This window comes from Lathamus discolor, chromosome 13, assembly GCF_037157495.1.
Source record: "Lathamus discolor isolate bLatDis1 chromosome 13, bLatDis1.hap1, whole genome shotgun sequence".
Taxonomy (NCBI): domain Eukaryota; kingdom Metazoa; phylum Chordata; class Aves; order Psittaciformes; family Psittacidae; genus Lathamus; species Lathamus discolor.
The window spans coordinates 8697836-9749787 of record NC_088896.1 but is presented as its reverse complement, the minus strand read 5'-3'; the positions used below and the strand labels follow the sequence as shown (position 1 = coordinate 9749787).

General features: G+C 42.2%; 31 protein-coding genes, 9 long non-coding RNA genes and 3 other non-coding genes across 115 annotated transcripts; 22 read left to right on the top strand and 21 right to left on the bottom strand.

Annotated features, from left to right (window-relative positions):
• The first annotated feature begins 8573 nt into the window (after positions 1-8573).
• On the top strand, positions 8574-29038 carry CACNG5 (calcium voltage-gated channel auxiliary subunit gamma 5). 3 transcript variants are annotated; one of them, XM_065693507.1, is made up of 8 exons: positions 8574-8705; positions 12349-12505; positions 17311-17538; positions 24033-24366; positions 24975-25061; positions 25816-25956; positions 26380-26525; positions 26998-29038. In XM_065693507.1, the coding sequence occupies exons 4-8, from the start codon at positions 24159-24161 to the stop codon at positions 27253-27255; spliced, it is 840 nt and encodes a 279-aa protein (XP_065549579.1). In that variant the 5' UTR covers positions 8574-8705; positions 12349-12505; positions 17311-17538; positions 24033-24158; the 3' UTR covers positions 27256-29038. The 3 variants fall into 3 exon arrangements, with proteins under 3 accessions (XP_065549579.1, XP_065549577.1, XP_065549578.1); XM_065693505.1 differs by having other exon boundaries at positions 17244-17538; XM_065693506.1 differs by lacking the exon at positions 8574-8705 and adding an exon at positions 11146-11205 and having other exon boundaries at positions 17244-17538.
• Positions 29039-41688: 12650 nt separating this feature from the next.
• Positions 41689-59789, top strand: LOC136021572 (uncharacterized). Of its 3 annotated transcripts, XR_010615827.1 has the most exons (5): positions 41689-41751; positions 46660-47794; positions 48125-48190; positions 59064-59183; positions 59459-59789. It is a non-coding gene; the product is annotated as an uncharacterized LOC136021572 (long non-coding RNA). The 3 variants fall into 3 exon arrangements; XR_010615828.1 differs by lacking the exons at positions 59064-59183; positions 59459-59789 and having other exon boundaries at positions 46660-47358; positions 48125-51912; XR_010615826.1 differs by lacking the exons at positions 59064-59183; positions 59459-59789 and having other exon boundaries at positions 48125-51912.
• A 363-nt stretch (positions 59790-60152) lies between these two features.
• Positions 60153-99369, top strand: CACNG4 (calcium voltage-gated channel auxiliary subunit gamma 4). Its single transcript, XM_065693629.1, has 4 exons — positions 60153-60375; positions 92865-92948; positions 97854-97994; positions 98831-99369. Exons 1-4 carry the CDS (start codon positions 60153-60155, stop codon positions 99367-99369), a joined length of 987 nt encoding a protein of 328 aa, XP_065549701.1.
• An 8469-nt stretch (positions 99370-107838) lies between these two features.
• On the top strand, positions 107839-116361 carry CACNG1 (calcium voltage-gated channel auxiliary subunit gamma 1). Its single transcript, XM_065693867.1, has 4 exons — positions 107839-108079; positions 113055-113129; positions 115220-115357; positions 116092-116361. The coding sequence occupies exons 1-4, from the start codon at positions 107839-107841 to the stop codon at positions 116316-116318; spliced, it is 681 nt and encodes a 226-aa protein (XP_065549939.1). The 3' UTR covers positions 116319-116361.
• Positions 116362-121849: 5488 nt separating this feature from the next.
• HELZ (helicase with zinc finger) lies at positions 121850-209025 on the bottom strand. Of its 4 annotated transcripts, none has more exons than XM_065693511.1 (31): positions 208961-209025; positions 191934-192161; positions 190093-190129; positions 186581-186705; positions 184090-184146; positions 183236-183284; positions 182738-182813; positions 179649-179847; positions 178453-178560; positions 177840-178137; positions 174265-174532; positions 169345-169678; positions 164818-164948; positions 162266-162445; positions 161652-161756; positions 154567-154745; positions 152953-153071; positions 152096-152241; positions 150437-150584; positions 147391-147574; positions 146195-146423; positions 142261-142465; positions 138016-138067; positions 137032-137225; positions 134771-134981; positions 134210-134286; positions 133497-134064; positions 132891-133131; positions 131245-131758; positions 128139-128391; positions 121850-124746 (listed from the first exon to the last, which is right to left on the bottom strand). In XM_065693511.1, the coding sequence occupies exons 2-31, from the start codon at positions 192141-192143 to the stop codon at positions 124415-124417; spliced, it is 5829 nt and encodes a 1942-aa protein (XP_065549583.1). In that variant the 5' UTR covers positions 192144-192161; positions 208961-209025; the 3' UTR covers positions 121850-124414. The 4 variants fall into 4 exon arrangements, with proteins under 4 accessions (XP_065549583.1, XP_065549584.1, XP_065549585.1 ...); XM_065693512.1 differs by having other exon boundaries at positions 161652-161753; XM_065693513.1 differs by lacking the exon at positions 161652-161756.
• A 24-nt stretch (positions 209026-209049) lies between these two features.
• LOC136021373 (uncharacterized) lies at positions 209050-209973 on the top strand. The gene is made up of 2 exons (XR_010615751.1): positions 209050-209300; positions 209574-209973. It is a non-coding gene; the product is annotated as an uncharacterized LOC136021373 (long non-coding RNA).
• Positions 209974-209983: 10 nt separating this feature from the next.
• Positions 209984-213071, bottom strand: LOC136021372 (uncharacterized). The gene is made up of 2 exons (XR_010615750.1): positions 212763-213071; positions 209984-210514 (listed from the first exon to the last, which is right to left on the bottom strand). It is a non-coding gene; the product is annotated as an uncharacterized LOC136021372 (long non-coding RNA).
• A 2550-nt stretch (positions 213072-215621) lies between these two features.
• PSMD12 (proteasome 26S subunit, non-ATPase 12) lies at positions 215622-224544 on the bottom strand. Its single transcript, XM_065693515.1, has 11 exons — positions 224366-224544; positions 222548-222607; positions 222200-222328; positions 220736-220843; positions 219720-219824; positions 219186-219335; positions 218895-219029; positions 218474-218586; positions 217926-218100; positions 217343-217420; positions 215622-216066 (listed from the first exon to the last, which is right to left on the bottom strand). Exons 1-11 carry the CDS (start codon positions 224471-224473, stop codon positions 215857-215859), a joined length of 1371 nt encoding a protein of 456 aa, XP_065549587.1. The 5' UTR covers positions 224474-224544; the 3' UTR covers positions 215622-215856.
• A 1666-nt stretch (positions 224545-226210) lies between these two features.
• PITPNC1 (phosphatidylinositol transfer protein cytoplasmic 1) lies at positions 226211-306670 on the top strand. Its single transcript, XM_065693518.1, has 10 exons — positions 226211-226387; positions 266720-266868; positions 271018-271106; positions 271473-271480; positions 281497-281568; positions 291003-291098; positions 299674-299829; positions 300572-300635; positions 303679-303797; positions 306581-306670. Exons 1-10 carry the CDS (start codon positions 226277-226279, stop codon positions 306584-306586), a joined length of 870 nt encoding a protein of 289 aa, XP_065549590.1. The 5' UTR covers positions 226211-226276; the 3' UTR covers positions 306587-306670.
• Positions 228540-229473, top strand: LOC136021369 (cell division protein DipM-like). The gene is made up of 2 exons (XM_065693516.1): positions 228540-228578; positions 228718-229473. The coding sequence occupies exons 1-2, from the start codon at positions 228575-228577 to the stop codon at positions 229416-229418; spliced, it is 705 nt and encodes a 234-aa protein (XP_065549588.1). The 5' UTR covers positions 228540-228574; the 3' UTR covers positions 229419-229473.
• On the bottom strand, positions 300878-309545 carry LOC136021371 (uncharacterized). 2 transcript variants are annotated; one of them, XR_010615748.1, is made up of 3 exons: positions 309183-309545; positions 305214-305288; positions 300878-304328 (listed from the first exon to the last, which is right to left on the bottom strand). It is a non-coding gene; the product is annotated as an uncharacterized LOC136021371 (long non-coding RNA). The 2 variants fall into 2 exon arrangements; XR_010615749.1 differs by having other exon boundaries at positions 300878-301520.
• A 3084-nt stretch (positions 309546-312629) lies between these two features.
• On the top strand, positions 312630-325082 carry NOL11 (nucleolar protein 11). The gene is made up of 18 exons (XM_065693752.1): positions 312630-312813; positions 314054-314167; positions 314989-315045; positions 315650-315795; positions 316062-316119; positions 316660-316798; positions 317202-317399; positions 317869-317945; positions 318602-318725; positions 319406-319509; positions 319799-319876; positions 320644-320828; positions 321097-321222; positions 322149-322370; positions 322877-322955; positions 323992-324084; positions 324385-324492; positions 324790-325082. The coding sequence occupies exons 1-18, from the start codon at positions 312634-312636 to the stop codon at positions 324901-324903; spliced, it is 2202 nt and encodes a 733-aa protein (XP_065549824.1). The 5' UTR covers positions 312630-312633; the 3' UTR covers positions 324904-325082.
• A 4429-nt stretch (positions 325083-329511) lies between these two features.
• On the top strand, positions 329512-382627 carry BPTF (bromodomain PHD finger transcription factor). 11 transcript variants are annotated; one of them, XM_065694194.1, is made up of 32 exons: positions 329512-330249; positions 341613-342435; positions 349124-349347; positions 350091-350291; positions 350903-351016; positions 353322-353495; positions 353615-353790; positions 354666-355021; positions 355312-355443; positions 355996-356125; positions 356794-356929; positions 357978-358199; positions 358499-360872; positions 361056-361180; positions 361413-361541; positions 361826-361976; positions 362772-362895; positions 364270-364522; positions 364934-365095; positions 366084-366232; positions 366582-366705; positions 367089-367312; positions 367941-368163; positions 368399-369282; positions 369988-370070; positions 371547-371772; positions 372167-372519; positions 375675-375848; positions 376697-376889; positions 377842-377926; positions 379704-379890; positions 381711-382627. In XM_065694194.1, the coding sequence occupies exons 1-32, from the start codon at positions 329610-329612 to the stop codon at positions 381745-381747; spliced, it is 9588 nt and encodes a 3195-aa protein (XP_065550266.1). In that variant the 5' UTR covers positions 329512-329609; the 3' UTR covers positions 381748-382627. The 11 variants fall into 11 exon arrangements, with proteins under 11 accessions (XP_065550266.1, XP_065550268.1, XP_065550264.1 ...); XM_065694196.1 differs by having other exon boundaries at positions 350828-351016; positions 362772-362814; XM_065694192.1 differs by having other exon boundaries at positions 350828-351016; positions 366582-366690.
• Positions 382127-388966, bottom strand: C13H17orf58 (chromosome 13 C17orf58 homolog). The gene is made up of 5 exons (XM_065694203.1): positions 388683-388966; positions 388496-388576; positions 386750-386941; positions 385944-386214; positions 382127-382821 (listed from the first exon to the last, which is right to left on the bottom strand). The coding sequence occupies exons 1-4, from the start codon at positions 388885-388887 to the stop codon at positions 386027-386029; spliced, it is 666 nt and encodes a 221-aa protein (XP_065550275.1). The 5' UTR covers positions 388888-388966; the 3' UTR covers positions 382127-382821; positions 385944-386026.
• A 3407-nt stretch (positions 388967-392373) lies between these two features.
• On the bottom strand, positions 392374-393511 carry LOC136021433 (uncharacterized). The gene is made up of 2 exons (XR_010615773.1): positions 392552-393511; positions 392374-392456 (listed from the first exon to the last, which is right to left on the bottom strand). It is a non-coding gene; the product is annotated as an uncharacterized LOC136021433 (long non-coding RNA).
• Positions 393417-393489, bottom strand: TRNAR-CCG (transfer RNA arginine (anticodon CCG)). The gene has a single exon. It is a non-coding gene; the product is annotated as a tRNA-Arg (tRNA).
• A 1807-nt stretch (positions 393512-395318) lies between the features above and the next one.
• Positions 395319-401333, top strand: KPNA2 (karyopherin subunit alpha 2). Of its 2 annotated transcripts, none has more exons than XM_065693714.1 (11): positions 395319-395400; positions 396139-396254; positions 396352-396489; positions 396570-396658; positions 397465-397733; positions 398906-399000; positions 399099-399362; positions 399968-400201; positions 400288-400470; positions 400577-400726; positions 400826-401333. In XM_065693714.1, the coding sequence occupies exons 2-11, from the start codon at positions 396180-396182 to the stop codon at positions 400916-400918; spliced, it is 1590 nt and encodes a 529-aa protein (XP_065549786.1). In that variant the 5' UTR covers positions 395319-395400; positions 396139-396179; the 3' UTR covers positions 400919-401333. The 2 variants fall into 2 exon arrangements, with proteins under 2 accessions (XP_065549786.1, XP_065549785.1); XM_065693713.1 differs by having other exon boundaries at positions 395323-395406.
• A 10608-nt stretch (positions 401334-411941) lies between these two features.
• LOC136021656 (uncharacterized) lies at positions 411942-413999 on the top strand. Its single transcript, XR_010615853.1, has 3 exons — positions 411942-412449; positions 413410-413437; positions 413680-413999. It is a non-coding gene; the product is annotated as an uncharacterized LOC136021656 (long non-coding RNA).
• A 541-nt stretch (positions 414000-414540) lies between these two features.
• Positions 414541-471559, top strand: SMURF2 (SMAD specific E3 ubiquitin protein ligase 2). Its single transcript, XM_065694106.1, has 19 exons — positions 414541-415314; positions 442241-442279; positions 443854-443962; positions 449440-449573; positions 450347-450412; positions 453921-454005; positions 455268-455351; positions 456504-456706; positions 456907-456991; positions 459357-459515; positions 463704-463914; positions 465343-465446; positions 465703-465817; positions 466270-466448; positions 466892-467029; positions 467253-467373; positions 468766-468967; positions 470432-470507; positions 470775-471559. Exons 1-19 carry the CDS (start codon positions 415263-415265, stop codon positions 470872-470874), a joined length of 2262 nt encoding a protein of 753 aa, XP_065550178.1. The 5' UTR covers positions 414541-415262; the 3' UTR covers positions 470875-471559.
• Positions 471560-475613: 4054 nt separating this feature from the next.
• On the bottom strand, positions 475614-493008 carry CEP95 (centrosomal protein 95). Of its 3 annotated transcripts, none has more exons than XM_065694103.1 (22): positions 492905-493008; positions 490667-490795; positions 489583-489690; positions 488751-488861; positions 487408-487516; positions 486782-486891; positions 485899-486033; positions 484915-485129; positions 484371-484440; positions 483676-483722; positions 482342-482454; positions 481934-482066; positions 481638-481752; positions 480773-480942; positions 480408-480500; positions 479767-479917; positions 478643-478803; positions 478089-478163; positions 477432-477584; positions 476212-476358; positions 476058-476129; positions 475614-475985 (listed from the first exon to the last, which is right to left on the bottom strand). In XM_065694103.1, the coding sequence occupies exons 1-22, from the start codon at positions 492924-492926 to the stop codon at positions 475809-475811; spliced, it is 2616 nt and encodes an 871-aa protein (XP_065550175.1). In that variant the 5' UTR covers positions 492927-493008; the 3' UTR covers positions 475614-475808. The 3 variants fall into 3 exon arrangements, with proteins under 3 accessions (XP_065550175.1, XP_065550176.1, XP_065550177.1); XM_065694104.1 differs by having other exon boundaries at positions 481934-482063; XM_065694105.1 differs by having other exon boundaries at positions 481934-482015.
• Positions 493009-496325: 3317 nt separating this feature from the next.
• DDX5 (DEAD-box helicase 5) lies at positions 496326-503748 on the top strand. The gene is made up of 13 exons (XM_065693477.1): positions 496326-496467; positions 497923-498088; positions 498239-498335; positions 498422-498555; positions 498680-498745; positions 499125-499266; positions 499346-499506; positions 499674-499846; positions 500033-500143; positions 500317-500378; positions 500465-500524; positions 501762-501986; positions 502546-503748. The coding sequence occupies exons 1-13, from the start codon at positions 496436-496438 to the stop codon at positions 502926-502928; spliced, it is 1812 nt and encodes a 603-aa protein (XP_065549549.1). The 5' UTR covers positions 496326-496435; the 3' UTR covers positions 502929-503748.
• A 1954-nt stretch (positions 503749-505702) lies between these two features.
• On the top strand, positions 505703-516359 carry POLG2 (DNA polymerase gamma 2, accessory subunit). 4 transcript variants are annotated; one of them, XR_010615787.1, is made up of 12 exons: positions 505703-506291; positions 506663-506789; positions 506940-507045; positions 507328-507501; positions 508015-508155; positions 508950-509030; positions 509623-509723; positions 510580-510717; positions 510807-510915; positions 512982-513085; positions 514586-514744; positions 515046-516359. XR_010615787.1 is itself a non-coding variant. In XM_065693758.1 (9 exons), exons 1-9 carry the CDS (start codon positions 505745-505747, stop codon positions 510820-510822), a joined length of 1431 nt encoding a protein of 476 aa, XP_065549830.1. In that variant the 5' UTR covers positions 505703-505744; the 3' UTR covers positions 510823-512171. The 4 variants fall into 4 exon arrangements, 2 of the variants coding, with proteins under 2 accessions (XP_065549830.1, XP_065549829.1); XR_010615788.1 differs by lacking the exon at positions 510807-510915 and having other exon boundaries at positions 515046-515878; XM_065693758.1 differs by lacking the exons at positions 512982-513085; positions 514586-514744; positions 515046-516359 and having other exon boundaries at positions 510807-512171.
• Positions 509034-516862, bottom strand: MILR1 (mast cell immunoglobulin like receptor 1). Of its 4 annotated transcripts, none has more exons than XM_065693760.1 (9): positions 516741-516862; positions 516606-516650; positions 515570-515857; positions 514972-515253; positions 514381-514494; positions 513880-513969; positions 512756-512818; positions 512390-512446; positions 509034-510649 (listed from the first exon to the last, which is right to left on the bottom strand). In XM_065693760.1, exons 1-8 carry the CDS (start codon positions 516772-516774, stop codon positions 512397-512399), a joined length of 966 nt encoding a protein of 321 aa, XP_065549832.1. In that variant the 5' UTR covers positions 516775-516862; the 3' UTR covers positions 509034-510649; positions 512390-512396. The 4 variants fall into 4 exon arrangements, with proteins under 4 accessions (XP_065549832.1, XP_065549831.1, XP_065549834.1 ...); XM_065693759.1 differs by having other exon boundaries at positions 512390-512449; positions 516741-516861; XM_065693762.1 differs by lacking the exon at positions 516606-516650 and having other exon boundaries at positions 512390-512449.
• An 8071-nt stretch (positions 516863-524933) lies between these two features.
• On the top strand, positions 524934-553176 carry PECAM1 (platelet and endothelial cell adhesion molecule 1). 5 transcript variants are annotated; one of them, XM_065693756.1, is made up of 15 exons: positions 524934-525068; positions 525672-525698; positions 527093-527386; positions 528311-528610; positions 528697-528966; positions 529240-529500; positions 530465-530746; positions 531493-531774; positions 532183-532290; positions 533201-533228; positions 534617-534687; positions 536530-536598; positions 541525-541581; positions 543370-543460; positions 553074-553162. In XM_065693756.1, the coding sequence occupies exons 3-14, from the start codon at positions 527158-527160 to the stop codon at positions 543417-543419; spliced, it is 2007 nt and encodes a 668-aa protein (XP_065549828.1). In that variant the 5' UTR covers positions 524934-525068; positions 525672-525698; positions 527093-527157; the 3' UTR covers positions 543420-543460; positions 553074-553162. The 5 variants fall into 5 exon arrangements, 4 of the variants coding, with proteins under 4 accessions (XP_065549828.1, XP_065549826.1, XP_065549825.1 ...); XM_065693753.1 differs by lacking the exon at positions 524934-525068 and adding an exon at positions 525239-525527; XM_065693754.1 differs by lacking the exons at positions 524934-525068; positions 543370-543460 and adding an exon at positions 525238-525527 and having other exon boundaries at positions 553074-553176.
• LOC136021482 (uncharacterized) lies at positions 543196-558060 on the bottom strand. The gene is made up of 2 exons (XR_010615790.1): positions 557849-558060; positions 543196-544201 (listed from the first exon to the last, which is right to left on the bottom strand). It is a non-coding gene; the product is annotated as an uncharacterized LOC136021482 (long non-coding RNA).
• Positions 558061-563916: 5856 nt separating this feature from the next.
• On the top strand, positions 563917-616294 carry TEX2 (testis expressed 2). 7 transcript variants are annotated; one of them, XM_065693742.1, is made up of 14 exons: positions 563917-564038; positions 564623-564772; positions 566109-566198; positions 587874-589525; positions 596450-596650; positions 598280-598616; positions 599768-600015; positions 601592-601741; positions 603125-603224; positions 607855-607987; positions 612118-612240; positions 613483-613692; positions 613929-614049; positions 614266-616294. In XM_065693742.1, the coding sequence occupies exons 4-14, from the start codon at positions 587900-587902 to the stop codon at positions 614386-614388; spliced, it is 3372 nt and encodes a 1123-aa protein (XP_065549814.1). In that variant the 5' UTR covers positions 563917-564038; positions 564623-564772; positions 566109-566198; positions 587874-587899; the 3' UTR covers positions 614389-616294. The 7 variants fall into 7 exon arrangements, 6 of the variants coding, with proteins under 6 accessions (XP_065549814.1, XP_065549815.1, XP_065549813.1 ...); XM_065693743.1 differs by lacking the exons at positions 563917-564038; positions 564623-564772 and having other exon boundaries at positions 566106-566198; XM_065693741.1 differs by lacking the exons at positions 563917-564038; positions 564623-564772; positions 566109-566198 and adding an exon at positions 566756-566858.
• On the bottom strand, positions 563928-567809 carry LOC136021480 (uncharacterized). 2 transcript variants are annotated; one of them, XM_065693764.1, is made up of 3 exons: positions 566265-567809; positions 565282-565549; positions 563928-564235 (listed from the first exon to the last, which is right to left on the bottom strand). In XM_065693764.1, exon 1 carries the CDS (start codon positions 567292-567294, stop codon positions 566449-566451), a length of 846 nt encoding a protein of 281 aa, XP_065549836.1. In that variant the 5' UTR covers positions 567295-567809; the 3' UTR covers positions 563928-564235; positions 565282-565549; positions 566265-566448. The 2 variants fall into 2 exon arrangements, with proteins under 2 accessions (XP_065549836.1, XP_065549835.1); XM_065693763.1 differs by lacking the exon at positions 563928-564235 and having other exon boundaries at positions 564388-565549.
• Positions 616295-617236: 942 nt separating the features above from the next.
• Positions 617237-617371, bottom strand: LOC136021694 (small nucleolar RNA SNORA76). Its single transcript, XR_010615872.1, has one exon. It is a non-coding gene; the product is annotated as a small nucleolar RNA SNORA76 (small nucleolar RNA).
• A 187-nt stretch (positions 617372-617558) lies between these two features.
• Positions 617559-617624, bottom strand: LOC136021692 (small nucleolar RNA SNORD104). The gene has a single exon (XR_010615870.1). It is a non-coding gene; the product is annotated as a small nucleolar RNA SNORD104 (small nucleolar RNA).
• Positions 617625-617798: 174 nt separating this feature from the next.
• ERN1 (endoplasmic reticulum to nucleus signaling 1) lies at positions 617799-652668 on the top strand. Of its 4 annotated transcripts, none has more exons than XM_065693749.1 (22): positions 617799-617868; positions 629178-629289; positions 637379-637412; positions 638398-638470; positions 639450-639522; positions 640599-640721; positions 641548-641649; positions 642145-642406; positions 643056-643134; positions 643911-644073; positions 645108-645226; positions 645540-645731; positions 646241-646496; positions 647290-647380; positions 647719-647908; positions 648362-648461; positions 648890-649089; positions 649330-649477; positions 649883-650010; positions 650352-650475; positions 650642-650709; positions 650919-652668. In XM_065693749.1, the coding sequence occupies exons 1-22, from the start codon at positions 617842-617844 to the stop codon at positions 651123-651125; spliced, it is 2871 nt and encodes a 956-aa protein (XP_065549821.1). In that variant the 5' UTR covers positions 617799-617841; the 3' UTR covers positions 651126-652668. The 4 variants fall into 4 exon arrangements, with proteins under 4 accessions (XP_065549821.1, XP_065549820.1, XP_065549822.1 ...); XM_065693748.1 differs by lacking the exon at positions 617799-617868 and adding an exon at positions 619794-619971; XM_065693750.1 differs by lacking the exon at positions 617799-617868 and adding an exon at positions 628866-628889.
• On the bottom strand, positions 631006-656756 carry LOC136021481 (uncharacterized). Its single transcript, XR_010615789.1, has 3 exons — positions 656079-656756; positions 631593-631695; positions 631006-631469 (listed from the first exon to the last, which is right to left on the bottom strand). It is a non-coding gene; the product is annotated as an uncharacterized LOC136021481 (long non-coding RNA).
• On the top strand, positions 652688-662652 carry LOC136021470 (sterile alpha motif domain-containing protein 9-like). 4 transcript variants are annotated; one of them, XM_065693736.1, is made up of 4 exons: positions 652688-652775; positions 654834-655283; positions 656712-656756; positions 657258-662652. In XM_065693736.1, the coding sequence occupies exons 3-4, from the start codon at positions 656753-656755 to the stop codon at positions 661904-661906; spliced, it is 4653 nt and encodes a 1550-aa protein (XP_065549808.1). In that variant the 5' UTR covers positions 652688-652775; positions 654834-655283; positions 656712-656752; the 3' UTR covers positions 661907-662652. The 4 variants fall into 4 exon arrangements, with proteins under 4 accessions (XP_065549808.1, XP_065549810.1, XP_065549809.1 ...); XM_065693738.1 differs by having other exon boundaries at positions 652692-652775; positions 655228-655283; XM_065693737.1 differs by having other exon boundaries at positions 652693-652775; positions 654965-655283.
• A 1514-nt stretch (positions 662653-664166) lies between these two features.
• On the bottom strand, positions 664167-686310 carry ZNF207 (zinc finger protein 207). Of its 21 annotated transcripts, none has more exons than XM_065693922.1 (15): positions 686046-686307; positions 684402-684528; positions 683833-683971; positions 683070-683240; positions 682684-682759; positions 682141-682188; positions 680110-680210; positions 678883-679043; positions 676559-676801; positions 675698-675860; positions 675036-675519; positions 670909-670963; positions 668793-668847; positions 666902-666953; positions 664167-666673 (listed from the first exon to the last, which is right to left on the bottom strand). In XM_065693922.1, the coding sequence occupies exons 1-11, from the start codon at positions 686084-686086 to the stop codon at positions 675359-675361; spliced, it is 1431 nt and encodes a 476-aa protein (XP_065549994.1). In that variant the 5' UTR covers positions 686087-686307; the 3' UTR covers positions 664167-666673; positions 666902-666953; positions 668793-668847; positions 670909-670963; positions 675036-675358. The 21 variants fall into 21 exon arrangements, with proteins under 21 accessions (XP_065549994.1, XP_065549996.1, XP_065550011.1 ...); XM_065693924.1 differs by having other exon boundaries at positions 664167-666670; XM_065693939.1 differs by adding an exon at positions 677974-678066 and having other exon boundaries at positions 664167-668847; positions 680140-680210; positions 683070-683237; positions 686046-686310.
• Positions 686311-686324: 14 nt separating this feature from the next.
• Positions 686325-692811, top strand: C13H17orf75 (chromosome 13 C17orf75 homolog). The gene is made up of 10 exons (XM_065693940.1): positions 686325-687131; positions 687400-687480; positions 688076-688201; positions 688612-688752; positions 688944-689001; positions 689273-689392; positions 689904-689968; positions 690082-690218; positions 690749-690852; positions 691352-692811. The coding sequence occupies exons 1-10, from the start codon at positions 686998-687000 to the stop codon at positions 691559-691561; spliced, it is 1176 nt and encodes a 391-aa protein (XP_065550012.1). The 5' UTR covers positions 686325-686997; the 3' UTR covers positions 691562-692811.
• Positions 692812-699725: 6914 nt separating this feature from the next.
• On the bottom strand, positions 699726-759415 carry RHBDL3 (rhomboid like 3). Of its 2 annotated transcripts, XM_065693884.1 has the most exons (9): positions 759292-759415; positions 755854-755877; positions 722806-722964; positions 712934-713158; positions 712067-712215; positions 707479-707591; positions 705117-705217; positions 701517-701577; positions 699726-700876 (listed from the first exon to the last, which is right to left on the bottom strand). In XM_065693884.1, the coding sequence occupies exons 1-9, from the start codon at positions 759409-759411 to the stop codon at positions 700605-700607; spliced, it is 1224 nt and encodes a 407-aa protein (XP_065549956.1). In that variant the 5' UTR covers positions 759412-759415; the 3' UTR covers positions 699726-700604. The 2 variants fall into 2 exon arrangements, with proteins under 2 accessions (XP_065549956.1, XP_065549955.1); XM_065693883.1 differs by lacking the exon at positions 759292-759415 and having other exon boundaries at positions 755854-756021.
• Positions 759416-765952: 6537 nt separating this feature from the next.
• RHOT1 (ras homolog family member T1) lies at positions 765953-792179 on the bottom strand. 4 transcript variants are annotated; one of them, XM_065693985.1, is made up of 21 exons: positions 792002-792179; positions 789179-789237; positions 786965-787046; positions 785652-785695; positions 784798-784851; positions 784371-784423; positions 783723-783831; positions 783083-783184; positions 781583-781681; positions 781072-781180; positions 780035-780155; positions 779246-779330; positions 778721-778866; positions 778017-778117; positions 777653-777783; positions 777220-777303; positions 776337-776456; positions 775802-776004; positions 774251-774373; positions 768575-768718; positions 765953-767091 (listed from the first exon to the last, which is right to left on the bottom strand). In XM_065693985.1, exons 1-21 carry the CDS (start codon positions 792036-792038, stop codon positions 766974-766976), a joined length of 2124 nt encoding a protein of 707 aa, XP_065550057.1. In that variant the 5' UTR covers positions 792039-792179; the 3' UTR covers positions 765953-766973. The 4 variants fall into 4 exon arrangements, with proteins under 4 accessions (XP_065550057.1, XP_065550058.1, XP_065550059.1 ...); XM_065693986.1 differs by lacking the exon at positions 792002-792179 and adding an exon at positions 789406-789474; XM_065693987.1 differs by lacking the exon at positions 768575-768718 and having other exon boundaries at positions 792002-792178.
• Positions 792180-792443: 264 nt separating this feature from the next.
• On the bottom strand, positions 792444-800762 carry RNF135 (ring finger protein 135). Its single transcript, XM_065693989.1, has 6 exons — positions 800275-800762; positions 799433-799531; positions 798696-798887; positions 797296-797455; positions 795167-795268; positions 792444-794347 (listed from the first exon to the last, which is right to left on the bottom strand). Exons 1-6 carry the CDS (start codon positions 800620-800622, stop codon positions 793812-793814), a joined length of 1437 nt encoding a protein of 478 aa, XP_065550061.1. The 5' UTR covers positions 800623-800762; the 3' UTR covers positions 792444-793811.
• A 1264-nt stretch (positions 800763-802026) lies between these two features.
• ADAP2 (ArfGAP with dual PH domains 2) lies at positions 802027-809696 on the bottom strand. 3 transcript variants are annotated; one of them, XM_065693992.1, is made up of 12 exons: positions 809420-809696; positions 809225-809343; positions 808427-808823; positions 807225-807355; positions 806469-806560; positions 806249-806334; positions 805790-805899; positions 804980-805126; positions 804758-804838; positions 804289-804351; positions 803286-803363; positions 802027-803076 (listed from the first exon to the last, which is right to left on the bottom strand). In XM_065693992.1, the coding sequence occupies exons 3-12, from the start codon at positions 808518-808520 to the stop codon at positions 802861-802863; spliced, it is 1098 nt and encodes a 365-aa protein (XP_065550064.1). In that variant the 5' UTR covers positions 808521-808823; positions 809225-809343; positions 809420-809696; the 3' UTR covers positions 802027-802860. The 3 variants fall into 3 exon arrangements, with proteins under 3 accessions (XP_065550064.1, XP_065550062.1, XP_065550063.1); XM_065693990.1 differs by having other exon boundaries at positions 804758-804841; positions 809420-809694; XM_065693991.1 differs by having other exon boundaries at positions 804758-804841; positions 809469-809694.
• Positions 807717-809370, top strand: LOC136021594 (uncharacterized). Its single transcript, XR_010615838.1, has 2 exons — positions 807717-808234; positions 809104-809370. It is a non-coding gene; the product is annotated as an uncharacterized LOC136021594 (long non-coding RNA).
• Positions 809697-811063: 1367 nt separating the features above from the next.
• ATAD5 (ATPase family AAA domain containing 5) lies at positions 811064-828916 on the bottom strand. 3 transcript variants are annotated; one of them, XM_065693915.1, is made up of 24 exons: positions 828807-828916; positions 826062-827821; positions 825651-825738; positions 824929-825093; positions 824278-824416; positions 823769-823853; positions 823126-823307; positions 822072-822229; positions 821605-821758; positions 821071-821361; positions 820799-820895; positions 819918-819997; positions 819683-819828; positions 819432-819582; positions 818843-819013; positions 817750-817877; positions 817200-817293; positions 816907-816971; positions 815441-815621; positions 814516-814703; positions 814156-814235; positions 813406-814044; positions 812156-812320; positions 811064-811974 (listed from the first exon to the last, which is right to left on the bottom strand). In XM_065693915.1, exons 1-24 carry the CDS (start codon positions 828870-828872, stop codon positions 811896-811898), a joined length of 5352 nt encoding a protein of 1783 aa, XP_065549987.1. In that variant the 5' UTR covers positions 828873-828916; the 3' UTR covers positions 811064-811895. The 3 variants fall into 3 exon arrangements, with proteins under 3 accessions (XP_065549987.1, XP_065549986.1, XP_065549988.1); XM_065693914.1 differs by having other exon boundaries at positions 813406-814235; positions 828807-828915; XM_065693916.1 differs by lacking the exon at positions 826062-827821 and having other exon boundaries at positions 813406-814235; positions 828807-828855.
• A 518-nt stretch (positions 828917-829434) lies between these two features.
• Positions 829435-843737, top strand: CRLF3 (cytokine receptor like factor 3). The gene is given in 9 exon segments (XM_065693588.1): positions 829435-829470; positions 829473-829646; positions 832107-832314; positions 833717-833804; positions 834265-834442; positions 835875-836097; positions 836783-836915; positions 840252-840364; positions 840685-843737. Coding segments are annotated over 9 exon segments (1407 nt in total). The 3' UTR covers positions 840939-843737.
• A 1976-nt stretch (positions 843738-845713) lies between these two features.
• Positions 845714-871124, bottom strand: SUZ12 (SUZ12 polycomb repressive complex 2 subunit). Its single transcript, XM_065693530.1, is given in 17 exon segments — positions 845714-847943; positions 848270-848349; positions 848766-848964; positions 849431-849588; positions 850212-850355; positions 850809-850900; positions 853258-853435; positions 854969-855074; positions 855927-856029; positions 856806-857037; positions 858461-858546; positions 861050-861099; positions 863010-863078; positions 867499-867563; positions 867656-867702; positions 870580-871046; positions 871048-871124. Coding segments are annotated over 17 exon segments (2484 nt in total). The 5' UTR covers positions 871110-871124; the 3' UTR covers positions 845714-847597.
• Positions 871125-882480: 11356 nt separating this feature from the next.
• On the top strand, positions 882481-891630 carry UTP6 (UTP6 small subunit processome component). Its single transcript, XM_065693663.1, has 19 exons — positions 882481-882654; positions 882754-882838; positions 883425-883466; positions 883554-883646; positions 883983-884030; positions 884864-884927; positions 885472-885590; positions 886186-886263; positions 886637-886718; positions 887198-887279; positions 887844-888025; positions 888635-888714; positions 889401-889478; positions 889653-889832; positions 889918-889998; positions 890184-890293; positions 890380-890446; positions 890737-890809; positions 891347-891630. Exons 1-19 carry the CDS (start codon positions 882563-882565, stop codon positions 891502-891504), a joined length of 1794 nt encoding a protein of 597 aa, XP_065549735.1. The 5' UTR covers positions 882481-882562; the 3' UTR covers positions 891505-891630.
• The last annotated feature ends 160322 nt before the right edge of the window (positions 891631-1051952 follow it).

Here is a 1051952-nt window from a genome sequence, read left to right as displayed (position 1 = left end):
TCTGGATTGCTAGAGAACAGGCATCAACAGGGGGAGAAGCATTAGAACTGCTTTTCTTTCACTTACGTTCAATAGCAGCCATAATCTGAAAACACACGTTGCAAGTCAAATTGAGAATTACAATACACTCAAGCTGGGGTGGAAGTTTTGGGAGCTGTGTTTCCATCCCACATGCACTTGAATCCCAAGGGGCTCTGGAGCAGCCCCGTTCCTGCTGGGGGGAAGCACAGGTCTGCAATGTAAACTTCCAGGCTGTGTTTGCAGGGATTAAATAGAATTTATCTGTCTCCTAGGTAAATTTCTTCATTATTCAAGCATCTGGGTGTTCTTGTCCACCTTTGAGTCAGCTGAGCAGGGTGGTGGGTTTCCAGCACAGCCACGTTACCACCAGCCAGTCTCCGTGCTCTTAGCAAGGATTGCACATAGATGAGGAGAAGAGAGCACATTTCCGTAACAAAATACTCCCCCTTAATCCAGTTTAGAGGAGAAATGCAATTTAGCTTTCTGATCCTTTATTCTTTCCGGAATTACAATTGGATTTCCTTTTACACACTGAAGAAAGTTCTTTGGAAATCAGCTGTTCAGAAAGAAAGAAACTCATGCTGTTGGCCTTTAAAATCCGTCCTGTCTTTTAGGGTGAATTTGATTGAATAATGCTGTAAAATTAGTAAGGTAAAGAGGAAGGAGCTTGCCTTCTAGATGGGAGGGTGGCATACTCAGGGGCTGGGATGGAGTGGTACAACTTCAAAGCCTCTTTTCTCAGCCAGTGCATCCAGATGCAATCCCAGTTAGATGCCACAGCAGACACATGCAATTAGCAGAGAGGGAAGACCCTCCTTATTAAGCAAAACACATCACTGGAAATAATAATCCAATAATAAAGCTTTGATATGAATAGAAACGTATTTACAGTATTGAGTTTACAGTGAGCTTTTGGGCCTGCCATGTAACTTCTGGAAACTCTAATGTGATTTTCAGTTCTTTTGGTCAGTACCATAAATTACTGTACATAGGTGTTGTCTTTTCGCAAACATGGGTGTCAGCTCTAGGCGATGGTACCTCCGTGCACTAAATTGCCAAGTAGAAAAGCAGGCAAGCTAAAGCACCTTTTTACTCAGCTCCACGCTTTTAAATGGGATCTGAAATAGTTCAGTTAAAGAATTAAAGAACCGACTCCGTAAGTATATGAAATTGCCTATCAGCCAGTAACTGTCCCACTAATGACTGGTGATTAAATAGCCTTATAATGAATAATCATCATGCACTACAGCCCTCCTGTTCCTAAGGAAACTAAGAGAGAGGGCAAGTTATTAACCTCTCTGCCTCAGTTACCTCATCTGTAAAATGGGGATAATAATACTTACATATCTCACAGGGAGGTGTGAGGACTTCTTAGGTAATGTTTCTAATACACTTTTAACCTGAAAAGAGTTGTGTAAGTATTATTACAATTTTTAATATTAAATCAGCCTATTCCCGTGGTATTGCTGGATATACCATGCTATTTCTACTTTTTATAGAACTTTAGTCATTCAGCTGAAAACGTTTTGAAGAGAAATAAAAGCCAATCTGATACCTTTCTTAAGAGAACCTGGAGTCCATGTTTTGTTAACCGGAGTCAGGGTGCGGTAGGAGGTGATGCTTGCTGATGGTATGGGTCAGCAGTATTCACCTCTTTTCCAGTTACTGAGATTTCTTTTGCAATTGACAAATTCCATGTAGATGGAAGTCTTAGCAGAACTGATTCTTGGAGGGTGAGATTCCCTATGGGTGAATAAAGACAGCACAGCAGTTTTCTGGTAATGTTTATACTGACTCCTATTGAAGGAGAAGGGATGTTCTCCATGCAGCTGGGCCATCCATCAGAGGTTGATTCCATTGATACATTAATGTGTCCATGTGTCTTGTATCCTCATACTTTTCCTTGTGTGTGACACCATAATTCAGATTTAAAACTGCCCTAAAAGCAATGATTTTTCTTCTGTTAATGTCAGTTGACCAAAAAAAATAACAAAATCACGAGTCTGTTAATAATTTTAAACAGTGATGTGCAGTAAGAGTAGCAACAGCACTGATAACCAGCCCCGCTCTGCTTCCATTGAAGCTCATTCCTGACTACGGGATACATTGGGAAGTCTACAACTGACATTACATTTGTTTTGTAGTTGTAACTTGGTGACAGAAAAATGTTAATAGAAAGGAAAATGATGTTTCTGATCTTTATGAACCTTTTCCTAAGGACTAGTTGAAGGCCAGGTTGGGCAGGGCTTGAAGCAAGCTCTCTAGTGGAAGATGTCCCTGCCCATGGCAGGAGTTGGAACTGTATGAGCTTTAAGGTCCCTTCCAGCCCAAACCATTCCATGATTCTATGACTATTTGAAATCTATTATATTTATTTATTTCCCTTCTGTTTGAACCAATAACTGCCGATGGCTCCATCCTCCCAGTGGTTTGTGTGCCCCTGTCTTGGTCTTCCAGGGCACCCTGTAGTGGAATCACTATGTGCTTGGAGCTCGCTGCATACTCAGTGCATTGAGTACACGACGCTCAGTACACTGGAGCTTATAAACCCCAATTCAGTAAAACTATTAAGGCAGTGTTTGTGCCCAGTGTTATTCAGCAGAGCACAGGCGTTTGGGCTTCACATCCCACAGAAGTCAGTAGAGTTTGCACATTGGGATGACTTGCTGACTCGAAGCTTATAAAACCCAATCTTGCAGTAATAATACCAATTTAATCTGTGACAGTGCCCCACAAAGCCTTTCATTTATCCTCTCCTGTGCTATTAAAATGAATGTAAGGAAAATCATTTCAACGAAATGAAGCTCTTTGTATCTTTTAAAAACGTGCATTTCCCACACATTTGGTTTAGTACACAGAGCACATGTGAAACCTTTAGAATGATTGTATGTTGCTGTAATACTACCTTTTTAAACAAGGAGTAATCCCACCTTGGGCTCATTCATGGTTTTTAGTGTTATTTTCAGACCCGGATTTTGTGCTTATAAAAAGGAGAGCTTTATTTCTTACCATTTATCTGCGAAATTCCACCAGACGGTTTGGAGAAGCCATTCATTTTTCAAAGAGTAATGAAAAAATCACCGTCATTGGAAGTGCAGTGGGCACGAGCGATGCATAAATCACAGCATCGGGTTTTTTCTCGGTTCGCTCTCTCTTCAATCCTCGTTTGCATGAAATGCTTATGTTAAATATTAATTGTAGTTTCAAAGCAAGCTGTGTATGAATAAAAAATACTGGTCATTACTTTGGTGAGAGTTTGGGCTGGCTTTATGAAATGCCATTTCAAAATGGACCCCACGCAGCCCAGAGGATGCACAGATTATGGTGGGATCAGCCGCAGAGGTTGGCCAGACCCAGACCTGGATTCTCCATCCATACACAGAATTTTAACCTGGGTTCTTTGTTAATTCCTGTTAATTAGAGGAAAAAGAGGCTTAATGTGGGGTTAGATGTGTCTGTGAGAGGATTTCTGCATGCTGAAAGGTGAGCAATGTCTCTTTGGACCAGCAGGTCCCTGGCTAACCTGCTTGCTGGGCTCCATTAGAAGCATTGAGCTGCTTTGGGTGTTTATGCCGCAGTGAAACACAGCCCTAGGATGAAGTGAGATCTGGAGGGTCTGATTCAACGCTTGATGTGAGATGTGATGGAGGAGGGATGTGCCCTCCTTCTTAGCAGTTAGAACCTGAGAAACCTCGAACTTCTCTGTTTCACATCCCTCTGTGTGTGAGTCCCAGGTGGTTCCTTCCCCCCTCTGCCACTTCCCGGGGAGAGGACTTAGTTTTAATGTGATTAAGGATGCCCAGGGGCCCACTTTTGCCATGAAATGCTTGTTTTAACACTCCTGGAGGAAGGGATCACCATCTCCCAGCCCCACCAGCTGTACTCGCCCCCAGTCCAAGCACTTGCCTCATTCAATGTACAATGTACTGACAATGTACAAATATTGTGACAACTTGAAAAACGACTTCTTTTTCTGCCTGATCTCAAATGTATTGAATCCCATGCTAATGCATTAATTGGGTTAGCTTAATTTGCAGAAAAGCCTGGCTGAGTTTGCCCAAAGGAATGGTTGAAATTCATTTCCCTTTTTCACAGAGACAGTATTTCCAGGCTGCTGCACGCTGCTCAGCCTTCATCTAATGTGCTCAGCTACTCCTGAAGCCATAAACGCATCTCCTCTCAGGCCTTGAGAGTTTCCTGCAGAGCAGGAGTTAAAGGAGACATCATTGCCTGAATTGCTGCATCCAGGGCAAGAGGAAAGGGTTCCTTGGCACTCAGTGCTGCTAGACCTGCATCTCCCATCACCTTGGCTGTCCAGACAGGAGCTGGGTTGATTTAATTCCTAGTTGTGCCCTTCAGGGTGGACTTAGGAATCTCTCCACACCAACCACATCCCATACATGAGAGCCTCCATCAGATCTGCTCCCTGCTCTAGGTAAATCACAGCAGTTACTCGTGGTTGCCCTTCCCGGCCCCAGATTCTCTTTAGAGATTTCGGTGTCTGACTTACCAATATCAGAACATCTTTACAGGGCTGGTTCCTGAGCCACGGGTACAGCCATCTCCTCTGAGAACTGCTAGGGCAGCTAAACTGATGGCTGCATTAATTACCACGAGGTAATTACAATCTCACCTGCTTTGGCAAAGGCAACTCTCGCTGCTGGGCTGAAAAAACCTTGAGTAAGCCCTGGGGAGCTGCGTTAAAGCAAAGACGAACCAATGAGGGGCCCAAAACAGGAAAACTCCTGCCCCTTGTGGGTGTCTTGTCCTCAAAGGGATGTTTTTCCAAACTGCATCTGTCAAATGTCACCTTCCCAAAGTGATGCTAAACCCAAAGAAGTGGGAATCGGACCAGGAGAACAGTCAGGAGCAAGTCTGGGCCCATCGGGTTACCTGTAAGGGTTTCTTTTTTGCTTGCTTTTCCTGCTTTCCCCAAAGGAGGAGCACGAAATGAGGCAGATCTCATGGGAGATGAGTCAGTGCTGTCGCCTTCTCCTGGGACTTGTCATATTTGCTGCCAGAGTGACAGTGTCAGACACCAGCTGCCATTTCCAGTGTTCATTACTGGTCCCTGAGTCAGCACCCAGCATCCTACCTCAGGAGATGTCATTGCACAATGTAATGAAGGAGAGGAAAACATTCCAGAAGCAATTCAAAGCACAATACCTGGGTGAGAAAAAACACCAACCCTGCATTGGCAGTTTGCTTAGAGGTGTTTTAGATCTTATTCTCGCCCAACCAGGCTGGCAGAAATCACCCATCTCTTTCCTCTGTGCTGCGATTCATGTGCTGGGAATGAATTTCCTGTTCCTTGGAGGGCTCAGACCCTCCCCATAGCACAAGGGCTCAGCTGGGAGCGAGAGGTCAGCTGCTCACATAAGGTAACAGCAGCCTGGCTGTTTGCTAGTGATGGGGCTTTTAATGTCACATGAAGTATGTTGCCCGTGTGCCTGGATATTGCAGCAGATGCAATGCAGGGCCTGACACTGCCTCTCAGGAGCATGGGAGGCACGTGCTGTAGGTACCAGTGAGTATCCGGGTTCGTGCAGATTTCCTGTTTCAACTGTTTTTGAAAGGAGCTGGGTTTCGGGAGGCACATTCTGATGTTCCGTGCATTAGTTGAAGGAAAACTAATTCACCCCTGACACCCTGTCATGAGCCAGAGCTGCTCAGAGCGGTTTGCAGTGCTCAGAGGAGTTTGCAGTACGCAGAGGTGCTTGGAAAGCTCCTTGTTTCTACCAAGATCAATGGCTTTATCCTCATTCCCATTAGCTTTTCCCCACCCCAGCCATTTGGCTCCTGTGAGCTCCAGGGCTGCGTGTTACAAACACCCAGGGGAGTGGGGATGCTCAGGGGATTGGGACACTCCGTTGTTTGTAGCAGGATTTCAGCTTCTGGGTTTGCCCAGCAAAGTCTGGTTTTCAGGGATGGGCCTTTGATCCATCACCCCTTACCCTGCTCCTCTATTCAGAGGGCTTGATAAAACTGCCCATAACAGGGAGAGTTCCTAATCCTTACAAAACACTCCACAACCATCCATATAAAACTTCATTAAAGCTTCAACACTTTCAGTGACACCTCCAGAAACACTCTTCTTTTAACAGGATTCTTTTACTTCTCCTACAAGTGTAACCATGTCTCAGACACTGCTTAGGTGTGATTTTGGGACAAATCCATCAAAAACGGTTATACAAGGAACCAGCAATGAGTGCAAGTGCCAGAAGGAGGGGAAGAGCACAAGCCAGGGATGAGAGCATCCCAAAACTGCCTGGATCAGTTCCTGGTCCTTTTGGGATAAGTCATTTAGCATTCTTGTGCCTGATTGACCATAACATTATTAAGAGACTGGTAATGAATTTCAGTGCTCTATAAATCACATGGAAAACTATTACCCTTAATACAAGTGTTATGAGGCTTTAATAATTAATGCCATCTAAACTGCTTCCCAGAGATGAACATTTCAATCTGCTTGCTGTGGCCAGAGCCATCCCTCATCCTGTAAGCAGCCTGTTTTCCAGCTGATGGGGAGCCCAGATGGGTCCCAGTCCCAGAGACTACTCACGAAAGGGGTTGTATTACCGGTACATCTGCTCCTTCAACAGGGGGTTAACAAAACACCAGCAGTGAGAGCAGACTTACTGCCACATCTCTGCTAGCTTGTCTCATTGAAGGGCACTGCCCTCTTGCAGGATGAAGTGGTGGGATGTGGGCACTTCACGCCCTTTCAAAGCTGCCTGCTGACCCAGGCCACCATAGGGGCTGAAGGATGCTACAGGCCAAGCTGCCAAGGTGAAACTCCTCAGCTGGCACATCCTAAGCTTTGATTAGCTCCATTTAGACCCGTATGATTACAGAAGGTATTACTTTTTGGACCAAGTATATAGCTTGGCTCACACGTGCGCCGTTGTTACCCCTGAGGCAGAGCCTCTCGGGGATGCTGGCTGCGAAAGGCTCTGCGCTGCTCCTTAGGCTTTCACACAGCATGTGGGTGCGGAGATAAAAATAAAGTTGCACCTCTCCTTGTGCTTCCTCCCAAGCAGCAGCTCCAGGAGCAGGGATGTGCAGGAGAAACCGCAAACGGAGCTTCAGCTCCAGCAGCCCACAGGGGTTAATCCCTTTCATTTAGTCATGGTGCCAGCGGGATATGAAAACCAGTCCCTGGTGTTCTTTGGTGCCAGGCGTTTTCCTTCTTTTCTTACTTTCGTTGTTTGAAAGCTAAGAAAATAATGATGTTGCTGATGAGATAAGAAGCAGGCACTGGATGAGGGTGTGCTGACTCCTGCCATGCAACCAGACCTGGTTAGAGCTGCCCATCCTAACGCTGCATCCCACCTGCACAGCAGCCATGGGTGCTGCTGCTGCGGATACCAAACCCAGGCTGCTGGTGCCAGTTTTGCTGTCAGTGTGATCTCTGCCCTACAAAAACCCTCTCATGGAAAGAGAAAATCTCAGAAGTCTCCAACAAGTGGTTCCGAGCCTTGGGAAGCTGCACGGGGATGGCAGCGGGGTGGCAGCGGGTTCCCCCAAGCATCATGCCAAGGCTGCTGTGCATCTCTGCAGTGCTCCAGTGTCTGCCCAAGCCTCCCTCCAGCCGTGCTGCCCACGAAATGACAAAAATAGCAAGCACCAAGGCAGCTGGCATGGAGCAGCCGTCACCTCCCACACAAGCCACAGCAGCTTCAGCCTCGCATCGCCAAGCCACTGCATCTGCCTGCTCTCCTCTTTCCCTGGCCGAACAGTGCAATCCCTGCCCAGCGCAGATTTTCCCTTCCTGTGTCCAAAATGCTCCTTTAGAGCCTGGTGTACAGTTAAAGTTGGTTGATAGCTGTTGTCTGATGCCAGACCAGAGCCACACGTGGGCTTGAGGGGTGGCTGCCTGTGGGCACCTCATCCCAGTCAGTTTGCTGGGCAGATGTGGCGTCTGAATAACTCAGTGTAAATTGGAGGGAGCGGGATGGGAGGCAAACCTGAGGGCTTCTATCAGCTTCTAGCCCAGGATGGCAGGACCGGGACTTCTGTTCTGTAATGTGCTGAGTGCCTTCTGCTGGAAGGGAAAAGGCCAGGGAAAAGGCTCCCTGCAGATGCCACCTGCAGGAACTAAACACTTCTGGCTGAAAGGAGATGGGCTCTCAACACCCTGCAGCACTGCTGACAGCCAGGGAGAGCTGCTGTAAAGGATTGCATCTGCTCTGGGCCATTAATGAAGCTCGGATCCCTCCTCACTAAGATTTGATCTTGGGTGCATCATAAAGCTGCCTGATCAGTCATGTCTAGAACTTCATGCATCCATGCTAGTTTTGGACATAGTATTCAAGGCAGCTCCATCAGCACGAGGATCAAGCTCAGCCCTGCCGGCACAGCACACACCCTGTGAGGTGCAAGGTCCCACCCAGCTTCACTGGTACCACATGTAGCTGTGGTGAGGGATCCTCCCTCTTGGGGAGGAGAGAGCAAGGCAGGAAATAGTGAAAGTTGGGGTGGTTGAAGTGATGCTGCTTTGGGGATGCAACACAAGATGGTACCACATCAGTCAAAAAGCTGTTGCAGGAAAACTTCCCCAAGTTTTGGAGGATGCTGAGGAGATGCTAAGTGTTAATTGTCCTGCCTGGAGCAGCCACACCAAGCTTCTGGCCAGGAGAAGGGGTTTCCATTTCACATGCACCGTCTTTTGCTGTCAGTAGGAGGTAGGTGTTATGGGGAAGGAATTATGGATAGCGGCTAATGAGGTAGGAAAGCTCAGCTGTGCTCCTGCAGTTTTGGGAGGCATCACTGGTACCCTTCTGCAGCCTGGCCCTGCCACGCTGGTGGGAGACTCCTGGTGTTAGCGCTGGCATCATGCATGGGCTTTGCTGTGGCAGAAGTTGCTGTGTGAGACAAACAGCAATGGAAAATCCATCTGAGTGTTTTAGCCCAAGCACATTTGCACAGAAGCAAAGAGGGGGGGAGACTGAAGCCCAAAATGTGTATTTCTAATTGATTATATGCATGGCTGCTGGGGGCCTCTCACACTGTAATGGTTAATTATGTCACTGGCTGTATGAGCTGCAGCCTTTATTCATGCTGTATTCAAATAACCCTGCGCAGGGCCCAAGCAGCTAATACAGCAGATTGCCTGGCTGGAGGAAGTGAAGGTCTGCTTTGTTTTGCTGGGGTTTTTTACCAATATAGAGCAAAGAAAAGTGATGGAGCAGCCAATTACTGTATTAAATAATGTACCCTGACAGGACATGATGAGCATCCAGGTCTAGCCTGCCTCTTGTAGCTTGACTTTATTGGTAATTCCCTGCTGATTAGCTCCATCCTAGGGAAGCTGACTCCTCCCTGGGACTGCGCGGGGCTGGGGTACCAGAGGGCATCTCCTCTTTGCCCTCCATTTTCCAGTGCAGAATCCATTCTGTTGACCAAAGCCCTGTTCTCTCCTTACTGTCCACCCCCTCATGGATTTGCTGCCTTCTGGTCTTCCTCAAATGCGAATGGGAGGTACTGAATACCTTTGGGGATTGTTTTGAGAGCTCCAGCTGCAAGGAAGGATATGCTGACAGATGCATCTTTGCAAGGCTAGCCAGTTCCTCCTTAGGGGGCCGAGAGATGAGCCCAGGAAAACATGCTGAATGTGCTGTAACTTAAGTATTGCTGTAATTTGGGGCAAAAGAACATATGTGGAGGTGCAGCCCCTCAAATCAAATAACCACTATGCCCTGGCTGCCAGCTGGGGCCCTACTGGGAGGCAGGTTTCCACTAGCCTGCATCTCACTGGGGGCTCCATTGTGTTCCCATTGGGGAAATCAAATCTTGCACATCTGCATCATTTTCCATTATCCCTAACAATCAAGGCAGAGCTCAGCAAGCCAAAGCACTGACTTCAAACAAGCCATCCAACCAACACCTCCTCTGCATCTCATATCTCACTTTACTTTGAATTATTCCATCTAGGATAGTCATGTTTTGCTAACTGAGAATGCCTCCAGCAGAGATGCAGCACGTTTTAGCCAGACCACTGGGAACTGGTGCCCCAAGTGCTTATTAGAAACTGAATTTATCAGGCTTGTAATTAACAGATTGCTTTTGTTGCTTTCCTGTTGGGAGATGTCAGAGGTGCCTTTCCTTGAAGCTGCCCCACTGCTGCTACTGCCCAGCTCCCCACTGCAGGAGCCACCCTGGCACATGCAAAGCCCTTGCACAGAATAAGCTCTTACTGCAGAAATCACTGCACAAATCTGAGCTTCTGGCCCTGCAATGGTTCTGTGAGCTGCCCTTGGCCCTGCTGCTGGGACTGGCAGCTCACGTAGCAGGAGTTACCCGCATGGTGTGTGACCCTTTCCTTGTCCTTCCTGCTGAATCCAGTGAAGTGTCCCATTGCTGGACGCGCTGATAGAGCTGTCTGCTTATTCTTGGCTCTGCTGCTAATATTCTGTGTGTTTTGGCTGAATCACTTGTTCTGAAAGTGCCTTCCAGAGCCCACAGCATCTGCCCCTCTGTCCCTCTCCTTTAGACCTGGCTTTCTCCCTGCCCTGGTCCCAGCCCTGCCAAGCTGGCTTTCTCCAGCCCACTGGCTTGCTGCCCTCAGCCCTCCCCGCTGTCTGCTCTGTCCTTAGCTGTGGATGTGTTTAACGCAGTGGCCAGAGCCAGTTTTCCTTTCCCCAGCTCCCAGATGTGTTGTGTCCCAGGGTGCATCACCCACTCTGCGCTGCCGCCCCAGAGGGGACCACGGTTTTCCAGGTTAGGGGGTGCAGAGGGGCTGTGGGGATGCTTGGAAGGGAGGATGTAGAGGTGCAGTGCTGGCTCCTACCCCTGCCCCATGGCGAACTGGAGCCACCAGCTACAGCCGAGGGGCTGGGGAAAGGAGGGAACTAGAGGAAAAGAGCACAGAATAGAGGGAAAGTGGGGGAATAAGGTGAAAAGGGTGGAAGGGGAGGGAGGAATGGGGAAAGGAGGGATAAAGAGAAGCGAGAGGGAGGTAGGAGGGCTGGATGGAGAAAAAGGGAGGGGGGGAAGGGGAGGGGAAAAGGGGAGGACGAAGAAAGGGAAGGAGGGATGGAGGGAGGGAGAGGGGCACGGAGGGAGGGAGAGGTGGGCTGTCCCCGCCGGCGCCGCCATGTGATGCCCTCCCCTCCCCGCCGCGGCGCGGAGCATCCCCGAGGCCGACGGCCGCGTCCCGCCGCCGGAGCAGCGCCCGCGGGGCCGGTGGGTGCCGGGGACGGAGCGGGGTGCAGGGGGCCGGGTGCCGCTTCTCGTGTCGGGGCCGGGCTGCTCCGGGGAGCCGGGGCGGGGGGGGGGGGGGCACTCCCTGGGAAGCGGCTGCGGGGAGGGGGCTCCCGAATCGGACGTGAAGCCCTGGAAGTTTAAAGCGGGGGGGGGGGGATGTCTGGGAGGGGCGCGGGCTGAGGGATCAATGGATCCATTTATACACGTTCCCTATTCCCCCCCGAGCCGGAGCCGGCCCTGCCCTCGGTAGCGCCAGGGAGGAGCGGGCACCGCCCCGGGCAGCAGCTGCCTCTCGGGCTCCGATGCGCGGAGCCGGTCCCAGTGCCCAGCGCAAGGGCAGGACCCGGGTAGCGGTGCCCGTGGGGAAGCGGTTTCGGTACCTGCCCGGCTGCTCCGGCACCGCTCCACCGGCACCGCCCGGGCGCTGCGAGCCGGGGTTTGCCGGAGCCCCGAGTCCTCCCGAGCGGACCTTAGAGCACCGGGAGCCGGTAAATCCCTGGTTCTATACCCAGGGGTTTTCCTCCACCAGGCTGCTCGGACACAGAGGCCATCGCTTGGGCGCTGTGAGCATCCCTGTCCTCACCAGTGACTTTGGCACGTTGAGCCTCGGAAAGGAAGTGTATTTTAGCAGAGACTGGTTGGGGTTGGAAGGGACCTTTAAAGCTCACCCAGTTCCAACCCCTACCATGGGCAGGGACACATTCCACTGGAGCAGCTTGCTCCAAGCCTCCCATCCAACGCAGGGATTGTAAAATCTGCTGGAAGTCAGGGGCTACCAGTGCTTTTCACTGTTGCAAACTGCTTGGAGAACAGAGTGTGAATCCAAGTGAGGCCATCTGAGAAAAACCTGACCTGGCTGCTAAGTGAAGTAAAGTAGAGAAGAAAATAACCCAAACCAGCTGGTTCATGTGTTACCATACGACCAGGAGAACAGGGACGGGGAGTCTGTCTGCACTTCTCCGCACTATTCATATCCCATGAAAGGTGGTGAAGCGGGAAATGTGGTACCTCACCACCACGGCTGTGAGCAGGGAGGGCTTCTGACACATCCTTCGGCTGTTGGTTTATTGCTTGGCATGTTGTAAAACTTCATCAGCCCCTGACAGGTGATGTTTTTTGCAGCTCTTAGGTTGGGTCTCCCAAACAGAGCAGCAGAAGGCTCCTTGGTGGTGACCAGAGAGGACTCTGACCTGCAGCACTGCCATCCCCATCGTGTCCCTCGCACCCCCTGAACCCGCACAGGGGAGACGGCAACAAGGAGGAGGCCCCACTGGAGCTGGTAGGTGCCCCTCATGGTGCAGGTGAGCCTTTGGGAAGGGCAGCAAGCGCATTGCACTCACCAAAAACAGCACTGCTCCAGCAGGAACGCTGGAAAGGGGCATTTCCACTCAGTTCTGTGCAGTAGCAGCAGGACCAGTGGTGTGACCCAGGCAGGAGGAGCATTCCTGCACTTCCATCACTGCTGCCCTTTGGTTTCACAAGTGTATTTGGGCTCCCTCCTGTCAGAGGCTCATCTGCTGCTGGATTTCAGGGACACCCTTTCATTCTGTCGCACCATGACCCATGTGAAAAGCCAAAGGGCTCTCTCTGCAGCCCATCCCGCTGCCATCATGCCTTCCCCTCAGCAGCCCTGCGGCTGCCCCACGTGGCATCCAGGGGACAGAAATGCTTCTGTGTGTTTATTGCTCCAATCCCTTGCTGGATTGCTGTAGCTGTTGAATATATTCATTGAGCTGAATGAATCCCCACCTGGCATCATCCATACCGCAGCATTTGCAGCTTCAGCTTCATTTATGGAGAGGGAAGAGAATATAAAACTCTAAAGGGAAATAATGCACAAGCCTGCGGAGGCTTCAGCAGTATCTGTAAGCTGTGAGCTATGCGAGGGTACGGCGCTGGGAGGTTTCTGTAAGTCAGATGGGAAGATTTAAAGCCCTGGGTTTAAGATGGCGTTTTGAAAACAACTGGGTGATGGAGTCTGGGTCAAAAGTGATCTGGGAGCTTTAATCTGGTTGAAATTAAAGGGGCTCTGAGCTTCAGGTGTGCTCTAGAGAGAGGATTGGGAATCAAAGTCATACCAGTTTATTCTTTTTAGCCACAAACTTTTGACATTTGTAGTAAAATATTTACTAGGAGAATGGAATTCGTCACAGGACGACACTGAGGCATCATCAGGCTGGGAAAATGGGCTGTTACAGCTGAGTGGAGTTTATGCCTGGTCCCTTTGGAAGATGGGAGTTGCAGTTTTTCCTTTATTATGAGGGAGGTATCGCTGCTCATCAGTGAGAAACCTCGTTAGAGCGGTGCTGAGGGCTGCACTGAGGGGGCTGTTTGAGCAGCACAGCAGATGGCATCCACTGACCCAAGAGAACTTGCGGATAATCCATTTTCCCCCTCGGTGCCTGTCCAGTGCTGCTGGGTGACATCCGCGGGGAGCAGAGGCTCAGGTCTGCCTGGGCAGGACTTCACTCACCCTCGAAGCCCTACAGATGGGCAGCCCCATGGCCCTGGCTTCCCAGGAGACATTAAACACTTGGTTGCAGTAGATGCTCCTTTTCTCTGCACGGCTCTGGCTGGGAATAGCTCTGCTTGCTCAGAGAGGTGTCTGGTAGAGGTGGCCCAAGTGTGGGATTGCAGAGGGGTCCTGGATGGGCATCTGTGTCCCCCTGTGTTCTCCAGCCTGCAGGACAGTGGGGATAGCGGAGCTGTGAGCAGGGTGTGGAGAAACCTCAGCATTTGCAGCAGTCAGGAAGCTGGGTGTAGGCAGGAGGAGCAATTCTGAAAGCACTGGTTATAAAAAATCCAGCAACAGAGGTTGATAGCATAATGCCAAGCCTAGGTGAGCCATTCCAACCATTGCTTGGATGGGTGCAGATAGGAAGGTTTCCAGTCCTACCTCTGTCAGGACCCCCTGGGTGCCATGTCCCAAGCAAAAGGTGAGCTGTTTGTTTGTAAGGGTTAGCATTTGGGGGACTGAGATACAATACATCACAGAAGAAAAACATTGAACTATTTGCAAAGTGCTTATGTGAGGTGATGCTCAAGTCAGACACTGGCGCAGATGAGAGATGCCAATGGGGATCCTGCAGCAGGTGCTGGCACAAGACAGATGGGGAAATCCCGGAGCACCCTCCATTGGAAGGATGGACCATGAACACCCTGCTTGTCTCGTAGCTGGAAGCCTGTTGTCCAAGAGCCCTTCCCAGGACTGTGGCAGGGTCTGGATGAAGCTGTGTGGGAGTGGCAACTGCTCTGCCTTCATCTCCTGCCACCGTGCCTCTTACCTGAGTGAGGGTGGATGTCATCGCTTTCTACAGGAGCAGAAAGCTTTGCCTGTGACATTCCCAAAATACCTGATCCAAGCTGGGGCTCTGCTTTCTTTTGCCACCATCCCCAGCTTCCCTCGTGTCCCTTGGAAGGATGCTCAGAGCGGCACTGACTTGTATTCAACAGAAAATGATCCTCTCCTGGATGCTGCTGGGAGACCCTGGAAGATGCAGATGGCCAGAGGCAATACAGCAAACCCAAGCTAGGAAACTGGATGATTTGGGAAGTTGTGTTAAATCCTGCTGATGCTTGAGTTGCTGCTTGGGAAGCAGCACATCTCTTCTGAAACATGGAAAAGATGACCACAGGCAAACTGGGACAAAGGTGCCTTTTTCTGTACAATGTACAGGTAAAGATGTATGAAGAGGAAAGCAACATCAGCATCACGTGTGTCAGCTGGTTTACAGTTCTTACTGTAAAATATCTTCTAGACCACAAGGAGAAGAAAATATCAGGTCATTATAAAGGTGGCAGGAGAGGTACTGCTGGGGGGATGCTGCAGATACACGCACATGGTGATACCAAGGAACTGTGTGGATAGGAGAGAGGTGTTGGTGAAGACCAGGTACCCCAGCCAGCCCAAGTTTCACATGGTAATGGGTGCTGGCCTGGGGGAAGGATGGAAAGTGAGTGAGACCCAGTCTATTCCCTGCCTATCCCTGCAGCCTTCCCCAGGATGTGGCTGTACTGCTGAGCTGTGCTCCTCTGACCAGGTCATGCTGCCTCTGCCTGGCTGAGGCTGCTCCATGTCCTGCGTGGCTTTTCCTGCCCTGTCTGCTGAGACATTTACTGTTAAACCCTGGAACTGGCAATGAGCCTTGCTAAAATCTGGATGATGATGGAAAGTTTGATATCTCCAATGGTGTGAAAATGCTTATTACGTACCTCAATATTCCTGGCTACTGAACACAGCAAGTTACGTAAATCAAATAACTTTCCTACATGAAGATGGGACAAAACTTCTGTGACTGCTCAGCATCAGACCTGGGGAGCTTTTGTATGATGACCACCGGTATCTGAGGAGCTGTGTCCCAAACTGCACAAGCAAAGCTGGATGGAGCTGCCATTGTGTTTGGTAACAGGGCTTAACGACAGCCAGGAATGGCACTTGGGTTATTGAGATGTTTGCCTGGCGTGTGGGCGACACAGCCCTTCTCCACTTTATTTATGCCATTGTTTTGGTACTCAGAGGCTGGTTTCTAAGCACGTCTCCTGTCTAACAAGGCATCTGCTTCATGCTAGCAATCATGTTTAACCACACCAAAGGGACAGAGGTCTCGGCAGCCACGTGCAACCTCCCCACCGTGCTGCTTTGCAGCCTTCATTGCTCAGAGACGCCGGTGACGCTCAGGGGATTTCTTGCTTTCCCTCATTTATCACACTGAAGGTGCTCATAAAAGCATTCCAGCTGCCAGCGCCGGTGACAGGAGCTGCAGCAGGCAGGGATGAGCCGTGGTGGGTGCCCTGCCTCCACGGCACGGGTACCTGCGGCTCGCTTCTTTCTCCCCACTGCTGACACGGGGGAGGTGGAAGAGTTTTAATTAGCTCTTGATGCTATTTTTTGGCTCCCAGCATGCTTAATTTAGCTCAGGCTGTCATACACTGATGGGTAAGGGGAAATAAGGAAACGGGGGTGTTGGCCACGCTCTGTGGAGCAGCCTCATCTCCCGGAACCTGGGCTGGGAATGGGGCTTTTCTTAGACCTTCTGTAGCAGTAGGAGTTTATAGCCCAGAGAAATCTCATGCGCTGGCATTCAAAACACACAGCTCCTGCAGGGCTTGCGCTGCATTTGTGGGCTGTGTTCATACCCACTCCGTTTTCAAACAGCATTAACGTCTTAAGGAAAAGGTGCCCAAGATCTTCAGTCATGACGTGACCCGCCTTGCTGCCGGAAGGACATACAGAAAAGTTATTGTGCGAAGAAGAAGCTAATTCTCCTCTTTATAATATACAAGGCCATTGCAGGACTTTGTGGCATCTTAAATGTTGAAGTGAACAAGAACCAACTGCTAACGATGTAATATTCCACTAGGCCAGCCCAGTCTTGGTCCTGGTGGGAAGCAGATGCCTGCAGCTGAGGGTTACATTGCCTTCACTCCTCCCTATTGCTGGGTTTGCTCAGGCTTCCTCTGTGCCAGCCAAGTTGAGCAGAGAGAAGCATTGCACTGAAGCCAGAAGAGGGTCACTGGATCGTTGGGTTACTGGAGTTTATATATTTAGGGTATAAAATACAGCTTGTAATGTACAGCACGCAGAGATTAATGGGCAAGTACTGCTCTCCGCAGCACACAGCAGTGAGATTTCTGCAGCTTTTATAGCCAAGTCCCCAGCTGTTTTGCTTTGCAGCTCCAGATATCCCCCTTTCATTCTGCTTTTACAGCTCTTTGTAGGGTATTGAAATCAGCACTTTGAGTCATGTCCCCGACTGCGAGCACTCTGACACACTGCAAGTAGGGGAATATTGTACGTTAGCTTTGATATGCAGAAGGTGAGAGGGCGTTGGGAAGGGCTCTGCAGAGGAAAGGGCTCAGCTATTGTTACTGGTGTAAACCTTGAACATACATATATATATAGTTCAGACCTAGGGAACTGGACTTGGGTGCGTGGGCAAGCTGCAAGCTCAGAGCTTTAGCTCTTATTTCCCTCTTGAGAAATACACTTTGTGTAATGCTCTCCTACAAAACCACAGGGTAGGAGCTGCTGGCACGTGGATGCAGAGACCCGGCCGCTGCACCCCTGTCCCCGTGTCCCCACAGAGTGCAGCCCTCCTGTGAGTCAGCTGGAGAAGGAGAACCAAGGCTGTGCCCTCTCCTATGGTCCAGGAGTTCTCCCCTGCCCACTGCTAAAGCCACACCACTCGCAGCTGCTCCCACAGCCATCCTGCAGCCGAAGCATCCATCAAGGACCCTGAGCTTCCCACCTTCACAACCACTGTGGCAGGTTTTCTGCTTGCCAAAGCATTGCTTCAGCTGGGGTTAAGCAAGGTAAGAGCCTTCAACACCAAGGAGAAAGGAGACGCGCGCGTGGGATGTGCTGCATGAAAGGTTTGGGAAGGGGTATTTGTGGATGCAGAAAGCCCATGTGAATGGGCACTGGCTGTACACACACGGGCTGTGCCAGCAGCGTGTGAGCCGGGACCAGGGGGCTGCTCAGTCGATTTGCTGAATGTTACTGGCATCATTCAAAGCCATTAGTGTGAGTGAGCTGGAGCAGAGCCATCGCCTCGGCACGGGCACAGCAGAGGCGGCCTACTTGGGAAAGTGTCTGGTTCCAGGGCTGCAGTGGGGAAATAAACCTCAGTTGCTGCTCCTTTGACCTTGGGAATATCATTTGATATTGAACTGAGCTGAAGGTGGGCTCAGAGAATAGGTAACAACCTCCTCTGCAAACCAGACCTAGGCAAAAAGGGCAGGGTTTGAGCAGTCCACAGCAAAAAGGCTGGTGTGTGATTAAAGGAGAGGGAAGAGCAGCTGAGGGTCAGCCTTGAGGGCTCGCTGAGCAGGCAGTGGGGTCAGCAGTAAAATATCATACTTTCTATACAACATTTCCTTCATTCTTGCACTGCCATGAAAGGATTTTTGATCAAGCATAAAAGGATAACTTGGACAAGAAATGGAGTATGGGAAGTGCTAGGGAAAAGGGGGATTTCTCAGAAAAATTATGGTAGTTATAAGAGAAAACTGCCAAGTAATCCCACTCATGAAATGAGTGGTGAGCTTTGCAGTGGATACCTGTCATACAGAGTTTCTTCCTATTATTTCTCAGGTGTTCCTTATGTCTGATGACAGGCAAAAACTCCTAGGTTTATCATTGCTGTGGCTCGATCTAAGTGTAAATACCTCACAACCAGCCTTCTGGGGTTTGTTTTAAACCCTCTCTGGAGAGCCTGTGAGCCCTGCGTGCTCAGTGGAGTCAATGCTGCTGTTTCTACCCGGCTGTGATGGCAGTGCAAGGGAAAGCTTTCAAGTCCAGTATTGATCCTTTTGAAGTTTATGGCTCATAGCCACAGTTACTAGTGCCATTCAAACACCCATGAGATGGACTGTTTTGTTTCTTAATATCAGGCTAAACCTCCTCCGCATCAAAAAGATTTATTTCTGTACTCAGTTTTACCAGTACATGAGTTCTCTCCCAGAAATCGAACTGATGTTTCTATATGACACTAATGCAGCTCTATAAAGCTGCCTTACATATTTCTGTCTTCCTATGTGCCACATGAGATGGCGGGTGCCAGCAGCCCAGGACAGTGCTCCTGGGAACCCTATGGACCAGCATCCCACATTCCCTTCAAACGTTTCCCCTTAAGTGGACCAGCACAGGAGCTACTGCTTTTCTCTGCAGCCATCCCTGCTCTCCTTCAGCTGGTGTATGGAAGCAGAGCAGTCTTGTGCTTCTCTCCTACCTGCAGTATGCCTTTTCCAAGCTTCAGGAGGGACTGTTGCTTCCCATGCAGTAATTCCAGATCCCTTTCCCAGTCACCAAGTTTTCCAGGTCAGGTTTGTGGAGCTGCTTCTCCTGGGTTTCCAGATGGTGCAGCAAGCACAGCACGCACCATCTCCTCCTCTTCCTTGTCTCTAATGAGCTGCATACATTTGGCTGTGGCCAAAGTCATCTCACTACGTGCTCCTCACATTGATAAAACCCTCTCTGTAAACTGACAGCATCAGCTCAAGTCAGCAGGATGCAGGCTACATCTTGCACATGCTGGTTTAGGACCAAAGTATTTGCACCCTTTGGGTGCTCCGTAAGCTCAGTGGGAAGCACTATGTCCTTTCACAACCACCTTTCTATTCCACTGGAGGTATTAATGGCCAAAGTAGGCTTTTCTGGATTTGCCCATGGGGGAGCCAGGGTGATGTTGTGCTGTCTGAAGGGGGGTGACAATGTGGCAGTGGCCTCAGCCAGCCCCCAGCATGGTCCTGCCTGCCTGAGCCCTACCAGCTGGGGGAAGTTTAGTTCTGAAAGAGCCGCTCTCCTTGACCTATTTACTTATGCCCACGGCTGTGGCCTGCGTTGTGTCCTGAGGAAGAGATCGTGCTGCTTGAAGGCCCTTTATTTTTAGCCAGCCCAGTTTTCTTGCTCCAGCTTAGTGGGAGCTGGTCCTTTCAGCTCAGCTCCATCACAGCTCTTGCTCTCCTGCATTTGCCAGCTCTTATCCATGTCCCTGATGCTCTTGGTATGTTGATCGCTCACTCAGTGGGTTTCCTACCCCCTCTTCCACCAGGCTTCATTCCCTCTCCTTTATCTTCTGCTCAGTCTCTCGCACTGCTCCAGGTCCATGGCTTAACCTCTGATTTCTCTCTGCCCTTGGCAGGGATCAGGCTTTCACAAACGCAGGTTGCCAGGCATGTCCTGGGTACCAGCACCCCTCCACAAACAACACCTTCCCTCCCGTCTGCTCCAGTAACCTTGGCATTGCTTCCCCTCTTCACAAATGTCAGGAAATTGGAAATGATGCTGTATCCACATAAAAATCAATCACAGCCTCTTTGGCCTGGCTTGGCCCTGCTCTTTCTACCTTTACCAAGGGCAGGTTTTCTGCTGAATGCGGAGTAGTGATTTATTGATACAACCCACCCTGTCCAGACCAGTGATATATCCATTTTTTTCAGCTCATCCACATAACCCAGAGTGGTGGCTTGTGCTTGGTGCTATGCCATAGAGCAGTGGGCTCAGAAATCTGGACCGGGATAGTATTTGCATTCTGTGGCTGTGGAGCAATAGGTAAGGACTTCAGCTCTCTCCTCATCTGGGTGAGCTGCGTTAGGAACACCACCAGTTTTGTTTCATTTTCTGAAGGGGTCAGTCCTGCATGGGCTGTGTGCGGTTTCCATCAGAAGCTGTGGCTCCAGGACAAGAAGAAATTCATTACGAGGACTGCAGATTACATTGCAGACTGCCTGTGTTGTTCCCTGGACTACTACCAGAAGGCACAGTGTGATTGAAGGAGCAGGAGCTGTTATAAGGTCCTACTTCTTGGAAATCTTAATTTAAAATACAGCTACTGTTGGAAGCCGACCAGCATCACCTTTTCAGCTGTAGGAAGCAGAACACAGCTGGTAAAGGTTACTGGGGACTAAATCCTTGCTGAAAATCAAGCCAGCTCCTGCTGGTGTCCTTGAAAAGTATTTCTCTTGGGAACCCTGCTAATTCTCCAGGCACTGGACATGGGGCAGGTTTGATCCAAGCGGCTGCTCTGCACCATCCCTGCCTCCCGTCCCCCACCAGATCAGCTCCGTTTTATGTGCCAGCAAAGCAGTAATAGGGATCAGTCTCTAATGCATTCGTGATTACATGGAAATTGAAGTGTGAGAGGGAAAAGAAATGAGGCAATTGAGAGGCGTGACTCTGACTCCCAACCCCTCTCCCTGCTGCTGGCGTCACCCCAATGGCCAATATAAATGATGCTAAATGGGTATATTTTCCAGTGTCTGGTGCTGATGGGTAACAAATCATAGGCAATACTTAGCTATTTCCCTCCAAATGGCTTTATCTAGACCTCCATATACTCCCTACTTTGATTTTTTTGGCTCCTCGTTAAGTAGAAATGTGCAAGAAGGATGGTTGTTGATGATACATGAGCCAAGAATAGATTCCAGCTCCTTTTACCATTTTGGCACCAAACTGCCAAGAGGGATGAGACTCCCTGTAGTCACCACTGCTCATTTTGAGGCAACAGCTAGAAAATACAGCTCTAACTGAGTTAGGGAGAAGAAGGGGTGAGCCAGATGATCTGTGCTTTGCCTGCTTATGTTGCTGAATCAAATGGGATCTATAAAGAGATGGAAATGGCATATTCCCATCTAGTGAAGGAGTAGAGCTGTGTCCTAATGTCTACAGCTCTGTGCTAGTCTCTCCCCTTGACAAGGTTGTCCTCAGGCAACCAAGATGCAAGGCTACACAAGGATGTGCTTCTCTCCCCCATAGCATTCAATTTCTTCTTTAGCTGCTGCCTCCTAATTCCTCAGGGAAAACAAACCTGAACATCTCCTCTATACATCTCACTCCTCACATCCCTAGCAGGGAGATGTTCCTCCTGGGAACACATCCTGCTTTTCTTGAGCTGGGGGAAGTATTAAATGAGAACGTTAAAAATGAGGCTTGTTAGCAAAGCCAAAGGTGGAAAGCTTGCAGTACTGAGCTGGAGCGTTTGCTTGGGCTGCCTGTAAGCGACAGCACTCCTCTTCCTGTAGGTCGGTACCTTCTGGGAAATGGCTCAATGTGAACGTAGTAAAAGCCAAATCCTCAATTTCATGTGGAAGAGAATTGTCAGAGCTGCTGCAGTGCTTGAGGGTGCAAGTACATCTGCTTCCAACCAAGATGTACTTGTCTGCTTTGGACTCGGGATAGGATGTGATACTAAAAGTCTTTCTCCCTCTTTTTCTCTTTACACAAGAATTTGCAACTCTTCCAGCACCATTAGCTGCTTTTCTCTCTTATTGCTGCCTGGAGTAGCAAACTGGAGGTTCAGATGGGCTTTGGGTGTTGCATCTGTTCAGTAAATGCACTTATTTGGAGTCCATGGTAGCTACAAGTTTCATTCGTATCGTTCTTGTTCTGAAACTTGTGGCAGGATCAGCCCAGGACCAGGCTGTCAGGAGCTTGGTGCTGTTCACTGTGCTATAGATGTGCTGGGGATGGGCACTGCAAGAGCACAGAGCTCCCAGGAGAGCAGCCATTCAGCAGCAAGAAATAACTATCAGCCTTGTCTGCTCTTATTAATCATAAGCGAACTATGGCAGAACGCTGTCTTTGGAGGCTTCTGAGTGTAAAAGTGCAAGCTGTGGGGACTTTTGGCATCTCTGAAAGTCACAGGAAGCAAGTAAGGATTAATCAGTTTATATCAGAGGTGCAAGAAAAAAGCCCTCCTCTGGTCTGCTCGCCTGCCCTGATGTGTCAGAACAGCAAGTTGTGACCTCCGAGCCCTGGAAGCAGCCACATCTGATTTAATCACTAAACCCAACCACCTTTGCTGTGATAACAGCAACGAGATTCTCTTCCAAACAGCCTGTTCGCCAACACGTGCTGCTACAGCCAGCACTGGCTGTGAATACAGGCATGGTGGAGCTATTCCTGCGTGGGTTCAAAAGCTGATGCCTTGGGACATACATGATATACCTGCCCTGGCTCTATTGCTTATCCATCACTGTTTTGGGAATAGGTGTTTTAAATGAGGTATGTGTTTAGGAGGATGCTGCCCTTCTTCCCAGGCAGTGCGATGCAGCTGTGCTGCGCAGCTCCCTCCCATTTGTTGTCCCTTGAAACTTCAAGCAGCACAAACAAAGCTTGTGCAGTTTCAAAGGGAGCCCAAGGAAGATGCATCCCGCTGCTGCTGTGTTAAATGGGGTGGATTTTGTCGTCTAGCTGGATTGTTTTTAATTTCGTCCCATATTGTTTGCACTGCTGAACAACAGCAAAATGTGCCTTGGAAAACACACATTACACTGCGCTTGTCTGTGATTCATCCTGCTTTTATAGCAGCAGTCAATAGTGCTATCTGCCTCATTCCCACTCCCCAGAAGACTGTCACTCGCATGTATATTTCCCTTCTTGCTCTTATTCCTCTAATCTTCAATTTCTGTGGCTTTTCCCCCCCATATGAATTGCACTTTTTCTCTGCTGCACCAAGAACTCCGGTTTCTGGTGATGTTTTGTCAGCCTGCAGGGCACCGTGAGAACTGCAAAACTCCTCACGTTAGCAAAAACAGAAGGAAATAAAATAAGAAGATTCCATCCATAAGCGACATGGGGATGAAGGAAGTTTTTTGCCTCCTCCTTTAATGTTTACCCAGGGCCTGACCGCAGCTCTCTGACCCTCTTTTCCTGCCTCCACCTGCAGTACAAGCTGAGCTTGGACCAATTCAGTCTGTGCATTCAGCCAACACCAGCACTGATCCACAAGCACAGTAAAAAGCAAAAGAAGGCAAGATTGCATCATGCTGCTCTGAGGTGTTTGATGGTATCATTCAGTGTGCATAGACATAGCATGGGTTTTGCAAAATAGGGATCTTGATCCCCCAGTGGGTAAATCTGCACTGGAAGAGGTAAAATGGCACTGTTGGTGGTGGCTGGAGCTGCACTGGAGGTGGTTTTGGTCCAGCAGCTGAAAGCATCTTTGTTGACCCATTAATGTGTCCACGAGTCTCAACAGGCTCCTGTGCCGAGGGGACACAGCTCGTGCTGCCTCCCTTCATGGATAAGGCTCCGAGGATGGCAGATGCTGCAGTTTGGCTACATCCTTGGGGAGACAAGCACCAGGTTTGGCCGGAGCAGCAGGAATTCACCTGCAGCAAATAAAATGGGAGCCGATGAGCTGCTCCTGGACAGCTATTCTGACATTGCTCCCTCCCAGTGCCGGCACCCAGCATTCAGCACATTCACAAGCCCTGGGCCAGCATGGGGCAGCAGTCGGGTGGGATTTAGTTCAAACTCTCCATCTGTCAGGGCTCACTGTGATTGTTTTAATGGCTTCTTTCAGCTCGACCTATATAAGAACAGAGGGCAGAGGGCAAAGCTTTGACACATCCATCCTCCCAAAAAGCTGCGGACGGCTCCGTGCCGGCGGCTGCATCCCCGCTCCCGGCAGCCGCCGCCTCGGCCCCCTATGCTGTTGGGGATGAGTGCCTGCAGCAGGAAGGCGCTGACCCTGCTCAGCAGCGTGTTTGCTGTCTGCGGCCTCGGCCTCCTGGGCATCTCTGTCAGCACCGACTATTGGCTCTACCTGGAGGAGGGCATCGTCCAGCCCCAAAACCAGACGGCCGAAATCAAACTGTCGCTGCACTCGGGGCTCTGGAGGGTCTGCTTCCTGGCAGGTATGGTCTCCTCCCAAAAGCACCCCTCAGTAAGGTGATGTTTGGTGTGTGTCAGGGTCATACTGTGGGGAAGGGATGGGGAAAAATGGGATTTTTGGAGGCTTTGCCCATCTTTGTTTCCAAGCTCTGGCACAGCCTTTGGCAAGTAATGCCATTGCCCTGTGCCCAGCTTTAATAGTCAGATGGATAAATGTGCCTTTCTAAACAGGCTTTGGATGAGTTTGCTGCTGCTGTGCCAGACCCCACTGCCATCCCTCTCCGTGCCACAGTGCCTCAGGCAGCAGCTCAAAACTTTCCTCTTTTTCCCTGTAAAATTTAGATTCAGGTCAGCTGGACCATTCCCTCCATCCATGCCAAGTTGGATGAAGTGACTTGGCTGCAGGAGCTGAATAAAATCCAAGGGGATGGGAATCTCAAAGTGACCAACCTCTAATGCCATGAAGTTTCAATGGCTGCTTTGGAAAAGTTGGGGGAGCGAAAAGCTCTGGTAACACCCCTGGGGTGACCTTAAACCCTCTGCCTTGACTTAGTTTTGTGTACAAGGGGAGTCCTTCTGCACAAGAGAGGTGGTAGTTAGATGTCTGTAGCTATGGTCTGTGTTGCTGCAGGTGAAGAGCATGGCCGGTGCTTCACTATTGAATACATCATGCCCATGAACATCCAGCTGACGTCTGAGTCCACGATCAATGTCCTGAGTAAGTGGTTCAGTGAGGTCTTACCTGTTGCATCCCACAAAGGATCACTAGGGATCCCCTCAAGAAATCCTCAGTGTCCTTGCTGAAGAAGCTCCTACTTCCTTGGCAGTGCTACCATGCAAGGATGCAACCACTTTTTTTGCTACATGAACCACCCAATATGCTCCTAAGCTTTTGGGAACATCACTTTCTAATGGGAGGATGCTCACAGAGGCTCTAAGCTGTACAATTTCCTGTCACTGGCCATTCAGCACTGATGTCTATGGAAGTGTTTGCCTTTGTAAGGCTCCTCCGTAATTTTCAGCTGTACTTATTCCGTAGCAGTCAATTTCACACATTACACAGTTGGGTGAATTACGGATGGGGTGTCACGGCTCTCACAATGAATTCTGTGGTCATTTCTTATTTAGTAGATAAGTGTTCAGCAAACAGTTTTACAGCAAAGCTAGGGAAGAATGCAGGTTCTGACGGCTTTCTCCTATGTAACACTTCACACAAACCCTCAGAAATGCCAACATTAGCTGCCATTCCCACAGCAGCCAGGGTCACCTCTTTACTCAGCTCATCAGCAAAGAGGGGAAGCCCTGCCAGGGGCTAGGGAGCAGCACAGAGGCACTCACATCAAGCAGGAGCAAGGAAGGATGCAGGGTGGTCAGAGAGCAGGAGGGCTGGAGCCACCTCACAGCCAAGCCTGTTTCTCACAACGTGGGGAGGATTGACCCATTCTCCCTTTGCTCTGCTCCTCTCCCACCAGAGATGATCCGCTCTGCCACCCCCTTCCCTCTGGTCAGCCTCTTCTTCATGTTCATCGGCTTCATCCTGAGCAACATCGGCCACATTCGGCCTCACAGGACCATCCTCGCCTTCGTCTCGGGGATATTCTTCATCCTCTCGGGTGAGTTTTTCTGTCCAGGTTTAATCCTGAAAACCCTTGAGCATGGAGCACGTTTGCTTTCACACATGCTGGTGCCCTCCTAACATACTGGGGTGGCTCCTCATTGGAGTCATCACCCACAGGGGCTCCTGGCTCAGCCACGCAGCCTGGCTGGGCTTTGCAGGGTGGGCAGTCACTTGGTTGAAAACTCATTTTTGGCAGTGGTGAGGAGATGCAGGAGAAAGCACCCAGCACCAGTGCAGGAGGAGGTGCTGGGGGAGAGGAGGCCTCTCATGGCACATCAGTCTCACATCAGGAGAGGTCTGAAACGTCTCCATGAGTTTCACACTTTCACGCGCAAGTCGGGTCTTAAAGGAAGGTGCTTCTTCAGCAGCTTCATCCCTGAAGCACTTCCCACTGTCCTTCTCCTTGGTTTCTCCCCAGGTCTGTCCTTGGTGGTGGGGCTGGTCCTCTACATATCCAGCATTAACGACGAGATGCTGAACAGGACCAAGGACTCGGACACGTTCTTCAATTACAAATACGGGTGGTCGTTTGCCTTCTCTGCCATCTCATTCCTTCTAACAGAGGTATGTAGCAGCCCTCACATCCCCGTAACGAGTATATCCTGTTCTTAGGACAAGGGGGCATTGAGGCTGTTAGCAAAAAGAGGACTCAGACAGGGTTTAAAGATAGGATGTGCAGGCAGAAGGGTAATATATAGTAGTATTATATATATATGTATAATATTATTATTATATCTATTATTATATATATAAAACACTATAGAGATATGTAGGTAGGAGACATACAGCAAGGTCCGACTTCAAGCCTGGAGCACTGATGGGGCGTTTGATCACCATTTGATGCCAACTATGAAACGCAGAGGAGGAGGAGATGCGGTTGTGTGGATCTGAGGCACAGGGCAGTGAAGTGACTGTTTTTAGGAGCCCTTGTGCACTGTCAGCAGAGCAAAAATGAACAGCTTGTATTCTTGTCCTGTTCTGGTGGTGGTGAAGAAGGCAGCTCTGAGCATCAGGCCGTGTCTGTCTATCCCTGCAGAGCGCCGGGGTGATGTCCGTTTACCTCTTCATGAAGCGATACATGGCCGAGGACATCTACAGACCTCACCCCAGCTTCTACCGTCCCCGTCTGAGCAACTGCTCTGACTACTCGGGGCAGTTCTTGCACCCAGACGCATGGGCGCGGGGACGGAGCCCTTCGGATATCTCCAGCGAGGCCTCCCTGCAGATGAACAGTAGCTACCCTGCTCTGCTCAAGTGCCCCGACTATGACCAGATGTCCTCGTCCCCGTGCTGAGCCCCACCAGCCCTGCGCCCGCTCCCACCCAAGCGCCAATGGTCGCCGACTCCGTTTGTCATTGGTTTTTAGGCCACTCTTTCAGAGCAGTTCTCTATTTATAGGAGTGTAAATATAACCAGGGAGATTGGTTATATAACCAACCATGAAACCCAGAGAACTGGGATATTTTCCTTTGGTTTTGTGGCTTTTTTTCTTTTTGTTTTAATTCTTCCCTTCATGACTAAAATCTTTCCAAAAGTCCTTTTCCTTCAGCCCATCCTGCTGAGCAAACAGCAGCTCTGCCTGCGGGATAAATCCAGGGCTGGACTCAAGCAGAAAAAGGAAATAGGGTAGAACGAAATGAGGGAAAAAAGTGTATTTTTTTTTGTTTAGGTAAGCTGCAGAAGTTTGTGCATTTGACCGTATCATTTAGTCTAGATTCAGTGGCCTAAGTGCTAGCAGGCATCAAAAATAGGTGTAAAACTCCAAGAAACAGCCATCATTAGAAAAATACAGATTTTGTATTGATTCAGTCTTCACCGATTATATCTCATTGCCAGACACCACTTTTAACCAGGCTGTAATGGGAAATAGCCAGCCTTCTCAGCTATACCTCAGCAGGCTTAGACACAAGCAGGCTGTTGTTTCTTTGTGGCCACTTGCAACCTGTTGCTTAAATATCCCATGTTAGACTAGAGGCATTACAGCCCTGGGGTGTTCAGGCTCCTGGGGTGGCTCAGGCACCCACATTTCTTTCACTATCCCATAGTCTGCAGGTCTGAAGAGAATTTCAGTGCAGCATCAAGTGAAGAACTACTTAAAACCTTCCCACAGGAAATATTAGCAGAGGATTTAGGAGAAATTACAGTCAGAAGTGCAAGTTATTTCAACGAAAGAGATCCCAAACCAGTGTAAAGTGATGTAGCTGAAATTAATGGCACTAGTAGTGCAAAGTAGTTGGCTTATATTTCGTTTTGGCAAGAAAACTGTATTTTAGCTGCTTTTTGTCTGTGTATAAACCTTATTTTGAGGTTTTAAGTTGTAAATTTCATACGATGCCTTGGCGTTTTGGTCTTAGACAGCTGGCAGAGTGAGAGCATCACTGATTGAAAATGAAGGGCAGGGAAGGAAAAGGCTGGGCTCCCTTGTGTGCTCCTGTGCAAGCCATGAGCTTGTCACCTGCAGGAGAAAGAGCTGTGTCCCAACTTCATTTCTATTCTTGTTATTTTAAGCATTTCTGAAAAAGAAAACCCTCCTTTGGGGATTCTTGGTATATCTGAGCTTGTTTCGTCTTACTGTAATTAAAACAAATAGAATATACACACTTTTAACCTCATTTGTAGCATACTGTGTAATGAGCACTGCACCTCTTTGTTAATATTTAATGTTTCATATTTAACATTTATAAGCTACTCCAAAGGAGGGTCCAAGCCATGGCACAGCACCACTGTTTGCATCAACTCTGACAGCCATCCCATGGGACCTTACTGCAGGCATATATCCAGCCAACTCTTTAACAGGATTATTTCCTCTCCAGTTCCTTCAGATAAACAAGTAATGCACATGTAGTGTCACTGACTCCTAATTCGCGAAGTTTAAAAAACAAGGCATTTTCTTGTAGACCCAGTTGTATTTACCCTTAGTTTTCCTATTACATCCAAGCGTCTTTGTGCTCGTTTTAAAACCCAGTTTGTAAGTGCTTACGAATGAGACGGGTTCGCTGCTGGGAAGGTTCAAGCAGTGAAGTACAGCCCAGGCACATCGTCCAGCAACAAAGCTTGTTGATCCTCATCTATTTGCCCCAGCCAGATTAATCATGAGTTTTCCACTGGGATCTCTATGGTATGAATTGGGCTCCAAGAAAGCCCTGAAGTTCACAAGTGATGATCCTGCGTTTCCCAGAGCCCAATATAGTTTGTTGGGCTCGATGTTAGCTGTCTCTGGTAGCTCAGGAATGATTGCCCTTGCATTCTTCATAAGTACAGGACTGCCAAAAGAAATCTGTCAAAATAAGCATTTGCTGTTCATTCAGTAAATGCTGGTTTGGGGTAGGAAAATGTGGTGCTCCATCAAGCACAGGCAACAGTGGTGTTCCTGACCCTCTAGCAGTGCTAGCATGGCAGCAGCTCTCAGCATGGACCGTTATGGGCCTCTAATTGCAAGTATCACACTTTCATTGACTGTGGAGAAACTTCTCCAGAGCCTCTGAGGAGTGGACACATGAATGTGTTGTGAGGTAGTGGGGTGAGCTGCAGAGCCCAGCCACACTGTGAGGTCCTTCTTCCCTGAGCATCACTCCATGGCTGATGCTCTCCACAGCAATAAATGCTCAGTAAATAAATGTAGTAACCCCTTAGGACACCTACTCATTATTTAAACACCTTTCATTGTCGTCTGCTGTGGTTTCACACAGGTTGTGCCACATCCTTCTCCCCTTGAATAACCTCCCTGTTGCCTCCTTTGGCCTGTCTCCCACCCCTCTTTCAGTGCTGGCCTCCCTGCTATGCTCTTTCCGAGCCCATTGCTTGGATTGCAATAAATAAAAAGTAGAGTTTGAGGATAAAGTAGCAATTAAATTAGGGTCCTTACATTCACCCAACGGGCTGAGTCAAGCTGCTCATGGACCCGTAGGAAGGTAATTGCTCATCTGACACTTCCCAGGAAGTTGTTTGTGCTTAAAAGCAAAATCCTCTTGTTTTGCATGAATGACTGATTGGCGCCAGGCTCTTTGTGCATGTGGCTGTGCCTGCTTGAACCATGGTGCTGGAGCAAATTACTGGGATTAAGGGTTAAATAAAAACCTGGCGCTGCCTGAGCCATGCACAGTTCACTGCTCAGGATCGCAGCAGGATGAAGCTTTTTCTGTCCCTGCCATCAGCCTCTCACCCAGCACAAACATCCATCCTGCAGCCCGGGTGCCGTATGGATTTCACAGCACCAGGAGAGATGGATGGTAACGGAAGAAGCTGCACACGGGAGGTGAGTGAGCCACCAGCCCGCACTGGTTGGGAAAACAGCATTCTAAGACCTTGGGAATCACTTGGGATCCAGCCTCCCCCCACCCCATTGTGTGACTGGGGCTTTTTAAATCAAATGCTCTTTCTGTAAACCCAGGGAAGCATTCTGTGGTCTGTAAGTCCCAGGATATGAGAGCTCCTCTCTTCCAGCATCTCCCTCCCATCCCCAGGATGTGCTTTCCTTATTGCACCTTACACCTTGTCATTCCCACAGCCCCAGCTGTGATGGGACCCTGGTAGGAATAGGCTCCATTTGCTCATTAGTTGGGATTGTCCTGAAACCCTTAATTGAATCATGAGGTATGGATGCATTGGATTCATTAGAGACCAATCATGAGCAGTAATTAAGTAGCTAGGAATAATAAGGCTGTACTGGGTCATGTTCTCTCTCAGTTGCTGCGGGAGCAGCTTGTGGCTCCAGAGTCCTTTCTTGCACTGGGGAAAAAGTATCACTTTATATATATAAATCATATATATATATATACACACATATATATACACATACATATATATACATACATATATATATATACACACATACACACATACATATATATATATATAAATCTTACTCCCTGCAGGGATGCAGAACAAGAGCATTGAGGAGCTGTTTTGGCTGCTGGTGAAGCTGCTGCTGTGGTGAGTTGAGATGTGGGCAGATGTTCTGGGACAACCTGGTTCTGCTCTTGCCCAGGAGGATGACATGGAGCACAGGAGGACAGGGGGAGAGCACATCCCTCCAGCTGGGAACGCATCATATGAAGCTTATTGTTGCTTCTCACGGACACAGAACTGAGGACCTGTGCCCTTTCATCAGCTTTGAGCAGGCAAGACTCAAAGGTATTTTGTAAGGATGGGTTTCAGCCACGTATCACAGTATAAAGAACTGACTCAGGAACAGTGTGTGCAGTTTGGGGATTTCCTGTACACAGTGCTCTGCTTGCAAGTCCTTGTGCTGCATTATTAATACTGTTTGTCAGAGTTGTGTATTCATTTTCCCAAATGTGAGTGAGCCCCATGGGCTATTCAAGGTGTGCTAAGAAATTAAACAGCCTTATTCCTACCTGCTGCTTGCTTGTTAGCTGCACAGAACTGGCATGCCCATGGTGGGGATGCTGTGTGAGAAGGCAAAATACTCACCCAAGCAAACACTCTTGCACTAACGAGAAGTAGCTGAGAGATATTTATTCTCTTCTTGTTCCTTCCTTATGAGATTTATTTATTTACTTCCAATTCTTTTTCCCCACCACAAAAGGCCGATATTCAAACCTAACTGGAAAAAACAGCATTTTCCCTCCTCCCTTTTCTTGCCCGATTTTAGGGCCTCTTTTAGGGTTCCCTTTCACCCTGCTACAACATCCCTTGCTGCATGGGCCAGGTTGTTTTGCCAGCTCTTTCTCCCTAAGAACCACGTTATGTCTTTACATTTTCTCTGCAAATAGGCCGCACCATGGCCGCCCTGCACACATTAAAGATGTGGCTCCTTGCATGGGGAGCAGGGTGTTTACAGCACCCCAGTGTGTGCCACCACACATGCCCTGCCATGGTGAGGGTCCTCGGCTGACCTGTCCTCCATGCACTGCAGGGTTTCTGTCTGTCATTGCTGTGTAGATATCAAATTGCTGTTCCCATGGATACAGAAGATTACAGGAAGGGAAGAGCTGCCTCTTTGCTTTATCTTCATGTAAGGTTTTATATACCTTACATGTTCGTTTGCAGCAGTTATGAGTAGGTGATGGCTGCAGTGATTACCCTGTGTACCTTTAATTGCAAACCAGACCCCCAGATGTAACACTTGAAAGGAAAGGAGAGGTGGCTCTGGATAGTGTGGGACTATCCATCACCAGGCCCTTCACATGGCTGCGAAGTGTAGGATTAGCAAAATACGTGCCCAGGTCCTCACACTGATATTGGTTATGGGCACTGCGGTGCTGAATACACCGATGTGTTGTGCCCTCATGTACCTGCGGGTGAGGCATGAAGGGCTTGTAGCCAGCCCGTCACACTGGCTTGTGTCACAGATGATTCTAGTGGAAACAGAGATGGATGAAGAGGAGATGACACTGTCAGCATTGCTGTGTTGTAGCCTGGTGCCCATTACTGCAGCAGCTGTGGTAAGTGTATACATCACTGTGCCAACATCCCTTCCATTTTCACATCTCCTCTGAGCCTGGTCAATTCAGTCTTCTAGGAAACTTTGTAGGGGAAAGATTCTTTATTACTATTATTATTATTATTACTATTATTATGATTATGATTATTATTATTATTACAATTTGCAACCCACAAAAGCAGTGTTTCAACCAAAAGTTTAGTCCCACTCCTCTGTGTTTGCAGACTCCTATCCCAAGGGCTGTGTTTGAGGAACACATTGGCTCTACCTGGATGTTTTCAAGCCCAGAGCAGTTTGTACCGGGGTTTTCTTCAGGCTCTGTCTGACATTTTTAATCAAACCACCCCAGAAATCCCCAAGCCCCACTCCTCTCTCCATCCCCAGTGATGCAGCTCAGTTTGCCCACAGGGCTGCGAGAGCCAGCACGTTTGGGTTCCATTTAAACTGCTCATTTTGGAGCAAGGTCCCTGTCACTGCGAGTCCCAGCTAAGACCCAGCACCTGTAAATGTGCACATAGACAAATCAGACCTGAGATTCAGCTCTCCATTGCTATCAACAAAGTGTGTAGGCAGATGCTGAAATCTCTTAGACCCCAGCAGGATTCAAAACAGAGCCAAAATGAAGGGAAGTGAAGCTCTGCTGAACCAGGTCTGTCTTTGTGGGGATGTTTAAAAGCACCTGGTAGTGGGTTTCTGTGATAGAGGAGCTGGAAGGCACAAAAGAGGAGATGGTAGAGAGACATAAGCATACATTTCTTATTTTCCTATAGTGATAACACCTTTAATGAGGTGCATGTCCATGGAAATCTAACCCCGAGGTTCTCACATCTGCCTGGCATCTTGACGCGCACCAGCTTCCTGCTGCAGCTTCAGGGGGAAAGCCGCTGAGAACACTGAAAGGTGTTATTTAATTAATAACAGCTAATTTGAGTAAGTACTGAAATGTCACTCAGCTGCTCTGGAGGTGATTTCACCTCCGTGGGGATCTTTCTGAACCAGGGGACACTGTCAGTGTCATGCGCACGCCAAGGAGCAGTGGTGCCTTAAGTCTCAGCGTGCTGTCATGTCAGCGCAGGTCAGGCCCTGCTCATTTCTCTATATTTAATAAGTAAATCTATGGTATTTAGATTTAGCATAACTGAGTGCTGTGTGGGCCTTAATGCTGGTTTAATTCGTCTCCAACTCAGCTCATCAAAGGCTGCTGAAGTGAGGGGATAAGTGAGGCATCCCTGGCAATTACCAAGGCTGCGCAGTGCCCAGCCAGCATCTTGCATGGAAATAATACATCTTTGAAAGCTTCCTTGCTTCGTACTAGACAAGTTCAAATATCTGAGTGAAAGCTCTTATTCACGCTTGAAAACCAAACCGTGATTTATTTTAGCAGGAATTACAGGATCTGTTTCTTGAGAGAGCATCCCCATCTCCTGCTGTGCTTAATGAACTTTGGAATGATCCATGTTTGTCCAGGACAATAGGATTATATATTATTTAGTATTATTATTCATAATTTAGATAAACAGAGAAGGTCTCTCTAGTGCAGAACATGTACACATAAAATCCCCATCAAATTATTTATTTCCACATAAATTATGTACTGCCAAAACTGTTCTACTGATCTGAAGGTTAGAGGCTTCACCATGGAAATGTAGCAGCTCCCCATCACTTCAATCAGAATGCCATTATTTACAGAAAAAAAGCATTGTGGATTTCCTATCGATCTGCTTCAGCAACTCTGTTTGACTTAGGACAGCTGAAACAAATGGAATCAAAAGGCAAACCTACTATTGGTTTATCATCCCACGGAAAGTAGGTCATATCCCCAACTGAGCTGTGTTTTATTCATGTAAATTCATTTCTACAATTAAAAATGCAACAAAAACCATGTTGACGGAGCTGAGTCTGGTGAAACTGGGTTAGGGCTGATGCCTGGCTGCGGACAGCCAGGTCCACTGCTCCTCTGCCATGGGCACAGAGACCCAAGCCACTGGCTTGGGAGCAGGAAAGCAGAGTGAAGCAAGAGAGGAGTGAAAGAAAATGCTTAGAGCTCTCCAGATTGAGCTCCATATAGGAATAATTATGGCTGCTATTTTAAGAAGTTATTTAATAACATTAAACCAATGACAGCCTGAGATTATAACGCCGCCACCTCCACACTCCTGGGGGCTTTTCTTTCCTGCCCCCTGCCATCAGCTCTGGTGTATCTGCATTTTCCCAAGCCGAATCTACCAATTATCCTTCTCCAAAGGCTCTTGAGCAAGGTGGGAATCACTTGCACAAGGGGAGGTGTTGAAGTACAATGGCAAAGCCATTAGCTGCTCTCCTGGTGTGTACCTAAAGCATGTGCAAATGTGTTAATCAGGCTTTCATCTGGTCCAGACTGGATTTGGGGGGGGGGGGGGCAAATCAGAGCAGCTTCTGATGGGGCTGAGAGGTACTACCCTGCACAGTGACCCAGCGCTTGTGTGGGACTGCAGCCTGCGGCTATCTCAGTTTGGCTGTCTCAGTTTCCCAATTTATAAAAGAGAAACTGTTCTTGATTGGCACGTTGGTACTTTGGGAACTTTGGAGGAAACGAGTTGCCTTTAGTATGCATACAGATCATTAATAATGTGGTTTTCTGGAGGTTTAATGTTTGGTTCACGCTGCATGGTGATGAGCACTGAGCTCCTCTTCGCAAGATGCTCCCTCCCCATTGCGGGGCTGTGTGTTACCACTGCAACAGAAACCGGAGCTGCTTATAGAAACTGCCGCTAAGACGGATGTCAGGGCTGCCTTAGGGACCAGCACCACCAAAAAAATGAGGAGATTGAAGCAGACAGAAGGAAAAAAAGAGAGCTAGGAAAAATTGGTATTTCTACTCCATTTTCCTGTTTTTCTGGTGCTTCATTTGTAATAAAAAGTGGGGGAAATGGGATTAGGTCCAGCTGGCTTTGTTTAAGAAGGAAGATTGGAAGGTGGTGCTTAAGCTCCTGAAGAGCAGTGTGCAAGGAAGGTTTCACAGCACCAAACCCAGCCCAAGCTGCACCAAAGATGGGATCTGACCGGTGCCTCCTCTATAGGCAGCAGTGGGTCATTAATGGGTGGGAAGAAACTCTATTTCCTCTCTTTAACCAGGTCTGTCCTTGTTCCAGGTGATGCCATTCGGCTGGGATGTTCAGTTGGTTATTTCTCATTGTGTTAGGGGTAGAATTGTCCTTTCCATGCACAGCATCCTTTTCCAGCCTGCAACGGACAACTGTCTTCCTGCTCCGTGCTGGAGCTGCACAGGAAACAAGAGGTTAGGAAGATTAAAATGCAATTTAAAGTACTGTGGAAATAGATCTGGCAACCTGTCCTATTTGCTTGAGGGTCTTTGGGCTTTGTTTGGTTGGGTTCTTAAGATGTCAGGAAAGATGCTTGAAAATAAAACAGGTTTCATTTAGCTCAGAGTAACAATTAAAACTTGGAATGGTCAGGGCCTGTTTAGGCAAATCAATTAAAAGATTGGCACATAAATGATGTGTATCTTTGTCTTTCACTGTCCTATTCAGGCTGAGAGACCTTCAGACTGGGATGTTTGAAGGTGAAGCCGTTAATCCAACTCATGTTTCCAACAGCCAACCCTATAACTGTCCTGTATGACCTTCTGGCTGGTCTCTAACCTGGGACATTGCGGGCTTGTTGCTGGGGAGGTTTTCCCATCACCGGCTCTTCCAGCCTGTTTCATTTGGAGCCATTTCATTCTGCATCTCCAAATTCTTCCCCAGGGTTCCAAAGGAGCAGGCACCTCTCTGTCTGCTTATAGCACTCGTACATGTCGAAGGGCATCCTCACATCTCACCTAGGGGCAATGGCTCTCCATCAGTGGGGTAACCCACGGAAAGGGTGGAAGGTAAGACGCCCTTAGGAAGTATGGTTCCTATTTCATACTCCCAAAGTAACAATTTTCACAATTCACAATGAAATTGAAGCAAAGCACCACCTATTCAAAACCCCAGAGACCATGGGTCACAACACGGAAGACATTGGATACAAGAGGACTCTTCACATGGGGGTCTTCACAGAAGGCCTGGAGGTGTGGAGGAGGCTGGAGCAGGACAGGATTCAACCAAACTTGTAACTGTTAAAGAGAAGCTCCTGGTCTCAGCTTTGGCACTGCAGCAGTGCTGGCCCTAAGGCTCTTGGGCTGCTCAGCATGTCCGGGGCACACAGCGAGGCTCGGCAGCAGGCTTGGGAAGATCAGCGGCTTCTGCGGCATCCCAGCTGCAGTGCACATTGCATCAAATATTCATGATCCAAATGGAAGCAGAGAGCTCCCCAGCCCACAGACCGCCTCGGCAGCAGGTCACGCTCCTGGCAGCCAGCATCCGATCTAGGCCAGCTCAAGTGCTCATCTGGAGGGACGTGAGGGATCGCCAATAACAAGGCTGAGGGAAGCCGCATGGATTGAAATATTTAAGACAGGATGGTTCCCCAGTAGCTACAGCAAGGAGATCAGTCCCACAGTGGTGGTTCTGTGTGTGCTCACATCCGCAGCTGCAGGAGCTCAGCAGCTCCAAATGGTGATGGGTAGCGCTCACTGAGCCATCTGTAGCGTGGTTATCATGGTGCTGTGTGACAGCACCTAGCATCGCTGAACAGCCACTGGGGCCTCCCTCCCCTAACATCACAAAGGATTTCTTTCTCCAGACAGGTTCTGTGCAAGAGCTACAGTAAAAACTGGGATGAAACCAGCCTTTCTTCTGGTTTCAGGGCACACAGTCTCCTGCCTGCCCCTGCTCAATGCATCTCACTGATGTGGGCTCACCAGCAGCTGGGTGCTGTGGACAAAGCAGGGTTTCAGCATGATCCCTGTGCTCCCTGCCCAGCTTATGCTGGTTTTCAGCACCAAAGATTCATTACATTTGTTTTCTCCCTTGCAAACTGCATCACGGTACCTGGATGCCAAGTGCCCAACTCAGAGCTGGGACGAGAGGGGAAAGGCTCATCACCAGGCAGCAGCCTGTGTGAGCCTTTCACTGGTGTGAAGAACATTTCCAGCTCCAGTGCTTGCATTTGGTCCAGGCAGGGATTAAGACTAACAAAATACGTTAAATAATAGCCACAGGAGAATCCCCACCCATTTGTCCTTCATGAAAAACACGACAGGTTGTAAATTCATTGTTAATCCCGGAGACTGAAACGCTGAAAACCAGAGGATCTGAAATGTGGGTTTCTGAACACTTTCAGCCGTTTGTCGGGTTTGGGAGGGGGTGGTTTTTGTTTGGTTTGGGGTTTTGTTGGGTGAGTTATTTTGGGGGAGAAGGGGAGTGGTTTGGGGGTTTTGAGTTAAGAATCTTGCAGAACGAGGGTGTGGAGCAGTTTCCAGCCTGAACTGCTCATCCTTGGGATGCTGGAGTGCTGTTACAGAGACTTCCCAACCTTCCTCCCTTCCCTGGGAGAAAGGGGCTCCCCGGGGTCCGGCCCCGCCGCTGGCTGCGCACGCCCTCTCCTGCTCCTCTGGTGAAACAGCAGCCTGGGGAGGCTGGCAGTGGATCCCCGAACTGCCTTTTCCATCGCCAGCGATGCTGGAAAGGCTCCTCAGTGACACCGAGCCCCGCTGTTAGCTCCTGCGCACTGAGGCTATTGAAAAGCCCCTGAAACTCCCCCCGGAGAGGAGCGATGCTCCTCTAGAAAGCATCTAGACAGCGGTGATGCCGTCCTCTGGAAATTGTGCTGCTTCGCACGAAGTGTTTTCCTTTTCCAAAGAGTAAAAGCAGAGCTTAGAGTGCTCGTTCTGATGTAGCTCCCATAAACTATTAGGACTTTGCCAGAGCAAAAATACTTTTAATATTAAGGAAAATCATCAAAGGGCGGGGTAGGCTCAGCTAAAAAAAAAATACAGATGGAAAATACTGTTTGAGAGCGGAAAGGAATTAACACAGCTGAGAATGCAAAGTCCAAGTCCAAGTCCAAGTGAAGGTTGGATCACTGATGGTGCCGGCGTGATCCCCATCTGTAGGATCTCAAGGCCAGGTTGGACGCAGCTTGGAGCAAGCTGCTCTAGTGGAAGGTGTCCCTGCCCGTGGCAGGGGTTGGAACTGGATGAGTTTTAAGGTCTCTTCCAACCTCTGAGCAGACAAAGCCAAACAAGGGTGTGGAAAAGGGAAGCAGAAAGTGCAGATGAAAAGGAGCCATTTAAACCAGCACAGAGGAGCAGGAGGGAAGGGGCAGCACCAGTGCTGTGCTGGCAGGGCCAGAAAAGAGGAATCAAAGCTTTCAGAAGCAAAAACATGCAAATACCCAGGTAAAAGCTTTCCTGCAAGCCTGATAACCCACTGCATGTGTGGTCTCACCATCTCCAGCACATCTTCCCTTCTGTCCCAAACACCATGGAGGGCATCTTGGGGCTGAATAATGGATTTTGTACTGTGTTTTCCACCCCTCGGTGGCTCTGAGTACCGGTCTGGCAGCAAACCCAGGCTGACACGCTGATGTCAGGCTCCAGATGCCAGATGCTGTCACATGCAATTCCTGGAGGCTTCAGTGTACCTGCACTGTCTGCTCTGGAGAAATGCTGCTTTTGTGATATTCAAGAATATCACACCCCTGCCTTTGCTTAGACATTGAAGATACTCAATGTTTGCACTGTTGGATATGGGAAAGCAGAATGGGAGCAAATGCCCCAAAGGTGAAAGAGTTTGACATGAGGAATACCCTGCCCTTCTCTAGGCCCATAGCTCCAGGACAAGCACTTTATCACCTAGTAATGGAGCAATTTTTAATCTGGTAAAAGAGATGTGTCAATAAACACCTCTTTGGTGTGATTTCTGACAGCTGAGATTTGATTTGCATGGTCTCTGCAACTACCTCGGGGATACAGCTACACATCACACATGGATTTTCGCTGATAAGAACTGAATGCCTCAGTGTGGACAGTATTGACCCCTCAGTAAATACTGCCCTAATAAAAGCTGCCTTGCATCAGCCAGGCTGCAACACTGGGCAGCTAATGGTGAGATGCTCCTGCTTAAACACCGACAGCCTGGGACAGGGGGAATGAAGGGAAATGACCTGATTCAGTTACCTGACAAAGGCTGGAAGAGGGAAGATGGGACAGAAAATGTCCATCATGTTCAAGGGCAGATGAGAGCATCCCCCCACATCTACCAGCGGCTCACTGAGAGGAGAGCGCTCAAACTGCTCCTTAGAAGCTGAGGATGCGTGAGACCAAGAATCCCCCTGGGGTTTTCCTGTTATTATTTTGAAGAGAAAACAAATGAAAATGGGTTTTGTTATTAAAAGAGCCTATCTCAGGAAGCTGAAGACCTCTTCAATATCTGCTTGCATTATTCAAGGGAATGAATCATTTAATGCACTTTGAGATGCAGTCATAGGTATCAGGATAAATCAGTCTCCAGGAAAGAGAAGCATCAGTTGAGGCTCTCATTTGTAACTCATCTTCAGAGCAACTCTGAGGTGTATAGGCTCCTGGTGCAGGAGAGCACCCAGTTCCCTTAATATTAATAACCCCTCTGCAGCACACAGATCTTGGGCTATGGGGAAAGCTGCTCTTTTCTGTACAGAGACCATTATCCATGGAGGAGAGACATAGCATTCGCTCTTGGTAATGGTGCTAAAGGAAGATAAACCAAGCATCAACTCTCAGCAATAAGATACATTAGCATGACAGATGGCTTGCAGAGAAAGAAAAACCATCTCGGGTTTTAAGATTTGTGCTGACTGTGCCTCAGAAAGGAACTATTCCAATTAGCAGTTGTACAGACTAATTGAGAAGCATAGAGAGTGTCAACCCAATTTGCTGCCATTGTTGAGCTGTCATTGTTCTTGATTTTTCCCATTTATCCCTTCAGTCACAAGTCTGGGGACAGAGAAAATGCCACTTTGGGTTTTGCCTTCCTGGGAAGGCACATGGAGCCATGCGGAGCAGCTCTCCAGGCTGCAGCTCATGTCCCAGTGGCAAACATAACAAAGCTTTCCTGGGTACCTGAGGTTATTTCTGCCTGGTTAAGCAAGTCCATCATGAAGCAAACATTGTGATTCATCAATATGGCTAAAGGCAGCTGAGTTTCTAGCCACGCAGCCACGTGCAGCTGTCATTTTGCATTGGCATAGTGCAAACCCAGCCTGGGCTTTCTCTGGGAGGAAATTCCTATCACCATCAAAGGTACCTGGGGGAAATGCCTCTCGTGCTAGAAGCCATGGCGCTGGCACCCATCATTTATCTGTCTCCTTCTGTTTGTAAATTAGCCTTGAAGTGCAAGTGCTTTTTCTGCTTTCCATATCTATATGCTAGGCTGCACCCCAGGCTCCTGTGCTGGGAGTGCGGGAGCCAGAAATGAGCCCCTAATGGCACAAACTCTTCTCCCTGATTCCCTACCTACCAGGCCTGCCGAAAGGAAAATAGGGACATATTCTTCCATGGAAGTTATATCCTTTCAGGAACAGAAGGTGGCAGACGAGGTTGCTCTGAGTGCCTGGCACAAGTAGCTGTGCTGTTACTCAGAAGTTTAAAGGCATTTAATTTCTCGGCGCAGGCATGGCAGTGGTGCATCCATCCTGAGCCCTGCGGTGAGGGATGAGCTCTTGGGTTTATGGGTGCTTGGCACAGGATCTGTTATGGCGCTGCTGGGAAAACTGCACTTTACCCATAGATGTGCTTGCTAAGCTTGGAAGCAGCCCTGTGTTTGCTAAATACTGTGAATTTCTGTTGTAATATATATATATATGTAGTCTGTTTGTTAGCTTTTAGTGTTTGAGCTACAGGCATAGCAAAGAACTGGGAAAATAGGACATAATAAACCCTTTCAATTTAAGGTATTTTTCTCAGTGATTGCTGGTTTTTTGTAAGATGCTCATATAGCCAGCACCTAATATACATGTGAGAACAGAGTGATGGAACTAATCCTGACACAGTCCATGCAAGAGGCAGCATTCCAACACAGGCAGAAGGAAACTACTTTTTGCCGGTTTAGGGGGTTTTGCAATGCATGTGTGCAGGACAGCAATTTTTCCCAATGCAGAAGAAGAGAAGACACCACTTCCCTATGGACAGCCTTGTCCCCATAGGTTGCTGCAGGCTCTGCCCAGGGCACCCGCAGCAGTGGGTCTCATTAGTGAGGAAAAGGCAAAGCAAAGGCAGCACAGGCGGGTGCCTCAGCCTGCTGCATCCTCCTAGCTCTGAGCTCACCCCTGCTCTGGGCTGGCCTCACCTCTTCTGACCCCCCGGGCTGCTGAGTGTGCTTGCAGGCTAAGGTGGGGTTTGGCCCCTTTAATGTGTGCTGGGGAGGTGGGAGGTGATGGGGCTATAAAAGGTCTGCAGTGATCAGTGAGGCACCTGTGAAGGTTTCTGCTCTAGTCAGGTAGAGCTGCAGCAGCCCAGCCTTGCTGGGTGGAGGAGCTCAGGTAAGAGTTCTCTCTGCTTACCCATTATTGCTGTGTTTCAATTGGGTTATCCCAATCTGAAACCTGATTTTCTTAGGTAGGCATCACCAGAGGTCTCTTGCTGTGCCCAGTGGTGCAGTAGAACCTGCTGGGGCTGCAGGTTGAACCTTTGCAGAGCAGCTTCCTGCTTAGAAAATAAGAAGTTAAAATGAGGTAGCAAACCGTGTGTCTTGTTGTCTCAGCTGCTGCAAGGTCCAGGCTTGTTTGGGTAGCTGAGGACCTCTCTGTGCTGAACTGTGTATTGGGCCCAATGGAAGGAAGAAGGTTGGTTGATATGAAAAGCCTTATGTGAAATGAAAGCTTCTATCTGTTAGCTTTGAGGGCTGTTTTTAATGTTCCTGTCTTCACAAAATAAAAGCTCTTCTGATACATCTATATGTGAGGGTGAAAATGGGAGGTGTGGAGGAAAATGAAAGGTGTTGCCCCCTAAGCAGGAGCAGGGTGAGGGAGATGGTCCAGTGAAAATAATAATGGTTCTACTGAGGAATGCCTTGATTAAAAATACTAATGAGTTCCTGCAACTAGAGACTGCTGTAATCAGGTGGTAAACTCCTGAGGGGATAAACCACGCTGCTAATTCCTCTATCCATCTTCCACTGCAGCAAAGCTTATGTTAAAGAGGGGATTTTCAGTTTTCACCTAGTCATTAGGCTATAGTTTGATGTTTCTCATCACCCATTAATAGTAGCTTTAACGAGAAGAGATGGTAAAAAATTGATGTCCTAAGAAATGAATTCCTTAGCTTTAGCAAAGTCTGAGGAGGCTTTGCATTGTGGAGGTACATAACAAGTGCTCCCTGGCCATGTTAGACCAGTTACTGGTGGTTCAAACCTTGCAGATGGAAGATAACTTTCCTACCCTGAACCTTTGGAAAACTGGTAGGCCATGCTCCATCTAGAGATGAACAGCACAGCTAATATCCAATTTATAAGGAACACCTTTAGCTGGGAATTGTTTTCAGCTGAGGTGCGTGGGTACCAGCATAATGAGCTGTATTGCATTAATGTGCTCTTAAAGATTCAAAAATGTTATGCAACAAGAAATTGGCAATTCACACCATTTCTTTAATAGACTTCCTAATGTATACTTTAAAATATAATAAAACAGCCTGGCTTGCAGAGTTTTCTTCTCGAGCTGTCTAGGCTTGCCATCAGGAGCAGCTTCAAAGCCAGTTTTCTTTTCATATGCTTGTCTGGTGTGTCTAACTGAGCATGATTACTTTTTCCTAAATGAATAGATAATTTTGCCTTATAAATAAGTAGAACACCAGGATTTTTCATCTTTGATGCTATTGGGTTGAATCTCAGGATGGCTTCGTGTAGTGTGTGTTCATTATTGAAGGAAATTTGTTTTGTGGGAGTTTTTTTCCTTCTACCTGAATTTGTTTCCAAGCAATATATTTTTGCTATAATGCATTCAAACACACCTCAAATACTAATGAGGCAAGTAATGGCCCATTTCCATTGAAGTTTGCCATAATACGCAAGTAATCCTTCACAGGTCTCTGTTTTAATACTGATGATGATGGAAATGTCGCATTTTCTCTCCAGCCAAGTATTCTGGTTGGGTTTCAGTGTGTGACAGTCATTAGCTATGCAGTGGCTGAACTCATTTCAACAACTGCCAGGAAAAGGGCTCTTGCTTGGTGCGTGAGTTCTTGATGCAAAGCTGCTTTTCAGGCCACGTGTTGCTTTTGTCACATTTCCAAGGCCCTTGTTGAAAGGTTAGCTGCTAGAAAAGCCAGGCTGGTGGAATGCTTTTAAGGCCATAATGAATGACTTCTAGTCCGAAGCTTGAAGCCTTGGCACCCCAACTTGGGCAGATCTCTGAGCTTTTTCCCAGGAATAGAAAGGAGATGGAAGATGAGGCTCTGACTTGATGTGCCAAATGAGTGCTGCCAGTCTGACATTATTAGTAGAAGGTCCCTGAGATGATGTTGCCTTTGGTGGAGTTGTCTGAAGGGTCAAGGTGGAAAACCTGGAGCATGAAAGTTGCCCATGGAGTTCAGCATCGCTGGTGGGATGGCTCCTCAGAAACACGGGCGATCAGCTCAAAGGAGGATGAATACGCTAATGAAAGCTGAATCTCTTGATTTTACAAGCGGTTGTGCAGGACCTTCGCTAATGTCAAGGCTCTCCTGGAGTCTTAAACCTTTCAAAGCTGCCATCTAGGAAACAGCCACCTTTTGAAACACAGCCACACCAGAGGAGAAAATAGGTTTTGAAGATGTTAAGAGGCTCAGCAGCTTCAGAGTGAAACTGTGAGAGCTCTACATCACCTATAAACCCACTTTCCTTAGATCACTGACTCTCTTCAGGACTGCCAGGTTGTTTTGTGCTTAAGCTTTATTCAGACCTTGCAATGAGAGATCCAGGTGTCTGGGTGTAGCTGTGAACCTAGAGCAAAAGCTGTTTGCGCTGGGCTGGCAATGGACACACAAACTGATTCCTGCAGCCCTGCCCAGGGTTTGGTCTGGCAAGGGTTATAGTGAGTGGAGTCCCAGGCAGTGCTGGGTTATCTATTGGCACAATTGAAGAAGTAAAGAAGATTGACTGGAGGCTGCAAGTGAAGACACTGGCAGCCTGAGCTCTTTGTGCTGCTTGAATTATGTATCAGGCCAGAGTCATTCTGCATTTTGTGTGTGTTTTGCAAAGGCAGTGATCCTACTGGGATCAAGGTGTATGGCTCTACTCTGCTCTGTGTAACACCTAGTCCCTTCCCCTGCTCTCTGCAGGGATGGAAAGCCAACGGGAAGAAAAACAAGTTGTGGATATCCCTGCTCCATCAGGGAAATCGGCTCTGAAAGTAGACAGCTACCCCAGGGAGGCAGGAATATGACCACATTCCGGAAGCACAAATCACTGCAGCAAGTGCTTTTATGTAAGCCCCACTGGGTAGAAACAGGAACCTGTACTAATTCATAGAATCCTAGAATAGTTAGGATTGGAAAGGACCTCAAGATCATCCAGTTCCAACCCCCCTGCTGTGGGTAGGGACACCTCACACTAAAGCATGCTACGCAAGGCTCTGTCCAACCTGGCCTTGAACACCGCCAGGGATGGAGCATTCACAACCTCCCTGGGCAACCCATTCCAGTGCCTCACCACCCTAACAGTAAAGAATTTCCTCCTTAGATCCAATCTAAACTTCCCCTGTTTAAGTTTTAACCCATTACCCCTTGTCCTGTCACTACAGTCCCTGATGAAGAGTCCCTCCCCAGCATCCCTATAGGCCCCCTTCAGATACTGGAAGGCTGCTATGAGGTCTCCACGCAGCCTTCTCTTCTCCAGGCTGAACAGCCCCAACTTTCTCAGCCTATCTTTGTACGGGAGGTGCTCCAGTCCCAGTTCTGCTGCTGATTTGCGATGGAAGTGTGAGCCTCAAGAAGGTACCTGGAGAGGTACAATTGTGGGAGAAGCCCCAGAGCTGAGGGGTCTGCACCAAGACTTGGAAACCTCATACTCTTACACCAGAGATCAGCAGCAATCCTTTCTTCTTCCCAGAGCCACCAGTCTCTGGGTCAAGGGAGGTGCATGTTTCTTGCTTCTCTGTCTTGTTTTCCATTAGTCACTGCTGGCTGACTATTATGGAAATCATCATGGTCCTGTTAGCACTGTGGATGCATGGTACATGCATCACTCGGCTTCTGGAATTACCACAGAGATGAGCTGGCAAGTCACTAGCATGTTTGAGCTGGTAGTCTGGCTCCAGAAATTGTTGCCTCTTAAGCTGTCATATAAGAGATGGCCTGAATGTAGTCATGGTAGAGATGCAAACAATCCACCTCCTTCCTCAGTATGCCCTACACATGGACCTGATTAAGGGATGCTTCTACATTTCCTTATACGAAACTTGCTTTGCTTTCCTGCAGGCAGGCATGGGTCTTACTCTGGTCTCATTTACACTGCTGTCAACTGGAAGTAACCCCTCTGAAGCCAGAATTTAAAATGAAGCTTCTTGCCCCGTTTACATATTCTACTTCTTACAGCTTAATTTGTCCTAGTTTAAGTACCAAATGCTTTGTAGGAATTTCATTATAGAGCACAAGTTTTATCGAATGCATTCTGCTCGTTCTGCTGGAGGTTGCTAAGCATAGTCTATTCCTTCTGAATCCTTTGTACTGATCGGTATATTTGCCCATGCTACAAGAAGAAATTAAAAATACAGCATGGAAGAAAATACAGCTTTGTCTCATCTTCCTGGGGAAGAAAAGAAGACAGGGGAAGGACTTTCTGTACCTGGAAAACTATCTCCAGCGGCTCTTTGGGATGCAGATATGGACAACCTGAGGGTAATTTGGAGGATCTCAAACTTCTTGCCCAATGGCACAGCAGTCAGTGCTGATAATTGATTTCAACCCATCTGTGAGATGAACACCTGCTGTGCAATATGGCTCTGGTAGGATTATTTCTCCCTGCATAGCTGGAGCGAAATCTCCATCGTTGACCACAAGATTGGGTACCTGTTTGCTAAAACCTGAACTGCATCCCAGTGCGTTGTTACTATGCTACAACCGGTTCTGCTGCAGTATGGTTTAAATACCTTGCCTTGACACTTAGGCATTTTTGTGGATTTTAATGGGCTTCTTTCTTTCAAAGCAAATTTAATTCCGTTACTAAATAATGCATTTGGCCTCCAACCTGACTTGTGCTAATTACTCACATGCTGAATGGGTTTTAAATCTTGTTTGGAAATGCTGTAGAGTTTATAGTCTTATTAAAAGCACCTAATGTGAGCTTTCCTTTTTCTTTAAGACTGCAATTGGTCTCTAGTGAAACTGAACAGATAATGCAATAATTTTTCACTAAACTAATTATCAGAGCGGAAGATGCTAATGTGTGTTGCCAACTGTGTCTCATGTCTCCTCAGTTAACATGCTGCATGGTCACGGCTGTTCAGCAAGACTTTACATCTCTGGAAGCAGAAAAGAGGCTGAATTAAGCTTACCCATTGCTCACTCCCTTTTGCAGTCATGTTGACGTGTTCAAGCCATGCTACCTCTGCCTGCACTTAATGTTAATCAAATGGGGTTTCTCCCACAGAGGACTAACAGGGAATTAGCTTATCTGATTTCTATGGGTATAGGATTTATGGGTCTCCTGCTTGCAAAGATCCCAAGCACGTAATCTTCAACCATTGCTCTTCTTCAGCTGTGTTGGAATTCAAGGTACCCAAAGTCAATGACCACTTTTGAAAACGTTCACGCAATGTTTCTTCAAGCACTGAAATAGGCCTCTGTGCACAAATATGTGTCATCCTGACCACATGCATGTGCTGGGGCTGACATATGTTACCAAGAATGAGTTCTCATTTTCAATGTATTGCAGCACGCAAGAAGGGTGAGCTTTGAAAAGCAACAAAACAAACCAAGAGTCTGCAGGAACCCTGATTCTAGATGTGCAAAGCCTGCAAAAGCCCTGAGTGCTGAGAGACATGTCCTGTTGTGGAAAGAAGAAAGAAATTAAGAGTGAAAGAAGAAAAGTGAGGTTTCGCCTTGAGCAAACGCAGTGTGTGCTTCTCCAGCCTCCCTTGGAGCAGGCTACATCTGAAAGCAGAATTGCAGCTTTGGTAAGGACTGGGATTTGCCTGTCTGATTGCTGTTACTCCCCCAGACAAATAAACAAAACAATTATCTTTGAATGGTACCCAGGCTAATGTGTAGAACTGGCACTGGGGAGTAAAGAGAGGAGAGGACACCAGGCTAAAAGCATTAATTGGTAATGGGGTTTGTATATTTGTCAACAAGGCGCTCGGCTTGGAGAGCTGAACAAAAAGGGAGCAAGCTGCAGAAAAACAAATGCATACCAAGCCTTGTCACTGATATTTGTTTAACAACCTGTCACAAGCAGAAAATGTGGATCAAAGGTAGGAAAGGCAACGAAGGAGCGGTTTCAGTCCAAGGCATCCATTCTGCATTGCATCAGGGTTCACTTCTGGATCAGGGTGCATTCTGCCACATTGTGTTACATCAAGCGAGTTGTGAAATGATGGAGCCTAATGCAGAGTGAGTGTTGGGAATGGGAAGTAAAACAACAACCCGTTGTTTTTGTAATCATTAATCGCCATGGGTTTGGGGGTTATCCAGGAACAGAGATGCTGTTTTAAGTGAGGCGGAGAGCTAAGATTGCAGTGCTCTCTTACAAAGCACAGCCTGGCAAATTGCTTCTGGGATTTGATGTTGTCCTATCCTGCCTCCAGAACAAATCACACTGGTAGGGGGTTTGGGTTTTCCTTTTTTTAATGGTTGGGAAAAACCTTTGCAAAAGAACCTATCACATTAAGGTAAAAAAAAAGGTGATTGTTTTTTTTCTTCTTTCTACATTCTCTTTCTTAGACCATTTTACTGGCTTTCCACTTAGTTACAGATATTGATCCTGCCTCCTCAGCATGAACACGCAGGGTAAGGCTCCTTGATTTTTTGGTGATGGAGGTTGTAGTGCATCACTTCTCTGCTGGGATGCTGCTGGAAAGATGCACATTTCCCCTTTGGCCACCTGAGCAGAGGTGACTGCTGGTCCCAAGAGGACCTGAAGAGTAACTGCCCTCAGTTTTCTGCCAAGCAGCCCAAACATGAAGCTTACCTGGGTAAGAGGTGGAGAAGATGGTGGTGGGAACCACTGAGGGTGCAGAAAGACAAAATGCTGGTTGAAAAAAGAAGAATTAACTATCAAAGAACAAAATGAACTGGGAATTCAACTCATAATTTTTCATGTCTTTGCATCAGAAAACAATTTGGGGAAGGAATTCAATTAAATTATTGGAGTTTCTTCAGAAGTTTTACTGCAAATGCTGCTCTTCCCAGCCAACCCCAGTGCTAAGACAAATCATCAGTTAGAGGAATTGCAGCAAATACTGGAAACAACTGATTTATGGTATTTTTTTGTTCTGTCAAACAAAACCACTTTCTATACTGAGCAGTGTTCCTTAAATTTAGCTCATATTCCCCCCCGTGAAGATGACTGTGCAGGTCTGTCTCTGGTAGCAACAAGCTGGCTTGGTGACTTTCCACTGCCAGTTGCAGCGCTGATGGAAGCACCGACCACCTTAGCTGCCGAAGCTATGGCAATTAATCACGTCCTCCAGCTGCAGAACGTGCACCTCCTGGCCATGCTCATGTGCAGATGTCACCTCCAGGATTAATTGGTATTGATGAACTTGCTTAGCAGCCACATGCCAATTGGCACTGATCCCTAGGGATGCGCAGCTTCCCCATCCTCAGCCAAGAAGACTGACCTTGTGGCAGAGTAACACTGGGGAACAAGAGGCAAATGAGGGAGGGCTTGTGCCAGCTACCACCACATGGTGGTGGCCATGTGGACTGCCTGGGTGTGCAGCAGCAGTGCCACGTTTCATGTTTGAGCCCTGTTTATCCTCTGCCTAAGCCTAGACTGGCAGCTTCAATATCCAGCTGTTGGCTAACAAGAGAAAGCATCTTTGGTTTCGAAAATGTTTCTCATGTTTCATTAAGCTGATGGCTTTGGATGGGAGTTGCAGTAGTATAATCCATGTGCTGACAGTGCCCCTCGAGACTTGGGCTGGGGATAATCGCATCCTTTTTATGCTGCTAATAATTAACTATTGAAACAATTTACTAATGGATGTAGTGGCTTCTTTAAATGATGAATTGGTATGGTTTAGCACAGCTATGTGGTATGGGCTTGATGCAAATATTACTTGAGTGCAAAGCCAGTATGCATTATAGCCTGTTGAGGTCAGAATCTATTAGCCATAATTCCTCTTAGCCTAAATTCTCTTCATCTTTAGAAATAAGTTTTCATACAGAAATTATTCCAAAACCTTCAAAAACAGAGCTGCATGCGCTCTATCATATAGCGATGTATGATCTTCTTCACTAAGCGGAGGAAAGGGATGTTCATAAAAACTGCAGCCAAAAATATAGTAGTATTGCCAAAAAGAGTAAGTTTATCAGCTATTTTAGTTAAAAATGGGTAAACTCCATGTGCATGAATAGATTAAATTATATTTATTGGCATGTATTGAATGGGTCTAATCAGAGTAATGGCTGTTGAAGGGGTGTAACATCTATTAATTGAATACGGAGACTAGTTTCACCTGATTTTGTTTTTAATGGTTTCCAGTATTTACAAAACAACTGTCACAGAAAGCCTCACATCCGAGATCTCCCAGATCTTGTCAAATTAATTTCTGAACTCTTGACATTTCTGCACCAACTGTCCTAATTCTTCTCGTAGCATTTGCTTAAGACGACTCTAATAACTAAGTCATGTCTGACAGCATAAAGATAAGCTGCTATTTCTCTCAAAGAGATGACAGTTCCCATTTTCAAAAGCGAAGGAAAGGTTGCTCGCTGTTTTACTTCCTGCAGCAGCAAAGTTTTCAGGCGTGGGACTGGCAAAACAAAGAGTTACTTGCTGTAGGTAAGGGGTTTTTTCTTTGCTTCTCGCCATTGCGCTTGGATGGAAAGGTCAGGTGTGTCAGAGATGGTTAAGGCTTTGAAGAAGACAGATGTGTGTATGCAGAAAGAGCATAAAGGGGATTGGAATAGCTTAAAGGAATAAGCGGAATTGGAAAGATCAGGGCTTTAAACTTTGTTCTGCAATTGAAGTCATTGTTAGCTCTCTCCCCCACTGAGGAAAAAATGTCTTGGAGGGAAAAAAGGCAGAAAAAATGAAATATTAATTGTATATTTCTGGCCAGTTATCTCAACTGCTGGAATTACAACAGTGCAGATTACTCCAAGCTTTTAGCAATTGAGTAGAATCCACTTCACCTTTCCTCTCCAACTTTGTTTCTTCTTCAGCCCTGGGTTGGGATTGTGGGAACAAGCGCTGGCTATGCTACAAAAGAGGGGAAGGAAAAAAGGTACCCTGCAGGCTACAAGCCTGGAGAAGGTAGGAGTGTGTGTGTGCAGCCTGGACCCAGCTGGTCTCTTATTCTCAGCAAGGCAGATATCTGTACAATAATTGGTCAGGTTTGCTCAGATGTTTAGCAACCACATCTTCTGTCTTTAGTTTCCAGCCCATCCCAGGAGGGAAAGGAGTCCCTATGGTCCCCACAACCTGTCCCATGCCGTGTGGCAACTGCTGCCCCACCTGGCACTATGATGCTCTTTCAGTATGGCAAAAGCCTGTCCATCCCCAGCCCAGTGTGTGTGCGGTATTTCATCTCATTTTAAAAGATCACCTTAGGAGAATGGCGTTGGACCACTTGCTCCAATTCATTACTGGAAACCCATGAGGTGAATCTGGTATTTGCTATATTTAAGACCCTCTGATAAGGTGGGCACAGCACTCTCCAGCATCTCATGGCATCACGGCTGCCCTCCGGGGACTCCGTGCACCCTTTCCCACCTCCACAAGGCTGCAAACATGCAAAGAACTGTAAATAAAAGAGTGTGGTTTGTCTAAACAAGAAGAAAATCCCTGATACATAGTTCATTTATTGCAAATGGGAATGGCTTCTGGCACTTTCCTTTGCAAGGCTGCAGGCTGAGGTGTCTGTAGGTGTCTTACACCAGCCGATACTCATTAAGTAATCCTTTCCGTCCATGCTGCCCCGTTTGGTTTGTCTGCCTCGGTGATGTTCCATGAGGGACTGATTCTGCAGATTGAAAAGCTTCTGCATCTTATTACCCCTGCAATGTCCCTTCTGAGAGGGGATTTGAATTTCTTGTCCCTCGCATGTAATCTTCAGTGTGCCATATTCACCACTTCTATTTATTTTCCATTTTAATGCTTATAAGACTGGAATGCTCCTTTTTATAGAGGCATTACAGTTATAGGTAGAAAGCAAACATCTGCCAGGTTTTTCCATAGAGAAGCTGTGGGTTTAGTGTTTTTTTTCCTTGCTACCTAGAAACCATTATATTAATAGAGATCTTATTGCGATGCTTTCCTGTGACAAATGTAAAACTTCTAGTAGAAAGGCAAAAGCATTTTCTCTAGAATCATTCACCTAAATAATGCAAAAAAAAAAGCCCAGAGGGGGCTTAGGATGGGGAAGGATCCGATGTTCATATTGTGGATATTCAGGTTCCATGTAAGAACATCAACAAAAATAACTCTCATTTGAAAGCAAATTCAATAGGACAGTTTTAATGAGCCTAATCATGAGGCTCGACAGTAGATGTTGACCTTGTAATGGGTCTCTGCTATGAGAAAAGAGGTTATTTCAACCAGAATAGCGGTTGTTATTTTTCATTCTAGTACGTAAATTGTAGTAGAATTACTCAGATGATACTATTGTCTTGTGGAGCTCAGTGGAAAGCTAATTCCTGTCAGGGTTTTCACAACCTCATCCTCATTCTTTGTTTCTCCATGATAGATTAAATAATATCCAACATACATGTGGCGAACCTAAAACCTAGAGATTTATCTATTGAATTTTCTAGGCACATATTCACTGGCTATAGCACAAAATCACACATTACCTATTTGCTAACCAAATTAAATAGTTATTCACTTGAGTCTCATAGGAGAGGAAGTTTTTTTTTCTCTACTAGCAAAGCTAAAAGAACATGGAAAACCTGTAGGTGTGTTCCAGCCCTTCTTTGCATAGATCACTCAGAAAACAGTGTCTCTTTAATAGTAGTGGCAGTAACCATCTAATACCCTGAATTAGGAAGGCTTTAGCAATTGGCAAGCGCTCTCTTTTTCTCCGTGTTAAATATTTTGTCAAGGCTTTTCACAACTCTGGCTGCTGCAATTTCACATCTTTCTCTGAAAGCTGGTTTTCTTTTGAGCAGATGAGACTTGGTGCTCTCTTGGGTAGAGCCTCCTGTTTCCTGAATGCTCTCTAAGAGCAGTGTTGTGCCAGTGCGGCCCCAACATAGCGCCATGAGTTGTGGTCGGTACAGCCTGGCATTGCTCTTGGGTGTATCCATGAAGAGGAAACCAAATGGGGATCTCAGAGCCTGGAAGCATGTGGTTTTGCCCAGTCCACCATGGGGATGACTCTCTGCTGCTCCTCACGTAAATCCTAGCTACTTGCACTTCCCAAACTGAGTCCCTCTCCAGCATCCTTGTAGCTCCTTCCAGACACTGGAAGGCTGCTCTGAGGTCTCCACGCAGTTTCTCTTCTCCAGGCTGAACAGCCCCAACTTTCTGAGCCCATCTCCATACGGGAGGTGCTCCAGTCCCTGATCATCCTCATGGCCTCCTCTGGAATTTCTCCAACGGCTCCATGTCCTTTTTATGTTGAGGACACCAGAACTGCACACAGTATTCCAAGTGTGGTCTCATGGGAGCAGAGGGGCAGGTTGTGTTGGTTGGTGATCTAACTCTTCCAAAGGTTTTGACTTATTTTTTGGCAGTTTCAAGTATAAGGGGGTTGAGCTTTTTCCTTTTGCATTGCCTTTGAGTTGGTTCATATTTGCAGCAGATTGACTGCATTAGCAAAACGCCTCTTACAAAATGACCTGCAAGTCTCTCTGGGAGAAGAAGGGAAACCCTTGGTACCTTAGGCTGAGTAGATACTGTCTTTTCCCCAACGAGCTTATGGTTCAGCCATGGAGTAGGTGTTTGCTGAATAAGTAAGTGTGCTGTGACCTGGCCTCGAGCAGACAGGCAGCATCTGAGGTGTGAAGAGAGATAAAAATCAATAAATACACCATTTACCATTTGCTCAGCCCAAACAAAATACTTCATCCAGACACTGGTGTAGCTTTCAAACAAAGAGCACACAAATTACAGCTCTCATGCACTGTGTATGGCAAGGGTTTATGGCATTCTGCTGGCCTTATTTACAGCTCATTTAAAACACTGTGTCAGGAAGTTTTGATGTTACTACCACAGCTTTTCTTCCTCTCCTAATCACTGCTACTATCACATAATAGTTTGTGGAAAGAGGTTGCTGCCATTCCATGTGCAGTTGCTAAATAAGGAAGAGGTGCATAGACACTTCCAGCATTTGTTCCACCTAAAACAGCTCACGAATTAGGAGTAGGTTTAAAGTTTTGCTCCTCTTGTCAGATCTCCCCCTTGGGTTTCCCTGTTTCTCACCTACCGTCTCCCCTTGCTTGCTGATCTCTGAAAAGCTGATTGCATTGAAAGTGGAAAAGAGCAACGAAATGAGAAATCCTTTACAGAAACAGGTTTAAGCTTCTCAGTTTAAATAATCTCAGTGGAGTCAGGAGGCTCCCAGTAAAGCTTTGATTATCTGCTTCAAGATCCATCTCCCAAGCATGATTCTATGGAAAACCAGCTCCTCAGACCCATTAAGTGTTACAAACGTGATCAAGAGCATGTTTTTGGTAACTTGGGCTCAGCACCGGAGACTGCAGCCCCTGCCATCCCAGGAGACTGATCTAAAGGGACTTCCTGGTCTCTAGTGTATAAATAACAGAACCAGAGCACAGGGAGGATGAGATAAACCTTGTTTTGGCTATTGTTCTACCACTGACCTATCAGAAGTAAAGGCTAGCTTTAATTTTACCTTTCAATTTCCTTCCTTAGCAGGCTGAGTGCTTATGAAACTTTTCCAAGGGAGCTGCCAGGGTGTGCACCCAAAAGACCAACTTGCGGGTGAATAATCAGCTGAAATTCTAATGAGAAAAATCCCTTCACTGGGCAACAGCCTTCCTACTCGAATGCTGCATTATCAGCTCAAAATGATTCAGCCAGATCTGAGGAATTTACTTTAGGCAGCTTAGGAGATAAATTCAGTGCAGCAAGTTATCGTGATTAAGTATTTAAGACTTATCCTAAAAACCTGTTTTGCTCAATCCACCTCCTGAGACGTCCCCATTGAAACCCTTCTTTTCAGGTTAAAATGCAGCCAGAGTGCAGCAAGCAATTTCCATTTCTCTGGCCATGGGTAATTCTCCTCCTTTCTTATGTGTGGGTGATGCAATGTTTCAGAAGCAATAAGCTTCCCTACAGATTGCCTCATTTTACACTTCATGTGACTTCAGCGAGCATCACTGTGCTGCTCTGCTACAGCACCTTCTCTGTTAGGTCTGGGAGGGAATATTTGTTTGAAAGAGGATTGAGTTTTGGATTTTGGTGGTTTTTTTAAAGGATATTAGAGAGATTAATGCTGCTTTGTGGAGCAGTTAGGAGTTGGTGCTCAGGAGTCCTGGTGGTGATCAGCAGGATGCACACAAGCACATGTGTGCTTCAGAGAGAGCCCTCAAGTGCAATCCATCACAGTGCCATCCGGCTCCCTATTTCATCTTTAGTCTGTCTGAAGTCCATGTGGAGTAGCTGTGTGTGTGTGTCTGTAAAGCACAAATAGCCTGTTGCTGGGCTGTTTACAGGTGCATTATTATTTCTTAGAACTGACTGATATAGGGTGGAATTGGAAAACCTCACAGGCGTCTGTTTTCCTGTTTTACCCCATCATTGTACTGTATTCCCATGGAGAATTTGTATTTCCCTCTGGATGCTGCCCTGAGAATGAACACAGCTCATTCCAGTAGTGCCTTGTCTGGATGAATTCTCAGTCAGCACATCTGTTACTCCACTATGAGAAAGATAAAGATTGCTTCACTGAACTTCTAGCAGGTCTTTTGGGCTAGAAGTCATGTCTCATCACAACATTACCTCTCTAAATCCTTTGAAACACGATGCAAAATCAAGGCTTAGTCCTATTAATCCCTCATTCTTTCTCCCACTCCCTTTTTAACACTTTAAACTCACGAGCAACCACCACTCACAGATGTAACACATACTCCAGATAATCTTTAAGGTGGTATTTACCACTGCAATGAATTTCCCAGGTCTTAGGACATGGACAAGAGGTAGGACTTGAGAGAGGAAAGTAGATAACAGGCACAGTGAACTTTAGATCTGGGAGATGTGTACAATATTAGTTCATCCTGTAGCTGAATGTGAACGCTATTGATATTTAATATCTTACCAGGAGGGATGAGTATTTGAAGGACAAGCATTCATAATTTGCTTTGACATTTGATATGATCAAGCAAGTAAAGGAATAATATTCCATTTCTCCCTTGTCAAAAAGATAATGAGCTTCATAACTATTGGTATTATGGGAAAAATGCGGCCTATGTAGTGTAAAATATGCGAGGAGCTGCTATAAATTGTGTATATTGTGGGTTTGTGATGGCCCTATTCAGACACAGCAGGCCTATCCTTTTTAATTTTCTGGTTTGCTGTGCAAGTCTCTAACAAAAGAGATTTCTTTTTTTAATGAAAAAAAAAGAAGTTTTCTTCAAATTATTTATAGAAAGAGCATTGCTGTCATCGAGTCTGTCTCATCATATCATTCTTGGGTATCAATTTCTGGGCTCAGATGACAAACCATAGCAGCTACTTTTCCAATAGCAGCATCTGGCTTCCTGACAAACTCAAAATGCGGTTATCTGGAAAGCTTCAGAGTTGCTTCTGAGCGCATTTTATTTATTAGAAAGCAGTTGTGTTGCTTTGCTTCCCATGACTAAGCCAAAGAATATTTAATGCATTAAAAGGAATAATAGAATCTAGGCCAAGCTGTTGTCTACCAAGTGGCGAGAGAGTGACAATATTTTTGCTTTAAGATGACCATTTCTTCAGCTCTGAGGGACAAAGTGAAACTATTCCTGTTGACTTCAGATGGCCTTTTTATAGGACTAAAGAATAAATTCAGCCTCAACTCCTCAAATAAAAATCAATTTCACCCTCTTTTAGATTTAACTCTCTGAAATGTGATGGTGACTTCTTCTTGCTGGAAGAAGAAGACCCTCCACAGGGTGTAGGGTCCTCAGAGGTGAAAGATGCCATGCCATTCCAATATATGAGGAATGATAATAGAAGGGATCAGTGGGTCTGTAGGTCAGGTACTGTATTAGCCCTCAGAAGTTAATTCAGCCTTTGTTTTGCTGTAGAATTTATGAGCTTGGCAAGTCATTTGGATCCATCTCTGCTAAGGTCTCCTAGTGTAGTTCAGTAGGTGTCACACTGACCTGCAAGACTTGATCCAATGTGTATGGAAAAGAGTTCCCTGAACAACTTCCATATCATTCTTCCTACATATACCTGTGATATAACTGGTATCTCCTGCCACAACCCGTATTCTTGCAAGGTTCTTTGCTCAGGCTGGAGATCTTTGTGCTTGTGAAGCTCTGTTGCTAATCTGGTGAGTTGAATCAAATCCCACCATTGCCCTGTGTATAAAAGGAGATTATCTGACACTGTACAAAATGCATGAGGCCTTTCTCCCGTTCTTCATACACAGATAATCTGAAGGAAATTATTAAGGATATTTTTCCTAATATTAGCATTGAAATCAATAGGAAAGATATTAAGACCCACAGGAGATAATAGTTAGTTGTATGGATGTTCTTATAGCTTTAGGACATTCCTAGACGCTAAACTTCATTCTCACATGTGTAAAGCTAAAAGCTGAGAAAGGACAAGGGAGGATGGAGTATCTGTTCCAGGCTTGGCTGATGGTTGAGCTGTGTCCGTATCAAAAAGGCTATTTAATTGAAGTGATTATTTTCATTCTGAGAAAGAACTCTCTTGAGTTTTTCTTGAGCAACTCCCAAAAAGTTTCTCTTGGTGAAATTCTGGTGTTATTTTTCTAGATGATAGATTTAAAAAAAAAAAAAAAAAGAAAAAAAGACTAATCTGTTAAAGTCAATGTGTTTCAATGTGTTTGACACTTGGCAGCAGAAGCAGTAGTGCTAAATGGTAACATCTTGAGTTTTTTCAGCTATCAGTGGTGTCTCTGGGGCAGGATTTTATTAGTGACAGCTCTTGCTGAATTCAGTTAAAGCTCAAGTTTCATCTCCAAAGTAACTGTTATTCAGTTCAGAAATAAAATGATCAGGCACGGGATTTCATTTAAAGCTTTGAACATTGACATCAAGGAATCAAAACAATTCTGCTTCAAGTTTCTGTTGCTCCAATGTAAAAAGTATTGGTGGGTTTGGATACTTGCTCTTGCATGGTGTCCTCTGGGGGCTAAATCAGAGGGGAAGCTGTGGGGCTTTCTCTTGTCATCGTCACAAGCTTTTGTCTCTGGTCTGAGCTTGGAACAATTGGGTCTTTAATTCTGGTTGAGGACAGAGGATGCTACTGCAGTGCAAAACACCCCACCAAGGCTGCTCTACTGCTACATTCAACAGTGGGTTGTAAGGCTGTATCATAAGCAAAGTCTGCAAATCAAAAGTTGCATGATGGCCAACCTCTACTACATATAGCAGGTCAGACAGCTTTTGCGTGTAAGAAAAGACTACATGGTTTTTTTGCTACTGAGGAGTTCAAGCATTTTTGCCTTCCTTTTGCCACAAATGGAGACTATTCAATGGTTGGATTTAATGAATTCAAAATCCTTAGAAAATCACTAAAGCCAGACATCAATGTAAAATACTCCAGCTTTCAGTAGTGGAATATAATATTAGCTCTCCCACGATCTACTTCATGCATTTCAAAAGAGCAGAGAAAAATTCTAAACTGAAAAAGACAGCTTGGGCAGAAAATGATTGTCTGCCTTGGATGCTGCTCTGTAACCCTTTAGGAACCTGAGTTACTTCTCACAAGGCAGTAGAAACAGACACATCCTTTGCAAAATGCAGGGGGAGGATGAGGAGCAGAGATTTGTATTAATGAATCCTGTGAATGTCCTGTTACCTTGCACGATCAACAGGACTATGTGGGAGGGTTGCTGCAGGGCTGGTGGCTCGGAGCCCATGCAAGCCGTGTGTCTGTTTTCTGCTGGCAGAGGCTGCTGAGAACCCACCAGATCATTCACCCTGCCTCTTGCTGCATGTCTGGACTGGGAGCACCTGAGAAGGGTGTTTCTGTGCCATGTTGGAGTCCTGCCCCGTGACGGCCCTTCCCCTGCTCCTTGCTATGGAGAACCAGCCGGGAGCCGCTCTCTCAGGCAATGCAGTAATACAAATAAATAATATTAATTAAAGCTCCATGGGTTTAAAAAGCTATGGAAATAGCTTGTCTCCCGCTGTTTCAGTATCTCATTTTCCCACTCTGTCCAAACCCCCAAAGCCCAGAGGTACAAACATATATTTTAACCGAGAAGTTTGTTGAACCTCATTAAACTTAAATGCTCGATCCAGTTTTTCCGAACGAGGCTTCACCCTGCTTTTGAGTTTACCTGACTTCATTGTTCCATCCCTAATGGAGCCATTCATTTAGAAGGTGATTTTGCAAACGCACTGATAGCCCTACAAACTACAGCTGAAAAGTAAAGCATAATTGACATGCTTAAACCAAGCACCTCATATAAAGCTCTTCTGTGCTTACAGGCTTCACGTCTGAGCAATTTGCTGAGGTCTCTGTGAAATAAAGACCAGCTTTTAATCTGCATTTTGCTTTTTGCCTTCCCAGTTTTTATGGCAAGGAGAAGCAGCTGAAAAGCATCTCTGCGTTGGAATGCTGAGCAGCGGAGTCACACAAGCACCTGCAGCCATCCACGCACTGCTCGGGAAGAGCGCTGTATTTCTCGAGGTTTGTAGCTCTTGTCCTCCCACTCCCTAATTCATATACATAAAGCTGGTGTGCTGCCACGCTCCCTCCACACAAATGCATTAGCTGATCAGGAAGGCTTCCCATTCATCTGGTTTGTCACTTGGATGAGGTGGAGGCAGGACAGACTTGTCAACTCGCAGTGATGAGAGTCAGGGGTGGGAAGCAGAGTAACATAATAAAAAATGGTGCGGATATTTCTCCCTTTGGTTTTCCAATAGAAAATTGCCCGATTCTCTCCATCCCTTTCCAAACAGGAGGAAACCAGCAGCCCAAATACTTGCCTACCACCTCCTCGAGCTGCGTGGGGCTGCAGGAGGAGATCATGGCTAGCACACCCACCCCGTTTGCTCTGCCTGTGTCTCCCCACAACCCGGGCACCCTTCTTGGGACTGCGGCACTTTGCGCCCTGGCTTTGGCACCATCCCTGCGGTGATTCCCAGGGCAGGGGCAGATGCGCGGACCCGACAGCCAGCAGACTCGCTCCCTCAGCTGGGCAGCGCCTTCCTGCCCTCCAGGCACGTTCTGCCTTGCGCGGGGTGCGGAGCGGGCACCGCTCGCACCCTCGTCCCCTTCCAACTTCCCACTTCGGACGGGGCACCGCGGTCCGGCCGCCGGCGGAGCGCGCCGGGCCCGCGCAGCAGAGCGATGCTCGCGGCCGCGGGCCGGGGCTCTCGCAGCACCGCGGGGTCGAGCGCAGCCCCCCGCTCCCGGTGCTCCGCGGCCGGGCGGCCCCTCCCTCGCTCCCACCCTCCCGGGGCGGGGCGGGGCGCGGCTGGCGGCGGAGCCCGGCCCCGCGGCGGCGGAGAGCGGTTCCCCCCCGCCCCGCTCTGCCCCCGCCGCCGCCTCCGCCCCCCGCCCCGTGACTCGGCTGCCTCCCGCGGGCGGCGGCGGCGGCTGCCGGGCGGTGTCGTGCGGCCCCCCGCGCCCGTGCGGGGACTATGAAGCACCATGGTGTGGTGTGACCGTGGCGTCCAGATGCTGCTGACCACGGTGGGAGCCTTCGCCGCCTTCAGCCTCATGGCCATCGCCATCGGCACCGATTACTGGCTCTACTCCAGCGCTCACATCTGCAACGGCACCAACATCACGACGGACGAGGCGCAGGGGCCGCCGCGGCGGGCGAGGGGCGATCTCACGCACTCGGGGCTCTGGAGGATCTGCTGCCTCGAAGGTACCGAGGGTTAAGGGGGGAGCAACTTCCCGGGGGGACCGGCTGCGCGCCCGGAGCCGCCGGGCAGAGCCGGAGCCGCGCCGCTGCCTCGGACACGGCCGAGGAGGAGGATGGCGTTACCGTGGCAACCGGCATCTCCGAGATTGCCATGGGAACCGGGCGGCGGGATGCGGAGCTCTGCCCGGGGGAGCGCTGCCCAAGGGAGCGACCTCGCGCCGCCGCCCCCACGGGGCTGCAGGGCTTTGAGGGGATCCTGACGGGGTCGGGGCTTTGGGGTGCATCGGAGCCCTACAGGCTTCGGGGCCGGGCACCCCCTAGGGTTTTGGCCTCAGGGGCTCTGGGGCTTGGCCACAGCTCTCGGGCGGGACAGTGGAAACCCAAGTTCCTCCCCGTGTACCCTCAGATAGACATACCGAGAGCCTGGTTGAAGATGATGTTGCTACTGTTCAAATGCTTTGGTGTGCACTCGCGGTTACTTAGTACAGCGCAAGGGTCAGGCTGAATGAGATTAACAAAGAGAAGGGTATGTGTTTGAGGTGCCGAGATGGGTAGCAGGACACCCCACTCCCCGCAGAGGCCAAACATGTGGCTTCCTCTCTGAAAATGGGAGTTGTAGCGAAGGGGGAGTGGGTAACTGCCGGGACAAAGAAACACATGGGTGTTCCGAGGGTTTGGTATAGCAGATCGGGAAGCCCAGATGGGAAAACACATCTGTCAGCCGCGTGCACGGAGCTCTGGCCGTGGGAAACCGGCATGTCCCAAGGAAAGGGGCACACGCCGTGGGCTGGCAGTGGGACCAGGGCCATGGGGCTCTGCACCCCCTCATCTACTGTGTCTGTTTCCTCTGTGTGAGCATCTTCCAGAGCCTCAGTGATTCTGGATGAAAGGGAGAGCACGGAGCAAAGCTGTTGACTTTTGCTGAGCTGCTCTGTGGCTCGTGGGGGTAGAGGGTACGCCGGAGTCTTTCTTCCCACAGTAATGAGCGTGGCATAGCGGCTGCAGTGCGCCCAATTCCATCAGCACAACTTAGCACACATGAACTTTGTAAGCCTGGTTTTGTGGTTTATTCTGACTGACAGCTCAGCCCAGATGAGCCCAGCTATAGTTCAGTCTAGCAGCTGTGTTCAGAGGTGGTTTTTCTCCCCAGGAAAGGCTGTGGTATGGTAGAAGCACCTCATCCTTAACGTCTGTTCTCATCTTCTCCTTTCCCTAACAATTAAAGGCTACAGTGTAATGTAATTTTCCTCTTAAATTACCAACTTTGCTACCTAGTGACAGGATTCATACGTAGAATAGCTGTAGGACAAGAAAATATTTTTAGACAATGAAGAGAATAAGCATTATTGAAATGTAAAGATTTGTGGGTAATAATAATGCTTGGCTTTATGACTCCTAAAGGAAATCTAACTCTCGGTGTGGGCTATCATGATACTTGGAAAATAAGGGCTTGCATCTGAAAGCTCCTGAGTTTTCTTGAGAGGTGCTGAGCATCTTCTGCTTAAACCAAATCTTGTCGTCTTCACTGAGCTTGTTCTGGTGTCTTCAGTCTTCCTTTTCCACGGAAAGCAAGTTTTTTTGCATCTTACGGGGGTTGCTCTGCTAGGCTGGGCCTGTCATCTCCAGGAGAAATCCCTGAGTTTCCCGAAGTCAGGATCTCTGTATGGTCTTCCAGGAATCTCATTCATAGAAATGAAGTGCAGCTTTGACTGAAACTGATGGAATTTTTGCCTTGATTTTAGCTTAAGTCAAAACTTTATTCAAAAGAAAGAAGTCAGGGAAATAGGCAGCATTGCAACCAGTGCCCGGTAATGCCGGCTGGTCCGTGGTCCCATTGCATCCCTGGGACAGTGCCTCTGCCTTCCTGGGCATGTTTTATTTCCAAGGGTGTTTGCTGGAATATTGCACGCAGCAGTTGTGTGCAAGTGAACCTCGAATCCTCATCAACTCAGGGGAGAAAAAACCATTTCATGGGCCCCATCTATCCACTGGCACTCGAGCTGTTCTGCTCAAAATTCAAATGCTCACAATGCAATTACAAAGCTACAAATTTTAAAGTTGTCAAATATGTGCTAAGAATGGACAATTTTGAGAAAGCTGTCATCTGTTCTCAGATATTCTCTCCTACATTTTCGGTATGTTCTGCCTTTGTAAGATAAAATCTATAGATGCATTACATTATTCATGTTTTAAGCCGTATCGTGGGACTCTGATTTTCACGTGGAAAGGTTCCTTTGTTCCATAAAATAATAAAACTAGAAGCTGGTTTAAAACAACACCCCCTTGACTGCTTCAGAGCATCACTCATTCGGAGTGGATGAGTCTTTAATAAAATCAACATCACAGCTGCAACTCTGAGGAGATGCACAGCAAGAAGATGATTTCAGGTATAGATTTCTGCATGTGATGAAAAGGTCTGGCCTCAAACCCATTTTTAGAACTTTTTCTGTGTTTTGAACTAATAATTATAAAAAACAACTCAATTTATTTTAATGGTCTTAAGCACCAGCTGACTCATCTCGAAAGACAAATCAAAGCCACCAATGTGCAAAGCTGAAAATACCTTAAATGGCCTCCCAAGTTGCTTTTGACATGAATAAAGCATTTCATCGAGTAAATTCAGGTCAATTGAAATTTTCCATTGAAATGCGTCTCAACTATATCCATAAAATAACCTCTAAGCTGGGTTTTGAACAATTACCTCTATTCCCAGTTTCAAGATTTCAAACAAAATTGGTGAAACAGAATGGGAAAGAATAATCTTCTAATCAAATTATTAGGTGTTCCTTGATGTTTTCCTGGTTTTCTTCTTTGAGACAGCATTTTACCGCAAATCAACATCATAATGATAACTGGAGAGAAGCAGTTTAGGGATCCAGCCTATTATCTTTGTTTGGAGCTGCAGTTGTCTTGGGGATGAAATCATGTTTCGGTACTAGTAGGCGATACTACTATGGAGCTTAGTCACTCAAGAAGTAGCATTAATGATATATCAGTCAAGCTCTTGCCTATATAATCCCAATTTTGTTCTCTTAGTGTGTTTGTCAGAGGTGGAGGTAGGAGGCTCATTGAGTGGATTTTAAATAATAGCAGTATTTCTGCATGGAGTTTTAAGATTTTGATCCAAGGTAATTGCCTTAAGTAGGAAACTGTTTAAAATAATTCTTGGTGTGAATGTGAGCATAGCAGAAGTGGATGCGATTCGCCTGAGCCTCTGCAATAAAATGGCCCAGGGGCTCCTTGGCAAGCAGGTTTCTGGTTTTCTGGGGACACAGCATCTGTGATAACTGCAGTTTTGACAGCTACAGTAAAGCTGTCGCTGGAGTAAGAAGTTTCGGATGAAGTCCCATGCAGCAATGCAGCCGTTCACACCTGAAATCTCCATCCCAACCCACAAGTTAATAATACAAGCAAATCAGCCCCATTTCAGTGGCTGCTGTTCTGGCCTGTGTACACACTTGTGCTATGGTGCTGTGTATTTAATCAATAATCTTTTCGTGGTCAAGCTAACCTAAGAAAGAGAGCTTAAACCACCATGATTTTCCAGGAGCCCCTATTCCTGTGGTAAATGTGCAGCACAACTACTTAAGTCTTACAAGGAGGATGTGCTGTTAAATATTTGCCTAGAAGACATAAAAAGATTTAAAAAACACCACTTTATCCACTGAAACTGCTTATCTTGGTGGACAATCGTGCTGAAGTTAATAGGACAGCTCACAACAGGGAGCTCTGCTCGTGACATCAAGATACGAAATCAAATAATGTAATTTAAATTTAAAATTATTCTAAGAGTATTTTATTAAACACTTCAGCATATGAATGTCTTTGAAGCCATTGTGTCTCCTGCTTTTAGTGTTCCCTGTTTGCCATTTACTTTTCAAGTGGTGCAATTGGTTATTTAGTTCTCATGTCCTTCCTGACTGGGTGGTTGGAACCTTTATAACCGGGAGGAAGAAGCGAGTAAATCATTTATGACTTGAAAACTTGCACAAATGCACATTTGCACAATTATTTGTGAGTCTTCCAGCTTGGATGAATGCGCACGAATGTGGGAACTGCAGCACACGCATGCGCTGCTTCCATGGATACTCTGGAAAACAAAATAAAAATGCTTATACAAATGTTTGAGGCAAGCAAATAAAGGAAGGCTGCTATCCATCAATACTGCAAATTCATGGCTTTTCCAAACAGAATGAATATTCTTTGGTATTCTCAGAGCAAAGCTATGAAGTCCTAGCACCACCGCTGTTTGTAATGAACTAAGCACAATGCAGACTTTATATTCACGTGTTATTGCCAAAGTTTTATTTGTCAAAGAGTAAATGTTGTATGACTTTAATGTCAGACACGACCTGACTTGGAGGGTATATCCACAGGCATATTTAGAGATGGTTGGTTGGTCTTCTCAGTCTTTGTTAAGCATGTGAGTCTTTCATTATGAAAGAAAGTAGCTGCAAATGGAGAATGCACAAGTGGGTGTACATGCGATGAAAAACTTACCCTGTGTATGCCGTAGCCTATTTCTAGGACAATCTATATGTATTTTGTACATGTGTTATAGGTCCTGAAGAGTGAATTTGCATCCACGAATCTTTCAAAACAAATATAAACATGTTAGAGAGAGACTTTTCTGAGATTCAGCCCATGTTTTCATTCTTTCTTTCCATACATCCTACTCCTACCTTCTCCGTTTCCTTGGTAAAACACATGCTGTTGAGAAAGTGCCTGTGCTTTGCTCACTGTTTTTAAAAGGAATTCTTAGAGCTCTAACGTCACCTTTGAAGCAGTATTTGAAGCAGTGCAGTTTTGCCAGCAATTGATGGAGTGATTTTTGACGGCCGTTTTAGGTTGAGTTTTTGAAAGAGCATTCCATTTGCTAGAGAGAGTTTCTGAATTTGGAGCAATCTTTCAGGATGCAGAGTTAACCCCTTTGAAATACTGCCCATAGGATAACACATTTTAAAATACCGAGGAATTTTGTGCTGGAGGAACTGTCAGCAGAAGATGGGTTGAGGCTTTATCTGCTCTGGAATAAAAAAAGCACAGATCTAAATGCACCTGTTTGAACATTTGTAACAGAGGTTCTCAGATGACTGTATTGATGTAACAAAACATCCATTCTTCCTGAGATGCTCTGTGAAACAGGGATCTGAAGGTAATTGACTGAATATATGTTGCTTTAATGAATTAATTTGCTTTCTTGAACTCCATCTACTATATAGCCAGTAGGGAGCTATCAGGCTACACGAAGGTTTTGGTTTTTTCTTCGTGGCTCTCGGCATGTCAGATATCCCAGTGCAAAACTTAGAACCCAAAGACTTTCTGTGCATTAGCGATACTCCCTGAAGGCTGTAAACCAATGAGAGCACATTTGTAATCCAGCTGTAAAGTTTCTTCATCTGTGTAAGATGTAATGTGGAGAATAATCCTACCTCGGTTCCAGAAATGTTTTGTGAAGGGTCAAGGAGACGTTGGGTTGTACAAATGGGATACCTGCGGCTGCATTGTGCTGTAGTTACGTTTTTATTCTGTATATAATTATAATGCATATTGTTGCTGGTTGACAGATGGCATTTGTGGCAGTATCTGTCAGAGCCATACTAAGTCATTTTGGGGTTCATGGGGAACCTTTGCAATGTAATATAATATAGTCTTTGGGCTTCTTCCAACAGCCATTACCTTTAACTGACCTTCTGCCATGGGCTTTATTACTCTTCTTAGATACTGGCAGGAGCTCATGGCCGTTGTGCCTCATCAGGGCTTGCCCTGCTTTCTGGCAGCCCTACTAACCCTCACCAGTGTGAACTGATAAAACAGGCAAATATGTATGTTTTCTGCTCCTGTAAAATTTCACCACAGTCATTATTTCCCTGGTGAATCCTGCCCCATTGCCTGGGTCACTCTGCATTACTTCAGCCCAGATTGTGTTGTGGTTGACCTGTTACTTTGGTCAGTCTTGCCAGGTGCAAACACATGAATCACCTTAAAAAGCTGAGGGGAAGGGGAATATATCCAATATCCCCTTTCTGTAGCCCTGTGTATCTTTACAGACAAAGAAAAGAAAGAACAGTAGGCAGGGAGGCCAGTGCTTTCATCTAATTTTTACTCTTTTGGGAAGGTGAGCACTTAGGTACTGAGTGTAATATGAAGTCTGTTATTAATACCACTCAGCACCCAGATATTTAGTTGGTGTCTGTGTGGTTTGTGTGTCAAAGACCTGAGCAGTAATTTCTATATCCCCAAACTGGAAATGGAGAGGGAGTAGGAGGATGGATGGGCTTGTGGGTCTGGGCTTAGCTAGGTTTCTTGCCTTATTTGGGGCCAGTTACTTCCTCTTTCTGCTCCTGACTAGGAGGGAGAACTGTGCTTCCTTCCCACCCACTTTCCTCTCATACTAGTAATAAAAGGGAGAAGAAGATGCGGAGAAACTGGGACACAGCAATAGGGCTGCCCGGCTCAGAGAAGGCGCAGGAACATTAACTGGGTTTGAAGCATTTTGCGTGCAACTTATGTTTTATACATGCAATATTTTGTGTTTCAGCATGTGTTCCTTGAGGAACAGGATTAGGTCTGATTCTCCACCTACATAAATTTAAAATGCTTTCTAGGAAGGCGGTGGAATTATGCCAATATGAAGCCAATATAAGAGGACGGATTGTAGATCTGTCCCTTCAATTGGACCTTTTCCTGCTGGTCCTTGTTTTCTGAGCCAAGACTCATCTCGAGAAATAAATCGTACTTCCAAACTGAAAAACTGGTCCTGCTTCCAAACATTACTTTGTGCTTCTCTTCATTTTCGATTTCTGTTTACTGGTATTTATTATGTCACAGACTTACGGTTCAGCATCCAAATTCTTACCAACAGATGGCAAGGCAGGATTCACAGGAGTAGTAAAATAAACAGGATAAATACACAACTGCCCATATGTCTGAGAGGCTGATACACATTTATGACTTCAGAACAAACGGATGTTTTCAGTGCTGTGCAGGGCTTCTCACTGTTTTCTGCCTTGACCTAAAGCCTCTCCCTTCATCACATTTTGCTCAGTTGAATTACAGTATATTTTGTCCTCTCTCTTCTATTCCTGGATAGTTGTTTCCTTTAGTTATTTGCCTCCACTCCTGAAGTACATCAGTTCATTTTACCTTCAAAATGTTACAGAGGAAGGTGGCTCTCTCCTGGGCTTTGCCTCATATTTTTTCTCTCAGAGTGGTTGTTTTGGCTGTTTTGAGGGGTACAGAGGGGAGCTGGGGACCACATCAACATTTGAGATGGTGCCTTTCTCTGTATTGGAATTTATTATCATATTAATGATAAGTGGCCTCTCTGATACCTCAAAATAGCAAGCCTCAGGGCAAGCTGCCTGCAGGATGGATAGCCCAGCCTAGACAGACTTTAGCTAGATTTCCCTTCAGACCCAGGAGCATTTTTGCCAGTTGTTGCCTGCTGCAGGTCAGATGCAGTAAAAGTGTAGAAGCAGTTCATGATTTAGCCTGGCAGATAGTCCAGCCCCTCCTTCTGCTCCTTCTTGTGGCATCCTGTGGCCTTAACATCTTTGCTCTCATTCTCTTTTGGCCGTTCCTTGCTGAAATGTTGTAACTTTCCTTCTGCTAAAATGATAACTTCTATATCAGCTTTTCAATGACCATGCAAGAGTCTTCCTTTAGAAAACTGGTAGATACTGCCCCAGGGAGAAACTTAAGATTTCTAATTTCTTTTCTTAACTCTTGAGCATCTCCGTGCCATCCTGCCAATGAAAATACCTGACAAAAGGCATGAAGTTTGGGTTCTCTTTTCTCTGTTTTACTTTGTTTCCCATGGGTTTATCCAGGCTCCTTATTAAATTACAAGTAGCACTGTAAGTTCTTCAATTTTCTTGCAAATGGTATATGTGAAGGAATGCTAGATTATAAACATGGTCACGATACAGAGAGACAGATGAAAGGAGAGCGCATTATGGAATTACAGTATTTCCTGTGCAGATTGCCAGGCCCTGATACTAATTAACCTCTTTTATTGTTCTTTTTCAAGCATTCCGCCTTTTAATTGCTGTTTTGGAATTGTGCCACTTAGTTATGCCCTTTGAATGGTTCTCATTTAGCCGGTCCCATTAGCTTCATAATGCCAGATATTTCAAAGATACTGAGAAGCAATGAGCGTCCCCTGTTTGAGTGGGAGAGGTACCCAGTTCTGTGAGGAATTACCACCCTTGTTTAGCTGCCAGGGGTGTTTTTTCAGGTTTAGTTAATAACCATTTTTAAGTCACTGCCAATTCTTTACTGGAGGTTTCATATCAATTTTCTCCCATTTATACATTTCAAATAATGCAATTTTGTGTAGAATATGGATGACTGATTATTTTCTCCTGTCCAAATATATAGCTTTCAATAATGTTAGGATTGTTATTGTTTTACTTGCATCCCAGAGGCATAGTTTATCTGCTGTTGCTGCAAGGCATTAAAAAGGAACCATGGCATGTTGCAATTATGACTTGAAATAGGATCTTGCCAAAGCTACGTTGCCTAAATATAATCAAATCTAAAATAGAACTTATTGCATACACCTATCTTAGAGCTGTGCATACCTATCTCATGGCTCACTGAGCATCAGTGATGGCTATTAGCAAGACACGGGATAATTTTACTGTAAGAGTGACAGAGCACTGGAACAGGTTGCCCAGGGGGGTTGTGGAGTCTCCTACACTGGAGATATTCAAGGCCCGCCTGGACAAGTTCCTGTGTGATGTACTGTAGGTTACCCTGCTCTTGCAGGGGGGTTGGACTAGATGATCTTTTTAGGTCCCTTCCAACCCTTGGGATTCTGTGATTCTGTGATTCTGTGATTCTGTAATTTTGTTGTAAGAACTGCCATGCTGTTGAGTTGTTTTCTTTAAAGGTCAGCCCCCAGCATTCAGCTGCCTGCAAGCAAATGGAATAGCAAGCTCTTAATGCTGGAATACCTTGTGACTATTTAGACTGAGTTTTCAAAGGTAGCCAGATATGAAAGCTAGTAATATTCCTTCCTATCTGACTCACTAATGGCAATAGTGGGCTGTAATCATGTTTGTCTAGTGGATCTTCTAAACTCAGGTAAACCATAGCAGTGCTCCTTTGCATACTTGAATACATTTTAATGCAAAACGGGCTTGAGTTGGTTTCTTTGCATGTGTGTTTGTTTTTAGCAAGCTGATGAAGCAGCAAGTTGCGTTATGTCGCATCGCATTTTTATCCACATGGATCTTCAGCAGGGTCAGAGCCCTCAGAGTCACTGAACAGAGCTCAGTTACTTGAGCCAGTGGAGTAAATAGTCCAGAGTGCATTGCTACTCTGCAGATACACCTCTGCTGATGGTGGGTAGGTTATTTGTTGGCGATTATGAACTGCCAAAACTTTGGGAACTCAGTTTCCAGGGTGGGCTGCAGGGGGAGAGCCCCAGACTCTTCATCTATTTCCTCCTCAGTTTACTGTCCCAGGATCCCACTCTGCCACCTGACATATGCCTGGCTGGCAGCAGTTTATTCTGTACCATTAAATCTCAGCAACATTAACAATTTCAATCAGGTTTTATTCGGGGAACTGCTGGAAAACATCAGTATCAAGCAAAGCTATCCTAGACACGGTAAAATATCAGCTAATAAATCAGGAAGCTAAGTAACGCTTTGGAAACAGCTTCTTAAACCCACGGTTGCTAACTGTAACCAGTTGGGTCTTATCCTCACTCTCCTGCCAGCAGGCAGCAGAGCATCAATTATTTGCCATTACAGCAGTTTTGAGTTCACCAGTGTGCTCTTTGCAGACAGACCAACTTCTTCCCGATGGACCGGTAGGATGCAGACGGCCTCAATCCAAAAACCCCTCTACATTTATGCATGTGCTGAACCTGAGCCAATAAACCTGGCAAGAGGCTGAGTTTCTTGGCTCAGGCTTCGTGCTGCTTGGATCTGCCCACCCTGCATTTGGATCAGAGCTGGTCCATGTCCCCCCAGCTCTGCCTGCTGCGAAAACACGTTTTTGTCTGTCGACAAAAGATGCTCTGAGATGATGAGTGGCTGTTTCAAAGGCTGTGGCTTATGAACTCATATTTCCAATGAAGTTTTGTCTTTGAACTCCCATTGGGAGTCAACAAGATTCAATTTTTTAGGTTACTTAGGTGTTTTCCAAAAATATTCACCCAAGACTATCTGCTAATCATGAGATTTAACATCCTGTGGTTGTCCTCAGTAGACAGAAGGTTTGCTGCAGAGGTTGGTAAGCATTTCTCCTTTGCTCGGCATGTTTTGCTGTACTCTTGCCCTTGCCTTTAGCACTGGCAAATGCAGACAGTTTTGGAGATGCTTTGGGATCCTTAAAGATGCAAGACCTGGAAAAAACCGTGCAGTATTTAGGAATAATGCTAGGGCTGTATTCACAGTATCACTTCTAATTATAGCCATTCAAACAATTCATTTGCAATGTCCCGCTATGGTAGTGCTATTAAAATAGAATCCTCTGTATAGTTTGGTAGAAAATTAAGAGGGGAAAAACATAACCATCCCATTCCATCTGGTGGCTTTGAAAGAGGTTTACACTCACAACTTGATTTCTAGGGATATTCGCCTTGGTTTTGCTTGTACTCCTGGTCTGATTTTTAATAACTTTGAGTCTTTCAGTAGCCAATTCCCAGCGACATTTTTCCTCATGTTATTTTAATTCCTGTTTATAAATGGCAGCATTCTAGTTGGACACAGTCTTTGGACACAGCAGCAAAACCCTATAGAGAAGGAAAAACAGGCCAGAAATTGTCCACCTGGTTTCTTAAGTCTTACCCATGGCTTCAGCCACACAAAGAGCCAACACGCTCAACTTTGCAACATCAGAGGAGCACTCACAAGCTGGATGAAGGGCAAGTGGTTCAGGATCAGGGCCAGACCCAGGCAGCCAGAACCTCACTGTTGGCACCTCCAAGTGTCAGTGCTGGATGCAGCCACTCTCACAGGTTATCCCTTATTCTGGCATGACCCTAGGAGGGCTGAGCAAGTGGTTGCAGCTGGCCAGAATATGGGTACGCAGTTCCTAATGCTGATTTTATAGCATTTAAGTGTGTACCTGTTTTGGTGGCCAGCTGGCACGGTGTTCAGCCTAAAATGTGTGTGTAAGCCCTGTATTAAAAGAGGCATAAGAATTAGCGCGTATCAAACATGTCATTAGGCACGTGCCTGGTAGACATAATGTAGGATAATGAGTATGATCACAAGAGTAAATTAATAACTGAAAATATTTCTTTATATGTATGCACACTTAAAATAGGGTAAGAACTAAGTGACACTTGTGTCACCAGTTTATAATTAAAATGCAGTGCTTGAATGAAAATGTAAGCTTCAATTAGCCGGCATGACCCTGCTTCCGGCTTTACTTCCCACTGAAAAGCAACGATAACAAGCTCACATTTATTATCAGAGTTTTTCCTGGAGCTGTGCACTGAAACATGCTCACATCTGAGCCCTTTCACTGAAGACATTTTTTCGCTTCAGCAGTTTGGCATGCCATACAAAGGCTCTCTGATTTTTAGTGATGTTCACCTCCTCTTACATAAAAATGTTTTCTGTGCATATTATTTGGTTTTTAGTTAAAGTCCAGGTGCACGGGTTACTGAAGAACCAAAAGGATGCCTCATCACATAGCACAATGGGTAATTATTGCTGAGCTTCACTGTATTGCACAGACAAATCCTTTCTGGGAGCTCAGCATTGTAACCATGAGAGGGAGAAAATACCTACTATCTAGCCCAAAGTCCTGCAAGGGTAAGAATAGATCCTTGGGTATATGCTTTGCTCGTTTAATTTTTAACTATCTCAAGGGACAGAGCTTCATAATTTTGTTTAGAGATACTATTTTGCATTTTAATTTCTCCAGTGGGAGAATTATGAGGTCTCGTGTTCCTGTTTTCATCCCAAGAGTCTTTTTAGTTAGGCTCTTTGTAAAAAAGATAAATAATTCTTTGGGTTTGGCCCCCATTTAAGCCAAGATTTATCTTGATTTATGCATGATCCACGCAAAGTTTGATGCTGCATTGCCTAAGAATTGAGGTTCTGATTTCTGCAAGACAGGGAAGGGTCCCTGGCATTCCCTGTGGAGGCAGGGATTAAACCCAGGTCCTTTGAAAGGGCAGTTCTGGATATGTGTGTGCTAGGTGGGGACCTGACTATGTCAACATGCAGGAAGGTCAATGCTGTGCTGCTACACCTTGGCTCCTACCTATCTACTCAGTCTGGGTACTGGCTGAGCACTGCGTGCAGTGGGCAATGCCATCCACTTGGGATCCAGATCCTTAAGGTGCCTTTTGAGAGCTGCTGACAGCAGCGGTGCCTTCCCACACACAAATCTTGCCAATGCCAAAAAGAATAGGAATCTTTTAGTCTAGGGCTTACTGAGCCTAAAGATGCCTGTTATGTCTTGAGGACATGCAGTAGGCACTCGGTTGGCCATTTTTGCACCCTTCAAATGGGTCCATGTGCTTATAAGGCTGCAGAAATCGGAGTCCAACCTGATTTCTATTTGGAGTCATTATTTTAATCTTATCCTTATTTTAAGTCCTTCTTCTTTTAAATAGGGAATGCCCTTCTCAGCCAGTGCTGAGGATGGCTGGTGAAAGGGATGCAAACCCTCACCAGCCCCAAAATGTCAACATTGAGCAGTTGAGCCTTCAGAAAGCGTACTTAAGGAATACGTCCTCTCTGACAGAGATGGGACCAAATGTCCACATGGATATCTTCTGCAATGCCCTCTCCAATACTTCAAGCGATTTCTACAGGCAGAATTCTTGTGATGTAGGAGTGGATGTCAAGCCAGGATATCTCAACTCAGCATAGATATGTGCTCTTAGCTTTGGGTCAGGCAGTGATGTGTGGTGTAGTGAGAGCCCCCAGGGACTCTTCAAGTTGTAAAAACTACAAACCTTCTTCTGGTTTTTCACTGGTGCTATTCAGATGGGACAGAGTGACCTCTCCAGAAAGCCTGTCCAACAGCAGCAGCAATCGCTCTCAATAACATTTAATAACTACCCATGGAGAAAATTACACTCTATTTAAAAAGGCCAGGAAAATCATCCTCAGTTTAACTCTGCTGACTTTGGTAGAATTACACCAAAACTGAGGGTTTCTTTCTGATATCCTTTCCCATACTAATGTTCAGGAGCTGGGCTGAAAAAGCCTTTCAGAGGCAGATTAAACAAGTCCAAATGGTGAAATATACTTTTAATTTTCCTTTGCACACATTATTTTAGGTGTAGCTTGGAACTCTGCCCTTACGAGAGGGATCCCTTTAAATATGTATACAGCCTCAATATGTAGCCACCTTCATACGTTTTTAATGCTATGTTCCGTTCTAAATTAACCATTAAATAACCCTGTTCTATAACGTTCCATATTTTGCACTGCTTTTACAGTACCATTGGATTATTATTTATTTATTTTGCTGTGGAACAATGAAGATGTCAAGGCAAGGCCCAAGGGCACCATGGAAATTGAATTCTTGGAGCACCACTGCTGTTGCCATGGTGGACACGCACTCAATAGCACACTGTGCTGCTCTGCAAGCCAAGGGGATTAAAACCCTATCTCTGCTGCTGGGCCATGTCAGTTCACTGCTGTTACAATGACAGTTCTTCCTTTCCATAATCATTGTTCCCAGGATCAGGGGGGAACAGGTACTGAAGCAAACCTGAGCAAGGAGGTGAAGGTGCTGTGAAGGGGCAGGATGCGATGTCTCTGTTCTGGAAACCACAGTTGTGTCAGGCAGGTTTCTGCCTTTTCCAGAGGCTTTTCTCTCTTCTGTCTTCTCATTTCACGTTACTTAGCACGATGCTACAGTACGCCAAGGTGAATAGTGCAGAGCTCAGTGCTGTTAACTGAGTCAAGGATCTCTACTATTTCCTCAGCCCCGATCCAGGCTGAAAACTCACAGATGAGTAAAAGTGTTGGTGCAAGCCATGGCTTTTTATAACAGTGGGATTTACGAGTCTTGTTTAATTGTGCCGCATTGACATAGCAAAATGATTTCTGCAGAAGCTGCTCATGGCTTATTTCCATACTGGTTTCCCTCTCTCCTAAGGGGACCATAGGAGAAGGCTGCACCATAAGATCACAACTGCATAACCAAAAAGTTAGCAAAAGCCTCAGCAGATTGACAGGCAGCACACATGTCCCAGGCTTGGTAGGGAGATTAGTCCCCTGATAAAGAGAAAGAGACATCAGAGCTCGTTCTGTGCCCTGTTATACTGAAAACAAGAACAAAATAGTCCTGCACACTGCTTCCCAAAGAAGAGTTGCATCCCTCAGAGCTGAAATCCAACCTCACCTTCTTTTGCTTGCTGAAGCAGCCTTACCCTGTACTTGTTTTGTAAGTAAGGGCTTCAGCTAAGTCAGTAGAGATTTTGTCTGAGGATAATGGGCTCAACGAAATACTGAAATGCAATTTCCCTGAGTTGCAGTGTATTGAAGGAAGAGCTTGAGTCACAAGCAATCCCCTTGCAGCAGCAGAGCTGTACACGTTGCTGAATCAGTCCGGGAAGGATGTCACCGTCTTATGCTGGCAGATACGGTAGTTTGTAAGAAGCACAGGGGTATTTTTGCATCTTCCCTCCAATGAACCGAATCTGGTACGGTTTGGTTCCAGCAGTGACTTGGTTTAATTGGGTTTTTAAATGTACTGTTAAAGGAACATTTTTCTCTCCAAACAAATGCTGCCTGAACTTGGCATTCCTGATGTATTCCTCGTTAAAAGAAGCCAGGCAGCAGCTGAAATACAATGAACTGCTCTCTTCCTCCGCAGGAAAGGCAAGGTATGGTCAGGCTTAAATTGTGCTGTTATTTAAGCCTCTTCTTTGGGTTTGCAAAGGCAATTTTTTTCTCAGTGTTTGCTGCAAATATGTTTAAATTCACTCTGTTTTGGAGGCAAGTAGTCAATGCATCTGAAGTGCATGCTTGACATATGTTTCTTTTCACATGCTGTCCTCCATTCGTTTCATGTAACAGATGCTCAGTTCACCGCTTTAAATGTATTCTTATTTACTAGAAATTAGTTTGGAAAATAGCTGTTTGGAACTAAACATTTCCAGCCCTTCTTCTGGGTGCTGGGAGCTCCTTTTCGCAGCTGTCCTGTGTGGCTGCATGCAGATGTTGACAGGTTAATTTGCATTTGAAGAGCTGGATGCAGTGAGCTAAGCAAGGGTTTTTCTTCCCTGCCTCCCAAGGCAGTCACTTAAACACTCCTTGCCAAATTTATCCCTGATGCTACTCTTCTTAATTAACTACAGCAGCATCCAAGCTGAGTTTGGCCCATTGTTAGCTGTCCATTTATTCCAGGGTTGAATTAAGCCCCCCGAGCACGTAAAAGAAAGGATCTTATTCTGAATATTGATTGTACAACACTGAAACGCAGGGACAGTCCTAATTCACAGCAAGGTGGTATGTACAAGCTGGTTTATTTGATTTCCACTATATTATCCCGTTGCCAGAAGCTGCAGGTCCAAACCTTCCAGCTGAGGTCTCTGATTTACCTGACTTCTGCATATTACTGGAGTCAGAAATCCTGCTACCAAGAAAAATGACTGATTTCCCTTCCTGGAAAGTGCTCTTTTTTGTTCTTGTTATGTGGGTTTTTTCCCCTTAAAATAAGATTGCATAAAGACACTCAGCACAAAGACCCAAATTTAGCCTTCAGTCCCTCCCATCAATAAAGTAAAAGACAGAAGTCTTGATCCACAGCCATGCTGTCAGCCTCTAGAAACTCTTGCTGCTGGTCTTTCATGTACATGATCCATCCACATTGACTCAAAGTGCAGTTTAGCAGAGACCAAAAACTTTCATGCTGTAGCAGGGAGAAAAGCTAACGTTCAAAGAGCTGCAGCCCTGTCACAATCAAGGCCCATACGTTTTGCTTCCTCTTCATTTTCCTTTCTTTCCTTTAGATGTTACAGAGCTGTCAAGGAAAGCTGAATCCTGCAGGTATTAGAGCACTGAACTGAACCTGCAGAAACAGGGGAAGGTGTAATTAAGGTTGTCCTTTTTTCACGTACCTTCATTGCACCACATTTCTGTGCTTCCCTGCCATGTCGCTGCTATGATCAGCTGTGGGCAGATGCTGGTCTGACTTCTCCCCTGTAATCTGGATTTCAACAATCTTCCAGTTTCCTCATGCGGCTCTAGTTTGCTGTGCATCCACTATGGGGACAGTTACCCATCTGAACGCTAGCAGTTTTGATGTCTACAGGTAGGCATTATGATGAACGCTAATAACACATTGCACTCAGTCTGTGTTTTGGAGCATTTATGGCAAAATTCATACTGGTCACAGTCAAATACAAACCAGTTCATTACCTCAGCTGTTCATGGGTGCAGTAGGAGAGACCGCTGGCTCAGTGAGCTTTCTTAAAGCAAAGTGTTTCCTCCAATCCATCATTTGCATCACACATAAAGCTTTTCTTGTAGGTGGCTCTTTTTTTCCTATATAAGAACTTAATGGGAGGGGATAGGAATGAAGAATGTTGCTGTTAGACAGGCGTGATTCAGGTACCCATGGCGACATGAGATCACTCCACACTGTCACCAACACAAGAAGATTACCTTATACAACTAAGAACAGAATGTTTGACCTTCAAGACTTCCTTATCTGTAAACATTAGAACTGTACAGCAATGCAACCCAACTTGTCAACAGCAAGAAATGAAAGAAAACTAAAACTAATTTAAAAGCCAGCAGCGGCAGTGGAATAAAGTCAGACATTTATCATTTCAGAGGTTCCCTTCGCGCCTGCCTCTTTTCCTGCAAGGTTTAAATTATTAGATTTTCTTTTTAATGTTATGCTTACTCTCCTAAGAATAGAATACAATTTACAGAAGCTCATATGGATGAAAAAGCGTTTTCCTTTTGTGCTGTTGCTCACACAGTTCACACACCCACAAACCTGCACCTTCCAGCTTTCCAAAACCTCAGGTTAAAGAAATCGGCTCAATATTCAGAAATCGATTTTGAAATCCTTGAAAGAAGAAGGTTTATTACCTGAACTTTCACTTCAGAAATATCATGCAGCTCAGTGTTTGGCGCGGGGCTTTTTATCTGGTCCAGGTAAAGGGGCAGATTCTTCCCAACACTTACATGTGTGGCTGGTCCTGTCAGTGTTGGAGTTGAAGCTATTTGCATGAGAAAAGACCCTTAGAGTGAAGAAGTGCAGGATGAGGATCTAAGCTTACCAAAACAGCTGGAAAGAACATGGTAAAATGAAATTCAATATCCGCTGCTGTAGATCTCCCAGGTTTTAAGCTTCTGAGGCAGGGAGTGATTTTTAAGCAGAATTTTAACTTGCACATACATGAATTATTTCTAGTGACTTGCTCAAAAATAGCAGTTTGAGCCTGACTTTCAATGTACTCGACACAGGGCTGGAGCATCGCCAGGCAGCCTGCCCATGCCTGGGAATGCAAAACTTCCTGCACACACCTGAACCAAATACCCCTCCTTAGGTATATATATACCTATATATATGAGTATATATATATATACCCCCAGGCACTGTGGGTTGGGGGCATGCTCTTTGTCCCTCACCTGATACAGATCAGCAGGCAATGGCCAGAGTTTGGGGTCCAAGCATCTCACTAAGGTCTGAACCAGTGAGAAACAGCCAGAGTTTGTTTCCTGTAGAGGCTAATGGGGAAGTGCTGTCCCCCGAGAACAGGGGAGCATCATGCTGCATGACTCAGAGTGGAGCTGAGTCACAGCCTCCTGTGGCTTCACCTGTGATAGGAAGGGCTTAGGCACCGTATTCAACATTGTGCTCAAAGTCACGATGCAAATCATTGTGTTCAAGCTCTTCATTTGCTTCACAGGGGGAAAGTATGTTGTGCTTCTTGGAGAAGAAAAAGGGGTTGGTGGTGTGGGAAAACGAACTCCTGGGTTCCCACTCATGAGAGTGCTGTTAGGAAAGAAAAAAATCCAGCAAAAAACACTTCAATAGCGTAAGGGAATGATAATGTCTCTGCTGGAGCCCCTCTGAAGGCAGTGAAGGCACACCTGGCATATAGAGCATTGCTGGTTAGCAGGACACATCAGCTAAGATTGCCTGAGGCATGTGGAGCCGCTGCAGAAAAGCATCCACGTCTCACGAGGATACAGCTCTCTTACTCAAGAGCACTTAGGAGGAGATCTGCAAAGGGGGTTAAGTATTGCCATTCCTAAAAAGTAGAAGCTCAGCCTACTGACCCCAGCACGCTGGACAAGAAATGACACTGAAGAGCAGAACTCAGGAGCTGGGCCGGCATCAGACAGCTTTGCAAACCCGCAGGGCTGGTGTTTCAGGCTGTGCTCATCCTGAGGGACAGACAGCACATGTACGAGTCCCTGGGTGGAGGCAGAGCAGAGCAGGTATGCATCGCTGCATCCCCCCTGGATGCTGGCACTTCCCTTGCAGCACTGTTAAGAGTTAAATGACAAGGCAGATACTCACTTTCCAGTAGGTATTTGCTGGCACATAACCTGGTGAATCCAGTCTATGGAGCGTAAGTGATTTACAGTCACTACGCAAACTTTCTCAAGAGCTTATTTAGAAGAGAAAGCCCTGATGCATCAGCAGCGCTGTGTGCAGGAGAGCTGCTGGAGCCGCTGATACTTCGACATGATTGAGTATTTTTAGAGCCATCCTATGGCGCAGGATTTTTAACTTCCATTTCACAGCCCCTGAAGCCTGGCAAACTTTCATTAACATTTGATGCCTTGAAGTCATGCAAGGTCTGGGGGAAAAGGGAGGGGAAGGAGGAAAAAGAAATACACCTTTTTGGAGCGTGTTGTGTGCAAAGTTGCCTTGAGGATTAGAAAAAGCCTCCTAAACCCTTCTCTTTGTGCCATGTGCTTTTAAAGTACCCAAACCATTCAGAGAGCATAGCTAGAATCCCAAACCATGGCTGTGTGGGCTGTGTCTTGCTTAATTGAAAGTTAAGTAAGTTAACCTGTGAAACACCTGAAGTCTCTCTGGCCCTTGGGGAAATTGAAGCACTTCTTAAGCAGAGAGCTCCCCACCTTAGAAAGATGATGTCTCTCTTCTTCACATGTTATTAGGAGACTTTGCTAATATATAGCTTTCTGATCTATAAATCCCTAAATTATTTATAAGTCACCATGCCTGCATCCTAGAAAGGAGAACCTGGGACCTGGAGCAGTTAAGGGATTTGCTCCCAATTCCCACTGCACACACTGCCATTTCTGCTGAGCACAAAGTCAGGCTTTTCTGCCCAAATTCATACATGGTGAAAACAGTGCTTCCCTGGCTACAAGGCAGACTTTTCAGCTGGAAGATAAATTAACAAAACCTCTATTTTCCCCTCCCCTAAATATACACATGTATACAGACAGAGTCTCTTTGCGCACAACTGAGATTTTTCATAGGCTGAGGGAGTAGGAAGAAGAGACGTATTTTTGTCTCCTTGGCAAAAATACATTGGCAGCATATCACTGAGTTGTAAAGACTGAGTAAGTACCAGAGCGTGGCCCTGTTAGGAGAAGCGGGTTTTGGAAAGCTGCCCTTCGGCTGCCAGTGCCTGTCTGCCAGGACCATTGCAGGGATGCTGTCTTAGGGGGCACTCAGCTTGTGGGACCCCAAACAGCCCATACAGGCTCCTGTGGAGGAAGAGGAGTTTGCAGTACCTGGAAATGAGGAGCTGTCAGCTCTGCATCACCTCAGATGAAGTGTCTGAAGGGGAAAGGAGCCGTAAATCTCCCCCTGTGCATGGATGGCACCATTCCCAGGCAGTCGGAGCCGCTGCCTGCCTCCCGAGCTGCATACCTTTCAGGAGGTCTCGCCAAGGTGGTGATAAACGCAGGTCCCGTCCTGCTTTCAAAACTCGAGAGGAAATATGGTCCCCGAGATGCTGTTATACAAGGGCAGGGAGAAGGATGAAGGACTGATGAGGGAGGGCTGTGAGGGAGTCAATGGCCTGGGGCTCCTGCCTTTTGTCCAGTCTTCCCAGCAGAATGAAAATGTGTTGGTTTTCTTCTCCCAGCTGTAAATCTTCACAGACACTTCCATGTCATCCTAGGACAACAAAATGCAATAAGCATTTGTAACCATCACAAAGGCAGAGGTGCCTGATGCTACTAAGGGCTGGGACTCTAAGACACATTTAAATCCAATTCTGAGATCTCAGGTTGGACTGCTTAAATGTATCACCACCATTATCCTTCCCCTGTGCAGGTAGAGACATTTCATAGTAAAATGCAGTTCTGAAATACTGAAAGTAAACTCCATAATAAAATATTTATGCATCTATGCTTTAGTGCATTGTTATTTTGCATGATCTGCTTTGCTTTTCAAGACTGACTAGATTGAGGCACTTCTGATTCATTAAACACGTTTTCCCAAACCCTGTTTCTACAGATATTGTTGGGCCATTGTGCTTAGTTGTATTTATTAGGTGGTATAACAAGAAAGTTACGTCTTCCATAAACCTGGGAGGAACCTGCTTAAATGTGGTGCTCTGAATCTCAGCAGAGAAGAAAACAGTTCTAATGAATAATTAAAGCTTAAAGAGGTCATGCTGCGTTTGCAGTCTCATTTTTATTTGTCACTGCTTCCTTTGCATTAGGAAATAGAAAGTTTCAGGTGCAGGAGCCAAAAGAAATCTCTTCTGCATGTGTTCATATAAACAGATCTGTTTGGTAGGCATCCCATTTTGATGTATTAGGTCATTTGTTAACTGTAGTCATTTAAATCAGTCCTGGGAATTATAAGTTTCAGGCTCTTTATTTTCATCAGGCAGTGGCTCTGTGCATCCCCTCGCCTTCTGTCAGCAGCACAGACACCGACTCTTCGGCTGGGCAGGGCTGTGGATGCAGGCAGAGCTGCTCAGGGAGGACCCAGGTCGCCATCTGGTCCCTGTCTCCACAGGCACCACCAATCTGCCAAGCTGCTGCTCTCCTCCTAAGCCCTCTCCTTGCCTCCGGCCACCCACTGCCCACCTTCTCCTCTTCTCCTCCTCTAATAACTCGGATTCAAGCTAAAGGCCTATATATTTCTGTTGTATTTTCTTCCAGGATACATTTCAGCTGCAAAACACATTTGTTCCTTTCTTTTACTTTTCACACTAGAACGTATTCTTCGTAACCAGCAGCTCTGTCATGTGTTTCCAAGGTTAGACATAAGCCCTGGGTATTCAAGTAATCTCTCCTAGTGAAATGTCTTTCCCACTAATACGTCACCCAGATGACTTTTGAAACCTTTGCCTTGCATTTCCCAATTCCAGCCATCAGCAGGGTTTGGCAGTTACACCCCTTTCTCCTAACCTTTAGATTCCCCATTGTCATCTGCCTTGTTTCAGTCCCGCATCACTGATTGTGCATGATCAATCTCTAGAGGTTTAGCTTCTATGTATAACTCAACAAGCTGGCATAGAAACGAGGAAGACATGCTCCAAAATGAATGCAGATCCCACTCAAGGTCACAGCATTATGAAGATAGACATATTGCAAGCATTCCCTTCAATTAAAATGATTTATGGAGTGAAATTTCCCCATTGCTTCTTCAATATCCAACTATTTTTCTAACTGCCATCATCTTAAGATGAATCACCACGGATTAAAGAGATACGGAATCATTACAAGATTCCAGGAGTGTCCAAATGTTCCTAATCAGTTAACTAGCAAGGTCCTAAAAACCTTGCGGTGTGTGAATGAGCCAAAAGAAGGTTTGTAAAGAAAGAGCTCAGTTTTAGATGTCAGGTTAGAGATCTTCCCTGCTATTAGAGCAGACAATAATTCATTTTATATAGAGAGGTAGTTATGTGATGCCTTGTAAGCTTCAGCTACATCAAGAGCTCTCACAAGGAGTATCAATAGTATGAACCATTTTTCTACTGACTTGATCTGGAGGGGTTTTGGCATTACAGAAGACACCAGGGCCGTCCTGTGCGTGTTACCCCAGATATCCCTGAGGATTACCCAGGTCCTCATCCTGGAGAGTTGTTTCTTAAATTTTAGGCTGCTGTATGACAACGGCAAACCTTGCCTGGTGTGAAATGATGCTTCAGGAACCTCAAGAAATGGCAATTTAAGAGGGCTGAAAAGTGGAAATTAAGACTGAGAACATACAAGCTCAAGGCTGCACATGTATGAAAGTTGAAGTGGCTGAAGATACAGGGGACAAAGCAGTACACGTTGTAGTGGGTGTATTTCATCTAGCTCAAAAACAGCATTCATTCCCCACATGTGACCACGACTGTCTCAAGTTATAAAGTCAGTGGGGACTTTGGAGAGATGTGAATGTCCATTTCCTTAAATTTCCTCTCCCAGGTAGTGATGAGCCATGATACAGCCTTTATAGATATGCTGTGATTGTAAGAGGTGAAACCATCAAGCCCTGGTTGATCACGATGTTAATGAGGGAGAACTGATGACTTACTGAAGTAAGGCGAACCATATGGATAAAATTCAAGCTATCCCTGAAGGAAAACTTGATTCCAATTGTGCCAACACAGGAAAAAAAGCACAGTTTGACAATGTGAAAGTAAACATGATTTGTCATTTTGCAGCATACGAACGCTTCATCAGACAAAATGACTATCTGTTCTCCAAATTGCATCCGGTACAATTTGGCATTTCAGCCCTCTCGTAATGATTGATGGACTGGCAGCAATCTGCTTGAATGAGCAGTCTTTGTACCAGTGAATGTATGTCAGGGTCAAGAATATTGGGGGAAAAAAAGGTGGATTTTGGTCCAAATCAAGATATACCTGAATCCTGGCTGGCACACATGCCACCACAGCTTATTTCCTGCTGCTCTGTGGGATGTTGGAGTGGTGATGGCCACGGTGTAGTCAGAGTTGTGAAAAAAAGTTAAGTCTCTGACACATTGTGCCAGAAGCACTGCTTGGTACTAAAGTACCTCTTTAAATTAAGGCATTTTAGACCAGAATGTATGAAAGAGCTGGAAAGTCATTAGAGAATGACTTTCAGTTAAAAGCTCTGATAGGTGAAAAAGCCAACACCAACTCCTCAAGTGTTAGACCAATTTTAGCTAAGGTAGAAAAGACAACTATGTAACTTCAATGGAGGTTGCTATCCAAGCTCCAAATTCATTTTAAAAGGATGAAAACAATGATATCACCCACCCAGAAACAGCTTTGGCAGAGTAGCAGCAGAGCAAAGTATGGAAATGAGTGGTGAGACAAACTTCTGGGCTGCTGGGATAAAGGACTGCAGCATGAGACGCAGGACGAGATGAGGTGTGAAGGCAGAACACAGCACGCGTGGGCCGTGGTGGTAGGTAGGAAAGCAGACACAGAGAAGTGAGTTAGCAACCCCATGACAACGAGGAATGTTGGCAGTTTCTTGGGACTGAGCCAGGCATGGGAATGCTTGCCATGGCAGGGCAAACTTATCTCTGACTTAAAAATGTTCCTCAAGCAGCATCACCATCGATCCCCCCTCCATCATGTCGTACCCAGGTTGAGGAACTGAACTAATCTCCCCATGCAGATGATTTACAAAATGCAAACTGAACATCATGACTGGAAGTATGTGAGTGTTTCTTCCTAGAAAACACAGTCATTCCCTCAATAAGCTCCATAAAAAGGAGGAACAAAAAAGAAGACTAAAAAAGACTGAACAAAGCCACAGAACCCCGCTGACATTTCCCCCTTTTTGCCATCCAAACAGCAGCACAAGAGGACATCATTACTAAAGAGCAAACTGCAGGTGGTAAAAGAAAGGCTGTCAGCAATACACAGAGGGGCTACTGGGGATGCCTGAACAGTGGAATAATACAGCACAGAACTTTATCTGCTGTTTGGCTAAGGAAAGGCAGTTGGGAAAGTGGCAGGAGCATTGCTGAATAAACCTCAGTCATTACTTCTATGGTCAAAATGCTGATTTATGAGAGGAACATTAGAAAAAATGGAAATTAAGTAGCTCAAAACAATATTTAACGTGCAGTCAACTCTTACCTACTTCACTGCTGTCCTGCGTTTCCCCGGTACTATTGGTATTCACTGTGGTAGCACAAGGACACTTAGTACTTCTGGCAGCAGTTTTGTAATGACTAAAGAGAATTCAAAGGACAGCAGCCAGACACTGTGATGTGTTTTATTAGCTCCCAGATGTGCAGGTGAGGTGAATCTTCGGTAAATGAGTTTCGCTGCCATGGATTTTCTAACATCACTCAAGGTCTCATATAAAACCTTATAACGGAACAAAAGGCTGTCATAGAATTTTAAATTCATCTTTGGCAAAGCATCTTTTCTGCATGTGTTCATTTCTTACACAGAAATACAAATGTACAACATCTTTGATGATATTTGCCCAGCTGAAAAGAGAAGGTTGCTGTAAAGACTGTATATACCCACGTGAATTAGAACTGACTGAGCCTCTGTAGGCGTCTCCCTGGATGCCTTCTGGTGTAGGTGATCCAGAAGCTGGAGATGCTTTACCAAGCTGTACAAAATAGCATTCAGTTGTTACATCCTGGATTGCAGCATGCCAAAATAATACTGCTCAGAGTAAAATTGTTCAAGCCAAAACTAGAACTCACCACCCAACAGCAGACTTCTTCACCACCTAAGGGAGATACGTCTTCTCCTCTGTGGCCAACTTCTTTGGGTAACGGTGAGCACCCATTGGTACCTGGAGGAAGATTAGCTAAGGCACCACATCTGGGTCACAGGAAACTCAAGACTGTTAGAAGAGAATAGGGTGGTTCCTGACATGAAGGTCAAACTGCCCAAGTGGGAACCTCGGCAGTCGCTATTTATGGCTGTGAAATTGGCACTCAGGTCAGTGGAGATGGCTCCTCTGCAATGCAGCGCGTGAGCTCCACTGCAGTTTGAGACCACTGGAGAAGGAAGCCATGCAAGGAATAGAGCAACACAACCTTCATTCTGCGGGGATATGGTGAGAGGAGAAGCTGTGAACTGCCTCTGCTTCCAACAGAGAGGGCTTTGTAGAAGAGCACCAAGGAGAGGCTGCAGACAGCAGAAGGCAATCAGATCAGACACTGCCACAGTGCTGGCAAGCTGGGGAAAGCAGATCATAATATCCTGAATACTGGAAAGTGGTGGTATAAGACAGTATCTTCTCTCATAGAAAGGAGAGAGGAGGGAGCATTAACTACTATATGAAGGTAAGAGAAGTGAGGTTAATGGTGGGACTAGCATGTCAAATGACAAGACAAACTGAGACCTGTTCCTAGAGAAAATGTGCTTTTGCCAGGGGTGAAGGGAATGGCAAGTGCTAGGAATAAAGGGCAGGATGAGAGCAGAGATGATCCCCTGCCAACACCAGCTCATTTGCAAGTGCATGGGCAGAAGCAGCTGCAAGCTGCTCCGGTGCCTGTCTCCTCCAGCATCACTGCTACCAGGGCAGTCTGAGCCCTTGTGAGGTGTGAAACACACCAGGAACGTGCTTTGTGTTTAAAAAACTTAAAGAGGAGCAAGATGGAGCAGGCAGCAAAAGCAACCAGTTGTTATTCACGTGGCACCAAGGGCATGGGTGAAAAGCTCTGAGCAGCAGAGGGTCTGTAGGCAGCGGAAGAGGAGGACTGGAAAAGGGGGAAATTCATGTCACAGCAGAAGATAAGAAAATCGGAGATTTGAGGAGGAGTTTTCCTTTGCCCACCAGACAATTGAAAATAGATCAAAAGAAGAACCCAAAGGGTTTGTTAGAGATGACAGCTCCTAAGGAAGAAAGTGGGGCAAATTTCATACATTTCAACATTTTAAAAGCATTTTCCTTTTGCCCGGGAAGTAGAAGGGGAGCTAACAAAGGAACAAGACCAGATTCTGTTATCACTGTTACTAGGGGAGACAGATTTAAGCCCACTGCGCTGAAATCAGAATCTGTCCCTTAAGTAGGCAGTTCAGCTCCCTGCAATGAGAAACATGAATTCTGAGTTATGGGATGAAAGACAGACAAAAGGAAAGGCCTTTAATGAAGAACAATAAAAGATTGTTGTTCCACTTTCTCAACACCCATAAAGAAACATGGTTAAGGTTCAGGATAAATCCCTTTTAAAGTCTCAGCTGAGTTGCATTTGCTTTAGCCCAACCACAGCATGTATGGAAGCTTGTGATGGTCAGCTGGTTTATGGTACCGTGCTAGCCCACAGTTATGGGAATGGACTTCTGATTCTTTTAGATCCTAAATGTTTTCTGAAAACAAGACCTACCCTGGCAAAAGCACGACAATAACTCCTGGTACTTCCAGTGCTCGTCAAACTCACCTTCAGGATGAAACAAAAATACATCATATGGACATATATTTGTCATATGGACGTATGTCATATGGACAAATAATTCCTGGCCTGGCAGGACTCAGGGTGCCAGACAGCATCTGTCTCAAAAACCTATGCTTTACCATTCCCAGTTTTGCAAGACTCTCACAACAGCCAAACTTTTCTCAAAGGCAGACACCCAATAAATGTGCATTTAACTTCCCAAGGCTTCTTTCTCTGCTGGCTCCATCCTCCATGGTGATGAAGGCGGCGTTACAGCAGCAATGTGGGGTAGCAAATTCACACGGGATGTGTTTTGCACACGACCTACATCAATACTTCATGATTTCTTTTATAATGACAGCATTAAACATCCTCTGGCAGAGGCTCACAGGCTCTGTGCTCATTCAAGTAACTTAAGGACAGGCTTGTGAAACTCTCAGCAAACAGCGGGAGACAAATAATCAACCTTGGGGCAATTTAACATATAAAGTGCCAAGAAACAGAAAAACATCTAATGCTGTTCCTTGTTTCCTGAATGGAGAGCTCAGGACCACAATAGTACCTGTTTGAGCAGCAGCACCACTGTAGGTTCTGAACAATACTGTTCTAGAACAGTAGGTTCTGAATGCAAAAGGAGGTGCACCGCTTATTCCTCTTCAAGAGTGATTTTACGATGAGAGGAATGAAGAGAAAAGAAAGTTAACTGGGCAGCTGCATTCACCGTTGTGTGTCAATGCAGTGAGACAGGGGAGTTGTGCCAGTGGAAAATCAAAGAAATGAACACAGTGCACAGATAGACTCCATGCTATGAATTGTGCAGAGAGGAACATTTTTTGGCATGTCTGATCTCCTTTGCTCGCTGTTGCTCAAATCACGCAGCAGAGAATTTCAGGACTTGTCAGCAAAGAAACTTTCCTATCGAAAAAATACATAACTGTTTCTTTTCTCCCCTGGCAGAGTCCAGTGCTGACACTCACTCACTATAAATAGAGGTTCTCCACTGTTGTCTGAGGGAAGTGCAAAGCCATGCCGCTCAGGAAACCCAGTCTCACACGGCATGCTTGGGTGGACACTGTGTTCAGGCGACTTCTGTTACAACAGCCCCACTCTGCACATCATGTTTTTCTTGCTGTCTGTGATGTTATCTGTCAGTCAGCCTTCTCTGTGCTGATAGAGTCAGAAAACTTGTCATTTAAACATTCAGATATTCAAGTGGTGTTGCAGTAAATCAGGCTAATGGCTGGCTCTGGAACTGAAGCACAGCGTTCGATCGCAGGATAAATGCAAGAAGCAGAACCACTGGGCCCGAATTTCCAATGTCTCCTTACAAATTGCCTTATTCTTAATACACAGTCAGCTCCTTACAACTTGCATTCCCCGCATTTGCAAGCACTTCCTGTCAAATGATCTTGAAAATCATTTCATTCCACATCTTTGAACCATCCCAAAAGGCCCACATTTGCCAGAAAGAAATCTGCTGGCTAGTGGGATGTTAGGCTGGACAGTTATTGGGTGTATTTACCTGCCTGAAGGTAACTGCTGTAGCCACGCAACCACTTCTGCAGCTGACATTTGGAGCCCTCATTCCATCAGTATAACCCCTCTCAGGAGAAAACTCTGCTTAACTCTATTAATAGTGTGCACGTGTGTTCACCAAGTATCTATAGCTGCTCAAGAATTACAAGAACGTGGCGTGTTAGCAGGGGAGAGTTTGATCCAAGGAGGCTGCAAATGTCTCATGAGAAAACAAGAAAGGTTTCCCAACCAAGTCCTAAACCTGATGTTTTACTGCATAGGTTCACTACCAAGGGCAGGTGAGAGGGTTGGAAGACGAAATAGTTAATCTAGCAACAGCTCTGTAGACGCTGTTGATGGAGAAATAGGCAGCAGCTTGACCCATCTATCCTCATGTGTCTCCCACTGCTATCAGATATCGCCTCCCGTAAGCTCGTGCTCAGAGCAAGGAGACGAAAATTGCTATTGACAGAAGTACCCTGCAGACAAGGTCCTCTGCTGCAAAGCTGCTAGCTTCTTGCATGGTGGAAACCTATTTTAAATCAGAACACAACACTAATGTTATGGAAAGATCTTGTTGTATACAGGTTTTGGGATAGGGAAAGGAGAAAACAAAAGTACAGCCTGCCTTGACAAATCCTGTCAGACATTTAAAGGCTCTATCTTCCAGATCTGATTGTGCAAACACTTCCAGGGCATCGGGGAATGTTGTCATTGATAAATATTAACAATGGGAAATGGCTGTTTCAAAGACATAGCTGATGGTATGGCCAACAACAACATGATCGTGTAACACATGGCCACAAACACAGTTAATAAGCACTTGCATCCTACAGCATTAACCATCAGTCGTCAAAATATAAAACCCCAGTGAGCCATTCTGCAATGGTACAGGCAAGATTATTGAAGGATTATTTGAGAAAGAGCAAGGAGGTGGCAGTATGTCATCAGAATTTGGGATCACTACTTTGATTTACTGTTGAAAACTCTTTGTACTTTGAGATCTCAAACCCCAAAACAAAGCTAAATCTTCACTTAGGCACTACGATTCCCTCCCTTATCACATTATTGGAATACATCACACTCTAATTACAGTTATCTGAACAACACTTAGTGAGCTTGGGAAAGTGCTAACCTTTTTGGAGAAGCCCTTGAACACAGAGTAAAGCCGAGTCAGAAACAATTCTAAGGTTTTAAATGCCAGCTATGTACGCTGCTACCAGTGGAAAAAAGTGTTCTTACACCACCAGCAACACTTGAGGAAATTTGCCTCTTCATTATCGTTAACTCAGATCCTGAACTCCTAGCTCAAAATTCAGAACAAAGTTATTATTATTATCATGAGGAAAAAAAAAGCATTATAATATTTGTATTTCTAAAAGCATCATTAAAACATATCAGTAATCATTCAAAGAGTAATACTTACAGCATCTCAGTGGGGTATTACATCTTACTCTCAAGAGGCATCCAGAAGTGCTGCTCAATATTTTAGTATCTGTTAGGCAGTGACTGCAGTTTATTTATCTCTCTCTAGTGGGTACGTCAGTAGAAGTTAAATATTCCATCTCCAAAGGATTTAAGGGACTGTATCCCCGTACTCAAGCAAAGAACGTCTCTCTTCATATCACATTCTGGTGTGGGAAATGGCCCATGTGTGCCTGAGTGAGCATGGACCAGCGACCACATCCGTCTACACATTTCCTCGAGGCAGCCTCTGTGAAGCCTTTGAGGAGAGCTTCAATGAGTTCAGATCTGGTGCAGATGCCGCAGAATGGTTATTACTGAATTTAATTGAGGTGTTTCCACCTCTCCTGTTTCCTTTCATTCTTTTTTGTTGCTTTACGCACTAGGGCACAGAGCCAGGTATTTCACTGAATCTGTTTTGCTTTGGTTTTATTTGTTGTGTTTAAGTACAAGTCAGACTCTGCTGTTGTGCTTCCAAAGCTCATCCTGCTCCAATAGCTTCCACCCTGCTAGTTTTAATATTCCTCCAACCTGAGTTTCAAATAGTCCATCATGATGAAAAAAACCAGGTACTGTTACACTTCCCAGCAAGCCTTTGTTTCTGATACTTTATGGATTAAAAGAGCCCTCAATACGCTGCAGATCACCAGGGTTCACGATAGCACCTTCAAGCCTCACTGAAAGTTTAATAAGCTGCTGCAGAGTTATATGATACCTGTTAAGTTTATGGAAAAATTTATCCAGTCTGCTGCTGTTATTAGGTATCAAATACCATGGACACTAGAGAGGACCCTGAGCCAGTATCTATGACCTGATCTATAGAAAAAATATTGGGAAGAATATTTTGGATTCCCAGGCTTTGATACAGGTCCAAATTTCACAGTAATTTGCTATTTCTATATAAAGTTGGCCAGAACGACCAACCACAGTATTCCTAAAAACTGGAAATAGAAGACAAACCTCAAGCTCATCTGGAATTTTCTGTTTGGGGCTAATTAAACTCTTTGCTCACCTCTGCTTGGCTTATATAAGCACCAGGAAATGAAGGTCTCCAACCGTAAAAGAGGAATAGCCCAGACACTGCTAATACCAGCCCATCCTGTCCTGCTGATGCGTTTCAGTCCTGTGGAGGAAGGGATGGCTTCATGGCCTCCGCATAAGAGAAACTTCTGCTGAGGGGCCCATTTCATCCAGAAGTTTAATAATGTAAGGCCATTTCACAGAGACCAAAACCCTCCATCAATCCATCAGTGCTGCAAACAGAAGGGGCTTAGGGAACATTTCAGTCTCGCAGAACTTCTTACCTCTTAACTGAGTTTCTGGAAGTAGAACATTTATTTGGGCTGTTGTCCATGTCCATGCTGTGAATGTTCAAGTTCACAAAGCGTCTTTCAATGGACTGAGCTTTCAATGGACAGAGCTTTCTCCTTCTCATATCATCCTCTTGTGGGAGCTCAGTTACCTGTGATACTCCTACTTTTTTATCAGCTGTGGATAAATACAACCAACTACCTTGAAAGTTATTGGAGAAGTACATACAGACTGTATGTATATAAAGTACACACAGAAGCACATGCAGAAGTACGTTCAGGTGGCCCCACCAGACACACACAAGCGCAGAGTCATTGAAAAGCCTATTTCATGGGAAATCAGGATGAGAAGATGATTCAGATTTATTTTTTCCTTAATGAATACAAGAGGATAAAAATTATACTCTGAATGTATTTCCTCTAAATCAGCACACCGTAATGAAGAGGCTCAAAGAAATGACCATCCAACCTCACAGGCCCTGTTAAGCTGGGAGCGATTTAATTTCACTGTGTGAACTGCCATAAAAATAAGCAGTGGGATCTTTAAAAGCTGGGTTTTGGATTGCCTTGCTGGAGAGCCATAGCGGGTGACGAAGCAGCTGATGGCAGAGGGATGCGCGGACAAACGCGCTTAGCAGGAGCAGTCCCAGCTGAAGGGCTCTCCTCCGCCTGGCAGACAGGGCAGGTGTGTCGCTTCCAGATGTGACATGAGCCACTTCTTGTTCACAGCCTTTGAAGTGCTGTGCAGAGAAAGCCTGAGCCGTTACCGCAATTAGAGTAGATACATCTTTTACTGGAAGAATTAAACGCACTGTAGTAGCAAACCTGCAGTTGACACTCGCAGGGTGCAATTTAAATCCTCCGGATTAGTAATTCTTTTGAGATCTTTGTAATCATTGGTAATAGGTAGTGAAATAAATCCACATTTATATCCTCCAGACTGCAGCTGTGCTTCTGTTAAAGCGGTATTAACTGAAGGTTTTTAAATCCTTCTGCCAGCTCGAGCTGTAAGCACCGAAACCCCTGTGCAGAGGATAACTCATCCTGGGTGATGTATGTTCCCGGGCACGAAAGTGTTGGTTAATGAATAATGAAAGCACCAAGGCAGAATCACACCTTGGAGCTTCGCTCCTGCAATAAGCTCCCTGGGGAGAGGTCCCTGTGCAGCTTGCAGTGCAACTACCCAACAGCAGCTAAGACTGGATGTGGCCATGGATAACCGTGATAGAATACAAAATACTAATGTAAAGCTTTATCCAGATGGACAAAGTGCTGAACCTTATCTTGTTCAGTCGAGCGAGGGGTTCATCCAACCAGCTCTGGTATTGTTCCTTCAGGTATCAGGAGTGCACACTCACACCTGACTTGCTGCACAGGCTAACAGTTAACTAAACAAATACGCCATTAAAAGCTGAGCCAATGTTGAGGGGGACTTACGGGTTTAAATTGGGGCAGGAAGAGATTTATGGACTTGTTTTCCAAGCTGAGAGAGTAACTGAAGAGTCCTCAGACAGTTCAACAACCGACAGTTCTGATAAGGGAAACCAGCACTTCACTGGGGATGAGACAGGAGAGGTGATGGGAGCTGGATTGGTACTTGGCTTTGCTGTGGACCACCACCCCAGAGCAGGGACCCAGAGTGACAGTCACTCTAGGAACAGAAAGAAGCTTTGCAAACTCAGTGTGCTTGTTAAGATAAGCACAGTGCTTATAAAGCAGAGATTTCAGATCTCAAGAGAACTATATTAGCAGCAGACTGAAGAAAAGAGCCCAGAAATCCTGGCTCTCCCTTTCTTCAGAGAGGCTTCAGCCCAATCTGCCCCAAAATCATGACTTGAGAGGTGGTTTGTGACCAACACTACAGGAGAAAAATTCACTAACGCGACCTTGGAGGAAAAGGGAACAAAGCAGAGCTGGCAGAAGCGCATTTACCTGGTTCTGCTCCTCATGTGTTACATTTGCTTTCTTTTCATTTAGGAATCTACAAAGGACATTGCTTCCGAATCAACCATTTCCCTGAAGACAATGACTATGACCATGACAGCTCAGAATACCTTCTCCGTAAGTGAAAAGTAATACCTAATACAGAGGCCAGAGGGATGTTTCTGGGTTTCTATTGCATAAAGTGGAATCAAGCAAGTCTTATTCACTGCAAGAGACTGGTCCAAACTGGGTGATACAGAGCAGTGGTGATGGATGCCCAGTTCACGCTGCCCCTGACACAACCATGACAATGGGGACCCCCATTTCAAGGGTTTCCTTCAACCGTTGGAATACTTTCAATTGTAGTGCCCATTCTCTAAATATATGGAAAATTTCCAAATGAAAACTACAGCCATCATTCCCAGACTGGTAAGGGCATTTTACAGAGGGATTATTTATCCGATCAGGGTATCAAAACCAGTTTGAGGAGTGGGTTAAGCATTTCCTGATGCTTAAACCCAACCCTTACTGAAGCCTCATCCTTTGCAGCTGCTGAGCCACCTCCCCCTGCAGTGAAATTACTGCATTGTAGGAAGGAAGCTGAAATTTCTGCAGTTAACAGCAAAATCTCAGCATGAACATGGGCTGTGGCTTCCCTGCATGGACAGCCAGCCATTGCTGCTCTGTGCATGGAATTACTATGGAAGTAATTTCATCCACCAGCCTGGTGTTTGAACTACGGGCAATCATTTCAGCTCCTGCAGATGACCACTCACTCAGCTGATGGGAAGTCTTGGAACCTGCAGAGTTTGAGTTAGATTTCCGACTGCCCAGAGGATGCGCAGCCTCACTGCTCCCTTTGAGCTGGCCACAAAAGCTGAAAGCAGTGCCCTTTACCAAGAAAGTTCACAAGGCGCTAGGAAAGCTTCAGGGAGCAATGAATGAGCTGATGGCTGAGACACCCGGCAAGTCAAAACACTTCTCAATTACACTGCTATTAATTACCTGAAACACCACTTAGAGAACCACTCTGCCCTTCTGCTCCCTTCTGGGAAACAAATTCTAGTTACTAACAGGAGAAGAAAGTATCAATCTCCAAAAAGGACACTTTACCAGAAAACCCAGATTTTTTTGCTCTTTACTCTTCTCAATTTAGATCAGTCATAGCGCTTGGGTGACATGATTTCAGTGCTCAGGCGAAGGCAGGGGAGCACAGTGCGAGCACAGCTGCATTTATCTTTCATAGAAAGACTTGGAATTAATGTTAAATGGATGCCAAGTCAGCTTTAAGAAACAAACATCATTAGTAAAAGGCCTGTAAAGGAAAGAGGAATTAAGTAGCATCTTGATAAAAGCGTGTTATGCCTTCTTGATTTGGAGAGAAGAGGGAACTGGGAAAAGCAGTCTACAGCTCTGCTGTAAGACATGAGATTGGTAAATTGGCTGTAAGTGTGCTTGTGACGGGTGTTCCTAAAAGTTGTTTTCCAAAGTGACTAAGTGCAGATCTTAAAAACAAGCTGGTCCAACCCTTTATGTCTTCTGCAAAATGAGCCCCACAGAGGAGAGCTCATCCTCACATCGCCTGCACAGATAACAGGGCTCCTCCGCTTAACTTTGTAAGAAAAACTGAAGCTCCACTTAAAACGCATACAGTTGATTTAGAGATTACTAAAAGGCTATGTATCTAAATCCTGAAGAGATGAGCTCATATGTACATGTAATAGGGATCGGATCATTGTCTAAGACGAGCATATTTGCATCCTGTTTCAAAGGAGACGTGAGACATTCTGTCCCGTTTTTGCCCTCTGTGCAACACCTTTGCAGTCTCTGTCTCTGTATCATTCACCATGTTCTTTAGCCATTTTTTGGCTCAAGTTTCTCAGAGGGCCACGGCGAGGGTAATCCTTATTGTTCCTGTCTGGCTTTGACAAATGTGCCAATGCTGTGTTCATCTGGTGCTCCTGAAAGAGCAGCATGAGAGGTCTCAGCCTGCTCCACAGTGACCACTCTAATAGAGGCCTGAGATAGGTGTAAACATCATGGTGCTAGCAGAATCAAGCATTGGTTCAAAAGCCCATTGAAATCAGTGAAAAAAGACCAATTTTAGGAGACTTTGGTCCAGGGTACGGGTAGGAGCAGGAGTTTAGATTTTGCCTTTTGGTATTCAGGCAAAACTAAGTGAGCAGCAGCCACAGTGACCACTAACACGTGCAAAAGAGCTCACATAAGACCCATCCTGTTGAACCTTCCTTATGACAACACACACCAATTGTGATGTCTAAAACAATCCCCTTCACATGTGTGTTCAGAGCCGCAGCAAGAGGCAGGGTACCATTGCCATGCGCAGAGTGCCCATGCAGTCCCCAGGGCTGGTGCCAGCATCACTCAACCCCAGGCACGTGCTCCAGCTTCCTCCCTCTCTTGCATTTCTGCAGCCCATGGACACCAAGCTGCTCGAGCCCAGCACTGCATGAAGCACATGCACCTCTCCCTTTGCAGAAGAAGAGATTTTGGCCATACTCATGCTAACTGCGTATGTGAGGCTCTGCTGCGATGCAAAAGTGAGGAGAGGGACCCCATTCCCAGGGCATGTATACACTTCTTTCCCACATGCTATAGAATCCCCTTTTTAAAGCTGTTTGCTTGGCTCCTGCCTTTTGGAGGAGAATAAAAGCATGAGCAGAGCACAGGGGCTCACAGCCCCATGGGGAGGAGCCACAGCGCTCCACTGAAGGAGGTGTCGCAAGGCATAGCAGTGCAGAGCAGCCGATGTAAACAGACAGGATGGTAAACAAGGGGAAAAGAAAGCAGGGGAGAAAGCAAAAATCAGATTGCCTTAATGGGTTTTGATGTGTTGTCGTTTTATTACCAGTATCAGGAGCCATATGTAAATTCTACATGGTACCTATGAGCTTCCTTTTAAATTCCAGAGCTACACATTGTAGGAAAAAAATACACAGTAGAGTTCTACAAGAAGAGAACACTGGCGTTTTCTTTCTCTCCATATTAATTAATTACAAATAAATGTGAATAAAATTAATTCATATTGATTTTCTTTCTCTTCGTATTCATTCTACTGTAGAAAAGTCATCTCTGGAGATTATTGCTACAAGCAGAACGGCCCACTCCCTATATTTGGCGTGTCTGGCAAGTTCCTGCTGATGATATCACTGAAGCATTTTAGGAAAGCTCTTTGATTTAATTGAAATCATTATAAATAGCAAGACCATAAAATAGAGGAAACAACGGCCAGAAAGGGTGGGCCACAGTAGATTTTAAAGCCACGCTGTCCTTTGCCAGGACACTAACGGAGGGTGATTTAGGGTGCCTTCATGTCCAGCAGCACGGAGATGACATTGAATCTGTTTCTAATAATTGACTTTAAAAACTGACCTAAAGGCCAAAGCACCGTTACTTCACACTACACATGTGGGAATACACCCAGGACAACAGAACAGGCTCTCACCACTCAACAGGCTTTGATTAGAAACTTACACCCTCATTGCTTGGATTTGCCAATTATCGCAGGACACTGTCTGAATAGTAATGCATCGGCTGAATTGGGTTTAGATCCGGTTAGAAAATGCCCTGTCTGTAGAGGACACGTGCAGCGACATTGCCGGGTTTGGTAGGAGACAGACTTCTCTCACTGTTGCAGATCGATACAGGCATAAGCTTCCCAGGCAGGGACTGTCCTTTTGGCTTTACGTTTGCACCATCCTAATGAGGGCTGGGACCGTAGCCGGGGCTCCCGGGGGGGCTTTGCATCACTCACAAAAGCACTTTAAATGCCCAGCCCTGTCCCTTTTGCAGTCAGTGGGAGTCGTGCCACCGGTTACCAGGGGAATCGTTAGGAAGCAATTCACTGAATTGGGAATGCCACGGCCATCAAAAGTAAAATGGGAAAGCATCAGCTGTAACATCTGGCCGATTCTCCTTGGGAAACGGGCACTGCTCATGGATGGCACCCGGAAAAGCGCACACTGGGAATGGCACCACAGCAGCAGATCCAGCCAGGTGGAGGTTTGCTCCCTGTGACAGCAGCCTCTGACCCCATGCACCCGCTCACCCTGATGGGACTCCCCTCTGCGCCTTTGCCTCTCCACTGTCCCCAGCTTTGGGGCAATCCTGTTTTCCACAGCAGTATTCAGCACCTTATCTCCCATTCTTCAACAAAATCCTCTCTCTCTACAATGATATAACTCATTTCCTCGCTCTGCCTTTCAGGGACGCCTACCAGGTTTCACCCCTCTGGTTTTACAACACAGACATCTCTCTCCTTGTGCTTGTTTATTTTTCCCTCAGCCTTTTTGTTCCCTCCCTGCCACTTCCCTTTCGATTGCTGCTTAGTCTTGTAGTGACCCGACTTTGAAAGCTGGCTTGAAGTGGCGTTTTAAATCTTTTTTCCAGGGATTTTATAGCCCATTCTGGTGAATGGACTGAAGCACACAGAATTTTTAATGGCTCTACTTAGCTGTCAGGAAACTAAACACGAACATCCGAGACACACTTGTTGAAATTTCTCCCTTAACAATCAGAAAGGTTTCAACAGCCTCGGTACTGAACAACAGAAGAAGGGGTTATTAGCTGCGCTCGCTGGCAACGCAAACGCTGCAGACTTCAAGAGCTGTAATTTGCTCACCTTGTGGATGTATCACGGAACGGATCTGTCTGCGGAAGCCATCCCCAGGTGTAGGGTTCGTAGCCAGCTCATGAATTTTTCACTGCTGCTCCCTGCGTGATGCTGTCACTCACCTCATGCTTTGCCAGAGATGCTCTGTACAAGGTAGCTTCAGATAATGGTGGTAACTCTGGGTGTTCTAGGAGAAAGAGATTTAAGCTATTTGGTGAAGAGTGTCCGTGCCACATTGGCCACCTATCCATGGCCTTGGCTCCCAAAAATGTGCCCAGAAATGCAGAATCAGTGATAATTCCAGCAAAAGCAAAAGGTTTTGAGACTTTGTAAGCTCTGTACTTGCTTGAGGAGGCATCTGAAATGATTACTGTCTGTCTTGGTTTCCCCCCTATCTATCTCCCCTCCAGGCATTGTCCGTGCCTCCAGTGTGTTCCCCATCCTAAGCACAATATTGCTGTTGCTGGGAGGACTCTGTGTCGGAGCAGGAAGGATTTACAACAGCAAAAACAACATTATTCTCAGTGCTGGGATTCTCTTTGTTGCAGCAGGTATGTTCCCTTTAAATTGGGTCCTTAAGTGCTGCCTTTTTAAACTGAAAAGGACTGTGGAGAAGCGTGTTGGCAGTTCTCTCCCTGACGTATAAAATATAAACCCCTTTTCTGGACGGGGGGCACTGACAACATCACACTGGGCAAACTGCTCAAGATGAAATCATGTTTTGAAGCTCTAGAACAAGTATATTCTAGAAAAGCTTTTCGTTTTCCTGCAAAAGGAGGCTAAACTCAGTAACAAGCAGGTTTTGCACTATTTAAAATGTATGAAACATTAGATGAATCAGGCACCTCTTACATCCAGGGCCTTTTTCTTTCCTATGATGGCAGAGAACATTCACCTGTGATAGGTGAGCCCATTTTTCACACTAGAAACATCGCAGAGAGTCGTCCACATTGTTAATAGCTTTCCCTGAAGCTGGGATTAAGCACGCTGCATATAGATGAAAATTCAGCAAGGTGGAAGAGAACTTATCTTGATGAAGGTGAACAGCCATAGCCTTGAGCTCAAAACTTATTATTTCTTATTATTATCCTGAATGTTAGAATCCCACTAACAATATTAGCGAGCTCCCATATGCTACTTCTTTCCCACAGTGGCAATGAAGAGGTGGGGACAAATCCTGATGAGCATTTTGGGACCCATGTGAGCGCGTGTGACCCAGATGTGGATCTGTTCTTTGTTTTTCAAGAATGAATAAAATCTTGAGACAAACGGAAGAGTAAATAAATGCAATAAAATTTCTTTGAACGATTCAGGTCCAGGAAGTACCCTGGTTTGAGTTTTATCTTCCCAGGCACATAACCACTGATTTATGTTTTTCTGTCTCTAGGACTAAGTAATATCATAGGGATCATTGTCTACATATCAAGCAACACAGGTGACCCGAGTGACAAGCGAGATGAGGACAAAAAGAACCATTACAACTATGGTTGGTCTTTTTATTTTGGAGCCTTGTCTTTCATCGTGGCTGAAACCATAGGCGTTCTGGCTGTGAACATTTATATTGAGAAGAACAAAGAGCTGAGGTTTAAGACCAGGAGGGAATTCCTTAAGACTTCTTCCAGTTCTCCTTATGCCAGGATGCCAAGTTACAGGTACAGGAGGCGGAGGTCCAGATCCAGTTCTCGGTCTACAGAACCTTCTCCATCTAGAGACATTTCTCCAGTTGGCATGAAGATAGCAAGCACCATTCCCATGAATGAGATTTCCATGTACACTCTTTCCAGAGAGCCTTTGAAGGTTACAACCGCTGCCAGCTACAACGCAGACCAAGAAGCCAGTTTTCTGCAGGTTCACAACTTCCTTCAGAAGGAGTTTAAGGAAGGACTCCATGTCAACATGGTCAACAGGAGAACAACGCCTGTTTGAAGCACCTTCCTTTCCCCTGCTTTTTGAAGAAATAACGAAACAGAATGGATCGGTCATGAGAGAGAAGGAGCGATGTTAAAATACCCTCTCACCTCTTGAATTGTGGCATGTGTTGAGATAGCAAGTGGAGATCCTCTGGACCAACATAACGATATCACACGCTCGTAGCTTTTTTTGAAGCTATTTGGAGTTCGTTTCTTTCAGTTCTTGGTGTCACAAGATGAAGGCGGTTCATGTTCCTGCACTTCTGTAGTGTGTACAAAGTCGTGGAGAAACTGCAAAGGACTGGCCACCAGTGTGTTTTAAAGGATTACAGAGAAATTGTTGTACTTCTTTTTTTCTAATGTTGAGATCCCTTAGTACGAACTTGCAAATGTAATTTATAACCGAGCCCAAGGATGAATACGAACTGCTCCTCAAGCGAGCCACTTCCCTTTGACGCAGCGTAAGCTTTGCCTCTTTCCAAAAAAAAAAAAAAAAGAAAAGAAAAAAAAAGAAAAAAAAAAAGAAAAAAGGGGAATATTTTTGAAGGCAACACTTTCTAAAACTGACCTGTGCTACTGAAACCGCAGAGCACCCGCATGCTGAGCATTACAGACTCCCTGATGGGGTGCAAGGGGGTCTCCCGTTTCTGGTGTAAGTCGTCCCTCGGGGCAATGCAGGTAGGGGAGAAGAGGGTGGGTGCATCCTGAAACACCTAAAAAGGGAAGGATTAAAGTAGGTGGGACTTGAGCATATTTGCAAATATCATTTCTTGCCTAACATTTAGAAAACTTGAATTCTCATTTCGACTAGCCCTAGTGCCTGATCTGGCAAGGTGCTGAGTGCTGTCTGTCAGGAGCCCCTATAGACTACTTATAGCAAGAGTGAGAAGCAGAGCTGAGCCAGGGTGGCCGGTTCCCTGCGACTGCATTCCTGTTTTCCTTACTGCTTCACAAGTGCAACACTAACGCTACTGGAAACTAAGATACCTAAGCAATGTGCGTGAGAAAATGAGAAGCTAATATGTTCGGACTAGCAAAACTTCCTGCAGCGATGGGGACTGAGTGTTAACAGAACGGATGACAACTTTGTATTTTTTAAACCAGAACAAAAAATAATCACCGTTTATGAGATATTTATTAAACTCTTTTTATTATGAATAAGTGCCGCATGGTGCAAGGTATAGTTGCTTTTAGATGGAAATGATGGTTTGGTCTAATTTAATTTATTTTGTAATGGTGAATCTACTGACGTGCAGAGAGCCCACAGACAACTCTATGCATCACCTAAGGGGGAACTAATTTGTACCCTTTTGCTTCTGTATGTTTCTAAAAAAAGTCTGAAATATCCTTTTTCTTTCAAATTCCTGCTTTCATTTTTTTACATGTAGGCTTGGAATCTCAAAGCTCGAGGGCCCGACTCAAAGGTAATTTAATTTAATACTACTCATGTTAATTTTAGTGACCGCTCAACCAAGCCATATGAGAATGAGGTGCCCAATTCCCCTTGGATGAATTAGGTGCAGTGAGAGAGGAGCATCTAATTCCTGTAGATTATATACCCATCATCTTTGGCCAGAAAATCTTTGCTACCAGAAGACTAAAGAAGTGACAAGAAAAAAAGTCATGATTTGGAAAACATGGCTCACTGATAGTGGGAGAGCTCAGCCAAACTGTTAAAACCTCTTTAGTCTTAATTCATCTTGCGATGGCCACAGCATCAGTGACTAAGTGGTGTTTTGGATATGAGGCTTTCAGGTAGTGGAACCAAGTCCTCCAGGGAAATCCCGGAGGAGCTGCCTTAACAACCCAAAAAGCAAGTTGAATCCTTCCTCCCCTCCAGGTAAACCCTGCTTAAGCCTCTCTCCTTGCAAGAACCAAGACACAAGTCTCAATTGTAAGCTAAAGTCTTCCCCTAGTCGCTGTTAAGCTCTGCCTCGCCCTCAGCCTGGCAAAGCAACATGGTTATTTTGGCGGAGGTGGGTTGGAGCCTTCATCCCTGCTTATTAAGAGTTTCCATTCAGGTTAAAACTCTGCTGGGATCCTTTTTTCAAACCTCTGAACTCTGAGACCTGAAGTGAATGGAGGGATGGGAACAATTGAAAAGTAGAAAATGTTGTGCTACTTTCTGTACCAACACACGATGGAGAGAGACGTTACGCAAGCTTTTTAAAGAGAAAATTCAGAGGCAGACAAGAAAACTTTTTTACCTACTTTTCGGCTAGGACAACATAAAAGAGTTCTAAAATTGTTAAAGTTCTTGATGAAAGGTTTTTTTTACAAGAATCTTTATGCTTTCAAACAATAAATTATTTCCTACTTTTTGAGACTTCGTAATATTCAAATACTTTGATTAGCTATGGTAGAAGTAGAAGTTTGCAATGAAAACAAAACACCAACCTTCTGTCTCATTAGTGTGTCATACTAAGTGCTAATTAATTTACATCTAATTATAGTCGATGTATTTTTCAAGTGCAATTTCCCAGAACTATTTGTTTCCCACTGTGTTAATAAAACTAATAGTTAGAAATAAGTCCTCATTCGTGTTTACTGTAATTAAGAATAAAACCATTCCCTTTAAAACCAGGAGTTAGATATAGGCTGTTTTTCTAAGCTCATGTCCATTGAACTGGAAGTTGACAGTGTGAGGTTTGCTTCACGCGTTGGGTTTGTTCTTTTAATCATCATTCTCCAGTGAATGTGTTTAAAACCAACCATCTGATTCCAGCCAAAGCCCGAGGCTTCCTTACAGCCCGGGTCAGACCTGCAGAGGCACATGCAGTGTTTTTACACGATGATGACAAAAGAGTCTTACCGAGTGTTTTGGGATGTTCCTCTTTGCCAGAGCCTCCTCCCCAGAGCAGGGCCGGTTTCAGCAGCTCTCTGAGAACGATGCCCTGTTTCGGTCTGAGTCCTCCTTCAGAAAGCACCTTTGAAAATGGAGATGGAGCGAGCGAGTATTCATGGGACGCTCATGGGATACAGGGTACAGACAGGGAGCAAAGATACAAGGAGATAACAGGGACCAGAGCTTTTGTCCTGTGGGAGATGGGGGCTGTGATTTAAAACCCATGGTCTATGTCAAATCGCAGCACAGTAATAATAATTAAATCTTTAACAATAATTTAACTAATAATAATAATTTAATCAAAGCAAAAAGAAAGTTGTTTCATTGAACAATTCCTGTTAAAAAAAAAAAATCCCCCCCAAATCAGTCTTTTCCAGTGGAAAACTGTGATTCTGACGACACTGAAAAAGTCACATCACTCCTGCCCATGAGCAGTGTCTCGCTCCATGGCTGATCTGTCTGAACAGAAGACTGTGCTCAGAGTTTGCAACCACTCAGTGATAGTTCAAAAAGATACGAATAAAAATCATCTGTTCTTCCACATCTCCCTGCTTTCCCTGGACGGCATCGAACAAATTAGCCCCCATTTCTCAACAAGGCCTGCAGATATCATCACGTCATTAACGCAAAAATCAGCCTTTTGGTATTATCCTGTGAGAGCAGACCTAACTAATAAATGATATGGGATCAGGCTCTATTTTCCAGGAAACAAAGTTTTCAGGTGTATCATCAGCTCTCTTCCTAGTTTCTCATATAAAATAGGAGTAAAAGGAGAAATCACTTCATGTGCCCGTACATCTAACAGTAAACTATTTTTATATTTCCTTTTCTTTCTGTATGGATCACATATCCACAAGGGCTAATATATCACGTCCCTTGAGGTTACCTTTCTGTCTGCAGTTCTAAAGTGTGATTTCCACTGTGTTTCAGTTCTACCGGTATAATCACAACCATGTATAATGTACTTAATCCTTACTTTTTAAATAAACCATTTTAAATGTATTCATTTTGATGTGTGTGTGTGGAGAAAGGTACATAGACTTTGAACTTCCAGATTCTCTGAGCTGAGATTTCTGTGTTTATTTCTTCCACGTTTCCACCTATTTTGATTGTAGCTGGGCATGTTATTAGAAGCCAATATGTTAAAGGAGAGAAAACTATTCTTGTGGTCCCCCAGACCACCGAGATAAGCTATCTTCACAGTATTTGGGTTAGAAACTAAGAAAAACCTTCTGTTTCCAGGTTAAGCTTGGCCCATATGTGACACACTGGTTTCTGTGCCTGTTTTGAGACTGGTATACTGGCCAGAGGCACTGCAAACCACCATCAAGAAGAATAAGCCAGTGTCTTCTGAAGTGCCAGCCCTGACCGTGTGCTTTGCCTCCACTTCTTATATGAATTCACTTCCAAGCATCCTCCTCTCCCTGATCTTGTCCATTTTTGCCTGAAGAAAGCTCAACCCTGTGTGCTGAAGCTCCACAAAAGCCTTTATCTGCTCACCACCATAAAACCAGCAGCACAGCAGCTCCCAGCTGCTCCCAGACACTCCAAACCATCCCCGTATCACAGACACTATTTCTTCTAAAAATACTTCTTTTAACTTTACCTTCCAACTTCCTAAGCCCCCAGTTTGTTGTTACAGATGAACACTGCCTGTGTATATCAGCATCTCCCAATGCATGTGACCAACCAGCGCGTCTGGAGGGAGGCAGGGATTCACCTTCCCAAATGCCTCTGAACCCCAGGAACCATTTAAAGCTCAAGCCCAAAGCTGGTTCCCTTGAACTAAAATAAAGGTTTTTCCCACATTGCTGAGCAAGTCTGTGGGCAAATAGTGACCCAAGAGCTGCGGCTGCCTTGCTGCGAACGCGGGTGTATCAAAGCATCATGTTGTTTGAGGGGGAAGCAAAATGTAAGGCTTCAGTAAGTGGTAAAATAGCCCGGTGAGGAGGATGTGGCATTTCCTTGGAATGAGAAAACTAACAGACATGGGAGGTGCCGAAAATAAAAGGGAATGAGGAGTGTTCTGCACCTGTCTGCAAAGCAGCTCATCTTACAGCTTCTCCGCAGGGAAAGGGATCGCTTACTGAAGCGGCACGCCGGGCACGGTGCTCCGTATTGGAAGAGAACTGTGGATCAGACACAGTGCAGGCAGTGGTGGGATGCTCCATGGGCTGTGGGGATGGCACATCAAGAGGCTGCGCCCGGGAGTGCGGGACTGTGTCTCTTCTTCATGCACACGGGAGTCTATTGACAAAGGAAAAACACACTGAATCAACTGAAACACACACATTTCGCTGTTGCCTTCAGCGGCAGCAAGATTTCAGCCCCAAAATAAGGGAGCTTTCAGAATCATAGAATAGTTTGGGTTGGAAGGGACCTTCAAAGTTCATCTCCTCCAACCCCCTTGCAATGAGCAGGGACATCTTCAACTAGATCGGGTTGCTCAGAACCACATCCAGCCTGGCCTTGAATGTCTCCAGGGATGGCGCATCCATCACCTCTCTTTGGAGGGTGCCATTGGTGGTACTCTGAGGTATCACCTATGCAGTTATGGTGGTCTCACCACACTGGAGCAATTCAGGCCCAGGAGCTCAAACATTGCCAAGGAGCTCCCATTTGAAGAAAGCTGTTTGCTGTACTTTTGAGCTGAGAACAGACCGGGAGCAATCTGCTCTGGGTTATTCTCACCTGGGAAGGGTCTTCTGCAGAACATCATTCTGCAAGAAGGGGACCATAGAATTTGGTTAACCTGGTTGTGGTAAACACTGAGGCTGGTCTGGAAGAAACACAGAACGGGGCAGATTCTGGGGAGCAGAGAAGAGCCAGAGAAGAAATAACGCAAGAGTTGGTCTTGAGACACCTCCTCTAACATTTTCTCCAGTAGAGCAACATAATTGCCCCTCTCACTGCTGATAAAGTGCAGCTAATTACACCCCTCCTTGCCTCCCAACAGGTCCTCATTAATAGCCTATTTATATTTCATGTGCTATTGATTTTTAGATGTGAATGCTTGCCACCTGACACAGGGAGGCTGCAGGAACCATTCCTAGAGGATCAGGTACCGTGATCTGGACGTGCAGAAGAACTTTGGGGTTTCTCTTAGTCCTTTGCTCCTCCAGAAATCAGGTTTGCTTCTGTATTTGTCAGATGCCCACCCGAGGCACGAAGCCCACCAGCCCCAGGGAGAGCATCTTCACCTCCACACAGGGACAGAGGCTGGAGACACAGGTTGAGGACAGAGGCTTAGCCCATGGGCAGAGGAACCTTTTGGCTCTCACCACAGCAGTTACAGGGGCCACAAGCAGTGATCCCCTACAACATTCCCCCAAACCACATGGAGCCCGTGCTGGGAAGAGGAGGCAGCAGCATCCCTGTGATGCAGCTACATCAGCTCGTGTAGCAAACCCGGAGAGCCCATGGGGAGCAATTACCCCACAAAATACTTTCTGCCCCATAGGCTGGTGCCTGCAGGTCACTTTATTTGGGCTGGGGACAGTGTTTCACCTCCACTGCAGTGATGGGGGTTTTCAGCCTGGGGGAAGCCACGGCTGCTCAGGCCGAAGCCCATCGCAGCTCATTCACACCCCCAGCTCTGCCCTGCAGGGTTGGGGAGGATGAGCTCTTCCCTTCGGACTGCACTTCAGTTGCTTCCTGGACTTTATTAGGAAACCCGAAACAAAACCTGAGGAACTTACCCAGATCTAAGGACCTCAATGAGAGCAAAAAGCGCGATTCTTGCCAACACTGGAAGAGACACAAAGACCAGCACCAACAAAACAAACCAGTGAGCTCCCACCCCTGCAGTGCTTGCAGGCTGTAATGAGTCTAAAGTGTGATCGTTAGCACTTGCTTCCTCAGCAACCAGAACCTCGCTTTGTGCCCACATTGGCAAGCGCACACTGGCTTTCCTTTGCTCAGCTTGCGAGGACCCGCAGTTCGTAGCAGCAAGGAAGCGGAGTCAGGCTGCAGCTCCTAAGATCGACTGATGTCTACTGAAATTTAACAAGACTACTTCAAAAGAGAAGGCATTACATTTTTAATGCGCTCCGTTTCTGGTGTAAAGGCTGCTCCCTTCGGGCTTTTCCACTTTATGGGAACTCTCGGTTCTGGTTTAAATGTAAGCCTCTAATCTTTCTCCCAGCCCCAACACAGCACATCACAGTCCTGCGCAAGGCTGTGAGCACTTTCCTTCGGGCATGCCTGTGGTCGCTGGTCCCTGCCTTGCCCCATCGCCCCAGTGCCCTCCCCAGTCCCTTTCCCCTCCATTTTGCACCAGACACCTTCACTCCTGCCCACGGCTCCACAGCCCCAGCAGGACTGGGGCACCAGATGCTCTACTGGGTTCAGACACATCACCCTGCTCCCCAGGGGTGTCCACATCAAACCCTGTCACACATCAAACACAGCAATGTTAACCCCTTGAAGCCGTATTTCAATACAATTAGTTTGGATCAATCTTTTTCAACTTATTTCTTACCCTTTTCCCACACTCCTCTTTCTGCTTAACTCCTTGCTTCACATTGTCCTCTTTCATTTGAGCTAACACCACTGCACCTTAATTTTGACATCAAACTGGAGCATTCGTAAAACAGGACTGGAGAAGCTTTGACATTATCTTGACACGATAACATGGTATTTGCAGCGTTCCACTGTCATTTCTTTAACATTGAGGTATTGTAACCCTCCTCTGCTTGACATCGCAGTGGTAACATCATCTCCATAGTGGCCTCTGCACTGACAACGTCATCAGATTAGCTTTGTGACCAGCTGAAATACCAAAGGGAAGGAGAGAGGCTGGGTTCAGGGGGACAGAAGCCACTTCTCAAAGAAGGAAAGGATGTGCTGGGTGGGTGCTGGAGTTGCTATAGGCATTGCAGGCAGACCTGGCTGGTGGGAAAGCGAGAGCTGGAGCGGTTTTGTATTAGGAAATAAAGGCAAGAATAAACACAAAAAAAACCCAACTACTCAGAATACCTCAGGTTAGGAAAAAAATTATAATGAAAATAAGAAAACTGGTAAAAATAATTCAGATAGTAATAATAATAGTCGTAATGGTGATAATAAAAATATAGTACTCAAATTAAGGATGAAAATGAAGCTATTTGCTTATTTTCCTGCTTCCTTTACAGTGCAGTGCTGGGCTCCGGAGGGACACCCAGCTCAGCGCTCCTTGCAGAGGCTGTCCCAGGCTGAAGGCGCGGGTGTGCAGCGAGCGGGCTGCCGGGCTATTAAACAATTCAGGATCAGCCTGAACGCAGGCCCGGCACTCGCATAAACACAGATGTTTTCGTAACCCCGCTCACAAGTTAATGGTCCCGTTAATGCCTATTTCTGGGCATGCTGCAAGTCCAGAGATTACGGCCTTCGAGCGGCGGCTGAAAGCGACTGGGAGCGAGCGCCCGCCCCGCCGGCTCGAGGGAATCCAAAGCAATCCCGGTGGGACGGGGCAGAAAGCCGAGCTCCGCCGGCGCTGCTCTCCCCATGTGCATTAATAGCCTCCGCCCTGCGCAGCTGACACAGCCCCGCAGCTGCCGGTGGCCGTCCCCCTCTCCCTGCTGACACTTCCCAACGCTCGGATGAGCCGGGATTTGGGGAGACCTCGTGAATCACCCACTGGGAGCACCGGTCTGGAGCGGGATGGATGAGAGCAAACCCCTGAAGGTCCGGCTGACGTTCTTCGTGATCCTGGTGGGCATCTCGCTGCTGTTTGCAGCCGTAGTGACGGACCACTGGGCCGTGCTGAGCCCCAAAGTGGAGAACTTCAACACCACCTGCGAAGCGGCTCATTTTGGGCTATGGAGGCTCTGTACAAAGAGGATTTTTATGCACAATCAAGACCCCAAAGAGAAGGCCTGCGGGCCAATCAGCCTGCCAGGAGGTACGTGACCAATGCACCAACGCATGGGAGAAAGCACGTCAGGTCACGCCAGGCTTTGCTTAGGAGGTTGCAGGACACAGCAGAAGGAAAAGGGGGTCCATGTCCCACAGCACTTAGTTTGGCATGGGGCTGTTTCCATGTTGGTCTGCAATCACACCTTGTTGTCGCCACTCTTGCTGTAAGTGTGCGTTGTGTTGCCTTGCACGTCTGTTTGTGACCATATTTGAGCCTTCTGTGAACGACGACCGCGGCAGGGACAAGGGGAGGAGGATCGGACATGGTGGAAATCACAGAGGGAAATTGTCCCATGGGATGGAGGAAATTCTGCTGAACACGAGCCAATGGTCCCACAGCACCCAGGGACGCTGATGGCAGTGGGCAAGAAACAGGATTTATGGGTCCATCATGCATACATGGACCTGGAAATCCTAAAGATCCAACTTCCCAGAGGAACAGCCAGTTCCTAGCAGGCATTAGGGTGCCTTTAAGCTCTTTTAATAACAACCATTGCTCAGGGCAGGGAGGAAGCGGGACCTGCAGGATGCTTTGCCAGCATCCAAAAGAAACAAAGAGTCATAAACCGGCTTCGAAGCACTTTCTCAGCAGAGAAACTCCTCACCTCAGTGCTGGCAGGCTGGTCCCACACATCACCACCACCACGGGTCCCTCCAGTGCTACCGACAGGGAGGGCAGCGGGGGACCGGGCAGGGCTGCTTTCCGGGAAGACCATTCCATTCCCATGGTAAAATGAGCTCATTATGGTTTTGCTGATCGCAAAGTCAGCAACATTCGCGCCGCTTGCACTAATACACTGCCTCCGTGGCTGAGCTCCGCTGCTTTTTCAGAAGGCTGATCAGGTACTGGATGCTTTCCAGAACAGAAATAACAGGATTGCCTTCATGTCGGACTCACTGCTTGAAATGAAATATAGATGTTAAGGCATAGCTGAGAATTGCCTGTGGAAAACCTGACTGCCTGGGCTTGCTGTATGCTCCCTGCATCACTGCAGTTCTATATCTCCTTGGCCAAATTGCATGTTCTGAAGAGAGGAGCTCAGCCTCAGTGTGCAGATCTGCCTCTAACCAAACTTGGGAGTGTGTCATCCATATGCTTAATGTCTCACACAAAGGTACTTACGCGCCTAGAAACCCATTTGTCACTGTACGCCTTCCCCTCGCGTGCGGAGGAAAGCTCCCACAAATGGGGAAAAACAATAGGAATGGGTGGATAAACAGGGAAATTGCACAACCGTGGGTAAATATAAACCTCGTAAATAGCCAGCTGTCTGCAAAAACCAGATTCACAGGGCAGGGCAGCACGAAAGCAGCCACTATCTTTGACAGACATCAGCATGTGCTTGCACAGGCATTGAGTCATGGCCCAGGGCTGCTGTTCTGCTGGGCACAGCGAATAACCAGGGGGACAGTGAAGGGGCTGAGCCACCCATCCCGCAGCAGAGGTCGTTTCCCAGGTTTTAAAGATATCTCGGGATTTGGGTGATATCCTGTAATCGACATCTGAGGTTTCAAAGGGTGAAATTTGCATTTATAATATATGTAGATTATACATATAATATATAATATATATAATACATTTATATACATATTATATTTATATATACATTTTATATATAAATATATATTTGAAATATAATATCTAAAATGACTATAATATATAATAATATATTTTATATATATATCTATAAAATACATACATAAATCCCTGTTTTACTCAGACAGGGAACACAGCAAGGGGAGGGGAGGGAGTGCAGCCACAGTGGATCCAGGCTGCTAAACGATGTTGCGTCCCCACTGCTCGTGTTAGAATGATTTCACACTTCTGGGAAGAGATGTCGGCAGGGAAGCACCAGGGTTGTGAAACCTGCAGCAGCCGAGACGATGTGAATGAACGAACACGCAGTGACAGAGCAGATGTGGGCAGTGGTCTCCCTGCAAATCATGAGGCATAACCAGGCGTTCCTGCCAGGACTGCAAAAGAAACAGAAGAATTTATCACTGCGTTAATAACCATTCACCAGTCGCTCCCCGAGGAGGAAATGGATGGCACAATTAACGTTATTTACTAGGGTTTGAGCTCAGCACAGTGGAAATGGGGAGGGTGCCCTGGCTCGCAGACCACAAAGCAGGGCTGTGATTTAGGCAGGGCTTTAAAGTTTTACAGCGCGCTTCTGAGGATGCTGACAAACTGGAAAGGGGTCAGCATCCTGCTGCAGAGATGCTGTTAAAACAAGGCAAATTCAGATTAACACTGGGACATTTTTAACTGTGACCGGTGGGCATCAGGGCAGTTTACTACTGGTTGTAAACCAAGTTCACCATCACTGTCAGTAACTCTGGTGTGGCTGCTATCCTGCAAAGTGGGCTCTGGTGCATCTGATGCTCTACAGCCTGTGTGCGCTGCTGGCATGTTAAATAGGTCCTTGTAAACAAGGTAACCTCAGTTCAGGCAATTGCAGAGCAAAAGTGCTTGAGCAGATGGTTTCAGCAGGGCTGTCTCCATACAAGAGATTCACTCTGCAAGACTGGTATGAGTTTAACCTATGTGGAGATACCATCTCCACAACTCGGTGTGTATCAAAGGCCTTCCCCTGGCTTGTTGGCCAGGTCAGAGCCTGAGGTCTGGCCCTCTCCACCACTCAGCCCTGACCTTAACACCTCTTCCAGTCACAGCAGCAGGTCCTGTCTCCCAGACTAAACACAGGTAGAAACCTCACATTAAAATCCATGTTTTTAACATGGATTTACCCATCCAGCCTGCGACAAACCCATCTCAAGGTCAGGCACAAGGGTCTCCATCCCCTTCCCAACCTGTCACTGCACTGCTCATGGATGACAGCAGCCACCTGAAGCTCTGCATGGCTCCAACATCTCACGGCCTTTCTGCCCTTTCTTCCTCCATGAGGTCTCCTTCTTGCAGACCCCCAAGGTTCAACCACAGTTCGGATTGACTGTTATCAGCACACTGAGGTGACCTCCTGGTAGAGATAATGCAGTTAGGGGTGGAGAGAAGCAAAGACTGCCACACAGTTTGCATCCATTATAAAACCCATTTTAAATCCTATCCATTATGTAAACGTGGTGTGACACAAATGGGCTTTTCTCTCATTCGTGATGGCACCAGGGAGGCATTGAAGTCCCTCAGTTCTCTTGAATAGCAGGGAGCCTTCTTGAAACAGGTATTCCCAGCTCAGCAGAGCACTGAAGCCTCTTTAAACAATGCATCATTTCACCCAAAACAATCTAATTGTATTTTCCTGCAATATATGTAATTTACATAAAACCACCTCCCCTAGAGCTAACCCCCTTCTGTGATAACCCTATTTATTGTGCCTTGGCAGAGCTTTGCTATAAGTCACAAGACAGAGGCAGCTCATTTTCCTGCATCTCTAGAAGAAGGGTTTGTGTGTCATAGAATCATAGAACAGTTAGGGTTGGAAAGGACCTTAAGATCATCCAGTTCCATCCCCCCTGCCATGGGCAGGGACACCATGGGCAGAGTGCCCCCCTCTGATGAGCTTTCACAGACTGAAGAGGGGACTGATTTGGTTCACCTGCAATAGACACAAAGCTGTGCTGTGCCCTCAGCCACACTGCATCTGGATGGCTTCACCTTGGGCTTCATACAGTCAGCACACATGAGGCCTCCTTTGAGTTCAGGCTTTTCTAGAGAATTAATCAAAAGACAAACCAAATCATACCAAAGTATCCCCATTCCATCCCATTCCTTCTTCTTTAGCACAGCAGCTAAAGGATCCCGAAATTGGGATCACCAGACATGATGCTCAGCCTCAGCCACCACTTGGTCTCTGGCAGAGGCACGCAACCTTCCTCTAGGGCTCAGAATCTGCAGTTTCAATGATAGAGGTCTGAGTTCAACTGTGTTTCCTCCAGTTGTTTGCAATGATAATAAAGAACAGGTCAGAAGATGCCAGAGCTAAACATTAACCTAGTCTCCAGCAAGAAGCTCCGCGTTAAATAAAGTCAGCTTATACAAGTAAGTAGATAAGAGCATCTCAAAGTAATCTTCCACTTAAGGGCCCCAAAATGCTGCTTTGCAATTGCCTGTCTCCTGGGAGAGAGAAAATAAATCCTCTTTGAATCAGTAACTCCAACATCTGCCATTTACATGACAGAAAAATAGCACAGAACCCAACAGGTAACATACAGTGCGCTGGTGTCTTCTTGCCACTAGAAATTAAAGCTGTAAATAACCACCAAAATGCACCATGTGCCCACAGGCAAACTGTAGCACACCCTGCATGGTCCTGCACCCAGGAACTGGCTCAGATTTACCCCACAATCTGCACTGGAGCAGCCTGACCTAGTCTGGATGCTGGAGAGGACCACAAAGCATCTCCTGGAAACTGGTGCTGACTCTGTCATTCAATGGACAAAGATGCTGATGTTAACTATGCGTGCCCTTGCTGCAGGCAGTGCCCGTATTTTGTGCAGTCTTGGCATGGTTTAGCAGGCTAAGGAAGCCCAACCTGGGGTGCAGAAGGGATGCTGGGGCCAGCGCTGTGTCCTCTCCATCCCCGCTCAGCAGAATAGAGCAATCAGAGCTGGCACCGCTCAGCGCGATTGCACCTCCCAGCCAACCTCCTGGCGAGCAACTGCTCCCCAGCTCCACATCCCTTCAGTTAAATGGGTTATAAATAGCGAGGGCACCTCCACCATCTAACCCTGCTGCTGGCAGAGCTTCCAGGCAGCAGGTCCTCACCAGACCCTCCTCCATCCTATCGAGATGCTGAGGCTGAAGCTGGAGCTGGTGGCCTGGCTCGGTGTGCCACCCGTCTGCTCCTGAACACAACAGATCCAACGCCAGTTTCTTGGTATCGCTAAGGGTAGGGAACCTAAAAAACACTGCGTGCTTGATACAGCAGTAAAAAGCAAATCCAGTTTTACTACATTTAATCCAAGCTTTACACAAAATTACATTTCCTTTTCTCTTCCAGAACACAACTGCTCCTACTTCAAGCACTTCACTCCGGGACAGAGCTCAGAGATATTTGAAGTAACCACTCAGAAAGGTAAGAATGAGCCTGAAAAATATTCCCCTAACGTTGTATGAGCTGTGGTGTCCATAAGGTCTAAGGTAAAGGGGTCCCCAAAATGAGGGCTCAGGCCTGGTCCCACTGAAAGCAGCAGAGGAATTCCTATCAGATTCCATCAGCTGGGAAAAATGTGGAGAATGCTCTGAACAAGTTCAAATGCCAGCTTCATGGGAAGAGCTTTTATGTACATTTACACTCGTGTGATTTTACTGAAAGCTGTCCCACAAACATATAACACTGTCAATACACATGAAAACTGCAGAAAGCCTTTTCAGCATCAAAACGACGTTAGAACACAGCCATTATCCACAGTCCCTGAGCCTTCGCCATCGAAGGAAGAAAATGTTAATGAAATCTAAATGAATAAATCATACCCCAGACAGCATCCTGACCCTGAAAAGAAGTACAGAGACTCTGTGAAGACCCTCAGGAATTTTATGCATCGGATTGATTTTATATGGAAGCCACGTGAAAAACAGAGCAATCAGTGGAAGGAAGGAACAGGAATCCTACAAAACCACAATTCAGTGTTTTCAGAGCGTGGGTTTGGAAAAGTTGGATAGATTTGACATTTCTAATAAGTCCTTGATAAAGCCAATATTTAGAGCACTTGCCGAACACGCTTCTCTCTCTTTCTCGTGCTCTCATTAAGGGCAAATTCCTCTCTAGTTCGCCACACAACGTGTTTGACAGTGGAGTACATGAGCAGATGATTGCATGACACTTATTAAACAATCTGCTCTTCTTGCAGTGAAATTATAATGGTGGAAAACCCTGCAGATGGGTTTCCTAAATAAGCACTTTCCTAAGACAGGAAGGAATGGGAATTTTAAGTGGATAGAAGAGCATATATGGGCACTAGCTGCTTTTGCTCTGTGTATTACCAGATCCAGCCATCTGGTCTGAAAACACACCCAATGCCTTCTTGGTCATGTCCGGAAAAGAATCAAGAACTCCTTTTCTTTGAAGCAAAAGGAAAAGCTTAAGCCCAGCAAAGGATTCCACATGGAAACAAACTGTTTTCAGGGACTTCCAGCACATAGGAAAGAGAAACATGAAGGAAATCACACTGAAACAGTGGTATAAAAAGCAGGGAGAACAAATAGTGATCTGCTGTTCCCCCCTGCAGAAACAGCTACGTTTTGATGGGAGCTAATTAGTAACAGGCAAAACCTTCATGATTTTGCCTGGGAGATCTGTATTTTAATGGCTTGAAAGACAAATATCACCAGGCCTGTGATGCTCACGCATGGCTGCGTGTGTTAGATATTAAATTCATCTGAAAACGAATGCAAGATGTAAATGAAGGCCTGAATTATTCAATTAGCAATTCTTCCCCTCCATTCAGGCACTGAAGTCAGCTGGGGGAAGTGTCCAGCACACATCTTAGCTGGCTTAGCAAAAACCAGGATGCTTTATGGAGGGTTTAATCCTATGCTCTGAAGAAGCTGGGTTCCACAGACCTGGAAATCATTGGCTTAAGGGACAAATACAGATAAATAGAAGAGGTGCCATGCAAACACTTCACCTCTGGCCTCCTGCCTGCTTTGCCAGCTCAGGTTTTGAGCCCCATGGAGGACACAGCTGTCCTTCTGCATCGTACAACATCAGCACCATGCGCGGGGGCCTTGTCAGGGCTCTGCTGTACAGGCACGGAGTAAAAATAGCATAAGGCTGCCTATTTACTCTGAGAGCGGAGTGTGGGGTGATGGAAGAAGTGAGAGCACAGAGTCCAGAAAGGCTTCAACAATAACAGCTCTGCAGCAGAGCTAAAACAGCTCCAGCCCAGAGCTTCTTCAGCCCAATTGTGGTGCCATTTGCTCTTTCAGTAAGCGTTCATAAAGTGATTTCTCCTCCTGCTCTGGTTTTGTACCCTTCATATTCAGCAGATGCATGGCCAATACTTGCTCCTGCTGTCATTTGAGGGAAAAACCTCAGTTCACCAGAGTCACCTTGCTGTGTGTATGTATTTCTCAAAGAGACCTCCTGCAGTCGCCACAGCTGATGGGAGCATGCTCAGAGTTTGCATCCCTTCGCATCGTTTGGTGTTTGTTTTGCTTTGGCAGAGTACAGCATCTCAGCTGCAGCCATTGCCATCTTCAGCGTTGGCTTTGCAATCATCGGCACAATCTGCGTCCTCTTATCCTTCAGGAAGAAGAGGGACTATCTGCTGAAGCCGGCATCCATGTTCTACACCTTCGCAGGTAGGAGGCTCGGTGCTCACACACTTGCACTCGGTTCATAGAACAGAGACATTTAGATCCTGGGAGGATGGAGACACTTCTAAAACACCCTGAAACTGGCATTTTCTTCCCAGCCACAGTCAGACTACAGGTCCCTGTGTGATGCCCCAGCTGAAGAGCTCTGAGAGCATCCTGCTCAACAAGCATTACCCAGCAGCGTGTCTGTTCCAGCTACCTTTAAAAGGGGTATTTCTAGCATATTCAGTGCCAGCCCCAGTCTAAATGAGGGATGTTCACTATTCCACCTCATTTATTAAGGCTCATGCCAAAGAAACAGCCTATTCAGGCCCAAAATACACAGCTGTCTCCCAAAACCATGAAGACTGCAGTTTCACATGAGATAGTAATAGCCTGACATGTCAGAATGAGTGAAAGACAGAGGTGCAAATTGTCCCCTCAGTAACAGTCTTATTCAACCTTTGGAAAAGCTTCCTAGGGAATGCAGTCACTCCTCCACCATTGATTTCACTATCCAATCCTGCCTTAAAGATCACACTCAACAAGTCACTGTCTGACTTGGATGGCCTGGGTGATAGCAGAGCTCTAAGCGGTTGACAGCATTGGTTCCTTCAAACACTGCAGTCAATGCCTCACCTGTGAATCTCACTGCAGCTCCTGTAGGCAAATAGATGAAGTGGTTAAGGATGCAGAACCAGCAGCTGGTCATTCACCCCAGTGCTCCTGTCTTCCTTCAGGTCTCTGCATCATCATCTCTGTTGAAGTCATGAGACAATCTGTGAAGAGGATGATCGACAGCGAGGAGACGCTCTGGATCGAGTACAGTTACTCCTGGTCCTTCGCCTGCGCCTGTGCCTCCTTCGTCCTGCTTTTCATCTGTGGCATTGCTCTCCTCCTGATCGCGCTGCCTCGGTTCCCCCAGAACCCCTGGGAGACCTGCATGGATGCGGAACCGGAGCACTGATGTGCCCTGCGCCCATAGGGAAATACAGAAAGTGTTGTGAAAAGATTTGTATTTTTTAACATATCTGGGGCTCGCTGTACCATGCGGGCTCCAGTAACCAGGTCATTTCTGAACCAAGGCATGGTCAATGTAATTATTGCTTTCTTTCCTTCCCCCCCCCCCCCTTTTTTAAAGAGAGCAGGAAAAGGATTCAGCACGTGGTGAGTGGTGGGTGAATGGCATTGCTCTGTGACCATTTGGGGATCCCTGTCCTAATGCAGGTGGGAGAAAATCTGTGTGTGAGACATAGAGAAGACAGCTTCCTTAGGGAGATGATGTTTGGTGTAGATCCATGAGGAATACTGGCCTTCTACACCTCACTGAGTCAGAAATAGACAGTGGGAAATTGTAGCTCCGTGGGGTGTCCGTTTCCCTGTTCATGCTGTACTCCTCTTCCTCCCTAAGAAGAGTGAGCTCACCGCTCTGGAATAACTTGGAGATCATTATGCTGTTCTATTAAACTGTTAAAATATGGGATTAAAAATACCCAAAACAAACCAAAAACTTTGCCTAGCATTGGGATACAATTTTCTCCTACCAATTTACACCCTGCAGTTCCATTCTTTTGAATTAAGCACAAAACCCCTGCAAGATACGGCTTTTGTTCTGCTTCAACTTTGATAGCGAAGCCAGGAAGTACTGAACACCAAGAGTGATATTTTCCTTTAATAAAAAGCATAATCTTCCAGTAGCATGATTTTCTGGAAAAATGACTGATGGATGAATCACTCGGCCCACCAAATTCTGCTCGGTCCAGAATGACAGTGTAATTTGGGATGGTATTTACTGTATGGAGCTCTCATTTGCTCCTTCTGAATGGGCTTTTTAAGACTACCATGCTTTGCTCACTCATACATATCTAAAACTACATTTCAGGTAAAATCCTTCAAGGTAGCTACTAAGAAAGAAGGATTTAGACTGAAACACCCAGGAGAGTGGCAATGAAAACACTACAGAAGTGCACGGCTCTTTGTGCATGCCTGAAGAAATATACACCCGAGGCACCACTGCTGGGATGCTGCAGGACCGGTTGTGCTGCAGAGCCCCTGTGGTGCTGTGCCATGGCTGTCCCTAAACCCCATGTGCTCACCCAGCCGCTTGTACCATCACAGTCGCCCAGCACCAGGAGGAAAAGTGTATGTTTTACATGTAGTTTTTACACCCAATAATTTAAAAAGCAGAAAGGGACTGAAGCATCCTTCCCACCGCATTCAGCTGTCCACAATTCTGAAGAAAAACCTAATTTGGAACAGAAAAACTGATCAATTTGAAGAGATCTGAAATCATGACATGCCGAAGCAGTTCAAAAAGCTATAGAGCAATTCTGTGCTGGTACAAGGGGCTGCCCATGGCCCTGCCATCAGCCAGACCCCATCCAGACACACTGAGCCCGAGCAACTCCCCACCAGACTTAGACACGTCTCCATTCCCCCCCCCCCCCCCATAGAGTGGCAGCAAGAACAGAAGCCTTTTGTGCACTTGCATTAATAGTTTTCAAGCTCTTTGAAGTTGAAAAGCACTACAAATAACACATATATTACTAAGTTTGGGATAAATCAGTCGCTAGTGCTCAGATCTGAGTGTGAGCTGGGGACCTCTGCCTGTCTCTCATCATGAGAGACAAGTGCGAGTCTTCAAGCTGTCACTGTGAAATGCTAAATGGTTTTGAAATCTTATTTTTGGGTACAGAGCTGACATCCTTCATTTGCATTTTCATTGTTCAGGAAAACAGAGGTTAGTTTCTAGGGAGATCCTTTACATGTGACAACAGAAAAGAAAGGAGTTGGTGTGACCCCTGCTCAGCTGAACCCAGGTTGGGATCTATCCAAACATACACAACACAGATTGATCTAAGCAAAACATTCCCAACTCAGCCATCATCATCAAAACGGCCCCAACTTGGACATGCAATGGGTTGAGATAAGCAAGGTTTGGGGACATGGGTCTAAGGTTATCACCCATGCAGACCAATGGCACGTGCTGTGCCCACAGAAGTCTTTCATCCACACCTTTTCATCCACACCATTCCTCTCCTGCAATGCTGCTTCTGGGATGAAGTAATTTCTATCCTGATGGACCAACCTGCTGCCCAGCCAAGGAGCTGCTCACCCTCCTTCGTGATACTCAAGAGCAAGACACACATAGTTCAGATAACCACACCCCAGAAGGTCTCACTTGTCTCATGCACGCTCCAGCTTGGGTCAGTGCTGAACTGCCTCATCCAAACCCCAGTGAGTGCAATGGAGAGATTCCCAGCGGGTGCCGTGGTTTGGCCTGGATCCGGAGGTTTTACAGCCTCTCTGGGCTCACTCTACTCACAAGCCAGAGAAAACACACAGCTTGTAGCAGTGAGACCTTACACGCACAGGCAGCAACTCAGGCAGCAACTCAGGCAGCAGAGCTTGGTGTCTCCTAAAGCTCTTAAACCCCCTGAGCTTTATTCTCTGTCTGCTTTAAGGTGAGGCTTTTTCATCACTCACTACTTTGTACGGTCCCTGCAAGACTGAGAAGCATGTGGATGACTTCATATTCTTTTTCCAGGTATTAAGAAATGCTGATGAGGGACCCGTCCATTAAATTGGTCATTGGTATTCACAGTGGGAAAGGCACTGCTCCTGCAGCAGGTTTGCTCTGCCATATCAAAATCTGTCTGCCAGGGAGAGGATAGAGTGTTTGGAGAGAGTTAATAAAAGTAATTGGCCTTTCTAAAGGAAAAGGAAGAATAGAAACATCGAGGGGGAGCTGTAACCAGCGTCAGTTTTCATTCCCTGAGCAAACAGCAAGGAATGGCCACCAGAACTTTGGGAAAGAAGCATGAAAACGGGCAAGAAACTTCCCCACTGGCAGGAGTGAGAGTGAAACAGGGATGGGAATCTAGATGCTACACAACCAACAGGATCACACACAGGCTTGGGACACAAAGAACCACATGGGAAATGCATTAGAGAGAAGAGACAAATTCACAATACAAGTAACTACTACCAAACACTATAAAACCCTGAGCCTTGGTCCTGCCACTGCCAGATCCATGGACACCTTCGGTCATGGCTCCAACGGGTACATGCCATTTGCCACTCCATAAACCAACATCCCTGCCCACCCCTTCCTCAGAGCTCACACACCAGTGTGCCCCAGAGCATCACATGCGACACAGCGCTGTGAGATTTCTCTTGCTATCTGCCCACCACACTGCAAAGCCCAAGTGTTAAATCCCAGAGCAAGAGGAGACATGGAGAGTTTTGTTTATGGAAGAGCAAGATCTGCTGCTAGGCACAAGGCGTAGAGCGAATCTGCTTCCCTTATTTTGAAATGCTGTGTGGTGTGAATTTAATGTGCAGAAAAGGTGCCAGACTAACAGCTCTGAAGAACAGAACTGCCTGGTTAGCAGGCAGCTAGCTGAGCTCTTGGCACAGCATCCATCTGCAGCGCCCGGATTCGCAGCAGCAACAAACTGGCCCCAGCCAGGCACAGGACAAGGAGCTCCTGACCCTTTTCCACTCTTACTTCCTTGTGGCCATCACCTCTTCTTTGTCTTTGTCTTTATTTTGTCCTTATTTTTGTTGTGGAAATGATTTCCAGACAGTCCCAAAGATAAGAATTGCCCCCCCCCTCCCTGCAATGAGATCCTTGGCAACACTGCACAGGGGCCCTTTCACTCCTGGCCTTGATAGCTCTTGAGGAACATACCTGATACAAGAGGTCATCGATGTCAAGTGATGGCTGTTCACAGCGCTGTGTGCTGCCAGCCCCAAGGAGGGCCCTGGAGATTAACACCGAGCTCTTGGGCTCCATCCAGAGTGTGACAGTCAGACACTTGCATGCCAGGAACCTGACCCATGTGCAGGAACTGTTTATAGAATGAACCTCAGTTTAAACTGCATTTAAAAGCTTCCACTTTCTATGGTGGGACAGGGCCCCTCTGAATGATTTTTATAGTTTAATTATTTGTATTATTTCTGTAACTTAAATACGGGAGCATTGGCTGCTCTGTACCAAAAACTACACACACACACCCCAACAGTACCTGTTTGAAATGCATCTATTTAAATTATTTCCCCTATTATCACCAAAGGGCAAGAAAAGAGCGTCATGGCTTTGTTTTGACTGTAGTAGAGGATGAGATTGTTCTTGCTTTGTCATACCTGATGGGTGTTCTGGCTCCAGTGGAGCTATTGAACATAAATTGAAGCTATACAGACATCACATGTGCACACTCTGCAGCTAGACAGGCAGTGAGCAGCTTCCCTGCTTTCTACAAGAAAATGCAGAGAAGGGAATGAACTTGGGTTTCTGGCCTATTTCAGCAGCAGGAGCAGCACAAGCCTGTTTTGGTAGGGCTGCACCCCAGAGTTTGGGTTCAGCTTTACACCCACCATTACTGGTATCACTGGCAGCACTGTGATGGCTTGTGCTGGTCGATGAAAGCATCTGCCCTTCAGGAGTGAGCAAGACCCATGGAAAATGGACTGACATCATCTAACTAGTCTGGGAGAATTCAGATCACAGAGCAGCTTCTGTCATTTATCAGAAGCATCTATTAATCCTTAATGAGATAAAAACTTCTCATGAAAACATTTCTCAACTAAAGCTAAAGTTACCAAGCCCACCCCCCCAACATGACATTTCCGTTGCACTTGCTGTAGATCTTCTTCCTTTCCTTGAATGAAAGAGCTAAAAAAGAATTGAATGATTGAATCCTTGGCTCCTGACATAGCTCACAAAAAGACACTGGAGCAAGTACTGCTATACCAATACAAACAGCCCATATTTCATGTCAAGGAATATGACGTGCAAATTTTATAGGCACCATAAATCATCCCCACCCGCCTTGACAAGTTAATTGTCTGCAGTGTTTCGAGGAAAACCAGGAAGTTAAAAAACTAACAAAACGAATGAAATGAGTTGAACGATGATAAAGGCAGAGCATGAAGCATCCTGGCCTGATGGCTCTGGAAACGTGCGGGTTCTGATATGCTTGAGTTCACTCCGAAGAAAAGTCATAGTGGGCAGACACAGTGTTCTCAGTGCTACCTACAGTCGAGATATCACACACATAGCAAAAGAACTGCTTATAAAGCATGAGCTCTGCAAAAAACAGCTGAACTTGACAAATCTGGGAACAAAACACTAATTAATCAAAGTAGGGAATGGTACTCGCAAGGGTTTGCAAAGCCAAGGGCAGCATCCACGTTCTGCTCAGAGTCAGGAATGCCTATAGAATTAAGTAAAACAGCACAAACTATACTTGAGGACATCTTCCAGCAGAAAGTATGTCTGAGGATTTCTGCCATCCCACCCTCAGATTCCTGGGTGAGAGCACTTAGGAAAACTTAGAACCAAAACCAGCAGGGATTTTCACCAAGTTTTAAGTCAGAGAGAAAATGCTCCTTCAACCATAGCATTTTCAGTGCAGATAAAAATGCCAGTGTAAAACATGAATAAAATGTGGTGAGATGCAACCATCTCCCCCTTAACTAATTGACAGATAGCAGTAAATTAACAAGTGATGTTTATTAGTTTTAATATTCAAATATGGTGAACAGAATCAAAAGACTGCTCCATATAAATGAGTGATTTTGAAGCCCCTGAAATTACAATGCCGACTCGGCGAAGTGAAGTGCATTTGAACCCTACCTCTGTCATAGTCTCACACATCTCATCAAGAACTCTTCACAGACTACAACGCTCAGGCACACAGATTCTTCTCTCAGAGCAGTGCCAGTCACTCCGTTGAGGAGAACTGGCACCGTTCCGCTGAAATAAAAAGACTGAGGCTAACTTAGACTGAGCACACACCCGGCCCTTGCAAATGAATTTCCCATAGACCTATTTCTGCACCAGTCAGCTTGGCAAAAACCCACCGAACAGTAGTTTTGCTGGATTCAAGGTTGCAGAATTTGGCCTCTCCTCATTTTTGGGTCCTCTTGATTTGATGCCATATGCTGAAGTGCTAAGCATAACTTGGCAAGGGGCTTCCCCCTCCCTCAGTATCTTTTGTTTGGTATAGACACATAGGAAATAAATTAAGGAGTTACGCGTGCTCTTCTTTTTACAGCAAAAAGTTTTTTCAGATAAGTTTCTGAATCATAAACCAGCAAAGATTTATAATAACAAATTTATATGCAAACCTCTGCAGTGCACTGAGTTTAAATCAACCCCATTACATAAAGACCCTTGCCTTAAAACATGAAGTCAAATGCAAAAGAAATAATAACCCTGATTGTAACCAGAGCAAAAATCTGATTGAATACAGCAGCAGCCACTGCTCATTAGTCAGGTGTCCCATGGACAGCTGTCGAAATCTGAAATCACCCCCACGCAGCTCTACAACTTTAATTCTTGCATGTTATTAAGTGGAGGAATACTGCAACTACACCCAGCTCAGTCCCTGCAATGCATTTCCCAGATTTAAAGTTACTTCAAGTGTAAAAGGAGGACTATGGATCTGGGGAAACTACATCCCCTCGCTAGCTCCCCAGCTGCTGAAGTATGAACAGTGTGCAAGACCTGAAATCTTCAGCGACAAATTTCATCTTCCGAGTTTTCATTCACACTTATCTCTTTAATTTTCAAATATCCCGTAATTAGAATTACCTTCTTTTCAGTTTGTTCTCCTAAGGGGCCAGGTTTGTGGAGAACTTGGCAGAACTCATATATAGATAAAATAACCTGGGAACCATCCTCATCCCCCAAAGGTTTCGATTAATTTGGATACAGCTTTGACAAACATTAAATCTCTTCTTTAATGATGTTCCTCAAACAAAACAGTTAGCAAAATATCTGAATTTCCTTGTATAATGTCACATTTTAATGTAAACATCAAATAATGTACCAAAAGTTTTACCGGAGAGAGAGAGGAAAAAAAAGATAAGAAAGGAAAAAAAGAATTCAAGCGGCACAATTCTTTATACCACTGGAGAGGGGGGAGAAGCCAGATTACAAACATTTACACATGCATAGTGGAAAAAAAAAAATTGAAACAAACCAACAAAAAAAAAAAAAAAAGAAGTAGTTTTACTAAAATCACGCTTTTTTTTTTGTCCTTTTTAAAATAGTTATTAAATCTACTAAGCACCAACATACCTAAAAATTTATTTTCAGCTTCATGATTCATTTAAAAAACCTATCAAATTAACTTTTCAAACAAGCTTCTATTACCAGCTTGTCCAAAAATAAAATGTAGAGTTTCTTTGTTGTTTGTTTTTTTTTTTGTTAGGGTTTTTTTCTTTTTTTTTTTTTTTATTTTTTTATGTATTTTTTTTATTATTTTAAAGTATACCAATACTTTTTTTATCTGAATGTTTCCAAACAATGGCAAAGGTGTCTGCAAAGAATGCCTTCACTTTACCCTACAGTGGATGGAAAATACAATACCACATCATACAGGATCTAAAACTAGAAAAGTCTGAGAATGCAGCATCCCTTCACAAAAAAGCTGATAAAACTGAAAGGATTTAGAAGATGCTGCACCTTTATTAAAAAAAAAAAAAAAAAAAAGAAAAGAAAGGAAATTAAATGAATTTAAGCAGAAATAACATACATTTTTACATTAACTGGCCATTTCTGGTACAGAAACCCAGCATAGTATGCTAATGTTATTGAATAAATGTAAATGCTACTTACAATCTTCTTAAATACAATTTAGACAAACTTTTTTTTTGTCTTTTTGCTTTTTTTTTTTTTTCCTTTTTTTTTTTTCCTTTTTTGTTTTCTTTTTTTGTCAGGCAGGTAAGAACCTCTCAGCTGCTAGTTTAATGCAACAGATCAGTAACGTTACACAACTTAAAAAATAACAGGTGTTTTCCTACAGAAAAGCTTCCAAAAAAAAACCCGACCCACATCCAAAAAATGCAAAATAATGGAATATAATTAAAAAAAAAAACCAAAAAAAACACAACCCCCCAAATTAGTTGCAAGTCTAGCAGCAAAGCAATTAAGTGAGGCTATAGTTACTAATATAAACAAAGGGAATAGTTGCAACTACAGGTGAAGCCCCAACTATCTTAGATCTACTGACACAAATAAAAATTAAATTCTCTCTAAAAAAAATAATCTGGTTATTTAAAATAGGAGTAAAAGCCATTGCTACCTGATGAACTACCTAGGCTAAGTTCCTGAAACAAAGACAAAGGGTCGCTATTCTTTTTTGTCTGCTCAGGAGGAGGTTTGGGCTTTGGCGGAGCCCGCAGAGCACTTGCGTAGGACATGACGGGCTTGCTCCCACCAGCATTCTGCTGGCTGTTGCTGTTCGACTCGACGATCTGCTTGTTGGGCATGAGAGGTGGGAACTGGCCAAGATGCTGCAGCATGCTGTAGTTGAAGGAGTTGGATAGCTGGATGTTCTCGGCCTTTAGGTGTTCCTCTGGGGGCTTGACCGTCTTCGGTGGAGCTGTGAAAGGAGTAAAGCACAGTTTGTTTAAATGAACAGCTCAGACTTAGGAAAACACAGAATCAACTCAGCTGGAAAAGACCTTTAGCATCATCAAGTCCAACCATTACCCCAGGACTGCCAAGTCGACCGCTAAACCATGTCACTAAGGGCCGCGTCTACATGTTTTCTTGAACACTTCCAGGGATGGTGATTCCACCACTTCCTGGGGAACCTTGTTCCAATACCTGACCACCCTTTCAGTGAAGAAATTTATCCTAACATCCAGTCTAATCTTTCTACAGTAACACCAATGTACTGAAGGATACTGCAACCACCAATTTTCTGTGTTTAGTCACTCTAGGTCCTAGGAAATTTCTGCTTATTATGCTATCTAGCTTCATTCCCAACTGTTGGCTCTTGCATTATCCTTGTCAGCAATGCCAAGACGACAGACGTTATCAAAGATATTGTCCAGGTGCGCGTACCCGCAGAGATTGTAACACTGAGCCTGCAATTCTGCACAGGTGGATTTAGCAGAGGCACTGAAGGTAAGCTGCTTCAGAAAGGGATATATTCTAATTTAAACGCTTTATCCACTGAGACAGCACAAAGAGCATTTCATTCTTCTCGCTTTAGAGCTTAATAGGCTAAAATTAAACTTTACAGCACCATATATAATTCATTCTCAAACAGCAATTCTGACTCCTGAATGCCATCCAAATAATTATTGACATTTTAGTCTGAATGCATTCCCGCTAATTGGTATGTTCTTGCTCCACATTTAAGTACCCTTGTAACTATCAGGAAAAAAAATGGTGCTTTAAACCATAGGTATAAAACTGCTTTCAAGTGAATTTCCTGAATCCTAATGTGGCATCTTACTTTTATCTGGAGAATTCTGCTATCTTACATAGCCAGAGATCGAAATACAGGTCTACATTCTATCTAGCTAAGGAGCCGGGCAACAGAGATATCCTGTAATTATTTCGATCTTTAAATGTATAACGTTATTTTTGAAGAGCACAAACCAAAAAAATACCATCAAATGAGTATAAAAACAGAAGTATAGAGTTAAGTTTCCCACTGGAGGGGTCATACACAGGCTTTTGGTTTTAATAAAGTAATAAAAAAGTATCCAACTTGTAGAAGAATGAATATAGAAAGAACATAAGCAAAACACTTTTGCTGGGGTTGCTATGATCCAAAAAATAAACCCCCAGAACACAAGCAGAAAAACCTCCCAAAAATAACGATAGCACTCAAGAGAAGACAAGTAATGACAAGCAAGGCCAGAGGTGAAAGCTATGTGTGGTAAAGGTGCCTAGCAAGAGAAAAAATCCAAAATAAACATCTTGTTCAAGAACTTCAAACATTTTCTTGCTATCAACAGAAAAAGCAATGCGAAACAAGCTCTCAAATTGCAATTTTGGAAAGTGCTTGCATACAACACCACTGAGCATTTCACGGCAGCTCTCCTTGCACTCTGTAAATCCACGTTGAGATAACCGAGCACTTGTGCCACAGCCATCTCTGATGTACGGGAAATACAAGCCCTCAAACAGTCTGGAGTCATGATTGCTCACTCTCAAGCAATGAATACAGGACTAGTTCATAGCATCTCATTCTCATGGGTTTTAATTTCGTGGATAAAAATCAATAGTAACCAGAAACACTGAAGTTACTGGTCATTAACCCTTAGCACTATAAAACACTGCTGGGCTTTAAATATGATCATCATAGCCAGTGAGCTGTAAAGCAGAAAAGCACAACAGCCATAAAAATGGAGATTTGTTTGCACAAACTATCAGATACAGGGCAATGTTGAATATACATTTATTTATAAACCAGAAATCATGCTTAACTACAACACGAAACATTTTCACTGCAAATGCTGATACTAAACTTGCCCCTTTTGTTTAGGATTAACTATTTGACAGCAAACGGATAGATATGGTGCTTTTACAGACACATATTTCCTCTGAAGAATTTAGTCACAAACATGTTCTCAACCTTTACATTAAAGCAAGGAGATGTGGTATCACCTGATCCCAACATAATCTTGTTAATGCTCCTGAGCAACTATCTGATAACCACAGAGTCTAAAGAGCAACTGCAGAGATGGGTGTCACTCTTGATGACATGTATCATGCATTCAACAACTCCATTATCAGTGAAAATACAGATCGAAGAAGGTGCCTTGAACTTGAAGTCTGAACTTAGCCTCAGAGATGCTGCCCTCAGTATGGTTTCGTAAAATAACATTTGCACACTTTGGCAATGAAAATGCACATGAGGAACTTAACACTTGTGTGCTGTTGCTGATAGAAACAGCATTTTTTCATTCATTCTACAATGCATGTTTCTACTTCACAATTACTACACTAAGAAATTACAAGATGTTTCAGGTTTATAAAATTTGACCCAAAGCAACTAGACCTTTAAGGACAATAAACCCAGCTTATAACGATTTTTACGCATTATTAAGTGTTTTTAATATTCACACCAACGATTGCTCTTTTTTAGTATTATTTTTTAATTATCACTGGAGTTCCTCAAAGCAAAATCATGGAAAAGAAACTGCACTATGATGGTAATTTTGTTTTTCACAAACATCAAAAATACAGAGAACAGATGAATAGCTGCACTGCTCCAACTCTCTACTTGCAGGTTTTTTTAATCACTGAAAAGTTAATTTAGTTTCCTTCTGCTAAATCAATCAGCACTGCTACTGCCAGCAGGGAAGCCAGGTTCCTGTGTGATTCTTCCATGGTGAGAGTTTAAAATTCATCATTACTTTGATGAAGTACCAGAATTTACTAGAAAATACAATGAGATTACTAATTCAGTTTATGTTGTTTCTCCTCCAGACTGTAATATCAACAAGAAACATCATTTATTCTGGAAACAAATAATCTATCTTGCAAATGAAGCCCACCAGTTACCTTAGCTTCATTTAGCAACAACTGAGTTGCACTTGAAGCCACTGTAAGAGAACACAGAATCATAAAATAGTTAGGGTTGGAAAGGACCTCACCTAGTTCCAACCCCCCCCGCCATGGGCAGGGACACCTCACACTACTGTAACTTTCGTAAGAAGGCAAGAATCTGTATTGTAGATGAACACTCGACGGTATTCTTTAGACATCAGCAATGTACTGGAACATAAGACAGCAAATAAAAATAAGATTACTCTGAGCACACCTTTAACTACAAAACCAAGGAATACTTCAAAAAAACCTTTGCTTAAGTTAGTCTCAGGATTTGAAGAGATGGCAAAAAAGATTTTGTGAAAATGGAAAAACCCAACCAAATCAACAACCCCTCCATTCACGCTTGCTTATTTCAGCCTAAACAGTCTACTTGATAGAGCAGAGAGAGAAGCAGAGTAGCAAAGATAAGTCTGTACCTACCTAACAACTCCCGGGGTGGAACTGCTCTGTTGGCTCCGTTGCATGGAATGTTTGGGTATGGGGCAGATGAGGAGGAGTTTACCCACAACTCAGGTGATGAATAGTTGAAAGATGACTGGTTACTGTGGTCCTGAAGCTCTTTACACTGACCAAGACTGTCTTGAGGAGTGCTTAATTCTTCAGAACAAGCCTGGACTGAACTAGAGGAAATTCTTCTTTGGTACAACGGCCTGCCTGGTCCTCTTGGTTCATACTGCAAACAAGAAAACAACAAAAAAAGGCCTTTTGCTCCTTTTATTCAACTGTGTGTATCAAATACTGGTTTTCCATCCAGTTTTTCCACTGCAATGTCTTATTAAAAAAAAAAACAAAAAAAAAAAACCCCACCTTCTTTGCATTTAGAAAAAAAATCTTAATATATTTCAAGTTCCGTGTTGTATATTGCAGTCACTGATAATGTATTTTAATCGCACAAAAGAGACATAGAATTTTAAAGGAAGTGCAAAAAGTGACAACTGAGATTCCTTAATTCTTATCAACCTTTACATCTCACACTCCTACGTGGGAGATGTATCTCAGTGTGAGGAGGAAGACACCCAGCATCTACCCAGAAGCAAATGAAGCACAGAAAGAGAGAGAGCAAGAGAAAACGTTCAATTACAGTGTAGAGAGGAATAAAATGGAGCTTAGTTTCCAAAGGACAAACGACTTGTATACCAGGATTTAGGGAAGCACCATACATTTGTATGCTGGATTTTGTGCATGTACACACAAAACAAATGCTCTGGAGAAGTGTGTGCCCTCAGGAGAAATACTGCAGAGATTTTTATCTGAAACCACAGAGCTTACTTGTTTCCATAAACCCTGTAGATCATGCAGATGAAAATGCCAGGAGCTCCATCTATCAACCTGTTGGCTTCAAGAGTTCAGATTTAAGGACCCTAAACTTCTCAAGATTCAAAGCGAACCTGTTATATTATAATTTATTTTGGGGAAGAAACACAGTATTTGCTCCCTTCTGCACTTTACTAATAAGAGCACAAATAACAAAGTCATAGTAGTAAATCTATACTTAGTAAAGGAAAAAAGTAAACATCCTAATGAAATGTCCTAAAAAAAACTAGCTGACTAAATACCAAATCACTAACTTGCAATACCCCAGTATTGTTATTCTATCTTCCACAAAACATAAGGCAGGGAAAAAAAAGAGTGCATGAAAGAAAACTGTAATATGTCATTATAGCTGCCACACTATCATGATACATGAAGGGAACAGCACTTTGATACCCTCTCACTCTTCTCTCCTGAGGATATCCAACAACAACAACAGAAGTCCATAAGTTACTGCCTGAATCACACCCAGAAAGTGTATGCCTTTTTGAGATTAAGGGGAAATTTGGTAAGCAGTCAGGAAGTTATCAAAGTTCTGGACACTTGCAAGTATAGGACCACACATTGTAACTTAAGTATTCCCTTTGATATGCAGTTCAAATCTGGTTTGATTAAACACATGCAAGAGCTTTTAAGTATCAAGTTTTATGAATAGCGATTAAGAAAACTCTTTAGTAAAGATACCAAAAGTCACGACATCTCTCCTGACGCCTGCCTTATATGAGGGGTTTCTGTTAAAAATACAGCATTGTGTATTCAGACGGTGTATTCAGTCCTACCTACCAGCTGAACTAGCAGTCCTGGAAACTTTACAAGCAAGTCTCTGTCTTGAAACATTTTTACTGGGCTTGGCATTTCTGTCACATGCTTTGAAAGGAAGAAGAAATAAGACCAAAACCGAATTTGTACTAATTACATAAAGGCTCACTCTATTTGCCTTCGGATAGCAGGAGCTGTCACAAACTCTACAGGAATATTTATTAGTTTATTTCTGCTGAAAAGCCATTGTTCTCTTGTCCGGCTGTACTGACAGCATTAACTGTTGTCACACGCTGTTAGATTTTATACAAGGTGGTATGGCTTAATGGACCGAGACAGAATTTCTGAATTTCTATAAAACCAAACCTTACTACAGCTCTGGCTGGGCCTGAGGACTCTAGTGACTTCTCTGGACCTACGACAGAAATCTGTAAAATGCACTGGAATTAAGTTTAAGTTATTTTGCTCAGGCACATAAATGAAGTATTTTCTATTTTCACAACTCAAAAGACAAATATGTGGGACAGTGATAAGCAGGCATACCCCCACAGCTCCTGTAAGAACCTTGACAGAAATGTATCACAGAACAAGCCACTTAACTTGAGGTACCAATATTGGATTACAAGCAGTCAGTGCAAGATTATCTGAGAATATCAATTCTGACATTCCTGGAATACAACCTGGCTTCCAGCATACTCCATGTCTACATGTCATACACTCCTTGGCACTCCAGATTCCAACAGGGATTAAAAACTGTTCAGAACATGACCTGTCCTAGTTTTATGTGCTTGCATAGTCTGCATCTTGTAACACACATCCTTAAAAGTCCAGAACAAAAAAGATCAAGACAGGCAGAGCCAGCTGTGATGTGGCAGTATTTGTGCTAGACCTGGATTCATGAAGCACATCTGCATCTCTCTGCATTGATTTCCAACACTCTGAGCCCCCAAATATACAGGATGGCTTTGCACAGAATTAGCTCAGGCTAGGTGGGATTTATTAAATAGGGTTTTGTGCCATGCTGAAACAACTGTATTGTTTCGGCCTCAAGCTCTTATGAAAAGTAACTCAAACACAGTTTAATACTGAGCAACTGGCTGGCTTATAAAGCTGACTTTCCAGAGAGCCATTTCATGAGTTTTCAGCCAGGTGGGATGTGGTTAATTTGCACTCCAGATAAATGACATGCAGCTAATACAGCAGTGATTCCAAGAAAACTCTGAGTAACATTCAAAAGGTCAAGACCTCCCGTTTAGTAGCGAAAACATTTTACCTGCAGTGATGAGAACCGCGAATATGCACAAGGTGAACAGAGAAGACGCAGAGAAAAATTTTACCTCAGAAATTCCCAGTGTGAGCTTTTAATACGCGAGATATTTTTCATTCATGACCACTTGAACATATAATTTGATATTAAAATGACACAGCAACTTCAGCTACGGACAAAAATGCCTACCTCTTCTAAGCTGTGGAGCGAAGAAGCAGATACTGCTCGAGATGCGAGTGGATGAAATGGCTCCTGACCGACTGCATGCTGATGATTCTGTATCTGTATAAAAGGGTTTTGTTGCGACCTATGGGGCAATGGAGGTATACCATAATGAAAGCCCTGCCCCATAAGGTGATTCTGCTGTAGGTTAGCATAAGTCCACGATCCATCAGGTTGCAGGTATTTCAAGGGAGACGGGGTTATATGTTCAGATGGCATTGAGAAAGGGGGATTGTATATTTGGGGTAAATGCTGCTGAAATGCTGGGTTACTGGGTATTTCAATGTCTCTGTTGTTTTCAGTGAAGTTAGGGAAGTGACCGCTGTGGTTAGAGTTGCAGGAAGGAGAAGGGAGTGCTGGTGGGCTTCTGGGCTGAACTTGTCTGTATTGCAACAGTCTTGACTGAGGGGGTGGCATTTCAGCTAAGTCCCGACTTTCGCTTTGATCACGGTGTGACAGTTCTCTGAGCAAATCCTGGAATCTGTATTGACAGAACAAACGTATCAAGAAAAAGAACAGATGTTTTGCTGAAATCCCACTCTTTCCAAGGTAGAGAAAACTCAAAAGCACAAAACACTGAATTTAAATATACTCATTTTTTGCACTTACTGACCCTAACTTCAAAGGCTTTGGCTGAGCAATCAGAAATTAGGCACAGGAGGATTAATTGGATGAAATACCTACCTCATCTCAAAGTTTTAATAATTCTTGAGATTTCCTTTTCAGTCAGAAGAATCATTTTTTGTTATCTCTTAAGAGGCAACTAAGGATTTCCTGCTTTACTATACAAAGTAAAAGACTTCACATAGTTACAGAAAATTTTAACCCTTTAAAAGGCAAAACCCAGAACAATCAGGGATTCCCCTCACTTGGACAACAGACTTCCAAATTTCTTCAAAAGGTCAAGAACATTCAATTCAGCACTTCACAGAGTCAGGTAAGAGAGCATTTAGATGCTTTACTATAACAAATCAGATGGAAAATAAAGCATTGTGGGAGATGACAGTAAACAGAGGCAATTTAAAAATCCAGCCTTTACAATACACATGATTAAAGCTGATGACACTGGAACCATTTTTCTGTTTATGTTCAACAGCTTCCTTTCTTGCCCCCTAATGCTTCACCTCAAAGATAAGCATTATTTTTGCATCTGCTTTTAAAAGCAAAGGCTTTTTGAAAAGGAAGAAAAGATAGGTTTTACTGGGGAGCAGTGTCTGTGGAAGGGTTGGATTGTTTCTTTTCAAGCATATAAATCTGAGGCTGCTAATTCAATTTGAAGAACTGGCAACTTTAATAGGCCTTAACTACACTCAGACACCTCTCTTATAAACACAAGGTTGTTACTCTCTATCCATTCCTTATGCCATAAATACAGCACTGAAAAGCTCCACAGAAGTATTTTTTCCACTACAGCTTTACTACCCAATATGCTAACAGAACACCACATAACACACAATAAAAGCATAGTTGTAAGTCAGCCTGTCAGCTACTTTCACCTTCATAATACCAGCAGCAAAAAGCAATACTTTTACGTGTCTTGTGCTTATCACAGTGTTACAGCAGTGCCCACTGCTCAATTTTATACAAGCTCCGATGACTCAGTAAACAAATACCTTGAATATGTTGCCTCTGTTTCATCTTCTGTATTACTGGCAAGTTTCCAGTTTGCCCTAACTTGCTGCTGTTGATGCAATCCAACTGGCTGCTGAGGAAGATGTGGTAGATGAGGATGGTGATGGTGTTGATATGGAATAGTGCCTTGACTGAGATAGGCATTATGTTCATTCCATTGCTGTAACCTGGCTTGTTGTTGCTGCCTTATTGTTTCCAAAGCTACATTTCCATGCATACGATCTATAAAAATAGTTTTAAAAACAAAAATTTTATCTACTGCCCCTTTTTAAAGATCTTTACGTACAAAAAAAAAAAATACTTTTTATACAGTATATTCCAGGGCCTATTATATACTAACTGCATTGCAGTGTATAACCTGGTTATTTAAATCATATGGAAAATCATATAAACATGGATCTTCTAATAAAGTGCTGAATATTCAAACATGCCTCAAGCAGCAAATTATGCTCAATGACATTACTTATGGAAACTAACCCAACAATGACCCAATTCAAAGCAATATGCCTGAAAAGGTAAATACCTCCTTCATTTTCACTTCAATGTAGTTATAATTGCACACTCTGAATTTAAATAAAGTCACCTACCTAAAGTGTCCCCTAAGGGCATTCCTGATGGATTCTCTTCAATGAAGTTGTTTAAGTGGGTTGGCAGAACAGGGTTGTGCTGGGCAATAGGCCTCAAAGGATTACTGACTTCTTGTAACATAGGTGGGGGGTGTTGTTCTGAAATCACAGCATCTACAGCAGGAGAATGCGGTCGGTGGGGAATGGGATTATTAAAAAAAGATTGGCTGGGGCCTGCCTGGTAAGCAGGGGAAAGCTGCGAAGGTTGTGGAGGCTGCTGATTCAAATGATTATGCTGCTGAACTACCTGGCTTTGCTGGGGTGGCATTTGGTTTTGTTGTTCAGGCAAATGATTTTGTTGTTGACTTAAAAGGTTTTGCTGTTGCTGCAGAGGATATGGCTGCCTTGGGATCTGTGCCAGGTGCTGGAAGTGGCGATTGGGAACTGCATACTGTGAGTGGGGTGGGGTGAGATGGAGGTTCAGCTGCCTGGGGTTAAGGTTCTCTTTGCGATGAAATTTAGCATTAGGATAACCAACACTGGAACGGGACTCGGGGCTTCTATTCTGAGAATTTGCTTCTAAGTCAACCTAGAAAAACAGAATGAAAACCCTTGAAAATTCACATTAACAAAAATCAAACAAAAACATGTCAGTAATGAAGAAATTCATTAAAAGTAGAGACTATTACAAACCAAGCAAACCAACCCCACAATCCCAAATATGACAATCCCACCTGCTTAGATTCTACAGGTTTCTTCTCAGGTGTTCGAATTTTAGTGATTTCAGGTCCAGCAGTGTTTTCACTTTTACCTAAGCACATTCAAGAAATTAATTAGTTTCAATGGAAATTTGATTATTTTGTGTTGCCTTTTTTTCCCAGACACAGGAAAATTTAGACTTATTTGTACAGCATTTACAGCATCATAAACATTTAATACAATTTACACAAATAGCACTTTCACTTTAATCTCTGTGCTTTGTTCATTAATCATCACTAAGTAGTTCTTCCAGCTTAATTGTAAACATCAGCAGACCTTACTACTGGATTGCAGAACAGACACAGACCAATTATACCCTCAACACCACCCCCCAAATTTGATTACTTCCTCTTCTGAATCAAACAGTATCTTAGTTATTCTATTTGTAATGGCAAATCACAGGTTAGTTTCCTAACCCTGTAGATCCCTCAATGTCACTTGAAAGAAATTAAAAAAAGCCCTTTCCATAATACCCCATTTAAAGCACAGACTCCCCCAAACCAAAACCAATTTGCAATGCTATTTCAACAACTAACCGTTTCGATTTTGTTCATGTTGCTCCTTGTCTTGATGCTGAAGCTGTTGCTGCTGTCCTATGTTAACTGGTGAATGATGTCCCAGGCCATAAGGTATAGGAGACCCACGCCCATGTGCCTGTAACAGGTTCATATTATATGCCATAGCTGCTTGATGAGTAATGATTCGAGGGTCAACTGCAAACCTACCCTGATACCCCGTCCATGGTACCTACATCATCAAAAGAACAAGAAAAAAATCCTGTTAAGGGATGCTACACGAAATAAAGTAACAAGCACACTGATACTATGTCAGTTTTCCATATATCAGATGACCTGACACACTAACGTAATCACACAAGTACAGATGGTGTGGAAAGGGAGAGCACTTAGGGCAGGACTAGCAGCAAAGGGCAAAAAGCAAAGATTTTCAAAGACTACCTTGGGCAAAACATTGTGTATCAACACTCATTCTTGTTTCTGCACCCACAGACACTTAGTGAAGTTAACAGGACTACTGGTAGGATCAAGAGAATGTTAAGAATGACACGGCCACTCCAAAGTGTCTATGCTATGCGACACATGTATTGTAGATCACCTTCCTAAATATTTGAAGTAAAATTCACCTCCTGAAAGCATGTAAAATAGTCAAGATTTTTTACAACTTAAAAGTTATTCCTAAAAGGAATGCAAAAGAAGACAGCACTGGATCAAATTAGTTCTATCTCACCCAGTAGGGAATTTATTAAAGGGAGGAAAACACATGAATAAGAGGAGAGTGCAAGGAAAGCAATCATCAACACTCAGGCTGAAAAAGCATCCTTTACTCATGACAGCAGACAACCTCCTCGGGTTTTTACCTTGGATATGGAAACTGCCTTAAACAAAGCAAAGAGATCATTTTATCTCACATGAACAAACACATTTTTACTTCAGTCCCTACTTGTTTTAAGTGTAACAACTTCCATGCAATTCTTCCTTGAAAATTAGTATTTGCCCTTGAAACGTGCACTTTGAACTTTAGCTTTAGGCTACTGCTGCATCTGTACAATCTCAAATCATCTCCAAGAAGCTTCTTTTCAACAGTAACTATCTCATTAGTACCTCGGTCTTGCCACTTCATTATTTAAAAATCCATCCTCAGGGAAGGTGAGCTCAAAATACTTTTTAATATATTTCTTTTGATTAGAAATACATTAAAAAAATATATTAACCTTGGAATAATAAGACAGAGCTTTCTAAATTACCTTGGTTTGATATTAATAAAATGTGAGCAAGCATGACAAAGGTACAGCTGCTAGCCTTCTCATTGCATTTAGATTTATCCATCAAATGCAGACTTCTAATAAGCTAGGAAAAAGGGAAATCCCTTGACCTAGCAAAGAAAATATATAGCTGTCAACGACCTGAGACATGCAACTGAAACTAGAGAACCTACAGCAAGTCTCCTATACAGCGTCCATAACCTGAACTATAATAGAGGACTCATAATTATTAATAAAACAAATTAACCATATGCCAACATTTAGTACTGTCTGCATGTGTGGGTTCCATGTCCTTCCCACAGGCTTCAGGAGTTGTGTATGACACATACATAATAATCCACAATATTCCTTCTGCAGCCTTTGTTCTTTCCTCCCCATTTTCCTCCTGGAATATATGTGAAGGTTAGAAATAAAGCAGAGGCTGCTTGTTTAACTTGCAGAAATTTTAGTGGGATAGTTTTATTTGTAATGCAAAATTCCATATGTAAAGGCAGCCTAAAAGACCTGATTAGGGATCTTCACTATGAGGTTCTGGAAGTGGAAAACATCCCACTATGCTTATTTTTCTTATCACTTCAGACACCTTGCACTGCAGCCATCCAAAGCTGGTAATTTAAACTGTATGAAGCCAATAAAGAGAAACAAGTTCCATCTGAATTACCAGTATCTCTCCAGTGATTAAGAACTGAACTAAGCAATTAATGATTGCTTAGATGCCGGTATCTCAAGTCAGATGAGACAGATTCCACTGGTGTGCCTAAACCTAGAGCTGAGAAAACACCCCAAATTATATGGACAAGGAATTGCTTTTAGGCTGCCTGGAGTTGTTTGTGGAAGAAATGTTTTCAAGTCCTCATTATCTGATCATCCTCTGCATAGTCACTCCTAAAGCCAAGCTAAGCCCACATATTTGTGGGCTGAAGAAACCTGCAAAATATTCATCAAGTGATTTTGCCATTCATTTTCATACATACAATAAATGAGGGGAAAAAAAAAAAACAGGAACTGAATTCTTACAGGCAAAGGCACAGACATGACCATATTTCCTCCATAGACAGCAGGTACATATAAAATACTTGTCCCAGTGTGTGGATCTATCCTTTGAACAGGACTTGGAGATTTCCCCAGATTGGGGTGAGGTCCCAGAGGAGGAGGGGGAGGAGTATATGCTCGGATAGGATTTCCGATTAGAACAGAAGGATTGGGCTGAACTGAAAAGAAAGAAAGAAAATACAAATATATATACACGCAAAAACAGAACACGAAAAAGACTATTTCTTTCTTCTCTCATCCTAATAGCATCTATCTTTATAAACCATATGTGCAACTCTCTAGCAGCACAGGTCTGGTACACCAAGAGAAAGCATTAATCAATTCCTGTATCCCATTTCAAAAACTTGAAGAGGCAGAAAATACGAGCTGAAATACAGAGAAACAGGTAACTGGTAACTGCATCACTGAAAGAATATCCCATTAAATACACTGACAGTCAGAGTAGCTGTTAAACACCGCATCAAGAACTAGAACCATCCTCCTTTAAATTAATACTTTTCCAATTAATAACAAGATTATTAAGCTGTTGCATGCTACACTGCAGACGTATGATCAGTAATATCTGGATATATGACAGCACAATTTTAAGTTCAAAGTACTCCATAAAACAATGCATGCAATATAATGTCATAACTCCTCTAGTGCAAATACACTGGTACGGTATTTTACATGATGAATTTCAAACACAGCTATTCTTAAGAGGCCAACAACCATGCTGTGTTAAGGCTCTGAAGTCAGCGTGCACCACACCTATAAAGGGACAGCCTCTGAAATACCTAATGTCTAGTTAGCAGTCCATAACCTGTTTCCCACATGCACTCAAGTAGTAAAAGGCTTTCAAAGAGAGAAAAGACTAGATACACAATTTATGTCACATAACTATCAACTTCACTGACGCCAAATCAGTAGGAGCTCAGAGGAACTCCTTCAGTAACAGCAGACTCTTACCAATTCCATCAGGTGGGAAATGGTCATTCTGGTTGTGATGATGGACCTTGCCCTTTAAGGGAAAAAAAACCAATAATAGTAATGCTTTGCATTCTTACATAAACCAAAGCTTTTTATTTCAAGTGAACATAATAATTAAGTACAAAAGAGAGCTGGAGATACTAGCCCAACATTTTAGTCTTATACATTCGACTCTCCAGCAGTTCCATCACCGGACTACGAATTCACAGTGTTGGACTTTAAATCCCACTAACTCAATTAACCAGTGGGTCAGTCGTTACCAGTCCTTTTCCAAGGGCTGTTTTCAGATGCACAGAGACTTACAGCAAGCTGCTTTAGAGCTTCCTATCTCACCATTTTATTTACTTATTTTAGGAGCAGCACCCAGCACTAATATAACCCTCAGTATTCCTCTTTCATAGCAGCTCTTACTGGAAGCATGCTCCATTTTCTTCTCCAGGTTTCTGTTCAAGAACCTTGGAGACAAAGTAGATGCCACCAGTTTTACTCAACTGCTCACCCAGCCTCAACAGACATTGCCTCCCTGCCCTTCATGTATCTGCTTCTGAACTTCAGGCCCACAGTGACTGCCCCCTCAAAAGGACATATAGAAGAGTCCTTAGAAATGGAAGTTAGAAAATTGCGTTATCCCTCCTATATACCCATTGAGTTTACAGCATCAACTAATTAGTTAACATTCATAAACTGTGAGCACATATTCAAATGCGGTATGCGCTTAAGTCTTTTGCAGGATAGGAAGAACTTACTTAATCTGGACCTAAGTACATTCATAAATGTAAAATAAATCTAAAAACCCTTTGATGCTGCAAAACTTTTCTTGCTCAGGAGATAAGTCTAGGCAGTGTTCCAGCAGTCTGAGCAAATTAGTCAGGGTACAAAGACAGGCTGTTTGACAATGTTGACTCATGCATAAACCAGATGAAAGATCTGGTCTCTGAATTCTCCTCTCCTTTTAAAAATGAATTATTAAAAACTAAAATAATAATTGCTTTTCATTGCAGTACTTAAACAAAAGAAAACTGTTTATTCACTAAAGAGAGCAAGATTCTAAAAATGTAGGGGAGCTACAAGTCTTAATCACTTTTGGTTAGTATAAGGCATTTCTTGATCTGTTCTGCTGTCAGTGAGCATCAAGCTGTATGTCTAACAAATCTCTGTTCTACCTACCACACTTGTATTTCATGGATGCCATGTTTTTAAAACTGAAAGAGCAAATAATTACATGAATTCTTAAGAAAAGCTGTCCTGTTGAACAGGAGCTTCAGATGTAACAGTATCAGATTGCTAAATAGAAGTCAACTGGGGTCATCTGTAAATTGGGGAAGGTGCTGGCTTTCTTTTGTCTTTTACTTACATAGTTTTCATGACTTAATGACTCTACAGCAGTCTATTATTAACTTAACCATTATAATTTCCCAAAGATTCCCACACCAAGGTTCATTTTCCCACCCATCTACAAAATACCTAAACCTACACTGTAACTGATGGCAATTGAGAGCACTGGAGTGCTCTCCAAACTCAGATACACTGAGGTTCCCCTAAAAACTTGTTCCACCTTCAGAGTATAAAAATCCACATTACATGGAGGCACATAAGGCACACTCAGACTAAGATTTAGGTGACTTCAGGCAGTCAACAGCCTTGTCACTCCTAGGACCCCTCTCTAGTCAACAGGAGACAAAGACTATTCTCCAGAGACTTAAACAGACCTGTGGTCCTCACTGAGCATATAAAATGTTTAGGATGATGCTTCATCCTGATTAAGTGCCTGAATTGAGACCAGAAAGCTGGAGCAGAGATAGTGCTGTAAAATTCAGAGCCTAATTCAGTGCACACTAACTGCCCTGCGGGAAGCTTTGAGTTCAGAAAACTTTGTTTCCACAACATCACCTTTAATAAAGGCTGTGCCTATCCAACTGCTTCTCCTTCCACGCTTCCTCCATCCCCAGCCAAGACACACTAACACAGGTAAAGGCAGATGCCCTGACAGACAGGGCTGCCATGAAGCACAGCAGCCCACATCTATCCAGCTCCACATCACCCGTGTCCTAAGAGACAGGACTGAAAGTTTCTTTCTTATTTAAACAATGAATAGCAAAGAGGTTTTTCATGTCTTTACATTAAAGAGGGGAGATTTAGATTAGAAATTAGGAAGCTCTTCCCTGTGAAGGTGCTGGGGCGCTGGCACAAGTTACCCAGAGAAGCTGTGGCTGCCCCATCCCTGGCAGTGCTCAAGGCCAGGTTGGACAGGTCTTGGAGCAAGCTGCTCTAGTGGAAGGTGTCCCTACCCATGGCAGCGGTTGGAACTGGATGAGCTTTAAGGTCAGCCAGTGCAACCAGTTGGACCAGTTCAACTGGTCCAACCCAAACCAGGCTGTGATTCTATGATTCTACATAAATCCAAGAGTATTTCTGATGAGTAAGAAGGTGCTGTTTTGACAAAATCCCTTTCACTGCACGGATGTCTGTACACCACAAAGCACTGTACTGGGTGGGGGCTGTTGTTATTTTTTCACTAGAAAATACATCAGCACCAGGTTTTAATTTTTCAGCTTTTAATGTTAAATATTGTACTTAGGAGGTCTAAAATAAGCAAAGCTAACCATCTGCTTTTAGAACTTGAGCAAAGGGAAATGTATTGCTTATCACAGCCATTTTCTGTGTATGAAATATTGAGCATTACCTGCTTGCTTTACTTCTGTTACCGCACATGCTAGCTGAAAATTGTATTCAGAGGGAAGGGATTTTATTATAATTACTATATAGATGGTTAAAGCACTTAAGATTTTAGACTGCAAATATAGGGCTGGCAGTTTGAAAGTGTCTCTTTTGACTTCTTCTGCTCAAGTTCTTATTTTATTAACAAACCAGAAGAAAAATAAACAGAACAGTCTATTCACAAGCCTCTCACTTCCCCCTTTATTTTTAATGTACTATACCTGTATTTTCAAATACTTTTCTTTCATTTAGGAATCAAAAAATATAAATACTGATGCTTTATTATTAAAGAAAATGCACTCAAAGCTGAAGCACTCATGAAAAATGGGAGTGCAGCACTGGCTTTTTCAAGACAATTCTTTAATTTACCATTTTCTGTAAGCCTACTGTTTTGACACATGACTGGATGCTTTAGAAATCTGGTGTTTGTTTCAGAAAGAAATGCATCTTGATGAAGAAAACCAAATGTTCTCACTTACAAACTCTCTTTTGGGAAAGACTGCCAAAGGGAAAGCTTTCATTTTTGTACTGTTTAAGCTCAAAATGCTGTTGTAAAAATGTCACTTAAATGATACAGCCTACAACAAAAATGCAAAGCTATGGAAAATATATAGGTTCCTTCCTTCTTGTACAACAGAATACATCACAAGGCTGACACCCTGCATTGTAGTTGCATTTCTAAACCAAAATTAATTGAATTGTAACTCAAATGATTTTGAACTAAATTACAAAGAACCATTAGAGTAGAATTAATTAGCAGTATATCAACCCCCAAAAAGCTCCAACATGTAGTGTTCTTATTCATCTTAAAGAAGCTATGTATTTTCATCGCTTCTTTACCTGCTTTTACAAAACCAGGTAATTTAATCTCTCTGCCTTCTTGATGCTAATGAAATCTAGTCTTCTGAAAGACATTATCGGGAGTTAATCTAGGCAATCCACTCTTTTAAAACATACATTTAATTAAATCTAATAATTATCTTACATAAGTCCCTAAATTTTAAATGTGATTTTTCTAGATTAAACCAAATCACTTTTGGCTGTTAATTTGTTGTTTCCTTATACACCTTGTCACAGTCTGTATCAGCCTATTGCTTGTCAGGGTACAGGCAGAGCACAAGCTGTGTGAGAAAGAGATTATTTCTTGTTCAGAGGGTTTCATTTGACTTCTCTAAACACTGAGGCCAAGATCCATGGTTGAAGTTTGTCAGGGTCATTACAACAGTCGATAAACATGCCAGAGTGACCCAAGGGATACGTTTTAGTATAGAAACCAGGCTTGGACAACCCCAAGCTATATTGCTAAATACTGTGTTATAAATGCAAGCCTAGAGCTTTCACTTGAAAATGCTATGGATCCCCCTGGGATAGGCATTCATATGTGATTGTATTGATGCCAATTTAAAACAAACAGCTTGTTCCATAAACCTTTTCTATCATTTCTCAAAAGGCATTTCCACATTCACTTCCACTTTCAGACAAAATTCATCATCAATAAAACCTTACCTTTGGTGGTGACTGCTGCTGTTTGGTGGTACTGGCTGAATGCTGATGCCGAAGAGCTCGCGGGATAAACTCAGGAGCCAGTGGGTTCAACACATAAGTTTTCTTTAACTCCAGAGCTTCCAGCTGAGCTTTGATCTGTTCAAATGTGATACCGTGGAGACTTTCATTCTCATGACATAGGGCAATAAATCTTTCCCAAAATTTCCTATGGAAACAATTTTTAGAAACAATAAAAAGGAGTAAGACATGATGGCTGTTGTTAAAATTGAAACAGATTTAATGTAACTGTGTGGCATTTTTATTTCTCATGTATGCTCATTTTACACACCAAGCAACCTGATCCATGCATCTGAACCCCACAGCATTATGCAAAGCTCCCCAGTCATTTAAAACGGACATTTGGATCTGGACATGCATATCAGATCGCAGCACTGGGTGTGTATCACATATACGATTAATAGCACGGACAGGTCTAACTTAGAATTTTCTCCTAGAAAACCAAAGGCAGAAAACACGATGCTTAAAATTCTGGAAAGCGTGAGATTTATGGAATCTATTAAGGCTCAAACAGTCACAGGGATTATATAGATTCTCATTCCCAGAAATGCCAAAAAGATTCTATGAATTTAGGCAGGTCATTCAATTCCAATGTCATAAATACCAAAGTTGAAATATACTCTGAAAACTACCGTTGTAAAGCACTTCAGAGTCATGGAAAGATTAATATATCAGGAGTACTCAGAGGGTCTTTGAAATCCTCTGGTGGAAAACAAATAAAAACCTCAAATTTTACATATAGAAGACATTTCAAGCCAGAAATTCAACCACCAAATGACACATGGTTATCTCCATGTCTGTATCCAACTTTTTGGAGGGTGAAGTGTTTTTTAAACCGGGTAATAAAAGAACATTCCTACTTGCCTCCTTCTGCTTTCTCATGACATTCTATTGCTTATAAAAGTCTTTATATTTTTAACATCCACAGCAGGATTTATAAAAAAACTTTATACTTACAATGATTTTGATTTCTTTTAACCTCAAAGAAACTTTGTGAGTGAAGTTACTTAAGCCTAACAGATATTTAAATAGGGTCTGAAGACGTTACTTAAGAAAACCAAAACAAACCGAACAAAACCCCCCAAACCACCTGATTCCTTTCCAAAAAATTATCAATAATAAAAGTTACTGGAAAAAAGTATTAAAAAGAAAATTATCTTACAGTTGTGCTTGACCATAACTCATTCTAGTTGACCCTTCAATCATAAGGCCTGATCTACAAGCAAGCACTGTTATTTCCCACAACCTGTAAAATGAGAGATGGCTGCACACTGATTTTAACAGCAGTGTCACATTTTGTCGAGTAGCTGGCTTTGCAGGACATAATAACTATCTTTCTTGCAAGAATAGTATAATGTTACTGATGTATTTAAGAATTCAAACCAGTTTTCCCTAAAAGCCCATCTTCTGTCACGATTGTACAGACACAATAATTGCTGTTTTAAAATGCAGGATGCAAGATGGCTCTTTTCTGCATCATGCTGTAAGGCAAATTTATCTTGCAAGGTTTTAAGTGAGGATTAAAAACCAAACTGAAATACTTCACTGGGATGCTTTAATGATGGAACTCCCTCTGATTAATCAATTCAGTCACCAAACCTACTGCCAAGAACCACAAATCCACTGAGACCCATCCACTTTTGCTTAAAATGCCCTGAGCAGTCTCTCTACACATGGAGCACTTGTACTGGGGTGTAAGAACAGAGAATAAAACGCTGCTGCTTCTGTCTTACAGTGTGCTCTGGAGTTTAAAGGGAGTGTCTGCCACAACAGCCCTGTCTAGTCTCATTGTAACACACAGAAATGTAATGATTACCCTGGGCATACTTCACAAAGCTCTCTACAACTATCATTACAGAGTCTTGACTCATTTTGACAGGTATTAGAATATTTATAAAATTCAAGTACTCTCTAAACTTTTTTGAGGTCTGCTTTTCCTAACGAAATGTCACTTCTTGCAGACTTCTCTACTCCTGTTGTACTAAAAAAGAACCATCTTTCTAGCAGCACGCCTGAGCCCCTCCAGCACTATTTTCAAAGAGTGAATGTTCAATTATTCAGTGAAACAAGACAATGGTGTATTAAAGGGAAAGCTTGAGATACATCTTAATAAAGCTCCAGTGCTCCTTGTTTCTTAATTATCTTTTTGTTTCATAATTTGGAACAGCTATACATATATAAACAGCTGCTGGCCTTCAAAAGGCAAACTCAATCCCTAAGTGCCAACACTGTAACACATGTACCATGCTGATAGCCTACGCTTTCATTTAATAAGTTTTTGCATGCCCTATTTTGGATATTTTGAAGGAGCCATACTTGGAGAAATTGCTGAGCCCCCACATTTGAAAACCGGGTCCCCTTTGGGTATCTAAATTAAAACCTCAACACTCAGGCTTATGTGAAAATTCAAGAGATTATCTTCCTCACTGGGGTTTAGAGAGACAAGACATTCTCCAACGAAAGCTGTATTTAGACAGATAGCTGGAGAACCAGTAATGGTCCTAGGTGCTAACTGAATTAACTAGGGATTAACTAACTTTCTGACTTAGGCAATACTGCACATCCTGAACCTCAGTGTCAGCAAGAGAAGCAAAATTTATCAACTGAGAATAATTTCTGAGGAAGCAGTAAGAGAAATCTCAGCCAGCACAGCATGGCAACCTCTACAGCTAAGTTATGCATCTCTGCAGAGAAAGCCAATGAACTAGAGACTGCACCAGCAGACTGTAACAGATGCTCATCATTTGTGGATCAAGTGTTTGGGAGGCACAGAGCTTTCTCATCAGTTAGTTACATAAACCAAGTATGTCTAAAAAAACCCAAGCAGGTAATGGGAAAAGTGAAATAAAACCACAACTATTATTTCTCTTTCAGTAAGACATTAGTAGTCATTTAAAGATCACTTTATTAATGTATGGATACTCTCGATGTGTCCCTAACAGGGAAGAGGTTAAATTCAGGTTATGGTTCATAAATGCAGTAAACAAAGGTTTGGTTTTCATTTGGGGTTTTTCAATTCTAATACTTGAAAACCACATCCATTTTCAATACAGTAGAAGAACAATGCTCAGGAAAGTGGAACACAACATAGATGTAACAACTGCCTAATACGTATTTTTAGCTTTATTTTAATAATGTAGTCAGTGCAGTGTTTCCTCTCTTCGAGAAATAAGCCTCAGGGTTTATCTCTAATCATCTCAAAATTTCAGCTCTTCCATCAAAAAGGAAACCTTTGAAAAACAAGAACTTAGTATCCTTAACATCTCTTAAAATTTTTCACATTTCTTCATTTAGGTCTGTAAAAAGCAAATTCATTCAAATCTTAATGAGTTTTTTCCTGGCGTCATAAAGATAAATAAAAACATAACTAGCAGTTTTAAGTCTCCTACCTTCAGAGGACTGCCATGATATTCAATCTTAAAATACTACATTACATCTAATTCTTAACTCTATATATTAATTTTAGTTGTAGATAAAATTGTAATAGGTATTAAAAAACAAAAAATGAAACATTTTTAATTGTTACTGCCAAATAAAAATTAAAGGAACTACAAATAGGTTAAAGGCAGTTTATCAATGAGCAAGTGATAGGTCTCTCACACTTTTTCTCTGTAGGTTGTTACACATGGTGACACTACAACACTGGATAAGAAGGTAAGGTCAGAACATAACAGGAACACAAAAAAAACCAAAAAAAGCCAGACTTGTCCACCTATAGAGGATATTAGATGGAATGAAGTTATTTTGAGGGTTTAAATACAGAGTGTCTTATTTGGCACCTGAAAGATCATCCATAATTTTACCAAATCCATTAGCCATAACAAACACATTTTCCAGTATCCTTATCCCTGACGAACTAAGGAACATGTGTAAGTACCTGCATCTTCCAATGGAACATAAAGCAATAGGATCTCCCACCACAGCTACTAAGGATTGTGCTCTTGTAATGGCAGTGTTGAGAAGTTTGTAATTGGACAGAAAACCATAATCCAAGTCTTCTGTTGAATCCTCCAGTAACTGCTCTTTCCTTTTAATTGGCGTTTGCTTATGTTTGCATGTATGCCGTGTTCGTACTGTGCTGAGAAACAAGACTCTGAACTGTTTTCCTAAAATGAAGCAAAAAACAAATACCTGAGATAACAGCAGCTATTTCAGCTAGTAACACAATCAGAGCACTGCACTTGCCAGCCAGACTTCACATCTAGATACTCTGAAGAACTGATAGCTACCCTTCACATGAAGAGCATTATGCAAGAATAATAAGATTTAAAAATTTCAGAAGACGCACTATAAATAGCATATTCTATTACCAGAATACTTCCCCTTTAAAAATCTTATTTTTCATCTTAATCACTCCAGAACTTTCTGAAATGCTGATTATCTTTACAATGTTGCCAGTCAAACAATTATAACTATTAGATGTATTTATTCTACCTGAAAAAAGTTCTGGACATTCTTGTTTCATATTTAAGACCTTCTCAACCACACAAATATCTACCACGAAACAACACAACACCCAACAGTAACTCGCTGTCACTCAGTCACTTGATTATCTTCCTTTGTTTATTACTGACTAAAAGTGCAACCTAGCAACAGGCTATGCCTACACAAAATTCTTGTTATCCATGTGATTCCAGGAACAAATACCAAAATATGTGGACCTCTTTTTACAGTCACAAATGCAAAAAAAAAAAAACCAAAACAACAAAATCAGTAAAACATTTTGAGGCTAAAGCCTTTTCACAATTTTATTTGGAGCTCTGTTTTTCCCACTGGGATAAAAGTTTTCACATTTTTCACCCAATCCATTTATTTTTTTTAAGCTTGAACTTCAGTTTTGAAGAAAGGTAATTCTCACATCCAGGTGTTTATTGCTTTGGTATTCAGTGTTGGAATAACATCTAATCAGCACACTTGCCAGTTTCATTTTGATACATTGGGGTTTATGGGCTATATCACAGCTCTCCTTTTGTTCTGATCGTTTTAAGAGGATTTCAGTACATCTTACTTAGCTTCACCAGTCACATTTCTCACTTCCTTAGCATATCTTCGAGACACACAACTATTACTTACCCTGAACGTTTAGCACTCTCTCCACACTGACATCAGACAGTCTTTTTTTCCGTAGTTCAGCCCGAATTCTGAACACTTGATCGGCATAAGGCGTTACGACACCTATACTGCCATCATCCAACTTGCCCCAGGCAACAGGCCATTTTCTTCTTAATTCTTCAACACGCTCCACTACTTCGAACACCTTAAAAGAAAGTCAGAATTCTTAAAAGCATGCTCCACTGAAGATTGCTCTTTGACATGGCAAGATAATATGAATTTTAAAGGTCTAGAACACGACACAGTATTACACAGCCTTCCTGAACAAGCAGTAATATTGCATCTTAATGATACTCTGAAATAGTATGTATTAAAACAATGTATTTACTATATAGTGCCCCTTTTTAATCTTGAAGTAAGAGTTTGACCACAAAAATGTCGCCTTTGAAGTACAAGCTAGGAAATTACATTATTTTCATTTTCATGCTTATGTTTTTTCTTAAGAAAACGGCCAGTGCAGTAGGACATTTCTTATCATACTTTACCTGATTTCCTGAAGTAAATATACTGACTAAGTAGAGTTTACTTTTATACTGGGTTTTATATATGGTATATCAGAGCTTGTTAACTCTAAAAAACAAGTACAGAGCACAATCGCTTCCCATTCCAAAGGATACCATCAGGAATTTCAGATTATTCATCAACTGCTAATTCTTCTCTATTAACTACTATTAAGTGTGCTACCTGGGGAGACTAATGAGTAATAAACACTGAAAACCACCTCCTGTGAGGGGGGAGGCTCAAACTAACCTGCCAAAAAGCACCAGGCATAGCAGCTTCTGTTTAAACACACTGAACGGAGATACTGCACTATGGGAGGCAGTCATGAACAACTTGATGGATGGGTTATGGCTCCTTTTTTAATATATTTATTGATTTTATGTTTTTTAAACATGACTATGTCATTAAAAAAATCTCAATATAAGTCAATAAATATTTATCCAGTTATCTAAAGCAGAACTGATGAATGCAGTTTTCCTATAGCATTACAAATGCAAGCTCAGCCTCTTAACGGAAGCAAGGCAGAGAATCTTTCCTACAAGAATCTCAAGTATTCTTAACTTTCTTCTCTTCCTGAGTCACTCAGTTATCTGGGGGCATTACAAGGATACTTAATGTTCTTAGCTTTTACATTATCTCTTTTTCAAATTAGTAAGCAGGAATTCTAGGGACTTTTATGACACTTGAACATGGAGAGTGATATAAATCACAATGAGTATACACAATAATATAAAACACAGTAGCTGTTCACTGCTTAAAGTCTCTTGTTTCATGCTGAATTCTTAGCATCCAAGATCTGACTGTATGACACAGGTTCTCACGTATATAGCCTTAAAAAATTAGTGGAAACTGGCACAGTTTATTGAAAAACTCAGGAATTAAAAGAATATCAGGAGAAAACTAATACAGCAAAGAAAGCTTTCTTAATGCTTTAAAAGTCTAATAGCTTATTTTGAACCATTTAAGATTTTCAAAGGGCAGTGAAACACATGGCTGGTTTTGAGCAAGCCCTGACTATAGCTTTTTGCAACACAAATTCTTGCATTTAAAAGCTAGTTCTACTGGCAAAGGATATACGAATAAACTTTGATATCTATAAAAAACGTAGCACACATATAATTATCTTTTGCAGGTATTTTGGCAAGCTTCCCTGTAAGCCTACAGCTTCTGGCTATGTATTCAGAAATAGCACCATATAGGGAAATTACAGAATTAAGACCAAAAAGGGAAAGCATATTTTCCAGATTAAAACTTAACAGAGACACCAATGAACCGTAAGATGCCCTAACGCAAATGTCCATTAAGAGTCAAACGGCAAAAATCTCTCTCATCATCTGAATTTCAGCTTTTCATGTTGGTGTTTAAGCAGCTGTTGTCCTTCAATCCTGCCTGTAGCTATTAATGACTCACAACTTTCAGACAGTTACTTGGCCACTGAAGATATTTTTAGGGTTTTTCCAACTTTCGTTTAAATGGCAAAGCAATCCAAGTAGATTAATCAAAGTAGTCAGGTGCCTTCAGGTTTTTTTCACTGATGTGTCCACAAGTCATTGGAGCTTCTTGTTTAAGTGGATATTTTAATACATCAAAGAATGCATAACAAGTGCAGCATAACAACAAAAAGGTTTAAGATTGTGCATCAGATGAACTGCACCATGATCAACAAGGGGAAACACAGACAGCTCTGCAGTGCTTCGTAACAAACACTGCTGCTAAACTGCAACCTAAATTCTGTAATAATTCCTCCTCAATTTAAGAAAATTAATGGTATTTCTTGGGTTTTCTTTAAATGTCAAGGATCTTAAGACATCTTTTTGGTGGGGGGAAAAAAGGAATTGAGTCAATCCTCCCCTAACTTGAGGTGACTGGAAAAAGGCATCTTCCACTACAACAAGTATTACCAAGTCAGGGTGGGGTGAGTTGAGATGCATGTGCTTGTTTCTTACGGGGTTTTGTGGGGTTTGTTGGGTTTAATTCAAGGGAAGGAATGAGAATGTAAGTAATTTTTGAAGAATACATACACATTCATGTGAAACAAACATACTGAGAATTAAGTTCTCACCTGAAAAAACAAATCCTATTTGCACATGATCAGTTAGACACTGATCCTAAATATATTAAAGCAAACATGAAATGTTACTCCAGAGGACTCTGAGTGGGAACATTTCTACAACAAAGAAATCTAAGTTTCACTTCAAATTGCAGTTACTCTCAGTTGCTAAGATACATCCACCAGAATGTCACAAAAAAATATGAGGAAAGACATGCTGAAGAATGAGCCTGAGAACTATATGCAGCTTACAATTTGCAAAGAAAAAGAAGATAAATTAGTGGAAATATTTACTACAATTGCAATGTTCACTCCTTCACGTTTAGCCTGCCCCATGTTCCCCTCTCCTAGGAGAGGACAATTTATGTCTTCCACCTACACTGAGCATAAACAAATATATCTGGGAGGAGCGGGGCTTTAAGAAAACAATCGTGAATAAAGCCAAAAAAGAGTTACCTCTGCATTGTTGTAAAAAGCTGTACTATTTTTTTCTTGCACATCTTCTCCACGTGCTGTGAAGAAAGTCAAAGGGTAGAAATCTTTGTGGGCTGGCTGCTTTCCACTTGCCATCAATTTGCCTTCATAGAAAAGCTCAGATGTATAACTGCAACAAGACAAAATAGAATAAAACGTCGAGTTTACATATGAGCTCACTAATAAAAGATGCACATCTCACTGACAAATATATACAATCACATATACCTGAAGAATATACCACTGTTCTGTGGACTGAGCTGCGTAACAATTCCTTCTGCAAGTTAATTCTTAGTTATGAGTTCTCATGAAACAATAAAACAGTCTTTCTAAAAGGAAAGTTTTCTCCAAAAGAAAAAACAGTTCAGGCTGAACTAATGGCCTGTTCTTTCCTTTATTTCTCTTGGTCTCTTTACTTAGGTAGGTATGATTAATGAGTCCAACATGAACCATCTTCCTACACTTAATTCTGTCTTACATGCCATGGTTCCATTTGTCAGGGTAAATTCCACTTTATTAAAAAGTAGAGTTGAGAATTAACTAAATGGACCACCATCAGAGTATTTAGCAGGTTCCACTTCACACAGCAACACTTTCAAGTGGGATTAGGCACACTGGACTTCCACTAGACAGCTGACCAGCCCCAGTGGTACTTCTGCAATCAGCGTTCACACAGTGGATCTTTCTAGGAACTCACTGTCTGAACTCCAACTGCTGAAGCGAATTTTCATGAGGTAAACTTCATGGCATTGATCTCTTAACTAAAAGCTGAAACAACCCCTTCCTTTTCAGATCCTCTCTCATTTTGAACTCACAATTTCAAGAAATGTGTAAAATATTTAGCACCACTCAGTCCATAATGACAAAGTCCATAAAAAGGAGACAGATCAAGCTGTGTAACCAAATACGTTACATTCTCACTTCTGATTCCCTAGAGCACCTAAATGCTTCTGCTTTGAACACAGTCATAACCTAATTAGCATGACTGGATACCAACATAACATTCCTCAGTATGTGTTTGAGCCAGGATTTCAACTTTAGCATTTTTCCCCATGATTGCACTTATTCTTTCCAGCACAGCTCATGGATGAGCTCATTACACTAGCAGCCATTAGTTTACCATAGCACAAAAAAGCAAACCCACTGATTAATGTGTCTTGAAAGAAGTAATACAAGAAGACAACAGAATAGAAACGTGCCCAAAATTTGACCCATTTTTTCTGCTCATGGCTGTACATCCTTACAGTGCACATAGCTTACCATTCCAAGATAATCCACCCCAGTAATTCTACAATTCTAGACCAGTTCAGAGATAAACAGACCCTAATACAACATACTACTTAACAGTTACATGGGGGAAGTTCACTGTTCTTTGGCTTAGCATGCACATCTTGCAGCCAAAGCATCCCCACCTGAATGTGGGGTCTGTAATACAACTGATTGAACCCCTGGCGTCTGTTCTAGGAGACTGAATTTCAACCTAGTTACAAAAATTACTCTAGTAATTAACTTTGAAACAACTTAGACTATATTACAGAAACATTTAATGCTTCTCTCTTTATTCAGCTCTGCTGGGCTCAAGAGTTGCTTTGTTCACTCAGTCAAAGGAACACATGATACAGTGAAAAAGTTCACACCTACTTGATGATAGCTTCATGGGAGCGATAGTTCTCACACAGCAAGATCCTGCATGGAAATTCTGCAGGGTAGTGCTCATAGAGCCGGTCAAGCAATGAGACATGAAGGTTTCTCTCCCTGGCAAATTCACTGTAGACAAAAGGACTGAGCTGTAATAGACACACACATACAAAGAAAATGTAACTAAATATGTGGACTTGGAATTTCATGCTCCCACCACACCTATTTAGCACCAAAAAAGAAGAAATCTTACTTTAACTGTACATTCATAGTTGGAAGACATATACCATGGCTAGGTACACCGCAGTAACATAAATGCACTGGTTAGCTTCAGTCTCCTATATCTTACTTGTTCAAATCCTTACCAGATTATTATGCTTCTAGTAAAAAAAGGCTGCCTAAATCATAATACATATTCTCTGTTTTCTACAATTCTTGCAAATATCAACAGGAAATAGCAGTCATAAAGAGTAGGAGAAACTCTTACCCTGACTGTAATAATAACTATCCTTATATCTTTATGGAAGTAACATCCCTTGGATTTTCCTTGGCTTCCCCATCTATTATATGGCTGGTAAAACATATGCATCTCCCTCTCCAAAATGAAATTTTACTTGCATACAGATCAGTGGTTGAATGGGCCCAGGTCTGTTCTATCACAGATTTCCTATGTAACCTTGGACAACTCACTTTTTGCCTCAGTTCCCTTACTGTAAAATGGAGACAACAGCATATTCTCACTTTGCAGAAATACTGTGAGTCTGTTACACACCACAGAAATTTAAACAGATAAACTTAAATATATAAATAGAAATACATACATATATATACTTGGCATTCAACAGTTCTACAGCTCTTACCTGCATATGGTCTCCAGCCAAGACAATTCTTGTGTTTTTATTAGCTAATGCTAGAGGCATAATAGTTTCACACTCCATAGCTTGCGCAGCTTCGTCTAACAGAATGTGTGTAAAAAAACCTGCAAACCAGAGATATCAGCAAATAAATGGAACTTGAAATATGATAAAATAAACAGCGATAATAATACAAGAAATTGGACTTCAAGTTCTGTATTCTGATGGCTACCAAAACTAGAAAAAATCCAGTATGTCTTACACAATTCTAGCAACTACTAGAAACCACACAAACAATTCTCAAACGCATCGAATGACCAGTGGTCAACTGATTGCCAGTGACATTAGCAGCAGCCCACAGTTCTGCCTCTTTCTTCTGATACACATGAAGTTAAATTGGTGTTTTATCTGAGCTCCCCTTATACCAAAAGGAAATGTCTCTTGGCAGACCTCCCTCAATAGGTTTCTCAACTCTGAAATCATCACTACGAGGCGTGAAGAGCTTTGGATGATGACAATGAAACAGATTTCCTCGTATACTTCAGCCCTACTAGCTATTTTATATACTAAATTTCCCATTAAATTTGCACACACACCTGAGCACTTTGCTAGTTATGGGCTTTAAGAGGACAAAAAGAAACAGAAATTAAAGGAAAATTTAAGTTCAATCTTATGATAATAATGGACCAAAAGGTTTGCTGGGTGGGTGGGATCCTGTGCACCGGATAACGTGCACTCAAAAAAACCTGGGCCACAGTAGACTTATATTTTATGGAATGTAAATTCAGGGTAGCTATAGAAGAGACGTGGTTTTATACATTGCTCTATATTAAGGTTTAAAACCAAGTATTAGAGGACTTAGTGTACCAACCAATTAAGATTATATACACAGAAACGTAGCAATTTTCTTTGGAAAACATGAATTTCATACAGCTGCACACACATTACTGTGGAATGACTGTACACAGCTTATTGACAAAGGACTTACTTCCATCTAAAGACCTGAAAATATTTACCATAAATTCTGTATTAGTTTTCTCTATTGCAACAAATGCAGGCATGAAAAGCCAACCATAACAACTTCTGTAAGGAAACCCCACCTTCTCCAAAAAGCAGATGGATTTCATTTGGAGATCAAGAAAACAATGAACCCTAAGGAGCCTCTGCCCCTCAAAAACCAGTCTAATACATTTCAGTTTAGGAAACTACCCTGGAAGATTCACATCGATAGCACATGGGTCTGTATGTGCAGGAGCTCTTTGCAGAGCTAAACAATTCAGAAAACAAGCTCTCCATGTGTATATATGGTTACATGCTCCACTGAGTAATGACCTTACTGGGCATTATATTCAAAGTCAGAATCTCAAACAGAATTCTCCATCTTGGATCTCAGAAACACCAGATCATGCTTCTTTATTTTTAAATCAGGTAAAAACCAGAATAAGCCAAAGGTTGATTTGATGCCAGAGTTTCAGCATTGTAATAAACATTTATTCGTTAAAAGACAAAGACATTTTAAGATGATCACCGTTTATTTTTTAACACTGGGTAACAAACTGACACTGGTAAGATGAATGTAATTCTCGAGCATGGACACTCCTTGCTTAGAAGTTATCTTACCTGGTTCAAGATCCAGTTGACATAGATACTGTGATGTATTTAAAGTAACGACTACTACTCGTTGCTTAAGAATGTCTTCTTTCTGTGGCATCTGAAAGGTGGAATGTGTGCTTGAAATCAAACAGTACTGATGCACAACTGGGTGGACAGTCTTTACCCAGCGATTTCTGAAATATACCCTAAAAAAGAAAAAGGGGACTTATTTTCTATACAGTTTGAAGACAGTGACAGCCTAATATTTCAACTGCTAATATTCTGTTTTCTGGTAATTCAAGGTAATCTTCAGGATGGAAAACATCACAACTATGCAGAATAACATGCGAAAATATGCTAAAATGCCTTGGATTTAGCTTCCATTATTTGCTGCGGTGCAATACTACATACATGAAGAGCTACCAAGGATTAATTCAGATATGGAAATCTGTAAATTCTTCATACATTTAAGTTCTGTAACACTCACATCAACGTCTATTTCATTTTAAGCTGTCAATAAACTCATTGTAAAGAAGTATGTCCTCAGCTGAAATATAAATACAGCCCATAGTCTTGGACCTGCCAGAGCTGCAGTGCTCTCCACATTTCAGCAACTGCAGCCATAGGATCTTAAAAAAAACAATTCAAAACACATTAATAAAACCCTGTACTTCCTTTTACACACAGTATATGTCTTCTGAGATCTAAGAAGCAAACAGTATATTCATTCTGTATGCAAGTAAATTCATCTTGGCCCATCACACAGGGGCATAATTACTATGCACTCTATAAAAGAATGAGAAAACAGCGCCAAAAAGGATGGCTGGAGTCTAAGATTAATCTGGACATTGCCAGCAAAGCACTGGACTTAATCTTTCCATGACACATGATAATTTTAATCACCGTATCATGAGATCAATGATGAATTTTTCTTAAAAAGTGATGAAATGTTATAGCCAGTCTAGATAAATGGAAGAGGAACAAGGAAGACAAAAAGGCTATGCCCTAGAAAACGGAGTAGAAGTAACTCCACAGAGAGATACAAGAATATACCAAAGGCCACCAGCAGAGGATCTGGATAAAGATTTCAAAGGGCTTCTCTATAGGGTGCTCCTCAAGAATATAACCTATCTAGTAGGAACTGTATCTAAAGCAGAACGTTTAAACTACAAGAAACTACTGTAGAAATATTAATACATAGAATTAAAGTTATTTAATTCTAAATCAAATTAAGATGCTATTACTTAAACTAATTTCACTTCTAAATATGGGATTTAATACTGTTTGGTTTATCTATTCCCTGTTTATGTTTACCTGCACTATTTCAAATTCCAAATTCTTAAGTATTTGGAAAAGCAGAATTATGCACCTAAATGCACTGCACTGGCTGGAGTTCGGATTTCACGTGTCCACCCACGTTTGCAAATTACAGCTCAGTTCCATACAACGTGAGAGAAACAATTATTAGGATTATTATAAGTTTGGCTTGTGAAAATACAATGTCCATTCTGAACAATAAGAACAAAATGAAATGCAGAGAGGTGCAAAGGCCCCTGCATATTCTGAAGGGCTTTTTAATTTGACAACAAAATCAACCAAAATTGACACTTTGTGACCAAAGCTAAATCTAGTTAAGCCTGGGCTCAGTGAGGGAGCAAACACCACACTCCTGAGACATTCCTAGAACAAGACCATTCTAATGTTATTCTTTTATCAGCCACTGAACTGCTAAGCCTTATTTGATAGCCTGTTATTACATCAACATAACAACACAGCCTAATAGGTAGCAGGAGCAAAATAACCCTGCTCTATTTATCCCAGCCTTCAACCAGCTTTCATATGATTCCATTTCTCAGTCTTAACTGAGGGCAATACTTACCTACCCTCTCACAGGAGCACTGTGAGGATTAATGAGATTATTGTGAGTTTATGTTTGTAAAGCACTTTGAGATTCTTGGATGAAAGCTGCTATTGAAATGCAAAATATTATGGTTATTAGACATTATTATACCATGCACTGTCTCTTATTACCAAAATTCAACTATGTGTGACTCACAGATTGGCTGACAGCATTTCAAACTGCATTGCTGCTTACCCATTAATTTCTTTTATTTTGATGTCAGATCAAAAAGGTATCCCAGAGCTATTATTCACCCCTGGCACAAAAACACCTGACAGATGTGACTACTTCGAAAATGTCAGGCTATAAGTAAGCCACACTGAACAAGGGGTTTCTTTCTCGGGTGCAATTTGGGCTAACAAAGTCTCCTGTAATTTCATTATTAAGATTTCTTTTTTCTTGAAGTTAGAGGAACCTATTGCTGGGTTTTACCAGCTTACCACAAACCAGAACATTTCTCCCTGCAACATACCCTTAACTTCTGATTAAACAAGCAACCAATCTTCTGATATTAATACCTGCATCAGCAAAGTACCTGAATGCCAGCACAGTCCGGCATTAGCAGTTACTAATTAAATTAGTAGTTACTAAACAAATAAGCAAAAACTGCAGCTACAAAACCAAACCCCAGCTATAGCTCATGTGAGTGTGCACTTTCTCACATCATGTGCCTCACATCAAGACTTCAGTTCTGGAGAAAATAAAACTTCGAAGGCTAAGGTTTACCCAAACCACAGGCAGGGAAGTTACTATTGGAAATGAAGGTGATTATAGGTTAAGGACTCAATCCTCTGCAAACAAATGTACTGAATATACCTACTGTACTTCCTAATACTCAGTTAACATGCGCAGAACCTGCATCTCGCATGTAAATTCATACCACCTTTATTTCTAAATGTGGCATTTGGATATCTACAACAAAAGTGTTCATTTCTGTGGGTCTCTAGCCAATGAGTCGAAGAATGGGACAACCTGGCAGCTAACCTATTTGTCCCTCAACTTTCCAGCCATTACATTAATTTGTCCTAGTATTTCTATTAAATGCTAGTGAAATTGAGTATTTCCCATATTTCCTGTTTTGCTCCCATTGGTAAAGTTCTATCAAAGTATCAACTTGTATAACAGACTATTTGCAAAAGTAGTAACTTTAGATCAGTAATTTTGATCCACAATCATGTCCTTGTTCATGTTTCAGGCTGGGATTGCTCCTAAATCACTTAAAATACAGCTCTGTAAGTTAGTAAAGCAGGAGCCTAGAATCAGAACCTCTGAGGGAGGCAAAACAAGAGTTTCGTGTCACTCCTGTCCTACAAAAGCGACTTCTGTTTCTCATGTCTCCTTCCAAGAATGAACAGGGACTAAATTAAAGTTCTTCAAAACTTTTTTCCCTGCTCTGAACTGGAAAACACAACTCCTCCCAGCTCTTGATATAAATACCAGGATTCTCCCTTCAGGCTGAGCTCCAAAGAACTCTTCTGGAGAAACTCCAATCCCAGCTCCTTAGATTTTGTGCACTTATTTCTCACCTGAAATCCCTCAAGCAAAAGAACACAGAAGCTCAGAGGAGCAAGGATCCAGCAGTCTGATTTCATGCCTCTGTTAAAAGACTATTAAAAAACCCCCAAAACCTCTAAGTAGACCCAAAAAAGTCTAAAGAAAACTTGAAAAGCACCTGATCTCCCTCTTCCATTTCTTTTGCTCTACCTCCAAAGACAGGCTCATTCTCACAAACAAGCATGTTCCCAGGGATACAGAAAACATGTGAAGAACTTGTCTTATCACCTGACAGTTACCTCCTTAAATCAATCTTCTTCTGAGAATAGCATAAGATAAAAGCTAGAGTTTCAAGAAAATAAGCGAACGGCCGAAGAGTGATTTCTTTCTTTTTCAAACTAGCGTTTGATAAGATGCATTAGCACCAGTTTCAGCACAAGAACTACTCCAGCCAATTTGGAAAAGAGGGCAATGGTTCTTTAAATCCTGTGGGGTTTTTGGTTTGGGTTGTGGTTTTTGTTTGTTTTGTTTCAGTTCAAACTCTGGTTTGCTCCCGTTAATTAATTTGTATAGTCTGGGTATCTCCTGAATCTCCCAGCCACATGCTAAAGCTACCTGGTTTCAGGCTACAGCCGTACTTACACATGTATGTTAAGATTTAAGTATTTAAAAGGTTAACTAAAGAGGTTTCAGCTGAGAGATTTTAAATAGAATCAACTTATTTTCCGACATTACTGAATTAACAGTCAGCAACGACGTGTTAGGCATAAATTGAAATTAAAGTATTAAAATTACAGATAAAAGCAGTATCAACCTCTTTCCTTTCCCCCTAGTATTACATACAAAAACCAGCATATGGATGCAACCAGATTTGAAATATGCAAGTAAAATAATAGTAATGAACAGCAGATACCTCAAACACTGTATGCCCAGGAAAATACAGAGAAACTGCTACTATCTGCTCCCTAGGTCTTGACTGAGGTTTTTAGGAGGGTATATACCCTTATCCCTGGAAGTGTGCAAGGCCAGGTTGGACAACCTGGTCTAGAGGAAGGTGTTCCCTGCCCCTGGCTCTGACTCACCATCTAAAGGTCCCTGCTTCTCCACACTGAAATCAAGCATTTAGCACCTAACAGAAGCACTTAATTGAAGGCTCTTTCCTCCTAACTGTAGGTTATGATTGGGGTTTGTTTCTTTCAGAAACACATCTGCATCAATTTACATAAGTAGAACAAAATCGTTTCAGTGTCAAGTTTCTTCACCAAGAGTCAGGGTTTGGAGTGTGCCCCTAATACAGTTGAATCATCTCATCAAACCCAAGGGCATTTTTTTTCCTGGGTACAAATTTGTTTATGGGCAGCAGGACTATGAGAATTTGGCCTTCAGGCTTCACTGGTATTTTATTTAGGTGCAGAACTTAAGACTCGACATAAATTCTCAGCGCTCCTTCTGACTTTGCATTTTCTAAAGGGCACAAAGTTATTTTGTTAGAAAAAAAAAATACAAATTTATAATATGATATTTACACAAAAATACCCAAACTCCAGGCTTCAAACTTTTATGTCGCATCATTGACAGGGTAATTTATTTAGTGCACATCTTATCCACAGAAACATACAGAAATATTTACACAGTTCTCTGTACTCAGTGGGTGTTAGATAATTTAGTTTTCCTTCTTTAAAAACAACATAAATATTATGGTGCTCCCCACTACGCTATGGAAACATTTTTAGCCAGGATACCACAAAGCCAACTCATCACTTGTAGAGTAAATAAGGAAAAAAATCTAAAGCAAACTGTTCAGCCATTTAGAAACACCAACTCTGCGAGTAGCACATCCAGCTTTGACAATCTGCTGCTGCTCCAGTTGATGTTTCCTTTAGAATACTGCAAGAGCCCTGATTACACTAATAGTAATGATGGTAACTTGAAAATATATCTTGAGAGTCAAAAAGCAAGGTAACAGATTCACAATTCATTTCACGGGAGGAGTCTCGCATAGCTCTTGCTTTCAATTCAGATAAATTAACCCTTTAACTCCTGCCAGATCAGGTCGATACATGTTTACCTTTCAAACATCTTCCTTTCAATTAGATGTAGTATTTTTTATTTGAAGACATACATATTTGTGGATCCATGAATATATATACACACAAATGCAGATATGCCTCCATTTTAGAGAACTTTTTATAGAGGTATCATGACTATTTGAGCAATATCATAAAATCCACTGCAGCACTTTCTGAAGGCTTCATACCAAATGCTATGACAATCAAATGCAAGCATTCAGTGGCTTTTAAATGATGTGTTGTGATTTCCTTAGCAAATATATTTTAACCATAAGGAAAATACCACTTTTATGTATATTTTTCCTAGAGTATTTCTGAGACTGGACTATGTAGTTGAATGCAGCAGTAAAAGAAAGCAGCAAAAGCCTGGCAACCACAAAAAAAAAAAAAAAAAGGCATTTAACTTTAACTCCTTGCTCTGTTAAATCACAATTCAGTATTCCCAAAAGTGTCAGTTACACGCATTTTTTCCCACCACAGAATTAAAACACCATAATGCTTTTCATCACAAAGTGCTTTACAAATCACCTTAAGACAATCTGTGTTGAAATGCAAGCAGATCAAAAGTAACTACGCAAAATAAACTGCCTTCTTTTCCTTGGCCAGATTCTCAGTGTCTGTAAAATGTCAACTTAAAATGGCAACTTAAACCACCAAATTTAAGAGAATTTACAGCTGTTGTAAAGCTATCCCTTTCACATAACTTCATTGGCTTTACTAACATTGCATAAAAGCCATTTGGGACATATAGTTTAATAGCTAACAAATAAACATAAAGAGGCATTTTCTTAGTAATATATTACTGAGTAATAGTAAGAAATATTAATTACTAATACTAATAGTAATTATTTAATAAAAATTAGTTTTTATTAAAACATTAGTTACTATAGTAATATATTACTTAGTAATATATTACTATAAAACTCATAGACTGGCATTCAGAAAATTATGCCTATAGTTTAAAAAAGATACATCCCAACCTAGCATTATACTGCATATATTGCAAGTACTGCACAAAATATTCCCAAGAGCTGGTTTCTGCCTTTAAATAAACCCTCCTTAACTATTTCTATGCAAGTTTACCCTCCTTGTTCCTCAAGTTTCCACCTCTTCTTCATTTTTTTTTCCCCTCACTTTCCCAAAATCCCCACGGTAAGTACATTTAACCACATACACAATGACTTCAACCTGACTTATCAGAAGAGGCCAAACTACTTTCACATGATTCTCTAAATAGGTAGCTCCTACGACATCAAAGTTACTCTTCAAGAAGCCAGGTGGATAGCCCCCAGTTTCCAAACTATCACTGGAAATGTGAGTCAAAATGTTCTGGAATTAAAATACAATTAAAGCGCATTTGATTTTATCATAGTAGCTTTTAGAGGAGCATATCAAAAGTTTGCTCATTAGGAAAGACACATTTATCAGTAGAATAATAAAAGCTTAAAAAAGGATGTCTTTATTTTTATTTAACAAATGACCCAAAATTACGTTGACAACGTTTCACGGTCCTTTTAGTCTGTTTTTAAAAGCACTGCTAGTAATGCCAATATGCTTTTATATTTTAGAAGTTATTTAACCTTTTTTTTATAGACACCTTTTCTTAAGAATAGTATTTTATAGATACATAATAAGCCTTAAAAAAATACCTGAGAGGTCTTGCCTGGGGATTGCCTGCTTCTACATATGGATGTAAATAATCCTTTATGTAGAGATCAGCAGCACTATTAGAATGGGTGCAAATGAGAATCCTGCTGGAATAAATGGTGCAAATAAAAAAGCAATGAAGAAACAGAAAACAATTCAAAGCAGTAGAATACAAAAAAAAGGAAACAGTGGCCATCTTCCTGCACATTTCTCTTAATGAAACTAGTTGCTAACCTACCATAGTTGGCATGATTGAGCCCTTTAACTCAAATTCTTCAGTTAGGAGAAATTCAAACAGTTTTTCAATAATTATTTTGTCATTGTTAATCTAGACTTGATTTTAAGCACGGAACAGCTCTTATTATCTAACATACTTCCAAACTTTCCATACTGAGCAAATCACAGTCATCTACACATCATCCATTTTAATTAGTTTCGTTCCAAAAGGAAACTACAGGCTAAGACTATTAAATTACTTTCTCATTCAAAACAATGACGGATGGCTTGGGGTTTGTTTGTTTTTAAGCTGGATGGAAATTCTATATTTCTACCTTTTAAGTAAAAAACTACATCTCTGCTAATCAAGTATCACCCTAAATTTAGTGCCCCATCTCACCTAGTATCCTGTTGTTGAAGTATGTGCTTGACTGCCTGAGCCAGAGTGAAGGTTTTTCCTGTCCCATAGGGACCGATGATAAGAACAGGAGGCAGTTGTATTGAAAGTGGAGTAGTGATAGCCAGAACAGCCTCTTTCTGCTTAGCATTTAGTCGAGGGTCCAACTGCTCATCCCATTGTCTGTACAAAAGGAGACAACAGAGCTTAAAAACAGAAGCTGTGGCAAAGCACTGTCAGTCAGAAATGAAATTAAGTATAATTTCTAAAAGCTATAAATAGCTTATATGCTACTGTATTGATTGTGGCATTGAGTCGCAACGAAACAAATCAACAAATCCAGCAAAACAATCACATGCTGTAATCACAAAGATTTGGTATTTGCAATAAATAACTTGGGTTTTTGTTTTTTCATAAGGAATCTATTTCTCAATTTACATTATCTCACCTAACAGTAATTAACCTGCATAGAACACATAGTAGAAAAAGTAGATGCTGCACCATCACCTGATAACAAAGGCAAGTAGACATACAATTTTCTACTATTAATATGCAAAATGTGACTTCAGTTACGGTTCTTTCCTGCAGTATTTACATTGCCAACTTTAAAAGTCAACAGTTAAACAACCCCAGGGCTTGGTAAAACTTATCCACGATGAAATTAAAAAACAACTACAAAACTTAATAGCTACCAATAACCACAACCTTCTCTTTGCCTTTTGTTTTTTAAATCACTAATGCACATACCTCTAATGGGAAAGCAGCCTAAAAGTATGGCTTTTGCCGTAACCAGCTAGCGACACCAGCATTAAGAGGAAGATGCTTTCAGAAAATTCCAATGAGCATAAGAGGTTAAGGATCTGTACACACAGTTTTAATATTCCCACTGACAGATTTAGAAGTAGACATGCATTGTAAAAACCACCTGTCACTGCTGCACATATGGCCATACTTTAGTAATGTGATCTGCTTTGGTACAAGAACTGTGCTTCTTACAGACTGGGAAAAGTATCTACTCAGTAGTAGTTAGTAACAAGGAGTAGAATCAAGAGGGAATTGACCGAATTCCCAATTTTTAAGACAGCTATGAACAACAAGCTGGCAGGAGACTCTAAGAAATACTGCAAAGTAACAGGGACATGAAACAAAAACAGAAGAAAAACAGGGAAAGACAGTTTTCAATCAGAAGTACTGATTCACCAGGTAGGACAAACCAAACCACCAGATGGAAAAAACCATGCTTATTACACTGAATGAAACTGAACTACAACCATTGTAACTATCATTTATGTATAGAAAAATTATCAAACATTACACAAATGATACTAACTACACAAAAGGTAACATTTCTCGCTTATTTGACTTACCTTCTTTTTAGTGAAAACACTGCTAACTTCCAAACTATTCTTAAACACCATTCCCTTGAGATTCAATCAAAACTTTACTAAGCCAGGGTATTGTCACTGACCACTGCTAGCTTTGTAATAACAACTCTATGTAAAACCTATTCCCTTCTTTCTGCCCGTACTGTCAAAGCTTTGATACATGCAGCAATCATCCCCACCCAGAACACTGCTCCCACCCTTTTACTGTCTCTCTTCTTCCTACACTTCCAAAGACAAATTAAAACTTTCCAGTAATTTTTGTCTCACATTATCTTGTTGTCTCAGGTTTCTAACCTGATCCCTTTCCTTTTAATCCCTGAGCTATCATCTGATTAGTGCTCTATCACAATCACTCTTAATTCTCACCTTCAAGACACCACACAACTCCTCGCATGCTGTACAGGATATCAGTTCCACATACCTCTCATTTCCCTGGTTTCTAAGTACAGAAACCTCATGCCTCTTTTATCCTTCCCCATGCAGCAAGAATACTGCCCATATTCCCTGAGCAACACAGCCTCTCATTTCTCTTCCCTAAGTTTCCTCTTCGAGACAAACTATTTTCACTGCATCACTGCACCAGCTTTAAGTTTCCTTATAAGTATTTATAGAACACAGGGGTTTACAATTTCATAAAGGAAACTGTAAGACATATATACAAAGAATCTCAGGATTGCTTGCAAGTGCAGTGCTGGTCCTTCTAATGCTCCTTCCCACACCTTTCTTAGCCATACCCTCAGCGATAGGTCCAAATTTGGGCTCACTGCACCACGCTCCAGAAGTACTAACGGACCACTCTTTGAGATCCTGCACAGCAAACTCCTTGGAACTGGTATTTTCATTCCTATAAAGCATCATGCATATTTTCAGTGAAGAACAGAAGAGTAAGCAACAATAGCAGATTTGCTTTCTACAGCTGCAATGCAACTGCAATGCCTATAAAACCACAGCTCAATCGCAGGGAAAACCAATCAACAGATTCTAGTCCTCAGAGAATCACTTTTCTTGTTTTCTTTAGAACAGCTTTACTCCCTTCTCTGAACCATCCTCACCATTAAAGAGCAGCAAGGCAGGTTTCTTGTTCCAGGGCAGGTTTCAGCCATCTGTTATGAGAAAATCAGTACACATCACCATACAATCTCTGATATTGAAGTGTTTGCATTCTCATACCTGTTGGGACTCCAGGGGATGGTGGGAGTCATGCTGACATCTGGAAATAAAATACTGTTGTCCTTAATCCTGTCCAAAGCATAATGCATTTCACAGAGGGGCAAGCGATTTAACTGAAACTGAAGTTCAACCTGCAGCACAAAATGAATGAAGAAACGAAGAGGTGAACCAAAACTGACTACTTTAGAAAACACTCTTCAGACTTCGCTGCATATGCTACATTTTTATCTTCCTGCAAACTACAGACTCTCAAGAGGAGAGCCGAAAATATCATTCAATCAAAAGATCTGTGTTAAAATTAACTTGCTCCTTTTTATTGTTGTTGTGAAGCAAAGATAAATACAGCATTTTCTCCAATGCAATTCTGTGTTTGACTGTTAAGATCAGATTCCACTCTACTTTCAGAAAAATATTAAAGGGAAAACATTCTCGGAATTACTTATTTTAATATAAAAAAAATACTGCAGAAAATATTCTTGTCCTAAACCACTGGTTTTGCAAACAGAAGCTTCCATTCCTTATTGTAAGAACAACCTCAGAAAAGCAACAGACCAGAAATTTTCACGGCTCAACAGACGACATAAATCAGATGTGTGACCAGCAGAGATAAACCCCAAACACTATTTATTTCTAGTCAAACATTCTGCAATAACAGAACTTGTTATTTATGTTCAATTATTAGGACTCTCTGAAAGTTAATTTCTAACAATTCATTGCTTATCAATACATTCTTTTTTTTTTTTTCCTCTCAATTACTTATGTTATAATGCTAGTAAATAAAAGATATGCCAACAAAACTCTGGTACAAAGCCAGAAACAACATGAAGAGCACGTTAACATCCCTGATTAAATTCAGAACTGAACAATGGAGAGTGAAATTAGTTTATACATACATATGCTAAAAGAGCAAAGAGAAAAATACATTGTAAATGTGAACATGGGATAAAAGCTGCTCCTGGGGAAACAGTTCATAAAAACATTTCACTCAAATTATCATTTACACATATTTAAATTTGCATTTATTAATCTATCCAAGCCCAAATGCGTCTGAGCAGAGCATTATGCCTAAGATCTACATGTTAACAACCAACACAGAAGCCTTTATACAAAATTTGGCATATATTTGCACTAACATAAAGCAGCATAAAACCACCTAAAGGTGCTGAAGAATTTCAAGTCACTGACATATTTTTAGCTGTTGGTTGGTTTTGGGCTGGGTTTTTTTTGTCAAATCATTGTTATCTATCACTAAAGGATTTGCAAAACAGCTCTCAGCATTTACCTTCTAGTATATTTAAATATCACATTATTATGTAGCACGTAAAATCACCACTAGCTTTGCCATAAATAAACAGTGTTTGCTTGTATCAGCGCAGAACGTAGCCATTAACTTTCAGTCCCTGGCAGATATAAAGATATTAAATATTTATCTTGACTAACATATTTTAGAGCAAGATGTATAACCATAATGCTGGAGAAAAGGGCAGTAACAAATCTGTACAATGTTAAGCATGGAGTGCACTAAAGTGACTGTAACTGCTAGAAGTTTTGTAAATAGGGCATATGAACGTTTAAAAATGTTTTTCCTCATTGTTTCATTGTGTAGTTTTGGATGTGCCTAATTTGGATGTAGAAATGCCTATCCACTACCTTACTAAATACAGTGGTCTTCAGAGCAGTGGGGTTTAGCACTTGCCAGGAATGACAGCACCAGCTCATCCTGCCCAAGGGGGACCTCAAGCTTCCTTTCCTTCCAAAGCTCTGTCCTACCCAGCCTTACCCAAAGCCAATTTGTCCACTAAATCACATCCCACAGATGTTAGGGAAAGAACTCCCCAGGAATGGCAACGGTCCCAACCTCACAGTTTGATCTATACAGGAAAGATAGCTGTGCTCAATTAGGCCCAAAGCTGACAAAAGAACACCCAATATAACACTGATAATTTAAATGCAGAAAACCTGTGATGCTCATCTGAGTGACACTTCAATAGTCCCTTCTGGGAGTCCAAGCAAGGTGCCTCGCATTAAATACCTCTCATTATCTACCTGCATTCACCATCTGCTTTTGATTTGTTTAGTTTTTAAACCACTTTTGATGGAATCAAGTAAGTTATATTTGAAGTTGCAGAGTACTGAATGAGGCCATCTGCGAAGGAGAGGCATTTACATGCTTTAATATATAGTCCACAATAAGAACAGTGGGAAAGGAAGTTAATCCATTGCCAGTTTCACAGAAGAAGACACAAAACAAACACTCCAAAAATAAAACTGTTGCATGTTAGTTTGGTGCCCAAGCAGAGCAGCAGCCAGGGGGTTTAACGCATCCATTCACTCCATCCTACCTTCATGAATGGGGCACTTGATAAAGCCGAACTGTGTATTTATTATAGTTAAGCCAACAACAGGAAAGCAAGTGATGAGAAAGTTTCCAAGATGAATTATTACAAGAGGAAAGAAAGCAACCCACCCAACTTACCCAAAACCTATCACAAGGAAAGCAATTCTGTCAGTGCCTGAGAATCCCATGGGGAATGCTAACTCTACTACGCAGAGTTCCCAACACCTTTAATAAACAGGCTATACATCCAAATTACAATATCCTTAGTTCTAACCTGAGCATCCCTTTCCAATTTTTCAGTTACTACTTAATCAGAAAACGTTTTCTCACAATTAGAATTCCTTAAAACATAGATAACACTTCAAGGGTTTGACCACCAGTTCACTGACCCAGGTATGATGTACTAAATGATTCTACAAGCAACTTTAAAGACCCAACTCTTCATGCAGAATAGATTGTCTTATAAAGCTTCACCTGAGGCAGCAACTCAAAGCAAAATGAGCCATTTCTGAAGCCCCAGCTCATTTTGCATTCCAGAGGAGTTTCTGATAGAATCAATTAGTAAGTTTAATTATTGTTTTAAGAAAACAAACACAAAACCAAGAGCCCAGAACAACATAAGTCTTCCCAGACCAATTATCCATGCTAAATTAAGACATTAGGATGCTCGCATATGTTTCTCCAAAACAAAACGAATGGGAGGAGATAATCCTTCAGTGAAAACTCATTCCTTTCCAACAGTTTTAGTGGCCTTAATTTGAGGCTATTTCTGCTTGGTAACAAGATCAATCATAAGCTCCACAGCAGACACACTGGGGATGGGTGAGGAGTTTAAGTATTTAACATCATTAGAGCTTTGTCTTCCTTTATATGCATTTACATCTAATTCACTGTTTGCAACCCACACAATATTTAATATTTAAAGTATCCTCACCCATGTCATGGTAACTGCAAAGTAATCAAAAACCTGATCTTCCTGCCAACACCATTTTCTCTAGCTAAAGTGTTACAAATCCTCATTTTGTGACAGAATGCCTCCAAGATAGATAATATCTGTCCTGGATAGAAGTGTTAGTGGAGCAAGAGCCATGGAGGCAAGTATTATCATTCTGAAATACAGGATATACACAATAAAACTATTTATTCGCCTTCCTTGCAGCTCTTACCTACCACCCCTCACCATCTCCATCAAGGAAGTACTATAACTTAAAGACTCTTCCACTGAAGGACAATATTCCCTTGTTCCAATATGGGTACAGAAAGCAGCACAAGGCCCAGCTATAACCTCAAGAAACCTTATTAAAATTTAATCTCACCTCAGGCCTAGGAACAAATAATGGAATCCACAATGACACGAACATGAAGACTGAAAAGATACAAAATAAAGAGTCCAAGATGCAAGTTATCAAAGACCAAGCTGGCTATGTCAAGAGCAGCAGAGGTTTTTAGTTTGGTTTTGCTGGGGTTTGGGTTAGGGTTTGTTTTTTGTAGGGTTGGTTTGGTTGCTGATAAAAATCACAGAAATAGAAAACTCCCTCCTTTGAGTTCATTAAGAAAAGGCTCCTGAGGTCTCTGGTGAAAATAGCAATGACAGACATAATGATGGAAGCCACATTAGAGAGACTAAGCCAGAGAAAAGTCCAGGCAGCAGGAGTAAGCAATATATTCAGTGGGTTTAAATGAGAGAGATTGGGCAGGTCTGGTGGAGAAAAGCCCATGAGCTACCCACAAACACCTACCTGCAGGAAAATAAAACACGACAAAGCTTTCCTTTGCAAGTCCACAGAGGGCTTTGTACTTGAACCAGAAATATAAAACAATGTCCAAGTTACCTTACAAACCAAACTCTGAAAACCACGAGATACATGAGCAAAAATCTACAAGCAGGCCTAGTATGTCAGAAGACTTCTGCCAGAAATTACATTTACTAAAACATGTTTTTACACCATCACAGTTCTAAAGTACTAATTTTCAAATAGTAAGACTCATCTATACAAATCACACATATATATGTGTATATTTACGTAGAGAAAGATTTCACCTATCTGAAATTCTCCTCCGTGCTCTGCTTTCTGTGTATGATGACAATAAAATTCCTCTTCATATCTTAAAGCAATTGGTTTGGGTGGAGCCAAACCAGACACAATGCAAACGGTTCCCACACCAAAAGCATTTCCACTCAGACTTACCTGCATTTCACAATCTGCCCGAAGATTGAGTTCTTCGCAGCATTCCCTGGATACCCTCAAGAAGATATAATCTTTTGTTTTCTCCTCAATAGCTGCTTCATAAACCTTCTCTTTGGTTCCTTGGGTCTGTGCTGACTTCTCTTTAGTGACAGGCAATAAATAAACAGCATTGACTTTGGTCATCACCAGCCGTCCAGCCAACGTGTCTTCCGAAAGCGTTTCAGTGAGCTTGAAGCGGCCAAAAAGTTGTCCATTTTGGGCGTACTTTGCACCTCCAGAAACACCAGTGAGCATGAAGCTTGCTACTATCTGCAATTGCACTTTTATGTTGAACCTAAGTAAGAAAGCATTGAGTCAGTGCAGGAAAGTCCTCTCACATTAAGAAATTTCATGTATTGAGACTGAAGACTCAGCCACTACCTTACATTCTCAATGTGTAACTTCTGAACATGAAGTATAGCAAATCGGGCCCTCCCTAAGTATATAGCTGTTGGATGTTCACACATTTTCCTTTTGATTATAGCCTATAAAACATATATTTAAAAGAATTAACATCTTTGAAGCTTACAAAAAGGACCCTCACAGAAAAGAATCAAAATACTAGATAGTATCTGAGACCAAAACAAGTTTAGGGTGAATTAGAGTTGTTGGGCATGTCCCAAAGCAGACAATTCCTATTTAAATAGATTGTAGGCTTATGTAAGGTATTCAAGGAGAGACGTGCAGGCTAAGAACAGAGGAAGATCCTATTTATTTCACTTAGTTCTTCCAGGCTGCACACCACAGAGGGTAATTTACATCTCAAAAGGTAAATGGTATTATTATACGTATAATACAGAGGGACTGATTAAAATTTCTGGGGAAAAAATAAATCAGAATGTATGCATTACAAGAAAAATTTATCTGGAATCAGGGAATAGCATCACATCAGCCATACAAATCATCTATCCACAGAATTCCTACTAGCAGCAAGTTCCTCCTGCAATCACAGCTGTAACAAATTCATTCTTAGAAGTCACATGCAGAACACACTGGAGTGACTTATTAGCACACTTCACTGACCTCTCACCAATACACAGCAATCTCTTCCTAGAGTGCTGGGATCTCTTTTAAACATATTGCTTCAACCTGGTTTTAGTATAAAAGAGGTAAAAGGTCTGTCACACTAACAACACTCAGTTCTCTTCTCAGTAACTATTTCCTGAATTTACAACAAATTACAGGTGGAAAAAAAGTGAAAACCAAAGGTTTTCAGAAATATAAAACAAAACATAATGGGGAAAAAGATAATTCTACTACAATAATTTTCAAACTGTTTTTATTTTATCTGTTCTTATTCTAGTATTTATTTTAACCTACTAAACTGGTTATTTGTTAACTCCTTTAATATCAAATCAAAAGCCCGTAACAATAAAAACCCAACATTTGAGCTCACTTGGTAACTAAAGATCTACCAAACCAAAGCTATTGTTTTCATACCCGGCAAATCATGGGTGTTGCACAAAAACTGCAAGTTTGCCCCCTCGTGGTACTTGCTTCTCTACAGAATATGGGCAGTAAATGAAATCCAAATTTCACACTCCTCCACTCAAAAAGCACAAGATGTTTCTTAGTGATCATGGATTTGTTCGGTCTGTCCCTAACCACGGATGTTACTACCCAGGCTACAGTTAAAGCAATCACTGAAAAGCATGTACTTCATTAGAATTAGGTGCAACCCAATTTCCACATGTGCTTAAAAAGAACAAACCTAAAACTAAACAAAAAACCAAGCTTTCTTCTATATGAGTGCTGCACTATTCTAAAGGAGCTATCAGCAAGTTAGCAAAATCTAAACCAGCTCATACCTCATTCAGATAACAGTTAAAATACTACATAAAATGTTTAACACAGAAACCAAGAGCTTGGCATTATTACTAAGATACAACCACTTGCAATTGTGAACTGATTTTGTTAAAACTTTCTTAAAGTCGAATTCCTCTGCTGCCGAATGTGTTTCAGCTTGTTCTCAAAGTCAGATTTGTAAACACGTGCTGGAAGACGGTATTACCAATATTACCATTCCGAGACAAGGCACAAGTTAGCAACTTCATGACTGAACTGACTCTGCTGTGCTAAAAGGAGTCTTAGGTTTAGAGAGTATAAAGCAATTTCCAGTGAGCAAGCTGACACCTTCTGGCAAATTGTTAAACTACAAAAACCTCGAAGATTTAAAAAGTCCGAAGTTGCTTCTTTCATCCATTCCTCACCCCTATTTTACTGGTTTATACAAAAAGAGGTTTTCAGTCAGGCTTATACAAATCGAACAAATACTTATGTTTTCTCTTAAGCACCGCAAAAATCCAGCCTAATTGCAGTGTTCATGAAACCAGCTAAAAAAGCCAAGCCCGTTGTTGATATTTAAAACCACAGAAATTAAAGAAAGACTTCATAAATCATTAATCCATCCAGTACCAATGCAAACAATAAATGTCAAAAAGGCAATTAAACCCATTCTGAACAAAGCCCCATGTAAGACCTTTCTTAAAAGTGCATTTAACACATTTGCTCACGCATTCACACATGCGGAGTTAAGACAGGGCATGCAGTGTGACACTTCCCTATGTACTGATAAATGTAATATACAGTAATGACAAAAGCAAATTTATTTCCCATCAAAGCCAGTGCTTTAAGTTTTCACAGCCTTTAGGATAAATCTGCTCTATAATTCTGCATGGAAGGAGCTGCATGTCACACCACACACTCTTTAATGTCCATAAGAGAAGATACACACAGAGTTCCAGCCACCCCAACACTTAACATGGTTTTCTTTTGAATGTGCGAGAGAGAAAGGAAGGGCTTTAAAACCATCACGTAGGGCAACCCTTTTCCAAACCAGTATCAAGATCAACATTGTTTTGCTTTTTCCTTTAGAGTATGATTGCATTCAGAAATAAGAGAGCACTGGCTCCCTTATTACTCTATTTTACGATGTACTTATGCAGAGTAATTTTTATAAACACCTCTTGAAATATTAAAATAACCATGATTTAAAGTAAAGCTCTCCAAGCCTATCCAGAATGAGCTCCCTTATCACCAAGTTCAAGACTTTTAAAGCCATTGCAACCTTCCTCCCACGATTTTCAGTTGTTCCACTCAGATGATCCCACATAAAGGCTGAGACAGTGTTTTCCTAGAAAGTGAGAAATCATCAACATTCTTAAAACCCAGCACTGCACTCCAGCCTGAACTGCACTCATATTATTCCAGTCTCATCTTAAGAGGCCACGCTGACAACCTTACTTACTACTGTTACAATACACATACACAAACCCATCAAAGAGCAGCAGCTCATCCACATTTTCAGTCGTAGCACAACTTCAGAGGTACCACAACCCACTTGTGTTTGTATTTCTGGGCCCGTTTCTAGGCCTGCAACCCTGACGCTTCACTAGAGAATACCAAGTGTGTGATCTTAGCCGCAGAGGATCAGAAGAGTGTGCTAGTTTGAGCCTCGTTGCTATAAAGTGGGTCAGCTACAAGATCAAAAGAGTATTTCTGTCATCAACACCATCAAAACAGAAGATTACAAGAACATTATTCAAACTTACTTCTATTAATCTGCTAGGCAGAAAAAGAAGAACAATAACTTATCACTGCACCAAATTGTCCAAAGGGGAAGCATTACATGCAGGATACACTTGCTTTCCTTTCATTTCTACAGGCATGCTACTTTCTGGTTTCCTATGAGGCATGAGTGTAATTCTCAATGTGAACATTCACTCAGAAAATATATTGTTTACTCCTTTGCCATATTTCATGATGTTTCCTTTAAACCCACTTCCGTTTAAAAAGCCTTAGAAAAGTCAACCTGATTATAAATATGTATGACGGAGAACATTTCTGTATGCTGAAAACAGTGTTCAAGCATGATTCTTCCATATGTTAGATTCCAGCTCAAGAGCAGAGCACAGCAGCGATGAAAGATATGAAGAAAAATAGTTCAAATACACTGCCCTCCATCTGAGATACAAACAAGAAACTGAACCATTTTTCTGCTTTCAAAGCATTAGAAATACAACTACTCATAGTATTTTCTTCCTGAATTATAGAGAAGTGGTTCAGCTGAACCTCTGTAGCTCCATGACTGCTTGTCTTAAAGACATTTCTGATTTGGGACTTAGCTCATGGATAGAACTAAATCTGCTACCGAGTTAGGTTAAAGTGAAGTTATACCCTTTTGACTGTCCATTGTAAGTAGTGCAACACTTGAAAACTCTTTTGTACCACGTGAGTGCAGGCAAAATTTTGAACCACAAATATCAAACTGCAGAAAAAAGCCCCGTGAGAGTCTACACATGGGAAATTCACATCTTTTTCCTAACTCTGTATTTGTGTAGCTAATACAGTTGGGTACTATGTACATAGTACCTAAAGACAGAACAACACAAACGATGTATACTATGAGCCTTTTATTAGGAACTTTTATTCAGAAGCTCAGTTTCAGCCTATTTAGAGAATAAATATAATAAAGTCAGCTGCCACATCATTGTAAGATCAGAGCTTGACCCACACACAATTCAACCCTTTATACAAAGACTTTGTATATTTCTTTGCTATAGCCTACTTTCACCAAGGAACAAATATATGGCTCTTACTATTATCTTTTTGTATAGAGAGCCAAAAAAACTCTAAACAAAAATAATTATTATCCAGACATTAACACAACATTCCTGTTTAGTGCCTCCATAGAGGCACTAATACATACTATTCGTTTTAAATTAGTTACTATTTCCAGACTCGGACTCAAATTCATTTCAAAGAAACAGGAAAACTCAGTATCTTAATCAAGCACATATGTTTAAAGAGAAAAGTTGCCATCCTCATTTCAATAGGACACCAAGAAATATCGAAGAAATATGTTATAAAGGTATCACTTACTTGCTAACTTCCTTATACTGTGCTATTTCCTCAATATAAAGGAGGTCATGGAGCCGTGACTGATAGTTGGTCTTGGTCAATGATTTGTCCAGGACAGATTGTGTAAATAACTGGTCAGCAGACAGAGGAATTTGGTATCTGGAAAGAAGGCTCTTCTCCAATTCAGTAGTTTCATTAGGCTCAAATTCTACAATAGTCTTAGAAGTAGAATCCCAACGCTTAGCTGTGGTTAGTAGCTGTTGCCGTGCATGCATCAGGTATTCAAGATCTAGATGTAGACACATAATAGGGAAAGGAAGTAAGTTCAAACTCCATTTGTGCTTGGGTTTTATTTAAAAAAAAGTAAGCTCTACTGAACACAAGCCTATTAGAGACAATGAACGAAACGTAGGTAAGAGTCTCCTTGCCTACAACAGTTTTAATAAGTTCATTGTTAGTACTTACCATCCCTATTTTTCCAGTATACACAAATAATAAGCAGGCTCTCAAACAACATTGTAAAATAAAATATTCCATAGATAGGAGATCAAATTAATACAGACAAAGAAGTAAAGCACTTTTATTTTAATAATCACAAGCTACTTCGAAGGACTTGGCATCACAATGTGCTTTCAAAGCCTAACGGCAGCAACATCTCACTTCAAAAATATAAAGGAGTGAAGAACCTTACAATATACACTATAAAATTTAGAAGGCAATAAAACCAAATTGATAAAACTAGCTGGTCAGGGATCATTAAATTTGCAAGAGTGTGAAAGCCTTTAAAAAAAGGCTGCAGACAGCTTCATTCTATAGCTAAGGTGAGTTTGCTAGGCAAAACTTTGGAAATGTAACCTAACATATATATATAGTTAAATACAAAGTTAGTAAAATAAAAGGAAAATAATTTTTCAGTATATCCTCGTTTCAGAGACCACATAGCTTAAATGAGAAGCAGACAACCAAGCATTGTCTACAGCCACCCAAAATATATCCATTAACACCACAAAAACACTAACAGTGCATCAGTTAACAAAATTGCAGTTAAATTGCAGAGCTGAAAATATTTGGCATTTATAGTGAAGCTATGATATCTTAATGTATTATGTCTGAATAAGATTTAAGATGGGTATCCAGGATATCACACCAACGCTGAAAAATGTGCAAAAAAGACATTTTCAAATTCAAATGAGATACTTAACATCATCTTGGCTGCCTTTATTCTAAGTAGAAGGAAACCAGCTTTTTAGGCAAAGAAATCTCAGTTCAGCCTGACTACAGCTACAGGAATGTAGTTTATTTTACTAATCACATGTGTTCATCAACAAGCCACACTTAAATATCTACCTCGAGCTTGAACCGTATTAGTTGTATGGCAAGAAAAAGTCTATGTTTGTGTGGCTTCTGTGTTTGAAATCATTTCACCGTAACTGATTTCTCATACTAACCATACCTCAGATCAAAAAGCTCAGTAATTATGCTGGGATGGAGTCCTTGCTTGCTGGAAAGACAGCCATTTAATTCCCAGCACTTGAGAGGCTTCCACTGGAAGCCTGACACAAACAGTTCCTGGCACAGATCGCGCATACCGTGACCCTTTCTTAAAGAGCATTTTGTACATTCTCAGTGCACAGAAAGCTTCTCTTAGTTCTTTTTTTTTTTTTTCCCCTGGCAAATAAAGATTTCAAAATGCATAAAGGAAGCTCCTCCATTAAAATATCTTAACATTGACCTTTTTTTCCTGCTCAGGTAACTGGACAGGACCCTGAATTACACAGAACTATAGAGACTTCTTTTTCTGTTTGAAAAGCACTTCCATGAGATCCCAATTCATATATACTAAAAGAAACAATGGAATTGGGCACACATCCAACAGTTATCCCTTTTCACTTGCCTGCTTACACGCTTCTTAGATTAGCTTAGCAAAAAGCCCAGAATATTTTCCCTACATTTATCTGTAAAGCACCCAGCACTCTTTTCATTTGAAACTAATATTAGTAAGAACCTGCTTGAAGACTTCAGTATCCCTCTGCACACAGACAAGCAATATGTGAAAAGGAAGTATCAGTATCTCATGTCAGAGAGTGTTATTTCAACTTCATCCACCACCTTCATATGGACTTGACTATTCCTTGTACCTCTTTGGTTAGTAATTTAAGCCAACAAGGACCCAGACCATAGACTGGTTTGACAGTAACTCTGACTTTGCAAATAAGTTATGGCTTGGTTCTCTTGATCTTAAGCAGGTTTACAATAAAAGGACACGTATTCTCCACAAACTCAATGTCTTTGGAAGCCTGTCAGCTGTGGTTACCCACATCTTTAAATGGAGACCATATAATAGTTCCCGAAAAGACCACAGCCTTGCTTCTAAGCAGTTTCTCATTCGCAATGCAATGTCCTCAGCTTCAAGAGACATTACAGCTTGTACGGTCTTCCTGCTCTTGGCTACAAGTACTTGGGTCATCTGAAAGATCAGTTCATGATCTTTGGTATTTGCTATTTATAGTTTCTTTTTGTTAATGTTGCAAATGTTAGCCTGTTCTTGAAAATAGATGCCAAGAACAGAAAACACTGTTTTCTTAGTTACATCTTTTTTCCTTCTTTTTCCTGCTTATACCCCAGTGCTACAATTCTGTTTCTTTTGTGTTTTTATCTCTCAAGATCTCATTAAAAACTACCACACTATCCCACCCCCTTGCTTGCTGCCAAGTGACACAGTGACCTATATTTAGCTCTCTTTACCTTTTAACCATAAATCAAAGTGCTTCCTTCTTTTTTGCACCTCTTCAAACATCTTTCAATTCACTGACATCTTCCTGATAATAAGAGTTATTTCAGGTTTGAACCGAGAGGCACTCATCAGTTTCATAAACAGAATACAACCCTTACAGTAACATATAGTTCAGGGGTTTTCTTGCAACACATGCAAAAATAAAGTTACACTTCCTTTATATTTTCAACATTTATGTCAACAGCAACTCACTGAGTTACAAGTCTACACTTTGCCTCTTGCTTTTGACAACCCTAGTCAGATATCAGAAAGGGAGGAAAATAAACCAAACAAAAACCCCCCACACAACTCAAATAGTCTGTTTTAACTAATGCAAGGATTACCAGCTGTATTCTTACACAGAAACACTTTGTCTCTTTAGTGACCTTTTTCTATGTTTTTAACATTTTCATCAGTACAAGAACAATTATAAACCCTTAAATACTTAAACTTCCAGTGCTGCCTTCAGACACAGAATCATAGAATAGTTAGGGTTGGAAAGGACCTTAAGATCAACCAGTTCCAACCGCCCTGCTATGGGCAGGGATACGTGAAAATGGTTTATAAAATATACCAAACCCGAAATTCCCAGCATTTTGTCAAGATTTAGGAGCCATAATAGTCATACTCCAGTCATCTGCCTTATTTACACCCTCTGAAGCTTTTGTCTACTATTTATATTCACACACATGATGAACATAACATACAGTGAAACACACTCATTAGCTTGTTAATACAGATACTGTTCTGCCCATAACTGCGAAAGAGAAGACAACAGCAGGAAATGTTTCCACTATTCCAAATAAAATTTTTAATACCTTACCTTCAGTTGAAGCAGCATCAATCATTACTCGTTGCATGAGGACTGGCTCTAATCCAAAGTCAAACACAACAGTTTGGCGAAAAGTTCCAAAGATTTCTGTGTTAAATGCTATACTGACTTTGTATATATAATGATCTATTCCATTCTGGACCATCTTTCCTCCTATCCATTCCTGACAGTTTTCTGGAACTTCCTGGGATACCTGGGTAGTGCTGTCTCCAGCAGATATTGCAACGATACTAAAATGTGGGCGATGGGCATCATAAAGCAATGCCACTCGATACAGCATTCTTGCAGGCTATAAAAAAAAAAGGCAGAGGTTGAAATGACAGCATATTGGAAACCTGAAATTCTTTCAGGACTATAATCACATGCAATCAGATAACGAGAGCTTATAAGAACTTCAGATTCTCAGAGCAGATAGGAGTCCTGCCTGCTTTCCAGAAACCTGGCCAGTCAATACATGATCACCAGAGTTGCTGGGAAGACAGAGAGAAGGGATGGTGCTAGGAAGTTTCTCTATTTTAAGAAGAATTATGCAATTGGAATCTTAATAACAAAGTTTGTGGGTTGCATTCTAGTTATTACATTTTCAAAAGATAAGTAGTCCTACCTTGCAAGTGAGAGCAAATGTCCATGTCTGATGGGACTTTTTGGTTGTGACAGTTACCGATAGCTCAGGATTATGTTCTACTCTCACTCCTTCTACACATTCACTAAGCTAGATTAAAACAAAAGAAGACAATGGTAAACTTCTACAGGTAGTATCAAAATAAAAATAACCAGAGAAAGGTAGTAATTTTTAACAGGAAATGGAAAAAAAATGGTTTCCTGCATTATGCAGGACTGATGCAAGTCCTGTGAAGTGACTTTCACATTAATGAAAATATGTGCTAATTCAGAGAGACAAGCAAGCCAAATCTGCCAGGTCATACTATGTAAGTGAAGAATGTAACCATTTAAGGACAATTAACTGCAGGACTTGACTTTCAAAACCCAGCTTAATTGTAAACATTTAAAGTAGAACAAGATTTGGTTTGGAAAGAAGGATCTAATAAAACAAGGCCCAAAGACTTCATTGCCAGAAGACCCCAGATCTCATGACAACAATGAGACTACTAGAGACACCAGGAAACTAGAATGAGACTTTCTACTCATTAATGCACTTTGCATAAAGTCTACTCTTCCTAGATTTTAATCAACAATAGATGGACCAAAAACTCCTTAGGGTTAGTGGTGAGTAGAGCTGGTCGAATGCCACAAAAACTTCCTTTGGTATTCCAAATAGCTGCTAAGTTTGCTCATATCCATACCCCACACTCTGGTATACAAACTGTTTTAAACATGTTGGGGATTGGCTGCTCTACATACAAGTGCCTGCAGCTGCAGGCAAACAAAAGGAGCCATGCACAAGCAAGAGTATTCTCCACCAAGCTTTGCCACTTATTGTTCCCAGTTTAGTAAGTTCTGCCATCTAGTCAAGGAACAGGAACAATACCATGAGACTTGGCTGATCCACCCTGCACTGGGAAGAGTAAATATGCAAAATTAATGAGCTGTGATTAACCTACAAGCTGTAATTCACAAACTCTACTGAATTCCTGAAAAGAATGAGTACACTTGCAGATATCAGCTTGAGTCTCTGTTATCTTTGCAAGAAGACATAGGGCAGGATGGAAAGGGGAGCAAATTGGTTGGACGCTTTCTTGGTAAGGAGAAATTCAACCAGCACTGATATTAAGTGCCAAAACCAGGCACATCCATTAGTTTTAAATATGAGCACATAGGGAAGCAGTATATTTTCCTTACCACTTTCTCAGGAGATAATGAGTTCATCCATTTCTCAATCAAGGTTTCCATATAACTGCCTGAACACTGCTTGTTTTCCTTCTGCTGTTTTAACCTGATCAAGCGGGAAGCATATCGTTTCTGCCATTCTGTCAGCTCTTCCTGGGAATGTGCTGAAGTACACTGTGCACCGTACCTGCAGATCCCTTGCTCTAAAAATCTACATAAAATAGGAAACATGATTATGTCTTAAACTTTTTGGTCTCCAATTAAAAAAAACTAACAAAAAATACCAAAATTATACTTTTCAAGCTTCTTTAAGTCTCTCTCGCACAACTGAAGGCAGTTTAGTTCACATGAACTAATCTGGATATATATATATATAAATATATATAAATGTACCCAGCATTTTGGAAGAGAGGCAGCAGCCTCTCGTGCACTGAAGCCTGGAAAAGTATATCGAATTTCTTTTAAATGTAGGGGACAGAAGTCTTCTTAAGAAATCTCCAGCTTCAAAGAGGAAAGAATCAAGGGCACAGCAATTAACACAGTGAGATCATGGACTATCCCTGAAATTACTAGACCCTGTATTCATATGAATAAAACACTGTTCATCAGGAGCAAAGGGAAGATACAACATGAGTTCCTCCAACAGTTTCCCATTAGCTGATAAATACTCATTCAGCAGTTTTTCCTAGAGCAACAGTGACATCACATGGTCCTTTCTACTAAATACACCTACACACACATCACCTCTCCAGGAAAAGGTTTAATCCTCTTCTTTGCAAAGGGTGTACCAGACCAAAAGGATCTATTTTTTGCAGAGGTAAAGGATTTGTTCAAGTATTACATTTTTAATTTAATGGCATGTGCTAATGCATCATTCCAAGCACCTATACACATTTAAGCATTCCAGTTCTCAGGATTTATTGCAAGTCTGGGCAAATGCCTCTAACTTGAGAACTATTTTTCTAATTAAACTTTGCATTAAAATTATAAAACAGCAGGAGCTGCACCTTCAGCATTCTTCAAAACTGAAGCACTTAAAAAAGAGATGACAAAACGAAGAATAAAATGGGAGGGGTGAGTTCTGACAGTTCTAAGAAAGTAGTGGATATACAGAATAAACATCAGGCCAGGAGTCCGATTTGTTTGTTTTGCATACGGAGACTATAAAGAATTAATTTAAGCATCACATTTATTACAAATAAAGTCAGGCAGGATGGCCTCTGTCAGGATGTTAAGTTTCTATAAACTTGGTAGACAGAGCTGTACTTAAATTTCATGTGGATATCTATGTATATAATTACACTAAGAATATCGTCCTACAGTGATGAGTTACTATACAAAAAGAAAGGAGGCACCAAGAACAGAAACATACAGCAAGTCAGGACCCCACATCATTGATGAAGAGAACAGAAGGGTACCACTGAGTGAATAACCTTTCCATAGTAAATGCATTATGTAATGTAATGTCAATGTGAACTTTGAGCTATGCTGACAAAAACAAATAACACCTGACTATGGCGTGAAAACCTTGCAGCAAAAGTACCTGGATATCTAGGCCACCCTTGTATCAGTGGTTATAATTTGGCATACACTCTTCCTTTAAGAGCTGTTTAAGTATTTAAAGGTTTGCATGCCAAATTGCAAGTAAAATAAGCATGATATATATCATGTCACTAAAGGTGTTCTAAAGCTATACTCCTTATTCTGAATTAAAATATTTTTCTTGGCAGTCATTTTCAGTGTTTTTATTGTAAATTTTCCAATTCACCACTGCATTAGTATGCTAAAGTACAATTATGATTTTCATGGCCCAAAGTAAATAGAGCACAAGCATAAAAAATTGTTGACCTGTTCTTATTAGCAGGTTTAAAATCAAGCGGTTTTCCTTTTCATTATTCAACTAGAAAGCATATTACCATAACATTTGTCATCATTATGCAAGTTTTCCACATTCTCATTGTTCGTATTTTTAACAGGCACTATTTTTTCCTCATTTTTAGTTTCTTATTTAATACCTCCTGCAATTCCATAGCTTCATTATCTAGAATAAATATGCTGCACTCCCACGGCTTTACAGCACACAGGGGGGAAACAAACCACAGCTTCAAGAATTCTTATTCAGTATCTGTAACTGCCTCCTCATAAGGAACTAAAATCTTTAGTCCATGGTCAGAATGATACTGTCCACATGGATTTGCTGAGTAAGGCACATCCTTCTCACTGCAAGGGTTAACAGCGTGCATAAAGCTAATTACAGCTTCAGTGGAAAAATGTTTCAGAGCAAGGACTGGAAACATGGTATAGATGTTACTCAACAGAAACATGGTACAGATGTTACTCAACAATCATCAGGAACTAAAAATTGTAAGTATCTGCTTTTTCAAAATTGCTGAATATGCACCAGATACGATAAAAGCCAGGAAAAGGTGCCAACATTTAACATCTTCAGAAAATCATGCCAAAAAATAACCCAAATTCAGCGATTCAGTTGTGTCATTTAAAAACCAGGTCAGATTCCTGCTGATGTTTCTAAAATAACTTATTTTCATCAGTTACGTATGTTGCAGAATCAAGTGCATACCAATGGTTCCTCCCCGTCTATATTAATACAGTTTTATTCAAATTTTGACAATTAACAACGCAAACTACAGGCAATATTGACTTGACAACTGAAAAAGACAAGGAGGAGAAACTCCGATAGAAGCCACTGGATTTTGAGCGAGTCAATTCAATGTATTTCAGCTTATGCAGAATGGAAATAATGAGATCTGGAGGAAAGTTCTACAAACATTTTCTTCATCTGGAGACAAAGCACATCTATCAACAAAGCCTATTTATTTTATCACAAATAAGAAAGGGTAAGGGAAGAAGACATGTGCTGACCTGTCACTAGAAAAATAGCCCTCAAACCACTCTTCCATTTTATAAACCGAAGCACTTCCAGATAAACTGATCCTTCAAAAAATATCTGTGAACACATCAACTCTTGTTCTAACAAGTACCTTCACTTTCCTGACCTCTTAATCATTCTGTCAGCAGCTAAGTAACAGAAGAAACATTAGGGTCCCTCGGAGAATGGTGATATAAAGCAATGACTTTACCTTTTACATAGCGTATATTCTTCACTGCTTGTGACTCCCCGGGGTGGAGGGCGGAAGTGCCAGCCATCCCGGGACCCTGCAGAGGACGCAAGACTTTGGTTACTTCTCTAATTGCCAGTGAGTCCGATAGTAACTGTGCAGAGAATTCTATCTCTAAACTCCAACCCAAAGTGTATTTGTCCACAAGGCAAAATTATCCACCAACAATTAAGTTTCAATCCTAACAAATTAATGTAGAGAAAGGTCCAAAGGTTATGAAGGCAAGTTTCTAACAATGTACAGAATAGAGAACACTGTGATACAGCACTTCTAGCAATAAATAGAAACTTCTGCCTCCAAATTCAGTTAGTGATGAGGTAATTCTACCTCAACCCCGAGGGCTCATCATGATAGTCAAGCCCCCTTTTTGCTTTTTGACTACTATGCAGTGCTGAGTACTCAGCAGAATCTAAGTCTTCTCACTACAAAATAAAGTAGCTTTAGAACTGAGTTACATACCTTCTTCTAAATCTTCTACATGATATCCTGATGGTACTTTACCAGCTGCCTACAATTATATAAAAAAAACCCCAAAGTTATAAAGGAACACAGAAAAATATCACCAACAAGAACCGCTCTGGCTTCTCTGCTGTCAAAATGTGTTTCAGAACAACCAATACAAAAATATTATCAGAAGTCTGATATCACTTTCAGTCATAAACATAAATTTCGTATTAACCTAATTGGATTGCAACCACTGACAAAAGGAATTCTGACAGGAACACCCAGTGTAGTCATTGCTGTATGAAAATCTGAGAGATTTTTACAAGTCTAAATTCCACCCTGTGATCATTTCAATGTGGACTGCAGTGAAGCTTTTAAAAGGCCACAAGTCTGAACTGTATTAAGATGTCTTTCAGCTTTGAATCTACATTAACAATAAAGCCCATATCAATGACAAAGCATTGGGGGGCTGGGGGAAGAGGAAGTGGTAATTTAATCAGTGGAAATGACATATTAACCCCTAATACAAAAAAAAGGTGACTGAGAGGGCGTTGACATGTTTATTATTTTAGAATCATTTCCAACATAGAAAAATACAATAAATACATAAATAATGCAGATCTAAATGCTTTGAATTCTTTCTACTTTCTACTTCAAGAAAGTCAACAACATATTAGCAACTTCCTATTTTCTCATACATCATGCAAGATTGTGATGAAGGCTCCTGGATAGGTAGGTGGCAAAGTCCAACAGACCAGTGGAAACACTGATGTTTGAACCAGTATGTTCACAGTGAGCCTGGATCTCCTGGGGCTTTCAGCTCTTTCAGGTACTGCTCATTATTTTTCCACTAATATGCTCATTATTACCTCTGTTTCAGCAAGAAGTGTTTTCAGTCGTGTCAGATCTTTAGTTACCATCCCGTTCTGGGGGGGAGAAAGAATATTAATACTTCAAACAAACCTTAACATGCATTAAACCACAGCAACTAAGTTCATTTCCCCCCCACACCACCACCACCACCACCACAGAGAAGGGCAAGAAGGAAAAATGAGTTTGACTTGGAAAGCACAATTATAAATGACCTACTACATAACACTGAGCAAACATTAGAGTGAAAAAGGGAAGTCTACAATGGCCAAAACCAGCACTAGACTTACAGGAAGTATCAATACAGGTCAATGTAGGAGAGCAGAGTGTTCAGAACAACTTGGGAGAATAAAAAAATTCTCATGAAGTTTAGCTGCTACTCAAGACAAGTATTAATAGCTACAGTATTTATTGATTGCTACCCTACAGAGCAGTACTCTACATGCAGAGTAGCCATGGACAAGGGCTCAGGAGATCTGTGCTCTGCCATCAGCTTGGCTGCTGGCCTGCTGGGTGACCTTAGGCAGGTCACTTCACCTCTCCATGCCCCAGTTTCCAATCTGCAAAATGGGGACAGTGATACTGACTGTCTTCACAGAGCACTTTGTAAGCTACTACTGAAAAGCACTATACATGAACTGTATGCTATGGTTACTGAAACACTTTGGCTCTAAAGTAATACAACAAAGTTTCACTGTAGTTGAAGTGATGGATCCCTTTCTTCTTAAGGACCCACTTTAGAAACTACTAGTTTCTACAGTTTTGTAACTCTTTCTGCTCTGATGTAGACGACATGATTTTCAGAGTTTTCACTAAAAAGCAAGGATTAGCCATGTAACTAAAAGTAACTGCATATTCATATTACACGTGAAGTAAAAATCCTTCAAAACTGAATTTATCTGGAATATGTAGCTAAGTGTAATGACTTCGCACACAAGTAAGCCAAAACTTTGATTAAAGGAAGCCAGACCTGTGGTTTTTATTTCAGTCATCTCTTACAGAAACTTAATTAAGTGCCAGCACATTTGTTAGACTTCGCATTTTGATTGTGCTACTGAGGAGTAAAAATTACTCTTTGCTGAAAACTTACAAACTCAACAGTTCTCGCACTTACGCTTTTTTCAAACTGATTTTTCACTTCTTCAGCAGACGGCTGAAAATTCAGCTTAAACATATTAGAGGATAAAAAGTTACCAAGAATCACTCTCTTAAGTCACTAGGGAGGAAACTGGATGGACTCCAACCCTTCAATAAATTCATTCCAAAACTGACTTTCATTTCTTCTCTCATACAATGGCACAAGTCAGTAAATCAGCTGCTGATTTTAATATTCCTACTGAAAACAACTGTGTCTTACAACCTAAAGCTTGTAAAAACCTCTCAAACTCTGCTTTGGGACAACACTCTGGAATTAGAGTCTAAGTAACTTTATTTGCACAAGAGCTCAAAACAAGGGCACTATACACTTCCTGTGATAGGGAGCTTCTGGCTATTTTACTGGTTTTTCCCCGCAGGCGAGTTTCTTTTGACCTCACCAGGAATTTTTCAATGAAGCATTTTTTCATTAGAAAACATGAGCTAAACAAAGTAAAACCCCTTTTCTTTATGTAAAAATAGCCAATGGCAGGGGGGAAGGGAATTCAGGATACATACCAGACGGACAAACAGAACTGCCTCTCAGAAACAACCTCTTGATTAAATTAAGCACCAAGGTATAGGAGACATGATCCAATTTCAAGGTAATAGGCTCTCCTACAGCAGTTTCTGTTGTCACTTAGACATTCCTCATGGTCTGACCAGAGGAATGCTCTTGTCTGTGCTATGACCACATTTCTGGATTTAGCATCACCAGCAGTTCATGGTGACAAACTGCATGCTATTTAATCTAGATTACAGAAATAAAAAGGACACTATCCTGTGAGACTTACTGTCCCTAATTGTTCCCATATGAGTAGTCACATACGAGTCACAACAGTTACTAACTGAATGTGGTTAAAAGCATCTTTACAGGTTTTGACAGTTGAAGGGTAAGATAGAAGCTTTGAACTCAAAGCTTTATCTTCATCTGGAAATACACAGGTTTGGGTTTTTTTCTGAAAGGCTTTTCATGCTCTCTTACAACTTATCATGTGCTAGTTATTTAGAAGCCCCATCAATCATTTTTCTGCTTAAAATCATATGATGTTAGGTGCAACTTTAACAAAGTAAGCAAAAGTTTGAGATTTACATTATTCTAGTCAATGCCATAAATATGAAAATTCCTTCGTATTCCCTGAGGATTCAGGCCAGCAACCAAGAATCAACACCTCTAAAACAGCGCTACAACCGAGGTATCCTGCTGAAATATGTGTGCCCATATACTTATCATTGTGGTTTTGATGCAATTCATTTTAGCTGCAGCCTTACAGAAGTTCATTACTATACACATTTTTTAAAAAAGGAAATACAAAACTGCTTTTTAAATTATATAGATTGAACAAACCCACTTACCAGTGATTCACCCATCAGTGATTTGGAAAGAACATTAGACACAATTTGCAGCTTCCCTTTAAGATGCATGCAGCAGAGCACTGCACGGAAAGATCCATCTCCCTTGGCCAGCCCCTCTCCCAGCACTGCAACACAAATCAGCAGCTATTAGCTTCATCACAGTATACATTTAATTAAACTATATACAGTTTTCCTTCATCTTTAGCATGAAAATAAAGTCTGAAACTTGGGTTGACCCATGGCTTCTTAGGAAGACAAGTTTGGGATTAAAGTAAGTATTACTTGTTCTTGTCTAATATTAACTTGAAACTTGTCTCCCACCATCCAAGAAAAGCTGTACAAGCTGTACAAGCTCAAAAAAGGCTGTCATGTTTACATGCTAAAATAGACAAAAATTAAATATGGGAAGGTTAAATTCAAATATCTGACACAGACACAAAGGACCTCCTCTTCACAGAAAGGGTAAAAAATAAATCGCAACCAACAACCTCTCAGTAACACAAACATGCTCAGGAAGATCCATTCATGCTCACAAAAAAACATGCCCTGTCGTTTCCAAATATAGCCAACCTCCTTGTGGTCAATTCCTGCAACTTTTAAAAGGGCTTTTATTCACTTACACTGTAAAGTGCAGGATATAGGAAGGATTGTTTGAGTCCAGAAATTTACAGGCTCTGTGTAACAGAAAACTTTCCTAATGCTTTCTAGCACTGGATCAGAGAGCTGCCAAACAGACACTTTCATTGACACTTCCAACAGTGAAAGGATTTATTTCACGATATAGACGTGCTTCAGACAAGCAGGAATAACACTTAATCGTATATATTACCTGTCCAGAAAATGAAATGCCAGAGTGACTAAAAAGCTAGTAAGCTAAGCATGTGAGTTGAAAAGAAGGCTGGACAGTTGTTTAAAATTACAGAATTGTAACAGGTATTACTGTTATTGCAGGCAACACCAATGTCTGTGTTCATACCACTACTCATGCAGATGCGAACAGCTCCTGTTAATGCTAACAGGAATTTTACATTCACCATAACTTCAGGATTGCATTGGAGAATAATAAATCAAAACTCCTCACTCAACAGCCGCTCGCACAATTAACACCAAGTGCAAGAAGAAACAGTCCCACAAAACAGTTACATAAAGACAACTCAGGATCTCTTCAGAATGAAATGGTAACTAAATCCTGTCTCTAAAGTTCCTCAAAGATCAGTCTGAATTCACCACTCTGACGATACTGACCACGTTTCCAAAAATAGAGCTTACTTCCCAAATCAGAAGGAGCCGCGCCAGAAATAGCTTTAACATGTCTGACAGTTTGCTATTTTAACCTCGAAGACTGGATGTCCAATTACGATCTTTCGTATCATTAACTGCACAGGATCACCAAGCTAAAACATACAGTTGCACATAAAAACTTACACAACACATCGACCAGTATCTTTTGGTAAAGATTTCTGGAATAATTTAATGGATTACAAAGTGCCATCATTCCTTGTAAAGCTACAAGCAGCACACTGTAAAGAACTTTTATTTCTCCAGTTATTTCAAATGTACTCATCATGCAGGTTAAAATAAAACACTGTCATAGGTATGCAACATGTCAAGTCTTGTAAAAAGACAGAACAGCAGCTTAAATAAAGCTGTCTATCTAAGAAAAAAAAAAAAGAGTATCAAGGAAGTGTGAGTATCAAGTAGTCCACGCTAAGGTTGTTTTTAACCAAGGATATTTCAAACATAAAACTAAAACTAAGACCCTCCAGGATCACAAATGCAGATACTCTAAACTGTCAGATGATGGGCTACAATTGGTAACAGCACATCCTAGGGAACCCCAACCAACTAGTTCATTCATACAGTCATAAAAATACAATGTGTGTGTATACAAAAATACACACACAAACCATTTTTATACACATATATAAATATGACATTAAATAAGTTGAAAAATGTCCTCTGGTTTAGATCTGGAAAAAATATTTGCAGAACATGCTGGCATGAATTAAAGAAATTAACATTAAACCGGATGAAATTCCTTTGTTACCTGCTATATCTGAAAGTTCTTTACTTAATTGGGGAAAAAAAAGTAGGCATCAGTGCTGCTCTTCCACCCACTTCTATGCCCATCCAGTGAGAGAAGAAAAATAGTTAACATGACAGTTTCTTTGATATCCTGATAGCTGACACATATGCCAAGAAAAAGTTTCACAGATGGATGTCACCGATCTACCCCTATGACAAACCCATCAGACCTCATCAATGAGAATCCTATTCATTAAACAGCATTCTCCCTCCTACCTCCTTTCACCTTCATTCATCTTTCCATGTGTGTGTCTCACTTTGATTTGCCATCGCGAAAGACAACTGTGAGGTTAGTCAGAATATTACACCCTTGGCAGAGATCAACAGTTAAAAGAAGCATCTTAAAATAAAAAAGCCTCCAGACTATTTTAAGCATGATACTGATTAAGTGACATTCAGCCTTTTTAAATCTGTTGAACTTTAATTTCACACCTACAGAAGCAAGAAGCAAGTTTACTTTTCTTAGTTATATTTTGTGGGCCTTCACAAGCAGGCTGCAGAGCCACACAAATTCCCCAGACTTGAGCATCAATGAAGACAAATGTATTTAAAACCACCAAGCAAGCCACAAAAAAAAAAAAAAAAACCCACACAACAAAACCCACACAAAACCAGAATGAACAATTTAAAGATCATCACTGCTAGCACACGAATGGCAGAACAGTATATCAGTCTGTGTAACAAAGCTGCGGTTACTCTTTAAAATTCAAGAGTAGTTAAGGCACTAACAACTGAAAGGTGAGATCTACCCACCTTCTCTTTACCAATCCAACGCTTACCAAACTCTGCAGAGAGTTCTCAGTGAGTTTTGAGTCACTTGCATCATACATGGATAACAGAACATTAGGCAGGATGGTTAATTCCTTTAAAAATACCCTGACTGCACAAAGCAGTGAAATATGAAAGGCTCAACTTCAATGTGCCATATGCACATTTAGAAGCTTTAACAAATACGAATCAATGTAAGTACATCATCTTGATTTTCTCTGAATCAAGTCCCAAAATGCAAACCAAAATACCAACCATGTCCCCAGGAAGAAAGACGGAACCATCAACTGTCTTTAACTTTACATGAATCCTAACACTAGCTCTTCGTCCTACTAAGTTATCTATTATATAATAGTATACTAAGTTATCTATTGGCCAAACACACCACTGTGCCAAAGACATGCATTTGAGTTCTGGCACTTCAGTATGAGTCAATATGAGAAAATAGTGAGATCTCTCTAAAAAAAGAAGGAAAAAAAAAAAAAAAAGAGAAAAAAAAAGGGAGAAAAAGTCTTATAAGGCAGACACATCATTTTAACTAGGGAAAAAAAAAAAAATCACTGTTAGCAAACTAACAAATCTGGGCATCAGTTTTCAAAATGCAGACAACTGAGTGCAATTTATAACACTATGTAATGAAAAAAAAGAAATAAGCATACCATGCCTACAGTCTTCATCTGCTTGCCCATACTTTTTCTGAAAGGTAAAACATGAGAAGTTTAAAGATGGCATCATTCCAGTTAGCACAAACAACGACATGCTTGAATTACAAGTGTCTTAAAGCGTTTTAGAATCCATTACCTCATCTTTTCCTGGGTGCAACATGTAAAGAACAGCAGTCACATGTCAAATGTAATATAATTAATTCTTAGAATGCTGACTTTTTCTGTTTCTCAGCAAATGGACATTTTAAGAGAGGAACACGAATGGGCAAAGTATACGGAATCATAGCATAGTTAGGGTTGGAAAGGACCTTAACATCATCTAGTTCCAACCCCCCATGTTTTATGTGTGTTTGCAGGTGTCTAACAACACCTAGGAAAATACAGGAAAACTGAACTTTATTTTCCGGCCACTGCAATTCTTTTAAACTTGCACCAACATGATGCTGCTGAAATCTGTAGGTGTTTTATTTTACTGTCCTATCAGTGGTGCTTTTAAATAACTGCTTCATTTAGTAAAACAAGGGGAAAAAAAAAACCCACTGAATTATTATTTTTTAGGCCTTCAAGTGCCTGTAGAAACCCAAGTCTTTAAGAGGAAAGTTTTGATTACAAATATCTTTCTAAAGCCCCTGAAGACTTACTGCAATAATGTCAGTATGATGAACATTCAGATGGGTGCCTCACAGGATTTTCGAAGGCATCAAGGTCAGAAATGTCTTAAATACTGCTCAGCACATATCTGCACATTGGCCTATGCAAATGATTTTGAGAAGTCAAGTCCATAGTAACTTCTATTAAAAAAACAACTTTAGTTATTTCTGAATCTATTCCCCGAGGGAGTTTAAGACAGGTGACCTCTCAATTTAAGAAGTTTCCCAGCTCTTACATAGTCCAATTCAGCTGTGTATTTAAAATGATCTCGTATCAGATGGGCAAGATTTATTTTAAAGCTGCCCAGCAAGGTCTTACAACTTGGCCAAACTTTTTCCACTTGGGATGAAACTGTTCATATCCAGTACCTGAATATTTGGGGCGGACAAAGCTCCTGCAAATCCATAATAATATTTCCAAAACACAAAGGTAAGGAAAAACATAGGTTCATGAAGCAGGTTGTAAGTTTATTCTTAAGCACTTTATTGTCCTTTCCCTTAAGAAACTGTAAGTCTCTGATGCTTTAAAGGAAGGACAGGAATTTGGCAATGGGATCACCTATAATTCAAGGTTAAGCCTCTTAACTTTAAAAATCTTTACAAAGACTCCAGTTTTCACACTTCCATTAAAACCTGCCAGTACCTAAAAGTTACATCTTTCACAAGACATGCTCTAGTCCAGCAATGGAAAGCTGGTACATGATCAAGTATTAAAAGACTAAAGTCAGGTCTGTGCAAATGGAGCTAAATTAGGTGAGAACTGGCTACCTGAATACTGGCATTCCTTAACTTTGTTTTTTTTTGGGTGTTTAGGCTTGCAACCTTAATTTCACGCTCTTTAAAGATAAGGTCATTGGTATGTAATTCAGCATAACTGTGAAAACATAATACCCTAAACTCAGACATTCTGCCTTCCTGGAATATATTTTTAGTTTAAGTATTTTTCTTCATTCTTTTAGAGAACTGTGATTCACACCCAAACTACTTAGGGGTCCCAGTCCTGAAAAATAAACAGATCAAGGAAAACTACAAGACAGGAGCCTCATATATGCTTTAGCAAGAGGGATTCGTGGCAAACCAACATGCCAATCACAGGAAAACTCTGAATTTTATTTAAATGTTGACGGTACAAGGTTTTCGATGTTATTTCCAGTTCACTAAATACTGTTAAAGAGTCACACTCACAAGTTGTAAAAAGGAAGCAATTCTATACAGAAGAGTCTCGATTTTGATGCGGTCGATTTCTGCCTGGCATGCCTCCGGGAGGTGAGCTGGGGGGTACTGGCTGAGGGAAAGGAGAGCCTCTGTGCAATGCTTCACTGCCACTTCATAATCCTGCTGCTTAAGAGATTCACATGCTTGTTCACATGACTTCTCTGGTCTTCTGTCTGCCATGACTCAGGGACAGAAATCCTAGAGTGGGGGCAGAGGGGACGATAAAATGTTGGTTAGCTGTATAATGGCAGTGACAACTTGCCAACCAACTTCCATTCCCATCTCAAGGTGCTGTATCACATCCCCTTCCTTTTATGCCACTCACATTTCCTATCCCAAGCTTTCTCACTAACTAATCTCTTCCCAGACTTTTCTCCATTGCTCCCAGCTTTCAGTTTTGATTCTATTTCAAGAAGGCATTTAAACCCACTACCAATAGAGGCTTTTGGGTCTTTGCTGACAATATGATCTTTGCTTTGAAAGTTATACAACTCATCCAAACTGCTCTTTCTCCAAGCCTGCAGCCATTTACTCCAAGACAACTTTCTCTCCAAAGCACTTCTCACCTACACTCGGGGAAGGAACCACGCTCTCTGGCTGGGTGAAGCACAATGGGGATAGACAAGGATGAATAAGAAAGAACAGGATCTCAACAGGAAATTGCTTTCCTCTTCCTTCAGCTGGTTTATTTCCATTTGTGTCTGAGAAAGACCTAGGTACCCCTGTCACACCAACACCTTTGTGCACAACTTCTTAAATAATCTTAAAGCACTTATTTTTAGGCAGGAAAAAACCTGAAAAGTTGTGATAAAGATCTGTATTCAAGGCAGACATTATCTACCAATAAACAGAGACAAATGGTTATCCACAATCTAATCCACCAGTAGAAAAGCAAAGCACTTCAATAATCCCTGTCTCCATTTTCCCTTCCTTGATTTAAATATACAATACACATCCTTAGAGACATTGTACTTTAAAGCTGACTTCACAAAACTACATTCTTGTAACTGAAAGAGGAAAAAATGGTAGAGCTCTCGTTTGCAGTTTTAGCAAGCAGCAAACTAGCAATATTTGTGATTATACATCAACTATCACGACTGTGTCAAATAACTATCTTTAGCTCACTTTAAAAACTCGGTGCTAAAAAGTTCCCTTACACTTGACATTTTTAGGTTTTTAACCAAACTAAGAGAAAGTCAGGAAGTTAATGTGAAGGTCAAATAAATGTAATTTCCTTATATGAAAAATCCCACCTCCTCATTAACAGATGCCAGAGCCAACAGACAGTAGAAATATAAATGAGACTTTACATATTCTAAACAACATAGAAGGGAAGAACGCATTCCCTTGCATTCTTAAAATCTGATTCGGTATCAATATGGAAACGTAAAGGCATATTGGTTTTTTCCAAGACAATTTTGATTTAAACCACCTTTCCTTTTACAACTTTTATACAGATTTGTTATGCACCACAATGTCTCTTCCCAAAAAAATGGAGGAAGACAAACATGAACATTTTGCAGTTATCCTGATACAAATCTGTGACATATGCGTCTTCCTTAATAATGGCCTTGCAAAATATTACCTCATTCATCCAGATATTTCTTTTCCTGCTAAAAATAAGCCCCCATTTTCAATCCGAATAGGAACAGGCAAGTAGGTTTTGCATTTCCATACATATGAGTAATTCATTCATGGAGTAATTCCATTAACATCAAAGACACTCAGCTGGATCACTTAAGCACATATTTTCAATTATACAAATGTTAGGTATAAAAGCTGTTTATGTAAGGATGCTTTCTAGATACAACTAAAAATTACACTGATTTCCACTTCAGTAACATTTTAGGCCACCGTGAATTTTACAAATCTAGGATTTGTTTCAATAGCAATACAACAGTTAATTGATGTTTTTCTCATGTACATTCTGTTTTCCTCCTAAGGGACTGAAAAGAGAGGGTTTCATGAACTCTGTTGTACTTTTGATTTCCTCACTTCCTGGCTGACATAAAACCAAAATTCCTTTGACCAGAAGTCTGAGCAGAGCTGCTGTGTGTTTATTCCCAAGGAACTGATTATACACAGATCCCATCCTAACTGACCTGGCCAACATAACTGAAGGCATTTGAAAGTGAAGTTACCCAGTCCTCCTTTTCCAATATGGCACTAAGTAAAAGAAACCCATGTTACTTACCAATTGGCTTATGCTGGCTGTTTTAATAAATATTGAACTAGTCTGTCTGAGGAGAAGCTGGATTTGACCCCCAGCAGGACTGCAAAGACCACATAATGCCTTTCGTCAACTTGAAGACTTACAAAGCACTTCATAGGAGGTAACTGATCCTAAGCAAAAACCTGTGGATTAGGTTAAGTGGAGCCAAGGAAAGTCAGGACCAGGCTGTTTGGGTAACTGGCTAAACTGAGTCATGCTATTAGTATTTCTTAGCATAATTACAAAATCCACTGAAGTCACAGTGCATGGGACACAGTGATAGAGAAGGAGCCACTGCAGTCTAATTTTGGTTTGGTTTGTTTTAAATAAAATCTAATCGTAATGAAGAAAACCAGTATGTGGACAACATATGGAAAATTATACACTCCAGCTCTCAGATTTAATTTCAATTGCATTTGTATCCATACATGCACACACAAACATGCATATTTACTGCGTATTTGCACCATCTACTTCAGGCTCCAATCCAGGTGCTCTAAACTGCTCCCTGGACACAGTTGGCTCTTCCTGATGACTCTCTAAAAACCTGTGCTCCTAATTTTGGTCCCCTGAGCTGTGCCTAAATCAGCAGCTGAGAGTAGTTTAGGTAAAATGTGAATTACAAATATGCTTTCTTAAAATCTAGCTATTGTAGTACCTGGCCTACCCATGCTTAAAATCATTGCAGAACAGTTAATATTTTAACAGCGAAGGCCTATACACTTGTCAAAGGAAATCTGAGTTCTGTGTTTATTTTCCAAGAGATTTCAAATATAAAACAGGAATTTCTACATTGATTCCAAGAGTAGAAATTATTACAGACTAGAATGGAAAGCTGAAGAGTCACAACATCTGTGCGGCGTTCCTGAATCCCTTCACAAAACTGAGCAAATCACTTATGCACTTCTCTTTTTCTGTCTGTAAAACTGAGATTAAAACACTAAGCATGTAACAGAACAAATGCCAGGATTATTCATTTTCTCAAAATGGCCTGCAGAACAACATGCCACAAATTCCTAAATTCAAATTTGAGTAACAATTTATTCTAGCAGCAAAGTTTAGTACGTCTGCAAAATTTCAAGGAAGAGTAAATAGGCACATTCCCACCATCTGAAGTTACACATCTAAAATAGGTGGACCTACCTTAGAAACACAGGCACAATGTTGTATCAACAGAGCCTGTACTATCAGTGGCCAATACAAAGCTTTGAACCCAGCAGCACCGCTGCCTACAGAAGAACTCTTGATTTACACACTCAAGTGAAGTATTTAAACACAGAGCCTGTGATTTCCACCCGATATGGCAGTAAGCATCACATTGAGTAGAGCATGGACAGAAGCTTACACAACTCTTCTTCACTGGCTAATCCACAAATCTCACCCTGGCATTACAGTTTGTACCTCCAAAAAATTCCTGCCTTTAAGTAGAAGAAAACTTACTGGCCTTCAAAGGCATTTGTGCTCGGCTCAGCTTCCACAAAATATCATTTAAAAGACCTTAACTTAAGCCTTGGTGGTTTTTTTCCAATGAACTAGGAGGGTTGTTTTTTTTCCTCCCTACAACTAATGATTTTCAGGCTCAACATTCCTAATGAGTATTTTGCCTTCTTTCCAAAGGGATTTTGTAAACAAACATAAAGGGAGTAACTACAATCTAATCTCCAAATAAAAGCACACATTTCCCCTGCAGAACTGCAGAGGGGGCTGGGAAAGGCAGAAGGGACAGCAGCTTGAGGAGGAAGAGCCATAAACAACGTGATCTACACAGTCATTTATTTCAAGTAAACACTACGCCTGCCTGGTGCACAGGAGGCTGTTGAAGAACTACTCCACAGTCTGATGAGTCCAACTTCAAATTAAAAACCAATGTAGGAGGAGAGAACAACGTGAACCAAAATTTGAGTGTTTCACAGCAGTTTAACTCATGACTGCGCACTTTCATGCTTCACAGCTTAGGGATGTATTTTATGCAATCAAAGGGTCCATACATTAAGATAATAAGTTAAAGCATGTGATGGTTCCTAAAAAAATTTCAAACAGATGCTTTCTCAATTCACTGTAAAGCATCTAGCCAGATAACTCTCACTGTACTTCATAAACAAACAGATTAGAGGGCACAATGCTGTTCCTATTAATGTTATTGGCAAAATTCCCAATGTCTGCCAAGACAGAAGGATCAGATCCAAGGTCTTGCATGCCAAGCTGACAAACAGTAGACAAGTCAGTAAATATTTGCATATTTTAACCAGACATTAACATCTCTTATAAAGATTTATGCTAAAGCAATGATGTTCAACTTGCAGTCCTACAGTGAGACTGGTAGGAATTTACTCTCAATTGAATATACTTCAAGAGCCACATCCTGGGATTCGCCAACTGAAGCAAATGAATGAGACCTATTGCCATGGGGAACATGCAGGGGAAGAGCCTCTCCAGCTGCCTCCCATTACACTCCATAACCCTTGGAACAGTTCTGCTGTGAGAAATAAGCACCCAAATACTCCTTGCCAAAGCTATTCAGCTGTGTCCTCCTGTTAACAGCTCACTGTATTGCAGGAAAGGAGAGGAGGAGAAGGGTTTGCCCTTCCTTTGCCTAGTGCGGTCAAGCTGGCACAGGCTCAGAGAAAGCAGAGCAGGAATTCAACTCATTCTGTCCCTCTCTAAGGAAACACGTGCAGTGACCACACTGTGTTTCCTAACCCTCTGTGATTTCTCAGCCCCTCTCACAAATGAGAAGGACTGGCCACCCAACTGGACAGAAGTTTTACACACATAAAGCAGAGACAGCTGGTTCATCATACCTTCCCAGCAATTCCTTGTAAGAGGCAAAAAGAGATTCTTGAGGCTGATTGCTCTCTCCTTCCCTAGTAACTTTTGAAGTCAACTGGAACTGAATTGCACTGAAGGCTAAAGGATCTCAAAGATGCCTTAAGTTTTATGAAATGTGTAACAAGACAGGTAACAGACCCAGACTTAAACCCACCAAGGAAAGGGTAAATTGTAATTCAGCCTCTTGTTAGTACCAAGACATCCATTACCCCATCAATTATTGCCATATGCTGCCAACAGAGTGACCGCTGTACCATGGTATCATTCATCAATAAAAGAAAATTCTTACTTATTTTTTGTGCCCATTAATGATAAAAGACATAAGCTACATTCATTAACTGCTCAATAATCCATGTAGTAGTTTCCAGGTTTCACTAAAGCTGAGTTTCCAACCTTTTTTGGCTACAGACGCTAGCAGTACACACCTCACAGCTTAATTCACATACGAAGGCCTCAAAAAATTGTTGTTTCATAATGCTGAAAAGTAGTATTTGGGAAGTCAGAAAGTTGGCACAGACATAATCCCTGTGACCGATGAGTCTTCCAGCTCCCTCTCACTCAAAATCATTAGGAAAAGGCTGACAAGATACTTAAATTTACACAGGTAGAGAAAGATCTGGGTTCGTTTAATAATCTGGATTAATTACAACACATTTCATAATCTACACAATAAAAATGTTAGCTACCATGAACACGCCAATGTTAAGAGTTAAAAACGATGGGTCGCTGGAATTCAACTATTTAGACTCTACAACCAAACTGCATTTGTCAGACCACATACTACAACAGGGAATAATACATCTACCTACTGTTAAATCATATTATACAGTTGCACTGGCACCTCTAGTGATTCCATCTTAAAGCATGCTTGCACCTCTAGGTGTTAAGGCATTGTTTTTGCAGAACTCCAAAATACTATGCAAGTACTCTCAGATTAGTAACATAAGATTAAATATCTATTTATTTTCCTTTCCTATAACAATAAAATACACTTATCTTTGCCTTAAGACAAAAAAGCATTTTACTCAAGCCTCAAGGAAGGAATAAAATACAGCTGCACAAAATACAGAAGCCACTTACAGATACACACAGAAGAAAACGCACTTTCCTAGTGTCATGACATACACATCACAAATAATCCCACACTCAGAAATCATTTAATAAAGTAAGAGTAGATAATGACAGTGCACTATACCAATGTGAAAGACTCAACAGAACAGAGGATAAGGATGGAGCATCTTTCATCCACAGGGTGCAGGGAAAAAAAAAAGGTGTAAAACGTGCTTTTGCCTTTTATTTTAAGAAAAATATAATGGCATAGAAACTACACACTTTATTGCAATTCTGGCAGAATTCAGTAATATTAGTTATACACAGTGCCCAGCAAAGTACTGCACACCTTACAGAACAAATACAAAAGTCTCCACCCTTGAGAAAGGACAATCTAATCGGTTTTCTGAAATAACTGAATTACTCTGGTTAATGTTGTACAACTCCAGGCAAAATGACCCTACTTGAAATTCCAAAAATGATGTTAAATCTGAAATGGAACATACAGAATGAGGAAAGCTCATTTCGAGGTTTTATTATATAGCATAACAGCAGCAAGAACTTCTGATACATGGGCTCTAATGAACATGATATGCTTGATTTTGGAAAGGGAGAAAAAGGAATTAAGAGGTTCATGATGCCCCCCTACCATGAAATACTTAGATTATCCTTCCTCACTGAAAAAACAAAGAAAGTGCCATAAATTAAGGGGACGAGTGATCTCTGGACACATAAATCTGGCCACATAAATAGAGCCTTGAGTCTGATGCAGTAAACTTAATGGAATAAACACATCCACATTTACCAAAAAAGGAACAAGTGCCTGTGGGTGGTTTACTATTCACATAACAACAGTAAAAATATATATCCGCAATTCAGATTAAGAGCAAATGTCTTCCACATCTGGATCCTCTGTGTTCCTTACACCACTTAACATACATCACACTAACGAGTCATCAGATTTGATTGCATGCCAGTTACGACTGCAGTACAGACACTTCATTAAATGATTACTAACACTATATTACCTTTACTTATCTCATTTTCATTTTGGAAATAGCAGCAGAAAGGACATCCATACAGCCAGTGGCACCAACATTTACACATGGACAAAGCGGCCATCTTTGGCTCAAAGTCTGGAAAGAACTCATGACCACAACACCACTACACCCATCATTTAAGTATCCTAAATATCTTCATCACCTGCCTTTAGAATGACCCTTTTTCACACCACTGTCTGAAAACATAGCCTATCTTGATGAAACTAAGCAAAATAGACAGTAAGTCAAAGCACATCATCAATGCGGTGTGTACTCCCTTTGTCTGAAAACCATCCATTACTGACAAATTAAAGATGCAGAGCTACACAAAGCAAATACATATTGCATTCATTACAATTAGAGTATAAATACTAGATTGCAAAGGTCAATCCTCAAGGGTTGTGTAATGACAAAAGTATCTGCACAAGCTTATGTTGGTCCCTCTGTGTGCCTGCATTAGGATATTGCCTTTCACTGTATTAGTCACATACCACATTTTCCAAGGCTACCTGGCGGAATGAGCAGGCAGAACAGAGGCTGCATGCTTAATGGACATTGAGTTAAATAGTTAGCGCAGGGCCTAAGGCCTTATTTACTGCATGCTACTTAAATCTGGTTCTCAAGACTGCATTTTAATGTTTTCATTAATTTCCCAATAATGCTTACAAATACTGTGACTGAGCACCTTAGAAGTATTAAGAAAATACCTTTATCCTTCTGACATTATTCCCATTTTACAAAGAATTAAGACATTACAACACATACGCTTCTTAAGATTCAGATTAAGACAATTGAAAGTGATTTTTCCCCATTATGCTCTGCCCTGTACTATACAACCCTTTATATGATCAAAGGCAAACACCCAGAGCCTGTAGAGTGACTTATGAGTACTCAGCATTTCTCTACATCACAACATGAGAGCATTCATTAGAAATACAGAAAATGAACTGTAGCAAAGACGGGGTTTAAGTATGATTTGCCTTTTATTTGTTATTCCCTACGCCATTTCTGAAACACTTTCTAATTTATGCAAATAGTGAAAATGTATTCCAACAAACAACTGCATTAGCATTATAAAATAAATTGTATGTAGCCAGACAGTGTAGCCTCCCTTCTATTTCTTTCTAACACTAGTGTTTTTCAGTCTCTTTGTTCAGTCACCCCCATCTCCACATTTACTCTACATATTCTGCATATTCTGTGAAAATCTCCATTTTGCACCTTCTGTTTAAATGCAGTTGCTGCTTCCTCTGTGCTAAATGAAGGTAGAGCTAGTAGGAAAGAGGAACTGGGTGTCAGGAGTACAGGAGGGGAATTCTCTGTGTTCTCATTTTTGTCCAAAATCATACTAGGGAGGAGTGTGGAAGCCCTAGCCTGCAAATTGTACAGAAATCCCGTAACACAAGCTGAAGTATATTCACTGCAGGGATTAATTATCTTTTAGACTTGTACTAAATGCTAATTTGACCGACGTCGAGCAGATTTTCACAGGGTTGATAACAAGTATATCCTTGGCGGAAACATCTCACTATAGCTCAATCTCAACATTTTACAAAGCAGCTCTACAGGCCATTAGATTTTTTCCCCCTATTTTACTGTGAATATAAGAACACATTTTTTGCCCTGTTTTTAAAAAAGACTGGATCATGTAGGCAAAACCCTTCACTCCCCTCCACAGCACCCAAAAAGTCAGCTTGCAATAGACACCTACCATGGGAAATTTCAACCCAAATAATTAACATCTGGCAAGCAGTAACCAACTGAAATGAGGAGCATGTCATAGTAAGCATCAGGTAACATAATAATAGGTGGTGCTTCTGCCCCACCTAAAGCTCTTTTGGCTCCTTCATAGAAAATCTCCACGTAAACAGTCTTTCATAATAACCGGTTAACAGCAGCACTCTGTATCCCATCTACCTGTACATTCTTACTGCTTTTTGAGAGTTAAGTTTCTCACACTTAACCAAGATGAGGGCATTTTAATCGCAATATTGTCCCATGGTTACCATTTTATCCCCATAACAACATCACCAATTACTTACGTTTAAAAAAATGCATTAGAAAAGTAATTTAATCTTTGCTTCTCTTAATGAAATTTGCCAGAGAAAAACAAAGGGAAAAAATTAGCAGTGCACGACCAGCAGCTCTCCATAGAGCAGCACCAACCTGCAAGTCTCAAACTCAAACAAGAATACAATGTTCATATCCTAAGAGTTGTTTTAAACATCATTAATTCACAGCTCTTCAAACTATAACCTGCTTGTGGCTGAACCTCTCTTTTAAGCACCTGACTAACAGAACACAGGCCTGCTCCTGAGTGTCTCTGCACATTTCACCTTATAATGTCTAGCAGTAATTTTGACCAAAAAAAGCGAACATCATTAATCTTAAGGACTTCAACAGTCATGCAATTACCAATATTCTTCTCTGCTGAGTCATAAGATAATGCCAAAAGTCCCCTTTGAGAAGTGCCTGCTGTATGATATATAGGTACATCTGTGTATATGTGACTAAACATCTGTCACCTCATTTTCAAAATGCCAAGTACAAAACTGTGTTCCCAAGGAATACAAAGGGGAATCAAAGAAGACTCCCAAGCGTCATTTCAATGCAAAACACATCAGGATATTTGCAAACGTATTTCAGATGTTTAAAGGCAAAACCATGTCATAAAGTTTTCCACAACACTCTCTGAACTTGCCATTCATACAGAGAGCACTTGACCACATTTCATTTCCTAAAGTTCATCAATTTAACTAGCCACAGAGAAACAAAACTAGCAGTCTCTCACTTCCAGTCTCGTGTTCAATTTGCTGCTCCCTCTAACACAGGTATAGATGGATTCCAGCAATAAAAGTTATTTTTAAAATCAAGAAATTATTTATCACAGCATACCCCCTTGTGGAAAACCCCATGCAAACTCTTCTTCCCTTACCAGCTAAGCAGCTCCAAAGCAGAGTGATTCAATCTACGCTTTCTCTTCTCAACAGGGCTATTGTAGTGATGATGAAACAGTCCTTCCTCACATGCCAAACTCCATTTTCATACAAGAACTTAATCCACTCTTGCCTTATCCCAGTACTGCAAAGCAACATACATACACCTATGGCCAGGGGATCAAATGCAAATGCTCCATGTATGGATCACAGTTTGAGAGATGGACGGGGTGGGGGGGTGGGGGGGGGAAGCCCTAAATTCATTTTTTGAGGTGCAAAATCTGAATCTCACTATCAATCTACTCAAGAGGCAAAAGAAAGTAAAAATTTTCACGGTCAGTATCAGTTATATCACATGGTTTATAGCGCACAGTTCACAAGCTGAGCACAGAAATAAGGCAGAAAGCTGCAAACCCAGGAAAATTTTCTTTCAATATACCTCAGTCTTCACTGCAGCATTATAATGAACTTAAATTTATTACAGTAGTGAATAATAGTGTGACTGAGTTTTTTTGTTACGCATTTATACAGTGCTTAGCACAAAAGGGTCCTACCATAACAGATTTAATAACACAATCATGCCACCCACAGATACTCCAAACACATCTTTCCCAAAACCATGCCTATTATGTAACTGTGCATGATATTTTTGTGCGCTATTTTGAAAGTTCAAAGCAATAACTAACCTCCACCACTAAAAATTGCTATCTGTATTGTAAATAACCTTTGAAATTCATTTTTACATGACTGTGCTTCAAATAGTTCAGCATAATAAAGCTAACCTTAGTTTGGGGAGTTGTCTTCTAACTCTGTATTTTAATGATATTAACTCTTCTGCATCTGGATAATGCTTTTATAACATCCCTGTTTCCTCTCCTCAAATGCATGAAAGTGATACTATCAACAGGCTCAATTTTTACACCTCTCCTGAGAATAGAACATGGATTCCCAAGTTCTTCTCACACAGCAAACCCTATGGGGGACACCGTAACTTGTATCCAAAGCACAAGCTTCCCAGTGGCATTCACCCTACTCATTCCTTTTGAAATGAACATTAGAGATTCAGTCACGTATTTCCAACCCCACTCAAAGAGCAGACATCAGCAGGAATGAGTAACAACCCTAGTGTGGTTAATGGCATCATTCTGACAGAACTTCGGAGGAAGAAAAGCAGTGTCTAGCCTAGCCAAACAAACATAAACAACACTACAGGCAAGCAAGATCAGTCAGTTCAAACAACAAACGTTCTACACCATTACAAAAGTGACTGTTTTAAGATACAGCCAGTGTACGGTTACCTCAAAACCATTAGCACAAACAGCTGTCATCAAAAGCATCACTTCAATAAAATACCTACAGCACTCAGCTACAGCTTAGTGCAGATTCAGAAGGATGCTTAAAAACCCACTTCTCTCAACGACCTCACTGTGCAGACAGTGAGAAAAGCGCAACAAATTCTAGCTCCCACAGTGACACAGGAGCAGATACCAGGCAGCCACCATGGCTGGTCCACAGTATTCAGGAATCCCATCCTGCTGATAGTGAACTGAGTTCAGAGCAGCGAAGGAACATTGCTTGGGAACAGAAGCACACTGCCTGTCCCCAACCCCCCAAAATTATCTAAGGATAAAATGCAAACCTCACAAAAATACAGATTATCTTATATTAAGTGAGAAGATACATAAACAGGAAGAATAATTTTATATGCCGCCAAAACCACTATGCTTTTCATTTGTGGCATTCTCCATTTATTATGTCCACAAAGATTTGCTGCTTTCTTGGTTTACTGAACCACTAAATATTTCCCAACAAATTAAACACTCGTGCCACGTTAGCCAATAAGCAAGATTCTCAGAAACAGCTTGTGTGGCACTACCTATTTCCCTCTTCCCATGGGGTCCGAAGGGCTCTGAAAGACCTCCTAAGCATATTTAAGCAGTGTCATTTTTAGTGCTTTGATGAACACTGTAGTTTTGATATATAGAACCATGAAAAAACAACCCCAACCCTGTGGAAGTCATGGACTGAGAGATCAATTCTAAATAACACTTACCCTATCTACCATAAAACCAGCTCAGATGAATGCACACACTGTTGACATTTCTGTCCTTCACTTCCTGCCACTTCAAACTTCGTACCAAACATAAATCTACTATTCTTTTTCTTCCTATGTTTAGTCATTACAGCTCTGAGAATCATCAGCCTTCCTACTGCTTACAAACAGGGAACATCACGAAATTTATTTCCCCAAACCACATATACACCAAAGATTTGAAACATCCACCTCAGACACATCATTCTTCATGCAAGTGGTACTTCCTAACAGAAACAAATCGTACAACAGTTTACAGTAACATCTCCAAAACATCTCTTTACATAAAATCACTTACAAAAACTCTTGCTACCAACTCAGCAGCACTGTGTATCTACTGCTTCTTGGAAAAGCAGTACAGTTCAGTGCTGTTAATTCTCAATTACCTTCTTGCTCAAGTACAAGTCTCCGAACAGCTGACGAAGACTCCATGCCACTTAGAAAATCTGATAGATTGCATTCATTCAGAAGCAGGTTGAGGCCATAGTAACCACTCAAAATTTTTTTATCATAAAATGGAACCCTTCAGAGTAGTAAAATTACATTTAAGAAGGAAAAAGACTTAAATCTATGATTTCTTATCTGGCTTTCCTGTAATAAGTCCGTAAATTTGATAATTTGAAGGACTCTGAGAAAAGACTGTGTAAATAACCAGCGCACTTCTATTAAATTTATGACAATGAATTTGCATAGCAAATTGTGGAGAAATATTTGGATATTATGTTATAGCCACATTAAGTACCCTTTAACTTCATCTAGCAGTGCAATAGAAATGCAACAGAGAAACAAATTCTCACCCATGGGTAATTACAATCTCCCTGCTTAAATTCCTAATCACTTCTTTTCCTACAGTAATATTCACTTTTCTGTTTTTCTCAGACATGAGTGATTGCTTCTGGTTGCAGCCTCATGTTGTAAACATCTGTGTGAAGAGAAGATGAAAGCTCAGTAAGCAAGACTGGCTTTGAATAAGGAACTTGAGTTACATATCAATACCACCATCATAAAATCATCAGAAGCTGGGCTGTTTCTGTGGAGGGATCTGACCTTGCAGACTCATTTCACTATCTATAAAGTTTAGTTATTTTCTTCCTCTTCTCCCCCCACCCCCCCCCCCAAATAAATACCAGGAGAAAACAAGTGTTACTTTCACAGTCAAAATCTCCAGACCAAGCATTCCTTCAGGGTTTTTACTCCTTAATACTCAGTTCAAACTTTTGTAAAAGCTCTCTTTCTCAATATTCTCTTTTCTTCATTGCTGAAACAAGAGTGACCATCACAGAAGTCTACCAAAGGGAGTAAGAAATCAAACATATAGAGCGATGTCTCTAAATATGTCTTTGATACACATAAATGCAAGTGCTGACTGCTGCCGAAGGCCACAGAACAAATATTAAGCCAAACAAGATCAGAAAAAGGAAGGCCTTCTTTGTTCTGATTATCTAACCCATCAGACTTTCATTTAAAGGGGAAAAACACCACGTAGTGATAATGGGATCTTGCCTTAGCATCTCAAGAAAAGCAGTGAGAAATTATTAAACAGCTATAACGCACAAGCAGGAGGGAAGATGAGGAATACAAAATAAAAACTGGTTTCTCCCTAATGATAAGTCACCAACACCCTTGAACCAAGAGGAATACAAGGGATCTGCTTCCAGGAAGAAGCCTTTAACAATGCCAGGAAAAACATAGGGACAGGATTCGCATTTACTAGGACTCTTGGCCTACTGATCCCAAAGGCAGGGGGAACGTCAGCTGTCCACCTACTCCATCTCTAAGCTAGAGCAGAATGACACCATCCTTCCCTCTTGTCCTCCCTGCCAGTTCCCACAGCTTTCCCTGGTTATTCAGGCTGTGCACAGGGGACAGGATTTAAATTATTACAAAACACTTTCCTAATTCAAATTTCACTCCTGCTACCAGACCTATTGGGTACCACTGACCTCAGGAGGGAATGTCAGTGAGGTGAAAGATTCGAGGGCTTTGAACTAATAATCTGAATTGCTCCAGCAATTGCTTCTGTCATTGCTAAAATGAAAACACCTAGAATAAAGCGCAGGAGCAAATGTAAGGCAGTAGCAAACAGTGAAGAAAAAGAAAAGAACCACCACACTGAGAGAATATCCAGCTATAATTGCAAAGGGGATTTTAGTAAGAAAAATAATTGCCGACAATGGAGAAAATATTTCATCACACTACTAATTTAACAGAGTTGGAAAACATTACTAGTAATATTGCCTGGCTCCTACACAGCCTCTTTCATCCACAGGCGTCAAGACTCCTTACAGGTTGGTAAGATTCACTATCCCTATTTTAAATTCCTTCAAAAGAAAGCATAAACAGGTGAAGTGATTTGCATCAGGCTGTCCAGATCGCTCAAGCACTAGGCCTGACTCCTACCCAGTTGGAAATATCACCTCTTCAAAGTTTCTAGACACTGCCATATTTGTCGAGATGGGAATTTCTCTGTGAACAGAACCTTCAATGAGAAGTTCTCTCCACACTGCAGCCCTTCTCCTGCAACCAGATCTACACGTACAGAGCCCAAAGCCCAGGAACCACTTCCCTGAAACCAGTGAGATTTCACAAAGGGAAAGGTTCCTCCATGACAGATCAAGCAGAACTGGGACAAATTACAGATTAAGATATTGCTTCCACATCTCTCCTTAATTTTTAGTCTGCTGAGGAGAGGCAAAAAAAGCCCACACCTCTTTCCCCCCAAATAAAACCAAAAATCCCCCAACATAACCAGCTATGACAACCTTTCAAGTCCTAGAGCTATCACTTCAATAAGCCTCTTTCATTGAAAAATTCATCTGGCTCACTCAAAAAGGCACAGCATGTGTGAACTAAAGGAGGGGAAATACACACACAGTACATTTCATAACTTAAAAGAACTCACGGAGATGAGGAGTGATAATAGAAATGTGACTTCAGCTAGGAAAAAATAAAGAAAGTAAGTTCTGCTTTCATAACAAATTACAAAGAGAACTCAATTCTATCAGCAACAACACAGAAAATGGTCCTTCACTTACCAATAAAGAAAAATTGTTCTGCTAATTAAAGTTCAACACAAAAACCAGCATAACTCAGCTTTCACCACTCACAATTTCTGCGCTGTCAAAGCTAAGCCTACCAAGGCCTGATTCATCTAAGAGTGAATCCCTTGGTTTGTATCCCGAGGAGGGGGAGGGAATGTGATGGTCACTTGTACACTTCCCGCTCGTCTCAGTTTCAATTGCATGCTCAAAATCAGCTCTTCACTGCACAGGACCAGCGAGCTGCTCAACGTCCCCAGACTGTCCCCATTGAACAAGTTTTGCCCTCTAAAAATAACAAACCCACCGGAGTTTTCATTCACAAGCTGCTATAACCCAAATGTACCAAAATGACTGAGTTTAAAACACATCATTTTAACACCTGTCCATTCTACCAATCAGTCTTGGAAAATAATGCAAACTTACCAAGTACCGCTTCATTTAACTTAGGGGTTTTTTCATCCCTACAAAGGATTATGTCTTTTTTTAATATAAATAAAGGGGGGAAACTATGTTATCCTTCGTCTTGTTTCAATTATATTATTTATTAATAACAACAACATTAGAAAACCCCAACAATTCAAACCACCCCAACAAGACAACCCATGAAGCACTCAATTTGTCAATGGGGATATTGATTCTCGGGAGATTTGTGTGTCTTACAACTGAATTCTTTTATTTCTTCACTGAAAAGTGAAATATACTCTGTTCCTTTAAAACTCCATCTCAAGCTCACTGTACCTCCGACAATGCAAAAATCCAGCTGCCTTGTCACCTCTCACTGGAAAGCAACCTTGCAACTGCCTCCCTGCAGTTAGCTCTTCATTTCCATCAGTGATGTGTTTAATCACGCTACTATAATCAAACAACAGTTTGAGTAACAATGCACTGAAGCCAAATAACTTCACTCATTTGGAAACTGACAATAAAAGGACATGACCCACCCTAGGAGGAGTAACATATACCCTTTCCCTACTTGCGGATTTGCCCTATATATACACGTATGCAGTCTCTGTTGGGAGGGCTGTATGGCAACCTGCGGTAGGAACTCCCCTATTTCCAGTTTCAGGACAGTTGCATCATGTGAAAGGTGCTCTCGGGCTCTGTGTCAGACCTCCCAACTTGTAGCCACTCGGCCCTGACAAAGCCTCCCGCAGAAAACAAAAATGAAAGCTCCTCTGCCAACCCTTCAGTCGCTCCGAGGGCTGATTTTACAGCAGCTGTTAAATTCTCTCAATTTGTTCTTTCCATCCTTCAACAAACCCTACCTAAAAACGCTTCCCTACTTGTATTTTACGGTTGTGATTTCCTGGCTGTCGCCAGCCGTTCCCTCCCGCCCCGCCCGGCACAAAAACAAAGCTGACTCCCACCCCCTGCCTCCCGCCACCCTCCCTCCCTGACGGAGCACCCCCGGCGCCCGGGCAAGCCGGGCTCCTGAGAGGCATCCCCCGCTCGCCACAGCGGCCCCTCCGCCTGCCCCCGCGGCGCGGGGCTTAGGGCCGCGCCGACCCGCCCGCCGGCAGCCGCGGGCCCACGGGAGAGCGCGGCAGCCCCCGGCGCTCCGGCAGAGCCCGCCCGTAAACAGCCCCGGAGCGGCTGCCGCTGCAGGCCCCTCCGCAGACACAGGGCCCTCTCCAGCCGGCACCGCTCAGCCCCCGGCCCGGCCGGCACTCCTCGCTCGGCCGCTCGGTCGAGCTGCGGGTCACCGAAGGTCCCCCGAGGCCTCCCCGGAGCCCCCCGCCAGCCGGGCCCGGCCGGCCTCGGCCCCCGCGGGGGGTGAACGGGGAAGTCCTGACTTACCTGTCATTACTTTCTACGCCATCTTGGATCCACTTGTCAACGTCCCCACAAAGCATTGTGGGAAAGCCCTCCCCCGCCCTGCGCCCGGCCCGGCCCGGCCCGGCGGCCAGCGGGGCAAGGCGGCGGGCGGCGGGGCGCTGCGACCGGCACCGGGGACACAACCGGGGTCGGAACCGGGACCGGGGGCAGGACCCGGACCCGCGGCTCTGTTCACGGCACGATGGGGCAGGCGGCGGCTGGCGGAGGGCAGCCGCGGCCGCCGGCCCACAGCTCTTCCCCTCAGGCAGCGGCGTGAGGAGGCAGTGCCGGGCCGCTGGGGCTGGGAAGCGGCACCACCGGGGTGGGTTTTTTATTCGCTGTTTTCTTGCTCTTTATTTTTCTCGCCCCCTCCCCTTCCTCGGGAATCGTGTCGCTGCCTCTGCACGCACGCAGCAGCCCCTCAGCGCGGGGTAGAGCTGCGCACACGCGTAGAGTCCCGCCGGTAAGCTGTGAGACAGGGTCCGCCTGCGCTGAAATGCGTGTTTGTCGCGGGGTTTGTACTGTTCTGGTGGGTCTGGGGTTAGTCTGGCTTTGGGGTTTTGGTTGATTGGTTGTTAGTTGGTTGCTTGCTTAGTTTCTGCCCTTAGAGACACTCGCAGCCCCCGGGGCCCACAGGCAGAGGCGGCAGCCAGGCGATGGAGCAGTGTTGTACATGGTGTTCTGCAGACCCCCCTGCTCCTGCCCAGGGACTGATGCTAACGTGGTTCTGGCGGCGCAGGAGTTATAGGAACTGCTTTGCATAGCAGTTGTATTTTCACAGGGTAATCTTCCCTGTTAGCTGTGCGCTCCAGATGTTTGGCAATCGATTGTTCGTACCTACACGGTTGTGCAAACTGGGTTCTCCAAGGCAAGGCTGTTGGGGATGGTGCCTCTCGCTATGCAGAGGCCATCGTGCTTCAGGGCAAAGCGGGTGAGAAATCTGGGGGGAAACGGCCTACTTCAGGCTCTTAATAAAGGTTATCAACAGACCAGGATTGCGATGTCTTTAAAAACACTTTTCCTTCTACTTTAATTAAAATAATTATAAGATCCAGATCATTTTAGTATTGGATTTTCCTAAATACATTTATATTTAAATGTACATGTTACGCCTCCCAGCTCTTTGAAGAATAACCACCAGCCAAACCTCTGATGCATTGCCACTGCAAGAAGATACTTGTGCCTAAGATTATTTTCAATATTCATCAGTAATGCATTTATAAAGAGAAAGCTCCTCGCAAAAAAAAATGTAAATGCAGAAGGAAATAAATGTAAAGAAACCCTTTGCATTTGCAGGGCAGACTTAAATCAGTCCACTTTTAATTCGGCTTTATAAATACAGTTGGGAGTGTAGTTAACTGTTCCAGTGCCCTGCCTGAGGCCGTGCTGGAGGGGAGTGTGGTTGATCCCAGTCTCAACCCAGGAGACTCCATTGCGGGAGGGCAGAAGCGTTTCTGCAGCCATCAGCCATCCCTGCTGGTCCGTGGGAGCCCAAAGGACATGATCCAACATGATCTAGAGCCACTTCCATGAGCACTGTTCAAGGACCAGGGAGTTACAGTGAATCAGCTGAAGGTGAAACCATGTTTAGGATGTAACTAACTTTGTGTCTCCTTCAGTTCAGGTTGTTGGGGGGGAATTAGTTCCCTGATTTTGGAGGTTGGATGTTTGGTTGCTAGTGAGCTGCTGTATTACTGGTGACAAAATGAAGGTTTTCCTCAATTTTCTTTTTTAAAGCAGTGGAAAATAGGATGAGTTTTATGTGTGCATGTATCTTAAAATATGCATACGTCCTCTGGAGTTCTGTTTGGAGTGAGGCACAAATTTGCTGGGTTTATTTTTGATGTAAGTTCTCATTAACTTTTAAATCCATTTGTTCTGACAGTATTTCTTCATGCCGCACTAGGAAAAAAACTGTGTAGCTGGTGACCAAGTTATACAAGGAAGGATTTGTTCAATGACAGACACCAGTTTCATTGCTAACCTGTTTCTGTTGTTTTAAAATGCCTGAAAGTACTGAAAGGCAAAGCCTGATGTAAAAGGATGGCAGAAACAGCCCAGAAAGGAGCAGGCAAAAGACCACAGCAGCAGGGGAATCCCCCGACTCCAAAAACGCACTGTGTATAAAACACAGTATTATGGAGTCTGTGCCCTTCCACCCACTGCTGTTTATGATGTTAGTTAAACTAAACCTCTTAACCTCCATATGAAGTAGGTTTTACTTTATTTTGTAGACTGGTTAACTGTATTGCATAAACCCCAAGTGGACATGCCAGAGGCTAGAGAGCCAGCTGCTCTAGCTGGGATTGGCTGGCAAGCACTACTTTGTTCAAGTACTGCTACTGAGCCTGCAAGATGGGAGTAACTGTGTTGTTTGCTTCAAGCTCTTTCATACTCTTTTTGTACCAGACAGAAAGAGGAAGAATGTTGGTCCAAAACAAATTTGGCCTCCGAGCACTCATTAACTTTGGAAATTCTGCTTAAAGTTCAAATTATATAGCAACTGGCCTAAGAGATGAGATCCCAAATCCAAAGAGCCGTAATGCAATGAAACTTCAGTTTCAGGGACCCTTCTATAAGAACAGCACAGAGGGCAGAGTATGCCACTAGCAATGGGTCAATACACCACATGGGAAGGAAAAGACTTCTTGTGGCTTTTATTGACATGTTTCAATATAGTATTAAAGGATAATTTAAGGAAATAAGGTTGTAATATTAGCTGGTGCTGTGGGGGGAACTCCATGAGATGTCTCCTTCTCTCTCATTGAATTGTATTACCCAGTGGAAACTGTAATTTGGGCTCCCAATTGCAATCAGACACATCATTCACAACTCTACAGGCTGAGGTGGCAAGCTAGGCCTTCACTCAGCACTGGGCTAGACACAGAAACATGTGTTATGTGCTGACTGCACTTCCAGAACTGTTTAGGCTTTCTTAAGTTCCTGGAATCCCCATGTGCTCACTAATGGGATTTCATGACAAGAAGACCTCACAGCACTAGGCTTCTGACCAAGGAGACCAAGTCACATGGAGTCTGGGAGCAGAAGAAAAGCAACAGTGTTGCAAATGCAAGAAATGCCCAAGGCATAATGGGGAGGCATGAGATAGGAACAAAACAATCTCTGCTCAGCATCATGAAACTTGACAGGCCTCAGATCCTCAAGAGCCAAACTAATTTTTCTAGGGACTCGTTCTAATGGTAAGATTAAAACAGAACAAAACAAACAAACCCCTCTCCAACAACTGCAGCAGCACCAAATTCAATCCCACTTCTACATTTTTTAGGATTTCAAAACCTTTCAGATCTGAAAATTGCAATTTCCTGCTGAAAAAACATTTAGAAAGCCCCACCTCCCAGTGACCAAAACTGCAAGGAAGTCCTGGACAGAAGGCACTAACACGTCCAGTCTCCCTACCCCTAAGCTGGGATTCTGTAAATGCCTGTTCACAGGGCTTCTCCCTATTCTGTGAAGCTAGGAGCCATTCCCAGGTCCTTGGAGAATGTAGGCTCCTTGCCAGAAAAACAGGAGTTTGAAAACCTGGGGCCACTTGGGGCTGCTAGGCTCCCTGCCATGAAGCTCAGATCTGAGCAGAGCTCTGAGAGGTGTGGCACAGATCCTGGAAGAGTTGGGAACTCTGAAACCCTCACTTGCTTGGGGGCTAATGGAAAGCTGGTAGCCAAAAAGCCCTAGAGTTCTGGCTCACCCATGAGCTGCGCACTTGGAATCACAGCAATAGCTTGGTTTCTACATTTTCAAAACAAAACTATTACTGCAGACTTACTCTGCTCCTTTGTTTCTTTCTCCTCAGCCTTCTGCCTTCCCAGGAAATTGAGAAAATAATTTTTCATTCTGTGATAAAGTTCACTCCTGTTTCTGGAAACTGGTATTTCTTGAATGCCAATACAGAAAACTCAGTTTTCAATCAGCTCCGCTCATGATATCTAACTTCAGAATACAGAAAAAAGCATTACAATTGACATGTAAAAGTAGTAAGCTTATAACAGAACACACCGAGCAGGGAATTGCCTCCCTGACCCTGCAGCCTAACATCCCAGCAGGCATCCTGAGCAGTTTTCACCTCTGAGAAACAGAACAGGAGGCCCTTCTCAACAGAAGTTCCAGGCTGATTGCAGTACTAGAAGCAATGTTTTTATTGTCTTTGCACACTGGAGTTTATAAGTTTTTGAACTCCTTCAGAAGCAGCAATCATGGGAAATGAACAGAAGTGATGTGACTTACTTACCCTCTGCTGCAAACAAGCCAGTGGCAGACCTGAGGTTAGATAGCAGCAGTAAGTCTTACTAAACAATAAAGCAAACTGTTTTTCCAGGCAGCCATGAATGCCTGATTATTAAGCTGAAGAGTAACAAGTTATGATTTTCCAACATAAAAATTCCCCTGGAATTCCTCCAGAGTCCTCTAATGAACAAATGATCTCAACTTTAATCTTACTTTGCAATTATCCAAGGATAACATTTCTCCAACATGGACTCTTTTAAACACATATATTTTCTAGAACAAGCAGTATTCAAACTAATTCATTCTTCCTTTGATCCACAAAAGGAGACTGTTGAGACACAAACAGCAATAAGGGGATATTGAGAGTACATTGAAGAGATAGGAACTACAAAGTTCAGATTAATGCAATGGTTTGATCCCACATTGTCAAGATCAAAGATCTTCAGTCTCAATGCTTTTTTAAGAAGCCAGCGTGCCTTTGACCTTTAAATTGCTCCTGGAGGAGTTCTATCTGACATACATCTGCATTCTTGAGATGAACTAGCACCAGAAGTTTACAGCTTGTCTTCTTTCCTAGCAAGCTGATTGTGGCAACCTTTTCCACACTAAAGATACACTCCTTTTGCTTGCATTAATCGCAGTGTGCCAGAAAACCAAATCAAAAAAACCCCAATCAAACAAAAAATAAACCCAAAAGGCAAAAAGGTTGATCACTGTGGATCTTTGGTATGAACACAGGCCCTGAAAGTGAATCTTCATAATCCTTTAAAACTGAATTTTAAGGAGATACCAGGACCATTGAAAGGTAAGAGTGCTTCCCAGTTCCTCCCAATGCTGACAGCAAAAGGTACTTGTGAGGCGAGAAACCATCTCCTCTCCCCAACAAGCTTGTGCTCTAAATGCAAACAAAGGCAGCAGAAAGGGATATAGCTAGGCCAGAGATTCAAAGATCCACAAGAACCCCAGTAAGTAGGGTCAGGAAACCACTGAACTATTCCACTCTAGGATAAAAAGGGAAAAGAGAGCTGGCTGGGCAAACAGGTCCAGTACCTCTCATCTGGTAGAAGCATCACAGAGCCATAAGCTTAAATACCTGGGGTTGAAGATTATGGTCCAGACTTGCAACAGAAGAAAAAGGTTTATGATAAGAACAGCAAGATGCACTTCCCCTGATGACCCACTGCTCCCCTTTCTGATCCCACTAGCCTTTGCTTCCAGATGGATTATTTTCCAGTTGAGAAGGTCAAAACTGAAGTTAATCTGCTCATCACCCCAGCAACAGCCAGTTCTGCTCATGCTAAGTCTAACTTTGCACAGACCAGTACATCCCCTTCTTGGACATGGTTGTGACATGATTTTACACAGCTCATACAGCTGGGAACACAGTACAGTTTAGGAAGTTAGATGCTAAGCATCCTAGGCATTGTAAACAGTCTGTTCCTCTTTCTCCCTTCCCTCACTGATAGTTCAGCTACTTTTTTTTGTCACTTAAATACAGTGAGATGATTTGGTATGGCTTGATAAGGTTACAGTCCTCCCAAAAGACATTCCCAAGTTTCCCTTAAACTATGTCCAATGTCTGCATTTCAAATTGAAATCACTGCTTAGAAACTTCCATCTTTTCCTATCCCTCCACAAACCTTCCTCACTCAAAATCACTGTCTGAAGTTCCCTGGTTTCCTATGTATTCATACGGTAGTTACCTGTGCTAAGAGTGGTGATGTCAATGAAGTTCAGTGTGCTTTAAAAGAGGATTTGTAAACACGTCAGTGCATCATTTACAATTACAGTCTCTGCCTAATTAATTATGAACAATCATTACAAACCAGACCGAACTCAGTAAGTCCCACTGAGTTCTTACTATACATTCATGCTATGATTTTACTTCCTTGAAAAGACAACAGGCACAAGGGGAAAAGTCTACAGCTTCCTTCCATTACAAGTAGGTTAGAGCAAATAATAGGACATTAGCTTCTCCAAATGTAACACATTCAATAATGAGAAGCAGCAGCTCTGAAGTACTACCTTAGCTAACTGCGTAATTGTTTTTGTATCTATAATAAACTCTTAACAAAGAAACTGAAAATCACTGCCTTGCACCAAGCACAGTTCTGGTAGATTTCTCAATCAGTTTAGAATTAAAGTCTATCTGTAGTCTCAAATTACAAAAAATAGCATTATTCTTAAGCATGAACATCCAGAATTTTGCTCAAGAAGTATCTTGACATAACATTAAAATTTAAGTTACCTCAATGCATGCTACTGCAAAACCCTAGGATTTTATTATATACAGTATATCTTCTCAATCACAGCCTCACAAATAGTCCTGTAATGAAATAACCACAGAATTATGTGTTAGATAGACACAGGAATACATGAAAAAGAAATCACAAGACTGCTATTATACAGGCAATACAGTTTTATTATGCTCTTTCACCAATTGTAGCAAAAACATTTAACAACTGAAAGAATAATCAAGGGAACTTAATTGTCAACAGGAATTTCAGAATTATGTTCTATATTTTAGACCAGGAAGGCCTGACAAGGAGAAAACAAACCATACACACACTGGAATAATAGTCTCTATTATGAAGATTTTATGCCTTCTTTAAAAGCACTGAGATTACTGAGGCACCTTACTGCAGGTTATGTATCATCTCCTCTTTGGCAATGAGATGCGTGGTTTTGTTAACTAGGGCCATGAGTGAGTTGAGCTTGTGAGACCAGTCATTGAGTATATTGTTTGGGTCCTTCGGCCTCTGAAAATTGATAATTCCTGCCAGCCTGTCTACTTTAGCAAAGATGGTCTTATTAACTACCAGGTTAGACAGGAACTCCTCCGATTCCTGTAATGACAAACAACACTAAGTCAGGACAAAAAGCTTTTTTTATCTCTTAAAACATCAGAATTCCTCCCAAGCATTAAAGCAGGGAACAAGATTTTCTTTACACTTAACAGAAATACAGCTATAGTAATATTGTACTTAAAACCCCAGGCAATTAATATTACACATGTTGGCACTGCAAGGTAATTACCTTTCATGAAATTAGAAGTTTAATATACAATACCAACAGACTTTTACACATTGGAACACTTGGCTACACGGATATCAGATCAAGCCATCTGACAAGAGAGGTATAGGAAAATCTGAATTACTGACTACTGTCAAACCAGGTTTATTTGTGGAAAAGAGCAGATTTAATTAGAAGGAAGTACGGTAAAGCTTTTCATTTGCACTTGAAACACCAATATGCCAAGATGTATGAACCCCCTTGGAAAGCTCTTGAAAACACAAAGGGGGATGACAGATACTACTAGAAAACTACTCCTGCCCATGTCCCCAAAGTACAATCATCTATGAACAGGGACATTTAAAGGTGAGAAACCAAAACCCTGTTATATCTTCAGTCAGTTTTAGTTACCCATTGACAAAAACTTTTTAATACTGAAACACAAGACACAAAGCTCCAGCATTTAAATGAGATGTGGAATATAAGTGAATTTTTAAGAGCAGCTTTTGCCTTATGGGCACGTGCATCATGAAACTGAGTTCTGCCTGGATTAAAAAAAAAACCCATCAGTTTTCTAACTTCCAAAAAGGCATGAAAATACACTCAGGTCTTCATGTTGACTAGCAAAGCAGCAAATAATTGGGTTAATATTATTACCGACTTTTACACTTCTTCTCATAAAAAGAACCCAGTGAACTGAAGTTCAGTTTATGCTCCCTATCTATTACTATAGCACACTCTTGTTCTCCCTGTAAGACCTGAAAAGTACTGGTAACACAAACAGGGGATGAAGGACAGACTAAGGACAAAGCCAGGAGAGCTGCAAAAATAATACAAAGACAGGCATATAAAGATACAACAGCTACTATATCCATAGCCACACAAGCGTAAACCCTGAGAACTGTGAACCAAGCACTGTACTTCTACAAGGCTACATCTTCCTGCATTGTCTGTAAAACAATGCAATGATGATCCATGGCATCACTTACACGGCTTTCCAAGGAAAAAAAGAGAACTCAAAGAGAACATAACTTTGCCTACATTTTTGCCACAAACACATGTACACATGCACTTCCAAACCCTTAATGAAAGAAGGAAAGTAACACTTACATCGACAGACAGATCCAGGAGCTGTGCCATTCTCTTCATTGTAATTCTGGTGTAATATTTAGCCATTATTCTAATATTCTGGAATAAAAGTTTTCAGAGTAGAGAGTTATGTGCAAAAAAATAACTGAAGCAGGCTGCAAAAATGTAAGAGCCAGTGTTAAAAGCAGATTAGGAGCTGTGTTAAGGTACGGAAGGTACATGAGGTAATTATGAACATGAGTTCTTTTGTTTGTAAAAGGTATAAAAGTCTCTACGTGACAAATTAGTAGGTAATATAATCAATTAATTACAAATTCAATACAAAACAAGACTTTCAAGTTTCTGCTCCATTGAAATGTGAATGCTAAATCTCACAATTTGAGTGCAGTATAATCTTTGTGTTCTGGCAACTGTGCCAAATACCTATCAATAATAAAGACAGATGAGCCAATGTTGAAAATGGAACACAATGGACAAGGCAACTATCTGCTGCTTTACTACATGCTTCTTTTGTTTCTCTTTGTAACTGAAATATGGCAAGTGAAAAGCATTTTTAGTTGAGGCACTGAATACATAGCTAGTGCTTAGAGACTGCCAGACTTACATGTTCCACAACTCTGTTCTTTAAATCTTTCCATCTCTTTTCACCTTCCTCTGTGCAGCCAAAAACATCTGTTGCAGGACTGTCGAGGGATCCTTCTCTCAGTTCTTTCCCGTATTCTTCAACTAGGGCAGCCCATCGCATTAATTCCATGGTGGTAAATAGTTTTAGGAGGTCTCTAAATGATTTAGTAAAGTTGGCTTATAATTCTGTATTAATAAACCTCATTTCATGGTTAAATAGATCAAAGCAGTACTTCAATATGCTTTCATTTTATTTCTATTAGTATTTATTGTTCTTCATGAATATAATACTTCACACTATCGGGGCAGCTCAAGTCAGACTGTGTTTCTAATAAAGGTCTTTCATTAAGGGACATTTACTTTAATGTAGAACTTGCACAATCATGAATATTGCATTATTATTCATACAGCATTAAATTCCAAGATGCTGACAGCAGACTCAGCACAAACAGTTTCCACTTGCACAGCCAGCTTGAGAGAAACATTCTTTGTTTTAACTAAGAACTATGTGTTAGAAAGAATACTTACTTATACTTGGGGATTTCTTCTAGCTTTTTGTCACTACTAATTCTGTGCACCAAATCGGACTGTTCATTGTCATAGGGTGAAAGAATTACATAAAGAACAACGCTCTTCAGTGCCTGTTTAAGAGGAAAGAGTGTGGGTTTTCTCCCATAATTAAACAAAGGAACTGAAAACACTTCCCATAGACCTTAAGAGTTTAACATGTAAAAGGCTTAGGCCCGGTGTATTAAGTTCAGGTGAAACCAATGTCATCTTGCAGTAAATTAGAGCTGTTTTCAACTAACCAATTTGTTAACACAGCCATTAAAAAAACCCCAAGAACAACAGACTGATGAGCTACTTCAACTGCTGTAAATTGATCTGGTATTGAAATGGGCATTTGCCACATGAAAATACAGACATTCTGCATGTAATGCTTCTTTACCTGCTGCCACTTTTCACTTTCAGCCTGGATACACGGAGTATCATAAATGGCTCTGTAGTGCTTGCAGATAGAGAGGTAGGAGCCTTCATGTTGATCCAGCTGGATCATTAAGTTGTAGTATTTCAGCTTTAGTTTCTGAAACAGTAGCAAACAGCAAAATTAATACAGCTCCATGGATCATACTGGATCCCAGAAAACAAAGGGATTCCAATACACTTGGACCTGAAGACAGGCATATCAGATTAAATTCGGAAGGGCAGAGGGAGAGGAAAAAGTCCTCCAGTGACTTACTTCTGTGTTTTCTTCTTGGAAGAATTTTGTGTTAATTTTTTTGCTGATAATTTGAGTCCGAATATAGTCTTTTACAGCTAGACAGAGTCTCATCTGCTCCAAGATAAATTCTACACGTTCTTTCTTTTCCATTGAACCATAGGTTTCCACCTAAAATGAAAATGTAACTCTTTAACACTGTCAAAGTCAAATCAAATGAAGTCTTAATTGTGCAAGAAGAGTGGGAGTTTGTCAGGGTGGAGAGAGGGGAACAAAACAGAAAAAGCAAGTGAAAATGGAGAAAAGAATCAGAAGAATCCATTAACGCTGAACTCACTGCACTACCTGGAGAATTGAAATCTGTTTTCCAAGTAGGAAATATTCTAAGTAACCTAACTATGAAACTAACGAAACCAGTTAAAACTGAGTTACACTTTCACTAATAACAGTTAATCTCACTCAAGGCATTTCTGCAGATGTAGTTTTCAAGTTTTGTTGAAGTTTTCAAAGGATAATCTAAGAGATGACACTATTTTGAGTGACAAGGCACGTTACCTGCAGTTCCTGCAGAATAGAGGCAGCCTCTTTCACTTCACCATTCTGTTCTTTTATTGTTGCAAGTGTCTTTGTCAGGCGAGCACGTTCAATTTCCACATATATCTGAAAGTAGAAGCCATAGTTCAAACACTGGAATTTTCTAAAGTGTGCAACTGTAAGTCTGCAACCCCAGTAAGACATTTATTTGATGTTGTCATAGAACCGATTAATTCCTTGTGTTTCCATCCTCCAGACTGACACTATCTACAACACACACAGATAAATTATGATGGATAGCTGATGCACCAGAAGCACTAGGGCCAAATTAATCTAGAAGTAATATCTAATAGCATTCTTTAAGTAAAGATAAAAGGATGTGCTCTGTGAATAAAGTATTAAATATTTTGACTAAAATACACTGAAACAGATACAAAGTTAAGACTTCCATGGTTAATGGGTAGTACCGTTTGTGCTGTTTTACTCACTCCTAACCAACTGCAAATCAACAGTACTTGATTACTAACAATTCAGACTTTGAACAAACAAAAGCCATAACACCACAAATTTGCCTTATTCCAGAATTATTTTCTTAAAGCAAAAGGAATATTACGTAAATAATTAGCTTGGTCTAATGTTTTGATATCACCTTCTGGTTACCATGACTGTATGTAACACCTTGCTGAGTGCAGAAGAAATTAAACTAAACCTGCCCGTTTCTCTTGAAATTCAAATGCGTTAACATTTTCCAAGTGAAAAATAAATGCCATTTTAGACCTCTGAAATGTATTATTTTGTTAATAATACATCCAAACATCTGCATCATGGAAATATGACCAGTGTTTTAGCACATGACTTGAATCTGATTGCAGTCTTTTGGAAAGAAATATACTACTTGGTTTCTCGGGTTAACTTAAATATTACTTTCGTTCTTCTTTGTACAAGATTAAGAAATAACATTAAGAAGCTATGCTTTTAAAGAAGGTGAACATTTTTATTCTACCTTTTAGACATTCAGTCTTAAAACAAAATCTTACTTTTCCTTCTGTAACCATACGCAATGTGTCAATTAAGCGCAGTTTGACTGGTAAGTCTGTGATTTCTTCAACATAAGTGCAGCACTGCTGGACCATTTTAGCAACTGCCTAGAACAATAACAGAACAGAAAATATACCATGGGGTTAGATTTTGCAAATGTATTCAAACTATAACACTCAGAGATAAGTACTAAGTAGTTTCATATCAAACTAAAGAGAGTCATTTCAATAAGAATGTAAGATACATCATCGCTTTGACTCATACAACTGCATGCAATGCTACTAGCAACTGATGCTACAAGTCAAATGTGATGCTGTTCTGTCACTTCTTGCATCTCAGTTTTTCCAGCGATACTCAGTTAATCCCACATGGTTCTCGCCTTAAAAGTAGCACTCCTGCTAAATCCACACAGCTCTCACATGGACTGACAAAACTTATCTGTTTGCCCTAAGACCTGCATAGTTGAAGGAAAGTGTATCTTCTTTTAAGGGTGTGCGTTAGCCCTACTCTTTAGGACACCTGCAGATTTTTCAGGAAGGAAAGGAAGAGGGGCAATTATTTCAGACTGATGCTTTCCCATCTTTGCATATTCCCAAAGAGGCACCAATAAGCAAGCACCCTTCAGTGGCAAGCACAGGTACTGGAATATGTTCTCCTGTTAACAACGTTGACAAAGGTGTTAGAATTATTATCAAAATACATACTTCTAAAAACCAGAAAGCAGCGTGAAACTTCTAGAAACTTCTTCCCCAAGAAGAAAATTCAGCTGATGAATTGAAAGCTGGAATGATTCAAGTTTATGGCCAGTCTGAGCAAGTTACGGAACCAAACTGGACTTTTACACAAACCCCTAATGTTTCTGTACATTAAGTATGTGCCCTTTTTATTCCTAAAGCAATGATGCCATTAAAATTACCTGTTGCTGATTTCTAATTAAGTCAAACTAAACACACAGTGCAATAAACTTTGTACCCTCTTAAATGCAAGTGCTTTTAGCTATCCTGGTAGCTGATTTCTGAGACAAAACTGCATTCCAGAGTGTGAGTTTCAGAAGCAAGCATGTAAATCACATACCTTGTTTGAGCACAGCAAACTGTAGTAATTCTGTTTAATGGACACTTCATGTAAACACGAAAAATTAACAACAGAGAATTCAAACTTCATGCAGAAGAGCATAAAGATGAATCACCATCTAAAAGCATTGATACGCATGAAAGCGGAAAGCCATAGCTGTGTTGCCAAGAATGACAAGCTGGACCGCATGGTGCTGAGGCACCACATGAAGACAGATCAACTACAGACATCGGTTTCATTACTGGCTTTCATATGCCTACCAAAAAACATCAGCAGAAGCTAAGAAGAACACATGCAGGAAGGTGCTACAAAGACCCTAGACAAGAGGGGGAATTAGATCCATAATACATAATCCAAATGTAAGGTTTGTTTCAAAGGATTAAATTCACCTGTTTTAACTGACTTCTTCTCTTTGATAGAAGAATAATGTTTTCATTAAGGGCATCCCAGTCCTTAGCTTCGTAACACATTTTCACTATAGCAACTAAGATACGGGATGTGGAGACCATATCAGATGCCTGTAAAAAACAAAGAGCGTATTAGTGATGGACTGAACAACCTGCAGACCTCCACCCTTGCATTTCAATTCTATGAAGGGAAAAAACCTGGTTATTCCTAGCCTCACTGATTTTCTTTTTAAAGAAAAGAACAGCAGAAGAGAAACACTATACTGCAGTTCCCCACACGACTTGAATGCAGTGGAACAGGAGGAGTGTAGGACACCATATGCTGCTTACCGTTCGTGTTTGTTTTTCCAAGGAGAGAAGGTTTTCAATTACTTCTTGCAGTCTTCCTTCCTAATGTGATAGGGAAACAATTATCACAGTGAGTAAAGAACATATTTCAGTTTAAATGGACAGTAGCTCCAATTCTCATGTAAGCAGAAACCAGACCAGTCTGCACACTCATTTAAGTTTGGGGTGTACTATAAAGGGTTTTTTTTCCCTTAACAAAAGAAAGACACACTTTAAGGTTCTACACACAGATGAAACTGGAAAAGTCAGAGTTCCATTTCTGCCCAACACATGCCATAAGTTGCTAGGTTCCTCACTCAAGACAAACAGGTATCAGGCAGGTTAGGTCAGCTCACATTCACCCACCTAGACAGAAGACTCATTTCTTCCTAGCCAAAACAAAGCTTTCAGTGAGAACAGAGATGCAATTAGATACCATGGCCAAAAATTGTTCTACTATTACTTTCATCCACATTCATCATATCTTAATTACAGGGTATTAGAGAAAGTATAAACTACATGTTTTACTGTCTAAGCATGGAATTGGGCCTTTCCAACCCTAACTATTCTATGATTCTATATTCTGTAATTATAATAGTGTTGCTTTTGGGGGCTTGAGAACTGTATTTGCCTTTCTTTAGGAAACCTAAAGATACCACAATGTACTTTTAGCCCTAAATTGTAATTCCTACCAATATCTTGTAAAAAAGAAAGTTCATGTTTTACACTGGATTTAAAATGGCAAAGCTGGACAGCGTTTGGAGCGAGCTGCTCTAGTGGAAGGTGTCCCTGCCAGCGGCAGGGGGTTGGAACTGGATGAGCTTTAAGGTCCCTTCCAACCCAAACCAGTCTGGGATTCTATGAATATGGGGGAATCTGGGCAACTGTGGGGCTGCAAAAAAATGGTTAGAAATTAGAGAACAAATAACAAAAAAAGAGAAAATTAGATTTCTAAAACACACCCACCCTACTGAGACCTTTTAAACCAGATGTAATGTTTTCAAGGATGTGCTCTTACTGCCACAAAGCAATACGTGTTATGCAGCAGTGACCATGGTTGTGGTGTCCATACTGATGCAGAGCTGTGCCCATGGAACAAAACACCTGCTCCTGCTCTCCATAAAACACAGTCTTAAGATAGTGTAAGATGCATTTTACTCATTCTAAGGCTACTGCCTTCAGAATCCTACATACGCTATACAGAATAACGTGTCTATCACAGCAAGACGTGGATCAAGCAGGGTATTTGCAGCGTGGAAAGAATCAGATGCCATCCTACCGCAACAGAACCTAACAGCAAATCCCCTCTGTCTGTTACGAGGCCTGAGATGCGCAAGAATCTCTACATTACAGAACCAGACCATGACAAAAAGTCCTTAACACACACCCTATGTGTGATTACTTCTATGAACCCACCAAAAAGACATCCTGAGGGGGCCTATAGCTGGGTGCACGCACGTTTGCTGGGCAGGTGCCAAGCACCCCATCAGCCTGCCACGGCTCTGGCCCTTCATGCCAGCCTTTTGGGGCACGTCCACAACCGAGTCGGCAGCACAGCGCTGCCTGCCCAGCCTGACAGGATCGGCTGCGCTCTGCTCTGCCCCTGCCTCCCTCCCTACGCTGCCAGGGAAGCGATGGAGCAGCCCCGACTTCTCCCCTTCCCCAGGGCAGGGCCCGAGACCGGGACCGGGAGTCAAGAAGCGGCCGCACATACCCCGGGCCACCCCGGGCCTCCCCGAGCGCGGCCTAGCGCTCCCCGCGCCATGACTCAGCCCATCCGCGCCGTCGGGCCGCCCCGTCCGGCCGCCCCGTCCCGCTCACCTGCGCCAGCCGCTCGCACTCGGGCAGCCGCTGGTCCACCGTCGCGCTGTAATCCACCTCCATTTTCACGATGCGGCCATCGGCCCGCTCCGCGCCGCCCTCCGCCATGGCCCCGGCTGCGCTCCGGCACACACACACACACACACACACACACACACACACTCCACACACCGGAAGCAAGAAGGACCCGCACAAAGCCCCACGCTCCACAGGCGCTCACAAAGCCACCCCCTGCCGCCGCAGGACCCGGGGCGGGGCGTGAGGGGCGGGGCCACGCCGAAGGGGGCGGAGCTTGTAGCGGCGCCCGGCAGGAAGGGCAGTCCCCGGTAGCCGGGCGCTAGGCCCGGGCGCCGAGCCCACAGTGGAGCCCACTCGCGGCCCTGCGGCGGGGGGGTCTCGGCACAGCCGCTACAGCCACGGTGTTGCTCGTAGCCGGTGTCAGGAGCTCCAGACCTTGATGGGGCTGAGAGGGGGTCCGGAGGACCGTGGTTTTACGCTGTTCCTCTGCATGCTGGGACAGGCGCACCACGGTCATGGGGCGGGCGGCCCCACGGTGCGATCTCGGTGGAGGAGGCGGGGTGCGGTAGCTTGTCACCGTGAGGAGTTAAGTGTATGTCGTGTTCCAGCCTTGAGCCGTTGAACCAACTTGCGTTGCTGGAGAGGTGAGGAGAAGGTAGGAGATGCCATGGTTTTTAGGAGTGCAAGCATCCTGATTTCGGACAGTGTTGCACCGTTCATGTCTCTGATAGATGTCGGTACAGTACACGTGGCGGTAGGTTGTTGCCATCTCCCATTCCAGCAGAGGGTTCCATGCACTACACGAACTGCATTCACTGGAGGAATTCAGCGCTCATAAGCTCTTCCCTGTGAGGGTGCTGAGGCGCTGGCACAGGGTGCCCAGAGAAGCTGTGGCTGCCCCATCCCTGGCAGTGCTCAAGGCCAGGTTGGACACAGGGGCTTGGAGCAAGCTGCTCCAGTGGAAGGGGTCCCTGCCCGTGGCAGAGGTTGAAGCTGGATGAGCTTTGAGGTCCTTTCCAACCCAAACCAGGCTGGGATTGTACGTTTGCAAGAAAGCAACTCCTAAATCCTGATCAATGAAAGTCCTTTTCTGGAGGGGTTCTCTCCCGGGGGAAACAGGTTACTATAAAATTACACCTTGTGTTGTGTTACTTTACCCTGCGTATGTCCCAACACGTTAACGTGGCAGAGGGGTATTTGAGATGACTGCTACATCTCTTGCTTACAGAACGAAGACTGAGTTACTGCATCTGCTACACTGGTGTAAACTCAGAGTAACTCAGTTGAAGGAGTTCAGAGCTAATACTGTATTTTGCTGTTGTGTCTGACACTTGCTTTCCAGCTAGCACAGCACAGACCACGGACTTGAGTCACCTTCTCTCTGAACTCAAGAAGTCCAGCATCAGAATTTATCCTTCATTCGGAATGATTTTTAGTTATTAATTGACCTAAATACCAAAACTACATGCCTGTGTCGTAGAGAGCGAGCCCTCTCCGAACTGTGGCCATTCACGGGTTTTTACAGAGCTTTGGCTACTGATTTTGAATGGTAAAATCTCAATATTAGTGTAATTTTACAGTTGATGGATAAGGAGCGATGGCTTTCAGGGAAGCAAAGCGTCACATGTAATGTGATTGATACATGTTCCCATACACAGTCATGTTGGCTTAAGCAGCGAAAGGGTCAGGAGATGAATGCATAACTGCAACTGTTGTCTTCCCTCGCCTGCACGGGTGTGCTGGGAGATGAGGAGGCAGCTTTTGCCTCCAACATAGACTTCCTGAATGGCTCAAAACCCCCTCAGTTCTTGCTCAGAACTCTGGTAAAATGCCTCAAGGAATAGCTGCCTTTTGTTGTCTCATTAAGAAGCCAGGTTTTGCTGACACAAGTCCATGTGGAGTTACTGCTCAGCATGGTTCAGTGTGGGCTTTTCCCCCCAGGTCAAAATGATGAGTGAGGAATGTCTCATTTTCACAAGTGGCCGCCAAGAACACGATGCAGAGGTAAGAGATTTGTTTCTTGCAGTGCACAGAAAACAGACACCGAGGTGGGCTCGCTTGGCAGAAATCCTGCCTAGCTGGAGCCAGACGTCTTCTCTGCCAGCATGACCTGAAATGAAAGCATTTGGTGAGCAGTTTGTAAAGGGTATTGCTGGGGTCACTGGTTCATTCCCCGGGTGTATGTGCAGACAGCACTAGAATGGGCTGTTCCCCTGGGGGTATGTGTGGGGAGACTGAAGAGCGTTTTACTGTAGGTAGGGGAAGTGATTTTGGTTTCTGGTTGAAGCAGCTCCTGGATCAGGCACTACTTTCTGCAGACATCCTGCTTTGATGTTTTAAATAGAGCTCTAACGGTCAGTTTATGCTGAAATCAGGTAACAGGAGATAAAATAGTTCAGGTCTTCCGCCTGTTTTTATTGAAATCAGTGTCTCTGCCTACAGTTGAGCAGCATCAAGGCCTTATGCGAATTAGTTCTATTTGTTTATACTGCTTATTTCAGCAGTAATCCTGACACATTGTCTTCAGTGAATGAGCCATTAGCAAATCACTTAAAACTGAAGCAGATGGTTTAGATCTGACTTTGCGTTACCTGTAATCTATAGGTAATATCATATCTCACCTGGAGCATTGTGTGCAGTTCTGGTGTCCTCAACATAAAAAGGACATGGAACTGCTGGAACAAGTCCAGAGGAGGCCACGAGGATGATCAGGGGCCTGGAGCACCTCCCGTATGAAGACAGGCTGAGGAAGTTGGGGCTGTTCAGCCTGGAGAAGACTGCATGGAGACCTCATAGCAGCCTTCCAGTACCTGAAGGGGGCCTATAGGGATGCTGGGGGGGGACTCTTCATCAGGGACTGTAGTGACAGGACAAGGGGTAATGGGTTCAGACTTAAACAGGGGAAGTTTAGATTGGATCTAAGGAGGAAATTCTTTCCTGTTAGGGCAGTGAGGCACTGGAATGGGTTGCCCAGGGAGGTTGTGAGTGCTCCATCCCTGGTGGTGTTCAAGGCCAGGTTGGATGAAGCCTTGGGTGGGATGGTTTAGTGTGAGGTGTTCCTGTCCATGGCAGGGGGGTTGGAACTGGATGATCTTGAGGTCCTTTCCAACCCAAGCTATTCTATGATTCTATAGCATCATGGAATGGTTTGGGTTGGAAGGGGCCTTAAAGACCATCAAGTTCCAACTCCTCTGCCATGGGCAGGGACAACTTCCCCTACACCAGGTTGCTCCAAGCTCCATCCAACCTGGCCTAGCACAGTTTATTGCCTTGTTTTGGCTATTTTGCATGGAAGTTTCAGGAACATAGGACAAACATCATGAATTACAGCTCCAGGTTTGGTATGTAATAGCTGTTGTCCGGTCTGAGATATGAGTCTCATTAAGGACATTGTTCGTACCTCAGCTGAAAATCCAGGCTGTTCCCAGATTTTCCACGTCTTTGTGTAGGTGTTTGCACTTCATGGGAAAGGCAGAGCATGTGAAATACTGTGCCGTTACTGCGATGGGATGGGGAAGTTCTGCCGTTAGCTCCAGGAGATGGCACTGTGTCCTCTCCGGGCTAAAAACCGTATATACATGGCTTCGAAATGTACATCCAGGGCCAATGAGATTCTGAGGGGTTTTGTGCTCTTTCTTGTTATGAAACACACGTTTCACTGTAGACCTCGATTCATCTTTAACTGTCCTCAATACGGCCATTCATCATTCCAGTGTTGTAGCTGGTGGTATTTAAATGCATGTGTGTTTGCCATTATCTATGCAGTGCCCTGTGTTCTCACGTTGCCGGCACAGTGCTGCTCGGTGATCCATGCTTTACAGCCGTTCGGAAAGTAGGGACAAGCGGCAATACAAGGTTTTATCATTGACCTGCGGTTGTGTAACAGCGCCGGGATGCCCCCTCGTTCCAGAACTGGGCTCCTGTGCTATCAAGCGGTAACTTCATAAGGGGTAAATCCCTCTCGAAACCACAGCCCCCAAGCCCGTTACAACCCGGTGTAACTGAGAACCTGCCTGCTCGGGGTCAGTCCTGCTGAAACGGCTTCATTGTTCAGCGGGGGGGGCGGCGCGTTTCCACCGAACTTTCTGCGTGGCATTTGAAAGTAAATAGGAAAAAGCCGATAGGAACACACGAGTTGTGTTTGCGCTGCAGAACCCGCTGGCTGATAAGGCAGGGCTGACCGAAAGGGAAATGGGTGAGGCCTTCACATCCTGTGCCCCGGCTCCCCCGCCGCCGGTAACGAGAGGCGGTTGCGGAGACGCGGGGCCCTGACGGGGCTCTCCCCGTCTTACCCCGCGTTGTGAGCGCTTTGCACGGTTCGTTGTCCCCCGTAGGACCCAACCTCCCCCCCGCATCGAGCCGGCTCCGCGTCAGGATCAGCCGAACCCGGGGCTTGCCCCGCTTCAGCGCTGCCTCCCCGGGGGCACCGCCGGGCGACACCCGGTGCTCCGCGGCCCGGCCGCGCCGCTCAAACCCGCCCCTCGCTGATGTCACCCGCCCCCCCGGGGCCGCTGTAGCCGCTCCGAGCCCGCGGCCACCGGATCGCTGCGCTGCACCCCCCCCCCCCACCACCACCACCTCCGGTCCCCCGGGCACAGCGGGAGCCGCGGCGGCCGCAGCCGCGTTGCGGCGGGGAGGTGGGAGCCGCGTTCGAGCCGCGGGGGAAGGACGCGTTCGAGAAGCCTTTGTCTCGGTAACCGGCTCTCGTCCTTCCTGCCGGCGGCGGGCGGGGGGGGCTCGCTGGCTCTGCGGCCGCCCCGGGCATGCCGTGCCGGGGCTGCGGGAGGCGGCCGCTTGCGCACGCTGCCGACGGATGCCTCAGGCTGTAGCGGCGGCGTTTGGGGCGCCGGTGCCGGTGCGAGCGGGTGCGTGGAAGAGGAGGAACTGGAAGGAAGGAGCGGCGGTGCTGGCTCTCCTCTGCCGGGGTCAGCCTTCCTGCATGGTCGCGTTACTCTCGGGTGGACGCATTGTCAAGCGCGTACAGGGAAAGGGACTCGCTTATTTCCCCCCTCCCCGTGCTTGGTTTTCGTCGTGATCACCGTGCAGCAGTAACCACTTTTCTCCCACTTTGCTGGTCCGCACCGAGGCAGGGGGAATATGCTCATGAAGGAGTACCGGATCTGCATGCCTTTGACAGTTGAAGAGGTAAGCTCTGCCACGGGGAACGGCTCGGTCTTAGCCGGGGTCTTCTCCTTCCAGGCGAGTTGGGGTTGTGTTTGTTTTACTGAATCGTTCTGCGTGCGATGAACTTGGTCGGAGGTGGCTGGGTAGAGAGGAATGTTTTGATTGGAAATGAAGGGAATCCCGCAGGAACGAAGGTAACTGAAGTCCTCAAAGTGTTGGTTATGAAGGTTTTCCAGGCAGACTTTAGAACCTCACTCCTGTTTGCGAGGGAGCGCTTTGTGCTGAAATCCTCCATCTGATAACGCGCCCGTCCAAACCCAGATTCTAAAGATATCGTCACCTTTGCTTAAAATACCCTTGCAGTCGAACGTGGCCTGAAACTGCAGCACAGGTAGGGCAGGGAGGTGGCAATCTGTTAGTAAAACTTTTTTTGTCATTTAGAGAAACGATTGGAAGGCAGAGCGCTCTTTGTGACCGTTCCGAACTGGGAGTTAGGGTTCTGTTGATCTGCGAACACCCTACCTGCTCTTTGTTTTAACGAAGGCAGCAGTGCCTACATGCAGTTCACGTGCTGTGGGGTTACTGGTGCATGTAAACCGTGGTCGTTTATAGGTGCGGATGTCAATGAGGCGGTCGTTTCGGGTTGATAGCAGGAAGGTAGCGGTGCTCTGCTCAGCCGCTTGCGCTACACGACCGGACGTGGCTGCTTTTGCGCGCACGCCCTACGCGAGCCGGCTGCGCACCGCGCATCTTGCGCCTGAGCTGCGCGGAGAAGCGTCTCTTCTGCGGGCGTCCTCCCCGCGGCCGCCAGAGAGCGCTCTTCCCCTCGGGGCAGCCCCGGCTCGGCTCGGCTCGGCTCGGCTCGGCTCGGCTCGGCTCGGCTCGGCTCTGTTCGGGGCAGCGCCTCGCCCTTATGGACCCATCTCCCCCAGGGCAGTAACGAAATGCGGTGGTTTCACCCATTAATTCATGCTGGTTTTTGTTCAGGTAGAGCCAGGCGGGTGTTCTCTGCACCGGTCTGGTTTGGTTTGTTTCCAGTGTGCCCGGAGGAGTCCTCACGAGTGTGACTGAGTGCTCATTTCAATGGGCTTTTTGTCCCTGTCTTAAAACTTGGCAAATTAACGGTGTTCTAAACCTGAGAATTGAAACTGCCGAATATTTACTTGAAGCTGCTCAGCAAATTCCTTTTTCTGGGAGCAGGACCTAGCTCCACCGTGTACGTAAATAGGCACAGGTTTAATTTGTAGGTTTAATTAAGAACTTACTAAATAACTTAACAGAATACTTAATTCTGTTATTTAATTGCAGCACACTGTGAGGGTGCTGAGGCGCTGGCACAGGGTGCCCAGAGAAGCTGTGGCTGCCCCATCCTTGGCAGTGCTCAAGGCCAGGTTGGATGGGGCTTGGAGCAAGCTGCTCCAGTGGAAGGGGTCCCTCCCAACACAAACTATGCTCTGTGTTTTCCAGCCAAGTTCCGTAGCATGCTGTGATGCTGGCTGGCATTATTCTTTTAATGCATCATTTCATTTGTTTATTGTGTTATCCTAATGCGGACAATGTTTTATCCAAGCCTGATGTCCTCAGACTACCACGCTCAGTTAACAACGGTTTGTTACGTGATCAGAAGGGAGCAGATCTAATTTCTTTCGAAAAATTATTGTTAAACAAGATTTCCAGGTACAGAAAAGGCCAAAAACCTCCCAAAATGGGAATGCTTGATGCCTGATGAGGTCTTTTATTCCCTACAATGCAACAGAATTAGTCAAGATACTCATGCGTCTTGTAGGTTCTCTCATGTTGAATTATCCATTATTTAGTCCAAGAGCTGCAGCTGAGATGTCTTGAACCTAGAACATATCTGGTATTTAGCATGGATTTCATTATTAATTATAAAATGAGCTAGGACAATGTTGTGCAATTGACAGATATCTTATTTTTGTTATAGTGATTTACATACTAAATGAAGTCCCACACTATATTTCTTGTAGTGTTCATCTTTGTGACATCTCTATGAAGGTGGTGTTATTTGATTTGTACCCTTAATTGCACATTAACTACCAATAATGCATGGTATTTTTGGCATCTCTGTAGACTAAGGTGATGCTCTATGCAGTTGTTAGGAGAACATCATGCAGCAATGCTCACCCTTCAAGAAACAAGAGTGTTTTGGTTCTAAGAGGCCCAAACTGCCTTCTACGAGGTGCTAAGTCTCTGTGGTTCAATGGGCTTTGTTGGAAATGCAGTTTCCAGAGGAGATGAAGTGTCTCACAGGATTGGGATGTTGGGCTCTGCTCTACAGCGGCAGTTGGGTACCTAATGCGCATTGATGTTTCTGGGGCTTGAGCACTGAAGTATTTGTAAGGCTGTAGGTTTCAATGGGTATGTGGAAAACGCTGTTATTTCTTACACAGCTGCTTGACTTCTCTTTTTGTGCTGTTTTTCTCACTCTGACTTTACAGCTCTGCTTTTTCCACTGTTTGGGAGTTCTGGCTTTCGGCCTGTGCGCTTTATACACACATTCAAAAGCGTTTTCGTGAACAGTTTTCTTGTTTAACACTGACTTGCCGGTTATCCACACGTGGAAGCTCGCATGAATATGGAAGAATTCCATCCTTAGTCAGTGGTGTGTTGTCATTGAAACCAGAGTGGCTTCCCATGCCATTCCTTTGAAGGTAATCAGTACAGGAGGCAAAAGGGAGTGAGAACTGTGTCAGGCAAGCACCTGCACCCTGTCTTTTGTAGTCAGATTCTGTGTGTAATGTGAGGAAATGTGCATTAAAATGTTGTGTAATGGCCAGTTGAGTAACAAGGAGTCATGACTCTGCGTGTAAGTACACACACAGTACAGCAATTAGCACTATACTGGTTGGCAGTCATGACCTTAATTTGCCTCTGAAGTAGAGTAAAACGCTGATGGATGTCGCAGCAGCCCTGTCCCCAGGTTTGAAGGGTTTCTGGCAGGGTGGTGGATCGGAGATGCTGCAGAGCTGGTCTTCATGAGCTGCAGCAGATCCTGTTCTTGAGGCATGCTTTCATTGATCCCCTTAGCAGATAAGAAACCCAAATATTTATGGGAGTTGTGTTTTGTACCTGTCAGCATGGAGCCCAAATGCTTTCTTGCAAATAAAACACTTCCTGAGATATGCTGATTGCTGCAGACTGAGCTGTTCTTGTGTATTTTGAGCTGGGATACAACAGTGAGAGGTGCATCTTTGTTCCCGTTCCATAAGCACCAGGAAAGACAGGCTGTTCCAAGAGTGCTTGCTGTGGCACCACACCAGGGTTCTTATTCAAGGCTGAGGCAAACTCATCAAAGTGCGTTTTTATTGGCAGTTATTTAGGGCTGTTACATATATATTGTTGCAGACTGCCTGCTCAGCTTGAAAAGTATGTAAGAAAGGAAATACCCTGTTAATTTCTAAACAAAATAGTACCAACAGGTCTATTAGGTCAGAATGTAGCTGTTGGTTGACAAAGCCAATACGATTGCCAGTTAGAAGTTATTCTTTATCTCATTTGCGGTGCTTCTGGGAGGCATGCACACAAATTCAGATCTTTTCTTAGCTCCGAGACCTCACAAAAGCCATTTCTTTCAGTTATTCCATAGAGCAAGTAGAATCTGGTGCAGTCATTGCTTAGGATGTTACCAGCCCTCATCCCAGCTGCAATCAGTAGTCGAGTTTGCCTCTTGGTTATGTTTTCCCTTGCATTTTCATGTGTTAATGCATTCTTACAAATAGCTTGTTCCATCATATCAGCGAACATGACAATGGGCTGTATTGTGGTGGCTTAAATATCATCAGTTAAAACCCACATTCCTAAAAAAGTGAAAAGAACACCAAGCAATTGAAAAGAGCAGAGAAGCTAAAAAAATGCTCAGCCTCGGGTCTCATTGCAAGCCATAATTCCAGAGGAAGGGTTGCATGCCTTTGTGCCTTCGAGATGCCTTTTATCTGAAAATGAGAACCAAACCTGATAGCTTAGCATGGCACGGAACTTGTAGTTTGGAAGAGGCAAAGTAAATTCAAGTTTGAGTTGTGTGGGAAGTGATTATTCCTTAGGGGAATGGGTGGAAAGACATTTTTGCTGGATCCTGTTGAGAATGGAGCTGTCGCTGCAAGATGCTAATAAAGATGTGAAGTTAGGTTGGGTATATTTAAAAGCCAAATATCAAATATAAATACAGCAGTCATCATAGGTTTTTTTCCTTGGAAACAGGGATGTCCATTAGCATTTATTTCTGTTAGTTCTGAGCTATATGTGTGTGGCCAGACCTACAGTCCAAACAGGTATTCCTTTGTTCTTTATTTCAACTGAGAGTGTCTCTGCTGAAGCCAGGGGGATTGCTCCTCTTCGCGGCTATAGATAAAAGCTGGGTTTGATGTGTGGGGAGCACTGCCTGCATGAGGTGTGTAGGAACAGCTGTATTGTCATGAATACAAACAAGCAGAGACCTGCAGAACATCTGAACGTGGATCATGAGTTTTCAACACGAACAGCTTCTGGATTTAGAGGTGTTGTGCCTGTTCCTTTATCGAAATAGCCATTGTTTAGCTCTTGTTTTGGACATTATCAATTCTCCCAGTGCGGATTCTGTCCATAAATGATTTCAACAACATATGTGTGAGCACTGTTTGCATTCTTCGCATCTTGTGTACATTTCTTCTTTAAAAGATGTCATAGTCTACTGTTTTGTGTACAAAGGGCACTTGCTATAACATGTTTTATTCAGGCAGATTGAAAAGTCAATGAAAGCATTTGAGAAAGTGTTTTTATAACCTGAGAGTTAGCAGGTGTTGTGATATTTAGACATAACTATATGTAGAACAGAAAAGCCTTTAGTAGGGTATAAAGCGTAAAATACCCTTTTTTCCCCCTAAACTACAGTGATCTATTGCAGGACAAACTGCATCTACTCATCTTTCAATTAATACAGATAGATTAAATAATGATTGATTATGGATGCTGTTCTCATTTCCCAGCTATAATCACAGAACATATTTTCAGGAATATGGGAACGTGTGGAACATTTGAAAAAGCAATATGTTGGTTGTAAGCAGGAGGACTATCAGCAAACATAAGGGGAAGTCAGCTTTTCAAATGGAATTAAATGGGATTAGTTATAAATAAAATGCTAACTGGACCATGTCATGGCCATGAGCTCTGCAGAAAAAGTTTCTCTGGTAGCTTTGGGTTGAAGTTGTCCAGCATAAACGGAGCCTTATTGTGCAATTTGAAACTATCAACAGCTATAACGCATCTTTAGTTTTACACTTATTCCTTTATAAGATAATAAAGTGCAATGAAAAGTAAAGGCCATTTTACTTGGTTAATCATTCTTTCTGGATATGCCTTATGAGAACCTCACCAGCCTTGCCTTCTTTTTGCAGTTAATACTGGGGGGCCACTGCTAGATTTGTTTGAGGACTATTCAGAGTTAATTATTGATCTGGAAAAGCTCTTTACACCATTAGGAGCATCCCTTTACCCTTCACAAGAAATCGTTGTGTAAGACTTGTTAGTGAACAGATCTGATCTGGTGTTTGTGGGCGGTTATGTCTGCTCACATCATAAGACCTTTGGTACATGCAATGTGAACTTAAATTGACCTTAAAGCTTATGGATTGGGAAGACTCATTATAATGATATAAGAGACAAAATAGGAGAGGGAAAGCATCAGAAGTTAAGTTTTAGTACCAAATAAGAACAGCTATTTTCATCTTTCAGTGCACAACCTACTTGTAAGAATGAACAGAAGAAATTGAGAGCTGTGTTTTACCACGGGAAGAAAATAAGTACCTTCCTTTAGCCTGACCTTCCTGTACTCGCTGTAGTCACCTAGAGAGCTATAAAAGCAAAGCAGTACAGATGTCAACTCTTCATTGCACACCACTGCAAATAGAAGACCAAAAATACCCAATTTTCTTCTTTACTCCCATTTGCACATTTCAATACCACTCTGTGAAAGAAACAAGACAACCTTTGTGCTTCAAGTTTTGGTGTAAATCATTAAAAAAACCTCTCAGTGGAAAGGATTAGATATTATCTAAGGAACCCCAGACTGACACAGATGTCTCTTCATCTCTCTTGGCCTGTCTCTCCATGTCTACACTTGTTTTCTCCAAGGTGTGTGTATATGTATGTAAACTAATACTACACATTTGCTTTGAAGGCTTTGTTGGCAAAATATAAGGCCCAGGTTTGCATTTCCCGTATAAGAAAATGCAGTATTTTAGGACATTTTCTAGCTACAGCACTCTACAGAGCTTTAATGCTGTCAAGAACTCTGTGGAGTGTGTTTGCCTTGAAAGCACAGTGTAGGTTCAGAAACAAAAGAACAGGGAGAGGAAAGCACAGAATGTCAATACTGGCTCATAAAATAGTGCTTTCAGGGGTTTTATTTTTGGGATGAACTTTAGGTTGCTGAGAGCATGCAGTTCGTGTAGGAGCTGATGGGAACACTAAATGATCAGCCCTATTGAAATTGTGGCCAACTGTTTATGTACCTGGTAGTGGATGCAGATACCTATATTAGCACCTTGAAGTCTGAGAACTCTGATGTGTCAAATGCATTTTCCCTTAGTCCAACCTATTTAATTTCTTCATCTGTCTAATTGTAAGGTTAGGAATAATATAATTATACTAATTTTCATGTGCTTTTTGCCTGACTGCATCTGTTAAGGAAAGATATTAGGTGATTTATAGAATAATAGAATGGTTACGGTTGGAAAGGACCTGAAGATCATCTAGTTCCAGCTCTAATCCTTAACATATATAAGGCCCTTCAGCTTATAGGAAGGTAAATATTTCTGTAATAACTATGGAAGGTTAAAAATGATGTTTTCCTTTGTGAGTATTCAGTTGATAGGCATTTGTATTGTTAAAATCTGTTAGAAATCATATTCTTTTATACAAAAGTCTGCCTAGTCAGGTAATGGAACACCCATAGTGTATAACAATGATTCATTCACAATATTCTTTGTGACTAGTGAGTGACAAATATGTTCCCCAGGCTGTCCTTATAGAACCCAGTCAGTTGTGGATGCTGAAATACACGCAGGCTTTCCATCTTGAACGTCTAACTGAACACACAAGCAACCATTAAATACTATGAGGGAGGAGATAGCGCACATGCAAACAATTAAAGTATACTCATTTATTGTGGGTGAGGAATAATTCTTTGTAGTCTTGCTCATGGAAAACTGATTTGTCATTTAAAATGATGATTTTTTTTTCCCCCCAAATCATTATAATTTTCCCTATATTCCGTCCTTATCTCCTTTGGTTCACAGAGCATCTGTCATGGTGCAGTATATTTTGTAAGGCTCAATACGTAAATAAAATGAATAGTGACATTTCATGCAGATTTGCAGTGATAGCTCTCCAGTGCAGCCTGAAGAGCTTTGTGTAGGCACATTGTAGGCATATTTGAGTGACATTACCAATGTGCATGTTGTCAGCAAGCAAGAAGATAGGTGCTGCCCAAGATTAGTGGCTAGGTTTAGAAAGGACTGAAGAAAAGGTAGCTTAGATTTGAAGTTGGGTTAACAGATGGGTTTACAGTCTGTAGGTGGGGGAAACTAGACTTGAACTTGGCCTGTGTTTGTATATGATGCTTTTAGTCTGCCTTAGTCTTGTTTCTCTCCTCATTTCATCGTTTCTTCCCAATTTTGGTTGTAAGTGATCAGCCGATTTGGAATCCTTGGATATGTATTAACATGCTATTTTTATTTTTATAAAGCATAATCCAGGGTGCTAACTTGTAGGAATGACATTTTAATGGCTTTTCTTGGGAAAAGAAGAAGTGTATCTTCCCTCTTTTTCCTGTTTGTGGTCAGCAAAGGCTGAAGCAGTTTTGGATTCTATCAGTTTTGTACTTTTACAGTTCTGAAGTTGGTTTTACAGGCGCACTCCTGGCTTTGCATGTACTTCACTTGTGCACAAGCAGCCACATGCCATGAGTCATGTGCATAAATGTTTGTAGACTGGGTTTAGTAAAAACCTGTTCATGTGCTCTGCAGAAAAATCCTGGTCTCTGTTTAGGGGTTCTTACCTGTCTGTTCTGAGATTAGTCTTGCCTAAGTGATTTAGGAGTACTTAAGCTCTGTGGGAGCTGTTGTCTGCGAGCATGCTGAGTGTGCCTTCTTTTCCATTTCATCCCCCTGAATGTCACATTGGGTTTAATGCATTGCTCGATTAATGACTATGTTTAAATTTCTTTCAGTAAAAATATTATTGTAATGCATGGCAAAATAATTATGTGCTAATGACACTTCAGTGTAACACATACTGTTGCTCAATTACTTGATTAACAATCAGTCACTGATGACAGTCAGAAACACAACTAATTGTGGAATGTATTTTCAGAGTTTGGTCTCATTTTCTATACAAGTTACTAAAAAATATCAAGATAACCTTTTGTGTTCATGTCACCAAGGTACGTGAAAGGTCACCAAATCGCGCAGTCCACTCTGAAACAAAACCATGTATTTATCAGATAAAGACAAAGGTAATTCTGTTGATAAGCATGAAGTTCTTACACATGCCAAGCTTGTATTTCTCCTGATTAAATATAGATGGTTCTATTTAAGCAGTCTCACTTGTAAGGCCCATTGAATATACTGGTCCTAGTATGTATAATCCTATCTTCTGAATGACGCTTGACAGATTTATCCAGCTATTTACCTGACGTTGTCAGGTTTTCTTTGAAAGTGCCCATTAGCTGACCTTTAAGTAGTATTTTCATTTAATAAATGGTTTGTGCAGTGACTTGAAATAAGCTGAATGAAACATCTGACTTACACGTGATTCACTCTTCAGTAACCTGCCTGCTTCTGTGCTCACACAGGCTCGATCTGAAAAGTCTTTACATCTTACTTCAATGGACCAGGTTTGGTTTTGTTCCACTCTCTGTGAAAGTCATTCAGTGGAGTTTAGACCGTAATAATACCAATGAGTTCTGCTGCTGATGTCAGAGAGGCCGAGATTTCACCAAATATGTATGACAAAACCCGGCATATTTTTAGAAGAGAAACATTGGGAATTTAAATTCCATCTTAGTTGCATGATGCGAATCCGAAATAATTCCATTGACCTCAGTAGATCCATTCCAGATTTCTATCAGTCTCATCAGAAGTAGACTTTAACCAATGGCTGTAAACCAGAAGAAAATGTGGATGCTTCAAATCTCTTGTTCTTAACAAGAAAGAAACCGAGCTGATGTCTCTAAATCGTTCGCATTCTTGCCTGACCTAAAAGACATTTTCGCGCAGTTAGATCAAGCCCCAGGTTTGTGTCAAACTCACGCTAACGCCTTTAAGCCTACACAGCATTGTACAATTGCTGTCCTCACACTGCGGAACTTGGCAGTAACCTCTTCACGCTCAATTTTCAGTCCTAACTCTGTAGAAACTCGGATTCTCTGTTCTTTCTCCCATTTTTGAGTCCTTGGTCATACTCCCGAAGAAGAAAGCCTGGCCAACCCCAGCAGGCGCCCGGCCAGCTGGCAGAAAGCTGCTGCTCTGAACAACAGCCTGCTGCTCCTGCTCGGCCTCACTCTTGCAGAGGATAAGGAACTGTACAGCACACTGAAACAATTGATAATTCAGGTCCCTGCTGAGTGCGGAGCTCAGGCCTGAATCTCCCTATTCCCTCGGTTACCATGGATCTCTGCACCCAGACTGGAGCGAAAGAGAGCACCGAGTTCCAAAAGCTCTCAAAGGTTTTAGAGGGTTGCTAAGTTTATTTGCATTTCCAAATGTTTGCTATTCTGTTAAGCCCAAGGGGATTTGTTTGGTTTGTCTTTATTTTCCTGGTTTTCTTTTCTTTTTTTTCACCACAGGCATGATCCAGTATAAAAACATGTCCTATATAACATGGAGACTCATACATTTGGGATAGGTTGGGTTTGAGGGTTTTTTTCCCCATCAGCTTCAATGGAAACAGAATAAACCCTACTACAGGGATTATTTCTTTCTTGTTATTAGTTTTCCACTGGTTTGCTCTAGCTGATTTGCTCCACTATCTCTGCTCTTTTCATGTCTGCACATGAACTCAGTCAGGTGATGCCCAACTTCTAAATCTATTCTAAGTGGGTTTGAGATGAGGCAAACAGCATTTCAGTGGAAATGTTATGTCATAGTTACAAATGCCTATGGATTAGTTAGTTTATTTCCAGGACCTCATGGACTATACATTGCTATTTATAATTTAACTTTCTCGAGCAGCCACGACTGTGTTTATGTTACCATGGTGTTACTTGCCATACTTGAGGGTGGATAGTAAATGCTATAATTGAAAATAGATACTCCCACTGAAATAAGTCTAACAGGTGGTTATGTTTGTATTTAATCGTGCTGCGAGAATGGGACAAGTTAAATGTGGATGCCTCTGACCCTGCCTTTTCACTAGGACAGTTTCAGACATGCCAACTGGCCTTTAGTGGCCAGAACTGGCGTAAACAACATGAGCGATTTGTCTTGTGACAGTCCAGGGAATGTCAGTGGCAATCAATGAGTATCCTCTGCTTCAGACTTTAGAAAGTGAATGCTCTTAGTGGGGCAAAAGGAGATGCTGTGGTGCAGGGGGAGGTCTGTATTTCATCTATCTTCTGCAGACCATAATCTGTGTAAAGCTGCAGCTCCTCAAGAGCGTTTGAGAAACAGTAATTGCTGTTTCCTTGTGATTTCCTCATATTAACCTTCTTACCTTGTCTCATCTCTTAATTTCCTTCAGTTATCCACCATGAGGAGTTGCTCATCTGTTTTGAGGTCTGCCATATCTTAATATTATGTGGCTTAGCTTGACGTTAGCTTACACCTACCTTCCTGGTGCTGGCAACACACATCCTACTGGCAGAGCTGTTCAAACCGTCCCCCTCTCACAACCATAAGAATAGCTTTAGATTAAATTTTGTCAACTCCCATAAAACCAGTTAAATGTTATAAATAATACATATATATAAATATATATAAACCAGTTTTATATATATAATAGTTAAATCACATAATTTATATGTTTTATATATGAACACATATTTTTCCATCTTCAAAGTAAAAGGATGGAAGCATAGGGATATTATTCTGAATTCTCCCAAATATTTAGGGAGGAAAAAAAGGATTGTAGATTTTTCTCTCAGAAATATTCTAGAAAGTGAAGTGAAAAATAACTAATTCAAAATAGCAGGATTGTTTCACACTCTGACTTACTGCACAAAGTCATATGCCCAAGAGTATTAGGTTACCAAGTACAAACACTTCAGTCAGGATAGTATGATTATTAGCAAAGGCATTTGTAAAATACACTCTAATAGAACCATGCAAAAGATGCCTGATTGGTGCCATTGTATGAACAGCAAAGTGCAGAGCAGAGATTCTTGCATGAGTTTTGCACAGCAGTCTCTTTTTGAGGATTGTTGTACCCTTTTCAGAGGTAGCTGCCAGAGTTCCATCTTTACGCTGTTGAGTTTTGTATCAACCAAAGGCTGATTGGCTCCTCCAGTTTTTCCTAGAGCTGTAGGATATACAATTAATTTGCAGCAGCAGCAGATGTTGTGTGCATACAGAGATCTTTCTCTTGAACTCAGTACGAGGCTGTTTCTCAGTTTTCCATTTGCATTTTGCCCAATGAGTAAAGCAAAGCCAGAAAACCCCAGCATAGTGGTTCAGAAGGCAGTATGATTTGTCATGGTTTGGTTTCAGGCTGGTTTGCATTGGCTTGAAATATTTGTGTTATTTAAACCACTATCACGTCCTGTGTACACGGGAGCAAGAGTCAGAGTTTACATCTTACAGTTTTTCGAGGAGGTCCTTAAGGCCTTTTACAAGCTTCTGGCAATTGCATTCCTGTCCACAGGTTGTTGTACTTCGCGTGTTTGGTTGCAGACCTTTTCCACATGTTTTGGAATTAGACCTGCAGATTAAGTGAGCTACTTCAGCTTTCCAGGCTTACCTTACAGGTAGCAGTTGAGTGACTTTATTATTACAGAAAAGCTGAGGACATTCCCTAGGGCCACTGAGAAACTCCCATGTAACAGTAAGCATGCAGTAAAGGACTAGTCTTGAAAGTATTCATGCATATTTAATGATAAGGGAAAAAGATCCAGGTTCAGCCTTGCAGTCAATCCAAACCTCTGACAAGAACCAGGAGTTAAGAAAAAAAGCACCAAGTTTGCAACATGTTCTTGATCAAATTAAAAACTGAGTTTCTGAAGGTGATGAATATAGATGAGAAGCTCGTGTCTGTTGAGAATTGCGCCATAGATCCATGCATCCAAATGGAAGTTCACTGTCAAGCTTGGGTGTTTTGCTGGCCATGTGTCTGTGTAGCTGTAGGATCTCTGCTTTCTTTTGGGGCTGAAACTGAGTTTGAAAGGCCCAGAATCCTTATGTAAACCTGAGGTGCCCTGGAGCTGCCTAAGTCTTAACTAAAATAGGCTGTTGACAACTAGCATTTCCAACCAGTATAACCCACATGGATACCAGAGTAGGAGGCTTGAGTCAAACTGGTGTTTTGGCAAAGTCTCCAGCAGTTACAGACCAGAATTTTGTCTTGATGTTTATGAGATTTGCCATTGTGTTCTACCAAGCTTCATTCTGTTGAGTTTATGTCTGGTTATTTCATGCTTTGCTTTAGCAGTTATCTATTAATATTCATTCTTAACAGTCACAATTCTGTGTGTGAAATTGTAGCCTGAATTTTTGTGTTAGTGTTGATAGGTGGTTCCTGATGTTGACCTGAGTATTCACATCTCTGGTATCTTCCCTGTTCACTCCAGGTTAGACAATGCAGTGCAAATGCTCTAGGACTTTTGGACTCAACCAAGATTTAACCCATTTTGTCAGCTAAAAGAAAGAAAGTGAAAAGAGAAGAAGGATGTATACAGGAGGCATTTCTCAGAGAAAGGAACTGAATAAACAAGGATGTATAGCAATAGGCAGAATTAACTTGCTCCATCAGGTGACAGTTGAAAGCATTTTCCATTTCACTGCAACTGGAACTATAAGACAGTTATGTAGGAAAAGAAGCAGACTCACTGAATAATGAAAGCTTTGCCGTTCTTTAAATATTTTGTCACGTAGTCACTGACATACAAATAATTTCAGAGCTGCCGGGGTACGGTTTTGCCTTTCTTATTTTGCAAACCCTTATTTTTCTTCTGCACTTCTGACACCTTCCAGTCAAGAGTTCCAAAGAAAAAGGACTTTCTTTCCAGTTCATCTACATAACAGTTTATCACCCTCTGATTTCTGTGTGCAAAGGATTTGCATATGTCAGCTTTAAACATGCACTTGTTTGGAGGCACAGTGAACTTTGCAAGTTGACATATAAAGTTAGCCTCAGTAAGTCAGCTGAAGGTTTGTTCCCTGCTGTCCTTTCTGTACCAGATTAGTGCACTGTATGTGCTTACGCTATTCTAGAAAGCAGGGAAAGACAAATGCTATCAAAGTTTAAAAGGTGTGGAGCATCTGTTTTGCTTTTTGACCATGTCCCATACCTGCAGATTGATATGAGCTTAAAACTACTTTTCTTAGGGTTCAAATATTTCTTCATATTTTGCATTTCTGATGAGATGAAAGGTTCAGAACTGATGAAGTGAAGAGTTACCGGGTTTGTCCCTGTTAAATCTGCAACGTTTTTTGATAAATCCCAAAAATACGTAACTCTTCTGTGAATCATTTCTTGACAAGAAGCACTGTTCCAGTCAGTCTGTCTAATGAAGCTGCTGAGGAGGTTCACGCTGGGGAGTTGCTGTCATGCAAGTGCGAAGACTTGTGGGTGACATAAAGCCGTTCTAACACACTAAGTATGGGATCTTTTTCAGGCAAGCTCTGAACAACTTTACAAATTACTCATTACCTTAAGGTGGGATGGCACTGGTGGTGCGTGCCATTATCAAGAATGAGAAATAACTAGCCCAAGATGGAATGCTCGTGTACTGTGTTCCTGAGGAACCACGCGCTGGTAAAATGGGAGGTCTTGTTTCCTCTGGGTCAACCTTTTGAGATGTTACTCTGTGATTTCACACTGTTAAGTCTTGTGTCCCTAGCAGTACATCTATATGTTTCCTAAAGTAGAAGCAAAAGCTGCATGATATGTACTAAGAAGTGGTAAACTGTGGGCTGTGTGGTTCCTCTGTCTGTTGAAAACCATGGTGAAGCCTAAATTTGCATCCCTGAATTCTTCTATCTTGCATGCACTGAGGTGACCCTGTGGTGAATTAGGACTGAAGAATGTTAAGCTGGTGTGCCAGGTGTCCATTGCCACTGGGGTCAATCAGATAAAGTTACTCAGCTTTTCATCTAATCAAGAGTTGCTCCCTAAGCATCGCAGGCTGCAAGTGATCACTGTAACTCTGTATCCTCTCTGCTCTATGTTCTCTCCTTTGTTCTCTTTGTACTCTGTATAATAGGCCTCCCACTCCCTCCTTTAAATCCTTTTTGTAGGAGGTTAATTGCAAAAATGTAGCTTTCCATCCTTGTTGGGTTCAAGTCATCACTTGTTCCTTTTATATATTGTTCACTGGGGATTTGTTTTTTTAGTAAGTTGTGGATGAATGTGCTGCCACCATTAATGAATGTGTTGAACACTTAGAGACCTGTGCACGTTCCTCTGGGACTCCACCGATGTCCTCTTCTCCAGTGAGAAAAATCACCTGTCTATTTTACCTTTTATGATATCTTCTAAAGAATGGTTCATCCTTTTGAGGACCTTTCTGCTTATCCCATGGCAAATACATTTCTTTTAGAATATCTGCAGAGTGACCTTGGCAAAATGGGCTTTTGATACTGAATTGGCCTGTATCAGGTAGGTCTCTTGTGTCTGCATTACCCACTGGCCCCTTCAGAGACAGATTAAGAAATGACTTCTCTTCACTAGAGCTGTGTTAACTTTTCCCTCTATATTTATACATCCAAGCTGTGCTATTCACACTTTTCTTTTTTTCCCTTGAGTAATAGGAATCGCCCTCATCCGCTCTTTCACAGCTTTCTGTTCAATCCATTGAATTGATGACAGCAAATAAAAAGCATATGAAAAGCAAATTAATACAACTCCTGTCCTACTGGGTGAAAGTACAGAGTTTTTACTTAATGCCAACACAATATATTGAATTAATTATGAGTGCAAAGAGGCAGAATTCCAATTAGAATTACCAGCTGATACTTCTTTTTAGCATGGGCTTCCGCTGCATTTAAGCACAAAACTTTGGTAGAGGATTCTCTTTTTAATACTTATCGATTGAAATCATTGGCTGTTTAGGGACTGCTTCTTGCAGGGAACCAGGGTTAGCAATAATGCTAACAACTAGAATTTCAGGGGGCTTATTAATCTTTTTGGCAGTGGTGTACAACAGTATTTCCATATTATATTAGAAGTTGTTTTGCCAAGTGCTGGCTGGCAGTATGTCATGTTCCTTAATTTCCATTTGGAGCCGAACTCTTCTGATCATTTTATCTCTGAAAGGAATTAACATTTGCTTTATTTTAGGTACTAGCTCCTGTAGGATGCATATCATTTAAACTAATAGGGTTCTGTGTTATGAGGCATGATTCTCTTGTTTATCCAGGCTTTGTTATTGCCAGTAGCAAACCCTGTTCTGCTGCCGTTTCATCACCACGTTCCTAGTTCATGCCCAGTGCACACAGAATTGGCAGTCTTGAAAACAGAGATAAATTTCCATGTCCATGTTTAACTTTGATTTGCTCTTACACTTCTGCTCTAACCTCCACCCACTGACTGTAAATCAGTAAGTGAAAAGCACACCGTGTAGACTATCTGCAGCCAAGCGTTTGATATGGTTGTAATTAATTGACAGCATTCGTATAGTGTGCTGATAAGTGAGATTAGTGCCCTTCTCAGGTCCACTTGTACTCACAGTGAAGTCAGTGGGAGTTTCCCTTGTTTTGTATTAAGAATACAAAAATAGAATCCTGAGAGAACTCACTGAATGAGGAGCTGTGTGTGAAACACCAAACAAATTCTCTACTGAACTGCACTCTGTAGAATGCCGTTGGCTTTAGGTAAAGTAGAAGACACTGCAGTAACTTATCTGTCTGCAGGCTTGTGAGTTTTGAATTAAAGATTTACCTCAATTGTGGTGTCAGCAGATTGTAGTAATACATTAAACACATTTGTAATATAATTAATGGACCAAGTTAATACCAACTGTGTTATAAATGATCATGAAGACAGGTGGGTTTGTAGTAGAAAGGTACTAACTTGAAAATGAATTGTCTAAGGTAAGATCTAACATAGAAAGAAAGTAGTATTTCTGACTATCACCTACTGTCATGTCAAAATCTTGTGGCCTTGGGAAACCAAATAAGTCACTGCAGAACATGCTCTGACATATTTCCATCTTTCACCCTTATGCAGGTGTGCCTCTTAGGCCTAATGGTCAGAAGGAAGCAGGATCAGGAAAACCAAAAGCACATAATGAAATGCTGATAGCAGCATAATAGCTGCCCAGCATTTGAACAGCGCATTAAATTTGCATTAAGAAGATGTACTTCTAGGTTGCACATATTTATATTTAGTTCCTGGAATGCCGAAGAGCTCCCTGTTACTATTTGTATAACACAATGCCAGAAAAAAATCGCACCTAGTTTCATGATTCAAGCAAGTGCTCTTTGTCTTACCCTCCCACAAAGTACTACAAGTCATTTTTCATGACATTCACTTTTGTGTGTTCTTTAACTCTCCTCTATCAGAGGGCCCCATTGTGTTAGAAAATTCAAAGAGCAGGGACTGTTATCAAGATTGTGGAACACAGGATTTGATAAATGGTATATAATATGGACAAAATGGCACAGGCTGAAGCAGATTTTTGTCTGGTCAAGAGACTTCTAGGAGAGATGAGCCTCGCTTGGTGAACACTAATATATTTTTCTGGCACTTACTACTTTGCTGCCTCACCTTCTTTACCCAAGTGAGTTAATGGTAAAAAAAATCTTTATGTAGACCTCTGTTCTTCAGCTCGGGCAATTCCATTGTCTTCTGTGGATATAAAATCTTAAAACCTCTCCTTTTCAGGAGAAAATCTGTTTTCCTCATCAGAAAATGAAAGCCTCCCATGACACAAAGGCAGGAATCCCAGCAGCCTCTGCTATGCTCTGTATTCAAATAGGAATGACACCAATAGATGTTGGGACCTTTTTGGTTTGCTGGTCATGCTCCTGCAGTGGCTATAGTCCTGAGACTGATGGCCCATGGAAGCCTTCACTGTCAGTGATAGGGAAATATGCAAATATAATAATCTTATGAATCATCTTTTATAAGGTGTTACTGTAGTCTGAGACTGAATTACAAGCCACCAAACATGCAAATCACGTTTGCGTGAGTGACAGAGTGAGGGTGTCCCTGTGTTTAAGTAGGGCATTACTCAAAATAGTACTATTCCAGCTTTCCATGGGAAAGTACTTTCTGTTCAGCGAGATGTTTTCTTTCTCTACCTAGTCATCAAAACCACCATCAGTCCCATTTCCAGTGAGGCAAGCTTCTGTGGAATGTGACATTTGTTAGTTCCCTTACCTGATAAGAGCTGTATACCTGGATTTGTACACAATGTAATTCCTTTTTTTTTTTTCCTTTAATGTATTTTTCATGCTTGAAAAAGGGCTTGTTCAGGAGAACTTACCCCCAAAAATTTATTTTCTGGCTAGATACAGGAAAGGCAAATTCAATCTTTCTGTTGTTTTCAAGCACCTTAATGCAGAGGAGGAAATAGGAGTGGGTTTGTTGGAGTCGTGAAATAGAGCATGTGGTTGGAAGTGATTCAAAGGTAACCTCCTGCAGTATTTCTGTATCTGTTGGAAAAAAGAACATGAATATAGCACAGAACCTGCAGGTGAAATAGCAGGATTTACATACTACAGGCCTAGAAACTACTGTGCAAGTTATGATCGTGCTCCCAGTTTAGTGAATGGGTTTGGTGGGATTAACAATGTAAAATGAAAGTCTATATTGGCTGTAAACATCTTATTCAACCCTCCTGGATCCTCAGGCTTTATCTTCTTTTTGATGCATGCATGGAATTTGCACAGGCATCAAGAATTTCATACTAATATATAAATCTGTCAGTTGTCTTAGTCATATAACAAACAAGAATCCAGTGAACAAAGAATAAATCTCCCCCTCCATCCCCCCAGTATCCAGAAGTGTAATTACATCACAGATATATCATTGCATATTTGGGTATAAGAAGAATCTTTAAGATGTTACAGAACGCAGGAAATAATGTGTCATTTTTATATTGCTTTAAATGGCTTCAGTTTGTCCTGTAGAATGAAATGTTCTTATTACTCGCTTTTTGCATTTTCTATGAGTTTAAACAGTTAGGATGATGCTTCAATTTAGTTTGAAGTACTAAAGGGGATGCGTTAATTGCAAGTGTTAGTACCATTGTATATGTCCTTCTGAACATCAGATTCGTGGTTTGAGTTAATGGAGGTTAAAAGGAATTTTAAGTGCTGCTTTAATGAGGACAGACACTGACATCTTTTGATACCTTGTATCGCATTTAAGTCCTATGCCTATCTGATATACTATTATAGTGGTGCCCGCTAGTGCTTCCGTAATTATGGGCCTGTCAGCATTTCCATTACAAACCCCTATATTACAGCCAAAAATATCACTCCAGGATGAAGTTTGTACAAAGCCTTTCAGCCTCCAACGAAGAAGCTTTCAAAATTAATTTGGCTGCTTTTCCAATTTAAAACATGAAGTTTTGCTGTTGCTTACTCTACCCCGTATTGATGTCTTGTGGGGTTTTTTGCTGTTGCTTACTCTACTCTGAATTAATGTCTTCCTTAGAGAAAGAAACCAAAATACTGCTGTTTGTTTCCTGTAGCATGAATATAACACATCCAAAAGATAAGAAGTGAAAGCTGAACGCTTTTATTGAACCACAAAAGGAAAGAGAAAAAAGGGGCAGCAAAAGCAGGAAGAAGGAAAAAGCACCTCTGCAAGCTGCCACCCCATTTCAGTGTTCATAGGCAACCTGTCTACAAAGATTTCAGTAGCCTGTGTCTTTTATCATGGGTTGCAGAACAGCAATCAAATTATGATTTCATTTATTATCAACATAGACTGGTTTAATAATTATTATTTAAGGGTTCAAGGACAAGCACTTAGAAATAGGAGGTGCCAAAATTAACATTACCCATACAGTTTAGCTTTTTGGATCTATTTTTTCATAAAGCTGGTTCCTGGCAAGGCTGGGCAGTGCTCAAGTTGACACCATTGTCTCATTATAGAATTCTGTTGTCTTTTTCAGTGATTTATTACCCATCTCTGAAGTTAGAATCACTCTCTTATAGGTTTGAGTGCTGCTTATCATTTAAGTGTCTGAATGTTTTACTAAACATTAATCAATTTATTTTCATTACACTTTCATAAAATAGCAAATTTTCTAATTTTACAGATGATGAACATCTGCATTGAGACTTCGAGTTGAAAATATTAGCTTATTTTGAATATTTAACACTTGGAAACTGATTTTTCAAGTAGAATTATATAGCCCATTCAAAACACAGTTCTCATTTACTTTAGCTAGCTGGTAAATATTGAGCATTTGTTTGAATCAGATCTGTGTCACGTGGGGTACCTAGATGGTGAGGAACAAGGGGATATCAATTGCTTGTGAAGAATTTGGGTTTAAGCAATTTGCCTTACCTAGTTTTCTTAATTTCTGTCATTTCTCATCCTTATGCATCACAACTGGGAGCTGTTGTGCTGGTGATGCCCAGAGAACACGCGCTGATGTGGATTCTTCAGTTCATATGACCTTGAGCTGGCACAGTTCTCCTTTTCCAGTATGTTTTTCAGCTCTTCAGCAAATGAAGCAGAAGCCCTCTGTAAAATCATCTACATTAGTATGCAGCGACTTCAAAGAGGAAGGAAAAGTGGTACATGATTATTTAATTGTGCCATGGTGTTTATGTACACAAGGGCACCAATATCCAGTAAGCCATCCATCACTGTTCCCGTAAGTTCTGAGTGCCTGGCTTGGTAAGATTTCCTTAAGGATAGCTTTTGTTTATAATTATTTTGGGGCTTTTAAAACATTCTGAGGGGAAAAAAAAGCTTGGCTACATAGAATGGTTTGGGTTGGAAGGCACCTTTAAAGGTCATCTAATGCAACCCCCCTGCAAGGAGCAGGGGCACCATGTGATGCAGGATCATACGGCCTAATGTGAGTGCCCATCTCTATTATCAGTATTAGAACCTTGAGATGCACTGCACAGACTTCTGCCCTTGAGGTAATGGAGTAGTAGATAAAATAATCATTTTAAAGGTACGTAATAACATGTGATAGAAGAGAATAAGCAATAGGGAAATAAGTGTGATAACATACACGGAAAATATGTATCCTATGTATAGTAGGATCTGTGAGAGGTTTGAGAGTGTGCAAGAAAAAACCTGTATTTTGATAATTCTCCTGGAAAGCTCTGAAGAGCTTCTGTTGAGAATATGGACTGTATTTGCAAAAGCTTGAATTTGAAGGTTTATATTTAGCCAAGGGGCTAAATATGAGTATATTTTCATCAGAATAGCATAAGTATTTATGCAAAGACTACATGTCTGCTGAATTTCAAGTCCTTTTTCTAGCCCACTCAAGGCATGAGAGCTTTCCAAAGGAAAAAAATTACAGCACTTATTTCCAATACAATAAATATTATGTTTAATTTAATAATTACTATTATTCTTACACATTCCAGAGCCATTCTGATTGTGGCTTTCTGAGCCTAAAGTAGATGCATGCAGCTAAAATTTAGCAGAGTTGTTACCAACAAGAGAACAGTCTCTTCTAATGGAAGTTGTCAGCATGCTTAATGATAGGTAATCTGTTACTTTCTCTGCTTACGCTCTTGATATAAATCTCTTCAGTGTGAATGGTTCATTTTCATATTACCATTGCTGGTGGCGTAAACTTTAAATACAGTTCTGTTAACAGGAAAACACTGCTACTTATTTACACAATATACTGCCCATGTCAATTGTAAAATAAATAGTTGATGGTAACATAAACTTGTGTTTTGCTTAACTGGCAATGACCTGCTACTGTATCAACATCGTTGATAGCAATATAAACAGTAGAGCTGGTAAATACACAACACATTCACTAACCTGCTTCACTGGAGTTATTGTCAGGGCAGTACTACATGAAACTGCCAGCTGCTTATGGTATTTTGGGCCAGATTCATAAAGACAGCGACCATCTTCAAGTCAAATTCAGATGAGTAGGAGGTAAGAGTAGTTATCTGGCTTCAGTTATAAGCTCATTTATCTTTCGTTCAAAACAATACTAATACAGAAGTCAAAGTTACCAAAAGTTAAGAAGGAGCTAAGAATACAGGCACACTTGGGAGTGCAGTATTGCAGTCAGTTGTCTACACCTGCAAGTGTGAGGCTGCAATCTAGCCATGGTAGTACAGAGCAGGTGAGCCAAACAAATCAGCCCATGCTGAGCTTGCACTGCAGTAAATGTCTGTATTTTTATTATTTTCATACTGTTTCATAATTATTTGCTCCCCCTTAAATCTCATCTTCTTTAAACATCATCCTCATATAACCTTCTAAAAACACGTCTCATCTTTCATTTCAGGAAAATCCAAGGTTGTTCCACTTCTTTGAGCTTCTCACTAGTTATTTTTACAGATCTTTAAGCTGATGGTGTTATCTGAGACATTTAAGATTAATTTCTTCTATGTTTTAATGTATTTCTGAAAGGATAAAATACTGCATTTTGCTCATGGTTTTGTATTCTTGAGTGGGAATTGCAGTTCTAGGAGTTTCCATGAGCTTGATGTGACGTCTAGAAAATGATTTTGAAGCCAATATCCAATGGCAACCTGAGAGTTTGTTTAATGTCACTTTTTCTTGTCATTGGAAAGAGAAATGTCAGTCAGATGGCTTCAGTGAAACATTTGATCTGCGGTTGAGTGGAGAGGCAAGCATGTCTCTGCAAGCTTCCCTTTGGGATTGCTTGCGTTGCTAGGCTTGTAAAAGTGCATATTGTGCTTTGTTGTTGCCCTCAATGCATGTCTTCACAGAGATGAAATAGAAATACCGCAGTGGCATCTTCCAGTTAATCACGTGGCAAATGTACTCTAACGCAGAAAACTGTTTCTCGTCACCCTGACTTCACAAGCACCTCAGCTGCAAAGATAAAAGCATCCATTTTGTAAAGGCTGTTGGTTTTGTGATACGAATCTCACCAATAGGTAGGGAAGAAAATAATCTAAAAATGGAATGGCAGAGGAGCACAGTATTTCAGCCCTGCTTGATTACCTTTAATAGTAAGTGGAAAACCAGTGCTGGTTTTATGTTCCTGATGTAATGAAATTACTGAATTATCCTTTCATATCTACAGGTCCAAAAAAAAAAAGGAAACTAGTAAACTTGATCCTTTATAGGTATTTATTCATAGGACTGAATCTTTAGTCATTCCTGGGGAAGTCAGTTGTCAGGTAGTTGGGGTTGTCAGGTCTTTGTTGCAGAGTGACGAACTAGAATAACAGTGTCAGTAGCAAGCCTCAAATTCAAACCTTGTGACTGCAGAAGAGTGTGCTGTGTCTCTGGTGTTTCAGGCAGTATAGCCAGGTAATACAGGAAAAGCTAGCAAACACAAACCCAAGGCTGAAACTCTGGCGTTCATTTCCTCCCTTCCACATATTATAATCAAGTTCTGTAACACAAATCTATTTGTTCTCAGAATTCTCTGAGATGTAAAAGAGCAGCTCTGACCCTTCACTGAATTAAATTGCATTAAACACTCTGCCCTTTTGGAAGGCTTATTTGGTTGTCAGATCTCAGCTTTTGTCTTCTGTTGATGGTCATTATGTGTTTATGTGCTAGAAATTATTGAAGGACAAAGAAAATAAAGCAATAATCAGTCATGCTTCTCGGCCTCTGTAGCTTTGGTATCACTGAGTGCCATGGGAAAATGACATGAAAACAGCGTATTGTCATCCAGCAGCCTTAAATGCAGTTTTGTGTCTTTCCTTTCCTTAAGTGAACTTAACTTTGCTTTGCAACAGTAAGTCCTCTTTTGTGTTTAGGCCTCACTTTAAACTTCTTAGATATTTTTAAATAGTATTTACTGGGTTTGGCAATTGAAATTTAAAGAAGCAAGTTGCAATCAAAAAGTTTTGTTTGATTTTTTTTCCCCTTTTTGGCATTAAATATGATTTTTAAGATCAGTGCATTATCTGCTCTACTTTATTGTGACACCATGGGTGTTTTTTCTTTATTAAGTAATGTAATTTATGTATCTTGGTTGCTTTTTTGATGTGACTTGTTTGGACATCCAGATTATATTAGGTAGAGCTATTGAGCTATTCAGGATCATGATAAGTGAATGGGCACATGACAGGTTTAGTGGAGTCAACTAGAGGATACACTTCCAGTACACAAACCCGTAACTGCTTGTGTGCACGCACACATCCCACTGGAAGTGCCAGATTTCTTCCCACATATTGCCCTACTTGTCAGCATTTGTGCTCACAGCAAGACAACCATTTGGCTCCAACAGAAGTAACACTGCAAGCTTCCCACAGAGCCAAACTGATAGCTGGCTCTCAGTGACAGTTGTGACCAATTAAGACAGCAAATTTCTCATTACCGTCCTTTCAATCAAAGAGTAGAATTTTAGACACTAATTTACTTGGGTTTAACTACTTGTATGCAGCCTGGATAGAGGAAAAGATTCAAGAAGCCTTGTCTGCAGTGGCAGGGACTGGCTTTGATAATCCAGCATTGGGAAGCAGGTATATCAGATCCTAATGAGCAAGATGAAACTAAAGAATATGCCTGCTCGGCTGTGTAGCTTTAATTTGTCAGTTGGAGGTGCTGGATGGCAGTTCAGCCATGGCAGTGAGGAATTCACAGCCTGCCCAGATGGTTATCTGCTTCTCAGGAGAATTGTGCAGTCCACGCTGAGCACAGGGCAAAACAACAACAGAAAAAGAGAAATAGAGAATGTAGGTTTCAGAGTTGGGTAATTAACCATTAACATTCCTTGTATGTATTCGTTCTGTGCAGCGAATGTGAGAGAGGGAGGAATGGGGTATTACAAACATTAATGAGTGGTGGAAAGTGGATCCTGCAATAACAATTTGCCAGGAGCTCTCATTAAAACTATTCTCTGAACTGTCTAAAATATTCTTACTCAAGCTCCAGACCCCAGGCCCTGCTTAAAGTATGTCATTCCATATTTCCCTGTTTTGGGAACACTTTGTAGGTGCTGTTACATCCCCTCTGCCTCTTCCTGCCCCAAAAGTTTTCAAACAGGGAAGAGATTTACATTAAAACAACCTGAGAAGCTGAGCACTAGAGCACTTAAGTGTGTTAGGAAGTGCTTCAGCATGCGTTTGCTCTTACTTTTGAGTTATAGAATGAAGCACTGAGTATTCACATGCAGGTTTAGCATCATCTGCATAATAAAGATGGTAGTTCATAAAGTTTTTAGAATAAAAAATGCTTTCCTAAAAATGTTTCACTGTCACATGCCTGCAGAAATAAAGAACATCTTAAAACAGTATAAAAGTGACATTTGCACTTAAAAGTAATGCTGTTATATACTGTTAGGAATGTTTGACTGAACCACATCCATTTAAAGGTATGCTAGACTACAATTTGATTGCTGACTGACCTGGGAGGCCAGTTTGTAGTGAGATTCATTCATGTTTTCATCTTTTCTTCCATCTTTTCCCTTAATTATACCTTTTTGTGTTTCTTGAGGAATGATTTACAGCCACAGAACATATGTCAAAGCGTTCTATAAACTTGTCTGAATACTTTATTTCTGTGATAAGTAGAAAGTTTATCAACTAAGGAGATGATGAGCTAAGGGACGCTATGTCTGCGTGCAACCACTGTGTTCTTGCTATCTGCTCTTTCTCCATGCTATAAAAAGTGTATTAGACAAAGAGCTCTCATTGGGTTGCCATTGTGGCAACCACTTCCTCCCTCTGAGCCTGAACTAATGACTTGGTGAGAGTTTGTTTGGGTAGTAGAAGGCCATGGGGTAGCGGGAAAAGAACCAATGACATCTTTTAACTGTATTTTTAGACTATGGTGAGAGGGTTTGGTTTTGTTTAGCTCTTGGGGGGGGGGGGAGGTTTGGTTTGGGGTTTTGGGTGATTTTTCAGTTATTGAGGTCTACAGCAGAATGCTCCAGATTAATTCTCCATCTTTTGTACAAAACCAGCTTTTTCTAAGTCGCATGCATTTGAGCTCTATGTTTTCCACTTTAAACACGTGTCTATACTAGCAGTACTTGCACGGACTGTAATCATGTGAGTATCTCGGAGCACTCTGCTGTAATTTGAAGGCCTGGAGGCAGAAAACCAGGTCCTCTATAGAGAGATCTTATCTATTTATACATTCTGTTGTTATGGTTTTCAGCTTTATTCCCTGGTGCTACTGTACACCATGAACTTTTATACCCAAAGGACTGGTTCCAAATGACGCAGCTGGCTCTAACTAATGAGGAAGTGGTTAACTTGGGAGTAGCAAGTGCAGAAAAGCTGTCTGTTCACTTACGTTCAAAGCTATCTGGAGTCAACAGGAGTCTTTCCACTGAACTCAACAGGATCTGTTCCAGCTGAAGTGGCCTTTTAGAAACTTCCCTGTTGCAGAAGGTTTGAACACCAGAGAAAATTCTTTGCAGTAAAAAGATATTCCCACTTGCAAGTACTGAGAAACTGTTTTCTCTGTTACTTGTGGTATACAGGCTACTTCAGAAGGGTGCTCAGGCCAGCAGAGAACCAGGAGCTGCTCATTTGTTTGCTGTTGCTAATGTCAATTACTGCAATTGCTGGTATCCAGCGGAGGTACAGCAGCAATATCTATCCTACAAGATTTTAGTTCCCTGGTATATTGTCAAGGCTCCATTTGTAGCATTGGATTCTATTACAGGCTGCATAGCTTCACTGATAGATTGCCAGCTATGGCTTACAGCTCTTGTGCAAGAAGATTTTAGGCAGAATATAGGTATTTATTTGCAGTATAAGCCCAAGAAATTCTGTCCCACTTACCCCAAGCATCATCACTTTAACTCTGTTAGTATGTGTAACTTCCTTAGGGAAAGGTGATTACCTCCCTGTGTGCATGCTGGAATGATGTCTTTTTGACCGTGTGAAGTTTTGAGGGATTGTGCCTGGGTCCTTATAAATATTTAAGATTTTAGTGAAATTGTTAAGTTGGTTTGCAGTCCTTCGATTTACTGGATTCCTCAGAATAATGATGTTGTATCATGTATCGTGTTATGGCAGACAGGATGCATTGCTTTGATATCAGCTTTAAAGTTTTCACTGGCATTTTGCAGATACAACATTTAGAAGTGGACATGACAGATTACAGCATTTGAGATGTCAGTAGCAGGATTTTTTAAATCCATGCACTATAAAGATACAGCGTATTGTAAAAGCTTTTTTTCTCTAATCTTTGTAAGTAAAATGAACCTGTGTAATTCTGTTGTGTTAGTTAAAATCTGCAGCTTTGCTGTAGTTTTCTGTATCTCCCCCTATATCGTTTCCAAGTACAGTTCCAGAGGAGGTGCTGGTAGTGTTTTGTTATGTCACATTCCTTACAGGATTTGTTTGGGATCTGACACTGGTCAGTAAAACCAGACAAGCACTGGTAGAATGCTTAATGCTGTGCCACCATCTGTCAGAAACATCTGGACACCACATAGCTTTGCATTTCTGGATTATGATAAACTTGAATTAAGCATATAGAGTCCTTGGCAGGAATTCCTTGACTTCATCCTCCTTTCATTCTTCATGTGGTATTGAAAGAATGTCTGATCTGGAGGCTTTGGAGTCTGTCAGTTAGTCAGGAATGTGCTTCTTCCTGGAAGTTGTACTTATACTTACGTAAGAGCTTCCGTTCTCTGTTGTGCTGGAAAGCAGGAATTCTGCTCATCTGTGTATTGTAAAAGTATTTGTACCTTCAAGGGGGAAAAGTTTTAAATGGAAGGCTCTGTATTCTCTGATTAGCCCAGGCACAGACATTAGATGGCACATCTTGTCCCGAGCATCCTCCCTTTGCTGGCATGTGCACTCACAGATGTCAGAGTCGCATTGCGTTCTGCAGCAAACTTCAAGTTTCTTGCCCGGGAGTTTATTTGGCTGCAGTTTTGTTTTTCCATAAACCAATAGCAAGCAGGCAGATTTCTACCCTAAATGTACTTGCTGCATTATATTATGCAAAAAAAAGGCATCAGTGCAAAAGGAGTAAGTTGCTACGGTAGTGACTTATTTCAGTGTGTTTGGGGGTGTTTTTGTCACTTGCAGACTTAGAGGGTAGGTTCTTAACTTGAAAATGTTTGTTCTAATGAACTAAAATGGGAAAAATATATCTTTTGGTATTAGCTCTGAGATTTCAGAGTGTTTTATAAATCTGGGGATGGGGAGGAAAGTATGTCTTCATTTCCTTCTTATGTAACTCAAGCCTTGCTCTCATGTACTTCCTTTCATAGATGACTTCAGATAACCATAATGTCTTCATCACCCTGATCTCTAGGTTAGGCACAGAGATGTAGGAGTGACCTCAGCTATTTGCAGACACAGGGTTGTGTTTAACATTATTTTTATCTTCAGGATGCAGGCATAAAGCAAGTAAAATCGAATTGAGGTCAGTTTTATTTTAGAAGACCAGAAAGTAAGATGAAGCATTTGTGATAACTACACGAAAAGTTCTGGACTGTGAGTATATTTTTGCTTCACTGGAGGTAGCAAACAATTTCACTTCTGGCTAAGGTATCAGAAGGCAGGTTGGGTTTGTCCCATTCAGCTTGTAAACAGTAAGTTCTAAATTCTGATACTCAGGTTTTCTCATTGTGGGTTGTATACCCACAATGTTCTTTTTTCATATCTGTAAGCAGAATTCTACTGCCTAAAATGCATCATAAGGAGCTTGCTTGCCAAAAAATGTGATTGCAGGATTATTCCCCTCTGTGATTCTGACAAAGTTTATGGAATCCTTTGTAGTCTCTTTGGTGCTTCTAAACTCAAAGTTGACGGGCACAATTTTTCTCTGAAAGCATCATATTCTCTGCACTGGAAAGCTGATGGTTTTGCTATGGGAGAGATTATTCTAAGTCACAAAATGAGTAATTACTGAGGAAGAGTAATTAGAGAGAAGAAGCCTGAGGGGGAAGAAGTTCTACTTAAACGTTAAGCAAATGACATAACCCATGCAAAGAGAGAGAAATGATTTCTGAAGGTATGAGTAGATGCACACGTGTTTGGTCTGTTTATGGTTAGAGATAACCCGAACTCCTAAGTCCATTTATGCACTTGTTTGAATGGGTCAAAGGATATTTGCAAGTCTGAATACTCCCAGCTTAAACTGAGATGAATTAAAAGCAATAATTTAAACATCATTTAAACATGCAGATATTTAAACATCCTGTACTTGAGAGGAGTTAACCTCAGTGTTCAAACTCTGCTTTGAGGCTCAAGCCCTGTGATGTATTGCATGGTCTGGCTGTCCACAGCACTTCATTTCTCTAGCCCACAAAAATGTGTTTAATGTACATGCACACTAGTTTCTTCTCTTCCCCCCCCCCCCAATCTTGTTTATTTTAATAGAAAGCCACATCAGGGTTTTTGCTGTCTTTCACAAGCTTCTCCATCACCGTCACTAATCCATGGAGAATGTCACTGCGAATGAACAGATTCACATGTCACCCTGTGTATAGAGTAGGTGCATGTGACTACAATCTCATGAATGAATAGTGGCTAACAAATAAAATATGCTTTGGTGTTGACTTAGGAAAACCATCAATAGCATGATCGATATCAATCCAGTTTTGCACTGTAAGGCTAAGTAAATTGTGCCTGAGAAGCAATAAGCTTCAGATAAGGCATGAAGTGTTTGTGGCTTAACCAAAGGCAGGTGCTTGTAAGTAGCGAACAGTAGATGAGAAGTGTTTCAGGATGTGTTGCTGACAAACTGGCTGTAAGTGGTCAAGCCACACAGTAAGTCCCTTTTAGCTGTTCTTTCTGGTTTTGTGAACAGAGGGCATTTTAGCCTCATGAAAATGTATATGCATCCTTTGTAGGAAATCCATGTATCTTCATAAATCTGAATAATAGAATATTACTGGTATTTATGTAGGAAGCACACAGTGTAAATGGTTGAAAAATGTAACCAGCTGACTCACTGTAAAATATTGTTAATAAAAACTGATTCTTCAGAATTGTATGAGCTTGTAAACAGCTGGCTTTTTTCAATAGCACAGCTGGGGTGGAAACATGAAATTACTGCCATTGGAGCAGGACACGAGCTATATTTGGCAAAGCATTTGCATGAAAGCTGAAAATGTGCAACTTAATTTTCATTTATTTTAATTTTCATTGTACACCTGTTAACCACAGATCTGGACCTGTTCCTCTTGATTTCAGTATCACTCCTGCACGTTGCAAGCCATTATGTGCCAGGAAGCTGTAAATTCATAGAGCAGGCCATGCTGCTTTAGCTGAAAATACTAGGGGAGGATGCTGTCTTTCTGAACGTGCAGTGTGTTGTTGCTGAGCTGTCACTCACAGGAATTTAAGCAGATGAAGTATCTGAAGGATGTAATTTCTTCCTTGAAAAGGCAAAGCAAACGTGAAAGCAGGAAGACTTGCACTTCACAGCATGCGAACTGTTCCTGCCGCAACTGTTTGTTTGTGAGGCTACAAAAGCATGTTCCCATGGGTGTGGGCAATGCTAAAGAGGACTGCTGATGCAAGTCAGCAGATGTGTAGTGCATTGTGAACCACGGGCGCAGGCAGGAATTAATGAAAAGAAAACTTTCAAGCCAAACCCTAAACTTTAACTAGTCAGATTCTTTACTAGGGTAAAGTGACATTCTACCACTAAATGACTTGCATGATTTTCTAGGGCCTCAAATCACAGCAGTGCATCATACTTCCGTGCAGATTTTAGGACCTAGATGTTTATAGTTGCTACTACAGCCTTCCTGCTTAAGCTTTCTATAGACCTTGTTCATCTGGCTGGTTTTTAAATTAAATTGCTTTAAACCATTTGTTGTCTGCTAGTTCAGAAAGTAGTGTTGCTTTCCTGACAGCTCATTCTGTGCTTTCCCATCCTAGTTTCAATTTAGTCTAAGGCCTACTAGACAGGCAAATTACTGCCCAGGCAAGGTCGGTTCCCTCATTTGTGCTGTGCTGAAGCAATGGAAATCCTGTAATAGGGACAGCATTTTGCCAGTAATTAAATCTTTACTATTTATTTGGCATAGGAAGTTTTACACAGATCACTGTCCTGAGCAGTAATGGCATAAATCCCATAAAATCATCTGTAGACAAAATAACCCTTTGAAATACTTCACTTTAATTCTCTTACATCTATTATTTCTCCCCCTGGTTGTTAGTGAGTGCTATCTTGATTTCTCATATGGCTTCTCTTTGCTCTGTGCTCGTTTTTCTCACTGCTGGGTTTTTCTGTGTTGCCTCGCTCAATTCAGATTCTTCCTACAACTGGTTTTCAAGAGCAACTACACCTTTAAGAGGTTTAAACTCAAAGATAAAGTCACACCTGGAACTATGGCACTCACGTAACTGTGACACCTCACTAATAATCTGTAATTAGATAAAGTCAGTCATGTAGATTTTGGGTGTTATTCCTTCTTGTAACGTGTCAATGCTATTGTTTCAGAAGGTTGATTGATCTTTTGTGTGTGTCCAAATAGATCTGCAGTTGAAGACAATAACTTAGAAGGCTACCCTTGCTTCTGGAGTGTGTTTTTGTGCCTCAGGGACAACCATTTTAACATAACAGCTCATAAATTTACTTTGCACTTCAGCTATTTCTACATGGCAAAGAGCGCGCAGTGCAAAGGGGCCTGGTTTGCTCTAAGTAGCTTGGAAACTAGAAGTCAATGTGTTAGTGTAGACTGCTCGCTGCTGGTCAGGCAGGCTAAAGGAGGTTTAATAGCAGTTCAGTGGTAGCTGGGTATCTCCACAAGGCACTACACTGGAGCAGAACATCCCTTCTGCATCCTCTGTTTATATTCATGCTTTCCTTGCAGATTTTCCCATCAGTCAAACCCAGCAGTACTCTTTCACATGACCCTAGCCCACATTGTAGTTATTTTACCAGGAAAATCACTGTTTCAGAAATACAAACTGCTGCCTTCCCACTGGTAAATTGTGCTACATACATAAGACAGACTCCTAAGCTTGAATTTACAGTGAGTTTATTTTCCTCCTGCTCATGGTTATCCGGGCAAAGAGAATGATTATTTGAATAGCAGAAAGTTTTCTAATTCTGCAATGCTACAACTCTGATTTCCCTTCACAGCCATGTCCTACAGTAAAACCTTGAGGTGGTGATTAATAGGAGACACTTCTATTGCTTACAAAGTAATAGTTCTGAAAGCCAAATCCATCTGAAACAAAATCGAAAGACAAAAACCTGATTCAATACAAATCTACCAATACGTGAAACATCAACACGCTCCTGGATGCTAGTTAAAACCAATCTAGGAATGTTAATAACAAGGAAAACAGATCACCTTATCAGAACCTGGAGCTTGTATTGGAAAAGACTTTATTGAATTACTCTTAATAGCTGTGAATCATCTTTTGCCCAAGTGAGGGGATCTGAGGCACAATCCTGGTGCTCTACCAGCCGTGCTGTGAGTGCCCAAGGGTGAGGGATCTGCCCCAACCTCCCGATGAGCATGAGGCCATTTGAGACTTCCCCTTTTCACAATAACAATAATAGGATGAAGGATTTATAGTCGGTGAATGCGATAAGAGAAACCACTTCTGTGTAATTACTGTTTAGAACTTCAAAAACATTACAGGTGTGTCTTGTGGTAAAAGCACTGAACTGGAATCACTAGATTGAGGCTAAATTCCCTGTTCTGTCACAAACATGTTTTTTAAGGTTGAGGTATTGATTTCTGTTTTGATTAATCAAATATAAAGTAAGATTAATGCTTTCTTTGCCTGTCTTCAATATCTAACCGTAAACTTCTCATATTTATGGCAATGTGGGGCTTAGGTCTTCATTAAGACCTGAAAATAATGCTTTCCAACAGAGTCCTCCAAAGGCTGTGACTTGAAAATAAATCAGAAGCATATCAGTCAGTTTGAAGATTGTTTCTGTTAATGAGACAGCATTCCCTAAATCAGAATTCCTTAATAAAATTGCTAGTGTTTTGCCGTAATCAATGTCCTTGGATTCAGTGTAGCTAGACAGATGCAACTGATGATGAAGTCGATTCATTATATTTTCTTGCTAGAAGAAAATCTTTACTAAATGGAGGTCAGTGACAGAACACCTATTGCCATCAGTAGAGACAGGATTTTGCTCTTTATAGCTTCCTCTGTTAAGGAGCACATTTGTGCATAAGCACAGATCTGTTTCACTTTAGCTGGTGGTGGTTTTCTTCTTTTTTCCTGTTTTACCTTTGCAGTTTTCTGAGGTCAGGACTAGATGCCACTGACATGTTTAAGCATGAATCACTGTGTGAGAAATACTTTCCATTGTCAAAATGCAGTGTACTGAGCAGTCATTACCTTGAATAGGTATAAACCACATCTGGCATCTTCTGGACTCCAGCTTTTAACTGCAGGGAGGGATCTCACTACTGACTTAGAACAGTAAATTGCAGAAATTGAAATGGCCGCACCATCCCTGATGGTTTAGTTTAGTTACAGAAAAGTAAATGTAGATGAAAAAGTGCAACAACTCTTTTGAATATGAGAATTGCCATATAAGATGAAGCCAACAAGAAATCTGTTACATTTTCTGTGAGCATTCAGATAAGAACAGCAAGGAATGGTATAAAAATTTCAGGTTATGAATAGCTGTGGAGTAATTTCTCCTTTGAGAGAATGTTACTTTCACGTTCCACATAAAGTTGGAAAGGTTGTACTCCAAGACTAGCACTAGATTAAAAAACTCAGCAATAATCAGTCAGGCTGAAAAATATTCAGACATGTCTCTACAAAGATTTCTTGTGCAGCTTCTGCTGAAGACAATGGGAGTTCTGCAAATAAAGGGTATGCAGGGTGGACTCCCTGTTATTTTCTTTTCCTTTTTTTTTCCCTCCTGTCAAGAACACTAAAAAAGTGCCTCTGGTCTCATTTATAATTTTAAACAAAATCAGGTTGTCCATCATTATGCTGTTGCAAACATAAACCTTGGGTTTTGCATGAATAAACCCCCGATAGGCAAACACCATCTGCCTGTTGAAGGAAGAGAGAAGTCAGCACTGAGACAATGTCTGCTCATTAGGAGTTGAGAAGATGAGTCCACTAGGTAGCAATATCTTCAGAACTCCACATGCAGTGCAGTTGTTTATTGAAGTGCTTCCTTTGATATTAAGGTCATTTCCCCATATTAAATTGAAGTGGTTTTAAACAAAGAGCTTTTCTCAAGAGCCAAATTCAGATCAGGTGCCACTACATGAAATTTTACTGATTTCCTTGAAACAGTACCTTACAGCTAAGAACACAGGAATTCAGATTGTGATGGAGCAACATAAGTAAAAGTGGCGTGTCAGCTCATCCTTACAGGAATAACAAGTAGTGTTTACTGCTGTAAAGTGTATTTTTCCACACTATTGGTAGGAACTTAGAAAAATCTGTGACTTTTTCAGGCATTTAAATTTCAGGAATTTCTGAAAGGTAGATTAAAATTTTATGAAGCAGATAAAACCAAATGACCAGCGCCCAAGAGAGCTGAGTTAGCTGCTTAAAAGGACATGTCAAAGTATGTTTCTTTTGTAAAAAGAACTGCTTTCAAGCAGGCAGTGCAGTCATTTCACTAGTTATGAAAGGTGGATATTTCCACTTGACTGGTGTTGGATCTGTAGGTATGGAAAGTCATTGCCGAGGGAGGGGTGAGCAGCAGTAGATTCCTACAGAAGAGCTGTCCAGTGCTAGTGGTGGTGCCTTCTGTTTTCCTCAGCATCTTCCAAGTGAGAAGCACCACGCTGAGCTGCCTTGGGTACCTTCTGTCAGATCTTAGGTATAATTGAGGTGTGTGTGATTTTGAGTCACATCACAAAAGTAGAACCTTTCTTTAAGCACTGGTTGTGCAACATCTGTAAAGCAATTTCTGTTTGACAGCACTGATCATCATATGAGGAGTGCAGTGGGTGTGCAGCTACCCACTCTTAACCAGGTGCTCAGGTGGATTTACAGCCTTTGTGATTTTATGGTAGTGTGCGTTCGTGAAAGAGCAACAGTCTGTGTTAGCAAAACATGATGTTGTTATAGGTGGATATCTCTGATTCATGATGCTGGACCAAATGAATCCTTTAGTAAAGCCCCATTATTAGGTGTCAGCGTGACCGTACACTCATCTTGATTCTTCTGAGCCAACATTACCAGCAGAAACTAAGATGTCTGTATTTGGCCATTAAAACTGAGAGCAAAATTGCTAAGGACTACACAGAAGTAAGAAATCAAAGCATGCAGTGATATGTGCAATTATGAAGTGCTTTCCAGAGATGTCCATGGCAACTAGAAGTCATAACTTCATGGCACAGCAAAAATCTCAGCAGGTATCTCAAAAGAAATATTGGCTTTATGGCAAATTGTAGTTCCTCTCCCCTCTCCTCACCTACCCTTTTCATATTCCACAGGCTATAAATTACTGATCTCTTTCTTTCCATTAGCAGATAAGCACTTTATCACCTTTCCTCTTTTCTAACGTCCTTATCACTCCACAGGCAGTATCTTTACTGTCAGGTCTAATTGATACATATCTAATTAAAGGCAAAGCATGTTTTCTCAGCTTGCATTCAGCTTTGAAGTACGTTGCTTTGATTTCAGACCTGAAGAACAGCTTTATGGGCCTGAAAGTTATCCTTTTCTCAACTGTACTAGTTGATCAAATAAAATACACTACCTTTTGTCCACAAACCTTGCCTTGCCTGTGTACCAATGCATTCATTTACTGTTAGGGAAAAAGAGAAGACGAATTCTCCTGGAACTAGTTGAAAGGTGTGTGTGAGGAATGGTGCTCTTCAGAGCCTCGAAGTCTAAGACAAAATACTCAAATATGATGAGATGGATTAAAAAAGGATTCAGTAGAGACTAAGGCAGATAACTGGGTTAGCAAGAAAAAGAGTTTTAGGATTTATCACTTAACTGAGGACATTTTGTGTGAAAGAGGTACCAGGGATGAGAAAGCTGAATATATAGACATGAGATTGTGCCAGCAGCAAATTGTTTAAATAGCATTATTCCACTTACCATTTTACTGAATAACTTAGGAACATTTCTGGTAGTGAAAGAGTGGATTCTCCAAAGTCACATAGGATATAAAGAGAAAGAATGATCATTCTAATTAAAAAAAATAAATCAATTCTCTCTCATGAGAAGAAAGCAGAGGAAGAAACACTCTGAGCATAAGTAACACCGAAATTTCCAGGCACTTCCAATGTGCATAGATGTAGAGATTTACTGATCTTTTGCAGATGTTACAGGGGTCACACAGTTAATTGGCCTGACCCATATGACATTTGACGGCTTTGTGACTACTGTCTCTTTTCTCATTTTTCCCTCTAGTCCTCTTTTTCACTAGTTCAAACAAGTTTTCAGAGTGGGTTTTGGTCTTCACTGTGGGGAGATGTTTGAGGAAAAATAATGGAAAGAAACTCACTGAAATTACCTTATTAGATAAGAGGAAAAGAAAATAGATCCAAGCTACATCACCCTTCCTCTAGAGCAACCTTTTGCCCTTAAAGAACCTTTATATAAACTTGAGGCATTCTTAGTACTTTGGAATTCTCAGCTGAAAGAGACTTTTTTGATGTAAATCATTTGCTTCTCTGTCCCAGTGTGTGGCTGGTGAGGAAGGAGGTGTCCATTCAGTGCCAGGAGAAGGGAAATCCCTGTCCAGGTAGAATGGTCCCTGTGGCCTGCCTGCAGCAGGGGAATGAAATGGAGTTACGCGGAATTCCAGAAATTCTGTAAGGAGCCCATCCTTATCATTTTGTTTAGTCAGACTGCCTTGTTGGCAGTTGTTAATATGGTCTGTATGGTTTGGGGTTCTTTTCCCAGCTAATTGCTCTTTTGATTAGAGCTTTTTTGGCTTTTAAAAGTATGTGATAGGATTGCTGTTTACAACATGTAATAACCACAAGAATCTCCTCGTTTTCTGAGGTTGGACTGTTCCTATGCTTTTGTTTGCTTATGCTGAGCTAGTACTTGGCAGCTTGAGCAGTAGCTCAGCCATTTTCTAAATTAACAGGTTGCTCTTTGTGTTTGATGTGATTGATGTGATTGAAGTGATCAGCATATATATATGATACATATATGCGGAAATAAATTACTCTGGGGGAGAGAAGGATCCAAATGGAGAAATTAGGTCCAAAGACAGTTGTAAGAACTGTGGTACATTCAGGAGTGTAGAAAGGACTTAAGAACAAAATATCTGACCAGAACATGTATGAAAAAGTACAATTTTACTCTGAAATCTTTGCTAATGAAGGTTCAAGGATGTACTTTTTGTTATATTTCTCTGAAGGCCAAAGCCCTGCTGTAGATGCAGATATACTGAGAGAAAAATCAATTGCCCATGCAAGTTTATTTTCCTATGATAGCAGCATTGGGTCAACTCTCCTAGGGACTGGCTTCGTAAGTAACTGGAGAGTCTATAGAAAAAGGATCATTTAAGTGCTTAAATTAATCTCAATAATATTGCCAAATCACTCATCTCCAACTTCTTTTTCAAACAGCCTGGAGTCTACATGGGTTTTTTTCTAGCACTCCTATTTCTGTGAACTAGCAATAGTTATCACATATCTTTTTACAGGGCTTCATTATTTAGCATCCTGTTGGCATGACAGGAGAATCCCGTGTCCCACAGACCTATTAGAGTTCACCCACTGGTTAAAATCCGCTGACATGTCCGCACGTGGAAGCAGCAGATTAATTGTTTATTCTTCACTTATATACTTAGAAATGCAGTCTAAAATAAAGGACTGTCCTGACTCTTTACGTCTGTATACACATGGGGTTTGTTATTTTTTCACAAGTGACACCTTGGACTTAATAAGCCAATGGGGGGACCTCGACTCCTATATAGGTCTAAATGGAGCTGCAAAATACTGGCTTTTGCCCTTGAGCTACCTTTTATTTGCACATACCATTGTGCCATTGTATGACATTGGCTTTTGAATACACGTCTATTACATAAAGTCAATACATTGTTTTTGCTTTTGATTTACAGTACAGAATTGGCCAGCTGTACATGATAAGCAAGCATAGCCATGAGCAGAGCGACCGAGGTGAAGGTGTGGAAGTGGTGCAGAATGAACCCTATGAAGATCCAAACCATGGCAATGGTCAGCTAACAGAAAAACGAGTCTATCTCAACAGGCAAGTGCAATAAAACTGTTTCTCTTGGCATGAGCTGTAATAAAAATTAGCAAGGGTTACCCCTTCCAGGCAACAGCCTTCCTGCTTCTTTTACACTTAACTGTCTGTCATTTTGTTTCCCGAAACTGGGGGAAAAAAACCTGAAACCAAAACCTATGAACACCCTACCCCTCAAAAAGCCCCCAACAAAACCAAGCCATTAAAATGGTTTAAGGGTTTCTCACCTTATAGCAATGTCACCAAGTCAGTATCCCATTTTTTTGGTGACAAGACATTTGCCTCAGCAGAGTTATTTGAGCTTATGAATGACCATTAGGCTGGTACGATGATGGTCTTCTGTACCAAAATAATAGGGTTGAAGACATGATGGAAGAAAGCACTTCTGTTTCCCCAAAGTTCCATCATTTCTTAAAGAGAAATGTGTCTCTTCCTGTGGTGAAATTACACTGCTGAGTTATACTGCTGAGGATCAATGCCTCCATACTCACAGGCCAGAGATTTTTTATTTTCACATATATATGAAAAAATATATATATACATTTGTGTCCTATGAAATATATTGCTCAATCTGTTCCCAGTTGTGCTGCTGCTGATCAAATTGAATATCTCTGCTTTTCTGAAGTTCTTCTTTCCCTCTGGGCCTGTTTTGTTTTATTAAACTTATGCTCTGCAGCATTTCATAGTGAGCAGGGAAACACTACAGCTATTGCTTCTGTATTACAAGTTACTTCTCCACTGCACACCTGATATATCTCACGGGCTAGACTGAATCACCACTAATGTTGTATGCACGCACACATGTCCAGTAATGTGCATCTTGCCAACATTTAATCTGTTCTCTCACAGGCTAGATACAGGACTTGGGAGAAATCAATAAATGTGTTCGTGTTGTAGAGCTCACAGAAATTGTAGGAGTTTTTGGAGGTTTCTGGATATCTTGAAGGAGTCCAGCGCAGAGCCACAAAGATGATTAAGGGAGTGGAACATCTCCCTTATGAGGAGAGGCTGAGGGAGCTGGGTCTCTTTAGCTTGCAAAAGAGGAGACTGAGGGGTGACCTCATCAATGTTTACAAATATGTGAAGGGTAGGTGTCAGGATGATGGAGCTAGGCTTTTTTCAGTGATATCCAGTGATAGGACAAGGGGCAATGGGTGTAAACTGGAGCATAGGAAGTTCCACGTTAACATCAGGAAGAACTTCTTTACTGTAAGAGTGACAGAGCACTGGAACAGGCTGCCCAGGGGGGTTGTGGAGTCTCCTACACTGGAGATATTCAAGGCCCGCCTGGACAAGTTCCTGTGTGATGTACTGTAGGTTACCCTGCTCTTGCAGGGGGGTTGGACTAGATGATCTTTTTAGGTCCCTTCCAACCCTTGGGATTCTGTGATTCTGTGATTCTGTGATTTCTTTTCTTCATGTCAGAGAGCAGGGTTTAAGCACTGTAGAGCATGGTCAGAATTACACTTTGAGGTAATTCACAGTAACTGGAGGACTGTGTCCTAGAAAGCATGTACAGGACAGGCTGAGGAAGCCTGGAGTTTCTGGCAGGCAATGGAACAAAGGATCTCATACCCAAAGAGAGGTACCAACACTGGCTAAGATCTGTGTGGCTACAACAGCTTAGGAAGTTTACCTAAAGCTATGGTGGATGTTTGAAGTCAGGTTCCCTGAGTTTAATGATGATTATGAATACTCCTTGATAATCCTGACCAGATTTGCTATTTGAATCGGGTTCTGGTATCACAATACCACCAGATACTGCAGTGCTGTTAAAGCTTTGTGGGAAGGATCAGCAGGTTTCCAGGCAACTATGGATTTTGCTGGGAGACCAGGATCTCTCTGGAAGACTTCACTCAAGAAGACATGCTGCCATACAAGATGTGCTGAAAACTTCTCTGCCTGTCTTCCTTGAGCAACAGGACTCCCTAGAGCAGCACTGTTCTTTCCCTTATTCTTCCAGGGGCCACTGCTGTGATAAACTTGCTAGCTTTCCTTCACTTTATTATGCTCTGAACTGATCTCTCCTGGAGAAATTTGAGCTTATATATTTCAGTGATGGTTTTTTGGGAGAATTTATGCATGATTTTAACTTATCTTTTCTTGCCTGCTAATACTTCAATTTTTGCAGAGGGGCTTCTTGTTCAACACTTCCTCCCTATATGCTGAAAGACTGAATTTCATCTGGGGAAGGAGGATATAGTAATAATAATAATAAAAGATAATGTGATCCACAGATACCGGTGCTGCTAAAATAGAAATATTATATTTTCTTTCTCTGAGTGAGCTCTTGGAACAATTTGTGTGCATCTGTGGCTGTGGCTTCCTGGCAACTCTGAGTATAATGTGTGTTTTGCTCATAAAATGATTTGTTTTGGAGATGTGCTGTACCAGTGAAGATAGGTAGACAGGCAAATACAGTAAAAACAATAACCAAAGAAAGTGCCAAATGAGCGGCTGTATGTTAACAAAGACATTGCCAGTGAAATTTTCTACTGTCAGTGTGAGCCGGAGTTATATTTAGAATTGTTTACTGCCTCTTCTCTCTGCTGGAGCATTGTTTTCAGAAGCTCAAAGTCTGCATCCTCTGGTATTTATTACTGAGGCATCAGAGTGAAGTGTAGCAGGGGCAAGGGAGGCAGCAGAGAGAGTCAGAAAGAGATACTTGACAGGCTGACAACCTAAATAAAAGAACTGATACAGTGAAGTCTATTATGCAGTATGTAAAATGCTGCTTGGGAGACTGTACACAAGAAAGGTTTATATAAAGGAAAGAATCTGGTTTTGAGCAATGTCATCAAAGAGCAAAAGTCAATGCACTTGACTTTGAATCTTTAGATAATGTACTAACGTCTGCATTTTGCCTCTGGAATAAATGAAATATTTATGTGTAGCTAAATCATGGTTAAATAAACCTCAATGATCCAAACTCTATTTTCTGAGAAATTTGCTAATAGGGAAAGTTAACGTACTTCCTGCACACAGTTATCTAAACATAACTGTTTCAAACATTGGTGCTTAAAAATTGAAGTTTGGAAGCATTTACTTTAGTTCAGTGAAGATTCAGTCTTAGGCTGACACATCACCAGACTAACAGGGTGTTCATCTGAAATACAGTCATAATTGTGCTCTCCAAAGATCTGCCTTCCTCTGGGGATTACTTCTGCATTTCTTTTCCTGGCAGCTTCAGTGATTGTAACTGGTGTCATTCGGAAAGTGTTGAAAGATGAATTATCATGAACTTGCCTTCTTAAAACATGTTTTTGTTCATCATTTCTTTTGTACTCTGTGACCAGAGTTCTGGAAATGAGAGACCGAATATCCATGGTAAAGCAAATGCTCCTCCTCTTCCATGGTATTATTTAATTACTCTTTAATGATCTTTGCATGTGCTGTATCAATGTCTTTCATTTCTTATTCTGCTGTTGTTGTACCACTGTACTGGTAAGTTTTCCTGTCAGATTGAGCTCTGAGCTATGAAATCAGTTCCATTAATTCTCTTCACTTTTGTGATTTGCTTTTCCCATCAGCAAAATGGGACTAAACCTACCAGCCTCAAAGGGGGGTTGAGTGACTTGTTAATTTTGATGCAAAAGCTTCCTACTCAGAGTTGGTGTTGGTAATGTGGGAAGAGCTGCATGCTAGGTGAGATGAATGTAAGGGTTTGTGTGCCGGCAGAGAATATGGAGGAAGAAGAAACAGTCTCGAAGAAGAAATAATGGAATCGGGATTGAAGTGGATTAAAATCCTATGTTTGCTCATGACCTCTTGTTAGAGAGTGCCTCCCTGTGGTTAGGGATGCTGTGACGCAGTTACACCTTGTATGGGCAAACCTTCCGAGTTCATCCATGACCAAAGGGTTGAAGCCACAGATTCTTGACATCTGCACATGTAAAGTTTAATGTGATCAGAGATTATTGCTCTGGCAGCATGTCACTCACTTTGAGAGGGGAGCAGGCTGAGTTTCATATGTGCATGTGGGGAAAACTGACACAGAATGCACAGACATGAGGTGAAAATCCTGAGAAGTCTCGGTATTGCTGTGTCCTGTGAAACACCTCTCAAACATGAGTGCATTTGCACCTATCTGCTTTGCTGCAGTACTCATAACTCATCACATACTCTAATTTTGTATTTTCTTTCTATTTTCAGCAAACTGCCTAGCTGGGCTAGAGCCGTTGTTCCCAAAATATTTTATGTTACAGAGAAAGCTTGGAATTATTATCCTTATACAATCACAGGTAAGGACTAAAGAAATGATTACTGACTCGTGCTTTTGGGAGAGTTTAGCTCATCTTCAGAAGCTCCAAGTTAGGTATTGAGCCACAGGTATCAAGTTTCTTTAATAATTCCTGTTGAAGTGCATATAATTTTTCCATCTTATATTGACTGATATCCGGAAATAAAGATCATAGAATATGGGTAGATAAAAACTGGAGTATCTGTGCTGTTTCTTCCTGGCAAAGAAAACACCAGAGGCTTTTTTACTATTAATATATGTTGACTGTAGGGATCTTGTATCATTGTTTTATGTCATAGATTTCATATTTCTTTTTTTTCTTCCCCCTCATCATGCTTTTATTTACAACTGGACAACTGGGAACCAGAATACACAGTAAGTTCTTCTTCCTCTTTTTATTCTAAAAATAGAGGGCAATGTAAGAGTAGAATCCAAGCCAGTCCCTTCTTATTGTAATGAATGCATAATGCATTCAGTAGTGGAACTTCATTTCAGCTATTTGCTTAAGAAATTTAAGGTTAAATTTGAAGTGTTGCTGTAGGATTATTTACCTTTAGGGATTTTTATCACTTTAATTTGAGATATTTTTGGTGACTGTCTGTACTAAAGAGAAGCTTCTATAAAACAGGGCAAGGCTTTTAAGGTTCCAGTTATTATGTGGAGACATAAGAACAGATTTTATTTTATTTATTGTTTCATTAACTTATAAAATGCTCGTCTCTGGTATAGTATCTGGGAAACTGTACAATCTGTAGACAAAATTAAACATAATCTGGGCACAGTGCCCAGAAAAATCATCTATTCCCTCTAGCAGAGCTAAGGCAAAATATAGCAATTAAATCATGAGAAAAATTGTTTTAAATGTGCTGGCCTCAATAATACACAGTAGGTTTGCAGCAACTTTTGGAAGATGAGGAGGAGACGATGAGGAAGTTCCAGGTAAAGAGACCTGTCAGAAACTCCTGCCTTGATTTTTCTTAACTCTGCAATGCTCAAACTGTTGTGGAGCACGCAGAGGGGAAAAAAGTTTAATGTGATAAATGAGAAAAAAATAGAGATTTAAAGGCTCGGACCTGAAAGCTGGAGACTTTTCAATATGCACTGTAGATACTGATTACATATTCTGCTTTGTTTAAATTTCATTTGATTGTCAAAGGAAACCCAAATATCCCATAATGGGCAGTAGTAATGAGGGGACAGATTCTCAGCTACTTCTGTTGAAGATATCTTCAGTAGGGCCTGTCAGAATTTACATTCATTAAGGGTTTACCCTTTGATAGCAGGTTTAATCTTAGGCTGGGAAGATGACACGTGCTCTGTTGGGTCGATGGCTTTTACTTCTGCTCCGTTGCATAATTTTTCTTTAACTGAAAGTCAGAATTTTGATGTGATTTTTTTCTTCAACTGGAAGAGACAAGTCAGAATGATTAAAGGGGTGGTGGCAGACAGACAGAAATGTCTGGATTTGACATGCAATACATTATCAAAAGCGAACAGCAGTGCTGTACTGATAGGATTTGAATCAGGAGGTGATCTTTATCTCATCTGAGGAAACAACATCTGGCACACGATTTGGTGAAGGCTTGTGCAACAGGTACGGCTACAGAGATTGCAGGGGTGAAGAGACTTGTAAAGAAAAAATCGGTCTACAGATGTAGAAGGTAGGCAAAACAGTCACTGACAGTATAACTGCCTGTGGGAGCTGGGGACTAATTACTCACCATGGTGCAAGGAAACACAACTAGAAACATTGGGTTGAGATTAAGGAAACTACTTCAGACAGAAAGCAAAAATGTATTTTAATGGAGCTGATAGACTATGAAATTATCTTAAAGGGAAATAGAGAAAGTGCCTTTGCCTCAAACTGTTTAATCTAGGACAAAAATGTTAAAGACACCGCTGGGAATAATTCCTGTCCTTTATCTGGAATACTTCTCTAAATTTTGATCTTCTGTATTCATTAGAGAATTCTGAGAGAAAGAGTAAACCCACAGGCATTGCCCAAAATACGTAAGATAGCTTGGAAACCCTGTTCTTAAAGACAGTAAAATCCCTTCAAAGGGTCTGTGAGACATTCTAAGCATTAATTTGAGCCTCATTTCAAGGAAAGCTCATTCTAAAGGCAGGCCAATAATGGGATAAATAAAGCATAATCTTATCAAGTACGTACTGCTATGTAGTATGTTCATGCCTTAGTTAACCTCCTGAATTCCACTCCAAGCAAAGAGCAAGGACTTAAAGGCTCGGTAGTGTTGTTTCAGTGTCTGTTGATGAACAACAGGCTGAATCACAGAATCACAGAATCCCAAGGGTTGGAAGGGACCTAAAAAGATCATCTAGTCCAACCCCCCTGCAAGAGCAGGGTAACCTACAGTACATCACACAGGAACTTGTCCAGACGGGCCTTGAATATCTCCAGTGTAGGAGACTCCACAACCCCCCTGGGCAACCTGTTCCAGTGCTCTGTCACTCTTACAGTAAAGAAGTTCTTCCTGATGTTAACGTGGAACTTCCTATGTTCCAGTTTACACCCATTGCCCCTTGTCCTATCACTGGATATCACTGAAAAAAGCCTAGCTCCATCTTACTTATAGTCTTCAGGTTTTTCAGTTATAAAATATGAAGGCTTGCCCAGGGAGGTTGTGAGTGCTCCATCCCTGGTGGTGTTCAAGGCCAGGTTGGATGAAGCCTTGTGTGGGATGGTTTAGTGTGAGGTGTCCCTGTCCATGGCAGGGGGGTTGGAACTAGGTGGTCTTGAGGTCCTTTCCAACCCTAACTATTCTATGACTCTATGATTCTATGAAATTGCATTCAAGCACATCCACTAACATTGAGAGATTCAGTGCAGAATAATAATATCATCACTCTGGTCTTCCTGTGAAATATTATGTATTTCATAAATATGACCTTCTTAAGGACATGAAGTTAGGACATCTTTGAAGAAAAAAGGCTCAGCAGGCATGGAAAATAATTTCCTGAATATTGCTCCGTGCAATGCTTGTATAAAAAGCCAAGAGTGACTAGCTGCATGAAAACAGGGATGGAAATTAGTTTGTTCTGAGGTTAGTACTGGCTCCAGTTATGATGGTATCTGCTTTAAGGAACAGTATTTGATACACAGCAAACAGCAGGTCAACTATGAACTCTCAGCAACCATATTAATTTATAAAGCAAATAACATACTTAAGATAATGAGTTTAACAGAACTATTGCACAAGTGATGCTTTTGTGGTAATATGTGAAATACTGTAATGTCAGGAGAGCATTTTCAAGTGTACGCTACACTGGTTGTGGAGGAGGGCCTCATTAAAACTGCAGTACAAAAGACTTCCTATCAGGAAGAAGAGACGTGGGTGATGTCTTCCTGCTGACATTGAAAGGGAGGAGGAAGTAGAAAAAATACTTCCAAAGTTGATGCCAAAGGAAGTAATCCACGTCTGGGGGTATTATTTAAAGAATAGGGTACTTCTATCAAGTTCAAACCTTTGGTTTAGGAGCTGGGGCATTACTGAAAACTGTGTGTGAGCAAGTCTCTTAACAAGAGTTGCTTTGGTTTTGATTTTGTAATTGGAAACCTGACAAGACATCATGCTAAAATAATTGTTTATTTATAAGTTCATTTAATATAGTGATTAGAGTGATGTTAAGCTCTAAAATTCGGGAGACTGTATTTGAGACACAGCTGAAAGGGAGCCTCTATAGAACTAATTCTTAGGGATTCTGCTCTGTGAGTGATTACAGGATGTGGGTGCTGGTGAGTGCCTCCTGTCAAGCTACACATGCAACTGGGAAATGGGTGATGCTAGCTACTAGCTTTTAGAAAGCATTCCTGTGCTAGTCACAGGCTGAAGCCTTTCTCGCTTGGAGGATGGAGGAAAGCAGCTCTCAACAGCCCTTATGTGCCCACTTATCACAGCATTTGCAAATACGTGTTCTTAGTGTATAATATTTATGCTATTCTTAGCTATGTGGACAAGAATGAGTGAACTTTCAGGAGGCTTTCTTATTTTTCTTTCTTTGTCCAGCTGGATTAGAAATAATTAACTAGAAAGCAAACCTGTCTGTATTGCAAACCAAACAGAAAAAGGATTGCATAGAACTAAGTTTCTTTACCTGTCTCAGGTTATTGTTAGACAATAAGCATCACAGAGCAAATATCTATTTGACCTGTTCAAGTGACAGCTAAAATTCTGGGCAAAAAGAGAGGAGCCTCAAGCAAGCAAATAATCAGATCACAAATGTATGGGGACAAAACTATGGTACAAAAAAAAAATCGTATGATCCAGGTATACCGAAAATGAGCCTAATGATGTTCAGCTATTGAATTGGAGTACAGAGAGGTTAGGAGAAATATAAAGAGAATGGAAACAAACTCTGCTGAGCTTGAAGGTGCAGTTGAGGTGTTTACCAGGGATAATTTCAGATAGTTTTGCTGTCTGATCCAAGCAGCTTTAGTGTTGTAACAGTATTTCAATTCTGGGGTTGAAATTTAAAAGCTGGATAACGTTTTGTTATGGATCATTTATGGCCAATTGTTAGTTCCACAATTATGAGTATATAAAGCAAAAGAAACAATAAAACTGACATGTTTTACTCTCTGCAAGAAGGAAAAGCATTCTTTCAACCTGCTGATGTCTCCAATTAATTTAGGAATAGGACATAAATTCAGAATATTTATGAAAAACAGTTATGGAACACAAAGCAGGAGATAATGATTCCTTTACTGATGTCTCCCAGTGACAGTAATTCTTCTACAGCAAATGACTGAGGCAAATAAGATGATTTCATCTGGTATGTGTCAAGGCCCCAAAGTGATAGTTGGTAAATGTTGGTTACTGACCTGCTGGTTTCTGATTACTTTTGAGAACAAGCATGTTTTGTGCTTCACTTCGTTGCCAGTTTATCCATGAAGTAAATTATCTGGAAGGAATGTTTTTGTAATTGTTATTTTCATGATGACATGACTTGAGAAAGACAAAAACTTGTTTCAGATAAACACTGTGAGGAATCTGTAGAGCTTTTTCCTGTGTTCTCTTTATCTGATTATCAGCGCTTCAAATCTGGATGTGACCTATCAGTCTTCAGTGCACAAGCTTTTCTCCAGCTTGAGTATATGAAGAGTCTGCATCAAAAATGCGATGGAATCTGTATTGCAGGATTAGAGCCTAATGCACAGTTACTACCAAAATTCCACCTCTTTCACTCCCCAACGTGGAAAGTGGGCTAACTGGGGACATTACTGTAGTAGAACACACATTTTGCTCCCTTAAAGATTCTAGCAAAAGGAAAGACCTCTGTAGTATTTATAAGAAACAAATAATGTATTTTTAGAAAGTTGCAAACGTGTATTCTTATTTAATCGCTTCATCCCATTGAAACAGCAAATCAAACTGCTTGGGAAAACTCCCTTTTTCCACCACTGGCTTACTATAAAACAATCCAAACCCCTCTCTGATTCATAGGACTGTCATTTTCACTTATGCACGCTGCTTCTTGCTTCCCTTCCATTCTTCCTCAATAAACAGTTACTATTCCCATGTAAGTAAGAGACCCTAAGGGAAGGGAAAACCAGGGATAAGTGCTGAGTTTCATCGTGGTTGGAGGCAGGTTGATAGCTGACTGTTTCATCTTATTGTATGTAACATAAACAAATAGTGTTTTCCTTCCTGAGCTTGTTTATGAGAGTTTAACTCCCTTGCTTATTTTCAAGCCCTTTCTTCACATTGTTCTGACTCTTTCCACCCAACAGCACTTTTTCTGCTCTCTACCACCTTCCTGTGCTTATCTTGCTTTCCAAATTCTCCTCCCTCACATTGAGTCACACCTTCCAAATGCTGCCATCGCCCTGCCCAGCCCTTTCCGTCTATTCTTTTCCGACTTTGTCATCCTGATGGATGCTAGCTTATGTAGTAAGTAACCCGCATCACACAGCAGCTCTGAGCTCTGTGCAGTGCTGCCCTGAGTATTCTGAAGACAGTTAATAACCTGATGACCAGTTTCCAAAACATTTTGAATATTCAGTTAACTGTCTTTATCCTTTCTACAAACAGCTGAAGGAAATATTGTAGTTTGGAATATTCTGTAGAGCCATCACTCTTCACATATCTTCTTGAATGTAAACTGTAGAGATGATATCTTGTTTATCCATAACCAGGTGTGGTTTTGATTCTTTCTCTTTCATCCAGCTCTCTGTTCTGTCCCTGCCATCATCCAGTGGCATTGCAAGTCTGCCATGTTACGCCCTCCTTCCATTCCATCTATCCTTGTTTATAGACGCCCTCTGTTGCTCTGGGGCTGCTGTGCGTGTGTCTGCCTGTTTTCCCCCTGTGCCCCTTGCTGTGCCAGGCATTCCTTCTGCCTCAGTAAGTCTGGGGGCCTTCCATCCAGGTCTGAATCACAGACTGGGGTGCCTATTAAGAAGTAGGGACTCCATTTTTCTTTCCCAGGTTTTTGATCTTCAATGAAGAATTGCTGTTTTGTCCCACTGGCTATCCAATCAGTGCCCCAAAATTCTGAACTCAAAGGATGTGGTATCTACAAGTTACCTTATTAAAAAACTCTAGTTTTGCTTGGCCAGACTCAGCCCATTGTAGCAGTTACTGTGTTCTTTACCTCTAGGCTCCATGGCGATTGCTCTATAAAGGCTCTGGTTCCACCTGTGTTGACAAAATATTGTATATGTGATCATATTAAAGAAATCATCAGTCTGCAAAGTGGCAGGAGATGAGAGCACAGTTACGTGAGATGTCTGCCTCTCCTGGCATTTATGTTAAGATTTAGGGGGATATGCTTCTGCTGCTTAAAGGAAAAGTGGGATTAATTTTTACTGTACAGAAATAACTCCCAGGGATTGTGGATTAATATTCAGAAGAAGCAAGGGAAGGGCAACGATGAGGTCTCTGGCAGTTTTTTGAACACTGCAGAAAGAAGCCCAATGGAAAATGAAGGCAGCTGAAGCTGTATTGATGAAACAGCAGGTTACAGAGGGTGAAGAAACCTGTCTCAGTTATGCTTTATCCAACTTACTGGCAACTGTAGTCATTCCTGCAGCCACCTCAGGTGTAGCTACTATGCAAAGGCTATTTTACAGTCCTTTCCATAAAGTAATTCTAAACCACTGTATGTGTCTGACTGTCTCTTTAAGACTTTGGCAAGTGTTTTGGCATACTTAGGTTCTTGTAAGTGTTCTTCTAAGTGTTGCTTATTGCTATGGCAACACTAATCAATCATCATGCTAAAAATAGGCCTTTCATTTTTCAAGAGGTTATCTGTAGTGAATTGAAAATGCAAGTGCAGTCTGTGTTTTCCGTATGCTGCTTTCATTTCTCTTTATTTTGATCTGGAAATACCCGTGTGGTAATTACTATTACAGACTCCAGTTATCTCACTGGTTACTCTCCTGAGCCTTAAACCTCTTCCAAAAGGGGTGCCAAATATAGAAAGTTTAAGAAAGCAAACAAACAAACACCCCAGGGTGTTCTCTTACTTGCTTTTGAGTGTCACCGGTATACTGGATTATAACAGATTTTTAAGGAGTTTATAATACATCTAAAAATCCTGGCAGTGAAAATATAAAAGACTCCTCCTTTTAGAGCTTCTCACAAAGGAATGTGTTTTATTGAAGACGCAAGGACTCTGAAGATTTTGCCCTGTTATGTAGAATTTAAACCTAATTTCACATTCAAGACTCGGTTTGCCACTGCTTTTTCCAAGAGGAACCTTTTGGGCTATAGAGGCACTGAAATGGGAAATTGGAAGTGGTGCCTGGTGCGTGTGCTCAGCACATCGATCACCGCCAGGCTTGGGCTGGAAGAACGCGCACCCCAGGAGGCAGAGCAGAAGGGGAGTGGTGCTCTGAGAGGAAAGGTTTATTACCTGCCATTCACTCTCAAGTTTGGCTCTTGCATAAGACTTCTAATCCCCAGCTAAGTAAATACACAGGCACTTAAGGAGGGGGGGAAAAACCCGACAACTTTTTGCATGATGAATAATAAAGTCTTTTGAATGATGCATAAACAGTTTTCTGGTGCTGCCAGAGCCCTCTGCCAATTAGTCAGAGTGCAGCTGATGAATCATGAGACACATTCTGTGAAATGTTCAAAAATCTGGACCCAGCTCCATGTTCCTGAAAGCCAGTGAGACCCCCCACAGCTGCTGGAGCAGTGGTTGCCAGTCAGTTGAGTTTCTGAGAGAGATACTTGCAGTGGAATACTTTTTGGTGGATTTTAGTTTGGGTAAATTCATGTCTCCGTTTAGAATCTCAAATTAGATGGTTATGGTCCTGGCCATCATACTGAATACACAGAGAAGTTGGCTTTTGATAGCTATGGGCAGAAAATTACTCTCTGCTCTCTAATGAGATGGCTTGAAGTAAAAGGCACTTACAGTTCTTCTATAATACTCTGAAAATCCGTGGTCTTTTCTTAATGTTTCTTTTCTCTTAAATACAAGGTTAGAAGATCTCTTTTTTAATTAGAGTTTAGTTTCTGGGTCACAGGAAACAACCAGATTCAAGCAGGGGCTTGCTGAACTGCTACAGGGAGCCTAATGCAGTTTGAGTTCAGTCGATGAAATGGCTGCATTTCAAAGTATCACGATCTGACTCATTGCTGGTAAACTCCAGAGTGTGACTGAAAATAGTAGAGATTTTTTAATAGCAAGGTGAAAAGGAAATCTGGCATTTGGCTTTATTCAGAATTTCCTCTGAAACTGTAGCCATGCTTTAAATATCACGAGTTTTTCTTATTTGCATTCCTATCCTCCACTGTACCTGGAACTGGAACCTAAAAGCAACTATTTTGATCAAGAAAAATGGTTTCAAGTGTTGAAAAATGTGCTCCTGCTGCATTCCTGTGTCTCCTGGGTCATTCCCCATTTTTTTGTAACCACATTTAGAACTTTTCTTAGTTTAGGAACATTTGATCATAGAATTCTTTATCAATCCCTTTTATCCATCTCTTCTTCCAGCTAGTATTAAGATAGTTCAGGGATGTTCATTCCACCTTGTGGTTCATTTTTGAGACCCAAATTAGAACCTTATGACAAACCTTGGTGCTGGTTTTCTTTTTTTCTTTTCCTTCAGCTTCTTTCCCTGTAGTGCCTATTGTGTGCCAAGGCTTTTGTTTGCAGATGCCTGTGATGTCTGCCAGAATAGGAGCAACATGCTGAGGGTACACGATGAAACCTGAACTGAGAGAATATCTGGATGGGTTTTTGGTGTTACAAGATCCCCAGTTCTGACAGATCCCTTATAAATATTGTATATTATCAGCTGGCACTGTCTGATATACATGCATAGGAGATGTTTAACTGCCCACAACAGACAGGTCATAGGAGCAGATCTGTCGTTGAAGTTGCCCCATCCTGCACTCCACGTAACTGCTGATATTTTACTGTATTTTTCCTCTCACATATTCACTCAGTGAACAAGTTCCATAGCTGAGAGCTTGTCACAGCTGAGGTTGGACTGAAACTCGTAAATGTGCTACTCCACAGACATCTAAGAAAAGGCAAAACCTTTGTGAGATCTGAAGAGAAGCCTGTGGGGTCTGGGCATCTGCAGCACCAACATGTCACAGGGAGGATTTCATTATGTTAATGAGAAGACAGTTTGACCAGACGCCTTCTGTGGCACCAGAACCCTATGCTGGCAAAACTCACTTCTTTTTTCAACAGGGATTGATTCTAGATGTGCTTGTTGAATACTGGGTTTCCTGTGAGCAGAAGACTGGATTATGATTTGTTGGGTGATATCCATGGAAATAGGAATACGTTTTCTGCTGTCTCAAAGGAGATGGCTTCTCATTTCCATTCTGTTGCTCCACAGCTGGCCTTCTAACTCACCTCTGTTCTTAGTCACCAGCCCCTCCCTTAGACAAACTCTTCAAATTTGGTCAAGTCCAAACTTGGACCAACAGCAATGTGAACTCTGAGGCATCAACATCCTTGTTGTATAATCTGTACATACAGCGCATTCAATAGTCATGGTCTTTACAAAGATACTTTGCCACAGGGTATTTGTGATGCATCACACAAAGAGCTGGCACTTCTGTTTCACTGGCAATTGATGCAAGAAAAGACTTGCTGACTGGTAGTAAAGATGCTGAACTAGTACCCTTCAGAGTCTGTGAGACAGCTACTCTGCCTATGTGAAAAGTTGAGTTGAAAGAACTGGGAAGTGCTAAAGAAAAGATATTTGAAATATTTTTTCCACTGGAACAATGTTGCCTGGTATTAGAAATTCTAGTCTTGATAAGCTTAAGCAATATGCTTTTTCTTGAAGTTATGTGAGTAAAATGAGAAAGCTGATACCAAACAGGATGTACTGAGCATGTCAGTGCTTGAAGCAAAGCTTATTTTTTTATGTCAAACATATTTTTGTTTTGTTGCAGTGTTCATTTTTGCCTAAATTCTCCATTCACATAGAGACAAAATACGAGGACAACAAAGGAAGCAATGACAGTGTAAGTATGATGATGGCTTTTGCAAAATTTGATGTAATCCTTGTAGTTAAGCATGGCTGTATGTGGGGGCCACAGGTCTTTCAGTCTGGGAGAAAGGCCTCACCAGGTTTGTACCTTTGAACCCAATAGGGTGTCCTGTCCTTGAGCAGCTCCTCAGCTTGGTGTCCTCTAACACCGAGGAGATAAAAGATTCAAGTACACAACTTCCTTTCTGCCTCTGTATTCTACTTGTTACTTCTCTAAACACAATGTAATTTACATATGTGAATTTAGTCCTGATGAACATTTACGGAGAGTAAAAAAAAAGATTATTCTTTTTTTGGGGTGCAATTGCATTCCACATTACCTGTTCACATTATTCTCTCTGAGTAAAGGGAGTTGAATTCAAAGGAGCTGTTAGGAAGAGCAAACAGGAAGGTAAACAATAGTCAGAGATGAGAGACCCCGGTAAACAACTTCAAGGGAACAATGGCTAGACTACTGAAATGATGCGTTTGGCAACCACTTACCAAAAGTTAAGAAGTTCTCAGAGTTAGAAGTTAGAGATGAAAAACGTAATTAATGATGCAGAATCCTCTCTAGAGGAAGGGTGGGAGTGAGTAGCCAGCAGCTGCTGATGGGGAGATGTGCAGGGTAGAAGGCGGGAGATCACTCTGACTTTGTGGCCTTGATAGGGAGCAAAGCAAAATCATACAACTTGCAAGAAAAGAGTAACATTCAGTAAAGCTAGGCATGTAGAGATTCAGCCCTCAGATTAATACACAAATACATTTCTACATGTTTCATTTTGGTATGCTTTAAACAGTTGTTTGCTGCAGACTTAAGAAATTTCTTACAGGTATGAAATGCGGGTTAAAATGTAACCCAGAGACCTAATGAAGGAGTCTTTGAACTCATTCTGGAGAAAGAAGAAGGCAGAAAAGCGTATCTTAAGGGATGTGAGACACTGAGCTGTTCTGTTTCCAGGGGTGTCCCTCCAGCAGCCTTGCAGAGGTGGAAGTGTGCTGCTCTCCATATGGGAGGTGCGCTTCCCCACCGCCCTGGGCTGGTGTACTAATGGGGCTGACAGCTGTGCACTGCTTATGGCAGAGTAATTACATGTAAAAGAACAAGGTATAATTTTGAACAATGCTTTTGGCATACAGATACTTTCCCAATGGGAACATGACAGAGATCAGGTATTAGCCACCAGATACCAACTTTCAGTCACTGCTAGTCTAAGCCTGGGGGTGCGGGGGGGAAGAAGGGTATTACATTACCAACTGGATGAGCATTATGTAATTTGTGCACTTGTTAATGTTCACTTTTGGGTTTTGGCAGCACTTTAATTTAGAGCAAGCCCACACCTTTGCTTTTGGGAGGTACAGACTAGTTTTCTGGTACATTATAATACCAGCAGTGAGAAGACACATTCTGTACTGATGCCTAACAGAGGAAGAACTAAGGGTATTTATTTTGTGGCTAAAATATTATGACTCAAGCCCCAATTAGTACTCAAGTACCCAGCCAGTGAATTTAAGATGAACGTAACACAGAGGTAGGATACCCAGATGATGTAAATCAAAGAATCTCTACTCTGCTTGAATCCAGCTCTTCAAATGTAATTTTTACCAGAGTATCAGTGGGGTAACATTGTGTTACCTTTATATTGCAGTACCTGAGTCACAGAGACTAGGCAAGTATTTACCAAGATTAACAGATTTAATTTGACCCTTACTTGAACTAAGAGAAGAGGGCTGTACTCCAGCCCTGATTTCCATGTCCTTCCGAGAGCTGGGCTATTCACTAGTATGAACACAATAAACCAATGGAAGACAGACATTTTTTGCTGTTAACCCAGTGATGCTGATGTGGTGACACAGATGTGGCTGATACAGCCCCAAAATGCTGGAAGGCTGGTAAATATGGAGGGATGTGATTGAGCCTGTGGAGAGATTTCTGTTAAACCAAACACCCAGGACTCAGTTGGTCTGGTTTCTGTTTCTCAGCGTGTAAGCTTAAATCTCACTTAAGAAAATGCAAAGTATTTCTCCTTTGTATCATACAAGTTTAGATTAAATTTCACTGTGTTTTCCTGGTCAGAAAACAACAGGGAACGCAGTATTCATTCCTAGAGATTTCTACATTTCTGTATTTCTCAGCTATTTCTAGATACATTTTTGAGATCGTACAGGTTTTTTTTAAATCCTTGGTCTGTTCTTCATTTCTATCCTAGCTAATAGAGTAGATCCTGATTGTGAAAAGAAATAATTAGATATAAGGATACTAAAACTAATTCCATTGCTTAGTGGAAGAAAGCGATATAAATGCTCTTGGGTTCCTGTTGTCATTTAGCAGGCTGCTGTGCTATTAGAATTATTTTATTTAACATGTTGCACTGTCTGGTAAAATTCTACCTAATTACTGCAATATATCTTGGTGCAAAAGTCCTCCTGATTTTTCTTGCCAGTTGTCATCATAAAAGGAACTAGTGCAAGATAATGGTACCTACTTTGGAACTTGATTTTTCCATGTTTCCAGCTTTGTCATCATTTTAACCTATTTTAAATGTGCTTAAAGCACTGCTGTTGTTCCAATCTGTTCAAGTTTGCACTTGATTTGCACAAATGTAAACCTTGCCAGAAAGAACAACGGAAAATAAACCCCTGTATTTAGATAAAACATTGTGTAGATGGTGATAGTGCAGCACCATAAATCCATCCAGTTGTGATTTGTAGTGCTCCAGCACAGCTGATGTTGCTGTATCATATCTAGAAGCTCACGTGGCAGGTCTTTCCTTAGAAAAACAGAGTCATTGTTGGGTGAACATGTTAGTACATCAAATATTGTCACTGCTACCTTGAAGCTTTATAGCTTCATTAGTAGTGCTAGGAACCAGACCAGTGAGTTGGGGTCATTCAGGGTTTCCTCTAAACAGTCTTTTTTAAAGTAAACTTCTTAGTTTAAAGAGAAATTTTATTTCTATTTTACTTTTATTTTAAATTACAGAATGGACTTTCTAAAACTTAGAATGATTTGTAAAATGTAAATGACACTGTAGGTGGTATCTGTGGAGTACGTGAAAATGCTGCTTCCCTCCTGCATCTTCAGCTGCTTATGTAAGGCAGGGTGGCAGCAGAACCTGCTGGAAGAGGGAAGTGCAGGTTCCTACAACAGCCAGCAGCAGTGAGCACAGACAAGCTAGAAGAGTGCCCATTAATTGCTCAGTGCACACTTTTTTGCCCGTAAGGAATATGAGCAAATAGGGAATTTGAATATAGATGCACAAAGTCTTTATTTTGAATGTTAAAACCATAAGTTAAATCGAAGAGAGTTCTTAAGGTATAATAATGAAATGGTTAGAAGTGACAGGTAGGAGTGTGTAAGTTACGGGTTGTTTGTAAAGAAATGGTTAGTCTGTGGTTTTCATGAGCACATAAAACCCCCTTTTTTATTTTATTTGGACAGATATGATTTTAACTATTTATTGAATGGTCAGTATTTATGTATAATTTCATTCTAAATGGTGTATTGCTCTCACTTTTCTTGCATCTCTCTTACCATTTCAGCATACACAGACAAACTACAGACATACATTTTGTTTTTAATTTAGTGGGGAATGCACCAGCTTGGGCTTTGTTGATTACAGAGGATCCACCACATGGCTCTAGATGCTGTAATCAATGCACAGTGATCTCACGTGCTGCAGCTCCGTGTCTGTTCTTGCATGCCACAGTCTAGTCCTGTGAACGTTACTGCCTGGTGAAGGCAGACATGCTGTCAAGGTTCAAGCAGATCCCTGGCTTTCAGACACATGTCAGTTTTGCTGTTTGTTGCAGAAGGATCATTATGTTTGACTGGGGTTTGTTGGGGTTTTTTTGTTGTTTGTTTTTTAGTCACAGAATTAATTTCTGCTGATATTTGGGCAGTGAATTTTTGCCATCTGATACCATCTGGGGAAAGTAAAGTACAGCTTGTAAAAATAATCCAGTAGTTGTCAATAATGGAAATTCAGTGTGTGCAAAACAGTGCCTTGTTCTTTGTAGCATAACATTTTGCTCTGGAAAACTCAATGGTTAGATCTTGAGTATTAAGGAATAACATGCAAGACCTTAAAGTAACCTAGTCTTTCTTTTTCCTAAAGGACCATATTTATTAGCAAGAATAACATTATTCTTAAGGGCAATGTAAGGATTCTGAGGCAAAGTTACATTTCAAGATGACAAATTATGAGTCTCATTGGGCAAGTTCTTGTAAGAGTATGTCGCAGTAATGCTGATAAAGCCATCAGAGCTACAGCACTAATTCTTTCTCAATCAAGAGAAAAATAGATTATCAGCATGTTTCTTGCCTTTCAAAGGTAATACAGTGTTGAATGACCACTGCCTAATGAAACCAGGAGGTAGTTCTGTATTCCCTATAGTTATAAATTAACACCAGTATCATCTGACACATTAATAGCTTGAACACACCAAAGCCAGCCAGCTGATAGCAGATGCTATTTAATACACAACCTAAGTAAATTGCAGTGCCATCAGTTAAAGTTAGAACATCCTTTCTTGCCAGTGAGTTCTCATTCTGCAGCCCCACAAGTGACCGTGTACACAGTATTGAATTGCTCATCATGCTTCATCCTTAGTCTGTATTTCTGAAGTGTGTATTCTGATTGTGAAATATTTGACAAAAGTGAGATCAATTTTAGATATGGCCAGCTAAGAAGAAAAGCCATTTTTAGTGCTGCTGGTTTTAGGGTGGTTTATCCCCCTATTTTTGTCTCCTATCTTGGTAACACAGAGCTAGGTTGTAATGAACTTAATATAGAACATGTAAATTAAATGTAAATTCCCTATTTAAGGAAATTGCCATAAAAAAACTATTGTCAGCTGCAGTGGAGTCAGCTGTGCCCTGGCTTGGCCTCATCGCACTACAGGATATCATGGTGTAAATTGGCTAAAGGATTGTCAAGCACCACTGCAAATATGTCAAAATCAAGGTTCAGTTTTAGGGATGATTTTGTTTGCACCTGGACTTTTTCTGTATGATGCTGCTCAGTATCTGTTTGTTTCATGATTTGCAATGAAAAATCTTGATTTTGTGAGGCTTTTCCCCTCTAAGAAGTTTCAAAGGATACAGACAAATAAATGATGAGGTTAGCTGAAAGTTTCTTCTGTGCCAAGAGCTCTCCTTTTGGTGAATATTATTACAAATAGTGAGTCCCTAACGTGTATGGCTACTGCAAAACTAAGATAAGGCCCATACTGACAGAATGTGAGCAAGTGATATGGTTGTGCCTCTACTTTTTGATTTTTCTAACTGAACGACTGAAGTGAATTGGTAAATGTAGCACTTGAAATGGATGTGGCTTTAAAAAACCTAATCCCAGTTAATATTATTGATAGTCTATTGTGGCCTTGGAGCTACTTTGACATAATTACATGAAAATACAATTCTCTCCTCAGAAAGTACAAATCTAAACGACATATTTTCTGAGAGATGGAATAATAGCGGAGTCGTGACATAGAGAAAAAAGAGAGCAGGAAACAAGGCTGCTGATAAAGATGTGGCTGCTCTTCCTCTCTGCAGCAGTGATATTCCCATGCTGATCAGTGAGCCACGTTTACTGCTCCCAGGGAGGGATTCAGTCTTTTTCCATCGAATTACTCCCAGTTATGTATGTCCACATGAATAGTTTTAGCCAGTGAACAGGTTTGAAATTGGGCAATTCCTGTAATCTTTGCCCAAGTAAATCTCAAAAGCAGATTAATGGACTTTGGGGGTAAAAGGGGTTGGAACATGACTTAGTGAAAAGTTACACACTGAATAAAACTCCAGAGTTCAATTTCTGAGGAGGTGGCCTTTTATTCTAGACCAAATTTTCCTCCAGGAAAATGAGAGTTAAAGTGGAGCAGATGACACAACCTGCTAGAGGATGCTGTAATATGAAATTGGAGACTAGCCAGTAGTTCTGACGATGGCAATTTACAGGGATTAGAATTTCAAGGTGGAGAGCAGGTTTTGTACCTGTTTTAATGGGAAAAAACCCTATTCTTGCAGGCCTTACTCCAATTACACCTCTAAATTTTTCATACTATTAAATCTAGATTTAAACCATCCTACAAATGATGAATCCATATATATTCTGGTCTTGATGATAGGAGAGAAACATCACAAGATATATTCATATATTATGAAACAAAGCCAAGGCAAACCAGCACCGATCTGACCCTCAGAGTCCTACTAGCATAGGAGAATGGACTCAGCAGGATCTGACTTTATACCTACTTCCATTCAAACCAGGTTGGCTGTGGGGATTTGCCATAAAAGTTACATTTGGGATTAGTTACATCTGAACGAGGGTGAAGCCAGCAACGTAGCCTGAAGATAAAAGAAAAAGAAGAAAAATGGGAAAGGAGCTTGTAGAAAAAGATATTAAATTCATTGTTGACTTACTGTCATCTCATAACCTGACTTTCCGTTCTGGCTTTGGCTACAAAGAAAAGTCAAGTCTCTAACGAAGTACGTGCTAGGATATGTCATTGTAGGTCATGAGGAAAATGAAGGAAAGAATTCTAAATAGAGCAGCACTTGGATTGCTGCAGTATCCTCTGTGATCTTCCTTTCCTGAGGCACTAGAATCATCTGCCAGAGTCTGAAAATTTTCCCCCAAAAACACTATTGACAAACGTAAAGATGACCCAACTGAAATCTTCCTTCCACTTTTTCCGTGGGTGAGTTAGTCTACATAATGGTGAGGTTTCAGTCCTCTTGGAAAGTGGAAGTGTATAAATGTTTGTCTGTTGTAAAAAAGCTGTCACAAACCCCACCCCTAAGAAAAGCCAAACCCCACTGCAGAAAGGACTCTCCAGCCTGAATATTATTCTTTGTTTTCCATTTGATTGTGTATTTCAATCTCAATTAATTATTTGGCTTCCAACTGTAAAGCCTGTCCAGCTCTTTCCAATATAATATTTAATATTCTGCCTTTCTACATCATCTTCTTAAGGATACAGATTGTTCTCACCATTCATTTTCTGCACATTTGTGAATACAGTTGCACAGATTGGGAGCCTTATGCTTCTTTTTGTGGCCTTTAATCTCTTCCTTTAAAACTTCTAAATTTTATTCTCTTTGATCACAAACACAACAAACCCATCCTTCCTACAGGTTTTAAGACAATTGCAGATTATGGGGTTAGGAGAGGCAATAAGAGAATTAGAGCTAGGAAAGAAATCAGTCTTGTTCTCTAATGACTTCTTACTTTCTGCTGCTGATAGAATGAGAAGATTAAATCTCTATCCGCAAATGCTGTGAGGACAATCTAAGAAGGGGAAAAGCATAAATGATTAGACAGCAACTTGTGCCAGTAAAGGGAAGCAAGAATGTCATTCAGCAAACTTCTGGAATGGAGGAAATGGTCAGAGGTAGCTGAAGCAGCAAATAAGGCACAGTTGAAATGGTTGAAAAATTCCTCCTGTTTTTGACAGATTGGCAAAGGCATCTGTCATCCCCACTTCTAGCAAAGCATTTGAAAGAGAAAAAGAATGTAAAACTATATTACTTAGAGGTGCAATATGTGGATCAAGCCTGTGACAGAGCAGGGCGCATTTTTTCAGATAAGATATTGGGTAGTGGTTCCAATGTAGGTCCTTGCAAATGTGCAGATTTGTGTGTGCTTAAATTCATTAGGTTTGTACTTAAACCACACACTGACTGATTCAGGGCCTCAGCTGACCTGGTAATGGCCATTTAAGAGAATTCTCCATTATTTTATTTGAAGCTCAGAGATTATAGTGAAAAGCATCTTGTTCCAGAAATAGCTCAGCTGATTTCATCAAGGGACTGCTCTGTATATCTGAATTTGCTTAGGAGAAAAGCAAGCAGGGAAGCTTGTAAAAAGCGACCTGTATTATGCATATCAAACACAACAGCTATTTAAAAAATGTATTCCAAGAAAGAGCATGATGGGGAAAGGACCCCTCAGCTCACATCTGTTCAAATAATCGTCATGTTTTGCAAAACAAGGACTGGAGAAGGAAAATAAGTACACAGATAAAAGCAGACTGGAGTTTCCCTTTGTTTTGTTCTTCTGCAGTTTCAGACACGTTAACATTTTATATCCAGTTCACAAAGCATTCAACATTGCTTATTTTATTCCAGTGCTGTTAATGACCAAGACAAGTTAAAATGGTAGAGTCAAACTTCAGCTTTTCATATATTTCCTGAGCAACGTTCTCCTTACCAGCTGGTAAACTGGTTCATCATAGTTCATTGCTCACTTTGAATGCTTTAAATGGGTAGCCACATCTTCCAGAACTACTAAAGTAGCATTCTTGTTACTGAATAGTTGCTGGCATTTTGTATTTTTAACTGTTCCTTTAGGATGAAATGAAATTAACAGAGCGTTCACTGCATTTATTTAACAACAAAAAAAAAAAGAACACAACAGTATTTATGCTTCCTGGAAACATTTGCTATAGAACATTGTGCCCCAAAGGGAAAAACACATCCTTGGCTTGTTACTGATCTTGACAGTGTCTGCAGAGCTTCCCTGGATTTGATGGGTCATGATAGCCTTTTAGCTAGTCACTATTTCCAAGTCCCAGAATCACAAGTAGAATTATATTGCAGAGATAGGATCAGTCACATGGGTCACCAAGATGCCTCAATCGTTAAATTCTGGGCACAGGCACAGATGCAAATGACCTGCATTTCAAATATAGCCATCGTTTGCCTTGCAAAAACAAGAGACTTGAGGTTCAAAAGCAGCTCCTAAAGGACTGAGATGAAAATAAGCTCTAAGTGTGCTCAAATGGATGGAAGTTTCCAGCTTCCACTGAGGACAGTTCAACCAGAATTTTGATTCTCAGTATAACAGCACCTTAGCCTGAGTTGTTCACACAAAATATCTGTATTTCGTTCTTGTCTCTAGAGTGAAAAGGTTAGAAACAGCCAGAGTCCAGAAAGTCAAGTTTTTTACACAGTGGTGGAATCCAGCTCAAAGAGTAGAGAACACAATAAACCCCATCCTAGATGTTGACTTTACTATTTGTGACCAAAGTCTCCCTTCCAAAAAGTACAAGGAAGACCTGCAGTGTGAGCAGTAAGTGCTGAACACGATGTGTTAATGTCTAACAGTCCTCTGTTGATCTGACATAGTGGATTGTTCCCGAAAAAGTCTGTGGGATAATTCATTCAAACTGTCATAAATCTTGCTTAGGAACACCTTGTTTATGTATGATCTTGAGAACACCCATTTTCTTCCCTTTGACATCTGCTAGAGAACGTGACTGTGTCCCTGCAAAAACTTCAGTATCTTACATCAGAAGATGTTCAGATGCAAGCCAAAAATACATTATGTTGCACAAGTCATTGAAATTGCTTGTAATGGTTATTCCAGGTGGATTTTGTAAGGGTGGTGTTCTGAACAGTGCTGAATCTCTTTTTAACTCTTGCAGATTTTTGACAAAGAAGCTAAAGACCTGGAGAGAGAAGTCTGCTTTATTGATATTGCCAGTGATGAAATTCCTGAGCGCTATTACAAGGAGTCAGAGGTAAGAGACAACTTGGTTGTGAACTGGTGAAGAAGGGAATGGAAGAGGCTGCAGGAAAGCCTTGATAGTAATCAAAGCAAAGGTTTTTTTGTATGAAATCTTGCTGGTCACTAGTATTTAAGAAGCTTTCAATTTGAAGGGGAAGCCGATAGCAACCTCCTTATCTAGATTGCCTGACACTTCCTTTTGCAGATGGTTCCTCCAACCTTTTGAAATGCTTTTCGTACCCTTATCAGAACATATCCTGTATGAGATCTTTGATGTTCAGCTGAATTCATTCAAAGTAGAAAAGGCCTTTTCTTCAAATCATGAAGCTCAGTTAAGTGTTTGCAGGTCTGAGGGGTATTAAATGTTCCTGTCGTCCTTACTTGCATCCCGCCGTGATGAATAAGTCGTGCGAATTGTTTGAGCCCAGGCAAAGGACAGATGAGAACAGGATTGATGCGCAAGGTAACTCAATGGTGACCATGACACAAGACCAAGGGAGACTGAAGTAGACTACATGCTGCAGTGAATCTGCCAGGAAGCATCAATGGCAGCAGACACATTTGCTCCCTCAGAATTCCCTTGGAAATCACTCCATGTATATTTGATAGCTCACATCTCTAAAGAGCACTTTTCTTTTAGGTCAGTGCAATTCACTGGTTTGAAGTCAGCAGCTATCATGCAAATGAAGATGAGGTCTCAGTGTTTTAACCTCAGACTTAAAAAATGATGGTTCACAACAAGTAGGAAAGATCAGATCTCTGCTTGCATTTAATTTTGGAGATATGATTTTCCTCTGGAGCCAAGTATATATTCATAGCTGGCAATGAGTATGGCAGCTGTTTGACTATACAAAACGAGACTACATAATCATTTTTAGGACAGAAAATGAAGACTTGCCAATGAATTTATTTCTATACCATAGGAGACATGATTTTCAGACTAAAAAAGTCGGGTACTTGTTATCTTCCATTTATAGATCCTATTTCAAATTTTATGTATGGGTCATAAAACCAAATTGGGTCTACAGTAGAATGAAAAGTAATTTTATTAGTTCCCTTAGATAATGAAACCCATCTGGTTAGTACCAAAATTGTATAACACCTCATGAAACAGCTTATTGGTCCCATAATCTTATCTGAACTCCATAGTCTTCTGGTTCCATTTAGGAATGACTGCTGCTATTGAATGGGTCAGCATTTCACTGTGCTTTAAAGAAATCATGTCAAATTTTCCATGTCGATGTGTGCACTTCCAGAAATGGTAAACATGGAGGTTTAACATCAGGCTTTTCAGCTTTCCTTCCCATTTTTAATAGCCAACTATTATGTATAATTTCCACATGGTTACTCTTATGATAGAGAAAACCAGCCTCATGTTAAGCAAGAAAGAATTGCAGTCTTTGTGTTGTTATTTCAAACACTAGAGACCTGATTCCAAGCAAAATGGAATTTTACATGGGTTTATACAACAAAAATAGCCCAGCATCTGTTGTTTTTTTTCTGTACTGATGGATGATGTGTATGTGCCTACCAAATTCTGTTTCAGAATTTGTACAAAATAGTAAGAACACCTTAGCATTTAACTGTGCACATACTGTAACTGACACTGAATTAAAAATAGTTGAATTAAGTATCTTCCAAAGTTTACCAGCTATGGGGTTTTATGCTACCGTATGATGAATGTGAAGCCAAATTCCCAATCTATGAAGCCTCATATATCATTTAGGGACTATAAAAAGATTTTTAATGTTGTAAATGTAATTTCTGTCTGTCTTCAATCAGAACAGGATAAAAAGTAACTCTGTGTAAATGAGAAATGGTCTGTGTTTTCCAAATAACAGTTTTAGAGATAACTAAAACCCATTTACTGAAAGCTTTTGAAAGGCATTTTAGTTCTAATAATAATTTGGCTGCTTTTAGTTCATTTAGCTGAATTGATACTAAGATTAAAGATTAAAAGTGATTTAAGAATTAGATCCCACAGGGTAGTGTTCTGACTCCCATCTGGAAAGACCACTGAGAATGATTTTAACTTCAGGCATGTTAGTAATCTCTTCAGCTCAGTGGAGCTTCTACATGATTACAGTTAAGTGAGTTCTGGATCAGGGTCAGCATATGTAGCAGTTTCTAGACATGAGCTTTAGATTTCTTTTATATCCTGATGAAAGTGCATCCCTCTTCAATTAAAAATATACTTCGTTTTTTAACAGCAAATTTCATTATTTAGTTGTATACTGTATATTAAAGTGGTAACTTACATAATTTAAACCTTTCACACACTACTTCAGCTGCTTGTAGATGGGTGATTGCTGATATGATTAGACAGCACTAATTACATAGTTGCTATTAAGCTAGTATTTGTGATTTCCATTATTTTGAACTTTGAAGGGCTCAGTTACCCTTCACAGGCTGTTTGGGTCAAAAACATAAGTTTTCCAGAGCCCTGTGCATGAAAAGTCCCTTCCTACAATTTGGCTGTGACCTTTCTTTGGGCTACTGTATCAAATAACATTGACTGTAACAGAATGAGCCTCCGCAGCTTTAGTGTTGTTTTTCTCATTTCTATAAATGGAAGATGCGATTGTGCAATATCAGTATCATCAATAGAGGTGATAATAGTGGAGCAACCACAGGAGGGTTCAGGAGATACCCAAGGGATCCACAGCAACAAACTCCATACAACGTGAAACAACCCATCTCTTCTTCCTAGCACCTGGGATCTAAACATGGCTTTTCACTTGCCCTGAAACGAATCCTATAAGCAGGTCTATATTCTACCTTCCATTGTAACTTACATAATAATGATTCACGCATAAAAAGGCAACATGTATAAAACATCATACATAAATGTATACTCCATTTGAATTGCACAGCTCATTTTGACTTGTGCTGGTGCTGATGAGAAAGGAGAAGTGTTCCACAAAAATGTCATGGTGGTTGAAGGGAAAATGATTGAATTCAGCTTTGTGCATATCTGCTTTTTCTCTCCTTCTAAGTATTAACTAAAATAGAAAAGTGAAAAATATAGTTAGCTGGAGGCTTCAGGAGAGCTGTTGTTTCACTGAGGAGGAGCCTCTGCCAATAATACTGGGTGATCTCTTGTCCAGAGGCCTGCAAGTGATTTGAATTCCCTTCAGAATGGAGAGCTTATCTGTCAGTATGTGCAGAGAAGGACTTAAATCACCAAGTAAATAGTGAATCAGAGACAATTTGTAGCTATTACAAACACACACTGAGTCCAAGTCTGTCTTCCATGGAGATGTACTGGTTCCTCCTATCCAAAAAGTTGTCCTTGCAGAAGCCTGGATGGGGTGTAACTGCAGCAGTCTTGGGTCTCCCAAAGCAGATGATTTAATTTTAACTTAACGACCATCTACAACCTTCATTGTGCAGCAGCCACCAGAACACTCCACAGTTGCTGCCATATCTTAAATAAAGCAGGTTTTTTTTACTAGCATGGGCCTAAAAATCATTAAACTTCAGAAGTTTAAAATGTGAGGTTCTAAACGGAGAAAGCTTGAATCTAGGCTAACAAGTTTGCCTGGTTTTCTGTAAGGACTCACATATGTGTCCAAATCTGAATGTGTGTATTACATCAAATACAGAATTTTCTATATCTATATAAAGAATGTGCAAGCCTACAGGTAAGAGTAGTTGCACATTTTGTAAATTCATTTCCTTGCGACTTTACCATCAATGAATATGTATCACTAGCCATCATGTATTCCCCATATAGACATACATATTTATCTGAGTTATAGAAAAGAATAAAACTGAGTTATGCTGAAGAGTGAGGGCCTCGAGTGAATCATTCACTGAAATGGAACATCTACTGTAGATGGGAGCTACTGAGCAAAATGTTCTTTGCAAACATATTCAAGTTCTCAAAATTAACAGTGTTTCATTTCCTGTTTATAACAAAGCAGTTGAGAGTTGGACAAATGGAATAAACTTTTTAAGTTACCTCCACACAGAAAGACTTCATGCAGCTGCTGCAGTTTTCTTGTTCAGTTACTGGCTGATTTTACTTTAACACAGCTGCACTGTAATAGGTCCAGCTTACTACTGTCCAGGTGCTTTCAGAATAACAAAACCTCTGTCACATTACAGAGCCAGAGAATTATGTTAGTTGAGATAACACAGCTGCCTTAGCCCCCCACTGAACGTGTACAATGTGTTGGTACAGAGGATCAGAACAGGGCATGGCAAAAAGAGGTGAAAATTCCCCTTTCCTTCAGACTAACTTATTTGTGAGTTTATGTAAAGCCTGGCTGCATTATCGTAACACCTCAGGACTGTCCCAATATTTACAGTTCTGAACTATTTAGCTGTCTCTTCCAGAAAATACAATTCTGTTGGCAATTCAAGAAGAGGGGGGGGAAAGAATGTCTTTCAAAAACGGCTCCACATATATGTCTATAGTAGTAGCATTTTTGCATCAACAAATCTTTCCAGAGCCCTCGCTGTCTAAGCTGAAATCCAAGCCCTAGCAGCTACAGCTGATGGTGAAAGGCCAGACCACATGTAAGTACTGACTTAAGCGCAGTGGTGGAATATATTGCAATAGGGGTCTGAAAAAACTAACCCATGCATTAAAAGGAAGGAAGAGAGGAAGAATCTGCTTTAGATCTGAGTGCCTCCAGTAAGAGAACAGCATGCATGGCATATGCATATTGCACCTTCACCTCTGGAGAGCACATTCACCTTGGGGATCTCTTTCCATGCTATAATGGCTGTACAAACAGGAAGAAATTTTTGAGACAGATCAGTGACAAGGTAGCAAGATGTTCCACGCTGGCTTCCAGCACACAGACTAAGTAGGTGTTGACAGCTGCACAAGAGAATGGCATCTGCAACTCCTGCTGATCCCATGGTGAAGCTCAGGGAAAGGATGCCTATTCAGATTTGGAAGGTTTCTGTAAACCACAAATGTATCTTATTATTTAACTTTAAGTAAAACATAACATTTCAGAATAAAATCTGAAAAGGCATTGCAACAGCCCAGTGCTATATTGTCATTACAGTGGTGTTCCCTCCTGGAAAGGAGGTTGCAGTTCCACACCGATGCCTGTAACGTCTGTGGTCCCTGGGGAAAGTTAAGTAAATAAATGCTAAATAATAAGCTTGTTGAGCGAGGACCAGCCATACATGGCCTAAGAAACACTGAGAGAGTGCTGTGTTTAAAACCATATCCATCACAGCAGAGCTTTTGTTTTACTTCATTATAATTTTACATTTTACTCTCAAATAAGCCCAGCTCATGGGTCATGTTGTTTCTGCTTTGTTAGCAGAAGAGCTATTTTTAAATCACTCTGCACCTGGCAATAATGTATTGCAAATACAGAGTAGGTTTTGCTCCTCTGCAAAAGGATTTGCCAGATGGGCTTTCCTAATAAATTGTGTCTGATAAAAGGACGAGAAGGTTATTTAAACAAAAAGATTTTAGCTATGCCATTACATTTAAAATGGATTGAGGATTCTGCCAGTAGATAAATCAAGGAGGAACAGTGAATAGAGGCAGTATTCTTTGGCTGATGGCTCCTCTAGAAAGGAAGGCACGGGTGGCTGGAGCAAAAATAAGGCACACACAATTAATGATGTAAATAACAACATAAAAAGGGGGTCAGAGCAAAGATTAGCTCTCCCAGTTCCTAGTCACGGACAGAAGTGTTTCAAGCACATGTGCCACAATTCCTGCTTGTAGAACTTGCTGCTTCACTGCAGCCTCGTGCCTCTGGTATCTGTTTGGGAAGTTGCCGTGCCTTTCACAGGAGGAGCAAGGAATGGCCGTGGTCTGGTACAGGCAGGTGCTCAGCACTTCCTCCTGGGACTTGCAGAGATGTGAGCATGGCCTATGAGTCTAATTTGTTCTGACTGACCTAATCAGTGAGCTACAGCATGAGAGGCAGGAGCAGCAGTGCTGTGTACCCGTGCTATTTCTACTTGTATTTAATAGAAAATTATCCTCCTAATTAATTAATTTTGGTTTTTAGAAGGACCTTATATACTGATTGCAGAAAGGACTCCAGGCTGGGAGTCTGAACCTGGCAATTTGAAGTCGTGAGTCAGGCACATGAATCGTACTGGGTTGTGGCTTTCATGCCAAAGTTCTCACCTTCAACACCCTTTGAATTGATGGCCCAGGGATTCGGTTCTCAAATTCACTTTGTTTAATGTTGCTGTGTATCCTATGACCTACTACTCTTACCCTAATTCTGACTGAGCTTATACGCAGTCTTCGAGTCTTAGCTTGCCTGATCAAGCAGTCAGTAAAATCTTTAGCATCTTCATCCGTTCCTCTGAATTCTGTTTCCTGGCTTCCACTCATCAGTTAATGTTTTCAGAAAGGCAGGAATTTCTGTAAAAGCTATTGGATACAAGTTGCCCATGCTGTCCATCATTGCCTGGCTCTCTGCTTGGAACTGTCCAGCCAATTTGTGACTAAACATCATGTCCTCCAAGAGAAAGGGATGTGATTAAGGGAAACAAAGGTGCCATCCCTGGGTGCCATTAAAGGAATCTGCAGCTAGGAGTGATGTGGTGGATGAATTGCATTGCAGTAGGTGGATTATATGTGGGACACCAATTTAAGAACCCCCTTGTCCACTGGGATGGACATTGCAAAGCCAAACCAAAGCAAAACACTTTCACAGCATCCAGGGGGCTCTGGCAGTTTGAGACAAGTTCCATGCAGGACTAGGCAGTGATGCAGCATAGCTGTTTGTTATTTGATTTTTATTTGTGACTTCTGAATAGTTGATACTGATTCAAAATCATTGCAGTAAATCCCTTTGGACTGCACTGAAGTTATTCCATTACAGATGTGGCTATCACTGAAGGGCTGTGAAGTGTAACACTCAGTATTACTAATGTGCATATCCAAAATGCTTCATCAAGATGCTGGCTCCATCACACTAGCACCGTATGTGTATGTCAGAAACAGAGACCCTTCCTTACATTAAACTGGTTTCCTTTTTTATTTTCCTTTCTAGAAATGCTTATTTAACACTGGAATATTTTGCAGGAATATTTGAAATCATATTTCCTGTAGTTATTTCTTTATTCACAGAACAGTCTACTAGAATTTTACATCTTGCTGAATATTACATCTTAGTTCTTCCCTTTTTTGCTTTTCTTATTTTTATTATATTGATGAATTCAAGCAGAAAACATCTAGATCAATCTGAGGTCAAGTTGTATTGAGTGAGAAGATTGGCAACAGCATGAGACTATAAGCTGTGATGTACGGTGGTATATTGCTCTGATAAATGATGACACTGAATTGTTTCTCATCGTGATTTAACATTGGAACCTTATTATGCTGCAAGCTTCAAGTTTCTATTTAGAAAAGAGTATGTCAGCAATAAAAGCAATGACTTTCACAGAGCAGCAAGACTATCACCTCATTAGAGCTTTGTAGAGAGGCTTTAATGACAGAGCTTCAGTTTATGGATAAAATCAGAAGCTGATTCAGGAGATAGCTGAACTTTAGAAAAAGGAATGCTGAATGATACATAAGCTCACAATGAATGAAAGAAAATTAAGATTGGAATAGTTGTATCAATTTTTTGTTAGTTTTTCTCCTGACTGTTTTCCATTTAATTCATAGTTTAAGCACATATGGAAATACATGTTTAATGTTTCACTTTTATAACAAAGGATGGATTCAAAAAGATCTTCCCAGATCTCAGCTTTGGGGAAGACAGCACAGGCACTCATGGGTGCTTACTCCTGAAGAGAGATTTTAGAAGCTCCACTATGAATTTACTAGAAGTACATTATTTTTAAGCTTTGAAAATCAATGCTTAACTGTAAATTATTTCTATTTACAACATGTAATTATCAGGATTGGACATAAAGTGAAATGGAATTATACCAATATGGAAAATTACTATTTGACAGATAAAACTGTATGATTAACTAATGTCATTATTGGTTTTTTGGCCCTGCTTTTGTAATTTCCACACCAAATTATTTGATTTTCCATTTTTTAAAAGAGAGACAGAGTTCAATTGTTTAGCGTTTTGTCTGTAACTCACTTGTAACCAGGGGTGGTTGAATTGAAGGAGTTTCATACTTAGCTGCCCACCTGGATATACAAGATACTTAACATTGAAAATGGCATTGTGAGGGTCACATCAGTGTCTGTGTGACCAGTTGGACATGATTTCAGCAAGAAGGACATGGGTACACAGTACTAGTAAGTCATCCTGAGGGAGCAGTGGAAAAGCAGCTCTGAAGAAGCCATGGGCTTGGTTCTTTTCCAAAGGCCATAAATAACATTTAGAGTGCATTGTGTTGTAATTACTTGCAATAATCTATTTACCTATAGCAGAAAATGCCCTAGATGATAGGATTGTAAAAGCATCTCCAAGAATATGCTGCCATTGATTCACTGGCTGCTGGACAAAAGACAGATTAGATTTTAGTGTATTCTGGTGCTTATTTAAGTCAGTTCCATGTTACTTTTTCATGATGTTTATTAGCACATTGTAATATTTTATGTCTTATCAAAACATTTACTTTCACACACTAACAAACAGGACTTTCTCTCCTGCATTTCCCAGTGTGTTTTCTTTGTTTTGCAGGATCCTAAATATTTCAAGTCACAGAAGACTGGGAGAGGCCAATTAAAAGAAGGCTGGAGAGAGACACATCAGCCCATCATGTGTTCCTACAAGCTTGTGACTGTGAAATTTGAAGTCTGGGGGCTTCAAACCAGAGTAGAGCAATTCGTACACAAGGTCAGTGAAACACAAGCTGTTTCTTATCCTTCACATAAGCAGAACTTGAGTACTGCCCTGCACAGGAATGTAACTATGAGTGTGTAGAAGCTGGGGAGCTCAGCTGAATCTGCACTCAGAACTCTCTCCAGGGGCTGGAAGATCTGGAGCAGAGCCAGAGAGTTCTAAGGTTGAGAAAAACTATCAATATTTTCAATACTGTAGTAAATGTATGAGCTGAAGCATTTGTGAGTACGTGTGAGTACATGTAGCAGTGATGTGCAGAATTTCTTACAAACAGGTAGTGAGAAAGTTTTTCCAATCAGTCTACTAAAAAACTAATAGATGAATGGCATAACAGCCAAATGATAGTATTTGTCAGAGTATTAGAACTATTCTGTTTATCCACAGATAAATGTGTTTTATCCACATGTTTAAAAAACCTACAAGGAAAAAGGAAGAGTTCCAGAAGGTCTGATTGTCCAAAGATTAATAAATGCTGAACACATTCCCAAATGGTCTCCCATGCAGGTCACAGCCACACTGATGTGATCCAGTGTGGGCAATAGATCCGCTTGAGGTGGGAGGTTGGGCCACAAGCCCTTCAGAGACAGTATGTCTGAATCTCTAAGACATATCTCCTTAGACATAAAACTGACAGAATATTTTTCACTTTCAGTCATGTTGAAAGACAAGTGTTACTTCTCTAACGCTTTTCTGTGTAGTTGCTGCAGAGGTATTTAACCTTTCCCTTGTTCCACAGGTGGTCAGAGATATACTATTGATTGGTCACCGGCAGGCGTTTGCCTGGGTTGATGAGTGGTACGGTAAGTATTCTCCAAAACCAGCCCATTTAAAAGGCCTGATGCAAAGCTAATGTCAGCTCACAAAAGATTTCTGTTTACTTTCATGGATCATCAGGTTCTAATATAAGTTGTTCGTGAAAGAGAGAGAACTATGTGCAGTTTCTGTGGAACATAGGGAGCTCATTCACAGCAGGTTTTTCTAACAAAAGTAGGCTGTATGGTAGGCAGGCAGCACACAGGGACACCATTACATCGCTCACCAGACAGACATCAGACTCATCGCCCTGCGTTGGAGGCAGGTAGAAGCTGCCCCCACCAAGAGTCATCTACATGGAGAACCACCTGCAGGTTTGAATAAAGCTTCTTATTAAGACTGCATTAACCTGCAGTCATTTCCATGCAGCAAGCTCCTAAGGCCTCTCATCCAACACGATTTCAGCTTTTTAGGAAAGTTTTAAACTGTTAATGTGGATTGCAGTAAAGAAAAGATGGAGCTTGAAGTCCCTTCTGAAAAAGGGATATAAATATTATGTAGCCTCCTGGGTCTGGTTCAGCAGCAGCTGCATGCAAAAACGGTGCTAAGTCCATGCCCCAGCTGTAGGAACAGGCACTTCCAATAGTACAGAGTAATCTGAATATCAAAGAGCCAATTACACTGCAGAAAATAAGCTCAAAGGGTTTGTACTTTTTCCATGTATTTTCAGTAAGATGTGTCCATAACCATAGATACCTGTAAAACCGTTTCTAAGATACTCTTGTAACATACAGTACAACTGGGGAATATATATACAACGTTTATTCAGACCCTCCTTAAGCTTCAGGAAACACCCTCTTGGGCGTTTCATGGGCTGGTGCAAACACACACCTCTCCAGCGTCTTCAGAAATCTGCAGTTTTACATCAGAGTCTAGTAAGATATAAAGAAATGTTAACGGGAAGCAAAGAGTCATCTGTACTTTAGCAGAGTTACTGATGATAACAAGTGAGTAATCATGAAGTTAAACATATGGAACAGCTTTAGCCACAAAACCATTAACCACAGATTTTCCCATCTTAAATCTGAAATGCACCCTGACAAAAATACTCTTTCCCCAAATGGAATGTTGTGATACGCAATTATGTCATGGATTTCTGTAATGGTGAGTCTTTTTCCTGAATAACGTAGCGTGCTTTTGGAACTTATTGTCAGGCTAAGTGCAAAACCTAAAAAGTCTGGTCTAACTAAAAAAAATATGAATAAAGGCTTAAAAACACAGCAAGATTTGTAATAGAAAGTGCAGGAAGTTAGTTTGAGTAACTCTCTGCTGTGCGCAGCCCTTCTGCCACTGCATTCCTGTGAAGTATAGCACTTGGTAAGACTTGCTGACTAGAAAGTGCGTATTTCATTATCCAAAATGAGTGAGATCCAAGTTGTATCCACCCAGTTCGGTTTAACAGCTCTTGTGGTTTGTGTGCGTAGGGAGAGGTTTTAAAAACACAGAATTTTTAAAGCATCTGTATGTCATCAGTGTGTCTGTTATCAGCTTTTAAAAGAAAAGTTTGAGAAAGACTTGAAGATGATGATAGTCAGTAAAGCAGAATAAAATTATCATGTCATAAAATCAGTTATTAAAAAGCGTGTTATGTTATGGATATTACTGACTGATTACTGATACTGTAAGTATGAATGTGTCATGTCATTAAATTTACTAAACTGTACTTAACTTTATTATTAAGAATATTTCTTTTTACAGCATTATTTACAAGTGAAGAGCATGTTCTCTGCTTGGCAAAGTGCATGCTTAGCATGGCTCATGAGCTTGTTTTTCATTCCAGATAACAGTAAAAGACTAAAGGAGTAGGATTTTGAGTTATTCTATGTCTACTTTTGATCACAATTCTAGACTGCATTTCATTTTCACTGATGAAGTACTGCATTGCACTACTAATGTAACAGCTGAAGTTATATCTATGCTTAAAAGCTGTCTCATAAAATGCAGCAAGAGCTTCATCTCACATAACAAGGAGTGGTGTGATACAAGAATTCACAAATCCAAGTGGCACATAATAAACTTGAGAAAAATTGCAGCCTCAAGAACAAAACCACCATGTACATTACCAAAAGGGAAGCACATTTGCAAGTTTTTCATGCTAATAAAATGCCAATTAGGCTTTCTGAGTAAAAAGTTGATGGCTCTTTTCATGAAGCTCTGAAGTTACCAAACTGTTGGAAAGCACAGGCCAAAATCCTTACAGCCTTCATGTTCACTTACACCTTACTCTCAGGTAGATTTATTGAAAGCATGGGAATACTCATCAGAGTAAGGTCACAAGTCAATGAACTGGTTTCTTCATAGGTTTACTGGAAGTGTGGTTTATGATAAATCTAAAACCTGTAATGCTTGCCTGGAGTTACATAGCAGGCACCTAACAGGTTATGTGCTACTTTGACAATGCCAGGCATGCCTAGACAGTGATAAATGATCCTACCCCTAGAATCAGCCTGATTTGTAGAATATTTCTAATTCTTATAGTTTGTTCAATTGCTTGAGACTACAAAACTATTCACATATTCGCTATTCATTCACTTACCTGTATAATTGTTAGTTTCTGGAATCTGACATGTGCTCTAACCGTAAGAATGTTTGCTGGTTATGAGATGTACTATGCAAAAATAACATAAAATCTTTTTGAAAGTGTCTGGAAAGGTAAGTAAATATTTACAATATTTCTGTCCCTATCCTTTATTCCAAGGGATCTTCTAAAACCTTTTTAGAAGATCTTGGCCTTTGCCAGGGCCTGCACATCAATACTTTCTGCCTACTTTGTGTTACACGGATACTCCTAAACAGTTTCCACTCCTTCCTGTTCTCTGACTCCCTTTGACTTAACCTTCTTATACCTTCCTTGGCTGATATAACTACCTTTATGAGTCAATTTTCATAAAGCTAGTTGCTCCATGCTCTTTTTTGTTAATCCGTTTTTGGCTTCTGCTGAAAGACTGTTCCTAGAACCTTCTCCTTAAGAAAAAAATGAAGTTTGCACTGAATCAATGGAATATGCCAACAATTTTGAACTTTTTACAGATATGACTATGGATGATGTTCGAGAATACGAGAAAAATATGCATGAAAAAACCAACATTAAAGTTTGCAACCAACATTCATCTACTGTGGATGAAATAGAGAGCCATGCCAAAGCAAGAGTATGTCTGTTTTTAAAACATATTGCACATCCTCAGCTAATACACCTGCACAGATCAGAGAAGAGCAACTGGCTGATCTTGCTGACCAGTCAGTGGAATCTGGGGGAGGTTTTGCTTCAGTAGGAAGAGAATCGTTCTCCATGAAGTGGATTTCCAGGAAAACACAATGCTTAAATTTCCATTGGATGCATGAAGAGGAAGTTAAAGACAAGTTTTATTTTCTACTATTTGAATAGTTATAAAATGCAGGAGTTCAGATTGCTTCAGTCAAAAAGCCAGGAACATGGGGAGTGGAAAATTTCTATGGAACTGATAAAATGATTTGCTTTACTCGGGAAAAAAAAAAAGCTAATGATTTTTTTGCTGTTGTCAAACTACATTTAAAGTTGTCATTGATTAAGGAGATCTTTTTCAGCAGTATGTAACAGCAGTTTGTGGAGAAGGGCAGGTTTCTATGTAGGTTCTTTCATTCAGATTCTGGAAAATTCATTAAGTATTGAAATTCATAATTTGGGCACCTCAAGCAGCGGCCTAGAATCAGAAATTATTACTATTACAATAGAAAAATAAGTCATATGAGTGATACTTGCTTTTGAAATGGTATTATTCCTTCATTTCTACTAACTGCGCTGTAGAACTCAGTGATGGTTTTACTCATGTTACAAGTGTGGGGAAAGGCCTGATGGGCTTAAAGTCTTTCCTTTGTTTTTGCTTGGTAAAAATGCTCACCAGCAAAGAAAATGTTGTCCAAGTGAAAACCAGGAAGGTAATTTTTGTGTTTGTAATGCTGCAGCTCTGTGAACATCAAGTTCACTCCTTAGCTGAGCAGTAAATTGAGAATCGGTTCTGCCTTTGACTCTACACTTCGGGATTTGGCTTTGAATGAAGTCTGACGTTCATCCTTAGTTCCTATGTGGAAAACTTGCCATTGAGGTCAGAACAGAGTTTGTCATTAATGAAAAGAAAAAGAAAGTCTGAGCCTTCTTAGCCCATGGTAAAGGCTTGTTTTCCTTGACTGTATGTCAGAACAGAAGGGAATTTAGAGCAAGTATAAGCTAAAAAGCAAATGTCAGCTGAAGGGACAGTATTTCATGTCTGAATTTACAGTGAACAGTCTTGCAGGCTGCCACTTAGCAAGACTTTAATCAGGCTTCACTTAAATGGCAGGTAAACTGAGAAATCTTCCTGACCTCGTTCATTTATCCAAGACAGCTTTTATTTCAGACTGTACAGAAGTCCTGGATCGAAAACAGCTGAAATGAATGGATGGGCTCCCTTTGATGTGAGGGTGCTTTAAAACCCTTTGAGTTTAGAAACACTACACACATTGGTACAGGGAGTGAAACACAATGTAAATCAGGCAAACACAAGTAGGTACAGATACTCTGAGACCATCTGTTTATTTCCACCACTTACCTCAGATTTGAAAATAGCTTCATCCTCCCTCCTAATAACTGGCAACGTAGGCTGGAAAGGTCTCCGGAATGTTGTCTGCAGGGTAGAGAGAAGGCAGCTGGCAGTATGCATGCTTTTATTGATCGAATATGATCTTATAATGCAACATAAAGCTGCTTCTACAGAACATTTGCAGACAAGGCTACAGATGCATGCAGCTGGCTAATATTAAAGTGTTGATGTATGGAAAGTATAGGATTTTGGCATATATAGGGTAAGCACCATTGCCAGGCCTGTGGCTCAGACACCCAAAAGGGGGAGAACTTTTAACTGATTAAAATGCTAATGTGGTTATTTCTGTTTTTTGGAGCTTTCGGACATCAAAAAAACAAGACAAAAATCTGTAAAATGATTTAATGAAATACTTCAAATGTATAAATTTAATATGATGTTCAGTGAAAAACCTCAAATTAATTTCTGTTGGCTCAGTGGACACCTTGCAGGCAGGGTAGACATGAAGCAGCAGGTTTCAGGTTTGTACCAGATGTCACTGGTCTGGGATTTTCCCGAAGTTTTGCAGGGCTCAGCTCAGAGCTCCATCCATGCTGGGAGCGCTCTGCCCTCTTGTGGGTTTCCACAGCACTGTGACACCTTTGCCACCTGCGTGACAAGACTTCCCCTTGCAAAGTGGCTTTAACCTCACATCTCATCTTGCCTCTATCTTGCAGGGCATTAAGCAGTGGATTTGTTAGTTGGCCATGTATGTTTAAGTACAGATTCTGGATGGAAAAGTTGGCAAGCGTGTTTTGGCTTTATCAAGTGAGAGGGAATTATTTAGGTTTTGTTAGTAGAAAAGCAAAGAAGACTCAGTTATATGCATGCAGCTGGAAGTCGGTGGAAGCTGCTCATGGCGGGAGAGAAAATTTTTCATCCCTTGGGATGAACACCCCGATGACAACCCTTTACCCATTCATGCTCATCATTTAAATGAACAAAACCCTGATCAGTTTTATTTTGTTGGAAGTTCTGAAAAATTCTACTTGCTGACTGTGTATCTAAATGTATTCCCTAACTGCCTGTGAAATAGCTTGAGTTTTCCAGCAATTACAGAGGTAGCAATCTTTTTTCAGTTCAGACCCAGGTAGAAGGAGAACCATTAATATGGGATTAATGCACTTAACTTTGTTTCCTTTACATTTGCCACTGATTGCGCTCCGATCAATGTGTTACCATAGGAAGGCGTTCACGTGGAGAATCGTGTAATTATATGCATGATAAGCAGTCATTCCCTGATGACAATTTGGATGGCAGTAATTTAACTGAGTTAATGAAACAATAATTTGAGATTATTCTAATATGTCTTTGTGTTTCTTTCCTTCTTGTTGAAGACATGACAATGGATGAAGTCCGAGAGTTTGAACGAGCAACTCAGGAAGCCACCAACAAGAAGATTGGGATTTTCCCACCTGCAATATCTATCTCTAACACTTCCATGCCTTCTTCAACCCGCAGTGCTCCATCTAGTGCTCCATCAACTCCTCTCTCCACAGATGCTCCTGAATTCCTAACAGTTTCTAGAGAGCGGCCTCGGAAAAAGTCTGCTCCAGAAACTCTCACTCTTCCAGACCCAGCGAAAAAAAACCTTTAAATTCACCCAGCATGTTTCCTCCTGATAAGCCATGTCTACCACAGCAAGAGTGATGTAACTGTTTCTACAAAGGTCATGGTGGTTTGTTGTTTCTTTTTTTTTTTTTTGCTTAAAATAATCTTTCTGGTGTGGAAAGATTACTTCTTTCCTCAGACTTGATCATTTAAACCTTCAGAGAAGTGCATGCAAGAGAACGTAGTCTATATATTCCTAAAGTAGTGTTTCAAGCCATCTGGTGCATTGTCCTGACATACAGTGGCACAGTCTGAGGGGAATGCTGTAAACTAAAAGAAATCTTTCTGTAGCAGTATTTTACCTGCAAATCCTCATCTAGGTCATAGCATTTACAATTAGGAGTAGGTATTTAGTAAAGCTGCCAAGGACTTCTGTGGCAAATTAGTGCCAACTCGAATGCAGGGTTAACAGGAAAAAAACCCTCCCATTTTCTTCTTTTATAGCTGATTTTAAAATCCTTCCTGCTCTCAGGCTTTGGTGTATTCATAAACCTTTGACCTGTGACTCATTGTACTTGAACACCAACACCAATCACTCAAGATTCACATTTTGCTTAATACGACTCAGGATTTGGGGCCTAGTTAACAAAGAAAATTTTTCAAACCTAAAATATCACTGTATTGAAGCCCCAATTGTAATTAATTATACTGACTTTGAGGCCATTGAACTATTTCTATCTTGCACAGAATTTGTAAAAGAAACCACCTATTTCTTGTAGATAATGTATTTTAATAGCTCTCCCCTGTCCTTCTGTGATCTCTTAAACCCCTCTCTCTTGGCATTCATCAGTTGTATTCCATGTGTAAGATTGCACAAAAAGCAGCTAAATTGAGCCAGTTGAGAAGAAACCCAATGAATTCTGTCTTTTCCTCACTGGAAGATAAGTGGTAGTTATGCTGTTAAGACCTCGAATGTAAAGGAAAGAAAACATGAGACTCCTTTTTCTTTTCTGCCTCCCATCTTTCCTAAACAGCCAACAGAAAGCTGTTCCCAGGCTTTGTCATCATCTAGGGGAAGAGGTGAACATCAGTCTTGGAAAAGCAAATGAGTTGTAGGGGTGCTCAGTTCTGTGTAGTGTAACATTAAGGAAACAGAAGTGCCCTTCCTGGTCTGTGTGTGAAATCACTCTTCAGTCTCAGGAATTAAAACATACAAAAGATGTTTCCCAGTGGAGAAGACTGTGGAAGAAGGAGAAAAATAAATGGTCTCCTTCTAGGCTCAGTGAGAGACCTTCCCTTCTGGCCCCCATATGGAGTACTTTGGTCCCTTTCATCCAAGTTGCTGTTTAATGAATGCTGTCAGTACCCATCATTCTGGTTAGCTGTAGCAGAAGTTAACTTAGGCTCTGTTCAATTCCAGTGAATGACAGCCATTGTCTGAATCATACAATCAAAGTGGGTGATACTTTGTACCACCGATGACATGGGACATGGGTTAGAAAAAAGAGAGTCCTTCAGAGCTGAACTATCACTGAGTGTTGGCTGGGGAAGGCCTTTTACCCAGGCAGGACCTTTGTGCTGTCTTCTCAGCACAAGGCAGTGATTTGACTGGCTTAAATGCACTGAACTGCTCAATGGCTGTCGATCTACAAAGTTATGTTGTGTGTGATATTTATAGGGTAGTTTTAGTAGCAGGAGAATTCCACTGCCAACCTGCACTGACAATAAGTGTATATTTGTTTGATAGTTAAAATCCTGTAGGTAGCAAAATCTGGGAGCCCTGCATAGGTTAGCTGTGCTCTGACTTCCTGCAATCTCCCACTTACTGTCCATGTTCTGCTTCACTTTTCTTCTCAGAGCTACTAATTCTGTGTGATTAGAAAACTAATGAGTGATGCTTTTTTTGCTTATAAAGAAGCTGCTGTAATAATGCAAGAAAAACTTTCCTACATTAGTTTATGATTTCAGCTTCAAGAGTGTACAGATTATATATTCATGATTATAACTGGTCTAATCTCATTATTATTTATTTAGTAGAAAGATTGGAACATTGGCAGAGAAGGGAAACCTTTGACAACATCAAGCATTGTTTGGTTGCGGTTTTATTCCCTGAATTTGACCTATATGGAAATAGCTTAGGTCTGCTCCACCAGAAAGTCTGATTTTCGGTGATTTTTTTCTTTGTCAAAGAAAGCCATAATGTCCTTGTGCTTACAGATAAATGTTTCTATGTAAGTTTTGGCATTTGGGTTTTATGGAGATGATTAGACAAAACCAGTCATACCTTTACTCATATTTAACAGATTCATTTCCAATCCCTTGTGGATATATTGGTTATCATATAAACTTGGTTTGGGGATAGGGCATGTATGAAAATTCTGAACATACCTGTACAGGATACATCTTAAGAGCTGTATGACACAGATGTAGGAGGATGACAGGATGCTCAGTGCTATGTCTCTGTGCTGCTGCTGCTGCAGCCCTTTTCCCTGCAGCGCTGCTCTTGAGGAGAGTTCACTGACCCAACAGCCTGAATTCACTGTTGGCCGCCACGAGGATCACGATCAGCCACTTTGCCTCCATGGGGCTTCCTAATGAAGGCAAATAAAAGGATCTGTAATGTTCTGTTGCCCTGGATAAGAAACTCCCCAGGCTTTTCACTGCCTAAGTACCCTCTGCTGTGTTCTGCTTTGCTTTCCCCACCAGTCATGACCTGTTTGGTCGATAGGATCTTTAAATATCCTTTTCTATTTGGTTGTTCTTTCTTTCTTTCTTTCTTTCTCTCTTAAGGTAGGACAACTTTTTCTAGAATATTCCCAGCAAACACTCAAACCCACACAAAACTAAGCAAAAAGAAAGGTGTGAATACTAAAGTGTGTATCTTTGGGCAAAGGGATGGTTTTCACAGTGTTTTCTGTTGTATTTTCAAGCATGATTATTAGCAGAAAAATAGCATTTTGCAGGTGTTCATCACTTCTTTTGTGAAAGTAAATTATGTGATTATTTAGCGAGTCCATCTTTAGAGTATGGAGCCCTGGGGCAAAGCTGAATAGGCACTGTTCTCCACCACAGTGACGGAAGACTTACATGATGCAGCTCTGCTAGGGCTTGAGGGGAATACTTCACCAAGGAGAATGCAGTTTGGAGCAAATAACAAGATGAGTTTGTTTGAGTTTCTATTAAAACCTCCTCCCAGCTTTATTTTTATGTATTTCATATGGAACAATCATTACAAAATAACTGACAATTCATTCCTGTCTTTAGAGGGGTAGATCTAAGAAAAGGGAGGTATCCATGAAGGCTATGAGGAGCAGCACATTCCTGAAGCACCTACTTATGAGGATTTCTTATGAATGTAATGGTTAATTTTGTAAATGACTGGATAAACCCTATGAAGAGAAACTATTTGACCTTATTCTTTAGCTTTTTTTATTATTCTGGAAGGTGATTTTGTGACCATATAGTAGCCAGTTTGCATTAATTGCTGCTGTAGAGATTCTGAAATGGAAATATTTGTTCCTTGAGTTTCAGTTTGTAACCAGACCGCTGTATTTTGTTAAAACTGCTTTGAAGCTTGCTGCACTGTAACTTCAAACCAACCTGCTATCCTTTGAAACAAGGCAAATGTATATGCTTTTTATGAATTAGTGAGTGCAGTATGAGAGAATTCATGATCTTGTCAATAGGAGCTTTTCTGTTTCCATTGTTTGGTCTTGGGTTTATATGTATAACTTGAAATTGCTAAATAAGTCTAACAATGTTTTCTTTATAGGAACAGCATGGTCATTGAATTACAATCTCCAGTAGTTTTGTGCTGTCACTGAAACAGGTTTCATTGGTTTATTTCATTTCTGTGATAATTCTACCTGAGACTCAATGTCCAGTAATTAATTTCTTTTATTTAGAGCTATGGTGGCTGCATTAGTCAATACATCACCACCATCAAAGAAGGACCAAGTTTTGAAATGCTGTGCATGTTAAATAATGCAAGGCTCAGCAGGAGAATTTGATTGTCGTATTTCTCACTCATATCATTTAGTTTCTGATTTTTCCAAGTTATTTATTATTTTTAATATTGTATTTTTTCCTTGCATTTTGTTGTAAATAAACTACCAACAATTATTCTTTACAGTTGTGGCTATTTTCTTTCTTTAGGTCTCCTCTAGCAAAGAACATATCCAGTAACATTTCTACCCCCAGCTCTGCAAGTCACTTCCTCAAAATTAAACAGCACAAAGAACTGGATTTGCAAGGAAAATTTAAAACACTTACAACAACTAGGTTTTGTTGTGCCTCAGCTTTTTTAAGACGTTATCTGGGCAGGTGCCCTGTCACTGTGGTGTCACCCATTCATTTGGAAATGAACATTTGGCCGACCAGGAAGTTTTTCAGTAGGGATTCTATTTCTCTATGCAGGATTTGGCAGCCCAGTGTTGCGGTACATACTGGCACAGAGAACATTCAAACCTCTCAGACTTGTAGACAAGCCATTTAATTTTAGTCAACAGCAATTTTGCATGTTCAAGGATTCATCAAGCTGTTAAATAGAGGCTCACTCCATAGAAACGAAGCTTTCTCTGCACCAGAGGACCAGTAGTCACATATTCAGTACAGAAATGCTTCACAACAGTGTAGGGCCAGGCACAAGGAACAAATATGGTCCCAGAAAGTGTTTTAAGGTAGAAACCACTCAGTTCTCTGTGGCTTTGAGCCTGCGGTAACAGCTTCTCAGGTGGCTTAAGCGCATGGAGACCCTTTTGAGGTGAGGATGCAGGGCTCTGCCCTGTGGACATTGGACTCTGTCCAAGCCTTCGCCACCCATGAGAGGCTGTGACTGAATCCATGAGGAAAAACTGTGGTTGAATCCTGCACAAGATCCCAAAATCACAGTGCTGGCAAGAGGTGCTCCCAGTAATGCATCTAATGGTGGTGCACAACCTGTTTTGTTGTTCTTTTGGTTTGACTTGAAGTTTTTTACACTTCAGGCTTTTATTGTTACAGCTTCATTAAAATTTGAGCACAAAAAAAAATATGAATGCATGAATATACGTTACAAATTGGTTAAAAACCTGAACCTACTGTTGTTAAAATTGGTAGAGTTGGGTTGCACTCTTGCAGGGGGAAAAATGCCACCCTTTATTCTTTGCAAACATGAGGCCTCTTAATAGGGCAGGAATACACATAACTAGTCTCAAAACCAGCAATGTCTTACTGTGTAGATGCAAACCTACAGAAGCCTTGTATCTGATGTCTTTATGCTAATCTGCTTATAAATGACACCTTTACACTGTAGGAAAATGGAAATGGCCGATTAAACCATGCATGAAACGCCCTGGAAACAACCGAACAGTGGAAATCCAAACTGCTGTTGAGGGTGTTCTAGAATGAATGGCTCTTGATTAAATTGTGGCTGCCCCATCCCTGGCAGTATTCAATGCCAGGCTGGATGGAGCTTGGAGCAACCTGCTCTAGTGGAAGGTGTCCCTGCCTGTGGCAGGGGCTGGAACTGGATGAGCTTTACGGTCCTTTCCAACCCAAACCATTCTGTGACTCTATGATTTAATAGTATTTAAAGCAATCAGACCGCGCTCTATGTGTATGTCCTTCACAAGTATCAGCTGGCAAAGCCTCCCTACACCCTCAGTAAGTGGCAGGACTGCCAGTCCCATTGTGGCCGAGCACTGCCGCACGACAGCAGTGACCCAAGTCGCGACCCAAAGATTTCCTGTCGCCGACGCCAACAGACCCCCACGCTCCCCCAGCCTCCGGAAACTCTCGAACGGCCTCCCCGGCTCCCACCTCCCCTCGCCGCCTCGGGCCGCGGCGCATGCGCCATGCCATGTCTCGCGAGAGGTGGAGGCTCTCGAACATGGCGGCCTTGTGTGAGAGCTTCACGCTGTGCGGTTTGGGGCCCAGCAGCGGTGTCGGCCTCGATGGCGGTCTCCTGGCGCTGGAGCCGGGCCCCGACCGTGATCACGTCCTGCTTACGGACCGCGGCAGGACGGCCACGCTCTTCAAGGTAACCGCCCGGCCCCGGCCGCTCGGGAGGTGTTGCCGCTGCTGCTGCCGGGCAGCCCGGCCTGTGGGAGGGTCTCCGAGCAGGGCCTCGGAGGCGCTCTCTCTCCTGCCCCGGCCGGCCTGTCACCGGGCGCCCGCTCCCCACTGTCGCGCAGCCGGAGGCGGGGCAGCGGGGACTTGGTGCGCGGCTTCAGCCTGCGCCCTGGGGTCGAGGAGCGGGGCCTGGCCGGGCCCTGCCCTGTCCCGTCCCGCTTCTGTCCATCTCTCCCTGCAATGCCCTGCCCAGCTCACCTCTGCTGCCCCCCGGCCTGTCCGCCGGTGGAGCAGGTGTCAGCCTGGGCTGTTGCGTCTGCATTTCTCCTCTTGCCGATTCTCTCGCGGCTCCAAGAAATGCTCCCATCCCGAAGCTGAGGGTACGTGACGTTGTTCCCTAGTAGCCAACGTGACATGCGTTTTGTCCGGCTGTCAGATTTCTGTCAGCTACCTTCCTGTTGATCGGAGGAGGAAAGGTTTTAGTTTGGAGTTTGAAACCAGAAGTATGCTCTGGTGTCTTTTAACGTATGCATTTATTTCAGTAGACCGTAAGAACACTTAAGCAAAACATTTGGTTTCACATTCAGGTCACTAGGGACTGTATCTTAGTGGTTTCATGATGCAACCTCCTTATGGGTTGTTCAGTCCCCCTGGCAAGACCATACTGAAAACATAAATAAGTTGGTAAGCATGCCCAGCGTGGCTGCAGATGGAGGAGAGGAGATTGAGTACCCTCTAGCAGCAAGATGTAAGTCATATTTAATGTAAGTTTAGACAGTGAAATTCATTGCTCTTGGTCTTATATTGAAATTGGAAGAGGAAAAAGTGTAGTTCAGTGCTTGATTGTATTAGTGAGTAAAAGTAACTGACTCAAGTGATAAAGAGTAGTGTTTTCACTTTGGAAAAGTTGTTCCTCATACCTGTGCTTCATGGCATAAACCCATCTGACTGTTACAGCTCAAAGGGATTTCTTATGTGAAAAGAAATAGTTCAAATTAATGTTGAGTTCTTTCATGTTAGAGATTTTTGGTATCAAAGTCAAGAACAGGGATGTTCAAGCAGGTTTTCTGAGTGTAGCAGTTCTGTGTTTTAATATGCTCATTCAGTTCAGATGTGGCTGCCTTGCATTTCCTTGCTGTTGTGAGGAAAATCCCCAGGGTGTACCACAATAAATTTTAGTCATAGTGTCTTTGTTCTGACTCTTCCAGGTCTCAGATCAGAAGCCACTGGGCTGTTGGTCTGCTAAACATGGGCAGATTATCACCTGTCCAGTTGTATGCAACTTTGAGACTCATGAATACATAGCAGTTCATGATGACAAGGTGAGATCCTTAATTCTTTTCTAAAGGGGAAAAAGGATGGGGCTAGTCTTCTGGGGTGCTGCATTTTTGGTTCAACGTAAATGCATGGAGCTCTTGCCACTCTCTTGCAGTTCAGGTCCCCTCTTTGAGGGGATGGGGTGGGCAGTTCTGCAGCTGCACAATATGTGTTGTGCAACATGAAGATCACCTTGCTGAACACAGGTTGTGCAGTAGCCTCCTGAAAACTGCCTCATTCTCAGGAAGAGATTCTCATGCATGTAATCCCCAAGGATAGGTTATTTCTGTTCTTGCAGACCGGTTGGCAATTACAATTGCATGATTACTGTACTGAAATGATTGCAGTGGTTCATACCTGTGTCCTTGTCTCATATTGTACAGTTAAATATTTCCTGTTTGTGTGTAGTATTTGCTCAGCACATGCTGAACCTTTGGCTTTTTGTTATAGTTGATGAAATATTTTTCCAGACCTTTCATTGCTCTTCTTGAAGGATTCTCTTCCAGATCAGGTTGTCTGTATCTTAATCTGTCTCCATCACTTTGATCTATTAGAATTCTGCTGTATTTTTTCCCCTTTACCTCACTCTTCCCTTTCCTTCCTTTCCAATCTACAATGTATGAGCTTAGTTTGTATTCCTCTTGTTTCTGCTTCAGCTTCTTCCCGTGCAAACTTCCTGGTTTCAGTTTCCATTAAGGTTACTGTGAATACTTTCTGTATATTTTCCTCCTATGTTTCAGGGACATGCAATTTCTATTATTTTGCATGCTGAGATGTGTGTATATTACTGTTTTACGGTGCTTAAAAAACGATGTTTCTCTTAAAGGTTTTAAGAATATGGAAGAGCACAGATGTTAACTTGGACAAAGTGTTTAAAGCAACAGTAAGTCTCTCATATGTGTTTACATTTATGTTAATGTTTTGAATCCTGGTGGAGGGAAGAGATGCTCATTTTCATAGTACTGGTAATATTACAGTTTAGCTGACCATGGTCGTAACTTGTGCTTCATGATATTCTGGAGCATTGTGAGGAATCCCTTTGGGCTGAGAGACTTGATCATGAGGTGTTTACCTTAAAATGATTGGTATCCCAAATTCAAAGTTTCAGAGGACTTAACATTCCTTAAAGGTGATGTTCAAATAAAGAGTCGTATGTATGTTCAGATACAGATTTTTGTGTTCTGCTGTATAGCAGGTGTTTGAACTCCTTACCCACAGTTACGGTTCTTCTGATGCGATTCAGAAGTGTGATGCTCTTCGGGATACTTTTCCTGGCTTTTTGATGGCTGGAGATTTGCAATGTTTATAGCATTTTGGCAGATTGCAACTACCATTTCAGCTATTAGGTATGTTGTCAGGCATCTCGCAGGATCATCATTTGTCTGTTACTCATTTATTGAAAGAACTTTAAAGAAGAAAAAAAGATGGGTAAAACAGTTCAAGGTAGTGTACCAAAGAACATAGAATTATTTGTATTTTCTCTGCAGCTTTCAGCTGATGTGTACAGAATACATTCACTACCCAAAGGAGGGCCAGTGGTACTATTCAAAGGAGGGGGTGTTCGAACTTTAGATGTCCTTTTGGAAGCCCCTCAACAAGAGATTGAAAACGTTGTCTCGGATGAAGTCATCAAGTAAGTGATACAGCTTTATGAAGCTTGTTTCTTGCTCAGAGAAATTGACGATGGTGAAAGTTGTTCCCTTTTTTTGAGGGGATAGAGGAGAGATCTGAAGACAGATCATGGGGGTGGCTGTTTTTTTCTAACACATTATTGTTAAAATCTTAGCATTCCTTATATAAGTATTGAAAAACTAAGAGGCTGCCTAAGGAATGGTGAGTGATACAACTTTAGGTGTAGGCCTGGAATATGTAAGATGTTCATACAGTTTCCGCTTTTAGGTGGAGTGAAGCCTTTATGGAACGTCAACAACCTGTCTTGATTTTTGCTACTGAGAAAGTGAGTTAAATACTTGTTTTAAAGTAACTTTACTAGCAGCAAATCTAAGTGCTTTTTCTGATATCCATCACCTGTTTCATTGGATTTTAAGAGCTTTTAGTGAAATCATTATCCTGATTTAATCAGTGTCCCTATACAACAGTTAAATTGCAGTTGTGTTGTTTTCAGGGCTGAGGAGTGTGGCTCTTATAATTTAAGAGAACAATTAAGATTAAATATAGGAGACGTTGTCTTACTCCTCGTTGCCTTCAAATACTTGCTCATTGTGAAGATGTTATTAAATATGATTTATGTTTTAAGAAAAGAATTAGAGATGGATCTGTCTTTATTCATATTCTTCTTTCTGTGAGTCCATTTGTTGCATAAAAATCAGAATTTTCATGCTTGAGTCTGCAAACTTTTCTCAATTAGGCTGTATGTAGAAAAGCCAAATTCCTAACTTTGCATAACATCCCAAGTCAAGCAGTTCTAATACCTGAATTTCTGTTATTTCTTCTTTGTGCAAATTAAAGGAAAGCTTTATTTTCTTTTTTGTTTTAGAATGGAGATTCTTTTGTCTACGTACAGAAACTTAAGATGAATAATCTACGTAAATATAAGCTTGAACAACAAGAATTATCTAAGGCGCTGAGTTTCACAGCATATATAAAAAATCAAATCATCACACTTCTGTGTTTGTGTAAGTTACATTTTCCAGTGGGGTGTGGGAAGCAGAGAATTGTGTGGAAGAACATAAAATGTTGATACTTACGAATTGTTGTTTAATATTTTCAGCTCTTCAAACTTTCTAAACCAGCCAGTGGTACAAGCAGTAATTCAACCTTCCTTATGTTTTAATGGCTGCATAAGTTCCTACGTGTTATGGCTTGTATCTTGCAGACCTTGTGCTAGCTGTCCTTTTGTTTTGTTGCTTTGCACCGTAACGTGTCCTAGAAACGTCCTGTGTTATTTCTTCTTCCAGCATTCCCTGGATTTTGTTCTCTTTGGATGTCCTTTTGCTATATTGTATCAAACAGTTTTTCCACAATAGCAGATCATAAAAGAGTAATGATTCTTCTTGCCTTTTTTTTTTTTTTCGACAGCTTCCAATGACTCTGTGTACAAGTTTCTGATACCTCTGCAGCAAAACACTGAAGAGGAAGAGCAGATTTTGCCCAGGTCACTACTCCTGAACCTTTCGCTATCTGGAAGTGTTCTGAAAGGAACTTCTTTCGTTGTTCTTGATAAAGACCACATTGCAGTGTTAGGAAGTGTAGCTACAGCTGGTGAAGAATCCAAAGGTAATAAGAGTTGAGAAGATGCAGCAAGAGAACTTATGGATGGAGGGGAGTTAAAGGGGCCTGGATGTATGTGAAAGGACCTATGCAGCAAAATAGCTCTGATGTCCTCTAAGGAATCAGTGTCTGCAGTAAGTGAAACAAACACTTCAGTCCCATGCCTAAACTTCTGGAATGTGGGATCACTGAAATTTAGGCCACTGAACATTTTATAACAGTGTTGTTCCTGACTGGAAGCCACACTGACTGTTGTCTGTTTTGCCACAGCTTCTTGTTTCAAGCTGTTCACTGGAAAACTAACCCATCTTTAAATACTTGAGTTGAGCTCTAACCTGGATGTTGAGTGGTTACTGACTGAGCTATTTTGAAACAATTATTCTTGTTTCAAGTGTTTGTAGCTAAAAGTAGCAAAGGTAAATGTAGCATTTTTGTTGCACTTTGGCTTTTTAACTCTACCTCCTACTTTCCCTAGAGTTCCTAACCATATGGAATACAAAATTTCAGACATTGCAAACTTCAAAGGAGCTGCCCCTGGGAACCAGTGGACAAGTAGGTGGACAAGTCTTCAATCTGTTGTCAGTAAGCTTTGTGCATTTGGCATGATAGCAATCAAGAGGCTGTCTTTCAGAGTTCTGCTTCTGTCTGGAAGAGCAGGGAATACCAGGTTCTGAGACAAAATTAATATTGACAGTTGATGAGCTGTTTTTGTCAGAATGCTGCCCTGTGGCAATCTCTTTGGTAATTCAGTACCTTCTCACTTCTGATGGACTTGATTATTTGTTGAGAATTAAGTAGAAAATTAACCACAAAACCCAGCAGTTTCTATTCTATTCAGACAATCTGTAATTTATGGTCTAAATGATGCCTGCATCTCTCTAAATAGCATTTCAAGATGTTCAGCTGTCTGTTAATGATAAGTCAACTGACACCTAAGTAACAAATTTACTAGCGCAATAGAACTGTTGGCTGGTTTTTGTCTTGTAATTGCACAAGAGGAAATTAATGTCTTGGAGCAGCTGCTTCTTATTTGTGCATTTAAAATCAACAGTTAAGGAAGGTCTGCTAACAAGCGTTAAACCTACCTAAAACAATTTCATCTTACCAGTGACTTGTAGTTGAACTTTGTAGTAAGGAGTTACAGGTTGGCTTGTGCAGGAATGCACTTCTCTGCTCATCTCATAAAAATATGTTTTCATATTTGCTAGATATGGTGTTATGAGAAAAAATTCTTTTTTACTCATGGGAAAGTGCTCACAGTGGTTATATACAAGTGTGAAACATCATCCTTGGCTGCTGCTGTGGGAAAGCTCAAGGACAGTCAAGCCCCTGGTAAGACTCTTTCTAATTACAGGAAAAGATCTCATAAAAAGAAAACTTCTGGAATTGTACAGAAATTATTTTAGTACATGCCCATAAAATCAGTTGAATCTAAACAGCTTGCAGTAACGTAACACTGCCCTGTGTTCCTCACTGTTAAATTTACTGTTGCTGAAAGCACCAAAGTACGCAAATGTCTGAATTTGTTGTGGCTTCACTTAGCCTTGGTTGTCATTCAAATAACTGGAATTACTGAAAATGCTGGAATGCCAGCTTTGAATACTGAAAGCAAAATGAAGTGCTGTCTGCTATAAATTATTTTCAAAGAGTTGAAAATAATTGATTACATTGAGCAATGTAAAACCATAGTTTGTAGACTTCAGTTTTAAACTGCGCTGTCATAGTGTCTTTAGTTTAGCGCTGCACTGGTAAAATGCTGTTGCAAGTAATGCTCACAGTAGATTGTGTAATAATTTACTTATCTTCCTCCGGGAGGCTAAATGGAGAAACAGTATGTAAAAAGGGCCACAAAATTACTTCCTGCTGAGATAAACCTGGAAACTCTCTTGTCATAAAGTGACTTGGATTATACTTCAGAAAATAGTTGTTAGTATAAGAAGTTGAGTATCATTTAAACTTGAATAAATGTGCTTTAAGTGCTACCTTCATATAGTTTTGTTCTATGTTCGCAGATATGTCTTCATTTGTAGACTGGAATACCCTTGGAGATGAAGAGCTCGTGATTTCCTTTCAGTCCCAGCAGTCTGTAGCTCTTAAACCTGAGTCAAGAATGACCGTAAGTTAGCATTAGGAGCATGCAAGGTTTTTGTTTTCGTTCTCTTGTCTCTTCCCCAGTGCTGCTCCTTTCAGTTTTACATGTTGTAGCAGAAAACATTTTCACTTTGTATTTGTTACTCATTATTTCTAACACTATGTCTGGAATTGGACTACCCAGTTACTGATCATAATCTGTGCAGCAAGTTGATACACAAAGTTCCTAGTTACCTTGATTGAAATCCTTAAATATATATGAACTTTTTTGAGCTGAATAATAACATTTTTTGTTTCCTTTTTCTTTGTAATAGTTAAGATCAAAAAAGAACACTGTTGCTAAAGTACAGCCAGATACCTTATCAGTTGGGCAGCTCTTACTAAATCTGAAAGTAAGTAAAGCAGATATCCTAAAGGAGTGGTTTAGACACTCTCAGAATATTCTAGTTGTCTCTGAAGCTATTATCTTTTTCCATGTCCTCTTGCAAATATCAGGTTGGCAAAGCTGCCTTGAACAGGTGAGTTGGTGGATATTGTGCAAGAGCAGTATTTGAGCATGATGAAATTAAAGTTTTGTCATAGGAGTATGTTTGAGAACTGTACTACACAGGGCTGATATAACCGAGTTCTGAAAATTTGCACAAATTCGTTCTTTTTTTAATGACAGTCTTCTCTTGCAGCAGATAAGGTGGGAGGATATTTCACCTGAACTCTGGGGGGTTTGAAGTTTTTTTAGGTTCTTATTTATGGCTTTACTTTCGTTAAAGATACTTTGGATCTAGAAAGTGGAATTGCTAGGAATTCCACTGCAAATACAGCAATGAGCTGCTTAGTTCCTTTCTAAAGTCTGCTGCAAGTGTTGCGATGCTTGAAGTTGCAGCCCTTCCTATGTGAATGTACCTATAGTTCATCTGGGGCTGGACATCTTGGTAATATTACTGAAGAAACAGGTGAATAATCCATGAGCCTGAGTTCAGAGTGAGAGATTGCCCTGTTTGGCTCTTTCATGCTTGAGAGAGATACCAGAAGACAGAGTGCTAAGGAGTTTCTCGTAAATAATTGTTAGCTTGAATCCCAAAGTCAGTCTGGTTCTACTTGGTGTAATTAATACCAGTACCGTGTTGAAACCTATTTGTCAACCTCAACTTGTCATTTTCAGGATGCTTCTACAACTGTATTTGAAAATGAATTGAGACAAGTGATGTCAAAAGGACAGATGCCAGATTTCCAAGCCACTATTGGATGTGTAGTAACTGCCCTTATAAACAGATGTAAAGCAGATCCAAAGTACTACCCTCGAAATTTCTTGTTACAGATAGTCGAAAACCGAGACTTGTCTTACAGGTAATGATGATTCTCAGTTTTTTTTATTGTAAGGAATAGCCAATAATAATAGTAATAATAATAATTTTTAGTAGAAATCTGGTTCTTTATAAAGCATTCTTGAATTATCAGAATTTACTATCAAAGTTTCTTATCCTTATTTTCTGATGAAGCTGACACTTCCGAGAGGGATTTTTGTATAAAACAAGTTTAGTACTTCAGCGTTAGTTGTTGATGTAGCTTTCAGTGGGTATGAACTATGCAGCATATTCTTTTCATATTCTTACAGCTTATGTCCAGATTTAATGGTTGTTGCTCTGGAGAAAAAAGATCTCCATCTCTTACAAATCTGCTTACAACGGTTTCCAGATATTCCTGAGGAAATTACTTACGCTTGCTTGAAAGCATTTTTAAGGTAAGTTGGAATCAGTCTGGGTTTTTTTCCTCCTTCTTCACCAAGCCAAACACCTTACTAAGAGCTGTGTGTCACCAAGAATGGGTTTGATTTTACAGATGAGCAGTGAACACTGTGCATTAAATTCATAATTCTGAGTACAGCTCATGTTGGAGTCTTGCAGACTGACAGACTACAAGATGCCTGTTGCATATGTTAATTCTAGAAAGTATGTAAATGGTAATTAAAAGAACATGCCTTTTGGTAACACTGCTGGCTTGAATGGCATTTGCATTCTTCTACCTATGTTGTTAGAATGATCTCTTTACTGTGCAATAGACTTAATTGGGAACTTACCTGGGGTAAGAAGCCCACAAAAAAGTACAACTGTTGTAATTTAAGGACAAAAACAGCTTTCATATCCCCAAAGAATGAAGTCTTAGGCAGGCACAGTAACCAAAAGAGAAGACTGGTTACAGCAACTTTGGTTACTGTTGTAACTCTTGTGCTAGGCTTCCGGAGCAAAAAGGATTATTTTTCTATTAGAAACATCAAGTCTTATTAATTTCATACCTTGGTACTGTCAAATACTTTATTACTAAATGGGAAAATCATAACTGATGGGTTGAAGCAGTCTGAACACAACAACAGTCTCAAATGATGTATAACTTTTTAATCAGTCCATGACATAATGTCTAATAATACACTAATGTGTATTTCAACTAACGTTGAAATAAAAGAACAGTACATGTATTGTTCAAGGGTAATAATTACAAAATATTAACTGTTCTCTCATGGTCTTTATTCGTTCTGCAAGACTATATTTTAGTATTTTTTTTACTTTTATAGTAAACTTCAAACAGTGTGTACTAATGGTGGGTTGATGGCATTGCTGATTTTAAAGCACATAATTAAAAGTATTAAACATCTGGAATTTTCTTTTACAGCATTAGTGATGCCTATCTTCAAAGAATAGATCTGAATCTAGAATCTGTTATCTGTTACCTTGATATTGAATTCAACAATAAAGAAGTTAAGACTGAAATTGTAGAAAATGGTTTCAGTACGCAGCTGGAACAAGATATCTGGGAAACTAAAATGACCAAGAAACTCCATGTGACGAGTGATAGTGAATCCTGCCCTGTTGGTCCACAGAAGGCAGCGTTACTGTATCCTCTGTGTTTAATGAAGGAAAGTCAGTGCATTATATGTGACACAGATGTTTAGGTTTAGTATTACTAAAAGACGTATCTTCTGCTATTGTTAAAAGTTTCTGAGAAGTCCTGATAAAATAAGTTCCTACTCAGTAGAAAAATTGTTTAGGCTATAAATAGAAACAACTTATAGAAAGCACCTATACCAAGTTAAACTACTATTATTACAAAAGTGTTCTAAAACTTCTACCTATTCAAGAGAAAATAGCATCACTGATTTTGATGTTTGTTGAAACAAATTAGCCAATTACGTGCTTGTAGTAAACAAAACTGCTCAAGCTGACTGCACTGCGATGATTCAGTTGCTGTATGTATTTCATGACAGAAATAAGGGACATTCAAAAGGCTCAAATAGGACCTGTCTCAAGGAACTTAGAGAAATGTTTTAGTTAGAATTCACTTTGCTTTGTAGAAAGTGGTTTTTTTCCCTGCTATTATATTTCCCTAATAGTCCTGCACAGAAATGCTGTACTCCATTCGTCTTACAGTGAGACATTCCTTTTGCCTCATCTGAAAAACCTTCCAGCTCAGCAAGCTGTTGTAAGTATGTTAAAAAGTTTTAGAACCTTTATTTTGGGGGAGGAAAGGGAAGAAAGTTTTTCAATTGCATATCAGAAACTTGCCGCTCTTATTGGAGTCTGAATCACAAACTAAGACATGAAAATGAAATTAAGATGCCTAATAGGATGTAATGTTAACAAATGTCATGTTTTTCCACGTGCATATGGAACTTCTAATCTTTTTAGTCCACGCTTACTTTAGAAAATGTAAGAAAGAAACCCTCTTTATGACCCAGTCTACTTGGAAAATGTGGTTTTATCAACATTTAGCAAGTAGAGTATACTTTATTGATTTGGATGCTCTTTAAGAAAGGATCAATCCTAATTTAGTCAGATCCATCAGAAACAGAAGTTTAGAAAATCTGAGAAACAAACTGCACTCTGTAAAAAGCCAGTTGCAAAACACATCACACTCCATGATCTCAGACCCATTTAGTTTCAATGTAAAAAACCTCATCTCCCCAGTCCCTCAGCACCTGAAATACAACTTCCAGAACTGCTTGTACCATAGTACCTGAGCATATATGTGGTTTTCCAGGGATTCAGAAAAACCAATCAGAAGAAAGCCGATCTTAGCACTGACCTGTCTCCTTGATTTCTCTTTTCAGAAAGAGAAAGAAATCTTTGACTTGTGCTCAGCACAAGAAGATGTTGACCTGATTCTGACCATTATCAATTTATTGCTGGCTACTGAAAGTGAAGCTGGGACTAAAATTACTAATGTTGATACAGTTTTTAGCAGAGTTCCTAGAAAAGTCCATGTCTAAATTAAATTGCACTGAAACAATCAGTGGAACAGTGATTAACCCTGAATGTAATATTACTGAGAATTTTCAAACATCTAGCTATAGATGATGTAAGAGAACCAGAAAACTTACTTGTAATGTGTAGTATACAGGCATCTCTGCTTTAAAAAATAAAAAGAAATCCTCATGAGTATTACTGTGTGCAGGACTAAACTCCCTAGCCTATTAGATGTTTGTCCCTTAAAAATGTTCTGGCTTTTCTACTTTTAGCTGTTTCTCAGATATTTATACTACCTGTATGTGAAATGCAGTGAAAAAATTACCACCACTCTTCCCGGAACATGCCCTCCAACTGTAAATCAGGTGAGAAGCTACTTCTAAGGGTTGTATTTCCTTTGGTTTCTGTGGTGTGTAACTTGGTGAGTAGTAAATATGTAACTGAGACCTACATTCATTCTACAAAGTATTGTCTATTAATGTAACCTGTATGAAGTCAGATGTAACACAACACTTTTTACTGTCAGAAAATAAATATACTGTCTTAGAATATGAAACCATGCATTTTGTACTGAAAGATGCTGTTGTAGAGTTCAGCTTTTAAAGCAAAATCTGTGTTATTTGCATATCATAAAGTCTAAGTGTCCTTTCCTGGTTTGTCTTCAGATTATGGATTGGCTGTGCCTATTACTTGATGCTCACTTCTCAGTTATGGTGATGCTACCAGAAGCAAAAGAGTTACTTTCAAAGCTGCATAAGTTTGTAAGAGCCCAAGTAAGTTGCATCTTACTCCATTTTAGTATAGACTTTGAATGTGGGTGTTAAGGAGGGGGGCAGACTACAACAAATTATATAGTGAATCAAATAATGGCTGTTCTGTTCTGTATATTCCTCCCTGAGCGTGAAATGGCAGTTGCCTCTCTCTCTCTTTTTTATTTCAAAAGCTGTTATATTTGCTAGGGTTAAATATCCGAAACTGTGCAGAACCACACATAGTTCCACAGTGTAATGATGTACGAAAAGAATGAAAATTTCTTTTACTGTAAGTGTCTGGTTTTTCTTCTTTTTTAGGTACGGTTCTACTCTGAACTAAACAAGATTGAAGGAAGTTTGCGAGAATTACAAAGACTTAATAACCAGAAGGACCCTCATACATATTCTGTTGAAGTGCTGGAACTTATTTGAATTTGAAATGAATTATTAACACATTTTTTATTGATTCCTTTTATGATGAGGATGTATTAGCACTCCATATTGGGGATGTGAAAAGTTGTTTTCTACATAGGAGGAGCACAGTTACTCTGTAGCTTCGTGGGAGTTTTAAGTTTGAAACTCATGTATTAAAAGCTCTCTTTTCAACTGGATGAGAAGCTGGATGCTTGTTTATATTTTCATGTATAATTTTGATACTTCTACGTAGTGATAAGAACATCCTAAAATACCTCATAACTTCTGGCAAAGAATTAGTAGGATATTTGCAGTAAGACTTCAACAGATGTTTCATCAAATGGATTGACATTTTTATTTTATGTGCTTCTTTTTTACTTAATAGTTTAAGTCTCTGATTAGATTCTTCAAGAGTTCTCTTATTTCCACTCAAGGTGAAGTACAGATGAACTCAAGTTTGCTTTTTTGACTTTTCTATTTTAAAGTTGGTTTTTACTTTGTCCAGAGATGTCTTTGACATTTACAGACTTAGACAGGGAAGGGAGCTTAAGTGTAGGTATAGCGTTGTTACCTAACCTTGCTTTCTCTCTCCTGTCTGTCATGGTACCACAGTGTGGTAGTGTACCCTTTCATGCTCTCTTTTCCAGTCAACCATCTCCTCTTATGCTGCTTTTTGAAAAACAGAAGGGAGGGAGTTTTGTGGCAGTCAGTTGTTAGTCTTGAATGACAGTAATCTAAAGCTGATTTGATATATCTCATATCGGATAAGACCACCTGCATCCAGAAGCTGCCTACAGCTAGGGAGGAGGAAGAGGTACACAGCAGGATCTAGACTCCTCTCTCCAATGAAAGTGCAGCTATTTAATAAGATGTCTTGTTACACTCTATCTCAAAGATTGCCATCAGCTGAAGACAACCGTTTCCTCAAGCAGAGACTGGTCCTCTGGAGCATACTCTCCTGCACAGACTTGCAGAATGAAGTTCCTGGATTTCAACATAATCAGCTGTACTTCAAGACTTGTGCTTTAGAAATTTCTGAAGCTTTCTGATGTTGAAAGATTGTATCCAAGATGGTTTCTGCTCTTTAAATATTCATCTCTTGAAATGACCTTTTTGGGGAAAGGAAGCATAAAAATATTCAGGTAAAATTTAACAGAGTGACCATGCAACTGATAACTGAAGACCCTCTGGAAGTTGGTATGTTCTAGTTGTATATGGTGTTATTTGGAGGTCAGTACCAAATGTTTGTAGAAGTAAATTTAAACCACTACAATGGGCAGCTGAAGAATCATGTAGGAGTACTTCTGGCACTGGCAGTAGTTGCTTTTTATTTTCTGAACAAGAAAATTCATCTCCAGTTTAAAATAAGAACATTCTTACCTACATCACCGTCTGTTTTCTACAAGTACTTTTTCAAGCACTGAACACCTCAAGTTAACCTCCTGTATAGTGCTTCCTCTATACAGCTTCAATTCTAGCATTTCAAATGATGTGTTAGCTTTAGATTCAATTTGACTATCTTTAAAAAACAAGTAGTGATCTAAAGTTGTATGAAAGCACCATTATTTGAAGGTGTTACAGGTATAGGTATCTATTGAAATGCACTACCACTTCACTTAAAACTGACATGTTATAAGCTGTTTGTGAGACTGAATATTCAGCTAAATGATGGAATAGGGGAGAATGAGGCAGATAAGCATAATGCTGTAGTTTTTGAAGTCTAAAATGAATGGTTGGGGACAAGCCTTCAGAGAAGATAGATTGATGTCAATACAAGTTCAGAACAGCAAATAAGTTGTTAACTTATTTTTCCTAATAATGTGATTGAATATTAATATAATTCAGTATATCAGTATGTTGATATACTTTGGGTTTCATCATACTAAATAAGATGGTAATTGGCAATATATTGAATTACATCAGCAGAAGTCATGTAAGCCCTTGTTTCCTAAGGCTGACTATTCAGTGTATAGCTGAGTTCTAGTCTTAACCTTACTCAGCAGCACCTTGGTGTCTTATAAACGTACATGTAACTGATTCTAGAGCTGAATACCTAAATTCAGTGCCTAATACATGTTATGAAATAATTTGGAGAGATGAGCTGGACAAAAGCAGCTCAGTAATTTAAACAAGAGCATATGTTCACGTGTTACGAATGCCATCCAGCTGTAGGCTCTTAAGTTCTTTCTCTCGCCCGTGGAGAAAGGAACCCATCCAGACAACAGCTTGGAACAACTAGGCTAGTCATTTTACCCAAAATGCCCTTTGAAAAGAATCTTTCTCTCCATCTGTCTTGAGTATGGAGGCAGTATAGGGCCTCCTAGCAAAAATTCCTCTCCCTGCTGTATTCAAGTCACTTATAAATATGCTCATTTAACTATACGAGAAGACTCAGAATCAGAACTTCATGTAGATAGGTTTTGTGCTTGGGAGTAGACATGGGTAGGTGAGGTTAAGGGGTTACATTTGACCTTTCTATACTGAGCTGGGTGGTGGAAAGGGTTAATTTATAGTCCTGATTTTGAAAGTTAATATAGCTCTCTATGCATCTGTTTCTTCACCTATAAAATTAAAATTCTCTATGTCCTATCCAGTAAGCACTTTTACATCAACTGGTAAATAAGAAATGGGATTAATAGACAAGGTATTCTGGTTCATAGTACTCAAATGCAAATTACTCTTAACTACCTTTGGTTTACTACAAATGTACGAAATCCACAACATTTTAGAGATGTTAATACTCTCATAATGCTACAGGCTGTGTTAATATTAGTGCAGTAGATATGCTAGATAACTTTGCTAGATGCTCAGCATGTAGATGGTAGAATTCACAAGTGTTTTTCCTAACATCACAAAGGAAGATAGTGAAATAACCTACCTCCAACCATGGATCCGTGTATTTATGTGTTTAAAGAGTTATCACAATCCTTTGCAACCTTGTAAAAGGTTGCAAAAATTAGCCTGACATAAGCAATCTAAAGGTAACTTTGAACAATTCACAACGCAAATGGAGGATAAAGGTGTGAATGGGGTTAGGCAATATTGTCTGCTGATGATGCTGTGTCTATATCGTACTGTGTGTAGACCACAGCCCTGAGCCTCTGCAGCTGCAACACTGAATGTAAAAAGGGTGCAACTGAATATAAAAGAGATGCAGATAAAAAGCTGGATATGAGTGCAAATTGAGTAAACCCTGCTGCCTGGTGCCATTGTGACACTGTTGCATGCTTGACACTGCAGCAGGTTTATGGCTTTAATGAGGTGCTCAGCCTGAGCAACAAGTTAATGAACAAAAGGCGCTTCAAAAACGACTGTAGACGAATGCAAATTAAATTACACATTGGACATAGAGCTGGCATGCTTGTGCCATGACCTGCACTGGGGTTTACATCACATGGAAGCATAAGCAAGAGACTGAGAGAAAATGAAAATGCAAACATACTTATTTGTTAATGATAAGGTGCTCTGGGATCCCAAAGCTGTGTAGATTTAGCAATGAAAAGAAGGTTGGTTGTAAGAAATGCAAGATGGTTTATGTGCCTTGGGCTGGCTTTCAGTTTGTACTGCTTTTGCTTAGGAATCCGATACCCTGAATTCAAGTGGTGCCATTAGAAACCCAACAGTGCGATTGGTTTATGTCGATTTTTAGCCCTTTGGGGGCTCTGGCAAATGGGAAGACAAGAGGGAATACGAAATAGATAAAGCCTATCTTTTTTTCATAGTGCTCCAGTGAACTGCAAGCATACAGCAGGCTGGAGAAAGGTGGAGAGAAATGCAAGTGGTGGGACTCCACGTGCTCTCCTCCCTTATCTTGCTTTACACCGACCCTGGATCGATAACAGTGAGCCGTGAGGGGGTTTTAACTTCTGAGATGGGTGGCATCTCACAGCCGAGAGAGGTGCAGTGGGGAAGGGGGTCCTGGGCGCACGGAGGGAGGGCGCCTCTCCTGAGGGGAGACCTGGTTTTGGCGGGCCCCTGTGAGAGCCGCTGCCCGGGGCGGAGGGACGGGCAGAGCCCGGCGCCTACCTGCGCTGCCAGCTCACCCTGAGGGGTGCGCGGCCGGCTGAAGCCGAGGGGTGGCAGCCCTGGGGGGCTCCCATTACGGCGCGGGTCGAGCTCTGGGAGAGAGAACCGGTGACGGGAGTAGCTCTTCGGGTGTGGGGAGAACGGTGAGCGTGAGGGGGGACAAGGGACAGCTCCAGTGGTCGGCGGGGCTGGAGGGAGCCTCGTGGGAGGCGGTGGCCCCGGGGCAGCGCTTGGTGACGGGTGTCGGTGAGCCGGGCGGGGGGCTCGCTGCGCGCCGCTGCGGGGAAGGCAGAGAGCGGAGCGCGGCGGAGGGGGCGGCCGGGGGGGCGCGGAGCCGCCTCAGAGCGCCGGCTCCAACATGGCTCTGGCGGCTGAGGGCTGCGGCGCCCCCTGGCGGCGGCTGTCGGGCGCGGCCGGTCACGTGAGGCGCTCGGGGCCTGCTGCCGCCGCCGCTTCCCCCAGTCAGAGCGGAGCGAGCCGAGGCAGAGACGAAGAAACAAGATGGCGGCCGGTGGCGATCCGGAGCGGGACGCCGGCAATTCGGATTGAGCCCTCGGCCCTCACAGCTCGGCGGCCCCCCTCCCCGGCCCGGATCCCTCGCAGGGGGGGGAGCTTCCCTGTAGCCGCCTGTCCGGACTCCGAGCGCCCTCCCGAGCCGTCCTTTCCCCTCCCTTCCCCCCCTCGGCCAGCGCCCAGAGATGCGGGGCCGGCGAGGCAGGCCGCCCAAGCAGCAGCAGCCGGCGGCGGCCACCGCTCAGGCGAGCTCCCCGGCTCCGCCCGCCCCGGCGGGCCCCATCGGGGGGCTGAGGTCCCGGCAGCGGGGCAGCAGCCGCGGCAGGTGGGCGACCTCGGCCCAGGCGGAGACGGCGGGGCCCAAGCAGAAGGGAACCGCGGCTGCCCAGGCCTCTTCCCCCGCCACCGCCTCCCCCAGGGGGGGCAGCAAGAGGAAGGGAGGCAGCGGCAGCAGCAGCACCCCTGGTGGGGGAGGCAGCAGCGGTAAGGGTAGGGGCAGGGCTGGGGCTGGAGGAGCAGGGGGAGGAGGCGGAGGAGGCAGCTGCAACAGCCAAGGCAGGGCTGCCTCGTCCAGGAGGAGCATCAGCAAAGTGGTGTACGATGATCATGAGAGCGAAGAGGAGGAGGAGAGCATGGTGTCCGAGGAGGAAGAGGAGGCAGACCCCGAGGATAACCAGGACTCTGAGGAGGAAGAGGAGGAGGAGATAATGGAGGAAGAGGACGACGACGACTCTGACTACCCTGAAGAGATGGAGGATGAAGACGATGCCAGTTATTGCACTGAGAGCAGCTTCAGGAGCCACAGCACCTACAGCAGCACCCCAGGTAGAGAGTCAGTGGGATGAACTAAAACAAGTCGAGGGCACCCCACATGCTCCCTCTAGGTTTGCAAATACAGTCCGCACGCATTCTTCCTCCCATGCGTGTATGTAAGGGATGCCTGCAAGCACTCACAGGGAGAGGGGTATGCAAATTAACGACTGGCAACCCCACGGATGCAGGGAACACTAGAAGATGCTTACAAACACATGCACTGGGAGGAGGGAGGGCATGCTGTAACAAGGGAATGCTGCAACAAGGGGATGTTTTGCAAATATGCATGGAGATTCTGGTGACTGCAGAAATGCATGATACACCAGAACGTGTCGCAAACAGTGTCAAAAGTGTATGGAGCATTCACTTAGAAACAAGGGGATGGAGATGCATGCCTTGCAAAGAGGTCCTTTCAAATATATGCAGGAAAGGATGGCTTGTGCTTGCAAATATAACTTGATGTTAAAAGGAGAGGAAGCACATGCAACTTGAAGTGGTCTTGAAAAAAAGCCAAAAACCATAAACTGAACATTTTCAGGCTCTTGAAGTCAGAGGTCTAACTGGATCCAGCATTTACTGGCTTTAAGACAAAACTCGCTTTCCAAGGAGGGAAATGAGGTGCATTGTTCAAAATGGAGATTGCATTGTTATAGTTTGGGGAAAAGTGCATAGGGCCTCCTTGCAAGGGTGTAAACCTACTTTTAGTTAAACACAAAGATCGAAAGGTTGGGTCAGAAGCCTTGGTGTTAAATACTGCATTTATCTTAAGGTATGACAACCTTTAAAACTCATGTTGGTGTTAAAACTCGTTAAACGTCATTGTGATTTTTTTTTTTTTTTATCTCTAGTGGCAAATTTGGGCTCAAATTTTTTAGGCCTCTGCTTCTGTTTGTGCTTAATTAGTTCTTAACCATGTGGTTTTCAAGCTTCAAATATTCTTTTATCTAAACTTAAGCACTTTAGATTTATTTGAATTCATTCCAGAATGGAGTCCAAGCTTAGGATTTATTTGTTTGGTTCTTTTTAAAGTCTTTGAACCAGGAGAGTAGTTAAACTCAGGGATAACCCAGGAGTGTTTCTGAATTGGGCTACAGGGTCACAGACGCTGCTGTTGTACAAGTATTTGACCAATTTGGAGGGAGGGAGGAACAGGTTGTTGGTGTAAATGCACTGCGTCTTAATTAAAAAAGGAGTGTAGTTCAGAGTAGTTAGCTGACTTTATAAAAGGGGGAAGTACTGGTTACTGTGTCATTTGTTTTTATTTTGGTGAGTTAATGGTATCAGCTCATTATGTGACTTCATAATAGTCCTTAAAAATCTCTGTGTGTCTGTCTAATATATATATATTTAATTTATATCCATATGCTCAGGAACCTAAATGAATCAAAACAAGTACATACTAAATGTACTTATAATTGTACTAAAAGTACAATACTAAATGAATTTGATTTAGAGATAATTTTGAAGGTGTTAGTTTACCTGTTGCAGGGATCAACTGCCATCAAATTTGTATTTTGTGAATATTTATTACATTAAAGATTGAGGTCTGGCTTCCCAGAAGGAAAAAACCTTTCCAGTACTCTCTTTACTTTTAACTCTTTATTTTCTTCTTACTTGGGGTGACTTCAATTTTTAGTACTTTTTGGGGGAGTGCTTTTGTCAGGGAAAGAATATTTTTATTACTTTAATTGGCCTGGTCAGGAAAGTATTTTTTACATGAGCATCCAGGTTTAAAATGAGTTCTGCAGAGTATGGGTGTATTCAATTTTTGAAATGTACTCAAGAGTTTTGGCAAATAAGATACTTCTGTGTGCATTGTTGTACAAGCATAGACAGGTTTTATGTGGTATAGAGGTGTATCAGAAACCATTTTGATAATTTATGTGTTTATTTCTCACATGGTCAAGGTAACTTCAGTTAACTTTATAAGATAAAGCTTAGGTAAGCATTTCCATCCTTATGTGCTTTTCTGGGTTGTTACATTGAGTGTTTGATAGCTAAAACATCTATGTTGTTATTTTGGCAATTTACTGGCAGTTCTCATTAGCTCAGTATTTGCCTAAAGGTCTTCCTCCTCCTTCCCTCTCTCCCAGAAATGCTCTTGCCCTATTGCAAAGAAAGTGCAAAACTTTTTCATTCAATCAGCTCCACCTCGGTCTTGTTTCTGCTGAACAAATACCTAAATTGTGAGTGGTGCTACACAGTTGTGGCACTAATTGAAATCATAGTCTTATTCAGGAAGAGATACTTGAATTAGAACAGCACTAATAGGTGAGGAAAAGATTCACCTAACCTCAGCAAGTCTTTATCTTACTGTGGCCAGTCCAGAGAAGAGTGCTAAGAGTAGGGCAGGCATGCAGTGATCTGTCTTCAGAGTTCTCCGTGGGCTCCAGTGCTTTTTGATTCAGGTGCATGCTGAGCCAGAACTGGTCTTTAGCTATGTTTAGATACAGGGGTTTTTCTTTCGTGTATTTGTCATCAAACCAGACAAGTTGTAATACACAGTGGCAAAGTTCCTGTGAGTAACTGGAGAGCTTGAAGGATTGCCTTCTCCAAACTGGCCCCAAGCAGTCATGCAGAGCCCACTAGGTTTTTTCTACTAGAAATGATGATGAATGATTATTCTCTACTTAGCTTCCCTAACCATGTGCAGCTGAAGAGATTATTTTTTGAGAGCAGAGTATTGAAAAATTGCAGTTCCAATCAAACTCTCCTACCAAACAAGATTTTACACATAAATCACATCCACTTAAATGAGTGACAGACTTTTTACAGCTTTTTGAAGCTTACATTGAACAATGAATTAAAAGATCACAGTGCAATGTCTGTAGCCAAGAAAGGCTCAATTTTTGTGCTTTGCTGGGGAGTTTGTTATATCTTGAACTCGAATCCAGGAGTGCTTTTTTACTGTATTATTAAAGAAACAAAATCCTAGGAATGGTAAAACACCTTTGATATAATGCTTAATAATGGTACAGTAAAAGCTTATCATGTGAATGCATATGACATTTGTCATTGCTTTTTTTTTCTGCTGGACAGAGTTTTTGGTAGAGGGACTGTATGTGTGTAATGTCCCTCCTCTTATCTGTTTATACCCCCAGAAGGTAGATGTGCTTTTAGAATAGCTGTTTTATATATCTTATATCACTAAACATTTTTGCCATTACCTGTCCACTGCAAGTTCTACTTTAGGCTTGTCACAATTACGTGTATCAAGTATTTTCCATATGCTGCAGCATTTTAAAAGGAGGACTTAATCAACATGTCTGCAAGTCCTTCATTTTCTGTTTCTTGATTTTCTTTGTCAAAAACCAGGAAGAGCTGTGCATCTAGATTTTGGCTGAGATAATTATCAGTCTCTCTAACAAGCAAATGCAGCGCAGTGGAGTTGTGAGCCAGAATATTTGTCTTTAAATATATGCATTTTTTTAGATGGCTTTTGCTAGCCTGAGCATTTGCACTGATTGTCCATCACTTCTCTTAACCAATTAGTTAAAAAAAAGCACTAGTGTGCTTTTGTTTTCATTGTGAATGTATTTAACTGGAAACGAGGTGCTGCTGTTTTGTGTGTCTGTAGTAATTTTGTATCTCTTAGCCTGTTTTCATGCTCTTGAAGAACAGTTTAAGTGGAAACATTGAGATAAAACAGTAAGATATGCATCCTTTTTTGTCTCTCGTGTGAGAAGATTTACCAGCCTCCCAACCATCTTATCCAGGGTACCCTGTTCTCTAAATCTGTCATGCTCTTATTTTACCATTTAGTAATCTGAACTTAGATTTTACTTTAAAGGAACTATAACTAGTTCATCATGCCAGTCATGAAAAACATAGAAGAGTCCTAGCAAAGAAATGGTGTAGAAGGAGTAAATTGCAGGCTGATTCTGTTGTATTGACATGCAAATTTCCGGTTTATCTAAGAGCTTTGTCGCTTCAGTCATCTTTCTAAGAAGCTCTGTGCAGCAATTACAGTGCCGTTATCAAAGTTTGTATGTTGTGAAAGGTAGAATATTTTGCTGGGCTTATTGTGCAAACTTTGTAGGGCTGCAGTAAAATTACATAGCTGACCGTTGTGTTGCATAGAACTGGTGTAAGGTGAATTGATGTGGATTTTAGTAGACTGGGGCTGTCTCTCAGAGTTTACCAACTTCTGAAATTAGTTGCAACTTATCCTGAGTGTGCCCCAACTAAGAAATTATCTGTCAGAATGTTCCTGAAGATTGTTATGTTAGTGCTACCTTTTTGCCTCCTGGGCTCTAGGCACAGAAAAGTTGTTCCTCCGGGAGCTTCTTGGAATGCCAGTGTGGGATCTCATCTGCTTCTTGTCTCACACTAGTTATCCAAATGTTAAAATGATGCCTTAGAATATAGGGGGTTTGTATTCCTGGCTCCTACAGAGAGTGTACTGATGGCCATGATGCTGAGAAATTAAACTGTTAATGTAAAATTGATTTAGAAGTGCAGTACAGCCAGATGTACAAAGTGAAAAACAAACAGCCAGAAGTTTTAAGGTTTTCAGACAGTTGTTAAAGAACCAATTTGGTACAGTGCAAAGCAGTAGTCGAACTTATGAGCATGTGTTGAGAGTTTCTGTGGTATGGGTGCTCTCAGGATCTAGGCTAGTAACCAGTTATTTTTTCATTTTCCCTTCAACTTCCAAAGCTTTTTTGATGCTTGGAAAGTCTCGTTTTTAATATCAGGTTAGGTTTTAAGTTTTATCTGGTTACTTGGCTTACAGTTGTTTTTATTTTTCCAGGCAAAATAAATTGGTTTGGGCTAGGTATGGATATTGCAGAGCAAAACTCTGTTTGGAGCTGCACTTACAAGTAGCTACAAATGCATCTGATTATTTCAGAAATTTCTAAGAGATTGAGACTTGTGAATATTAGAAACATGTTGATTGTCATGTTGGCTTTTTTAAAAGGCAAAAGCAGTGTTTTGTATAAGTCAAGCCCTTTAATTTTGTCCTATCCCAAGAAAAAGATTTAAATTTTTCAGGTTTGGTACTGCTTTTCATAATATATTCTTATTTCATGTTAAACTGATTCATTTTACTGCTTTTTCTTCTTTGGTGTAAGCTGAACAAATGTTCTCCCAAGAGGTTGGCTTTTAATTAAGGAACCAGTTTGGGTATTGCTGTGGCAAACAAGTAGCTATATCCAGTTCATGCATTCTGCTGTGAGGTGAAAAAGGAAAGAAAAACACACAGAAAAAGTTTTCTGATGCATTTTCATCAACTGGTTTCAGTTTTATCAGTGATATTTGACAAGAACTTGTGTGTTGCTGTACAGTCTCATTTGAATCTTGCCTACTGAAGTGTAGCAATTTGGGACAGCAAATGTCTGATTCTTTTATATTTATTAAAATCAAACAAAAAAAGGAGACTCTTAGTGAGTTTAGGAGGGTAGTTAAAAGCCAGATTTCCAGGAGGAGGGAAAACTTAGGAGAGGGCATCCTCTGTAAGGAGTACTCATGCTTCCAGGACATCATATAATTGCCAATTGGTCTTTACCTTGAGAAGTTTCAGTAGTGACTCATGATCTGGAAAACAAAACCAACCCACTTCTGTTTTACTAATGGTGGACCTCTGTGTTAGTGTAATTTGACTTGATGAACTCAAAACCAAAAATTGATCTCTTACTGGGGGAAAATGTGAAGTTTTTTCACTTGCTGGGGTCAGTTTTGTGGAGTTGGCCAGCTGGGGGTTTGTACTACAATTATTTCCCCCCATCCTGTGACAGATAACCAAAATACCTGAAACTCCTCAGTCTGTCTTTTCCCTCCCCTATACTCTACCAAATATATCTTCTCCATTGTAGCTGTGAACAGGAACTCTAAGCTGGAGTCTTAGAGCCCAAATTCTGAGAAATCAAGATGAAGGGAAAGTTTTTAGAGAAGAGAAATGAGACCAGTTGTGAGCTTTCTAATCAAGAAATACTGGAACCAGTGTTTATTTTTCAGGTCATACCAGTACAGCTACCACTGTCTCCCTGCTTAAACAAGGCAGTGGTTCTGGCAGAGTATTTATTATGTAAGACCTCCATCCGCCAGTCCCTTACTTGTAATATATTGGGCTGAAAGGCTGTGTTTACTAGCACTGTACATATGGAGTAAAGGAATATGTAGCATAAGTGAGACAAAGCAAAACTGGATTTTTGTGTGTATGGTAATGGGAATACAACTAAAGCACAAAGCATGAAATTCATATTTAGTCATGGTATAACCTTTTCTGTATTCTGGACACTTTTGTAAATCGTTGGTTTAGATACTCTGTTTTAAAACTAAACCACATAAATGTGTAATTTTAAAATTAAAACTACATAAACAAGAAGATATTAAAGATGGTTAAAATGCTTTTAAGTTCTATATTCTCCTGTGCTAAAGAGTTAAAGAATGGATGTGACTTTCCCCTTTCTTCTTTCAGTCTGTCAGTGAAAATGGAGACAAGCCTTTTGGTCCTTTAATACTCTCATTTCTGAATTTTGAGAGGGTCAGCATAGGGACTGAATAGGTTGAATAGATGGAAATTAAAGAGGAAAAAAAGGAAGGGTTTGTTTTTTTGAAGTGCTTCACTAAATTCTGGGTTTGGGTGCTCAGCCTGTTACTTCAGTAACTTTATTTTATTGCAAATATCATTAGTGTGTTGCTTAAATATTTGTAATATAAATTATTTTAATAGATTATAGTAAGGGTAGACTGTAATTATCAATATCTATAATTAAATGTGCCATGTGAATAAAATTGTTTACTCTTTAATCTTAATTACAGGCAGCTCTTCCATTAGAGAATTCAAAATAGGGACAGGCAGTCATTGCAGACTTCATCACTTTTGGAGACAACTAGTGAGGGAATGTGATTTAAAAGAAGTTTATGCTGGATAGAAGTATAATGCTGAGGTGCTCAAGGTGATCTGGATCCTGTAAATAGTCCAATTGTGGCAGCAGGAGGCTCTTGGCAGATCAGTTTCTCCTTCCAAATAAAGCTATGGAATTTGGATGGTGTAGAGGTAGACTTTTTGTTTCTTTGTAATGGCTCAAACCTGAAGGTGGAATCTGATTCAGGGATTTGGCTAATATGTAGAAACGATCTTAGAAGTATACAATTCACATGTAATAAAGCTGGAGTCCATTTGGGGAATCTTCAGTGTGTAAATTGACTTTCTTTAATTGACAGTAGGTACATCTAGATTCAGTCTGAAGTCTAGTCAGATGCTTAAAGGTGAAGTATCTGCTGCTTGAGCACTTGCTCTGGAATCCTCTTAATATTATTTTGGTTTAGACAAAGTAGTACAGGAGTGAGTTTCATTTTTTACTTAAAAAAAACCCTGCTGCTATGAGATTTCTACAAATGGGAAATTACCCAGGGCGCATCATAAAATTGACTTATACAAAGTTATTTAAACTATAACAAGAGAAAGTAATGCAGTAGGTGATGGTAATAATACAGAGTTAAGAACAACAATGTAATTCTCTTGCCTCCTCAGTATGGTCATTGCACTGATTTGTTAAACTATTTCACTTCTGTATATTATTTTAAATCCGTATTAAGGTACTGGGGCATGGTTTTGGTTTGGAGGGTGGGTGTGTCTGCCAGTGAATACCAAATTCAAGCGCTGGATGTGTTGCCTTGGGGAGAGGAGAAGATTTTCCTTGAAAGTGAAAAGCTTGCAAAGTTGGGTATGTTTATTGTAAGAAGACTGGTTTTCAGAATTTGAGGGTGTGTATGAAGAGCAGTTGGGTAAACATGAACTGCGAGCTTCAAAATCCTTCACAGAAGTTCAGACTGCTTCTAAATAGCATGATCTGTGCAGGTCGTCAGCATGCTGCAGATAACTGGCAATGAGGAAATTGTTATTATCAGAACCACAAGGAAGCCTGGAGTCCTTATTTAGAATTCCAAACTGCCTTTCTTCAGCTGTCTGGGCTAGTTGTGAGGGAGAGGGTTATCCACCCAACCAACAGAATACAAACATTTCAGCCCGAAATAGAGACCATAGGACTTTGTCATTGTTATATCATATTCCATTGGTCCACACTTGTAACTTAAGTTCAACAGCCACTCAGAGTACTTCACATTTTATGAGCACCTTGGCAGAGGATGTTCATACTTTTCACTGGAGATTAGACTTCTTGGTTTTGTTGATTTGGGGTTTTAGGGTTGTTTTTTAAAGTTGTTTGGAGTGTTGGTGCATCGAACAGGGATATGTTTAAGCACAAATTGGCTTGGAACTTGTGAATTTCTGAATCAGACTTTGTGATTCTCTTCTTGGCTTTAAGTTCTGTTCAAGCTGGATACAGCAAAAATCAATAACAAATTGAAAGTGAAATTTGAAATAAGCATGGAAAGATTTTCAATACCGTGCCACCAAGCCACTCAAGGAAATATGTCTGGGTACCATTTCTTACATCTTTGAATACTTTCTTTGTTTAGCTCTGGAAAATGGATTATATGCAGTGCAGAATTGTTCAAAGCAGTTCAGTGTCCAAAAAGAGAAATTATATGAGCTTTTGAAATGTGGTGTGTGATTTACAGTATGGGTTGGCAGTGTTGAGTGGTACGATACAGTAACCGGGCTGCGTACCACGAGGTTGCTCTACCACGTTCACAAGGCAGTGGGCAAAGGAGCATGCATTTTATAATGCAGTATTTTCCTTATTGTCTAAACTACCTTTACAATTACTTCAAAAATTTCTGTGCTGTATACTAAAGCAAACATGAAAATATGTGAATTGATTTAAATTGAAGATGGAGAGTGGTGTGAATAATGCATCACACTGTTGCGCTGTACCTGCACCAAAAATCAATTCTTTATGATGGTAGTGTGACAATCTTTGTGTCCCAATAACGCATTAATTCTAGACCTCTAACTGTACCAATATGCTTCCTCTGTAAGGTGAGATGTTAGAGGGCTTAAACTTTTTCAGAAAGTGTTAGGAATGCCTGTTTTAAGATTCCTTTTTGTGCTTCTCCTGTTAATTTGATGTAAGAAATATACCAGTGTTTCTCTCTTGTGAAAGAGACATCAACAGAGATGGTCTAGGGGAAGTCAGGTTTTTGTTTGTTTGTTTGGGATTTCTTTCAGTGGAGGATAAAAGCAATGCAAAGGACAACAGTAATTTTGTTCTTGGAGTAGGAAATCTCAACAAATGAGAGGAAATAAGGAGTCGTTTGCTTCTTTGAGCAGTGCTTCTTTATTCTAGCTTATCTTTACTGAGGGGGTTTGTCACTTCTGATTAATTTAGGTAAACCAGGGTTATCATTCTTGCTACATGGTTTCTTGAAAGGTTGTTTCTTTCATGGTTTGACTGTGTGACAGACATGTTTTTCTGCTGCTACAATGGCAAACACTGCAGGAAATCCTAATTTATAGCCCTGCCACTTTCTGTGGTATTTGGACTCTGTGAAGACCATCAGTTTCAGAATATCTGTTTTGTGTTGCAGTTGTATTGCATGATCACCTACTAGGACTGGTCCTACACCATCTTGCAATACTGAAGGAAGCTTCAGGACCCTAACATAGTTTAATCAGAGTGTGCAAGTGTGTGCTTTGCTTTGGGGTCTTTTAATTAAACCAACTCTGGTTTATGCATGTATCATGGTGATAGGAAAGTTGAGTTTAATCTAGATGTTTCTTGCTTTGTGTCTGGCTGTGAAACTCCTGTGGTTTTGTGTGTTTGCCATGATTAAACATTTTCCACTTATTTGTGTAAGAGCATCTTGGAAGACAGTCATACAAGCATTCCTTCGCTTTCCACAGGCAGAACTCAAACTTCACTAAACTTGGAAATTTATTTTTATATGCAGATGATGTTGACCCATTACTTCTGTAATGGAAACATCTGGCAGATAATCTTTATATTGCTTTAGAGTATCTCATTTGTTGTGTAAGATTTCATTCTTTAAAGTTTGAGAGGCAGAGATGTATCTGGTGTCAGCTTGCCCATCTAACTCAATGATTGATTTATTTATCTTCTGGAATCGTGTGGCAAACTGTCTATTATGTGTCAAGATGTTTCTGAAAGGTAGCTTCTCTTTTTGGTAACTTTTTTCTTTCCTTTTCAGTGCATTAAAGTTTCAGTGATGGTGTATTTAGGTTCAGTAGGATCTGTCTTTGGGTATCTACTTGCCTTAGCAGGTCTTGCTCCCTATTAGACTTACTTCCTGTATCTGTGGGAGTATTGGAGGGAGTTGGATGGGTTGAGCAAATGCCACAGAGAACCATTTCCTCTTCACGGTAACATCCAAGATGACTTGAAACTTGACTTTAAAACAAGAAGCTGGTTTTATGATTACTTTATGAGATTGTCTAAACTTGATTTTGCTGGGGGGTTTTTGTAAAGTAAGTAGGTTTAATGAATGCATATTAATACTTCAACTGATAGCTGCAAGACAGTTGCAGGTAGCTGGATACTTTATTTTGATAGAAGATGGAAATATTTCATCTATGTGGTAGTGCCATGTACAGGGGCTTTCCTCTTTTGTTTTCCCTTCTGCTCAGTATCAAAGATATTGGAATTAAATGGAAGAAGGTGTAGCATCTCATCTGAATTAGCATCTGAGTCTGAATTAATTATGCTCAGTATCTGTTCTTTTAGGTAGTGAAACAGCTCTTCAGACAAGCTTTTTGTGTTAGGCTTTGTCCTTCCATAAATCTGCCGCCTCCTCATTCTGTGGAGATATCTCCTGGCTTATTGAAGCATGTGGGGGGAGGTTTTCTGTGTGTTTTGTTTTGAAAGATTGGGAGTTCCTGAAGCATTTTCATATAATATCACATTTAACTTTTGTTTCTGGCTTGTAAGTATCCAGGATAAATACTCCAGTTAAAAGGCAGTGGAGAAAGTGATTTAGGTTTTGTTTTGTGTTCTAATTTCATTGAAATTGATGTCCTATGACATCTGCTTGAAATGATCTTTCTGTGTGCTATTGCTGGACAGCAGAATAGCTTGCAGGATTTAAATGCAAAATGTCTGTTGTTTGAAGCTGGATGCTTTAAGTTTAAAATCAAATTTCCAGGAAGGAATGATAACAAGTCATGCTGAGTAAAAATGAGGAAAAAATCTAAATATTTTGGCTGAGGAAAATGTCTCTTTTAAGTAATTTGAACAATTAAAATTCTAGTTGTCACTTTAAAGCTTCATCAGATTACGTGGGAAATGCAACTGCTTTAGGTGTCCAAAGCAAAACTTTGGATAGCTTGTGTATTTTATTTTTATACTGTTAAATTATGAGAGTATTAGGTGAATTATCACATTATGTAACTGAAGATGTAAATCCTTAATTTACAGTGGTTTAGAAAGTTTGACACAATCATTGTTCATGGATGTTTAAACAAGTTGACCAGTGAATGGCAAAATTCTTACTGTTGCTTTTTATTCCAGGTAGGAGAAGACAAAGAGTGCATCGTCCTCGTTCTCCAATATTGGAAGAAAAAGATATCCCACCCTTGGAGTTTCCTAAATCCTCAGAGGACTTAATGGTGCCTAGTGAGCATATAATGAATGTTATTGCCATCTATGAGGTACTAAGGAACTTTGGCACTGTTTTACGCCTCTCTCCTTTTCGTTTTGAGGACTTCTGTGCTGCTCTGGTAAGTCAAGAGCAGTGCACACTTATGGCAGAGATGCATATAGTGCTTTTAAAAGCAGTTTTACGTGAAGAAGACACTTCAAATACTACCTTTGGACCCGCTGACCTCAAAGATAGCGTTAATTCCACTTTGTATTTCATAGATGGAATGACGTGGCCAGAGGTTCTGCGGGTATATTGTGAAAGTGACAAGGAATACCATCATGTTCTTCCTTACCAAGAGACAGAGGACTATCCTTATGGACCAGTAGAGAATAAAATCAAAGTTCTGCAGTTCTTAGTGGATCAGTTTCTTACAACAAACATTGCACGTGAAGAGTTAATGTCAGAAGGTGTTATTCAGTATGATGATCATTGTAGGGTTTGTCACAAACTTGGGGATTTGCTTTGCTGTGAAACTTGTTCAGCTGTGTACCATTTGGAGTGCGTGAAACCACCTCTTGAAGAGGTACCAGAAGACGAATGGCAGTGTGAGGTCTGCGTAGCACATAAGGTGCCTGGAGTAACTGACTGTGTTGCTGAAATCCAAAAAAATAAACCATACATTCGACATGAACCTATTGGATATGACAGGCATAGGCGAAAATATTGGTTCCTGAACAGAAGAATCATTATGTAAGTATAAAGGAATCAATATTTTCTGAATAATGATATCTCATTGAATGCATTTTTAGTGTATTCTGTAAGTTGCTGTTGCCATCTTAAAGTTGTTCTTTCGTTAGATAAGACCATTGCTTGCTGTTTTGCAATCATGCAGGTGCTTCTTGTTCCTTTGAAATCTGCATGTGTGAAAGCTCTTTGGCATGTTGGTAGTAATTTTAACTGCACTAGAAAAGATACCTTCAAAGGTTAAATGAATTTTTTTTTCCCCAATGATTTTGCATTCCTGCTAGGCGTTCAGTGGGCAAAATACTTGCTCCAAGTTTTATGAATTGAAGTTTTATATCTCATTTGGGATTTATTCAAAGAGACATCAATATTCCATTTCAAATCAAAATAGATGAGAATTCTAAACAGTACAGCAAAAGGAAAATTTTTATTGGATTTTCCATTTTACTGAGGTTTTGTTAGTGCCTAAAATAGTTCAAAATGTAAATAGAAAAGTATTTTGATGTTTATGAAGGCAAGAAATGCAGTTCAGCCATTGTTTCCTGACTTATTTTTGTATTCTTATGTTGCTCATCAAGGTTGAAATACTCTTCCCCTGCTCGTCCCTGTCCTTCTTGCTGTCATTAGATATCGTGCCTTCTGCTAATATAAATGTGCCTGTGCTTGCTTCCAAAACAAGTTCTTCATGAAGTATGTGGTTTGGATTAAAAATATTTCAAATCCTCCTGATGGAATTGGAAGAGAAAACAGATGGTCAGTTGTGCTGGTGGTTCTGCAGCAGCAGCAGCTCTCTTTAACAGCAGTGTGGGATGTACAGAACCAAGCAATTCCACTGGACTTTTCACAGAACTTTGATGCATTTAATTATGCATAATTAAATGTATGCATAATGTGCCTTGAAGCTTCTTGCCAAAGCCACTTCATAAGGGCACAAAAGTATTTACTGCATAACTAAATTCCAGGGAAATATAACTCTAATAATTCACAAAGATATTAAACTCTTTACTTTCAGATTTTAATGTCCTCTAGGTTCAGTAAGCATGCTGTATTGCAAACGCAACCATTTCCTGCATATGTGTGTATATAGAATCATAGAGTCATAGAATAGTAAGGGTTGGAAAGGACCTCAAGATCATCCCGTTCCAACCCCCCCGCCATGGGCAGGGACACCTCACACTAAACCATCTCACCCAAGGCTTCGTCCAACCTGGCCTTGAACACTGCCAGGGATGGAGCACTCACAACCTCCCTGGGCAACCCACTCCAGCGCCTCACCACCCTCATAATAAAGAACTTCCTCCTTATATCCATCTAAACTTCCCCTTGTTTAAGTTTTAACCCGTTACCCCTTGTCCTGTCACTACAGTCCCTGATGAAGAGTCCCTCCCCAGCATCCCTATAGGCCCCCTTCAGGTACTGGCAGGCTGCTATGAGGTCTCCATGCAACCTTCTCTTCTCCAGGCTGAACAGCCCCAACTTCCTCAGCCTATCTTCATACGGGAGGTGCTCCAGTCCCCTGATCATCCTCGTGGCCTCCTCTGGACTTGTTCCAGCAGTTCCATGTCCTTTTTATGTTGAGGACACCAGAACTGCACACAATGCTCCAGGTGAGGTCTCACAAGAGCAGAGTGAAGGGGCAGGATCACCTCTTTCGACCTGCTGGTCACGCTCCTTTTGATGCAGCCCAGGATACGGTTGGCTTTCTGGGCTGTGAGCACACACTGCTGGCTCATGTTCATTTTCTCATCAACCAGCACCCCCAAGTCCTTCTCCACAGGGCCGCTCTGAATCTCTTCTCTGCCCAGTCTGTAGCTGTGCCTGGGATTGCTCCGGCCCAGGTGTAGGACCTTGCACTTGTCATGGTTAAACTTCATAAGGTTGGTATCAGCCCACCTCACAAGCGTGTCAAGGTCCCCCTGGATGGCATCCCTTCCCTCCAGCGTATCAACCGGACCACACAGCTTGGTGTCATCGGCAAACTTGCTGAGGGCGCACTCAATCCCACTGTCCATGTCAGCGACGAGGATGTTGAACATGACCAGTCCCAACACCAATCCCTGAGGGACACCACTCGTTACCAGTCTCCAGCCGAACATCGAGCCATTGACCATGACTCTTCGTGTGCGGCCGTCCAGCCAGTTATTTCTCCACCGAATGGTCCATCCATCAAATTGATGTCTCTCCAATTTGGAGACAAGGATGTTGTGTGGGACAGTGTCAAACATTTTGCACAAGTCCAGGTAGATGACATCAACTGCTTTACCCTTGGCCATCAGTTCTGTAGCCCCATCATAGAAGGCCACCAAATTGGTCAGGCAGGATTTCCCCTTAGTGAAGCCATGCTGGCTGTTACCAAGCACCTTGTTGTTTTTCATGTGCCTTAGCATGCCTTCCAGGAGAATGTGCTCCAAGATTTTACCAGGCACAGAGGTGAGACTGACTGGTCTGTAATTCCCCGGGTCTTCCATTTTCCCCTTCTTGAAAATGGGGGTTATATTTCCGTTTTTCCAGTTGTTGGGAACTTCACCTGACTGCCAGGATTTTTCAAATACGATGGCCAGTGGCTTAGCAACTTCATTCGCCAGCTCCTTCAGGACCCGCGGATGGATTCCATCAGGTCCCACGGACTTGTGCACATTCAGATTTTTAAGATGGTCTCGAACCAGATCCACTCCTGCAGTGGGCCCAAGGTCTTCATTCTCACAGTTCCTGCGTCTGCCTTCTAAGACCTGGGTGGTGCAGTCAGAGCCTTTGCCAGTGAAGACCGAGGCGAAGAAGTCATTCAGAACCTCAGCCTTCTCCAAATCCTGTATAGCCAGTTATCCCGAGAGCTTCCTCAGGGGGCCTATGTTGTCCCTAGTCTGTTTTTTGTTTGCTACGTACCTGTAGATCCCTTCCTGTTATCCTTAACATCCCTGGTCAAGTTTAATTCTAACTGGGCCTTAGCCTTCCTAACCTGGTCCCTAGCTTCCTGGACAACATCCCTGTACTCTTCCAGGCCACCTGTCCTTGCTTGCACTTTTTATAAGCCTCTTTTTTCATTTGAATTTTCCTCAGCAGCTCCTTATCCATCCAAGGAGGTCTCCTGGCCCTCCTGCTGCACTTCCTTCTAGTTGGGATGCAACACTCCTGAGCTTGTAGCAGGTGATCCTTGAATATCAACCAACAGTCTTGGGCCCCCCTGCCCTCCAGGGCTATATCCCAAGGAACCTTACTAAGCAGGTTCTTGAAGCCAAAGTCTGCTCTTTTGAAGTCCAGGGCAGTGGACTTCAAAATATATATATGGAACAAGTTTAAACTACACCTGTTTGGATAGCAGGTTAACTTAAAGGAGAACTGCCAAATGCTAAAAGCTGAGATTAATTAATTGATATTATCATATCAATTTTATAAAATAAATAGAGTGTATTCACCAATACCGTGGGATCTGCACAAACACTGATTCGAATCCTTGCCATTGGGGATTGGAGGACTGAAATCCTAAATTCTTGGATTTTTCTGTTTTTCAGAGGGGTTTTAGGGCTTTTTACTACTGTTCTCCTTATAATTGTTATAAATACCTCATACCAGTGGTTTTCCCATCTTTGAAAGGGTTTTGTAGATTTCTTCTTCATCACCAATACTTCTATTTCCATATTCATCACCTGCTGAGGGCAGTAAGCCTTGTTTAAGCCCATCGTTGTGGTTCTGTTTCTCTTTTCCACCTCTTCCGTTTTACAAAGATGGAAAAGTGGGCACTGAGGAGGTCTCTTCCCATACATCCCCAGGAGCAAATAGCAACGAGATTTAAGAAAATCTTGTGGGCAAGAGAAAAAGAATTCCTGAGTTTTTAGTTTCAAGCTGTTAAACTTAGAATGATGTCTGTAGGTCAATGCCTTTGTTTTGCTTGTAAAGGTTATTTCTGCAAGTAAAGTCAGGGAATTTAGGACTTTGATTTGCATTCTCCTTGTAAACTGCTGCAGTGTTCTAACAGGTTCTCTTTCTAGAAATACTGAGATGCTTTGTATTTGTCAGATGTTTATGAAAGCAGATGAAACATTGTTTGGTTTTCATTTTGATAGAAGTAAGACACAAATTGTTATTGCTGAGTTACATACATCTTCCTTGGTGGTCAAAAGAACCAATTTCAGCTTTTTGTGAGATTTGTTGTGGCCTTTATATTCTCAACAAGTCCTGCTTGATTTTCACCTATTAATTAAAAAGGGTTTGGATCTTTGTTTGAGTAGCTTACTTTAAACAGGTGACTGAATGCTTGTATCTAATTGTATCAGCATGGAATTCAGGAAGGGGTGTATCTACTTTGTTATTGCTTTACTTGAAAGTTTCTAGCATATTCTGTGTTGTCAGTTTTATCAGTCTTAAAACTCGCCTCAAAAGCCTGCCAGTGAATACTTCCTGGCAGTGCAGGAGGCTGAAAGAGGTAGGAAATATTCATGTGATTCTTCTCTCCCTTGCTTGGCCTCACTTGATGTACGTGACTCAACAGTCCCCTGGAGACAAAGTAGACCTGTTGGGCATCAAGTCTGCCTCATCAGAAAAAAACACTGAGAATTGGTCCTTGTGTAAACCTGCATCTTTCCATCTTGTTTTTATGACAGCCTCTCAGAGAATAAAAGTAGTGTTCCCTTAGCCAATGGAAGAAGGTGTTCAGGGGAAGTTAGCTGAAATATTTTAATCATTAGTTTAAACCTTAACCAGCTTTGCCAAATGGATTGCATAGAACGATTTCTGCTGTAGCTCTTTGACTGTTAGCAAGTTGGTTATGAGCATTCCAGGACTTCCACTGGCACACACCTGAATCTTGGGAAGAAGTCTGAGCAAAGATGAGTTTTGTATAAAGGTAACAGCAAGCTTCTGCCTTTTCATTTTCTGTCTGTGCTTTTGTTGAGAGAAAGCACTAATTCCTGAACTTCGGTTACTAAAGTTGTGATAGCCTTCAGTTCAAGAGAAATTCTGTGCTCAAAACCCTATATAAATGAAGCAGAAGGGAAATAAAATACTCCTGGATAACTTCATTGTCCATTTCTAGAATATTATCTGAGCAGTTCTTTAATGGGTAGGACTTGAATTGCACATAGAAAGATTAGCTCTAGGTGTGTTTTGCATAATACAATCCTTGCGGTCTAGTGTTTTGATTCTTCACAGTGTGGCTCTGGGGTTTTTTGGCCTGTAATACAGCAGACCTTTCCTACTGCAGGCTTTTTCTTGATTATATAGGGAAATTGAAGATAACAGCTAATTGCTTTACAGTCCAATGGAACCTTGTAATGCAAGAATAGAAAGAACTGATGGGAAAGGAAAAGGGAGATGCTGCTTGGGATTTTCAGGTGACATACATACATACATATCCTGGAGGCATTAGCATAGCTGCAGTGGTTTCAGGTTTGCTAAAAGGGGGGAGAATGTGGAAAAAGAACATGCTTGGATGATCACTGTCAAAAGTTAAGCAAGGTGTACAAGGCTCTATGCCTGAGCTGCTTGTATATTTATATTACAGTATAAACTTAGCAACAGCATCGTATTGTACAGTTGTGTTTGTAAGGAGTAGAGCATCTTTGCAATTACTGCTCTGCCAGTGTCCTCCTCTTCCTGCTTCCACTGGATATTTGCCAGGGAAAAATTCAGTAGGCCCTGTCCTTTCTAGTTAAGCATTTTATTTCACCCTGTTCTTTCCTCTTGCTGTGTAAAGCTGAATTCTTGCAATCTCATCTCCCCTTCTGACTTATGCTGTAGGTATTTTCCTTTATCTTTTTTAATGGCTTTTGTTCACAATCAGTAATAGAGGTGCTGCCATTCCTGTTATTGTTAGTAGATAACGTCCTTGGTTTAGAGAAAACATGGTTTAAACAATTTTTTCTTGAACATGGAATTCTGCAGGCATGGAATATTCTATAGAGTCCAATGGTTGTCAGTGTTGAGCTGTTACTTTTTGGTGTGTAGTATGTGGGATGTCTTCCTGAAATGAGCTGTTTTCTGAGAGAACTTGTTGAACTTAACCATGCTAACCTGTTAAAACTAATGGGAAGTTACTGCAGCCTAGAGGAGTAAATGGGTAAGGTAGAATAAGTTGCTTTTCATGAGCAAAGGTCTTTATGGAAGAAATTATAGAAGAAATTGTAGTATTTCATTGCAGTACACCAGGTTTTATCATCAAAAAACAAAAGTGTGGTTTGTAGTAATGGTTGTGACGAGTTTGTAGTTAAATTTTCAGTCATATTGTAATTATTAACTTCATAACCACTTTATTTTAGTAGTGTTCTGATTGAGTTGCAAGTACAACAGTTGTTTCACAGGTGAATGCTCTTTCCTGGAGATGCAGTCAGAAACACGACCCTTTATGGATTCTGCAGCCATACCTCTTTCGTGGCAAATTGTTTGAGATTCAGTAGTAGATTACTGGTTACAGTAATAGTAAATATAAAGAGAATAAACTTTGCTGCAGATTGGACAAACCAGTTTTAGGGAGACACTTCAAAAGCTTTCCTGAGCATGTTGTAATGAGAAATTCTGAGGGGATGGTAATGAGAAGGGAGCATTTGTCTACTAATTTGGGTACATGTGAGTGTCCTTATGTGATATGTTATTCACACTCGGGTGTTGGCATTTAAGAGTTCTCTGCTGAAAGTAGGCTGATACTAATTTTTGTCATTTATCTAGATATTTGGAAATTCATATTTTTGCAATACTCTTACAGAGAGGAAGATTCAGAAAGTGAGAAAGATAAGAAAATCTGGTACTTTAGCACAAAGATCCAGCTGGCAGAGTTGATTGAATGCCTGGACAAAGATTACTGGGAAGCTGACCTATGCAAAACTCTGGAAGAAATGCGTGAAGAAATTCATCGGCACATGGATGTGACAGAAGACCTCACTAATAAAGCAAGGGGCAACAACAAGTCTTTCCTTTCTGCAGCAAATGGTGAGTATTTTATGGCAGTAGATGTTGCACTTTGAATCAAATGCTAGTTCATATTTCTTTTATTATAAGAAGCTTATAGAAACTGTTGGAGAAGCATCATGCGGTGTACGTACCAGCATGGCTATTTAGTGCTGACTCCTTGTAGGACTATGTATCGTGTATTCCAGGATGTCCTGAATGATTTGGATTCTTGATATAGTTAGGGTGTGCCAGACTGTGATTGCTCCAGGTGTTGAGGTGGAGCTGTGTTAGCTGTCATATGTTTCCTGATGTGTGTATATACATATATATTATCTCTTCATAAACACTTTACAATCCTATGGGACTTGGAGTAGCAACAGTGTTAGAGCTACAGTATTTACTACAATATTATGGAAAATGTGGAAGAATATATATCTCCTCTGCACTTCTTCACCAACTTAATTTGTCTACCTTGAGGCAATAAATAGCAATATAAATTTGTGAAGGTCTGAACTTTGTTTTTAGGGAAGACATGAAGATTAGATGTTCAGGTTTAAAATTGGATATAAGTCATCACTATATAAATGCATTAACTCTGAGGAATCAATTATTAAATCTGTGGAATTGTTTCTTCTAAGTGTAGGGAAAAAAGTGGCAAGAAGATGGATGTTATCTTTTGTCTCATTGAAAAGAAGCCGCATTTATGTCATGTTATTTCTGTTCTGTGGCTCTGTAGGTGGAGGTTGCTTTGTTTGTTGATGACAACATACTTTCTGTTGTAGATGAAATTTTGGACATTATCAGAGCAAGAAAAGGAGAAATAGTGGAAGATAAAACCACAGCAGATGATGAAGCAGAAAAGGCCAGAAGTGATGTCGATAATGACCAGGCAGATGCTGAGAGAAGCAAGGAAGAATCTGGAGACCAAGATAAAAATGAGGAGACACCCACTGAGCAAGATGCAGAAAAAGTGAAAACAGAAGGTAAAGAAACTCTGCCTGTGCTTTAACAGCTTCATTGAAGTGAATCTTTAGTTGAGAGCCTCACATTTCTTTAAGTATCAACGTGATCTGAGGGACGAGGGGAATGATTCTCTAGGTTACTTTGTAAGTAACAGATTGTTATTTGTCAGTTCTTTTGGGTTGTGTATCGTAATTGGTTTTCTTGTTAAGTAATTTCACCAGTTTTCCTACTTGTCAAGATACTGCTAGCTTGTAGATACAGGAAGCTTGAGGTACAGGTGACTCTTGCAGGTTGTGATCAGCATGTTTGTGGTAGGCAATATTACATCGTTTTTAACATTGTTTTCCTCATCAGAACTAGTTTGTTCTTTGGTTTTGACACAATACTGTCTCATAGAAGAAGGGAGGAAAAAAAAAGAAGGAAAAAGCTCAGTGTTTTTAGCTTTATCAAACAGACAAACCAAGCTGCTGAAGTTGCTTTCTATGGATGATGCCAAATGACATCCTAAGACATACTAAAGAATATCCCTAAAGTTTTGTTGTGCATTTTACTATAGAGGCAACAGTCGTTGGGGATAAAAGTAACTCTGTGACATCAAGCACTGATGACAACAACACAAATCCTTCTGCAGGAGAGACTAGTTGCTCTGAAGGGAAGAACGCAATGGGGTGTCAGTCAGAAACCCTTGAGAGCAACAACGTGGCAGAGAAGAAGGTGGCATCAGAGCTCCCTCAGGAACTCTCAGGTACAGAAGGCACTGTTACCAATGCCTCTGTAATTTGGGGAATCTGTTAAGTTTTTTCTCTCTGATTTGTCCACTAAAACCATTCACAGCGTATATCACTCATGCTGTTGCTTGCAGTGCCATCCTTTACTGCTACGTTGTCATTAACATTTCAAAGTTAATTTTCTTGCAACTAGTGCTTGAAATTTGTGGTCCTCTGTGACATTAGCATTTGTTTCCATGCCTTCCAAAGATGACTATGGCTAAGCTTTTTATGTTCTATTTTCTGTAGATTTTATTTTTCCATATTGATCCATAATGATTTTTAGCATCCTATCAAGTTGATTTCAAATTCTAATTTGCTGCTGGCTTGTTTATTATTTTAACCTCTCATTTACTGTATGAATTACTAACAAACGAAGCATTTTCGTTCAAGTGAATAAAGCATTGCACAGAAATGTCAAGGTCGAAATTGTCATGCTAGGAATTTTAAACAGATGTCAGAATCATAAGCATAGGGGCTCTTGTGTTTTAATGTGTCTTGTTCTACCATGTCAGTGATTCAAAAATATACACTATTTAGTAATATTCTAAAAACCACCAAACTTTAATTTAGAAATAAATGGGACTTAATTGCATAAGATATCAATGTACTAGTTTTAGAATTACAACAAATACATTATAATTCTATAATATTATCATTCTATAGTATCTGTGATGTAGTGATGCTCAGCGTGTTGTGTAGTAGTAAAGCTTTTCTCTCCTGCAGAAATAGATATCCATTCGTATACAGATCGCAGTTCTTGAACTTGCAAATGTAAATGCATCCAAACCTTGTCATTAACTTTGTTCAAAGGAAGAGATAGTGAATGTTAAAATTAATCCACAATCTGGAAGCTTCGTAATACACTTTTTTAATAGATTCCTAGTGCATGGGACAATAAGCATGCATTTTAGATACTTGACCAAATATATCTCTGTTGTCATATGGTTTTTATTCCATTTTAAAGTTAAAATAACTGCATAAAGGTTTAATGGAAAAGTTACGTATCCTATAGCTTTGTTCCAGACACGTTTATGGGTTAGTATTTTGTTTTAAAGTTTCACTTGTATATTTATCGTTATTTCTTTATTATACTTCCGCAAGTACTTTTCTCATTCCAAAGCTTGTAGCTTATTTTTAAATGAATGGGCTTTTGGTTTTGGTAGGAAAGTGTATGTGTGTGGAGAAGGTTCTTATTTATGTCTAATTTACTATATTCATAGTGATAATTCTGTTCCTGTGATGAAATTTCCATTTGAGACTGTCGTTTCAGAGGCAGGGAGGGATACTGAACCTGTACCAGTGAGGCAGCTACCCCCAGAGGGGGAAAACTGAAGTAAAATGCAAAGCTAGATGAGAATGTTTGTCACTTGTCTGTCACCACCTTATTAAATGTATTTTGGGTATTAGTCTTTTATTAATAGCCTAGATTGGGTGCTTCCACTCTCTTCCAGACAACATGCACCACAAATGGTTCCATTTTTCCTCTTAGTCGAAAGGGAAATGGATTGAACAGTGGTGCATGCACATTTGGGATCTTCTAAGAACCCCAGCATACTTTACCACATGGTCCTTCTGCTAGGAGTGAGTGTTTCACAAAAGGGAAGTTCTGTTCTGTCACCTTTCTTAAAATCAAGTGTGATGTGGCAGTGATGTCCACAGCTGTCAAGACAGACAGTAGCAAGGACAACTGAGGACCAAGAACCCATTTGTTTTACTGAGCTTGAAGCAACACTTAGGTGAATCGGATTGTAACAAAGAGGCTGATTTGAAGTTTGCAGAGTTTAGATGCAGAGTAGTGCCAATTGACCTGAAATCTGTAGGATTCCTCAGAATTACTGTGCTAAAGAAGAGACAGTCAAAGACTTGGTGGGAAACTGGAGGTCAACTGAAAGGTGTAAGCTAAAGAACAAGAGAATAAAGTAAGTTAAAGCTGCAGGAAGACCAGATTTCATGAAATCTGCATTCTGAAGGCAAAGCAGAATCTCAGCAGAGAGTTCTTTGTGTGTGCATCTATAGGAAAAAAATTGTCTCCTAGTTAAGACATATTCATACTTCATGTAAATATGAATTTCAGCCCTTCAGAGCCATAGAAGTTGAAACTGCTTGAAGATACTTTCATGGATACAGTGGTCTGGAGGGAATTAATATTTTATAGGTGTTTCCCTCCAGTCCAGCAAAACATGTTCATCTGGCCTTTATTTGATGAAAAATTCAAAACACAAAAAGATTACCTTGATCTAATTTAAAAGAAGAACTAAAAATGAAGTTGTTCTCTTGTAGAAGAAACTGGTCAGATGATCCCTAGCAACAGCAGCAGTGCATCTGCTGCACCTCTACAGTCGGATGTTGAAAACAGCAACAGCAGTGAGCTGGGCTCTGGGCAGAATGACTCCATTAGGACGCCTGATGATGCTGAAAATGCAGAGAGGGGATCCCAGACTTCAGAGGACATAGGTAATAATAATAATTGTATCTGTAACTTTCTTTTTATGCATCTTTTTACTTTGTAATTCCCATACACAAATAGAAGACTTCCAGGTTTTGTTTTTAAAAGCCTTTTTTCCCTTGGGCAGGAGAGAAATCTAATGGTGAAAGAAGTGATTCTCCAGGCGCAGGAAAAGGGACACCAGGCTCGACGCGGATGCTCACAAGATCACGGAATCCAGATAGCAAGTTGAGCCAGATGAAAAGCCAGCAGGTTGCTGCTGCAGCACATGAAGCAAATAAGTTGCATAAAGAAGGCAGAGAGGTTTGTGCACATCTTGGAAAACTTGAAGTGTGGAAATGTTGTAGAAAACTGATAATATTTTAAAACTAAAAAAGTGATTTTGGCAGACCATGAAGATGCTTACAAAAATGTAGCAATAATAGCAAATTATTTAATCATAGGAAGCATTTATCCTCCTTCTCCTTTGTTCTTAGTTACTATCTACAGAGGTGTGACAGTGACTCAGTGCAGTGGTAAAAGTTTTTTGTATGGCTGTAGGTTGTTTGTTGGTTTTTGGTGGTTTGATTTTTTAAGTAGTTTCTCCAGGAAAGAAGTGTTTGAATGCCAGGAATTCACTGCACTTGGTTTTCTGCATATTGGTTGGTGTATTCATTTTATTTTTGTTAGCTGGTTTTCCGTGTAAGTTAGTACTTAGCATATTTATTCACAGAGCTCGCAAATTTGGAGCTCAGTTAATGAATAATTACACCAGTGATGTTATCCATGCCATGTTCTCAAAGTCAAAGACACTTGTTTGCTTAGCTGCATGTATGAATTCTGTGATTTGCCAACGAGGGCTTTCACAGAAAGCTTCCTTAGTCAGTGAAGCTGTTTTCCCAAAGGTGCCTCCACAATAGGCATAATTCAGGGCAACAACTTGAGTTCCTGTTTGACTTCCTGAGGAGCCTGGATGGTGCTTTTTTAATGTTAAAGTTGATCTTTGGGAATATCCAAACTCTATACATCAGCGATGAAGTACACATATGTAGTATATCAGATAAACAGTTATTTGCTTCTACAAACTGATGCAAAGGGGCTTTTATTGTTTTATATAGAGACAGCTGAAGCCTAAATCATAAGTAAATAAATAGAAATACTTGAAACTTAACCCTTAAAATTGTTCTTTCTTTCACAAGGTTATAGTGGTCAACTCTCAAGGTGAAATCTCCCGAATGAACACAAAGAAGGAAGTTGTGATGAAAGGAAATATCAACAATTATTTCAAATTAGGGCAAGAGGGGAAGTATCGTGTTTATCATAATCAGTATGCCACTAATTCATTCGCATTGAACAAGCACCAGCACAGGGAGGACCATGACAAGAGACGACATCTCTCGCATAAATTCTGTCTGACTCCTGCTGGAGAGTTCAAATGGAACGGGTCTGTACATGGGTCCAAAGTTCTTACCATTTCCACTTTGAGGCTAACTATCATTCAGCTAGAAAACAACATCCCGGCATCATTCCTTCACCCTAACTGGGCTTCCCACAGGTAAATTACTAAATGAAAATATATATTCTTTTGCCTTACTTGTATTTTGGCTAACAGAATTAATGAGCAATGGTCTTTATTAAGTCAGTGATTTCCAAGCACCATGCTTCAGTATGTTAAAATGTAAGCTAACTTGCATGTGTGTTGTGATGGATGGCTGAAACGATTGCACATTTGAGTGAAGTATTACAATACAAAAGGTTTTCTCCTACCATTAAATCTTATTAACACAGCATGCTGTATTAGTGCATGTGTATGTTTCTGGTTTTTAATCTTTGTTTCCAATTTAGGTCTAACTGGATTAAGGCTGTTCAGATGTGCAGCAAACCTAGAGAATTTGCACTAGCGCTGGCTATATTGGAGTGTGCAATTAAACCGGTTGTCATGCTGCCAATCTGGCGGGAGTCCTTGGGGCACACTAGGTAAAATAAACAAACATCACAATATTTTTGACTCTGAGAACTTGCCTTTGTTTTACAGTTACTGGTTCCTCTACGCCTCTAAGAGTTACGTTTAAATTTAGTCAGTCATTCAGCACTTGGAAGTGTTTTTTCTCAACCAGAGATACTGAAAATACATGACGAGGTTTTTATAGCCTCATTGCTCCTGCAAAGCAAGCTTGTTTTCTTTACCTGAGCCGCAGTCCCAAAGTGATAAAGCTCTGGGAGCCTACAAGAACAAATTTAAACACACCCAGTTCAGTGGAGTCTGTCTTTTGTCTCTCATTGTGTCATAGCAGCAGAAACAAGATGTGTCTGATGTCAGACATGGTTGCAGGCAGCTGTGTTTGCCTTACTGGAATAGCCAAAAAAAAGTAGTGTTTCTGGTGCAAGTAATACATATAACCTGATACTGGGCATTCCTCTTAACTTCGGATGTTTACAATTATTCAAAGAGGTAGTATATGCTGTTTGACTTCTTTTATTTGCTTATAAGATCCTGTCCTTCAATGCACTTCAATCTATATGTATTAGATTACGCAGAATGACAGCAATAGAAAGAGAAGAAAAGGAGAAAGTCAAAAAAAAAGAGAGAAAACAAGAAGAAGAAGAAACAATGCAGCAAGCTACGTGGGTGAAATACACATTTCCTGTCAAGCATCAGGTGAGGTTTTCTTTTGTGTGAGGAACAAACGAAATACAGGCATCGTTGATTACTTAGTCTTTCTGCTTTCATTTGAAACTTCGTTTGTTATCATTGCATTACTCCCTGTCATTAGGATAGGAACCAAGCCCATGTGTTCAAGCACATAATCTTCATCTGTACTAAATTTGTTAGGTATTATACTCTTAGTGACACTGCCTCAGTTGACAGATGTTTGTCTGCCAAACGCAGCCTTTCCTAGTGGAGGGGTTCTAGATGGTTACTGGAATCTTTGTATGTCTGTCCTTGTCCAGTGCAGCCCTCCCACTTCCACCCCAAAAAAAATCTAGCTTAGCTACCTTTACTTTGGCAAGTTATATAGTATGATGGGAGCCACTATAGTAGCCTCTTTGTATTCTCCTACAGTAAATATTAGATACTTTTGTTGGAGGGGTTCATTCAAAAACTTGTATAATCTTTTAGCTTTTAGGTAAATAGATTCTCTCCGAGAAAATAAATATGCTTTTAGATGTTACTGTGGTGGAATCAATGTAATTATCATCAGATACTTAATTTTAGTGTATTTCACAAATATACTTCAATTTGCTTTAAAAAGTCTGTAAATAAAAGGTTGTTAATAATGCAGCAAATAGCAAAATTAAAACTACTGTTTTAAAAATGTTTGACAGGTTTGGAAGCAAAAAGGAGAGGAATATAGAGTAACAGGGTATGGTGGCTGGAGCTGGATTAGTAAAACACACGTCCACAGGTTTCTTCCCAAACTGCCTGGAAATACTAATGCAAACTACAGAAAGTTGCTACCAAGTAAGTGTCTGCATTGCTTTCATAGACTCTTTAAGCTTCATTAAGTTGTTTGAATTACAAGGTTGTGTGTAATATTTGTACAGCTCTGTATAGCCTTGTATATATTAAAGGTAAATAAAACGATGTAGATAATCGCAACCAAAAGTAACATCTAAAATACTGGGGTGTGTACCTTGTATATGTACCCTTATCTACACTCCATCTTGACAGAAAACTGTTAAGCAATTTTATCTGGCAACAGTAGTTTCCTAAGGGGAAAGGAATTCATTTCTCTAGGAAATTTAAAATGCATCTTCTCGCTTTTTTGTTCCGAGGATTTATATTTAAAAAGGCAAGTTTTGTACAGTTGACTTTTAGAATACCTCCTGAACTGTGCAAGTCTTCTCATAATGGATTTAATCATGAGTTTCCTTTTAAAATTTAGAAAATGGTGGCCCACCCTGTGTTACCCATCAAAATGATTTCTTTCCCCACATATTGATGTAGTACTTTCCCTGTTGCTTTTCCTTGGCTCAAACACAAAATGGATGCTGCTGCTTTTAGTGTTTTCCGTATGATAGATAAATTGGATTTATTTTGCTTTCTGTATTGCAATAAATAGCCACTACTGTGCTAAGCACAAATTCATTTGAATACTGATGTACATTCTGGTTTCACTGTGGAAATGAAAATTATGATAACTGTGACTTTTCAGAGTCTGAATTAATATGCTGTTAATAGACTGGGGGTTCAGAAAGTGGTATTTAGTTTCCCGAAACATGGGTGGGTTTTGGGGTATGTTTTTGTAAGAAAAGCTGAGCACAGACTCCTGAAAAACTAAGGTAAATGACACAGTTTTACCTCTGGTGGGCTTTTAGATTTTATGAGGGTTTAATTCAGTTGTGCACTAAGCGTAATAGTGTTACCGTTGTATACTTCACATTGTATCTATTTGTCAGTTTTGCTAATGATGAATGATTTGAGAGGTAAACTATAACATACATTAAAATGTAGCAGAGTAGAAAAGATATTCTGAATAATTGACCCCATTTAATTCATTTATTAATAGCAAAGAGTGAAGATGAAAAATGCAGTTTGGATAAACGAAAAGGTGCAATTAAGGTAAAACTAGAAAAAGACAGAACAAAGGATTCTCGTGATCTGCAAGCAAGAGACAAAGCAGACGTTTCAGAAACGTCAGGGAAAGTACAAGTGAAAGAAGAAAAGTCACGTCAAGAAAAAGTAGAAGTTGATGCAATTTCTGAAAACCTGGATGGTGCAAAAGACAAAGGTAATGATATATTGAAATTATGTAAAACTATTCATTACAGCACTGCATGTGTAAAAGCATAGGGCCTCATAAATAACTATTGAAAAGCTGTAACATGTTTTGTCAAGACATTTAAAATGTTTCAGTTAAATGATTGCTCATCGTTCCTTGTAGTAATGTCTGAAGTTCTTGTTCCCTTTTTCTTGAACTCTATTAATATGCTAAAAGGTCCATTTATTTCTTAGTTGTTAATCTAAAAGTATAGCTTGATATTTGTTGTTAAGGGAGCTTACTGATGCAGAGTTTGTTCTTCTTCACAGAGGAAAAAGAAATCGATGGTGAAAACGATAAAGTCATCAAAGAAGAACCTATGGATGTAGATGATGTGAAAATTGAATCCCCCGTAAAAGATGAGGATAGTCATTGTAAGCTGGATATAATCAATGTCAGTGAGGGATTTCATTTAAGGACTTGCTACAAAAGGAAAGTAAAATCATCAAAATTAGATGGACTACTTGAGAGGCGAATAAAACAGTTTACACTGGAAGAAAAACAACGACTAGAAAGGATGAAACTGGAGGCTAGTGCTAAAACTGGAGGCGTTAGATCTGTAAGCCCCCAGAAAAACACAGATGAGCTACAAACGAGAAAAGTAAAAGAAGGAAGCCAGTTTGACGTGTCTTCCCAAAATCAAACCTATATTTCAGAGAAGACCCAAACTGAAGATGCAGAACAGGACTGCTTGCCAATCAGCAGCAACTCTTGTTCCAAAACCGGTGAGCTGGATGAACCCTCTTTGCCTTTGACAAACAGGCTTTCAAAAAGAGAAGGCCAGCTACTGGATGAAGACTCACGGCAGTCCTCTGAAGGTGAAAGCTCCATTCAGAATGATAGTAAAGAAAACCCTGAACCTGTGACTGCTGATAAGTGTCAAGGACAAGAGGCTCTTGGAGAATCTGGGAGTTCCTTTGTGGATGGCTTGAAACAAACAAATGTAGAAGGTAGAATCAAATGGGATATTTCAGAACCCAGCAAAAAACCTTTGAAACAAAACCTACCTGTTACCAGAGTGACTCAGTGTGAAGGTGAAGACTTGGAGCCAGTGGTAACTGAAAGCAGATGTAGAAAAGATGCTCTGGCCACCCCTGAAAAAACAGATTTGGAGGGAAATTCTGAGCAGCAGAGCAAAGACCCAGAAAACAATTGTATGCTGAAAAGCCATATTGAACCAGCATCTTCCCAAGAAAGTGAAATGGGGAAAGAAATTACTTCAATAAAAAGTGAAAGTAAATCTGAAAACAAGACCATGTTGCACCAAAAATCAGTTAGTAAAGAACCATTTAAAACAGAGATGATTTCTGAAAGAAACCTTGAAAGTCAAACGCTGGAACACATGGATGGGGTAGAAGCTGATGAGGATTTACTGAGCTCTAAACTAACTGAGGCTAATGGTCAAAAGAAAATGGAGACAAGGACCATAACCAAATACCTCGGTCAGACAAATCTAAATAGTGTTACTGACAAAAAGAATAATAAAGATGAAGAAACTGAGACAGAAAAAGAAAAATCAGCATTTCAAATGAATGGAAAAGACAGTGATGTTAAAGCGTTACCAAATGATGACTGCTCAGTTAAAGATGCTTGTGAAACAAAGGCAGGGGGTGATACTGAACCGAAAGTTAATAATATCAATAAATCCATTCAAGAACATGAAATAAAGCCATTGACTTTTAAGGAATCTTCAGTAAAACCCTTCATGAATGGTGACATCACGGCACAGGACACAAAGGACAAAAACAATGTGGACGCTAAGTCACGTCTGCAGAGTTCACCTGAGTTGAAATCCGGGGAGAGTCTTCAGCCACCAGATGAAATCCCCAAGTATGTGCAGAAAACTGAAGAAAAACGTCTTTCTCCGGAGAGATCTGCTTTTGGCACTGCCTGTAAAGAGAATAACCTGAATAGTGAAACAGAATCCATGGAAACTGATGTAATTGAGGAGAAAAAAGTTACTCCGTCGCCTGTAACCTCCTGTGAGGAATCTAGCTTGAGTAGTCACTTTGCTGATCAGAACGGTGTACAGACACATAAAATGGAGAATATTAATGGAGAAAGTAAAATAAAAACTGTTATTACTGAAGTGACAACCACAACATCGACTGTGTCTACAGAATCCAAAACTGTGTATAAAGTTGCAGAGACTGTAGCTTCTAAAGATGAGAAAACAACAGTAGTGTCATCTACAGAAAATTGTGCCATATCCACTGTAACTACCACCACTACTGTGACCAAGCTCACCACTCCGGCTACAGACAGTAACGTTGATGTCGTTTCTGTGCAAGAGCATAGTAAAACAGTGGTTACAACAACAGTAACTGACTCACTGACTACCCCAGAAGGCACATTGGTGACTTCCATGACTGTCAGCAAAGAATATTCTACAAAAGACAAAGTGAAGTTGATGAAATTTGCAAGACCCAAAAAAACCCGTTCTGGAACTGCCTTACCATCTTATAGAAAATTTGTTACCAAAAGCAGTAAAAAAAGCATCTTTGTTTTACCCAATGATGACTTGAAAAAGCTGGCCAGGAAAGGAGGGATCAGAGAAGTTCCCTATTTCAATTACAATGCAAAGCCTGCCTTGGATATCTGGCCATATCCATCCCCAAGGCCAACTTTTGGGATCACTTGGAGGTACATGCTTTATATTTTTGAGGAAGAGTTTAGGATGTGATGAAATTAAGTTTTGCTATTTATTATTCAATAGTTCTCTATATTGTTCAGTAATGGTAGAATGGAAAATCTTTGTCCCTTGGGTTCGGTTGGGTGTTTTGAATAGATTTTGATTTGAAAATACAATTCATGGTCTGTCGTTAGGTACCGACTTCAAACAGTGAAATCACTGGCTGGAGTGAGCCTCATGCTGCGGTTGCTGTGGGCATGTCTCAAATGGGATGATATGGCAGCAAAAGCTCCACCTGGGGGAGGAACTACACGTACAGGTATTACTTCCTTAAGTTTCTTTCTTAATGCAGAAACTCTTGCTGTTAGTTTTTAATATCAGGCACATTGCAAGCATTTCTGTAAAGGCTTGATGTTAGCTATGGCATTTGGATTTTGTAGTCAACAGTTTGTGCTAGTTCCTCTGTCTTTACCTTGATTATATTGGGTTGATTGGAGATTTAGCTTGTATTTGTTTTCTCTTATTAATGTATTGGGACTAATTTGTTGTAGAAACATCTGAAACTGAAATCACGACAACAGAAATAATCAAGCGAAGAGATGTTGGTCCATATGGAATCCGGTCAGAGTACTGTATAAGAAAAATTATTTGTCCCATTGGTGTGCCAGAGGCTCCAAAAGGTATGTTTGTTTGTACATTTTTCTCCTTCCCATAAGCTCCTACAGAAATGAAGGTAACTGGATCTTTATGTTAATTCAGACCATTAAGGGAGCAAATACAGCTTGACATGAACTATTCATTCACCTATGGGAAACAAGTGATGCATTTAACAAACTGATCTCCCTCAAGCTGAAAGGCCTTCCTGTCTATAAAATGAGACTGAAAAAGACACTAAATCTTGGCTTACACTCTAATTTTGTTTTACTGTCAAGCTTAATGTGTGTGTTTTGACTGTTCTCTAAAGAAACTCCAACACCCCAGAGGAAGGGACTGCGATCAAGTGCACTAAGGCCAAAAAGGCCGGAAACACCCAAGCAAACGGGCCCTGTTATAATCGAAAGTTGGGTAGCAGAGGAGGAATTGGAACTATGGGAGATCAGGGCATTTGCTGAAAGGTAAACGAACTCAAATGAGCTTTTAAAGAAAGCAGTTTTAATTTGTGTGTGTATGTTAAATCAGAGCTCCTGCTGGAGAACACTAACTTGGTAGCTACAATCAATGAAAGCATATCTGTGTTGCGTTTTCACTGTGCCTTTTGATAATGGTAATCAAGCTCAAAGCTGTAAAGCTAAACTATTTGCTGGTACCAAAACTATTTTATGCAGGTCTTACAGATTTGTTGCAACTAATATTAATTTACCATGGTTATGAACCAGTTACTGTTCTGTGCTAAAAGGCTATTATGGTAATGCGTGGAAAGGCTTTAGGCTACTTTTAGCATGACTTAAAACACTAGGTGTTTAAATACTTTTATAATACAAAGAAAATGAGCGTGTACAAGTAAAGTAAAGGTAAATTCAGCCTGAGAATATTCAAGTCATAAATTAATATTTTCAGTATTACGTGCTTAGAGTTGGAACAACATTTTGGAGTCACTTGGAAAGAATTGTTTTAGATTAATGGTATTGCATAGACTGTTTGCAAGCTCAGATGTAATTATAAATTCCAGTTTTGATTAATAGTTTCCTATAAGGTGACACAGTAGTTCAACATGTGAATATTTAAGAGATGTTGCATACAACTTCAATAATTTGTTACAAAATACTTGTATAGCCATGGCCAGTTTTTCAGTGATTTTCAGTGTCGATGGTTGTTCTTATAAGAGCGATTAAACTGAATAAAATGAAATCCAGTTTGAGGGTTGGGTTTTATGTGGTGGTATAACTTACTTTTGGTTGTGTCTTTGGCAGGGTGGAGAAGGAAAAGGCACAGGCAGTTGAACAACAGGCTAAGGTTAGTGAACAGAAGAAGGCAGAGGAATTCAAGGCCCAATTGGAGGCTCAACTAAAACACCAACGATTGGCTGCCCAGCAGGTGGGGGAGCTCTTGGTAGTCCCACCTGTCAGCAGCATGCATTAAAATATGGCAAACACAGTTTATCCCTTATCTTGCGCCATTTTTCAAGAGATTTTGCTTCCTGTGCAAACTAAACCATCAAACAATGCTGCTCACACTGTGTCCATCCGTTATTTTGAAATGGGGTTAAGGCAAAGATTTGCTTTGGGGTTGCCTTTGCGGGGTTTTTTTTTTTTCCCCATCTAATTCATTACACCTTAAAAAGATTTAGTTTGCTTCCATTTTAAAAGAAGGCTGAGAAGCACCAGTGTCCAGGTAAGGTAGGTGTTCCTGTGGTGTAATGAAAGCTGACTTGGTTTATAGCTGACTTGGGAATACAACTGCATTTGCTTTTCATGCTTCAAATTGAATCTTTTGATTTTATCCCATCTTAAGTTGGTTGAATGAAGCCTGTTGATAATTTTATGTCACTATATGTAGATGTGTGTATGTATGTATAAATGTATGCAAAATTGGAATTAGGAAACCAAATACCATTTTGGTGTTTCACGTACATTATGAAGAATTTTGCCTTTTTTCAACTTAGTCCTTTTTCATTTCCTCTTCCCTGAAGAGAATATGTTATTAGTCAATAAGTACTTCTGATAGGTGGGCATTACCATAATGTAATGCTAATCAGTCACTGGAATTTAATGAATACTGAGATGATTCCAGTAGCATGGGGAAGAATGCTAGATGTGTTGGAATTTTAAAAGAGCTTACTGATAGTATCCCTTCACAAAGTGGCTCTCTATAATACGTGTTCCTTCTTGGCAGTTACAGCCCAGAAGGTTGGTGGGTAAGGCAAAGGATTTTTAACCTAATTTTCTTAAGCAGGCTGCATAGTGGGTTTACAGTTAAGAGTGATTTTTAAAATCACGTTCTTAACAGTGAAGTAGAATGATACAGTCTTCTTTCTGTAACTGGCAGGATCTCAGTGCAGGCAGCTCTGAACCTAGGAATGCTAGTAATAAACTATGTTAACGATGATGTCCCGCTTACTGGCAGAGATGCAGGCTGTGTGCACATGGTCAAAGCCAAATAGATGGATATTTGTCAAAGTTTTTTAACCTTTTAGATTAATCTGAGACTACTGGTTTCTTTAACATAAAATATGCACTGAAGTTAACATAAACTGAGCATTTTAAAGACGCTGTAAAGCAAAATTTCTGGCTGTGTCAAGGAGTCTCATGCTGTAGTGTGTGCAAACAGCTTATTCTTCAGTCCTTTACAACCTGAACTAAAATCCTGCCAGAGTTCTTTATTTTCCAATGCTGGGAAAGACAGCATTTATTTTCCAAACCCTGAAAATGCTAATTATGCCTTTGTTCATTTTTCTCCTGAATTCCATAGAAACGGCTGGAACAGCAGAAGCAGATACCTACAGTAGGCGTGTCCCCTGCAGTCACTACAACCAGCAGCACTGCAACTACTGTCTCAACACCACAGAAAGTTGTGGTAGGCCCTTTAACGGGCCCAGTCCCCACTGGAACCAAAGTAGTACTTACTACAAAAGTGGGTTCTCCAGCTACAGTAACATTCCAGCAGAACAAGAATTTCCACCAGACTTTTGCTACTTGGGTTAAACAAGGCCAGTCTTCAACAGGTAAGTAGCCATTTATCATGGAAAGAGCACATGCTGGAGTTCATCCTATATGTAGTGCTTACATCTTCAGAATATGTATAATTATTACGTTTCTTGTTATCTTTGCTCTTTAATCTCTCTCTAAGTCAGCAGGACACTTCTGAGATATTACCTGTCTAATTTTCCTTTGTTCAGACTTGCTAGGTAGTCTTATTTCTGACCTGCCTCATTTATTACTCACAGTCGTTGTACTAGTAATCACTGATAATGAAAGCATTCTATGCTGTAATGTGCTGTATCCAAAAAAAGACTCTTTACCAAAGATGCATTCAAAAATGATTGTAAAAATAGTTTGCTGTTTCATACTTGAAAAAGTCATTTCATTGACTGATTATTCTGCTCTAAAACTGACTGTTCTGTGTGCCTCAATAGCCACTAGCACAGCTGCCACTTCAGCCACAACCATTGCCAGCACAGGGCAGACCTTCCAGATCTCAGGCAGTCCAGTAACGATGGCAGGGAAAGTGATAACTAAGCTGCCACTCCCTGCAAACAGCAAGATTGTTGCCGTCAATGTGCCATCAACTCAAGGAGGTAGGGGAAAGGGAACTGAATTAAACATTTGTTCCAGCTTGCTCATGCATTCTCCATTGACACGATTTTCCCAGTGAAGTAAACTGTGACTTGAAGGGGGAAAAAATATCTATGTATATATATATACACAAGTTTCTAGAATTTGTTCCCCCAGTGTTGCATATTTGTGTCTGTAAGGGGAAAATGCAAGGGGTTTTTTTGCCTGTAAATTATTCTGCATTTCATAGTGCAAAATTCGGAGTTTTATTTTTAATAATGTGGAATGAAGCATGCTTTTTTGTTAACCTAAAACATACATCAACAAAACCACTTTCTTCATGAAAGGGAAAAAAAAAGGCTGCTGTTCTTAGTGATTAATACCTGCATCCGCTCTTCAGTGATGAGTGAGAGTTTAGCTCCAAACTAAGATCAGGGTTTTTCTTCTTGCCTCAAGAAGAGGACTTAATATTTTGGGATTTGTGAATGTGTATTGAACAGAAAAGCTCAATTCTCTGTCTCCGTTATACTTAGCATCTTAGGAAATCATGAAGGCTACTAGTTTTGTATTGAAATTTCGTAGGTGAGAGGAAAAGCATTACCCAGTTTCTTCAGCACCACAAGCTTGTAGGTGAAAGGTGTTTAAGCTGGTCTTCTACATTTTAAATTAATGAGATTATAGCTCTTAATGGTTGTATAATATTAATTTGTGGCACCATGACAATGCAAGGACTTATTCGCAGTTACCAGCAAACTGATCTATGTGAAGATTCACTCTTTCCTTAATCTTTTCTAAAATACCTATTTCTTAACTTAAAATGTAGATGGACTATCAACAGAATATAATGCTGCTGCTTTTTACAATATGACAAAAGCTCTCCCAAGAAATGTTGAAACTCTCAAAGGTATTCTAGAAACCTGGAGACCGATTTCTAAATGCCATCCTGGAGCTGCATTTACTTCTTTTGCTGCAATCACATCATTAATGAGCTCTCCATTTTTCTTTATTTAGGTGTTGTTCAAGTTCAGCAAAAGGTATTGGGTATCATTCCATCAACTACAGGTGCAAGTCAAACGTTTACTTCATTCCAGCCGAGGACAGCAACTGTAACCATTAGGCCAAATACCACAGGGACGTTAGGAACAACAAGCACTTCACAAGTAAGATGTTTTTCTGATGATTTAATGCAAAAAAAACCCAAAATAAAATAGTGCATGTATTTTAAATTGTTTGCAGATATTGGAAGTTCTGTCTTGTTACTTTTCAATGGTTTTGGCTCATCTCAGCAATCCTCTATTCCAAGGAGGTACAACAATTCTCTCCAATTGGAAAAACTGATAGTTTAGAGCTTGGTAAGGTTAATGGTATGGGTATAGATGACAAAATGTTGGATCTGCTTGCATGTTGTCATTTCTTACTGTATTAAAATAATCAAAGAACCAAAACCACCACCCAGCCTGAGGACATATCCCGGTGGCTTGGCTCACATGTCCATTTTGGTGCGTGCAGGTAGTGCAAGGGACACCACTACGCCCTGGTATGACAGTGATACGGACACCACTGCAGCAGTCAACACTTGGGAAGACCATCATTCGAACGCCTGTGGTGGTGCAACAAGGTATCCTTCCAGCCAGTAGGTTCACTTTAATATTTAAATTTCCAGTGTGAAATCCATGGTTTGTCTCTTCATACTTTCTGTATCATGTGGCCCAATACAAACATCCCTCATTTTGATGTTTTTAAGTCCATAAGTCCATTCATTAAAAAAAAAAAAGGGCCCAAAAAGATTAGAATGATTGTGCATTAAGTGCATGAATTAAATTAAAATAGAAAACATTTTGCAGACATTTTTCAGTCAACCACACAGACAAATGGTTTGTAAAGAAAATCTGTGTGCAAACTGCAGGGCTTGCTTCACTTGTCTGATCCTTGCACGTTACTGTGATTGGAGGTTTGCTGTGCCTAATGATTACAATATTGGAAACGTGTTTCTTAACGCAAATCGTTCTCTTACAGGTCAGACACAGCAAGTGGTGACTCAGATTATCAGGGGTCAGCCTGTCTCAACAGCAGTTTCTAGCACCAGCACAGCTTCTTCCAATGCTGGCCAGAAAACACTCACAAGTTCTGGAACACCACCTCAACAAACACAGCCACAAACCACACCACAGCCCACTCGCCCTCAGCAGGGACAAGTGAAGCTTACTATGGCCCAGCTCACACAGTTAACGCAAGGACAGGTAAAATGTTTTACATCCTCTAGGCATGGAAATGTGCTAATACTTACCAAGCCTTTGGGTTTCAGCAGTGTGGTTGTATCCGCTCACAAATGTATGGTTTGGCCTTAGGATGGACTGATAGTGTATGTACAGCCTGAAAGGAGCTGAAATATTTAAAGTTTTAAATATTGCTTCCTGTTGTTTTCCCCAATAATGTAACTGCATCAGGGAAGCTTAGCGGTGTGGAAAAAAGTCTTTTCAATAATAGCAGTAAGGGATGTAATTCTTTTGTATGGCCTTCAGAACGTAATGCTTGTTGCTTGTCTGTTTGACTTTGTGTGAAGATGTAGTTTTCATTCATGTTATCCACGGTCTCAGGGGAAAAATTACAGTATCTGGAACTGGAAGAGGAAGAAGTTCTTGCAGCTTCTGTTCAGATCCTGAAGATCTGTTGGCAAAAATAAGCTTAGAATCAAGCATAGGGAGAAACAGACTCCTGTGAGTTACAGATCTGACACTTGGTTAGGAATTGTTTTCAGTGCATTGGTAGAAGTACTGGATTCTGAAACTCAAAACCCTAATTCTTTTGATTTTTCAGCAAAAGTCTAAGAATTAATCACTAATACATCAATATTAACTCTTCTTTTAGGGTGGCAGTCAAGGATTAACTGTGGTAATTCAGGGACAAGGTCAAACTACTGGTCAATTACAATTAATCCCTCAGGGTGTGACTGTAATACCTGGTCCAGGACAACAGCTTATGCAAGCAGCTATGCCAAATGGTACAATTCAGAGATTTCTTTTCACCCCACTACCAGCAGCTGCTACTACAGCTAGCACAACTACAACAACAGTTTCTACTTCAACCACAGGTAACCATTCTTCTATTCCACAATAGAAAATGCTTCAATATTGCTTGCATGGAAGTTTTTTATGCAGTTGTAGATGGTCTGTTAGTACAGTAAATTGGTTGGAAATGTATTGTAATCCTAGAAATCTGTTGAATTTCTGCATAGAGCTTTATGGTAGTTCTAAAAGGTTCAAATTAGTAAAGCTCCTACATGTGTCATTTGAAGTTAATGGAATACTTGTTTTTATCCATCATAGCTACAGGGGAGCAGAAGCAAGCTCCACAGGCACAACCAACATCAGCACCGCCACCAGCTCAGCCACAGCCTCAGAGTCAGCAGCAAGCCCAGCCTCAAGTGCAAAATCAGAGTGCTCAGCCTGTGCTGCCAGCCCAGCCACAGGCACCTCAGCCAGCACTTCAGCCTGAAGCTCAGCCGCAGCCTGAAGCTCAGACTCCAGCATCCGCTGATCCAGTCACACCTGAAGCACAGTCATCTAAATCTCCAGTTCAGTCTCCAGCACAGACCCAGGCTCAAGGGCAGTCTCCAGTGCAAGTCCAGAGTCAGCCGCAGACTGCAATCCTTCCACAAGGCCAGTCCCAAGTCCAGCCTCAGCAACCAGCTCAGGTGCAGACTACAACCCAACAACAGATTCAGATGCAGCCCCATGCTCCCATACAAATTCAAGCGCAGCTGCAGCAATCACAACCTCAGGTTCAGACTTCGGTCTCAACCCTTGCAACTACTCAAAGTTTAAATCAGGTTCCTGTGCAATCCCCAACTCGTCCTCAGCTGCAACTTCAGCAGCCTCCAACAAAACTTATTACAGTGCCTCAGCTTCAGCAACAAGTCCAAGTTCTCTCTCAGCTTCAGTCACATGTTGTGGCTCAGATACAAGCCCAACAAGGCAGTGTGCCCCAGCAGATCAAGCTTCAGTTACCTATTCAGATCCAACAAACTAGCCCAGTACAGGCTCACCAGATTCAGAATGTGGTAACAGTTCAAGCAGCTAGTGTTCAGGAGCAGCTGCAGAGAGTTCAGCAGCTCAGGGAGCAGCAACAGAAGAAAAAGCAGCAACAGATAGAATTTAAACGTGAGCACACCCTTCAGGCTTCTAATCAAAGTGACATTATCCAGAAACAGGTAAAGTTAACAGAAGGAAATTAAAACTTAATGAATGAAAAACAATCTCATTTTAAATGCCTGTTCTTGTTAACCATGTTAATACATTTGATAGGCAGTTAATTTGATTCTGTCAAAGTTGGTGCACGATTGCTTTTGGCAACTTAATTAAATATTCTAGCTTAATTCAGCACATCAAGTCAGTTATACCATGTTTGCAGTCTTCTGGCACCTGGATTCAACCTACCACTAGCTGCTGGGACAATCTATTCTCAGTTCAGGAAAAACAGGGTCTAGAGAGGAGAACTGATGTTCAGAACACATGTACGAAACTTTCATTGCCTGCTGTAGAAAACTGAGGTTTCAAAGAGGTATCTGAAATGTAATGCTGTTGGATGGCTGCAGGGCTTAAAAATATACATATATAATAAGTTCTTACCATTTTTTAAATGAAACAACCAGTCACTGAAGGAATACTGTCAATTTACATTTAGTCCCTAGGTTTAAACTTGACATAAACAAATACCCAACTCTGTGGGGGGAGGTGGTGTTAGCTTTCAATTCAGTTTTCAAGTAATGGCTTTAAACAAGCGCTACCCCCCTGATAAAATCAGTTTTCTTTTGTCACTTACTGAACCTCAGAAATGTCCTGCTTCTCCCAGTGACAACATGAAATACTGGCTAAAGCTTTCATGTTTTGTTTTTGGGTTCTCGATCATCCTACAGGTGGTTATGAAACAGAATGCTGTCATAGAGCACTTGAAACAGAAGAAGACACTGACTCCAGCTGAGAGGGAAGAAAACCAGAGGTGAATGTGCACCTTTAGACGTGACAGTTTTACATTTATAATGTCTTTAAATGGTGGCTTGTAAAACCCAGCTTAAAGGAATTTTGCTATTTTAAAATCAGTTAAAGTAACACTGAGAAGTAACTTTCGTAACGATGTTCTTTAAGTAATTGAATATATTGTATATCCTCAATTTTAATTACATGTTTTTAAGTGTATTCCATGTGTTTGGAGCTGGCCACCGGTTTTAAATTCAAGATAAAAACCATCCTTAAAGGAGCACAGAGTGAAGAATTAGTGGTTCTGATGCAAAAAAGGAGCCTGATTTTTGTTTGTCCTTTATCACAGCCTTGTATTTCCATTCTTGTCCACTCTACAGAAGGAATGTAGGAGTTGGAAGACAGTGCTATTGGACAAACATTTGAAGCTGCTGAACACAAATTTGGAGTGTGTGGGGTTATTTTGACTCCTTTTCACTCATGCGGTTGCTTCAATTGGGTAATCACAAGTGTGTGTGTTGTCAGATAGTAGGAAAAATAACTGTTTTCTGTAACATTTTGATCATCAAATCAGAGTACAAGCTCAGCTGATTCCAACAGTAACACTAGGTGCTACTTGCTAGTGTATTACATATGTCACCCAAATACAAATGTGTATCAAAAGACAATATGTCTGAATCCAAGCGCAGAGTTGAAGCAGCTACTTGGCCCAGCTATTGCTGGTTTGTTGTTTGCTTTCAGCTCATTTGTCAATGGGAGTTCTTTCCCATGGTCACTCTGGCAACAAGAAGTATTTAGTTTTCTAGTGGGTTTGACATAGAACAGGAACAGAAAAGGAAATTCAGAAGAACTAAAATGCATTCATTGTCTAATTGAAACTTAAAATACATGAAAATTGCAGAATAAGTGAGCAGGAAAAGAGATTTGTAGCTAAGTGTACAACAAACAGCTGAAAAATAAATGCTGAGTCGTCATTAGTGAAGAAACTGGAACTGTTTTATAGTGATTTCTATAAAATGAAATGTATTTGTCAGCCCTTATGCCCAAACACAAAAGCTTAGTGATACGTAGTGGTCGCTGGAGCATAGAAATGTATGTTTCAGAAGTTAATAGGCTTCTGACTTGCTTTCATCCTCCATCAGAATAAACAAATCCAGCTCTTTCAAACATGCTTGTGGAAACTGGACTGAATGAAAATATCTCTCATCATACTAAAGCTTAAGCTTTGTTAGGAGTTTTATAGGGAAAGGGGAGGAATGATCAGTTAAATGAAAATGGGACTGGCACTCTTGAGCCTAACCAGGGACTTGATTCCTCCCAGTGGTGTTCTAGTAACTAAATGTGAGTGGAAGCAAGGTGTGTTACTAGATTCACCTTGCAGGTCTTGAGAAATGTAATGATTTAACTCGCAGACTGGAGAACTTAATGTTTCTGCATTCTCAACTGGGGATAAATGGGCAGCTCAGCACAATGTCCTTGTTCTCTCTTTCTTCCCCAGGATGATTGTGTGCAACCAAGTGATGAAATATATTCTGGATAAGATAGACAAAGAAGAAAAACAGGCAGCTAAGAAACGAAAGCGAGAAGAGAGTGTGGAACAGAAGCGTAGTAAACAGAACGCTTCTAAGCTCTCGGCTCTGCTTTTCAAGCACAAAGAACAGCTGAAAGCCGAAATATTGAAGAAAAGAGCACTTCTGGACAAAGAACTGCAAATTGAAGTGCAGGTAAGGGCTGTTACTCTCAAAGGTTGTAAGCTGGGGAGAATGATTCTGTGTTTTATCTCTGCTCAGCTAGAATTTAAGGGAGCACAGAAAGAAGGATGTGGCTGTAGATGCACAGATCTCTGTGAAGCTGGTACATGTCCTTTTTTATGCTGCTTGGTTTTCACCTGGACTGAAATTACCTTGTTTCCTGAAACAGCTTCTGATAAATTGCGGCCAGTGTGTCATAGTTGGCCGTTACTGTTATGTGAGCTGTAGGTGAAACACATTAAAAATCTGTGTATTTAAGTGCTGTTAATTATTTTCTTTCGGTGAACATGGAGATTTATGTCTAGATTTTGATGCTGTCCTGGAATAATCATATGAAGTGCCTTCCTCTCTATTTAATACACTTCAGGAGGAGCTAAAGAGAGACTTATCTAAAATTAAGAGAGAAAAGGAAAGAGCCCAGGCAGCTGCTGCTGCTGCAGCCGCTGCTGCTGCTGCAGCCGCTGCCGCCGCCGCGGCACCACCACCACCGCCACCACCACTGCCACCACCGCCACCGCAGCACCACACAGCCAGCGTCACCTCCTCCTCCTCCACCACAGTCCCAATGCCAGTATCCTCCCAGAAGAGAAAGCGAGAGGAGGAGAAAGATTCATCAGTGTCCAAGTCCAAGAAAAAGAAAATGATTTCTACTACCTCAAAGGAAACAAAGAAGGACACAAAGCTTTACTGCATCTGCAAAACGCCTTATGACGAGTCTAAGTGAGTAGTAAATACCACAGCCTTTTACTCTGAATTCTTAGCTGTAGGTTTAGTGTTTAGCTGTTAGTGCAAGGTAGTTCTAGAATTGGAGATAGAGTATCAGGTGTTATTGCAGAGATCACTAAGGTATAAAGAATCAAGTCTCTTTTTCCACTAGCAGTTACAAAGCTATTAACATACTTGATTGATACTCTCAATGTATGTGATTTATATTTCCACTTGTTTGCATGTTTCCATTGTATGACCTTTCTGTCTCACATGCACATACTCTTTTTCTTTTTTCCTCCGCTCTGTTACTCTTTCTTTTGCCGTTTTGCCTCTGCCTCAGAAGCAAGTGACAATTTGGTTTGAGCAGTTTCTCATGGACAAGTAGCTGATGTTCTTTAGAAGTACCTTTGGTGCCGCCTTGTAATAAATGACCTATTTTTGTGAGTCAGTAGCCAGTAAAGGGGGTTCCGAGTTACTGCAGTTCACTTTGGACAATGTTTCAGGAAGAAACAGTTTTCATGTGTTATAATTTACATCCCAAAGTTGATTAAAAAAAGTGAATATGTAGCATTTGACAAAGTGAAAGCTGCAGCTCTGTGTGGTTTGATTCTGACTGCAAGGAAAAAGGCTTATGCTACATAGAAAATTGGTGAAGACATTTAGTCAGTGGAGTGGAAGACTTGGTGGATTGCTTCAGGTGGAAGTGACTAACATCAGTAGTTAACTTCTGTTAGGTGTGTAGAGGTGCATGTAAGTCAAATTTGACTTCAGACCAATTCCAAGTGAGTATGTATCTGCTTAACAAGTGGCAATAGCAAAAAGTATTAACTGGTGCTATTTGGTGGTGGTTTAAGTGCTGATAACCAGAGAAGTGGAGTAGTGCTTTCACTCCAGTAATGGTTCTTTATTCCAAAATTAGGGCCAGGACTAGAGGATCTCTTGAGGTTCCTTCTAGCCTTTTTTGAGTGTTAATTTATTGTTTTTAAGGAGGTTGAGGTCTTTGGGTTTTTTACCTGGATTGCTCAGTAGGTCTGACCATTACTCCAGTGTGGGATACTGGACTGCTCCCCTTGCTACCACTCCTACAGAAATAGCAGAGTTTGATGCCCTGGTTGTTAATTCACTGTTATTTAAGTGAAAGAACTGTCACAAACATAAGACGAGATGAGCAAATTTTGCGAGCAAAAGGGTTTGATTGGCAGTTCTGTTGACTGTAGCGGGCATTTGAGTAAGCTGGTGACACGTGGTTATAGAGTGAATTTTGGTAGCATGAATAGAAAACTGTGCTTAAATGCACGGACTAAAACTTGAAGAAAATGGGATGTTAATGACTTAGTAATATCCTCAGCAATGTGATTGAGTTCTGCTGCTTGCTTTTTGCGAATTGAAGTTTTTATGTTCTTACAAATGATGAGTGTGCTATTGAGCTCCGTTGGCTTTTCACTGTTTGGAAAGGGAGTAGTCAAGCTCTAACACAGTTTTCTGGTCAACTTTTTTAAGCCTTATTTATATATATATGTATATACACACATATATAGGCGTCTTCTTTGTGCGGGTGTCTCTTTTCTACTTCAGAAAAGAGAAATGTGCTGATTTGTGGTATTTTATGAATACCCTCCGGATTTTTTAGGATGTAATAAATCCTCAGAAGCCGCTCTGTGTTGTGAGAGATGTGCAGGAACACGCATTTCGTTCTCATTTGCGGTACTTCAGGGTTATAGGGATTTGCTCAGGTGGTTTTCAAGGATGGTCAGTTAGATTAGATTCTTACTAATCTGACTTAGACTCTAACTAATGAGTTAGAATCTAAGTTAAAGCATAATGTGACACCTGTCACACATTCTAGTGGCAAGGTTTAGCATCTGCGCCTAAATGTGAATGTGCTTCCACGTCACTGGGAGCAGACACTGTCCCTTTTGGGAAGAGGAGGCAGGGGGAATCGCTGTTGGTGGCTGTCAGAAGGAGCTGTATCTGTCCGTTCTTTATGGAAGGTTGGGTTCTATGATTGTTTTTCTTTTCTTTTAAGGATTTGTCTGACTTAAAACTTAGAGCAAAGGCAGGATCTGAGTATCTGGGGTGTATGCAGAAGCCCAAGAAATTAGAGGTGCTTGTTTTGTGGGGTATGTGCTAGCTGCAGTCCTGTTGCTAGTACACAGTGTTGGTTGGTGGTGCTTGCAGACTGATGGACTAGGACAGCAGCATTTCCTACAGCAGCACATGGCAGTGGTCAGTGGTGTCCAGAAATCCAGGCAGATCAAGGTTCTGAGTCAGCTTGCTTTTGCTTAGGCAGAGAGAATGGATGTGCAACTTCGCCCATCTGGTTGATTGTCACTAGTCACAGGGATGTTTTGAGCTCTCCATACACAAAATGACAAACATCCTTGCATAATATTTTACAGTTTTGTCACGTCATTCTGTGCAAGGTCCCATTCACATGACTGTGTCCCTGGTTCCCTTCACTTCGTGTCATACCACATCTGGTTCCGTCACATAGCTGTGTCTGAGAGTAGTAGGCATTATTCTCTGAAGAGTGGTCCCCATTCCAATTTGTGGCAATTTTGAGCAGTTTAAGATCTGTTTTTCAGCAAGTTCCCCATCCCCAAAAACGAATTCAATTATGCCCATATCCTGACCCCATTTTCTTTCATATCATGTTATACCAATATGTATCCTACACATGGCTGGTATGCATGTTCTTCGTAGTGTACTTGTAACTCCTAGTTGGTGTTTGCGCTTTGCTTTTGTTTTTTAAATTAACTGAGAGCTACATTTTCAAATCTTAAGGAAACGTCTCAGTGGCTTTTGAGCTGCGGTTTTGAAAATGTCAATCTTTTCCTTTGGCCTTGTCTTTTTGTGCCTTTTACAGTTTTCCACACGCAGATTGGAGACAGACCTTTTTAGCCCAGTTTTGCTCAAAAGTCTGGTTACAAATTGCTGTGCATTTAAATGAACTGTCAATTTAAAATTGACCCATGCGACCTTACTGACAGTGTAGCTGCAGCGTGAGATGTTAGTCTGTAAGGATAGAATGCTAGGAAGCAGGGAAATCTGTGACAATTGAAGAAAGTAGGCCAGCAAAGACAGTGCATCAGAGGGAAATGCAGGGAAAAGTGCCATGCCATTTGAAATGACAATTACATTGTCATTTTCATTGTGAATACTTTTAGGTTCTATATTGGCTGTGATCTTTGTACTAACTGGTATCATGGAGAATGTGTTGGCATCACAGAAAAGGAGGCTAAGAAAATGGATGTGTACATCTGTAATGATTGTAAACGGGCACAAGAGGGCAGCAGTGAGGAATTGTACTGTATCTGCAGAACACCTTATGATGAGTCACAGTGAGTTCTGATAAGAACCTCTTATTTAATGTTTAGGTAGCAAACTGTGGTTACCTGTTCTTTGCAAAGAAAACCCAGAAGTTATTCTGCATATGTTGTATTCGTTTGTAATACAAATTGCTTTTCAGTAATTGTCTTCCTCTCCAAAATGTTTGTGTACAGTAAATGTTGAGGGAAAGGGAAGTTTTCAGGGTGGTCACAATGTGTTGGGTTTTAAATAAGTGCTTTTAATGGGGGTTGTTTTGGTTTTGCTTAACTTCTTTAACGAGGGATGGTTAGAAAGATTAAAAGACAAATGTATTTAGTGGATTTTGTTGTGCTTTAATCTGACCTGGATGAAAGCATCATTTTCGTATGGGGGTATATGGTTGGTATCCTTTACTGTAAGGCTGTGTGGCACAGAATGCTCCTTCTGTGTGCAGCTACAAGACTGAAGCTTCCATATGCAAAATGTTTGTACAGAGTGAAACGAGCCCTTGCTGTAGTCCAGTTTGTGCAAAACGTATCTTGAATCGGTTTGGATACTGGTTGGGTGAGAGTTCTGGCATTACCCTGTTCCTTCCAACTCCAAAGCAGAGGAATGACTTTTGATATCCTGATTGCTCGAAAGTGCCTAGTGTAAAATGTAGGAACTGATTTTGACGTGGTCCGTGATTTAGCCTGCTTGTAAATGCAAGAGCGGTTTGAATAGTGTAATTAGGATTTGTCTGTCTGAAAGATCATTTTACACTCGTATGTTTAATCGTGCCAAGTATCTTGCTTGTGTGCAGGGATTGCAGGTTTATGTATTTAAATGTAACCTTTAAATTCAGCGGATCAAGTCACTAACATTGCTTTTGATCTCACAGATTTTACATTGGCTGCGACCGATGTCAGAACTGGTATCATGGGCGCTGTGTTGGCATCTTACAAAGTGAGGCAGATCTCATTGATGAATATGTGTGTCCTCAATGTCAGTCCACAGAAGATGCCATGACTGTCCTCAGTCCACTAACTGATAAAGATTACGAAGGTTTAAGAAGAGTACTGCGGTCCTTACAGGTGAGAATAAGGATTGCAGCAAAGAGGAATGCTTTGGGGTACAGGACATCTCTGTGAGTCTTGGAGTCAGTTTTGATTTCTCGTAGCTTTGAGACTTCAAAAAAAGGGATATTTTTTGTGAGAAATGCCCCTGTGTCAGCTGCAAACTTGACGGGCATTATTGTGCTGGGGAATATTTACAACAGCTTATATAGCACTGCTTCTGAGTTAATGAAACTGAACAGTCTCTTCAGTGGAAGGCTCTTAGAGGAAGTGGGTTTACTTAGAATACCTAAAGAGGCAGAGTGGAAGCCCAGCTGCGCAGGATGTAGAAGGTACAATGTTCAGTTCTCACATTAGTTTTCTGTGATTTCTTATCTACACTTCTGTGCTTTAATCTCTGAGGTATCAGATTGCAGTGGTGTTCTCATGGAAAGTAAATGATGGCATCCTGATAGTAAGAATTACATCAATTACAACATTTCTCATTTACCAGTCACTCCCACATATGCCTTTTCTGCTGTAACTATGAAGAATTTTGGTAAAATAGTTGTGTGGTAACAGAAATCCTGTGTTTTGCATTACCTTGTATTTTGCAGACATTCATGAAAACAAATTAATTTAGAGCACTTGGAAGTGAAAGCAGTAGCTGACTTCTAGGTGTGAAGCGTCAGGCACACTCAGTAAATTCAGTACACGCTTTCCTGTGCAGCCAGGCCAGCACAGTGTCCTGTTCTGTCTGAATTTCACACTGTTTCCTGTTCTGAAGACCAACAGCTCCCATTGACGTTGAGCTTTAAGACTTTATTCAGTCATCAGATGAGCACTAGCTAGCTTTTCATATAATGCTGCACTAGTTCCTTAAATCCAACTCTAGATCCCAACAGATAAAGGTATAATGAAAATATTTAGCTACCAGATAGTGCTCCTTTAACTTAATGTTTTACACAATTGTATTTTGTTTTCCTGACAGGCTCACAAGATGGCATGGCCGTTCCTAGAACCAGTAGATCCCAATGATGCACCAGATTATTACGGTGTTATTAAAGAACCAATGGGTAAGTGTTTCTGGGTGAGTGGACTGATTGATATTTGAATATCAAATGAGTAACCTGCTGACTAGTTCCAGCCAAGGATCTTACAGACATGTTTTGCAGAACACACAGTTCCTGCAGATGAAACAATGTGATTTATCACTGAATTATTTAGAAGTTCATGAGGGTTGATAGAGTATCTGTATCTAGGCTGACTCCTTAACCCTAAATACTGCCAGTCTAACATGTGAAATTCAGGGGTGCAGTAGGATTGAATTCTTGGGTTTAAATTACTTTACTTCAAGAGGACAATTTTGCTGTGGTTTTCAATGCTTGGGGTTCTTCTGTCTTTGTGCATCAGTTCCTCCTATAATTTGTGGAGTATTTGCTCTGGAGTTGGAGGACGATGTGGTGCAAATACAGTTAAGTGATGGAGTTTAAAACTATCTTCATCTAACTTGATAGTATATTAAATTTCATATTGTATGTAATTTACCTTTAAGGCTGTATGAACAAGAATTGATTCAGATTTGTGTATCTGGGGGAAAGTGGAAGAGGAGATGCTGCAGCTTTACAGTGTTTAACTCTGACCTTACCAGGCCTTACCAGTTAGCTAGGAATAAGCTAGATAAACACTTAAATGTGAAACCTCTTGGGAATATCTACCTCCTGCCAGAAATGGTGTTGCTAAATATTATTCCTTTACACTCTCGGAACTGATACCTTTACGTATGTCTCAATGAGAACTGTATCATTTGAGCTTTCCCACCTACTCCTTGCTGAGCCTAGAAATAGGAAAGTTAAATTTAGTATCCTGGCAAAGTCAGAGCGTGTTGACTGAAAAGAATGTTTTGCTTAGAAATTGTGTCCTCCTCTGTTCCAAAGTTTTGGGTTGGGCTGTTATGAAAATGCTGAACAGCTCCTATTGCATCATTTATAAAGAAAGTTCAAATAATAATGTAATGAAGCATATGATGTTTGAATGAAGTAAACGAAAGTGCATTGAGTCCTATCTGGCTTAACCAGAGGGAAAACAGACTTGTAAATATCTGTAAAATACACTTGGTGGTCCAGACCCATCTACATTTGTTTTCACACATTGTAGCATTACTGGCATTTCAAAATAAGCACTTTAAGGGCATTTTCCAAGGGCAGATCACTGTTTTTCCAGCTAAAAGTGCCACTATACGTTTAGACAGCTATATTTATAACTGGCAGATCTTGTTCCTCTCCCTCATTTGCATTAAAATAGGACAATTACTGCTTACTTCACCATTCTGGTCCTGCTAATGTGTCTAGTTAGTAAGAATGAGAGCACTAGCATTTTGCATGATCCTGCACTTGAATCTCCTTCATCTGGGACATGATAATGTGCATATGCCCTTGAAAACTGATAATTCATTCAAAACAAGTCACGATCAGAAGGTTTAGAGAGCTCTTACATACACACATACAACTCTTGGTCTCAGTGAGGGCTGTCAATAAAGTACAAGTAACTGAATCCACATTGCCTGACCTTTCCCCCCCTCCTCCATTAATTTCTTCAGAAAAAGCAAATAACTCCTGCAGAAGACCCCAGTTTTCCAAGGTCATTTTGATACTTGCATTTCAATTCAGCTGCACTTAATGTACTCATGCATAAGTGTTTATTCTGAAGGAGACCTCATAGTGTCACCGCGTCACAAGCAGCAGTCCTGGAAAAGAAGCTAACTGATAGGTTTTGTTTCCCCCACACTCGACAACGTAAACTTGTGTTGAGGATGCCAACGTGTCATTTTAACCATCTTTGCTTTCTTTCAAGACCTTGCCACTATGGAGGAGAGGATCCTGAAGCGTTACTACAAGAAAGTCACGGAGTTTGTGGCAGATATGACCAAAATTTTTGATAACTGTCGTTACTACAATCCAAGTGACTCCCCTTTTTACCAATGTGCAGAAGTTCTCGAATCATTCTTTGTACAGAAACTAAAAGGATTTAAGGCAAGCAGGTAAGCTGAAGTGTTCCTGTTCACAAATGTCCTGTTGTCCCCTGCAATTTCCTCAATGCTTTTATAAGCTTACCTTGCATTGATGCAGGGATTTCTGTCTCCATGCACAGAAAACTGAATGGGGATAATTTCTGCTCAGGACCAATCCTGAGTTGTGATAATGTTCTGCTGTGCAGTAAATACTTTTCATTGCTAAAAAGAGACAATCCGTCCATGAAATTTATAGTCCAATGAGAGAAATTAAAATACTTTAGTTTTTACTACTTCTCAATGACTAAATTGAAATAGATGGAATAAGTAAGGTTTAAAGTAGGATATGGAAAACAAAGCACAATTCAAAATTGCTATTTAAAATTAAACTTTCTTTCTATTTTTTAACATTTTTCTATGGAAGGATGGGTGTAGATTTTTCCCTAACATACACATGCCTGAAAAAGAACATAAAACTCCACTACACGCTTTCCCATTGCTTGCCTGTTCTATCTAGTGGCACGTACATGGGAGTTGTACAGCACTAGTCGGATTCTAATGTGGTATTTACTACAGCTGTTCCTAAACCCCGCTTACTCCAAACTCTAACGGAATCCGCAGATTTCCCCTGGATCACTGCTGTATTCCAGCACAAGCCAGCTGTGACTGAGTCACAAATGTTGGATGCCTTTCAGCATTACTTGGAAACTGTATATGTAGTAGTTAACTATGTCCATCCAACTGTAGCAGTCAAAAACCATGGCAGAGTGCTAGTCTCAGGTACTAATACAGGGTTACATCCGTCTGTAATTAACGAAGTTGAAAGCTTCACTGCTTCTACACCCCTTGTTGTGAAGCTGTCTGGTTTTCTATGCACAATGAAGGCAGGGTTGGTAAGAAGTGATGAGTTCAAATCCGTCACTCCACCATTTTCCTTTCCCATTTATTACTGCATTCATGGTTTTAATCAGGTAGCTTTCACCTCATGTTTCTGTCACGTTGTTTTAGCTGGTTACACAGCACCCACTACCTTCATTGCTGCATCTGATTTGTTATTGTTTTTCATTTATACCATCCGTGTTCTTTCTTTTCTTGCAGATTGTGATATCTTTAGTCTGAACTTTTTAACTGGAATCAAAACTGGATGTTGGGGTCACTTTCTTTTCTTGCCCAATTCAATGACGTTAAAACTGCCCTAAAAATCCAGATCATTTGTCTAAAAAAGTAAATGCTGTTGGGTTTTTGTTACCAGCAGTCATACTGGTGAGCAGAACTGTATTCACAAAAACTAATGTCCCATTCCTCAAATACTGTATTGAGAAAAGTGGAAAATTCATCTTGAAACCATGTATTTCATTGTTTTATTTTCGGTCACTAATAAAACTGTGAATGTCCAAGAGGAGTTTTGCTGAGCTCTGATTAGCAAAGATGTGATTTTTAACAGGTCTCTTCAGTTCTTTCTATTAAGTTAATCCAAAGACTTCCTGAATAAATTTAAACAAAGAATACATTATTATAAATATTCCCAATTAGCAATGGGCTTTTTGCTTTCCCTTTTGATGAACTGCTATTATGTGAATATGAGAGGAAAACTGGTTTCAGGCATTTTGGAGTATTCCAAAACTGCATGTTACAGGTACTTAAATAGTTGTATACTGGAGGAGAAATTGTACTTAAAATTCAGAGAGAACTATTTGCAGTGTTCCCTTTTTTCTGAAGGGGAAAAAACTAAATGGAAGCAGCACGGTGGTAATTCCCTCATTGTGCTGTGCCCGTGGTGACACCTTGCAGCAACTGTGTTCTCCAAAACGAAGAGTGCTTAATTCTTCGCTTTCTTCTGCATTCTGCAGGTCCCATAACAACAAACTGCAGTCTACAGCTTCTTAGAGTTCAGCGTGTTTAACCTAACACACCCGAGCAAGAATCTGGTTGTCTGAAAGGTTTTAATTAAGAAGCCAGATGTTTTTAGTCAGGTTATCCTGACGAGACTTGATGTAAACTGCGTTTTTATTGGTCACAACAGTCAGATTATATTCTCGGCTTATTTTGTCCAAAGGACAAAGATAAAAATCAGCAGCACCACTTTCTTGTCAAGATCAAATTGTTGTACTATTGTGGCAGAAGCAGGAAAACTTGGTTTTGTTGAAGGAGAGAGAGAAAGAGAGCAAGAAAAAAAAGATACAGTAAATGGGGTCACGTTTAACTCCATGGAAATGCCACGTCTGTTCTTCAGTGAAGAAGCTGGTTTAAAGTCCACACAGAAAACTTTGACTGTATTTATTTATTGTTGCAAAAAAGACGCTTTTTTATTGCTGCCCTCATTTGTCAGCTAATTATTTTTTCTTATAAAATCCAGCCCCGGTTACATGTAATCCATTCTGTATCTTAACATGATTCCTGTAGGTAAAAGTACAAGAAGACCTCTAGATGTCTTTTCTTTCTATGAAAGGAGCTGCTATGTACACATGTGCACACACACAGAACTGGGAATCAACAAGGAGTTTATCGTTCATGGTAGATAAAAACAATTAAGCTTGCATAAAAGTTGGGCTGAGTGGTCATGGACTACAGACTCTGTTGCCTTGAATATAACAGTACAATTTGTCATTTACTCTGCACCAGACTGAAATGAGTAAAATCTATTTGAAGGTATCTTGTTTGTAAACATTTGTCAGATTCTAATTTTTTTTTCTTTTGTATTAAAATTCAAAATATGGATGTATATGAAACAAAATAAATGGAGATCATTGTTCTCCCCACAGACGTAGGTGTCTTTGCGTGTGCACTAATACGTTTGTAACGCTTCGGGGGTCTGTTCGGAAGTGTAGACACTGCGAAGTGGTAGGGGTGGGGGTGACCAGGGAGATCTTGACTTTATTCCGCTCCAAGCGGAGCGTTTACTACGTCGCATTCCAAAGCAGCTGTCATCCCTCTGGCAGATTTCTAGTGGTGCCGAAATTCCTGTAACAGATCACATGGTAGGAAGTACTTTGTGAAATGCCACTGCCCACCGCTGCACTGGTGGTGCTTTGCCAAGCGCTGTAGGAGCATGAAGCACCACGTGTAATTGTATCTCCTTCGGGGCTGCTCCACTGCTTCCTGTGCGAGGAGTGCTGCTGAGAGGGGCAGAGGGAAGGCAGCACAAGATGCAAACTGCTGCTGATGTTGCTTTTTCCTTCCCACCTATTGCTTTCACGTTGCGTCTGTCACTGACCTGCGCATTTGACCTGTCTGTAGTCACCAGCCACGGTTTATATGAGGCTCTTGGACCATTCGACTATCTTTTGCACTAATTCACAGCTGACTTCAGTTCTACAGTGACCTGGGATTTGCCTGATTTATGGATAAGCTCCTTTTGGGTTTAACCTCACACCTTGCTATGCAAGAACCTTTTCTGTTACCTTTCTTAAAAAGACATTGCTACTGACCACACTTTCTTACACTTCCAGGCTCAGGTGTACAGGTTCTTCTGGGTAATTTTATCTACTAAAAACCCGCGTGTTTTTGTACATACAAATGTTGTCATTTAACCTCTGTGTGGAAATGAAAACTAACTGTTCAATGTGAAAACAAGAATCCATTTATGCTTCCTGGAGTTAAAGAAGAGTAGTTGCATTTAGGCTCTGTTGTCCTTTGGCGTTTTAACAGAAATGCTGCATATTGTACGCATTGTGGGTTTAATGCAACAAGGGGAATTCTCCACTTTGAACAGCATTTGAACATAACCCTGCATCTCATCAGAACATCACGGTATTTCTGTACTATTTATTCATCTATAAATCTCTATTACATGATTTGAAACTTTCCTACCTGTAGGCATTAAATGGCTGTTTTTAACAAATTGTGGCAAACTGAAGAGTACTTTTTTGTACCTTATAGGACACGTCATCCTAGACAAATAAAGTGATGTGTTTGACATGGATTTGGTGGCATTTCTAATGAAACATTTGGTAACGATATCGTATATAGGTCTTGGCTTTGCCAGATGATGTATAGCTTCCAGTGAATCAGGTTGATGAGAGAAATAATCCATACATACAATGTAATTGTGCCAAGAGCCTGGTTTTAGTGTTTTCAATTGCCAGTGAGTGGAGGTACATTTCTTGATTTATTAATGATGATCTTTGATAGTGGTGTCACTGAAAATACATCGTTTGTCATTAATAGCCACTTCCCTAAAAGCATGGTAAGTTCCAAAGTTTTGTCATCTCTGTTCTGTAATGCTCCTCTTTGTACTGTTATGAATTACTGCAACAATTGTTTCAAAATGGTCACGTACATAACACAGATTGTGATAATATGAACTATTCCAGCTTGGTTTTTTGCTTATTGGATAGTGGTGCAGACGTGTGTCAGTTACTGGCATTTTACTGAGGATTTGGATGTCATTAGCCCTGATCTCCTATTTATCTCTTCCAAGAGACAATCAAAATGAGATACAGCCGTGGATGTTATTCTTGTACCCACGCTTTGCCTGTTTTAGATTACAATAATGTCTCGGGGGTGGGGAGTGGTGCTTAATGGCTGTTCAGGGCAAAGGGATGTCTGTAGGACTCGCCGGTTAGTCCCTGGACTGCAGTGGAAAACAGAAACAGAGAAACTTGAGATGCGCACATAACCCTTCCTTCTCCTGTCCCTCCCAGTCCACTCCAGCGCTTTGATTCACTGCCAGGGACAGTTGTTCTGCCAAACAGAGCCCCCTCAAAGTCTCTCAGGAAAATTCCATCTACGTACACTGCGCGCCATGCAAAATCTTTCGTGTAACAAAAGTGAGAGTGTATTTTTTGGATAGACACAAGCTACAAGTAAGTTTCTGTCCTACAGTAACAGCTTTTTGGGTCCCAAAATCTGTAGTGCTTGCTCTTGGTATTTGGCTCGTATAGAAACACAGTGTGACGTGTCATGCATGCAGTGCTCCATAGCTTTGCAGCGATGCTAAATCAAGCTGCAGATGTGTACTAACAGGTAGAATTGTTAGAGCTACCTTTGCTTCAAAACAGAAAATGCTTGTAGAAGAAAATGCTTCCTCTTTGAGGTCACATCATATATAGCATTATTTGGTTAGGGTTTGTTTTAGCTAGACTGCATTTTCCCATTTTTATATATAAATACATATCTCAGAATCTCTAGCCAACTTGCGAAGTGAGGAGATGCCTTTGTTTAATATCATTACATAAACTTTTTGGATCTTCCAGAACCCCAAGAACATCTTACTAGTTTCTTTTAAAGACTTCCCTATTTGTGAATACTGACTCTTGGGACAGCAAACGTCAAGATCCCCATTGCAGTGGCTTCATAGATTCTAACATCCCTCCATGTTAAAGGCACTAAAAGATTGTATCTTTGATTCAAAACATAACTTTACTGACATGAAAGTACAAACTCAGCAATACTTCTCATGGGAAAAGGACATTCAGTGCATGGTTCTAGGACTGAGCTTTTAAGGAACTGACAGCGTAACCAGGCGTGCAGTTGTGCTCATTTTGCTTTCCTTGGCGTGAACTAGCGCTGTTAATTGTAAGCCTAATTGGGCATTTGTGTTGGGCAGTTACTTGATTTGCTTTCAGTTAGTGTATTCATACAGTTACATAGCTATTTTGTATGCTTCATGTGAAAATCCAGCTCTGAAGAACTAATGTGGGGTTTACAAGTAGCATGGACATATTTAGGGATACCAAAACAATACAAGTGGTACTTTGTTTTGTTGGTTTCTTCTGGCTCAAATGCTTGTAATACTTCAGGCAGAGTTGTGTGAAAACACTGTGGACATCCTCCACAGCTAAAGGTGTGGTATCATGTAACATTTGTTCAAGGTTAAGCGTTTCAAAGTGCAGTTACTTCTGGTGTACCCCCAGAATTTTACTTTACAATTCCTACAGATTATTTAGGGGTATGTTAGAGTGGGGGAGGCAGTAACAACCTGTGTCTCCGAAAACAGATGGAGCAAATTAATGTTTTCTAAATGGAGCTTTGTGCTAAACTTCACAATATATGGGTACCCAGTCAAGATATTCCATTAGTGTCTGCTAAAGCACAAGAGCAAGCATCCCATCACAACCAGCTTCATACATAAGGATAACTACCTTCTGCTGTTGCTAAACCACGGCCTGGTTTATTCTGGTTGGTGAATTCTGCTGCTGCCTGTCAGAGGGATGTTACTGAAACCTTATCTGCACTTGGTGTGAGCCGCCAGCACCTTGCGGTTCCTCTTCCTGTTGAATCTCTTCACGTAGCTGCTGCCGCTCCGAAGCAAACCATCCCCTGGGCTCAGGCGCCCTCGCAGGAAAGGCAGCAGGTCTGCAGAGATCTGTCGTCTCTTGTGGTAGATCTGACCCATCACAATGTATCTGCTGCCTGCAAAACAAACGAGACTTCTGTGGCCTGGAGAAAGCATGGATTCATTCACTGGACTGGTGCTAAGGGCAGCAGATTTAGGAATAGATGTAAAGTTGTACCCTGCAGAAATAGATCCTGGGTGTGTGGCTTAGGACAGCGGCACCCTGAACATCAGCGCGGGTTGTGCCTGCATGGAAATAATGATTTGCTGTCTTGTACTGCAACTAGAAGCATTTAGGGGAAAATACTGGTATTTGGTAAACTTGCATTTAGGAGGAAAACTGGGCTACTTAGGTGTCAATCCTGAAATCTCTTGCAATCATTTTGCAACTGGATAGAGCTAAGAAAGGACTCTGCTGTTAACCTGACTTCTTCACGCAGCTGCTTCTCTTCTGAAAGTTTAGAAGGCAAAAATGCCCTCCAGTGTAAGAGTAAATACTTTTTCTTCCCAAATTTTCAGAACAAGCTAGGTTAAGCCTATTAAACTAGGGCAGGCTCAAACTGCCCTGCATGCAGGAGGAATAGTGCAATAGATTTAGCTGGAATTATTTACCAATTTTCAAGTCCAGACATGGTTTACTGCAGTTGAAAGTATCCACAACTAGAATGTGAACTCGAAAGAAGAAGGCATCAGGAGTAGTATAGAGGCGACTCATCTTGTACAGTCCATCGTTGTTTACCAAAAGTGTGATCAGGTGGATGCCATTCCCCAGTTTTTCCATGTTATAAACAATCCCGTTCACTGCTGGTTTGAAGAAGGGGGGGGGAAAAAGGAAGCATCAGATTATGTATCTTGGTGGTAACTCAGGGCATATGTGAAGGCTGTCATTTAAAACGCTGTGAAGTGTCAGGAATTCTCTGGCTCAGTAGTGGGCAGTCTTGAAAGCAGGAGTTGCTTCAAATCAGCCCATTTGGTGAGATCATCACCTTAGTTCTTGGTGAGTTACTAACCTTGTGCTTTACAGGTCTGAGATGTTTCTTAGTGGAGTTTATAAGATGTTTCAAAGGAAGTGATGTTTCTAGTACTGTTTTCCATACAAAAATTGGATGTATTTACCTAACAAAGTAAAATATTCAAATTTAAAATTCAACGACCTGCTAATTAAACACTTTACCTTTTGAAAGAACAGGCCCTTGTCATACCAGGAGGCCAGGGCACCAAGCAGGCCATGTTCTACCTTCAATCACATCATGCTCTCCGCCCAGTTTCTGGTTTTGACAAGTGCTGAGCTGACTACAGGAGTCAGAAAACAACAAACGTGTTAGGCAGGTAAGGCACACAGGGCTTCTTGTGTTACACCTGCCTCACTGGGCAGGAGCTTCAGTCATGTTTACTCTTTAATCTGCACTGTAAATGTAAGGAAATTAAAAGCTCCTTCTGATCACTCCAGTGACATCATGGCTGACCTGTATTTTTCCTACCTGTCCTTCTCAGTTTAAGAGACATGAGACAGCCATGTGTTAAAGGCTAAATACACACAGATCAGGTCACTGGCAGACCTATGTTTGACAGGAATGCATGAGAGTGGTAAAAATACAGAATGTAGCAGTTGTAGATAGCACTTCCTGACTTCTCCATTTAGGGAAAACAGATGTCCCATAGCGTGTTTATATTCTACAAATGGAAACATCTGTTACCACTAGGCATGTATTCTGCTTATCTCTTAAAATGCTGTGAGAAAAAGGTTGGTATCTCTTTCACAACTTCGGAAGCACAAGGCAAGATTTCAGTCATAAAATGCTGCTTCTTACACAGTACAGCAATGCCAGGCTATTTTCTATCATCTTCAGCTACATCAACTTGGACACAAGGACTACAAGGACTAAAGACATGGAATCCTAAGGAACTTTAAGGCGGATCCTTTATACAGAGAGGATCGCAGTTTTATTTTTATTTGGTTTACCATTTTATTGTCATTTGAAACTTCAGCCCCCAAAACCACAAACTCATTCTCAATAGTAAGAGGTAAGTAACATGGCTACAATGCTTAGAGTATCTAAAGCAATTGGTCTTTTTAGTTCTGTTGACCAGCAGCAGGAACACTGTCTTCCTCCTGGGAGTGGAAAGGGAGGAAACACTAAAAAGAGCAATACTAGTCTAAGGTGGGGAAAGGGCAGTATAAGACTGTGTTTGTCTTAGTACATCTGCAAAGAGCTGTGATGGGTCCTTTCAGTGTACTTAGTCATTATTTAACAGTCAGTGAAACAGTGTCTTAAAAGCAGAAGGGAAATGTCAGCAATAGATGAACAAAGATGGCCTGTGTTTTGTTCTGTGTGGTTCGTGGAGGACACAACTTACCAAATTCACTCGTGCAGTAGGCCTCCACTTCATCTCTCTCTTTCCTGCACTCAGTCAGACATGCCTTCTCCTTATCACCATCTAGAACAGGCACACAGGCTGAGGGACAGGGTATTTCATCCAAATTATGCCCCCCAACCTTCATAAAGTTCACAATATCCCTTGCCAAAGCACTCTATCCTCTTACCTTTCTTTAGTGCACTGAGGTGGTACAGCAAGCTGGATGACTGACGGTTGGTGACCCAGGAGGGTCTGGTGATCTTTTGGAAGGGATCGGTATGTTCGTAGGGGATTATCTTGCCTGGTCGGTTGAAGTGATCCAATGCATTAGGATCACCTGCTTCCACCGCTCCAGAGTCTGGAAAGAGATGAGCCTCCACTAAGGATGTCATCTTGTGATAGGAAGACGCTGCATGGTGGAAGTGAGCCGAGACACTGTTGGCAGCCTCAGCCAGCCGCCTGTCTGCGTGCTTTCTGTTGGCATGGTTGAAGTCAAAGGAGGCAGGAGCAGGCCCCTCAGTCGTGCTCTCCAGTGGCAGGGCCCTTCCATACTGCAGGAGGTGTTTCCTCAGCCCTGTGCTGTTCTCTAGAGCAGGTTTGGTGCGTTTCTTTTTCTCTGAGGAGAGGAAAGTGATTTCAGGAGGTTTTGGCCGCTGCAGGTCAGCAGGAGGCAGGAACCAGTGTTCTGTGTGGTTCTCTCTGCTGCTCCTGCTGCTGCTGCTGCTGCCCCAGGCTGGCAGTTTGATGTGGCCTGGTGCAGTGCCTGCTGAGCTATAAGCATCTTTGCTGAGAGTCTGATGTTGTTTCTCAGCATAGGGCAGGGATCCTACACACACAAAAAAAAAAATGGAGACAGAGAATTAGCACTTTAAATTTTCTCTTCTGTGTGCTTGTGAATGGGAAGTGCCTGGCAGATTGGAGGCTCTTAGTCTGTAAGTGAGACCTTCAACAATAAGACTATGTAATTGATAAATAGTTCAACAGATGATAAAATATAGTAGAGCTCCTTGTTGTTCTGTGCTCAGAAATGGAAGGCCCAGCACAGAGAATGCAGCTGCACGAGCAAAACACAGATTTGCATTTTTACTTTATTATTGTTGCAAATTAAAAACAAACCCTTTTCTCAAAAGCCTGAATCTCCAGGGAGCATCTGAGGAAACAAGGTTCACATTGCCATTTGGGATGCTTGTTTAAAAGACCATGACAACAGAACTATTTGGTTTTCCCATCCATGGGATGCCTTATTGACAATGTCATCTGGTCTCTTCAATGGCTTTGAACAATACTGAAAAGATCTTTATCCACAGTTTTGGATCTCTGACATTTCCACTACGGAGCTGTGCAGTATAGCAGTACTGGTAGCTAGGCTATTGCTGCTGAGTAACCATTATTGCAAGGCTTTTCTTAAGTTGAGAGGACAAGGGTTGAGAAAGAGAGGAAGTGTCTGTGAATCTAGTGAAAGACAGAAAGGCTTAATGACACTGTTCACACAAGCTGGGCAGTCACCTAGGCCTTCATTTATACCTTCACCTTGATCACTTGGATCTCACAAAGCAAAATGACCTTCCACCTAGCCTGGGAAGAGAGAAATTCCCTCTTGCAGTTCATTTTCCTTTTACTTCAGTCCTCCACTGCATGCCTTTAGTTAGCCAGAGAGTTTTAAAACCATTCACCCACACACAGCCGCTGTCTGGGTGTTCACTGTCTGTGGTTAACATCATGTGGGAGGCTGATCCTAACTCCTTATGTGAAAAGAGATATTTGACATACACAGATGAACAACGTCCTGGTTTATCTTCTATAACTGATTCAACTGCTGACCTTGCCACTTCTCCCCCTTTGCTCTCACCAGCTGCTGTCATGGGAAAGATTCTCTGATATCTGGGCTGGCCACACATAAAGTCAAAAGAATGTTCATGAAGAACGGGGTGGAAGAAGTCCAAGCTAAAGAAAGCAATAGGCAAGGGTGTTTTGGAGATGGTTCAATATGAAGCTGTGATCTCTGAACAGGTGTTTTGGATTTGGTGTTATCAGTATACTTCTCTACCAGTTTATCATGCCTTCTCATATGATCATAGAATAGTTAGGGTTGGAAAGGACCTTAAGATCATCTAGTTCCAACCCTTCTGCCATAGAGTGTAACAAGAAATAGTTCATTTTTCTCTATTCAGTCTATTCAGAACCTTGAGGATCATTCTCATATACCAGCATACTCCTGTATAGCTCTTGCAACCTAAGTAATATAACTGCAACATAATCAGCTCTTTCCCACTGGAATAGATGGATATTTCTATTCTGCCAATGTGGTACTTAACTAATCTGTTTAGGACAGCTTGCTGCAGACATACATAAGCACAGAGCATGTAGAAATAAATTAGAAACCTGGAGTTTACAGGTGAGGTGAAGGAAGCTTAAAAGGGAAAAGTCAAATACACATAAAAATCCCAGAAGCAGAAGCAAGTCAAACTCCAGCTGCTGACTGATGGCTAGCAGGCTTCATGGCACTGGCTGCCCGCCTGCTTTTGGCAGGTGCTCTTAATTCTTTCAAACACAAATCAAACATTGCAATTTACACTCCCACCCCACAAACGTGTTGAAATGTTTCTCTCTTGAGCCCTTACCTGATTACTTCTACCACTTGCTGAAAAGACCACAGCTATAGAGGGCTGCTTGGGCAAGAAATGTAGTAACGTGTTCAGCCTTCCCTGATCCCAAAGGCAAATATGCCCCAGCCCTGCTTCGAATGCTAACAGACTTACCGGCCAAGGAGCTGGATGATGATCTAATGGCAAAGCAGAGGAGCCAGAACACTTTGGTTGTCATTTTGAAGTAAAGATTTTCCAGACTCCAAATGAACTGGAGTCTTTTATGCCCTTCCCCCGATTCATGCTAATGAGAGGCAGCCTTAGGGGAAACAGGAATCACTCACTGGACAACCCACTGGAGCAAAACCAAGCTGCTGCCTCCCTGCTAGCCTCCCACTGCCCCTGCCTAGGACATCCCCTTTCCCATAGACACACCACTCCATACCGCCTGCAGTCACCTGTATCTCTGGGAATAACATATGGATGGATGTTTTTAGCAGCAGATTTTTATCTGCTTCCTTTGGCATTTTGTAAAGGGAATCATACAGAACAAATACAGTTTTACTGGATATGGAGAACTACATTATGAGGTGGAATTAAGAGATGCTGGAATGTGCATCACCTCTGCTATTCAGTGTATGTAAAAGGTGTGCATTACAATGGAACCGATTCAGGAATTTCTGGCCACCTCCAATTATGCAGCTGGTAATGTCTTTTAGTTCAAGGAACCAGTTGCAGTGATTCCATTCAGCCTGGAAAATGCATTAGTTGCTGTCCAGTCCAAGGGAAAGCTCTGCTGACCCCAGACACAGCTTTATTTTTAAATCCGTATTTGCTAACATAAAGAATTTGGCAAATTTTCACACTCCAAGCCACCCCTGATTTGGATTACTGAATTAAGTAGGCTTATTTCTGTGCTCCCAGTTGAAATAGGTGACCTTATTGCTGGAAAAGATGTCCATTCTGACAGTTTATCTCACTAGCTGCTAATGGATGTCATGAAAGTTGTGAAGTCATTCATGCCTTTAGGTGCAATGAACAATTTAAAACCCACATAAAAGCACTATATCCCAGCTTTGAAGCCACCAGCAGAAAACCTACCCCTCACTAATGCCTGCGTCATGTGGCCCTGCTTAAACGCTGTTTGTTTTGTGCTGCTTTAATTAAGCAGTATAATAGAATTCTTAAAAAGTTCAGGGCTTTTCCTCAAGCAGCTATGCGGGAAAATACAGAAAATGAGCCAGAATGGTGTGCAAAATAGGTGAAATTTTAACACGTCTGTTACTCGGTGTGTTATGATTCTATTGCAGCCTTTATTGAGCCTTATTTTCTTCTGTTATTTTGAACATGTTCATTCCAGAAGTATCCCAAGACAGCTGTTATGGAAATAGGAATCGAAAGTAAGGATGAGGGAGAGGTGAGCTCGTGTGTTCCTGCTGTCCCTCACCTCCCGCTCAACCAGTCCGTGTACCTGTGTACCTGCAGCAAGGGAGAGCTGTCAGGAGTGTGAGAGGCTCGCTGCTGAGGGCTGTGCTGAGGGTGGATGGATGGATGGACGGACGGACACGTCAATGTCCTGAACGCCTGTGCTCCAGGGAGTTTTCTGTTCAAATTAGCTGGTAGTGTAATCGAATACGTTCATGTATGGCTGTGCCTGTTAATGAGTTTCTCCAGACTGTACTTGGGCAGCATCCTGTTTAAAGGGACAGCAGTGGTGTTTGGGGTATTTCTACTCCTCAAGAAGCTACAGGTCCGCCGGCAGCAGTGGAGAGGCGGAAGTTCTGCAGACAGGATTCCCTGGGTGAGGAAAACCGGGACCGACGGCACAATGGCCGTGTCCAGGAGGCTGCGGGCAGCTCTGCTGGCAGCCGGAGCTCTCCAGGATCCGGCTCCCCCGCGCTTTTACCTCAGCGGCTGTGGAGGGCCCGCGGCGGGACACGGCCCAGCCCGCCCTCAGGCCCGCCCGCCGGGGACACTCATCCTCCCCGCTGCCCCGACCGCCTGACGCCTCACCCTCCCGCCGCAGCCGGGCATACGCTATCCACGGCCGCAGTACCCCTCGGGAAGGAGGAAGGCGGCGGCACCAGGCTCCGTGGCGCCGGGGAACGGCCGCGGTGCCGGCGGGCAGGGCAGGCGTCCCGCTGACAGGGCGGCGGTCGCGGCGGCCGCAGGAGGGCGCGGCTGAGGGAATCTGAGGCAGCGCCGGGCTCCTGGCTTCGCTCCGAGGCTTCCCCACCGGCCTCGGCCTCGGGTAAAAGTGTTAGAGAAGATACTCATCGCGCGCCCGCTCATCCTCTGCGCTGAATCTACCGCAGCGCCGCAAAACATCTGCGGCACGACCCAGATGGGACTCGAACCCACAATCCCCAGCTCCGGAGGCTGATGCCTTATCCATTAGGCCACTGGGTCACCCAGCAAAAGCTGCAAGCGCTGCTTGGTAAGAGCCCCGCCCGGCGGCGCTGGCTCCGCCCTTCAGCGGGCTTCCACGTTCCACCTGCTCGTGAGCGGGAAGCCCCGCCCACCTGTCCTTTTACCAAAGTCCCGCCTCTAGGCTCTCCCTCCTTGCAGCCCATTGGGCAGAGCGACCCTTTCGCCACGCCTCCTTGCAGCCCATTGGTCAGAGAGCTGCCCTTCCTCCACGAGCCTCGTGGCCCCGCCTGTTAGCGGCGCGCGAGCCTGGGCCGAGCCTGCAGGGGCTGGGCTCGCGCCGTCAGCCCCGCCCCGCCCCGCCTCCCGCGCGCGCGGGCCGTTGGCTCCCTCAGCGCGGCGCGAGGGCGGTGTCCTGCGCGCGTGCTCGCCTCAGCAGAGCCGCGCCGGGTCCGCGGCTCCTCAGCGGCAGCTTAGCCTCGGTGGGGCCGTTCGCACCCACCTCGTTGTCGCTTTACTGCACTGATAACAGCCTTTCCAGCTGTGGCACCTCACACCCCAGACCATGTGCACCTCATATCGGCCCACAGACACCTCGAGTTTCCAGATCGGGGACAGCTCCCTCCCTGCCCTGGAACACCCATCCCAGGGCCCTCCTTCCCTCAGGTTCGCTGCTCCGGACCGCAGATTTTCCAGACATTTATGGACTTCCTTCACAGCGGCCCTTCGATCCTTCTGTACAGCAGGTGTTTTACCTCAGTTTCTACTCTTGAGCTGCCTTTTTCCTTTCAAACTAGGCCTTTTCAGTATCTCTACTTCTGACGTACTTTCTTGACTTCCCTGCTCTTGCTTAAATGTTTTTGTGATTTTTATTTCATTTTTACAAAACTCAGAACTTTAAGGCCCAAAACCAGCAATGTAAAAAGACTTTGACAATTCTTCCTCTCTGCGTGCGTCTTTGTCAGCCTCTGCGTGCATCTGCAGATCAGCATAAACGGTTTAATACAGTGTTTTACCACACAAGTGTCAATGTGCATCTCTGACACTTCTCTGTCCGTTACGGACGGTGAAATGGCGGTTCCTGACAGAGTCATGTTTTCCCCCAGGTTTTATGGTTTGAATTTTGTCTGTGAGACAGGGTGTTCTTTTGTATTCCATCCCTTGGAATTGGGAAGCAACCCCAGATCTGCAGATTTTCTGGGCATGACACAAGGGCGGGTATAGGGCTTTTTCGTTGTTCAGATTTATTTTTAGATCTGTTTAGCGAAGGATTTAGTTTCGATCCGCCCTGATCGCTCTTGAATTGCCTTCGGTTGCAATCTTAAGTTAAATTCTTATGCACCACATTTATGGAGACAAGGGCGGGGGAGGGGGCTCAAGGAAAGCCTGAGGTGACCTGATGGTTGCTGAGGTAGAAATTGGGCTGTATGTGAGGAAACGGCACGCTAACGCCGCAAACCCCTCAAAAGCGTGAAAACTTCCCTGTTCGCACCCATCCAGCAGTGCAGCACCCCCCGACCGACCGGTTCTCGGTCCCTGGTGCCCCCCCACCCCAGGACTCCCGGCTGTAGGTCCCCGGTACTCGCTCAGCACCGGGCCCTGTGTAACTACAACTCCCAGCATGCCGGTGCGGCGTCCACATGGCTGCCGCTGCCCCCTTCCCGCGCGTTGGATGCCGGGAGTTGTAGTGCTGAGGCGGGGACGGGTGTTCTCGTACGTGACGTCGGGTCGATCCTTCCGGGAGCACGGCGGAGATTCGTTCCCGTTCGTCGCGTTATGAGCTTCGTTTCAAACTGGCCAATCGAGAGGTTGCTATGGCTCGAACTGGCCAATGGTACGGCGAGGGCGCGGGAAATTTAAATCCCGCCTGGCGAGGTCGTGGGCAGTGCAGCGTGCTCGCAGGCGGGGAGCGGTGCCGTGCTGTGCAGTAGCGGATTGTGTGCCGACTCTACGGTGGAGGTGCCCGGGGACGGGGCGGGAGGGAGAAGCCGGGTGGGGCGGCAAGCGTGCAGGCCGTGCGCTGGTCTGTCAGAAGGGGCTGAGCTCTGTTGCCGGTAGGGCAGGCCGGTGGTCCCTACGGATCTTTTCGGGTCTCCGTGGTCGCAGACAGCCTCCTGGCAGTGTCTCTCAGAGCCGGTTGTATGTGGTGTCTGAGTTGTGGCTGAAAGAAGCTAGGTCTTTATGCAGTGGGTCACTGTGGAATCGGCCCATGGTGCACGAACCTGCGTCGTTGTCGGTGTAGCTGCTGCTACATGCTGCTGGCTGCAAGCCCTTCCCGGTGGGGACTTGCTTAGTGCGAGATCTTCCAGTTGCCATAAAAAAGGCTTGAGGTGGTACTGGATGGGGTGCCCGTGCACTATAGATATACAACACAGTGAAAATAGTGCTTAAAAGTACGTGTGCTGTCTGCGGGAGGCAACAGCAGTCTTGCTTCTAACAGTGATTCTGTTAGTGTTTGTGGCTGTGTCTTAAAGCAGTAGACCCACATACATTGTTTTTTTTGTTATTGCTAGAGCTTACTGTGACATCTAGGTGTTTAAAGAAACAGCTGTTATGTTACTTGATCTTGAAACAAGTCAGAGGCTGCTATTGTATCTAATATGGAAAAGTGTGTCATTAGTAAGTACTGATCCTGGTTTTCAACTTCAGTTCTCATGGAGTAAACTTGCTGTTTATTTGCTCTGTTTCAAGGCTTGGTTTTACTTGTTTCTCTCAAAAATCTAATAAGCAAGATGTCTACTAATGAGAATGCCAATACACCATCAGCTCGACTGAACAGATTCAAGAACAAAGGAAAGGATGCTACAGTGAGTATTTTGATGCTATTACTACTTCAGCTAGCCATTATCTCTTTAAACATGAGTTGTAAAAGCCGAGAACTTATTAGGAATGCATATCCTCTAGGAAATGAGAAGGCGGCGTATTGAAGTCAATGTAGAGCTGAGGAAAGCTAAAAAAGATGACCAGATGCTTAAAAGAAGAAATGTTAGCACTTTTCCAGATGATGCTACTTCTCCCCTTCAGGAAAATAGAAGCAATCAGGTAAGTGGGTATGTGGAACAGGTATGCTTAAGACAGATGCCTCTCCCAACAAGGCATTCATGTATCTCTTTATTGTACAGGTTTCAGCACACTGGTCAGTTGAAGAAATAGTCAAAGGAGTTAATAATAATAATACAGAGATTCAGCTACAGGCTACTCAAGCTGCCAGGTAAGGAGTTTAGAGGTAACCTATTCAGCTGCACAAGCCAGTTTTGGGCAATGTAAAAGAATTGGCTTATGAGCCATAGTGTCTGCACATGGTAGCAGCTATGGCTGCTCTTATCAGGCAGTAATTCAACAAATACCCGAGTCAGCTTTATGTACAATGTATAGTCATAGTCTTATTGAAACCATGTGGCTTTTGAGTGTTTAAAGTGCCTGAATATTTTACTAGGAAGTAGAAATTCTTTCTAGTGGTTTTTAAGTGTCAAAATAAATATAGTAGTCCATCGTGGAGTTATAGGAGTTACAATAATAAATCCTTTGTTATAGCAAAGATACCTTTAAACTATCTTAACACTTGACTACAATATTTGAGTGCAGTGATACACCTTAGAATAATGTGAACAGGATAATGACAGGGGTTTGACGAATGCAAAATTTCCTTTCTCTTTCCAAATCTAAAACCTGCTTTAGCAAGCTTATATACTGTTGCAGTGCTGCTTCTGGCAGTCATTAAGTTTTCTGCTGCAAAACCTCTAGCAATTCAGATGTATTATGACTCTTGTAAGTCTGCTTTATTTCAGAATCTGAGCAGAACCTCTCGTATAGTGAGGACATGCCAAAACCTATGTTAACACAGGTTTAGGAACCTAGCACTCAGCTTGTCTGTATTTCTTCATATCATGCTGTGTTGCCTTTCTGAATGTTAGGGCAATGTTAAACCTTTTCCTTTTTAAAAATAAAGATCTTTACACTGTTTAATCTGTTATTCAGATCTTTGCAGGAAAACTAATGCTTTTCTTTCCTCCTCAGGAAACTCCTCTCAAGAGAGCAGCAGCCCCCAATTGACAGCATAATTCGGGCTGGTTTGATTCCAAAGTTGGTCTCCTTCTTGGGTAGAGCAGACTGTATTCCTATTCAGTTTGAATCTGCCTGGGCGCTTACCAACATTGCTTCTGGCACATCAGAACAAACAAAGGCAGTAGTAGATGGAGGGGCTATTCCAGCCTTTATCTCACTGCTGGCCTCTCCCCATACTCACATCAGTGAACAGGCTGTGTGGGCACTTGGAAATATTGCAGGTATGTCAATATGCTACACAACTGTATTTCAGACATGTTCCCTTATTTAAAATAGTAGGAGATTACTACTGACATGTCATGCAGCACACGGAGTGTCTGAGAAACTGCCTTAATGGTGTTCAAGGCATGCTCTGCAATGTGGTGTATGCTACAGACAGTACTTCATCTTCAGACCTGGTATAAGATGTCTCATGCAATGCCTGGCAACCTATGGGTTGTACTGTGTGGGTTGCTTCCACACTTCAGTTCAGTTTTGATAGAGCTATATAGCTGTGCTACACAGTTCAGTTTTGATAGAGCTATATAGCTGTGCTACAGCACAGGGCTTTGTCACATATCTTGTTGGCTTTGTGACTTGCCAGTCAGCTATGGTCTGTGTGTTGACTAGAAGAGGGAAGGGAGGAAGCAGATGGCACACATAATTGTGTATGTGATGGCCAATATTCCCTGCTTTGAAACGGCTACTTACTGATGTGAAATTATTAATATTGAAGTTTCTCATACGCCTTTCAGGTTTACTTCATCTGCCAGTGTTGGACCCCAGCCTTTTTTTAAAAAGTCAATAGTAATAATAATATAGTTAAATATGTTTGCTGTATTATTATGTTTTCCATCATCTATGCCTTAAAGAGAACAGTGAATCTTCAACACAGAGGAAATGAGCTCATAGAAGTCCTGTTTGATTGGAGCTTTAAAGTTTCTCCTTAGAGTTCTTAAACTTAATTACAAGGTACTTTTTTGTACCTTGCAATAGAAGAGTTCTGTCAAACTTTGGCATTCCATGAGCATTATGCTGTAGACCCCAATCATGCAACCAATGATTATCATGCGTTCAAAGTCCCATATTATGGGAAAAGCTCTGTTCTAGTGGTAGGGCTTAGATATGTTTTCAAAGAAACACATAAGTCCTGCTTAGTTATGAACTCCAAGAAAGGCTGTATAGAAAACATGCTAAACTAGCTCTTTTTCCAACAGAGAAAAAAGTCAAGCCACTGAGGCTAGAAAAACACATGCTTGGCATATGACTTAACCATGACAATTGTCATTTTTCCCTCCTATTTCTTTTTATCTTGCCCTTCTTAAAGCAATAGAAGAATTAATTCTCTAACACAACCATGTGCACATGTCCCTCTATTTTGGTCTTCATCTATCTCTTTTTCTGTTTTTCTCAGGGGATGGTTCTACCTACAGAGATCTGGTTATAAAATTTGGTGCAATAGAGCCACTGCTGAGTCTACTTGCTGTTCCTGATCTCTCTTCCTTAGCTGTAAGTGTGCAGTACGATTCAAGTTACAATTACTAATAAATGGGTAGAAGAGCTCAGGTAACTGAACAGTTGCTAACCATTTATTTCAACCCTTGCAGTCTGGATATTTACGCAATGTTACCTGGACCCTCTCAAACCTGTGTCGTAATAAGAATCCTGCACCGCCTATAGAAGCTATTGAGCAGATTCTCCCAACTCTTGTTCGGCTCTTGCACCATGATGACCATGAGGTGTTAGCAGACACTTGCTGGGCACTTTCCTATCTAACAGATGGTTCCAATGACAGGATAGAAGTTGTAGTGAAAACTGGATTGGTGCCCCAACTTGTGAAGCTCCTGGGATGTAGTGAACTGCCAATAATGGTAAGCTATCGTGCAGATTGCTCTTGCTTGATTTGAATAATGGATAAAGCTGCAGTTAGACTAGCATTCAAGTAAATGAATGTTTCTTTTTATACATAAATCAGACGCTTGGTTCTAGGCTTTGTGTAGGTAAGACTTGAACTTTTATCTTTCTTGGAGGCTGCCCTGCATGAGACAAACTACTGCTGTTGATGCCTATTGAGCTTCTTTACATAATCATTGAATTTAACACACAAGTCAGCACAACAATTGACATCCTTTAAAGCTTGCTTTTAACTCTAAACTGCTGTTACAAATCCAGATACTAGGTATTTGGAAGTGGGTTATGTGAACACTAAAATTGCCGTATAATAAAGCTGCATTTAATACTTGGTAGATAATTTTCCTAAGCTCTATAATTAGTAGTTGTTTGTAGATTGACCTTGGAAGGTTTGCAGTTCTAGTATGCTTAATGTCTGCCTATGGTATGCTAAAGGAGGTTAAAACTCATTAGCAATAACATCGTGCTGTTAACTTGGCAGTCTTGAGCATAGGGACATCAAGTATGGCTGTATTAAAATCCAGATTCGATGATCCCAATTTTCCTATTTTTATGTTTGTTTCAGACTCCTTCATTAAGAGCCATAGGAAATATTGTCACTGGTACTGATGAGCAGACGCAGATTGTTATTGACTCGGGAGCACTGTCTGTCTTCCCAAGTCTCCTCTCTCATCATAAAAACAACATTCAGAAAGAAGCAGCATGGACAATGTCCAACATCACTGCTGGGCGCCAGGATCAGATTCAGCGAGTTATAGACCATGGTCTTGTGCCTTATCTCATTGGTATTCTGAGGAAGGTAAACAAAGACTGTATTTATTACTCTGAAGCTTTTGCTATTGCTATTACTATCTGTGTTCAAATACCCTGCATTTATCTTCACAGGGGGATTTCAAATCTCAAAAAGAAGCTGTGTGGGCTGTGGCCAACTACACAAGTGGTGGAACAATTGAGCAGATCGTGTACCTTGTTCAGGCTGGTGTTGTTGAACCACTATTGAATCTCCTCTCAGCTAAAGACAGCAAAATTGTGCTGGTTATCCTGGATGCTATTTCTAACATCTTCTTGGTATGTGGATGCAGCATACTCTATCGCTGTTCAAGCTGTTGCTAATAGTTCTCCAGTAGTTGGTGCCACACATCTTTCCTGAGGTTATTCCATGTGTGTTTTGCAGGCTGCTGAGAAGATAAATGAGACTGAAAAACTTTGCCTCATGATTGAGGAGTGTGGGGGTCTAGACAAAATTGAAGCTCTCCAATCACATGAAAATGAACAAGTATACAAAGCCTCATCCACCCTGATTGAGAAATATTTCTCAGCAGAGGTAAGTGTCTGCAGGACGATTTTTCCCTTTTCTATTGTAGCAGTGATTACTAGGTTAATATGCTACTGCTATTTCAAAACTCTTTTCCCTTTCTTCTAGGAGGAGGAAGACCAAAATGTTGTACCAGAGTCTACTGCTGCTAGCTACACTTTCCAAGTTCAGGGCAATGCTCCAGATACTTTCAACTTCTAGATTCTGCGTATGTTGCAATCACCTAAAACTTGTTTGGCACACAAGTGACTGCCATCTCTTTGTCTTAATAGTTCCTCTTTTTACTGTGTTTTTTTTTTTTGTGACCTGTAGCACTTTGTCCAACTGAAACATACTTGAACAGTTCAAAACTGTACATATGTGAATTTCTAACTGTAAACTTCATTCTTTCTGATATATACTTGTAAATACTTGTTCTCTTTTCGGCTTTTACTGTTCCTGTTGGGGAGAAGAATGCAAGTGAGTGAGCAATACAGGCTTCTCACAAAGCATGAGCCACTACTCTGTAAACCTTCTGTTATGTTTTACGTAACCCATTATTGTAATCAGTACACTGAGTAGGCTTTTAAAGAGGGTTTATATTTGATGGTCAATAAAGTGATATCAAAACATTAAATTTAACTGTCAATTGCTTTCTCAGAAGGTGACTTACAGGGTAAGTATTCTCCATCAGATACTTAGAATGGCAAAAATGCAGGTCTGAACCATTCAGCTCTCAAGACTGGTTTTAACCTTGGTCACTCCAAGCTCCCACTTCTGTATATAGCAGTCATCTATTACTGCAGAACAAACAAACTGCTGCTTCTCTCCAGATATCTCTTGCAGAACTCTGATTTGTTCTACCATGTTCATAACTGAGCTAAACTGTTTTCTGCCTTTTAAAGACTGTAGTGGTACTAAACTGTAAGTAACAGGGTGGAGGAGAGGTAAGTACAGTAGTTATCCAACTGTGAGTATGCTCAGGTAGTCTTAGTGTAGAGCATAGTAAACACTTTGAAGCAGTTGCCTGTTCTAGGGGGCAAAAATTAAGGCTTTGTCTTGGAATATTTTGTCCTATTACTTCTAAAATCTTTAATTGGCAGTAACTTACTCTGACTTTAAACACGGCTGTGCATAGTGGGGTTTGGAGGGAGGAAGGTAGCGCAGGGAGAGGAAGGACTGTAGTAGTCCTGTTTTTCAGCTTTTTGGGAAACCTTGGATAGAGATCTCATTAACTGGAACCTCCCCAGAGTCCATGTGTTTAGCTATATTGACTCAGCTCACTGAGGTGCTCTAGCTGTTATGGTGGTACAGGAGAAGTCAGTGTCATGGCCAGATTTTTTTAAGTATGACATATTTGGAATGGAGCATGTCACCTTTATAAAACTGAAGGTAGGGCATAAACCTATGGAGTAGGTAATTCTCCCAAAGTTCCCCCAGGCTTTGTTTCCCCTTTTACGGGGGGGGGGGGGGGGGGGGGAATTTAAAAGAAAAGAAAAAAAACCCCTTATATTCTGCTTAGTGAATCTGATGGAGAAATCCAGTGTTGTGCATTAATCTGCTTATTGTGTGCTTTCAAGTCTATTTTAAAGTGCATATGCATATAATAAGTGGATTTTAGTGTCCTTTTAAGATCAGGTATCCTTAATGAAAAGTTTAAATACACACCCTTCTCCCATACTGTTACCAAAGACTTCTTGAAGAACTTATTGCTAGTGTCAAAGATGTCGCTCTTGTCTCCATTATCATGGTGCAAGTCTACTACACTTGCTGGCAAAAATGGTGCCTTCCTTCACCAGAGGCTGATAATCACATGTGCACCCATATAACTTCTCTGTGCAAAGCAACTTGCTTGGGTCTTAGGTGCTGCTAGGTGATGATAATGTCACAAAAGGTAGCAGATAACTTGTCTGCATGTATATTCTGATCTCTTCTTTAGGTTAGCAGCAATAATGCTTCCTCCAGAGCAATTGCTTGTGAATGCACTAGCATGAGCACATTTCTGCTGAGCTCCTTAAGCTGTATGAGTTCCTCTGTCCAGGTTGGAAAATGGCCTTGGAGGTGCTCATGTTGCTGTTAAGTGTGGTACCTGCCACTAAAGATAGTGTCTTGCAACAGTCACTGATTAATGATGGCTTTATTCTTTTGACTATACTATTTTAATGAAGCTGCAGTAAGTAACAAGTTTTACTATAGGAATCTCTAAAGATAATCGGACCATTAGCTGTTGTAACCCTACTGCATCTTCTGGTTGGGAAGCTGGCATCAGTGAGACTAACCTTCTGTCTTTGTGCCTGTGCTGCCAAATGAAGGGTGAGACTGAACTGTGGTTGTGGCATGTTCCCAGCCCTGCCTGCCTTCTATATTAATGGGAGAGACTACAGGTGCTGTCAGCACCTGCAGAAGAAGCTGTAGACAGTGCCAGACTGAGAAGCAGACCTCAAGTCTGACACCATGGTCTCTGTAACACCCTTGGGACCACATTCTGGTATTAGCACTACCCCTGCGAAGGGGAAAGAACCATCTGCCTTGCACTGCCAAAGCCTTTGATTGATGTTCTGGGGCAAAAAAACCCCAACCAAATAGGGCTTTTAGCCATCTGCAGTGAGGTTGTGTGTGCCCTTTGCTTTGTTGTGAGATCTACTTTAACTTCAAAGCATTAGCTCTAACGTAATGATTTTTCAGTGTCTGTAAAGAACTGAAAGAATTAACCTATACAAATGCAAACATGTACATTCAGCTTTCACAAATGAAACCACTGATTCCACATACTTGGTTTGTGGGTCTATAAGGGTAAAGACTTGTGAAACAGAAATATTTAGTCATTTCTTCACTCTGTAAAATATGGCATTTTCCGGTAGAGGGTGCTGCAGGCAGCCTCACGGACTCTCTCTCGAGGCGGTTAATGCAGGGTTTCAGCCAGCCTGGACTGCTCAGGTATGATGTACTTAATTTTCCTATTAAACAAATAGTGCGATAAAATCTATTGGGGCACCTCTTATACTTACAGGAAACGTCTATGTGCTAATTTCTGATTAAATATTCAATATAAGCTATAGTATGTGATAATTTCTGATTAAATACTGAATATAAGGTATATGACAATATATAAAAGTGATATGTCAGGGTACTATTACCTTAAACTTGTTTTAATTACTTTTTGGCATATATGCAGTTAATTCAACTTTCTGTAGAGATAAGAATGCATAACACTTGTTTAATAGTGTTATTTCTACCTTTTTTTTTTTTTTTTGTTCTGAAGTAGTTGTTTCAGAATTTAATACCTTAGAGTTAACAATAGAACACTGCACATTCTTCTGTAGATGCCTGACAGCTCAGTGGCTTAATAATTAACTTTCTGGGGACCGAGACTTTGTTTTTATCCAAGAAAAATGTGTTCAGCCTATCCACCAATGAGCCCTGTTCTTGGCAGCATGTATTTCCACAAGCAACAATCTACAGTGATTATGAGTAAGTGACTGGAGTGAGTCACTCCTTATTCTAAGAAAATGCAAACTATTTCTGAGGTTAGGATCACAGTCACCCATTGGGCTGCATCTCTAGCTTTAAAGAAGTGGTAGAAGCAAAAAGGGAAAGGAGAATTGTTGCTCCTGGTTCTTGGTTTGTTGGTTGGGGTTTTGTTTTGGGTTTTTGTGTGTGTGTTGCCCAGCCTGATTTAAGAACTAGCCTTTGTTAGTTGGCAAATGCCTAATTCAGGACAAGGGCTGGAATAAATGTCTGGTGGCCTATGTGTCAGCCTGCCAAATCTTCTGTGCTGAGAGCAACAATAACAGACCCCTGCTGACATCAACTGGCTTGGAATGCAGTTGTTGCTAATGCTATTTTATCTGTAGAGTGATGGCAAGATTTCAGTATAAGATCTCAGCAAACATAACCACCTCTGCAATTCTGCTGCTAGCAGATGCTGCCTGTGTGATTGCTTCCACCTGCTCTTCCCAATTATGCTGTAAAAAGAGTAGAGGCTTTGCAGTCCTGTTCAATAGCATGTCTGCTCACTTTCTTCTACAGAAAGAACTTTAGAAAAGCTAGAAATGGTTAAATTAAGAGAAACCTACTCTTTATTTCCCTGTGATTTAGATTGAAATATTCTTTTAAGCAAAGCTCTTCCTGCTGCTCTATACAGAATGATTTAAATTGCATAGAACTACAGTGGTATATGAACAAAAAGGAATAGCTGTAAGTGTACAGGAAAAGAAAATCTCTAGCCAACGATATTTTACTGATCTCTTATGTTTCTAAATCTGTTTTACAGCAAAGCTAACTGGGATACAAGAATGTTATCCATAGATGTTCAAGAAGTAGCTGGCACAATTAGGCTGGAGCCTGGGAATCCTGATCTCCATTCCTGTAGTTAACCTATGGCACCTCTGGTCATGATAACCCTATATTCAGCAAAAGGATAATCTCAGGATTATTGAATCTCTTTTGTGATAAGGTATGACATAACATTTAAGCACAAGTCTAAACGCTGGGAGTGTGTACAATTTGTTGAAAACATCATTATTCAAAACAGAAGTAATTAATGAAGGTTCATTGACTGGTGATATTTGGCCTATAGAGAAAAATGTGACTTTCACGTAAAACCTGATTAGGAAATACATTAACCCTTTGGTCTGAGTTAAAAGTTTATTCTTGACTCATCTTCAGGGCAAGTGTGCCTTCTGTGCTAAGAGAAGAGTCTAAGAGGGAATTGGATGACCCCTCCTGAGATTGGGAGGGGGTGTACCATACCCAATTGCACATTTCAGAGGGAGAAAGCATTCACAAGAACACTCAAGCTACAATGTTGTTCACTGTGTTCAGAAAACACTTCCTCATTGATCCACAGCATGGCACTGATAAGAGTCAGGCAGGAACTCAGCATGTAGACAGCGAAGAAAGAATTGATTTGCTGTGAGTTTTGTAGCACTTCATATGGACTAAGGGTCACTGGATTCCAGTCCTGTTTCTGACTGCAGAGCACTGTCTGTCTCAGACTGGCTCCAGGAAATGGACGTTCTTCCGCAGAAGCCAGAAGATTTCGTGGAAGAGCCATGGCCTGTTTCCAGGTTGTAGTTCACCCACTGCCCTAGGGAGTGTCATTAGTGGGAGGGAAGTGGAACTGAGACTTAAAGGGATGAGGAGAGGAGAGAAAAATTAAAGCAGGGTGGAAAAGAATCCTTTTAATTCTTATTAAGCAGAACTTGACAATATTAAAATGTTGTGCTAATCATTTAAATAAAACAATGGGACTAATTCAGAAGTGATGTATAAATCATACATGCATCAGGAAGAGAGTTTCAACTGACTGACATATTAAAAGCAAAATCAATGGCACCAATTTCACTGTGGAAGAGGTTGGATTATACTTATGAGCTTAACAGAAGAGACAGTATAATGAGGAAGCATTCTACTTTACTTCATAACTTAATTTGCATTGCAATGTGAAATGAATATCATGGGATCATCTTCTGAAGGAGTGATTTGATATGAAAAATAGTGGAAAGCTGCCTCATTTAGCTGCAGCAGATTTCTTTGTATACAGGTTCAGAGTAGTAAAATAGCTATAATATCAAGAGTATGTAATACTGCTCTGTGGGCATGTGGAAGATATGAGGTATAGAATTATCAGAAAATCTTGAATAATCTCCAAGGCACATTTCCACCACCCAAATCACTTCATTTTACCCACTATATGAAACAGATGTAAAAATAGCTCTTTCATCAGTGGATTGCTACACATACTTGGGCTGCAGGCATTCAATTCTGTTCAAAGCAATGCTGTGAAATCATTTGCAGAATGTTGCTGTTAATCAGAAGCAGCAATTTAATGTTACGTATCCATTTCTCCTCCCACCCCCAGCTCCCCTTCCCAATTGTGAGCAGGAAACGACACTTGGACGGAGCTCTGCATACTAACTTTTTGGATAGACTCTCTAGGAATGAGGAGGGACTTGAATTCTCTCCATATGTCATTTCCTTTCCCCTAATGGCTAAAAGGAAAAAAGCCCATTACTGCAATCATATAGCTTGCAATAGAGAGAACATTACTAATCTATGAAAATAAAGGTGGGGGGATGGGACAGACAGGACATCCACATTCCATATCTGAATAACTGCTTGGCAAAATTTGACTTGGATTAAGCAGAACTCTTTCTTCTTGTATAGTTCCTAAAATTGAAGTTATTCCCCTATCTGTACTGTAGTGTAGATCAACACCTGCATTCTGGGGCCAGACATGGATTAGAAAAGGAGAGCATAAGTAGAGGAGGAATAGTAACAACTGTGCAAGATTTAAATTGGGTTAGAAAGGAAAAGCAGAGGTGACCGAGGAAGACTCACAATGGGGATCTAATAAAACCAGTTTTAATAGCATATATTCCTGGAAATTACTTAAGAAAAAATAGATCAATCCCCTCCTGCAACCAGCTTTTGTCCAGACTATCTTTAAAAACTTTCTGTTCAGTATGAGCTATAGCATATGCAGATATCTTACACTGCTGCGATGTATATTGATCTACTGTATTGCACAGTGGATTTGAGGCTGTCAGCAGAATCCAATGTGCTCTAGTTCCAAAAAAATAAATAAACAAGATAAAAAAACCTGAAGAACACTTTAACTAAAGCAAAAGCTTTCTTCCTCAGAGCTAACAACTGCGTGCTAGACTCAAACTGGAACATAATGTCTCTCTAGCAGTGTAATCCAAACTGCTAGATTTGTAGCAACCAAACTCCACAGGACACTTTGCAGAACAAATGAGATGTGACATTTGCTGAAAAAAAAACATAATTTTGCAGTTGATGAATCAGTACATATGCAAATAGGGGCTGGATGTATCTGCTTGCAGGATGATTACCTCTGATGGCATCTTTTATTAGCTATATTGCCCCTGAATTCTACTGCTAAAAAGAAAGAAAAACCATCACCTTTCCTATGGTTCTATTTTTAAAGGGTTTCAGAGTGGAATAGAAGAATGATTCAAGACACATGGTGACAGATTTTGCTTCAGGTTACTTTCAGCACTTCCCTAGACCCACTAACCTACTTGAATATCTGTGCTGTTCTTGTCTGGCATGCAACCTTGCTATAGAATTCTGGGGATGAAATAATTTTAGAGATAACTTTCTCTTAAATCCTCTCAAATTGATTTCACAGTGGACTTGTGGGTGATTCTATTAAAGCATGAAAAAGCTAGTGCAGATTGTGGATGGGTATTTCTGCAGTTCAGAAAGTGTTAGGAATTGAATAATTATAAAAAAAGCATTATTGGTTTTATTGAATCTATAAAGGCTTTTGTGTCATGATTGATCTTATTTATAGATTCAGTTTTCATGGGGTGTGTTTATAAATCTCCACAGGCTTGTTAATGTAAGACACAGCAGAGAGCTTCTAAAGCCAGTTAGCCAGGGTTCTCTTTAGTAATCCACAAATCTGTGAGTATGTGCTATGCACATCTTGCAACAGCTCATTCTGAATCAGTCATTGTTTCCCCATGGCAGAAAATAATAATCTCATGGGGTTAAGCCTTTTCAGCTATTTTTGTCTCTGAAGCTTACAGACTGAATTACTGTAAAAGTACACAATAACTGTTAGAATTTGATAAATCTCCTGGAATAAATTTTGTCTCTTGAATTACAATCTTTGGAAGTGATTTGTTTAAGATACATGGAAAAAACTTCCACCTGCTTGAAGAAATATAGAAAATCAGAACTATCCAGTGAGGGCTGGTTTAAGTATCTAAGGGGTGAATTTATAGCAGCAGAACTGAGTCAGCTTTTAGTATCATTGTCAGTGGCACCCTGCTCTCAGCAGCAGCATAATTAAGACTCAGAGAGATTTAAAATATATATTTTGCAGCTCATCTTTTGCAGATAATAAAATGCTTATTTGAGATTGATGCTGGGCCACAGGGGATAAGAAAAAATAGAGAAAGTTTGTTTTTTCTTTATAGTGGCTAAATAATATGGTATGGTCAAAACTAGTGCTGTATGTCAACTCTTTTAAATACTTGTTTGGGCTGACAGTCTTCCTATTAACACTTCATTTGTCTAAGCTGAATACCTCTGGGACAAATACACACTGTCAAGTTGAATCAGACAATATCTGGAGACAGATGTTGTAGTACAGCAGTAAATTCCTGAAACATGTCACTCAGAGGAGACTGTTTCTAACGGTCTGATTCTGTAAGGTCTTTTATGAACCTATTTATAGCAACCAAATAAATTAAGGATGAGTTTCTTCATTCACAAAGTAACGTCAGAAAGTCCTGCAGAGCAGTTGCACAAGGGAACATGTAGTTCTTCAGGAAACCTTTGTAATTTCAATTGGATTACTTAGTATGTAGCTCTCAAAGCACTCGACAAAGCCAGTTGTCCAAGAGTCTGGTAAAGAAATTGTATCATCAATAATATTTTATGGATAAATAAGCAGAAATCATGGAAGAATAAAGGAAATATTTTTCAGAAAGACACCTTTTTGGTCCAGGACTTTTGAAGATCTTGTTTGTGCTTTGAGTCAGCAGCCTAAGGTACTTCTCTATGCTTGAAGACCAAAGCTTGGCTCTGCCCTTTGCGCTGGGCTGTTAAAAAAGCTCTGCAAAGTCTGTCCTTGGGTTATGGCTTTTGAGACACTGTACATCCAACAAGAGGGAACAGTGTTGACTTGAGCTAGACAACAGAATATGCTAGACATGGAATATCTGTGCTGGGGGTGGAACAGGGTTGTAATCTCCATTTTTTTACCCAAGTGCCAGGACATGGCTTTTCATGACAGATTTAACTCTTCCAGAAAGTAAGTTTTAGCCTCTAATAGCTAGTGATACAATGCAATGCATCTATTGATCTGTGTTCAATGCCTGTCTCTTTAAAATGTGCCTTTTTTTCCTTTTTCTTCTAAAGTCACATTAGGATAGTGCTGTTCTGCAGGACACAATGAGGAAACAGCATGGCTAAAGAATTGCATGGAATATCTGTGCATCAGTTACTAATCTGTTCTGGATGGATGGATTTAGAAGTTATCTTAGTGACTAACCACTGGAAAATCCTGTGATATGGGAGCTCATGCATTTTTCTGTAGCCACAGCTGCAGTCATTTCCCTTCAGAGACACATCATTTCCCCAAGACACATCCTGTCTCAGAGGGCTATGGTGTCTGCTGCTCCAGGCTTCTGTCCCCCTTCTCAGTAGCCAGCATATGGGTGGAGATTTCCTTCCTAGTTTTTTCTCCTGAAAAGCTCCATTTCAAGCTCCAGCATGAGAAATGGATTGAATCTTGACCTCTTGCATAAACTTTGTCTCTCCATGCCAAAGGTTGTCTCATGAGAACCAGAGCTACTGACATGTTTCTTCATCATATAACTCTGATAGGTGTCTTCTGTTGCTGGGTTAACTGTCTTTGTCTCTGAGTAGTAACACTGCCACCATTAAACCAGCATGTGCATCTGAATACTTTAATGTAGTCTGTTCAGTTCACAGCAATGCAAACAATGCTTCGGTCTGGTTATTTTCATACTCTGCAAAGGGAAATTAGGAATCTTGTATAAAATGAAACTATTCACTTCTAATCTTTCTTCCTGAAATGCAGAAGAACTTTATACATGCCTTCAGTGGAGTTTGATCCTTCTATAAAAAAGAGTGGCAGGGACGGTAACAGAAAGCCTCGTGGAGGACACAGTTCCATTCAGGAACAGGACAAATATGTGATGGAGCTGCAATGAATTTAGTAAGTGCTTTTGCTACAATAAGAACTAATGATTGGCTTACAGAAGGATTAGAAGAAAAACCTGTGCCAAGGAGGCAGACTAGGAGAATGATGCCCGTTGCAAGGGAAGATGATGGAACGGGTCAAGGCTGCTAATCCTGTCTAATGACTAGATTTTACTGAGTTTTGTGTTGGGACATCAGCTTAGGTGAGGCCTACTTGTCACAGGGCACTGTTTTAACGCAGTAAGAGGAAGTCCTTGCTTTGAAGCCCCTTGCTATTAATGGTAGAAATCAGCTTGGGACAGACAGTACAGTCTAATGAAAAGTACACGTCAGGCAAGAGAGCTAAGGCTTCTTTAGAGTGATGTTTTGCCAAGTGACAATGGGAATGCTTTGAAAGGGGATGAGTTATCAGGCAAATTAAGAAAGAGGCAGGGAATACTGGTGGTGTGATTATTGCCTAGGTGTCTACTGCTGTAATACTGTTCTTCTCAATACTACACCATTAGGTGGAAAAACCAGGCATTTTATTTTCACAGTTGCACATACAATAGAAATACATCATAGAGAGAAAGGAAATGGATGTGTAATTCTCTTCTGATCAACTCTGTCTTTAACTCCATGATCTCTGTGGGTGGTGTCTATAATTCAACCATGACAGGCTCTAGGAAATTTAGTAAATGACAACTAGTAGAAAGAAACACAATCCATATAATTTAAAATATCTTTATTTAAAAAAAAGTCAGGAAAATAGCTTCAACTTTTTAATTTACTCACAAAAAGCTGAATAATAGGGGCTGAAATGTCTTGCTCTCTTGAGATCATCACAAAAGCTGGGGAAGAATGTGATACCACACCAGGCAGCTCTCAGTACTGCTGAAAGAATGGCGTGATTAAACCTCTATGCAGAAAGAAATGGAATGTAATTTTTAAATGTCGATTTGCTTTGAGCACATACCACATGCTGAGGAAGGAGTTTCCAGTGTGCTCCTCTGTTCTAAAGATGGAGAGGACCTCACCTCCAAAAACAAATTAACTAAACTGTCCTCTTTTGAAAATGAATACTATTTGGCTAAAAACTTTTGTTCACATTTCTCAGTGTCAAGCCCCACCAAATCCTTTGAGAAATATCTGTAAATGCAAAATTTTCCTTGAAATTAAAGCAAAGTCCTTTTTTTATGCAGCCATACAACAAAGGAAGTTCTTGTATTTACAAACGCTTCTTCAAAAGTTTCACTAATATGATACCAGCTATTAAATTATTTTGTCCTTATGGACTCCTCTACAACCTTGTCAGTGTCCTAAAGATGCCTGATCTTACCCCTTCTCTATGTATTTCCTCCAGCCCTTGAGACTGTGCCTCAGCTGCGAACTTCTGGCTGAAGACAACTGGATGGGACTCCCTCCTGAGTCCAGCAGCAAGGCTGTCATCCAAAAGTGAGCTGCGGGGTGATGCAAGGCACTCCCTTCCCTCTGGATCTGAGCTAGCTACCTCATCTTGAAAGGATTTGTTGCTCAATGATATCAGCCTAGAGTGAAACATGGATCACTTGTCAGCAGTTAATGATGATATTTGCTTGCTTATCTCACAAGATCAGCGCTGAAGCATGAAACCTCTTCTCACCCTTGAAATGGAACTGCATAAAAACAACATTTACTGTAAACTGTTGGCTTCTAAACCTAAAGCACAATCCACAAGCTATCTGTTCCATTAATCTAAGAATATTTTGAGAATTTGGGGGATAGCACTGGCACCAGAAACTCTGCATCATAACATCTGTGTGGAATTCTTCTGTTGGCAAAATAGTACTTTCTATCATCAGGCACTATCAAGTATCTTTAGTCTCTTGCATCCACTGCAGTTCTCGGCACTTTGCAAGGCATCCTGACCTCTGCTCACTGCAGATCTTGCACAGATCCCTCATGGAGCAGCATGTCTTAAATTCTGCTTGGCAGTTCTACTCTGTAAAGGAGAGTAATAAATAAAATTCCTGATTTCCTTACAGAATTGGGAGATACGATGGGACAGAAACATCTGTAGGACATCCAAGGTACAGTCATCATAATGCTTATACGAAGCCAAAAAGGCAGAAGCGAGCAGTTTGCAGCTGGTGCATTTGTCTATCCAAGTGCAACCTGATCTAGGTCATTTCTACCTATGTTAGTCAAGAGAGGACATAGTCCTCACCTAAATGGGACATGTACCGTGCCTGCAGGTGATAACGAGAGCTAAAGCCTCTCTTCTTTCACCCTGTTAAATACATTCCTACCATATAGGACTTTCTTACATGTCATGGATGCATTTTGGATGTATTATTAAGCCATATAGGTTATTTAAAAAATAATCCTGCAGACAGTGCATTTTACGCAGTGACCCAAATGTGCAAACTGTCAGTGAATGCTCTAAGACTTGCAATCTATTGCAGTATTTCCACTGAAAGGTGAGCAGCCTGTCCAAAAATCTCAGCAGACCTTAAAGCTGCAAAGCAGCATGAAACTACTTATACTTCATGATCTTAGAGAAACTTGTAATGAAGGCATTAAAATGTTCATATACCTATCGAGCAATGAGATACCATATTTAATCCCAATAGGTTTTGCTTTAAATGCTAGCAATGCAATTAATGTCTGACACACTTGTTACCCATTAGAAAACAGATTGTGTAGCAAGAGCACTATGTTTAACATAACATTAAATACTAAATTGTGTAAGATTTATTGAACACTGGGTCCGGAGTGCACTGCAGGGCACCAGAAACAAAGCACCATCATGTCAGGAAAAATCTAAAGTAACTTAGAGATCTGTTATGTATGTGGGAAGTAGCTTTATGTTTTGATTTCCTCATCAGTTCCGCAGTGTCTTGAATGTTGCAATATTTGCACAGCATCAGCCATTTGCTTTATATAGTTTGTTTTAGAAAATGATAATGACTTGCCTATGTGAATTTGAAACTTTAATAGTATGACCTTCACTTATGAAAGCTGATTTTTCTTCTTTTTTTTTAGTGCAGAAATCAGGACACATGGAATGTCTTTGAGGTATGTGTGAATTTGTGTAACTATTATAAAGTAACTTTTTAACTGTTTTGGTGCCACATATAAGACATAAAATCAGCAGGTATATAGTGTCTTTGTTTTGTAGTAAGTGAAGTTTAGACTTGTTTCACATTCTCTTTGCTTGAAATAGTGACTAAGCCATGAATCAGCATTTTTTTCTTGTGCTCTGTCTATCCTGTAAGGAAAGGGGCATTTCTAACACTTCGTGGTTTTGTGTTAAACAGGGAATTGCACAGGCAGTGTAGTCCTGTGCGAGGAAGGGATCCCAGGTCTTGATCCCAGCGCTCACCTGCTCCCAGGTGAAGTGACATTTGGAACAGCAGTGCCACTGCAGCAGGAAGCACTGAAAATTTCCACCTGGAAGAAGAGACACTTTGGGAGGAAGGAGATGTGAGTGCACATGAACCTGTGGTGGGGAGAGGTCTGATTTTAAGGGAGGAAAGCTTTAAGAGCCACGTCCCACTTCCAAGGCCTTCAGTGGGAAAAACATCAGTTCCTTGCCTGAGATATGGTTTAATGACACCCAAGCTCTGAGCTCTGCCAGTATGGGAACTCTAGACACACTTATCACTCCATTCTGTGTGTAACTTCAGACAGTCAACCTCCTGGGCTGTGCTGAAGCTACATCATAAACTCTGTGAAGCACAGGTCATCTTTTCATCGCATATTTGGGTCCTAATCCACTGGCCGGATCCTGATCTATGACTACCCATATGATAACACTTTACAGGTTGCCTCAACAGGAAGAAGCCAGTGCAATGACATGACCAAATGAGTACAGAATATTAGTAAGGTTGTTAGTAAGCATAGGTGTGCAGTTTATGAGCTCCATCATCCACAGTTAACATCACTGTTGCAGCCTTCATAGCTTTTGTGGGAGCTTCTCCCACCCTCTAGAAGCCCCTTTGACCCTGCAGAAAGCTGCCCTGACTCATGGAGCAACCGTCATGGGCAAACTCTGGAAAGACTCACCTTTTCTTTGGGAGGGGTGTTAAACTAGGCCACACAGCATCGAGGCAAGGCTTTTATTATTTTATTTTTTTTAAATTTTGACAGTGGCAGCTCACAGAACTGGGCCGATGATTTCTATAAACTGCAGATAAGGAGTGAATTGGTCCAAAGTTTAAGAGTTTCTATGACCCATCTGTCACACCCCTCCCATACAAAATACTGCCCCAGATCAGCAGCACTCCTCCGTGTGACTACACACATCTGAGCCTGGCTTCACGTTCTCACCGGCACAGTCTTGAGTTCCCATTTGTACCTTTAATTCTCCTGCCCCAAACTCCCCACAACTTCACTGTCACCTTCCCCCGCGTCCCTCCCCTCACCCCGGCGCTCCCGGCCCCAGCTCTCCCGAGGAGAACCCCAAGCATCGGCGCCACCTGATGCGGTTCCCCCTCAGCATCCCCGGGCGGACCCCGCGGCGGGGCGGGCCCCCCCGAGGGCAGGCCGGCCCGGAGGAGGGGAGGCGCGGCGACCGTCTGTCTGTCTGTCTGTTCGCCCGCCGAGTGGCTCCGTCCCCGGCTTTGTTGTGCTCGCCGCCCGGGCTCCGGGCGAGGGGGCGGGGAAGCGGAGGGAAGGGAAGCGGGGAAGGCGGCCGTGTCTCCTCCTCCGCGGCCCCGGCCCCGCTCATGGCGACGCTGGGCACATCCGGGCTTCTCCTCCTCCTCCGGCGGCCGCCGCTGCCCTGAGCGCCCGGCCCGACTCCATTAGCGCCTCCCCTCCCCCTTGTCTCCCTTCCCGGACCCAGAGGCAGGGGGAGCCCCGGGCAAGGCAGCGCCGAGCCCGTGGAGCGGCCGGGGACATGTCCAACCAAGGGGCCCGGCGGAACGGGCCCGTCAAGCTGCGACTGACAGGTGAGGCTGAGCGGGCAGGCTCCGCCGGGGCCTGCCGCAGCCCGCCCGCCGCCGGCGGGGCTCCTCGGGCGCCGGCCGGGCAGGGGGGAGGAAGGGAGGGAAGGGACGGCGGAAGCGAGGAGCGCCGGGGTCTTGGGGGGCGCGGGGCTCGGCCTCCCGCGGGAGCGGGGAGAGCGGAGCCCGGCCGGAGGGGTGGGCGCGGGCTCCTCCATGTGTCTTTGAGATTGAACCTGGGGCTGGGGGAGTCCCTCGGGCCTCGGGAGGAGCGCGGGATCAAGGAGAGAAGAAGACGGAGAGCTCTTCCTTCCCCTCGCTTCGCTGCCCCGCCGCGGGCTCCGCGCCTCCGAACAACGCGGCGCTGCGGGGCGGTGGTGCCGGCCGGGCAGGGCCCCGTAGCCGCCGGGGTCCCCGGGCGGGGACCGGTGTGAGTCTCCGGCACTGGGCAGCTTCCCTTGCCCCGCCGCATCCCCGCTCGAAATAAACTGTCACCCTCTTTGTTTTGATCTCTTTGTTTGTTTGGGCTTTTTCTTTTCTCTTTGAAACCAACTTCCTCAGTTAGGATTGTGCACGGCTGGTTTGATAAAGTGCCTTGTGCTGCCCTCTTTCAGAAGACCACTTGACCTCTAATATTTTAAAATATCGTAAAAACTGTTCACCTGCATGCTGGGAAGGAAAAGAAGTTGCTTTAAAATACTTAAAAGTATGTTCTTTTCTGTATAAGAGCCAGGTAAATAGAGAAGAAAACCTTGCGAGTTCTGCTAGAGCTTTCTTAACAAAATACAGGAGACACTAAAGAAAAGAGTTAGTTCGAAGTGGTGTAAGTCCCTCCACAGATAAACCGTATTTTGTATCAGTGCATGCAGGTGAGAGATTAGAAAATAATAAATAGGCAACACTGTAAATACTCTTCTCTGCATGCAGTGTGTTTAACCAGGTTGCAAAACAAATGGTTTTAAAAATCTGAAAAGAGTTGATATATTTACACTAAGTGCATGATGGCTAGTAAAGAGAGGTGTTTTCATATTTCTTTTTCAAAGTATGTTATTGTTACAAGGAAAGTAAAATGTATCTACTTATGTTTTACTTTGGAAACAGACTAAATTTGTAATCTAGTTTTCATGGAGCTTTGTGTCTGTATATTACACTTAGAAATAAAACTCTCTAAGTGTAGCATGGAACAGTGCTGCCTTGTTTTTACACAGTATTTTGTAGCTTTCTCTTCAAGTTATCGTTTTATTGATGCAGTGCTTTAATACTTCTTTTCCTGAGCAGTGAGTGCTCAGACTTGCTTATCTACAAAACGGTCTCTAGCCGTGTGTAAAAACATGGAAAGTGCTGTTTAGGGAGTTGTCTTTCTCACCTTTGGATTTTGTGTTCTATTTTGTTCCGTATTTATTTTACTTTTAATGAGGATTAAGCACATAAAGAAACTGTCTTTGACAATATAAGTATGTTAAGGGGAGTGTTACTGTGAGCAAGGAGTAGGCAGTAGTTTTACATACTAAGTTTTAGCTGTGCGATCAACCCCCAAAAGAAGCAGGTACAATCTTGAGGAATGTTTCTAAGTTTTTCTGTCACCTTATATTTTAGGAAGGGAACATGCAGAGCACAGGATACAGGCAAAGTTGTGTTCCTAGGGACCATTCCAAGATTAGCAGCTCTTGCAAAAGTACCTGTCGGTTCTGGTACTTGGAAGTTGATGTGAAACAATGTCCTATTTCTCGAGTTAAAAATGCTTGAGGTATTTTATGCTTTAGCTAATTGTGAGTTGTTTCATGTAAGGTCATTTGTTGTAAGGAAGCTTTGTATGTTAAAGAGAAACATTGAATTTTGGTCATTCAGCTGATATATCCTTAATTCTTGCCTAGGAATAGTTTTAAGTGTTCTATGTGGTTTTGATTACCCTTTTTGATTGGAAAAGCAGTTTGAGGGCTCTTGAATTCTAAAACTGTTTGGAATTAAAAGAATCCGTATATCCAGTGTTTTTCGAAGTTTGTTCTTGAACTGACAAATGCAGTTTAATCTTAATTTTCTTTGGCTGTATGAAACCAGCAGTCTTCTGTTTTGGCTTTAATATTTATAGGATTAATTCTGCAGTCATTGTGTAATGCTTATCTTTGCTGTTCATTATCTCTAAATTAGATGATATAGATTAAAAAATGCATATCAAGAACTGGATTCAGTTTGCAGTTTTTCAGAACATAAACATTAAAGGTTTAGATGGAAAACATTGTTTTGACTGACTGGATAAATGGCAGGGTAATGTTTGATGTGAGTCCAAGAACTGATCTGGAGCTGATGCCCAACTTCTCAGTCCATCTTGAGGAGCCAAATAAAATATTTAACCTAGGCCTCATTTTGCAAAAAAGGTTGATTCTTTGTTGGGACCTTCAGAAAGTTCTGAGAAATGTTTGGCATACCTTTACACTAAGTGTTTAACAGTTTATTTAGGTCTGGGTTCCATAACAGAGAAAAACCACAGTGGTGGCATACTTCTAGTAAGTTTTTATTTAGCTTACCGTGCATCTGTGTTATAAATTTCTTGCAAAATGTTATTCTTTTGCTCCTGAGTTTAGTTGTCTGAAGTAAATATCACTTGGATCTTTAGTGATATGTATGTCAATGCATTTTTCACAATATTGAGTTAGAAAACTGCTGGGTAATTGTTTACTTCCAGAGGTTATGCCTTCTGACGATACCTCACTTCAAGTGTGCTTGTTTCTGATTAATACAGGGAGTGTAATTTAAACTTGCTAAAGTCTAGAATTGCACTACTCTTCTTCAAAATTGATGGTAGCAGCTTGGAATAACGTTATACAAGGAAGGTGTAACATGAGGAGAGTTCTTTCAACTCTGACATTTTTACCACTATTTCATCTAGTCCTGTTGCTGAGTACACCTGAGTTCTACAGACGCTGTCAGGGCAGTCATCCCCTTCTCACTGTGATTTTCCTCGGTATTTTGTTGAATTTGTGGATTTGTATGTACAATATACTGTGACAGAATGGACTGTTCTTCCACCCCCATTCTGAATTGCATTAATCTTATAGTCTTCACAAAAAAAAAAAAAAAAAAGGAAATTACCATTGATTTCAGTTGCTCAGTCAATATTTTTTTGTCTTAATCTGTGAATTGTGTGATGTTAAGATGGTTACATTTGATGCTTTCACCTATGAGATCAATGTCAGTTATCTGAGTGAAGTCATAAGGCTGTTTTTATCAAGAAGAAAGATACTTTTTAAAATAGTTTGAAGTCTGCAAAGCTACATGAGCACTAGAATATATGGAGTTGAGTACAGGTTAGCACATCAGTTTTAGTGCATGTGTTACAGTGAGCGTGTCAGAGTAGTTAATGAGTAAAGATACTTTGGTAGCCCCAAAGCACAGTTACTGTGTACTGTGAAAGGTGGTAATAAATATAAATATAAAACTGGAATGAGCTGAAACAGTTTTGTTGGTAAAGAATCAGAGGTAGGCCTGAGGAGTTATTAGATCTGGTTTTCCTCCTCCTTACTGTAGGCTTTCAGGTTTCCTGCAGGGTTTGCTTATCAGGGAAATGAAAGCACTGGGTCCTGTATTGCAGAAGATGAACAGCATCTCATCTGTCCTACTCACTCTCTTACTGATTTTACTGTCTAGTCACTCTTTACAGTACAAAGGTGGTACTGTACTATAAGGTTGTAGTGTTGAAGGAAGACAGTGCTACTCTTCAGCTGATAGAAACTCTTGCTGTGATGCTACTGTTTCTCAAGAAAGATACATATTATGTAGAAAAAGGCAGAATGTCATTGAGTTTTGCAAAACCATGTGGAATCTTCACACCTGTTTTTTGCAGTGGGTAACAGTTAAATTATTACAATTAAAACCAGTGGTTAACTGAAATCCTAAATTCTCGTTAGTGCTGTTGGAAGCAGGACTGAAATGTATGGATAGCAGAACCTCATTGTGTGAACAGCATTAATGATTGATTGATGAAGTAGCTACCTCCCTTGTTAAGTAGCAAGGCTACGGTTTCATAGGCAACTTAAATCACAGTGCAATTTTAGCTGAGTTTAAAATTTGAGTGCTGTTTCTCTTTTCTGTCTGTAGTCCGTGGCTTCACTTTTCTGGGTCCTCTCTTATGCTGACTACAGCAACTGAGTAGCTGTGATGAGCTGAAAGTTAATCCTACCAAGAAAAAAACCGGGGTTTTGCACTGAAGGAGAGGGATGCACACAAGAAGCGAAAAAGAAGGCAGGACTGCCTCTTTTACCAGTAGCCTGTAGTTAGATAGGCTTTCATCAACAATAAAACAATGGGGCTCCTTCATGCAAGGTGTATTTGACTTAATGAGACATGACTTACCAAAAATTAGTACCTAAGAAATCAGATACAATAAATTACATAGTAGGTGGATTAAACTGCTGCAGTCATAACAAAGTCAATAGGCATGTGTCTAACCAGATTGTACAGGGATTGATGGATGCTTGGCCCTCAATATTTCCATCAAAGTATGAAGTGTTCATATACATGTATGCTTTTTATATATACAGTATATAGTTATATACATATAAATCGGTTGTGGATTGCACAGATGCCAGAGAATGGTAATAAACAACTGAGGAGCTGTATAGAGCTTGTTTTAATGAGATCAGCTTATGTGACAAAGTTTTATTCATCTGAGTATAAAATTGTTTGTGTTCAAGGATATGTAATGGGTTATCGTGGTAAGGAAAACAAAGATCAGAAAGGATTTGGGAGAGGAAACCGTAGTAGGAAGACAGTTCTATTAAATTAGCAAAAGGGCCCAACATTCATCTGTGGTTGCAGAATCAGTAAAGCGTTGAGTACAGGATTTATGTGTGTAGGTAACATATGGGACATATGTAGGAGATGTCTGGGAAATCTGCTGACAGTCCTAATGTTAATGTTTAAAAAAATAAAGCTGTTGGGGGGGGGGAATAGAAGATAAATCTTGGGGGTGGAAAAATGATGATTAATTTTTAGAATTGCACTTTTTGGTTACATTTAAAGCACTTAAGCTGTTCTGTAGCGTCTCTCTGTAGCTGAACTTCGCTGAATAACTCAGCTAGTAGTGACATTACTTTCTATTTTCTTTTTCCTTTTTTGTCTGCTAATTGAGACCCTGCAAACCTGATCATGCCCGAGATGAAGACATTTTGTCTTAATGTCCTTAAGGTGAATGTGTTGATCCCTAAAAGAAGGCGGCTTTGAAGGTTTTGTTCTGTTTTATCTCATGGCCTTTGAAGTGTGTCCTTGCTTTGCTATCTTACTTCAAATGACATCTCACCATTGGGCTAGACCTTTCTTGCGGGTGTTTAAAAAGGTGGATGATTTCTTTGGGTGTCTTCCCTTCTCTCATCACAATAATGATATGGCCTGATTCTGACTTAGCTTAGTGGCATGAGTGCATTGCTACCCAGGCTATTACATGCATGTTTTAATATATAAAAGGTAAATGCTCATAACACGTGCACTGCCTGAGATCATTCTTGTGACTTCGGAGAGGCTGGTAAGGATTAATCTCAATAATGTTAGACAATGCATATAAAAGTAGCTACCGTGTGTGTCTGCTATTAGCAAAGCACGCTTCCTATCTGGGAAAGAGGATCAGGATCTTGAGGGACATTTGCTAATAGCATATCCAAGGAAACAAACTGTTTACTGTCTTGCTACTTAAACTTTAAATGCATTAAATAAGGCATAGATAAGAATGCTTGTAACTCTAAAGAAATCTTAATCTGTAGATAACAAAGCTCAGGACAAAATTGGCTAAACTTTATCATCTGAGTTTAAATGGAGAGACTGATACAGAATAGAGAATAGACGTGCTCAAGATCATAAAAAGGATAAACCAGGTAAAGCTGGGATTTAGAGCCACTATCTTTTGATTTTTCTGCCCATGGCCATTGTTTCTCCTGATTTTAAATCCACAGAAAACATGGTTCTGTTTTGGGCCTTCTGAGACAGCGTTTGGGGTGATTTGGGTTCAGTTCTCTCATATATGCCATGTTTGTGTTGCACTATCAGCTGTATTTTAGGATCCTGTGTATTCTTGGCAATCAGAGTTTTTCTACTCCAGAATACTTTTTTGCTGTTGCTCAGGCAAATCAGGAGGACTGATACTGCCCAAAGTGAGTAAAAAGTATTGCTTACATGAAGTGTTAGTCACATTGTCAAAATTCTGAAAGTGAAAGAAAAGTAGCATTATGTGAGTTTATGTGGCTGTATCCTGTTAATTTTGTGGAATGACTCCTGGCCAGTACTTATTCAACACAACTTTGGGATTGTTTTCTTGCAGAAAGGGAGAGTCACTGCAACCATGGCTTTGGTATTGTTAGTGTAAACTGGTTCAATGCGTCCTTTCTGTAATGAATCCATTCAACTTGTCTCAGATATGCAGAGCATGTACAGACTATGTAATTTACAGGTCACAGTAAAAATACATACCCAGATTCTACCATTCATGCTTAAACTGGCCTGGGTGATGCCATTTTGCCACAAACATGAAGAGCAGCACTGCCATAGTGAAGCTTTCCAACCCGCAGCACTGTTTTTTGGGATGCATGCATCCCTCTGCTCCTTCCTGTGCTGTCAGATGGGTGGACTGAGCAATATATCCAAGTTTAAATCAACCTCTTCCCCTCATTCCTCTTTTTCTTTTTAACTGGGTGTAGAGGAGGACCTGTGTAGGTTGGACTCTGTGTGTGTTAGTGTGTGTAGTGGTGGCTTAAGTCAGCTGTGTGTTTGCAGGGGTGTATCTTGGCTGATCATACGTAATTGTTTTAACCATAAGTGACATACGCTCATTTTCATTCTGCCTTGACCCACATTTTAGTATTACCAACGGAGTTAAATGGAGTCATAACTAATTATATCTGTAATGGTACTCCTTTTTAGCATACCTAACTACCTGATTTGGAGTTTATATATAGATACATACATAAATTCAATTATAGATGCAGTTGTGCTGCTATTTAATTGAAGGTGGGAATCTGCATTGGTAATCCTAGAGGCATTTTCTGACAACTTGAGCCAACTTGATGATTTCTTTATAATACAAATAAAGACTTGATAATTTCTTTATAATACAAATAAAGACCATTTCTGATAATGCACATGGTAAAACTGCTGCTTTGTGCATGTTGTAAGACATGAGGGCAGTATGTGAAGTATACTCAGTAAGATTGCTGTTTCATTTTAGTAAAAGGTAGTCTACTGTACGCAAGTATTTTTCATGTAAAATATGTAAATGTACTAAAATGAATCCTCTTTAATTCTTAGTGGTGGAAGAAAGATGTATCTACGTTAGAGTACTTATAAACATGGCTGATTAAAAAATAGAAGTCCTTAAACATGCAAAGGAACTAAACATGTCCAGATAAAATGCATAGAATTACATTCATGCTTAACTGCCTGGATAGAAATTCGTGACATTAATTGGGCTGAGGATTTAGGTATCCTTATGACAGACAATTATGCAATCTAACTCTTAACAGAAAAGTTTCACCTTATATTCTTCTGAAATGATTCATTTATAATGTGTATAAATATTTACTTTCAGGGGAAAAAAAAAAAAAAAGCTCTTGCTCGCTGTTTTCCCTGATGGGTTCATTAAAATAATGGTGTATAGCTCTGTAGAGGAGACTGTATGCAGGACTAAATGAGCAGTAGCACTGTGCTTAGGTAATGTTAAGGTATCTTCTTTTTTTTGTTTAGCGGCACAGTAAGTACTTCTGGCTTCATTTATAAGAAGTGATATCAGATGTGATATAAGAAACTCTGTAGGATGGAGCTGGTGTAGGCAGTGGCATCCGGATACGGGGGCAAAAGGGGTCGTTTATAAAGGTGAAACAGGACAGAGTGGAGCAGAAGTGTTCAAGAGCTGACTGAAGGAAGAGCTGACACAGAGATGTGAAGGGACTAGAAGTATATGAGGTTTTGTGTCACTTCATAGTGGAAGCAGAAAATGAACATAGGCTCCTGCATTTGGGCTAAAAGATAGAGAAATCTCCTGCACTTCATCCTGCTGATCACAGTACTGTCCTTAGACAAGGAGTAATGATTGTATTTTCAATGTGAAAATAGGAGGACACTGAACATTTCTCTTCCTTGTCTTAATATTAATACATATATTTTAAGAGACATAAAATATGTGTTGCTAAGTACTTAAATGGTCATGAAGGCCTCATCCTCATGTATGCTGGAGAGCAGTTGCTCAGCATTACTAATTATGAAATTAAAAATGACTGGTTTCCTTAAGCCTGGGTTCACAGTATATGACACATTAATGGATCAGACTTTAAAGAAAGGGTATAATGCATGTTGAGGTAGAATTTTTCTAGGACTTTTATCTAGAGGATTCTAGGAGAAAGTTCAAGAATGTTTTATACTGCTATTGTGGAAGCTTTTGGTGATTGAAGCCTGCGAATAACAGTAATTTTAAGTGCCATCTTTCATAATTTCAAATAGGTCGTGTATGTGGCATTTCAGAATGTCTAACTATCAATTTCGGATGTTTGGTAAAGCACAGGGTGTTGGTGAGCAGAATCTTCAGATGCCTATATAATACTATTGTAATAAACTGTTGTTCAAGTGTGGAATGGGGAAAACTTGCTGTTGACCTCTGTTCAAGCTAATTAATGCTGCCTAGGGGCAGCCCCTGTGCTCTTACCACAAGGAAATGCTGTCTGTAAGTTCGAGATGCCATGTAGTAATTCTGGTTTGCCTGAACTAGCTGGGTATGTGCTTTTTGTCAAAAGTTAAATCTTTGTGCTGGTACTAATGCAGGGGTGGCCAAGATTTATCCTGAAATTGTGATGTCATGAAACATTTTATCCCTTTTGTGAACATCTTTCATATTTGGGATTTCTCCTTAAGAACTGGGCTGAAGAATGATTTAAAATGTTGTTGGTTTCTGCTTTCTTCTGCAACAGGAGAAGAGAGAGCCTTTAAGGAAAAAGTGACTTAGAGTAATTTTCAGCAGTACATGTGTCGGGCCTCGCTTGGCATAGAGTAAAAATATTTGTGTAGTCTTCCCTCCCTTCCTTAAGCAGTTCCCACAGTTCATAGTGTTCTCTCAATACCTTTCTTACAAGGAGGTGGTAAAAGGAGGTCCAAATTTTTGTAGGACAAGGGTAGACAATAAAGTTTTGGTTCCCTGATTAGCAGCAAGCGGTTGTTCTGCCTGGGGAAGTCCTATATATTTGTCTGTGTCTCGCTTCTATGGCCAAGAGATCCTGAAGAAATCAGTGTTCATTTGTGAACTGTGAATGTTGCATTGTGAATACGTGCCTCGGATTTCCTCATTACAATATTTATCATTTTTCCTGAAAGTTCCTTTCCTCTGGTGAATTGTTCATCCTGTAGAATAAGTCAGCTATTTCCTGTGTATCAGCATAATGTAACTTAATCTACACTGGGTAATACTTTGGACCTATTCAAAAGCTTTATATTTTTTGTAAGTTTATTGAAATTTAGAAACTTCACTCTCCATGTTTTAAACAGTTCTTCCTAGCGCTGTCCAGGTCTGTAATGGACTTGTTTTGCATGCACTCTCCATCACTGTGGTGGAGTAGTGGTAAATGAAAAGTATTGTCTGTTGTCAACCTGACCCTTTTAAGTGTTACATTCACACATCAGCAGCATGGTGAGTAGGAGCACTCATTCCTGCAGTTGCTTCTACTTCATGTAATTTGAACACAATTACTTTGTCTGAACACCTTTGTTTTTTATTTGCTGTCAGTGGAATTTATAGTTGAACTTGAAATACCAAGTTGGAGCTGGTAACAGCAGCTATAGTTAGTGCTTCCCATTATAAGGCTGTCTTTTCGATTGCTGTTTAGCAGCCTGGTAACGTGGAAATTTTTCATGCTGAGTAGCTAAATCGGGCTGAATTTATTTTGGGGAGATTCTGTTAAAATTCAACCAGTTTCAAGAAGGAGATTGAAAATCCTTTGTTCTTGTGAATCCTTTCATTCTTGGGCAGGAGCGAGCAGGGCCATGGCAATAGGCAGGTGCCTCTGTATCAGCTGGGTAAGAATTAGTGCATGGTTTAACAAATGCCTGGGGACAGGAGTTGAGCTAGTCCTGTAGATGCTGACTGGGCTGTGCGCTCCTGGTGTGAAGAGAGGCGTTAACTAGAATGCAGAGGGCTCAACAGTTGGTTGAGGGTGGAGAAGAAGGGAGTGACCTGGAACAAGGAACTCTCCAGGACAAATGGGTGGGTGGTGGAGGCTGAAATTTGGCAGGACAATGCAGTGCAGATCTTTCAGTGCCCAGACTGTGGTGTTGTAGCAATGAACGTGACACAGGGTCACAGGGGCACCCTGGATTCTCATGTTTCCAAACTTTTTAACACTTGGCTTTGTAAACTGGGGAACGCTATTGCTGCATGTGTTATGTTACTGTCTGTGAGTTGAGTATGTTACTTGGAAGAAGTCATCATCTGCAGCAGAGGTGTTTTATAAGATGTATAACAAATGCAAAGAGTGTAAGTGATTACTGTAGGATAAAGAACAGGAGTTTAAAAACAAATAGGAAAAAACACCCCAGAATTTCTCCCGTCTGTTCCTTTGGCCCATCTTGATCCTAAGTAGAAGGAATAGGGAATTAAGGGCTGGCTTCTAAGTGGCTGTGATTCATAACAGAATTCTAAGAAAAGCTTGTAGATAAGATCGGGATTACTCCTTACATGTAGAACAAAAGGAATTCTTCAGCTTTTAACAAACTTGAAATTATTTTTTTTAAGTCTTTTATTCTAAGAAATGATGTGATGCTGTGCTGACATCATCAATGCTATTATTTTCTTGCTTTAAAAGGATCAGAAGACTTTGTGTTAAGTAATATGTGATAATAATTGAATTACATAGTTCTAAATGTTTCCTTGGCTAATTCACATGCCATCTGTTCACAAAGGTTTTGGAGTTAATACGTGTTTCAGATAAGCGTTATTTGCTACTGATGAGTTAGTTGCATGAAAGATTTGATTGGTTTTAGGCAGGATCGATCCAAATATGTTTAATAGCAAATGGACGGAGAAAGCATTGGCAGTCATCATTTGTGTGCTCTGATCTTTCATTGTATGTAAAGATTTCCTTATAGAAGATGGGAGTCCCTAGTTTCACACAGTTTGTCACCACTGGATTTATGTAGGAACAGTTCACTGGGTTAGTGGAGTGATATGATGTACTATGCTTTGTTTATACTGAATTGCCTGCGCTGTGAACAGCTTTGATTTTTCACTCTACTCATTAAACACACACTTGAGTCTGCAGAGGAGTTTAACCAGTGGAAAAACAAATCAGAAATCACACGTGGTCGCAGGTGTATCTCCAGTGAGAGAAAGGCATCATGTTCTATTGGAAGTTTCTTTTAGAGTCCTATTCAGCAAATGGCTCTGTATAGACAGAGAAGTTATGGGTGCTATCAGATGTACGATTTAATTTTGTGAACTAAAAGTAAATGAACTGATGTAGTGTGAAACTGCAGGGTTTCATTTTAAGTAAGCTTACACTTAATATTGTCTAACCAGGAGGAAAACTGAGCTTTTAAAACTTTTCGTATTTATATAGTGTTACTTGTTGATGCTTCACAGTGCTTCTCTTTCCCCCCCATATTTGATACAAGGCTGAAACAAAGTTTGCTCCTATGAAGACTTTTCCAAAAAGCTGCTCATTTTCACACCTTCTTGAGCTTTGGGCCATTATAAAGCTATTAAATGCCTGATTTAATTTTTTTTCCTAATTGATCCACTTGTTTGTGATTTAAGGTGTGTGAAAGCCCTGATGATATCCGAGGGACTTGTTAGGGAGTCCCTGTGATGTTCCTGACCTGAACTTTCCAGAGCCAGCAGTATGCTGCTGTTTCAGATGTACACTTAAATGCATCAGCTTTGTGCTGAAATAAAGATCTGTTTATCAGCTTTATAGTGAGCTGCCAAAGTTTAGAAGGTGAGCTGTATGTTTGTTGTTTTAAGACTATTAAATAGCTAAAGAATAGAGTACAATTTCCATCAGATATGGTGTTAACTGTATTTCATGAAATTGCCTATTCCTAGCAAGATGTTTTTGTTATTTGCACATGCAGGCATGTTGGTTGGTTGGGGTTTTTTTGAGGACATGCATTCTTCATTGTAGTTGGCTGGTTTTTAACTTTTAAATTGAGGTATGTACAGTACAGTTATTTTTGTTATAGTGAACCATTTTATTGTTTCAGAAGTGGATTGTGAATGAATCATTTTTCCTGGCAAATATTTCTCTTTAATGATTACTCGGGGCTAGCTTGAATTGTACAGATGAATAATAATTGAAATAAAGTATCTGATTCTTCATTTCAAATAATACAATGAAAAACCTTGTGTGCGTATATATATATATGTTGCAATAACAACTAAAAGGTGTAGGCTGGCTCTGTAGCTGTTGTAGGGCAATGAAATAATACTGCTTTTCAGTTCTCTTATTCGTTCTCCATTTCCCAAGATCTTGCTCCATTTCCCAAGATCTTGTTCCATTTCCCAGGTTCCTTTCCTCTGTCCCACCTGAAGAAAAGGTACTGGTTCTGTAGCTGAGGTTGCAGCAGGCAGCTCCACATTCAGTGCTCCCTTTGCAAGGGCAGAGTGATTGCAGTAGATAAGCGGTTACTGGGGTGAGGAAAGGGTGCTCTGCAAAGCCCCAGAGATCGCCTGTGTGTAACTGCACCATAGCAGTGTTCTCACGGAGGTTTGCTATGTCACTATCAACTGCTTTAAGTTGGTTTTTTTGCTGCACCCATGAATTTATTGTGTTTCACTTCCTCTTGTTTTAGGAACTTGCTACAACTTTCTCATTCATACCATGTGTCAGCAATGCTGTTTGTGCCTTTTGTGCAGTCCTCCCTATATCTAAATTCTCAAAGCAGTCTCTGCTACCTATTGCATAAACGATCTCCAGCTTCTTCCTATGAGGAGTTTGTGCTCTTGGTTTGTTTATTGTACAGTTGCTTAATTTTTATTCCTATCTGAAACCAGTCAAGGCATCAGCCTGTTTGGAATATTATATGGGTATTGTCAGGAAGAAAGACAGGGATCCTCTGCTCATCTACAAGTAGGCAAATACAGTTAAACTCAATTTTGTCAAAAGATATAGCAGAAGATAACCATAGGGTGGTGTCGAGCCTGCTCACAGTGAATGGCCTTTGCATGTTGAATCACAGTTTCTGACTGGCCTTCCAAGTCAGTCTCAAGTGAAAGAGCCCAGGTGTGCTGCCTTTACGGCTCAGCATGAATTAATAAAGCCAGGTTTGAATGCTAGAGGCGAGTAAGCAGCTCCACAGCCCCCCAGAAATGGCAGAAAGGAAGAGAGGAATATACATATTCCATAGTTAGTGGGGTGGATGCGCTTTATGTTGATTATACTGAGTTTTGAAATATGTGGAAGAGTAAAAGTTATCAAAAGAGCATCTCATGTGAGTATGTGCTTCTGTGAATACAGTGGGCTTTTTGAAGTGCAGTAGGAGTTCTGGACAGTGTATAAAACCAAGGAACAGCGAGTCTGCTTTTTTGCATCTGTATAACTGATTTCTGTAATCTGAAATGTAAAGAATTAAGTTCTGGTAGTAAAAAATGTCAGACAGAAATTGTTTTTTCCATATGTTTCCCAGATTCTCTCTAGGTAGGTTAAAAAAAAACCCCAAACCTAACCAGAAACCTACACCAAACTAAAAAAAGCCCACCTATTTTCTTTGTCACCCCTACCCTTTTACACTGCTGTCCAGACAAATATTTATAAACAGAAAGTAAAGCAGTTTCTTTTGCATGCACAAAGCCCTGGGGAAAATGAGGAAATGTTTTAGTGTGTGTGAGGCATTTAATACTTTGTTTTGCTCTGATTTATCTTTCAAAGAGCTGTGGAGGCCTGCCGAAAAAACTAGAATACACTCCCTGTGAGCTTATATTACCTTTGTCTAAAATAGTCCAACCTCTACTGCCGAAACTCAGGAATTCATGGACAGAATGACTAGAACAGCAAATATGACTTAAAAAAAAATGTGGTTATTGGATAAACTGGTATGAGCCCAGCTGCTGTGGATAAATTGATTTTGCTGTTGCTTTAAATCTATGATGTGTTGGTATTTTGGCAGAGTAAGAAAAACAAGGATATTAGAAAGTAATTTACTGTGCTGGGATTAGTGAAGAGTGTTCTGTTTCTACGACTGGGGCAGAACAGGATGGTTTAGATGTGTCTGATAAACAGGACGAGGTCTAGTCTGACAGCTGGCAACAATAGCTTTTGCTCAAAGTCAGGTGTACTAAATTAGCAAATCTATTACAGGGATACAGGAGAAATCTCACAGAAGACAGCCTTGTAGGCAGAAGTGTTGCCAAATGGGAAATGATTCATCGTCTCTGAATGGGATGAGCACTGAGCAGAAGCAGTTTAAACCTCAGACTGCTTTGGCTCATAAACCACCAAATATGCGATTAACACTTTATCTTCTCCAATCCCGTATTTTTTATTGTCTCCTGAACAGCAGTCTAGATTTAGGATCAGAATCTATGAGACTCGCGTCTTTGTTCTAATTTCTCTTCTGCAAATTTAAATGTGCTTAGGCACTTTTTTGACTTTTAGCTAAGTCCTAAAATGTTTGCTTGCATCCTAAAATCACTCCTGTCTTGTGACCCTTTGGCAATATCACCTTTTAGTGAGACCTGTTACGTGTCTGGAATGCAAGCCTGAAACAAGTGATGCTGGCAGAACCTGGTGAACTGACTCAGTGTAGTTCATTTTCTTGTATTTAGTGAAAATACATGATCAGCTGAAGATGTAGTTGAATGCACCGTGCCAGTTCCAAGGCAATCATTATGGTCTGACTTTCAGTATTTTTAAAACTTGTATATTTTCATTATTGACAATGCCATTCAGAGTCTATAATGCACAGACATAAACGGGAAATGTAACTTCTTAAATTTAGTTAATAATCAATGCCTAAAAGAGAGATACAGTTTACAAAGCTCATTGAAGGAATATAAGGGGGGAAAAAGGCTTGTGTCCTTGTTCCGTCATCGTATAGCTGATGAGAGTTTTAGCATGTCTCTGGTCTAGTTTTAATATAAGTTGTTGTGTTGGCTCGAGGATGCATAGATGATAGAGAAACTAAAGGAATTAGGTCATAGGAAGGTGTTTAATATTAAATAATTGAGGTGCAAGAGGACAGTTGTGAGAGGAAAATGTGATTTTACTTGGTAAGCTAGTATGCTGTTTAGCAAATAATTGTACTGGGGGGGAGCTGGGGTGGCACTCAGCGTTTGAGGTATCCAGGGAATAGTGTGCATAGGAAATGAATGTAAAGATTCCTCTGGAAAACTGGGTCTGCTCTTACCTTTTATGTGCAGCCATGTAAGAAATGGTAGAAATCAGAAGTGATATTTAGTATAATGCTTTGTGAGCGGAATTGCAAGAGGTGAAGAGTTTCTAGAGTGAAAGGCACCAGTGTAAATGGGAGCTTTTCATTTCTGTGTCCCCTCAAAATCCCCGTCGTGTCCACTCAGACTTTCTGAAGCTCATAACTTGGTATTTGAGATCAATGGAAATACTTGCATGCTCATGATGCTTGAAAGCTGTTCTGCCTTTGTTAGGTGCCTGGCAACAAAATATCCTCTAAGTTCTTGGAAATACCTTCCTGGTTTTTTATTCATCTGCTTTACTGCTGGGGGTGTTGATTCACAGTGTTATACTTTTTGCATTAATATAATCAGCTTTATACTCCTTCTTTCAGCCTCACTTGCTTCCCGTTATCTGTCTTAGTCTTCAGTCTCTGCTGCTTATTGTCTTCTGCTGTGTGCTCCTCTTTGCAGAAAAAACCTTGTCTTTTCACTGCTTGAACATTGCATCTTCCCAAAAGATTTCTGATGTAGTATTTTAAATTGCATGGTAAGCTGCTTTTTTTTGGCAAGATTTTTTATTTTCACATATTTGCAAGCTGTTTCATTGGAATCTCTTGATGTTTTGTTTCTTTAAAACCCCTTTTATATTAATTCTTTCAGTAGTATATAAGTCATACTGATTGGACTAAATAATTTAAGCAACTTGTGTAAAAATAAAGCAAAATGAGAAAAATGAGGCTTTAATATAAGTTGCTTTCCTTCTGTGGAAATAAATAGGATTGCTCATGCAATTAGCTCATCTCTGTTTAACAGCAGCAGCTTCTTAAACTGTTTGGATTTGTTCCGTAGAGCACATCTGTTTATACAGAGAAACTAAACTGAGTCTGTTCATCTTAAAGGACTGCAATAATTTAACTAAATTAGTTTATAAATTGTATAGTCTATTGATATACTTACCTCCTGCAGATGAGGCTTTGTGGCTGTCTGATGGGGGAAAAAAGACTGGACTGAGGTACATGAGAAATTTAATAATGTGTAAATGGTGATGTTGTCTTGGTTTCCATATGTACTCTCTTTAACAGCTGGCATTTTCCCCATTTCTATGGTATTGCGTTTCTGCAGATAGAGGTATCATCAGAGGCATAAGCGTAGTAACCAGGTAAAGGTGTGTGTAGAGACCACACATCTTTCTGCTGACCTTGTTATTTTTGGCAAAAGCCCAACTGTCAAGTTCCAGAGAGAGGCAGTTCCCAGAGCTGAAAGCATTCCACAAAATCCAATTTCCCCCCCAGAAATCAATGTAGGAACATTGCGCTGAAGTATTTCAACTACATTAAAGGAGGAACAGGCAGGATCCACATGTTATCAAGGAGACAGATCAGAATCCATGTCTGAAGTTGCAGATATCGATGATAATGAAGTGTATAAAGAGTGCATCACTCATATGTGTTCCCCCATATAATGTGATTTCAGTACATCAGGTGGAGTACCAAAACAAAATTGTGCTGAACTAAGCATTTAGGTTAAGGGTGGAGGATGCTTAATTAGTGACTTTTGCTGGTGTTAGTATCAAAATCATGATCCTTATAAACACTTTTAAAGTTTTATTAACTAGGGAATACTCTATGTAAAATTACTCAAATACTTCAGTTACATATTTGAAATGCTAGACTCTACTTTTCCCCCCTAACAAAAGTTGCCACCTTAGCAGTTGTGGTTTAGGAATTGTTTTTTATAAAGCGCCTGACAATCCTTTTGGCAGTGATGATCAAATTAATATTTACAGTATTTGGCTGGAGAGTGGCATGAGAGTTACCCATGAAGGGTAAATGACGTGCATGGTTTTGCTCTTTATGTGTGTGTGTGTGTTTCTTTCCCTTCCACCTCGTCCCAGAGCAGCCCCAGCAATAGCAGTGTCCCCCCAGGAACATGTCTGCAGCGGAGACAGAATTGTGAAGACTTCCTGTTTAAATCAAGTGTGTGGCTGTGGCCTGACAGAGATGGCAGCAGTCCTGCGGGCTGGAAAGCTGCTGGTATCTACAGTTCCTGACACCCAGGAGTCTGGGTTAGTTGCAGGTGCCTCTTGTCTGGAGCCCTTTTTAAATTCAGGGCATTTTTGTTGGTAATTAGATCATGAATTTCTTTTGTTGTTTCATCTACTCTGGATCATTCAGAGGGTGAAGAGGTTCACTGCAGTGAAACAAGTCTGAGGGATCTGCTTCTTGTTAGCGTGTTTTCCCCCAGAACGTTTTCAGAAGTGCATCAAATACACCAGGCAGAACAGAGCTGTAATTTGTTTCTTGTGTTAGCTTTTTTCCTCTCCACTGTTCCTGTCAAAACAAGCTGAGAAATAAATGGGTAAATTTCCATGTTACCTTGTTTTATTTACCCATCCTCACAGGAAGAATCCTGTGTTCTCTTAGTACATTGCAAGTTGATAAAGTTGAACTAATCACTCCTGTCTAAATTGGGTCTTGGTTAAAAACTACCTGCTGGGATTTCAGAGTTTGAGATAAGAGCACCCCCTTTTCTTTGCCTGAGCTCTTAAATACTATTTTATTCCAGTGTCTCTAGGATAATTGAGTTAATGCTCGTAATAAAGTTTATGTCCCTCACACTTGCATATAATAACCACCTCTGTAGGTTTGAGATTAGTTAATCCTGGTAATGCTACTTTAAATGTCAACTTTTTAAATTGTAATTATGTTTTTAATATTGCAGGAAGATTAAAAAAATTGCATCATACAGCAAAGATAACAGCAAAGGTGGTGGGTTCATTTCTCTCAATTGAGTTCTGTTTCCCACCCTGATTTTGTTTCCTGAAATACAATTTTGTGCTTACTCCAAGTGTGAGAAACAGAAGTGAGAACTTTGAAATCGGCCTGAAAATTGATCTTTGACTGCTGACCTTTAAGCTTTCTAATAGCTGTTAGTTTACAGCTATGTTGTTTCTCCCCAGCCCAACTGACCAGCATAGTATCCAATAGTCTTTGTAAGTGGTGTATATATGATGACTTCATGGTACAATAGTGGTTTTTCAGATGCTGGAAAATGGACAAGATGTTAGGGTTAGGCCATTTTGGAGCAGGGTGGAGAAGTGGAATTTCTAGTGTATGAAAGTTATGCATTAGAAACATCCTGGCTGGTCTGAGAGGCTCCATCCACGCTAAACCAGGAAATGCAAATATTCGCAATAGCCTTTGTTTTCTTAAAGTTTCCCATGTGTTACTTTTGCTTCTTTCTCACTGAGCTGTGAGTGATGCCCTAGCTTACACAGAGCCCTGGTGGGGATGGTTTCATCCTGTATTATTCAGGCTTCACTTGCATATTTGGTAGATAAGTTAAAATAAATGCAAAGCAAAAAACACCTGAAGCTTTTGCATCTACATATTCAACGTCAGTGGTTCCAACACGAATCTCCATTAAAAGACACTTGTAAACTTTAATGGTAAGATGCAGAATGCTTGGGGAGGGTTGCTACCTTCATTGCAAAAGAGGCAGCATAATTTCTTTCCTTTACCTTGACAGGCATATCAAATAAACTGGACGCATTAATAGAGTGGTGATGTGTGGCAGTAAGCCCATCGCTGAATGAATCTAGGAAATGTGAATGCATTGGTTGCATGAAGGAAGAATTCACTGGTGTGGAGGGTTTTGTGTTTTGTTTTACTTTTGGCTTGGAGTGGAATAAGGGAGGAGAAGTGGAAAAGGAAGCCTTTTGTTTACAGTAAAACAATACTGTGAAGTAGACATCATGATGTTAAACAGGAGTCTAAACATGGCAAATCTAGGCAGACTCCATCTGGCCGTGTCCACAAGTCGTTCAGATCAGACATCCCTAGCACAGGCTACTGGAGTCTTGAGTCACTGTCGTGTTGTCCCCCCCTTAGGAATTCAGAATAGCCTTGGAGAGTCTGTCCCAGAATTTTATTGTTACATGAGATGAATGATTTAGTGCCTTGACTGCTATTCAGTGATGCAGTGCATCTTCATTAACATTTCTTCCTTGATAAATGTGTGGTGTTTTCATTTTGAATGTTAATCTTTATGAGTTATATTACATGCAAATAATATGAGTCTAGAATTCTAAATCCAGTTGAAGCACAACCTCCTCTTATAGGCAGAATTTAATATAGTGAATCTGTCAGAAAGAAAAATGTGTTGTTTCTGTGTTAGTTTCTGGCGTATTTTGCAGTGGTTTAAAGTATACTGTATTATTAGGACATTTTTCATTTCTGGGTAATCCATATTGCTGTTTGGTGTTTGAACACAGGTTACTGTGGTTTGGTTTGTTTAGTCCCAGAGGAGTAGTTGTGATTTGTTGAGACACAGATTTCTGACAAGGGTTACAAGCAGGTGCACGTGACCCTTAGAAATGGGTTTCATTTTACATGCAGTGTATTAAGGATTTCGCATCTGGCTTGTGTTGGAAGTTAAACTTGGAGAAATGTGTTTATGGGACAATTTAGGATTTTAACCATTATTAAAGGAAATTCTTGTTAAAAGTGCTTTCCTAGTGCTGAGGTTATCCTAATACTTTAAAAGAGTTTATTTTAAAGCTGTCGGCCTTGTGTTTGGATGGCAGCCTTAGCAATAATGCTTTTATATGTCACTTAGAACTAGTGCTGAACATTGTTTTTCTTTTTTTCCAACTTGACAGGAATTTAGTATTTAACAGCACTTTAAGAGCGCTTAAAAAAATTCTGGCTGCTCCAGAGGGCAGTGCTTACGCTGCAGCTCTCTCCTGTGGCAGAGCCATGGATGCAGGGGATGGTGAAGAGTGTTTATGTTTAATCTAATCGAGCAGAGTATGTCTGAAATCAGCATCAGTTTGTCCTGTGGCCTTGGGTGAACTGAGCTTGCTTTTGTATGTCATACGGCACCTGCACCTCTGTGTGTGCTGCAGATATACTGGTCCCAGAAGAGGATGGTGTTTGGACTTTCAATTTGGGTACCACTGAATTTCACAGTAAAGAATTGGGGGAAATTATTGAACCTTTTTAAGAAGGGCATGGCAGCCTCTGTGTGTGTGTGCATGTTTGGTGCTAACTCTAGTTTAGAGCTCAGTAGGTTACTCCAAATTTCTAGTGCTTGGTGAGATCAGAGCAGCTGTCAGTAACAGAGCAGCCTGATAGCAGTTGTGAACACTTGCAAGAGAGATTCTTTTTCAGTGTTTTTATTCTGTGCTTCTGAGTATGCTTTGGGAAATAGGAAATAAAAACTCCATCCAAATGTTTAAGGGTTAAGACTCTGAAAACCTGAAGGGTGTTAGCTAGTTACTTTGGTGTCCTGATGGCAAAATCTGCTTTTATTTTCATACATATTATATATATGGAAAATTTTTAGTTTTAATAAAATATCAGGAACAGCAAAACGGACAGAAGGAAAACTACCTGTCTGCATTAAAATTAAATACGGGGGTGGGGGTGGGATGGGGTGTGTTTTGGTTTTAGAGCTGAAAAACTCCCAGGTATGGGGTGCACTTTTCCGGTGCAGCTGCAAGTTGCCATCGGAACAGGAGTCTGGCTCATGCTCCCTCCTTTGCAGCCATGTGCTTCTGCCACTTTGCATTACATCTATGGATGGTGTGACTGCAGGATAAGTCAGCGTAGCGCTTGGAGCCAGTGGCAAACCAATCCGTGTCCCCAGAAGGTTAATTTTCTGTTAAGCCAGTTGAGCTTCCTGATCTACCTCTCATCCATCTGATTGCTAGACCTGATTTAAGAGAGGAACAGCTGCAGGCCTCTTATTGTTAGGTGCAATATGAAACCTTCCAGCTCACATTGATCAGCGACTGTGCTGCTGCTCTCTTCCCCATTTCATGTTTCAATACCTTCCTCACTCAAAACCCTGCACTGTAAAACATGTGTTTGTTGGGTTTACCTGTCTTTGTGTGTCCCTTCTTGACGATAATCGATTGCAATGTTCTAAAATGTATAAATTTCATTAACTGAAAGTAAATTCTTAGTTTATGATCATGTTCTGTCACTTTGTTTATCTGCAGAAAAAACACCTTCAGAGGAAATGAAAATTGGAAGGAAATGAAAGCTTTAAAAAAAAATAATCCTCAGAGAGATTAATTGTAAAATAAAATTTAACGTGAGTAGTTGGGATAAAAAAAATTATTCCAAACCCTTGATTGAGGAAGTTATTACCTCAGCAGCTGTATCTGCAAATGTGCATGGCGTTATTTACAGCTTTTTGTTCGATGAATAGTTGAGGACCTCCTGTTTTATATCTTTCCATGTGGGAATTAGGCAGGTCCAAGGAGGGAATGCAAGCAGAAAAATACACGTTTCTCTGTAGCGTGCCAACAATGGAAGAAAACAGTAGGAATTTGTTAGAAAGGTTTAAAGTACTGAGCTCTCCTGCTGGAACCTGTGCATGGTGTACTGTTTGCCTGTTGTAAATGTTTTTCTCAACCAAATAAATAAATTCAGGAAGAGTTTTATACAAGGTGGAGAAAAGTACGTCATGTCAGCACTGGGTTCAAGCACCCCAAATGATTTCTGGGTCCCAGGGGCAGCCATCCGAAGGCGAGGAGGGGCGTGTGTGTGGGTTCGTTTGTCTCCCTCCCTCTCCCTCCCCCAAGCAGGCTCATTCCAATCAGCAGTGTAATTGGAATGCAACCACAGTCTGGAGGAGGAAGGGGAATTTTTGGCAAGGAGAGGCAGAGCAGTTGGGAGCTTTATTCAGATTAAAGCATAGACGACCATTCATTATCAGTACAACACACATTAGCAACAGCATAGCATTGTGTTTCTACAGCTGGGACTTATTTTAGTGATTGTATTGCACTGTGTGTTACATGAAAACAACTGGGATCTGATCACAAAAAGCAATGCTAATGGCTTTCATTAAAAGATGGTGTTTCTGTAGGGGGAAGAAAGACTTGTCTTCAAAATGAACTGTTGTGGTAAAAATTGATAGGCAGCCTGTTTTTCTCCTCGCTATCCCATGTGCTACATATGTTCTGGAACAAGCACTCTTTCTGGAGAGAACCCGTTGGGGAAAGAAAAGAACAACAGGAATTATAATGTTCAAACTGTTGGTTGGATGCACAAAGCTGAACTAGTTCTATGGTGATGACACATGAAAAGCTAGAAGATTAGAAAACGTAATCTTAGCTTTGGACCAGGCCTCTTTCCCCCCCCTATAAACTCGGGGCTGTCTGTTGATGCAGTACTGGTTGCTTATGGATGTCTGACATGAGATGGGGGGGTGTTTTCTTAAGTCGCTTACTGAATTTTAATGTGTTGGTTATGTGTTTGATATAGGTTGGAAATACAAGATCACTACCCTTAAATGGCCAAGTTTCCTATTTAAAGTTGCCTTCCTCAACACTCTAGGTCTGTTATCCAACAGCTGAAGGTCAATCATTGAAGTCTCTTAAGACATACTTAAGATGTGGTGATTCTGTGAAATCTCATGGATCTTTATCACTTTTTACTTGTTTTCATTGCAGGCCTCCTACAGTTATGTTCTGCTTTATTTCATATTCTTTGTGTTCTTCTTCCCTTTAGAATGCAGACCTTGTGTTATAGATGTACGTGTTAGTCTGAACTAAACATACTCTTTAACGCTTTCATAAATAGTGGCAATGTGTAACCTGGGATACCTTCAATGACAACAGTCTGATGTCATAAAAAGTTTAATTTTTCTGTAAGAAACGATTCCAAAGTAAGAAGCAGTTGTAATGAGTTCTTCAGTACCCAGCAAAGAGAGTAGGAAAAGTTCAGAAAATGAGAGAAATATTTATCTTCCTATAAAATTCACATTTTCAATAATCACATTCCATTCACTTTATGGGTTCAATTGATTATTTCATACCTCTCTCTAATTGCGTGTAAATTTCAATAGCTAACACATAAATCAGATTGCAGGAGTTGGAGGATAGTAAATATTTTGCATTTACTTGCAATGGTCAAATTATTTTTCATTCTGTGTCAGTCACTGGAGTAGTAAATCAGAAAAAGGAACTTGGCAAACGTGGTTCACTTCATTCCTATTTTTGAGTATTTGAGAACTATGTGAGCAAAGCTGTCAAGGAAGGAGACTAGGAAGCTTTACAATATGCTCTTTTCATGTTTCTGTGGCCTGACTTGAGTAGCATATGTTTGAATGAGATCATGAGGCACAGTAAAGAGATTTAATGAACGTATAGTATGTAAAAGTGATGTGCGTGTTTGTCTTGGCACGTATATATTGTTCTTTCATATTGGAATATTAATGTTCTCTTCTGTGTAGACTACCCAGGAAGTCTGTAACAAATACAAAACATAGCTATCCACTGACTCAGTGATACTTTGTAACAAATACTTAATATACGTATCTGTGCTAGAAGCCATTGATGTATTTTGATGATGCACTTATGGTACAATGCTCCCTCCCTCCCTTTTTGTTCCAAACCAGTGCTGATATATGCAGGCACTGGTTTGTATTCTTGTTTCTGAAAACCTTTTGTGCAAATTCAGCTTACGAGTTTTTGTTTTCAAAACAATTTAAATTAAAACAAGTTTTAAAGCACGCACATAACAAATAACCTTTGTCAGTGCCCTTGTGCCTCTAGAGGATCTATTAATGCTGCAACTGCGTAGATCTGATAATGATGTGGTTTTGGGTCCAGAACCATTAACGTTTTAACTTGGCTTTGTCAAGGGAAATAAATCTTGCCATGGTTCTTCCTGGTTTTTGACTCTTTAGCTCAAATTTGACATAGCATAGAGGCCTCAGAGATAATTAGGTCCCGTGAGTTTTCTGAGAATCATTGCCTGGATAGAGAGGAGACCCTAGCAGTGACCTGAAATGGGAGGAAAAAGCTGCAGCAGGAGATCCCGTGTTGCAAGACCACTGGAGAGCCTGCGTTGGAGAGTGTCTGTCTAAAGGCCCTACCAGTGGGAAAAGCCTCAGCTATAGCTTTCAATCAACCATAAAACATAAATCCATAGGAAACCAAACTTCCTTAGTTTTTATTTTCGAGGAACTATTAATCAGTTGGTTATCAGAATATTCAGAATAGGTTATAATACAGTGTTGAAGCTGTTAGAAAAGTGGAGCATAAACTGGTACTTTTCACACCAGTGGGAAAAGTTTTGATCAAAAAAGAGTCCTGAGATAGATGAGAGTTCTGTGCATGGACAAGACTGTTTCCCTTAGAACGGAGCTGATGCCCCTGAGACCTGGGCTTTTTCACCTAGAAATACCTGGCAGAGAAGGTGTTGTTAATGGAAGATTTTTCAGCATCTCTCCTGTTTTGTTAACCTGACAAAGCCAGAGTGGGTTGACATCTGACTTCCCTTAAATGTGGTTACTAGAGAAGAAATCTTGAGCCAAAAATACTAGTTTGTTCACTCGTGGCTAATTGTTGGGGAAACGGTTATTAGTCTGTATGTTGTGTGTGTGCCCAGTCTTATAAAAATGAGACTTTGGCTAAATCCCACTGGCAGGCTTGCTTTCTATTTTGAAAATAAGTGTTTATAATTAGTTAACCTTGCAATTTGTCTCTCAAAAGATTAGTCAAACCTCTTTATTTTGGACATGATACAGTTTCAAAACATGCTGTATGAATTTTGACTTAGCGATTGGATTTAAAGTCTTCAGCTTCACTTGACGCTTCCTGTTTCTTATAATGGGTGAAATTGTGCAAATAATTGTATCTTTGGGGAACTTTAAAACAGTGGCCATCTATGTAAGCATCTATTTTACCCTTAAGTTTCTCACCACTAGATGAAAGTTGGCTGATGAGCTGTAACCTGTTTCAGTTCTTGGGCTGAGTGGTGTATGTTGACAGCTCAGGCTGAGCATTTTCTTGGTATAATAGAATCTCAACTGCAGAAGCATTTTTCTAAGTTTATCTTATCTGTTTCTGTACTGTATTCTAAGCTGGTATCAATTGTATGGGTAGGGTAGACTTTCAATTGCTGGGCACATGGAAGTCTTCAGTGGCTGTGGATTTTTATTACACCATTCTAAGGATCTTATTTGAATGTTTTGTGGAGGAGGCAGTGATGTGACAATCTGTTTCCCATACATGCTTGAACTCCAGGTATCAGAAATACCTGAGATGTTTGGCTCTCTGTAAATCATTAATAGGTGTCCCTTTTTGTTTTACGGAGGACTAAAACTCATTATAGGATTTTAAATAGGTTTTACAGTGCTGCATTCCCATGGAAAGCAGTTTCACTAAAATCAACATCTTTATGAACATAAAAATTGGGAAAATAATTCCGTTGATTTTAGAACAACATGCAGCTTTATGCTAGCATGCAGAACGATGCAGGGTGGTGCCTTCTGCCCTGATCCTGGAAATCTCCATCAGAGTGCTCATGGACAACCTCTGCTCTGCTTCTTATTTGGGCAGATGCTGTAAAAGAAACTGGAGAATGTGCAGCACTGCAGGATCACTTTGAGGATGTTCTATGGAGAAAGCATGAGCAGTTTTGTCTGGTTTGAGGCGGTGTCTGTGGGATGCGGTTATTGGATGCACTTTTCTGTCTTTGCATTTCCTGGTAGTAATAAATACTGGCAATCTCATAGAAAAAATATCCACAGGGATCCTACAGTGAGGAGTCTTGCAGCATTGATCCCGACCAGATACCTCTTCCTCCTTCCCTTCTTTTCCTTTTTGTGCTAGCTGTGGGAATTCATGCTTCACTCAATACGCAAGAATCCTTGTGTGTTATCAGTAAATATTTTAATGTTTCACAGGGGAGTCTGGTATTTCCTACTTACTAAACCTGTGATAATAGATAAGTATATGTCGTTGAACAGTGGTGTGTTTTGTGAGAAGTCTTCGATGTGTACCTTGGCATCCTTGTATCTGAGTTGTCCTTTTGACCTCTTATTTATTGATTTATTTTATTTCTTTATTACTTACTGTGTTCTCATAGAGATGATTTTCCCCTTGATATTTTTAGTTGACAAATACAAATGTTCCTTCCTTTTTATTTTAAACAAAAGAGACTGAAATAGTTACTAGCTTCTACAAATAAAAACATTATCTTCAGAGCCATCAGACCTCTCGCATTGGAAGTTAGTCTACTCCACCCAAATGTTTTTCAGGTAAAAACGTTTATTTAGTTACCACTCAGGGGAACAGAAAATCCTGAAGTGCCTAATGCAGTTTCTTATGGTCAAGGAAGCTTTTGCTGGTCTGTAGAACTGAACATAATATCCTGCTTGTGTAATGCCATTAATTTTTCTAGCACAATGTTTTGTGCCACTGTTTGCTGGGCTAGTTAGACATGGTCCAGTTCCCTCACTTGGTGTAAACACAGAGTTGGCAAAAGAATTGAGGGGGAAAACAATTGCATGTGAAACTATTGCCTGAGGATAGCACCACCATATCACTTGCACTGTAATCTACCTGAAGGTGAACTGCCAAAAGATGATACTTCTGGCTCAGCTGCTAGGACTTATTTTACCTGACAATATAAATGATGCAGGAGCACAATTCGTTCATGTTCACTCATTTTGGGCAGGATTTTCTGGACTGCTGGACAGGTAAAGTAATTTTTTAAAGTTGGGAATCAGTGACTTAATCTCGTATTTCTGTTTTTCTTGCAGTACTGTGTGCAAAAAACTTGGTGAAAAAGGATTTTTTCCGTAAGTAGCTGTTAAAGTTTTTATACACAGGATATATATTCTGCAGGTTCTGTACATCAGTGTTTGCACGTGATTGTTGTATTAAGATATTTGCATTAAGGGGGTGGGAGCTTTCAGGTTTTCACATCATTTTATTTCAGGGCTTCTAATTTTTTCTTAAGTGACAGTTGTTACAGATACATAATAATAATTAAAACCCTGACACACTCTCCCTGGTTTTGGTGGGAGTGGGAAACAAATTTGCTCTCTCAGGCAAATTACATGTTTTTCAGTTACACATATTTATTAAAAATGTTTTTCATACAAGAACTTTCTGTCCAGCAAACAGAGGTACATCTTAATTAGTATGTCATAATACTTACCTCCTCTGACATTAGGTTTTAATTAATTTTAATAATGTTTTGAAAGAAGTGCTAAGAGGTGGATGAAGGAGGCAGAAAGGAATGTTATTGGCTGTGTAAGCATGCACACACACATCACCTGCCTGCTGCCTCCCAGTTGGGATCGGGCAAAATTCAAAACATCAGACCAGAATATGGAAAAGAACTTGAAGAAGGGATGATACAGATTTATATTGGAGTTTGTGATGCTTCTAAAACTTGCTTTATATCTGGATTTTTGTATTGGTGTAAGTTTCCAGGTGTTTAACAGTTTAATAATACCTAAATACCTAAAAATACCTCTCAGGATTTGAAATCTGTGATGCCCTTCTGTGCAGAAGCACAAATCACAAGGTCCTGTTCCTCCCCTTCCTCACATGCTTTGCCTGACACTTGTCTTGAGCCACTGCTGCTTCACTGACTCCATCTGAGTCACTTGAGGAAGTGGAACTGGTGCAAAACTTGTGCTGCAGAAAATGTGAATAATGTTTCACCACCTTAGTTCTTTCAGCTGACTCCCTGGGCACTTGGGTGAGGAGTTAGAATGAGGGGAAAAAAGAAATAAGACTGCATGACTTAGGGGCATTAGTGGTGGGACCGTCCCTTTTGGTGTCAGTTGCAGTCAAGCTAATTGTAGACTGTTCTGGTCCTGCTTCTTTCCCTCCCTCAGCTGCCTAGTTTGTCACCATCTTTACACTAATTTTTGTTGAACCTGTGTTCCGTGTTTCCAAGGTACTAAGCTGGCAGAAAAAGAAGTAGAAAGCAAAGTGGACCTCAAAAGCAAGAATAACCTGTTATAGGTGATTTTCTGTAGTACCAGTAGCAACCAAAAATCATTATTTTAATTAATCCTAGAAATAAGAAGAGCATAAATCTATTTTCTCTGCCTTTTGCTGAATACTTTGTATGATGAGAATTTACTCAGTCCTAAATCACGAAGATTAAGGTGTTCAGAATATTTTTTCCTTCATGCTTGACTTGCACAGCTTACTCTGTATCAGTGAAATAAGTTGCTAATTTAGTAATTTCCTGTGTTTAATATGTTATATTATTCCCATTCATTAAACATGGCCCTCATTTAGGAATAAAGGCAATTTCAAATAAAATATTTTACTTTTTTAAAAGTAGTGGAGTGATACAAGACTTTAAAACATCCTGATCCGCTTGCTAATTTTCTTCTTTTCCTTCTCTTAGGACTTCCTGATCCATTTGCTAAGGTTGTGGTGGACGGATCTGGCCAATGCCATTCTACAGATACTGTGAAGAATACACTTGATCCAAAATGGAATCAGCATTATGACCTGTAGGTGGTAACAGTGATAACCAAAGGTTTGAAGTGAAATCCTCTAAAGTACACAGAAATTGTCAGATATTCATAATAATGTCCTATTTACAGCTAGGAAAATATCCCAGAGTTTATTAAAAATTATTTATTAAAAATAATCCTTTCCCTCTCAAAATTTTCTTCATAATAATTTAAGCCTTTTTTTGTCTTGCGTATTATTCATTATTCAGTGGAAATGTATTTCCATTGATAAACATCAGTCACTTAGTCTTCAGTTCCTATTTAAAACAGCAGTGAAATATTAGATCTCTTTGATACAACAACTCACTGCCTGACTTTCAAGGTAGCTTTTTACTGTAGTATACCTGATGTCAGGTCTCAGGTTCTCATCTGGACCAGATATTAAGATAATTAACTTTTGGGGGGGAAGAGGAATAAAATAAGCACCTAATGGCAAACCTCATAGATTACAGAACTTGGTCTGTCTTCTCATCAAACCTAGGAAACACTAGGGTTTTAAAGTTCTTAATGTTGACCCTAACAACACACCATTGCATGGGAACTCTGGTCTCTGCCTTACGATGCTCCCACCGTTACAGGAAATGCTTTGCACACCAAGCGTGACGGATGGAGTCTCAGTGGCAGTGTGCCTGCTCCTGCCACCACACAGTGTAGGAAAGCAACCAGAGGAAGGTGCAGTTACGTGAATTTTATTAAAAGAAAACTCCTGCTTGGTTTTTTCCTACCACGAAGATTTCTGTCAGTTTTTAAATAACTGACAGGCCTGTGTACAGTAAAACTGTCTCTTGGTTGTGTTGGGCTGCTTGAAATGTCCCCCAGCCTGGAATTTGTACAGCACGTTAACACTGCTGCTAATTAAGTGTCTCATGTATCATGTGATAACATATGCAAATGGCACAGTATGATGGATCTGTTGTGATGTGTTTATGCATTGATGTCTGAATGAAGTTGCTAATTCCAAAGGAATTTTGTGGCTTGCTAACTTGATTCAGCGTAATAGATAGTCTGTTGTATAAGATTTTTTAAAGACTTCTGCAGTTACAAGGAACAAAAAAAAAGGTTTTGCTTTTGCCTTATGTGGTTCAGATCGTAGTGTGAAAGGAAGCAGTTGAATTAGTTGCTCAGATTCTTCAGCCTAGATGGGTGTGTGAAGGGGGGTGGGAATCTGGGAGGTTTTCAGAAAGAAATTGCCAAATAGTTGCTGTCTAGATGCAGTTTAATGTCAGTAGAATACTGCCCTGGATGTATTCCCCTTCCTTATTTTCAGTCTTGTGTTTTCCCTATTGTTCAGGCTTTTCCTCAAAGCTCTGAATAACCAGACTTTCTCATGTTCAGAGCATTTAAACACTACCTAACCATCAGTTCTGAAACTCAGTGGATACCCTTTTTCTCTTCTTTCCCTTTCCTTTTGTTCTGATATCCTAGATCTGCTTCAGCCTTCCCAGGCTTACCTGTGCCCTTGAGCCTACTCCAGTCCTCCCCAGCACCCTCTGCCCTTAAGGCATAGCAAGTCGTTTGGTCTATTTATTTTAAAAAGACATTTGTACCATGAGCTCCACCAAAACCTGGTCCTGGTCCTGGCTTGACTCTGTGCCCTTCAGATCTGCACCCCAGGCTCTGGCATTTCCTTCTGTGTTGTACCTCTCAAATGTAATCTCACGCAACTGTAACTCCTCCTCTTCCCAGAATCTCACTGCAGGTTCTAGTGCTGCTTGGTACCTTCACATTCTCAAGTCCCTGTGCTCCCCTGGCAGAATCACCTTTCTCCCCTAACCTTCCAGCTCTACTTTACCTAGTTTTTGCTAATGATCCTGGATTTTTCTCAGGGAGGGAAGTCAACAGCTCTGCTTAGAGCTGGTTTAGACAATCCTGTCCTAGATTTGACTCTTAAATTGCTGTCAGGCAGCTCTTTGCACAAGCTTTGCCCTCTTGACATGGTTGTTTAGACCAGTTTGATGCCCTTTGCATTTAGGTTGAAATAATTTCTGAGTCATGTTTGTAGATCTGGCCGTGCCAGCTCAAGTACATCAGACATACAAGTCTCTCCTGAACTTCTTAGGTGGGTCTGTTAGGAACATCTGGAGTAGAAGCCTGCTTTGCTTGTCGTTTGCTTGATGCAGCTGCTTTTACAGTGTCTCGTAGGCTCAGCTCAGCATTGGACTGTGTAGCACTGGAGAGGAGAAAAGAGCAGCCAGTCAGTGCCACGTGTCTATGCTATGTTCCTGTCTAAGCCACAGCCTCTGACTGGTTCTCTTGTGACTGTCCAAAGGCTCCAGCACTCTTCAGTTGCTACCAAAGATGAGAACAATGGCAGGGTGAAGGGAGAAAGAAGAGAAGAAAATTGGGGTGGTATTTTTTGTTGTCTCTTCACACCCTCTTCCCCTCCAAACTGAAGAGCTCATCTCTCAAAGCATAACCATTTATTAGAAAAACTTCAGAAATGGGAAAATGTAGAAACAAATGGAGTAATTTGCCCAGGTTGTAAAGAGAGCCTGTGTGACAGCATGGATTAGAAATAGGGAATTCTGGCATCCAAGCCTGAGTTCATACCTCTTGATGTTACATTTTTCTTTCTGGAGGGAGTACATCTGGCTTGGGATCAGGAAGAGGTGTGTTTTTTCAGGAATATTTTTTTTACACTTTCTTCGTTCCGCTTCTCTTGTATATAATGCATGTATAATGCCATGGGGATGAAAAGTCATTTGATATCAAACCTTCCTGAGTGGTACATTGCCTCAGGAGGAAATACCACCTTGGCAAAGATAATTTTAGTTAGACAAAGTACCAGTTGTCTCTATGCTTTAAATTTTGATTGAAATTTTAGGGGGTTCCAGTGTGGCGTGTACTTGATTCTTGTTTAGAAGTGCTAAGAGTGCTGATTTTCCCTAAGATTTCCAAACGCACAGTTCTTATTCAAAGTCGAATGTTGTAGATTCGGGATATATGTGAGTTCAAAAATACATATGGAAATGGAATTTCCAGGTTTCCATTTCATTAATCCAGTTCCTGTTATCTCTGAAGTAACAAAGCTGTGAAATAGACATTGCTGATAGGGTTGAGTAAAAGAAAAAGCCCCAAGAACTTTAATTGTGAGGAGGAATTATGAGAGGGCATCCATCAAAATGAGGGGGATGTGGTGTTTGTTTCTCTTGGGTTTCTTTTTTCTAAACTCATTTTATTTTTTGGAGCATTCTTTTTTAATAACAAATACAATTCCTAGCGCAGGCTTTTATGTTGGAACCTTATTGCCAGATGATGTAAAACAAATGTAACTTCTCCAGCGAATGAATTGGAAATGACAGCTTGTCCTACCGTCACTCTTGAAATGCAACCATGTATTTTCATGCCTGAAATTATGCAGATGAAACATGTTGCTATAAAGCCAACCAGCAGTTACTGAGCTATTTCTTTTCTTCCTTTGGAAAAAAAACCAAGACATCTTTATTTGGAAAATGCAGCTTGTCTTCCTTACTTCTTTTAAATGTGTGAACCAGTCAGGTTTTCTGATGCAAAAACCATAGCAGGTTATAGCAGTCATATAGAAGTCCTCACCTGTTTGGTATGGATGGCTTACTGTCTGCATCTCAACCATGAGAACCTCACCCTGAAATGTTGCAGTAATTCTTGGAAACTGTGTTGTATATTCAGCTGTTCTGCATATTATTCACACTGTTCTGTTATGAAATTGTGTTTAACCATATACCTTTGACTTTTTTAAAGCAACAAGGAAAACTGGAAAATTCAAGACAGGTCATAAGTCTTTATTTTTAAGTGCACCTAACTTGTTCTCATAAGAATTTATTTTAATTACATGAAACATTGTAGACTGCAACTGTGCACGTGAATTTCCATCTTCATCTTTCGTTTCTTTATGCAAAACTGGCATTGTCAAGGTTGTAAGGCCAAAAATCTGACCTATATAATGCAATCAGTCTACTGTCACAAAACTTGGGGGGGGGGGGAGGGGGGTGGGGTGTGTGTGACGTTTGTGGTTTGCTTGGGTTTGTTTTAAATGTGCACTGGTTATTTTAAACTCTGCTCATGGGTATGTGCCTACAGTTAGGCTTTTCTGTCTTCTTGGGTCAGTCCCTGTCTGCAGGTGGGAAAAAGAAGATAAGTTCTGCTTTTTGAAACAGGAAAAAAGGGGAGAAGTGTTAATTGAGAACTTGCCTCATCACAGCTGCAATTTTAAACCATGAGAGTTAGTTCAATTATTTGGTTTGCCAACCTTGACAGTATCATTTCTATCTTTATGAAACTATTAAGATGTCTTAAAGCCGATCAAGTCTCAGTCAACTGGGGAGTCGTGTTTACATGTTGGTTGAGTGAGTTTGATCAGTTTTCCTTCAAAACCAAGAAAACCCACTTGGGACTATGCTGCAGAATGTCACAATTTGTGGTCTGGGAAGGGAGAACTAAAAGCATTTCTTGGGATCTAATCCATAGTTACAAATTCATTTTCCTCTGTTTGAAATAACTGTAATAATTCAGTATTGACAATAGCTCCTTTATTTTAGGTGTTTTGAAACTGTCCTCTGGAGGTGCTGAAAACAAAAACTATCTCACACAGTAATTGTTTGTGAAGAGCAAAGCTTCAAACAAAAAAGTAAAGATAAAACAGCCTGCAGTGTCCAGGTGTCCCCAGGTCCATGCAAGGCACACCTAGGTTTTGCAAAGCTTTTCCATAGTGATGCTGCAAGGAGGCAGCCCACATGTGAGCAGGAGCCAGGAGGGGAATGTGGCACATCTCACCTAAAATACTGTATGAACTTGTTGTCATGGGTCACATTCTTACTATAATGTATGTTACAAACAGTGCCTTTCTGAGCCTTTCTTAATAGCAAATTAGCTTCCTAAAGATTCGTTAACTGCAGATGTGTAACTAGGTTTGCCTTATATTTTCCCTGAGTGCTCAGAATAGCTCTAAAAGAGAGTGACTTGCATTGCTAGTGGTTGGAAGTTTAGCCTGAAAAGCAGCAGCAGATGAAGAGCTGCACATGGATCCTGAACCGATAGTTTCTGTCCTGGCATTTGACCTGCTCTGCCTGCTAGCGCTGCTCACAAACATGCTGCCATGAGCATTGCTGTTCTCTGTGGTTAGGCTGAGCATAGGCATGAATCTAAGCATGTTTTTAGCTGCTTGAAGAAATACGGTCACTGGGCCAGCCCACGGTCTGTTCATGTTACTGTTTTAAACAGATTTAAGTAGACTTTGGATTCACGTGAATGCCTTCTTCCAGAATCAGGATTTTAGATTAGCTTGTATTCAAGTAAACTCCTTCATAAGACTTGCTTTCATTCAAGTGTAGTGTGTGCGTCTTATCTGAAGATGACTTACTCTCTCTGCCAATACAGTGTGTGTTAAATTTTAATGTCATGGTGGATTATCTTTTTTCCCCCTAAGGTGATTTCTGGAGCATCTTCAAAGTATTCAGTAAGTACCATTCACAGTTCTGTTTTTCCACATTTTTCAGATACATTGGGAAATCAGATTCAATAACAATCAGCGTGTGGAATCACAAGAAAATTCATAAAAAGCAGGGAGCTGGTTTTCTGGGTTGTGTGAGACTTCTTTCAAACGCAATCAACCGCCTTAAAGACACTGGTTGTAAGTAAGCCAAAGATTAGAGTTTGTTCTCTTTCAGCCCAAACTTTTCATGCACAGGCTTTTGAAGAGTGACACTTATTTGGGTTTTTTATAAAGCTTGTATATTCTGACGGGTTTGGTAGTTTGTAATGGTGGTTTGTGTCCAAGGATAGTACAAGTAGGATAGAGAAGGTAAATTACTACTGGCTTGTTTCAGTGCCTTTGCCCTGTTACCATAGACAGTGGTAATGTCAGTGCCGCAGTCTGGTTGTGGAGTGTCAACACTGAACTTAGTGTGTTGGAATTCCAAAGGAAGACAGATTCTAATTGCCTTCAAATTGTCTTTTTTATTACCTTCAGAAATGCAAGTCTTAAGGGATAAACAAAAGGACAAATTTATATTGAAGCCACATTTGTAGTTTAAAAATTAATGGGCCTTCAAAATTAATTAGTAAATTTTATCATATTAAGTGCTTTATAATACTTTGAGCACTTTGTATCTACTTTTCAAAAGTTAATTAAAATGTAAGATGCTGTTTTCTCATTATCTGAATGGGTGCCATTTACTGCTGAGCTAAATTTGGTGCACTGTGATGGAAAAGTAGTGCTTGGCTACCTAGATAATCAAAAAAGAAGAAAGTGACATGCTGGTAGAGAAGCATTGTGATTTTTACCTTCTGTAATAGGTTCTTAACTGTCTTACACTAGGCTGAATTTTGTTCTGATGGTACTTCAGTGAGCCTTTCAAAGGCAGCAAAAGACTGTGTGATTTACACTGTGTCCTTGTTCCGTAGATCAGAGATTGGATCTGTGCAAGCTTGGGCCAAATGACAATGATACTGTTAGAGGACAGATAGTAGGTAAGTAAGGGGTTTATATTTTTGTTCTCTTGCAGCTCAATAGTAGCTGTAGAGATACCCTTCCTAGATGTCAATTTTGCGTACTGGTTTTCCCCCCTCCAAGTTCAGTGTCTAGTGCCAGAGCTGTTTGGACCTCAGGCTGGAAGGGTGTACGTAGAGAATGAAAACAAACAACAAAATACCCCAAACCACTAAAAAAAGCCAAACAACCCACTTCCCGCCCCCCCCCCCCAAGTGTTGAGACAGATAAGACCATAGATAGTGTGAAATTTATTTATAAAGTTTTTAATGTCACTGTAAAGAATGGTGACAGTTTGAGCCTGAACTCCCTGTGAAAAACTGACTACAAATTCTTGGCCATGGAGAGTTCCAGCAAAGCTGTGCTTCCTGTAGGCTTTGCGAAAGGATGAAACATCTTGCTGCAACAGGAGTGAATTGCTGTCTGGGATGACTTGCTCAATTTATTTTGTGTTTTCACGGGTTATTAACAAGTCTGTCACCAGCCTCAGTGGCTGTTCTTTGTCATTCTGCAAACTCATAAACCTTAAATAACTTAAGAATTTAAAAGAAGCTGGCAAATTGAAAAGCAAGTATCCACAAACAGCTTCATAAGCACTCTCTTTTTGGTGCATTGTAAGTTGTTTCAGAAGGCAGCTTAGGAAGTAAAAGAAAAAACAAATATAGTTGATCAGGATGAGGAGGTCTTTATGACAAGATGTTAATGAGAATATTTGGACTTGGGGAGGGGAAGAAAAGTGAGTTTGCATGCTCAGCTTTATGTTCAGTTCCTAGTTCAAGTAATATCCAACCAGCATTCTTGTTTTGTCAGCCAGGGAAACTGTTGAAATACCAGTCAGCAAATAAGGGCTTCAGTGCATTCGTTTGCTGTCCTCAATATGTTCTGTTGAATAATACCTAGGACTTCACCTCTTTATGTTGCTTTAACCATCTCTCTAGCACCTTATCTTCAAGTGTTTTATTAAGGTGAGTTAGGTGGCACAGGAGAGTCAAATGATGATGAAAATGTGGAATCCTAAGTGCATTGCCAACACTTCAGACTGTTCTTGAATATTAAATTTTCTATGTGAGCTTGCACAGAAGAGTAAAGGATAAAACAGTCATTTTTCTAGAGTGCATATATTGGAGGTTTGGTTTGCTTTTTGGTTTTTCTCCAGTATAGCAGTCCCCTGCTCATCGTACAATCTTGTTTGTGGAGTTCCTTTTAAGAGGAGCTTGTTCAAGGTCTGCTGCAGCAGCAGAGATCCACTGCCCACAGCAGCCCTTCAGACATGACACTGCAGGGACTGTACCCTCACACCATGACGTGCTCTCATGCTGCCCTCCAGAGTATGCAACATGCATCCTTGTCATCATGGCTTGAGAATGCTGGCGTTATTTAAACAAGCAAAAGAAACCCAAGGAACACCCCAGAGCAGAAAGGTCTCCAAGCTATTGGGATGCCAAATGGGATGCCTGGGGCAAATACAGAGCAGTGTGGGCATGGCAGATACACTTCTGGTTGTCAGAGATAACTAGTCAGCAGTGCAGGCATAAACTAGACTGACCAGTTGGCTTAACCTGATGCGATCCTGAAAAGTGGTGTAGCCACAGCAGCATCAGCTCTGTTGGCATGCTGCTGGGGCTGTCCCTCCTTAGCAGGAGCTGCTGGATTGTGTGTTGTACCTAGCTTACAGTAGAGGCTGAAAACAAATCTGTATGTTCTGCTTTCTGGGGTTACTATTAGAAAGGTCAGGTTTCCTCAGTCATGGCTTTGATTTAATTTAATGCATCCTTGGTAAGATTCTGGAGACTCCTGTCTCTTTTTATTTAGATTGTTGCTATTAATGTCTTTATATTTTAATCTTTCTTCACTAGTGCATTGTTGAATGGGTGAATGAGCCTGAATAAAACTAGGCAATTCTACTGCAGTAGTTACATAGTGGAGAAATCTTGAAGAAAAGTAAGCAAAAAGATAGAATAAGTTAGAAATATACTCTCAGTCCTTCTAATGATAAACTGGCTTAAATTAAGAGGCTGTGGAAGATTGGAAAACAATATTAAAATGTAATTGATACCTTCAGCAGATGATAACCTTACAGCTCAAGTGCACAGTGGGTATGCCTTTTAAACTTGGGCCAGGGAGCAAGGGGAGCTTCATCTGTAATACCTGGGGGTCTCTTCAAAGGGGGGAAGAAAAGGGGATGATTGTGAGTAGTGGATGCAGAGGGCACCACAGTGTCTTAGTCTTGCAGCTCTCTTCTGTGCCACCATTTTATTTCTGATGTGGCGGTGCAGAAAAAAATGAGCCCTTACTCATTACAGAATGAAGCCATACACAAATTTTGGTCCTTACATAGCTTTGTAATGTTAATCTTCATGGAAGACCAGGAGTTAATACTGATAAGGAATAAGGCGAACAGGTACTGCAGGACTTCCTGGGTTGCTCTGTTGAAGGCCCAAAATCCAAAGCTTCAAAACATGTTGTTGTCGAACGTTTGGACACTGGCAAAAACTGCCAGTACTACTACAGCTTTTAAACTGTGATCTTAGCAAAAGTTGTGATTGTGTCTAGGTTATGGTCTGTAGGTTTATTTCACTGCATACATAAATAGGACTTGAAGACGGTCATCCAGAGGTGCAGAAATGCCACCCCAAGAAATGTGTGCCATGGCACGTATTTAGCTTTTTAAGCAATCATTTTATTGTTAAAGGCAAAACAGAACATCAGAAAAACCCCAACAAGCCCACAGGGACACAAGTGTCATAAACTATCAGATTGGACACTTGCAAATTATGATACTGGGAACAAAAGCTGCCTAAAATAAAATCTTTGATTTCATAATTGTAGTACAACAGCTTTAGGCATAAATATCCTTCCCAATGGAACATGTAAAAAATAAAAACGGAATTCAAAAAGCAGTAACACAGTTTTGCTAAGGGCAGTAAAGGATTTTCAGGGTGCTGAGAACTGCTTTGTGTGAGAGTTGCATTTGACTTCTTACCATCAGTGTTTCAAAGGAGTCAATAAATCAGATGCGTAGTGCTTCTAGTAGTTAAATTTTGCCTGGTTTTATGTGTGTACATGTGTGTGTTGAATCCCATGTTCACAGAAAATACGTAAGGAGGAGTCAAAACCAGACAGGAATTTCTTTGTTTAGCTCTATTAGCAGTACTCCCGTTAGCAGTGGCAGTATCGCTGTCCCAGTCACCCTGCTGCTGCCAGATGAGTGTCACACTCTATCTCATATAGAGAAAAGTTAATGACAGCATCAGAGAAAACTTCCTTTTTCTGCCTTAACTTGTGTTCATATTCTTGAAGTAAGATGTAGAGAATTACATGTATGAAAACATACACCATGTCTGTGTAACTCTTTAATTTGTGGGAAGGAAAAAATACCCAGAACGTGGCTCAGCTTTGTCCTCCAAGATGTACCATTTCTCTTTCAAATATAACTGCAATTTGCATTCAGATGTCATATAATTAATAATTCTTTTATTATCTTAATAGTAAGTCTTCAGTCCAGAGACCGAATAGGCACAGGAGGACAAGTGGTGGATTGCAGCCGGTTATTCGACAACGATTTACCGGATGGGTAAGCCGACATCACTGTGATGTAAATACAGACACAGCTCATGCAACAGACTGCTGCAGTAGTGAGAAGTCAGTGTACAAATAGGTTAACTTACTTTTATTCTTGTACTCAGAGTTCTGCAGTTTTGGATTTAGGAGCAGGAGATAAGCCAGCTGGGATACACAGGAGCAGTTAATAATACGACCCTTGCATTGTCTCTTCTTGGAAAATGGAAGGTGGCATATATGAGTAAATTCATTAAAAAGATACTTTTCTAAAAAAACATATGTGAAATTATAGAACTGCTAAACTAATATAGTGTTAAATCACAGCAAACTGACTTCCTCCATGCAGTAGTTTTGTAGCAAGGTAGGAGCTTGGTTGCCTTCTACAGTGCCACTTTTTCTTCTGTGCAAATTATAGTGAAGCAAACATGGTTGGAAAAGGCAGTGGAGCCTGAGTTCTTGCTGTATTTACCTGCCAGATGCTGGGTTTAGGATTTTGGTTTGTCCCTGTGAGAGTTAATGACATCATTAACACCTAAACCAGTTTTGTGTATACAGAAAAATGTTCTGTTTTAGGTTCTAGTGCTGTCATCAGCTTTTTCAGAGCAAACACAGACCTTCTGAGTGTGATTCTTGGCAGGTAAAGACAGGAGAAACTGATTTTTCAGATTATGAATTTCGAAATACAAATTACCATCTGAAGTCCTAAACAGCATTCTTTTGTTAATTGGGAGTCTGAAGAAGTCAGAAACACTTTTGACAATGCTTTTAAATTTTCACTTCAGAACATTCCTTGTATAAATATTGCTTACTTATTTGTGTAACTGCAAAACTAGCTGAATAGCCTGATGTAACTTGGAGTGCAAAAGTAATAATAATTAAAAAGTCATGTTATTTGGTGACTTTTTAATGAAAACAAGTATTGCATGAAGATGCTATGAAAGCACGCACTAGATTGGTGGCCAAAAGAGGTTAAATGCATTATTAAATATGATGTTTTCAAGAAGTTTCTTTATGTGGCTGTTGGGATTTAATTAGAATTCAAATAGGTATTGAACACAAAGGTGTGATATTGTTAATGATATGCCTGGTTCCAAGGGAAGAATGTGTAAAATCAATTCTGAGTTAACTTTCAGTTGTTTCCTGTTACCTCGTTCAGCTAACACGATTCATAATAGTGTAAGTCTTCCTGAGTTGGCATTTATGTTGGAAACATTTTGTGCCCTGGTTTCCTGGAAATACCACTCACTGCCTTATCTCTCCATGTCTGAATTCTAGGTGGGAGGAACGGAGGACTGCTTCTGGAAGGATCCAGTATTTAAATCACATTACACGAACAACTCAGTGGGAGCGACCAACGCGGTAAGAAATTGTTTAGGAGACAGTGCATATGATGAAGTTTGTATACTGAGCAGGAGTGCTGAGCACAAGCCGTTCTACGTGGCTCTAACACAGGGGTATTCAGTGTTCCTCTGAGTCACTCCACAAATGCAGTATGCTTTTCTTGTCTAACGTCCTACTCCTTCACTCTGCCTAACTTGAAAGAATTGTTCTGATTAAAATTTTTTCCACCTCAGATACTAGCATCTTTGTTTTCTTGTTGAGCTGCTATGGTAGAACTCTCTTAAGTACAGACATTGAAAGGGATGAGGAGATAAAGAACAGCTGACAGGCATTGTCTATGTACATGCTATGACTGTGTAATCCAGAACTTTTAAAGCTGATTGTTACAGAGCATGTTTTGAAATCATTACAATCACCTTTTATAACTGTAATAACTGTGTTGTGAAGCCGTTCCTTAAACCAGCTTTGCTGTTACCTGAATTGTAGACACTGTCATGGCATATTTTTCAGTCTTCTGCAGACTGTCTGTGCCTGCAGACTGTCTCTTCCATCCTCAATAAATATTATTCCAGTCTCTGTAAGGACGTATTTGACTTAATGTGTACCATTAACACTGCCAGCTCTGATATGTTTTTCAAGTGAGCAAAAGTACTGAACAGCTTTGTAACTTCTTTATCCATATTTTTTGTGGTGTGTTAAAATACCAGTTCTAAGCTCTAGGCATGTTTACAGTAGAGAAACAAATACAAAATACATAATTTGTTTCAGGGGTTTCCTCTGCCTTTGTCAATCCCCCTTTAGCCCCTTTTTAGATCCTTTTGAAAACAGCATTGAGAATACAAAACCACATAATTCAGTATTTCCTCTTGCAGTGGAGCTCTCAAGAGCAACTGTTTTTATCTTGCTTGGCCCTTTTTCACAATCCTTGCATAATAACCTTCCTTAAAAATTAGAAGGAATGACAGGTTTACTAGTTGCTCTGGGATGAACCAGCAAGCACAGAACACAAGCTTTGTGTCCATTGTTGAGTTATCCTGCTTGACAAGTCAGCTGCTCAGTTCTGCCATCCACAAAGACATCCCAAGAGCCCTAAGGTGAAGCTACTGCAGAGTGTCTCTCATGTAACCCCATGTCTAGTCAGCAATACATTGTTCACATTTTTCCCCACAGGCCAGCATGTGAATACTCCAGCCCGGGCAGACCTCTGAGCTGTTTTGCGGATGAGAACACTCCAATTACAGGAACAAACGGTGCGACCTGCGGGCAGTCATCAGATCCCCGGCTGGCAGAGAGGAGAGTCAGGTCACAGAGGCACAGAAACTACATGAGCCGGACACACTTGCACACTCCGCCTGATTTACCTGAAGGATATGGTATGCAAATTAATGTGGTTTTTTAGTTGTGGGTTTCCCAATAAACTGGGAAAATGGGTTATGTCTTCTTGCATGTAAGATCCTTTCGATCCCTTAGTTTGGGAAAAACAGTCTTTGTGAGGTTTTGTATTGCGTTGTTTTTTGGTTTTGGTTTGTTTGGGGTTTTTTTTTGTTCTTATTAATTTCTCTTGATTTCACAGAGCAAAGAACGACTCAGCAAGGTCAGGTCTATTTTCTGCATACTCAGACTGGTGTTAGCACGTGGCATGATCCAAGAGTACCTCGGTAAGAAATAATGGAAGTATCCTTAAAGTGTCAAAACAAAAGAGTTTAAGTAGTACTTTCCTCAGAATTTTCTCTGCCTAATGTTATATTTCTGACTCTTGACCCCTAATATATTACTTTAACAAATTATCAAAATAAATTAGTCTCTTTCTCAGTTCTTCAAGATGTTATTTTAATGCAAAGACGGAAAACGAGTGTAGTTAACTGATTCAAGATCCTGCATATATGAGTTATAACCAAGTCCAGCTTTTAATACAGTGCAAAATAATGAAACAGAAAAAGCAGGATCTGAGCACTTCCAAAACCTTCGATTTATCCAAAATGCTTCAGTGAAAACTGGATTGGTTCTGGTTTTTAATTCAGGCTTTGGAAATTAACAGGACCTAAGAAATCGGCAGCATGTATTTATGAAGAACAAACTTGGTGACAAATAGAGTAGACGTATATGATTGTTTTTGGAGGAGCAGACAAAGGAGAAACCTGGAAAATCTTGCTGATGCCCCTTGTATGTGTAGACACGCTGTTTGTAGTGAACTACAGCCTCATCATTGAATTAGCTTGAGTTTACTTGTTCATGAGAATTATTGTCCCATGATCAGACTACCAAACAAAGTGTTCAAGGCCAGGCTGGATGGGGCTTGGAGCAGCCTGCTGTAGTGGAAGGTGTCCCTGCCTGTGGCAGGGGGTTGGAACTGGATGGGCTTTAAGATCCTTTGCAACCCAAACCAGTCTATGAGTCAATGATACAGTTCTGTTTACATGGTGCCTATGCGTGCATACTGTCCATGATTTTACACACGATTATTTCTAATGTATTTAAAGAAGCATAATGAAAATTATTGTTAGCTTCTGATTGTTCTTTAAAACACCTCAGGAAATCCTATTGAAAATGATTGCCTGCTAAAGTCTGTGGATGACATTGTAAAATAGTGTGTGGAGTTCGAAATTGGCACTTATGAGAACCGTAGCAAGTTTATCAGTTGCTGGTGCTAATTCCCATGGAAATAGTTATCCTAGGAAGGATAAAGTGCCTTATGCACTTCACTGCATTTTCAAATGATTTGTTTGTTTTTATCACTTTTGTGTTACAAGAATATACTTTGCTTTGATGCGTTATCTGTATACGTGAGGGTGTGATCCAGCTAGCCATTGTGCATTAGGAAGCCTAAGACTTGTCTATTATGCAAAGCTAGAAACTAGGTTTCTCTAAAATATATATTTATTTACTTTAAGATCTAATCCTTAAGTTTGTGGTGTACTGGTGTTGTATGAAACCTAAGTTAGCACTGCTGTTAGGTGTGGCAGCAGAAACTTGCACAACTGTGTCTCAGAACAAAATCTGTCTCTTTGCATGAGGATGGAGTTCATGTCATTTCTAAGGAAATTGCATTTTTATGCTAATACACCGCAGTAATTTAATAAAAGTAAGCCCTCCAATTTAGCAACAGTGTGCGTATGGGTAATAGCAGCACAAGTTCAGTCCCAGAGCCTGGTATTTCCATTAGCGGCTTCTCAGCCTTTTGAGTCTCTGCAGATGTGTCTTTTTAAGCCATTCTGTCCCTCAGCTCTTTCCTCCCCTCGACTCTCATGATACTGTGAGATCTGGAGACTTAACATGGGTAAAGAGGACTGTAAAGTATCTCAGGTGTGACTTGCATACGTGAAAAATCATGTACGCAAAAGAACATTTTTGAAGACCAGTGTTTGCTTTCAGTGAACCTCTGGAATGAATCTGCATCTTCCTAATATCAGCGCAATTTTCTTGAGCCCCACTATCCCTGCATTGCTCAGTGCAGAGCTTGAGTCATCCTTCGTCTATTTTAGTTGAAATATTTTGTTAGAGAGCTGTTCGCTTCCCACCAGCGCTTGGGGTTTTGGGGCAAAACCGCCTGTGCCATACACACATATCCCATGCGTAATTCTTCATGGAAAGTATAACTCCTCAGAAGTATAGTTTTGTTTTGTAGGAGTTTATAAAGTGTGATTCAGAGTTCCTTACATGACTAATGTTGTTTTTAAAATGTTTTCTGTCAGAACGGGTGTAGAACTGTAATTCCATTCTGGCAAATAATGGCAAAGGCCTTTATTTTTGTTTTAAGCCTGCATTAATTTAACATCTGAAGTTGGTCTGTAAAAAGGAAGGTTATTTGATAAGAACTTTTCCCCCCATGGCATGTGTTCTGGGGTGTGTGTTTTTTTTCTTTGGTGGGCTTGCACCTTGGGAGTAGAGATTCCAGCTGAACAGATCAAGTTTCTGAAACAATACGTTTTCTCAGACTTCATGGAATTGTTCTGTTACATTTATGCTTGTTTGGCTCCGAGGCCAAATGCTGAGGTATTTTTCATTTTATATTTGTTTTCATAGGGATCTTAGCAACATCAATTGTGAAGAGCTTGGTCCACTGCCTCCTGGATGGGAGATCCGAAATACAGCAACAGGGAGAGTTTATTTTGTTGACCATAACAACAGGACAACGCAGTTTACAGATCCACGGCTATCTGCTAACTTGCATTTAGTCCTAAAGTAAGTTTAAATTCTCCAGCGCATGTTGAGTGTAATAGAGGAGAGAGAGTGACTCTTGAGGGCTGCTGGATTTTAGATCAAGACATATGCTGCCTTTAAATACGTAGTATTTAAAGTATAGTATCGGTGTTCTTTAACAAACTATCGATTTATTCTGTTACATAACAAAGAAGACAGGCTTGATTGTTCTTGGAAGTGGGGGGAACAAATCTCTAGCATCATTTAGGCAGGAATGTGGCTATAGTGATGCTGGAGTTGGGGACAGCAAGTGCAAGAGAGGCAATTTCTTTTCTGTTCTTTATACTTCATATTACTTTCAGCTATGGGGAACTTGTTTTACAAGATGAGGTTGCATTCATTACCCAGTGGTGTGAAATACTGACAAGTTAGGCAAGGGTGAACAAGTACCCAACTGTTCTCCTGGAATAAAGGAGAAATAATTCAGCTCCTACCTGCAGTTTTAGAGTAAGACCAGTTGAGATGTTCTCAGAATAAGACTCCAGTAATTTAACTCTGATACTTAACAAAATGAATAAAATACTTTGCCTTTTGATATCACTTTTTTATACTGCATTTCTAAAAAGGGGAAACTGAAAAGAAATTCTGGCTCTTGTTTTTATTCCCTTGGCACTCATTTCACACTGGGAGATTTTCTCCTAAAAATGGAAACCAAAAAGCAAACAAACATTTCTTTTTGCCTAGACATGGCTATTGCTTTGTCGAGGCTGTTTGGGAGTTTGACTCTATTGTTTCTCCTACTAACACCTTTTAATACTCTTGGGAAACACCTGTAAAGTATTGAGTAGGTGTTAAGTGGGAGAAACAATGAAGAGTTGCTTAGGTAGAAAGCCATGCAGCCCTGGGCAAGGAGTAAGTAGGAGCAATAGTCCTTTTAAGGAAGTGAGTCATTGGGAAGAAAAGCTGAAGGAAATAGTGGGAACACGCACTGAAAAGACAAAACCGCGGAATGGAAAGCAATATCCAGGAGGTCAACATGTTTTTTGTGTAATACGTACAAGCTGGCTAGCCTTTGTCTGCCCAATATACATTTGAACTTAACACCCCAAGAGGAGTGTCTAAATATTGACAAATATGTATTTAGTTTAGATAAATCATAGTTATAAACTGTGTATATTACAGGCCTTAAGTAAGCTCCCCTTGTCCAGACACTTCTAGTTCTTTTGTTTATTATTAGAAATAATAATAATATTTTTAATTTTAAATAAATCGCTGCTAATTTTAGCTGCATTTAGATTGGTAGTTTCAAGTGAACATGATCTTGGAAAAAAAACCTTTCCAGTGGAGGAGCATGTTCATGTTTTTGAAACACAGCAAAGTTCATTAAATTAATTCAGATTTAGATATTTTACCTAAAGAAAAAGTTTAGACCTTCTTAGCTACAACGGTGCAATTCCTAAACTGTAGAAAATTGAGTTAATTTGACTGTATTTCAATAACTGTCCTTCACAGATAGGTTTCTTCTTAAATGGCAGTCGGGTTATACTGGCTAGTTCTATATGTATTGTGGAGGACAAATCCATAGCTAGCTTTGTTATCTGGAAAATCCAATTGGACTTTCAAGTTCCAGAATCACAGAACCATTCCTGCATTTCCTTAAAGTACTGCTAGTGTGCTGAAGATTTGTCCGTCTGTCTTTCATTAGGGAAGGGTTTCAGAAATTCAACCAACAGTGTCATCAGCAAAGCCTGCTTCCTGATAAATCTTTTCTGGTGTCTCTTCTTTTACTGCACCAAACAGGATATGTGAAAGCATCACGCACCACCCCCTTAAGCCCACTTTCTTATTTGTTCTTTCAGAAAGAGAAAACCAGTTTGATTTAGGCCCCTCATTTTGTAAATTACCAGATAAGTTTAGTGTTTTGAGTGGGATGGTGGTTGGGGTTCAAAGGCATAATAAAAAGTTCACTCTCAGTGTTACTGGCTTTTCTATAGATCGGGGTAAAGCAGTTTTTTTCTCCAGCGATGACATTATAGGTTATGAAAACAATCAAATTGTTACCCAGTTCTGTTTAAAATATTAGCCAAGAGTTTGTGATAGGTTTTGATGGTTATGGCACCTGAAAAGTACTTAGCTACTTCCTTAAAGCACTGTGCAGAGTGGAGTGGAATCATTCAGCTGTGAAAACAAACTAAGAAATTAGATTTAATCACTCTTAAGCACTGCAGATAATTTTGCTAATGCTGCACTTGATTATTTTTAGTCTAATATGGAGGAAGGCATTTTATTTTTGTCCTTCTAGTACTGCCCTGTTTAGATTGGTCTCATTTGATGCATAGATCTTAAATTCATCCTCCTTTCAGGGATTACATTTTCTTTAAGCCTGAGCTTTGTGTTTTGAGGACTGTTCCTTTTTTTACCCTCAAAGGTAATATGAACGTGTGCACACTTCAGTATATAGTTCTGACCTTCCCTGGTAGGCATGTGCAGGGACTATTTTCACATGCTCGTTGTGGAATTTGAAAGTTCAGAAGATAAAACAATTATTTTTGCTTTAATTTATATATCAAGTAAATACTTCAAGCAAGTTTTATATTTAAAGCTAATCACAAGTGAAAAGAAATTACCGTGCACGTAGCACAAATGACATAGAGCCCTATTCTGGAACCACATCGAGTGTGTGTCTCTGAATTATTAAAATGACTTCGTTTCTCAGGAATGACTTAAAATAACTGTAGTTTATTGTAAGACCAACGTGGTCAGCTTGCAACTAACGTTAAGCTATCCTTGGTTTGGGCTTGCTTTTAGTTATTTTTTTAAATAACAGAAGCAAACAACAAGACACCATGAAACTAACAACATTGTTTAAGCTAACTTCTGAAGTTCTGCATCCTAGAGCACAGTAATCAAATACGGTTTCTGTACATTATTTCTTCTTTAAAGACCAGGAGTAAAGAGGTATTACTTAATCTTCAGCTTTGAGTTGTTGCTGAGGTGATGTACAGTGTGTGCCATTGCAGGGGTTTCTAAATATTAGGCTTGTAAGACTACTGATAAAGATTTCCTGGTCACCTGGTTTAGTTTCCTTTCAGGGTGGTTTGTGCAAAATTGCTTTAAATAGAAGGCTTGCAAATAAGGGAATAGCTGTTCAGAGCCACAGGCAAACTGGGAACACCCCCACCCCTTTTTAATTTGCCAATTCTGAATGCCCCTGTGGGGAAAGCCTGCTGGAGGTGAGTTTTGGTTGGCCAGGAGAGCTTTCTGGTAGACCTTGTTTCAAAGCAGACAATAGCCTGAAATGTTAAAATACATTAAAACTGTATTTGCTTCCATATTTTTGGTCTTTGTAGAAAAACCAATTTATTAACACTCCACTGGAAAACATTCTCAATTGTAACCTTCCTTATTTATCCAGTAAATTCAGGGTATTCTCGTGTGTTCCACAGGGAGATAATCTCATGGTTTAGGTAAAATACAGCTTTTATCCTGTGGTGTTTGGAAATGCCATACTAAAAAGCTATAAAAATATCCACAAGAAACAACACAAGAGGACATCTCTGCAACACTGTTCGTTTACTTTTCCTGGTCAGAAGCTAGATTTACAAAATCTCTTAGACTTGCTAGTAAAAATACTTGTTTATCTGTGCCAATTAGTTACATGTGGACTCCCACATTCCTGTGGTCCAGACTAGGCCAGGTACAAGGGACAAGGTCCTTGCCAAGCTGCCAGTACAAACATCTTTTTGTAAGCTTACTCTTTTTCAGACAAGCCATTTCAAACAGACTATGGTATTGACTGTAGATTAGAGGCATGGTGTTTGGCAGATCCCTGGATTTTAAAATGGAGGAAGGCAAAACACGCAAAGGAAATATGGAAATGGTATCTGAGAAATTCAGAGTCAGCAGCTTAGTAGTAAAATTGTATGGATAATACCTTATTATACAGTGCTGTAACCTTTTACATACTTTGTAGAGTAGTACTAATAGAAATAACAAACCCTAAAACCAACTTGATAGTTGCCAAGAAAGACAGAAGCGTATATCTTTGGTCAGGGTAAAATCTCTCTGAATTTATTTTTTACTGGGCCCAGATTTTTTTAGTGTAATCACAGGAATAATCGTAGTAAATTGAAAGTAGTTTAGTTACAAAGATCTAGCCTCTAAGAAACATCTGAAGAAAATAGGGGATTTTTGACTTGAATATCTGCAAACAGCTGTGTTTGTTTCTAGCCGCCAGAATCAACTTAAAGATCAGCAGCACCAGCAGCAGCAGCAGGTAGTGTCCCTGTGTCAGCTTCCAGATGAGGCAGAGTGTCTGACTGTGCCGAAGTACAAGCGAGACCTAGTGCAGAAGCTCAAGATCCTAAGGCAAGAGCTGTCACAGCAGCAACCTCAAGCTGGCCATTGTCGTATCGAGGTCTCTAGGGAAGAGATCTTTGAGGTAATGTGAGAATTTGACCCATTTCTTAACTTTGAGGGAAGGGGGATTGTTCATAACCATCTAAAGAAGTCATTCAGTTAGATGAAATCTTGAAGTCTGAAGTTAACGCTGGAGTTTTACCAGTGACGAACGGGAAGAGGAAGAGCTTTCCCTGTGGCTGGAAATGTGACTGTGTCAGGACTGAGGAATGAGTTCAAGCACTTCATGTATTTGAAGATACTGTCTCACTTCTTCCTAGAATAGAAGAACACTAATGTCTGTTACAGAGGGACTGTTGCAAACGGGAAACCAAACAATTATTAATGATCTTTGATCTATTGTAATTTAAGTAAAATTACAGTTGAATAGCAGTCATCTTTGGAGTTTGGATTACTTGGCATCTGTCTCAATTCTGGTTGATTGTTTTAAATTAATCCCCCTAAATCAGACCAATTTTACGCATTTTCTAGGCTTCTGAATGCCAGGGATGTCCACAGTGGGATATCTGCATTTTATTTGGTGTCATTATTCAGCAGAATAATTCTGCTGAATTGATTGAACGCAGTTATAATACATTGGCTCTTTCTGGAGAACAGTTTGTCCTCTTGAGAACTTTATCACCCATCCCACCCATCCCTGTTGCTTTTTCACCCCACCCACAAACCAGATAGTCCCGCTGTGTTGTCACACTTTTTCCAGCCAAGAAAGATTTGTGTTGGTCTTGCCTTTGGAGGCAGTCAAATCAGTTCATAATCAGCTAAAGAAAAGAGAGGAAAGGCTGCTCTACAGCAGTGAAAATCATTATGTTCTTGTTCTGAAAACTGAATTGAGTACATTGGGCCCCCAGCACACCTACCTCTTCTGTTCTGCAAAGCCAGAGACTGGGGCACCAACACTAAACATAAATGAAAAGTAACATATTTTGTTTAATTCCATTTTAAAAATTAGCATTTGTTTTGCCTCTTTCAGCTTTCTCTTTGTGTTTTGGTAAAGTTTTACTGATGGAGGAATAATTCTGTAGACTTAACTGGGGTGACATTGATGTCTCTGTTCTAAAGATGCTTCTTGAAGGTTTGCACATGGGTTATACCCAGAGTAGTAGCTCCACTGTTGGCTTTTCTGATGGCAAAACAAAAGTTTACTGACCCAGATTTTAACTTCTTGGAAGTTATGTGAGAATGAAGGAGCAGGTTCTGATCACTGTGCACCTCTGGAAATTTAACAGGAGGTGCTTCTACTCATGCACTCATCAGTTTTATTTGACAAGTTTTATCACAGTTGTAGAAATCTAAGTAGCAGTCTGTGGTTTGAGAAACTGGTTAGTGTCTTGGAAAATAGTATCCTCTTTAACAGTATCCAACTCAGAGTCTGAGACTCCATTTCTAATAAACAACAGTAGTTTCTTGTCTGTAAATAGAAGCTAATAAAATGAATGCTATGTGCTTACAGGAATCCTACAGGCAAGTCATGAAGATGAGGCCAAAAGACCTGTGGAAACGATTAATGATAAAGTTTCGTGGGGAGGAAGGCCTTGATTATGGAGGTGTTGCCAGGTAAACAGTCAGTCCTCTGTCTCTTCCCCTGCACCCCAAACCCTCCAACTGTACCCCATGCTTTAAATCCTAAACCAGCCTTGTATGAGCAAGTAAAAATAATTCAGGTTTCAGTCTGACCTCGGCATGTTCAGGGAGAACTTCCTCCACATTTATGTGTAACAGTAAGATAAGAAAAACCATACGGTTTTGAAAAAAACTCAGTGTAAGAATGTGTTTGCAGAAAGTACACAATAAATTGTTTTGTTTCCTTCAGGGAGTGGCTCTACCTATTGTCACATGAAATGTTGAATCCATATTATGGTCTCTTCCAATACTCCCGAGATGATATCTATACGCTACAAATCAACCCGGACTCTGCAGTCAACCCGGTACGACTGGTAACATGAGTTCTGTAATGATCATTTTATGACTAGAAATTCGATACATCTGGAGAGTGTTCTAGGCTTAGGAACCCAGTCTCACATTAGTATTGCTAGAGACTGAATTTGTGCAAGAATATGATAATTTCTATTTAATACTGATCAAAGAAACTTCTGAAATGTGTTATTAATTTTCTGTAAGATGTCAGTTTATGTTTCCTTTGGGAGAAATTAAGCTTATTTTGATCCTTCTTCTTTGATTCTGGACTGGAAGCATTATCTTCAATGGGTGCATAAAACCAAACAAACCAAAAAGCTCTGGGTATGTTTTCTTGGTTGGTTGGTGGGGTGTTTTCTTCTTTTTTGTCTTTTCTTTGTATTGAAATTACATTTCATATTCAGCAGCTATAATCTGGAGATCTTATTTAGCTGAATGGCTCAGTTTCTTCTTTCTGTTCTAGGAACACTTATCCTATTTCCATTTTGTTGGACGGATCATGGGGATGGCTGTGTTTCATGGACACTATATCGACGGGGGCTTCACGTTGCCTTTCTATAAACAGTTGCTAGGGAAGCCAATTACTTTGGATGACATGGAATTGGTTGACCCTGATCTTCATAACAGCTTAGTCTGGATACTGTATGTACTATCTGTTGTGTCCTACAGTGTTAGAGTTGTATCTTGGTTAACATGGGATAATGTTCCTAAATCTACTTGAAAAGAAATTGAGTGTTTTGTCATCTCCTGCTCAGGCAGATTTAAGAAACATATTTCTTGCACAATTCAGCTTAAGGCTTAACATGCTCAAGGCTTTTGGGGGCACAGAGGGGAGTTAATAAATTTTATTTTATTAATTTTGGCTATTATTAACAGTAAAACATTATTAAAATATAAATTTGAAACTTTGATACTGGTTTAAAGAATATACCGTAGTGAAAATGTATGTTCACCTTTTGCTTCCAAGCAGTAATTTGAAATGCTATTGAAAAAACTAAGTTGTGATGTCCGACAGGTAAATTATGGCTGTAATATGTTTGCAGAATATGTTTTCACTGAGTCATTTGCTTATTTCTATCCACCAGTGAGAATGATATCACAGGAGTCTTGGACCATACATTTTGTGTAGAACACAATGCATATGGGGAAATTATTCAACATGAACTGAAACCCAATGGCAAAAGCATCCCTGTGACAGAGGACAACAAAAAGGAATATGTCAGGTACGTTTTTGTCTTTCCCAAAGTTTTTTATGTTTTATCTATTTTGAACTTTTACTTATTTGAAGTAATGGACAGTTTCTGGTTGGTTGTTTTCTAAGTGGTGGTGCAGGGGTGGTGGTTGGTTTATTCCTGTCAGCAAGGCCATTTTTGGGGGCTGGATAAATTGTTGGGTTTATTGTATTTGAACGTGTTTCTCACAAAACCACTTTGCTCTTGCTTGCAGGCTTTATGTAAACTGGCGTTTTTTACGAGGAATTGAAGCTCAGTTTCTGGCTCTACAGAAGGGATTTAATGAAGTAATCCCACAACATCTGCTGAAGACATTTGATGAGAAGGAGTTAGAGGTCAGTCCACTAATGTTACGTTATGTCGTCAAGTGTAACAATAAAAGCCTGAGGCATTCTTCAGAGACTGAGTAACATGCAGAGTTGGGTCCCCAGTGCTTTAGGGGGCTGCAGGTGCGCTGTTGCAAGACATACAATTAGCGTAAGAGGTTACCAGGTCAGGCCATCACTGAGCCTGAGCGTGCTTTCCACTGCAAGCTGTGAGGGTGTTTCTCAAGGTGACATTTCATAGCAACTGCAGAAGTGATAGGAGAGGAGACCCTCTCGTGTCCCTGGAAACCCAGCTGAACCTGCAGAGAAGCGTCAGCAGTGACCTCCGGGAGTGCTGCTCCAGCAGAGGTGGTGGATGTGTTTCTCAGTGCAGTTTCACGATGCTAAATTCAGTGCTGCCAGGAAAATAATCTGTCAGTGCCTTCCGCCTCCCACTGCTTGCTCCCAGCCCTTCCAGCACTCTGCACTGCCTCTCCTGTCAGGCGGCTCTGTGGTTTTGCAGAGCTGAGTTATGCCAGACTAAATTTGCCCTGTAAATACAGCAAGAGGAAAGGTGCTGTCTGGTGCTGTCACTGACAAATGTGCTACATCGTGTCAAGATCCAAAGCATCCAAACAATATCCTCCGAAGGCAAATCCTAGACTTGTTAACATGGAAATCTGATATATAGTCTGTTAGCTGTGGGGCTGAGGCATTTGCCATATAAAATGCCCACAAAATAAATTATTCAGGCTTTCTTCTGCACTAGAATGGCAGTGATTGCTCTTCTTTTATTCTTGATATTCTCATTCAAATACAGTGAACCAGCCATACTGTTAACCCAGAATCATTTTGCAGATGCAGAATAAGAAAGGGGAAGGTCCAATGTTCTTAGTCATGAGAAAATGTCTTCATAATCACATCCCTGTTTGAGCTTGAACTGATCCATTGTGGATTTCCATTTTAGAAGTGTTGAAAGCTCTTCATCAGGAAAGAAATGATTTGTATTAAGTGTATGGTATGACAAGAACAAGATTACTTTTGGGGTTGGACCAGCCAAACCGTGCCCTTAGCTATGCTCCAGAAAGAAATACTGAGTTCAAATGGGAATTATGCATGCACTTTCACACTCGAGTAGAATCAGCGCTTCTTATTTGATTGACAGGTCAAGACATTTTCATATAAAGCTTATGAAATTGATTGTTAAATTTTAATTGAGGCCATTTGAAAAAATCATTTTTTACAAAGGTAAGATTAAAATTAAAAAGTTATATTCCAGCATTGCTTAAGATTAGTGAGAGGTTATAATTTGCCTTTGGTAGAAAATCTGTTGATGTTTCAAAATGCATCATTTGGCAAACTCCAAAAACCAGTTTTACATTGATCAATGATGAAATATTTGATTATATTTTAAACTTCCAGCTCATCATTTGTGGACTGGGAAAAATCGATGTTAATGACTGGAAGGCAAATACCAGGTTAAAACACTGTACCCCAGACAGCAACATCGTGAAATGGTTCTGGAAAGCTGTGGAGTTCTTTGATGAAGAGAGGAGAGCGCGACTGCTCCAGTTTGTGACTGGCTCATCCCGAGTGCCTCTGCAAGGCTTCAAGGCACTACAAGGTAACTGCTCCGGAAGCAACTGCAAATGCCTGTACTTGGAGGGAGCAGTAGGACACATCCCAGCAACATCAGCTGCAAAAGAGGCTGGCTGGCTTTTTAAGGGTGATTTTTAATGGTCTGGTGAATAACAATCACAAATAGTGGGGTTTGTGTGTGTGTTATCACCTTGTCGTTCAGCTGTTAATGGCTCTTTAATTTCAATTATGCACTACCTTCTCTGGCAGGAAATTCTGATCAGTGGAGATCTGGGTGCTGTTCTCCTTCTGTTTTTTTCTAGAAGCCTGGTTTTTAATTCCAGTCTTTCACAAGTCCTTGTCACCCGTACAGCTCTGGGACCAGAACGCACCAACATGCAGAGTTCTTGGGATTCTGGCAGCAGAGGCACTTCAATGCTGACTGCTTTTGTTGTAAGAGATGTAACCAAGGGCAGCCCAGGCATCAGAAGCAGTCACCTTAGTTACTTACCTGGCTTCTGAACTTCCTGTGTGTCTCTGTTGTAGCAGCTCTTCTGTAACCCATGCTGCTCTGTTAACACTATAGTTACCCTGTTTCACCCTCTCACAAGGTGAGAGAAAACGGGCCAGGGGAAACATTGATCGTAACCCAAAAGAGTCCATCAGAACACAGATACTATGGTAACTGCAACACGCAAAACCCAGTTGCTCTAGAAATCTGTTTCCTCTTCATAATCCCTTCATTATCAGATAGAAGCCCTCATTTTCTATCTCCTCTGTCCTGAGCTCTAAAATGTTCAGGAGCATTGGAAGCTTAGGAATGTTGAGGTTTTTAAGCAAAGTGGGGTACTTGAAGTGATAAGTGTTTGGACTTGTGTCAAACTGTATACCTGTTTACCCTTGTCAGAACAGTTACAAGTAATATTAACCCTGCTATTGATGTGTGTGCTGTTTACTGTGTGGAGTGAGCTCCTTGGAGAAGGGTAATTGAAGTAATACCAGTTTAACATCATCTGACCTGTAAGTTTGGATATGGCTTTTCTAGTATAACATATTTCTGTGGGCAAACAAAGCCTGAACACAAAAGTTGTCAAAGTTGGTACTGGGACTCCTTTATGGAATTTGAATGGAACTGGCCGCTCCTCAAGAGCTGTTGTAAAATGGGGACAGATACAGCTCCATACATTTTCTTCTCAAGGAAGGGTGAGAGAAGCTAAATGGAAAGCTGTTAGAATTACATAGTGCACTGAGTAAACCAGGTGTTTTATTCCTCCTTATCAGTGCTTTGTTGTTGTTTCTCTTTGCAGTAGCTGCATGGTTACTGTGGGTGGGTGGAGGGGAGGAATCTGTGATAAACATGGCAAGTTTAAGGGGTTTTCCTGCCTGTTTATGATTCCAGTTTGTAGGTTCTCTTTTTTTTGTGGTTCTAGTTACTTTGATGCTGCACTGCAGCAAAGACATTTCATATTCTGCAACACGGCAGCAGTAGAGCTCTTTTCTGGATTTGCAGGTGCTGCAGGCCCACGACTGTTCACAATACATCAGATTGATGCCAGCACTAACAATCTGCCGAAAGCTCACACCTGGTAAGACTTTTTCAAGGCTCTCTTGTGATCTGTAGATTAAGGCCAGTTTGCTGTCTCCATGAATTTCTTTCCTCCCCTCTTTTTCTGACATAATAAATGCTCTCCATTAGAGTAGTAAAGATGTGAAAAGCAGAGATTGCTTTTATTTAGATGAAGCTCTGTTGGCCTTGCTAAGTACTGCTTTGCCATCGCTTCCAGTGTAACAGGACTTTCTAGGTGATGCTTTAAGTTCCCAGCAGCTGAACCTTTCCTGCTGTCTCTCCACAGCTTTAACCGAATAGACATTCCTCCTTACGAAAGCTACGACAAGCTGTACGAGAAGCTGCTAACTGCCATTGAAGAAACATGTGGGTTCGCTGTGGAATGACCCTTCCCAGCCTTACCTGAGACTCTATTTATACTCCTGTCAGCCAGAAAGCCCTTCCCTCAGCCAAGACTCAAGAAATGCTTGAAATACAGGAAAACTTTCCCTTTTCTACACTCGGACACTGGGAGGGAAAGGACAACTTTGGAATTTTTGTGTTTATTTTTAATTTTTTTGGGTTTTTTTTATTCAAGAAAATAGGTTCTGTGGTTCCTGCCATAGGATCATTCAGCTGCTATTAAAAACTAATATCTTGAACATACAGAATGCTGACTTTTCCTACATTTCAACAGTTAAGCAGTATTCTATACTTAAAGACTACTACTATTTTTGTAAAAGGTAATCTATTATATTTGCCTACCTGATTTCTATTCTCAGATACCAAGACAAAACTTCAGCAGTCGGTACAAGTCACGTTTCAGCCTGTTTTAAATATATGATACTGAACAGCATCTATACCTGCTATTTTTGGAGAAAAAACCCTATTTTGGATTATTCTAACTTTGCATAAAATTGGCTGAAAGAATCATTACTCTTTTTAATTAAAGCCACTTACATGTTAACTGCATTTTCTTATAGTAAAACCATTATATCCTGCAATGTAAATTCAACGTAAATGTTACCACAGGGGGCTTTTTTATATTTTTCAAGCATGAATTACAAATATGATGTTTTGGGGTCCTATTTATATCACTTGTCAGATTCCTTAAACAAAGTTTCTAGTGTGAGTGACACATGCTGGATCTGGTGCAGCCCTTGTGTTGCCATGTGGGATAGACCTTTTTTAATGAACAGTAGATGTTTTGATTTTTTTAAACCAGCATTTTTCTAACAAGTCTGTCAAGAAGAGTTTTTTTGTTGCGTTTGACTTTAAACACTGCGTTTTTCAACTTAAAGCATGCTGATGAGGTGGCATTTGACAGCAGGAGCCTGTCAGCAGTTCGCTTCAGAACCCATCCTGTCCAGTCAACCAAAGTTTGTTTGAATGCAGCCAAATCGCATTATATATTTGTTGATGCTAAAGATTTATCAGGTAAAACATGTTGTAATCTTTGTCCAGCTGCTCATGACACATGGGTTTAAGTTACAACTAAGGAAAAATGGTGTTTTAACTGAAATATATGTAATGTGCTTCAGAAAATGAGGTTTTAAAAGCACATAATTTATTGATTGTAGGGATGGAAGTAAGTATATATATGAATTATAACATGGGTTGATCTCTTCAAAGGGGAATAAAATGCACTACCAGTAGAGGGAACTGAACTTTGAAGTTAGTGTGGAAATTCTCAGTTAAGATGTGTATGATCTGCTCATGGTGTGTAGATAAATCAGTCTGCTTAAGAGATGGTGGCATTCTCCTCTCAGCGGTGCGAATATCTGGAGTAAGTAGCGTGGTTTTTTTTCCCAGTCAGTGTTGTGTTTTTGTAACTTAGGTTACAGTTAATCATCAGACCTGCACTATTTTTACACTGCCAATGAGAAGAAAGTCGAGGGTATTGAAAATGCTGAAAGAACGGGATGTAAACAGCTGTTCCATTTTTGCAGTGGAAGTCACACAGTGAACTGGCTAATTTCTGTCTGTTCTATGGAGCTTGAACTTAATTTTGTTCTGCCAAATCTGACTGCCACAGTGAGTAAACTACTACTGGATGTTGTGCATTAGAATAGCAGGCAATGGACTGCTTTTGTAGAACTGTAGTAAGAGCCAAATCCACATGTTCATTTGATTATTTTATATTTTGTTTTATACAGCTGTTGCTGGAAGGTTTGTTCTAAGAGACTTGCTTCCCATTTGGGGCTGGCTGCAGAGAGGAGGCTGCTTAGGGATGCAGACAGAAAGCCAAGAAACTTGTTTTGACAGCCAGGTTTGAAATACATCAGACCCCTTTTTATCTTCAAGGGACTCTTGCACTCATGTAAAATGGCTCGTACTTCGGCACCTACAGCTGGGGTCCCTTCAGGCAACGCTGTCACTAGAGAAGCTACATCTTCGGGGTTGCCTGGGAGAGAAAGGAGGTTGTTGTGCAGCATGTTCCTTACTCGGAACTGCTGCTGGTGGTTGGGGACCACTGCTTTAGACACTCCCATCATCTTTACCCACCTCCCAGGAAGCTGCTCCTCATCAGCCTGCTTAGGCTGGTAAATGTGTTGTGAATGACTGGTTATGGCCACCCTTATGTCATAAAAGCATTTGTGAGGAGGGAGGAGATGAGCTCTGCAGAATATGGACTCTAGACCAGCTGATGGACACCATTCCCTTTCACAGCAGCCTTAGCAGTACATCTGTCTGTTCTACCAAACGTTTTGGTTTGGTGTAGGGAATTATTTTTAACTGCCACAGATAAATATTGTAAATTTAATATATTACAAGCAAAGCTAGACAAATCTACATTTGACTTCCATAGCTGACAGATGAGGATGAACATACCAAGTGTTTTGAGTGCCTTTCTACCTTCATAATAACTTGAGAGCTTTAACTAAAGCACCTCATCACCTAGTCAGATGTTTATCTGAAAACGTTCAAGAGCTGAACATCCTTTGCAAAATTTATTTTAAGGTCATGTCAGCTAGTTTCCCCTCAAAAAGGTGCTAAGCCTAATACAGCGTTTTAACCTTGGACTTTCACCCCATGATTAATGTGAATATTTATTTCAATGTGTCCCTCTTACTGGGTTTTACTTTATCCAGTCTTTAGTTGTTTTAAAGAGATGTCACATCATGGTTTTATGCTGTTGCTTTTCATGATGAATGTTTAATTATGAACAGTGACTTTTGTAGATTTCAAATATACAGTTACACAGGTGAGTTTCAGAGGATTTAATTTCTCGGTGTAAAGAGTTTTGTAATGGTGCTTTGTACAGTATGTATTCTAATCTTTTTTTTTTTTGCACATAGTTTCAGTTTCCCTGAACTGATTTTATTTGTACCAAATTTTTGCGTTGTACTAAAGTCCAGAGCACACAACCTGTTTTTGAATCCTTGTTCTACAACACTACATCTGTATTCAACTTCTGGTGCGTTTAAACTGGCTGCATTGATGGAAGTAAAGCTTTGCTTCTATATCATAAGTATGCATCATACAGCTAAATGTAGCATGCTCTGACTGCTTCAGATTTTAAACAGCACCATATAGTTAACAGGTGCCATTTGTTGTACTTTATATAGTAGGTTTCTGGCTCTGCCTCATCCTCAGAGCTTTGTCTGTAGTTGTAATTAGTTTATACAAGTGTAATTACTCCTCCACAAACTGACAGTTCTTAGTTTATCATTTCCACTGTATTTATTACAGAGTGTTTTAGCATTGGTATAATTGTATTTTCACCCAGCTGTTACATGAGCTTTAACAAAAAACAATCTGTATAAAATGGTTTTTAAGTACTTAATGTATGTACCCATGCAGAAGTTGAGCAATAAATTGTATGCTGTTTGCACTGTCACAGCATCAATGGTTTTAAAAGTTTTAAGTTTTTCTTAATTATTTACTTTAAAATGTAACAACATCATTTTTAAGTAACTCAGTATTTGTTTCAGAAGAAAATACTTAAAACTTGGTGTCTTGCTGTGTGCTGTTACCTGCAGTAAGGATTGTACTAAGCATTCTAGTCAAGCAAGATCTTACTTTTGGCTTTTATGTAGTGGCAAGGACTTTATCTCAGCTTTGGTGAATAGATGTCTCCTCAGCAAAGACTTCAGCAAAGCTAAACCACCTTCCTTAAGGGAAGAAAAAAGGTAAATACTTTTTGTAAATACTTGTTAAATTTGATTAACTTAGCTGATAAACATTGTCTCTTAGATAAAGACTGCAACTTCACTTGGAGCAGCTGCCTGGAAATGGTTGTTAGGAAAGTCAGGGTGTGGGTTGCTGGAGGATTTTTGTTGTGTGGTTTTCAGCTGCTGCCTGTTTTATTTAATCTGTAAAGGAAGCATCTCCAGCTGCTGGGGGCTTTTTTTCTGCTTAGCATTTTTTCTTCCAATGCATGAGTCTTAATGCACCAAGTACCTTATGAATTCCATAAGGAATACCATCTCATGGTAAGCTTTAAATATTATATATATGAGGCAATTAATTCCAGTCTTTTTATATCACTTCTCACACCTGCAATTTTAAGCCGGAACTCTTCACTCCATTCTAAAAGAGAGCATTTGAAACAAAACTTCACTTGTTTACACATGTGCTGATGCGGTTTTGCAAACCCTGTGTGAAATCCAACCCCTACTTGTATACCCCTGCTGAAATTAATAAGGAATGCTCTCCACAGGTCAGTCGCAGGGTTCAGTCCTCACAGACACTTGTATTTTACCACTTTAGAAGAATTTTCATTGTCTTCTATTTCAGACCACTTTTTCAATACATGTGGAGCATACACATAGTACTTAATGTGCTTTACCATTAAAAAGCCAGCAACACCAAAACTGCTACCATAGTTTCGTGTAGACTGAATAGCCCTGTATTTAAATTACTGATGCGTAGAGCAGATTTATTGCAGACATTCTTTAAGTTGTCCTGGCACAGGACACTTGAACCACTGATGTTCTTTTGAAGATCTCCTTGTTCTTTCCAATCCAGTAATTTGAGGCTAATGGAATTAATGTGGCTTTTAACTAAAAGCTAATAGAACCAGCACAAGCATAGAGGAGACATAGCATTCAACTGTTCCACTATGATAATTTCACCAAAGTACACTTACTTCATTCCACTTCTTTGTGTGGAGCCCAACATTAGTTCAGCCTTGCTAAGCAGGTAGGAAGTAGTTAAAAGACTTTATTTGTGATCATAAAAGTGCTGTAGACATCCCAGATACCAGCAGCTACATCTCTGACATGTCAAAATGACAGAGCAGGTACTTTAGAGAATAACACACCCTGGTCCTGTTACAGCAGCTCTCAGATTCATATCCCCTTCGCAGAGAGAACTGCAGTGATAGTTTCTACAAGTTTTACAAGAAATGGCTTTTGCTGTACTGAAAGGAAACCATCTGAAGTCTGGATTTCAGTCTGTCTGCTTCTAGTTCTTGAAAAAAGGTGTCATCATCACTTTGCATTATTGCTGCTTGCAGCTGCTGTATTTCCTTTTCCATCCTTGATCTCAGTTCTCTTTTTGTTTTCTGTAGCATCTAAAGAAAATACAGATATTAGCTACAGCATGTGAAAAGAACAGATCATTACAGAAAATTCCATATACTTACTTGCGCTTGTGCTTTCTCTCTGGTTTGGATTTCTTGGCGTTCTTGAGATAAAGCTTCTGCTAGCATGGAGAACTAAACATAACATGTGTTTGAGTTGAAGCAATTAAGACTTTTAGTGTAAAAAATACTGTCTTTGAGGCAGGTCAAGCTTTACCTGATCCTTGTAATAGTTCTCCATAGACTCCAATTCATTTTGATGCTCTCGCCTTTGCTCAGCACGCTTCTCTTTAGCGTATGCTCTCAGGTCCTTCAGCCTTTGCCTCTGAATTTCTAAGCCTTCTTCAAATAAGTTTTTAAATATCTGTCAGCAATTTAAAAAAGGAAACCCAAGACTTTATCAGAAACTGCTGAGTATACATTTACATTTATACACATTATATACATTTGTAGCTGCTTTATCTCCTGACAGAATGGTGGTCACATAAAGATAGGTCACTGCCCATGTACAGTTACATACTTAGTAATGGTCAGGCAAATACAGCTTAGCCCTATTTGTATAACTCACTTAGCTGAAATTGATAGGTAGGTTTTCCTTACAGTTTAGTCATATGACTAAGAAGGGGGCTAGAACAGCAAATGTACATTACATTTATAAAATCATTTCAGACAACCCAGCAATGCAAACCAGGATCTTTGAACAGGCACTGTGATTTCTAGCCCACCTTGCATTATATTATCTCACATCACAATCTTCATCCAGATTTCCAACAGCAAGAAATCCAGCATGTAAGGCTTTCCATTTATACACAAGAACACTTACCAGATACAGTGCAGCTTGAGGCAAACAGTTCTCAAATCACTAATAGTGGATTATGCACTAAACTTCTGGCCTCTTATTTTAAAAGGCAAGAATTGTGCATTTACTCTTGCACAGGGTAGTAACTTTACTGGCTTTCCTTAGCTCTGATGTCCAACACTAATTAGAGATCGTATCTGTCAAAGTCCACTTCATTTAAAGAACATAACTGGGTAACAAAGCTTTTGATCAGTTTTCTTAACTGAAGATTTAGATTGTTTTCTTTGGATAGTAACTGTAGGAACAACTTCTTAATCCTACTGTTTCTGAAAACTCATTTCCCTAATTTCTCATGTTACCAGCTCTGTTTTTCCATACTTCACCCTTTCTCTCCTTCTCTTAACCCCTAAAGCATCCTCTTGTTTTACACAGTGGTCTGCCCTAAACTGCACCAGTGTTTCCAGAAAAGGAGCCTTTTCCTCTGTGGCCTTAACTGACCAACCATTTAATCCTGGTTCACTTCACTGGCTCTCCACCTACTTGTACAATTATGTAAACTACCAAGACTATAGGTCCTCAGCACGGGAAGTTGAACAAAAACAATTCCACACTAGCAGAGCAAGACATCTTGTACTTACCCTTTCTTCCCGTGTCCTAGCCCGCATCATCTTGGCACGCAGCTGAACCCGGTAATCTTCATAGTATTTCCTGGCTCGAGCAACTTGCTGGCGTCTCTCTCTCACTTTATTCTGAGCCCACTTCTGTCTGCAGATACGTTGCTTAAGTTCTTGCTAAATGGAGAACAGTAGCTGTAAGACCACCAAGCTTCCAATAGATACTGCTGCAGGCAAAGCTGTTAATAACTGATAAATAAACAGGAGCCTTTACTAATGACTTTCTCCCTACCCCAAATCTTACACTGCATTTATGGTTTAAAGCTTTAGTCACTGCTGATTTAGCAGAGTGCATCAAGAGCACTATGTAATTAAGGAGTCAGCATTGCCATGGTAGCTGGTGGTGTTAGCAGCAACACCAGGAGCCTCAAGTTTCTCCTTGCACATTCTTAGAATTTGTTTGCACTTTTAAAGCAACAGCACAGTGTAATCATAATCATATTCCATTCCCATGGCCTCGGCAGCCTCACAGCAAACACATTACATGGCTTTTGAGACCACAGCTACTCATGAGGCATAAAACCGTCATAAGGTAAAAAGCCATTTTCTTGGACAAGAAAATAGGCAGTACCCAGCAGAACATGAGATTCTTGTGTAACAAATACCCTTCAAAGGACATACCAGTCTCTTGTTATGGTCTTGATCTTTTTTAATAATTGCAACAAGAAGCTCGTGCTTCTTCAGGGCTTGTTGAACCTGGAGGTTTAAAAGAGTTCATTACTTCATCCCTCTGCAGGACAGGCATCGGGTGCAGGAGTTCTAAACATTGCTGTGATTTGGTTTTATATTTTGAGTTACCGTGCATAAGTTAAGCAAGTTTTGTATCTTACAACTATTTTAAACTAACAGACTGTTCAGAAATAGCACTCAAAACTAGAGTGCTTACATAAAAAGCAATAGCAGTCCCAGGCAGTACTAGACAATCTAGTATATAAAAGAACTTTATATTCAAGTGGCTGATAAAAAGTTCGGCTCGCAAGTCTAGATATGTGCATCCCTATTTAATTAACTAAGCTCAGATATACATCCTTTCATACTGTGCTTTGAATGTGCATGCACCCCCATCTATGGTGCATACAAAGAGTCAGGATGATTTTATTGTTTTATTATGCAGTACACACCAATGAGTGCTAACTGTTCTGCTGACACTTTGAGGTAAGAGTAAGAATGCTCACTTCATTTTGGAGTGTTGCTCTGTTTCTGTCAGAAGCTGCCTTAAGTTGTCCAGTATGTGCAAGCTGCTGCTGCCACATTTTATTCATAGTATGGTGAGAAATATGCAGGTGGGGAAACTCTTCCAGTAGCTGGTGTAGGAGGTCATCACCCCTTCCTTTTACTACAAGGTAAAGACAGATGTAAGCAATAAATTCCTGGAAAATACATTTAGTGGTAAATTCTTCCAGACAGTGTCAGGCTAAGTTACAAAACATTCTCAATTGAACACTATATAAAGATACCATGCTGTTGCTATGATGTCAAGCTAAACCCAGCAGGACACAAGATCACTTTGTCAGTACAGCAGCAGAGAAATCCCATGGTTTTATTGGTGGGGTTTTATTTCCACTGCTGAAAATTGCTTTTATAGCTCAGGCATTATTTCTTTCCCTCCACCACATCCAATGAAGATGGGTATTCCCTCAAATGCTTCTGACCATCGCTAACCAGCGACTTTTCTTATCTCTCTCTCTCACTGGTTGTAACAGCTTAAGATAATGCTAATACAGCAATAGCAATGACACATCCAGGTCATTACTAAACAAACAGGTGTAAAACTGGTTTGCAACCACCTCATTACCTGTACATCTCTGATCGCATCACTTGCTCAGCAAAACCAGTGTCAGTGTTAATACCCTAATGGCAGGGTCTTGAAAGGAAGGTGGTTGCCATCGACATATTCTGCTCTATGACCTGTACATGCCTCTGCACCAGCCCACTCACACCGAAGGCCCAATTTTAAGTCTGATACATGCTCAGGAAAAAATAACCACCACCAGAGAACCTGATCTCAGACTATACTGGAGCAGACACAGGAGTAGCAGTAATGGAAACAAGCATTGAAAATATCCCAGGGGATTTTAAGGTAGCAGCAAGTGGGTCACATTTCGATTGTGCAGTGGTGATTTACATTTACTTAAAGCATTTTCTTCCCTAACAAAAATCCAGACATATAGAGGTCATAAGAAGGGGAAAATGCAACAGCTGACTGGTATATGTTGGACTGATGCCTCTATTCTTGGAGTTCAACACATGCTTTCAAAAGATGCCAGTTTTCCACCAAGTATAGTTTTGCAGTTCTTACTTGGAGCTGCTTTCTTTGGCTTCACAGTCCCTCGTTTCGGAATCCACTGGCTGTATTTGGGATTCCGAGGTGTGGTTTTTCTCGAATAAACTTTCACTGGCTGAGGCATTTTTGGAGGTTCTTTAAAGATGTTTTCTTTGTATTCTTGTTCCTTAGGAGCAGATGTAAAACAGATGGAGAACAGGTATGAGAAGGGAAAGACTGACAGATCACAGAGTGTGGCTATCAGAAGTTGAAGGTCTTTGAAACTTCAGGATGAGAATCTGGATATATTGCACTGGATTCTCCAGAAGGCCAGAATTCACCCAATGCAGGTCAGGGTTCAAGTAAAGGTTAAAGCTTGCTATTGTATAACCTCAGCTCTTTTTCAGCACTTAACACTCCTGCAGCAGCCTATGGACTGCTTCTGCAAAGGCTGTGGAAAGGGCCAGTGCAGCCTACATTTTTATGACATTGGTGTGACAGAGCTTTTCAGTTTAAGCTCCTTGCTGATCCAGTAGCATGTAAGAAAGTAGCAAAAAACCCTGTCTTATTCATAGCATTAGAGAATCATTCTTGCACAAACCCAAGGAGTTTTTGTACCCAAAACTACCCGGTCAGATCATCTAGACACATCACATCAAGCAGAGTGTATCCCATACCATTTCCTTGGTGACTTCTCTGAGCTTGGAAAGCCTGAGCTTCTCCCTGGCTTTGTAAATTCTTAGTTTATCTTCATAAGCTTTAGCAACCATCTAGAAAATAGAAATAAGAGGACTTTTCAGACAAAATAATCAGTCCATATGACCACCTCATTTGTTTGTTTGGGTCAAAGTAGCTTCTTGCACTTTGAATTCTCTTCTTTGCAAAATGTGGGGTTTAAGTCTTTTCCTCAGTAGTCAACAGTTATAACAGTACAAAACTACTAAAGCAGGCCAGGTGCCCCCACTAAGTAAGAGCATTCAGTTTTAATGCTTCCAGTATAACTGTTGGTAAGAATGACCAAAATGCCTGACTGAGAAATTACCTTTGCATTTTTTGTTCCTTCATCCCGTTCTTTTTGCAGCTGGCTGCGTATTTTCCTTATTGGGCTTGTTCCTTTAGTGGAAGGTTTACTTCCCAAATCAGAAAAGGGCTGATGCTGAGATGAGGGTGAGGCTGGAGAAAGGGATCGTGGCCTGCTTAAATGTGGTGTGTCTGTAAGAAAAGGTGATTGAGTATCTAACTTGAAACAAGAAAAGCCAAACATCCCCCAACACACCCATAGAATAGTCAAATCTTTCCACAGCATAAGAGTCAAAAAGTTTAGCATCAATTAATCATAAAGTCATCGCCTTTAGAATTATTCCTACCCCAAATCACAAACTGTGGGGCTTTTCTAACAGTAACGAGATATTCAAGATGGGGAAGGAAAAAGCAGTAAAGGCAACTGAAGGTAACTCAAGGTGAGAGACTGTCTATATGCCACAGTCACAAGCAGCTTCATCTTGCAATGTAATGTTGTGCATGTGAATTAGATCAAGCTATAAGATAGCTTTTATAGCCTGGTGTACACACATGGTGGTTGTACCATGTTTGTAAGTCACCTGGACGTACATGCTGTGTTCAGCCCTCATTTCAGAGTCACAGTCCTGCCCATGAGCTGGTATTCTGTCCCTCTGCCACTTCCCACAGTTTACTGCAGCTGTGTTTGCCTTGTGTTTTTAGTAAAGTTTTACCATAGGTATTTACATATTAAATGAGAACTTAATTGTAATTGTTACTGTTGCTCAGGTTTAGATCTAAGACATAACTTAGTGACTATGAGTAGTTCAGTGTAGCAGCTTTACATGAGAAGGAGTTTTATATATTTATTCATCCTAACACTCAGTTGGCCTAAGCATCATTATTACCTCGCTCAGCTTTCCTCCAGCGATAATCCATGACACTGTCACTGTGCTGAGATAGGTTGTCTTCATCTGTCAACTCTTCTTCCCTGGTGTGCCCACCCAAAGCTCTCTTTAACATCTGTTGGACAGATTTTGTGGGAGGTCAGGTTCAATAATTCGGTCAAAGTTAAGAAGTGTCTAAAGTCAGGTGTTAGCTGGAGATTTCCTTTTCATCAATATTACTTTTATATTCTTGTTCCCTCCACTCCCATAACTGAGGCCAAATTGCTCAGATACAACAAAGAATAGCTTTCACTTACTAGATCTAGTTCATTTAACCTGTGGGAGATGTTTTCTGACACTTCATGAAGCTCTTGCTCAGATAGCTTTTCCTTTGTTGTTCTGTGGGAAAGAGACTCTTCAAGTGAATCTGTAGTAGAATCTTCATGTCTGCTAAAACATAAAACAGACTATTCTATTTTAAAAGCCCTGAAGGTCGCTTTTTGTGTGAGCACATTTTTATAGGATTAAGTAGAAGCTGAATGTGTAAATACCTGTATTTAAGAAAATGCATCCATGTCAGGAGAAACAAATCTCTGTCAAGATTAATCTTACACTGACATGCAGTGAAGGAAGAAGAGATCTTATTTAAGGGTGGCAGATGGGGGGCCTGGGTGGCTGCATAGACAAAAGTTCTTGTTTAGCTCAGTACTGAAAAATGCACTTGCCTTTTGCTTCTAGGCAGGTACCAGGGTTCAGGAGTGTGTTCTTGTTCAGCACATAGTGAGAGTTTTTGATGTGAAGAGGAAGCAGATGCAGAAGTCTCATATATGTGAGGAACCTAAGAAAATAAGAGTAAATTACTGTGAAGATCTTAAATCTTAAAGCTCAAAAATCATGTAAGCAGAGAGATCCTACAAGAGCTTTTATAGAGCAATTTAAACCCCTATGATTATATAGATATAAAAGTAGTTATAGCTCCAGATCCCTGACTTAAGAGAGTGTGCTTTAAGAGAATTAGATGCTTAAAGAAATAACCTAGCAAAAATATAATCAGTGTGCAAGAATCATCTGCAGCTAAACCACAGAATCAGAAGAACAAGATCTAGGTTAAGTTATATGACTACATACAGTAGTAGTATAAATACTACCTCATTAGCCTGGGACTAATGCCAAGTAATGCAAGTAAGCCGAACCTCACTGAATATGGAACAAGCTGCAATTCACAGCAAACAAAAATGAAACACTAATGTCCCTATGCCATTTAGTTACATTTCTTTAGTACTGCCTGGTAATGTGTCTGTTTAAAGAGCAGTAATTCAGGGTTGGCATGCACATACTTGCGAATACACCAATGGAAAATGAGTTTTAAGCAATGCTTTAAACAGACAATGTAGAAGTAAAGGCTGTTGAAACTTGGAACAAATGAAGTCTGCGAGTACCTCTTGTGGTTGCAGAAGGAAAAAAAAAAAAAAAAAAGCGTTTTCCAGAGTGAAGAACTTCCCATTCAGACTTGTTTCTACAAGTGCAGAATGGCATCTGCTGATCAATGCCTGGGGTTTGCATTATTCAGTTTTTGAAAAGCCAAGGGCAGCAAAAGGAAATAAAATCAAATAATGTAGCCAAGCAGCTCCGTGATCTTTAGGAAAGAGCAAAATCCGAATTTTATTGGAGTCTGAACAACCCCAGAAACCCAAAATTCTTCCTAATTTAGAATACTGATACATTTCAGAGAAGGTACATGACTGTGTTTTATTGTGTTTTATTAAATGTATCCAGGTTTGATTAAAAGCAGGATAACTAGTAACAGCTTGGTTGTAATGAATCAGAGCTCCATAGCTACTGGCACTTACGCTTCTTGGAGCAAGCACTTCCAGAAAGAAATGGCATGAATTATAAACTGGACATGGTCTAACAACATTCCATCACTGATTTTATATTGACCCAAGCAAGCCAAAGGCAGGTTTGGAGCAAAGCCCAGAAGTGCCACAAGACATCAGGAGAATTTAATCCAAAAATACTGACTTAACTTGCACAGAGAAAGAAAAGATGGAACTTCTACCTTTGCCACATTGTCCTCAGCATCACTTGGTACCACTTCTTCTCGCACTGCAGAAGCGGATGACAGGTGTTAGTGGATGGTACAGACTGCACCATGCCTACTAATAGGGAGAACAATTGAAAAAAGATGTGATCCATGGCTGTTGAATCCAAATTATTCCAAGAGAACAGAATGACAAAGCAACTGTGGTTACACAGTTGTGACATTCATTTTGGTAATTTCTCAAGGTTTGAATGTGTCATGGGAATGCTATGGAAACTAGCAAGGTAAGCAGGGTTGCCCTGGCAACAGGGACACTCAGTACTGAAAACTGGTTTGTAAACCTTTTCTACAAAAGCAGTTAATGGCTTTTTCCTAGAGATGAAGCTGGCTGGTTTGGTCCATGTTCCACTGCTCAAAATAAGCTCAGCCATGGGAGTTACCTGCCAGAAGAAATTTCTGAAGCACAGGCCCATCTTAAATGGATTAAGACAGGAGTTGAACTGGGAACACAGATTATTTTTCTGCAGCACAATGAACAGTTCAAAAGTAACTCCTTTTTATTTCTCTATATGACAGACAGCAATATTAACTGGTGGCTGTATTTGAGAAAATGCACCCGTAGTGCCAAACCCATGGTCCTTGTAGTGCCAATAAAAATAATGCAACATTTGACACTTAAGAGTTACCCTATAGAAAGCAAAATTCTCTCTCACCAGGGATCTTCCTTGACAGAGAAGGACTACGAGAAACATCGTCAGCTTTTTCTGTAAGTGACTCTTCAAGCTGAAATAAAAAGCATATGTTTTCTATAAATTCACAGGAGAGTGGTGACATGAAGGGTCATACATTAGGTTTGTCTCCATAGGACATATATGTCATCTCCATATGACACATAGATAAATAAGAATCACTACAAGTATTTTGTTTACTGTATTGTAAACTGTGCATGTAACTGTGTTACATTGATGATGGTGATGTGTATGTACAGCTATAAAGGAAACACACGCCACAAATTAACTTCCTCTCTGGACATCCAGTGAGGAATGAATCCACAATCCAAAGTTCTTTGTGCTGAAGATAAAATCTGACACACTCAGAAGTGTTCATAATGTTCAAGTGTTCGGCTACTCCCACTCAGCAAGTATACTAGAAGGTTTTAAAATGAACCCAGTACTGATTACTAAAATACATATGTATATAAAAATACATAAATATATATATATATATATATAAATCAAATGTTAGGTTTTTACTTACAGTAGAAGCTGTCACTCCTTGACTCTCAGCCAAAGCAGCTGACTGGCTGGCTGAGCTGTCAAAATCTCTCCATCCAGGATAATGAGGTCTGCCTTCTGAAGGCTGAAATGGTGGTAGCAGAGGAATGGCTTGTTGTATTGGCTCCCCAAGTTTTGTAGCACTGACACTCAAAATCTCTGTTTGAGGTTCAGTAGCATGAACAGACTCCACTGAACCTTGAGAGACAAACAGGAAGAACTTAACAGGTAGTGTTATTTTTTTTTTTACATTGTCCATATATGTTAAAGGGCAATATTTAAATATCTCCTGTTAGCCATCATCTGTTGGTTTGCTTAGAAGAGCACTGTTAACATTTTTATGCCTGATGTTACTTCTGCTTACAGAGATACATCCTGCAGCACCTCCCTGTCTCACTACTTCTTTAAGAGCACCACATTTTTCATGGCACTATGTATGTATGCTATATATGTATATGAATATATTGCATGGTGCACACACAGTAAATAGCTTTCAGTTAGCTGTTATTTTCCCCACAGTCATTTTAGCCACATGCTGGGAATGTTTGCTCATGTGCAATTCTAAGGAGTGACAGAGCCACAGCCAGCAGAGGCCAAGGACAATTGGAGAAGATGGCTGCTGGTTGTCAGAATGATCCACCCAATACACAATCTGGCCATAAGAACAGCATGAAAACCCTCTTGAGAACATGATTCTTTAGTTTTTTGTTTACTGAACTACAAAAGGAAAAGACCTAGCTGAAACTGAGTCCTGGCTAAGCAGAAATACCCCAGAAATGGAGTCTGCATACTCTGAAACTTTGAGTTTCTGAAAAGGATTTATTCATTTGAAAACATGGCTGAAGTATTTCCTTCAGTGATAAGGTTCTTCACACTACCTTAGTACCCTGCACCTCTTAGCTCATCTACCTGATTTTAACTATCAGATGATAGTTAAATATCACCATCTTCCATGTCCAATACTTACCATCTTCCTTTTCCTTTACAGTCACCCTTTCAGTTTCAGAGAACTGTCTAGGAAATGTTGTAAAAGCCTCTGAGTGCTTAGATGCTTCCACCCCCTTGTCCTTTCCTGCTGGTAACAATTCAGGCCACTTGAATTCTAGAAGTGGGGTTTGAAAAAGACCAAATTAAGAATTATAAAGCATCTTGCTATGAGCTGTTCAGATGGACAGTTTTCATGTTTATGTTATTAACCTTGTGTTAACAATCCATACTATGATCAAAATAGGTCTTGAATTCTTACTCATAATTTTATTCTATATAAATTTTGTAACTCATAACATTATGCCTCTACTTGGAGAGATAGGAATATTTTCGTAGGAAAATAAGAACGGACTCCATTTAAGTAATCTGTACATTTCTTGTTCCAGAGCTGCCCATAATGGTTTTAAGTGGCACAGACTCCTAACAAGTCTTCTGTAAGAATTAACTTAGTCTTTTTACAGCCTTAAATGATACATTTTACACTGCAGTAAGTAAAATAAATGAAAGTCTCCCAAATTCTCATATTCTATTGGACAGAATAACATGCTTTTGTAGGGAGAACTGAATCAGAAGTCAAACAACAAACTTTTATCCAAATGACAGAGATCAGGACTCATGAAAAACAACATCTGCAATGGTTACTTTCAGAAATGTGAACTTCGGCAAGATCAGCCACAGCTACATTTGCTTATTTGGGGGGGGGGGGGGTGGGGTGGGGTGGTGGTACTGGGGTATCAGTTATTTTATAAAAAAAGTTTAGAAGTATTTGTCTGAAATAACTTCTTTTAAAAAAGAAACAACAAAACCAGCCTGGAAATGTCACTACAGAATAGTCTGAATTCCTCCTTCCCCAAAACACTCACCTTCCTCTCTCTTGGAAAACGAATAAGCTGTATCTCCAAGTCTAATTAATTCACTGGTAGATTCTGATCCATCTACATCAGAAGATGGCACAGAACATTCTGACTGGGACCTAAGAGGAACATAACGTGTGAAATACTAGTCTTTTCCAACCCTAACCATTCCAGGATTTATTTTAAAACGCTTTGCCACTTCAGTCCACAAGATGGAGCTGCAGAAGAGTGGCAACTCTACTTCAGGGAGCTGGCTATTACAGCATAGGGCATGAAAGACCAGCTTCTACAAAACAAACCAGTGGAGAAGTCACCAAGATAAATCGAATGCCATTTATCTAAAACACAATCATTTAGAACAAAGACAAAGTTTACAGCTTGTTTCATTCCACATGCAAAGTAAATTTAAGGAAACCAAAATGTCATCAGCACTCCTCAACAGCAAAGAGGTACTGGATCTAATTTTAGCCCTCTTGCTGCTTGACTATAGGAGAAAGTCACCTCACATTCCATTTGACATACATAATCAGTATGTTTCCTACTTGCATACTGTTAAAAACCTGTTAGTTTGTCTACAGATTGCCACAGTCATTGACTATCTTTGTGTCTATATAAATACTCAGAATTGTTCTTACCCTTCACCTGATGAGAATATTGAAGGTGGTGCGAGTTGACCAGCATTGCTTCCCAGCTGCTCCTGAGGTGCGGTTTGAATTTCAGGACTGGATAGCACATTGGCCTCTTCTGTTAATAATCAAGAGGAAAATTACTCCCACCTATTAACAAGTATTATTGCCAATATCATCAAAACAGTTTAAGTGGAATAAAACACTTGGAGGGGGAAGCTTTTATGGTAGGTTTTCAAAGCACTACAACTATCATATATTCTGTTTCAATTATAAATAGCTCTTTCTTCCTCAAAATAATTAAATCCTGTACCTCTAACTAGAAAATTGGAGCCACTAACACCTACTGGGTTAGCAGCAGCAGTCCAACAGAAGGACAAAGCAGAAGTAAAGGCACTAGAAATTGCTACTGCTTTTTCTGCCATTCACAGGGCAGGAGGCCATTGTCTCTGCCACCAAGTGCTCTCTCCTTTACTCACAGGGTGCAACGGGCGGTGATGACAGTTCTTATCAGCTTTAAGATAGTAAGAGGAGTACTCAGTTCTGCACTAATGATGATGTCTCTGAAGGGCTGAGTAAATTCTCTTTTGTTTAGCATTTTCCTCAAAATAGCCCCTGCTATGGATCTGCTTAAGACCCACTTCACAGGAAAGCTTAAGTCACACACACACACCCCCCAACCCCCCCATTTGTCTCCTAGTAAGTAAAAGGCACATTTGCTCATTGTTCTAATTAAGGTCAGTATTCCCCTCCCTGAATCCTAACTATATGTCATTTGACAAACCAAAAAGCAACATACTAACAGAGGATGAATTGTCTGGAGGTTTCTGCCACAAGAATGAAGCAGAAAGATTACATTCCACAATTCTTCCCCTTTAAGAAGTGTTGGGGAAAAGAAATTATCTATTTTATGAATATTGTTTATGAAAATAAGGAATGTAAACACCGAGTTTGGCCACTTAAGTTCCTTCCTCACCCCACCCCCCACCCCCCACCCCCACACATCTCTCCATGGCCAGTTTCAGTCTCTTTCTTCTGCACTGTCAAGGTTACAAATAAGGCAACCACACCAATTAAATCTTTGCTACACTGGAAACACTTAGGGTATCCAAATAAGAGTTTTCACATAGCTTACATCTTCCAACAGATATCATTCCTTATAACTACTAGGGAGGAGAACAGCACAAAACCAGTTTCTGCCTATTATGGGAGCTCTTTTCCAGCCATGAATACCAAGGTCATGAGAACCTAAGCTCTCAGCAAGATAACTTGATAGCAGGCAAACAGAAAAAGTAAGCTGTCCATAATACAGTGGTAGCAGAACGTAACAACTAGGATATTCTTCTACTCACCTTCATCTTGAGAAGATTCACTATCTTCTTCTGTAAGATACTCTAACAAGCCATCAAATATTTCCAGGAGGTTTCTGATAGATTCCTTTTCTCCTCTCACAATGTTCTCACCTTAAGAGAAGGTATTGCCACATTAACAATTAGTACTTCACAGAAGAAAAATTCTCAAAAGCAAGACTGTGTCCAGAAAAGAGTGTTTGGAAATCCTTGTGTATTTTCTTATATACATGAGCCACAGCATGAACTAAGTCTATGGGCTGACAGGCAGGATTACAAACACTAGCATAGGTACCAAATTAGAAAGAGATACTTGGTATCAAGCAAGCAGTTTTCATTCTTTGCGGGCTATGTTATGTGAGGCTGTACCTGTGAACACTCAGTGAAAGCTTTTATCTGTGTACAAAGGACAGACACAACATGGTTCAAGTCTTTACTCACCAGCTTTTTAAAATGCAGTAACAAGTTCAGAACTCACAGCTCATGTCAAACCCAGCCTCCAAACTAACTGGACACAGAAAATCACTGAGCCAGTCAGTAACAGACTTCAGGTAACACTTTAAGCAGATGAGTGAAGTATGACTGATTATTAATTTCAACATTTCTTACAGGTCTGTCTCATACAAGACAGGTCCTATTTATTCTCTGCTTGCTGTTTAAGCTTATCACCTGATATCCAATGCAAGGGTTCAGTGTTTTGATGACATTCACTACAGAAAAAAGACCTTTCATCTAAGTCTTAAAGTATGCTTTACAACATGGTTCTTATAAGTTGTTAAAATCAAACCACAGAGATATTCAGCTGGTGTTTGTCTACATTAAAATATGTACTTACCAGTGATGTGTGACAAGCTGACCTGCAAATAGTCCAATGCCAGGGAATCTATTACTGCTTGCACATTATGTGCATCATCCTCTTGGCTTCTAGGAGTAGCTATGAGATCTATTTAAAATAAGTAATAGGTTTCAGGCTAAGTGGACAGCTTATTGCAGATGTTTAACTACTAAACTACTTTCTCAATACCTTGTGTACTTGGTGGAAAGCCCAAATATCATACAGTTGTATGAATTTTTATAAATACTGAGTACAAACTTGGAACACTCCTGGGAGATGTGAGGATTTTATCAGCTGAAGTACTGAATTCAAGAACAGAGACTGCCACAGCATTTTTCTTCCTTCACTCCCAGCACACACATCTAGTTCAGATCATTACACTGGAACTGCAGTTTGTGTTAAGGTCACTTCTTCCCCTGTCAGAGTCTAGCTGGACTGCAATGTATTCTACTTAATTGGGAGCAGCATTATTTTTAGTTCCGAGCTTATATTTAACAGGACTTCTACCTCCAGTAGCTGCCAGTTACCTCAGCGCTATTAAAATCTGCAAGTAGGAGTCTTGACATTTCCCAAACAAAATAGTTTGCCATAAAGCAAACACAGATAATTGTATAGCCCTTGCTTAACCATTGTTACTGAAGTGCAATGGAGTTGGGTTAAATCACAGTTAAGTCACAGCTCTCAGCAGACTATAAATGCTAAGCATAAGAACAGGCTTCAGTGTCAAAACTGAAATGTTAATAATGAGCCAGCTCCCACCCTTCCAAGGCATTGTGCCTATGTATGGCTTTCAAGGCCTAATTTACACTAGAAAAAGAGTTGCTGTAGCCATGCCAGTAAACTCCCCTCACAGCTGCCATTCCTACCAGATAAAAAAGCAATAAGAATTAGCCTAGAATACTTAAACCTTCTTACACAATGACAGTCTTATGCGTTTGTCTTCGGAAGGACACAAACATTTTAAAAGCCTCATCTGTGGCAGGGTTTTGCAAACTAGAATTTGTAAAATACAAAGGGACAAAAAAAAAAAAAAAAAAAGGAAGAAGGAAAAGCAGGGCTAGAAATGACTGATTATTGTTCCCACCTGGTACTTTTTCTCTCAGGATGGACTCATAAAGATGAACAAACACATCAGCACCACATTCTGAGAGATGCTTTATGTGCTGGTTTATGTGACAGCTCCTTAGGAGATCATTGGCAACACTGACCCAATCTATTAAGAAGTAAAACATATTAATGTCAGAACTGGAAGAGACAGGAACAAAGACATGGTCGGTTATAGTGGAAGATGGAACCTGTTTAAATGTCTTCGATGCCACCATAGGTGGTCATTCCCAATTGTCCACAATGCTGAACATGTGGTATGCTTCCTGCTCTGTGCCATGTTTACTTCAGGTAGAATTTAGGTTTAGGCTGGAAGACACCTAAAAGGTCAATTCCAAGCCTTAATCAAGCACTGCCAAATCCCACTAGAACATGTCTCTAAGTACCACATTTACACAGCTTTTAAACACCTGCAGGGGTGGTGACTCAACCACGCCCTTGGGCAGCTCTCCCAGTCCTTGACATCCCTTTTGGTGAAAAAAACTTTATCCTAACATTCAATCTAAACCTCCCCTGGCCCAGCTAGAGGCCATTTCCTCTTGTCCTATCACTTGCTACTTGGGCAAAGAGCCTGACCCCCACCTCACTACAACCTCCTTTCAGGAAACCTTTCATTTCAGATTAAAAGATGGACAGAGAGTGAGGAATAATACATGTAAGCATCTTGCACAGTTGGACTTGAGAGCTGAAGGACACCAATGTGCTACAGGTTGGGAAGATTGCTAGTTTTTCTTCCACATAATGGAAAGCAAATTTGGTCTGGCTGCATAGCCAGGAATTCCAAACCTTAATAGACTTATAAAATAAGCTTTGATACATTTTTTTTATCAAGAATCAGAAATGACATATACTTTTTTGAAATAGATGAGCCCCTCTCTTTACAAACCCCATTTCTCTTACACTCTTACGCAATCACAACATTGCTAACGTAAGCATAGAATCACAGAATAGTTAGGGTTGGAAAGGACCTTAAGCTCATCCAGTTCCAACCCCCCTGCCATGGGCAGGGACACCTCACACTAAACCATCCCACCCAAGGCTTCATCCAACCTGGCCTTGAACACTGCCAGGGATGGAGCACTCACAACCTGCATGGGCAACCCATTCCAGTGCCTCACCACCATCACAGGAAAGAATTTCCTCCTTATATCCAATCTAAACTGCCCCTGTTTAAGTTTTAACCCGTTACCCCTTGTCCTCTCACTACAGTCCCTGATGAAGAGTCCCCCCCCAGCATCCCTATAAGCACTCTTCAGATACTAGAAGGCTGCTATGAGGTCTCCATGCAGCCTTCTCTTCTCCAGGCTGAACAGCCTTCATGAAAGTGAAATTTAAGAGCTACTTTCAGTAATTTGCTGTTTATGGAACACAAGAATATGCAACTGGTCCCATCAACTTCTCCCCAAGCTGAGCACAGCGAGATAGGTCTATAAACAGCCTGACTCTTCCAAAACTTTGAGTCCCATATTCACAGTGCTTTGAAGTACACATATTTCTGGTCTTCCTGGTTACCCAATTTTCCAATTTGGAAAAGCAAACACCTTCACCTTTGCTACACTCTTGAAGGTTGGATTTTCCCCCTACACGCTGCTTTTGCAAACAAAGCAGCATTTTGACAGTTATTATCAAGGGCTTTAAGTTTCTATAAAACAGATTAGCCATCTTTAGAAGGAACAGAGTATACAATTGCTACAACAGAAACCAACTTATGCAGGCTTTACACTTCTCTACAGAGGCAGTATTACTTTTCCATCACTATGCCCTTCGTTTCAGAAATCACTTTAACATTTTAATAGCTTCACATGCACGAGAAGTTAAAAGTAGCATCTCCTGTATTTCAGACTAACGTCTTAGAAAACTTAACTATGCGTTTATCTCCAGCTTTATCAATGTAGAAGTGTCACGGGAGGGGGGTGGGGAAGGAGAGATTAACATAAGGAGCTTAGAAAGCCCCAACACGAGGAACAGCTTTAAGGAGAAGCACGCCTGAACCAGATGGACGGTGCCAGCGACGAGAGCAGCAAGCGGATGGCAAGGTAGAGAGAGCAGAAGCAGCTCTCTGCACCTCGCCCCCTCCACCCTGCGGCACACGAAGGCTGGCTGCTGCTCCGGGGCTCGCACGGCCCCGCAGGACGGCAGGAACGTACCACCACCGCGCCGGGAAGGGCACGGAGGCAGGAGGGAGAGGGGCCCTCACCCCCCGAGGCACCGCCCCTACCTCTCTCCTCAGTGCTGCCCATGGCGCGGCGCCTCAGGCAACAACGGACCCGGGAGATTTAAACATCCCCTCGCGGCGTCCTGCGCGCTGATTGGGCAACTGCGCCGGAACGGGCGGGGCCGCCCCGTCGGGGACAGTTTGCTTCCGCCATCCGCCGGCGGTCGCCGTGGAAACGGGAAGGGGGCGGGAGAATAGAGCCTGTGCCTCAAAGCCACGCCACAGCGTGGATCACGTGGTGTTTCCCCGCTTCCGGTCATGTGATGGTGTCCCCTCCCCGCCCTCGGGGATCGCCTCAGCAGCGCCGTGAGGGGCCCGCCCGGGGCCGCCTCCACCGCAGGCCGGGCCCCGCGGGCCGAGCTCCCCCGGGCAGCACCGCGGTGCAGCCGGGCAGCGTGTCGGCTGCGGAGCACGGCTGCTGGCGCAAAATGGCGGCCGTGGGGTTGGGGGTTTGCCCGAGGTGCTTCCGCCTTCGTCACCTAAAGGAGGCGGTTCACGGTGCCTCAAGCAGGGTTAGCGGGCAGAGGGCCGGCCTCCGGCGGGGGGCGGAGCGGGAATGTTCCAGCACTTGACCTTGCGGGCCGGCTCGGGGGTGTCTGCTGGGAATGGCGTTTATGTCAACGGGGTGGGGGGTGCGTGCTAGACTGGGGGCGGGGTAGGTTAGCTCGGCCGGTAACGTGACGGCTCTTGTGCGGGGTAACAGTGCTGCAACCTTTGTTAAGAGTAAGACTTAAAAGGTTTTGTTTAGTGAAGCTCACTGATTGATTAGCTGCTAGCGAGGAGGGGTTTGGAGGCACTGGATGGTGAAAGTGAATCCTCTTCCTTACAGAGCAACAGTGTTCCTGCTCTTTAGGAACTCTGGAATTTCCATGTAACACCAAGTTATACAAAACTAGAAAAAGTTGCCTCTTTGAGCTCCTGGAGCAGCTGAGATCCCAGTTATTACTGTAAGAACAATGTTGGCAGCAAGTAAACATCAGCCGTGATGTTTGCTCTAACAGCCTGCAGACACAGTTTGTGGATACATAATCCAAATGCACACACAGTGCTCGTTAAACAGGCTTTTGTGCATGTAAGCAAACACACATCAGTGCTATCGAAATTGATACAAGAACATGGGTTTCAGTTTCACAGATAACGCAGCTCTGCAAAGATCTCTAGATTTGCTTCAGATACGTTGGCTCAGGAGGAAAACGCAGGAAAACATCGACGCTTAACTTAAAAGGGTGGAACACAAAAATGCGGAAGTTTGTCTCAGGAAATAAAAGCAGTTACTTGCAGATTAAATGTGTGCTGGCGAGACTGAGGGGTTTGTTCAGCCTCTTCAGTTCTTCAAAGCCTTAGCAATGGTAAACCCAGAAACAGGAAGCGCTAAGTTACGCACAGTAAAATCAAGCTGTGTTAATCTCAGTGTAACAGGCAAGAGCAAGGAGGGAAGATTGACTTGCTCTTTTCACAGCCTTTGCAAACACCTTTCTCAGACTCATCAGAAGCAGGAGGTGGATCGGGTCATTTCATATAGAGCATTAAAAGGAGTATTTTGGGAGGAAAAAAATCTTTAAAAGCTGTATTAAACCAGTAACCCCATACTAAGAAACCTGAGGAGGATCCTGTATCAGAAACCTGCAGGGATTGTATTAACATGATCAGATTGAAGTGCTACTAAACCAACAGATTAATAATAAGAAAAGGTGACTGATGAAGGTGCTATTCCAAATTGCTGAGGGGGGAACAGCCGTGGTGACTCATAAACAAAGATAACCCTGACTGAGGTGTTATTTTTGAGGAAGAGACCATAGAAACATGTAGTAATAGTCTTTGAAACCCTGGCTGCATTCTTGTCAACAATCCAAGGGGAAAAAAAGAGGGGGTTGGAATCAGTAGGAAATAATGCACAACAGATCAGAAGCATCTTTGTGCCTTCCGTATGTGAGTCTGCGTGGGGCCCAGCTCGGGAATACTGTGCATTTCTTGTCAATAGAAAAAGGAAAGGATAATCTTAAGTGTGGAATTGCTTTTAAAGCAGAAAGAATTACACAGACTGCAGCTTCGTTTTACAGTTTTACAAAGAAGGTGACTTAGAAGATGCTCATGTCTGTAAAAGGGTATGAATAAACATAGTTATTAGCATTTCTAATAGCTCTTTCTGTGCCCTTTGTTCTCACCAGGCAGTGTGTGGAAAGTGAAAGGAAATGTTGTTCAGGTAGCATACAATTAAACTGCAAAACACATTGCTATGGTATTTTAGAAGCTATGAGCATAAATAGAACAAAAATGGGAAGAAATGGCCATCAAATACAGTTATTTTTGTCTGAGAAAAGCCTTAAAGCTGAGATTGCTGGGAGGTGGGAGGATATAAGCAGAGTGTTGTTATGGCATTTCCTCTTCCTTATGTTGTTTTCGTTTGCGTTCACCTCTGCTTGAAGCAGGTGGTGTGGCAATATGGCTGCGTGGATTTGTGCTTCCAGCTTTACCTTTCCTGTGGTGTGCTTAAAGGCGCGTGTAGCAGCACATTCAGGTTACTCCTCACACCAGCAAAGCAGGGCAACGCAGCACCCACTGCAGGTATTTGATGTTTATTATAACTGTGCTTTCTAAACAGCCCTGGCCTTCCCTGCACTGCTGTGACCTTTGCATTGCTGAACCGGCCCTGCGGTGGAATTTGGAAAGACAGCAGCAGCAACTGTTTCCACTCGTGTATTTACAAAAAGCAGTGGGTAACAGTTTGAAGGCACTGGTGAAAGTAGCATTTAACAGTCTGCTGTTGTGACTGTGTCCAACAGTTGTGATCATGAGGGCCTGCACACCTCAGCTCCTTCGGTCTCTGCAGCCCTTGCCTCAGTGTACCCTTCCTCCGAGTACCAGTCATTAGTTTAAACGTGGCCCCCCCGCCCGCGCCCGGGTTTCACTCGCAGGTGCTCTCCGTGCGCCATTCACAAGTGTGTCTGTGAGGGGCCAGGCTCCGGGGACGTGGCTGCAAGCAGCCGGGTGCTCTCACAGCGCTGCCCGCCAGTCCGGAGCTCAGCGGGCAACCGGAGAGACGAGAACGGGAACCCTCGCTCCCCCCAGGCCACCACGGGGGCGGCCCCAGCCGGGGGTCAGGGGTGGGCGCCGCTAAGGCCGCGGCCTAGAGCTCAGCCGGCAGTTGTGCGCAGGCGCGGCCGCTCGCACCCTGCTTCGCGCGGGTGGGGCGCTGCGGGCAGTGACGGCAGCTGAGGCCCCGCCCCAAAAGGGGGCGGTAACTTCCGGCCGCGAGCGCAGCAGCCGGTCAGGCGGCAGAGCCGTGGTCGCGCCCACGCAGCTGTGGGCGGGGCCTAGGGGCAGCTCAGGCCGTTACATAACGCGAGGGGCGGGCCTTTGCGCTTGCGTCACGGCCGGCTCCCAGCAGCCCCCGCGGCTCGCCTATATAACCGGCATCCGGGCGGCCGCGCGCCCCGCAGTGAGTGGCCCCCATCTTTCGCGCCGGAGCCCGCGCTGCCTTTCGCCACCCCTCTTTAAGTGACCGGGATCGTCTCGCCCACCGCCACCATCGCTATGCCGGGGTATTCCAGCGACAGGGATAGAGGGTGAGTCCGGGGGCCCGGCTGGCGCTAGCGCCGCCAGCGTCCGGACTCTTCAGACCGACCGTGGGGTTGTGGTGGTTGTTTTTCAGCACCTAAAATGGCGGCGAGTCGCGGGGCTTGAGCCCCGGAGCCCTCCTCCTCAGCTCCTGCCGTGTGGGGCTTGGCGAGGGGAAGCCGGGGGAGGGGAACTGGCTTCAGGAACTCTCAGCAGCGCCGAAGGCGGTCACCGCCCGTGCAGTGCGGGACGGGGCTGGGTCCATCCGCCTCGGTGCAGCCCCCGCTTGCGTTTGACCGAGTAAAGAGGGGCGCGGATGGGGTTTTATTTCGTGGGGGAAAGGGACTCGTTCCCTGCTCCTCTGGGGACGTACCCCCAGGAGCGGATGGCTCCCGCAGAGCTTGGTTCTCCTTTCTCCCTCTTCGGGGGTGGGCTGGGAGTGGCGGGCTGGTGGAGGTTTGTGGGTCAGTGGGTTGGCCGGGCGCTTCGTCGATGCCGAAGCGTTGGGGAGCTCTCGGTAGGGCGGTTCCCTCTTCGTCCCTTCCCCCTCACAAGGGACGGCGGCTCTAGCTGCTGCTGGTAGAAGCCGGCCGGCTCCCGCTTTGTGTTGTGTAAGCGGATGTTAATGGCCGGCCCCGCCATGCGGTGACTGAGGGGAAATCAAAATGCCGGCTGCTGCTGCTGCCTTTGTTCCTCCTCCTCCTCCCCCCGCCCAGCTCAAGCTCTAAAATGGCAGCGGCTGGAAAATGTGGCGTAGACAGAAATGAGAGACAAAGGAAACAGCGCTGGCAGGAAGCAGCGGCCACTCTGGGAGCGCTGTGTTGTGCGGGGAGGATCGCTCCCAGCGCCCGGCCAAAACTGGGAAGCAGTCGGGGCGGGGGAGGGAGCCCTACGCCCGGATCCAGTTTAGTGGTCCTTGGTGCGAGGCTTGGCGTCGCTTCGAGCTGTGCCTCAGGGCGGCCCGTTGAAGGCTGTCGAGATAAGCCTTTTCTGAACGGAGGGACCGAACCTAAAGAGCTCACGTAAAATGCGTGGCCTTCTAAAAGCTCCTTATTTAGAAAAGCCTGTTTTATAGGATACAAGAAAGCGGTTTATGGGAAAGTTACCCCAAGGTTTCATAACCTCCTCTGCTCACTTTCTGCAGGCTGATATACAGTGGGAGTGTCTCTTGGGTGGGAAACCATTTTGATCATGGGGCAATACAACGGTGTTAATGCCTTACTTCGTTGTAATTTGCAATGGCAGCAAATTCCAACAGTTCCAAAGGCATGTTACATGTAGCTCGGTGGATTGTGGCATCTGCAACTTGAGTATGGTTTTTGAAGTGTCTGTATCCTGTAGGTGGGGTTTATACACTTGAATTGTAAAGTTACAGGTTGGATCCTCAAACATAGTGATTCAGTTATGTAAGAGAAGGACCAAAATGTTCCTTTGGGATTCTATGTTACCATTGTCTCTTCTAGGTTTGGAGCCCCGCGTTTTGGAGGAAGTAGAGGTGGACCTCTCTCTGGGAAGAAATTTGGAAACCCTGGGGAAAAACTCACAAAAAAGAAATGGAATTTAGATGAATTGCCCAAATTTGAGAAGAACTTTTACCAAGAACATCCTGATGTAGTTAGACGTACTGTGGTATGTATCCTGTTTAACTCCCGCAAAAGTAAATAGATAAGTGCAAACATGCTGAGGGTCATGGGACCCAGCACACGTGGATGGGGTAACTTGAAGGGTAGCTTTGATATCAGTTTATTTCTAATAGTGGGGGGGTTTTGTGTCTTACAGCAAGAAGTTGAACAGTACAGAGCAAGCAAAGAAGTCACAGTCAGGGGCCATAACTGTCCAAAACCAATCATTAATTTCTATGAAGCTAACTTCCCTGGTAAGTGAAGACTTGGCACGTTGGCTCTTCTCCCAGGCTTGAGTAAGACAAAGTCCAAGTTAATAAGTTTCAATTTTCTCTTCAAGCAAATGTTATGGAGGTAATTCAGAGGCAGAACTTCACTGAACCAACTGCCATTCAAGCACAAGGTTGGCCTGTTGCATTGAGTGGATTGGATATGGTCGGAGTGGCACAGACTGGATCAGGGAAAACGCTGTCTGTAAGTCATGATTGTAGCCTGGAATATGGCTACATTTCAGCAGTTGAAAGAACTGCCTGGCTTGATGCAGGCTGAGCGCTTCTGAGTAGAGGTTATAATGAGATTTTTTCTTTCTTTCAAACAGTACTTACTGCCTGCCATTGTGCATATTAATCACCAGCCATTCCTGGAGCGAGGAGATGGACCTATTGTGAGTATTCCATAAAGGAAAGGGGATCTTAATTTCTAAGTGTTTTGCTTTACAGTCCAATTGTCCGTGCTCTGTTGTATATCTCTCTGAGTGAAGTGGTTCCATGTTTTGGTAGTGTTTGAAGAGCATTCTATAAGCTCTGACTGGATTGTACAGAGCAGGGCTTGGTGTCCTATTTTGGATTATTGCTATACCATGAAAGCCAGTGGCTTTCGGTTCTCTTACTGCACAGCATAGGCGTGTGTTAGGCTTAGTTTAATTTAGTTTGCTGGTTTGGGCCACTTAAAATCAGTTATCGTCATTCTGACACTTAAAATCAGTGTCAGTCTAGAAGCTTCAAATAGGTATTGAAATAAAAGTTGGGCATTTTTATTTCTAGTGTCTTGTGCTGGCACCAACTCGTGAACTGGCTCAGCAAGTGCAGCAGGTAGCTGCTGAATACAGCAGAGCATGCCGCTTGAAGTCTACATGTATTTATGGAGGTGCTCCAAAGGGACCACAAATTCGTGACTTGGAAAGAGGTATGGATGAGCCTTGATGCATCTCTGCATGAGGCTGAAATGAAAACTACTTGAGCTGACTTGATTGCTTGATTTTTAGGTGTGGAAATATGCATTGCAACACCTGGAAGACTTATAGACTTCTTAGAAGCTGGAAAGACCAATCTCAGGAGGTGTACTTACCTTGTCCTTGATGAAGCTGACAGGATGCTTGACATGGGATTTGAACCTCAGATCAGAAAAATTGTGGATCAGATAAGAGTGAGTATAAATGGTTCATTCATTTCTCACTGCTGCAGACACAAATGCCACAGTCCTCATGAAAGCAAGGACTGTGAAGTTAACTTTTAGGCTTGCCTGGGTCAATATTTTTTGGTTGGGCATTTGACTGTCTATTGATGTTGTACTGACGTAATCTTCTCCTGCAGCCTGACAGGCAGACTCTGATGTGGAGTGCCACATGGCCAAAGGAGGTACGGCAGCTGGCTGAAGACTTCTTGAAAGAATATGTACACATCAACATTGGTGCATTAGAGCTCAGTGCAAACCACAACATTCTTCAGATTGTGGATGTGTGTCACGATGTAGAGAAAGATGACAAGTAAGTCACTGGAGGCAAAGCATCTGGTTGTAGTTTTACTGGTTTTAGTTTATGAATTATGACATGAATTTGATTGGATGGATTTTTGGCAGCAGTCTGAGACCACTAAAAGTAGTAAAAAATGGGACTGCTAAAATGGTGTGCTACAAATCAATCCCAGCTCTTACCAGCGTCCCTTTACAACAGGCTTATTCGTTTGATGGAAGAAATAATGAGCGAGAAGGAAAACAAAACAATTGTCTTTGTGGAAACCAAAAGACGTTGTGATGATCTTACCAGGAAAATGAGGAGAGATGGGTGAGTAACAGCTGGAACTTGAGAGCCACCCCAGTGTCTGCTCTTGATTCTTCATGGGCGACCACTTAACTGCTGTCAAAACTGTCAAATACAGTGTCACCATGTAACCCTGTCTTTTGCATAATAAAACTGCTGGAGGCATGGGGTTGTGTCAATAACATTCTTACTTGCAGGTGGCCAGCAATGGGTATTCATGGTGATAAAAGTCAGCAGGAGCGGGACTGGGTTCTAAATGGTGAGTGCTTCAGCAGTTTCTGGGAGCATGTGTGGCCTGTGTTACCTTGTGAAGAAACTGAGTAGCACATGTTGCTTGTGTTACAGAATTCAAACATGGAAAGGCACCTATCCTGATTGCTACAGATGTTGCATCCAGAGGTCTAGGTTAGTACAACTCGTAATGCCAGTTGCCCGAAGCTATTTAAAGAAAGTCTATTGCTTTCTTTAACCTCTGCATTTTTCTAAGTTTTCTTCACATAAAGGTGCAGTCTTTGTGGCAAGGCCTAGGCATGACAATCGGAGGACTCGAGGGGGATGGAGGACTAGTGGAAGTGATCGGCTGGCTGCTTCCAGTCAAATAGAGAGGTGAAAGCTGAGAGCATTGTGTGCCAGTAATCTTCAAAAGGCAAAGACCATCCTTTAAAGTACTACCCCATAAACTGTTCTCTCATGAAATAAGCAGTTTCATTCACAGTTCACTTTGCCCTGGTATTTCTCTTCTCTCCATGCTTTGCATGATTTGCCATGGTGCAGTACTGTTAGTTTTGTGCATAGTGTCTGCTGTGATCTGTGGGTCTTTGAATTTCAGTGAGTTTGCTGAAATGTCGAAGAAAATAATTTCAATGAAAATTTTTTTTCAACCATGAAATGGAGAGAGCAGCTTTAAAATGCACTAAAGCCTTGTACAAATTGGTGAGTACTGGCACATGAAATCTGAGAAAAAGCCCACCTCTCACTTTAGCAAGTGGGGCAGGAAAGCGAAGGCTTTTCAAATGCCTTCCAAAGTTGGAGTTCCTCCACCTATACATAGTCGTCATGTCGAGACCTGCCAGAGAGAGACACATTCTCAAGTGAACCCTGGCTTCTTGGCAGCGCTTGCCTAGACGAGACACAGTGCATAAAAACAACTTGGTGACTTTGGGGGGACAGGTATGTTTTTCTTGCAGCTGCGGTTCAAAGGTCTTGGCAAGACGAGCAGTGTGGCCCCTTTTTTTTGAGCTTCTAATGAGTGTGTATGTGAAGGACCTTGTATGTTTTTACTCTAAGGTCCTCAAATGAGCACATGAAGAGGCTGCTGTGAGCTTTAGTGGCCCTACTGCAAGAAGCATTCAGATGTCACTTGATGATTTGTAAAGGGGACTCTTGAGTTGGGAATGACAAGCAAATGCATACTCCTTATGGTAAGGTTTTGGATCACAGGGTGGGTGATAAGCCGGGAACAGACGGAGTGTGCATAACTTTCTCTTCCACAATACTCATGCAGAAATGGATTACTCTAACACTGTTCTTTGCAGCCATTATTTCCTTTAAAGTACAATTGTCTAATGTTTATCTTCGATTTGGCTGTTGTGGTGTGCAAAACCTCGTACCTTGCTTTTTGCCACACTGCAACACTTTACAGATGTGGAAGATGTGAAATTTGTCATCAATTATGACTACCCTAACTCCTCAGAGGACTATATCCACCGAATTGGACGAACTGCCCGCAGTACCAAAACAGGCACAGCATACACATTCTTTACTCCTAACAATATTAAGCAAGTAAATGACCTCATCTCTGTGCTTCGGGAGGCTAATCAAGCCATCAACCCCAAATTGCTTCAGCTCATTGAAGACAGAGGTTCAGGTAAGTACTGTTCTTGACCAAAGTGCATAGCTTTTTCTCTCAGAACAAAGTGGAAGCTTAAATTCCACATCCAACCTCTCCGAAATGGACATGAAAGGTGGTTTAGCTACCAGTTATGGTGACCTGAAAAGGTATTTAACACCAGTAACAAAAGCCAACAGTCCCCTCAATGGAATGCTCCCCACATGTCCTGTGGCATACCTGTGGTTAATGCAGTCCAGTGATGCACTTCTTGCCCTGAAACAGAACACAAAATAGGGCTTCGTTTTGTGGCTTTCTTTTGACAGCTGGGGAAGGTGGATGTAAGTGTCCTCTTGGCAAGATGAAGGTGACTTTTTGCCTTGATGCCACTTGTGTTACTGGAGAGAGTAGATGACTCTCTTTGTAGGTTAGACTTGAAAACACTTTTCATCTAACCAAGACTCCAGTTAGCAACAGGGAAGAATAAGTTTGCGTTGCTGGGTCAGGGAAAGAATTTTCTCTTATTAGGTGAGCTCATGTGGTGGTAGGTAAAACGCAGCCTTTATGATACATAACTATGTCTTGTCTTTTTCAATAGGTCGTTCCCGAGGTGATCGACGTGACAGATATTCTGCGGGCAAAAGGGGTGGATTTAGTAGTTTTAGAGAGAGGGAGAACTTTGAGAGAACCTATGGTGCTCTAGGCAAGAGAGACTTTGGAGCAAAAACCCAAAACGGGGCCTACAGTGCCCAGAGTTTCAGTAATGGAACTCCTTTTGGGAATGGCTTTGCAGCTGCAGGCATGCAGGCCAGCTTCAGGGCTGGGAACCCCGCAGGAGCTTACCAGAATGGCTATGACCAGCAGTATGGGAGTAACATTGCAAATATGCACAATGGCATGAACCAGCAGCAGTATGCGTACCCCGCCACTGGTGCTGCTCCGATGATAGGTTACCCGATGCCCACAAGTTATTCTCAATAACTTAGTGTATTTAAATGTCTCAGATTTTTTTTTTTGTTTTTTCATAATTGCTCTTTATATTGTGTGTTATCAGAACAGGATAGTTATTTAAGAAATGGGAAATGCAGAAATGACTGCAGTGCAGCAGTAATTATGGTGCACTTTTTCGCTATTTAAGTTGAATATTTCTCTACATTCCTGAAACAATTTTTAGTTTTTTGTACTAGAAAATGCAGACAGTGTTTTCCAAGTCAATGTACAGTGATTTGAAATACAGTACCAGGAGGCAGTGCATGGCCTTCCAATAAAGATATTTGAAGACCGAATTTTCTTTCAGATGGCAATTTTCTCAACATGTGCACAACTTTACATTAATGGAATGTCAAATGTTTTTATATGAAATTCTAGAAAGGTTTCTCAACTGTGTCTGATTAAAACATTTAAGCTTATACAAAAACCAGCCTTGCCTTGATTGGGCTAGATTGCTTAGCACGGCAGGCTCTGCTCTGATGGGGAAGACAACTAAAGCTGGCTTCTAAGTACCCCTTGGAAACAGCAGCGCTCTTCCTCATCTCGCTAGTGTAGGGCCAGTTTTCAGAGAAGATCCACTGGAGTAATGGTATAGCTAAAAGTCTTTGCTGTGGTGTTGCTGATGAGCTGCTACAAGCGTAGGAAGCTATTGCAGCACCGTAACTGTCGCCTTCACATGAGCATATGTGCAGACTAGGCTTGAGTGTGATGTATCTACAGCTGTCGGGCCTTGTGAGTTAGCATGCAGGCTTACTATGAGCTTCAGAGAAATGGGAAGATCTTAGTATTAAAATTTCAAATTATACTTAAACTGGTATTGAGCGGTGATTTCTTTATGGAAGTTGGGGGGGAAGGGGGGAGGGAAATGGGCTGTTTGATCCATGGGCATCCTGCATGGAGTTATTCAAGACATGGAATACATGCAGATGGCTCTGTAACCTTTAAGTGAAGCAACAGCTTTTCTTTGATAAGGAGCATAATTGGAACAGCACTTGATCCTGGGGTTAAAGTACGTGGTGGTTCCAAGTATAGTGTATTAGAATTCCGGTTAATACTGACTCGGTTCCTTCCTCTCACTTGTTTATCATTTTCAAGTTTAACAATGCCTAACTAGAGCTTACTGCAAGAATCAAGGCTATATTCTGTCTGGGTTATTTTGAACCCAAGTCAGATGACTTCCGTGCTTAGGTCTTTGGTGACTTGTTTTCCTTTGAGGCTCAGCTTGTGATGTTCTTAACCACAGTCTACTCTCAATTACATATTTCTGCCTTCTCTGTGAAGTTCCATCAGCTGACAGTACTTGTGTGAGCATTCACTGATGCTATGAGAACTTCACTTTGGAGTCCTGCAGCTCTGGAGTCCATAGGTGCAGATGGCCATGGGGAAGGTATTTTTAATTAGCATTGCAGCATTCCCAGTGTGGAAGATGAGGAAGTAGATGGATGGTAATTTAAGTTTTGACATGGTAACTGCAGTATTTCCAGGTGAGTTACTTGAAACAAAATGCATTGAAAACTTAGTTCTAAAACCTTGAGTATAAAGGAGGTTTAGTATAAAAAGGGTGCATGTAGAAAACTTTTAGCTTGTGAATTAAGACAGAGTGGGGGTCTTTAATAGTGAAGGAAAGGCAAATGGCCTTTCCCAATAGCCCCTTTCTCCCTTTACATGGGGAATGGCACCATCCAGGTTTGTTAAAGTGAAACCCAGGCAGATTCTTGTGAGTTAAAACTACTTGAAAATGCTTTGGAAGCTTAATCGGGAGATCAGGGGAGGTTTATCTTGTGACTCGAGGTTTCTCAAGGTTGTAGATTCTTGCACTTCAGTGTAATCATATGGCCAGATCTGTTACCTTTAAAATCTGGAGTGATTTTAAACGTGGACTCCGAAGTTGTTTCTAGGAAAGGGATGCGTGTGACAGGCGTGCTGTTGCTCAGGTCATGAACCCAGTAAGGCACGGCCCTGAGCTTCAAACGAGCCCGAGTTTTGAGGGGCTTTTTGCCCAGGGGTGTTCCTATCTGGGGCCTGAGGGAGGTGCTCCCTGAGGGGGAAGGGTCTTGCTCCGTGTGAGGCGCGTGCTCAACATCCGCACATAAAATGATGACAGAAGAGCTCTGCTGAACGGCTCTGACAAGATTCTCTTGCCAGATCCCAGCTCATGGCAAATCTGCCTTAGAAATGAACTCGTACCAAGGAGCAGCAGCTCCTCCAGATGACCCAGTGCCCTACTAAGGCGTGGGTCTCAGTTCCGCTGCCCCTCCGGGCTGAGGCCGGGGTCGTGCAGCGCTGAGCTCCCGCTGGGGTCCCGGCTCGCTGGGGTTTGTATCGGTTCTCTCGCAGGATGGCTCCTCTCCAGCTCCACCTCCCGGCACCGCTGCGGTGAAGCACGCATGGAAATTTCCACTGCTGCTGTAGGCGGTACCGCTGTACCGCGCTGGCCCGAGCTCCTCTCGGGGACCCTTTACGGCGCTTCAGGCCCCCCAAAGCACCACAGGGCCGTCCCCGTGAGCTCTGCACGGGCTTTGCCCCCAGCAGCGTCCCTGTGCCTCCGCCGTGGGGGGTAGGCTCCGCTCCAACACCGCACACCGCACCCGGGTGCCGGCGAGCTCCGGGCTCCCGGGTCCGACGTGGGGGACCAGGCGCTGCCTCCCGGAGCGGAGCTGCGGGCGGACTAAGGGGGATGTTGCCCCCCACCCGGAGTGTCAGTGCGCATGCGTAGCCTCACTGGCCTCGCTCCGCTTCCTGCGCGCGCGGGCAGTTGCGCATGCGTAGTGCTCGCGCCGCCATGAGGCAGGAGGCGGGGAGGGAAGATGGCGCTGAGCTGCAGCCGCGGCGGGCGGTTCTGCGGCCGCCCTCCCTTGGGCCGGACCGTGCTCAGGCGGCGGCCGCCCGCCGCGGGGGTCGTGGGGCGGGTGGAGGCAGCGTCCTCGGCGCGGCCCTACGCTGTGGCGGCGGGTAGCGGCGGCGGCGGCCGTGAGGTGAATGGGGAGGAGCTGCTGGAGGTGTGCCTGCGGCGGCACTTCCTGCGGGGCGGCGCGGAGCCGCGGCAGGCGCTGCCATGGCGCGATTACCTCAGCGGCTGTCACCTGGGCTTCGGGCCGCTGGGCGTGGCGCTGCGCCGAAACCTCGAGTCCCAGTGGTGGGAATCGGCGCTGCCCTTCCGCGAGCAGGTGCTGGCGGTGGATGCCCCACTGCACGGCCCGCCCGCCGCTGTCGCTCCGCAGGGCCTGCGGCTGCTGCGCTCTGAGGCGCTGCACGAAGCCCTCCAGGGCAGGGGCTGTAGCCAGGAGCAGGGCGGCCCGTCGCTGGAAGAAGTGCTGGGGGCCGCGGGGATGCTCCGTGAGTGTCTGCTCCCCGGTAGGTACTTTATGCGTCACTGCACGCGTGGTTCTTGTAGCGAGCGAAGCAGCTGTGTTTAAGGGGAGTTTACAGTTGTGTCAGTGCGCTGGGCATGGTTCTTTCCAAGGACCTCAGCGGTGTGAATGCCGTGGTGCACATCGGGTGCTTTCCCTTGTAATTAGGGAAAAAGACACGTTAAAATCACAGTTGTGAAGGTACCCGGAGGAGTGGGGCTGCAGACTGCTCGGCTCACCTCAGCGAAACAGGGCCTCTAGTGGGGCTGCATAGATGAACAGCATGTGTTGTGTGCGCTACATTCATTCGTAGAAAAGTTAAAAAATAAATGCTTTTCCTGTGGCTACTGAACTTGGCGGTTTGCCTTTTGACAGGTGCCTTGGCACAATACGCTAGCTGCTTAGAGCTGGTGAACAGAAGACTGCCTTGTGGCCTTGCTCAAACTGGAGTGTGCTTTCACTCTGTTCCAGAGAGCGAACAACACAGCAAAAACCTTGTAAGGTAGAGTATGAAGGAGATTAATCCTTTTCCAGCCTTAAACCAACTATTTTGTACTTGTTTCACTCTTGGATTATTTTTGAATACTGTTTCTTGCTTTTTCCCCTGTTATTTTTGAAGGAGTTAACTTGCTGACCTTGCTATTGTTTAAAGAATAGGCGAAAGGACCACGTCTTTGCTTGCATGGTTTAGTTCTCCCAGAACTACAGGACAGTGGCTGGATTACTGGTTACGCCAGAGGCTTCAATGGTGGAGAAAGGTAACAGTAGCAGGGGGAATCTTGGTTGGCTCCTCCTTATCTTAAAGAGGTAGGGAATAAACGCCCTGCTCAACGTTATGTTGCTAGCCTGGTTTTGTGTCTGACATACATGTATTTCTTGTGAGAAATGGAAAAATTGCTTAAGTTGACGACAAACCTGTGAAGTAGTTTATAACTTGACTTGCAGAAAGGCAAATGTTTTGTGTTTATAAGCGATTTGAGATCAAGATGCTGTGAAATAGCAAAGAGATTTGGCAGTGATCACTTCTTCTGTCTTTTCAGTTTGCTGTAGCCCCATCTAACTTCAGCAGCAGCGACTTTCAGGATGAAAAAGGAAGAAAAGGATTTAATTTACATTACAGATTTCCTTGGGGGACAGAAACAATAGAAACATTGAAGAACCTTGGAGATACTGAACTGTTACAGATGTATCCAGGAGATAGTTCAAAATTACTTGTAAGCTTTATTCTATTAAAAATCTTTTCTGGAAAAGATGACTGTGTGAGAGAAATGGTTTCTTTGCTGGTCCAGTTCCTTAGCATGTAACAGCAGTGCAGTTGATACTCTGCCTGTGTCTCCTGCTTTTGCAGTCTGTTTCTATGCAGAAATAGTTACCTAGGGATTTCTTAATGTGGGGACACATCCTTGTGATCACTTGGAAGTAATCTACAAACCTGCAAAAGAAAATGCAGTTTCAAGTGCATTTGCCGTAGATTTAAATTTACAATCAGAGCAGCAGGACAGGGACATAATCCCATTCTGCTCCATCTCCTGCTTCCCCTGGTGTTACTGTCTTACCTGGTTGCTGTTAACTTTAAAGTTACCAGTTACCTGGTAACTTAACACGTCTGAGTATATTTTACACATAGCAGAGGTGCTCAAGCTCAGTGCCTCCTTAGACATTAAAGTAAGCAAAAGGCTTTTTTGGACAGTCTTTGAGGTATTGCTTTGTGGGTTTTTTCTCTTCAGGGTCGAGATGGAAGGAAGAATGTTATTCCCCATGTTCTGTCTGTGAGTGGAAACCTGGACCGAGGAGTGTTAGCGTATCTTTTTGATTCCCTGCAGCTAGCTGAGAATCCTTTAACAAAAAAGAAAATTGCACAGAGAAAGGTAACTTTCTATAGAAAGTGTAAGGGAAGGTTAAGTACAAACCCCACAGATGGTGTAAATTCAAGGATGGGGGGATACTTCCCTTTTCCGCATCACATCTTCCCTTCCCAAACAGGCACAGTCAGAACACTCCTCACTGGTAGCAATAAGCTGGCCCCATGGGACTGCCTCTGCCATCCTTCTCACCCACATAATCCACTTTTCTCTCATTCTGAGGTCATCTTTCCTGTTTTACGTTCTTTTCCTCTGATGAATAGATAGGCCCTTGTCATGCATGTGATGGTGATAAGGAGAATTGGAATGATGCTGCTGTGGTTGGAGAGAGGAGTTTATCTCTTCCAGCAGCATTTGAAGGTTGCTGAGAAGAGCAGAAAAGTGGGTGCCAGGTGGTAGTGGGGCATTCCCCTGAGGACCGTCACTTTTCCCACTTTTAGTCTGGTTTTCTGGCTTCCACACAGCCAGAAATCAGTCTGATCTATTAGGCTGGATGATAACTGTCTGCTGGGCTTTCTGATCATTGCCTTCATTAAAGATGACTGAGCTCTGCTAAGAAAGCTTTATGTTTTTACCATGGCTCAGAGAAAATGGAGTAGTTTCTGCCATGCTCACCTAGCTGGCCTGTGTGCTACTTTAGATGTAAAATACAGCATGCCTCCAATCAGGAGTTCGTGCTGTGACAAAATTCAGGCATGTTTAGAACCTTAATTTCAGTGAAAAAATACTACTATTTCCTCTTTCTGTTTAGAATGTCACACTAAGCACATGTAATCTGTTGCTTTTTGTAATATTATTAGGTACTTAAGCTTCATCCTTGTTTAGCACCTCTTAAAGTGGCCTTGGATGTAGGAAAAGGTCCAACAACAGAGCTGAGACAGGTATGTTGTAAGAAGGTATTTTAATTCTGAACACTGACTCTCCACAAAACATTCTGTTACCATTCAGACACTGTTTACACTGGGGAAAATCATGCTGCTGCTTTGGTTCATGGAGGTTCGTGGTTGTACAGGTTTCACAGAGCAGGTTGTGAGCTGTAGCTGGAGGAGTACTGCAGACAGTGGGTAGCAGATGCCTTCCTTAAACACGCTGCTTTTGCTGCTGTTAGAGAGTTGATACTTGTTCCATGCAAAATTAAGGAAAATAAATAACACAATCCCTCTCAGCTTCCTGATCTTTGAGGATTATCTTAACATGTGGGTCACATCTTCAGAAGGGTTTTTTAAAGGTCTTTATTTCAGTCAGTCATTAAACTGGTCCCCACAGAAGGGAGGGACCTTGCACTGGCATGTTTTCAGATAGAAACAGATGTTACTTGCTGGGCTGCTTTCTGATTTGAGGTTATTTTAGCCAGAGAATTAACACCAGCTGGGAATGCTAATACCTCACATACTAGAGCTTTAATGTGTTTCTTTGTTTAGGATTTCAGGCCCTCAAATCTGTCTTTTAACTCTTTTTTTTCAATAAACATAGGTTTGTCAAGGATTGTACAATGAACTGTCAGAAAACAGAATTTCTGTATGGCCGGGCTACCTTGAAACCATGCAGGTATCTCTGGAACAGCTTTACACAAAGTAAGGAGAAACAGTCTTTTGTAAATTAAACTATGAAGGTGACAGATGACTTTCTGTGGACTAGAGAAAATAAGCCTGTTTTCAGTAAGAAATCATCGAGTGCAGTAACCGAGTGGCTGAAGGCATGTATCCAAACCATGAACCTGGAATCAATGAGTTTTATTACAGAAAGCAATGTCAGTTCATTTCTAAAATTAAGTATAAGCCTTCACATGTTATTGTCGTTTCTCTGGAACTGTGAAGTGCCCTTTAGAGACTCTCCAGTTGAAAATAAACTTCTTGAGATGAGTTACAAGCTTGAGAATTGTTTCCCACCCTCAATCCCCACTTTTGCATCTGGGCTTGTTCTGCATTTCATTCTTATGTACTATTTCAGATGGCACCATGTGTCTGGTCTTGAGCTTAAAAATTCTTCCAAGTCTGGAACCATTAGTGTATGTGGTGGAATTATTTGTGGACATAAATCTGCTATTCCATTTCAGGGCATCATATGCCATTTGTTGATCAGGAGTGAACTTTGAGCATATTGATGAATATTTTATGCTGAGAGAAAATAAATACAACTATTTGTTCATGTGCAGTAGTCTTCAAAGCAAGTCAGAAAGATATATTCTGCTTTTACAAAAATACTCTTGTAGTAGGTCACTAAATAACATTATTTTTATGTATTAAAGTAAACAATTTAAAGAACCATAGTCAGGAAAGCAAGGAAGGGCAACAGGAGACTGGTGTCTTCATCCTGGACTTCGTGCAGTATTGCAGGAATAAATACTTACAGATGATGGTCATTTGTACATAACTTATCTGAATTTCTCATACACCAGAAGCAGTAACAGGAGGCCTCTTTTCTCTGCAGGTATGACGAGATGAGTGTTCTCTTCATGATCTTGATAACTGATGCCACTCTAGAGAATGGAGTGGTCCAGCTGAGAAGCAGAGATACAACCATGAAGGAAATGATGCATATTTCTAGGCTGACAGACTTTTTAACTAAGTATGTAACATCAGCCAAAAATGTGTGAATTTAAATGTGTTGAATAAAAGGAATTTCTTAAACATGTGTGCTTGAACTGGCTTCTGCAGTGTCATGGACCTGTAAAACTTGGCAGTGCATCTCTTTTCTATCAACTCCAGACCATCTGGATCTTCCACGTTGCTTTGAGAAGAGACAAGCTTGTCCCTCATTAGCAGGGTAACTGTATTCTCTGTCGTGTCTCCAGTTTTACTATCTTATTGAAAATACTCCATCTTAACCTAAAAATCTTTAATTTGTGTGTTGCCATCACAGTTATAGTCTCTGCTGGAAAATGGTGTTTTATAAAAAAAGACTTCCAAATCCTGAATGTTTCAATAACATCAGTATCTTTGTAATGTCTGTTTGTAAGGGTGTATTTTAATCACATGGCATCAGTTCCTCAGCATTTAATCTACTTCATTTTGCCCTTAATAAACATCAAAATTAGAAATACGTTAGCAAGAGCAAGAGAGGAAATAGATTGTAAACAGTTTTTGACAAGCATTTTTTTGTGGACAAAAATGTCTGTACCTAGAAAATGGTGGAAAAAGATTAATCTGTGATCATATTTATCTATACTGAAGTGTTGTAGTTAGATACAAGGGTTTGCATAGGTACGAAATTATTTTGATCTTCAGTAATTTCCAATGTGGGTATAGCTTAAGTCACTTTAATGAAGTGCCTTAAGGTGTATGCAACAACGCATGTGGCCCCTGGTGGTCATCAATGCCATGAAACAAAAGAACTTGCCTTAAAAGTTTCCCATATTGACGTGGCGCTAATTTAACTATAAATGGGTTATTTGTAACTGTGCCAGATATAAAGCAAGATTAGCATCGTATGGATCTGTGCCTTACTGAACTGATGGAGTTCAATGTAAATGGCTATAGAACAATATGAAAACAACCCGGAAACATCTATGAAACAGCCTCTTGCAGGATGCAGAATTTGTTTTGGAATTAGCTGTCCCAAAAACCTAATTTTAGCATCCTTTCCCTACTCTGAGAGCTGAAGTAATGTTGAACTGAGAAATTGCCATCCTTGCTGCTAGGTAACAGCAGGTAGAGGCCACATATGGATGTTCTAGTGTTTGCCTAAGGGGACGGTACACTTGAGATATATAGATACATATATTAAATACTTAAGTAGAGCCTTTTGATTATCTTACATTTTTATACAGTCCAGTTTCTACTGCAGGAGGGTTGTTAAATGTACAGAACTTGGGTCTGGGTGAACACTTTATATCATTTATTCCTTTGTAGTTATTCATCAGATGCACATAATGCCAGCCTGTATCTTGTGTCCAGCAGGATCTTACCTGACAGTGATTTCATTGTGTCGGTTTGGGTTTATGGTGCTATTTGGGCAATAAGCTACTGTTTGTCTAATGGGATTGTTATTTGTCTCTTTGTTAATTCCAGTTTTTATCTGTTTGTTTTCTGCTTGTTCTTTTAAGTTGAACTCCTTAGAGGTGATGACTTTGGGGTGTTCGTAAAGAGCAAGCTGTATTGTCTGTACCAAATGATTAGGCCAGGAAACTAGTATTTCACCACCATCTCTCTCTGTGTAGACTTGGTGATACTTATTGCACCCAGGGACTGAAAGATTATTTTAAAATAGACGATTAAGTTAATCACAAAAGAGATCTTACCTTATACTCAGTCTCTGCTCAAGACCCTTGAATAGACGGTGGCACACACCCTCTTTTCTGCTAAAAGGCAGAATAACAGAATTCTCAATGGCTTTTTTTGGGTACAGATACACAGCAGAAGAATTAATATGCCATCAGCAGCTTGGTCACTACTAACATCCCCTGTGTGGTTTCATAATGGGCTGGTGAATGTTTATGATTAGGATGGTGATACGCTTTTTATTTGGGGTTTGCTTTTTTAACCCCTTCAGAAGAATCTCAGTTAATTTCTCCACAGGAAGTAAGCAATTCCAGTACTGTGATTGCTGCTGCATAAACCCTGCCTCCCCCCAGCAAGGCACCAGTATTATAGCTTGAGGTTTTCACCTTTTTCATCTTCTCTTCTTAAAACAGAAAAGTTGATGTATTCTTCTTCTGGTTTAACAGGCACTGGATTAGAGATGATGAACAGCAGTTAACTCAAGACCAACCAGACTTTGGTTTTTTAAATAATCTCGAAATAAAGCAGTGAGATTCTGTATTGAGTGTAAATCTGCCATGATTTCTGCAGTGTTCGTGGGCCTTATCAGAGCTCCTGTCACTGTCCTTGCAGGATATGCTGATGGGTATCTTGCATGAGCAGCTGCACTCAGCTAGCACAGCAGAGCAGCTGGAGTTCTACCTATCTACTCACGAACAGGAAGGCAGATTTCTTTGGTGAGAATGATTCCCTTTCTGATACTTAGAAGCAGGAAGCATGATACCTTTGCTGTTTGTTGGGGGGGGGTCTTTTTCCCTTGAAAATACTGACATTCACATAGAACTCAAATGTAGAAAACTGTAAGTTAATACCATTTTGGCTTTCATGTAATGTCTTCTTTATTGTGTATTTTCTGCAACTGAAGTAGTACAGTCTCTTAACATTGGTCAGTTGCTTTGTTGTCTGGCATTACATCATTTCAGTTTGAACTAACTGACTCATGTCAAAGTTAAGAAACATGGAATGGAGAATTATTGTGCACTGAGCAATTTTGAACAGAATGCAGGAGACATTATTTTGCTAGAACTTGCATACAGGCCACTGTTGTCTCTTAGTAAATGGGCACCGCACCTCTGATCTACTTACTGTCTTTTAGTTTGCTTTTCTTTTGTAATGGCTATTTGAACCCTCACAATGAGTTGCCAAATGCAATTCTTCATTTTACTTCTGTTTACAGTAGATTTTTATATAAAAGTTCAGTTTGTTTAAGCAGTTGTGGTTTCGGCTGCATGGCTGACACACAGGAAGTGCCAAATACGTATCCTGTGTGACTTCAAATTATGCCTCTGCCAGGCAGGGTCAGCAGCAGAATTATCTCACTCCCTGAGTGGTAGTAAGTGTCTCCTTGCACTGCTTTTGCAGTAGCTGAAGAAATTTGCCCATACTAGGCTACAAACAGCATTAACAGCATTCTTCTACCAAACTCCAACAATTAAGTTTCATGACCGCTTGGGGAGTGACATGAACTTACCAATCTCTGAGTATATGACCTCGTCTTCAGGCTTTTCTACATTTGGTGTTGAAGTAAAGCCAGTTGAGGGTCTAGTACACTTAAATTTTTCTGCAAATTGGGGAAAACAAACACATGCCTATATATGTATATCAGAGTTTCTCAGAGGGAAATAAACAGCCTCATGATATTTTTTCATTCCTGATAATGCTATTTTGATGATAAAAATTACTCCTTAACCAAGGGCATTTTAATAGTATTTCTTTACTAAAAACAGGTCAATTCCTTCCAGTGAATTTATGAGTTATGTGCATGTGTATTAAATTAGATGTTGTTTTGCTTCCCTCATCCCAGAGGTTTTGCCTTATCAGTGTCTTGTTACATTGCCTTGTGCTGGTTAAGACAACATCCTAAAATACCAAGAGCTTAACTCCACTTGTAACATGATGTTTACACACTAAAATGTATTGACAGCATAAATGAGCATCTCTGGAAAATGAAACAGACATTTAAATAACTCACTTGCTTTATATGAAGGAATTATGAAAAACGGAATTGCCAGAGCAAGTCCTATTGCGAACAGTAGCAGGATCAGCCCGAGGGAAATTATCAGGGGCTGAGAAAGTCTTCTCTCTTCTGCCAAAAAGAAAGAAATAAAAAAGTGTTTATGCTTTCATATTCTAAGTATCTTCTGTAAATTAAAATCAACACTTTGCATTTCTTTCAGCTTTTGGATTTAACTGTGGTTAATCCTCAGGAGAGTTCCAAGTGCACACTGCCACAGCAGAAGGAAAGGACTTTGCTGGTGCCAGTGGGCTCTTTCATAAGACCAGAGAGAAAATGAAACTGGACTCTACACAGGGTGGGCCAGCAGTTTCTTGTAAAGGTGAATCTTTTACAGGCATCCATAATGGTCACTTCAACTTCTGCTGCTGTCTCAGCTGCATAGAATTCTGTCTTTTTGCATTCACTTTAAAAACTTTGTAAAAAATTGTATTTTGAACATTCAATTGCAGGAACAAAATTTCTGGCTATAAACTTGCAGTGTTATAACACTGAGTTTTGTGTGGCCCCTGTTTACCGACAGTGGCAAAGGGTTTCACATGGGCTTACCTGCTAATGTGAAGTTGAAACCGTTGCTGTATTTTGCATTTCTGCGAAAACCATTTTCAGCTCTGCATTTATAGGTTCCAAAGTCACTAGAGGAATTGATGAATAGAACAATCTCAGCTGCTTCCTTCTGCATCATCACCTGGGAAGAGATGCTTTGTGTTCCTTTGAAGAATATGTACGTGATAGGAAGAGAGCCATTCTCCGAGAGACAAGACAGGGTCACATTCTGGCCTTTCTTTGCTTGAGAGGTGGGTGAGCTCAGCACTGGTTTGGAAATGGGCTCTGTAAAAAGAAAACTGAAAAGACTGCATCATTGAGTACAGGACAAGCTCCAAAGCAAGGCTTGGAGTTAAGCAGCAACATTGGCAAGTGAGTATGAAGGATGGGGGTCTTGGTGAGCCAGATGGGAATAGCAGTGCCAACTCCTAAGACAGTAACAGCGATCTGCGGTAAAGTTCAGCTGTACAATCAAGGCAGGCACACATTGCAGTCTAAAACAGTACCTGCTGCAAGCAAAACCCTGACTCCTGCTGCTGCAGATCCATGCCTCTGTGCCACTAAAATGAAATGTGCTAAGAAGGAATACAGCAAGACATACCTAGAAGGGTGAAGCTGAGACTGTTGCTGTATTTTCCGCCACTGGTGTTGTTATTCTCAGCTTTGCATTTGTATTCACCCAGATCACTGGCAGAGTTGATAGTCAAGTTAAACAAACCGGGGGTCAGGTCTGGCCTATTTAAGGTGGATACCTTCTGATTACGTTTAAACAATGTGTATCTGACAGGTGGAGATCCAGAATCTGAGTTGCAGGAGAGGGTCACGCTCTGGTTCATCACTACATTCAAAGTCCCCTGAACAGGTTTGAGCCTGGGATTGGACAGCATCTCTGGAAAGAAGAAACTCCTGAGTGAGTTCACTGCACCATTCATCCAAGAAACCCATATTTTTCCCAAAATATGTTGAAGACCACTCTATACCCATTTCTGTTGAAATAAGGGGTTATAGGGTCTTTTTCGTCTGGTTGCAGGCGACACAGCTTTGTGTGTTTCAAAACCAATATAGAGCTTCAAACACCTGATGACTCATAGAAATAATGACAAGTGCATGTCTTCATGCAAAAAGAGAGCATATACATACAAAGCCAACAGATGTATCCAGATGAAACAACAAAAATACTTTCAAACTACAGAAGGAATTAAAATAATACAAGTATGAAAGATAAATATAAATTTTATGGGATGTTAATTGTAGGAGAAAGTAACCCTGTGGAATAGTTGAGAGGTAGCGTGTGAACCTGCAAGTAAAAGCAGTATTTTATATGTGGCTGTATCAGGCAGAATTAATGTTGTGTGAGCAGATTGAACTTTTGGATAGTAGCAGCAGGAGCCTTGACAGTCTGTCAAATTAGTTTGCTTTTATGATATTATACAAATAAATTTGTAATAAAAACTTTTATTTTCATTACAAAATAGTAATATACTAGTCATGAATAAGATAAATTATGACATTTCTAGAGGGGAAAAATATGTTTTAATTTTACATGAAGGTTTCAGACATTTTAAAATCCCCTGCTCCCTGTATTTTTTTAAGTTTATTTCAGCCCATATCCCAACCCCCCAAAAAAGAAAACCTACCTTTGCCATTTACCATCGTTTTCTGAATCTGCTGAGACATTTGAACTAATAGAAGGGAAGAAAGCTTTCAGTCAAGAAACGATTGTTCTTGTTCAGAAAGATTTGCAATATGTAAGAAGTATGTCCTTGGCTTACGGTAGGAAAACAGCAGAATCATGAGAAAAACCATTTTCTTGATCCTGAGCAAGGTGGCTGGTAGAGTTACAGGAGTGAGGTCTTTGCCGAGTGGCTCTAGGGGTTGAGGAAGTCCTAAATACGGAAATGTCTGATTTGTGCTGATTGTGTAAAGGCTTGTCATATTCCACTTACATTTAGCTGATGGGAGACAGAGTAGTGGTAGAAGAAAAAGCTGTGGAGGGAGAAACAGCAGTTTGGGATAGAATTGAATGTTACATAGTGGTGTTGTAGCTGGCATAATGAGCAGTTTTCCATATGAAGAGATGTGTGACAGAACCGTGCAGCTATGCACTATACAAAACTATGTAGTTTTTCTAGCACTGTTCTATAAGGGAGTGAGATCACTGATTCCTATCAAACAGCCACGTTTGCTAGAGATAATGCAAGTGATCATACGGCTGAGACTGAGGGGGGTTGTGGTACTGGGTTTATTTTAGCAGTAATATAATTGAGAAAAAATGTCCAAAAAAGAGAGTATGAAATCTAGAGATGTTTTCAGACGCTAGTAACTATTTAGAGCTAGCCAGCTCATTAAGGACGTATTTTGGCCAAACTTCAAATATTGAAGCTGTGAGGAAAACCTTGTACTAGAAGGTACAAATTTCATCAGGAACTTGAGTTCAACACCCCTGCAGGAACAAATTTGGTGGCTAATTTGGTGAGCTAATCAGTAACACAGAGACACATAATTAAAACAAGTAGATGTTCTTTACTTGTCATCCTCTGGGCAAAGTAAATGTAATCTTTAGCTATACATGGGCAGTGTCTTTTGAAGAACTCCAGGGCCTGCTCTGCTTGAGGCAGTAACTACCTATACAGAGAACGGCTTGAAAGTGTTGTAATCTTTATCTTATTTCTTCGCAGTTTATGGAAGTGACGAAGTGACAAGGCTATACATGGTCTGTCCTGCTGCGTCACACAAAATCCCCCCCAAAGCGTGTCCTGCCCCACCACTGCAGTTTCCTCACAGAATTCCATGCACAACTTTCCTCCTTTCTTCCCCCCACCCCCGGTTTATTCTTGTTCCATGTAAGAGAGCTTCCACCCTCCCCTCGCAAACGTGTCTGATGTCGAAACACCGCTAACTGACCGCAGGAGCGGGATGGGGCTGCTGTGCAGCTGGCAGGAAGCACGTGTACAAGTGCACATGAGGAGCACAACCGAGAGCGTTTGCGCCACTTCCTGTGGTGGGAAACAAAGGAACGCACACACCCGGCCCTCCCTTGCAGGACGTTGTGCCCGTTGTGCGGGTGGGCAGGCAGGAGCAGGGCCGGGGAGGCTCGCCCGACACCCGGGGCCCGCTCCCAGGCAGGTGAAGGCGGCAGGGCTGCGGGTAGTGGGCTGTGGAGAGTACGCAGAGGCATTAAACCGCTTGCAGTCTGTCGCTCCCGGCCTGTGAAGCCGCTGAGGGACAGACAGGTCAATGTCGTTCACCGCAAGCGAGCACTTTTCTTTTCGGGATAAACTGGTTCATGTTGGGGGGGTTGGTGACTTGTTGCAGTGAGCTGTCAGTTTGTACGCCCCTGTAAAAAAGGTCAGTTGTCACCAGGACCCCTCCTTTACAGCAGGTTTAAATGGCCTATGTGCAGAGAGCTTGCTTGCTTCCCTCAGGGCGTGTGGCCTAAGGGTATCTAGGGAACAAAAGTGCTGGTTCAAAGCACTGGTTCCTGTTTGGGAAGTGAGGAGAGCTCTTCCAGAACTGTTTGTGCCTTTCTTGGCTCTTGGCTTTCTTGTTTTGGACTCTCCTAAGCAACCCTGCTCTGTCTCTTCCCCTGGGTGGAGGTCCTGTAGTTCAGTGCATCTGTGTCCTCAGTGGTTTGGGTTTTGCTTTGCTTGTTTTCTTTTCACCGAAATCTGACTTTAGTGTCTGAAATAGGGAACATGTTTTCTTTGACACATTCCATCCATCTCAGTTCTACATTGTAGATTACCAAGAAGAGCAGTGTTTCTTTTAACTGTCCCATACTTTCATCTGCTCACATATCTACTTATTTTCCCACTTTTACAATTGCTTTGCAGAGCATTAATAGAGACACTTCCCATGTGGAAAGATTAACTGTTATGATAGGATTTGGTAGCTGAGTGATGAAGTTTGTATAAAAGCCAGCCTGCAATTGCTACGTCACCATGAGGGGAGTAATAACGTGGTGGTTAGATCATCACTTAGATGGAGCTTGTCATTTAAACGATTAAGTTAGGTTGATATAAAGAAGCTTCTGGAAAAAATTATTGATTGCTTGATCCTATATGGCAAGGAAGGGCTATATGTACTAGAATTTGGTCAAAGCGTAATCCAATGGACTCTGTGTACTCATGGGAGCTGTGTGTGCCGATGGCGCATTATTATTCTCAAGCCCTACTCTTGGAATAACACTTACTTTCTGCTGGTTTATGTGGATATCATTGTGATGAGTATTCAACAGAGCTGAAGGTGGACAGCATCATTATGACAGCTTTGTAATAGGCTTTAGGGCAGTATATTTTTTCTTGTACTGGAAGTAATTCCCAGATTATGAGAATGACCATTAAATCCTGTTGTATTGCTCTGAGAAAAAAATGTTACCGTCTTGTTTTGCACTTCAGCGAGGAGATCAGCATCCGTATTGTCCATATGGCATGCAGTTTGCCATATTGTCAGTGTGAAACAGGGGAAAAAGGCAACATTAGCCCTTGGCACTACCTTTCTGTGAGGTTTTGAATACTGACTTTAACTTTGAATGCTCAGTAGTTCATTAGTCTCTTCAAGAGTGTCCTGAGTAGTAGTAAATGAAGTTTACTTCCATGATTATTGTTTTTGCTGGCAAAGCTGGCTGTTGACTTTGGAGTAACATGATGTTGATTTGTTCAGCACGTATACGTAGAGTTTTGTAGCATCAGTAAGATAATGTGCAAGCCTCGAGTTCTCTTTTGATTAGATTTACAAATATGCTGCCTAGAATTAATGTGGTTGCACATGGAAAAAGAACTGAATAAATTTAACTAACAGAAGGCCTCCAGCCAAACAAGTAAGTTAAAAAGTCTGAAAGGGAGATGTATATCTCTTGGTGCTGTGATGATATTCTGCCTCAAGCAAGCAGGTGGAAGACAATAAAAACCAAACTGAGCTTTCGTTCACAAGGTTAATTCTTTGACTTGAGAATGAAAATAGTGTGGGATAGCATTCTGTAGGAAGGCTGTGAAGGCTTCACACTGTATCTGCCCTGCCAGAGGCTTCCGGGGAAATTTGCATGGTTCAGCAGAATTACAAAAATTATTCCCAGTCCCTGTTTCTCATCCCAGAGGTCCTTCTTTCTGGAAGACCGTCTGCTATAGTAAGTGTCTGCAGAAGGTTTGCTAGAAATCACCATATACTGACAGTTATGTCTGGTGATGAATTAAATTAAGCACTTGTGTTTTGTCTGCAAAAAGCTTTTGCTGATATAGCTAGATGATCGCTGAATACCAGATTTTAACACTCCTACTCAAAATGGCTGTGGTGGCAAGTCTGCTCTTTATTTTATCTACTTGGTGTTTGTGAGAAGATTGTTTTTTCTAGAGGATAAGTAACAGTACAAGAGGAAAGGATCTCTTCTATAGCCACATTTAAGATGTCTTTACATTTCTGGCATTGTTCCTCCCATCCTGAATGAGAATTTGAATGTAATGAATGCTTTTCAATGAACTGCAAATTGCAAGAACATGTCAGCAGGTGAAAGGAGATTTTAGGTACCCAATTTGAGTAACCTAGCAGCTCCTAAACCCCAAGGATGGAATGTTTTAAATGTTCTGTATTCCCTTTGACTCCTCTTGCCCTGTCCCCCAAAAAAAGGAAAAAGAAAAAAAATTTTGGTGAGGCCCCGAAGCCTGGGGATACTGGTGCATTTCTCTTGGGATGAATTCTGACATCACTGTCTGAAAAGTGCTTGAGACAAATGTGTTCAAGGATTGCTATAAGAATACCATAGGCTGAAAAATACAGAGTACTCTCTTAATCAGCCTTCTTTAAAAATTGATGTAATTTCCACTTTTTCTGCTTTTTAACCTCTGATAAAAATTAATGTTTCTGGTTTTAATTTTGAATATTTAAGATGCTGAATGGAAAGCGTTTGAAAAATACACCTGGCAGGGTTACGTCTGGTTTTTAGCCCTTTTCAAACTGCTGTTTGTGTACTCTGAGAAGTATCTGCCCCTTTGTGCATCCTACGCAGAAGTTACAGCAGTGATGTCCATGTGCGGACACCAGCTTCAGATCAGGAAGCAGGTAAGTTCCTCTTGGTTTGTGTAAAGTCTGCTGAAAGATTTTCTGTTAACTTGGATCAGCTTGTTGAGTTGCTACCAACTGAATTTCACTTATGAAACTGGTGTGGGATAGTGCTTGGAGAATCATCAAGCAGTACAAAAACAATGGGAATGTACAGAGAAGGAAAAACATTTCAGGAATTAGTTCCCTCTCCAGCCAGAAGGTTCTGACCTTTTCTCTGGCACAGGCCATACTCTGCAATGAATATTGTTGCAGAGCTTGAGGCTGTTTTTCTGCTGCATGCAGAAATGCTGGATGCTAAGCAAAATGAGTGCAGATTCTGATGTATTGCTAGATAATCTCTGTGTGATAGTCTGTGATGTCTGTTTCTAACTTGAGGAACTTGTTAACCCAGGAAATGAAAGCAGTTAAAAATGTCCTCAGTGTGTAGAATCAGTCACTTATGCCCACTATTGAAACAGAGAAAGCTTGAGAGGTGGTATCAGAAACCATGATCGTAGTGTAAACCAACAAATAGATTTCACACCTCTGAAAGAAGGAATTTATTACTTTTTGTCTGAATTAACACACACGGGTATGTGTGCTACATGAAATACAAGTCAAGACTTCAGATTCCTGGTGTTCTTCTCAATCTTGCACCATTTTGGTAAGAAAGCATAAAGCCAAATAGCAACAATCAGCTCCTGTTGTATTCAAAAGAGAAATGTCTGTGTGAAAGCCTTGGTGATGATCTTTCATTATCAGCTTCTTGGTTCTTTCAGTTACTTTTCCAGACCTTATTTATATTCCCAATTAGAGGAGGTGTTGGGGATCAGGAATCATACGAAAGAGAAGTGAGGGAACCACATGTGCTTTGCTCCAGTGCTCGTCTCCCAGTAGATGGTGCCATTGTGAAATGCAGTTTATTCCGAGATGAATGAACTTTCTGCAGTGTAGAGCTTCTGTTAATTGTAGAATTTCTAGACTTCTAACCCCCCCCCCCAATGTTCATTTCTTTGATGTTCTTTATAAATATTCAAATCCAGGGATAAAAATCATACTCATTCTTCTCTGGGGAGGCATAAAGACACACTTTTAAAATACAGGCAAATGATACAAATGTCCCACGTTCCAGAGAAGACAATATAGCCTGAAAACATATGTAGTAAAAAGTCAGTTCATTCCTAGTTCACCAGGGATTTGGCTAGACTTGTGAAAGCAGCAATGCTTACTGCAGTTCCATTATCTATGAGTATGCTGAAACAGGAAGTGATAATTAAGCAAAATATTTTTGGGATTGGGGTATTAGAAATCAGAGCTGCTTTTCTAGCCTTGATTTAGTTACTGGGAAGCTTGTGTTGAGTTCAGTGTAGATGAACACAGAGCTCTGAATTTTTTTCACTTTTAAAATGAAATGTCGAAAATCCCAAGCATTTGTAGATCCACCTGTATAGCCATTAACTGGTTTTAAAATCAATGAACTTATACAAGAAGTTACATGGAGCCTCTATTCTCAGGATCAAGATTTGATGACCCCAGAACGTCGCGTTAAATGTTTTGTCAGTAGATCAGCACGATAGAACTTGAAGGCAACACATGCAGAGACTTCATCTTTTCTGAAGAAAGTGAAACTCCCATCAGGAATGGGCATTTGAGATCAGGACACGGAGTCTAGATTTGCTGGCATCAGCATGCGCTCTGCGAGGAAGTAAGATGACAGTCCTAGAGACTGGCTCTGTGCTGTGCTCTTTACTATCCTGCCAGCCAGCTGGAGAGCAAATGGAAACAAACAGCTCAAGCATGCTGTGAACTCCCAGCTTCCTCCCCTGCCATAAGGGACTGGCTGGAAACACTGTATTTGCAGAGGGAAAAAGCTGAAAATCTTATTCAGCATTTTGCCCTTAATTACAACAATAGGCCTCTGGATGCAGGCAAAGCTCTGTTCAGATGACAGAGCTGGTGGGTTTTAGGAAATGTCATATGTGAGCAAGTAGCGGGGGACTCAGCTGGTAGGAACAGGATTATGTATTCCCAGGTGAGCACAGCTTTAATGTTCAAGGGTCTGATTCAAGGGGCAGTAGATTAAATGTAATTATTCCCATAGGTCTCCAAGGGCATTGTGTCACACTATAATGACTATTCTGTCTGCTTCAGAAAAGTGTGTTGCATTTTTGAGGTCAATCCTACTTTTTCCCACAAGTATAAGGGATTTCTTTATACGCTGTATATCAGAATAACTTTGGTCTTGCATATTTCAGAAAAATTCCTGCAGTTGAATTTATTTCTTGGAATTTGGTTGATACCAGCTAGATTTTCCTCTCCAGGGCAACGTTGAGGGCTTATCAAGAACATGCCTGTATAATTGGCCTGTGACATCTTATTGCACATACTTTCCTTGGAGTGACATCTCACAACAGCCTCAGGTTTTTGGCACCATTAAACCTTACTCCTGACCTACTTCATCCTAAAAGCTGGCCTTTCAACCGAAGTCTGAAACTAGCCTGATTCCGTATTGGCTCGCTCTGAAGGATACTGACCCACAGTCGCTTTCCCCTTCCCTCACAGTGGCTCAGAGGAGAACCTTTGTCCCCTGTGGGAAAGACTGGTGTGGCTTTGCTGAGCTTTGTGTGTCCTGCTGAATTCTTTTATGGGGGAGAGGGGAGGGGGGAAATCGCCTTCCTTCCTATTTTTTGTTATCAATAGCAAAAGTTGGTCTACCTTTGTTCTCCACCTGCCATGTGTCCTCCTTCTCTTTTCCTTTACCTGACTCTGGAGACCATTGCTGGCAACCAGCCAGGCCACCAGTCTTTTGGTGGTGGTGTGTTTCAAACAAACTGGATTAAGCAGAACAAATACTACTGCTAGTTAAACAGCTTACTTCTTGGTCATTAGTTACTATGACTATTGTGCTTCCTCCCTGCAAAACAGCTACGTAGATGCTTGTTCATATCGCCTATACATTGTTAAACAGATGACTGTTCCCCTTCTGTTTCCTTTGCAAAACACCCTGCTTGTGTGTAATACAAGTGTTAAGACACACATGCAGCTTTAAACTATTATTTTGGGGGAAAAAGATACAGTTTTCATTTTCTCAGAAGAAAAAAAAAAGGAGAAACACAGAAGCTTATGAGAACTGTAAGTCTCATTTATAGGCGTCTGTGAATGTATTTAGTATTGTTTTCAGCAGTGTTTTAACAAGCGTGGAAAATGCTGCTGCAAGTAAAGGAAAGCATTGAGTGTGTCTACAAAGGAAAGAAACTAAGGGACTGAGTGCTGAGCACTCAATTTTCAAGGATAACTAAGTCACTATTTAGGGAGTTCTGGACACACAACTTGAGAAGCACTTTTTGAAGGGGCATGATTTCAATTCACTCTATCAAGAGTATAAACTGAGTCAGTATTAGGGCTTAAGTGGAATGACTAAGTCTGATTTGACAGTGGACTGATAAACCTCAGTGGGAACTGAGCGCTGAATGCTGAAGTAGAATGTTTTGCAACTTTTCCTCCTCCTCTGATCCCATTTGCTCAATTTCTGCTTCCAGTGTTCTGGATGTGGAATTAATCATCCCTGATTTCAGGCTGGCTCTCATATTGCCCCATTGCAAAAGAACACAGAAAAGGTCAGAAGATCTCTCAGGAATGCCTGCCAGCAGATTTAGTTCTTGCTCCAGAGTATTCTCTATTTCAGATTGTGCTGCTGCTGCTGCAGATTTCCGCTGAAAAATAAAACTCCAACCGTTTCTTTTCTTGTGTGTGTTTTACACTGTTCTAACTACATCAAAGAAAAACTTGTGCAGTTCCATGTTTTTGATATATACTGGTTGCATGAGAGTCTGCCTGTCAATATGCTAGTCTAATACAGTGGTAGCTGTGGTTTCTGATATAATTTGAATTTATTGTGCACCTTATAGTAAAGCTGTTCTTTGCTGTAGCAAAAATGAGAGACCTGGAAATGGAGGTAAAGAGGAAGAATGAGTACTTCTGTACATCTGTTCTCTAAAAGAGTTCTCTGTGTCAGGATGAAGGGAAGTATTTACTCAAGGATCCTCTGAAGTTAAATAGCAAAGGTAATTTGTGTTTGTAAATGGTTAATTGTAACTTGAAAGTCCCCATATTGACAGGAACTCCAGGATAGATGTCATTGGAACTTCTTGTTTTTTTAATACACCTTAAGAAATTAAACAAAGCAAATACATTTGGTGGCGCCCTCAGGAAAAGTCCAGTCACTTCCTGAACAGTAATCTGCCTGTGAGCAGCAGATAGATTCTCATTGTTTGCCATTTCCAGTTTCCAGTAATGGGAACGATTACTTGATCCAGCCAGTTTTTGAAGATCTGGGAAAACTTATGCATTTTAATGGTAAAATTTTATCAGTTTCCATAAAACAACCACGGAAAAACCCATAACCTGTTTTTGGTACCTGGAGGCATCACCTCTGATGATGAATATTGTTTTATTTTGGAATTAAGTGTGTGTGTTCTTCAGGAACGAGATGTATCTTGCTCTTCTGGTGATTTTCTTGCAGTGTAAGTTTGATAACTAAATATCTGGGTGGGTACCTGTGTTTGTGGTTTGTTGGGGGTTTCTTGGGGCTTTTTACTGTTTCCCAGTACTGTCTCTCAATCTGTAAGCTTTGAGAATAACATCTCTCTCCTTTTTTTTTCCCTCAGGTTCAGAACTTTACACTCAGGACAGAGGTAGGTCATGAGTTTTCCTCATACAAAATGTATGTAAGTAATTTAACTAATGGTTCAGTTGTTGGTGTGTATGCATAGCAGAGTTGATCTGGATTTGCTGTACTGTAGCTCAGAACAAAACTTGGCCATGTGAAAAGCTGAACAAGGTGTTACTGGGGATGTTCTTGGTGTAGTGTTTAACTGAGAGATGTGCTGTTCTTACTTTAAAAATGTATTTTGTGAAATTTTCCTGGAGTAATTTGCTTTACTGAGAGGAGAGATGGGAGAGGATATTTAATTACTAGCATTTTGGTTTGGTCTTTAAAAAACCCCTCTCATGCCCACAAGCAAGGAGGTAGGATAAAATTACAGACTATAAGTTAAGAGCAGTCTCTCTTGCTCCTTTTTCTTGGAAAAGAAAAGGCTGTGTGTGAGCAGAGTACAGAATTTGTGTTCTGAAAGGAATGCCTTTACTTTATCATGTTGCTGACTTCCAGCATGTACATTCTGCATACTTCCTTTTTCCATCACTAGAGAGAAAAGCTGGTTCTTGTTGTCATGTAGTCTATTCACATGCAAAAAAAAAAAGGTACTATTTTTGCATTGGTTTTATGCACAAAACTCTCTAGCAAGGACAGTTTATAAATAGCTGGTACATGGCAAGGGACTCCTTTAGATGCGGGAGTTTTCCAATACAAATCCTGACAGAAGTGGGCATACCCAGAAGCTGTGGGTTCTCTATATTTGTTGTTCTTCTTGTGTGAATAAAAATATGAATTATACCAGGATTCTAATAATTATAAAAATTGAAGCTACAAATTCATTATTATTGATGTGGTCTAAACACAGAAGCACTATCTCTATATAGTAATGCTATTCTAAACTTTATTTCATAAGGTGCTTATCCATGTTATTATTTTTTGAATAGGAATGCTGTATTCAGTATATTTTTTTCAGGGACTAACATGTCTGAATTCTAAACTAATTGAAAGCATTCCTTCTGGCTATGACTCTGGGTTTGAATTAATCAGGGTATTGCTAAGGACTCTTGAGAGTATGATTGCTGGACTTCCAACAGCATCAAGTTAGGCATGTACATGTTTGCTTGCAGCACTTGAGCCCAAATATCTTCTGTGGTGCTGTCGTTATCCTAAACTAGAGTTTTAAGATTATCCCAAGCTTGTGAGCTACATTTAAAGTGAAATTTGCTGAATGACATACCCCTAACCTTATTTTCAAGGAAAAAATACTGAGATAACTCCAGGGATTTCTGCTAATTGGGGATGAATTGGCTTGTGGTTTAATACAGCTCTAAGCAGTTAGTTATTAAAATGCAGCAGTTTGAGATAGCAGTATTATGTTGGATTAGTTGAAAATAAATATAAATCTTGTTTCTTTTTTTATTTTCCATCAAGTTTTTACTTTCAACACAGTTGAAATCAATGTTCAGCCGTCTGTCAAAGTCAAGAATGGAGCTTCTATGTCAATTATCTGCCATGCTGATATTAGCAAAAGTGCTGATTTCCAGCTGAAGCATAACTTTACAATTTTTAAGGATGGCAAGCTTGTGTTCATGACTGTATCAGACAAAGATGGTGCTCGATATGAAGTACCTATGGCTAGATCTTCAGATACGGGAGAGTATGAATGTACTGTGGAAGCAGGTGGGAAGACAAAATCAAGTAACTCCTTACATGTTTGGGTAACAGGTGAGTGAGTATTCCTTCAAACATGGCAGTTGTCTTAAGATACAAAAAGAGAACCTGCAAAGTAATAATAGTGCTAAATAGGATATCTTGCAAAGCGGTTTTTATCCATAGACTTCATAGTACTTTACAAGACTTTAGTACTAAATCCTCATGGTAAGGCACAGAAATGAAATAACGATCCCAAGGCTACATGGCAGATCAGTGATAGGAATGCAACCTGTGCTCTCTGCCCTGAGCCTCTGTTATTAAACTAGAGAAGGTGTTATGTGTGAAAGCTTGTGCCCGCAGATCATGAACATGATGGGGGCTGGGTAGTTTGCTGGAAAAGCTGGAAATGTATTGAGATGCATTGAGATTCTCACCTTGTGACAGCCATTGCCAAAGCTATTATCAACTGTGGACTACTGTTGTAGATAATGTTGTATCAGTCTTGTCCTTTCATCTCTTATGAAAACAGGGGCCAGCTCCATCTATACTCTTTCCAGCCATGTGTTCTTGACTGCAAGTAATATTTTTCCTCTTGGAAGAGCAACATAGAAAGAACTCGTTCAGCATTAGTTACAGGGTTGTGGAGGGCTTGTAACTTTTTTTCAGAGGCCTGTACTTTTAGGTACAGGAACTGGGATGGCATTTAGTTTCTTTGCTTGCTCATTTCTTAGTAGCAATAGGAAACACCGAGTGGTCTTACCTTCAAAACACCAACTTTCATACTTCATGCATTGTATGGAGATTGTATTGCCCTCTTGAAGGGACATTTTGTTCTTCTGGAGGTGCCTTGACATATACCCACACATCAAAAGCTCAGTTCTTACAAATTATTTGCACCTCTTCATTAGCATAGATCACTACCAGAGTCATCAGACATACTGTTTATTTCAGGATTATACAATGTTCTGTTTCGTTTTTCTTGTTTTCTGTTGTAAGGAATGACCAAGCCAATCCTCACTGCTGAGAAAAAAGAAGTTTTAGAGGGTGAAGTTGTGAAATTACGTTGTGAGCTGCCAGAAGAAGTTCCTCCTTTATACTTCTATTTCCGAAAGATAAAGATGAATTCAACACCTAAAGAAAAATACGTCTTTGAAGCATACAAAAATTATTCTGAAGTGGAATTTTCTGTTGAAGAAGGAGATAATATTTTACAATTTGATTGCTTTGGTAAGAGACATGTACAACGTGAATTTGACAGCTCAGAACACAGCAACAAAACACTTGTTACAGTCAGGGGTAAGTTGCTTAGCTTTTCTTCTGGCAATTCTTTGCTTGCTATAATTAAAAAGTTGGGTTATGAGTTTCTATGTATTCTCTTGCAGAACCATTTATAAAGCCTACTCTGAGTGTCAGGCCCTCACGTAATATTACAGAAGGAGACAGAATACAGCTTGAATGCTCAACTGTGGTAGCCCGAATGCGCGACATCGAAATCATACTCCAGAAAAACAAAACAATACTGAACAGTGTGCGAGATGAGAAAGTTTTGAAGTACTCTGCAGTAGCTACTCTAGAGGACAGTGGTGAATACCTGTGTAAGGTGGAGCAAGGGAGAGCATCTAAGTCCACCAAAGTGAATGTTGTTGTATCAGGTAACACCTCTATTCACTCAGTGGATTAACATTTAAGTTTAAATTCAGTAGAACTCAAGAACTGAAATAATACTCTCAAATAACACATACAAAAAGTGGTTTCAAGTGATTACTAAGTTATGTTTTCCCTGAAAATATTATTATATTAAAATAATTATTTTTTTCCCTAATTATAAACTTCCGTTATGTCCTTCATTCTTTATACTTTGACATAGGTAGTCATATTCTTTTAGGCTCAATTTGAATGAATAAATTATTTTTTCTATCTTGCAGAGTTATTCCCCAAGCCAACACTGGCTGCTTCTATGAATAAGCTGGATGAAAACAGAGAGTTAACTCTGAGCTGCAGCATTAGTGGCTTTCAGAAAGCCAACTTCTCTGTGCTGCGGAGGAATTCAAATGGAGATGTCTTGTTGGAAACTTCTAGAAACTTAACAATGAGAGTTAGTGTGAATGATACTGGATCCTACATCTGTAAAGCTGAAGTAAAAGGAATAGTCAAGGAGAGCAAACCTGTAAGGATAAATGTTTATGGTGAGTTGATACAGAGGTTTAGAACCCAATGGTATGGGGGGAAATCAAAACTGTAAGCTTATTTATAAGCACATCAGTTGACAGAATCAGTCTCTAATCCATGAACTAGCAGGGTGTCTATTTGTTCTGGAAGTATTAATTTCTGTGAGATGTGCTTGTCATCTGTAACTGTAGAGGATTTGGCCTATCATGATCTAATCAAGTCAGACTTTTCCAGGGCCTGTCTTCCTTCTCTTCCCTTGATTCTGCTAGGTGCCAAATAAGCTGTCATTCATTACCATTTGCAGGAGCTGGGAATATTCTGGAAACCTTTCACTCATCAGTTTGATCTGAAATTCAGTGTCTGCCTTGAATCCCTCCCCCTGGCCCTCTGGGTGGAAAGCCATGAGAGCCAGAGGTCATCTGGAGAATTCTACTCCAGAAAAGCCAAGTTTTTTGCTATCAATACAACCCCCTCACCAGCACACTAATTACAAACACCCTAGTTTCCTTCCCTCTTATGGAACAAGCACAGTTAGTTCTCAAGTCTAAAGGGGGTTTAATTCCCCTGCTGGGTTGTGATTTACTGTGCTGCAGAAGCAGAGGTCCCATCCAGAGGATCCATCTCAGGTAGTACATGAACTGGTACTTACCTGTATTTTTGCTCTACAGACTTACTCCTTGGGTCAGAGCTAGTTCTGTAGTTTGGATGATCCGTAGCTGTGTCACTGATCCTCTTGTCTTCCTTTATGTTCTCCTCGTATGCTATTTTATTCTGTTACATATGTTCTATTATCTATATTCTTGTTTTGTTCAAGTTACCCCCTGCTTCCATTCTAGCAATGAAGAAGAGCTTCCTGATATAAGCTGTGTGTGCAGACTAGCTAAATATTGTGTATTTATATGTTTTCTGTAAAATAATGTTGCATCTTTCAGCTTTATGTAGTGTAATTTGCAACCATTTTTTCTGTTATTCCCCTTTTAGCTCCAGTCTCCAAGCCAACTCTTTCTGTTGTCAGTGGTTTACCAGAGGTGGTGTTAGGGAAGCCTCTGCAGTTAATCTGTCGTTCAGCCAGGGGAACACCACCAATAACATTCAAATTCTACAAAGGAAATGTAATTAAGGAAACAGTCATTAATGATACATATGCTACATTCTTGGATGAAAATGTTGGACAAAATGACAAAAAGGGATACAAATGTGATGCTAGAAATAATCACTCCAGTGGTGTGAAAACTAGCAATATTCTAAATGTCACAGTAGTAGGTAAGTCTGTTTAGTTCTTACTCTGTCTAATGCCATATTTTGAGTTTTGAAACTGTAGCATAAAATGATGGACTAAACATAATGGATGTGAAATGTTTACAAATTTTGCTCACTTGAATTAAAAATAGTTGGAGTTTGGTATCTCTGACTATTTACTGCTAGAGTAAAAGCCCTTGATAGTGGTCTGAATCAAGTTAACTACAACTGAGGTTATGTTAATGCTAAAAACAGCTCTGACTCGAAATCTTGCAGAAGCTGTTTTAGTAAAATTAATGATTCAGAATTTCAGAGCAGATGTTTTCCTCATGTTTGATTTTCATAGGACTGGATTAAATGTATGCATAATGATACTAGAGATAGTCTGTGATTTCAGTCACTGAAATAACTGATGTAAATCCCTAAATGCCTCTGTTATTAGCTGCTGTTTTCAGAGGCACTGGGCATGTGTTTGATACCAGAAGCTGCAGTGGCAAAGTAGCTCTGAAAGTCAGTTTATTACTGTGCCTATTAGTAACTAGGAGTTACTATATGTGATCTACAAATATGTGTGAAGTAGAAAGGGAAAATTCCTCTATGAGGGAAGTTGGTAGTTGAAGCTTTAAAAAGAAGATGGTAGTGAGGTTGCATGTGACAGTTAAAGCATATAACACAAGCATTAAAGCAACTATTTCTACAATACTGCATTTTATCATCAAAGTTATTTCTAATAGTGCTAATATTTGTTTTCTTTGTGCCTTCCTCTGTAGTGCCAATCAGGAATGCCAGCCTGGGCAGTATTCCATATGGAGAAGTGGAGGAAGGCAGTGAGACCGCTTTCCTCTGCTCTGTGAAAGAAGGATCTTGGCCAATCCACTTCAGGATTTTTAGAAAAGCTGATCGTGATGTTCTTGTATTTGAGCAAAGTGAACACGCTGACAGAGTCATGTGGCGCAAGGGCACGATGAGCAGGCAGGACACTGGGACATATTACTGCATGGCTTCTAATCGAGCTAATGTGGATGTGATAAGCCATCCAATAACCATCAATGGTAAGCTAACTTTTATGGTAAGCTGCATGCTTTGTCATCATAACGGTTGAGGTTATGTTGTCTGGTATGTTACTAAGTGTAACTCCGTTACTTTTGTTCCACCATTGTCAGAAGTTAAACAGAGAGATCTATTTATAAACAGAGGTTGCCTAACTTGCATAGGAAAGTTTAAAGGAAGCTCAAAAGTTGAAGGAGACAGATACAAGCTGAAAGTAATCCGTTGTACTGAGGTTTCAGTCATAAAGGAGTGGCTCACTAGTGAACTTTGAATGCAAATCTCTGTAAAGTTCTTCCCCAGTGTGTAAGAAGTCCAATTTGTAGGAAAATGAAAGGTCAGGAACTGCAGAAGTTGGCCATGGTGACCTGTCACTGTACATACTCTCTTCAACATGTCTTTCTTATTTCCAGTCATCTTAGCATCTTGGCAGAAAGGAGTCATTGTTGCGTTTGTCCTAATACCCATCGCAGGAGCTGTGACTCTCGCTTTATGGTGGTTTTTGTGTAAGAAGAAAAAGGGTAATGAATGGTTCCCTTCTATTTGTGACAAATGTATTGCAGCTAAACTTGCATTTGTTTCAGGAGTAAAGGCTGCTGTGGGGTGAGGCTTTGGAGATGACTAAGTACAATTTTCACTTAACTTAGAATCTGTTTCAAAGTGCCAGGTGGCCTGAGTTAAGCTACAAGTGTGCTGGAGCTTTCCAAGTGTATTGGGCAAAATGGGAGCATCTAACTAATGGTGCTGGGAAGTCGCCAGTAAAGCAAAAGTTATTGGAGATAGGCCAGAACTGCATTGTTCTGATGCAGTTCTAGGTCTGGAATTCAGTCCTCTGCAATGTAGAAGCAGAAGGGGCCTGAGGGATTTTTGGGTTTAGATCTCTTGTAGAGCTGTGACAACTTGATTTGGGGTCCCAACTCAGGCGTTACTGCAGTGCTTCTCTGATCCTCAGAAAACAAATTTGAGAATATTGGGTTGTGGAGTCCATTTTTGGTTGGGGTTTTGTTTGCTTGTTGGTTTGTTGGGTTTTTTTCTCCTTACAGCTGTAATACATTCTCACATAGGGATTTGTCTTTTATCATTAAGGTGTTCTTTCAGATCTTGTTCTGTAAAAAAACAAGTAAATCTTGTTTATCCTGTGATACGCAGTACATTGCAAAATATTGGGGAAAATTTGGGGTATCTGGATCTCCTAGACTGCTTAAATTGGCCAGGCTAAAGTCTCAGGTTTGGGATCTCAGGTTCTCTGTGCAAGAGACATTTAAGGGACCGGGTGATAAACAGAATGTAAGCCACTGGGTAATTAATTCTGTGATAGTCAAGAGAAATGATTCTGACTTGGGTAGATAATCACTATACTTTTGTTTTTACTTTTAGATTATTCTAGTTGTTCAGTCTATTAATAGATGATTTTCTTTTTCTCTTGTCAAGCTAAAGGACCATCCATGGAGATGTCTGGGTAAGACGGCTTGCTGTCCTGGTTTCAGCTGGGATAGACTTAATTTTCTTCCTAGTAGCTGGTACAGTGCTGTGTTTTGGATTTAGTATGAGAATAATGTTGATAGCAACAACTAAACCATCAGTGTGTTAAGTAGTGCTTACTCTGAGTCAAGTACTTTACAGTTGCTTGTGGTCTGTCAGTGAGGAGGTGTACAAAAGGGTGGGAGGGAGCAGAGTCAGGACAACTGACCCTTTGAACTGGCCACAGGGATATTCCATACAGAGCAATATAGAAACTGACCAGAAAGGTGGTGGTGGTTAACTGGGATGTATTGGAAAGTGTGGAACCTGAGCATGTAAATGGTGCATACCCCCCTGGTTTTGGCTGGGATAGACTTAATTTTCTTCCTAGTGCTGGTACAGTGCTGGTTTTGGATTTAGTACTAGAATTACGTTGATAACACACTGATGGTTTAATTGTTGCTCAGTAGTGCTTACTCTGAGTCAAATACTTTTCAGTTGCTTGTGGTCTGTCAGTGAGGAGGGGAACAAGAAGCCAAGGGGGGAGCAGAGCCAGGACAGTGACCTGAACTAGCCACAGGGACATTTCATAACATAGAGCACCATGCCCAGTATAGAAACTGGGGGGGGGTGGCCAGGAGGTGCTGATCGCTGCTTGAAGATGGGCCAGTCATCAGTCAGGGGCTGGTGAGCAATTGTGTAGAGCATCACTTGTTTTACTTGGGCTTTATCTCCTCTCCCTCCCTTTCTCTCCTTTTTTCATTACTAGTATTGTTATTATATTTCATTTTCTTTCAATTATTAAACTGGTCTTATCTCAACCCATGGGTTTTACCCTTTCCTGATTCTCCTCCCCACACCCACCTGGGGAAGGTGGGGGAAGTGAGTGAGTGTCTATGTGGTACTTAGTTGCTGGCTGGGTTAAGCCACAACACTTGCTATATAGTAATGGTGAAGTATTTCTGTTTAAAGGGCTGGAGGCTTTCCACCATATGAATATAGATTATTATGGCACACACCTGCAGACAATAGATGGTTGTGCTTCCTGTACCACCTGCTAACACAACAACAGGATGAGGAAATACTCTAAAAATAGGTGTAAAAAATCCCCAAACAGCTTAGAGAAATAGAAGAATATCAGGCTTGCATTTGAATGCATTTAGGTATGGAATTAAAAATATAGAGGTCTTAAGAGTAATAGAACAGGGAACGTTTTTGGCCTTCAGATTTGTTTGTGCTTCTCTTAAAGAGAAAGGCAAAATTTTAATTAGATTTAATAGTTAAGACTATGTGATAGTTAGCATAGACAATGACTGATCTTTGAGTAGCATCATGTTTTTGTTGGCTGCTGTTGGATAATTCCATCAACTGTCATTTGCTTTTCAGTCCTGCCTTGGCTACTAACTCAACAAGTGAAAAACTGACCAGACAGCACAATGATGGAGACTACTATTCAGGTAAGATATTTTGCTGTAAGACTATTAGTGGGTTGGCTTAATTAAACATTTATTTAAAGTTTTGGACTTATAGGGTTGCTGTTTGGATAGGGCCCGGTGTTTTGGGATTACCTGGAAGAAAGTTATTGGTATTCCTCTGCCTCTTCTATCATTTTGTCTTTGTACAGTTTTTTATGAGCATGTCTTATACAAGATTGGTTTATAAGTCTGCTCAGGCACTTCTACCAGGCAATCAGTTCACAGTATTTCATGTGAAGAACTCATGGTTCTGTTATCATAGAATCATAGAATCATAGAATAGTTAGGGTTGGAAAGGACCTCAAGATCATCTAGTTCAACCCCCCTGCCATGGGCAGGGACACCTCACACTAAACCATCCCACACAAGGCTTCATCCAACCCGGCCTTGAACACCGCCAGGGATGGAGCACTCACAACCTCCCAGGGCAACCCATTCCAGTGCCTCACCACCCTAACAGGAAAGAATTTCCTCCTTAGATCCAATCTAAACTTCCCCTGTTTAAGTTTTAACCCGTTACCCCTTGTCCTGTCACTACAGTCCCTGACGAAGAGTCCCTCCCCAGCATCCCTATAGGCCCCCTTCAGGTACTGGAAGGCTGCTCTGAGGTCCCCACGCAGCCTTCTCTTCTCCAGGCTGAACAGCCCCAACTTCCTCAGCCTGTCTTCATACGGGAGGTGCTCCAGTCCCCTGATCATCCTTGTGGCCTCCTCTGGGCTTGTTCCAGCAGTTCCATGTCCTTTTTATGCTGAGGACACCAGAACTGCACACAATGCTCCAAGTGAGGTCTCACAAGAGCAGAGTAGAGGGGCAGGATCACCTCCTTCGACCTCCTGGTCACGCTCCTTTTGATGCAGCCCAGGATACGGTTGGCTTTCTGGGCTGCGAGTGCACACTGCCGGCTCATGTTCATTTTCTCATTGACCAGCACCCCCAAGTCCTTCTCTGCAGGGCCGCTCTGAATCTCTTCTTTGCCCAGTCTGTAGCTGTGCCTGGGATTGCTCCGACCCAGTTTTAACACAGCTGCAAGAAAATGATTTCAGAGAGGAAATCTAAGTTGTGGCACATGTGATGTGGCCACAGTACAGCGATATTAACTTGCCATAACTGTGCAACTTTCATTACAGTGCACTTCACAAAGATGGGTGGACATGTTTAGAGCACTTGATAGAAACACAATTCCCCCTGGGGTGTTTTTTAGCTGATTGTTTAAAACCGTCCATTCTTCTCATCTGTGTTTATGAATGTCTTGGGTATGAATCTGAAAGTAGAATTTCTCGTAGATAAATAATCATAATGACAATAGGAATTGCAGCTGTGTAACTCATTCATTTGACTGGCTACAGTAAATGTTTTGTCAGCTCAACTTTTGAGTATTTTAGGTTCAGGTTACACTAAGATAGCGAAAATTACATGAAATCAACAGATGAGAGTAAAGCTAATTTAATACTTAAAGAGAAAATAGAAGAGAGGAGCTGGAGCAGGACTATGGTAGAATCTCAGGTAATTCCGTGCTCCATTTATGTTGCACCACTTTTGAAGGTGTTAAATTGAAAGTAAGAGTTTTAGGCACAATTTGCATGTCCCACAGTTTCAGAAATCTGACTTGAGTTGGTCTACTGCCTTTGGGATTGGAATGACCTAGGAATGGGTTGGTCTTACAACAAGAGTAACTTACATCTGCCATAAGTAGGGCCTGATCCTGCACCTATCAAAGTCAATGAGGACTTGTCCATTAATTTCAGCGTCAGCAGGATCAGGCCCACAGCTCAAATGAAGTATGCAGTCCTGCAAAGAAACATCTTCTTGATATTTTTGGGGCAGGACCTGACCTTGAGAGTGCTGAGGTGGAGTACACTGAAGTTGAAGTATCAACGCTTGATCCTCACAAAGGTAATAAATGTTCTGGCCTCTATGGTTATGTTTTGGAAGCAACTATGGGCATACTGTTATTCTCTGACTCTGGTCTGATACTGGCACCTGTGAATATAAAAGCAGGTTGTGTTTTCTGTGCATGACAGTTTCATGTAAGTAGGGTTCCTCAATCTAAATGATGCTGTGTCAACCAAGCTATTGTTCATTGCAGTCCTTCTTTCCCTGGGATCCTCGTGTGAATTTGCCCTTTCCACCCGCATTAGGTTGTGCAGAGCAGGGCTCCCAGCTGGAACTCCTAGTAGAAGGCAGCCTGCTGTCAATCTTCATGTTATAGAGGCCAAATTCACTGGGAGCCATTTGAAGTTAGCTCCAGGGTAGGAGAATGGAAAGAACAGAAAGCAGTGGAATTTCCTCCTTTATAAAGGAATCAGTTGAAGGGTCAAAGCTGTAATTCACTTGTGATAGAGAAGGAAGATAGACCAGTGTAGATTTAGTCCCTTCATTTGGAGAGGCCTGGATTTTGTGGCACATTAAACACAGAAATGAGATTATGATGTCCAGATAACTTTGGATCTTACCTCTAGTTCTTTGGTAACAGTAACCAGACCTCGTAGCATGAGGCTAAGGTATGTGTCTCTGCAACCTTGATGGAGGAATATCCACTGACATTTATTCTCAACACCCAAATGCACACTTCAGTCATCCTGTGTTATATGCCCTTGTGTTGAAAGCTGTTAAATATTTCCAAAACTTATAAAAGGTTTCAAGTAGCTGTGAGTGACTAAAAGCCATGAGGGAGATTTATGCTGTGCTCTGGCTTTTTTACTTTAAGCAGATGAGAAGCAGACTGAGGAAGAAATAGAAAAATTAACTTTTTCCTGGTAGGAAGGAGACCACTCACTTATTTCAGAGACCAAAGGCATGATTGTTCAGTTAGTGATAGAGATGTTTGGGCAGAAGTGCTCACTCTTGCTTGGCAGCAAAGCTCTGCCGGAACTGCCAGTCCTATTCTTTCTGTTTTCACTTGCTGGTCTCATTCATCACAGAGTTTTTCCTCTGTTCTGAGCATGCTGTTTTTCCACCTCTGCTAAATTCTGCACTGAGATGCCATAGTTGTCATACTCTTTTTCAGAACAGGGCTAATACTGAATTGTTCCAACTGTTTCTGAGGAGGCACTATACGATATAGTGATGGAGTGGTAAAGATATGCTACTTCATGATTATTTAAATTAAAAGCCCTATAAAATACAAGATCAGCATCTCTAAAAATAGCCTTTTCATCCCATCCCTGATATGTAACACCATTCCGCTATACCAGCCTAATAAGATAGTATCTATGCTATGTAGACTGAACCCCGTTAAGATGCAAAATAATGTTTATTAGATGGTGTGTAAATGATATTAGATTATTTTAACTGAATTCTGCCTCAAGTTACAGACCTATGTCTGACACACAGAACATTAGTTGATTCTGTAAGTATATTGAGATATGACAGCTCCCTAATCTATTCCTTTGTGGCACCCAGGACACAAGTGAATGCTTGGCACATGCATGCTTTGGATATGTAAATAGCAGCTGCAGTGCAAGTATTTAATGTGTTAATCTCTCAGAGCATCTTGAGGGTGCTGTTTAAATGACAGGAGTTGTATGAGACCAATTTGCAAGATTAATTCTTTCAGCTCTGCACTGCCTATCACAATGAGAACGGGATGAGATTTAGTCTTGAGAAAAGAGAAGCAAAGCCAGGTTCCTTTATATACCTGTGTAATAATCATGTGCACCCAGAAAAAGAATTCAGGCATAGGACTGCCACCAGTCCTGCTGCCACATTGATGTGACTGTACAAGTTTTGTTTAAAATCTTCATAATCTTTCATGTCTGTCTGTGGGTTATGACCAACCCTTCATAGGGAATAGGTCTGTCAGATCGTCACCCTCTCACACCTCTTTATATTCCACTTATTTTCTGAATGAGGTATATCATGCTTACCTTTTCTTTAAGCACTCATCTCTCCCCTAGCAGTCTGCACGTACATTCTGATTCCTTCTGCCTTTTGAGGAACTCCAGATTTCTTTGCTCTCAGGACTAACTTAATTTATCTTCCCAATCATTTGTTTCTCCTGCCTCTGTTGTCAATGTTAATACAAATGTTCATCTCAGGAGTCCTATTTTGTGTGTTGTGAAAGACTACTGCAATAAATGCTGCAGTATCTAAGCTATTACAGTAGCCTTTATGTCACTTTTGGGAATCAGGAATAATTGAATGTCACCTCAAAACAAGTTTACAGTAATTGCAGAAGGGTGAACATCTTGTTTTTGACAGTAAAGAACTACTACATTTGAAAGCGGTGTTTTCACCCTGATTTTCCAGCCATGTCTGCATTACGTGCTCATTTCTGAAGTACTTTTTGAGATGGTGTAATGATGAATAGGCTATTGCATCAAGAACTTTATATATACTATGCTTCTTCACTGTCAGGGCTCCTTACAGTGTTACCAATAGTGAGTGGTAAGCTTGATAGAAGCAAAGTTTCACTGTCTCATTTTAAAACTTCCATGTGAGAATAACTTGATATCTATTGCTTGAAGATGCCACACAAATCCGAGGTAGATCTGGGGCCACTCAGTCCAGCTCTTATTTGGGGTAGTCATAGCGGAATGTTAGCTTGATATTTAGAAGGGTGGCAATTCTAGAGAATGGTTAAATTGAATACTTCAGGAGATTATATGCTAGCCAAAAATATAGTGCTTATCTTTTCTAAAATCTAGTTGTGCAAAAAGTGATTTAGACCCTTTATTGTTAATCCAAGCAAAACCAAAGGCCAGTGCTAAAGTAAGATCAGGAAGTATCCCTGGAGTGAGAAGGGAGAAACTGCTAATCAGGGCTGACTAAGAACATGCTACTGCTTTGACTTTTATGGCAGGTTACTTATCTGCAGGGTGGCAACACTGTAAAGTTAGTGGAAACAAAATGTCAAATCATCCAGGTAATTTCTCCAAGCACATTTTTTTCAGTGCTGAGGCACCCTGTGGAAAATTAACAAAGAAAATACTGTGGGCAATGGCATTTTATCGCAACTTAATGAAATGGTCTGGAAAAAAAACCAGGCAAGCTGAGGAAAAGCCTCCTACCACTTCCCACAGAGCCAATAGGAGCAGATTTAGCACTGTCATCTGCTAACAAATGTATTCTAAACAAAATGAGCTGTTAAAATTCTGAGAAGATTTCTTCTTACTTCACTGGGAAGTGAATTGATGACTTAAGGAATAGCCCATAAGCACATGAAATGTGCTGCAAGTTCTTCAGACTAATCTGCAAAGAAAGTTAGTGCCAAAACTGTGAGTTTGGGAGCTGTGATTAGGCACTCAGTGAACTGCTACTGTCATTGAAATTAATCACAAGCTTGCAACTCAGTTCTTATGTGTGAGCTCCCAGCATTTAAAGGATGCTTAATGGAATTAAAACAAATGGAATTAGCTTCAGGAAATTAGAATGTTGGGTTCTTCAGCGAGATGCAGAGCAGTAACAGTCCTGATTCTGGCACTGGCTGCAGATCAGTTTGTCTGAATTGTTTAAATGTTTTTTTAATAGCTAAAGTACAGGGCTCTGTCTCCAGAAATGTGAATTTTCTTTCCAGTTTCTTGCAGTTTTTCTAGTTCTCACTTTAACTAGAAAAATCTCGCCTCTTGGTTTATTGAAGAGCAACAGAAATTGGAGGTGATATTGATAGAATTCTGAGGTTGTCTAAGATACTCAGTTTAACTGAAATGAATGAATATTGCTAAGCTGCTTTGAGATCCTCAAACAGCAAGCTCCTAGACCCTGCCTGCACAGGCTTTATACCAAATGGAGAAAATTATTTTAAATGTACAGAGTTCTATAGCACTTTGCTTTACAATGGTTGCTCAGGGATTCTGTATCTGGAAACATGCAAGAAATCAAGGAAATTGTTCTAATCTCATACAAGCCAGAGCTGTGTTTACACTGACATAGATAAACTGAGTTCTTGCTATTTCCAGGCGTTTAGACACAGCTCTGCACCTTTCTTGCTGGGGTAAGTGCCTGCAGTTTGGAATTAAAACTCAGATAGCAAAAAAGGGAAGAGCTTTTGGCTTTCTGTCTCATACAAAAGTGGAGGTTTACAGGGGTCTATTTGTAAACCTAAGGGACTGAAAAGTAGTGTCTGACACTAACATTACATTTGTATCTTAGCTGTGTCCTTGGAGGCATAAATCTTCTCTGTCTGCTTTTTCTCCTTAATTTCTATCTTTTTGTTTTTCCAAAAGCCTTCTTAGCCTTCAGTCTTGCTATGTCCACTTGATCTTAGTGCACTAAAGGAATAGTCCACCATGCTGAGGAACTGAGAGGAGACCTTTCCCAGATAGCGCCTAAACAGAAGCTGTGCAGTGTGAAATCTGCAAACATTCTTCTGAGACCCTTCACAGAGAACAGCAAATTAGACTTTTGTGTGTGTGTGTGCCCAGGCTAGTTGTCAAAAGTGTATATAGTTAGTGTTCCAAATGACAGATCTCCACAAGTATAGCATCCCTAACTCCCTAGATCAAAACAAAGGTCTTCCAAGTGATCCAGAAGAACTCTTCTCTAGTGACAGATGCCTCGGTAAAATTAAGGCAGTATCAATTTGAGAAGATTATTAGAATGTTAAACGTAGAAAAGGAAGCCAATTTTCATCATCACTTTTATGCAGAGGGAGAGACATCTCCCTCTCAGAACCTTACAGGCTGGGTTTGGGGAGGGGGTGTGGTTGCTTTTTGGTACAGACTCCACAGGCTCATTGCTGCTTGTGTAACTACTTCCTCTGAAAGTAAACCACTGTGTTCTGTTTGTGTAAGGAGCTTTTCGTAACGCAAACAAAAAAAGAAAGTTAAAAAAGGATAAAAAAAAGAAAATAAATTGATTCTGTGCCAATACATTTTCCAGCTCCTGTACAGAAGGGGACTGAAACAGTTTATAGTGAAATCAGAAAAGCTAATAATGGTAAGTAAGCTAGTGAAAAATTAAACACGTAAAGGAAGTGTTTGTATAGAGATTAAGGGTAAAATTGTGACTGACTAGTTTAGAAGATATGTGCCATAAAACAGAGATGCAGGTCACATAGGAACATGCTGAAATGCAGCTACAAAACCACAGGTGCTGATAAATTGTACACCGCTTTCATGGTTTCTCATAAACCAATCATATTTAATGCAGTGAGATTAGTATTTGTAACATATACTTCAGCACTTCATCTGTACTGTATCTGACATGTAGTTAGGCCATACATCTGGTCTGAATCCAGAGCTCAACATCCCCTGTTGGGGAATAGGATGCTATGCTGTGTTACTCAAACTGCTCATGAACAACACTTCCCCTTTTAGCTGAGCATATTTGCCATGAGTTATAAAATATTACACTGGTTTTGGTGTAACCCCAGCAAATATCTATAAAGCCTCTCACAACAAACCCTAAAACCCTTTAAAGCAATCTGATCACTTCAGCAGGGTAGATTGTTTGTTTTAAGAACTGTGAAGAATTGTCTGAGCTCTATGTGCCAGCTACTCTGCCCTTCCACCTCCTGTAACACAGACTTTGTTTAAGGGCATTAGCAGCTTACTGGCAATTACTGCCTATAAATGTTCTGGCACTAATGAGTTCAGAGACAGTAGGTTAAAAGCGTTTCTTCGTAGTTTGACAAAGAAAAGGATTTCCTTTCCTCTCATTGTGTTAGGAAGTCTAGATTTGTAAATATTAGGGCTGCAAACTGTTCAGGTTTTGTCCCCATCCATGTTACCAAGTGGCTTTGTTGTGTGCCATTTTTAATTTAAGATCATTGTGTTTTAATTTGCTATTTTTCTATTCTAGAAGGGATTTCCCACCTGCTCTGACACAGTTTCTAGGGAATCTTCCATGTGAGGGTCTCCAACTCCTTCAGAAAACATTACTTAATTTTCCCTTGTGGGGACTTATAAAGCAGTTTTTATCTCGATTTTGCAGCTGAATAAACAGATTAGGTCATTCGGTTAAGGCAATGTGTTTAGAATGTGACAACACTGGGAAAAGAAATTCAGAATCCTGACTCCTGGCTTGGTGCTGAACCTGTGCTTTGGGCTCATTTGTAACAGCCTTGCAGCTAAAAACAGAATATCCATTACACTAAAGAATAGGAGATAGCACTTCATGCAGGGTAACCTGGCAACGTCATGAGGAAAATCCAGCTCATGTTAGGGCTGAGCCCAAAGGTCACCAGTGTTCTGAAACATTTCCCAGAGAGTATAAATTGCACCTACAAATGGCAGAATCTGGCTGTATAACCCTCCTTTGCTTTCTGCCAGGGTGTGAAGCTGGTTATTACACCTTTCACCACTCCTATTTTTGACGTGATGGAAAGAGCTATACACCAGAAGCATGTTTTGTGAGTTGTAGTGTAAACTCAGGGTTGGTACAGCAGAGATAGAATTCAAAGCACTTACAAGACTGCACTTGCCTAAAGTGGGAACTGCAATAAAATGAGATATGGTTGAAAGAGTGAGGTGAATTAGCCAAATGATATGCAAACACCCCTTAATCTTGCAGTCCACCTGCTCTTTTATGCATAAAGTTCTACCATTTCAGTTATTCTTGGAAACATAGTAACAGTTTATTGTTTTAATCACGTCTGTTTTTCCTGACTGATACACAGGAAAAGTGTTTCAATTAGATAAGCAGTGCATCACATAGCTGTGCAGTTGCTTTGGATAGCTACATCACAGGCTATTTAAATGTAACATTTACTTTGATTTTTGATAGGCTGTGTGATTGCAAGGTGGGAAAGTATAAATGCAGTGGAGAATCCCTAGGAAATAGATCTAACTTCTTCAGTACTTTCATATATATTAATGTAAGTATACCAAAGGCATGTTGTGAAAGATGTTGAACATCACTAGTGGGTGCAGAAGTTGGTTTACCATAATGATCTTTGCTGTGTTTGAATATTCTTTAAGGTTTTTGAGCAAATGCCCAAGAGTACAATCTGCTTCGGGAAGTTAATGGTTCAGACAAATGTGTCCTCTGGGGTAATTGCCTGAATTTGGGAATTGATGTCAGCTACAGTTTGACAGATTTAACACCGAAGACCTATGTAACATTTTATTATGATTTGTTTCTGGGTAACTGCTGTGGTTTGGGTTAACTAGAATTGAGTGCCTCATGAGCAATTTTGTTTGTGCATTCCAAAGTTGTGTCCGTTAGGGAGGAAGCTGAAGAGCTCTCAGCAGTTGTTATATCTGATGCAGTTCTTTGTGACTGAACTAAAATACTTTTCCTCTTCATTTTCTGATGGGTCTCACTGCTGTCCCCATTAAGGCAGATGCCATGTCAGTAACCAGCTTCTCTTGTATTTTGAGTTCTACAGCAGTTGCTTGACCTTATCGAAAATCATGAACCCATAGTGCAGATAATGCTCTGACCTTTCCCAAGCTCCAGGCCTTTGGCAGTGTGCTGAGCATCTGCTGTTACTCTTTTTCTTCTTATTTTCCTGGTATGTTATCTCCTGTCACTGTCATTTCAGTCTCTCCATCACACTTTGGTAAGACTTTCCATCCTGTCTGCTGTGCCGCTTTCCTTGTTCTGAGCACCAGATCTAAAGAGTTGTTCCAGTAAAGACAGACAAGAAACAAATTGTCAAATGCACATTTCAAACCCCAGAAGACCTGCATGTGGTTAACTCCAGTTAACCTGTTAACAGCAGGAAAAGCAGGATATTTGCAACATTCAAGTCTAGTCAGGTGTATTTTGATTGCAAATAAAATACAAATAGAGAATATCAGCCTCTTTATTTGGACGCTAGATTTCCTCTGATACAATGAGAGGTTTAAGGAGGATGCTGGTCACTAGCATTGTCTCTCGAAGCAAATCAAGGACATGAAGCTGTCCTTACATTGTTACTGAAAGGTTAGTTGAATTCAGAGAAAGGTTTAGTGTTTGAGAAGCTCACCTACATACTGATTTAAAACCTGTTTTTGGCCAACAGGCTGGTACTTCAATAGTTTACATAAAATACCTAAAGCTGCAAGCCTCAACTTTAACTCAAACCTTACAACCAAATGGCAATTCAGGGGATGATGGTTTCAGTTGGTACCTTTAAGGTCTATAACACCTTTACCTAAATGTCCTTCACACCTACCAGGATGAACCAGTTTCCTTAAAATACTGCTTTCTCTGGTTGCTCTATGAAAAGGCCAGAGTATACTGGAGTTCAGGAATATCCAGCCAGTCCCAGAGTTGTTGCTTTTTGTTCAGAAAGAACTGGGACAGTCCAAAACTTAAGCAAAACAGGCAATTGTCTAAATCAACAGACTGCCAAGAATGATAAAATGTCTGTGGCCCCACTGCCTACTTTGCCTGTGCTGGAGTCCCAACAGGCCAGGCTGGCAGCTGATGCTCTTCCTGAGGGAAGGGTCAGGATGTGTCAGATACTAAGTTCAGCTGCATGGGTGGAGGCTCTTTTAGATGCATGATTTACTTCCATCACATCTTTCATCTTCCCAAGAGGCAGTAGGGGCAGGAGGACCAAGCATCTCCCTACTGATTGTTTATCTTAACTCCATCCTTTCCCTCAGCGTTGATGTGAGTTCTTGGGGCAGCACATTTCTGTTGATATTGCTGAGAAGACTAGAGACAGCTCCAATTCACAGATTTCCCTACCTTTTTCTCAGGGCACTCCTTGCGGAAGACAATGTATTAGTGCATTCTTGTTCCTTCAGTGAACTCTGCCTTTGGTCTGTATCAGATCCAGAGCTCACAGAAGCCAGTGATAGGCTTTGCACTGATCTTGATGTGCACTGAATTGAATTCATAGTGGCTTATTGCAAGATAGCTACTCCTAATTTTTTATTAGGAAAATGGAAATCTAGTGAGCAAAATGTAGAGCCAACCTCTATGCTGGAAAAATGAGTTGGTCACTTGCAAGCAACTGCAGTGGTGAGACAGGAAGTTGTAAGAATCCTATTGCAACCAACAATGTATTATGGAAAAATAAATATATCCCAGTGGAAAGAGGCATGAGAAATCCCTGTTGCATTCAGTGGTTTGGAACAAACTATTAGAAATCAGCTCTAGCAATCAGGAAATCTGCTCAAATACTTTCCTGCTGCTGAGCCTCAGGCATAGCACCTCTGTACTGCGCCAGAATTTCCCACTGAAAGCCTTTTCCAGCATAAAGAAAACTCACAGGGTCTGAGGATTCGTTATGTTATTCAAAACTCAGACCTTATAAGCACATGCTAATTGCAAGCAGTCTGAAGTCATACCAATAACCTGTTCCTTCTCCAAAATAAAACCTCTTTGGATCTTTTGGTTTCAAGACGTATTCTAGACCAAAGCCTGGATCTGTGAGACATTGACTCCAGACCAAAATGCTTAAAATAGCTTCAGCCAAAAATTAGGCAAAAGCAGATGGCTTCAGGAAGGCACAAATATGCAGGGAGCTTCTGACCTTGCCTGAACCTCAAATTCAAAGCTGAATTGCGTGCATGCCTCTGTGTAAGATCTGTTCCCAAGCTGCCTGCCAAGATTCTCTGTTAAAAGCTACTGCTCCAGTCAAAGGCTTGGCAGAATGTAGTATGTGTTTGTAGTTCAGCATCTTCAGTTGATGATCTAGCAGCTCACCTTTCACCGGGGCTGGAGTTGGGTTTGGGGTGGATTATGTCTTGCAACTGGTTTTAGGCACATACTCTTTCTTCAATAACCTCCAGCAACAAGAAGGGGCAGAGCAGGTGGGGATGACTGTGTCTTAAATTCCTGCCATTAATATATTCTTTTGTAAAAATATGTTCCTTGAATTTAAACCCTCACCAACTAAAAGCAATAGCAAGAGTTTCAATGCATCAGGGATCCAAAAAACTACCTACCATTATCAGACTTGGGGATCTTTTAGAAATCACCAGCACAAAGCCTTCATCTCTAATTCCTTTCATGAAACCTGCAGCTTCTCAGTTGCCCTGCCATGAAAGCCCAACCAATTTTTCTGTATCTGACTAGAATCCAGAATATCCCACTTACCTGGTTTTGAAAGGGAAAGCCAGGTATTATGTGAAAATCTCTCTGTTCTCTTTCATCACAAGAAAACCAGTGTGTTTCAGGTAAAAAACACCTCATATTTTTAACAGGAACGAACTAAAAACGTTGAGAAAAGATTGACATAGCAAAGAATGAGCAAAAGCACCATACACTGTGCTTTCATCAGGGGCTGTGTGCTGGCTTACTTGATTCGTTCCTTTTAGAAGTCATACAGTCTTTCAGCAGCACTTTCAAAGGACACAGATGATGACATTCTCCTCGTAGGGATCTGGTACTTAGCTAGAAAGCCACACTAGTTTGAATCTGGGTGACAGATAACAAGGAGGCGGGATATCTGTTATTGTGACCTAGTGGCTTTGGGGTAGCAAACATCCCGTTGTTTGAAGTTTGGAATTTATACAGAATTCCTCATTTCCTCCTTCCTGTAAGCACAATACATTGTGACAGAGGACTTAACTACAGCTCATTAATACCTCACTTCATAAACCTTACACAGAGTTTTGTCCACTTGAAGTCAAGCTTTGATGTAGCACTGGGTCAGCATGGGTTTTTGTTCACTTCTGTCAGCTTTCAGGACTCACAAAGCTTTTATGTGTTTCCCATGTAGTTTTTTATTTTGTTTCTTATCAAACTGGCTAATTTTGCCAAATAGTGAGATCAATTTTATACTGAAGTTTATGCACTGGTATGAGGTGCTTTAATCGTAGAGGAAGGAGAGAAACAGACTTTGGCATTATCATCTGCAAAGTTACATTCATCTGTGTCCAGCTTCTCATTACTTCTGGTGGCTGGCAAAGGGGTTTCTAAAAGACCTTTATTAGTGTCTATTTATGGTAGAAGTACTTTTTATAATATCCTTCATTTAATGATTTCAGAGAACTTTTGAATGCACACAAGTGTTGTGCCTATGGAAGGATCGATGTTGTTATCTGCTATTTAAAAATACATACTAAGAAAAAACAGATTCAGAAACTATCCCACATTTATAGGAAAAAATGCTAGCAAATTAACCCAGCGTCCTAATCCAAATGCTCTGCATTGAGCATTAGATGAATTTCATCGACACAACCTCTCTGCACTGAATATGATATACTCTTCTTTCAAGAATCGGCACTTATTTGTGTCACATGTGAAGTATCTTAACAGACCGGACAAAAGAGCACTTTAAACAAGACTTGAAGTCCTCTTCTAAAAGCAGAGTTACTTTCCTCATGTCTCTAGATTGCCTTACTTTCAGAGGGCAAAGAAGTAGTTATGTTTTAGTATTCTGTGAAACTTCTGAATACATAAATCACTTAACACCCCTCCCAAAATACTAAGATCTAATCTTAAAATTCACTGATCCTAAATGGAAAGAGCCCAGCAGCTCGCAGGCTTTCACTGGGAACAAGCATTTTTTAGTAATAAAACTTCAGGTGTCTTTGCAGGCTCTTACTTGGCTCTGAAAATTGTATCCTATACCGGATTTCTGCAGTATGTTATTTTCCTGGCAAGGAATTGGAAGGGGAAATATAATGCTCATGAGAACTTGCCTCTAAAAGGAAGACTTTTTTCTTGTCCAGTAACAGCTTGTCCTCTCTGTAGAGACTTCTGCTCTAAACCATAATCAGGAAAGCTGTTGAACATGTACTGTTCTATGTGGTCATTGCAAGGACACTGGTCCCACCCATGTACTGGAATTAAGCTAGTGCTTGGATACTTCGTAGGACCAGAGCTTGAACCTTAGTTGTAGGCAGCAATTTTACATCACTGCAAGGTGAACCAAAAACGTTAGATTAAACATAAAAGTTTATTTTCTGGACCATAGAACCGATGACTGTGCAGTAGGCCATTTCGTAATTTATACATTGTATTTTATTTTGCAAGCAGTTAAATATAGGGAAATTGGATCAAGGTTATTGTGTATCTAGTGAGATAATGTTCAACTGTTGCTACCTTTTAATGGTTTATTTGTTGTTGATTACCTTTACTGGACAGCTACTGGGCAATCCTTTCATATATGTTCTTACTGATCAGGCTTTCAGTATGACATTTATAGAATGGTCAGCTTGAAAAGTCCATGGAATGACTGATATTTAGTAGTGCTGGTACAGGAGGCAGAGACAAATAATCTTCAAGCATTTGTGTTGAACATCTGCATAGCTCTGGACACATGCCACAGATATTCATGCTGGTGGAATGGCACAAGGCTGGGGATGGCTGCTGCTTGCTGCAGGTCCTGATGGACCTGGGGCAGTCAAGATTTGCATGGAAAAACCTGTTAAGCTGATTAATGTATCACTGGGGATAGAGCTGAGTTGCAGTCCCATCTGTAAAATCTGCACTGAATCTCCTTGGGATGTGTCTGCTCTCTTGCACACACACACATTCTGTGACTGGAATATCCAGAGAAGTGAGATCCTTCCTAAGAGGTGAAATGAAGTTTTTACCTGGGAGTACGTAGGTATGCCAGTTGTACTGCTGTAACCAAGAGCTGAGAATAGAACCATCCATCCATGGAGGATCTCAGCTAAACAATGATGAGTTTTGTCAGGGTTCTGTGGGTGGTGACCAGCTTTATAGGGCTGAGAAGCCAGTGAAAAAGATGGATTTAAAGAAAAAAAAAGAATAAATTTCTTGAATGAGCTATTACTCTTCTCTCAAGAGATCTAAGAGGCAGGGAACTTACAATTCAGGAGTACTTTTATGAATGTTAGATGTCTAACCCAACCTCAAACCATGCAGACAGGGTGTTTTTCTGCCATCCACTTGGTGACTTTGGAACTTGTACTTAAAAAGAAAAAAGACAGACTCATAAATAAGAATCACAATAGCACAGTCTACGTCAGCTTATGGCATCCATTTGAGTTTTGAAAGGCTCCATCAACACTCACATCCCCATGGGATAAAAAGGCAGCCCATTGTATTATTTACAGACACTGGCAGTGCACTGAAGGTCACAGATTCTGTTACAATAAACAGACGTATATTAACAGACCAGTCAGGTTTATGGTGTCATTGTCTCTCTTAGTTTAAAAGTTTGTTTTTAGTCTTTGCTCTCAATTTTCTAAATGTAATTGGAGCTGGACCCTCTTGTGGGTTGCACCAGGCATTCCTTGGGGAGTCCCAGAGAAGAAAGTGTGTCCCTGCCCTGCACAAAGAGGAAAATGGTCAAGAGTGGCTGTGGTAGACATCTGGTGTATGCTCAGGGAGGAGGTTTTCTCCGTTTTTCCCCACACCTTACGTACTTTATAATGGACATTGGATAAAGACTAACATTTTATGAAGATTTTGTTGTTTTCTTTTCCTGTGGCTAAAAATGAGAAATCTCTCCATGGAAGTGTAATGAGGCTGCTTGAGTGAAAACACACTGACTGCCCCATGTGGATCACTTTCATCATAATTAATTGGGCTATTAAAGCTTATAAACCAGACAATCTATGAAGTAATAATGTTAGATTCAAGAGAGAAAAGTGTCAGCTGAGGGCAGTGTTAACAGTAGGAGAGTAATAAAACCAGTTATTCTGTAGAACTAATCCCATTTGCAGAACCACCCCAAAGAGAAGTCACCTTTATAACACTTGCACTTCTTACTTTAGTTTCCTTGGAAATAGCATTATTCAGTTCACATCCGTGACATTGGCCCCTCCTTAGATGCTGTTCTTCATGTAGTAATTATTCCTTTTTCTGGATGATCAGTGCTTTAAAGGACATAGCAAAAAACCCAAACCCAGATCCCCATCCCTTCTATTCCCAATAAAGCCTGTGACAAAAAGATCCCTCTTTTGAACTTTCCAGAGAAGTGACCTGAAGTTGGACTGGATGGATAAAGTTCTTTACAGATTTTCTATACCCCCTATTTGCCTCTCAGCTCTTTTCAGGCATCATAGATGAGTTCAGAAGATACAGGGAGCTACTAAGGTGCTTTCTATCATTATTTTCTTGCAACTGTGTTTTTTCTGCCGCTCATTTTGACACAGTGCTTAACTGTGATGTATCTCAGAGGTTTAGTCCAAATGAGTTGTTGATCCTACTCATGGAAAGGAAAATGCTCCTTATAAAGTGATCAAGAGGTTTAAGCTTCCTCCCAGCTGTTCTGCTTCTTTATAGCCAAATGAAAGATTTGGCTCACAGGTGAAATTGCTTTTGATCTGCTACTCCCTTAATTTGTGAGGAAAAGGCCTTCAGGAGCCAGGCTGGTCAGCTGGCGTCTTAATCATATGAAATGCCAGATGGATCACTTAGCTATAGTGACCTGTCAAAAAATTGATAGAGTCTGACTCTGGGATGTAATAGGTATGCCAGAAGTGTGGAACAAAGGGCACCACAGCAGAGAAGAGTGTTTGGCTAAGGCCTATGTTTTCAGAGACAGGAGGACATGCAACCTTTACAACTGTTTCAGTAATGATGGTGGAGGCTTGATGTCAGATCCTGATGTCCTTTTCGCTCTCTAAGTTCTGCATTAATCTTCTAGAAGTCAGGCAAAACAGAGTACTATGCAGTGGAGAAAGATGAAGCAAATTTTAGTGAGTGCTAGCACTGCTCCTGTGCATTTGCCCCTGCATAAATTCTGTCAGAATAAAAACAGTCCAGCATGGATGGAAATCTAGAAACTTTGCTTCATCTTCACTAAGATACCATAACAGAATTGGGCTCAGGGCTTTAGTAAACACTGTGTACTGACAATAAACGTTGTGTTACGCAGAGGCATTGAAAGTGTTTGTATTATGTCAAAAAAGGTGGTGCATTAGAAAAACAATCAGTTCAAGTCTGAATTACTTGAATTGTATAAAGGCCCAATAGCAGTATAGGTTCTGACTGATTTGCAGTCCAGAGCACCTTGAACCTGAATGTCTTTTAGGTCATTTAGTAAGGAGCCTGAAGTTTTGAGGCTGGGGGTTGCTTCCTTCTTTCTCCTCTGTTTCAGAAATCTGTATCTCAAATGCCATCCATAGGAAGTATTTGCAAAAAGAAATGAATTGCTTAGAGAGGAACTGGGAGGAGGTTTCCTTCCTGAAATCAGAGCTGGCAATCTTTCTAAGTTATTTAATGGTCCCAGTTTCTGAAAACATATTGAAGGAAATATCTTAACAATGAGATAGCCCCTTCGCCAAATACTAATTGGTATTGTGTCAAATTTACCTCAGCAATATGTTCTGACTTCATATCTCCTCCTCTGCTGTTACCTCTTAGATGGGTGTTTGTTTGTTTGTTTGATTCTGTTTTAGGGGTACACGGAAGACTGGCAGCCTCAGTCAGAACACAGAGTACTTTTAGCTGTCTATTTGTTCAGCCTGAGAATGCATTCTCTGAGACAGAAACCTGTACAATTTAAATCTATTTGGAGAAATTTCTGGGCTTTTTTTCAGCTACTTTTTCATCTTACTCAATTGACCTCAGAAGTATTTTGTGAGTTCTCAGTGGTGTTATTTCAGATTGCCAGTACAACATAGCCAGTTCTGAAGGGGGACCTGGCATGTGTTTAACTGTGCACAGCACCATGGCACTGTAGTTTCAGACAGGAAATGAAGATGAAGGATGTGTCCATTTAAAATTGGGGGGGGGTGGGGATTTCAGGCAGTCAGGATATGAAAAAACAAGGTGAAATAAACACTGAATTATAAACCAGGAATTCCTGCCTCTGACTCATGGGGCAAATCCTTTGGGGGTAAGTCCACAAAAGGAATGAGGCGCCTCAGTGCTGACAGTCTAAACTATTAGGTTAGAGGCCACTGTGTACCATTAGCAGATACTTGTTGGGGGAAGACTTGCTTTGACAACTGATGTCAGGAAAGACTTGACAGTTGTGAATCCTCAGTGGACAAAATTATTTCTGTCACGTAATGGAAAGACAAGGAAGTTTGGGATCTCTCTTTGCCCTTCCCATTGGCTAGTGTAGAGGACTCCTGCACGCTGCCTTTTGTGGTTCTCAGTGCCAGCTTTCTATGTCCCTGCTGTGTACTGAAAATAACCTACTCGAAGGAGCAGTCTCTTGCAGAAACATGGTGCCTTGAAAATGAACACTGCATTGCTCACTGTTGAGATACCCAAGTGTTTCTTAGGAAAACGTTTTCATTCTTGTGGGACTGAAGTTGAGCATCTATTAGTAAATAGGGGATCTGACTTTCAGATTTGTTGAGTGCCAGCAATTCCCTTAAGAATCCAACTTTTATCAGTAAGTGCCCAGTTGCAGATGTTGGTGATTAACAGTATTGCATTGTAGCCTGTTAATTGTTAACCTGAATCTCCCACTGTCTTATTTCCTTTTTTATCAGATGAAGATAATACTAATATTTCCCCAGGGAACTGAGAGTATTTATTAGCTCATTGTACAGTGCTCTAAGGAATATGTTACTATATTTAATGTTTTTGTATTGATCAAAAAGGACAGGAGAGGGCAGGGGGACATTTATACTCATATTTTTTCTTTCTTTCTTTGATCTTATTGCCAACAGAGAATACAAGGGCATCGTGATGCTACTTAGAACTGTCATCTCAAAGATCAGCTGGGAGAAGAAAACAAGCCAAGATGGAAAATGTTGTGAATGTTTCAAAAGCTCTGCAGCACTTATTTATGAGTTTACCAGGCTCTTCTTTTCAGAGTTGATTTCCTTAGAGGGAACAATAGAGATGTCCCTAAAGCATTTAATGGAAAAAATGACAAATAAAAATTCTAACAGGAAAGTGGCTCTAGAAACCACTGACCTAGGTTCTCATCTTTAATTTCTCCTGCTAATGCGATTTTTCCTTTCTAGCCTCCAATTCATCATGCTCTGAGGAAATAAAAGGGGAAGCTACATCTGAGGAAGTACCTTTACAGTGCAGTAACTACTGTGATGCCAGTAGGATGTGGAAATGTTTAAGCTTGCTTTAAACTAGCTAACTTGGTTATCAGTAACACCCTACTGTGGCAGAACAGAGCTCAGCACAGCTTGCCCAACCATGTATGTACTTTGACATGATCTTGCAGCTTCCGCTGAACTCCCTGTGCTGCAGCAGCTGGACTGCTGGACCAGTCTTGGATGTAACACTGCCAAGAGGGCCTAATGGAAGCTCTGGGCTCTCTTAAAAACTTGAATAACTGTTCAGAGGTTCAGTACTTTACCAAGTGCTTCTCTCAGTAGAGGCACAAATATTCTTTATTCTTCACTAAATTGCTTTTCCCCTTTAGACATTCTGATGCTTGTTGGTTAGTTTGTGTGATGAGCCTTTGAGGAATGATTGCCCATCACAGTTATTTTGGATGACACAAAATACCAGTCTTCAAATGGCTGGATGTGCTACACCCTGGTCAGTGAGTTTGTACCTGAAAATCTTGTTATGTGTAATCCTTATTCCTTTGATTTTAGGAGAGATTTGAAGTCATGTTTGTGTCCAGTTTGTCCAGTATGGAACTCCATACCTATCCTTTTTCTGTATGGTATGATAAACCACTAACATGGATCCAGTTTGGACCTGGATCTAATCTTCGCAGGCCATGTTTATCTCAGTTGCTTTAGTTTACAAAATGAATACAGAACAAAACAGAAAAAGTACTGTCCCCAACCCCTTAACCAGCTGGTCTTTGGCACTACAATTGCTCTCATTTTCTTACTGCTGATTAAATCACTATAAGATCTGGGCCACAGGTAAGAAGGTTCTCATTTTAATTAGAAAATAGTGAAAGAGAGGATGTGGATTTGTGTATACTTACATAGTTACTGCTTTCAGCATTGCACCAAAGGCGCAGAACCAGCAAGAAATACAAAAGGGTTTTATATCCTCATTTCAAACGTTTAAATTTTCAAGCTCCAGTTACTGGCTAATATCTCTAATTTATTGTTCCTATGCAAATGTTGTTTGTATCATAAGCCTTTGACAAATGACTGACTCTTCTGTTGACAAATGTTCTTTCCAGCATCCCAAGAGTGTCCATACAAAATGCATTAGCATAAGGAATGTGAAAAGGTATTTTAATAAAGAAAACTTTGAATTGAACTTTGCACTGGATGTGGCATGTTCATGTTGGTGACCGCTTGCAAATGAGTGCCTGTGAAATTTTTGATAGTGATGAACTGTATAGATATGTTGTGTAAATTAACATATGGAAGATGTCATCTCTGCAACAAGTGATTCCAGGCACTTAGCTCTGGTGTCAGGAACCAGTTTAGCAGCAGGTAAATGCACTCACTTGGTTTAAGGGCTGAGTGTGGGAGCGCTTGTGTTCATGTAAGCATTGTGCTAAATTATGAAGGCTAAAGTTCTTCCACAAACCTTTCCACAGCTCAGGGAAGTGCTTGCTTGCACTAAGCAGGTTCAGGAAGGGGCTTAGTCACCCCGCAGCCTTGCTTGCTTAACTTTACACTGTCTTTACCATTGCAGAACAGAGGTCTTAGGGATGAGATACAGAAATGCTGTAAATCAGCAGACTCTTCCTCCTTGCCACTGTTAATTTTGTTTTTTCATTTCCAGCAAACTAACAGCTGCTTATTTTCTTGTCTAACTTATCTCTGTGTGCCCTTTCGTGGAAATATCAGTGATGATGTGCTGTCTGGTTCGTGATGGAAACTACCTGAGGGTACTGAGCAGTGTGGCCGTCTGTCTGCTCCTGCTTTGGTGTCACCAGGCGAGAGGGACCCTGCCCGGAGCCGACCCTTACTGTTGCTGGTCCAGCAGCACCCTGCGCTGATCCGGTGCTGACCCCTGGTGGCAACTGACCTTGGCTTCTTTCCCTGGTAGGTTAGTGAATAGTTTATAAATGCTGGGGGACTACTGTGCAGAGTAAATATCCTGCTCATCGGTGAGTGAATAAACCTTAGAGTTTATTTACTTTTCTGAGGTGTTATATGCTTGTTCTAACTGCTGCTTTGTGAGCGTGGTTCAGTTCAAGTTCTTAATGTTGCAATTCATCACTAAGCTGTCTTGCATCATAAACCCCCCAGCTTTTGGGGGCAGGGATAGTAATGCTGTCAGACTGGCTACAGCCGATCTGTTGAGAGGGAGAGGTCAGCTACAGGGAAAAGAAACAGAGTTTGAGAAAAGCAGAGGTATTGAGTGAAAAAAAAACACCCCACCAATCAAACTAGAAATCAAACAGAGTAATAAAGTATCAGCACAGAGTTAAAAAGCTAGCACATTTTGTTATTTGGTATTTGAAGGCCTTTCTGAATAGGCTGGTGAAAGCAGAAAAAGCATCATTTTTGCTGTTATTTGGGAGGTAATAAGCAAGTTGTCATGTCTGAAGATTGACAAAGAATGGGGCTTATTGCTTTTGAAACCTCTGCTCTAAATCACAGGTGCTCCCATTAAAAAAAGCTTAGAGTCTAGCAATCAGGAGAAGGTGGATTGCCTGGGAGGCTTCAATTAAATGCATTTATATTTTTACAGGTAATTTGTTTTCTCAGCAGCCACAGACCTGCAGAGTGGGAAGGCTGAAAGAATTCTCACCACTGCAGGAAATAATCACTGTAGTTAAATTTTAAATTTAATAGCAAAAGAAATCACAGTTTCCTCGGGGAGGGAGTCACCTGCAAAGTCTGATGACAGGCAAACAGAAGAGCAGCATGGAGCTGAAATGAAAGATTTAGCCCAAATCAGCAAAGGTCTAAGCAGCCACTGCAAAGGTGCTCAGAATATGCTCCAGTCGACCTGGGGTCTGCAGTAGCACTGAACTGTCCAAGAAGACAGTCGGTTAATTCCAAGTGCTGCTGCCAGTGCATCCATCCTGCACAGGAGCATGTAGTCATGAGGCACTGAGGAGCCTGTCTGATACCCACCTGGTCTAACAGACTGTGATACCGACACTGGGAATGCGCATCTCCAAAGAAAATATCATATTAAACTGTTGGCATAATCCAAGCCCTGTTCAGTGTTTGCAGAGGAGCTGTGGCTGCTGAAATAGCCTGTTTCCACTCACACAGGGAGAGCTCAGCTTTAAATCCTCTGCACTGGCTTTTTGTTTATTCATTTTTTAACTACATGCAGAGCCAAGTCTCTACCGCAACTGACACGGTTTCACTTTGCGAATCGATGAGACAGTGCTACAGGGGCAGAAAAGTTTCACCTGTGAACTTCATGTTGTTCAGAGCAGCCAAACTGATGGCCCTGACTGACTGTGGTCCTCATGGAACGAACCTGTGGCTCTCACCACCCACCCAGGCTGTTCCCTAGAGGGACCTTCTGTGGTGGTTCGGGCTCCAGACAGCAATAAGTTGTGGAAATGTCCTCTCCCAAGTGCAATCACCACTTTCCAGCCCTGGCTTTTCCTTAGGGAACTCTCTACTCTGTTTGGGGCAAGTGCTTCCAAGGCAGTGAAAATGAGAGCTGCTAGTCAGTCCTCAGGGGTGGTGGGGACAGGGAGGTTCACATCAGTGGGACAGAGGTGAAAACTTTGTCTTAAGTGGGCTGAGTCATGGTATTACTGGAAGGGGTGACCTTTGCTTGATGATGGGCTGTGAGAGCTAATGGAAGAAAAAATTGTCGAGTGTATTAAGATGCGGTCAGAGTGTAAGTCAGTTAATGATAATTACAGCCACCAGGTTATTAAATTAACATGAGATTGTCAATAAGAAATATAGATTGCTTCGGAATCATTTTAAATTATTTAAAGCATGGCAATAGTGCAAATGTCAGTCTCCATTACTTCAAACCATGGTTTTGATTTTACTACTGTTTCAGTTGGTATTTTATATTTTTGTTTTTCAACTTCATGATCAGTAAAGGAACAGGAGCTTTAAGGAGCAACACATTCTTATTTAGGAATGCCAAAAGCTGGTATGAGGCAAAAGCTCAGAGGTGGCTGGAGACGAGCTGTGATTCTGCAGTGTGATCCATGGCAGGACTGAAATCAGGTAAAGCCAAGAGTGTCTAAATGCAGTCCTTGCATGCAAAATGACAGATCAAATTTTCCAGCCACCGATTGTGTCCCTGTCACACTGTCAGGTGATCAGCAGTAGACAGCCTGAATTGCTTCAATTACTTAGGTCACTACTTGTCACAAGCAAACTGGACCTGCTGTGCCTGATACTTCTGTAACTCTCACCAAGTGGCCACTGCCACTCGAGCTGTGGCCTCTAGGTAAGGATTGAGCATTTTGCACTGCCCTGGACTCCTGGCAGTGCCTGTGTATAGACCAAAGGACCAGCAATGAGCTAACTCCCTGTCTGCAATTTCCAGACAAATTTGGTGAGCAGAGCTCAGCCTGACTCAGGGCATTCCTCAGGACTGGAAGAACAAATCTGAATGTACTTACAGCATGTGTTGGCACTCTTGAAAAACTGGTTCCACCTGTGGGTGCTGAGCCTGTAACAGCCTCTAGACAATCTGTCCTCCTTGGCTGGAAGTCAGAGACCTTAAGGGAGCAGAGACGGGAAATATGCAGGCTTACGAAGAGAGATTCACGTTCCTCCCAGGGACCCTGGGGACTAGTTGATCTCTACACAAGGATGGTATGTTCAGCATGACTGAAAGTATTAGCTGGCTCAGCCCTGGAGCCTCAGAACATTGTGTATGCTGCTTAAATCCAGTTTAGTCATTGCTGGAGGGAAGCAAGGCTGCCCTGCTGGAAAACAACCCTGACACACACCTGTGCTTTGTCAAACAAGAATACTGGAAGGGTATTCTTTAACTCGCTTTACTTCCTTTCCCCTTCTTTTTCTTTCTTTTCTATTTTGTTTTCTGAAGCTGATCCTCTCCCACTGACTTGATTTCTTCCTGACTGCTCCAGGATGAATCACACCGTCCCACATGTCTATATTCTGAATGGGACTGCGGAAAGCAGATCTGACGTCCCCTAAAAGCTGAGAATGAGGATTGATGCTTTTTAATTACAAGTTTCCTGCATATGGTCTAGTTTTTCAGCTTATAATCATGAGCAGTGTAATAGAAACTTAAGTAAATTGCTGCCTTTTCCTCATCTGTAGCGTATATAGGTCAGATTTTAATGTTTAACGGTTATTATCTCTGACACTAATTAGTGCACTGAGTGGCTGGCAAAGGTCACATCTGTGTTTTCTTCATCACATACAAACATGGATAGGGCTGTGTGCTCACACCAACTGATTCTCCTAATTGCTGTGTCTTCTGGAGTCATTTCCACCAGCACAAAAAGCACTGGTTTTACTTGGTGGCTGCTTCATGCCTACTTTGTACTTGTGTCTGTGAAAGACAAGGTTGAGGGCAAAGGGACCTGAGCAGCCATCACGCCACAGCACATGTTCCCTGTGCTGTGGATATGCACCTTGTAAATCAGAGCAATCACACTTCATGCATCCTTGACTTTTCAAGTGCTGTGCCATTGCAAAGGGATGAATTTTTTGCCTTTCCATGAGGAAATGAATGGAGCTTTTATACCTTGTCTTTGACCAAAGCACTTAGATGGTTTTAGGCCAAGTAGATGGTTTCTAATAGCAGGCAAATTGATCACTCAGGTGCTTTGATGCAGCCCTTTTATTTACAAAGAAAGTACAAAATTCTGTTTCCTTGAAGAGAGAAGGAATCAGACAATAGGAGACACTTCGCATGCAATTTCAGTCCTTTCAGCCAGCACTTTCCCCAGAAGCACTCCATCAGCCTTTTTTTCTCAAGGTCATTCTTGTAGAGTTTACCTGGTTCTGCCTGGTTTTGAGAGCAGGCTGCTCCTGTCAGACCACAGGAGCACACAGTTGCTCCGAGCACTGCCTCTCTGCCCCGCATCTTCAAAGCTCAACATTTTTCAGCAGGAAGAAACCTTTTTCAGCAGGAAGAAACCTTGAATGCATCAACTTCTCCAGGTTTGCCCTTTTGCCTGTTTCAGCTGCCTGCTTCTGCACAAGAACGTGTTTGTTTCTTACACAAAAGAATATCCAGTGAAAGCCAACATTAAACCTGTTGGGGTCATAAGCTTTTGTCTGAGCACTGTCTGGATGGCATTATGGTTGGATACTCCACATGTGTCCCTGTGCTGATGAAAAGCAAGACTTTGCACACTAATTGTCTGTGCGGAACAGCAATATGTGATGGAATTGGGGCCCGATGAGATTCTCACTGCCCCTGCAGTGCCTGCCGCTGCCTCTCTGTTGAGCACTTTCACAGATGGGAGTTTTACGTGGCAAAGCAATGGTGAACTGCCATGTTGGTGGCACTGTTCCGGAGCTCACTGTGTGTAGGTGATGCCCAGCACCAGCTTTCTGTCCTGGCACCTCAGGTATGGGAGCAGGGGCTGGATGTTTACACTCTGCAAAATACCCTGTTGATCAATAAGCAGTATGCATTGCTAATACTGGGTTGAATTTCTCTGTGTTCCTTGCCCTACTTATCATATTTAACCTTGGATTTATTTGTAGAGAACTGCACAGAAAGTCCAGTTTAAGAAAGGAAGAAACAGAAATCCTGGAGATGGTGTGTTTTCTTGCAATATTTTCCTGGATAGTTTCCAGTCTCTTAATGAATGAACACTGACATCTAAACCATCCCCAGGGGAGATTCAGGATCCATCTGAGTTCAGTAAGAGGTTCCTAAATAGCTGCAGCAAGCCCATACTTCAAAAGAAAAAAATTTTGCTATTTTTAAAACATGCAAGTTTTGGAAGGCTTCGAATATCCTGATGAATTCTCTGTCTAAATGCAGTAGAAGGCAGCAGTGACTGGTGAGTCGCGCTCAGATCTGGAAGGTTTTAATATTGTCTGGAATCTGGATTTGATGTTCTAAAACCTTAAGACTGTGTTTAGTTTACTTTTTTTCCCAGAGCAGACCGTGCATGTACTTACCAGATTCCTTACTGTATCTCACTGGATTTATGTGAAAAATATATTATGTTATCTATCAGTACTTGGAATTTTGACTCGGGGATTCTGGTGTGATAGATTACTGAGCAATGTTTAATTGAAAGATTTAATGATACTCTGAACAGGACATGACTCATTCTTAAAACAACAGGGAACAGCTCCTCTATGTGAAAGAAACCAAGGTCATATGGAGACAGATGTTGCCCTGCACCCTGTGATTCTATCTGCAGTAGGTAGCAATGTAAGATGACTCTGGAAGCTGAGCAGAAGGGTCAGGGCAGATTTGAAGACTGAATTATGCACCTGGTCACTAAAATCACAAAGCAGGGCTGAGCAGAGTATTCTCAGTGCCTGATGTTAGACATCTACCTTGGATGTCTGAGCTAAGAGGCTACTTTGCTCCCTAGTACAGTCACTGAGAGTCCTATTAGGAACTGCCCTTTGGAGCTGCCTGGTCCTTTTCACTACCTATAATACGTAGTCTAAGGAGCATAGATACCTTATTTAGCCACCTGAATGATTATCACAGTGAGATTGTATTTTATACATCTCTGAGCTGAGGTCCTTATCCTAGAGTGGTGTACAGTTAATATTATTGGAGGGAAGGAAATTATGAAGTCCAGAACAAGAATTCAGTTGGGGGGGGCACTGAGAACATTTGGCTTCGGAGGCTGGGTCCAAATCTGTTACAGAAATGGGCCAGCATGGAGCTGTCACTGGTGTTTGGTTGGTTGTAGGGAGAGGAAGGCAGGGTTGAATCTTGGCTGTGATTGTTTTGTGTGAATAGACAAGCAGTTAATGCTCTGTCAGAGGCAGTTCTTTAACATGGGAAAATGTCAGTCCTGTGTTTGCTTTCAGAGTTGTGCTCTTGTTTGTTCCGGGGTGTAACTGCACCTTTGTGTTCCCATTGTTTAAACCTGGTCTCCTCAGCAAAGCTCAGTGTCTGACTTACCCTGTTTAAAAGAAGACATTGCCCCTTGTATTATTCCAAAATGTTGGACTGACTGGCATAGACACTTGGGTTTATTCTATGACATATGGATATGGGCCACAATGATGCTGCTGCTCAGTTAAAGGTTACTGATTACTGTTACAGAGATTGCAGTTCCTGACACCATGGCAAAGTTCATGTAAATGAACGTTTTAGCAAAGTTCAGATTTTAAATTACACTGTCTATATCTGCACAACAGCCTAAATGGGATCAGCCTTATGAAAACAATGCATGTTGCACCTTCAGAACATGGGAAATGCCCTGACAGGCGTCCATCTATGCCAGTTCTCCTTCTCAGTTGAGAAAGCAAAGTCTCTTCAGTGTTTTATCCCTCTTTTGTAACTAAGAATTCACTTCATGCTGCAATTTCTGATTCTGTTTTACCAGGTATACATTCAGCTCTGGATCAAATGTTAATCCTCTCAGAACAAAGACACCTGGGCAAGATTGGCTATTTTTATGGTAGTGATGTTTTGACCTCATGCCAGCATGATCCAGGAACAATTCCCATTAAATCTATTGATGTGAGTCTTTCCTCAAAGAGGGACATTCAGGAAACCCTACCTGAATTATCTCTTAAAATAGATTAGTTAAATCCTGTTAAACCCCACGCAGATATTCATATTCAGAATTAAGTGCCTTTAATTGGGTTTAGAGTACTTCACTCTGAAACTGAAGAAAGCTAAATCAGATGAAGACCACTTTAATTCTGAGTAACAGCACTCATGCAGGACTCCAGTGTAACTTCACTAACAACTCTCAAGTCACACTTGTCATTCGTTCAGATTAATATTTCTGACTTCCCCTGTGAAGGGAAAATAAAATCATTATAGATGACTTGACCATACGTTCTGCTTCTCCCCCCAGAAAAACTTTATGGACCTAGCTCCTCCTGAATGTTGGACAGTGGGAGTTCTGGATCTGAAGGTTGCTGTTTGTTTCTAGTCTATAGTCAATGCTCTTTTCCCCTTACTAACCAATTAAATTACGAACATTAGTGTGGAACCTTAGCATCTGTCCAGGCAAGAGCAGATGGGTACTGCTGGCCGGTGTTAATGTTCTTGTGGTAGAGCTGTGTATGTGGAAAAGTTGCAGTGTATGTGCCTGGTTTAAATACGTAGCTTCAGCTGTTCTGTATCAGGAGTACTAAATTTACTTGCAGATTTAAAATAGGTGAATGAGTTCGCAGCTGAAAGGTCAGGACGTGTTGTTTATTTTGGCTTTGCTTTTCCTGATTAATAGAAAGTTGTCTGTAGCATCTGATGTTATTGTCAAGGACTTCTGGTGTAATGCCTGCGGAGACAAAATGTAGACTAGTGCCAGTATCCCCAGTACCTTCCCCCAGCTTTGTATTTTGTCACAGTTGTGGTCTGAAGTACTCCAGCACTCAGCCAGCACATATTCTAACTCACAGAGGTCTCTGTGGAGGGAGGGGTATTGACTTCTCCATCATGAGCAGATCAAATTTCAGGCTTTTAGAGTTTTGTGCCTTTGCCAGGTGCACTGAAATACAGATACCAGCTCTCACAACCTTCATGTGACTTTGGCAGCGTGCACGTGGCTGTTCTGCAGGGCAGACAGACTCACCTCTTCCCCAGGGATGGATGGCATTGCTGCTGTAGGTATGCACCAGCCATTTTCCCTATGTGGGTTCAGCTCTGGAGGGGGAGATTGGCCTGTGTGAGAAGCATCAGGAAGGTTTTTTGCAGGTCTAGGGAAACCAGTGTGAATTCACAGCATTCAGAGTGTTTGACCTAGGCTGCATTGCAAAGCACCTTCCCTGGGAACAGGTCTGCCTCTGGGTGATACCTCAGCAGCACAGCTCTAGCTCTGCATGCCCTGCTGACCTTGTTTTAGCCTGTTCTGTGAAGCCACTTAACAGCCACTTGGGCAGCCAGAAGAGAGGCTGTGCTGCTGCCCAGCAGCTCAGCCCACAGCTGCAGGGAGGTAAGTGGAAGTTAAAACCTCATGGGCTCTAGAAACGTGTCTTTTCTGAGACACATTTCTTCATGTGAGGAGTAGCATGTAGCTGTTTCTCCATAGATACTTGGCAATCTAGAAACCTTTAGTAAATTAAAAATAAAATAAAGGACACAGGGAAAGAGGAAGATCACAAGGACAAATGAGGAGAGGATCTGTCTTCAGCTCAGCTTTAAAAATGAAGCAGCAATACAAAAAAAAAAAAAACAACCCACAGAATCATGTGCTTTAGCCCAGGAAGCAACAAATGCTCAGACCTTCTGAAGGCCCCAGGGGCTTTTAGAAGTCAAGCTGAAGCTAGGCCCGTATACCCAAGGAGAGTATGACCTGGCTGTGCTCCTTTGTGCCAGCGAGAAGCCAGGCAGAAGCACTGCTGATCAGCGGCTGGGATCAGCTGGTGGGAAGTGATGGGCTGGAGGCCAGGATGGACAGATCGGCAACTTACTGAACTCAGGTCCAAAGGCAACAGTGAACCATTGGGCAGGGAAAGAACTGGGAGGTGCTGGGGACACTACTGCTTCAACATCTGATAAGCAGAAGGTAGGCACACAAGCACAGGAAGGAGTGTGGCATTCAGGAAGCTCATGCTCTCCTCGGTACCCATAGTCAGAACCAGGTGGAGCCCACTGGGAAACATTGGCCATGCAAGTGCTTGCTGGGTTGCTGCACACATTGAGTGGCCTGGGGGACTTGTATTTTTTCCGTGGTAAGCATCTTTCCATTGTGTTTAATATTGTACAGATCACAAACAAACGACAGTAAAGCTGTTCTCAGACATGCACACAGGACCATGTATGTCAAGATTCATGCGTTCAGGAACAGCTGCTGCCTCATTCGTTCTAAAGCTTCTCAGCATTCAATTGCAAGGTCTGTCCTGCAGTTCTCGGGTCTTCCCCAGGAGATCTGATGACAGTGAGAGGTTTGTGAAAACCATTTGGAAACCCAAACCTCATGTAATATTCTCTACGCACAAAAGCACAAGCTTTAAACTGTCCTGAGCTGTGAAATTCTGATGGGGGCATTAGAGAGAAATGAACTGAGCCTCACAGCAGCTCTGGGAGAGAAATATTACTTTTTATGTTACAGCCTGCTTTTAGAAGGCATTTAAATGTCTGCCTCACATATTCCAAGTGATTAAAGTAATTTTTTTCAAAAGCAGCTCCTGACTACAGATACCTATTTCTAGAACCTGCAGGCCTGTTGTTCCTCAGAATGACTGCATATTTATAAGTTGGATCCTGAAATGTTAAAAATAAATATGCATTACTTTATTCTCTTGCCTTTTTGTAGGATGGGTGGAAGATAAATTATCCAACAGAAGAATTTACTCATACAGCACTGAATGATTCAAAAATGCAGAGATTCTTCCTTTTTCCCTCTTCCATCTGACTGGGACTTGCCTTCAGAAGAGGATTCCCATATGTGCCACAAAGCTCAGAGGCAGGTAACCTGGTCAGTCACAGCTTGTGCCCAGTTTTTCCCAGTGGCTGGCTCCAAGCCTCCGCTCAGCACATACCCCTCTATGGAAGAAGCCTCTGCTGAGCACCTAAATTTAGGTGCAAAAATATTCCTCTTGAGGTCAAGCCTTTAAGTCCACATGTCGCCCAAGTCAGGTGCAAATGCAGGGTAGGAAAAGCTTCAGAAATTCTAGTGAATTGTTTATGGTTTAACCACAGCTAAAACCAAACCATCAGCCACAGTTTCAGGCACAGTCCCTGTTCCTGTGGGGAAAACCTGTTGTTAAGAAACCAACTGTTATCTTATCTTCAGCCTTTGGAAACATTAACATCAGCTTTGTGTAATGATTCAAAGGTCTGCCTATATACAGTGACAGCTATGAAAAGAAACCTATGCTAGATGATTGAATGCACTTTCACATATGTTTTAAATATGTTGTGTTTTTAGTTAAAAGATTGCAGGATAAATAAAGGTGATGCAGTGATGCTCACACAGTGCAGCTTTTTGTTGGGTTCCTTCAGGTTGTAGAGACTCAAGACTGCTAAGTTTACAGCTTGGACATCCAACGGCTTGAAGGTTCTGGCACTCCATTTGGTGAGCTCAGACCTTTCCTTGCTGGAGCAGGTTGTGGTGGGTGCTGGCCACTGTCAGAACCTCTGGTTTTAGAGCCACATGCAGGAATCCTGGTTTTAAAAACAGCCAGCTAGGGGCCTTGAAGAACTCCAAGATGCTGGGTGATAAAACAGCACTAAATTGTCCCTGAAATGTAAAGGGAAAAGCAGAATGAGTGCTACTTGCACCTACTTTTGAACTAGACAGCAAAACCTACCACCTACCACCTATACAATGCTTAGTGTAACAGGGACCCTGCTTGAGCTGTTGCTCTATATTTAACTTTGAACATGAGCTAGTTTGGAGCAATTTGAATGCTGCGCACATATCCCACTAAATGTCAGCTAGTAAATAAATTAATTTTTGCCTCATCACCGCATAAAGTATCATAAATCTGAACAGTGGTGTGAAACGAAGGGAGTCTGAAAGGTTTTGAGGAATTCGTCATGTTTTAATTTGAACTGAAATTGTTACAGAGGAACAAAGTGACATGGCCAAATTAATCCATGGGGTGGCTAAAGAAACCCATCTAGCTAAGGCCAACATCCATCTAACCCAGTGCAAATGTTGTAATCTCATTATTAACTGTCTTAGGAAGCAAGAGCAATTAAGTGAAGGGTAAAAGCAGTGGTAAGGCTGTAATTTATTGCACAGACCATTACTGGGGGAACAACCTTTTGACAGAGATATTTCTTTCCTTTCTCAGTCTGCTGCAAACTGGGAAACAAGGTGAAAATGAGAGTTCCTCTGGCATGGTGTGTTTCCTAGGAGTGGGGCCTCGCCGGTTGGGTAACAGGTAATTTTTGGCTATTTGTATAACGTTTTGCTACCAAACAGCTGTATTTTGTGCGCTCGAACATACATCTGCAGGCAGCAGCTCCTTCCACCACACGATGTAGTCAGGGATGACAGCGGTCAACATTTGCCTTGGCGAGACCAGCCCAGCCAAAGGCAGCGCTTCCTGGAACCGGCTGCTCCCAGACGCGGTCAGAGCAGACGCGGGGATGGCGAGGCTGAACACCGCCGCCGTTCCACCGGGGCGCTTGTTACCCGCGGCCGTTCTCAAGGCTCGGGGCCGTTCGTGTCACCAGCACGGCTCCGGACCGCACCGTTACCGTTTCCCCGGGCGGCTCCGCGTTTTGGGGAGCGTTTCCTCGTATCGCCGCTGCCTGAAACTCCGGCAGCGGGGGCCGCCGGCGGCAGCGGGCGATTCCTCCCTCACGGAGCTGCCCCTGCCCGGCCAGGCCGCGCCCGCCGCACACCTCCAGCCTCCCGCCCTCCCCTCCGTCCGGCGCTGCGGCGGCCCCGGCAGGCCCGGCCCACCGCGGGGCCCGGATTGGCGGCGCCGGGCAGCCCCGCCGCTTCTCCTCCCCCTGCCGCCGCCCGGCGCGGCGCTGGTGGCGCGGGCCGGGGGACGCCGGGGCCGCGCCGGGCAGTGCCATGAGCTGCGGGTAAGGTAAGTGAGGCAGGGCGGGCCCCGCCGCGCCGCCTCGGCCCACTCCGGCCGGTGCCCGCGCTCCTTGCCGCACCCGCCGGGGAGGGAAGCGCCGCTGCAGCAGCGCCCGGCGTGAGGTGCGGGAGCCCGGCGGGCTCCGCGGCGCTGGCGGCAGGAGAGAAGGAGCGGGTGTCTGGCGGCGAAGGGAAGCGGGCCGGGCCGGGCCTAGGGCGGCCGGGGCGCCCCGGGGGGCGGCTGGTCCGGTGGGGTCTGATGGCGGCCGTGAGGGGCCGGCGGGCGCTGCTGTCGGTCCGGCCGCGGAGCCCCGGGCGGGTTGTGGTGCTGCGGGGCCGCCGGCGGTGCTGAGCCGTGCCCGGGCCGGCGCTGGGGCGGCTGGGTGCGGGGTTATTTTGACTCTGGTAAGGTCCGGCGGGATGGAGTTACTTCCCCCTGCCATCAGGGTAACGGAGCTGGAGGGTTGGCTGAGGGGAGTATGCAGTCTGGCAGGAGCGCTGCTGGAGTAGAAGCGATACCTTAAACACAAGCAGCAGGAGCAGCGATAACGTTTATTGTCGGTGGAACCGGGGAGAGGATTTCCAGTTACGCTGTTGTATCTGGCTCCTCAAATTGTTTCCATCTCTTCTTAGGTGTCAGCTCTTTAGCGTCTGTTTCTTTTCATTCTCAGCATCGTTTGTAATTTACCTCTCTGTTGCAGTTCAATATCTAAATGCGTTTAACGTGTCTCTTCAGCATGTGCTGAAGTTCCTTCTAAATGTGTGCGCTCAGCTTCTTGATGATCTCTGTCAGCAGATACCGGACAGAACTCCTGCCCGTAATTTAGAGGAGTTAAGTGTACAGCTGAGTTTAAGTTAAACTTTCATGTTGTAACTTTCGTGTGTGTAACTTTCATGTTGTAACTCCAAGATAGATCAGTGTAAGACTTCCGTGCTCTTAAGATTATCTTCTGTTAAGATGCTTTGTCATACTCCTCTGTCTTCACACAACTCTTTCAAGATGATCTTGCCTGCATAACTGGGAAAACAAGGCAGGCTCACAGTCTCAGGGGTGTATTTTGTTTACAAGAAGATGCAGTGGATTTTTTTCTTTAATTTTAAAATAACTTCATATTCCTAAACTGAATAAAATTTAGGCACCATTTCAATATTCTCTTAATTGAAAAATGTGCTAAATTAGAGTTAAAAGCACTTTAACTTAAGCAAAAGAAAGTAAGCTAACGTGTTTGATGTTAGAATAGACTTTTAAAGACTGACATCATGTTTTTTTATGATATATGAGCAGTTACTGTTCTGATTTACTTGAAAGCTGATCTAGCAAGCTGCTCTGATGTGGGTGATGTATTAGTAAGACTCCAGGTAGGTGCTGAGGTTTGAGGCAGCATTTCTGAGGCAGGGCAGGGTAAGGTGCTTGAGCAGAAGACCAAGAAGGTAATTTTGTATTCAAAGATGTGTTATATTGGAGTCGTCCAGCATATGGTATCCCATGTGAATTGTGTTGGTAAGCCAAGTAATTATCTAGTGAACTTTACTTCGGTCCATGCAAGGAACTTCCTTAAATGACCTATATTGCTTTTATTTCAGGAAAGAAAGTAAGTTAATGAAATCCAAAGTAAAAACTTGACGGACATGGCCCAGTAAAGCACATATGGTAATCACAAACTTCTTTTTGCATGAGAAGAAGACTTAGCAGTTTGAAATCTTAATAGCAAATGCTTAGTTGTTTCTAACTAAAGAACTTCTAATGCAACTGTTTTACAAAGTAAAGAATGAGGAGCAGGACAGCTAGAGAATGTATCATGCCAGCAATTTCCTTGTGTTTGTGTAAAACAAAGCAGTGGGAGATAGGGAAATTTACCTAGTAAATAAAAGGTTAATGTAACTGAAATTTAAAATGATGTAGCTAGAGGACTGAAGGTATGTTCTAACAGCTTCTTAGTTGATAGATTTGGGGATTGTGCTGCTCTCGCCTCGCCTTTCTGTACAAACTGGACCAAATCCATTAGATGAAATTAGAAGACTTCTCTTCCAGCATGTCGGAAAGACTGCCAGCCTTATGTTGTGTGAGTGTGCAGGTGACGAGTTGTAAGCATGGCAGTGAACATATGTAAGGGTATGTTTCATGTGCTGTTCTTCCCCTGTCCTGTTCTGAGCTTCAGCTTGTTATGGCCCAGAAAATGAGTAGATTGTGGTGCTGGGTGCATGGAGTGTAGCTGATACCTGCCCAGGAGCTGAAGAAAAATTAAGGCTGTTTATTAGGATAAATTGGAGGTTTCAAAAGAGTGAAGAGCATGGTAATTAAATTCTGGTCTTAAACACAATCTTGGAGCTTGGAAAAGTCCCTTGAACCTCTGGATTTTTATTCTTTTCCTTTGGTAAGCTAGAAATTGTGGTATCAGATGTCCATAGTAAGTAGTAGTGTTAATTGTGTGCTCTAAAGCACTTACCCTTGAATAAAGGCATCATATTCTAGAAGCCTTTGCTGCCCTAAATGAAACAATCAGAAGACAATGTATGCTGGAAAATAAGAGTGTAGTGTAGGCTTAGAGATTAGAGAAATAAAGATAAGCGTTAATACTGTGAGTCTTTGTGAGTGTGTGCTTGGTATTAGAAGAGATTTAATGTATTCAAAGTAGAAATCAACTCTGGAAATGCATAAGGTTGCTGCATGTACCCAATAAAGGGGAAGATGAATGACTTTTCTTACTGTAGCTAATGTAAAGCAGACACTGGAAAGGATGTGTTGTGATTTCAAGGGAGAGGATGATGGAACAGTGAAATAATGAGAGAACTTAGCCTATGTGTCAGGACTGCTGAAGAATGCAGCACTAAAGGGGCAAATGAGCAAGTTAAGTAAGGCAGTATTGGCATTGTGCCTGCTAGGTCATGAGAGACCTGTTCAGGGAAACGCCTTTGTACAGAGTTGTCTAAACTGTGATAGACTGCCTCATGTTGATGGCCCAAGATCTCTGGTGCTCAGAACAAGACTTGCAATACTGCATACAGCTGACCTTAGTCCTGGTGTCCTCTCCTTGGTATAAGGCAAGAAGTTGACCTTGTGTTGAGCAAGATGTTGGACCGGACTAGCTCCAGAGGTCTCTTTCAACCTAAGCTTACTTTGTGATTCCACAACAGTTACAGAGGAGAAATGACAAACATAACAGTAACTCCTGAGCTACTTGTAGGGCAATGTAGTTGTCAGATTTTGAAATTCCAGATAATAAGCAGATAAATTGCTTAATGTACTTTAAATTTGCACTTATGTTTCTGGGAAAAACAACCTATCTGCACTGGCATGTGGCATCTAGGAACCCTATTCGTGGAACGCTTTTGGTTTTCCAAGGTGTTGTACAATGATGGGAAAATATGTTCTCTAAAGTGCTTGTATTTCAAGAGACAACAGATGACTAAATTAAGCAAACAGTGAGACAATACAAGCAGGCAGTGATTTCAGTACATTACTAATATGATTACTAAGCTTTTTTTAAGGCATTATGACAAAGGAGATACTTAGAATTTGATAGAGAGCAGTTTAGTAGTTTTATTGATTTTTATTAGACTAGATTCCTACAGTCTAATTCTCTTCACTGCTTTTTATGTGCAGAAAAATCTTTTATTCCAAGTCGTCTTTCGATTGTTAGTGTTTTTCAGCTATTTTAACCTTTTCCTGAATTTTACCAAGTCAATTTAATGTGAAGGCTTGCCCTCACTGAGCAGTCTCTTCTTTCTTGCCCTGTGACAACATCTGCAGCTCTTATGGCTGTAGCTCATAGCTTTGTGTAGCTCACCAAAGTCTTGTTAAGAAAATGCAGTTTGCAGTTTTAGATGTAGATGACCACATTCACAATGTGATATAGTGCAGAAGTCTTCATATGAAAAAAGTAGTACGTATGTGAACTAATTCTGTTGAAGTATGTTGTTTGTAAGATAGCGTTTACTTTCATTACATATGTGTGAGACCTTGACATAGGTGTTTATCTCTGTAGTTATCTACTCAAGCACCCCGTCTGTGGATTTACACAAACCAGTTAATCATCTCTTCAAGAGGAATATGTATTCTGTAAAGAAATATCTTATGGGCTTTTAGATTTTATTTTTAGCAGTGTACTTTGAAGACAGAAAATGCTGCGTGTTCAGTGTACCAGATAAGTGCTTTAATTACCTTAGTGCCATCTTCATCTCCCTTTTGTTTTCTGATAGAGAATTGTCAGTTAGTATGCTGTGTAAAGTCCTTTCATGCTGGAGTTTACGGGAATAAATTGCTCAGTGTGGTGGGAGAAAGGACTGCAGCAAAGTGATGGAGCAAGCAGAGTGGTGCATCTTCATAGTTCTTGAGCCATCCTGACGTGAAGGCTTCGACATCTTGCACTATTTATTCCTAGTGCAAGACTAGGTCAGTGTGCTGAGAAGTAAGCAAGCAACTGCATATACTGTGGAAGTAAGCATTAGTGTTGAGGGAAGGAAGGGATATGAAGGAGAGGAGGAGAAATGAGACTGCTTAACTAGGGTAGGCGGGAGGCTTTTGTAATTATTATTTTTTAAAGAGATCCTCTGGAAAACTCTGCTGAGACTCAACTGGTAGCAAACAATGCACAAGCTCCAGGTCTGCCAGGCTTTTTCATGCTTGGGATCTTCTTGCTGCTGTCTCTTGGTCTCTCAGGTATGCTGTTTCCTGTCTGGATGTTGTATTATTTGGAAATTGGTAAAATTTGTAACACAGAGACAGTTGTCAAAATATTTTCTATTGTTGCCTCACTAGTTCTAAGTATTTTCTTTTGTTGCTTTGTCTCTATTGTGCAGGTCTGTAGGGAAGGCAGCGTCTTCATTAGGCTTCCTGGAAAAGGACTTGGAATAGAAAAACAGGCTTGTGTTTGCAGGGTTTCTTGTTGCAGACTGGAATGGAAACAGAAAATGGGAAGATTTTCTGAAAGACTGGGAACTGTTTTTCTAAATTGAGCTGAGTAATACCATCATGGGTACCTTAAGGAAGAGCAGCATTTAACAGCTATGGAGCAAAGGCAGGACTGCGAAGTACAGTGGTGTCTGTTCCTCAGAAATCTCACTCTAGTGTAAGAGCAAGATTTAAGACCTCCAGAGGCACCATGGTAAATAGTGAAAGCTTTAAGATTATTAGTTAGTATTCCCCATTTGAAGTTTATTCCTTCAGTGCGTATCATTATGGTATGTGTAAAGCTGCTGTTGATTGCTGGTTTAAAAACCAAGAAGCGTACTACTTGTTTTGTTATTGTAGAGGAAATGGTTGAAATTCAGAAAGTAAAGAGTTTGTGAGATTTTTTTTTTTGTACTACAGGTGGTTGAATTCAGCTTGTTTTCTGGATGTGTGGGACAGAATCCTGAATACCGTGTCGTCAAAGTGTATGACCTATTTTTGTCAGAATTGTGAATTATCTGTTCTTAGACAGCTTACCTTTTTTTCAGCTTCTGTTAACATGGCAAGCCCAGAAGTTTGAAGGCAGAAGGTTAACAGTTACTGCCTGTTTCCAGCCTGAGCTAACAAAACGTGAAGACTGCATGTTGGTTAGGAACTTCACCCAACAGCCTTAGCCTCTGTGCGTCTTTTCAGGCAGGAGCATTGTGAGGGCTGAGGTGCAACCACCTGCAGAGTTAATATGGTTTTCTTCAGGAGAACTGGAAGTGAATGGAGTTGCTTGGATCTGGGACCAGCTTTGCGTATTGTAGGTCCAAAAGTACCTACCTGCTTGGCAAATGAAATTTTAAGGCTTTTAAAGTGATATTCAGGTTCTTTCACACAAGTCCTTTATTGGAGTAATTTTGCACTGGAGGCTGCCACGTGCTAACTTTGTTTCATGAGTTTTGAGCAAATCCCCTCTCTTTGGCAAGTAGTGTAAGACTTCCAATCAGACCAGTTCTGTAGTGCAGTATTTGCCTGCATCACCATTTAATGGGGTCCTTGATGACAATATCTTTGTAAAATAGAAGGTGGGTGCCTTAAGTTGTAATTACTCAGATAAAGCATTGGAGTTGCTTAAAAACTTCCTGTTGTGTTAGCCAAGACCAGTCGTGCACCCATTGGAAATCCTGGGAGATAGGAAGCAGAGGAGCAAGTTTTCACAACAGAGTGGCTGAAATATCTGCAGTGTTCAGTCATCCATATAGGTATTTTTCTTCCTGCTTCAGAGTTCTGAGGTGTCAGGTTATTTACCAATCATCTTTATTCTCTGGGTACTTAGAGCTATTGTCTCTGAAGCTGATTGTTCGTGTCTTTGGAGAGACATGAGAACATAATGGCAAAAAAGGGTTTATTCTCTAATCTTGCCTGTCTTTCCTTCCTGCTTTTCAAAATTCCTAGCTCATTGTTTTTCTCTCCTATTTAACTTGCTCCTTTATGATCAGCAAGGTGTGTTATTCTGCTGTGCAAAGTCCTAATCGATACATAGTGCAGCAGTTAAGTTGGTGTTCTAAAAGACAGGACAACTGATGGACAAAAGATAAGAGAAGATCAATAAGACCTAGTAAATAGCAGTGTTTTCCCATAAAGGCCAGGAGGGTAGTGCAAATGAATTGTCATATGAACTGGGCTTTAATATTCATTATCTTGTGTCTCTGTGGTTTATAAACTGTTCTGCTCTCTGACCCTGCTGGTGTTGGGTGACAGGAACATTGCAGAAGAATGTCCCTTAGTGCTGGTGAACATATGGCACGTCATGGACCACTTACCCTATCAATGCAGAATTGTTATCCTGAAGCTGTGAGAAAATGGAATGGTCAAGCTTAAAAAAGGATCTCTTAAAAGAGAGTGAAAATTCAGGAATTGGGATGCTCTTCTAAAGGCTCTGCTTGAGTCCGAAAAATTGCTATATTGGGTTTTAGTAGCTTATGCAGAGGTCTGAGAGCTGTAAGACTCTAGATCTTACCCTGGATTTCATGTGTTTTGTTTAGATTAACTTCAGTTGTAAAACAGGAGTGCAAAAATGTAAGCACAAACCAAGCCACTATATCCTTTGATACTGGTAATGTCAGACCAGGTGACAGGACTGAAACCTGTCATGAGCTGCAGTGAAGTTCTGATCTGAAATCAAATAGAGAGCTGCAGAAATAATTTTGTTTCACTGGAAGTCAGGATTAAGCCTGAGGAAATAAAAATGTCTGTTTTATGAGTTCAGACAGGCTCAAAGAATAAGGCTTCTTTGTGAGGCAGGGAGATAGTCATGCTCACACACTTGTGATTGGAAATACTGCTTAACATGTGATACTAAAAGCAGACAGTGGAAGTTGTCTAAGTTTGGAGCTGTCTCTTGGCTTCTAGTTGCAGTGTGTTGCGTTATCTTCCCTGAAACTCCAGGGCATGGAGAACCTGCCTGCACGGAGCTCTGCCAGGTTTCCGAGAACATCCTCTGGCTGAGGCCAGGATTGGTAATCTCACAATAGCTGAGCATTGCAGAACATTCCCACCTCCCACCTCTTGTTCCTCTCTCCCTGCCCCATAGTGGCCAATGCTCTGGATGCCTTCCAAGCTGGGTATTTCCATTCTGCTTGCTTAATACGTATCTATCATTTCTGTTGCCAGGAGGGGCTTCACTTTCTTTCCTAATACTCTTGTGTAATGTTTAGTGTTGCACACATAAATAAATGTACTTTGGTGGTAAATGAAAGTGATCCATATGTTTATTCTCTTGTTTTTAGCTGCTGTGAAGTTTGATAAGGCTTATCTTTGTAAGACTTTCTCAGTAGCGGTTCTTTTTGTCTAATCACTTTCACACTTCTTCCTTTTCAACTTGAGTTGAAGTATGAAGCATATGAACTGGGAGAAGAGGAGAAGGGGGAGACAGTCCTAAATGTCTGTCGGCTCAAAAATGTACCAGTTAATAAAGGCTTTGCCAGGTCTTTAATAAACTTTCTGAGCAAATACATGACAACTTTACAAAAGTATTTTTATGAGGGGTTGGGGGAGAAGTAATTGCTGTTATTCTATTTATATGCTATTCTTGTGAATAACAAGAGATGTGGGTAGAGAAGGGACCAGCTGTGCATGCAAACTGTCTCCTGCTTTGTAATTCCAGTTATTATTCCCTTTATAATAACAGGCTGGGTTTTCCAGGATGTCTTAACACTGTCTAGAGGTTACAGGCAAGCTGAAGATCTGTGCCTAACAGCTCTAGAAAACTCTTGAGTGTCTGAAAAGATGAATTTAGAGGTGTGTTGTATTTAAGAACATAAATATTTGGTTGTATGCATCTCCACTTCTTTTGTGATGCGGCTGTGAGGCGTGGATGGGTAACTGGTTTTGATTATTGAACGGGTTTTATGAACCCTTGCTTTTCTAATGAGTTGGGACAACTTTTCCATTCCATTTTTATTGGCCAGGTCTTACCAATTCTAGCTAGATACTTGTTTTTCTTTCTATCAAGCTAAAGCTTCACAATTAAAATGGTAACAAGTCACTGTGCTGCACCACGAGTGGTCTTTCAGTACTTTACTTTCTCAGGATCTCTTTTAAAAATTCTGTTTCTTGAATCAAGATGCCCAGTGGTGTATTCAACAATGAAAATTCTATGGGTTCACTGTCCTGCAAACTTCTTTATAGTCAAAAACAGATATGGTGTGAACAGTGTCTTTTCAGGCCTCCTCCTTCACTACCCCAAGCCAGATAAACGCTGTGTGATCCGTTCAGATCTCACACTGTTAAAGAATCCTTGTCAGTTATGATCAGAGTTCTGACTCTTTAATGTTGCTCAGGAGAAATCTGAGAGGTTGTAGAGGCTGTTCCACGGTGTAACAGAGGAATGTGTCTCGCAGTGCGGTGGTGAATGCGAGGTGATGAGACTTCCATCCCATGTCTAGCTTTCCATGTTTACTGGAGGTTTTTTTTTTTTATAGTTTCCCCGAAAGATGAACCAATCTTGTCTCTAAAGCCTTCATTACATGTGGCATGGCAGAGAGCTCCTCAGGGATGTGTGCCGCTTCCTCACACTTCAGTCATCACTGTTCTGTCACCTTATCCTGGAAGACAGCTGTAGCTGCCACCCATGCTTGGCTTCTCTGACTTGACCTCTCTGCAATTAAAAGCCTTGCTGAAACAGTCACACCCCTGATGTGTGGTGATGGATGAGGAAGGACTCACAAACTTAGTGTATGTAACTCAGAGCTTGTGTAGCTGCTTGACTGTTTGATAAACAAATGCGTGGTGGATTTATTAAGCATGTGTATAAGAACATTGCCATATGCCTGGAATGAGAATTGCCTGTGTACTGCTGTAATTGAACAAGGCAGGATATGGCTCAAAGATGCCTATTTCCCGTTGCCCTTTTGAATCCATCTGGTGGCTTTTGCTGTTCTTTTATCTCCCAGCAAATCAAGACCTGAAAATTGATGACCTAATATTAATTTCCTTGAAGCTACTTTAATGACACTTCTCCTTCTGTGCATGTGTGTGCATGAAATGTAACCCACATATGGTGGAGTGCATTTGTTCTTGCTGTCTTATCAAGTAGTTGAGGCTATAGATATAATTTCTGCCTACAACAGTAGAAACTTTTACAGTGCTGAAGGCATTTGCTGGACAAACATAAACCTGATAATACCTGGTTATTGAATAGCAAGTATCATAGGATGAGAAAGGAAAGATGTTAACCCTCTTTTACAGGGAAGTAACTGCAAAGAATGACAGTAGAGAGCTTGCATGGGTACTACTTGAATTTAAAGTAGAACTGGGGTTCTTAATTAATTTAAAAACAAATTTAAGCTCTTTTCTTCATATTTGGGGTTGGACTAAATGGCCTTTGGGGGGGGTCCCTTCCAACCAGAATTATTCTATGTTTCTGTTGTGCTATGAATTCAGCAGGCAGCTGGGGAATTGGGGTATGTATTGCCACAAGGCACCACTTTCTGACCTTTTAATTTCCGGCCTGTGGGGTTTGTCATATGAAATTCCTGGAGACAACTGCATTGATCAACGTTTGCAAAAGGGAGATGTGTTTTACAGCTCTGTGTGTAGCTGCTCAGAGTTTGGTATGTGCATCTCTGAAATAAACAGGCCTGGAGGAATGACTTCATTTACAGATGTTGCCCCATCTTACTCTTCTACCTGAGATCTACTTTCCACTAAGATAAGGTCTGTATGTCTGTGTCTGCATGCTGTGAGAGTGAATTATACCATATAGGAACAAGTAATTGCTCTCTGAGCAGAGAGAATGAGTAATTCTGGAGCTCTGTGTTGCTTCGTGCATTATTGATCTTTGGGAACTAGTTTTCACCAGAGGCAGTGAGAACACTTTTGAAGGAGTGCTGAGAAGTTCAGAAAACTGTTCAGTAACTTAAGCCTTTGAGAGATACTTTCTGCTTTACATTTTCTTTCACATCTGTGGCCTGATTCATGCAGTGAAAGACCCTGTTGGGGTAGATCCATGCTGCTGCAAACAGAGGAGAACGCTGTTTGCGTTCTTCCCAATCTTACGTTTTTTGATGTATTCGCATGACAGATTACCTTTCTAGGTGTGTTAACAGTACCCACCTTGTGAGAGAGAAAAACAGACTAAGAGGGATTCTCTCATTGCTCAGGGGTGTTTACGAAAGGGCTTTAAGATGTTTGAGGACCCCACTTTGTCATCACAGTATACTGATTCTCTTTCTCATGAGAAATATGGTGTTTCTATCTACTTCTATGTGAAATGATTCTCCTAATTCACATTGCCAGCGAAGTTGTTTTTCTTTCGTGTATTGACCTGCAATAGTTTCTTAGCAATTAGGACTGAAAAACATGTTGTGGGAGGTGCTCATCATTTTCTGACTGAGTTGCTTTCAATAGGAGTCAAGCCTGTAAAGCAGCTGCTAAGGTCAGGCAATCTGTAATTGACCTATCATATGTTGTAATTAAAATGTATCACAGCTGCTAGAAGTAGGAGTTACCTCTATTGCTCGGGGGGGGGGGGGGGGAAGGAAGGGAAGGGGGAAGAGAACAAACCATACACCAAAAAAACTCCAACCCCAAAGAAAGCCCCCAAACCACCAGAAGGGTTTAATACATTAAACTAATTCATTAACTACTGCTGTCTTCTGTGTCTAATGCGAGAGATGGAGAGGAATGCAAATCAAGCTAGTGGCTTTGATTTTTTTAGTAGACCTCTTTCATTTTCTGGATAACCAAGTGCAGGGAAGATTCTTGCCAACATCTGTCAGTTAGTAAATTTACACCTTGAAACACTGAGTTATAAATACTATGTGGAAAAAATAAGAAAAAAACATTTAAATGAGAACACACATGTGGATGCTTTTTGCCACATATTTCTACTTAATTTGCCTTAATATTTTGTGGATTTTGTAAAATATTTCTATGTACAGTAATAGAATGACTGGGAATTGTATGGGTTTTTTGGGTTTTTTTGGTCTGTTTTTCATAGTCCAGTATTTTTTAATCATTAAATGCTTAAACCACTCTAATGCAAAATTAATCTTTGAGATATTATACCGAATTGTATATGACAGTTGCGAGGCTTGAGGAGCTTTTTGACAAGCTGAGAAAACCCCAAGGCACCTTATGTCTCGATAGTTGGGAAGCTGGGAAAGTCTGGGGTGTCTGTCACAATGTTTTTGATTGAGCCTCACTTCATATCTTTGCTCATTGGGGTTTGGCAGTGTTTGTATGGTGGGGGTTTTGTTTGTTGGTTTGGCTTGCTTTTTAATAAGTAAAACCTTTGTCTTTAGCATGGGGAAAATTGTCAGGGACCATCTTGGTTCCATTTCAGTCTTGGGGAAAGTTTCAGTATCTTGAATGTTCTTCTGCCCTCATTACTGTGCTGCATCCTCTAGCTGGAAAGCTCCAATGCTGCTGAACTTTTGCATTTTAGTTTCTGGGTATTTCAGTTGAACATAAATCTGACTGAAATGAGATGAATGTTGCCATAAGCAGAGAGAAATGTCTGGTACTTGTCAGCTGAGAGTTTGGCATTTTGTTTTCCTGCTACCCTTAGGACATGCTTCTTCAGAATTGACTTTACATTTTGTTAACCTTCAATGGAGCCTTCTATGAATTAGAAGGAATTGAAAGGAATTTAAAGCATAGAAGCTGCTATTAGTTGTTTATGATCTCTGCATGCTTCTTGCATGGTTATACGGTTCTTCAGCCGCTGTAACGTGGCTCTTTGTTGTTGTTTTAAGAAGCTAATGATTCTGGATGATCTTACCTTGCTCAAAGGGCTGTGTGAACACTGCTTTGACTCACCTCACTGAAAAGTAACATTTTTCTCACCCTCCAAATAATACTGAAACTCAAAGTAACATGGTTTGTTATTTTGCGCATTTGAATTGTGGGGGGAAAATGAGCCTGTGGTGCAATTCTAGCAAGCCATTTTTCATTTAGGGTTTAAGGCAGTTTATTGTACTTAATTTTGGAAACATGCTTCTCTGTAAATTAGTCCAAATTTCACCTCAGGATTTTACAGTGACCTGTAATTTAATCAGTGATGTGGGCAGCATTTTCAGCTGTGGCCTAATCTGCAGAGGTTTTAGATAATCTGTTATCAGATTGAGAAGTTGATTCTTCTTTTGCTTCCACTGAGATAAGAGGGAGTTCCAGTGCTGCAGTGTTTTATATTCTACCTCACCATTTACCCTCTCAATAGGATGTAATTTTTTATGCATAAGCTTTTGATTTCTGTAATAATAAAACATCTTCTGTCAAGATGCAGAACTTTTGCAGCACCAGCAAATTCTGATTTAGTCTCTCTTCCCTTTTGGAAGAGAACAAATGCAGCAGTTAAGTATTTATTGCTCAAGACCAGTGGTTTTTTAACTCTCTTTTGGTTTATCAGGGTGACCTAAGAGTGCTTCAGCCAGGTAGTGCAGCAGCTGTAGAAAAGTGGAAAAAGCTGGCTTTAGACTGTGACGAAGTTTGCCTCTCTGTGTGTATGCTCTGGTTTTAATGTGTTTATTTCTAAATCCCTTGCTGCAGGAGTTTCAGATCTAGGTCTGGAAACCTTTGCTTTTCTGGAGCTTTCTATTTTCACTCATGGCCAAATTAGTTTTTTAGGTAATTTTGGTGCCAGCAACTAGTTACCTGGAAAAATAAGTATTTGAATGTATTTTCAAGAGACAGCAATATGTGATACAGGAATTTACTAAATCTCCCAAATCCATGATGGAGGCAGAGAGGAGGGATTTGGTTGTTGTTTTGTTATTACTTTGTTCTGTTGTGGGAATCAGGGAAGTAGTGAACAGTCCCTTTGAAGTGTTTAATGCTGAGTGTTTTGGAAGGAAAAGATGCTACCTGCTGCTTGCAGTTATGAATAATAAACAAGAATAAATAGGTCATAGGAAGAGAAGAATGGAGAAAGTATAATGTGCTAGAACTTCTGTTTTCATTGTGCAAATGGGAGTAAATATTCCTTAATGAAATTACACTCTGGTGCAGTTTGAACCTCTGCAAAGAGCAGAGGAATGTTATACATCATTTCATGAATGTCCTTTGGGATACAGGCCAAAGGAATGAGGAGCGTGTCCTGCAACTGAGATTCGTTCCCTTTGCAGAAACTCCTGTTTCTGTGTTTGTGTGTATGTTCTTGTTTTTAAAGGAGTAAATGTCACAATATGTAGCAAAATAAAGTGGCTCTTCTCTGCCCACTGTTTACTGTTCTTCCATGAGTTATTGCGTGTTTTGTTTTAAGCTTTGATTTAACTTTTTATTTTTTTCTCTGAGGGGAATGTTCAATTTCTCACAAATACTGCTTCACTTCAGGCTTCAGAAAAGCACTAAATAGGAAGAAGTTGAGTTTTTCTGAGTTTCTGGACATTCTTTGCTTTTGGTTGTCAGAATCAATCTGTAATGTAGCTTTATGAAGTTTTTGGTGGAAGTGATGTGTCGTGGAAGGGGAACAGGAAAGAATACTAATGAATCTTTTATCAGTGAAGGCGGAGAAGCTAATGTGGTAGCTGACCTTTCTTAGGTCTGTGGGGAAAATATTAATGTAGAATAGACTCGCTTAGCTAATGTTAAACAATTTGTATTTGGTTGTTTTTGAAGCACTGTAAATACGAGCTTGTATTGAGGATGTGGTTAGCACCACCTGTCTTTGTAAGAAAAGAATTCCGGTAACTTTGAAGACTCATTTGCCATTGCAATTTTATTTGACCTTTCTTTCTTAGACTTCACTAAACAGCCCCCCTTATTTGCTTCTGATAGGTTCATAGTTTTCATTAAAAGTATAGTCTTATTGGCAGCACTTTAAAATCTTGCTTAGGATCTTTCATTTAAGTATCCCTAAACATCCCTGAACCGTGGTTATTTAACCGGATTGGTCTTACCTTAAAAGCACTTGCACAAAAAAAAAATAATTCATTAATTTTTAATGAGGTTCAGAAAAGTCCTGGTTGAAGGTATTTTAGCCCTTCACCAGCTTAGTTGTGATAACCTGGTTGATTTCTGTTTGAGGTATATGCTATGGGAGATCTGTGTGTGTTTTATAGTCCATAGTGGGTGGCATCATCTAATTTGGCTGTGATCCCAGTGTTGACTTCTGTTGAACACACAGGACTACATTCTCTTAATAGTACTCGACACAGAAGATTTCATTTCTGTGCTTAGATTTAAAACAGGTTTTACTCATGTTTTTCCTCTTTTTCCCTCCTCTGTATCTCAAATCCAGTTGTGTGAACTTGAAAGGTGAAGCAAAACTTCCATCTTACTCCTATTGGAAAGTGAGTTTTAAAGTATTGTCTTCAGGCTGGGTAACTAGATCTCTGACACAAGGATTTCACAGGGCTATTGTGTGATGATACCAACGCTTCCTATGTAGTTCATTTAAAAGTAATGACTAGTGGATGTAAAAGGAATAATAGATGTTAACCATGGAATACATTATCTCCTGCACATGCAAGGGGAATTTGATTTGTCCTAATTAGGAATTTCAGTGGGATAGGAAAGGATGTTGAAATTTGGGGGTTGTATCCTTATTTTGTCTTTTATGGAATCAATCTGCTGAATGAGATTATATTTATATGACAGAGAATGTCCCAGCAGCTGTGATCTCTCTTCAGTGAGGTCATTCTGGGCTAAATGGGAGCTGGCTTTCTTGACTGCTTTTGTGGCAGAGTCGTGGTAATGGATTAATGGGAGGTGTAAATTTCTGATGATTTAAAATGTTGCTTAAATAAAGACTGTATCCTGTAAGGATCACAAATACTGTGCTTTGTTTTGAAGGCCCTGAAATGAAGACTTCTAGCTCCTAGCAGAAGGAATTTCGTCTGCTGAGACCTCCGTTACTTGTTTTAAATAAAATAAATATCAAGAATAGCAACAGTCCTGTATTTCTTGGTGTTGGAAGGAAGATGTTGGCTGGGTATCTAGTATATCGAGTGGACTCTGAGTTCCGAGAGCAAATAGCAATTTCAGATCACATTGGCTTGTGCAGGTTTTCCAGACTGGGAAAGATTTAGCATACTTGTAACCTGATCTGAAAATAGGAGCTGGATGCGTTAGGGTGGTCCTGTCCGTGGTAACGTAAGATCTTTTGTAGCTCGTCACACCATGTAGGTGTTGCAGAGATAGTCTAAAACCAAATATGCTGCTCCTACCTCCTACCGAATAGGGTATAGTTTTAGAGTACTACACATATATCCGTCTTCAGTCTGAGACTTGGAAATGACTATTGAGTAACCCAAAATAGTAAAAATGTGCCCCACCAGTCTAAAAGTACAGCTACTTCTTTCCTAGTCCTGGTGGTGGTTTGCCAAAGCATGAGGTTCCTGTTGAAAAGGGTGATAGGACAGAACGGTCACTGGGGAAAGCAGAGATGTAAGCAGTTGGAAACATCTTTCCATTTGAACAGTGATATCAGTCTTCATAAAATCAAGTTGTGGTGTTATCAACAATCAAATCAGTGGCTTCCTGAGTAGCATTTAGGGCTTGTTCTTCTGATGCAACTGACAGACGAAGGGGAAAGTATTACAGTGCTTTTAATGACATGTAAGACTTTTTCTGTACTTAGCAGGAAAGGAGTTTTTGTTTTGTGAAAAACATTTGTTTAGGTCTGTGTTTAGTAGCAACGAGCAGGGAAACTGCTCTTGACAAGTTTTGAACCTTGCTGCTGATTCTTGTGAAAGCATTTTACGGCATGCTCTTCCCCCCTTGTGTAGATGTTGCATTAAGTAATAGCAGTGTGATTGGAGTAGTTGGCTGCTGCAGTTTAGTTACCCAGTCTGTCCTGCTTCTCCAACTGACTGATTATGAAAAGCACTGAATTGGTCTACTGAGTATCCCTTATTTAATTAGTGAATGTGGCTAAATTGAATTGTGTGGATGAAATAAGGGGGGTGTATGCCACTTTGACCTGTTCTTTTAAGTTAGTTCCTACTTTGTTGCTTTGTCTATTGGCTGAAGCACTTTCTAAATTGTTCATGTGAAAATGTTTGCTTTCTCTATACTGTTGATAATGTAATTGTCTAAACCAGGCACTTGAGTGCACCTTGTGTTTTCTCAGTGCTGTGAAGTAGGTGGTTTCTGGGGCTCAGCTGAGGAAGGGTGGGGTGTTTGTCTGCTGCAGGGAAAAGGAAGAGGGTTTGTCAGTACTGGAGAAGGCTGTTTATGCTGTTGGGCAGAAGGATGGAGTGCTTGGTGGTTCCTGTAAACACTCCCTATTAGTCATTCCTGGTGTAGGTAAGAGCACGTGTTCCTGTAGCAACGCTTATGGAAGGTGCTGTGGCCAAAGGTGACCCAGTGCTGCCCAACACCTGGTCTCTCCCTGGGTGTCCCTGTTCATCAGCGGGTGCATCATGGCGTGGTGGAGATGCGTTGTCACCTCCGTAATGGCACATCCTCAGCTCCTGACCGTGCTTCCTCACTGCTCAGTGGTGAAGGGCTGGGCAAGAAATATTTGCATGGCTTGCTGTTTCCTGTTATAGCACTTTAAAAGCAGTGCCTGTAGGTGAGGATTAGAAACTACTGTTATGTGGGTAATGGGGGTGCCATGCCTTAACATAAAAAGTGGAAGTTGGTTGGCAGCTTCCTCATTCCGCCCTACAAAAGTAACCAAAGTTCAAACCTTTGGCGGAAGGCAGTTGTTTTCTGGGCAGCCTCCTGCCCTTCCAGGTAAAAGTTAATGTTTTGAATCATTTGAAGCTTGAAGATATAATTCTTATTCAGGCCTGCCAGCCACATAAATAAAACTCATACGTCTTCAGAATCAGCAACAATAAAAACCTAAACAGGCAGCCAGCGAAGGTGAGGACGATGTGGCTTTCAAATGAAGGGTCCTATGTAAAGACTCCTACATCTCTGCAGGTGTTGATGTAATCTGCAGTTTCTTCAGATTTGTTCCCTTCAAATGGGGAGGCTGGGAATGCCACGTCTTCAGACAGCTGGGAGAGGAGTTGAGGAGTAGGAAATAGTTGGGGAGATGAGAGGGAAACATAGCTGCAAATCAGGAAGAAGTCAATCTGTTAGAATGATTTAAGGGGTAAAAATGTATGGTTCAAGGACCTGAAGAAATATCTTTATCAAAACTGAACACCTATTGGGAGAGCTGTCAGTAGTGGGAGCAGGGGAGGAATCAGGGATTTTATTGTTGTATTCACTGTGGAAAAGCTTCCCAACATCTACTTGGAAAACAAAACAAATACCTCCCCAACCAAATCCTTTGCAACAGAAAAGAGGAATTGTTCTCAGGAATGGATTGGAAACATGGGCCTGCCCAGAGCAGGGGAAAATCCCCTATCCTGTGTTTGTAGGGAGAAATTACTCTCAGTAGGGTACCTGGTGTGTTGAGAGGGGTTAGAGTTGTTAAAAGCTTGGAATAATCCAGAAAGCATCTAGAATATAATCTAGAAAACATGCTGTTGTAGTCCACATTGATACTCAGAATGCCTGTAATGAAATAGCTGCTGTTGGCCAAAACTCATATGCTCTGTTAAGTAAATAGCATTGCATATATTTCTCCTGTTTTGTACACTGATTTGCTTTGTTTTTTACATACCAATTGCTTGAAAATTTGATACAAGATGCAGCTTTGTGAAGCTATGTTTGGGAGAAGCCTTGTAGCAAAACCAGCCTATAAACAGGGTTGATTTAGAAACTTTCAGCAAGATGAAAGACTAAAAATGGTTATTGCCCCAATAAAAATAGTTATTCCTGGAAACCAGTCCCCTCAGCTGAAGTATCACTCGGGCCAGATGTTGTGAGCTTTGCGTACTCTTGAGTTATCTTGTAAGTCATGGGCTGAGGATGCAAGCGCAAGCAGTTGGATTAGGCTGATGTTTCACTGCTGCTCTGTTGATAGTGTGGATTTAAGAATGCACTTCTGTAAAACATATTTCATGGTATAGTAACATGTTTAAGGGTAGGCAAATGCTGGCTAATGAAGAATTTCCTTCCTTTCTGTGTTATTTACTCAGTCCTGATGTAAAAATCCCCAAACGTCGCTTGTTCAGTAAGCAGTAAAATCTTTTTTCAGTACATTTAGTGTGTGCAAGTAAAGTTCATCTGTTTCAGGTAATTAGCACTGCATTAGCACAACATGGCAACTGGTGTTTAAACATAAGGTAATTAACTTGTGCTAATAGTATGCTAAAGAGCTAACTCAGCCTATGAATTTCTAAATGGAGACTAGCACACTGGAAACGTTATTAGGGGGTGGAAGGAGTAGTTAATGTTTTCCTCTTGTGTTGCTAGATTATTGATACACCCTTAGTGCTGGGTAGGCAGAAGGGAAGGGGTCAGATGTTTCAAGCTGATGCCAAAATGGTAGAGATGTGTTATGGCTGATGGTCCAGGACTAGGGTTGGATACGTATCTGGTAGTAGTATTTGGGTGCATTTGTCTAAAAAATAGGGAAATTTCCAGTTTCAACTGTGAAATGGAACTGTGTCTGTAGAAAACACAGTGTGCGGCAGTGTGCGCTTGCAGCCCAGAAAGCCAACTGTATCCTGGGCCGCATCAAAAGGAGCGTGACCAGCAGGTCGAAGGAGATGATCCTGCCCCTCTACTCTGCTCTTGTGAGACCTCACCTGGAGCATTGTGTGCAGTTCTGGTGTCCTCAACATAAAAAGGACATGGAACTGCTGGAACAAGTCCAGAGGAGGGCCACGAGGATGATCAGGGGACTGGAGCACCTCCCATATGAAGACAGGCTGAGGAAGTTGGGGCTGTTCAGCCTGGAGAAGAGAAGGCTGCGTGGGGACCTCATAGCAGCCTTCCAGTATCTGAAGGGGGTCTATAGGGATGCTGGGGAGGGACTCTTCATCAGGAACTGTAGTGACAGGATAAGGGCTAAGGTTAAAACTTAAACAGGGGCAGTTTAGATTGGATCTAAGGAGGAAATTCTTTCCTGTTAGGGTGGTGAGGCACTGGAATGGGTTGCCCTGGGAGGTTGTGAGTGCTCCATCCCTGGCGGTGTTCAAGGCCAGGTTGGATGTAGCCTTGTGTGGGATGGTTTAGTGTGAGGTGTCCCTGCCCATGGCAGGGGGGTTGGAACTAGATGATCTTGAGGTCCTTTCCAACCCTAACTATTCTATGATTCTATGAAAACAGATTCTCTATGCTGGTGGTTTCCCAAGTGTGCTAATCCAACAGAGAATTGAGAGACCAAGTTTCTTACCAACGATAACTCTCACCAAGTTGTATATACAGATATGACTGATTAGGAATCACACAAATGCTAGAAAAAGCAAGGAATAAACTATTCAACAATTTGGAAGCCATAAAATGGACAACTATAGTGAGTAGGAAGCTGTGGATAGATACTCGTTTCTGTTCCAGCTTTACCCAGCTACTGATGAGCTGGGTAGCAAAGACCTGCTACTTTAAAACGTTTAACCCAGCTCATTTTATTGACAGGTTAAAAAAATGCTTATATGAACAGCTCCATCAGCAAGTATGAAGTGCTACAACCTTTAGTAGGGAGACGATGACAAGCAGGTGGTACTGGCTTGCTGGATAATACGATCTGATATCACAACTGTTTGTGAAGTGCACATTTCTTCACCACCACATAATCATTCCTCCAAACTGCTCTTTAAACGTCAGCAAAGGCCTCTCATTAATTCAGCCTGACAGTTTGATTACAGCATTTTAACAGCTTCTGAAAAATAATTCAGTTACTGAAGTGGTAAACTTGCTGTCCTGGCAATGAAGATGGAGTGCTGCCTTGCAGCCGGAAAGGCAGAGCTAATCTTGTAATTCGTGATCCATCTTTGTGTATGATCCTGGGTACCTTGGTTTAAACATGTGATATTTCCTCTCCATGTAACCATATGCTAAGCCCACTTTTGTGGGTCCATAGAATACTTGAAATAATGCGTAGTTGATGTAGAAGGCAAGTGTGTGAGTGTATCTGTTGCGTTAGCAGTGTGTGTGCACTGATCTGATCAGAGATTAGTATTTTCAAACATAGTGTTGCTGTATCAGTGAGAACAGTTTCTTCTATTGAAGTGTCCTCACACATTCTTACAGCAAAACTGTTCAAGAAACGTGGAATCATAGAATAATTTAGGTTGGAAAAGCCCATTATGATTGAGTCCAACCATAAACCATGATAACACATATGATAAAATGCATTTTAAATTTCTACTTCCTACAGATCAGTTCAGACACGTATACAAGAGATGATACTGACCGCACACATGAAGACTTACATATTTATGACTTGATTTATTTAAAAGAAATATAAAACATTAATTATTGTGTGTAGAAGGAGCTGAGAGTTAGGAGTGAAGAATTCAGTCTGCTGGGGTGGGTTGGGGTTTCTTTGAACTTGTTCTTCCATTCAGTGATACTAAGAATGAGGTAGTTAAGCAGATGAGAAGTGGGTATTAACTAAAATATAGGTGTGTTTTGTGCAATGAAATAAATCCACAGTGAGTTTCATAGTACCCGTCCATAATTTGACAAGACAGCTTTAAATCCAGTCAGATGAAGAATGTCCAGGGTATTTTAATTTTCAACTGACTGACCTGTTGTGTATCGCTCTTGTGTTTGGCTTAGCACTTGAAAATAAGGGTGTTTTGGAAGAAAGGGGGGAAAAAAAGCATTTAACATAGTATTATGTTTTCTTTACAGACTCTGACACGTCTCTGGGACCTGCAATGACAAGTCAGAACAGTAGCCATGCAGAGAAAACTGGTGAAATGTCCTCAAAGCAGTCAACACCAAAAGTGCAGGTCCAACGATCTGTCTCCCGAGAAACCATCACTATTCATTTCTCTGCATTTGGGAAGGAGGAAGAAGAGGAGGAAGAAGAGTTTAAGGAATTTCTTGATGAGGAACTAGATGACCAAAGCATTGTAACAGCACTTGAAGCCAAGGAAGACCTCTGCTTTGAGCATACTGGCCATGAATTTTCTGGTCCAGCTACCTCGCTTAATATGGCCAACTCTGCATCACTACTGTCCTCATCGCCTGCAGTTCTGCCGACTGCAGAGACTGTAAAGCTGTTGGATTCTCCTTCCACATCCCAAGTATTCAGTGCAGTGCCACTAGTCCTGTCTCCTTCATCACACTCATGTCATACAGTTAGCTCATCAGGTGCACCACCTGTGGAACAGAAATCCAGCCTGTCATCCTCCCCATCCTCATCCCCTTCCAGATCAGTTGTCTGCTCTAGTGGATCATCCACAGTTTCTAGTTCAAAGCCTTTTAAGGGTTTAGTCAAGTCACTTTCAACAGATGTGGAACCAAAAGAACCCACCCCACCGATGCGACATAGACAGCTAATGAAAACCTTAGTGAAATCTCTGTCTACAGACACTTCCAAACAGGAATCTGAAACTGTGTCTTACAGGCCACCTGACTCGAAACTGAACTTGCATCTATTCAAACAGTTCACTCAACCTCGAGCTACAGGTGGTGATTCAAAAACTGCCCCCTCATCTCCATTAACATCTCCCTCTGACACCCGTTCCTTTTTTAAAGTACCTGAAATGGAGGCTAAAATTGAAGATACTAAAAGACGCCTTTCTGAAGTAATCTATGAGCCTTTTCAGCTGCTCAGTAAGATAATGGGTGATGAAAGTAGTAGCCACAGGCCCAAAGCCTTATCTTCAAGTGCTTCAGAACTCTCAAACCTTTCCACTTTGAATGGCCATTTGGAAAGCAATAACAACTACAGCATTAAGGAAGAAGAATGTGATTCTGAAGGGGACTTCTATGGAAGTGACTCTAACCTGAGTAAGAACGATCAGTCAAAAGTGGCTGAAGAACATGCAAAAGAGACAGAGACCAAAAGCTCTCAGTCTGCAAGCACAAAGGACGTGAGTTCGAAAATGTCGCTCGTACTTGAAAAATGTTCATTGTCTGCACTAGCAAGCAGAGAGGATGAGGAGTTTTGTGAACTGTATTCTGAAGACTTTTCCTTGCTAGAGGAAGAAAGCAAAACTGATAAACCTGCTGAAACTTCGCCTGATCCGGAGATAACTGAGGAAAATGGTACATTGCTCAGTAGTGAAGATGAAAATTATCCATATGAGCAACAGCCTAAAATACCAGTGAAAACTTTATACTTCTTAACGCTGTTAGTCTATGCTTACTTTATTATCCCTCTCCCTGGCTACTTAAGTGGACTTTTATTTGGAATGGCCCTTGGGTTTATGATAGCTATCTGTGTGATTTGGCTTCTTACTCCACGTACTCATGAATATCTCAAATTTCATAAAAGTATGAAAAAGCAGTGGAATACAGGAACTCTAGACATCAAAGAACCTGAAATACTGAAGGTGAGGTCATAACATTTCTTATGTGTGTGCCTGTGTACATTATTTTGGTCAGAAGTAGTAAACTAGATTTATTCTGAAGGTGTAAATGAGCTGAATTATCCCTGCTTATAAACAGAGTATTGTTTTAGAGTCAGGCAGCTTTGGCATGGGCACAAATGATTTAGTATCCAAGAATATGTAATACTTCAGTGTCCTTAAGGACTAGTAGAAAACCAGAATTGCTTCAAAAGTTGAAGGGCTAATTGTTTTGCTGATGGTTTTCAGATGATCCAGGGGAACTACTTGAGAGCAAGTAGTGTCAAAGTTTAGTGTGTAAAGTAACATTTGTGATTGAAGCTGTGTTTTGAGAGATATATTTTGTTTCTGGGGTATTTTACTGTCTACACAGTGATTAGTCTGTCTTGTCTGTTCAGTCAAAGCAGACTGAAAAGCATTGTGTTGAAGTAAAGCATAGGTAGTTGGAGAGCATTAGGAATTTTCCTTCAACGTTACCTAATTACAACAGGAGGAGAAATGAGCAATGAAAGGGACGTGCTCATGGGTTATGATGTTGGTGGTTGTGTGTGCTGCTATCTTAAATATTGCATTGTATAATATGGATTACATCTCAATAAAACGAGTGCCTGAAAGCTGGGTTTGAAATCAAGCTCTCAGGCTTTCTTTTTGATATGTAAAAGAAGCATTTCAGAATGATGGTGGTACAACCTTCATATAGCTTACCAGAGTTTTTGTGAATGCTTTCTTGTATTTCTGTACGTATCCTGAGCTTTCTGAAGGTACATCTCCAGATGTGTAGGAACACAAAGGTGGTGTGAATTCAAATTAAGATGGTGTCGGTTACATGCTGTAGAATCTGTAGTGTATTGCTAGCTAATCTCATGTATCTTTAGGCAACTGGAAAGTTGGAGAAATGGATATAAAAGCCAACTTATGTTGAATTCAGGCAGCAATTGTATGCTCGGTCCTGATTTTACCTTGGTGTTCCCTTTTTTTTCTTGAATGGTATGAACTGTGGTCTTTGTTTGCTCTTGTGAATGCAGACTGAACTCTCCTGTCTGCCCAGCTGATTTACCTGCTGCTCACACATACAAATCCTGACAAACTTCCAGTTCTGTCCTTGTTAACTGGGTGCCGAGGCCCTGTGTATAGATTTGCCTTGATACATGAAAGCTGGTAAAGATCCTGCTATTCATTATTGGCTAGTGGTGAACTGGCTTTTTGAGATCTTAGGTGTTACTCAGGAACCTTTAAACTATATTTTAATCCTTTTATCCAGGAGATATATTTTATGAGAATGGCTGTAGGCAAGAAATAAACTGCATGGAGAAGTCTGTATTAATGTAGATTATTGTTTTGTGTGATCTGATAAGTATTTATTTCGCTCAGTAGCATGCAAAGTAATTGCCCTTAATATGTAAAGCCCTATAAAAGGGCTTTTTAATGCTTCAGGAATTTAAAAACCAGCTCAGTGCCCATGTTGTAGTGGAACATAATGTAATATGATTTAGCAGATTGCAAGTTACTGTTCCTACCTTATACAACTATTTTCTATTTGCATCTGTCAGAATGAGCACTGGACAGTTTAAATCATCTGAAAAATGAGATAAAGACTTAATTTGTAATAACATTCACTTGAATATAAGAAAATAAAACTTGATGCTCTTGCGTAAAGATGTTATCTTCAGAACTTGTTGGTCTTGCATTTTGGACTTGGCTACTTCCATGCCATTATGGTAAATGTTATGAGTAAGATCTCTTTATGAGGCTGTAGGAGTTGGGATTCTGCCAAACTACTGTCTGGCTATTTTTGTACCAGTATGTGTGCATTCTCCCCCATGTAAATACTGTTTAAGAAGTTGGCATTTGCCTGATTTCAAGAACTAGTGGAGAATTCCCCTCAGCAATTGGTGAAATACCTGAACATTGTCTCCCCAGAATTGTTCCTTTGCAGTGTGACAGAATAAGCCACTGCCAGGCAGGTTAGCGTGTGCTTCTGTAGATTTCTGTGATTAGTTCACTCAAACGTCTTCTGTTGTGGAGGAAAAACGTGCCCCAACCAGAAGATGCACACAACCCCCCTGCAGCTTCAGTGTGTGTTATCTTCTATTTCTGTAGCTTCAGTTATCTGGCTTCCTTTTCCTTTTATTTTCTTCTGCCCACATCTTTTTTCTTCCTCTTGAAGGCATTGCTTTTCTAACTTCCTTATTGGCCTTCTCAGTTGTTCATTCCCTTGTGTTTTGATGGTTGATACAAAAGGTTTTAAGTAACGGCTGAAATGGAAGTGATAAATTTACCCTTTCCATTAGAAAGAACTTGTATAAGAAGACCGTTTTGGCAGTGCCTGCTAGAGAAATGAAGCTTTTTGAGCCACAACTATACAGCAACAGGAGGCTTTTTACCAGTGTGCTGTTCCTGAATGTCACCCAAGGGATATCATACTTGCTAGTGGCCTCTGGCAAAAGAAAGTAGGTTTTTTTCTAGTTCAGGTGATGATTACTTTTACCCATCTTAGATCTTTTCTGTGTCTTTAGATTCCCTGTCAATAAAAGCTCAAAATACTGCATTATTTTTCCTTGTTCATCAAGCAAAATACTATTGAAGTGTTATAAAATAGTGGTAATGAGAGGGATACCAATACAGTTAGTGTGATTTGGGTGATCAGCAGTCTCTTGATGAAGCATCTGACTGTATTATTTAATGATAGTGGATATTAATCAACTTGTTAATATCACTAATAAACTCTGGGACTAGTTTTAATCCAGATCTGGGTTTAGATTGAAGTTGACTGGCTGATTCCTTTATTTATGTATCTGAAAATATCATAGAAGTAATGATCTTTTATTTAAAATAAAAGATTTGGAGCCCAGAGCCACGAAAGGGGAAAGATAAACCAGGGTGTGCGTTTTAAAACCATTTTATGCAGGAGCCTGTTTTCCACGGACCTGTTTGTTCCTGTTGGTAGCACTGCTGTGACAGAGGTGATATGCTACACTCTGAAAGCCAGCTCCATCTCTGCTACCTAACAGACAGGTCGGATTCTGTTAGCGCACATAGGGGTTCATGAATAATAACTGTGCCCTTTGCTGTATCAGCCCTGCTGCCCAGTATCCTAACCAGAGGCTTTACCAGGTTAGTTACCAGTCTGATGGTGAGGCACTTTCTCCTGATTTCAGCTGTGAATCCAGAGCGACTGCTGACCTTTATAAATGGAGATCACAGGATCAGTGTAAATGGCAAGCAGCTGCAGAGTGGCTTATGACTATGGTCATTGTCCTCCCTGAATTACTAAATTTCTTATTTTAACAACTTTGCTAGCACAAGAAAGACCCATCATACAGTCACTGCTCTCCTACACAAGGAAATCCATTGTTGTTTCAGTAGTTTGGGAAAACGTATCTGTTTCTAGGACGTTATGGTAACATAACTTCTCTGTTTAGATGCATTGCAAAACTATTTCCGTAGGCTGTAAATCTTTTGTTCCAACTTGTTTTTGCCGAGAGAGGGGGCAGAGGTTTTTTTGCTAAAATTGTTCATAAAATGCAGAAACTTTGGCTTAATTTTTGGTTCTTGTCTGCAATCCTGTTTAAGCTAAACAAAACAATTTACAAAACTGAAAATTGCTGAGGTGAGAAGGCAGAGGCATCATCCCCCCCTTGAACAGCACTGGGGATATGAGGGGAAGAAATTCCTGCAGCTGGCACGTGTTTTCAGGTGCATTAATAGAGTGAAGAATCATTATTTGGTGAAGTATTAACACATATTGTTCTCTCTCAGCCATGCAGGGTTTCTCTGGGTTACAAAATAACTTGAAAGTTGAGTGCAAAGGCAAACAGTGCATCCTTAGAAATAAGGAAACAAAAAAGTTATGTCCAGGGAAGGTTTGTAGTGATGTGGTAGGTATCTCTTTCATCCTGACTGGTGGCTAGGTCTGAAATAAAACACCAAATATTTGAATTTAAACGTCTCTATCTTTTGGGTTTTGGGCTATGCCTCAAACACATGAAGCAGCCGATCTTTTCCTTGTCTAGAAATCACTACGTAGGCAGCATATGCATTTGTCTTCTGTTGGTCTTAAATTTTGAATGTTCAGTACCTTAGGAAGCCAGAAATCATTGTTAAAGGTCTTAAACAGATTCTTCAGTTGTTAGAAACCTGGTGGTTGTGCTGTGAGAGGCAGTGTTTGCACTTCTGTTGGGTTTGTTAGGTACAGTGGGCAAGGGAGGCAGCAGTCCAGGTTTTGAGAATTGTGTGTTTGGCGGATTATACAGCTAATCCTTTGTTTGAAGTGGAAAGCCTGGGCACATGGTAAGGATCAGAAAAGCAGGTGGGACTTTGCAGGGCTCCTGAAAGCTGAAAGAGGAGAGAGAATGTACAACCTGGAGAAACAGAGTTTCAGTTTAGTTTATTTTTGTCCTTTAAATTCACCATGTCTTGCTGCTGCTGGGAAGAAGGTGTCAGTCTTCAAAAGGATTTTCACTGTTGTTTAGTTGTGTAGGGCAAGGAAATACGGTAGAAAGGCTGGTACTGGCAGTGTTACAAGACATGGGATAGGAAAGGTTCTGGTCTAGTGCCTGATGTGAAGGATGAATTCAGTCCCCTGGGTTAATAGAGGTTCACCGGGCTTAAGTCAGTTAACGTAGGCTGGACCTGGCTCCTTTTTATTGCAGCTGTGGCTAGCTCAGTATGTGCTGGAGAGATAAAATTAAACATAACTATAAGGGTGTTGGGTAACAGTCTTACAGCTACTGGGAAGTTACAGCAAAACTTGCGCATTTGATGTGTGTCCCAAGCACTCATGTTGTCTCAGCTTTTCTTTGAAGCTATGTTCATGGATTTTGACTTCTTACTATGGTACACAGCAGTCAAGAGAATGCTGTGTAAATCACTCCTTGTTCTCATCACTACATGTCATCTGCTCAGCTCAAGTGCTTGTGTTAGAAAACTCCATCTCAACGCTGGTTCCATCTCAAGCAGGAAATGAAAGAAACTTCAAGTGTATTCTGACCTTCCTTCTTGGGCACTGTATATACCCAGAGGTTGCTAACCCTCCAGAAAATAACATCATAACTTATTACAGTTATGAAAAGAGCTCATGTGGATATCCAAGACCCGTTTTCTCTTTGTGCAGCTTGTGTGGTCTTCAGCCTGGAAGACGTCAGTAAACTTTTGATGCAGCACATTTTTGTCTGTGGGTTTGCCCGGCTGCAGTGTCCAGACTTTGGTGTCTGAGCTACAAATAGCTCAGAGATCTGATCCAGGGGCAGGTGGGAGTCTCTCCAGAGACCTGTGGGCCATATGGATATTCCAGTTCTGCACAGAGTGAGTGGCTCACAGTGGCTTTAGGCAACTCATGTGATGTACTTGTGCTCCACTAAGTCCTGCTGGTGTTCCTGGCTGAAAATTAATTGCTGTCTGCTCAAAGATGTCTTGGCTTAATAATTTTGAGGAAGCAAATGGGATGTGTTCAAACATACATCAACCCTGCTGTGCAGAGCCTTGGAGGTTTATAGAAAAATCTCCCTCATACATTGTATTTCCTATGTGGTAGTTGTATTATAACCCAGTGTAAGCAAAAAAACTAAACACAAAGCTTCTTCAAAGAGCATATGTGGGTATAGGTATTTCTGTTAATAAAAGAGATAGTCTGCTTTGGAACTGAGCAAAGATGAGTGACTTAATCTTTTTGAACATTAAAGAAATGCTGATTTACCTGGGTTTTTTTTTCAGTTTCTAGTGAAAATGGAGCTAGATGTTGGAGTAAGCAAAACATCACTGTTACTATGGCACCTAAAACAGTGTATGCTGTCTACTTTGAGAAATTATATGGCACTGAAGGAAATAAGTGTTAAAATACATTTTACGTTTCTGTGTGTGGGTGGAAACTTCTGTAAATCAAAATGTTGCAGTAAATTCTGGGATGTTTTGCATAAGGTCGTTACAACTTCTTTGTTTTGAAGAATACTATGGATGCTCCTTCAGCTCTCCCGACTTCCCAGCAATGGATGCTCTCCCTCTTCTATATGCACCTAGGTATTTGTAAAGGTGCCATTTTACTTTATGCTTTAGGGCATGGCTGATTTATTTCTTCTTTGCTTTCTGTTGACAATAGTGAATATTGAGTGTGCTGAATGAAAGTTTTGATGTGCAGGTAGGAGTCATTATCAAAGAATGTTGTATGGCAGGTTAAGAGAAGGAAAACTTGTCATCCTTGAATGAGTATTCTGGCTTGTCTTCTGCCCCATTTATTATCTTGCATTTTCTGTAACCAGATGCCAGAGAAGAGGAGTAACATCACGCCCACGGATAGAGTCAGCACTTGTAGGCTTGTTACAGCAGGGCTGATTTGTTTTTCTGCTTCTTTCACTGAACAGAAACAAATGCACATGTATGACTCCTGTGTTGTAACAGGGCAGTTACACAACACGTTAAATGATCTTAAGCAGTGATGGTGCATTAAAGCAAACTCCAGTGTGGTTTTTCACTTGGTCCTTAACTGTCAGTGATTAAAATGCCAATGTTGTCTATAAGCAGACGCACTGTTTGCTCTGCCTTGTCTGTTGGTGATTGAAATGTCCATGCTTGCTGCAAGCAGATGTTCTGCTCTGCAGTGTCCCCTTAGCTGGCTGCCCTTTGGCTTTTCCCAGCAAGGCTGCATCTGCAGATCTTGCAGTGTTTCATGAAGATGAGGTGAGAGCTCACTGTGCTACATAAACAAAATTATTTAGTCAGAGAAACAAATTGTGTGCTCAGAATACAGTCCTCATCTCATGCTCTGTGACTGTGGTGCTACTTCATTTAGAACATTTACTGTTTTGTTGTATTTGTGCAGTAGCAAAAGCATGGGTGATTTAAAACTTTCATGTGTGTGCTGGACTTGGTTTTCCAACCTTTTAAAAGCCTGTTAACAAGTGTTTTCTTCTCTAGGGGTGGATGAACGAAATCTATAACTATGATCCAGAAACATACCATGCTACATTGACTCACTCTGTCTATGTGCGACTCGAAGGAAGCACCTTACGACTTTCAAAACCCAATAAAAATATCTCTAGAAGGGCCATCTACAATGAGCCAAAGCCTGAAGTCACATATGTCAGCCAGAAAATTTACGAACTTACAGAGAGCAAGGTGAGTGCTTGTGAGTGTGCTGTTGCTGGGGTCTGATTTGAACAAAACCCACTGAAACTTCTTTTAAAATGGTGAATTTTCTTTCCCTCCTCTAGTTTCATGTTGTGTCATTATGTAAACAGAAGTGGTGGTGTGACTAACCAGCAGAAGATTGTGCTGGGGAGGGAGATTGAGCATGGTTTAATAAAAATTACACATTTGCACAGCAAGAGAAAATCATGATTTTCCTCTGCAGTTCAGAGCGGAAGTCACCACATGGGAGTTTCGAGAACCATTCCCCATACCTTAGATTACTGCGTGAGTGTTCTGAAGCTTACAACAAAATGCATAATCTTTGGTTGTCTCTCTTTCATTTCAAGAGGGAACATACATTGTATATGAATGTAAAAGGGGAGAGTGAGAGGCGGCTGGAACAAACATGACTTGCAGTTGGTACCCACTGGCTGGGGAAGGAGGCAGGGATTTTTGCAGCTGTAAGAATGCATCAAGAGTAATGCTGGGACAGTTTTCCTGCATGTTATGTGCCTCCCTGAAATCTGTGAAGAGTTGCCATGTGAAGTTGATTCCATTGGCATTGTATTAAGTAATACATCAATACCTCATTAATAAAAGAATGGATTTTTTTTTTCATGTGCTGCATCAAGAGAGGGCCTTGGCAGTACCAGATGTATGGGGAAACTGCTTTAATTGACTATGGAAATTAGAGGGAGAGGGGGACCAAGGCAATGGGAAGGAAAACCTCTCTTCATTTCCCTCAGTGTGGGAAAGGAGCCTGTTGTCAGCTCTGCTTTCCATTAAAGGAAGATGGTGAAAAAGATAAAGCAAAAAATTAGTCTTGGCTATTGCAGACTCATTTTTCGCATAATGAAGACAAACAAAGCTCTCGCATGCTACAAGAGCGCTTGACTGACAACTGTTCCCCATGGTATCTTAGAAAAATTTCCAGTGCTTCCCCCCACAACCCAGCCCCTTTCAGTTACACAAGTGCCAAGTGCCCTGACTGTAATAAGCAGATGACTGACTATTCTCCAGGGTATTTATCCAGAGTTTTTGGAGAACACTGGTAAGTTCAGCCCCAAGATAATTTTTAACTCTTATCACTCTTCTCATCACTTGCATTGTCTCAATTCTCTCTCAATGTACTGAATTTTCAATATAGTTATCTGCAAATCACTTCTGTGGCTTGATTCTTGCATACTTACTGTGCCTATTGCCAACTTTGAGTACTTAAGTTTCATGAGGTGGGCTTGAAAAGTTGAGTTTGAAACTCAGTTTGGATTTTCATTATCTATCCTGTGGTCACAAAAATAAGTTTATCTTTTTTTCTTTTTATTTTCTTCATATCTATGAGAATAAGATATTCTAAATGAATTTTCTGATTGTTTCTCATGAGTTTCTAATCCACATGACTGTAGATGTCTAAGCCACTTTGTTTTAATTCCAAAGCTATTGCTCACCAGTGATAGCAGTAGATTGGGCATCAGGCAGCTATAAGTTGAGAGTCACTTAAACCCAGCATATCCAGTGCAGGATCTGTATCTCTTGCATTCCTGTGTTCCTTATGAGAGTATAGAAACACAGAAGATACAACTGAAAAACGTTAATTTAACCCTTTTATTTATCCTTCAGATTTCCCTGGTTCCTAAAAGTCTGGCACGAAAGCGGGTTTGGAATAAGAAGTACCCTATTTGCATTGAGCTCGCTAAACAGGATGACTTTATGGCTAAGGCGCAGACTGATAAAGAGAACACAGAAGAAAAGTTATCTGCAGAAAAAGCAGACATGAACAATGAAGAATCCAAGAAATCTCAGGGTGGAGCAAAGTACTCTAGCCAAAAGGATCAAGTGCTTTATCTCTTTGGAAGGACTGGTAGGGAGAAGGAGGAATGGTTCAGAAGGTTCCTTCTCGCATCCAAGCTGAAGTCTGAAGCAAAGAAGCTATCCAGTTTATGTGGGAGCAAGCCAGGTATTCAAATTTCATATTCTAGTAAACGTTTCTATTAAAAGAAACAAACCAAAGTTCTGTTTTCACAAAGGTAATTGTAGCAACTGTGGAGCCATAGTGATCTCTACAGATAAATAGTACTAAAGACACTTCTCTGCTCCTTATCTTGGCCTCTCATTCCCACCTTTCCACCCTGCCTTTTCCTCTCCTGGCTATATACTTGGCTATATGCCCTCAACTGTTCTTACTATTTTTAGGCTGTTTTATGTGAATACGCTGTTTTCAGTAATTGTAACAGCTCCTGTAATTTTTGTAAGGATTAATTGTTCAGTCTTTATGCTGCTGGAACTAACATCAACATTTGCGGTATTAGACTCAGTCCTCTTACTACCCATTCTTCCTCCTCCATCTTTCCTTCTACTCCAGTCTCTTGGAAACAACAGAGGTTTCTCATGGGTTAATGTCACAAGAAAACACATTTTTCTGTTTAAATGAAAGTCCTGTGCTAATATATATTTATGTATCTCAATCCACAAATATGTTAGTCTGCAGTATTGATTGAATGTTTGAAATGCTAATTTAAAACCATCCCCTCATATGGTTTTAAATCGGAATGACTCAGGCTCTTCTGTCTTTATTCTCTGAGATGCTTTTAAAAATTAGTTAACATCATTATTTCTGGCACATAACTTCTTGAAATGCAAATGTAAAATTACTAGCTAATTAAAATTCTAATAGTTACATGCTGTTGACAGCCCTTCTAATTGTAACAGCCTAGAATTAGATTAAAAAAAAAAAGTTATAGGTACATTTTAATCACCTGACTTTTATTTTAGGCCTTCCTCAGCAGGGCTGTTGGGAATTCTGCCATATGTTATACATATGTGAGTGTCCATATTTAAGCCTGCTATTGATCAGCTGACTTTTCCAGTCCCACATCCTGCTGAGTCATATTAAGTATTGAATAACATGGGTTTATGACCACCTAAGCACACAGTAGTGTAATTTACCCTTCAAAATGAGAAAGCACTACTCTCGAATGGTCTTTTTTCAGAATAAATTATACCTGCAAGCTAGTTTTGTTCCTTTAAGTGTTTGATCATACACTCTGTATTTGGCTGTCAGGTTCCTTTTCTGTTAAATAGATATTGTTCCTCTTAATTTGAATTTAGGGATCTTGCCAACACAGTGTAGAACCGATAGTCAATCTGGAGTTCTCACACACAGCCGAAGCAGCAGCAAGGGAAGTGCAGAAGAGATTGCATCCCAGCCAAAGCACAAGGATCTGGCTGGCAATGTGCGGCAGAAGATGCTTCTGGACTACAGTATCTATATGGCAAAGTGTGTTCCACAGGAGAAGAAAAGCCCTGCAGGGAGTCCAGTCCTCAGTGCAGAAAGCAGCCCTACAGCTGTGAAAAAGGTAATGCTTTTCTCCCCAAAGATGCATCCATCAGAGGTGGAAATATTTTATCGTGTTAACTACTATTTTAAAAACTAGTTATGTAGAAAGAAAAATTAACTTCTTTAACTGTACATTGGACCTAAACGTTTTATAAAGCCAGCGTGAGTTTTCATGCTTGCCAGTTCCCTATTGGCCATAGTTTCTTCTTAATGTAACAGACAAGTTTTTCCTTGTTTTAGTTTGATTTCTTACCTCCCAAGAATGTCTGTGCTTTTGCAGTGTCTTGTACCTGAAAGACTGTACAGCTGAAGGCAATATGGCTGTAGATTTCCTTCATTTGGGAATGCACAGATGTGTCCTAAAAAACCCTGGTCCCAAAATAATAAACAAAAATCAAACTTCCACAAACCTCACTTCCCAATAAAAGTAAAAAGTTATTTTTTTCCTCTGTATACTCTAAAGTAGATTGAACGAAAAGCATATTTTTGAGGTCCTGGCATGTTGAAACAAAATTTGTGTTGTGTATACATAGCATAATAGTGAACAGTGTCTATAGCTCTGACTAATCCTTTGGCCTCTTGGACTGCATTTGAATCACTCTTAATAAACAAAACCTTAATACTTTGACACCCTTAATAAGGGGATCCTTAATGTTAAGTATGATCACCATTCATTTAAAAGATGTGATTAACGTCATGCATCTTTGTTGCCAGACTTTCATACAATGTCCAGAAAGGAGGAGCAGGCCTTAGTATAGCATATGAATAAACATATCTTGTCTTTCCCCAGGAAAAAAGATATTCTAGCCTGTGGCAGCCCCTGAAGCAGTGCTGAATTTGCTGCTGAATCTGGCATGTGTTGGAGATCATTCTATAAATAGATAAACAGGGCTGGCAGGAATCTTGCGTCACAGCAGAAGCTACTAACCCAGCAATTCTGCTTGCGTGAGGCTGCAGCCGTTGGGTGCAGTCACTGCCAAGAAGTGACGTTCAGAGCATCTGCCTGAGTGCTCTTAGAAAGCACTGTTTCTGCTGGCTTCAGGATTTTCTGCTTGTAGTAATGAAAGGTGGGGAATTCTCCTTTCATTGCAGGCAGTTGAAAGACATTTAATGTGTTTCCCTGTACTGTGTTTATCATCTGTTTGTAATGGTTTTTAGCTGGATTTAAGGATGTAACATTCGGTCTTGCTTTCAAATTTTCTGATGAAACAAGGGAAGAGTAGAGTAGCTGCTCTTCTAGAGCCTGTCGGGGAAAAGAGAGTGTGTTTCTACTACAGACACATTTCTAAGTCTGCCCATTTTGGGTTTATCTGCTTTTTCTGCCAGAGGTTCAATTACATACAACTTTCTCATTTCATTGCCAAAGGTCAATCTGTATCTAAGTGGTCTCGTTCACTCTGTTTGCATGTCAGGATGATGACAAGCAAGCTCATGTCAAGCCAGTTGATATGGTTGTAAAGCTGCTCTCTGTGCTGAGCATTCAGTGTTCTTGACTAACCCGGGCTATAACACTGAACTTCCTGGTGTAAATGCAGCCTTTTCTAACCTTAGCTTTTAGAGTTTATATAGCTGAATAAGTTGCTCTGTGTTTTCAGTTACCAGATGCCCATATGGAAGCTGAAGAAGAAGAACAGGAGGCCTGGGTGAATGCTTTGCTTGGAAGAATATTTTGGGATTTTTTAGGAGAGAAGTATTGGTCTGATCTAGTGTCAAAGAAGATCCAAATGAAACTTAGCAAAATAAAGGTAATCGGTGTGGAGACTTGCACTCCATGTCCTCATTGGAGAAAAACAAGCACATAGTCTTTGAGTTTTACAACAGTAGAAGAGACTTATTTTACACTTACATGTAAAAGACAAGAAAATAAATGTGCCACAAAGTTCCAGTTCAGCTTTGCTATCCATTTCACAGTAGGTTAATTTTGGTGCTTCAGTTTCAAATGAACTACAGCTAGATTAACTATTTCTGTATGTGAAGTTTTATGTAAAAACTAGAAGTATATTGTATTTACTTTAGAGATAAATAGAGCTGCTTTTAAATGATGAAATCTGCTTTGGGATATAGTAAATTGCCTTTAAGATGGAGATCAGGGAACCACAATTCTAATGTGTTCCTGTTAACTTCAGACATATGCTACTTGCAGGAGAGGTCGGTAAGGGTAATAGTTAGGGAAAGAGCTGTCTGGGGGTGATAGGATGTAATTGTGCATCAACTGCAGAAGCATAAAGGACGAAGGGAGGAGTGGTGCTTTTGAATGACTTCTGGATCTTCCCTTTGCATTCTGTAGCTCTGCTGAACAGCAGCAGTTAATCACAGGCCTGCTTAGCTCCTGATGTTTGGGGAGGAGTTTGCCTGTTCCTAAAGGCAAAGGAAGATGAAGTCTTGCTGACAAAAGCTCTGAAATTTAGCTGCCAGCACCAGCTGTGAGATAGTGCTTTCTGTGCTTTGGGTAATAAGCAGTAACCTAATTCTGCCCTGGCTGTTTTCCACAATTATGACAGCAGGGTACCCAAACATCTCATTGGAAGCAGTTTAAGTGGAAAGACTGGGAATGGGGGATGGATGCGTTTTTGATAGGTTGAACCTCTGTCTGTTCACAGGAGATAGAAATCCTATCATTTAGAAATCCTTACAGTAAATAGCTACCCAAATCATCGTGATTCTGTGCTTCTATTGTATTAAAATTGAGATAGAGATTTAAAAGGTAATGTGCTATGAAAGAATTTGCCAAAGATAAAAATAGCTGAGACACAGCAACTATAAAATACGTGATTGAATTTAAAACCCAAAGAAGTCTTTGAGTTTTATTCACAGTAAAATAGGATTTATACTTCATTCTTGAGCTTTTGCATGCTTTGACTTAAAAGCATGCTGGAGTTTTGTGGTCAACGTCTGAACTTCAGCCTAGTTTTAAAAACATTCAAAGTTCAGCTGCTGAATCTCTCCCTAAAATACTATGTAGAAACTAACTGCAAAATCCTGCAATTGGAAGAAATCTGTGTAATTGTTTTCTTTCACTGGTGGCTTTTCAGCTCAATCTGTTCCTTAAGTTTAATGACCTTTCTTCTCTTAGGCAACCATGTTTAGTTCAATAACATGGATTTGATTTTTGCATTCTGTTCTTTTAGCTGCCATACTTCATGAATGAGCTAACTCTAACTGAACTTGACATGGGGATAGCAGTGCCGAAGATCCTTCAAGCCTTCAAACCTTCTATTGATCACAGAGGTAAACCCATGCTTCCTCTCTCTGCTTGTGCCAGGTTCATGCTTTTGTACCTGTGGAGAATATTATGATCTGTTTATCTTGTAGTTGTTTCAGTCAGAGGAAACTGCTCTTAATAAGAGTTTATTCTGAGGAGACACACAGTGGTCTCTATCTTAACAGTAGTAACAACAAGCTTGGTGTAAACATAGTTCTGTAGATATGGAAATATGAACATGTCTTTCCATTGGAAATAATTACTAAACTAAACTAAAATTCGCATGCAACAGAGGCGTAGACCTGTATCTGATATTCTGACATGGACTATAGAGGGCAATGCACATCTCCCCAAGACAGATCTGGTTCTGTACCATACCAGAAAACAAATCTGGCTGTCTTCAAGGGTAGTTACCCTGTTCTGAAAACAGTGGTTCAGCAAATACAATTGTAATAGATCAAAAAATAAGACTACAGTGTTGCTTTGCAAAGAACCTTCAAAATGCAGTGTCTCTTTATGCCCTTAATATTGAATATGAATTTTTTTTTAAGCTGAATGACTTTCCTCCTGCTGCTTTATTAATCATTAATCAGAACTTCTTTTTTCTTTTCTGTTCTTTCTGGCTTGCACATGGCCACAAGAGTATATTTGAGGATACTTTTATCACTTTAGTTTCACAGAAACACAAACTTGGATTAATGTTATGTTGTTTATTTTAGCTTCAAAAGTATTTTCTACATGCTGAGGAGAGGTGGATGTTGTGCTGCTTCTTAGACATGTAACCAGAGCAGTTTTTAGTTTTAAATTGTTTCTGAGTTTATTAAGGATTCCTTAGCTTGTCTCCTCTCACTCTGTTCACCTTTTTAGTTACTGTATTGTTACACTGGGGTGGAAAAGTTTCTAATTGGTCTAAAGGGAAATACTTCCTTGGAGAACTTGCTGTGGTGCAGCTGTGGGGTTGCATGGCAGACAACTTAGTTCTATTTTAAACTTCTCTTTCAACTCTTAGATGAAGATATCAAAATCATTTCTGGATGGTGCTGAACCACATAAACTGGTAGTGAATTGAATGAATTTGCAATACTTTTTAAGAACATTAAGAGCCTCTGGAGAAGCTCTAAATTAGAGGCCACCAATGAGCCCAAACCTCAGCAGGTCAGTTGTGTGTTTAGAACAATAACAACAGACAGGGACAGAGAGAAGTTTGAAGAGATAATTAGCTGTAGATTGTAACAGGATTAATCTTCACTAGCTCTCCTATGCACAATATTTCTAAGTAAGAAACAAGACTGTTGCGTTCTTTATGTAGTATCTTCTCAGAGTGTGAGGGTATTGAACACACAGCAGGTGTATAGTACTGTGTCCTTCCTTCAGTGCTGGTTGGAGGAGATTGCAGCACTGAACTCAGGGGCTTGAGGGTGGTTCTATTCACTGGGGTGGTTTGTCTCTACAAGATCTCAGTTCTGCTCGTTGTTCTTAAAGGTCAAGCAGCAGTGGTTCCCCAGGATGGAGAATTTATCATAGAATTCAGCTGTGCACAGTATGAGATAAGGAACCAGTTTTCCGCTTAGCAGCAATTTAGGCTTCATCTTTGCTCATATTATATAGTCTGCACCTGGTATTTTTAAGGTATATTTAACTGTAGTTTTGATGTAAGACTGATTTGTCTGCCACTCTTACTACAGTGCTCTTTTCTCAGATGAACAGTTACCATCAGACCTTTGCAAGAATACCAGATGCAAGAAATTTAGGAGGAAATAAGTAAACTTTATCACCAGTACTACAAATGTTATGCCATGCAAATCACTGACGTGAGGTTAGTGAGTGCTGACCCTTCCCTCGTAAAAGTGTGAACAAAACAGACTTTGAGGAATTATTAAAATTTTCTTGGGCATACATAACATGTAATTAATGCTGCCTGTTGTATCCAAATGCCATTGTTTGCCCTTATCTCACTTGAGACTTGCAGCTCTTTGGGGAAAAGCCTTATCTATAAAACACTGGGTACTCTGCTCTCAACTTCTGGAAAGAATGTTTTCCTTTGAGCTTTATAAAGAAAGCATGTTGGATAAGAGCGAATTGCTTTGTTGTCACAAGGAACAAAACCTGTCTTTTAAGAGAAATAAAAATTGAGTAGATGGAATAAGCTCATGTGCAATCAGTATTCGGGGAACTAAAACACACTGCTGTTGCTTGTCATATGCTTCCTGCGTTCTCCACAGTACCTATGACATCCTCCTGTGCTCCCAGTAGCAAAGTGGCTTCGCCATTGGTAGAAATTTTGAGTTAAAGAAAACAAAGGGAAAACACTTTAAAATCATGATATGTACGATGCTGGCAAAGCTGCGTCATGGTTTGTAAATAAACTTGCACTTTAGGGTTCTTGTTGGACTGTTTCCCTATGCCTGGATTTAAACAGTTCTTGAATTCTTTTCTCTGTTCTCATAACGTTAGTTGTAACCAAATGCTGTAGTTCTAAGTCATGAGATGGGATTTAGGAGACTACTGAACACTTACTTGGCTTCAGTGAATTGCCAACAAGGGCAGTGAGAACAATTAACTCCTTCAGTTTCTTGTTCAGTTAAAGTGTGTCAAGCAAATATTTATGGTAGAATTTGTAATCCTTGTGACTTCCTTCATATTGTCAAAGCACACGTGAACTCTTGGGATCTGAGTTTTTAAGAGCTTCCAGTGAATAATTACTGAAAGAACTTGGTTTGCTGTTCTACTTGAAAGGACATAAATAGGGGGATGATAACTGGAAATGCTTGTTTTCGTAAGGATAAATTTTTGGTAAGCTGACCTGTGAGTAAACCACATATGGCGTAAAAGCAAATATCAAATTTCAGGCCAGTGTCCAGAACAAATACTTCTTAAGAATTTTGTTTAGGTATTTGAGACAGTCAATCATTTGAGGTCGCCTTTTCTGAGGTGTTAAAATGCAGTGACTGACTGTGATGTGCTTTGTTTCATCCAGACTTTTTTACCAGTGCAGGAAGACATTTTTTATTAGATGTCTCCTCCAAGTAACTAAATTTGTTAACACACAATGTTAGGGAAAATAATCTTGTTTCTGTTAATACACTCCTGTTCGGGTGACAGCATATGCTGTAGTATTTACTGTATTTCTGACAAGGCTACGGAACTGGATAACTCTGAATAAATTGTACCATCTGCCTAATTTCCCCCCCTATTCCTTCTCACCTCCCTTTTCCCCTCTGGAAGATGCATATGAAGGTTTTCTAGCCAGGAGGGATTTTCCCTCTCAGTAATGGCATCATTGGCTCAATTTGATCTACTGTTAAAACAACATTGATGCTTGAGGCATGCTGATTCATTTTGTCCAAAAGGTCTGCTTAGTTGTTTTCTTGTTTCTCATGATCTTACTGCTACTTTGCTACTCTGTAGAGGAAAAATCTGTATAAGCTTGTGTTTGAGTTCCTGTCTTTGATTTTAGAACAGTATGATGGAAAAGAGTAATTTGGGTTAGTAAAGAAGCAGCTTGCCTTCAGTACTGCTTCCAACATGTAATCTCATAGTCTATCAGTGACCTGGTCTTTGGGAGCTGCGTGTGCTTCTGCTGATATAAATGTGTGGAAGTGGGGACAATGCCCTTACGGTATGTTTGCCAAGTAGAAAATAGTTCTTGTTTAACTGGAAAAGTCATTTCTAGATCAATGAAACCCAAAGGATAGTTACCGTTACTTGCTTCTGAATAAGTAAATAAAAGTAGAATGTGTTAATGGTTGATGTGCAGATACTAGTAGGGCATATTGTGTGCAGATGCAAGGTCTGGAAAAGGAAGATGCATAATCTATGCTTAGTGGCTTCTGATTTCTAATCTCTGGATCACAAATACCCCACAGCTTTTTATAATCGGTGAAGCTGCAGGGTGTCACTTAAGAGGCAGGACCTAATCTTTCAATTATTCCCAAAACAGTTCTTCTGGGGATTGAGATAAACAAATACTCTGCCTAGACAATAGGCTGTAACTTAACTTCAGTAACTCTGTTACTTAAGTTCAGTAACTTAACTTCAGTAACTCTGTAGTGTTGTTGTAAGTAATGACCGAGTTTGCTGAGAGTCACAAGGATGCCTGTAGCTGAGTTACTGAGCAAACCTTTTTATACTTCAATACAGCATTGCTGAAAGCAAAAGATACTGCAGGTTGTGATGCGAGACAAGAAATATTGCTCTGGGATTTCGAGAGCTGCTTCATTTGCACAGGTTAAGTAATATACAGGAGCATCCCCATTACTGCTTGGCTTGGACCGTTACTGTAAATGGTTTTGAAGTGAATCCCTGATTGTATTCTATTTTCCTGATCTTCATTCAGATCTCTTAAGCAGTTTAAATGTGCGTAAACCATGCTCCTTTTTTTAGATCATTGGCAGTACTCACTGATCTGTCTTTCAGCATGACTTTGATATATGTCTGAACTTTCCACTTTGTTCCATAAGCTTACTGTGAACAGAAAGCTTTGATAAGCCGTTAATTATTTGTGAATTAATGACATAATGAGTTGATGTAAAAGTAATTCTTCTCTTTGGAAGAAAGTGTGAAGTATAGACTTTTTGTAAGAGTTTTGGCTTGGCATGAAGATGGAATTATTGTGACTGGTCTTAAAGTGAAATCTTTTGTTATTGTTAATTTTAGGACTTTGGATTGACCTGGAAATGTCCTACAATGGATCTTTTCTAATGACCCTGGAGACCAAGATGAACTTGACCAAACTTGGTAAAGAGCCGCTTGGTGAAGCACTTAAAGTTGGAGAGATCGGCAGAGAAGGGTAAGGTGTTACAATGATACAGTAAAGTACGAGCTTTCATAGTGGAAAAAGTGGAATTTTCCTTGTATATGCAGCTCAGGCTTTGCAATAGACTGAAAGGAGCTGTGGGGGTTGCATACCCATGAGAGCAGAATCTGGCCGTTCTGTGCAGCTTTAACATTTGATTACACCACTGATAATTGCCTTAATTAAAGGCTTTTGCAGTACAGTCAGGTTTTTTATATATATTTTTGTAGGATTTTAAAATGTTCTGTGGCTAAGTTTAGTTTTGTCTTATGCTTGATTTGGGGCTTTAGCCAGTAAGACTTGAATATTGGCGGTACACACATGCAGATATGGAGACATACACATGGAACGTGCTGTTACAGCTACAGTTGTAAACCATGTAACAGTAAACAGTGGTGGAAGGTAAATAGGCTGTAATTGTTGTGTAAAGACTTTTTCCAATAGCTTTATTCCATCATGAGAATAATCACACCCTTGCTTTAGTCTCCAGTTTCCTCATATCTGACTTCCATTCACCTGCCATGTCTAAGTGAAATGCCTTATAGATGAGCTAGTTGAGAAACACACGTACTGCAATTTACCTAACTTGCACTTGTGCTTTCCCTATCTCTTTTTGATATTGCCTGAATCTCATCAGTGTGTCTGTTTGTGTTAATCTTGTGACACCTGTCAGACATCCACCCCATAAGCTGTGGAGTGCTGATTCTCTTTTTGTACTTAAGAAATCTGCAGTCCCTAAGCAGGGATCTCTGATTTATTGTACAACCACTGCCAACAAGTCAAGAAAATATTCTCTAAATCTGGCCATGTGTTTAGATAAAATGTGTTCTTTCAGAATTAAGACACAAGATGCTTTGTATACTCATGTCATAGTAGCTCTGACCATTTATTCTGAGCTATCTTGAAGTAATGGTTACAGCAGCACTATACTATGGTGCAGTCAGGATGAGAAAATAAATGTGAAAAACCTGATGGCTGAATGATCTCATACACTGGTAGAAATGCAGAGAATTTAAAATCAACCTAGATTTGTTGTCACTGCTTGAAGTAAATATTTCTGAATTCACATCAGTATAGTTGATAGGTGTGATTTTCCTTGAAAAATCCCTTTAATTTTGTCCACCCCAAAAATGGGGGCATATGAGGAAATGTCTGCACAAACCAAATTCTTGTTTTTCTTTCCATTCCTTCAGGATTCTCTGTGTGTATTTTCATAACTGTCCAGTGCAAGAACAGCCTCAGAAACCATTAGTGAACACATTGATTTAATATTTAAAAATCAGCTTGATTCTAGCTGAGCAATAGGACCCCAGCAATGCAAATGTAAATGTTGGTAGCTAAGCAACCAATTACTTGAAGGTATAACCATTAACTGCACTGCTCCTGCACATGCCTGTGATGTTTCAAATGCTCAGGGCCAAGTACCATGCCAGCTTTATGTAGGGCAGTCTCATGCATTCTAGTTGTGAATGAAGGTTTTTTGCTTGCTGGGTTTTTTCCTTAAAGACAATAGATATTCTAAACAAACAAATGAAAGATGGAGAAGTGTAGAACAGTTTGCGTCTCATCTGTGCTTTCAGTTACGTTAATTTTATTGGGCTTTTTAATTACCAGTTGACAGTTGCTGTGACAAATCAAACTATTCTGCATGCCCTTGCATCCACAGTGGTGTCATCTGTAAGTGATGTATGTTCGTTACTTACACTCATTTCTATCCCTCAAGAGCCTAGAACAAGCACACCTCTTGAGATGCAGTAACCAGCTCATCCAGAAAGAGGAAGGTGGGGGAATCAGTGCTGAGTTTTAACTGACCTTGGATATTGTCAGTATAAAGCGAGACAAATGATTCAGTGTTTGCAGTCCAGTTCTATCATTGCTGCTACTTTATTGTTTGAAATAGGAGTGTGGTGTTACACAGTTTGATAATGCTGTCCTGCACGCACTCATAGGAAAAATGCAGCTCTCAGAAAGGGTGGAAAATGAATTAATTACCAATTTCATAAAATTAATAGAGTAGCAGGTTCTACCATACTGGAGATGAAGCAGATGCAGGCAGGCTAACCCAAGTTACTGCAGTGTCTTACTTTGCTGTGTTGTACCATGTAAATACAAACCCACAAATGGCAATTCAAAAAATAGTGTGCAGTCTACTCAGGAAGACTACTATAGCCCCGGAGTGTTTTTCTGCCACTGCTCATGGCGTATAAATGGTCCATTGTATGCAGAGATCCCTTGAAATCTCACTCGAGCTTATTTATTGTGGCTTTGTTTAATGCAAGGAGATCTTGTGATCTTAGCAAGTCAGTGCATGCTTGTGGAGGCACTTCGCAGGGCCCCATTGCCTAGGCAAGTAGAACACTTTCTTGTAAGAGGGTTACACCTTTGAGAGCCTTGGAAATGCCCTGGGCATGCTTTGAACTGGATGGTGTGACGTGCTCAGGAAATTGAAGTGAGGTCACACGCAGGTAGAAAATGTGTAGTTTGAAACTGACCTAAAACTACGAATTTCTCTCTGAGAAGTGGCTCCAGCACTGCTATTTGGGCCAGTGACGTGAGCCATCCACCACCTGCTGTGTCCTCAGGGAGGTGGTTCAGTTTGGTGTGCTGTTTCACACTTCTGCAGGTACAAACTGCATCTCTGGGTGAGAAGAGGTTTTTGATTCCGATTCCTTAGCCTGGGTAGCAAATTATTGAGTGTAGAGAGGTCAAGGAATTACTGCTCCAGTTCTTAAACAGGCGGTTGAGAAGGAGTGTTGTGCACTGGGAGCTGTACTTGGGCTGTCCTTTTACATTAGGACTTCATGCAGCAATGAACAGTTTGTTCTATGACAGAGTAGCAGACAGTAGCCTCAGTGCATGCTCTGTGTGATGTTATTAAATGCTTCAAATAAATCTCTGAGAACACACACATGAAAAGCCAGGAAAGAAACTGCAGCTATAGACCTGCATTCTGAACAAGTGTGGAATATTACAGTCCTGGGTATAGTCCTTAGGGCTAAAACTATGTGCTTTTGAATCTTGTGTTGCGTAACTATGTCAAGCTCTTGCATTTGGTAGAGATCTGTCAGTACTGAAGCGTCTTCACTGTATCCTTCCCTCATTTCAATCCATTTAAAAGATTTGATTTTTTTTTCTGTGATTGTGCACATAAATTCCTCCATAGTTTAGGTGTTAGTTACTACTCTGTGGTATTTTGTATCTTAAGAGCAGCACTTGTTTGATTTTATTACTTTCCTCTTTCCCCCATGACATTCTTTGCCTTATCCTATCTTGGAGTCTCCTCAGAAAAAAACTAAGTAAAACCTTAAATGCTAAAACCACCATTCACTGTTTCAGAGGAATTTAAACATTCATAGGCCAGAAGGTCAATTTCCCCACAAATAGAGTAAGGAAAGGAGTAGTCCCAGCAAAGGTACTAAAGGGAGATTATAGTGTCAATTTGTATGGGACTAAAGTATCTGTGCAAAACATCTAAGAAATATTCCTTCCCAGGGTAATGCTAGACTTCTGTTAATAAAATTGCCTTTTTTCTACACAAAATTGGTTAGCGATGGCACACACTATAGCTACAAAAAGGTGAATTGCTGGTGTATACTGTGAAGATAAGGTACACATTAGCACCTCGATTAACATCTCTGAGGGACTCTGGGGTTCAGTTGGTAGGTGATGTAATTTTAAGTTGGAGTCCTATGTTTGCTTTTAGTAGAATTGCATGTTTTCACCTTTCAATGTAAAAGCATGTCTTCGAGTTTTTAAAAGAAACAAAACCCCCTGTCCAGCCTGTATACTGCTGAACTTCCATGGAAAGCCATGAGCAACAACAGAGATGTTTCAGATGCATTTTGAATAATGTCTAAATTTGATTTGAGTATGGAGAATAGCCATTCCCCATCCTCTTGTGCAGGATTACATTCCACTGGAGAAAACAAATTCTCTCTTTTGAAAACAGTTCTCACAGACTGGCTTCAGAGCGGCTTCAGTTTTGTTCTTTTAGATGAGTTTATAAAAAAGAGGAGGGGACATTTCAGTCTCCAGCAGAAATAGATGTAATGTCAGCCAAAGCTGTACATAATGAATAGCTATTTAAGAATGTTACATTTGACCTGAAAATTGCATTGTTTCAGTTTCAGGCCAAGGGCGTATTGTCTTGCAGACAGTGATGAGGAATCCTCCAGTGCTGGGTCTTCAGAAGAGGATGATGCTCCTGAACTGGCAGGAGAGAAGCAGGTGACTCCAGGAGCAGAAGGGTGAGCATTTGTTAATCCTTTCTTCCTCCCCACATTTGCAGACTTTGTACACCTGATATCTTGTTCCTGTCCTGTAACTCTCATTGTCACACAGGATGTCAGAGTGTGGGTATATCCAGGCAATTAAGCAAACACAACTCACCCATTTCTAGAGCAAAGAGCAGCAATCAAGCCATATACTACAAATTGAAAGGAAGCTGCTCTGCTGAGTGTTTTACCATGCTGGGAGCATTGTTCACCATACAGCATTTCTGCAGAGTGACCTATACAGAGCTATTAGAGCACCTAATTTCTTCACCAGTAGGTTATAGAGACAGCCAAGTCTTTGGGCCACATAGCCTAAGGGGACCTTCTCCAGCATGTCTTGTCTGGTACCAGAGCTAAGAACAGGATATTGTATGTAAACTTGGAAGCACTCTGGTCTTGAAAATACTGTTTGTATAAAGTATTATAGCCATGCTGATCCTGCTGATCCCCTCTTTCCAGTGTGTTCTGTTCTTTAAGAAAACAACTGCTATTCGATCCTGGCTTTCTTGCTCAGAGTTTTGTGTTGGATTTTTTTCCTGGTTTTTTTTCCCCTTGCAGAGCTTTGTGTGTCTGGGCTGTGCAATGCTGCCCTCTGATGCTGTGCAAGAATTAAAAAGAAAATTTCCTAATAACCAGTTTTGCCACGTCATTCCCTGCTTTCGCTGCTGTTCTATTTTTCTGTGCTTTCTGTATCTGAAACTATGCCATGCAGTGAGAAAGCTGTAGCCAGCCTGAAATGTCTCAGACAATCACAATGTTTTTCTATGTCTGAATGTATCTCAGTGGTTTTGCAGTGAACATACCAAGAGAATCTGTGACATTCAAAATGTTCCAAGGAGTTTCCTTAGTGTTTTACTCCTAAACAGTTTTGAAAATGATGTGAAGAATTGTTGGAATTATCTCAATAGATGCATTTAATTATCTTTTTAAAATACATGGATGATGGAAGTGTATTTGCAATATTAATGTTGTTTCCAATGCTGTCTGGGAAGGAGTGTTCAGACAAGAGAATTTCTGCCAGACACATGTAGCTGAAAGAATACAGCTGCTGTGCAAGACTGTGGTAGGTAGTGCTTGGACATGTGTATGTGTATCTGTTTAGAATTTTAATATCAAGACTTCTAATGATTTAACAGGAAATTGATGGGTGTCTTAGCAAACAATAGGTTCAAGAAAATTATCTGGATGTACTCTTTTTCTGTTGTCTGTCTAAAGGTATGTTGGAGGACATCGGACAAGTAAGATCATGAGAATTGTGGATAAAATTACTAAGTCAAAGTACTTTCAGAAAGCAACAGAGACTGAGTTTATAAAGAAGAAAATTGAAGAGGTCTCCAATACACCGTTGCTGCTAACAGTTGAAGTACAAGAGTGCAGAGGAACACTAGTAATTAACATTCCACCTCCACCTACCGACAGAATATGGTAAGAGAAACTTACTGCAGAACTGTGCAATGTTTTGGGTGTGTGCTGTCACACAGCAGGGATTGCAACTAGGAACAAAAGATTAAGTGTACCTGAAATTGGTTCTGGAAGAGATGGGACACAAAGCAGTTGTAAATGAGGTAGAAGTTGCTCTTAAGAGAAAATTGAGAGTTAACGCATTCAAGTACATGCTTTGGAGTGTTTATAGTAAAACCTGTTCTGTGTTCTCTCTTAAGGTATGGCTTTCGAAGACCTCCCTACCTGGAGTTAAAAGCTCGGCCAAAACTTGGTGAAAGAGAAGTGACTCTGGTTCATGTAACTGACTGGATAGAGAGGAAACTGGAACAAGAGTTTCAGGTCAGTTCCCTTTACATTTTCCTTTAATTAATTATAGTTTTGGTCTATTAGAGGGGTTGGGTTTTTACATTTTGCATGACCCCTATTTCATTCAAAACTAGTTGGTATCCTCCACTGCTTCTGTTCAGTGGAAAGATGTTAAGAACTGAAGTTAAGAAGTGAAACTGAATTCTGGGATATGAAACATAACTTCATTTAATTGCATCTTTTTCACAGAAAATCTTTGTCATGCCAAACATGGATGATGTTTATATCCCTTTAATGCACTCAGCCATGGATCCGCGCTCCTCTACGTGCCCTCCTAAAGATCTGAGCACGGAGGCCCCTGATCAACCATGACATGTGAAGACTCTTGTAGTTTACAGTATTATGAAAGTTATTCTCATGGTTTTATAAACTGTGTTGTAGTTCTCATCCTTAACTTGTGCCACTTCCCCCCCTGAAGGACTGCCTGTAACCATACCTTTGTGCTCACTTGCCTGGTTATTGTTCCTGTGTACTTCAGCTACATGAAGTTTCATTCCATTAAGCAGTTATTTTTGTACTGGCTGCCATCAGGATTTTAACTTGGAGGCCGAGATGACCTGTTCTTTGGGGGAGGGAGGAGGAACCTAGCTGTAATAGATCAAGGAGCTTGTTGACACACCTTTTGTTCAGCTTATGTTTTCATGCTATATTAATGTGCATTGAAGCATTGAAAGGTTGTTTGGCAGCAAAGGAACTGCGTGCCAAATGGAAAAAATCCTAAATAAGGAATGAATTTATAAAACTGGAAGAATATTTTTCTTTCTCAGGCAGTTGGAGGTGTAGAATGAACTGTTTTATGTTCTTTCACTTCTGCAGTCAATAGCTTGTGTCAAGCAATCGAAATATGAAATGCTTTCAGGATAAAAGAATGTAAATCGGATGTATGATGTATTGTGATTTCAGTGTGCTTATATACATACTACTTTTTTCATACAGAACTCATGCTTTTTTGGGGGGAAGCAAGTAGCCATAAAACACAACTGTCAGTGAAGGTGGGACTGTCACATTTTTGTAAATGAGGAGATAAAAGTTGGTAAAGCCATGAGACCAAACCATAGCAAGCCGCCTTACAGTGAGTTACAATCACCTTGGTTCATGATTAATTCTGAATGTTTATAAAGACATGAGCACACACATAAAATGTCAGTACTGCACATTACCAGAAGTACTTAGTTACCCTACTGTGTATAGAGCCTCTTGCTATGATGAAACACAGGTTTTTTTCTTATAGGAGTTTGTTGCTGTGAGTCTTTTCCATTGCACTGTGTTTACATGCAAAGCATGGGGCCAAATTCTCAGGTTACAGCCGTGCAACTCCAGACATCAAATCACTTGATGTTTGTGGAACAGCCGTGACTGGAAGATTTTGCCTCGCATGCATTGGTTTTTTGGACTTTGTGGAATAGGAATTCAGGCATTGCAGTTATTCAAGCTGATTGTGATTAAAGACTGTTTCTGCTCATTAATGGCCAAAACAGAGGGGGGAGGGGGAAAATGCCTTTTATTTCTCTCTGGTATAATGATTCAAGACGAAATGTATGCAGTAAATTTAATATTTGAACACTACATATCCACTCTTTTAACACGTGATGTTTTTCTGATAGTGTTGCCAACCGTTCATGGATGTCAGAAAACCTTTTAGTTTACAAAGGTGAGTTTTGGCTCTCCTTTTATAACATGATTTTTTTTTTTTTAAGAAGTGATTTTTTAATAACTTTTTTGTATGTTGTGTTGTCACATTTGATGTAAATCAAGATTTCCATGTGTAACTTGATGATTTACCATCTCTAAATGAAGCTATTATATTGAAGGTTTTTTAAACAGCACCTTGCCTGAAACATAAAAGAAAACTAGCATTTAATATATTTAAAATTAATTCTATATTTGAACACCTATTTTGGTTACCTTTAATTGAAATATTAGTGGGTTATATTTGTTACCTGAACACCTCCTTGACCATTCCAGGCTGTGTATATTCTGGGGTTTGCTCTGATCATGTAGGCATTATTTGCCTCTAATGAAGTCTGCATGTCTTGTACGCAGTCTTTTATATGATTTAATTTCTATGTGCAATAACTAAAGTCAAAGGACTAGATGCACTAATGTGTAAACAAATTTAGACTTATTACACAAGATTGTCATATTGCACTTCATAAACTGTGGGTAACTACAATCTGCTTGCTTTGTTTTATTAAATAAATTTATCCCATGTCAAACACTCAGTTAAATTTCATTCCTTCATAGTGCTTCGTCACTGTCCTCTCCATGTTGTTTCAAAAACTTCATTAAAGGCAGTTTGCCAAGATGTGTGCTAGGTGCTTTTCAGGTATTTTTATATACCCCGAGCTGCCTGTATGTGGTGGTTATAACTTTAGGGTTAACCAATGCTGACTTTTCTGCCTCTAAAGGGAAAAGCTTAAATTGAATTTTAATACAGTCAAAACTGAACTGCACTGCAGCCATTAGTGTTCATATCATGAACATGCTTTAAAAACGTTTTTTTCATTTTGCACCTCTGTGAACCTTGAAATGGAGAACCAGGAATTACAGAACTGAGGGGGCACGCATTACCCTCTGAACTTAAAACACAGTTTTAGTCTTCACAGACTCAACTACTACTCTTGCATCTGTCAGTGGTGAGACAGCTTCAACTTTTCTGTCTACAAAAAGCACTGTTGGTACCTTCCAGCCTCTGTGCCTGCAGAACAGCACATGCACAGCTGTTAGGCTGGAAGCACTTTAAATAGCTGCAGCTTAGAACCCTGGAGTCAACTTCCCGTTTTGAGTTCCTTGCTGTATACATGAAGGACCCCTCTGGGTGCTTTTCTCAATTGCTAGCTCACCTTCACCCACGTGCTGCTCTCCTGCAAGAGCTAGACAGGAATTCCAGAACTGCTGCTGCTTGTTGCACGTCCCCTTTACAAACTGATGCCTGAACTGCTTCAGGAAAACCTGGTGCACGTGGTCTAAGCTGGGTTACAGTGTGAGTCAATCAACCATAGATGATGGGTAGCCCGGACTCCCTTTCACCCTGCTATCGCCCTCTCCCAAGCCAAACGCAGTCCTCCCGCGCCGTGCACCGCCTCCCGTCGGGCTGCGGCGCCATTTTGTGCGGTGCTGTCCTTGTCCACGAGGCGGGCAGGCTCGGCCGCACGGGACGAGCTGTCACTTGCTTTTAAAAGCGCCACCCGGGTCGGGCCGAGCAGCTCCAGTTATGAACAAGCGCTTCACTCTAGCACTACAGCTTGGCCGGCGGCGCCGCGAGCAGGGCATCCCGCCGGGTCAAAGGCAGTGCGGGGAACCGGGGGGGACACGGGCGCAAGAACCAGCCGGACACGTTTGCGCGGTGCACACAACTTTATTTATTTACCGGGCCGCTCGATGCCGCTCGCCACACGGGCCCTGCAAGACACAGAGGGGAAAAGGAGAAGTTACACAAGCGGAGCACCGCGGCCCGCGGCCGGCTGAACAGCAGCCTGGGCGCTCAGTAGTAGGTTTGCTTCATGCACATCAGCAGTCTAACACGTGTCAAGGGACATCATCGCGGCCCGGCCCACCCGCCGTGCACCCACATCCCGCACGGCCGCACTCACCTCACAGTGCGGCCCCTCGGAGAAAAAACGAGAGCCCCTCCCGCCCCGCTTTATATAGCGACTGCCCCGCCCTTCCGGGCCTCGCCCAATCGGGTTCAACCCCAGGGTTGTGTGGGTGTGGCTGCTCGCAAGGGTGGGTGGAGCTGCGGCTCCTCAGCGGCGGAGGCGGGAAATGCTGAGGCGTTGCCAGGAGGAGGAGGTAAGGCTCTGGGAGAGCCGGGCTGTGCCCCGGCGCGGCGGGCAGCTTTACCGGTCCTCTCAGGAGTGATAGTACTGTTTATTTAGCGTATTTGTTCTGGTATTCTACTGCTGTTAAAGAAGTAGGGCTTAATGTTAGAGAAGTGTAACGGTCGGGCCCTGCTCGGACCTCAGAGGAGATTCCTCGGTTTCTGAGGAGAGGGGAGCGGGGGGCCGCACGGTAATGCACGCCCCGGGTGGTCTCCTGCGGCCTCAGCTCTAGTTTTGGCCTTTTCCTGTGAGGCCGCTGGAAGGGGTTTGTGTTAAATAGCTGTAGTTTGGTAGTATATACGTGGTGCTCGTGTAGCTGAGAAACTCCTCCCGCGATGTAGCAAGGCATGGACTTCAGGTAAAGATAATAAACTCGTGTCAGTAACGGTACCTTAACGCTCGCCCGCCGGTTTTCAGGCTGGGGACGTGCTCTCCCGGGCGGTGCGTGAAGTGCTGCCGCCTTGCGGCACCTGTACCGCCGGGAGCTGAGCGGAGGCAGCGGGGCAAAACCAGTACCCTCTTGTGTGCCTTTCGTGTGTGCTTTTTACGCGTTGGTTGCCATTGTGGGTGGTTACGAGCACTTTAGGTAGATTTAGATTAGATACAAGGAAGCTCTTCCCTGTGAGGGTGCTGAGGCGCTGGCACAGGGTGCCCAGAGAAGCTGTGGCTACCCCATCCCTGGCAGTGCTCAGGGCCAGGTTGGACGGGGCTTGGAGCAAGCTGCTCCAGTGGAAGGGGTCCCTGCCCATGGCAGGGGTTGGAACAGGATTAGCTTTAATGTCCCTTCAACCCAAACGCTATGTGATTCTGTGACTTTCTCTGTGTGTGTTAGAGGTCTGTATGCGTTCCTTGCGTGTGTTGTTGCCCTGGCATGCACGAAGCAGGGTGTGATATGGTCTGCTTGTTCTCAAATAGTGTGAATGCTTAAAATCCAAGACCTCCATAAGGAAACCTATCTGTCAATATTGGACAACTGCAATCACAGTGTGGTTTGTAGCTCCAGCATAGAATCAGAATGGTTTCAGCCTGGCCTAGAACACTTCCAGGGATGGGTCAGCCACAGCTTCATGGTTTTATATATTCAAACGTGCAGGTTAGAACATAATTATGTGTCCTGCTCATATTATCAAAGGCGCACGCATTAAAAGTGGGAGCTGCCAGAACTGATTTGCTATGTGCATATTGTACACTTAGTACTTGGTGTGCTCTGCAGGTCCATTAGCGATATCAGTATTAAAAAGCAAACAATATGTAACAAGGACAAAGCGGCTTTGTTATATAAATATGCCTCTGAAAGCTAGACCTTTGCCAAGCAGTGTAAATTTACTTTCTGCTTCTTAAAGCTACTTCTGTTTGATCTAATATATTTTTTTATATGTGTGTTTAATCTGTTCAGAGCTGCTTAGACCAGGGTTTTGGTTCAAAAAAGTGTATTTTTCGTGGGTTATTTTTTGCATTTAGTTAAGATATTGCAAGGCACAGCCGGGTCAGAACAGGAGCTATGACAAGTAAGTTTGGCCTGATCTGCTTTGAAAGTGAAAAATCAGTCGGGGAATTGAGCGGGGTGGGGTGTTGCTGGAGGAATGAGGCTGTGCCGCACCCCTGAATTTACCAATAGAGTACTGGCTTTGCCCAGCGCAGTGCACCCCGCGGTTTGGGGGTGGCTGTCGGCCGAGCCCCCGCCGGGCACGCTGCCGTTTTGCCGGGGCTCCGCACAAACGGGGCGGCTCCGGCCACAGCACGAAGCCGCGGGCGCCTCGCTGGCCGGTCCTGCACGACCCTGCTGGCGCCGCGGGGGAGCGCGAAGGCGGCCGTAGAGGGGAGGTGTCCGGGGGGGCCGGGCGGTACCTCAGTTCGTTGGGGGCCGCCCGCGCCTGACGTCGCTGGCCCAGTCCGGGGCGGCCCCGCCCCGCCGCGCGGGGAGCGCCGGACACGCTGCGCCCGGCAGCCAGCGCCGCGCCGGTGGGAGCCGGCCGGGGCCCCGCGGGTGGCAGCCATGGAGCCGCGACGCTGCCGCCGCCTTCTCCTCCTCAGCCTGGGTGCGCTGTTGGCGCTGCTCGCGCCGAAACCCGGGGTAAGTGAGGTGCGGCCCGGTCTGAGCCTCCCCGCTGGGCCTGGGCATGGGGGGGCTGCCCCCGCGCCGGGGAGGGCAGCGGCTGCCGGCGTGCCCCCTGCCCGGCCGCGGCGGGGAAGGGCGGGCACGGCTCGTCAGGGGTCCGTGGAGGGCCGGGGAGGCCTTGCCCTGGGCAGGCCAGGGCCTCTGCTCGCGGAGAGGGGAGCCGGTGCTGGGGTGGCACGCACGCCCCGGCGCGCTCCTGCCGGGGCTTTCCCGAAAGTTTGCCGTAGGTGCCTGCAGCCCGGGGCATCGGCGGTGTTTGCTAACTCAGCACGCTGGCCATTTTGCTGTCGTTAATGCCGTGTGCCCGTCTGTATGCGCAGGGGTGAGGGGCTGCAGTGTACCAGCCTTATCAACAGCTGTGTGCCTGCCCACGTAGCACCATACCTGAGTATGTAGCATGTATAATAATCCTTGAAATATAAAAATACAGTTAATTTCGCATAAGGTAATTGGTGAAAATAGGACAAAGAAACTTTTGGAAGCTGCAACTATGTGGGTGGATAGGTGAACTAGTATGACATGCTAGAAGGTCTTTGCTCTGTCCCTTCACAGGTGAGGGGGCTTGGGTTTTTTGGGTTTTGGTGGTTTTTTTTTTTTTTTTTGAACAAACAAGCACCCCTCAGATGTTGTATATATGTTGACATCCAAATACACATGACTAAGTAAATACCCTCTGTACTGTCTTATGGCATTTTGATCCAAATTTTGATTTCCAGAGTAATGATAGCCATGTGCACTAAGTGTACATACAGTTGGTTGGTATCCAAAAGAGACTACAGTTCTGAATTCAAAGGTGAGAGACAAAGTGCACAAGTCGCTGCCCCACAAAACCTCTTAAAAAATAACCAGGCAGGTTGTAAGGCATTACGTGGAGCAATAAAAGCACAGCGAACAGTGAAACTGGAGCAAAGCAGATGGAGTGCTGAGCAGATTATTTTTATGGAGGTAATAATTTTGAACAGTGTACTTTAAAATGGGTGCTCTCTGCTGTGTGTGTACTTACATGGAAAACCAAGCCTTCAAAAATTCAGTTCTGAAAGGTGCTCTTCTTTGTAAGTTCTCAGGATCAGAGGACAATGAAAAGGACAGCTGGCATTTACTGTTTCCATTATACTGAAGTGCAGCAGGGGAAAGTTTTAGGTTATGTGCTTGAATGGATTGTTCATTGTTACCTGAAAATGCTTGTGTGATAGATGGGGTTATAGTTAAGTTTAAGTGGAGCTGAAGGCTTTGTATTTCACCTGGGATATAATAGCTCCACTCCCCTTCTTTAAAAGTAAACACATTTAATAATGAAGCTGTGCAATAATACTTAGTGGTGTTACTTTGTTAGAAAACTGGAAAAAAATTAAATGCAGGCTGTTAACAAAAATTACTTTAAAAATCTTTATTGTAGAAGTGCTGATGTCTTTGTCTTAGTCTAAACTATAAGGTTGGACTGAGATCTCCTCATGGTCCTGACAGGTTTAAGGTTCAAATTTTGTGAGTAAAACACTGGTTTGCAAGTCCCAAAGTTTTAAAAATACTTCTCAATGAGAATACTAAATATACTAAAAGTACTTTTCAGATCAACAGGTTATTACTAAATTATGTGTAATTTTACCTGTGTAGTCACAAAGACCTGGACTTGGGTCCTGGTGGGATTCAGCCGGTTTTGGTTTTTTTTTTTTTTTTTTTCCTCCCCCCCTAAATTTTTCCCTTCCCTTGGTCTCTCTGCGCTGCCATCATACCTCAGATTAGCACCTGATCTCAGGTTCTCCATATATCTGTTGCTTTTCTTAGTCCTGGTCATCTCACCTGCGATTAATCCATTTAACTGGGAAGGCTCATTTAGAACTATTAATGTCACTTGAGTAATAAATTTCCCAGGAAGAAGACTGGCAAAGGAGTCTTGGTACTGAGATAATGAAAAAACATGAGATTGACTGAGGATTTTGCAGGTTGTGTTTCCTGGAGCTTTAAGACTATTGGTGATGTACTCCTATTTTTTTGATAGATGTACTCTTGTTAGTTTATATCCCAACTTTAATATTGTTTTCCTACAATTTATATGTTCATACAAGGACTTCCTTTCCTGTCTTTTCTTTACAAGATGAAATGCTAGCTCTTGTTATTTAAGTGATAGAATGTATAGCTCTTGGAATTGCCTTTGCAGGGTATTGGAACACATTATAAAATGTTCCCATAAAAAAGAACACATCTCAGCTACAGCAATGCAAAATGCAGTAGAGCTGTCAGTACAGTGTCAGTGGTCACTGTAAATGTTATACAGTAATATAGTTTGAAATGTGTATACAGTATATAGTTTTTAAAAAAAACCCCGACACCTTGGTTTTATGAGCCATAGACATTTCAAACTATGCCTCTTATAACATGAAGCTGGTGAAAATCAAGCCCAACAACCTCTCTGGGATTCAGCTGATTTTTAGAGCATTGGCCTCTCCCCCTGCAGCCTGTGGGGCTGGTTTCAGTGCTGTGGTTGTGTGCGGGCAGCACATGTGGGAAACCCCCCAGCCTTTCCAGGTGTCTTTACTTGCAATGTGTTCTTTATCTCAGCATGAGGTGTTTGGCCAATTAATTACTGATAGGCATGAAAACCTGTGAGACAGGAGAAGGATTTAAAAAGAACACCTTCGATCACTATGTTAACTAACATGTATGTGTTTTATTTGAGTTGCAGATCTTCTTAGTCACTCAGAAAATAGTATTTTAGGATTGGAGGGGATGCAAACTTGTCTTGCACACCTGAATTATCATGGACAGCTCTGTCCTGGAGTGTGAATTCATGTGTTTATAACTGACCTTCTGCTCATTTTGTTTACTGGTGTTCTTGTGAATATTGACATAAGTTTTGGTCAGAACTTATTGACACAGGTTTTAAAACTTAGCTGTGAGTTCATGGTGTGGAGCGCCACTCAAAGCTGGGCCAAGTCAGGTCGCAGGTGTTTTCCCATACTTTTCTGGTTTTCCTATCATGGTGCAACTGATCATACGAATGAAAAGTCACCACAAGTGGGCTACAGTGTTAATGAGAAATAGCTAACAAGGACATGCTGGAATTTAGTTTAAAATATCTGTAGATTTGATTTCACTTTCTAAAAAATATTTTTTGTCAACTCTTTTGTATATTAATTTCATTATTAGTGATATTGAAAAATTTCCCCCAGTAGTTTCCTCAGTTTTACAAAGAGTTTCTTCATGGCATGTTTTTTTTTCTAATGCATAGTGAGTGTTAGCATGTACCCTGGCAGTGTGATGAGATAGTTGTTGGAACCTGGGTAATGAAGCATGGCTATCTGTGAGGAATATGCCAAGTGCTTGCAGAGTGCCCTAATGTCTAAAAATGTTTTGCTTTGCATCATTATTGGTTTATTAATTGTGGTTCTAGTAGCATAAATTATGGTACAGGACTGTTCTTTGTGTGAGGAAAGTGCCTGGTAATATTAATGCTGAGGTTGTTTTTTAATAGCTTCTAGGTAAATTAAGCTAATTATGGTGTGAGGAATATTAACATACTCAAGTGGCTATGCCTTTTGTCAACTTTTTTGCTTTGTAAACCAGGCATCCTCAAAGAAATTATGAGGATGTAGATTACAGCTAGCAAGCCATCCATCCTCTGTCATCCATTGGACCTTACAAACGAAGTTTGGTGCATATGTATTCTTACTTAAGACTCAGAAACTAGAATATTATTACCTGGTAACATGTGGCACTGTGGTTTGCTTAGAAGTGAGCACTCAATTTTTGTGAAATCAGTAACACTTCTCAGACTCGGCAACATACCATCACACATCCAGTGTCACTATGAAGTGTTTTCCTGTTCTTTATTCATACTTGAAGAACCCTGTGTGGTATCACCCCCACAGCAAAACATATTGTAGGTTACAGAATGATAACTTCAAGGAACCAAGTGGCCTGGTCTTCTGTCTGCTGTTTCCACTGAGTTCAGTGGGCTTCGTGCATACTTGTTGATCTGCATTTCAAAAATACTGTTTTAAAGCAGATAAATTAATGGAAGAAATTTTTCCTGTGGGGATCATTTTTCTTCTGACACAATAAAACAGTGCATTTCTCTGCTGGTCCTTCAAAACCATTCCTATGTTGCGATGAACGAAGATAATGTCATCTTTGACACTGAACTGTGCCACAGACATAAACCAACACACCAGAACTTGTTCTACAGCTTTCGCTGACCTTCCTTTGACTCTGTGGGTCCTTCAGCATTGTTTTGAGTCATTTTGATACTTTGATTTCTAAAATGTTTCATCTAAAGATGTGGTAGATCTGGACTGAGGGGAAGATTCTTACGCAAATATTAACCAATATTTATAAAGTGCATTTAAATGCTATTTCTATTATATAGTCTATTTCTATTCTAGCTTAAAAATGCTGTTTTCTACTTAGTCCCAAATTTTAGGCTGTTCTGGATTGGTAGCAGTCACCACTTGAGAGAATTTGTCAAAGTTGAATTCAATGAGAGCTTGAAAATTTGTCTTTTGTAGTTCTAAAGCAGTCCCCAAGTAATTTAAAAATCTTGTAAATCCTTCACCTAACATCACTGTTGATGTGGAAGATTATTATGGGTACAGACTGTCAAGGCAGCAGAAACTCACTGAATCCCAAAGAGGGTAGTTGTAAAAATAGTAATTGCAGTTTCAGATAAAAGACACAAACCAGGTTTTTCTTCTGTCTCATGTTCTCTGTTCACTAATTTAAGTACTTTTTGCTTAGCTGTTGCATGTACTGACAGATTTCTCATACTCAGTTGTTTTATTTCCTCAGAAATAAAATTGAAATATGAAATAAAAATCTGTTGCAAGAATTTGCATTGCATCACAATAGCTCAGACCGACCCTTGCAGGAAGGGCAATATCCCTGTATGCCAGGATGTATAAAGAGTCTGCCTCAGGACTTAGATTGTTAAGGGGTTTTGTGGCAGAGAATCCTCTTACATATTTCACACAGAAATGAAAATAAGGTTGGCTTGTACATACATGTTGTTAATTTTCATAGATTTTCATAACAAAGCTAATTCCAGGCTTTGATAAATCCATTAGTCAATTAATTATAAAACTCTATGTTCAAAATGAAGTCTGTTATTTGCAACCTTGACACTGCAGTCTGTAGCCACTCATAAAAACCACTGATAAAATCAAGAGAAAGTGGATTTTATTTGTGAGTCTCGGTGAAACACAGCTGATTATTTAAATATACTCTGCTGGGGGTTTTTTTCTGTCTATTGTTTTATGCAGTTTGCAAGAATAAATCCATGTTTCCATGCTGTTACACTAACTCCCTGGCCTTTTCTGCAAGTGATTATTGGAGATGTTGGTCAAAATAAATTAGCAACATTGCATTCCAGAGTATACCAACTCATCTGTTTGTTTTTTAATTTAGGTCATAAGCTTCAGCAGTGTCAGTGTATTACTCAGCTGGTTAATCTCAACTGCGTGATACCATGCTTTGAAAAGTGTGAGTGAATGGAAGGTTTTAAATATATGGTATTTTATGTATTTGGTCTGTTTGCAAATACAACTTTAGAAGTAAAGAAAGAACTAATGAAGTTTGCCCTATATTCGGTCTTTCACCCAGAGATGGTGTCTTTGACACACAGGATTTCATTGATGACATCAGTGTGATCTTAATGGCTGAATATAGGAAAGCCTTTCAAAAGCAGTAAAACTTACAGGCTTAATGTGAAAGGGAAGGAAAGCATTAGAAAAAAGTGATGTTAAGACAAAGCCAGAGTGGAGAGCATGAGCAGAACTGGGCCCAGAGCCCTCTGAGGAGAAGCTGTTTTCTCTGGCTCGATAGACCTATTTGCCTCTCAGAATTGTTCCATTCTGTTCTGTTGATGCTGGTGAGTGCCATAAGAAGTGCTTGCCATCCCAGGAAGAGTTCACGTTTCCCTGTTAATCACAAGGGAGAGTGGCGGTAGGCACCATAAGAATGGGAGTTGCTTTTCCCCCACTCACACCCAGGATACTACACTGAAAAGCTTAAAAAAAAAAAAGCTGTTGCAATTTCATGATCTTAGTCAGATCTGGGAGGTTTCTAGGTAGTTCTGCCTGTGGGCAGTGTTCAGGTGTTCGTCTGGTTTTCAACAGCAACTCGTGTGAATAGCTTCTTCAGCTATGGTTTTCTTTCTTTATTGTTCAGTGTGTAAATTATCTGGAGGGGAGATGTAACGTTTTCGTATTCCTGTGACTGCAGAATGTGCAGAGGAGCACTTTCCCCATTAGTACTTTTTGGTTTGTCCTAAGCACTGGCAACCTTCTAAAATATTCAAAATCTGGAAGACAGTATTAGCTACTGATATTTTGCGGAGAGTTTCAGAGCTCACACTTAATTCCATGATTTCTATAACTTTGATGCCACAACAAACGGATATTCCAGTATTAAATATGAAAATGTTAAATCTACAGATCTACAAGAAGTTTTCCAAATATTGTATATTACTGGTACTTAATATAAACCATAGATAAGGACAGTGGTTATTTTAGAGAGACACATCTTTTGTGATAAATACTTTATTCGCTTCTCAGTAAGACAACAGGAAGAGAACATGCTTTGTGGTGAATATACTGATTCTGTAAGATAAGATAAAAAGATTACTTTTTACTCTCCGCACAAGTTATCTAGAAAAACAGGTTTAGTCTGCGTACATGGAAGATGTGGTGGATTTGCTATATGTTGTATTTGTAACTAAACTTTAACACTAGTCATTACATTCTGGGTGTCAAATTCCCACCTGCACTTTAAAGGAACTTCAATAATTTTCACTTCCTGCCCTTAGCAGTTGTATGTTCTTGCTCAGTTTACTGTGTTTTGCTCTAGATGCAGTTTCATTGTATCTTTAAAGTAAAATGATCAGGTTTGAGTAATGGATGGTTTTGGTTTCTCTCTTTTGGTAGAAGAGCAGAGTTGTTCCTGGCTTTTAAATGAAATGTTTTTGTTCATGGAGTAGGTATTTCTTGTGTTCCTGGTGGTGTTTAATGTGCAGGATTTATACTGTATACATTGTTGTTTTGAAATACTGCCTAAAAATGTTTTCTGCCTTATCTATGATTCTGATGGAAGAAGAATTAAACTCCTTGGAACAGGGATTTTTAGTGAGTAGAGCTGCAGTGAAAACACACATTTGTTTGGGTTGAGGAAGCAGAAATGTACTTGTCCAAGGTCTGGGTAAAAAACAATTTACAAGAAGTGGTTCAAATTTGGCAATTGGTTGTGATTTCTTCTTTGAACTTGCACAGATCTGCAGTGCACACTCTAAACAGCTGCCTGCAACAGCTGACACTTGAGAATGATGTTTAATTAAATGCAGTTCACCTGATGGGCATTGTTTGTGCAATTACTTGTAATTCAGAGCTGGGCTATTAATTCAGTGTCTTTGGTTCATGTTTTGTGTTGTGTTTGTTTCTATTTTGTAAGCCCAGAGCCTTGCAGATAGCTTTATGCAACTGAGGCTTTCAAGTTATTTAATTTATTACAAAGGTTCTCAGGTAGTGTTTAAAGAAACTGAATAACAGTCACATCTTATCTAAAACAATAGCCTGGAGATATATATATATATACACACACACATATATGTGTGCATATATATATACAAATATATATATTTGTGCATTAAATATATATTAACTTAACATGAAACTGACTTTTCAATATTTTTGCATGTAGGAGGAAGAAATTCCTCACCTATCATGAATGACTATTAACTAGAATTGTTTAGCTTAGCTTTTTTTTTGTAAAATGGGCTGAGATACTCAAGTGAAAGTCAGTATGAGTGCAAAATGTTACTGCTCGAAGGATAATTTGGAATAAATTTTGACCATTGTTGGTTGCTTGTTTTCATCAAAACTGTTTCCAGTATATTTTGAAATTTTGAAAATCTTAGAAGTGAGGAGCACTGACATGGCTCAGTCAGTGCCCCACTTGTTCATCACTGTTCCACATGAGGAAGATTATATGTCTGTACTTCTTAGAATATTAAGGCATTGTACAGGAAGCAGTTCAATTTTTTTTTTTTTTTTTTTTGCTAAGAAGCCTTATCTTTTGCATAAGAGCAGCTACAAAGATCGCTAGAATTCAACCCCAAGCTTCCCTTCCCTTCTTCTTTTTGTCCAAAGCTAGTTTTATGAGGGTAGGTTGAGCCTCACAGTTTGATGTCTTTCAGCCCCAAATGGATGTGACAATGGAGTGTGGGTTGTGTCTTCCCTTTCTGCTTTCTGAATCTGTGGATCTGGCTTGTTAATTGCTTATTTAAGGAAGGCTGGAAGACTGGACTACGTGTTTATAAACCAACTTACAGTGTCCTAAGTTGTTTTGGGAGTTCATGCACAAAAAGACCTAAACTACAAGATTTTCATTAATTACTTTGATACAGTGGCTGCAATAGTTTGCTTTAACAAAAGTTCTAATACAAAAAAGCGGAAACTTGTAATTCTACAGTACAGCATACGCTTTCATTTCATGAACTGTGGTAGGTTAAGAATTATATTTAACTGTGAAACTTCCTACATGTAGCAGGTGGCATGCAGATGAGCAATGCAGAAACAGTTTACAAATGGTTTTTTTTATTGCTCAAGTTACTTGAGCAATAACGTGAGACTTGGTAGATGGAAATGTGGGGGTGGGTCTTAGGGTTTATGGGATCATCTTTAGGTAGGAAGAGTAGACATTAAGTTAACATGTGTTTTCTGCTTTGTGTGTTGAAACACCTTGGACTTAGCCCCACTGTTCATGTTTGTATGATGTCCTTTAAATAAAAGTATGTGCTCTCCAATAACCAGGCTCAAAAGTTGCTTGTGCTGTAGGAATGACAGCAGGCACCAAATAGCTCTGTACCCATATGCGTAAATATGTTGTGTGTAAGTGTTCCCAGTGGCAGAATGATTAGAACTCAAATTGAGGTTTGAATCCTGTAATTAACTGCTTTCTGCCTGTGGGTATGTTAATATTTACAGACCTTAAAAAGTTCTAGAATGTTGACAGCAAAAAAATACATAAATCACTGAATTCAAAGGGAAAAGAATGTTGTCCAGTCTGTACAATTGAAAGAAGTGATGTCTAGACCATGTATTGCATGACAGTTACAAGTAAACTCTGTAATAAATAATTACATTTATCATATGTTTGTTTGGGTTTTTTTTTTCCAGAACACCAGCTCAGTAACTCTGCCAGAAACACTGTTGTTTGTTTCAACACTTGATGGAAGTTTGCATGCTGTCAGCAAGCGGACAGGAGCGATCAAGTGGACTTTAAAAGAAGGTGAGCAGGAGGTGTCCTCATGCCCTCAGTAACAGTAAGAACAGTCAAATCGATTGATAATTCAAACTGTTGTAGGGCCTGGTAAATACTTTCTTTTCTTTCCTATTTTTGCTCTTATTCCAGAATTAAGCTACAGTGCTTCTGGAGTCATGTTCATCTTCATATTTTCACTTGCAGATTTTTTTCCAGGTTTATGGTTGGGTGGTTTTTGCCGGAATGTTTAAGCTGTAGGGTATAATTGGTAGGTATTGAGCTTTATGAGCATGAGTGCACTATAATCAAGCATAAACAGGATAGATGGCAAGTGAGAGTGTCAGCTGGTGAAAGTGGTGGCAAAAGGCTTGCATGATTGTGTCTCTGAATACCTTCATTCACTGGTGCAGTGGATATCATGCAAACCTCAGGTCTTTTTTCTATCATAGACATTTAGGAATAGCAGACCTTCTAAAAGAAGAACTGTACTTGTGTAAAAACATCTAACATTGCTCAGTGACTGGAAGTGATTTTGTAATTGTAGCTACTGAGCAGCCAGAGCTCTGTCTTCATGAAAAAAATCAATATTTAATACAAATTTGTTTTAGTGGGACTGTGATTACGTATGGTAGAAGTGATAGTAGCACTTTCTTGTCACTTCTGAAAATAAACTGGAAAGCAGGTCAAATGAGGAGTCATAGTGATTGCATCATTTTGTCCTCTATTTTTAAACCTGCTGTCAGTTTAGTAGGTGAGCTGAAATGGTAGGAAATAGATTGTGCATATCCATACATGTCTACAATGCAAACCAGTTGTTCATATTTATGAAGCCATTCATACTTGAATGCAGATCTACCAGGCAAAAAGTTTAACTTCATGAATGAGCAAAGAATGCTTTTGTAGCTCCTCTTGGAGTGAAAAGAGGTGAGCAAGTATTTTCTCAAAGGATCTTGATTAATAGGTGTGATTACATTGTCTTCCCTCTCTCATCTTTAAATTTAGACCTCTCCTTTCCCTGAACAGCCTCCTCCTTCATTGTTGCTATAGGCTACCATGGTGTTAAAAGAAGCTTTCTGGTTTTTGATTGTTATTCAACTGACATGAACATACACTGCTTAGTCCTGTCTTAGAAGGATATAATAACAGGCTTTTGCTTGCAGCAAGACTTAGTAACTGGGAAGAGGTTTTCTGAGGAAGAAGTGAACATGCTTTGGCAATGAGGGGTCTTGGTCACAGTGTATTGCTCAAGGAACTTCCCTTGTTTAAAAACAGTTGCCGCAAAACTATTGTTGGTACAATAGAACTGCCAGACTGGGCAGTCTAATTTTGTAGGACTTACTTATTCTCTGTTGCTCTGTGTATTACCTCATGTACATAAGATACAGAGTATGTTCACTTGCTTTTTGTAAAGCACTTACTGCCCATTAGTTTATTTCTGTGTAATAGAACACACATGGGTCAATGTAAAAAACAAAGTGATAGTTGTTACTGTTACAAAATGCTTCAGGAGTTGACATAGTTCTGTGTCCATGGGACAAGAGCCTCTACATATGAATTGATTAATTAATTTGTAATTGGAGGGGTTTAATTTAGTTCTGCAAAACTGTGGTGTTTGGTGGGAAGACCAGTAAAGATACAACAGTGCAGGAACCGAACAGCCCATGAAAGTCCTGGGCTTATTCATGTCCTATGAATAATGCAGAATTCACTATTAATGTTAGTATATAAACACAGTTGTGCACTCTTGATGTTAACAATATGCTTGTATTGCTGCAGAGAATTACCTGGTGGGAAGTTGCAAGCAGTGTTCTTGCAGGTGCTGTTTTACCTTGGTTGTCTGCCAGTGAACCATGTGTTGTAGTTCATATGCTTTGAGAAGCTGTGGAGGTCATCTGAAGTACTGCAGTGGCATTCAACAGGAAGGGAGGGTTTTATTACTGCACTTAAGCAGCAAGGTATTTAACAAAGGACAATCCATATACATTTTATTTTCACTGGGGGGGGGGAAAACCCAAGGCAGGGTTCATTATCAGGCAGTACTTAAACAAATGAAAATCCTGCCATGTGTGGTTTGTTTTAATTTGGTACTGAAGCTTATCTTAGGTATGCAGAGTAAACGAGCCAGTGGTTGTCACCACAATAGTGTGTTTGGATTTCCTGCCTTCATGTAGTGTTGGCGAGAAAGGCAGTCTCAATACTTGTGCTCCCTGTAAAGTAAGCAAAAAAATGGGTCAGTTAGTAACAGGACTCTCCGTTAGTTCAGAAATAACGTTTTCTCTGCAGTTACATGTGCCGAGATTGTTGACTTACTTATTGAGGGCGCTTAGTACCTTAATTTCCTGTTGGCTTCAATGGATCCTACTGTTTGACAGCTCTTGGGATTTTTCCAGTAGCCAGCTGACTGATGCCGATTGTTCCCTGGGTCTTGGAAAGCTGGAATGAAATTGAAAAATATATGTATAGAAAGATGCCATGCTTGTTTTTTCTCCAAGTTTCTGAGAAGCACCTTTGCTCCTGCTGTGACCCCACAAGACCACAATGTATTGAAATGCATTCGTTTGGAAGAACTTTTGAAAAGTGTAGCACATATTTAAGACTGAGGCTCTTCATGCCATCTCTGATCAATAAAGGAGCTGTCAGTTCCAAATGACAGTTTGATAGGCTCCCTTGTTTTCTGCACTAGCCACTAGCAAGATACATAGTGAGCACCCTCATTAAGATTACTCAGGGTGAAGTCTCTTCCCCAGAACTGCTGGAAATGAAACTTCCTTTGTAATTTCATACAGACCTATTTGAAAAGTGCAGGGGCACAGCACTTCAGGTTTGCTTTTACATACAGGTAAAAAAGTAGATTGTGATAGAAATGGTAATAAGAAACTTGTTAGCAAGGCAGAATCTGGAGAATGCTCTTCTTAATGTCAAACTTTGCATCCGCAATTCTGATTTCGGTGTGAGCTTTAAGAATGTGATTTGGAGACTGTCCTGCACCTTCACATCTTTGTGAAACTCATCCTATATGTCTTTGTTAATTCAAGAGCTTGGGTTAATGATCAAAATGTTGAGCTTTGAGAGGTTAAGAATGTAGAGTTTCAAAACTACTATTGGACAAAGTATTTCTCTGTTCTTCTGCAGTCACTTCTGTGTGCCCTTCTGTATTGTTCAAAGTGATCTTTTTTTTTATTTACCAGCTCCTTTAAAGCTTTTTCCCCAAAAACTAATTCCATGTAATTTGTCAGAAGAACGTATAGAGAAATTTTGGTCTAGATTTAGAGCTAGCAGATTTTTTGTTATGATCTTCAGTTCTCTGTAGCAATCAAAAAATCTATGTCCCACAATCAGTTTAAAGCACTTTGATTTCTAATACCTTCCTCATAACTGATGGACTTCAGTGGCTAGTCATGATAATACAAAGATGATTAAAGACTGTATCTATTAATGGCATACAATATGCATATTTTGAAGGGCAAATCTGAGATCTGTAGGTCCTGCTCTAATAACAGTGGCTATTTACAGGAAAGAAGAAATATCTTTGTGTGTAGCTGTAAATAAGGATTGTTAAAGCAATTGTAGACCTATACTCTTTTCAGCGAATTCCATAGGATAGTCTGTTAGTATCTCTAACCTCATTTACTGTAACTGCAACAGCAAGCAAGGATGACATGACCTTCAACTGTCCCGTTAGCCCAAATCTGATGGTGGGGCCTCGAGTCAGGAAACCGTTTTTTCCAGCTCATTCCAGTGGGGCAGCAACTCCTTTGCTATTTCAGAATCCCCCACTTCTCCTTTTCAGTCATCAGTTTTACCTAAGGGCACATTACAGCAATGAAAATATGCAGCTCTATCTTCTGCAGAAGACTTGGCATTTGGTCAAAGGGCTAATTTTATCTTAAGTGTTTGTGAAACATGAAGAAAATTCAAGCACATTATATTTAGCATTATGGTTATAGTTTCAAATATTGTATGTATATATATATGTGGCTTTTTTCCATATACGTATGCAAAATATGGGTTAGAATTATTTCAGAATAACCTGAAATATGTATAATTCTGCCCACTCACAAGCAAATGATAGAGGCACAAATATTTTCTGGCAATGATGCAACTGAAACTGTTCTGGGGCATCTGCCTGCTGCCAGGTCAAATGGGAATTTCGGGGAAGCATAACTGTGCCAGATAATTTACTAAATGACTGGACAACCATTATGTTATCAAGTTTCTAATAGCTGTTTTGCTTGTGAATAAACTCTTGGAGGTCTAGAATAAATCTTTACAATCTAGGGTCAATGCCCTTTTAATTCTCTTTTTCTTGATACAGTTATTTTACAAATCTTATTAGCTTGTAAAACTGAAAGCCTTTCAGTTCTCACAGGATAAAGTTTTGAAGTTCTACAATAACATGGAGAGGTATCAGCAGTCTTTTCAATGGTATTTCTATTCTCATGATGCCCTTGAACTTCCTGTGCTTGTGGGCATTGATGTACTTTGCTGAATTAATTGAAGGAAGAGTATCAGTGGCAATAATGTTACTCATAGTGTGTGCATGTGCTTGTTTACGTACAGATGTGTATTACCAGATCAGAAAGCTAAAGCTAGTTTGCATTGAGTTGTAGAGTTTTAATGTAGGAATCATTAACATAATCTACCCTAGTGGAGGCTTTAGGAAAAACAAATTGCAAATCCATGGAAGTATTTGTAGAGGACTTGGTCTTCCCTCCAGCATTGCAGGTGTTTACAGGATGGTGTCCTGCTTCTAAACTCATTCTCCAAAATACTCTACAGTTTTTTTTTTTCCTATACCTTTTCTTAGTCTAGAAAGTGGAAAGGTTTTTGAACAGGGTATCATTCCAAAAGCTTTATGTAGGACATCGCAAGAAGTTGGCTTTTTCCTCTGCTACAGCAAATGGTAGCTTAAGGGAGGGGCAGATGTATTTTTATTACATTTTCTCTGTAAGGTTTTTGTTCTGATAGAGAATACTTACTGCTTTGTTCAGTGGTTATTATCACTGTTGGTATTGGAACAGATTGGGCCTATTAGAATGACTTACCTAACTACAGGGAACTGCAATTCAGGGAAGTTTTGAAAGCAGGATTAGTGTTTCCAGTCTTAGCATGTTAACACTGGAGATAAGGCCTCTGCTCTGTGACTTTTGCAAGAGCTTTTTCCGTTTGCCCATTGTGCAGCAAAAGGTGACTTCAGTTACGACTCATTCCTTTACTAGTCTGTAATCATGCATATGAAAACTATTGTAAAACCTGACAACAATAAGTTAAACTCAAGATTCTCTTTTTATCTCAAAGTGAGTTCTTATTTCAAAACAAACTTTGAAATGAAGTTGGAATATGCCCCAAACCACATCAAAGTGAATGTGAAGAGTTCACTGTCTGTCTTCAAAGTGTCTTTGCAGAACTACAAGCTTAGTTCAAGATCATGGAAGTGTTAAAAAAAAATGAGAAAATCTACATCACCTCAGTAGCTAAAACGGTAGAGAAGTGGCTCTCCAGGCGGATGGTGCTGGTAGTGACAGGAGAATTCCTTTCATTTCAGAAAACAAACTTCACCATTAGTTTGTGTTCACTCCATTGTGAGTAGCCTCATGCATAGAAATGGATCAGATATTGATACTAACTGCTTCTAACAGCTCATATACACATATACACTATATACACTCATATACACTAAAGTGTTTCTGGAAGCCATCAAAATAATCATGGTTTTGGTTCATGTGCCAGTAAGTACTAAAAAAAATGCTCAGTTACTGAGAAAAGAAGTAAAAGCAGGGTATTTTTATTTTTTTTTCTCCATTCTGATAAAGTGCTATTGTTCTTGGTAGTGAAGACATGATGCCAAACAAATGTTGACGGGCTTTCTCATGAGCATGATGCTTCTGCACAGCACATGCTGAACAGCTTGGAACTTGTCATAAGGCTTTCATTCATGTCTTGTGATAGATAAGAGTGCTTCAGAAGTTGAAGAGGTATTCATGGGATTTCCAGCATCTTTTATTGAATTGTAGGCTATGTGTGTTGATAAAGTTGTTCTAAGTTGGGTTTTTTTAAGCAGATTGCTCAGTCTTAGAAAATTAAGCAAAATTAAGATATTAGTCCAAAAAGGCTGTTCTGTGTTAATGTTGTTCATTACATTTTGGGGGCAGAAGGGGAGCTATAGGAAAGTGTTACTAACCAGACTCTCCTGCAAGTGCCAGGGACAAACCAGGATCAGTAGCTAGAAAACAGCATTTGTCTTTTGAAATTTCTTGTCATTGTTCAAGTTTTCCTGAGCATTCTTTGAAAGCCACCTGAAATACCAATATGTTTGAGGAAACCTCATTGTGCTGTTCTGCTGTAAAGTGCATGTGTGTTACATCAGTAACAGTGCAGTTAGGCAATTTGGAGCTTGATTCAGGTAGTACTAGTTTTATATTGTAATTTCATATAGCAGCTTCACACTTCCATATAATTCAGGCAATAAGCCATCCTTCTATTAAAATTAAGTTTAAAGGTTTCTGAGGATAATTTGGAAATGAAGCTATTTTCTTATGCTTTGCCTAGGCTGACTGGAAAGTGATGTTAAAGAAAAGCTACATTACTGTGCTCTATACTTAAACAATGTGTATGCAATCAATTAGCACTTCAAAAACAAGTTATGTGGCTTTGTTATCAGTAAGAATCGTTTGAGGAGATGTTTGTAGATAGGACAGAGTTGCTCAATCCTGTTGAAGATTGCTGTTGTCGAGCAATAGTCATCATCACCATAGGTGACAGTTAATTTCTTTACCAAGTGAAATACTGTGTAATCAGTTCATCAGAAGACTTGCAGAGTTTATCTGGCTTTTGCCTTTAGCACTGCTTGTAGCATTTGCATTGAATCTTGCTTCAACTGAGGCAGGTGCCATTGTCTGCTGATTTGTGATGCTGTTTCTTTTGCAAAACTGAGCTTCCCTTCCCATAAAGCATTTATTAATATCAGAAGTCTAGCCTGTATTCTTTCATGTCTCTTTATTCTTTTAGCTCATTTCACTTAGAGAAACATTTGAGTCTGTTTGCTTTTAAGTAGTTCAACCTAGCAGTTCAACTGCAGAGGTTGAACTAACTTTCAGTGGTCATTTATATGGCCATTGAAAGTATATATACTTTCACTTGTATATAATGCTCAGCTAATGCTTTTTCTTGCTTGTGTTCTTTTTAGTAATGGAGAGATGATGTAAGTCCTCATGTGTTGCATTAGATGCCATAAAGCTCATGGAATACTTGAAGCAAACACTGAGAAATAATTAGCATATAATCAACTGAAAGTCTGGAGCAGGGGCTCCCTCCCAACATATCCTGAAACCAGGGTCTTCACACAAGTGGTAGAGATTAGTTGCTTAATGTAGGTAATAGAATAAAGGTCTGGCTAAGCAGCATGCTCTGTAAAGACAGATATGTAACGATGAATCACTTATCTCCTTTGTTTCAATGTTAATTATTCTTAGGCCTTTTGATGTGTACTTGGGTTCTCAATAAATTAAATGGAGTTTATGCTATGATATGGAGCTCTGCACTTGCATAGCATTCCCATCTTACAGTAGTGAACAGTAGTAACGGTGATAATTCATCATCAGGAGAAAAATTGCTCAAGATAGGTATTCTTGCCATCCATCTTCTATGACTGTCAGTGCCTAGGACTATCAGCTAAATTATCTTGGCATTTTTGCTGCCCTGTGTAGGAAGTTCTGAGTATAAAGCAGCATGATTAGGCTGTGTCTGGTGTCCAGTTGGTTTCTTCCCACAGCTGGCCCTCAGCTCTGCAGGATCCCTGCATTAGAGAAAAGTTGCTGTGATGTGGAGGGAGACTGGTATTTGACGCTGTCTTTGCCAGTGTGGGAGATGCCAGTGCAGTGGTGGGTAACTTCGGAAGTTTTAAAACTTCTCAGGTGCTTTGTACTTTCCCATTTTATAAACTCAGTTGCATGATCAAACGGGGGATTGCTGAGGCTGCTGAGATGGCCACATTCAAACTCCGTGCATCATCCTCAAACATGAGCAAGTTGTTGGAGGCCTGACCTAATCCTGTATCTGGTGAGTTCAACATTGAATTGCCAGTATTATGACTTTTTTTTTCCTTCTATTTGTGCAGATCCTGTACTCCAGGTGCCAATACATGTGGAAGAGTGAGTCTGTTGCTTTATCTCATTTACAGCTTAATTGATTATCATGGTGTCTTGAAATTGGTTTAGTTTGAACTGAAACTATGTTCTAGAAAAGCTGGATACTTTACAAAAGTCAGTGTAAGGTGCAGATACAGAAAGGTTATAATTAGCTACATATAATTCTGTTATTTGTAGGGCTAAAAAGAAATATCTTGTTTGCAGACTGTTGTCTCAAACCCTTGCTCAGGTTCTGAGATCAAGGGTGCTGACTGTGCCACAGTCTTTACTGAGCACCTGTGAAAATGACAAACAGCTCGGGAGGGATCTGTGCTCATTCCTTCAAATAAAACACTAACAATGATAAAACATAGGAAACTCCAACCATTACCACTACCAGAATCTTCAGATGAAACCCTTGAGCTGTTACTTCAGAAAAGTTCCTCCAGCATAGCAATCTCACATTTAACAAGAAAATGTGGGGCTTTACCTTTGTCTCTGAAGTCAGTGATAACATCCTTTCTTTTTTGTGGTCTGTTTTTGATGCTGGGGTTTGGGTTTGAAGTGTGTTTTCTGTAGTTTGGGATGGAGGGGGGATTGCTTTCTCAAAGTTACATGGTTCTGGCAACTCTTTTACTGTTCCTTGCCTGCCTTATGCTGGTTTTGTTGATTCATTCGCTTTATTTTTAATTCTGTGGCATTTTAAAAGCGTATAGATCTCTTTTAAAAGCATATAGATCTTCTTTAAAAGCCTTCACCCTGTTTGCCTGCGTATTTGCCTGCCATGTTCGCATCTTTATATTTTCAAATGTGTCAGTTGATTCATTTCAGAACTGATACATTGTTTCATTTTCACAGTTAAATGAAACTTCAAAAAAAAAGGATAATATAAAGTAAAAAATCTAATGTCAGATGAACTTCTCTGTGCAGCCAGTTCTACCCATAGGTGCTTTCCTGTTCTCTGAGAAGCACAGTACTTTATCATTTGTAATCTCTGCTTAAATCTTAGGCCAGCATTTCTTCCTGATCCAAATGATGGCAGTTTGTACACGCTTGGTGGCAAGAATAATGAAGGCTTGACTGTAAGTATATTTTTGTCTTCTATGATAACTTTTAGAAAAGTACCCCGATCAGACTGACAAGATGGATACTCCCCGAGGAAACTTGGTGCTTTCTTGGCAGTACTGGAAAGTTTTTCAGGCTTTTGTGCTGTTTAATACAAGTGTACCAGTTACTTGGGAAAGCTTGATCAGAGCAGCCAAAATCCAGCCTATGCCAGTGTTAGTTTTGGAATGAGAGTGCCCTGTTTTGTGTTGCTAGCACCTCTGCAGGGTGAAAACATACTTCATTAGAGTAGAAGGTTGCCACCTTTCTTGTTATCATCAGGACATAAATTTGGCTTGAAAATGTCAACACTGTTTTTCCTCTTGTACTATTTTCTATAGCTTGCTAAAATGATGATGATGACAAATGAAGTTTTTGCAGTATTACCTAAATACTGGATAATCTCGGTATGATTTGATGGGAAAGGTGCACCCAGAATAATACAAATATATGCCATTTTCACCCAAATGCTTAATTCTTTAAACACATCTGCCAAAAGGCAGGATTAACGTATGTTCTGTGCTGACACCTTTAAATGTCCTTATAAGATTTAGTAAGCAGACAGAAATGATGAACCCTTTGAGAAGAGTCACCAGTCTGTGTAACCCATGGATAGTAGCTCACATTTGCCTCTTTTTTTTTAAACTTTGTGGGGATACTGGGATAAAATACTTGACTTTTCACAAGTCTCTCTTCTCTGATTTCCCCTAAGAACTTTAATATTAAGTATTTTAGTATTTACTCAACCATTCCCCTTATCTCTGGGTTTGCAAAGCATGGCCTTGACCTGAATTCTGCATTCTCCGGCACTGCAATAATATAAACAATAAAAACCTGTCACTTGAGATTTCTGAAGTTTTCTGACCATCCCCTTCTGTGAACAAACATGACTACTATCACACCAATGTGAATGAGCTTTTACTGTGGTTGGTTGTTGTTTCCTTTTTTTCCCCCTAGAAACTTCCATTTACTATCCCAGAGCTGGTGCAGGCGTCTCCCTGTCGCAGTTCAGATGGGATCCTGTACATGGGTGAGCTCAAATTTTATCTCTCTTAGACTCTTAAGATGTTGAGCAACTACAAAATGTAGATTCCCAGATAGACTGCATGGAAAAATGCTTTATTTTGGGTATTAATTACGGTTTTTCATTAACCATTCTAATGACAAAATCTGATTAATATAGAATTCCATTACTATTTGAAGATCAAAAACCAGCTACTTTTCCTGTAGGACAAAATAGCTTTCCTAAGCAGTGATTAGCCTGTAAGGGTGTTTTTTTTGTTTCCCAAGATGCTATCTCTCAAGAAAATATGACTTCTAATTAAAATCATCTTAAGCTTATAAATATGATTGGCTGCCTGACAATTATAATTAAATTAGAAATTCCATTGCAAGACAGTTATGCATCCTCCGTTATCTGAGATAGTCAGCTCAATTACACCACAAATAGAAACAAATTTATGGCTTATTGTCCTGACTAATTCTAATTGCAGATGGATTTGCAGTTTTTACTTATCAGAGCAGTAAAATGTGTGAAGGATAAGGATAAACTTAGTATTGGGTTGTTTTGGTTTTTTTAATCTGAAAGGCTAATACGTACTTCTGCTTCTCCACTTTGTGTCTCTACAGTAAAGGAGTGAAAAATGTTTATTTAAAGCTTCTAAACACAACACATGTTTTAGCATCAGAGAAATGTTTAAGGCCATGGCTCATGTGGTCTTGAATGGGATGTTAGGGTTACAGTCCTTAACTAACTCAATGTGTAGACCCTCTTAATTTTTTCTACTTACTGTCCTTCAGCATTAGCACTTCAGTTTCCTCCTCTGCTAGCTCAGAACTCTTATCAGAGTTTGTCAAAGCGAAGAAATAATACAGCCAATAGTACTTACTGTTCTAAATATTGTATTTGGGATTTCTTGTCAATATTTGGGATTTGGCCAGTAGTGCTAAGTGCTGAAACTGAGCCTGGCTATGAGGATTGTTTCATTAAAAAATGCTTTATTCATGCTAAGTTTGAGCCTACAAAAGAAAAAAGAAGTGTGAGAAGCTTGGTGGAAGTGCAGTCTTTCCAACTGAATGTTAATGTGGCTTGAACTCTGATTCTAGGTAAAAAGCAGGATATTTGGTATGTGATTGACCTCATGACTGGGGAGAAACAGCAAACCTTGACTTCCTCATTTGCAGAAAGTCTTTGCCCGTCAACATCCCTCCTGTATCTTGGCAGAACAGGTCATACGCTTTTTTTATTCTACGGCTTCAAATGTGGTGTTGTCATTGTACTTAAAGGTCAGGCTCATATTAAAGAGCCTTGTGATCAGGTCAGGTTTTCAAGTTTATTTTTTAAAAGAAGTTTTGTAATTTACAGTTTTAGGCTGCACACAGCATTATGAACTCTCCATAGCACAGAAAGATACTGGATCTTTTTAAACTTTCTCAGTAGGTATGGTCCATGATTATTCTTGTTGACCAAGTGGCATTTATATTCTGTTTAACAGCACATTCCAGTAGCAGCTGGGAGCCCAAGTTTGCTCTGTAACATACAGCTTTTATAAAAACCATTTAAAGTGAAGATCCAGCATTTCCACTGAAACTTCAAATGCGGCATTCTAGATAACTGTTAAAATCAGACCAACACCATGTAGGTTTTGACTAGTAAAAAAGAGGAGGTGTTACAGACTTGTTCTTTATCCTCTGTATTAATGTGTTAAGTGCGATGGCTCAGTTACACAACATGGTATGCTGAATTTTAGAATGCAGGGTTTGGAAATGTGCAAGTAAAACAAAGTACAGCAGAAGAAGCTGTGCAGTAAAACCAAAATGTTGGTAACATTGGCAGTAACTGTCTGGGGGGATTGTTCTGATATTCCTGTAGGTTAGTATGAGTGGATCAGGTGTTGTGGCCTTTAAGAGCTGTGAAATTTTTATGTGTTGGGAAGATGAAATACAGAGAGCAGGAAGTGGTGTGTGGTGTTCTGAAGAGTGTCTCAGATTCGAGATGATCGATTCTATTCTCTCATAGGTTTTTTTGCTTCACAGACTGTATATTTTTTAACAGAGTACACGATCACAATGTATGACACCAAGAAGAAGGAGCTGCGATGGAATGCCACCTATTTTGATTATGCAGCTACTCTGCCTGATGAAGACATAAAATACAGTAAGAATTTCATTGCTGTCTTTCCACAGACCCAAATTGGGCTCTGGGGTTTACATACAGGCACAAATACTGATTTTTCTGTAATTAGTAGGTCAAGCTGTCTGGTTGATTCTTGTGCAGTTGATGTGCATCTGCCAGGCTTTATCCTTTATGTGCCATGGTATCTAGGGCCTGTTAGGTAGCTTGAGGTACACTGAATCGAAGACACAACTCTTTAAACCATAGTGAAAAGTAGCAGGAGAGGAAGCAAACCTAAGCTGTGGTGCACACTTGGAAAAAGCTATTACAATGCTATTGCACTGTATGGAGATGCTGCATTGCAACTGAACTTTTATCAGCCTAATTTTGACGACTGAGTCACTGATCAGCTACTCTTTTGCAATACAAAGTGAAATGGACTTATAGTTAACATAAGGCTTGAACTGTGACTATGTATTATTAACACTGCATGTCTGCAGTAATTCAGATAATCTCCTGTATATTTGTATATTGTAGAAATGTCCCACTTTGTGTCTAATGGAGATGGACTGGTGGTGACCGTAGACAGCGAGTCTGGGGACGTGCTGTGGATTCAGAATTACGCTTCTCCTGTGGTAGCTTTTTACATCTGGCAACGTGAAGGATTGCGGAAAGTTATGCACACCAACATAGGGATTGAAACACTGCGGTACCTGACGTTCATGTCTGGAGAGGTTGGACACATTACCAAGTGGAAATATCCTTTCCCAAAAGAAACGGAGACCAAGAGCAAACTGACGTGAGCATGAATATTCCTGTTGTTCTCACTGACTATTTGCATGAGCTTTGTCATTAAAACCTTATTTGTATACATGCAGTTAAGGATTATTCTACACGTTACAAAATAGTGAAAAGAATACATAAAAGCAGCTCTAGTAGCTCTCCAGCTGCTATTTTATACCATATTTTGATCTTTTGCTGTCCAAATGCAGAGACAGAAAACCCCCACCTATCATAAACTTAGGATATGTTCATAAAAAAGGTATGTTCATAACTTCTGTTGATGTTCTGTGTTGAACAGTTTGTTATAATGTGGAACAGAATTGGTTTTTTATAATGTGAAGCCCTTCATGTTATAAGAAATGTGCACAGCATTTTGGCAAGTATCAGTGATTGAATAATGCAGAAATAGGACTTGCATCAAAAGAGTAGTTGTGAATGATCAACTAATAATGCAGTCATAATAACAAGAATGGCTTCATAGTGCAGCAGTATGTAAAACAATTTTACAGATCCAGGCTTTTCAAGTTACAAATATTGGTGATTTGAAAAACTCCTGCATTGGTTCTGCAGGATTGTGTTGCTGAGGGTTTGGCTCAGATGGGAAAACGTCCATTTGTCTACTTCTTTCTGATGCTTACTGGTTGGTTTTTTTTTTTTTTTTACAGACCAACTCTATACGTAGGGAAATACTCCACAAGCTTGTATGCATCGCCGTCAATGGTGCATGAAGGAGTAACTGTTGTGGTAAGTTTGGAAGCTGCAGGAGTTGAATTGACACCTGCTGAAAAGTGCCTTTACAGAATTAGTGCTGTCCTGGCTTTGAAAAATGGCTGAAATGGAAACATACCTAAAAATATATTTAAAAAAGGACAACTTTACCCTAATAAAATATGATTAAAATAGAAGAAAAACCACTGAAGGCTGTACATCTCTGAGAAATTTGGTTTTAGATTGCAGATTGCTATCAAGAAATGCATAGAGAATTCAATATTTCATGAAATGGTTAACAGTAGGCCTTAGAATGCATGCCCATGTTTCAGAAATTATTTCAAATGCTGCAATGCAGAAAAGTAACTGCAGCTCACCAGGACCTGTGCCAGGCAAGTCTAGCAGGAATGGAGCAGAGGTTGCTATGTGATATTGTTGGCATGTTGTGGTTAATGTTAAAATTGCTGGGGTTTTGTACGGAGGTAACTCCCCGTAGAAAGGAAACTGCATCATAGTTTTGTTCTGCTCACGTTGTGGCTGCCCAGGTAGCAGTGGTGTGAATTACCTGTTTAACTTTTCAAACAAAAGAGAGTGATCTCATCTCCTAGGCAACACATAACTTAGAAGGTCTAATGATCAAGGCTGTTGGAGCAGTTGCCAAGGGTGCAGTGGCAATATGTACTTAGAGTGGCTTTGCTGCCAGTGATTTTTGTGTGCCCACCAATCTTGACCTCCTTTTTTATTTAGTTGCCTGTTTAAATATTGTAGGGACAACGTGCTTCCTTAATGGTAACACCAGTCTCTCTTTCTAGCCCCGTGGCAGTGCCATACCCTTACTGGAGGGTCCAAAAACAGAAGGAGTCACAATTGAAGACAATGGGGAGTGTGTTATCACCCCCAGTACGGATGTGAAGTTTTCAGGCAGGCTGAAAGGAAAGAACAAACTCCACTATTGGAATGACTGGCTGTTAATAGGTACCTCTGTCCCCTTGGTTTGTGTTGCTGTCTGGCAGACTGTTCTAATCCAAACCTCAGAGCTGGTTTTCAGCTGCTTTAAATCAGTCACAATGACTGCCTGAACTCAGGCAATAATTACTGAATTCTGGCAATCGTTTCTAATTTGTCTTCATTTGCATATTGAATGTCTTCAAGTATACCCTGCATACTGTTTTTCTCAAGGCCCCAGCTTTATTCAGTGCATAGGATGAAGAGTGCTTAGCTCAATATGTGAAACACTGTTTATTGTTTACTTGCCCCCTCCTTCAGTGAGGTAACTTATTATCTAGTGTAAATGTTGTATTCTGGTTCCTTTGGATTTGTTTATTGTGCATAATGTTACTTTAATTCTTATCATATGGATCAGGTGGTCATGTATCCCTCTTTTACAGTGGAGGGTTAAGGCACAGAGGCTGAAGATAACATTAATAGTGTCAGCCTGTCCTGTATGTCCCAAATCCCAAAATTTGGAATTGACTTTTCAGGGCATTTACAATTTTGCTTTGAAAATAAAGAACTGTCTGAGTTCAGTTTTAAGTAATACAAGTTTATAATTAAGTGATATATGCCATGGGATCTCTGTGGCAGGAACAGGGTGTAACTTTCAGCTTCTTTAACTGCCACCTTTCTCTTCTTGTGATCCCTTTCTTTGTTAATGGGTCACTTTCCCTTCAGAACCATTTCATATCTAGAACGTGATCTTTACCTCAAGGCCACATCACAAAGCAAAGATGTGAGCCCGAGAGTGAGCCAGCTAGGAGGAGTAATGTGTGTTCCTCTAGTGGCTGGGAACCAAATCCACAGCTGGTGCTTGAGGATTGTGGTCACTATACCTGTGTCTGCTTGGGAAGGACAGAGGGGAAAGTGTTTTAATTTGAGCTTTTGTTCTGTGGTGTTCTCAAGCTGTTTGTAAATCAGCTTTATAGATGCTCGTCAGCAGAGATGCTGAAATCAAGGGTATCTTTCTGAAAAAAGGACAACTTTTTTTATTTCAACTAATGTTTTATTTAAAGGGCACCATGAAACACCATTATCTGCCCCTACGAAGATCCTGGAGAAATTCCCAAGTAACTTACCTAAGAGGCCTGAAAATGTGATTCCAGCTGACTCTGAAAAAGCCACTATTGAAAAGGTTTGTGTTGAGAATAATCATCTAAATGGATGGTAGAAGAATATAGAGGAGTAGAAAGGACAGACTTAGCAGAAGGGGAAGGACTCAGAAGGAATTTCGTGCACTTAGCACATAGAATCGCTGATACGATAACGTGTCGTTCCTTATTTCACAGTTAGGGCTTTCAGCTGCTTTATTTTCTTTCTCATGCAAAATTTTCTTTTAACTTGGTAGGGTTAGAAATCATTAAAAATGGTTTAGCAGAAAGACTGGCATGTAAGTGCTCCATTAGCCGTGAAGATACTGAGCTAACAGTGCTTCCTTTGCCTTTTAGGTGATTGATATCGTTGAAGGTTCGTCCACAGAAGTGCCTCCTGATGTTCCAAAGGATATTGAGGAGAAACCTGCTCGGCCTGTCCCTCGGCCAGAGGCTCCCATGGACTCCATGTTAAAAGACATGGCCACCATCATCCTCAGCACCTTCTTGCTTGTGGGCTGGGTGGCTTTTATCATCACTTATCCAATGGTAATGCTGATTTAGCTTGATGGGCTTTTGAGTTTGGGGAGAGTCAGTAACATTTTACAGCCCAAGAAACAGTGCAGGAGTTAGGAAGTAACACACTGCAGTGTTTTTTATCCCTCTCCACAGAGGCTACAAATCTGATGTAACAGGGGTTTTTGTGTTACTCTTTTCATGAAGATGATCTTAACACCCTTAGCTTCACTCCTCTTCCTCACCTGAACCACCATCAGGTTTTCTGGCTTTTGGATCAAAGCCTTTATCCCTCTGTGGTTTAAAGTCACTCTAGTAACAGCTTTTGCCAAGCAGTGCAGTTTCTCAGCTTTGCAGTGGAAGTGCAGAATGAGTTTGAAAACATGTCTGTGAAAGCTCCCCAGTCTGCTCGGCTGATAGTGTCATAACAATTTCCCCCCTTATCTTTTGGATGTAGCTACCTCAATAGCTATAGAATACCCTTTTGTGCCATTACTGTAAAAACTTCCCTTCAATTACATGACTGAGGTCTGTCCTTACAGAGTGTCCATCAGCAGCAACAGAGGCAGCATCAGCTGGAAGAGAAGATACAGCTCTTGCAGCAACAGTCGCTGCCCTTCCATGGTCCCAGTGAGGTGCCCCCAGAAGCAGATTTCTTGGACACCTCCAATGGACGCACAGAGAGCTCAGCTGCCAGCACACCGAATGTGTCCCCCAGAGCATCAAACCATTCTGCCTATTCCAACATCTCCACATCCGATGTTGGGAGCTGCCTCTCCACTGAGCAAGAAGATGGAGGTAAAATTGATCCAGTGTCTTTTATTGTGAGTCTCTGATTGCCCAGACTGCACGACACTGCAGCACAACGCTTAAAACAGTGATGATACTTCTTAGAACAGAAAGCTGAAAAGGACCAGCAGTCTCATGTAGTCTGACCTCTTGTACACACGGTGCTGGTGTGCCAGGCCATGCCATGCCCTGACCTTTAGTGGGATTATTTGCTTTAGGAGCTAAACACCAGGTCATAACTACCAGCTGAGGAATTATATTGTCCATGGCAGTTTAGTTGTATAAGATGTAGCCACTCCAGGGAGAGGGTCATTTAAACAAAAATATGTGCTATTATGATTAACTGGAATCAAGAAATAAGGATTATGCAGCAGGACCTGCCTTCCTGCCTGACCTTCCAGGGCACTCTCCAGGCTCATCAGGGGAACTGCTGGTAAACCCACTTCCATAATGGTCAGCAGCATTTCCTACACTTGACAAGACAGCTGTTAAAACTTCCTAGAGTTTGTCTGCTGAGAACCACCCATCTCTTATACTGTCTTGAGACATCTGTCTTTCAGACCATATGTCAGGTGCTGTGCACAGTGTGTTTGACACTGGATGCTAGCCATTTGGTCACCAGAGTATTTGCCTGCTCAGTGTGAGTACCAAAATGGAGATGTTTAATCTGTGTTGATCATCTGTGCTGTTAATTTAAATATGAGCCAAAAGATTTTTACATTCTGGTCCTGAAGGATGTGCAGTTGTAAAAGCCTGACTTGACCCATATGAAACCAGTTCCTGTTTCTTGGTTTTTGTTCAGATGCAGATGCAAACAGGGTGATGGTTGGCAAGATTTCGTTTAACCCCAAAGATGTACTGGGACATGGAGCTGAAGGGACAATTGTTTACCGGTAGGAGACAATACATGCATTCAGCATTAAACAGACCAATAAATGTCTTATTTGCAATAGGTCTTCATTTTAAATAAAATATCCCTGCATATCTAATAGGAACAAATATGAAACTTTTAAAAAGGTATTTTCCGTGGGTCTGGAATACTTCCATGCACTGTTTCTTCATGAGCAAAAATGACTGTTCTTCCCTTAGAAATGTTTAATGACCAAATGTATCTGTTTCCAGAATGAGAAATGCTTTAATGTGCCTCTGTAAACATCTATTGTCAAGTGCTTTGAACTTGCCATGTCTACAGAAAGTGCAAAGGGTGCTGTGGCTTTCCTTCCTGCCGCAGGGGGACGTTTGATAACCGTGATGTTGCAGTGAAAAGAATTCTTCCCGAGTGCTTCAGCTTTGCAGACCGTGAAGTGCAGCTGCTGCGAGAGTCAGATGAGCATCCCAATGTGATCCGCTACTTCTGCACAGAGAAGGACCGGCAGTTCCAGTACATCGCCATTGAGCTGTGCGCTGCCACCTTACAGGAGGTAAGAATTTGTGACAGCCTTCTCCTGGAAGGCCTTCCATTTTGTTTGGCTTGGGGTGCTGAAGTAAGTGCCTGCTGCAGGAGATGTTCCAGTTACTCCCACCATCACCTCTGTGACAATTACACATTCCTGCATCAGGGGTGTTTTCAGACCTGTAGAAAGACACCTTTCTATTCATCCTCCCCCTCCTATCAGGTGACTTTGAAAACTCTTGCTTTTGGAGTGCAGGGCTATACAGAATTCTAGTGCCAAATGACAGTTTAGAGAGCATCGCCTTCAGCCAGAAATGAAAGGTTCTTTTCCATGTGTTACCAGCTAGCTCAAGTTACCCAATGTCTTTTTTTCTTTTTTGCCTTTTCAGGGGTGTGAGGGGTACAGACTTACTACTAATGCAGAGGGTAATGATAAACAATTTTGTGGCTCAATCTCCTGTTTTTCTATTGTCATGTACAGTACGTTGAGCAGAAGGCCTTCAGTCACCATGGCTTGCAACCCATCACTCTCCTGCAGCAGACAACATCTGGTCTTGCGTACCTGCACTCCCTCAGCATCGGTAAGAATGCGTCTTGTTACAGTATTCGATGGGGAGTGTTGTCTTTCTTGAACTTACTTAAAAAAGAGAAACTGGTCTGGCGCTGGGAGCTTGTTTATTCAAGCCCAAAGCATATTGTATAAACTCCACTTAGTGCTGGCAGCAGTTGTGTCTGTCCTCAGATACTGCCCTTGTCCTGCAACATTCTCCTGCACAGTCAGTTCCATTTGTTCAGGATGCTGCATTTTTTGGATCATGTAAAACACAGTGACTAGTGGTGATGATATAAAAAAAGTGATGAGCTTCTACCAAAGACAATAGTTTGAGGTCAGGGTTTTGGTTTAACGAATGGTGGCTCAGCCTTGTGAAGGTTTTCAATGCAAATACATCAAAAACTTACAAATATTGTTGGGTTTGCCTGGAGTTGGATAAATGGGTGTTTCTAATAGTCCACAGGGACCTGAAGCCCCATAACATCCTCATCTCGATGCCTAACGCCCACGGGAAAGTCAAAGCCATGATCTCAGACTTTGGCCTGTGCAAGAAGCTGGCAGTGGGCAGGCACAGCTTCAGCCGCCGGTCAGGTGTGCCGGGCACCGAAGGGTGGATTGCCCCAGAGATGCTGAGTGAAGACTGCAAAGAGAACCCTGTAAGTGTTCATCTTTCTATGAGGTACCCTGGGAGAAGGCAGCACAACCAATGGGTGGCACATGGTGGCAGTCAGACTTTAAGACACACAGTACTTGATGCCTGGGCATTCATGCTGGCTTGCAGCTGAGTATGTGATTCTGGAAAGTTTTCTTCTGCTCTTAGATGCAAAATGGTTAATGATCAAAGTCTTCAGGGGGAAAACAATGTATTATTGCTATTAAAGGTTGTTTATTTGCAGACATATACCGTGGACATCTTTTCAGCTGGCTGTGTCTTTTATTATGTGGTATCTGAAGGCAGCCATCCCTTTGGCAAATCTCTGCAGCGGCAAGCCAACATCCTGCTGGGTGCATACAGCCTGGAGTCTTTAAATGCAGGGAGACATGGTAAGAAAAGCTTGGTAACCATAAAGCACTGCAGCTTTAGTGAACTTGCCCAGATGCTTAAATGCCAACAGAAAGGACAGAGCTATGACCGCAGTGATTCCCAGATTTGGCAGTTCTGACAGATGTACAGCCGATGTACTCTTCAAGTAAAGCTGTTAAAGTTCATACCCCACAGCATCTCTGGGATACAGAGTCTGGAACCCTGTGAGCTTTACTGTACAGTTATTTACTGCATTTAAAGGGTAAGAAAGAGCTGAACTTTGATTTTCATAATCACACTGACATTGTTGGCTGCACAGCACATCTGTGCAGGCAGTGCTTGAGCTAGTGGTGCTAGTGCTCAGGGTGTAGAGAACAAAGTACAGAACATTTCCCAGCAGCCTGTTGTCACCCTTTTCCTTGCAGAAGACATAGTCGCTCGTGATTTAATAGAGCAAATGATAAGCATGGACCCTCAGAAACGTCCTTCTGCCAGCTGTGTGCTGAAACACCCCTTCTTTTGGAGTCTAGAAAAGCAGCTCCAGTTTTTTCAGGTTTGTTTTGACCTTTTCCATCTTCTCAGTTGTAAAGATGCCTGTAGGCACCTTATTCAGGTCTTCGGTTCAGTCTCTCCTACCTTTGTGGAAGTTTGAGGTGATGGACTCCACAATGTTACTATGTGGAATGAAGAAGCAAAGGTGTAATAGCCAGCTGGTATCATGTTCTACTCTGTGATGCTTTGTTAGCATCATCCCAGAAACTTCTGTGTCCCAGTCCCAAGCATAACATTACATGTTATCGTGAAGTAGAATCATAACCCCATTATCAGGACAATTTTAAATTGTTGGGGAAAAGCTGGAAATAAAACTAAAACTAACTTGAATGTCTCTTCTAGGATGTTAGTGACCGGATAGAGAAAGAAACTTTAGATGGTCCTATAGTCAAGCAGCTAGAAAGAGGCGGAAGAGAGGTGGTGAAACTGGACTGGAGAGAGCACATCACTGTTCCTCTTCAGACAGGTAATGGCCCTTTAATCTGAAGTAGCACTTTGCTGACAATAAAGTATGTTTATGTGTCAAAACACATCCATGTGTGCACATGACTGTGGGCAGACAGACCTGACTCGAAGCCAGCAACTAAAACTGCACCAAAGCACAAGAAGAAATCCTGTCATTTCTTTTGCAGATCTTCGAAAATTCAGATCCTACAAAGGAGGCTCCGTGCGGGATCTTCTGAGGGCAATGAGGAATAAGGTAAAGGACTTTGTTCCGTAAGCAACACGCACACTACACTTCTGCGTCCATTTCCTGAGTCTGCTTGTCTTACCTGGATTGAGGTACTGAGCTCCTTTACAGTCAACTAGCAGGTGGTTACTTTGTCCATGGGAGACAGCTCTATTTAAAGAGGATCTGTGAACAGACCCTCTCTGACTGAGCATTTCCCTGTTCTTTTTCCCATACAGAAGCACCATTACAGAGAACTGCCTCCTGAAGTGCAAGAGACCCTGGGCTCCATTCCAGATGACTTTGTATGTTACTTTACAGCTCGTTTCCCTCAGCTGCTCCTACACACCTACCATGCTATGCACATCTGCTGCCATGAAAGACTCTTTCAGCATTACTATGATGAGGACTCTGCAGAGCTGAGCCTTGCAGGAGACACTGTTTGAGACGAGGGGGATGGAATTTCCTTCTCTAGGACCAACATTCCAAGCACAGGGCTGTGACACAGGCCTACCTTTAGCAGGGAAAAGAGGGACCAAAGAGCTGAATTCTCTCTCTTTGAAGAAACCAAGCTTCCAAAAAGTGCCTTGTACCTCTGCCTGCACTGGACCAGGAGATGGTGGGAGCCCAAGGAGCAAGTGGTAACTTCAGAAAAGCATTCACTGGTGATGGAGTTATTCTCAAGATGGTAAAAATGGAGAGCAAAAGCTGGATATAACCATCACCCAATATCCCTGTACTGTTGTGATCTTATAACTGATGTGTTTTACTACAAAGAATCAAATACAGTGATTGAAATCATAGCATTGCTAGGGACTGGGATCTGCAAAAGGAGCCTTTTACTTGTAGCAAATCGCCAGAATCTGCCATTGCGCTACTGCCAAGTTACGCATTAGACACACCACAGTGATCATAAAGGGGTTTATGATTATCCAGAACCAGTAGAGAGAGTACAGTTTCTGGCTTCATCAAGTACTAACCTGGAAAGTCAAGTCCCTTATAGCTGAGCAGATATGAAGTTCTAAAACGTACTGACTTGAGAAAGCCGTTAAAGGTTTACCTTTGAAAATAAGCCCCATTGTTTAATTATCAACCAGTATTTACAGAACAGCTTGAACTTGACTTAAATCGCAGTATCAGATCTAGGCAGTGACATTAGAGCAATACACTGCTGCCAGCTGTGAGCTGCTCATGGTGGCTAACCATGATTTACCTACAGCGAGTGTCCTTCTGGGCCTGTGAAGCAGGAGCACCAGCGCCAGAGGTAAGATTGAGTCCTGGGGAAAAAGGAGCTAAATGGGAAACAAGGAGAGGCCCTGGTTTTAATGAGTGTGATACAGCTGTAGAACTACCCACCCTGTTTCCTGTTTGCAAGTTGCAGATTACATCAAGCCTCTGGTTTTAAAGATGCAGTATTTCTTTTCATTGGCCCAAAAGCTGTGACAAAGCATTGATCATGTGCAAAGGAGGAAGAAATGCTGAATTCTAATGGAAGTGGGGTGTTCTTTTACAATATATTTATTTAACATATTTATATTTATTTAATTTTTACTACAAAGTGGTATTGGATCCAAGTGGTACAAGTACAAAGCATGCCAAATCAGTCTTAATCGGGTTTGTGTTATAACTGGAAGAGGAAAGCGATACTGCATCTTTCAGTGGAATTCATTAAAGGATAAATTACGAAGTGGGAATTTGTATGACAGCCATTGTGTCTTAAACTCACCAATAGTCGACAGTACTGTATGTACTGTACATATGGACAGTATGACTGGGTACGTACAGCTACTTCATGGGAAGTTTTCTTTCCTCATTTTACAATGTACAAGATGCCAGTGGTGTGAATTACCTGTTTCTAAAGTTTGAAGCAAACCAATGGTAGTTTTACCTAGGAAGAGTCAAAGCCTATTTCATATTTTTGTACTCCTCATGTAAAGCTCTTTTGTAAGCCTACTAAATAAAGACTTGTACTCAGATTGGAAAAGACAACGCTGCTGCTGTCAGTGCTGGGGTGTGCCCACGGCAGTGAGCCACTGGTGCACGAGCGGGCAGCACAGCTTTGGAACCAGGCCTGGAGAGAGCCGCGGAGGGAGGAGGTAAGAAAGAGCGTGCCACTGCTGTGCAGGGCTTGCAGCCGCCATGTCCTGTCCCAGAACAGGGGCTGCTGCAGGAAACCACCTGCAAACACACACTGACACACACCCCAACGGACAGAGACAGCACATGGACCAAGACAGACAATGGACAGAGGGACGGGGAGGGATGGAGGGACAGGCACAGAGAGACAGAATGACAGGTGGTGGGAAAAAGAGATGGACAAGCAGACTGAAGGGCGGATGGACTGACTGACCGTCTGTCCATCTGTCAGTCCATCTGTCTGCCTGTCCTATGTCCATCTGCCAGTCTGTCCATCTCTCTTTTCCCCCATCCCTCTGTTCTCTCTATCTTTGTCCTCTCTGTCAGTCCATCCATTTGTATATCTGTCTCGGTCTGTCTGTGCTTCCGTCTGTCATTCTGTTTGTCCATTTGTCTGACCTTTGTCTGACCATTGTCTGTCTATCACTGTCTATCCATCTCTCTGTCCATCTGTTGGACAAACAAATGGACAGACAGATGGACTGACAGACAACATACAGGGAGGACAATACAGAGACAACGGACAGGATGGAGGGATGGAGAGATGAAGGACAAACAGATGAAAGGACAAAGATGGACAAAGGACCTACAGATGAATAGACAGAGGGCAAGGGCCATGGACAGAGGAATGGAGAGATGGATGGACCGACAGAAGGACAGACAGGGATGGACAGGTACTGGACATACAGATGGACTGATGGACCAATAGAGGGACAGACAGAGAGATGGACTAATGGGCAAAGACTTGACAGATGGAAGGATGGACAGACAAACTGACAGATGGGATGGATGGAGAGAAGGATGGATGGACAGATGGAGAGAGGACAGATGAACTGACAGACAAACTGATGGATGGACAGATGGAAGGATGGACAGAAAGATGGACACGGAAGGACAGACAGATGGACAAACAGCCAGACTGACAGACAAACCAACCAAGAGAAGGGCACCCAGAAATGGATGGACGGACAGACAGAAAGACAGATGGACAAATGGTCAGGCGGAGAGGAGGACAGCCAGATACACAGACTGGCAGACAGACAAACAGACAGAAGGGCAGACTGACTGATGGACAGAGTGATGGAGACAGGAAAAGATGGATAAATGGATGGATGGAAAGACTGATGGATGGACAGGGACAGATGGACTGATGGACAGAAAAAGGGATGAAAGGACAGATGGACAGACTGATGGACAAACTGACAGAAGGACTGACAGATGGAAGGATGGATGGAAAGACAGACGAAGAGAAGGACCAATGGATGGACAGACAAACCAACAGAAGGACAAAGACAGACAGATGAACAAATGGACAGGCAGAGAAAAGGGCAGCCAAACCAACGGATGAACAGACAAACTGACTGATGGATAGACAAATGGATAGCAAGATGGATGGACAGACAGACAAATGCCCAGACTGACGGACAAACCAACAGAGAGGACAGACAGAAAAATGGATGAATGGACAGATAGACTGAGAGGCCCACAGACAAATGGCCAGACTGACAGAAGTATGGACAGAGAAAAGGATAAACATGGTGACAGAGAATGGACAAGCAAACCAATGGACAAGGAGAAGGATGGACAGATAGAGAGACGGGCAGAGGCACAGACAAATGGACAGGCTGATGGGTGGAGACAGACTGACAGAGATGGACAGAGATGGAGAGGCAGACTGAGAGAGGGACAGAGAGATGGATGGATGGACAGACTGACAGATGGACAGAGGCAGACACAGGTGCAGGGATGAACACACAAGAGACAGACACAGGCATAGATGCACACCTGGACGTGGGCACCCAGATATGGACAGACAAGGCGCACACCCCCCCACATTCTTGTTCTGGGAGCGTTGCCCCTCCCTGCAGGGCCAGGATCCTCATTTCCCTGTTCCGACAGGCCCCGGGCAGGTGAGCAGCCCGGATACCTGCACTGGAACAGTGCTGCTCTGTGAACAGCTCTGACCAGATACCAGCACGTTGGGAAACAGCGGTGCTGAATGACCACGTGATTTACAGGAAAGCTAACGCCTGTGAGCCCCGCACATCACAAGCTCCGCCGTTCTGTTCCTGCCTGTGTGCTGCTGATAGAGCAGCGAGGGGTTGGATCCGCCCGAACAACCAACCCAAACCAACCGCGCCCTTCCCAGCACAGGAACCCAGGCCGGGGGCGAGGATGAGTGAAGGAGGCAGCAGCACCCAGCAACAGTGCTGCTGAGAGAGTGGAGACCTGCCAGTAGAACAAGAGGAACAAGAATGTTCCTCTGAAGCGGCTCCCCTACCTCCTGCCAGGTAGGGCAGCAGCACTATTGCAGACCCCCAGCGCGCTGCAGGCATCCACCGGGCTCAGACTCCTTTCCCTACGGTGCGCATCTTCCCTCCCTCGCCTCCTCTGGAAACCATTTCCCTGCAGGCAGGATCGGGCAGTCCAGAGCACTGGAGACAGTTGTTACCGGCAGGCTCGGCAAGGTAAGCCCTGGTGCTGTTGCAGGGGGAGGTGAGGGGGCGATCGGTTATTCTCAGCCTGGCAGCAAGCCTCAGAAAAGCAAGGATCTCCCTGCACAGCCACGTCCCCCTCCCTCCGCACCCCAGCTCCATCGCCCCGGGAAAAGCACTGGGAACCGGGACTGCCCGAGCTGCTCGGGTGGGTGGTGGGCCACGGGGACAGCCCTGAACACACATCCGCGGCTCCATCCCTGCCCAGCCACGCAGCCCAGCGTACCTGGCCCCACCACCCCTCCCCCAACTGCTCACACCCCTGGGGGAGGAGAGACGCCCCCCCCCTCCCCCCCCCCAGTTTCTGTTTCCCCCCCAGTTTCGGTTCCCCACAAGCACCGCCCCAGCATCTGCTGTCACCCAAGGTGCTGGCCCAAGACAAGCGCTGGGAGGGGGGACTCTTCACAACCCCATCACTGCGTGCACAGCCCTGGGAGGCACCACAAGGCCACTACTGCAGGGACATTCCTGTCCCATTTCACGCGAGGGCTGCACAGGAGCCAGGACTCCATTTCCTGCCCTGTTTGCCTTACCTCAGAGTGCCGCTGATGCCTCCGGCACGTCAGAGCAGTCCCGGAGCAGGCTCCTAGAGAGCCACTTGCTGAAACCAAAGCCATGGGCTATGCTGGTGCCAGTCAGCCCACAAGCCGTCTACCCTGTAAGCATCGGGTCAGCGCTGTACACACACACCTGCTCCAGTTTTCTGTAGCATCCCCCATTCTCCTGGACCCTGCATCTCCCCCCACCGCCACCTCCTGCTGAACTCACCTCTCACCAAGAGGTCCTGGCCGGCGTCTACTCGCTGCATTCCCTCAGTTACGACTTCCGTACTTCGACCTCGTAAGGAGCTTGTGCACAGCCCCACAGCTACCTTTTACAGTGGCTGTGACGGTCACTGCTCTTCCTGCACTGTAAGTCAGTGAGTGGCACTGTTCCACAAGCTGCAAGGATGGAACTGGCTGCCCTATAGCCAGCTACTGAACCTGCACTGAGGTGAGCTTTCACACTGCAGGAAGAGAAACCACCACCACCACCACGCACTTTTCACTGTGACCTTTGTTACCTAGTCCATAGCTCAGGGATGGCTACTGTTGACTACGTCAATCAGGCACTCCTGGTGTGATGCTGAGAAGGCAAATGTAACATGGTCCCTCCTGCAGTACAGTCCATCTCGGTATCGCTGTAACAGAGCCTGAGCAAGGCACAGAATGTCATGTATCAGGCAAGGACACATCACTAAAATGTTGTGGGGTTGGGCAGCAATTTGAACTGCTTATTGGTAAATCCAGTGAGCACCAGAGCTGCGGGGGGGGAGGTTGGGAAAACAGAGCAAATACCATCAGCTTCAACACGGGAATGTTAACTGTAAATCTGAACACGGGTATTTTTCCCCCCCTCCAGGGTTTTGTTCGCTAACAGCGGGACTTCCCTCACCAAAGGCAATGGGTATGTGATGCTTTTGAAAACTGTCTACTTCATATGTAGCAATTTGCTTTTTAACATCTGCATTTTAAGGGCGCATCTCTAGTGGGGAAACTGATCAGTACTTGACATCACCTTATGGACTGTACTGATTCTACCTTCATAAAAATAAACAGATTCAAGTGGGTAAATGACCTACCCCAAAAGTCTCGAGAACTCATTCCTGCCAGTTCTGATAACCTTATCCCATCATTCCCTTCAAAAGAAACATTCTGGGTTATTCTCACGACTTCCTTTGAGGATCACTTCCAAGCCCTCCTCATGGTTTCCCGCTTCACTGGTTTATTAGTCTTGCACCACTGCCCAAAACTGCTTTTAAATAAGAACTGGCATACTTGAGAAGACAAAGTCTCTCACTGTGCCTGGTAGAATTCAATACAGCCAGTCTTGCAAGAACCATGCTGCCTGTGACGTATGTTGACATGTTTTTAGCTTGCATTACTAATACATAACTCTAACTTCTAGATTACAGAACATTACCTGTGAACAAATGGGATGAGAACCACGTCCAGTGTTGGCTGGAATCCACTGGAATCAAGAAAGAGTACGTAGAAAAACTACATGCGGAAGAAGTGACAGGTCCAGCACTAATAGAACTGGATGACTCTTTCCTCAAAGGCATAGGTATGAAGGCAGGCCAAATCCACATGTTAATCCGCAAGAGGAATGAACTTCTGCAGCTCCAGGAAAAAGCACAGCAAGGCAAGAACTCCAGCAGCAGAGCACCCGACAGAACCAAAGTGCAGACAGAGCCAGTAAGCTCCACAGATGCCCCTGCTCAGGATAAACCCAGCAGAGACCACAGAGCTGCTGCTTCTAGCAAGAAGCAAAGGAGAAGGAGCTCCCAACACGGTGATGATGACTTTTTAGAGCTCAGCAACTGTCGACCGTTTAAAAGTCAGGATACCAATTTCAAATACGTGAAAGACAGAGTTCTTGCTCCAGAATCAGGAGTCAGTGATCTGATCACTCCTTGCCACGAATACAAATCTTTTGCCATTGCTGCAGAACTGAACAAAAATCAACTGAAATCAAAGTTTGCCTGTGAAGTGATACGATTTGCTTCAGCCTGCATGAACATTCGAACAAACGGCACCATCCATTTTGGCATCATGGACAGTGTTGAGGACAAGGGCTACAAACACGGGCAGATTGTTGGTGTAAAGGTCAAAGAGCGGGAATGCTACGTTGATGCATTAGATCATATAGAAAAGTGTTTTCAAGAAAACAAACAAGAAATTGCAAGGAAATGTATTCACACACCTGTTTTTGTTGAAGTGATTTCAAAAGACTCTCAGGACCAAAGATTTGTGGTGGAGGTTGACATTGAACCAACATCTAGTTTAGTAAAGAACAGCTTCTTTGAAGTGTATTTGCCAAAATACAATGAAGAGAGCCAGAAGGTGACTCTGACAAAAGAGAAAGCTATCTACCAGAGACTGGGAGCCAAGTCTGAACCAGTAAAACCCAACAATCTTGCTACTTTTATTCAGGGTATACAAGACAGGGATGCTGAAAGAGAAAAAGCTGAGCTCTCCAGCACAGAAGTACATGCAAAAGTATCTCAAAATTTAGGAAGGAAGCTAGCCATTCTACTAAATGATGGCAAAAGCTACATGGATGATTCCCTGCGGTACATCCTTGTCACAAACAGATGCGAAAAGGATAATCTGACCTATATCAACTTCTTAATGCATTTGAACATCTTCTGCGTCTTTGATTTCGATGAACATTCCAACGTGTCAGGGCTGTATAGCAAGTACAAAGAACACCACGCAACAAGGTCTTATTTCTTACAGGATTTTTCCAAAGAAAGCAAGACTGGCAACCCTGCCTCTCAGAAACATCTGTGCCTGTTTGACCAGACCAGCTGGGTATTCTGCAACGGGCGCAGTGACTTCCTTGGGGATGAGAAACCTTGTGATGAAAATACGTGGATTAGAACAAGGAAAAAATACCTGAAGAAAGCAATTACTCGTATCTGTGACGAGATCCTGCCAAAGCGGTCTTTCATTGTGCTCTTCCTATTGCTATCACCAGTGCAGAAACCACTTGTGGATACTTTTCAGGAATTCTACACAGAGATGAATGGCACAGAGTACATTGTTTGCATTGCAGAGTCCCACGAAAATTATGGGAAGTGGGCTAATCTAGCTCAGGCATCCTGCAGCATGGAGACACTGGAACAATGCAGCATTGTGGGCATGAAGCTAAGTCATGTAGATGCCACCATTCAAGCAATGCTGCCTTCAACAGCACAACCCAGACACCTGCCAGTTTCTACTAGAGGGCTATGCACTCTTCCCTTGCTGGAAGAAGAGAAACTGTTTTCCCTAGAAATCCTTTGTGTTGACCAGTGTGATGATATCAAATTAGATCTTTTGACTGAAAAAGAAATACAAGAAATAGAACAAAATTTTTACAAAGGAAGAAAAATCATCTGGGAAAACTTCTGGCTTGCTGACAAAAGGCGCTGTGGGGAAATCATTGAACGTGAAGCATGCAAAGATGCCAGCAAACTGCTGGATGACATTTTACGAGGATACGGACTCAACTGTTCTGTGCCTAAACTGAAGGTATTTCACCACCCTGGAAGTGGTGGAAGCACAATAGCACGACAAGTTCTGTGGAAAAGAAGAAAGGAGTTAAGATGTGCTGTTATCAAAACCTCATATTCACCTGCAACTGTCTGCGAGCATGCACTTGTATTCAGAGACTATGAAGAAAAAGACATCAGTCATTGTCTTCCTGTGCTTCTCCTGATTGAAGATTATGAAGAAGAATATCTAGAAGAACTAAGGAATGAGTTAATGGATGCTGTAACAACAACTAGGAAAAGTATTTCCCCCAGACCTTACTTCATCCTCATGTGCTGCAGACGATCCAATGACCCTGAAAGGCTTTGCAAGGCTTCTCCACTGGACACAGTTGCTGTCACTCACAAGCTGACGGACTCAGAGAAAAGTCTGTTCAGAACCAAACTTGAAAAACTGAAGCAGAAAGATGTCAAGCCCGAATTCATACTTACGTTTGTCCTGATGTGCGAGGAGTTCAATGAAACATACGTGAGAGACTTTGTAGGGCACATACTGCAAGACATAGACCGTTCTTCTCGTGATACGTGCCTGATGCGCTATGTGGCTTTGCTCAATTTTTATGTACCTAATTCATATATTTCACTGTCACACTGTGAGGCTTTTCTGGGACTGGGGGCATATGCAGAGAGGAAATTAAGAGCATATGATTTTAAAAGTCACTTGAGTGAACAAGTAAGAATGATTTTTATCGAGCTAAGGGAAAGCACCACGTACATTTCATCTGTTCGGATAATACACTGTCTAGTTGCAAAAGAAATTTTGCATCAGCTTTCAGGGAATGAACCTCAAAGTCAACTTGCAATGACTCTTCTTCAGGAAAAGCCACTCTTTGAAAATAGATTTGGACGAGAGGAATTCATAAAGTTCATCAGAGATCTGTTTATTCGACGTGATAAAAGAAGCAGGGGTGATGCTACTGACACTCTGTTCTCCCCATTCATTGAACATGTCTGTAAAGCTGAAGACTGTGAAAAAGCTATAGCTATTTTAAAAGCTGCCTATGAACTCCTTGGAAAAGATCCCTTTTTTGCCCAGCAGCTTGCCAGACTACATTACAACAATGAAAAGTTTGAAGATGCAGAACACTGGGCAGGAGTTGCAAAATCTCGTATGCCAAATGATTCTTACATTTTAGATACAGAAGGTCAAGTCTACAGGAAATGGTTTAGTTTCACTGTGGACAAAATGACACAGGAGGACACTCCCCAGAGCATCATTCAAAAGATAGAAATTGCTCTTAAAGCTATGAAATGCTTCAGGGCTGCACAACAAGCTGCAAAAGCAGAACATGACAGTATGAACAATGCTGGCTATTTTGGAGAAGTAGAAGTCGGATGCCGCCTTCTTAAATTTCTGTCCACACTTGACGTATTTCACAGAGATCCACAGGGGGAATACTCTGAGCTTGTGAAATACCTGATCACAGATTACATTCCTAAGGACATTGAAAAAACGTGGGCAAAGCTTCACTCCCGCTTAAAAGGCTTACGCCAGAACCTGTACAACTCTCTGGAATGGATTTCAGAAGACCTAAGTTATTTTCAAACAGATAAAAACCAAGAGAAGGATGAGGAAGATGAAAGAGATGAAAAGGAAGAACAAATTTATAACCCCAGAAAATGGCTAAAAAGACAAGCTGAGGTATATGCCAAGTTCTTCATTTCAACATCACTTATGGAGGGCAGCAACAGTGCCCTCGAGACCCAGCTGATGAGACGCATGAATATTTATAAAAGCGGTGGAGGTAATGTCACCAATATCCTGTCATTCTTAACAGATAAGAAAGAGGCCAGGTCAGCTGAAAAGCTAGAAAACATCCTTAGTTTCTATACAGAAAATACACTTCGGGACAGGCTGGAGGACAACGATCTGATCAATTACATTTTGTGCCACATCACATTATCATGCCTAGCACCAGGATCAGCCAGACTTCTTTCAGCACAAACTCTTCGTGACCTCAGTGCAAGGTTCTTTAAGGGAAAAAGACCCTTTCCAGCAAGTGCCCATTTTCTGCTCACCTTGCTGTACTGGCCAGATGAGGCCTTAGACAAAGAGCCTAACCCAGTTAAAGATGAAATTCTAAACTCAGCCCTTCAAACCCTGAAACGTTTATATGACATTAAGATGAAGGACGTTCCTACCAGGAAGAAAAGAATCTACACCCCCTTTTTTCTGGGAAAGGGTTATGGCTTAGGTAAGATTGTGCACAAAAATAAAATTGATAAATTAATTAGTGGGTCTTTAGATGAGAAGAGAATGAAATGGCTCCATGGAACTGTATGGAACATTGCCAAGATCCGTGACATTCTCAAAAGAGTTTCTGGCTGGACCAAGGATCGAAATTTATTTATACGTGGTCACGTGAAGGAGCTTTCCGTCTTGCCGCTCCATCGTGATTCAGTGCCCCCCGGAAATGAAAATGTGACCTTCTATTTAGGCTTTTCATTTAAGGGTCTTGTTGCTTTCAATATTGAGGTTGAAGACAATGCAGCCGTCAGCAGAACACAAAGTATTTAGTATGTTTATGGTGCCTACTGCACTGTTGGAAGATACAGCACTGTCTGTTGTCACATTTAAACCATGTGGGCTGCACTGGTGGCAGGTAGCAAAGTAATCACACCTAACAACTACAATTATGACCAAATACCTAAAAACATCTAAAACCTACTAGTAAAAATACACCTTGAAACAGAAGACTTTGATAGTTTTGGAGTCCCCAAAAGCAACATACTTTGCTCAGTAACATGTATGAAATCTACCAATCTCCACTAGAAGAACACAGAGGGTAAGTAAGCAATTTTTAAGCCAACTTTGCACACATGACAAGTCTCAAATTTTGCACTCTTACGCTGCTTTTCCATGTAAATATTACAAACCATACCTGTATCTGGAGAGAGGTGCAGACACATTCCAGCAGTGAAACAAGCATGGCAAAAGAAGATTATATCTAAGCACTGTTATGATTTCGTAGACCAAACAACTCCTGCACTTAATGTTTAACTGTCCACATAGTACAGGACCAAATCTAACTGCAAACAGAGCTATGCTTGAAAATATTGTCTGGCTTGATTCAGTAATGTGAAAAATGCAAAGGAGTTTTTGTGAGCACTGTGTCTGCAACCATCATGTTCCATTAAGCTTCTCATAATAAAGGTGCCTGCTCTTTCTGGAGTTTTACATTGTTGCCAATATTGTGACTAAAGTTTCCAGAAAACCTGTCATGTGGCTTAAGTTTTACTCCAATAAACATACTTTACAAAGAATTACTGTTTCTGCGAGCTTAAATTACCCTACCTGAAGATGCAGTTCTAACAGTAGCAAGGTATGATTTGGTTTTTTCAACTTTGGCCAAGATGCGGGGCACAGCAAGAAACAGTAGGAAGGACTGCAAGCCACTGTGAATTCAGAACAGGATCAAAGATTATTCTATCTAGGCAAAACATTCATGCTTTGGCCTCAGAAAGCAGAAACAAAGTTTGCCACTGCTGGCCAGGCTATACCAGTCTCTTTTCCTTGCCTTCAAGGTGGGAGACTCCACAGCAAAGCAAACCCTTGCAGGGCTTGTCCAAGAGGGTTCACCTTGTAACTTGTTTTCTGCCCTCAGACACCTGATTTAATACTGTAACTAGCCCTTGCCCTGCAGCACACCACTGCCAACTCTCCAGTCTTTTGAGGCGTATGTAGGGGTCTTGGTTTGCAAAGATACCCATTTCTACCTCTTACAAGCTGAAGGCTTAGATCCAAACACTTCACCTCATCAGGTGAAGAGGTGAAGATCCTCCCCCTGTGCCCTGCAGAAAGTAAAAATTAAGAGGACAAGCATAAACATACAGAGTAGCACTCAGGCTCCCACGGTGCAGAACAAGCTGCTGAGGCTTACAGAGCAGAAAGTACAGACCCATCCTTCTTACTCTTTACCCAGTCATATTCAAACCCCCCAGGTCTGGTAAGTGAAACCCAGGAGTACTTCAACCAGTCAGAAACACACAACCCTCCTTGCTCCAGCCAGCTTTTAGGACAAAGCAGTTCTCCTGTTTTTCAAATACCCAAATTTCCATACAGCCAAAAGGGCCAGAGGTCAAACTCCAGTGAAGAGCTCATGCAAAGCAGCAGTCTTCCCTAAAGGGTCCTCTACTTGCTCCTCATTACATATATCCAAAACACCACAAATTGTTCCAGGTGGTGTAGCAGTAAAATAACGGGTTTATCTTCCACTACCTCTTAGAAACTAACCTATGAGTAAACAGAGGTATCTAAGTGAGACCAACCAGCCTAGCAATCTGTTCACCCTGTAGGCAGAAGTTGCACACACACTCACCTTCAAAGCCGTCTCATCTTGCCAGCCTATCACTCTAAATGAGTTCAGAACAGACCATGTAACAGCACACTCTCTTTATCAAGTTTTATAAAAACACTTTTAGATAATTTTCCTCCATATTCCCGGACTCTTAAAACTTAAATAGTCAAATTTTCTGTATAGACAGTTCAGCAGAAGGACAGCAGACCAGCAGCAAATGGAAATAACAGGTCAGGAAGTCAGAATGCATTTGCTGTCTCTGGGTATAAAACACTTAAGAGATAAAGCTCATGTAAGTGAATTTTTGCAGTTTATAGACAATGACAGATAGTACCAAGTTATTCAAACCACAGCAGGAGAGAAAGTGGATTTTATACTTACACACACATTGGAAGATCTAACATCTGTTGCAATAATACTTTGGAAAGGTTCTCAAGAGGAGAAAAAAAAAAAAAAAAGAAAAAAAGACCGACAGAAACAGTGGTTCACTTCTGTTTAATCAGAGACTGTTACAAAGTGGCAGACACACATTACAGACTTGTGTATGTGCAGTGATCCATTCCTGAAGCATACAGTTCATAGAAGGTTCCCAATGGATGCAAATGAAGTCAGCTCCATATTTTTCTTTGAATCTTCTTTGTAAACTGAATGCTATAAAATTAAGCTAGTTACTGTTACTATTACTTGCATGCATTAAAGTGATGCATATACTTACCAGTCTCTCACTTCTCAAATTAGATTCAACATCAGTATTTTGCCACCTGTCTTTTGAAAAAGATCAATGATCCCATCCCTTTCACACTACTTACGCAAAAGCAGTATCAAGTTACAGAAAACACTTTCACGACACACTGAGAGGGGACACAACTCAATCACGTGCTTTAAGGTACTTTTAAGAAGGTAGGAAAAACAGTCTGGAGTCTGGGTTTGCTACACAGTGACCAGAATCTGAAGGTGACTTGGCGTTACTAAGCAGAAGTCTAAAGGAAATAGTGTGAAATGACTCACTGTTCCATGTATTTCTTATCAGAACTGGGAAGGAAGACTCCTTAACCACATTAGACTTGACAGCTGCTGTAACGGTGCATGAGAAGTTGAGCTACAACTTAAGACTGCTCACCTGGATATGAAAGCTCTGATTCCTGTATTGTTTTGGTCCCATCTCAAAAGAAAATAAACTTAATTCTAGCAAGTACTGTAATTAATTGCCATAAAAAGTTTCACAAAGAGGTGATGTTCTACCAGAGCTCATATTAGGATCTACCATGGACAAATGCACTTTTTGTTGAAAAAAAAAAAAATACTAGAAAACACCACTATCCTTTAGTTATCCCCACTGATTGCCAAGCTGGTGTAAAAGTAGCACAGGTCAGCATCCAACCACTGCCAAAACTGAGACTTCACAAAGTAATTCAGCAGCCAAAGCAATCAGTTATTTATTCCAACTTAGTATAGAGCATTGCATTAAGTATCAACTAGGGCCGACCACAGAAGTTAAAAAGGAGATGCATACATTCTGTTAATAGGACAATGACCTCACAGCAAGGTATCCCTGGTTTTCATGCATATCTGCCATTAAGATTTAGGAAATATAGGCAAAGATACGTTATACAATTTTATTGTACAACTTTCCTTCTTTTTCTAGGGAGAAATACCTATGCAACATTACTCAAAAATCTGCATTTAGCTTGTTTTGCAAAGCAATTTAGTGTGAGTGACAGAACTGATGTGGAGAAGATGCCACAAGATGGGCTTCAAGTGTAATTATTCTAAAGCCTGGGAAGATACAAAACTTTTCAAGGGGATTGTGTTAGTAGGATGAATTCTGCAGTGTCAGGTAATACTTCAAAATTCTAAACTAAGCAATACTGATGGAAGCATCAAGTCTTTCATGAAACCACTCTGCGACATTCAGATGTGCTGACAAACAAGTGTCTGTTCAGCTGCCACGCTAGGGTGACCTTCCCAACACCTAGTTTCCATATAATTAGCCACTAATGATGTCAAAAGCCCCTCAAATTCACCGTGTGGTAACATGCCCTTGAGAAGTGAATGATTACAGCTCATCCATTTATGAAACTATGCCATGTACTACAGCACAGCAAGTTTTCATCTCCTGTGCTGATATATAAGGATAAGGTACACAAAGCTTAACTAAAAACATGTGCAGCTATTCTGGAGAAGGTTGCACCTTTTACCCAGTCACGAAGGATCTCTCTTATTTTCTTTTAAGGTGTAAAATACTCCATAAAATAAATAAAAAGCCAAAATTTCCAGGAATATGGAACAGGGCAGAAGAAAAACAAAAGAGGCAGAGCAGTAACTCTGGAGTAAGACAAAACAGCTGGGCAAAACCACATTTGCAAAAAGTCTCTGAAATGCTGAAACGGGCTAACAAAAACCAAAACAGTAAAAGCAGAGAACAAGCAGATCCTGGCTTACCAGCCTAACAAAGTAAAATCTGTTGTTAGGAGACAGTATTAACAATGACTAAAGAAAATAAAAATTACTGCTACGGATTCTTACCAACACAAATGCTTATTCCCCAACACATCAAATACAGTATCCTATAACTGGCTCACTGGTAAAACAGCCTCTCTTTTAATAAGCATGTTACTGAAGAAGTAACTTCAACTTTAGATCTTCATGCTTTTCAGTAACACCAATGGCTATCTGTTAAGTTTCTGTATTAAGTTTTCCTTTTAAGTGGTTGCAGATGTTACCAACAAGTGTAGTTAAAACCACTGCAGATATTCCAAAAGAAAAAAAAAAATCTAGCTGTTCACTCACTACTGGGAACAGTGGTAGATAAGAGATACAATCACATTGCAGAGACCAAAATTCCCCTCATGTATTTAAGTGGTATCATTTGAACAAATTATTTCAAATAGGAACATCAGGTACTTACAGATTAAACTAACCTGTACTGGCAGTGCTGTGGAATTTTTCTTCTCTACCAGTAAGTAGCAAATGCTGAAATTCTGCTGCTAGTTAACAGAAACACAAATTGTATTAAACCAAGAAGTTTCACCCAGAATTTAGTTTTTCATTTAAAAAGCTGCCAAACTTCAATTACCACAATTTGTTGCTTAAGAAAAGCATATGAAGTAAAGGCAACCACAAAACTACTTTTAATTTGCCCTTACTTTTCTGCCATAAGTTTAACAAAGGTAATCCTGTTGCCTACCACAAACAAAAGAAATCACAATACTTACATTGCCAGGTTCCTTCATTAAACAGTCTCAAAGTGTGTTTTCTTATTCTAGACTTTACAAATGAAAGAGCAAAATGTATTTTCTTCCACTAAAATTTAGGGGAAAGAAGCTGAAGAATTCAGTGCAAGTAACATATAGGCAATTAATTCAAAGAAAAAAAAAAAAGGAGTAAATAGCTCTGCATGACATCTTTATCTCAAAGGATTATGTCATTTCCTAAGATGGAAGACAGTGAATTAGCTACCTTTCGCTGTATGGCATTAATTTATGATAATTCAAAGTGCTGTTGGCAACAACCATTTATACACATTGGCTGCTAAGGGCAGCAGAAGCTGAAATTCTCCACAGCCCCTTTCTGAATAGCCCTTGAGAATACAGTTAAGATTTAGATAAAAGAACTAAGACTTGAGGTGTCGGAAGTAAGAATAAGTCAAGTTATTGTGAACTTGCTCAAAAGGTGCAAGCACCTCACCATTCACAACAGCCAACAGATGAGTAAACACCAACCCTCACAGCCAGTTCATACCATGGATGGTCAATACTGACTCATCAGAATGCTATGAAAAAATGACTAAGGACAACATCTTGGATCCTGGGGTACAAGACTCAAACTGTATTTTCTTCTACTAGTGCCTTAATGAGACTCTGCACTCTGGCAGTTAAGAGACTGCATAAAGCTGCTGTTCACAGCATGTAAGAAAACTCTCACAAAGGTTTTCCTAAAACTTCAAAAAAGAATCTTATACACTTCAACTCTACCTTGATTCCTTGGAAGGCTACCTCAAAGTTTTCGTTGAACTAGTGTTTACCTACCCCCACCATTACAGGAAAATATGGTAGTCACCAACAGCTACATTTTACAGAACCTGGTCACTACCACCATTTCACTGGTCTGATTATTTTGACTCCAGATGTACAGACTTTTTAAAAAGTTCTTCTGGAAGTAGCCTATTCCTCAGTTAGGCTACAATCTAAGGGCTACAATCTTCATTAGGCAAGGCACAGAACACATTATGAACTCATCACACAATTCTAAAGCAAGCCAAAATCTCATGCATGTTACACACTTTATTTGCCACGTCCCCTTTGCTTCTCTCATTAAAAACAGTGGGTGCAAATTCACTCAATTTAGCAGAGTATCAGTAATTCCTGCCCTTAAAAAATCCCATAAAAGATCACATACCTCTACTTAAGCTTAAACCCCACCCCAAACTCCAAGACCAACTTCCATTAGGACCTATAAAAGTCACTAAACACAGTCATCAACAGAAAAGAAATTCCACAACCAGTGAGATGTATGACTTTGTGATACACAGACTGCCGCTATCCTGAGAGCTGCAATACTGGCATGTCAGTAAAAACACACCACTGGCCTTCAAAATAACCTTCTCTTTTATAGTGTCAATTTTTTTTTGGTCAGCTATCCCCCTTAGATCCACACAAGGAGGTAGGGAGGAAAACATCACTAACAGAACTTCACAAAAAGAGCAAAATGTGAACCATGTGCACTGGATGAGGATTCCACAAATTGTTTTCAAGATGTCAGGCCAGCTGGTCTAATAGCTGAGGAGATACTCCCAGCAAAGAGCACACAGCCAATATGCCATCCTTGTGAACAGGAAGACTTCAGCACTTAATTGCACATGGATCTTGAAGGACAAAACAAAAAGAAAAAAAAAAAATAAAAAATTCACATCATGACTTGCTACGAATTTAGGGACAAACATTAGTGTGTGGTAATAGATCAGAATAACAGGAATGTAATCTGCCCAAGATACGAACTCCCAAAGAGGGAACAAGACCAAAACCTGGTCCTGTCCAAACCTTTAGAGACTTAAAAGAAAGGAGAGAAATGTGAAGGATGGAAGTGAAGCATGTGTGAAGTACCCACCAGAAATTACAAGTGGTATTTGCAGTGCAGCAGGAAAACTCAAGAGTCAAACCCCCTGTAAATACAATGACACACTGTGGAGTTGTCTTAATGTCAAATGCATCTTTCCTAAGTAGAAAGCATGAAATTTATCTTGGAATTGTCTATAAGCATCATCAAGAAAAAAAATATCCACAGCGATGTTGTGTGGAGAAATGCTGTTTTGCTCACAAAACATGCCAAAACACAAATAAACGGTTCATTTGCTGCTAAGTATTAGTACATAGAGCTTAAACACAGTGAAAACAGGAACTGCATCTGGAGACATTTCTTCCATGAGTTTGTCAAACCTAGATATCAACAAAAACAGATCCTTGTCTCTGAACTGGAAAGTTTTAGCTCTCACCAGGGTATCAATTTATAAAATATAACCCAAGTGTGGATCCAAGTAGGGTACTCTACTGTACACAATATGCATCTGAATTTCAGCTTTCTGTGTTTGACAGCAAGCTGAGTATGAGAAGCCAGATAAAAACTACCTAATGCTGCACCAGTCTTAAACAGAAACTGGTAACAAAGTTCAGTATCAGACATCTGAGATTTGCCTGTGTTTCTTTTTGAGTTTCCAAGAGATTCAGATAGTTAAAGCAAGAAGTACAAGCCATACAGCTTTTTTTGTTACAGTTTCCTTACACATTCTAGGGAGGTAAGAACTATGCCAAATGCTCCCACAGACTAAATACGTGAAACAAATACTAGTTGCAGTAGTGTATCTTCAAGTGTTGTTCTCATCTTCACTGTGATCAAGGGTAGCACCACAACAAGAATTAGAAAAGCAACACCACACTCAATAATCATTTTGAAACCATTAACAGAGGACATGCCAGTTTTCCAGTCACACTGGACTATTTAGGGGGGGCTTCTACAGGAAAAATGCAAAGGGCAGAATACAAACAGGGATGTGAAATATACTCTTGTAACTATGAATCTCAACTCTATCTTTTAATTAAAGTCACTGGAAATCACACTGGGGTCGTTACTTAGCAGTCTATCCTCATCAAAAAAACACTACACATTTTAAAAATACCTCAAAAAAAAAAAAAAAAAGGTTACAAAACCAGACCTCAAATTTGTTTGTTTTCTATTTCACTGCTGACAGGCTGAATGACCTCTACAGACAGAACTTGTTCTTCTGAAGCTGAAGCTGTCTTTAAGCAACTTCAAGCATTCAAAGCTAATACATCTGAACGAATGAGCAGCAACACTAAAGCTCATTTTTCTCCACAAAGGGTGAAAGGTTTTGCTAGTCACTGTGTGAAAGAAGGAAGTTCACATAAGCATATATGGAAGCAAATTTTGAACATGCAATAAAATTTCACAAGGTTTCAAAAAAGCACAACTTTCTGTATTGTTGCAATAGACAAAATGTTGTCACATTTGGCGTGTTTGAGAGACTAAGGAAGAGATTTTTCCTGCAATTGATGAACTGAAGAATCTGCACCATTTCTCATTCTTCTATTCTACTTTACCAGCTTGAATCTCTTACTTCTTCACAGGGCTCTACATTAATATTTGTTGTGGTGCAGCTCACATATACAGCAGTATTAAACCTCCTCCAGAGAAACTGTATTCTATAATTTAGGCTACACAATTTTGTGACTATAAATGTCACTTACTAGCTAAAACCTAAGTATTTTAAGCACTTCAACAGATACATCTCCTCAGAAGAGGAAACATTAATAATTGCTATTTACATGACACTAGTTCAGAGACTACACAACGTCACATTACCAAACCCAAAAACGAATACCGCACAAATGCAATGCAGGGGAAGAGGGGGAGGGAGCAGTGTGGCTGAAGGACTACCTGAGCAGCCACGAAGGAACTGTGCTCCGGAAAGAGAAAAGGTACCCAAACATCTTAAAACATGTTCCCTCCCCCTATGACTCTTAAAAACACAACAATAATAAAAAGATAAATATTAATATAGAGCCCATCTACCAAAAGAGAATAAAAAACCTAAATTAAAATAAATTTAGGGGCCTTCACCAAACTTGCTGCAAGTTTGGGGACATAAATATCCAACAGCCATAAAGCTGTGAAAGCCCCCAGAATGAATAAAATAAATCCCACTTGCCTCAGACTGAACAGGGCAACACTGAGACTCTGCCTCAGCCTGTCCTATGGCAGGGCTATAGGAAGAAGAAAAATTTAAATTTTAGAAAAAACATGACCCAATTAAGTGAAAGACATGCATTCAAAGTCAACAGAATTCCAGTGATCAAGCAAACAAAATGATTGCTATAGCACTTTTTTGGTAGGCCCCAATTTACAGCCCATAGCTATATCTGAATTGGACTGTTTTGCTTTGTATCTTGATCAATGGAAATAAAGTCAGTTGCCTTGGGCCATTTTTCCCATAACTGACAGTATTTACTGTACTAGTTCATAAAAAGATCCCACCAGCCACTGGAAATGTTCACCCTCACCTTAGTACTTATGTAGAAGCTAGACCAGTACAATTATTAAGACGTTTACTATTACTTTCAAGTGTCTTTAATTACCACTTTAAATTGCAGCGCCAGCTCATGGATTGGTATTATCAGAGTCCCAATTTAACTGAAGAGTCATAATGCCCTTCTTGCTCTTTATAAAACTGAAGTAATCTTGTTTGCAGAAGAATTCTTTGATTCCTATCAAGTAACTGCAGGTTATACATTCTTTTCAATTTTATCCAAGTTTTAAGAAAATAAGTTCTATGGTTCTATGTAAGTACTGTTCAAGAGCTCCATATGCTAAAATAATTGAAGAAACCACAGAGGGCAGATGCAGCTAAATGTTTCTAGAAGCTTGTGTACATTCTCTCATGCATGCACAGAGCGAGGAGCAGTTATCCACTGAAATTGTAACATATATATCCCAGCCTCAAATTTATTATCGGCACCTTAAAATCTCCTCTGTAGAAGAACCAGAAACCCTTTTCAGTCTATACCAGACAGCTAAATCTTACAGATTTTATTTAAAGCAACCTTTGCCAAAGGCAGGAAGATATTCCACAGGAAGCACAGGACAGTCTTATCAAGACTTCTGAAGCCTGGGCTTTCCCAAGATTCCTTCATACCAGCATCATCCCTTTTGCTCTAAAACTCAGATGCCAGATCAACTTCTCATAATGATATTGAGAGACCATGCATAAAATAATTTAGAACATTTTCAAGAAGTCCTGGATGCCATAAACTCCAAGTATCTTGCTAAATATTTTCCCACTTGAACATTTTCTTCCAGCCTGTTTTCTTGTATTCAATGTTTGTATGACATTCCAATTTAAGGATCGATCAAAGTCCACTTGCAAGCTTTTAACTCTTCTGTAATATCTGCCATGGCAAATTCTGGCAACAACTAAAAAATAAAGATTTTCCCTATGAACTGTATCACTAGGGTCCTGCAACAGATATGACAGATGCTTTTCTGTAATCAGAAAGACTCCTGCAATTTCTTTCCAGGGAGAGATTAACTAAAGCAAAAAACCTGCTTGCATGGCTGCATTACATCAGGGATTTTGCTGGCACAATCATGTTGATTAAACTTTGTACTATAAATCAAGTCTTAGTCTTTACGCAAGCAATTACAGCATTCCAATTAGCTTTCCTCTTTTTGGGAAAATGCACCATAAATCCAACTCTCTGAAGATTAAGAAGCAGTCTTCAAAGAAATGAAGGCAGAGACCAATAGACAATATATGCACTGAAATACCTGCCTGTTTACAGAAGAGCTCACACAAGAGACACAGGAGTAACTAAAGATAGCCACATGACAGCTCTTACAGCACAGGAATGACAGGAGCAGGAAAGTACATATCCACATGAAAAAGCATGGAAAAATCCTCCATCTGCTTGTTAAACATTTATTAGAGTCCCATATAAATAATATGTGGCAGTACTTGGTTGAGGAATTATAACATTACTACAAAGGAAAGTTCAATCTTAAAGTGCATCCAAGCTCTAAGTCTATGTAGTATTACTGGCTGCAAAATGGTGCTATTATTGGAACAATGAGACATTCACTATTTAAAAGACAGGAACTCTGAATTAATACAACTTGCAGAATATGCTGAGTTAACAGTACATGCAGTAAGGTTCTAAAGTATTTATCCCAGGAAAAATAGGGGTCTGAAAACAACACACAGAAAGTTAGGGAAAGACACCAAGAGAAAGTATTTACTTTACTAGGGGCAGGAGGAGAAAAGTCTTACAGCAGCAATGTGATCTTCAGAAAAAGCAAGTTCTACAGGTTTAAAAGCAGAAGTTAAGATCAATTTATAATCTATTAATTTAATGTGTACTGTTACAAAAAGGATTAATGCAAGACATTGTAAAAATCTCTCCAGTGTTTTGTAATTGTCCTTATTAGAAAAAACAGAAGAAAACTAGAGTATAAAAGCACTGCTTAAGCAGAACAGGTTGATCTGTTAGACTTCTGTATAAAGCAAGATGAAGAGCTAATGAAAGATCTGATATCAAGGCCCACTCAGCACATTTGCAAGCCAAATGCTGCACATCTGACAGGTGATCAGCAGACACCAGTGATCAGAGAGAACTGCTTCTCAATAGAGGCTTGGAGTTATGGTCTTAAAACTGCTAAATTCTCCAGAAAGAGCACTTCAGAATTCTTAATTAAACTAAGGCCATTCAGCTGCAAAGGCACTGTAGCAAACACTTTAGCGCTTTCATGAGCCATTCCATGACCCCAGATTTGAAACTGAGATGTACTATTATAATGTACTACTTTAGCTGCATTGTATTTCTGGATTATTAAGGGACAGTAGAGATTTAAGCCACATGAGGTACTTCAGTGCAGCTAAAAGCCCCCAAGACTTTCAAGAAAAAGAGCAATAATGCTCTGTATTATAATTAAGTAAAAACTCTATCTAGAAAACATCAACGAAACATTAACTGACACAGAAAGACTGATAATCTTTCTAACCTACCCTAGAAGAAGAGATATCCCCACACATTAAAGCGCACAGATAAGGCTTGAGGCTGGAACATGTATTTAAAGTTGACCTGCAAATGAAAAATTCACCACTCCTTTTTTGCCCCCTGCTGTGAAGAGACCAGGGAGCCTCCCAAAAAGTCTGGCTCTACATTCTCATTCTCATCAGAAATACAACACACTAACATAGAGATGTCACACATTCAGAGAATTACAACCATGACAGTAACTTATCACTCTACTCTTACAGAGGGGAAGACCTCTCCAGTAACTGTTCTTAGGACTGATTAAAAGGCCTCTTAAACACTTCTATTAAATGGCTCAAGAAACTCAGGCATCATCTGATCACATTTATGCAACTGATGGTTCATCTATCTGTCTGCTGAGGAAATTCTGAACATATGAAGTAAAAATACACCATGTAACACATTAATCTTGTTCCTCTGTCTTTTATACACTGGGAAGGTCAAGCTACTCTTTCTCTTTTGCAGGTCAACTTCAATACAGAAACTGGAAGTCACTCACCCATGTGACATGCACCTAAGCTTCTAGAAACCTTCACCTAAAAGGCTCCTGAAACTTATTTGTGTTTGCACATTAAAAAGAGTCAGTCGAAGAGTGAAATAACAAGACACACCTGGCACTAGGATGCATCTTAAAGCAATCACTTGTACATCCTACAAGTAAGTGCCAGGACTAGAAATCATTTAAAATTTATTAAGGACAAGAAAGCACAAATGAACAACCATATGCATTAAGAGAAGTTACAACCAAGACTTAAGATGTGCCTCCTGCAGCCTCATTTTTGAGGAGTCAGTTAATAAGTGTACAGGTCTTTGTCTACTAAGAAGTGCAGCTAAGGAGTGACTTAATTTTAGAACAAGGAATTCAGATTTTACTAAAACAGCACCAATAATTGCGTTCACTACACCAATAGCTACCATGGCATGCATCTGTACAAACCTTTCAGGCAGTTGTCCACAGCTGGTCATGAATAAAAAGGCATATAAATTTTTCTCTTCTTTTATTACAATGAAGTTTGTAACAATACAGAAAAGTCACACGACCTTAGTGGGTCAGTTTACTTAAATCCTGAAACAGGAGGAACTCTAAATACATTAAATATTGTTACAAGTTCAGACTTAAATGTACAAGTAGTTGGGAACAGTTACAGCCCTCACCAAACTATGTTGGGGACATGAAGTCCAACAGCACTTGAAGTGCTGTGAAGGCATCATTTCACAAATAGCAACATAATGTTACAGAACTTGCCTTTAAGGTGGTATGTTCATGTAATTCCAGCGCCTTCACAATTTAACGAACCATATTTACTATACTTCACTTCTAAAAACCTAGATGAAACATGAAAAAGAAGCCATACAGTATAAATTGCAACATCAGGAAAAGTTCCTGTTATTATTCCAAATAATTTTTTCCCATGTAAAATAAGAATGTCCAATAGCTCCTTGCATGTGGGAAGATACTTATTTTTTAAAGTCACAATGAAGCCTTAATTGACGGAAGCTCGGCTATATTAACAGCACAAGATGAGAAAAGGTTTAATCTCCAAACCTATTAGAGCGTGTGTAGTAGCATCAGTAGCGGCCACCCTGCGACATTACAGGAGGTCTCATTCCCATTGGAGGTCGAGGAGGTCCACTTTGGTAAGGGGGCACCATTGGAGGTCCCTGACCATATGGAGGCATCGCCCCAGGAAGGTATCCTGGCATGCCCTGGTGATGAGCACCATACTGACCTACAGACAGAACATTTAAAATGCAAAGAAGACATTAATTAAATAACGGGCAGAAGCTGCATTTCGTGAAAAGCTTCACCCACCTCCCCCTGACAGCAGATGTCACAGTAAGTTTTAAAAGAGTTTCTAGAACAGACAAATCTTTACGAGAAAACAAAGCTGGGAAATTTATCATTACCATGAGGTGGCATGGGAGGTCTCATTCCTTGCTGTTGTGGAGGAATTCCCGGTTGTGGTGGCATCATACCTCCAATTGGTCCAACTTGAGGATTACCCAAAGAAGCCTGTCCCGGTCGAGGAAGATTTCGCTGGTACTTGGGCAACTGTGCCCTTCTCTCTTCCTAAAACCAGGAAGAGACAACTGTAACACACCCTAAGTCAAAACTCACCAAAAGCAAAGTAAATAAAAGTGTAACAAAGTAGATTACCAGCATTAAACTATTTCAACTAGGAGCTCAAAGACCGCTACTAGTAACACTACACAGTAACATTTGGATTTTTCTCCCTTCCTTCAAAGTTACTGTATTATTACCAGCCAACCTAACATTTTGCACACAAGTTCTCTTCCTCCCTCAGCTGAAGAAAGCCTTTTCCCCACAAGCTGAGACAAAAAAGCCAAACAAATCTAAAGATATCTAAACAGAAATTAAGGTTCATTTGTTTAACCCATAAATACCATATTTCTAACCGCTGTAATAGCACCAAACCACCTCAACTGTTAAGTCTTCTGTCCTACACTCATTACCTGTATCTATTTAACTTTACGCTTAAGTCACAAGCAGAAAAAGTCTGTATTATATTTTGGGTCGAGTAATATCTTATCATTTAGATCTACAGCAAGATCATTGCAATATGCCAGTGAGCACTCTGTAACTGAAGTTTTCTCAGTGCATGGTTCTGTGACATTAATTCTGCACAGCTTGTACTCTCACCATTAATAAAATACACGTAACACAGACTACAGAAGAAAATGCATTTAACCAGCCATATCGGCATAAATCGCACGTTCCAGTAAGACAATGAAAATATTTTAACTTACCAGTGATATATCCTCATCTGGATGGATCAACTTACTGGTTGCACTGGTGGTTGTAAGGGTAGCAGGCTTACTTGTTATAGATGTAGCTGGTTTAGCTGCAGTACTGTTTGTCGTGCTAGTGGTTGAGGCTGTAGACTGTGTGTAAGCAGGGAATGTAGGTTTTGGGGGTTCTGTTGTTGTTGCAGGTGTAGAATTCAAAGGTTTGAAATCAGTACCAACTGGACCTGGAACAGCTGCTGCAGCCTGTGAAACAGAGAGATCAGTATTTATTTCTCAAAGCACAAAAGAACTGAAGCAATGTCTGTTAGACCTCTGAAACCTTCCAGTGAGATATGTAATTATAACAAGTTTGACAAAAGTAAAGTTCAGCTTGATTGCATACTAGTGCAACTGAAAACATGACGAAATAAAACCTAGTATATACACATATACATAAATACACACTGGAAAGTCTAAGACTTGCAGGTCAAAACCCACGACTAGAAAAAAAGAAACAACAAAAAGACCCCCCCCACTATCAAATTTTTTACCTCAAATACCAAGTTCTGTAAATGTCTAAATCTTTCCTGAATCACTGTTCTATTAAGAGGCTCTAAGGATAAATTCATTGTTCTCTCACTAAATGAGCATACTTTAGCAACCATTAGTGTACAGTACAGCTCAAAGTGTTAGTATTCATTAAAATTAGGTATTTAAGAAATGTTTGAATTAAATATGTAAGAAAGCTCTATTGTGTCAGGGTTTTTAAAGTGTTCTCTCTATAAAAGCTCTGCAGTATGGTCACAAACTTACTACATCTCTTTACAGATCTTTAATCTCACTTGGGAATGAATAATCTGCTGAAAGCAGGTATGAAGTCCACTACAGATTCCAACATTTCATCTTTTCTATTTTTTCCTCAATAAAACTTAGACAAGGAAAGTGTGCTTTACCAAGCTTTCTGTGGAGACACAGCAATCTCCAAAGCAAGCTTTAGTTATGAGAGAATGCTTTCATTTCCAGTCACAATTATCTGAACTTTCTAATCAAAGTATGTCAACTTTATGCACGTAACTCAAATTACAGAATTCCCTACATTATGATGTACCATAAACAACATAAACTAAAAAAGCCTTCACCATGCATCAAGCTAATCACTGCCCACTAAAATGCATTTAACTGCTTTCATGCTTTTTTAACCCTTTAGAACCAGGATGCAACATTTCATTCTTTCATTCTAAGAAAAATTGGGCACTTTGACATTGCTTATTAAGATGTAACTCTCAATCCAGGACTCTGCAGTTTTACCAGCTAAACATAATCAGGAATATACCAAGAGATTATCTGAAGATGTTTAGTCAATTTTAGATTTTACAGAACGGTCCAAAGGGTTAAGTTGCAAAGCAATTTGTTTTTAACTGTGACTTCCTGCGTACTTGTGCTGTGCTAGGAAACAGAGCGTTAGAAGATGCTGACAGACTTTCTGAATTGGAGGAAGCTGCACTTGAGCTTGTGACAGGTGTCCCCATCTGTAGCATAAAAGAAAGGAAATAGTGTAAAGTCTCCAAACAAATGGGTGGAAAGTATCCAGATGAAAGGATTTCTTATGCTAAGTCTTTTCTTACGAAAGGATTGTGGGTTTGCAAGTAAGTATTTTCCCTGCAGAAGTCCAAAATGCAAAGAGCACACTATGAAGGCTTCTGCAACACACTTCAAAGCAAGTAAAAACTTCAGGACTTATACACAACAAGTGCAATCAAAGCGTAGATGTCACAAGCTACTCCCCACTTCCCTCCCCAAAACATTTAAATGAATTTTTGCTACCCTAACTTACTCCTAAACCTTTTAAAGTAAAAAACCTCCTAATTCAGGCTATGTTTAACCAATTTAACAAAGCTACAAAATATATTAGTCAATCTACGGGTAGACAGCCCATTATGAAAAGAACAGGAGAGAACAAGCCATATCAAGATTTATACTTGGGAAATTTTAGGTAAAGTTCTATGCAACCAGGTTCCAGTAGCTGACTAACACAACCCTTTGCCCACCCAAAACACCCTTATCAATGACAAACTAAAGGGATTAAAGAAAGAAGTGTTTTGCCTACTCCCTTCTTCCCCACGTGCTTACAGAACTTCTGTTTGGTTTCATGGCTGTTGTAAGACAAACAAAAGAATCTTTTAAAATGCATTCAAGCACTACACTGAATTAAACTTTGAATCAAGACAAGCAAGAGACTTAACCAGTCATTTCTTGGGCCTCCTAAATAATAAAGGAGAGACACTGTTGACACAGTGGCAATCTGAAGACTATAACAACAGATTCCAGGCTGTGAGGTACCTTACCTGCCCTGCACTTGGGAAGAGTGGTTTAGTAACTGGAGGCTGGGGAGCAGGTGCAGATGCAGCAGGAGCTGGAGGCCTGTTAAGAATTCCTGGTGCTGTAACAGGCTGCGCTTGTGTCATTGGAGGCATCCCAGGACGAGGGCCAACAGGCGGCGGCATACCTACAAACCACAAGGAATTGGTAACATCAGGCTGAAGGAGATTTAGAGAATTCTTTTCACAGTATTTTTTAGAACAAAGTCTACCCAAAGAAAATGTATTTTTAAGGCAATAGCAAAATAAAACACAATAAAGGGTAATGTCAGCAGTCACCTATTGACATCCATTCATAGGCAGTAACCTCAAACACTTAAGACAATACTGAAATTGTGTTTTCAACTGGAGCTTCAGTGATATTTATGCAAAGAAGTTTAAATCAATGCAATTAATGCAGTAGCTGCTGACAACACACCATGCCTATGCTGCCAAGTGCAGGGATAAGACTGCCACAAAATGCAGCAGATGCAGCCATTATAAACAGTATCAGAACCTTGATCGAAACACACATCGGCTTTGCTGCGAGTCACAGTGCAAGTGACACGAGGCTACTTTTGTAGATGACTATGATCACAATACATGCACTTTGTACGCACAGGGCTCTACAAGAGGTTCAAAGATTGTAAATTAACAGCTCACATCGTTTCCATCACGTTACTGTGCGGGGTAACTAGGCTGTAACTAGTGAGAAATATGGGTGAATCAGCAAATCTCAAGCCACCATAGCATAGCTGCTGGTCAGGGGGAAGGAACACAGAGAACTTAAGGCTGATTAAGAGCTACACGAGCTCAAGTAACATCTCGTCTAGCTATGGCAAAAGACCAAATTCCAGTTAGTTCCTTCACACAGCAGGTTCAGGACTTGGGTGTATTACCAACATTATTTCTCATTTCCCAGAACATTTTCAATCATTACAATTTTCCAGCTGCAGCCATATTAAAAAGAGGGATGGAGACCAGGCAACACAAAAACCACAAGAAAGTGCAGTAAGAAAAATACATTCTGCTTATCTTCACAGTGGCAATAAACACAATTTCTTTTATAATCAAAACCTGTAAACCAAGCCCTTCATCTGTGCACAAGAGTGGTTTCTGTGGCAATCAATTCACACCAAGGTAATAGCATAAGTCTGTATATTCTTTATATAAATCCTAAATCTCAAAAAGAAAGAAATACAATTTAGCTCTCACCATAGTACGAGTTTGACAGCCCCGACCTACCTGGTGGCATACCAGGCATAAGAGGTGGTATTCCTGGCCCAGGAGGCATCATTCCACCCATCGGCATCATCCTATTGAACAGAAAATAAGCACTGGTATGAACACTAATGATAAACTGTTAAGACAACTGGCACATACCTGTATTAGATCAAAAAATGTATGGTAGATAAATTATTTCAAGAACCTCTCAACAGAAGAGATTCAAAACCAGTTCACTCCACAGTTAGAAATGTTCTTCCACAAGACCATAAACACTGAAAATCTCCCAAGCACCTGAACTTACTGCAACTTCATTCCTCAAGATTTTGGTATTACATTTCCAGAATATGTCCCTCTTGACATCCATTTCAGACTACTGGTTTTATCAGTGTTCCAAGAACCTGATCTCAGTACACTCAGAAACACTGAAAGTACAAAAAGCAGCTAACTCCAACCACACTAAAATCACTGTACATCTGCTATTGCTCCCTCCTGACACAAGTCTATTCGTGGATATAGCACCCTCATTCTATGTAAACATATTCTCATTCCTCTAGTGAACAGCAGACAACCGAAATATGTAAAACTATACACAAAATACTGACAAAAGGAGAGCAGAGAGCACAGGGTAAGAAAGTTTCAGTTTCAATTACAGTAAATATTCCCTATGCTAATGACAGAGAAGTGGACTTGTTTAACAAGTCCTTATTATGGCATATTTGCCTTTCATATTAAAAACAGGTTTGGGTTTTCCTTTGGTTTGGGTTTTTTTCCCACCTATCTCCCCCACCTCCAATTCTGGTTTTTAGGTTTGGGGGTTTTTACTGATATCTGGAGGAAAAAAAATGGTCTGTACTTCCTAACAAAGGTAGCATTTAGAAGACTCCTTTTATCTTATCTATTAAGCCACGCTATAAATTAATAGATGTTCCCCATACACAGAACCCTTACTACAAGCTAATTTCTTCTGCACAGGGCTGCAACAGTGTCTACAACACTATGCTTTTAAACTGGCAAGTTATAGATGAATATGTACAACTCCCCTACAACAAACACATCAAGTGTAGCTTAAGTTTGATGAAAATTTCCAAGACACTAGATGCTGAATTAGGGAAAAAAATAAAGGAATGCTTATTACTTCAGTTAGCAAGATAAGCAGCCAAGTGCAGACCAAACCCCACTGAGAAGCAGTTTGATAAAGTCAAGCCACTTTCACCACTGCTGTTTCAAAATTGAAAAGATCACCGTAACAGGTGAGCATTAATTCTGCAAAGTAAACTGGTGCCCAGGCTCTACTTTTAGTCTCATCTGCCACCGCTACAAAGGAACCACCAATGCAAAATAAGCAGTAATGATTGGTAACATAGCACCATCACCCCTTTATTAGGTTGCTCATTGCCTGCTGCCACCAGAAAGAGCACTGAAGATCTGCAGGAATAGTGCTAGAACTTGAGTGTCACAGAATTTTTGGCACGTTAATGCGTGTCTTTTCCTAAATGACTTCACATTCACATGAATGTTAACAAAGAGATTAAGGAGGCCAAGGCACCAGCAAGACTGAGATGATTTTGTTCTGTTTCTACCCAGAAAAGCTACAGTCATGATGAGCATTCACATGATGGTCAACCATGTCATGATATTTTAATTCAAAGACTCTTAAAACAACATTTATGTCTCAGGAGAGAATAACCTTCCATCTCAGTGAGCTTCCAAACTTAGAAACAAAGTTCCTGCGGTATGCCCTACAGCATAAAGGATTAAGCACATGGAACTCAAGAGAGGTTGTAAGTCCTTAAGGGTGTATTCTGCTAATATTTTGTAGAATGTTTCTCAGAGATTCATAATATTCATTTAGAGAGAGCATGAAAACTTCACATATTACATAACAGCAAAACCCAACCAATTTCCCCCAATTCTTAGGCAATATTCGAGGTTTTCAGTAAGACAATTTCAAGTTTATCAAAAACATGACATAAAATGGCATAATGAATGTACCTAGAATTACATTAATGAGATGCTTACATGTTTCCACCACAAAATGACTGCATGTATTTTCTCTGTTGATGTAATCTGTGAAAATTTATGACAAAATCAAAAATCTAACTGTGATTTTCCAAACACATTGTGACAGGGGATGGTGTCAACCCCAAACAAGCATAAAAACCACAACATCTTACTTTTGCCCAAAATACAAGAAAAATATAAACCATCCAGTATCTTTATCCTGTTAGGTTGATAACTAGTAACCAGATGTACAACATATGTGCAACACACAAAAGAACAGTGTTTCACAGAAGGCTCTAAACCAACACACCAAGACCATATATTATTATACTACCACCCAATAAAGTTAGGAGAAACGTAACATACTTTATACATAAACTCAGAGTTTGGCCATATTTTTAATGCTGGTTTACAGCCATCCAGTTCTTTAGTTAATCTTAAGGTTACAGTGCTCACAGGTTCCTATGTGCATTTCTCCAATTATCTTATTTTTTTTCTCACAGTTTAATAAAGCACAGTATGAACATGTAATTGTAATATTAAGTCTTTCTTGCTACTCACCCAGGTGGCATTCCAGGCATAACTGGAGGCATTCCAGGCATCATAGGCGGAACACCTGCCATTAATGGTGGTATACCTAAAAAGAAAAACACATTTGAACAACTCCAGCAATACCCAGTCACTAACAAGTATCACCTAAGAAATTATGGATAAATGCTTTATAGGAACCTCTACAAGGCAGAGTTTCCTGGAATAGCACTACTTACAAACAATGCAATATAAAATATTATCCGCAAATCTGATTTAGATTCATTTTTCTCAGTCCTGTAAGACTTTTTCTTAGCAGTCCCCAAAGAACATGTGCTAAAATGGGCAGATTATCCTTTCAGCATACAAGCAGCAAGTGTTTCTACTCAGCTTTTCAGTGATTATTTAAGACATCTCACCTGGAGGCATCCCTGGTGCACCTGGCACAGGAGGCAAACCTGGTTGTGCCATTGGGGGAATGTAGCCCTGCTGGGGCTGAACTTGCTGGGGTTGAAATGAAGTTGAAGCTGCAGATTCATCATCTTCATATTCATCAGAGTCATCCTGTTGTTTCTTTTTCTGGCTCTCTGCTGAAGAAAACAAATGATAGTCAAATAATGGTCAAACAGAAGGCAAATTATATTCTATTAAATTCATTTTCTCTGGGTTATTCTAGTTAGAGCAAAACAGTAAAAGTCAAATCTTATGAGCATGAATTCACTGAATTACGAAGAAGAAAAACTATGTAAGCCTACCTATATGTTCAAACAATAAAGGGAAGGAAACGACTCATACCATAATGACCCTCAACATACCTGGGGACCTTCATTCATGCTGTCCAGAATAAACCAAAGCAGTTCAAAGAAAGGTACACTTAAAAAGCAAATAAATATGAGTATTTGAGCATCATCAGGCTTGTAGCACCCCGCCCTTCAAAAATAAAATCACTATCTCCATATTCCTTAGGTAACTGTCAAAGCTGCCCAGGAAAATGCAGCTACTTCTGAACAGGAAAGGAAAAACATCTCTCAACTTTCTACATGACTGGCAAACGTGTCAGAGAATGCATTACATCCAACCCTTACTCTTCTGAGAGGCGAGACCTGTGTAACACATCTACAGCTTAGTATCGGTAAGAAACAGACTAGGAAATACCAGATAGCTAGCTAGATTATACTTTACCCTGAGTTTTTTGTTCAAGTAACCTCCTCCGTTCCTCCATATCTTTTTCTGGAATGCCCTCCATACCATAGATTTCCAGTTCAATGTCTGTTCTTCCAGGAATCGCATTTGGAACAGCATCTATTGTTTCCTTATGTACCTAAGGAAACAAAGAAAAAATGTCCTCCTGACCACTATTCAAATAAACTGCACATGTTCGTCAGCGAGTTTCAAGACAAACAGGAAGATCCTTCATGGGAAGGATCCCTCTGGCCAAACATGTTATTGACATGTACTTCCTGATCACTGTTAATTATTAGTTTCTAAAATTACTTTATATAAACTTGTCTTCTGAACACCAATACAATTCCTTCACTCTTACACCCCCAAAATGACAACAGAGACCTCTACTGCACACTTTGTGACTGCTGACACAGCAGGACTCCTGCTCTGGAAACACACCATTGCTGTCTTTTTCTCATCAATTTCTAAGACTCTGGAAGCCCCAAACCCCCACCTTTATAAGTCCACTATCAATTCAAATTCTAGATATTGTTAAGAAAAGCTCAAGTAACTCTAAAATGTCTTACCTGCATGCAATGGATAGCTAATCCAGGTCCTGTATACAGTTTCTTATGACATATATGGCATTTAAAGTGCTTTGCTTTTTGATGCTGTATAAGGATTTTTTCATCATCAAAATCCCTGTTACAATACCTATTGAAGACTGTTAAGGAAACATTTAATCCTGAAAGTGACCTTCTATCTAACACTAATTAGCATCACTGTGATTAAAGAAAAAAAATAAACTCTACCACAGGAAGCATCCCTGAGCACTCAAAGCATGACAAATATTTCATGGATGTCTGTAACCAGACATACCATTGAATATTTCCCTCCTCAGACTGGTACAAAACTGGTAAGACCTGTGCACGTAATCAGGATCATCGTTTGATTCCATATTCTATTTGACAATGTGATTTTCAAGTCCTAGTTACTTCTAAGTGGACTCATTCCTTCTCTACATACCTACAGATTAAAATAAAATTGCTGAACCACTAAAGGAGAAATAGACTTGAAATCTACGAAAGTGATGCTAAATACTTAGAAATGCCTATTTAATAATAAGCATCAAGAGCCGATGGTTGTAAAAGAGAACAAAGGTTTTCTGTAAAATTCCTTTCCTTCTTCAGCTATCCACCTACCAGTTCTTGTGACGCTGCATAATTTGCTGCAGACATTAAAGAATTCTGGTTTTAAACAGAAATATTTTAAGCAAAGAACTACGTGGACACCTACATGACAGAAAAGTCAAAATGCGATTTCCTTTCTGCAGGTCAGCATTAATATTTCAGCAAACACTTCACACGCATCTTACTACACAAAACAAATACACATTTGTTATTTACTGGCTGTTCCGCATTTATACAACGTGCTCATCACCTCCACCAAAACCTTAAATATGTTAATATCTAAAACGGAACCACGAATGCCTTCAGACATAAACTGGTAAAAGATCTCAAAGCTTAGAAATTCCTTTATTAAACAATTTTAGACTGGGCAGAAGCACCACCACCACCCCAGCCCCAGCAACAAAAAGGAGATCGCAAAGGAGCGCTCGAATGAAAATACACCAGTATTTCTAGATACCGAGAAATTATACATGACTTTGATGCAACAATTACCAGCATAAGACCCCTCCACCCCCAAAAAAAGAAGTTTTCACAAGCCTCTTTTAACCACATCCGCCCCACTTCTCGAGTAACAGTGTTTATGAGAGGCAGTTTTCTTCCGTTAAGATCCTTCCCCCAGTGAATAAAGCCGGTTCTCCATTTTGCACACGATCCCACCAACCCCGCGGGACATGGCGACAGGAGCGCCGAGGAGAGAGGCCCGGGCGGCTGCGGCCTGCCCTGGCTTCAGAGGTCGGACATGAGGCCGGGGCCGAGGCCTCAAGCAACGGAGGCGGGAGCGGGCGGACTAGGCCGCGGGGTGGGGAGCAGGGGAAGGACACGGACCTAGCCCCATCCCCGCGCTGAAGAGCTCGGAAATGAAACAAGACCAAGCACAGAACCAAACCGTAACAGGGGTAGAGAGGAAGCAAGCGCCCTATCCCGACAGTAAGGAGCCGGAGAAAGAACGGGATAAGCCGGCACAGAGACCCGACCGGGCCGGGCCAGGCCGTTCCCCCCACCCCGCTCCCCACCCCCGCCTCGTCCCACAGCGAAGGATACCAGCACCAAGGCTTCAGCTGCTTCTTCTTCTTACGGCCCATGGCGGCGGCGCCTCTGACCTACACAAAAAGAAAACAGCCGAAGCTTTCCCCCCGGAGCCGCAATGCCCACAACAACCCCTCACAGAGGCGAGCGAGGCAGGCACAAAATGGCCGCCACGCTCCCTCCTGGCGCTACCGCCCCCGAGCTCCCAGCCTGCACCGCTGCGCTGAGGGCGGGGTGCCCGCTGACGCGCTCCCTCCTCCTCTCAGGTCACCCCATGGCGTCGCCGGTGGCGCCCGGCGCCATTTTATGCCAGGGGACGCGCTGCGGGATGTGTGGTTAACGTGGAGGGGAAACTGGCTTTTCCCTGCGGAATCAGGCGCGCAAGGAGTCGCTGTCTCCTAAGCTGGCCGTTTTACACGGTGTTTTGGTGGCGGTTAAGCGTGCCCACATAGCTGGCCCTTGGTAGGGAAGCCTAGGGGTGTGAGGGAGCCCGGTCCCTCGAGAACCCCTAGAACTGACGCGGAGCGGCCGCTGCCTGGCCGGGGGCAGGTACATCCCGTTGGGATGTGCCAAGTACCCCCGCAGCTTCCTGCGGTGGCCCTGCCGCAGACTGGAGGCGAGAGCAGCCTGTTAGTCATGAGGCTGAGCTAACGAATGTGCTGCTTAACAGGAAAGCGGCATTGCAGAAGCAGAGTAGGCTTTACAAACCAGGCAGCGCAGCTCAGCCTGCCAGCGACGATGTGAGCAGGTCCCGCCACGCTCCTCACCCCACTCGCTCTTGCTCCCTCCACCGGGCCCGGGCGCTGCCTGCCCGCTGCCGCGGGTACACCCACTGCGGGGGAGCAGCCGTCGCGGTGCACCCGCCTCCTCCCGCACAGCCCAGTCTCCGCCGGGGAGAGCAGCGGCCGGGCCCTGGGGCTGGTGGAGGCAGCGGCAGGGCCCGCGTTCTCCGCGGCACAGGCTCGGGATGCTGCCGGCGCTGCCGGACGGTGACGAGCGGGAGCTGGAGAGCAGCGAGGAGGGCGGCGGCGCGGGCGAGGAGCGGCGGCCGGAGCGGCACGGCAGCACCTACCACAGCCTCTACGGCTACCGGAGCTGCAGGTGAGGGTGCCGCTGGCCGCCGCCGAGGCCTGGCGGGGCGGGTGCGCGCTGGGGCTGCCCACGGGAGGCCGTTTGCGGGCCTTGTCAGTTCCCGGCTGCTTGAATTCGCTTTATTTCCCTCCCCGAAGGGATTATTTTCATCCCTCAGTGTCCAGATATTCTGCCCCTTTAAAACGCCCTCCTGCCTTACCTTTCCTGCTGCAGCCCCTCTTACCAGTTGTGTGTGTTAAGGCTGTAAAATGAACCAAAGGGATGGCTTGATTTTCAGATCCTCGCAGCAGAGAGCAGGCGGCGGGGATGGCAGTCCCAGCAGTGCTGCGGCACAGACACCCTCCAGCGAAGATTTCAGGTAAACCCCATCTGCAGAGCAGCATAATCGCTTGTAACACCCCGGTTTTATGTCTTTGCTGTATTGCAAATAAGCAAGTGCGTTGAAGTCACTTCAAAGGAGAAACCTCAGTGAAACCCTGGTAATTCGTTTCTGGAATACCTAGGGATTGGACACAACTACAGAGCTCAAATAACATATTAAACATAAACTCATATTTGAATTTGAACTCTGTTTTCTTTCCTATTAATACTTGACATTTCTGTATTAAGTCTTCATGTAGATAAAAGATAATTAAAACGTATTAAGCAGTTTTAGATGGACATCTTATCTTTCCAAAAGCTCTGTAATGGAGTTGTTGCTCCATGTTACAACTCGGGAAACATAAGAAGAAAGAGTGACTTGTTCATAGCTGCTGAGGAGTTCAGCATCAGCTGACACCATGACTCCAGACTTCTGGTCTAGCAGCCAAACAGCTGAATATGTTTCTAAGGGCCAGAAGTCACAGACTGAGTTACCTGTAAGCCAGACAGCTCACAATAGTCCCCCTTACAGCAGAGAAACAGAACGGTAACATTTGCTTTTTACTAATGATTTCTTCTTGTTTTTTTTAAAGCCTCTCCTTGCTGGATACTAATTTACCAGCAGAAGCAGAGACTGAACTGCGCACTTTTATCTCTAAGCGTCTTACTAAAGGAGCTCTGTTTGAAGGAATGGGGAATGTAGCATCAGTGGGGCTGAGGTAAACTTCAAATGTTATTTGTGAATGAGAAACTGCAAGAACCACTGGCAGCATTGCGTATCTTGCCATCTGCTGCTGCGCTTGGGTTTAATCCTGATTCCATGTCTGTTGATGCTGTTTATAAGAGCTTTATGCAATGGCACTTCCATTATTTTTGAGAAAAATATTGTAGTAAATAATTTGCTCTTTGAATGCTACAAAATACTACATGTTTATTGCTCCTTCCTTTTAAACTACTCTGATCGCACCACAGAGGAAAAAAGTGAAAGTCTGAGAGCTCTGTATTTGATCTAGGAGCCACTAGTTCTACCCAGTGAAAATTGTTTCTGTAAGTCACGTATGTCTGCTTTTTGCATGTATTTATTGTGATGTATCTGTAACAAAATAATTCTTTTTTTTTTCCTAAATAGAATACCGGAATATAAAGTTGGTTGTTATTACTGTCGTTTCCAACCAGAAAATATTCTAGAAATGGCAACACTAGAATCAGACATCACTGTTCCAGAATATGTGGTTTGTTTCTTAGGTGGCTCAGAGAAAGGTCTAGAACTATATCCTTACCTTTGACTTTATCTGTGTGGAGAGGGAGATGTAAAAATTATGTTCCCATTTTGTCTGTTTCCTGCTTGAAATCAGCTCATTTGTGCACACCTTCCAGTAACTGAAAATGTAATAACAGCCATTACTGAAAGGGAAAGATGCAGGTCTTAAATGATGCATCTCATTTTCCTTAAGAAGATACTTTCAGACTTGAGCTGGACAAATATATCCAAAGTCTGAAGATAAACCTTGATTTGGAGGTGAGGCCTAACTTTTTTTCTTGAAGTGGTGAAAACTACTATTTACACAAATAAATTATTACCATAATATTACAGCTTTATCTGTTTCCTAAAATGCCCTTCATCGCTGATCAAGTGTGGCTTAAAAAGTCAAACTCATTATTTTGGTTTACTGTGGTTTAAAATCAAGAAGATTCTGACATCCAAACATCTCGGGTTGAATAATTAGTAGGCTTCTATTTGTGTAGAAATCTAATTTGTAGCTAAAGTTTTGTATTTCAACTTGTTACAGCAAAAACCTTTGGAGTCCTACGTTAACCCCTACTTGAGAAGCTGGTTTGAGAATGCTATATGCCCTATTCAGAGAGTGGTACAGCTCTTCCAGGAGAAACTCGCCTTTTTGTTGCATGCTGTAAGTGCATTCAAACTGGATCACTAAAAGAGGTTCAGAAGCAATCTCAGTGACTCCAGCACATTTAAAATGTTTTTGCATTTGCTTTTCCAGCCAGGAGTAAATGAGGAACCATTCTTTTTCTTCTACTTTTTTTTTTAATTCAGTGGAAGTACTTTTTCTCTGCTTTATTGCTAAGGAAGCACATACTAATTTCTTCTGTCATTTTTTATAGTTAGCTCATTTTAAATGATATAGTACTCTGCAAGTTGAAATTAGAATGAGAAAATTAGAAACAGCATGAGAAAGCTGTCACTGCTGTAATTCCTCTGAACCAAAAGGGATGTAACATTGTGGATGTGCCTCATGTAATTCACTGGGAACAGAAAATAAATTACTCCTAGCTCTAGTCCCTGAGTCTGAGGCAGCTTTGGATGGAATAGCTAATAGAGTATAACTGCTGCATGTCTTCTGAGTGCAAAACCAGCTGCAATGACTGTAACTTTGATTTTTTTATTTTTTTTCTTTTAAGGCTTTGAGTTATACTCCTGTAGAAGTAAAAAATGCAGATGAAAGAACAGAAAAAGACATCAGCAGGTAAAGATACTTTGAGACCAAGGAACCTGTGAGTAACTCGGCTTTTGTCTATGACAGCTTGCTGTCCGGGAGCTGTAGAGAAGCAAGCAGTTTGTAAGAGCTTTTCTTGTCAGGTTTCTGGCTGCTGCCAGTCTCCAAGGACTTGTTCAGGAAGGCACCATGACCTCCTTGTGTATTGCCATGACTGAGGAACAGCACAAGTCAATGATTATAGACTGTAGTGGACTTCTGCCTCAACTCCATAATGCAGGTAAGATTACAGCTGTGAATACTTCATGGTACTCACTCACTTGTATCCACCAGCTGCTGAGAGATGTGGACGTTAGAAGTAATTGAGGATATTCAGAAGCTCAGAGGTTCATTCCCAGAAAGGTTGTATTCTGGCTGGAAATTAGAACAGCGCTTTTCCTGTGAGGTAGCAGTTTGTTTTACCAGACACACTGGAACTCTAGTTTGAAAACGGTTGATAATAAAATCCAGGGTGCATTTAACTTGCAGATCATTTAATTAAGACTTGTACATTTCTGGGAAGCTGCAAAACTTTGTTTCCTATTGTATAGACAAATGTTCTAAAACGGGATTCAACAATCAGAACAGACTTTCACATAATCACTGTAGCTATGTTTGCTTTTCTTTCCACATGTAAGACTTATTTCCCAGCCCAGGTATACTATTATCAGTTGTTGTGTGAGAGTGATTAAACCAGGTGAATGCATAGAACATAGTCTATGTTGAGCTCATTTACCTTTTCTCGTCTCTGTGTTTGTGAACCTGTAACAGGAAGCAACAGATTCTGTGAGGACTGGATGCATGCTTTTGTGAATGGTGCTGAAGGTGGAAATCCATTTCTCTTCCGACAGATTTTGGAAAACTTTAAATTGAAGGTACATCTTCATGTATGTTGAAGACACCAGAGTTACTGAGGGCGAAAATACTCCTTTTTTGCAGCAAAGCTTTAAGTTATTTATGATCATTAATCATTGAATGATTAACTCTGATGTTTAAGTTGAGGACTGGCTTACTGTAGTTGACAAGACCAGACTGTAAAGTAGCGTTAAAGTTTCTTCAGTGAGTACTCCAAAGGTGTTTTCTCATATTTAAAATAAAGCCCATTTCTTACGTGATCTGTCACAATAGGGGAACCCTTGCTACAAGTTTGGACATACCAAGTTGTGATGACCACACATTTTGCTTTGTTACAATAACAATGGTAATAGGTACCAAAGACAACTCTATTTTTACATGACTCTTGAGTAGTAGTATGAAATGCCTATTGGAAATGCTTTTTGCTTCTCCTGCTATTCTTCTTCCTCTTTTCCACATGATAGTATGATTTATTTCCATGTAGAAGGATAAGAAAATGCTCTGTTACTCTTCTCCCAGGCTATACAAGACATTAACAACCTGAAGAGGTTTATCCGCCAGGCTGAAATGAACCACTATGCCTTGTTCAAGTGCTACCTGTTCCTGAGGAACTGTGGCAGTGGAGACATCCTTCTGAAGATTGTGAAAGTGGAACATGCAGAAATGCCAGAAGCCAGAAATGTAGTGACAGTCCTTGAGGAATTCATGAGGGAAACATCAGTGGCTTAAAGCTATCATAATTATTCTGTACTTGTTTGAGGGCATTGTATAAATAATTCATCTGTGCAGCTTAGTTTCACTATTGCAGGATTTTTAATTTGTATTTAAAAGTATTAACTAAGTCAAATCTAAGTTGCAGTTTCGTCTGCCTTTTCTCTTCTTTAGAGAAAGCAGTATGAGCTTTTTTTAATGTGTATGTATCACATCATACCAACTCCTGCAGTTTTCAGTGCTTACCAGATTTCCAAATGACTTGCTCCTTCTCTGAGGAAATCATGACATGTGGTTTTTACAGTCATTGCACAAAAAAAGCAACCCCTGACCTGGCAAGCATTGTGGTATTTTAAATATTTTAAGTATCTTTAAAATGATTGCGTCTAATCAGTAAGATCTGGACTTTTGTTTTAATATGTGAAGAAGCACAAACATCTGGATAAATCATACAAAATGAATTAATCATATTTGTTTATGTAAAAGAACACAGGTATCAAGTCTGTAGCTGGTTTTAACATTCTACTTTCAAATTGGCAGCTTGTTCTGCTGGCACTAGATATACAATTTGTTAACTGGTATGAAACAGAACTGCCTTAAGACTGAACAGAACTTTAGGAATCTATATGTGCTTGTATGTATGTATGTATACACTGGCCAGATATGTTAAATCCCCAGGCTGTTTGATGAATCTCCTTCTTCACTTGTTTCTGTTGTGATCAAGACCACCTTTGTGTGTTCTCAGTACTCACTGTGCATAAATACATGTTTTTCAATTGTGGAGAATTAAACCTGAACATTTTACAGATCAAATATTAACTTTATATTAATTGAAACTTCTTCAGGAACTCAAGTAAACTCAGTTGCCACATGAATTATTCAGACTTTAAAACATTTCACTGTATTTCAGCAATGAATACTTACCTACATCACAGGACATGTGGGCAGCAGAATACTTGAAGGAAGTCTTTGGCTACAGCCGGAATCAGAATTCCTGAGGCCTCTGAGTGACCACATAAACAAGGACTATTTCTGCAGATGTGATAGAAGCAAAACTCTCCATTGTTTTCATTTGTAGTAGAAGGTGTTTGAACACCTGACTTCAGACATTTGGACAACTCTCGCTCAAACAGTAACAGTCCTGCTCATGCAGTTTGACTGTTCTGCCAGTGCTCTGTGCTGTGATGACAGAAGTTGAGTGCTTTCCTGTGACACCACTGTCTTGAACCTATAATAAGGTTTACAATAAACCACATTAAAATCCTCAATAGTGTGCCTACATTATGTTATAAATTAATGTTGACCTTGATGTCTCCTGTTTAAAACCCTTTATTCACACAATGCAGAGGAGCTGCTAGTGTCAGTGACAGCTGAGGTGATGCGTGACATATATGAGCAAGTCAAAGAACACAAAAGTAGTCTGAAAGAAAACAAACCCCTTATTCTCTCATTTGTAGGAGCTCAGAGAAGTAACTTTTTTTTTCCTTGAGAATACTTTATTCGTAAGTCTGTATAGCAGCACCACTCAAGAAAACGTGTCACATTTGTTGGTCTTAGACATTCTTAACAAAGTTGGAGCACTGACTGTAGTATTTTGTCTGCTCAGGAGCTAGGGAAGAGCTCAGTGGTGAAATAACACCAACAAAATAGAAGTTGGGTTGAAGAACAGGTAGCTATGATCTGGTAGGAGTATAAGAAATCGTTGCACTAGTCCTGTCTTGGGCCGGGTGGAGAGTGGGGACAGAGCTGCTTGGGACCCAGTGTTCTATGTGCTGGACTTTGTATTTCCAGAGAGCAACGCTGTGGTGATAAACTGCTCCTGAGATGCAGCCACTATTGCTTTGCCAAGTCTTAATCCCTGGAATTTTTAAAGAGTAAACTGTCTGAAGTGCTGATCAACCTGCACTACCTCTCACAGCTGACCCTGTCCCGAGCAGGAGGTTGGACTAGAAATCATCTGAGGTTCCTTACAACCTGAATTATGCTGTGACCTGTACTACGCTCACTTAAATAAGATTTGTTTTGTTTGCTAGGTAAATGATCATAAATCACTCATCAAAATCCAGGTATTTTCAATCATAACTAAAACTTTGCTTAGTCTTGTTGCAGCTTCTCCTCTCCAAGGTAGTGCATTGCTCAGTGTCAGTCCCACTGAATTTGTACTTCATTACATGTGGACAGCTTCAGTCAGCTTTCTCTGTTGCAAGTTCTTTATCCTGAATTTTCTCAGCACTGCACATGGCTGGCATTATGAAAAACATAACTTTTCTTTCTGCAGCCTTTGTTTTAACATCATCTCACTTCTGCCAGCTCTGCAGAGACTTTGCCATTCAGTTACTTGACTACTAAACTCAAGAAGCTCACAGATAGATACACACACACACTGAAATACACCCTGGTAGTTCATGAAGTTGCAGGTTTTTACTGGCATCATCCCATTAGAAATTCTACTTTCAAAAACAAAACTAAAGGAAATTAAAGAAAAGCATAATAAATAATGCAGAAGCAGCTGGTTTAGCTGCATGAATACCTGGAGAGTATTACACACTTCCTCCTGCAATCAGCTGTTCAAAGCTCAGGATGAAGCACACAAAAGGACACAAGATGCTGAGATGTGCACTTAATTTGCAAGCCTGAAAGATTTTTACTGTACATCTAAGGGTCTGATTTAAAACCCTTGAGGGGGGAACAACAGAAAAAACAAAACACCAACAAATGAACAAACAAAAACCCCCAAAACAGTCAAACCCAACCAAACCCAGCGCTCCCTGGGCCTAGGAATGCAAGCTTAGATTTGACCCCTACAGACCTCTTGCAGTTTGAAAGAGCAGGGGCTGGTTTGGGTTTGGAGGTTTCTCCCCTCTTTGCTCCCAAGAGCAGTAGCACATACAAACCAATCAGTATTTCACTTTCCAACACTTATGAACAATGTTTATGATACAGAATATGATTTGAGCTGCAGGAATAAAATTATAGTGTCTTTTATGAGCCTGTGTGATCAAGCATGAGTATCAAGGATGCAAGCTTTCTGCTCCTCCTCTGCCACAGAGATCCTCAAACTGACAGTATTTATGTCCTTTCTGAAGTTATTTTAGCCAGCAAGAAAAAGTTATAGTGCTAGCAGACAGTAACACATCCTGTTTTAACTGCCAAAACCCCACAAACCCACCTTACCTTCTTGCTAAAAGTCCTCAACTAGTGAATAAAGAAGTTTAAGTGTCTGGAAGCTCAGGTATGTGCAGAAAACTAACATCAAGAGCTGAGTCCCACATGAGGTAGCAATGATATACCTCCCCTTAGGAGAAACAAATCTGACAGCGACTACTGCTAGCTGCATCTTCATTTCTTTAAGTTAAACTTTAACCCAATGTTTGCCAACAAAAACACAAAATAGGTTTCAAAATAAGCCTCCCCTTCCATGCTGATGGAAGGATTTTTAGTTCAGTTATCTCAAAATAACTAAATAGGTTGGAGGTTTGCTGCAGAACTTCCTGGATATTTTATTCCCACCGCTGATTAAAGAGACAAGAATCTCAGTGTTGGCTCTGAGATTTAAAGACATTCAGTAGAGACTGATGTTAAAAAAACCCAACCCTCCACACCAAGAAAGCATTTTAAACAGTCTAAGGTACTTGGTCACCAACTTCCCTGCAGTTCTGAGGTCACTACTGCACTAACACAGCAGTTACCAAATGGTGAGAAAGACTTCAGTTTCTATACAAGTCCCGAGCCAGTTATCCTTGTTTCTCATGGAGAAATAAAGCAGAGGCCACCCTCCCCTTCATCTTTTAAACAAATACTTTTAGAAAGACATAAAAAAGAGTTATCAATGCCATTATTAAAAGATTACATTGCAGAGCTTGAAACCAATCACTCTTCTGTTAAATACTGAGTTAAGTGTAGACAAACATACAAATTTGTCTTTGAAATGCTTTGAAATGCTTCCTAGAATAGCTCTATTTTATATAAATCAAGAAAAAAAAGAAAGAGAAAGCAAACAAACAAACAAAAAAAAAAAAAACACCAGCAAAAAAATTTAATGGATTCTGCGCTCAAATAATATTGTTACAACAAAAATATACAGAATGTGCACGATACAAAAATATTTGGAAACATACCATAGCCTCTTACCTTGCAAATATCATTTTGTTTTACTAGCCCTTAACGGGAAAGTATCATTTCTTCAGTATTTTAAGGCAGAAAATTACATTGCTTAGTGCTCTGTGTTTAACACTTGGCTGTGTTGGTAGCATTATAGTGTAAGCAGAAGAAAAGCTGCATAAATCTAGCTTTATTTGCAAACTAAACAGACACTGTGGGGGAGTCAGAAGACAGTCAGTGACTAACCTATCTATTAAGCTTACTGGAAATTTAAGGTACTTTTGCTTCTTAAATCAGGCCTAGGGAATATTTTGTGCTCTGTGGTGTAAAGTACCCTGAAACATAAATTTTTCTGTATTACTACTGGCATTTCACAAATACCTCATTAGAAAGCTTTTTCCAATTAAAAGCCAATGATTAATGGTGATATTAAAAATACATTTACTTTTAACCAAGCTTGGTTTCTGCCTTATGTGTGATTCTTTCTTTATAGAGCTGAAAAATGAACTGTTTTCCTTTATAAACCAGCTCTCAGCATCAGTGATTGCGGGAAGAAATTTTTGAGTCGTATCACAGAGCACTGCAGAGCAGCCACTGCTATAAAAGAAACACAACAGCAGCAATATTCAAAGAGGCTGAAACCCCAGAGGTGCTGGCTTTTGCTCTCCAGATCCCAGCTTACCTCCAGAGGTTGCCGGTGTTGAACTACATCCATATCCTCCAGATCCACTTTGGGTAAAGCCAGTGGGTGAGGTTTCCAAAGCAATTGAGCTGAGCTTGGATCTATGTAAACAGACTTTGAGCTCTTTACTCACTGAAGTAGGTGTGAAAGTCCCACTGAAGTGTGTGTGAAAGTCCTACCCACCATCCTGTGAGACTAAATATTGGCACAAAACAGGAGCAGTCTTGTGAGGTCAGCAGATAGCTGTCATTTTAGCACCAGCTCTAAATGTGTCAGATTCCACCCTTCATACCCCAATTCAAATTGAAACTATCTCATCTGGGCAGTATAACCCATCAGAAGGAGCAAGGTCCTGGGATACAGAATCTCTGAACTTTATTTCTACTCCAGCAACCTCAGACAATAATAATTTCTCTGGCCTCCCCCTCTCCCATTGATAAAATACTTGCTATGGCTAAAGGAGCAAGTAGTGAAGAATCACAGTATGCCAGGTAAGTGCTAAGATTTCCCATCAACTGATGGGGAAAGAGTGAGTTGTTGTTCTAAGAATTCCAAGTAAACTCAAAAGTAAATTCATCAGCGTTTTACAGCTCCTCTACACCTCACTCAGAGACGGTTTCTGGTAACCTCCTTTCCCATCACTCCAAGTCTCCCCCTCCTCCTTACCAATGCGTGCAAAATTAATCTCTGCCTGTCTCCAAGCATCTAGGAATCAAAGGTGCAATTGGCAAGCCCCGTCTTGCGCTGTGTTGTGCCGCGCTGCCGGCAGATGTCCCTGAAGGAGCTCTACAGCCAGCACCCTGGCTCTCCCAGTCTGCACTACTGCTCCCCGCATCCATCCTGAACCAGTGCTGCAATAGACTTACTAAAAGGGAAGTCCAGCACAGGTGTGTCCTCACGCAAGGACACAAGCATAAACTAACTTCCTCTAACGTGCACTATTCAAATCCATCTGTCGATAACAGTCCTTGCCTTCTGCTCCAGCACTGCACATCCATGAGGTTCAATAGATTCACATTTTCTCTGACTGATGTAAAATCCTGGCAGCAGCTGAAATAAGACCAAAAGAATCACCAAAATCTGACTCTCAGTGTACTGCTCCTTCAGGAACATGTTGTTGACTGTGACAAGCTGGAACCACAAATGAGCAGGATGGAGAATATTACATCTCTGACATAAGCCAGCAGCTTCAAGGACATCTGGAGGTAAAGGAAAAGCCTGGCTGCTATTAGCTCTCTGGTGCTGCAGCACCATGGCACTCCGGGTGCATTAGAAAACACCATAGCTGGATTACCTGATACTCTGTGAAAACACATCAAGTTTTCACAGTGTCATTTTAGTGATGAAAGAAATAAAATTATAAAAGCTTTAGCACTTTGTGCTGCTCCTGACTCCTTGAGCTGATTGATAGGTTCTTAGCAGACAACAGGCTCTGTGTACAACTTGCTCTATGTATGGGGGGTGGGGGTGGTGGTGGAATTCAGCTCTGATGAGCAGGAATGTGGGACGGTTTCATATCTTCACCCACAATACATCTAATACTGCTTTGAAGTCTGGCCTTTCTGATCCCCAGGGCTGCTTGTAGACTTGCTCAGATAGGATATGGGGACACAGAATTGAAGTCAGAAAGACGAACAACAGTTTAAAAGAACAAGTTGTAAGCTCAGCCTCAGAGCTGTTTTCAACCAGTTCATGTCAACTATGTTCATCTATGAATAGAGAGCTAAAAAATGGTGCGTGGATTACCCTGCTCAGCTGTCTCCTGAGCAGAGGTAAAGATACATTGGCCAAAGTCAGGCTGATGAAGAAGCTGGTGGCCCTTGAACTTGTAGCTTGCTGCTTCATCCTAGAGCACACCAGTGACAGGAATAGAAATCTTTAGTGGGGAGAAACTGATGGGCATTAAGCAGCTTTCAGCTGGGAAATCAAAAATACAAGTCAATTGGTGCACACTGCACACTGGCTGATTACAGGTAAAATGCTCTGGGATTTGTTGCAATAGAAATTTTCTACCAAAATTTTCAAAGTTTTCCCCAAACTTCCAAAGAATTCCATTTCTGCTCACATCTGTTTTAAAGGCATGTGTAATCAGAAGGCTTAGCAATAGGTGAGGAAAGGAATGTCCTCCTTACGTGTTAACCATGCTCCTGTCAATACTGTCCCAGCTCTCCTGCTTGCCTGCTGCTCCCCAGGGAGATGATCTCCACTGCTACAGAACTCACAGGGCCAGCACCTGAAATGATGCACGTGTAAACTCTCATGACTGCTTTGATCTGGACCCGAACTGCAGAGGTGAAATGGCACAGGAACCAATCCCTTCCCCAAAACAAACTGAGCTGTGACCGTTATGCCCTCCTCTTGTTCCCTGATCTGATGACCCATGAACACTGTAGTACTACAACAAAGGTGCAATTGCCCTCAGAGATCTCATTCCTGTGCAGAAAGGTGCCAAGACTGTTTCTTTTGCAGGTAAGGCTTATTCCAGGCTGTAGAAATACATATTTTCTGCCCCCTTACTTCCCCCAGGGCAACAGGAGTTGCACTATGCATACCCTGGGAGCAGAACTTCACCCTTCCAGACCACAGATATTTCTCCAGTAAGAGGCAAAAAACAGGGCAGCTGATAAACACTTGTGAATGCCCTCTCTGGAAGGACAGGCTCCTCCTAGTTTGTGATATCTGGTAGCACTCATTGCACAACTGAGAGAATAAATACAGAGACATTTTGCTACAGAGCAAATGCAACTGCTACAGTGCCTGTGAGATGTGCTGTGGAAGGCTCTGGTGGCTGGTGGCTGGGCACCGGTATGCAAAGAGCAAAAAGGAAGAGAGAAACTAGTCTAGAGAGACTCCTATGGCTGCTTTATCCAGGGCATTGAACTAGGTGGGTAAATGGGAGAGAAAAGGAGGGCATCCACAGTCCTGGACTGTAGTTTGGCAGCTCTCTAAAGTGAGATGAAAAATAACATAAGCACCTTACAGAGAAGAGTCCCTACAAGCACTGTTTGTGCCACGGAAGTTCCGGTCTGATCCTCAGATCCGGGCAGGCAATCCGGGCTGTGCTACAGACCAGACACAGATTGCTAAAACCTGGCTTGGCCAATGTTAAAGAAAAAGGCATCATTGCAACTAACTGTTGCCTGGAGCCCCTGAACCACTTTTATCAATTTCACAATGATCACTGCAACACAGTAACACCCTGTCCACTTTGGTGGGAAACCTGTGCTACACACAACCTGATGTAACTCCAATGACTTCCATGGACAGATACGGTCCCAAATGGACTGTACGGCTGTAAAGACTAGATTGTTCCTACCCTGCACTGCTATAGGTGATTCTGGTCCCACTTTTCTAGTAAGAACCTGCTGGAAGAATTGAGATCCTTGCTAGGAGCTCCCTGCAGGCTAGGTGTTAGATCAATGTGGCCAGGAATAAAGTGAGAAGAAAACAGTACCTGATTGTCAGCTGATAAAAACACAATTGAACATTCGCCCTCCATTTTCTTCATCCCAAAAAAGAACCCCCAACTACACCCTCTGCCACAGCAGGCTGGGGAGGGGGCATAATGAATTAAAATCAGGTGAAACATGCACAGCAAAAGTCACCTCTGGCTGGGTGTCCACAACATTCTAAGATTCCCAAGGTTTATAGTGCAATTTAATTTGACCTGTGGTTGAAGACCAGTCTCCATCACTTTGGGTGATCGAGTTCTGCGGATTCCTTTGAAAGGTGCATAATACAGGCTTCACCATAGGCTAAAATATCCTAGAAAGCATTCAAGTAATTGGACAGTGGCACTGGTATGGCTGAACAGTCAAATGTGTCCACAGAAACCAAACCCAAGCTGCCTTGTGAGTACCATGCGAGTCTCTCATGAGCAAATGTCTGCTTGCTTCCCTTTTAGTGTTCAGTAACATTGAAGAGATTCCTTCAACCACTGGCCATAATTCCAGCACTGACCTGGAAAATACAAATACCGTGTACAAAATCCTGATGTGTGCTAACAAACCAAGTGCTCAGTGCCCAGGTGTAAGCTGCCCCATGGGAGCCCTGCCAGTGGAGCAGGGCCAGGCCAGCCAGTTTTACAGTACCTGCTAGACTTGTGAACAAACTGACCAGCCCATTCTTTCAAGTGATCTTCAAGCATCTCCTCCAGCACACACCTGTGTTCAAAAGAATCATCCTCCCCTAAGTTAAATATAAAAATAGATCCTCCATCTTCATTCACTTAACGTAGCTGACAGATGACTTCTGTTCTCGAGCTCCTGTCCCATGTTATCAAGGAGGGGGAGGTAGCTTTAGATCCAACAGGCTGTAGGCAAAAATGTTCCAGAAGATGGCAAACAAGACAAAAATGACATAAATAGAAAGGAAGATCCACCATAAAGTCTGATCTTGGAGTCTCTGCTCATAGTTCCTCAGGATGATGACACCAAGGGTGATTCCAACCATCACCCCTCCCAGGTGAGCCATGAAACTGGGGTGTGGACATGGGGGGTAAGCAGAGGGATGGAATCGCAGCCATACAGCTCTTCCGAATTCAAAACTCACTGGAACAAAGAAAGAAAAAGCAATTAATTATCTAGGTCCACCCCTTCTTAAGTCCATCTTGCAGATAGCACTGCATCCCTGAAGAGATGGAAAGGGAGAAACTGCCCTGTATGGCGAGCATAGGGAAGCTGGGAAGCTATGGCTATGTAAGGATTGTGGTGCACGCACATGAGGTCTGGGTTTGTGAGAGTGTAGACAGGAGGGGGAATAGTCCCCTTCCATAATTTACATGAAACCACAAAAAAAAAAAAAGTTAGACTTTGAAGACAAATGGCAAGATGCATTATACACACATTCTTTTGCCATCCCATATGTGAAGTGCTCTAGGAAACCTAGGTAATATCATTGCAAAAGTATTCCTTGTTTGCAAATTCAAAGACAAGACAGTTTATGTCCCAAAGCTTCCCAAATGCCACAAGCAACAGTTGTTGGTTAACAACAAAGCCTCATTTACTAATGCTTGTGTTGAAAGCCCAAACCTGCATTTGAGAGTGTTGCAGTTTCTGCTTCCAGAAGGTCCAGCTGCAGGTTCCTACCAAAACTGCTGCAAAAGTCAAACCCTCTGAATCAGCATGAACTCTTCTAACAAAGACAAACAAACCAGGATTGTGTGTGTGCCAAGTATTGCATGATACTTACTACAGATCAAGGCAACAGCCATGCGCAGCAGTTTGAACTGGCACTTCATTCCTGACCAGTTCTGGAAAAGAGACAAGGAAAACAACGTGATGCTGCATGCAAACCTGAAGGAGTTTTATATCCAGAACTACAGTGGAAGAGCATCCAGGATAACCATCCCTGAGACAAACCCCTTTCACAGCCTTTGTCACCTGGCTGTGAACTCTCCAGTCACCACATCAAGCACAGATCTGCCAATGCCAGAAGACATAACCATAATGGATATACTGCAGATATGGCCAAGTTATGGACAGTCCAGAACTTCTTTTTCTGGCAGTCTTACTGACTTTCCTTGCCTGACATCCAGCTGTGTGGCATGGTCCTTGGCTGGCCTTGCCATTCTCTATTCTTCAGACAGACTCATTTTTAACATGTTAGTATGATATTTCGCCTTAAAGTCTGACTTCTGAAAATACTTGAATTTACCTACCCTGCAGAACCCTGTTGAATTAGACTGCATCAAATAAAATTATGTCAAGAAGTTAATATGGCACAGCTCATCATGATTCACATGGAGGCACAACACTGTCCCTGTCAGGCAATTCCTCAGTGCATTCAAGCCCTACTGTGCTTTCCCAGGGCTACTGCCTGTACCTCAGGCTCCCTGAAATTCTGCAGCTCAGATATGCAGCAGAGACACCCAAATAATAAGGACCTCAATAAAAACATACTAAGGGAAGAGTGCCATAAGAAAGCATGGATTTGGCCTCCTCTGTTTTCAGGCTTGGCCATTAACCTATACAGTGGAATAAGAATCTCTGAATGATAGTCAGAAACCATGGGAGAAATGTTTAAATTCCTCCTTTTCCACTTGCACAGATTTCCAAACTCAGATGTATTATTATGCACACTATAATTATTAAGTGTTTAAGTGAAATGCTGCCTGTTGGAGGTGGTGTGAGATAGCAAGCTATCTAAGCTCCTTGTGAAAAACTCCCTGCTCATCACACTGAAGGAATAAAAAAAATGCTTGTAAACTTTAATGGCACCCAGTGACTTTCAGCCTGCTGAATATTCTGCAATACATATTACATATCTTCAAGTTTTATGTGGGATCTGCCTGTAAATCACTTCTGTGACTGCAAAAATGCAATCTCTACAAAATAAGTCATTTTCTCTCTCCACAGAGACACCTAACCCAGTCAGAAGGCTCTGAACTCATGCTGATTAATGCTGTGCTGCTTCCATCAGTTTTCATTTCCATGTAACTGTTCTGAAGTCCTCCCCTCACTCTTTTCCTTTGGGTGACACACTTTATTGCTTCCCCATTGGTTATTTTATGTATTTAATTCACAGAATCACAGAATGGTTTAGATTGGAAAGGACCTTAAAGGTCATCCAGTTCCACCCCCCCTGCAATGGGCAGGGACATCTTCCACTAGAGCAGGTTGCTCAAAGCCCCATCTAACCTGTTCTTTCTTTCCTAGCCATGCCACTGAAGGTCCAGCAATGGTGCACGCCATCAGCATCCTGACATACCCTAAACGTGACATCAGAGAGCAAACCAGACCTTCCATGCTATCATATGCACTGCAGAGCAGGAGAATGAGCAAGACCGGAGGGATTCACATCTATTCAGTATATCCCAGACAAACTGTACCAGTATCTGAGCTTTTTCCAATATACTACCATTACTTTCACGTCCTTCCTGTTGTTCATTTTCCCATTCTATCTCCAGGGGAAGAAATGAGTGCAAGGAGTGTCATGTTCTGGTGGGTATCTCTTAAAAAAATATGTATTTACTTATCTTGCACAAGGCAAGATTTAAAAAACAACCTCACTGCTCTGGGACCACAAATAAGTGGAATTGACCATGGCTCCCCAGTCCTGAGGGAGCTCATTTTGCAGTCTCAGCTCAGATCCAAAAAGGCTCTGCTGTCTCCCATCCAGTCAAGCTTTACCCATTATTGCAGGCAACCTGTTGTGCTAAGCCAGGAGTAGAAGCTGTTTGCTCTTGATTTCACTGCTGGCACTGTGCTGCTTTTTACTGTATGTCCACACTGCAGTGAAAAGTGTGGCCATAACTTCTGTCAACCTTTCTTGCATTTCTGAGAAGGAATTAAGCTACAGTCCACGGCCACCCTCAAGTCCTGATGTTCTGGTGAGAGCTGTGGCTATGGGCACCGTGCTGAAAGGGGCAGTTCCACAAAGATAGGAATAGATGCTTATCTGGATCCAGTTCATGGCTGCCCCTCATCTTCCCTCATGGTCTTCCCTCCCCTCATGGCCGTCCACCCTCTCCTCTCCCTTCATCATCTTCCCTCATGGATGCCCCTCCTCTCCACTCATGATCGGCCGCCACTCAACTCCCCTCATGATCTCCTCTCATGGCTGCCCCTCTTCTCCCTTCATGATCTTCCTTAATAGACACCCCTCCTCCCCCCTCATGGCTGCCCTCCTCTCCCCTCATGATCTTCTTTCATGGCCGTGCCTCCTATGCCATCATGATCTCCACTCATGGCCATCACTCTTTTTCCCTCATGATCTCCCCTCATGGCTGCCCCTTCTGTCCCCTCATGATCTTCCCTCATGGCCATCCCTCTTCTCCCCTCATGATCTTCCATCATGGCTGCACTTCATCTGCTCTCATGAGCTCCCTTCAAGGCTGCCCCTCCTCTCCCCTCATGATCTTCAGTCATGGCTTCCCCTCCTCTCCCTTCATGATCTCCTCTCCCCTCATGGCCGCCCCTCATGGCCATCCCTGCTCTCCCCTCATGACCTCCCCTCATGGCCACTGCTCCTCTCCCCTCATGATCTCCCCTCATGGCCGCCCCTCATGGCTGCCACTGCTCTTCCCTCATGATCTTCCTTCATGGCTGCCCCTCCTCTCCCCTCATGATCTCTCTTCATGGCTGTGTCTCCTCTCCCCTCATGATCTCCAAGACTGTTTCTTATTACAAGGAGGAATGTTTTCATTCCTTTGGTTACCAGGAGGCACAAGGGAAGAGAAGACTCAAGGGACCCTCCTTCAACACTCTCGCGTCTTCCCAGCATGCTCAAAGCACCCGTTCAGGACTGTGCTTTACCAGGAAATGGCCTCATGTCTTTCAGCATGAGGGAATAGCACATGAGACTATGTGCTAAGAGACTAAGGAAGCAGAGAGAGAGAAGAGGGGGAAAGAAGAGCAAAGAAAAACTCCACCAGAATGGGAAAGGCAGTAGAAGCGATTTCTGATGAGAAGAGAGGCAGCAGATAATGAAGAAATATAGGTGCTAGGGTAGCAATTGCTAAGTAGATTTGGAGAAGACCAGTGCGTAGTGAAATAACAGGACATTTGGCAATGTTTTGTCAGCCTCTGCAAGTAGAGATGATAGCCTGGAGTACACTGCTAAGTCTTGGGTTACCAGCATCTTTGGCTTCTGGCAAGCTACCAGTCATCAGGGTACCAAGCCACCAACTGCAGTGTAACATTTCCACCCCAGGACCACACCACTGAGAAGACTCTTAACTGGGGCAAGCTCTGAATGACCAATAGCTGGGTCAGGCTCTATTGCCAAACCCTTTGGGCCACTGGACATGGCTCACTTCTGAAGAGGTTAGACAGACATTCTGATACTCACCATGACTATGTTGGCCAAGTGGGCTGAGACAAGAGCATACACACCTCCAGAGGAGCCCACCACAGGCGCAGTCATATCAGCTACTGACACTGCCAGGGACCCTGGGAGAAGGAACAAGGGCCTGTGACAATTGTCAGCCAAATAAACACACTTTCTCCTGCTCTACATCCCTGTCACTGCCTGTTTAGTGCTAATTGCTGCAGGTCTCTGAAAGAGAAGGAGGGGGGAAATCAATTGGCTTGTGGAGCTAATTCTGTCCTGTAAAACTGCCAAGACAGTGACTGATTGTTCTGCACCTACTTTAAAAGCAGCCAAGCAAGGTAGCAAAGTATTTTCAAACCTATACTGCAAAAAAAGCACTTACACCCTGGTTAAAACAACAAAGAAGCAGGAGACAGATGTCTATATCTTGTTCCTCACCTGATGATAAAATACAACTAGCTCCCATGCTGGCAAGACAAATATTTGCACTGTGAGAAAGAAGGGGACTTGCTAGTTGGCACAGGCCCCTGGTCAAAGCACAGCCTGTTACGTTTGAAACTTTAGAGTAAAACTGTGTGGAGTCAGTAAACACAAGATAGCAAATGACAGGTCAATCACATAAAGGCCCCACTAAAAACAATACATAGTCCAAACATAGACACTTGCTTCTCCTTATCCCAGTTGGAGGCTGGGATATGCTCAAAGCTCCTTTCATTGTAAACTTGAAGAGTAATTTAAGAGATAGAAGAGACAAAGGCAGACAAGGTAGGGAGAATGAAGGTCTTAGTGATAAGCAGGAATGAGAAACAGATTCTGGGTCAAGAAAAGTGCTGAGGTTCTACCAGCCAACTCGGCTCATAGCTCCCTCCTTTGCTTTATGGCCCTAAGACTTCTCAGCTCTAAGGAAAAAATTAATGAGTAGAAAGGAGTAATGAGAACTTGAAGTTAAGTCCTCAGACACTGCACTGAATCTTGCAGTCTCAGCCTCAACATGTCTTAGTAACGCCAGATAAATGAGATTAAATGCATAAAAGTAGGGAGTGGCCATTGTGACCCATGTCAATGTTTTACTGCTTCTTCCTGATTGTTTAGGAGCTGTGTTACCTTTATATTGCCAGATCCTCAGCATAAGTATGCCTCTTTCTCTTCTGACACATGTCAAAGGATAAAGCATGTTAAATAATTGGCTAACAACTCAAACAGGTAAGTGTATCATGGGATGCTTTTCTGTGTGGGACTGTCTGGTCATATTTGTAGTTCCAACCTGCATTAAGAAAGGAAGTTTTCCCTTCCCATTGGCACTTTCTTCCACAATTTATAGGTCATAAGGTGTGAAAGGCTAGTCTGTGAGGATGTGGCAGCTTGTCTGAGGAAAAAATGGGGTCATTTGTATAGCATAAATGAACCAGTACTGCTGGGTGGGCTAGTGAGCCTCATCCAGGCACCAGCCACAAGCTTCCAGAGCTCTGGGCATTCAACCCAGCCTAACCCTTAGTAAAACCTGCCTCTGCCCCTGTGAACCATGGCCACGGGCAACTCACAGTGCTCAGCTGGGCTCAAGTGCAGCAGATTCAGTGCTCACCATACCTTGCACAGATGTGCTATGTGTATTTACATGTATACAAATGAAGCCTCAGGATTGGTAGGTGGACCTATGTAGAAAAGTTTATGTCTGGAAAGCTGCAGACTGGGGACCACTTTAGTTAGTGCTTACTAAAATAACAAGCCAGAGATGGTGCAGCTGGTCTGCTAACTCCTTTTTCTGTATTAAATAGTGTTGTGTTTGTACCATCCCTAGTCCTGTGTTCTAGTCTAATTATTCTTTCTGCAGTGTCTCTTCTGGAATGTAGGATTTATTAGTACCTGATGCTGCCCATTTTACAAAGGCTTTATCTGCTCATTATGGAAAATGATAAAATTATGTAGCTGGAAAAAAAACCACCATAAATCTTCAACTAAGGCGGTCAGTTGTTGTCAGAGTTCCCCTGTGAAGCTGTTGATTGCTCTCACACCCTCCTCCGGTTTTAATTAGATGTTGATCTATTGTCAGCTAACCTCCATCACCTCCAAACTGCTGGAAATGCCAAAGACAAATAAAAGCAACACAGCACAACCTAAAAATCCATCAAAGCCCATGGCTTATGACTAAATTAATTTCCAGATTCCTGTGCACTGCTCACAACCTACAACCAAATACTTCTTGCTTACTTGGGCTGCAGAAAGCTGTAGCATATTTCCCACTTCCAGCTTCCAAAACAATTTCAAGACACAGATCAGTGGACTGCTCCTCTTCTGCACCCAAATGTCACAAAACATTTCCTACACAAAAGACCATTTTCAGATTACTTCTCCATCTGGGCCATCCAGAAGTGTCACCCACCTGCCACAACTCCAGCAACGTACACAAAACTGATTCGCGCAGCTCCATGCACCATTTCCAGGGGAACTCCAACCAAGAGCTGGAGGACAACGTTGAGTCCAAGGTGTTCTATCCTGTGGCAAGGAAAAACAACAGTTGTCCTCTTTTCTAAACTCTTTTGTCTCCCTTCTCTACCCTCGAGACAAAGCTATTTTGGAAAGGAAATCAATGAGCACCTGCTTCATGGAAGTAGATTATAACACTGGGTAAAACCTGAAAAAATCAGACTGAGAGCTGCAATGTTTCTTCCCTCCTTGCTGCTCATTGTCTTTCACATCCATTCAGGTCCATTCAGACAAAGACCTCACAGCAAGTTTGAGCCTTAGTGAGACTTCTTATTTTCTTTTCTTTTCTTTTCCTTTTTTTTTTTTTTTTAATTTTATTTTTGTTGTTGTTTGAAGAAATCAAATGATTTGTCCAAAAAAGCAGCAAGATGGCAGCAGAGCCTGGATCAGAAGCCCAGAACTTGACCTGGTCCCCCCTTCTCCCCTCCTAATAATACAGCCTTTCCCTGCACATATTGCACTGCTATGATGGGGAGCGGATATTAAGTCAAGAGCAAAGATAAACCTAATATCCAAGACAGTTGCCATTTCCTTGTGACACATAATGCTGCTTTACTGTTCGTGCTACCTGACCACAACCCTTTTCTGATGTGCCTGCTTCAGTGTGATCATGGTCAGAATGGGAAACAGAGGGCATTTTTATCTCTGGTTAGATGAGACACAAGGTGTATTCACTGAACCTTTCTGTTCACCTTCCATTATATCCAATGGCAAAGCTCCTGCTGAACACAATGGGGAAAGCTGAGCTGAGACTGGACCTGTAGAAAACCCCACTGTGCACACTGCGCAGGACCGCTTGCAGCCTAGAGGTAGAGTGTGACAGCTAAGATTAAATCTAAGCATATTTGGTGCAGACTCCAGTGCAGCAGTTTTCTCCTGTGCTGAATCAATAGTTTCAAAGCAAGCTCTTTGTTGCTCTAATAAATAGCACTTAACAAAACTGTCCTGCTACTTTTCAAAGCTCTGTACAAATATTTACCTGTGCTTTTGCTATCTACAGGCTCTAGCAGTGAGGTGACAATGGCACCAGGCTCCCGAACAGGGCCCTTCTCAACATTGTGATAGTGTCTGAGATGCACCCTGGGCCCACAGGGCTGTGACCTTGCTGAATGACAAGGTCACAGTAGACCCAGGGGTAGACTTGTTCTGTATGAAGAGTGCCTGAGTCTGCATACGAAACAGGGGACCTAAATGACACAGTGATACCCTTAACAGAGAAGGGGCATCTTTTGGGGTAAAGAGTGCAAAGTAGCTAATGCACTGGAAATCTACACCCTATTTTATACAAGAAAAGAACTGCTCACAGCCAGCCACCAGCAATCTTTGGTTTTAGTTATATGGATTTTCACTGTTTTGGTCTTTCTTTAAGTTACCATAGCAATTTCCCATATACATCAGAGATAAACACTATCAGAGAAAAATACTGATGGTGAGATGCAGTAATGACAGAACAGTCTCGTAAATGAGATTTTAAAGTTGGACCGGAAAGAACTGCTGGAAATGATACAGCAGGAAACACTCCTTTCTGCACAGCTTAATAGGTTTGTTTTCACTGAATGTCTCTCCAAGGATAAATTTCTCCCCTGCATGAGCCACTCTGCACTTCAATTTGTCATTATGGGAAACTGCTGCATGTAACTGAGGGGTTTTTTATTGCCTTGCTCAAGACTTGAAGCCACCAGGCATGGGCATATTCTGGCACTTGTTCTGATCCTGCATGTTCACAGCACTTAGGAACAAGCAGCAAAGGTCAAACTGAGATCATAGAAGAGTCAAAGCATCCAAGTGCCCTTTCACAGAGGGGAGGGCAGAAGCTTTGGCTGGCACATAGCCAACAAGGTGGCATCTGACACTTTCACACAAAGCACTGGGTCTTATTTTTTTCATGGGAAGCTTTTGTAAGAGCTTGGCAAAGTTTGTCCCAGACTCTGAAGTGACTGCTCTGATTCACAGCTCTTCTTAAAAGACTTTGCAGGAGCAATCCCATTCACTTCTCCTCCCCATCACACTAAAAGCTCTGAAGGCTCCACAGTCGATGAGCACCCATAAAATATAATTAGCCTTTGCTAGTGCTGAATGCGTTATTCTTGAAATGACAATTTCATTGATTTATTAAAGACTTTCTCCTTCCCTGGGACCAAACAAATGGGACCGAGCATCAATGCAAGTCATTAGTTATGGCAGTGTTACAAATGCCTGGGCCCCAGATAGTCAACATCTGCTTTCTATGAAAGCAGAAGGGCAGAATTTACAACTTTGCCTTTTCAGCCTTGGACAAAGCTACCTCCATCAGGACCAACACACAGCCCAGGCATTTCTGGCATCTTCCTAGAGGCACAGCCAGCCAAGCCTTAGCAACTGCTGTCTTCTTGGACACCTTCTGGCTGTTACTTGCTCTTCAAAACCCAGACCCAGTGCACTAAATTAAGGAGCATTCCACATTACCATTTTAATGTCTCAGCTGGAAGCAGGATAACAATAGAGCCCAGGGCATTGTGTTAGCCTTTCATTTGAAAACAAGAGGAGAATGATGGGCTTCCACAAACAAATGTTATTACCTTTCCAAGATTTATCTGTTCTCTTGATATGAAAGCAGCTTAACACAGAGAAGTTAGCATTAAATGAACATTAAACATTAACTCCAGATACTGCAGATAAATCATGTGCTTTATTGTTCCAGCAGGACTCTCCATTGTTCTGAAGGCTACATAGCTAAAGAACTTGGAATCCATCACAAAGACAGTGAGTCTACTGCACACCACCTTCCCCACCGGTCATCTCTGAGCCTGCCACAGATGTAAAATAAACCTGAGCTATTTTTCAGGCAGTAAGTGTGAAGAATGCCAGAGTACTGCCTGCCACAGGAAAGGAAAGGGTGAGGAAGGTTGCCCAGGTTAGGAAAGCAGGCCACAATGATACAGGAAGACATTAAATGCTGCACAAATTGTCCTCATGCAGGTGCTTGCTCCTTTTCAGATGTGTCCCAAAGCGATCTGCAGTTACCCAAGTGATACAGTAGAATATCACCACCACCAGAAGAATACCCAGGTACAAATTAGCTAACATTAGTTAAAAATGAAGTGTTTCACCCTTTTACAAGCCAGTTTTCCCCACATCCTCAGTGACGAAAATTTCCAATTCTCTTTTTACCTAACCAGTCTCACATCTAAGACCAATAGTCTTCTCTACTGGCAGACTGAAATCTATATACGATGGACTCTGGAGGGGGATTTAGCACACAAAGTACAGATGTTGCCCTTCCAGAAGTTTCATCTATACCTTTTTTTCCTACTCTCCCCTCAGGAGGAGTCTGTTCTGCCCTACAGTTTTTAGTCAGAGTTCTGGGGCACATCTTGTGCTCAAAGGCAGTTACACACTGAGGCAGTTATTCCATGGCAGAGAAGAGACATCAGCATGTCTTCCATCACAGACATGGAAAGGGAAAAGATCAGCTTGATCTTTCTGGCCTTTCATAGAACATTGACTGATGGGAATATAGGCTTTCTATTTCAGAACAAAGGGTCTTTATCCAGTTTCGAACTATAAGCTACTGCTAGAAAGCTTGTTTCTGTGGTTTTTCAATGACAGAATTAAAGAAAATTGCAATTATCTGCCAGGAATGTGTGAAGATAATGATCTGAGAAACCACGCAGAGGGTGGAGTGTTTTGTACAGGGATGAACTTTCCTGTGCCACTCACTCATCACCATGGCATCACAAACATCACACAATTAAGTCTCTCTTGGGAGGACTAGCACAGTTGAGAAGCACAGTTAGAATCCCCATGCCTTGTATTCTCTTCCCAAGTCAGCTACATAGCTCTCATGGAAAGAAGGAGGATTCATTTTACTGTGCACCTTCATTTTGCATTTTGCATTAGATGGAACATTCTTTGTCCATCTGGTCAGTCAAGACTGGCAACTCTTCAGGAACACTGGTGTTGGTACAGTGTGTACAAAATGGGAGTTCAAGCTTAACTTGGGCCTCTAGGCATTATCTCAGTCCCTACTAGAAGGGACAACATCACTAAGTGATGACATACCAGAGGCACAGGGAATTTAATTGACTTTTCCAACTTCAGCTAGGAAGCCTAGCAACAATACACCATGTAGGTGTAAATACCAGTCCAACATCTTTGCAGATTTATTCTGCCACTTGCACAGTTTCTCTGGAGGGACACTGGGCTTCGACATGGTGTGTTTTAGGAAGCACACACTGGAAAGCGTACAATAAGAGGAAGGTGTTGTCCCAGCACTGCTGGGGAGAAGAGCAGCATGTGTTAAGTTCTTTATGCTGCCTCCTCCCTTCAGAGAGCTGTGAAGGTTCGCCCCTCATTGCCCAACACTCCAGAAGAGCTTTAGACTTTTATACACAATTCAGAATTGATTTTAAAACATTTATTTCAGAGCTGAATCTGTTGCTTTCTCCTCCCTCTCTCTGGGGAACCTGAGCTGTGGTGAATCTCTACTGTTTGTAAGTACTCACCCTGCATGCATGAATATGTAGGTTAGGTACCTCCAAGCCTGAGCACGGAGTTGAGGATGGTAAAGTAATGCATTCTTCAGGTATAAGGGATGGCTGACTTGTAGCACAAATCTGTCTAATACCACTCCGTTGTAAAGAAAAAAGGCAACCTAGAAAATCAGGGAGATTCCTGGGTTAGCAAATGCTTTCTCTCACTGAAAAGCACTACTCTGTACCTCAAAATCATGGAGAAAAAAGTCAAATGTACAGTATTTTTCTCCCACTTGACAGCTTCGCACAGCAGGAAAGTTCCCTGTTTGAGGAATCTGCAACATATCGGTATAACTCTATATGCAACTTTCTGTAACACACCAGCCACTGAGTCATAAGAACTCGGCATGCTACTGATCAGTGCCATATTATACCCTTCTCTGTGCACGAGTGTATTACCCAGCAGCTGTGCAAAGATCTCATTCTGGCAACAGATGAGTAAGTCAGAATATTTAACCCAGTTTTAGTTCTCTCCTTTTTCTCTCCATTCACAGAACAGAGGTAACCATATAGGATTTTTTCTTCTAATTACATTACTTATATTACCAGTTTCCCTAGAACTGTCCGGATTTTCACTCCTCATAAAGTTTTGTTACAGTTTCCCAAATTCTGTAGTTTCATATACAAATTGTTTCAGTGACTAATAACCATCCTTGGAGACACACAGGATCACAGTCTCCACTTACACGCATATACAGATAAGCCAAAACGGCCATCAGCTTTGTGCTTCTCCTTGTCTGAGTCCAAATTAGTCCCAATCCAGCCCTTGTTCATGCCCCAGCAAAGCCTTTGGCAGTATGAGGTGGTTTTCCAGAGAGACGGCATGAAGGTACTTGCCTCTACAATAGTGATGGTTATCATGAACCAGGGTGGAGGGCAGAAGGTGTAGCTGTCATAGTACCACTTGCGGTCTATCTCTCGAGGCAAGGTTTCATATGCAACATGCCGGATGAGCCTCTGAGAAAGGCTCAGCCCTGTCTCCTCCAGCAGTGCCTTGCTGCACAGCCTCCGGTTCCCCTGCAGGATGGCTTGCCGGAAGCTGTTCGACCTTTTGTTGCTCATCTGGGTAAAAAGAAAAGGAAGAAACTGTGAGGACAAAGCAAGGCCTGGCACAACCATCCTGGGAGATTACTGCCAGATCCAGGCAGACAGGAGAACCACCACTGCGCTGGTGCTTTAGGAACCACGTCTCAGGATGATCACAGGGTGACCTACAAGCAAACCAAGTACCAGGGTCTGCTATTAAGATGCCAATAAATAAAGTCAGGGCAGAGAGGAGGCTGCTGATGCACCTGGCTGAGCTCTGTAGCCCATTCTCCAATCTTCCATCTACTATCTTCACCATCAGTTACCATGATCCACACTCCTGTATCCTCCTTCCCTCAGCTCCCCTTGCTCTACAACACTTCCCTGCACTTGTCATCTCTTGGGGCAGAAAATTTATTGAATGTAGCAGCAGGTACAATCACAGCATCTAACCCTTGTTGGCAGGAATTACCTCTGGGCAAAGAAAATTATCCCTTTGTGTAAAATAAAGCTGCATGAGCAACAGCAACAAACTAAACTGGTGTACAGGCTGTCTTACCTGCTGTAAACTTGCAAGAGGGAAGGATTTCTTCTTTTAAAACAGTTATCCTCAGAGGTGGCAGGTTTTGGGATGGTGCAGGCTTTGGAGGATACAGCCGATGTGTATGTGCATTATCATCTTGCATGCATAGAATGAGCTGTCTCTCTTTTTGAGCATACACTTCCTCAATTTGGATGCATAATTAAAGAAATGCATTTGCAATTCAGGCAGATGGGGTTTTCTGCCTTGCCTGCGGCAGGGAGGGAACAACAGGTCTGAGAGAGCTTGCTCCAAGATTGGGATAATTGCTAATTAGCCCTGACGACAAACAAACCTGCTGCATCGGAGTCACTGGCTGCACTGGCTGCATCCTTGGCAGGGAGGTTTAAAAGGCTTACTATGCAGAAAGACCACTGTAGGGGTGCCTTTTACAGTAAAAGGCAGCAGAGCAAATGTAGCAGCCTGGTCCTCCTTCTGAATGAGCTGATAACTCATCTCAGAAACCACTGACATCTTCAGCCTGCCAGAATCAAACAGGAGATGACGTCCAACAGCACTGCCTTACAGTTGTCTTGGATCACACTGATTTCAGCCAGTATCCCAAAGCCAGCAAAGCCCAGAGCTTGTGCTCTCAGTGCCCAGCACCCGGGTAATTGTTCCAAGCTGGACCAAGCTGCTTAAAACACAGTAATCACTGCAGGGAGCCACCTCCTGTTAATCACTGGAGGAAGGCAAAGGGGCATCCGGGGTGACAGCACTGTGACCCATTCTCTCAGCACCTCCCCATCCCTCCTCAGCCTTCCCTTTGCAGCCTGCCCCTCCAATGCAGAAATTCACCGTGAGCCACACTGACATCAACCGATCTATTTCCAGTTTTTTAACACTGGGAAAAAATTTGGCGTTGATCTTTTTTAGTTGTTTTAGTGAGGAAAAAAGGCTCACCCTAAAAGCTCTCTGCTTACTTGGTATTTCTCCTTTGCTCTCTGTTTCCTTTGCTCATTCATAAAACATTTGTAAAAGAAAACTTCTGGCAAAAGAAGCAGAAAAAGTAGAGAAGGAAAAAAATATCTGTCCACAAAAATCTTTCTTCCAGTTTTCTCAAGTCAGCTTCTGGAGGCTGGAATCCTGTCCCAGGACAGAGGGTCTACTGGGTATCCAAATTCATCAGCTGTTTAGCAAAGAGGCAATAAGAAAACTGCCTGCAAGTAGAATGCAGCAGGTTGTGAACTGCTCCAGTCTTGCAGAACATAACAGAGATATCCAGATAGCCCTGCAGGGAAGGACCTGGGGGTACTGGTTGATAAGAAACTGAACATGAGCCGGCTTCAGTGTGCACTCACAGCCCAGAAAGCCAACTGTATCCTGGGCTGCATCAAAAGGAGCGTGACCAGCAGGTCGAAGGAGGCGATCCTGCCCCTCTACTCTGCTCTCGTGAGACCCCACTTGGAGCACTGTGTGAGGTCCTGGTGTCCTCAACATAAGAAGGACATGGAACTGTTGCAGTAAGTCCAGAGGAGACCACAAGGATGACCAGGGGCTGGAGCACCTCCCGTATGAAGATAGGCTGAGAAAGATAAGAGGTAACATGCGTGAAGAGAGATGGAAGAGTAAGTCACTACTGCTGCTGTCACCAGCTCCTGATGAGAACACTATTTTGTTCCTCAGACTGACTTTGGAAGATTCAAGTCTTCCCAAACAGAGTCTCTCCGTATGGTCACAGTTTGAATGACTGGATTTCAGAGTTCCATAATATTGGCATTTATGAGTCAAGTATTTAATCATCAGCTGAAAGAACACTGGGCCCATTGTTGGCCTGCACATTATTGCAGCACCAGAAGCTCAGGGCAGTCCATCCCATTTCTCTTCATACAGTTGATCTGGGACTTCTTTATTGAGCATGATATTAAAATTTCATGCAGATGGGTACAGCAAACAGCATGTGGAGAGCCAAGGCAGCATTGGGGAATAACACATTCCCTTAGTCCTTCGTGCCTTCAGAAAGTTATTATGCAGAGAGAAAGAAATTTCCCTTGTAAAACAGCCAAGCTGACATGACTGGTAACCATGTGCTGCCATCTCTGCCCTTTGGTATCACCACACCAAAACAAAATAAGGCTTAGTGCTACAGCTCTGCTCTGAGGATGGGTTTGATACATCTGCCAGAAAGGAAAAGCTTTCCTATTTAGATTATTTGAACCTGTCTTCAACATTGAAAATGTCAAACTTTAGGACAAGAGTCCTTACCATCTAGTAGGACGGTGCCAGACTTTGGTGACGTACAAAGCCCTGCCTTTGTTCAGCATAGACACCACTACAGAACTAGTGTCAGATAATCTGCAACTTGCAACGAAAGCTGTCCATTCCCACTGGCAAGCCCATTTCTCTGTGTTTCTTGGCCATCTGTACTACTGTTGCTGAGTTAGATAATCAATAGACAAGTAAGTCATGTAGCATTTCCCCATCTCCAGTTTCATGGCCTGTGTGGGGCACATAACCCTTTTTATGGTTTTTATTCAGCCTCACTTAGGAGGTTTTGAAAAACATGGATTTCTGCCCATTACATACTGGCATCTTTGAGGCTGCTCTATGGCTATTTTTAAACACATACAACACTGTGACAGGCAATACGTTCAGCTCTCCAGCTCTGATCCTCCAAGACACAGAACACTAAATCAGAAGTTAGCACAAGCTTTTTAAAAGCCTCTGTCAGCTCCAGTTTTATAACCCACTTTACTTACAAATGCAGCCTCTCCAATCAATTTTGCTTTCAAGATTCACATTTATTTCCTTCCCTCGCTCCCCACTTCTACAAAATGCTAATGTGGGTAAAGAGAGTTCCTCACAACATGCATAACTCAGCATCGAGCTCATCTGCAACAGATGCTCACATCCTCTGAGCCAACCTGGTGGCACTTTCCAAACAACATCAAAAAGGAAAACAAAAAGCAAACACCAACATCCTGTTTTGTTCTGACCAAGCAGCGGTTTACTCTGGGGACTGGAGAAAAGTTAGAGGCAGGAGAGACCAAATGAATTACGATGGTTGCTGGCTGGGGTTTTCCCTGCTAAAGGTTTTGTCTGGACTCCTCTGTTACATGTGCCAGCTCTTCTGTTAGAAAAGGTAAAATACAGTCAGGTTCCAAGGTTAATTGCAAGAACGCGGCTTGCAGGACAAGATTAACATTGTGGTTCAAATATCATTGTGTCAAAACACAGTAAGCTTGAAACTTCAAACCCCCCAACACACATTCTACTTTCCACTAGTGCTGAGAAGGATTCTGCAACTGAAATTAATCCAGATTTAATCTTCTGAAGCATTGTTTTAAATACCTTAATAATATTTCCAACTCATGTGTATTTTAGATACACACACAATTAAAATAACCATTTCAGCTGACATCATGCTTCTGAAGTTTCAACTGTACTTGACTGAACACAGCTGAGGAATCATGGTTAAGGGTGGGAATTTCTATGCCAAGTACCCTTTTAAGTGGCATAAATATTATTTGCCAGACTAGTTTGCTCGGAAGAAAGTTCCTTCTTCTGCTGCTACACATAGCCAGTATCTAATGGACTCGAATCAATGTATTAGCTGAACACACTCCAAAAATCAGCTCTTGCATCCCAGTTATCGAATTCCAAGATACTCACCTGGCCCTCTGACAGCTTATTTTTTTTTTCCCCTCAATAGATACACATGGCTCTTGGAACATCAAAAATCACCAGTTTCCTCCAAAATGGGAAGGAGAACAACATGAAGGCAGTGTGAGGCACATTTATCAGGAGGGGTATGCAGCTCCTGGAAATGCTCCCTGGAGTAACAACTTTGCACCTCAATACATTTTAACGCACTGAGAGGCAAGAGATGGATAAGGACACGATCAAAAGGCCACTCCTTCTATTGAGAAAACCTCCTCCTTACTTACAGTAGGATAATATTAGATCAAATACTGCAGTAAGTGTTTTCCAAGCCCTTTAAAATTAAATATTTATTATTATACCTCTGAATAAAGGCCAGGAAGAGAGCTCAGGACATAAGTTTCACTTTCAGATAAGACAGTGAATCAGGGACAGAGTAAGCACTTAAAGGGGTGTCCTACTGGAAACTGAAGGACATCCCAAAGGACTCTAGATGGGAGTCCCCTTGATGTTTGGCAGAAGATCTGCCCTGGTTTAACAGCACAGCTAATTGGAAGCACATAGGGGAAGAAAGAGAGCTACAAAACCTGCAGCTTTGTCTGCAAAGACCTTTCCAGATTAGCAACAGTGAGAACAAAACTACAACCAACAGACAAAACCACTAGAACTGAGGTTCTGGGTTATTCTGCAATAGCCTTTGAAGCGTAAAACACTAGAAAGTGAAGAAGGATTTAGCAAAAAGAGGAGATATTCATTTGGGCAAACTTTTGTCTTGCCTGGGGATTTCAAGGATTGGAGATTTCAGCTTTATTGCTTATCTTTCCAGTGGCTCAGGTAATAAGGCATTATATCCAGTTCCTGCAAAGCCTTGTTCACCTCAGCGTTCTGCGCAGGCTGTCATCTGGCGCAGTAAAGGACATGCAAGCGGAATTTATAGCTAGCTTATAGCTGTGCTACAAAGTACCTCTAAGTACCATTAAAAAAATATTAAGCAAACCATGGTTTAAAGGACTCCCTCCCCTCCAAGAATACAGTATGTAACTTCTTAAAGCTCACCTTCCTGAAGAGAACAGAGCCCTCCTGGTGCAGTCACATACACACTCGCAAAGCCAAAAGATAAACATTTTCTCTTTTGAAAAGTTCTCACTCCATAGCTACAACTCCTGCTTCATTGCTCCCCTCATTTCAGTTCAAGCCATCTGGAGGCAGTATTCCAAGTGAAAGTGTTACCATTGCAAGCACTGGCAAGAGTTACCTTTCAAAGCAGAAAGTATGCCCATGAAATATCTACAGGCAAATGCAGTGTCCTCACAAGGGACAGAACCAAGCCTTGCTTCTATCACTGAAGTGGCTAATAAGACCAAATGGCTTCCAGCCATGCAGTGTTGAAGAATGTCTTAAGATGGAATGGATTTTGCTTTAGAATCAGTGTAAGCTCTGATTTACTTTTCTAGCAAAAGCTGCTTTATTAAACACAAGGTTCTGTAAAACTTTTTCTTTCTTGTCCAGAGCAAGTTCCCTACCTGATTTTCATAGCAAGAGAATATAAGCTCTCACCACAGCTGAACCGGCTCCATATTGCCCTCCATCAAGCAAAGTAACATCTTGGAAGCTCCATTGCACCCCTGCTACTCACATTGTCTAAAGAGCAACTCATCAAGAGGGAGTAGAGCCATGATCCAGCCTGTCCAAGGCAATAATGCACATTCTCAGGTAGAGAATACAAGGAATGTTTAGCCAGAGAATAGGTAACTGAGTTTCTCCAGGGAATCACTGGTGTGCTCTTCAGCTCTGTTATAGTTCACAGGATATCATATGAAACAGTCCAGGACTGCCAGCACCAAGTGCTGTTCAGCAAGGATCCCAGCAAATAGCATCTCGGCTACATCACTTCCTGGCTCATCTCCTCTCTAAAAGCAGAAAAGTTAGTTAAACATCTTTGTTCATTATCTCCTCCTGTGGCCTATGCTGTTCAGAGCCAGAATTTCCACTGTGCATTTTTAGCATGTCTCTTCACACTCAGAAGAGCAACCAGACAACAGACATGCACAAGATGTCTCCACTTGTACAGGAAACACTTATTATTCTGCACTGTCTCAGACACAGGATAAGCATCTGAAACTGCTTTCTGCCATTCCTACAAGCTCCAGTGTACAAACAGAAATGGATATGATTGCAGCATTATGTTTTACAACTGCATGCAAGGAATCTCATACATATCTGATTTTTTTTCAGCCCTTTCTGTTTGCAGATCACACCAGGAGTCTTCAGCTTCCCTAAATTTATTCATTACTTAAATTATTTACTGAAAGATTTCTATGATCTATTCTCATCCTGTAAAATCTGTCATTCCAGGAATTTCAGTTGCTTTGCTGAGAACAGGCATATGTTTTGTTTTGTGTAGGTCTCCTTATTGAGGTAAGAATTCCTAGAATTATATTTCTGGTGCATCCAGAAGTTTATAACATACTTTTGACATCAGAAGATAAAGCAGTCTTTTAGCTTAGTTAGGGGATCGCAGTGTTTGAGAGAGCAGAGAGCGTTCTTGGTGGTCCTGATGCTGTTGGAGTACATGGGTGTGAGCATATTTTTACTGCCTTCTCTGGGACATGCTGTAACTTGGAGGAAACAAAGTGTTAACACTGTTGCTCTGTGCAGTTTGTGTCCTGTAGTGCCTTCTGGAAATAATAATTTCATAGAGTTACAGCTGCTTCTGTGGTCACAAATAGCATCTCTCAACATCAGACTCTCTAGTAAGTAGCCAAGCACCCTGCAGAAGAAACAGCATCACATTCTGTCACAGTTCCAGGGAACCCAGCAAAGATCAAGGGTTCTACAAGGCTGAAAAAAGAGCAGACTCTCCCTGCTCAATTTTCATCAACATTAGCAAAGCTGTGAGAAAACCCGGAGAGAACAGCGTATCTCAAGAACTGACCATGGAAGACAGACTTCTCCTGATGCCCAGTGGTTAAAAACCCTGCTTTGGGCTGGGTTCTGCGAATCTGAGCCTGCTTGTACTGGTTTTAGCTGGAACAGTTAATTTGTTTCATAGTAGCTTGAGCAGACCGCTCACCAGCTGCCTACATCCCCGTGCTTGGAAAGAAACCAAAAGAGCTGCTTGTGAGACACACAGAGGAGTCTGTTTCCTTCCACACCTCTGCTCTGTACTTTGCATTATAACTGAGTTGTAATGCATCTCTGATACCCAACCCCACTCCTGCTTCAAGGCCCTTCCCGTGGCCAGAGCTTGGCCAAGTTCCTGTGTGATGTACTGTAGGTTACCCTGCTCTTGCGGGGGGGTTGGGCTAGATGATCTTTTGAGGTCCCTTCCAACCCTTGGGATTCTGTGATTCATGAATATTGATGGAGAAAAGGAAAACACACACACAAAGAGCTATGCTTGAAAAATCTCTGTGGATTCCATAAAAGTTCAGCCTTTCCCTTCCCCACATCCAGCACCATCATTTCTGGGAGCAGATCGATTCTTGCTAAGCTACTGAAACAGACAATTTAACCTGAGCAAAAAGCAGAGATGGCTGATGATCATCAAGCACAAGCATTCGCTTCAACATCACCACACACAGCTTCAGGACTGATAGCTATGAAGTGAAGGAAATCACTAATTTCAGTGATTCTGTGACAACTGTTCTGTTTCTTTCCATCAGGAAGTTCAAAAGGCAGGTTTGGGAGCAGGAAACTAGGGAAAAGAGAAGGAGCCCTAGAAAGTTTGGATGTTAAAAATCAATAGCAACTAGAGGAGGAATCAGGAGATGCCATGTGTAAGTAGTTTAATGTTCTGGCATTCGCATTGCCTATCGATTAGAAAGTGCAAAAATATGCAGATGAGGATAGAGGAACAGAAAAATCAATGGCTTCTTTACAGGAGTCATTCAGTAGTAGTGAAGGAAATTTGCCATTTTGCAGAAATCACATCAGGTGGGTGTGAGCTGGCACCATCCCCTATTCCCCAAAGGAGGAGGATGCCCAAACCTTCCACCTCCCACCTGCCTCTCTGCAGCTTGTGCTGCTCCCCAGCTCATGGAGCAAGGAAAGAGGAGAGGAAAAAGCCCAGGTCTGTTCCTGAGCCTGTCGCCAACACATTGGCTGGCCCTAGGCCATCATTTCTGTAAAAGAAATTAGATGATACCTCTTCCTGCTAGCTAAGTGTTGTGCAGCTCAATTAGTGAATGCTGGCATGGTACTTTGAGTATACCAAACTGTAGAACAAGCAGCTGTTACTATAAATACCTTGACCACACTGTTTATTAAGCTGAAGCTGAGGGAAACCTCACAGTAGTTGTGATCTGCTTAATAGTGGCTACATCTGTTTTGCTGTGTACCTAAACACATGCAAGGGACTAACAAGACAGCTTGATTAGATACAGCAGATCTGTGTCACTGCATCACAGTAATTTCACCTTCACACTGCCCATGGCCTAAGTGAGGTTGTGACCTGGATCCCTGACAGCAGTGCCCTGTTATCACACTTTTCTGATTCATGTGAAGACAGGACATATGGAAGACACTTTCTTTCTATCCCAAAACCACATGTGTGAGTGACCATGATAAACGGAAGGATCAAATCCCCATGTTGACTGCAAGAACACAGAGATGCAACTAATTACACTCTGCATCAAGAACACATCCACCTTTCCAGTGAAACCTTGGAGATGTCACTGACTTCAGTTGCTCACTGACTTTGTCACCCAGGTTTCTCTTACTGCTGCACTAAATCTGCTGGGATTCAGGTGTGGCATGCCAGAGCAAGAACAGGGCAAAGCCCCTGAAATGTCCACTGTTCAAGATACCTGTCTTGCAAACAGCATTTCTAGGCCACCCAGAGCATGTAATAATACATGCCTACATCTGTGTTGACTCGCCAAACTGCCTTGACAAGAAACAGAGAGATCCTTTCACTAATTGACTCATTAGCAGAGATAGAGGCATCAGCTCGTGACTCACGCAGCCTGATACATCTCACCTGGGATAAAATGAACATGACCTAGAAACACTTTATTCCTGTTGCTGTTGATGCCTACAGCAGTGCAATATGACTCCACCCAGCAAGTCAACACAAAGTTATCTATACATTTTTGTCTGGAAGTGGTGAAATCTCTAGATAACACAGGAGACACCCAGACTGACAGACCTCTGCTTGCAAACAAATGGGTCCTTACGACAGCTATGAACTAATATTGACAGCAAAAGCCTCTGAACTAGCAGCAGCCATTGCTTCATGTTGGTCTTCAAACAGCTCCCACCATTTCTTCCCATGCAAACTTGTTTCCCTGGAAGACTCAGCAGCAACTTGACTCTCGGCTTGAGAGCTCAGTCACCACTGAATGCTTCAGCAAACCCATACAGAGTGTGATGCAGGGACACAGCAAACACCAGTGCCAATAGAGGGAGAAAGGGAAAGAGAGAAGGAGGGAGACTGTCCCTCAACAGCCAATGCTTTAAGCAGAACCAAGGACTGACAGGCTCTGCCAGCCAGAGCACTCACCAGGTTGACGAAGTCCTGGTAGCAGATCCTCCCCTCAGAGTTGCTGTCTGCCAGGGCCAGCAGGACCTCCAGCTTGTGGGGGTCCAGCTCTGAGCCGTGCCTCTGGAGAAGGGAGCGGAACTTCTCAGTGCTGATGTAGCCGGTGTTGTCGGGATCAAACTGGGATAGGAGGGGAAAATGCCAGAATTAACTATTCCACATTACACACAACTGCCCTCCTATGCATTCATCACCTGCTGCAGACACACAGGGACCCAGGGGTTGCTCTAGGTTTTGTTGACATATTCCCCTGTAACAACCCCATCTCCAGCTTCCTTTCACTGCTCAAAGCACCCTGCTGCAGAGAGGGGTGAACCAGCCACCATCACCCATACCATCATTCCATCTCTACCCAAGCTTCAGCTAAGTCAGCTCCCTTCAACTTCCTTCCCTCTGCATCATCATTTCTCTTGGCTGTTTTTCATATCCCTACCTGGGCTATCAAGCAAACCAGAGATGCAGTCTGTGAGATAATACGTGCTGAAAACAGTTTTAGTCCTGTATTTCCTAATGCAATTGTAGCAGAAAAAATACGCCATCTCTCCTCAAGCCCTTTCTGTGCTCAGTGGTTCTTTCAGTCACCTTTCTAGGTGCCTTCAAATTGTTATGTGCTTTCACTGCTGAAGAGCTCTCTATCATAAAATGGATTGGAAAGAAAGTCTTTGAACAGGGAACAAACCAGATGAACATCGCTTCAAACCAGAAGTGGCAAGGCAGCAACATGCCATTTTCAGAACATAAACCAAAGTCATTAATGGGAAAGTCCCGGGTGAGATTTGGAGTGAATCCCACTCTGACCAATAACATCACCATTTTCCCCTCAGACTAAGTGGTTAATCTAAAAATACCACTGACCAAAAGGAGACAGCTTTGCAAGGCTGCTCTAACTCACAACTGCTTCCAGTGGCCTCTGTCCCTCACTGAGCTCCCCAGGGCACTCTGTGAGGGGCTGCCAGCTCAGAGGCGGGCTCAGCCCCACACCCAGCCAAGCCAGTGCTGGCACCAGGCCGAGCACGTTGCTTTTGTGCTTTGAAAACCAGCAGAGGAAGCTGCCAGACCAGCCCGCACTGGATGTGGTGCAGTTTGATCTCTGCCAGCTCTCTGTTGCTGGGAGATTTGCCTTTGATTTCCCAAACTTGGCTGTGAGGACGCTGGTGCTTGCTGGCCTCCTTTTGTAGATAATGATATCAAGCTTGTTGGCTGGTTTGAATGGCTGTCAGGGGACAGGGTGGTCAGGAGGGAGTCTTTTCATGGAAACATTTGGGACATAAAAGGCCTTGGCAGAGCCAAAGAGGTCTTGACAGTCCTCGTTCTATCCTAATGGAGAACAAAAGCTGAACAGGCGCCGGGCCTCGGATCAGATGCGGCAGAGTAAAGGCTGCTTTGGCAAGGGAGGAGGTGAGAAGGGGGATGTGGCAGAGGCTGCAGCATGCCAGCAGCAGGGCTGGCACTGCTCTGCTGTTAAACAGACCAGCCTCAGGCACGGGCAGCTTGTTTGGGGGATGCAGTGCCCATGTGAGAGGATCTGGCTCTGTCCTCTTCCAGCCCAAGCACCTTTGTCCTGCTGCTCCTGGGGACTCTGCTACCACCGGCTGCTTTGTTGAGCCTAAGCTGAGGAGAAGAGGTCACAGTCCCTGGCTGGAGCAGAGCTGGTCTGCTGTTCTGTCCAAGCAGCAGCCCCTCAGTGAAGAAGCTGTGGGGGCAATTGGATTACACAAAACAAGATAAACCAAGTGACCTGTGGGCAGTCAGAGCTGGGCACTCTCCCCCACCCTCTGCCGAGAGATGTTCTGTCCTTGAAAGGTGGCCTGGATGTACCTTCCTGACAGCTGGCACTCCGAGCCAAAGGTGGATTTCATCAGCTCTTTGCTGTTAAACAAGGGCTTAATATTAATCCCTGGATAAGTTTAACTCACCTACTCCAGCCCACTCTAAAGTTAACAGATCACATTCTAAAACCAACCACAAAATCAGAGCTTCTGCACTCAGGCTCAGCTCTGATGCTTTTTTGGCTCTTGATGGGACTCCCAGGCCAGCCTGATTTGAAGTTTTGCAGTGCTCAGTCCCAGAGGCACAGAAACCCAGGAAATAAAGTATTATTAGCATAATACCTGAGATGACCTTTCTAAGGGGAATTTGCAGAAGCTGGGAGATGAGTCATTCAGTGAATGGATCTAACACCTGCAATCCCATAGATACTGCTGGGTTCACTCTTGTTTCCCTGAAAACAGTTGACCTAACCAACATCTTACTTAACTGCACCACTTTAACTATATCTTGACATTTAAGATGTTAGAATCTATCTCGTCTAGGACAAATCCATTTGTTCCCTGAGGGCTTAAATGCCTTCCTGCTTTGAGGGCTAGGTTCAGTGACTGAAGCATAGGATTCTCCCCATGTTGTGTGCTCATTGTTTTGTAGGAAAGACCAATGGCCACAGCCATAGGGAAGGTGGCTATTACTTATTCCTTCAAAGGGCAAGAAAAGACAGAGCTGAAGCACACAAGAGCTGCTGAGATCACAAACCATTTTTCTAGACTTAGTTCTGCTTTAAAGCATTCCAAAAAGAAACATTTTGTAACCAAGAACAAAAATCACACAATCAGCTTCAAACCAGCCCTGAAGGACACACTGCCTCCAGACTCACCACTGCTAGAGCTGATACAATCCCATCATTCAAGATTGTACTGTCCATACCTGCTGCTGGCTTTGCAAACAGACGGCTGAAGCCTGTCTGGTGGCTACAAATGAGCCTCTGCTCTAAGGATGCTTCTCTCTCATACCAAAAGGCACCAGCATTCCTCCTTCAGCTCACTGCCTTGCTGCTTGTCCCACCAAAATCAAAGCAGTAGCAGAAGTTAGCTAGTACTTTCAGAATTGTAAACAGGCCAGGGAACCTGTTCCCCTCTTTCATGTTACCATGTACAATTTGGGGTTTGGCACTAAGTTAAAGATACTAATTAGAAATGGGTCTGAATTAAAACAGTGGATCTGAACAGCATGAAAGAGTAAGAGAACAATGAACAAGTAACATCTGAACTAAAAAGGCCTGCCTCAGAGCAGGACTAGAGCACTGCTTCCACAACCTGTTTTACCCTAAGCCCCAGCTGTGAGGGAGTTCTCTTATTTATGTTTAAATATTTTTTTTCAGCATACAAAATCTCATCTGTCATCACAACACTCAAAATCCACACCAACACCCCCAACTGCCTCACACCTTGCTTCTGGTATCACAGCTAGCCATAAAAAATCAAGGGGTTGAGCTAGTCCTGCAGGACATGTGTCCCCACACATGGCAAAACCAACATGCAATGGCACACTCAAAACACTTGGGTCCATCGGTTATTAAAAGAGACAACTGACCTTTGCTAGACGCTTCATGTATTTATCCATGGTGATCTCACTGAGGGTCAGTTGTCCCACAGCCCCAGCCGACCACCTCTGTGTCACTGCGAGGGCAGAGGCTGACTGGCAGCCAGCAGTGTGGCTGTGCTGAGCCTCACAGCTCCCCAGGCAAAGCCTCTCAACAGCTAAGTCAGCACAGTGCCTTCCTGCAGCAGTTACTTCTGCCTCTGCCCATCTACTTGGGCTGACAAGCCCAACACAAGGGGTGCAGGAATGAAGAAAGCCATTTGCCCCCCCCTCAGCCTCCAAGACAATAGGACACTAACGGCAATTTCATGCAAGGTTTCCTCTGCATTTCAATGACAATCATCCTTAACTCCCCTGATCCTCAGCTAGGCTCTTCAGCAAAAATGTAAATATGCTAATGACCATAGCAGCCATCTGACCCAGCATCTTAATTCCCTGTCCCAAATCAAGCTATTTTTGCCTATTTCTCTCTTATTTTAGAGCAGACGTACCACAAACTGAAGGCCCCCCAGTAAAACTACAAGACAAAAATAAGGGCAGGAGAGGCCTGCAAGCTCTGATGGAAATAGGAAATATGGTTGAGAAAAGAAAAGAAAATCTCAAATTGCTTCTCCTCTTTAATTAAAGACACATCAGCCACGGCTGAGTGAGCAAGTAGGGTGGAGGCTGGTGCTGCAGACAGACAATGGGTGTCTTGGGAAAACACAGACATCTCACACAGTGCAGCCAGCTGCTCCTCTGCTCCATGGCAAACAGCCCTCTGGGGCACCAGAGCAGCTGAACTGGGCACAACGTGAGGCTCCTTTGGCTGCCTTGAGGATTGCAGATGTTGCAGGAACAGAGAACTTGTTACCATCCATGGTTTCCTCACTGAGGGGCTTTGTCTTGGCATCACCCAAGCCATAACTTGTCTTCACAACGGGCAAGGCTCCAAGCAACTTCATATACTTTGGGAGTTGGCTTTGAGATAGTCCCTTGAAATCCCAGTCATCTATGGTCCAGTGATATATTCACTCCTGGAAGAGCCTGGCCTGGCAGTCAGACCTCCCGGCTCTGATCCAGACCAGGAGGAAGATTCTGGAAATAAATTGCCCTGAGCTTTAGCTTCACCTCTTGCTGTACGGAAATGACAACTCCTGCTTTATTTCCCACCAGAAAGGAGCTATCAGTAGTATGCCTGCGTCTGGTTCATGTGTAGGCCCTTTTCCACTGGAAACAGGGACTCAACTACATGCAAAAATCTCTGAGGCTTTAAGAAACCACTCTGAGCTTTGCTGGACTTGAACTCACACTGTTAGATGGCACAGTCTCTACAATCTAGGGATGCCAGCAAGCTTTGGAATCAACCAGACCATCTCCAAGGGCCATGTTGTAGTTAAATCAAGAGCCTCCAAGTCAATACATGGAATTGACAGATTCCAAGATGAAGCTGTGACAAGACATTTAAGACAGGCATTGAAAGTCTTCTCAAGATGGTCACACATTTTACCAGAGCCCATTCATTCTCTATCTTTCCTCAGTCTTTGGGGTCATGCTGTGAGATGACGAGTGGGTTTGGGTTTTGGTTTGTGTTTGGTTTTTTATTTTGCTTTTTAATAAAATAACATGGCATCAGTATATGTAGCATTTGCTGCTTTGATGAAGATTAGAATCATAGAATAGTTAGGGTTGGAAAGGACCTTAAGATCATCTAGTTCCAATCCCCCTGCCATGGGCAGGGACACCTCACACTAAACCATGTCACCCAAGGCTCTGTCCAACCTGGCCTTGAACAATGTGTTTGTTTAAAGGAATAACAAAACAGAGGAAGAAAGTCTGCCTTGCAATCCAAATGAGAGGGCAGAAAGCAGAGGCTGTTATGACAGGAGTTTCATCACAGCCTGGTGGTGATGATCTTCCAAGCAGTTTAATGATCCTGCTTTCTTCCAACAGTGAGAGATGCATGTGAGAGGAGAAACCCTGATTCAGAAGAGAGGAAAGCGAGTGAAAGTTAAGTGCCTATCCCTCCACCTTGAAATCCAGCTCCTCATCACTGAACGTGACCTAATCTGAGTTGCCTGAACACCTATGGTAAACCATAAGTGCTGGCTCCAGTGTTGCACACTCTCTTCCCCTGTAAATAATGAATTTACCCACCACTGCCTGGACAATATAAAGTGATTAAGTGCAGCAGTACTTTAGTCTATGTTGGATTGCTTTGACCTGAGCTGAACCCGAGGGCTGGAAACATCACCCAGTTCTCAAAAGCCAGATTGTATTTAAGCACACAGGATATACCCTCACTGACTCACCAACCAGGATCCCCAGACAAGGGCTGTGTAGCACTGACAGAGTGTGACTCGATGAGGACTGCAATGGCAAAGGGCTATTAGAAAGCCATAAGGCCAAGCAGCACAGGGACAATATGAACGGAGCTGACCTTCTGCCAAGGTTTCATGTATAGGAGCATAGCAAATTTACAAAGCCCATGACAGCTGGACATCACACTAAACTCCTTGACTCCACAGAGGTTCAGACCCCTTGTCTAAGCCACCACAGGCCAAGCAAATCCTGCTTTTAGAGACTCCAGGAATTTGGGGCTTGCTGGGGAAGCCTATCTGTCATACTTGGCCACCTACCTAAATCCACATTTCTGTCTCTATACACTTTTTAATGCAACTCGCTCCCCTATCCTCTCCCTGCTTGTGGGTTTCTTGCTGCAAGTCCTTCCTAAGGCACTAAGAGAGGATAGAGCTAAGATGCACTCACAAAGCCTGTTAAGCTAGCTTCTAGTCCTCTGCTGCCTGGACAACCCACCACTCTGAGCCATCCCACTGCCTCTCTCCATATCAGCCTCCTGGCAGAATACCCACAGGAATCAGCTCCAGTCTCAGCTGGGGAACTACTCACAGTGTTCAAGCCACCCAGAACTAAATTATTCAAAATATGCCACTGTGCTGGCTTTGAAACCAAAGCTGCTCCCCAGAAAGAAGCCGGGGTAAATAGGAGCTCCATTATCAGCAGCACTGACAGGGAAGGAGATGCAGCACTGGAAGTGAGGGAGATAATGACCTGATTAAGGAGACAGCACGGATGGCAGGAGGTGCCCTCCATTATGCCACAAAGCTTAATGCAAAGAGACATGTTTATAGACTGAGCCTTCTCCAGCTCTGCTCCTTCCTGTTTTATTATTTATGCAAGTGCATTAAGACTAATGGGAAGAAGCTGAGGCACTCTAAAAAGCAGTGTTTGTTTTGGTTTTTAACGTGAAAATACAATATTTAATCTTGATCCAGCACTGGGCACCTTGCATGTTTCACTGGATAGGTGTCCTCAGCTGCAGCAACAGGCTGGGCAGGCTGTGGCCCAGACTGACGAGTCATGTATCTGACAGCACCAGCCTATCCACACCTTCCTGAGATTGTGGGCAAGATGAAGCCCACAAGTTATCAGTCCCCTAATGACTGCCATGACCAAACCCACTCTAACAGTTAAAACTTTTTCTTAAATCCCTAGGGAAAGAGGTTTAACACTTTTTCCAGATCTACTTGTTAGTACTGGCCCAGACATTGCTAACTGTACAAATGCCCCATCTCTTGCTCTCCCTTTGGAATTCCTCTAGTTTTTAGGGCTCCACAATCCCCCAAGGCAGTGAGTTCTTCAGTCTAATTAAAGTAAAGCCCATTTTTCATCTGGATGGTATAAGGTATCAAATATCAAAAGCTGAAAACAGCAATATCCATATCAGCATGACACATGATATTCTCATTTACCACCACACAATTATCTTTTATGTCTTTTTAGTTATGTCTTATTGGAGAATCGCAAAACCCTGTATCAATATTAATTACATCTCTCAGGGCTTCTGCATTATGAGGGGACAATAATGAAAGTAAGCCTCTTCATTCAGAGCTGAAATGCAATACACTCTGGGTGGGATGCTGCATTTATTTGGACTACCTACGTCAACAGAAGGCATGGCATGGGCATGCACAGTCAGCCTCCCAGCCAGGAGACAGGCAGGCCACAATCACTATTGCTACAAGGAAAATAAAAATCAAACAAACAGAAACCAACACTCAACAGTCAGAGTATTCAGCTGTATTCCAGGCCAAGTTCCTGCAGTCAGCTCCCTGCTTACTCCATGTTAACTAAACACACAAAAGCATTTCTGTAAAATTCATTGCTATTGACAAAGTCTTCTATCACAGCAGTGTCTCTGCTGGTACATGTGAGGCAGATGAGCCTTCTCATGCAAAACAGGGGTTTGGTCTGACATTATCTGGAAAAAGTAGCATAGGTGATCCCAGTGCTTGAAACGTTGAAATGTTTTGAGTCTGCATAGGGACAAAAGGTGGCGAATTATCTCTGTCGTACAATGAGGATACACTTTCTGTCCCAGCAGTAACTCCAAAGAATGGGACACAGCAGCTGCTGAAGCAGGATGATTTGAGTCAGCAGGTCAAGATAACTTTCATCCAAAAGATTTTAAAAAGCCAGTACTTACACTGATTTTCTGCAAGTCTGGGAATGCTGGAGGAACATCAAGATCTGCTTTTTACCCTCCCTCCACCTTTGAATCAGCACTACAGCCCTTCGAACCATGGCTTAAAAACTCCTGTCCAAACGTGGTGGCAGGCACGCACACCACTCCCAAAACTGACAAGAATTTAACAGGACAAAGCAGGTCTGTTGGCTAAAAACAACCCACAGCAAACAAACAGATGACTGATACTGAGGAGTGCATAACTGAAGGAGGACCAGTATAACATCAATCAGAATAGGCTACAGAAAATAGATTAGGTTCAGCTGATACTAGCTGGAAAAGAATATAAACTTGGTGCCAATCATAAGAAAAGATTGCTGCTATGACTGATTTCTGCAGAGCATCTGACATCACCAGACAGCCCTGTGTTTGAGGCCTTACTGTGACACAAACTCAGGCTGTCACACATTCAGCATGCTGAATTCTGGCTATTTGACAGGTCTCAAAAATAATATTAAGCCAGAGAGCCAGCATCCCATGGAGATGCCACTAATGAGGTCCCCTGAGAGTTCATTCTCGCCCACAGAATTACCATTAGTGACTTAGGAAAAGGTGAAACTTAAGTCTGCATCATGCTCACCAAAGAGGTAAAGAGGCGAGTTACTAAGCATGAGCTGGGTCTTTTGGTAAAGCTGGGTGCTTGCAAACAATACATATTACAGTAAAAACAAATAGGAAGCCAGATGGCCAGGAGCCGAGAATGCCAGTTTACAGGATGGGGACTGCCATCTTCGGAAGAAGCTATTCTAAAGTGGGGGAAGCCCCTTGCTTTGTTACACTGAGTAATAACTCAGTGCTCTCAACATAACACTGCCTTCAAAAAAGGAAATGTGAGCTGCAGATTTGTAAATGAGGTGACATTACCTCTTCCTCTGGCACTTTGTTACTCCTGTAGTCTGACTGGCTCTACTACAGGCTCAATTCATTAGCTTATGAAAAGGAAGGTTAAGCAATGACTTGATCATTGTCCAGAAGAACCACAAAGGGAACAGGAATTTGGCAGCAGAGGATTCTTCACTATGACAAAGGTATAATCACATCTGCGGGCTAGAGGTCAAAGCTGAGCAGCTTCAGATTAGAATAAGTTGATTATTTTTACTATTAACAAGTGAAATGTCTCAGTAACTTCACCAGAAGCTTTACAACTGTATTGCAGGTTTTCCTGGGAAATGAGATATGGCCAAGGTCAAGCAGAAAACCACTTACAAAATCTTATGGCCTTCATTAAGAGAGACCAGATGATCCCAACAGTTCCCTTCTGACCTGAGTGCAAGTTACAAGGTCTCATTAAAACGTAAGCCAAACATATGCATTTAAAGCCCCAACTAACAACTGCCGTAACACACATAACCTGAATAACCCCCCTATACTGGGAATTCAAACCATACTTCTGGTTAGAACCACCACCACAGAGCAAAACTCCTACTAAACAGACTGGGATACATATTTAACTCACACTGATTTTACATTCAGCTTTATTCAGTCAAGGGGACTAGAAGCTACCAAAGAAACTTCTCTGCTTTCCAAGCTAAACTGGAGCAGAAGATGTCAGCCTTGTGAAGAAGAGACAGAGGTATTCCAAGATGCCTTGCAATGCCTTGCAGGCACCTGGCATTACCCTGCAAGGACATAACCATCTCAAAGGTACTCCAGAGAAGCTGGTTCAAAATGGAGCCAGAGCTGGGAGTAGTAATTATTACTCATCTCTACCATTTAAACACTTGAGAGCAAGAGATTCTTGCTTGCATCTTTCCAGGGTTACAACTGCAGTAAGGAGCCAGACTGCTGGAACCTGTGGTAGTTCACACTGTTTCTTAGGAGATACATCCAAATCAGTCCTGGATGACACCCAGACTGCAGGTCCCTGGAGGACTGCAAGATCTGCAGCATTTGCACTTTCACAGTGTCTGCTGTGTCAAATACACTTTGGTTTAAAGGTAAAAGAGATTTGTCCAAGTGGCAAAGCTGCACAACAACAAAACAGAGAAGTCAAGCTGCATTTTGGCTTCTTGTATGCCCTTATTGGGCACGAGGTACAAACACAAGGCAAGGCACAGTGTTTCTATTCTCTTTGCAACAGACTTCAAGCAGACACAAAACGTGTCTGAAGTTTTAAAGCAAATCATGACTTAATAAAGATTCCACAACAGGAATGCAACTGCTCTTGCAGGTGACAAAATTCAGGGCTCCCTGCAACGTGTAACGTCCTGTAGGGCCCAAACACAATGAACAGGGAATCACTTTTACACACTCGCCAGCCTGACAACAAACTACCACAGCATGCTTTGAAATCCCTCTTAAAGAGTCTTACCAGGGAAAAGTGTCATTTTCACAGCACTGACAAGCCCTCACAGAGCCTGGCCCTGCCTGAGCCGTATCAAGGGCTCCTGACTGCCTCAGGAGGCAGCACCAATGCTGCCTTCCAGCTTCCCACACAGCAGAGAGCTCGTCCTGTCAGTCAAACCTGCACTCACTCACAGAGCCCCTCTACTTCCCTGCCTCCACTTCATTTCTGCCTATTTTACTGAACTAATCAGCTCTCTCTTGTGTCCAGGGCTCACGCATGCTTTAGAGAGCTCCTGCTTCCTCTAACAAGCCTGTCCCCAGCTCTAATATTTCCCCTTTTCCTTGAACAGACTTGTTTGAATGCAGTTTAACCATTTCAAGCTGAAGCCCCCCATGGGCACCCACAGGCAAGCAGACCTCCCACTTAGTTTTCCTGCCACACTGCAGCAGGGGGACCTGCTCCTTCAAAAGGCTGGGGTGATGTCTGCATGCTGCTGACACAGGTGCAGGGGATCAAGTGAGCAGCAGGCTGGGAGATCTTTGGCAGAGGCCTGTGGTCCATATTTGCCATGTCTGCATCACAAACACAGGGTTGTGGCTGCACTGAGACTGAGAAACAAACCCTGGCTACTACAGTTCACAAGCTCTATTTCCTTAAACACACACACAAGTGCACAGATGGCTTTCCAAAACTGGTATGACCCCAATGTAGATGATTAGAAGAAGGAAGCAGAGAAGGCACAGGCAACAACCACAATTAGAGAACCAGCACAATTACAGAATGCATGTCATGTTCTTCAGGAATGAGGAAATCAAAACAGCCTCCTGAAGAGTCACCTAAGAGCTGAAACCACTGCAAACAAAGGAGAAACAAGCCAGTAGGAGAGACAGAAAGACCAGACTGAAAAGGAAGGTTAGGAAATGGCAATAGTCTTTCTATTCATGGGTCATGCCACATCTCTGGGAAGTGGGAAGAGAGCGGGAGAAAAAAAATCTTCTCACCTGCAGGTTAACTAGAGAGGCCAATCCACCCCAAAGAATCCCACCAGGCTTCCACTGGGATTAACCAGCCCATCCAGTGGGGCCAGCCTCTAGGAGAGCATCCTCACAGAGCACACTGCAGACTGCTGTGCTTTGGATGGTCACGGAGAGGGGAGTGCAAAGGCACAAAAGGAGGGCTGCGGAGGGGCAGGAGGAGAGGGCAGCCCAGCCTGGCTGAGAGGAAGCCCAGCTGAATGGGGAAAGGCAAGCGGGATGTGAATGAGCAAGAGGTGATGAATGGTGGGGAGGGCATGGCAGTTTTACACAGGGCAGAGAGCAAAGGCAGACTGAATGGGCAAGACTGAAAGATGCCGCTTGAATGAAGGGGGGGAGAGGGAGGAGAAATTAGGCACAGAGAGAGCTGAGCAGCACAAAGTGAAATAGTGCAGGCAGAATAGCTTCCCACATGGACTTGACAAGGCCTTAGAGAGAAAGACAAGTAATACAGCGTGAACTTTAATCCAGGAGCAGAAAAGCTGCCTGAAGCAGACAGTGTTACCATCGTCTGCCCCTGTATAATCCCTCCACTATCAGGCACCTTCTTTGCTCCCAGCCAGCAAATTCTCATGAACCCAGAGCAAATCCAACAGCAGCCACCAAAGGCCAGATCACCCCAGCGAAGGGAGTTATAGCAAAACTGAGCTAGTGACATGGAAACACCAAGATAATTGCAAACAGCAGCCCAGGAGATGCAAGTGTAACACTGCCCTAAAGATGGGACAAGATACAGTGGGTATGTATGAGACAGAAATAGTGGTTATTATTGGTGTTATTTGCAAGCCTTTCCTCCCATTTCTAAAGACAGGATGAACTTTTTACAAAACAAATCTTTCAAGCAAAAATGTGGAGATTTCAGTCATGCCAAGACTTTCTTGACAATTTGCCTTAGTTTTGAACATTGACGATTTAGAAGTTCCCTCAGATTCTACAAGGCCAAAACACCAGACATTACCATTTTCAAAATGCTTCAGTGGATAATTATCATTTATGCTCATATTCAGATGGTTCAGTTCAAGTCAAATATTCTGCTCAAGAAGAAACAAAAAGCATTTTTCCCAGTCTTTGGGGGAACTGCAAACAAAACCATACATGTCATTATTCACTCACCTCCACCCTGTTCACAGCTGGGGCACATAAAGCATTTAGAAAGGACACATCATACTACTCAGTGACAGAGCTGAAAACTGAATACTCTCCCATCCCCTTTAGATGTGCAGGTTTAGACAGGCCAAGGTATCTGTTATCTTCCTAGATCCATCAGTCACCCCCAACATGATCCTGTGCCAATCCTATTTTCCCAACTGCAAAGCAAAAAGGTCCAGTGACTCACTCCAAAAGGGATAATGTAAGGCCTTAAATCATAGCCTTTTAGTTCATATTTGTCAGGAACAACCATTTAAAAGCTAATTGTGTCTGGAGTCATGTTTTGCTTGCTCATAAATAGACCCCACAGTCATACAGCCTAAAATGAGAGGTCACAGAAAGCCAGTAGAAGGTAGGACACAACCCTCAAAAACAAACACCATGGAAAGGAAAACAAATTTAAATCAAAGACTTGACCCTACTTTCCCTTTTCATCAGGGAAGTCAAACATATCAGCCGGCTTCTAAAGTGTTGCTAGAGGAACTATGAGAGGCCCATCTGTACCTCAGCCTGAGACTGTTCTGCTCCCTTGATTTTGGATGTTTCTTGCACCAAGCAAACACAACAAATCAATGCAGTTAATTTCAGGCAAAAAACATGAGTGTCCTGGAGTCAGAGCACAGGCAGCAAATCATGTGAGAAAAGACATGAGGATTTCTCCCCTTTACTCCTCCCCCCTCAGAGAAATAGCAAAGGAATTCCTGAGAAATCTGGGCCAGATCATCAATCCCCCTCAGAGAGGTCCAAAAATATAGGGCAGGGATTTGGGATCAGGTCATTAGCAATCAGGTTTCTAGCACATAGTGCTTTTTTAAATGATAATTTGTTCTCTTTATGATTCACAGTGGTACAACCTCATAGAGAGTCCCACTTTAGGAACTAGGGGAGGCAAAATAATTCACCCAAGGATGCAAGGGGCCTAAAATGCTGCTGTAGTTGAGATGAGCTGCCTGTGCTCCAGCCACCATCATGAAGCACTAGATATTGCCACCTAATAACTTACTAATGAAATCTGTTAATTGCCAAATATTAGAGTGGAAATTTTTAACCAGGGTTTAAGATAAAACAAAGGTCAAAGCACCTCCGAGAAGTACACCGAGCTTGGTAATACCCACAAACAAGAAAAGATGTCCAAGTGTGAGAGTCTTTCCTAGAAGCAGCAGTGAGCTGAAGAGATGGATGTGCCTTTGTGCAGACATGCACAGGCACACAGCAGCAGCAAAAGGACCGTAAGGGTCTGCCAGAGCAGACAAGCTTTAACGTTGCAACTTCCCAGGCCAGTTGAGCCCATGAAGAACCATTACTGCAAAGAGACTACTGTCTTGCTTTTCCATCTGCCTGGGCACAAGCAGATGATGTTACATATGGCACTGGGGGGAAGGGAAATAGAGTATGAATAATTCTCAATCCAGTGAAAGGAGTGCAAGCTCTGCAGCTGCTGCAGGGTGAGCACACCCTAACAACATCAGCTATTGCTTTGGGTCAAGAGATCATACCATTTCAGCCTGCTTCCTGACTTGTGCTTCATTCCATCTGCTTTTCTCTGCCTTTAGTGCCTGCCTGCAGGAACAGCTATCTCTCTGGAAGAAATTCAAACACAAGGAGAGGTTACATGTGCCTGAGGAAAGTGACAACACAAGGCAGGTCAATGCTTAGTCTAAAAGCATTCAAGCAGGGTCAACACCTACTAAAAATAAAGACATAAATGCACACATGCACACAATACAGGAGAAGGATTTACTCCGATGGGACAGCAAGAGCTCAGGCATGCTTGGGCTTTCTTGAACCTGCATCCCTAGGAAACTGACAGCTCTTACAACTGAATCAGACAGACTTGTGCTGCCAATGCTGGAAGCTGACAAGTCATCCTCCTACCAGGAAGGGCTCCTGGAGCACCCATGCTGTTAGGAACCAAAACTGTCACACCTCCCATCCCACACCCAGCCTGGGAACTCTCATTCTTTCCTGCTCCCCAAATCTATGTGTCCCCTATCAGGCAGCCAAGGCAAACCCACTGCCACAGGCTGCTCAATCTTCTTATGCAAATGAACTCAGGGTAATTGGGACAGTTACAATGAGTCCCTGACAATGTTTGCCTTTGTGCACACCAGTAGTAAATATAGACTGAGCTGCTTACTAAGGATGGGGGGTGAGGGGAGAGCTGCACTAAGGGACAGCAGGAAGTAAGCACTGTTTAAATGCAAGAACACTCTCAGAGGTGTGGAGCTGATGGGCAAAGGAGGAGCCAGATGCTACAAACGTACGTCTCAAAAACATTCAGGGAAGCACAGCCATGAGCACATCTGTGGAGCTGTCCCCCTGCATTACAACTTCATTCCAGGGACAGAAAACTTCCACAGCATTCATCCAGCTAAGGGTTTCAGCCTACAGGATACAGCCACCAGAGCAAAGACTGGACACAGCACAAATACCCCACCCAGAGCCATTGGTGACAGTGTCCAGGCTGCCAGCAGGCAGTGGCTGGCTCCTGCTCAGTCACTCCTGTACCGACAGCTCTGCTTCTTGGTTATCTCAGCACGCTTCAGCCCATGAACCTCATAGATATGCTCTACTTTTGTTATAGCCCATGCAGCAGCCGTGGAAGAAACCCAAACAAAAAGCAATGGCCCCCTGAAATCCTGTCATGCAAACAAGACTCTTCCCACCCATGGCCACAAGGACTGAATGGAGAGGGGACCAGCACCCCCCGCCCAGCCCTGCCTGGTGGTCTTTTTGTCTCGTGACCTTCCCCACACAAACACAACCCCACAACAATCAGACAGGAGACACAATGCGCCAGTGCCGGCTTTCCCAGCCCTTCAAGGCAAGCCGGGGAGGGAAGGGGGGAGAGCTGGGGAGAGCTGAAAGGAGCTGGGGGTGATGAACAGATAGGATGGGCAAGGAAATTCCAAGCAGCGTTTTAATTCCGACTTTTACAGTCCCATAAGCCAGGATAAAAAAAAGTTTTAATGAAATAAACAAAAGAAATGTTATCTCAAATGGCTTAAAGGGACATGGGAATACCAGCCACTGGGATTCTCATACCTAAATAAATAAATAAATAAGTAAAGCCAACAATGCTTCTAAACCCTGTGGACATCTTTTAACATCCCCTCCAAGAGGCCCCCAAAACTGAGGCCTTTGGTGCAAACCCTGCTGGCTTTACTGGGCTATCTTTGAGACTTACAGTCTGAGATGGATTAAATATAAAGGTTTTCCTTTAGTCTGAGAGAACAGCTGTGGCTGAAGCATCACCACATGTAAGAGTGTGCTATAGATTCAAAGCACAGCAAGTTTCTGCCAGTCTGTCCTAACTATGGAACAAGAGAGTCATGACCTGTGCTACTGACAGCAAGGAATAAATGTGCCTTCATGCCCCAGACTGTCCTCACAAGGTAACAGATGTCTTTTGGTTACTCCAGGACACATCACCTTTGGGAAAGAGCAACGAGGGTACCCCAGGACTTAGTGGCAGATCAGCAGACCAACAAAGCAAGGGGAAGCTCCTACCTTCTGAAATGCCAAGGGATTCTTCCCTGCTCCCCATGCATGTACAGGAAAGAATACACACTCCACAGGAAAGCAACCCAAATAAAGCAAAAAGAAATACCACCTCTCAGGACCTGGGTTCAGTGAGCTTACCAGGGCCATCAGCTATGTTTCAAGGCACTGGAAATATATACTAAGTACCTTTACAAGGAAGGAGGCCGTGCTTTTGCCAAAATCTAAGATCTGAATGCCACGACATCCTGGCAGCTGAGGCAGTAATAGAAAGCAGAGCTATAGGAAAGCATTTGTGTGATTTACAGACACATTAGCCATCTAGGGAGCATGATACAGCAAGAAACAACATCTTCACTTCTCCTGCCAGCACCCCCCTAATGCTCTTCTCATCATCCACATCCTTCATTAACACACTGTGACTGCACAGTGGAAAGCACCTGAGGAGCCAGGGATGAAACCACCTCTATGGGATGGTGCAGCTGATGAAGAGACAGAAAGTTCTGACAAAGGCCTTGTACAGCAGCTGGGTGCAGGAGGCCTCTCCCAACCCCAGCATGTGGTGCACCAGGCCACATCTGGCCAGCAGGTCCCAGTGAAGGGGCATGGATGTGCAACTGACCCTTGCCTATGTCCTGACATGAACTGGAGTAACTGGAAGAGCAGCAGCACTGAGGCCACACGCAACTGGCAAACTTCCCGCAACAAGGATACTGTCTCCTGTCAATCCAATCCAGTCTTAATCCTCTGCGGAAAGATCCCATCAGCACTGTGCTAAGAGGCAATCTTTCAAACAGATGTTAACAATAGTGAAGATGACAGAGAGACAGAGAACAGATAGAACCAGGCTCTGCTCATCACAGAGTGACTTAGAGGAACAGGACAGGAGATACACAGGCAAGATGCTTAGCCTTGCTCAGCCTTGCAGCAAGGTGCTACACATAAGTATGCATGGGGCAGTGAATCTATTGCACCTGCAGGCAGCTGTAAGCCAATGAGTGTCTCACTGCAAAGGAAGTAGCTGTGGCCAAGCTGTGGAGCTGTTTTGAGCTCTGCAGGATTTCTCTCCCATGTAGGATAGGCACAAACTTGCTGCTGGTTTGAGGATTTTCCCCCCGAGTTTGGATATTTCCCCAGCATGGAGAGGAAACCAGTCTTGCCTCAACTCATTCCACAAAGATGCCAGCAGAATTCACAGAATCACAGAATCACAGAATCCCAAGGGTTGGAAGGGACCTAAAAAGATCATCTAGTCCAACCCCCCTGCAAGAGCAGGGTAACCTACAGTACATCACACAGGAACTTGTCCAGGCGGGCCTTGAATATCTCCAGTGTAGGAGACTCCACAACCCCCCTGGGCAACCTGTTCCAGTGCTCTGTCACTCTTACAGTAAAGAAGTTCTTCCTGATGTTAACGTGGAACTTCCTATGCTCCAGTTTACACCCATTGCCCCTTGTCCTATCACTGGATATCACTGAAAAAAGCCTAGCTCCATCATCCTGACACCTACCCTTCACATATTTGTAAACATTGATGAGGTCACCCCTCAGTCTCCTCTTCTCCAAGCTAAAGAGACCCAGCTCCCTCAGCCTCTCCTCATAAGGGAGATGTTCCACTCCCTTAATCATCTTTGTGGCTCTGCGCTGGACTCCTTCAAGCAATTCCCTGTCCTTCTTGAATTGAGGGGCCCAGAACTGGACACAATATTCCAGATGCGGCCTCACCAAGGCTGAGTAGAGGGGGAGGAGAACCTCTCTTGACCTACTAACCACTCCCTTTCTAATGCACCCTAAGATGCCATTTGCCTTCTTGGCCACAAGAGCACATTAATTAATTCCTCTTCAGAAAAGAGATTACTCAGGCAACAGCAGGATCTTCAGCACAGTTATCATGTGAGCTAGCAAAATAACTGTGTGACTGGAAGCTGGCCGTCAGCCTCTTCACCTGTCAACCGAGGGAGGGAACACAGTCAAAAAATAAGTGCCCAGCTCCCATGGCCTCTTAACATTTCTATACTAGAAAACCTCACTGCATAGATAAATGCTTTTTGTATCAAGCAGGGAAGTAAAACAGACTGGGTTGCTTAGCTGAGATCAATTCCTGTCCAATTACATAAAATAATTTTATTTTACATTAGTCTTTATTACGGCAATGAAAATTATATGGCCATTCTAACTGACTGGTGTTGCTCTTCCCAGGCCTTGTGGACCTGGTTGGTCTCAGACAGGCTGAAGTGAGAATCCTTCCTACACCAAGGAAACAGGACAGTCCAGATAACTTCAATCTGTGGTGAGGGGCTGAAGAGGAAAGGGGGAATTTCTTAAGTTCTTTTTCAGCCCTACACAAATTCCCATTCCTTCACCCCTGAGCCACATGAGCTGCTGTATGCAGAGCTGTGTGCTGCACTGAGCCCAAGCAAAGAACCCCAGAGCTCTCTGATAGGGAGATGGTGGTTGCAGTGGCCTGGCCAAAGCATCCACAGTGCAATGCTGCCTTCCACAGCCCCAGAGAGTGACTGATACCCAAAGATGCCAAATACCTTCAGCTGCCACTGAATTCACTAACATGAGATTTCCAAAAACCCTGGACATTATTTGAGACCAAGCCTCCAGAAGAAAAGCAGCTGCTTTGCTTGAATACTTTGCCGGATGCCTTTCAAGCAAAGAAAGAAAATAAAATAAACCACAGAAACCTCAAGGAAAAAGATCATTTGGGCCTTGATATTCCTTTCTACTTGGCAGAACTTTATGGTGTGTATCACAATATTCTCCCTGCATATTTGTTACTGCCTCTTCAGCCAGGCTTGCATAAGTGATGAAGAGCTGAGGTACTTGTCTCATAGAGCTAAAGGGAAAAGCAAGAAATGTTCTCATAGAGCCGCCTCTGAGTATCTGAGGGATCATCACAACCTCATGTGCTTGAAAACATGACATTTACAACACGAATGTTCTCCCATGGAAGAGTGCACGTTTTGTGAGCTTCCTTTAATAAAACTCTCAGCAAAAGAACTGGAATATGCCCATGTCTTCATGCTTAAAGAAATACCATAAAATTGGGAGAACTCCTTACCCTTCTGCAATCAATAATGAAATTAGCCCAAAGGGGCCCAAAGGAAGCAAATGAGGCCTCTTCAGAGGGGCCAGGATTTCATCTCATGTTTAAAACCCCACAGTGGCAGTTCTGTACTCATTTTAATGACCCACCAAATCCTTTTAGTCCTCTACATCCCTCTATGAAAGCCTAATAATGAAAAATCATCTACTAAAACTTGGCTTTTCCTGAAAAATAATATCTGGACAGATCTCCAAAGACAGATATTCCTGTGGACACAGTGAATTTGGGCTGCAATGCTTTGTTTTCAGATATCATTGCCGTTCACATTTTCACAGCTTCCTTGGAATAATATTTGATATAAAAAAGTGTAAGTGATACAGACAAAAGAGTAGCCAACCCTCTAGAACCACAGGGCCTCGCTATTTGTATTGCTTTTGTAATAAATACAGCCTGAGCCACAGCATTCCAAGTAAGAGATCCTGAGGCAACTTCAACATTCAAGCAAACCATTGCCATGCAATATTAAATGCATCCATTTTTTATGAGCATCAAATTCCACCTATTAACAGATTGGCCATGCTCTGCAGCTACCAATTCATATACCCAGCCTGCAAGCTGCTGAGGGCAAATGGCTACAAGATACAGGAATACATTCCATCTGAAAAACGAAACTAACATCCATCATAATTCAACTTAATGGTCACATTTTCTTTACAAGCAACAGCAGAGTCCATGCCTGACAACCATACACCCCAGATGCAATGAAACACTGAGCCCTTTACTTCGAGACTGGAACTGTGATACATGCAGTGTTCACCAAGTGAATCACATTCAAGTCCTGTGCAAAGAGGAAATTCCTTGGAATTACTTTTTCACCAAGTCACTAAACCCCACACTATTGTACATGGACTAAATTCAAAGGCCCGATCCTCACTGTGGAAGGCAGCTTATCTGAACACAGTTTATGTGAACATACATCAAAACCCTGGAACAGTTTCTCAGCCCTTTTGCTAAGCAAGGCCATATTACCAGCTTTAATGTAACAGCACTTTTGATCTTATAGCAGCTAGAGTGGTGCTGGTACATCTATTATTTCTCCTGGAACAGAGCTGTGCTCCCATATCACACCTACAATTCACTTTTTATGCATAGCTATCTAGAAACAGATGTAAGAAAGAGCTTCTTAGCAGTACATACCCCTTCTGTCATCCCAGGGAAGTGAATGACCCTCTCCACCGCCCAATCCAGGACCAATTCCAGCTATGGCAAGGAGAAAGGCTTCTATTTTAAGCTTGTTGAAGAGGTAACTGGGTGCTGCAGACAGAAGGATGGACAAGGGGTAAAGTCTCCTGTAAACTGGTTCTCTTTTTTCTCTAGTGAGCACCATGCAGGTTGTCAGCAGTTTGGGAAATGAGAGGCAAACCCATGATCAAACAGATTCCATTCCTTTTTGTAGGTCTGAGCAGCCTGTCCCCCATTGTAACAGGATATGATCACTGATCTCTTTATTCCATGTTCCCACCTGTGAAACTAAATGAACTGATACTGGAGAATGAGCTTTGAAGTCCTTGGAGAGGAAGAGGTATTGCAGTGCTGAATAAGGCCAATTCCCTACAGCCAACAGCCACTGCAGTGATACAAGCAAAAACCCTAAGGTGCAGAATAATCAGGCTCTAAAGGAAACTAAAAACACAGAGAAAACTTAAAAGAAACTGAACATGGAAAGTTAATGCTGCTTTGAACATTGACTGAGCAAAAATCCTTCCCCAAAGTGACAGAACTGCAGTCAGCAATCAGGAACTCTTGGTCTGGCATTCAGGCTGTTAGGTGAGACTCACAGCTCCTAAGAGGTCCCTCTGCAGGGCTTTACTCAGACCGATCTCACAGGCATCAGCTACAGCAGCTTTGCAGAAAGGAAGGGTAGGAGCTGTTGGTTAAGCAGTGGGGAAGAACCAAACACCACTTGTTTATTCACAGGTCTTGCTGCTCTAACTTGTTGCTTGCATTAGATGTCACAGTGGTAAGTACCTGTTTAAGAAAAAAACCCAGCAAAGAGGAACAATAGCAAACCCACCCCCCTGCAGCTAATCCAATTAAGACACAGGATAAAGTTGTAGAGGTTAATCAGATCTGAGCCACTGGGTCTGTCTTTGCTGCTGCTTAGTGACATATCTGGTGAGCAACGCCAGCAAGACGAAGGCCAGGCAGAAACTCCCATGAGTCAGGAGACAAATGCTATTTCCCTGATGCATCAGGCAGAAAAAAAAGAAGCACACTGCAGATCAGGACTGGGGGTGGTCTGCTGTGCTCAGAGCTTGGCTGCCCCATTAAGCCTTACTAGGTGCCAGGATGCTGTGGTTGACGGGCTGCATGAGACAGACCAAGGCTGGGCCTGCAGGGTGCTGCTGGGTTGATAACTAGGGAGAAAATTTACTCAGCAAGGAAAAATTCTGCCCATACATTGAGGGGAGCTCCTTCTATCTTGGGTTTCAACAGCTACAATTCTGTTCTTACCAAGGCTGCAGCAGGGCAGGTGAAGGCTGTCCCAGCCCAAAAGGCCACCCGCACAGAGACCACGTGGACTGTCTCAGGTAGGTTTTTCAGCACTGGGAGCCAGAAGAAAGCTGAGCTGGGATTTGCAATGAAACAGTTCCACCAGTGCTGGGCGCACAGGATTCAGTGCTGGCATAGGAGACCTTGCTCCTGTCACACTCTAGCAGCCAGTCTGCAGCCCAGTCTGAAGTCCCGACCTAAAGCTACCTTGCAAGCCAAGCATGCTGCTTTCCCCAGCTCAAGCTTTCCTCTGCAATCAGATCTGCTTTGCCTCTCTCTCCTCCTCCCATTAAGTCAGAAAGAAAACAGAATAATTGAAACAAAAAGGGAAATGTTTCATAATCCAGTGACCATCATTTCTCCTCCTAGAGAGGAACTGGGTCTCTTGATACCCCTGTACCACACTGGGCTTTGCTAGACTCCTTTGTAAATTGTTCTTCCTTCTTTGTAAATTCTTTAATCCAAGGACAGCAATTGCCACTGCGTTTCAGTTTCCCAAAGGAACTAAGATCCACAGACCCAAAAATCAGAACTTTTGTCCTTCCTGTAGGAAGTTTTATCCTTCCTTTAAAGATACAGAGTTTTATAGCAATCAGCCATAAAACTTGTCAGGAGAAAAAACTACATTTTATACTCTGGGCTTGAAACACAGAATATTTCAGATTAAAAATAGCTCCCTTTTTCACTGTCTGCCAGATCTGGGAGGGAGGTGAAAATCCACAGAGACTTGATTTGATGCGTGAAAAAGTAGAATTCTATAGCAGGGAGTATGCACACACACTTATTTGAGTTCTAATAATAGTTCTGCAATAATATTTAGCTTAGTGGAGAAAACCAAAGCTTTGGATAGACCCATGCTAGCTGGTACTCTGATACTGAGTACCATGACAAGTCAAGTACATCCATCAGAGAGAGAGGAAAACTCTAAAAGAAACAAACAGTTCTAATAAAAACCTCATCACAGCACAGTTTTCCTTCCTTTAAGATGTTTTTTCTTTCAAATTTCAAATACCTGCTCCTGTATCAGCAATCATTACAGGTACCTTGCCAAGATATGAGACGCTTTGTCTGAATGACCCAGGTGTGGGCATAGCCCTGATCAGCATACAATGCTCCCCCCCTACTGCAGGTAGCTCCAGATCAGGCTCCCCCATTCCACAGTGGGGCAATATTCAATCTCCCTCTCCAGCAGAGAGAGGACAGGCCATGGACTGCCTGCAGCTTTCTGAGGAGCTGTACCTTGAACCTGTGCAGATCTAACATAACAAAAACTGCAGTTTACTCCAGAGCACCCTATGTCCTGCAAAAGGGCCAGCTCTTCTCTTTGGGGTGATGAGTGACTGGTCAGAAAAGAACTGCAAAGCAGCATCACGTGTCCCAGTGAGGAAAGGCTTAACACAAAGCTCCGCCACCAGCTAAATTGATAGAGCCTAGCACAGGAGAACAGGAATCAGCAGGCACAGCTTTGACTAAAAATACAGGCAGTTAAACATCCAGTATTAAAGGCTACTGAGTAATGCAGGAGCGATGGGACAGAAGGAGGGATACACATTAGAAAGCGAGAATAGCTAGTCATTCCCTCCCTCCAAATTGGTGTAGGATACCTATACACCTATACACTGTCAATAAGCATCTTGTCATTGGCAAGGAACACAACCCAGGGCACTCTAAAATCCCTTCTCTGATGTCATCACGACAGGCACACATAGAGCATCCTTATCACAGGAGGCAGGTCCTGAACCTGCTAACATCAGGAAAGCACCTTGGTATTCCTACTGGCAAAGAGCTTATTCAGCTACATTCATGAGGAGCAGTAAGCAGAGAATGACCTCAGAGAGACTACAGCACTCACACTGCAGAGAGGATCTCTCCTTGAATGAACTGCTTTGGCTTGGGTTGGGTGTGCATAATTCAGGCTGGTTTAGACTACAAGAAACCATCGAATGCAGCTTTGTGTCAAACCTCCACCCACACATCAGCTACATAATTAACAAGGATGAAAAAGAACACTACTCCAACCTGGTGTTCAGACTCTCAGTGATCGGTAAAGCTTGTTATATTCTGTTTGGCCTTAGAAGTCAGCAAGAGTAATATACTTCATGCATCATAATCCATTAAATACAGGCTTGTAAGCCCATAACATCACTGTTGCTGCAAATGTGGAGTCATTTTTTGCATGAACCAGTTTGTTTTGCAATATGTCTAAAAGTTAATTAGTTTTCACGTTTTTATTACTCCACATGGTCAAGTAACAGCCTGGAGCTTCCAGTCAGCTGGAACCATGAAAGGTCCAGAAAATTCTCACTATGCTTTTCAGGACTGTTTACTAGGGCCATAAATCAGGAGCTGGCAAATGACTTTGTGCCTGAGCTCCTTTTGGCCACCAGTACCAACACTAAAAGATCTCATAAATCAGTACAGCAATGGCAGCTCTTAGCTCATGGGATTCAGAGGGAATAAGGCTGGAAGATGCTGTTTCAGACAAATGGGACAGTTCTTTGGGAGACATCTCACCACCTTGAGAGAAGTCACTTGATGCACCTGTCTTGTTGAACAGGATTGTCCAGCATTCATACCCCATCCAGCTTCAGACCTCACATAAAGCTATGAAGCTGTGCTGCTGCTCTCTCCACCAGAAGAGCTGTTTCCTATCATGCCCAACAGGTAAATGGCCAGGAGAAATGGACCACTGTGCTCATTCATAAAAACACATGGCTTTGGCCTCTCCAAATGCTATAGCAGACAATGAATGCAGGCAGGAGCTTGCCACCAGGTGAAGAGCACACAAGCAAACCTGCACACTACAGCTTCTGGGATACAGGCTGACTGAAAAACACTGCAATAGCAAAAGCGTCTGGTGGGGATGCCCAACACTAGAGAATCCTCTAAAAAGCCAACATACACTCTAGCTCATAGCACTCTAGAGGAGACAACACCAGAACATTTAACATGTTGAAGGCACAAGAGCAATCCTGCATACATACACATATGCAAAAGACAGAATCATAGAATCAGCTAGGTTGGAAAAGACCTTTAAGATCATCAAGTCCAACAGGTACCCCAGGACTGTTAAGCCCAACACTAAACAATGTCCCATCGCTAAACCATTCCCAGGGCTGTCAAGTGTGAAGTGTGATAAAGCAAACGTGCAATTCAATAAAGATTCTTCAGACACTTCATTTAGGTTGGAAGGAAGTTATTGCTCCAGCCATGGTCTCCAGGCACAGCTCAGAGACCACAGATAGCAGCAGCAGGACCACCTCCCATGCTCTTCACAGCAGTCTCCCCCAAAAGAGCTGCCTAAACACACAAAGTAATGCAAAATAAATGTTTCTGCAACCCCAAATACTATTGTCAGAGGACACATGAAGGAAAACTGTTTGTGCCTTCCCTGCTGATGGGGAGGAGAACAACCCAGAGACATAAATCCAGTGATAACAAGACTGTGCAAAAGCAACTCCTCAATTAGCAACCAAGAGGAAGTAGCTGAGAGAAGGCGCAACAGTTCAAATGGAAGAAGGAACCACAATAAACACTTTCAGTTTCCTCCCCAGTGCAAATGACAAGGCTAAAAAGCAACATCCTCCCATGGAGGCCACTACCTTAAGGGAGGAAAGATGCTTAAGGCCCACTTCCCATTATTTCTCAGCATGAAGGTAAAGAAATGTGTGAAAGGAGTGGCAGGAAGCCAGTGGAGGGAAACAGCATATGGCTGTGTTTCAGAGCCAAGGGGCAGAACTAAAACCCCACTCTGCTCTCCCAATCCCTCAGGGCACATGCCATTCTGGTACCAGCCCCAGCAAAATATCCAGTTGATGTTAGACGTATAATGAGTCAGGACACTCGTCACACTTGTTTTCAAGCGCTTTGCTAGACCAAGTCAGAGCAATAAGATCAAGTCCTCCAGTAGTTTTTGTGAAACTGTTTTTCAGCTTTTATAATATTGATCCTTTCTGTGCCAAGAGGTGAGTATGGCTATGTCTTGCTGGCTGTAGGCTGTCATCAACAAGCACTTCCACTACAATCATACAACACAAATGGATGCTCACAAAGCAGCGTTACCATCACCACTGGTACCTAGTTGTAAAGGATCACAGAGGCAAAGAGATGCTTCCTTAGGGAACATCACCCTGAAGAAGTGCAGGAGATCAGAGGTTTGATGATAGTCACAAAGAGCTTTGCCTCCAGCCTCATTTATTTTTTATCTCATGCAACTTGGAAAACTCCAGAGTATAAACTACCTCCAGAGTATGACAAGTATCAAAGAACATGAAGAACAAGTCCTAGGGGTAAGATCGATCTTGCTTGTTTAACATTGGTTTTATACATTGTTCCTCTTTTCAGGGTAACACAGGGTCACTGCAGACAGCCGTTCCTAAGCAACAGGAGCCTATACTAAGAATACATACATCTCTGTCTTGCTAGTGCTGGGGGTTTAAAGTTGAAGGAATTCAAGATGCAAGTGAGAGTTGGTGTGATCACAAACATCCAGGACTTTCACTACACGTTTCACCAAGATACATCATCTCTGGTGGTAGAATATGTCCAATATCACCATGAGCAGCTGAATGAGGAGGGATGTCACCACTCAGGAGACTGGGGGAGGAGAGGGAACAAAGTGACTGTCCCAAGTGCTGCAGTCTGAACAGGCTACAAGGTTTGAATCTCATAAAAATCCTGACCATTCAGAGATGAGCTTTCAGCAGCAGCCTCTATGTACAGTGCAGGAAAACAGACCATCATCTGAACCCCAACAGCTCTGTCTCATGGTGTGTTGGTACCAAGCTGATTTCAGACCAACACACTGTACAATGCCTACTGAGGAGGCAGAAAGAGATCACAGCTTCCTTGGCTGCCATCAAACTCAAACACACCCACTGCTGCATTTAATTTGCAAACGTGCCCCAGTACATTTGCACTGACTGCAAATATCAGAAAGCAACATGACACTTCCTACCACAGAGAAGAAACATTTATTTCCAGGTCTGATGGAGTGTAACTTTAAAAGTTCTGTAAATGTTACAGACATAACTGGTGCTGGTGTAGAAAACTGTCTGCACTTGCTAAGCAGCTGGCTTGTTCCTCTGGAAACAGGATGATCTCTTCCCCTTCTCTGTCATAACAGAGCACACAGCCACAGAGGACAATGCACCAGCTGATTTGCAGAACAGCATCAATCCACCCTATGTTTACAGCTTCCCCCCCCCCCCTTTCTTTTTAAACATGCAGGCTTAAATGTTTTTATTGCTTCAGTGATTTTCTGTGTGCTAGACAGGATTTGGGAACAATGCATTAGCAAGGATCTATGTGTCTAAAAACCATCCTGCACATTGAGCTGAAAAGCAGAGCGGACGCTACCAAAGCCGCCACTGCAGCTGGGATCAGGGGGCAGCAGATACCATGGTGTGAATCCAGCCTGTTGTCCCTCTCGGAGCCAGCACTCCAACGTGCAGGTTTCAGGCAACTCAGATGTGGAAGGTACACAAATGTGTAATGAGTAGGAAGCCTCCTGAAGCTTTTACAAATCTAGAGACATCAAGCTGCCAGTAACTCACGAGCTGTGTAAGACTGACTCAGACTCCATGTGCTTTTTGGTGCGTTTGTTATGACTCCTTGAAGCATTTGAGGAGATGCTTGCTTCTACCAGCACCAGTTTACAGTGCTGTTTGTGCTACACTGCTGATGTCTGGTTCATACTGAAGGCTTCCTCTCCCAACTTCTTCCAGAAGGCAAAGCCAACAATCCATGTACAGGTCAATGGGACTGGACAGAGGAGCATCCAGGGAAAAGGGAAATGGGGTTGCTGATCCCAAACCTTTCACGCTGCAGGGAAAGTGTAAATATAATCTCAGACAACCTCAGAGACCTGCTACTGGTATTCAGTGTACAGAGGTATTAGAAGATTAAGGAGGAACTTAGGGAATTTTTGCTGTCATCCTTCAAGAGGCAGGAAGATCATTAATGACCTCCATGTAGCTTTTTCATGCTGAGCCATCACTCCAGGGTATCGTGGCTAAAAGCCAAATCTGGGTATAAGCCTTGAAGTGCTGGGAGATTGCCATCCACTGTAACAACACTAGGGACAGACACAGGCTAATCGAAGCATGGTGAAAGACACTACCCTGCAGAGGGAATACTCTGTTAGACGTCTATTTGCTGCTCAATGCCTCAGTTTCCCTTCTTGACTGAAAAAAAGATAAATTCCCATCCCCTCTTTTCTGGGGGCTGCTGTATTTAAAAGATACTCTGGCAGAAGGCAGTGAGAGGTTGATAATCCAGACAGCATCACCAAAACAATCTTCTTCAGCAAAATCAGATCCCCTCTAAGCAGCCCATTCTACCCTTCAAGTCTGTCCACAGAGCGATGAATTTGAAGGGACTCTTTTTTTTTTTTTCCCCAACCCCATAACCCAAAGTGGAAGAGTCAAAGGGTTAATGCTGCATGACAAAGGTCAGCCCATTTTGGGGAGAGAGGAGAAAGGGAAGCATTGTGGCCACAGACAGCAGCTCCCTGCTACCAACGCCACTTGAGAAATGTAAAGTGATGGCGCTGCTCAGAAGAAAGGCCAGAGAGCTCTGCCTAAATCCCAGGGCTTTATCACTCACAAAAGGCCAGCCCCCTGAGTCATTAATCGTGTGCTCCATGGCTGGGTGCCTCAAAGAGCAGCAGATGACACATGCCCAGCTGCTGCCGCTGCCCCTCCGCAAGGTAGTGGGGCAGAGGCAGGTGCACTCCCAGTGCCCTCTGCTCAAGACTAATCTATTCTTCCTCCTTGTCCTCTGCCTTTCATCTCCTCCAGCAGCCCACGCTGACAACTGTAAATGAGATTAGACTTCTAGTCATGGGGCAGATGCTGAACCCCCTCTGTGCATTGCCAAGAGACCCTTGTAGCTTTTAAAGTGTCTTTCCACTTTACAATGTGCAGTGTGGTAGAGGGGGAGAAGGGGGCAAATTTCTTGTCACACTCACAGAAATGTCTAATATAGCAGACAAGACAGACCCTGGTTTTAGGGCCTGGGTGCTAATCTGTTGTCACTGTAGACAGTCTTCCCACTATCACCTCTGATTCTGCAGTTCACCTTAGGAGATGAAGTAACAAGCCTACAACTGTTTCCTAATAACAGTTCCTATAACCTCCTCTTTGCAGCATCCTAGCACTTGAATGTGGACATATGTCCTGAGAAACACTACATTAAAAGTCAATGATAGTCCAAGATTCAGGCAAGGACTTGAAGATTGCATACAAGCCTGTGTTCAACCCCCTGCTTGTACTGCTGCTCTCACTGCCATTCCTTTCTGTTCCTCACCTTGCAGCTGCTGCTCCTCCTGCTTCCAGTGACCCACACAAACCAGTGGTAAGACACAAGCAATTTGCCAGAGAAAGTGGTAAAACCACTGCCCCAAGCTCAGAGACCTGCCTGACAAGGTGCTGCAGCCACAGCCAGCAGTGGTTAGCCAGCAACAATTCTCAGGGAACCTTTCCACTGTGAAGTGATGTTTAGCTCAACAGTGCCCCAGTAAACAAACTGGAATGTCTTTTACAGTATGGGCAATAGCTCATCCTGCCTGTGTTAAAGGCTATCCAGAGAAAAGGGACACAGTTAACATAAAAGATCATTGATTTCAAAACAATTCCCTTTCCCAGTTACCACCAACCATCACAATAGCTGGCCTGATTTTATGGATTGTTTTGCAATTTCAGTCCTGCAGGAACCAGTCCTGGATTTAAGGCAGCTGCAAAGTCAGCATATTTTCAAGCATAATTTAATGTTTTATGAGACCATGGCAGAGCAGGTTCAGCTGCACCCACTGCTGGTAATGTCAGCATCCGAACTCTTCCTGGCAAGTGCATGTCTGGTCCAGGATATCTCTACAACCTTGTTTCTGAGCTCAAGTTTTCCATTAGCTGCCTACACAGACTGGCTAACTTGGCATCTCTCTGCATTCCCAATAAACTCTGTTCATCTGCTGCCATCACACCCACATACAAGTCTCAGGAAGGAATCCAGGATTTCTAAAGCAGCTGCAACAAAAACACAGCCTGGATTGACAAGCAATAGCATCAAGGTGCTGAGCCAGTGAGGAGGGTCTTTTGGAGAGTTTTCTCTATGTCTATTTAAAACAAGTTTGTTGTCATGACTACAAACCAGGGTATGGGTGAGAAGAAGTGAGAACTCTGAGATGAGGGCTGATAATGTTAATTCACCCCTGAAATCTCTGCAGCCATGGGGATGGAAAAACAGAGAAGATAGTATCTTGGTATCTAACAAGGCTAAAAGCCACCTTCAGAAGGCAGGTCTGTCCTAATAATGAACATTGTCCTCCTAGATAGCCCCTTTACCGAGCACAGCCAAGGCTGGATGATACTGATTAGCTGCAGTCATCTCTAAGGCAGGGGCACTGGAGACATGGAGGTGAAGATGGGCACCCAAGGCCCTAGAAAGGACAGAGCAAAGCAGGGAGACCCCCTCAGGAAACTCATCTGCAGATGCACTCTAATGATCAGACAACTTGCCTTCAACAAGGACAGCAAGATATTCTTATGTTTGTGTGCAAAGCAATGAACAAGGTATCTTATTAGCAGAGAGAAGTATGAAACTGTCAGGACTTGCTCCTGCGATTGTGGCATTTTTAACTTTACCAGAAGATTAAGGGAAAAAAGGGTTTTTTTGGCCAATTAATTAAAAAAAAAAAAAAAGAAAAAGAAAACCCCAAGTGATTGTGGACGGATGGAGAGAGGCAATGCCTTGCTCTGCTCAGAGCTTGGATTCTACAAGGAGACAGCATGGAGTGCTCAGCGACGGTGCAGGCTCTGCAGAAGGCAGCAGATGCGGAGCTAATGTGTGTGTGTGGGTGGAGGGTGTTTATGAGCACAATAAATAAATGTATGAATCTCTATAAAAGTTCCTGTATAAAAGTGAGTTAGAGCTGCCCGAGGGCCATGGCCTTGTAATAAAAAACACATCTCCTAAGCACAGCATGAAGCAGCAGCTGTACTGTAACTGCCTGGCTGCAGCACTGAAAAGCTGTGAGTCTGCCTGCTCCAAAACTCCTGGCTGAAGTGCTGACCCCACTAAACGCAGGAGGAATTTTGGTACTTGTTTCAGTGTAGTCAGGATTTTGCCCTGGGAAGTGCTTTTTGAACCTCAGAGCCTAGGATGCATTTCTGGATCTGACTTTTTGCCAAATTTCTTTTACTACTCAAAAAGAAGCAATCTGCAATTGACTGGAGATACTGTCTTGAGTCACTGACAGTTCTCAGTGTGACAGATCAGAGTTAGATCAGAACAAACAAATTCTTCCAGAAAGCATTGTCAGTCACTCCTCTCCCCCAAAACAAATAAGCAAAAAGCCAAGGGGAGGAAGTGCTGACCCCCTTGCACTGTTTGCTGTCATACTCCATCACCCCAGAAACAAGAGACTTGGAGACTCCCAGCCTGTGAATTCCCAACTGCTCTTTCTCCAAAGCCTTTTCCTGCTCTGCTGCTCTCCTGGGACACGGTGAATGCAGGAGCCTGTGTGCCTCAGCAGGAGAGGGTGGCAAGCAAACATCAGTCCCAGCCTAGGAGTCACAAATGCACAGGGTACATTAATCTCTGGCTACTCATTTTCACTCTAAGTAACCATAAGGCCAGGTCACATCTCCCAGGGAGAGCTGCAACTGTTTTGAGTTTCAAAACATGGGTTTACCCTAGTTAGTAAGCCAGTCCTCATTTGGCACATGGGTGCCAATCAGTGCTAAACAAAACATTCCCCTCTCATCCCAGTACAGAGCTGCTGGGAATAGCAACCTTGTTCCATGACAAACAACATCTTGCAATTCACTGCAGGGCTAATTGCATTGCATTGCATTGCTGATATAATGCTCAAGGAAGACATCAGCTCCTTGGCTTTGCTTATGGGCAACAAGGATGTTATTGATTTATTCGGGACTTACAACTAGTTGTCACAGGTTGCATTCTCTTTGATACTAAATCCTTACAGACGAGGCTTAAATTTCAGCTGCAGCCTAATTGAAACATAGCTAATTGTTGAAGGCCTGCCTTTTCAGCCCATTCCCTTGTTACTGGACTAGTGTTCTGTAAATTCCAACAGTCAAATTCTTCCCTCCCTCAAAAAGAAAAAAAAGAAGGAAAAACCTCCCATCTACTATTCAGGCAAATCCAGCGGGGAATTACAGATTCCTCTCTTTGAGCCCGAGGTAGCTATCAGCCAAGAGCCCCATCCCACAAGGACTCAGTGACTTCAAAGGATGTTTGTAGAATCAGACTCCAAATTAAGGCCAATGTTTCAGATGGAAGAACTCAAAGTGGCTGAAAACATCCAGACCACAAGCAATTTATCTTGCATCCACCTTTTTGAGTGGCAGCGAATTCAAATAAATACACCACAGAACTTAGGCATGATCAACAGTTATAGTAACCTAATTCCCAGCTGCCAGCTTGCTTGACTATACAACAACAAGTGTACTGCAGTCCAGACCCATGGATTCTTAGCTCATCACAGCTAAGTGGGTATAAATGAGCGCTCATCAGAACAGGCAGTCCAGTTATTAGCTGAATGATAACAGAACCCCCAGGGTACCAAGGACATCCTTTTGCAGAGACTGCACCATAGCTTTCAGCTCTGCAGTTCAGCCAGACACAGAAGCAAAATTATCGCCTCATAAAGCAGGGACAAAATCCTATCTGAACTTTAGCATTGCCAGGACGATGCCAGCATCAGAATAAGCTCCCTTACAGAAGGTGACATTTACACGCACACACAACAGCACAAAAGTTTATGACATCAAGAGAGCGCTGCAGTTTAGAAGCAAGTCAACCCCAAAAAAACTCTTCAGTTTATGATTGCTTCACATTTCAACCTGGCAGATGGAAGGAACACCACAAAGCAAACACGTCAGTTAAAGCAGCTAAAAGCATAATTTACAAACTAGAATCCCCAGTCCAAATTCTCAGGAGCTATAACTCAGAGCTCTACAGTGTTGTGCTGATTTCATCTGGCTACAGATCTGACTCAAGGCATTTTCCTGATACAACCATAGTCTTTGGTACAGAAGCAGGTATTTTGCTCATTCTGTGCAAGTTTAAAGCAGCAGGTCCTCCCTGGGAGGATGCAACTCCCCAGCAGTCAGTTTAGCAGCTGAAATGGGGGGGCCCTTTAAAAGAATACAGTGCTTGTTTTACAGGTCCTAGTTTGCCTGCCTCAATCAGTAGATCTTTTAATCCACAGAGCAAGGTTGGTACAACTGGGAACAAACAGAGCACCTGCTGTGGGCCCTCAGCTCAGCCCTTGTGCTAGAAGGGGTGGCCAGGCTGGGCCCAACTCTGACCCTGGCTACTCAGAAGAGAAATTGAGAGAAAGGCCCAAAGCAGTAGTGACTTGCACACCAGCATCCTGGGAACTAGGAGCATGAAGCACATTACTTCTAGGCTGTATTCTAAAAGCAGGGAAATCTAGTACAGAGGAAATTAACTGAGGGTTGGAATCTTTGCTCACGAGACAGAGACAACACATCAGTTGTTCACATACCTGATCAAATAGGGCTTTCCAGTGCTGAGAGGCAATGCATAAGGGAGGAAAAAGAAGAAAAAGAAGGTATAAGAGCAACGACATTAACATGCAGTAAACTGTAGAAGTATATTCTAACACAGAGAAATAACCAAATGATTTAGTGCCATTTCCAGCATCCTTCTTCATCCCAGAATCACCTACCCTTCCGGGGGAGGAGGCAGGGGGAATCTACCAACCACAGGGAGAACAGTTTTCATTTACAAATCCAAATTAGGATGAACTCAGAACATTCATGTGTTAATTCTGTTTTCTCCCACTTTGTCTACCTGCAGGCAAGCAAGGAATAAAATGCTTTTTTACTCACAGGCATCCAGAAAGCTTGGTGCATATTGAGGGGAGGGAGGAATTAGCAATGGGGTTTCAGATCACTTTCTGAGATCCTGCCTTGCTGGGTTGTCTGCTGCCTGCTCCTAACTCGGGTAGGGACTTGCTGCAAGGTCTCTGATAACCCACCAGTTCTTTGAACCTCACATGTCCACGTCTGAAAACAGGTAATTCCTCTCAGGCAAAGTGGGAGTGTGTATGGCTGAAGAGAGCCCATTACAAGAATATACCCCACACACTTCTGTTCTAGCAGATCTGCCTTAACATCTCTGTGCAGGAGGAAGCTGCATTTCAACACTATTGATCATGTGAACAATCCACAAGTCCTTGTCACTTGGGAACAGAAAAAACAAGCTGGCAACCAGCTCCAATTTATGCTTTGCATAAAGACCAATATCAAGTCACCACCCGGACCCAGGCTTGCTGCCTCGCTGTCCCACAGGACAGAGGGGATTCCTAATGATTTTTCCCATCTCTCTTGGATTTGGGAGCCAGCTAAGAAGAGAACAACTTCCACAGGGCAACAGTGGGGTAACCACTGGCTTGGGGACCCCAGAAAAAAAACGTGCACATTCCCGTTTCTCCAGCACGACACTTTGTTTCTGCCCCATTCACCCTGCCAGAGAGGCAAAGTGAGTAAACCAACAAACACCAGGCCGAGAGAAACAAATCTCTCTGTGCTACATGCAAAGCAGGACTCTGGTGAGAGTTTTATCTAGTCCTGGAAGAACATTTCTTTTCATATGGTAGGCAGATCTAAAGCAGAATTGACTAGAGAGACAGTGGGATATGAGGCCACTGAATTCCATTTAATCAGTTAAGTTGTTGGCTCCCCTCCTCCCCATGCCTCTATCCATTTATAAACTCCCATTTATCATCATAAATCAGCCCAGCACTTAAACAGAACATGTGGGGACTGCCTGAATCCTGGCTTTGTGGAAGGCTGCTCCCAGAGCTGCAATGACAGCTGAGCTGTTGCACACTGAGAAGGCTGTGACAGCCAAACCGCCACTCTGTAACATTTTTGTTGTTAATACCACATAAAGAACTGACCTTGAGTCAGTTCTTGCTGGCCAAGCCCAAGAGCTCACATCAAGCTTTCAAATGTAGTAACAACAGAAACTCAGTCCCCAGTGAGGTCTCAAGGGGGCACTCAGGTCCTAGCACAGAGCAGTTCGAATGTTCAGAGATGATGCTCTGCAGCCTGTTTCAGCAGGAAATCTTGGCCAAGGAGGAGAGCATTTACACAACTTCCTGCTCCTCACTTGCAGATGATATCCGATACCTCAGGTTTCTATCACATCATCTATCGCCAAGTCTCAGCAGCTTCCCATAACCAATGCAACTGCAGGCTCTAGCCCAATTTTGTTGATTGCAGAAAACAAGGTACCAGAGTCAAATAACAATGCAGATCCCAGCAAGACACCTCAAGCTGGATCAGACCAGGGCTGTCCTACCTCAAGGTCAAGCAGCAAGTTGGTAGCAGAACTAGGATGAAAATCTATATTTCACTGAGGAAAGCTCATGGTCTCTCTGCTGTCTCAGGAGCCCAGTCCTGCCAGGCACTCAGCACTTCAGCATCCCGTTGCCCCTGGCAGGATTGAATTGCTAATGGCTGCACTCACGTAGAGGGTGGAGTAACTCCAAGGGGTCCATGTGTATCACAGCAGGAAATCTTTGTTGTAGACCATCCAGACAACCACAGAAATTGTCACAGAAGGAAAGGTCACAGTCTGAGGTAAGCAAGCACTGGGATTTGGAAACCTGGCCTGTGAAAGCTCCTGGAAAGACACCCTTTCCAAGTGAAAGCTACACATACCCCAGGGTCAGGCATGTTCCTCTTAGGGCTGTCTGGCAGTGCTGTAGCAGAGGTCAAATTGTACCACACATCTCTCCTGACTATACAGCGCTCAGGATACAGCGTAGGGAATGCAGCTCTGCCAGGCAATTGCACTTCCTCTGCTACCCTCTGGGAGGAAAACCCAACAGCATCCAAATTCTAGGTGATTCAGAAGGAAGGGCTGGGGGATGAGGAGCAGACACTGCCCCTAAGCAGCCCCAGTGTCATAAAAGTACAGTGAAAGGGGGATGCACCATTGCTGGAAGCTTAGTTCACGAGTGTTCCTCTCAAACTGGTGCAAGACCCGAGACAGAGCCCGCTGCAGAAAGACATTTAGTATCACTGCTTCCTGCCTTCATACGCAGAGGCAGACTCTGCACTTTCCTCTGCAGGCTGAGCAGACAGTTTGCCTAGTCCTGAACCCAGCAGAGTTTGCTGGGAAGGAGAGCTGCGAGCAGTGCTGGGATGCACCAGGACTGCAGGATCTGCTTACGTTCGCGCCCTCACAGACAGGTGCACAGCGAGCTCCTGCCTCCGGGACCGGCAGATGCAGAACTACCGCCTCGGCTCTGCAGGCTTTGCTGCTCAGCCCGGCAGGAGCAGATTCAAAGCACGCAGGACCACTTGGTGTCCTTCTAGGCTGGATGAGCAGAGGCAGAGACCGGTGCCAAGTTTTCCCACCCTCAGGTGCAATCAGAGCTCAGAGGGTGGAGAGAAGCATCAGCTCAGCCGCGTCGGGGAGAAAACTTCCTCGGCTGTTTGTTGCTCGGGGGCTGGAAGAAGGACCAGGCTCCCGAGAGCGTTTCATATCTGTCACCCTCCGAGTGGCTGGCTCTCTGGAGAAGCTCTCTGTCCCTTGGAAGCGGCTCAAGCCGAGGCGTCAGCCCCTCTCCAGCCTCCAGGGACAGCTCCGTGCGCAGCCCCGCCGCCCCTGCCCAGCCGGCAGAAGCTCGCGGGGACCCAGCATCCCACAGAACGGACCCGCAGCCCGTCCGGGCCGCTGCCGCCAGAGCTCTCCGAGCTGGGGCAAGGAGAAGGGAGCTGCGTTCCCGGGGACGGAAACAGCCGCAGGCACCGGCGGCGGGAGGGCCGTGGGGACGGCGGCTTTCCCCGGCCCCAGAGGGTCACCAGCCCCATTCCTCCCCCCATCCCGGACTTCATCTATAAATAGCTCGAGCCGATTAACCCGGCCCTGGGGAAAGGTGGGCAGACACCGAGCAAAGGAAACTTACATCCTCTGCAGCCATAGGTAGGACATCCTCTGAGTCCAGCACCTCGATTTCTTCCGCCTCTGAGCTGGCAGCCACAGCAGGGGAAGAGCTGGCGTGAGGCTCCGGCAGCCTGTCTCCCATGCTTGGAAACGGTCCCCTTCCAGCCCCCGCCCCCCCCGCCCCCTTTCCCTTCTCCCCAGATCCTTCAAGAAATTAAACCTAGCTGCTGCTTGGCAAACTTTCAAGCGCAACCGAGCCTGCCTCCGTGACTCCCGCAGCCGGGAGGGGAGGAAATCCTCCATCCAGGGAACATCCAATTAGCGCGGGCAGCGCTGGCGGGCGGCATCCCGGCGGCCGGCTCCGGACGGGGCAGGTGACCCCTCCCCGGGCACGGCCGGCGCCTCCCCCCGAGCCCTGCGGCCGGCGGCCCGCCCTTCCCAGCGCGGGGGAGGCAGAGCCCGGAGCAGCAGCACGGCTGAGGATGCGGCGGGGGAGTCGCGGGTCGCCCCTGCCCTCCCGGAGCGACCCTCGCGGCAGGGCCCGGGCGAGCGGAACCGGCGGGTCTCAGCCCGCTCTCCTCCGGTGCCACGCTCTGGCACCTGCTTTTGTGGTCCCGAGGGTCCCGTCGGGCAGGTGGCCAGACGTGCCGCGCTATCTGGGCTCTCTGAAGGTAACCTCTCTGTCCTGGAGAGCCCCACGGCTAGGGCCCATTGTGGGGTTTTAAGTGTTTTGCCATAATTATTTGTTCCTCTGTGTCAAGATGCCTATCTTGACCATCTGGAGCCTGGATTAGGAACTTGAGGAATGCCCTGATGGAAGGCAAAGATTCGGCAGTTTTAACTTCATCCAATGAAGTAGAGATATAGCAGGTTGGCAAGGGGGAAGGGCAAGCGAGCCAGGCTGATCCATGCATTGCCAGTGCCTCTGCTTTCTGCTCCACCAACGCCAGACAGGGCCCAGAGTCAGAGCAGACGGCCCAGCACCACAGGGCACGTTTTCTTAATGCAAGAGCTCCAATAGCAGATCAGACACACCTCAGCCACAAGGACAGAGCCAAGCTAGAAGTCTCTCTTTTCTCTACAAATTTGTTTGGAACAACAACAACAAAACCCCAACATCCATCTAGAATACCACTGGAGCAGTACTGGAGCAGGCAGCAAAGACTGTCTCTCCTATCCACAGCTACCATGAGCTCCATACTGTGAATTACTTTTGATCCATATTAGATTTGTCCTACACAGTGATGGGGAAACACACAGGCCCATGCTCTTAGACATTGGGTCCTAGCTTGTCAGTTGCTAAAAGATTTTTCTGCAAGAAAAAGGAAACAGTGCTAAGTCCTTTCCATACACCCACACAAGCTACAGCCACCAGAGGAGAGCAGGTTTCCACATCTCAGCATCCTGCATGGCTGGCACTAATTTAGGGTCAGGACCAGAGGCTAGAATATCATCCCACACAGCTGAGCAAGATCAACCAAAGGGAATGATATTCTCTGTTATCTGATCTGGTCCCTTAGCCAAACCAGCAGAAGACCCGAATCCTGCAAATAATCCATATTTTGGGAACAAATAAAAGAGTTAAGATGATAATCTCATCCTGTAGTGCTGCTTGAGATGCCCCACCCTGAGCAAATATTAGGGAAGGAATCTGTTATCTTCGAGGAGTATTCAGGTAAAAAACTTCCCTCTGTTGATGGCTCTGTGCCCAGCAGATCACAATCCGAGCTAGGAGATATTTTTTAAAGAAATGTCCCTTCCAGTAGTTTGAAGATTTTAGGTAAACTTTTTAAGCATGTGCAAGAAGTAAACTCCAGAACTTTGGACCTGAAGAGCAGAACTTTTCTACCCCAGAATTCAGGTGAATGACGGCAAAATAAAAGCTCTTCAGGGGTCTCCAGTGCAACCGATGAACAAGGGGGTTTCTCTCCTTTATGACCAACACTCATCAGTTAAACAGAGCAAACTTTCTTCAGGTTTAAAGGTGATTCCCTGAGCACAGCATTCACTTCTTGATTGTCTAGAGCCTGTCCAGACTGCTCTCTCAAAGTGTAAAAACAGGCTACCAGATCTAGCACTTCTGAGAAGCACAAACCCACTGTACTCATACACCAGCACCGCTGCCAAAACATTCCAGGCACTAAACAGCTATTATAAAAACAATCTCTTTTTGATTGAAAAACTAAACCTCATCAAAACTTCAAAACAGATGGATAAGCAAAAATATGCTATGCCAACAGAAAGAAACAGCAATCACTTAAAGATGTCTGTAGGGAGGAGGGAAATGCATTTTTAAAGTGAAGGGAGATTAAATGAGCTGAATTTCAGGGGTAACAGGTTCCACCCAGTTGGGGACTGCCATGTTAAGAGCTCTGTATCACTTCTGATTCCAGATGCTAGTGGGAAAATGCTAACCATGAAGTCTAGCATAAATACAATATACAACAGGGAGAACTCCCAAAACCTTAGCACCAAACTCCCACTAAGCTGGAAAACTGCTGCTAAATTACAAGTTCATTTTTCACCCTAAGGAATATTTTTCACTAGTGGTAATGATAGGGTTGGGGTTTTTTTGGGTATTTTTTTTTTTTTCCCAGGGAAATATCTCTGCACATTGCACATATGAGCTAGTGCTGTGCTATAATTGCCACAGAAAGGAAATTAACAGTATTCTAATGAGGAGTTTTGTTACTGACAAATTATCATCTTCCAAGTCTGTGAGAGCCTCTTAATTTAGGCTGTCATTTTTCCCCACTGCATCCCCTGGTGACTGTACCTTGGAAAACAGTAATTGCTAGAGAAACTAGGGAACTGTGGGCCACCACGGGGCAGATGCAAACAGAACACACAAGGGCTTCAGAAGAAACTTAGGCAGAAGAACTTGAGATAATAAACCCCAATCCATTTTCACATTCAGTCATGGAGGCAACCTTTTATATGCCTAATGCTGCGAACAAAATGTAGATACATGTCCTTCCTGCACTGGAAGTGGCTATAAAGGTCAGCTTATGAATATGCAATAGAAAGCCCTCAAAGTAGGGACCCAGGCAACATCTGTTAGCTAAGCCTCCTGGAGCAAATCAAAACAGTTTGTTCAAGGGTCCTTTTTTCCACCCAAAGTAGCCCCAAAGGGCTTTTACAAAACTGCCCAGCTCTCATAATTGGAACTAAATGGAGCAACCTCCCCAGCTTGATTACTGTACTGGAGTTCAGCTAGCAGCCAGCCCTGGAAGGTAACTGATGAGGCAAAACACAGTATTTTGGATCAGAAGCCAAAACCACTGCACCCAAACTCAACCCTAGCAAGAATTAGTTGGGACTGGATCAAACCACTCAGATTAACCGCTTCACATTAATGAAAATAGCAAAAAAATCTTTAAGGACCACACATGGTATGAAACGGGTTTAAACTGTGCCCAAAAGGTAACAACGGCAAAGTGCTCTTTCAGTATCAATGATACTCATCATGGCTGGGACAATACAAGTTCAACTTCTAGGGTCAATATGAATTAGTCTGTATGTGCTGCCTTTTGGATTCTCCCTGATTCATGGATACTTTCCTTCCTGAAGAGAAGAAATAGTGGGAAAAAAAATAAGGTCCCATCTCTTCTCTGTTTTCTAACTTGCATTGAAAGACTGCCCTCCTAACCCTCCCTATTCCCCATGTTATACTTAGGACTTTTTCAAGTCCACCACTGAAAAAGTAGACTCTAGTCTTTCCACCTCCAGCTCTCTCCTGTTCCAGTGGCTGCAATTGGTTGCAGTTAGATCTAATTGTCTTTTTGGTTGTGGCTGCGGAAGTAATTAAATCCACCATTAATCATTATTTTTGGTGGTTGTCTTAAGAGTGAGCTCTTCTATCAGGCCAGCCCTTACAGTGTTTAAAATGTGTTCTGTTCCTTTTTAACTGTCACCTGATGGGATCACAGCACACAGTGGTAGGTTCATTCCAAATTAAAAGAATTGTTCAGAATAGAGACCAGTTAGTAACTCAAGGTTCATTTCTAACATAAGTCATGCTTATAGTTAACCCAGAACTGACAAGCTTACAGGCAGTTAAAGCCGAGGGGTGAAGGATGCATCTCCAAGAAGAGGAATTGAGATCTTTGTCCTCTCAGTGACTTGACACCATGGCAAGGTGATTCACACATCAGACCAAACAGGAAGAGGAGATAAGAGTCTGGTTTTGGAAAATACAGTGAAAGCTGTTAGGAAACTGACTGGACCAGAGGAAATAAACCAATTCACTGTTAAGAGAGCACCAGTAGTGGACCTGATTGGGCTGTTCCTCCTCCCCGCCAACCGGCACTCAACAGCAAGAGCTCAACTTTTTGCATTTTTGTCTTTGTTTGCTCCACAAATAGAATACTTTTCCCTCCCAGTGACTGTAATCCTCCCCGTGACTATAATCCTCACAGGATCCAGAGAGTGAACGTGGCAACTCTTACCGAGGTGGCACAGCTATGCAGCTTTCCACAGCGAACCCAGCCAGCTGCCCAGAGTTGGGTATCAGGACTTGTGTTCGCTTCCAGGTCTCAGTCCAAGCAAATTCCTCTCTAAACCAGTGGAGAAGGTCTGGTTTTACATGAGTTCGTAGCGGTCCAGTTTGCTCTGCACGCCGGCGGCCTTGCCGTGGGGGGCAACCAGCACCTCGCCTCAGAGCACGACCCGCCTCAGGGCTGCCGGCTGCACGCGCGGTACCTCAGGGGCGGACGGGCAGTGTGGCACGGCCCGGGGAGCGCACTGTGGCTCTCCGCTACCGGGCCTCGAGCGCTGCTGAGCTGATGGAGCCGTTTCATACCGCGGACCCGCTGCGCTCCGGACCCGGACCCGGACCCGGATCCGGCCCCAGCACCGGCCCCCGCTGCGCTGCTCTGCGCCGCGCCGCCAGCTCCAGCTCCGGCCCCGTCAGCTCGGCGGCAGCGCGCCCCCTGGCGGCCGCTCGCCCCTCATGAGGTGCTGCGCTCGTTTTTCCACAGAAACCTCTCTTCCAGTTGGGCGCTGGCTCCATTAACATTGAAGTATTCACCGGACGACGACATACTTCCATAAAGGACAGCAATCCCTCAACCCTGGCTGCAGCCCTGTCCAGAAAACAGTTACACTGAGCCCGGAAATCACCCCAGGTTTGGCTAGTGTCAAAGGTCCGCATCGGCGCACCAAGGCCAGCGAGCCCTGCGTGCCCAGCACAGGGAGTCGTGCTGCTGAGGGGGCCACAGCGTGGTAGCAGATATTGAGGAGCGCTTTGGAGCTAAAAGCCACCGACTGGTTTAAACCAGCAGATGCCCCTCAGGCCTCGGACAGGCCAGGCCATGCTGCAGGGCCATCAGACTTTAGCATCAGTACAATGCCAGTCTGAGATAAACCTGTGAGAAAGGAAGCCCTGAAGTATCCTCTGTGGGGGTGCGCCGAGGGTGGGAGTGGTGGGAATAACCAGCGGTGTCAGGATCTGGGAGGGCAGAATTATCCATTAGGAAAACAAAGTCTCAGGGCATGTAAATACCCAGTGTTCCCTGCTTGCTTTGATGTTAAAAGATCAACAGGCCGAGACGAACAAAGATCCCTCCAGATTCAGTTACACTATCACAGTGGTCTTATTTCCTATAACAACCCACTTTCCCTCTACCAAGGCAGGTGTGTTGTACCTAAAGAAAACAAAACGACCACAAAAGAAGGGATCCATCAGCACCATCCATCGTGCACTTCTCAGCTTTCATGTGCCATTGCTGCATGGCACCACAAGCACACACGGAGTACTGTAAAAGTCTAGGGACAGCGAACCATTCAGTTGCTCAGGTCATCAATTTGAAAGCTCTGTATCACATGAATGCGTTTATTTTCTTCATCATTGATGTCAAATCTAACAGAAAAAAAGAGCAGGAAATACTATTCAGCTGACAAAGCTCCCACAAGCACTATCCATGGTCACACTCAGTAACTGGCACTTGTGAGACTGCGCCGTACACATCCAGTTCCAGGCTTCCCAGTACACAACAGACAGTGACACGGTGGAGGGAGATCACTAGCAGGACTGGGATGGGTAGGGAGCTGGAACAGGGAATGAGGAGAGAGGCTGAGAGCAGCTCCTGTCCTGTTGTAAGAAAAGGTTAATATGGAGGAATCTAATCTCTGCAGTCCCCAGTTACCTAATGGGAGGAGGATACACAGAAGGTCTCTAATGGTCATTTTCCCAGGGAACATGGTATACACAAGTCTGCAGAAAAGTATTAGACTTCTTCAGAAACTTTTAGACAACGAACAGTTCCTAGATAGAGTTAACAGTTTACTACTGGGAGCTTTCTGATCTTCTGTTGACAGAACTTTCTCACCTCACTTTTCTGGAAGGTCAATGTAATGCACAGGCATCAGCTTTCCCAAAGAACCCAGAACTCTCTGCTTTCTTGTCCTGTTCTGTTTTGTCCCTGAGAGTAAACAAAGTCCATGGTTGGGTATGCATTTGTGTTTCTGCTTTAAACAGCATAGAAGTCACTTCTGTCTGCCGCTATAAATCAGAACTAAACCTCTAATGGAGGCAGCACAGTCATAAGAAATCAAAGAAACTACATAGCCAACACATTTAAGCTCCAACTACTGAAGGCACTGACAGTATTCTCCCTGATAAAGAACAAGGTTTCATAAGGACCATCCTTCAGGGCACGGGAAGGGGAAAAAATAAACACAAACACAGTACACAGTTATTTTATTGAAATACTTGAAAAGGCCAGCAATGGAAAAATAGGTTTGTCATGAGGAATTAATGTTTGATTTACTTGATATTAAAAAAAGCTGTGTCTATAGGTAATTCTAGCGAGTTACAGAATGCACTGTGATCCATGCAACTAATATACTACAGTAGAATAGGCACTGTGTACTATTTTAGTTTTATCTTATACACAGCTTTCAACAGGTATGATTGACAGATGTAAGAAATTAAACAGCAACACTTTTTGAATTATAAACATTTATAATATACAAATTTGCTCATCTGATCTGTAGGGGTTATAAAACACATTGTGGAAAATGAAAACACGAATTGCACACAGCGGATGAACTTGATCTGGAAGGTCTTGAAGTTTCGTGTTTTTCCCTTTAAAAGCAAACTCAGACTAAATGTGTCACTGGTCACATAACATACAAAGTCATTGGCCAGGACAGCAACAGGGGCTCTCCTGAAATACATAGTCAGTGGGGAAATTTGTTCATCAGTTAAAAAGAACAGAGAAGAATGAAAATCACAAATTCTACCTGGTATAGCTTGTAGTCCAAAAAGATAAAGTCACTTCAGATGAATGTGAAATAAATAAGCAATCCTTGAGGAAGTATGATCCTTGAGTTGAGCCTACTCAATTTCAACTATACAACTAGTATGTCACCATGGTGAAACATCCAAGAACAGTATTCTGAATCGCCTTTGGGGAAGCAATGTCTTACTGCTTTAATATGTACAGGTTATTTACAACAAATTCCCTTTCGGCCTCACAAGTTAAGCCATTTGAGCTGGCTGTTAAGATGCAATTCTTTTTTTTCACACATTATGCAATACTGTAGTTAGAGCTATAATTTAAAATAATCTTATGCATGAATTACAAATATTAATAAAGTAACTCTGCATATATAAATATTTCTAGCAGAATTTAAAGCATTCAGAATGTACATAAAAGTGGGGGGTTTTATTTGGTAGGGCCAGATGTGCTTCTTTTCAGATCATCGCTGCTTTAATAATGCTTTGTACATAGCAAACCCCAAAACGGCAAAGACAGTAGCACCAAAACTTGCTCGGAGCCAGAATGTAGAGCTCTTGAGGTCTGCTTGTGTCACATGCCTGAAATTTAACACACATACAAAACCAGGTTAATTCCATGACAAGAATTCATCAGACAACTTGTGCTAAACTAGTGCTTTTGGAAATTCATCACTACACTTGTCACAGGCAAGCAGTTTACAACTCGGCCTTCTGAGGCCTTACACATCCATCTTACTTTTCTTAAAGGCTTAGGATTTGATCTGCAGCCCTGATTACATCAGTAGATCTCACTAAAGTCAGAGAGCTCACACAGCTGAAGAGAAATGCAGGAGCAGATCATTAGTCATGAATGTGGGGAGGACAGTGTGTCTTCCTTGAGAGCACCAGCAAGCATTTGGAAAAGGAAAACAAAAATAGCCAGCAAATAATTAATAACCCATAGCAAGAACTCTGTCCAGCAAAACAGCTTTTAAATGTTGAGGTTGCATAGTTCTGCTTTTCTTGAAAAACTTCCCAGTCCTATTGGGTATCTACTTATTCTTCCCCTCAGAAAAGTTTACTGACAAGTAGCAAGTAATATTTTTCCAAAAGCTAGAATCAAAAGGACCATTTGTAAATCTCTTTCTTCCCAGTACAGTCACAAGAACAGCAATAGAAACAGTCATCCAATACCAAGCTGAAAGCTAAGAGAAAGTGCTAGTGAATCAAGCAGTGACAATGGCATCAACAGAAAAAGACGAGATGTAACAACAGTATGAAGTGACTGTATGACATAAAAAGCCACATCTTGCATGACAGTAGAGACAGCCAATGACCCAACTCTCCCAAATACTGCAAGAAGTCTGTGAGCATGCTCAGTTAAACACGGCTAGCCATCCTCACAAGTAGTCTCAAGTATGACAGCTTACCATAAAGCAGGAGCTACCGTTTAAAACAAGTTACCATAAATGCCGTAATTCAAAGCATAAGAAGTTCCTAAACAATAGTGAAGGTTTTTCATTGTTTATTTTTGTATAAGATAGAACTTTGAACAGAACTTCACTAGCCTGAGTATTTTAGCCTCTATTAATCATCACAGGTTATTCGGTGAAAGCTGCAGGAGTATTAAATATAAGGAGCATACAGAGATCCTAAGCATACACGGTGCACGAGAGAGTTCATATAGTGTGAACTGCAGAGTTATAGCATACAAGCTGTTTAATAAAGCAGGAATTGTTACTTGCTATCAAAATACACAAAACCAGTTTAGGATATTCTTTAGTAGATGTTTGCAAGAGCAATATAAGCCATATAGATCATCAGTGTACTGTCATATCACATGCTGAAGAACAGCCTCTTTGGTGTACAAACAGCAAAACACAGCTGGTCTCTAAGAAATCCTCATCTTATTTAAGAATATCTTGCTAGGTTATGGAACAGATCAAGCTCATTATATCCTGCAAGCATTAGTTCTTCTATAGCTAGTTTTGACAAACTCTCTGCAAACTAGGTGTCAAGTGGTTTGCTGAGAGGAAGAAAGGGAAAGGCAATGGCAAGGTCACCTTAGTTTGGCTGTTGTTACCTGTCATCAAGTAAACGTGGACCAAGAGATGACTCCATGAAGATGGAATCTTCTATAGAGTTGACGGCGTGCACCTGCTGCATAATACTGCTCTCCTCGTCTGCTAACAGCATGGCCCCCAACTCATCTATGTAGGCTCTTAACCTTTTTACACACATGCACAGTTTGCAGTTCATAGCATGGCTCAACAACAGCAGTGTCTCAAATACGCTCAAATAACAAAGCCCAGAGAACTTGTCATTTTTAGCCATCTAGCCCCTGATTTGCGTGCAGTTGTTAAAAACTTAGAAATAAACGGGGTTTGTACTTCTGATGAGCTGAGTAAAACAAATGATTTCATGTAGCTAAATGCCATTGCTTTAAGGACAAAAAACTGATTAAGGAACTGAATCTCTTGCCACTCCATCCCCAAAGCCTCAACTTCCATGTGCCCACAGATCCTGCAATACTCCAGCATCATATGCATGAGCTAGAGGACCTGTGCTAAACACACTGGAATGATTCCAACACATTAGCCCTAAAACTGACAAGATCCCATTAATGTCATAATTCAATTAAAGACTGTGTTTTATCACACCTGGTGAGGGTTTTTTTAGTAAAAGACTATAACCCCCTTGTCTCCAGATCTGTAAAGGATAAAACTCATCTACATAAAATAAATCGCTTGTATGTAACATGATTTTAACAAGCTCTCTTGGGTATTTGTATAACTAACAACTCTTAGGTTTAATTTGGTTAATTCAAACACCCAACTATTTGTATAATTTAAATACATCCCTTTAAATGTGCAAATCACTGTTAAAGCTGCAAATGAATGCTTTTGCATTGCCTCATAAAGCATTAGCTCTCACATCTAGATTTTCTGATTCCTATCTATGATTTGCCTTGTTTTAAGTTTTGCACGTCTGTTTAATATATGCAAGAAACTTGCTGAGCATGCTTCACCCTTTAAAAAACAATTAAGATATTCTCAGTCATGATAAAAATCCTCTTTTCATGTCTAAAGGGAGAGTAAATTGACTCTGATCCCTTTTCTAAGCCTAACAGAGTCTTTTATTTGAATAAAGGAAATAAATCAAGGCAGGGATTTGTCTTAAAACCTCAAGGAAATCTATTGACTTCAGTAAGAATCATTAGGGTCCTCTGAACACAGCCCAAAAATCCAAAGCCCCCAAATGCTTACTGAAATCCAGAGCATTATGAATGTCTAATTGCTTTACACCTTTGAGAAAAATTCTTCTGTTTCTTCCTGAAATGTTCCTTATGCTGCCATAAATCCATTTTCTGCAATTTTGATCCCTAATATTGTTTAGCTGCCATTAAGGGGGAAAAAAATAGCATCTGTCTGAAATGATAAAGCAAATCAATGTTTGTTTCCAGCACATGAAGGTGGCTGTAATGCAGAAAACATTTCTCAATACAGACTGAAAAATTCTACCTCTTCAATAAATAATGTCCTAATTTTATTTCAGTGTAGTAGTGTTATAAAACTCATTTTCACCAGTGGCAGGAATTATTACTGCCTTGCTAGTATGAGAGTAACTCCGAGTTAGAAAAACTATCCTCTCCAAGGGTAAAATATGCATATGGATGTGCACATATATACACATACAGTAGCAGTTAGGACTCCAGAAATGAAGCTGGTTTTGAAGCTCTTGCTTATTAGTAATAATAACTCATTTTCAAACTTCCCAAATAGTTTGGGGTGTGTATTTAATCATACAATTAGTTCCACATATTTAATAAGCAAGCCTAAACATTTTGCCTTTAGTATAAAACTCAGATTTTAATGCATGTTTTGGAAAAAAAGACAGATTTTTGTTCAACCTACCCTGACCAGCATGTCAAGTACCTGCTCACTTGTTGAATAACATCTTTGAGATCTGTACAGTCTTCCTCTTAAGAGGCTTTAACAACTCACAAGAAGTTTTATAACATGCACTTACCAAGAGGTTAACTGAGCATGCCTGTCATGGTTACACACAGAAAACTGCTGAGTTATGGGCCAATACTGACACTTTTCCCTACGTCAGCAGCAGGAGAATCCCAAGTCTGGGAAGGTTTAACCTGAACTACAAAAGTTCAAAACCATTCCATTATTAACTGAAACAGCATCTTGAAAAGCACAGTGGCGAGGCCAGTAGGCTTATCACATGGCTACTCGCACCAACACTAGAAGCATGTTACTGCAGCCAGTAAGCAGCAGCAGCAGCCTGCTCCACAGACAACAGGTTCTAACAAAATACAAGCAACTGAATTCCAAACCATCGTGTTAACATGCACAAGCTGCAGTAGCTTCCCTTCAGGCATGGGTTTTCCTCGGATGCAAACCAACCCCAGCAGTTAAGAGTTTTCCCCCATGCATTCGTCATCTAAAATGTGAAAAGCTCCAAGTGCATCTTATTAACTGCAAAGCCTAAAAAGAATGTACAATGCCAATTCAAGATATTCTATTTGGAAATAAATCGGGGGATGCAGCTTTGCAAGTTTCTACTCGGTATGGGGCATCAAACAGTTTAGAGAAGGAGGAAAAAGGTAAGTAAAATACAGTCATACTGTTCCAATTTGGGGATGCGCAAGGATAGGGATAGATTCTGCCATTAGATTTAATGGCAATATACTATATTTTGGAGAAATACTTGCATATACGACACACAGTAAAAAAGAAATCCTGGGTTATTGTCTTAAAGCCTTCCCACTACTACAGGAAAATGAAACTATTGTTTTAATTTAATAGAAGGAAAGTTTTCATAGAAAAAGGAATCATCTTACAAATAATTTTTGAATCATCCATTTTTTATATGCAAGTAGAACTTCACTTGTATTCTGCAATATTAAATAACCTTAGATGGGAGAAAAACATGCTCCAAGAAGTCTCCCTCAGCCAAAACCCCAATTCTCATGCATTAGAACCATTTTACTTTGAAATTAACTTAGCTTAGACAGAAAAATGCCACTACTGTACAAGCAAAAGGCAACAGGTGAATGATTTGAAACCAAGAAAGCAGAAAAACACACTTAAAATGGATGCTCTGCAGTTAAAATAAAAAAGCAGCCAAAAAATCCAAGCTCATCATTAAAGAAAGGATTAGAATGACACCAGCAGAAACCTTGCTTTTAAAAAGAGGTAAAACAATGTAGTAAAAAGAGATTAAGTGCCAGCCAGACAAATACAAATGAACACCTAAAGGAAAGAACAAATTAAAAATATAAAAATACTACAGGATAGTAACAAGTCTCATACATGCATGTCTAGTGCTTTGAATGCACTGCCTCTTCCTCTAGGAATGAACAAAGCATGATCCTGGGTAGTTCAAACCAACAATCCCGTTCCTGCACAATAAACACCTCCAAACTGAGCTTCCTCATGTGTTGTATTTGCCTCTCTGACACAAAGCCTTGTGAGAGCCTCCGACATTCATCCATAGAAGAGAAACTGAAGGTAGGCCTGAATAGGTTTTTCAGTTGCATACAGGCGATGTTCTTCCTTTAATTACTAAGGTGGGAATAGTCAAATGTGATACAAATGCGTTTTCTTGGTAACAGTGTTTAAGCATTCTTTAGCACCAAATAATACAGGAAAGGGTCAATGTGAGAAATTTCAGTTTTCCTATTTCCGCTGTGTAAAGCTTCAGCATAGGAAGGGATCAGAAAAACAAAGTACTCTTGAGAAACCTCCTTCGCCCATCAGTTATCTAACTTTTGCCCAACTATCCGACATAATGGTAAGCACATGTAAGGCAAAATAAGAGAAGTTCTAGAAACTAACTACAACAGAAAACCCTTCTTGATACAGATGCTTGCTCTAATCACAAATCATTAGAGTAAAAATGCATATAAGGAGTTTACATTTTTAAACAGGAAACCCATCTCCACCCTCCTAAGTCTACAATTAGCAGCTATTCCCTTGTGTTTACAGGTCTCTCAGCTTTACTAGATGCAGTTTTGCAGTAGTTCATGCACTGAGTTTCAGAAAGGAAACGCCTCTGAGGAGCTAACTAGAAAGAGAATTGGTGAGATGAAATGAGCATGCTGGAAACCTGCAACAAACCCCTAGGGAGTGACTACAGACAAAGGGATTCTAGCAAATAATTCTTCCTTTTTGTAGGGTCAGTGGAAAAGTCTATGAGGAATTCTCTTTATCTTGAATTACAGATGGTTTTTAGGGAGTAGTAGATTCCTATGTTTATTCCACACTATCTAGTGACAAGGTATGGAACATCAGCATCCTCAGACTTCTCATTAAAAGATTTTAATACCCCAAGTGTTTGACAGTATTTCAGATGAAAAAAGTGCAATGTCAGAAAAGCCACAGCCCCATAGAAGAGAGAAACAAGCCATGACAGCTAATGCAGCAACCCATAACCATTCAAAAAAATGGAGATGTGTTAGAGGTGATTTCAGCCTCAATAGCAAAGAGTTGGGATCTTCTAGTGGTGACTGCTGAATGAAGTTTTAGAGTGACAATATGCAAAGTTGTTGCTATTGCAAGGACTATTTTCCTAAGGGATGACTGCTGTAGAAGAGATGCAGCACGATCAGTCTCACTCATTCACAGTCTCTTCCTAAGCTAATGAGTTTTTCAACCTTCTCTGAATTCTCACTCTGTGGTTAACACTTTTAGCTTGGATTAAAGTGGTATTTCACAAGGATGCTCAGTACTGTAGGTGGGTATATTAAGCAAGCCTCCTATGTGTAACTTGCATTTAAAGGAGACAACCACTCTTATCTGGAGCAGCTACATATGAAACCAGTAAAAACCAGTAACACATATGGACCAGCAGCATGTCAGGATGTTCTAATCATGGCCTTCAAATAAACACATTTATCATACAAGCCCCCAAGAAGGCTATGAAAGATGACATCACTGTGCTACTAAAATTGTTCGGTTTGAACTCCCATTCACTGGGGTGTGATGAAAGTGCTGAGGTGTTAGTAAATCAACATGTGTCAAAAACTGCCTGCAGTGCACACAGGACAAGGTATAGCACTGTTTTCAACACTGAAAACCAGCTTGTTTTTTGCAAAGCATCTGTAAATGCAAATGTTTAACCATTTACCACTTCTTACATGTTGCATTCTATTCAGGGAGGAATTGGATGTTAAAAGATCTAGATTTTTTTTAAGTTTTACACAAAATACCCACTCTTTGTGTAAACTAAGCATAGCACACACACAGAAATTCTATGACTTCCCAAATATCAAACTAGCAATTATAAACATGTAGTATGTTATATGATGCTGCTACAAGACAAGCTGTGCCTTTATGAAAATACCCATGTAACTGATAGCTAAGAGGCACTACCTTGTCAGTACTAAACAAACCTATAATGTCTCAAGTGAGACACATTACAAACTTACAGACACTACTTCATGTCCAATACCAGTTGGCTAAAAACACAGTCCTAATTCCTCCGAAGTATTTTTACAATCACTAAGTGCCTGAATCAACTACCAAACTGGTAATATTTCAAAGAATTCACTGGGCTAAGCTTGAAAGACCAAAAGTAGCTTCAAGTTAAACAAAGTTTGACAATTCTATGACAATTATTAATATAAGTATCTGCCTATGGAGTGGATATGGAGTGAGAAATCTGCGGTATATAAGGTTACCACTCTTTCAAAAACCCTTTATTTTAAAAGCACACCTGGTACCTAGTAAATAAAGTTAAGGACCTGTTAAGAACTGCAGTGAAGAGTTTGTTCTTTACAGATTGCAGCAAGTCTGAGTTGAGGAAGTTCTGACAGATGCAAAATGTACACCTGTTGCAGGCGCACATACAGCGTAACCGGGCATGGCTGCGAAAACACACAGAAGGACAGGAGTTGAAATCTTGCTCATCAAATCAGGTGCACATTAGGACTGTGCCACAACCAAGAGAGATTCAGGAATAAAAAGGTACATTTGAATGAGTAAGGAGAGGAGGGGAAAAAAAAATACACTGGGGAAGCAAGGGTACAACTACAGCTGTGCAGAGTTTTAAGGTCAGATGTTCTACGTCTTGGACATTTTGGCATTACCACCATACACAGATCTTAATAGTAAAGCACAAACATGAATGAAAATGTTCGCTGAATTTATTTGAGTTTGTAAGGTATGTCCGTAAGTTTGTATGTCTGCACAGCAATAGGTAACACCCCTTTTTCAAAGGAAAGTAAGCCACATTTTCTACCAGTCTGAATGCACACTTTACGAAGTGACAGTTGCCTCTACTTTTCCCACCCTACCACATACACATGCTTGAAAACTAAGGGAGAAGCAGGAATATTGATATGACAGACATTTGGTCAGTGCTACGCTTTAGTGGTTTCCCAGTATTCCAGCGCTACAAAATAAATACAAGAGAACAAAAACAAAACAAAAGCTTTACAAATCTAATGCAATAAATTGTTTCAAATATTCAGAAAAATAAATCCTATTATTTTGCGTGAAAGTGACATTATTTCTGTGTAATTTAAGGCAAATGTCAGCTGTCATACTAGACTCCATCTGCTGTAATATTTATGTAATCCGTCACCATATTAAAAGCTCCACCCACCAAAAAAGAGATGCAAAGTGAGCTTAGCAACAACGAGATGTGAAGAAGAAAGTAAGGTTAAGTATCTTATTGTATCTGAAGCCCAAAAGGTGTTTATACAGAAATTCTATTAAAAAAAATGTAAGATCTATTAGATTAATGAACTAAAGCACAAAGTAATCATTGAACCATAGAATGGTTTGGGTTGGAAGGGACATTAAAGCTCAACCAGTTCCAACACCCGGTCATGGTCAGGGGCACCTTCCATACCAATCCCCATCCAGCCTGGCCTTTAACACTGCCAGGAGCAGGGCTAGCAACAAGCTCAAGTTGAGCTATACAAGGACTATGGTACAACATTCACAAGTATCTCAAAAAGACCAAGATACGAATACTGAGATACTGGGTTATGCATGTGTAATAAGGACTGAACAGAACCCTACATATTCATTGGAATTTGCAACATGAGCTGGATGAAATAGTGTATTCTTTAAAAAATACCTTACAACAACAGCTGATGCTGATTTTTATGTTGGATATACACCAACTTGCTCAATTTGAAATAATTTGAGGATTCTACTCAGGTCACTTCTGTCTCTCTGTTGCTAAATCTCAGTGAGGCAGTTCCATCCTCATGGCTAACAATGACATGCAGTGGTACTGTGCGTGACTCATGCAATATGAAGAATGTAACAGTTCAAGTACTTACGGATACATTGCCATAGTTGTCAGTTTAACAAAGATATCCTTACTCGGCACATCAACAGTGTTACAAGTAAAGGCTTGAGGTGGAGGCATTTTGTGTTTTTTGCAGAATTCAGCAGGAGAAATACTATATTCCTGTCTAACTTCATGCAAGTCGGACTTTGCAGCTACCACCAAGCATGGTATTCTACTATCCATGAAGTGCTGCTGCAAGTTTGAAAGAAAAGAAGACACAGTATATGAAACATGGCAACCTGGAATAGCCTGAATTGAACTGGTTGCAGCAGCATTAAGATATATTCATTACACTGAAGTCAGGCTTTTCTAGAAGCAGAATATTTTAAATAGACAACTAAACATTAGCTTTGAATAATTAAAACTGCAATTTTAAATCATGAGACATATTTAACCAGCATTCCTAAATAAAGTGTATTTTAAGCACCAGAACTTGTGTATAGGATCAGTAACTGACACTGAATATTTTGTCAGTGAGAAGATACATAAATGTGAAGGCTTGTGTATATATAAACTGTACAAACCTTAAAAATCCTGGCACAGTACTCAAAAGACTTAGGGTTACTGACATCATATACCAGGCAGACAACATCGCATATGGTCTCAGCATCAGTTAAAAAGTCAGCATCACTGACATCATGTAGCTGGGAAAAACAGATGGTCAGAGAGGGAGAAAAGCTTTGTCATTATGCAGTTAAAGGAATTTCATAACTTTTTCCTCATAATTTTTATGGCTCATTTTTATATATGCTTATAACTAATGGACAGACAATAGGCAGAATTAAGGATAAAGAAATAGTAGGGATTTACCACACAGACAGCATATGTGAGCTGTTAACATCATATCTGCAGGCAATGACAACATCAGCACAGAAGTTAACATTTACTTTAACACAAAGTCATAGATTCCCACGGAAACTACATCCATCCTACAGAGGAAAACCTCAGAGCAGAGGACCAGATCTTGGAAAACAAAGAAAGACACCCTATTTTCATAAAGAAAAACTACAATGGAACAAGATTTAAAGAACATACTTCACTCACAGAATATTAACTTTAGCCACCCTAACCACCCTACGTGACAGGTTCTTCTCTACTGAATAGGAGGCCTGCTTGCTGGTAACTTATCACATGGTATAATTTGATGCCCTGCAGCATAAGCCTAATGGGCTGGGTTCTGTACCTCTTAGGTCAAGGTTTCAAAAATAACAGGTCCAGTTTAGAGTATTAGCAACATGTTAAACTAGAAGTTATTTGAGCCAAGGCAGGGAGGGGGAGAGGGGAACACAGACACACACAGATTTATGGAGACCATTAAACCAGAAATTTGTTTGCAGAAGGCTCCCAGTACTTCACTGAATTTTAAGATTAACAAGCCTTATGCAAACAATAATGAAGCAACCTTACCAGCAAGTATTTTTCCTGTCCATATACATAGACTGTATGAATGGCATAGTAAGATTTGTGTTCTGCACGTATTTGCCTCTGTCTCTGAAAAGGCAGAATTTCATGTTAGACGACAGCAACTTCTTCCCTTTAAGTTAGATCTGAACAGCTGTTTTATTGCCTTTATTAATGAATGAAAATTACTGCAATCTTTGGTTTATATACACAGCTATAATCTGCGATGTACAATTACTGTATGCAATAGCCATTTGTCTATTTGCTTCAAACCCCAAAACCAATCAGAACAAAACCCACCCTCCCCAATAATTCTGTATTCCCCCATACAATTCTCCAGACTCAGTAGTAATCAGTAAAGCAATAAGATCAAGTAGGTCTGCTGTCTGAATTTAACTCAAAAGCATATACAAGTGAATATAAGCAAAAGGTTTCTTACAAATAGATTTCTTCCAAGAAGAGCCTGAAGAACTCCACTTTTCCCACAGCCTTTCATTCCAACAACATTGCATAGGAAGACATTTCTCTGAGTCTGTTTTTTCTGCAGGTCTATCTTTTTATCTCTTGTGACTTTTGAAAAACACACATACATTATTCACAAGATGTACATGAGAACATGAAATAACTGCCCACTTGCATTAAAACGCATGCAAAACCATCTCGCACAAATATTACATCAAAGACTTGACTTGAGCAGAAAATTAAAGAGAATAAAAGTGAAGAAAAGACCATTACTTTAAACAATTTACTCTTGAGCAGATTTCTAAATTTAGATTTCTAAGCTGTAAGAATTTTTTTATTACCTGTAATTGCTGATGCTTGAGATTCTTGTTCTGCAAGTATCGAGTAGCCCAAATAACCCAGGTACTCCAAGCAACGCTGTACATCTAAGTACGTGGTCAGTCTTGCAGAGGGAACAAAAAGAAATTTCTAAATTGCTAGCATCTGTGATACCAGTTCCTACAGTACTGAAACAACTTGCTCCCCCTATCTCCAGGCTGACACGACAGAAGCATTCCTGGCACTATGTAGTACTGAAGGACAAAAGCACTCTGAAGGTAAACGGTAGCAGCTTTACCACCCTTAATAGTCCGGAAAACACTATGAAAGCAGCACTTGCTGAGGCTGATCAACCTATACTGTATTGTTTTCCCCCCCCAGCAAATAATGCTTTCCTCATTTTCCATAGGAAAACACCCTCATTGTTTGAACACAATTATCCATACCAGCTCTAAAGATTAGAACAACAGAAATAAATATTTCAACAAGTTTCAGAGAAATTTCCACATTCTGAAGAGACACTTCTTCAGAGTTAGCACTAAATACTGGCCAAATCCTGAACAGGCTATAACAATTGAAGATTAGGCCACTGGATGGCTGCAGCAAATTGACTACTTGGGTGAATTTTCAACTATTAAACTTCCGATCTTTCTACTAGATTTTTAAGAAGAATCTACAGACATGTCATCATGCCTGAAGTTCTCAACTACTAAAACATCATACTTACGTCCACTGAGAGAGAAACCCTTGGTATGTAATCCACCCCCTTTCATTTGTACAAACAGTGTTGTTAACATCAGGTCCCCATGGCATATAAGGGAAGACTTTGAACAAATCTTTCAGTTCATCAGGAGACAAAGCACAGTCTCTATCCTGAAAACAAGCATACAAAATCAGACCTAAACCACTTCATTGATGTCTGTTCTAAACTGATATTTTCTTGCTATATGCTCGCAAGATTCAAGGAACTCGCTATAAAAAACCCTAAGCTGCTTTCTTTTTAATCATCGTTCTTTTCTTGGGTTTAAGTAGGACTAAATATACAAGCTAGTTAAAAACAAATGGTAGTACTTCTGCAACTGCCAACTATGCTTATAGACAGAAATACAAGCAGCTGGATAGTTCTGACTGCATAGTTTAAGCCACAGACAGATTCTGAATGAAATGACATGACAAAAACACACTTTGCTAGTAAAATTGCTAGCAAACTAAGGCTCTTAAGTACTCTTAAGTTCTCAAATTAAAAGCTTACCAAATCATGCTTATCAAAAATACTTTGAAGAAACAAGTATGCATGATGATTTAATTCTGTTGTGCAGTCCTGAGGAATCTTTAGCCTGTTCATTGAAAACAAAACAAACAAAACAAATACAAGAAGTGTGAAGTGTTTTTATGAAATATGGAATACTAAAACTCAAAATACAGACTTTTTCAATGACACCATTTAGTATTTGACCTTTACACTTATCTTTAATAATTTATCTTAAAAGAGATCAAGCCATATACTTTTTATTAGGAATTCTAAAATTATGATGTCTTTATATGACATGATACATTGCTATCTAGTTATCAGGGTTTTCTTTGGTTGGTTTGGTTTTTGTGGCTGGTTTTTGGTTTTCTTAATTGAAAATTATGCACTTATATTTTTGAAAAGAAGCCACAGAGTTGGCCAATCTCCACTTTTTAATCTGAGGATTTACAAGGATCTCAAGTGCTATGAAAATACTCACAAGCCTTTTCTAGTCTGTTGCCATATACAATAAGTGACTGCTCAGATTTACATTCCCATATTCTATTAAGTCTCTTTTGGCATGTTTCTTACAAAGAGAGAGGCAGTACATGATTTGGCACAAGAGACAGGAGTTGTTTCTTCGTCATTTTCAGTCACATGCAGATTTTGGCTGGTAGGTCATAAAGTAAGGCAGATATTGATGTAACAATGTGTTATATAAACACACTACATAACCCTTTCCTCCTGCCAACGCAGGAGGCAGCATAAATTAAATGCATGCAAGTTAAAAAAAGGTAAAGGGATACATACGGAGGAAACAAGTACTCTGGCGTAAGCTCTAAGTCGTCATCATATCCAAAGCGACGTAAAACAGTCCAAGTTGTTTCATGCCTTCCTCGCTGAATGAAAAGTGTGTGTAGAAAAAGAAAACCTAAAAATCAAATGATGAAATCTTAAGGCCCTGAAATGCTTTACCTGCTACAAGTATATTTAATGGAATCAATATCAGACTGAAAACAAAAAGCTTGAAACAGGCATTCAGATTTTAAACCACCTGGGTGACATTAGAGCATTTTCTACACAGACTGAAGGTTTCAGAAGTCATCTTATTTGCAAAACAGTCCTCCAAAGAACTGTTTCCTTAAAAGAAGCCACTCGGTTTTCTGTTGTTGCTTTTTTCATATCAGTGTTTTAGAAGAACTTAGCTGTATGAAATAAAGACAGTATTTTCAACAATTTAAAGTAGGAAGCCTGGAGGGTAATCTCATGGCCTTTTGTTTCCCTGTATCAAAATAACTGGGCAGGATTTTTCTTTAGGACTTTCCAGAGCTTAATGAACACTGAGATTTAATCGTTTTGTAAGTCAGTGCCTTAAGATTCCCACTCCTCACAATGTCTCCCAAGTTCTATTATATATGTAAGCTCCACAAGGAAAGCTGTGGAGCTCAGAAAGAAAACCTTTTTTCTCCTTCCCCTTTTGCCATATGCTCTGAGCCAATCTGTCCAACATAGCTGTTAAAATCTTGACAGACACCACACCTCGCTGACAAGTGTTGCAGCCGGTGATCCCAGAGACAGGACACAGATTTATCTAAGAGACAATGGCTTTTGAACCTGTACACTTGTCTGGACTCCAAGCTCTGTAACAATAAGTAAGAAATACCCTATTTTATTCACCCCATTACTCCTCAGTTTAATCATCCTTTGGGATCATACTGCCACTACACCCAGCTCTTGTAGTGTAAACAAATCAAGACAGAAATCATATTCCAAAAGAGCAGCTTTTTATGTAAGAAAGAGGACCAGCTGCATAAAGATACATCTTTTAAGAGTGAAGTGAGGCTTACCTTTTAACGTTAATCCATTATCTGCAACTCCATCACTTAGGTTTTTCCTGACTACATTCTTTACATCTTCTAAAGCCTGAGGTGCCAGTGGTGTATTAAAACAAATTCTCTAACAAAACCCAAAAAGAGCATGTTAGAACCACTGGCTATTAAGCTGGACAAACAGCATGTCCTGTATGAAATACAGCCTGAAACATTCTGATGGCAAATGACAATCCAAATTTTTAGTGAAAACAAAGGTTTACAAGCTTTATTTTAAGTGCAAGCATTGAGGCTTGTACATCTAATAGTGTTTTTTTAAGTTTTGCTGTTGAATTAAAACTTGAGCAATGGTTAGAAATTAAACTAACACCACTTCCACTTTTACAGATCCATTCTTCTACACTGCGCTTGAGACTTGATATTTAGATCTGATTCACCTTACTACTATTCCTTCAAAACCAATCCCTTTGTTTTTCTAGAATTACACAGTTCAGCTATCAGGCATGGCGAAAAGCTAAGCAAGAGTTACCTGAAAGAAGTTGAGCTCTGCATCATTCAGAGTGCCGTCATTATCCTGATCAGAAATCCTAAAAATGCGAGTGAGTGCTTTAATACAGGCAGGTTTCATCTACGGAATGAAAGAAAGTTCAGTATCTTTCTAGGCTTGAACATAAAAAGATTACACTGAGTGACATCAAGCAGCTCAATCACACTAAAACAAACACTGGTCTTCAGTTTACTTTTTTAGTGCAGACACATTCATACTCAAAAATAAAAAGCAAGAGGAGACAAAATCCTGATCTAGCAAATTTATACCCACAAATTTAAAGCAATTAATCCACGTTAAATGTCCTTCTGTTCAATTATTAGAAGACCCCAAGCTCTTCACAAGCTGAACGTGGCACTATATAGTTATTAAAAAAGAAAAATCAGTTCTCTAAATTCAGTCTTGTTGTTACAGAAAGCTTTAAAAAACAACTGATTCCACCCCCAACACTTTTTTTGGGGGGAGGAAGGCCTTTGAATCCCAGTGCTTTGCAAATATAAATGACTCTAGAACTACGGCCAACTCTTTCTAAGCAAGCACACTATCTCTATTCACCGCTACAACTATGGCTTCAGAAGGCTTCAAACACCAAATACTGAAAACCTTCACAGGGCTCATTCATTTACCAGGCAAAGCATTGATTATATGGACTATCTCTATCACAGAGGAATTGCTAGGATACCTTCCAAGTGAAGGAAACCAGACACTGGTAACTCTCTCCCAACAACTATAGTGATGATGGACTCTTCTCTTCATAGAGGTCACACAGATTGCATAGTGATTGGTTTTGGAAAACCAGAAAGATTTCAGCACAACAATTTTATCACAACATTACTAACTCATAAAGGTGATTCTGATGGAAGAAATCAAAACAGAGTTATTATCTGGTTCTCTACTTAAAGTACGACTGAAGCAACCTCCCTACTGTCCAATACTACACAGTGGTTATGTTTAGAGATTTTATTTGTATTTGCCCATGAAATTAAAGTTTGGTTTTCTAAGCCAACTACCTGCAATGCTTAACAACCAGCCACATCATTTGTTTCTTATCTCTTCAGACAAAGTCTCACAAGATGCTTAGAAAAGTTCTTTCCCTTAAAACAGGCCAAGTCTGGAGTATTTTCCCTGAAATAAATGGGGTTACTGTGAAATGTACATCTACAGATGAACTGAACGCATTATTTGCTCACATTACATCTGGCTTAAAGCCAATTCCAAATCTTCTCATTTTACTTCACAGTTCACATGGGCAACAGAAAACTGTCTTCACTGCTTTGAATGAAGAGGAAAGACAGATCAGATTAATACACCACCAATCACCCCGGCTCTGGCATGTAATGCTTGACATTTGGGGTGGGGTTTTGGTAATAGAACACACCAAGAAATGCAAAATCCACTGAAAAGGAAAGAACAGGAAAGTGATTAACTTCAGCCTTCCCCCTCCCACCCTTTTATTTGTTCTTTGAATCTATGTATAAATACCTCTTTCTCCTCTGGACAATAAAGAGGACCTGTAGGATGTAGAACAGCTTTCTGTGCATAATAAAATAGCTCAGATATATTCTTCAAGTTTTTGGCTGAGCACTGAAAGAGAAATCCTTGTATCGATTAGCTTGCGCCTTGGCTACTTGGCAACTTCCGACATTTAAGCAAGCATCAAACTTTTAACGATCTAGTAAAGATCTAGCCCCCTCTTGTGGGTGCAGGGCTGTCTGGAAACATCTAGCCCCTGCCCTGTTCAGTAATTACTAAAGGAGGTCTCACTACAATTGGCTGTCATACCAAGAATAGAATATTAATTCTATTTTTAATACTCTGCAGACACCTGTCTACCGTATTATATTGTAATAATATTATAGTATTAAATTTTAAACACTTGGTAAAGCCATGGATGTGAGAAGGCTCTAAGGATTAGAAGAATTTGAGAGTAACATTTGATTATCCAATAGTGTACTTTCTCTACAGAAAAATAACATATAAACTCACCAGGACGATTTACGTTTGAAATATTTTATTTTGAACAAAAATAAATAAAATCACCTTTTCTATTAAAAGTTGCCACACATGCTTGGCAAGAATGTGCTTTTTGTCACTCATTCTAACTTCAGAAAGTCTTGCATACCTCTACACATGTTTCTATCTCTGTATATTGATTCATAATGGGAAGGATAGTTTCCATACTGCTATATTCCACTAGATCAGACTTGTTTCCAACTAATATAAGAGGCAGCCTGAAACCAAAAATAAAATCTGTTAAGAGTTTTAAAGACAGAGAGATAAAAAATCCAACTCGATTTAGCATTCCACCTCCCACCAGGAGCCATTATATTATTTTCATGATGTAATTAACTATCACTGCAGCCGACAGGCAAAATTAAATGACAGCAGTTTTAAGTAAATGGTTTTGATACACACTTCAGACAAATGTTCTTGTTGATACTACAACAAAAACCACACAGTGAAATGCAGAACTAACTAATCATATTGTTATACAAAACCAGCAGCAGCAGAAAATAGAGACCATGTAGCCAAAACTAGCTAGACCATAACAAACACACACACCTGGTAAAAGCTGCCCATGAAACTGAAAATAAATAGCATTGCTGGCATATGTAACAGACCTACATACGTTAAATCTCTTGTTGCTTGGACTTCTTATATAAACTTTAAGTTTAATTTGATTTTCTTAAACAATTAACATCCTCAACACTGTCCATTGACACCCATCGATGTGCAGCCTAATTCACACGTCTCATCTTTACTTATGCACCTGCTATCTTTGTCTGTCCTTTCATTGATGAGAGGAATCCATCGACTTGTTACCTAAAGTGGGATTAAAAGCAAACATGAAAAACACATTTTCAAACCTAATCTGACTGATTTGTGCACAAGTTTGACTATAACTGCTACTGCTCCTTTCCCAAGAAGGCACACATTTACCCACAAAAGAGAAACAAATTAAAACTGGAGAAACTGGAGCTGATTAATGAGCAACTTTCTCAGATGACTGAAAGGACTGAAAACCCACATGCAGAAATGGACCAGAAGCAATCATACATCTGTACATTCTCTTAACAACTTCATCCCAAACACCACCTTCCACATTTTTAACATGCAGTACAGTTTTTCACTTGCCAACAATCAACAGTGCACAAGTTACATCTCAAGCAATAATTGGATAAAATGTGTTACTATACCTTATCAATAGAATTCTTGTTGTTAACAGCATATACTATACAAATCACATTTGCCTAAAATGAAAACAAAGGAAAGGGATGGAATTCCACTGTTTAGGATCTCTAGAGCAACACAGATATTAAGAACCATATGAAACAACATCAGAGTAAGAACAGTTCACCATCAGCCAAACACTGTCTCTGGCTTGTGTAAGCTATTTGTAGCCTGTAAAACAGCTTAAACCAAATAATATGTAAGTTGAGAAGTGCCAAAAAGCCTCTCTTGCGGCATGACATTCACAGCTTATGCCTACAAAGAGGCCTGTGCTACCAAGAAACCTAAACTGAAGAATCCCAATCTGCAGCCTCCACTCAAGTACTGAACTAAATGCCAGAAATGGAACACAACATCGTGACAGACCTTACAGCAAATGTGCAAAGGTGCTGGGGAAGGAGTTAAAATAGGAAACAGAAGGAATGATGAAATTACCAAGAATCCCATGCTATTCATAAATGCAATAGTACCACATGACGGAAGGAAGCAAAATGGAGCTGTCCCGGGTAGAACTACTTCTTCATAAAACCTGTCAATTCCTTCACCTACTGATTAAAAGGTATTTATTGAGGTTCTATCCTTTTATTTGGAAGAGCCAAAGCTAAAGCTCAATTCACCAACACAGTGGCAGTACCTACTCTTCTTCAACAGAGGAAGGTCTACTCTAGTACAGGGCACAAAACAAAATGCCAAGAAAGAAAAAGCAAGAGGGTTTTTTCCCTTCAGTTCAAACTGAAGCCCCTCTAATTTAGAGAGCCTACAAGGAAAGACTTCTCCAAAAGCAGAAGCTATTTTCTAGTAAACATGAAAATACACTTACCTGTGATATTTCATGGTAAAGCTGCTCATCACTTTGCTCAGCTTCTGCATTCAATAGAATAAGCCATTCATTAATACTACACATTTTCACCAACAAAACAGAGTAACTCACAGAACTCAGGTGGTGTATTTCACAATGCTGGTCAGAGCCTTGTGAAAGCTCTTCTTAGTTAAACATCTTTTGGTAAAATGCACTACAGAGTGCTTTTGCTGTAACAACAATGAACTGATCCATTAACTCACAGCCTGTTTCACACAACTCAGATAAACTGAAGCTTAAGTCCAACAAAAAAACTAATGTCTTATTTGTTTCAAGTAAGCAAACACACCAAAGATACTTCCTCAGCAATAGTGAGAGAAAGAAGACAAGAAGGTGTCTGCTAACATGGCCTATTAATTGGCTTCCATTATAAATGGCAGAAGGGTTTTGGTAGCTGTGGAACAGCTGCATATATTTCTGATAGGATATGAACCTCGATACTGTGCCTGTTTATCTGTTCAGTAAGGTCAGGGAGATCAGAATGTATCAAAAAAGAAAATACAAAATAAGAAACTGACACAAAAGGATAAGGTGTCCTAACTCAGAAATTCAGAGACACAAAACGTCAGGTATATATAAAGTCTCCTGTGCTTTAATAAATTCTTCACTTGAAAGTAAATAAATACCTCACTTTGGGCCTATAGGGATGCTGGGGATGGACTCTTCATCAGGGACTGTAGTGACAGGACAAGGGGTAACGGGTTAAAACTTAAACAGGGGCAGTTTAGATTGGATATAAGGAGGAAATTCTTTCCTGTTAGGGTGGTGAGGCACTGGGATGGGTTGCCCAGGGAGGTTGTGAGTGCTCCATCCCTGGCAATGCTCAAGGCCAGGTTGGACGAAGCCTTGGGTGGGATGGTTTAGTGTGAGGTGTCCCTGCCCATGGCAGGGGGGTTGGAACTGGATGATCTTAAGGTCCTTTCCAACCCTTACTGTTCTATGATTCTAAAGAAATACAGTTTTGAACTCTGGAAGTATCCACCTCTGTCTGAACCCGTAAATATATCTGTCACATAAAGAACACTAACTTCACTGGAATATTGCTACGACTATCGTTCATGGATATACCAAGAGTGCTTAATGTCAAGCTTTGAATCAACAGCAGCAGCCATCACCATCTGATTTAACTTTATCCCATGAGTTTCTACTTCAGTCTAGCGTTTTCCTATATGTTAGCTTTGGTCCCATACCTGTATGACTGTTAAAGAGGCTACAGAGTTAGATAAAGAACTCCATATTAAACCAGTCACACTACAGTGTTGTGTAGTCCTCACCTGAATAATCCACTATGTGGGTTGGCACTCTTTCAGGAGTGACATCAGCTGGAATGGTGATTTCTTCAGCTCGTGGTGGAACCTTGGGTTGGAAAGAAACAGCAAGAAATGGCCTTTAAAGATAATACAGAAAATCCAGATGGTCAAAACAAGTTGCATACTATAATAAACCTGCCAATCAGTCAACTTGAAATAGAACAACTTAGTAGGAGCTTTGTTTCTTTTTGTCACTGCTATTTTCTCATTCTTTGCCTACTTACTAAGGAACTTCCTGCATACTTTGCAAGAAAGCAATGTTAAGAGATTCAGTGAATGCTTCAGTAAAACTCAAATCCACTATAGCCAACCACTATAAAGAACAACTATCATAGTGCAACCTATGAACAAAATCTGAATTACAATTTACTTAAAACAAAAATGTCACAGAAATAAAAGTTCTAAAATTTGGGGGAATGATCAAATTCAACCAATTGCTTTAAAGAGCTACAAATTCCTTACTAGGAGAGTAACATTGGCGTTAACAATACCATTATTGCCAAATTGTACACTGTTTAACCTATGTTTAAACATTTAAATTTTTGCACTAGATATCCTGATCCTACTTCTGCTGCAATCAGTACAAGAACTACCCCATAAAATCAAGATGTGGCAAGAAAGCCTGAGACAAAACACAGTCTCAGTTTTTATACAGTCATAACCTGACAACTTCCTTACTTCTGACAGAGCGCTAACATTAAGTTCAGGGGAGCCTGCATACTAATAAAAATAATGATACTAATAAAGTGTGTGTTCTGCAAGATACTGTAACCTAGCCGTGACTGCTGGCCAATCTTCCAAAGAACACTATTCTATATTCAGGTAGCATCAAGTTAAACCTGATTTTAATGAATCTAATGCCTTTTACCTGCTGACACTGAACTTCCATAATGCTTTGTTTTCTTTTAGTAAAAAAGGAAAAAAAGAAAAGGCAATCACCAGAAGAACAGCTTTGTGTAAAGCTTCAAGCTCTACCTGCATCTCATCAGGAACACTTACTGACAATACCCAGTATATTAAACACTTTCAAAGTCTGAAATGTCTGTTATACACCCCCACAGCTCTTATCTGCATGACTGACTTGCAGGAATTGTACATCTCTTTCAGCAGTTTATATAGGATGAAGTATAAAGTTATTTCTGTAATTTCAGGCAGATTTTGTGTCACATATAGATTATGCTTTTTCTCTCAAGAGGAATTTAGAGGAATATTCCACATTATACTGCAGGAAGAAACAGAGAAGCAAACAGAGGCCAGCAATTCACTAAATACACCAACAACCAACCTGCCAACAGAACTGCAGTTTAAGAACAAACAGAAATTGGAGCTCCTTTTTACCTGCAAGGTTGGGATCTAAATTCAATTACGTGAGCAATCAAATGTTGACTCACGAGCTGTGGTAACCCACTGATTTGCATTAAACACAGCGCAGTGTAGATTCACAGAGAGCACATGATGTCTATTTTAAGACTTGTGATCAGAAGAAATAAACATTCATGTTTATATGTAAAAAGCTTAACTATTTGTAGCAGCTGCAGTTCTTTTTATGGCATAAAGGGAACTATGAGCTGCTTTTTTTTAAAGGGATAAAAGGTAGAAGTAGCTTTACTTTTACTCTGGATGAAAGCAGTAAGAGTTTTCAGCGGTTTTTGCTTCAAAAGCATCAGTAAAGCATTCTTCAAAAATAAAAACAAAGGCAATGCCTTGGTCACAAAAAATGGCTAAGTTATAGATACATAATGTGACTTTTTAATCCCTCATTCTCATTCATTTTGTAATCTACTTGCTCTTTTAAAACAACACAAAAAAGAGGGTCTTGCCTTTTTCAGCACCTTCCCATTTATGAATCTCTAATGTTGAAATATGCTGCCAGTTATGTCCAGTTTCAACTGCTTAAAAAAACCCTAACATAGCTCAGAAATTAATAAAATAGTTTAATTAACCATGTGAAAAACAAGAAAGGAACTTAGATACAACTTAAATTCCTAATCTTCATAGAGAGGTATATTTAAACTAACCTACATCACTCTTCCAGAAGTCATCTTTGCAGTCTGAGACTTTATTCTTTCTAAATAGGAAACATTATTTTAAAGCAGAGCCTATTAACTTACTCTTTGAACAAAATAATACAACAACACGATAGAAATAAAACTTAGCAAACAACTAAGGATGCTCTACCTCTTCTGGAAATTCTTCACTGACAAGAGACATAATTAGTGATGTCTTCCCAACTCTGGCTGCAAAAGCATTAGAAACAGAGATTAGATAAATTGGTTTTGTTACACTCGGCAACTGCATCCCATCTTAAAATGACAAATATTTTTAAAACACTTTCCAACTGACCATGTTGAAGGCTTTTTATCTGTTGTTTAAACATACTAAATATGGATGACAGCAATTCTCACCCAATTCTTTTACCGTAAAACGTTAGGATCCATTTCACACTTCTGCATTTCATCCAGATGGGAATCAAATCCTACTCTTTCTTACACAGAAGAATTAGCAGCGTTCAACCTTAATACAGAACACTTTAGCAAACAAACAAAAATTCAAAACAAACTAGAAATGCTTTAATACGATCTAATAAATAGAAAAAATAAAGCACACAAAAAGGAATATAGGTTAAATATTTTCATAGTACTGTTCATACGATGGCCCCGCTTCAGTTCTGAACTACAAAGGAGAAGAGCTGGACAAGAACACACAGCTCTATCATTACGGACAAAGTCTCCACAAACTATTCTGACTGCTCTGAAAGTGCAAGAGCATAATCTCTTTGATACAAAGGAGCTGGACCTAGAGCATTTTTTCTAGCATGCATGTTCTACCAACCAAGACATTCCTCACAATCAGTCAGAGCCTGTATCACTGCTCCTACTCAAACCAGAATGAAATGTCACCAATTGACAGAAGCTGTTTTGCTGATACCACTTCATTTACACTTGTCTATTTATTGTACAGAATTCTGAATAAGGGAGGAAGAGGAGATTAAATTGCACGACTGTTTTTCTGCAGAAAATAATATTACTGAACTGATAATTCAGTCAAAGTACATTCAACTTATCCAAGTCTATTTTTGGTATAGTAACCAAGGGCCTTCTGACATCCAGAAATAAAAGCTTCTCTTTGTCACGGGAAGTTAAAGAGCAGCTACTACAAAACTACGTAAAGCAAAGAAAATCCTACCCTGGAAAGAAAGACTTTTGTTTTCCCTGGGGAGAATAGTTGTTCATCAGTGATAATCATATGAGTTAAAACTGCAATTTACACTGCCATATGCCCTCTTGCATTAACTACATCTTAAGTTTCATCCTGACAGAGTCAAGAGCTTTAAAAGCTCTCCTACTTCTTTTAGACCATGCAGCATACAACAATTTACTGAACATATTTTGAAAATTATCTGCCATTAAAAATTGATGTTTGCTCCCTGGATACTAGGACTAAAACAACCTTAAACCTAAAATGTAGACACTGGGCATTAAAAGGGCTGTGTTCTGGAACAGGCTTACAACAGGTCTTCATACACTTCAGAATCTGAGCCTGATGGTCTACTGTTATCATCTAACAAGAATTAGATGGTCTGGATAAACTTGTGGTTTAATAATAAAAAAATAGATACAAAACAGCACTGATAGCATCACTGACACCTTACTAGTTTGTAAAACAAATTTCTCCCTTCTGTGTGTTACATATCCATCAAAAACATACTATAAAAATGTTCAGTCTCTGATGTGTGCCATGGACTGCACCTTGCTGTACTGAAGAGACCTGTATGCTTGATATTTTCAGTTGGACACACTGTGAATCTATTTGCCACATAAAAGTACCTGTTACACCTGTCCTTAAACCACTATACAGAGCCAGTTCCGTTGCCAAAGGCAGTAAAGAATAATTAGGCACATATTCTGACGAGGAATTCAAAGGTGTATTCAAACGCACAAATACATTTCCAAATAAACTCAGTCTTGCAAAACTAGCCACAAACAAACTTAATGAGTTAACTCCTTCTGCACAGTACCATCCCCCTGAAGATTCCTCTCTGAAGAAGTCACAGAGGATCTTTCTAGGCAGTAGAGACAGAGCCAAACTGCACTATAAAATAGCTGCATAAACTGTACTATAAATCTATATGGGGCATTCAGTTCTCAGCCGTTAGTAGTACTACACTCTTAATGTAATTCGGTAATTTTACTAATAACGCTTTGTAATTACTCTGCATTCTTGCGAGGAGCTTACACACACTTTACAAACTAACAAAACAGAACCTCTTTGCTGCTATTTACATCGGTGAGAAGCTGTGCCTTTGAAAGCCAGCCAGTTATTTGGGTACCTAAGCCTGAACTTCAGGACATCATTTTAGGAACATCTGAAAAAACACAGACCCACTGCAACTCTGTCACGCATTGAAGTACGTGCTGTTTATTCAAGGTCATACAGTAAGTTCGTGGCAGAAGCAGGAATCTGGACTCCCTGGCTCCCCCACAAATCCACGACACCCAGCTGATAATGGCTGGAGCACAGCTGGCCACTGATGTCCAAACTCAATAGGTTTAAGTCTGGCTCCCACAAAAACCCAACCAAACCACAGGGCAGGAATTCCATCCCAGTTTCATCTCCAGGGACGTCCAAGAAGCACAACTCCGCAAGCTGCCTTCCACGCTGCCGGCTCCGCAGCCAGACAAGGTACGCGGGCAGCCGGCAGCTCCCGGCCAACCCGACACGCAGGCTCCCGGCCCGCCGGCGCGTCCCTGCCGCCGCGGTAACCGGACACGGAGCGGTCACGGAGCACCCCGGCCCCACCTCTGACAGCCGCGCAAGCCGGGGCTCCGCTCCGCGCCCAGGCGGGCCAAGGCGAATGGTCCCGGGCAGGGTGCGACCCCCGCCGCCCAGCACCGGAGCGCTCTGACAGCCGGAGGCGCGGCGGCAGCGGCTCCCCCTCAGCCCAGCGGCCCCCGCCCTGCCCCTGCCCCTGCCCCTGCCCCGGCCCCGTCCCGCACTCACGTTCTCCCACCAGCAGGATCCTCACGTCCTTCTTCATGGCCCCGCTGCCTGGCCCCGCCGCGGGGCGGCTCACATCGGGCTCGGCGGGGCACGCAGAGCCGCTGCGGCCTGGGCTCCCCTCACGCCGCGGAGCGGGGGCAGGCTACGGCGGCGCGCGAGGGACACACCAGGGAGCGGCGGGCCCGCGCGCCTGCGTGCAGCTGCGCGGGGAGCCCGCGGCCGCGCGCCGCCCTGAGGCTATGGGCGGCCGCCGCTCCCCTCAGGGCCCGACCGGGCGCGGGTCCCCGCGGAGGGGAGCGCTGCTCCGCGCTGCCCTGGCACCGTCTGTCCGTAACGGGTTTCTGCCGTTACGGAGCAGATTTCATGCACCGTGACGAAACGGTGCTGGCTGCAGTGCTGCGCCGGCCGAGTCGGTGCGAGCGCATCAGTGAGGCAACGCATCCCCTTTCAAACCGGAGGGTAGTTTATGAGCCAAACAGTAACAAATTGCTGCTCCTGGCGCAGCTGGTATGTGGAAAATGAGAGGTGGCCAGCGAGCCCATTGTGCTGTCGCTGTTCTGGTTCCAGATGGAGAAAAAGCCACCTCGGTGCTACAAGAGGCAGCGGCGTGAGCAATGATGGCAGAGCTACCCCCTGGTCCTGCAGAAGCTGATACACACACCTCGGGGACCTCATCAATGTGTATTTAGTCCAAAGTGCTTTCAGAGTGTTCAGGGACAGCAAAGGAGGGTAATCTTGAAGACCAGCAGCAGTTTTGTCAATGACTTAAAAAGACTCGGTTAAATGAGCTAGTTGAATCCCACCATGCTTTATTCACATTAAAATCCTTATTTTGCTCTGGAATGCTGAATTTCTTCTGAAAAAGCTTTTGCTTCCTGAGAACTGTTCTCAGTTTGCCTGCATGAAGCAGTGCTCCTCTCAGAAGTTCAACTGCCAGGAGGTTTTGCAGGATCTCCCTACAGCTAGGAAGGTGTGACAAACTAGGGCAGAAACATTGCTGTATGCTGGCAAGGAAACTCGTAGAACCTCTTGATTCCTTGGGCTTTCTGGCAAGGAAAGGTTGTGCTTTCCATGATACAGTGCTGGTTGCTGGCTCTGTAAAAGTGCACTAACGTGATTTATTAGCTGGTACAAACACATTTGAAAACATCTGCTTCAGTGGTGGTGTGATCATTCTCGTGGTCACACCACCACCAGGACTGACAACCTTTTGGCCTGAGCAGGGCTAAAAAATAATGCTAATGAGACAATGTTGTTCTGGGACACCTCCCTGGGATGTTAGGTCCTCAAATACAAAGTGCGTTTCCTGGAGTTTAGTACCTACCCCTAAAGAGAAAGATTTTCATGCATGAGATCAGTAACAGTCTTTCCTTTCAGCATTCTTTACTCAATCAGATCTTTCTAAAGACAGCACATTTGACAGAATGCCATAGCATCGTCTGTTCTCCTGTAATTTATTTGGATCAATGTAGGAAAACAAAGTCCATGGGAAGAGCTTATCCTCAGCCTCAGGGCTTCCTTGGTGCATTCCTTCCTAGAAATACCCTGGGAGTACTTAAAGCCACTTAAGAAATCCACTTGGCTCCCACAGGGATGGTTACTTCTTTTAGCATACATTGGAACTGTTTTGATGAAGTATCGTTAGATCTGAGCACAGCATGAAGAAGAACAGAGCAGAGAATGGATCAGTTGCTTATTCCCAGCAAAACCTTGGCGGCTACACACTCCTTGGTAAGTTCCTGTGCTAAACATTGAAGCCTGTAGAGAAGCTCTGCAGTAAGAGGCAAAACTCACTTTTCTGAACGGGTTTTTATGTCCCGTTTGTGTGACTTATAGTTAAAGATCCATTTATTTCTAGGCCATATAGCCAGAAAGCAGGGTAAAGAGGATTTGAGGTACCGATTTCAAAAGTATGCAAAAGCATTTCTTTGTCAGTGATGGAGTAAAATGACACAGTCTTCTTCTGTAGCTCCAGAAAAACTCCAACCTTCAGTGGTTTATCCTTGTGCAATAATGTTTCTTGATTCCTGTGCCACGCTGACAGCTGCTTTCTGGGACCTAGCCATTCCACACACCAGGAATGCTCCGTTCTTCCTAGTTTTTCCCTTTTACCAATCATTTTATGAGCCACTCCAACAGCCCATCCATCACTGTCCTTGGTAATTACCTCCCAGTAGTGGCACCCAGTAGAGAAGCTCTGTGAGCACATCACTTGGCTGATGCAGAATCTATTGGGCGATGGTCCATAGTTAGTTGGGTGGCTGGAAACCATGACTTTTCTGTTCTGGGCTGTGATTGTTAAGCGCTCATAGACTCGTCTGAGATCAAAAGTCACATCATCTGCCCCTAGAAGAGAGAAAGGAAAATATTCTCACTTACAGGCAACAGGAAGGCAGATCCCCTCTATTTACATGCATTCTAAATGACAATGGATGTGGCTCCCTACTCAAGAACAGAAATGAAAACCAATGATTATACAATACACATTAATCAAAGTTCAGTACTGCAAACCAGCAAGAACCGTCATCCAGATACTAACAACTGTATCCTGAGCATACTGAAACATTCAACGGGCACAATTGTGTCACATCCATGATAGATTCATCCACTCCAGTGGGCGGGTGGAGGTACTACCCACAATCTCATAAAAAATGACCCTTTTGCCAATAATAAATGGGATGCTTAATAAAACTTACAGTCATCTGTTCACTGGGACGTGTTCTTGTGTGTTTTATCAGCAAAACCATTTGTTTTATGTTTTAAGCTACAGCTGCACTACTGTGTGTTGACAGTAAAAACATGTCTGTAAAAATGGTGCAGAATTCAGACAACTGGAGTCATTACAGCTTAGCACAGTAAAAAGCAGTAATGTGCAGTAACTGCCCGTGTTGCCAACTCAGACTCTGCAGCCAGCATAATCTACAACACAGCTTGTATACCTCCAGGAAGCAAGTTCCTTACCCTTTTTATCTTGCATATGCAGGGAGGTATAATATTGCCTTATGCTACAGTCACTGATTCATTTGTGGCAACCTCATTGTTTTCCTATGCTTCAGGTAAACAGACACATCTCCTGTTTATAAGCACAGTTTTCTTTAGCAAATCCACAGTCTCACAGTCACTTGAATATTGTTGTGGAACAGTCACACTGACTTGCATACTTACACTGGGAAAACCGGCTTGAATTCACTGGTTTTGGACTTTTAACTACAGACTCTGGAGATAAGGAGCAGGCACTTGTCTCTTGATACAAGTCTGGTGGTTCCACTACATACGGAAAAATTGAAGAGTTTAGGCACTTCTTCAAAATGTAAATAGGAAATATTCATGCTTCTAAAGGAAAATATATATTAAATAGCCTAGGTAATGATCAAAGTACAAAACAAAGAGTTGCTTTTTTATTCTATAAAAGAATTATAGATTATTTTTATCCATAATCAACAAAACACTGTACGCTGCTATCCTGAGTGTAATCAGAATGGAGTAGTCAAAAGAGTTAGATGGGCAAAGCAGTTGGATTTTCCTACGCACATAAGCAAGCTTCTGTCACAGAAGTTTTAAGTGTTCATTTATTTCTGAGTATCATGTATTTCTAGTGTTACTTGCATGTGCAAAGTCATTATTTACTCTAACTCTGACTGAAAAGCCTGACATTCAGCCCTAAAGCTTCAAAGGCTATTTCTCATTTTATGTGATATTACAGTGTATATTCACAAGTCTCATTTGCAGAGCTTTTCTGGTATAGTTACATAATACATTGGCTTCATCATGAAAGCTGTCCTCAAGAGGTCCTTCCCCACACCTCTGCCCTCTGATTCCTCAGGTTTGCTACTAAAAAATGATTGTGAAGCGAAGCTGTAAACTCAGTTGCTGAAATGACTGAGATAAGAAAAATGTTGAGTTAAAAATATGAATATCGGTTGATATGCTGGAAGGAAGGGATGCCATCCAGAGGGACCTTGACACGCTTGTGAGGTGGGCTGATGCCAACCTTATGAAGTTCAACCATGACAAGAGCAAGGTCCTACACCTGGGTCGGAGCAATCCCAGGCACAGCTACAGACTGGGCAAAGAAGAGATTCAGAGCGGCCCTGCGGAGAAGGACTTGGGGGTGCTGGTCGATGAGAAAACAAACATGAGCTGGCAGTGTGTGCTTGCAGCCCAGAAAGCCAACCGTATCCTGGGCTACATCAAAAGGAGCGTGACCAGCAGGTCGAAAGAGGTGATACTGCCCCTCTACTCTACTCTTGTGAGACTTCACCTGCAGTATTGTGTGCAGTTCTGGTGTCCTCAACATAAAAAGTATATGGAACTGTTGGAACAAGTCCAGAGGAAGGCCACGAGGATGATCAGGGGACTGGAGCACCTCCCGCATGAAGACAGGCTGAGAAAGTTGGGGCTATTCAGCCTGGAGAAGAGAAGGCTGCATGGGGACCTCATAGCAGCCTTCCAGTATCTGAAGGGGGCCTATAGGGGTGCTGGGGAGGGACTCTTCATTAGGGACTGTAGTGACAGGGCAAGGGGTAATGGGTTAAAACTCAAACAGGGGAAGTTTAGATTGGATATAAGGAGGAAATTCTTTCCTGTTAGGGTGGTGAGGCGCTGGAATCGGTTGCCCAGGGAGGCTGTGAATGCTCCATCCCTGGCAGTGTTCAAGGCCAGGTTGGACGAAGCCTTGGGCGAGATGGTTTAGTGTGAGGTGTCCCTGCCCATGGCAGGGGGGTTGGAACTAGACGATCTTAAGGTCCTTTCTAACCCTAACTTTTCTATGATTCTATAATAAGAATCTGTGGGGTTTTTTTCAGGACCAGTGCTTGGAAAAGGCAGGGAGTATTGGAAAGGGTAGGAAGGGGAGGATTGCCCCTTGGTGGCAGTGGGATTTTAGGTCAGTCTTGAGTTGCTCTCAAAAACACTTGGTGGTCTTTCTCCAGCAGACAGATAGTGCTGGGAGGAGAACTCCATAGCAAAGGCCACACCTGATGTAAAGCTTTGCTTAGTCACAGCTTTCTGTGGGAGGGAATTTTATGTCTGCTTTTAGCAAAGACTTTGCTGTTGCATTACTCTATGTTTAGAAAAAAAATATTTAAATAGATTATGTCTCATTCTCTACTTCTAATCTGCATGTTAGTCTGTTCTATCCTTTTGGGCTCCCATGAAAGTATAAAGTAATGATGCTGTCTCCTAAGCTGCAAGGGGTTTTATAATAATCACACAGATGCAGAGCTGCTTTCTGTGAAGGACCCTGTTAGATCCACTCCCTCTAAGAAAGATATTTCAAACTAAGGAAAACTCACCTGGTGGGAACTGCTCAGGGTATTTCTCCAAAAGCAAAATTTCCAACTTTCTCTTAAGAACTTCTACAGCACTTTTGACAACATTCAGTTTCTCATCAAGTGTAATTTTATCCGTTATTGAAGGCAAGTCTCTGGACCTATGTCTCTCTGGTAGGGTGCTCTAGTAATGACATAAAAGAATCAAGGGGAAGGTGTAAACAATAGCAGTTATTTCATCTAGCATATCAGATTATACTATAAAGCCAGAGTGGAAGAACAGCAGTTATCCCTCAAAAATCTTATTCTTTGTATCAAGAGCTTCCTTTATAGTATAGTTATCTGAGAACTAACCTGAAATCTTACAGAAAATAAGAAAGGATAGTTTGTTCTTAGTGAAAAATTAAATACTTTGTTTTCCCCAAGAAAACTAAGAATGGAACTCATTTTTTTATATATATGTATATATATGTTTTAGAATTTCCTTAAGTATACATACGTGTGCACAAATTTTCTCTTGTTAAACTGTCTTCTTGTTCCAGAATGCAAACCAAAAGTTTTAACATGTATTAGTATGAGATCTAGGATAAAATACCTACAAAAGGATAAGCCTTATTTGCCTAAAGTTAGGAACTGCGGAAATTCACATCTGAGCTTTTTCTCTTAGTCTGCCTTTACAGCCTCCAAAAAGAAACAGGCCTTCTGAAGGCTGGATTAGTCTCATTTGCAGGTAGGAGACTCAAGCAGGCCAGATGACTCATGCTCTCAAAGTTGCCATTTCTCTTTATTGTCTATAGCAGGACTCTGGACCACATACAAATACGTAGTTACACCAGATGAATTCCAATGTAGGACCTTGTGCCTTGGCCTGGGAAGTCCACTTCTGTCTCCTGGCACTGTCACATGCAGCGAGCCCCACTCCAAATTCCTGCTAGCTAATTTGCATCATGGGTGTTTTTGTTTTCAACATCAAAATGGGCTCTGCAAACTTTAAAGTGTTTTAACTGCCTCTTTTGAAAGGCCTTGACATATTTTCCCCAGAAATTGTTAGAGTACTTAACTTTGTGAGGTCTTTAATATGTGTATATACTTATTCTGGAAAATAAGAAGGTAATAAAGGATCTTATGTTAACCTCAGATTTGACTCAGGAGTGGATTTAAGCCATGCAGTCCTTACTTCACTCCATCTTACCAATATCCTTGGAACAAATCTAGTTCTGGATTGCATTCCTGAACTATGCCTTTTCTAGTATTTTTCCCTCTGAATATCTCACTCCAAACTCTCCCTGGTAACAGCAATGTCTGTGGATCACTGTCTCTACTGAGAATAGTGCAGTAGGGACGTGGAAGTACTTTGTACATATTCAGCTATCCAAGACATTTAGCCTAAGTTTCTACTCATATTCTGCCACTTCATAACTTACTGTTTCAGCTGTGATGTCTGTGAGCCTGTTCACTTCAATGCAGAGCTGGTGAATAGTCTCTTCAATTTTCTCTTCAGCTGCTTTTTGCTCTTGTTCAATGAACACCAGTGTGTGTCTCTCCTGTCTTTCAACATATTCCTTCATGCAACTGAAATCTCTCGTAACATGGCTTTTGATCTGAGATGTATATTCCTGAAAGGCAGAAAACACGGAGTTCATTGTTTCGTTAGGATAGAAGTGTGGAATATGAGAAACTACCGCCCCACTTAACATGCTCTTTGACTGACCCTTGCAGAGCAGAAACAGCCACGTTTATTCAAAGGAATAAAATATATTTGACACTATCCTGCACTACCTGAAATCAGATTTTGGGCATGTTAAGGATTTTGACTATTTTATGGCCAGCAGTCTTGGCTAGACAGCTCATAAAAATCACTGTTCCCTCTTTATGATTTGCATTTTGCATCTAACAGCACTGGAAACATTCAGGTTACTCCTGGGGTAGGCAGGAAAAGGCAACATGCACAATTCCAGCGGCCTTTGTGCTAGCCAAGGCAGCAGTTAATGCAGCTGGTGCCATTGTTCATTCTCATGGATAACAACAGAGGTGTGACAGCAAAAGAAGGAAACAAAAAGGCAGATTCCTGCTCTGGGCTGAAAGACTACAATGGAGTCAGCCTCTCCAGGAGGCAGTAGAAACAAAAGCTAACTGCAGGTAATGAATGTACAATGTGTACCTTTGTTTTACTGAGCTCTTCTCTCAAAAGGTGGATGGTCTCTATAGTCACTTCCAGTTCCTTGGAGATGTCCTGTATCTCTTCCTCCATCTCTTCCTCCTTTAAAGTGACACATTGGACAATTTATCCATATACCCCTCTCAAAGAAAGCATGTCTATGTTAAGCAGCAGGCCAATAAAAATCCCTACATCATAGTTAAGCACTGGACTGGTTGTGGGGTCTGAAGACTCAACTAATTCTGAGGGGAAATCGTAACAATGAAGTCAGTATGCAACAGTCACCAATGACATGTTCAAATATAATTAAGCTTCAGACTACAGAGACTGAAGATTACATTTTAGATACATATGTGCTAAAATAATGAGAGTCAACAGGTTTTTCTCATCTCTTCCAAGTTTGGGAGTTATTTCGAGCAGAGATCTAGGTAATGTGTCAGTCCCATTTTGTGCCATTCAGCTGGGTGGAGCTGTAGCACTGTATAATAATGTTATGTGTCCTTTCAGCAGTCTCCAATGCTATGCTGATGCAATAACTAACACCCAGCACAGTTAACTATTACTACTGTACATCAGCTGAACACACACAGCTATTAGTTCTTTCAATTCAGCTCTGCAGTCCTCAGAGTATCAGATGCCACCCAGACACTGCTTTAGCTAAACCCGTCTCCTCAACATACCGATATTGTTACGACAGCGCTAATATTAGCACAGGAAATGCAAAGCACCCGGGGTGGGGAGCAAAAAGATAAAGTTCCCTGAGTCGTGGCCATGTCCCCATGTTCACGACACCATGGGTTGCCCCAGTGTCCCGGCGAGGAGCGCCGCGCTGCTTCCGCCCCTACCTTGACCCCATATCGCCGTCCCGCCGAGCTCTGGTCGTTGCAGGCAACAGCTGCGGAGAACTTCGGTTCATTCTGTGCTTCCAACTCTTCTTCCTTTACCTCCTGCCGGACCAGGTTCACCAAAGCGGCCAGCTCCCGGTTGGGCCGCAGGTCCTTCAGCTCGAAGCCCTCCCGGCAGAGCGGGCAGGCTGCGCGCTGCTTCCCCTTGCAGTACTGGAGGATGCAGGGCCGGCAGAAGCTGTGGCCGCAGCCCGGGAGCCGCACCGGGTCCGCGAAGTGCTGCAGGCAGCAGGCGCAGCTCAGCTCCACCGCGCGCAGCAGCCGCCCCAGGGGCACCGCGGCAGCCATGGCCCGGCCCGGAGCGGAGCGCAGCGCACCCGAGCTGCCGCTGACTTTCGGTTTCGCCGGCGCCTCTTCCCGGGCTCCGGGCGAGCGCCGGGAGGGCGGGCTCTGCCCCGGTACCTGCTGCGCCGGAGACCTCTGGGTTGCGCCGGAGACCTCTGGGTTCCACCGGGACCGGGTAGCCCCGCTCCAACCTGGGCCGAGGATCCGGGTTGACTGCAGACATGGGCTGTAGCCATGGCTGTAGCCATGTGCTGCGGAGCAGTCCATGACCCGGCCATGACTTTTACTGACTCTCAAAAAACTGCTGTTATCTGCACAATTTCATTTTCACATTGAAGTTCCCGGTTTTGTAACCATCAGAGTTGCTGACAGGGCTGATCTGGGGAGCAAGCAACATGGCACAGCACCACTTGCAGAGCCCCATCTGTGTGAAGTTTGGATGGCCAGAGGTCTCCTGAGGTCATCGTGGGTTAGTCAGTTCATCTCAAAATAACAGTTAACCTACATTAAAGCAAACGAAGACGTTCCTCATACAAGCGAGGAGGTGCTTTGCTATTCATTTTGAGGGCTGCAGGATTAGGTTGTTAAAAAGATGCGCTGAACCAGCATGTGAACTAGAATGAATCATGTTGCACAGGGAGAGAGTGGGAATACAGGGAAGTTCATGGGAGCATATCCACAAGCAAAACTGCTGCAGATTGCTCAGAGTTGTGGGGCAATGAGCTGACTGAGACAGGCAGAATGGTGATCCCACTTAAGCTATTCTTCTGCACTATTGGGGGGGGGGGGGGCGAGAGAGAGGAGAGAGAGGGAAACAAAACCAAACCCAAAGAGTTAATCTTGCTAATCTCTGAAAGTATTAGCACTTCCTTATTTCTGCAGAAGAGAACTATTCCGGGTATCTAAGACTGGCTGGCAACTGTCAGCAAAAGGTGGAAGCCTCACCAGAAACTTAGTGTGCAAGACTTCCTCTTGATTTGCAAACTAAGGCTTTTTGAAAAGAAGAATTAAGTATCTGAATGACTGGCCGCTTGGTAGAACCAAATCTCAGACTTGGTATTGAGGGAAGAAAATACTCAGGGTACCCTATCAGTGCACATCTTCATCAGTTCCTGCACAGAATGGATGTGAATGGTACCTGGTCAGGAAGTACCCTCAACTTGAGTGCTCATCCTCATTCATCTAGTGTCTCTGAGCAAGTCATTGGAGAGAACACTTTCAAAACCAGTTTCTGCCTTTCAATTCTCAGACTAATTAAGCTCATTAAGCTTCAGCTGTTTTTTAGGTGGTGAGGCAGATCAGCATGTGTTCATCCTGTGCTCATCTGAGTTTGCTGGGGCACTATGTGGTGTTGCTCTGGAAATATTCACATGTTGGATTTGCAAATCATTAAAAAGTCAAGCAATAGAGATTGTTGAAAGCAAGGAGCTATGAATGTTTATCATTAGAGCAAGTCCATTACAGTACATCCACAATTCTTGACTTTTATTTTTTACAGTGCTGAAAATGTAACACTGTAAAAGACACTGAACTCGCTTGGTTGAAAACCACTATGTTTCTGTCTGGAGCAGCCAGATAGAACGTAGCTGCCTGAATCTGCTCCTCCCTGAGGACATCCAGTGACTCCAGCATAAATCAGTATCTAAAATCTATCCAACAGATCCCGCTGAATCATCCTTACAGGAGATGGTGCCTTTGCCCCTCAGTCACTATGTACCCATGTGACCAATGACCCCCCGTCACTGGCAGGATACATGCCACTGCCTGTATTGTCAGGTATGTCCTTCAGGATGTACATGAGTCCTTCTGACATCAGATCAAGGCAAGAAAAGGAGGAGCTGACATAACAGCACCTGCAGGAGTCCTCAAGGAAATACATGCCAGTCCTTCTGGGGTCAGACTTTCTCCACTGACTTGGTATTTTTTTCCATAGGACAACACTGGATGATTCATCCCTGTCAGGCTGGGAAGGCCTCCTCTGCTCAAAAGCAGCAGAGGGTAGGAAGAGAGAAGGCTCTTCAAGTGAGGTTCTGCAGGGGCACAGATCATTTCTGAATATCTGCACTCCCCCTTATCCATTTCTCTGTTGCCACCCTTCCTGTGCCTGTGGCTTTTGAAGAAGCAGCCCCTTGTACTAGAGACACTTGGGCCTTGAGCACCATCCTTGCCAACAGAAAGAGGCCACAGAGCAATGCCAAAAAAAGCCCAAGAAGTGCAGTTCACCAGAACTCAGTGCTAGTCTTAACCAGTCAAAGGCTGGGCAATGACTCCATTTAAGGCGTCTATCCACTCCCTCTGCTCCCTTTCGTTCTCACATATAAACACAAACTCTCTCATTGGTGTGACCACAGTGATCGCTGGTTTCTTCTTCACCCGGACTCCCTGGGGCACACCAGCTCGCACTTCATATCCCTCATCCATGGTTCCAATTAAAACCTGGCCCTGTGCAAATGCATCCTGGAAAGAAGGAAGCAGAAGACCGCCATTAGCTCCAGCAGACACTGCTATCCAAACAGCTCAGCTTCAAAGAGATCTATTGACAAGGGAGAAGAGCTCTTGAAACTGAGCCTGCTTTAGTCTTGTGCAGCCACTGGAAAAGCTGGATGAGAACAGACCCTTCCTCCCCACCCACCTTCATGTGGAATAGCAAAGAACACTCCTCTTACCAGTGGTTTTTTAAAGTACATCAGGTTCCTTTCTTGTGAATCCAGGCAAAACCAGCGCACCTTAAAGGGCTCCTTCTGCTGCAGGGAGATGGTACAAGTTCTTTAAAGACCAAGTCCCAGAGGGGAGTTCCACCTATTCAAGGCAGATCCCTGGAGTGCTTAAATGTCTCAGAGACTGAGTTCAGTTTAACTCATCCCCGTAACAGGTAACGGGCGAGTCACTGCTGTGTGCAGGCCTCATCTCGCCTTCTCCCAGGGTTCACACTAGAGATGAGCATTTAGTGACAATCATTTGGGTAAGGCAGGCAAGTTTGTTTCTACCAGTGATCAAATTATAGAGATTAAGAAAGTTGCAGCAAATGGATCAATTGAAAGCACTGCAGAGAATGATTCCTGGGCCAGTGGTGCTAATGTGCAATCAGTTTCAACGTTTTGGCTGGGGGCTGTGCCTAGGCAAGAAGTGGCATTGTTCAAACAAGACCTCCGATCTTCATCTTCTCCTTCACCATGCCTGAAATCTTGCCCCTCCTGTTCCAAGAGGTAGTGGCCCAAATACTTTCCTACAAAAACCCAAACCAAACCACAGGCTTCACTGTGGAGAATTTCTCAATCGCACTTTGCTGCTATAGGCAGATGTGATTTATGTGCTACAGATTTTAAGAGAAACGGGGAAGTAGGGGAGTCAGCATGTGATGTTCTATTCTAGCAGGAGCTGCAGTTAGCAGATAACAGCAATCCATTCTGTGTTGCACAACAGGACTTTGCATGTCCACTGCCAGCTAATCCATCTTGCTTATTCTTCAAGGAGGATTCTCCTTCCTAGTCTTATTTTCCACACAAAGTAAAACATGATCCCCAAGAACATGACAGGCTTGAATATAAAGTCTTTTATCAACCCAGGAAGTGTACAGTCACTCAGCAAATCATTTACTAGTGAACATCACAGAATTATCAAATACTTTCCATCTGGAATAATCTTGTGTACTGCTAAATATGCACTTACTTTTGGTCCCGTTTTCTCCATGTATCCTTCTTTGATATAATTTCTTGTGATCCTGGGTATGAGCTAGAAGAATACAAACACAAAAATGTCTGTCTATCCCAGCCCAAACCAGGACAGCATGTCTCATTCAAGCTTGCTTTGCTGTTCTGTTTCTGTCAAAACTAATCACCATCAATTTTGGCTTTTGGGGTCTAGGGTTTTTTTGGCTGCTCAGTAAAGGGAAGTCTGAAATAGGAAGGAACATAAGATTTTTGAAAGATTACACTTTATAAGGACCACATAGAGACTTTTAGGCCTTAAAAGTTGACAATGGTTTTGCATGTTATGCAGCGCGCCCTTTCTTGCTCCATCTTCTGGCCATTCCAAGACCCATACTCTGCCGTTTGAGTACCTGACTCTGAGAGTAGTGAGAAAATGTTTCCCCACGCTGTGTTTGCATAGACTGCTTCAAGCCCTGTTCAGTTCTCACCTCAGGCTCAGGGACATTTGGGAAGGTTGTTCTGAGATAATGGTAACGTGCTGCCCGAATGGCATTGAACCAGTCAACAATCTCCTAGGGAAAACAGCAAACACAAACATAAAGACAAGAAAAACAAGTAAGAGTGCTGCCTCTCCAAAATGCTTTTCTCCTTTCTTATAGTCTCTGGGCAAAGATGTAGTTTTGTACCACAAAAACCTTTGTGGTACTCACCTTTCCACTTTCGTGATAGACAAAAAGGTTCCTTCTTTGACCATCTGTTTTGTATGTGATCTGCAGCCCGTGAGCATGTTGGATTTTATCCGTCTGGAACATTGCATTCAGATTCTCAATGCTGATAATGGCTTTTGGACCTCCAAACTGTGAAATTAAAAACATCACTATATTAAAGTGCTCTCAGGGAAGGTAATGGAGGACAGATTAGCTGTATGAGAACTAGACCTCTACTGAAGAAAAAGCAGACATCCTAAAATACCTGAATATTGGATATGCCCAAAATATTAAGCCTTAATTATGTGACACATAAAATCGCTTTCAAACAGCGATTCCCTTGCCTTGACAAATGCTGGGCTGCTATTTGAAAGGGATGTGTCCCAATTGCAAGAGGTGGGTCTATCTATCTCGAGCCTTATAGTTGGAGAACAATTAGCTACACCCCGTGCCAAAGGGAGACATATTGAGGATGATGCTGCAGTAGCTGATGACAGAATATTTTGGTAACAGCTGCTAACAGATCTCTTCATCTTGCTGTTCAAGTGCCAGTATCCATTTCCTTTGTTCACTAAGCAAAAGGAGGCTGCATGGTTAAGATAAAGGATGAGGAAAAGTGTTGAATCTAAAAAAGCAATTGCCTAAGATAGCACATGTGTTAACAAGAAGACATCTGGGCTCCTGCAAACACAGGCTGGCCTGGCTGCAAAACTAGAGACAAAGCTATTTATGCTGGGTTTTGCTGGTGAAGAGCAGGGCTTGAGGAGGGATGTTGACCAGCTACCTGCAGCCGACTCTGACTGAGAAACTCACTTCTTTGGTGTAGTACTTCATCACTCCTTCCCTTGCTGATAGGAGAAATCGTCTCTTACGGAAGTGCCTGTTTTCCCGTCCACGCTTCCAGAGGAATCCTTCCCGGCTGCCTGCATATCAGACCAAGGTAAGTGTGAGAGAAGGGCAGCACGACAGCAGGTCTGTTTATCTAAATGGTGAGGTGGCACAGAGTATCAAGTCTCTTCTCCAGCTGAGAATTTTTACCTCTTATGAAAAAAAATCAGTGGAGAACGAGAGAACTCATCTGAATACACCCTTGCACTTGTCTGGGTGCCTTTTCTCAGGATCTTCTTCTCAAAGTTAGAGTCAAAGCAAGGCCTGCACATCCAAGAGTTCAAACACAACAAGCCAGCCTTAAAGATCTTCACAGCTGCACACAGAACACTGCGCTGCTGGCTTTAACACTAACACCTTTTCCCTGACAATCCTAACTTTTACCTGCAGAACAAGGATCTTGGCAGACTCGGGTGGCAACAAATTCCTCACGCTCATATTTAGCTCTAATCCATTGCTCTTTTAAAACCCTGAAAAAGGAAAACATGGATAAAGCTGATCTGCCTCTACTCTATTTTCACCAGTCAACCAAAGAGACCTGGAGAGGGAAGTAGTAGTTCAATAGCTGTGAAAGACTGCAACAGTGAACACCCCACTGACTTACAAGCAATCACAGAACTGGGGGATGTAATAGTAAGGAGGGACTTTTGCCTCGTATTTAGCTTTGGCACAGAGGTTCCCATGCTTCTTCATAAACTGAAACACAAAAGAAGGTATGGTTAGGTATGCAACTATAAAATCAGTACCATGTCATTAATATAAAACGAGACTTGTATTAAAGGGAACACTGCACTTTTTTGCTCAGTCTTGCCATAACTCTCAGTGCATCTCTACATACATCTACAAATTCCCTTTGGCACTATAGATTGCACTTATGAGGTGGGAGCCTTTTTCAGTATTTACAGTTCTGAACTAGATGGGAAGGAACAAGGGATTGCAGTTGTTGATTAAAAGAACAAAAGAGAATAAGGAGATAAATTAGTTATGATCTCCCTGTACCTTATTCTCCTAGACATCAACCATGATTATATTACTAACATAATTCAATTGAAAGACGAGAGGTTGAGCCAATGTTTAAGAAGAGTATGTTGACTTCTGAACAGAACATAGTATCTGGAAATATCTGTGGGCTTCTAAACCACAGTGAGGAGTTACTGTGTGCTATAGAAAAATATATGCTGCAGGTTGTCAGAAACACAATCATTCAGCAATGTAATTTGATCGAGTAAGTCATTAAAACACCCTTAAAGTTACCCACGGAGTTAACTTGACTCTGTGTGGACAACAGGAATTGCAAGGCAGAGGAGGCTATGATGAAATGTGGAGGAAAGCAAGTGAATTACCACTTTTTCCTCTGTACCTCTATCAGATCGTTCTCCCAGAAGTCAAGCCGAAGGGATTTGACCTTGCTGATCTGAGGAAGGTTGCGATGGATTCCAGAGCAGTTCAAACAAATGAATATTCCAAGTTTGTAAGAAGCCCACTCTGGATCTAGACACAAACACGAAGAATGAACTGATACATGAGAAAAGACACAGCCACTGGCAAGGGTGAAAAAGCTCATCTGATGCACAGCCCAGGCTTCACACATAATACATCGGATACCATGCTATTGTTTGTGGCTGTCGCCTCACTGTGTTCAGCGCAACAGTACCTGCCCTCCCCAGCGCCCCTGCATTTCTAGGCTCTGTCAAGGATTATTTGTTTAAAAATGAATGTGACTGTGCAGGCAGCAGAGGAGCCACGTAAAAGCTCAGCTAATTATCAGTTCTACATGAAAAGCTGCTGTTGCTGAATTAACAATGGAAGGATGTTGCAGACAGCGAGCGCTAGTGAGAGTACAACTGAGTACAACCACTTAGTGCGAGGACTTGTGTCTGCTGCCCACAAGAGCTCTTGCCTCCTGCTCCCTCCCTGATGCTCAGAGGCATGCGAGTGCTCTGGCAAACCCATTTCCTTGGACAGCTGCGTTCATTATGTCAGCCTCTTCTTTCCCCTTATCACATTAAGCAGAAGCTCCTTGTTGTCTTCTTCCAGCTGCTGTAAGCTACTGATTGACTTCTCACTTTGAGGAGGGTGGCTCCCACCTCGACCAAGCGCAGGGTGCCGGCTCGCAGCGGGCTTTCCAGCAGGCCTTCGGGCGCCCTTCTCCACACCAACCCCACTGCACAGCCATTCCTATGGAGCTGGAAAACGGCTTCATGCTCTGCCTGCAAATAACCCTGGGGAAGCCGCCGCTGCGCCGAGCCCGCTTCCTGCCCCTCGCTGTCCCCCGCCGGCCTGAGGGGAGCCATGTCCCGACCCCGCAGGGAGCGGCCGCCCCTCAGGGCCCGCCGGAGCGGCCACCTCCGAGGCGGGACCCCGCCCGCGGTACGCGAAGTGAGAGGGAACGGCGGCCCCGCCGCGGGGAGCCGGCTCGCCGGGAGGCTGCCCGGGCTGAATGGGCACTGCCCGGCCGGCGGGACGGCCAGGGCAGCCCGCGGGCCGCTCGCTTGTCGCCGCTTTCCTGTCAGGAACACGGAGGGAAGGGCGCCGGGGCGCTGCCAGGAGGAGCCCCCTCACCTGGCATCCCGCAGTCGGCGCAGAGGCTGTTCCCGGTGCCGGCTGCCCTCTGCAGCTCCAGCAGCACCGTCTTGTTGCTGTCGCGGTCCATCATCACCGCTCCGTGCCCGGCGCAGCCCCGGCAGAATGAGGAACTGGGGCGCGGTCCCGGCCAGGCGCTGCCGGGCCGAGCCGCCCCTTCGGGCCGCCTCCTGCGGCGGGTGGAGGGGGGAGAACGGCGGGGCCCGGCCCGGAGGCAAGGCCCGCGGCGGCAACGGCTCCGGAGGAGCTGCGCGGCACCGAGGGGGGGCGAAGGAAAACGCTGTGAGCGACACTCGGTGCGGGGCTCGGGACTGCAGATGGCAGTGGAAATGGTAAAGCCGATGCCCAACAGCCCGTGACGTGATGCTCAGTTTAGCTAAGGAAAGAAAAAGACAAAAGTGAAAGAATTAAGGATTTCCAAAGTCAATTAAATCAGAAATAGTGTAAGAGATATTCAAATATTTCTCATTTTACTAGTTTCAGATAAAAATTTGCATAGTTAACTTGCGTTACTGTACTGCACTGTAATATGCAGTTCTTCGGTAAAGTTTAGGTATAATCTGGTAAAACCAAGGTGTAGTTTGCAGATGACACAATTCTATACCAGAGATGTATTATCGGTTGAAAGTACTGACATGTTTTTCCCATCTTTTTAGGTACTGAAGAGCATCGTACCTTTGATTCATTTTTAAATAGTGTGAAGCCATGAAATAAACAGCAGCAGAGTATCTGAGGAGTTGTTCAACTACCTACATAAAATCTCTTTTCAGCACTTACCCTTTAAGAACTGTTTTATACTCGAACGTAGAAACGGGTTTCATTTTCCCCAGAGATCGTTGTTGTGCAAACCGTACAACACAGGTACTTTGCTAGCTGTTGTGGTGCCCTTACAAATCCTGTCAAATAAAAAAGAGAAATCTCTATGACATTTGCACAGTGGTTATTTATATTCAAGACAACATAGAGACACACCAAAAAACCCCTCAGCTGTTGGTCAGTAGCCCCACTGTGGCACACTCACAAGCTGAGCTTCAGTGTCTTTCTGCACGTCCGTCCCAGGCTCAGCCGTCAAGATTCAGTCCTCATAAAAGCCCTCAAACAGGGCAAGAAGTGATAGTCTTGCTTGGAAAGGGATCCTTCCATCCCACTTTACAGTATTAACATAGAATATGCTTGCAAGAACATGCCGAAGCTTAACTGCTCTTTTTCTGTATTACTCATGGGATTGTAGAATAATGTCAACTTCATTTATGTTCTACAAAGCAATAGTGGAATGATAGTAAAAAGAAAGCTTGAAACTTGACTGAGATGTCAACAAGAACATGTTTGTTCTTAAATTATTGTACACTTAGTAATAAGGACTGCTTAAATAGGGTGCAGAGTCATTGTGAAACTCCAGGGTTTTTTTTACTTCTGGTTTCACTGAATTCTGTTACTCAGTCTGCAGACATGGGGTTGTGTCTTTTTCCTTTCCAGGTATCTGCAGTCATTTGCAAGATGCCCAATGCTGATTTTTAGGTTTTTTCTTACTTTCACACCATGGAAGCAAAAGTTGTCATACTCAGACAGGCAGCATAAAGTACTAAGCAGGGCCCAAAGCATTGCAGGAAAATGTTTTGAATCAAAGGTGGGTGACTTCTGCAGCACTGGAATGGAACTTGTGAAGCATTTCCTTTTCAGCTGAGTTAATCAAAACCAGCCCCAGATCTGTCTTCCTCAAGAGCAACTTGTCCTTCACAGAAATGTGTGTTGTTCTAGCATGCAAAAGGTGCTCATGCAGAAAAATGCAAAGTTAGTAATGTATCAAAGTTCAAATAAATCCTCACAAGTGGATTATGCTTCATTCAAACCACCTTGAGTTGTCTTTATGTGGTAGTTGCAAACAAGTATCTTATAAAGAAATGAAAGACTTGAATTCCACCTTACCTTTTGGATGCCACAGCCTGGAAGTTCTATCAAAACCCCAAAAACCTAGGGCAGTTATTAGAACCAGAGAGCTGACTTCAAAAGGAGGTCTCCCATGGCTTTCTCCTTTATGGCTTTTAAATTATCCATGAATTTCCTAAAATAGTAATACTTTCTAAGGCTTGTTTCCAATTTATGCAGGTCCCCACTGTAATGCAGTCAGATGGAGAATGCCTTTATGAAGCAGTTAACAGGTATATTTTACTTCTTTTATTTAAGAAACTAAAAAATTATTTATGTATTTTTACAAAAATGGACAGGAGTTGCTTAGACCATTGGCACATCAATACAGCCCAGGCAGATTTTAACATCTGAAAATTCGGATTGGGCTATGGAAAGAATAAGCTATAAAGATGGTTATCTACAATGTGAAAGCTTGAAATAATGTTTTCATAAGTACTTCTCATTCTTGATCATCTTTAAGACATTAAAAATATAAAATGAGAACAGAATGTACTAGACCTTATGATTACAGAGACATTCAGGTAAGGGGAGTACCACTGCATGGCACCAGCCTGACTCAGGCAATATAAAGGCAGGAAAGTACATGGTTGAAGTATTTCCAGTTAAAAACCCCTTAAACATCATTTTATGAACTGAAAACATTAAGTTTCAAGAGTCTTACACTTCATACAACAGAAATATCCAGAATTGTAGCAAAGTCTCACAAATTTATTGTTGTACAAAACAGGTTCAATCACAAATAATCAGGCCGAAGTCTTGTCAAGTACAAAATGAAGGATAAAAATAGAACACAATATACAAGACTAGAAGTAGTTAAATATTACTGAAACCAAAGTAACACTGGAATAATCGTTATTTACAAAATCTAATCTCTGAGACCGTCTTGAGCTACAGTAATAATTTCTCTACCCCTGTAGGAGATTAACATGCAGATCTGACATCTGGAAATAATGAAATTAATGTATACAAAGATATGTACATTGAGGCACAGTGCTTTGTAAGGACTTTGATAACCAGTCCTTATTGCAAAGAGTTGGTTTGAGTCATTTACACTGCTGACAGACTTGTCACATCCTCTCCCTGCTCCCTCCCACCCCAAGTTATTTAACATTTTGCTGCAAATTCAGACAGAAACAAGCTTATTTTAATAAAACGGTCTCTTCTGAAAGAAGCAACTTTGCTGTGGAAGTAGCAGTGGTCGGTTGTTACAAATGGATTTCTTGCCATGTGATACACAAAGTACAGAGAAAGATAGTGTGAAGGAGTCCCCATTGACTAGTTTGTGCATTTCCTTTTATAAATGCACTGGACAAGCACCAAACAAGGCCACATTTCCGTGTGGAGAGCAGTATCATGACAATAGATATATACATTATTTTAAATACTTATAGAAATTTAATATACAAATGGCTCTGAATATACAATAAAATAATGTGGTAAAAAAAAAAAACAAAGTTAAAAATCAAACTATGGTGACAATACCACCATTAGGCACGAAGTATTCCTGGTGTTTGCAATTTTAAGGGAAGTCCGAAGACAGACCATTTATCATTTGTCTGGGTATTTCGAGATGAATCCCTTCAAGATAATGCAAGAACCTAGAAAAAGAAAAGTGACTATAAGGGGACAAAGTTATTTCCAATTACAAGGCAACATAATTTAGAGAGACAAAGGTTCACCTTTCCTTTCTAGAATTATTTGACAAGATATTTTATTATTAACATTCTTCACTACCTTGTAAATGGAAATGCAGCAAGATCTAGGAAACCCAAAACTTACCTTCTTTTAGTCTTCCCTTGCTCTTTTAGCCTCTCAGACCTACAGATACTGCGAAGAGTGGGGAGGTATTCCAGTATGCTGGCTTGCTTATTACCCAGGTTTAGAGGACTTCTGGAAAATACTGTTCTGATGACTGCCAGCCTCTTCTCTGCTTTTCTGTGAATGCTAAAAAGAAGAGTGAAGCTTTACTGTTTCTTGTTCAAGAGTGTGCAGTCCCTATTTTGTTTCTTTAGTATCAAATCCACTGGTTTAAAACTGCTAAACATACAGACGTCCAAAACTGCATCCCAGTGGATAAGATCCTGCAACTTCTGATTGTGTGCTGCGTACACAGCATCACAAAGCTGCACTCAGAGAGAAACATGAGGGGCAGTAGTTTGTTTGGCCAATGCTCTTAGCTTAATTATTAGTCTAATCTAGGGAGGTCTTTACAACCTCGTGATTTAGGTGAGATTTAGTACATCCATCAGACAACATAATCAAAAGCATCTGTGGTCTTCACAAATAAGAAGTGGTGTGTGATTATTTTCCAGAATGTCACTATCAGATCCAATGTACAACTTCATGATATACTGGCCAAATCTGGCCACAGGTTAGATCCATTTTGATACTGCTCCCCTAGGTACTGACTTACAGAAGTACAAGTCTAACCTATTTTCCTGTTCAGACACTTGAATAGGTTTTATTTGCCTATTACGCAATTTCACATGACTACTTATGTTAAAACCAATCTTTCCTATTCACACTTGCTAGCAGCAATGTGTTCTTTGGTCTTTTACAATATATTAAAGGTTACTCCGTTAGCATAAGTTATTACAAAAAAATTGCAGTAATTTTGCTCTGACTTTTGTTAGGTCTTCACCAAGCAATCACCATGCATTCAACAGCCTCAGTATGACCAGGCATGGGATGAAGAATTTGCATCTCTTGTACTTGCAGGATCCATTTCAGTTCATCTGTCTTGAAAAAGCCATTCTTTTGGGGACTCATTTTTAAAGTAAATGGACTAGATTAAGGCTAGAACCTTATACTCAGGCTGTTCAAACAAAAAAGTCACTTTTTGCAGAGACTGCCATGCAATTTAAGCTTAGACAAGCAAAGTGAACGTGTTCCAGTGTTGTAAGACATACTGACAACTTTCATAGTGGTATGAATGTGTGTAGATAGTACCCAAAACGCTCTTAAAGACTGTGAAATGCATTTCTTGACAAATAATTAAATTATATTCCAGAAATACTAGCAAATCTTACCTTGAATCAGCCGACTGACTGAAGGATACACAATTTCTTGTGTTTGAAACACGCAAAGTAAGTCCCTCCAGATCATCATTTTCAGGTGTTTTACTGGTACTCAAAGAGGATTCCAAGTTTTGTGAAATACTAACAGAACATTTGTCAAAACTGAGTGCTTCAATAGCTGCCATTATCTCACTACAGCTCTGGGAACTCCACCAATCAGTATTTTCTATACTGAATTCATCACAAAGACCATTTTTGATTTTGCCATTTGTCCAATTAAATTCTTCATCTGTAGAAAACTCCAGTGGTTCCTTGGTGTTAGTGTTCACACAGCAATCCAAGAAAGACATGGTCTCCACAAATTCAGTCAGTGAATTCAGACACTGAGAAACAAGAGCAGAGCTTTTCCCATTTGCTGAGGTTTTAGTTTGCATTTCTTGTTCTTCTTTATTCATCAGCAATTTTGATTCCTCTTCATTCACTTCAGCACACGAAACAGGACTATCTGATGCCAAAGTTATCAATTCAGCTGAATAATTCAGTTCAGTGTCAAATAAGTCACTGTCATCCAATATTTCAAGCCTTTTCTGTCTCTTTGTCTTTTCAGACTTTCTTGCAGGGCTTTTTCCAGAGCAACACCTGGTAGTGGACCTGTTTTTTGAAGAAACTATGGTAGTCCTTTCAAGTACAGAGCCAGGGGCTTCAGACTGGTTTGAAAGAACTTCCACGGGTAAGGGAAGAATAAATTCAAGATTACTATACATAAAATCCACTTTCTTCATCTGGAATTCTCTGAGAAGCTGCATCCATTTGTTCCATGTGTCCATGGTTGTGATTTTGTGCTGTACAATAATAATAATAAAAATTTATTAATACATTAGAATATATATATTTAATTAAACTGTTATTACAAAAAATCTCATATTCCTGGCTTTGTGTTTATGAGGCAAGAGACTGGTTTGCTTGCAAGAGACTGCCCCAGTTCAGATTTTTGCTTAATAACAACAGAATCCCCTAATTTCTACAACAAACCTTTTCAAAGAGATTTGCTTCTAAGATGTTATTCATAGTGATGATTACACTCAATTATTCAAATTATTAGATAGTCAAATACAAAAATACCGTAAGAAATGTAAACAAGTCTTCTGAAGGCATCAGGATATTCTTAAGGCCAAGCAATGTCTCTACACAGCCTGTATCACATTTTGGAAGTTCCTGAGGATGTGCATCAGCTTGAGAAAAGTCCATCTTGGAATCAGTAGTCTTTTCAGAACAAATTACATGATCTGCTTTATTTGTCACCTCTCCTCCTGCACAAAGATAACATGCTTTACTTGGAAAGAAACAACTGCATCATGAAATTGATTCTTCCTCTCTTTGTCTCAATCCTTTTTATAAAGGATACTTTAACTGCAGCCTCTTGCTGCAATTCTGAGTGAATATAGCAACTGGAATTGGTTATGCGCATCCTCATTCATCATCCACACTTTAAGTGTCACCAATCTGCTGTCTCCTTTGCAAGTAACCACTTGCAATAGTCTGTTCTTCCTTCTGTGCCCCACTAGTCTCTCTCTGTTGCTCAACTCACACGCTGTCTCACACACCAATGCCTGCTGGGGATGCTCTTCCTCTACCCTTTGCCACCAAGTTCTTTCCCTTGCTGCCTGTTTGCTAACTGTCCAATTCTTACCTTTTTTCAGTTCTGCTTCCTCTAGGTGAATTACTTACAAACTCAGCTACAGAACTTATCTAAAGAACTGCAAACTCTGAGTCGAAGGGAAAGTACTAATGGTTTGCTGCTTTGCCCAATTTTTGCTACTCAGAAGGGGAAATAGAGATAATAAAGTACATAATGATGAGTAACAAACAGGTGCAATAGAAAAATCAAACTTACAGTTTGAAGCAGTTAAATAAGCCCCCAAAACCCTACAAAATGTTTAGGGGTCTTCTAGAAAGTTACCATCTATTTCTACGTGTCTGAGAACGGTTTGATTTAACTAAATTCATATTTAAGATGAAGATTTTTAGAAAGCCTAAATCAACCTACCATGATGTGCCAAAGGTTTGTCTTTCAAGCATCCACCTCCACTTCTAACCCAAAATTGTAAGTAGAGAACACTTTGTCTGATATCGCAGTTATTTGTGGCTAACAGGGCAGCCAAGTCTTTCACATCTGTTCGCAGATTCTCAGCCAGACACAGGGCTTGAAGGTAGCTCGCAGCGTTTATCTGAACAAAAATTAGACAGAGGCCACTGAAAGCAACTCCTACCGATCAGACTGCAGTAAGTCACACCGAAGCAAATTATTTATGCTTGCAATATACTTTTCCCTTAATAGACAAGATTAGCTCATTAGATTATAGCTACATTAAAACCTCCATAGAAAAGCAGAACATTCCACTAAATCTACAGAGCCCATGTCAGTGAATTAGATTCGATTTAGAAATTCAACTCATTAAAACCAAACCAAACACACATATTCTGCTTATGTTCCTGAAACCACACAAACCTTGTTTCTCATCACCACTGAATGGGTTCTAGTGAACTATATGCACTGCAAAGGGTTTTACTTTTCTTGTAACTCTGCAATTGCCTGCTAGCCCAAAAGACTTTTCAATTTCACACTAAAAACATTCCCATTCTCAAGGGTTAGTTCCTTCTGATTCTTATTTATTTAGGTTTTGTACATAGAATCACAGAATAGTTAGGGTTGGAAAGGACCTTAAGATCATCTAGTTTCAACCCCCCTGCCATGGGCAGGGACACCTGACACTAAACCATCTCACCCAAGGCTTTGTCCAACCTGGCCTTGAACACTGCCACAGATGGAGCATTCACAGCCTCCCTGGGCAACCGATTCCAGTGCCTCACCACCCTAACAGGAAAGAATTTCCTCCTTATATCCAATCTAAACTTCCCCTGTTTAAGTTTTAACCCATTACTCCTTGTCCTGTCACTACAGTCCCTAATGAAGAGTCCCTCCCCAGCATCCCTATAGGCCCCCTTCAGATACTGGAAGCTGCTCTGAGGTCTCCATGCAGCCTTCTCTTCTCCAGGCTGAACAGCCTCAACTTTCTCAGCCTAACATATTACACAGCTGCAAGTAAAACTGTTTGCTATACAGCATACCATTACTTACATCAAAGGAATAACCATTAAAGGAATAACGCTTCTAAAATAGGTGCTATACTTTTAAATGAACAAACCAATACTGGCACAGTCAGCCTTCAGATCAAAACTATTAGATATACTATCTATGAAATGATTTACTACATCCTACAAACTAAATTAAGTGATGTTCTTCTTGTAATTCTCTGAATTACTCAATGGGTAAGAAAATAAATCTTCCATGCTCGTAAAAAAACTTCTACATGTAAAGATACATATATACATCCATCCATCCATCTTCTGATGAAACAGATACGGTACATCAGATAAATACAAACCTACACCAACATTTAAATGTCAAATTAGCTGACAATTTCATGTCTGCATTTCTGAACACAGACTTACCAAGGAAGGGGTTCTAAAGTTGATCTCTTCAAAACAGCCATCAAACATTAAGCTGAATGTAGGATCTATATAGGAAGATAGCGGTGAACTGTCATGACATTATGTTCAAAAGTAATTATTTTCCCTTTCCATTAGAGCAGCCAATATCTTTATTAAAGTACTAAAATACTCACTTTATAGTCTCCACTCACTTAATTCTACATTTAGGAGCTGTATTCAACCATCACCATTTAAACTACTTCATTAAAAGGGGCTCTTTTGTCTGCAAAGCCTAATTACTGTAACAAACATACCATTGGTAGTAAGAATCACAGGTCTCTTTGCTGTTGCCATGAATGTCTTTATTGCACTTAGAAATCCTGCATCTTCATCAAATATTATGTCTACCTATAGAAAACAAAGGAAGTGCAAAACATCAGTAGCTTGAACATAGCTATACGCTGTGAATTTAATAGGGGCTTAGATACTGTAATTACTGGGGTGTTGATGGTGACTTTTAAAGCGCCTCAGTGCATGTACATAATGTAAAATTATAAACCAAAACTTTTCACATAATCAAAGAAATTAAATCTGTAGGATCTAAACTGTTCCAACAGTGAACAACTGTTGATAGGTGTCAGTTTCTTTATCTTATACAATAACTTTGTCAGATAATGATCCATGTTTAGGAGGGTTCTCGTGGTGATGAGATCATTAAACACTGAATTAATTTTTAAGAAGCTGGTAATTCTCACACTTGAATCTCCTTACAAGTCTCAAGGAAGAAGGGAAAAAAAAGTGAAATTCTTTAAATATAATGAAACAACCTACTCCTCACATCATTACATTTCATGTGAATTTTACCTCTTCAAAGAGGATGAGAGATGTTGCACTTTTTCTGTTGTGTTCTCCTCCTTCTACTTCTTTGTTTATGGATTTAATTTGAGCGTCTTTCTTTTCTTCAAGTGAATTCTGAGTATTTCCTGCAGATGCTGAAGAATTGAGCAGGAAGTCAAGGAGGACTGAAACCATCCAATATGCATTCTAGACACTGGTTTTGAAAACACCCTTAAGTGTTAAGCTGCTTAAGAAAATCTACACTGACATAAAACCTCAGAAGTCTGACCTACACCCTTTTCTGACGTCTTGTTCAAAAAAATATTGCAACAAATTTGCTGTGAATTCAACCATGCTTGGTGAAGGGCTGACTATTTGTAAAATCAAGCCTGCACTTCACCTGTTTGTGACCTATGATATCTCAGGGGCATGGAGCAGATATAAGTCCTTCAAGACCATGCAGTATGATTGGCTGAAAAGACAAGGACTAGGTGTAACTGCACCACTTCAATCCAGCACTTTGTCTGAACAAAACCACTGGTTGTCCAAAAACATGATTTCCTTTCCAAAATCTTCTCTTTAAGACTTCCTGATCCCATGAAACATTTGGGAATGCACCTCTCGATGTCGAGAGACTCACAGATTTCAATGTGCCCTTCTATGTATCAAAACCCAGTCTGTAATCAAACTGTTATTGGTTTTACAGGACCTCTTAATTCTGTAGCAGTAATTTTTATACATATATATGTGTCTACATTTATACACAGAAACAGATACATACCACCTAGCACAAAAAAAAACCAACTCCAAACCAACACCCCCCCCCCAAAACCAAACTACCAAACTAAGGCAAATCTACTGAACTTCAGATAGTCTGTACCCTAGTTAGCTCTCCTGTAACAGAGTAATGGCTGCTTCCTATGTAGTTAAGTGTATGCGAGATGCATTAAGTAACTCTCGCTGGCAGTTAGAGTAGAATAAGTGTCCTCTATTTTCTCCCCACAGCTCCAGGTACACAGCAGTACAGTGCAGCATTTCCATCTCCAGAGGAAGATTATCATTATCTATCATTAAATATTAACTATCTAATAATTAACTAGAATTTAATAGTAATATTTACCTTGATTTTTTTCTTGTGATGTCCCTGGTCCATCACTACTTTTACGTTTGGAAGAAATCTTGAAATAGTTTGCAAGTGTTTTAGGGGGCAAGTTCCGTTTTAATCCTGCTGCTTTGGGGGACAGTGGAGGTTTTCTTGGCGAAACAACTTTCTTTGGAGAATACATTTTTTCTGCAAGATATGTTTTATATTAAACATAAGCTGGAAATGTAACCTCAAACTTCTGCTTCTGAGGCAAATTTAGAGCAACTCCCAGTTTTTCTTTTTTTTCCTCGTACACGACAGGTTTACTGTGCTTGTTTCTGCTTATTTTACTCTTCTCCTGACACAGGGAATGCTTCTGTTCAGCTTTCTATAGCACTTACTACAGTGCTACAGAAATGACTGAAGGTAATTGAGAGTCAGTCATTTTGATGACATCACTATTTAATTTGGTACATAGTTGTGTTAACCAGCAGAGCCAAAACCCAACAAACCCCTCAAACCAACCAACCTTCCGTCCCAAAACAAACAGCAAACACCCCCCTGCACCACCCCTCTGCACCACCCCCAATTAAACAAAAACCCCAGATAGAACCATGAAACCTACTTGGTGACTTGGCACTGCTGCAACTGTTAAAAAAGCAAGGCTTATGTGCATTAATGCCTTTTTTGTCCACTTGATGAGACTGAGTAGCTTCTTTTAGTTGTGACAGTATCTGTCTCCCGCTACGCTGGCAAGAGGCATTGACTTCAAATATCTGCAATGGGATTTCATTTACATTTTAAAAACATCTCAGACATCTTGTACTACAAATGCTTTCATATCACTAGTTACAAGTAAGAAAAATAGCCACGAACCTTAAAACCCAGCTCCTGAGCACAAGCATACACTGCTGCGGTTTTCCCCACTCCCGGTGGGCCAGTTATCAGAACTGTATTGCAGAGGCTCGTCTCTTCCTCTGTGTCAGATTTATTACCTTTAAAGTCAAGGCTGTCCAAAGAATCTGTGGATTTAAAACAAAAGAAAGGACTCATGTAATGTTTGTGTCAACTTTAACAAAGAGAATCTATACATATTTAATTCCATCAGCACCTTCATGCTCTTTGTCCTTCTCCCCTTTCTGATTTCTTTTTTCTTCCCAATCAGCTCTTTTTTTCCATTCTTTTAACCAACTATAAAAGGAAGGAACATAACAGAAAATAATTACTGCTGAATAAAGTGAACCGAATTCAGATGGAACAGAACATAAAACAGAAACATCAGCCACTTGTTATCCTCCTCAGAAACCTATCACTCCTTTCAGATTTAAAAAGTTCAAGATTTGTTTGATTCTTTTGTAAAAGAGGATTCCCTCTTTATTCTATGTCCTATTAAATGATTGGTATAAAACCAAGTCACTTGGCAAACTAGTCAAATTGTGGAAAACGCTTTATCATTCATAGTTTCATGCTGTTTGTCAGATGGATCTTTAATAACTTAAACACATACAGAAAATTTAACTGAAAAAGGATTGTATTAGATGGACTTGAGCGCTAAATTACTGTCAAAACCAAAGGCAGTGCATCAAGATCAGGACCAGACATGCCTGTAGGGAAGTACAGACAAGTCCTGGTAAGTTGCTTTCTCATTCATAGCATGCAGACTTGAATAACCTGACAAAACAATTTTTACTAAGTACTTCATTCCATCCCACAGCCTAATGTAGCATTTCATGTGTGGTTTTGTTTTGTACCATATCACACAAGCTACCAAGGGGTATTCGTGCAAGAGAAGCTATGACCAAAGAAGATCATTCACACCAAGAGACAACTTGTTTCTGCAGCTTCCTGGAAGTAAACCAAAACAAAGGCCACACACCCTGTAAGCGTTATTCAAGCACAGCGTAAAAGACTTGACTTCACTTCTTTGAGCATCATTAAGTAATATGATGTTCTGAGTTATTTTAAAGATGGATCCATGCTCCCACTTCTGACCTGTGTAGCCTTTCAATTTCTTTCTTGTTCCCTACGAGTTCACTGGAATCTTGAGGCTGGTATTTTTCTGTCCAGAGCATGTCTTCCTTCTCAGAACCTACAGGAGAAGTATCATCCTTTCTTAAACAATTCTTCATACAAAAGAGTTGATCAAGTTCAGTAGAATATTAAGACCAGGTAAGATTTTTGCACTACAGGGGAAAGCTGAGATACATCCTATATACATTCCCTCAAGGCAAAGAGAAAGAAAATCAGACAGAAAATGCAGTTACCTGAAAGTGAATTTGGTGCTGACAAATATTCAGTGTCTTCTATCATAACATCTGGTTTCTGGGTCTTGTTTTTTCCCAAATGCATGGCTTGTTCTGTCTCTCGTTTTTCTCCAGATGTGCGAGAAAAAAGTTTCTCAGAAACTCCTGATTTTATTTCTGCCTCTGAACCTTCAATTTGTTTTCTTCTTTTTGATTTGTGCTCTTCCGTTTCTTTCCTTTTCCTCTTGGTTTCCTTCCAATTGTCAGAATGTTTCTGATTTACCTCAGAATTTGCAGCGCCAGCTTTGCTTTCTAAGGGAAAAATAAACACATAAATAAAAAGCGCATCCTTTTACAATTTCAAGCTCTGTCCATTACAACCAAATAGGGGGTTTTAAGCCATATTTGAAGATCTTGGTCAAAATGGCCTAAAATGTGAGCACCAACTTATTTCCAACAGCATTCCTTCACTGACACATCTCTGGAAACTCCAAATGCCTTTTTATGCCAGAGAGAGTCAGTGCGAGCATGTTCTTCCCCAGGCAGATCACTAACCGTGTGCACTGCTTTCAGAACCCAGCCGTTCCGTCTGCCTCTTCAGAAACTTGCAGAAGTATTTTCTCACAGGAAATTGGGAATTAGAAGACATGATCTCATCCAGTAAATCTTTCCTGACTGTATCAGGAAAAACTGGTCGGTGGCCAGAAAGCTGCAATACACACACACATACCTATATAAATTATTACTGGAGAACATTACACAGAATAACGTGGACAGTTTTGCATGTTAAATCAGTAGCTCTTGATAAAGCCAGAGATTAACAGAAAGCCTTGAGAATTCTCTAACATTACAATGCAGAGTGGGTAAATCACGCACACACACAAACACACACACACAAATATCCAAGACTGAAACAGACTCAAACTACAGGAGTTTTTAAAAACAACAGAAGTCTTAACAAGTAACGGAACCATTCAATTTTACATTTGCTTTTAACACAAGCCCTCATTTAAAGTACTAACCACAGGTGCCGAACAGTTTCCAGTTAGTTTTGAATTCACGGTGGAGAATTCACCAAGCGAGAGATTGATTTTTGTGACATTGGTGACTTCAGTGTCCAGATTCCTTAGCGAAGTTAATAGAGGACACGATGGTGATTGCAATTTCCACATTGGACAACCTACAAAAGAACCCCCACCAAGAACAGAACAAGAGGAAACTTTTCTTAACAAAATGGAGATGAAGTCACAGACAAAACTGTCCTATAGTGAGTAAGAGTAAATGCTTTTAACCACAGCTTTATCATGTCAAAGCCATGCTTATTTAACTTATACTGCATCAACTTTTTATCTTTATTAACTCTACCTCCCATGAGAAGAACAGATTTGCACATTTTTACATACATTTTCCAGTGAGTTGCTCCTGGGCTCTGCTTGCTCTAAGTAACAACCCACGCCCTCACTGGTCTCTGTAGGACAGATGCTCACCAAGGAGTTTGTTTTGTTAATTGGTTGCTTTGCAAATACAAACTGGTAAATGCTATTCTACCTTTTGCTCTTCTGCCATGTCCTTCCATAAGGATATTTTAGCACACTCTCTCCCTTAGGGCAAGAAATGGGCAGGTCTTTATTCTTTTGAGAAGCATTTTGCCTTTGTCAGAAAGAATAGTTTCCGCCCCAATTAGGGCTTTGAGCACCCTGGCCTAGTGGGAGGTGTCCCTGCTCATCACAGGGGTTTGGAACTGGATGATCTTAAGGTCCTTTCCAACCCAAACCATTCCGATTCTATTCCCCAAATAAATCCTCAGAAGTCTGCATCCTCACCCATAAATGCATACATTACTTTAGCATCAAATTAACTTGTAAGCTGTATGTTTAAAATCATTACACTGGAAGCTTGTAAGCTTTGTTTTCTTACTGTGACACAAACCAAGAAGAAACTACTACTTACTGCAGTCACATTAGTGAGTTTTGCTTTTCAAGTTCTTTTCTGCACAGATTCACTAGAAGCTATTATAAAGCACTATAAACACTATAAAAGTTATTACATTATTATATAAGCTGAACAAAAGCTTACAGTCGTCCTTCTGCTGTACATGGAAAACAGGCTTGAAACATGAACTTGCAAGTGAGTATGCTTCCATTGCTGCTGCTTTCTTTGCAATCTGTCTTTTCAGGGACTCTGGCAATCCACTCATCAAGAATTCACGTTTTGCTCTGAACTGATCATCATCTTGAGAGTTTTCTGATGCATCTTGGCTTTAATGAAAAAAGAAATTAAACCCCAAAACATTTGAACTACCAGCCACATAAGGCTTACAACAGAATTTAATCACATTCACTTCTACACAAGTTAGAAAAAGTCTGGGAGAACTGCTAAAATTAATTTAAATGTAGCAAGTTTGCATTTAATTTTAAATTTTCTGTTACAGATTTTGATAAAAAATTACTTTGGTTTTGTATTTTATATGCAGTTTAGGATTTCTTTTTAACCAGTCATCACCTCGATTTCCAACCATCTAAAATGGCTCAATAATGGTTGAGGAACTCTCAAAAAACCCCAACATTTTACAAGCAGTTTAACATATTGATCACTCTAAACCCATAAACATTTATATCACATTTCCATGAGTGTATTTAAATTTGTAAAACAAGAGAATGTTAAAAGTAATCTTCAAATACTTTTTGATTCTTAAGCAGCTGCAATCTTGCCAACAGACCTGCTTTCATCAAAGATCACAACTGGTGCATCTGCAGAGTTCTGAGCATTTCTGCCTAGGAAAGAAGGTGGATATCCCAGTTTTCCTGGGAGAAAGGAAAAAGGAAAGGAGAAAGGAAAAATCATTATTATATTAGCGCTAATGCAGGATTCTAACCTTGCTTCTCTGTTCCATTTCATAACATTAGGGAATCGCCTATTCTTAAGGGAAACCTAGGTATTTTAACAAAATTCATTATAGTTTTCTTTCTAGTTATTCCATCACTACAGATGTTGGCTTTTGTAACATTAAAAAGCAAAACCCACCACCTTAAATTAGAAGACAACACGATATCACATTAGCAGGTTTTCAACCAGTTTTCCCTCCTAGCATACAAATGAAAGGTATATAATGGAATATTACACAAAAAGTCATAAGAAAAGAAGAATGCACTGCAAAGGCAGCTTTAGAAAATACAGTTATAATAGTAACTGTAATCAGAATTAAACACGTGCAGTAAAAACATTTACCATTTGAGTTCTTTGCAACCTTCATGTTTCTGGGCTTTTTCCCCAAAACATCATTTAAGCTACGAAGATTCTTTTGCTTCACATTCTGCACTGTAGTAGTGTCACAGCTCAGGCTTGAATCTAAAATTATGACTGATTCCTAGAGGGAAATCAAATAAAATAAGAAAAACAACTTTCCCTCCTTTATTAATAAGACAACTTAGTGATCAGTAGTGAGAAAACTGCAGAAACTGTTAGAAAGCTTCAAAGTTAGCAAACACAATTTGAAGATTATATTTTCACTACTGTTGTCTACACAGAAGTAGTATATAGAATAGGATCTCCAATAAACAGAGGACAGAACTACTCTCATTTAAAAGTCTAAACCATACACATTTGAAACAGATATGTTGCTGTTCATTAGGAAAGAGAAACAGTCACTTCCAAAGCCTGACCACCCGCTGCATGTTACAGATCTGCACTGGAACAAGCATTCCAGTCTATGCCTAGCAGCTACTTTACTATTCGACAGTCACCATACCACTGCACAGTATCTACCTTATCTGATTCTTTAAAAGAAGCATTTGCAAAATAAGGAACATTTTTGTTGCTTAAATGAATCACCAAAACATCAAAAGAATGGGGTTTCCCCTATAAAATATTCAGGCTTACTTCACTTTCTTGTAATTTTTTCTTTTCAGCAAGAGCTCGCTGCCGAGACGAGCGCCTCACGGGAGCTGGGAAGTCTTCATTAACCTTTGATCTATTATGCTGAATAGCCTTTGCCTTCTCAATCAGTTGTTTCGCTTTGGATAGGTTTTTCGAAGTAGAGCTCATCTGTTAACAAAGAACAATTGCAATTCATATAGCAATGTATTTGGCATTTCACATATTCATATAGATTTTCACATTCACAAAAACATATCATTTTACTCAAATTTGACTGGTATAAAAAGAAAATGAAAGAATTGAGAGGAGGAGCAAACCAGAATCATACAAATACTTTTCAAAAGGGAACAAGAGCCCTACATGTTCTGCCCACAGAACAAATGAAATATGGGCATAAGTATAAGCTGTTCTGCTGTGCTCAAACACTGTGACCCATCCTGAGAACCTGCAGAGGAGGAGAATGCTACTTTATTGGATTTTTCTGTTACAAAGAAGTAGACTTACACAAATAAAACCCATTTTAAAAATCTAAGGTACATTAACAATACAAGAATGGTTATGTCAAATCCTATCATAAATCACAGTAACACTCTCTTTCCATAGGGCATCTGAGAACTGTCATATTGTGTTACATAAGACTATTGCACAATACTGAAAATGAACACAATTACATGCATATAATAAATGATATGAAATAGCAAACCACAAACTGTTACATAAATTACCTTCATATTTTTGGAGTTAAACTCCTCATTTTTCATTGCTTCAGCTTTATTTGATTTTGTGGTCGCATTGATACGTGTGAACTTCATTCTAATTAGGGAAAAAAGTATTACGAAAGTATTAGGTTTTAGTAAAGGGAAATGTTACTCTCAACTTCATTTTCAAAAGCCTTCAAAAATACAGTGCTGTAAACAGAAGGTTAGGTTTTTCGGGGTGGGGGGGGACTGGCTTTGACTGGTCTTTTTAATGTCTTTAGTGCAACACAATTACAGAGTCAGCTTTGGTACTTCTGTATTATCCACCTGTATTCATGCACCAGGTATGCCTTCCAGTCAACTTAAAATTATGTTTTACTCTTAAAATACTTGCAGGAAAACAAAGTACAAAGGTAGAATGTACTGTAAAATGTTTACCTGATTGGGCTGCTTCCATCAAAGGGCATGGTAATCACCTCGGCTTTATACACGTTACTTTTCTTCAAGGATTGCTTTCTTGCTTTTGGAGTTGAGGTTAGTAAAAGACAGCCACTTGATTCCTCTTCAGAAAAGGTATCCTTCATGTGGGGTTTTTTAGGTGTAACATTTTTTGATGGCTTGATTTGCTTCTGCCTTAAACTCCTCCTTAACTCATTCGCTTTTGGACTCGCTGAAATTCTTTCATCTAAGGTGTTTTCCTTAGTGAGAACATTAGCACCTGAATCCTCCCCTTTGTAATAGCTGCTAGTATCAGAGACATTAGTTTCCTTAGTTTCTGAAGCCTTCCTTCTGTTTCCTTTTTTCGGATTCTTTCTGGGTCTTTTGGGTTTAGTTCCATTGTTTTTAGGACTAGAATCTTCTGGTACTCCACTTTCTAATCCTTTATTTGAAGCAATGCCATCTTCAGGTCCTTCTTTTTCTTTTGCAGACTTTCCAATGGCTTGCTTTTGTTTTCCAGGTGCCTTTTTGATGCCACTTTTTACTACATCTGATGTTGGTTGTCTGAACGCCTTCATAAACTGATGCCTTTCTTCCAAACTACATTTTGGCTTTAAAGAATCTGACCCTGCAGTTTCTAGTATAGCTAACTCCAGTTCTTCTTCCTCAATAACTACATTAGATCTTCTTTTCTGAGTAACCTGCTCAGTTTGTTCACCATCCAAGAGGGGTGGGCTACTTTCATTTTCCCCTACACATCCTTTCTGCTTCAAGAAAATAGAAGCTATTTTCCTAGAGCCTTTCTGCTCCTTATACAGTGGGGCTAATCTGGGGGGAATGGAATGAACTTGTGCAAGGACAGTTACTGTTCTAAGTGGCAGCTGTTGAGATTCCTCACACCTTTCCGGGTCACTAACAGCATCACTTTTGTCCACTTCCTTTGCTGTGGTAGGCTTGTCTGTGGTTGGCTTTGTGTCTTCTTCAATGTGATCTATGTTATTTTCTCCCTGACTCTTCAAGAAGTCCTCAAATGACACTGTTATTATACTGTTATTTACCTGTGATGTCTTGTCATCAAAACTGGAATCACTAATAACAACGTCATGCTCTGCTAGTGTAGGAGATACCAGCTTTTTCTTATCTTCAGTTCCCGTTTTACACTTTTCATTCATCTGGTTTTCAAATGGAAAACTTTCAGACAAATCCACATTTACTTTGTGATTCCTTTTGCTCGATTTTCTTACCCTACTTTTGTTTCCACTTATTTCAGAACCAGCTTTCTTTGCATTTTTTCTGTACGTAACAGCATTTGAGAAGTTCTCCCTTTGCACATTATCTTCCAGTTCTCTTGCACTTTTTTGGTCAACTAAAGTACACGTAGCTGTAAAATCACCGTCTGGTTTCAGTCCTGTCTTTTCTCTGCTGCCATCACTACTAATTTCCATTTCACGTTTATCCTCGGATTCTTTCATCTCCTTTAGCTTATTATTTAAATTAACTCTCTTCCCTTTCCTCTTCCTCTTTAAAGGTGGCTTAAAAGGTGACTTACAGTCTTCATCATCAGCATCAAATGGTGCTCTATTTTCTCCAGCTACAAGTGGCAATGTGGCTTTCTCATCTACAGCTGTCTTTTTAAAGTAATCCAATATGTTGTTGGGTTTTGGTGGCGACAACACTTTATCCACTGGTTTTGCTAAAGGCGAAAAGTACCTTGTGATTGTCTCCACAGAAGTGTCTTCCTCGCGCCGTTTCTTGCATGGCTGTGCAAAAGGTCACCATGAATCTCAGTTTTCAAAGAGATAACTTAGTACGGTGAGATAAAGCAGCACAGGATCTATGGTCTGCATTAGTGACACCAGTACTTTCCCAAAGGGTAAGCCTCTCATGTCAGTGCGCTAAGACTGTGCGCGCTTCAACTCACCCCCGTGTTTTCAACAGCCACCCAACCTTGCAACAAAGATTCTGCCATTTCATGAATAAAAACCCTGGTCTGAAACTTTGAGGCCAGCAAAACTGGAAGTGACCGCAAGGTCTCCAGACCTGCAGATATCTCGCAATACCGGAGTTCAGAAACTGGCAATAATATGATCGACCTAGAGATTACTTTGAGATGCTCACCAGAGCATTCGCAGAGCACTTCACAGAGGATTCCAACATCCCTTAAAGATGTATGGTCCCACTGTAAGCCTCTAGTGTATCTTAAGGAGAAACTCTACCTCCTGAAACACTCAAAGGGAATGAATACAGACAAATTCATATCTCTTATTATAATTTAGAGTGTGGCACTGGCACAGGCTGCCCGGAGAAGCTGTGGCTGCCCCGAGAAGCTGTGGCTGCCCCATCCCTGGCAGCGTTCAAGGCCAGGTCGGACGGGGCTTGGAGCAGGCTGCTCTAGTGGAAGGTGCCCCTGCCCGTGGCAGGGGTTGGAACGCTAAGCTCCCTCCCAACCCGAACGGCTCAGCGGTCCTGTGATGTGTACGACTCCATGAAAGAAGACTCACAAAGGCCCCTGCAACTCTCCTGCTTTATTAAACCCCGGTCTCTCCTGAGAGCCCATCGCCTCCTCCGGTACCCCCGCTTACAGAGCCGCCGGTACCCGCCCGAAGAGCCCCCCCCCCGGACAGCTCAGGACAGCCCGGCCCGCGCCGACGGTCCCCGGGCAGGGCAGCGCCCTCCCCCCGTTACAGCCGCGCACCACAAAGGCGCCCCCCCCCAGCCCGCCTCCCCCTCCGCGTCCCGCCGCACCTGAGCGTCGCCGTCTCTGCCGGGGAGGGGGGCGGCCGCCGCGGCCACGGCGACCCTGCCCACCATGCCCCGCGCGCGGAGCGGGGCTCAGCCGCGGCGGGGGGCGCTGGCGATCGCCATGGGGCGGCCCCGCGCGCGCGGGCCGCGCCGCCGCAGCCTGTCAGCAGCGAGCCCGGGCGGGAGGAAAAGCGCGCGCGGGACGCGGTTCGGACCTCCGCGGCGCGCCACGTGACCCGCCCGCGCTGCCCAACGGCCGCTCGCGAGCCCGCGTCACGTGAGGGAGGCAGGCGGGTGCCCCGCCCCGCCCCTTTCCTTCCCCGCCCTCCCCGCTGAGGCCAGGTCACGTGCCTGCGGAGCCACTCCCACTCCTCCGCCTCGCCGTCAGTCCGGTTTTCGCGCCGCGGCGCGGCGAGGGGCGGGGCTCGTGACGTCAGTTGGGCTGGGCGCGGGGCGCGAAGAGGGACCGCGTTCGTCGCGCCGCGGCCGCCCGGCTCGCTGTGGTAGCGCGCGCCTCGCTGGGCGCCATGTCACCGCCGGCCCCTCGCGGGCCGGGGCTGCCGCCGCCGCCGCCCGCCCCGCCCGCTCCCCGCCGCGCCCGCAGCTCCGCCCCGCGGGGCACGGCGCCCGGATGTGCGGCCCTTCCGGCGGCGAGGCCCGCCCGCCGTCCCGGCCCGCCCCGCCCCGCGGGGTGCCTCGCCGCCGTGGCTGCCCATGGAGGCCGACGCGGAGGCCGAGGTGCGGTTCCTCTTGCAAGAGGCTCGGGAGAGCATCGAGGCGGCGCGGAGTTACCGGCAGGAGCTGGAGCAGCGGCTGCGGGGGCTGCACCAGGCGCGGGAGCAGGTGGAGAGGCGGGACGGGACGGGACGGGGCCACCCTGGGGCTCTCCGGCAGTGCTCGCCGCCTGCGCCGCGGGGTGCTGGGCCCGGGGGGCTTCCGCGGTCAGCGAGCCTGCGGCGGGCAGCGCCGGGGCCGCTTCTCTGCCGGCGTGTTTATCCGTGTGTGCAGGGCGCCGGGGCTCGGCTCGGGCGTGTAGGGAAGGAGGAGGGCGGGGGCTGGGGCGGGTGGTGCTGTTTTAGGCCCCGCTTGTCGCCTCGGTGGGTGCTGCTGGCGGAGGGAGGACACGGGGATGGGCAGGTACAGAACGTGTCTTGAAGAAGCGGTGCGCGTGTTGCTGACCAGAGCCTGGCTTTATGGGGTCACAGGGAGGCGTCCTAGGCAAGAACAAGGCTGCTTTAAAGGAGCTGTTTTCTAAAGCAGTTGGGATGCTAGCCGATATTGTAAAGGGAGCACCACGCCTGTCTTCTTCACACATCTAAAGGACACCCGTCTAGGCAAGTTGCTCTAATCGGTCACTGCCCTGAACTGCTGTGCCCATGCACCAAGCCCCGCGGCTCACGTACTCTGTGGGTCACGTCTAAGTGCTGCCAGCATTCCAGGTTAGCTGGTTTTTCTGCAGCTGTGCACTGCAGCCACAGGAGGGTTTTCATTGGGACTGGTAACCCACCCACCCACCCCATGCTGGAGATGTGTGGTGAGATAGGCTAATGTGGGTAGGGAGATTGCAGGGAGCCAGTGGAGGGCTGGCTTCTCTGCTGAGACATCCTCCAAGTTTCTGTAGACTAGAGCCAATGCCTGGCTGTCTTCAGTTTCAGTTCTGCAAGGGGTAAATAAAAACCCCCAAAACTAAACTCAGAAGGTGTATTTGTGGTGACCTGATAATTTTTCTGAAGCATATTCCATTAGCATAGATATCTGCTATAAATCTGCCAGGGTAGTGTCCTGCTGCCGAGTGAATGTGTGCGATCGCTGCACATCAAATTAGTCATCTTGCAAACCACAAGCTACTTAAGAAAATGAATTGGTTGTGACTGTCTTTAATCCAAACCTTGTCATCTCGGAGTGTGTTCTGATAATCAAGATGCACTGGGAGGGAGCCAGTTTGCCTCTCTGCGGTGGCTGGGAGTGCTTATTTAGCTTACCTTGCTTTCCATTTAATCCTTGATGGAATTGCTTTGCTCGTGTGCATGTTTCCGTTTTCCCTCTTCCCATCCTCATGACCACGTGCTGTTTTGTCTGCAAAGAATCAGCCAGGCAACACATCCAAGAATTCCCGGTGTGCAGAAGTGCTGGATGTCCTTGACTGGGGTTCAGATAGTGGATGCTTTATTATTTGGGGGCTGGTGGGCTGATGTAATAGTAAAGGCGGCAAACTTCGCACTGCTCTGTGTGCTCAGGGACTTGCATTTCCTCTTCTGCGTAGCCAGTGCTATCTGTAAGCTTGCGGCTGGCTTGTTGGGTTTGTATGTGCATGCAGTGGAGGTAAAGGGCTCAGAGAAGTGCATGTTCTGTCTTCTTCCACCCCACCCCTTCATGAAGCTAAACACTTCCTTTTTTTCCTAAGCACTGAAATAACAAGAGAAGGGAAACCGAGCTGTGTGGCAGCTGCGGAGCTTCATGACTATTACTTGAAGAGGAAATTTGTTTTACCTAACCAGAGAGCTTCCTGTGTCGGTTGTCTGTACTTCTAAAGATCTAGAAATTACGTGTAAGGCCATGCGCATGTTGCAGCATTTCCCTGTGTCTGTGACTTAGAAGAGTTGTTCACTGGGAGATGTTTACTTCTGGCTGTTGCATCTTTAGCTCAGGGGTGTTCCTATGCATTTTCTGCCCTAAAAGTCAGATTCAGCAAGTTTGCAACCATTTTAATAGGCACTTGTAGAAATTTCTGTGGCCTGGCTCTTCCCGAATCAAACCACTCTTGGTGTGCACCCTGCCCTGTGACCCTGGAGCACAGACAAATCAAAGGTGGCTATTTGGAAAAGAAAATATAAAGAAAGCAGTATACAAGTGTATAAAAAGTCCAGTAAAGTGACAGGACCTGGAAGAAGTGCTTCTAGGTCTTCTACAAGCCTGGTGTCCTCTTCTTTCCAATGAAGATTACCTGCGTATGATGGCAGAGTGGGGTTTGAACAGGATTGCAGCAGTTTTGGAGGGTGGGAGGGTGAAGACCTACTTTGGACTTTTCTGACAAGAATAGTTCCTTGATTGAAGTGCACAGTTTGTGTTTGGCTTAGTTAATATGCTCTTCCCCTTGTCCAGGCTGGTTTCTTTGCCTCCTTCCCTGCTGTACATGTACTAAAAATGACTACACTGGTTTAACTGCCAATGGTCCTTTTTTAAAGCTGACTTCACACACAGCTTTTCTCCAGCAGATGCAGGTGGGGTTGTTCAGAAAAATAAAAGATGTGCGTGGCCTTTGCCTCTATCCTGAATCCTTCTTTCCTGTTAACCTGAATTTAGATCAGAGAAAGTGCAACATTGACCAGAGATGTACTTGAGCAACATTTTAATGATTTGAAAGGGACCCTGAAGAAGCTGTTGGATGAGCGCCTGATGTCACTGCTGCAGGAAGTGGATGCTATAGAACAAGAGAGCATCAAACCCTTGGATGAATGCCAGAAGCTAATAGAGCATGGGGTTAGTACGGCCGATGATCTGCTCCGGGAAGGTAAGGCAGCACCCAAGCAGTTATCTTTCCTGCTAAGTGTGATTATGTTCACAGTTGATGGGAAACATGAAGGATGAAATGGCTGCTGTATGGGGGAAAAAAGTCTCCAAAAAGTCTGAGGATGAGGCAGACAATAACGGACATGTGGAATATTCCTGTAAAGGCCAGTTTGTGCCTTACTGATGCTAAATACCTAGCCAGAAAAGAATGTCACTCTTGCCTGTTTTCCCCACACTGGAGAACCTACTGGGAGCATGTCTGAGCCATGAGTATGTTGGCAGTTTCCTTGCATTGTTCTCATGTCTCAACTTTAACTTTCTTTCAACATGATCTCAGTTTTGTGAACTAAAGGGCACTGAGCAGTCTCACATGAGGAGGAAATGTACCAGCTTCCACTCAGACATGGGCTCTGTGCTGGAAGAGCAGGTTGTGTGAGCTCTGTGCTCCTGTCCACTGCAGCAGTGGCAATATTTAAGAACCAATCTGGTTGTTTTCCTAGCACCACAACCTCTGGGACAGCTGAGAGTCACCTTGTTCTTGTTTTAAATGTCAAGTTACTGAATCACAGGGTGTTTGCCTGTGTTTTGTACGAGTTTCTATCAGATCTCATGAGAGCCTGACTAGCTGTGCACTTGTATCTCGTGGGTCACTGTTCCCTCTGTAGCGGTAGTGCTGCTAACTCATCAAACCGAGCAGGCATTGCGTCTGAGTCAGAGAGGAGTTAAGCCCCCATGGTTATTAAGCCTCCTGCTGCCAATTATGATGTGTGCTTTTCTTCAGAGATCTGTAGCATTTGTAATCCTCCATTTGGAAAAGGACTGAGCTTGCTTATGTTGTAAATTACCCTAAAGTCATCAGATAGAAGGGACCATAAATCTCTGTAAGCTGAAGTGTGGGACGCTACTTTATATGGAAAGCTTATGAAAAGACTTATATTTATCTCTACACTTTAATGCATGGATGATGCCCCTCGTTCTGACAATAGTCACATTTAAATTGTAGCAAACAGCGCAATGCTTGAAATGATTTTTTGCTTTTAAGCTCCTGCTATTGTATTTTCTGATGGGTGAAGGTGCTTTGCTTTTTTCTTCCTTTAAAGCAGGTGGAGGAGGGGATTAATAATCCTCTTTTCTGGCATCTGAGCCCAGTTCTGCTACCACATGAGACCTGAGGCAAATTGTTACATCTGTTATGGGTGTGTCTACAGGAAGCTTTGAGAGCTTCAAAAGTTGTTGGATAGGCTTTATATTGTTAACTATAATTGTGTTTTCTCGCTTAGAGTCTAGCAGAAGTGCTGAGAATGCTTCATGTGTAATTGGTTGTTCGTGTTAGAACTGGTTACTCTTTGAAGCAAAAAATGCCTGTCTTGGACGTTGCCTCATTAGGAATATTTTTATTCCAGGAGAGAGTGCGGTCCATGGAGATGTGGGACAGCAGAATGAGAAACTTTGCATCTTTACGAAAAAAGCTTTACATATTCAGCTAGATAGGTAAGATACTGACACACCGAGGTGATCTGAGGCAGTGGCGCACATGCCCTTCTTGTATAGGGGATCTTTTCTCCTTTGAAACAAAAGCCTTCTGCTCTGTTGCCTTAAAAGACTCATTTGAGGTGTTACTGTCCTGTTTGTTTCATAGACTTTGATGGGCCTGGCAATCACAGAATGGAGTAGTATTCAACCTCCATATGTTCTGTAGAAATATAGGCTGCTTATTTGTGAACGATTGAAACTGCTTCTTGTGGAACAGCCTGTATTTCAGAGTATTTACTGAGAAACAGTCTGGTTAGGGCTGAAACACAATGTTTTCTGAGTCTTTTCAGTTTGAAATGCACATGCCAATTTCTGCAGCTGTTCTCTCCTTGAAAATCTGCACAAACTCAAATGTATGGATGAAATATGAATTTGTAGCAGCAGGCCCCTTCCATTACAACAAACTTTCCTTTCTCAGCTTACCAGAAGTGCCCTCCTTGGTTGACGTGCCTTGTTTATCTGCCCAGTTGGATGACTGCCTTCTTACTATATTGAAAAATCAAATATTCAGACATGGAACTGTGGCGTCTCGCCCGCCTGTGCAGCTGGAGGAATTTGTTGAGAAGCCTGGAGGTATTTTAGTCCGATGGTGTAAGGTGGGTAAAATATCCTCAGTGAAAATCATTTGGAATTCAGTTTTGTTGAAAGATGCTGAAAAAGCCACTTTGATTCTGGATCCTCTACTGCCTTTGAAGGAATAATCAACTCCAGTGTGTAGTTAGAAACTTTAGAAGAGGTTTGTGCCTGCTTGGTAGGGACACTTGTATGTGAGACTCTTGCTGTTGGGCTCTACCTGCTCCTGTCTGTGGGCAGAAAGGGCTGACACACCAGTGCACCTCTCCCTCGCAGTCTGCTTCCGTGAGTGTGGTAAGTCGGGAAGGACAGCTGAAGGCACTGCTACCCCATGCTTAAGCAAGTGCCAGGTGCTGAACAAGCAGGAAACAGCTCCTTCGTATACCCTTGCCACTAAACAAACACCAGGGTGTGATCTATCTGTGATGATGATGTACAAACAAGGCCAAGAAATCCTGGTGTGTGTGTGTGTTTCTGACAGGAGATTCACAAGTAACCGTTTGTGCTGTGGAAGCAAGTGCTTTGTGTGGGAATAACAGCCAAACACTGTGGGTGAGACTGAACTTCTTTTGCTGGGGTGATGCTTTTGTTCCCTTTGAAGACTCTTTAGCAGACCCAGGATGAGGCTGAGCCTGTTATGTTTTTACCTCTATGCATGTTTGTGTTTTTAGGGTGGTTCAGTAGATAGAAAGAGAAAATATTTTAATACAGGCATGAGCCAGTCAAGTAGCATTTCTTTTCGACACCCGAAAATTATTTTTGGGTAAATCACTGCTGTGCTCTGATGTGGTTTGGTTGTTGTTGGACAGCTCTGCGCTCCTTGGCAGCATTGTACAAACTTGTTCTAGCAACAGCCAGCGGTTGGTCAGCCACCCTTATCTTGTGAAGGATGTGGACTGAGACTGTAAAGCCATAGGCATTGTTGTCACATGTGGTCTGATTTTCTGTGCTATAGAGGAGTTCCCTGAAGCTGGCCATGTCCATCGGAGAGTAGAGCTGTGGAGGGTTGGTTTTTTTGGGGGGAGGATATGGGGATGATAATCTCTTTGGACTTAAAGATACCAAAGAATTGGAAATGATTTCTTGGAACAGTTTATGAAGGCTAATAGTGGGTTTCCCTTGCTGTCAAAAACTGGCACTGAATTTCTTCTGCAAATTTGACTTCAGCTTTTGGCTGACGGATCTTGTTATATCGCTGCTAGATTGAAAAGCCTTCTGTTAAATACTACTTCTCTACATACTTTTAAACTATAATTGAATAATTCTTACAGTTCTCTTTGTATTAGTTGGTTGAGACTGATCCTGTTTTCTGTAAAACATGCTTTCTGCTCCTTAATACCTTGTGACCCTGAGTTGCCTTTGGCTTCCTGCAGCACTAGCCGAATATGTGCCACTTCGGGGGCAAAAGGAAAGAAAAGAGGGGGTCCTTTATTAATGCAATCAATGTTTCTGTAGGTGGATGAGGACTTCATACCGCAAGATTACCGCCTGCAGTATAGGAAGGGTACTGCCACTCACTTTGAAGATGTGTATGTTGGCTCGGAGACAGAGTTCGTGGTGCTGCACATTGACCCCAATGTTGATTACCAGTTCAGAGTCTGTGCCCGAAGAGATGGGCGGCAGGAGTGGAGCCCATGGAGTGTTCCTCAGATCGGCTCTACCACGCTAGTGCCCCATGGTACTATTTCCTTGCTGTCCATCTTAATCTAAAGCCTGTGTCATCAGTGCAGCACTCCTAAAGCTCTGTAGCTGCATGACTTAAGGAGCTGCTTTTTGTATAGTGGTGGGGTGTCCTTAGCTATTGTGTGTGTGTGTGAGGTATGATGAACTATCCTTTTATCCTACCATTTAACTTTTGCTTCCTAGTGTGAGGGATAGGTAGTGAGCCTTTGCAGCAGGTAGCTCATTGCTTAGCCTTGGAAAGCATCAGTGAGCCAGAAGCAAAGCATTTTCTTCTCTTTCTCTCTCACCCCTACCTAAGCATGTTTTGGTGACTGCAGTCTCACAACAAGCTTGTGTCCTGGAGAGATAAAAACCCGCATTTCGTCTTCACGCAGATTTGGGCAGTGGGTAATGAAGGTTTTCCTTTGCCTGCAATAAAGCTTCAGGGAGTGCAGCAAAGAGTGCATTTCTGCTGAACTCTGTGAGCTGGGAAATACTTTTTGTAATTGCAAATCATTTGAAAAAGAAATCTCTCCTTCAGAGGCAGCAAAATCAGCCCCTGTGCTTACCATAGCTTAAGCTTTGTATGGAGGGGTTGAGTGGACACTGTGACTGACTTGATTCTGCACAGACGGTAGGGAGTTGAGTTGAGGTTCATGCTTCTCATGCCTTTATTCTTTTCCCTGTTTTCTCCTTTGAAGAATGGACAACTGGTTTGGAGGGATACAGCCTGAGCAGTCGGAGAAATATCGCACTTCGAAATGATGCCCAGTCGTGTGGTGTGCTCTACTCCAAAGCTCCTACTTATTTCTGTGGGCAAACATTAACATTCAGGCAAGTACTTTCTGGGGAGCTGTTGTCTGGTGCATCTCCTGTGAGCTTACATCTGGAGTGTATGTAAACCTGAGTAATGATGTGTGTGTGAGTTTATATCAGCTCAGCCCTGGTCAAGGTAGCGTGTCTGTGTGAAGTCTGAACTTCCCTCTCTTTATACTTCCTGTCTCTTTAGGAAAACACCTGATGTTTTTGTAGGACCTACACCTATCTAAAACAGCAAGAAGTGAACACCAGAGGAATGGTAAAATATGGCCCATGCTGAGCATATCTGTGGAATGTTGAACTTCCTTGAGTTTTGAAGCAGCTGTTACTGGCTGGTCAGATGTCAGTGGAGGTTTGCCACTGGTTCTTTTTAACCTTGTGTCAGTGGGTACTTTCCTTCCCAGACTGTCCACAAGCTCTGAAGACTTTGAACTTAAAAACATTTTATGTGCTGTTGGGACAAATAAGGATGACAGTCTGTCACTGATGCCCTTAACATCTGAGGTAAATAGTGCTGATCAAACTACTGCTTGAAACTGGTATTAGAATATCCTGAGTGGAGAAGGGATATGCTGAAGTTCAATTTGACACAGAACGTGATTTAAAAACCTCAGCAGCTTTGCTGCCTGAGATGCTGCTGTTTAACGGGGTATGAGGAATGTCCTTGTGGATATGTTAGTTGTAATTACAGACCTCAGAGCCTCTGAAGCTCTATCCCATCTTTCTCTGGTTAAATAAAACTACTTGCTGTACAGTAGGCAACCCTCAAAGGCAATTTAAGGGGGCTGTTAATGGTATTTTTGTAACTTATTCCATGGTGGTTTATTTTTCCCTTCCTGGTAATGAATTATCTTGGGATGGTTGTAGTATGAGGGTGTATTCGGTTGCTTGTCCGAGATGGGATAAAAGGATCTAAAGTTTTTGTTTGAAATCTGTTGCTGGATTTGCCATCTCTTGGCTCAGAAATGCCTGTGAAATTAAAGGCAGAGCTTTGAGGTTTCCCTTGGTTCTGTTTCAGACCAATGCCTTTTATCTTTTTTTATTGGTAGCACATGTAAATCTTTTGGTAACGTGGACTCCTCTCGAAGAGGAGATTGTTTCAGGATGGCAGAGCAGTGAGAAGCACATGTCCACGAGAACTATAATGACACCATCTTGAGATTGAAGATGACCTCAAGTATTGGTTGTGTTCCTCGTCCAAGAGTAGCTTCTTGTTTGCAAGTGTGAAGTTTTGCAGTGCAGGGAGGTGTTTGGCTTTCTCCATCTGTTGAAGCAAAAGTGTATTCACAGGGGGATGAGTGGCTTTTCAGAGCAAACCAAACAAGCAAGGTTCATGTTACAGATGTTTGTAAAGCAGCTTTGTCTTCTTGTGTGTTCAGGACGTGGGCAGCTCATCAGTGAAAAGTGAAGCTGTGGTGAACACAATGCTTTGTATCTGCTTCTGAAAGATAGACTGCTTCAGTTGTCCTCTGACAGTGAGGCATTTGGACAAGTTGTAGGAAAACATAATTGCTTTAAGTCAAGGCTCATCCTGTTTCTTTGCAGCCTTCAGGGAGCTGCCCTTAGGAAAGGGAATGATTCTGCACAGTGACCTGCCCTGCAGCTCTCGCTGAAGCTTTTGCTTGTAGCGGGAGCCACGCTTATTCTGGCCAGGCTGGTGATCAGGATCATCCAGCAGCAGCCCTTGTGAAGATCACACTGACTCTGTCAGTAACCCACCCCAGCTCTGCTGAGAGCTAATGCAAAGGAAGTGTGTGATCACCCCCAGATTTACTTCTCTGTGCCCTGAGACAAACGGAAACTGGTGGTGGCTGAACTGGTTTGGGGTCTGTGTGCTGCAATGGCAGAGGCAAGGTTTTGCTCTGCACCATGGGAAGTGGTGAGAAGGGACTTGAACAGCGCAATGTTCTCCTGAGCATTGTTCTACCACACAGTGTGGATACAGATTGATGTGATAGAATTCCTACTTTTTAATGGGTTTATAATTATGCTTTTCTGGTCATTCTTATGACTGTACAACACTTATTTCCACCCCAAAACTCAAGAAAGGCTCGTTTAACTAGGGATGGAATGAATTAATGTTCATGTTAGGCACAAAGTTGACAGCTTGGTAGCTGCTTATGAAGCCTCCCCAGTAACTCAGGCAGAGTTTAAAATCTAGAGTAAAGTCCCAAAATGAATTTGAAATCTCCTTTAAAGTTGTTTTGGGCAAATGCTGTGGATCACTTCCAAAGTGAAAGCTTCTTGGATTTTCCTTTTTCCCAACTGCTTTTTAGTACAAGGCTTTTGCTATCCCAGTGACGTTCCCAGGAGACTGAAAAACCTAATGGAGTGCAAAAGTAAAACATGGTTCCAATTTTATCTTCCCTCTTTGCCTTGAAAGAGTTAACCCATTGTGTCCCAGCCTGCTGCCCAGTTTGATTTCCAGCTCTGAAATCTTCTGCTGAAGTTTTCCTTCATAACCACGATCGGCGCTGTTCTCTCAAGCTGTAATGAAATAACCAGTTCTACTTTCTAGAAAGGACCGTCTGAGTTTCCTGGGTTCACTCATCTCTCTGCTGTGATTTAGCACCTTTCAGAGACAGCAGTACAAGGGAAATGACTGAAACACAGAAGAGCCCTTTAGTGTACAAAGTGCAGCCCCGCTCCACTGCTAAGGCCCAAAGGGAGCTGCGTCCCAGGTCACTTGCACAGCTTGTGTTCAGAAATTCTTTCCCAGGACCAAAATCCGAAGTGCAGCTGTGCAGAAGCCAGGCTTGTAAATGTTCTTCTCGACGCTGGCTTTAGTACACAGTTGCTCCGAGCTGATTTATTAAACCCAACCAACAACAAAAACTTCCCAAACTCAGTAAGCCACCACCACCAGAACACATCAACCTTCCACCTTACCCCTTTGCAGCGGGGCTGAAACACCCCTGTTTCAGTCATGCTATTAAATACTTGCTGGAACAACAGCTGACTTACCCTAATATGTGATGCTGACCAGCAATCTGGTTTAGATGATGGAAGATTGCAGTTTTGTGCTTTTTGGTTGGTTAAGACAACTGGAAGTTGTTCCAGATGACTCTAAGCTGTGACAGTGGAGAATTTTATTAAACAGCAATGAAGGTTTGCAGGAAGCAGATTGATGTTTTGTGCAGGTTAATAGCAATGAGTGTTGCTCAGTGGAGCTGTTGGGAAAGCTGGTAGGACTTCAGTTCAATTGGTAGGACTTCATTGGTAGGTGGGTGAATCTGCTGAAAGCCCAGGAGCATGCACAGAGGTCTGGTGTGGGCAGGATCTGACTGTCTGGGTTTCATTGTATGTTTTGATTCAAAGTTTCAGGGTTTGACTTGACTTTTTGCTTGGTAGAATTGAAACTGTGGGACAGCCAGACAGACGAGACAGCCTGGGAGTGTGTGTGGAGCAGCAGAACGGCTGCGATTCCCTGCAGCGGGATAAAGCCGTGTGCATTAGCACAAACGGTGAGTGAATTGTGTAATGAAGAATGTGAGACTTTGTATTTCCCAAAACCTTGGCCCCTGGTTACTTACATCCCTGGATCACATATGAGCAGCTTCATCCAGCTTTTACATGCATATTGCTTGTGCAGTTAAAATCTTTGGTGAGATCTTGGATCAACTTTTCCTCCTTGCAGTTACTGAAACCTGTTTGATGTGGCAAAAAGGAACAGGGCAGGGTTATTTTCCTTTCCTACTTGCCTGCAAAAACCAGGGAGACACAGTATTACATGTTAGCACGTACACAAAGGGAGCAATAATGTTTGCTATCTGGACTGTTTCAGGGGCAGTGTTTGTAAATGGGAAAGAGATGACAAACCAACTGCCTGCTGTTACTTCTGGATCAACAGTGACGTTTGACATGGAAGTGGTGCACCTGGGGCCTTCCAGCAACGAGGGAGGAAACTTCAAGCTCCGGGTAACCATTAGCTCCAACAACAGAGAAGTGGTCTTTGACTGGGTACTTGATCAGTGCTGTGGTTCTTTGTACTTTGGATGTTCGTTTTCATACCCAGGCTGGAAAGTTTTAGTGTTCTAGCAGTGAGTAAAGGGATTTTTGTTCTTGCTATAATGTGTAATGTTAAAACCTGGGTTTCCAGTTGTTTGGCATCAACAAGCTGTTAACAAAACCCTGTCCTTATACTACTTGAACTCCATTATGTTGTACTTCCTACTGGATTCATTTAAGCAAGCAATTGTGAAACATTGGATTTGTTACTCTGGAAAAAGTTAGAAACAGGCATTTGTGTAGGCAGATTAATTTAAGCAGTGCACCAGCCCTTTCCCTTTTCTCCTCCAAACTTGATTTTTGTCAGTATTTCGTTGTACTCTAGTCTCAGGGTACGTGTGTTGTGTAGAATTAACTCTGCTTAATGCTGCTGTTCTGTGAAATAAGCCTGTAAACATTTAGGGGGTGAAGGGGTGGTAATGGACCAAAGTTTTATTTATACCACTCAAAACAAGCACAGTGTTTAGAGCAGCAATGTCCTGCTATGCTTTCTTGTGCATAAGGCTGCCTTAATTGTATGAAGGGACAGTGGGTTCTGCATGCAACAGCCCTTTCTTCCACGCACGGTACTGTTCATTCCTCCAGAGCAAGGACTTCTGAGCCATAATGTGTGTTTAAATATGTAGCCAGTCTGTTAATGTCTCACTTAAGTGCCTTATTCCCAGTTATTTCTTGAACTGTTGTTCACTTGGAATATATTTTTCTAGAGTAGTTCATGGTGATCAGCTTGATGTGGATGCTCGCTTCAGACTAGACCAATACCTAGTGTAGGAATGTTATCCTTATCTGCTCTCAAAGTCTTCCCTAGTTAAAGCTACCATCAGAGCCAGTCTTAGCAGTTCAGTACTGAGGCATGATGTGCAGATTGGCAGCTGTGATTCCTCACAGAGCCCCGCTAAGACTTGGAGACAACCTTCTTTCTATTGTCCAGCAACAGACTCGGTGGAAGTGCTGTTCTGATGTGCAGGATTCCTAGAAATCCCAGACAGCTGCCTGGGAGTAAATCGTGTTTGTGTGCAATAGTGCAGGTTGATGATCTGAGCTGCCCAGCAAGTTGGGAGTTCCTGCTGGAGATCCACCTTGGGAGGTAATGGAGATGGGTGCTGGGTGTGGGCTTCAGCCAGACCACGCTGTCACAGATCTAACTTGTAGCAGTCAGAATGGAACAGATGATGATAATTTACTCTCTCCTCTATGTAATAGGATGGAATAAGAAATTGTGATTGATGAATTGATTTTGAATTCAGAAGTTACATAAAGTTACCACTGTTTCCCCTAACAACTAAGATTTAGAATGAGTTTAGCAGAGAGCCTATTCCTTGTCAAAAGATTGCAGTACTACTGCATTTAAATCCTGTTTCCAAGTAACACTCACTGGGGGTCATCTTACCTCAAGTTCAATTAAAATTAAATATATTTTAGTAGGTTAGAATAGTGATATTTTTATACAACCTTAGACAATCACTCTGGCCTTTCAGTGTCACCACACTGCATTAGCTCTCCACACTAGCATAAAAAGCCTGAATTTGCATTGGATGAGCGTGCCCCATACTCATGTTGTCAGTACGGAAAGATCAGTCATCCTGCTGCATTTTTTCCCCAGGGGTACAAGAACTTCAGAATAGGGGTTGGTATTTATACCAGTTACAGGAAGACAAATAGTGAGTAGATCCAGACGGATGCAAAGAACTCACACAGGACAGAGTGAAGTTGGAATTTCCTTTAAGAGACAAAGTGAGGAAGACTGGGCACCTGCAGGTAAGATTATCCAGTGTTAGCAACAGAAAGCCTGCAGTATTATCAGTTCTTCAAGCTTAACTATTTCACTATTGGGAAGTACAATACCAGCTGAGCCTGTACTTTCAGAGGGAAGAGTTATCCTGTATTCAGCTACTTTTAAAATACAGTTCTTTTCCTGTAGCCAGTATCAAACAGTACCAGTCCTGTTCAGAGAGGGTCAGGCTGGCACTCCAGCTTGCAGCCAACCTAAATCCTGCTCCACTTATTAATGCTGGTAATTTCACTTCCTGCTGGTAATTTTACTTCAGGTGTCAGGTACTAGTTGTAACTTAGTACTTTTACCATGTGGAAGCTAAAAGAGTGAATATCTATACTTGGGAGGTACCAGCAGGTCAGGTACCTTTGGAGGAGCATCAGACTTGATTCTGCAGGATATTTACTTGCATATTAGAAAATAAAGCTTAAGCCTTGAATTCAGGTACTTCCAGAGGCGGTAACACTGTGACAGTTCATTCAGAATATACCTATGAAGCAGCCTGAGGTGACTGTGAAGGGCTGGAGGAGGCCCCTGCTGCTCCCCTGGGGAGCAGAGAATGGCAATTGAAAGTTTCTCTGACTTCAGTCTTTAGCTGTTGTGTGTTCACCAAGGGCAGCTGCCAATAGGAGCCGGTTTGTGGTTTCTCTTGGGGTTATTTGTTGTTGTTTAACATAGCACAAGCCTAACTGTCCAAACTGCAGATCAGGTACTGCTCAGCCACCCCTTAGTGCTGCACCTTTTAAACCTGCAAGGGGTGAAGTTTCAGGGCAAGAGACCCGAGTAATAAAGTACAAAGTATGTAAAGAAGCAGAAGAGGCTTGAATGAGAACAGGTGAGACTCTGTTCTTCCACAGCAGAGTTCAGCTAGACAGAAAACTTGCCCCTTCCTTTAGTTTTCCACCTCTAGCCCTTGGAGCCTTACAAGGAGCAGAGTGCTGTGTGTGAAATGCAGTCCTGAAAGGTGTTCTCTTAAGCTGGTGCAGTCACTTACCTCAACCAAGGATTCTGTGTCAAGTGAGAGTTGAGTTTTTTAAATAAAGTTTTATCCCTCAGTGGTGCGGGGTCTGGCTCATTATTTATGGGGTATAAACCTCAGCGTTGCTGCATTCTAATAGCATAAGCACATGGATGCTGGAGCACTGCAGGCAGCGTTAAGAGCGTCTGTCCCTCAGAAATCCCCCTTACTTTGTTCCAGGTTTTTCACTGTGCACTTCCCTTTACTTCCAGCTGCAGGTCAGCTCTTCACTGACAGTTGTTGCAGCACTAATTTGGCTTTTTTAAAATGAGCTTTTCCTCAACATTCCATCACAGCTGATTTTTCTCTTATTTTACTGTTCTATTACTTATATACTGTTTTAGATACATAGACACTTTTATTACTGCTCCTGTCTCCTGACTGTTGCATTAAATGGTGCAACTCTCATAAAATAGCAGGTTTTGGCCACTGTTACTGGGCAAGCAGCAGAGCTATTCAATCCCCTTTAGATAAAAATCAGTGTTGAACTAAGGCACAGTTCGGCTTTACCCACAGCCTCTGCCACTTTGGTCTCTCCTAAAAGAAAAATAACTTGTGAAACCATCCCGGTTTCTCTCATAAAGACACTATGCATATTAAGAACTTTCCTTCCTAAGGTACTTTCTCCTGCAGAGTGCACCTTCAGCTTAAACCCAGCAACCTGGTGGCAGCACTTACCAAGTTCATCCAGAGCTCTTGTGTCCTCAGCTGTCAGTCACACAGCATCAGATTTATAACCAGCAGGACACCTTCACTCGAGCACTGGTCAACGATGGCACCAAACTGCTCTGTGGACTGAGAAATACTTCACTTTGAACAACACTGCATGCTCAGAGGCAGAATTAAACTGCTGGTTTGGGGTGGGGGGGATGGTTTGGGGGTTAGTGGAGTACTCACAACAGTTCAAGCTGTCGGCAGCTGTCAGGCAGTGGATCTTTACCCCACCCTCCACTTAAGGACTACACTGGGGACACATTCAAAGCAACATACACTTAAGGTTAACAAATCCATCTAACAGTTTTGAATATCGTTATTTAATGCACTGAATTAAATATTCAAGTCAAATGTTAGGTTCCAACCCAGGGTTCACAGACCTGTTGTGTGAAGATGATCACCAAACACAGAACATCATTAAAATCTGCCATGACCATAGTAAAGGCTGGATTAGAAGAACCTTGCCAATTTCACAGACAAAAGCATACCTGAGAACTGTGGCCTGAAGTCAAGTTCACAGACTGTCATAGCCTGTATTCCAGTATCTGAATTATTTCTTACATGGAAAAAGGTTTTCAGTGGTTGCTGTTCAACAGTCCGTTTGGCAACGCAGTGCAATTCCCAACACATTTTGTTCTGTGTCCGTCCTGCACCGTTCCAGAGAAGCACCATTTTAAACTGATACCAATTTAAACTTAACCCAGTATCTTGTACATTGTTTGAAACATTACCCACTTGCATGTAAAACACACAAGTCTTGACACATCGCAAGTGACATGCTTCACTGTCAGTTACACGAATTACAGCTCTCAACAGCTCACAGGTAGAGCTCAGGTATTCAGCTCTGCCCCAAAGGCAGGAGAATGAAAGGTTTGATAATCTCACTGAAAACCTGGCAATTTATGGAGACACCTTAAATATAACAAAAAAGACTGGACAGAACATTAAGATTGTAACATCTGGCAAAGGAAGAACCTGTTTCACATTTTAGAAGGCATGCAGAAGAGGTGGTTAATACAAGGTGCTGCTTGTGGCCTTTCTGCATGCACACACAATGACTGGACAACCATCATGGCAGATTTTATATTACTGAACTTTATGTACAAAAGCCTCTTTCAAATAGAACATTTAATGTAAAAACAATGTTTCATTTCAACAACTGAACTGGTTTTGCTTCTTGTTTTGGGGTTTTACATCTCCTGTACCATTCCAATTCTTTTCAACCAGCTTACATGGCATCTTCAAACTCTTATCAAAGGTACATATAGAAAAGGCATCTTTATAAATAGAAAACAAAGGGACTTTTTCAGCTTTTATTATAAATTGACATGACATACAAAGTTTACTGGACAGAAGTAATTTCATTACTATTTTTGGGGGGATCACCAACTTTTTGTGCAAACAATGCTAGCCTTCTTTTAAGCATTAAGAGCATAACTGCTTAAGAAATGACATAAGCAATAATTCTAGAACTACATCTCCCCTAAAATAATCTATTTTTTTTTACATATGTGCACAGCTTTAGCAAATTAAAGCCAGAGAGAAATGCTCGATGGACGATCCAGAGGCGTACTTGGAGTTTGCTAAAACTCAAGAGAGCTGGCAAATTCAAGAAGGTTGTAATGAAAGCTGCAGTTTCCCTCTTTCTTATTTTGTACACAAAAATCAGTGACTAAGAACTTAATACTGGATGACAAATCACATCCACACCATTAGTTAAATAGTCTCACAGTTAAACACATCTTAAGGACCATCAAAATCAGTATTTACACTTTATAAATTTATGAAGACACCATTAGAAAGCTTATTTACCCCTTCAACAACCAGGGAACTGCATCTCATGGTGATGGAATGAAATAAAAAATTAAAAATACCTGTATTTACAGCAGCATTGTTCCTTTATAAATAAAGAATATGAAAAATGCAATATTTTAAAGGATAATAAAAAATTGAGGTGATGTCACTCAACCACAGTGCTTGCTGGAATAAACCCTTCGGTGCTGATACTGTACCAGTAGTGAAACCACTTTCCATTGGAAAAAATCTGTAAACGTATGCATAAAATGTGTTAACAGCAGTGCAAAACTGCTCAAATATAGTTTAGTCAGCATCTTAGTATCTGTATTGAATACAATACATCACAGAATACTTACATAAGAAGTGCAACACATTTTCTGGTCCAATTTTACAGTGCATTTTTCCCTCAAGAGTGGCATCTCGAAAGCCAAAGCTAAACCTTATGGCCTGGACTTGCAGTCTGTGCTCAGGCAAACAGCAGGCATAAACTTCAGAGGAAGTTAATCCACGTAATGCCTACGTACTGACTATGGACTCTGGGCTTTAGCATGGCACACTATGATGTGGAACCCCAGTCAAAAGGTTTTACACATCAAATTGTTTGTGTAGCTGTGTAAATGTGTAATAAAAATATAAAGGAGCTAATGTTCAAGTTTAAAATGGTACACTGGGCGATCAATACATCAGAATTATCCACGAAAACCGAACTGCTGGTAACCTCAAAAAGCCAAGGTGGGACTTCACTGTGTCTGTAACAGGAAAAGCCAAGATCTCTCCAAACAGGCACAAGACAAAGGAAGTGCTAAAGTTCACCAACTTTGATAGTTTTAGTGTAAGGAAACATTACTTTGTAATTTATGACCAATTGATAAATGATTTCAAATACAAGGATCAAGGTTAAACTTTAAATAGTGAGACCTTGTTTTCACAAAAAGCTAAGTGGAGAATTTCTAAAGAAGTAAAGCAGAACCTGTATCCCAATCCCCCTTCCCCGCTGTTCCACAACTTCATGGTAGGAAAAACAGCCAGATACAGATGCAAAAATCTTAATATAAAAACGGTTTTACATATATTTAAATTATGTAAATTCCATAAAGTTCTTAAGACACTAATTACTAAAATTACAAAAAGATTTTCATATTGCTCTTCATGCTCAAACTCTTAGAATATTGTCATTACATCACCAAAACCGATATACATGTAGTACTTGCATAATTAACTGAATAGAAACCCTGTTAAAACAATATCCTTGTTGAAATCATTTATTTCCATCCAGCAGTGCCTGTTTGGAATCTCTGTATTTCTGTGTGTAGTTCTTTATCAAGCTCATACACCCTAGAATGTCACTTCAATGCTTGTCCGTTGAATGGCAATTGACTTCTGACTTCAGAGCTTCTGTTTCTTGCTCTGTTTTGTGACACCTGAGATGCCATCCATTTCCGAAATCCTCTCTCTCAGATTATTTTCACTATATCCATTTGTCGTCCCACTTTGTTCCTCAGAAGATTCCTCATCTGTTGGGGAGGCCGATTCTCCTTTCTCCAACTTCTGCTGCATCTCTCGGAGCCTGGCAACAGCTTTGTCTATGGACATGATGCTGATGAGGTTAAAGTCATGCATGCTGACCAGATGGAGCATAAAGTTTCGACACAAGTTCTTCTTAATTATTTTCTGTCCGTAGTTTTCCACAAACAGCATACAGGCATGATTCATTTGATTGTCAGCAATAAACCTGCCAGACCAGAAAGCCAGCGTTACGCAAGTAGAGTGCTTTCAGACACAAAAAGATGCCCTATGACATGGTTTATCAATATAACTACACTGACCCTCTATTTCAGTCTCAACATCTGCAGTGCTTTTTCTCTCCACAGGCACAGGGCTATAGGGTACAAGAACAATTAAGAACTTCAAACACTAAAATCTTGTCACTAAATTATCCTTTATTGACCTTTTCCTAACCAACTGAACTGAATTTTAAGTACTTAGTGAACTGCAGTGCAAAATGGTCAACCAATTCTATATAATTTATCTGTATCAAAACTAAGCACAGTAACGTACCCGTGCTTCATAACATGAAGATTCCATAGTTTCATCACTTCTTTCTCGCCTTCGTTAACATCAGAAAATTCTTCAATTTGCTGGAGAAAGGACAAAAGACACAAACACACCCATCAGAACTGCACGTCTGCTAAGGAGCCAAGGCACACCTAAAATTCAACTTCTGCCACCTATACACCACAGAACGTACATATTTACTTCCATAATCTATGCACACCCCACTGTGCTCTCCTGTGATACCAGCATCTCCTCTCTGAAGAAGAAAACCAGCCAAAGCAATGAGAGCTTGTTGGGACACGTGACTGAGCTGGCTTTGCAACTACAGGCATATTTGAAAATACCAAGAATTTCTATCCTCAGTGGCTCAGCATCACAAAATTCTCTTACTCTTAAGGCTCATTTTCATAATACATCCCTGCTTGTTCCCTATGACTGCAGACCAGCTTTTAAAAACCACAATCCATTTAAAGTAATTAGGTATAAATGGAATAATTACAGTAATGGTTTTCTCCCGCAGCCATTCAGGGTCCTTTTCATCCTCACTGTCTACTTCCATCTCTTGTGGACGCAGAGGTAAACACGTGTCACTGTGGAAATACAGCCGGTTGTGCCCACTGCTGTACGTTCGCTGCTGCTCTACTTCTCCATCTTCAGACTCAAGGAACTCTGACATACTTGCTTTCGTACGCTTTGGCCTGGCAGAAGGTAGAACAAGTGACTGCTTTCAACCATTATCTAAAGTATGAAATTGCTAAGAACTGTAATTGGTTAATACCAGTTCTTTTTCTAAGCTTCAGCTGGCAAAACTGTCATGGGAGAGGAAATTGCCAGCAATGAAATAAACCCCATTAAAAACCCAACACTCTGGCTCCAGCCCACACTCCCACCTCTTGGGGAAGAGAAGTTTTAGGACAAGGCAGTTAAAAAGAGCTGTACCATTCCGGATAGGTACCTCAACTGAAAAGATGTAGAAAAATCACAAGCAAAAGTTAATCATCCTTCAATGACAGTTTATTTAGTTGTAAAACACTGCACTTAAAAACAGTGATATTTAACACAGTCCATGTGGACCTACAGGTTCACAAATCCCTGGGTTTCACAACTCCAGTCCACACGTTGTATTACACAAATACAGATGGACCTTGCTTTCCACCTCCCTACCTGCAAACCAGTATGTGTGTGATAGGAGTTCTTTTGACTGGTCCATTGCGACTGAAGGCAAACCCAGGCTGGCGATGGATATCCTGGGGATTTCCTGCATAGGAGCCATCATAGCACTCATTGATGGAAACATCTATTCTAGCACCTTTTGGGTGATACTGGAACAGATAATTGCAAAGGTACTTAGTGAACAGGAATGAGAATACATCAGGGAGTTTATACAAGTAGCTTTTAGAATTCTGAATACCTTAAATGTCACCCTATCAATAACCCAACACAGCTCTAGTCTCCTTTTACAACACCCAAATAACTTCAACCTGTAGAAACAAATTATACTAAAGCTTCCTTGCTCTGTACCATTTTATTGTTTTGTATAAAACAATTCAGAACAGAACTAATTATAATATTAAGGAAAATATCAGAAAATTGCTAACCCTAGAAATTAGAGCATTTCTGGATTTCCTAAAGCTTGGAGACACTTCCAGGCAAACGGAGATGACATTGCTGTCTGCATCACATAGAAGTACATCAATGCACAAGCAGCAGCTATAGTCAGAATTCATCCTCCAGTGATTGACATTATTTTTATATATACATGTATTAATACAATCAAACCCACAATTTCCCTGCCCCACGTAGCACACAGACATCCACAGGAAGCTGCAGTTAACCTGTAGATACAGTCCTACAACTGAACAGGCTTGCAACAGAATCACTGCACATGTCATATCTGTGACAGACTGTGCAGTGTTTCACACTGCTGAAGTACAAGGTTACTTACAACATAATTAAAGATAAATCTGCTGTGGCAAAGCTTGAGATGTTTCAGTAAACTATAGAGCTTCCGACAGTTCAGTGTGCACCACGGGCAGTGCAAGTCATCCCGGGCTTCAGTCTGCTGCCTCGTGTTGTTGTTATAGAGAAACTGATGCAAACAAAGCAATAGGCAGTTATTAGCATCAAATGCATTTCGTTGGTTCACTTCCCAACCCCCAAACCAAAGCTGGACTTAATTTCAGGAGACCTCTACAGTAATAGTAAGTTCTTGGGAACACTACACCAGCTCAGTGTACTCAAACTCTGGTATCTCAAGAATTTCTCCCCCACAGGGAGACCACCTGTCCCCCTCCAGATGTCTAACAAGAGATGTCCTTTGTATTTTGGAACAGCAGATGTGCCCCCAGGAAGATTAGTTTTCAAAAACACTTCCTGTAAGAAATAGTATGTGGCATGGTTCCTAATATGTGAATCTGAGACCCCTGAAGGCATCCGCTGAAAGGGCAGAGGGAAATTTCCACCCAACTCAGAAGAGAAATGAGCATTTTAATCCCATGAAGTGTTTAGATTCTAGTTCCCCCCTAATGCTTATTTTCAATACCTGGTAAAATATTCTCAACTTTTGTCGAGGTTCATTTAAAACATCTCTCTCTTTTCTTGTTTGAAGGTCTGTTGGCAGCGATTCTTTCACAGCTGAAAACACACAGAGACATACGTTTCTTTGGTGAAGAGGGAAAATAAAGCAGTTATTCTATGCAAGCATGGAAGTTCTGAGCAGGGCACACTGCTGCTGAAGGAAATGGATTACTCCAGTGTACTTTGACCTAAGTAGCTCCTATCAGCAACCAGGAAGTCTTGACACTCAGCTTCCTCCACCAACCTACCGGCAAACCCACCCCATCTGAATACCAGATGCAGCTCAGTTTTGCAGAACCCTTCAGGTAACTTAAACACTCAGGTAACAAGCAGCATTTTTCTTACCCCATTTATGCAAATAGAGAATTCTTTAGGTACAGCTAAAAGCAGTGGCTGAGAAATAAAAAACCCCACTGCTTTCCGACGGCTGCATTGCCAATACAGCTCAAGTTCAATGTCAGAAGTTTGCCAAGTAAGACAACAGACAACAGTCTGAAATGCAAGCATCACACAAAATATGTAACTGAAACTTTAACCCTTAACTCTTACACCCCAACACTTCCTGTTTGTAACGGCAGTGCTGAGTTGCCTCTGAGCCTCTTCCATGTACTTTAATCTCAGATTATTTGATCCTATACAATTAACAAGAAACCCCACACATCAAAGGAGGTTTAGAAATCTCACCTCAGGAGAAACAAAATAATGACACCTACTTGCTTCTGAGTGGTGAAAAGCTGGCAAAAATACTATCATCTCCACTGACACAAGACATTTTAGAAGATGCACTTATTTCATATGTAGTATTTTGGAGAATAAGAGAAATTTCATCCTCTCTCTGTATGAAAAAGAGAGGAGGCCTCACACTTCAGCCTGCACCACATCAGAGCAATTAGAATTCCACAGCTCAGTTACTTTGAGTACTTTGTAATTACACTAAAGCTTAAGCTGCCACATTTAGAAAGTCTTTGATGTTTTTATTCCAGTGCTCTGCCCTGGGAATAATGCCAAAGTAAAATGACAACACCAAATTTACACACCCTTGGGAAAGATGCACTGGATCTTCCTCATTTACTATCAGAACCTCTGACAGAATTTTCCTACTGATTTCACTCACCTCTTTTCTTGGTATTTGGAGACTGAAAACAGTACAACTCCACAACACTGCACAATACATTCCTGTATGCTGGAAGGTGGTTCCTGCTGTAACTTTACCATCTGACTAAAATACTTATCTTCTCTGATTCAAGAAAAAAATAGGTTCCCTCAATTCATCAGCAATACAGCTGTGCCACATCCCTAAAGCCTCTGTATCTATTATGTAGATAACTAACACTTTGTAGAGTCAGTCAACATGTTGCCATTTCTTTTGCAAGTCTGAGCACAAAACCTGCCTAACAAATTACAATATAGGCCTCCAAGAAACTAAAATACAAGGAGGCCTGGAACGAGGAAGTAAAGAGAAAACAGAGTAACTTTTACAGTGAAAGTTCAAGTACTTCCCTGCTTCTGTTGCCTTTCTTCTATTGGAAAGGCTTCCATGTTCGTGTGTTGTCATCCCTTCATCCTAAGTACCTGCAATCCCTGAGCTCAGGCAAAATACCCAAGGGACTAAGCCTGGAGATACAACTGCTGCAGTCTAGATCATTACTTTTGTAATAGGGACCTAGAAGCTTCCTTAACCACACAGTCCCAGTCTATTGACAAGCCTGGGAATACTGACTACTCTGAAATGAATTGGGTGCCAGCTGGGCCTAGGTATGTTCATAGGTGTTTAAACAGCAGGAGAAGCCTGTTGTCCTCTCTACAATTTAAGTTTTCCAGCTATCCCAGGGCCTTACCTGCCAACACAGCATTCCAAGCTTAAGTTATAAACAACCAGGAGCAAGACAAGAGAAAGATAGTATCCAGGCCAGCCACCTGGCCACTAATTCAGATTAAATATGACAGAAAACTGTTATTAAAGAAAAAGGACACAATGGTCAAAGGTGCCTTTTCTATCTAGTATCAGAAGTATTTAGTAGCAACTTTTTTAAGCTAAGCTGTGGATAACCAGGAAGAAGCACAGTAACAAATTTGAAATTAAGCAACTGAACTAAACTGGACAGTAATTAAAATTAGTAGAGCAAAGCAGACAATCCTGTAAGTCCTACTCAGATTCCACTCCCATGTATTTCACACCAGGCTTTATAAGTGTTGTCTATAATCACCTCAGTGTTGTCATGACTTCAAAGATGACACTTTTTAGCTTTTAAACTTACCTTAAAAATGGTCAAAATATGAAATACAAAGCCCATTCATTTCTGCTTTTTCATATGTAAGATTACCTGAAGCAGCTGCTTCTGTGCTTCAGGCTTCCTGCCTCACTGAAGTGCTACGCAAATCATTATTCAGCAGCAAACCCAAAGTTTGCTTACCTATAGTCTGAGTAGGTTTAACAGAATTGGGCTTGTTTTCTTGAGGGAGGCTTTCAGAATTCCGTGTTGCAAGAGGCTTGGCTATAGGAGCTGTAGACTTATCATTTGTGTCTCCTGTCCAACGAAGAGTAAACTGAAGTGTAGGTCCCTGAGAAAATGTTTCAAATGGAGGCAGTCTCTGAGGGGGAAATCAAAAGTAAAACAGCAGAATTGGTGTCTTCCCATGTGCAAACACGAGTACAAGAATACGCAGAATGGGGACATGTAATTTTTTAATCACCTGAAGTCCTTGTGTTCTCAACATAAGCATACACACTTAGACATACTAAAAAAACAAGGAAAGAAAAGCTGAAGACGATGACTGTGCAGTTTCCTGCATCATAACCCACCGGCCTGCTGCCCATGGACCTCTCTTTCTACTCACACCTACTCCTAATTCTGGGGTCAAGCATTGTATACTAATACACAAACTTTAAAAACTGTACCACTACCACTGTCTGCTGCAGAAATGCCATTGTTATATTCTCCTGTGGTTACATTCTTATATTCCACTCAGTTATCAAGTTAATAGTAATGAGGAAATAGAACAAACCTGAGTGAAGTCCAAACTCATTATCAAGTACCACACCCTAAATTTATCAATGAGATTACTGAATTCCATCTTAAAAGCTCTTTATTGTATTTAAGGTCTCATTAGGTTACAAAAATGCTACTGCAAAGATAGAAAGCCAATGGCAATGTGCTTATCAGATCTGGGTGATAAAACATTGGCCATGACTATTGTCTCTTTGGAGTATGAAAAGCCTCTTACTCTCCTAAGAACTGAGAGCAATCATATCCCTGTCTGAACTGTGCAAAGTTAAAGCAATTTAGATATATTTATTTACTGTTACATGTGGAGGATCTCTTCCTAGGATCTCCCTAAAAGCCGTTCCTAGTTTCTTCAGCTTCAATTTCTTGATCACAGTTTAACAGAATCAGAAGCAGTATTCCAGGGTAAAGGCTGAACAGGACACTAGAGCTTTTAACTATATTTTTTCTATCCACTTTGGATCACCTCTTTTTTTGTTTTTCATAATTATACAATCATGTTGATACGCAATTACTTTGCAACCACACAATTTTCATGTTCCTCTCAGTCACTACAACCAATACTCCCCCAGGAGATGGGAGCATGTGACTGTGTAAGTGCATTAAAATCTCCTGCATTCACTACATCACAGCATTGATGCACCTCAGCCAACAATTTCTCTCTGCACACCCCCTTCCCTTCATCACTAAATTTAATCAGCATTCTCTTAAGGTGTGTACAAGATCACACCTATGAAAGCTCTGTTTTCCTCTTTCTTTCCTTAAAATATTCTGCTTCTGTAATTTGTTCATTTTGATTTGTCCAACTTGAATTTATTACAGTAATAAACACTGAATTTGCCTCATTCTGTAAGACAAATTCACAAGTCATTGAAAGAGACAGCTGCCACACCTACAGAAGCTAACACTGCTTGTATTAATGATCTAGCATAGCCAAAGCCTTCCTAAACTGAGAGCTAAATTGAAACTTATGTCCGTACATCCTGAAGAAGTACGATTTCCTGTTCAATTTGATCCTCTTTCAGAGGAACAATCACTGACTGCATTTTGAATTGTGTTCCACCTTAATTCAGACCATTTTAAGAGAGACAGGTCTTTCTGTCACTAAAACAATCCATACCTTCCCATCAAGTATTGTTTCCCATGTTGCTCTTTTCTTGCTAATGGGACACTCTTCCATTTCCTGCATGGCCACTTCATATTCCCCATCCAGAAGCTGCAAGCGTCTGTCAAGACAAAGCATGTATTATGAGTAAAGCAGCTCAATTTTATTGTTTGCTTACTAAAATGTAGAATATATTTCATAGTATTAAGTTTCCATGAACCTAAAAAGGCAGATTTGCAGGCAAATTTATTTGCCATTTCAGTGCAAACCTACAGCTGAACACCATCCATAATGAAAAAGCTGCCTAATGTCAAACACTTAAAGCCTCCATCCAAGCGATTCCAAGAGACATAGGAAAGTTATTGTTGATACACGATTAATACTGTGATGGGAATCTTCCGGTGAAAACAGTAAACCAAAAACAGAATGACACCCCCCCCCCGATCATCTCATATTTTTTCCTGCTTTAGCGATAACTGTTCTGTTCTAGTAAACCAATATGATTTTCACTACTTGTTTGATTTCACCATAGTAACGGACAATCCATCTCTTCTTTACATGCTAGCAGAATAATATCTGTGACTGCACCAGCAGGAATCTGGGCACAGAGAAAATGATGCCACCAGACAGAATGTAAGCAGTAGCATATTTCAGAGACCGGTTTACTTTTTAATTATGCTGTGAATGATCTGCAACAGAACCAAGGAATTACATCTGTCAAAAAACTGAGGAGAAAATCTGATGCGTAAGTTCATAAAAGGGAATTATTTACAAGTGTCACTAAACAGGTCTAAGTGTAATATGTGCATTATGAAACCTGTAGAGTTTTCATTTAAGACAACAATCCTAAGCTGTTATTGTAAATACCAGCTAAAAATGCAGCCAAGGACAGCCAACACTGAAAACAAAGCACAGATTTAAGACTAAACAAATTCCTAACTATTAGCAGAAACAGTATTTTAGATAATATTACCTGTTTTTATCAAATACAGTCATTTGTGCTACAAATGTCTTTTCCCCATCTTCACGATTTGAAGAGTTTCTTTTTCTTCTGGCTGGAAGCTCCTCATTGACATCTGTACACAACAAATACGGTATTCCATTATTATAGAAACACAAATTCAAAAGATCAAACAGCTTCTGTGCAACTGTAGAATACAAGTGACTGTTGATAATGTCAGATGTGCCATACAACAGAAGAGGACAGTATTTAATAAACACCTCAATGGCAACAGGAGGAGCACTTAGCTTAACAGTTATCATATTTTTGGTATGTTCATCTATGTTTAGGGTTTACTCTTACTACTCTGTCAGTATAAATGATTTAGTATTTGATCTTCCTTCTCTTGTAGCTATAAACAAGTGAGAAAGTTTTCCATTCTACATGCACGCTCCAAGGCTAGAACACATCATGTCTTGATAAGATTTAGAAAACAACAAACTTCTAAAAGCTATTTTCTTTATTGGCTAGTCATTTAGTTTTGATGAGACACTATGCCAGCACCTACAGCTGAGGCAGTAGTCATCAGTGTTGCTGGAGGTTTAATAATAGTCACAGTGACCACAGCGCTCTCTTACATTACCCACCCTCCCAACAGCGTTGCCTCACACCTTCACCATGAAATATTAGTAAAAATTGGTCTTAAATTTACACAAAAATAAATACAGTTTCTAGCTGCCAACTCTATTTTATCCCCATCTTGAAAAAGGCTGAGAACAAGTGAAAGCCAATTCAATTCCTCATCTTATTACTGGCCCTTCTCAGGGTATGACCTATGCTGCACACCAAGACAACTGAATACATGCCTGCAAGAGAAACCTTTGTAAAAGCATATTTAAAGACTCAAGTTACCAATGTTTTCATTAGTTTCGCCATTTAGCAGTCCATTAAACTCTCTTCTTCCTGGGCGAGTTACTCTGAATAACAATGAGTAAGACTTCACCATATGGCTGTTGCTTGGTTCAAATTCATTGCTGGAAACTGCAAGTGATGGGAAGTTGCCCGGTTTTATTTGGCTGAGGTCTGGGTTTAAAGGCACCTGCTTTTTACCTGTAGGAACCTGTCTTATCGGACAACTGACATCCTGCAGGAAAGAAAGTAAGCTAAGGTTTAGGTTTTTTACAATACAAAGGAGAGATATTAAGTATTAAAATTTACACCATTTCTGGTTTGTACTCATCCTGCCATCTTTTTGAAAACAAGCCTTGTAACAGATGTAAATTAAAAAATCTGGAGTAACAATCCCAGGTTTTAAATGTAAAACCACAGATTTGAATGTGTAAATAAAACTGGCATTTTATAACCACTTCTGGCAGCAGCCATCTTTCTCTAAGTGATTAAATTAACACTAACATGAGGCACTCAGAAAGATTGCAGAACAGCCATTAATACTAATTTAATTCTGTTTACCTAAAGAAATTAAATGTTTTGGTTATATATATATTTCAAGGGCTTCCTAGCTTCTCCTTCCAATATTACAAAGTGCACTTTGTAATATCTGGGAGATAAAGAACCACTTACCTAGGATTTATTATATTCAGTATCTCTTAAATAGATCATTGAACACTGTGTAGTATTGGAAAAACAAGGCAAGATGGCCTAAGTATGCAACTTGCAGCAAAGCATTTCAAATAACCATCAGCACCTCCTGCTTTTACCATATATATCCTTACCCTAGCAAGTAACAAAATTGGCTAGAAACAGTATTAACTCTTAAAAATGTGTTAAAACAGCTTAACGTTCTCGGGGGAAATACACAAAGTTCTGACTGCAAATCTTTCCCTTTTTGGTTAAAAATTACAGCATGTGTTACTGAGCCTCCCATATTCCCCTAGCTGTGAAGATAATTTGCCAACTGGTGTGAAACAAACACAGCTAAAACAGCAAGCAAATTCAAAGATGCCTTGAAAAATTGTTTATGATTCATAGAAGCTAAAATCTGCAATAAATGAGATGATCGATGTAAAAAACATAGGTACAGAAAAAGCAAGGAAAAAGGCAGGAATTGGCAGATGACTGAAGAATTCAAAACAACTTATTCCTTTTAATTCAAAAGTGAAAAAGGCATAGAATACAAGGGACAGACCATTTGATGATTTTTGTGATTGCCTGGTTTACTTTAGCCTCTGGACATAGCAACAGAATTAATAGTTTAAAGATTCGATACAAAAAATTGAAGTAAAAATAGAGGTGGCTGAAATTCACAATGAGCAAGCCTGACTTCCAAGCATGCTGAATTCAATGAACAAAGCTAAATCCTTTGTTAAAACTTCCAGTTTTTCCTCATAGAGCTACACCCATATATATATATGTATGTATATCTGCTTCTTAAGAATCCCTTATCCAGTCAAAAGAAAACAACTTTAAGAACTAATCTATTCTAGACTAAATCTCAACAGAAGCATCATTTCACCATTACCTTGTTGCACAGCAATGTTCACTACATGTTCCAGAATCAGGTAATCATTTTGCTTTAATGTATAAGTTGTTTGTCAAATCATCTTTACCTTTCGTTTCTTGTGGCACACTTTCACGAGCAGTACTTCCAGGGTTACTGAATTTTGTTCATTCTCTGAGTTTTGTGATGGCTTATCTAAACAGAAAAATATTTTCAGGTTTGAAAAAGGTGAAGATCTAGTGGTGTAAATCCACCTGCAAATAGTGTAAATCTACTTTTAAACCATAGGTACATCAGACACAAAGAACTCTAGCCAAATTCTAAGTTGTAATTCTCCCCAGACTTAATGCAAATTCCCACTTGAGAACATATGCTACCTAACTATTCTAATACTAGCAGATTTAAAAGCATAGTTGATCACCAATGTTTAAAGAGTAAGCTTGCTGCCTTTGGTATTGCCAAAACTGTTTTATAGCAGAGCAAAAGGGTACTGATAGATTTAAGGCAAGTCAGAATACACTAGTTACACACGAGTCGCATTAGCTCCTGTATTTTCTTTCCTTTGCAGTTTGCAAACCTAGAATTTGGTTTGCATCAAATCTTAAGATCCAGATGCCATCAGATAGGAAAAAACCACCAAAATAATAATAATAAATACCCCTTAAATATTATGCAAGGTTAAGCATACGCAGAATAGAAGTTAAAGGACCCTTGAACCTGAAAAAAATGTCTTAGAAAGTAAGACTTGCCTTCACGGTCTCAGCAGTAGGACCAACAATACCAATTAAGAATTGTCTCACAAAATAAATTTCCTTGTATTGTAAGAGAACATTTAATCATGTGGATTTATGTTTATCTGAAAACGGGCCCTCGTATGGAAGAAATACAAAGATAAAATCCAATTACACATATGGTTAAAGAACAGTTTCTAGAAGAAATTCTGAAACACAATGATTAGCCCAAACTGAATGAGTCAATAAGAAATTATTTTTGCCTTTTTTTGAATCTTAGAAGTATCAGTGCAGGCTTAATTTAAAAAGCACAATGACTTCACCTTAGTCCATCTCACATGGATGGAGGGGCAACCAAAACCACATTTCAGTTTCAAGAGTTGCTAGAGTAATTTTTATCCAGACAAATGAATGCATTAATTGCACTAGCTTAATTTCAATATTTTCTGTACTTAATATTCATTACAGCATACATTGCTTATTTTAGTGATATACTTTTCTATGGTACAAATAACCATCAGGCTCTATTTGTGGTATTCTCTTGAAATGGAAGGCGCAAAGTCATGCAATTTGGACATTCAAAAACACACAGAAAGCACTAAATATATTAACACCTTGAAAAATCTACTACAGCCCATGTCTGTGTAATATCACAACGTAGTAGAAAAGCAGTAAGAATCCCAGACTGCTTTGGGTTCAAAGAGACCTTAGAGCTCATTCAGTTCCAAACCCCTGCCATGGGCAAAGACACCTTCCACTACAGCAGGTTGCCCAAAGAAAAAGAAGGACTGTTGGTAAAATTTACGGACAACCACCCTATCCACTGGGTATTTTAAAACACAACAGCTTACCCTTCCCTCCCCCTTTATTCCATACTTCCCTATTCTTAGCATTAGCAGCCCCAAAAATCTTTACTGGTTTTCCAGCTTAAATACTGAAGGCAACATAGAACGTGGAGCTCTTGAGAGCAGAGGCAAGATGAATACTATCCATTCAGACCAGCAATATTCTGAAGATCCAGAAGCAGAATGTTCCTAATCTACAGATTTTAAGAACTTTCTCAGACTAGTGTTACAGTTTAATACAGAAATGATTCTGAAATCTAGACACTTGCAACTCTAACTTTCAAATATCTTACTGAATAGATCTGGTTAAGCATAAGATACTTTGAGGGTAGCAGCATCCAGAAAAAGATTGTATTAGCTTGTACATCCATAGACTAATTTGCCATTCACAACATTTTTTAACTGAAAAATTAGCAACACTACTTCATTTTAATAGATAATAATCTATTTTTTTCCTAGGGATGTACAAAGACAGTGAGTTTACAGCACAAAGTATGTCACTGCTGCTTCTGTTAAAGCAACAGAAGCCATCATTCTCTTCTGTAAAGTCCAGTATTCCAATTTTGAGAGGTAAAGCCTTATGTGCAGAAAAGATACAACTAAATGACTGCAAGTAACAACACCACCATTTCCACTGCTTTTATAACCACTGACATGGCCTTTGCCTTATTTCTAGTCTCTACCTGATAAAATTTATTCTTGCACTTCTATTTTAAACTAAAACCAACTGAATTTTCTAACTACTTCAAGCCTGGGGTTTGGGGGGGTTTTTAAAGCTATTTCAAACACCCCAAAGACACACTCCACACTCCCATGGAATCACTTTCTTCAGGAATTCCTCAACGCTTATTTCAGTTTGAATGGATGATGACTTCAAGTATTTCTCAATCACTGTTTTGATTAAAACCCCCAAAGTTCATCTGCTTAATATCGTAATTATTCTCCAACATATTTCAAGTGCTACTGAAAGTATTATAACTAATGGGACAGCCTGAGCTTAACTAAAAATCTGTGTCCAAACAGCCAATATTAAAAATATTCAACTATTCCCCTCACAGATCTACACTAATTTCAAAGGTTCTATACAAAGTAACAGTACAATGAAGGAATTAGCAAACATACCATTTTTATGGAAGAACCCAGTAAACGTAAGTTGCAAATGAGCAGATAAGCTGAACAGAAAAACAAGAAAGGAAATGTTAGAACAAATGCGTATTTTCTTATCACAGCAGCTGCGCCATTCACTGATGCTCAGGACAGACCTAGACAAGAGGTAGAACTATAATGATGTGGTCCTTCTTTCTAACTTGCAAATTGCCTGGATACAGCAACTGCGATTGATGCAAAGTTGTAGACCAGTTTTCTCTCAAAGACACTGATTGTCTCTGTGCACTCTGTGACTTGATACATAATTAAAATCAGAGGTTTAAACACCACAGCAGCAGGGCATTGTCAACACAAGCTCTTGCCTTCACAGGCAGGCAAATACATTTCCAAGACATTCTTCAGCGACAGAGAAGAATTTTGGTGTAAACTTTCTAGAACTTAACCCTGAACCATGCACTTGATAATGAATTTTTTTCAACAAATACTTTCAGTTTGATGAAGAGAATCTTCAGAATGGGGAAGCTATTGCCTTAGAAGTGAAGATTATCAGTCACATCAACTCCACGTCATCTGTGACATACACAATCAAAATATTAACTGCATCTGGTTTGTTTCGCAGTACTGCAGCTCAGAGCCTCGAGTATTCTCAAGAGTATTCTGCTGACTGCAGATGCATTTCATTTCAAATTGTTAAATTCAGAATACATCACAGCTTAAAGCGAGTGTTCATACACTTAAAGTACAATGGGTTTCAAAACCACTTAAGTGTTTCTGAAGTACACAGTATTAAACAAGGTATCATCTGTTACACTATAACTCCAGATACAGCTTTGATCACCTTCACTGACTTCTCAGGAAGATAAAACCTGAGATTCAACACCTATTTTTAAACACAAGCACTCCCGAGAGCAAGGACAGGATTAGTCAAACTGCCAACAGCTTCAGGATTCAAAAGATTGCGTCTACAGCAACTTGCATCATTCATCCAGATTATTTTTCTAGACCAATTCTAGACTAGAGTACAATTTTAATAGTTTTAAAAGCAGAAAAACACCACACAAATCAATACTTTATTTCGACATGATCCTTATCCTTAAAACAAAGATATTTACCTAGCAAGTACCCACAATATATGCAACAAAAGATAATTAAGAAAAATAAACGTACAACTTCTTAGAACACAAAATTTATGTTTGTTTGACACTACACTGTATCTAGCATGGCTGCCTCTGAAGTAGTCTATTTGCAAACACCATGGAAAAAGAATACTTGGTTAAAACCCAAGCAAGCACCACAAAAAAACATTTCAACAGGTCTTCACACATTGCAGCAACTTAGGTGAGTCTTTAAAATATCCAGAATGTTTTACATTTCACCATCTATTCAGTACATTAAAGGGTTTTGGCAAATTACCTACAGTTGTAGGTAATGTACCTATGTACCAAAAGAGAACACAAAGCCAACCTGCAGGACCAAAATGGATCCCGGACTGAACAGCAGATCAGCTTATTCTCAAAGTCTGAGAGCCGATATGTTAATTTCCAACATATACACTAGCACAACGAGCTTCAGGCTTTAACTCATACAGAAAGGATGCACTTTAAAAAAACCTGTTATGGTTATCATCTATCACACTCATCACAAACATTCTGTATACTACATCACTTCTCAGTGAACATGCTGTTCATACCCTTTTATTTCAGCAGTAGGAAAAGCTACTCATGGCAAATGCCTATTTGAGGCTTCCATACACATTTTAAGAAACAGCATGACAAATACTGAAAGCTTTTCCTGATATTGTTTTTCTTGAAGTCTTTAACTGACCAATGCACAAACACCCATTTTAAGATTTCAGAAGCAACATTTCAAACAGTAAGTACCTTGCTTCTAATAATTACTCTTATCACTTTATCAAAGACTTCAGATTTAGCACATACTCATTTGTACACACACAAACACATATGCAGGACAGTACCTGTGAGATTCTTGTTCTCCCTTCATTTTCTCTACTTTTGATAACATGTCATCTACTTTGAATGTTTTCCTGTGAAGAAAAAGCAGAAAGAATAGTTTCACACAGCCACTACTCCCATCATATATAAGAAGAAAATTCACTTTACTTGGTTTTCAATCTAAAACTGTCTATACAATGTTAGCTTTCTGTTCAGAAAGCACCCTTTTTATACATAGTAGCACACCCATCTTGCAGGGACACAGCTGCAATACAGCTTCTCAAGCAGCATCAAAAGGATACAAAGAATTAAAACCATGACCATGTCTGACTATGTTTCACCTTTGGTCAAAGAAAGTCTTCCTGCTTTAGTAACACACCTACTAGGAATTTACGTGTCAGCTCTTCAGTCCTTACGATTTTAAACTTGATAATAATGAAAAACGCTTAAATCCTCATCTGACCAAACCACCTAAGATAAAGCCTTTCTCCACGAAGTTATGTTAAATGGACATGACATAAAAATCAACGAATTCTGAAGCTACTTCTAGAGCACACTCACAGGAAACAATGTCACAGAGAATAGCTTCGAATTATTTCTCTCCGTAATTCTGACATCAATCTGTTCACGCTCATATGTTCAGCCTGTTCTACCATACATACAATTTAGTGTTCATTACTAAATAAAGTTCACTCATGAACAGAAGTTGTTCAGTGATTTCCACAACTGCCTTTTTTCTTTAAAGGCAAATAAATGCTTGGACCTAGATGGCAAAAAAATTGCACAGGAGTGACAATGGCAGAGCTGTGAGGGCATCCTTCCATTACATTTATGCCTTAGAAAAATGAAGAAAGAAGAACATAAACTGTTGCCAAATGCTGGATTTCTTGTGAAGGGAACAACGATGACACACTCTGGGGATGTGGGAAGCATCATCTACAGAAATATCCTGACTGAAGAAACACCGATGTCATACGCTGTCCACATGCAGCATGAAATGCATCTGAATGACTAAGTTACCAATCACATGGTGACTAATAGTAGCACTGGACAAGAAACACAAGTACAGGGCCACAGCCAGATAACAAGGACAAAAATCATTATGATTTGTGTAGTAAACAATCACTGATTCAGAGGTTTACTCAGCCTAAGGTTCACAGAGATGACAGATTCAAGAACTGACTCACCTACACTAAAACGTGGGATTATTAAAATGCACATTGCAAGGCTCAGCTTTGAAGTAAGAGATGTTAAAAACAGGAATTTCTGGAAAGTTTCAGATTCTAAGGTAAAAAAGAAATTAAAAATCTCTGCATTCACTTTGTCCAAGCTCGTCAAAACCAGCCACTGTTCTGCAGAACAGTAAGTAGCCTTCTTCAGACTAGAGAATTGCTTAAAAGAGCTCTACAGCAAACTTATGCCATGACTGGAATATGAGCCAGAAACCAGCTAACAGACAAACATGTTTCAGGAATGGGGGAAAGTTTAATAATCTTTCATAAGATATACTAGTATCTGACACAGCCTGCACTTAATATTTGTGAGCATTATTGATCCAAAAAGAATGACACCACCTTTCCTAATTTCAAACTCAGGTTAGTCAACAAAAGAAGAGAGTCCTCCTAAAACAAGATCTCTCAGAAAAAATAAAAATAGCAACAAAACCCCACATTAAATCCAAATTGTTGCCTTTAAAGTTAATTTTAAGAAAACTTTAAAATTATAGAAATTCCTCTAAACTAAACTGCTATTTTTATGTTCCCACATGTATCAGACAAAACAAAGTTACTGTTATAAACATCCCTAACACCCAGGGTTTTTAAGACAGCTTTTGCTTGTGCTACAAGTACGTGCATCTTGTGCATTCCTTTCTCCACCCACTCTTATTCCAGTCAAGCACAGTAATAATTAGCAAAGTATTAAAAGTCACATCCCAGCCTACCATTACCCTGCCAATAAATAAATAAATTATTCATTGCGTGGAAATAATTTTTTGTTAAGAGTTAGGAATTTATTTCCAGTGCCATCATTTGGCCTAACAATACAGTAACACCTGAAGACAGACCTATAGGCTGAAAGCCCATTTCAGTTCTCCATCAAGTATCACTTGACCAAAGCATATCACCTCTCCAATGATAAGCAGCAACTTCAATACCTTCTTAGCCCAAGTTGACACATGCATATTAACTTACTGCCTACCAACATTTCTCTATACTCTAAGAATTCTAGTTTTTAGAAACACTTTCTTAGTATTAAACATACAGATCAACATCAATGGATAATTTCTTAGTAAAAATGCAGTTTTACTTCCCTACCTCCAAATGATAAAATTTGTCTGTCATTTTTCTCAGACTACTGTAGAGATAGAGATAAAAGATGTGGAGCTATAATTACTCTTGTGATAGGCAAGTTCTATAAAGCTCGGAGGTAAATTTTTTATACTTTATGTACGTATGAGGCTGGTTACGGAAATGGCAATTAAAACAATGATTAGAATTTAAAAATGGCAAAATCAACAAGTTCCAGGGGGAATAAATAAAGATATATGTATAGTCACAGCCCACATAAGCAGGCTAACAATGATGCAGTTCTGAAAGATACTTCTTTGCAACAAGAACTCTACTAATACATTTTCACTATACTGAAGCCAGGTAAGTATTTTTTTTTCCTAGTATAAACCTACAGAAGATCATTCTACTCTAGTTTGGATATTCAAAGTCCCCTTTTCCACTAGAATAACATCATCACATACCTTAATTATTTCTATTGAATAAAGAGTGACAGTTAAGGTCATGCACATATTTGAAACTGTTTACCAGCACAGATCAACTACACTGCTAACCTCCTCTGGAAGTTCAGTTGAGACTGTTTTGCCACTACGTCTAAATAGTCTAAATTAACTTTAAACTACAACTGTTGTGCTTTTAACCAGGCTGAAAGAGAAGGACCACAGTACTGAGAGAGTATGGAAATGTAGGAGAGGGGAACAATACACTTCACAATTATTTTCTGGGGTTTTTAATCCCTCCAATTATGCTACCTCATTTCTGATGCATTAGTTTGTTCTTATAAAGGAAACATACTGAAGTGTTTTACTTAAATCTTCCTAAACCTAATTACCAGAATGACTTCAATACCATCAGAACTAGTGAGTGAAATGGCTATTAATGTCTGTTATTAGAACACTACCTATCTAGAATCCCAGTTCTAAAACGAAGTGTTAAGGGAGCTAGAGAAAAATCAGTACTTTTCAAAGAGAAACTACTTGTGCAGCTGAACCTGAACAGGAATTTGGAATAGCGGACAACACAATGTACATGCAAAAGTACTGTTTCTTGTTTCCCAGCAACTAGAGCAGATATCCAAAGAAACAGATTCAGGTAGAACATACGCATTTCAGTCAACTAGAAGTGAATATAAGCTATAAACAAAAACTTCCTGTTGCACAATTCTAGTTAAGGTAAAAAAAAAAAACCAAAACCCAAACCAACCTGAACATTATTCCTTAAAATTAAGCTCTGAGTTATTTTAAAATAAGCAAAACACTCACTTTGGTAACTTTTGAAAGAAAAAGTAAGCAGCAAGTTTAAGTTTGAAAACGATAAAGCTTATCATTATCGGTCCTAAGTACATGAAGATGTATGTTCTGCATTCAGTTTGAAGGAAAAGTGATATTGGCACTAATAGCTAATGGCAAGAACATTAAATAACATCCAAGAATGCCAAATAAAAGCTATATTTAAATAAAAAACATGCAAATTCTATCGCTCAACATATTCAGAGACTACCTTCCTTAGATACAAAGTTTAAATTAGAATTGTCTGCATAATCAGATTTTATTGCTATTCCTTCAGCATTCATGATTAAGTATTTCAGTCCCACAGCAACTGTTCCAAGGCATTAAGAACTTTAGTGTTAAAATATTATTTTTAAGTAAGTGTTCAGGCTACAGAAAAATCCAAACTAACAAATGATTTTCACTGAAGAGGAACTAACCGAAAGGACTTTGCAATTCTGCTAATCAATAGCACACACTGCACTTTTCACTCTGCAGTATTTATGTATTTGAGTATCAAAACCAATAGTTCTGCGTTTGGTTTTTTTCTAAATAAACACTTAGGTTACTGTTTAAAATAAAATGTTTCATGTGATTATGATTGAGCACCATTGATTACAAAAGCTCGGATGTTACATGGGTTGGTTTTCTAAGAAGTTCTCAACGAAAACAAAACCAACAGGACAATTACTAAGGATTCTGTAGGTATTTCTCCACATTTGAGTACTCCCAGTACCAATAGGAGTCACAAGCATAAAGTCACACACACCCTTCACATTGCAGAAAAGGCCTTAGGTCTCAGAATCAATTGTGAAATGATATACACATTTTTTAAGTTCTTAAAAAATAAAAGGTCATGTCTCATACACCACATGAAAAGGGGAGGTCGCCCTCCAATATTTTTTGGACTCCTACTGGGTTGACATTTGGGGATTACTTTTCAGAAACAATGTTACCTTTTGATATTTGTTCGGGAGTTTCTGTGGGACATGTAAGTGAGGGTCCTGTGCAAAAATATTGGCTGTTGGGGGAAAACAAAGAGAAAGGTTATATGCTTTAATTAAAATTTCCTACAAGTCCAAAATAAAGGAGTGACAAAGACCAATTACTCACTGCTATTAGATTCCGGGTACGTAGAAATCTGTATATCTGTGTTGGTTCTAAGAAAAAGAAATACATGTTATCCAACATACCTTCTACCTCCAGAAAGAGCCTTACATTGCTATAAAAATATCTTCTTTAGCATGTTTTTGCTCTTTAAAATAATTATCACATAAGTCACTGTTTAAATGAAAAACCACGATGTCCAAATAACTCCAAGTTAACAAGCTAAAGGTTACTCTACCTACTGTACAACACAAAGCAAGTTCTTGTTTAAGCTACCATAAATCAGTAGTCACAACTCAACTATGACTGCTCTTGCTTTCCACAAAGTATGTTTCTTACGGGCTTTATATCATAAAAGCACAGAAAAAAACCCTCAACCTATTACAACCTATTGCCAAATAGGTAAATTTTCTTCACAAACTTAAGGAACATGTGTGATACAACACCAAAATAGTAGACTGGATTTACATAGACAATTTGGTATCTGATTGTTTTATCCTTCTGGAAAGTACCAAGGTCACTTGCACAAGGTACCAAAACAAGAACAGAGACTGTCAGTTGACTATAACACATTACAGATCATTCTACAAGAACAAATTCATTTCCAAAACCCTTTTACATTCATAGGATCAGAAAAACGTTGATTCTGGTATAGCAACCACTGCTTCAAAGAGCAAACAGAAGGAAGATAATATAGCCGTGTGCAGTACAGACACGAAAGGGCAGCATCATTTGAAATAGGTGAAATAACCGAAGTTCAAAAGATCAAGACTTGCCTACAGAAAAGAGAAGCTTCAGTTTAGTTTCAACCAATTCAGTTAAATCAGGACAAAAAAAGGGTTTTGTCTGGATCAGGTTATATCTAACAAGAATTCCAATCTAAACTGAAATGCACCCTTTTCACACTGAAATAAAAGCCTGTTTCATTAGGTAATGTCAGCAAGAAATCAGGAAATGACTTGATAAAACACATTAAATGATGAGAAACAGAATGAAGAACACCTTGATTCCTGTGCTACGGCTGTTAACACTGCCTCCATTTCCCACATAAGGAAAAACAAACAACTATTTTTTAAGAAATAGAAAACTTTTATTTTCAGATGACTGCAAAACGTTTACTTCGAATAGCTAGAAACCTTATTTTAGTTTATGGAATTCTGTGATTAAAAGTGAAGGAGGACAGCATTTTACATCTTTTATCACTTTTTAAAGATACTATTCAGCCTTCTGAACACTTACGAATGTTAAGACCCCAAAGAATCTATTATTAGAGAGACATAATATTATTAGAGATCGAAATCTTAGAATTCTCAGTATTTCCTTTCAGAAGCCTGATGAAAACAGGTAAAATTCTGCTTAATGCAAATGACTGTAATGAAATCTGTGTTTTTCACATCAAAATGAAAGATGGAAAAGAAATAAATTAAGCAACGTGCACTTTGCTAGAAAGTGAAAATGTAAAGTAGTCACAACTTTTAAAGCAGTATCTCGGGGGGTTTTAGTCTCCAAAAAAGCATGACACGATTAGAATTTAGACAGGTATGAAAACATCAAATTACACTCACAAGGATGTAATCTAATTTAAAGACAGCACACTGCTGCTTCAAATTTAGCTTTCCCAAGTAGAAAAGCTCTGAAACACACATTTCATCCTGCAAGCAGACATGTTTCTCAAGTGCTTATTATTCAGCAAAAGCTTAAAACGAATCCTTATCTTTTTCTAGCATATGACCTTGAAAAGGGACAAAAACACGAAGGAAGAATGTGATTCAATACTACATTTGTTCGGATTTTTTAAGTAATCCTGTACTTATTGCAGTTTTCCCATAAAATTCACACTGTGGAGTTAACACACCACGATACATTTACACTGTTAACTTACTCCTGATCGCTACCTGCACAGATCTGACAGACTGAGGCATGGGCAAGGGAATTTTTTCCCCTGCATCTTGGATGCGGACACTGAACAAACCTCTTAGAACTCATTTGCCACTTGACCTATTTGCAGTACAGTATTTGCTGAACACAGAGCTTTGTTAACAGGGCTGATTCAAAGGACCCCACGTTAGTAAGGATTTGAGACACCACCATAAACTCCAATGCTTTCTCAAACACTGCCACTGTCTATAGCAAGTGAGCATAAGCAGTGACAGCACCAATCCTAAAACAGGATCATGTATTTAATATGGCATTAAGAATTTCCTTCAAATCCTAGCAATTGCACAGAAATCTTTCAGTACAATGTAAGTCTATTGCTACACTGTGCTTTCGAAGCAGATTTCCATAAACAACTTTCTGGTGCATCCAAGGGGATTCTCTTATCTGGCACTGCCACAGGGTGATGAGTGGGTCGCAAAGGTCAATTTCCAGTATGAAATCTCAACTAAGGGACAATTATGGCCAGACAAAGAAAAACCAAGTACTGTGAAGTCTTAATCACAACCTGCCCCTGAAAGGGGCTCCAATGGCAGTCGCCAAAGGGCAAGAAGAGCCTCCTGGTTCTCAACTCCCCCGTGCCTCCAAGGGCTGTTAGAGGAGGGAAGGGAACCAGCAGCCACCCCGAAAGCCTGATGGGAGCTACTACTGAGCAACCAAGTTCATCGGCTGAGCGCAGACACAACCCGCCCTCCGCTCGGCGGGCCCCGGCCCGGGGCGCCTCTCACCGCCCTGCCCCACACCGGCCCCCGAACCTCGCGCTTCCGCCCGAGCCCCGGCGGGCCCCCGCCTCCCCGGCCGAGCCCCTTCCTCCCCCAGCCCCGCTCCCCTTCGCCCTCCTCCCCGGTCCCAGCTCCCTCCCTCCTCCGACCATGTTTACCCCCGGAAGCCCCTACTCTCCACAGCCCTCCCCTCCTCCTCCCGCTCTTTCTGCGGCGGCCCCAGCCGGTCCCGCCGGCTCGGGCCCCCACTTCCTCCCCCGGCCCGGTACTCACTCTCGAAGGCCTGAAGAAAGAGCTCGTGGTCGGCCTGGATCTGCTCCATCTTCGGCTTCTTCACGGGGGGCAGCGCCGCCGCTGCTGCCGCCGCCGCCGAGGAGGCCGAGGAACCGCCCGAGTAGCCGCTTCCTCCGCCGCCACCGCCGCCGCCCGCGGCACCACCGGATTTGCCGCCGGGAGCCGCCGCCGCCGCCGCGGCGGAGCCCCCGAACCCCCCGCCGCCGCCGCCGCCGCCGCCTCCGCCGCCGCCTCCTCCTCCTCCTCCGGCGGCGCCGCCAGCGGAGCCCGAACTGGGCCCCGCACCTCCACCGTGCTTCTGAGGAGCCATGGGCCTGGCCCCCGAGAGGGCCCCGGCAGGACGGAGACCGAGCGGGGAGGGAGGGGGCGGCCGGGGCGGGTGGGGTGAGGCGGGGGGAGGGGAAGCGCCGAGCTCCAACTCCTCCAAGTCTCCTCCGCTCCGCTCTCCTCAGCGCTACGACCAGCCGAACCCGACGACCACGACACGCCCGCCTCCCCTACTCTCCCATTGGCTCCGAAGATGGCGCCGCACCGCCCCATTGGCCAGCGCGGGGCCCGCCCCCGCGTGACGCACGGATGGTTCTGGAAGAGTTTGGTTGGTCGGTGCGCTCCGCCGCTTGGCGCTTCTCCCCTCCCCCTCCTTTGAACTGAATTCGCGGGAAAGGGCCGCTCGCCCTGCGGCGCGGGGCATGCTGGGTAGAGCGGGCCGCCCCTCACCGCCGCGCCGCGCCGGCTCTGCCCTCGCACCCCTCAGCCGCTTCAGCCGCCGCTCCGCGGCTCTGTCCCGCAGTCTCCGCGGCTCTGTCCCGCAGTCTCCGCGGCTCTGTCCCGCAGCTCCGCGGCCGCACAGGTTCTTGCTCTCCTGTCGCCTGAGGGAAGCCGTGCCCTGCGCGGCGGGGCTGCCCGCCGAAGCTGGGGTTTGGTCGTTGAAGGAGCCAAAATAGTGGAAATGGAAGCATAACTCGGTTTTGTGGTATAAAACCATGATTATATTGGGTTGCACGGGAGGTCCTGCCGGTGTCCCCTAGCTTTGACCTTGCTGAAGCGTGAGGTTTCCTCAGGACAGCACAAGAAACCAGTCACAGGTGCAGGGAGATTTGAAGGCTGAGGTAAAATGTCTCTGTCCAGTCTTATCCTCGCCTTTCTGAGCTCAATGAGAACCTCAGAGCCCTCGTGGAAGTGAAAGTTGTGCCACTGTGGCCACCTTCAGCATCCTGACAGCTGCCCGCGTGTGGCCGGGCACATGCTCAGCATCAGGTGTTCCAGTGGGCTCTTGGGCTGCCTCACTGTGTGTGATAAAACATGATAGAGTCCAAGCGCAATGGGGAAATTCAGCACTGGCTGTAGTTAATCGAGTCCTTACCAACGGTGTGACAAGCTTAACCCGTAAAAGGCTTTGAGAGCCATCCCGTTTGATTTGCTTCCTTCCGTTAAACTTGAAGAGTAATGTACAAGGTAAGGTAAAAACAGTCTATGTGTGAAACGGCCTCGAGTTATGATAGCAGATACAACTGTGATGCTGGCACTATACCATCTCCTAATTCCTAGTGTTAACCAAAATTAACTCAATGATAAATATGAAGAGGAAAACCGTATGTCAAAGTCAGCCATGCTGTAAATGTGCCTTACGTTATCAACAGAGGGGGATTCTAATGGGATGTCTCAATTGTCTGTTATTAACCTTCTTCTATTTTAAGAAAATGTATGTATATACACCCTACATAAGATGCATAAGTAAGATAAGTAAGTCTTTATCGGCTACTATTCCCCTCCCAATTTGCTTGGTTAATTAATATCTGACATGTTAATGCTATTTTTCAGTTATGCCTCCTTTTAGTGCTGCACCATTTACCTTTCATGTTCGCTTTGAAAATATCTTTTCTTTCCTTAAGCTTTTTTTTTTCTTTAAATTACTCTTCTTTCCTTCCATTTTTATCAGACACTGATGTTTTAGATGCCACCTTTTCTGTGATTTGTTTCAATCTTAATTTCCTTGCATTTTTAGGAATTCATCTTTGTCACAGTTCACCTATTTGTTCTTCCCTCCAAACAGAAACTGTTATTTCTAACATATCCTGTTACGCATTTGATCCTGTTTATCATAATTCTGCTTATCACAATCCTGCTTATCATATCCTGCTTATCATAATAATGTCTCTGCTTAGTATTCCAGTTTCTTGATCTTCTATCTCCTACTCAATTTCTCTACAGCATCTCATTTGTTGTGGCTGAATATTTCTTGAGTGGTTGATGTACCGTACAGTTCTAAGGACCTTACATGTAGGTTCTTCACTTATACCCAGGGACTTCCTGGGATGCGTTGGGATGCACTGGAACAATCTTCTGAACTGAGACTAGATAGCAACCAAATGAAGAGCATCTTTAGGTGATCAGGAGTTGATCTTGAGCTCAGTGATAGCCTGGGCCAAGTGACAGAAGGTAAAAAGTATTTTATTATGTGTGAGAAAGGCTCCCAAATGTTTTATAGCAGCAATTTTGTCATTGGAAGTTGTTCATTGCCTAAAATCTATAACTGTTTCCTCCCTACTGTTTACAAGCCGCTGCTGCTTCTGGTGGCTCATCCTTCTAAATTTCAAAACCAGGAGGAGGAGCCAGAGGGCAATCTTCCAAGCAGGAGTAAGCAAGATAATTAGGCAATTAATCTCTGGCATTGGAGTGGTATCTGCTTGTGAACAGAGGAACTTAAGGTTGAGATTTTAGCCTTGAATGGGACAGGACGGTGCAACACACACCCACACACACAGTGTGCGTATGAGCCCACTGGAAGCATGGGACTGACTGCCAAATAGGGGAGTTTTGACAGTTTGAGACTGTTTTCCTTATCTGGTAGAGACTTGTAATTTTTTAAGCCATTTGTTTAGATCTGCTGCCCTGGACTGTTCATGTGTACTTAAAGAGTGTAGAGCATTGATGAGATATGTTTGGCTGAAAAAGCCTCAACAACTTCAAGATGTCACATTTGGGGCTTCATAGTGAGTATGGCTAAAAAGAGCACAGGGCATAACACAGCAAGTAACTTCTACTTATTTTGCACAGAAGCAAGAAAATATATATTCCTTTCTAGACAGATGGAAATCATTATGGTTTCGTCAGAAGAAATGAGCTGAGGCATGAGAATGTTGTGTCCTTGACGTGCCTGGTAATAGAGACCCTATATATTTTATACATGCATTTATTAAAAAATAATAATAATATCTTGTATATATATATATGAGTCATAGTAATAAGTTGGCCATCGTTAGCAAATGACAAGGTGTATGCAAAGCCAATGAAAATGTGTTACTAATAAAGTATCTAAAAAAGACAAGCAGTGAAATAGTGTACCTGACTGAAATTCCTATCAGCTCATAAAATTTATGAAGTAAAAGATGATGACAAGTAGTGTATTTTTTTTTTTTTTTTTGCTATAAATATAGAAAATCACATAATGCAAAAACTAGTTTAATATGATAAATGGAAGAAACAACCGTTTGCAAACCAAGGCTGGAACAAACCCCTGGCTGGGAAAGCAGAAGTACCTGGCAAAGGTGCCTCTGTGGTATGTCAGATTTATGTCTCAAGATGGCAAATCCATTCTTGTTTTCATGTGCTGTTGGTGGGATTTGTGTTTGATATTCAAAAGATCAGATTTGCTTCCTGCAGATTGAAAGCATATGCTACTTCTGGATCCCTTTTTCCTGAGGGATTTTTGCAGCCGGTATGTACCCAGTGTTCCTGTCATCTTGACAGGCAAAACTGCAGCAAGTTTTACCTCTTCAGATATGTATGAAAAAGTGCATAATAAGTATGCATAAATAGCACTTTCTGAAATGTTTCTTCATTTGATAGTTAACATGTATTTCTTCGTTGCCTGTAGTACCTCTATAACCACAACTACTTTCCAGCTTCCAGTCCTCCAAATTACTATATCTCAGCACAGGAGTACTTACAAAGTAAATCCTGTTTTTTTAGAGGGGAAATAAGTACCTGTATACTTGGAGCTCAGTCTCAAGGAAAGTTGTATCAGTATTACACTGTTTTCCTCACACCTTTAAACACAAGTCTGTCTATAGAGACTGTTAGTAGTTAACTAAAGACTACTACACATCTAGCTTAGCTTCTGAGAACTTAAATATAACTTTGGAACAAAAAAGTAATGCTGACTAGGTGAATATGAACTTTTGGTCAATCTTTTTAAAAAGTTACTTAACCATTGAGGCCACCAGGACAGACAATGTCACTAGTTATCAGGGAGTGCTATTGTATCACGTTGGGAAAGAGCTGAAGTGTGCTATTCAGGGTGTTGCTGAGAATAACAACCCTGCAGCCGGTGTTCTGGGTAGCTGTGGTTCTTTATTTTGGCCTCAAGCTAGTGAGCACATTCAGTGGGATTCAAGGGCATCTGGCATGGAAGAGACCTGCACTTCTGTGGTTACATCCAAACTTTACTTCTTTCTTTTTTCATGCTTCCAGGTTCTCCTTCGCACTCTCTGTCCAGCCCACCAAACCCAGGTTTTCCATGAGAGGAGTGAGAATACACAAATGCTGTAGAACCGAGACAGATAAAACTACTTCACGCATAGATGGGAAGGTTTGGATCCCACAGCTCTATCACTGTACTCCAAATGCAGATGCAATTTCATTCACTTACATGAATAAACTTTACTGGATGCTGAGTTAATTTCATCTGCAAGAGTTATTAATTCATTTTTTCAGTTAATATTCTTTACTTTCAGCCTGATTTGGTGTCGATCAGCAGTAACACGCTATGGAAATTATTAGATAAGGTACTTTTCCCTCCCTACTTGGAAAGCAGAAGTTCAACTCCCACTTTGTGTTTTCCCAGTCTCTTATAAACAGAGGCTACATAGTGTTGCAGCTGGAGAAAGGGAGTAGCTGCAGCTTCCCGGGTAAAGGCGCGAGAGCAGGTTGGAAGAGTACTGAGTATATTTAGGATGGCAGGATTATATTGCTGCTGGAGTGGTAGCTCTCTGTTTCTGTTTGGTTTTCTGCATGTTAGTATCTAGTGCTGCCCTGTTTTTATAAGCAAGGAACTAAGAGAAAATAAACTTTAAGGGAACAACTGTACTGAAGCATGGCAAAGGGAAGAGCTAAGATCTTGCATAGCAATGCAAGCATTTTGATGTATAGCTGTGAATGCAGTATGTGTGGGAGATTGACAGAGCAGCCACTTGTGATTCTCATTCTTGTGCTTGGCTGGGGACTGCTTTTGTACAGAGCTGTTCAAATGTATTCCAGGAGCACAGCACTCAAGTAACTTGGCCCTCAGGGAATCTTAATGCACCCATAATGCTCAGCTCTCAGCCAGCAGGTTGCTTATGTGTCTTGAGTTAGTGTAGAGAGTGAAAAGTGAGTGCACAGGATGGTTTGCACCAGAGTCACCTATCTTCTGCATTCACATGGTGAACAACAAGTAATAATTATTAGTTGTTATTGCTTAGTAGAAATGTGTGCTCATGAGTTGTTTCCTGGAGTTCTTTTAGTGATGTTTTAGTATATTTTTCATTACTCTTCTACAATGAAATTTATTTCCTGATTTTCAGTAATGATTTATTTTTGCTTGGTGGCTTTTTAGCAGTAGTGTTTGTCTTCGGTGTTTAGATAGTGGACTGAAAATACCAGAATTGTTTTGAAAGCGTTATGAAAAGCCTAGGCCCAATATATTGGTTTGGTCTAGAAAGGTAGGACATCTCTTAAGATGATTTAACTGCAAGCCCAGAAATGTACTAACAGTAAAGGCATTTATTACAGAAAAAGACATCTCATACAAGGAACTAAAAATAAGGTTTGCAAGGTAAAACCCAGTAAGTTCTGGATAACATCCACTTAGTTTTAAGGGCAAAGTTTAAAACAAGAACTTTATTCATATAAGAGTAGATCAAAATCAAGGGAAGCGTCTGCTGAAAAAAAGCAAGGCAGTATTATTCCTCTTTGTTGAAACCTGAATAAATTCCATGTAGCACCAAAGACTCCACAGGTAGGAAAAGGACTCATGGAGTCTCTGTGTAGAAGATGGACTGTTGTCGCTCAGGAAGCTCACACAGCACTCGGAAGAGACCTTATCTGGCTTAATGGTTGGTCTGTGCCCTTCATTTTGAATGTCTTCATCACATTTGTAATTGTTTGAAGAAATGAAGGTGCTTGAGTTGAGCTGTAGAAAAGTTCTTGTCCCTTTTGTCCTCAGAGAAACTCGATCTTTGCCATGAGCCCCTTTTTTAAACGTGAGCTTCAGAAAACTTTAGCTTTTAATATGTTAATCCAGAGTTGTTGGACTTTTCTACAGAAAATCTGTAGTCCTCCTATATAATGAACTCACAAAACCCCCACCCACACTACAATGTATTTAATGTGTGATTCCAAACAAAACACACAAAAAGCCATGCCAAATCTTGACATTTAAATGCTTAATACATGGAAATAGAATAGGAATCACACTAGATCACGCTGTAATTTCAGAGACCCAGCATATGTGGTACTTACTGAAAAACTAATAATTCTAAGTGAACTTTCAGGAATTGTGTTCCCTGAACGGAGTCCTGGAAACTGCCACAGATACAGCAACTGAAACACTTTTGATGGAAACTCAACTATTAGACTCAGAAATGCAGGTCAAAGAGAAACTGCTGGGAAGATGTGAGAATTAAGTCAGTTGCAGATGTAAATAGAAGTTTCTCACCAAAGGGTCTGTTGACAGTGTAAGAATAAAAGCTTCAATCAATCAAAAAGAAAAATATGGGGAGGATCAAAGAATATGTCAATAGATAGTAAAATGAAACCTCACATTAATTAGCTTGCAGCTTAATTTCAACTTTAAGTAAGGGGTAAGTTTTGACAGGGACTGATTCTCTCTTTTGTGGCTAAACCAAGTACAGGTTAACAAGATAACTTGAATTTTATCATCAGCAATTACTCAAATGATAAGATCAGGGCAGAGACTGCTTTCCCAGTGTTTTCTATCTAGGTATATGAAAGTCACACACAGGAGAGCTTAGATAAGTGTCATATGCAAGTTAACACATTATCTGTGGCTTTATATGCTAGAGGTTGCTTCAGAAGGCTTTTACAAGAGTTTATCTTGTTTTCGGAATGCTGCTTGGGATATATGATTCTGCACATGATAATCTAAATTATCCTTACTCCCAAAGTAGTTTTACTGGTTGTTGCCACGACTGTGTACTTCTATCATGCTAAACACACCTCCATAGAAGGAGGTAAGAAACATAGCAGGTGGCAAATTGTAGCAATCCTAGTCTCACTTTTTGGAAGGGGAAATAAATCTGTATATGGCATATTTTATGCTCTTTGGCATGTCAGTTTAATTGATGCTGGAACTGACATCTCTGTGTTTAAAAGATATGACACTTTGCTCTGAGGAAGTTCTATCTCTAGCTGCCTTGTTACTTACGATATTGGTAGGTCACCCAAGGCCATGCCGCAATTACACTGTTTTTCATACCTAGACAGGTTAGTGAGGTAAATAAAGATTAGAAGGACTCTGCTCTCCAGAGCTTTGGCAACAATCCTATGTACAAATGTACATGCAAGAAATAATATTAAATTGAAGGTACTCAAGCAATGCATTTGACAATTTAAGAGGATGTAGGAAATGACTGATATAGTTTTAAATTGTTGAAATATGACTGATATTCCACTGGATTATGAATTGACAACTAGAATATGATGACTGAACAGTTATAACTGCCCTGCTGCATTTAGACAGACTGACAACCTACTAACCAGCCAAACGACAAAATCAAATTAAAAGGCAAACTTATAGCCACTACTGTACAAGCCTCTGGAGGCCCTGGATAAACATATGGATCTTATACTGAGTACCAGATGTGAACTGGCATGGAAACAATTCACCCTCACTGAAAATGCCCTGTGTGCAGATGTTCAGATTTTGGGGCAGTTGAAAAGAAGCTGAATGCCTCAAAATGAGTAGGAGGAAAAATCTGATTCATAAAAATTCCAAGTTCAGAGCCAAAGCAAAGAACAATGTAAAGGTCTTGTCTTTCTAAGAGACTATATGTAAGAGCAAATTGTCAGATAATAGTTCTGTTAAGGCATTGAATGAAAATGGGTTTGGATTTTTTAACCAATAATAGTTGAGGAAAAGATAAGTGAATGAAATTCCAGGAATCATTCAGCTCTAATGCTGCAAGAGTAAAGCAATGCATTGACAAAGACAAACATCTGTCTACCAGAATGAGGAAAATAACATTGATGTAGGATGGGTACATGTACCAGTGTTAATGTAGATATGGAGCAGCCCAGCTGACCAGCTCTATAGTCTCCAATATAAGTTTTTGGAGGCTCAGAGTGAAACTGCAGTGATGATGCACTGTTGATGCAGATTGACTGCTGGTTTTGGCAGAAATGAAACCAAATCATCATGTAAATTGTTTTAGTAACAAAACCAGGGAAGTTAATGTAGCCCTAAGTTTGGGTTAGGCTATTTTGTAGAGTAAATTCCAAGCTGCTTTATTATCAGTTGTGTTCATATATCTTTAAACCAAAGCCCCACATGCTCAGAAAGTGCTTTGAGGGCTTTGTTAACAATATGTCCCTAGGGCTGAACCCTGGATTGGCTTAGCGGAAGTTTCCCTGTTATTTTCATGAGCTCAGAATACCACTCTTGTTTAAAAGGCATCTTCATATAGTGCAAGCTAACTGTGAAATACTGCATGTCTGGTCGCATCTTCTAAAGAGTTGTAATTGTTTATGCATTCAGGTAGTAAACCAGCTGAAACAAACAAGATACATCTATATGAATAACTTAAATATTTTTAATATTTAATTAAATATTAAATATGCCCATTAACCGTCATGCATTTTAATATAGATAAGACTTAAAGCAAGAACACTGTTGTTATTCCTTATTCACAGTATATCCATTGCTTGCAGACTATATAATCTAGAAATATTAAGCTGGGACAGCCTGCCAGAACTTCTCCTGCAAATGATGGAGTTTCTCTAAAGACGCTTCATAAAAGCAGCAGCAGCGAACAGAGTGACCCTAGAGGTGCAAACTGCAGCAGCTCTCCCTCCAGTCTTCCCAATAAGGTTTGTTGAAACTCTCTGTATCTCAACATCTTTATTGGTAATGGATCCCTCCCTTAATTTGCACTGATGCATTTGGAATGTCAGCTTCCAAAACAAGGCACATGGGAGGCATTTAAAGTAGATTTTTTGAAAGGAAAATGAACAAAGAGCATGTCAGGTTCCATTTTGATTTGCATGACAAATCCTGCATGCAGTGTTCTGGTGGGTCGGGCTGGGCTTGCCTGCCACTCACTGCGTTTGTCACTTTGGTTTGAACACTTCTGACAGTCCGTTATGTTAATTGTTCTAAGGATTGTTTTGCTGGGGAGGAAGAAAAGGAAAGGCATTTGTATTTTTGTACTTGTTCCATTTACAGGAAAGGAGGGATTTCTGAAGGAACACACAATGTTTTCAGTCTGTTTGTGATCTATTTGATTTGTAAATAATCCTGTGAAGTCATCAGCAAGTTCAGTACTTTAAATCTTACTGTTACTCACTTTGCGCCTGTGGTTTTGAGTGGGAAATACTGGGCCCCTAAACTGGAAACTTGGGGAGTCTATTGTTTTGGTGCACACCATTCTTTCTTCCTTTGAGTCCCGCAGTGATGGGTCCTGCAGAGTGGTTTGTGCTGTGCCTATATGCTTCTATGGGATGATATTGTGGTGCTTTGACAAGTGCTAACAAGGAATTTAATGCCCTCAGAGGCATTGCTGGGCACACATTGTTACCAGTGTGGGGGTAGTTTGTGGACAGCTCACACATGTGTCAAAGACCTGTCAGTAGATATGTGCATATGACTGAATTCTCCCAGCAGCACAACTCAAGGTGGAGGTCGTTGTTGTGCTTTGAGGTACACAGACTTCTCTATCATCTGTGTTAATAAAACAGCCATGGCTTGTTTGTTTGGTGGTGGGGTTTGAGTTTCAAAGTTCGCAACTCACTGGGAGTTGATCACAAAACAGTATTTTCAGACTGATAGAATGATCAACCAGAACGTTTCAGAAGACTTGTTCATGTTTGTATCTCACAGTTGCTGGTTTTCAGCTGAAGGAGACATCAGTGTTTAAAGAATGAGGAGAGCAAGAAGATAGAAATAGAATTTCCCGGAGGTTTCCAGGTAATGACTGATATCAACCTTTTAAGCTTTGAACTCCTACACTGCATGTGGTCTGCTCATGTAACTATTGTGATCTCAGTGCACTGTGACAAATAAGTTCTAAACAGAGAATGCTTTTACAGTAGAAAATCATGCAGTCAGACGCAGAAATACCCACATAACTGAAGTTAAGCCATCAACTGTAATAATTCCAATCACATTCTTGCTTAGAGATTCAGTATGCTAATGTAGCTTTTCAGGCCCAGTGTAGTCCTCCTTAAGTACTATTTTAGTAGCCTCTGGACTTACTCAAGAATCTGCTTGAGCTGGTCAATCTCCAAAACAGGAACCAAATATATTTAAGAAGTGTTTCTGATGACGATGAATAACATTCTACATTACTGTTTTGGGAAGGATTACCTGTTGTGCTGCTTTACTGGAAGCTGAACTTCAGGGAGGTGAACTCACTGACATTTAGGCCCCAGGAGGTTGAAGGCTCTGGCTCACACATGGAGCTGGCTTATGTCAGGATGGCTGTTCTGATCCCTGCTCCGGCTGTCCTCACTGTGTGGAGTTCCTCCTTCTGCTGCAGGGATGGCTCTGGGGCACTGAGTTTTGCCAATTCTACTGTGAATATTCTAAGTATATAAAGCTGGTAGTAAATGGATAGTATATAAAGGCGACAAGCTAGCATTGTGATGTGCAGACCCATGGATTATGGCAGTGCAGCGTAGGACGTGGAAGCCTCCAGGGTGGACAGTGGCATTGGGAACTGCTGTTGTTCCTGCACAGTGGGTAAGGGGTCTCTCTGCTCCAGGCAGCTGTGGTTCAGACCTGCTCCAGCCACCACGCTCTGGACACAGCAGACTTCAGCTCTTGGTCTTGTGGCTGGATGGTGACTCTCCATTTCCTGTTCAATCACTTCTTGGAAAACAGTGTCAACTGTACCTGTCAGAGTGAAAAGCTGCTAAACTTCTCCCACTAAGAATTCACTTGTGTTTTAATTGGTGCCTAATGTTGACAAGAACCATTATGAATCCAAGTCATGGCAGGTGAAAAAAAATTACCACTATTCTTGGTTGTTCTTACGTTTTGTCTTATGGGTGTTTAACAGAAGTCAGTTGCTCACGTTCTCGCTCTGTCCTCAGCACCATGCTTGAAGCCATTTTACTATCAGGAAAGGGAAGGATCACACACAGCTTTTTTGGCTCTTAGACATGAAAAGTGCCATGCCAGAAGTCCTCTTGCCCTTGTGCTTGCTGTCTGAGAAACAGCTGCTGCCTCTTCCTCTGGGAGGGAGCGATCCTCACCACAGGAACATCATCCTAATGTCTGATCACACTCTCCCCTCTGCCATTTTAAAGCCATTCCCCCTTGTCCTGTCTCTAGATGTCCCTGTCAAAAGCCCCTCTGCAGCCTTGTTATCAGCCCCTTTAGGCACTGGAAGCTGCTCTAAGGTCTCCCAGAGCTTTCTCTTCTCAGCTTGTCTCCATAGTAGAGGTATTCCAGCGCTCGGAGCATCTTTGTGGCCTCCTCTGGACTCAATGTTGTTGTTAATCTCAGAATTAAAGTCCCGTGGGAGAGCGGAGGAGCGGTTTATCCCGGCAGGAATCCCACCCAAAGCCATGTGCCCGCCCCAGCCGTGGCCGCCACCACACACCCCGCTCACCGCCCGGACCTGGGCCCGGCGACAGGGCGGCGCAGCCAGCAGGGGGCGGCAGAGCGGCGCGGGCCCGCCCCGGAAGGCCGGCAGTGGCGGTCGTGCGGGCGCACGCGTGAGGCCCGTGTGGTGCCGGAGCCATGGCGGAGCGCATCGAGCAGCGGCTGGAGGACCGCATCCCGGAGCTGGAGCAGCTGGAGCGGGTCGGGCTCTTCACGCGGAAGGAGGTCAGGTGAGCCGGGAGGCGGTGGCACCGCCTGCACGGAGACCGGCAGCGAGTGCTGCCGGGGCGGCTGGGCTGGATGCGCTATCTTACGGCCCCTTCCCGCAGGGCCGTCCTGAAGAAGGCCTCGGCTCTGGAGTACAAGATACAGCGGCGAGCGCTGCGGAAAGAGGACTTCATTAATTACATTCAGGTAGGCTTTGCTGATAGCAGGGCGTGCGAACCCGCGGTGGAGATCCAGGTCAGTTAGAAGTGAAGGGGTCTTGTAGTTACCCACGTAGGAAACGGGGCCTTGGTGTTCCCTTGGAAGTCGTTTGTTAGCACAGGCTCTTAATCAGGACACACTAGAGCATGCAGCACAGCCAGGAGTTGGTGCCTGAGTTTGGGATGAGGGAGTGTTTCTTACTGTGGCTTTTCCCTATAGTTTCTTTTCTCTGCAGGGATGCAGAAATCCCAGTTCCTTGATGTGATGTGCAGATTGCAGTTCAGTGTAATTAATTTCTTGCAGTGTTACAAGTTTGGCTTGTGCATTGTGACTGGAGGAATATGAGGTGCTAATAGCTCAAGTCGGAAATGCCATGCGCAGTACAAGTACTCAATTTCAGTCAGCCTTAGAAATGTAGTGATCTGGCCAAAAACTTGTAACTTTAGCTTTCCTGGATGGAATTTTATTGACCACCTGATTAGCTATAAAAATCTTGATCTGTAGTTTTTTGCTTATTCTTACGTATTTCCTCATTTGCTTTTAAATGTTTTGGGTTTTTTACTCCCCATTCTAGTATGAAGTTTATCTGCTGGAGCTGATCAAGAAGAGAAGAGCAGTAAGTTTGTCAGTTATTCACTGTGCAAAATCCTTTATGTCAAATCTGCTATTGCAGTAAAACTAATACTTCCTTTTTGCCTCCTAGCGCATTGGGTATTCGTTTAAGAAGCATGAAATTGAGAACTCTATTCTGCACAGAGTCCATTGCCTCTTCAAGCGTGCTATAGGAAAATGGAAAGTAAGTTTGTTTATTTGTATTGATAGATTGAAAGATGCCTTTCTGGTGTGTAAAACTATCACCTTGTTATTGCCACCAGTATTTGCAGTAATATAGAATGTAGCAGAAAAACTAAGTGGATGTTTGGTCCTACAGTTCGCAGTGCCCTAGAAGGAGATAATTTGTTTGGGATAAACATTTTTCATATATAAACAATATTTTATCCTTCTCAAGTCATTATTTTTTAACTGTCTAGAGTCATCAGACCAAGGGCATATTGTTTGCTTGTCAATGTGCAACTGATTTTGTGCTTGCCTTCTTGTAAGGTTGATTCTCTCCCCCTTGCATTTCCAACAGGAAGATATCCAGCTTTGGCTTTCACATGTTGCATTTTGCAAACAGTGGGTGAGTTTTCAAAATGCTGATTTTATCTGAGTGAAGGTGCTGGACTGGTGCTAAATCAGGTGTCTGGAACTTGAATTACATGATGGGGTACAGACTTTACTGCCACATGCTGTAATACTGAAATAATTTTGACAGTAGTGTTGGAGCTGCCTGGGTTTTTCACTGGTGTAAGTGTAGAATTTGACTTGGAATAAATTAGTATGAAACTGATGCTTACAGGTGACAGGGGCAAAGCTGAGTGCATTGAATCTGGAGTACTGTTTGATTTGGGAGAAGCCGAATATTGGGTTTGTATTTGGATATACTTTTAATATTGGATATACCTTTGCTGGAATGACTGGATCACCTGTCCATGAATTGTGATTTTGTTCCAAACATTTCTTATATTTCTTCTACGCTGAAAAGTATAATTCTGGCAGTTCAGTACTTTGTAAACTTACCTGTGCAAGTCTTCAGGTTTTCACGAACATTCTGTCATTGTCTGTCCTGTGCTGAAGAAGGTGACCCTGTCAGAATAATGCCAAGCAACCAAAGTAAGAAGCGCAGTCTTTACCTCGAAAGTAGTCAGTGAGACTGCATGTTTGTGGCTTAGGGCACATTGGTGTTAGCTGTGTAGTTGATAAAGGTTTGAGTTAACTGTGCTGATCGAGCCTGGTAACGTTTGAAAGCCGGTCAGTATTGAACAAAAATGAGAAATTTGCTACTGAAGATAAAGTGGCAGAGAAGTGTGTTTTCCAGTACAGTTGCATTACAACTTGTAACCTTTCATAATGAAACTGTGGTGCTGGTGGTTGGATGGTACTAGAGTGAGTAAAACAAAACTTCTTTTACAGAATGCAAAACATGAGCTTAGTAAGGTGTTCTCTTCCCTGCTGGCCATTCATCCGAATAAACCAGGTAAAATGAAACAACTGCTGCATAAATGTCTCAGTATAGATGGTATGGTGCTGGTTTAAATTCTTATGGGGCTTAGTTCAAGCTGCTAGGGTGAAAGTTCCTGCTCTGCTTTCTTTGCCTTGCTGCAGCTTCAGAGAAAAGGGCTCTGATGGGTGTTATACTGAGCAATTAAAAAGGGATGTGAAGCAGGAGGCTTCAAGGTCTGAATGACCATTTCCCAGCTAGACTGAGGTCTAGCTAAATATTTTGGAGGTGGGAGATGCTGAATACTCAAGACTGCTTTTTGGGTTTTGTAGACATTATAAATCACTGGATCTGTAGCTATTCAAGAGTAAACTTCCTGTATCTGCCTCACTGCTTAGATCTGTCCTTTAACTTGGTTTTACATGGGAGATAATCAGTCTTCGTCTGTAGCTAAGCTTATGGATTTTCTTGGGGTGGGTGCATCAAACAAAACCAAGCTGGAGAGCAGCTTCAAAACAGGTTCTCGTGACCAGCCACTTGCTTTGCCTTAGAATGAATTCATTTGTATTACCTATTGCAGCACTGTGGATTATGGCAGCAAAATGGGAAATGGAGACACGACTCTCATCAGAAAGTGCAAGGCACTTGTTCCTTCGTGCTCTGCGCTTCCACCCAGAGTGCCCAAAACTTTACCAAGAGGTGAGTTCTGGTTTTCTTCTATGACCAGTTATTTGATCAATCAGAGCAAATGAGTCCAGCGTATCTGAGATCATTTTGAGAAAACTGGAAAAAACTTGTTCCCTCATCACTTGGGAATGTTGTCAAAAAAAATGATAAACCAAAGCAACTAACCCCAAACTTTTCACTGGTACCAATTTTCAGTTTAGCAAATCCTATGCTTATGTATGCAAAGTGAGGGGTTTACACTGCTTATAGATAAATGTGTCAAAATTCCCTTCTTAAAGTGCTGTAAGGTCTGCTAGGAGTTCTCTAGATTAGATATGCCATCCCCAGCCTTTGCTAGGGAACATGGGGGTTTTTGAGGGCAAGTTAAGGTTTAAAGAATGACTAAAAAGTGTTAAGTTTCTGCATGTGGGAAATTTCAGAGTAAATCTGTAGGGCAGATACCTAGATGCACAGACCTTCAAAAACTGAGGCTCTTGGACATATGTGGGGTGTTGGCAAAGTCTGATTTGTAGCTCCTCAGAGTTTGCTTTACCGCATTTTTGGGCTCAGATGGTTTATGATTTATTACCACTCCCAGAATAATTTGATTTTATTCTCTCTCTTGCAGTATTTCAGAATGGAGCTGATGAATGCTGAAAAACAGAGGAAGGAAAAGAAAGTATTTGAACAAGCAAAGATGAACTTGGTAGGTTCACACGTGAATGTGCAGTTCTAAGGAATCCGTATTAGTGGCTTCTTTGACAACAGCTCAAGGAAAGCTTTTGTTCTGTATTGTGCCTGTGTTAAGCATTTTAAGTATTTGCTGATGCTCAGCTCAGATACTTCATACAGTGATTTTTCTTTACATTTATCAAGTCTTTTGTTACATTCCATAGTTCGAAAGTTATTAGTAATTTCTGAAAAAGAACAGTTAGATGTTCTATCTTGTACTTCTTCACAGTTACGCAAATTAGATCAAGAAAAACATAAATATCTTCTTCTGATGTTTTTTCCATGTTTGCAAAATGGTAACTGAAAGGAAACCAATTTTTTCAAGGATGTTATGCTTGATATTACAGGGGGAATTCAGTTATCCTGAAGAGATTCTCAATGGGGAAATGGCTCGCATAATCTACAGGGATGCTGCTCAGAAAATTAAAGGTGGTTTAATGTTTCTTTTACTTATTCATGAGGAAAATTGTCACCTTTAACTCTGCTCTCTAGTGGGTAATACAGATAGACTTAGCTCCAGTGTACACACCAAGATACATTTTCAAATATCCTGTTTCTTCAGCAGAACCTAGATAATGCCAAATATAAATTGATAGTGCTGATAGTTCTGATTTTCACAGCTTTTCTGCAGGCTTTTGGGCGGAAGTGACATAGATGCTGGGCTTACAGCCTCCAGACTTGTTTGTTTAAAAACACCAAGGGGAGGGCAGTTCAGAATTACACCTTTTTTGCTTTGTTGTTTACTGCACATTAGATCACAACTAATCAGCACTTACAACAAAGAGGTAAGAATTCAGACTAAAAATAAACCAGGTTAAATCACTTTAACCGGGCTTGGTAAAATTTCATAATTCTATGGAATAATAATAATTTGATACTAGTTTTTTGTTGTTCCTCTTGAAATGCAGGTGCTGAGTTCCATCTGGCTGTGCTTTCCATTGCAAAGCTCTTTGATTTTACCCAAGATTTGCAAAAAGAAATCCTGGAAAGGTGAGGTTTGGCTTTGCACTGTGGGTATTTTTATTTCATTTTGTTTGGTTTTTAACAAACACTTCTCATAACTCTTCCAATTGATAGTGTGCTCACAGGTTAACAACTAAAGCTGTTCCTTTAGAGAAACAGAATGTTAAGGCCTCTAGGAAATGCTTTAACAAAAACAAAACATGAGGCAAGCATACTTGTTAGGAAAGGATACTTGTGTGTAACTTCAGAAGGGCTTTGAGAAGCTGCTCAGAAAAACTTAGATAAAATATAGTTGTCACTGAATAACTACTGCACTTCTTTTCTGTGAATTGACTGTATCTCCACTTATTCTTCTCTTGAAAGATCTCTCTCAAAAGCTTCCTGTCCAGTTCATTCTATTACTGGAGAGCATCCATATTAAATAAAACCCCAAAATAGGCTTATGTTTTGTCTGTCTCTTATGGGAAGGTTAAATGTTTTTTTCTCTGGCATTTGGTTACTTAGAAATCAAATACATTTCTATACAAATACAACAGCCCTTCTAAGCAAAAGAACGGTGTTTGAGGGCTGTTACAGACAAGGTGTGTTTAGTTTGCAGACCAGGTATGCTGATGATCCTCTTACATGGGACTACATGGCCCGTCGTGAGCTGGAGATGGAGTCCAAGCAGTCCACAAAACAAACCACAAAGCAGATGAAAGTAACTGAAATGACCCAGAGAGAGGAACGGTGCTGTGCGGTCTTTGAAGAGGCAGTGGGAGCAGTGCCAACAGGTGAGAAGTTCTGACTGCATTTTAACATGTTTTCCTATTACTTGAGCATACTCTATACTGAATCTGCCCTCCTTTAGTTTAAGACCATTACCCCTTGTCCTGTTGGAACAGGCCCTGCTAAAAAGTCTGTCCCCATCTTTCTTATAAGCTTTAAGTACTGAAAGACTGCAACAAGGTGTCCCCAGAGCCTTCTCCAAGCTGACAGCCCCAACCCTCAGCTTCTCACAGGAGAGGGGCTCCATTCCTCTGATAATACTTGTGACCGTAAAGTCAGGCAGACAAAGAAGGATTTTTCTCAGCTGCCTGTGAGCGTCCTCTCTCTTGCAGAGATGCATTGAGAACTACAGGCAAAGGGTGCACTGAGCATCAGTTGTGACAGCCATGTGCTGAAGTCCCAGCTCTTTAGAAGGAGTTACTGTCTGCAGCTTACACTGGGAAGCCATTTAAAAATGTTCATGGTTTGGATGTGGGGTCTCTGTTTTAAAATGTTGTATTATAAAAGTTGGCATTAACACTTAGTGCTTGGATTTTCTGTATTCCTTTTAGACAAATATTTGTGGTTACTCTTGTGATTCTGTAAAGTGTGACATTATGTCTTTGATTCTCCAGAGGACATGTGGAAATGCTACATCACTTTTTGCTTAGAGAGATACAACAGAAAAACCAACAGTCAAGGATTAAAGCAAAAGGTAGTAGCTTATTCAGACATTGTAGTAACAGATCATCCCTGTTTTGACTGACTTCTGTAATCTGTCAGACAAAGCAGAGGTATTTTGACATTTTATCAGAAATACCTGTGGCCATCATTAAAAATCATTTAGTCCCCATCTGAGGGAATCACTTCTACTGTCAGGCTTACATGTGGCCTACCTGAACATGAATAACCTGATATAAACCAGCCTTGTCAGTAAAGTACAGTGACCTCTTTGGGTGAAAGTTAAGAGTGCAAACGTGTCCGTGTTCGCTGAAAGTCTTGCAAATCTGTGTTCTTCAGAGAAGAGGATGAATTAAAAGGACTCTTGCAAATGAGTCCAAGCTAAGTTAGGTGCTGGCATGTGAGCGCCTTAATTACACATCTGTGCTTGGGTGCGACTCAGTGCATTAACTAATGATCTTGGGCAGGTTGGTTCCCTTTTAATACAGTAAAAGAACATTGCTATGTTGTTCTTTCACTCCTTAAGGAAGAGATGTAATTCAGATGCTCAGAGATCCCCCTTATCTTGGCATGTATGCAGATACCTAAAGCATTAGATACATAACTTACTGTATTTCAGTGATGTGTTGATACGTAAAATCTGCTGGGCTTCTTGTAATGCTGGGATCTGGTGTATGCAGGAATCATCTATGTTTACGTTTTCTTCTGTGTTGGTTCTAGAGGCTGGAGAGGACACTGAGTGTGTTCAACAAAGCCCATGAGTCCAATTTGCTGTCAGAAGCTCTCTATAAGCAGTGGGTAAGAGCAGACAGAAAAATAGCTTGTGAGATTGTCCTTTATTGCTTATATCCCTGTCTTTACCATGTTGAGTAGATAGAAGGGTGGGCAGTATTGCATTCAAGACCTCGCTTTTTAACAAGGTACTGAAAATGTCTTGTGTTGTTGTGATCAGCTGTATCTGCTGGGTTTTAGATTCAACTGCTACTGGAGTCCAGCCAGTTTGAGAAGGCCACAGAGGTGGCAGCAGCTGCAACTAAGCGCTTCAGCCAGTCAGTGGAAACTTGGCAGATGAGGCTGCAGGTGCTGATCCAGCTGAACTGTGAAGATGTGACCCAGTGTTTTGAAGAAGCTATTAAGCACGTGAAATCTCAGGTCTGTGCTGGTTTTATTGACTTGCATGTATTAGTCTTGGGCCAGAAAACTCTGATATTTGATTTCTCTCCTGCTTACCTTTCAGGGTGCTTTGCCATTATGGACCCTCTGGGTGGAATGGAGTGAAGGTGCAAACAGAAAGGAGGACACAGAAGCCCTCTATCAGGTACTTAGCTAATAGAAGTCTACTTTTTATGTCAGTATGTAAATAATTGGGAACAATGGGTGTGGATGGAACACGTAACAAATTATAGAATTTCAACTAAGAGCTATGTATGTTACCAAAACCCAGTTGGACATAGGCTTATAAGCCTTTTAATTGTAGCTTCTTTTTAACTTTTAAACTTGCAGAGATCCTTACAGGCCACAACTCCTGCAGAATCTGCGGCTATGAAAGAAATGTATCTTGACTGGACTTACAGAAATGGTGGTTATAAGAAACTGAAAAAAGTCTTTACCAGGTGATAAATAAAATCTTCAAACCTGAATGTTCTAGCGCAGGTGTTAAAAGGCTTGAATTCTAAAGTTACTTGTGTTTGTACTTCAGCCTATGTGAAAATCGGCCATTTTCACTTGGCTTCTTCAAGAAGATGATCCAAATAGAAAAGGAGCAAGTAAGTATCTAATTAATAGCTTGTACTTGTAAAATACGCTTCTGATGTTGGATTTAAATAGGAAGTAGAGTGCTTATGAGTCATGTCATTAGTTTGTGATCAGTTCATATTTGTCTTCTGAAGTTGATTCATAGCATTGAACACAAAGCCAAGTTCCATGGTAACTTATCTTTGGCAGTGTGCGTGTGCGCGTGTAATTACCGTGACTCTTTTTCTTTGTGCGAGTCTAATCAAGCTGCAGATTCACTTCTGTACAAAATAAATGGCCTTTTAATACCTTCCTTTGTTAGGAATCCTGCAAAATGCTCCATCTGAGAGAATACTATGAACGTGCCTTGAGAGAGTTTGGTTCAACAGGTTCTGGTAAGGGGGGGGTTATTTATTTATTCATTCCATGCTGCTGCTTTTATTTCCGTCCATTTCAAAAGTTAGCTGCTTGTTCTGTCCTTGTGATTGCTGCTGTGCAGACTGGAGCCTATTGCTTCTGTGCCATTAAGAGCATGACACTCTGCAGTGACCCTTCACTTTCAGCCCATGGTTGCTGTTCACAGTGGGATGACTATCAGCAAACAGAGTTTTGACTGTCTTGGCAGGGAGATGATACCACCTTGAATTTGGGTTTGCAAACACTATGGGGCTGTGGTTTTCTATTCAAGATTTCTGCAGTATTCCTTCTAAGAAAGTAAACAGCTCAATTATTGCAGCATTATTTTTAAGACGTCACTGTTGCACTGGAAATATAACCCAGGCTTTGGTCCTCATGGGCTGGGGGCTGTAGTTTCCCAAAGTAAACCTCATTGCATTTAACATCAAGGACACTTACAGAAAGTTTCTAGGTCAGGTTTGGTATGTTTGTTCATATCAGTCAAAACATAACCAGAACTTCTTTTTCTGTTAAAGATCTCTGGCTGGATTATATCAAAGAGGAGTTAAATCATCCCCAAGGCAAACCAGAAAACTGCGGGAGCATTCACTGGCGAGCTATGAAGATGTTGCAGGGGGACCTGGTGGAAGACTTTGTTTCCAAATACACTTTACTGCAAACTGGACATTTATGAAAATTATGAAAAAACATGAATAGTTACAACATGACAGTGTACATTTTTTTAAGAACTTTATACAAAAATAAATATGTTCCAGGATCTCATTAAAATGTAACTTTACATTCTTGCATGTGTGAAAAAGCAATGTGTCCCATTGCAGTTGTTTCTGGTGTTGCTTCTGCCAGGGGCAAGTTCAAGTGAACACTTAAGAGGAGAAAACAAAGGTGCCTCTGAGGCTGTTCTTCATTGAGAGTTCTGAGAGCAAACTCTTCCTTCTGCCTAAACCTGCAGATGGAACAGTCACAATGCATCAGCTTTTACATTGCAAAGGTTAATATGCAAAAAAGTCCAACCCAAACCCATGGAAACTGCACCTGTGGGAGATCTTTGTATCTTACCAAGTTGAATAATGGAAAGTGGAACACTCGAGAAGTGATCTCTAAAATCACAGTGGTGTTTCTGAGCCTTGAAATCATCTGTAATCCTCTTTTCAAAAGGCCATTTTCTATCTCCCCACTATTTCTCAGGTGCCTCCTGTCTGACATCCTACTTTCTCCAGCTCCTTCCCCAGTAATCACTGCTTTTATAATCCTGTCTGCCCTTTATTATGTTATTCCTTCCCTTGAACCACTTGTCTTCCTTTTTCAGTTGCACAACAATTTTAAGTGCAAAATGTGGGTTTGGAGGAATTTTTTGTGGTTGGTTGGTGTGTTTTTGTTTGAAATCCAACAAAGCTGATAACCACTGCTTCTAAAAGCGGGCTCTTGGCGTGCTGGCTCCTTAGGAGCTCTGCCACTCTCTCCACTACCTGCAGCACCCTTGTTGAGCCGTGTCTTAACAGCACGCCTGGCTGACGCCCCTTGGTGCAGCACCCACCTCGGGGTGCTTTCTCTGCGCACACTTCCAGCACGAGGCCTGCAGGAGGGGGTTCTTTTGCCAAGGTTAAAAAGGCACAGAGCCTGCAGAGGCATCGATGTTTTACCTACACGTGTGTGAGCGCAAAGGCGCTTTCTTACGGCTCCTGAGTACTTCTCCGCCTTTTTTCTCCGGTTGTTTTGCCCTCTGGTCATGCTTTTCCTCGCTGCGCACCGTCTCCAGGAGCAATGCCGCTCTGCACCGTGTGTCCGAGCAGCACAGGCCGCGGGCTCTGCACTGGAGCGGGGCGCGGGAGGCCGCAGCGCTGCACACCGGCCCTGACGCGATGGGGGTCCCGGGGCACCTCGCTGCCAGCCGCCATCGCGCCGATCTCCTCGGCCAGCCGGTGCCGAGGCGCGGCCGCCCTTCCCCGCAGGCCGCCCGGGCGCAGGTGCTGCTGAGGGCACCGACGGACGCCTCAGGGCGCCGCCGGCTCGGCACGTGCGGTGCGCTGCTGCGGGGCGGGGCGCGGCGCGGAGCGGGCCGGGCCGGGCGGGCAGCCGGACGCGCCGGTGTGGGCCTCTCGACGTCCGGGGGGTTTTGCTCTTGTTCGCGGTGGGGACCCCTGTCAGGTCCCTCCTGGCAGCGGGTCCGGCCTCGGCTCTGGGAGCCCGCCCTGGAATCCACCTTCGCTGCGGGGGGGATAACGCACCTGCCCCCGCCTCCCCTGAGGGGAGGGCTGAGGTCTTACCTTGTGCTCTCCAGCTGCGCGGCCGCCATTTTTACCCCTCAGGAGGCTGCGGGAGGATCGGTCTCTGTCCCGTCTCCTTGGCACGTTTGCTCCCGTAAGGTGGGATTCATAGTCTTTGGTGCTTGTACCCGTTCCGCTCCTCGTGTATTATTGCCTTGGTAACTTACACAGCCTGCTGCTGTTGGCAAATGGGTGCACTTTGGGTCAGATCTGGGACCCGCTCCCAAAATGGCAGCGCGGTCGTGGCTGTGAGGGAGGAGGCTGCGCCTGGGGTGACTGATGGCAGCAGCGTGAGCCATCCTTCTGCGGGTTTGCTTTCTGAATGGAAGCCCTTTTAAAACCTGGTTTAAAGCCTCTGATTCATCAGGGGAACAAACAGCACGGCTCAAGGGCTCAGAAACATTTAAATGCAGTAGAAGTCCAGGAGCCTGGGAGGAATCAAAGGTGCTACCGGATTCCTTTCAACTGTGTTGTAGGTGATGGCTGGTGCCATTGAGTCTGAAAGCTCTGGGGAGGAACGGGTGCTAAATGAGGGAGAAACCATAACCTGGAAGCCCAGCAAAGGTAAGCCTAAAATAATAGTGGATAAAAAATAATGGGTAAAATAATAATGGATGATGGAGCTAGGTTTTTTCCAGTGATGCCCAGTGACAGGACAAGGGGCAATGGGTGTAAACTGGAGCATAGGAGGTTCCATGTGAACATCAGGAAAAACGTTTTTACTCTGAGGGTGACAGAGCACTGGAACAGGTTGCCCAGGGGGGTTATGGAGTCTCCTACGTTGGAGATACTCAGGGCCCGTCTGGGGTTCCTGTGTGATGTACTGTAGGTTACCCTGCTCTCGCGGGGAGGTTGGGCTAGATGGTCTTTTGAGGTCCCTTCCAACCCTTGGGATTCTGTGGTTCTGTAATAGGACAAAGCAAAGCAGGTGGGTAATTGAACTTATACTGTGCTTGAGGAAATACACCTGAAAGAGCATGTGCAAAGGTTTTGGGTGATGCATGGGAAATGCCTCTTCAGTTACTGCACTAAATTTGCATGTAAATAATAACATGTATGCCTAGGTGTAAGAGTGATTAATACTGCCAAAAAACCTTTATATATGTTAAAAATGAACCCAAACCCACAACCAAAACCCAAGACAACCACAAAATCCAAGCAGAAACCAGAGCTGTGTTTTTTCAGCATACCTGTGTTTTTGTTTTAACTACTGGAAGGTGAATGTGGTGAAACAAGGCTGCTGGTTCTTTTGCCCTGTTTTAAAGAGTTATATTTCAGCAAGAGTCTGTGTAAAATCCTGACTTAGGTTATTGTTGATGCAATGCGTCCAGTGTTCCCAAGCATCTGGAGCAGCCCTGTGATGATATTACATATGTAAGTGATACGTGGATTGACTCCACAACTCGTTAAAGTTGTAAAGTAGGTATGCTTTTATTCAGCGCTGAGGTGCATGGGGATAGCTCCTCCAAAGTATGCACACCCAGAGTCGGTTTTCCCTCTACATTTATTCTCTTAAGGTATACATATGCATTAGATTACTCGATACGCCTATGCATATTTAGTGTCTATACCCGCTTTGTATTGTAATGAGCTAGAAGGTCCTTTGCGCCTGCGCAGTGCCCCACTCAGGTCATGGGCAGGGGTCTCAAGATGAAGTAAATGAGTCTTCCTCTTCTTGGTCAACCCTCTGCATCATAAGAACTGCATGTATTACAATTACATTAGTTAAAAAGTGCTTTTATATACCTGTCTGAATTACTGCATGCTAAGCATTTAATTGTTCCTGTTTAATTCCTCTTTCTGTTGGTTTTAGAATGTTTGCTGAAGAATATTCCAGGTGTTCTTGATAGTGAGTCTGAAGAAAGTGAATTCCCTGACACCTCTCACAATGAAAGTGATACCGGTGGCTCTCCTGCTTGTGTTCATACATATTCTGACCTGGAAGACTTGGATGGAGAAGTGTCCAGTATGTCTGTGGCTGTAACTTATCCAGAGCTGCAAACTGCTGTTGTGCACGAGGTGGAAGACTGGGATAAAGAGTTGGAGGATTATAGTCCTTATGGTAAGTACAAATTTACTCGTGCTTCATTTTGAGTTTTCAATAGTATGTGATCAGCGGAAGGCTCTTTGCAGGAGAATGGTTTAAATAGCACCACATGTTCTGGTTTGGCAAGCAACCTTTCTTGTTGTTGGCCTCATGGATTTGTAATGCATAATTTTGGTGTCAAATACAGGATTTAAAGGCAGTGTTGTGAAATTAGCCTGAAACTCGTGCTTGAGCAGTTGAATTCTTAGGGAGTGGAATGGGAAGAAGAATTAATTGTATGTGCGTATTGTGTTTCTCTGGAGAAGCTAGGTCTCAGTAATATCTTTGTTATTCTGAAGCAAAAGAGAAGGGTACATGGAGTGGTGCATGGAGGAATCTGAAAGTTTTTTTGTGTAAAAGGAGTTCTTCCTTGAAGAAATTCCGTCCAGACTCTATACCATAACGTACCTCTGCAGCATGGATTTCTTTGGGGGGAAGCGGTACAAGTGCTTAGTCTCTGCGTTTGGGGTTTTGTTGCTTTTCCTGTAGGCTTGGGGAGTTTTTTAGGGTGTTTGTTTTTACTGTTTCTTGAAGCTTGATCCTCTTAAGTGGTTGTGCCTGTGATCAGTCCCATGCACAAAGGTGGCATTGGATGGAAGCAGTTTCATTTGTATCTTTAGGGCTGTATTAATCCTCCTGTTTGTAAACTGTTTTACAGTGGCTCGTGTTGAACTGGGAGTCTCAATCTTCCATTTGCCAGGCTGTGTTTTGGGAGAGAGCAAGTGAATGGAGTTTAGCCAGCCGTGGCTGATAACCCGCTGTGGGTTTGTTGGCACAGAATAGTACCATTTCCATTTTCTTCTCATTAATGTGTATCTTTTGTGATTAATACAAACACTCTTTTCTTTACTCGGGAACTATCAATTCGCAGTTTAAGTCTGTAAATGGCTGTTGTGTTCAAGTTCCATTGTTTGATAACAGAAGGAAGTGGAAAAGTTTTTGCAGCCTTCCTTTAAAATCATTCTGATTTTAGAATGGAAACGGTAGTAGTTTTTCACACTGGATAATCTGAGAAAAAGACTATTTCCTTTTCAGATGTTTCCCTCTCTTCCATCCTGGGCTTTCCTTGTAGTCTCTCATCTGCTCAAATTTATAGAATATTTTGGTTTTGGTTTTTGTTTTTTCTACTGCAATTATCACAAGTTCTCTTATTTTCCTTTATTTAACTAACTCATCCCTGCCTGTAGCTTGTGCTCTCAAATTGTCACAAACTAAGGCAGCTGTGATGATGGGATTCAGGTGCTCATGAAGGATAATAAGTGCCTGAGTTTTTAACTGCCATAAGTGAAACTGTCCTTGGTTGGCCATTTTATGGGTTTTTACAAGCTTTTAAAAACTGTTTTCTTTGTGGGCACGTGGATATACTGTGCTGGGGCCTCTGCTGCCCCACACTTGGGGCTCTTCATTTGCCCAGTCCTTTTCAGTGTCTGCTGGCTGGAAATCTTTTGCTTCTGTTAAAGGGCTTTACCCTATTTTTGTGCTAAGTTGGTTATTTGACTTAATTCTAGCTGAGTGGAAATGTTATTCACAGCTAGCTTTTACAGAACCCCCCTCTTCCATGCTGTCCAGTGACCCAGTTCTTAAAGGGTTTGGAGGGCTCCTAACTGGGATGTGGTGATGGAGACAGCAGGAGGGAGGAGGGTAAATAAAAGTAGTTATTTTGTGAGCCTTTTATGCTTGGAGAAAATGTAGAACTGCATGCACTGTAAGAGCTGTGTTGGATGTTCTGAAACCAGGTATAACACTGAGCTTTCAGGAAAACTGTCTCTGTGGAAAGAGCTTTCCTTAAAATGAAGATGTTGCCAAATTCAGCTGTTTGCTTTGTTTGTTGGTCTAATTCATGAGTGCTGGCAGATCAAATTGAAATTGTTCACTGCAAGGTGCTGTAGACCTGCAAAATAATCTGCTGCAATACACCACTAGTTCTCTTCAGTATCTCCCATGCTTTAAACCTTTTCTTTGATCTTCTTTAGATGCTGGCGATTTCCACTGTGGAAGCTTTCAGGAAAATAATCCTTTGGCCTCATACTCATGGCAAGAGGATTCGTTTTACATCCCAGGCTGTCACCATGCAGCTTCTCTTGTTTTTACGCCACCATTTAGAATGACTGAGACTGGCCAGTTCGATGATGCTGATGAATGAGGTTGACCGTGGTCAGAACTAATTTTGGCTTCTGAGTTGGATTATGTTCTTCACTGATTGAGTCATGTCAAGTCCTTTGGCTTGCTTGCAGAGTTCTGCATAAGGCCAGAAACGAGCTCACCATCTCTGAAGTCTTGCTTAGACTGCGTTGGAGTTGTTTATAAACTGACCACACTTGACCTCTGGAAATGACAGTGTGGGTGCTAGCTGTAAGGAGTCAGTGCATTTCTGGACTTTCGTTTGTTATATATATGTATCTGTGTTGTTGCTAATTAATTTCTTGAAAGGAAGCATTTAACTTAAAAACTTCAGTTTCTCTGCCAGGCTTTGTCAGTTTTGACATACTGATGCCTGTGTGTCTATGTAACTTGTAATTTCCTTTCCATTTGATGCTGTCGAATGTTTTGGATGGCTGATGGCTTTAAAACCTCTTACTCATTGCAGTTTCTCTGTTGTATTTCTGTGTTGCAGTTTGTGATTCCCTATCTACTGCTGGTGTTAACCATGACAAATACAGAATGAGTTGGGTTTATTTTTTATGTATTCCAGTATAAAAGGAATAAACCAGTATAAAATCCAGTATAAAGGAATTACATATATGTGATACATGTGTGGACAAATGGTAGGGACTGCTGCATCCAGTAGGAATGGTGGGTGCTTGAGACTGCCACCCAGCGAAGTTTTCTCCGCATCAGACCTTCTTGTATATGGTCATATTATCCAATCTTACAGTTGTCTTTATAACATTCTCATGTGACATTAGACATGTAATGAAAGAAAATAACGTACGCTTATGTAGTGTCTTGCAGTATGCAATCTCTGTTCTGCAGGCAGTAGTGCATTAAGGTTCCTGATACTGCCAATATATTTGTTTTGTTTTTTGTGGCAAATGAAGAGATGGGAGCACAAGATGTGTCCATAAAGTCTCTAGGACAATAGCTGGGACTAGATCTATATTCAAAGACAGAAGTCTTTGCTCTGGTGTTAAAAGAAACATTCTCGAATGAAATGTGAAAGTGGATTGAGTGGCTGGTCACCTGAGTAACAGTAATGTTCAGCTAATGGTCATGTTTCATTACTCCTCTCTCAAGAACTTCTTGATGGCTTTGACACAGACTGATGCTGGAGCACAGCACCCATGTTTGTTTAGTCTCAGGTCAGGAGTTAATATTTACCGGTGTATGAGGCCAAAATAATTTACACATCAGTTTGGAAGGGGCAAGTGAATGACAGTGATATTTGTTTAATCTTTTCTTGGAGAGCAGATGAGGGCAAGATCTTGGAAGAGTCTTCTGGTATCTTGCAGTTTCTGATTATGTTTTAGTACCTAACAAAAAGTGGAAGCCTGGTGTAGAGGCTGCAGGAATTGTTTGTGTTTTGTGGGCTACTGGCTGTCAGAGAATGCAGCTTTTCGAGTCTTGCGTTAGTTAAAACATGCACTTGACCCTGGAATAGAAGTGAGAATTGGCTATGTGCAGTTTATCAGGTTTGAGTATGTAGTGGCTTCTTTCTCTACCTGGGAAGACAAACTATGCGCATGACTATAGTAAATTCGTCAACTAGAGTAAAATTGTTGATTTACATTTATAAATGCAATATTAATAAATATAGATGGAGTACGGATTACTGTTGAAATAACAACACACCAGTAAATTCTGGAAGTACCTCTGGAAAAGCCCAGGTTGCTTTCTGAGCCTTCGGGGCTCCAGCTGCAGGTGTCAATGCCCAACGCTACCCTGCAGAGGGCAGCAGAAAATTGTCTAGCCCTCTCAGCGTCTTCGCATCTGGCACCGAGTTTCATCAGCAAGTGTGAGATCCCCGGGCTGGATTTCTAATGTTAATAGTTTAGATCCGTGTTCTGCATAGCCCTGTTGTTCCCCAGTGATACTGATTCATGGCCCTGATTAGTTTCTCATTTTTATTTCACTCTGAAGTTATACTTACTGGACTGAAAAATTTCTCCCATGGCTGAGAAAGAACATCACTTGTCTTCAGGCTTAATATGTTTTTTTTACTGTGCTTGTGGGAGATGTCCCACTGTATTTAATAAAGATGAAACTACAAGGATTCTGTGGAAGCAAACCTGCCTTTTTAGGATTTTTTTTAAAAGGATAACCAAAAAGTCTCTATAACATCAATCAGGATTATTTTCTTCCTGTGTGGTTCCAAAATTCCATCAATACCGAAATCTTCATACCATTTTGTTGCACTCTATAAATGAAGTTTTTCTCAGCCTGTAATTGCAATTGCAGTCAGCCTTGTCTATCTCCACTGTGGTGTTATTAGAGGAGAAATTGTCTTGAATGGCTGCTCCCTGAGCTGTTTGTATTTTACATGATTGTAAACTTCAAAGATTTGATTTTAGTTTCCCTTTAAGGTTAAAACTGACACTACCCCTACCAGCTTTGTTAAAAACCCGTGAGGATTTTACAGCAGAGATGCACTGCAGTCCCTGGGGATGTGTTGGCAAATGTAACTTCCTTGGTCCCGGCCTTGCTTGTTAGAGAAGGGGCTTAATGTTAAGCTTGATCTGAATACTCTCAAACTTCAGTGGGATTAGAAAACCAGATGCACGCTTCTCAGACAGCATTTCCCTGGAAGGATTTGAAACCAAGCTCACAGATTCCAATGTTTCTGCACTACAGAGTGTTTCAAATTTCATTGTGAATCTTGCATTGAGCCTGTTTTGTGTTGACACAAGCATGCCATTCTAGGCAGGAACACGTTGCAATTAAACCCAACAGAAGGTAACACGAGCCAGCAATTCAAGCCAAGAGTGTCAGCCCTTCAGCCTTCTCACATTATTGGAGGAAGAGAGTCCTGTTACAGGACCAAGATGGTAGATATTTTACACATACAAGAAACACATTGGCAATGTATAAATTGGTTGGGAAATTTATCAGAGGTGTCAGAAATTCCTCAGTTTAAATGCATATACATCTCTAACAGGATTCTGCCCTTCTGTACCTACAGTACAATACACCCTTCAAAGGACAGAATGCTTTACTGCATGTTAATGTGCCTGCTGGGTTTATATTTTGGGGGGAGGCTTAGTATTGTGGCATAGTAGTATATCACTGTAGTGATAGGACAAGGGGTAAAGGGTTAAAACTTAAACAGGGGAAGTTTGGATATAAGGAAGAAGTTCTTTACTGTAAGGGTGGTGAGGCACTGGAATGGGATGCCCAGGGAAGTTGTGAATGCTCCATCCCTGGCGGAGTTAAAGGCCAGGTTGGACAGAGCCTTGGGTGACATGGTTTAGTGAGAGGTGGCCCTGTCCATGGCACAGGGGTTGGAACTGGATGATCTTGAGGTCCTTTCCAACCCTAACTATTCTATGATTCTATAGAACAATGACTTACTGTGGGTACAACTCTGAAGCTGCCCTTACTTCTCACTTCCCTGTTTTACGGGTAGAGGTGATCATACAGCTTGTTCATAAAGTACTGCAGATACTCTGAGCAAGAAATGTTTTCTAAATAGTGAGGTGTTAAAAACCAACAAAACCCCAACAGAGTTTTTGTATTTTCTTTGAACAGGCCAGCAAATAATAATAAAAAAATGTTTGGGTGCATCTGTTGTTTCCTTTTAGACCTATAGGGAATGATTTGCAAGAGGAAATAATTGAAGGAAATGTGTTCATATTTCCTGTTGATAAGGTACAGCATTTAATTCATACATCAGATTGAGACACTGTTTCTTGCTCTTGCATAACCATAAAATCCAGCCCGTTTCAGAGCCTTTTAAAGACACTACTGCTTGACTTGTTTTCTCCCATATTGTAATTAGTGTGCTTTTGCTCTTAAGCTGAGGAAGTGCCTCTGTTGTTCAGGGGACTCTCTGGATAATTTCACAGGCTAAGGGGAAAATGTGGATGGCAGCATCTCATCCTGACCATCTGCTTCTTCCAAGGACACCAGTATAAATCCCATTATAACAAAGGTCATTTTGTGAAGCTAGTGGGTAAGAATCTGTAGGCACAGGAAAGGAACTTGTGATACTTACCCTGTGTGGTTCTGTGATGTAAACATAGATGTTGGAAGTTTGAGCATTAGAGGATAAAACTGTGGTGGAGTTACTAGTCCTGGGAGTACCAGCTGCTCATAGCGCAGCTTCCTGGCTTGGCAAAAGAAACCTACTAAAAAAAGCTGCAGAGCACATAGTCCTAATAACTAGTTTAGTGATGGAAACAGCTTCCTTGAAGCATTTGGAATAGCTCCTCAGCTGGTATGAACTCTTGCAGCTCACTACACAAGCAGAAGCTCTGTCCCTGTGTATCCCCCTATGCAATGCCTGTGTCATCTCTGAACTGAAGTTCATGTTCAGTGTGTCATTATTGCTGTGGATTTTAGTTCCAAATACAATGGGCTTTCTTTACATTCGTTGTAACTTTATTGACTTTCACAGAGCCAAAAACGTGAATGTGGTTCAGTGTCTCTTTCTTTGCAGGCTGGTTTTTTTTAATCCCCCATTGGCAATAGATAATGTCAGGACACGTAGCTGAAATCAGCCTAGGAAAGTTGATATCTTACAATTAACTCTTCTTACAATTCAAGTCGTCTTCAGGTCTTCTTATAACTTCTTATAATTCAGCAGCTCTTCTTTGTATGGCCTGAATTACTTTAATCAAACCTTTTCTGATCTGCCTGCAACTTCTGCATTTACGCCTGGAAAATCTTTCCATTGTATGTTGCAGTAATTTAAGACTGAGTTGTGTATACAAGTTGTAGGTATTTGTTTATAAGCCTGCTGTCTCAGTATATTGTTTTATTTCTGTCAATTGGAAATGCCAGTTAATTCTGCTTAGTCTTTTTGAGCTATTGGTTCCTAGTAAAATTTACATCGAGTGTCAGTCTGTGAGATGTGGAGTACCAGAGAATCTGGTTCTCATAGTGCTGCTTTGAAGTTCTAATCAATGTAGGTATTGTGGACTGGGGTTCTGACAGTAAGCAGGTTATTTAGTGTTTTTATCTCTACCTCAGGAACTACTCCAGAACTTTTACGTTCTCAGTGAGGAGTTCCTTCAGTTACTTAACACATACTAGAAAATATTTTGTTGGGTTTCAATTATTTCATTGCAGATGAAGTCATATCATTTCATCTGTAATCTTTGTCCAGACACAAACATGGGTTTGTGAGTAAATATGCAGTGTTATAATATAGTACTGGCTGGCTACAGTTGACTGGGAGTTGTGTAACTCCATCTCCAGTATTAGGTGCTCAGATGCTTCTGGGGAAGTTAATAAGTGTGACAGTGTGATTAAACAGGACCTACACTCCACAGCAGAGAGTACAACCTCCCTTTATGTAACTGGAATTCCAGAGGGTAGGAAAAAGTAGTTGATCTGAGCAGGTCTTCCCAGTGGTGAAAGTAGTATGGTGGGACTGGAGCAGCAAAGTCAGAAAAGCAGCTGATACTGCCAACAGAAGTATAGGCAACAAGTCAAAATAATGTATTAGGGGTTGTCTTAGTAACATTTAGGAGGAGTGGGGACAGAATGGAACCTTGGTCAGCCCTGGATCTGAATTAACTTCTAGCCTGGGTAGCCTGAAAGCCAGTGCTCTTTGAAGCCAATTCGTACTGAGGTATTTGGCAGGAGCTGGTGGCGTCTTAAGTGAATTCTCTGTAGGGAGCTGGGGACTGAACCAAGTTGCTCCAAAAGCACCCTTTCTGTCAGGAGAGAAGCAGGTTACGTGTTTGGTCTGGTATCGATATACCTGCAAGTGGACAGTGTTGGAAAACTGAGGAACCACATCTGATCCATAATAGCATATTTAGTGGAAGTAAAATGTCTGTAGAGGACAAAAACTAGGAACATTTAGATTTTATGATGTGTGGAGCTATAAGATTCGTCTGCTGAAGCCAGCAAGATTTCTGTAAGTCCAGTTAGTGTAATTACTGCATTTACGCTGGGTTTCCTATAAAAAAAAAAAAATCTGATACTGCATTGTGATTCAGAACCCCTCTTAAAATTCCCTTGGGGAGAAGGGGAAGAGTGTAAGGGGGGAAATTAATATAGCTGCTATTTTAAACTTTTAATGGATATGTGTCATAGATCACATTGGTCATGCAGCCTAACCCTCTGTCCTTCAGGGTACAGCCAAGGAATTCTTGTGGCAGAAGAAATGCTTCTTCCATATTGGTTTAACACATCTTGTAAGCTCTTGCTTCACAGAAAAAAATAGAGCTCAAAATACAGGTTTCATAATTAAGCATAAGCACATGAGGTGATGTGCAAAGTTGTATGTGGCGTATTGACCTGCTGGAACAAGCCCTTGTCCATGGCAAGCCTGAGGAGGTCCGTGAGGGGGAGCAGGTCTGGTTCAGTAATCTCAGTTGCTGCTTTCTCCTTACGATGGGAGAAGAACATGTAAGGGAAGACTGCAAATTTTGTTTCAGCTGTGGTTAGTTCATGATGTCACAAACTGCAGCAGGGCAAGTGGTAATCTGAAATGAATGCATGAAGGTGGAGTCTGTAAATAGCCACAGTGCTAGTTCAGAAACCACCGTTGTTTTGTCTGCTGTCACTACTATATTTGCTAGAAACTTAGACCCCTCCTTGTTCTCAGTGTCACTGCCTTCAATGTTACTGCCTATTAGTACCTTCAGTTCTGTATTCTTTAAACAGGCCATTATTTTCCCAGTCACTAACAGCTTTTACCTTCTGTTTCGTTCAGTTTTAGCTTTTCTGCATTTTTCATACTTGATTGATTTGGCCTTTAACTCTGCTGCTTGTAGTTTGCCAGAAGTCTGGTCTGTTCAGTGGTATTTGTCAGATGCTGTAGGTAAAACCAATTGGATAAATGTTTCTCGGGCAGAGACCCCTGTCTACTAGATAAGAATGACATTTAGTTCTATTATCTGCACTTGTGTTAATAGGTGTATTGGATTTAATTTGGTCTTATGGAGAGAAGCGGGCAAACGTCTTCAGAGAGACATGGGATTTGGTTTAAGGACAGGCTTTCTTATGTGGTCTGTAAAGTGCATTGTAGCCCTATAGGAATACTTTGTGTGTCTGGTTCCTGCCTGCAATTTTGAACGCTAATGATCGTGCTTCTAATTATGTACGGAAGTAAATTCTCAGATGAAAGAATAGGGAGTTTTATCATCTGTCCCATTAAGTGCCGCAGGGTTTCTGTTGTGCAAAGGAATGACTGCCTAAAACCAAACCTAATACAGTGAGGGGGAAGCCCTTCTCAGGTACACACAGGCTGTGCAAGGCACCTTCCATCACTCTGCACCCTGTAACTGGTTAAAGGATGTATTGACTTGTTAAATCAGCCATGTCTTTGTCATTTACTTCCAGTGAAGTCCCTTCTGAAAAGGGAGTTGATGTGGAGATCTTGCCAGCATGTAGCAGTGTGGCTGTTTGGTATGATAGGACTGGGGAAACAGGTAACACCCAGCCTTTGTGATCCTGACTGCCTGTAAACAAAAGGGCTAAGTTCACTATGCTGTTAATGGACTTAACTGATCCATAATTGAGACTCCAGGTACTTGGGAAGCAACCTCTTTTGTTACATATCCTTTCAAATTTGGCTTAGTTATTCTTAGCTTACCTTGGTATTGGATCTTGCTGAGGCTTTAATGCTTGTTTCTGCCACAATTCAGTCCTCAAGGCTTGACAGTAGGATTTTTCTGGTTTCAGGGCTTGCCTCTATGGTGTGTGTTTCATTTAGTGCTTGAATTTCCCATTTTGGAAGTATTCTTTTCCTTTTTTAGCCTTTTTTTTGTACCTGTTGGCTGCTTCTGCCTGGGGTTAAATTTTTAGGTTTTGTTTCTACCTGTTGAAGTAGTTCCACCTGTAGCACCAACAATGGGTGCTAGCTAAAGAAAAGAAGAAATCTGTTTTCTATTATGGCAGCTCCCACCTTGTGTAATGACTTGAAGATTGTATCAACAGTGAATGTAGGAAGAGGCTGAAATAGGTCAATATGGGCGAACACATAGTGTGCAGGAGCTGTGCTCAGTTTTACAACTGGAACATGCTTCAAAGTTGACTTGATTCCCTCGTCTTTAATTGGAGCCTCACCTAATAGAGCTGAGAGCTTTCCCTTCTCTAGTTTATAGTGCTTTGTATCCTTTTTTGCTGGACTTGCTATGTTACCACAGACATGACGGTGATGTGACAGGGATATTTATTTTTAGCACTTCTTCCCATGGTTAATCCATGCAGGTTCTGTTTGACCGTACAATGCTATTTTAATGATGTAGGAACAGCTGTTTTCTCCATGTCTTATCAAATATCCTCCATGTTCTAATAATAACAAGGAGGTTTCTTTATTCCTGGCTATTCCAAATTCCCACCAGAGGGATCTCATTGCATCCCTTCATGGGGCTGCAATCTAGGAATGGGCACTTGTGGCTGGCTAGATAAGATTCTTTCCTGTAAAAATTCAGTCTGATTGAGGATTTAGCATTTATTTTACCGTGAGTCTATCATTACATCTAGGATGACATTTAAGGCTGATTTTTTTAACAGCCCAGCTCTTCTTCTCGTTGCTTTGGTAAAATGACAAGTATATCAATGTGCTTTGCTGTCGACTGCTGTAGGAATGATTTCATTAGACTGATTTCTGTTTCCGTTAACACTACCATTGACTGTGTTTTAATGCTGTTGTTTACATATTCTTATTTTGTGATCTTTTTCCTACGTATTTTCTCTCATCCTTTTTGTTGCCTGTTTTCTGGCACAGAACTGATATCGTAGCAATTACCTAATTTTATAGGAGGTCTGAGAGTGATATCTGTCAAAATATGGCATCTGCACCACTGTTAAATGGTGTCTTTTGTTTCTTTTTCTGTTGAGTATGATGCCTGTGATTTAACTTGTCCTTCAGGTGGTCTAGTGATGTCATGTTGAGTGACAGAGCAGGACATACCTGACCTCTCAGCTCCATGGTCCCACCAACAAGCAGCGTAGCACGAACTAGTGCTCTACTAGACAATGAGTACTCTAGGACAAAATCCTACAGATCATGACAGTGTTGGCATAGCTTGATAGACCAGAACAAAGAATGTGACGTATCCCAAATTCCTTCTGACCTCATATTTTCACTGCTAATATTTTTGACTGGGTTTTTAAATCATTATACACTTAAGGTCTGCCAGAGAGGTGTGTTTTCAGTGGAGAGTCTCTTCTGTGTAAGAGCTGTCCTAATTATCTTGAGAAAGTTCTGGATTTCTGAAATAGTTGCTTGTTTTCAAGCTTTCTTTAAGTCTGCAGTATACAAGAGAGGAATGCAGGTTATTCTTAGACATGGAAACTTATTCTGCTACTGAAGTGCCTCAATAATTCACTAGTAGCATGTCTTTTCTTGCTTAGCAATCTTCTCTTCAGCAGTGAATTCCAGAAAGCCTTTTGCAGGTGGATTTCATTCTGATCTAATGCTCTACCATAGCTCAGAGCCAGCTTTAGTCATTAACCTATCCATGCAGCTACATACTTTTAAAATAACTTGGCTATTGAACAGCATTTGGGAGACACAGTTTCAGCTACTCTTAACTTAGGAGTTAGTTCCCCCGGAACATTGCTTCTTCTGTCTTCTGAAAACTGAACATTTGCAAACACTTCACTTGGTTTAAAAAAAGAAAAAAGTAGTTGTCAAGGGCAGTAACAGCAGAAGTAGAACCCATTTAGCAAATTTTCTTTGTCAAGGGGGGTCTGAAAATTACATTTGGAAGGTAGCTATGTTGTGAGTGCTTCAGAGGCCACTGCTAATAAACATGGCTAGGTTCATATATAGAAGATATGGGTCTGCTGGAAAAAAATGGCTTGAATGCCAGTCTATGATTTTCCAAATTAAATATCTATTAAAATCTATTAAAATCGACAATGAACATTACAAGGTTCCTATGGTTACCAAAGCTTCCTTAGTGCCAGGGCTGCAGTACATTTCACTTCAAAGAAGAATCAATTTTTTCCCCATTCTTTCAGTATAATCAAATAGAACTTTAGAAAGTGCTTTTAATTTGCATGCATTAGTTGGTGGAACTTGTTGCCACGAGGATTCGTTAGAGCTGGCAAATATAGCTGTTCCAGATGCTTTTGTTTCATAACATCTTTGAATGAAATCTCATTAAATCACATTCTTCAGCTCTGTACTGTAGGGCAGAGGTGGCCATCCCTTCGCTGGGAGGACAAGTACAACTCTCAGCGACCCACTGAATGTGGGTAAAGCTCTTAACAGATACTACAGCTTGTTACTAAGACAATGTGTAGTCACACAGTTGTGTTTACATGAGTGACTTATGCTCACTTGTTCTTGAAACTGGTCTTGCACTTCTGAGTACTTCTGCTGGAAAGTACAGCCTTGACTAGTAAATTAAAAGGTTAAGAAGGAATGACTCTTATGGTCAAGATATGTCAGTATTGTTTCCACTAAAGCTGCAGGTGCTGCCACCATTGGCTGATTGTTGCGGGATGGAAAATCCAACCTGCTACTTGTAAATGTGAAGGGATGGACATAAGCCCCATGGTAAGATACTATTAGACAATTCCTGTGCAGGCTTCCTCACTGATCTCAATCAATGACAATGTTAGCAAGGTTATAAAAACAACACAGTGAAACTGAGGAAATAAACTAAGGGATATTGCTCTGTCATCCTGACATCTGGCCTGCACTGACAGCACATCTGCTTAGCAAAGGTCAAAGATCAAGTGCTCCTGACACTGCTTACTGTTGTTAGGAATTGTTCCCTTTATATCAAGCACAAAAGAGTGTATGTTTAGGCATTTCCCAGTGTGTCCTCTAGGGTTATTGTGCTAAGATGACTCTTGTTTTGACCATACATTTTCTGTATACAATCAAAACTTCTTTATCCAATGTGGAGCTTCTGCTTATGGTTTAAATCTGTTTTTAACATGCACATTTGTGACTGTGTAAATAACTAATGGAGGGGAAGTATTTGCTGTGAATTAAGTCTGTTTGTGTTAGAGCTGCAGAGATTTGTCCTTCTGGAAGACAGTCTGACAGGATATGTGATTCCTGGTGACGTGATTCTCTGTTCTCTTCCTCTCTATACTGGCTGATGTGGGTTAGGCTGATACAGCTAGAGGGATGTGCAGTGATGCCTTCTGCCATGCTGCATCCATGAGGAGGAGGGTCTCTAATGTACCTTTGATGGCCAGATTCATCGATTTGTGTGTACTCTGGGAATGCCTGAGGAAAGATGAAAAGCAAGTGATGAGGTAATACTGACTGCAAACTTCTGTTGCAGCTTGGCTATCTTTATAAAATCTACTCCATACGAAACTACTTGTTTATTTCAGATGAAATATGCAGGTGGTGACTGTACCAACCTTCCTGAGGTTTATAAAGAGTTAATGGAAGACTTTTCTTGTAAGCCTTTGATACCTGTAGGTCCATCTGCTCTGTGCCTTTATGCACTTTGCATGCTCTTGAGTTGGAGTAAGAAAAATCCATATAATTTTGTACACAGATTAAAATCGCCACAGTATCCCTATCCAATTTTTCATATTAAAAAAACAGGGAACTAGTTATTTAGATCCTGCAAACAGTTCTGAAACAGCTGAAAGCCCTCACAGACCTGCCCCATGCAGTCAGAAAAGCTCTGTGTGAAAACAAAATTCCATGTGCACCTTTACAATCATACTTCACAAGAACGTACTTGGGTACATCGGGGCATGTTTCTGAGTGAGCCTGTTCACCAATACCAGTGTTTTTCACAGTTCAATTTCTGGTGCTTTTGAATGTGCTGCCTGCACACATTCTGAGGCTTGGCAGCATGGTGTGGTTGGAACAAATGCACTGGACTGCCAGGGGAGCAGCTGTGCCCGTGCTTTCGGTTGGCTCTTTCCTGGCCTTCAGCCTGAGAATTTCAGTCAAGTTTTTAATGGGCTCCTGAGGCTTCCCCAGTTTCTGTTCAAGCAGAGTCTGGCACCAGTCTTCCCAAGTCCATAGCAGTGAAAAGCTCTATTTTTAGCTTCTGATTGTGCAGAAATGTAGTGACAGGAAAGAAATAAACTGGACAAGTGAGTGCTAAAATAGCAGGAAGGGGCTTTCTTTAGAAAAAGTCTGTAACCTGCCTTTTGTCCTGTCGAATTAGGAAGTGCGAAGTATAGCAACCGTGGCTCAGACTTCTCTGTAATCTTTTCCAGATTTTGTCACATTGACAGTTTTAATTGAGTTGAGAGTGTTTTGTTTAATTCCTTTTGCCTTTGCACCTGAGAGTGTGCACAGGCCTATGCAGGTTTCAACAGCAATCTTGCAGGAGGTTGTTTTGAAATACAATTGTTGGTCATTTAAAAAATGAAGTAAATATTATGAAGGCTTTTAATTTTCATTCCTCTTTGTGAAGTTTCCAGATCCCCTCTTACAGAAGTTATTTTCAGCTGTTTCTTGGGTTTCAAACCCTTCTTCTTATAGAGCATATGATAAAACTGTAACAGTTGCTACTTTGCAGTGATCATGGGCTAGTGGTCTCATATGTTTGAAGTAAAAGAAGGTGTTGTGAGTGTCTCTCAATGTTAGTTTTTTAACAGCAGCTGTTGGAACAGTTGGTAAAGGTTGAAGCACTGTGATTTAAATGGTACAGATGTTGGGTTTTGGTAATGAGAAAGGTAGTCAGTACCTTTCTGTGTATCCTTCAAGGAGTTATGAGTATTATTCCTCCATGCAGTAGGTGGAGACAGAGACCTGATGAATTTTATAATGTCCCAGACTGATTTTATTAGGTATGCTTGGTCTCTCCTGGCTTTTGGTATTACTAAATTGCTTTATGAAAATAGCAACTATCAAACAATGCTGTTCCAAAGGCTGTTGATTAGGTTTACATTGTCACAATTCTTTTCCTGGCTATTATCGATAAATTCGTTCTTCCAAATATAAGGTCTGATTCAGAGATGGAGGAGATACCTGTGAAACCTTCCTTGTGCAAGTTCAGATCTGTCTTAGGCCCAAAAAATTCAGAGGTCAAAGCACGCCCAGCATTGACTTCAAGTTTGAACTTATCCAGAAATTCCCAGTGGTATAGGAGTTGGATCTCTGTGCAGGTGGGAGGATTGAGGTGTGTTCTGCTGCTGTTTATAGAGTGAATATGTGTGTACGGAGGTTTATATAAATCCTGTGTGTGTTCACAGGTTGGTGTTTGTGTGCTTACAGCATGTTTGGCAGCACACAGAATATGGCCTTGGCATCCTGCCTCTGCTTGAATTTATCTGAAACCTGGGTGTAATGTGGAGTAGTGAGAACACTTTATGGTGTAATCCATAAAGTGGGAGAGATTAGCTTTTCAGAAGGAAAATGGTTTCTCAGGTCCATTGGTTGACCGCTTCAAGTAAGAAATAGTCTGTAGATATATTTTTGTTCTTCTCTCCTTGATATTGTTTATCAAGGTAGATAAATTAACTGGTAGATGCTTCTTTAATAGAGGAAGTCTCTGCCATATGCATCATACACATGAACTGAAGTTGATTGAAATAGTCATGGATTTCCAGATATAGAGATTGATTTCCAGATATGTAACAGTGCCGGGGATATTTCTGCTGTTCTGTTAGATGCAAAGCAGGTTGCCTTTGTAGAGAAGGCTTTGTCACATCTGTCCCTCATGCTCAGCTAAGGTTATGCTTAACATTAACCCCTATGGTTTCAGCAGATGATGGAAGGATTCCCTCACTCCCTGATCCCAGACTGGTCTGTTGAAACTTTCTATGCTTCCTAAGGAGCAGAGAGTTTAGCTAGTGAGGTGTGTTCATGACAGTGCAGATGCAAGAATGTGAAGTGGAGTTTAACTTGGCAAGGAGGAAGTGGAGAGGAGCCCATGTTGGGGTGGATCAGGTGACCTGAGCTCAGAAGCCATTAAGCAAACCCTTTAAGAATAGATTTCTTGCTGCTTTGAGGCTTGAGAAGAATTGCTATCAAGTGCCCTCTCTTCCTCATCTGCCTATGAGAAAGAATGTTTGCCTTTGAAAAGTGGTACTTGGGATTAAGTTTAAAGCAGGAGAATGAGCTTTTCTCTGTTTAGTTCCTCATTATGCCACATAGCTTTGTGCATATGGGACATACCTTTGATTTCTCTGGACTCCTTAACTGGAATCCTGACTGGATTCCCTCTATCTCTCATGCAGAAGAGTTGTGTGTGGCCTGATTTTTAACTCGTGGGCAGTATATGCTATAGATAGTCAAAATGTATGTTGTTACTAAATACAGCTCAAATGAAAAGGCAACTAGCAGAGTAGTTTTCCAGAATCAAGGCAACACAGGGTTTGGGGGTAGCTGATAAAGATGTGCAGAGTCAAAGCCTGCTGCAGTTATCGTTTCTGTTGTGGTGATGTGGGTGTTTTTTGCAGGGCATCTATTTGAATAAATCAAAATATCCTCCAGTAAACAGTAGTGGGAAACCTGAGGATGACATACAAATGGTGGGCGTATGGTTCTTGCCACTAGTGATGCACAGAGCCTGTCTTTCCAGTGTCATTCAAGTAAAGGCAGAGGGAATACTGAATTAGAAAGTCTGAACATCTCAACGTTGCTTTAACTCTCAAGGACAGAAGCAGCACTTGGCTCTTCTTCAGTTTTGACCTACTGAGCTAATCACAAGAATTGAACAGAAGTCCTGACTTGAGCAATAAATGATGACAGTGAGTGAACATACAGTCAAGCAACAGTGTTACTGCTTGGTTCAAGGATAACTTTAATTCGTCTCAAAGTTATGGTTCATCAAGGTTTTTTGTATGCTTCTTTAAGAGCATAGTGTAATTTAGAATGTCAAGATCTGTGTAATAAACTGAGTTAGATCATTAACAGGCATAAACTGTTATATTCCTGAGGCTTGTGGCACTTCTGTCTGTAAATCCAGCACAATGCATCTGCCACTAGGAATGCTGCCAGGGCTGAGAGCGCTGGAGGAACGTACCCATCTGAAGTTCGATAGATTGAGGAAAGAAGTTTTTGAAGAGCCCAGAGCTGAATGGGGATGGTTAAAGTGATGGACCATTCTCTGGCTCTATCTCCCTGCATCTATTCTTTGACCACCAGATGCTAATTGAAAGATGAGCTCTCTAAATGAGTTTGTATAAAAGCACCTATATTCAGTGCTCTTCTGGGCTGTGGCAGTACAGAGGACGTTATATGAAGCAGGGATGTTTTTAGTTTTTGGATTGAGCACGTGAGACCTCCCCTCCGCTGTACGCCATCTATTTGCTGAGGCTTCCTTTCTGTTTTTCCTTAGCCCTGAAGGAGAATAGGCGGGGTCTGTAGCACATCTTTGCCTGGAACTGTGATCTTCCACTCCAAAGAGAACTTGTGAATTCTTGCACTGGGTTATACACCAGGGAAGCTGGGGAGAGGTGGGTTTGGTGAGGTGTGAATCTGATCATAGGCTACATGGACTTTGCAGACTCTCTGTGGTATTCACAGTCCTGCTGAACACTGCCAGGGCAGTCAGAGCATTGCCTGGGTAGAAAATCTCTTGAACAGGTGAATTTAAAGGGGTGCCTAACTGCACTTTGGACAGATCTTGCCTCTGATTCATTGGCTTGTTTAATTAATGTGAGAGAATAAGCTGCCTTTTGTGCATCCTTTCATTCTGCCTGTTGTCTTTGTGCAGATTCAGTGCTTGGCTGGCTTCTGAGACCCCATACAAAGGTGTAAATCCTGGGGTTTGAATGGCTGTGCACTGGAGAACAGACATTCACAAGTTATTTAGCTGAACGTACAGCTTTATGTAGGGCTTTCCAATTCAAGCTGATGGCCTGAAAAGACAGTACATCACTGCTTCAAAGGGTCTTAACTAAACTTACGGAAGAAATCTTTAGCAATACACTGTTTAAAATGTGTAAAGTAAACCTAATTAATTTATCCCTCCACTTCCAAACACAATAATACAAGATAAGAACTTAAGTTATGTGTTTGCTTTGGTTTGGGGTTGTTTTTTTTGCCCCTTACAGGTGAAGGTAGCTTTTGTAATAAGTTTTCTGGAATCAGGAAAATAATGGAAACTCTGCTTTTTACATGTACTTATTCACGATTCTAAAATTAATTGTTTGAGTCTTTAACAGAAATTACAGCTAAAAAGTCAAAAACACGACAGATGTAATGAAACACCATTTAGAGAATTTAAATTATGTTCTTCCATGGTGTTAAATATGTCATACAAAAACATAGAAATGGATCAATATAAATGCCACCCAATTTATTGTTTTTCCATATATGAATTTCCCTTATGTTCCTCTAGAAAGTCATGTACATAATTTATACATTGTATTATTTATATTCTGTATCAATAGCAAGCATAACTGCTGAGGAAGAAAGCCCCCAGCAAGTTGGTATATTTGGTTATCTTGTCACTTGATAAAAAATGCCCTTGGAATTGGAAGGATAAAGAATGGTGTGCTGCATTAAATTACATTTTTAAGGATGGCACGTGGATAATACCTGGTGGGCTTGAAAAATGAAGCTGCTATAGCCACAAATGTTATGTGCTGACAGCTGGGACTGAGAGGTATGACCAGAACACAGAGCTGAAACACTGGGATGGACACAGCCTTTCATCCCAGTGTATAGTTAAATGTTGCTGTTGGCTTTGCTGTTTCTGCTGGCTTACACTGAAAGGATGCGGACTGCTCTGAAAGAAAATGTGTCTCAGGTGGCTGGAGGGAGACTTCTTTGAAAGTTACTTTATTTTTTGAGGCAGTAAGTACGTGGGCAAATGCAGCGTTAACTTCGAAGGAAGTAAATTTCACTTGTGTGCGTTGTTTTATTACTAAAGGGTCACATCCTTAGAGATTCTGAGATTAAGTGATTTTTGATAAAATGTTCTTTTGTAGATTCAACGTGAAGCTGCCTTGGGTTTTCTTCTCCAGAGAGGCCTAAGATTTGGCTCTGTCTTTGACAACTGTAGTTTGGCTCAAGTTATTTATCAAGCTGCTTTGTAATGTCTGACTCCAATGTACGTAATGTTTGCCTAAAAAGTGTGTTTTGGTAATGAAAGACCTTGCTTGAGGTCTCTGCTATTAAATCTTTGCTGAGGGGCAGGGAGAGGCTGGGAGGTTTTTGGTGAAGTTAATAAAACGTGTGGATTAGTGAAGTGCTGATGAGTGAGGTTCTATTGTCGGCAGCAGCATTCTTGCCTCAGCTGAAACCCAGATGGAAAACTGCGCTCTCCAATTGTGGAAAATGGTTTATGTAGCTGGTTTGCTGTAGTATGTTGCTGAGGTTGCAGCAAAGTGAATCTTACCAATGTCTTGAAGTGTAATTAACTCTGTTGTTGGATGTAAATATTTGAATACTGCTCATTCAGTCTCTACAGGGGCCTGTTTAAACCACTTCTTGCCAAAGAGCTCGAAGGCCAGTAGGAATGTGTGTGCATTAATAAACTCCTCTTTGTCCTGGACTTGATCCAGAGCTTACAGAGGGCAAATGGGAAGATCTCATCCTATCTGATGTATTTACAGTAGAGCTCAGAGCACTTGATCAAGGCTTCATTGTGCTGTCGTTCTGCCTGGAGTTTAGTTTAGATATGAAACAGAGTACAGGACGTGGACACAACAGGGAAAAGGATCCAGAGCACTGGAAGGGCTGAGGGAGAAAAAACAACGTTCATCAGAGGAAAAAGTGGACTGTTATGCATAAAAACAATGGCTCTTTTTAAGGTATAGAGCTTCCATTTTTTGTTCCCAAGCATCAGCTTAAATGCTCAGAAGTAACGTTGGTCAAACCAAAACTCTCAGGGAAATAAAGTTATTTTTTGTTGCAATCATCATCTTTTTGGGGGGTGAAAAAAATATGCTTTCTGCCAAAAGCTTTGTCTGTTTTTAAAAAGAAAATACTATTTTCTGAGATCTGAAATGCTTCTTTCAGAATAGAGTGTGCTTCTGTTAGGAAATGTTAAATTGCTCCCAAGGCGTTTCGTGTTGTATTCTCTAACTGAGCTCCCTCATACACCTATTTTCATCCTGTTCCCGTGTCTGAAGACTCTGGCCCTGCCTGCTTAAGCAAGTAGAACTGTGGCAGGGTAAGAATGCAGCCATTCAGTAGCAGATTGTCAGCTTCATGGGCTCAGGCTACAGCTCCCCTAAGATACACTGGCAGCGTTTCCAAATGAAAATATCTCTTCTGCCAAAGGGGATTTTTCTGTTTGATGGCAGTTTGGATTTTCCCCAGCAATGCCTTTCTGTCTGTCTCCAGCAAGCTCTGCTCCTGGGCAGCTTCTGCAGCCATGAACCTGAGCAGGATTGTGCAGTAACTGTACAATGGGGGGAGCAGCAGAGCCTAGACAGTGCTGGGAACTGGGTATCACACTTTCATTGTATTTCTGGCTTGCTCCAGTAATGTTCTTGGTAATTCAGTTTAGCCTGTGTTCATGTTTACTCCTCTGTAAAATAAGCTGTAGTAATGACACTTGGCTCCTGTGGATGTTACCCATTTTATTATTTTCTGTTAAAGTACCTTGAGATCCTTAGATCTTAAACCACTGATTATTCCTGTTAATGGTATATCCACCTCAGTCTTCAGCTCACTGGCAAAGCTGCAGACAGAGGTAAGCAGCGTGCTGGAGATGTTTGCCTGTAGCTTTGAAACTGCTTATGAATTAACTTTTTGTTTCCAAGGATGTGTGCTCTGTATCTGCAATGAAAACAAACGGTGAGATCAAGGAGTAAACAAATGGTCACTCTGAAGAATTACAGTGTAAAAGTCGAAGTGGGCAAGAGGTGGGAAACAGTCTTGCTCTCCCTTGCAGATTGACAACTAAGGCACAGAGGCAGGACTAACTGGCTCAGTGACACAGAGTGGAGATAACTGAGTGCAGTTCCAGGTCATTCATCGCAGCACAGTGGTGTCTTTCCTCTGTAGCCTTGACTAAAACAAACGTTACCTTTAAACCCTTTTTAGTTCCATAATAGAGGGCTAAGTGGGGGGAGAGGAGGAAATGTAAGAATTTGTATTAGCTTTAGTTTAGTGTGTAGGGATAGACTTCTGTCCTGTTCTCCATCAGATCATCGTGGAGAGGTAGCTAGCTTGGCTGGAGGAGATGAATGGTTGTATGTGTTAAAGTAGTTACTGTATCATGCCCATGGGGGGCTTTGTGAAAGCAATCTGAGTGAGTACAGTAATCCTTGTGGAAAATCCTAGGATTAGGCTGATGATTTTAACAGTGTGCCACTGCACCTTCCAGTGTGTGTGCGTGACTGAAGATGAGAGGGTGCATCTCTTCATTTACCATGTACAGTGTCTGTGAGTTTAAACATTTGGGCACCTTGTCAAGTAACTGCTGTTGACGTAAACCGTTCCTGTGCATCAGCAGCAAAGAGAACGGGAGAGATCAGTTCATTTTTAGCACTTCATGTCATGTCAAGAAACGTAGAAATTGCTCATCCCATAAGGGAAGGAAGCTTTGCTTTAATGAGTGGCGGTTGGTTGGTACATTAGCAAACATGTCTTTCATCTCCTTCCAAGGTGTCACTGGATGCCAGGTACACAACGTGCTCTTGACTTGCATAACTGTACACTCCAACTCATTAATGATGTATTTTTTTGCAGCTATGCTCCTTCACTCATAACAACTGTGGTGTGAGATAACTTGCTGCCAGAACTTTGAGCACAGATTTAGTCAAGACTCACAAAATGAGGCTTTAAGCACACAGCTGGGGTGGTGCATGTGAGTCTTGGATTGTCTGGTCAGCCTTGCAGTGTCTCTAGGAGACTTACCAGTCAAACCACTACATGTTTGGTTGCTCTCTATTATTACTTTGGTGACAGTGAATTGTCTTTGTTTCCAGTTGAAGGAAAAGTTTCGCTAAACAGACTTGGTTTAAGTCTAATCCAGAAAGGTGTTGAGCCCAAGGATGTTGCCCTTAAGAGCCCATTGGGTCATCATCTAATGCAAAGTTTTGACCCTGGTGAGTTGGTCTTCTCAATAGATTGTTACCTGTGTCATGCTAAAGCCTAGGAACTGACGATACAGCTCTGTCAGCCCTGTAGAAATGAAAGTATTAAAGAGCTGACCTTTCTTAAACAGACCAGACTGATCTAGTCTGGGAGAAAAGGATCTTGCTTGCAACACAGTGAATGCTGCAAGTGTCGGAAACCATGACTTAGTGATAGTTTTGTTTTATAACTTTGTGATGTCTTAGGAAGACAGCAGCTAAGTGGAGCAGTGGTGGAAGAGGGAAGGATGAGTGTAGCTCAGCAGTGTGGGCAAGATGAAAAGACGCTCAAGGGGAAAAGTATCTGGAGGATAGTCTATGACATGGGAGACCCTGGATACAGATCATGCCTTCTGGGGCATGTGCAGTGGAAATCTCTCTCTAGGGGATCAGTGCAGGATAAACTCAGCTGAGAATCTGGTGTGGAGCTACTTCATTTTTCTCTGTCTTACTAACTTTTCACTAGGCGCAAAGCACTACAAATAACATTTTATGGGACTGACATGGAAAGGTTGCTTTTTGTACTAAATTACATATCCAACTTTTTCAAGTTCATGCATAAATTCAGCATCAGACTGAAGATAGCTGCTTTTTTCTCTTAGTAACTTTTTCAGGACAATATGTGCAATAAGATTAATGCTTTCAGAGACACTATGAAGAATTCTCCTGTGAGGGTTTCTTAAGGTTATGCTGACTTCTGAGAATGCAACTCCTGGATTAAGAATGAGGATCTCTGAAGTAGGAGTTTTCTATAGGAGTGACTCACAAAGCTTGCTGGAGATGTTTTTCCTTGTAGTAAGTGTGAGTCTTCACTGTGTACTCTGCCTCTGATCTGTTTGGCTCCACAGCATGAATGTGTTTGAGATCTCTCTGACAACTTCACCAAATTAACGTAGGTGCAGACCTGGTAAATACTAAAAAAACCTCAAAACCCCAACAAAACCAAACCACAACACTGTCGTAGTTCACAATCTTGTGTTTTATGGGACTGATGTGGATTACATGGCTATGTGCCTTTTTCTTCCTGCTTCTGCTAGTAGAAACTGGACCATTAGACTGTGATCTGAGCCTGATGAGGGGCAACCCGGAGCCCAATATTACCTTGATCCATCAACAGCTGTAGTCCAGGACACAGTGGCTCACTTCTTGACTGTGGAAATCTGTCCATTTTCTTCTCTGTTCTTAAAATGAAATAGAACAAAGGATATTGGTAACTTTGTGCAGCTGCAGAGGTGGTGTTTTCATGGCCACAGCACTCTGTGAAGAGCTCCATGGAAAGCTTTTTGGTATTGAGTGTTGCTTTTCTCGGTGCTAATAAAATCAGGTATTCCAGACCCTGCAAGTTGCAGTGTGATTTGAGTCTGAATTAAGGGGAAGGCTGTCTGTACCACCCCAGCAGTCTAACAGGATATTAAAGCAAATTTAAATGTAATGTCTTTTTAAGCTCCTTTGCGCAGCTAAATGATGGAAGGGGCTTTTTTGTGTAGAAAGGGCTCTGGCCCTTTGAATTTTCAGCTCTTCTGAGTCTGCAATTTTTCCTTTTCACATGAAATTGCATTTTCTGAAGGCACATGAAAAATAGCAGAGGAGCAGTACACAGATCTGCTTGTGCTGGCAAACTATTTCTTCTTTTAAATGACATTCTCTAGCCTACTTCTGCACGGGTGTGAATCTTTTTTCAATCATACTAGTCTGGCAGCAGCTTCATCAGAGTAAAGAGTTCATCAATGTTTTGCTTTGATTAAGGAAGTATTGCCACTTTCTCTTTGACATGCACTTACTATCATGTCAAGAAGAATGGAGGAGCACTGAAGTCTCTGCCCTGCTTTTGAGGGTCGTCATGCTCTGCAGTTCAGGTTCACCCATTCATAAGCAAGAAACTTTGGGAGGCTGCAGAGCCTCAAATGCTGCTTCCTGAAGATTTGCTTGTGCTTGAGCATGCTCCTGATTCAGTACTTAGTGCATGTTTGTGGTAGAGCTGCTGACCTCCAAGCACATGGTAAGTCACTTGCAAGAGTTTGTCGTGTCCTTGTCCTGTTTACAGTGAGGCCTGTGTTACCAACAGCTTAGCCATGGCCAGCTGAGGTGATGCTGTTCTCAAATGGCCACGGATGGATCCTAACCTTTCATCTCTGAGATGGAAGTTTTCATTCTGTGTTTTCTACGCATGGTTTCAGTACCTCAGGAGATGCTTTGGAGAGAGATTTCTGAGGAATCCTTAGATGACCAGGGAGCTGATGTTCCTGTTTTCAGTTTGAGCCCTTCGCAAAGTGCAAGTGGGCGCTCTCCCATTATCTTAATGAGATGAAGTGACTTGTCAGCTTTCAAGAACTTGTGTTCCAAGTTATCTCTCTATTCAGCTGAAGCTCCATCTTCTTTCTTCTGCCTATTTTTAAATTACTCTGCATTTATAACTGTGTTTTGATGACTCTCACATCCTGTTGTAAACTGCTGTGAAACTCCCTTTCATAGGAGGCTGCAACTCAGCCTTTTTCAGGTACTGCATAGTTTTAAAAAATACTTTGGCTGGTGCAGCTGTGTAAACCAGGATTTCTGCCTCTGCGTCTTAACAGAGTTCCTTTATTTATTGCTAATTCTGGGCACATAACATAAATATACCGTTGCTTTTAGTGAGATGGGGACTGTGCATTTCAGATTGACACAGGCTTGTCCCGTGGCCCCTCAAGGTCCTGCCGTTTTGTAAACAGCTCCATTTCAGTCTGAACTTCTCTGTAAAATGAAAATAAATGAAACCAGTTTCCCACCTGGTTTTGTTTATGATGTTTGTTGAAATTCCCAGGAAGACTGCATATGGCTGATCAGAAACACGCTGTCAGGTGGCCCAGACTTGTCCAGTAAATTGTTGTTTGTTGTTGTTGTGATTACTATTATTATTATTAATTTATTTATTTTTATTATTGTCCTTTAGGGTCACAGGGGGATAGGGGCACTGAGGAGAGATTTAATGCAACTGGCAGGGAGGAGATTTACTTCTCTTTTATGACAGCTCACATTTTCCTCTATGTTCTTCCAAAACTGTGTTCAAAGTTCTGTTTTGGACTAATCAAGGTTTGGTAGCTACAGCAAAGCTCACCCATCATGCGAGATGCCAAATGCTTTCAAATTCATTGATCTCGGTGGAGCAGGAGGGAGCTGAGCCATCAGCACTAGCAGTTCAGTTCAGTTAAACATTTTCAGGCTTTAAAATGGGCTATTAATCTTGGCTCTGGCAGAGCACTTCAGTACGTCAGTGGTGTGTGATATGTCCCATAAAGTGCAACTTCTAGGAATCCTTTTTTTTCATGTGCAGGACACATCAAGGCTTATGTTCTGTTTGCATTTAGTCTAACGATGGCTCAGAATGTGTTAGAGCACATTTCTTTGCTCACAAAGATTTTGTGAGCACACAGCCAGTTTCTGGGCTAATGTGATTACCTTGAATCAAAATACAGCTGGGCTCTTAGGTGCAGAGGAATTCCAAGCTTTTTATAGGAGATACTTGGTTTGAAATAAAATTTAGAGCAAAGTCTTCATAGGTTACACCATAGTTTCATCTGGTTTCATATAAAAACTTGCAACTCTTGTCAATCTGCCTGACTTTGAGGTGAGAAGATGGCAGGGATGCAGTGTCCTTTGCTTGCTCTTGTTTGGCAAACCAAAACACCACCCTAGCTTGTGGATCCTGGACAATGCATGACTTTGTAATATCAAAGGGCTGTGACATGAAATGTACACAAGGAGGTTGTTTTTTCAAATCAGCACACTGTACTTTCTAAGGGTTTCAGCAATGTTATAACAATGAGAACTGTGCTTTTTAGAGCCCTGCACGTTCCCAGTGCACGTGAAGCACATTTGGCTGTTGTTGGGATGTGCTGCTTTGTAAGAAGTGTAGTTGCTCTACGATTACTTACCTTCAGGCTTGTGCCAAGGATTAACCCATGGGTTAAGGCCAAAGCGTCCTGGTCTGTTGCCCGTTAAAGTCAGCAGAGAGACTTGCATCGACTTCAGCAGCTCCTGGATCAGAGCTGAGTATCATGATCTGGATGCAGCTCTTAGCCTCTTTTGGGTTTGCACTGTGACCTGGAGGAATATCACTTTCCTCTCACTTAACTTGACTTTGAGCAAGGCTGTTACTGTCTCAGTGCCTCACCAAGAAAAGGAGGCTTAAAAACTCATTAGTATTTCGAAAGCTCTCATTCTAGAGAGAGGCTGTGGAAGCAGAGCGGTAAATCCTGCTCTATTGGAGCTGTCCAAATATTATTGCTTGTACTGAAAGAAAGCTCTTAACTGAGAGCTGGTGTTCAGAAGCCAGGACAGCCCAAGAGCCATCACTACAGCACTCACCTTCTGCTAGAAATGGGGTGCTTCAGGCTTCTAATTTAACTGTGTCTGAAGGAACAGGTTTGTCTCTGGATATTCTTGTCCCTCTTTAAATGGTGTTGCATCACATTCAAGGTAGGTCCAGAGTACAGAACCCTGGAAAGCCTTTTTTATATTTAAAAATAGATGTCACAGCCTAGTCCCTGTAAGAGTCCCCATTTATCAGTCATTCTGTCACAGTGAAAACACAGTTTATCCTCCCTGCAGATGCATAAAGCTATGTATATAAAACTGGGAGCAATTAGAGCTTTCACTGGCTTGATTCAGAAACTCTTAAGGATGTGCAGATTATTTTTCATCAGTTCCTGTTGGTCTTTGGTTCAAGCCCTTCTCTGGTTAAGTACTTCTCAAGGTAATGTTCTGTGAGAAGATCTTACTCACATTCACTGCAACTTGGATTTTTATTGCAGCTTTTCAGCTGCAAATTCAAAACAGAAATGAACAGGAAAGTACAGCAGGATGATATGAATTTGTTACTACAAAATATTTGTCTTTTCATCTAAAGCTGGTGCACAGCCATATATCCTCCATAGAATATAAGTGAAGTAGAAACCTTAAGGCGTCTTTGGCAAATTTTGGAGTAATTTACTTCTAGTCATAGTTTGGCATTTGAGGCTTGGAGCAGCTGCATTTCCAGCAGCTCCCACTGGTGGTTAAGCTTCTTTTTAAGAGCTTTTACTGCTTTCAAATAGCTGTTAAATGATCCAGCCTTGTTCTGTTCTTATTGAATTGGACCTACCTATAAGACAGTGTGCTGGAAGAGACTTGTCTGTTCAGAGCAGCTTCATATTAGCATGCTTGTATGAAGGAAAAGGGGAAAAGAGCTTCCTTCCCTTTAAAATCCTCCAGACTTAGTTCTGCAGTTCTGCCTTGTGGCCAGATGTATTTTGTCTCAGGTGTTCCTTGCTACACATCAGGACTCTACAGATCTCACAATCTTTGGAGGTGGAGGATGTGCTCGTTAGCCCATTAGGAGCATTACGGCACAAAATGAGATCACTGTATGCCAGAAACAGGATGTAGGCAAGAGCTTCAGTTCCTGCAACAGCGTTGGTTTCCCCAGACACCCTTTAGTTATTCAACTGCTATTAAATCAGCCAGGTGTACTCATGGGCATCTTGACTGACATGCGCTGGCACTCCTTTGGAGCTTTTGGCAACACCAAATTATCAGAGAAAGCTGTTCAAGAGGATCCGAATTCTTAAAGAATCAATCAAAAAAACAAACCCTAAAACCAACAAATAAACCCAACAAACCAGCACTGTCAATGAGAGCTCAAATGAGATAGATATTTGGTCAGCTGGATATGTAAAGACCAGTGTCTCACACGTGCTTACATATGCAGGACAGGCTGCGGTGTGGAGTGCAGCATTTAGCCAGATGTTTGACCTGTGGTTTGTGCATAGAAACATTTGAGTATGTGAGTAAGGTTCATTTTGCACTGGGACCACTTAAACTTGAAATTTCAATGATAAATTGAAGAATACTTCTTTTTAAGTTGCAGCTCAGTAATGGGAGTTAGGATTTATAAGCCCTGCCAAATTCAATAAACTTGTGTTATAGCCTTTTAAAATTGTTATATCGAGCGCTGCTTATAAAGAGCCATCTTCCTTCTATTGTTTCATAATTTATTCAGTGTTTTCTTAACTGGCCCATCAGCAGAACAGTAAAAATGCCACTGAGTAAACTTTGTTTAATGGTGACCAGTTTTTGTCTATGTTACAATAATGTCTGTGGGAAGAAACAATTACCTTGTGATTTGCTGTCAAAGCGGTAAGTGCATTTTCTTTCCAGTTCATTTAGAAAGGACATCACTTTCAAGCTTTCTCTTGTTCTCTTTGTGGGGTTGCTTCCTCTTCTGCACATTTGGATGTTTTACGATGCACACCACAAAGTCCTGGTTCAGTCCTGAATCCAGGCTTCATAAACAGAGCCTGTGCTATTCTCCGTGCAGTGTTGGTCCTCAGTGCTGCGTCACCCGTAGAGCTCAGGCTCATTGCTCGGATGTTTACTGACCCCCCTGAAAGAGAACAAAGCTTCCAGTCTCAGTGTTAATGCTAATTTTCTGCTAGGTTTGCTGTGTGAACCAACTTGGGTTGCTGTTTGTTTTGTTACATTTCCATCCACAGTTCCAGTACAGAGACTCTCAAAGGTCTGTTAAGATTGTTTTAATGACCTGCTTTCTTTTCATACCTGTCTCAGGGATGGAAGTATTTGTGGGGTTTTGGGCACTGCATATTGCAAGAATTTATCATCATTATTATAATAATGCAAGAAGGCAGTTGGAAATGTTTATTGTGGCCTGAAAGCTCTCAAGTGCCTCACAGTTTTTCCTTTTAGTGCGTGATGTTTGTGAGGATGGGAGGGTTCAGAAGGACTCTCAGGATCACTAGTGAAAGTTGGAAAGATCCTCTTTCCTTAAAGAGGAGAGGAGCACATCTCACTGCCAAGCACCACATGCAGAGACTGTTGCTGAAGATTCAAATACATTAGCAGAAAATAGCTCTCAGAGTTGTTTGGAAGGGGCCTGTCGGGATTTTGGTGTGCCACCAAGCTATGGATATCTGTAAGGAACATACAACCTCTTGATTTGTATTATCTAATCTAAGATGCACTTCTGTACCTTTGGCAGAGCTTTCATCCTCAGAAATGCCTCCCAGTCTCAATTCCCCTGTTGTACACTGAAAGGATGGAAAGCTAAATTGACCCCAGGGGTTCAGGGTATTTCCAGTCTGAAGATGAGGCTGGTGAACATCCTTAGATTATGAATAGCCTAAAATCTATCTTTCAGGCTCTAGGCGAAGGGTTGAGGCATAATTGGAGTAGTTGGTTCCATATATCACATTACTCTGCTTGGATGCCAGAATTCTGTTACAAAACCCATATTTGAAATTCATAAATTTATCTGCACTCTTCTCCAGTGTGCTGGCCATTAACCACTGTAGGGATTAAACAGCTACCATTATGGAAACAGCATCATGTTTATAACAGATTGCTTCCTTATAGCCCACCTGCTGCTCTCAGTAATTTGAAAGCACTGGAAGTTACATCTCAAAAGTTGTATTTTGGAAGATGATGGGGATTTAAATAAAAGGTTTCACATTACCAGGCCTTAAATAGCTACCTAGAGAGGCAGTGTCTAGCATCTGGGCTGTTACTGGATTACTGTAAATCTCTTAATCAGCAAGGGAGCCCCCAGACTGAATGGTGATGGGAGTGAAACCTGACACTAAATGGACAGCAATGTAAGAAACCTTTGTGAGCAGCTCCCAGAGGAGTAGGATGAATAAATACATCTTTAGGGAAAGAAAACCAAAGTTGCCTTGTAGGATAGAAAAGCACATTCCCTGCAGTGGTTCCTCCTGGTTTTTTCTGGTTTTGTTTTGGGGTTTTTTTGGGTGTTTTTTTTGTTATTGTTGTTTGGTTGGTTGGTTTCTTTTTTTTGTGGCTTGTTTTCCTCACACAGTTTTTGAGTGCCTCCAAACCAGGTCTTTTGGTGCTATAAATTGATGTAGCCCCTTTGGTTTGAATAGGGTTATGTTGATTTACTCCAGCTGAAGATCTGCTGTGAGGGTCTATTCTCATACTGCTGGAGTTAGCAAGTTCAAGCCCACATTTTGAGTACTTCATGCATGCACAAGAAATTAATCATGGCAATGATGTGTGCAAAGTATGTGTGAACATTTTTCCATGGGCCATTTTCCAATCCCCTGCCTCTACTATCTCCATTTAATGTTGACCGTGTCTCTTCTCTCAGTTGTGCAGGTTTTACACTGGCTTAAGTTCACTGACTTCAATAGGTTTGCTGCTGGTTAACACCTGCCTGTAAAAGTAATGTTAAATCATGCCTGTAACGTTGCATCTTCTGTCTCCATGTAAAGCATCATATCCCCAAGGCTCCTAGTTTGGAATTATCATCCCATTCCATTTAATGTAGTAATGAGTGATGAACCAGTAACGAGTAACTGGAGTACTGGAGACCAGTAATGAGTGGTGTCCCTCAGGGATTGGTGTTGGGACCAGTCTTGTTTAACATCTTCATCGCTGACATGGACAGTGGGATTGAGTGCGCCCTCAGCAAGTCTGCCAATGACACCAAGCTGTGTGGTCCGGTTGATATGCTGCAGGGAAGGGATGCCATCCAGAGGGACCTCAACACGCTTGTGAGGTGGGCTCATGCCAGCCTTATGAAGTTCAGCCATGACAAGTGCAAGGTCCTACACCTGGGTCGGAGCAATCCCAGGCACAGCTACAAGTTGGGAAAGAATAGATTCAGAGCAGCCCTGCAGAGAAGGACTTGGGGGTGCTGGTCGATGAGAAAATGAACATGAGCCTGCTTCAGTGTGTGCTCGCAGCCCAGAAAGCCAACCGTATCCTGGGCTGCATCAAAAGGAGCGTGACCAGCAGGTCGAAGGAGATGATCCTGCCCCTCTACTCTGCTCTTGTGAGACCTCACCTGGAGCATTGTGTGCAGTTCTGGTGTCCTCAACATAAAAAGGACATAGAACTGCTGGAACAAGTCCAGAGGAGGGCCACGAGGATGATCAGGGGACTGGAGCACTTCCCGTATGAAGACAGGCTGAAGAAAGTTGGGGCTGTTCAGCCTGAAGAAGAGAAGGCTGCGTGGAGACCTCAGAGCAGCTTCCAGTACCTGAAGGGGGCCTATAGGGATGCTGGGGAGGGACTCTTCATCAGGGACTGTAGTGACAGGACAAGGGGTAACGGGTTAAAACTTAAACAGGGGAAGTTTAGATTGGATATAAGGAGGAAATTCTTTCCTGTAAGGGTGGTGAGGCACTGGAATGGGTTGCCCATGGAGGTTGTGAGTGCTCCATCCCTGGTGGTGTTCAAGGCCAGGTTGGACGAAGCCTTGGGCGAGATGGTTTAGTGTGAGGTGTCCCTGCCCATGGCAGTGGGTTTGGAACTGGGTGATCTTAAGGTCCTTTCCAACCCTAACTATTTTATGATTCTAACTGTACAACTCCCATCCAACACCTACTAAATAACCACATTTCACAGTGACTTCTGTGGACATTGGCTCAAGCTCAGGTATCTTCAGGAGCGATTTAGCATTGCCTGTTGCTAACTTTATCTGGCTCTATGCATTGTTTTGTCCATTGGATGAGACATGGTGGGCTTGGAAGAGAGAGGACCTTGCTTAAACATTAGTATTTCTGTTTTATAATGTCCTGAGCTATCATGCCGACAGGGGAGAGAGTTGTATCTAGCAGCTGATACAGGGGGAAAGAAGATGCCATCATCTCCTTTTGCCTGAAGTTATGAGTGACCGTTTGAGCAGTATCAGAATCCTGAGGAGAACCTGGCTGGTGTGTTTCCTGTCGAGGATTATCGAATGCACCTCGGTGCCAGTGCAGACTGGTTCTTAATTCCCTCCACCCTTTCCTATTTCTGTTTAAATCCCAGTGTAGTACATAATAGTTCTGATCTGCAGTAAGTTGGATGTGTTGGAGAAAGGCAAAGAGCCTCTGGCAGCATGGTGGGGATTGGCCTTTCAAGGGATTTTGTGAGCAAAGGAGGTCTCTTCCACCTGTCCTTACATGACACAGAGAGAGACCTTCAGGAAGTCTGGAGCTTCTTTCCTGTGCTGTATTTCACTTCTGCTTTCTCTGTAGCAAGGCTTGGCAGGGGTTACTTCACCTCATTTAACAGCCTGGCTTCAGGAGGTGCTAATTCCTGGGCAGCTTCCTTTGACTTGAGTAGAAGAGAAACCTGTGTTCAGATAAAATGCAGAAGGAACCTCAGAGCCTGGCAGGTGGAAAGTCCCAAGGGGAGAAAGTGGAACTGCCAAATAAATGTTTGGCTTCCTTGAAATGCTCCACAATGGAGTGCTTGGTTCAGTTCTGATACCTGAGGTATTTTGAGCTGACATGGTTGGATTTAAATCTGCCTGCTGTATGCACATTTGCATGTTTGCAATGCACACAGCTGCATGTTTGCACACAGAGCTACCCTGGCCAGCTGCTGAGGCCTCCACAGCTATATTGATTTATTTCTTCTGTTGGCTGCTGACTAATGTGTGCCAAATGCAGAACTTGGATCTGCTTTATGAAAATAATATAAACCACTGTAAGTGCCCTGTAAAAAGGATGTGCTTTTCTTTTGGCTAGAGGAAGAGTCATGTCCTGTATTTATGCACTGGTCTGCATGGTGTCATGTCTGAGTTCAAACTGAGGGACCTGTTCATGTGAACAGGTCAGCTGGATATGTACAGGAGGTTCATTCATGTGAATGAACAGGTTAACAGTTTTACTCGAAATGGAGTGGAAAGTATAAGTCTTTTTAAGTCAAGTAGATACGAGAATAAAGAATAGAAGCATGAAAAGCAGAGGCGTATGTATGGTTTGTAGTCAGAGTCCTCTCCATCCCATCAGTAACGGGAATAACGTGAGCTGAAATCACTGTGGTCCCAGAGAAGTGCATTTAGCCTGTGATTGCTATAAAATAGCAATACTTGACCTACGTTAGATCACTCGTTGAAGATTTGTGTATGCAGGGACTGTGACTGTTCCATCTCCATGCGAACAAGTCTCAGTAACTTCATTTCTGGTGTAGCAAAGTTAATTTCCATTTTTTGCAGTCCTAACCATAGCGTGTCATCTTCACTGGGAAAGTTCTGTATGTGCCTTTTCTTTTAACTAAAGCCCGTATGATTATGCTTAAGAACAACCCTAATACCATTGTGTTAAATAGTCTTTTCTTCCTCTCCTGGGTAAATAAATACTCTTCCTGCCATCTCATTGCCACCTCAGTCATCTGGTCTTGGAATTTCCTAATCCTGGCTATGAGACTACAGCTGCAGTTCAGAGAGCTCGATTTAATTCTCTTTTGGAGACCTCTCCTAAGAACTGAGTTGTGTATTTGTTCCTTCAGCTGTATGAAATGTATTTAGAAAGACAAGAGGTTTGATCCCTCTAACCGAAGCCGTTTGAAACTGAGTAAGGGATATCTGCGCCGGAGTTAAACTTGATATCCTGTAAAAACGTGCTTGTGTCAGATCTCTGACATGTGTGAGCGGCTCTGCCCTCCGGTGGGCAGAAGGAGAACTCGGCTGCATGCCCCATCCCAGCGCCGCCAGTACGTCAGAAACGTTGTTTTCAGTCCAGGACTGCTATATGGGGCAGCAGAATCTTGAGTCCTGGTTTTGTCTGGAGTTAAACGCGTCTTCTCTGCAGCATGAAGCAACACGGCAACCTTGTGGTTTGCTACGGCAGTTTCCTTGCTTGAATCTTGATCCTATTTTTGGTTCCTTTTTATTTTCTTCTCTCTTTTTTTGCCTTCCCCCATCTCCTCTGAGGCAGGGCACCATGCCTGCTCTCACCAGCTCAGCCTTACCTCTGTACAGCAGTTTCTCAGAGCCAGTGCCATACTCACTGCCATACTTAATGCTCTCTGAAAGAGGTGATGTTGCAACATGTGGATGTGCGTCACTGTTGAGGTGCACTGAGCTCAAAGTGATATGTGCAGCGTATCAAAGCATGCTTGTTTCTGCTCACAGCATTTTAATATGATTTATTTTCAATTCTAATCAGCCACTTAACCAAGTCATTTTAACCTGCCTCTATCTGCCCTTGCTTTTCCCCTGATTAGTAGCACTGTGTTTCTTCTCTTATCCCTTATGACTTTTTGGGAGGTGCCAAAGAAACCTTGACTAAATCTCTTATTTCCCTGGGAGTAAAACCATAATTAAAACTGGTGTTAGCTGATGTTCTAGCCCAGGTGAGCAGCACCGTCCAACTGTATTGGTGCTACTGCTAATGGCCAGAGGGTGAGGGGAGGATTCACCAAGGAGGGATGTATGGTTTTTTCCATCATCCTGCCAAGCTTCCTCCAAAAGAGCCAAGATTGCTGACATGAGCAGAGGCTTGACCTGCAGGCAGCACTGCCAAGTAATGCGGGCAATGTGTTTTACACAGGGGTGTGCTAACCTCTGCATTTTTCCCGAGCTAGATCATTCCCACAAAACCAGCTCTCTCCCCTCCCAAACGCAGAGAGCGCAGGAGAGAGCTTGGTTTGCAGGCTCTGATTTGATCAAACACGCCCAGCAGAAGACAGAATGGAATTGCAGCTTTGCAGCTTCCCAATGTGTCTGTTCCCTTTCCAGCCACATAAATCAGGGCTGGTAGATGACTCTTCCTGCTCAGAGGTGCTCCAGTTGCCTGTGATAAATCTCACGTGGCAGGAGGAACGCGCTGTGTCAGTGTGTCATTAGAGTTGATAATTCACAGATCAGACTCAACAGAAATATTTATTGCCTGGATTTACTTGTCATGAAATTGCCTTAAAATATAGGTGGAAAAAAAAGCAAGTGAGGTAAAAAAGAAAAAAAAATATAAGAAAATGCATTACAGGATTAACAGAATAAAAAGGTTTTTTTGAATTGGTGTTTTATAACCTCTGTTTATGTAGGTAGATTCAGTTTCTTTTAAATGGGTTTATAGTTCATTGATTTATGTATATACCTTAACCCAGAAGGATGCTCTCAGGAATTCCTCCTTGTGGCAGTGAAAGTGAATGACTCTGAGGAGGAGGAAGAGGGCACCGTTAATGTTCTCACTGTCCCTTCTTATGATGCTGGTGGCTTTTTGTGGGGCTGTATCAAAGTCCAGATTTTAACAGCAAATATATTTTTGAATTCGATAATGCTTTATAATAAAAAGAATGAAGATAAGAGATTCTGCAGTAATGAAGATGGAAATTGAGAGTCATAAGTTCTAATCATAAGGATTTTTAGTGGCTGGTTTTGAATCTTGAATTTCTTTTTTGAATTGGGTATTCATATTATTATTAATATCTAATTTAGGAAGATCCTATTGGAGAATCAACTGCCAAAGCTTTATTCAGGATATTCCAAAAGATCCATTTATTTACAATCTTAAATTTAGCTCTTAAGATGAGGTATATCAGAGATGCCATACACTGGGAATTAGGCAGCACAGTTAATGTGATCCCTGGAGTGTATATAAAAACATATGTAAGGCTTAGCTAACACCAGCAGTAGCCTTTTATCTCCAAGGTGTCCTCTCAAGTACACTTTCTGTGTTGTATGAAGTGCCTGTGAGGAGCTGAAGCTCAGCCCCTTTCTAAGAATAAGCCTTATGTCAAGTACCCCATTGGCACAGGGACCCTGAGTTTGGTTTTGTATCCAGGGGCACAGCTCTTGTGTGACTGTAGGGGAGTTGTTTCATCTTTCTGTGCCTCACATCTGTGTGGCATTTACCACGGGGACAAGACATCATTTTCATAGCTGTATGGGGTGATGAAGAGGCTGAGAAAACTGGAGAGCCACAGGTGCAGTGAGGAGTAATGTAAAAGGTTTTGGCAGAGAGGTGAGCTAGAACTCATCCTGAAGGCCAATTTTATTCAACCAGTGCAGGTGGAGGCTAACATGTGTCCTGACTCAGCATCCTGAGCTATGTGGATGTGGAGAGGTTTGGGGCTTTGGATCTTTTTTTTGTTGTTAGCTCGGTGTTCAAACAAGCACATAAACCTGCTGGGGTTCAACACCCCTCAGTGGTTCTTTTTCCTGAAACAAACCTATTGGTGTATCAGTTCAGCGAAGTTCTTGTTTTAATATGTAGCTAGAAAAATAACTAGCTACATTTTTAAGCATGTAATTTCTAAGCAAATATTGGCAACTTTTAATAGCTCAGTAAAGCAGGACTTTTTTTTGTTAGTGTTCAATGAAGTACTGTGCAGTCATTTGCGGGGAAGTGGAGCGTGTATTGAGTACATGCCTCAGGAAAGTTCAGTCCAAATCAAAGCCAGAAAGACATTCTTCCACAAATGACTGGATTGCACCCAAAGTGGGTGGTTGATGCTCTCCATCCCAGTCTGGCCTAACTGGGAAGTGGCAGGTTACAGAAACCTGCTCTGCTTCCTTGGGGGGCCATCGGGCAGTGTCAGGCTGGCACAAGATCACCTCACCCAATTGCTCCAACCTCTGTTTGTGGAACTGCATGTGCTGCATCTTGATAGGAAGCGTGGAGGATGTTTATGGTTCTCCCTGGCATGGCAGAGTATTTCAAAGTATTCCAGAGTGAACCTGCTGTCAAATGCTTTTCTTGATCTGTGTGATTTATCCTCTGTTCGGTTACATCTCTTACGGTAAATCTGGTGAATAACTAAGATGTTCTTTTCCCTTCAACCTTTTCCTTCATTCTGTTCAGGATGGAAACAGATGGCCAAGGGACTGCTAAAAGGCACAACTTACCTCAGGCACTTTGGCTGGTATTTTCTCCTGTCAAGCCATTTTCTTATTGTTCTGATGGCTTTTCCTCAGCATCTCCTTCGCCAAAGGGTTTAACTGTGTCAGTCATGCCAGGCTTTTAACATTTAAGCATCTAGTATTTAAGTTAAGGGTCTTCTTACGCTCACAGCTTCTCTTCATTTTCCACTATTTTGTTTGAAACAGCGATGAACTATTTCAGCAGAAATAGTGAGCCAAATTCTTTGCTGATATAAAACAGAGTTGGGGAACATTATAATGGCAAAGACCTGGATCATTTGATCTTACCTGTCTGTGCAGAAACCACAGGCCTTTTAAAAGTGAACTGGGAAATGAGGTCCGGGAGAGGCTGATGAGTTGTTACAGTCACACACGAAGTTGGTACAAAAGCAAAGAACAAAACGAATGTGTATGTCCTCTCGCGCCTCCTGTGATGCTTACAAGATGATAACTGAACTCTGCAGTTTCTTCAGCTAGGGGAAGTCTCAAAGACCATTCTAGATAGAGAAATGCCTCACAGGGCAGTAGCAGAGATTGTTTTCCCTGTTTTATGCAGACTCAAGACGTGACAATATTGATCTGTCCTTTCTCACTTTGAATTTTATTCCTAAACTGGGGTGGCTGATCAGTAATGAGACCAAAGCGGAACCTAGGGGCATGCTAATGTGGTGAAGAGGAGCAAAGTACATCCTCACCATACATTTCTCATTAGCCTGGTTGCACATCTGCAGAGAGGTGACAGTGTAGGAGGGTGGCTCCCTGTGAGCTCACAGTCCCTTCAGCCCTGGCAATCCAGGATCTTGTTCGTGCAGTGCCCCTCCTGTGGAAGCTCTCCAGGGCAGCAAAGGGAACTGGGAGAACAAAGTTGCCAATTACCAGGACTTGAATGCTCAAAACTTGTAGATAGAGGATTTGCACATCTGCATTCTTTCTGGTTGAGCTGTGGGTTGCTCAGGTGCTGCTCATGTTTGTCTCATTCTGCTAAGTCAGTCCTTATGTTGTTTTCCAGAAAGCCTTACAGAATGGAGTTTACAAGTAGGCATGGTTTGCTTTTCTTGTGTGCTGGGTTTTGCCCTCCCCCCTTCTTCCATCCAGCCATTTACACAGTATTATTCATTAGAAACTTGAGCATCTCCATCCTGAGGAAAGGAAAAAAAAAAAAAGCAGCTTCTATTGAGCCAAAACTTACTCTTCCTATCATGTTTTTCTGCCTTCTAAGAAAAATGTATATGGTCTAATAATAATTCCCAAGTGACCCATAAGCTGGGTCTAGCTGTGGTAATCAGAGCCTTGTGCTGGAGGCTGTCTGTCAGACAGGGTTCTTAGAACAATTGATGCAGCAGACATCTGTCTCAGCTGAACTCTGCTTGTACCTCTTGGAAGAAAGTGAGCCTTCATTTGTATACATAGCATGGGAACAGGAGAGATTCCACAATTCCGGTGCCATCTTTCTCTAATGAGCTATCATGATATTTCATTAAAATAACATGCACACTTTTAACTGTCACATCTCTGCACAAGGTACTGCTTTCGCAGCTGGAGGAGAAATTGCTTCATTGCACAGGATGCAGTTCTTGAGCAATTCATGGGTCTGGGGCTGAGTGGCAAGTGGGGATAAATTAGTGAGGGACAGAAAGATTTTTTTTTTTGCTGGTGTAATTAGGGCTGTTTAAAATTTAAAGCTATAAAACCGCTGTCCCTGCATCTTTCAGAGAGATCTTCTGTGATGCTTTTGGAAACAAGTCATAGTCGAACCCTTCCACAAAGATGATGCTTCTGGCATTACAGCATTTCCAACAAATATCAAGCCCTTGAGTCAAACACCCAGAGGCCATCATGAGATTGAAGAGCACACAAACAGAGGATTGTTCAGATTTGCTGATGCTGCTGGCATTGCCAAGGGGGCATCTCGTTGTTCTTTGCTCATGTGATTCAAAGTAATGAGAAAGTTCAGAATGAGACAAATTAGGAGGCAGCTCTATGAAAGGACCTTCCCCAGTGCTGCCGAGCAGAGTTCACGTGTGGCCACAATGGGGCCTGTCACTGGATGGGTAGATGCATCCTGAATACTTGATAGGAGTAGTAAGGGAATGTAAGGTGATATTGGGAGGATCTGGAGGGTGGGGGAGGGGAGAGAAGATAAGGTAATTTTGAAAAACTGGAGCCCCCCAGTTACCTTTATGATTTGAATATCAAAGTCCCACTTGTATAAGCATGAATTGCCTGTTTTTCTCAATAAATTATGCCCACACTCAGGTCACTAATGTGACAGTGAATTGAAAAGTGCATCATCCTGTGCAGCCAGATAATGTTTTCCTCCTCCAAATATATTACACTATTTAAATGAGACTGCATTTTTGTGAACAATGTGTGTATCAATATAAAATGAATCATATTCTTCTGGAGCCTTTATTTAACACCTCCTTTGCTCAGCTTTTGAAGTATATCTTTGCCTATTCTTAGTAGCTGGTCCTTTTATACGAAGAGTCCTTTTACTGTATCAATAAAATAGTTCAAATATCTGTCTAAAAACCTTCAGTATATCAGAAAATCAAGTGTATGAAACATCAGATTTCCTTTTTTGAAGGCAATAGAACTCTCTTCTGAACTAAGAAGGTTGGAAAAACTCTGCTAGAAACCATTATGGTTCCATTTCCAAGTGGCTATATATCAAAATACTATTGCTCCCATTCTGTGAGTGAATGACCTGTTATAAATACGTATGAATACAGCAGCTGATGTGCACTCAGAGGTGACCAACTGGAGCTGACACCAAAGGTTTTGGGGACTAGAATGTGTTGGGTGCCCCTTGGCCTTGCACTGCGGTGGAAGTGGCAGGACCTGATGGGAAGGTGGACACGGATATGCACTGGAGGGGCTGCTGTGATTCTGAAGTGGAAAGGTTGGACCTCGGCTCCTCATGCACTTGGAGGGGGCAGATGGCTGTGTACTTCTTCCTGCGTAAACCACCTGTGATGTGATGCCATGTCTGTGTTGGCATGAAAGTGTTAAATTGATTTTTTTCAGTAGTAAAGTAATAGTGTTCTCTCCTTGGAGTTTCTTCTCATAATACAAATGTAACGTTATTCTCTGCCCTTTAAATCAGGGCTGCTCAGGTCCTACTGAGATTTTCTGTGCACTTGAAAATAGATTGAATCTGAAGTTAGGTGCATGGCTCACACATCTCTAACTCCTTTTCCTTGTTTTGTTTCAGTGTGGTTTTTTCTCCAGTCTGACTGATTTCAGTGCCCTGTTCCTATCATAACATACATGGTGTGAGGTTCGGGCACAGCAACCTGAATATTTCAAACTTCAGTCTGGTTCCCTTGTTTTTCTCTTCTCAGCCATGGTACTGGAGCCTGGTAGCCATGGTAACTGCCTTATCTGTGTTGAGAAATAAACATTAAAAATTGCTTTTTTTTACTATTTATATATAAAAATGTAGAAGCAAATAAAACCTGCAGTATATGACTCACTTCATATTTTAAAGTCTCCGCTACTTCTGTTAAATGTGGAACCAAATCATCTGAGAAAATGAAAACAAACTCTGCTTCTTTTCCGGGGATTCCAGTGGCAACGTGCTCAGGAAGGCTTGAGCTGCATTCAGACAGAGAAACCTCTTGGTTTCTGTCCCCCAAAGAGGTGAGAGTGACTCCCAGAGAGCCTCAGCCGGGGTGTGGGATGGATGTGAGTGACAGAGACACTCCAAAAGAGACAGATCTGGCAGAAAGCTTAGGCTGAACTTTGCTGATTTTCATGTCCTTGTTAATCAGACTTTATCCCACAGAGGGGCAGGCCTCTGTTTCCTATACCTCTGTATCAGCTCTCTGCTTTATAATAGGCTGAGCAACGCACCTGCTCTCAGTTCATTTAACATAAGCCTTTCCCAGATGGAATTGCTGCAGGTCTAGAAATCTCTGTTTAATTACTGCACCTCGATATCTTGAGACTAGTGCGTAATTCAGTGATTCCTTGTAAAGCAAATCAATGTTTTCATTTCAATTCCCACATTAAAGACCCTGCAAATGCCTTATTAAAGGTTTTCTTTACATTCATTATATAAGATATGACTGCACAAGTGTATCCAGCTTTTACTGCCTGGGTGCCACGGATGTATTTTAAAGATGATGTGCCATCAGTTCCTCATATTGCCGCATACTCTAAAGACCACTGGGATCAGCTACTGGGAAAGTGACTCAGTCTCAAGGAATATCTCCTCTAAGATCTACATTTATTTTCCGGTAACTAGGCTCCAGCTGTTGCTAAACTTGTCTGCCTTTTCTACATGAGGATCTTTCTAGCATGTCTTTCAGGCTAATTCATTCTTTCCTCCACCTACCTAGCTGGGGTGGTAGGTGCTGCTGGGAGAGTTAATATCTTTTATTGGACCAGCTGGTATAATTGCTGGGAAAAGACACAAGTTTTTGGCCGCTACCACATCTTTCTGTTCCTCACTATTTGCTGAGTGTGTTCTTTTAATTCATTAATATTGGCTTCCATGAGAAAAATGGAAAGCAGAGGTTTTCATTGATGACATATGAATGGCTGGAGTTGGCAATATTGTATTTTAAATGCAGACAATATGCTGCTTCACTTTACACGTCTGAGGTTGTTTCTCTTTGTGGGTTGGATGAATGCAGCTCCTAGGATTTCAGTGAAAACGCTTTTGCATGTGAATTCTTTGAGTATATGCCAACATAGGATTAAAATGCTCTCGTTTACAACATTCCTACTCAACCTTATTTGCTAGAACAGTCACACAGAGCAAATACAAAAAGAATCATGTGGGCTCAGTAGGAAGAGAATGATGTGAAAATGTTACTATTCACAGAAATACTTGTTTTGGAGTAGCTCTATTTCAGTCTCACTTCTGTGTTCTGTACATGATAATGTGTGCATTTGTTTTCCAGTAGGGCTCCTCCACGTGCTGTTCCATTGCTCACTGTCACTCCTTCTATGTCTCTGATTCACTAATAAACTATTTTTGGTTCTTCTCTTCCTCTGCCTGCATTTCCAGCCTTGCTGAGTAGTTGCAGCTTTGCCCTCCCTCTGCAGCATGTGGTAGTGAGCAGCGGTTTCTGATGTGATTTTTTAGGTTTCCTTTTTAGTTGTCGACATTGTTTTGAGTGGCAGAGTGGCTCTGGAGCTCACTCCATGGCCATCCCTCTTCCAACAGGCAGTGCTCCAAATTAGGGACCCTGGCATCCAACTGGGACAATTTCTAGGTGTGATGTTGAAGGATAAATTAGGAGCATCTGTTATGCCAGAAATGGGCTGGCTGTATATAGTCTGATTAGGCAAAGGGGGCTCAAGAACTTGTGGAATTGCCTGAGAACTGCAAGGAAAGGCAGGCAGCAGTATCCGCATTTGTATGTGTGCATTTAGACACAGACACCTTTGCAAATATGTGAACTTAAATGAGGTGTTTGAATTGTTTTTTACCTGTTGTGTATGAAGGGAGAAACGAGCCACAGAAAAGTACCTTTTGGCTTTCGTACTGTTTTAGTAATTATCTGCTGTTTAAAAAAGAATAGGTTTCTGTTTGAGCACTAAGAACTTCCCAGCAAACATGGATTTGATTCTCAGAGCAGTGTCAAGACCTGTTCCACAGGCTGAGGCATAGTCCAGGGGAATGGGCTGCGCCAGACACTGCCTTTGGCATCAGAGCTCAGGAGTGCAACCCAAGCACTGACCCAGAGCCCAGCACTTGTCCACTTTGCTCTGTCTGAACATGACCTTGGCCTCTGAAAACTTCTACTTCAGCTCAAGGTGTTGCTACTTTGAGCTTCTTCCTTCAAGCAGATGGGAGTTTACATTTCTCTGCAGAGATTCCTGATGTGAATGGGAGCTCAGCTGAGCTGCAGAAGGCTCAGCACTGCTCCCAGCCGTTGTGTGTTAAAAACTGTGCAGAGAGAGGAAAAATTGCTGTGATTCTGTCAAAACTTCTTTGGCAGTTCTGGAAAAATCTTTGCTCTTCCTGAGCAGCATTTCAGGTCCATTCTCCCAGGGCAGAAGTGAAAAGATGGAAATTCTTGCTCAAATCTCACTCATTTCTTATGAGTACCTTGTCCCTGATATGTGCGATTTCATGCCCTTATGTGGAATCTGCTTGTCACTGATGCTGACGGATGCAGGATAAAGTGCATTTTCCTTTGACTGTGCCAAGTGGCTATGCAGCAGCACGCTGCTGGGAAAGCTAGTGATAGATTCTGTGCAGAGCCAGGGTTGTCTGAGGGAGAGCTGTTCTTGGAAGTATCAGGTTAAAGGGTGTGTGTACTGCTGCCTTGGTGTGCCATTAGGGATGTGATAGTGGAACAATATGGAGTGAGGTGGACATGCTGAGCCCGTTCCTCCTGTCTGCTTGGGGGTTTTAAGTCCAGAGTGCTTGTTTAAATGACCTCTGTTGTAAATGGTTCTACCCATCTTGGTTGCCCAGTTCAGTGGCTCTGATGTCAGGTCTGACGTCAGGGCACACAGGTTTTAGCTGTAGCAGCTAATCCTTGCTACTGAATAATGGGTGACTTTACATAGCAAATATGTTACAAGGTCTGAGGTCAGTGGTTGAGAATGAGGAGCCAGAAAGAAGTTTTGTCACCTTTCAACACTTGCTGTAACAAGCCAAGTAGCAAGAGCCAAATCTGAGCACCCGTTACAGATCATGTACCTCAGCACTCAGTCTGGTGTGAGAGTTACTGGTGTAAAAGTTCACAGTAAAAGGACTTCATGAGCAGGCAGATACAGGAATTAGGCCAGTAGATGTTGCCCTTCCATTTCTAGTTTTAAATAATGTGTTCACTTCTGTAGTCTTCTAGTACTGGCTATTATTTTCCTTTCATAATTTTCCTGTTTGCCACAGTGCTGCTGTTTCCAGCCTGAAGATTGCAGACAGATGGGTTCATCCAGTGGGAATTTGCAGGCAGTATTCAACCTTTACCTTAGTTTGAAATGTCATGGGAAAAATAATCCCTGTTTCTATGTGCTGGTTTTCACATATGCAGTTGCAGATACTGGGTGCCAAGAGTGCAAAAGATCTACAGTAACTAATTAGGTCGCTCTTGAAATGTTGTTATTTGTTAGGGTTTTGGCCTTTTTGGTGAGGCTGCAGAAAGTTCTTTGGGTGTAAGCTTTGACTGTACTTAAAGCATGATATGAATATCTGTCTGCCTGCTTTCTTACTCAGTCTTCTCAGTCTTCCTACTTGTACAAAACACTTGTGTGCTTTCATGGGCTGGCAGTTCCAGTGAGCTAATGGATGGAGGAATTGCTTGTGCAGGGCTTTGACAGATGAGGGCTGCCTACCTACTGCAGGGTATCACTCTTGTAACGCTGTTCAGGAAACAAAGGCATGTCCATGTCCTGCTTTACAGCCCTCATCTCCTTGTAAATGCTTCTCTGCCAGTGGTATAGGCTAAAAGACGGAAGGGTGTGTGGTAGGAGTTTAAGATGCAATAACTGAACCTTATGGGCAGGGAGCTGAGGGAGACAGGCTGGTGCAGCAGGAAAGGTCTGTACTGCTTTACTTACCTATCATGTTCTGAAACTCCCATGGATTTATTAAAACAGGCAAGGCAAAGTTGTTCCAGGAACCAGGTTATGAGTATCTTGTGTGGCTTTGTTTTGGCAGCATCTGTCAGGAGTCAGTCAGTGGTGAGAGGCACTGTTGTTGTCACTGCAAGATGCTCTGCAACTGCATCTTCAGGAGTTTGTGTCCGCAGTCATGACCCGCAGGTCTTCCTGTGGCTCTCTGAGCAGAATAACCTTGAAATTAGAAGACTGTGGGCACTGCTTTCTGCTATTGGTTTGGAAAAAAAACATTTTTGAAATGGTTTTCAGCGTGGTCCATTCCAACCCCAATCAATCACATTTAATTATCTGCCCAGGGCACAGGGTATCCATCAAACTGATCAATTCAATGAACATGCAGATTGTATCATCCGTACCGTCTGTTCTTGGCACTCGTGCTATGGGGCTCGACTGTAGGTATGTTGATTAGCAGATACGCTGATCACTCATGAAAATTCATTTCCAAAATGAATTTGGATTTGGAATGAATATGGGTTTTTTTCCACTTCAGGCAAAGGGAGCCTGAAATCTTGATTACACATAATTATTTATACTCATATTTAGGTCATTTTATATACCCCCAAGGTGCTGTAAACTGGTATGAGTTTAAATATGAGGTTAGATCTGAAATGTTTAAGCATTTCACTCACTTGGATGCTTGGAGGAGGAGACATGATGAGAGTTTTTCTTTCTTTTTTATTAGCTTTAACATATAAGCTGATTTAGATGTCCTTTTCTATTTTATTTTCTCTTTGGAGGTCTGACATCATCTGAATCAGAAATAACCCATCTGGTTCTCCCAAGCTTTTCCTAGAAGGCGCACTTCTCAGTGGTGGTTAGGGAATATACTCTGAGGGGTGCCTGCTCTCCCCAGTTTGAAGTTAATGGGAACTCTGCCTATTATTTCCCAAAGGTCAGTTGTTGTTCTGTGCTTGAAATCCCAGTATGTGAGGTTGCCTTGTGTGGCTGGGAATATCCCCTTCCATCGTTACTGCAGTATGTCAGAGGGAGGCACCTCTCTTGTCCCCAGTTGTACTGTTATGTTAGAGGTAACAAGGGTCCTTGCTATGGGCTTTCAAAAGCCTTTGCAACACCAGTTACTTGGCATGCAAAGGACATTTTTGCAATGTTTAGGAATGTCAGACTGTAGCATGTGCCAATGCAGCTCAGCCAAAACTGTCGCCTGGTGTTTCCACAACAACATGGCCTGCCCAGAGTTCAGTGTCTGCCATCGAAATGCCTTGGGACTACCGATGGCTCAGTGTTCCTTCAAGTCTCAGTTTTTCCAGACAGGCCTGGGTGCTAAACCCAGGTTTCTATTAGTGAAATTTAAGCAATAACAGTGTTTTAAACTACATCTTGAAAAACAAACAAACAAAATCCCCAAGCACTTGGCTTTCTACCGAGGCCAAATTTGCAGGATTTTACATACCATAGGAGAGAGATTGATTTAATTTTTTTTTTTTTTTTACCTCCTAATGCTTGTCTGGGAACCTCTTTTCCAGAAAATCCTGTTTGAGATTCCTTATATGTGTCTCCAGCTGTCATTCACACTGAATGGCAGCAGGGGCTGGCCTTGCTCTTCAGTTTTTAAGCGCATTTGTTGTAGAGACCAGTAAGTATTCAAGGGTGTATTGGCAACCTAGAAACATGCTGAGGTCCTGGACCTGATGGTAACCCCACTGCGGGTTGACCCAGCTGCAGTCTCTTGATGTTTACTGTTTGCTTTAGACTGACCCTACTTTATGGTCAGTCTCTGCCTCTCCACATACATGATTCTCAAAGCACGCAAGTTCCAGCCCTGTCTTTAAGTCTGTGGGGAGCAGTGAAACTTGCTTGGGTGCAGTGGAGGCAGAAGGATCTGGCGGTGTGCTACATACTGGTGATAAGGACCTATTCTCCAATAGTCTGTATTCTTCTTTCCTTTTTAACAGATTAGTGTTTATTTGATCTTCCCTTGGGTGTGTGTTGTCCTCTTTTAATTGCAGTTTTTTGAGTATTCATACCCCTTTGCTTAGCTCTTAGTTTTGCTAATAAGTTCCTGATGTATGCCAAGATAATGAAGATGATTAATGAAATTGTTACACTCCCAGATTCTTGTTCTAACTCGCTGTCTTTAACTGGTTTCAAACTTGGCTTCTGCACTGTTACCTGCACACAGGTTCTAGCCACAGAAGCAGGAAAATGGGAACATGCTTTGCAGTCTTCAGAGACTGTCATGCAAGAATCCCACTGGAAAGTTAAGCAGTGAGGAAGCTGGCAGCGAGCAGCTGGTGATTCAGTCATGAGCTTTACTCGGTGTCCCAGGGAGGTGACACAGGTACTAAGAGCTCACTTGTGCATTTGGCAAAAGGCATGTTCCTCCTGTGCCAGACTGCAGTTATCCCACATGCCATAAAACAGGATGGGCAAAGCTGGTGAAAGAATGCATATTAGTACAAAGTGGTTCAAGGGGAATTAATAGGTCTCATAATCTGTTATACTGCTTGTTTTTCTAAGTACTTTTACTCTTCCTTCAATACTAATATATGGGAGTTAAACTCATTAAAAACACTTTCAGTGATAAACATTCACAGTTTTTCGTTTCCTTTGCAAACAGCACTGATCTGATAAATGCGTTTCGTTTTCCAGAGCTGTGAATATTTCTTTGTAGAAGAAAGCTTGCTCTCATAAAAGCAAGTTTAGTAGTGTGTGTGATTCTCTTCCCTCTGACAAGTATTTTAGAATCATAGAATCATAGAATAGTTAGGGTTGGAAAGGACCTCAAGATCATCCAGTTCCACCCCCACCCTGCCATGGGCAGGGACACCTCACACTGTTCTCGCTGCTTCTCACTGTTACTTTCTTTTCCAAAGACCTGCCCTGTACAGGAATTTCAGATGTGGAAAGAAAAGAGCTCTTCATGGTGATACCATACCCACTGCATGCCTTAAAAGCAATAAATAGTGCTGGGGCACTGGTCAGATAGTACGTACTGGGGACCACATCCAGTTTGCTTCAAGTAGCTTTAACAAAAAGTATGGCAATGTAAAGCAGATTCATCTTTTTCTGGAAATTTGCATGGATTGCAATGAGGTTTTAAAATCCTGCCTGGGTTTGAGATGGCTGTTTTCTTCTTGGGATCGTTTTTCAGGAATGGTCTGAAACAGCGTGATACAAAGCTGGGAATCACCAGAGTTTCACTTCTGTGTTTCCTTTCTGAGCCACTCTTCGCATTCTTTTATGCTTGTGTGAATCCTTCCTTGAGAAGAGCAAAAGACATGGTGAGGAGGAAGGGGCACACAGCAGACGGTTTGGCCACACAGCAGATGGTTTGGCCATAGAACAGTGGTGTCCAGCAGCTCTGGGAGCTGGTTAGTGGATGTAGGTGTAGCACAGTGCTGTGTGTGCCTCTGCCCACCCAGCCTTGTGCTTTCTGCAGTGTGGAGGCTGTTGCAGAATCTTTTCCTCACTGTTTTTCCCTTGGGTGATGCTTCTAGAAGACTTCAAGCACTCTGGAAGTACAAATCTTAAAGCTTACATCTCACTGTAAAGCTTGACATATTTCAGCCCCATACGAACTTTTCTTGTGCACTGTTCAGTGACCCCACTTGTTATCTGCTTTGTAACAGACCTGGAGAAGAGTCCAGGCACTCGCACTGAAGGAGATTTATGTTTCTCTAGCTTCGAAACGTGTCGAGATCCATTTGCCAGCAAGGATGTGTTGTGCTGCTGCCTGATCCAGAGCTGTTCTGGGGCCAAATGCACCCTTAGAAGCACCTTGTGTACAAATGAGAAAACCAGAATTATTAGTTCTGCTCTTGTTTGAAGAAGCTAACTTTTTCTATAACAAAAACCATGCACTGTAGAGCTAAATGCTACTTTTATTTTCAACTCTGGAATGTTTGGAGTTTGTGATTGAAAATTCAATAAGCTCATTGTGGTTTATGGGCGCATCTTGCATATGCATCATCCTTCTACAAACAAATCAGTTGTTATGATAAGGAAAGGATTTTACAGCCGCAGCCAAGACCTCTTTCCCAGAGTAGCTCTGAAGTACAAACTCTTGACATTGATCTGAAGTGTGAAAAACTTGTGTTCGGTTCCTGCTATTCCAAAGCTTTCTTCTGTGACTTATGGCAAATCAATTAATCTCTTGATTCCTCCCTTTAATATCTGTAAAATTGCTATGAACGTATTTTCCACCTTACAACAATATTCTGGGGATCAATGTGTCTGGAGGGTATTGCACCGCACAGTAGTGATTAGATGCTTTGTTAAGCAGGGTCAGGCACGTTGTTCAAGTGCAGGCACACAGCGGAACTCCCTGGGTGTATGATCTGAATTCTGCTGTTTCCTCTTGAGAAGGGAGCAGCAGTGTGGACTCTCTCCATCTGTCTGCACTAGGTTGAACCTCTGTTTCTAGGACGTGTTATTTCTCAAGCGCTGTGCACTAAGTCTGCATGTAAGAGGGTATCCTCTCGCCTAATTGCAAAACTGCTTAAAAACACTCCAGACAGCTGGTTTCTAAACCATCCTGCTGATGTGCTTGCAACATCCTCTTCTCTGTTTCCTCTGGAAACTCACTAACACTCAAAGAATGAATGCCAGTGATTTACCATTTAGTTATGTAAAGATTATCCATGTCTGCAAGAGTAGCCTGCAGTTCGTTAGCTGGGCCAAGTATATTTAATGCTGCCTCATATCACTGCTGATGTCACAGCTTAGCCTAACTATGTCCAATTTTTTATTTAGATTTTTTTTTTTTGCCTAGCTAACATTGCTTTTTGTCCAAAATCTGTTGTTACTAACTCAGCACTAGCATTATGGCTGAAAACCTCCCATGTAGGTAGGGAGGACAAAGGAGAAAGCTGTTGGGAAAAGTGGAGGGTGGCTGTTCCGTGGCTTTCCGCACAGCTCATGTTCGTGTTAAGTACTGTGGGCAGAAAGAGATTCTGCTGAAAGCCTATAAATCCTGCATTCACGGGTGTTCAGGTGCCTTATCTCCCCTTGAGGATTTAACCACAGGCTGTTGATGGTCTCCTTAAATGCAAACTCTGATAGGTTGAGTTTCAGCACTAACAGCAGGGATTTCAGCATGTGAAGAAATGTTCAATATCTGTGGATCTTGCTTTAGAAATGAAATTTTTTGCTTCTTGGAGAAATAGTAACCTGATTGCTTCTGCAGCCAGAGTATGCTCAGACTGGGGAAAGGGTGCCTCATTTGGAGCTGATGGAGATGTGTAAATGAAATGTGAATCCAAACGATTTCCAGTCAAATTTGTTGGCTAATCCTGCCCTTTAGGACTGGATAGGATGCGTCCTCTGGCGCGGTTAGTGACTTCCCAAGTGCAGCTCCTGCCTGCATTAGGAGAAAGGTGCCTCTGGTTCTTCTAGGCTTCAGCTAGGAAAGAGGACCAGTTCGGAAGTAGAGCAGGAGCCTCCATAAATCTTGTCTGGCAAATTCTGCGTAGAGCATGTGCTGAATCTCTCTCCAAATACTCCTGCGTAAACCTGCTGGCTAATTCCCTTCTGCAGCCATATGTAGTCTCTTACTTCTGTATCTAATAATGTATTTACTTTCTCAGTAACAGCTTAGGGATTTGAGAGTTCAAGACTCATTTTCAGAAGAGATTCTTCAGGCCACATTTGGGGCTCCAAAGTGGGTTATTTTCAGTGATGTAGCAGCATTATGATTGTGTGAACACATTCAAGATGCTCAGGTTGACTGTGACGCTGGTGAATTGGCCATGTTAAACGCTAAATGTGTTTCTGGCTTTCAGCGTGAGTCTCCAGGGAGTTATCTGCCTCTTAACTGCACTAGGCACTGAATATGCAATCAAGTGAAGAAGTATATCCTGTCTTGGTGCGAAGGGCAGGATAGTTCAGGCATGCAGAGAAGGGCACAGGGTGTATGGGGGTGTTTGGAGTTAATGACAAGACTCTTACAGTTGTGAGATGCACATGGCTGGGACTAACACATAATAGCGATAGCTGTTTCTGCCCACATCTGCTCTTTTCTAGGCAGTGAGAAGCACTTCTTGCCATCCTGCCATGGTAATTTCTGAATCCCTAATAAAATGCTAAAAGGATGAAATTCGTAGCTTTTGCCAATCAGGAAATAATTGGTTCTGGTAAATAATAAATAATTTTGCATTTGTGGATTTGGTTGCCAGCCAGGTAGACACACTCTTCCTCTTGCCTTACAGCCAGTCCCATGCTTGCCTTTCTCCTGAAAGGGCTTGGGTCACTGGGGCTTTCAAGAGTAGCCTCTCCTTTCAGGCTGAGGCAGAGGGCTCTGGCTGGCTCCTTTCTGCATCTAACTGCATGTAAGTGCAAAGAGCTGATGTAAACCATCTTGCAGCCAGCCTTTCCCCTGCTCTTGCAGATGTTTAAATTGTTCTGTCTGAATGTTGAAAAAGCTATCATACTGTTTCAGGGGTCCCTGGGCTTTGCTTTGTGTCCCCTGTGGCAGCCAGCTCTAGCTCAGGCTTCAGAAATTTCCTTACTCCAGGGCAAGATTCAACATTCTTAGAGATTTGTGACCCTGTGTCCAAAGCCAGGAAACTGTAGTTGAGCCAAAACTGTTGGCATCACTGCTGAGAGTTAATAAATACATTCATTCCTGTAGTACATTTTTATTGGCATGAGCGAGGCTTAATACATACCACCTTGTTTTCCCTGTGCCTGAACAAGGAAAGTTGTGCAAGTTGGACTTAACAGTGATTAAAAGACGTGAGTTGGACTGATAAGATCATAAATGTTATGACCACCATGTATCATTATATCATTGTATCCGAGCTCCTGTGCAGTACGGCCTGTAGAGCTTCATCCTTTATCCTACTTAAGCTAATACATTTTGTTAAGAGTGAGACTTTTCTGGAGACTACCAGTCATTCCTTTCTGGGTTTGAGTTCTTGTGGACATGCTGCAGAATCACAAGCAGCTGGCCTGTATCAGAGTTTCTAGACAACTTCTGTCTAGTTCCAGACATGGTGTTTCTGACACTTCTGCAGAAAACATGCAGAAGTAGTTAAAATTGCCCATGAATTGTCCTGTAGGAATTCCTTGGGGTGTGCTGCTTGCATATGGAGTGCCTCCTTCCAAGAGCTCATCTCCAGCCCCTTATCTCCTCACCCATCTCTCCCTCTGCATGCCTCCTCTGCTCTCTCTCAAATACGCCTGAGCTGGAATAGTGGGAGCTCTTCTGGGTTGATGCTTTGGGGTATTTTGGGTGTTCCCATCAGTTTCACAGATGGCTGGGCGCTGGCTGTGACCAGCACCTGGCAGAGGCACCATTGCAGCCCCAGCTACCAAAACATGCATGGATGCCCAACACAGTCCTCAAGGTGGGTCAATGGGGTGCTCATGCACAAACTGACTGGGGCTCACCCATGGAATATTTGAGTCCTGAAGCACAAATTCCCTGGGCATTCATGCATGTACTGATTGGGTGCTCATGCATAAACTACATTCCTCCAGCACAAGTTATTTGGGTGCTCATGCATGAGACACTGGAGTTCTCAAGCATGACTTAATATACCGGTTAGGCAGCTGTGTATAAACTGATTGGGTGCTCATGCATATACCAGTTGGGCACCCATGCATGAACTAATCATGTGCTCATACATGAATTAACTGTGCACATATGAATACATTAATGAGTGGTTCATGCACAGCCTGATCAGGCACTTGTGTGTTAATGGGGTGCTCATGCATGATGTACTGTAGTGTTCCTGCATAAACTGCCTGGATGTGCATAGGTGAAGAAGTCATTTGGCACTCATGCATGACCTGATGGGGTGCTTGTGTGCATTCTTCTGGCACTCATGCATGAACTAATTGGGTGTTCTTGTGTAAATACTATAAACCCTGCAGTTTGTGCCCAATACTCCCATTCCTATGCCTTCCAAAACCTTCAGCAGTTTGGGTGGTTCAGAATGGAGTTTTAATTGCACAATTTAGGCCTAGAGCTGAGTGGGGCAGTAATTATAAACAGATGGCACAAAAGAAGAGCTCCTCCTCTTGCAGAGATTAATGACCATCAGTTATATATTCTGTGCCATCCTAGAACATCCTCCCAGCTCACACAGTTACTGTCCTTGCCCTTTGTAAACACTAAATTCCCTTAGTTTCAGGTCACTCTGCTGTTCTCCCCAAGCTTATTTGCTTCCTTCATAGCCTGTAGTTTCAGAGCTCACGTTCATTGCTTTCTTTACAGAGAGCAACTTCAGTAACTGAGCTGTACCTATTTCTTTCCCCTTGTGTCCTTGGGTCTTTCCTAGGTAGCGGATGTGTCTCTGTGCTGACTGAAAATTGCTTCTTTTAATCATGAACTGATGTTCAGCTGTTGAGGCCTCATCCCCTAAAGGAATGCTTGTCTATAAAGGGAATCAACACCCCTGAGACAAGTCAACCCAGCGCTTATTTTTAGCATGAAACATCAACAACAAAAAATCGGTGGAATTAGATGATGTCCTTAGCAGTGCCCTGCCTTAGGACCACTGCCACAGCTAGGATGAAGTTGAAGTACCGCTTGTGATACAAGCTGTCACAGTAGACGCGTGCTAAATATGTCATGTAAGTGCACACATGCAATACGCATGACTATGGCTCACGCTGCCATCACCAGATGGCACTGTTACACCCGCCCCATTCTTCCATCCTTTGTGGTGTTGCTGTAGGGTGGGATGCTCTTTAGGGAGAGCTAACGAACAGCAAAAGAGCTGCTGTTCCCTTAATTTCTCTAAGTGGATTCAGTTCGTGTGATAGAGAGCTCCCTGGGGACAGGCAGTCGCGCTTGAGGTTTTCTGCAGCCTGTTTGTGATCATTTCTCTCTGTAGACTGAGTTGTAGTGTAACCAAAATCAAGTTAGGCTAAAAACCCAACCGACCAACCCCCCTCCCCAGACGTGGTGGCACCACTTTCTTTCCTAAGACAAACTGATCTGTGGATCACTGGGTGCGAGGGGGAGCTGGTTTGTCTACTTACTCATACAGGCCAGGCATGTGTACGTGCAGGTTGGTTACCAGGTGTATGTTACCTGCACAACCACATAACTGTAGTTCTGTTGATGGACACAAGGTTTTATTTTTGATTTCCAGGGGCTATAACTCAGGTTTTGCAACCACACATGAATACAATTCCTGCTGAAGTCAGTAGGTAGGTTTTGTGTAGAAAATGTTGAAGAAATCAGCCTGGTGGGTGGCATACGTCCAACTTCTTATTTTATTGGCCTTAAACAAGCAGTGCTGCCCTGCTGGTCGCTATTGCCTATTTCCAAGTGGCTGATATTGTGGTTTTGAGGTTTCAGGCAGGAGCCTGATTGGAAATAAAGCACAAATAAGATACAACAGCTGTCTACAGCCTCTTGTCCTGAGCTTGTGTGGTGCGATTTCAGCAGTCCAGACCTATAAAGCTTTTACAGCAACATAAAGTAGGAAGTAATAGACCAGCTCCACCCAGGACCTTCCACACCAGAAGCACAAGGGTTGGATGCTTCAAGCAGGCTCGTTGCTGCTTTTGGAAAGTAGATGGGAAGGTGGCATCTGCAGTATAACTCTGTGCAGCAACTGAAAGAGCCCTGAAATCCCAGTTTGGCTTCCTTGGGCTAGTGGGGGCTTGGTACACTGCAGGCTGTGAGGGGCAAACAGCAGGGAGGACCTGGCTGCCTTGGTTAGCACAAGGATGGAGCCTTGGCTGTCCCATGTCTGAGATCTTCCCCTCCCTTTGGTTGTTCATTCTTGCCAGCTACTTCAGGAAAGGCAGCATCTGTGTGCTGGCCTCTTTTATCAGCCGCATGTTCTTCTCCCAGATTCAAGTGACATGTAATCATGGCCTCTTAGCCTGTGCAGTTCTCCTTGTAAAAATCAGAACCCTTGATTGTGTCCAAGGCAGAGTCTCGTTATGGTTCATCTTTTGGATGGATGCTGCACTGCAAGTGTCAGTACATGACTTGTGTGTGCAGTGAAGTACATGGAGTAAAATGTGTCAGGGCAAAGCTTCCTTGCTTTTTGTAAAGGGAATTCTTGGAGTCCCTTCCAGGCTTCTGCAGTGACTTATTGGGAAACTTCAGGCAAGTGTGTTGGTTTATGCAGGTATAAACCAAACATGGAAACATATTTATGTGATGAACAAACTCCCACTAGAGAAGGACCCCGGCTTCTGTTTCTGACCCTGCCGTTGATCACCACGTCATCTCAGCACGTTGGACCTCAGTTTATGGATTGATAAAAGGGAGATAAAAATATTACCCCCCTAGCAGGTGCATTTTGGAATTAATTACTAGTTGTAAAGCACCTTTAGACTCATCACTGTGAGATAAGTTACCCTGGCAAGTGGGGTGATTCATTCTGGTCCTCTGCAGTGCCCTAAACTGTGGCCTGGATTCTGCACTGGGGAAGGGACTGTTGATGGAGCTGCAGTGTGAAGGTGGGCAGATGCCTTCACCTTGCCTCCCACCTTGGAAGGTGCTACCTCCTTCTTCAGCTGCATAGCCTGCTGTGTAGGACCAGACTCTTCAGTTATACATGGCATCGTGTGGTGGGGCAAAATCCAGCCCAGCCACCTCTGAGCTCAGCTGAGCAGCTGGTACCCCAGTACCAACAGAGGGCATCTGTGTGCTCTGCAGGGCTGGAGCCTCGGTGTCTACCAGCTTGCTGTCAGGTAACTGGAGAAGTAGTTGAGTAAGAAAATCAAGTGCTGCTTTTGTTAGGTAAATATCAAATACGGAGCAGCCCTTCCCACGTTTGTTGCTCCCTACTCAGATTATTCATTTCCACACCATTAAAACGCGAATGTAATTCCTGCCCTTTAAACTAATTCATGTAAAAACTTTTTCTCCAACCACTGCATAGTCTTAATGAAATCTCGTTCTGAGCAAGCCAAGGATGGAAATTAAAGCATTACCAAAGTGCTTCACTCAGAGCTGCATTCCTCAGGTATCTTATCTGATCCTGTACAATTGCCACAGGCCTTTCGGGCTAGATCCTGCTCTGCTCTGTGCTGAGCTGAGGCAGGGGCTTTCACCACTGTAAGGCTGGTGCAAGTGAGGAGAGAGTCGGACCTGCTGCCTCCTTCCTGGCAGGAATGAACCACACCACTTGAAGAGCAGCCTTAATTGCTGCTTGAATCAGTTAGGCCATCTTTAATCAAATCCTCCTCCCCCCTGCTTTGACATGTGATTTTTATCTTTTTGCCTGTCAACACTATTTAGTTATATTAATGGCTTTCCTGGCATGAGCCAAGAAGGTTTTTAATCTGTTTGATTTTTGGTAATTCTTTCTCTTACACTAGGAATAACCCCATCGTATTTGCAAACCAGAACTACCCCAGTTTTGCCCCAAGCTTGCACAGTGAGAAGGAGTTATTCACACAAGTTATCCCTGGCGTGCCTGCAGGGACTGATGCTAAGCTTCACCTGACTTATAGCAGTGTGAACTCTGAAAGCTGTGTCCCCAGGACTTGTCCCTGGGAGGATGTCTTATGGCCAGAGGGAAGTCAAAAGGGCAAGAACTAGTGGGTGGCCCCACTTCCTTCTTCACCACTGAGCAGCAGGACAGTGATCATCCTTACTCAGAGCAAAGTGTAAAGTTACAACCAAGGCCAGAGTAAGTTATTACTCAGTACTAATAAGCCTATAATGATGTGTCCATCTGCATTTCCAAATAGGAATTTAACATGGAGCTAAACCAATTAAAGTAACTGGAGTTGCTGTTGAGGAGTGACAGCAGTGCTGTATGGGAGCGGATGCTCCCAGGATACTTGGGCACGAGTGAGAGGAGACAACAGAAACCAGAAGTGAAAAAAGACACAGTGTGGCTGATCCTTCTGCTGATGCAGCGTTGTTTTGCACCGTGTACTTTCTCGTGCTTTATGGAGTTTAAGCATCTTGGTTGATGGGGCTTCTATAGTTTCCCTCGGGAACTTGTTCCTTAGCCTACCTTAAATTTCCCTTCATCTTTATCTTAGATCTTCCCTTTTTAAATCACACTAATGAAGTGAAATACTCCTTTCCCTTTTCTCTGTCTTTCTTATGATATTAAAATATATTCTTCCACACCTGGGTTGGCAGGGAAGGATTCAAATTCATTCCACAGCCGTGCTGGAGCACTGAAGCAATGCTTAACTATGGGAAAGGCTTTGTAATAAAGCCCCTGCAACTGCGGCCAGTTGTAGACTCAGATACGGACTTGCCTTTGTAGGTCTCATCTTTGCTGTTTGTTTTCCTCTCATCTTTGTGTTTCAGTGTATCCTGTGTATAGCAGAACAGTAGGAAAATACGTATTCTTCAGAACTTAGAAACATCACAGGAGCACTGAGAGCGGGGTGGGTTCTGCCAGGACTGTGCTGACGGTGCACAAGCAGATAGGACTTCATAACCAACCAGCACAGGGAACCTCCAGAAATGGGGCTTAGAAAACAACATGCCAGTGGGTATTAGCCTCTTCTAATGGACATCTGCTTCACTGTTAGATGTTGATTTTGCCGGAACTGCACAGAAAAAGGGAGGTTTTATTCTGATCTCCTGGGCTACCCAAAATAAATTGAAACAAAAAGAAATCCAATTGATTGAAACCAAAGTGGTTTCTTCTGTGACAGCTTAAAGAGACAAAATGTTTCATTTCCAAGCTTTCTAATATTTTTAATAAAAATGAACTAAGTATTGACCTGGATAGTTTCTTTTCCTATACTTTCTACCACTCTGGAAATGCCTTATACAAGCATTTGCTGAAAAATTACACACAGTGTTTCAGAATGAGCTGACCAGATTGAAAAAACTAAAAGCCACACTTCATTTGTCCTTCTCTGATTTTAATAAAAACTTAAATTGAGGTTTTTATTTGCATAGAGATAAAAGACCCAAAGGAATGTTGGTTTTAACATTGCATTTATGCATCTTTCTTTCAAAACATCTCAGAGTGGAAGGGAAACAATGTAGGGAATAAAAGAGAACAAAGGCTCGATGCAGAAATGAGCATGATGACAGTGCAGTGAGGCACTTTATGACCAGAACTGTTCAAACAGCTGGAGATTGTATTACACTGTTTATCATGTTTAAATCCGTGTCAAAATGACATATATTGTGGAAGTTTTTGTGTGAGATTGTGAAGTAGGTATTATATGAAGAAGTCAGCCATATGTTAGAATATCCTTCTGGGGACCAGAAATCTAGCTGAGACTAAAGGGAAGGGTGAGTTCAGTAAAGAAGTCATCTTCTCTGGAGACAGAGGTGGTGATGTGGGCTGCATACAAAATACTTGTGTGGTTTCCAGAGCTCCAGGAATCCTATCCTTTATTTGACTTTTTCCCCCCACTTTTCATCTCTTTGTAGAATATCTTTGGGTTTGAGGTATGTTTTCCCTTAATATTTTATTTTATTCTATCTTGGGGGGTGCAAATCAGTTCTTTTTCCCATTTTCTTCAGCCTGTGCCAGTCCCGAATGCACATTACCTGTGGCTGCCTGCCTGGGCCTCACGTGTGGTGGTTCAGTTTTCCCTAACTCAGAGAGACTTAGTCTTGTCACCACGTTCTGCTTGTGAATGCTTCTAAAATCTGCAAGTCAGCAGCAGCGCGGGGCCTGGCAGAGCCCCCCCGGCCCATGGACAGATTGAGTTTCACCCACTAAATCTGTTTCAAACTGCGAGAATTCAAGCAGCTCACAGTTTCTATGGTCATTTGTGCTAATAAAGTTTGACAGACTGAATGGTAATGGAAAGTAAACAGGAGAGGGGGTGCTAACAAGGTCATAATGAAGCTCACATTTAAATTGAATTGAAGCAACTATATGAACACTCATGAGAAACACTTTGTCTTTCTCCTCTAGGCTGTCGTGCAGCATGTGGTAGCAAATGGGCAGTTTGTGAGTGGCAGATAAAAGGAAGATATAGCTATTCTGCGAGGACAAATTATAGCTAGTTTATAAAGGAAACTGAAGCTAGAAAGGAGGGAAGCAGGGCAGGATGCCTCTTCGCAGGAGGCCACTGGTGACGGCAGCTCACTCTTGCCCTCTCGTTGCTGTGACTCCCAGCTAACCACACTTAATGTCTCCAGTGTAACTCCCATTGATTTCAGTGGCACAAGCCTGCAGGGAAGCGATGATCTAGGGTCAGATTTTACCAGATGTGAACACTCTCAAGTCCTCTTAAATCCTATTTTGAGCTCAGGAGTGCTTCACTTCTTGCAGGAGGGGGCTCAGCCCAGAGCACGTTGACTCCAGATCCTTTAATGAAGTCTGTGAATTGCCGTGGTGAATCTTTTCATTTACTCTATTTTAAATAACGGCTGGGTACAGACACATGAGTTACTTGCATTCTCTTGCGCGTGCATACAATGACTATGTCATAGCCGAGGAATTGGGCTGACTTATCCAAAGCTGTTGGCTCTTTCTTTCCAGGCGTGCTTTCCTAATTCCAGATGGATAAGAAAACAGTGGTGTGCAAGGAACCATCCCCCTCCTTCCCCTCCTCCCAACTTTGGCATAGTTGTGTTTATTGCCTGTGACTGAGGGAGTTTCAATATCCTTGCAAAGTTCTGTCTGAGGCGAGCAGAGCATTATCGGTGCAAAACCCTCTGTAACCATCAGATGCTTTTCCGTGACTCAAAAACATTTCAGGCTCTTTTGTAATAAATGTAAATGGCAAACCAGAGGTCAGGGATGGTCTCAAGGGCAAAGGCTTGTGTCTAATCTTTGTTTTCTCTTTATGAGCTGCTGTAACAACTTTGAAGGTATGAAAGAAATCAGCAGAAATGTGAGACGAGGCAAGCCTATTAGGAAACTGGTACATAGCTCCTCAGACTGTTCCTTGACCGCCTTTGAAACAGCTATGGGGCTAGGTTCCTCAGATGGTGCAGAAGCATAAATGTTGGTTCACTTCAGCAGGGATTTAGTGTTTCTGTTCAATGATAATTTCCTTCCCCCTCCACAAGATGTTGCAGCAGACATTTTCAGCCATTTTAATCTTGATTTTAATATAATGCTTTTCTCTACGTATTTTTCGAATGCCTGTAGAGATGACAAACTGCTTGAGCTTAGCGTTCCTGGATGTCTTCAGGAAACGGAGCCAGTATGTAAGATAAAGGGTTTGGTCTTGCAGGGATCTTTAAAGCCGATCCTCCTAAGTCTCCTTAGGAATCTGCATAGATAGGGGCAATTTGGGGTTGGACTCTTGGTTCGGATTACGTTCTTACCTTTACAGAATCAGGGTCTTCACTATTTAAAGATGTTTTGATGCTGTTTGCAAGTGTGGAGGGGTAACAGTGCCAGTTTTTTGGTCTGAATGCTCAAGTGGTTTTTAATAGTTTGCATATTTCACTAATGCCCTCTATACATGCATGACTCTCTGGCTTGAAAGCCAAGAAATGAAAGAAACCAACCTGAATTCCTTCTTGTCCAACGGGATGTTCCCTTTACCCCTCCACCCCACATAAGATGTTGCATTCTGGAGCTGTTACGCTTGGGGCAGGAGAAGCAAGATTTGCAAAGCTGCCCAAGGCAGAGGAAGTCTTGATGCTTGCTCTGTTTGTGACTGACTGGGTAGGAGGCTCAGATATGGTCTGGGAGCCCCAGCTTTGATCCCTTCCTGTTTAAAAGGCATCCTGATCTCCTCCTACCAGACTGGAAGCTCTTTCAAGGTGGGGGACTTGCTTAGGCTCCCTGCAGTGCTCCACTTTGCAGGGATATGAAGAGGAAGGACTCGCAGTCTGATGTAATGGCCAACCAAAGATGACTGCTGTCCCTGGTCCCCCATGGGTCCAAACTGGGCAGTAGACTGATCCTGCAGCCAGGTACTGTTTACCAGCAAACAACATTACCCAACAAGTTTGCTGTGTACCAGGAAGAGATATCATCCCATTTCTCACTGAGGCACTGCGTGCCTGCTATAGTTGAGGCTGTTTCCCAAACCATCCCATGCTGTTCAACCACATTAAATATTGTGCTGAAGCTAGTTAAGATGACAGTTTGGGAATGTTTTCATTAAGTTTGCTGAATTTCCTTCCCCTTGGGCTCTGGCTCTTGGAACTTTCAAAAACTGATTTAGAGCATTTTTCCTTTATTATGTTCACACTGGTGTTAGCCTGTAGGTTGACACTGGACTTACTGCACATAAGGGCCATGAGGATGCTCTGCAGGCTAGAGCACCTCTCCTATGAAGGCAGGCTGAGAGAGCTGGGTTTGTTCCACCTGGAGAAGAGAAGGCTCTGGGAAGGCCTTATAAATGTCTTCCAATACCTAAAGGGGCCGACAAGAAAGCTGGAGAGGGACTTTTTACAAGGGCCTGTAGGGACAGGACAAGGAGGAATTGCTTTAAATTGACAGAGGGGAGATTGAGATGAGAGATTAGGAATAAGTTCTTCCCTTTAAAAGTGCTGAGGTGCTGACACAGGGTGCCCAGAGAAGCTGTGGCTGCCCCATCCCTGGCAGTGTTCAAGGCCAGGTTGGACACAGGGGCTTGGAGCAACCTGCTCTAGTGGAAGGTGTCCCTGCCTGTGGCAGGGGTTGGAACTGGATGAGCTTTAAAGTCCCTTCCAACACAAACCAACCCATTATTCTGTGATATTAGCATAAAGATGAAGCATTTCTTTATTTTAATCCAGAGGGATGTGGGTGACAGGCCTTTAGAACACTTGAGTATGTGACACATTTAACCCTCCTTTACCTGCGGGTCCATGCAGCGCTTCTGACACTGCTCAGCATCCCCCCTGCTGCAGTGTCAGAACAGCTGTGGTGGTTCCTGCGCCCCGCAGCTCAGGCCAGTCCCTGTACAGCACCGAAGAGCCCCTGTGCGTGGGGTTGCAGCAGCAATGTGCAGACAGTGCAGGTTTAGGACATGATGGTTTCTGACTTGGAATTTTCATTTTTAGGGTTCTTTGTTTTGTAAAAATTCATTTGAGGAAAAGAGCACTGCTGTCAGGCTTCAGGCTGCAGGGCTAAGAATTGAATCCTCAGAAACAAGTAAGAGTAGTTCCATAAATACATCTCGGCGACCTTCACCTCCCTTCAGGCTGGTTCCTGAACCAGGAAGAAAAATTGCTACAGGCCTGAAATCTGATGAAATTCTTCCGTTGCTTCTGTGTGAGAAGTGGTTGAAGCGGCAGAATCTGGTCAGCCTGTTCCACTTGTTGATGAAAAGCCAATCCTCATGAAATCACTGAGAATTTTCTCTTTTGGGGTGATAAATGGTCAAGTCCTTGAAAGAGATATCCCACACTTTAAAAAATGCCCTCTGAGCATCAGAGCGAGTACAAGCAAGGGCACAGTGCTGTGAGTCCCCTGAGAGAGCAGAAAGGAGACAAACACATTGGTCAGGGAGGGGAAGGGGATCTAAATATGGCATAGTAAGTCCATTTATTTTCTTGTCCCCCCAGACATATTAAGCACTGGCACCTATAGCTGACAGATAAACAAACTGCACTCTCTTTTAGAAAATATGTGAACAGGGTTGCTCATTGTCAGGCTTGCAGGCAAAAAAATAATAAACACAGATGTATACTGGAGAGGGATGGAAATGCTCTGAATTCTCCCAGCTGAGATCCAGGCGTTGAGAGGAGCCAGAGGAGGGACTCTGGATGTCATCGGTTGTGGCAGGACCTGGGCTGTGCTCCTCTTATTGAAGGGCTTGAGAAAGTCAGGAGGAGGATGTGGCTCCTTACTTCATTCATAGGCTTTTCGGTCCTCTAAATGCTACTGATTTCTTTTTCTCTCTTCTCTTTCCTGATCCTTCTAGGGCTGTGGTAGAAGAGGATGCTGGTGGCGTGAGCTGCCAGCTCTGTTTTGCTACCTTCTGTAGTGGTATATAACTGGATTTGATCAGGAGGCTGCTCTGTGAGCTTGGCTGCTGGGAGACTGTGTGGCTGTTAAAGAATACTGGATATAAATTTAAATTTGATGAATGCTGTAGATGAAATAACGATTTTCTAAGTGACCAGAGTCTACTAATTATGAATTACTTCATTAAGCAGCAGTTTTAAGAGAACCCGTAACACCACTTCAATATGTCTAGTAAAGAATGACCTAATTAGCAAAGCCTGCTGTCTGTGTAAACCCATCACTGGGAAATGTTAGGGTATTTCAAGTTCAGCTGTTGACTTGGTCTGTTTAACTGTGTGTGCTCCATACACAGTTCGTGGTGCCCCATCACGGTAACAGTGGAGGATCAGTTCTGCCCAGCCAAATGGGAAGGGGAGAGAAGCTGGATTTATCCTGTCGTTTCTGTCTCGCAGTGAGCTGTGTCTAGGATGGCCAACACATTCCTTGGCCAGAGCGGGGCAGCTGGCTCTGGTGCCCTTCTGGGCATGGCCTCAGCCTCCAGTGCCTACTTCCCTTGTCTGTGCCAGAGCCCTGTGACTCCTTGCTGCCCAGCTCAAGCCTACTTACCCCTTCCTCCTCTAACGCCATTATCAGCTCTCCACCTACTGCACTATGCCAGCAAAGCTCTGTTATCTCATTACTGGGTTAATTGCTCTTGTGCTAATACTGAGAGGCCCCCATCACAAGTTAGGTCCTATTTTTTCTCCACTTTTTTGCCTGAAATGGGGAGAGGCTGTGCAAGAAGAGCCATAAACACCTAGAAAAAGATTTTTCTTCAAGCATGTTTTTCTAGCTTGTTGCCTGTTAAATCCCAAACGAGGGAGATTGGTGTTGTTTGATCTGTGTGTTTGCAGTGCAAGAATCTTGTTTTGGCTGTTTGCTGATCAATCCCAAACCTCCAGAAAAAGAAAGTTTTTCCAATAAAAATAATCAAATGTGCACAATAACTCCTTGATAGTTCTCATCAAGGGACTTCCACCCAGATACAATTCCCTGCTCACTGGTATTTCTTGGTTTATGTCAACGTTTAGAAGTTTCCAACAGGTTCACTACCCCCCTGTGCCAGATGGTGTATAAACAGCAGGGAAAGATTCAGCCTGAGCAAGTTTTCAATCTAAATACAATCTAAACAAACTGGGATTAAACAAATCTTGAGAGAAGTGAAGGATTCCCATTTACAAGTAGGCGACATGATCTAGTGTGGGGCGTCCCTGCCCGTGGCGTGGGTTTGGAGCTAGATGATCTTAAGGTCCTTTCCGACCCAAACCATTCTGTGGTTCTTTGACTTTTTTGGGTGAGGTATCCGAAGCCCCACGTCTAGTTATAATCATAGTAATAATTATTGTTGTTATTGTTTATCCTGCAAAAATTAAAGGATCAGTTCTCAGGATCTTATCATGGGTGCTGCGTTAATGAGCGTTATTTGGAAAGTCCCAGCACCTAGAGTTAAGGTGTTGCTTAAGACTCAGCTCTCGTACAAAAAAACCCGGTAAGTTTCTGTGTGGTTTTTGAAGGAGCTTGAAAACATGACTGAGATATTGGAAAAATCTCATAATCTGTGATTTTAAGGAGCCCGACTCATGACTTTTTAAATGTCTAGTGGTAGAAATAGTGGTAAAATGCTCATGAGAAATCCACCCTAGCACAAGGCTCATGAATCCTTGTTGCATAATAAGATTTTCATTGTTCTGCCTTCGAGTTTGTTTTGTACAGAGTCATGCAGAAATGGGAGTCTCCTATTTCAAACCTGGACAACAGTGAAGTGCCAGCAAACAAAGCTGTACTTCATTTCAGCTGCTTTGGGTTCTTGAAGCCTTGCTCGTAGAGGAGTGGGACTTCTTGGAGACGTACGTGTTGAGTTTGGAATCTGCTGAGTTCTGAGCCTCGGATCTGGGGAGCTCCTGAACATTGAGAGGTGACACCAGAGGGTCAGGCTTTGCTGATCCCGCTGCTCCCACATGGCTCATCCAGCGCTCAGCAGCCGGGTATGTCCCTGTGGGAGGTTCTGACCCCTGGTCTGGACAGGAAGCTGGCAGACAGCTTGCTGCAAGGTGTTGAGGGGAAAATAGATTAGTCTGAGACAGAGCGAGTCTCAGAGCTGTCATGGGGCTTTAAAAACTAAAGCTTGAGGTAAACAGAGCAACACGCCTGTTTCCATGCAGTCTGTGGGACCGCTGCCACCAGCCTTTCCGAGGGGCTCAGGAATTCCACCTATTTCCTACCCATCTCCGCTCTGCCTCCCAGTGTTGACCAAGACTCCCAGGCACATGGGGCATGTTAGCTCCTGCCAAGGAAACAGGCAATGGAGCACAAAGCCTGGCAAAGCCTAGAGGAACACCTGCCACTGGGCCTCTGTCCCACAGCAAGGCAGTGGCAGATAGGGACATGGATCACAGTATCATTAGGGTTGGAAGTGATCTCTGGAGATCATCTAGTCCAGTCCCCTGTCCAGGCAGAGCTGCCTTGGTTTCTTGCCTTCATGCTTGACCACGAATCCTTGGTTTATGCATTTTAAGTACCATATGTTCTGTATTTCCGGTCCTTATATTTAAATTAATCAAAGACCAGATCACTTAATACTTGCCCTGAGATAACGAAATGGTGCTTGTCTGTTTTGTTGGTGCTGAGACGCTGCTCTAGGCAGGACTCTGCTGCTGAGGAGCTGGAAACAGCCACAGCTGCAAAAGACTGAGAAACTTCAGCAAATGTATGACAAAAGGGAAGGAAAATGCCAAAGCTCCAGGGGAGCGCCGGTGTGATCACATCAGTGCTTAGTCAGAGACTTCCATGCATGGTCATTTCCAACAGCAATCTTTTTCACTTCACTTTTTGAATTAATATATAATGGACACCCCTGGTGTGGAGCATGCGTGTGAGTGGCAGCGGGACTGCCCTGCCTGCCCCTCGGAGGTACTGCAAGGAAAGGAGGGCTTGCTGCCTGCTACTCTGGTTGTGCAGTTCTCTGTGGATTGGTTTTGATTCAAGTGAGATGAAATTGGAGCTGGCCTGCCACTCATCTCCCCGCTAAGCTCTCCCAACAAGGCAGACATGATAGGGATCTATTTTTTTTCGTTCCTTTCTTGTTAAAAGGATGGATTTCACCGTGTGTGGCACCCCAAGGCTAATAAAAAACAACCCTCAAACCTAGTCCTCCCAAAAAGTTTTCTGGTTTGTGCCCTGTGCCTGTTGCAGGAGGATGTTCCCCCCAGTGCTCACTTCCTCAGGTGGAGGAGAAGCAGTTTCTGCCACAAGAACTGCGCAAATTAGCATCCTCTTTAATCCCTGGCTCTGATTTCCATCACAAGTGACCGTTGGCCATGAAAATACCAGTAAACTTCACTGGTAATAAAAAAAGAAAAGTATATTATTTGAAAACCAAAAAAGGCAAGAAAACAATGTTATGGGACCCTTAAAGGTCCATGAGGAATCCTCGTTTCATGTTTGCTTTGGGAGTTTTAGCTGCTCTGATACGAATGCTGTCTTACTGAATGCCTTGCATGACTTTTTATAGAAGATGAAGCAGTTGCTTCTGGAAAAGTTATTCCTAGAGTCTCTTAAAATACTGTCATTTGGGTGACAGCAGCAATTCAGTAATCATTTTTGCCTTAAAATGGTCATATTCATTTGGTGCTTCTGTTAAAATGATAGGGCTTTCTTGCTGGGTTTAAGCACTTCATTAGAAGTTGCAGATCTCCATAGCTAAGGTTATGTTTAAGGGTGAATTTCATGTCTTTAAGGTCATCACTATAAATTAGATTGGCTGGAGAACTTGAGATAAATTGATGAGAGTTTATAAAGGGGAGAGAGTCCATTTCCTGTCCAAACTTATTTTTCCTTCGTTCCTTCTGCTGTTGTTTCCAAAGTGGTTTTTAGAAGTCTGAAGGCATAACACACACACAAAATAGACTTAATAATGTATTTATTTATATATATACATTTCTATAATACACCTTTTAAAAGGAGCAAAGACAAACTGAAAAATCCATCCATTTCATATACTGGACAACTTTGACCATTTTGATTAAATAGTCTTAGGGTTTTGCTCATCCTGACTATGGTACATCCTGAGGCAGTTTAGGGAAAATCAGAACATAAAATATGTAACAGAGCGCTCCTTGTTTTCTTAGTTTAGCTCCAAAAAGATGTACGGTACTTCTGAATTCTTGTTTTTAATTAGCTCACACTGAGGCCTGGTTACTAGGAAAATAAATGACCTGAGCTCTTGCCTGCTTCATTTATGTAGCCAGATTCTTCCTTTGATCCTGAAGCTTTGCTCCAATCACGTGTCACCTGCCCGTGTAACCAGAGAGGTAACTTAATACTTCATATTATGCTGTGATGAATCATAAGATGATTCAAAGATCTGTTTTGTTGGTACATACTATGTTTAAGAAGCTCAATTTAGTGCCTGCTTTCCACTCTTATTACCAATTGTTGGGGATGACATTTGCTTCTATTTGTTTCTTTCTTTTAGTACTGACTTGAGACCTGTGTGGGTCATTTTAATCTTCACTGTTGCACCCACTGATGTTGCAGGGGTTTACATGGGGCACCTCTCTTTGGTTTCAGAGGAGAATTCATCCTGGGGACAAAGCCCAGCACTGGGGGTGGTGGGAGGTAGGTAGCTTGCAGGTGGGCCACTACTCCATGTTGAAACCTTGGCAGGGAACAGTTGCCATCCTCATCTTGAATACCTGTATTTTGTAGCAGCCTGCATCAATTTTCCTTTGAATTTCCTGTGTGATCACTTTGTCTGATGGGAAGAGAGCTGTCTAGACATCCATTGAAAAAAAAATGTCTCTATCCTGCAGTCTGAGAGAGCCCAGAGCACAAGTACAGATGGGTAAATATAGGGCATATGAGATTGATGTGAAACCAATAACTGGGAACGTAAGTACTTGCACTCAACTGAAAGAGCTGCAGCTGTGTGGCAAAGTCCTGCATAGCTTTTAGACCTCACTCCTACTCACCTGCTCACTGTTGATGGGACTGGAGTATTCCATTTCTCCAGAGCCTTAATGGATTTGTTTTCTGTAAACAGGCAGCAGTTCCTGGGAGGGGTGCAACGTTTTGTTGATTTTATTTTCTTTTGTACTCATATGAAAATATCATCTTAGCATCCTACAATTCATTGCAGTCAGCTTAAGGAGGAAAGTAGAACGTGTATTGAGCTGGCTGTTTGCCTGATAATTTACAGTGTGCCTGGTTTTAGTGTTTCCCCCAAAACTTTATTCTCTTTTCTTCTAGCTTCACATTTCTTCTGCTCTCCTACAGGGCAGTAATCCTGACTTTCATATCCATGCATGCAAGAGCTTGTTTTGTCCTTGGAACATGGTTAGTGTACAGCTGAATTTCCCATGCTTCTCATGCAGCCCTTCCGTGATGAGAGTTTATTCTTCGAGGTCTCCATCTCCTCTGAAATATTATTCTCCAGCTCAGCAATGGAAAGTAAGTTACAGGGAGCTTTTCCCTCTTGTTTTGGACTGAATCAAAACAGCCCCAACCTAATGCTCTGACAGAATATTAAGGGAATGTTAAAAACCTAAAGAAGGCTGTGGCAGGGGAGAGGCGATGGTCTGGCTGTGTTACAGGTGGGTAGTGCGCAGGGGGTGGCAGCTTGCCCAAACTCACATGGGAAGTCTGCAGAAATATTGGGAAATGAACCCAGATCTGACGCAGTCCCAAACCACCCTTCCTCTTGGTTATAATTTAGATTCCCCAGTTTCTTGCAGTTCTCTTAAATTGAGTTTCAAAAGGACTTTGCCCCTCGAGGAGAGGATGGGGCATTGTGTAGACATTTCAACATGGAAATATTTTGGTCTTCTTTTCATGGAAAACTCGCTGTTTTCTTCAAGTGGATGCTGTTTTAAAAACCCTGGACTTTGAATAAACAAGTTGTTGAGTGTTTTAGGTAGGCGGATGAAAACCTGTTGACCTTTCTAACCATGATCATTGTTTAGGATTGAGTAGTTCCTTGTGAAAATACCTGCTGTTCACTTATTAACCCTTTTGAGGAGCAGGTTTTGGAATTTTTCCGTTTGGCTTCAGTGGGTCTTGGATTGAGGCTCTGGCAGTATGCTTTCCAACTGAAGTGGCTGCAGCCTTTTGGAAACCAGCTTACATTAGCAAAAGGATTTTTCACGTTAAAGGCGTAGCCAGAAGAGTGAAATCAGTGCTTTTCTATTGCTTGGCCTGTACCTTTGAGAAGAATGAGCAAGGTGGAATCAGGGTTTAGATTAACATAAAACGTTTTGCTGGAATTGCAGGTATTTTTCAGATACAACAGGAAAAATAATATCTAAAAAAAGAGGTTAGAATGAGTAATTGTTTCCATTAAAGGGACTCTGGTGTGTCTGTTGGGTAATTCTGAGCTCCTTCCCATTAATGGTAATTTGCCAGAAAAGAAAGGTACATTACATAAATATTTCAAAGTAACCTGGGCAGCAATTTGAGGATATTAAGCTTTCAGCTTGACAGCCCCAAGCACCTTGATTCACCTTAACATCCAGTAAGATCCTAAATGCAAACAAACATTTCACTTGAATGGGACTGACTTCAGAACCAAAATGAGCTTAATTCTATGGGACTGAATGAATATTAGTGACCAGTTGATATTTCCTCAGGAATATGAATTGTCTCAATTGGAAGAATTGCACAATAGGGATGGCGACGTGAAGTAAACCAGGGTTGTTTTTATGGATGCACAGTCTGCAGGCAGCAAACCTGCATTTCATCTGTGCTGATCTCAGAGCAGCACTGTTTGGATCTGATTCTGCTACCCCAGGAGCTGGTGCAGCGGCAGGACTGCGCTGTGCAAGAGGAAGGGTAGTGCCATGGATGTACAAGCAGCAGCTCAAATAGCTGTCATAAATCATTAAGGCAAAGAGCTGCTTCTCTATGGCCTGAACCAAAGCCTCAAAAAGGGAATAAAAGCTTTTTTGGTGACTCCATTGGCCTTTGGCTAAGCAGCAGATGGCCAGGTGTGCTGAAGGACTTGACATCCATAACCAGGGGACAGTTCCTGAGGAGAGGTCAGCTAGTGGCTGTGAGGAACCAAACTTCTTTAAAAACAGGGCTTGCAGTGCCCACAATGCCACTTCTCCTGGAGAACATACAGGGTGGAAACTTCTCAAGCCAGGGTTTTGTTGGTTAGAAAACACCTGTAACTACAGAATTCAGTTATTAATACAGCTCTAGGACTATGCTAAAGTAATCTGTAGCAGGTGAGGGTCTGGGTTTGCCTGGGCTGGGAGATGGTTCACTGCTCATTTCCTCTCCTCTGCATCCATCGGCACTTCTTTTTGATGCTGCTGCTCAGAAGGGAAAAGCAAATGGAAGATGCAGCTCTGGGTTTAACAGATGTCAATCAGCAAGTCCGTCCCACTCCTGGCACCTTGTTCTTTTCCTCCTGCCTGTCCTCCTATCGCTTAAAGTCAGCAGCCCAGCCTTGGAGTTCCTACCTGTACTTCAAAGCTCCCAGTTACAAGAGGGTTCTTAGTTCCTCTGAAGTGCTGTTGAATTTCTCTCTGTTTCTGGTTACAGGGGGGGTTTGTTTAGTTTTGGGATTTTCAGGTTTGGTTGGGTTTTATTGTTTTGGTTTTAATAGGGTAAAAAGAGAAGTGACTTCTCTTAATTCTCTGTCAAGTGTGAGTCTGCTGGAGGAAAGACACAGAGTTCCCAGTCACACGAAGGTTCATTCGCCAGGTCCTCTAGAAAGTAGGTTAAAGCCAAGAATACAGGGATTTGATTCCTAGCTGCATATACTGTACAGAAGCTGGCATGGGGAAATAGTGTCGTGTGTCACATACCTTGTAATTAGTAGCCTCTTTTTGCACACCTATTTGACATGCATGTCCTTAGAGGATTCATAAAACAGGGGTCGCAGTGATTTGTGGCCATTAAAGATTACTCTAATCATTGCAGTAATCCCTAGGATTGATACATAAACTCTGGATAAACAAATACCAAGAGACTGTCTCTGTCTTTAAGATCTTACAATCTAAATAGAGAAAAAAGGCAAACAAAGGATTATTATCGCCAGGGTTGGGTGGAGCCAGGAATAAAGCCCAAATCTCTTGCATTGCCTTTGCAACGTGTCCCTTCTTGTTCACTCAGATCATCTTGACTTTTTTTTCCGCCAAGTAAAAGGGATTTCATGCCAGAGGTCTGGCTGGATTCCAGGTTGGATAACTCTGGGTGTTTGCACTCTGCATTGGAGTAGTGTTTCCTGAGTGATCGGAGGTTACAGCCAGTAAGTCCAGAGGGCACAAACCAGCATTGCTCAGGCCTCCCAGCTCATGCCCAGGAGGCTTCTGGCTGCCCTGGCTTTGCGACCACACTGCTACAAGGGCTGCGTAGCTGCTTCCAGGCTCAGCTCCACTCACCTCTGGCCAGCACAGTGTAGCAGTTGCAGCACACCACATAGATGCTGTTGCATTGTACTTCCACTTTCCAGGCTATGTAGGAAGACTCTGCTTTAGGCTGTAGGTACCCACTGGTGTAAGACATCCCCTATGTTTCCTGGAGTGGGCTCATCTCGTCTGTTTCCTAGGCTAAAATGCAAGAAAGTACTGCTGTTTGGTGTTACATGCTTCAGCTCAGAAGTGACTGCAGTCACTGGTGAGCATAGTGAGCCTTTGCAGAGGCTGGGTATCACTTTGTGTATGAACCAAAGGGTTTGGGGAGTTACAAAATACCAAGTTTGGCTGTTACATTATACTGCGATTATTCCTGAAACATGGAAACCTTCTCCAGTCCATTGTTGTGCGGATAACAGGCTGTAGGAAGCCATCCCCTTTCCAAGGCATGCACGGGACTGATGCTGGTGTCTCTCACACCAAGCAAAGGCTTGAGCAGTCTCATCGGCTCAGCTCCAGCACGGCTGTTCAGTGGGAGGGCATCTAGCAAAGCTCCCACAGAGACCATGGAAGGAGGGCAAAGAGAGGGGTTTGCCTTGTAAGCAAAGGCTCTGTGGGGGACAGGTCTGTATTTCCTGCATCCTTCATGCTGTGGTGGAGCTAGACCCTAGTCATCAATCTGTCTTTTAAATCTGTCTCTGCTAGAACAGGTGCAGGAGTTGGTAACTCCTCATTTGGTGGTGTTGAGCTCACTGGGTGTGTTTGTAAGATGTTGCAGGAAGGCTAGGTGGAACTCTTGAGCTGGATTTTGCCAGTGCTTACCCAAGGTGAAAAGTGCTGTGGAAATCAGTAGAGACGCTTGCTCTTCAGGGCCAGGTACTCTTATGCATGCTGGGAGGTGGCAGAAGGAGCTCTGTTGGCCCTCAGGCTGTGGTCCAGACTCAATCAGGAAAACACTGAAGCACATGGTTAATTTGAGGCATGGCTTATTAGTCTTATTGCCATTCAGTACTTGTGTGTTTGCTTTGCTGAGTGGGGACAAACCGAACTGCGTGATGGGCTGACCCCAGAGCTGGGTGAGCAGATCCTGAATTCATGATGTCTGCTCTGGATAAGGCATAAGTGCACTTGATGAAAGGGTTTTCTGTCAGGCTGAGCATCTTGTACCGTCAGTACAACCAGCATTTTTACACTGTGGGTCAGGGGAGCTGCAGAGTGCACAGTATCACCTGCATCATTGCAAAGGACAAAACCACCTCTAACCCGTGTAGGCAAAGCCCCAAACACCGTACTTCCCCTCTGGGACCTTTCACACCACTGACACTGGTGGTGCCCACAGTCCTCTCAGTCATTCCTTCTTTTAAAAGTAACTTTATAAACAGTCAAAACCAGTTTAGTTTAGTTTAGTAAATTTTACTGAGCAGTGGTTGGAGAGCAACTGATGGCCTATAGCTGGGACATCAGGGTTGGAGAGCGTCTAACTGATGATAAGATTCCGCAGCACACGACTCACCTGTAAATGTCCATAGCAGCCGACAAACATGTATAAACCCTCTGTTAGCTGTTTATTAGGTATCTTTTATTAAATATAGGACCCTGAGGGAGAGAAAGAGGTTGGCAGGTGAGATTCTGTCAGCCCATTTCAGGACTTGGGACCACTGAAGCACAGCACCAGCCCAATGCTGGGAAGCAGAGCTGTGGCACTGAGTGCATGTATTGGACTGGAGCTGTTTCAGAGGTCTCTGTGCCCTCCTTTCTCAGGCAGTGTAAACACAGTCTTTGGTTTGTAGCAGCCGGGGTTTGATGGGCATATAGCCATGTAGGTTAAAAACAGGAACTGCTCTAAATTTTAGATGCCAGTGCAGCTTTACAGTCTGGCCCTAGGTTACCATTGAGAATGGGATTTAAGCTTCTGTGTCCTCAAAGTGTCCTTAAAATGTTTACTCATGGACAAGTTTATGCTCAAATTTAACAAGTTTGCCATTCATAGTTTATTTGACCATACTAGGTATTTCACCAAGAAGGAATTAATGTAGGGAACAATGGGAGATGATATTGAGGAGAAACAGCAAATAACATTGTTCAGAGAACAAACTTGTATGAATTTAAACTGTGAATTTCTAGGAAGATGCTGTTTGTCACAGTGAAACAGAATGTTATAACAATTAAAAGGTATGGCTGAACTGTGCATTTTGCTTTTAATTCCCTTGGCTCAGGAAGCATGGGAGCTTTCTTTCCAGATATTGAAGCTGTGTATATTGTGCTGTAAGCTCCTATGGTCCCTGTTGTAGCTATTCCCAGTGCTGCTGTGGCATGGTGTGTACAGTGCCACAGACACATCAGCCTAACGTCCTGTGAAAAGCATCACAGATCATTGATAATAGGATTAAGGCACTTAATTCTGCGTTCATGTGTTTTCAGGTTCTTCCTAAATAGAAGAAAATTTCAGTGTAAGAAAGAGTATACTTGAAAGAGTGAACTTCTCAACCCAGCATCAAGAGGGATAAACTGTATTTAAACAATATGTTTAAATAAAGCCTGAATTGATGCTGATTCATTCCAGATGAGAATTTGGGATGTGTAAGATGTGTGGGCTTGCTGTGCTATACTCTAAACGTATTATCAGAAAGAGTCACCCTCTGCACTAAAAAACATATCTGAAGACTTTGACACATGATCTCGATCACAGCAAACAGTCGAGTCCCTGGCCCCAGCTCCTTATCAGCTTCAGTGACCTGGGTGTTGGCTTGGAAACAATTCCTCCCTCCAGTGTCGGTGCAGAGATCAGTGAGTCAGCCCTACAGGGCACCTTCCCAGAGCTGATACAGCATTTTGCAAGTCATGTAGCTGTTCTGTGCCTTAGTTTCTCTCTCTGGGAGGTGAGGATACCAGTTTCTCACTGAATATTGGAGTGAGAAATGCGTACAGAAGCAGCGTTACATTCCTTTGTATTTATTAGACTATCCAGTATCTCTCTTGTCCCTCGTTTCAGCACAGAGTTTTGTAAATCTCCATGCTCCACAGTCTTCTATCAGTGTGTTTTTTTAGTTTATGTTCACAGCATGATATTACTGTTTAATGATGTCTGGGGTTTTTTGGTCTTCTTTGAAAGACCTGGCAGGAGGACAAGCATATTCCTTTTCTCTTTGGCTCCACAGTATATTTCCGAGTACCCAGCATAAGAAAGCTCTCAAATACGTGCTTAAGACCTTCATTATTCAGGGTGGCATGTAAACACAGGGTAATTTTAAGCATGTTTCTGAGTGCTTTTATGAACAGAGATGTTTTCCCAAATCAGAACAATACTTTATGGGCTGCTGAGCAAAGCTTAATTTCTTTGGTCACTGGGAGTAATGCCCCGTTCTGGTTTGAATTGCTGGCTCATGTAATTCAGCTTGTAGAATTCCTTGCCAGTAACCTCTGGAAGAGTCTGGAAGAAGGGATGCAGAATGCTCCCCAAGTCCTGGGTCTCAGTTTACTTGAATGGCAGTTTGTCTTTAGTTGTTATGTGGCTGCAAAGCTGAAGCTCCGACTTGACCATCACCTCAGAGCATGGTATCGGTAGGTAACTGTGCCATGGTACAGCAGCAAATGCTCCCCGAGATCTTCTTTCTCTCTCTGATCCCTTTTCTCTTGTTTTGCTCTGTGGTGTCACATAAAAGAGGCATACATATACGTGTGTGTGTATATTTATATTGCACATATACATCAGACTCTGCTCTATCTTCATGCTCAGGGTTGCCAAGCAGAACTTCAGAGTAAGAGGTGACCAGCTGCACACAGACTTTCAGCAAAGGAAACCAAAAGTCATCTCCAGTTGTGAATGTGTTTAATTGCTCTCCTCACAGTTCACTGATTTCAAGGCCCAAAGGGACCCCCGTGATTCTTTTGCCTGAACACCTGCATATTACAGCCTGTGGCATTTCATCCAGTGTTTCTGCATTACAGCCATTAACATGGGGCTGAACAGGAACATATCTCTGGGAACACCATCCAGTCTCAATTTAAGCTTCTTTTGTCAAAAAGGGCCTCATAGAGTTAGGAGGAAATGAATTTCTAATATTCCAGATATGCACAGGACCCTTGGAGTACTTCAGCTTGAAAGACTCCAGGTGAGGGACCAGCCACCACGTCCTGCAGCATGCATACACAATTGTTCGTTAGTGTGAAGAACTGCTGCATTAGTCCATGTCTCAATGGTTTTTGATTCAGTTTGTAGTAGCTTAAGTTTTTAATGCCTGTTTCTACTCAACTGAAGTTGCAGATTAAGGCACAGTGTAGCTTGTTCCATTTTGGGCCTCTGGATGGTGAACCGTTCCAGTGTCATTCCAGCTGGGAGATGACCAGTTCAGGTCATGGGATGCAGAGCTACTTACGGCTTTCTGTGTGTACATGGGGTGGAGGGTGTTGCTTTTCATTGCTGTTGTCAAACTCGCAGGCAGTATCCATGTAGACATCTTTCCTGGTTCTTTCAGATCTGGTTTCGTAGTCCTTCCTCTTGTATCTGGCATCATTCCCAAAAAGCTTATTTGCTGTCTGCATTAGCTGAGAAACTTTTGTATAGAATCTTGGCTGTCCTTGCAGTTGAGGGAAGTCCAGGATTGCTGTTGTCTGCTCATGAGCATTGTTTCTGTAATGAGGATCTCAGGTAATGCTGGCATTCATGTGAGCTTTCTTTTGACTACTTTTCCAAGGATTTGCAAGCAAGACATTTCTTGTTTGCCTTTTTTATCATGTAAGGCTTTGTATCTTGTAATCCTCATGTAAAAGTTGTACAAGTTTCAGTCAATTCCAGCACCTCAGGTTCCATCCATAGCTTTCCACGTTTCAATCATAGTTTATGATAACATACTGTCTTGCTTTTTTGCTTCCATTTTGTCCTATCACACAAGTTGCTTGCAAGGTCCTGAACCTGCCAGGGGCCAGGTGCTACAACTGGAGCCCCTCAGATGGACAAAAGATCTGTGGACGGGGCCGGGGGGTGGAACATCAGGGCTATCTTTTGTATTCATGTGTTATGTGTAGTGCACAGGGACAGCAGCAGCCATCAGGAGCTGGTTTTTGTGGGGCAGGTGTGTGCACTATGAGCATTTGTAATGCACGAGTTCGGAAATGTGAAAATCCTGTTAACTATTAAATAGAAACTACTCTGAACAGCAAAACCCTTCCTTGACTGGGAGGCAAGAGCTTGGGAACTGTGGGCTCAGGGAGCCCTGGGGAACAGAGCCCACTGTCAGCACGAGTTTCTGAAAGCAGAAGAGGGAGAAGAACAGAGACCATCTGCTACCAGAGGTACCCAGTCAAGCTGACCTGTCGTGGTAGCTGGAGCAAGACATCTCTATCATGTATTTTTGTCTGTATGTGTTTACAACAGCACTGGTGCCCATTTGTAACTGGACTCATCCCTGTGCTCTCCTGGAATACATATATTTCCTTCTGTGTTCGTATCTCTTGTAAGAAAGTCCTTGGCTTACTGTGACAAGCAAAAGAGTCATTACTTCTCCAGAAATATGAGGCCTTTTCAGAGTACTGCAACCTGTGGCTGTTTTGTGAACAGTGGGATTTATATTGTGCTTCCCAATACAGTGAAGAACCACAGAGAGAAGTCTGTAAGGGACAAATGGCTGAGAGGCAACTCACAGACTTATAAGCCCCCTGTGTTTTCACAGAGAGAAGAACCAGCTTAGTGTCTTCTCTTCTAGGGTACTATTAGGCCAAAACTTGAAACCTTGGTACCTCTGAGTTGGTTACATTTTGGGGAGTAACATCTTTGCATGCCCATCTCACAGAGGACCAGTTCAAACCCAAGTAATTGCAGTATAAGGGCTTGTGAAATCTCTGCTTTCCTTTGCAAGCTAAGCAACCTGCCATGCCTCCAGACCTTGCAAATAGTGCATGGACCTGTACTGACTATGTATTATTAGTCTGCTCCTTTGATCTTGCAGCACACTGGAAGCCTCCAAGCCTCAACAAGTCCTGCTGAAGCAGGGGAAATGTTCATATTCCTACATTGGCAGGTTTGGAAACTGAGGCATGGAGGTTTGCCTGCGCTGTAGCCACAGAGCAGTCAATGGCAAGCAGAGGAATTCCAGCGACCTCATGCATGAGGCCAGGATTTCAGAGTAAATCATTTGACTCCCAGTAATGTAACTCAGTCACTTTGCTGCCTATGTCCTTGTCACTGGAATTTAATGTTGGCCTCCCCACCTCTCTCACTCCTTCATTTTCTTCCATGTCAGGGCAATAGGTGTTGCAAAGCAGATTTGTTTCTAGAGTTGTGTGCAGCATGGGGTAGGATGCTTGTGGTCCTCCTCTCCTTTCCTCTTCCTGCTGCACACTATAGCTGCCCTCCTTGGACAGGTCCTTGGTTTATTTTTATGAAGGAAACAGGGAATTCCTCGTTACCAAACAGAACAGACACATAAAACCTGGATAAAGAAGAGGATACGGGCAAGGACACTTTCCACTTTCCTAATCTAGTGGAAGGTGTCCCTGCCCATGGAAGGTGTCCCTGCCCATAGCAGGGGTTTGGAACTAGATGAACTTTAAGGTCTCTTCCAACCCAAACCATTCTGTCATTATATATTTTTAATCCCTCTCTCCTCTTCCCAGTTTCTTGAGTGCCATCCTCCACTCCAGCCCATGTTGTGCTGTGTCTGTACCCATGGCCCGATAGGAGCACTGCAGTGCTGTCCTTTGGGCCAGGATGGGGATAAGACACTTTTTGGGTGGTTGAAGGCGAATTTGTCTCCTGTCTGTTCTGTGTGATAACTGTGTTTTGGTGTGTTGTGACCAGGTGTGTAACATCACCCAGCACAGTAACCTGACAGGAGAGCTATGCTGAAACGGGCTGTTCCTCCTGTGCATGTGTTCACAATGGTTGTGAGCATGAAGCAGATTTATGTGTGCATCACTGGCAGTGAGTGCAGAAAGCTTGGACAGGATTAGCACATGATTTCAGCAGCCCTTGGGAGGCATGAACAAAGACTGGGTGGGATTTTGCCCTCCCTGTGCAGAGGGTCTCTTGCAGTGAGGGTCTTCTGACAAAACTCATCCCATTTCTGCCTTTGGGAAGGTGCTTGCTGCTGGTGGAGCTTCTCCCCTGGCTGCAAGTGTTCTTGTGCTGTGCCAGCAGCGCCTGGCTTTGTGGTGTCATATCAGACACAGCTGCCAGGTGCCCCCACTCCTCTCCTGTGCTTGTGTGACACCTTTACGACAGGATTGCTCTTAAAAACTGGAGTAAGGGCCCTTCCATAGGCTAGTGGGTTGTCTTATTGATTTCTTTATTTTATCCCTCAGGTTATACTGGTCCTGGGACAGAACTGCAGCATGTCACCCAGTCCCCATAACTAGGCAGCAATGCTGGGTAGGTGGCAGGAGTTCCTGAGGAGTTTTCAGAGCCCTCTCTATGAAATGAAGATAGTCACCAGATGATTTTCATAGGGCTGGATGTGAAGTTTGTGCTGAATCTTTGTTGTATAATAGTGACTGGGTCGACTTTTAATGTAATGACAGTGGGAGCTTTGATCTGCAAATGAAGTATGTTCACTGCACAGCTTGGAAATCCTGCTTCAGAAGATGCTACAGAAGAACTTTGATATTATTAGATATGAATCTATAGATTACGAAGATGTAATTGCAGGAACTATAGATGCCATTTAAAGGGAAGAGACAAAGGACTTGGTAGTTAACTGCTGCTTTTCATGGGATAGGAGGGAAAGAGAACAGAGTGCAATGGGAAGTGTCTCTGTCTGAGACCTGAGCTATATAGCCTAGTATGGGAAGAGGATGTAGAAAATATATTCTAAGATATTCCCTGTCTTCCTCAGGTTTTTGCCCTTCATTCTGTTTAGCAGAAACAAAGTTTGGTTTAGATTGGAAAAGTGCTTGGATTTTTGGAGATGGCCTCATAGTTTGGTTCTGTGCTATTACTTTGATAGATTTAAGAAACTACTTAAAGTTCCATATAGGCACTTAGGATAAAACGGCCTGTCTCATTGCATGATCTACTCAAAAATGCACTTTCATTCTAAGATGATAATTGTACAGATTTCCAAGCATGGGTAAAAAAGGATAGATAGACTCTGTAAATATGCCATCCTTTTTAAAGACAGGGCCAAACAATTCCCTTTTTAATGTAACAAACAAATTATGTGTCTTTCACAAAGGCACCACAAGGCAGGAGAAAGCTTTTGACTGCAGAAGAGCCCATTGAACATGGAATGCAGGAGCAGGAGGAGGTGGGATGGCAGATGGCATTCCAGTGCCTGGTGGGAAAGGTGCGCAAGGGCAGAGAAACAATAGAGAATAAATGGAATTTTCTAAAGTCTCTTGTAATGTTTTCTTCTTCAAAGCACACAACACAAAATAGCTTTAAATAGTTACAGTCCTATTCACTGAAATGAAATTAAATAGGATTTTAAAGAAACGGACACATTGAAGTTTGCTGATGGCTTCTAAACCAGGAAGCTGAGCACATGGAGAAGGTCTGTGCAGCAGATTCGTAGCCTGAGTATGCATAGAGGACAGTTCTGGGGCCAAGAAATGCCAGTCTACCTGTATGACTTGTGATGGAAGCTGTTGTGTGAGGCTAGACCCTGTAAGGGAGGGTGATACAGATGCAGGGGAGGAAGCTGTACTGGTGAGCTTACCCAGGGCAGCTTAGCCTGGCACATACTGTGTATGTCAGGAATTCAACATTGCATGTCTGGGAGAGCTCCATACATACTCTTGAAGTCAAAGTAGTGTTAATTTGAAGCTGTTCCCAGTGCTCGGGTCCCCTAAAGTGTGATGCTCTTATCTGAACAAACCGTTCAACTCTCACAATCTACAGCAGGATGTAATGGACCTTCCCATCTTCTCTGAATTGAAGTGAAATAGTATTTGTATATTCTGGGATGGGTTCTGGGGTAGGAGCAGGATAAATCCCTCTAATTGTGCCATTCAGTAGACACAGCTTTGTTTATTTTTTAAGCTGGCACAAAAATGCAGGATAAGCTTAGCTGACCACAGGCCATTAAATGTTATGATTTGAATTGAATACTGAACAGTATTGTTAGAGTATGAAGGGAAACTCTGGAATAAATTAGCAGGTCATGTAATATCTCACATTCCCAGAAACGCAACAGTAGTCACTCATCTCTCTTCAACTACTTTCCCAGCTAAGAGTGAGACATTTCTGCTCGAACTCAAAGCATCCAGAAGTCAGACATTTATATTTGAGCTGGTCCCAGCTGGAGCTGAGCTCCATTTGCAGTTGATAAGGAGAAACAGGAACCTCCAGAGGGTGGTGATTCAGCTTATGCTAACACAGACATCTAAGATGGATCAGATGAATTGCTTTCAGAAGGTGCCACCTTTTCCTCCCAGGTATGGGTAACAGTAGATAGCTTCACTGACGTAAATGCGTAAATGCTGGTGTGCAGCTCTGTACTGATGTGACTGCAGCAGAATGCTGCTGATCACCGTTTTCTTGCACCATTGGGATATTTGGGAGGAAGAGCATAATTGATACTTAGGGACTTCTATTGCCATTGGCAGGGCTCATACTGCACATGTCAGATCTGATTCATCCGTGATCCATGTTGTTAGTTTTCCTTGTGTGAGGAATTCTGCACTATAGGAGAGTTGACATTGTACACTGATGAGTGAACGCAGGTATGTTCCTGTGAGAGGGCACACTCGTGCATCTTTTCTCTCTTAACAGGCTTCAGCAGATCTGAGAATAAAATAGCTGCTGTCTTTGCCCTCAGGGCTGACTATGGGACCTGGCTCCACATTGATGTGCAAAAGCTTAGGTGCTGCCAGAGCTGGCACTGGGGCTGAGCTCAGCCTGGGATACAAATCCAGCTCAAAGTGGAGTCAGCAGCCCTGGCAGAGTGCTCAGCAGCGCTGCCTCCTTCGTGTCATGTACACCCTTCAAAAGGGGGATTGTCACTGCACTGGGATATGAGAGCTACCTTCTGTAGCTGGACTATCAAGTCCATTGCAACATGCAATGGCCATGTCTTCTCGTAGTTGCTATGTTTCTTTGAGGTGGCTTAGGGAAGGGTTTCACACTTGTGTTATGGAGCAATTGCCTCCCATTTGTATTTCAGCTATTTCTAGGAGGTAGGAAGCAAACTGCATTGAGACTGAAACCTTTTTTTTTGTCTGGACATTGCCTGCTACAAATTCACGTTCGTATGTGTGATCCCAGAAACTTTGATTGGAAGTCTGGAGCTCACTGGAGTAGGAACTTCCAGGATTAGACCCTAAAAATATATGTTGTTGTACCAAATAATACATAATATAGCTTAAAATAGCGTAGCTATAAAGCAGTGGCTGGCATCCAAAGCTTGACATCCAGATTTCTGTTGCCAGAATATTTTCCCACTAAAATGAATTAAAAGCATAAAAATCAATGTCTCTTTAGGCGGTTCATTATTATTGCTTGGTTAAGTATAAACAATTTGTCAACACATAACAGACACTTGAAGAGGATATTTCCTTGCAATAACACCAGCGTGAAGCTCTCCTGGCTGTTCCCTAACCTGGCACTCGCAACCTTGGATCCAACTGCACAGCTTAGAAGTTTTGAAACTAGCTTTCCAAGCTGGGCTTTGGGTAAGGTTTCTCTGCAGTATGTAATTATTCCCATTATACCTGTTGTCAGTGATTCACTGACCACTGAGGCGTACATACATACGAGCTATTTTTCTCTTTATGACTTTTCAGGGGGATGATTCACTGCTTATAAGTATACATTATCATATGACTACAGGAGGAAAAAGAAAAGACAAATGGAGTGAAGTGCCACTGAGATTTTCCATATTAAAACAAAAAAGAGTTTGGTCAATAAAATAGTGATGTTTCTCTCCCTAAGGACAGCAAACATCTGTAAAGCTTCAAACCAGCCAGAATCCATACAGCTTTACTTTGGTTTTACACTTGTAGAATTCAATGCACTGAAATCAGTGGAGTAAAACAAAGTAAATACAGCTGGGGAAAGATGGGGGTGTTTTAGCTTTTCTTCTGAATGGCTTCACCGTTCTCTGTTCACATGTTGGTCCTGGGGAGATGCTCTTTCCCCGGCTATGCAAGAGGGGAGAGCAGGATGGGTTGTTCCACGTAGCCATGGTGACAGGGATCTCCTGGTGGCCAGATTCCTCTGTTCTGCTGGGTTTGACTGTAGGAGATGGGAAAGATCCTGGTCACTGACTTGAGGTGAATGACGTAACTCCTGGGAGACACTGGAGCAGCTCTTGATGATGAAACAGTCAGTGTCAGGTGAAAACCCCAAGCAGTCACGGCATGACCTTGATTCAGTAGCTTCAGGTGAGTTTTGTAGCCTGCAGGTCGACATGAAGATGGGCAGCAAGTACCATTTAAGTTGCTGACTTAGAAAAAACTCTTCCACGTCAAAAGCTGGTCAGCAGTGAGATGGTCTGTTGAGCAACAGGGAAAAATAGATTTATGTGTTAGTTAGCTTCTGCAAACAAGCTGGATTGTTCTGGCACAAAACACACGATATTTATTCACAAAAATGTGGAATTAATTGCTGTCATCCACATTTTTAATGGGAACATGTTTTGTTTTTTGGTTACAATGGTCCTGACCTCAGTCATTGTGAGGAGCGGGACTGCCCTGCCGTGTGAAGGGCCTGGCAGGAAGCGGTGGTGGGTCCGGTGGGGCAGGCAGGGAGTGCCATCACAATGTCCATCCTACCCAGCTTCTCAATGGAGGGAGTTCACTCACATATTTGTGGAAGTCACATTTATGTCCTAATACAAGGGTCTACTTCCATTAGCTTGTTACCAAGAAAATAGCCTCCCAGCGGTTTTACTTGTTTCACTGTCATTACATTCAGTTGATTTTCCTCTTCTCTGGCTTCTCTTTTAAAAGCAAAGGCAACGAATTCTCCTCTGGGGTAGCAGGAGACATTCCTGCTCTCACCTGAACTGGGACCTGGTTTTTTTATAGTGCTTATTCACACTGTTTGTACACCACCAGCATGAGCTGTAGTTACCCACAGATGGATTATCCCCATCGTACTTAACTGCTGGAGGCATTGAGCTGGGCTCACTGTGCCGTATCCACATGTTATGTGCTGCCTGGTGTAGACTGGCTGGTTTATGTTGATACATGGTCTCTAGTCAGCAGCAGCACTAAACTCTTCCCATTTCTGTATTCTGATTGTACATTTTAGGGTGTAATTTACCCATGCTTTGCACTCTTGACAGTTCTGGGTTATCTGCTCCCTCCATTTCCCCGATTAATGAAGAATTGACTCTGTCCTCACAGTGCTTTCATACATGTGCAGAACAAAGAGATTTTTATCTACAGAGACACAAATCTCAGATATATGAATTATGCGAGGGGTGAGCAGGTCGTCCTGATGCAACTCCATGGAAACAAGCAATTACAGTTATAGGCACAGTTGAGTAAGGTAATTTGGAGCACAGCTGGCCAGTAGCAGGGCTTTTCTACTCTCTAATCATTGCTGTGGACCCACAGGCTGGAGGAAAGCCCAGGTTGAAAGGGTCACTCGCAGGCCAATAAAGGAATATCTGTTGGCTGGGAACACCAGACTCAACAGTTTCAAAAACATGTTTTTCTTCATCTTGTTGAAACACAAGATTACACTTAGTCATCACTTATATGGTTGGACTCTTATGATCTCACAACTACAAACCTTTTCCTTTCTCCCTGCCTCCCCTTCTTTATTTTCTGTTGTTTTTTTTCCCCTGAAGAACCATTTATTAAACATATGCTTTATTCCTGGCTGGGGATTTCCACTCAGCTTTCTGTGGTTGATATCCCAGCGCCTAGAGAGTTCTCAGAGTAGGGTTGGGGAGATCTTAGTCAACACAACCGGAAAGAAGTCCTGCCTATTCCCTTGCATTAAATAGATGGGTCAGATTTCCAGCTGGTGTAAATTATCCTGGCCCAGAGATCTGGTTAAATGGTGTTTGCAGCTTCTTTTGGAGACGTGGAGGAGGAAAGCTTTGCTAACAGAGATGCTGAGGGAAGCATTCAGTACTTGTGAGGCCATGTTCACGTTGCCAGAGCTGTCTCTTGACATTGTCTCTGAGTCGGCTCTGTTGGAAGGGATGGTGCTACAGTGCCTTGTCCATTCAAGTGAGTGCTGCGTGAAAGTTCGGCAGAAATCTGGATGTGTCTGTCTGTGTTTTCCAAACTTTTTTCACCGTCTCCTGGAGCTTTGACTCTTGATTACAGTATCACTGAGCTTTGTACTGCAGCGATTCACTGACTGGATAAAGCTGTCCTACATTGCTGCTGTTGTTCCTGGAGGATTTCCATCAGTTTATCACAGTGAGCCACTTTTCCTCATCCCTTTCCAGGCAGAAACTCTGTCAGCTTCTCTCTACTTCCCTCGTGAAATACTGCTACAAGTCACAGCTTTACCCTCCCGCCCCAGACTCATTATTTCAACCCATCTTCATTATACAATGTTGTTATAACATTTACTATAGCATCTGAAAGGCTTAAAATACAGACACACAAAACAGAGTAAAACAGTTTGTTCTGCCCCAGTGATCATCTTGGTTGCTAGAGACTACTTTAGCAACCTCCAGCTCCATTTGCTCACCAATTAAACCAAATCCTGTCATGTAATAGCACTATATAAATACTTGTTTGGAAGAAATTTTGCTATCTGATGTCATACTGTGTTCTACAACTTTAATTGATACAGCTAAAATGCAGCCAAGCTCTGAATGATTTTTCTTGTGACATGTGCTGTGCTAGGATGTTCAAAATGCTATTGTATGATGACTAATTCCTTAACTGAAGTCCATCAGTAAAATCTGAGCTTTATAAAAGCTATAAATATCTTTATTTCATCTCCATAATGCTGTCTTTTGTCTCTGCTCAATCCTCCTGCACAATGACTTACCAGCATCTGTAGTATCATGATTTTTTAGTGTATATTTAACCAGAACTGAGCCTTAAGTATTGTAGTTGAAGTTGAGCTGTCAGCCTGTGGCTTGCCTGGTTACTGTGTCCTCAGCATAGTGCTGGTATAATGTTAAGGAAGAAGTTTTTCTTGATTTCTGGTGGGGAATCTCCCTGCTCTCAAGCTTCATGAACTTGAGAAGGTGGCCAGCAGCTGGCCCAGAGGTGTAGTGGTTGTCTCCCTGCTGTGGTTTACACCTATTTACACTCTGTGAAGAGCCTGAGTGGCTGCAATGGTCGTTCTTCCATGAAGCTGTTATGACCGCATCCTTATAGCCCTCTGGTAGCCCTTGTAAGTATCCAGTTTTAAAAGTTACCAGAGACAGCTTCTGCATCACGGAAGTGGGAAGGACTACAGAGGATGTATTAGCTGTACCCAGCACTTGCGCCCAAAGGTGGAACCATGCCCACATCAAATGAGACCACTGCAGCAGGGAACATGTCCCTTCCCCTCTCACATAACTACACCTGGTTACAGTGATGATTCTGAACAAGGAAAACCATTGCACTTACAGGAATACTTCTGTGTTCCTGAGGCATTTTTCTAGGCTTGGTTCTCTTCCAGCGTTGTTCTTTAGGTGTGACTTTAGCCTTTTGTTTCAGGTCAGCTCAAAAGCAAGCAGGATTCTCCATTTTCAGCTTGTTCTCTGGCTGGAATAATCCTTGTATTTGGTTTTGGCTTTTCATGAGACAGTCTTTACAATTGCTTTTCTCATTTATAATTCAACATACCACAGCACTGCTTCACCTCTGTCTGTTGTAGAAGCCTTTTGTTTTTGTTGTCTCTCTGGCCTGAGCTGTGCTCTGTGATGTTCACATGCGAGATGCTCATTAAAGAGGTACCTTAGAAAAGCTGAACTGCACCTCTGAAGTTGTGTATTCAATCTGCCTTTTTACACTTTGCACCACAACAGGTGAATCCGTTAGGCTGCTTTGTTTCATTTCACTGGGATTAATTACAGAGTGAGGAGGTATGTGTTATGGCAGGGAAATGGAAGGGGAAAATCTTTGCTTTTAAACTCTCTGGTCTCGTGCTCTATAGGGAGAGCTCAGTCAGGAGAGACAGAGCCTCCTTTAACTTGGAGTGCATTAATTAGAACTTTTTAACTGGGGTCTGACACTTCAAAGGTTATCCAGTAAACAGAGCCTGTGCTGAAGGGAAACCCCAGGCTAGAACAGGCCCTGCTTAACAAGACTGGTACCCCAGATTCCTCCTGGCTAGGACAGCTCATCTCATTAAAGCCATAGCTTGGACAGTGTCAGGAAGTATACAGCCTGGGCAGGAAAGTCAGTAAAAATAGGGTATGTTTAATAACTTATTATTGATATCTAATGTATAGAAAAGAGCTAAAACGTTGTAGCTGCTTCACCAAAGCAGATCATGCCCGAATGATGTGGAAATGGCAGATGCACTTGGTTTCCAGTGTCACCACTGGGTACTGGACAGTGTAATATGGACTGGGAAATTGGTGCAGATGTGAAGCAACAGGGTTCGGCTCAGAGGATGAGGGTATCAGGAATGGAATAAAAATATCGAAGAGTGTGATTTAGGAAATAAATCAGAGAAGTTGATAAAGCAAACTTCAGAAGCATACAACAGTGGTTACAGTGCCTGCAGGAAGCACCACAAAGTGCAGTTGCTGTGATGTATGGGCTTGTGAGCAGGACCTTGTTCAGTGCTGTCTCATTCCTCTGTGCCCCTTGATCCCTCAATCTTGTAATGCCTCTATTGTTCATCTGTGAAGCAAGGATCCAGTATCACCTTTAGAAGGATGTGGATTGTCTTAAATTATTAATGTCTGTAAAGCACTTTGAAATCTTTGGCTGGCTCGTGTTTCAGCAGTACAAGGTATTATCTACACTATCATTGCTGTGTTTGCTCAGGAAGTGTACAATGGGGTTTATTTGCAGCTGTGGTCCCAGTGGAACTCTGCAGTTGGATGCTGGGGAATAGGTGTTCCATTAAAACTGCATGTGGAGAGCTTGGCTGCCTAAATATGATCGCTGCAGGAGTAATGAGAAAGAAGGCTGCAGGACAGATAGATAAATGCTAGCTGCAGCTTTTGTTTTATTCTTCCGTTTTTCTTTGTCGTTAATCTGGCCAAGTAGGAGTAAGAATTTATGTCTGTATCTATTAGAGAAGCATGTCTGGAATGTGAGATTTATTGGCACCAATATGAAGGAGCAATTTCAGAGAGAGCTCTGGAAATAAATTCATGTGTTGGGGTTTAACTTACTCTGAACTCTTCCTCTACAAGAACTAATGAGCAGAACTGTGCCAATTCATTATCAACCTTTGCCCTTCTGTGCCACCTTTAGCAAAGATTCTTAAACCCTCTTGAAGTTTGGCACTTGGTGCCAACTTGGCAGGAATCTTAATACTCTGTTCCGAGCTGGACTGGAGGAATGGAGTGATTGATTCCCAGCCTCACAAAGTCACTGAGAGCTTCAGTAAGACACAGGCATGAGTGACAACTCTGCCCACAGGGCTAGGGCTGAGATCCTACAACATGCAGTGCTGTGGAAAGGAGGAGTGGAGGGGTTCCAGGAGAACTTGGGCTGATGCCCAGGAGTGAAACAGAGAATATCAGTGTCTTTCACTTCACTGTGCGGTGGGAGCACACAGGAAGAGCACCCTGAGGTGAGCCTTTCTGTATCACACAGGGCAAGTGTATGTTAGCCTTTGTGACACCTTCCTGTACTGAATGAAGACCCGAACTCAGGTGATCTATTAGTGGTCCAGGAGTACCACACGGACAATACCTTTGTGATAGCATCTGCATTGTGGAATAATCCCATGGGATCAGATACAACTGTGCTGTTGCATATGGGAAAGGGCTGAGCAGTCTCATCACATGTGTGTATTTCAACCAGCCGGGACAATCCTTGAGCCTTGATAGTGAAGGCAAGGTCTGCAAACACCCTTCTTCTTCCCATGCTTTGCTCATACCAATTCTGTGAGTACCCTTATGGGTTGTCAAGATAGGATGTGGGAGGCAGAATGATCTGAAATGAGGAGAGGAAGAGCAGGAATTAGCATGGTTTTCACAGTAACTACACACCTCATGCTGTAAATTCTCATTCTGATGTGTGGATTGAGCTTTCTGATCACATTATTACCAAAATGTGATCTGTGGTGATGAGCAGTGATTTAATCAGATTGTGAACGGAGGTGATTTTTTACCTCATTTGCTTTTCTTGATCCTCTGAATTTAGCAAACAGCCTGGCAGATGCTGTCCAAAGTTTCTTGCTCCCCACAGAGCTGAGCTGCAGCCAGCAAGGCTCAATCCTTTGTGTGTGAGGAACCTTCGAGGCTGGACACCTTCTTCCCTTAAACCTCCAGGATGCCCAGGAAGTCGCAACTTGGAAGTCATTATGAATGGATCATTAGATAAACCATGTTGATGTGTGAGATAGTCAACTTGGCACTGGCTTCTAATTCATGCACAGCTGAGGCTTAACACAGCTCCAAGAGATCAGTGTGTAATGATGCTTTTCCACTTTGGTCCAAGGAATGTTTCTTCTGCCACTCCTGTTCCCCTGCCTGTTTTAGCTCTGTTTAACTGCAGTGGAGAACGTTCACCCACAGAGCTTATTCTGCTTTCTTGCAGCTTTGCAGTTGGTTGCCCGAGGAAAGGCAACTCACTCTGGTTTTCAAAGCATTTTTGTAGGCCTGAGTGGAGCATGAAGCTTAATGGGGTACGTACAGTGTTACACAGAATGCAGCTCTCGTGCTGTGCACTGAAGATTTACAATTACTTTAATTTAACCCAAATGAAAATCCTGTGAGCCAAGTTATTTTGCAGACATCTTTTCTGGATGGTTATTTGATTCCTTACACTTCATATGGAAGATTTAAGTTGAGGTTTGGCTGCTGTATTCATGTGTCCAAATGTATTTTGGGGGTTGGTTTTTCAAAGCAGGCCTCCTCAGCTGGGTTTTTTTGCAGGTGCAAAAAAAGTTTTTTGTCTTTGCAGCTAACTTTTGTCTACAAAGTGGCATTTAGAGGGGGTAAAGTGGGACTCTGCAGCATGCAGAACGGCACCTAGAAATGTGGGGTGGGTTTGAAATGCTCCTGCAAGTCAGTTTTCAGGGATGAGAAGAATCAGGCCGGTTGTGTTCTCTGGCTGAAGGTTTCAGTGTCAGGCATTGTGGATTGAAGCAGGGAGTGTAGTGACATGGACCTGAGCTGTAAGGTGGAAACCTATCTGTGCCATGCCTCATCCTCTGCAGCCAGGGATGCCAAAGCTGATCATGTGAAAGGCTGCCTTGGGACCACAGAGTGCTCTGGACACAAAAGCAAAGCTCATTTTGTCATTTATGGAGAGAAATAGTTGTTGCTTGGTCCCTCTGAGTGCCTTTGTGAGAGCTAACTGAAATGACCTCCAGAAAGCAAATCCTGAGGTTAGTGCACACAACATGAAGAAAGGGCAGTCATGTCCTTGGTTGCTCTGCACTGGCACTCAGCTTCTGCATGGAGTGGCTGTAAAGTCAGTTGCGATCCTGGGTCTGTGTTGCAAAGGTGATTACTGAGATACAGGAGAGAAGAAATGCCCAGTGGAGATTTTCTGTGTATTTGGTTTGTATTTGGTGTTTGTGTTGGCGTTTGCTTGGCCTTATGTGGAAAGTCTGGGGGATTGTTTGAATGGCCACGTCTGCAGAGAGGGAAGGTTTCCAGTAGGCAAATGGGAGACATTTACCCTCCCTTCATTTCTGATGTTAATTGGGAGTTTGGAGCAAGTCACTAATGATTGAGCCAGGCACATTCTTGCTTGGACATGCCTCATTTTCTGTCCCACTCACACGAGCACTCAGGATTAGAACCAGAGAATAAAAGATCTAAAGAGGAGATCACCCCAGTGTGCTTAGGCTTGGAGCTGGACTGGCTGGGTCTAAATCCTGCTTACCTGAAGAGGAACCTGAAATAGGGAGCTTTGCACAGCAATTACAGAACTGTGGCTGGCATGGTATGGGTCAAAGCCATACGGCTGCTGTATCAGGGCAGTGAGAGAGGAGAGGAGAGAGCCTTGGCTGGACAGAGAAATCCTGTTTGTTAGGTAACTTCCAGAAGTGTTCTCTCTTCGTATTTTATATTCCAGCATCCTTTTGTGACAATTAACAATGACTTGGAGATGGTCTAATTGCTTAGAGCTTTGGTTGAGCTAGGATCAACATTTCCTTAATCTCTGTTAAACCCAACATAAAGGTTTTGGTGTTTTGTTTGAGGTCATATTGTTACCATGATATGCTTGGCTTCACCTCCTATGGAAATGCTCAAAAGATACTAACACACACAGAATTGAAGGCAAGAATGAAGATGATGATATGAAGCCCAAGAATTTTAAGTCTGTTTAACTGTAAAACCTTGGTTGCTGAACCATCTGCTTTTAATCTTCCTATTGCTGTGCAGTCTTCTGGGGACTTGGCTTGGCAACAGATTTCCAAATCACTAAATTAATCCTGTCAGCTTCAGGAAGCACCAGAAAACTCTTGGGAGTATCCAGACACATTGATCTGCAAACTGAAATCTACCTGGGTTACTTGTCCAAAGCCTTTTACAGCTAGGCGGTCCTGCAGTATTCAGAACAACGTGCATGATCATCAGGCAATCTCAACTTTTCATGTGGATAGTGAATAAAAATGCTCAGCAACATTGTGATAGGAAGTCTCTTAGAGCAGTATTTTTCTGGTTGAGCCACTGGTTTATGTGTGGTTGAGGTGTCCTCACAGCAGCCCCATTCCCTCAGCAAGGGCTGTCACTATGAATGTGGCCTGAGCAAAACAGCCACAACAAAGCACAGCATCTTTAAAAAAAACCCGAAAGTTAAACCTGCTTCAAGTTCCTTACATTTGGATGGGAAGCAGAGCTGGAAGCTGGCTTTGGACACCTGTTAGTTTCAGGAAATAACCATGTAGAAACTATAATTTCTTAATGTGCATGTCCAACAGCATGACAAGTGCTCAGCAACTAGTGCAGTGGTGACGGCTGTTGCTGCTGGAGGCTTTGCTGGTGTTGTGTTGTAACAAAAGGTGCCGCCTCCACTTCTCTTTTAAAGGCCACACTCAGAGGATAGCGCAGAGCAGTGGGAAGAAGCAGTGATAAAGGTCCAGGGGCCCCTGTGGCTGAGCAGCTGCCTGCTCTGCATTTGTGCTTTGTTTTGCTGCAGAGCATCTCATAGAATCATAGAATCATAGAATAGTTAGGGTTTGAAAGGACCTCAAGATCATCCAGTTCCAACCCCCCTGCCATGGGCAGGGACACCTCACACTAAACCATCCCACACAAGGCTTCATCCAACCTAGCCTTGAACATCACCAGGGATGGAGCACTCACAACCTCCCTGGGCAACCCATTCCAGTGCCTCACCACCCTAACAGGAAAGAATTTCCTCCTTATATCCAATCTGAACTTCCCCTGTTTAAGTTTTAACCCGTTACCCCTTGTCCTGTCACTACAGTCCCTGACGAAGAGTCCCTCCCCAGCATCCCTATAGGCCCCCTTCAGGTACTGGAAGGCTGCTCTGAGGTCTCCACGCAGCCTTCTCTTCTCCAGGCTGAACAGCCCCAACTTCCTCAGCCTGTCTTCATACGGGAGGTGCTCCAGTCCCCTGATCATCCTCGTGGCCTCCTCTGGACTTGTTCCAGCAGTTCCATGTCCTTTTTATGTTGAGGACACCAGAACTGCACACAATGCTCCAGGTGAGGTCTCACAAGAGCAGAGTAGAGGGGCAGGATCACCTCCTTTGACCTGTTGTCAGGCTCCACGTGTCTCATTAGATATAGCAGACTTGGACATCTCCCTTGTGCTGGGAATCTCCTGACTCTTGCTGTGGGGCTGGGTCCTTTTGGAGCTTTGCCCTGGGGTAGCTGTGTTGGAGTCCCGGCAGCACAAAGGGGGAAGCAGAATATCCATGTTGTTTCTAATTCTCAGTGAAAAGCCTTTAGAAAATTCCCGTCAGTCTCAGTTGTGAAATCTGACGTACAGCCTAAAAATAGCATTTTGGTGAGAGCTGAGAGCATCTACAATGAATTGACAGGAGGAACAGAAGTTGGCAAATCCACACAGCTCAACATTTCCAAAACTAATTTTCCACCTCAAGTCTCCTTTTCCTTTTCCCTGTGCTGTTTAAACAGGAATGTAAAAAGAAACTGTTAAGGAAACCCACACATGTAATTGTTAGGGGAGGAAAAAAGTTTTGTGGCTGAGGAACAGGAGAAGAGCCAGATGATCCTGTTACTTCTCCTGCCACAGACTTATGTGACCTTGGCAAGCGGCATTTCCCAGATCGTTGACTAATGTTGGCTGGTTGTTGCTTGGACACTCAGTGTGGGACAGCTCGGGTGGGTGTTTGCAGAAGTGTTGAGCAGCCAGATTTCCACTAGGTTGCTCCAAATCAGAAGATTCATTTTTCAACTCTGCTCCTCAACTTTCCGTTCCTGTATCTAAAGTGATGAAAGTCGCTTCCTCCGAGAAGGGAGGAACCAGGAGCTGGGTCTGCAGTCAGGCACTGGCCATGGAGCTGTGATCTTTCATACCAGGTGGGCATCTGTCCTTGTTGTCCCACATTTCCTCATCTGTAGGATATTCATTCCTGAAGAGTCAACAGTGAGTTCCTGTCTTAAAGGACCCTTTGTGCCCAGAGGAGTGGGCAATAATGAGGCTCCTGGCCTATACAGTCCCCTTGTGATACTCCTATTTCTTGAGCTCTATTTCTCAAGTGCTGTTTGCTGTCTGGTGTTTGTATCTAGTTCCTACACGAGTAGATGGAGCCCAGTGCAGAACAACAAGGAAATCTCTGCTTGGTAAAGACAAGCAATACAGGCACCGTTCCCTTGATGGGCAAAGAAGAGGTTGTTTGTATCCTGCACTTTCCCAAATTACGAGGAAAGACTTTGAAGTACAAAAATAGTTGCTGTATTATACACGTATTGTAGGATGTTTACCACTAGAGACTAATGCCTAAACAATGAATTTCCAAGGCACTCCAAATGCGGTCCAGCTTTATTCTAAACAGTCATGAAAAAAAGTCCTGATTACAACAAATGAAACGCTGCTATTTGTTTTCTTTTCACAGTTGGAGATTCTGCACACACAGAGAAGTTGCTTTGGGGTCTGAAAGTGTTTATCCTGCCAAAAATAAATGCTCTAAAAATGATCACTTAGCATTCCCTGCATCCCTGCATATTTATTTACCATGAAGAATCTGCTTACAGAGCTTATATTGTATTTTCTTTACATTTTGACTTCAGTGAAACAACCCGAGCGTGCTTCTTCACCAACACCCATTTCTGCTCAGAGTCGTAAAACTGTTTGGTAACTATTTTCTGTGGGCTGTGGTTAATCTCCAGGCAAGTTTATTTAGCAACCAAAGGTGATTCTGAGAGCCAGATTTTCAAAGCAGCCTTCTAAATACAGCACAGTGTTTGAAATGGCTTCTGTCTGAATGTGCGGGGGGTTGGGGACCTGCAGGTTTTCATGAATACAGATGGGTTTGTATCCAGTCAATTTAGAAATAAGAGTGTTAGGCTGTTGAACACCATCCACATTACAAGAGCAGTGTGTGTATCTGAACAACCCATTCCCAGGAAACTGCAGGGTTACTGGGAGAGGCTTCAAATTCGGGATGTTCTCAGCTCCACCCGTGGTTTCTCCTCTCCTACAAATACTGGTTTATTTGTGGATTTGCGTATTTACAGAGAACCTTTGCTGTTGTATTTGAATGAATTGAGCCTCCTGTGAAATTTTATCACCACTTTACAGGGAGGGAAACTGGGAAAGAGAAATGACTTACCTGAGGTCTGGGGAGCTTTGGGAAATGCACAGCTCACCCTTGGGAGATGCCGGCTTTTACCTGTGACCATCTTCACTCCCTGTGGCTGTGCCAGCTTTGGGGAGTGCAGTGGGCTATTGACCCTATTGCTCTGGGCTTAATGGTGGTCTCTTGGGGAAGTTTCTGCAATTGCTCCCTCCATCTCTCCAAATGTTAAAGGCTTGTCTGACTGTTCCCTTTCAGACCTCTAGAAACCACTCCATGAATTGCTAATGTGCAGTGGGAGGAAAAAGCCTCCAGAAGCCTTGCAAGTGCAAGATCACAAAGCACTTAGAAAAGCAGAAAGCACAGTCCCCCCTTCGGCAAGGGGCTTGGAAACCTGGCTGGCTGCCTAAGGCTTGTTTGGTGTTGGGAATCCTTTCCCATCTAACTCAGCTGAGCAGAAAGAGCAGAGGACAGGAGCTTCCTCACGGGGGGCAGAGGACACTCTGCAGGTACTGCATCCTGGAGGCAAGAGATGGGAGCAGCCCAGACACTCTCTTCTGCTGTGCAAGCAGATTAAGGTCTCTCAGTGTGGGCTATAGCCTCATTCATGCCTGTTCAGGCTAGCATCTGTGCTCAGTGGCACGCTTGAGCGTTCCCCTCGATCAGTGGGAGATGGTTTTGTGATGAAGTGTAATACTCTCGCTGCTGCTCACTGTTCCCCTGTGTGCAGGCTCCTACCCCTCTGTGCCTGTGGGTGAGGCTACCCTGAATGACATTACAGGTACTGTGGGGTCATACCATACATTTAGCATTTGTTCTGGTACTGGTAACCTGCTCACAGAGCTGAGGAGCATTCACTCTGCCCATGTGTGAGATGGAGCTGACAAGGAGTCTCTGTGGCTGGGTAACACATGCTCTTCCCCCAGGCAGCAGAAGCTTTCTGCTGATGCTGGTGTCTGCAGAGGCTCCTTGCTGGAGCTGCTACTGTGGGTTTTTCTTAAAAGTAATTTGGAAACAGTTGGATAACTTGCAATCCACTTTCCGTAAAGCTCTAAGAACTCTTCTTTCATTTCTCTTCTGATTGCAGGAGAATACAGATTGCATCCCTGAGTAAGAGAGAGAGAGATGGGGATATTTCGTCTCATGCTAGCTTGGTGCTAGGCCATGAGATTTCAGAAACCGTCCAAACTGCTGCTGTGAGGACCAGGATACATGGAGAACAACTTGATTTCCCCTCTGTTCAGGCTGTACAGATGCTGCCATTCAGAGGGGTGTGAATCAGAGATCAGAGTGTGTTGTGCCGCTGGCTGTACAGCCTGTTGTTAGTTATGTTTAATTGTGACGGTCTAGCACATGCTAGCTCTTGCATTACCTTGTTGGTTTAGAGTGGAGGGTGCAAGGACAGTGAGAGGCAACTGTAGAGACAGACAGGGGAAGGAATATTGCTTTTGCAGTGGGATTCATGTGAGCAGCTTTGCTGGAGACAGCCAGAGAGCTTGGTACCAGTGGCTGAGAAGAGCAGATTTTCCAAAGCAGCATTTCAGAGACCCTGCTCCTTAAAATGGTGTTTAAAATATGCACGAGAAATGAGCACCAGTAATGTCAGAATAGAAAAATAGGTGGCAACGCTCCCCAAAGTTGCAGCTGCCCTGTCCTGCTGTGGCTTGCCTGCCTCCGTGCAACAGAGCCTCTTAACCCCTATAGCTGTCAGTCAGGGATGAGCTGTTGGGAGGGTGGAGGCACTGTGGCCCTGAGCAGGACCAAGCAGAGGCCTGACCTTGCACAATCCCTGTAGTTACTACTGCCAGTGTGTGCCCACATGCATTGTGGACATAGGTGCTCAGCAGTGTTGCATTTTGCCTTTGAATGCTGCAGCACATTTGCATTCCTCTGAGGACACCATAACCCGTGCCACAACGAACTTTAAGGACACTTTAATTTGCATTACTTCCAAAGGGTTTGGCATCTTCCCAGCTGAGCAGGTTCATCTCTATTGCTGCGACTCTCTAGCATGAAGACAAGGGTCTCCCTTTACATGTGCAGGGCATGCTGGTTAGTGGCCATTAAATACATTAATATATTTTATTGGCTTGTCCATCTCAATGAGTGTATATTATTAAGCCAGTGTCATTGTATCCGATGTTCAATATATATGACATGATCAACCATAAAGGTGAGGAAAAGCTCTCTGTGCTTGCAATGAACACCAGTCTAGCAGCTAAACTCTTTACTGTGCCGTTGTCAGATGTCCCTGTCCCTGTAGAAGGATGTAGTGCAATAAAGTGTTTCTGTTATCATGGCACTGACTGAGTAGAACACATCTAAATAGAAGTCACTTGTCACTTAACATGAGTGACAGTTTCTGTGTCATAGCTCGCACAGATACCTGATGTTGGAGTGTTTAGCAGTTCTCCTGACTCAGTTGTTTCCCAGGCTCTCTGCAGACCACAGCTCCATGTGTTACACATGGCTTGGCATGAGCTGTGACTCCATTAAGGGTGCCCTTGTCTGTTGTCACTGTAACTTGTCTTCTGACAGCTTGTGTTTGAATTGGTGACTTGGTACAAATGGTCTCACATGCAACAACCGTATCACCTCCTGCAGCAGGGATGTTTGTTGCAGTTTGGATGCCATTACAGTTCCGTGACCTCAGGAGACGGCTCTGCATTCACACTGCCAGGCTGGGAATAGTTGGCATTGAGCAGAAATTGCTATTGTGTCAAGGATTTGGCCTGGCTCCCTACATGATGGGAAATAGGCGCAGAGCCCAGGCAGAATAATGCAGTTGGTTTCTTGCTGATTTTTACCTGCCAAATCCGGAGCAGAATAAGCAGTTATGGCTGATGTCATTCTTTTTTAGGTTCTTATTTATTTTTACAGGCATCTGACTGGCTAGATTAGTGAGATCTAAACTCATCCTCCATAACTCTGTGCAAATACCTAACATGACTATTTTAACGTTTCAGGTTCAGGGAATAAAGTACAGCCTGACCTGCTTGCCTTATAAAATGCCTGTGGTCTAATTGAAGAGCTTATAACTTTTAAATAAGTAGTTGAGATTTTTCTGTTTCCACTGCAAAGCAGCTTTTTCCAGCTTTTTTCACTATTCAGCTAAAATGAACAACGCAAATGCATCCAGAACTTGCTTTTAATGTGGTCCTGGCACCACTGCACACTACGTTCAGTAATGAAGGCAGGGCAAAGTAATCCACATCCCATTTTGTAATAAAAGAAGGATTTCCCAGTGCTGGAAATACAATGAATTTCCCACGTATCGATATGCTTCTGAGCTCACATGAATCCTGGGTGACATCTCGCCATTTCTCAGGATAAGGAATACTCTGTGCTCCAGCCACAGAAGTAAAATTGAACAGCATTTGCTCCCTCCCTCAGCCTCTTCCCTTCATCTTCAGCAGCAGAGCTCATCTGTGCCCTCCTCCAGCACAGCAAATGCGCTTCAGCTGACGAGCAAAAAAGGATGGTTATTTTGGCATGGAAAGCTCTGTTTCAAGGCAAGGCTGCCTGTACAGGACCATTTCCCTGCTGGCACTCAGCCTTCCAAGGAAAACAGCACCGCTGGGCTTACGTGCTCCTTTGGGTTGCAGTGGCACCGGGGCGGCAGGCAGAGCTGAAATAGACTGGATCAGTCCCTTTGGTGTTTTGGAGCCCTAGAGACCAGATCCTGAAAGGAGATCCTTGATGAGAAACCTCTGAGCTCATGCAGATCAGTTTGCAGGACTGAGCCTTGAGAACCACAGTAATTAATAACAACTTGGCAAGACCATCCTGGATTTCAATAGGAGTTTTGCACTAGCGCAGGATGAGAATACAGCATTAAAATAAGGCAGACAGTTCACAGCAGGCTGAGGAGGGAGGCCAAGATCAACAGGATAAAACTCTCCTTTTACAAAAACTGCCCTAAACCTTTTTGTCCACACACAGGGCCTTAATTCAAGGCTCGTTGAAGTCAATGGGGAAAAAAAACTCATTAATTTCAATGGGTTTGAATCAGTTTGAACCCCAGTTCTGGCCAGAACACAAGTATTTATAAACTAGCCATGGATGAGTTTAAGCTGGAAACTAGAGGACATTCTCCAAGTACGGAACAGAGAGGATCTGGAGCCACCTTCAGCAAAAGGGGAGATGGCAGAAATGTCTTAATAAATGGTTAGATGAAACTTGATAGAGCTGAAAAGGAGACAAGGTAATGCAGAGGGTGAGTGACAGCGGAGAAGAGGTCTCTGGTCCCTTCCCAGCCAGTAGCCCCTCACTGTCCTGTCACATTCCTTCTTTTCCTGTAAGTGCTGTGAAGAAAACCCTATTTTAGGCAATTGCTGTGTTATGCTTCCAGCATGGCTTCATTTCAAGGAGATGGAATTTGTCCAAATTACTGAGTATTGGGGGGATATTCTGTGACAACTGCTGCTGAGGGGTTTCACACAAGCACCACGCTGTCTGGTATTCCATCTAATGTGCCTTTCTTGTTATCGTACTGATGACGTGATTTCTAGTCATGCTACTCTTTGTTACAGAACAAATGCTTTAAATATCTTTTTCTTAAGCCGCTTGCATTTTAGCTGAGCTCTTGTTCCCTCCCCAACATGTGCTGTTCTTCCTGAAAGCCACAGTGACATGAGTTTGTAGTGGTTGAGCTTCTGTGTTTGGTGTTTCTCAGAGTTTGTGACTGCCTTGCAAATGGCTTTAATGTGGCTGGGCTGGCACCCTCAATGCTTTCCCACATTGTTGTCTTCTTCCTCAAAGTTTCTGCTTCTTTGCTGTGTTTTACTTCACTCTTAAAGTAGGGGTATGTCTGTGTACTACCATGAAGCTGGATAAGGATTCACTGTGGGCTCTGCAGAGCACCGCAGCATGCCAGATTGGCAAACCCTCCGCCTCCATCCCTGCGAAGGATGCTCAGTTCTTGCATCTGAAGTGGGCGCAGTTTGCAGCCAGTTTATTATTTGAAAGCATCTAAAGTATAGAACATCCATTTCCTAAATGTTAGCACAGTTAGTAGGAAACAGGTAACTAGGTGTTTTTAGGAGGTGCGTGGTGTTGGATGTTATCGTGAGGCTGTAGCTGTTCTCTGTTCAGAGTTCTCTGTGCTGTGTAGTGCTGTCACTTACTGGCTTGTGTAAAAGTGTAGTATTAGGCCTTTAATATTATATTCAATAAAATATATGTGACTCAAATAGCATCCAATCCTCACTACTGAAATGAATCAGACTCTAAATAAAATTAAACCTATTTATTGGCTATTGAAGTTAGCCCACTTTAATGGAAGAATGGTAAATTGCCGACTCTAAACATGCCACAGTACTGAGCAGAGCTTTGATCCAGGCTTGATTTGTCTTAAAATCCCTTACAGAACAAAATTACTTTGTACTGTCAGATACTTAACTTCTTTTATCTGACACTGGAAAATGTAACTAGTGAATTTCAGTCTCTCTCTCTCCTTACAAAGCATAACCTATGTTTAAGACAGTGACGGCTTTTCACACATAGTGACTAATATTAAAATAAAATGAATAGAAAATAAAAAAACCCAAACCACAAATCAAACAGTAACCCTGGTCCTTGGATGTAAAGTAGAAAATTATCTCAGTAAAACCAGATCATGTTCATTCTTGCTCGTCTTCCCTTAATCCGGAGAGGAGTGTTGCCAGCAGCTGATGAGCTTTTAAAGCAAGATTGTTAAAAAGTTCTGGTACAGAATTTAGCAAAATCAATAACCCTGTCTAAAAAGTTAAATTGTATGAATAAGATTTTGATGCTGATGACATGGCAAAAAAACCCTTATCTTGCCTAATTTAATCATCGCTTTGGTCAGATGGAGTGCCACGTTGGGATCAGATACAGACCAGCATAGCCCTGGAAGAATCACAGCCAGTAGCGTTACTCTGGGTTTGCACCAAAGTAAATCAGAGCAGAATATGTCTCTCCCCCCTTTTATTTTTTCCTAAACCCAAACAGAAATGTGAGTGCTCCGAAGCACGTTCATGATACAGATTTGTTTTTCTTAACAACTGTGAAACGAACTGGCTTAGAGCTTGTGCCAAATTGGGCTGAACTCCTGCCAAGTCTAGTGTGCTGATTTGTATGGCAACATTGGCAGCCGAAGCGAAGGTTTACATTGACTGCTGCGTTACACATTTATACAAGAGCGGGGAAGTGGTTCCAAATTACCTCCTGTTCTGCTGTGCGACCACAGCCACTCCGAGGGAACAGTCATCTTTTAATGAGCTCCTAATGAAATGCTTGAGCTGAGATTTAAAACCCATTTACGGGACATACGGTGTATTATGGCCCTTTATCAACGCTACTGTGAGCGGGACATGTCAGAGACCGTTTTGGTGGTGGGAATTAATCTATTTGTTTTATGGATAAGTATAGTCCCAGCTATTTCCTGCGCATTCCAGGGATGGAGAAGTCGCCTTGCCAATTCGCTCTTGACATATTTACAGACAGAGAAGCCACCTTTGGACTAGTTTTAGCAAACATTGTGTTCCATTATGAAAACGTTCCCAAGACTGAGGGTGAAGAGCCTGGCTCAGAATATCTCCAGCCCCAGACACTGTGGGCCAGTGTCTGATCTCAGCCATGCTGGGGAACGTCTGAAGTAATTCCATTAACTTTTTCGCATGTGCTGTGGACAAGCAGTAGAGCAGCTGAGGTTAGAGCCTGACCTTCAGTCTTCAATAGGTCTAAAGTGGACTAAATTGCTGAATTTTGATTTTGTCTATTTTCTAAGCAGGAAATAGCCCCACCGAGTCCTTTTATGGGTTCTGCTCTCTCAACAGTGAGAGTCTGGAAACTGCAAGGACATCCACATTCCACTGTTAATGATGCATTCACAGAGTGGAGGGAGATTGCTGTAGTGGAGCCATGAATAATGAACAGAATGGATGCTGTTGATGGGACTAAAGCTCATGAACTGCACTGAGCAGAGCTGGCCTGCTAAGTTTAGGCTTAATTTAGGTAAAATCATGCTTAGCAAAAGAAAGTAAGGAAGTGAAAATTGGGCAGGGAGCTATGCTTTGATAGGGTCCTGCGAGGTAATGGGAAAATTGCCACTGGCCTTCAGTAAGCCTTAAATGAGGCCATCGTTCCTGGATGGACCTGTGTCTGGTAGAGCAGATGAGAAGGGACAAAACCTCTCTGAGAACACGGTTGCACTGGTATCACAGTCTGGCCACATCAGTGTGTGAATGGAGGGTTTTTCAGTTTGCTACCAAAAGGTGTCTGCATTTGAGCCAAGACAGTGTCTGCTACATGCTGTTCCAGAGTAAAATTGTCATGGCCAAGTTCTAATCTCTTGGAAGGAGGCAGTGTAAGGGAGGTGCTAAGCTGCTCACATGGGCCTAAATACAGACCATATTGCTTTACTGAAATAGAACATGGGGAGGTTTTATTAAACATAGTCATGGGTAGGCAGTGCAACGATGTGGTGGTTAGGTTGCGTTTTGCAACAGGTAGATTTCCTGGCACTGGAGCTTGACAGCCTGGATTGCAGAATTCCGAAGGTTCTGCCTGCTCTTACATGTCCGTGACCACTGCTGGAGTCACAGAATGGTTTGGGTTGGAAGGGAACTTAAGATGATGCAGTTCTAACCCCCTGCCACAGGCAGGGCCACCTTCCACTAGAGCAGGTTGCTCCAAGCCTCGTCCAGCCTGGCCTTGAACACTGCCAGGGATGGGGCAGCCACAGCTTCTCTGGGCACCCTGGCCAGTGTCTCAGTAGCCTGATGTCTGTAGTCCAGTTAGCACTGTGATAGCTTTGCTGAAACACATCTGCTGAAATTGTTGGATGTTTGCCACTGGCTTTGTGACAACCCAAAATGGGTCCGAAATTAGGTTATCCTGGAGAAGGAAGGGTTTTTATAACAGACCTCAGCCAAAGCCTATGGCAACTGTGGACTTTGTTGTGGTTTGGGTGAAGCCTTCTCTCAGAGTAACACTGGCAAGAATGTCCCCAGTGCGCATGGACTAGGTGTCTTCTGCAGGGTTTGTTATCTTCCATCACTGGTGGTCAAGGGTGGGATTCTGGAGCATCTTCTGTCCTTGTTGGAACACACCAGCAGTATGGGTGCTACTTGCTGGGTCCAGGTGCCAAGGATGGAGCTTCCTGGCTCCCCAGCAGGAGGCAAGGGCAGCCCAACCTGCCCTGTCAAATGGTGTCCTGCCTGCAGCCCTCAGCTTTGAAACCAGGAAGCAATGGGATATTGACAGCCCTGGGAATGACTTGTGGTCTAGGTGGTCAGAGCTGGTTTATTTCTAACACTGAGTGCCAGGCGGGAGGGTTGTGTTCCGTAGGTCAGAAACAGGAACAAATGTGGAACAAACGGACTTTAGTTAAGTACTGAATGTATCAGCCCCCTATAAGGAGATTTTTAGTAATAGACATTTTGATCCCAGTGGGTCTGTGCTGTCACCTGATGGAGAAAAATATTTGAAATGCAGCAGAACACCTAATTGTGGGATAGGAAACGTGGGAACGGATTCATGACATCTTGTGATTGCAATGAATGGCAATCTGCATATCATCACCTAAGTGTATTGCACAGGGATTCCTCAGAGATCTTGAGCCTCTTGTTCCTCCAGCTTACGGGTGACTCTCTCAAGCTCTATGATATCATCTTGGTGGCTTCTGGAAGTTGATAAGTGAAAAGCAGGAAGGCTGGAGATGTGACTCAGGTCATGAGTCAAAGAATCCTTGGGATTTTTAATTAAATCTCTTTTTCTTTAAGGCTGACAATTCATCTGAGAACTTGACATTTATTTATGAATGCATTCCAGATTTGCACACTGCGCATCAAAACCCAGGACAAGCCTAGGGAAGGGTGAGGTACCGTGGCCAGATACTGTATCTGACTTGCCCTCCTGCCTGCAAGTGAAATTCTTTCCATCTGAATCCTCGTGAGGTGGATCTGGGTGAAACGGAGCCCTTGGCAGGAGATGGTCTTGTCCCTGCTCCGGCCCCTGAGTCACTGAAAAGGTTCACTTTGTTTTCATCCTCTTCTGCCTCCCCTCTGGCATCCCGTCTGCCTCTGAGGGTGGTGCCTTCCCATCTCCTGTTCTCACCAGGGTGGGGAACTTGTCCTCTTGCCTGCCTGCTTTTTCTTTCCACTTGTGCTGTTGGAACAGGCCTCTGGGGTTAAACAGGACTCCCCTCCTTCCCAGGTGGCCCAGAGCCACAGTGTGTCCTGACACAACTCCTCTGCTTCCCAAATGTATCTCTGTGATGTTCTCGGGGACAGCAGGACAGGGAGGCAGTCCCTGCTCACAGCCTCCTGGAGCTCTCACTCCCCAGGCTCAATGTACTGCATCGTGCAGGTACAACAGTGGCATCTCAGGGCAGAGCTTCTAACTGAAGTGTCGCTGATGCATAATCAGAAAGCAGGGATGACTGTCTTCTCCCCAGGGCCGCGCTGACTCTGCGAGCTAACAGGAGTGGCAAGCAGTAAATTCATCCATGTGGTTACTGCAGCGAGAGGCTTTGAGCCCTGCATTCATGTGGTGATCAGGTCTAGTGAGTAAGTAGGCAGTGTTTAAAGATGGCAATCACTTTGATGGCCTTATCTGCTCTTTGAAGCCAAGGAGCCCCTCCCTGCCCTGTACACACGTGATAAGCTCCATCAGATTCTGCATATCTTCTCAGCAAAACTAAGGGGCTGAGTTGACTCAGCTGGGATGGAGCCTGTGGCTCTAGGTGGGGGAGTGCTGTGTTTTTCCCACATACATGCCGAGTGGCACAGGGTGACAGGGTTGGCATCTGTGCCAGGGGCTGCCCAGCACACACAGGCTGAGTTAAATGCCCAAAGAGGCAGCATCTTCCCCTCACAGCTGCCGCTTCCCCTTCCTGGCAGTGCAAAATCTGATGCCAGGTCCTCAGTGATCTCCATTCAGACCCAGAAGTGGTCAGTAAATCAGGAGCATGTTTGATCAGGATGGCTCCAGGTAGCATACATGGCTTTCAGGAGCCCACCGCTGTGGTAGGGCTCGGGGCTGCCAGAACTAGCTTGGGGTAACTCAACATTGATCCATTGCTCATGGTGTTCCTGTGGGTAAAAGATCCAGAGGTGGGCTGCACGCAGGCAGACAGAGACATCAGGGGCTACAAAGCAAAGTTACTTACAAAACAATTGAATATTTTTCCTCCCTCCCCCTTACATTTTGAACAAGCTTTTCTAACTACTAAAAGCTTCATCCTAGAGAAAATGGGTAAATGTCTGACAGTCAGATGTACACCTCCACCACATTGTTTAATAACAGTGTCCTGATAACAGCAGATATCTTTTTCTGACCCAAAGAATGTACATTCCACCTTGAGGCAAAAAAGAAGATGATGGAGGGGCCGGGGGGAAAGGTTTTAAGGTTTTGTGTTTGTAAATGCTGATTTGAAGCCAGAGGATTTCATGTCAGAAGTTTCTCAGATCCCTACAGTAAGTGCAAGCAACACATAGAAGATCTGAACTCAAATAGCTCCCAGTGTTGAAATTCAACCCATTTCAGGTCAAGAAGCCAGTGGGGAAATGTTGTCTTTGTCAGAAGACAGTTGAAGCTAGTTTAGAGCAGATACAGAAAATGACTTGAAGCTACAAAGTGGAGCTGTCAGAAGTACGATTCACTTCCCGGGCTCCAATGCAATTAGGGCCTGATTCAGCTCTTAGAAAAATTGCTGGAGGCACTTCCATCGATTTCCGTGGGTGCTGAGTCACCAGCAGCTGCTGAGTCACCAGCCTCGGGTGCCAGTCAGGACTGTCAGAGCCCTGCTTTGAAGGCAGCTCTGATTCAGCAGGGAATATAAACTTATTTTGCTGCACAGGATAATACCGGTTGGTGTTCTCACCTTCCCTGCAGCAGCGCTGTGCATAACAGAGTTGCCTGACAACTGAAGTGAATATATCTTAAAAATAGCTTCTGAACTGACAACTGCTTTTTATCCCTAAAATCTGTAGGAATTTTACAATGTTTCCTCTTTGGCTTCATTTCCTACCTTCTGTGTCAAAAACAGGAAAAGAAAGTAAAGGGAAAAATGTGGCTTCGTAAGAACTAGAAGTGACCTTATTGCCAGTTGCTTTTATTCAGTATATAATCAGGTATTTCAGGAACCTGAAAATTATAATATTTTACACATAATGAAATAAAAGGAAACGAACTGTGCATAGGGAAGACATTCCTATGAACATGAGTCCATCAACAGCAGCTGCTCTGCGGAGGCTAGTGCAGGTGGCACCAAAATAAGGAGGGGTCTGAAGCACTTCTGCGTGGTACCCGCAGTGGCCATACCCGGGTGGGTGAAGCAGTGTGAAACGTTAAGAAGTGGGAATCATTTTGTCTGGGGTTGGGTGACAGTGCAGGGTGAACAGCAGTACAGAGCGATGGCTCAGGTTTTGTGTGCTTTAATGACTCTTCCATGAGTCAGGGGTTTGCTGTGCTTCCTCCTTATCCCTGTCAAAGCTTTCAGGGTATCTTTCAGCCAGTTGCTGGCTGAGGTGCTGTGAAGAGTGTGATGGGGGCTTCCCAGAGGTGGACGGTGCCAGGAGAGCTCTCAGACTCCTTCCCTCTTCCCCCAAGCTGCTCTGCTTCCCCTGTGGCTGCTCTCTGAAGCTCTGGGGGATACAGTGAGGGTTCCGTGATGGTCCTTATCTCCCAGTCCTGTGCTTGTGCTTTGTCCCTACCAAGTTTTAATGGTGGCTAAAAAGCAGGCGGCCCCTGCCCCAGCTGAGTGCCAGAGGCAGACAGAGCATACTTCTCTTCTTCTCTACCTCCCAGTAAATGCACAAAGTTCGTAGCTCTTCTAAGGCCTCCCCTTTACCTGTTGAACTTTGTCAGCCAGGAGCCGGAGATCTCGTGGTGGAGCGGGTTAGGGACAGTCTCACAGTCGCTTCCAATCTCTGGTCGGAAGCTCGTAACTGCAGGGCAGCTCCAGAGGACCAGCCTTTGCGTGGTCAGTCGTAGAGGAAGTGCCAAGGAAACCAAATAGTACTTGAGGTTAAAAAGCTCAAAGTGTGTTAGTATCACAAAACCCAATCTGTGCATCTGCTTCTGCCCTTCCAGAATCATGACGGAGAGCAGCAAGTACCAGAAGGTCATGGAGATAAGTGGGACCTGGCTGATGCAATGCTGTGTCTGGTGGAGAAGGTGCCAAGGGGACGTGCTTCCCTTCCCCTTTGCTTGTGCTGCTCCAGACAAAGTTGCTCAACAGCCTACTGACAGTGAAAGAATTTTAATAGTAAAGCCAATGGACTAGGACCTGGAGCAGCCTGTGACACCCTAACGTTGGATGTCGATATTAGACGGGTGGTAGCACACACTGTGAATGGCATAGCCTTGAGTCCCTATGGCAGACATGGGAAGAGCCCCTGCTGCCTGTGTAAGAGGTGTGTGACATGTACACAGGCAGGAGGAAGCAGAAGGAAACGCTGGCAGTTGCAAGATCAAGCAATTACTGGGGCTGACAATAAGCTCAGTTTGAATTGCAAAGATGTATCTGATGTTCACCTACAAGGGCATGAAGTACACATGGCAGGGCTGGTCAGCAAGGGGCTGGGACTGAGCTGCAGATCTGTCTCCCTTGAAGGAGTGGAAGGCGGGCATAAAAACGTTTACACTCTCTGCTCTGGTACTTTTGGGTACTTGATGGTATTTTCAGTTGCTGTGGTACTTGCAGGTGTAAATGTCAGATTCTACATGAAATTTGGGACCTTTTCCGAACGACGACATCAGCCCAGGTGCAGACAGTGCCGCGCGCAGCTGGAACATACAGTAGTTGGTAATAGTAGATTTTGATCTATAACTCCTCAATTTGTCCTTTTCCACCTGTAGCACTTGTGCAGCTCATCCCTGGCATGCCCCGGGTTCTGGTATTCACAAGTACATACACTGATCTTACCTGGAAATCGCACCTTAACATCTGATGTGTTTTGTCTCCATTCAGCTGATGCCTATCTTGTAATAAAATTTCCCATGGCTTATCAGCACTTGACAATTAGATGCTTGACATCCCACTTAATGCAAAACAGATTACATCCTGGGAATTAACAAAACAATCGAATGCCTTAAGGGGTAATGGAAGATTTTATATAGAGGTGTATATGTGTGTTTTTATATATATATGTATATGTTTATACATCCACACACACGCATACCTAGTTGTGAAACCTGGAGATGCTGGTCGGCCTACACTGTGTGATTGGCTTTCATGACTCATTCCTGTGCCTATTCTATATTTGTGACACCTTTTTCTTGGTAGAAACTGTGTTGCCTGCTGGAAATGCAGCATGAGGAACTATTGGAGGTGTGATGAGAGGCTGGAGGTGGCGGGGGGTCCCCATCCCGGCAGTCCTCATCCCGGGGGTCCCCATCCCGGGGCTGAGCTCTCCCACCGTGCTCAGCCGGCAGCTTTGCTCCCTCTTGTGGCAAATCAGCTTGGTCTCTTCCCAGGCAGGAGATGGCTTCTCCCACCCGGCAGGTGTTGGTGGAAGTGGTCAGTGATGGAGGATGCAGGAAAGGGTGGGCTTCAGGGATGATCAGTGTGGCCAACCCCCACTCCAGGGCTGTGGGTCCAGGCCCAAGTGCTGATCCTGGGCCAACCATGGCAGAGCCTTTTCCCACTGAGTTTAGATATAGCCGTTCATGGTCATTTTAATCGCTGTTCTTGTACATTGCTGAGGCTGGAGTGCTTGGGAATAGCTGTGCTTCTGGAGAAAGCTGGGGAGTCATCTCCTTCCCGCTGTCAGGATTTCCCTGAGTGGAGTGTTTTGCATGTGTTCTCCAGTCCTGCCATCAGATCATAAAATTGCAGATTAGTTTGGGTTGGAAGAGACCTTAAAGCTCATCCAGTTCCAATCCCCTGCCATGGGCAGGGACACCTTCCACTAGAGCAGGTCGCTCCGAGCTCTGTCCAGCCTGGCCTTGAACGCTGCCAGGGATGGGGCAGCCACAGCTTCTCTGGGCAATCTGTGCCAGCATCACAGTAGCCTGATGTCTGTACTCTTCCAGTTAGCACTGTGATAAGCTTTGGACGCTCTTACAAGGAATGGGGCCGAATCCTGGGCTCAGCGATTCCTGTGTGATCTCTGCAGCTCTGTGTCTCTGAGTGACCTGCATGGGCCCATCCTGGCGTGCCTGCGGTCTGTGTGGTGCTGTGCTTGCCCCAGCGCACACAGGCCGGAGCAGAGGCAGATGCTTCCCAGGAGGAATGCTTGGGATGCCCTGTCTGTGTGGTTTGGTAAAGGCTGATCTTTTGGCTGCCTGCTCTCAAAGAGGAAGACATTTCAGTTCCAGTCTGGTCATCCTTCAATAACTGACCAGTGCAATGGGTCAGTCTGAATGCACACAGTTTGTTCATTTAACTGGTGATTTCTGTTACAGTGGTGCTCTGCAGAGCACAGACACACACAAAAAAACATTCGTGCTCTAAAGCATGCAAATAAATGGCCAGGCATAGCACTGTTACCTCTTCTGAAATATGGGAACCTCTCTGTCTGATAGAGCTTCACAAGTGTCAATGACATTAGCCCCATTTTACCGAGGGGGAAATAGAGGAATCAAGCTTTCATCCATGATCATCCAGCAGGCCAGGAATAAAAAACAGGTCCCGTGAGTCTTGGCCCTGCTCATCATGTCCCACATCTCAGATCAGTAACTTGTCCTGTCCACTGTCTTCCACCACAGAGGCACCTCTGTCAAGTCCCTGAGTATTCACCAGTGTTCGCAAGGCTGCTTCAGGCTGGGAAGAGGTGAGGAGCCCAGACCCATCCTGCCCTTAGCTCCATGAGACACAAGCACTTGGGCACAAGGCAGGCTCTCATGTGCTCCTTGCTGCTGGAGAAAGTCAGATCCTGATGCTCCAGCTTCATGCTGTATTTCATTTGCAGTTTTCGAAGTAGTAAGTGGACTCTTAGAGCCAAATGCCTGGCATTTGGCTGTGCCTGTGTGTTCCTATGGCCAGGATGACCTTTATGAACACTAGAGTCACAGCTATGACAGGCAGCTTACTTCTGGGACCTGGGAGGGTTTTGTAATTGCTGGAAGAGCCAAAAAGTCTTTCTTCAGACCCTGATTTTTCCTTAGCAACCAACTTTCCTCCTTGATTTCTCTTCTCTTCACCTTTCCCTTCCATGTAACACACAGCTGATACTTGTTCTTGAAACAATCCTTTTATTGATGCTGATGCAATCAGCAAAAATGCCGAGCAGTGGCAGAGTTCAGCCCAAGTCTATGAAATCACTCATAAACGTGCTTAACTTCACTAAAGCTCTTCTTGTGCTCAGTCTTAAGCATGTGCTTAAAACTTTTGCAAGTCCTTGGCCCTCTCACAGTCACAACTGGGTCACGCTGATTACCCAAGTAATCGCAGGATGAGGAAGAGGCTCTCACTGGGATCTCTGTGAAAGCATTTTCCTGAGCCTATGGTCAGTGGTCTGCTCTGATGGCAGATGAGTGCAATTTGTGGTTGTCCAATGAAGGAAGAGAGCATGAAATCCCCTATTAAGCTCCTCTTAGGTATGTCTGCAAAGTGCTGAGTAGTGAGTAAAGTGCTCGGGGCATGGCTGCAGTGGGTTGCGCTGTCCTCATCACTTGCAGTTACTTGTCTGTCTCTTGTTGGCTGTTTTCTCTAACTTGCTCAGGGTCTTACCAGGTTTCCGTATTGCTCAGATGTTCAAAGAAAGAAAGAAACAACCCCTCAAAGGTAGCATCATAACATCATGACACAGGGCTTTTAATTTCCATCTTTCTTGGGGGTTTGCTGTCTCTACTGTAGAGTGTGCTCAAGATATTTGCGCTTTGCCTTGAAACCATAAGAGCTAAGATACCACGTTCTTGTGCAGTGGATAGGGGATGCTCGCCTAATGCATTAACTTGAGACATAAAACCAGAATTATATAGTCTATTACTGCCATGTACTAAAGTCCTATAGAAACTGTGGTTAACGTGTGAGCTGCTAAATGACTGAGAAGCACATGGATCCATGTTTTAAAACTGTGACTTGACACATACTGCTCGCTTCAGTTGTGTGTATTCTTTGTGGTATGACTGTTCCTTGCCTGTCCTGATCGGCACCTAGCACTTGTGGTGTGGTTCTCAGCACCTGCTCAAAGCAAATAATGATAATTAGTGCTAATAGGTGCTGTGTTTCACACCTCTCCTAGCTAGCCTGGACAGATCCCACAGAGATGTCACCAAAGCAAATACTTAATGCCAAACAGCTTAGCACCTTTTCAGTATTTAGCAGGAGGGTTTGTCCGTGTGATCCATGCAGAAGTGCTGAGGTTTTGTAGCTTTGCCTGCTAAATATTACATATTTCCGTTCCCAGCCTATGACCTGCGTTGGCCCTGGGTCTTGCCTGTGCTAAAGGCTCTGACATACAGGCGAGTTACCACAGTGGAACAAGCTCCTGCATGTCAGGTTCTTCACCACAAGTGCCGTGTTCGTGCCCTTACCCAGTAACGTCAATGCAGCTATCCCCTTTTTGTGGAAGGGGAAAACTACTTTGGTTTATTTTGTATTTGCCAGGGGGCGGGGGGAGAGCAAGCACAAAGATAATTATTACAAAATAGCTGATGCCTGTGAACGTATTACTCTCATTCCTAAAGTTACTTTATATGTTGGGGTCATGTTCATCATCTAAGTTATAAACTTGGTACCAAGCAGGCAAACACTTTCATGGATCTCCTCATTACCTTCAAACCATAAAGAGCTGCCTCCATTGGATGAGTGTAATAGATGCGCCTGGGGCTGTTCAAGCTAGGGCAAGATATCACAGGCAGAAAAGAATCAACATAGAAATATTAACAATACATTATTTTGCTGGTGCAGTTTTCCCATATGATTACAAGCGATGAGTGCTCCGTGGGAGTGAAGGAAAAAAAAGATCAGGCCAGTACCGATAGGCTGCTCTCAGTTGTTCAGAGTCATAGGCTGTTCTTTACTGTTAGTTCATTTGTTTGCTCTTATACTGCTGTATTCTATCCTGAAGGCTAACCACATATCATATATATTTAAAAGAACAGTAGTGTATAACTGGTATAGATCTTAGGGTTTCTTTCCCAAAACATTATGATATTCCTGCTGAGAATATGAAGATAAAGGCTTTAATCCTTGGGAACAAAAGGGTGTGAGTAATTCCTTTTCATTGCGTGACCTGGAATCTCCACCCATATAAATACATCAAAGAGCAGCTATGATTTCACTCTTTGACACCCATGGGTTGAGGTTCTCACCCTGGGAAGCAAACAGCTCCTGTGGTTGGGCTGGAGAGTGCCCATAGGCTGGGTAACATGGATGTTTTCAGTGTTCTTTGATCTTCCTACTGGACCAGAATTTTTCACATCTCCCCAGTGTTGCTGAAAACTTATCCAAGCACTCAAGGCAATTATTTTTAAATGTATGTGTGTTTTGGGCCAAGTCCATGAATCCTGACTCACGACTGACTCAGCCCTTACTTAAGCAAAACTCCATTTGATTTCATTACAGATGGAGGCAGGAGTTGGTGAGTTAGCCCCCTGCCAATGGGAGCTGGCTGCAGGAGCTCAGGGCCAACTCCAGTGCCGGTGCACTGAAGCCATCCTCACCCCTCAGCATCACTGTTACACAAGATTCAGTCTACTGGGCAAAAAGACCTGTTCTGCTTGACCCACTGCCCATGTGGGTGCTGGAGAACCGCACTGTGTTGACTAATAACTCAGAGCTAGTCCTACCAACTACCTGTAGGAAATTGTGACCCATGTTAATCAGGCCATCAGACTAGATAGTTGTGGTAGCCCGACCACCTGGCTGCAAACTTGCACTGCAGATTGGGTGTACTCAGAGTATTTTAACTTTGTTATAAATTAATTGCAAACACAGCTCACCATTAGGTAAGCCTAGGGTAGTTAAGGTAGAGAAAGAAACTAGATAATGTGAGTACTGGGAAGAGTCATGTAAAATAGTCAGGTGTGACTTCGAAAGTCCCTTCCAACCCAAGCTATTTCGTGATTCTGTGACAGAAGTCTGGCTGGCGCTGATAACCTCTGCTGGATCCGAGCTGCTCTCCGTGCCATGATTCCCAGTGCTCCTGGCTCACGGCGAGGATAGTGCTGTGTTGCAGCGCTGGACCTGACCTGGCTCCCTGCACTCACAACCGCAGGAGTCAGCTCAGGTCTCACCAGCCTTATTAGCTCTGGCTCAGCGCCGGCAATTCCTATTCAGGCTGGCTCCACGCAACGTGCCTGGATGTCTGCGCCCTGCACATCCCGGCATGGGAGTGGTGTCCTGGTGTCAGGAATGTGGGACAGAGACGCTGCGGCTGCCTGCTGAGAGCAGCACGGTCACAGTCACACAAACCGGGAGGCTCTGCTGAAGCAAGCTGTCCTGCCTGGAGGCTGCCCAAGTGTCTCTGTGCTGGCATGGCTAATCCAGAAGCCACCCAGGGGACTCTTGAGAGTGAGAAAATAGTACTAAATAGTACTAAACTGTCCTGAAGTGTCCCTGCTGTCCAGCACTCCCAGAAGAGCCTATTAAAAACCATCCGTTCTCTGTTTAGCAAATGTGACTGACAAGATGTGGCTGAAGCAAGCAAAAATCTGTAATGGAGATGTTATTTATTTACGTGTCATTTAGGGTAATGCCATTGTGCTTTGCATTGCTACACCTTGACAAATGGCCTTGATGGGTTTTATTCCTAAGTAGAGCTAGAAATAACAGAGCTGCTGTGTTTATTGCTATCATTTGTGCTATTTAGGTTTTTGGCCTCAGAAGAAGAAGCTTTGGCAGGATTGGGCTCAGTGCATTGGCCTGTCAGCTGTTGCACCTTTTGTTGCCCTTAACCATTTCTCTCATCAAAGTAGACAGTTTTGATCTCCAGTTTGGGTAACTTACTGTTCTGTCTTTTGTAATGCTGCATTAATAGGCTTTGAAGAGATACATTTTCTGCCAACGTAAACACTTCGTTGAATGTAACAGAAATGAGTCCTTGCTTGCATTAGTTTGCTGTGAACGTTATGAAGTCTTTAAAAGAATCGTAAGTAGATGTCATAGTGTGAATCTCCTTTAGACTAATCCACAGGGCTTCCACAATATTGACTAAATGGGGGTCTCCTTTCTGCAGGCAAGGCTTTTCCTTGTTTCTTTGTTTTTTTTCTTTTTGGAAAAGAGGACAACTAGAAGCTGCTTGGCCCAGGAATGTTCCCTGTCCCTCCTGTCTCCCCATCCCACCCCAGGCTTCTTGGGAGCACACATGAAAAGTGATTGTGCCCGACTTCATGTTCTGTGCAGCACTTTGCATCTCAGATGTTCTTGAGAGGTCAGTGACTTGCACAGAGGGTTTAGTCCTTTGTCCCTGACCGTCTCTGACTGAAGTTACAGCTCTGACTTACACTACCACAGTACCTGCTTCACTGCATAGACTGGAGATCAAAACCCCAGTGTAGCCAGAAATGCTTCCTACTGACCGCACAAATGTTAGGTCAGCCCTTTATTTTCTTAAAATATAGACAGAATATGTTGAACTGTTGTTAATATCTTGAGCACGTTCCCATCAAACATGATTTTGGCTACAGAAATTGGCAGAGTCACTAAGATCTAAGTCAAGTCTAAGGAAAGCTGGTGAGTAAGGAAGTTGTTCAGCGTTGGCTCTTTTGTTTTCACATTCTTATGACTTGAATTCAAATCTGCCCCGCACTGAAGAGCCTGGAAACAAGATCTTCAGGTCTTTCCTAGTTGTAATGAGAACACACCCAGACAGAGAACATGAGGAGAATTAAAGGAAGGAGATTTGCAAAACCTCTTAAAACAGCAAGCGTCTTCATTTTCCCTCAGAATTCAGAGGAGCCCGGCAGCCAAAAATATGTACAGGCTCTAGCAGCTAAGCCCCAGCAGAGTGCAAGGCTGGCTTGGTTTGCTCAGGCTTATCTGAATTTTGTCCTGTAAAAGCGTGAATTATTGACTCTTCTCTTTTCTCTGCTTTACAGTCCTCAGGTACCTGGAGGGCATCCCAGAAAAACAGGAGGTTGAGCCAGCCCTCCTAAACGCTGGTGTTTTCTAAGTGCTTTGTGAATCTGACTGGCTAAGTGCAAGTTTGAATATTTAAAGGTCTTCAGAATTCCCATGTAACGCCCCAAAATTAAACCCAGCTAAGAGCAGTGCTCCCCTATAAGCCTAGACCAGGGCAGGGACTGGCACAGCCATCGCCTCAGTGGTTCTGGGAGCCAGAAACTGCTGCAAAGAGACACTGTTACTGCAGCCTGGTGGTTTCCAGAAGCTGGGCTTTTATTGCTGTGGGCAAAGCAGCAAGGCTGACAGTGTAGTGGGGCTGAATAATGCAGAGACCTTTGCTAGTCCTGTTGCATAGGAATGATTCATAGAATCATAGAATAGTTAGGGTTTGAAAGGACCTTAAGGTCATCCAGTTCCAACCCCACTGCCATGGGCAGGGACACCTCACACTAAACCATCTCACCCAAGGCTTCGTCCAACCTGACCTTGAACACTGCCAGGGATGGAGCACTCACAGCCTCCATGGGCAGCCGATTCCAGTGCCTCAGCACCCTAACAGGAAAGAATTTCCTCCTTATATGCAATCTAAACTTCCCCTGTTTAAGTTTTAACCCGTTACCCCTTGTCCTGTCACTACAGTCCCTGATGAAGAGTCCATCCCCAGCATCCCTATAGGCCCCCTTCAGGTACTGGAAGGCTGCTATGAGGTCTCCATGTAACCTTCTCTTCTCCAGGCTGAACAGCCCCAACTTCCTCAGCCTGTCTTCATACGGGAGGTGCTCCAGTCCCCTGCTCATCCTCGTGGCCCTTCTCTGGACTCGTTCCCACGTCCTTCAGTCAGAGCAGGGCGAATTGGTTTTGAAGAGCCTCTGCAGCAGTACTGCAGCAAATTAGATGTATTAGAAAGTATTGTGAAGTGTAAAAGACTTTTGGTGAGATCTTTTCTTTTGGTTGGTCACCTGGTTATTTCCATGCCTGAAGTTGTGTATTTGTCCTTGCAGCAGCTGAAGTTAACATGCGGTGCTCTGTCACAAGCTGAGTCCTGCACCATGCTGGACTTGGTGTGTGTTCCACTTGGTCTTCTGCTCTCCAGCCCTACACCGTTTGCTGCTGCGTGCAGGACAGGGTTTAACACTCTCCCTTGTAAAATCTTGAATTAAAAAGCAGTGTCTTAGAAGGCTTAGACAGGATTAAGCAGCACAAACCTCTTACACACAGAGCTAATGCTAAAGAAGCTTTTCTAAATTACCAATACGTGATGTATTAAGATCTCCTATCACTCCCCATCTTTGCTGGGCTGTTTCAAAGGGTATAATGCAAACTGAGCATATTGACTTCCACCAGGACATGGGCATTTAATACCTTTTTGGTCTTCTGGTGGTTTAGCCATTATTTCTAAAAGCATTTGCCACCTTCCAAGGCCAGAACCAGAACTGGTGTGGTCAGATGTAGTTTCAGTTGCTTCAGCAGATCTGTGCCAAACTACAGCGATTGCAAATCTGGAGGCAGCCTTTGTTGGCAGGTTTTTACCTGCAGAGGACCTTGGCTAATTCTAGCCCTGTCACTGACTTACTATGGGACTTTATCTGCAGCTCTGCTGTCCCCTCAACCCTATTTTTACATATTTAGAAGATAAGACCTCTTGACAAGGATTGCTTTATTACTTTTTCATGCAGAAGTTAATCTAAGGGGTTGCAGTCATGCGCCACTTAAATAATGGACCCGTAATATCACTTGCGTTGCACAATTCAACATGTGAAAAGCCTTTCTGTCCAATGAAGAAGCGACCTGGAGATGAGAGGAAAGCACCTCTGTCTCCTGCTTCCTTGATGCCTTTCCCTCCCCCACGGACTCCCATTTGGAAGATATTTATTAGGTGGGGAAAGTACAGTACAGTAGATCTCAGGTATCTGAAGCAGCATTGCTCTGTGAAGCAGCACCTTCTTTTCACACACGCGCACAGGGTTCTCATTACATCTTTAAAGAATCACAACAAAGGAGCTGACACAATGAATTTTGGTCTGGAAAATGAAATCTGACACAACCAGTAGTTACATTTTTCTTATTCCCTGGTACTTTGCCTAAAGGCAGCTTTTAAATAATTCCTGCTTTTCACCTCCTGAGAAATAATCTGTTTGCTTCTGAATTAATTAGGCAGCATCATAAAAACCTTCCAGACACTTTGAAAGCTGCTGATCTAACTTTTATAATATATAGTGGGCCTGATCCTTAGGCCAGCTGGTGGGAATTCTGCTCTTAGCTTTGCTAGGAACAGGAGCAGGCATTTTATGTGTGATGTGACTGAAAAAATAGGGTTCCCAGTAAATAGTAATAGATGTTGCTTTTCTTGACTGCTTTACTGGCATCTCTCTATGACATCTTGAGTCTCACAGTATTGAGAGAGTTTGTTCTTTCTTATTTCATCCTCCTTTGGACAATCAGTGTTGGTATTTCCATTGTTTGCTGCCCTGATGAGCAGACGTCTACAGGATCATGAAATTCTCTCCCTCCACTTGCAATGTCCAGAATGTGACTGATACACAGGAGCTGGGTGGTTGTGCAAGGCCAGGAAAATCAGTGGAGCTCTTATGGACATAATAGATCATTTCAAACTTGGCTTTGAGATGCCAGCTATGCTGGCACTTGCTAACTTAAATCAGCATCAATCTATTAAAGTAATTCTTTAGCAATAACTTAGTTTTCTGTTAATCTGAAAGACGAAAATACATTGATTTTTGTTTCATTGATATTATTTACTTTAACTGAAAACCCCCTCCAAATGGACTTTCATTGACCAAATCGAAAATCTCTGCACCAGTCTTGTTTACAGGGTAATGTAAAAGCCTATTTGACAAGGTAGAAGAAGCAGATACAAGAATCAGGTAAGTTTTTCCAGGATCATGAGTTGTTCATGAAGTTGGGCTTTATGGCCTGGATGGTCTCTCTCTGTTCTGTGTTTCTTTGTTCTTGCATTCCTGACTTTGCCTGTTGCCAGTGGCAATATCACCAATACAAGTCAGGACAAGGATTAGATCAAAAGATGCATGAGGAACCAAAGATGGCTCTGAGTGCGATTTGGAGCTCAGATTAGGAGATCTAAACACCTGTATGTCTTTCAGGTGTAGGTTTGTGTACTGCTGGCAGTATGCTGAGGGGTTTGCTCACATAGCTCAAGGAGTTCATGGTCAGCATGACATCTGCTAAACTTGTCTCATGAAACCGTCTCCTGAGTGACACTGGTTAGAAATGCAGGATTTAGTATGGCCCAGAGAAGAAAGGCTCATTTCAGAGATCACCATTTCCAGTCTCATTATTCTGCAGGACTTTCGGCTAGCTTTTGGAAATGTCAATACAATGTCCTTCCTCACATGCCTGTTGTTTAAAACATGAAACTTTCCTAGACAGAAATGCTGGGCCCGTTCTCTTTTTTACCTGACTTGAGAGTGCAGCGATGGCTTTCACCGTCCTTTCCCCAGGTCACCACCCAGGCTTGGCCTCACCCAGCTGCTAGATGGCTCTGACAGTGCTGCTTTGGGAAATGAAACAAGAGAAGAATTTGTTCCAGGAAAGCCAGATTGTGAGAGCAGGAAGGTAGAGCCAACTTTATAATTACCAGTCTGAGCATCCTCAGCTCTCTGTTGCAAAGCAGGAGATGTGGTGCTGTCTCTGTAAAGGTGTTGGGCATTTGGAAGGTTTCTGGAAAGTCCATCAGTTTTGGAGGTGTGGGCTCAGGAGCCAACTCTAAAACCAAGTCAACTCATCTCTAGCAAGATCTCTATGGAAAACAATGAAAAGCTCTAGGCCCAGGGGGCTGTTGTTATCTGGCATGTTCTTTTTTCCAGCTTATGTCAGAAATTGTACTTCTTTGTTGGGTTTGTGTTGATTTGTGTTTTCTGGAGGCTTTTTTTCTGATCCGCTCATACACATTTTGTACAGAGGAGCTTTGCAGAGCGCAAGTAACTTCTAAGATGGAGAGATCAATTTCTTGTGTTCCTGGCATCAGCTTGGTCTTCCATGTCAGGATGCCCTGGGAGATTTTAAAAGTCAGTGTGTTCTCTCTGCTCTGTATCAAGCCTGAATTTCCAGTCAGAACAAACGTTGTTGTGGGCAAGGTCCAAAGAGTTACAGCTTTATTTACAGTTTAGTTACCACCTACAGCAACGTGGCTCATCACTGGCAGTGCCTTGGGCATGTTTCCACTTTATGACTTAGTGAGGAGGCTCTTTACAGTGTCGTCAGCACAAGAAATAAAGGACCAGGGTGGAACTGTCGTCCCAGTAAAATCAATGGCAAAACTCCCATGGACTCCAAGGGACCAGCATTTCCCTTAGTGCTGGATGTGAGAAGCACAGATTTTATTGTCACCTTGATGTCCACTTGTTCAGCTGCTTTTCTCAAAGCATATTCAGTTTGTGAGCAGCCTCATGCACCCTGGCAGTACCTGAGGTACCTTTTATGTGCTGATAAATTGCAGGTTGTGTTTTTCTGTCACATCCATCATTTCCTTTTCTGTTTTCTGATCACGGCTCTTTCCTTCTGGCTCTTGGAAACTATTTTGCTTCCTTTTCTGTTGGAGCTCTAGATCTGAATCCATATAATATGGGAAAGAGAGAGCAGAAAGGATGTTTACGGTCTTTCCCATGGCTACAGAAGAGGATCAGGAGTTGCATACATGCGTTGGGTTGGTCGGGCAGCAGTCAGGTAGGGCGAGCATGTCAGTGAGAATTCCCTAGATTAACAAATCATCTGGTTTGTAGAAGAAAGGGATAAAGGGATAGAACATCCTTCTGTTCCCTCCCTGCAGCCACCTGTGCCCTCCACCCAGTTCATTTCAGTCGTGAAATTCCAGACAGATTGTATGTACATACAGCCAGCAAGCCTGCTATGTAAAGATATGCACATAGGCACACATAAACCCCCTGCTCAAGTATGCACTTCACATGCTATACAGGTTTGGTGATATTATTTCCAGCTATTAATCTCCCTGTTTCTGAGTTTGAATGGATTCCTGTCTAATCTCCAGAAAGATAATTTCTTTCTATATCCTGAGTGCCAGTGATATGCAAAGGCCAAACTGCACTGCACAGTGCCCTTTGGGAAGAGCCTCCTGCTTAAAAGCCTTCCAGACCTTGGCTGTCACAGAAGACTATATTTGGAAAGATGGGAAAGCAACACGAGAGGCACATGGAGCAAAAGCTCTGAGCATCAGCAGTTTACTAGAAGTAAACAGTTTCACTTCTTAGCTGTTGTTTTCGTCAGTCTTATAGCCAGGGTCTGACTACAGTTTGATAACAAAGCTGTCAGCCTAAACCTGTCCTCGTCCTCTGCAGTTTGAGCTATAAACTGCCAACACTCATGTCGGTCATTCATCCCTCTGTGCTCCACCATTGCAACGTTTAAGTCCATCATTGCATTATTTAATTCCACCATTGCAGTGTTTAACTTATCCCTGCAGAGTCCTTTGCTTTGCTGGAAGCAAAAAATCACGCAGCTTTGCTCCCTGCGCTTGCGGGGATTTACAAAAGGACGCAGTTAACTGTCTGGGATCAAGCAACTCCCCAAATCCCTCCAGAACTGTCCTCTGCAGTTTGGAGAATAGGATATTCCTGGCCATTTTTTATCTGGTCAGGCAGTGCTGGCAGCTGTTTCTGCTGTCCTCTTCAGAAGAGAGCTGTGTGATCTAGGAGCTGATGATGCAGTCTTGTCTGATAGCATCTGCTTTCCCTGAATAATTGTGGACATTCCCACCTCTCCAGTCATCCCTCCAAGCACCTTGGAGTCATAAATTGCAATGCTGGAGCAAACTGAGTAATGCTTAGGGAATGATCTTCCCGTTCAAGGTGAATCCTGATACCTGATGTATGAGAAGACCAGGCACATGCTACAAATTCCTTGCTAATTCGGGTTGCTAGTTCATCAAAAACATCCTCCCAAACACGCACAGGATGTATTAAGTTATGGTATAGTAAGGGATCAGCTTGTCACACTGACATTTCTGCTCCTTGCCAGCGAGTCCTAGGCTTGGTTTTCTCTCAAGAAATCAGATCTGGTGTCACCCTGCAATAAATTTGTGTAACTGGAAACCTCTCTCCAGGCACACAGACACAGAGGACAACTGAGCATTGCTCTTCTCTGAAGACTGATATATAAATACATACTGGGCTGACTAACACCAGGTCCAGTGGAGTCTTAGCCTTCAGATCTTTAGCTTGCTGTTTGAGTCCAGTAGCACTTTGGTACAGACACATAATGTGTTACGAGGTGGGGCTTAGCTTTTAGGGCTAAATGAGGGGATTTACTTACGTGTAAGTTACTTTTTGGAATTACCTTCCCACTTACCATTCTACTTGGAAATGCCGCCTGTGCTGCAGTGCAGGGAGGTTGGCAGGAGTGAGGACACAGCCCCCGTGCATGCTGTCACCTCGGTGACTTACGGACCAGAAAGGAGTACTTCTAAATGAACTTCCTCAGTGTCCTAATCCTGTGAGTAATGTAGTAGATGACCAGAAAATCTGGAATCCTCAAGCCCTGTCCGTGTGCGTGATCTCTAACCTCTTCTGTTCATTGAGCTCTGCCTCAGTTTCCTTATCTGAGAGGATCTGAGAGATGGGATCATTTCCCCTGCTTCTGTAAAGAAGAGCTCCAGGTTAAATACTGTTTGTTTCTTCTCAAAAATAATCATTGTCATGTCTAAGAAGAAAGCAGAAAGCCTGTTTGCCTTTAGAAATCCTGAAATGGCATGTTTTACCTTTACTCCAGTTTGTAAACACACTGTCCCATTTCACCAGCTGTTGTCAACGTGGTGGTTGAATGGTTTGAATTAATGAAAATCTAGGTTTCAATTAACAAAAGATTTCTATTATATAATGAAGTAAAAATTGCCCTTTTATAATAAAGTGTTGAGACAGCTGTTTTAAAAAGCTGTTGCAGAAGCACAGAGGACTATTTTTTGCTCTGTCAATATAGTATTTGAACCAAGAGAGAAAAACTGAGTATAGGCTTGAGCCTGCACAGCAGTTACAAAAGCACCAGTTTCCCAACTGGTATAAGTAGTTATGAGTATTATTATTATTAGTGAGAATCACCATTAAATGCAAGTGATGGTAAAACCTTCATGCTCTCTAAAGCATGTCCTCAAGTTCTTGTGGGCTGGGAGTGCCTTTAGTCTCTGTGTTGCTCAGAGCAGCTGAGTCCACCACTGCAGCTCCATGGTGCAGTGTCAGTAGAAATGAGGAGCAGTGTTAGACCATGGGCATGTGGTTGGAAATCATTGCAGTGGGGGTAGGAAGGAGCATCCAGGCTGATCTCTGCAGATGATGAAACTAGTAGTAAGGACTCTCATGGTGTAATAATTTTCCACATTAGCTTTCAAATGCAATGCGGCAGGTGATAGTTTACCAGGCTTCCTTATGAGGCTGATTTTTGGGATACTTTCTCAATTTCAACATTTCTTACTGCTGTTGTTAAGGAGAATCACTATAAACAGCCTGCTGTGTTCCGAGAGATTGTGCCAGTCTATATTCTGTTTTATCTGGTTCTGTACCAAGGCACAAACCCACGTGGTTATCTTTTCTTCGCAATCTTGGCTCATTAAGGTGATAACTTGATAAAGCAGGTTGTTGTCTTTACCTTGGGGGATCTCTTCTGGGCTGATGTATTGATACTGTGGACAGACCTGTCAATATGCTCCTCTTTGTTCTCAGCAAGTGCCGCGCACATCCCGCACGGTGATTTATGGGCCCCCGCCTTGTGCATCCTGCCAGCCCCAGCATAGAGCCTGCACTTGGCAGAGGCCTCCAGGGTGTGTCTTGGGAAAAAGCTGGAGATGGGGCATGGGGAAAAGGCTGGGGGAGGTTTCTGAGGAGATGTTACATGGCTGTGTCTCTCCCTGATGTCTCTTAGGTGCTGATAGGACTTCAGGGAGGAGTTCATTCAGCTGCTCAGAGGAACAGCCCGTTTCTTCAGTCAGATGTTGCAGTGGGTTGAGGTGGACACAAAATCCATAAGGATGTCCCAGATAAGTTTCCCTCGGGGAGAAATCAAGACAGCACACAGTGGAGAGGGATTATTTCACCCAAGCAGCAGGGTAGGGGCTTGGCTGACACCAACCTGCTGCTTCAAGTCTCGGTTTATCACTCAGGTGCCTTAAAGGGTAGAAGAGGCTTCATCCCAGCAGCCCTGCGCAGGGTTGAGTCCTTGCAGGGACAAGACAAGTGTCAGAGACATCCTGAAGGGAGTGGATGGGGATAGTAAAGCTGGTCCTGTGCACGTGGTGGTGATGCGAAGTGCACAGGACCCAGCTCTTTGGGAGCACCTGCAGGGCAGGTATCTGCAGGGGAGCTCCTGTCCCATCATGTTCTCTTGCCTGCTTGAGAAACACACATATAATCCTGCTCAGCACCCAGAGCAGTCGTTTCCACACAGGGCGGGCTTGGAGATGAGTTATTAGCATGAGGTGTATATTATTATATATCACTGTTAAAAGTATTTTTGGAGTGCTGATAAAGAGCTATTTTGGGGGAGAGGAGCACACATTCAGCATTATCACAGTGCACCAGGTCTGGAGCCTGCCCACCTGTGGGAAAAGGCAGAAATACACCAACACAGCCCATTGCTTTTCCTCGTACTGAAACTTGTTGCCAAAACATTGCCCGTTTCCCCCCGATGATAAGAGGACAAGTTAAATAAATAATAATCCGAGTCTCAATGTGAATATTAAATAATTTTCAGTTAGACATTATGTAAATTCGAAGTAATTTTTTTACTGGTCATGCATAATAAAATAAGTGTGGTGATTAATTTTTCACCCTCAGAGTTTAATTAAGATCATTCAAGAGGTTTGGGCTGATACATCATGTTATAAATCACAGTCCAAGCCACTGAAAAATAACTGCCTAGCTTTCAGATTAGATAATGGTATTTTGGGGGTGCAAATCTTGCTGACAGATAATCACCCAGGTTGTCCTAATCAGCAGGGCCATTTGATCTTCTGAGCACAGAAATGATACATGCTGGTTATTAATATATGCAATTTAATGTGTGCTTTTCTGGGTTTAATGTTAGGGATGGACTCATTTAATCATCTGTACTCCTGCATAACTCACTGCAGAATAGATTGTGTTGTCCTGTTAGCCTAATTAGCTTTTAAAGCCAGTGCAACTAAACTACCCAAAGAGATAAAGTGGATAGTTATCAAGTCACATTTTAGTCCAGAATAAATGTGTCCAGGTGTGGCTTTTTGTAGGAGCAGCCACTGTGGTTTGAATGCACAACCTGAGTTTGAATCACTGCTCAGGCTTCAACAAGCCTGTGTTTCCCAGTCTCAGCAGGAGCCTTGTGAGATCCATAGGGCAGTGTTGATGATGGTTATTACAACTGCAGCCTCTGCAGACACGTCAGAGCTCCTCTACAATGTCCCCAGTCCAACACCACAGAGCTGCTTTCTAGCACAGTGCAGGTTTCATGGTGTGAGCAGCATGCTGATATCCTGCAAAACAGATTCCTGGGAAGTTGTGTCCTAGCTGCAGCTCCTGGAACTCAGTTTCCTTTCCAGTTTCTCTGAGTGTCTTCCATGCGACTGGGCTGTGCGCACCTACAGCTTTGCCCCACAAGTTCATGCAAGTCTGCAGGATGTGTCAGTGCACAGGATGGACCCTGACTCACGGGGAAAGCACGTATGGAAAACATTGCCATACTCCTACAAGTGCCTGGGTTTCTTCTCTGGGTGATTTTTTCTTTTTTCCATTTTACATAAGTCAGTTCAGCAAGAAAATGGAATGCTGCAAGAAGTGGTGCAGGTGAACCCTGTAGGGTTTCACACTGTGCTGGTGGACAGAAACTCTTCTCAGGAGAGGCAACTGGCTTTGCAAAGAAATAAGGTGGAGGGTGGTTTCTCTGATGCCCAGAAGTGAAAGCGTAAGTGTCCATCTCGGTAAACCTTCACTGCTATACTTGTTATTCCAGTGTTACGAAATAACAAGAAGATACTACTGTGGAGTACCTATTTCTAAATCCTACTGTTTTGTTCCAGAACGAAGGGTATCTTTGTTCTAATTCAGCTGTGCTCTGAGGAGCAATTCAGTAATAACTATTGTGCTTTAAATTCCCACCCTGTATTACTCCTACTTAATTCTCAAGCATAGGCAAATTCTAACTTTCCATTTAGTTTCATGGCTGTAAATCCAGAATAACCCTGTTGAAATAAGCCAAGGGTTTTCAGTCGTACCTACGAAACGTGTCATTTCAAAGGAATGGCTCCCGATGTTACCACACAGATCTGGCCCATGGTGTGTGAAAAGAGACCGTCTGTGTTAATCACCCCAAACCCCTCCCTCGACTGAAGCGGCTTCAAGCAGCACCGCAGTAATGCAACAGGCAGCAGTTCTCACTGCGGCATCAGGAAGAGCAGAACATCAAGGGAGTAATTAACATCTAATTTAGCAGTTAGACCGGGATCTAGGTGGGTTCCTGCATTAAGTAGTTGCCTCCAGAAGCAGGCAAGGTTGGGGCTGCTCGCTCTGCTCTGCCCCACGAGCCTGCCAGGCACCCATCCATCTCTCTCCAGCTCCTCCACGGCCGGGGGAGAGCAGCTCCCATAATGATGCGTTTGAGGCTTGTATCTGTGAATGTTAAAAGGAGCCTGTCTCTTCTTCGACATTAAAGGAAACTCAGGGATAGAAGCACACCCTTACACTCAGGCATCTTGCTTAAACTCAGGCAGTGTAAATGGCTTTAGGCACGTCTTAATTTTCCTTGAAGCTGAGGCTCTCAGTGTATTCCTCCTTAAATGCCTGTCAAACACTTGTGGTTTGTGTTGGAGACAATGGCCAACATGTGACAGGTCTCATCTGGAGAAATGTGATTTGCTCTGTTATATTCCTGGTGACTAATTTCTGTGTTCTGAAAGTTTGGGTAGCAGTGCATAACGGAGCACTGGCACCTTCCCTGCCCAGGAGCTGCCTTCAGTGTTCCCATCACTGGCTGTCAGCTCATGGTGACATAGCCAGATCTTAGGAGAAGTTCAGGATTTTACATTCCCACCCTGTAGCTCGTGGGATTAAAGCAGGTTGGGATGGTTGAACCATAGGAAGAATAAAGTCTGCATCCTTCTGTTTGGAAAGATTTATGATGAAGCTATGTAACCTTTCCTGTTCCCAAAGGCAGGGACAGGCAGGGGTTCAAGCTCCCTCCTGTGCTCCCTGGTGCTTTCATAGCCACCTCTTGTCCAAGGTCCCCTTTGTGCTTCTCTTCAGCTCAGACCCCAACAGCTTCAGCTTTCCGTGGCGTTTGGCTCCTCCCCAAGGAGAATGCAGAGCTTCAGCACTTCTGTCTTTGAATCCTAGATGCAGATTCAGGCTTTGATCAGTTATTGCTGTTTGAAACATCTTAACTCCTGCAGCCTCTTGCTGCTTCTCTTTCCTCAGCACCAGGCAGGTGAAGTCGGCTGGCCGGGAGTATGGAGGCTGCACAACCTCTGCTGCCTGCTCACAGGCTGCTGCTTCTGAGAGTTCAATTCTGCCACTGACTTTCCAGACTCTTTGTTCAGCCTTTTAAATTTCCCTTTATTGTTTTAGCCTGTCTGAAAATCTATTTGTTTTTCTTCCAGAAAAGCCTTTGCTTGCTCAATTAGCAAGAGAGCTCTTTGTGGAGAGTGCCATAGCTCTATTTCTACCACGGCTAAGTGCTTCTGGAGCATCTGGCTTCTCCCAAGAGAGGATTTACCCCTGCCATCCTCACACTGGGTACTGCTTGACATCTTACTGTGCATATTGCTGTATGGTGCCTGCAGAGAATGAGCTTTTGTGACAGAGGAGTTTGAATGTGTTGCTGCGGATCAGGCCAGTCCATGCTGTCCCAAGCATGATTTTAGCTGCAATTTCTGCTCCCTGCCCTATTGGGTCCATCCTGTGTTTTCTCCACACATGAGCTCTTTCACCATCCAGATTTTTATACTTGCTTTTGTCTTACTTAATGGTTTTGCCACTTTGTTTAGAGCAGAGGTTATGAGGGTACAAGCTGAACCTCTCACATATTGGGAGAGGAAGGCGAGTGCTGGCTGGTGTAGTGCTGGAAATACCTTTGGAGTTTTGTGTCTTGCCCATCCTGATCCTGGCCTGAGACACCCACTGGACATGTCCCCAGCAGCCCAAGAGGGGCTTCTAGAAACAAGCCTTGATATGGAAGGCACCGCCCTGCCTGTTCCCAGGGCAGATCCAGAAGCTGTCCCCAGCCCCATCCCAGCAGGACAGGCTCTCATGGAGGGCTGACCTGCCACCGGGGAACCCGGTGGGAAACCCTGCAGAAGAGGCTGCAGAAGCCTCTGCCACTCCATGTGCCTTCAGCGTTTGCCGGACACAGGATGAAGAATTTCTCCCCTTAGGGGTTTGAGGCACTTTGTGTTGCTGTTTTCCCTGGTTCTGCAGTCTGTCTGAATTGTGGGTTTGCCCTTGCAAGCTGGGGGTTAAAGCCTCATAGGAAACTGTTTACAGCGCTGCTTACACAATCTTCATAGAGTTCAGGGGCTATTTCAGCAAGACATTCCTGAACAGTTCTTCACTTCATATTGGCCCCAATCTATTTCCCACTTTACATGCTGTAGCAGAAGAGCTCAGACTATGCCAACAGACCCACAGGCTTCTCAGGCTCTTTAGGCACCACGTACAAGTTAATGTCATGACTTCGTGAGTGCCCTGTGAGCACAGGTAAATATTGGGACAGCTTCTGGAGCTTTGCAGCCTCGCCATGGACATCAGAGCTGCTTCGGTCTGAAACTGTGGCAGAATTTAGTGTGGTTTTCCGGACAGAAATCGTTCCTGCTTAGGACACCTGCTGTTTGGGGATGTGGCATTGGGATGATGTGCACCAGGCTCATCTCTCATAGGATCCTGTGATCCCTTTGAAGACCTTGCCCATGTGAGTGGGAAGGCTCTGAGCTCACGGCTGGCACAGGGGTGACATTTGCCCTTGCTGGAACCAAGTAGTTGTTGGAGCTGGTTATTTGCTTTGTATGATTGATGACATCTGTATGGCACATAACATTGCTTTGCGAAATGGCCCTTTTATGTGTCAAACTGACTCACAGTGTGACCTGATGGAGATGGAAGGGGGTATTTAGGGAACAACTGAAATTCAGTAGATTTTTTTCTTCTGTTTTTTCATTCCCCTGGAGCAAAATGCCTTTGTCTGCAGATGGGAACAGGGCACAGTGCCCTGCAGGACCAGCCAGGTCCCTTCTGAAGGCCGTGTGGCATGTGGGAGCTGTGCCCCTACCTGCTTCAACTCTCCACCTCAACCTCTGCCTCTCCAAGGGGAGCCTCTGCAGCTCAGTGTGTAATCTATCTGATGCAGAGGGTGAGGGAGCAGACCTGTGTTTGCCTGCTATGTTGCACCCCGCTGTGTGATCTCAGGTTAGCATGAGCCGCTCCACAAAGGCACTGAGGCCCTGAGTTCGCAGTGAATATGCATCCGAAGGAAATCCAGGTGGTTTGTCAGTAGGAATTGGGCATCTAAGATGGATCTGACCCTGCATCTCTTGCCTCAGCTGCTTTTTGCTGGTTAGCTTGCACATAAGGTGTGCCTTTTACTTTATGACCAGCACCCAGCATACGGTGAGGTCTTTGCAGTCCAACTGTGGTCTTTAGTTACTTGCTTATTGTTAACGCTGGGACTGTGGAACAGAGAAAACTAATGCCTGGCTGGCTCACAGCCTGCTATGATTACAGAGATGGAGTTACTGGAAGGGTGGGCTTTGTCCCATCAACACCTTCCTATCACTGCTGAAGCGATGCTACCCATACGTGTCAACACTGAAAGTGTATCTCTGCTGCACACAGTTTGTCTACTGGCAATGACTGCTGCAGTGAAAGATGCCCTTTAATTAATGTACTTCCTAACAAGTCATCTGAAAATGGATCTGTGCTTGGAGCCAGGTGCTCCTGCAAGTGCTTCAGGGCTGCATGTGTGAGGAAGGGCTCCCTGTGTGCATGACTGGGTCTTGAGCATTTGACACGTGCCTCTGTACATGTATGATACACATGTGCTGGTGTGTGGGTGCCGTGATGGACATGCCAGGTCATGTGAAGGTCCACCCCTGGCTGCATCCCTGTGCACAGCAGGAAAACCAACAACAGCAACATACTTAAGTGAAAGGGATAGAGGGGCCTGAAATGAGTTCAGAGCTGGCCCTTTTGTGTGAATTAGGATAAATGTACAGACCTGCCTTCCCTTCCTCTTCAGAAAGCCTTTCCAAAACCCAGCGCAAAAGGGTGGAAGGACTGCAGTTTTGGATCTCCCTGTCCCTTTCCTTTGTGTTGGCCCTGGAAGTGACGAGAGAGTGAGATGTACCAGAGTGCATTTCCTATCCCTGGTAAATCATGAAAGAGAGAAGGGAAAAAGGATTTTGTGCTGAAAACTTGGTGTTAAAATGAATTCACAAGTGTCTCAGAAAACTGAAACCAGACTTGCCTGGCGTGGTGAGCAATGTGCTTTGCACATGTAGTGTTTCTCCTGGTGCCTGTGAGAACTGACTGCAGGTATCTCGGGCAGAGCCGAGGAGAGGTACTTGGCACCAGGAGTTGTTACTTTAAGTCCTGCCTGAGGTTGGGCTGAACAAGACATGATCCATCATTTAATGCTTGTTTGTCTGTCTTATTGACTACAATGAAATGCTTTTGTTTTACCAGGGAAGCCCGAGCATTGCATACGCAAGCCCATCCCATGAACTTTAAGGATTTGGGCACAGATGGTGGATGGGAATGCAGCCCAGGCCTTCACAAGCTGCCGTCCCTGCAGGAGCCAGTGCTGTGCCGCTGCAGAGGGTATGTTGCCTCTATCTACCCTTTAACAAACACAATAAGTAAGAAGTCTCCTGTAGAGGTGTGGTAACTCCATGTGATTCTTGTATATAAACCCACAACAGCACAAAATCCCTTTGTGCAGCTCTGACGCCTTGGTGAGTCGCAGCCATACAGTGTGGCTTAGTTGAGCATTCACTGACATCAGGCCATTGCCTTTCCTTTATGCAAGTGATGTTTGTCCATGAGAGCTGAACCAGCACATGGATCTGCAGGGTGAGACTTGCTATCAGGCACTAGAAGCACCACAGAGCAGTGAGAACAGCACCTTTCAGAGTAAGAGTTGTGTAGAAAAGCTGGGGGGAGCAGTGCTGCTTTGGACTGTTCAATAACTCCTGGTTTTCAGTGCTTCCTGGAAAATCAAAAACACATCCAAAACTGCTAAAGGAAATTATATTTTAGGTTGAAGCAAACACTTGATGTTATTTTGAAATACTCTTTTCAGCCTGGGGATGCAATTCGGTTTAGTAGGAGAAAGCCTGTCAAGTAGTGAGCTGAAAAGTTGGCATTTTCAAAGGGAAGTAGAGACTTCACTTAAGTAGAGAGGGAAGTAGAGACTTCACATAAGTTCCTGCTTATTTCTCTGAGGGTTAATAGGGATGAGGATGTGTCAGCCCTATGCCAGGTAGTGGATTTCAGCCTGCAGCAGCACCAGCTTTTGCAATTTTAACACAAATTCTGTTGCAGATGTTTTTCAAAGCTCTGGCTCTTCCTATCCTGTAATTACGTGAGAGTTTCAGTGTTCTCTAAAGCTGAAGGTAAATTGACAACTTTGGTGATTGTACAGAGCAACTTGAAAACAGGCAGAAAGTTTTCAAAGGAAGAAGGGCAAATAGAGGAAACCCAAAATTACATTTCTTTGAAATCTCAAGATTTGTAAGGCAAGCGCATGATTTTGTGGCCTAGGACAGGCCTGCTAAGTGCTGGCTGTTGGCAGTGCTGTGTTTATTTTCCGTGCTTGGATTTCTGCATGGCTTTAGACATGTTATGAAAAATGCAGTATTTCATGTTATTTTTTAAAAGGAAGCAGAACACTTGGTTGGATGATCTCCAAACCAGACTGTAACATACAATAAAAACTCTATAGCGCACTGCAACAAACTACAAAAGGCTGAGATGTTACTTCACCAGCACAAAACCCAGGCACATTATAGAGGAGGAGAATTATATTGCTTGTATTTATGGCCAAAAGAGAAAGAAAAAATGCACACTCTGTGTGTATAGTGCATATTGAAATTACAGAACAAAATTCAATTAGATCTTTATAAATAAAATCCACATATGCTGATTTATGATATATTTATTTCTCAGCCTTTGAAATGATGGCTGCCCTCACTTTGGAAACCAGTCATTTGCAGACATCAGGTCTGTAATTCACAAGCTGGCACAACCAGAAGTTTGTGGGTTTGAGTCTGGCAAATGCCAGTCCTGGTATATCTGTTTCAGGGACACATGTTGGGATTCCCAGTGATGGAGGCAGGGGAAGCAGCACTGCAAAAGGCGTCTGTAACAGGGTGTTTATTTCCAAATGTGTGGTTATAAAGATTAAGTTGTTAGTTTTGGTCATTAAAAACAACACTAATGTGATACATAATTATAACCAAAGAGAAAATGTAGGATCCTTGTAGGCTGCATCTAAATGTCCCCTCCCCTAGTGGGAATACTTCCTGCAGTATTTGCAAAAAGTATGGGACTAGTACCCAAGTCGTGAGTGAGAACTACAAGCACATGGAACACAGGCCTTTCTCGTGTGAGACAGAGCACTAGGACTAGATCAAGACCTCTTTAAACGTGCATGTGAGAGGCTTCTACTGTGGATAACTAAGTGTCAGTTTTCCTGAATCGCATTCCCGTGCCATGGACTTCCACTTCTTTGCTTCCAGTACTGAGAGCAAGTTAGACACCTGGTTTACTCTCCACCCCTGAGCAGCTTTGGTGGTTAGTGCCTAAATGACCCCTGAGAACATTTCTTGATGTGGTTTGAACCATACTATAGTTTGCTGCTCCTGGAAGAGGGAGATCCTGTTCTTCCATGTGCCTCCCAGCTTCTGGCCACATATTCCTGCTAGTCGAGCTCTGTCACTTAAAGCGGTGGATGGGCACAGGGCCCCAGTGTGAAGTCCTCAGCTTCTGCATGGCCCCCTTGGCTGCCAAGCATACACTTTCCCAAGTACCACTGCTTCCTTTTGCACTGTCCCAGAGTTGCCTCCAGCTGGCACAGACGTCTGCAGGGAACAGATGCATAAGGACTTCCCACCAGCTAACCAGGAGTGTTACCTGGAAGGTTTTGATCAAAGCCCTGGAGAAAGGTGGTGGCTCAGGGTGAGCCTGAGTGTCAGGCTCTCCTTTCAGCCCTCTAAAACTGCATTAACTTCAAAAGAACACATCTGTTGCAGTTGTAGAAAGAGGAGCTCAGCTGGAGACAAAACAAGAGCCACTTCTAACTGAAGGTAAAATTCTATTTAGAAGTTCAAAGTAGAATTCGTAAGGGACTGAGCTGTTCAGCAGGAAACCGACTGGAGGGTGCATTTTGCTGCTGACCACAAGGAGCTTGCAGCAACTGATTCTGACTTCAGAGAAAGAAATCCGTGGCTGTAACCACTTTAGCCTCTGCTATAGGGGATGTAAAAGGCTGTGATGGGTCAGTTGTTTAGTTTTACCTCCAATCCTAAAGGCAGGCTTATTTCATCTCTTGAGGAGATTGGTTTGTGTCTTTTACCACGGAGCCTTCACATTACAGGGCCCAGCTTTCCTCTCTGAGTGAATAAGTAGAGGTTGAATGAGGCTGCTCTCCAAAAGTGGGACTGTCAGTAGATGATGGCTCTGTCTCTGCGATATCGAAAACAGACATGAAGGCACCTTTCACTAACACATTCCATCAATGCTAGAGACCTGTCACACAGGGAGCAAACACCGAGTGAAGCAAAGGAAGCATTTACAATTTGCTGCCATGAAAGGAGACAAGGTAAATCAATAGGAACTAAATTAGCACAGCCAGCGGCCCTCACACCTACTTTGGAAACTCTATTAAAATCCATGGCCTAGAATTTGCAGGAGGGATTATATGCGTGAGTCAAGATTTGAGAGTGAGCTAATGTAAGTGACACCCACTTCTCAAACTGCCTAAAACACTGACTGCCAGGATGCACTGCCAAAGACAAGAGTTCTAGTGGGTATTTGCTGGCTGTCATTGGCCTCAGATAAGTATGTTGGGAGGAGAATAGTGGAGGAGTCAATCAAAAGATAACACTGAGTAAAGCTCAGTTGCATAACACAACAAGAAGTCAAATTTAACCGAAGCTGAACATATGTCTGAGTACCAAGGGCATAGTGAGGACTGTGATGGCCCAATCAGAATCCAGAGAGACTCAGATTTGAGAACAACACACAGGAACAAGATCTGGCAAATAGCTCATGTGATTGAGCTGGTTGTGCTCTTGTGCTGCTCTTGGGTGACCTTTTTAATTCAACTAAAATGGTATCTGTCCTAGGCGTTTGCAGAAGCTTGTAGATGGATGACAGCATCCCACTGACACCCTGAGGCACAAGAAGACTTGCTGAAAGTCAACCTGAGGTAAATATTTTCTTGCAGAAATCTGATATTGTCACAGTGAATGTGGCATTTGCAGGAAGCATCCAGTGTGCGTGATCTATGTAGTTGATCTCGACATGCATGGTAGTACCAGACACTGGGATTATTGCAGAAGCACAGAGCAGCTCTCCAGGGCCTCATGTGTGTTGTAGAGCTGGTCCCTGTGTGTGTGAGAAATCAAGGATTGACAGAAGTCCAGCAATTGCTACCCCTAACCTCGCTGCTGGGTATCTAGGAATCCTAGGCCAGTGTTTAAGTCACTGCTTCTGCCAGGCAGAGTTTGTATGAGGAGAAAAAGGATCCAGAAAAACCAGAGCACATGGCAGCTGTGTGCAAAGAAAAGATCTTTGTCAGCACACTCAGTCCTGGCTCCCAGCCTCTTACTGTTTCACAGCACCTTGAGGAGAATTTCCTTTCCCTCTGGTACTGACAGTAGTGTGTTGGTGAAGCCCTCTGGACTTGCAGGGGAAGAAGAGCTGGATTGGGGCTGGCTGCACAGCTGGATTTTTCAGCTCTGCCTCTTCCCAGAGTTTCCCAAGGAAATTGATACATTCAGGCCCTGGCTCTGTGTTGTGAAAAGGGTAGAAACCTCAGAGTCACTTACCCTGTGCCTGCCAGAGGAACTGCAGGGATAAACTAGTCCTGTCCTGCACCGGTTTGGCAGCCTTTTGCAGAAGAACACGGGCTTCATGCAAGAGCAGAAAGGCACCACTCAGTAGTTACAAGACAGCTTAAAGTTGTCCAAGTAGTTACAGAATGGAGGTTCTGCCAGTCTTGGTTTTACAGCTTCATTTACATTTCTAATGTGCATTGAGCCCTTCACCTGGGAGATGCTATAGAAACACAGGGCATTAATAACATGGAATATACACTAAAAACTCAACAATGTAAAACACATGCAATATAGCTGGGAAGAGAATTCTCTGCATGCTCTGCCTGGATTTTAAGCATGAATTACATTGCAGCAACTAAAGGCTATGGAGTATGAATCATAAACTTGAATTCCACTGCAAAACTGACAGGACAGAGATCTGACCAACATTATGAAGTATGAGAAGTGATTTTAGGAGCCTCTGTTTTGATGAGAAGGGTTCTGGAATTGCTTTTCAAAGGTCGGCTGCACAGCGTTGTCAGAACATCAGGCGCCAGGACTGCTCTTCTCTTTTATAAACCCCCTGATGTGTCTTGTGCATTGGCACTGCACCTCGCTGGGGGAGACTTTGTTTCACAATGGGATATTTGGGCACTGTAGTAATGGGAACTAGGAAAAACTCGGAAGGACTTTCATGCTGAATAACAGCTTATCTTCTGCAATAGCAGAAGGGAGAATTCCAGATCTTTTCTTCTGCTTTTTACCTTTAAGAGATTTATAGCAAACATCTTTTAAAAAGATCACAGGGAAATAAATGTCCATCTTCCCTGTCTTCTCTGTCTTTCCTACCACAAACCACTGGGTGATAATTCACTCCTGAGTGGTCAGGTTAGCTATGCTGGCTTTGGTGGTGTGCACACTGGTGATGAGACTGTTCTGATGTGCAAAGTCCCTCTGATCCATTTTGGGGGACCTTGGGGCTGCATGGGCAGTGAAGATGAGGGAGGCAGCTCAGGCAAAGCCTCTACAGTTGTGTTTAAAGGTGATTGATAGATGCATTTAGTGTGAAGCAGATTATCTCTTTTGCCCCTGTGCAGTTTGGGGGGGCCAGGAGAGCCCGTGGTGCTGGCAGTCTGCCTTGGATGAGTGGAAAGGCCCTTGTGGGGCTTCACTCAATGGCTCAGCATCCTACAGGCTTGGACCTTATTCCCACTCCAGCACACTTCTACAACCACATCTGGTCCAGTGATAGTGCCTGCAGGTCTCTCATGGACCAGACACTGCATAAACTGAGACCGGCTGATTTCCCATCCCAGCAGAAAAGTGCTTTTGGGGAGGTATGAGCCATAGCAGGACCATGGGGCACTGCAGAGGAATGCCCAGGAGGGAGGCAGGGCAGAAGGTATGAGAATGTCCAGGGGAGATGCTGATGCTTGTGAGAAGTGTGCAGATGCCCAGCCCTCAGCCCAGCCCTGGGGAGCACCGGGGCTGGTGTCTGTGGGCTCCAGGGCAGGAGGTGCCCCGGAGCTCCATTGCAGAGCCAGCTTGGGCAGCTCTGCAGCACGCGGCTTCCTCCTGCGCATCTTGGGTGCTGACCACAGCCCAGAGGTGGACAAGGACTTTAGTGTGGGCTTATAGAAATGCATATGGTGCCCTTGCTGAGGAGAAGGTGGTCTGAGGACCATCAGCCTTGTGCCTTGTTTCATCCAGGACACAAACCATCAAAAAGAGAGGTCTGGAAAACACTTACTTGGGAAATTTTGGATTCCTGGGGGTATTTGCTGGCTTTTCACATGGATCCAGCACAGGCTTACAGGCATTCAGAGAGGAAGGAGCTGGGAAGGGAAGTGAGGCAGATCTCCAAGCTCCTGTCCCTGCAGGTGACCCAGTGAATGGAAGCACAAGCTCTGCTCTGTCCTGCTGTACACAGACATGGCACAGCTCCAGCGCTCTGAGCTTCTCCTTGGCGTCCGAGCTAGGTCGTTCCTACAGCTCCCCTGCATCCCCAGTTGTTATTAATGGCACACCTGGTGCCAAATAGGATCTTTTCCATTCCTATCTGTGAGTAACAAGGTTGTTAAAGTCATTCTCAGCTCTGCTGAAACCAAACAGAATTTTACATGACATACTGGGCAAAGGCTCTGTTTGAAGTAGTCTTTAATCTTAGTTCTAGGGTTAAATCATATGTAAGCAGTCACATTTTATCAGCTCAGCTACAAAGTAATTTATTTGTTGGTCTAATTTTAGTAACTTGTAGGTAATTCAATATTATTTGAGAGGTTATACAGTAAGCTGATCTAATTCTCCACCAATAGAGCAAGTAGAGGAGTCCCCTGATCCCGCAGAAGGCAGAGAGCTTCCCTGATTTTTGGAAAGCTGTTCCAAATGTGTGGAAATGCAGAGCGACTGGATGTGGGGCTTTACAGGACCAAGGCCTGCCATTGTGTTTTTTTGGCAATGTTGTTTGACATTGCAGTGCAGTTTTTGTAAGTGTTGCATCTGTTTTTACTGCGTTGTGCAATTAGACTTTCAAGACACAGCTATAACTACTGAGCATTTTGCTGGATGTTACTGTATCCCAATGGAAAAGATAAGCTGTATTTTCCTTAGAACTAGAGGAGAATGTAACTGTGGTATCCCAGTCTCTGTGGCAAAGAGTTTTAGTGCCATTGCTGTATGTCAGCTCTTTCATGCAATTAGACTGCATAATCTTTTATCAGCCTTATTTATTTAAGGAGCATTCAAAGGTGGGGAGTGATTCTTGTGAGCTTCAGTATTAGATTAGATTAGCCTTTACTATAGGACTTGATTATTTCCTATTGGAAAAATCATTCTACGTGGGCAATCTGAAAGATGTTCCCATGTGAAATCTGATGTGCAGGATGTGAAACTATTTCCCTTTGCATAAAGGCATTTCAAGATGATTTCTGAGTGAACATGGATATAGCTTTATTGCCGCTTGGCACTAACAGCTGGAGCAGGTTACAGGAGTTGATAGGCAGTGATGTCAAGTAAAACTGAACTCTGTGCAGGAATATTTTACACATTGAAACTCTCCCCTCCTTACAGCACCTGGGATTTCCAGGTGATTTTGATGGGGACTCTCAACAGCCTCCTGTGAAGGAGTAGGGCTCTATTTCCTATCCCTGCTTCTAGCTAGACTTTGTAGAGTCTACTTCCAAATGGCCTGACTGTGCGTGCCGTAACTCCTATTTAACAGGCAAGCCTCATTGTGTCATGGGGGAATTTCACCCCTAAGTGCCGATCTTTTGTTTTCCTGTTGGGAAATTCAGGCTGAATAAATGCCAAAGAAAGCTTAAGATTTTCCCCTGATTTTCTGCCCAGCGTCTTGCATGCTTGAGTATTGGTCGTATCCAGATCAGTATTAACATACACTGGTAACTAAAATTCCCCCTGAAGGCATCAAAGTTGTGTGATCTAAAGTGGGAATGCTTTAATTTGGGGAAAATTGATCTAATCCAGGATTCTGCAGCATTTATAGCAGCTGGCCTGAGTTCTTGGCCATACGCATCCCAGTCCTTTACAGAGGCAACATTTACAGACTACATTTCCCCCCTTTTTTGCATTTCAGCTAACTAAAGACGTTCCATTTTCTGCCTGACTTGTGTGTCTGTATTTGGGGAGGATTTGTATTTAAAACATTTTAAAGAATACTCTGAAATCATGATCTGCAGGGCTCTTACTTGGTTCATGTGGTTGGGAAATCTGGATACCAGGGCAGGAAAAGCCAATATGAAAAGAATAATGTGACTCAATTGACTGTGAAATTCTTCTAGGAACAGGTGTAATTGTGATCGTAAACATTTGTGAGACATTTTACTACCAGCTTTAATCCCTGCAGAGGGGATATTTAGGAGTAGGAGAATAAATGTGAAAGTAACTTCAAAGGCTGAGTTAAAAGATCAGGAACACGAACCTCAGGTCTGGCTAGCAAGCAGCTGGGCTTTCTTTGATCCGTCATTTTCCTCCAGGTCAGTGCTTGTGTGACTCTAGGAGACCTCAGTGGGGATCTTTTGGGTGGTGGTCACCCAGCCAGAGTCCTCTCCATTATGACCTTGCTTTTTTTCCATTAGTCCTATTTCTTTAATGGGGTAGCACAAGCTGTAACAGATTGATCACAAACACCAGGAGGGGAAAACATGAAGAGAAAAGTCCTGCAGTTGTAGCACTGTCTCTGCTGGAGAAAGTGGTGCTGGGTTGGGGTAGCTCTTTGTGGAGGCAGGCACCGAGAAAATAGGTGAAAAAGGTCATATTTCCTCATGGCTTGTGGAGGGCACAAAGCTTTCCTTTAGTGAATGCACAGGAAATGTAAAAGCAGGGAAGGGTCTGAGAACTGCGTAAGGAAGTTTGATAGGGGTTGAAAGTCCTTCCTGTGCTTAGGGCCAGCGTCAGAAGCAAAATGCCATTCACGTTCCACTGGAGCTCAAGTTTGCACAGTTCCTTGCAAAGGCCTCTCTCCCACTGCCATCAAGGAAACACAACTCATTGGTGATTTCAAAGAGGGAAAATGAGAAGCTATAAAGACAAACACGTAGGAAGTGCTATAGAGTGATAAGGAAGCCAGGATGGTAAATCAAAGCCTAAGGAGGAAGGATATGGAGGGGCACACAAGTATAAATCTTTCTAAACCGATCAAGGAGTTGGTGGGGCCTTTAGAGGGATGTGAATGGAGAGTCAGTGGTTGGAGCTGCTGAGAAGCTGAATGAATTCCTTGACTCGATAAGAGCAGCTAAAGGTCACATACTGTAAGGAGGACAGGGAAACACAGTGGTTTTCTATGTGGGGAGAGAGAGAAGGCATATTATTTAGAAGTTTTATGTGTGTAACCCAAGCAGACAGTTGGGAAATTAAAAGCTATTAAAATTGACAAGTCACCAATTTTAGGTTCACTGCAACCTACAATTCCTGGACTTGGTTTCTGGTGTTGGTGTTTGAGAGGTCCCTGAGAGAGCGGTGGTGTCTGAGGAAGGAGACACAGAAAGCATTGTCTGATTTTGTTTTTGGGGAAGAAAAAGGAATATAACAGCAATTGAAAAAAAAGGAAAAAAAGAAAATAGGCAAGTTGTGGAGGAAATAGAGTAGATATTACTAAAGAGCAGGCAGCAGGCAGTGTTTGAGAGCCATTTTGGCAGACAGTGAAGTGGCCTCAGCACCCCGTGGTCTTATATGTCTGAAATCAGTACTTTAAATAGGCTGAACGTGCAGTAAAAGTACTCTGTACTTGTAGAGCATTAGCTACCACAAAAGTCTCATTTTGGAGAGAGGTGTTGCTGCAGTACAAACTGTATCACGGAGTAATTCAGTGCCTGGGGCTGCACAGGTCGCTGAGAGCAGCTCACACACCAACATCTTCCTGATTCCCCATTCAGCTCCAATGAAAATGGCAAACACGTTCCCATCTTAATGTCATGATTTTTTAAAGTCCTGTGGGTCCGAGCGCAGTAACCTGCAGTGTTTTACATCTGCTCTGCGCTACTTGTCACCAGCCATAGCAGTGGCAGATGACAAGTTTGGTCAAATCAGTGCTTCCAGCTGCACTCATCTCTTGAGGCTCATGCTCCCACCACTCAGATCATGGGGTGTAGTCAGGGTGCAGCTCTGTGCTCCCATGTCTCGTTATGGTCAGAACCATTGCACCATGGATTTGATTGAATTATGGGTCTGAGCCGTCAGACAGACACACTTTCTGCCACATTTCATCCTGTAGATACTTTGCTGATGGCAGAAGACCTTTGACTGGCTAAGCCAGTGTTTTCCAACCTTATTTTCGGTTTATGGACCTTTAAACATTTGACACTGCAGGTTTGAACCCTTTTATAGCAAACCTAAGCCTATTTACTATCTCCTTGCTCATGTAAATTAGGAGCTTTTCACAGGCCTATAGAAATAGCCTGTGTGCCTGAAGGGACTACAGCTCAGCCCCCCCGGTTTAATGAAGCTATTGCTGCTCAGAGCCTTTTATTTTCATAAGCTGTGTGAAGATGGAGAGAAACAAAGAGAGAAGGATGCAGGACCACAAGCTCTTCTCACCTTCAAGAAATTAGGAATACTCTTTATTTAGAGGAGAATTTCAATAGGGTTCCCAAGACTCATGTCCCACTAAAGAGAGGAGGCACAAGGCTCCTCTTGTGAGGTGTAAAGTTACCCAGGAGACAGACTGAGCAACTGAGAAATGTTGCAAGTTTTTGGAAGAGAGATTTATATATAAATGTGTTACGGGAAAAATACCTCTGTTCATACACATGGTAATTCTTCTGCCTTACTTTGTTTGGTTCCGTTCTTTCTTTATTGTTGTCAAAGATTTAAAGGAATTTAATTAAAAAGGCAGTTTAACTACCCTTTTCTTTCCAGATAACAAACACTAAAATAAAATGAAGTGAAATATTGGAGAGCCTGCTTTATACCCCTTTTAAAACTTAACACAAAAGCCAAATGAGATCATAGGGTTTATCGGGCAAGACATTGCCAGGAAAGATGAGGAAGTGCTCCTGCCAGTGCACAGGGACTGGCCAAACCTTTATCTGGAAAGCCGTAGTCAGTTCTCATCATCATCTTTGGGAAGATAAATCCCAGGTGGGACTCAGAAGGTGACTGGGACAACGGGTGATACTTACAAAGACTAACCAAAGGAGCATGGGTTGTTCAGCATGCGCTGAAGTGAGGGCACTGCTTCTTGTGGATGCAACAGAATTGTGGTGTAAATGCAAGGAAATCCTTAGTCGCCAGAATGACTGTAAGCTATCATGGAATACCCTTATACTGTAAATGAGGAGGACTCTGGGCCTTAGAGCAACTGGGTTCTGCAAGAGCTTGCCCTGGGACAGCAGGACCAGGGTCCCATTGTGGAACCCACAGACAAAAGGGGTTGCATGTGAAGCTGTGAAAGGGGAGTCTGGCTGCAGTGATCTCCAGTCCTCTATGCTGCCAGCATGCCATTAATTTCTTCCATTAGCCTGGTATTCCGTAGGCAACTGTCTAGCTGTGATCTTCCAGAGAGTCAAAAGTAGGCTCTGTTATTTAGGTCTTAGTTCAGCTGTAATACATCATTTACAAAAGATCCTGCTGTGTTAAGATGCATCCTGTAACGTGGCAACCTCCAGCATATGCATTAATCTGCACTCTGCTTTGTCAGCTTCCACGTCAGCAGGTGAGTGATCAGCGGGGCTGAGACCTGCCCATGGTGGTGTGTGGTGCTGAAGGTCTGTCTGGGTTTCACATCTTCTGCGAGCCTGGTGCTGCCACATTCCTCACCAGCACCCCACACACCAATGTCAGCGCATCCCTGCTGGAATGAGCAGAGACTGCTTTGCTCCTGGCCGAGTGTATCTGTGCTCCTTCCTTTTCCTCTGTGGTTGTTTGGGCTCCTCTCCTCAAACCACAGCTCCCCCCACCCCTGCACACCCTTCCCTTTCCAAAATGCATTTTGAGGCTTTAGCTGTAGTAATCAGGGGTGGAAATATCCTGGCCCCACACCCTGTAATGGAGCTCTCAGAGCTGGCTTGGTGATGGGCTCCTGGAGCTGCAGCAGTGGTGCTTAATGGCCAGTAGTGACAGGTTTATAAAACAACATCCGTTGCTTCCAATACAGCCTGTAGCCTGGCTTTTCTCCTGGTGGCTGTTGTAGCAATAATCATGTCTGCAGCTTTCTCCAGTGTACACTGCCATCCCTTTCTCTTGAGCAGTTGCATACCTGATCCTCAGCACCCTGCCATTGCTGTGGGAGCATTTACAGCACCTCCTGGGCTTGTGGTAGCTGCAGTTCATCCCAGTTGTTAGCAATAGCTGCAGGAGGAGTCTGGAAATGAGGATGCAGGAAGGGAAGGGACCAGTGAGGCTGCTTTCATCCTGTCATTTACTCTGCTCATCTGTACCAAGAGAGGTATGGAGCAGGGCTTTGCCCATTGTGGGTGTTGCTTGGCACACAGGGTCTCTGCTGGTCCCTCCCTGGGCAAAAGGCAGGGTCCAGAGACAGAGCAGCACCCGGGTGTCAGCTCTGTGTCAGCCTCTGACCAGCAGGAAGGTCTCCATCTAAATCAACAAGAGCTCTCTAGACTTCGAACCATGGCGGGTGGGTATTTTTAGAAGCCAATCAATCAGTGGTGACTGTTCAAGTTCAGACAAGTCAAACACAGCCTGCAAAGTTACACAGAAGCACTGTGTGTTGTGGAAAGGTTGGTGGGGCAGCTCATTCGACAAGTTGTGCCAAATCCGTGAGCTACCAGAGCTGAGCTCTTTGTAGAGAGATAGCTGTAAGAAGCAGAAGTGTACACAGACTGTGGATTGTGAAACATACACTTTTTTAATCGAAGCAGTAAATTACAGTTTGGGCTTCCACAGAATCCTTCTTTCAAGGCGCTAAAAGTGTTCCCCAAACCTGAACACAGCCCTCAGTTGAGGGGTTTTCATCTTGGCCTTTTTAGCAGGTGAGGAAATTGAAGCACAGAAGCATTTAGGGGCTACCAAGGTACCACAGAGTCTCTGAAGAATCCAGATTGTCTCCAGGGGTGCTGCCCTGCAGCAGTGCTGGAAGAAGAAGAAAACAAATGCCCTGGCTTCCCCTTCACAGTCTGAGAGCTGAAGTAGCAGTGATGGGGTTAGGTCATCCTCAGGGGTCTGAGTGCAGTGGTGGTTCTGCTACAAGGTAGGAGCATCTGAAGCCCTTGTAGATCCTTCCTCAGAAACATGAGCTGGAGTTTGCTAACAGTGAGCACAGAGAAGAACTGATTCTTTCAGGAACCTCCAGATGCTGTTCTAGAGTGTAGGGATGAAATAGGTTAATGAATCATCTCACTCCATGAAAAATGCTGGCACAGCCTGGGCTCAGACTGGACCTCTCAACCCAGACACCAGCAGGTCAGTAGCCAGCTCGGAAAACATTAGTGCTCTGATTGGCAGAACCTCAGCTTGAAAATGGGCCCGATGCGTCCCATTGTTGTTAACCATTGAGGGAAGAACCTGTGGCTGCTCCTGCCTGCTTCCCTGCTACTTCTTGTCCTTCCTCAGACACCACAAGGCATCTGCACCAGAGCTCCTTGCTGGAGTCTTGGCACAGCTGCACAAAATGTAGTGCACGATCTGATTCTCAAATTCGGCTTAACTCCTATGTTCAGTGCCAGCTGGAGGGGCCTGCTGAGTTCTGCTGATGCACCAGAAATGTATTTTTAGGAAGGTTTCTCTATAATTATTACATTATAGCTACTGCAGGATTGCTCAGAGGCTGGTAAACAATTGCTATACTTGTTAGAGGTCATGAATACAGAAAAACATTCCTCTGTGTGAGGTCTGCTGTTAAATAATAACTTGTCGTTTCATGGTGTAGGGGGAGCGAATGCCCTCAGAGGGACGTGCTGACATTGTTGGAGCCAGTGATCCAGTTCCTGTAATTTACACCACTTTCTTGAAGCTGCTTCTCTGAACAGGAACAATGGATGCACCGAGGGACAGCAGTCGCCCACTGCGGCTCTCGTCACCCTGCGCCTTGATCCTCTCGTTCTCTCTGTTACTGATTTTGTGGTAACACTTGGGGACCCTCATGGCCAGAGATAAAGGCCTCAGGGTGATGGGCAGGTTGAGAGGAAGCCTGTTAGTGTAATAGGAGTGCAGGGTCCAGCTCCAGACAGGAGCAGCAGCAGAAGGTGATCAGGAACACAGAGATTATTAACGAGTAATTTCATGATCCGCAGGTCTAATGAGCAGTGTTCACCCTTGTGGCGTCTCTGCTGTCTGATGTGGAGGGAGCATTCCCTGCTGCCTTCTCCTCGGGGGATACTAATGGTGTCTGTATCCTCCCATCTGTCATCTCCAGTGCACCTCTGGGAGCTTCTGAGCTTTGAGAAATCCTCTGTCTCGCTCAGATTGTCTGACATGTTCAGGAACTACTCACACACACGCTGTGATCCCATGTAAAGCTTTGTTTCCTTACGAAGTCCAGGCTTCCCAATAATCACCTTGCCTTTTGCCCAGACATAGCGTGCAGTTGTGGTTTCCATGGTGCAGAAGAAACACAAGGATACAGCTGTTGCTCAAGTCAGTTACAAAACGGGCAAATTAATGATCCCACGGCCTCAGGAGTCCTCTCTGGAGGCCAGAGCAGAGACCACGAAATGTGACTGAGCTGCAAAAGCTGGGGTAGAGCGGTGAGCACCGGCCTGGGCAGGTGATAGATGTCTCATTCTCAGTCCCTCCCTGTGGCAGTGGGGATCTGCCGCTTATTCTATGGTCAAAACAAAATGATGTCTTGGCAAAAGCATGGCAAGTGAAGGATTCGGTGTGGAAGGAGCTCAGCGAGATTGTGTAGGAGCTGAGCTGCTGTCAGTCTGCACAGTGGGCGGGTGGCTGCTGGGGCATGTCATTGTCCGTGGTGTGATGAGCTGCAAGTGGAGGAAAGGCACTTGTGCGGAACAAGCCTCGAGGTTTGCAAAGGACTGCAGAGATGATCAAGAAGCCATAAGCAAGCAGTGGAAGAGCTGAAATGTATCTAATGAGCCATAGCAGTGGATGAATATGTGTTGCTGAGTTGAATTAGGATTTGAAGATGATGAATTAAGTTCAACATCTGTGACAATCCAGTCAGTACTTGCAGCCTAACACAGGCTGCATACAGCACACAATCCACAGACCTGGAGAGGAAGAACACTTTAGGTGAGCAGTGGAGCACAGACTTCTCTTAATGATGGTTTACGTAGATTGAAGGGACAAACGGCTGAGGATGTTGACGTGTTTCTCTGGGGAGATCACACTAAAGCAAAAATCTGACAGAGCCTTCAGTTTTGGGAACTCAGTACTTTGGAACTGTCAACTTGCATCAGAGCTAGATAATGCCCCCACTTTGGACCTCAGCAGCCACGCTGGCACTGGGGGAAGGAGCCAACCTCGGATACAGATCTGACACTGCCCAGCCATGTGGTGACCACCAGCCCTCCACCCCTCCAGAATAACACTCTCCATATTCATGTAGATGAGGATGATTGAAGGAGGGAATAGCAGCCTCCATACTCAGCCCCCTTGCTTTTCTTGGTTTGCACTGCATGCTCCATGTTGTTTTAATGTAGTTTCCTAGTATTTAATGCGTTCTTATTGCTTTCTCTCATAACACCGTCTGAGCACTAAGAGCCAAATCAAATAAGCCATGCCAATAAGCCAAACATTTCACTTCAACCAGCAAAGCGGATGCCTCTTAACCAACTCAAGCTTAGATATGTAAATCAGGGAGCTCAGTGCTCATCAGGGAGCACAAAGCCAAAGCCAGTCCAATACCAGCAGAGCCGGGCAGTGGCTATTGGCACAGGGGCTGCTGTGTGCCCCTTCCCCATGTGCTGGTGTTACCACGCCACGTCTTGAGGTGGAAGTCAGACCAGGGTGATGGGCTGGTTGTTCTCAAGATTGTAATGTAGCGCCTTGTCTCATGGGCTTTATCAGGCTGGGTCTTGTTTTTCTGTGGCTGTAACACCTCTAAAGCCCTTTAACTTTAGTGGAAGCTGGAGTTCATGTTCTGTGCTGCTGAAAGCCTTTCCATGCAATTAGAAAACAGCCCCAAACCTCCTCCCCTGGTGCTGATCAGTGGTGTGGTGTTGACTGAAGTGTGATGGAGTTTCACTTACAGCAGCTGGGTAGCTGGCACTTTCATAGGGCTTTTTCTTATTATTCTATGTCTTTTACACAATATTCCTGAAGTTTTTTTCCCTTTGCTTTTTCCCCAAAAAGCCCCAGCCTTCATCTCTGTCCCCTTAGCACTGCTTCCTGTTGTTCTCTGTGATCTCCCTTGTTCCATCTTTCTTCTCTTCTCTGGTTTCCTCCCTTTCATTGTAGCCCATTTTTGTTCAGACTGGCTCGGCCCATCCTCCCAAAGGGGAAGCGTATCTGTTTCATTCCCCTGTCTCCATTTCCCTCCCAGCCCCACAGCTGTTCCCTCTCTTTCCCGTTCCTACAGGCCCCTCTTCTGCTCACAGCACCATCCACTGCCTTCTCTTTTTCCTCTCCACCTCCAGCCCCTTTCCTCCATCACTGGAGGTCAGCAACAGAGAAAACAGAAAACAAACCAGGAGGGGGATGTTGCAGTGAAGAATGATTGTGCCTGTGAGATGCCAAGTATTGTCTCACCAGTGTTAGTCTGGACTGCTTTCATCTGGCTGGACAAGTTGGACCCACCAGCTCGAGCACTGACATCCAGTTTTCAGTGTTTCATGCCACACAGTCTGTCTTTACACCTGGGAAATTTCAGCCTTTGGCTCTGCCCAAGCCTGCAAGCCACAAGCTCTGCAGCAGGGGTGCAGTGGAGTGAGAATGTACACTTCATTCCTAACTTCTTCCCCTCCCATGTGCTGCACTTCACCAGGTAAGCACCGGGCAGCTGTAGCTGCAGATCTCTGTGCTCTGGCGCATGCACTTACGTGTTTTTTAGTTGTGCTCAGTGAAGGGTCTCACCTGGGACTCAAACCACTCTACAAATTGGCTTGCGTGTGGCCACACAAGATACGTTCTGCCACTGATTTATTCTGTCACTGTTTCACCCTCCTACGTGAAACCCAACAAATGAAGAGGGTCACCTGTGTTACAGGTCTGTTGCCCTGGGGTGAATTAAGCATAGAGCTTAAAGGTGCAAAGAACTTTTCACTCCAGAGGGACTGGACTGCATTTGGGCTTCTCTGTGTGTGCCTCAGAAACCATCTGACTCTGCCTTGGCATCTTTTAGTAGGTTTAGGGAATATCAAATCTGGGAGGAGAACCTGCATAGGCTGATCTGTCACCATAAGCAAACCCCTAATGCAGCTCACAAAGTGGACTGAGACCCCAGAGCTGCTGTTTCACTCCTTCCTGCTGCGACTGCACCTCCTGCCCCTTTCCACTCACTTCTCCCTGTAATCCCCAACTTGGGCTGTGCCTTCTGCAGCAACAAAGAGAATGTCGTCAAAACCCTCCTTACACTGCTGCAGCGGGAAGCTGCGATGGATACAGTCACGGCTAGGGAATGAGCACGGAGCGGTGCCGAGCTCTCTGTGCCATTATTGTTCTCTGCTGCAAACTGGAAGCAACTGAGAGAAGGACAACGCAGTCACCCCATCTGTAACAACCCCCTGGGACTCAAACAAACCTTCCATGGTGCAGGAACAACAGCCAGGCCTGGCCATGTGTTGTGTGAGGATTGACAAAACCCCTCACCTGAATTTAGTCTCAGTACCTAGTGCTTCCATAGTGATTTCTCAACAGTGATTGACATTTAAACTGAGCTTTAGAAACACAAGTGAAGAAATGAAAGAGGGGAATATGTGAACTTGCAGGGGAAAGGGGGGGTGTGCTGAAAGGAAAAAAACAGTGGCTCCTGGGTCAGTCTTGGGAAGTCTGACCCTCATGGGGGCAGTTAAACAGCTTCTTAAAGGGCTGTTCTTGTTAGGGTTTGTTGCAGTGAGGCAGGGCTTCCTCTGCGAGCAGCGATCTGCTCACAGGTTCCCTCTCTGATCCGCATTCAGAGCAGCAGCCTGGTACCTCAGAGCAGATGCTGCAGGTGATGACTTTGAAATGACCATCAGCATTTTTAGGGGCGAGTACATATGGAAGTGAGATGAAGAACTCTAAGAATACTATTAGCTTGCATGACCCCTAGCTAATGTAGGTGATGGAATGAAAGAAAAAGTGGAGTTACGCCATGCAAACAGTGCATTTCTGAATATATCATAACAGCCTCTGGCAAGCTTCTTAGCCCATAAAAATGCCCACTCTGCTTATAGTATTTAATTGTTTTAGCTTTTGATAAATCATCATTTACAGCCTGTTGAACATTTTAAAGTATTTCTTGCTAATGGAGTTTCACAATGTGGTTTAAGGGATGTTGTTATTAATAAATGTAACTGCATTGAAGAGTAATTTGATAAAGATGAAAGAGGCATTTATGAATTCCACTTCCCTTTCAACTGTTGCTAGGAATTTGAATTTTCACTCCTTCAGAACATACTGAATTGAATCTTGATTTCTTATTGTTAAAACTGGGCTATTATATTCTGATGCTATAAAGAGAATATTAGTGGAGTTGGATCAGTTGTGAAGTCCCACGCGGTGGTGAAACCCAGTTCCGTGCATGTCAGAGAGGTTTCCTTGCTGTGAGGGAAAGCAAGGAAGGGTGGCCCAGTTATCCCATGTAGTACAAGCGGAAAAGTGTAAAGGCAGTTTGTGATCAGGGTAGGGTTTTTTTAAAGATGATTAATGGATCTTAATACTGAGGGAAACATGAAAAGAAAATCTTTTGTCCACGTTAGGTATAGTCAGGTTTTGCTAATGGGCTGTTCTCCATTACATTATCATTGCAATGACTGAAGTACTTCGCTGTGTATAAATTAATCAAGGACGTGCATTTCAGTACTGAGCAGTGTGTGATAGGCTCCAGTGAAACAGGAAATGTGGAACGTCTAAAGGCTGGTGCCTACCACAAAAATGGCTCTGTAAACACTTGTGGCACACAATAATGGGAAGTACTGTGAGTTATGTTGGGACTGCATCATAAAATTATCATAGGGCTGAACAAGGGCAATTGTGAGGAGGAATGTTAGCAGGAGAAATGGAAAACACGTTCTGTTCTAAGAAGAGAGCTTTGCTTTATTAGGATTTGATCCATGAGAGACGGATGTCTTCAGCACAGGAGTCAGGTACTAATCACAGGAAAGAATCTGTTGGCAGAACTAACAGAAAGCTGCTGCTCCTGACAAATAAGAAAAGAAATACTTAACTGAGCTTCTGTCTAAGGTGCATCACATCCACATGCAGAAACAGGAAGGACCAAAAGATAACATGGAGCTGGAGAGGGCTGAGAGACAGGGATCTGCTCCGACCCCTGCTATGTGATGTTGTACAGCTACTTCTCTTTTCTGTGGCTCTTCCTTACCTCCCACCCTCTGTGTATTATTTCCTTTGTTAGCTTTTTCAAGAGCTCATACTTGTGTTAGTACTCATGTAACTTCTCCAGATGCTCTGGTAATGTCATGAAGACTAACAGCTACCCTGCCACTCAGCTCATTCTGTCAAGTTATTCTTTTGCCAAGCTGCACATCCTTGTGAATAGGCAGCTGAGAGATTTATATATAAAGCAGGAATATGGATCTGCCTCTGAGCTTAAGTATAAATCTGCTAAGTTCAGTGAAATTCAGAAGGAATAAAATGGGTATTTGCTGCCGAGGAACCAAGACAGTCTGTACAAAACACACGAACAGGACTTACAATGGGGTTTATAATTCAAGACAAGAAAATGGTGTGAGATCTTGGCTGCCTGCACCTTGCACTAGACTGGAGTGACTTGGAGTGACTATATTACATTCTAATCATTCAGCTTTTCTGGATGCTTTCCTTGCATAGTAGGTTATAAATACTCATTATTGGTATTGCAGAGATGCTGTGGGTTCCTCAACAACCCTGATTGAATTCTTCATTTGTCAGTTACTGATAAAATGTATCTGGTTTTCCAGTTATTTTAATGATGTGTTATATGCAAAGGAAAGAATCCAAAATCCTTTTTCCTCTCTTTTTCTAGATTCATGGGCTATTTGAAGGACATCCTACATGTGGGTGTCTCTGTGCTTGCAAATCCTGGGTCTGGACTGTGATACTCAGTAAGTGTTTGGCATATACAGTTTAGCAGTGCAAGACCCTCACTCCTTGCTGCTCTCTGCAGACACTACCAGGATGTTACCAGCATCCCATGGGGCACATCTTAGTAATGGAGGAAGAGTTCAGCAATGAAAATGCAGTTTCATCCTTCTCAAAATGCCCCTTGCCAAAGTCAGCCAAGCATCCAGAGGCACTTACTCTGAGTGATGTATCATTAATATTCTGCTAACTTGCTATGTGTGCAAGGCAGACCCAGACTTTCCCAAGGTTTCAGTTTCTATCATGTCCAAGTGTTGCTGCTCCATTTCTTTTGACCCAGTCATGGCCTTGTGGACATCCAAGACCTGACAGCTGTAATTTTGTGGTAGCCAGTAGACCTAAAAGATAGGTATTGATGTAGGAGGGAGAGGAATCAGGCCTGTGGCCAGAGTCCCATTGACTTCAGTGAACGGGGCTGTGGTTGCTGTCACTAGGTCTTGAGAGCAGGGTGGTTTAATAACTTTGTTCTCAGGTGCCCAATTCAGTCACTGTGTTACAGAAGGGGAGCACAGCTACCTGGCATGGGATGCTGAATGCTGATGGGTGGCCCAAAATGCAGTTGTTGCTAAAGTGAGCTTGTTTCCTCTTGCAGATCTAGTCCGAAGAGCTCCTGATGCAATCCAGCTCTCCTCTGCCTCTCCCCGAAGGAATGCAGGTCTTGACCACACACACTCTCAGCACAGGACCTCTGCCTTGAACTTTATGCCTCAGACTTCAGCTTCATGAACCCCTCGATGGCCCCTCTGCAGCTGCACTGGGCCACACACAGTTGTAGTTCTCTGCTGGGAGGTGAAAGGCATGGAGGTGGCACTGGACCTGTGAGCACTTCTCCTCTGCAAAGTCAAACAGGTGAGGGGTAATCCACTGGTAGCCTAAATGCTTTTGTTTGGCTTAGCAGTAGCCTTGAGCAGGGAAAGAGTGTGTGCACAGCTGGCACTGGTCTCAGGAGGCAGCCATCACCTGCAGCCCCTCCTAAGCTCTTTCCCACAGTGTAAGAAGCAATTGTCCTCTCTCCAGTAGCCAAAAGGGCTGCTGGATCAGTGTAGGGGGGCTCAAAAGGATGTCTTTCTGATTTGCTGTCATTGATAGGTGATGCTGTAAAGTCTGGGATTGCCAAAAGAGTGAGACCCACCACAGAGTGTGACATTATGGAACATGCTGTCTTGCTCCCCTGAGCAATCCCAGATGGAAGGGCTTTCCAATACATATGGAAATGTGGCCCGTGGTCTTGTTACTGTGAGCACAGAAAAGCCTCTGGCATGCAGGCTCTGGCCTGTTTAACCAGTTGCTCTGAAGATGCTCTGCTGCCTTCTCACTAGAAAGCAAAAGCAGTTTTGTGCCCAACAGGCAATAGATTTTTCTCTTGTATTTTCTGTTGGTCTCCTCCATTGCCTTCCCCTGCAAAGGGGGTGGTGCAGCCTGTGGGTTTAACTGGACAGCATCCCTTTAATGTGGAGTTGGGTTTTTCTTTCAGGGCCAAAAATAAATGCTAGTGAAGGAATAAACAGACGTGAAAAGGAGGCTTGGACACTTGGAAGACAAGCCTGCTTTGTGCTTCCCAAAGCAAAGAGCCTGTTCACAAGGAGGTTACTCTTCTAGAAAAACATGAGTCCTGTGACACTGTCAAGGTCAGTAGGTGCCCAGCAGAGCAGTGGGTATTCAAGGCAGACGTGCTTTGGGAGAGGGGCACATTTTTTCTCCCGCTCTAAGTATATTAATGGAGCTGAGAGAAGAGAAATGTGCTTTGCTCTTCATTCACAGGGTTTGAGCATGCACCAGTTTGCCAGCGGAAGGCAGCTTCTACCTGCCTGGGATGGCAGCATGGCCTTAGTGCTGTGGGAATGTCACACTGGTTTGGGAGGCAAGGGCCATGCAGCTGAGAAAGCAGGTGAGGCACAGATGTGTTCTGGGCAGGGTTCCAGAGTGATTTCAAGGAAGTGGGGAAAACTGGTGAGTCTGTCGGTGGCCCACTGCTGAGGTTCAAATCCCACTTTGAATACAGGCACCCTGAGTGGCAGTAAGTGCTGGGGCTTTGGGGTTTTAAATGGGCTTAGGTGAGTAGTATGTTTTAGCAGAGTGTTTTGAGGGCACAGCTCCTTTTGTCTGATACTGGCCTTGTACAGTCCCAGCTGAGCTTCTGCTGCCTGTCTGGGCTGCATGTCTGGGATAGGGTGATCTGCAGCCTGGATGTGCTTTGCTTTCTTCAAGAGGTAGACAGAATTCAAAGCAATAGCTTGGCACAGACACCTGCTTTTTAAGTGAGCAAGGTTGGACTGCTGCAGTGATCTCAGTGGGCTTAGGAAGCTTTGTACTTCACCTTAGGCACTTGGCTAATTCCTTGTACAATGCAGTATCTTCTGAATTGTGATCTTCAAGCTCTTTATGTCTCAGTTGTCTATAAAATGAAAATGCTGGTTAATACTGAGAAGTGTTATGGTCATATGGAGTCTCACACACACAGAAAGGCAAGTGCAGTTCTTTTATTGTCTCTAAAGCACCAAGCTGTGAGTCACCCAGTGCCTCTGAAGACTCTGATAAGGAAACAGGAGCTTTTAATGGTACCTCATTAGGGCTGAATCTCCAGCACTGTCTGTAGTCACACACCAAATATATTCATCTTAAAAAGGGCAAATGTTGAGAAATTAAGGGAACTAATTAATGGAATCAACTGCACTGAAGGGCTGAGGAGTTGAATGTGTTGGAAACTGGATTCCAAAACTAGCTGGAACATGCAAGAGGACGAACCCTGAAGGGAAACACTCCAAGACTGGTGGGATAAATAACCAGCCCCAAAGCCATGGGGGGAGTTAACTGAGAGCAGGCAAGGAATGGGCAGAAGGTCTAATCAGCAAGAGGATGTTCTGTTCACAAGGGATGAAATCAGTTGTCGAGGGGAACCACTGCAGGGAACCACCACCTGCTTTGCTCTCTGCTGGAGCCCATCACCCTGACACAGGGCTGACTAAGCAGCTTAGGCAGCAGGTCCCGAGCACTGCAGTGATGTGTTCAGCCCAGCAGTTCTGGACCTGCTTTATGGGCTTTTTTCTGTCATCTTTGCCACAAGGGCAGCATCAGAGAAGAGTGGTGGGGCACGAGACTGGAGGCAGTTATTTGCCTCAATCATACAGCTTCAGTTTGCTGAGGTCAGGAGATGTGGGGGTACAATGAGAAATGTCAAAGTTGTGAATCAGACTTTGAAAAGGAAATGAAACAGATGGCAGAAGGTTCAGGTAGATATATACTACAGAGAAAAAGAAGAAATGTGGTCATTTTGTAGTGAGAATGGGGTTGAGCTTAGACCATTCTACATATGGTCTAGAAATGAATTAAAACCACTTTGCCTGCATTTTCAATAGAGTTGATCATATTGAACAGCGGGGCAAAGACAGGATTTCTAGTAAGAACATACATAAGGGAATAAAAATTATCACATGCAAGATGGAAAGAAAAGCTTAAAGAATTCAGTGTGCTCAGATCAAGGTGCACTGGCAGATTTCCATCCCGGGATTTGGAGAGAACTGGCACATTAAAGGAGCTCAGCTTAACCTCATATTTCTCTTTGATGACTGATTTTTTTTCCTAGACAAATGAAATACAGGTGATTTACTCTATCCAGACTTGAGTCGAGAATCTGATATTACACCACATGGGAAATTACTAGCTGAAGTTGAGAAGATGGGGATTAGTGTGTATGGCAAATGCAGAACTGAAAGCAAATGACAATGAGCTCTGTGGAAAGGAGAAAAGCCGGACAGAGGCAGTTACTAAGTGGAACTCCTTAAGGGTCAGTCTTGAGCCAGGCTTGTTTTGTTAATGACTCTGGCTCAGCGGTAGGAGTGTAGTGAAGAACCTTGCTGAGGACACAGGCTTTGTTAATACAGAGGAGGATCAGAAGATCAATCAGCAGTAACTGAAGGACAGAATTTGTCTGAGGTTGAATAGACAAAGTAGAAAGACGTGCAGTTAGAAATGAATAACTAGAATATCATATTACTCACTTGAGAATGACAAAAGCAGGGTGGTGGAAAAAAAACCAGAGAATTACTTGCTCCAAGGGATAACTGTGAGCCACTGATCTGATATGGAAAGGCAAACACAATCCTAGAAGATACAGGTTCACTCATGTTCAAGGAAGATTAGCAGGTACAGAGAAGGGCACTGAGGATGATCAGAGGGTTTAGAACAAGAGGAGACTAGAAGAGCTTCATTTGTTTAGTTTTTCAAAACAAAGACTAGAGGAGATAGATAGGATTGTTTTCAGTAAATACATCTGATAGGTAAAGATCAGAGAAAAAAGAGAATTGTTTAAACTAAATTATGATTCTGGCACAAGAACAAATGATATTAAGGCTGGAAATTTAAAATGAAGTGCTGGAATAGCCTGCCAAAAAGCATGATATGATGTAATGGACTGTAATAGTGAGAGACTGGATCAGTAATCCAGAGCCATGTGTTCCTAGATAACTTCTTTACGGGTAGGGTGTCAGCCATGGTGATGGTTACGTGCAGGGTCATGTCACCAGGTTTGGAAATGGGGGAAAAAGGATGCCGATACCGAAGCTTTTATTTCCACAGCTGAAGTGAGGTCCTTCCCCCCTCCTCCCCTTATGGGAACTGGCAAACTCAGCTCTTTAATGGTACAAGCTCATCTCAGCCTTGCCTATAAATAGATAAATGAGATTCCTCCTGTCCCAGTGAGTAATTCTGACATCCTCCCGCTGCCTCGCAGAGAGCTGAGTCACAGGCACTCTGCACTCCAGTCCCTGCATTACTTACACGGTCTCAAAGGAAATTTTAACACATCCAATGAATCATCAGGGATTGGATCATGTTTAAAGTTATTCCACTGGCATTTCCCTTCTATTGTAGCAAGTCTGCCAACACCTAAAACTTTAGCTAATCTGGACTCAAAATGCATTGAGGAAATAGCATGTTGACATCCACAGCTTCTAATAAAAATAATAGAAAAGGTCGTTTTAAATCTGCATCAATAAAGAAGTGACCCGTGGTGGATTCCTTTAGCATTTGGACCTGCTAATTTTGTCAGACTCCCTCCTTGTTTTGTAGCTGCTTATTTAAAGGAACTCGGAGTTTGAAATGTTTTAATATTCAGTCACTAGGCCCCTAATTTAATCTCCTGCAGGTTTCCTGCCAAAATATTATTTGCAGTGAGATGAAGCCTGCAGCCCCATGCTCATTCTCTCACAGACACACACATTCCTGCTCTTACCCATGATAAAAATAAAATGCCTGCAAAGCAGAGACAAAAGCAGAGCAGTGTTAAGTACAGAACACAGGGCAGTAATACGCTGCTGTACAAGGCATTGAGCTCCAGCCCGAGGCAATATCTCCTGGTGGGGCATTTTCACTTATTACCTTCCCTTCTCCCAGATGGTGCAGTGTGGTCTGATCAGCTTAGAAGCAGCACAGCATTTGAAATCACTGCATCTCTCTCCCTCTCCCCCAGAAAACATCTGGAAGAGTGGAAAATTTTCCAGCAGAATTTGGGAGCTGTGAAACCAATATAAAACCAGCTCTCTCTGCTGGCTTTCTGGCTTGCCTTTCCTATCTTAGTACTGGTTGGGACATTTCACTCATTATTACCAGACTCTCCATTTCAATGAGTGAGAAATGCTAACATTTGCTGCTTTGCTGCTGCAGTTTAGTATTCATAGACATAAACCCTGGCTTGTTCTTTTGATAACCTGAGGAAATCTGTGTCTTATTTAAATGACATTTTTCCAGCACCTTTTCATCAAGCAATTCTCTGCCTGTGCACAGATTGTTAACAAGCGTTTGTTCAACACATTCCAGCATGAGCTGCAGTTGCTCCATGAGATACTGTGCCTTCTGCTCTGAGGCTCATGAGGTTATTCATCCAGCACAGCCTCACTTGCCAGTTTTCTGCCAGCTGCTAACTATACAATAGTATTGGGGAAAAAATCAGTTCTGGCTCTGCCAGCACAATTGGATGGAATTCAGATACCTGTTGACAAATGATGATTTGTTTAACAGCAAAAGCTATAATATTTTTATAGCTGACAATTTTCACCCTCCTCTGCAGCTGGAAAAACCTGAGGAATTCCCAGAAGTTCCTCACTTGTGTCATTTTCAAGTTTTCTTATAGTAATGCCTTGTACTGTTTTTCTCTATGCAGGAGAAAAAACACCGTTAATGGGCACATCAGTGGTGCTGGCACGATGCTGGAACAGGGCAGCTGCACTGATGGTGCCACTCAGCTTCTCGGTTGGCCTCCTTCCTGCAGTGAAACCCCACTGGCCTGGCAGGCCATAGGGATGCTCGAGGACAAGGCAGAGGTAGTGAAAACCAGCCAGTGTGTCTGTAAGGCATTAATCACTCCACACAGGGCGAGGAGCAGGGCTGGGGAGAGGGTGCGCTCTCAGCATGCACGTGTTTTCTATCTAAGCTTTGTTTCAGCGAGATCTTTCCCACTAACACATCCTTCTTTAACACCTTGTACTCATTTATGGTGAGGCTGTTTAGCAGCACAGATCAATTAAGAGCTGCAGAAGCCCACTGGGCCAGACGGAGGCTCCTCTCTCTGGTGCAGCCCGGAGTGGGAGGCACACAGAGGTTAAGCCTGGACATTTTTTGCCACACAGTGAGCACGGGTGGAGCGTGAAGCAGCCCCCAGCTCACCTCCTCTTGGGTTTCAGCCTTCCCCAGCACCCACAGGGCCCTGTGGAGCTTTCTCTGGCAGCAGATCATCAGGCAGCCAGAGTGCCAGCCTTGCTGCTGTGCTGCAGGCTCTCCTTACCCTGCCGAGACTGGCCTGCAGGGAGTGGGGTTAAAGAATAACCCCCACTTGCAAGATTCTCCATCAGGAGAGTGCCCGCTCCTGCTGGGGAAAGGCACTGCTCAGTGGCCACTGGCTGGAGGGACAGGCAGGGGGTTAGGAAGCAGCACGGTTACAGAATGTGGGCAAGGACAGTCACAAAAACTGAATGGGTTTAAAACAATTGTTGGGCTGGTTTTGTCCCAGCTGCAGCACCTGGGTTAGTATATGATGCCAGTGCTCACTGCAGTGTCTTCAGGCTGCCGGCTGTGGGGATACACCATTGCTCACTGGGTCAGGCTGGGTTAGAGCTACTCGTGTACATCACACACTACAGAAACAGGAGCTAACAGTTCAAGACACATGACATAGCTGATCCACAACGTAAAGGAAAATAACCAACCAGTTTGTGCCTTTAAAATGTGCTGGGCCAAACTGTACTTCAGGAGGGCCAGATTCTGTAGGACGTGTCCTCAGCTCACAGAAAGAGACCATTAATCATTAGTGTGCCTTAGTCTCTGGCTATTTTAATCCCTTTTGAAATACACATGCAGTCCCCACTCCTAAAAATGGTATTTGACTCCTATGCACATGATTTCCTTTGGCTTCCTTGCCCCAATTAAGAGCAAGCTGTAACTGTTTGGAAGTCCACGTGCTAGAATCCATAGACTTGCTTCTCATCTTGGAGCAAAACACTTGGTACTACATGTACCGTAGCTCTGTGCTGCTAGACATAAATACCAGACTATATTGTAACCTGTGGCATGGCTTGAATGTGTAATAGCTGTGACCAAAGCCTGTCCTATATATTGGAGCACTGGAGATGGCATTAGACCCTATTTACTTATCATTAGTCCTTTTCTGTTCCACTTTGTTATGTAATGATTAGAAATGCCTCTTGTATATGCTGTCACTATTGAGGGATATCAGCCCATTGTGGGAGAATGAATCATCAGCAGTGGACCAGCTAGGAACTGGGAGTATATTTGTAAACCATAGGCTATAGAAACCATAAATCTGTCCTGATTTTTTCCTTTAAAATGCTGAACAAAAGTTACAGGAAGTTGAAGGAGAAAACAAATGGCCCATGCACAGATTGAGGAGCGCAGTGAAGCCTTGTACTGCTCAGCTTCTCTCATGAGGCCCATGAACAGCCTGAGGAGTCTGGGGGTGTACAGAAGAAATTTCTTTGCCATCTTTTAATTGCAGAGTAATAAAGAAATCAATCAATCAGTCATGGTCCTCAGTGGGCTTACTGGTGCCCTGCTTTACAAACTGGGTTGCCACAACGCTGAATTTCTGTTTTCATTCTTTGTTTAGCAGTGTGCTGCTACCTTGCTTAAAAGGACCAGCCTGGGCTTACACACAGAGACAGTAAGTGCCCTTTAGAGGAATATGAACTTAGAAGGCAGGGAATGTTTTGCAGGTAAGTGAGTCATCAAGGATCCCTCCCGTGTTTGTCACGCAAGTGATGGGCACCATGACAAACAGGCAAGAGGACGACTGACAATTACAAGGTGGGATTTAACTCATTACACCTGACATTATTTACCTGGAATACCAGTGTTTTCTCTTACTAGGCAGAAAAGAGCATGGTTTGGGGTTTTCTTTTTAAAAAACAGCTGCACGTAAGCAGCATCAGCCTCAGTGACAAGAGGCCTTTGTGCCTGCCAGGCTCTAGGTTAGGAACAGCAGTCCTGCTCCAGGGACAGAACAAAGTTTTCAGACTTGATGTTGCAAAGAAGGGCACACATCAGCTCTCCTAAATCAGCTGATGAGTTTGTGTGTTTGAGGCTCAGGGAAGTCTCTGGTCACTGTGCAGGGGAGGTGTCTGTGTGTGTTTTGGTTTTCCTTTTCAAAAAGTACCAGATACCAAGCTCTGAACCCCAGGCAACACAAGCAGAACAGGGCCCAGCTCTTGTGATGAAGGCTGGCCCAGCCATCCCACTGGAGAAGGGGCTGCTTTTTTTCCTGCAAATATTCCCTTAAATAGTGCGATTCTGGTCAAACTAAAAAGATAGATAAAGCCCAACAAGGACCTGCTAAAGCTAAAGGTTCCTTGAGCTTGGATTTCTTCAGGCTTGCTTGAAATGAAATGTTTATGACCAAACTTTGCCTAAATAACTGTATTTCCTCTATGAAGCAGCTATTTGTCAGGAACTACAGCTAAGTACCAAAGGGCTTCAGTAAAAGAAAGCAACAAATTTGTCTCCAAAATGTATTTCCT

Excerpts from the sequence above, each read along its gene's own strand:
- CACNG5 (XM_065693507.1), top strand. The coding sequence starts at position 24,159 with ATGCTGTTGGGGATGAGTGCCTGCAGCAGGAAGGCGCTGACCCTGCTC. Across the intron at positions 24,367-24,974 it reads GAGGGTCTGCTTCCTGGCAG|GTGAAGAGCATGGCCGGTGC; the intron begins GTATGGTCTCCT and ends GTGTTGCTGCAG. Across the intron at positions 26,526-26,997 it reads TCTCATTCCTTCTAACAGAG|AGCGCCGGGGTGATGTCCGT; the intron begins GTATGTAGCAGC and ends CTATCCCTGCAG.
- CACNG4 (XM_065693629.1), top strand. The coding sequence starts at position 60,153 with ATGGTGTGGTGTGACCGTGGCGTCCAGATGCTGCTGACCACGGTGGGA. Across the intron at positions 60,376-92,864 it reads GAGGATCTGCTGCCTCGAAG|GAATCTACAAAGGACATTGC; the intron begins GTACCGAGGGTT and ends CTTTTCATTTAG. Across the intron at positions 92,949-97,853 it reads CAGCTCAGAATACCTTCTCC|GCATTGTCCGTGCCTCCAGT; the intron begins GTAAGTGAAAAG and ends TCTCCCCTCCAG.
- CACNG1 (XM_065693867.1), top strand. The coding sequence starts at position 107,839 with ATGGATGAGAGCAAACCCCTGAAGGTCCGGCTGACGTTCTTCGTGATC. Across the intron at positions 108,080-113,054 it reads GCCAATCAGCCTGCCAGGAG|AACACAACTGCTCCTACTTC; the intron begins GTACGTGACCAA and ends TTTCTCTTCCAG. Across the intron at positions 113,130-115,219 it reads TGAAGTAACCACTCAGAAAG|AGTACAGCATCTCAGCTGCA; the intron begins GTAAGAATGAGC and ends TTGCTTTGGCAG.
- HELZ (XM_065693511.1), bottom strand. The coding sequence starts at position 192,143 with ATGGCAGACAGAAGACCAGAGAAGTCATGTGAACAAGCATGTGAATCT. Across the intron at positions 178,138-178,452 it reads CATTTGCTCTCACTTGCAAG|CCTGCAAGAATGCTGTATCG; the intron begins GTAGGACTACTT and ends TTTTTTTTATAG. Across the intron at positions 142,466-146,194 it reads TGTTCCATTGGAAGATGCAG|GAAATTTTGGGAAAGATTTA; the intron begins GTACTTACACAT and ends TTGTTTCCATAG.
- PSMD12 (XM_065693515.1), bottom strand. The coding sequence starts at position 224,473 with ATGGCGGAGGGCGGCGCGGAGCGGGCCGATGGCCGCATCGTGAAAATG. Across the intron at positions 220,844-222,199 it reads GAAGAAGTCAGTTAAAACAG|GCAGTTGCTAAAATGGTCCA; the intron begins GTGAATTTAATC and ends TTATTGTTCTAG. Across the intron at positions 217,421-217,925 it reads AGAACAGAGTTGTGGAACAT|AATATTAGAATAATGGCTAA; the intron begins GTAAGTCTGGCA and ends CTTTTATTCCAG.
- PITPNC1 (XM_065693518.1), top strand. The coding sequence starts at position 226,277 with ATGTGGAGTTACTGCTCAGCATGGTTCAGTGTGGGCTTTTCCCCCCAG. Across the intron at positions 291,099-299,673 it reads GCTATTACAAGGAGTCAGAG|GATCCTAAATATTTCAAGTC; the intron begins GTAAGAGACAAC and ends TTTGTTTTGCAG. Across the intron at positions 299,830-300,571 it reads TAGAGCAATTCGTACACAAG|GTGGTCAGAGATATACTATT; the intron begins GTCAGTGAAACA and ends CTTGTTCCACAG.
- NOL11 (XM_065693752.1), top strand. The coding sequence starts at position 312,634 with ATGTCTCGCGAGAGGTGGAGGCTCTCGAACATGGCGGCCTTGTGTGAG. Across the intron at positions 316,799-317,201 it reads CATCACACTTCTGTGTTTGT|CTTCCAATGACTCTGTGTAC; the intron begins GTAAGTTACATT and ends TTTTTTCGACAG. Across the intron at positions 322,371-322,876 it reads CCACAGAAGGCAGCGTTACT|AAATGCTGTACTCCATTCGT; the intron begins GTATCCTCTGTG and ends AGTCCTGCACAG.
- BPTF (XM_065694191.1), top strand. The coding sequence starts at position 329,610 with ATGCGGGGCCGGCGAGGCAGGCCGCCCAAGCAGCAGCAGCCGGCGGCG. Across the intron at positions 356,930-357,977 it reads CTACAGAAAGTTGCTACCAA|CAAAGAGTGAAGATGAAAAA; the intron begins GTAAGTGTCTGC and ends ATTTATTAATAG. Across the intron at positions 362,896-364,269 it reads AACGATTGGCTGCCCAGCAG|AAACGGCTGGAACAGCAGAA; the intron begins GTGGGGGAGCTC and ends TGAATTCCATAG.
- C13H17orf58 (XM_065694203.1), bottom strand. The coding sequence starts at position 388,887 with ATGACATCCTTAGTGGAGGCTCATCTCTTTCCAGACTCTGGAGCGGTG. Across the intron at positions 386,942-388,495 it reads CTACTGCACGAGTGAATTTG|CAGTGAACGGGATTGTTTAT; the intron begins GTAAGTTGTGTC and ends TCTTCAAACCAG. Across the intron at positions 386,215-386,749 it reads ATGTCTGGACTTGAAAATTG|GCAGCAGATACATTGTGATG; the intron begins GTAAATAATTCC and ends TTTGTTTTGCAG.
- KPNA2 (XM_065693714.1), top strand. The coding sequence starts at position 396,180 with ATGTCTACTAATGAGAATGCCAATACACCATCAGCTCGACTGAACAGA. Across the intron at positions 396,490-396,569 it reads AGGAAAATAGAAGCAATCAG|GTTTCAGCACACTGGTCAGT; the intron begins GTAAGTGGGTAT and ends TTTATTGTACAG. Across the intron at positions 397,734-398,905 it reads GGCACTTGGAAATATTGCAG|GGGATGGTTCTACCTACAGA; the intron begins GTATGTCAATAT and ends TGTTTTTCTCAG.
- SMURF2 (XM_065694106.1), top strand. The coding sequence starts at position 415,263 with ATGTCCAACCAAGGGGCCCGGCGGAACGGGCCCGTCAAGCTGCGACTG. Across the intron at positions 450,413-453,920 it reads TGTTAGAGGACAGATAGTAG|TAAGTCTTCAGTCCAGAGAC; the intron begins GTAAGTAAGGGG and ends TTATCTTAATAG. Across the intron at positions 463,915-465,342 it reads CTAGGGAAGAGATCTTTGAG|GAATCCTACAGGCAAGTCAT; the intron begins GTAATGTGAGAA and ends ATGTGCTTACAG.
- CEP95 (XM_065694103.1), bottom strand. The coding sequence starts at position 492,926 with ATGGGCAGCACTGAGGAGAGAG. Across the intron at positions 483,723-484,370 it reads TCTGTCAAGGAAGATCCCTG|TGCGAGAAGAAGTGGTACCA; the intron begins GTGAGAGAGAAT and ends CCGCTTCTGCAG. Across the intron at positions 482,067-482,341 it reads TACCTGCCTAGAAGCAAAAG|CAGACATGAAGATTCTACTA; the intron begins GCAAGTGCATTT and ends TTTATGTTTTAG.
- DDX5 (XM_065693477.1), top strand. The coding sequence starts at position 496,436 with ATGCCGGGGTATTCCAGCGACAGGGATAGAGG. Across the intron at positions 499,267-499,345 it reads AATTCGTGACTTGGAAAGAG|GTGTGGAAATATGCATTGCA; the intron begins GTATGGATGAGC and ends CTTGATTTTTAG. Across the intron at positions 500,379-500,464 it reads GCGGGACTGGGTTCTAAATG|AATTCAAACATGGAAAGGCA; the intron begins GTGAGTGCTTCA and ends CTTGTGTTACAG.
- POLG2 (XM_065693757.1), top strand. The coding sequence starts at position 505,745 with ATGGCGCTGAGCTGCAGCCGCGGCGGGCGGTTCTGCGGCCGCCCTCCC. Across the intron at positions 506,292-506,662 it reads CCGTGAGTGTCTGCTCCCCG|GTGCCTTGGCACAATACGCT; the intron begins GTAGGTACTTTA and ends GCCTTTTGACAG. Across the intron at positions 509,724-510,579 it reads CTGGAACAGCTTTACACAAA|GTATGACGAGATGAGTGTTC; the intron begins GTAAGGAGAAAC and ends TTTTCTCTGCAG.
- MILR1 (XM_065693759.1), bottom strand. The coding sequence starts at position 516,774 with ATGGTTTTTCTCATGATTCTGCTGTTTTCCTACC. Across the intron at positions 514,495-514,971 it reads TTTCAACTTCACATTAGCAG|AAGAGAGAAGACTTTCTCAG; the intron begins GTAAGCCCATGT and ends TCTTTTTGGCAG. Across the intron at positions 512,450-512,755 it reads AAGAAGAGAAGATGAAAAAG|CAGAAAAGAGGGTGTGTGCC; the intron begins GTGAAAACCTCA and ends TCTGCCTTTTAG.
- PECAM1 (XM_065693753.1), top strand. The coding sequence starts at position 525,494 with ATGTATCTTGCTCTTCTGGTGATTTTCTTGCAGT. Across the intron at positions 525,699-527,092 it reads ACTTTACACTCAGGACAGAG|TTTTTACTTTCAACACAGTT; the intron begins GTAGGTCATGAG and ends TTTTCCATCAAG. Across the intron at positions 532,291-533,200 it reads TTTGTGTAAGAAGAAAAAGG|CTAAAGGACCATCCATGGAG; the intron begins GTAATGAATGGT and ends TCTCTTGTCAAG.
- LOC136021480 (XM_065693764.1), bottom strand. The coding sequence starts at position 567,294 with ATGGCAGGGGGAAGTAACTCCATCCCGCCGGACCTTACCAGAGTCAAA.
- TEX2 (XM_065693740.1), top strand. The coding sequence starts at position 571,472 with ATGCTTGGGATCTTCTTGCTGCTGTCTCTTGGTCTCTCAG. Across the intron at positions 603,225-607,854 it reads ACCTTCTATTGATCACAGAG|GACTTTGGATTGACCTGGAA; the intron begins GTAAACCCATGC and ends TGTTAATTTTAG. Across the intron at positions 612,241-613,482 it reads GTGACTCCAGGAGCAGAAGG|GTATGTTGGAGGACATCGGA; the intron begins GTGAGCATTTGT and ends GTCTGTCTAAAG.
- ERN1 (XM_065693748.1), top strand. The coding sequence starts at position 619,894 with ATGGAGCCGCGACGCTGCCGCCGCCTTCTCCTCCTCAGCCTGGGTGCG. Across the intron at positions 644,074-645,107 it reads GAATGACTGGCTGTTAATAG|GGCACCATGAAACACCATTA; the intron begins GTACCTCTGTCC and ends TTTTATTTAAAG. Across the intron at positions 649,478-649,882 it reads TTTAAATGCAGGGAGACATG|AAGACATAGTCGCTCGTGAT; the intron begins GTAAGAAAAGCT and ends TTTTCCTTGCAG.
- ZNF207 (XM_065693939.1), bottom strand. The coding sequence starts at position 686,086 with ATGGGCCGTAAGAAGAAGAAGCAGCTGAAGCCTTGGTGCTG. Across the intron at positions 680,211-682,140 it reads TCATTTTGTGGTGGAAACAT|GATGATGCCGATGGGTGGAA; the intron begins GTAAGCATCTCA and ends TCTGTTCAATAG. Across the intron at positions 675,520-675,697 it reads ACCTCCCATGCCACCTCATG|GTCAGTATGGTGCTCATCAC; the intron begins GTAATGATAAAT and ends TTCTGTCTGTAG.
- C13H17orf75 (XM_065693940.1), top strand. The coding sequence starts at position 686,998 with ATGCTGCCGGCGCTGCCGGACGGTGACGAGCGGGAGCTGGAGAGCAGC. Across the intron at positions 688,753-688,943 it reads TCAGAGAAAGGTCTAGAACT|TTTCAGACTTGAGCTGGACA; the intron begins ATATCCTTACCT and ends TTAAGAAGATAC. Across the intron at positions 689,969-690,081 it reads ACAGAAAAAGACATCAGCAG|GTTTCTGGCTGCTGCCAGTC; the intron begins GTAAAGATACTT and ends TTTTCTTGTCAG.
- RHBDL3 (XM_065693883.1), bottom strand. The coding sequence starts at position 756,021 with ATGAAGAAGGATGCTGGAAATGGCACTAAATCATTTGGTTATTTCTCT. Across the intron at positions 712,216-712,933 it reads TAACCATCACTATTGTAGAG|GTTGCCTTTTTTCTTTACAA; the intron begins GCAAGTACCTTC and ends CTGATTTTCTAG. Across the intron at positions 700,877-701,516 it reads GGCTGTTGCCTTGATCTGTA|TGAGTTTTGAATTCGGAAGA; the intron begins GTAAGTATCATG and ends TCTTTGTTCCAG.
- RHOT1 (XM_065693985.1), bottom strand. The coding sequence starts at position 792,038 with ATGAAGAAGGACGTGAGGATCCTGCTGGTGGGAGAAC. Across the intron at positions 783,185-783,722 it reads AGATAGAAACATGTGTAGAG|TGCTCAGCCAAAAACTTGAA; the intron begins GTATGCAAGACT and ends TTTCTCTTTCAG. Across the intron at positions 774,374-775,801 it reads ACAACTATGGCAATGTATCC|CCATGCCCGGTTACGCTGTA; the intron begins GTAAGTACTTGA and ends GTGTTTTCGCAG.
- RNF135 (XM_065693989.1), bottom strand. The coding sequence starts at position 800,622 with ATGGCTGCCGCGGTGCCCCTGGGGCGGCTGCTGCGCGCGGTGGAGCTG. Across the intron at positions 799,532-800,274 it reads GACGGCGATATGGGGTCAAG|GAGGAAGAGATGGAGGAAGA; the intron begins GTAGGGGCGGAA and ends GTCACTTTAAAG. Across the intron at positions 798,888-799,432 it reads AAGAGCTCAGTAAAACAAAG|GAATATACATCTCAGATCAA; the intron begins GTACACATTGTA and ends TCTGCCTTTCAG.
- ADAP2 (XM_065693990.1), bottom strand. The coding sequence starts at position 808,520 with ATGATGGACCGCGACAGCAACAAGACGGTGCTGCTGGAGCTGCAGAGG. Across the intron at positions 806,335-806,468 it reads CCCCAGTTCTGTGATTGCTT|GGTTTTAAAAGAGCAATGGA; the intron begins GTAAGTCAGTGG and ends TTCCTTTTTCAG. Across the intron at positions 804,842-804,979 it reads TCTATCACGAAAGTGGAAAG|GAGATTGTTGACTGGTTCAA; the intron begins GTGAGTACCACA and ends TGTTTTCCCTAG.
- ATAD5 (XM_065693914.1), bottom strand. The coding sequence starts at position 828,872 with ATGGTGGGCAGGGTCGCCGTGGCCGCGGCGGCCGCCCCCCTCCCCGGC. Across the intron at positions 822,230-823,125 it reads TGTACAGCAGAAGGACGACT|GTTGTCCAATGTGGAAATTG; the intron begins GTAAGCTTTTGT and ends GTTCTTTTGTAG. Across the intron at positions 821,759-822,071 it reads GAAACTGTTCGGCACCTGTG|CTTTCTGGCCACCGACCAGT; the intron begins GTTAGTACTTTA and ends TGTGTATTGCAG.
- UTP6 (XM_065693663.1), top strand. The coding sequence starts at position 882,563 with ATGGCGGAGCGCATCGAGCAGCGGCTGGAGGACCGCATCCCGGAGCTG. Across the intron at positions 882,839-883,424 it reads ACTTCATTAATTACATTCAG|TATGAAGTTTATCTGCTGGA; the intron begins GTAGGCTTTGCT and ends TCCCCATTCTAG. Across the intron at positions 890,294-890,379 it reads CTGAAAAAAGTCTTTACCAG|CCTATGTGAAAATCGGCCAT; the intron begins GTGATAAATAAA and ends TTTGTACTTCAG.